This window comes from Cervus canadensis, chromosome 1 (assembly GCF_019320065.1).
Source record: "Cervus canadensis isolate Bull #8, Minnesota chromosome 1, ASM1932006v1, whole genome shotgun sequence".
NCBI classification, from domain to species: domain Eukaryota; kingdom Metazoa; phylum Chordata; class Mammalia; order Artiodactyla; family Cervidae; genus Cervus; species Cervus canadensis.
Window position 1 is genome coordinate 75,759,942 of NC_057386.1, and position 1,153,433 is coordinate 76,913,374.

The window sequence follows — 1,153,433 nt, forward strand, 5'->3', positions numbered from 1 at the left end:
TTTATTCCTAGCCTTTCTAAGAATGGAGGGTGGTGATGGTAGTTTCTTTTCTGCGCTATAACCAATTGTTCTTATCCAATAACCTTTTAAATTGGTAATCAGTGGATGAGTTAAAGTCATAAAAATAAAAAAATTTTCTGTATATTCTGATTTTACTCTACAGGAAAATGATTAAAGGATTAAATGAAAAAAGTATTATTTCATGAACATAAATGACATAAATAAGGGATGAGGAAGATGGGAAGGAGCAGAAGTATTAATAGAAAGGCTTATGACAATTTCAACATGTTTTTATTTGCTCACAACATTCCAAACAAAACAGCATTACATTTCAACTATTGCTTTTACATAGGAAGTTAACTGCTTTATCCAAAGTAGACAGAAATCTATTTCTTTATGTTGCCAACCAGCACTCTTTCCCCCAGGGAAAGCTACTGCTTAAATATTTTTTGAATACTTTAACAGAAACATAGCCTTGCCCTATAAGAGTAATGTTGTAGTTGGGTCTTACCTGCACTACATTTAAACATTTTTCTTATCCAGAGCTGAAGCTAGGAAAAAAAAGGCTCACTCATGATTTTTCTCAGATTTTTATCAACTCCAGGAATCCTCATTTAAAAAAATCAGAGAGGTTCATAAATATGAAATTGAAATTAAGCCTCCCCAGAAGTTGGGTGGACCATTTATCCTGAGAAAATAGCTGCTGGTCCCCAATTCAAAAGGATAATAAACATTATTGCCCTTCAAGCCAAATGTCTTCTCTTTGTGCCAAGATAACATGTAATCTTTCCTGCTCTGGCAATGAACACTCCTCCTTCACATTCCTCTAATGTTTCTCCTTTTAGCAAATCTTTGACCAAGTTCTATTTCACTGAATGCAAAGGGGAGAAATAGCACATAAACAACTATGGACACCGGAATAAAAATGAAGAGTACATATATTTTCACATAGAAAAATACATACAAATCCAAGTAGCTCATTTTAGAAAAAAAAAATCAGGACAGGCATTTTTAAGAAAAAGATTCTGCTTTCTCAATTATAAATGGTGCCAGTGAGACACTGATTTTTGTATCTAACTATATCACCATATTTATATATATAAAGAGGGGTTGGTCTAAGTTCACTGATATCCCCTGATTTCTCTCAATTCTTTAAAGATTGTCTTTCAGAATGTATTTAAACTGCAACTTGTAATTATATTTTTAGACTACTTTTATCACTGATTCACTCTTCAGTCTGGCACACACAAAAATTCATTTCAACACTGATTAACTTTTTTGACGCTAAAGCAAACAATTTCCCTTCTACTCAATTCTATCACTACGTTGGTATTTTATTACTATAGAAACAGGTAAGATTCTAAATATGGATTTTTAGGCTACCTAAAATTCTAACATACATATGTTGAAAGCAAGGAAAAGTAGGATGGCAGACACAATTATCTTATTTCTCTTTTCATGTATGTCACTATCACATGAAAATCAGAAGGCTCATGTTACATTCTAATTTACAACTGGTGACATTTAGCTTGGCTTTCAAACTATCAAATCTTAGAATCTATTTGTGGCTTTCAACCAACTTACTATAGAATTGTCTGAAATGGTTACAGATAATCTTAAACAAAAACAGAGCAATATATTATACAAACAAAGGTGGACTTAAATAATATATTATTGAACAAAATTTCAAATGACATTTAAAAAACATTATTATTAAAGAATTATTAAAAAGGTTTTTCTTCCCCCTAGGAGAAACTTAATTACTTGAAAAGTTTCCCGTTCTATACTTGAATCATTCTTTAAAAGCACACTGACAAAGGTTTATATCAGTTCAAGACCTCATCTATTAAAAGATTAAATATAAAGGTAAGCATTTTCTACGCGAAAACTAAAAGACTAACAATCACTTCCCATGTAATGATAAACACCCTGATAAAATGAACTTTAATGGCTAATACCTGATTCTTATCTCATAGAACTCTGGCTGGATGATAAAGTATAGAAAACATTTAAAGAGATGAAGTCAAGGTATTCCTAGGATTGAGAAGTCTCCCACAAGAAACCTGTTTTAAAATTCCTATAATACAGAAAATCTAAACCACTATCATAGTAAAATTGAACCCAATTATAACATTTTATCTTGTTGAGAAAAGAAGAATTTCAATGCATATGTTTTTTTTTTTTTTTGGCATGCACTTTTAATGTATGTGCTATACAACACCACATCTGTTATTTCCCAATTGAATATTTTATATCACTCTTCTCTTTGGCAAGTTTAAAGAGAGAAGTCTGTCAGTGACATAAACAAATACTTGAAAGTTTTAGGTCTTGATATATCATATAAAAGCCAGTCCTTAAATGCTTGATAAGTACCACTTTAAAGATGTATTAACTATCATCACATTTTAGATTATATTATGTATTTAATAGGCTGCTTTCTGTAGGATTTAAGGAGGATTTGGTAATCAGATGGACCTATCTTTAAACTCTTTTAGTTTTGCTATGAGTACAAATGTCAAACACACAAGGAAGAAACTGTTCCTGTTAGAATCTCATCACTTTATAATCCTTGACAGCAGTCGCTGCTCTCCTGAGATTTTCAGAGAATAAAGCTATACAGAATGCACAGCCATCATCCTCAGGCTACTTTAGAATCCCACAGACCATTACAGAACACCCACAAGGTCATACATCATTATCTAGAAACATGGTGGCGTCAAAGCAAAGAGTGGCAAGACTTAACAGTAAGTAAACTCAACCAACACTGCTTAACTGAGATCTTTAAAAAGCTTTGCTTTTCTCTTGTTAAAATTCGAAGACAGCTTTATTGAAATAGCACCTGTTCTTTGAGTATAATCAAGATTTTCTTAGCAGAGCATCTCTTTTCATAAACGTACACCGACAGAGAGGCCTCATAAAAGCCCTCACACCAAGCAGTAAAATTTCTTCTTTGTAGCTGATAAAAAAGCAAATACTGAAGATGAGAAAATGTCTTTAAAGCTTTAGAATTACACTGTGATGTTTCAAAGTGTGTTATTTAAAAACAAAAGAGCTAATCACTGATACTGTCATTCTCTCATTACCTATTACATGAAATAATCAGACAAACCAAAAAGAAGGCCATAATTCTGTCTTCTCTGACAAAGAGCATCTCTCTGTATGCTCCTGTTGCTCCTATGAGGCAACATTATGACGGGTGATTGAGATGCAAACAAAGAGAACCATGACGAACTACTCTGTTAATTAACCTACAAATAAAATACGGCAAAGAAAAAAAAAATCATTTCCAGACTAAAAACCAAAAACTCTTAACAGAGCTTTGAAAAGATACCAACTTGATAGTTACAACACATAAAAATGAAAACTGACTTTTACACATTTTAATCAATCAATTTAACAAAAATACCTGATTTGTACTTTTACACTGAATGGGTTAAGTCCCAAGCTCCAAACTGTAGCAGTTCATGTGACTCTACAGAGGGGATCTTTGGAAGATAAGGTACCTTTGGAGGACAGTGTATTAACAAGTGTAAACATACACTGATTGTCCACTAGCTTTCTTAAATAGAATTTCTGAAATATTTTTGTAGGAAATTATATATATGGTGTGTAATTGATCAGATAATTTCTGTTACAACATATAAATTCTGCTGTGTGTGCAAAATGTGGTAGAAATAGAAGATACTACGGATGACTCATATTTTTAAAGTAAGTGACACATTACAATCCAGTAAGAGTCCTTTAATCTTTTCATGAAACTTCTCTCTGTACACGTTGAAATACATAATGCTTTCTGGCTTTTCCTCGAACCAAAACTTGTCAAACTCATAGACAAGATAACCTGCAGTTGAAAAAAAACACAAAAAACACATAAATATAGTGCTCAATAATGAAATCACACCCAACCATCTCATTTTAAAAGTGTATAACCATTTTTTAAATTCCTTATTAGGATTCAATGAGCAGAAACCATCTTTAAGAGAAACCTGAAGAACTTACTAAAAAGTATTTTTGTATGTTCAAAATAAATACCAACTTTAATAAGATAGAGTACATTTATTCTTTGTCTCAAAAAAATCAACAAAAGTCTTCAAATTTAGATACTATCAAAAGATACCCTGAGAATAGGGGGAGAAGTAATCTCCAGAGATCCCTGAAACAGAAAAATGAAAGTACAAGAAAATGTCAGGCATGGATAAAGTACAAAAAAATCTGTGTTTTCTACTTGATTTATAAATGAGTTACTTCTGCTTTTTTCAACGAACTGTCAAGCACCTTCTCTTTTTGAAAAGAATACATGAGCACTAAATAGGCTTAATATTTTTGTTTTTCAATATCCTCATTACAACAGCCAAATTAACACTCAAAATGTTAAATGTATTTAATGAAGATGAACATGTAAATAGACATATTTACAACAGCAAAATGTGAATTTAAAACTGCTCCTAAACCTATTTGGATTCAACCAGATGCATTTATTTAATTATTGAACAAACGCTACTATAGCCCTGGCCATGTGCTCATTGACTCTCATAGCAGTCCTACGATCCAGTGCTGTGCTAGCCCCTTTCTTCTGCAGAGGAAACAGAGGTGCAGAGAAGTTAAATGACTCGCCCAAACCACAGTCTGCAAGTGGTCTCTGTTATTTTATAGATCAGACTTGGTTTCCACCAGCATCTCATTCCCTCTTCTGAAAGGCTGTTCAAGAAGTGACAGAAGTGACCTATTTCAGATAAATGGGGGAATATAGCCAGTGACTTTACATCAGAGAGTGACTACACTATCACAAATTGCATAGTATGAAATGACTGTAAATTCCATTTTAAAATATTAGTTATAAAGCAAACAATAACAGACAAGCACCCTACACTTCAACAGTGAAATATCATTTCATAAGAAGGTCAACTGAAGAAAGATTTCAGATTAATCCCTTGATAACAGATCTTTGTCAACCGGGGTATGTGACAGAATCAAAGAATAAGGCCTCTTTGAGCAGACAGACACCATCTGCTTCCTGTTCCCAAGAAACAAGCTGAGGATGGTGATCTGGTAATTATCTTTAACTAATATTTTACATCTTTCTTTCATTTAAAATTTATTCTGTGTATACATTATCACAACAGTACGTACTACTCATCCATATATAAATTGAGTCTGTTCTCTCGCACCCTATCCCCAATATCATAATAGGGATGTACAATCAGAAACTTTGGAGGTGTAATGCTCTTGGTAGTATTAAAAGTCAGACATCCAACTAAATTTTACAGAACACAGCTTGTTTTAGTATTTCTGGCTATCAGGTTTTAGCTATTTACCATAACTTTAAATTGCTTTTCATTGCCTATTCAAATGACTATACAGTCTAGAACCAACTGCTCAAGGGTAAAACACTAGTAGTTTCTTGTTTCAGAGTGAGGTGGTTATAATGTAAACTGGTGTCAGAAAAAGAATGACTCAATAAAACGGAGACTGTAAGTTGACTTGATGAGACATGAGGAAACTGCAAGAGACGATACCAAAATTCTAGGATGCTGACAGGCCCATAAGCGGCATAAGACTCCTAAAGCCTGTTAGAAAGTGATAGAAAAGGGTTGTTCCTATAAAGCACCTCTATTGTCCTTTGACTCCAGGAGTTTAAAACACCAGACTTGACAGAAATACCATACAAAATTTCTAAACTTACAATTCCATGTATGCTTCTACTGTCCCTAACCAAAGCTGCAGGGGCACTTGAGGTTTCCCCACAGGGATTAAAAATAGGAGGACGACAGGAACAGGAATTAACAGGTATGAGGGATGTTACTGGGGTGATACAAATGTTCTAAAACTGGATTATGGTGACAGTTGTACAAGTAAGTAAATTTATTGAAACTCACTGAACTGCACACTTAAAACAGGTGAATTTTATGGTATGTAAATTACACCTCAATAAAGCTATTAACAGTCATAGCCTTTTTATTATACAAATTTAAGAGTTCATTTTTGGAACCTCCACACCAATGGTTGGTGACTTCCCAGGATGACGGTGACTATGTGCTTACATGTTAGATATACAAAGGGTGACAACAGAACTAAGAAGCTAATTACCACTTGCTGCTTCTAGTCTTGTCCATGGAAGATGATAACAACAAAATGGCATGAGAGACAAGGAGGAGAGTGGAGACAGATACAGATCACAGGGAAATAGACAATGTGAAAGCTAATCTTTTTATACAGTTCTTTCTTTTAGATAGAAACTATGACCTTGGAACTGACTTGTGCGAATGAATTGGGCTCAATCTCCCAACAAAGAAAGGTAACTATGTTCAAAAGATAAGTTTTCAAATTATCTTCCAGTTAGAATATGCTTCTTCTAATAAGAGTAGAAAATTGGACTAAAGATTTACTGAGCATGGCCCCGCTCACCAGAACAAGACCCAGTTTCCCCCTCAGTCAGTCTCTCCCATCAGGAAGCTTCCATAAGCCTCTTATCCTTATCCATCAGACGGCAGAAAGAGTGAAAACCACAATCACAGAAAACTAACCACACTGATCACATGGACCACAGCCTTGTCCAGCTCAATGAAACTATGACCCATGTCCTGTAGGTTCACCTAAGACAGACGCGTCATGGTGGAGAGTTCTGATAAAACATGGTTCACTGGAGAAGGCAATGGCAAACCACTTCAGTATTCTTGCCTTGAGAAACCCAACAGTTCAGTTCAGTCGCTCACCCCGTCCGACTCTTTGCAACCCCACGGACCGCAGCACGCCAGGCCTCCCTGTCCATTGCAACTCCTGGAGTCCACCCAAACTCATGTCCATTGAGTCGGTGATGCCATCCAACCATCTTATCCTCTGTCGTCCCCTTCTCCTCCTGCCTTCAATCTTTCCCAGCATCAGGGTCTTTTCTAATGAGTCAGCTCTTCGCATCAGGTGGCCAAAGTATTGGAGTTTCAACTTCAACATCAGTCCTTCCAATGAACACCCAGGACTGATCTCCTTTAGGATGGACTGGTTGGATCTTCCTGCAGTCCAAGGGACTCTCAAGAGTCTTTTCCAACACCACAGTTCAAAAGCATCGATTCTTCAGCACTCAGCTTTCTTTATAGTCCAACTCTCACATCCATACATGACTACTGGAAAAACAATAGCCTTGATGCTGGGAAAGATTGAAAGCAGGAGGAGAAGGGGACGACAGAGGATTAGATGGTTGGATGGCATCACCGACTCAATGGACATGAGTTTTGAGTAAGTTCCAGGAGCTGGTGATGGACAGGGAAGCATGGTGTGCTGCAGTCCATGGGGTCACAACTGAGGGACTGAACTGAACTGAACTGAATAAGAGCAGAATGTTAACTAAGACATTACAGTCAATTCTGAGGGGGTAACTTTTGTGTAAAAGATAAGTGTATGTGTGTCTTTATGTGTGTGTGTTTGCTTTAAATGTTTCAAGAAATTTGAAAAACATTAGCTTCACTGCTTCCTGGATGATCCACAGGTCTTATGGATCTGAGTGATAGAAACAAAGCAACTGAGAAGGTCCTATAATGACTTTGCCACCGCACATATTACTGTGATGATGTTCCTAGTCAGGAGCCAAAGCAGATGCTGGTATTGAAAGCACTGTAAGCAACACTATTCAAAGATGCTCCAGGTACCCCTCTGCGGGGGAAAAATGTTGGACAGAGTTCATTTTGTACCGCATTCTCACTTGTCACTCTAGTACATTTATTTAAATATGGTAAAATGCTGAGCAGGGGATAGTATTTTGGTTGTTTATTTTCCTATTTGTTTTTGTGTTCAACAAGCAGCATTATACAAGCATATATTCATAGAGAAGACAAATAATCTGGAGACAGCTGGCCAAGCCCCAGGAGTTTCAGCCCTTTGCACAAAGTCAATGAGAGATTTAGGAGAAGAAATCAAATAAGACTAGAGGAGGGAAAAACAGTTTTTCAGTAACAAGATGAAAGAAAACAACTATATTTTCATTTTAAATAACTATACTTTCAATGTGGACATCTAGAAGAGGGTCATGACTGAAAGACTAGGGAAAAAGCTATGACAGTAACCTAGTAACAGAGTAACATTACAGTTACAATGGGACAGAAATAGGTGGACAAATTCAAGAGAAATTTAGGAAGGAGACAAACCTGGAAATTCAGGATTAGTAAAGAGAAAAGGAAAGATATTCCCATTTGAATGCAGAGTTCCAAAGAATAGCAAGGAGAAATAAGAAAACCTTCCTCAGCGATCAATGCAAAGAAATAGAGGAAAACAACAGAATGGGAAAGACTAGAGAATTAGAGATACCAAGGGAACATTCCATGCAAAGATGGGTTCGATAAAGGACAGAAATGGTATGGACCTAAGAGAAGCAGAAGATATTAAGAAGAGATGGCAAGAATACAAAGAAGAACTGTGCAAAAAATATCTTCACGACCCAGATAATCACAATGGTGTGATCACTCACCTAGAGCCAGACATCCTGGAATGTGAAGTCAGGTGGGCCTTAGAAAGCATCACTATGAACAAAGCTAGTGGAGATGATGGAATTCCAGTTGAGCTATTTCAAATCCTGAAAGATGATGCTGTGAAAGTGCTGCACTCAATATGCCAGCAAATTTGGAAAACTCAGCAGTGGCCACAGGACTGGAAAAGGTCAGTTTTCATTCCAATCCCCAAAAAAGGCAATCCCAAAGAATGCTCAAACTACCACACAATTGCACTCATCTCACACGCTAGTAAAGTAATGCTCAAAATTCTCCAAGCCAGGCTTCAGCAATACGTGAACCGTGAACTTACAGATGTTCAAGCTGGTTTTAGAAAAGGCAGAGGAACCAGAGATCAAATTGCCAACATCCACTGGATCATTGAAAAACCAAGAAGGTTCTATAAAAACATGTATTTCTGCTTTATTGACTATGCCAAAGTCTTTGAGTGTGTGGATCACAATAAACTGTGGAAAATTCTGAAAGAGATGGGAATACCAGACCACCTGACCCACCTCTTGAGAAACTTATATGCAGGTCAAGAAGCAACAGTTAGAACTGGACATGGAACAAAAGACTGGTTCCAAAAAAGAAAAGGAGTACGTCAAGGCTGTATATTGTCACCCTGCTTATTTAACTTCTATGCAGAGTATATCATGAGAAACGCTGGGCTGGAAGAAGCACAAGCTGGAATCAAGATTGCCAGGAGAAATATCAATAACCTCAGATATGCAGATGACACCACCCTTATGGCAGAAAGTGAAGAGGAACTAAAAAGCCTCTTGATGAAAGTGAAAGAGGAGAGTGAAAAAGTTGGCTTAAAGCTCAACATTTGGAAAACTAAGATCATGGCATCCGGTCCCACCACTTCATGGCAAATAGATGGGGAGACAGTGGAAACAGTGTCAGACTTTATTTTTTTTTGGCTCCAAAATCACTGCAGATGGTGACTGCAGCCATGAAATTAAAAGACGCTTACTCCTTGGAAGGAAAGTTATGACCAACCTAGACAGCATATTAAAAAGCAGAGACATTACTTTGCCAACAAAGGTCCGTCTGGTCAAGGCTATGGTTTTTCCAGTGGTCATGTATGGATGTGAGAGTTGGGCTGTGAAGAAAGCTGGGCACTGAAGAATTGATGCTTTTGAACTGTGGTATTGGAGAAGACTCTTGAGAGTCCCTTGGACTGCAAGGAGATCCAACCTTAGTTCATCCTAAAGAAGATTGGTCCTGGGTGTTCACTGGAAGGACTGATGTTGAAGCTGAAACTCCAATACTTTGGCCACCTCATGCGAAGAGTTGACTCATTGGAAAAGACCCTGATGCTGGGAGGGATTGGGGGCAGGAGGAGAAGGGGATGACAGAGGATGAGAAGGCTGGATGGCATCACTGACTCGATGGACATGAGTTTGAGTAAACTCCGGGAGTTGGTGATGGACAGGGAGGCCTGGTGTGCTGTGATTCATGGGGTCACAAAGAGTCGGACACGACTGAGAGACTGGATTGAACTGAACTGAACTGAACTGAACTGAACTGAAAGGCAGGGGAGGTTATGGAACTGGAGACCTGGATGACTCCTTTGAGAATGGATAAAGATGATATGATCTGGACACTTAGTATCTAAGTACTTTCCTATATCCTATCTAAAGACACAAAAAGATCAAGAAAAATGAGAGTATGAAGCCAGGCTAAATCTGAATTCTTTGCTTCTGAGCAATATCTTCAGAAGATGCATTTATTCACATTAAACCTTCAAGATTCAAATATCATTAAAATAAAAGTTAAAGGAACAGTTGTAACATGACTGTTTTAGGAAGAGTTACTAGATAGCCCCAACCTAATATAAAAAAACCTGATCTTGAAATAAGGGGTGTGTGTGTGTGAAACATTCCTTTAAACTTTCTTACATAAGTAACCAAATTATCTATCTGTCCTTGATTCAACAGCATTCATTAACCACTACATAAGAAGAAAAATTCATCTGTAGTTGACTGGAAAATGAATGTCTACAGAAAAACTGCATAAATACTAAATTTGCATACATGTCAAAAAACTGCCTCACTGAATTTTTTACATCAGCAAATATATAAACTGAAGTAGAAAATACTCTTGGAAACCCATATTCCATCATCTTGTTTTTCAAAGATACTAAATAGTAAAATGACAAGCATACATTATATATTTGATCGAGGTAGTATATTATATATTACATATATAATATTATATATATTAAGTATATATATATACACACACTTTACTAAGGATTTAAAAATTTTCCTAGAAATACCTACTTTTAACTCACTTCAGTACTCACAATAAAACTGGTGAAAGTGTTCCATTGTTGGTATACCAGGAACAAAGTTGTAGAGGTGAAACTTCAAAGCTTCACTCTTCAGTAAGCTATAAGCCATCTCTGTAAGATTGATTCCAACTATTGCATAAGAATACCTATGTCAGAAACATTACCAGTTATCCCAGCTAGTCAAAGAGTTCATAAAGTAAATTTTAAACTAGGCAAGGAATTAGTAAAATGTTACTGATTAATTTCTAACCCAGTATTGATTTTAAAATAATTTCTATGTATTAAGAAAGTAAACCAGAATTGATTAAAAATTTTTGTTCTTTAGAGCCTACTGATTTTCTGGATCTAATCTAAAACATGAAAATAAAGCTCTGGTCACATGACTATCTAAAACCAAAATCCTTTTTAAAAAATCCAGAAGAGTACTACATACAACCTCACTGATTTCTAAAATACACTGGGTAATCTGGTAGTTTCTCCATTATCAGGGTATTTATTTTTATGATATAATACTGTTATCAATATAATGCTTTTTCAAAGATAGGTATCATTGAAACATTAAAAATAAGTAATGATAAAGCTAATAATTGCAAAGAATCTGACACAACTTAGCAACTGAACAACAAAGCTAATATCTATTTACATTTTGCTTCACAAATTTAAAAGTTATATCTCATTTCCTATTCCTATTTCAAAGCCATTTCCCATTCCCATTTTCAAATCTTCCTCAGAAAATTTTTAAAAGGTCCTTATTTCCATTTTATAGATAAACTGTATCTTGTGATAAAAATAACTGAAATACATACAAAATCAGTTTATGATCACATATATTAAAATAATGTCATGCAGTATTATTTATAAAGTTCTTATTAACTAAAATAATCTAATTAGAAAAATCCCTGAAATACTTTCAAATTCAGATCTTCTAATTAACTTAAATTCAAGAGTTTACAGTTTCTTTAATATATCCAGCTTACCCTAATTTTGGATGATTTGAACGGGAAAGAATCTGATGAGCTTCACTGGTGTAATTTTCACTGAAATATCTGAAAAAGTTTAAGAAAAATAACAAAATTAACATGCCATTCAAACTGAAGATACTCAGAAGCAATTTTAAAAGCTACAGTCAAAATGACAGTCTTATTGCCAAAAGTACCCCAATCTCCATCTCAAATCCTTTAGTGACTCTGAGATGTTTCTCAATCAAAACTTAATTCTGAGCCATCAGGCCTATCTAGTATAGGATATGGGTCCTTTGCTAGATTTTGAAGTATTTTGACAAAAAAATGATCCAACAAGAGATTTTTTTTTTTAATCCATCTTAAGGAAAATCTAGAGTTCTGTCTGTTTGTTCCACATTTCTTATAAAATAGTCACTGTCTACCTCTTGGGACACTTCCTTTCACCTGAGTTCATTCCTTCTGTTGTGACTTAAATCTGTACTGCTTAATGCCATTGTCAATGCAATCAGAAGAAAGTCAATAGCCTTCCTTTTGCTTAAAAACCAAATAAAAACAAAACCCTCCTTAATGAGTGGTATAACTAAAATACTGGCCATAAAACAGAAGTATTAGCAGGTACAGAAGAGAAATATATAAAGGCTCATACATCCTATTGGTGTGTACTAATGCAACCTCTTTTGAGTTCTTATAGACCAAATCTTATAGAGAAGTCAGAGCTAATTTTCTATTTTCAACCATTTCTAGTACATCAATGGCCACCAAACAGTATATCTGGATTGCAGTCATTTTTCAAATTAGTAGCTACTAGCTCTAAATAGAGTAAAAATATCTGCAAATTATTTAAAGGTCTATCAGAACCCCTTACCACAGAACTGAATCAAATCCTATTAAATTATTTAAGTTTTAAGCTAAATTATCTTCTGACAAGTGCTGAAAATCTTGATTTCTGACGAAATGAGCCAAAAGCAAGGTTACTCAGCAAAAGAAAGGAAACATCAGAAGAAAGTGTATCTAACAGCTACAATTATCTGTGTAGTTTACAAGTACCAAGAAAAAAAGGACTTTAAAGGCTAAAAACAAAAGATCTACATGTTCTGAACCATAATAAATTTTAAAATACTTTAGAATTTTCCCAAGTGAAAGCAAACTGCATTTATTCTACTTAAATTCAAGTTTCTGTTTATCAAAGTGGAAAACTAGCAATCTCATTTTTTTGTAATTATTATTATCATTATTTTTCAGACTACTGTGCTTTATTTTTGAAAAGTAGACATATAGGGAACCTTCCTACTCATAAATTTAGGTATTACAGAAAATTAAATACTTTTGTTACCGGAAAAAACCCTGTAAATATCAAAGCCCTACTGTATCTTCTATTTTCCTCCCAAATAGCCTTATCCATATTGATCTAGATACTTTTTCTCAATATTAACATAAATTAGCTCAGTTTGGGAATTAATTCTTTCACAGTAACAATTATATGAACTTTGTTATGATTAGGGTTCCCACCCTAGGCATTTTATAAGCCTATAAATCACTACTCAAGGACAGGCCCAAATACTAGAATATCTCCATGTGCACATTCATATCCATATTAATCTTCCAGGTTAATTTCTAAAATAGAGTTGGTTATCAATTCTAATTTTAGTTACATATTTTGAGATTTCACATATACGCCCAAGCATAAATATTAAAAAAAGAAAAACAAGAGAGAATTCATATAGACTCTGAAAAGTCAAGGATTTAGATCAGTTGTCACAGATGGTGAAGAATAAGTGTGAAGCACATTTTCATCTTGTGTGCTTGTATTTCCTAAAATGGAATCAGAGAGCCAAGAGAGATGAGGCAAAAGGATATAAAGAGTAAGAAAAGAGTATATACAATTCCTTAAAAGGTATCAGAAACGTAGGAAGAGACAGAGGAAAAGTTGGTAAGTAAAGAAATCATATACACACACACACACAAAGCATATGGCCAACATCTTCAAATTTTTGCCAGCATATTAGTAACTACTAAGAGTGCAGCAGCTACTAAAATTCAGAGATAGTATGAAACAACCAGATTAATTCTTACTAAAACTTAACAAGATTGGAGATTACATGGAATTTCATTTAGAGAAGAAAAGAAAGTTTATTTTCACTTACACAAGATTGATTAATCCAAGTATGCCCATGCCTCTGAAGTCTGTTTTGGGATCATCACCCTGGAAACCAATGTCAGCCCACTGCTTGGAGATTCTAGCCTTCAACTTTTTCGTGGGCATGAGAAGATTCCAGAGCTGTATAAACATGCTTCCATATTACAAACAATAGTGATGCTCTTAATTACCAAGACATTTTCCTTCTCACAGCTGATATACTGGTAAGCTGAATGCTTTCAGTTAAACTACTTTTGCAGACAAATCACAGGCTCAACAAAGACTATAGAGAACGTTTCAGTTATCCTAAAATATGTAGCACACTTATTCCAGTGTAAAAGATTGATATAAATAAAGAACAACAGATTTTGAAAAGGTAACAAATACACAGAAATCTAAAACAATGACATGTCTTTACTTACTAAGTAATATATATACACTAGAATTGGTAACTGCTTTCTTGAGAAGAACACAGTGCTAGACACTTGCCCCTCGCCTCAAACACTATATTCTTAAGTAGGCTTTATTCTAATGGCGGGTGATTAGTCCCTAGTCAGAGGGACTACAAGTCTGAGATAAGGAGGGGATCATGGAGAAACAATACTGGTAATATTAAAACCTATATGATCATTATTTTTACAAATTTTCATAGCTGTAAAAGAAAAAAGTATGACCTGTCTGTAAGTAAATATATTCCCCAAGACTGAGGATTTAAGAACAGCTATCAACTATTGGATAGCAACAGACTAATCAATGAAAACTAAAGTTTTAAAAAAAAATCAGTCATTTTCCAAATTCAACACCACAAGTCATCAAACAAAACAGACTTACAAAAGTTGATAAGAAAGTTTGTGAAAACTTGCAGAACAGAAATACTTGCTTTTTTTTTTTCCATTTCACTATCATTTCAGGCATTGTTGAGTAAAGGACTCCTAATGAAAGGAGTATCCTGTTACCTAGAATGAAATGTGAAGACTTTGTGACCTTACTGTGAGGCAGGGTCAGGACTCTGGTCCTGAAGCTAATACAGTCATGAGACTGGGTTTTCTCTGGTCCCTCCTCTCATCACTAACACATGCATCTGCTCACCTTAGCGTCTCTCCATGAGCTCAGCAAGCATTTGATTATGCCAGGAATGAGGCCCACAATGATGTGGTGAGAGACAAGTTAAGACCACTAATACTCAAAATCTACTATGTGTAAATATCAAATTTCTGGGTTTCACTCCTGGAGATTCTGATTTCACAGGCCAACGTGGAACTCTGGATTCTAAACGTTAAAACACTGGTTAACTTTAGTGAAGGTGGCCCTTAGACTGCACTTAGAGAGACATGAATCTCCTCAGCCCCTGACCCTGCTGAGTTTGTGTGAGGCTGGGTGATTCACTGCCAGCCACCAGCTCTTCACCTTTCAGTAAGTTCCATGATGAATCACCAAGATGAAAATTCCCCTGACTAAAATGCTAGGACTTGGGTCTTATTCCTCTAAAGAGAAGAGATGGTGTAGAGAGGGTCTGACGTTAAGGCAACAGTGATGATGAGAAGGTTATAAAGAGGAGTCCAGTCTCAGTGAGTGCCAGGCACTCAACCCACAGCAAAAGTCCTCTGAGTAGTTTTATTATCCTCTTTGCCAAAATCAAGTTTTGTTTTTAAAGTTCGGTGCCGTGTATATTTATACTCTTTCTGAAAACAAGGAAAAAGTTTTGTTGTTTTTAAACTTGTCTCTCACTGTTACTTAGATACTCTCTTACTGGAATGATGTTTCTTTCCACAGCACTTTTAGTTTATAACTAAACTAAACACCAGGTGCTCTGTGCTGTCTTCCCTAACTTTAAACATTAAAAAATACAATTAGAATAGGTGAAGTGGACGGGCAGGTGACTCATTTCTATTTCAGAACTGATCATTCTAAGATCTTCCTGAAGCAAATGACTTCATCTTCTCTAGGCCCCAGAACTAAACTCATCCCTCAAACAAAGGTACTAAAGTAGATGATTTGGAAAGCTTGCTCCAGGTCTAATCTCTCATTTCAGCATTGCACCGACCTTACTGCACCGACCTTTCTACTCCAGAAATAAGAAACAGGAAGTTTCTAAGTAAATTTCTTTACTCCCTTGATTTTTAAATCTATTGTGGCAATATTCAGCACGTTTCATAAATCCCCAAAGATCATTTCAGACATAATGATCTGCAAAGGGGCCTCCATGTTCAGTTTGAGAGGAAGCTGAACAGATGCCTAATTTGCATGAGGGATTCTATGAGACGTGGGGAAAGTCTGAAGCTTGCGGACCCATACTTCTCAGCTGAAAAGATCTCCCTTTTTATGATTTATTTCAGAATTAAACAAACATTAAAATATATAAAATTATAAAAACAGTTAATGAAAAATCTTTCACCAGCATGATTACATTTTCTAAAAGGCAAAGAAATCAGATAGCTGTGTAAGCCTCTAGACATTGCACAAGGCCTTACTATCTTAAACCTGATTTATTTTCCAGTGTCACTCCAAATACAGAATGCCAAAAACTTACCTTGATAAGCAGCTTTTCATGTTGCAGGTTATCAGAATCATACGGCTTTTTTCTCACACTTTCTACATCCAAATAGAGCTGTTTATAACCAGATATCTGTAGTAAGCATGCCTTCATGCTGATTTTAAAACTGAAAATGATAAAAATTGTTATTTTTAAAAAACATACCTTCCTACCACAATAAAGCAACACCTTTCATAGCATGTGGTTCATATGTCTATTTAGAAAGCAATTTCTAGTTTTCAGTTGAATACAATAAGCATCAAAAGCCTCTGAAAACACAAAACATTATACAAAGTATCACACAGGATAAGACAGAACAAGGCCTAGAAAGAGAGCAAGATGTGTAGGAAAAACAAACTCTGCAAACTGTAAAATGCGCAAATCCTTCATTTGTTCACTTCTCTCACATTTTCTCTGAGCAATCTCACACATTTCCCAATTCTTACTGCCCAATATTCAATGCAGACCTGGTTTTCCAAGGATGCAACAACGCACATCGCCATGACACGTTCTCCCAGTTCTCCCAAACACAACAGCTTATCTTCCCTGAAGAAGCACGCTCTTTCTCAACTCAGTCTCTCAGTCTACTCACAGAATCACTAAGCTAGTTCCCCAAGCTAGAATGCTCTGAGTTCTGACATTCCTCTCCATCAAAAACACATCAAAAAGTCCCTGAGCCCTTATCCTTTGTGGCTCTGAACTGTCCTTTAAAGGCCCCATCACATATCTGTTTAACCTGGTATATTTATGGCTTCATCGTCTCTTGTCCAAACAACTCAGTTTCCTGTTTTGTCTTTATCCCTTCTACCAGCCTCCTATATCCTCAAATTTACCCTCCATCTTCCTAAAATACATATCTGATCATGCAGCTTGTTTGCTTTAAAAAAAGAAAGAAAACAGAGGACAAATCCAAGTTTCTCAGTGTGACCTGTGAGCCTTCTCGCAGTGTCTCTGATCTCGCCCCCCCACTCACTTCTTCCACCTCTGGTCCGTGCCTATGCAGCGCTCTGGCTACAAAGGGCGCCCTACCATTTCCAGATACTCAAGGACCCTGTGCCTTGTAGCCTCTTTCTCTGCATGAAATGTTCTCTCCGACCCACTCAATGAGGGACAGCTCAAACGTTCCCTTTTCTGTGGAATTATCATCTCAGTTCTCTCCTGTACCTTTCCCTGTTTCAGCCTAAATAATGACTCCTTCCTCAATATCCACATAGAAAATACCAAATGAAAGAAAAATTGCTAAGTATTTACTATCTCAATAAACTTGTGCTGAGAACACAAAACTGGAATAAGTCAAGTCTTTCTCTTATGGAACTCAGAACTCATTCGGGGAGGAGCAAGAGTAAATTAGCAACTACAGGATAATGGGTTAAATGTGTAACAGAGGACCTTCCTGGAGGAGGATGGAGGAACTGAATTTTCAAAGACAAAGAAGGACACAGGTGCTGAAGTTGCATTTAACTTTGGGAAAGTAATGGTAAGCTATTTTAGAGAAGGCAGATGATAAATTGGCAATAGTACTGGATTGGGACCCAGTGAGTGAGTGAAGTCGCTCAGTCGTGTCCAACTTTTTGCGATCCCATGGATTCTAGCCTACCAGACTCCTCCATCTATGGGATTTTCCAGGCAAGAGTATACTGGGGTTACCATTTTCTTCTCCAGGGGATCTTCCCGACCCAGGGATCGAACCCGGGACGCCCACATTAAAAGCAGACACTTTACCGTCTGAGCTACCAGGGAAGTCCTGGGACTCAAAGATACAGGTTTTAGATCTCCTACTACTCACCTCTCTGGACCTCACTTCCTCATCGAGTGAAGTGTAAGGATTGAATTGGATGATTTTCACAAACCTTTCACCTCTAATGTTTCACAACTTTGTGTGATCTTTAACCTCACAGGATGTAAGCACACGATAAATGAGAATACTGTAAAAACACACCTGTCATCCTTCTCAGGGTTAATATTCTTTTCCTTCATTATATCTTCTACACATCTGTCCACTTCACTCTGAACAACAAGTGGAGCTCTCTGTAAAACCTATTTGTGTGAAAGAAAGCTGTATGAGAAAAATCTCTTATAGCTGGGGGAAAAAAGGAGTATTTTCAACAGGGCAATTGTGCTGTCTTTTTATTACTGAGTTCTAAAAAGTTCTTTACTGGATATAAGTCCTTAATCAGGCATATGTTCTATAAATGTTTTCTCTGTGGCTTGCCAATTCATTTCTTAAAGGCGTTTTTGATAAGTAGTTTTTCTTCTGATGAAGTCTAATTTTTCTATTTTCTTCTTAAATGGTAATGCTATGTCTTCTCTAAAAGAAACTTCTGCTTAACCCATGGTAGAAGATGTATATTCTCCTATGGTTTCTTTGAGAAGTCTTAACATTTTAAATATAGGTCTAAAGTCCATATCAAATTAATTTCACAAGAAGAGTGTGATAGGAGCCTCCCCACCCGCTACCCTCCCAATTTGGTTCCAGCTGTTCCTGTACTTTATTGGTTTTCCAATACTTTCCTGATCTCACTGAATTGCTTTAGTATTCTTTTTAAAAATTACATGTGGTCTATTTCTCTTCTCTCACCTGTTATATTTATCTCTCTGCCTAGAAAGTCTTGGAAGTCAGATAGTATATGTCCTTTAACTTTGTTCTTTGAGAAGACTATTTGGGCTATACTAGGTCCCTTAAAATTCTGTATCAACTTTAAATAAGCTTGCCACTCCCTTCAAAAATAACTTGCTGGGATTTTGACTGGAATTGCATTGAATCCACAGGTCAGTTTGGGCATTGGCATCATAACAACATTGACTCTTCTAATTGATGAATACAGTATATCTTTCCATTTTAAGTTTTCTCAGGAAAAGGAGTTGTAAAGTGGAAGTCTTACACAGCTTTCATTAAATTTATCCCTGGGTATTTTATATTGCTGGATGCTACTTTAAGTGGAATTATTCTTTTTGTTTTTCTGAAGTTTATCTTAACATACAGAAACATACTATGTCCTATGACATTGCTAAATTCATTTACTAATAACACTAGTAATTTTTAGATTTCTTAGGATTTTCTATACTCACAAACTATGCCATCTGTTAATAAAGACAGTTTATTTCTTTTCACTCATTATGTCTTAGATTTATTTTCTTTGCCTTACTACACTGCTTAGGTCTTCCAGCACAATACTGGATAAAAGGAGAGTAAACATCATTTTTTCCAACTGAACGTGCAGAGCATTCAATATTTCAGTGTTGTATATCATGCCAGCCTTTAATATGACAATGAAGTTCCTTTTATTCTCAGTTAGTTGAGTGTTTTTGACCATGAATGGGTATTAAGTTCTGTCAAAACAGTTTTTTTAATATCTACTGAAATGACCATATTTTTCTGATTTACTTTGTTAATGTGGCAAGTTACATTCACTGACTTTGAAAACATTATTATTTTTATATATTACTAATTCCATATTAACATCTCTAGTCTTAAAACAACCATGTGGATATTAATACCTTTCTTTTACAATGAGTACTCTTGCACAAAGTCAAAGAAAGTGACAGAATCAGAACTTACACTTTTTTCACAGAAATAAAGAAGTACAGCAAGTTAATGGAAATATCACAAAATTAGAAATCAGTTTTACTCTACAAAGTACTGATAAATGAAATATACAAATGAGATGAAACACACACCATAAATTATATGTCTAAACTGATGAGACTTCACCCATTAGCTTATTGACAAGTTTACGCTAGATTTAAAACTTCAAGAAAACAAAGCTCCTCTGATTTAATTCAGTAAGTATTTAACCACCCATTTGTTGACCATTTCTTTTTAGTATGCTCTTGAAAACACAATTAGCAATTTTTAAATAATAAAATAATAAGAATATAATTTTAATGTTTAGTTCTCTAGTGAACTTTAGTAGCCAATAAAGGAGATAAAAGATAATGAACATTTTATTTTCTTTAAACTTGTAACTACTACCTTAAAGCTTCCAGACACTTCACCTTAGCCCACCTTACCTCTTACATCTCCAGATGCCTGTTTATAATTACATTAGATTTTGTTCTTTACTTCCTGTTTCATATCCCAAAGGCCCTGATGGAATGTTGAACATATAGCAACCACTCAAATCTTTGCTCAAGGATTTGACTAAGGCACTAGAGCTCTTAAAAAGTAACATATACAGTCTCACTTAATTCGGGCATAATTTTACAACACACGAAATCCCATTAGCAAATTCCATGACTGAAAATGTTAAAATCAATTTTAGTAATAAGTTATACAGACAGATCTGTGAAAGAGAGTTCCTAGTTCCAGAATCTCTCCAGATATTCATCTACAATTTATGATGTTGTTACTTCATGAAATTGTGTTCCAGGTTATTAAAGGAACTATATGAGTGGACACGTGTAAACAAATTTTTAGAATCACTCTAGATCCCTATAGTCTCATTAAAAAAGGAGAGAAAGAGATTCTGAACAAAATAAGATTCTATAAGATTCTGAACAAAAAGGTAGGACTCTGAACTGCTCCCCACCACAATATTCATTCATGAGTTATACTGACCATTTATAAATAAAACACTAAATCAGTAAAGCACCTATTTTATAGGTCACTCTCCAGAACTTAACTGATAAGCTTGCAACATTCAACAGTGTCCATTTTCTTTCTGGCATGAATCAGGAACTCATATCAGTATCATTAGACAGTAGTAACAAGTCAACATTTTTTGACCCTAAACTCTAGATCCATATTGTACATCACGACCAAATACAAACATATATGAATATCTAAAAAAGTTATAGATGCATAGTGACAGTGAAGTCGCTCAGTTGTGTTCGACTCTGTAACCCCATGGACTGCAACATGCCAGGCTTCCCTGTCCATCACCAACTCCTGAACTCAAACTCATGTCCATCGTGTTGGTGATGCCATCCAAGCATCTCATCCTCTGTCATCCCCTTCTCCTCCCACCTTCAAACTTTCCCAGCATCAGGATCTTTTCAAATGAGTCAGTTCTTCATATCAAGTGGCCAAAGTATTGGAGCTTCAGCTTCAACATCAGTCCATCCAATGAATATTTAGGACTGACTTCCTTTAGGATGGACTGGTTGGATCTCCTTGCAGTCCAAGGGACTCTCAAGAGTCTTTTCTACAACACAGCTCAAAAGCATCGATTCTTCAGTGCTCAGCTTTCTTTATAGTCCAACTCTCACATCCATACATGACCACTGAAAAAACCATAGCTTTGACTAGATGGACCTTTGTTGGCAAAGTAATGTCTCTGCTTTTATATGCTGTCTAGGTTGGTCATAGCTTTTCTTCCAAGGAGCAAGTGTCTTTTAATTTCATGGCTGCAGTCACCATCTGCAGTGATTTTGGAGTCCAAAAAAATAGTCTCTCACTGTTCCCATTGCTTCCCCATCTATTTGCCATGAAGTGATGGGACCGGATGCCATGATCTTAGTTTTCTGAATGTTGAGTTTTAAGCCAATTTTTTCATTTTCCTCTTTTACTTTCATCAAGAGGCTCTTTAGTTCTTCTTCGCTTTCAGCCATAAGGGTGAAGTCATCTACATGTCTGAGGTTATTGCTATTTCTTTAGGCAATATTGATTCCAGCTTGTGCTTCATCCAGCCTGGCATTTCACATGATATACTGCATATAAGTTAAATAAACAGGGTGACAATATACAGTCTTGACGTATACATCCTTTCCTGATGTGGAACCAGTCTATTGTTCCATGTCCAGTTCTAACTGTTGCTTCTTGACCTGCATATAGATTTCTCAGGAGGCAGGTCAGGCAGTCTTGTATTCCCATCTCTTTAAGAATTTTCCACAGTTTGTTGTGATCCACTATGTTATTCAAACAAGAGTCTAGATGGCCCATACTCTACCTCTGCCAAACCAACTAATCTATACACAGAGGAAAAAAACTGTGAACTACTATAGGGAAGTATAGCATGTGTTAGACTGAATAATCAGTCCCCATTTTTCATTCCCATGCAAGTGAATTATATACCCACACGTCTAACATGGGTTTATGGTGAGCCATATTGTATTTCTCCATCCCTTGACTTGGGCTTGGCCATGTAACTTACTCTAGGCATATTAATGACACATGACACAAGAAAACTTAAAATATGTTTGTGTGGTTGGAGCTCCAACGGATTCACTATGAATCAATCTGGATTCTTTTCAATGTGGATCCCAGAATGAGATAACTGGAACAGACCTGAACTTGGCACCAGCTTGAGGAAGAGCCTGTCCAGTCGGCCCACAGATATATGAGCCAAGAAATAACTAACTTTGGTATATGTCACTGAGATTTTATAAGTCTGTTACACAGAAGACTCTTAAAAGAGTCCCTTGGGATGCAAGGAGATCAAGGCAGTCAATCCTGAAGGAAATTAGCCCTGAATATTCATTGGAAGGAGTGATGCTGAAGCTGAAGCTCCAATACTTTGGCCACCTGATGCAAAGAGGCGACTCACTGAAAAAGACTCTGATGCTGCGAAAGAGTGAAGACAAAATGAGAAGTGGGTGGCAGAGGATGAGATGGTTGGATAGCATCACTGACTCGATGGACATGAATTTGAGCAAACTGTGGAGACAGTGGAGGACTGAGGAGCCTACAGTCCATGAGGTCACAAAGAGTTGGACACAACTTAGTGACTAAACAACAACAACAATACGGCAATAACTAACTAATAGCATGAGTAATAAAAAGTGACTTATTTTAGATCAAAAGGTTTTCTATAGAAAACCCAAATAACTATCCAAACCTATCCTAAGGACACAATCTATGAGAAAGCTTTCCCCCTAAACACTTTCCTTTCCCACAAGTTATCAAGTTTTGAGGTAAAATAAACAAGCAAAACCTCAGAACGGAACAAATTATTCAAATACTTCTTTGTGACAAGTATTGCACGCTCCTCCCCTGCCCCCACACACAAAGAGAAAAAAGAATACTACTTCTTAAGTGGGAAAACTTCACCCAACACTCTGCAGCAAAGACTCTTCTAGTAGCACACTAAAAATAATTAACTCTAAAATGAGACATTCTTTTAAAGAAAAAGTATCTCCAAGTTAATTTTCTAGCATTATTACCTTGATATGAGCCTACCTTATTCTTGGAGTATGTCAAGGAATTTTCTGAAAAGAAGAAAAAGAATATTACTTAAATAGTTTGTGAATTACTCTATAAACAAATACTATAAATACTGAGAAAATAAATTATTTTAATAGCTCTAGATGATATAATAATTTTTACATTTTTTTTTCTTATCAAGAAATACTTTGCTCTCCTCAGAGCAGTCAAAAAGGCAACTCTTAAGATCAACCAAGAATGTAAGTCAGCCAGAAAGTTGTTAAAAATCTTGGGAAGTAATTACCCTGCAGTCATCCAGATGCCCTGAGGTTCCCTCCCTGACTGCCATTCTCTGCCTGTTGTCTTGGCTACCAATACCCACTCCTCAAATCTAACAGCGGTGGATTTCTTAGTTGAAGCGCACTTGTTCAACACAAAAGAGGTTTTGGTTAAGTCGTGATTTTCCCATTTAACAGCGAACATGAAGTGCAGTCCACCCCTGGTCTGCCTTACTCTGGTCAAAGAGAAATGACCTCAATCGCACTTCTCATTCATCTGTGTTCTAATTTAAGGTGATATTTTCAATACAGCATGGAAAGCTGATCAATTTTAGAAAGTTCTAGAGCAGCACTGTTCAACAGAAATATAATGCAAGCCCAAATGTGAACCATGTATGTTCACATTTAACATTTACATCTTAACATTTTCTAGTAGCCATACAAGAGTAACAGAAACTGATAAAAGTAACAATATATTTTAACCCAAGGATCCAAAATATCATCACTTCAACATACAATGAATATAAACAATTATTAGTGAGACACCTTTACATTCTTTTTTCACATAGTCTTTGAAATCCAGCATATATTTTATACCGCTGCACATCTCAATTCAAACTAATCACATTACAAGTGTTCAATAGCCACATGTGGCTATTGGCTACACAGTATATGACAGAGCAGATTTCCAGTCTAATGATCTTTCTTAGGGATTACCAGATACCTATGATTGTTCTTTCATGAACTACATTGAGAGATTAAGACTGAAGGATGCTGAATGTCAAAATGGATCTCCTTTACTTAAGTGAAAATTTCAAAGGGGTAATAGAAGTAGAGAGGTATTTTTTTCTAGAAAGTAGGTTGCAACCATAATCTAAGATACAACTGATGAATTAAATAATTGTTTCTTTTTCCATAAAATCAGTTTTAGAGTTAGATGGATTCAAAGATAATGAAACAGATTAAGTGATTTGATCATGATACACAAGAGCATTTGTCACTATCAGTACTGAGAAAAATAGAATCTTATTTGTTTTTAATCATTCTTTTTTGAAAAACATTACCTATCCTGTGCGTCCTTTGTGCACCTACATAGGTATCAAAAATTCGCTGCAATTCACATTTTCCAGTCATCTGTCGTAAGAGCCATTTCATCCAAAATCGAAAAAAGTGCCCATAGAAGAACTCCCACAAAGCAATAAACATTTTTTTTCCCTGCAGAAGGAAATATATGACAGGTTTAATGACCCTAAATTAGGTTTTTAAAAAGGGAAAAATTAGTTTATTCAACTCATTGAATCCCAAATTATATTGTTAATCCATCATGTCTGTTTTGTAGTAGTGTTAGGCAGCTAGGAAAACAAAGACAGATGTCATATATGCCATTTACATTAAATGATGCTGGTCAAACGGTCTATTTACCTCTTTTAAACAATTAACTGTAAAAATCAAACTACTTACTTAGATTCAAGGTCTCGGTTCACTAATTTCTTATTGTTTGAGAATAGGGATCAACAGCCCAAGAACGAAAGAACCCCAGCTAAGGCAACGATTAAATCAAATATAGCATATATCAGAAATGTCTGTATAAGGAACAATTCTTCTTAACCCCGTGGATAATCCCAGTTACATGTGTCCCAGTCAGGCGATCCCAGCAAACAAAACACTACATATTGCTTACAAATTTAAGTACAGAAGTTGAACACGAAGTAGATCACACCCTGGCTAACTGCCGATTTTCCATTCAACAGGTGAAGGGCAGAAATACTGAGTGATAAACTACACCCTCTATAAAACTTAATTTTTATGCCCTAAGGAAAAAATCTTCGGTTCTTAAATGAAGCGGGGTCGGGGAAATTCAAGTCAGGAGGAATTACTTAAAAACGAAGGAAAAAGCTCATCTCCTTCCTGCCTTAAATATTCCCACCGATACATCGTCTCCCTAGGGATTGTCAAATTCGAAATCCCCTCAAGTCAGCGCAGAATCTGTGCAGAGACGGGCTGAACTGAGACTTTAAAAAGAATCCATTTGGTCCGCGCTCATCAGGACAAAAGAAGCCGAACTGCCAGGCAGAGGGAACGCCAGCCTCGCGGCGCCTGAGCTCCCCAAACCTCGGGGGGTCGCTGCGCCATCGAGCCCCCCTCCCGGAGTCTGGCCGAGCCCAGCTCGCGCCCCGCCCGCGAGTGGGAGGGAACGGCTCGCACAAAGCCCCGCCGGCCCGGACGCCCAGTGGACTTTCCACAGGACGCCGCGGGGCTCGCGCGCCTCCAGCGAAGCCGCACGCAAGCAGCACCCGGCGAGAGGAAAACAAACAGCAGCCACCTCACGGGAGCGGAAGAACTAGGAGGAGCGGGAGCTGCCTCGGTTTCCCCAACTGCAAACTGCCGGCAACGGAAACGACGCTACGAGCCGTGCGCTCCCTGCGAGCACCGCGACCCGGAAGTCAAGGAGCTAGGAGGTGGGAACGCCTTCCCGCGGACACTGCCGTCCCCGCCCCGCCCCCACCGGCTTCTCCGATTGGCCCGAGGCCCACCAATCGCGATCTCTGAAAGAATGACGAGCTGAGGGGCCCCGTCGCGCGTGCTCGGATGCTGGAGACGCCCGACAGTTGCCCTGACAACGGCTACCTCGCGACGTGTCTCCCATCAAAGATAGGTCTTTGTCAGAGCGGCTGTGAAGACTTCGCTCTCCTACAGCTTCAGGTCAGTTGCGCAAGTTCAAACCGTGTACTACTCCTACATTCCAAGCACTGGAGAAGCGATGTGTTTTGTGTAACTTTCATAGAGTCAAGGTTACGAAAGCACTTTCACCTACATTTAGTCTTAACTCTGTGAAGTAATTAGCACTTTCTGGATGAGGAAACGGAATGTATGTTGAATGACTTGCCCATGGCCACTAGCAGGAAGATAAGGAGAGCCCTGTACGCTGAGTAAAGAAGTTTAGACCTTGTCCTTTCATGATAAAACATCTAATCGTTAATTCATAGGACATTTATCCCTTAACTGGTGTTTGTTTTTTCTTGAAAAAGTAATTTATGTACATAATTATTTTTAAAAAATCCAACCTCAGACAATGTATTAAGTCAAGTATCTGTTGATTGGCTGTTATGCACCAGGCAGTGTTCCAAAAGGGAGTCATACACCAAATAAATGCAAATATTTAGTACGTCAGGTGGTACTAAAAAAGGGGTATTAGGGGAAGGAAGGAGTGTTTTTACATACAATATAGTGAGGGCAGTCTCCGTGTTAAGGTGCCCCTTAAGTAGTGATCTGAATGAAGTAAGAGAGGGAGAGAATCTGGAGGAAGAGTATTCTAGACACTAGAATAGCAAATGCGAAGGGCTTGAATCAGGAACATACTTCATAAGTTGGAGGAATAGCAAAAGGACAGTATGGTTGGAGAAGAAAGACCAAGGGGAGAGTAAAATATAAGTACAAAGGACAACTTATATTGAAAAATGACTTTTACCCACCCATGCACAACTCCTGGTCCCTTAGCCCCTTGCTCAAAAGCAACCAGTATTAGTTTTTTATACCTTCAGGGGTATTCTATGAAAATGTGTGTATATATATGTGTGTGTGTATATATATATAGAGAGAGAGAGAGAGAGGAGGTATATATAATATTCCCTCCCTCCATCTCATTGTTAACACAGATTGAAGCAGCAGTACACACTTTTCCACACCTCAACCACATTTTTTAAAAAGGTGCTAATTGTAAAACAGTAGACATGTGAAGGGTGCGTAAGTCATCATCCCTGACCCATAGAAGCAACCAACTTGGTACTGAAATCTGGACATATACTATAATAATAAAACATCCACTCAGATCTTGAAAGGAACTTAAAGATCATCTCAATGAATATTTTTTTATTGTACATAAAAAATATTCAAAAGGTAAAGTTACACAGCCAATCTGGCAAATTAAGATCTAGAATCAAACCTCTATTTCAGGGGTCTATTATTACATAATACAGTCATATAATGAGAGTGAGATAATTCTGTAGTACAATTATGTAATTCTTTTACCTTTTCAAGGTGCTACACGGAGTGGGGGAGGGACAGAGAGGAACTCTTTTTATTGTCTCCATGCTGCCTGTTAAGCCCATGTCTATCCAGGTTTTTCTCCGGGAGAGGAGAATGCTCACCTGTTTGGTCAGAACTCAGGAAGTTGATTGAACTGATTTATGGAAGTAGAATCACTGTCCATTATAACACCTTGTGCATATGATTTCCCTGTCTTCCGCAAATTCATTTGCTTATAACTAGCCGATACTTTGGAGAAGGCAGTGGCAACCAACTCCAGTACTCTTGCCTGGAAAATCCCATGGACAGAGGAGCCTGGTAGGCTGCAGTCCATGGGGTCACTAAGAGTCGGACACGACTGAGTGACTTCACTTTCACTTTTCACTTTCATGCATTGGGAGAAGGAAATGGCAACCCACTCCAGTGTTCTTGCCTGGAGAATCGCAGGGACCACGGAGCCTGGTGGGCTGCCGTCTATGGGGTCGTACAGAGTCGGACACAACTGAAGCAACTTAGCAGCAGCAGCAGCAGATACATTAAACCAGTCCTGTGCCTCAAGGAAGACTGGCTTTCTCTCTCTCCTATTCTGTTTGGCTTTCTTTTTCCATGTGGCTGGCTAACTGATGGTTAAATCCTAAGATTAGAATTCTGGCTTCAAAAAGGTAGGACCTACTTAGGTCTCTGAACTAACTTCTAAATTTCAACTAGGTCTTACTAGATAGGCCCACATGGAAAACAAAGGCTATAATATAATGAAGTTTGGTTGTATTTCTGAGTAGTACTGAGGAATCTCTGCTTTCTTGGATTCTCAGACTAAACAGCCAAGGCACTGTTGATTTAGAAGCTGCTTAATGGGAAGAGTTGTTTGGTGTGACTGTTAATCAACAATTTGTTACGATGTTCAGTTTGATTCATGTGCATCCGCGTGTGCTAAGTCACTTCAGTCATGTCCCACTCTTTGCAACCCTATGGACTACAGCCCTCCAGGCTCCTCTGCCCATGGGATTCTCCAGGCAAGAACACTGGAGTGGGTTGCCATGCCCTCCTCCAGGGACTCTTCCTGACTCAGGGATTGAACACGAGTCTCTTCTGTCTCCTGCATTAGCAGGTGAGTTCTAGAGCCCCCAGGGAAGCCCCGATCCATGGAGGACACAAACAAAACATCAGGTCCTCTTTTGAGGTGTGTGAACTCTGGGATGCAGCAAGTTTATACTGAGAAGGAAAACTATGTACTCCTTCCACTAACAGTGAAATGGATTACTTCTGTGGAAGCATTAAAAATGTTAAGGACAATCGACAGATGAATGGATAAAGAAGTTGTGGTACATATACACAATGGAATATTACTCGGCCATAAAAAGGAGTGAATTTGAGTTAATTGTAATGAGGTGGATGAACGTGGAGCCTGGTATTCAGGGTGAAGTAAGTCAGAAAAACAAATTTTGTTTATTAAAACATATGTGGACTCCAGAAAAACAGTACGGATGAACCTATTTACAGGGAAGGAATGGAGACAGACACAAAAAATGGACTTGGGACACAGCAGGGATAGGAGAGGGTGGGACGAATTGAGAAAGTAGCATTGACAAATATATACTACCATGCATAAAATAGACAGCTAGAGGGAAGCTGCTGTATAACACAGGGAGCCCAGCCTGGTGCTCTGTGACGACCTAGAGGGGTGCGATGGAGGCTCAAGAGGGAAGGGATACACACACACACACACACACACACACACACACACAGAGTTGTGACTCATATGTGATGTTGTACAGCAGAAGCTAACACAACATTTTAAAGCAATTATCCTCCAATAAAAAATTTTTTTAAATGTTATGGACAGTGACAACCCTGATTGGTTTTATGATGACTTGTGTTGCACTTCCCTGAAACTATGTTGGACACTGTGCTTAGGGGACCCCCAGTGTGTGAATTCCCCATATAATTCCTTTAATGGAAGAACAAGGAAATACACAGAATTACAAGGTAAATTTGTACAGCTTCTAGTAATGGGCTTTACCAATGAAAAGAAAATTTAAGCTGTGCAGAATTAAGGTAATGGGCTGGGGTAAGCCAGAACAAAGCAAATAAACATTGAATTGAGTAGAACTATTTATATGATCAAAACAAAACAAAAACCAAACAAACAGAGGGTAAGAATGGAGGGGAGTAAAGAAGCAAGAATTTTGACAGGGACCCTACAGAGAGTTTGGTGGCACATTAACAATGATTGGGAGCAGGGAGACCTACTCTAGCTCCTACTCTTAGCGCCACCTCACCTAAGTTAACCTAAATCTGTTCCAGTTATCCCAGCCTGGATGAGTTAAGGGCTAAGGATGCTGAAGATAAGAGGGAAATAATGTGTGTTTAGCACAGAGAAGTTATTTTATTCCGTCTATTAGGATTGTGGGAGAAAAGGACAACTAACTTGAGGGTCAGGAAGTCTTCAATTGACCACTGGTAGGAGGTCCAAAATTGTATGATACAGTTTATGTTGAGTGGCAGAGGATAGTGAAAAATCTTTGGGGGATTATCTAACTGTGGTGCAAAATGTACTGTATTATCATCAGGGGAATGGAAGGACAATGTTAAGGTATGAAATCAAAATTTAGGACAAATGAAAATGTTATGGTGTGTGCATGCATGCTCAGTCACATCAATTGTGCCTGACTCTCTGCAACCCCATGGACTGTAGCCCACCAGGCTCCTCTGTCCATGGGATTCTCCAGGCAAGAATACTGGAGTGGGTTGCCATGCCCTCCTCCAGGGGATCTTCCTGACCCAGGGATTGAACCCACATCTCTTTTGCCTCCTGCATTGGCAGGCAGGTTCTTTACTACTAGCCCCGCCTGGGAAGCCCGAGTGTTATGGTAGGCAGCACCAGAATCACAATGAGGCTGAAGCTGGAGAAATAAAGTAGGAACTATCCAGTGCTTGTCATTCCCCGAATCTCTAATTAGAGTGGATGTGATGAAGTGCCTTGTCACTACTAGCTTAAAGCTATATGTCTTTTAAGAGAGAGAAGTTTGCCCTTTTATGTGTTTTCAATTAAACACACAAAAGGAGGGCCCTGAGGACTGCTCAGACCTGCGTTTGTAGTTAATACCAGGCAGTGTCAGGTTTGGGAAAGACATAGGAAACCTCATCTCTCATTAGGAAACAATGCAAGCAGCAGCGCTAATCTCCACCAGTGCTTTCTATTAATCCTCTGTGGTCCACAAGAAAAGACCCTTGGAAATAACTGTTAGTGATAGTGATTTAAACAAAGTAGCTGGACTTCCCTGATGATCAGGTGGTTAAGACTTCACTTTCCAATTCAGGGGGCACGGGTTTGATTCCTGGTCGAGGAGCTAAGATCCCATAAGCTTTCAGGGTCAAAAAACCAGAACATAAACAAAAGAAGCAATATTTTAACAAATTCAATAAAGACTTAAAAATGGCCCACATTTAAAAAATCTTAAAATAAGCGAGGTAGTTACCATAATTTAAGTTAGTGTCTGTTGTACCAAGTATTTTTAAAAAACCATATAAGAGGTTCAACAAACTAACTTTGCAATATTTTTTGTGACATCAATGCCGTCTTCTTTTTTTTTAACATTTATTTGACCTCAGTTGATTTACAGTATTGTGTTAGTTTTAGGTATACAGCTTCGGATTGTTTTCCCTATAGGTTATTACAAGATACTGAATATGGTTTCATGTGCTAGACGGTGAATCCTTGTTGTTTATTATATTTAGTGGTGTGTATCTATTAATCACATACTACTACTCTCCTTTTCCCTTTGGTAACCATAAATTTGTTTTCTATATCTGTGAGTCTGCTTTTGTTTTGCAAGTGAGTTGATTTGTACTTTTTTAAAAGATTCCACATATAAGTGATATGATATGATATTTGTCTTTGTCTGACTTACTTGACATAGTGTGATAATCTCTAGGTCCATCCATGTTGTTGTGGATGACATTAGTTCATTATTTTTTATGGCTGAGTAATATTCCATTGTGTATATGTACCACATCTTCTCTACCCATTCATCCGTCAGTGGACATTAGGCTGCTTCCATGTGTTGGCTGCTATGAACCTTGGTGTGTGTGTAACTTTTTGTTTTCCACTCTTCCAAATGTATGCCAGGAGTGGTGGTCTTTTTAGGAACCTCCAGACTGTTCTGCATAGTGGGTACACCAACTGACATTCCCATCAACAATAGAGGAGGGTTCCCTTCACAGCTGGGGTATCTTCTGATGTCACTCTCAGAGTAAGATCAGTTTCCTTATACAGGAAAAGGAATGTATAATATGTTTATGGTTCTTCCTCAACGACATCTGACCCTGGGGATTCCAACTCACTGCTACAATTTGGTGAGATTATATTTAGAGATGATCACTATCAAAATGAAGTTAATTCATTATACTGATTACATCATGATCATTCCCCACCCTGGAAGGAGACACTCAGGAGATATGAGAGCTGTTACTGGTCCATATGACGCACAGAATCAATCCAGTTTAGATTAAGAGCTTAGCTAAATCAGTGAAATTTCTAAAGCTGGCTTAGGGCCTCTAGAGGTGTTATAACAAATATATATATATATAACAAACAATACATTACTCCCCCTCCAGGACTCTGTCAATAAAAAGGAGGCTGCTGCTACTGCTGCTACTGCTAAGTTGCTTCAGTTGTGTCCGACTCTGTGCGACCCCATAGATGGCAGCCCACCAGGCTCCCCCGTCCCTGGGATTCTCCAGGCAAGAATACTGGAGTGGGTTGCCATTTTCTCCTCCAATGCATGAAAGTGAAAAGTGAAAGTGAAGTCGCTCAGTTGTGTCTGACTCTTAGACAGACTCATGGACGGAGAAACCTGGCAGGCTGCAGTCCATGGGATTTTCCAGGCAAGAGTACTGGAGTGGGGTGCCATTGCCTTCTCCGAAAAAGGAGGCACCACGCCTTAAAGGAATATTTGACAAGCTATGAAAAATATATAATGGGTATTGGCCCAAGGCTGCTGCCGCAACCCTCGGTTCTAACACATTCATACACAAGTTTACATTATTCATACATAAGTTTCTGATACCACAATATATTCACATTGGAAACTTTGAATTAAATATAACACTGCCACCTCGTGGTGACCACTGGGATTTGGGGCTCAAAAAGTTCCTGATGATGGCACTAAGAGAGCCAGTTTGCCAGCATGTTGTTTGTGCTCTGGTATAAACAGTCCCCATGGCGCTAGTGGTAAAGAACCTGCTTGCCAGTGCAGAAGATGGAGGAGACATGGGTTTGATCCTTGTGTTGAGAAGATCGCCTGGAGAAGGGCATGGCAAGCCACTCTAGTATTCGTGACTGGAGAATCCCATGGACAGAGGAGTCTAGTGGGCTATAGTCCATAGGATCGAGAGTTAGACATTACTGAAGCAACTTAGCACACATAAACAGTCCCCATAACTTAAGAGTGGCAAATTATATTAAGATCTGAACTACCTGTGATATAATATGGGTGATATCAGAAAGAAGCTGCACAACAAAATTCTCAAATAAAATGAAATTCTTGTCCTGAGAAGTGTCTCTGTGGAGTTATAAGACATAGCAGGCAGCATCTCTGCTTTTGGACTAATTAGAAGTTCACTTCTGTTGCTAAACTGTCTAAACCTCATGACTCTTTCTACTAAAATGAGACAACTTTCTTGGTTTATCCATAAGAGACCCTCCATTGTACAAACCTGAATATAAAAAGCAGCTACTGTTTGTTCTATAGACAGTAAAAACAGTCAGATGATGTCAAGGTAAGTTCAAGCAATGGGCCGAATTGAGAGCATATAAGATGGTGGAGGGAGAACTTAGTTCTTTGCCTCGGGCAATGTTTGGACATGTTCAAAAGAGTTATAGGCAGTAACCAATAAGCCAATCTGGGTGATGCCCCTATTGGTTACTACCTGTAAATTATAATACTGTACATCAACGAAAATAAAAAGTGTTTATTCTAGTCCAAGTTTCTTCTCCACACACTTGCCCCCAATCCCCCAGTGAAATGGAAAGAATCCAAAACCTGAGAGGAAAAGGGAGCCACACCATGGAAGGGCCTGGAATCTCAAGCGATCACATAGAAAATTGCTGGTCAATTGGACATTACTTGAGCAAGAACAAAACGTCTATTGTATTAATTCATGGAGGTTTCGAAGTTCATGTGTTCCTGGAGCTGGTTGTACTTTAATTAATTGGTTGTTAATATGTTTAAATCATCACTATGAAGTAAATAAATAGTGAATATGAAGATAATGTGTTTGGATTTATGATTTAGACTATATATACAGATTTGAATTATAATAGCATACAGCTTATAGCAAAATGTACAGAAATAAGCAGTAAGCTTGGCTTTTCACTATTTGGATCTAAGAGTCTTGATGCAAATACAAAGTGTTTCTACAACCGTCGAGTGTGTCACACAGAGCCTGGGTGTTGTGAATAAATCCATCATCCTTTTGAGGTTAGCATCATGGCCTCCTTGAGTTTTCCAACAGAGGTGAACTATGTGGATAAATTAAAGCACCAGCTCTTTTTCCATTGGATCTCCTGATTAGCTCCTTCCAATACCAACAAAAATCTAGTGACATTCAGAAGCAGTTAAGAGCCAAATTTAGAGAGATTCAACAGTTAGAAACTCTTGGCTACTATATTGCTTTCCTTCAGTTTAGCAGTATGGAAAATAATCCTAGGACTTTTTTCTGGGCAAATGGACTTGTTCAATTAGGCCTGTTTACACTGAGGTTTTTCTTTATATATAACAGTGATGGCCTTGTAAGTTATCAACGTTAACTACATCTACCAAAATTTTGTTGGGCTCTCATTGTACCTTACCCATGAGGTTTATGTGTACAGGCTTGTTCCAGTATATTTATTGTTTATTTGGGGAAATTAGGCTCTGAAGCAGTTTTTCCTCCTGTGAGTCCCATGGTCTCCTTGGAAACAGGCCTCCGGCTTCTGCCCACAGCCAGCTCTTTTTCTCCCAGAGCTGGTCTACATGGTATGGTAAAGAAGCAGGAAGCCCTCTTTTCCCAGGCATCCATGCACAAGTATTCTCTATACCATTAACCTTCTTAACCACTGACATGAGTGTCTGGAAGTGCATTTCTTAGGAAAATCATCAGTTATTCAATCTGCTTTAAATACATTTCTCCCTTAACCGTGGATGTAACTCAGGCTCACCTTGGGGATCTCCGCCCCTATAGCAAAATGAAAGCAGATACCTGATACACTAAAAGCATTCAGAGAAGCAGTCTGCTGTAGTCACATTTTGATTCATGAAACACAGAAAACTTGAGGCCTTCAGGTGGAAAAGAGTTGAACGGTCAGGGAGGAGACTGGGTATCGTGGACTGTGTGTAAACATTAAGAGAGAAGGCACAGAAAGAGAAGAGTGAACATGACATGTTCAGGATAGAATAGAGTCTGGCAGGTCCTTAAGGCATGTAAGGAAATATCAGGAAATACTCTTGAGAAAGCAGAGAGCATGGATTGAGCTTTATCACTAAGGAAGAATGGAGCTACTTAAATAAAACAGTTGACACTAGGGAACTGGTAATCTACTGGAGTAAAAAGTGGTCTGCAGAGTGTAGATACTACAGATAGTGTGGCCAGCCTGAGTATCATCGTAAGAATATGGCTATTGGGGTAGTGTAGAGCAACAGAAATGCAGGTCTGGAAGATGAGACATTCCAAAGGAGGACTTTACAGATTTATAAATCATGGGGCGTAATGAAAAAGAGTAAATTGATCGGGAAAACTATGGTGACCTTGACAAAAGTCAGATGACTGTGGGAAGATAGCTAGGTTGGGGAGGAAGTTTGAACATCATCTTTCGGGACATCCAAGAAGTGCTGAGAAGACAGGTAATGAGACAATGGAGCTCAGGTAAGAGAACAATGAAATATTGATTTGGAAATTCCTTTGTGCTGGATAGCTGGGTGCTCCCACTTCAATCTACTCTACATCTTTTCCCACCCTGCTTCATATGCCGGGAGGAAGGGTCGTATAATATAGCATATAGTACATCAAGCTGAAGTTCCTTTTCTTTTGGTTTCCAGTAGAGCTTAGCCAGTAGGAAGCACTGGCAAGAGACTGAAGGGATGGAGGAGAAGAAAGTAGAGGTATTTATTCCTCTGGGCTTCCTCTTTTGGCATCTGGGTAGATCACTGCTTAACTGAAGGCCACAACTTCTAGCCTTTCACTCATGAGTAAATGCATCTTAAATGGCATCCTCATGCTGGCTTGTGTTCAAATCTTTCTCCTGTCATGGGGCCAGAAACTAGCCCAGCCAGTGGTGCACTGCTGGTTTGAAGTAGTAGTAGAATGATTGCTACCAGATATTGCCAGGGAATCCCAAATAAGATCAGAGCAGAGAACCCAAAACACAAACCACATTTAACCTGCCCAGAGAGTATAACCCTACTGATGTTCTCCTAGTGTTTCCCAGTTTGGGGTAAAAATATGAGAAACTGATACCTTGAACTTGGCTGAGCCCAGCAAATCTCTTTTGGGCTGTTGCTCATTGTATTCACAACCCCCCCTCCCCCCGGAACAAAACTTGACTCCCTGCTCCTTTCTTGGGGGATGGGGTACCAAAATATTTAAAGATAAAGGTAAGGGGATTAAACTAAATGTCTAGTCTTGGTCACTCCCCACGCAAAAATCTAAGCCTCCCAAGTCACTTGGGCACTTGACAGCTACTGTTTAAGGCTGTGCTGTGTGTGTGTTAGCCGCTCGGTCCTCTGTCCATGGGATTCTCCAGGCAAGAATGCTGGAGGGGGTTGCCATGCCCTCCTCCAGGGGATCTTCCCAACCCAGGATCAAACCCTTGTCTCCCACATTGCAGGCGGATTTTGTACTGAGTCACCAGGAAAGTCCATTTAAGGCTAGCAAATTCCAAGTAAAGACATATTTTCTTTAGGAAATTCTTGTCCATGTACAAAGTTTGTACTTTGTACGAGAAAAAAGGAACCGCTTCCAGCTGTGCAACTTGCAGCTAGTTGCTCAGCATATTAGGAAGATGATGTTATTCTCATTTTATACTTAAAAAGAAAGACTGAGATTTTGTGAGGACTTAATGAGGTCATGTATGCAAACTGTTTAGGCCAGTCTGGCTAAAGCGACATCTTACAGGACAATAAAGTTACTGAGCATTCACCTGGAGTGGGAGCTTTCGCATAGTTTATTTCATTTAATAATCAGCAGCCCTGGCAAGCGGTTCAGGATCGAAGGCAGAAACTGCTGCTGGGGAAGGGGGCTGGGTGCGTGTGTGGGTTGGGGGTGGGTGGGATGAGTGGGGAGTTAGTTTTCTTGCGCAGCGGCGCGCGCAGCGCCCAGCGCGTGACCATCCTTAGCCGGCGGGGTGGTTGCTGCGTGCTCTGCTATTCTAGTCAAGCTGCCGGTTGCCGCCGCCATCGAATCCGCACCATGAGGACCAGGCACGTGAACCTGCTCATCACGCTCATCGCTGTGGTGCTCTTCAGCTTCTCCTGCTTCTGCATCTCCAGGATGACTCAAACCAGTAAGCGGCGCCTGGCTTCTCCCGCCTTTTTTCTCGGTTCTGGGACTTCCGGGCTCCAAGATGACTGGAGCGGCCGGGTTGGAGGAAAGTGGGAAGATGTGGAACATGATGGCTGTCTCTCGCTCTCATATTAGGGACTTTCAGACGTGACTCCCACACCCAACCACCACCACGCCCTTAACCGGCCAGCGGTTAAACTGTAAAGAGCGCCCTGGTTCACCGGGTGGTCGTGACCCCTGTGGGGCGCGCGCTAGTGGTCGGTCCGCGGGGCTCCCGGGTCCTCTCACCTCTGCGGGCTCTTTTCCCCTCAGAGGTTTAAGGGCCCCTTCCGTGCCCCGCATTCCCCACAGTTCGTCGTTCTTTTCCCCATCGTTTTTAAAAAAAACAAAAAAACAACGAATGTCTTACTTCAGGAACTACTTTTACACAGCCAGCCTCTTTCCTCTTTCCTGTTCTATCAAAACGTCATAGTTTTGAGCCACACTTCAGGGCTCCCTAGCGTGTTTTGTTTTGTTTTGTTTTTAGAGATGAGGTGACTGGGAGAGAGACACTATGAATTTAGAGTGCTGGTTTAGCACCTGATCTTCCTCAAATGGACCATGTGTATTAGTTACCGATTTAGCAAGTAAAAATGGAGGTTGTCATCTTAAATTTGAATCTCAGATGAACAATGAATGCATTAGTTTGAAGTACAAAAACTGCATGGGATATATTTATACAGAAAATATTATCATTTGGCTGAAATTCAAAGCTAACTAGGTTTCCAGTATTTTTTCTTTCAACTGTAGTCCATAGTGACCATATGTATAGTTGAATTTTGAATTTAAGACTCAGGAATCCAGCAAATATATTAACTCAGCCTTCCAAGATTATTCTTAGGTTGTTTTTGGTTAAATTTTAATTCTTCTTATTAAGCACATTTATGTATGACTCAGGGTGCACACTAAGTAATCTTAGTAGTAACGGGCCAGTGCAAGCAGGAAGAGAATTGTAGAAGGAAGAGATCATGGAGACCACAGTAAGAGTTATGACTTTTATTCTGAGTGAGATAAGAAGCCATCTAACAAGTGTTGGTGAAGATGTGGTGAACAGAGAAACCTTCCTCATTGTTAATGGGAATGTAAATTGGTGCAGCCACTATGGAAAACAGTAATGGAGGATCCTGAAAACATTAAAAATAGAACTCTCAGGGAGATTAGTACGAGATGGCAGAGTAGAAGAATGTGCACTCATTTGCGAGAGCACCAAAATTGCAACTGGCTATTTCACAACCATTAACAGGAGGACGCTGGAAACCACCAGAAAAAAGATATCCCACCTCCAAAGACAAAGGAGAAGTTGCAATGTCATGGTATGAGGTGTGCAATCACAGTAAAATAAAATCCCATACCCACCCAGTAGACAACCCACAAACTGGAGAACAATAATACCAAAGAAGTTTTTCCTGTGTTGGGAAGGCTCTGAGCCCCACATCAGGTTTCCCAGCCTGGGGATCCAGCAAAAGGACTAGGACTCCCCAGGGAAATCTTACTTTGAAGGTCAGTGAGATTTGATTATAGGACTTCCACAGAACTAGGGAAACAGAGAGATTTCATTTTTGGAGGGCACAAGCAAAATCTTGCATGTACCAGTACCCAGGGTAAGGAGCAGTGACCCCACCGGAGATGGAACCAGACCTCGCTGCTCATATTGGAGGATCTCCTGTGACAGCGTGGGGCAGCAGTGGCTGACTGAGGAGATGAGGTATTGGCAGCAGCAGTCCTGGGAGGTGACTCTGGGGGTGAGCCCTTTTGGAGCTCACCATTAACCCTACCATAGAGCCTGTAGACTCCAGGGCCGAGTCGCCTCAGGCCAATCAACTAACAGGGAAGAAATGCAACCCCACCAATCAGCAGACAATTAGATTAAAGTTTTACTGAGTGTGGCCCTGCCCACCAGCGCAAGAGTCAATTTTTCCCAGAAAGGTTCTCATCAGGAAGCTTACACAAGCCTGTTAGCCTCATTCACCAGAGAGAAGACAGAGAAGCAAGAAAAACTACAATTCAGCAGCCACCAGAATGAAAACCACATCACAGAAAGTTAATCAAAATGAAAAGGCAGAGGGTCATGACCCAGATGAAGGGACAAGATAAAACCTCAGAAGAACAACTAAATGAAGTGGAGATAGGCAACCTTCCAGAAAAAGAGATCAGAATAATGATAGTGAAGATGATCCATAGTCTCAGAAAAAGAATGGAGAAGATGCAGAAAAGGTTACCAAAAGCCTAGAAGAACTAAGATACAAACAAACAGAGATGAACAATATTCTAGAAGGAACCAATAGAGTAACTATTGGTTATTAGCTATAAGCAGAAGAGTGTATAAGTGACCTGGAAGACAGAATGATGGAAATCACTGCCACAAAACAGAATAAGCAAAAAAGCATAAGAGACCTCTAGGACACATTAAATGCACCTATATTTGCATTATAGGGATCCCAGAAGGAGAAGAGAGAGAGAAAGGACTGGAGAAAATATTTGAAGAGATAATAACTGAAAACTTCCTTAACATGGGAAAGGAAATGGTGTCAACCAAGTCCAAGAAATGCAAAGTCCCAGGCATAATCAAAGTGACAAAAATTAAAGACAAAAAAATGAAGATAAAATATTAAAAACAACAAGGGGAAAATGGCAAATAACATACAAGGGATCTCCCATAAGGTTATCAGCTGTTTTCTCAACAGAAACTCTAAAAGTCAGAAGGGAATGGCATGATGTATTTAAAGTGATAAAGGAGAAGAACCTAAAACCAAGAATACTCTATGCAGCAAGACTCTCCTTCAGAGTTGACAGAGAAATCTAGAGTTACAGATTAGCAAAAATTAAGAGAATTCAGCACTACCAAACCAGCTTTACAACAAATGCTAAAGAACTTCTCTAGGCAGGAAACACAAGAGAAGGAAAAGGCCTACACAAAATAAATCCAAAACAGTTAAGAAAATGGTAATAGGTTCATACATATCAATAATTACCTGAAATGTAAATGGATTGTACGCACCAACCAAAAGCCAGGCTGGATAGATGGATGAAAACATGTATACGTATGTACTTGCACTTACCACATCACTCTGCTTGACCCTCCCCCAAATTGTGTGTAATTATTTTATATTGTTAGGTTATCATGTTTTCATTGTGGCTTGCAATTGTAATTATCTTTTATTTTTTGTCTGGCTATTGATTGTGAAAACTAATAAACATCTTTTATTATTTTGTAACTTTTTTGTTTAATACCATTGTATCATGATTGGTCAACAGAAGATAATTTTCTATTACTAAAACTACCATTTAATAGAAAAACTTGTAGTCACTTTTTAAAATCCAGATGCACATTAGAACTATCTCGGAATTTTTTGAAAAATACTAATGCCCAGGTATTGTTATTTTCCTCCAAAGCTCCAGATGTGATTCAAATGAGCAGCCATGTTTAAAAACAACTGGACTATATGACGGTGTTTTATCTTGTTTGTTTTACTTTTTCTATTTCATATTCAGTGCTCCCATTTAATTTAGTTTATCTTTTCCAATTTCTCCATCTCTTTTTGTTGTTGTTCTTTCTTAAGCCTTGATCAAGTGTAGTAAAAAAGCTTTTGTAATTCTGAGAATATAAAGAAATACTATGTTGTAAAAAAAAAATCAAGAAATTAACACATGATACAGTATTAACTAAAGTACAGATTTTGTTCAAATTTCACAAAATTTTATGCTAGTGTCCATTACTTGTATTCATACTTTATTCAAGATTCCACATTGTATTTAGTTGCATTGAGCAGCTTCAGCTGCATGCAACAAATTCTGATAAATTCCCTTCTCATTTTTATTCTGTTAAAAATATTTTCTAATTTTTCTTGTTACTTCTTAGATACACTCATCATTTAAAAGTGGACATTTGATTTCCAATACTTGGGGTTTTAAAAATATCTTTGATATTAATTTCTCATTTTGATATTAATTCCTCATTTAAATGCTTTTTTCACTGCAGTCAGCCTCTGTGTTTTTTCAGTCTTTTAACTTTATTGAGGCTTTCAATGGCTAAGTCAAAAATCTCTCTTGGTAAATGTCTTATTGTACTTGAAAATATGTGGTTATTTTAAAATATCTTTTGACATTGATTTCTAACATAATTCCACAGTGATAAGAGAACAGACTCTGTATGATTTCAACACCTTTAGACCATGAGATTTTTGCACCTTGTTTTATGTCCCTCAATATGTTCCAGTGACTCCTGGTTTATAGTCTATGGGAACGTGAATAGAATTTATATCCTGTTGTGTGAAAATTGTATAAATCAATTATGTTGAATTGGTTCATAGTGCTTTTCAGGTCTACTATATCCTTCTGCTTTTCTGTCTATTCATTCTATTAATTTTTGAGAGTTTGATATTGAAACTCCAACTAAATATCTTAATTTATCTACTTAAAAATAATTGTAATATATAGTGAAACTATGTGTAACTTAGTTCTGTGTTTTCTAAGTCTCCAAGTAAATATGTTATCATACTTTCATAATTTGAAAAAGAAAAAAATACTTTTAGGAAAAAAATAGAACTGCCATATGATGCAATAATTCCACTTCTGGGTACTTATCTGAAAGAAAGGAAAACTAGAGTATTACTCATGCATTTGCTTCCAACAGTGGATAACTTTCCTACCTCATCTCACTGATGTTAACTACTCTCCTGAATTATGTGCTTATTGTTTCTTTGCTTTTTAGAATATAGTCTTTATCAGTTTATACATGTCCCTTATAATATGCTGTTTAGTTTGCTTTGTCCCTGAGCTCTCTAAAACTCCCATCTGCTGACAGTCTTTATACGCCCTTCTAAATTCTCTGTCATGATCAAAACCAGTAGTCTGTTAGATGCCCTGGCCAGCTGTGTTCTCATTCCATCTTGCCAATGGGAGGCATTTGTGCCAGATTAGAGGGTGCACAAAGGTAGTAGTCACCTTGCTTTTTGTGGTTCCTCAGCCAAACTACTAGCCCTCACTGGAGTGTAGGGGTTCAGGCAGCAGCAGCAGGTCTAGTATTGTCAGGGATGACAGGCATGGGAGGTAGCTAGCAGATGGCCAGGGGTCCCTGAGGAGGCTGCATCACCCAATGCACTTTCACGAAAGAGAATCTGGAATTGCTTATTTGCCTTACTTGGGCTTAAGAAAACAAAAGAAAAAGTGAAAGTGTTAGTTGTTCAGTCCTCTTTGACTCTTTGTGACCCCATGGACTGTAGCCTTCTGGGCTCCTCTGTCCATGGAATTCTCTGCAAGAATACTGGAGTGGGTTGCCATTCCCTTCTCCAGGGGATCTTCCCAAGCCAGGGATCAAACCCAGGTCTCCCGTGTTGCAGGCAGATTCTTTACCTCTGAGCCACCAGGGAAGCCCCAAGAACACTGGAGTGGGTAGCCATTCCTTTCTCCAGGGGATCACTTGGACTTAACCATAGTGATATGATAACCTACCACACTGCCAGGGAGCTACCCTTCTGGTGGATACTGGAAGTCCAGCTGATAGACACTAGCAAAAGTTCTCTCGATTATCATCTGTGGTCAACTGGGATGAAGTACCTATGAGCACTGAGGCCTTGGAGATCAAGTGGCTGCTGCTTTCACCAATTACATGTGAGTGATGGCTTTAAGGATTGTGGATGCAGTGGCTTTTTATTACTGTGCTGGAGAACTTTATCTGTATACTTTTTTTTTTTTTTTTGGTCACTGTTACACTCTTCTTCTTGAAATATTTTCTTGGCTTAGGTCTCTCAGTTTCCTAGTTTTTCCTTGAGTTTGAAATACTGGAACTGAGGGTGGAAATGCTCCCCAGCCTTAACTTGGTGGAGAGAAGCCTCATTCTGGAGCACCCAGACTTTATGAGTGAATTTTGGGGGTCCTCTCTGTTCTTATTGGAAGGAATACACCCTTCTCCCCAGCCAAGTGGGAGAGTATATGGGTGCACATATTTATGTAAAACCTTGTTGGAGTATGCCTACAAAATAGCATGGAGCAGAACTGCTGAGGAAGATAGCTCCCAGGAGTAGCTCTAAGTCAGCAGAGTCCAGGATCCAAGTATGGGCTGTTCAAGACAATAGTTGAAATGGCTTGTGGAATTTAAGCTATGTAGAACAAAATACATGAAAACAATTACAAGAAAAAGTAGGAGACGGGTAAATAGAGTTAAATGGTACTCAACTTGTAGCACTATTGAGAAGTGAGGGTGTAAGAATGTGTATTAAAGTGTAGTAAGTCAAGGATTCATGTTGAAATCTCTAGTCTAACCACTAAAATAATGTTCAAATAATGCATAATGATATCACTAATTGTATTAATAGTAAATTCTTCAAAAGAGAAATTAAAATATTTCCTGATTGGATATAAACACAACGCCCTGCTTCATGATGTTTACGAAAGAAACACTTAAATTTTAAAGTATAGACATGTTGGAAGAAAAGGATGGAAAAATATATATCAGCAACCCAAACCAAAAGAAAGTGTAGCAATAAATATCAGCAAAGTAGACTCTAAGACCAAGTGCAACGTAAGTGTTGAACAAACGTTGAGAAACTTCATGAGTGATCAAGGAAATGCAAATTAAAAACACAAGATATCATTTAATACCATTCAGATTTTTAAAATTAGGAAATCACATTTGGTGAGGATGTGGAACTGTGGATTCACACACACATTCCCCTTTGGGGGGATGTGAAGTATATATTTAATTACTTTCATCATGAAACATATGCATTTCCTGTGTCTTTGCAACTCTACTACTAGTCAGGGCTGAAATTGGTGTGCAGTGTTATCAGTGTCTTATGATCAAATTCTCTTTTTACTGCTGAACAGACTGTAGCCCGCCAGGCTCCTCTGTAATTGGAATTCTCCAGGCAAGAATCCTGGAGTGGGTAGCCATTCCCTTCTCCAGGGAATCTTCCCAACCCAGGGGTCGAATCAGGATCTCCTGCATCGCAGGCAGATTCTTTACCATCTGAGCCACCAAGGAAGCCCACTCATGCCATACAGATTGCTAAATATTTAAAATAATACCCTCAGCACCAGCTGAAATTGGTATGCAGCCCTATCAATGGCTTATGGGCTTCCCTGATAGCTCTGCACGCAGCCTGTGGGATCTTCCTGGATCAGGGATTGAACCCATGTCTCCTGCACTGGTAGGTGGATTCTTCAGCCATCAGGGAAGTCTCCAAGACCCTGCTTCTTTAACATGAAGGACTCAGCCAGTAAAAAGCCATGGCCTCTGTTACTGTAGTGCTGCCTACTTCCTTTTCCCCTCTGTTAAAGAGTGCTTCTTCCTTTGCTGTGGAGGGACTTGCATATGGCTCACCATGGTTGTGGACTCTGGATTGCAATTCTCTGCTGATACCGAATAAACTCTTTTTTTTTTTTTTTCGGGCGAAATAACCAGCAATCTTGGAGAAGGCAATGGCAGCCCACTCCAGTACTCTTGCCTGGAAAATCCCATGGATGGAGGAGCCTGGTAGGCTGCAGTCCTTGGGGTCGTGAAGAGTCCGACACGACTGAGCGACTTCCCTTTCACTTTTCACTTTCATACATTGGAGAAGGAAATGGCAACCCACTCCAGTGTTCTTGCCTGGAGAATCCCAGGGATAGGGGAGCCTGGTGGGCTGCCATCTTTGGGGTCGCACAGAGTCGGACACAACTGAAGCAACTTAGCAGCGACAGTAACCAGCAATCTATTTGTTTTAGGTTGTCAATACTCTTTGTAGTGTTAAAATATTTCCCCATAAAATTAGGGCATAGGGGAACCACTCATAGGGAGTTTAAAGAGCATGGTACATAGTATAATTTGATTATTGCAAAGCATACATGGAGGGGTGTAATCTGAAATGTATTTACCTTTTTACCACCTCAAATATTCTTTCTTTGGAACCACAGTGGGTATACAAATAAGTGAATAATAAGTTTAAAATGGACCAATACTTGAACTTAATGCTGTTTCTCCATCTTTTCCTTACTGACTGAATCACTGGCTTTTCCCTTGCTACTCATACTATTTTATACTTATGTATTTATGTTGTTGTTTTCTTAGTCTAGAATACCCTTCTCTCTTTTTGCTATATGCAAAATTAAACACATTCTTCAAATTTTCTAATATTCCCTCTTCTCTGAAACTTTTCCCACTTCCCTCCCTGACTGCTCAGTCCTGCTTAAGAATTAGTCATTAAAAAAAAAAAAAAAAAAAGAATCATTCTTGACTTCCTTTGCCTGTAGCACTTAATGATAATTCCATTTTAACAATTAATTTATAGTTAGTTGTTTAAATAGATGCTCTTTTCCCCAACCAGAGCACCCTGATTGTCAGTTATTTAGGGCAGGAACCTGGCTTTATCTGTGTTTATTTACCTATCACATAGCACAGTGAATGGTACATGGTAAGTATTAAATGGAAGAAAGTATGACTATATCAGCTTGCTTCTCATTACTGGAAATGTTTGGTGAGTGAAATAAGATGGAAAAGTCAGACCGTGGCTATATTGCATCAGACTTCCCGTTTTAAGATAGGACTCCCTGGTGGCCCAGCTGATAAAGAATCCGCCTTCAGTGCAGGAGACCCCAGTTTGATACCTGGGTTGGGAAAATCTGGAGAATGGAAAGGCTACCCACTCCAGTATTCTGGCCTGGAGAATTCCATGGACTGTATAGCACCAAAGAATTGATGCTTTTGAATTCCGCTGAAGAAGACTCTTGAGAGTCCCTTGGATTGCAAGGAGATCAAACAAGTCAATCGTAAAGGAAATCAACCCTGAATATCCATTGGAAGACTGATGCTGAAGCTGAAGCTGCAACACTTTGGCTACCTAATATAAGGAGCCTGTGATGCTGGGAAAGATTGAAGGTGAAAGGAGAAGGGAGCGGCAGAAGATGAGATAGTTAGATAGCATCACTGACTCAAGGGACATGAGTTTGAACAAAAATTTCAGGAGACAGTGGAGGACGGAGGAGTCTGGCATGCTGCAGTTCATGGGGTGGCAAAGAGTCAGATACGACTTAGTGACTGAACAAGAACAATTTAAATTTAGTAACAGAAACAGTGCAAATTCTTTCTCAACTAAGCAAAATTTTGTTGTTAAGACTGCATTTTACTGTAACTATCAAAATTTAGCATCTGAATTAAGGTGTATTGTAAAAATATAAAATATGCCCAGGATTTAGAATACTGAGCACAAAAAGAATGCAAACTGTTTCATTAATTGTCAATACTTTTGTGTTGATTACATGTTGAAAAATATTTTAGATATATTGGATTACATTTTCTATGCTATTTATAAAACATTTACTTTTTTCTTTTCCATTTTTTTCAATGTGGCTACTAGAAAGTTTTAAATTACAAATGTGACTTGCATTTTACTGTTCCTGGGGAGCAGTGCCTTGGACCTCTGCTGTACCTCTGCTGTGAGAAGCAAAGTCAGTGGTACTAAGGATCTTACCTGGACCCTTCTTATGGGTGAAGTCACTTTTGCCCAATGTATGCAGGGACTGATGTTTGTTTTCACAATTTCCCCTCAGTTAACTCAAAACGTCAAATTATTCAAACTTTTGCAAAGTAATTTGCTAATGGTTCTTCCTCTAAATATGTAACTGAATATTCAAGTAACATAAATATTTTAAATAGAACATTGATGAATTGAATTATCAGGTAAGAATAAACAAGGAGCAGAACCAGGAGTAGAGATTATATCTTTTAATATTTCTGTATGGTTGTTTCTAAAACTACTCTTACCTCTGGAGAAAACTCTCTTGTTTACCAAATTAATCCCTCAAGGACTGACTTACATTGTGGAAGTATAGATATGTTGCATCATCCATGACTCCAAACATTTTGCATTTGCAAAGAGTATATTACCCTGGAATCCCAATGGCAGGATTATCCTGGTTAAACCCACATCCATTGTAAACAGTTTAAGCATCCTCAAATAGTATCCACTGTATGAATATTCAAGATTTATCTGGATAGTGGCAGTTCTTTTGATCAAAGCATGATTCACTTTTAGAGTCACTCAAATTAGTTCCTATGCTGGCCAGTCCATTTATACATTAATTTGTTCATTCATTCAGCATGTATTTATGGAAGTGCTATGTGGCAGTTACTGTTTCAGGCATAGAGAATTTAATATTTAAAAAATCCAAATTTCTTGCTGTTCTCAAGCTTTCATTCTATAGAGTTCTAGAGAAAGACATAAAAACAGTGAATAATAACAGTAATAGGAATAATAAACAGTAGTAGGAAGTCAATGATAAGTGATTTGAGGGGAAAAAAAGGATAAGGGGAGAAAGGGATGTGCTATTTCATGAAGGATGTTAGGGTAAGTTTCTCTGAGGAGGCAGCATTTTAGCAGAAAAGTGAATGAAGTTAGGGAGCTCTGGCCACTCAGCTCATCTACAGATGAGCTGAGAAAATTTGCAAGAGTCAAAGTGTAAGGTGGGGAGAGTGATTTGCAGGAGGAATAGCATGGAGGCCAGTGTGTCTGGAGCTGCTCCCCAGAATCAGGTGGGAGGGACGGGGATGAGGCCAGAGAGGGAGCCAAGGCCTGACATGTAGGGCTCCATCCTGGTAAGGTTTTGGCTCTTTGTCTGAGTATGATGAGAAATCTCTGAAGGGTTTGGAGCAGGGGAATGGCATTACCCAGCCTTTGCCATAGGCTACATATGTGTGTATTCTTGTTTATAAAAGGCAGACAAGTGAAAAAATATTAAATGTTTCAGCCCAGATATATCACCATTACTTTTATACCTTTGTATTTTACCTTAATTAAAAAAAATTTGTCTGGAATTTATTGTCTTCCAAAGGGTGAATTCTCTTTTATTCCACCTCAACTGACAGCCAATTCTGTGCTTTCCTTGGTAATTAAAATATGATTTTTCCCCATATTCTTGTGTTTCTAATAGTTTTCCTTATTTATTTTGATATTGTACTGTATAATATATAAAGAATTTGTTTTTATCATAGATTATGATGAAAGCATAAGCCTTTTTCAGTGTAAAATGAGCCACTTTAACTTAATGCATTTTTCCCCTGCGTGATTGTTTTTTACATTTTTATACTGAAGTGAAGGGAAAAAAGTAAGCACAAGTCTAGAGCTATGTAAAGCTAAACATGTATGGTGGTTCTCTTTAAGCAGTGAAATTACAATGGGTTTTTTTCTTTTCTGTGCCTTTTTCTAAAATGCTAACCTATGTATTGCTTCCCTGAGAAGATGCTTCCATATTTCAGCAAAGTGGCCAAGACTGGAGACTGCTCGGTGCCCTCATTTTCTCTGAGCCATGTGTTTGCCGCACATTTGGATGCCTCAGAAGCATCTTGACTACCTCTGGCCCCGCTACTTTTCCTGTTTCCCAATACGGATTGAATACCAGGTTAGAAATCTAGAGTCATGTTGGAATCCTAAGAGGGATTCTGTTCTCCTCTCTGTCAGGTGAAAGTGAAAGTGAAAGTTGCTCAGTTGTGTCCCACTCTTTGCAACCCCATGGACTGTACAGTGCATGGAATTCTTCAGGCCAGCATACTGGAGTGGGTAGCCTTTCCCTTCTCCAGGGGATCTTCCCAACCCAGGGATCGAACCCAGGTCTTCCACATTGCGGGAGGATTCTTTACCAGCTGAGCCACAAGGGAAGCCCAAGAGTACAGGAGTGGATAGCCTTTCCCTTCTCCAGTGGATCTTCCGGACCCAGAAATTGAACCGGGGTCTCCTGTATTGCAGGCGGATTCTTTACCAACTGAGCTATCAGGGAAGCCCCTCTATCAGTTAAGTCTTTGCAATAAAAGTTCTCAGATATTTCTCATATCCATCTCCTACTTCCTAATCCTTTGTGCCCTGGTTTATTCTTTATCATCTCTCACTTGAAACTAATATCACTATAGGTTCCTAACTGATAGTTTCTCTGGTATTAGTTTTGCTTTCCTGAAACAGTCTTCAATGGGGTCATCAGAATGATCTTTCTAAAACTGTTAGGTAGTGATTACCTAATAGTCTTCAGTGATGCTTCACAATTGAGATAGTTGTTCCCATGATAGTCTGTAGTGGTGTTCTAAGATATATAAAGTCACCCAAAGAAAAAAGAGTGATTCCATTATCTTTCTATTAAAACAAAAAGGTGCTGTGGAATGGGTTACAAAATTTGCCCACATTTTAAAGAAACGTTACAGAAATTCCATTAATGTTGTAGGCATTTCAAGTTATGCCTCCACCTGTGTCCTTTTCTTCAAATTCACTGCCATTAGAGGTGTTTTATTTTATTTATTAAAAAAAATTGGTTTTTTTTTTTTTTTTGGCTATGTTGCATGGCATGTGGGATCTTAGTTCTCTGACTGGGGATCAAAGCCATGCCCCTTGTATTAGAAGCTTGGAGTCTTAACCACTGGACCACCAGGGAAGTCCTCTAGAGGTTTTATAGAAGAAAGGTTTGAGAAACACTGGTTTATATGAAAAAGTTCAAGCTCCTTCTCATAGCTTATTAAGAAGACCGGTATAATGAGACCCTTTTTTACCTTCACTGTGAATTTTCCCTGTGTTGTGCTGAGATAATGAAAAGCTTCTGGGTTTGTAGAGACGTATTTTTGAATGCCTCGTCGCCTTTTCACACTGCTTTCCAACAGAGTACCTTTCCCTGTTTCCCTTGACTGTCTAATAACTCGAGCTCCTTCAAGAGTCCGTGAACTTTTAAGTTTAATTAGGTCCCATTTGTTTATTTTTGCTTTTATTTCCAATATTCTGGGAGGTGGGTCTTAGAGGATCTTGCTGTGATTTATGTCGGAGAGTGTTTTGCCTATGTTCTCCTCTAGGAGTTTTATAGTTTCTGGTCTTACATTTAGATCTTTGATCCATTTTGAGTTTATTTTTGTGTATGGTGCTAGAAAGTGTTCTAGTTTCATTCTTTTACAAGTGGTTGACCAGTTTTCCCAGCACCACTTGTTAAAGAGGTTGTCTTTTTTCCATTGTATATTCTTGCCTCCTTTGTCGAAGATAAGGTATCCATAGGTTCATGGATTTATCTCTGGGCTTTCTATTTTATTCCACTGATCTATATGTCTGTCTTTGTGCCAGTGCTTTTGCACAACAAAGGAAACTATAAGCAAGGTGAAAAGACAGCCTTCAGATTGGGAGAAAATAATAGCAAATGAAGAAACAGACGAAGGATTAATCTCAAAAATATACAAGCAACTCCTGCAGCTCAATTCCAGAAAAATAAATGACCCAATCAAAAAATGGGCCAAAGATCTAAGCAAACATTTCTCCAAAGAAGACATACAGATGGCTAACAAACACATGAAAAGATGCTCAACATCATTCAATATCAGAGAAATGCAAATCAAAACCACAATGAGGTACCATTACACGCCAGTCAGGATGGCTGCTATCCAAAAGTCTACAAGCAATAAATGCTGGAGAGGGTGTGGAGAAAAGGGTCCACACCCAGTTCTCTTACACTGTTGGTGGGAATGCAAACTAGTATAGCCACTATGGAGAACAGTGTGGAAATTCCTTAAAAAACTGGAAATAGAACTGCCATATGACCCAGCAATCCCACTCCTGGGCATACACACCGAGGAAACCAGATCTGAAAGAGACACGTGTACTCCAATGTTCATCGCAGCACTGTTTATAATAGCCAGGACATGGAAGCAACCTAGATGCCCATCAGCAGACGAATTGATAAGGAAGCTATGGTACATATACACCATGGAATATTACTCAGCCATTATAAAAAATACATTTGAATCAGTTCTAATGAGTTGGATAAAACTGGAGCCCATTATACAGAGTGAAGTAAGCCAGAAAGATAAACACCAATACAGCATACTAACGCATATATATGGAATTTAGAAAGATGGTAGTGATAACTCTATATGCAAGACAGAAAAAGAGACACAGATGTATAGAACAGACTTTTGGACTCTATGGGAGAAGGCGAGGGTGGGAAGATCTGAGAGAATAGCATCGAAACATGTATATTATCAAGTGTGAAACAGATCACCAGTCCAGGCTGGATGCATGAGACAAGTGCTCGGGGCTGGTGCACTGGGATGACCCAGAGGGATGGGATGGAGAGGGAGGTGGGTGGGGCGTTCAGGATGGGGAACACATGTAAACCCATGGCTGATTCATGTCAATGTATGGCAAAAACCACTACAATATTGTAAAGTAATTAGCCTCCAACTATTAAAAATAAATGAAATAAAAAAGAGTCCGTGAGCGATCTCATCCTTCAGAATCCTCCCCCAGCCTGCTCTCCCCTTCCACCCCCAACCATCTCACTGCTGTCCTCTGTGCATACTATTGTCATTGCGTGCCAGGGGTTGAACTTGTTCTCTGCCCATGTTTCCTTAAGGGGATATCTTTCATTTCACCCTCCTAGAGAGGGCATTTGCAAGGGAACCCTTGGAACTTCGCCCAGCAGCTCATTACATTTCTCAGAAGACTGAGGGTTCTTCTGAGTGGTGAGATTGTTCAGACCTAGCATCAGTGGGCCAGGTTAACAAGGTGGCAGAGTTGCTTCCTTAAAAAGTCAACTTGGGCCATCTCTGGCTTGTCCTCTTATAATAACTGTCTGAAAGAAGGAAAAGCCTTCCTCTTTACTCTTTCCTCCTAAGTGGTAAGCACACGCGGCAAGTCATCCCTTTGTGGATGTGGCCTCTCTCTTGTCCACCCCCTCGTTCAGTAATGAGGTGAGAGTGGGGGTACCGTGGGTAGGGGAATAGGGCATCCCAGTGCATTGTGCAGTACCCCATCGTCAGAGCTGCAAATAAAGCTCCTAGTCCCTGTTTGGAATTGATGTTATCAATGTGTGTGCTTACTTAGTTAAAACCTGAGGAGAAGAGAATCTATAATATCAGAGATAGCACATTGATTTCAGTCACTAATGTAGTTCTACCAGTCAGCCTATAAACTTCCTGAAAGCCGGAACTGACCATCTCTATTTTGTATTTCCATGGACAGAGTACTTGACAAATAAAAGGTGTTTAATTTCTTAATTTTTTTCTGATTATAGACCCAATGAAAATGATTTTAGGAACAGAAGAATTTTGTGAAAATAGGAAATAAAAAATGATTCAACAAACCAAAGATTATATATTAACAAAATATAAACTTGTACACTTTTTTTTTACCATATTAATGTACTTTCTTTGCTAAATGGAAATTATAAGATTTTATTCTTAAAAAACAATTTTATAAAACTTTAAATATTCTTCTACAGGGTGATTTTTATTGCTACAGAATATTTAATTGATAAATGAAGAAAGAGTTGTCAATTGATCAATAATAATATTTGTCAGACATTTGTCAAGCATTTTGTGTATGTGTGCTTTGCCACATGGTTTACATGTATAATAGCGTTACAACTTCATAACAGCTCTGCAGCAGGAATTTTTATATATTCATTTGCATCTGAAGGAGCAAAGGCTAACAGAAATTAAGTAGCTTACCCAGCGTCACACAAATATTCAGCCAAGAGCCAGCAAAACTCTTAAAAGGTATTCTATAATTTATTTAGGATGCTTCCATCCCTGAGCATTATGGTTGTTTCCAGTTTTCTCACAGTGATAATTAATGCTGCCTATGTTGAACACCCTTAGAGCCAAATCTGTGTACATATTTCTGGTCATTTTCTTCAGAAAAATTCCTAGAAGTGAATTTTTTGCCTTCACTTGCTTTTCCCTCTAAGTTCAAATCTAATACATGCACAAAATGGAAAATTTGGAAAATACAGAAAAGCACAAAATAATAAAGCAAAAAACTATTGATAATCTCACCTTCTAGATATTACCATTTTTAACACTTCATTCTTTTTTTTATGTATACGTGTACATACATATTATATATATATAGCACTATATGGGCTTCCCTGGTAACTCAGCTGGTAAAGAATCCGCCTGCATTGCAGGAGACCTGGATTCGATCCCTGGGTTGGGAAGATCCCCTGGAGGAGGGCATGGCAACCCACTCCAGTGTTCTTGCCTGGAGAACCCCATGGACAGAGGAGCCTGGCGGGCTACGGCCCATGGGGTCACAAGAGTGGGACACGACTGAGCGACTAAGCGCAGCGTAGCACTGTGTATGCCGTTACTATTCAGTAGTTAGGTCGCGTTTGGCTCCTTTGTGATCCCATGAAGCCCACTGGGCTCCTCTGTCCATGAGTTCTCCAGACAAGAACACTGGGGTGGGTTGCCATTTCTTTCCCCATGCACTATATACACACACACATACATATAAGTGTAGTGTTATATATAACTGTATTCAAGCATATACTTTACATTTTGTTATAGAAAATTGTATGATATCACCTGCATCTCTTATGTCTCCTGCGTTGGCAGGTGGGTTCTTTACCACTGGCGCCTCCTCGGAAGCCCATATATTATAGAAAATTATATGATATTGCTACATGTATAAATATCTACATATTTTCTTTGTAGGTAATCAATTAACTAACTGTAGAAATCATATTTCGGAGTTTAAGGAAAGTATACTACGCTTAAAAAACAAAACAGAAAGAAATCGCCAAGAGTTACTTAATGCCTTCAAGGAAATGAAGCTTGACATTTCAGAGAAAGAACATGATGCACAAAATGCAGGTTTGCATTGTTTTTGTTTTGTGTATGGTGGTTTGTTGTGTAATCTTTTGTGTTTGGAAATTTAGATTTTATGCTTTCTGATTTTAGGGCATTTCTTTCCAGTAGATATAACTAAATCAGTACTCATTCATTTTACTATGAAACATGCAAAAGTGTGGTAAGAGGCATCACTGATAAGTTTCCTCTCACTTGTACCTCGAAAATGGTCCTCTTCTGTTTTCTGTCTCTGAATGGCACCACCATCCGTGATCCGTCTGACAGAAGCAGCCAGAAACCTGCACATCCTCTCTGAATCCTTCCTCTTCCTCTAGCATACTTCTCCCATGACTGTCAGTAAGCAGTCCTATTCATTGATAATCCTGTATATCTCACAAATCTATCCACATTTTTCTGTCACCATCTCTACTACCCTAATCAGGCTACTTTCATGCTTCATCTGAATGACTGCTAACATACTTCTTTTTCTCCCCTTTCTCTCTCCAGTCTTGTCCCCACCTGTTTATGCTCATGTTAGCCAAAGTGAAGGCTACACTGTCCTGTAAATGAACTTTCAGTGGCTCCCCATTTCTTCTGGATGAAAAGTTCTGCCTCCTGCTTCCCCTTCTGTAATCCAGTACCTCCCCTGAATTCAGCCCCTGGCAGCCGCTGATCAGTTCTCCATAGTTTTCCATTTTCCAGAATGCCATACAAATGGAATCACACAGTGTATAACCTTTATGGACTCTTTCACTTAGCATAGATTCATCCAAGTTGTTATGCGACCAATTGTTTGTTGCCTTTTTGTTGCTTAATAGCATTCCACTGTATGGATGTGCAGTGGAGAGATTGTTTCACCAATTAAGACACATTTGGATTGTTTTTCAGGTTTCTTTGTTTCTTTTTTGGTGATTACAAATACCTGTTGCCGTAAGCATTCGTGTACAGATTTTTTTGTATGAAGGGAATTTTCCTTGCTTTAGGATAAATATCTAGGATTGATGGGCATATGATAGGTGGATGTTTAACATTATAAGAAACTGCCAAGATGTTTTTCAGAGTGGGTTGTGCCATTTTGGAGCAATGTATGAGAGTCACAGTCACTCCAGTTAATTACAGCCTTTCTGGTGTCATGGCCTCTCATAGTTTTGTGTATTTCTCTGGTGACTAATGATGTTGAACTTTTTTTATGTGCTCCTTGGCCCTCCATATATCTTCTTTGATGAGATGCCTGTTCAGATATTTTACACATTTCTAATTGAGTGTTTTTTTCTTGTTGTTGAGTTTTGAATATTAAAAAGCATATTAAAAAGCAGAGACATTACTTTGCCAATAAAGGTCCATATAGTCAAAGCTATGGTTTTTCCAGTACTTATGTATGGATGTGAGAGTTGGACTATAAAGAAAGCATCAAGAAAGTTGATGATTTGAACTGTGTGGTGTTGGAGAAGACTCTTGAGAGTCCCTTGGACTGCAAGGAGATCAAAACAGTCAATCCTAGACGAAATCAGTCCTGAATATTCATTGGAAGGACTGATGTTGAAGCTGAAACTCCAATATTTTGGCCACCTGATGCGAAGAGCTGACTCATTGGAAAAGACCCTGATGCTGGGAAAGATGGAAGTCGGGAGGAGAAGGGGATGACAGAGGATGAGATAGTTGGATGGCATCACCCACTTGATGGACATGAGTTTGAGCAAGCTCCAGGAGTTGGTGATGGACAGGGAAGCCTGGCACGCTGCAGTCCATGGGGTCAGAAAGGATAGGACATGACTGAGCAACTAAACTGAACTGTTGAGTTTTGAGAGTTGTACATATCCTAGATATGTATCTCATGGATGTGTGATTTGGAAATATTTTCTCCCAGGCTGTGGTTTGTCTTATTCTCTTTGTGGTGTTCCTCAGAAAGCAAACATTTTTAATTTTGATGAAGTCGAGTTTTCCTTTTTATATATTATGCCTTTGATGTTGTATCTAAGAACTCTTTATCTAGCTCAGGGTCATAAAGATTTTCTTTTTAGGTTTTTAAAAAATTTAACATTTTAGGATTTACATTTAGGTCTATGAAACTTTTGAGTTTATTTCTATAAATGGTATGAAGTATAGGTAAAAGTTCAGTTTTTATTCAGTTCATTCGCTCAGTCGTGTCCGACTCTTTGTGACCCCATGGACTGCAGCACGCCAGGCCTCCCTGCCCATCACCAACTCCTGGAGCTTACTCAAACTAATGTCCATCGATTCGGTGATGCCATCCAACTATCTCATCCTCTGTTGTCCCCTTCTCCTCCCGCCTTCCATCTTTCCCAGCATCAGGGTCTTTTCCAACAAGTCAGTTCTTCCCATCAGGTGGCCAAAGTATTGGAGTTTCAGCTTCAACATCAGTCCTTCCAATGAATATTCAGGACTGATCTCTTTTAGGATGGACTGGTTAGATCTCCTTGCAGTCCAAGGGACTTTCAAGAGTCTTCTCCAGCACCACATTCGAACACCACAGTTTATTGGAGTATAATTGCTTTACAAAGTTGTGTTAGTTTCAGTTGTATAATGAAATGTATCAGCTACATGTATACATGTATCCCTTTCCCCCTGGACCTCTCTCCCTCCCCTCCTTCCACCCACTGAGGTCATCACAGAGCTCCCAGCTGAGCTTCCTGTGCTATACCACAGCTTCCCACTAGGTATCTGTTTGACACATGGGTGGAAGACCAAATAGACAGCTCTCCAGAGGAGAGGTACCGCTGTCCAAGAAGCACATGAGGAGATGCTCAGCATCACTCATTATTAGAGAAATGCAAGGTTCAGTCTTTTTCATGTGAATGCCTAAGTGTTTTAGAACCATAGGTCGAAAAGGTTTTTCTTTCTGCAGTTACCTTTGCATTGTCTTCAAAAATCAGTTGACCATATTTGTGTGGCTCTATGTCTGTATCTCTGTTGTTCTGTAGGCCTGTGTGTCTGTTCTGTAGTGCTCCACGGCCTTGATTACTGTATTATGTATTATGAATTAAATTGGGTAGTGTACGTCCTTCAACTTTGTTCTTCTTTTTCAGAATTATTGGGGCAAATTTGAATGAGTGGAGTCATTAAATGTTGAGAGGCTAGAAAACAAAGTTATAAAAATACAAGCTTTAATGATGTGATGTTAAAGTGGTAGAGCAGGCCAGCTAGAGCATGTTTCGGTTCTACTTCCTTTGTTTGGAACCGTCTGTTCTGTTAGCCTCTGGTTGTGTCACTCATAGTGTTAGATTTACATTAAATACCTTGAAAATAAATGGGCTTCCCTGGTGGCTCAGATGGTAAAGAATCTGCCTGTAATGCAGGAGACCTGAGTTTGATCTCTGGGTTGGGAAGATCCCCTGGAGAAGGCGTTGGCTACCCACGCCAGTATTCTTGCCTGGAGAAATCCATGGATAGAGGAGTCACAAAGAGTCAGACATGACTGAGCCACTAACACTTTCACTTCAAAATAAACATGAATCAATAATCTTTGAGCTATATTTTATAGCTTTACAATGTTGTTAATTCATAGTTAATAGTATGTATCCTATATATTGAATACTAAATTAATCGTGAATTAACTTATTAACTACTATGTTAAAAAATTGTACTGGAAAGAGAAGAATCCCTATAGTTGTGAACTCAAAAACCTTATCTTTTCTCTTTTTCAGTTGAGAAGAAAGTGAATACCTCAGATACGAATGAAACAGTGTTTGATGCATTTGAAGTCTTAAAGTTCTTTTTCCCTCATCTAAGGAAAGTAGACAGAATTTATCCTGATGTAATCATGGGCAGAGAGAAAACAGGCGGTAAGAAAACTTAGCATTGGAAGATCAAATACAGACATTTTGATCATTGGAAACATCCTTTTAAATTTTAAAATGTAATCAACTCATATGATATTCAGACAGACCTCCAGCCTATCTGGCATTCATTTGTATTACTGGAAATCAATGTATTGTCTTGTAGAAAAAAATCATTCAATAAATATTTGGAGACTTGAATTTAAATCCAAGTTTAATGAAGATGCTTTGGAAATAAGTCACTATAAGCCAGACATCATTAAGCATCTTTTACGTGCTTGGCAACTCTTTCCTCCTTTGGTTTTGATAAATCTATTTCTTATCTGGTTGTCTTCCTGTTGCCTCATCTTTCTGAGGAGCAAAGTCAACAAAAGCCTTACAGAAGAGGTAATGCTTGAGTTAAGCCTTGAAGAATGAGTTCAATTTCACCAGATATAGGAGAAGAGAAAAAGTATTTGCATTGGAAGCAGGGATATTAGGTTAAGTCTCAGAACACCTGCCATTCCCACCAACCACGTTCATTCCAATGAGTGAGTCATTCCAGGTCAGAGGTCAGCAAACCAGAGCCTGCAGGCCAGATTTGCCTATCTTTAAGAAGCCATATTGGACCGTAGTCATGCTTGTTGTTCACTTGTTGTCTCTGACTGCTTTTGTGCTGCAGTAACAGAGATAAGTAGCTTCAGCAGAGATGATACAGCCCAAGAGCTGAAAATTGTACTGTCTGGCCCTTCAGTAGAGAAAGTGAGCTGACCTCTGCTCTTGGCAGTTCCTTGGGAATAAACAGTGTTGGTCTATGTCACATGCCTCTAACAAACCTGTTGTGTTGGGATGGAGAAGCCAGGTGACATTGTTTTCCATCTACTGAATTCTGTGTCCCATATACCAAGTTTGATGTTTTCTTTCATTATCTCATTTCATTCTCACAATCCAATGAAGTAGGGGCTGTGATTATCTTTATTTCTTACCTGAGGCCTAGAGAGATGATGGAACTCTCTGAGATCACACTTGTAGAGGTCTTCACCTGCATCATATTCCTTCCTAGAAGTATTTTAATTGTGGCCTATAAATATGTACATACACATGCGTGAATGTATGAGAGAGTGCACACCAGACAAGACTACATTATACAGAAAGAGGAGGAGTTGAAAGACATAGAAAAGATGAAATCAGTCCCCAGTAACTCTAAGATACTGGATACCAAAGAGAAGCCCAGCCTTGGATACGTGTCAGAAAAGATAAACCAAAGCCCATGATACAGAGTGAAAGGAAGGGGAGAGAGAGGTTGGTAACTGGGAAGAGCAATGGAATTCTTTGTGTGGGAGCTCGGGGTGTTGAAATAAACCAGTTATCAGTGCTGTATTAAATCCTGAATAATTGTCTAATCCCCCAACTATTTCCTTCTTTCCAACCAGAGCTGAATATATTGATCAGGTTTGATTATATTGATATATAATCAGTGCTGTATATATTGACCTAGGATTTCCTAGGTTCTTGAGAGGAGAGGTTTGCATATAAACCTTCATCACCAGAAGTAATTTAAAGGGAGACTTTAGTTACCTTAAAGATGACATAAAACATTTGCAAGAGTGCTGAAGTCTATAGCATGGCCTCCTGGGGAACCTGTCATCAGGCTTGTATCTTCTCTATTCTGATATATCTCAGATAATTTCTACTCTATAGCCCCTCTGTAACTACTTTTCATTCAGCCTTCTTTTCTTGCCCGGTCTATTGAAATAGACTTGTCATTTTTCTCTTGGCTTTAGTATTGCCAAAGTCAGTTCATTCCTAATACTTTGCTCAGAGGTACATACTTAAGTGCATGACTCATCATGCACAACTGTTCCTTAAAATCCTTCAGTAGATGCTCAGTGCATATAGAGTGACATTAACTCCTTGATATGGTATATGCACAGTAGTTTATATCTTTCAAATCTCATTTTCTGCCGCTTCCTTTTTTTTTGCAGCAACCCCAGACATTCCCTACAAGTGATCAGTTGATAATTGCCTATAAGGAACATATCACCTCTGTCAACCCACAACTAACTTGTCATATCTCTTATCCAATATGACTTTTCAGCTTAACTGACAACCTCTTTGTGAACTTCTTTGTGAAGGCTTCCACGTTTCCTCCTTTAACAAGCTTCTGCCCAGCACCAAACACTTACTAGGCTCTAGTGAGATAGTGGTGAACAGACGCGGAACTTATCCTCTTAGAGACAAATGAGGAAACAATTACAATAGAAATTAATCAGTGCTCTGACAAGGATATACAAGGGTAGAGCCAAATCTACTTGGGGATTTAAGGAAGGCTAATCTGTACTTGGGGAATTAGGGAAGGCTTTCTGGAGGAGGTGACATCTAAAGTGAGACATAAAGGGTAAAGAATTGCAATGGGATGAGTAAGGAAAAGGGCTTCCCAGGTGGTGCTAGTGATAAAGAATCTGCCCGCCAATGCAGGAGATGCAGGTTCTCCTGCATGGGTTCGATCCATGGGGTGGGAAGAACCCCTGGAGGAGGGCATGGCAACCCACTCTAATATTCTTGCTTGGAGAATCCCATGGACAGAGGAGCCTGGTGGACTACAGTCCATAGGGTCGCAAAGAGTTGGACACAACTGAAGCAATTTGGCACACATGCATGCATACAAGTAGAGAAAAGGCAGATGGTGGATAGCAGAAAAGGAGAAGAAAGAATGTGAGAGGTCTAACAGCAAGAGGACTTGGAAAAAAGATGTGGTTTGTGTGCGCAATTAGGGCTGGTGACTATTGGCAGTAAAACATGAAATGGAGGCCACATAATAGAGGAGTTTGGCTGTGTTTATCCACCCCAGATTTTTGGACATTATTATGTGGCAGTCGTTATGTTAATGCTAGATTCATAATAACGGTGAACAAAACAAGCAGAGTCTACCCTCACTCAGCTTGCAGTCTAGGTAGGAAGACACATGGGTAGCAACAAAAAGGACAAGTTGTATGAGAGACGAGGTCAGAATCCACTTAGAAAGAGTGAGTAGAACTAGCACAGGTGCCTGAAAAAGAGTGTTCTGGGCACCAAGGAATTGCGCGTGCAGATGCCTGGAGAGGAAAGAGGACTGAATGATCAGTCTGGGAAGCTCAACGACACCAAGGAAGACTGGTTTCGAGAGAGGGTAGTTGAAACAGAAGAGGTAGGTTGGGACTGGGTCACTAAGGGTCTTGCAGACTTTTGTAAATGTATTCCTTATCCTAAGACATGGGAAGCCATTCAAGAAATTGCTTCCGAGAGTAGATCCCAAAATTTGAAACTTGACTCCTGCTTTACACCATTCATAATAATCAATTCCAGGTGGATTGTAGATCTAAATATAACAGACAGATAATAAATCAGCTAGAAGATTATCTGGAAAACATCTTTATGGACTTGAAGATAAGCAAACATTTCTCAGCAGGAATCAAAAAGCACTGGCCATAAAGGAAATGATTGATAAATTGCACAATGCTAAAGTTAAGAGCGTCTTTTCTTAATTTTAGGAAATCCGTGATGGAAGATGGTATGTGTAATACACATAACTGACGAAGGGTTCATATTCAGAATCTATAAAGAGCATCAGTCAATCAGTAAGGAAAACACAGACAAGTTAATAAAGAAATGGACAAATCTTGAACAGGGATTTCACAGAAGAATATCCAAAGGTCAATAAACATATGAAAATATGTTCAAACACGATAGTAATCAGGGAAATCCTGATTCTTACTGCTGTCACTGAAGTTCAATAATTTTTCTTAAGTAAACACCTCTCAGTGTTTTGTATACCAGGGCTCTGATGGTTTTGACAACTTTGTTTTACAGTTTCATTATTGCTTTTTAGAGAGAGGATTTTTCTGAGTTCCTCACTGAGCCATTCTCGAAGTACTTATCTCCATTATAAAGGTGTGGAAATTAAGGCAGGACAGGGTAGAAAAACATCTACTTTTGCTTTATTGACTATGCCAAAGCCTTTGACTGTGTGGATCACAATAAACTGTGGAAAATTCGTCAAGAGATGGGAATACCAAACCACCTGACCTGCCTCCTGAGAAATCTGTATGCAGGTCAAGAAGCAACAGTTAGAACTGGACATGGAAAAACAGACTGGTTCCAAATCAGGAAAGGAGTACATCAGGGCTGTATATTGTCACCCTGCTTATTTAATTTATATTCAGAGTACATCATGCAAAATCCTGGGCTGGATGAAGCACAAGCTGGAATCAAGATCGCCAGGAGAAATATCAATAACCTCAGATATGCAGATGACACCACCTTTATGGCAGAAAGTAAAGAAGAACTAAAGAGCCTCTTGATGAAAGTGAAAGAGGAGAGTGGAAAAGTTGGCTTAAAACTCAACATTCAGAAAACTAAGATCATGGCATCTGGTCCTATCACTTAATGGCAAATAGATGGGGAAACAGTGGAAACAGTGGTTGACTTTATTTTTTTGGACTCCAAAATCACTGCAGATGGTGATTGCAGCCATGAAATTAGAAGACACTTTCTCCTTGGAAGAAAAGCTATGCTCAACCTAGACAGCATATTAAAAAGCAGAGATATTACCTTGCCAACAAAGGTTCATCTAGTCAAAGCTATTATTTTTCCAGTGATCATGTATGGATGTGAGAGTTGGACTATAAAGAAAGCTGAGCACCGAAGAATTAATGCTTTTGAACTGTGGTGTTGGGAGAAGACTCTTGAGAGTCCCTTGGACTGCAAGGAAATTCAACCAGTCCATCCTAAAGGAAATCAGTCCTGAATGTTCATTGGAAGGACTGATGTTGAAGCTGAAACTCCAATACTTTGGCCACCTGATGCAAAGAACCAACTCATTGGAAAAGACCCTGATGCTGGGAAAGATTGAAGGCGGGAGAAGGGGATGACAGAGGATGAGATGGTTGGATGGCACCACCAACACGATGGACATGAGTTTGAGTAGGCTTCGGGAGTTGGTGATGGACAGGGAAGCCTGGCGTGCTGCAGTCCATGGGGGATCAAAGAGTCAGACACGACTGAGCGACTGAACTGACTGACTGTATATCTTAACCCAACTCAAATAGCTGAGCACTGGTACAGTGAAGATTGAGTTTGGGTAGACTTTGCTGATAGAATATTAACGTGTATTGGAATAACATGGGATCTGTTCTCCTAATGCTTCAGTCATTAATATGCAATAAAAGTCACTTAAAGGCATGGATTCATGCCTGATAGATTCCATCAGTCATTTAGAAATTACTTCATACAATTTTTTCACAGGTGAAAATATTTCAAAGTATTTTTCCTATTTCAGGTTCCAGCATCTCCTTTGGAAGAAGAATAGAAAATCAGCCAGTGTATGATGTTTTGTACCCAGTTAGATGAAAGCTGTAATAAATGGAGAATGGCTAGTTTTATTTTTCAGTACATTGAAACTCTTCACATGAGAGCATCATAGAGTCTATTTAATGCGTTTGCTAACGATCCTCTGCAAATTGGAATTTCCTCAAAAAGAAAATATGTGATAAGACTTAACAGCAGTTTGGATTATTTTTGCAATAGAGTTTCAAATACTTTTTTGATGACCACACAACTAACGAAAACATAGTAATAAGCATACATATTAATGCTAAATTATGTTTTTCTCTGTGCTTTGAAATGATACCATATTCCTGTGCCTGCAGTTACCTTTGCCCTGGGTATTTCCACTGTCAACAGAGGAAATTATAGTTACCTGAAGCAAACACTGACCTCTCTCCTCTCCAGGATGACTCTTCCAGAAGAGAAGGACTCTGTGGTGATTGTCTCTATCGCAGATGTATGTATGAAAAATGAATAGGTCCCCTCACTCCTGACCAATAGTCTCTAAACACTGTGGTAATCACAGTGGTAATTTCCTCTGTGGTAATCACTGCATCGTGTTGAATTTTATCTTAAATTTTAAAAAGCATCTGCTAGATGCCTTTTTTGAATAACAATGTATTTAATACTTGTTTGATACCACCATCAGTTTAAGGGGAATAAAACAGTTCTATGTGGATAAATATGATTATATTGTTAAATATGTTACCAGGAGCCCTGTATACTATAAGGTACAGAAATTATATTTAAAAACAGGACATTTAAATGGGTGCTATAGTAATAAAACCTGTCCAGCCCAAGAAAAGGTTGGTATATGAATCAAGAGATAATTTGTATTAAGTCACAGTAACTATGATTAATTGAGGGACTCCTTTCTATGTCTGAAGGATTGTAGACAATTTTTATATACATTATTTATAACCTGCATTGCATTCCCTGTAAAGTAGGTATCCAGATGAAAAACCTGGATCTTAAAGTAAATAGTTTTCCCAGCACTTAATAGAGCAGGTTCAAATCTGCATCTCTCTAGTGGCCCACAGTTTTCTGTCTTGCCTCTAATGCCATGTAAAATTGTAAAGTGTGGTATAAATATTAACACCATAAAAGGTGTTTCAGAGGGGAGTTTGGCAGAAGATAGCAGATTTTAAATGTGTCTATCCTTTGAATCAGAAATCTCAAGTCTTGGGAGTTATCCTAAAGAGATAAGCAAGCAAGAATTTCAAAATAATAAAAATGTGACAGTAGACAGTGACAGTATGTTTGTCGTACATAATGTAGTACAAAATGTGCCAATATGATTGAGAACAGAGCCTGGATCTAGATTGTCAAGGTTCAGATGCCAGCTGCTCCACTTCCTGCCTTGTGAACGTGAACAAGTTACTTAACTTCTCCATGCTTCACTCTCCTTGTTTGTGAAATAGTGATGATATTGCCTACAGTATATGGATGTTTTGGCCATTAAATTAGCTAGTATTGGGGGAGTATTTACAGTGATGTATGTCACATAGCAAGTGTTCAGTAAGTGACAATTTCAAAGATTTTCAGTGCACTGTTGTTTTATAATACAGCATATTAGATACAATCAAAATAGGTATCAGTGAGAGGGTATGTACTTTTGTCTATGTTGCAATAATTTGTAACCATTGAAAGAATGAATATCCATATTCAGTAATATAGAAGATGTCCGTATCATATTGTTGACTGAAAAAAGTTGTAAAGTATCATGTTTGACATTATATTATCTGTAGAAACTGTGATAGAAGAAAGGAAGCAAGGAAAAATAGAGGATAGAATACATAAAAAAAAGACAATGAACAAACCTCAGAATGATGATCTTCAAAATATTAATAATGGTTATCTCTGAATATTGGGAGTTTTTTTCTTTCCATTTATTTTTATTAGTTGGAGGCTAATTACTTTACAATATTGTAGTGGTTTTTGCCATACATTGACATGAATCAGCCATGGATTTACATGTATTCCCCATCCTGATCCCCTCTCCTGCCTCCCTCTCCACCCGATCCCTCTGGGTCTTCCCAGTGCACCAGCCCTGAGCACTTGTCTCATGCATCCAACCTGGGCTGGTGATCTGTTTCACCCTTGATAGTATACTTGTTTCAGTGCTGTTCTCTCTGAAAAAAATCCCATCCTCACCTTCTCCCACAGAGTCTAAAAGTCTGTTCTGTACATCTGTGTCTCTTTTTCTGTTTTGCATATTGGGTTATCATTACCATCTTTCTAAATTCCATATATATGTGTTAGTATGCTGTAATGTTCTTTATCTTTCTGGCTTACTTCACTCTGTATAATGGGCTCTAGTTTCATCCATCTCATTAGAACTGATTCAAATGAATTCTTTTTAATGGCTGAGTAATATTCCATAGTGTATATGTACCACAGCTTCCTTATCCATTCATCTGCTGATGGGCATGGATATTGGGAGTTAAAGGGATCTCTGCTGTCCTTTAAATTTTTTTCTCTGTTGTTTGAATTTTCTATGAAAAACATGTCTTAGAATGCAGAAAAACTCAAAACAAGCAGAAGAAGAATTAATAGGAACATAGAAACAAAAGATTAAATAATCATTCTGTCCAAGTTTAATTTTTTAATATTGGAAGCATTTACATAATCTCCAAAATGTTTTATCACATTACCGTGTGTTACATATTACAATCTTTATTTCTTTACTGTTGGCACATCTGCCTAAAATGTTTAGACCAATAATAAAATATTGGGGGACAAATTTTAAAATGGAATATAAAATGCTTAAGAGGTATAACTTTAGTAGTATGTTTAACATGTGTTTCAGTGGTTAAGAAATAGCTGGTGAGAGAGGGATGTGGGAGGGGGGATCAGGACAGGGAATACATGTAAATCCATGGCTGATTCATGTCAATGTATGACAAAAACCACTACAATATTGTAAAGTAATTAGCCTCCAACTAATAAAAATAAATGGGAAAAAAAGTAGCTGGTGATTCCATTTTTGGCTATCTTAAGAAACTGAAGTACTATAATAGAGTGGCCTGTATCATGGCTGAGCATTTTAAACAAGCAGTCTTAACTATATACATTCAAAGTTGCCTTTCAGACTACTCGGATTTGACAGTAGTAGAACTATAAGTATTCAAATATTCTCAAAATTTTGTGTTGGGAATGCTTGTGGGCCCTGAGGCTACATGTTATAAATGCCATAGGTTATGTAAAAAAAAATTACCTGAAAGTATAAGCCATCGAAAGCTACTTACAAATGAATGTGTCACCTAACATAGCAGAGTAGATACACACAGTTTGCTGATGGAAGGAAATTTGGGAATCAAGCCAACAAATACTGTCTCGAAAAATGTGGTGTACTTTTGAAGAAAGCTCCTTGTAGTACAATACTCATAAAATGAAGACACTTTCAAAAAAGGGCAGTTCTTTGAAATAAGCCATCCCATTTTTAGGACGAAACTGTTTTAGATACATAAGTTTTTGTGTACTAATTTCTAATTGTAAATAATGTGTAGTGATATTTCGTATTATGACAAAGGGAGAATAAAGTGTTTTCAGTATTCCAGTCAGATCTTTTAGATGCATGAATATTTTAAATTCTTTCATAGAAAGTAGAAACAGTAGAAATATTAAGACATAGTAACATTCCACACATAAACTAGATTTACATGTATTAGTAGAACAATGAGGTATGCTTCTTCATTTTAGTAAAATATTTCTCTCATTTTTAGAGTAACGAAAATTATGTAAAATCCGTGGTTGACATGATTACAAAAAAGTAAGTACTGTGTGATAAATTTAAAAATAACTGTTCTTTCATTTTTCTGTCCAATTACATGTTTTTATTAGTGTCTTATTCTATTTAATGAGTGTAACTGTGCAGAAAAAATATCATGTAGCTCTATCAATGCTGTGATGAAATGTAGCTTATAATTTCCCCCCAATTCTGTACATCATCTACCTATTAAAGTCCATATTTGTCATGATATTATTTTTATAGTATCTATTCTTCATTAAATCCATGGCCTCCGAGAGAAGCCTGCTGGATTATTTTTAAAGCATTCTTGTGTTCCTTACTGTATGAGGTTACTTTCCCAGCTTCTGCTTAGAATCTCCTGCTGCATGCAGCTCAGGAGATTAAAGCACGTTCTGATGAATCGAAATGAAATTTTTTATCAAGCAAGATGCTGTGGAATGGACCCAGCCTTCCAAATCCTTATGCTTAAGTGGGCCATACAACTGGTGAGAAAAAAAAGTAAGTCCCAGCAAGGAAGCTGGTGGAATGGGAAAGGCAGTGTGAGAACACACTGAGTAGGAAGCGTTTAACTCTGGGTTCAGCCAAGAAGGGCTTTCATGAGAACTTAATAATCGGACTGCCTGCAAGTGTAATTAGACGTGTTTCGGGCAGACAGAAGGAGAGAATGCCTGGCAGATAGAATTGCTTGGGAAGGCAGAAGGGCCAAAGAGGGAGTATGTGGGGGAGGGACTCTAAGGACTGATGTTTCCTGAATGTAGTAGATGTTTGGAATTAAGGAGGAAAGACTGATGGGAGACAAGGCAGGTCATGATGAGGTCATGAAAAGCCTTATGATCAGTGCTAGGGCTGTGTGCTATTTGTGCTACAAGCTAGGGTTGCCTTCAAGCTGAATCTGGCTAACAGACATGCTTGTTTCAGCCAGCAATGCTTTGCTTTTTTTGTTTTCCCCTCACCAAATAGCTCTAGCGGATGAAGCCAACTTATTCTAGTTAAAAGAATTCCAGTCAGTGACTGTGGAATGAATAGAATTGGCAGCTTGCCATTTTGAAACATAATCGATTCAGGCATATCATGAAGTGACTGACAGGTGGAGGGGAAGCTTTCAGGGAAGGTGTATCAGTCAGCAGCCAAATGGGAAACTCTTGGTGGTTCAGAGAGAGGAAATAGAGACAATTTAATACAAAAAAAATTGGCCAAGGAACTCCCCTGGTGGTCCAGTGGCTAAGACTCCTTGATCCCAATGCAGGGGTCCAGGTTCAATCCCTGTTCAGGGAACTGTTAATAGATCCTACATGCCCTGACATGACCAAGACCCAGTGCAGCCGAATAAATAAATATAAAAAATAAAATTATAAAATTAGCCAGAAAAGTTCACAAGAGCTGAGAGAAGAAAAAGAAGGAGAAAGGAGACAGGAGAATCGTAAAGGAAGAGGGGGTTGTGCCCCGAGGTCTGAGGCTGCGTGCACGGCCGCTGCGCTGTGCTCGATGCTGGGACACAGCCCTGTTGCTCCTGCCGGTGCTGCCAGGTCGCCGCGCTCCAGGCCCTGCCGAGACTTCTCCAGACCGCTCCAGGCCGCTGCTGGAGACTTCTCCAGAAACCAGCCATGTGGACAATGCCCTCCTACTGCCTTCCAGTCTCTTCCTTCCTGCCTCCCATGGGGCTACCTGGAAGGAGCAGATAAGGGGTCTCGGAATGGTGGCTTGCAGACCCCCCCACCCTACAATATCTGGCACTGTGGAAGTGGGGAAATGGGGGCTGAGAACAGATGGATAATTATTAATAGCGGGAAGGGATCAAGTTCCCCTTCCTGACCCTCTAATCGGGGGCCATGTCACTGCAAGTTAGAGAGTCAGACGTTTGTGCCTTCTGTTATGATGCAGAGGAAATGCACCAAGAAATAACTGTAGGGTGTACCTGGTCACCAACCTCAAAACAAAACAAAACGAAACGACCTTGAATCTGTCAATGAAAATTTAATTAACAAGTTAAGGAAAAAGAGAATTTTAGTAGAGCCAAATTAGGATTAAAACTTTGGAGACATTCTGTCAGAAGCTCTGAGGACTGTTTCTTCCCCCTGGTAGAAGTCAGTTACATTTTTGAGACAGAGGATCATACATCAAAACGACAGAGTGCTGGTCTACCTAAAGTTCCCCAAAGATACATAGTCCAGGTAAGCACATACAAAGTGAGCAGTAAGTCACTACGAACCCTTACAGAGTTGAGAAAGGATACTAATCTTCTAAGAAATTTATGCCAGAATAAAGGGGGAAGAAAAAGGATCTTTATGGATTAGCTGGCACTCCCATCTTTGAAGGGGTCTGGTTAATGTGTGTGGAATGCAGAGGCGCATGGTACACTGGGAGAGAGGGTTGGGACAAAGAATTTTATGCTTAAATTTTTTTGTCCTGCCTTAAAATATACATCTTATCTCATCAAATTTAATCACACCTTTAGAGCTAAGCTCCAGTTCAGAGTATACACAGTGAGAGGAGAAAGTAATCTGGAGCAAACCCCTAGGATGTGGGACCTTCTTTAGGACAGCTGACCCACTTCCTTCAAAATGGCAGTTGCATGGGGGAAAAGAAAGAAAGAAAAACTATAGTGACTGGTCTAGATAATAAGCTTAAAAGAGAAATAACAGATAACCAATTACAATGAGAGGATCTTAAGTGGATACTCACTTGAACATCTTATCTCCACCCCCCACCTTTAGACCCTGTACTTAAACTACTAGGGATTTGTGAATATCCACTGAGTATTATGTGATGTTAAATAATTACTCTTAGTTTTGTGAGATGTGATCCTATCATGTCGTTACATAAATATAAATTTCCTTTTACAATTTCACACTGAAGAATTTAAGGGTAAAATATGATATCTATGATTAGATATCTACGATATCTAAGAATCTAAAATTCTTAAGCAAAGAATGTGGACTGCATAGATGAACAAGTTAAAAAATTAATGGTTGTTAAATCAGGTGATTTGGGATTTGCATATTTTGTGTGATTTTCATAGTAAAATTTTCAAAAACAAGTCTCTTCTTTTTTTTTTTTTTTTACAACTGAGGTTTTTCTTTATTGTGGAGTTTTGAGGGTATAAATAATACGGCTCTCAAAAATAAGAAGTTTTTTATATTGCTCCCTGGTGTTACTTTTTTCTTAAACTCAGGTGATATTTTTTTTGTTTGGTTGGTTTTTATTTTTTTTATTTTTATTTTTTTCATTTATTTTTATTAGTTGGAGGCTAATTACTTTATAATATTGTAGTGGTTTTTGTCATACATTGACATGAATCAGCCATGGATTTACATGTATTCCCCATCCCGATCCCCCCTTCCACCTCCCTCCCCACCTGATTCCTCTGGGTCTTCCCAGTGCACCAGCCCGGAGCGCTTGTCTCATGCATCCAGCCTGGGCTGGTGATCTGTTTCACCCTAGATAATATACATGTTTCGATGCTGTTCTCTCGAAACATCCCACCCTCGCCTTCTCCCACAGAGTCCAAAATTAGTCTCTTCTAAATGAGCTTAACTGACGGGGAGAAAAGTTAAAACTAGCTCGAGGGAGACATGTTTGGGGAGTTCTGAGATGGGAGCAACTTGAGGGTTTTTCTTTGTGCTCAGGTGAAGAGGGAGGAAGCTGATAGAGCAAGGACTGTGGGGGACTGGATGCAAGGTACACATGGAGATATAGGCAGGACTAAGTGAAAAAAAAGATCAGAATGGGTGAAAGAGTAAGACAAAACTAGTTTGGACAAGGAAGGTGAAATGAAACAGTCCCCTCCTTAAAGGTAGCTCTCTCTCTTCTCTGTGAGAGAGGTAAAGATCATATGTTCAGAATAAGGAGTTAATTGGCAGCCTATAAACTTGAGAACAGTATGGAAGGCTTGAAATAGCTGATGTGTGTAAAAGGAGACTGAGTTGAGCAAGATTGAATAAAACATCATGGATGTGTAGTTTTCCCCAAAGAAGATTTCTTAGGAAAAAAGTTGTGTTATACGCAAATCCTGAAAATGCCCTCATATCCCATGCTATCCTACCAGTTGCTTTACTCTGAATGATAAACCACTGTTCAGAGAAGACACATTACCTGAAATGGCATTAATCCATACTAGTTTGATATCCTTATTAGCGATTCTTGACAGAATCAGCTAAAAAGAATACACAGGTTTACAAACATTTCCTGTGGATATGATTACATAATTGCAAGCAATTGTTTCATGACCATTAAACATTGGTCAAAATGTTTAATACTCTCTGACAGCTATAAATGTATAGAAAAATGAAAAATATAGTAAAACTAATATTCATCTAGTACACTGTAATTTAAAATGTGGAGACATGAAAAATGCTAAACATCACTAACATCAGGGAAATGCAAATCAAAAATCACAATGAGATATCACCTCATGACTGTCAAAATGGCTATCATCAAAAAGTCTACAAATAATAAATACTGGTGAAGGATGTAGAGAAAAGGAAATGCTTGTGCACTGTTGGTGGGAATGTAAATTCATGCAGCCACTAACTATGGAGAGTCCCCCCAAAACTAAAAGTAGAACTGCTGTGTAAGATCCAGCAATTCTACTGCTGGGTACGTATCTGAAGAAAACGGAAAGACTAGTTAGAAGAGAAACATGCATCCCCGTGTTCATAGCTTTGTTTGTAATAGCCAAGATATGGAAGTAGCCTAAGTGCTCATCAAGAGATGAATGGATAAGGAAGATGTGAGATATATGTATATCATGGAATACTGGGCTTCCCAGGTAGCTCAGGGGTAAAGAATCCACCTGCCAATGGCAGGAGATGAAGCTTTGATCCCTGGGTTGGGAAGATCTCTCTGGAGTGGGAAATGGCCACCCACTCCAGTATTCTTGCCTGGAAAATCCCGTCGACAGAGGAGGCTGATTGAGCTACAGTCCATGGGGTCACAAAGAGTCGGACAAGACTGAGCCCAACACCACAACAAATGGAATACTACTCAGCCATAAAAAAGAAAGACATTCTGCCATTTGCAACAACATGGATGGATTAGGGAGTATTACACTTAGTGAAATAAGTCAGAGAAAGACAATAGCCTGTTACCACTTATATGTGGAATCCAAAAAATAAACGTGCACATAACAAAACAGACAGATGCACAGATAGAGTGGGGAAAGGACAGGGGAGGAGTGAGATGCAGCCACGAACAGCTGTGTATAAAAAAGCAACAAGGAAATGTTGTACAGCACAGGGAAATATAGCCATTATTTTGTAATAATTTTAAATGGAGTATAATCTATAAAAATGTTGAATCACTGTGTTGTACACCTGAAACTAATATAATATTGTAAACCAACTGTACTTCAATTAAAAAATCAATAAATAAAACATGGAAATCATTGAGAATAAAGTATTTCACTTAGAAAATTTATTAAGAGTAGTTTAAGCATTGTTTGCCTTTTTCCTGTCCTATAACTTAAAATTGAGAGTGAACATTTTTTTATGCCTTGGCAAATTGTCATACTCCTGAGTTTGGATCAGGCACCTACGTTTTATCATTTATATTTTCAATGTCGTGAAACATCTCTGAGTGTTCCTTTAACGTGAAGTTTTTTGCCAGCATCATATCCTACGGGATATCCTTTCCGCTACAAGCATCTTCCTCATTTATGTCAGGCAAGTTCACCTTCACTTCGCAGTTGTGCTGCACACCCCGGGTCTCTGGAGAGCGAAGGTGTCAACATTCCCAGGGTCTGTGGCCGTTTAGTTGCATCCAGAGAAAGTTTCAGCATTATCACTGTCTGTACTTTCATTAGCCAGTCCCCTCTTTTGGTTATTTTGTTCGGTGTCATGTGGGTTTGTTTATTACTAGGAGACCAGGAGGCAACACAATTGCATGTTTTGCCGGCTATCAGTGACCTGAAAAGCAGATGCATGGTGACCAGTTACCAGCAGACTTGGAGAGAAGTGACGAGATGATGTGCATCTGTTACTTATGTAGTGATTTATGCACTGAGGAGTTGGGAAGTGAAGTTTGTACTTTATACAGTTATTCAGCTAATATTCCATGAAGACTCACATTTGAAAAGTTTTGGGGAAAACAGACATTATTTAATTAAAATGTAACTGAAATTCAAAGCGAGGACTGCCTATTTTGCACCTAATTCAAATCATGTATATAAACTCTGTTCTGCTTCCATTTTAATAAATAATGCCATGCCTAGATTTAAATCTCATTTAAAATCACATTATTTTTCTCTTATGGAAAACCATTTAAAATGCTCTACCTGGTCTCTCATTATTTTACCTTGATGGTACAAGATTTATAGTACAGTTTTTGTGAGCAGTATTTTATGCATTTTAATGATGTCCTTGTTGGTCTATAAATGTTAACTTTTAAAAATAAAGAGACTAAAAAATACTCCTCCAAAGAATTGTGGACAAGAGTCACACTTAATCCTTTCTATGACAGTCTGATTTCAGGAGCCACATTGTTATTTGGTAGGACTCTTATTAAACTAAAAGTATGCATTTAAATCTTCTAATGTTCTTGCTTTTTTGCAGTTACTATATTGTGCTAACTAGTCAATTAACTTGCATCTGTTAGAGTGCATATCTGATTGAAAACTTGAAAAAGTCAAAGTACTTATAATTTTTATAAGAGGAAATTAATTTTATATTGTATATTGTAATTTTTTACATGTGTCACTGACTTAGAAAAGAAATATTTTGGCTTAAAAAGTATTAGTTAAAAAGTATGATGTCATTATCAGATACATCATGAAGTTATTCAGATCAAAATACTGTATGGATATACATAAGGAACTTCTTTTTAATTGTATGATTTTGGTAAATCAAATTCAATTATACGCCTCTACTTCTGTTTATAGATTCAAAAGGCAGGTGACATCTGGATCCTTAGAAGTCATTTCAATACCTGCTTATTTTTATCCAAACATATCACATGCCGCCGGATCAACTGACGACTCAGAAAAATTAGAGAGGTATGATATATTGAAAAGTGGTATCCTTAAATAACTGGCTTCATCTGATAAAATGTTAGACTTAGCATGTAGTAGTTAATATTTGATGCACAGTGGTGTGCTGGAGCCAGCTTCTGTTGGCTGGCACCTAGATTCTATTAACACTCCCAGCTTTCCTATTTGCTGATCATCTGAGGCAGGTAATTTAGCCTTTTTTCCTTAACTTTCCCAACTTTCTAGTGTGTATAATAAAATCCACATTACGTATATGGGAAAGGCATTGTAAAAATAAAATACAGTCGTGTTTATGAAAGAATTCTAAAAAATAAAAAGCTCTATACACATACAAAGGATTGCTATTGTTTGATTATAAATGTGGTATGTATTACAAGAAGTATAATAATTTGGTTCCTCAAAACTCAAGAGCAAAAGACATTAAGATTCAGAAAAAAGTCTTGTCCAGGAAGCTTATTGGCACTGGGTTCTTTTTTTAAGTAATAAATGGTAAGTCCAAATCTAGATATCTTTTAGAGATTTTGTTTTGCTTTTAATGACCCACATTTTACTCTAATTTTTAGAGTCCTAAAGCTGGGAGACATTCTAGATCCTTGTTTTCCTTCTGTCCTTTATGACTCCATCATCATTTCATTTTTAGATTCTCTCTCTACATTATCCCTCTCATCCCCAGTCCTCTGCCTTGAGCTTAGTTCAGACCATTGGAGATTTATTGGCTTCCCTTAATCCTGGCCTAGTCTTGCCTCCAGTTCATTCTCCATCTTCTAGCCAGAAGAATCCTTTTTCATATGAGATATATAGTTTCCTGCATGTCATGAAAGACCCTTCATGAGCAGGCCCCTGCTGATCTCACTATCCTTGACTTCTTTCCATCAGCTCACAGTGTTCTCAGAGGTGGATTGCTCCTTCACACATCCATGCCTTTGCAGTACTGCTCCTCTACACTGAATGTTCTTCTTCCTTCTGCTCCGCCCTCCCCATCTTATTATAAGTCATCATTGTCCATATCTTTATGTAGTACCTGTCTAATGGCTCTCAGTTTATGATTTTTCTCTTTTTCCTGCTAGATTATGAGACCCAGAAGGGCAAGAACCACGCGGTGTATTGCTCTCTGGAGCTTCAGGACCTGGCCTAGTATCTGTTGTTGTTGTTCAGTTGCTAAGTCGTGTCCGACTCTTTGCAACCCCATGGACTGTAGCCCACGAGGGTCCTCTGTCCATGGGATTTTCCTGGCAAGAATACTGGAGTGTTTTGCCATTTCCTCCTCCACGGGGATCTTCTTGACCCGGGGATTGAACCTGAGTCTCCTGTGCTGGCAGGCAGATTCTTGACCACTGAGCGACTAGGGAAGCCCAGCCTAGTATCTGGTTTAGTATTAAATTAGTGTAATGGTTCTTTATACTTTTATTTAAACAAGACCTAAGATCAGGAAGAATATTAACTTTATTATATAAATGGTAATTTGACTAACCAAAACATAAAATAAGTAGATTATGCTTATCCTGGTTTAGCAATGGCAGACACTGTCCACTGAATAAAGTTGGAAAACCTTTTAGTATAACTTTAGTACAAGATATTCAGTTTCACTTAATGTAGAGAGTACTTTCTGTGAGTAAAGTGTAAAAGAAGTTTGTTTTTAATTACTAATATATGCTTATAAATAAAAATTAAATAAAATGAAAAATGTTAACAAATTTTATTATTTATCTCTAGTTGGAGAATCAAACAAGTATTAGATTTTTGTTTTTTGATGCTGTATGCCCAGCCCAAAGCTATGTATTATTTACAGGTAAGACCTTATTTAGATACATAATTGAAAGTGGAAGTATTATATCCTCCTTCTCTCCTTCAGTTACTTCTTCCTTATTGTAGCCCTCCACTTGACTTTGTACTTAAAAAGTGGAAATTATCCATTATATTAAAACACCAAAAGGAAGCTTAAAATTGGTTCTGTGTCAGTCTTCTTTCTGGGTCACTGTTAATAGAGGAAATTATAATTACATGAAGCAAACGGAAAAAAAAAATCTCAAATTAGCAAGAAAATAAATTATATTACTTCCATTTTTTCTACTCACAAGTATATTAGATTAAGCACACATATTTTGGGCGCTTATGTTAAACACTATATATGTACAGTTATCATTGCTGTTCTGTGTTGCCCCATTTTATGAGTAACACAGCTCTACAGTGTCTTATGTGTTTGTGAAATAAACCAACTATGTATAGTTTGTACCTCCTAAATTCCTGCATGGTGTTAAGTAATAATACTGCATTTCCAGCAGTGAGTATAGACCACACATGAGGGAGTGCACAGGTGCGACAGGAGTCTGCAGATTGTCACTGAGAATAGAGGGAGTTTGAGAAAGGCCTGAAGCCAGATCTTCTCTTTTTACAGTAAAAAACCAAAATCCCTTTCAATTCCCAGTTAGAGGCAATGTAATAGAAACACAAGATGCAGCCAATGTACTCATCCCCTTTGGGAAGAACAGGATTCTATTTTGTGCCCTGGTATTGTGCCTGAGGACTTGCGCATCTTCCCAAATCATTTAGGAACCCCTCTTCATCTATAGATTCCACATAATACACATTAAACTTAAAAAGGAAATTCTAATTTCCTTTCCACCCCACCTCCTCATGGAGATCTATTTCTAGGCTTATTGGCACCATACTTCTAACCAGCTAGGTGGGGCCGAGAGTGCCAGCTCCCTTTTGTCACCTCTTTGCCAAGCACAATATTTGGCACCAGAACGTGGCACTTATCAACTAAGCATAAAGCCAGTTAGTCCTAACCAAGAAACTAAATAGTTGTGAGTGTGAAAATGAACCCAGATGGATAGACTCTTCTGAAGAGGATTTAGATTGAATGTTACTTATTAGTATTTAGGAAAGAAACTGATAATCTCTGGTCTCAGAATTAGAAAATGAAAATTGACTAACAGGAAATAACCTCAACATGAATTGAGCTAAGAAATCAATCTACTACATCATAAAAATGTGGTTTTTTTCCTATTGTATTTTCAATTTTCAAGCTAATTTGTTCCGGGGAAGCATCAAAGGTACTAACACCTTTTTTTTTTTTTTTTTAAGCTGGAAGATGATATCATAGCTAACAAGATGTATCTTACAAAAATCACAGATTTTGTACATAACATCACTTCAAATAATTGGCTTTATATTGAGTTTTCAGTTCTTGGATTTATAGGTAAGCAGTGGATCTATTTTTGTGGGGTCAACATTTTCAGTACAAAAGTTTTTAAGAACTTATCAAAGAGATTGTTACTCAATGGAAAGGAATGGCATAATTTCTAGAAAGATACTATTAGTTTAGCAGAAAAATTAGATTCGAGGACCTGAATTTCAGAAAATGTGTTTTTAAACCAAGGTTTTTATAGATAAACAGTATAAATAAGCAGATTGACATATATTCACATGTTATAAAAACATAAGGCAGATACTACTTATAAATGCTAGGTCTGAGTCTGGCACATATTAGCACAGTGACTAAGATGTACTTCTATATTACATAGAAAAATATTGAAACTCAAAAAATTAAAGTTATAGAGGAAGGAATTTTAACAGGACTATTGTACTCTGAAGGCCTTTCAATTTCTAGTATGCTGAAACTAACATGCTTAAAAAATGTAAAAACATAGGAATTATACCCAGCACAGAAAAGTTCCTAAAATTGTGCCCATAATGTATTGTTTTTATAATTCATTTATAGACTTTCCTTTTGCTTCCCTCCATTTTTTCTTTCCATCCTTCTATCCTGTTTTCTTTTATTTAACCCTCACTGCAGGAGGCCAAGTTACCTAACTTGCTTCATATTGCATTTCATCTTTGTTTACAAGCAGGAGACCTTTTTTTATTCTTCTGTTTAAAGCCCCCCACCCCCCGCTACTTCCACCCACTCTCATGATAGGTTTGCACTCAATGTATTTCATCCAGAAGATACATATAAATACCAGATACCATGCAAAAGATTTGGTGTTCATTGTGTTTGTACTTGTTTAAAATTTACATAAATGGTGATTTGATAAACATATTTCTGTTCCTTATGTTTTTGTCCACAAAACTAGATTTTATAGCTGTCTATATGATGCTTTATGTTCATTTTCCTTACCGTTGCATATGTGCTACATAATAATCTATTTGACTTGTCCATTCCCAGAGTGGTGGACCTTGACTGCTTCTAGCTGTCTGCTGCCACAAAGAAATGGAGTGATATATATGTGTCCTGGGATGGGATCACTGGGTAAACATAGCCAGATCTCAAAAGTACTGCCAGACTGCTTTGCAGGTTGACTGTGTAGTATACTCTCATATGCAGTGCATCTGAGTTCCTGCTTCCCCATATACTTCATAACGTTTGATTTTATCCGTTAAAATTTTTGTTTGCCATGGGGAGGAGAATAAAGCGTTTCTCTGATTGCTAGTAAACTCCATCTATTCTTCTATATCTACTACTTCATATACTGACCAGTTTCCCCCTCAAACTTTCTGTAAAGTGGTGTGGATTCCAATTTTAAAACTCTGAAAGGTTTTTTTTTTTCCTCAGCTTTGGTTGCAATAAAAAGAAAAATTGTAGGTGACAGTAATACCCGCTGAAAGCTTGGAGAGATAATTTTGTTGGTTTATTACTTTGAGAATTTTAAATTCTTTTTGTCTTTCTCAGAAAAGTCAGGTAGTAGAAGGATAGAGAGTATTCACAAGAAACACTGTATATATGATACTGAATTCTTATTTAAGCTTAAATCTATAAAGGCTTCATTTTCTTTGTTATCATTATAACAATTCTGTTGTTCAGTATTTTCCAAAAATATGAGCTTGCCAAATAGAATTTTCAGAATGCTGGCAGCAGATAAAGAAAACAGATATTAAATCAACTATTTCTATCATTAAATCACTTGTTTTGGTTACTATGTACATAGGTGCCTAAAATTCAAATACAACCATACACTTGATCAACTGACCCATATAGACTCAAGTCTTAGTGAAAAATGAAATTCCTACATCCTACTATCATATTTATTAGGTGGCTAGATGTGTTTTACACTGTTGAAGGTGAAAATTTACCTGAATCTTATACCTTCAGCTTTATTTTTCAAGTTAAAGATGCAATATGTTAACAATAAATAATTAGATGTAATGAAATCATACTTTAAAATACAGTAAATCTTTAAGAATCATAAATACAAAAGAAAATAACATTCTTATAAAATAATGTTCAAATATTGAAATAATACTTTATTTTATTCAAAATTAAGCACTAAAAATAAAAAATGTAGTATGTTGATAAAGTTCTATGTAAATAAGCTTACAAGTTATGGTTTCTGAAAAACTAAGTGAAAGGTTACAGGTCCTAAACTTTCCATTTTATTTGTATATCTTGCAAGTGATTTGAACAGTTGATCCTCCTTAGTTATCAAAGTTAATTTCTTGAGAGTATTCACGGTTCTAAAGTTGCTTCTTACTTATCCCACCAAAAGTGGTAATTCTTAATACTGAAGCAGATATATGATTTTGCTTCATCATCCTCCAATTCATTAATGCTTTAAGCTTTGCAAGGAATAGATATATTTAATTTTTAATATTTTTATACTCTTTCCCATGTCAGTGGAATGAATAACTGTATATAAGGGTGATGTTTTGATATGTGGCATAAACACTGAAGAGTTATTGGGCTTTGTTTACTTTTTCTCCATAGGAAAGCTATTTAAATCTGAAGATTTAACTGACTTTGTACATTTTTTTTTAATGTTCTACAAAGATAAACCTGTAGATTTGCTCTTGGGGGACATTTTTCTGGTAAAGATGTGTACCCCAGGAGAAGCTCTTGTGAGTATTTCTTTACTTTGTACTTTTAGGAAAATACTATCTCTCTGATGTAATTACCTAAATTTTGTTTACAAATTTTAGTGCATTGATTTTTTTTAACTGGATATTTATATATATTTTAAAAAGGAATCGATGTAAACATATACCTGTTACAAATATTATTTCAAAGTATATCACCTAAGTATAAAAGATGAGACTACAAAATTTTTAGAAGAAAACATGGGAAAAAAATCTTTAGGACCCAGGATTAGGTGAAGAATTCTTAGACATGACACAATGCTTGATCCATTTTTAAGAGTTGATAAATTGGACTTCATTAAAATTAAAACCTTTTGTGTTGCAAAATTTACTGTTAAGAGAAGGCACCACAGGATAGAAAAGATATTTGTAAATTCCATGTCTAACAAAGACTTGTATTCAGAATATATAGACAGTTTTCAAAACTCAACAACAGGAAAACAATCCAGTTGAAAACTAGGCACAAGATTTGAACAGACTCTTATCAAGGTATTTTCTCCCTTACTGCAGTAAGCAATGAACTCAGCTTTGCTTCATCAACAAGTTATTTGAGTGGTATTTTGGGCAAGCAAGAATTTGATAATACCATCCTACTGAAACTTTTATTAATAGATTAAAGGTATTACTATATTTCCTATATTTTAAGTCTTCAACTAACTTTATCTGAACTTTAGTTTCAAATTAACTGTACATTATTTAATGACTTTACAGTTTTAAAAACAATTTTTAATACAATATTTTCCTACATGTTAACATCAGTAGAAATGAATTTAAATAAGCCTGCTATTTAACATTAGCACATAAATTTGAGATATATTTTAATGAATTTTATATGTATACATTGCATAAATAATGATAACGATCATAATAATTGTTTAAACTATTTTATTGATGTATAGTTGATTTACAATGCTGTATTAATTTCTAATGTACAGAAGAATTATTCAGTTATACATATACATACATATCTATATATATATAGATAGATATATATACACATACGCATTCTTTTTCATATTCTGTTTTCATTATGGTTTCTTAAAGGATGTTGAATATAGTTCCCCGTACCATACAGTAGGACCTCATTGTTTATCCATTAAATATAGAATAGTTTGCATCTGCTAACCCCAAACTCCCAGTCCACCCCTTCCCCACCCCTTCTCCGTCTTGGCAACCACAAGTCTGTTCTCCATGTCTATTGAGTTTGTTTCTGTTTTGTAAATAAGTTCATTTGTGTCGTATTTTAGATTCCACATATAAGTGATAGCATATGACATTTTTCTTTCTCTGTCTAACTTTCTTTCTTGGTATGATAATCTCTAGATCCATCCATGTTGTTGCAAATGGCATTATTTCATTTTTTATGCCTGAGTAATATTCCATTATATATATGTACCACATCTCTCAAATGCTTGTTTTTAATAGGGGTGATAATGTCACAGGCCATCTTTCTTTGAGAAGATTATCCAAGTCTTTTTCCATGAAGTATAATATTGTTTTTTTTAATCATATATCTTTTAAGGAGAAATTGAAGAGGGAGTAATTTAGTTTTTAAATCAATAAATGGGGAGAGAATAATGTAGACCAAGAGAAATGGATAGATGGGAAAATACTAGAAAGTTCATGTTACTGGAATAAAGAGAGAGGAGAGGAAAATTACAGTTCACACAATAGTAGCCTGATTTTCTGAGCTTTCCAGGTGACTCAGTGATAAAGAATCCACCTATAATGTAGGAGATGCACAGGAGACTTGGGTTCCATCCCTGGGTTGAGGAGATCCCCTGGAGTAGGAAATGGCAATCCACGCCACCATTCTTGCCTGGAAAATTTCATGGACAGAGGAGCCTGGCAGGCTATAGTCTATGGGATCACAAAGAGTTGGACAAGACTGAGCAAGCAAGCCTGATTTTCTAGTGAACTAATAGAGTTCATGGAAGAAAAGACATGCTTTTGCATCTCGATTTCTTTATTCCATTATTCTTACAAAGAAAAAGCTAAGAATTTAAATGTTTTGTTTAAATTTTAAAGTAGTAATATAGAATCCAGGCAAAAATTAATAAAAGGTTCTGCCACCAGTAAATGCAATAAAAATGAGTATTTGAGTTTTTACACAAGATTGTTGTTTCTCTTACAGGAAAAATGTATAGAACGAAATAAGCATATTCGTATTCGATATAAACCTTCTCTTTTCCAGCATGTGGGTATACAGTCATCATACCCTGGAAGAGAACAATATTTCAAAGTAAGTGTTTTGACATGTAGTTGTGTAATACACAAGGTTTCATGAACTTACAAAATATTATTTAGAAAAGGAATGATGAGAACATGAGAGGCTATAAAAATTGTCTAAATACAATTCATCTCATGACAGAACTATTTGTTATGAACAGCAATCAACTTTGCAAGATCCAGGTTATCTATCATGGTTAGAAAAATCCAGCCTATGTAAACTTCTATGCCTTACTCCTCTCAGCTCTATAATTTAAATAATGAAACTAAAAAGGTGTTTTGAAAATTATAGTAAAATTCACTATTTTAGTTTAATATTCAGAATTATAAAAAAAATTTCAAAAATAAAATGCCTCTATTATTGAATTTAAATGTAGCAGCATTCTTTTTCAGGTCACTTTACCAAATGAACAAAATTTTAACATTATTTGATTTTTAATCATTCCTAAGTTTTTCATCATTTTCAAAAACAATGTTATTTATAATTGACTTAGCATCTTGGTGGGGTAAAAAGAGCAAAGACTTCAGAGTCAAAACAATCAATTTTTAGTTGTGATGACCTGTGTACATGAGACTGGGCAAGCCCTACCACACTTCTGAGCTTTAAAGAAAGCTAGAAAATGAGGTTGAAATTAACAAGCCTTAAGATTTCTTTTACCTCTGCCATACTGTTGACATTGCTATCCTTCTTAGCTTCTTCACACAACAAAGCTAATGATTGCTTTAATATTCTCAGTTGAAATGAGACAAATGCACATGCACACCCTCTCATCATTTCATTCATTATTTGTCTGCCCTTTTTTCACCTTTTCTATTCTGGGTATTTATTGTACTGCACCCTTTGAAACAGTACCTTAGAGTGTGAACTCAGTATACATTAGCTGTTAGCCATCAGGCAAGGTGGAATTCAGATTTAAAGTGCTTGGTGAACAAGTATCTGGAATAGTAAGAACTTTTATGAATCTTTATCCGGAAAGTAATATCATCAAAATACATAAAACATAGTCACAGGTGATGCAGACAGAAATTAGTCTATGCCTTTTTGCTTGTTGATGCTATTATAAAGGGATTCTTTTTTTCCTTTATATATCTATTTTACAAGATAAGATATTTTAACCTATCTTTGTAAATTTGTGACAGATTAAGGAGAATGTACATCTAATCATTCATATGTTGATGTTATAATCTTAACTTTATTCTTTCTTTTCTTCATACCACATAAAACAGAAATAGCAATTTAATCATGTGTAAAATATGATTATATTAAATTATTTAAAAAATTTCCAACAGGATATCTATTATTAGGAATTTCAAAATTTAACACCTTCTTTAAAAATGATCAGAATCATTCTTTGGAAAAAATGGCATAACAAGGATTAGACTATTTCTCAACTTTCTTCATAGTGGGTAAGAGAGAGATTACATCATATTAAAGAAAGTTAAATCGTCAATAAAAAGGTGGTAAGTATAAAAATTGATATAAATATATAGAAAATTGTCAGATAGTCATCAATGTGTTATTTTATAGCTTTATGTTAGGAATGTTTTTAAATTTTATGCATGTAGCTTTCTAACATTCACTAATATTTTGTTTCAGAAGAATCAATTTCCTTTTCCCTTTTTATCATGCACTGTAAAAGGGAATATAATATCATGTACTGTAAAAGAGGAATTTCCTTTTCCCTTTTTATCATGTACTGTGGATGTACAATGAATTTGGAGACAATAGAGCTGAGTTTGAAGGCTCATTCTTATCAATAGATGCACCAATATGGATAAATCACTAAAATACTATGCTAACTGAAAAAAGCCAGGTGCAAAAGACTACATATTGTATGATTCTATTTATATAAAATTCTAAAGCAAGCAAACCCTGCTATCTCATGATTTTAATTTATATATCTTTAATGACCAGTGATGCTGAGCATCTTTTACGTGCTTTATGTAATTTTATATATTTGTGTACATATAAATATGTAAATTTTAAGCAGAAAAATATTTAGCTTGTCTCTATTCATCTAACTTATAGTTAAAAAATAATAATCTAATAAAATAAAAGTTCATCTTAGTGGTGAATTTTAGTTTTACAAATTTTAAAATTTTACCTATGTCTTCAATTTAAATGTCCTTTATCATTTCATGTTCTACATCTATAATAAACATAATTTCAACTAAAATGTCTCAGTACAAATAACTTCTGAAAACTCAAAGTACTTAAAGAGTTTCTATTATTTGATAAGCCAGAGAACAGTGTGTTTGATAATTTGCTAGTGCTTCGTCCTACACAAAAGGTCATCTTCCTTTTATTGCAATGCATTGGACTCAGGGCAGAGTGTTTCAATGTGTTGCAGGCTGGGTTGCCAGATAAAATACAGGATGCCCAAATAACTTTGTTTCTTTTCTTTATTTTTTTTCAAACCCAAATAACTTTGAATGTCAGTTAAACAATGGCTTTTTGTGTGTGTATGACCCATTTGTTTTGTGTTAACCCTGGTTGGAGGTGACGGAAGAAGGCATAGAAGAATAGTTCCCATCAAAATACATTACCTGTTGAATAATGACATGCAGCATGTTTGTATTTTCTTCAAAATTGTTATGTAAAGTTTTATGTGTCTCTTTTATGTAAAGATAGAGCAGACAGAGATGGTTGCAAAAGGACAGAATAAGGAAAAAGTATTGTCAGAAAACTGTCATGAAAATAATTACGTCCTTATGAATGAATAATATGCCATTTCTAGATGTTACAGATTTCTTATTTTTATTACAGGAAATATGAAAAAATGAAGCACAACAAGACGAAGCTCTGTAATACTTTAATCTTAGGTCACCGTGATTTCCAATGGCATCTTTCAGAAATTTTAATATTCAAAACAAATGATTATATAAAAGAGGAAGGAATAATGAACAAACTAGTAATTTGGAAGTATTTAACTGCCTCTATGTCAATTTTTTGCAATATGCAAATACAATATGCAAACAAAATTTGCATATTTGTTTCTGATACTTGTACCCTTACTATTACAATTTTTTATAAAAATAAGTAAAGACAGGGAGGTTTTTAAAAATAAAGAAATATATTTTGTTGAATTAGATAGTTAAGTAGCTATCTAAATAGCTAAACATTTTAGCTAAGTAGCTAAAATTTCAGAAACTTGCTATCATCCAGGACAGGTTCTGTGTGAACCGGTGCGTGCTGTTATCTGTTTTGTTCAGACACCTAAAATAGCAGAAGGCTGAGCAGCTCTGAGGCTGGCAGTGCCCAGTATCTTCTTGTCTTTTTAACAAATGCATTTAAAACCCTAAAACTTCCAAGTGCCATTTGAGCTGATTAACAAACATCTTGATATATATGTATTCTGACAGTCATTCAGTTCTAAAGATTTCATATTTTCTCTTATTATTGTATTCTTAACTCTTGGGTTATTTGGGAGTGTTTTTTTAATATCTTGGTTTTGCCATCTTTTACTGTTGATTTATAATTTAATTACCTTGTTGTTAGAGACTTCGTGTGATAAACTTTGAGAGTTATGAACTCATATTTCATATGAATTAGAGAAGAATGTATAGTCTTTACATACTGCCTTTAAAATATGCATCACTCATTTGCATTTTTATTGAGGTATAGTTGATTTCCTTTTTTCATTTGTTTTTATAAATGTTAGTTTTGTGCTTTATAAATGTCTTCTTTAAATATTCCTATTCATTGGATGCTGGTTTCTCTTATATCAAGCTTTTTAATTTATTTGTTAAACGCTTTTAAATCTTTATTAATTCATCAGTTTCTTATAGGAATCTATTAAAATCTACTATTTTTCCTCTTATTATTCTATTGAGTTTTACTTTGAGAAGTAATGAGGTATTCCTTCTTTCTTATCCTTCATAAAATATGAAAATCTTAATTCAAACTGCTGTATTATCCTTGACTGTCAAAACTTTGCACATTTACATCAACATGAACCGTGTCACATACTAAAGTGAATATGAATGATGAACTATTCATATGCACCCATTTCACTTTCTTCTTTAAAGAAAGGAGCTATATGTCAACTATTACCTCAATAAAGCTGGGAAGAAAAATAAGAATAAAAGACATGTATTTTTAAAATTTGACTTCAGTTTTGAGCTTTTAAAATTAAATCTACCAGATCATATTCCAGGTTAATATGAAAAACTACAACTAATTCCAGGTAGAGCATTTCTGAAAAAGCAGCACGATTCCTTGTAAAGGTACCCACTAGACTTCTTAGTTCACCATCCAAAATTGGAACAAAATACCTGAAGGGTTGATACAATAAACTGGAATAGTATTAAATGAGACTGTCCAACATTCCACTGGCTGTTGTTGAAAAACCTGAATGATTCCAGATGATTCCAAGGGAACTCTGCTGTGACACTCAGAAAGAGGCATTTGAACACTGACCGATATACCCTGGGCATGGCAGATGCTGGAAGTTATGATACAGAGAAGGAAGTTAAAAGGCAGCCTTAAAGATTCAACCCAGTGACTACTGTCCTTAAGGGAATGATTCCAGAACAAGAGTGTTTCAGTGGTCAGGACAAAGCAAATCTCGAAAATGTTTCTAATGTAGCCGGGAGAGATGCCCCATCTTCCATTCCCATCCCTACTGCTCCCAAATGGTAGCTATTTGGAGGGTCTCATTCACCACCCACAGCTTCTGGTCTGAGTGTATGGGGAAGGGGAGATTTGGAGAACCTTAGACACCTATCTGAAGTATAGCAGAGCAAAGAGTGATCTCTGGTTGGTTGGGGGCATTCATTTTATAACATACTGATTTTGCTTTTTAAAATCACTTTTCTTCAAACATATATATGGAAGCAAATTATGTATTTAAGCACCTGACTCAATATATCAGATAAGTTTGTAAAAGCCAGATTCAGATAAGACTTTTTTTTTCAACATTACTTTTAAATGAATAGCTCTGTAAACATTGGAGGCATGGTAAGTGAAAGTCTCTTGCCAGAATGTCTCTTAAGTATTGATAATAGCCACCATCATCTGCTTTAAATACTGTGGAAGTAAATGGTTATATGGTAGTACTACTAATAGTAGTTGTAATAGTAAATGTGGTATACTCCTGGTAGAAGGAAAAGAGACACTTTTTTCTAACGTAAGTGTGTAAATTATCTAGGGATTTGCTGTGTTCTCCTCTATGGATCTTCCACCTGGTGACAGAATTGAAACAATTATGAACAAATAATGGGAGCTAAATCTGCACAGGCATTTTCCCATGGAGACCATCATCTTATGTTTTTTTTTTTTCCTTACTTACCTTAGCATATATTTTTAGATGCTGTGTTGATATTAGTAGTTACTCATAGGTAATGAGTGAATCATGAGATGAAAGATTTTTGTTTTACTGATATTTTCTTTCTGAAAGCTTAGATCAAAATGAGTGATTTCTTAGGGTAATACAGTTTACCCAAATTGATAACAAGTAGAGACAGAAAATGTCAACCATGATACCAAGAATGCCCACTTCCTTGGCTTTCATAGGATGGGTCCAATAGTACTTCTCTGATAAAACTTTGCTTTAGTAAAAATGAATGGCAACATACTCTGTCCCAGCATTTTGTCCGTTCTATTATGTAACTTACACATTATTGGATATTTAATTTGATGATAAATTAAAATTATAATGGAGTAATCATGGATCAGGCATACAAAAATGGAGTTGGGTGGCCAATGAGGACCAGGTCTCAGAGAAGTCTCTGCACCACTGAGAACTTGAACTTTCTTTGAGCTATGCGAGACTCAAGAACACCACCAGCTGTATTCAAAACAGCACCTGTCAGCTGCAACCTTACGGTCTCAAGTTCTTCCCTTATAACTATGCAAACATTTGGGGCCCCCACCAATCCTCACTTAATAAACACCCTTACTTCTTGCCAGCTCCAATTATAATTCTTGATAACCACTCAAGTAACTTTAAGCTTTCGATTTTTGCCTTTATAAGCCTCCCTCATTTTGTAGTCCAAAAAGAACACAGTTCAGGTAGTTCTTGAGTCTGTGTCTCCAGGCTGGAGTCCTAACAGACCCCAGATAAATGCCTTTTTATCTCAGTTGGGTCTCTTTCTAGAATGGTGGTCAACAGATTATGTTTTTCTAAATACATTATTAGCTACTTGAAAGCAGATCTCATATAGTTGTCATCTTTTGAGTTATCAGTATTTTCATAGTTTAGCAGACAAGATAAATATTCAATGTCTGGTAAGCCTCTCAGTGACAGGAACATGGAAACACTTTAGCTTTTCATTCTGAATTCCTTTTAAAATAACAAAATAGATAAATAGGTACTCCCTCAACATTCTAAACTGAATAAGTATTAAGCATACATCTGAATCTTGGAGTTTTAATAAATCTTCACATCAGTGGGTCAGATTAAGGGCTCATTTAGCTCAGATTCCTTGTTCCTAAAGTTTAAGCTTTCAGCTTCTTCATTGCAAACTTGGGATCCTTCAGAAATTCTTTTCTAACAAGTCAAATTTGTTGCTGGCTACAGAATTATGTCAAAAAACAGAAGTTGCAAAGCCTAAGAAAAGAAGAGCATAATACTGTTAAAAGTACCTGGAAATGAACGTGTCTTTTTAAACCCATAAATACCATCCAAATACCAAAAATACCATCTTTGACACAGAAGATGACAGTCTCAAAAGTCTAGATATAGTGGCCTTATCATGGATGCAATGTGAAAAATGTTCAGTGATCTTGATATCTAGCCAATAATCACATTTTATGCATGGAGCTCCATCAATTCCCTTAATCTGAGACTCTTTAACAGAGATATCACAAGTTAAGTATTTTATTATTCCAATAAAATGTAAAGCATGATAATACCAAAATCAAAGTCAAAATTTACTATCAAGTATATGCAGTAAGGGCTTATACTTATATGATCCAACATCTATGGGGCAAAGAAAGTTGTGATTCACTACTACGTTTATGCTGTATTTTAACTTTTAGTGTGAGTTAAAATGACAGGCTTTGGAAAAGATTTGAACTCCATTTTCACCATTTATTAATACTTCAAGCCAAAGGCAAGTAATTTTCTTCAGTTTTTTTCACCAGGGTTGTTGGGACGTTTGATAACATAATGAATGTATAATAAAACCGTTTCAGTTCAGTCGCTCAGTCGTGTCCGACCCTTTGTGACTCCATGAATCGCAGCACGCCAGGCCTCCCTGTCCATCACCAGCTCCCGGAATTTACTCAAACTCATGTCCATCGAGTCGATGATGCCATCCAGCCATCTCATCCTCTGTCGTCCCCTTCTCCTCCTGCCCCCAGGAGGAGACCCTCCCAGCATCAGGGTCTTTTCCAATGAGTCAACTCTTCGCATGAGGTGGTCAAAGTATTGGACTTTCAGCTTCAGCATCAGTCCTTCATATGAACATCCAGGACTTACCTCCTTCAGGATGGACTGGTTGGATCTCCTTGCAATCCAAGGGACTCTCAAGAGTCTTTTCCAACATCATAGTTCAAAAGCATCAATTTTTCGGCGCTCAGCTTTCTTCGTTTAGAGCTCAGTAAACACAACGAAAGATTAACAATTGGTATCAGTAGCATTTAAAAAGACACCATGTAACCATGTGATACTATTTATTATGTTAATATTTACTGTATCTCCATCATACAGTTTCAGGGAAGAATAGCTCCCTGCTGGCCACAATGAGCTCTCATCAGAACGTCTAGAACCCTAGGGAAGGCTTGCGGTACTAACCGGACGCTGTTAAAATGTGATTTACTCAAAATTCAGGGCCCAATTATGTGCAATAGGAGGTAGGACCTCACTGTTTGCAGGGAGCAGGCGCTTTGCGGGAGGGAAGGGTCTTCGGATGGATAGCGAGGAATGCCTCCCGGGCCATCCCAGGAGCCGGACGCACGCCGCAGCCGGCCGGCGGGGGCGGCGCGGCGCGTGGTCGGGAAGGTCCCTCGGCGGCGGTTGAGCCCCTCGGTGCAGGTGCGCGCAGCACGCGCCCCCGGCCGCCGCCTCCTCCCTGCCCGCGGCCGCACGCGCACGCGCGGTTAGCAGTCGCTGCTGCGCGGCCGGCGGCTGGATTGAGCTGGGGGAGACGCGGGGACCAGGTGGCAGCGGCTCGGACATCGGAGCTGCCCCTCCCGAAGACGGGCCCGCAAGCCAGGTGCGTGGGCACTAGTAGGTCACTTTTCCGCGTCCTTCTGCGCTGCAGCTGGGGGTGAGGAAGCCGAGTCCTACCTCTTCCCCGCAGGGCGGGGGCTCCTGCTGCGCCCCTCTCTTGGGCGTCCGCCGGGCGGACCCGGTAGGGACCCGTGAGGAGGTGGGTGTGGAGTCTGGGGATGGGGACGCGGCCAGCGAGGTTCTCGGGCGGGCTCTCCGGGCCGCGGGGGAAGGGAGGCCGGCCCGGGCGGGCGGCGGTGGGGCGATGACCCTCGGGGTCGGTTGGGGGCCCCGGAACTTCTGTGTGCATGGCCACCTGCGGCGCTGGGGCCGGCGCGGGGAGAGCCAGGTGGCCCCTCAGCCCGGCCTGTCCCCGAGGGTTCAGAGGCCCCGGGGAGCCAAGTCCGTTATTCCAGCGGTTGCCATTTCAGCCCCGTTCCACGCTCGAGCCCCGGTGCGCGCTCCCGAGGGATGGCGAGGGGGCCGGTCTCCTTTCGGCGCTGCTCACTCCGCCCGCTCCTTCGCACCGACAGGCGAGTCAAACCCAGCTAGGCTCAGTTCACGCCCTGCCCGCCAGGATCCGTAGAGGCGAAGGGACCTGACTTCACGGCGCCGGTGGCCCGCGACTCCCGGCCGCTCCCTCGGCGCGCCGCTGGGGAGGGAGGGTTGTGGTGAATCCCACGGAGCCCTAATGACTCGAGACTCATTATCGCCCACGGCGTGTTTACGATCAGATAGTTTAGCTGATTTTATTTTTAGCACCTGCCGGAGCAACAGGAATCCGAGGCGTTTGCTTTGGATATATAAGCAAACGGCAACGACGCCCAGAAGGGAGAAAGCAGATCAATCGAGAGTGGCCATGGGAAGAACTCTCGGATTAGGAAAGTTAGTTTGTATGGAAACTTTATGATGCTTTAAAGCCATCAAAACCTTGATTTAGCCTTGCGATTTTGCTTGCTCTAAAATTTTTACGTCACTCTAGGTATTTTGATTACTGAAGGTAACCTTCCTTTTGGCAATTGTTTGACTTCTTTTCAGTTTACAAGTTTGTCTTCACATGCAATGGGTTTGATCTTCCAATCACATTAAAGGCCGTCCCTTGGTAGCTCAGATGGTAAGGCATCTGCCCGCAATGCGGGAGACCCAGGTTCGATCCCTTGGTCAGGAAGATCCGAGTCAGGAAGGTTCTCTAGAGAAGAAACTGGCAACCCACTCCAGTATTCTTGCCTGGAAAATCTCATGGACTGTGGAGCCTGGCGGGCCCCAGTCAATGGGGTCGCAAAGAGTCAGACATGACTGAGCGACTAATGCTTTCCAGTCACATTTAGAACTTATCCGTAAATCCATGGAAGATAGCCCTCATCTAGTTGATAAAGTTGATTGTTGTGTATGGATGGTGTATGTTATAGATCCTCAGAAACTGAACAGTGCTGTGCTTAGTCACTTTAGTCGTATTGGATGGACTCTCTGTGACCCCATGGACTATATAGCCCCCCAGGCTCCTCTGTCCTGGATTCTCCAGGCAAGAATACTGGAGTGGGTTTTCAAGTGCTATAAATTAACCTTACTGCTTGTTCCTAGTAAGTTTTAGTGCTCTTAACTGGAAAGCTAGAATTGCCAACTCTGATAGACCTTTAGATCATCCAGCTTAATCCTTTCACTTGATAAATGGGGGGGAGGGGGTTAGAACAGTTTCAGCCCTTTCCTTTTTAGTAATAGAATATGAAACTTGGTATGATGGTGCCAGACTCAGTGTACTTTCTATCTTATCACTTTGTAGTTGAGCTACTGAAGTTACATGACAACTAAAACTTCAGTGATTTTTCCAACACTGCTTTGGAGGCTTAGCCGTGCTGGTGAGTCCTCAGTCAGCCATTAAAACTGAATACCAGAAACATCTCAGTTATAATAGCAGATAGAAAGCATGAGTGTGTTAATAGGTGAGTGTTAAGAGTAAGAAATGAGTCTTAAAAGGGCAGAATTTATGCTGAGAACTGTAGACAACTGTTGAACGTGTTTATGAACAGGTAGTACCATTAGACTTGTTCTTCAGAAAATTCATGCTGGAGAGAAAGTGGCAGATAGATGGATTGGGAAGACTGCAAGTGAAGAAGCAAAGTGGGACTTTACTGATGTTTTCAGAAATCATGGATTCCTAAATTAAGGCTGTGGCATGGATATAGAAAGACACATTCAAAAACACCCAAACAGGTTTAGCTACCAGTGATACAGAATATCAGCAAAGAATAATCTTAAGATAGTGACAGAGTAACTTGGCTGATTTGGTTGACCAGAGGTGCAGTTAATGGAAGAGGGGAATTGAGATTAGAGAACCGGTTTGGGTGGAAAGATGAGCCTCAAATTAATAGAGGCTTTGATAGATCCTTGAAGAAACTAGAGTGGTGGCTTCTGTGCTGTGGATAACACTTGGGAGTCTTTAGTTAGTCTTTATAGGTAGAGGTCAAGAGTATGAAATGTAAGGAGAAAGCCTGGGGACAGAACCTGAAGGAACAGCATCATTTACAGGAGATAGAGAGAGCCCATAGAGGTGGCAGAGAAGATGAAGAGAATCAAGACTCAGGAATAGCATCATGGAAATCAAGGAAGGAGAGAGCTTCAAAGAAGCAGTCAGCAAGGTCGAGAGACAGCAGTAGGCAATAGGACTGAAAAAAGCTGTTGCACTTACAAAGTAAGATTTGGTTCATGGGAACTGTTTCAAAGAAGCTAGAATCAAGTACAGGAATAATAAAAGTATTAGTTTTTCATTGTTGTCCTAATAAATTACCACAAACTTAGCAGCTTAATGCCGCACATTTATTTTCTCACAGTTCTATAGGTCAGAAGTCTGACCCAGGTCTCACTGTGCTGACATCAGGTGTTGACAAGGCAGCATTCCTTATTAGCAGCTCTGGGAAGATTCTTCCTTGCTCATTCAGATTGATGACACAATTCAGTTTCTTTTGGTTGTAGGACTGAGGTTCTTGTTTCCTTGTTGATTATCAGCTGAAGGTTGTGATTTTCAGCTTCTAGAGCCCACTCACAGTTCTTGGCTCATGACCCCTCCTTCCACTATCTTCAAGATCTCTCTGGTGGGTGGAGTTCCTCTCACTCTTCAGATCTCTTCTGCCTGTTCTCACTGACTTCCTCTTCCACTTTTAAGGGCCTGTGTGACTATATTGGGCCCACATGCATATCCAAAGTAATCTGTTTTAAGGTCAGCTAGATAACAACCTTAGTTCCATCTGAGAAGCCTCCTCTGCCATGTGAGGTAACATTCACAGGAACCAAGGAATAAGATGTGGACATCTTTGGTGGGCGGGGGTGGTCATTGTTGTGGCTACCGCGGGAGGTTAAAAATGCTAACAGTTAATGAAGACATTCTTTCTAGATGCTTTCATTAAGATGATACCCAGAAACATTTACATTATCTAGCATGTGATAATTATAGTTCCAATAGTAAGCCTTACTGTTTATCCTTGAGCTTCATAACTGTCTTCTTAAATATCCTGAAATTTGTGTGAACACTGTAAAATTTTAAAGTTTCAGAGAAATATAAGGTAATACTATAAAGTTGTTCGTTTTTGTTTTTTGTAGCCTTAAGCTGCTTTAAAATCTTTGCTGGAAAGATTTTAGAGGCCATTTAACCAACTAACTAGATTTGTGTGTATAAATTATAGTTTGCATAGACATCAAAATATGGCTTTTAGAATATGAAGCCCACAGAAACTGGAATGGATGTCTAAAGGATGGAACATATTTAAAAAATACTTAGCCTTGTATTTATAGGCCTAGAGCCTCAATTTATAGGCCATTTAATAAGCTAAATAGTTAAACCTTCTAACTTTAGAGCTTTAATGAAATGAATGTAGAGTTTGAAGCTATACCTATTATAACTTTGGGTCTTAACCTTTGCTATTTAGTAGCAGTCTCTATTCTTGAGTAAGCTGCTTCCTGAGTCTTGCTTTCCTTATGGAGGATGGGGTACCAGTACCGGCATCAGAGAGTAGCTATAAGGATTGGAATTAATTATACCTGAATCGTAGGTACTCCAACAGCACTTCCTGTTCTCCTTGTCCCACTCTTCTCTTTCCAGTTCCTTTCTCGAGAGCCGCTTCCTTTGCCCATGTCCTGGGGAAATCGGTCCTTTCTGGCCTTTGTACCTCAGTTTGAATGTAGCTTTCTCAAGGAGGCTTTCTCTGACACTTCCTCCACCATGCAAATTTAGTTCCCCAATTACCGACTCTTACAAATCCCTTACTAGTCAGTCACTTGTCACAATTTACTATGTGTTAAACCTGGGTTATTTAGCACCTGCTTTCCATCCCAAACTATAAGCTCTTTGCAGTCAGGGGCCATATGTTTTGCTAATTTCTATAAGTTCAGTAAGTTCTAATTGTAAATTCTAACATCATGCCTGACACATAATTTGACAACCATAGTATTTGTTAAATGAATTCATGAGTGATGAATTTTTTTATCTACTGAATTTCTGGAAATATTAGATACTACAATATTTATAAATCCCAGGTGTGACTTATTCTGAAGCATGCTCGCTTCTTTGAGAAAGTCGCTGCATTTCAAATGGAGTCTTGCAGCTTCTTTGGAAAAAGGCTGCCTCTGTAAGATGCCACTATCAGCCCACTCCAGTATTCTTGCCTGGAGAATCCCAGGGACAGAGGAGCCTGGTGGGCTGCCTTCTGTGGGGTCACACACAGAGTCGGACACGACTGAAGCGACTTAGCAGCAGCATTATCTTTCTCTTCGCCTTATTTGTGATGCTTCCAAGTGAACTATGTGCACCATGGCCAGATAATTCCAAGAATACTCTTTAATTTTGGTGAAAATTTGTCTAGTTTTATTTTTATGACGTGGTAACAGATTTTTTTCATCTAATTTTTTTTTTACTATCTTTTCTAGTAAAGTTATGAACTGACTTATTAAAATGCAGGATGTCTGTAGCAAGATTCTGAAATACCTCACAATGAGGTATTTCTTCATAGATGTAGAATAGAAATGAATAATATGTTTAATTCTCCCAACTGCAAAATTTCTAAATTACTATCTTCTTTATCTATAGGAATACTTTGTATTACATTTTAACAATGTTCTAAAAGACTTTAGAGGGCCAGTGTTGGAAGCGTTGATGTAACCATTTCTCTCTCATAAAACCATAGTTTAAAACATCTACTGTATATAAGGTTTCAACCCATGAATTTTTCTAGGAGTTAAATTCTAAAAAAGGATTTTTCCTCCAAGGATCTTGTAGACTTTTATAGACAGTGAAACTCCTTCATTTTATTTCTGGCCTTCCCCTAATTGCCTAGAAATCTTTTTGCCAAATTTATGGTTGCAGGGCTGCTACAACAATAAAGTCATTCTAGTTGGTTGCTTAGTAACATCTATTTATCTTCCCCTGTAACATTTTTTCCTGTCATTTTTGCATTCATTCATTCTGTGAACATAAATATGTCTCTGTTTATCATGCACTGGCGCTCTTTGGCTAGCACTGTGAATACAGAAAAGAGAATTCTGGCTGTCAGTGAACTTATATTTTTGTACGTTTTTTGTTTTTGCAAATTTCCTCATTTTGGAACTATGTAGAAGTACTATAAATCCTCAATAAATAAATGTATCATTATAATGTTTATTTAACTATTATTTTGAAAATGATGCTCTTCAGTCCACTTTAGTGTGTAGCTATGTTTTAAAAGAGCCCAGTGCAGATTCAGTTTATTCTTTCTATAACTACTAAAACCAAACAATATTTACATATCCTGGATTTCTGCTCTGATCACTTCACTACTCTCACATCTTCAGTGGTTTCTGAGTTTTATAGGATCAGATCCAGAATTCTTGGAACACTGTAGTTATTTGCTTAAATCATTAGAAAGTTGCATTTTCAACTATTATTTCTGCTATTATGGTTCTTTCCCCACTTTTTGCTGCATTTCCTGAGATATTTTCATTGTTTCTAAGTCCTTCTGATTTAGAAAAATATACCCAGTTTCAGTTAACAGTATGTATTAGTTAAGGTAATGCTCGAATAGTAAATTAAAAAATCCCAGGGGCCTAACATAATTTCTGGTTGCTGGTGTCCTAAGGAGTAGATGGCTGTGATAGTTAATTGTATGTATCTGCTTGACTGAACCACAGGCTACCCAGATATTTGGTCAAATATTATTTTAGGTGTGTTTGTGAGGGTGTTTTTGGATGAGATTAACATTTGAATGGTAGGCTGAGTAAAGCAGATTGCTCTTCCCCTAGGTGAGTGGCCTTATCCAGTCAGTTGAAGGCCAGAATAGGACAATAAAACTGATACTCCAGTGAGGAAGAGGGACTTCCTCTTGCCTAGCAGGCTGAGCTGGGACTTCAGTTTTTTTCCCTGCCCTTGGACTTGAACTGAAACACTGGCTCTGCTTGGGTCTTGAGCCTGCTGGCTTTCAGACTGGAGTTTATAGCATTGGCTGTCCTGGCTCCCAGGCCTTTATACTCAGGCTGTCACTGCATAGTTAGCTTTCCTGGGTCTCATCTCACTCCATTCACCTGAGTCATGCTTAACTCTAGAAAAAACACAGTATAGTTTTGTCTCCTGGGAAAAAAAGAAAACATCAGTGGTGATCAGCCTGAAATCTCTCCCAAGTATCTCATACTTGGCCAGAGTTAGTTATACTTCGCTTTGTTATTGAACCAGCCTGCAGGCAATGCAGAGAACATACATGAGGTCAAAGATACATGCAAATGGATGTGCTTCTCCATTGCTTGCTTTCTTCACAAATATTTTGTGATTTCAACAACCTGTATGAAGTGAGGAATACACAGGAAGCTTAGAACCCTGGGATTTTATATTTTGCACATTTGTAAGGGGGCAAGGGGATAGCATCTGCACTAGAAGTTCTGTATTATACCATCTAAACAAATTCTTGCTTTACTAATCCTGTATATCTTAGGACAACCATATAGTTCAGTAAGAAATTAGAAGACAGCTAACGCTACAGAGCAATTGGACTTTAATACATGTACACAAAACACTTCACCTAACAATAGCAGAAAGAAAAATTAATGCCAGTCTTCCTCAAACTCTTCCAGAAAATTGAACAGGAGGAAATACTTCCAAACTCACTATATGAGGGTGGCCTTACCCTGATAGCAAAGGCAGATCAAGACACTGAGAAAACTACAGACCAATATCCCTGATGAGTATTGATGAAAATACATATTTTTCTTAAGTGCACACAGAATATTCTCTAGGATAGACCATATGTTATACCACAAAAGAAATCTTAACAAAGTTTTAAAAGTTTGTTTAAACTGGAAAAGATTCAGAGTATCTTTTCCAGTTACGTTGTGATGAAACAAAATCAGTAGCAGAGGGAAAGCAGGAAAAAAAAATCCACAAATATTTGAAAATTAAACAATACACTTTAAAACAACCAAAGGGTCAAAAAAGAAATCACAAGGAAATTGGAAAAGATCTTGAGATAAATGAAACAACAACAAAAAAAAAACAAAAGAAAGCAGACTCAAGCTTATGGTATAGAGTGAAGACAGTGCTAAGGAAATTTATGGCTGTAAACACTTACATTAAAAAAGAAAGATTGTTTATTAACAACCTAACTTTACACCTTAAGGAACTAGAAAAACCCAAAGCTAGAAAAAGGAACATATAATAATGCAGTGGGGGTAAGATTAATATAAGAAGTAGCATGGTATAATGTAAGGTTTTGGATTCTCACCTTGTCTCACATTTGCAATTATGAGAATTTGATCAGGTTTCTGAACCTCTCAGTTTTCCGTATGTAGACTGGGAGTAATAATGTCTTTCATAGTGATGTCCTGGGCTGCAAAGATTAAATTAGCTAGTTGTTTTATGCAAATGAGTGATTATAGTCATAGAACTTCAGAGAAGAAGCAAGCTTTCCAGATAAAGGTTTTAAAATTTTTTTCCTGAAGCTTTGGCAACTGGTTCTGAAGGAAAGTTACAAAGAACTGTGATATAGAAAACAAACAGTAGACACTGTTTATATTTAAAATAGGTAACCAATAAGGATCTACTGTATAGCACAGGGAACTCTGCTCAATACTCTGTAATAACTTAAATGGTATTTTCAACAAATTAATTATTAAACTAAAGTGTGCATTCATTTTGAAGGAGAAGATATGGGGCTAAAATGATATTAATGTTCATTATTACTGCTGTTATTTATTTTATGCATTTCTGTTTACTCAAATGTTATTGATAGTGTCAAGAATACTTTTTACTACATTGTATAAGCCATGGAAAGCTCTTTAATTTTTAGAACAATGAAGCTTTCAGGGTTATTAACAATTGATAAGCAGTTTGCAACTGTACTCATTTGTGTGCCAGTAAGTGAAAATTTTAAAAATCCATAGCTTCCTGTTATTGAGTTCAAATTGATCCCTTTACATTTGCTTTCTATCTCAGTTAACCTTTTTTTATGACTCTAGAGAAGTTACACTCTTCTAATTATGAGTAGTATGCATCATTTTTGTATTCTTTTCCATAAAAATGGTGATATTAATACATCTTTTAGTATAGAATATTCATATTATGTTTTTTTTTTTAAGATGTATTTTCAAAGTAAACTTTAAAGTTGTAGTCAGTGGCCTTTAGAAGAAACTAAAGCTAACTGGCCCATACATTCGTGTAGAGTTTTACTCTCATTAAAAAGCTTTAGTTGAGCTAACCAAAATGGAAGAATGCTTTTTATAGTCTGATGTTTCTTTTTTTAAAACACAGCTTTATTGATGTATTATTTGCATACCTACAAGTTGACCTGTTTAATGAGTACAGTTCGGTGAGTTTTAACATATTTAGAGTTACACAACCATTACCATATTCCAATTTTAGAACACTTTTGTTACCCTCAAAAGAAGCCATGTACCAATTAACCCTTTCTTCCCACTCCTTTCCTTAGGCAGTTACTAATCTATTTTCTGATTCTATGGGTTTGCCTATTTAAATGGGGTCATACAATATATGGTTTTTTATGACTGACTTCTTTCACTGAGCATAATGTTTTTGAGATTCATCTGTCTTGTAACACTTCAGTACTCCATTCTGTTTTATTGTCAGATAATCTTCCAATGTGAATATTCCACATTTTGTTTATCTATTCATCAGTTGATGAACTTTTGGGTTGTTTACACTTTTTTGGCTATCATTATTTGGCTATCATCATTAAGCATTTATAGTCCAAGGTTTTGTTTGGACATCTGTTTTCATTTCTTTTGGGTAGAAGAGTAGAATTGCTGAATCATAAGGTAATTCTATTTTCACCGTTTTGAAGAATTGCCCTACTGTTTTCCAAGCTCATTTTGTATTCCTGCCAGCAATGTATGAGGATTTCAACTTGTCCACATCCTCCCAACACTTGTTGTTATTGTCTCTCTTTGAGTTTAGCCATTCTGGTGGGTGTAGGGTGCTGTGTCATAAATTCAGTGTTTCTTAGGCAGACCCATGTAGGTCTATAAATATGTTCTACAGCAGTTAAGAGTTCTCTCAGAATATACTTTTTTTTCAATAGAAACTCTTTCATGTTGATGGTAATATAACTATACCCTGGATCATTTGAATGACTATCTCCTAATTTCATTATTCATATTTACTTGTTTAAAAGTCCACTGGTGCCAAGAAATAAACCCTGAATTTTTAACATGCTAGTGGGAAAGAGGAGGGTGTAATTATGTAAATTACATATTTCTGCCAAGAGGCAGTCAAGTAATATTTGTCTTCTACTCATCTCAATGAATCTTATAAGGAACAGAGGTCTTGGAGCTTTTGAATGGAGAAGTGGTTATGTATGTAATTGAATCATCATAGTGTTACAGGCATGGTAAATGCAAAAGAACTTCATCACAGCAGTCAACCTCATTGCAGTAAGTCCTGTATTTATTTGAATTTTCAGCTGTAATTTGTTTTCAGTAAAAGGCTGTCACTTTCAGTTGTGGTAAAATTATTTTTCTTTTTTTGGTGTTTACATATAAATGTATTTTGGCTTTACAGTTATAAAATGTCCAATTGTATGTTTATATACACTTAAGCAACATTATAATAAAAAAGTAACTTGAGCGAACATTTAGGAATCACAATCCTTTTTTAAAAAACATGAGTTTGGTGGTCACTTCTGTATCTTTAGGTTTGTGCCATTGGCTCTTTGCTTTTCAAGGCAGGCCTTCAGCTGTAGATGCCCATGGGATTTTGAAGTTTGTAGTATCACTTGTTGAAAGCATAATTTAAGTAAGTTTGGTAAGTTTTAAAAGCCATCCTAGTAAGAGGTATTAAAGGAGAACTTATTTCTTGGTAAGTATACTTACACTTATTTTTCATGATGTTGTTTTATTTTTACTGATTACTGTCACTTTTACAGATAATCAGTATGCGTTTCCAAGGCTTTCGGCTATGTTTGGGTCTTCTTTTCATCTCAATTAATGCAGAATTTATGGATGATAGTGTTGAGATGGAAGACTTTGATGAAAATTCAGAAGAGACTGATGAAAATGAACTCTCCTCAGAGGTAAGGTTATTGAGAACCAAGCTATCCATTATTCCTTTACATGATACATAGGGCTAACTAATTTCTTAGGATTCCTTTCAATTGGAATAGCCTTTAGTTTCTAAATAAATAGAAAAAAAAAAAAACCATTGCCTTTTTCCAACCATTTGTTGCTGTGTTTTTTAGGGTGCCCATGTGCTACAGAAATTTGTGCATGGCATCTAGCACAGTTTTATTACCAGATAAATATGGGAAAGATTTTTATGATCAAACTTGGAGTTCATCACTAGCTAAAGAGGGCTAAATACTTAAACCCTTTTCAGATAAAAGAAAAGGTAGTAATTTTCAGTTCTTCTAAAAGTAGAGAAAATGGTGTTTCTTTATTTTTCTGAGGAAAGAAATGCTGAATAGGAGGATGGGTTCGAAAGGAGAGTGATGATGAAATAGGCATTTATTTAGTAAGGCTCCCACTGTTTCGGTCTCAGCATGAAGATGTGTGTTTTGAGGTGGTGACTGACAGGAGTCTGGAAAAGTTTTTAGAGGTTTTTGTGTACTCTGACAATCCATAAGAACTTTCACACTGAGGAATATTCATATCTAATATTGGGACAATCAAAATTTTTTCAGAAATATTTTTGGTAAGAAAATACTAATTATGTTCTGCTGGCTGCTGTTTAAAGGATTGAGAAGAATAATACATAGTTTTTTTTAATGAATTTATTTATTTTAATTGGAGAATAATTACTTTTCAGTATTGTGATGGTTATTGCCATACATCAACAGGAATCGGCCAAGTTGTTATAAATCTCTTTTTAGAGTTTTTTTTTTTAATTTGCAACTGCATGTGTTGTTTAGCTGTTCAAGGTGAATATTCTTTCTCCTGTTAAGTTTGAAGCTCCACAAGCTTCAAACTTAAACATTTAAATTTTTTTTTAAATTTTATTTATTTATTTATTTATTTTCTGTCATACATTGATATGAATCAGCCATAGATTTACACGTATTCCCCATCCCGATCCCCCCTCCCACCTCCCTCTCCACCCGATTCCTCTGGGTCTTCCCAGTGCACCAGGCCCGAGCACTTGTCTCATGCATCCCACCTGGGCTGGTGATCTGTTTCACCATAGATAGTATACATGCTGTTCTTTTGAATATCCCACCCTCACATTCTCCCACAGAGTTCAAAGTCTGTTTTCTGTATTTCTGTGTCTCTTTTCTGTTTTTGCATATATGGGTTATCGTTACCATCTTTCAAAAATTCCATATATATGTAGTATTGCTGTAATGTTTCTTTAATCTTCTGGCTCACTTCACTCTGTATAAGGGGCTCCAGTTTCATCCATCTCATTAGAACTGATTCAAATGAATTCTTTTTAACGCTGAGTAATATTCCATGGTGTATATGTACCACAGCTTCCTTATCCATTCATCTGCTGATGGGCATCTAGGTTGCTTCCATGTCCTGGCTATTATAAACAGTGCTGCGATGAAAAGCTGGTTTTTTTTTGAAAAAATAAACAAAATTGACAAGCCATTAGCAAGACTCATTAAGAAACAAAGAGAGAAGAACCAAATTAACAAAATTAGAAATGAAAATGGAGAGATCACAACAGACAACACTGAAATACAAAGGATCATAAGAGACTACTACCAGCAGCTCTATGCCAATAAAATGGACAACTTGGATGAAATGGACAAATTCTTAGAAAAGTATAACTTTCCAAAACTGAACCAGGAAGAAATAGAAGATCTTAACAGACCCATCACAAGCAAGGAAATCGAAACTGTAATCAAAAATTTTCCAGCAAACAAAAGCCCAGGACTAGATGGCTTCACAGCTGAATTCTACCAAAAATTTAGAGAAGAGCTAACACCTATCTTACTCAAACTCTTCCAGAAAATTGCAGATGAAGGTAAGCTTCCAAACTCATTCTATGAGGCCACCATCACCCTAATTCCAAACCAGACAAAGATGCCACAAAAAAAGAAAACTACAGGCCAATATCACTGATGAACATAGATGCAAAAATCCTTAACAAAATTCTAGCAAACAGAATCCAACAACATATTAAAAAAATCATACACCATGACCAAGTGGGCTTTATCCCAGGAATGCAAGGATTCTTTAATATCCGCAAATCAATCAATGTAATACACCACATTAACAAATTGAAAGATAAAAACCATATGATTATCTCAATAGATGCAGAGAAAGCCTTTGACAAAATTCAACACTCATTTATGATTAAAACTCTCCAAAAAGCAGGAATAGAAGGAACATACCTCAACATAATAAAAGCTATATATGACAAACCCACAGCAAGCATCACCCTCAATGGTGAAAAATTGAAAGCATTTCCCCTGAAATCAGGAACAAGACAAGGGTGCCCACTCTCACCACTACTATTCAACATAGTGTTGGAAGTTTTGGCCACAGCAATCAGAGCAGAAAAAGAAGTAAAAGGAATCCAGATAGGAAAAGAAGAAGTGAAACTCTCACTGTTTGCAGATGACATGATCCTCTACATAGAAAACCCTAAAGACTCTACCAGAAAATTACTAGAGCTAATCAATGAATATAGTAAAGTTGCAGGATATAAAATTAACACACAGAAATCCCTTGCATTCCTATATACTAACAATGAAAAAACAGAAAGAGAAATTAAGGAAACAATACCATTCACCATTGCAACAAAAAGAATAAAATACTTAGGAGTATATCTACCTAAAGAAACAAAGACCTATACATAGAAAACTATAAAACACTGATGAAAGAAATCAAAGAGGACACAAACAGATGGAGAAACATACCGTGTTCATGGATTGGAAGAATCAATATTGTCAAAATGGCTATTCTACCTAAAGCAATCTATAGATTCAATGCAATCCCTATCAAGTTACCAACGGTATTTTTCACAGAACTAGACCAAAGAATTTCACAATTTGTATGGAAATACAAAAAAACCTCGAATAGCCAAAGTAATCTTGAGAAAGAAGAATGGAACTGGAGGAATCAACCTGCCTGACTTCAGACTCTACTACAAAGCCACAGTCATCAAGACAGTATGGTACTGGCACAAAAACAGAAATATAGATCAATGGAACAGAATAGAAAGCCCAGAGATAAATCCACGGACCTATGGACACCTTATCTTTGACAAAGGAGGCAAGGATATACAATGGAAAAAAGACAACCTCTTTAACAAGTGGTGCTGGGAAAACTGGTCAACCACTTGTAAAAGAATGAAACTAGAACACTTTCTAACACCATACACAAAAATAAACTCAAAATGGATTAAAGATCTAAATGTAAGACCAGAAACTATAAAACATTTAAATTTTTAAGTTTAAAAATTTAAATTTCTTTAAAATCTGGCTCTGTGATCCATAGAAAGTAAGTAATAATCAAAGTGCTCATGGCTGACTTAAGATACAGCTACTGTGAGGGTTTCGGTAGGTTAATACTTTAAAGAAATTGCCAGATACCTTCGACTCTTAACTATGCGCTGTGCTTAGTCACTCAGTCGTGTCCGACTCTTTGTGACCCCATTGACTGTAGCCCACCAGGCTCCTCTGTCCATGGGGCTCTCCAGGTAAGAATACTGGGGTGGTTGCCATGCCCTCCTTCAGGGCATCTTCCCAACCCAGGGATTGAACCCAGGTCTCCCACATTGCAGATGGATTCTGTACCATCTGAGCCTCCAGGGAAGCCCAAGAATACTGGAGTGGGTAGCCTATCCCTTCTCCAGGGGAACTTCCCGGCTCAGGAATTGAAGCAAGGTCTCCTGCATTGCAAGGCAATTCTTTACCCGCTGAGCTACCAGGAAAGCCCATGACTCCTAACTATATTTGATGATGATTTGAAAAGATGGTAAGAAATGGGAGAAAACAATTTTTGATGCTTCTAATTTTATAGCACGAAAATTCTAGATATGGTAAAGTATGAATAAAGTATATTGGCCCATTTTTGCCAATGCATAAAAATATAGAGAACAGTAAAGTTGTAATTCAGTAAACTTCATAGGAGATGGGCAATTTGGGTAGCAGAATCTTGACCCTATAGAAGCATCTGGGATTTTGTTTAATTACTGATTTTCCTCCCTTAACTAGAAAGTATGCTATTAGGGAAGGGTAAGGACAGTGAAAGTTGGGTCTGCATTGCTACGCAGGCTCTTCTCTAGTTGCAGGGCGTGGCTTTCTCATTATAGAGGCTTCTTTTGCTGTGGATCACGGCTCTAGGGCACGTGCGCTTCAGTAACTGAGGCACAGAGGCTCAGCAGTCGTGGCTTTAAGGCTCTAGAAGTAAGTGAAAGTCACTCAGTCGTGTCTTTGTGACCCCGTGGACTGTAGCCCACCAGTCTCCTCTGTCCATGGAATTTTCCAGGCAGGTATGCTGGAGTGGGTTGCCATTTCCTCCTTCACTAAGACTCTAGAGCACATGCTTAATAGTTGTGGTTCACATGTGGTGTGTGGGATCTTCCTAGATCAGGGACCAAACCTGTGTCTTCTGCATTGGCGGGTAGATTCTTTACCACTGAGCCACCAGGGAAGCCCAGGAATTAATTTTAAACTAACCTATGTGCTTATCAAATTTTTCATCTTATATGTTTATGATCATTCTACTTCTTTTGCTTCTAATAATTTTTATCTCCAAATACTGTCACCTGTTAGAATCCTTTCAAGGCCATGTCCACTGCATTATGAGACCTTGGCTAAGTACTTCCTCCCATTCCTCCTGTGTTAGAGGGAGTCAGTGTATTCTGTTTGCATGTAGTGTTTTTTTCTATCATGTATCTCTTATGTTCTGTATTTTATTACCAGTAGGATATAAAGTTTTGAGGAGACCATGTTATGTACTATCTCTATTACCTATATGTGCATTCCATACTAGGTTCTTAATTAATGAGATTGTTTAATTAAAGTGTTTGTGAAGGTGAATAACTTTATATTTTTAAAATCTATTTTCTAGATTAAATATAAGACACCTCAGCCTGTAGGAGAAGTGTATTTTACAGAAACTTTTGATAGTGGAAGGCTGGCTGGGTAAGTATTCATTCAGGAGAATTTTTTCCTTGATTTGATTAGCTTTTTTGAAATTATTGGTGGTTGATTTGTGAAAATTGCCTCTGCCACAGAACTATAAAAAAAAAGGTTAATGTACTAGTTAAGGTTAACTAGCACCTTAACACGTTTTCATTATTGATAGAAATGTTTAATTTGAATTATTTATTTATATAAAGAATATATATTAATGAAATATGAATATAAAGTAAAAACTTAGAACATTTCTTCATTCCTTAGGACAGATAGATATATATAATAGTTTATATTTATATTTATATATATACAGATATATATATATATAATAGTTTAATTTCAGATGTTTCATCCTAAATAATGGTAAAAAAAAACATAAAGATTACTGTCTATTGATTATTATATTGCCTGTAGGTAAGAACTGTCTTAATCTGCCTTTTACCAGTGAAGAAACTGAGGTTTAGTGGACCTTGCCTATGATCATTGTTGTTTAGTTGCGAAGTTCTGTCCAACTGTCTTTGTGACCCCATAGATTGTAGTCCACTAGACTCTTCTGTCTGTGGAATTTCCTAGGCAGGAATACTAGAGTGGGTTGCCATTCCCTTCTCCAGGGGATTTTCCCGACCCAGGAATCACACCTGCGTCTCCTGCATGCAGGCAGATTCTTTACCACTGAGCTACCAGGGAAGCTCACCTATGATCATACAGCAAGTAAACTGCAGATTCCAAATTTAATTTAACTCTAGCTTTGCAAGATAGCTGGGCTTCCCTGATATCTCAGTTGGTAAAGAATCTGCATGCAGGAGACCCCCAGTTTGATTCTTGGGGTGGGAAGAACCGCTGGAGAAGGGATAGGCTACCCACTCCAGTATTCTTGGGCTTCCCTTGAGGCTCAGCTGGTAGAGAATCTGCCCGCAGTGTGGGAGACCTGGGCTCAATCCCTGGGTTGGGAAGATCCCCTGGAGAAGGGAAAGGTTACCCTTTCCAGTATTCTGGCCTGGAGAATTCCATGGATTGTATGGTCCATAGGGTCACAAAGAGTCGGACCATGACTGAGCAACTTTCACTTTCTTTGCAAGATAGTATATAGACATCCTTATTTAGCCTCTAAGTATTCATGTATCTTAGAGTGAAAAGAGACTATTGGATAATCTTTTGTTGTATTTCTGATACACATTGTATCTATAAATTGTTAGTTTTATTTTAAATGATAGATATTTCTTTCAATTTTATTTATAGGTGGGTATTATCAAAAGCAAAGAAAGATGATACAGATGCGGAGATTTCTATATATGATGGTACAGTATTATTTAAATATTCAACATAACAAGGATGACCCAGAGTTCATGAGCTTTTGAAATTATATTTCTGTTAAATATATATATGGGGGCCTCAGGATTCATCCTGCTTCACAATAGAATGTTCAGTCTTTTGGCTTGTCTCCTTTCCAGTATTTCTGGAAGTCCAAGTAATCCGTACTTAAGCCACCATCCAGATTTCTAACTGTAAATGGTTGAATTTTCACTCCTCTGCAGTTAGTCTTTTGAAGGATTTCCCAGGCTACTGCTCTTCTCTACTGTTTCATCTCAAGCATAGGCCCATCTCAGTTAAGTTATAACTTATGGCATGATCCTCCTAGAGGGTGCAAGACAGGGGACATCTATGAGAGCTACAAGAAATGTGGCTGCTCCTGGAGCCACCATCTCCAGGCCCATAACGTATCTCTGATAGGTTATCTTCAGGCTTACCCTTAGAAAGAAAGGTTCTATTAGCAAGGGTCATCTTTTCTTCCTTAACAGGACTCTCCTGGAGTATGATAAAAGAATTTCTTCTTCCTGTTAGTCTAAAACCAGCCTCCTCAGTTGTTAAATCCTAAAGCAGGATCAGCCTCAGTCAAGGTGATGGTTAGTGGGAATTTCCTCTCTCTCAGACCACCTAAGATCCATAAGGATGTGACCTCACATTCAGACCCCATTAGGAGTTACATGAGAATAACAGAGGAACAGATAACAGCGTGTGTAGGAGGCCAGCTGTCTGCTTCCTCTTCCATGGTGTCTATTTCAGTGTGAGATACAGGTCATGCCTGCGTGTCTTCCATGCTGTATTCTCTATCCTAGTACACGTGCTTCTAAATAAACTCCAGAAGGAACTCCGCCATATGCACAGAACAAGCAACACTGAGCTTAGTCATCTGAATTCCTTTAGAGAAGAGAATGGCTGCCCTCAAAGAAGCAGTGTTTGCAGAGATAGAACTGTATCATACCCACAGAAATACCTGCCATCAAACAGGATGCTTGACTTAAAACATCTATGTTTAGCTTACTTTACAGTTTTTTAGAACAGCATAGGGTAGATGTATGCTGTGTGTTTTTATTTTAGAAGTATCCATTGATGGAATTTTCCTAAAATTAGGTTATGGTCTATTTTAGAAGTGAGTTTAAGTCTGGACGGAATGACTCTTACTGCTTAAATGAGTTTTTCTCTCAGCTTAAAATTATAACTCAAGCAAGCAAGCAAAAAACAGGCTTATTAACAACACCTATGTTTTGTCCATAGTCTTATTAAACATAATTACCCACAAAATAATTTTTTAGTGTATTAAATTTGGTATGGTTGGTTGACTTTTCAAGTTCTTGAAAGCACCTTTGAAAAATACAGAATCTCTTACTAAAGATTCAGGCCCTGAAAGTGGCATTTTTGTATATAAATATTAGCGATGTCTTTTATATAGTGGTTAGTTGAGACCAATTTCTTTGCAGGAATATTTAGTACTTGTAGTCATTAATCATAGCTTCTGTCAAGTGCCACTTGAGTAAAACCAATTGCTAGATTTTCAGGAGCAGTCTGTGAGAAACATTATATACTGGAGAACAGGGTATGCATTTGAGGGAGACTTATTTAAACTGTCACATTAAGTTATTAATAAAAATATAGCTGTTTAAAAAATCACCAGTTCTTTAAGTGACTAATTTTCAGGCTATCTTATAAAACTGTTTGAATTCTTTTCGAGATTTTACTTAAATCAGAGTTCACATTACCTGGCCTTGAGTAAAGATTGGTTAATGAAAAGTTACCACTGATTTGAAGTTAGGAAAAACTTCTTGTCCTTGAGGAATAATCACCTTGTCACAGGTTTTCTAAAATTAAAGTAGTACTTTTAGAGAGTATCTTTTCATGGCTGATAAATACATGCACGTAATTACAAAAGAAAGACAACGTAGTTTTAAAAAATCCTTTACTATCAGTATTCTAAAATCCCTAAAGATATAGTTGTTACTTCTTAAAAGAAGGCCTTTGTGATTTGGTCACGCCAAAGGTTAGTAGTGATAATATAGTTGCTCATCAGTGTGAGAGAAGAAAATGAATTCACCTTTTTAAGAAAAGTTTAGTATAACCAAATTGGGGGACAAAAAGGAAAACAAACCTGAAAAGTTGAAAAAATGAGTTTTTGAAAGACCAAGAAGGTGTGCACAATGATAGACCTCAAAACACCCCTGTCTGATTAGTGAGACTAATCAGGTGGTTCAGGTTCTTGCACTGTTGTTTTTTAGAAAGAAAAAATGTATATAAAGTGCATTGGTAAATTCAGAAGTGCCCATTAATATTTCATGTTGGCATAATTCTGGAAAATAGCCAGCATTCACTAAATTTTCTTGGAATAGCCAATACATCTAATTTTCGAAACTGGAACGTTTTATACAAACTAATATAAATTAGTTATTTACTGCTTTAAAAAGAGTAAAGGAGGCAAGTCCAGCCCACAACTTTGGGGCTACAGAGGACCCATTCAGCTTTGTATTGGATGCATCCCATGATCTAATTGCAGGAGCTTCCTGGTCTTAAAAGGGGGCAATTCCAGCCCAGAGAGGGCCTCACTCAGCTTTGCTCTGCTACAGACTAGTGCTAATCTAGCTTATAGGACTTTCTTGGCCAAAAGTTCTGAGAACTGATTGGCTTAGCTCAGAAAGGGTAACTGCAATTTGTGTTCTTCGGCCATACAGTTTTCAAAATAAAATTTAAATCGCTATAATAACTTCTGCCAAGTAAGAAAAGTAGCTGATGACACCATGAATTTCAAAATACATAGACTGAGGCAAACTCATTTTGTGTTAAAGAGGTATTTTGTCTCCTGTGTCATTTAAAAATAAGTCATTTAAAAAATACAATGAGACCCTATGAGACAAACAGATTCTGTAATTTCGTTGATTACAGTCTCTCAGAGAAATCCAAACTAAGCCAGCTTTGAAGGTCCTTTAATTAAATGCTGTAGTGTCTGTTGTTTATTAGTTGGTCAAGAAGTTCGTTTGGGTTTTTCCATAAAAGGTTACAGAAACACCTGAATGAACTTATTTTGCCAACCCAATAGTTCCCACAATTTTAGGAGAAAAGAGAGCAGACATACCTACAAGTGCAGGTACAAGTTCCTGATTTAAAATGTGATTTTATTTTTCCAAAATCAGCCTTCAAGGAAAAATCTTATTGGTTACCATTTCTGATAAATAATTTTTAAGTCAGTGTGTTTGGTTTTAGTTTAACTTGCTTTGTTTTGTATTTTAGGAAGATGGGAAATAGAAGAATTGAAAGAAAATCGAATACCTGGTGATCGAGGACTGGTATTGAAATCTAGAGCGAAGCATCATGCGATATCTGCTGTGTTAGCAAAACCCTTCATCTTTGGTGATAAACCCCTGGTAGTTCAGTAAGTTTCATTATGTTTTGAGTACTTTTTCTAACATTTATTTTAGTTTTGTATAATTTGGCTTCTGAGTATGGGTATAAAGTGGGTATAAAAATTCAGATTTCCCTTTCCCATTTCATTTATTTAAATACACAATGTGTGTATACACACAAACACCCTGAGGTTTTGAATGAAATGAAGATTTGTTGCAAGATTGCATTAATATAATATTTGCTATAATATGCAGTATTTCACCAGCATAAACTATATAGTACATATTAAAATCAACATTTTTGTTTTAACTCTTTATTTCAAATTGACTTGCTGTTGAGATATATTAACTTCAATATATTTTAAATAGAACTATAAATATTGCTGTTGAACCAGTGATAAGATTCAAAGGCAGTAAATTTGTTTTCAAGAGGAAATGCCCTTTTAAAGGTCTGCGTTCTCACAGAGTTTTCCTCTCCCCTCCCTCAAAATATGACATACACTAGTTTTGTGCTATTGCTTGCATGTGTAACTATCATAAAATCAAGTATTAATTCCTCAAGCTTGTTTCACCTATACTGGTATAAATCCAAAATATATCTGTACAAATACAGTTACAAAACAAATGAAATTCATATTAAAAACAAAGGAAAGGAAATGTAGAAATGTTATTTTCTATCTTATATCAAAAGATTGGGCTGTCCAAAATTAATTACAGTCTAAGAAGTACTACTAACTATAAACTAACTATAAACTTGTTTTAAATTTTTTGTTAGCATGTTAAATATATGCATGCATGGTATAACTAAAATGCCATTTTGTGTTTTAAAAATGTAAAACAATATGACATTTGGTATAATTGGTTTAATTTTTTGGCTGTGATGCTTTGATTTAGTTGCATTGTTATTTCAAGAAATTTAAAATATCAAATGTCAAAAAAGTATACAACCATTTAAACAAATGAAGAATATTACCACAAGTATTTACTGGGATTAATATTTGAGCTTGATGTTATGGCAGTATTCAGAGTTTAGTATTTATTTCTTCTTGAAAATTTGAAAGTAATCTTATTCTGTTAATTTAGGTGAATATAATATAGTTTTCTATTTTAATCTTTTGTGGCCTAAATGAAAGGGTAAAGGAAAATAATACAAAATTTAACTTCTCCAGAGTAAAATGAATCAAGTTTGGTATTTTCAGAAAGTATAAATCACTGCTAGGCAAGTAAGTGAAGGATAGCTTACAAGATTGGAAGCAAAGATAGTAAGTCTAAAAAATTATTAAAGCAATTATGAACTGAAAAAAGAAAAGGAGAATCAAAAAGAATTGAATTAGTGGTCTTTGATATGCTTGAAAACAATTCAAAGAAGGATAGTGAGTATTTAGTTTTCTTAATTTGGATAAAATGAAATAGTATACATAAAATAAATTTTGTATTAACTATTATAAATACTATTTATAATGATTATAAATACTATAAATATAGTATAACTCATAAATATGAACTATTTAAGACATAACTTTAAAACTGCTTTTCCCAAATTATTAATATGCATTATGTGGTCATATAAGTTTTAGAAACTAAGAATATCTGAACCTTAAAGATAAGGAGCCATATTTGCCCATTAAAGATTCTGAAGAGTTCTACATAAAAAAAAACCTATTTTTAATTTGAACATTGTGTTTCCCAAACATATCTGACCACAGAAGTTTTTTCCACCCTAAACAATAATTACTATTTCATAGGACAGTTTAGAAAATGGCACCCTAAAGAGAAGAGAGTTAACATATACTCTGCATTTATCCTCATTTTTCCTGTGATTTAAGATTAGCAGCAAGCAGTCCGTCCAGCTCTATGACTTACATTTCACTGATCCTCGATCTCATTGTGAACTGTTTATACTAGGCACAAGGTAATGATTTGAAAAATCTGGAAGTGTGCAGCATATGAGATAGACATAGTGATCAAGTCTAGGCATAAAAAGATAGCATAATTCTCTTACATTTATAAAGACAATTTACACAATTGTTATCTCTAGTTCTTTTCATGGATCCCTTAGATCACCTATAATAAAGCTTTATCATTTTATTTTACTTAGAGTCGCAAATATTTACCTTTAGTTCACATTATGCACCATTTGTTTTACTTCATGCTCTTCAAAGACAAGTTTCATGAAGGAAAAGTTTATCAGCTACTGCTAAAATAAAAATATTGATAAGGCCTTGAGGAAAACAAACTCCTTGATTTAAAATGTGAAAAAGAACAAAACAAAACTTTTTTTCTGATCATAACAGAAGCTAACATTTTTGAGCATTTATTGACCCATCACTGTGCAGGACGGCTTCTAATCATAACAGTCCTTAGAGGTGTAGGTATGGGCAGTGTTCCCTCATGATAGATGAGCAAATAGAGACCAGAGCTTCAGTAATGTGTCTTGAGTCAAGGCCTACCAAAATCAAGAACAAATCTCAGATCTTTCTGACTCCAAAGTGCTTGCTTGTAACCACTGTTGTAGAAATCTGGAGAAATAAAGCAGAATATAAAGTAGGGAGGGGAAATCACCATCAAGTCCAGCAACTCAGAGATTATCACTTAAAATTTTACTGTATTTTCTCTACTCTTTTCTATATAAAATGCATATTACTAATTGGGCTCAAACTGTCAAAGTTTTGTATACTTTTTTTTTTTTACTGTGTCACTGAAGTCTCTTCAGAAGCATTTTAAACTATAAATTTTTATTAAAATTATCACTATATCCTGTTACTTCTCTGGTTTTCATCTGCTTTTGCTTTAATTCATTAAACCAGTCATAACAGTTTTGGTTTTCACTGTTTTTCACTTTGATATCCATTTCCTCATTGACTTTTGTCACATGTAATTCACCAATTTACTGAAAATCTCTTCTAAATATTGTTCAGTAAGACTGTCTATTGCCTAAACAAGACAACAGAACTTTTGATGAGAATTACAGTGTTGTAAATCCATGAGAAGACTGCCATGTCAGTTCACTTTTTTAGCTGTTAACACTGTATTTCCCCTACCTCCTGGCTGCTAAGATATGAAATATTCCAGGTTTACAAAATCTCTTTGCTGGGGTTATTTAATTAAATGTACAACTTTATAAACCTGGTTTAGGTGTAGCTGAACTAAAAGACAAATTAGTATTGAACTGAATAGCTAAGATCATTAGCAATTTCCTAGAAACCTATGCTGTAACTATGCTCCCCATAGTCTTTGTTTTTCACTTTATAAAAAGTATGTATAGTACGTACCTTATTTTAATTTGAAGTTTCCTGCTGAAAGTTTTAATCAAAGTATCTTATTCTTAATTAAACAGTTTTGGTGAAAAATTTATTTCAGCAAATTAGTTGGCTTTTCTATAGTTGTTTATAGTCATTCTATTTTCAATATTTTAAGGATGTTCATGGAAAAGGCCTTTCTGCTTGTCCTCACAGGTTGTGGATGTACTTTGTGTGAGCTTTCTGGTAATGTAAATGTTTGTGTTTAAATGAACTGAGCGTAATACATTAGATTTTGAAGAGCAATCAGTAATTTTTATTTATCAGCAGTATGATTCTTTTTCCCTTCATTTAGATATGAAGTAAATTTTCAAGATGGTATTGATTGTGGAGGTGCATACATTAAACTCCTAGCAGACACTGATGGTTTGAATCTGGTATGATATTTTAATGTTTAAGAAAGCCTTATTAAAGTTAATAAGTATTTCTAAGGAGTAATTGACACAACTGAAATTTTTATTTTCGTCTGAAGTAAAAAATAACTTTGAAAATTTGTATCTAAGATGAATTTATAATAGCTTTTCCATGTGCCTTCAAGTTTCATACACAGCCATGTTACTTGATGGCATCAGTTTTGTAATCTTTAGCAACGTGAAAAAGGTTGCCAAGTCTATAAAATAAAATATAACCTGGTGCTTATAAATGTCACCGAAAGATCGACTTACAGTTATTTTCCTTACAAAGTAATAATCATAAGTTTGTTAGGAGAAGTAAGATAATGGAGCAAAGTAGTAAAACAAAATGGCCAAAGAATCAAATTAAAAAGGCAGGTCAGCTCAGGAGTTAGCAGTCTGCAAAAATTTACTAACTTAAAAATGTTAAGTTCATAATGAAGCAGGTTATATTAGAACCATTTGAAATTTGGAGACATTTCTTATAGCATCCTCCCACAGGAGGCTGTGTCAGAATTCCTGCATATAACAAATATAAAACGAATGAGACGTTAATGAGATATTTGTCAGAATTCCTGGATATGAAACATTAAAGGATTCATTTACTTAGATAAGGTCAAGGGGAAGCCGTTTGTAGTTTATGGTGCAACTCTTAGGTGTTGTGAGGTGACAGTCACCTGGGGTACAATGGCAATAAGAAAGTCAAATACCAAGTATTTTTCTAAACACTTTATCTGGTTAACTCAGTTAATCCTTAGAGAAGCCTTATAAGGTACGTACTATTATTATCCCCATCAGAGGTGATGGAATAGAATGACAGGGAGGTTGGAAGATTTGCTCAGGGCCACACGCAGCTGGTTTAAAGGCAATAGCAGGATCTGAACCTCAGTATCTGATGCCAGATGCCACGCTCTTAACCAGTAGGCCATGCCAAATGAATCCATGGGATTTTCTAGGCAGGAATACTGGAGTGGGTTGCCATTTTCTTCTCCAGGGGATCCTCCCAACCCAAGGATTGAGCTCAGGTCTCCCGCATTGCAGGCAGACTCTCTACTGTCTGAGCCACCCGGGAATCCTGAAGAGAAATGACTGTGGTAAAATGGGGAGCAAGTCACTGTATCTGTTCTTCACTTTGTGCTTCATTAAAGGGCACCACTTTCTGGTGTCTTACTGAATAGTAGTAGTGGCTAAGTAAGCACTGTAGTCTTCAGTCACAGTATGTTTTTCTCTATGCTTAGTTTTCTTAATAAGATATTAATCAGATCTATATAGAGTAATTAAAGCCTATTATGTTGTTAAAGTGGTTCCAGCTTCTCTCCTACATCTTCAAAATGGAAGTAGTGTGTGCATTTTAAGAAAAAAAAATCTGTTTTGAAATAAAATTTGTCATTTTTCCACATCCTTTATTGTCAATGTGTCAACTCACTCTTTGGTGAATTAGCATTTAATACATTTTTGTGACCTCTACCCAGTGGGGTAGAATAGAGAAACTCATTAACTATTTCAGTTCTGGACTAATCCTAATACTCATCTCTCTTTGAAGGAAAATTTCTATGATAAAACATCCTATACCATTATGTTTGGACCAGATAAATGTGGAGAAGATTATAAACTTCATTTTATCTTCAGACATAAACATCCCAAAACTGGAGTTTTTGAAGAAAAACATGCCAAACCTCCAGATGTAGACCTTAAAAGGTTCTTTACAGACAGGAAGACTCATCTTTATACCCTTGGTATATCCTTTTAATTCATTCATTAATTTAAAAGTATTTCACGGCAAGTGCGTTGGGAGAAGCAAGCATAGGTACTTCTGTTAAGGATTTATCTTTTTAGGAAAATCAGACACACATACTTACAGCACAGGCAGAAAGTGCCATATGAGATACAGTTAAGAGCTCAAAAGCAATACTGCTTTCACTTAAGAAACTTCAGGAAAATCTGGTGAAGGTGATTCTATTTGACCTAATCTTGAAGTTTAGATATACCATGTGGAACATAGGAGAGGAAAGGGATATTTTAGGTGACCTGACATTAGTGATGCTGACAGAATAGAAAACTGGAGAATAAGGTTAAAGAGGGAGAAACCCTTAACATTAGACTTTATTCTATTAGGCAGTTGTCATTGTTGGGTCCTGCCTGCTGGTAGTTAAAGGGAAAGCGCTCAGCAACCATCTGTTAACATACTTAGCTTTACCTTTGCAGCTAGGAGTTTGCGTGTACACTGACTGGGAGGAACATTATATAGGATTGTCTCTCCTCTTTCCAGGTGCATATGGTTAAGTACTGTGATTATTTAAAATCCGAGCATGTCAGAACCTAACAGGACAACTCCATCCAAGACTAACATGTATCAGCTTTCTTCCTCAAAACCGCAGTTACAGAAACTTTCCTTTTTGTCTGCCAAGGCAGAGACCAGTTTTATTTTTAATATTAATATCAAAAACCTTTCTCTGAAATTGGAAAGTAGTACTGGGCATTTGGGGGAATGTAAGGTAAACTGTCAAAACATAGAAATAATGAGAAATTATAACTAGAACAGAAAAAAATGAATTTTAATTAGGCTTTGTATAAACCCAGTCAAAACCAATATGATAGTATATATATCAGAGGACACAATTCCAGTTTCAGGAATTTATCCAAAGAAAATAATCCAGAAGGAAGAAAATGACCTGTGTGTAAAAATATACTGTAAATTAGAAGCAACTCAAATGTTGCAGTAGTGGTTTTCTTTCTATGCAGTACAATACAAAAAGATAACTATGAAAATGTTCAGCTTATAACATTAAAATGGGGAAAGAAAGAAAAGTTGGAGGCACATTCTGATGGCCACTAGACAAATTCTGCAAACAAAAACAAAAGTTTAGAGAAGTGTTTAACTTTTATTGATCACCTGATAGGTACCATGCTCTGTGTAGGTACTTTGTTGAGAACAATCCTGTGAGGTGAGCAGTTTTTATTTTGCCTTAATTTAGGTTAAGTAACTTGCCCTAGAAAATAAAAGTAATTGGTAGAGCTGGAATTAAAATTCAAGCAAATTCTTAAACATTTGCTTTTCTTACTATGATACACAAAAACTTTGTTGTGCTAGGATTATCCACTTTTAAAGGACTTTTTTCCTTTTAAAAAAAGTTTCTGTATTATATTTTCATAACATTATTCTCTAGTTGTTCTAAGATCCTTACAGAATCCCTTTAAAAGAGTTTATAATCCAGTGCCTTTTGTGGTGAATTCATTTAGAATATTTAAAACCGTTTTCTAAATGGAAAGTTTTTTGGCTAAAGATTTTTGACAAAGATGTCTTTTCATATATGTGTAATTGTCATGTGCTTTTTTGGATTTACTGTAATTTTAAAATACTTCAGTTGAAAGTTGAGTCAGAAAATACTCTTTCAGGGGTTTTTCTTGAGAAATACATGTTTTGAATTAGAAAGAGTCTAGTACATTTTTGCATTTAAGATCTTATTGTTAGTTGTACTTCAGTCTTGACTTTTTTCCTTTGTGTAGTAATATAGTTTTATAGTCTCAGCTGTAATAGAAAATGGTGGAGCAAAAAAGAGAAGGGAGGAAATACTGAGTGTTCATTTGCATTATTTGAATTTGTATATAAATTGCAGTATTTGATTTTGACATAAACAATTTGGCATTGTTGTGACTGAAAACCTCTGGAGATTGCTTCAGTCAAGTTTTTTCGGAAAGTGGTAGTCTACATAGCTAGTTAAGTCAAGATCATCCTGACATTTATTGATGGCTCCTACTTCCTTAACTGGGCTTCCCATGTTGCTCAGTTGGTAAAGAATCAGCCTGCAGTGCAGGAGGCCCAGGTTCTATCCCTGGGTGGGGAAGATCCTTGGAGAAGGAACAGCTGCCCACTCTGGAGAGAATCAGACACGACTCAGCAACTAAACCAACGCTACCATCACCCCTTCCTTAACTAACTTCACTAAAAGCAAATGTTAAGCTATTACTTTTTATCTGCCATTCTTTCCAAAGATAAAAACTGTACTCAGTGACTCCCCAACCCGTGTTTACAGAAGGGAGAGAGAGCTTTTCTTTTGTTTTTATGCTCATAGGAGTCCTTATGAAACTTTTGATGTGGTAACTTTTAAAGAGCTAGAGTTTACCTTGAAACAACATACAACATACCAAAGCATGAGCTTGAGTGTTTTCAATCATCCTTGAAATACTTTACAATGTAGGAATCAAAGAATTTGAAATGCCGATGAGTTTTATAGATTTCTAGGAGATCATAAGAGTGTGTGAATGCTAAAGTCCTGATTTTGGCTTCTAGATTAGGGTTATATAGAAGGATGTCCTTGTTTATAGGAAATGTGCATTAAACCATTCAGGGATGATACGGATGAGGTCAATAACTTACTCTCAAGTAATTCAAGAAAAAGTGAAGTTCTTTATATATACTTGCAACTTTTAAATTTTGAGGTCATTTCAAAAAATTATTTTAAAATAGTGAAGATTGGAGGGAGGTGGGAGGGGGGATTGGGATAGGGAATACATGTAAATCCATGGCTAATTCAAGTCAATGTATGACAAAAACCACTACAATATTGTAAAGTAATTAGCTTCCAACTAATAAAAATAAATGAAAAAATAAATAAATAGTGAAGATTGGGTTGTATTCTGTAACTATAAAAGACTAAAGCTGAATGGTTATGTGAGTCCTAAATTGAGTTACCAATTGGGTATTTTTTATTTGAGAAGTAATGGAGTGTTTTATTAAATATTATTAAAATTTTATGTTTGGTTTTAGAAAACATTGTATCTAGTGATTTTTGGCATATTTTGATTTAATACATTGGTAATTCCTCTATTCTGGTTGAGAGTAAATTTTACCCATGAAGTTTAGGGTAGTTTTATTATTTAGAAGATTATTTTTAAATTTCTATCAGTATGATAAGTATAATATGTTTAAATTGGTCTTTAGTGATGAATCCAGATGACACATTTGAAGTATTAATTGATCAGATAGTTGTAAACAAAGGAAGCCTACTAGAGGATGTGGTTCCTCCTATCAATCCTCCCAAAGAAATTGAAGATCCCAGTGATAAAAAACCTGATGATTGGGATGAAAGAGCAAAAATCCCTGATGCTTCTGCTGTCAAACCAGAAGATTGGTAAGCAAAGAATTCAGTAGCAAAGCACTGTTTGGCACAAAGTAATAAAATGTAACATATAAGTGAAGTTTACAACAATGAAACATATTCTTTTAAACATCAGAAATACTTATTTTGACTTTTAGGAGAAATACTTCTCTGAAATGGATTTTGCACTTCCTGCCTTTTAATTATCTTAATTTTCATTTTAATTTTGTTCCCTTTTCATATATGTATATATATGTATTATGTATACTTCCAGTATGTATATTTTATTTTGTATTCTTTCAGTGCTGTGGGGAAAAATACCATGAGTCCAAAGCACCAGCGCTTTAATTTCTGTTTCCAGTTTGATCTTTCTTATGTATGTATGTGCATATTTTACATAGTTGTGGTCGTTGCAGTTAATGATTAGTTGGCTTTAAATAACCATATCCTCAGCATCTTATAAAACTGTATGGGATGCACTCGTCTTCCCAGGAGGCACTAGTTACATTACATTACATTAAATAATCTGCTTGTGAAGGCAAAAGACGCAAGAGACAGAAATTTGACCCCTGGATAGGGAAGATCCGCTGGAGAAGGAAATAGCCACCCACTCGAGTCCTCTTGCCTGGGAAGCCCCCTGGACAGAGGCGCCTGGCGGCCAGGCCACGGTCCATGCAGCTGCAAGAGAGTCAGGCATGCTGAGCACACATGCAGCAGCAGCATGCAAACATTGCCTTTCTCTCTGGGGCTGGTCAGAATTTTTTTAGCAGAGAACAGTTTTAAATTTTTATGAAGTCTGGTTTGTCAATATTTGTCTTTGATTATTTATGGTTTTTGCATCTTCCTAAGATACTATGCCTAAATGTGACAAAGATTTTTTGTTTTCTAGACAAATAATTTTGACTAAAACTCTGTTCGAAGTTTGTTATTACATGTAGTGTGAGATATAAATCAAGATTAATTTTCAAAAATATTGATGTCTAATTGTTCTACTCTTAGCATCCATTTAATGTCCATACTTGATGTCCCCTCTTTCTTTTCTGCTATGGTGATTAGAGTTTTTTCTTGATGCGTTTAGCTACAGGTTGATCAATTTTATTGAGCTGTTTGGAGGACAGGCTTTTGTTTTAGTTTTTCTCTTTTGTTGGCCTTTTTTCTATTCTTCTTACTTTGGACTTAATTTGCTTCCCTTTTCTTCTTTTTTAAGGTAGAAAGTAATTTCTGATAGAAGCACCTATAAATTTTCAGTCAGCACTGCTTTAACTACGTTCCACAAATATCTACTGTTTCTGAGAACATTCATTCATACTGTTTTACAATTTCCCTAGTGATTTCTTCTTTGATTTACATATTTTTTAAAGTGTTACTTTGTTGCCAATTATTTATGGATTTTCCAGATAAGATTTTCACTTTAACTCCCAATATAATCCTGTTGTTGTCAGAAAACATTCACAAATGTCACTTACTTCAGGTTGGTTGATAGTGTTGTTCTAAAGCCTTTATATTCCTAATGGTTTTCAGCCTGTTCTCTTATTGGGAAGAGAAAATAAGTCTTCATCTATGATTGTAGATTTGTCTTTATCTCCTTTGAGTTTTATTTGTTTTGCTTTGTGTAATTTGAAAGTCTAGATCACTAGATCAGTTCACAGAGTTTCATGACCACTTGAGGAACTGACCTTTTTATTATTATGAAATGTTCTTCTTTATAAACTCATAATACTCTCTGTCGTGGAATCTGCTTGGTCTGACATGAGATCAGCACTCCCATTTCTTTTAATCATTGTTCCACTGAATATTATTTTCCATTATTTACCTGTAACCTGTATGTTGTTGTTATTCGGTCCGACTCTTTGTGACCCCATGGACCGTGGCACACCAGGCTTCCAGGTCCTTCACTATCCCCTGGAATCTGCTCAAACTCATGTCCATTGAGTTGGTGATGCCATCCAGCCATCTCATTCTCTGACACCCCCTTCTCCTCCTGCCTTTCCATCTTTCCAAACATCAGGGTCTTTTCCAATGAGCCAGCTTTTCACATCAGGTGGCCAAAATATTGGAGCTTCAGCATCAGTCCTTCCAATGATATTCAGGGTTGATTTCCTTTAGAATGGACTGGTTTGATCTCCTTTCTATTCAAGGGACTCTGAACTGTCTTCTCCAACACCACAGATTGTTCGGCACTCAGCTTTCTTTATGGGCCAGCTCTCACATCCATACCTGACTACTGGAAAAACCACAGCTTTGACTATATGGACCTTTGTTGGCAAAGTCATGTCTCTGCTTTTTAATATGCTGTCTAGGTTGGTCATGGCTTTTCTTCCAAGGAGCAAGCATCTTTTAATTTCATGGCTGCAGTCACTGTCCACAGTGATTTTAGAACCCAAGAAAAGAAAACTTGCCACTGTTTCCACTTTTTCCCCACCTATTTGCCGTGAAGGGATGGGACTGGATGCCTTGATCTTAGTTTTTTGAATGTTGAGTTTCAAGCCAGTTTTTTCAGTCTCCTCTTTCACTTTCATCAAGAGGCTCTTTAGTTCCTCTTTGCTTTCTGGCATTAGGGTGGTATCATCTGCATATCTTAGGTTGCTGATATTTCTCCTGCAGTCTTGATTCCAGCTTGTGATTCTTCCAGTATGGCATTTTACATGATGTATTCTGCATATCAGTTAAATAAGCAGGGTGACAATATACAGCCTTTGATGTACTCTTTTCTGAATTTTGAACCAGTCCATTGTTCCATGTCCAGTTCTACTTCTTGACCATTAGAACTTGCCCAGTTCTACTCCTTTCTCAGGAGGCGGGTAAGGTGGTCTGGTATTCCCATCTCTTTCAGAATTTTCCACAGTTTGTTGTGATCCACACAGTCAAAGGCTTTAGCATAGTCACTAAAGCGGAAGTAGGTTTTCTGGAGTTCCCTTTCTTTTCCTATGATCCAGTGGATGTTGGCAGTTTGATTTCTGGTTCCTTTGCTTTTTCTAAATCCAGTTTGTACATCTGGAAGTTTTTGATTCATGTATTGTACAGCCTACCTTGAAGGATTTTGAGCATTACCTGTATATGCCTTTATTTTTCAGGTGATTTTCTTGTAGTCAACTATATTCGGGTCTTGCCTTTTAATTGGAATGTTTTAAATCATCTACATTTAATGCACTTATTGATACAGTTAGATATAAACCTGCTGTCTCGCTGTTTGTTTTCTCTTTGTCCCATATAGTCTCTGGCTTTTTATAAAATTGTTTCCTGACTATCTTTGGATTGAGTTACTTTTTTGAGTCTTCCGTTTTTTCTTTCTGTTGGCCTTTTGGCTTTTCCTCTGTAGTCTGTGTTTTACTGGTTGCTCTAGGTTTCGCAGTGTACATCTTAAACCTATTTCAGTCTGCTCTCAAATACTGTTATACTGCTAATGGGTAACACTTGGCCATTATTTCTCTAAATATTTGTATATGCCTCCCCATCTCTTTTGGGGAGATGCCACTTAAAAATGTGTTAGACTGCTTTACATTTGTTAAACAAGTCACTGAGGATCTATTCATTTTTTTTAAACCAGTTTTTCTCTGTGTACCTCATTTTGGAAAGTGTCTATTCCTGTTCAAGTTCTTGTTTTTTGGTAAACATTGAGGTTACCACCTATTGAAAGCACGGAATGTTGCTCCTGGAAAACCAAGTGTTACCTTGTTAACTCTCTTGTAAATAAAGAGGGATACTGATTAGCAATGAAAATGGCTTTGCCTTCAGGAAAATAGTGTAAGAGGGAAGTAACTTGTGCAAGATAGGAAGTACAGTACCTTTAAAAACAATTAGTAGGTCACTTACCAGTGTATCACTCCCATGACTCACGCTGTCAGAAGAGACGGGACTGTGTTTGTCTGTGTGCACTTTCTAAGTGCTTCATGTTTGTCTGCCCATGAAGGGTAAGGATGGGACATACGTTTGCCCTTAAAGAGAAAAACTGTATTTACCAATCTCATTCTGATGGGTGAAATCTGTGAGAATTTGTTTTATAAAGTACTAAAAGAGCCTTAAATTTTAAACTCAGGTTACTCCGAGCCCTAAGAGACCTTCAGATAGTAATGATATCAGGAAAGTACAAGTCTTTACATGTAAACAGTGGATTATTTCAGTTTTGTTACTCAGTCTTCACATATATAGAGTAAATTATTTCAGTTTGTTATTCAAGTTTTGTATGGAAAAGCATAATGTAAATTCTAGATAAAATTCCTGCTTTTCTGAAAAGATGAAAATTATATTAGTAATTCTATTCTGTACTTACTGTGACTATGTGTATATACTTTGGAGCTTACTTTCTAAATTATTTTTTTTAATGAAAATATAAAAATTACCAGAATATGGAGAGTTTTAAAAAAATAATATTGGAGTATGGAAGACCTTTCCAAATACAGCATAAAATTGAAGAATCATAAAGGAAAACACTAATAAATTTCAGCTACATGAAAATAAATTATTTTTGTATGACAAAAAATCCCACCATAAACTACCTAAAAATACACAAGAAACTGGAAAAAAATTTAATTCACACAATAATTATAATTATTATAAATTATAATTAATTATAATTAATAAAATTAATAATTTCTTGTTAATTTCCAATATATTCCAGGATATTAATTGTAGCATTATTTGTTATAGTAAGCTTTGGGAAACTAAATATTCTCAACAATAGATGAATTATTATTTATTCACAAAGTAGAAAACTATGTGAGGAATAAAGCAGATATATATTTATATAAAATAGAGCTCCTAGAACAGTCTTGACATGTAGTAGTCTTTCTGTATATGTTTTTTGATGAATGGTTTCTTTTTAATTTTAATAATATATTTTATTTAACTCAATAGAGCCAAAATGTTATTACTTCAACAAATAATATAAAAAGATGAATGAGTTTTTATGTGAACAAAAACAAGGTCTAACATACTCTGTAGTTCAGTCCAGTCACTCAGTCATGTCTAACCCTTTGCGACCCCATGGACTGCAGCACACCAGGCCTCCCTGTCCATCACCAACCCCCAGAGTCCACCCAACTCATGTGCATTGAGTCGGTGATGCCATCTAACCATCTCATTCTCTGTCGTCCCCTTCTTTTCCCGCCTTCAATCTCTCCCAGCATCAGAGTCTTTTTAAATGAGTCAGCTCATCACATCAGGTGGCCAAAGGATTGGAGTTTCAGCTTCAACATCAGTCCTTCCAATGAACACCCAGGACTGATCTCCTTTAGGATGGACTGGTTAGATCTCCTTGCAGTCCAAGGGACTCTCAAGAGTCTTCTCCAACACGATAGTTCAAAAGCATCAATTCTTCGGTGCTCAGATTTCTTCATAGTCCAACTCTCACATCCATACATGACTACCTTACATGACTCTTCTCTCTCCTTGCTATTCTTTGGAACTCTGCATTCAAATGGGTATATCTTTCCTTTTCTCCTTTCCTTTTCACTTCTCTTCTATTCATGGCTATTTGTAAGGCCTCCTCAGACAGCCATTTGCTTTTTTGCATTTCTTTTTCTTGGGTCTTGATCCCTGTCTCCTGTACAATGTCAGGAACCTCCGTCCATAGTTCATCAGGCACTGTCCATCAGATCTAGTCACTTAAATCTATTTCTCACTTCCACTGTATAATCATAAGGGATTTGATTTAGGTCATACCTGGATGATCTAGTGATTTTCCATACTTTCTTCAATTTAAGACTGAATTTGGCAATAAGGAGTTCATGATCTGAGCCACAGTCAGCTCCCGGTCTTGTTTTTGCTGACTGTAGAGAGCTTCTCCATTTTTGACTGCAAAGAATGTAATCAGTCTGATTTCGATATTGACCATCTGGTGATGTCCATGTGTAGAGTCTTCTCTTGTGTTGTTGGAAGAGGGTGTTTACTATGACCAGTGCATTCTTGTGGCAAAACTCTGTTAGCCTTTGCCCTGCTTCATTCTGTCCTCCAAGGCCAAATTTGCCTGTTACTCCAGGTGTTTCTTGACTTCCTACTTTTGAATTCCAGTCCCCTATAAAGAAAATGACATCTTTTTGGGATGTTAATTCTAAAAGGTCTTGTAGGTCTTCACAGAACCATTCAACTTCAGCTTCTTCGGCATTATTGGTTGGGGCATAGACTTGGATTACTGTGATATTGAATGGTTTTCCTTGGAAATGAACAGAGATCATTCTGTCATTTTTGAGATTGCGTCCAAGTACTGTATTTCGGACTCTCTTGTTGACTAAGATGGCTACTCTATCTCTTCTAAAGGATTCTTGCCCACAGTAGTAGATATAATCGTCATCGAGTTATATTCACCCATTCCAGTCCATTTTAGTTTGCTGATTCTTAAAATGTCGATGTTCACTCTTGCCACTACAGTTAAAAAGCATCAGTTCTTTGGCGCTCAGCTTTCTTTATACTCCAACTCTCACATCCATACATGACTACTGGAAAAACCACAGCCTTGACTAGATGGACTTTTGTTGGCAAAGTAATGTCTCTGCTTTTTAATATACTGTCTAGATTGGTCGTAACTTTCCTTCCAAGGAGTAAGCGTCTTTTAATTACATGGCTGAAGTCACCATCTTCAGTGATTTTGAAGCCCCCAAAAATAAAGTCAGCCATTGTTTCCACTGTTTCCCCATCTATTTGCCATGAAGTGATGGGACTGGATGCCATGATCTTAGTTTTCTGAATGCTGAGCTTTAAGCCAACTTTTTCACTTTCCTCTTTCACTTTCATCAAGAGGCTTTTTAGTTCCTCTTCACTTTCTGTCATAAGGGTGGTGTCATCTGCATATCTGAGGTTATTGATATTTCTCCTGGCAATCTTGATTCCAGCTTGTGCTTCATCCAGCCCAGTGTTTCTCATTATGTACTCTGCATATAAGTTAAATAAGCAGGCTGACAATATGCAGCTTTGACGTACTCCTTTCCCAATTTGGAACCAGTCTGTTGTTCCATGTCCTGTTCCAACTGTTACTTCCTGACCTGCATATAGATTTCTCAAGAGGCAGGTCACGTGGTCTGGTATTCCCATCTCTTTCAGAATTTTCCACGCTTTATTGTGATCCACACAGTTAAAGGCTTTGGCATAGTCAGTAAAGCAGAAATAGATGTTTTTCTGGAACTCTTGCTTTTTTGATGATCCAGCAGATGTTGGCCATTTGAACTCTGGTTCCTCTGCCTTTTCTAAAGCCAGCTTGAACATCTGGAAGTTCACAGTTCACATATTGTTGAAGCCTGGCTTGGAGAATTTTGAGCATTACTTTGCTAGCATGTGAGATGAGTGCAATTGTGTGGTAGTTTGAGCATTCTTTGGCATTGCCTTTTTTGGGGATTGGAATGAAAACTGACCTTATCCAGTCCTGTGGCCACTGCTGGGTTTTCCGAATTTGCTGGCATATTGAGTGCAGCACTTTCACAGCATCATCTTTTAGGATTTGAAATAGCTCAACTGGAATTCCATCACCTCCACTAGCTTTGTTCATAGTGATGCTTCCTAAGGCCCACTTGACTTTGCACTCCAGGATGTCTGGCTCTAGGTGAGTGATCACACCATCATGATTATCTGGGTCGTGAAGATCTTTTTTGTATGGTTCTTCTGTGTATTCTTGCCACCTCTTCTTAATATCTTCTGCTTCTGCTTGGTCCGTACCATTTCTGCCCTTTATTGTGCCCATCTGTGCATGAAATGTTCCCTTGGTATCTCTTAATTTTCTTGAAGAGATCTCTAGACTTTCTCATACTATTGTTTTCCTCTAGTTCTTTGCACTGATCACTGAGGAAGGCTTTCTTATCTCTCCTTGCTATTCTTTGGAACTCTGCATTCAAATGGTATATCTTTCCTTTTCTTCTTTGCTTTTCGCTTCTCTCCTTTTCACAGAGGTAGGAAGTGCCTATTGGTACCTTCTGAATTCTGTAACGTACATTTTTAACTGTTTGAATAATTAGTAATTAGCATAAAATACTGTATTTTACAGGGATGAAAGTGAACCTGCCCAAATAGAAGATTCAAGTGCTGTTAAACCTGATGGCTGGCTTGATAACGAACCGAAATTTATTCCCGATCCTAATGCTGAAAAACCCCTTGACTGGTAAGCATTCAGATGTCAGTTTCCTGTTTCGTACATGCTCTTTTGTTACCAGCTGATATGACTGACAGGAGAGTCGTGAGATTACTCCATGTGCTTTGTTCTGATACCCTAAGGAATGAAGACATGGATGGAGAATGGGAGGCACCTCATATTTCTAACCCAGCATGTCGGATTGGGTGTGGTGAGTGGAGCCCTCCCATGATAGATAACCCGAAATACAAAGGAATATGGAGACCGCCAATGATAGATAACCCTAACTACCAGGTAATCACCACTTTTTCCCATCCCACAGTAAACTTTCTAAAACGCTGTGTTCTTTTATACATATAGTTATTAATAATGTTAACTTGAGGAAATTTGATTTGTAATAATGTGCCTTAGCTCTCTGAAGTCAAAGAAAATAGATTCCAACCAATTTATGTTTAAAAAGTAAAGTGGGGCCTGCTTCCCTGGTGGCTCAGTGGTAAAGAATCTGCCTGCCAGTGCAGGAGACACAGATTTGATCCCTGGTTAGGGAGGATCTCACAAGCCAGGGAGTAGCTAAGCCTGTGTGCCCCAACTACTGAGCCTGTGCTCCAGAGCCCGGGAACCACGATTGCTAAAGCCGGTGTGCCCTAGAGCCCGCTCTCTGCGACAGGAGAAGCCACTGCGGTGTTCTCTCCAGTCTGCACGCACAACTGGAGAGCGGCCCCCACTCGCCCCATCTAGGGAAAAGTCAGTGCAGCAACAGAGACGTAACACAGCCAATAAATAAATTAAAAAAATTTTTAAGTAAAGCATCCTTTAATTTTCTGGGGTAATAAAACTTAATAACTAAAGATAAATCACTTCATACTATTTTCCTTAGTGATCAATTGATGATCACTTTGGAATATTTTATTTTAGCATTAAATATAAGAATTGAGTTCTGATCAAGAGGACTCACACTGTACATTTTAGTAATTGAAGTCTGTGCTTGCTATGGTTTTATTAAAATTGAATTTTTTTTTCTAATATGAAACAGATATTTTTTGCGTATATACCTAACTTTTGGGGTAGAAGTCCTTATGTTCATTTAATGCTGTAGTTTTATCTAATTATTCATTGACATTTTCTAACATTTATTTTATATATACAGTTATAGACTCTTTTTGCTCACTGTAGTTTTTCTTAATAGAATGACTGTTTTGATAACATTTTTGTTTGAGATATATCTTTCCTTCATCAGACTTTAAACACCATGATGCAGGGACCATGTCTGCCTTGATTATCACAGCAGAGCATATATGGCATAGTGCTTGGCATAGAATAGACGTAGGTGATGGCAGAATGAGTCAGTGAGTGATCATATTGTCCAGTTTATTTGATTTGGTTAACTTTAATCATTTAAGTCTTAATGGAACTTCTGTGTTGAATAATTGTTCTGAGATTCAACCATGAGTGACTATTGATGCCCATCATAAGTGTATGTTAAAAGACATGGTTCCATTTTTGCCACACAGTAATCTCTTTGATTTGAGCAATTTTAATGATATCGTGCCTTGAGTATCTTTACTAAATGTAAAAAAAAAAAAAAAAAAGAAACTCATCTAATATAGTATCAATTGTGGAATTTAATTACTCAAGTTTCTGTGGGATTTTCACTCTGCCTCTTTTTTTTTTTTTTGCTGAGTTTAAAGTCAGTATTATTCATAGGGAACATAGTGTACAGGGTAAGAGGAAATAAGATTTTATTTCCAGTGAATTACTAATGAATTAATTGTCAGTTAAAGTTTTCTTTTTTCCAGTTAGTATTGCTAATTTCATTCAACAGCAACTGCTTCTTGAGTAACACTTATAATGAAATTGTTGTTTGAAAACGTGTTTAAATTATTTTTTTCCAGGGCATCTGGAGTCCTCGAAAAATTCCTAATCCAGATTATTTTGAAGACAATCACCCATTTCTTCTGACTTCTTTCCGTGCTCTTGGTTTAGAGCTTTGGTCCATGACCTCTGATATCTACTTTGATAATTTTATTATATGTTCAGAAAAGGAAGTAGCAGACCGCTGGGCTGCAGATGGTTGGGCAGTGAAGATACTGATAGAAAATGCTAATGAGGTACACAGTTTTTAGCATATGATAATAATAGGATATGCTCCTGGTTATAGGTTATACAGATGGCCTTTTGAAGAGTAAATAGGTGCAATAATTACTAAATGCTGAAGAAACATAGTTAAATCTATGTAGACAGAATATGAGCTTCACCAAATTATGCTACAACTTCATTATAAACTGTATAGTGAATTATATATATGTAAATCTTCATTTATTAGATTATGATAGCATAAATGGATTGAATGCCTTTTGATTGTTTATAGAAATGAGACTGTTATTACTACTATTAGAAATGAGACTTAATATCTTGTTACTTTATCAGTTTGAGGCCTAAGTGGGAACAGAAATCTAAACCTTTATTAATTTTAACTACTTTTCACTTAAAGGAGTACAGAAACTTTTAAAACTTAATTATGTTCTAGTTTTTTCCCCAAAATTTTAACACTACTTAGGAAAGCTTAAGCTAAATATTTCAACACAGTGCATCTTGGAGAATCTATCTTTAAAACCAATTACCCTAAAGAAAAATGTACCTTATATTAGGTTTCTTTGAATATTAGCAAAAAGCTCAAAAGAGTAAATAAAGGTAAAAGGATTCTCATTTTGAAACTCTTTTAACTAAAACATTTGAGCAATTTGCTTCCTGAAGTTTGTGTGTGAAATTTGTTAAGAAATAAGAGAAAACATAGCTATTCTTAGGTTGACTTTTCTTTTTTTTTGTAAGTTCTTTTAAAGTACAGAATGAGTTAGAGAGTTTACTTCTAAATGAACCAAATAATACATCCATGATGAGTAGTACTATCCTGAAACTTACCAGAAAAGAAAACTGTCCTAATTGTTGCTGGAGAATTAGCAATATATAGTATATAGTATAATGTATCTTCTACTACCCAGTGTCAAACTGCAATGCATGTGAATAATTAAAGCTTGTTTAAGGGACCTCCCTGGTGGCCCGTGCTCTCAGTGCAGGGGGCCTGGGTTTGATCCCTCGTTGGGGAAGTAGATCCCACATGCCACAACTAACAACTGGCATGCCAGATAAACATTTTTTTTTTAAAGATTGTTTAAACTTTACAAAGTATAAAATGGAAAGTATTTTTTGTCTTATAAATTTGACTCCTTAGTAGAATACTACCTAGGTGAAATAAGTTTTTTTGTTTTTGTAGGCTGTATTTATGAATGAAAGTTTATAAACTCTGAATTGCCTTTTTATGCTTATTTCTTCTTTAGCCTAGTATATTCAAACAATTGATGTCAGCTACTGAACAGCGCCCATGGCTTTGGTTCATTTACCTTGTGACAGCAGGGCTTCCAATAGCATTAATTACTTCATTTTGTTGGCCAAGAAAAGTAAAGGTAAAGAAAATGAATTTCCTTCAACGTTAAAAAAAAATCTCTTAGTGTTTAGGAGTTCTATAAATGGAGTCAGGGGTTCTTAAAAGTAATAAACTAAATTTCCTGTAAGTTTTTACTGAGAGTTTACTGTATATGATATCAGTTCAGTTCAGTTGCTCAGTCGTGTCTGACTCTTTGCCACCCCATGGACTGCAGCATGCCAGGCTTCCCTGTCCATCACCATCTCCTGGAGCTTGTTCAAACTCATGTCCATTGGTCCATGATATCATCCAACCGCCTCATCCTCCATTGTTCCCTTCTCCTTCTGCCTTCAGTCTTTCCCAGCATCAGGGTCTTTTCAAATGAGTCAGTTCTTTGCATCAGGTGGCCAAAGTATTGGAGTTTCAGCTTCAGCCTCAGTCCTTACAATGAATATTCAGGACTGATCTCCTTTAGGATGGACTGGTTTGATCTCCTTGCAGTCCAAGGGACTCTCAAGAGTCTTCTCCAACATCACAGTTCAAAAGCATTAGTTCTTTCGGCACATGTGTGATATCCATCATTGCAAAAAAAAAAAAAAAAAAGATGTTTTTTTTAAAATAGTGCTTTGCTTTTAGTAAAAATAGCTTATGTTAAACTACCACAGAAAAAATATGATGAAGATGTGGATTTCAAAAAACTGGACATATGTAAACCACAAACCAAGGGCGCACTGGAGCAGGAAGTGAGGGAAGAGAAAGCCGCCCTGGAGAAGCCAGCTGACTTGGAAGAGGAAAGAAAGCAAAGTGACGGTGAAATTGTTGAAAAAGGTAGGACAGTGATGGCGATACATAAAGGGGGCCCTGGGCAGAGCTCATTAAAAACAGTAGATTAAGTGGCAAACACTAGCTGTTGCACTTGTCTGTTGTCAGATTTATACCATCTGAATTTGCAAGAGTGTGTGACTGTGGTGAAGAGGAGTACCATCCTTGCTTGGGTTGTACCTGAGCAGACATCCAGTGTATGAGTTCTCTCTTCTAGGAAGAAAGGGTTGTCAGAATTGTTCAGTTGCTTCAGAACCTAGCAGCTATCAATCCCATATATCAGAGGTTTTTGCAAGGGTTTTTCTTTCCTCCAAGGATGAGATGGGAGGCACAGATCACAGCTTCTGTGAAGGAGTAACTGGTTTAAGACAGGTGACTGCAGCAACAGAATCCACACCAAGGGCTGTTGTTTATCAAATAGTTATCATATCAAACCAGTAATTTAATCTCTTCAAAGGATTGCTGAATCATATGTCCCTTCCTACCCTCAACTAAACTCCAGAAGATGTTAGAAGTGAAGACAACTGCAGCTCTTTGGTACCTCTCCAGTGAGACTTCCTTGTACACATCTAGGTAGCAGTAAAACTATTGATGTTTGCCAGATGTCCCAAGCCAGGCTCCAGAATGAGCCCTTTATAACCTGCACTATATTTTGAACACTATTTTTAACTTAATAGTTGATGAAACAATTGACTTAAAAACCATGCTCTCTCAAAGCACACATGTATATTTACATATTTATGTGTATACATACACATATATTCTTTGATTTTCATTTCACATACAGACTGAATGTTTTAAAATTCTTTAAACCTGCTCCTTTCCTCAGATATGATGGTTTATTTATTGTTGTTGTTTAGTTGCTCAGTCATGTCTGACTCTTGGTGACCCCATGGACTGCAGCATGCCAGGCTTCCCTGTCCTTCACTATCTCCCAGAGCTTACTCAAACTCATGTCCATTGAGTCAATGATGCCATTCAACCATCTCATCCTCTGTCATCCCCTTCTCCTCACACCCTCAACCTTTCCCAGCATCAGGGTCTTTTCCAATGAGTTGTGGTAAAATAACGAGTACTTGTATTTAATTTTCAAAAATGTCTAATGAAAGAAATTGCTTTCAAATGTTGGAATTTAAATGCACTCCTCCACTTTTACTTAATACTTTCAAGTAGAAAAATTCTAATTCATTGAGTCTTTTTCCTTGAATAAAATCTGTTTAATAAAAAATTCTAGAAGAGGAAGGTGAACCTGAGGAAAAGAGTGAAGAAGAAATTGAAATTATAGAAGGACAAGAAGAAGGTAATAAATCCAATAAGTCTGGATCAGAGGATGAGGTAAGCATCTCTTTAACAGAAAATAAACTAGTTTCTATGTATGATTGTTAGTCTATAAAAATATTTTAATAAAAGTAGTGATCTCGTTTGTGAAGAATTTTTTGCCATATTTTCTCCCAGCTTTCTTAAAGAGCATACATATTGGTATAAAATGTATCCGTAAGGAAAGCATGAAAAAACTAATTTATATCCTCCTAATGCCTAATGAAATAGTATAAAATAAGCCTTTGGTTTGCAAAATAGAGAACTACATCTGTTTAAAAAAAAGAATTTTTATTAAAGTGTTTTGTTGAAAGTTGTAACAAGCAGACCAATTGAATATTTAAGAGGTAATTATGTTTATTATAAGGCAGTCTTCTTTATAGCCATTGTGAAAACATTCTGTCACGTTTATATTTACTGTAAAATTTTAAAGGATTTCATTCTTTGGCTAGTGGAGTACTGTGTCTAGTAGTGGTGTTTTTCTCAAATCTTTAAGCTTGTTTTTTCATTAACTTGATATGTCTGCCCTTTCTTCCCCCATCCTGATGTATAATAAAATTTTTCACAGTGCCCTTTTTTATAGTCAGTTATGAAATCAGAATCATCCAGGGTATAATTCAGAACCAGAGGTTTCTTTTTCTTTTTCTTTTTTTAACCTACTATATACCCCCAAAAGCCTGTTTTCTCTACTTCTGGCCTTTTGAGAGCTACACAACCTTACCCGCCCGACAGAGTCACTGTCCCTATCACTCTCGTAGCTTAGAGTTAGGCAGGGTAAATGTCCATGATGCCCGGGCTGTTGTGTATAAATAAATATTCTGTTTTGTCTGTTTGAAGAAATCATGGAAATAAATATGTTTTTATTGTTTTAAGTGTTTTCTAAAGCTTATTCTGTACGTATGCCTGGTTACTAGTCTTAACTGTCTTGTGAGTTTTTAAATATATTTGGGGGATCATTACGAATATCTTATTGAGAGGGATCTGGGTGAAGAAAGTTTCTTCCAGAACATAGTTTTAAATAGTCCTTGTTTCCCTCTGTTATACTTTTAATAACAATATTTGCAATTATATATGGAACACTTATTCTAGTTATATTTTGCTTTGTAAAAAAATATTTTGTATACCTTTAAAAGTATATTAATTCCATGTTCCAGTCTTTTAATCTTTTATGCATTTGTCAGTGAGCTAAAATAAATCAATTTTTATATAGTATAACCTTGAGAAATAATTTTAACTATTTTGTATAATACCTCCATTATTTACTTGTTATACAGGTTTAATTTATGTACAAATGATTATTCTGGAAGGATACGAGTTAAAGAATAGATAAAACCCAAACCATAAGTTTGATGTTTCCCTTTCCTCTCTCCTAATTTTTCTCAAGTACTGTGTTCCAGAAGTTCTAGAAAGGTCTCTGTAAAACCAGTGCAGCAGTTCCTTATTACAGAGACATTGTGATGTATAGTTAGTGGTTACTATCCACATGAAAACATTATGCAACCTTTAATTAACCATGACATTAGATTAAGTTGGAAATCATGAGATAAAATCATGAATTGAGCTGTTAGCATTATCCCTTGTCAGATGCATATCTTGACAGGCAGAGTTACTCTAAAAATGTAATCATGGCAAAAAATGAACAAACTGAAACACATCAATTTATATACATGTTTTTGACCAATCGTTAATTAAAGAAGTGTGAAGAATTTGATTAGAAGCATGTATTTTGGAGAATAAGAAATATTTTACATACTACTATCTACTAGTTGCCTAGTGTCTGAAATAAACATTTTCATGATGTTTTTTCCTAGATGAAAGAGGCAGATGAGAGCACAGGATCTGGAGATGGACCAATAAAGTCAGTACGCAAAAGAAGAGTACGGAAGGAGTAACCTGCCTCCAACTGTTTTTCATTCCTGAGAGAGCAAGCTGGCATTCTCAAGGCAGTGTGCCAGAACTGCGCTTGAGTCAATCTGCACATCCCTTTTCTACTATCTAGCAATGTTATTCTTTCAGACATTTCTTTTAATCTTCTTTTTCAGAAATGAAAAATCTTTGAAGTTACCTGGTCTTTGAATTTAGAATAAAAGAAAAGTGGCACGTTACATGTCATATTTTAAGAGATTAATATCATTAGAGGTTACACAGTTTTCATAGTTAGGAGAAAGTTTTGGTTTCTACAGAGCAAAATAATATGCAGCGGCTTCATTGCTATGGGACAAGTCAGTTACTGGAATTTCCCCTTAAATGGCTATACCACAATATACCTGGTAGTTCTATAGTATAAGTGAGAGAGTGTTCTGTTGTATAGAGCTAATTGCAATAAAGTTTCTGTATGGCTGTTTGGTTCTGCCAACAATTGAAAGTGTTATATGTGATCCACATTTACCTAGTTTGTGTCAAATTATAGTTACAGTCCATTGTTCACTTAAATTACAGAATCCTTTAAAGAGGTGCTTTGTTGACAGACCAGTCAACAAAATAAAAACGTGTCTATCATGCGTAGAATCACTGGTTAATAGTGCAGCATATTTACATTTGAATACAGAGATAAGAGGTTTATCAAAATGAAATGGTGTACAGATATTTTTCAAGCTGTTATAGATGTTTTATGCCAGAATGGATTACCCTATTCACAAGATTGCTTATGCCTACATTGCTCTTAAAAACAAAATTTTAAGTATTTTTTCTTCTTTAAACAATACCCACTTTAATAGGTAAATTATTATTGGGGTCTGATCATTAAGAGATTCTAGTGGCTGATAGATATCGTTCATCATGTTTTGTATTTTTATCTTTTTTCTGACAAATTCAAATCTATTGTCTTATCTAGCTTCAAAGCTCCCTCTCTGGTAGACAGACTATTGCTCCTCTTTTTAAAATAGCATTGACCCTTGAACAACACAGGGTTTGTTTGAACTGCATGGGTCCATGTGTATGTGGGTTTTTTCCCCCAATTAATTCTACAGTACTCCATGGTAGGTAGTTGGTTGAATCCTCCGATGCAGAATCTGCAGATAAAGATGGTCAACTGTGGGACTTGAGCAGCTGTGAATTTTTATATCTGCCACGGGTCCTGGAACCAATCTCCCATGGATACCAAGGGATGACTGTAGGTACCAGAAGTTACAGAAGTGCATTATGGTAGAACTGTATTATTTCATTTAACATATCTAAGAATTTTTCATGTTTGGGTGATAAACCCTTTGGAAGGCAATCTAAATCTTTGAGGCCATGAAACTACTTTAATACTATCTTGAGAACTCTGTACTAGTTGGGTGATATTTTGGATTCCTTCATGAACATACACATCCCATCACTGGGCTAGCCCCCTTCCCACTAATACATTTAAAGCTCATGTATAAGGAAAAAGAGTTTCTAACTTCTCCTCTGACTGAAGGAAGCCAAATAGCTAGTGTAGCCACTATTCACTTATTTCAGAGAGTGAATTGAAAATAAGTGCTTTATATTCATTTCTGTGTTCTGAACTTTCCATATATTGGTGGTGGACAATCTTAATACATGGCTAACCATACTTTGTATTTATTTAATATGAACTAAACCTAACCTATCTTGCAAGGCCTCCTTTTCTTGCTATGTACTTTAAATGAACTAGACACATTGAATGATTCTAGATGAGAATGTTTTTGAAAGTAAACTGCTACTTCATGAGGTAAATTTTTATGGGAAACTTCTTGCTTGACAAGTGTCTTATATGTGATCTTTTTTCCCCTAAAGATTTATTAAAGCTTTTTAAAATTTATTGATTGCAGATTCATTTAAACTTTAACATTTGGTTAAACTCCATGAGCTTGCAGTGGTAAAATCTGAGCAACCAGTTTTGCCAGTTCGCTGCTCTTTTCTGGGGGTGTCCCCTCTGTGAATATACCATTGGCTGACAAGTTTAACCAAAACTTAAAAACGTCTGTGCTACATGCACTCAGTAGACAAAGCATAGAGTTTTCTTTAATAATGAGATCATTTTTTCCTTCTACCACCTTAATCTGACTCTATTGTTTTAAATGATTTAAGTTTTATCCTTTTCTCTAATAAATGAGAAAACTTAATGTATTTTGCTCTTTTCTTTATTTTTGGGGGGCTTTTTACCTTGATCAGACTAAAGTAGCTTTCTTTTTCTTGAGATTTTTTTTAAGGTAGCCTTGCTTCCATTGGTCATTCCTCTAGAAAGATAGGCTACTAGAACTAAGAGCTTTTTTGAAGCATCAGTCCACATTTGCAAGAAACAGAAGATGAAATTCCTTATATGTCAATATTAACTACTAGTAATGAATTTAATGAACCTTAGAAATTTAGAATACTAATTTAGAAAACGTAGTTTTCAGTGAAAACTATTCAGAATAGTTAAAACATGAATACCTTACTATAAATTTAAATATACTCTAGGCATCTGTGAAGTTTTTTCTTTTGTCAATTGTTATGTTTTTAACTTCAGCAGGATTTAGAGATGAAATATCAGATGGCTAATGTCAGGTAACTCCTTAAGTCTCATGTAAAGAGTTTATTTTATTTAAACATAGTAATAGCATTTCTACATAAATTTTAAGAATATCTTCCCAAATTATAGCTCTTATTTCCATAGTATGGTAGCTGTGAGGAGTTCAGGAAACAAAATTATCTCTAATCTGACAGGTCAGATGAAGTAGGTTGATGGGAGGGAAAAAAATGTATTTTTGAATGCATTTGGAGTTTGTACAGAGATCGAAATGCATGGAAGGAAGAGCAATGGTAATTTTAGAAAAAGATGGGCAACAGGGTAATTTTTAAATGATCTTTTAACACCTAACATGGTATCATATCACACATTTTATGTTTCTTAGATGAATATAATTTTACATCCTTTGTAAAATTTTGGAGTAATTTAACGTTTTAATTACTTAAACATTTGGTAAGCCATCTATAGATAATATAGAAAATTTAAAACAAGGCAAATACATTATACAGTTGATTACAATGTATTACACTAGCTTCTGTCATTGCTCCTTAATACCCCTTCCATTATATGGTAAATTAGGTCCTACTGCTGCTGCTAAGTCGCTTCAGTCGTGTCGGATTCTCTGCAACTCCATAGACGGCAGCCCACCAGGCTTCTTCGCCATCCCTGGAATCCTCCAGGCAAGAGTACTGGAGTGGGTTGCCATTTCCTTCTAAGGCCAATGTAAAATCCTAGTTATAGTAAACATCATCAAATTTCATTAATCTCTTTAAGTGAAATAGTCTGTAGCTTGTCTTTTGGATAGAGTAGCTAAGAGGCAATTAAGTCATTCTTCCAATTCTTAACCCTTTCATGTTAAGTCACATTCTCTTTTCTTTCATGATTTACAAGTGGTCTTAGCAACCACTAAGAGGGTGATAACTCAAGATAGGGAACTACACAATTATCGGGGGAAGTAAAGAAAGGCTGCATTCTAAAGAACTAAGATCAATTTTGCTTTGTTTTGGATCATAAAAGTCATTCTAGAATATATAATTCACTTTCCATTTCTCATTTGGAAAAAGACTAGATCAGAGGGAAGAGTAATGAAAGGAATGTAAATGTGACATCATAAACTGGTTGGAGGGCTTCCCTGGTGGCTCAGATGGTAAAGAATCTACCTCCAGTGCAGGAGACCTGGGTTCCATCCCTGGTCAGAAGATCCCTTGGAGAAGGGCATGGCAACCCACTCCAGTATTCTTGCCTGGAGAATCCCATGGACAGAGGAGCCTGGTGGGCTACAGTCCATGGAGTCGCAAAGAGTCGGACACGACTGATTAACAAACTGGTTGAAACTGCAAGCTTCGATGATTTTGGTTACTTCACAAATTGTTTTGTTGTTACATGTACAATTCCAAAAATCTGTGAAAATCTAAAGTTTTTTCATGTTTGACATCAAAACTCATTTGGCAGCCAAACCTGACCTCCCTAACAGACTACCTATAGTGTTCATTTATCTTAGTATTCATACATTTCGCTACAAAAGTGTTAATGTATTTGATTACAAGTACTTTCCCAAGCTGTATTGGTGTATGAGTTACATAATACTTCATCATGTATGAAAAATTCCAAATTCTGAAACATCTGGGCCCAAGAGTTACAGATAAGGTGTTATGAGCTGTACTGACTTGCTGTAAGTAAAGTTCATAGTGAATATAAAGACAAATTTTGGATGGAACGTAGTGTTAGTATTGAGGGAATTTCTGCTGGAGACCCTGAGGAAGAGGGGTCCCTGCAAGTTGTCATTCCACTAGCATTTAGAGCTGGGAATTAAAAATGCATTCTGACACTGGTTAAAACAGTACAGAAGACTTTATTCAGGGCTATTGCGGCAGGGGCCAAGGCTGTGGTGACAGGGGCAAGAGAATGGGCTCAACTCCAACTACAGTGAAGACGGCTGAGGATGTATAGTCATCAAGCAGACTGGAAGTGGGTCACCAGTGGATGGAAAATCACCAAGAGAAGACACCAAGGTAGGGGGATGCTTACCATGCTGATTTAACAGGATTCTTGCTGAAGGCCGGCAGGGTGATAAGATTTTGAGAGTAGGGGAATTCTCTCCAAACTGAATTTTTTTTTTTTTTTTTTACTAACAGGATTTTTACTAACAATGGACTAGTCATAGTCAGGCTGAAGACGGGACCTGAGATACGAGGCCTAGTGAGAAAGAGGGCTCAGAAGAACCTGGCTAAACTTTGGTTAAGGAGAGTCTTTATCAGAAGCTAGGCACAGTCTCTGTGTACAGTTTACCACCTGTATTTCTAATATAGAAATTGACATCCAGAAGATACTGCCATGATTAAGAGTGTGTGTATGTGTGTGTGTATGCTCAGTCATGTCCAACTCTTTGCAATCCACTAGGCTCCTCTGTGCACTGGTTAACCATCTGTATGGCAAGCAGGTGGAGCATGTATTTCAAGTAACACTTGTCACCTTTTGGGTTAACAGCTGTAGGATGGCAGTTGGAAAAGGCCAAATATGAAATGAATTGGGTGTGCCTGGATGCTTATAGCAAGAAGGTATCACAAGAAGGAACTTGGTTTCCAAGCAGAGATGAAACCGAGAAAAATCACGTATTAGGTACCTCACAACATTAGAAAAGCTAATTACTTCTGTACCCTGAATGGCAGAAGTTCAGCACTGTTTTATTTTTGAGGTGTGGGAGGTAGAAGGGGAAGCCCAGTTAAGACTTCTCTGCCAAGTGTTAGGCAGACAAAGGAACCCGGCCCTGCAGTGATACCTGGATGCTGCATTCCCAGTCCTGTTTTCAGGTGGTTTCAAAGTAGCCTCCATTAAAGGAGGCAGGGTCCATTCAGAGAGGCAGGGTCCTGTGAGGAAGGAGAGTAGGAAACTTTGGAGAATTTGGTCTAGAAAAGAGCGTGATTGTGATTTCCAGCATATGGAACTGAAACATATAGACAAGAAGTCTATTTCTGAGGGAAATGTACAGCCCGAGAAATGTGAGCCTGGCCTGCAAACGATGGGCACCAAACTAACACCTGCGAGAAGTGGGCTGTTTCATAATGTAAACCTGTGCAGGGAACACCCCTAAACTCTGAGTCCCGGGAAGGGGGCCGGGATGGATAAGTAACTTTCCAGCAAGGGGGAGCCATGGTTCAGTTCAGTTCAGTCGCTCAGTCGTGTCCGACTCTTTGCGACCCCATGAACCGCAGCACGCCAGGCCTCCCTGTCCATCACCAACTCCCGGAGTCCACCCAAACCCATGTCCATTGAGTCGGTGATGCCATCCAACCATCTCATCCTCTTGTCGTCCCCTTCTCCTCCTGCCTTCAATCTTTCCCAGCATCAGGGTCTTTTCAAATGAGTCAGCTCTTTGCATCAGGTGGCCATAGTATTGGAGTTTCAGCTTCAACATCAGTCCTTCCAGTAACACTCAGGACTGATTTCCTTTAGGATGGACTGGTTGGATCTCCTTGCAGTCCAAGGGACTCTCAAGAGTCTTCTCCAACACCACAGTTTAAAAGCATCAATTCTTCGGTGCTCAGATTTCTTCATAGTCCAACTCTCACATCCATACATGACCACTGGAAAAACCATAGCCTTGACTAGACCTTTGTTGACAAAGTCAACATGTCTCTGCTTTTTAATTTTCTGTCTAGGTTGGTTATAACCTTCCTTCCAAGGAGTAAGCGTCTTTTAATTTCATGGCTGCAGTCACCATCTGCAGTGATTTTGGAGCCATGGAGGGCAAGGAATAAGGGAAGTCCCTTGCCAGAGATTACACACAGGTCTAATCAAGGAACTCTGTCTACTATGAAACAGAATCTTCCAGGGTGTCTCTCCCAGGAGTATTCCACAGTGACTTTGATGTGTTTCCCTTTGTTCCATTTTCCAAATTAAGAGTTATTTGGGTATCCTATCTCCACTACACCATTATAAATGGACAGAGCAAATACAGTAAGTCCCTTACATATGAATGAGTTCCCTTCAAAGAGCAAGCTGCTAAGTCCAACTTGTTCATAACTTCAACAAAGTTAGCCTATGTGCCCAATTAACACAATCTGCTATGTATCACAGCTTTTACACTTGCTTCCTGGGCTTGAAATTACGATGCTGTAGTACTGTACAGTAAAGTACACAAAAACACGACCACTTACAGAGGGTACGTGCAGGTGACAATATACACTAGACACGTGAACTTACGTGACTGGACGTGCAAAGGCACACTCGCGTCTTTGAAAGTTCTTATGCAGGGGAGTTATATAATCTGTCATCAGTTTAAAGGTGGTCAGACTATGAGGAGTCACATCTACAACTGACAGACCTTGACAGAGATCCTGGATTTTGCACTGCATCAGAACTGGACAAAGAGAGGCTGAGTATGTTCTATGTATGGGAAGAGCTGGGCACAGATACTTCACAGCACAAGAGGGCTGTGGCCAAGGCTGCTACCACCTTATCCTCTGTCTGCTTCCATAATAAAGTTGTAGCTGGAACACGGCTTCCAGCCAGGGGTTACATTTCTCAGCAACTCTTGCATCTAGGTTTAAGTAAATTCCCACACCCTTGGGAATGTGAGAAGACAGGAGCCATTTCCAGGCAGGCCCAGCCCATAAAACCCTGCATGTGTTCACCAGGCACTTTCTGCTGCAAATCTGAATAGAGAAAACTAATGTGACTTGAAAGCCATGGCTGAAAATGGCAGAGAAATCCCCAGCTCATAAAGCCTACTAGTTTATAATGCTCACCTCAGAACCATTAGCTGGAAGAGAAAACTTCCATATATTTAGGCACTGTGTTTCTTGTTAAAAGACTTTAGCCTAACCTAACCTAAAAAATCACAACCACCTTTCTCCTGACAATCTTGGATCCTTGTCTTTGAATTCTTTGCTTTTATTTTTTAAAGTAATGTATAATATCATTGTTTTATTTAATATAGTATTCCCTTAAACATTCAGTAACTGATACTTAAGTAATCCTGTGGCTTTGAACAACCCTGAATATACCACACTGCACCACTATATGTATCCCAGTTACTTAGGCAAAACACACGCAGTTTTTGAAACAGCTTTTTATTAAACAGCAAAGCGTAACTGCAACACAATTTTAAATGTTTGAAAATTAGGTCACAAAGAGATGCAAAATGTTTGCAGTATGACTATTATATATTCAAATAGCTAAAGTCATCAAATCTTACACCAATACAAACATAAGATTATTTCATGATTAGCCTAAATTTAATAACTATAAACTATATTAGTGGATTTCTTTTCCTATTTAACATTTTAATTAACACTACTGATTTCCTTACCAAATGGAACCTACTCAACTAAATTTTAAAAAACGGTTAAATGACTAAAATTCTGCAAACCAGTAGTTGGGTTGCAGAGATGTCTGGGAGAAGTAGATAAAATACTGAGAAATCATCAATTAGTTTACATGTAAAACTCTCCCATCTTATTCATGACTCTGATACTAATCCACTCTTAATGGACTTTGCAAAGTTGATCTGCTGGGTACTACAAATAAACCTGAGACCAAACTCTATTCTCTTCCAGGTGTGGTTTACATAAGGTTAGCCAAACTTAACCCATTTTTAAAAATATTCCTTCCAAAATCCAATCTGTGCCAGAGAGAACATAAATCTGGAGTAGAAACATTTGCAGTGGTTACAGGTACTTACCAAGTACTTTTCCCATCCTATTTCTATTTTTCCTCAAAAATTTCTATTTCAAACACACACACAACCAGAACTCATCTTTTCAGATACCAAGTGGGTTATTTTGTGCAAAGGAAGTTTTTAATAAAAAATCTTCCCCATACCATAATTCGAAGAAAAATCTTCATTTTTATAGCCTCCATTTTCAATTAATGAAAGAGAAAACTACTATCCTTACTACTAAACATAATAAATTAAGCCCTAACTGAGAAAGTATCTTATTTTGGTTAAGTTTCAACAGTTAGAGTTCCAACAGTTAGAGTTCAGACTACTCTCCTAGATGATTAGCTACTGAAATTACTTTTTACAAATGTGAAACCAATTTTTTCCTTAGGGGAAGGAAAAACAGCAAGAAAGCAAATGGAAAAGAGGCACACGATGGTAGACAGGGTACATAAAGCTGTGCATTCAGTACATGATTTTGGTTACTTTTTCACAACACAGTAGTTATTTGCTTGTATCTCTATGCCTACAATATAAGACAATGCTAACCCTATAGATCAAAACAAATTTGATAAAACATTCATTTTCAAGTTTCATAAATATATGCATTTCTAATTATAAAGTCTCTACATTTGCACATTTTCATAGACTAACATAATACACAAACTCATGGAAGTCTTCTGTTATGCTCTTAATTTTGCCTAGATCTGACATTATCTTCATAAATACTCAGTGAAGCCACAAACAAAAGTACTATAACTTTTGGGATCTATCCAAGTTTTAAAGAAAAAAAAGATCAGCAGCAATTCCATAAGACATAAGAGATATCAATCCCTTATTTTCTTTTGCTTTTTGTGTCAGTTGTTTGAAAAACACTAGAAGCTGACATGAGATTTTCTATATATTGTCCGAGAACTTGGTTTTCTGATTTTAGCTTCAGATTTTCTTCCTTAACTGCATCTACTCTTGCAGACAGATCTATATCAAAAATTAAAAAGTGCATTATCAATAAAGTGGTGACAATGACTTCATATTACAAAATGCTTATCAAAATTTACTCTTAAATACCACAATCCTGAGTTTTCTGTTTTTAAATTCAGACTACTTTAGACGTTATATAAACAAAGTAAGCTGAGTATGAATCAATAGCCAAAATTCCTAAAAAGAGATATCACATTAGGTTAAATGTTATACTTTGCAAACAGCATTTTTGTTAAGTAGTTAATACTTAAAATGGCTGTTTTTTAAAAATATTGTTATGTGAATTTGGTTCATATCTTAGCATCATAAAACCATAATTCTTTACTATAAGTGTTTAAGAAAATGTAGGTGAACATAACTAAATTTACATACTGGATATAGGCAGTCAGTTTCCAAACAATTCATCATTTTGTATTTTTGCATTAGCAAGAAATTCAAAAGAGCAGGCCCTGAGGATGAAAAGAGATACTACGTCTATTCAGTCACTCAGCAACTAAGTTACTCCATGCCTTCTAGTAGACAAGTACTTTTCTAGTGACAATAGTAACAAAAAAGGTCCCTGCCCTTACCCAGTTGACACTGTAGTGTGCATGTGAGCACATGTACATTTAGGGGCCTCAGGAGAAAAAGCAAGAAGGATAAGGATCATAGGAAGCAAAGGGAAGTAGTCCTACAGTGTAGCCAAGGACAGCTATTCTGATTAAGGAAATTTCACCAGAAACCTAAAGGAAGTGAGGGAACAAGTCACACAGATATGCAAATGACTAAAGGTTGAGTCAAACACGGGGAAACAGCAACTGCTAAGGCCCTGAGGAGAAGCAAGGAGGTTGGAGTGTCTGAGGCAGGATGACTGAGTAGTGTGTGACAGGACTCTGAGAGGTAAAAGGGAAGTAAGAGACTCCCAGAGAGGGACCTGGCTTTCATTACCCGGAGTGACATTAGCCCTGGAGTGACATGATCTGCTCAACCTGATATAAAAAAACCACCACCGCGTAAATTCATCCAAAACCAAAAGGTATTTTGGTGGTGCAACTGACTTTATACAAGACATTTAGAAAATGAAAAGACTCAGGTAAGTTCCCTTATAATCTCTGAGGCTAATACACTGTTTTTACTTTCATGTAAACTTTATTAAAGTGGACTTAATAATACCATGCAGGAACTTAAAAGAGGTGCTCCTATTATGTTAGACCTTAAAGAGGGAAGCACAAGAATACTACCTGACTTCCTTATTGAGACAGATCTGTGTTTTAAAAATCACAAGTCAAAAAAAAAAAAAAGAAAAAAAAAAAAATCACAAGTCAAAGCTACAGGCAGGAGAAACAAACTATTGAAGTAGACTTTGAAGTTTATACATTTTAAAACTGTCTGTGCACAGTAACAAAATTTAGCAACACAAATGCTTACAATTTCAATACCTGGGTGTTAGTCAAGAAAACTACAAAATGCAAGCTAACCTTCAAGTGTGTGTTGGAGTTCCAACACTTGATTAATAAGTCGTGTTTTTTCCTCCAGTTCCACCTGATTTTCAGCATCAACTGCTGTAATGAAAAGGTTCAAATTTACTATTATTAACTACCATTTGTGTAGTATAGCACATAAAAGATCTGCACAATGTTTTACATTTATTATCTTCCTTGACTTATACAAGAGCCCTGTAAAATAAAAGATGGATCCCACATCACAGATGACAACACCAAAGTAAAGTAAAGTGTTTTACCAACATCTCGCAGTTAAAGAATGGAAGCTGCCTTAAATTCTTTCTAGAACTAGATAGGATTATAAATAAGTACAACTGGCCAAGATCCAAGCCTTCCTTCTAAATACTGCTTCTCTGCTCTTTCCATTGCTTAATAAAGCCATGTGTGTGCCACAAAATATATAAAAGGGAAAACAAAGAACATACCATCCATGTCAGCATTCATCATCTTCGGTAACAAACTTCTGTGCCTTGGATACAAAATTCTTGATGAATGGTCTGCAGTAAGAAAAACAAACATAGATATCACTCAGTCCAAAAAAGATATTAAACCTCCTTTACACATAGCATTATTAAAGAATTAACTAAGTACAAATGGAATAAAAATAATGTTTAATAAAACTACCCAATTTTTCCCACTTAGCCAGCATTAGAGCTATTCTCCCTTATATCTTTTACATATGGTTTTAATTCTCTGGTTCTTTGTACTTCAGAGAAAGTTTTAGGTAAGACATGTAGATGGGTATAGATGCACGCACACACACACACACACCACACAGATGACCCTTCAACAAGGTTTTGAACCATGCAGATCCACTTACACTCAGATTTTTTTCAATAAACACTACTACAGAACTACTCGGCCTGCAGTTGATTCAATCTGCAGATGCGGAATTGGATATACGAAGGGCTGACTATAAAGTTTTATGTGGATTTTCAATTGTGTGGATGGTCAGCACCTCTGATCCCCTTGTTGTTGAAGGGTCAACTGAATAAATATGTGTGTATACACACACACGTCTACTGATACATAAATCCAAATAGTCTGATCACAAAAATGTTTCTCAAAAATTCTATAAGTTATTCAGTCCTTTTTAGTATTTGAAGACCACACAAATTACTCCTCTCCATTCAAAGTGTCTTCATAATTGAAGAGGAAGGGTGTTAGCAGTGAAAACTTTATCTGGCCTTTGCCCAAGAGAAGAGCACTTTTATACCACTTCAACTACTTGTCTGGGAGGGACGACAGAGGTAACAGTCAAAAGCAAAAGTGAGTGACTTTGGGACTGCTCAGCAACAACAGCCATCAACTTGGCTATTTCCCCTGTTACATAACACAGGTACCCCAGGTTTTTTTAAGTTTTATTTAATGCCAGTGCACTTGTATAAAAGACCTACATTAGGACCTGTTTTTGCTAAACAAAAAAGATCTGCGAGCGTTTTTGCTTTCATGAAAAAAGGCAAAAAACAAAAAAAGCCTTCAGTGTTTGTTTAGCAGCAGGGTGTTAGAGACAGCGCTCACTGTGAGCAGTGAGTGATACCACCAAGCTCCTGCCCCGAGAATACACTCGGCATCTCAGCCTCAAGCTGCCATAGCTCTAAGCTGTGTGAGCATCTAAACTGTGTCTGTGAGCATCTGTCCTTTATCTCTGTTCTGTCCATCTGTTAGCAAGGTGTGTCCTAAGATAACTGCTTCATCACTTTATGCCATCTCAGCTTATAAGAGGTAAGGAATGCTCTCCTTTCAGAGAGTAGGGAGAAACCTGTATATTAAATGCTCCAAATATCTAATATTCAGTCTTTTTTAAAAATACACCTGAAATAGGATTTTCATGGCAGCTGAGAAGAGATGATACACAAGTCAAAGTAACAGATAAACACAAAATCAATGCACTCGATTTTAAAGTCAGATCTAGTATAGGGATGGGTTATACTTCTTTTGCCTCTGTTTTCATCTAATACCAAAACCAAAAAGTCTTCCATAAAAGCAGAGTGTTCCAGACTGGTTAACGTAGTAGGTAAGGAAAAGAAGCCCGTTTCTGAAATTCTGGCCACATATATCCAAACAATCGAAAAATCTACGCATGGCTCATCAACAGCTTGACTTTGTCTGAAAAAATTTAAAAAGGCAGTAAAAAGGGCTGGAGGGGACTTATTAAAGGAAAAATTATTCTCAGAAAAGCACATCAAGATTGGTGTGGAAGAAAAGCACAAAATCAGGGCATGAGGAGAGTGCTACAGAATATATCACATAACCCAAGAGAGCACTACTCACATCACAGTCCATGTAAGACTGCCCCGAGGACTGAACAACGCAAAACCTGCCCAACCATACATAGCATCCCTGTGCAAAACGGCATTCCCCTTTAATAAAGCAGACCAGAGCATTATCAGCTGTCTCTACATGACAACAAAAAATAGACAAGTAGCCTGTTTTTCTTACTGTGATGTGATCAAATAGATCAGTCTCAAAACACTACTAGTATATATTCTAAGTCTTTCAGGAAATTTAGAGTAATAAACATTTACTATATATATGGGATCAAAAGATTTGTTGAGCTCTTCATAGCAAAGTATTTTAGCCATGGATTTTATTTCCTTCAAAATAGGACCAATCCTCAAACTTTGCAATGCCTAAATTAGCACAGTAGTATGTCATAATATGCACTCAACACAAGATTGACTTTTTCAACTATAAAATTCTTCTTCTCAATCTATAGTTACTATCATATCAATAAAATTCTGTGTCAAGTGTGTTCTTAAAAGAGTTCATTTTCAACACCTGCGCATACACATAAATCCAAATCTGACATGAAAAGAGAGAGAGTCCAGGCCAAAGTATCTCAAGTATGGGAACAATGAAATAAACGTGGGGTGCTAAGGCTGGTCTGCTCATCCAAAATGTACCTTAGCTCTCCACGATGGATACAATTGTCTGGGATTCCTCAATTCTGACCTAAGCTGAACTCAGCTCTCATAAAACATTTTCAAAAAAAAAAAAAAAAAGTCACAGTAAATTTTGGTGTCTATTTTCATCTAACCTTGGTCAGTAAAAAAGAATCTAGAATTATTTTGATAATTTAAGTCCAGGGAGCAGAAGTATGGAGGGAACGAGGATCCAGAAATGTGGCAAATATTAGTACAGACCCATTTTCAATACCCACACAGTCAGCTGTAACAAAAGGCTATCATCTTACCAAATACACCTCGACCTTCTTTTCTGGCACGGCCAACAGGAGCATAACATCCTCTTCATAAGAGGCAATTTGCGTGAGTGCTAAGTCCCTTTAGTCGTGTCTGACTCTGTGCAACCCTATGGACTGTAGCCCACCAGGCTCCTCTGTCCATGGGATTCTCCAGGCAAGAATACTGGAGTGGGTTGCCATGCCCTCCTCCAGGGGATCTGACCCATGGATCAAACACACATCTCTTGTGCCTTCTGCACTAGCACATGGGTTCTTTACCACGAGTGCCCCCTGGGAAGCTCAAGAGGCAGTTTAGCACAGTGATTAAGAACATGGATTTAGACAGTTACTGCTGTTCAGTCACCCGTAGTGTTACAGACTCTTTGTGACCCCATGGACTGCAGCACACCAGGCCTCCCTGTCCCTCACCATCTCCCAAAGTGTGCCCAAGTTCATGTCCATAGCATTGGTGATGCCATCCAGCCATCTCATCCTCTAATGCCCTCCTCTCCTTCTGCCCTCTAAGTCCCTCCTGGATTTAGATTACCTGGATTCAAATCCCACCTCTCCTATTTATAAGATCTGGAACCTCAGGTAAACATCTCAGTCTCAGGTTCTTCATCTGTAAAATGAGGTTAAAAACAGTGCACTTCACAGTATGTTGTGAGAATTTCACGAGTTGATATATATAATGTGAGTATTGTTGCAGTCACATTATATATGGAGCCACCAGGGGGAGCCCCATATATAATGTGACTGCAACAATACTCAATAATGTTAGCTACTGTCCTTTTCATTATAGGGGACTGGAATGCAAAAAGTAGGAAGTCAAGAAATACCTGGAGAAACAGGCAAATTTGGCCTTGGAGGACAGAATGAAGCAAGGCAAAGGCCAATAGAGTTTTGCCAAGAGCACCCACTGGTCATAGCAAACACCCTCTTCCAACAACACAAGAGAAGACTCTACACATGGACATCACCAGATGGTCAATACTGAAATCAGACTGACTATATTCTTTGCAACCAAAGATGGAGAAGCTCTCTACAGTCAGCAAAAACAAGACGGGGAGCTGACTGTGGCTCAGATCATAAACTCCTTATTGCCAAATTCAGACTCAAATTGAAGAAAGTAGGGAAAACCACTAGACCATTCAGGTATGACCTAAACCAAATCCCTTACGATTATACAGTGGAAGTGACAAATGGATTCCAGGGATTAGATCTGATAGACAGAGTGCCTGAAGAACTATGGATGGAGGTTCGTGATATTGTACAGAAGGCAGGGAGCAAGACCATCCTCAAGGAAAAGGAATGCAAAATGGTTGTCTGAGGAGGCCTTACAAATAGCTGTGAATAGAAGGGAAGTGAAAGGCAAAGGAGAAAAGAAAAGATATACCCCTTTGAATGCAGAGTTCCAAAGAATAGCAAGGAGAGATAAGAAAGCCTTCCTCACCAATCAATGCAAAGAAATAGCAGAAACAATAGAATGCGAAAGTCTAGAGAGCTCTTCAAGAAAATTAGAGATACTAAGGGAACATTTCATACAAAGATGGGCACAATAAAGGACAAAAATGGTATGGACCTAACATAAACAGAAGATATTAAGAAGAGGTGGCAAGAATACACAGAAGAACTGTACAAAAAAGATCTTCATGACCCAGATAATCACAACAGTATGATCACTCACCTACAGCCAGACATCCTGGAGTGCAAAGTCAAGTGGGCCTTAGGAAGCATCACTACGAACAAAGCTAGTAGAGGTGATGGAATTCCAGTTGAGCTATTTCAAATCCTAAAAGATGATGCTGTGAAAGTGCTGCACTCAATATGCCAGCAAATTTGGAAAACTCAGCAGTGGCCACAGGACTGGAAAAGGTCAGTTTTCATTCCAATCCCCAAAAAAGGCAATCCCAAAAAATGCTCAAACTACCGCACAATTGCACTCATCTCACACGCTAGTAACGCTCAAAATTCTCCAAGCCAGCCTTCAACAGTATGTGAACCATGAACTTCCAGATGTTCAGGCTGGATTTAGAAAAGGCAGAGGAACCAGAGATCAAATTGCCAATATCTGCTGGATCATTGAAAAAGCAAGAGAGTTCTATAAAAACATCTACATCTGCTTTATTGACTATGCCAAAGCCTTTGACTGTGTGGATCACAACAAACTCTTGGGAAATTCTGAAAGAGATGGGAATACCAGATCACGTGACCTGCCTCTTGAGAAATCTGTATGCAGGTCAGGAAGCAACAGCACTGGACATGGAACAACAGACTGGTTCCAAATTGGGAAAGGAGCAAGTCAAGGCTGTATATTGTCACCTTGCTTATTTAACTTATATGCAGAGTACATCATGAGAAATGCTGGGCTAGATGAAGCACAAGCTGGAATCAAGATTGCCAGAAGAAATATCAATAACCTCAGATATGCAGATGACACCACCCTTATGGCAGAAAGTGAAGAGGAACTAAAAAGCCTCTTGATGAAAGTGAAAGAGGAGACTGAAAGAGTTGGCTTAAAACTCAACATTCAGAAAACTAAGATCATGGCATCCGGTTCCATTACTTCATGGCAAATAGATGGGGCAACAGTGGAAACAGTGACAGGCTTTATTTTTTTTGGGCTCCAAAAATCACTGCAGATGGTGACTGCAGACATGAAATTAAAAGATGCTTGCTTCCTGGAAGAAAAGTTACGACGAACCCAGACAGCATATTAAAAAGCAGAGACATTACTTTACCAACAAAGGTCTGTCTAGTCAAAGCTATGGTTTTTCCAGTGGTCATGTATGGATGTAAGAGTTGGACTAAAAAGAAAACTGAGTGCCGAAGAATTGATGATTTTGAACTGTCGTGTCGGGAGAACTCTTGAGAGTCCCTTGGACTGCAAGGAGATCCAACCAGTCAATCCTAAAAGATCAGTCCTGAATGTTCATTGTAAGGACTGATGCTGAAGCTGAAACTCCAATACTTTGGCCACTTGATGCAAAGAACTGACCCTGATGCTGGGAAAGATTGAAGGCAGGAGGAAAAAGGGATGATAGAGGATGAGAAGCTTGGATGGCATCACCAACTTGATGGACATGAGTTTGAGCAAGCTCTGGGAGCTGGTGATGGACAGGGAGGCCTGGCATGCTGCAGTCCATGGGGGTCACAAAGAGTTGGACGCCACTGAGCAACTGAACTGTATCTTCTCTGCCTTTTAGCTCTAATACAAGTCACAAAAAGAATTTTAGAAAAAAAATCAGATGGCCCAACTGCCTCATTTTTACAAATAAGCCAAGGCCAAAATGATAATGGCTTACCCAAGATCATAGTAGTAGTTACATAGAGCCAAGACTACATATAGTCAACGTCCCAGTCTAGTTTTTCCCACATCACCACTGGTATGCTCACATCAGAGACCTGAGCTTTTGAGACTTTTCTCTGATATCCGCAACCACTCACTTTTCTACATCTAAAACTGATTTTCATCATCTATGATCCACTTATTAATGAACTAGTAAGACTATTAAAAGTCACTGTGCTTTAATATACTGTTTTACACATATTATTAGCTCATGAAATCAAAAGGACATGGCAATTTATAAATGTGGACACAATCTCAGAAAGACTATGTATTTTGTCTTAGATTTCACAGCCAAAGTCTGTATCAAGAATTTGAACTCATATTTAACTATAAAATCCTTGCATTACACAACAGAAGGCACTTTAATATGGCCTTAATCTAAATTTGCAAAACATTTTACAACCCTTGATGTCAAATTTTCTTGCTACTTCTGCTATCTAAAAACCTAAATGTAAGTTTCATAAGATGCATCGACTATCAGCAAAGTTTTTTCAGGTACCTTCAAATTCTGACTTGTTCTGGTTAAATAAATCCAATTTTAAATTCCGCAAAATTAAGGGACTGATTGCCCAAACAAGGATTTGCTCATAAACGAGATCCCCAGAGTAGCTAGCTATACTGGCTTTAATCAATGCATGAGAACAGGCACAGAATATAAAAGCGAAGCTTTGGATTCTCAGGTACAGATTCAGCGTTGGAAACATAGCATCTGTCCTTAATATTATTACGTCATAGTACCAGAATCGATACATTAAACAACAAAACCCTGTCTTTCAGGGATGTCTCTTGTTACTCCTCCAATCCTAACTCCCCTAGATGTGTCCATCAGGACCTTGAGAGATGCTCAGTGAGAAACTAACCCAAGGTCTACTTTCAGAGCCTGAAAAGATGCCGCCAATCCTGGTTTTACCGCTCACTTGCCTCCCTCCCCGCCTGGGCGTCCTCTTCCCCCATCTCCGAGTTCTCAGCAGGTCCAGGAGTGCCAGGTCCCATCCCACCCGAACACCCCCTCCCACAGTCCCATTTCAGGGCTGGACAGAGTCCTTAGACTCCGGAGCGGCGGGGACAAGGCGACAGGAAGTCTGCGCGAAGGATCGCCGGCGACCCTCCACAAAGGAACCTCAGTGCCCAACACTGAGAGGCTGAGACAGAGAGGTTGCGCAGGAGTTCTCCGGGGAGCCAGGCCTCAGCCGCTCACCAAATGCCCAGGCGCTCTTCCCGGGTCCCCGATGCGCCGGCCGGCGTCCAGCCCTCCCCGCCCTCCAGAGGCTCTCAGCAGTATCGAGGCCGCAATTCCAGCCGCCCGAGGCCGGGCCCTTCGAGGTCCACGACTACCCTCACCTGCCTTCTGAGACGCCGGCAGGGGGAGGGTTCAGCAGGACGCCTCAGGCCTGAACACTTGGACCAACTGGCACCGGCAGCCCCGCCCTCTCCGCCCACAGAGCGTGCGCTGAGACAGGAGTCCCGCCCCTGCCCGGCCTGTTGCCAGCCAATCACCACTCAAGAAAACACGCCTGCGCATTAGCTTCCCGACGCCCCAATCGTCCTATCCTAAAGCCTCAGGATCCACCTTTGCCATAACAAAAGGACAGTGGTATCCAATCAGAGTTGAGATCGCTGTAGGCGGGTCTGGGAAAAGCAACAGCCAATGACAGTACCTTAGCTAAGCTAAGCGTGTGAAAGCCAGTCCGATAGAGGCAGCTTCTCAAGTCTCAGCGGGTCCCTGAAAATGGGGTCTAGGAATCTGTGGAAAATTCTGACAGCTGTCAGGAAGGAGGTTGGTAAAACTGAACCCTGGGCCAGAGAGTGAAATCCTTCAAATTTAAGACAAGGGCATGTGTGGACATAATAGCAGAGAAAGTACGGTGGTTTTCAATTCTAAAAGCAGACTTTGCCATATTTTTAATTTCCCAAATCGGAAAGCTCTTAAGTGTAACACTAATGGGTAGTTCATCTTCGTATCTTCCCCTTATTTAAAATCCATTAGTGCGCCCGATCACTTAATAATATTTTAGAATTGAGAAAATACCTTAATACTACTTTGGTATAGAGCACTTTTGCTCACTTTAATAATATTTGATCCTCCCAGCAACCCACAGAAAGAAGCTTAAGAGTAAATTAATGTCCTGCTCAAGGTCATAGACACAGTGTGAAATGCTGTGTGCGAGCCTTTGGGATGTAATGTTACCGACTTGATACCAATCACACATACCCAGCACGTGACACAAAGCAGCATCCTGTTTTGTCGTTGTTATTGTTTTTCCAATTCAAATGTGTTTATTGTTTAATTTTTAATTTTTTCTTAAGTTATGAATGAAAGTATGATAACACATTTACAGGACACTGGGAAAATACAGAACAAAGTTACATATAGTTCCACTATATGTTACAATGATTTTTTTAAGTAGATGAATTAAAAAATTTTTGGTTGGAGTTCCAATAACAAACTCTCAAAAGTTAACAATGAATAGACAGAAAGTAGAAGGATATAGTAGGCCTGAAAAGCACTATGAACCAATTAAACATAATGAAGATTTATACAGTTTTCACACAACAGTAGGATACAAATTCTGTTTGAGTTCCCATAGACTAAAAACCATATCCTGCTTGTTTTTAACATTTTTTTTTTTTTATTGTTTTGGCATTGACACTCTCTCCTGAGTTGTAGGGATGAGGCTTACATCTACTTGGTTTCTTGACTTTTTACTTCTAGCACAGTTTGCTGACCTTGAGCCTTACTTCCTTTAAGGAATATATTTTAAAAAATTTTCCATTCAGTGTTTGAGAACTATACCTTCCACTGGAACTAAGATGGACACCATGAAGAAAATTTACTAGACTTCAATGCAGGAACTAAGTAAATGGGAAATAAGAAAGGTTCAACATAAGTCTAAGAGTGTCAAAATGAGAGACTAGAGAGGATGGGTGTGGGCAGCATGCAAAGAATAATAACAGAATTTTTCAGGGTTATGGAGTGATTGAGTTAGAGTCAAGAAGCACTTATTCTTGAGCAGAAATTCCATACCTGGATACATTGTGGTGAAACTGCAGAACAGTGAAGACTAAGAGAACTTTTTAAAAGCAGATTTTTCCCCCTAGATGAACAGGTTTGCGGGGGTGTTTTTTTTAATTTTAAATAGGGTAAAACATACATAAAAGATTTACCATGTAAATAACTGTTTTAAGGTGTACAGTTCAGTAGTGTTAAGTACATTCTCATTGTGCAACCAATCCCCAGAACTCTATTCATGTTTCAAAACTGAGACTCTATGCCCATTAAACAACAACTCCCCGCTTAACCTCTACTGCCAGCCCCTAGCAACCATCACTCTTTCTGTTTCTATCAATTTGACTATTTTAGGCACCTTATTTAAGTGGAATCATACAGTATTTGTCTTTTGTGACCTATTTTGCTTAGCATAACATTCTGAAAGTTCACCCATGTTGTACTTGTGTTAGAATTTCTTCTTCTTTAAGGTTGAATATTAGTCCATTGTATGTGTATACCACATTTTATCCATTCATCCTTCAGTGGACACTTCAGTTGTTTTTAACTTTTAGCTATTATGAATGCTGCTATGAATGTGATATATGCAAATATCTATTTGATACTCTGCTTTCAGGTCTTTTGAGTATATAACCACAAGTGGAATTCCTAGATCATATTGAAATTATATTTTAAAAGCAACTTTTTAAAATGCAGTATTAACACAAGGACAGACATAAAGAAAGTTAGAAAGTCAAGTGCCTGTACCTGGAAGTTGGTATCCAATAAAGGTGTTTGGTAAGGAAGAAATGTTAGTGAAGTTGTGGGAAAAACTTGTTTTCTCTTCTTCGTAGTAAAATTGGCACAATAACTTTGTTAATGTGCTATAGAAAAGATAGATTATGGTGGTTTTAGTTAAACTGGCTATTCATATAAAAATATGAGATTAGATCCTGATTTCACACCACAAATAAAATTGAATTACAAATGAAGTAAATATGCAGTGTGAAGTAAATATGCATTCTGAACTTTTAGGAAAAAACAAGTATCTTTATGACATCACCATAAGGAGGAATTTGTTAAACCAGACAAAACAGTACCATTCGTTAGGAAAAGATTTTAAATTTTGATTGTTTTATACACAGAGAAGACATTTTAAATAAAGTTAAAAGCAAGCCACAGACTAAAAGAATAAAGTTTTGAAAATATAAAGAATCCCAACAAAGATAAAAAATATATTCCAATAACATAAACAGGCAACTCACAAAAGAGGAAGACTTAGTGGTCAGAAAGATTTTTTTAATGTTTACCTTTACTAGTACCGGGGAGATTGATATTAAAACAAGATAAAGGGATCAGTTCATTAAAAAGATACAAAATCCTAACAGCTACAAAATGGCACTGAAGCAAAAACTGATAGAACTGAAATAAGAAACTATCCCACAACAGTAGTTGAAAAGTTCACCTCTGTATCATTTGTAAAACAAATGTACAGAAAATCTGTAAGGATACAGATCCCCGGTCTACAGCTTACCTTCACGTTAGACTCACCTGGAAATCTCCTAATGACTTCAAAGAAGAGTGATTAAATGATACATCATCCCACCCTTATTAAAATTTTAGTCTTTAGGGTGGGATAGTGGCATTAATACTTTTGGAATTTACAAAGATGGTTTCAACAGAGTGCAGACAAATGTGGGATCTATTGATATAGAAGACCTGAATGAAAACTCTTATCAATATATTTAACCTATTTGACATTTCTAGAACATTCCACCCAATAACTAGAACACATGTCTTCTATTTAAATGCTCATAGAATATTCACCAAAATGGACCATAAAACAACCTCAACAAAGTTTAAATGATTGAAGTCATGACAAAATATTTTCTCTGCCCCCAAAGAAATTAAACTAGAAATCAATAACAAAGAGGTATTTTTTAAAAACCCAAGTAATTGGAAGTTAAACTACATGCTTCTAAACAAAATGTGAGTCACAAGATGTCACAAAAGAAATTAGAAAATGTTTGTAATTAAAATGTAAACATCAGATTTATGAGATGCAATGAAAGCAGTACTTTGAGATATTTCCTTACCATTAAATGCTTATATGAGAAAACAAAGGAGGTCTCAAAATAAGAATCTAAGTGTTCACTTGAAGAAATTAGGAAAAGAAGGACAAATTAAACTCAAAACAAGCAGTTGGAAAGAAAGAATATAGAGCAAAAACTAATCATGTTGAAAAACTTTAAATTAGTAGAAAAAAATAAATGAAATCAAAAGATGGTTCTTTTAAAGGAACAATAAAATTAAAAGCTCTAGGCAGAGTTGTCTAGGAAAAGAGAGAAGACACTATAAATGACAGATTATCAAGAATAAAAGAGGGGGGCATCATTATAGATTCTATAGACATTAAAAGGCTAATGAGGGACTATTAAGAACAACCTATGCCAATAAGTTTGATAATTTAGATAAAATGGACAAATCCCTGAAAGAAAAAAAAAATAAAAAGCTCAATCAACAAGAACAGATGATACGAATTTTAAAATTTATCTTAAATTTAAAAATTTTTAATTTTAAAATTTATCTGTTCATATTTTAAAATTTATCTGTATTTTGAAATGTCATTACCAGGTTAATCTTCCCACAAAGGATACTACATATTCAGATGATGTCACTGGTAAATTCTTCTATTTTCAGAAATTTTATCAATTCTCCATAAACTGTTCCAGAGAATAAAATGGAAAGAACACTTCCCAACTCATTTTATGAGAACAGCATTACTCTGATACCAAAAGTAGATGAAGACATTAAAAAATATAAAACTGAACATAGACGTGAAGTCCTCAACAACTTACTAGGAAATCAGATCCATCAATTGTCCCTAGACAGGGAGCCTGGGCAATTGTGATGTTAGCCCCATGAGTTTCATTTCTCTCAGTAACCATGTTCTAAAGCTGATTCTAAAATTCATATGGAAATACAAAGAATCTACAATAGCCAAAACAATTCTCTAAGAACAAAGTTAAAGGACTTATGCTACCTTATTTTAAGCTTTATTATAAAGCTAAAGCAATAAAATAAATGGAGTGTTGGTATAGAGATAGACATATAGATAAATGAAACAGAATAGCATCTAAGAATAAACCTACACACATTACATATGGTCAGTTGATTTTCACTATGATACCAAGATAATTCCATGAGAAAGGATAGTTCTTTTTTCAACAAATGGTGCCAAAAAAACCCGGATATCAGTATAGGAAGACAAAGAATCTCAACCCCTACTTACGTCATACACAAAACTGTAAATTCAAAATGGATCTTAGACGGAAACATTGAGATACAGTTATACAACTTCAAGAAGAACAGAGAAGAAAATCTTTGTCTCCTAGGTGTTAGCAATTTTTTTGAGAAAGGTCACAAAAATAATAATAAAAGAGAAAAGATTAATTGAACTTTATAAGAATTAAAACTCCATGTTCTTTGAAAGGTATCATTAAGAAACTGAAAAGATAGTCACAATACATTGTCTAACAAAGGGCTTGAATTTGGAATTTCTAAGAACCTTTTAAATCAATAATAGAAAAACTCCCAATGAAATAATGGAATACTTGCACGTGTGTGTTAGTTGCTCAGTCATGTCTGACTCTTTGCGACCCCATGGACTGTAGCCCACCAGGCTCCTTTGTCCACGGAATTCTCTAGGCAAGAATACAGGAGTGGGTTGCCATTCCCTTCCCCAGGGGATCTTCCCAACCCAGGGGTCAAACCTGGGCCTCTTGCATTGCAAGGAGATTCTTTACCGTCTGAGCCACCTGGGAAGCCACATTGCAGGCAGAGTCTTTACCACGGAGTCACTAGGGTAGCCCAGTGGAATACTAGTCAGCAATAAACAGGAACAAGCTATTAATATAGATGAACCTGAAATAGATTGTGCTGAGTGAAAATAGCCTGATGAAAAATGTATAGACTGCATGATTTTGTTACTATACAGTTGTAGAAGAGACACAACTTATCTACTGTGTAGAAGTCAGATCAGTGGGTGCCTGGGGTTGAAAATAGGTAGAAGGTTGATTGAGAAGGGGCTGGTGGGCGCTTTCTGCTGTAATGGAAATGTTCCATAATATCTTGATTGGGGTGGTGGATACACAGTGTATACAATTCCCAAAAGGTATCTTCTGTAACTTAAAATGTATATATTTGATTATATGTTACTTTTCCTCACCAAAGCTGATTTCTTGCTTTAGTGAACTACCAGCCAGGTTTCCTTAAGGTTTGTGGTATGCTTGGTATGCTACATGTGATATTTTACTCAGTCCTCGATTCAGTGATCTAGGGATTATCAACCCCATTTTACAGATGAGGAAATCAAGGCTCAAAGAGTGTCTTGTCCAGTATCACACAACTCGTAATAGACTGAATTAAAACCTATCTTTTTACCTGGAAAATGAATATCATAATACATACTCTGTTGAATTATTAAGATTGCTAGAACTAAGTAAAAATAAAGCACTGCCAAGACTTTCCAGATTGAGGTGACATTGGAACCACAGCCCAAAGAAGGTGGTTTGGAACTTACATCTTCAACCTAACCAACACAAATTCCTACCAAAACAAAAATATCAGCATTCTCCTTGGTACTTAAATAAGACCTAGGGTCTCATAATGTTGTACACAAAATGTCCAGGATCCAATCTGCAGTTATTCAGCTTATGAAGAACCATGAAAATCTCACTTTATGTGAAAACAACACAGCAACTCTGAGATGGCACAAATGTCGAAGTTGTACTGAAAATATTTTAAGCAGCTATTTAAAAATACTTGAACAAGCAATTATGAAAACTCCTGAAACAAAAGTTATAATTGAAAGTATAAGCAGCATAATAAAAGCTATAAATAGGACCCAAATGGAAACTGTATAACTGAAAAATAAAATAACCAAAATTTAAAACTGTCTACAAAGATCCAGTGGCAGGATGGAGATGAAAGAGAGAAGAACGAACTGGAGGATATTTCAGTAGAAATTATCCAGCCTTCAAACAAGGAGAAAAATGGTTGAAGAAAAAAATAACAAACTCAGAACTCAAAGATGACAAAAAAGACCTGGCATTTGTGTCATCAGAATCATAGAAAGAAAGGAAAAAGAGTGTGGTACTGAAAAATATTTGAAGACATACTGGCTTTCCAAGTTTGGCAAAAGACAGTTTCCCAGGGGGAGGGGATGACCAGGAAAATAATTTCTAAAAGGCTTTGGGGTGGGGCATAGTGAAAAAGACTGTTGAGAAATACTGATCTTGACACTGGGCACCAATATTATTAACAATACACAGAGAACCTGGCAGATGGCATTTACTTCCGTGGTGTAAGAAGACTGCACCACCAATGAAATAGTCTCACAAAAAAAAATTTTTTTTTAATGCAGCCTGACCTGATCAAGCCCACAAACTAGCAATTTAACAGGAAATACAGAGAACAGAGAAATGTGTTAAATCTACTGTCTGGATAAACATCGAAATCTGATAATGGAACAAAACAGCAACAAGTCAAGAACAAATAACATGAAAAAACCAAACAAAACAAAGTCCTTTTGTTTAACAAATAAATTGCACTGGAAGAAAAAAGAATGGAAAGAAGACTTGTAGATAAGAAGACACTTAAACTACATTTTAAAAAGCAGACCCAAAAACCCCCCTATGGTTTATCTTGGATACACCCTTGGAAGATAAAACTATTTTTAAAATGAAGGAAAATGATTACTAATAAGTAGTATATGGTAATTCTAGAGCATTCACCTTTTTAACATTTCAGTATCAAACATGTATCTTGCTAGAGAATTTGAACTTAGAGAAAATCTTTAGACAAATTATCTGAAGAAGATAGCATACAAAAAGGTAACCATAATGTCCGAAGCAACATGTCATTCACAAAAGATTGCAAACTGGATAAAACAATGTTGCTGATAATTAAGATGTGTCCTTGAAAGAAAAGGAAAAAAATCTTGAAATGGCAAAAAGTGACAAAAAGAAACAGTACATCCAAGTGAATATAAAAAGGGTATAGAAACCTTGGCAAACTTTATATGAAGTAAACTTTTGTTATATTGTTTCATTTGCATTACATTTTTCAGTTAAGAAATCATTTAAAAATAGCCACAAAATTCCCTTCTGAATAGGAAAACATTCAATAGAGACCACTGAAATTGCATAGAAATAACTGATCATAAGATGATCATTCATGTGATCTGGAATGTGCATATATTATAAACTATATAAATAAAAGCATAAATTAAAATATTCTTCATAGAGAATGGGGAACTCCAAATTGGAAACTATCATTTATCATTACAAGGCAAAATATTGTGTGAGGAAGAAATGATAAATAATAAAATAGAGAAACTTCCAAGTTCATTTTGATGTTCTAGTCTGACATACTCTCATCAAGCTCATAAAAACTTTGAACTTGTTTTTAGTAATTAGAGGGTTCTAAACATACCGTGGATATTTTAAAGTGAAATATGCTAAATGGAACATTTTGATAACTTTCAAGTGTAACCAGGTGTGTTCCTCATACTTTACACTCATTAATTTGCAAAATATGTTTGATCTCATTCCTAAAAAAGAACTCACATTTTCCTTTTTACTTTTTTTTTCCCTTGAAAGGTTACTAAATTCATTGGAGAATGAGTGTTGTCCTGAATTTGGTGAGTAAAGAATATATTCTGCTTGTTGAAACTTGATTTCAAGACTAGAATTAATAGTATGCTATAGTGCTATTTGGTAAATTAAGTTGTTTTTGTATACTTTTCTGAAGATTATAATTTCCTAATAATAACCAGTAGTTGGCTAATTTGAAGAGAATCATTTCATTCATTTGTTCAATAGAGAAAAATGTAAGAAATTACCAATGTGTTTTTAGTGTTTCTCAAGTGAAAGTTCAGAATTTTAGGGTCTCCTTGGAATCAAGATTTGAACTTATCAACAAAAATGAAAACAGTAAGGAATGAGTCTATGCAGTCTTGATGCTTATTTTTCTCCAGACTGTCTAATCAATGTTTCCCAAAGATTGTTGCTTCTAGCTCTGGTTGAAAACAATGAGCTTTTTAAATAGTTCTGTATTTTCTTGGGGCTTCCCAGGTGGTGCAGTGGTTAAGAATCTGCCTGTCAATGCAGGACGTGGTTCTGTGAGTTGGGAAGATCCCCTTGAGAAAGAAGTGGCAATCCACGTTAGTTTTCTTGCTTGAAAAACCCTATGGACAGAGGAGCCTTGTGGGCTACAATCCAAGGGGTTGCAAAGAGTCAGACATGATTGAGCGACTGAACACACACACACGTATTTTGTAATAATAGAAAAATATGAATAACACAATTAATCCTCAATTTGCAGATATTGTTTTGAACAAAGCTAAGTTTGAAAGTGATGTTAATTGAATGGTTAGATTAACGTGGCAAAAATTGCAACACTGGTATGCAAATGACTGGTTTGGAAAATCAGGTCTATCAATAGGGCAGCAAGCACTGGTCTGAAGAAGAGAAAATCCGGATTCAAGCTCTGACTCAACCTATATGTATTCATTCAATTCTTCATATAGTCACTAGTTTAAAAGTTTAATGTTCATTAGCGCTAGATGCTGTAGTTGTTTAGTCGCTCAGTCGTGTCTGACTCTTTTGTGACCCCATGTACTGTAGCCTGCCAGGCTCCTCTGTCCATGGGATTTTCGAGGCAAGAATACTGGAATCAGTTGCCATTTTTTTCTTCAGGGGATATTCCCGACCCAGGAATCGAACCGGAGTCTCCTGCATCAGCAGATGGATTCTTCACCACTGAGCCATCTGGGAAGCCCAGATGCTATAAAGTATCCAAATATTTGAAATTGACTGTAAGGCTGTGGGAGATGAGTCACTTTACCATACACCTCTGCTTCCTCAGATGAGAGACTGAGATAAAGTTGATTCTGCTTCTCTAATATTGTATAAAATAACATTAGGGAATTTATCAGGTAACACTTTTAGCAGTTGGTTCCCCATGTTTAAGAGTCAGCCTTTGATGCTTTGCTTGTGTCTGACAGTCCATTCCTTAGCTCCGTGCCTGCCATAAGATCTGAAAGCTTTCCTGGGCTAGTATCTTTGAGCCACTTCATTTTAGCTTTTATGATTTGAGGTTTCTGTGATTCTCTACACATGAATCTACCATTATCAATCATTTCATAGCTGAGTACCTATTCCACTTAATTTTTATAAAATCAAGACTAATCATCAGGCTCTTGGAGCATAAAAGGGATTCGGTTTAATAAGACAAAAGTGATTCTTGGAAGGGCAGAGGAGTCAGGGTGGCAAGGAAATTAACATTTTATGAAAGAAAGCATGTGAGTTGCTAGCACGGCTCTAAAATGCTGGGCTGCTGATGGATTTTCTTACTTTAGATACACAGACATAATCCTTGTAGTTTTCTATTTGCCTGGAAATCATTTGCACTAAATAATCCACTTGGGAGAGTTCCTCTGTCAGACTGTGTCAGGAACTGGGATTCTACACAACTTACAAGCTTACAAGTTAGCCCGCTTTGATTTCGTGAATGCTTGAAGATCCGAGATGTCTATGTCCAAGTCCAAGGACTCTGTCCTTCATGGCTCACAGCACGTGAGCTTCATGCGGATTTGCTTCCATTTCCCACCCTCCCCCAGATCCCCCTTCCCCAGACTGGGCACCTGCACACACAGAGGGCTGTTATGTGGGCAGAACGCTTAGCTCACAGGAGCTCTTGCCTTAATTTTAAGGCAAGTGGAAGCAAGCTCACTCTTCAGTCTCTATGAAGAGTAGAAGGCATGACCTTGTCCCTTAGAGATGTTCTCTGCAAACACAGCTTCTGAAACGGCATGGGTAATGGCCAGGCAGGGCCGTGTGCTCTTGGCAGACCAGCAAGAATGGGCAGTGACACTCAGGCCCCATGGCAGACTGCCTCAAACCTCTAACCTCTTTAGTGCATGAGAGATTCCTAATTTCCTTCCTCCTTCTTTATACAGTTATCTCGAGGGAAACAAATGGAACAGATAGGGCCAAATGTCTCATAAGGTGATGGTGGGATGTGTATCAGTCAAAAAGGAAGCAAACTACACTATCTGGCATTGGAGAAACAAGAGTAGAAGTCAGTGGCATAGTTACAGTAAACACATTTTTAAATACATCATATTTTGTAGCCCCCCCACCCTTTCTTTTTCACTATGTCATCAAACTTTGCAACAATCAGAAGGCAGAACAAGCCTGTCTGTAGTTTGTTTTGAAAACAAATGGTTAAAATTATTAATTGCCAGGGTAATTAGTAACACTTAACACCGCAAAAGCAGATCAAGTCTTCCTCAACTTGAAGCAAAGATTTGTCCAGGCCCCCTTTCTTCCTCTTCTCTAATGAGGGAAGAAAACAAGAGAATGCCTTGCTGCTAAGGGCCAGGCGCCTTGCCTGTCCTGCTCAGATATGGCCTTAAAGCTGTAGAAGAAATAACTCCTCAAGTTATCGAAAGAGATGAATAACTTGACAGAACCCAAGAATTCTTTGCTACTCATCCTTGATGGTAGAATTGTGGGTTTTGGAATCTGAAGTAGGTTTTTTGGTATGTTCTACATGAAGCAAGTGTATGAGAAAATAGGGTGTAATTTTCATTTGGGGAGAAAATTGATATGCCCTTCAAAGGCATCCTGGAGTTCTTTCTTCTCACAGAAGTTTCTTCAGAGGCAAGTGCTATGGATCTTTCTGTTTCAGGGCATTCATTTCGCTTAAGGCACTGTTTCTCCCCCTTAAAGAGTTTTATTTCAAAATAGGTTTTCATATGTTTTCTAACAAGCATCACTGGCCACAATCCAACTCAGCATTTTAACATTTCTGGCACGTGTCTCTGTGGTTTAGTTTTGGATTTTAAGTAAAAGTTACATAATCTACTCTTAACGTCACCTCAGCAAAATGTCATCAACTTTGAAAAGCCACTGGCTTGGCCATGCTGTAAGTGATCACCTGCAGACATGGGAATTCAAGTGCTTGGTGGCCTGTGGGTACTAAGAGTGTCTGAACAGAAAGCCTCCTATACCTGATGCCTTAAATTCCTTGAAGAAGAACCAGCTGATTTTCTTAATTCATATAACTCAATTGGCAGCACAGTGCCTCATACATGTCTGTAAATGCTGGCTGAATGAGCGAATGAATGAACCTTCTGTTCTGGCTCCTTCCTTTTTTTATCTCATGAAAAGCAGATGTGTCTGTGCTGCGATAGAGGGTGCCACAGTATTTCCACAGCGCCTTTTCACTTCAGAGCTCACATGGCTTTCTACCAAATTACCTCACTGCCTCTTAACACAGCCCAGTGGGAAGGGAAAAAAGCCAATCATTTTCTTTATGGTCTGAGTCGTGGCTCTTCACACTTACAGAACATTAGGCACATGTGAACCATCACCTATAGTGACAACTGGGGTCACCTATCATAACATGTCTCTGGCAGCTGTTGGGAGATCAGAATACACTAAAAGACAACATGACTAACATCTGGGGCCATAGAGAGGGAAATGCTGACTTGATGCCATTTATTCTCTTTGAGATGGTACACTGGTGACCTCTAGTGGCAAAATTGATTCAAGATACGTTTCTGTTTCACCACGAAAAATGTTTATTTCAATCCTCCTGTTCTCCTTTCATTTAGTAGCATTTTCTACTTGTAGGAAGACCTTAGATATGCACAATGACTTATGTGTAGCTGTTCATATCCAAACATTACTTTTTCATTTCATAAACTCAACTTTTGAGCTGGAAGAGTTCTCAGAAGAATTTGCCCATTTTATTTCATTATCTGTGGAAAATGAAACCTAGAAAAATAAAATGACTTGCCTGAAGTCTCCCCTCAGGGGTGGATCTAAAAGTCTCCTGAGTCTCAGGCTCTTTCCAGACTTCAGAGGACTGCAGCAGCCTTAGGGATTTTCAAGGGCAAACTGCCCATATAACCCCCTGCCCCCTGAATCTCTAAGTCACAAAATAGTGAACAAACAAAATGACTGTTGCCTTACAACATTAAGTTTTGGAATATGTGGTACAGCAATAATAATCAAAACAAAGAATTTATTTAGGAAATTTCTGAGTCTATAAAAAATACTGAATAAAAAATAACAAAATGATGAACACTTGTAAGGTATAAATTAATCTTCTATTAAACATCAGCTATAAAAAAAATCAAAGAGCTCTCAGACCAAATGAATACATATTCTAATTGACAGAAATAAGTTCTCCTTCCTCCATTAGACTGCACATTTTAAAGATATGTACATTTTAAAACCATGAGCCCAAAAGAAGACATATGTGTTCTGTACCCTATAAAAATAAATATGTGAATCTCAATCAAAAAGTGTACTTTGAACTCCTAATGTGTTGGTCACTTAGAATATAGAAGTCTCTTAAAGAGTTTATAATCTAGTTGTAAGACACATCGAACCAAATATTAGCTGGTTTCAAAATATCCCCCCTCCTAAATACTTGCTAATTATTAAAAGAAGGAGTAAGACACCACTGTAAGCAAGGGATCAAAGTGAACCTCACTTGAGTTCTCCACACCCTCTCCAGCATTTATTGCTTGTAGACTTTTGGATAGCAGCCATCCTGACTGGCGTGTAATGGTACCTCATTGTGGTTTTGATTTGCATTTCTCTGATAATGAGTGATGTTGAGCATCTTTTCATGTGTTTGTTAGCCATCTGTATGTCTTCTTTGGAGAAATGTCTGTTTAGTTCTTTGGCCCATTTTTTGATTGGGTCATTTATTTTTCTGGAATTGAGCTGCAGGAGTTGCTTGTATATTTTTGAGATTAATCCTTTGTCTGTTTCTTCATCTGCTATTATTTTCTCCCAATCTGAGGGCTGTCTTTTCACCTTGCTTATAGTTTCCTTTGTTGTGCAAAGGCTTTTAAGTTTCATTAGGTCCCATTTGTTTATTTTTGCTTTTATTTCCAATATTCTGGGAGGTGGGTCATAGAGGATCCTGCTGTGATTTATGTCAGAGAGTGTTTTGCCTATGTTCTCCTCTAGGAGTTTTATAGTTTCTGGTCTTACATTTAGATCTTTAATCCATTTTGAGTTTATTTTTGTGTATGGTGTTAGAAAGTGTTCTAGTTTCATTCTTTTACAAGTGGTTGACCAGTTTTCCCAGCACCACTTGTTAAAGAGGTTGTCTTTTTTCCATTGTATATCCTTGCCTCCTTTGTCGAAGATAAGGTGTCCATAGGTTCGTGGGTTTATCTCTGGGCTTTCTATTCTGTTCCATTGATCTATATTTCTGTCTTTGTGCCAGTACCATACTGTCTTGATGGCTCATGCAAACTAGTATAGCCGCTATGGAGAACAGTGTGGAGATTTCTTAAAAAACTGGAAATAGAACTGCCATATGACCCAGCAATCCCACTTTTGGGCATACACACCGAGGAAACCAGATCTGAAAGAGACACATGCACCCCAATGTTCATCGCAGCACTGTTTACAATTGCCAGGACATGGAAGCATCCTAGATGCTCATCAGCAGACGAATGGATAAAGAAGCTGTGGTACATATACACCACTCAGTCATTAGAAAGAATTCATTTGAATCAGTTCTAATGAGATGGATGAAACTGGAGCCCGTTATACAGAGTGAAGTAAGCCAGAAAGATAAAGACCAATACAGCATACTAACGCATATATATGGAATTTAGAAAGATGGTAAAGATAACCCTATATGCAAAACAGAAAAAGAGACACAGATGAACAGAACAGAATTTTGGACTCTGTGGGAGAAGGTGAGGGTGGGATGTTTCGAGAGAAGAGCATCGAAACATGTATATTATCTATAGTGAAACAGATCACCAGCCCAGGTGGGATGCATGAGACAAGTGCTCGGGCCTGGTGCACTGGGAAGACCCAGAGGAATCGGGTGGAGAGGGAGGTGGGAGGGGGGATCGGGATGGGGAATACGTGTAAATCCATGGCTGATTCATGTCAATGTATGACAAAACCCACTGCAATGTTGTGAAGTAATTAGCCTCCAACTAATAAAAATAAATGAAAATAAATAAATAAATAAAAATAAAAATAAAATGGAAATATTCAAACACTAAAAAAAACAAAACAAAACCAAAGTGAACCTCACTAGTAAAGGGATAAATAGAGAGTATGTACCACCTGATGGGGTGCAATGAGCCAAACACAGCATCACTTCCACTATTGCCAAGTGTATCAATGTTGAGGACCCTTTTACAAAATAACTGCCCTCTAATCTTTCAAAGTATCCGGGTTGCAGAAGTCAAGTAAAGATTGAGGAATTGTTCCAGACTGAAGGAGGCTAAAGCGACGTGACAGCTGAATGCAATGTATGATTCTAATTGGATGCTTTTACTGTCATAAATATAATCAAGACAACTGGCAAGACTTAAATGCACTTTGAAGATGAGGTGACAGTAATGTACCAATGTCATTTTCCTGACTTTTTTGGTTGTACTGTGATTATGAAGGAGAGAGGGTCCTTGTTTGTGGGAAGTGCATACTAAAGTATCCGGGGAGGATGGGGCATTACATTGGCAGCTTACTCTCAAACAGTTCAGGAGAAAGGATCCTTCTTCATGGACTTTCAAATTTTTGTACTTTGAGATTATTTCATAATAAAAGTAAAACTTAAATAAGATATGACTGTGCTGAAGGGTGGACTTCCCTGGTGGCTCAATGGTAAAGAATCCACCTCCCTATGCAGGAGATGTGGGTTCAATCCCTGGGTCGGGAAGATTCCCCTGAAGAAGAAAATGGCAACCCATTCCAGTATTCTTGCCCGGGAAACCCCATGGACGGAGGAGTCTGGCGGGAGTCCCTGGGGTCGCAAAGAGTGAGACACGATTGAGCAACTAAACAACAAGGGCCGAAGGGTGGCATTTTCAATTTATGTCTTATCTCCCCTGCTCCCCACCCTTTGTGCCTAGCATGTCCTATAGTCAAATCTACCACTTGCTACATTTTATTTCACTAAGGCACCTGATTGCATGCATCACTAGAAAGGCAGAAGGCAGTCGTGATATTTTGATAGGGGCCCTTAATCCTAAAATCTGAGCAAACTGCAGGAGATAGTGAAGGACAAGGGGAGCCTGGCGTGTTGCAGCCCATGGGGTCACAAAGAGTTGGACGCAACTGAGCAACTGATCAACAGCAATCCTAGCACTGGTACTTTCACATGCTTCTCAAAATCAGCACTCCTGTTAGGATTTGTGTTTTACTTCCATATATCAGAAAAACCTTTTAATTTTATCATTAAGAAAAAAATTGCATAAATAGAACATGAAAATCTCTTCACACTACTAAATACATTTTCCCGAGTTCTCTTCCATCCTAGTCCATACGCATAAATTACTTTCACATGGTTATGATCACAACTTGGGTGCGATTTTATACTCTCTATCTCTCGTCTGAGCATACTCCAGTATTGTTAGTGAGCCTCAGGGGTGCTTCTTGCCCTCTGATTCTATGATTACATTTTGAAACACTGACCTCATAACATAACTAGGGGGCCATATTTCATTGTCCAGCACCTGAACACCTTACTGTTTCCACCCTGTCAGTATAATGCAGTTATGCTATCTGGTAATCTGTGTCCTGATGTGTTGTCTTATGATGAAGGCTTTGAAGTCACTCAGACCTGGACTGCTTGCCCAGTTCTGTTTCATATTAAGTTGGCCAAAACAGTTGGTTCAATTTCCCCATAAGATGGTACAGAAAAACCCAAACGAACTTTTTGGCCAACCCAATACAAGTTCCTAAACCTTTCTGAGTCCGAGTCTTCAATCTAAAAAACAGAGGTAATAATATCTATTAATATAATATCCATTAATATAATAATATCTGTTATGCTATTTGTGAGGATTAAATAAGACAATGAATGTGAAATTCTTAGCACAGTGCCTGGAATGTATTAAGGTCTCAATAAATTTTATTATCATTTATCAAAGGATACATGACAAAATGTGGCCTTACTCCAAATACTTAGTTTTGTGACTCTTCTAGTTTAATTGTGATGGGTGATGAGTTATTTTTTAGATGACATCACACATCCAAAAGTTCACTAGAATTTCTAAAGAAACCAACTGATTCTCTCAGTTTCTCCAGATTTGAGAACCTATGGAAAAAATAAAGTGACAACTGACTAATGATCTTTCTCCAATGTCTGCTTTAGTTTTTCTGCATAGTACCCCTCAAAAAAAAGTTTTAAAAGTCCTTAAAAATGTAATCACTGGAGCATGACAGAAGTATTACACACAGTTTGCTTTCTAAAGATAACTAGTTTGCTGTGAATTTGCCTAATTTCTTTTATGTCAAATGATTACATACTATGGAAAAAGGATAATGTCTCAATTTACAAAATGAACCAATAAAAGAGTTACTGCTTTTTTAGCAGAAAAAAATTCTACAAAACTCTATTCTTTGGGAAATTCCTTGAAATATAGTAATTGTGTATTTGATGATCACTAAGTATTTCACAGAAAGGCATTGGCTGAGAAATTCAGTCTGCCTGAATTATAACTGCCAACTGTTGAGTTGCTCAAATTATACATCAACTATGTTTTATTTAACATAAACATAGGAATTCTGTTCTTATAGTATATTAAAGCAAAAGGGCCAGGAGTCCACTGTACGTTGAGGAACACTGTCCTGGCACAAAGCTCAGGCCATTTAAAATACTAAAATTAAAAAAGGTAAGGAAATTGTTGACAAAAATCTCCTAAACTGTGGTGTTGGAGAAGACTCTTGAGAGTCCCTTGGACTGCAAGGAGATCCAACCAGTCCATCCTAAAGGAGGTCAGTCCTGGGTGTTCATTAGAAGGACTAATGCTGAAGCTGAAACTCCAATATTTTGGCCACCTCATGAGCTGACTCATTTGAAAAGACCCTGATGCTGGGAAAGATTGAGGGCAGGAGGAGAAGGGGACGACAAGAGGATGAGATGGTTGGATGGCATCACCGACTCAATGGACATGGGTTTGGGTGGACTCCAGGAGTTGGTGATGGACAGGGAGGCCTGGCGTGCTGCAGTTCATGGGGTCACAAAGAGTCGGACACGACTGAGCGACTGAACTGAACTGAACTGAAATACTTCTATAAACAAATCTTTCTGAATAGTTATCATAACCTTGGAAAAACCCACTAACCTTGCCACCAGCAATGCAAATGAAGGCTCAATAGTCACACAGATGGGCAAGTAAGAGTTGTCTTTTGTCTGTTGGGAAAAGGGAGTGAAGTTTCTCAGAATGGATAAGAAAGGACGAATGTGTCTTAAAATGCAAGCTTTTTCCAAGAGTTTTTAGAGTGTCATGGTACCAGCAAGGAGAAAACCATGCATGTGCACAACCAAAGTCATTAAGCTGACAATGAAATGTGTGTGTGAAAAAACAGGGGAACAATGATTAAATGGGGAAGCAAGCCAGTAAGGGCTAAGAAGAGGCTACTGTTGGCTGCGAGCATCCCTGGGGGGCTGGTGGACGGAAGACCCAGGTTGTTCTTACAGAAAGGCAGCGAAGGAGGCTCTCTGTTCTCCTGGACCATTCATGTGGGCTGCCACTGAGCCCCTTCTGTTTCCAGTGTCAAGTCCAAGGATGAAAAAAAAGGCTGAAGCCTATCCGTGAAAGCACAACATGTCTTTCTGAAACAGCTTTTCCAATAACTGATTCTGCGACTGGAGTACATACTATTTCCTGTAGGGTCACTGAGAGCTTTGGGATCATTCAAAAATTCTGTTCCAAGGGTTGATGAACACAGCTAAAGCTGGTCCCTCCAGTCTGCCCTGTTTTTTCAGCGTAAGCCTCCTTCTCTCTGCGCTCCAGATTCTTTTTTCTGAGGGTCTCTCAGAGGAACTCCAAGGGCCTCTAAGGAAACCAGGCTCTGACCCTCAGATTCTGAACAGATCAGGTAGGCTGGAGGCCTGTGAGGAAAAGTGGTCCAAAGCTCATCCAGTCTAAATGGGGCCTTTGTGATATGAATGTCCACATAAGGAGAATAGCCACCTAGGCCCCCTTCTCAGCAGGAAAAGGACCTAGGGAAGGGCAGCATCTCTTTAGCTCATGAGCTCAGGTAGATAAAATTCATCCTTGATTTTTTGAATCTCATCTGGATTTTTCTCTAGGAAAAAGAAATTAGCACAATTATGAAGGATTTCATATAAAATTAACATTCTTTCCCCCATTTTTGTTGTTGTTAATCTAATAAAGGGGCTTCCCTGGCGGCTCAGCAGTAAAGAATCCACCTGCCAATGCAGAAGATTCAAGTTCGATCCCTGGGTCGGGAAGATCCCCGGAGAAGGGAATGGTAGCCCACTCCAGTATTGTCGCCAGAAGAGCCTGGCAGGCTACAGTCCATGGGGTCGCAAGAGTCAGACACAACCTAATGACTAAATCACCACAATCTAAGAAAAAACACATTGCTGATGCAGGGCCATTGATGGATGGTTTTGTCTTTTAAAAGAAGAGTCAAAATACTACTTGTGTTTTGATAAGAAAATTAGAGAATACTCTAGATTACTGAAAATATTTAGATACTGTCCTAATATTCCATTTCTTAAGCTTGTTTATTAAAACTAGGTTTTGCATTATGCTAGATTATTACAGTTAAGTAGATTTCCTCTGATGGAAGATTTTTTTTCACAGAAAGAGCACTTACAATTTCTAGCAATACATTAGTGATCCCAGAGTCATAGCATTCTCAGAAACTACTGAGAAGCAAAATTAATCTCCTTTTTCTTATTAAATCTCTTCCGCTGAATCTCTAGGGCATTTTACTGGGCCAGGGAGGTATTTTTAATGTCACTATCTATATTATATTCAGCTGGCAGGAAATGAGACTTCACTCAGCCAATGTCATTATCTCTACTCATACAGATCCCAAATGCCAATTAAGATTTGCTGAAACTTTCTGCCATCATTGGTACAATGAACACGCTCGTTCAAATCCACAAGAAACATTTCTACTGTGCTAGAGATGATCTCTCTTGACATCTCTAAGGATGTCTGAATAATCTTTTAAGTTAATATTCATGGCCAAATGGGTGGCTGGTGTAAACTGAGGTGACGTGGGGAGCATATCCTGACCAGCACACGTGACCAACCCTCTCCTCATCCGTGTGTAAGTACGTAAGGATGCCACCACTCTGAGACTCTCACCACCACCAGATCCTCCCATGAGGGCCAGTGTAACCCAGCCAAGCCATTACCAGCAGGGTAGGGGACATTGGAAACCTACTGGCTGCAGACAGTGGCCCCACTCACCGTCAGAGAAAGGCCTGCTCCCTGTCTCAGGCAAGATCCTGCCATGGCTCTCTGTGTTTCCCAGCTGGGTAGCCACGAGCCTGTTTCCTTCTTTAGCCTGCATTATAGTGGAGGGTGAGATGAAAAGGAGTACAGGCCCTTGATACCTTTTACTTGGAGTGCTAACTAATGCAGGGCCTCATGTCTGATCTGCTGCATGGCTGAGGGGATGGCAGATGGCCTTCAGAAAGCTTTTCACACCCACCCTCCTTTCAGCAGGGCATGAGGCAGGTATTGTTACATTTTCTGTACGGTGGTAGAAAGCAGCACCAAATAAAAGCACACAACAATTGTGCCACTTCTTCAGGAGGCTTATGACCACTTTACAATGAAGGCTAATTGGCTGATGCCAAAAGCAGACGCAGAAGCAGCTTTGAATATCATCCAGGAGAGTTTTAGCGAGCAGAGTCAGGAAGGAGGCTGAGCCATAAAAGAGGTCGGCGTTGAGAAGAACATTGGCAGGGAAAAGGTGAGGGCCAGGATGAAGACGACAAAGAAGAGCTGTCTTATTTGTATCAGAAAAGAATCGTGCTCTTGTTAAAAGAGTTTGTTCATCTGCACCTCCCCCTTCTACCACAAGCCTCTTTATCAGGAGGACGTCAACAGCCAGTCCCGGCTGTGTCCACAGGATGCTGCTGTTACCATGACAACCGATGTGACCAAATCTTGGAGCCTTGAAGTGGGCAAAGGAGGAACTAAAACATACTGAACACTTAGTAAGCCAGATTGTTTCGGAAATTTCCTTTATTATTTCATTTAATCTTCAAAACAATTCTGAGACATATTCTTAGGATCATTTCACAACTGAGGAAACTGAGGCTCAGGGATGTTAAATAACTCGCTCAAAGTCCAACGGACTCAAACCCAGGCATTTCTGACTCCCAAGTTCAAGCCTTTTCTGCCATACTACGCTGAGCTGATTCTCCAAATAGGCAAGTCCTGTCTACTACCTGGTATGTGATGGTAGTGGTCAAAAAATGTTTTCTGAAAGCAGAACTAAACTGACCTAGAAATGGAGATAGGAAAGAAATGATTTAAGAAAGTTGACCCTAGCAGTCGATTCTTGGCTAGGGGCTCTCATCCCAGTGTATACAGAAACTCAATCAAAATTATTTAGCAAAAATGTTTTGAGCATCTATTAGGTACCAGACATTGGGTTAGGTGCCAGAAATACAGACATTTTAAAACCCAGGTTCCATCTTTTAGCAGTTCACAGTCTCTTAGCAGAGGGTAGAGGGGCTCGTATACATACAAGCTCATATAATATGCTATGAAAAAATGTAATTTTGGAGTTTTCGGGAAGGAGAAAGGAAACTTAAATCAGTATGGGAAGGCCAAGGAAGGCTTCCTGGAGAAAGTGATGCCTGGGTGGGTTCTTAAAGAATAAACAGGAATTAGCCAGGCAAGAAAGGGTGAGTGGTATTATTCCAGGCAAAGAGAGCAGTAGGAGCAAAGTCCAGAGGCATGAAATAGACAGCGTGTGCATAGGACGTTAAGTGTTTCCTACTGAGCTGAAACCACGTGGCAGGAAATGACACTGAAGAGATAGGCAGAACCAGGAAGAGGGAAACTTTAAATGCCACGTTAAGTGTTTGAACTTCTTCCAGCAGGGGATGCAAGGCATCGATCGGTCTTTGCAGGGAGAGGCAGTGATATGGTCAGTGTGGAGGAGAGACTTGAAGGGATAAGAATTGAAATAGGAAGAACAGTTGGGCAGTTGATGCTGTGGTTTATGTGGGAGATAATGGGGGCCTAATCAGGGAAGTGGTGGTGGGGGTAGAGAAGGCCAGATTGATTTGAGAAACATTTTCAAGGTCAAGTCAACAGGAATAAGCAATTTGATTGGGTTGTGAGAAATAAGAATGGGACAATGGCATGTGGATTTCTTGCTTAAGGAACAAGGTGGATGATGGGACCATTCATTAAAATTATGAATCAGAAGTGGGAGCAGATTAGGGAGTGTCCATGGGATAAGAAGAGATCATTTGACAACTGGGACGTAACTAGGTATTTAGCAAGCAGTTGGATTATGAATCAGAAGCTCTAAAGAGAGATAAAGACAAATCATGAAGATTTGAGAAGTCTGAAAATAGATTCTTCTACAGTCACTTTTGTCCTGAAGATGTGTTTTATTTGGACTTCCATGATATTGTTTTAAAAATCAGGATTAGGTGGAAAACATAAAAGAATTAGGAAGTTGCACATCCCCCCCCCAAAAGAATCTATATTTTGGGTGTCTCTTGAAAATTCTGCTTTTTTTGCACTTCTGTTCTTTCATGACAGTAGTCAGCTAGAAGTAGGAAGAAGTGGGGCTCTCTGAGGAGGGCACATGTTCTGCAGGAGCCTCTGTCCTCACCTGGCTGGGCCCTGGCTCAGGGCTCAGCATTGTTTGCTGTCTTATCATCACTATCACTGTTGCCTTTCTTACAGTAGAGTTAAGAGAAAAGTAAACTTTTCTTGTTCTCTTATCCTAGTTAAAAGTAGAAAATGAAATCTAGTCCAAGAGGACTGTGTTTTAAGAAAAAAGGTGTTGAGAAATGAATAATGTTCCCATATATTTGATGTGCAAACAATGCATATCCTTGTTGAAAGAATTAAACTTCAGATATCACTGTGAAATAAACAGTATTAATATTTCTGTCTGCTGTATTTAAAAGATGCGTGATGACTTCCCATTTGTTTGTATCTCCTTTAATTTCTTTCATCACTGTTTTGTAACTTTCAGGGTATAAGTCTTTAATATTGTTAAAATGTCCATACCACCCAAAGCAATCTACATGCTCAATGCAGTTCTTATCAAAATCTCAAAGGCATTTTTTACAGAAGTAGAAAAAACAACTCTAAAATTAATATGAGACCACAAAAGACCCCAGATAGCCTCAAAAATCTTGAGAGAAAAAAAGAACAAAGCTAGAAGTATCATACTTCCTGATTTCAGTGTAATAAAATATATATTACAAAGGCATAGAAATTAAAATAGTAAAAAAAAAAAAAAAAACTTATGGTACTGACATAAAGACATACATACCACCCTATAGAATACAGAGTCCAGAAACACATCCATACATGTAGGTCAACTAATCTTCAACAGGATGCCAAGAACATTCAATGGGGAAAAAATAGTCTCTTTAACAACTAGTGTTAGGAAAACTGTACACATACAGAAAAATGAAGACCTTTATCTTACGCCATACACAAAAATCAACTCAAAGTGGATTAAAGACTTAAATGTAAGACCAAAAGCTATAAAACTCCTAAAAGAAACTGTAGAGGAAAAGCTTTGTGACATTGGTCTTGGCAATAATTTCACAGATATGACACCAAAAGCATAGATGACAATGCAAAAATAGACAAGGAAGATGACATCAATGAAAACACTTCTTCACAATAAAGGAAACAATCACTCGAATATAAAAGAAACCCGCAGAATGGGATGAAATATTTGCAAATGGTATAACTGGCCATTTAAAAGGTTAATTTATACTAAAATATCTAAGGAACTCCTCAGTTACAAAAATGTCGATAACCCAGTTAAAAATGGGCGAAGGACTTTGATAGACATTTCCTTAGAGAAGACATAAACATGGCCAGCAGGTAAGTGAAAAGATGCTCAATATGACTAATCACTAGTGAAATGCAAATCAACATCATAACAAGATCTTAGCTCACACCTGTTATGACGGTAATCAAAATAAAAAAGCCCCCAAAGACTACACGTGTTGGTAAGAATATGGAGAAAGGGAAACACTTTATCTACTGAAGGGAATGTAAAATGATGCAGCCACTATGGAAAACAGTATTGAGATTCCTCAGAAACTTAAAAAGGGAAGTACCGTATGACGAATAATCCCACTTCCAGATGTTTACTCAAAATCATTGAAATCAGGATCTTGAAGAGATAGGACCACTCTCATTTCACTGCTGTCCTAGTCACAGTAGCTTAGATGTGGAAACAACCAAAACATCAAATCAGCAGGTGACTGGATAAACAAAAAGGTGATATATGTGTACAATGGAACATTATTCAGCCTTAAAAAAGAATGAAGTCCTGCAGTATGTCACAATTGGATCAACCCTGTGGACATTATACTCGGCAAAACAAGCCAGTCACAGAAGGACAAACACTGTATGATTCCACTCATATGAGGTATCTAAGATAGACTCAGAAGCGAAAAATAGAAGCGAAATGATGACTGCAGGGGCTGCGGCAAGGGGAAAGAGGCAACTGCTAGTCAACAGGTATAACATTTCAGGAATGTAAGGCTATTCTAGAGATTTGATGAATAGCACTGTGTCTGTGGTTAATGGTGCTGTACTGTTAAAGATGTGTTAGGGAGGGCTTCTCTGGTGGTCCAGTGGTTAAGAATCCACCTGCCAGTGTAGGGGACGCAGGTTCAATCCCTAGTCTGGGAATGATCCCACATGCTGCAGGGCAACTAAGCCCAAGAGCCGCAACTACTGAAGCCCAGGCGCCTAGAGCCTGTGCTCTGCAACTAGAGAAGCCACCGCAACGAGCAGCCTACGACTGGAGAGTAGCCCCTGCTCACTGCAGCTGGAGAAAGCCCACGCGCAACAAAGAAGACCCAGCGCAGCCGCAAGTAAATAAGTGATTTCTTAAAAGAGTATTTAAAAGACCTGTTAAAGGAAGGAGATCTCATGTTATATCTTCTTACCACATTCAAAGTAAAAAGTTTAAAAACAAAAAGATACGTAATGGAAAAACCTAATAAACTGAAATAAGTATTGAAATTTCTTCAATAGTTTGTTTAGGAAACTGAATGAAATAAACGATGATAGGCCATTGCCCCGTTCCTACAGATACAGTGCTTGGCCCTAAAGGGGTTTATTTTACAAGCTCTGTTTTAGGGTCACTGGTATATAGCATGGACAGTAAGAGTGGAACAAGAGGGAGAGGAAAAGCAGGCCAAGAGCAGAATCTTGGGGAAAGACTTAGTACCACTTAGACCAGAGATTCCCAAACTACCTTGGCTCACAGTGCCCTTCATTTTAAGTAATTTTTTCAGTGCTCCAAGGCCAAGAGAGACACCAAACAGTTCCACAAATTAAGTATTCACATCCAAACACCTTAATAAGTGTTTGTGTCCTTAAAACTTAGTAATCATTTGGAAAAAAAAAATACTGCACCTAAGCTGAAAGACATTTCAATTTCTTTAAAATTTCATTCTTCAGTAACACACTTACCTAACGGGATGTGTGGGCCTTCTGGGCACTTCACAACTTCTCCAGCCTGCTCAAACTGACACCCTTATTACCTGTTCTACATCGATTTTTACACAGAACTTGCTTTTTATCACACCATTGGCAGGAAACCCAGCATGGAAAGAGATGTTACTGAAAGAAATGCAGTTCAGTCTAATGTGAAATTGTGAACAAGCTGCATTTGTTTCATAATAATTTGTCTTCCTGTTTTTATTTATCAAGGACCAAGAACCTCTTATTAATAACAGCAAACTAGTATCCCCACATCAAATTGATACATTTATCTCCAAAAGCCAGGGAACATGGGGTTTCAGTTCTTTCCTGCTACCAAGTACAGGAACAACCTCCATTTTCCATCTTGGAATGCTGAAACAGCAGAATTAGAGCTAGTGCCTCAGCCCACCACTGGTTCCCACACTGGACCACCCCTGAAGGCCCCTGATGCCCTGAAATTCTGTGACTCGTCCAACTAGGAATGACGAGGCTTTGAGTCGGATCCTGGTGCCCTCAAAGCCCTCCTTCTGCTGCCGCCTCTCACACTAACAGGGGTATCCTGCTTACTCCGTCCCCGTTTCTCAGTTTATTCTGAGTCTACGCCCCTGGCCTCAGACTCGGTTAGCAAGCAAAACTTCGATGGAGACCCTCTCCATTGGCAGCCGTGGATTGGACACCTGAGTTCAGATCCCCGCCCTCGTCTCTTTTCATCCGGCTGGAAAGTGTGAGGGTAGCAGATGGTGAGATGCAGACGGCAGAGTTGAGGCCCTGCCCTGGGCTGGATGAAAGACCTCGGTTTCACAAAGACGCCTTCTCCGCCTTGCCGACCATCGCTTTCAGGCCCAGCGCACGTTACAAGGGAGAAAGAATCCTATCCCGGGATGGGGGGCGAATTCGGAGCAAGCCAGCAGTCTATAGGAACCGCAACTGCCCCATGGCATATAGGACTCCCCAAGCGCATGCCCAGCGCTCATCGTGCCTTCCAGAAGCTAAGGGGCAAGTTTCCCTGGTCTTTGATCTCTTCACTGCCTTCTCCAGCCCTGTCATTTTTCTAAAACACCCTGATGGGAGCATGTGAAGGCCAGCCGTATCCCTCTTCTTCGACAAACCCCAGACCTTGTTGTACCTCTCCTCCCGTCGTAAAGACTGAAAATGCTCCTCTTTGATTTTTCAAAGCCCTCAGCATGTTTATGCGGTGCCAGGAGGGGAAGCTGGCTGGCAGTTTGTGCTAATTGTCTGGCCGCACTTTAGAAAGAGGCTTTTTGAATCTGAGCATTTAGGGAGAAAGTGGAGAAGCGTGGCTGTATGAAAGAGCAATTGATGTTAAATATTCATGCTCTGCTCTCGGTTAATCAAAATCAGTAACCCCCACTGCTTAGCTGAGTCTTGCTGGCTTCTATTAATAACTATGATTTTGCTGAGGGAACTTGGATATAAAACAGTGCCACTAACACACACGCACACACACAATACTTGGGTGCTTATAGGCGTGAAGTCCTTCCAGTTAACATTGTGCAAGGTGCAAGAGATGCGGGTTCAACCCCTGGGTGTGGAAGACCCCTGGAGGAGGAAATAGCAACCCACTCCAGTATTTCTTGCCTGTAAAATTCCATGGACAGAGGAGCCTGGCCGGTTACAGTTCATGGGGTCACAAAGAGTCAGACTCGCCTGAGCGACTGAGCATGTACTCCCAAGTCAGACAGTGTCTGTTTTCTCCCCTATGTTGAACGAGCTGTAGTTATCCCTTCCATCAGCATGTTAGAAACACCACTCCCTTCTTTTTCCTTCTTTCACGTGGAATTCAGCAAACTTTGTCCTTGCTTAAAAACCAGACATGTTCTGTGACAAATTTTAAAGTGAATTGCAGAGTATTCTAGTTCATTTACCAGAAATGATGCAACTTCACATAACAGAGAAGAAATAGACTATAATTGAACAAATTCGGGTAATAATATCATAGGTTGCTTTAGTAACAACTTTAAGATCATGTTTCCTGAGTCTCCAGGAAATAAACATTTTATATTTTTATTTGTTGATTGATTTTTAAAGTACATGTAATTCAACCACAGGAGCTTTTAAAATAATCACTGAATTTGAAAGGAAAAAGAAAAGTAGCTCTTAAACATTTTTTCTAGCTTTTTTTTTTATCAAGTTTTCTACAATGACTATGTTTTACCATCATAATAAAAACAATAACAATTATTGTTTTACAAAGCTGCTGAGCACTTGCTGGATTTTATGTTTTGGAAGTCATCAGTTTCTTCCTTACCTGTGTCATCTGCAAGAGAAATGTTGGTGAAGGCACGATCCTCCTCTTCCTCTTTGGCGGACCCGTCCATCTTGTTCACTTTCAGGCCTGTTAGTGACAAGTATGAGGGCAGGGGAAAACGGCTGTCCCTCATGTGATCGCCCTGGTTAAATCATTAATACATGAGCGTCCACGCAGGTGCTATCTGATACTTGTAAGAGCCACCCTCTTCCTGTTTTCCACCTGAAGAGTTCTTACTGAGTGTTCTAACCGGAAGTGGTGAGAGGTTAGGTCTGCAGGTTAAAGAGTTACAACCCTTGAAGCTGTTGAACTGGCACTGGGGCTGCACTCTGGCTGGGTGCCAAATCCAGTGTCAGCCTCCTGAGACTGAATTGCCCGAGAACATTGCCCCAGAAGCCCTGCAGTGAGGTTGGGGAGAGGGAAATGTATTTTATGTGATCAGTACATCTTTTGGATGCCTACATAAACTTCTTAGGGATTTGGGTCAGTGACCTACTAGCATGACTTGGTTACAGAGCCTCGATTTCCTGTCCTTTATCAGGGTGTATTCTGTAAGGATTAAACATAAAAGCACTTGATATGTGTCAACTATAATAATGACCCTAAATGATATGCGAGGGACTAAGATTCTATACACATTAAACTCATCAATGCCCTTTCATATTACTGTGTATGTACCTCACTCCATGAAAGCTCGTTAAAATGTCAGAATCTCCTTTCTCTACTTCTGGAGGGGCTGAAGGAGAGAGATGTTGGCCATCCCAGTCCTGAAGCCTAGGGCCCTTTGCTAGAGGAGGAAGCCCTTTTTTATAGATACGTTTCTTTGTCTCTTAGTCCCCATGCATATACATAGACAAACCCAAAATGATTTTAGAATTTTACATCATCACTCTGTAAGGGGTGGAAATCAGCCAAATCTGATGAAGAATTTCAAGCAGATATTAAAACTGAGTTACTGCAGGCCACATTTTGCTCTAAGTGTTTTGAACATTGGGATTTTTTTAATTCATCTGAGTTCATTGTTGCTTTATCAATCAAAATGGATGTAAGCTGTTGGAAATCCTGAATGTTAAAAGTTAAATTCACTAGAACAGAATTGCCCCTAATTTTCCAATTCTATCCTGCACGTATTTGTGACTGCCTATTTGATACACCTGGGGGACTTTGGAGGGCTCAAAGTAAGAAATAATTATTGCTGTTAATAAGCTTAATAAAAAGCTCAAAAGCAAGAGTCCTTGAGGTTTAGAGAAGGTAAAGATCTTAAAGGCTTAGAGAAGATGACATTTGAGATGCATGACTGGTGACAAGTGTCATCCAAAAGGCAAAAATGGCCAGATGGTGAGTGCATTCTTGGTGAAGGGGCATGGGCAAAGGCTCAGAAATGCAGAAACACAAGGCACATTTGGAAACCAAGAGTGGAAGATACAAGCAGCTAAGAAGTAGGAGATCAAACCAGTCAATCTTAAAGGAAATCAACCCTGAATATTCATTACAAGGACTGTTGCTAGGCTCCAATACTTTGGCCACTTGTGAAGAGCTGACTCACTAGAAAAGACCCCCTGATGCTGGGAAGGATTGAAGGCAAAAGGAGAAGGGGGAGACAGAGGATGAGATAGTTAGAAAGCATCACCAACTCAATGAACTTGAATTTGAGCAAATTCTGGGAGATAGTGGAGGACAGAGGAGCCTGGTATGCTGCAGCCCATGGGGTTGTAAAGTCAGACCACAAGAACAACCACAAGAGGTAGGAGATAAGGCAGCATATAGGTTAAGTTCAGAGCCAAGAGAGCTTGAATGCCAGACTGTGTTAGTCCAAGTCCTCTAAGAATCTGACACTAAGGTGAGATTTAAAGGGAAGGAAACAGGAAAGGCTGCGAGAGCCATCAGACCATGATGCAGAACTGACCCAGAGTGAAGACAAAGCAGAATAGGAAGTCTGACTTATCCTTCAGAGTAAGGAAATTTCAACAAGCTTGTCAAAGAAGACTTGAGCCAAAGTTGACCATAAGAGGAGTCCTTTGCCTCCCAGGAATGACCTCCCTTAGCATTTCTGCAGGCAGTTAGTTACTGGCTAGGAGCAGCTGATGGGAAATGAGACTCTTTGCAAACACGGTGTTGGATTTCAGAGCACAGCAGCTGGAGCCCTTCCTCAGTTACCCAAAGTTGAAGGTCTACAAGGCATATGCTAATGGCCACAATATAAGCTGCTTTTTAAAGCAACTGTATACATAATCATGGAAGCATAGAAATACCTCTTTTGCCTGATCCATCTTCTGTCAGTCCTAGAAATAATAGCACACACTGAAGTAATTACTATGTGCTAGGCAACAATCCCATGAAGTAGGCACTAATATTATTAGTGCCTATTTTAAAGGTGAGCGAGCTGAGGCATGGAGAGATTAAGTAAAATAATAAGCAACTAAATAAGGCTAGGATTGTAATCCAGGCCCTCTGGATCTGGGGTCTGTGCTGTTAATCACTATTATCCTTATTCCTGGCAAAGAATTTAGAAACCAAAGGGTGTGTTTAGTTTAACTTGTGTATATGGGTTTTATTATTATAACTCGTAGCCAATTGTACTTTTTGTTAGGATTAGCCTAGGCACTTATTTTTGTTGTGATTGTTGTTTTTGTTTGCTTGTTTTTGCCTTCTTTCTGATCACTTTCAGTGACATTTCTCCTAAAGTATCTATCTATCTCCTAAAGTATCTAATGGACAGAGGAGTGATGGAGATAAAAACTCAAGTCAGTCAGCTCTGCTACCATTCCCATAGTCTTTGGGCAAAGTTATAATGGGAAAGATATTCACCTTTAACTAGAGTGGAGAATTATCTGTGGATTTAAATTGTCTATGGCAAATATTTACTCCTATGTTTTCTTCTACTAATTTGATTGTTTTGGTTCTTAACTTTAGGTTGTTTATCCGTTTTGAGTTAATTTTTGTACATAGAGTCAGGTAGGGATGCAGCTTCCTTCTTTTGCCCTTGGATATCCAGTAGCTTTGTGATAAGTCTTGAAATCAGGAAGTATGAATAATCTACCTTTTTCTTCTTTATTTTTTTTATTTTTTATTTTTTTGGTCAGAATTCTGTTTTATTTTCTTGTCTGTGTTTTTTTTTCCCATTTATTTTTATTAGTTGGAGGCTAATTACTTCACAACATTGCAGTGGGTTTTGTCATACATTGACATGAATCAGCCATGGAGTTACATGTATTCCCCATCCCGATCCCCCTCCCACCTCCCTCTCCACCCGAATCCTCTGGGTCTTCCCAGTGTACCAGGCCCGAGCACTTGTCTCATGCATCCCACCTGGGCTGGTGATCTGTTTCACTACAGATAATATACATGCTGTTCTCTCGAAACATCCCACCCTCGCCTTCTCCCACAGAGTCAAAAGTCTGTTCTGTACATCTGTGTCTCTTTTTCTGTTTTGCATATAGGTTTATCATTACCATCTTTCTAAATTCCATATATATGTGTTAGTATGCTGTAATGTTCTTTATCTTTCTGGCTTACTTCACTCTGTATAATGGGCTCCAGTTTCATCCATCTCATTAGAACTGATTCAAATGAATTCTTTTTAATGGCTGAGTAATATTCCATGGTGTATATGTACCACAGCTTCCTTATCCATTCGTCTGCTGATGGGCATCTAGGTTGCTTCCATGTCCTGGCTATTATAAACAGTGCTGCGATGAACATTGGGGTGCACGTGTCTCTTTCAGATCTGGTTTCCTCAGTGTGTATGCCCAGGAAGTGGGATTGCTGGGTCATATGGCAGTTCTATTTCCAGTTTTTTAAGAAATCTCCACACTGTTCTCCATAGCGGCTGTACTAGTTTGCATTCCCACCAACAGTGTAAGAGGGTTCCCTTTTCTCCACACCCTCTCCAGCATTTATTGCTTGTAGACTTTTGGATAGCAGCCATCCTGACTGGCGTGTAATGGTACCTCATTGTGGTTTTGATTTGCATTTCTCTGATAATGAGTGATGTTGAGCATCTTTTCATGTGTGTGTTAGCCATCTGTATGTCTTCTTTGGAGAAATGTCTGTTTAGTTCTTTGGCCCATTTTTTGATTGGGTCATTTATTTTTCTGGAATTGAGCTGCAGGAGTTGCTTGTATATTTTTGAGATTAATCCTTTGTCTGTTGCTTCATTTGCTATTATTTTTCTCCCAATCTGAGGGCTTCTTTTTCACCTTGCTTATAGTTTCCTTTGTTGTGCAAAAGCTTTAAGTTTCATTGGGTCCCATTTGTTCCAATATTCTGGGAGGTGGGTCATAGAGGATCTTGCTGTGGTTTATGTCGGAGAGTGTTTTGCCTATGTTCTCCTCTAGGAGTTTTATAGTTTCTGGTCTTACATTTTAGATCTTTAATCCATTTTGAGTTTATTTTTGTGTATGGTGTTAGAAAGTGTTCTAGTTTCATTCTTTTACAAGTGGTTGACCAGTTTTCCCAGCACCATTTGTTAAAGAGGTTGTCTTTTTTCCATTGTATATCCTTGCCTCCTTTGTCAAAGATAAGGTGTCCATAGGTTCGTGGATTTATCTCTGGGCTTTCTATTCTGTTCCATTGATCTATATTTCTGTCTTTGTGCCAGTACCATACTGTCTTGATGACTGTGGCTTTGTAGTAGAGCCTGAAGTCAGGCAGGTTGATTCCTCCAGTTCCATTCTTCTTTCTCAAGATTGCTTTGGCTATTCACGGTTTTTTTGTATTTCCATACAAATTGTGAAATTATTTCTGTTTTTCTTCCTTAAATAATGTTTTGACTATTTGGGTCCCTTGCAGTTCCATATGAATTTGAAGATTGTATGAATTTGGCAATGAATTCTTAGATTTGACGCAAAAAGTATGAGCAACAAAAAATAAATAAGTTGGATCTCATAAAAAGTTGAAATATCTATTAAAAACATTATCAAAACTGAAAAAGCAGCCTATAGGATGGAAGAAAATATTTGAAAATTGCATAGCTGGTAAGGGTTTAATGTCCAGAGTATATAAAGAACTGTTCACAACTCAACCAAAGAGACAAACAACCTAGTTTTTAAAATGGGCAAAGAGCATGAACAGACATTTCTCCAAAAAGATATACAGATGGTCAATAAGCACATGAGAAGATATTCAGTATCACTGGTCATTAGAAAATGAAAATTAAAACCATAGTGAGATATCACTTCATACCCCGTAGTATAGCTTTAATAAAAACAACAACAAAAATGGAAAGTAAGTATTGGCAAGGATATGAAGGGATAAGTACCTTTGTACATTGGTGGTGGGAATGTACAATGATGCAGTCACCATGGTAAACATTTTGGCAGTTCCTTCAAAAGCTGAACGTAGAGTTACCATATGACCCAGCAATTCCACTCCTAGGTATTTACCTACAAGAAATTAAAGCATATATCCACACAGAAACTTGTATTATAAATATTCATAGCAGCATCCCAAATGCCCATCAATGGATGAATGGAAAAATAGATTGTGATATATGAATACAATGGGATTTTGTTCAATAATAAACAGAAACAAAGTTCTGACACATGATACAACTTAGATGGACCTTGAAAACATTATGTTAAATAAAAGAAGCTAAACAGAAGAAGTCACATATGATCCCTTTTATATGGTATAACCACAATAGGCAAGTCTCCAGAGGCGTAAAACAGGGCATAAAGGAAGGAGGGAATGTGGAGTGATTACCCAGTGTCTGTGGGATGTTCTTCTGGGTGATGAAAAAGTCTGAAACTAGAGAGAAGTGGTGGCTGACCACATAGGGAATGCACTAAATGTCCCTGATTTGTATTCTTTATTATACTTCATCACTTGTCATATCAGTGTCACCTCATTTTTTAAAAAGATTAAGAAAATCCAATCAGGAAAAAAAAAATGATCTATGGTTTGCCTGTCTCTCCATAATTGGACTTCCCTGAATGTTCAGATGGTAAAGAATCTGCCTGCAATGTGGGAGACCTGGGTTTGATCCCTGGATTGGAAAGATCTGTGGTTTTCCTGTCTCTCCATAACTGGGCTTCCCTGAAGATTCAGATGGTAAAGAATCTGCTTGCAATGTGGGAGACCTGGGTTTGATCCCTGGGTTGGAAAGATCTGTGGTTTTCCTGTCTCTCCATAACTGGGCTTCCCTGAAGATTCAGATGGTAAAGAATCTGCTTGCAATGTGGGAGACCTGAGTTTGATCCCTGGGTTGGAAAGATCCCCTGGAGGAGGGCATGGCAACTCACTCTAGTAGTCTTGCCTGGACAGAGGAGTCTGGGGGCTACAATCCATGGTGTTGCAGAGTCAAACAGGACTGAGCAACTAACACTTTTTCTCCATAATAAGAATGAATGATTTGAATTATTTCCTTAAATCATAACATACTCTACAATCTCAAATTCAGCATAAGGCTAGTCTATCACATATCATAGAATTAATAAAGCCAGGATGGACCTTGTATCCTCTCTACCGTGTCTCATACAATTAAAAAGGCTAGGAAGGAGGTTAAGGTAAGGATGCAGAACTTTATTAAAATACAATCTTCCCTAAAACAGGATTCAAAAGCATAAACATTAAGATCAAAATAGTTATATAACAAATCATTTTCACTCATTTTAAACTGGGGTGTGTGGGATATAATTGTGTGTGTATATGTAGGTATGTGCATGTCTGCATGTTAATAGGTGTTGGGGTAACAGAGCTGAAGAAGACGTAAACTTAAAAGAATTAGTAAACTAACCAGGATTCTCACACTCTCTGTTATGATCTCAAGATTCAACATGAGTACTGAAGCACATTGGAAGCTAGTGTTTACTGTGGGCTTTCTCGGAGTTTTTTCTAAGCAATGACTCAGGACACATTTCTAAGGGCTCTGAGTACCAATTATGACATCTGGAGTATATGTAATCAGGAGATTCCTGGAGAGAAACTGGCATCTCTGAAGGAGGTGCTAAGCATTCCTCTGCTGTATAAAAGGTTTTCTTTCTTTAGGAGTAATTTCATAGGACTATTTGGATATTTTTGACAAATTAGTGCAAATTGGATTAATTCAACCCATTAGCTACAAAGGGGGCTAATGTGATGGCAGAACTTTATTTTCAGGGTATGTAGCTAATAATGATAGCTATTATTTGTTGAGTGATTACTCTATGCTTATCACTATTCTAAGTGTTTACCTGTAACCAGCCTCATTATTGCTTACAACAACCCTGTCAGGAAATGGACATACTTGCCTAAGACTCACAACCAGGAAGTGACAGCGCAAATTCATATCAAGGCAGTAAAGGTCTAAAATCCACATTCCAACCACCCTGGCACATGACCCCTATAATCACAGGTATTGAAATACACAATCTGATTAATATTGGATTCATATTTCTATGCATTGATTTTAAAGATAAAGATCAAATACTAAAATATGTAAGAAAGTAAATAGGAAATTTTAGATTTATACTCTTCTCTAGGCAAGAAGGCAAAGCGGTTTGAGGAAGCTTTACAAATAGCTGAGGAAAGAAGAGGAGCAAAAGGCAAGGGAGAAAGAGAAAGATATGCCCAACTGAATGCAGAGTTCCAGAGAAGAGCAAGGAGAGAAGAAAACCTTCTTAAGTGAACAATGCAAAGAAATAGAGAAAAACAATAGAATGGGAAAGACTAGAGATCTCTTCCAGAATATTGGAGATCTCAAGAGAACATTTTGTGCAAGGATGGGCATAATAAAGGACAGAAATGGTAAGGACCTACCAGAAGCAGAAGAGATTAAGAAGAGATGGTAAGAATACACCGAACTAAACAAGAAAGGTTTTAATGACCTGGATAACCATGAAGATGTGGTTACTCACCTAGAACCAGAAATCCTAGTGTGTGAAGTCAAGTGGGCCTTAGGAAGCATTACTACAAACAAAGCTAGTAGAGGTGATGACATTCCAGCTGAGCTATTTAAAATCCTAAAAAAAAAAAAAAAAAAAGATGCTGTTACAGTGCTGCACTCAATATGTCAGCAAATTCGGAAGACACAGCAGTGGCCACAGGACTGGAAAAGGTCAGTTTTCATTCCAATCCCAAAGAAAGGCAATGCCAAAGAATATTCAAATTACCATACAATTGTGCTCATTTCACACGCTAACAAGGATCTGCTCAAAATCCTTCAATCTACGCTTCAGTAGTACATGAACTGAGAATGTCCAGATGTACAAGCTGGGTTTCAAAGAGGCAGGCTAACCAGAGATCAAATTGCCAACATTCATTGGATCATGGAGAAACCAAGGGATTCCAGGAAAAACATCTATTTCAGATTCATTGTCTACACTAAAGCCTTTGACTGTGTGGACCACAACCAACTGTGGAAAATTCTTCAAGAGATGGCAATACCAGACCACCTCATCTGTCTCCTGAGAAACCTGTATGTGGGTCAGGAAGCAACAGTTGGAAATGGACATGGAACAACTGACTGGTTCCAAATTGAGAAAGAAATACATCAAGGCTGTATATTGTCACCCTGCCTGCTTATATAATTTATATACAGAGTATATTATGTGAAATACTGTACTGGATGAATTACAAGCTGGAATCAAGATTGTTGGGAGAAATATCAGTAACTTTAGATATGCAGATGACACCACCCTTATGGCAGAAAGTGAAGAGGAGCTAAAGAGCCTCTTGATGAAGGTGAAAGAGGTGAGTGAAAAACCTGGCTTGAAACTCAACATTCGAAATAGTAAGATCATGGCATCTGGTTCCATCACTTCATGGCAAATAGAAGGGGGGAAAGTGGAAGTAGTGACAGATTTTCTTTTCTTGGGCTCCAAAATTACTGCGGATGGTGACTGCAGCCATGAAATTAAAAGATGCTTGCTTCTTGGAAGGAAAGCTATGACAAACCTAGACAGCATATTAAAAAACAGAGACATCACTTTGCCGACAAAGGTCCGTGTAGTCAAAGTTATGGTTTTTCCTGGAGTCATGCACGGATGTGAGAGTTGGACCGTAAAAAAGACTGAGCGCTGAAGAATTGATGCTTTTTGAGCTGTGGTGCTGGAGAAGACTCTTGAGAGTCCCTTGGACTTCAGGGAGTTCAAACCTGTCAATCCTAAAGGAGACATTAACCCTGAATATTGTTTGGAAGGACTGTTGCTGAGGCTGAAGCTCTAATACTTCGGCCACCTGATACAAAGAGCCGACTCATTGGAAAAGACTCTGTTGCTGGGAAAGATTGAAGGCAGAAGGAGAAGGGAGTGGCAGAGGATGAGATGGTCAGATAGCATCAGTGATTCAATGGATATGAATTCGAGAAAACTCTGGGAGTTAGTGAAGGACAGAGGAGCCTACAGCCCATAATGTCAAAAAGAGTCAGACAGGACTGAGCAACTGAACAAAACTACAACAGCAATTAGGTTAGTTATTAGTGTAATATTTTAAGTAAAGTTTTCCCGTTAGTTATACCCTGTTTTAAATGAATTTATCGTGTGGTTCTCACAAGTGTTTTTAAATCACACATCGTTTGAATCATGTATTGAATTTCAGTAAATATATTTTGATATACTAACAGCTCTCATCAAGAAATCTTTAACATACACAATTAGATTTGACAATAGGGTGATACTGAAAGTGTTAGTCACTCAACTGTGTCTGACTCTTTGTGACCATATGGACTGCAGCCTGCCAGGCCCCTCCGTCCATGGAATTCTCCAGGCAAGAATACTGGAGTGGGTTGCCATGCCCTTCTCCAACGGATCTTCCCGACCCAGGGATTGAACCTGAATCTCCTGCGTTGCAGGCAGATGCTTTGCCATCTCAGCCCCAGTAGGATGAGAAATAGAACACAGTTCCTGACTTCTCTGATGGATATTTTCTCATAGTGCATCAGCCTGGTTCTTCAGCATTTGCAGTCGTGAACCATTATATTCATAATGTATTCGTTTACTTATGTAACATGTATTTAATGATATAATTTAATACTAATTGGTCAAAACGAACAAACATATAGTAAATTTAACGTTTCGTAATTCAACACAAGGCCAACAATGGGTTAAGTAATGTAAGTTAGTAGCTCTGTTCGGCCCAATCGCCTTGAGGCAATCTACTCACAGAACAGGAAGATGGTGGATTTCAGTCCAGTTCAGTTCATGACTCAGTGTTTCAGTTCATCAAACATTATATGGCATCAGTGTCCTTCACGAGTAAACACCTTATTTCTTTCTATGCCTTTTAAGATACCCAATTCTGGAAAATTTTAAGGTAAACCTTAATACGTTTTATTTTATATATTGCAAGTAACTTTTAGTCAGTGTATAAACTGGCTAGATTCATTCAACATTCATTCAACACATATGTATTGAACATTTGCTATGTGCTAGGCATTTTTCTATGTACTGGAGCTGTAACAGTGAATGGAACAAAATGCTTTCTATCAGAGGGGGTACTTCCTTGGTGGGGAGGACAGTGATCAAACACACGCACACTATGTGCGTGTGTACTCAGCCTCTTCAGTCGTGCCCGACCCCATGGACTGTAGCCCTCCAGGCTCCTCTGTCCACGGGATTCTCCAGCAAGAATACTGGAGTGGCTTGCCATTTCCTCCTCCAAAACACAGCTGCCCATGTAGAGCCTTAAAAGGCCTTTTCAAGCTCATTGATTTCACTGTGGAAGGTGGAACACGTTACGCAGAAGAGAGACATGGTCTCACTTGACTTCACTTAGGATCCCACAACTGTGGCGAAGAAATTTGACTCTGGTTGGAGAGTGGGGAGGGGAGGAAGGGCAGAGTCAGGGAAATGAATTAGAAGACTGTTGCAATAATCCAGGCCGAGGAACTTCCCTGGGACCCAGTGGTTAAGAGTCCACCTTCCAATGTGGGAGACGTGGGTTTGGTCCCCACTCAGGAAACTAGCTCCCACATGCTGTGGGGCACCTGAACCTGCACCGCAACTAGAGAGAAACCCATGAACCACAGGGAAGATCCCGTGTGCCACAGCTCAGACCCGATGCAGCCAAATAAATACTAAAGAAAAAACTTGGACCAAGAGGTGATGTTGACTTCCATCTGAGTGGCAGCTGGTGGTGTGAAGTAGTCCATTTCTGGACATAATCAAATCTGGAGCCAACTGATGTTGTCGATGTGGAGAGTGAGAGGAGGAGATGAGCCAAAGATGATGCCAAGGTTTTCCATATGAGCAACTAAAAAAAGGGGGAGTACCATTCGCCCAGGTGAAAGGCTGTGGGAGGTATGCATGGTGGGCAGAGAAAGAGTTTGCTTTGGGCATGTCGAGTTTGAGCTGCCTTTAAACATCCGAATGGAGATGTTGAGAAGGCAGTTGCATATGAGTCTGGAGTTCAGGGCATAGACCGAAGGAGATATAAACCTGGGAATTGTTGGGAATAGATGGCGTGTAAACCCACAGGCCAGGTGAGATCCTCAAGGAAAGGGTGTAGACGGAGCAGGAGAGAGGATGGTTCATGGATGTCAACACTTAGAAATCAGGAATATGAGGAGGAATCAGTTCAGGAAACTGAGACAGAGCAGACATATAGGAGAAGGAGAATCCAAAGAGCTGTGTCCTAGAAGCCAAATGAAGAAACTTTCCAGAGGACAGAGTGATCCCCGGGGTTAAGAGCTGTTGTCAGGTCAGTTAAGGTACAAACTGAGACATGGTCAACTGCAAGATGTTGAAACACATGCCTACTTTCAGTTTCCTCCTACAATAAATTTCAACCCATGAGAAAAATTCAGTTACAAAAATAAGGGGCTAGGGAGTGATCAGGAAATGGAAATTATAAAGAAAAAGGCAACTTGGAAAATAACAGCAAAACCTTTCCAGCTGGGTAGACTGAAAGCAGAAAACAGGATGGAAAAGGTTTCATTTCCAAAGCTTAGTGGGGGACCCAGAATGTTTCTTTAAGGAAGTCCTTAAGGTTAGCGTTCTGATCAGAAGGGGGCAGGTGGGCAAATTGTCTTGAAACTTCATTTTGCAAGAGATAAAAATTATTGTTCTTATCTAATAATTGAGCAGAAAGAGGATTAAAAACTACCCTCAAGCATCCCCTTGGAGCCGCCACGGCCCAGACTCAGCTGAATATGGTCGTGCAGGTATTCCTGTGCAGAGCTGCCTGGGAGGGGAAAGTGGGACTTGAAATCCATCCCTTGTTCCTGTTCACCAAGCTTTGCCCCAGACTTCACAGATGTGCCTTTTTCTAATTTGCATGTTTGCTAGCCGTGGTCATCCATGGATCCAGTGGAAACTATTTTTTCATCTCTAATAGGCACCACAAACCATATTTATAAATTATATTCACATATTAAGGAGAACAAATGCCAGAACTCACTTCTCTGCCTAACCTGTAAAGCATTAGAGGTAATACAAAGGTAAACTATCCTTATTTCTGTGTCCATCTCCTTATTAGGCATTTATTAGTGTTTATGACATCAAGATGCCTCTTATTATTACAGCATGTCTACTGTTGAGAAGAAAAAATAAACCCATGAATTAAATCTGACTTTAATAAAATTTCATCTGCCTTCCTAGGAGCCTAGAAAGTAATACTGCTTGTGTGTGGAAACTGCAGTTCTTGTCTAGAAAGGTTGATAGGTCGGCTTGCTAGGGCAGTGTGTTCTTACTATTCGGGCTCTGTTGGCGCCCTCTGGTGGATAGATTATGCGAACGTTAATTTCAGATGCTCTTTAGCAAAGAGCTTTCTTGTCTTGAAGGCTCGAGGCTTTTCCTATTCATGGTAAGCAGCAAATTTCATGTAATTTTAAATACCGTGTGTATACCGGATGCCTTTGGGAGGTACCAAGGAAAGGACAGTCGGGGTACCAATGGTGATCTTTTAAACATGTGTCAGACAGAATTGCTACAGAGAGGCAAAGGGCCTTTTAAGATTTTGTTTGGAGGTATAACACATGTAGTAAATTGTGAAATTTTAAGATTATAGGTATGTATTGATAAAGTATACCCAACACCCAATTCAAAACCATTTCCAGTACCTTAGAATGAGACTTTTTGAAAATTGGTTAGCATTCAGGTCTATTTTGCAGCAGAGCAACAACCTTTAGTTACAGAATCCTCTCCAGTAGTCTACCAGAAGGCATTGTGAGAAAAGTTCCATTAAATGCATTGAGATGAAATTATGTTGGCACAGAGATTGACTCTAGGGTGGTAGAGATTGACTCTAGGGTGGTACACAGCCATTACTATCCTCCACTCCAGAGTGAAAATGACTCATTTCTGTCCCTTACTTGGTTGCAATCTTTTTGCTCTCTCAAACAATTTTCCAATTCTGTTCCCTCTCTTCAGTTCGAAACACCTCGATTGAGTGTTGTGTGCTTGGGGCTGTGGGAACAGAGGCGAGAAGTTATGGTCCCTGCCCTTCCAGAACTCATAGACCAGTTGAGTTTAAAGCAAGAAGGGGAAATGGGTGATTCCAACCCAACACGTCAAGTGGGACAATAATCGCAGCTAACATTTATAGATTATGTCCCAGTATGAAGCTTTTCTCTCAGGATGTTACGTGCATCTCTCCATTTCAACCACATCACTGTTACCATCAAAACAGTCAATCGTAAAGGAAATCAACCCTGAATATTCATCGAAAGGACTGATGCTGAAGCTGAAACTCTGATACTTTGGCTACCTGATCCGAAGAGCTGACTCTTTGGAAAAGAGTCTGATGCTGAGAAAGACTGAGGGCAGGAGAAGGGGGCGACAGAGGGTGATATGGTTAGATAGCATCACTGACTCAATGGACATGAATTTGAGCAAACTCTCAGGTGTTGAAGGACAGGGAAGCCTGGCATGCTGCAGTCCACGGGGTCGTAAAGAGTCGGACACGACTTAGTGAATGGACAGCAACGATGAGTGACCATTACTTTCCTGATGAGTGAATGAAGCAGAGAGGCTGGTGATTAGCCCTGCCTCCCCAAAATATGGCTGGTGTGTGTGGTTGCCAGGCTCTGGCTCTATCACCCACAGGTGTGTCCACTTTCCTGCAGCTGTTTCTCAAGTGTGGCGTTGGGAGCACGTGCAGGGCAGGAAGGGAGCAGGAAGATCACTGACACTTTGTTACTGGAGCTACACAACCAGGAGCTGCATTCAGTACTACAAAAAAAATCCCGTCAGCGTCTTTCTCTGATGCAGCCCTAGTCCAGCCCCTAACTTGCTATCTGACAAACTCAGTTAAAAGCTGGCTGCACTGTTGCAAAAATTCAAAGGCATGCTTTATTCTCATATGACATATAGCAAAAAATGGTCCAGAATTAACACGTGAGTATTCATTGTTATGGCACGAATTTCTCCAAATCACAGGTTAATCAACAGAATCAGGAGTCAAACAATTTTTTTTAAATGTTCTATTCAAATTGATGAGTTATGAGTGTTGCCCACTTATAAATGATTTACTTTTTGACCTTGAAAGCATTACTATAACCTTAGGGAGTTCACGTCATTCTGAATAGATCAGTGTGGTGGTGCAAGATGTTGAAATCCCACCTGAGGGTGGCGTTTGCACCTGCCTTTTGTCAGGATCTTCTGAAGCAGGCAGAGACTCAGGACAGAGAGAGCAGAGAGAGCCATAATCGCCAGCAGAGTCTTTTCTCCTCAAACACAGACAAACCATGCCCATGTGAATCCTCGTGATGTCTTCACCCTTAGGCTTTTCAGAGGACAAGGACCACGCATGCATGCATGCTAAGTCACTTCAGTCATGTCCGACTCTGTGCAGCCCTATGGACTGTAGCCCACCAGGCGCCTCTGTCCCTGGGATTCCCCAGGGAAGAATACTGGAGTGGGTTGCCATTTCCTTCTCCAATGCAGCATGCTAAGTCACTTCAGTCGTGTCCGACTCTGTATGACCCCATGGACAGCAGCCCACCAGGCTTCTCTGTCCAGGGCGTTCTCTAGGCAAGAATACTGGAATGAGTTGCCATTTCCTTCTCCCGGACAAGGACCAAGTTTAACCCAAATTTCATGTCATTGATCACAGGTTAGGTGCAGATGAAAATAGAATAATCCTAACAGAGTCTAGTAGTCATTGTGATGGTGTTCATGTGGGAAGTGATTTCAGATTCACCTTCTTCGAGGCATCTTATGTGCCGTCAGGTGGGCTGTAAAAAAGGAGGTTTGTGATAATCTTTTGTAAACAGTAATGGCGGCAACATTGAGTAGTCCTAACAGTAGTCAGGAACGCTTACCTCAGAAGACCCAACAACACTGTGAGCAGTGATTTGGTTTTACCAATTTAAGGTTATCAGATGGAGCTTTGTTGGGGTTACAGTTTTCTTTGTATCTGATTTATAATTTTGTTAGTTCATATTGTATATGAATTGTAAGCAGAAATGGGTATATTTGTATGTTCATACATATTCTTAAAACAAGAAGATAAAAGACATCAACATGAGCTGACCACACATAAGTTTTCAAAGGAGTGTAGATGACTCAAGTTGGCGGGACACTGTACTGCAACCCGCCTGCCTCTAGAGGGAGGCAAACACAGGCCTTGCTCCTGGGAGCTTCCATTAAGCCAACATTCATCATCCACCGATCACAGTGGGTAGAAGGGGAGAGGTTGTGCACCAATGGTTTTGAGGTCATGACACTATATTTACTGCACTTTGTTTTTTCTGTTCTTCAGCATACTTTAATAGTTGCCACTCAGCCCATAGTATTTTTTGGCGTTCCTTCTCCCAACAGGGATCTCCTTGACATCCTGGTTGATTTATTTTTTCCATATGCACATATGTTCATACTTTGTAGTGCACAGCCCTATGCAGTTTGACAAATCCATAGAGTCATTTTTCCTCCACCCCAGTACCATATAGAGTATCCTATCACCCTGAGAAATGCCAGGTACAGCCCCTTTGTAGAATGCCTCTTCCTTTCCCCTCATCCCCTGGCAACCACCAACCTATTTTCTGACTCTATAGATGTGCCTTTTCAATAATTTTCATAAAGATGTAATCATCCAATATGTAGCCTTTTGAGCCTGACTTTTTTCACTTAAAGGATGCATCTAAAATTCTTCGACATTGTGTGTAAATCACAAGTGCATTCATTTTTATTACCAAGTAATAGTCCATTGTGTGGACTATGCATTTGTCCATTAGCTGGTTGAAGGACAGCCTGGTTGTTTCAGTTTGGGTGACTTTGAATAACATTATTATAAACATTCTTATGTAACTTTTTGTGTGAACATAAAATTTTAAACTCATTTGCAGTTGAGATTTCCAGATTCTATTGTGACCATATATATTTAACTTTATAATAAATGACCAAACTGTCTTCCAACACAGTTGTACTATTTTGTATGCTCAGTCATGAGTAGTGAAAATTCCTGTTGCTCCGAATCGTCACCAGAATCTGGTACTGTCAAGTTTTTTTGTTTTTTTTTTTTTAAATTTTAGCAATTCTAATAAGCATGTGGCTTCCTTGGCGGCTCAGCCGTAAAGAATCCGCCCGCCAATGCAGGAGTGTGCCTTTGTGCTTAGCCGCTCAGTCGTGTCTGACTCTTTAGACCCCACAGACTGTAGCCTGTCAGGATCCTCTCTCCGTGGGATTTTCCAGGCAAGAGTACTGGAGTGGATTGCCATTTCCTTCTCCAGGGGATCTTTCCAACCCAGGAATTGAACCCAGGTCTCCTGCACTGCAGGCAGACTCTTTGCTGATTAGCTATGAGGGAAGCCAATGCAGGAGACCCTGGTTTGATCCCTGGGTTGGGAAGGTCTCTTGGAGAAGGAAATGGCAGCCCACTCCAGTATTCTCGCCTGTAAAATCCCATGGACAGAGCAGCAGTCCATGGGGATTGGAAAAGAGTCGGACATGACTTAGTGACTGAACGACGACAATAAGTATTTAGTACTGTCACATTATGGTTTTCATTTGCATTTTTCTGGTAACAAATGTTGTTGAACATCTTCCATGTGCTTATTTGTCAATATTTTCTTTGGTGAAATATCTTTTCAGGTCTTTTGTCCATTTAAAAAATTGGATTATTTCTTTCCTTATTGTTGAGTTTTAACCAATTCTAGATACAAGTTTTTGTGACATAAGTGATTTGTAAAAAATTTTTTCCCTGACTAGCTTGTCTTTTCATTTTCTTAACTGTATCTGATCATTCCTGTCAAATGTATAAACACACATTTAACTAGTATGTTTACATTATTCCCATTAAAAGTGATTTTTTATATAGTTGGATTAACATCTATCATATTACTAGTTACTTTCTATTCTTTTATCTGTTTATTTCTTTTAACCTCCTTCTCTGCCTCTCCTGCCTTTTCAACATTTAAAAAATATTTTTATTGGTTGCCTTAAGGTTTATAATATACATTAATAAAATCTGAAGCTACCTTCAGTTCCAGAACCTTCTAACAACATACTCCTAATTTCTCGCTCCCTCTGATGTGTCATTGTTCTCATATATTTCACTTTTATATATGCTACAAGCACATAATATAGTGTTAATTTTGTTGCTCTAAAAGGTCAGTTATTTTTAGAGCAATTAAAATAAGACAAAAATGATTTTCTAAGCCTTTTATTTGTTCCATTTCTGACACTCCTTGTTTCTTAGTGCAGGTCCAATGCTCTGACATGTATCTGCCTTGAAAAACTTCCTTTAACTTTTCTTGTAAGCTAGGTCTGCAGCTGGTAGACAGGTCCCTGCGTTTTTTGTTTGTCTGAGAAAGTCTTTATGGTTTCTGTACTTTAGAAGGACGTTTTTTCCAGATGTAGAACTCTGGATCATCATTTCCCCCTCTTTCAGTATATTGAAGATACCAGTCTATTTTACAGTTTCTCACAGGTAACGCTAGTGGTAGAGAACCTGCCTGCCAATGCAGGAGGCATAAGAAACCAGGGTTTGATCCCTGGGTCAGTAAGATCCCTTGGAGGAGGAAATGGCAACCCACTCCAGTTTTCTGGCCTGGAGGATCCCATGGACAGAGGAGCCTGGTGGGCTACAGTCCATAAGGTTGCAAAGAGTCGGACACAACTGAAGTGACTTAGCATGCACACACATGCAAGAAGTCTGCTGTAAGTCACAAGGGAGATGAAGGAGATGTAGGAGAATAGCGTTTGGGCAGTGGCTACTCTTCTCCATACCCAGCTGGCACCTCACAGCCGGGGTCCCCAACCTCTGGGATCTGAGGCCAATGATCTGCGGTGGAGCTGATGTAATAATGATAGAAATAAAGTGCACAATAAATGTAATGCACTTGAATCATCACAAAGCCACCCCCCTCCCTTACTCTGTCCATCGAAAAATTTCTACAAAACTGGTCCCTAGTGCCAAAAAGGCCGGATACCAGTGCCTCAGAGGACATTTTCTTAGGGTTCTCACCATATTCTTTGGGAGTACCTGCTGTTCCTGGAAGAAAAACCTAAAGAGGATGTGAACCCTCCCACGTCTACAGCTCCTTGGGAGTTCACAGCCTCCTGCTGGCCCACACTTGGCCTTTAGCAATTCTTTAAACATTTCTAGTTTAATCTTCTTACCAGCTTTTAGACATTTGGCAGCATCTGTCTCAGGTGAGCAAACACTTGAATCCTGTTTCTCCCTGCAGTCCTTTGTCTTTCTCTTGGTTTTAAGTTAGTTGTTTGCCTGCAATATCGGTTTTCTGATAGGTTCAAGGAAAGTTGTTAGTTTTATGTTTATCCAGCTTTTTTTCTTATTGCAAGGATGGCAAAAATGCTTTTTCCAGCTCTTAAATCTCTAAGCTTTAACCAGAACCTTTATTTATATTTTTAAATTTAAATTTCACCAGCATTAATGTGATTTTTGAAAGTTTAGGAGGATTTGTGCAACAGCCCCCCAAATATCTCTCAAGGTATATTAGAAAGCTGGAACTGGGAGTCACCAATGAAGAGTGTATACAAAATATGATGAAATAAGATTTGGTGTCAAATCTTATTCTAAGTTCTATAGATTTTTCTTTTCTGTTTCTCTCACTCAGACTTGGAGTTGATTCCGTGTTTCAGTGCCTCAAGGGAGGTATATGTTAGGATAGAGAGAAGTAACTTCCAAGAATTTCTGTGTTTTGTTTCTGAAGCCTGAGCCTGTAGAATAACTTAGAAGGTTTGCTGAGAAAGAGCAAATAGGGGTTTGTGAGATGAGGTAAAGAGGATGGATGGCACAGGGAAAGGAGACTTTTCCAGAGTAGAAGAAAGGCCAGGGCTGGAGATGAAGGGAGGCCTTGGGATAGAGCAGGGGGAGCCTGCAGGACTCACATGGCCCTGCGTGAGCTCTCCAGGTGGACAGGACCCTTCCAGCCACTAAGAGAGCCTCCTGTCTTAGGTATATATTTTAAAAAAACATACTTAGGAAAGTATAAAAAAATTAATAAGCAGATACCTCAATTAAAATAGTCAGGAGACCAGAAGGGGGAACTCTCATGCTCTGTGACCCTAGCAGAGCCCACCAGGAAGAAGAAAGACTCCTCTTTCCTGGCAAGGACGCAGCCAATGAAGAGCCAAGGACTCTTTGCTTACTATATCCTTCCCCACTTCCTTTTCCTCTACATAAAGGGGGCCTCTCCATTTTGGCTGGGGACTTAATGGTTGCAGACCCCAAATCGCAGTTCTCTGCTGATCCCACGTAAACCCATCATTGGAGAAATATCTGACAGACTGGTTTAGATGAACAAAAGCGTCAAAGTGCCACAAGTCCTAAAAAGCCCCTGGGACCAAAGACAGCGACGTCTCCATGGGAACCTGTGAGACAGATGGAAAAGACAAGAGTACTCCACCTCCTCAGATACCTTCACACTGCAGAGTGTGCTGGACACCCGATGTGACCTTGAGGGAGGGAAGGGAGGTCATGGGAGTGACTGAGATGATACTTTCTCATGAGCCTGGAGAAGTCCAGGCTCAAATTCAGATTTAGCTGATTTTAAATATTTATTTATTTGACTGTGCTAGGCCTTAGTTGTGGCACTTGGAATCTTTAGTTGTGGCATTCGAACTCTTAGTTGGGGCATGTGGGATCTGTTTCCCTGACCAGGGATTGAACCCAGGTCCTTGGCATTGGGAACTTGGAGTCTTAGTCACTGAACCATCAGGGAAGTCCCAAATTTGGCTGATTTCTAGAGCTAGAGATTTAATATTGCTTGCACACCTTAATTTGTGGGCTGAGAATCATACCTGTCACTTAAAAGATTCCATTCTCATCAGTCTAGTTACCATTCTATTGAATATGTTTTGGATTCTAGTGACCTGAGGTTTCTTTTCACTTAGACACATCTGAGGGGTTTGACTGTAAGGACTCCTCCTGGGGTGGGCCGGGTGGGGTGGTGGAGACAGCAGGAGAAAGGCACTTTGAATGAATCCCCGGGTGCTTCTGAAGCCCATTCCTTGCCCATCCCTTCCCTGAGAATCCCTCTTCTGTCTGAGTCTGGGTGCTGTCCTCCACTTAGGACCCTGAAACAAAGATACAGTTTGACTCTTGCAAGCAGGAGGTGTGTTCTTATACAGGTGTTAAGCAAAGCAAACATATTTCTGTGAAAACATAGTGCTGTATACGTAAGTTGAAATGATGACCCTTATTTGCATTACACACAACTGAAGAAAAAGTATATTTGTGAATCTGTGGCTAGAAGAGAAAAAATTCCCTGGGAAGTGGTTGTTGACTTGGGAAACTGTCCTCCTTCTGACCCAGTCTCCCACTGAGGTTGTAAGAAGTATCCTGTAAAGAACACAAAAGCCTCTGAATGAACATGTCCCCAAAGTGCACAAGTGAGGAAATTACCACTCTTCTCCCATTTGGTTCTGTTGTCAGCGTCCCCTGGTGCTGGGCATCAGTGAGGGCTTCTGGATGCAACCCCAGCAGAGGTCACGTGTGTATGTTCCGCTAGTGTTTCTGCCAGTGGGAACATTGTATTGTATTTTCCAGAGCTTCTGTCCAATGCTGTTGTGGAAAAACACATTTAGGGACATGGCTGTGGGACTTGCTTTCTACCTTTTGAAAATTTACACCATCACAAATGACCACAGCAGCCCGATCTTTTTCAGCTGCTGTACCCGTTGAGTTTATCTCTTTGATCTAATAAACTCGTATTGTAGCACTCCTCTCCTCCGAGGGTTGGTGGGAGGAAGGCAAGAACCAGGTAAAGTAGAGGCTTTTAAAACTCTAGGTTAAAAGTTTCAAAAGCCTGATGAGAGAGGAAGATCCCACTAGACAGTGTTCCTTTGATTCCACCAGCCAGTGTGGGCATCACCGAAGACATCTGAGGGAACCTAGCTGCTGTCCAGAGAGGTGAGGTGTGGGCTTTACCGGACCTGCTAATGGAACACTTCCCGGGAACAGAAAATGCCCATCCGGAGACTGGATGGAATGGGTTTTTGAGAGTTTGCTCCTATGACAGGACACTGGTTAGGAGCTCAGGCTCCAAAGTTAAAAATGAGCTTGAGGGGAAAGGTGGGGAGGGACAGATTAAGAGTTTGAGGTTAACACATAACATGCTGCTATGTATAAAATAGATAAACAACAAGGACCTACTGTGTAGCACAGGGAAATGTGCTCAATAGTAGTAGTAGTGTTAGTTGCTCAGTTGTGTCCGACTCTGCAACCTCAGGGACTGTAGCCCGCCAGGCTCCTCTGTCCATGGAATTCTCCAGGCAAGAATACTGGAGTGGATTGCCATTCCCTTCTCCAGAGGATCTTCCCAACCCAGGGATCAAACCCAGGTCCCCTGCACTGCAGGCAGATTCTTCACTGTTTGAGCTACAGGGGAGATCTACTATACTCAATATTCTGTAATAATCTATAAGAAAAGAGATTCATATGTATGTATCCTAAAGGAAATAAGTCCTGAATATTCATTGCAAGGAGTGATGTGGAAGCTGAAACTCCAATACTTTGGCCACCTGACATGAAGAACTGACTCATTTGAAAAGACCCTGATGCTGGGAAAGATTGAAGGCAGGAGGAGAAGGGGACGACAGAAGATGAGATGGTTGGATGGCATCACCAACTCAATGGACTTGAGTTTGAGTCAACTCTGGGAGTTGGTGATGGACAGGGAGGCCTGGCGTGCTGCAGTCCATGGGGTCGCAAAGAGTCGGACACGACTGAGCGACTGATGAACTGAATTGAGATATATATATATCTGAATCACTGCTGTACGCCTGAAACTAACACAGCATTGTAAATCAACTATACTCCAGTTTTTAAAAAGAGAGTTTGAATCCCAGTTCTAGCACTTGCTAATTGTGTGGCCTCCGGTTAGTCACTAAAATATGAAAAGGGGAAAAGCTAACACCTATCTGACAGGGCTGTTTTGAGGGTGAAGTCAAGGCATGCAGTACTGAGCCTGGAGAGCTACACAATAAATGCTAGGTACCGTTAGCCACATTCTTCCCTTTTGAAATATTTAAGCTCCAGTCTGCTACTTCATACCATTTCTCAAAGGTCACGTCCCCCTGGAAAAGGAATGTCTGTTGACATCCAGGGGAGGAACAGACATTTTGCATTTTTATTATTTCACTGACTATGAAGAGAGAATACTATACTCTGTTCAGGGGATTTGTTGGGGTCAGATAACCAGGTTCTTTATGTAGGAGTCCCAACATATTATGGAGTAGGAATCAGTGGGGACGCGGACTTGGCACCTAGCCCTCAGGTTCTTAATAGAAAGTATAACCCAGCACGTGATTCTTTTGGGTTCAAGGGAGTCAGACCCATTTGGTGGTAGGAGGTTATTGTGAGAATAGATAGGAAAGTTAATTAAAAAAAAAAAAGGCAGGGAGCCATCAGCAACCAGCCGCATAGCCCTGCCTCCTGGAGAACTGAAGGGGTGCTCGCGGCTGTCACAGTCTCAGGCCTCCGTGGCTCCTCTGGCTCTGGTCATCTGTCTGTCCTCGGGGACCAGCTTCTCACTGCTCCTAAGACGAGTGTGTCCACCAAACTCCTAGCCAGCTTCTCTGCCAATTTCTGCATCTGTGGTTCTTGCTTCCTTGTCTCCTTCAGATTCACATGCAAGAGAAAGAACTGGCCTGGAATATTTTGCTATCCTCTGGTGTGTAAGAGTCTTGGTGTGGTGCTGAGTTGTCATTCATAGGAAGCACTGAAATCCCAGAAGGACATAAAGAATAGGACCCCGTTTTTTTCAGGAAATAATGGCTTCCTGCCTATACCCTCTCTTGACTTTGTAAATTAGCAAGAGAGTCTTGAATTAAATGGCTACCTCCTCCAGGATGGGCTTTCCTTGTGTCTCAGCTGATAAAGAATCCACCTGCATTGCGGGAGACCTGAGTTTGATCCCTGGGTTGGGAAGATCCCACGGAGAAGGGAAAGGCTACCCACTCCAGTATTCTGGCCTGGAGAATTCCTTGGACTGTGTAGGACTCTTTGCATGAGATCGAAAAGAGTTGGACACTACTGAACAACTTTCACTTTCACTTTCCCCCAGGATACTAACTGAGGCTCTTGGATCTGAGACTCTTGTCTCTTAGGTGTAGATGGAAGACTTGCAATAAAAGAGAGAAATAATTTGCTCTTATTAGTTGCCACACTAGCTCACATGCTCTTTAAAATCCCCTTTTTTAGTTTGATATTTTTTGTTTGTAGAATAAACTTCAGGTTAGTGACTGTTGAGTTTATTTGTCCAAGTAAAAGTACAGTTTATAAGAGTGCATCAGATGACCTGAAAAGATGGAGCATTGACTCAGTGAGAGGTAATCTGAGGAGCCTCTCACCTGGACATTCCAACTCAAGGACAGGAATAGAACTTAATCAGCCATCATTTATTATGTCATTAGTTAACTTGTAAAATGTCATCTCGGTTTTCTAGAAAACTCAGGTGAAGATGGGCACTTAAATAAAAATAAATAAATTTGATGCTTAAGAAATTGGCAAAGAGGCATTCTGCTCTGTTGCAGCAACAACTCCATGTCTACGAGATGAGACAACAGAAATCCCTAGATCAAAAAAAGATAATTTTACTCTAAACTACAAATTGGGGCTTCCCAGGTAGCGTTGGTGGTAAAGAATCTGCCTGCCAATGCAGGAGACGCAGGAGACGTGGGTTCCCCTGGGTTGGGAAGATCCGCTGGAGGAGTGCATGGTAACCTGCTCCAGTATTCTTGCCTGGAGAATCCCGTGGACAGAGGAGCCTGGTGAGTTATGGTCCATAAGGTCACAAAGAGTGGGACACGACTAAAGTGCCTTCAGCACAGAAACTACAAATTAAATATATAATTATGTAATCACATATGTAAATTTGGGTCTTGTTTTACTTTCAGTGCCCCTAGTTCAAACACAATGGGTATTTTTAGTTCCCGTTTTTCCTTCTTCACCAAGCTTGATCAGTGAACGAGAAAGTCTTATCAATCATCTACTTGTTGGAAATCGTGACGCTTTTGAACCACATAGCTCGTTTCAAAATTAGAAATGCCCCACGTAGGGCTCCATGTCAAGACTTTCAGGAGGCAGTTGTCACTGGATCTTAGGTCTGACATGTGTCTTCAGGGGAAAAGCAATTAAGAAATGTTCCTTGAAATGGTGTGGGTAGAGAAAGCAATAAAAATGGGACTTCTATTTTTTAACAAGTATCCCATTTGTGTTTGTTAGAAAGCTATATAGCTGTTTCTCACTTTCAGTGTTCCTCCTGAAATATTTGCAAAACAAAATTATTTTACAAGAAAAGCACATTTTCCCATTGACATATCCTAAAGATGCATCCTCCTGGGATATTTTTGGTGACAGAAAAATATTTTATTGCTGCAACTAATAATCACTAACATTTATTGCTTACTATCTGCCAGGTATTGTTCTAAGATCTTTATAATAATTCTCTCATTTTGTTCTTCACAATGATCCTAAGAGATATTGTCCCAATTTCCCAAATAAATAACCTAAAGGAAAAAGAATTTAAGTGACCAGCCCAAGGTTTTATTTTTGGGGTGGAGACGGGATGAGCTCAAGTACGGGTCCTGGGGTCCCCCTTAACCATGCTGCTGTGCTGTTCCCAAAGCGTCCCAGGCTCACCAGGAGGAGGAGGGCAGTTTCACAGTCTACCAGACATCGAGATGAAAATCCACTGAACTTCGGATGGGCTTGAGGTCTCCACCCTCACCCTTGATATCATTCTAGGAACTGAATCTAAGATGGCCCTGTCATTTCTGTTTGCTTTAGACTCACTCCCGGTAGACAGTTGAGAAATGTTAATTGTATGATACAGATTCATTCATTTTAAGAGTGGGCTTCCCAGGTGGCTCAGTGGTAAAGAATCCGGCTGCCATGAGACCTGAGATCTCTGGGGGAGGAAATGGCAACCAGCTCCAGTGTTCTTACCTGGACAGAAGATCCTGGTGGGCTACCGTCCATGGGGTTGTAAAGAGTCAGACACAACTGAACGACTGAGCATGCACGCACATGTGTGTTGTAAGGTATGAATTATTGTGCTCCCTCCCTCAGAGTATTTACAGAATTGGTAGTTTAATTGAACTGAATTCAGATATTATGGTTTCCCACATGATAGTGAAAAACAATTGCAGAAATAAGACAGATGACTTTAAAAAAATGTTTTATTAATGATAAGGTTGGATTGAAGACTAAGGCTTCATTGTGGCCATAGTCAGAATCCTTTAATGCCTTTCCCCAAGTCTAAAACTTGGTAATTCTCACTCAGAGAAGGGTTGGCTCTGCAGAACATACACACAGGACAAGATAGCTGCATCTGCTGCCTCTCCTGTGTCCATCCATTGAAACAGAGTGAGAGCCGTGTCTTCAGACCTGGCTGTAGTGGTGGATGGCCCTGCACCCCTCATGACTGCCATCCGTGAGGCAGGAGGTGAGCCAAACACACCCATCTTCAGACTGGGAGGTTTAAGAAGAAAGAGGAAGAAAGGGCTGAGTTTCTCATGCTCGGTCTTTCCAAAGTCACCAAGCAGATAAGGTATGACTTGGCCCCCAGGGAAGAGCAGACAGAGAAAGGGGTGAAGCTACCTTCCAATGCTTCCAAAAAGGGGGAAAGCTCCTATGATAGAGGGAGAGGAAAGAACCCCTCAAATGCCAGGGCTTGTGTCAATTGCTCTGAGCATGCTGGTTGCTGCTTCTGCAATGAGTTCTTATTCGGTGTAAACAGGGACACAGATCCGTTGCATATAGAGTGACGATAACTGAAAGGTCTATTGTTCTTTTCAGTTTGTAGAAGATTTGACCAAAACCTATGGAAAAGGAGACATGAGTCCAGCTGGCAGTAGTTAGGTAGCTGGGAACACACCCACCATGGCATCCTAAGAACATGGCTGTCAAGGGGAGAAGCTGGCTATTTGTGACTGAGAGGCAGCAGCGGACTGTTTGAAGTAACGAAGCATCAGATTTAGGGAGCCTTGAATTAATACTGTGTTACTTCCAGCACTCTAGGAATTTAATAATGGACCAACCCAACCAAGGACAGTTAGTTGAAGGTCACTTTGACTTGAATTTTCATGTGGCAAAAAGGAAAAAAAGCCTTGTAAAAGAATTTACAACCATTCCTCTCCCCATATTTTAAGGACAAATTGTTGTCTCAGTTGCTCAGTTCCTATGTCTCTGGTGTGTTAGTCAAGAAAAGGAGAATTGGGAGGAAGTGAAACAGTTTGATCTACACGTGAAAAGTCTTAGAGCCACCAAAGAAAGCAAAAATTAAAACCATAAGGCATTCAGGATCCAAGAAGGATAGCAAGAGAGAGGGAAAATGGAAGTGACAGGAGAGGCAGCCTGGGCTGGGGATTTAGGAAGAGAGAAATTTGAGTAACTTCAGTGCTGGGGGTAACTACCCCATTGAGTAACTACCAATGGGATTTGGGGAAGAAAGGGATGAGAAGGGGATTTGTGGCAAGTTTGTCATGGGCATTTCTGAGTCCCTTCTATCTCTATCAAGGAAAACTTGAGTGAAGATCATCACTCCTCAAGATTTAGGAATGGGGTTTGCATTTCTCTTGGATAAATTATCATGAGGGGATGGGCTTTAAGAAATGACAAAGAAGCCCAGATCTATTTGCTTCTATCTCTTTGGATCTTCCTGGTGGCTCAGATGGTAAAGAATCTGCCTGTGATGCAGGAGAACCTGGGTTCGATCCCTGGGTTGGGAAGATCCCGTGGAGAAGGGAATGGCAACCCACTCCAGTATTCTGGCCTGGAGAATCCCATGGACAGAGGAGCCTAGCAGGCTACACTCCATATGGTCACAAAGCGTCAGACACGATTTAGTGACTAACAACAGAGTGAGTCACCGCGTGGGTACTGACACTGAACTTGTCCACACAATATAAAGCAGTGAATGTAGAAGTGTGTGTCTGGGGGGTGGCCAGCAGGAGTGACGATCGCTCAAGCACAGAGCTGTGACAGCGTACATTAGATGGTGGCCCTCAGCGGAAGCCAGAGTTCTGAGATACTAATACAATCACCTCTCCACGCACTTATCACCAACACACTTCTGGTCACCGATCAGCAGGCTTCCCCGACTAACGCTTGTGAATGGTCTTTAGCACGTTGTCTTTGATCCTGACGTTCTGAAGGATGTTTGCTGGGGAAGTGAGGTTCCAGCTGCTGGGCACGGGGTGGTAGAAAGTCACTGCTGTGGGATTCAGTAATACAGGCCTTCGAGATCCGTGATGGTGCTAGATTACTTTTGACCTACTTAGCTTCGGCTTCCTTACCTGCAAAACAAAAGTCTTGGGAAGATGACATCCAGGATGCCTTTCAGCTCTAACATTCACCAATACCTTCCCAGGTTCTCTGTCCTTACTGCAGCTATTGCTGCCAACTGATCCTGCCCCGAGTCTGCCAGCTCCCCTTCCCTGCTATGCAAATGGTGCCTTTCACGACTGGACCTACTTGGGAGTGAGCACGGATCGGGGCCCTGGCTAGGGCAAGAAAGCAGCAGCCTTCTAAATCATAAACACCAAGCTGACTAGGGAAGGAGGAGGGTGTCTTTCAATGACCCAGAAGATCCAAGAACCAGGGCCCCTGTCTGCGCGTGCAGACGTGTGCACGCACACACACACACAAGCCATTAGAGTCTGTCTCTGGAGTTCAGACAGCTTGCATAGCAGGAGGAGGCAGCTTTGTTGTTTTCCAGACACTTCTCAGAGCCACTGAAACAGCAACTGGATAAATATAGGCGGATGACGCATCACTCTGAGTGCGTGTACATGTGCTAACAAGTCCGGAGCTGCAGACTGCCACATGGCCCCCAACCTCCAGGAATCGACACTCGAGCTCCCAGAGCCAGAAAAATCTGAACGGAATGTGGCCTCATCAAAGCAGCCTGGCAGGAGGGTGAGATGAGGCCGCAGGCGCGGTCCTGCCCTTGGCACCTCTGAGCGTTCTCCGAGGTTGCCCTCTGCTCGGCCTTGCCTATATATAGCCCTGCTGACTGCAGTGCACACGCGAGCTTTCTGAATGAAATACCAGAAATCCTTCCAGGCTCTGTGAAAGCGGCAGCTAAGAGGCATTTGAAAGTCCCAGGAAATGAGTAGGGGAAACAGAGCAGGTGTTTTTTTCTTGTGGTGAAAGGCAAACGCTGATTTGGAAGGTTTCGAGGTAGGGGAAGTGGGCCAAACTCAGTACTGCCAATTTTTAATTACCAGCACAATTAGCAGCCTGGCTTCACAACAAGCGTATTTTGTCAAGCTCTGTTTAAGAACCAGCGAATTGCAGCATTAGCACCAAACAGATGAACTGTGCAGTGATCATATCCTTCTCTGGAAAATCAATGCTCTGTCTGCAGTCCTGGCCTTGTAGCAGCTCCTGCCACCAGCAAGTGCCTGACACCCTCTTCTTGGCCCTGACTAAACTGACCTAAGGGCAGAGACCATGTCTCTATAGGGCCATCTGCCCTGCGGTTGATCAATCCACAGTAAGTGAACTATTCAATATATTAAATCAATGTGATGTACATCTGTATTAACTTCTCAGGATAAAACACAGCAGGGCTTCTCTGTCCTCTTATTGGCATCCCTAGTGATGACCATCACTTGAAATAATTTTGAACTATTTCATGTAAAGGCGTACACCCCTAGAAGTTACTAAGTAGCATCTCCTCGGGGACAGGATTTCTATGGGAGATCTAGTGCCCAGGAGTGTCCACAGGGCCTTGGAATGCTTGGCAGAACTTGTGTCTGGTTTAACCTGTCATTCAGATCATGCCTAAGAGACTCATACAGGTCAGGAGTGCTCCTCTGTGATGTGTGAAGTCTCTGAGGAACAAGAGAGGCTCAGAAATGGTATTATAGCAGAGGACCTTTTTGAGGAAAGGAAGACTGCAGACACTTCTGGACCACAGACTCTGCCTCTGAGATTGAGTCAGAGAAGGCAGAATCCACAGGCTTTGATCAGTTCCCACTCTGCTTTCACTGAGCCTGCAGCCCTTTCATTCCTGGGTCAGACACTCCAGAGCAAATCTTAGGGCAGTCATGGTGGAAGGAATCTCAGACCTCTTGGGAGAGACCTTCCCAATGGTTCTGATTTCAGCTCCCCTGCCTTAGGACAGGCAGTGGACTGAATTGTGTTAATTGTAGAGTCACTAAGAATATCTTGCCCCCGAATACTGCCTCACTTGATGCCAGATTCCACCATTTGCAAGAGACAGGCATTGCTTTTCCTTGAGAGTCATCTGCAGATACTGAACAAGGGAATGCCAGTCATTTCCCATCCCTTCCCAGCTGATGCCTACAAATTAGGCCAAAGGGAGGTCCGAGCAGGAAGGGGAGAAGGTAAGGGCTATTTCCAGTCCTCTCTTTCTGTCTTGGGCAGCCTCTCCCATGGCGTCTGTGTTTCCTTGTGGTCCCAGCTCCCACCAGGCCACTCAGCCATGGCCCTGGTATCTTGTGGACAGTCCAGGCTCTTCACCTTTAGTACCTCCAGCCCTAGCTGTTACTAATCTCTGCCTCAGCATCTCCTATTGGCTGTTCAGCTCTTCCATCTATCTGTAGCTAGATCCCCTCTTAATTCCCTTTATTGAAGGCACCCGGGCTCTGTTTTCTTATCTCAACCCTGGCTTATTCAGAGGATTATATAGAAACATCTTATAAGTAAGCTTAATGATAATTTTTTCTCAGCAAGGCCTACAGTAGCAGGGAATGCTTGGGAAGCTCAAGAAATAAGGACCTAAACGGGAAAATGATGAATATTTCCCCCACAGGTCTTGTCTACCCTACAGCAGGCCCCTCCCAACTCCAGTGTTGTGTGGGAAGGCCGTAACCCAGCAGCCCCCTTCTAGCATCGTGACTTGTCACCCTCTGGCTTTACACTGTGGGATCTCTGCCCCTGCTGACATCTGTTTGCTGGCTCGCATGATTTGTGAGCTCCCAACTGCAGACTTTTGTACACCCATCCTCCTCCCCTGCAACAGCATCGCTCCTACTCATCTCTCTGTCTATGTGACTCTTCCTCCTTTGCAACCCCGCTTAAGGCCTAGAATGTAAGCACTCTGTTGTGGTTGTATGGCCTTCAGCAAGTTATAGATGCAATATGAGCCCCAATGCTCTTGCACTCTTTTGTTTGTTTTTGCCAGAGATCTTAGAGTTTTAGTCATATGTACTTTCCTGTTTGACCAAAAGAATTCTAAGGTCTGTACAGTGATGCAAGCATGTCTTCTATTTCTTTTTCTCCCTGCTCCCATCCCTCCCTCCAGCCCCGGTAATTATAACATCTAGCACTGCTCTGGTGTGTTCAACAAATATTGATATGCTGCCTAAACAGATTCCCTCAGCTAGGAAGATAGGCTTCTATCTGTCAGGACCGCATGCTTTCTGTGGTCTGAGAAACCTCAGATCTGTTCTCTCTTTGACAGACCACCCTTGGTAGAAGGTGGTCTCGGGCATGAGGTTCACTCAGTCATTATTTTTATTCCTCCCTGGGCCTTGTGTTTTCCCACTACATTTGCAGCGCAGTTGTTTCCCGCCCTCCCCCCCCCCCCCCCCCCCCCGCCAGCACAAACCTCCTGAAGGGGATTCTTGCTGATGGCATCTGTGACAGAGACGAGCTCATGCCTGCAGATATAAATTATTTATGGTGAATGGTGCCCTAATGGATTGTGTGATCAATAAAGCTTATAATAGTACAGCACTGGACAAATCACAGAAGGGCTTGAACGCATGTCTACATCATTCTGAGAATGATGGGTGAACCAGATAGCAAGAGGGGAAAAATGGTACTCATGACGTCAACCTCAGAACAGCTCTGGATGAGGAGGAAAGTGCACAGTGTTTTTTCATTTAAAGAGACAAATCAGGTTTTAGTCACAGGGATCACTGCATCAGAATGCCCCCAACAGTACCCAGTTACCAAGACCAGCCGTACTGCACTGATCTAGCCATGCTTCTGAGCTTTTCCAAAAGCTCTGCAGAGGGAAAGCTGAGTTTCTCCCTCTGTGTTGGTAGAGGACCTGCCTGCAAGTAATGAAGACATTAGTATCTGTTGCTTGGAGTGTTAATTGCTTCGCTGTATTGCTTAGCTCCAGTTTCTAGGCAACATCCACTGTCTCAACAGGCCTCTGTGTGCACATGTGATCCCATGTCTGAACTTTCTCAAAACTCTGCTCTTTCTGTCTGCTGGAAAGCTCCGCTGGGGTGTCCAAGTGGAATTTCTTTCCTTTTTGACCGTGAGGCACGTGGGATCTTAGTTCCCAAACCAGGGATTGAACCCCTGCCCCCTGCAGTGGAAGCACAGAGTCTTAACCACCGTATTGCCAAGGAAGTCTCCCAAAGAGATTTCAAACTCAGCAAGTCCAGAGTCAGTCACATTAGCTCTCTCTTTCCCCATCTCCTACCTGCTACCTCATCATCCATCACCTCCGGCCAAAATAAATCCCTGTTTTCCCTCTTTACCTACTTTCATCCTATCAGTGGCACTGACATCTTGTGGTTTGCCATGCCAGAACATCACACTCTTCCCTTTCAAGGCCCAGCTCACATATCTTTCCCGCCCCGAAGTCCTTGCTTGTGTCTGAACTCTCGTGGTACTGGGGTTTCTCCCACAGCACTTACCACGTTCACGCTGATGTTATAGATATTGGTACACGTGTCACCTTTCAAACTACACAGTGATTTTAGGGCATGGACCATATCTGATCATCTTTGGATGTCCCAAAGAGACTGGCCCAACACAGTAGCAGACTTTCAGTTAGCATTTGCTGAAGAAATGAGTGAATGATCTACAAGCATCTGCCTAGTGGAGGTGGCACAGGCAATGCTTGCTTTCTTTATCATCTCTACCCCTAAAATGGGCCCTAGAGGAGGTTCAGAAGGGATTAAGAGGAATTCTAGGTGAAAAGTCCCAGAACACTTTCAGTTTGACTGAATTCCGCTTCCCTCTCCCCGACTGCTCATAGGTGTTTCACAAAGACACGAGTCCAAGATGTTGGTCCCCATCCCCAGCTGAACCAAGGAGCTCAGGAGATAATTCTGGAGAAGAGGGTGAGGAACCTGGGTCTTCTAGGCTGGCTTGAGTATGGAGAAGCTATCCCAGACATCTTCAAGACTCTGGAAGGCTGCAAAGGAGAGAACCAGATCAGGACCCCAGTCAGGGCACTGGACCATGCCGTGGCCTTTCTAATACTTCATGGGTGCCAATAAGCAGCAAGGTTGGCGGGAGGACTATGGGACCTGAGGCTTCACTTCTACACACTCATGCAGGCTTTGTCTCATCTTTCTGAGTCGATGGGTCATCTGGTAGACAAGGTGTAGGGGACAAAGAAAGACAAAATTATTTTTAGATAAGATTCATACAAACGCTCTGCTGGAAGTAGGACACTCAGTAAGTGGTCATTTCTTTCTCTCCCCTCCTTCAACTGGTGCAACCCAAGATGCACTCCTGGATGTAAGTCTCAAAAAAGAGGCTCTTGGCATAATCTGAAAGGAAGAAAACTTTCCTTCCAGCTCTAGGACAAGGCAGTACTGGATTTGCAGGCAGTTTCCCAGTCCTGATTTTAGTATCCACGTCACAATGAGTTCCAACACGTGGGGTGAAACCTCTCCTTGTTACCAGGCACTGTGAGACTCAATGGTTGCAGTGAGAACTTTAATTTTGTATTTTCTCACGTGGGTGCAATTAAGTTTTCAAACATAAAACTGAGCTAATGTCATCTTTGAGCATTTCATTTACTTTTTTTTTTTTCCTCATAAAGGAAACCGCCCTTGAGTATATTTGGCTGTGTGATTGCAGAGTCAAATAAGGACACATTTAAATATTCAGCTCAGTAACTGCATCTACTCTCATTACTGACTTCCAGCACTATAGATGGATAGGAACACCTACCCTGATAATGTCTCTTGATATTCACTTTGGCCTCTTGTGAATGACATAAGCATTACTTAGCTGATTTATTTTCCCATCCAATCTCAGCAAATCTCCTGATTACCATTGAGGATCATATCCATTTTAGAGGTACCATTTAGGATGACACTATCTGGCTTATTTTTAGTGCATTTTATCTAAGGATTTTTCATATAAATATGAAAAATGGAATGAAATGAAAACCTTTAGACAGGTAACTAACCCTACACAGTTTTATGTTGATTGGTTCAGTGAACATGCCAAAAATCAAATCCATGATTCCTGATTGTTCCTTCCAATCCTCTAATTCTTTAAAGGCAAGAATCTCAAAGCAGCATATCTCTTTAATACCTTTTGTCAGTTAGGTTCTCCTCTTCTCTGTAGGGATTCCCTGGTAGTTCAGCTGGTAAAAAAAAAAAAATCCACTACAATGCAGGAGACCCCAGTTCAATTCCTTGGTTGGGAAGATACCCTGGAGAAAGGATAGGCTACCCACTCCAGTAGTCTTGGGCTTCTCTGGTGGCTCAGCTGGTAAAGAATCTGGCTGTGGTACAGGAGACCTGGGTTCAATCCCTGGGCTGGGAAGATCCCCTGGAGGAGGGAACGGCTATCCCCTCCAGTATTCTGGTCTGGAGAATTCCATGAACTATATAGTCCATGGAGTCGCAAAGAGTTGGACACGACTGAGTGACTTTCACTTCACTCTCTCCTGTGTTACTTACCCTCTGCTCCGTAGGAGGTCTCTAGCACTAATGACTGATGAGGACGTGACAGCAAACAGGAAACAAGTAAAATGACAAAGACCCCTGGACCTTCTATGGATACAGGGCCTTGCCTCTAGTTTTGTGAGCTGAAAAACAAAAACCCAGCCACGATCCAAACCACGGCTAGAGAAATCAAAAGCGAAAAAAAAAAAAAGAAATCAAAAGCATGTTGCGTGTGCTTTTGACAGTTAGGCTTCTTTTCAGAAACATAAATTTACGGGAAAAGAGTGATGTAGTTCCATGACAGGTTCGTGGTTATGGGAAAATGTGTACTTTGCCATAGGCAATTGTAGCTGTTTGTAACTTCACAGCTGAGACCCAGACTCTCATTTTATTTTCTCAGCTAGGTAGAATTGAGCAAGGATCAATCCTACCAGAAAAAAATTCTCTCATGACCCTGGCTTCACTCCAGTAGGAGATGATGGTGACAGAGTTCTGGGAGACACTTAGCATGAATCTCTGCGGAGCCCACATCCAGTGCAACTGCCGTCTCTGAGGAAAGCTGTAATAAAGAACTTGCCTCTTGGTGGTAAATAAAAGGGTATGTGGGCCAGTGGTTAAGACTTTGCCTTCCAACGCAGTGGGTGGTGGGTTCGATCCCTGGTCAGGGAGTTAAGGTCCTACATGTCTTGCGGCAGGAAAACAAACAAACAAACATAGGACAGAAGCAATATTGTAACAAATTCAATAAGGACTTAAAATGGTCCTCATTAACTAAAAAGGATTATGAGATTGTATATAGCAGTAAAGAACTGGTTAAACTGACTATGTGAAGCCCATGAGTATAGCAATATCAGAAAGCAGACACTTTCAAATTTTGTAAATTTCATAGACACCCCCACTGATTCTACAGAAATGAATTGAAGATAATTTTTTTCTAAGCTAAAAGGCCCTAGAAAGGAGCATGCAAAAACTACTGTTTAAGAACTTACTAGAAGTACCAGAAAAAGAACAACAGAGTTCTTTCTGCTGTAAACTCCCCATCAGATATATTCATGCTTCTCACCTACAACTTCGAATATGCCCCCTTCATGAAACTGGGAGAAGAGCCCAGATTTGTTCCCCAACATTTTCCGTCTGCAATTCCCTGCTCTAGGGTGATGACTGCCTTTCTCCCTGTCCCTGGACTGTGACCTAAATTTCCCCTCTGCTTTTTTGTAAGCTTAGCTTATTGTGGCAAACATCCCTTCCTCAGGCTCTGGTGTTTTGAGGCATGTATAATGTAAGAAGATGGCTGCCTAAACCAGCCAGCTCCTCAAGCTTGATCCATTGATAAAAATGTCACTGCCATTAAAGAGGTGCCAGCCCTCTGTCCCGAGGTGGTGGCTCATTCCAGAAGAAGGCTGCCTTGCCTGTAGTGTTGGAGGACAGGAAGTGAAAACACCAAATTAATCCATTTCCTTAAAGCCACTTAGATGCTAAAGAGCAAAAGCAGAATTCCCACTAGCGCTGTTGACATTTTCCGCCTCAGAACGATTCCCTTTCAATCAACGAAGTAAGTGCTTTACAGGCTCTGAGTTTGGCTTGAACAGCACAAGAAAGACCAAAATACCTCCCAGGGGCACTCTCCTGGTGCAGACTGGCTTCCATCCACGTGCTCAGTAGGTCTGAGGTCCTTCCCCACCCCTCTCGTCTGGTATAGCTACCCAGCTTTCTCTCCAGCGCTCTTCTGAGCTTCTGCCAGCACCCAGTGATGAGACCTACATTCACTAGTGCTGCTTATTCATATGCTATGCTTTCTGATCTGGGGTCGGGCGCTGTGGAGCATCTGGAGGAGGTGCTGGGCTGTGACTGCGAGCACCTCTGCTTTCTAAAGAAACCTGTACGGTGCAGGCATGTGTGAAGACGCAGACTCTAGCTCTGCCAATCCATCCTCCCATGGAGGGCAGACTGAAGAGGGACTGGGAAGAAGGAAGTGAGGTCACACAGAAGCATCATGCCTCTCTGACACTCCAGTTCTCTCTCTTTTTTTTACACCGATGTAGAAAAGAGATTTACTTCCAGTTTTGTCCAAGGAGTATGTTAACTCTTCTATCCTCTGTTTTAATACAGTCTGAAGAGATCTGGACTGTCTGGACTTCATGAATGAAACGATTCTGATTCTTTGCTAATGAGGCTTTAGACACTGGGAGCCTTGTGCTGTCAGATAACTGCTCACAAATATGGCAGAGAAGCTACAATGTGCTCACCAGACCTGTTGCCTTTTTCTCCTGGGCCCACTGCTAGATGATATTCCCCAGCTCCCTTTGACTAGATGGAGCTGAGAGACAGTTGTGGCCAGTGAAAGATGAGCAGAAGTGACGTCATTACCTCTGAGGCAGGCCATCAGACATCCAGCGTGACCCTGCGTGCTGTGTCTACCCCATTTGTGGGCTCAATGTCCTCACTCAGGGTGAACTTGGGAACCATGCATTAAAGGCAGAGGTTGGATCCCCCGATGAGTCTGGACTGTGAAGTGGGTGAAAATTAACCTTTTTGTGCTCAGGCATGGAGATTTTGTGGTAGTTGTTACAGGAGCTAGACTTACCTACTTTGACTAATACGACCATCTCCTTTCACTATAGTCTCCAAACTGTGTGGCCACTGCTCTAAATTTTTAATATTAGTAATAAAGGCTCCAAATACATAGATCTTTAAAGAGGCAAATGACATTACAATTCTAAAGGGAGTGTTCAAATCCTTCCGTCTTAGAATTCACTTGTATCCGGTACTGCTCAAAGTAAGTAAATTCCAGGGTAAAGCTTTGTTATTTCTAGTTTAATCACAGATTTGAGCTATAGTCATATTTGTTGATACAGAGTCTGACCAATATTCTGTTTGGCTTCTGACTTTAAGAAATTGCCACTGCCTGTTAAAGAGTCCTAATTCCTTGAAAGGGAAAAATGAAAAAAAGGAAAAGTGAAATGAAAGTCACTCAGTCACGTCTGACCCTTTGCGACCCCACAGACTGTAATCCACCAGATTCCTCTGTCCATGGGATTCTCCAGGCAAGAATACTGGAGTGGGTTGCCATACCCTCCTCCAGGGGAGGCAATTATGAACTGACTCCTTTTTTCCTTATCATGTCATTTGACTCCTGAATTGGTGTTTAGCATTACCTTTATAGGTATAGGTTTCTTACAGATAAGACCTATGCTTTGCAATACTTTATACCCCCTCCCAATGCCTAGTGCAGCATTTTGTAGTATCCTGGATATTTTATAATAAAATTCTTCTTTGGTCACCTTTTACTTGCATCCTTTGGATCATTCCTCTATTCAGTCACTTTGTACTTTTGACCTCAAGAAAAGAATGACACAGCAGAAATTAGAGAAAAGAGGAGAAACTAATTAGCTATGGGGAGGAAGGGAGTCAGAAGAAAGTTCGTAGGGCTTAGATGCTGGTGGGTCCCTGAGAAACATCCCTGTGCCTTCTTCCTGGGGTTGAGCCTGGTGCAGGAATGAGAAGGAAAGACAGATGCCCTCCTAACACAGCTTGGCTGGTTCCACCTAGGGAAGGAAGGGACTTGCATTAGGATTTCCAGGGGCGTGCGAACACATGCTCAGTCATGTCTGATTCTCTGCAACCCTATAGACTGTAGCCTGCCAGGCTCCTCTGTCCATGGGGATTCTCCAGCAACAATACAGGAGTGGGTTGCTATTTCCTCCTCCACCAGGTTCCCCCAAAGCCCCTAAAAGCCCAGGAATCAATGTGATCCCACAAGATAATGCTATTCTCATGCCCCTACATAGATTCACATGAATGGCAAAGAAATTTGGCAAGGTTTTGGACAGCCTCTTGAAGATTTCTAAGGCCCAAACTAGGGTGACAGAAACAGTTAACACCTACATGCCCAGGTGGTCCCGGAAGGAGCTGAGAGAGAGCTGGATGTGAAGAGTCCCGCGGTCAGGAACGAGGATGACTCAGCAGCCCCCTGCTGCTCCAATAACTGCAGACCAGGTGGCGAGGTGGACGCCTTGGGGGAGGCTGGCATGGATGGAGAGTGATCCGAGGACCAGATGTCCCCTCCCCATACCTGGCACAATGGAAGCCTCCAAAATTTAGATGCAACCCAGGGAGTACGGGGAGGGGAGAAGCCAAATTAATTGAAATTCAATTTCTGCAACCCCCAGAGGAATGGAGGCTTAGGAAGAAAAAAGGAAAGCAAAGAACTGCACCTCTGACACTCCTGTGGAATGAAACTGATTCCTTTTAGGTGTGATCCAAGAAACAGGAGTTTCTGTTAACCTTCATGAAAAGGCTGAGGGATGTTAACTAGAAATTGTGACTTCAGAACAGTGAAGACCCCACTTTCCCTGACCTTGGTGAATTTCCACCATTGCCATCGGTTCTGCCCTTGGATTTAAGATTTTCCTCTTAAAATACCCATACTATTGGGGGATGTTAACCTTGTTAATCGCTTACTCCTTAATGTGAATTCACTTATCCGATATGTTTCTGACAGCAGGGTGCAAGCAAGGAATGATCTCTAGAGAAGGAGGGAGCCAGAGGATGAGGGATGGAGAGAAAGGAGGAGAGTGGAGAGGAGGCAGTAGAGAATGAATGAATCAAGGGGTGAATATGTGCAAAAAAACTTGAGAGTAGTACCTCTAGATGTGAATTTTGCCTGCGCCATAATTTGGGGTAGGAGCAACTATGTGGTTGGACATAATTCTGTAATTTAGAACTGCCCTGCTTCTCTTCAAGGTGGCTGCCCTTCTCTAGGTGGGGGATGGGGATTGTAGGGGGAGGAGGGGGTTGGGGTGCTTTGTGTGATTCATCGCTAAGTTCTGGGTAGGCTACCGCAGCAGCATCCGTGTCTAGTTACCAGACCCGATTCCCTCTGCGAGTCTCACAAAACCTTACAAACTAATGAATTCATTCAGTCCGACAGGATACCTGCGAGGCAGGTGCCTATTCAATCAATTAAGCACCAATAAACATCATTTCAGTATAGAGATGGTGCTCAGAACAGGCAGAAAATATGATTCATGAAAGTCCCAGGGCTAGTCAAATAACAGCTTTCTGTTGAGGAGTTAAACCAGCCTTTTGTGCGATGAGGCTGCAGCAGGGGCAGAGCATATAAAGCAGGTGTTGGCTGTGACATGAATCTGAAAAGTTAAGCCAGGGGAGAAACAGGTAAATAACAGCAAATGTAAGATCCAAATCCCATGGTAAGTCCAGTGACAGGGAGAGAGTCGCTGGGCAACCATGGAAAGATACTATTAAAAAAGAAGAAAACAATGCAGGGTGTTTGGTGGACCAGGATAGTGAATTATGAGGGTTTTTCCTCATTGTGACCTTGTGATATTGAATAGCCTCCCTTCAGACAATCAGTGTTGACATCAGCTAGGCTCTCCAATCAATAGACATCTCATAGGATGTTGAGAAACTGTGTTCTCAGAGGCAAAGGCGGCAGCCTTGGTACCTAGTCCACTGCTGCGTCACCTGCTTTACCGGGAGATTAGGATGTGGAAATGGGTCAGCACCCTTGAGTGGACTCTCTGCAAGAGAGGCTTTTCCACTGCACTTCAGGGATGAGCGGGTCTGCAGGTTATTTTCCACTCACCCAGGCACGTGGTCATTCATTAAATCCGGAAATAAATCATGCACAGGGCCCCAGGGGAGCTGTATTTGTTTTGCATGGTTCTAATTCAGCACATCCAGTGAGAGAAAACAGCTGCTAAACCCTTACCAGTTCCAAGGAAATAAATTGTTGCTTAGTTTTCAGCCTTTCTGCCTTAAGAGATTGCCAGTTGCTGGCTTAGGATTTCAAACCGGCATTTCTCAAGAAGAACAAGCTCGTCAAATCCCATTTTGGATTTGATCCTGGTGAATATCGGGGCCAGTGGGGGTTGTGAAGACATGCCCCCACACCCCCCACCGTGATGAGCCTGCCACAATCAGATACGGATTCAGGCCTAGGCAGGTGGAAGTCCCCTGTTGGGGTCTGCACAGTGTGCCCGGAGCAGTGAGTCTGGAATTTTCATTGTGTAAGACTCACCCAGAGAACTTATGAAAATACATGCACATATTCCTGGGCCTGGATCCCAAAGATGCTGATTAAACAGGTCCGGGGCAGGGACCCAGGAACCTGCATCTTTGTAAGCTCCTCGGGTGATTTCCCTGTGGGTGGACTTGTGACCCTAGTTTGAGCCAAGCCCAGCCAGCAGGCAGGACAACTTGGAGGAAAGGAGAGTGTCTTTTTCCATCTTGGGTATCACCTCCCCTCCCTGCTGTTCTTGCTGCCTCTCAGCCCTTGCCCTTGGGTCCCTTCCTGCTTGGCCTGATTCTGTTAACTCCTTTGCCAGAGCACACTTGGCCAGCCCAACTCTGACCGCTGAGCTCCTGGAGAGTGAACGTCTGTGTGCCTTCAACCTCAGCGTGGTTGTGAGTGGCAGATGTCATGTTCGCGTGGGGTGGTGGTTAGCGATGGTAGTTAGCGCTTCGGTGACTTTTTTAATTTTCATGGTCCAGGCCACCAAGCTTATTGTCTTTTTCACTGTACTTTTCTTTCTTTTTTGTAATGTATTATCTTTTCATTCTTTTTGGCTGGCTGGGTCTTCATTGCTGTGTGTGAGCTTTTCTCTAGTTGCAGTGAGCGGGGGCTACTCTCTAGTTGTGTGCTGGCTTCTCACTGAGGTTGCGGAGCATGGGCTCTAGGCACTTGGGCTTCAGTGGTCACAGCACATGGGCTCAGCAGTTGTGGCATGAAGGCTTCAGGGTGCACAGGCTTCAGTAGTTGTGGTACATGGGCTTTGCTGCCCTGTGGCATGTAGAACCTTCCTGGATTAGGGATTGAACCCGTGTCCTCTGCATTGGCAGGCAGATTCCCATCCTCTGTACCACCAACGAAGTCCCCAAGGTTACCTTTTTCTAGGACTTTCCTCCTTACCTGCCAGTTGAAGGTAGCAGACACAAGTTCCTACGCACTCCCACCCAGGGTGAGTGTCAAGGGCAGGGATCCCCATCATTACATTATAAGCACTTTCTTCAAGAAGGAAGGAAATAGACTACTAAAATCTCCCAATTATCTGCACTAATGAAGAAAGCCATGGCACAGATGATCCAATTATTTTTTTACTTTGAAATTAATTGCATGGTTTCTTGAGAGCAGCTATGCCTCCTAACTGTGCCTTGTTTTTACTGGTGTATTTCCTAAGCCATATGCCAGCTGATTGCATGGCGAGCTGCGAGTATGTGGGGTGGCTGGGGGAAGTGTGTATGGGGTGTGACTTCAGATTTATTAGGATCACTCCACTTTTGCACAGTATGTAAGCTCTCAAGTCACAGGGCCCAGACCTTTGGACACAGAAAACCTTGGACAGCAAACAGTTGTAAGAACCAGAACATGGGCCAGGAGCTACTTCTAATTGTGTCCAGAGCAGCATAAAGGAAGGCAAATGTGACTGCAGAGTTGACATGGATGACATCACCAGGCTTGACATTGCCAGCATTTCAGGTCATGAGGAGTTGCATGGAATGGTTTGTATGCTCCTTGTATGGTCCTTTCTAACTTTGAAATTCCATGAACTTAGTGATCAGATATGGTTCTAGAAATGAGAATGACTCTTGATAAAGTCTCTACTAGCCCAAGAAACAGACCTTAGCCACTAAGATTTCCTGCTGTTAGAATTTGGACTCATTTCTTCCAAGTTTTTGAACAAGAGAGTTCAGTCAGTTGGTCAACAAGTTAACAGGCACCCAGATGAACTCTCCAGGGTCCAAGTTCCTTCCTGGCAGTGAACTGGGTGATTAGATATTAAGCAGAGAATTGCAATCACAGGGGCAGGAAACTTGTAAACACAAACTGAACCAATAATATCTTAAGCCGGGGATCACTTGGTTTTCATGTTGGCATCAAGTGCTTCCATGGGAGGAAAACTGAGAATTGTTTGATGCGTCAATGTCCCTTCCCAATACCTTTCCTTGATATTGACATTGCCTTATTTTCCTATTCATAAATGGAGTCACTTGGAAGTTGGAAAGAGATGGGCATTCCAAGTGGGATGACCTGGCCTGACACACGTGGAATGTGTGTCTGACATGGCCAGCCTCAGCACTACTTGGTGCTTTGGAAGCTGTGGTGGTTGTCTCACCTGCCAGTGTGGGTTTTAGGCTCTAGCTACAGGACCAACCTAGATAGCATGTTAAAAAGCAGAGACATTAGGGTCCGTCTAGTCAAGGCTATGGTTTTTCCAGTGGTCATGTATGGATGTGAGAGTTGGACGGTGAAGAAAGCTGAGTGCCGAAAAATTGATGCTTTTGAACTGTGGTGTTGGAGAAGACTCTTGAGAATCCCTTGGACTGCAAGGAGATCCAACCAGTCCATCCTAAAGGAGATCAGTCCTGGGTGTTCATTGGAAGGAGTGATGCTGAAGCTGAAACTCCAATACTTTGGCCACCTCATGTGAAGAGTTGACTCATTAGAAAAGACCCTGATGCTGGGAGGGATTGGGGGCAGGAGGAGAAGGGGATGACAGAGGATGAGATGGCTGGGTGGCATCACCGACTCGATGGACATGAGTTTGAGTAAACTTTGGGAGTTTGTGATGGACAGGGAGGCCTGGAGTGCTGCGATTCATGGGGTCGCAAAGAGTTGGACACGACTGAGCGACTGAACTGAACTGAAGTGACAGATGTCTTTATTTTTAGGTTCTTTGGATCTTTAAGGGTTTTCTTTAGCTTCTTCCCAACTTAACCAAAGTGGTAGACAGTTAAGACTGAATAAGAGAAATCTAAGTCAGGAGTTGGTTTCTGGGGTTGTTGTTGTTGTTCTTTCACTAAGTCGTGTACGACTCTTTGTGACCCCATGGACTGTGGCACGCCAGGCTTCTCTGTCCTCCACTGTCTCCCAGAGTTTGCTCAAATTCATGTCCATTGAGTTGATGACGCTATCTAACTATATCACCCTCTGCTGCCCTCTTCTCCTTTTCTCCTCACCTGAATTTTTCTACCACCTGGTAAACTTCCTTTCTGGGGAGCACCCAGAGGCTGGCTCCATCAATCCTGAGAGCAGGGCTGTTCTCCCATTATGGTGGCCATGGATGTGCATCACTCAGATCTCCTTTTAAGGGATCCTGCTATGGGGAGCAGAGCTGATTGACAGTCTCTAGCTCATGTATCTTCAGGTTCACCATGGTTTTCTGGGCTGCTCCCAGTCAATGAGAGAGAATGGAAGGGTTTCTAGACTAGTCCATTATTCCTAATATGAAATTCTCTAATGAGCAACTTTGGCTCAGGGCCTTCCCCTCCACCAGGCCAAGACTTACCTAGACCTGCACTGTGGTCCATGGCTCTTCCCACTCAGTCTCTCCTTCCCTCTCTCGTTTATAAATGTCAGACCTGCATTGCAGTCTAAAGACTGTCGTCATACTCTTGCTTCTCTTTTATTCCTTGAGATTTTAGCATAATCCAAAGATGTATTGGGTTTGATGAGGAAAGAAGAAGCTTACATCGTTAAGGAGCTGTGAGCATTAGCTATCATGAGCCAGCAGGAGCCACAGGAGTACCTCTGGATTAGATTTTGAACATGCGTGGTCAAGATGGTTGAACTTAAGACGGGGCAAAAGAGATGGTCAGCCAGTGAGGGTGCTGATTAATCCCTACAGACTGGAGAAGGCATGAACAGAGGAGCAGGAGCAGAGAGTGGTCACTCCAGGAAAAAGTCATCACCATTTTTTTTATTTTCTGGACCTGAGAAGAGGCAGTCAGATCCTTAGGCAGAATGACACTGCAACACCGTGGCAAGTACACACCACAGTGATTCCCCAAGTTCTTTCCCAAAAAGCCCTCATACACTGGGAAAGGAAAATACCCAGATATTCTAAGACTGTCAGACACAGATGTGTCAATATTCAGTGATACCAGGCGACCTGAAGTGAGATCACAGCACCCTTTAAAAAATTTTTTTGATATACATTTTTCTGTTAATTTAAAAAATTTATTTATTTTTAATTGAAGGATAATTGCTTCACAGTATTGTGTTGGTTTCTACCAAACATCGACATGAATCAGCTGTAGGTTTACCCATGTCCCCTCGCAGCTGAGCATCCCTCCCCGCTCGCTCCCCACCCCACCCCTCTAGGTTGTTACTGAGCCTGGTTAGAGCTCCCTGAGTTACATGGCACATCCCCGTCACAGCCCCTTTTAGAGCTGGGGCTGGCTAAAGTCCTGGCTAAGCCCTGGCTGATTGTGCGTTCTCTGGGTGGTCTGTAGATCCACCCAGTAGTGATGTCTCCTATCTCAATATGAATTGATATTTTCCGTCCATGGGGCCTCAGCCAGCACCACTCTCCAGGGCTGGTGTACAGAATGTGTGACCCCCTATCTCAGAATCCCCCACATAGCATCCAACAGGGACCCACTTCACAGTGGTGGTAACCTCATGGGGTCACTTGTCATGTCACATAACACACCATCCAAAGTCTGCCAGTCTCAGAATTCTGGAACCACCTCCTGAAAGCACCGCTGAAATAATCTGCAGATCAGATGCCATTCTTTAGGATGGTATGTGCAGTAAGTCAGAAGTCCCTTTATGATGCTGTGTCCCCTAAATGGAAAAATTTACAGGTCCGGGAATTAAGGGACAGGAGCAGTGGTGACCCCATCACATCACTCCCATTTCCTGTCCCCACAACTCTGAGCTCTGCAGATTCAGTGTGCTCGTCCCTAGTGGGCCACTAGCAAGGCACATTCTGTGTGTGCTCGTTGTGTGTGGTGATGGGATGTGTGTGAGGTTATGCATGTTTGTGTGGTAGTGCATGTATGTGTTATGTGTGTGGACATGTGAGAAGTTTCATCACGTGTGTTGTACATGTGCTGTGTGTGGTCAGGGGTGTAGCATATGTATTTTGTGCGGCATGTGTATGTCATGGGGCTGTGTATGTATGTATGTAGAGTGGAGGTGTTTGAATGTGTGAATGTTTGTGTGTGCTGTCTGTGGGTAGATGTGCACACGTGTGGTATGTGTATGTGTGTGGTGTGTGGGTGAATTGGATGATGCATATGTGCTATATGTGAATATGTGTGTGGTGTATGTGGGGTGTGAGAGGATTTCTGTACATGTGTGAGGTACGTTTGTAAGACGTATGCCTGGCGTGTGTATAGTATGTGGGTGTGGGTGTGGTGTATGGAAGTGTGTTTTCATGTGAGTGGTGCTGAGTACATCTGTGCATTTTGTATGGTATGTGTTTTGTGTATACAGGTCTGTACTGTGACTGTGATGTGTATACTTGTGTGATATGAAGTATATTGTTGTTGTTCAGCTGCTCAATTGTGTCCAACTCTTTGTAACCCCATGGGTTGTAGCCCTCCAGGCTCCTCTATCCATGGAATTTTCCAGGTAAGAATACTGGAGTGAGTTGCCATTTCCTTCTTCAGAGGATCTTTCTGACCCAGGGATCGAACCCACATCTACAGCTTGGCAGGTGGATTCTTTACCACTGAGCCACCTGGGAAGCCCCATGAAGTATATGTGCTTGTGTGTATGTGTGATAAGTATTGATGTGGTGTGTATGTCTACATGTATGTAGTATGTATGGAATTGTGGGAAGGAGCACAAGTGTGTATGCTGGGGGTATGATCTGGGGCCATTTGTGTGTATGTGTGGTGTCAGTGCAGTAAACATGCATGAGGATAGTGTGGGGTTGATGTGTGTATATGAGTGTGATGTATGTGGATATACATGTGTGTTGTATAGGCCATGCATGTGTGTGCTATGTGTAGTGTGGTATGTGCATGAGTCTGGAGTATGTGGAATATAAACATATGTGTGATGTGTGGTCCACATGGCACATATAAATTTGTGTGATACATGTATATGTATCTGTGGCTGCCTGTGGTAGGTATGTGTGCCATGCATGTATATGTTTGTGATATATGTAGAGGGTGCATGCATTAGGTGTGTGGTGTGCATATGTGTACATGGGTGTGGGGCATGTGCTGTGTGTACACACATGTGATGCATGATGTGTGTTTATATGTGGTCTGCCTGTGGCATGCACATGCGTGGGGTATGTGCAGAGTGCCTGTGTGTATGTGTGTACATGTGTGGTCTCCCAGCTGAGCAGCAAGCCCTGTGGGGACCAGCTGCCCTCACCCCCAGAGCACCTCCACTCAGCGAGCTCTCAAGTGCTTCCTTGGCTGGCCAGAGTCCATTTCCCAGGTAGCATGAAGGCTGCGTGACTCGGGTGGTCGTCCTTGACAACCGCCTCCCACATACATCAGCCGGCCCAGCCTAGTACTGCACGGGAACTAATCAGCCATGATATTGGCAGTCACACTGGTGTGCTCCAACCACCCACGTGCACGTGAGGGGCGCAGCACACAACTGCACACACCAGCCCAGCCGGGCCCCCGACAGTACTGCATTCTTAACAAGCAGGCTAGGCTCATCAGAGGGAGATGCGGGCTATAATTCCGTGTCACCTGGGCTCTTGGCCTGGGTTTGTCTTTGCAGACATCAGGTCAGATGCTTTCATCGCAAGCAGCACGTGGCTTGTTAAAAGGGCAGAGTTAGGGGAAGGAGTGGGGCTCACCAGCCAGATGCCACGGTTCCCACCCTCCCTCTTTTTCTCTTTCCAGCTTTTAAAATGTCTCTGTCTCTCTCTCTTAGTTTAGCCTTCTCCCATCCATCCACTAAAAACTATGCACCTGTAGTAACTACCATTTATCAAGTACCTACTCTGTGCCAGGTACAATCTTATGCCATCTCTGATCTTCATGACAACCCAGTAAGGTCAGCATTCTCAGCCCGCAGTACCAAAAGGGAAATTGAGTCTGTGGGCTTAGGAGGCTGCCTGCATGGAGGAGCATGACTGGGAGGCCAGGCGTGTGTGGCCCTTCCCACACACAAGGGCCAGCATTGTCTGAGTCCTCCAGAAAGGGGAAGAGGGTTCTTCCCCACCTAACCTTTGTTACAAGGGAAATGCTGTGTTCTCATCTAAATTTCTCCAAAAATTTGGAAAAGCCCTATTTCCATATAATTTCTCTTGACATCCCCAGTCCACCAAAAGTTAAAATCTAGAGACACCTACAATGCCCCAGCTTTTCATGGCTCCAGCTAAGAGTGCAGTGACCAAGAGCTCCTTTCTGCCCGCCCTGTCCTCAGGCTGTGCCTTGGAAGGACTGGCCCCTAGCCCATTGCTGATCTGCTAGGCCAGTAAACCAGGCCCCAAAGCAAATAAGCCCACTCTTTCCATTTATTCCCTTCAGCCACGTGGGGCCTTCAAAGACCTGTTTGTGACAGAGGTGTGCTCTGCCACAGTTTTCCTTCTAGCATCTAAATTGGCTCTTCTCACCTCTGGCTCCTTAAGAAAAACCTGTTCCTGATTGCAAGGATGCATCTGTTGCATGTTGGCAAGAGAAGAAATATAATGTGATGGCTATGAATGGTGCTTTAGAGTTAGACCTCAGAGATTCAAATCCTGTTTACACCGCATATAAACTCTGAGATGTGGTTGGAACTCTGCTCAATGTTATGTGGCAGGTGGGAGGGGAGTTTAGGGGAGAATGGATACGTATATATGTATGGCTGAGTCCCTTTGCTCTTCACCTGAAACTATCACAACACTGTTAATCAGCTGTACTCCAATATAAAATAAAAAGTTTAAAAAATTAAATAAAAGCAATGGAGCAGGAGATCTGGACAGTGAAAAATAAACTTCAAATCAGTGCAATGTTATTTCAGTTCCCACAACTAAAACAACTCTTGTTAAGGTCCACTAATTGCTAAATTCCTATGGCCTACTTTCTTTTTTTAATTATGTATTTACTTATTCATTTTTCACTTTAAATTGAGTTTTTATTGGAGTATATAGTTGATGTGTGTCATGCATAATAAGTTACTTCAGTCTTGTCCAACTCATTTAACACTATGGACTGTAGCCCTCCAGGCTCCTCTATCCATGGGATTCTCCAGGCAAGAATACTGTAGTAGGTCACCATGCCCTCCTCCAGGGGATCTTCCTGACCCAGGGATGGAACCCATGTCTCTACATCTCCTGCATTGGCAGGCAGAATTTTTACCACTAGCGCCCATAATTGATTTACAGTATTATGTAAGTTACAGGTATACAGTATAGCAATTCACAAATTTTAAAGGTTATACTCCATTTATAGTTATTGCAAAATATTGGCTATATTTCTCATGTTGTACAATATATCCCTGTAGCTTATTTTATACTTAAAAGAAACTTTGAGATGTGTTGATTTGCTTCAGTCCACTAAGCCTCAGTTTCCTCATCTGTGGTTTAAGGAGAATATAATGCTCAAAGCTCTGAGCATGGTATCTGGCCCCCAGGAAAAGTTCAGGATGTTCACAGTTATCATTAGAGTTTTCAGTTGGAATGAATAGGAGACTAGGTGAAATTTGCATGATTGTACTTTTACAGTAAGCCATTAATGATGCATCCATTTAGTTTTCAACTCTGAAAGAACATAGATTTGATTAATTACAACAGGAATTTAAAATATTTCCATTATTCAGAAATAACCTACAGAGAGTCCAAGCTCGTGCCTCCCTCCTTCCTCCCTTCTTTCTCTTTTTTTTTTTTTGAGAGATAAATAGCAATTTTGCTATTGGATTCACTGGCTCATCCTTACCCTGGTAACAAGCTAAAGCTTTAACCTTGATTAAGCAACATCAAATCTGATGCAAGTTCTCCCCACCTTCAGCCCAACCCCTGCTTCCCAGGCTCAGCTTCGCCCTGGACTCTTCACCCCTACTTAGCATCAGCACACTGCCAAGGCTAAGGACCTCAAATTTTTCTTTGAAATAGTTGTCTGCCTACTTGAAGTTGGAGCATTTTATCTGTTCTGCAGGGTGGTCCTGCCCCTCAGAAAGTGCTTGAGCATGTTAAGTTGTTTGAAAGGTTTCTGAAATGAAGCAGGGTCCAAACCACACCCCTCCCTGTATTTCTCAGCTGAGTTGCACTGGCATTCTCTCGGGGCCCTGAAATGCCTTCCATTTACCCTTCCTGTGAATGCAAGGCAGGAAAAATCTCTTGGCACAACAAATTCAGAGCAATGGAGGGGGTTTTGGCACTTACTGTGACTCAAGGCAGACCTATTTCTAGATGGTAAAGTATGAAAAGAGTGATTAGTTTAACACTGAGGAAAATTGAATGTTGATAAATGAATTGCTTTCACTCAGTCTTTCAGATTCTGTCCCTCACACCCACATCCTTAAAGGTACCTATTTCCTGGACATCATCCTTAGGTTAATCTCAATTCAAAAGGATGCACTGACAGCATTGAATCAGTCATTCTTATTCACAAAGCTCTAGATTCCGCTAAAGTATTAAGACTGAACAATGGACTTCCAATTTGGGACCTAGACCTACTCACTGATAAGAGTGACCTCCTCGTTATGGGTGAAGACATATTTGACACTAAATTTGTTGCAAATTTTAACAGTGTTCAGCCTCGAGCCGGTGAGTGACTGTATCCTACATGCATTGGTACCTTACTTGGATTGAAAATGTGACAAATAAATGAGAGTCCTTTCACCCAAGGCCGTATTCCCTTTACATGAAGGTCATGTATGCACTAATTGGACAAAATATAAATAATCTTTCTTTCAGCTTTCAGTGTTAGATCCTGACCTGTTTCGTGTCAAGAAACCACAGGGAGCCCAGCTCCTGTCATCAGGTTGTCTTGATTTGCTGATGATCTCCTTAAATCACAGAGTGATATTGAATGCAGTTCCAAAATAAGGAATGTCAAGTTCCAAGGGACATTTGTTTAAAAAGCCTATAATGTTATAGAAAAGGTGATGTGAGCCTTGACTCCATTTGCTTTCCTGTGTCATAGAAACTTTGAGGACAGGAGAAAAATATAACTCCTGCTGGGAAGGCCTGTCAAATCCTTCCTGGGGGAGCAGATACAGAAGAACGTGTATCATTTCCATCAGTTTAACAGCTGATTTTGTAACCAAAAGTGGGATCTGGCTGCTCTTTGCTCAAAAGCCATTAAAGAGGCCAAGCTGGTGGGAAAAGAAAGCTTGCTTTATCTTGATGCTGGCTACCAGTGGGAGGAGGGGAAGTGGTCGCCTGTCTAAAGGCTGACTCCCCACAACCCCTACCCTGACAGCCAGTGAGCAAGAACTTTGGTAGGCTGAGGGAAGGGGCTACATGAAGACATAGCACAATCAGTTCTGACAGTCATCTTGAAATTGGTCATCAGTGGTCTGAGCAGCATTGTCTTGTTTTAAATCCAGTAATCTTCAGTTCCAGGGTTGGTTTGTTTCCATTTCTTGGGGCCATTTCTCAGAATTGGACAGCTTCTGTCATGCCTACGGCCTGGTCATCATGTAGGTAACTTCTTCTACCTGGTGGGGGTGTTAGTATCTATAAGGCAGCTCACAGGATATGACTCAGAATATTATCTTTGGCCCTTGAGAAGAAACCAAAGGTCCTTGACTTTTTTAGTGACTGCATTATTATTATTATTTGGTCCCCTTTGACTGTTTTCCTTTGTTTCTGCATTTTCTCACTTCTCTGATTAAACTTACTCTTTGGTTTTGTCTGCCCACAGACAAAAGGCAGGCAGAGGACAGAGAGGGGTAAGGGCCACAGGGTCCTGCTCTGTTTCAGCTTCATCCTTGCCGTAGGATTCATTGATCTGGTCTCTAATTTATATAAAGCTTAGAATTTTTGACCTTGAGTAAAGTGGGTGGACTCCATTTTTATTTTTCCTGTTAAATATTTATCTTGAAGATGTTGAGAAAAGTGTGCTGGCATAGTTTTCATTCCAAGATGCCCATTCTCTAAACTTAAAAATAAAATAGACATACTCACCGGACAAAGAAATAGACCAATTTGCTTCCTGAACACAGGGGATGGAGTGGGGAGGGATAGGTGGGTGGGGGAGTTGGGGGGGCAGGGCAGTCTAAGGAGCCTGAACAGAAGCCCGCTTCTTCCACCCTCAGCCTCTTGTCTCCCAAAACACAGGTGCCCCCAAATAAGATTATCAGATAAAATCGGGATGCTCAGTTAGATATGAACTTCAGATAAACAACAAATAATTTTTTACTTGAAATTTTTTCCCAGTATTACGTATCGCTTTTCCTTTGCTCAAGCTGGCCACCCTACCCCAAAAGCCTTTAAACAAATGCTCTGCAGCTGTCCTGGGCAGTCAGAGCTAAAGAGACGGATAATCCCCAGAATCAAAAGCGGGGTGGTACCTAAATGTCACTAAATCAACCTTTCATTTTACAGATGATCAAACAGAGGTCAAAGAGATAAAAACCATTCTCTAAGAACACATAGCTCCTGGCTCTTATCTCCCAGGGCAGTGCGGCACCCTCTAAGGAGCCTGCCTCATAACACTTCTTGAGACTGGATTCTGACTTTAAAGTTAGCACGTGAGCACGTGCATCTGTGTCTCTGTGCCTCTGTCTACGACAGCAATAAGAACATGGCACAAGTAAGTTCCATCACCTCCCAGAGAAGGGAAAAAGGATGGACCACTTTCTTGGGTAAGGAATGGGGTGGGGGTGGGGAGACGGAGCAGAGGTAGGGGAGACAAATTACAGAGAACAAAGCACAGATTAGCATCTTAATAAATTATCCTGCCGCCTTAGACTCACTGGAGCTAGGCTTTCTCAAAGTGGGGGCACGTTCACGTAGTAACTTGTGATTACTGTGGGCGGTTATAGAACCTTCCCCTGGAGACCTTTCCAAATCAGACAGAAAACCATTTGTCTTTGTTAGCCAAGTTGCAGCCCTGCCTAGAGACCCACAGGAGGATGAATCTAAATGACTTCCCCAGAACTCTTCTGACCTTGGAATCTATGAAAATTTAAACAACTAATATAATAATGTTCAAATCTAAGACTAGAATAAATGCAAAAGTAGCTTGGTATTATTACAGAGCTTCAGTGTTGCTCAAGGCTTTACAGAATCAAGGAAAATCCCTCTTAAGGCCATGGGAACGCCCGGGTCGCTTTCTTGAAGCTTTACAAGGAAAGTGTAGCATTGGTTGATGATGATTAAGGATGCTATTTATATGCATATAGGACACTCAATTTCCTTACCATTTGCAAGGGATACATTCTAGAGAGTGCCTGAAACAGGAAAATGCATTGTTCAGCTATAAACTGGGATAACCAAGGTCAGAGACCAAGACACCCAGACTCCCAATTTCCCAGACTCTGCAGTGACTCAAGGGGCTTCAGTTCCAACTCTCCCAGTTCCCATATCTTCTGCTTTCTCTATGTAAGCTGATTAGTGGTGCAGGGAGAGTGTTCAAAGGAAGCTCCCACATTCCTCGTGCCTTGCTGTTATTTAGTCTCTTAGTCGTGTCTCTTTTTTGATCCCATGGACTGTAGCCCCACCAGGCTCCTCTGTCCATGGGATTTCCCAAGGCAAGAATACTGGAGTGGGGTGCCATTTCCCACTCCAGGGGATCATCCTGATCCAGGGATCAAACCCTCATCTCCTGCAGAGGCAGATGGATTCTCTACCACTGTGCTACCTAGGAAGCCCCCCTGTGTCTTCAATGGTCCTATACTGGAGATACAGGGAGGCCACCTGCTCCCCAGCCCTGAATGGACTGGGTAAGGGACCTGCAAGGTGGAGTCAAGTTGTCTGGGACCCAAGTGACAAAGACTGGGGCTAAAAAGTAGGAAATACAGCACTGCCTATGGAAGCTTCCCACATAACCCAATTCACCCAAAATTTAAGCCATGACTATTATAGTTGGAATTGTTTCACACATATAGGGGCTGGGAAAGGCTTTGGAGCCTACATGGTCTCAGCTATTCATTGAACCAGTGAAGAGAGAGGGACTTATGACCAGAAATATTTTTTCAACCTTTGTTGTTAGGGGAGCATCCTTCTTCCCTGCACCCGTAGAAGCAGACTGCTTAGCATGAAACCCCTGCTGTCCACCCACTCGTTACTCCAGGGAGGAAAGAGTGACTTAATATGCTGGGGAGTTTGGGAAGAAGAGGGCTTCCTTGGTGGCTCAGACAGTAAAGAATCTGCCAGCAATGCCAGAGACCCAAGTTTGATCCCTGGATCAGGAAGATCCCCTGGAGAAGGGAATGGCAACCCACTCCAGTTTTCTTGCCTGGAGAATCCCATGGACAGAGGAGTCTGGCGGGCTACAGTCCATGGGGTCGCAAAGAGTCAGACATGACTGAGCCCCTAACACCTGCTACTTGTTTGGAGGAAGAGGTTGTTCCCCTGGCCCCGTCCTCCTCTGTCTTTCCTGGGAATGAGTTGTCCACTAGAAGCCTTTTCTGCTTGTCTCCTTCAGGGAAGGTGATCATCTGGTAGGGAGGGGACAAGATGGTGTGTTCAGGTACAAGGCTGTAGAATAAGTCTGCTTGAATCTACTGTTCAGCATTTGGAAGACCACTTGTCTTCCAAAACAAATATGTCACGTTCCTTTTTAAAACTGAAATATAGTTGATTCACATTGCTGTGCCCGGTGCCAGTTTGAGGCACAGTAAATTAACTGTATATATAATTTTTCAGATTCTTTTCCATTGTAGGTTATTATAAGATATTGAATATAGTTCCCTGTGCTATTCAGTGGGACCTTTTCGTTTACCTATTTTATATATAGCAGTGTGTATCTGTTAATCCCAAACTCCTAATTCATCCTTTCATCCCCTTCCATTTCCCCTTTGGTAATGATAATATTTTTATGTCTATGAGTCTGTTTCTGCTTTGTAAATAAGTTCATTTGTATCATTTTTTTAGGTTTCAGATATAAGTGATACCAGGTGGTATCGTATGTCATATGATGTCATTTGCCTTTGTCTGATTCACTTCACTTAGTGTGATAATCTCTAGGCCCATCCGTGTTGCTGCAAACGGCATTATTTCATTTTTTATGGCCAAGTAATATTCTGTCATGTGTGTGTGTATCTCACATCTTCTTTATCCTTTCATCTGTCTATAGACATTTAGGTTTCTTCCATACCTTGACTATTGTAAGTAATTATGCCACATTCTTGAATACCAACTTTTATCGTAATATAGGTAAAAAAAATTAGCCTCCATCTGCCTTAGTCTTTTGCCTTATTTCTCAATTTGTTCTGAATTCCAGCAGATGTACTGGGACCCCTCAAACCCCACATTCACACCAGGGGCTCTCAAACATTCTCCAGTTACCTCCAGCTTATGTAAACCCTCTCCCCAGAAAAAATGAGTTCTCTGAAGCCAATATATGGGCTTAAACATCACTTGAAACACCCCTAGTTAATTTTCATGATGAATTATAAAAGTTGATGCATAGAGCAAGCCAGAAAGATTGATTAAACTTCTTCTAGGAGTTTATAAAAGCACTGGCATTTGACAAACATCTGCCTACCAACATTCAGCTATTCTGAACCCACATCAAGTTTGACTTATTTCGCTAATTAAATAAGCAATTACTGAGGGACTGGTACATGGCAGGCTCTCATTTAGGCACTAAGGAGGAACACAAAGAAGGACAAGATAGTATTCATGGCCTCAAAATACCCAAAGTCTAATGGAAAATACACAATAGTAAAATTTCATAATACAATGTACCTTGCATTTGGTGTGGCCATATCATTCAGCTGTTGTCAAGGGAGTGAAATTGGAAGTGGTATGTACAACCTTCAGTTCATGTCCCTACAAGCAAGAAACAAAACCTCCCCTTCCGTTTTCTCCCTTTCTAATAGCTAGAATGTGGCTATAACGGGGAAAGCTGGAGCATCCATCCTCTACCTCAAGATGAAAGCTACAGAGTGAGATGACAGAGCAAGAAGACGTCAAGAACCCTGGAAGAGGTAGAGAGGAGTTCCCTGGTGGTCCAGTGTTTAGGGCTCAGCGCCGTCACCGCTGTGGCCTGGGCCAGCCCCTGGTCAGAGAATTAAGACCCCGCAAGCCATGCGTGTATATGTGCATGTTCAGTTGCTAAGTCATGCCTGACACTTTGCGGCTCCATGGACTGTAGCCCACCAGGCTCCTCCAACCATGGGATTTCCCAGAAAATAATACTGGAATGGGTTGCCATTTTCTTCCCCAGGAGCTCTTCCCAACCCAGGAATCAAACCCACATCTCCTGTATCTCCGGCATCACAAGCAGATTCTTGACCCGCTGAACCACCTGGGAAGCCTCGAGCCAGGCATGCTGCTGCCAGAAATAACAGAAGAAGCCTGGGGGCTGACACTACTGTGCAAACACACCAGCTCTGGAACGCTTACCTGGGTTTTTCTCTGGGCGAGAAACAGAATTCCATCTCATTTAAGCGCTGTAATTTTAGAACTCTTTGTTACAGCAGCTAAACCAGCATCTAAAATTTGAGTTAATACAATCTGCAGAGATGCTGACTCTTTGGAGAATGGTGCATTTGATATGATGAGCCCAGGGGCAACAGGAATTTTTGTTCTGGTGTTATAGACGTGAAACCAAGGCAAATCAATTATATCTTCTAGCAAGCCAGAAGAATAGAATCAGAGCTAGAATTTTCCTCAGATGTTTCTAAGTCTAATACTTGCTTTACTTAATGTATCTCATATACAAGGATATCCCTTAAAGCAAATTCTTCCAAGAAATTCTAAGCAGTTAACCAGCGGCTGCTATGTGCCACTTTGTTGAGCACCAAGGTTGGAAAATCAAGCAAAAACAAGGTTCTTGCTTTCATGCCTGTAAGTTGGTGATGGGCTTCCCAGGTGGTGCTAGTAGTAAAGAACCCACCTGCCAATGCCGGAGACACAAGAGACGTGGGTTCAATCCCTGGGTTGGGAAGATCGCCTGGAGTAGGAAATGACAACCCACTCCAGAATTCTTGCCTAGAAAATCCCATGGACAGAGGAGCCTGGGGGCTGCAGAGTTGGACATGACTGAGCAGTCATTCATAGTTGGTGATAGGGGTTACTTTATCACAAAAATGAGTGTGTAATTATGTACTCACACTAGTTTGCTTAAAGGGAAGGAATATGAACTTTAAGAAACATATAAAAAAAAAAATGTGACCTAAATAAGTGTCCCTGGGAAGGCTTTCCTGAGAACATGTGCTTGAGCTGCACTCTGAAGAATAGAAGGATTTAACCAAGTGGTAAATGGGAGAGATTGAATGGTCCAGACAGAAGCAACAGCATGTGCAAAGGCCCTGTGGTGACAGGAAGCTTGGCAGGTGTGAGGAATTGAATGAATGTCTGAGAGACAGGGAGACAGTGGTACCTGATGAGACAGAAAGATAGTGGAACCAAATCATAAAGAGTCTTGAGTACTGTGTTAAGGACCTTGGTCTTCAACCTCATAGTATTTCATACCCAAGGAAGGATTTAAGCAGAGGATGAGGAGGGGGGAAGGATGACATGCTCATATATGTAAACTAAACAATGCCTCTATTGTGATTAACAGATGGGGGAGGGTGCAGAATGAATGCAGGAAAAATATTGCAGTTGCCTGGATAAGAAGTGAGTACCATTAGGACCAGAGTTATGTCAGGGAGTGGAAATGATTATTAGCTGGATGTTAATTTCCTGGCATAAAAGGGAATCACAGCCTTGCCAATCAGGTGTAGTTCACATAGAGATCTCAAAAGAGGCAAAATTGTAACCACAAAATTATATAAATGGTGTGAATTGCAAGTGTACCAAATTTCCAGAAACGACTATGGTAAAAATTTGCTTTTGCTAGAAGTTTTGTCACCTTTGACAAAATAAAAATTCTGGGTTTAATTTTTGTATTGGTTTCACTGTCTTCCTCTTCTTAGGGGGCCAACAAATCTCTAATCATGTAAGTTACATCCAGGATAATAATTTGAGCCCTTTACTAGAAACAAGTACACATCCACATTTGTTAAGTGACTAATACAGAAATCAATGACCATCACATTCTCTGGATATGTCTCTACTGTTTTCTGTTGTTTCGTCCCACTTGTTTTTATGCTGCCTTTCTACTAAAATGGGAAAATAATAATCTCTTTGTTTGTCTAAAAATATCTCTTTGTAAATATTCTTCAAAAGCTCGTAGGCTCCTTGAGTGAAACTATTTCCCTCCCTTTTATGCCAAAAGTGCAAAGATAAGTTATTTCTTGATGAAATTATTGACTGTACCTCCCGTAAGATTCCCTTCAGTAGCAAGTAAATATTCCCTCAATAACAATGGATGTGGAATGGAATAAAAATGGGAGAGTGTGGAGAATATGAAAATTCTTAGATTTAATAAAAGATTTCCAAGGGGATCCAAGGAGGCTGGTCTTAAACAGAAGGGACTTGGCAACTCACAGTAGGCACCTCCCCTCAGTGGGAGGGGCTTGCAGCCTCAAGGGGTGTGGCCTCCACCGGAAGGTGAAGGAACATCGATTACTGCTGGAGTCTGTGTTGAGCTGAATAATAGCAATACATTTTAAAAATTTAATCCTAAAGAGCCTGGATTTTAGGCTTTTTCCCTTGAAATAAGGTTTTCCAATAAGCCTTTTTAGAAGTCACTTTCTGAAATACAGAAACTCAAATGAAGATCGCAAGAGTGGTCCTTAAAAACCTTTAACTAGGAGGGAGAAAAATAATAGCGTTTATGTTGTTGCTATGTACATGAGAACTCTATGCAGATCTTGGTTTTCCTGGGACCCAGGGTAACTCCACAGCTTTCCAGTGGGTGCTAATGGTAAAGAATCCACCTGCCAATGCGGGAGAACTTATGAGACAAGGGTTGGATCCCTGGGTCGGGAAGATACCCTGGAAGAGGGCATGGCATCCCACTCCAGTATTCTTTCCTGGAGAGTCCCAGGGATAGAGGAGCCTGACAGGTTACAGTCCATAGGGTCATAAAGAGTCGAACATGACTGAAGTGACTTAGCACACACGCGGGCAGGGTAACTCCTGGACACAGAACTCTTTGTTTTAAAACTGGGATGGTTAGGAGAAAACCTATATAAGTTGGTCACCCTCCCTAATATATATAGTTTATTCATCTGCTGAAAAAGTTTAAGCATCAGTCGATCAGTACATATTTATTGAGTACTGCTCAGTACTTTGCTAGGCACTGTGAGAAAGTAAGTCATCGGTACATCTCTTGCCTGAAATTTTGTAGCTCCTTCAGTGCTTCCCAGGAGTTTATAATTTCCCTAAAATACTCAAAGTGTGCTAAGTGGCTTCAGTCGTGTGCAACTCTGTGCAACCCTATGGACTGCAGCCCGCCAGGCTCCTCTGCCCATGGGTTCTCCAGGCAAGTATTCTGGGGTGGGTTGCCGTGCCCTCCCCCAGGGGATCTTCCTGACCCAGGGATCAAACCAGCGTCTCTTACATCTATCTGCATTGGCAAGCAGGTTCTTTACCACTAGCGCCACCTGGGAAACTAAAAACAACTCAGTGATTGTTTGCCAAACATTATTTGTCGGGCGCTGTGGTTGGCCCTTGGAATACGAAGATGAATGAGAAACTGGGTCTGGCCGCGAGGAACCGAACTCCTTCTTGAAGAACAGAAAACGCAGTAAGATACAACACAGTTTGGTAAGGGCTGCTGTAGAGCTGGAACAAAGGCCCGGGCATGCCCTCCGTAGCAGGCCCCAGCTAACTACGGCTGCGGCTGTGTGCACGCACAACCCTGGCACCGAGCGGCATGAGTTATGGTTCGTGCAAGCAGCGGTCTGGACTCAAGCTAATAAATACGGTAATAATTCAAAGGAGGGAAAGAGCCCTCTTAGTGGGGTCATCATGCCTATGTGTACAGATAAAGAGCTTATTGAAAAGACAGGATTTAAGGTAGACTTGGGTCAAATTTTAATAGGTACTTCTACGTATTGTAATTATACATTGTAATGTGTACAATCCCTCATATTCATGTAAATATGAATAAATATAAAAGAGGCTCTCGAATGGACCGATCATACTAGTGTGTTTTAAAAGAAGATTGTGACTTACCCAGTTTTGTGCACTTGAGGTGCTAAAAGTAAGCAACAACCAGCAAGAAAAGATGAACAGGCAGAGATGATGTAGAGAAAATCCTAGGTAAGTGTAATGGTATCACTAAAGATTTAGACTAGAAGAAAGAAAGATTAATATCCCTTGGTGGGAAACAGATTTAACCAAGGAGGGGAGTTTGTTGGGGATCCCCAATATTTTTGGCACCGGGGACCAGTTTTGCTGAGGACAATTTTTCCGTGGACCGGGGTGGGGGATGGTTTGGGGATGACTCAAGTGCATTGGGGCTTCCCTGGTGGCTCAGATGGTAAAGCATCTGTCTGTGATGCAGGAGACCCGGGTTCAATCCCTGGGTTGGGAAGATCCCCTGGAGAAGGAAATGGCAACCCACTCCAGTACTCTTGCCTGGAAAATCCCATGGACGGAGGAGCCTGGTAGGCTACAGTCCATGGGGTCACAAAGAGTCAGACACGACTGAGCAACTTCACTTTCACTTTTCACTTTCACTTTCAAGTGCATTACATTTAGGTTTTGTGCGCCTGTGAGAATCTAACGCTGCTGTTTCTGTTGTGACGGGAGGTGGAGCACAGTGGTAATGCGAACAGTGAGTAGTGGCTGTAAATACAGATGATGCTTCACTCACTCACCCACCACTCATTCCTACTGTGCAGCCTGGTTCCTAACAGGCCATGGACCCATTCCAGCCTGTGGCCTGGGGGTTGGGGACCCCTGATGTGGAAGACAAGGATTAAGAAAAATAGGTTAGAAGACATGGAAACAACATAAGTGTCCATCAACAGATGTATGAAAGGGAAGTGGTAGATAGATAGGTACATGCATATGTATATATGCAGTGGAATACTACTCTACCATAAAAAAGAATGAAACTTTGGCATTTGCAGCAACATGGATGGATGGAGGGTGTTATGCTAAAGTGAAATAAGTCAGTCAGAAAAAGACAGTGATATTGCTTACATGTGGAATCTAAAAAATGCAGGAAACTAATGAATGTAACATTTAAGAAGCAGACTCACAGATATAGAGAACAAACTAGTGCTTACCAGTGGCAGGGGGAATATAGGGACAGGAGAGTGGGAATTGCAAACTCTGGTGTAAGTAAGACTCAAAGATTTATTGTATAACACAGGGAATATAGTCAATATTTTGTAATAACTATAAGTGGAAAGTAACCTTTAAAACAGTATAAAAGTCTTTTTAAAAAAATAGATTAGGGTCAGGTGATGAAAGATCATGAATTTCTGAGAAGTTTGGAATACTTTCTATAGATGCTGGAGAGCCATGAAGCCTTTTGGAAAGAAAGCAAAGTGCTTGGTGAAAGTTGCTTAATCTGGCAAAAGTAATAACCCAGGTCTTGCATGAATTAAAAAAGACTCTGAGTTAATGAATTAAAACCAAGGAAGTTTTTTTTAACAGGCACTTTGGAGAGCATTATGGAGATTCCTTCAAAAAGTACACATCAGTTCAGTTCAGTCACTCAATCATGTCTGACTTTTTGTGATCCCATGGACTGCAGCATGCCAGGCCTCCTTGTCCATCACCAACTCCAGAAGTTTGCCTAAACTCATGTCTGTTGAGTCGGTGATGCCATCCAACCATCTCATCCTCTGTCATCCCCTTCTCCTCCTACCTTCAATCTTTCCCAGCATCAGGGTCTTTTCAAATGAGTCAGCTCTTCTCATGAGGTGGCCAAAGTATTGGAGTTTCAGCTTCAGCCCTTCCATGACTATTCAGGACTGATCTCCTTTAGGATGGACTGGTTGGATCTCCTTGCAGTCCAAGGGACTCTCAAGAATTTCCCCCAACACCACAATTCAAAAGCATCAGTTCTTCGGCACTTAGCTTCCTTTATAGTCCAACTCTCACATCCATACATGACTACTGGAAAAACCATAGCTTTAACTAGTTGGACCTTTGTTGACAAAGTAATGTCTCTGCTTTTTAATATGCTGTCTAGGTTGGTCATAACTTTTCTTCCAAGGAGCAGGCGTCTTTTAATTTCATGGCTGCAGTCACCATCCGCAGTGATTTTGGAGCCCAAAAAAATAAAGTCTTCTCTGTTTCCATTGTTTCCCCATCTATTTGCCATGAAGTGATGGGCCATCCTAAAGGAGGTCAATCCTGGGTGTCCATTGAAAGGACTGATGTTGAAGCTGAAACTCTAATACTTTGGCCACCTGATGTGAAGAGCTGACTCATTTGAAAAGACCCCGATGCTGGGAAAGATTGAGGGCAGAAGGAGAAGGGGACAACAGAGGATGAGATGGTTGGATGGCATCATTGACTCAATAGACATGAGTTTGGGTGGACTCCGGGAGTTGGTGATGGACAAGGAGGCCTGGCGTGCTGCGGTTCATGGGGTTGTAAAGAGTCGGGCATGACTAAGCGACTGAACTGAAGCAAACTGAACTGATGGGATGGGATGCCGTGATCTTAGTTTTCTGAATGTTGAGCTTTAAGCCAACTTTTTCACTCTCCTCTCACTTTCATCAAGAGGCTCTTTAGACCTTCTTTACTTTCTGCCACGTGTGGTGTCATCTGCATATCTGAGGTTATTGATATTTCTCCCAGCAATCTTGATTCCAGCTTGTGCTTCATCCAGCCCAGCATTTCTCATGATGTACTCTACATATAAGTTAAATAAGCAGGATGACAATATATAGCCTTGATGTACTCCTTTCCTGATTTGGAACTAGTCTGTTTTTCCATGTCCAGTTCTAACTTGCTTCCTGACCTGCATACATTCCTTAAGAGATTACACATTGCCATATAAGCTGGCAATCCCACTCCTGGGCGTATATTCATAGAAAACCGTAATTCGTAAAAACACATGCACCCCAACATTCGTTGCACTGCTGTTTACAATAACTAAGACATGGAAGCAACCAAAATGTCAATCAACAGATGAATGGATAAAGAAGATGTGGCACATATATACAATGAAATATTACTCTCCGAAAAAGAATGAAATGATGCCATTTGCAGCAACATAGATGGAGCTGGAGATTATTATACCAGTTAAGTGAGTCAGACAGAGAAAGGTGAATATCATATGATATCACTTATAGGTGGAGTCTAAAACTTGACACAAATAAACACAAGCAAACTAATTTACAAAACAGAGACAGATTCACAGATGTAGAAAACAAACTTATAGTTACCAGAGGGGAAATGAAGGGAGGGATAAGTTAGGAGGTTGGGATTAACATATACACACTAATATGTATGTATATAAACTAGATAATCAACAAGGACCTACTGAATAGCACAGAGAACTGTTCACAACAGTATGTAATAACATATATGGGAGCAGAATTTGAAAGAGAATAGATGTATGTATGTATGAATGACTCAAGTTGCAATACACCTAAAACAAGCACAACATTGTAAATCAACTATACTCCAATATAAAATAACAACTCAATTAAAAAAAAAACCAAGGGAGTTATACTGTGCATGGAAAGAAATATTTTTAAGAGTTCTCCATTTTTACTGTAGAATGCAGCTGCTGGCTGGAGGGAGGGAGTGGTTCTTGACATCTTCTTAAGAGGGCTGGGATGTTGATGCACCTGCAGAGAGAGGAATTGGTCCTCCTGTACAGAAAGAATCATGGCCTCCAGGAATGAGCTCTTCCTCCACTAACAGTAATCTCACAAGTAGAGATGGTCACCTACAGGGAGAAATCAAGGGCAAAGAGTCTTCCAGCTCCAATTTCAAAATAAAAACCAACCAGGTAAATGGTTACACCTATGTCTGTCTAGACTGAATTAAGCCAAAGTAAAGAGAAAGAGCCTCTGTATCATTTTCTAACATAGACTCCTTCAAATTCCTTTCTCGCAGTCTATTTCCATTTCTAATTCTACCTGTACAAAATATAATCATGCTGCTTTTAATTACTTATGCATACATGAATACTAGTAAGTTAAACTTGTTCTTCTATTTACAAAGACAGAGTGATACGGAGTAGCTTAGGAATTGCTTCTTTTCCCAATGATTTTAAATGTGCAGCGAGTTTCTTTCTAAAACACATATTTGCAGATGTCACTTTAAACACTATTTTCTGAGATTATATTTTCCATAGAAAACAGATGTCTGCAATTATCCCTTTTTTGACCTCTGAGACTTATCAAAGTCAAATAGGTAATCATCCAATCAGACGGGCTATCATTATCAGAAGAAAAGTAATTATAATCTGAATATGTTTGAACATGATTATTATAAGCTTTAAACTGTTACACTTTTGATTGGGGCAGAATTGGAAGACATTATCACTTCATAATTCAAATGATGTAACTTCACTTGTTTTTGTCATTTAGAATCTGGAGAGCTAAATTTATTTAACAATATAATTCTTTAAACATGAACAAATTATGCAATAATCTCTTTAAAACCATGAGAATGCTTCTCAAAATCTTGACAGTGAAATTGGGGGAATTTTTTTTTTTAACTAGAGCAAATCAGAGCTTAGCACTGAGCCCCATCAGAGTGGGAAGCTTGAGGCAGACATATTCGTTTGACAGACATTTTGTGATCTGCTTGGTTCTATTAAAACACCAGCTACCTTCCTGCCTACCTCTGGAGGCCCACCCATGGCTGGCCCGAATCAAAAGGAGAACTAGGCCAAACAGACAGAAATGATGAGTGAAAAGTGTAATAAAAGTGGGAAAATGGATAAGAAAAAGTATCTTTCCCAAGAAGATGTGTGAATAGAAGAGTGAATTAGATTTGAAACCAGAACTGAGGATTCTTTCAAGGACATGAGGATTTAAGGGGGGAAAAGCTGGGTTGAAAACCTCACGCCTGATAGACATTGAGTAAAACAGCATTTCCCATTGAAAAGATTTTATGAAACCCTACAACACAGTCCTTCAGGCCAGGTGTTTGATGGGGTGTTTGCCTAACTCGGTGAGACGTCCTGATTTTTCTCTCCATCCTTTCCAAGATCTGCTCCTGTCACACTGCTTTCAGGCAGGCGCGCCCTTCCTCCCCCTGGAGGGAGGTTGGAAGAGGGAGGGTATTTCTGGGCCAGTGCAGGACTCCAATTCACTTAGAACTGTATAAGCAGGTGGGGCCTTGAGAGAGAATTCCTGTAGCTTGGAAATGTTGGCATTTGTGGTTTCTGAACAAGGCCTGGGCTGAGGATTAGAAGTAGAAAGATAGAGGAGCCTTTATCAGGTTGGAAAAGTACTGAATGGTCATTGTTCCCTAAGCACAGTGTTTCTTAGAACTATGGCTCAAGTTGGAATTTAACTTGGAATTCTAGTTCAGCAGAGTGGAGACCTGTGGTTTTCTCCCCCACACCAGCAGAACTTTGGTAAAAGCCAGGTTCATACTTAACATCCTCCCACCTCCCTTATTCAGAGTTCCCCTTTCTTCTTGCTGTTTTGGTTTTTTTTTTTTTTTCCTTTTTCTGTTTTTCACTTTTTTGGCCACAGTTTGAGACATGTGGGATCTTAGTTCCTCGACCAGGCATCGAACCGGCACTCCCTGCAGTGGAAGTGTGGCGTCTTAACCATTGAACAGCCAGGGAAGTCCCACTTCTTGTTTTTTCTTGATATGACTTCTTCCTTTCCCCTACCTCTGCCATGCCTATGTGTCCAATTTCTTCATTCAAAAAGACCTATTAAGTGTAGAATATGGGCCAGACAGTGTGGATATAGCAGTGAACAAAACAGACAAACATCTCTACCCTTCTCCAGCTTACTTTCTAGTTACATTCTTGCCAAATTCCAGCTGCTGAAATGTTAACTGTTAAGCAAGGGATTGACAGAGTTATCAAGGGTTTAAGGTGGTGTTTCCTTATCACCCAGGGAATCAGCATCTTTGGGGCTGGGACCCAGCGATAGTGTGCCTTGTCAATCCCACCAGCCCTCAGTGATTTGGACCCACCTGTGATGACGCCAGGGGAGACTGCCCCCAGAGACAGTGGGAGACTTGTGCTGCCAGCATCTCTGCGGTGCCTCTTGAAATTTCAGCGCAGACAGGTGCCCATTCATCACGCCTCTCCAAGGCTGGGCTGGACCAAAGCCTCCTCTATACTCTATACTCTCTGGTGCTGCAGAGACTCCCTCAATAGCAGAGACCCACTTTCATAAACATGGCTAATGATTTCTAATTCCCCATCACCTTGCACAGTGCCTGGCCCAGCAGAAGCACCCAGAAACAGCCACATGAACGAGTGGCTGTCAATTCCACCTGTCAGAACCTTTGACGCCCTGTTCAGTCCGAACTTTCTTTGTCTGTGTTCTCCCCGTTGGTCACAGATTCCCAGCCTAGCTGATTATCTTGCAAGATGTTGAAGTGGAAATTTCCAGCTTGATTCTGACGCTGCCTTTCATCTTGCCCAGGCATTTAAATGATGGCGCTGTTCCTAGGTGGGAGGTATTTCGTTGCTGTCCAGCCCATCACACTGAATGTTTTGTATGTTCAGGCACTGCTTCTGATGGATTTAGCTTATTAAAGTGGGTGGCACCCAGCTGCAGCTCCCTTTTCCCTTTCCTTCTAATTGACTTTCAAGTAACCAAGGCAGCCTATTAACACTTGGGGTTTTCATCAGACCTGGCACGTTACTGCCTTTGAGCCTTGCGAGCGCATCATTTCCTGTCTTTTCAGAATAGTCTCCCTCCTCCATTTTGCCCAGCGGCATTCTCTCCAACTTTCAAGACCCACCCAGCAAGCCCGATGACCTTGTCACCACTGAGTGGGGTATCAGTCATCCGAATAACATTTTTTTTCCCCCACCGAGACTTGTTTGACCATTACAATTGATCTCTTCTTCTTCTCATGGCTGAGTGTAATTATTTTATATAGAAATCCTCCTCCTCCTTTGTCAATTATCTTTCTGTATAGTTGTAGGTACGCCCATACTTAATTAGCTAGATGAACAGCAGTATAGCATGGGGGTCAGAGCATGGCTGGAGGGGTCCTGTAGACCTAGGTTTCAATCTGGGTTCTCCCCTTGGCGAGACATGATCTATGGCAGGTTTGGACTTCAGCTCTTTGGACTTCGGCTTTGCCATCTGTAACTAGGTAATGGTGTCTATTTGCATTAAGCATGTTTTTATTTTATTTTGATGCTTTGACATCTGGGGCCTTTGACTCTGGAGAAACTGTCCCTCCCAGGGCTAGCCAATTCCTAGAATTGGCAAGGGACTGACCGGCAGACACACCTCTCCTATACAAACCAGCCAACCCAGATTCTGCACCACCGACCGCCTCCCTTACGGACTCTCACATTTATCTGGACCACGAGTACCCTGCCCAAAGGGTACTGCTCCAGGGCAACTAGACACAGGCCCTAGGCCCCAGAACCCACTAAAATTATTCGAACCGTCCAGTTCTATGCCTGCTTTCCCTGCTTCACCCCTTTCTTCCCACAGAAGCCATAATAAATGTGCTTGCCCGTGATTTCCCCTGTTGCCTCTGTCTCCTGACTGACCCTGGTGTTTCCCCAAATGGCCTCCCCTTGGCATGCCAACTACTGTTTCTAGGGAAATGTAAGTAAAATCTTCTTCCTCTATGACAGTCATTTCTGCATCTGCATGTCTTTCCATACCTGACTAAAACTAATCCTGGGTGTATTTTAAAACACTCCCTCATAGGGCTAAGGTAGTGGTTCTCCACAGGAGATGACTTCTAACTCCCAGGAGACATGTGGCAATGTCTGGTGACGTTCTTAGTTGTCAGAGCTGGGGAAAGTGGTGCTGCTCGCCTCTAGAGTAGAGACCAGAGATGTTGCCAAACATCCTGCACTGCACAGAGCAGTCACCGGCAACAAGAGTGATCTCACCCAGAATGTCAGTCGAGATGCCCAGGGTTACAGTGAGGACTCGGGAAGATAAAGTAAGTACAGTGCTTGCAGTCCTCAGACTATAGTGTGCATTAGAATTACCTGCTGGTTTTACTAAAATACATGTTACTGGGCCTGCCCCCCAAGTTTGTAATTCCATAAGTAGCAGGAAAACATGGATTTCTAACACATTGCAAGGTGAACCTGACACTGCTGTGTCAGCACCAACGTTGAGAGTCATTAGCCTAATTCACAGCCATCATTTAATAAATGATATCCCGTAATTATTATTTTATCAGATCCTGTAGGTCAGAGACTGAACCGTATGCCTCATATTCCACACAGCACTGGGGTTTGCAAGAGGCCCTCAATAAAAGGTGCTGATGGCCGTTTGACATTGAAACATTTAGTGTGTGGCAAGCTCTACTTGCTACCATACACTTGGGAGTAGATTTAAAGATTTGTCTAGTAAGGAATATCTTCTACTTAGCTGTTGCCGCATGAAAAATTACTGCCAAACACAGTGGATTAAAATAACAATCCCTGGTGGCTCAGATGGTAAAGAATCTGCCCACAATGCAGGAGACCCAGGTTTGAACCCTGGGTGGGGAAGATCCCCTGGAGAAGGGAATGGCTTCCCATTCCTGCTGGAATTCTTGCCTGCAGAATCCCACGTACAGAGGTTACAGTCCATGGGGTCACAAAGAGTCGGACATGACTGACCGATGAACACTTCATTTTCTTGGCTGGTTGATCTGCTTCATGGGGTGTGGATGGAAGCCACCCAAAGCTATTTACCTGGCTATTAGGCCACTTCCTTCACTTGTCTGGTACCTTGGTTTGAAGGCTAGGTGCCACTGGGACTGTCCACGGGAATGCCTCTAAGTGGTCTCTCCACGTAGCTGCTTCGGGGTAAACAGACTCCTGTTAAATGGCAGCTTAAGGTTCTGAGAAAGTCTGTCCAGTTCACAGGGTGAAAGCTGCACAGCCTTTTATGACCCAGCCCCAGAAGTCCCATTTTGTCACTTCTGCAGTACTCTGTTGATCAAAGCACTTACAAGCACCTCTCCCCACCTCAGGGGTAAGAGATAAGGGTCCCATGTCTTAATGGAAGATGTGTCAGAAAGCTTGCTGGCCATGTTTTGTTTTTAATTTTAGGAGTGGATTTTAATTAACCCAATATATCCAAATATGATCACTATAAAGGTTATAAGATTTATGTTCTTTTTATCATATTAGACCTTCACAATTCAGGGTGTAATTTACACTTCAAACACAGCTCAATTCAGGGTCTGTTGGCTATGTTTTTAAACTGCCACATGTTTGGTTGCAGCCTTGTTTCTAGTGAGGGAATGGAACAAATAAGCAAACAACCCTCTGACTTTCTGATTTTACCCTGTTAGCCTCTGTTCTGAATGTCTGCTGTGAAGTCCTCTCCCCAAGTACATCATTGCAAGCCAAGCAGCTCCCTCACTGCCATCTTCATCTTATGACTGGGAGTGGGAATAAGTGTCCATATACCTGTCAGAATCGCCTGGTACAGTAAAATCCACAGTGCAATGCCCTTCCCTGTTGCAGGTTCATTACCCAGCATGAAAAATCACATCCCCCAAGGACACAATCCCAGATGGTATTTCTCTCTCCCACTGCGGTGCCCATGAGACAGGTATATGACTGCTGCCATCCCCAGGGAGGTGATGAGGTCCTGGTTCAGCCCATTCAAACGGGATGCTCACGTTTTCTCTGAATGGATGCACAGGAGACCTGAGCGATGCCCCGTCTCATGTCTCCAGGGCCGTGCCCCCTCTGAAATCCTGGGCTCTCTGACTGATACCACACATCGGCAGGAGCTCAGTGATAGCCTCAGCGGCAGGCCAAGAATTATTTTGGTTGCATCGTTGTCTGTGATTATCCAAAGGGGAAAGTGAAAAGTTGTTTAAGCATGCAGCTTGTGCTCTTCCAGTGCAACAAAGGATCTCCTGGAAACCTTTTATTATTATTTTTTTAATGACATTATAATGTATGCTTTGTTTTGTTTTTCATCACTTTTATCAACGTTTCTTAGCAGAGGCCCGAGTGGCTTGGCTGGGGTAAGGGGAAAAATGATAATGATTCATTTGTACACATGTGTCCTGGTGGGAATTTGATGTGGTAGAAATATTATCAGAATATTAAATTAGAGACACTCAACACTATTCTCTGTTCTGTTTGAAACCAGACACAGGGTACAAATATTACATGGGACCAAGAATGCTGTGATAATTCAGTGATTCATCAATGCCCACCAGAGCACTTTTGGTTGTTTCTAAACTGACTTGACATAAGCTGCATCCTATCTCTAGGGCCCTTGGTGGGACTGTTTTAGCGAATTCTTTAACTAGGGTCCTCCTGTCTTTGTGCTGTGTGCTCAGTCACTTCAGGCGTCTCCAGCTCTTTGCAACCCCATGGAGCCCACCAGGCTCCTCTGATCATGGGGATTCTCCAGGCAAGAATACTGGAGTGGGTTGCTATGCCCTTCTCCAGGGGATCTCCCCAACCCAGGGGTCAAACCCAAGTCTCCTGCATCACAGGCCGATTCTTTACCTGCTGGGCCAGCGGGGAAGCGACCTCCTCTCCTTATTTCTCTTTAAAGTGCCTCTCTTAAGGCAACAGCTGTTGTGGTTCTGGAGAAGATGGGAATAGACAGGCCAGCACACACCCATTTGTTCCGAAGACCTTGTGCTTTCCAATAAATCTCTTCCAGCAAGGTGTCCCCGTGCTGGTCCTTAGCAGCTTTCCCCCTGCCTCAGAACTCACCCGCTCCTGAGACCAGCGCAGGGTATCAGTCAGGATCTAGCCAGGAAACAGGAAACCACCAGTTAATTTGAAACAGAGGTCTTGGCTACAGGGATGGATTACACAGGGGGTAGAATAGCCCGAGTCCAGCCAGGGGCAGGGGTCATTGCGGCATGCAGGGACCGCAGTGTGGAAAGCGGACACTGCCGCGGGGCAGAGGACAGAGGGGAGGGGGTCCTAGAGCTGGATGGGGGCGCCTTGTCACCGGGTGCAGGCTAGAACCACAGTGGACTGACTCACGGGGCAACCGTTGCAGCCAGGAAGGTTTCAGAGCTGCTGAGAAGGAGAGAGGTAGCGGCTTCTCCCTCCCTAACCTGCCCTCTATCCACCAATCAGTGCCTCCTAGCCTCCAGTCTCGGAAGGACAGCCAACAAGGGGAAGACTGATTCAGAACAGGGTAGAGAAAGGGCGGGCTTCCCTGGTGGTTCAGCAGGAAAGAATCTGCCTGCAGTGCTGGAGACACGGGTTTGATCCCTGGGAGGGGAAGATCCCCTGGAGAAGGAAACGGCAACCCACTCCAGTGTTCTTGCCTGGAGAGTCCCATGGACAGAGGAGCCTGACAGGCTCCAGTCCAGGGGTTCACAGACTTGGACGTGACTTAGCGACTATACAACAACAACAAAAGAAAGGGCAAGGAACAGATCCAGGGAAGGATCCAGGGAGGCATTGCAGTGAGTCAGCAGAGCTGTCCTCTACCCTGCAGCCCAAGGTCACTGTCAGCTGCTCAAAGGTCTCCGCCAATGACTTTATTCTGACTACACCAATATAATCTGGTCAATAACAGCCTTTCTCATTAAGATTCCACCCTGGTCGCCTTTCCAGCTCCAGCTCCGGTCAACCTGCTCCTCCTGCCTCCCAGCGGGGTCTGTGCTTCCTGCCTCTTCTTCCTGCCTCTTCTCCGATGCCTTCTAGCCCACCAACCCTCACTGACTCGCCAACACTTTACCAATTTGTCTTTACCACTGACCCATTTTTGTAAGACCCAGTTCCAGTGAGTACAGCCTGGGTTTGGTACCAAATAATCCTCTTTGGTGATTCAGATGGTAAAGAATCTGCCTGCAGTACAGAAGACTCGGGTTTGATCCCTGGGTTGAGAAGATCCCCTGGAGAAGGGAATGGCTACCCACTCCAGTATTCTTGCCTGGAGAATCCCATGGCCAGAGGAGCCTGGCAGGCTATGGTCCATTGGGTCACAAAAGAGGTGGACACGACTGGGCGACTAACACTCTAGACATATATTCACATTTTCTCTTCTCCAGCAGAAGGTGGTATTACTATTTTGTTGTCATAGTGGGTCTAACTCAAGGGGAAGGGAATGGGACCCCACTCCTTTGCAGAGGAGCTTGTGGGATAGGAAATATTATGGTGACTAACTTTGAAAATATAATGAGCCTTTATAGATCTCCTCAATATTAATTAATAATTTTTCTCAAAGATTTTCTCCCTCCTTCTGTCTCTCCCTCCCTCAGTTCCTTTTCATTTTCTTATCCTTCCTAGAGACAGGAAGACAATCTTTGCGAAATAGTACGTCTCTGCATACAGCTTAATTGCAGTTTAAGATTTAATGGCTCTTTCTTGTTTCTTGATATTGCCAGAACAGACTCTTAACATCTTCACTGTTAACATATTCTAATATACTAATTAATAGAATGAAACTGAAATCAGGACCTACCCCCAGAAAACAGACTCTACTTGCTAACTTCCCCACTACTGTCCTATGACAAAACCATCTTCTAGGTATATAGGACCTTCTCAACCACAGCGTTTTTCTGCAGCTGTTCCTCTTCTCTCTTTACCCATGTCAGGCGGGTAAACAGATCCCCTTATGAAAGGACTTAATAGCAATCAGGCTGGAGGTGGGGCCTCAGATTAATTCTGTCATGTCTACCCGACAGGTAGAACCTCTGGACTATGGTTCTGGTTGGGGAGATAGCCCTCAACCTGGCAGCAGGCACCACAATGAAAGGGCGTCCTCCAATCCTTCTTGCCTGCTTGCCTTGGTCTTTTCACAGAGCAGGAGGACAGAAAGCCCAGAAAGAGGTTTTCCTGGAGTGATCTAGCTTTTACAGGAAGAGAGAGAGGCGTTGACATGTGGCTAAGAACAGATGGTCTTTCCTCTAGAAGTTAAGTATTCTACAGAAACTTGTCAAATCATACTATCTTAATCATGAAGTAGATATCAAGACCCTTGAGGACAGGCGCAGGCTGACCACCAGAGCATTTAAATACCAAAGAGAGGGCATAGGCTAATTTAGACCCAGTGAAATGCCTGCTCTTGGCGTCCTGACTCCTTTATCTCAGGGGCAATGTCTGGGAACCACAACTGTGCTGAGTGTGGCTCTAAAAACCTGTGGTTTTCAGACCTATGAGAGCTAACACTAACATCTCTGTTATGACAAGTGTTTTGCAATGCCCCTTTAATCTCCTGAATAAAATTAATAAACATGTTCAGACACTTCAAAAAGAAGTCAACATCATACCTTAACTGATATAAAAGAAAGGCATATTATTGATAATGAATTAGTGGGCACTGCTATATGTAAATACTCAAGCCCTGTGCACTGTGACCCCTAAGCCACAGTGAAGTCCTGAGGCTTCACCCCTGTGGAGAGGCCTCGGGAGCATGATAGTCACAATGCTGCAGCCCATATGGGGGGTGGTGTTGCCATCTGCGAGGTGATTTGCTGAAATATTGAATGACTCTTGACTGCTACAAGGGTTTCCCTTGTAGCTCAGCTGGTAAAGAATCTACCCAAATGTGGGAGACCTGGGTTCAATTGGTTGGAAAGATTGCTTGGCGAAGGGAAAGACTACCCACTCCAGTATTCTGGCCTGGAGAATTCCATGGACTATACAGGGTCACATGGACTATCAAAGTCACCAAAAGTATTTTACCGTCACATGGACTGTAAAAGTTGCTCAGCATGAGCAGCTTTCACTTTCACTGACTGTTACAGGATACTTTGTTTTATTGCGCTTTGCAAGTATTGCATTTTGTTTTATAAATTGAAGGGGTGGCAACCCTGGGTCAACGAAGTCTATCAGGGCCATTCTGCCAACATTTGCTACTTCTTGTCCCTGTGCCGAATTTTGGCCATTTTCACTGTATTTCAAACTTTTTCATCATTATTGTCTTTGTTATGGTGATTTGTGACAAGTGATCCTTGGTGTCACTGTTAGGGTTGTTTTGGGGGCTCCATGAATTGCGCCCACTTAAAGACAGGGAGCTAAATCAATAAACGTGTGTCTTCTGACTGTTGACTGTTCCACTAACTGGCTATTCCCCCGTCTCCTTTTCTTTGGGCAGCCCTCTTCCCTGAGACACAATAGCATTGAAATTGGGCCAATTAATAACCCTACAATGTCCTCCAAGTGTTCAAGTGAAAGGAAGCATCACACATCTCTCACTTTAAATCAAAAGCTAGAAATGATTAAGCTTAGTGAGGAAGGCATGTTGTGTGTAAAGCTGAGACAGACTGAAAGCTAGGCCTCTTGCTCCAAATAGGAATCCAGATTTTGCAAAGTACAAGTTCTTTAAGGAAATTAAAAGTGCTCCTCCACTGAACACACAAGTTATAAGAAGGCAAAACAAACTTTTTGCTAAAATGAAGAAAGTTTCAGTTCAGTTCAGTTCAGTCGCTCAGTCATGTCCAACTCTTTGCGACCCCATGAATCGCAGCACGCCAGGCCTCCCTGTCCATCACCAACTCCTGAAGTTTACTCAAACTCATGCCCATCGAGTCAGTGATGCCATCCAGCCATCTCATCCTCTGTCGTCCCCTTCTCCTCCTGACCCTAATCCCTCCCAGCCTCAGGGTCTTTTCCAATGAGTCAACTCTTCGCATGAGGTGGCCAAAGTATTGGAGGTTCAGCTTCAGCATCAGTCCTTCAAATGAACACCCAGGACTTATCTCCTTTAGGATGGACTGGTTGGATCTCCTTGCAGTCCAAGGGACTCTCAAGAGTCTTCTCCAACACCACAGTCCAAAAGCATCAATTTTTCGGCACTCAACTTTCTTCACCGTCCAACTCTCACATCCATACATGACCACTGGAAAAACCATAGCCTTGACTAGACGGACCTTTGTTGGCAAAGTAATGTCTCTGTTTTTTAATATGCTGTCTAGGTTGGTTGCATAGAGGTCTGGATAGAAGATCAAATGAAACACAACGTCCCCTTAAGCTAAAGCCTAATCCAGAGCAAAGTCTTAGCTCTCTTCAAGGTCAGAATGGTGAGGAAGCTGCAGAAGACGAGTTTGAGGACAGCAGAGGTTGATTTATGAGGAGTGAGGAAAGAAGCCATCTCCAAAACATCAAAGCAGCAGCATTGCTGATGTAGAGCCTGTAGCGGGTTATCCAGAAGATCTCACTGCGACAATTAAAGAAGGTGGCTACATAAACAACAGACTTTTAATGTTGACAAAACAGTCACATTATTAGAAGAAGATGCCATCTAGGACTTTCATAGCTAGAGAGGAGAAGTCAGTGCCTGGCTTCACAGCTTCAAAGCACAGACTGACTCTCTTGTTAAGAGCGAATGCAGCTGATGACTTTAAGTTGAAGCCAATACTCATTTACCATTTTGAAGATCCTAGGACTCTTCAGAAATATGCTTGGGCTCTATAAATGGAACAATAAAGCCTGGATGATAGCACATCTGTTGACAGCATGGTTTACTGAATATTTTAAGACCACTGTTGAGACCTACTGCCCTTTCAAAATATTAGTGCTCACTGATGGTGCATCTGGTCACCTAAGAGCACTCTTAGAGATAGACAAGATTAATGTTGTTTTCATGCCTGCTAACACAGCATCCATTCTGCAACCCATAGATCAAGGAGTCATTTCTACTTCCAAGTCTTATTATTTAAGACATACATTTTTGTAAGGCTATAGCTGTCATAGATAGTGATTCCTCTGATGGATCTGGACACAGTAAATTGAAAAACTGATGAAAAGAATTCACCATTCTAGATACCATTAAGAACTTTTGTGATTCATGAGAAGAGGTCAAAATATCAGTAGTAACAGGAGTTTAGAAGAAGTTGATTCCAACCCTCAGGGATGACTTTGAAAGGTTCAAGATGTCAGCAGAGGAAATAACTGCAGACGTAGTGGAAATAGCAAGAGAACTAGGATTAGAAATGGAGCCTGCAGATGCCTGGATCACTGCAATCTTGTGATAAAATTTTAACAGATGAGAAACTGGTTTCTTGGGGTGGAATCTACTCCAGGTGGAGATGCTGTGAAGATGCTGTGAAGAGATGACAACAAAAAATTTAAAATACTATGATACATAAGCTTAGTTACTAAAGCTATCAGGGTTTGAAAGGATTTACTCCAATGGTGTAAGAGGGTCTCCTATGAGTAAAATGCTATTAAATGCCATTGCAAACTTCAAAGAAATTGAAAAGGCATCCAAAAAAATATTATGTTCTAAAGTGTTAATCAGCTAGCCCTTCTGACTGTTTTCTAAGTACTAGCAACAGTTCTAAGAGTTTTGTATGTATGAAATTAATAGTACTATTATTATTTCCTATCACACATGGAGAAGAAGAGGCACAAAAGGCTAAGCATCTTTCCTAGCTCACAGAACAAGTAGGCGGTGAGGGCAGAAGTCAGACATTAAACTGTTAGTTCCCTGATTGGGGATGGAACCTGTGCCCCGTGCAGCTTGGAGTCTTAATCACTCCCAGGGAAGTCCCACCACTCCCTTTCTTGATTTGCATCTCCAGTTAATGAGATTTTGTTCCCCTCAGCCTCTTCCCTACTGAGAGGTCCAGGCTCTGATAACATGAGAAAGACCTCCAGACCATCCGAGGGAACTGTTTATTTACTCTTTCCTATTTCTCTTTCTAAGCCTGAGCCTCCAGTAGCAGCGTCTCAGCTGGCCCCTGGGAGTGCCTCAGTCCCTCGCTCACCCCTTGGACCCCCGTCTGATCTTGCTTTTCAGCCCTGGGTCATGACCTATTTCATCCACTCTGACAATCTAATAAACCAGCCCAAGTGAAAGAGGCGTAATTTCCTGCCTTCCCTCTTCTTTCTCTATGATCCCCTTTGAGCCTCGCTAATTTTCTCCTTACCGCTCCTCACCTCACGGAGCTCTTCTGTTTGCTCTGTCAGACCACTGCATATGGCAGTGATAACCTGCTCTCACTCCCAAAGGCACTCAAACAAAGGCGGCTTCCCAAATGGGGTGTTTCAGGGGCAATTAGCTCACCTCTCACCCAGGGCAGCTCAGCGAGAGCTTCTGAAAGCAGCTCTAGGAGGCCGGGGGCCTGCTCCCCACTAGCGGGAGCCTGCCCCCCTCCACCGCTTCTGCATTAGCACGTTCTCACTGGCCTCCTGTGCAGGTGGCCTGTAGGCCCTGCAACACTGATGGTCCAAAATTAAGTTGTGGAAGACCAGGTGTCATCTTTCTCCATGGAACTTGGTGTCAAGTAAGTAAATATAAGTGGGCTTCCCAGGTGGAGTTAGTGGTAAAGAACCCGCCTGCCAATACAGGAGACGCAAGAGACAAGGGTTCCTTCCCTGGGTCGGGAAGATGCCCTGGAGGAGGGCTCCAGTATTCTGGCCTGGAGAAGCCCCCTGGACGGAGAGCCTGGCGGGCTGTCGTCCATGGGGTTGTAGAGTTGGACACAACTGAAGCAACTGAGCATGCATACACAAGTAAACATGTCACTAGGTCTTTGAACATCTATTTCACTTGACCTTTGAACAACACAAGTTTGAACTGTGTGGGTCCATGTATATGTGGATTAGATAGATACACATAGATATATAGAATATATACTATAAATGTATTTTCTTTCTTATGATTTTCTTAATTACATTTTCCTTTTTCTAGCTTATTTTACTGTAAGAATACAGTATATAATACATAAACACAAAACGTGTCACTCAACTATTTATGTTATCAGTAAGGCCACCAGTCAACTGTAGGCTATTATTAGTTACATTTGGGGGGAGTAAAAAGCTATACAGGGATTTTCGATGGTGCAGGGATCAGCACCCCTAACCCCCATGTTCAAGGGTCAACTGTAATCACCCTGGCAAGAATCTCCACAAGGACTGCCCCAAGGACAGCATCCAGCTATATGTGATATTTTCAAGAGACACACACACACTGGAACAGGATGATGCCCATGATTTTAACTTGCGCATGCCTCTAATAGTTACTCCAAGGGGATTTTCAAATCAACATTTTGATTTTATTCTCTTATGGCTATTTCTTCTTCCTGCCATTGTCCACTTCTATGCAAACAGCCCAAATCATTGAACCCAACATTCTCTATCAGAACAAGGAGAGAGGAAGATATAATAAGGAGGGACTTTCCTGGTTACCCAGTGGCTGAGATTCAGCACTCCCAATGCAGGGGGCCTGGGTTCGATCTCTGGTGCTAAAATCTGGCACAGCCAAATAAATAAATAAAATATTACCAAAAAGAAGATAAGGAGAGAGAAAGCAAAACATATGAGGACTGTAGGGCAGTTTTGGAGATTATGTATTTAACCCAAAAGGCCAAAGAGAGGGGAGTTTTCAACATTAAACCATTTGAGACCCTAGCAATAAACCCAGCCTTCTAAAAATACCATATCATCCCAATCAAGTCACAATCAGAATATGTATTCTCCTCAGTGTCGACAAATACAGGTGCCACGAGAAAGAGATTCTGTTCTCTCTTCTTTCTTTTCTTCTGTCTCTCCTTCTTCCACTTCCTCCTGAATAAAACAAACACAGAGGAAGTCATCTGATTCTAAAAACCCCCTCTCTCTCAAGTCTAGCAGAGACATTGGTCAGGCTACATGGAAAACATTTAAACTCATCTCCTTAGATGAGCAAAGGGAATAAATAAAATGTATTTTATTAGTTATATTAGTAAATAAAATATTTTAACACCTTTCAGACTTTACAAGTACCATCTCCCAGAGATTACAGTCCTGCCAAAGAAGAAAATCTTGTATGTTCGAGTCATCTCCCTTGGGTGTCAATTTCCCTTTTCCTGCCAGCTAGATCTTTTGGCAATAAAACCTAGTCTTGTAGCTTCATACGCCTTTGGTGTCTCTTCTCTTTACCTCTTACAAGCTCTGGTCACACATTTTCTAACTGCTTACAGGCCATTTTCACCAGAATGTCCCTCAACGTCTGCACCTTGACACAGCTGAACCTGAATGTGCGCCAAACCTGGACGTGCCTCCCAAAGGCACAGCCCTCTCACTCCTCATCCCTCCCGTTACTTCCAGCCGTCTGGACCCCAAACCTGGCTGGAAGTCACACTACAGTATATTTGCTTATATTTGACTTTGTGACAAGGTATTTATGTATGTGATGTATCTCTGTACTAGATGTAAGCTCCTTAAGAGTAGCACCTGTACCTGATTGATCTTTATATTCATCACATCATTTAGCAAGTGCCTTGCACATTGGAGTACTCACTAACTATTAAATATTTATTTCATGCATGAAGAGGGTACTCAGCCTTTAGCATAGGTTGCAGTGAAATAAAAAAGACCCAGATGAATGGGGAAGGACTGTAACACTGTTATGGAAAGTCTAAGGCAGGGAGGAGGGGGAACATTGTTCTCTTCAAATGCCTGACAGAGTCCTTTGTATTTGTATGCTCAGTTACTCAGTCGTGTCTGACTCTTTGTGACCTCATGGACTGCAGCCCACCAGGCTGCTCTGTCCATGGAATTTTTCAGGCAAGAATACTGGAGTAGGTTGCCATTTCCTACTCTGCTTGCTGAGCCCTAGTCATTCCAAATGTTTGATAAGGCATGATTGAGTGACTGAGTGACTATGCTCCTCTCTTCTGCAAAGCTGTTGGAGTGGTGGGGTGATGCATTTTCTTTCCATTATCTCTAGAGGCACAAAGTTAGGAGGCAGAATAAGGGGACATATTATACCCACTTTCTACCTAGAGTCATGAGCCACGGACCCCAAGTCCCTGCCCCGCTGGACTGCCACAAACTTATGTAATGTCTACAGACTTTGGATGAAAGGTGATAGGTCAACACCATCATCATCATAGTTTTTCATTTTCCTTTCTGCTATGAGGTTCCTAAGGCTAAGGATCTATCTACCTTAATAGTTAATTCATTCATCTTCATAACACTGATGCCTGGCACATTGGTGCTCAATAAAGATGTGTGGAAGACCAAATGTTCCTTAGAGCTTAATAAAGATGGGTTAAAAATAAAGATGGGTTAATAAGGATGGGTTAAGACAGTTAGAACTGGACTTGGAAAAACAGACTGGTTCCAAATCAGGAACGGAGTACATCAAGGCTGTATATTGTCACCTGGCTTATTTAACTTATATGCAGAGTACATCATGAGAAATGCTGGACTGGATGAAGCACAAGCTGGAATCAAGATTGCCAGAAGAAATATCAATAACCTAGATATGCAGATGACACCAACCTTATGGCAGAAAGAGAAGAACTAAAGACCCTCTTGATGAAAGTGAAAGAGGAGAGTGAAAAAGTTGGCTTAAAACTCAACATTCAGAAAACTAAGATCATGGCATCCGGTCCCATCACTTCATGGCAACTAGATGTGGAAATAGTGACAGACTTTATTTCTTGGGGCTCCAAAATCACTGCAGATGGTGACTGCAGCCATGAAATTAAAAAACGCTTGCTCTTTGGAAGAAAGTTATGACCAACCTAGATAGCAATTAAAAAGCAGAGACATTACTTTGCCAACAAAGGTCCATCTAGTCAAGGCTATGGCTTTTCCAATAGTCATGTATGGATGTGAGAGTTGGACTATAAAGAAAACTGAGCACTGAAGAATTGATGCTTTTGAACTGTGGTGTTGGAGAAGACTCTTGAGAGTCCTTTGGACTGCAAGGAGATCCAACCAGTCCATCCTGAGGGAAATCAGTCCTGAACATTCATTGGAAGGACTGATGCTGGAGCTGAAACTCCAATACTTTGGCCACCTGATGTGAAGAACTGACTCATTTGAAAAGACCCTGATGCTGGGAAAGATTGAAGGCGGAAGGAGAAGGGGACGACAGAGGATGAGATGGTTGGATGGCATCACCAACTCAATGGACATGAATTTGAGTCAACTCCAGGAGTTGGTGATAGACAGGGAGGCCTGGCGTGCTGAAGTCCATGGGGTCGCAAAGAGTCGGCCACGACTGAGCAACTGAACTGAACTGAAAAATGCTCATGTAAGGACACATGATTACTAAGAAGAATTATTAATCAGCTGTTTGTTAATATTCACAGAATGGTCCTAGAATCTCTATGCGTGAATTAGAATTTTTAAAAATACTATATCAGAGTAGTTTTCACACTCACAGTGAGTACTCCAGACCACTTGTATCAGCATTACCTGTGATAAACGTACATGTCTGCAGATATACATTGTATGTATAGTTCAATTCATGTGTCCACAGCCCAGAATGACTGAATGTAAGCCCTTGGGGTGAGCCTGGGAACTTACATTTGAAACATGCAGAGACTAGACTTCCGGTGGCTAAGTCTGTGGTTAAGACTCCCAGCTTCCGATGCCATGGGTGCGGCCTTGATGCCTTGTTGGCAAACTAGGATCCCACATGCTGCAGGACACAGCCTAAAAGTAGAAAACAAAAAACACCACACTGTAGGAGTTGTCAAGGTAAGTTAAAATTTCAGTACACTGGCCTAGAGTGACCAGTGACAGAACAGTCAAGAGTTTCATGGGAAAAGTTGATGCAGCTCAAACTCAGTTATCCAAAAGATCCAGGGAATTTTGTTTCTGAGTTCTTTAAGCATGTGACTGATCTCATTTTGTTTTAGACACCCTAGAGCTAGGAAATTGGAAAAGATGGCCACATAAGATCCTTCCTAGATATGTAACACTATGAAAAACACATTCTCTATCATCCGCCACCGCCCCGCCTGCCCCGAATTTAACATACCCAGGAACAAAACTCTGGACCTGTCATTCCGTGTTGGGGATGAAAATGGCTCAACTGGTTTGTTTTCTTTTTCAGTTGCTTTTCCATCTGCTAATTCAATCCAGTGTTCTTCAATGACTACTTAGTGCAAGGGCTGGGCAAGATACTTCAGAAGAAACTTAGAATATGAATCAACAATCTGTAAGGAACTCACAATGCAGGACACAAGAGAAGAGGTGAGCATTTGAATGTTAGGGAGCGACTCAAAACACAAGAAGAAAGGTCATGAGACAGTGTTTGTTGAGTATGGGAAATTAATCATACAAATGATAACATCCCAGAGGGTTCTGAGGAGAGCAATCATTTCAACCTGGGACTGCTTTTGAGCCCAATCTTTACAAATGAGAGAAGATTTGGAAAGGCAGGAAGAAAAAGGGAAGGGTGTATACAGTAACTGGAATGACATGAGCATATATTGGATGAGAAGGGGTAAAATTATTTGATATGGCTGGATGTTTAATAAAGATAGGAAATAGATGAGTAAGTTGGAGAGTGGCTTTGTGGGGGGTGGGGGTGGGGAGGGTTTCTGAAGCCATTTCATCAGAATTTTAGACATTTTCCTGTAGGTAAATTGGAGGAGGGACGTGATCATGCACTTTGGAGAAAGTAGTATTTTAACAAGATTCATTAGATGGCAGCTTGAAGATGATGTTTAAAGAGAAAAGATGTGAAGTAGAATAGACCAGTTAGAACGCTATTGCAATGGGCCAGACACATGGTCAGATGACTTTAGCCAAGATGAGAGTATAAGGGGAATGAAAAAAAAAAAGATTTCAAGAGACATTGTGAAGTAAGAAAGGATAATGGAACTCAGTGATCAATGGGAGATGGGGCTGCAAAGGAGAGGGAAACAAATGAGCAGGCTTTGTCACTGGATACGTTTTGTTTTCTTTTTTCAAAATATTTATTATTTGGCTGTGCCAGGTCTTAGCTGTGACCAGGGATGGAACCCAGGCCTCCAGCACTGGGAGTGTGGAGTCTTAGCTAACTGGACCACCAGGGAGCTCCCACCGGATAAGTACTGATCACTGGTCAACCTTTCACAGCTGAAGATGTTTCCAGAGATGAAAATGCTCTGCCAATGCATTTTTCCATTGACTTTTATCAGCTTTAGTAATAATCCTGTCTGTGTGCCTTTCCAAGCATTTCTCTATTGCATTCCAATGTGAGCTGCTACCAGTTCTACTTGTTGAGAGCAAACAGAGTCTGACAAAAACCAGGCCATTGTATCAGTGATCAGTCATATCTGATCATATCTGCTGTTCAGTGAAAGTACGCTGGGTCCAATATAAGGAAATAACTAACAAAAAAACCATAGACAATGTTAGATAGATAGACAGACAGACAGACAGACAGACAGATAGATAGATAGATAGATAGACAGATAGATACAAGAATTATGATTAGGAGGAAATGATCAGTCCTTATGATGTGCCGTCATTTCAAAAACACTGAACCTGAACTCCAGTTTCCACACTGTGTTTGCTTCCTGAGAGAGGAAAGTGCAAGCTATTCTTGGGGCTTACTTAACAGCTCAGAAAGAGAAGAGAAAGCAGACCCTGAATCCCCTGAGGGAGAGCAGTGCTCCAACTCACAAACCATCAAAAGGGGATCTTCCGCTTCTACAATGAATGAGTGTCTGACCCAGCTGGTAAATAAGGAACTTGAAATAATGAGAGTAAATGACAGAGAAGTGTGCGTGGCACTGGCCTGCTATTCCAGAGAGAAAGGCCAACACCTCCGGGAAGGACAGTCTGATCATAAGGACTGTCTTATCCAGCGAGAGGCAGACAATGTCCTAACCTAACCCTCAATCAAAAACGAGAGGTTTGATGGCGATGCAGGTGGAGCCGTCTGGAAACAGAAGGTTTCCAAATGATGGCCTCAAGAAGGGGCACAGGAGACCACAGAAAGCGGTCAGTGAGGGTGCACTTCTGGAAAAAGTGAGAAGATGAGACCGCAGATCTGAGTAAACACTGGAGAGAACTTAATAAACATCACAGCCAGAAAAGGGGGGTAATTTCCACATCTGGGGCCTTCCAGAGCTGTGCGGGCAGAAGGAGAGAAGCCACGGAAGGCCCAGATGAGGAAATTACCCCAGAGGGCAGAGAAAAGGCATCTCCTGCAGGCTGCCTGGACGAGAGCCCCCCAGCGGCAGCGGAGGGCCAGGTGACAGCTGCGAGAGGGGCAGCAGCAGTCGGAAGGAGAGGCGGTGCTATCCCAGGACCCCTCTCAGCTTGCCACCGCTTCTGCCTGGGCTTGTGTGCTGCCCATGGAGCAGAGGTTGATATGGGGAGTCCCAGCACCACAGCCAGGGGTATGTGATTCTTCCAGCAGCTCCAGGGACCTGCCAGGGCAGAAGGCTCTCGGTTGGAAAGAGGATGGAAATAGGAAGGGTGATAATGCAAGCAGATACTGAGTGCTTATTATGAACTAGGAGGGCTTTCTTGGTGGCTCAGTGGCAAAGAATCCCCCTGCCAAGCAGGAGACTCAGGCTCAATCCCTGGGTTGGGAAGATCCCCTGGAGAAGGAAATGGCAACCCACTGCAGTATTCTTGCCTGGGAAATCCCATGGACAGAGGAGCCAGCTGACCAAAGTCCACAGGATCACAAAAGAGATGGACACGACTGGGTGACTAACAGCAACATGATGTGTGAGGTGCTGTACTAAGTGCTTTGCACTTTCTGTGGCTCTGAACCCTCCCAGGGAACGGACGGGGCCCTGTCATGACACCCAGATGAGGAGACCGAGGCACAGACAAATAACTTGTCTGTATTTACACAACCTGGGTTCCTCAACACTGCAAGAGACCTCAGACAGCTCTCCCTTTACCTGTCTGAAAAACAAACTCAGAGGAAGCGCAGAGGCACAGATTAACTGGCTGTCCCCGGCTTCAGCACTCTCCTGTAAATGTTTACACTCAGAGGCCTTGAACAATGCCTTTGCTTGTCTTCCAGACGACCCCCTGATGCAGGCAAAGGGGAAAAAAATAAATTTGGTAAGCTTCCGATGTAGGCATCGTTCCGATCAGAGGCAACAGCATCTCCGTAATGATGAAGAGCACTATAATTTTAACCTTGTTATTGGACTAAGCACAATTTACGCTGGTGATGAAAAAAAAAAAAAGGAAAAGATTTATGAGATGTAAGATAGAAAGATAAACTCTTGTCCCTTAGTGGCTATTAGAAACATTGCCAAAATACCATAAACATGTGAAGGATGACATGATTATTTTTGCATTTCCACTGGGCATTCCCTGCACTGCAGGAATTTATGGGGACAGAAGTCCACAGTACAGATGGCAGAGATGGGGGGTGGGCAGAGAGACGCCATACTGACCAAGCCCCAGTCTGAGGTAGATATGGAGCAGGTGGCTACAGGCATTGAGAGCATCCACCGTCACCCAAGGCGCCACACCTACCTGCATCCTCTTTACCTCCTGGTCCAGCCACCTGCTCTTCACAGTTTTGGTGGCCATTACACTGTTCCATGTTACATCAGGATTTGGTGTCAGATTCTGATCCACCGAAAAATCTGGAACCTGAATGGACAAGACAGTCAAGGAAACACAAAGAGAATCAGCTGACACTCATCTACCTGCCTCATAACTACAAAGCTCCATCAACAGAAGCTTCCAAGATGTCAGAGCCCCCAACTCGGCCCCAGGGAACCATGAGAAGTTTTCTAAGACAGAAAGGGACTAGACGGTGTAACGTGGTTTAACTGAAACCACTTGGGAAATGTTCTTGCAGCTGACCAGTCTAGACTGGAAGGGACTTTGTCAGCATTCACATCTGAAGGTCCAGTCACAGGAAGTTAATCACAGCTGGGTTTGCTGAGTCAGGTTCAGGAGGCAGGCTGTATAAAGACCCGGGGTTAAAGCAGGTAATGGGTTCAAAACTCCGCGGAGCTAGTAGCCAACCTCCTGGGCAGGAAGTAACTTCGGGCATTGACCTCTGGGGAAACTTGAGAGCAGTTTTGGTCTTAGTAAGATAGAACAACAACTACTGGGGAAATTGGGGTTCCGAGATTTTGTTCTTTCTTTGATAACATCACTCATTTCTTCCTGAGGACCTAGTACAGACCTCTGCACCTCATGGGCCTGTCAACCAATGGGGGTGAGGTTTAATTTTCCACAAACTGGGTCTCATCTCAGTGGATCCATATCACTCCAATACAGCTCGTGAGGGAAACAGTTCTAGAACATCTGCCGGTCAGGACTTCCTTGTGGTCCAGTGGTTAAGAATCTGCCTTCCAATGCAGGGGATGCAGGTTTGCTGCCTGGTTGGGGAACTAAGATCCCACATGCTGCAGGGTAACTCAGCCCAGGCTCAGCAACTACTGAGCCCACACCACAACTAGGGAGAAGCCCGCATGCTACAACTGATACCTAAACACAGCCAAAAGTCAAAAGATATTCTTTAAAAAGAATATCTGCCAGTCACTTGAGATGTCCCAAAGAGAAATGCTATGTGGACAGGCATGCTGTGTAGGTAGTCTTGTGAAGCACGTACTTGTGAAGTTGGTGATGTGGAGTCCTTGCCCGTGTGTACAAATGAGGGCCACGCGCCAGAGATACCGGATTGAATTATGACAACTCCTATATCTGACCAAGAGAGTACTTCAGTTGCTGTATTCCACATCTAAATTTAAGCTGCAAATGAAAAAAAGCAGATTTTACAACTCTAAATACACTCTCTACTACAGAGAACGGTGACTAAAGCAAAAGCAAAAATAACTGCTCACACCACAATTTGAGAAAACCTAAATCTGAAAATAATCATTTTTATTTGTATGCAACCAAATAAGGATATTAGGGAAGCAGTGAGTAACCAGTATTCTAGCATTTACCAGATACCAACATGATGTGAGGGAATTCTTTAAGGTCAGATTTGCATATTCTAAAATTTACATTAAACCTTGCCCCTGATGTGTAACCTTAAGCTCCCATCTGAAAAATGGGCCAGTCACAACTTTACAGAAGAGCTATGGTACAGCGCCAATGAATGATTTCGATACTTTCAAAACCTCAAACACATGGGAATAAGTCCTCACATCGGAAGAGTGCTTTAGGCTTTTAAAAGCACTTTTACCTACATCATCTCATTTGATCACATTTGATTCTCACAACATCCTTGAGGCAAGGTGTTTGTAGGTGGGTGGTTGGCATAACAAAATATCATTGAACTGGGGGTCTTTCTGTAGAGACAGGATGAATCACTACTGGGTACGAAAAAAAAAAAAAACATAATAACTAAGAGATGTAGAAAATCTAAACTCCCTGTTAACATGCCACACAGCCTCAGTATAAACCATAGTGCTTCAAGTGCCACAACTCAGCAGAAAGGTTTAAGAACTGTTTGCAATCCCAGTGTGTTTTTGTCTTCTCTATGCTTTTAGAACACAGTTAAAAGAGAGTTAGAGAATGCTCTGGGCTTTTGTTTTGAAACCTCTTCGGCTTGTTGTCTGTTTGTCTACAGATTGTGCGATTAGTCTATTTGCTTTAAACAGATCGAACAACCTTTCAAATAAGCAGACTTCTATGATGGGTTGACTTATTTTGGATGTGCAAAGATGTTTACTGAGCTTCTCACCTGAGATTCGACAATCCTGTCTCAGTTAGCATGTCACAGTTAAGAGTTGAAAGGGGAGCGCCGTCTGTTGTAGTGTGTTTTGCAAAATGGCAGAAGAAAAATGTCTCTGTTACAATATGATCAGCTATCTGCATCTCTCCAGGGATTTTTCATGAACCTAAGAAGGAAATTTTAGTCAAGTTCCCAAGGGTAAACCATCTTTGTCACGAGATCACTGAAAACAATTTCTAAAGATGGAAGACACACCTTCTGTTTTCCCAGCATCTGGGTTAGCACTGGAGATGGAATGGAGGGCTGCTTAAGCCTTGCATCTCAGAAAAAGCATCTTCTAATGAATTGTGGATACTTGTATAGGTTTTACATATTAACTTATCACAGCAAAAATAACAAAATTAAGGAATGAAGATAATGTCCATATTGCACCCTTCAATCCCTCCTTCGTTCTACAGAGTTCTGAAAGGGGTGAAAAGGGAATAAAAGGGCTGCCGCCAATCAAAGAAGTTTACACTTCAGCCCACCCGGCTCAGGCCTGAGTTGCCACCCATCTTTGTGCACACAACTCACTGCCTGGGTGTTTGTCCAGCCAGAAAGTACAGGGTAAGAGAGTCAGGGGGTGTTGGGCAGCAGGACATTAAACAGCAGGTCATGCTAGAAACCAGGGCTCAGGATACAAGCTTTCTGGCCCTGACTGCATCTCTGATTATTTGCGTGACTTTGGACAAGGCATTCTGCCCGCTTCCTGTGTACCAGTGAGGGGGTTGGTCTACGTGTTCTCCAAGGCTCCTAACAGATCCTTAAAATTGGTGTCCTTTTGGTAAACGGAGTGTAGGGAGGTTGTGAAATGAAGCATGATTATCCCCGTTGGCTGTAAAAGAACAGGCCCTTGAAGGTAGTGCAAAAACAACCCACAAGGAATCCTTGTGATGGGTTAGGCAACTATATAGAAACACAGAATTGTGTGTCCCGCATGACACCAGGGGAGACACATGAGGCCATATAAAACGGGGCTCTTGTAAGAAAGCCCACATCTTAATGCAGAAAATCAGGCTTCTGAACCTAAGCTGTGCTCTGGCCTCCTTACAGTCTCTCCCCGTGATAATGTAGCACCTTGCTCACACAATTAAATGTCAGCCACAGAAAACATTTCCCTTGGCTTTGTTGTTCCAGAAGGGGATTCTTTTGTCCTCAATATAATGGATATGCAGAAACAATGATGGAACAGACATTTTTTTTCTAAAGCGATGACAAACACACGGCTGCTTCCTCCCTCCCTCCTTTCCTCTTATCCCCACCCCCCAAAATAAATCATTGTTTAAAAAAAAAAAAATCCCATTGTCTATTGTCCACGGAGATCAAGATCTGCCTAGGAACCGCGCTGGCTGGCTCGAAGCTGCCGCGAGCAGCCGGTAGGTGGCGCACGAAGGCAGCGCAGGCGGGAGCTCGGGACCCATCCCGGCGGGGGCGGTGGGTTGCGGGGGAATCTCACCGCCCCCACGCCCGCCCGCCGCCGCCTTCCACCCCCTCCTCACGTGCTAATTGCTGAATACTCTACTGGGACTTGGGTTAAGGGAAAAGAAAGCGGGAATGGGAGGTGGGGGAGGGAGGTGGGGAATCCGGTTCCGAATACACAAAGCCCCCGGGGTCGGCGGCCGAGGAGCAGGGCGTCCCCTCCCTTTCCCCGCATCACCCACCACCGCCCGGCCGCGCCCGGCCCGGGCTCCGGCCTGACGGGCAGACAGATCACTGGCGGTGGGAGGGGGGTGGTGAGGAGTGGGGATCGCCGGGGGAGGGGGGTCGGGGGGTGGTGATCTGGGTTCAGAGCCCCACGCCCCGGTCCTTGGCGCACGCCTAAGCCTGGTTACCTCACTCTCTAGCTCACCTATCTTGAGCACCCCAGTTGCTGTCCAGCCGAGCATGGGACTGCCTTCCGACTCGGGCAAGGCCAAGGCCAGGACCCGCTGCGGGCCAAGTCCCCAAGCAGCAGGGTCCGGTGGGCCCCGGAGTAGCAGGCTCCCATGTGGCTGCCTGAGCCCGGCTGGCGCCATCCGCATGCGTCCCTAAGGAGGACTGGCGACCCTGCCCCTCCCCGGTCGCGGGCTGGCGCTGTCAGCCCGCGCTGAACGGGCCACGCGGTCGTCCACGACCCCCAACCTCTGTCTAGTAGAACATGGTGTTAAGGTGCTTGATGGCCTTAAAGTCAGACGCCTGGGTTGAAATGTCACTCTTGACACCTGGGGTCTTTTGACCTTGGGGATGTCCCTAAACTCCCCAGTCCTCCATTTCCCCAACTATTAAAAGCAGCAGTAATACTTACCTTACAATAATGATGTGAGGATTTTTTTTTTCAAGTGATGCTTAACTTAGCAGGAGGCCAGGCTAGAGTAACTTATTATTAACAACCCGACTCTCCTTGGAGCCAGAGGAAGATGCACAGTTTGTTGCCCCCTAAGACCCATCTGGCATCTCTGTCTCCTAGACTGAGGAGAAGGGGGCCAAGAGATGAGCCGAAGAACATCCTTAGACTGGTCACTCCCGACAGCAGATGCCATCAGTTTGCCCCTCTTCAGCTCTCTGCCCCCATCCGTCTTCCTGCCCCTGATGCTGGGCCATGGCAGTGTGGGGCCCCTGTCCTCTCCTTCCTCTTTCCTGGATATACGTTCTCTCTTCTCAGCTGGAGAGGTCTCAGAGAGTGTATAACATGGGCTCTGGTGTCAGACACACTCAGATTGGAAAATTCTGAGCCCACGTCTCCTAGCTGGGACGTTGGGTGTGTCATTTAACCTCCCTGAGCTTCAGTTTGCAGCTTTATGAAATGGTGGTCATGATACCTACCTAAGGGTTCCTCTGAAGATTAAAGGAGATAATGTTTCTAAACAGCAAGGCATGTACTATCTGTTCAGTTGATTTTTAAGTTTACAGTTGAAATTAGGTTAGATTATCTTGCAGATCACTGGAGTTTCTGCAGACAGCCACCAAAGTTGAACCCCAGAACTACTACCGTTGAGCCTCTCTACTCCCTTCTGAGTCAGCAAGCTTTATTTGCCCTCCAGCAAGAGAGCAGAAATCCAGGGAGGGCACATTCTCCCCAGAGCTTCACGGGTATAACTCAGACACTTAGATAGGCTTGTTTAGTCTTTGGGGCTCCCAAAGGCTCATTTTAGAGCAATACTCCATCTAGAAGTTTCTCTGGGGGTGGGCCTTGCTTTCACGCTGCATCTAAGCCATGGTGTGTGCCTGGATAGTCAGTGACCAGGTTACTGTCAGCATTTGTCACAGGTGTGCTTGCTGCTCCACAGCAGAGATGCGGTGGTGGGGGTGGGTCACTGAACCCCCTACTGGAGGCAGACAGGAGGTCAGGAACTGTTGACTCTTCTCTGGAAAGACACTTGGACATTTCCATGAGCATCAGATTTGTGTAGCTCTTGTGAAGAGCTCAGGTATTTGTTTTGTTTTTTGGTGGGTTTTTTTTTTTTTTTTTTGGCTATACCTAGTCTTAATTGCAGCATGTGGAATCTAGTTCCCTGACTGGGAACTGAACCTGGACTCTCTGCATTGGGAGCACAGAATCTTAGCCACTGGACTGTGAGGAAGTCCCAGCTCTGGTATTTGTATAGCTCTTGAGAGAAGATCATTTCCCATGGGCAGCAGTAGAGCCACTAGGCAGCCGTGGTAGCCAGCCTCTAGGATGGCCCCCGAGGACCCCTGCCTCCCGATATTCATGTGCTCATGTAGTCCCCTCCCTGTTAAGCAGGGTGACTTGTGTAACCAAGTGTGTGTGGCTTCCAAGGCCAGTACATAAGAGACATTGTGACTTCCATTTTGCTGTCTCCTGTATCACTCACCATAGGAAAAGCTGGCCACTCAGGCAACTATGTGTGTGGATGTGGTCCGCATATCAAGGAACTGAGGCCTTCTGTTGTCAGCCAGCACTGCCTGCCCAGGGAAAGTGATGTGAGTGAGCATCTTGGATGGAATGGGTCCTCTTACCCCAGTCAGAACTTTAGGTGACTGCAGCCCAGGCTGATGTCTTAACCTCGTGAGAGACTCTGAACCCAAAACACACCCTTAAGCCATCCGTGAATTCCTGACTCAGAAGTGCGTGCATGCTGTCTTTTCAGTCTTGTCTGACTCTTGGTGACCCTATGAACTGTAGACACAGAAATACTGTGGGATTTTGTAAAAAAACTCAAGACGGTTTTAGGTGTCCAGAGGCTGCATAGATGACTAATTTAGCAACACTGAAAAGAGAGGGCTTCCGTGGGCCAAAGTGGTGCTGGGAACGGGGGTCCTGCCCCTTCACCTGGTTGGCTCTGCTGGGTCCGTATACACGTTTGGGGTCTAAAAGCCCCCTTGTTGATCTTAGTTGAGTCCCATCTCCAAAGGTTCTGGGGAAAAAAAAACCAACCCTTAAGCCAGAGTCTGCCAGCAGCACTCAGTTAGTAGTAGCCCTAACCTTTGTTTTTGCAAAGGGTTGAGAGCAGGGCATTCCTCGGCGCACCTCCTCCCCAGAGCCAGTTCTGGCACTTGGCCCAGGTATAAAATCGCCAGCACCATCACTGCTTTCTGCTCTTATTATGAGTGTGTCTGTCCTGACGCGCTGGTTTCAGCACGTCATGAGGGAAGTGTGAACACAGCAAAGGAGGCTGTGTGAGCGCTTTCTGTCTCCATGTTAGAGCCGGCTGCTTAAAAGCCCATAGGTCGGGTGGGAGGAGACAGGTTACCCTGTCCTGAAGGGCTCAGAGCCCAGCTGCTGCATGGATCAGGTGCAGAAGCTAAAGTGGTCGGCCACTTTGCTTCTTCCTGAAGTTTCCCTGGTCATTTCCACCGGTGATCTGGAGAGAGAAGTGTGCGGCTGAGCCCATGCCCCTAAAAGTGGCAAATTCACACATGTGCACCACCTCTATCTAGTAGGGCTCTCAGATGTGTGCACTGCTAGTCACAGTTGAGAATCGTGTGTTGAATTCAAGCAGAGTGAATTAAAATGCACTAGTAGATCATAGTTGTGAGCTGACCGAATGCTAATTCAAATCCTATTCTTTCCTGAAATATCTGCCAATGAGTGTAGTCAACTCATAGTTCTGTGAAGTCTAAGCAGATCTCAAATATTCTCCTGGGCGTCTACACATTCAGCTATATGTCTAGGGCTGAGATCCACGTGGATCTAGGACCGTAACAGAGCTGGTTTGTCAGGAAACCTCAGCGGCTTGAAAAGCATCCGGATCCCCTAAAAATCCATTTCTCATTTTTGATGTGATTCTGAGTTTCAGCTTTTTTAATTTTTTTCAGAAAGTTTTATTTCTGCTATATTTTTAGATTCAAAAGTATTTATTTAAGGTGAACAAATGATACAGCATACACAACTGCTGGGACTGCTTTTTAATTGAGAACAAGAAGGAAATACCTAGGACAAGAATATACAATTACCAACGCTTATTGTTCTCAGTGAATTTTTGTCAAGTTTGTTTATCTTATTGTTAATGTGATGATACAGCAATCCTTGGCAAAAGAATAACATTTTGTGTTGAAACACAAATCTAGATAAAAATGGAAAACGGAGTTAGCCACAACCCACAAGGCCTTCTTTGGGAAGAACTCTTGAAGAAAAACCGACGCGCACTTCACAGAAGAATATGGCACGGTTGCCTTTCCCTTTATAGTACCAGAGTGTTCCTGAACAAAGGCCTCAAGGCATTATCAACTCGTCATCTATTTTTTGACGTGCTTTCTATTTTCGGGACCCTGCTTCCCTGCCTCTCTGTTCCTAATGCATCTGGTCATTGGCGCCTTTGGTCCTATTAAACTTAGTGTGACCAGCCCCCACCTGGAGAGTTCGCCGTGGACACCACGAGTCAGAGCAACAGGGTCACTGTCCACCCACGGGACCAGAGAAAGCCCTCAAGGATACACCCACTGCATTCAGACTAGCTGGAGAGATGAAAGACGCTGAAGGACGATCAGGTGATTCCAAACCATCTGTAAAGAAACTAATGGGCTATCCAAATATATCCAAGCCCAGGATATTGTTTAACAAACAAGCAAAACAGAAAACTTTGTTTTTTCTTTTGCTGGATTTCTGATGGTACAGAACACAAGTTCCAGTGTGCGACCCAATCAAAGATAGCTATAGAGTGCTTGGGAATTTTCATAGCATCAAGCTTGCGGAAAATAAGAAATTGAGGATATTTATACTTCACTGGTAAACAATGGCATAGATTGTCTCTGATCACGTCTTCCAGCTCAGAAGTTCTGCAGCTTAGATTCTGTAAATGACTTTAATCTGCTTTTACTATTCATTCATTCATTCGACAGTTATATAAATGCCTGTTATATGCTGTGTACAGATGTAACATTAATGAATAAACCAGAAATGTATTCCCCCTTACAGTCTACAGACAACCAGCCCACAAAGAACTATAGATAGGCCCACATGCTGCATACATTTGGGTAGAAAATTAAATGGATTCAGAAATAAAAATAACATAGTCTACCTCCCTAGATAGAGGTATTAGAAATGGCCTAAGAAGAAAGTATTTAAATCAACATGTTAACAATAAAAGAAATGGTCAACTTTGTGTCAACAGCCATGTGTTGACATTCCAGGGAAAAAATACCAGGTGGGCAATGACCCTAAGAAGAAGAAAGTGTGATGTGTTCAAAGAGTAGAACATTGTGAATACAGAACTTTGCAGATTAGAGAACATGCTAAACCTTAACCTGTCTGGGTTTGTCTCGGTAATTTAGTGTGGCCACCATTCTAGTTCTTAAACCCCCTTCACAATACCCTTCAATAGCCAGTCATCCTGTGCTTGAGTGTCCCCACGAGAAGGAATGTTCTACCTCTTGAAGCATCCATGTCAGATTAGGTTAAAAATATGAGTTTGTTCCCTGGATTCCAGCTCCAGGCAGCTGGAGTCATGAATTATGATCATGGGTCTGCACCTGGGGAAAATTTTAGGTTGAAACAGAAGAAGTGGGACTTCCCTGGTGGTCCAAGGGTTGACTCCGTTTCCAGGCCAGCGGGCCAGGGTTCGATCCCTGGTCAGGGAACTAGATCCTGCATGCAGTAAATTAAGACCCAGTGCAGCCAGAGAGATAGCTCAGGACCCTCAGAGCACAAAGGGTATAGTGTTGGAGGCTAATCTTAGGTTAGGGGGAAAAAAAGAGAAATAGAAGAAGTGACTTAGATAGCTGTATTTACCTATCTTTGTTATGTAGAGCCAAGAACACATAGCAGGACTCTAAGTTCATTACCCTTTTTGAGAAGAAAAATCTATGAGAATGTTAAGACAGCTCTCTCAAACTTCCAGCAGTTTTCTGTTGCAGCACAATTCATGTCAATATGCTTGCAAACCAGTGGTTGCACAATAAGGTCAGCTGTACTCTTGAAAGACAACCGTGTGTTTGGGCTTCAGCGTGACGTGGGAGTGACTTTCCTGTGGTATTTGTGGCATATCACGTAGAGGAAGTGCAGTGTATCCACCAATTTTACAAAAGTCTTTGATAATAAGAGTTGACTTACACAAGATCTGTTATTGACTTGACTAAAAAATTTCAGTGGGATTCCCTGAAGATTCCACCATTTATATTCTGGTATTCCCCACAGCCACTTCACACCACTGACAGTGTGAGACTGGCTTGAGAATTTATTTGTTCCAAAGTACATTAAGAAACCTACGTTTCAAGGTCTCAGGGAGGCACTTTCAACTTCACAACCTACAGGCCATTCTCTGTTAAAGCCATTTATGAGCTGTTATGTGGTGACTGGGCTTCCCTGGTTGCTCAGCTGGTAAAGAATCTGCCTGCAATGCAAGAGACCCTAGTTTGATTTCTGGGTCGGGAAGTTCCCCTGGAGAAGGGATCAGCTACCCACTCCAGTATTCTTGGGCTTCCCTGGTGGCATAGATGGTAAAGAATCCACCTGTAATGCGGGAGACCTGGGTATGATCCCTGGGTTGGGAAGATCCCCTGGAGGAGAGCATGGCAACCTACTCCAGTATTTTTGCCTGGAGAATCCCCCTGGACAAAGGAGTCTGGCAGGCAGGCAGGCTACAGTCCATGGGGTCGCAAAGAGTCAGATATAGCTGAGCGACTAAGCACAGCACAGCATCTGGTGACTGCTAAGCCACACTGGGGCTTCCCAGGTGGCTCTGTTGGTAAAGAACCTGCCTGCCAATGCAGGAGACACAAGAGATACGGGTTCCATCCCTGGGTAGGGAAGATCCTCTGGAGTAGGAAATAGCAACCAACTCCAATATCCTTGCCTGGGAAATTCCATGGACACAGGAGCCTGGCGGTCTACAGTGCATGGAGTCTCAAAGAGTTGGACACAGCTGAGTGACTGAGTGGCTGAAGCCACCCTACTTAAAACAGCCTCCAAAAGATTTTGGACCATCTTGCAAGTTATGATACTGTTAAGGGTGTGAGAAGTCAAAAAGTTGACCATGATTGAATGCTAACCCATGCAATGAGAATCCCATTAGTAACCAAAGGAAGTTCACCTCTGAAATACAAAAGAAACACCCTCCATTGAATTTTTCTTCTCAGCGGTAATGTTCTGAAAGTATCAAGGCAATAGGAAAATTAGGCAAAAATCAATCAAGATATCTTGATGAGGCTGGTAGATGGAGTATGTACTTGTACTCATATGTACAAGTACATACTCCTGGTTCTAGACCAGACTAAATAAAAATCTACATACCAGTACCAGAAATATCACAGCCAACTTCTTGAGTAAGCTCATGAGGATCATCTGTTGTTCAGACGATAAGTCGTGTCTGACTCTTTGCGACCCCATGGACCGCAGCACGCCAGGCTTCCCTGTCCTTCACATCTCCCAGAGTTTGGTCAGACTCATGTCCATGGAGTCAGCGGTGCATCGAAGCATCTCATTCTCTGTCATCCCCTTCTCCTCTTGCCTTCAATCTTTCCTAGCAGCAGGGTCTTTTCCAGTGAGTTGGCTCTTCAAATCAGGTGGTCAAAGTATTGGAGCTTCAGCATCAGCATTAGTCCTTCCAATGAGTATTCAGGGTTGATGTCCTGAACCCTGAGGATCAGCTAGATTGTCTGGTAGAACTTTAATTTAAAGGGTAAGACAGATTCACCACCATGCCTGGAGTTCAGCCAGTATGCCAGGACTGAAAGGATGTCAGTTGGGCCAACCAAATGTCAAACAGGACTGCCAACAGGAGATGGTCTTAAATTACCCCATACTGAGCTGAGGTAGGACACCTCCAAGGAGTAGGACAAAAGATTGTTTTCAAGACTTGCTTGAGCATGACCTTCGTGATGACTTCTAGCCATGGCAGCTTGGCATAGAAGCTTGCTGGCCAGAAGTAAGAAGGGGAGCCAAGCCTCCTGAGCAGAGGCAGATGACAGCTGGCTTCATCAGCTAGCCCGTCTGGAAAGAGTCACCAGCCCTGTGAACCAGGACTAGTCTTGTAAGCTGCAGGTTGGTCCTTGCCTTCTATATGACACAGAAGCAGCAGCCACTTGCTTATCAGTATGGTATAGTGATTTGGCACCCAGCTTCTCAACCCAGACTACTTGAGTTTAAATTCCCTGTTCATCATTTACTAGTTGCTTGCCATTAGGACAGTTTCTTAACCTCTCTAAATTAATTTCTTTATGGGAATAATGAGCATGCCTACCTTAGAGAGGATTCAGTGAAATTGAATGTGTTAACTGTTAGAACAGTGCCTGGAATATAGTCTGTGCTTAGTAAATGTGCTTAGTCTTTATGGCTCCTCCCAGGAAACTAGAGCTCACATTATAGTCTGTTATTAACAAGTCTGTGTTCATGTTTCTACCATTTACGAGTAAACCTAAAGGTCAAATTATTAAAAATTTTAATATCAGTTCCTTCCTCTGTCAAATGCAAATAATACTAATTCATAGGTTATATGAAGATGAATGAAAATAGTCATAAAACACCAGCAGTAAGGTCTGTATGCTGTTGTGTGTGCTGAGTGTGTGCTTAGGCAGTCTGACTCTTTGCAACCCTATGGGCTATAGCCTGCCAGGCTCCTCTGTCCAAGGGATTCTCCAGGCAAGAATACCGGAGTGGTTTGCCATTCCCTTCTCCAGGGGATCTTCCCAACCCAGGGATCGAGCCCAGGTCTCCTGCATTACAGGTGGATTCTTTACCATATGAGCCAACAGGGAAGCCCCTGTGTGCTGTTGGGGCTCAATAAATGATAGTTATTCCTATTAAACCCTGATGGCCTAGCATCTGGCCGAGCAGAGCTGTGCCATAGACGTTTCCATGATGAGAGCGATGCTCCATATCCCAATATGCCCAATGTCACAGCCACAAGCCACTTGTGGCTATTGAGCATTTGCAAGGTGAAGACCTAAAGAACTAAACTTCTAATTTTATTTAAGTGTAATTAATTTGCATTAACATTCCACACAAGGCTGGTGACTAGTGTGTTGAGCAGCACAGGCTGGGTTGTTCAGTCCTCATTTTGTCCTCCCATATCCTGTCTGGGCTCATGTCATGACCATCTTATTTCCATTAGTATCTCTTTCTCCCAGGGTTGGACAAGAATGAAAAGAGGATATAAAACCTAATGTCGGCAGGTTGGTGGTGTGGCATCATAGAAAAAAGAACAGTCCGTGGGTCTATGGGGACCGTCCCATTCCAACTCTGCCTGCTATTCTTGGGCAAGTCACTTAAGCTCACATTCAGAAGGAGAGTTGATACTGGCGTGACTTCAAAGCTCCCACCCATCACATGATCACCACGGGGCAAAAGTAAGAAATAGCACACAAACTTAGATTACTTTTTAGGTGCTATGGATTGTAGTTAGCTGTGTTTAGTGTCTCCCAGATTTAAAGGTGGTATATTTAAGTGTTAGCATACAAACTAATATAAGTGAATAGACACGGGTAAAAAGGAAATTGAGGACAAAGAGAAATTAACCTTGGAGCAAAGAAAAAGGTCATAAAAAAGAACAGTTGTTGTGTGCCTGTATGTGTTCCTGCTGTTTCCTTATGCAGATACATGGCCTTCCAACAGTGGGGGTGAAAGTGAGGTGCTGGGGAATGTTTGACTGATAAGGACTTTGGGTACATACACCCATAATATGATTTCTTGTCTCTGGCAGAGTACAAATTGGAAAGGAAGTTCTGCAAAACAGATCTCCTAGAATCCACCTGAGTAGAAAGAGCGCAGAACAAGGAGCGTGGAAGCCCAAGTTCCTTCTCTGGCTCTGTGGTTAACCAGCTGGGTGACCACACTTATTTTGGTTTACTTCTCTGGTCCACAGTTTAATCATCTGTGCAGTGAACTGGTTGGACTCTACTCCTACAAGGATGGAAAATCTATGGTCGTGGTTAGAACCCTAGAAATCCCCAAGATGCTTTTCTTTACCAGGAGCCCAAAGTATAAGAAATAACAGCAGCTAAAGAAGAAAACAACCCCCTCCCCCAACACACACACACACACACACACACACACAGAAACATAATTTTTAATCTGCTGAAAATCAAGGCCATGCCCTATTGGATATGATTTCTCAGTGTCTATCTGAAGCAACTACTTGTGAACCATAGGTGATAGGATCCCACTTGGTTATAAGCATAATTCTGACTGATTAGCCTTGACAGTTCCCAAAGAGTTTTCTAGATTTTTTTTAAAAGAGACAGAGCACAATAATTTCTCAGAGTATCAGTCTCATGTTGGTTGGACTTCTCTGATCATCCAGTGGTTAAGATTATGTACTTCCAATACAGCAGGGCATGGGTTCGATCCCTGGTCGGGGAAGTTCAACATGCCTCGAGGTGTGACCAAAACAATGTGGCCAAAAAAGAGAGAACTCATTTCAGAGCAGGATGATGGTGTGTGTATGTGTGTGTGTGTGTGTGTGTGTGTGTGTGTGTGTGTGAAGGAAAAGTGAGAAACCTCACCCCCTGCTTCTAAAAATGGTGAAATATAGAATACACACAGGGTCATCTGGAACCAGCTAGTTATTAGCAAGAGAAAACACTGAAGTTCAGAATAAGGAAACCAGTGGCTAAAGAAAACCATTCAGGATAATCAAGTTTATTATTAATCTATCTGACTTGAAATCATCTTGCCTCCACCATTCTTATAGTCTCTTAAGTCCGCAAGTTGTTTTGAAACTCGGCCCCTCCTCCCCTGCTCCTCTCCCAAGGCTGCTGCGAGATAAATAGCTTTCATGGCTCTCCCCTCCCCCCTTTCTTCTCACATTCCTCTCTAGCCCTGTCGGTTCTTTCCTGAGAGGAGGGTGGGAATCTATGCCCCACCGGTCCACTTGCCCGGACCCTGTGTCTAACAGCAGGAAGTCCTGGTTTTAGAGCCACTCAGAGTGATTCCTCCACACACACAAACAACTTTCTCAGACCAGAAGTCCCCTGGAGGCAGTACTAGCTGGACCTTGACCTCTAATAACATCAGGATGAAAGCGAAGAGACTATAAAGCCAACCAAGTCCGCTTTCCACGTTAAGTCCTGCTGCTTGGCAGCTTTGCAGACTCCTCTGCATCCAGGCTGATTACAAGGGACACCAGAACAGTCTTCCCTGCAGTTTCTGCTTCCTGGTGATAGCCTGTCCCACTGACCTCCCTTGTTAGGAGAGGATCCTTTTCCTTTGTTGGGACCCTTGCGACCAAATTTATGGCTCTTTTATGAGGTTGGCAGGTGCTTTAAGTGAGGGAGGGAAGAAGTGGCCTGATTTGCATAGAGTTTCAGTTCAGGAAACAGGAAAGTGGAAGAATTTATCCACGGTCATTTTCTGCTAAAAGCTTGCAAAATTCTTCAGCCACCATTGAGAAGAAACCTCCCTGTTTCAAGCCTAGATTTCTGGTACCTCATGGCTAGAAGGGATTTTGAGATCATGAAAACTTCTATTGGTAGGAGAGGGGGCCTAGAGAGAGAGAGGTTAAATAACAGGACCAAAAGATCATGGATTTCCCCAGGGCTCACCTCTCTCTCCCTTTGTCTCCTTGATCATCTTCAAAAGGAATCTTCTTTGGTGGGCCTAGAAGAAAACAGTACATGTCTGAAAGACACGGAGAAGATTGGCAATCTGTCTGCTGGCATCCCTTTCTTTCTTTCAAGATATTCAGTATTCTGACTTTGCCCAGGAAATGGAGATGAAGAAAAGAGCACCAGATATCATTTTGAACAAAACAAAGCAAATAAAGAAAACTGCTTTTAAAAGAAAAGTGTGTGTGTGTGTGTGTGTGTGTGTGTGTGTGTGTGTGTGTCCAGGGCCATGTATCTTTATGGAGTTAGTTAAATAAAAATGTAAGCGGCCTTCTCATTAAATGAAACATGTAGAACAAGGCCTTCTTTCCCTAGTTTAGCCTTTAAAAACCTTAAAAATCAGTGAGGGGACAAATAATTTACTCTGCCTCACACCCTGGGTCTCTGTTCTGCCCTACATTCTTCAAGATCATCCAGTTTCCTCTAGGCTCCTCTCGTCTCTCCCCAACCGTTGTCAAGCTGTCTCCCTTCCATTATTAGTCACTCTAATAAACACTCCTAATAAACACAAATTCAGGGTGCTGCTTTAGGAAAGACTGGTACCTGCATTAACTTTGTCATCTGTCCTGGGGAAACCCAGCTGAGATCTCGAACATATTCTGTTGCAAGCTGCAGTATAATGGACAGATTTAGTGTGTATTTTTCTGTTAAATGGAATCTGCATTCCTAAGTGAACTAAAAATGCTTAATTATTAATAAGTCCCCCAGGGATTGGTGACATTTGGAATGATTTTATCATGCTGTAGATATTTAACAACATAATGTGTGTGGTAGTATCTAATGCAACTTCTTTCATTTAAAAGAACATTCCCTCCCAATTCGTTCTGACTTAAATGCCACATGGGTGAGTCCCTGAATATCCAACCCCAGGTAGAGGCAGAGGGAAATTGCTGAGGGACAGGATGGGATTGAAGCTGGGGCTACAGTGCAGGGGAGACCCAGGAAGGGGCACCAAGGAGCTACCCTCTGAGAATAGAAATTGGTTTGGGGTAGATGATAAATGAAGGGCTTCAGTTGGGTAGAGGCAGTGGTCGCCGTGGATGGCAGCTCCTGGAAAGATTTCAGGTCTGGGGAATCACAGGACTAGTGGCAGGTTTGTGCCAATATGCTGTGTACTCTGAGCACATTACTTAACTTCTCTGAGGCAGCATTTTCTCATATATTTGGCAAGGATAATTACACACCTCTGAGCTGCCTTACTGAATTGTATATGTGCAATAGACATGAAAGTACTTCCTTAAGGAAGAGACTAGAAGACGGGAGGGAGGAAGTATCATTTACTAAACACTCTTTCTGTACCAGGGCTTGTGTTCAATACCTTTACTAACATAAAATCAATTAGTATTAGCAAAAAAATAAAATCAGAGATAGGCCTGATTACCCATTTACAGAGGAGAAATTTGAGGCTCAGAGCTTTTGCCTAAGGTCACAAAGCTAGTGAGTGGTGGAGCCAGGTAGAAAACCTAAAGAGATATGGTATGTATTTGAGTACACAGTATGTAAATGGAAAATGGGTCACAACCTTAAAGCTTAAGTAGAAATATTCAGTCAGTTTAAACATTTGGTTGACTTATACATAATGACATGCATTATCACAACATATGAACATTCATATGAAATTTTAGTTATTTTGTCTTCAGTCTATTTCTCTGCACAGTTCTGATACCAAGGAAGAAAAATCTCTTAGTGTCAAAAATAGATGGTTAAATAAACATTCAGGAGGTCTTGCCATTAGGTTTATATGATCTTTGTTAGTACAAATGGACCAATCATGTGGAGCTTTCCACCCATCACTTCCTTGTTCCTGGGGCATCACTCTGAGTGGTCTGTCTGCCTCCAGTGGTAACCTTTGTCTCTCTTCCATTTCTGCCCAGATCTTGGCTTTGCTCAGGATGGTGGAGATCCCGTTTGCACACTGTGGTACCTGGCTGGCAGTGTTTGGCCTGGAGATGAAGTTATCAATGGCTGTTTATGAGAGAGATAAAGTGAGCAGAGCTTAGAGAAAGAGGCCAGAAGCCAGGCCATCACCTGTTCCCCCAGAGACCTCGCTTTACCTCTTCATGCTTCAGCTTCTCCATCTGTTGGTGGAAAGAGTGACACATGATATCTAGTTCTCAGAGTGTCAGGAACATCTTTGTAAAGTACCAGGAGATGCTTGAAGGGGCCTGAGAGTGGTCAAATAAAACTCCATCCGATGGGCAACAAGTTACAGGCCCTATATATTTTTTTAATTGAAAAAGGTTCTTATACCTGAAAAAGTACTTGTATTTCTTTATTTATCAGTGGATGTTGTCCCATGAAACCCACTGCAATGGCAGGACCTAAATATTCATTTAAATAATAAACAAATAAGCCTAAGCATATGCAAGATACACATATGGCTGCTAAGATCTAATGTTTTTATTTTTCTGTGAACTTATGAGTTTACTTTCTTTTTTACATAAATTCCAGTATACCTGTCAGATACTATCAATATTTTTCCCAGTGTTCAGATAATCTGTTATTTTTAAAATTTATTTATTTATATATATTTGACTGTGATAGGTGATAGTTGTGGGATGCAGGGTTTAGTTGCCTGACCAGGGATCAAACTCAGGCCCCCTGCATCAGGAGTGTGGAGTCTTAACCACTGGACTATCAGGAAAGTCCCTGGCTGCTAATACTTATACTAGTTTACTGGCAGTGCTAGTGGTAAGGAAGCTGCCTTCCAGTGCAGGAGACATAAGAGACAGGTTCGATTCCGGGGTGAAGATCCCCTGGAGGAGGGCATGGCAACACAGTCCAGTATTTTTGCCCAGAGAATCCCATGGACAGAGGAACCTGGCCGGCTACAGTCTATGGGGTTGCAAAGAGTCCAACACGACTGAAGTGACTTAGCATACACACACTACTACAAAATGCGTCTCTACCACCTTTAACATTCTTAGTGTGCTTGTTCTCAACACACACACACACACACGATAGATTAGCAGTGAGATGGTATCACCACCCTATTTTATAGATGAGAAAACTTAAGCCAGGAGAAGTAAATAGATTGTCAAGTCCGCATGGATAATTAGGGGCCGAGTAAGAAAAATAAGTCTCCTGTCTTCAACATCTGGCATTTGTCCCTCTCAACCTCACTTTGATCATTCTGAGGACTGTTTTCTCTTCCTGTTCTTGTACATCTTTTGTTCTCCACTTACTGATAGAACAGGGCTCTAGGTGCCTTCTCCTGCTTCTTCTCTGGGAGCAGAGCCCTTTAAAAGCTCTGAAGTCCTCAAGCAAGGTCTGCGGCGGAGTGAGAACTCAGACAATGACTGCTTGTTAAGCTTGTTCCTCATCGCAAGCCACTGAAGAAGAACCTGCCCCAAATCATGTTACTCCGTCCCTGGGACTTCCCGGCTGCTCTAGGTGGAGGAGCTGGTCAAGCTGCATCAGTCATATCCGCGCTCAAAGAGCCGCGTTGTGTTGCTCTCGCAGACTGGAGTTTGCTTTGCATGTGCTTCTAAAGTGTATCCAGGCTCAAGAATCCGAAGGGAAAGCGTGGGTTGAGCATCGAAAGAACACTCTAAGTGGTATTGTTTTCTTCCTGTGGGGAATTAAATCGCAAAGGTTAGCAGAGACTGTTGAGGACATACGGAAACGTCACAGTTGGTGAGGCACTAACCCCAATGTGGACACATGCTCAAGTGTGACTGGTTCTTGGCATGCCCTTGGCCAATCCATGCTGCTTTAAAATTCCTTCCAAGGAAGTACTCCCTGCCTGGGACCACTCTGCAAACCAAGTTCTACTGAGGTTTTAAGACAATGAGACAAAGAAGGCTGCGAAGGCGAACCCCAACACGACAGCCCCGCTGCTGTCTGTGGTCTGGCTGCCGAAGCTCAGACAGGACGAGCCGCCTCGAAGATGCTGCCGTCTGCACCGCTCCTGCCAGGGCCAGCAGCCCTGGGAAACAGCCCTGTAAAATGAGCAGCTCCTGATCCACAGCAGACTCCCGGCTGCTCCCCACCTCCACGGCTGCGGTTGGACATAACAGAGCAGCAGGCCCAGCCTGGCTCGGCTCTCACTGCTGAAGACCTGCCGGGAGCCTAGGCTGGCAGGCACAGGTGGGCAGAAGCCTCACGGGCAGCGCTGGGTGGCACGGCCATGCTCCTTCCTGCACGGTCTCCTCCACCTTTGGCTGGATAAAGTGAGTGATTTGAGGTTGGGATGCCCTTCCCAAGCATATCAATTTCCCCTCTACTTCCTGAAGAGCCCACGCACCTTCACCCATCCTAAAACCCTGCCTAGAAACAGAACAAGACAGAACACCAAGGCCAGCCCTTCCCCCAGGAGCCAGAAGGGCCAGCTCTGGCCCGGAGCCAGGCTCTGAAGAAACGGCAGAGGGCAGACAGAGGCGGTGGGTGGGGCAGGGAGCCTGGTGTTACACATCCAAAGCCTAATTTTGGATCAGAGTCATACTTGTAGTCAAGCCTGAAAAATCACTGAGGTCCCCGAATGAACCCACAGCTCTGAGGTGGGTCTGGGGCCATTCCTCAGCTCTCACATGCTCACTCGCTGCTCTCCTTAGTTCCAGAGACTAAGTCAAGCTTGTTTGGATTTTCACTAGTGTCCTTTTAAAGCAACCTCAATTGTCTCTTTGCCTCCTGCTAGCTGAGAGCAGGGCAAATTTCCCACCTCCATCTCTCCATGTTCGCCTTAGCTGAGATGCTGACCAAAAGCCGGGATCCCTGGTGCTCCTGCCCCCTGAGTCAGACCTAGGACATGCCACCTGCTTTATTAAAATTTTAAAAATTAAAAAATTTTTGGCCACATGTGGCCTGTGGAATCTTAGTTCCCCCACCAGGGATCAAACCACTGCCGCCTGCAGTGGAAGCACAGAGGAGTCTTAACCCCTGGACAGCCAGTCCTACACCATCCTGCTTGGAGGTGACATCAGGCTGCTAGGGTGAGGGCAGCAGCAGGTGACCCAGCAGACACCTTCCTCTGAGCAATGGAAACGACCCTCTCTGCCTCAATGGAGAAGAGAGGAGGCAGCTGCCCTCTGGGAGCCACGAGAGGGACACGGGTTGCTCGCTTGTCTTCCGAGGGCGTGGGCGCTGCCTTCGGAGGATTTGCTGCTGCCAGGAGCCGGCTGTGGCCTCCGGGGGAACTCCGGGTATCAGGACGCTTGTTTGCAGAGCGGCCGGCCAGCCGCCCAGAGCAGGAGCAGCTGGTTGTAATTATGCATCGCAGCTTCAGAGGAAGTTGCTGGCTGCGGATCCAGTGCTGGGCCCGGCTGCACACTGGCTGCCGGGCTTCAGGGAACAATGGAGATAGAAACCCGTGGCGGCAGGGGAAGGGGAGGAGGAGCAGGACGAGGGTGAAGACGGGCAGAGAGAGAGGGCGCGAGCTGTTCCCACCGCTCCCCAGGCTGAATCCGGAGAAACCCGGGTCTGCACTCCGAGGACCCCCGGCTCTCATTCCCAGACTCACAACCCTCTGCATCTCTCTGGGAGCAGCTTCCTGACTCTTTTTTCTTTTTTTAAAGCTGTACCTGCTGAACTACCGGATTTCAAGAAGTGTGCCTGGCTGACATATCGAATAGCACTCCTCAGCCTGTTTAATCTAAATTGACTGCATCTTTGTAGCAATGGCCACAGAGAAAAACAAAAGAATTCTTAATGAAAAAGGCACTTCTCTCCTGACTCGAAAGTACGGCAGCAGCAGCAGCATCTAAACATTTCTTAGCATTCTACACACTGCTGTTCAGATGCAGACATGGGGAGGGAAGGAAAAAATGAACTTTACAAAAGTGAAATGTGGGTTAATTAACAATTGGGGTTTTCTCCCCCACCCCGGATGGAGAGAAATGAGAAACGTATTAATGTCTGGTTCTTTATACTTTCCAAGATTTCTTCAGTGTTTCCTAATTAAAATGCAGCTGGAAAATGAACACAGGGGAGAGGGTGGTAAACGGGGTGGGGGTCTGTCTTCCTGAGGCTTCGTCTGGAGCCCCCAGACTCCCACCAGCAGAGATCTGCCCTCCCACACACAGACACTCCCATCCATGTCTGTTTGTGTTTCCTTCCTTGAGTCCGATAGGAGGTTGCCCGCATCATCCGCATGGCTTGGAGTCCCCAACAAACCACTCAGCATCCTCTGTTTTTGCCAGCTCAGAGAACAACCCCAAGGCCCACAGCAAACCAGCAGACACGCTTGAGATTCCTGTGGTCTTTGGATCACCCCTCTCCACTCACAGCTCCTGACTCATGTCACTTTAAAAGGGGTGGGAGATGTCCTCCCTGGTCTCGGACACCCTTGATGTGTAAAAGCCACAGCTCCACACAATAACCCATGATTGGCTTGGGCTGGTCAGTGACAAGGCCATCCCGATGCTTTCCCCCTTGTCCATTGCCTTGCTCGAGATGGCTGCAAGTGCCATCAATCAGGAGGCATGAATGCAGAGCAGTGCCAGCCTGTGTGTGGGCATGACAGCCTTGCTCCCAAGTGATTGATGGAACCTCATGATGACACTGTTCTCTTTGGGCCTGATTGCTAGGATCTCCTTATTGCCTGGGTGGGGATAGTATAGCGATGGTGGGGAGAATTTTTCTAGTAGAATCCAAGTAGGCCATATCTTTTCTTCCTTTTCCTTCTCTTTCTTTCACATGAGGTTCTACATTTTCTAAACACACACACACACACTGTTGATTCCTAGAGCCAAGCCAGTCAGTTCAGTAGCCATTAGCCATTGATGGCAATTTAAATTAATTAAAATTAAAGAAAATTGAAAATTTAGTTCTTCAGTCATTCTAGGAATATTTTGAGTGCTCTGCAGCCACATGCGCTGGAGACTACTATATTGGACCTCACTGAGTTACAGAACATGCGTGTAAGTCAGTCATTTCAGTTGTGTCTGATTCTGTGCAACCCCATGGACAGCAGTCCGCCAGGCTCCTCTGTGCATGGGGATTCTCCAGGTAAGAACGCTGGAGTGGGTTGCCATGCTCTCCTCCTGGGGATCTTCTGGACCCAGGGATTGAACCCAGGTCTCCTGCATCTCCTGTATTAGCAGGCAGGTCCTTTACGACTAGCGCCACCTGGAAAGCTCCCATCGTCGCAGAAAGGTCTATCAAACAACCTCTCCTAGAGCATCTGTTTCCTCTTGTATCCTAAGCACTCCTATGCCTTTGAGAGTCCTCTACCAATAATTTTTACAAAGTGAAACTTTTTTCTTTAATGACAACTTAACTCAAAACTAATGAACTCCCTTTAGGCTCCTAATGGAAAGTTCCCCAGCTACTGTACTGATTGATAGAGCCTTTTCAAATAGTTGAACAGGGTGTGGCATAGTAGACACTGGAAAGGACCTCAGGTCAGCAGGATTAATCTCAGGCAGTCCTGACCCTTACCTATTCCTGTAGATGATTTCCCTAGGCAGTCCTAATTCTAGGTAGAAGAAGATAGTTTTTGTTTAGTCGCTAAGTGGTGTCCAGCTCTTCGTGACCCCATGGACTGCAGCACGCCAGGCTTCCCTGTCCTTTGCCATCTCCTGGAGTTCGCTCAAACTCGTCCATTCAGTCAGTGATGCCGTCCAACCATCTCATCCTGTCACCCCCTTCTCCTCCTGCCTTCAATCCAAGAAGCTACTACAGGCTAAGCTGTGAGTCAAGAAAGATACCAAGGCATCTCCATAAAAATTTGCACAATAAATAGAAAGTAATAGCTCCTTTAGAACTACAAGGTAGACCACAGAACAAGTTCCTGGCGGTGGGGCTTTGAAGTTGGGTGGAGATGCAGGGAGCAGTGAAGCACTTTGATGCAGCTGGAAGCACCTTCAAAGCTTCTAAGGGGAGAGATTATAGCAACTACCTGTAAGGATTGTTCAGGTCCTTTGTGTATGTGTTGGTGGGGGCAGGGACTGGACCACACAAAAAGTAAACAAATAAACCCAAAGCTCAGCTTGAAGCACTGTCCCCAAAATAAAGACAACCAAAGGAAACAAAGGATAGAATATGTAGTTGAATGCTTTTGCTGGAAAATTAAAAATTCCACCCGAACTTTTATTTGTTTTATTTGCTGACTTAGAATAGAACCTTGGTGGCAACTAGTAAATCCTTTCAATATCTAAATATCTGTCATTTCAGTTCTTTTTTGCAAAATTTCCCAATCCTTTTTCTTCTCATCTTTCATAGGAAGGATACACTTTACATCTGATGAACAAGTCAGACAGCATGAATACAGGCTTTATCCCCGAGCCCCTCTCAATTTAATTTAAGATGGAGGCGTTCACAGTGCAGGCTCCATGACCATGTTATTATTCACAAATTCTTATGAACTTTTCTTCTGCTCCATTGTGGTGAGGGTATGGGTGGGTGACGGCACATTCCTGGAAGCAGATTAACAGGATATTACCAAAGTCGCTTTCTGAGTCCAAGCTGCTTTGTCACAAAGCAGCTGTGAGCTGTTACAGTCACAAACCTGGGCTACCAAATGGCCCGATGTTTCCCATTTTTCAAGGAGTAAATGTGGACACGGGCTTGATCGAAAGTGAAAGCTGAATCAGGGAGGAAGAGTAGAAAAGAACCAAGGCTCATCAACTTTCCAGTTGGGAAAGTTCCAGAGGCTAGTGGTTAGAAATGTCTTAGAGTAAGAGATCCTGTGGCTTCCCTGATGGCCCAGACAATAAAGAATCTGAAAAAAAAAAAAAAAAAAGAATCTGCCTGCAATGCGGGAGACCTGGGTTTGATCCCTGGGTTGGAAAGATCCGCTAGAGGACGGAATGGCTACCTACTCCAGTGTTCTTGCCTGGAGAATCCCATGGGCTCTCTAAGTGCCTACCACTACATTCCGTAGGATTCCAAAGAGTCGGACACGACTGAGCAACTAACACACACAGGAGATCCCAGCCCTTCTCTTTCTGACCCACCATGTTGGGGGAGTATGGATGGGATTGGGGAAAGGAGTTCTGTTAAGGCTATCTCTCCTGAACAGGGATGCTGAGAGACAGTCTGACCGAAGCTGCCAGCCTGGGTACAAATTAAACTTGGTCCCTCTTCAACCTTCTCCCACGTCCTGAGCTGTAGACATTGTCTGGAGAGAAGCAATTCCAGGTCTAAGCAACACTTCTGATAGGATACTTTGGCCCCTTTCAGAGTCACTGACCCTCCTGTGGCAGCTGAAGACCCTTGTTCTTGGGGCTACAACTCTGACCTCTTCTTACATAGAAAAGTGCAGAGTGAAAGTGTTAATTGCTCAATCCTGTCCGACTATTTGCAAACCCATGGAGCCTGCCAGACTCCTCCATCAGTGGGATTCTCCAGGCAAGAATACTGGAGTGGGTAGCCATTCCTTTTTGCAGGATATCTTCCTGACCCAGGGATCAAACTCAGGTCTCCTGCATTGCAGTCAGATTCTTTACCATCTGAGCCACCAGGGAAGCCCTTCTTACACTGCAGACATCCTCATTTAAGCTGGGGATGGGGCAGGGGTGGCGGGAGGGGAGAGCTGGAAGCTGTCCTTCAGCTCCTTGCTGGTGGAGGCAGCCCCACTGTGTCACTCAGAGAGCGAGAAATGGTACCTTGATCTTGGAGGGACAAATCCCCTGAAAGTGAAGCGCCTTCATAATGAAGCTGGCTGTTTTCTTTTTCTTTAATTCTCCATAAATCATATGCACCAGTGTTGGCATGAGTCATATGGCTCGGCAGCAAAGCTCCTGCTAAGCCACACAGCTGCACAGGACAAAAATACCTCGGTGAATAGAGCGTGTTTGTCCTGCATGGTTTATGGTACAAATACAAAATCAGCAAAAATGCAGGGGTTCCCCAGCCTCTGAGTCTCACAGTCCCTTGGCTGGCTCCTCTGTCCCTCTGCTGCTCTGTGTCAACCCACTTCCCCACTTCCTTGCTTTTGTCAGGAAAGAGAAGGCTCTGATCAGGGTCACTGTCATGGACTGATTGATTTATCGATGAGCAGCACTTGGGTGCGTGTGTGCTCCGTCGCTCAGTGGTGTTCGACTCTGCCACCCCATGGACAGCAGCCCGCCAGGCTCCTGGGTCCATTTTCCAGGCAACACTCCTGGAGTGGGTTGCCATTTCCTCCTCCTGGTATCTTCCCGACCCAGGGATCGAACCCACGTATCCTGAATTGGCAGGTGGATTCTTTACCCCTACACCACCTGGGAAGTCCTGGTCAACACTTTTAAGAGAGTTTTAATATAGAACCTACACCAGGTAAATGTACTTGGTCTTTTCATTCTGATGGAAAAATGGCAGACATGCCCCTTGTGAGAAGACTTGCAGGTGGATGGAATGACATGGATCCAATGCAGTCATGTAACCCCAATGATGAGCTTACCCTCGGTGGATTTGGGGGCCCCTGGGGCATCAGAGATGCTGTCTCTCTGTTGTAGATAGCTGTGTCCTTTCAGAGACTTGTCTGGTCAGGCTCAGTTCCAGCCCCTCCAGGCCTGATCTGGGACTGCTGGAGTGACCAAGACAGTGGAGTCCTTTCTGCTATAACCCAGGCCTCCTCTGCCCCCACCCCAACCCCATGACCAGGTTTTTCCTCCAGACCTCTTCCCCACTTCTCTGGAGCAGCAGAGATTAGCCCTGAGGCTCCTTCTCCCTCTTTATATCCTGTTTTAGAGCTGCCAGAGTCTTGTTTACAGGCAAGCTGTTTGTTTTCTTCTGGTTCATATTTAACAGTTTTACACGGTCCCACCTTCTTTCTCCTCCTTGTATGGGTCCTTATGATCTCTGTGTTATTGCCTCATTGGATAATGAAGTTTCTGACACTAAAGTGTGCCATTGGAATGCATTTGCCTCCTTAATGGAGATTGTACTGAATGTAGGTCACAGTATCTGTTAGGTGGCATGTCTCGTTTACCTTCAGATTACGGTATCATTTAATATGTATTTAGGGCTTTGGTTTTAAGAGATGTATTTTTTTAATTAAACACATATTTTGAGTCCTGACATCTGACATGTTGGGCTTATATATAAAGTGTTTATATAATTTGCCTAAGTTTAGCGAAATATAAAATACACTAATGAATGATAGTAAATCACTCTACACATATAGACCTCTGTGTATTTGTGGCTAGACTAGAAACAGCCTAAGAGTTTTTTATTTTCAGAGCAGGAATAGAGACCCAGATGTAGAGAACAGACATGTGGACACAGGGGAGGAAGGAGAGGGTAGGACAAATTGGGAGCGTAGAACTGACACATATACACTACGAAGGGCTCCCCAGTTAGCTCTAGTAGTAAAGAATCCACTTGCCAAGAGGATGCAGGGGGCTCGGGTTAGATCCCAGGCTTGGGAAGATCCCCCGGAGGAGGAAACGGCAACCCACTCCAGTATTCTTGCCTGGAAAATTTCTTGGAGCCAGACGGGTTGCAAAGAGTCTGACACAACTAAGCGCGCACACACACACACAGGCACACACACACAGACACACACACACTACCATGTGTAAAATAGATAGCTAGTGGGAAGCCGCCGTATAGCTTAGGGAGCTCAGCTCGGTGCTCTGTGATGACCTAGAGGAGTGGGATGGGTGGGGGAAGGGAGGGAGGCTCAAGAGGGAGGAGATATATGTATACAGATAGCGGATTCACCTGGTTGTACGGCAAGAACTAACATAACATTGTAAATCAGTTATACTCCAGAAAAAAAAATAAGGGAAAAAAAGACTTCATAGGTAGACACATAAAAGAACACCCATTAAAATTTTCTATTTGTATGTATTTAAGAAAAAAGACTTCTTTTTCTAACATTCCGAGTACTATTGCTTCTGGATTTGCTCCCCCCTCCCCATACACAGGATAAATTCCTGCCTTTAGGACAGATTTCCAGCCACGTTTCTGCTTTGGGGCTTTAGAGGTGGAAAACAAGGAGAAAAGTAAGAGACAAGATGTTTTTAGTGATCATCTTTTCTCTTTGAACTATCCGCTGACTTCCTCAGGGAAGCCATCATCTTATGTGGTGAGAGAGAATGGATTTCAATGTCAAAGGGAACTGGATTTGAATCTATTAGTTTGTGACCTTGAACAAGCTGCTTAACCTTTCTAAGTCTCACTTTTCTCAGCTTTAAAAACTGGATGATGATATATATTTCCTGGGTTGGTTGTGAAATGAAAATGCTTAGCCCAGTCTCTATCTAAAAGGGTATTCGATAAGTGCCAATTCTCTTCCTATTTGGATCTTAGCTTAGACAACAGTATCAGATAAGTCATATGTAGAAGATTATATGAGGAAGTATTTCTGTCCTGTCCCCATCACCGGGTAAGGTAATTAAGTCATCAATTAGAATGTGCATCTGAAAAGTTACATTCATCTCGCATTGTGGATGCCCCAGCACTAAGCGACTAAGCCACTGCCCTAAGCCTCTTCTCCACTTACCACCCCTGGTCACATGGAGTCAGCCCTGTGGGGATGTGGGCAACAAGAGTGCCAGCTAGGCTCCCTGTTGGAGGAGGACCAAGTGAGGTATACACATACCTGTCACAACCAATTCCATTGTGGACTATGTTTTGAAGACTAGGGAGAATTATATGCCACCCACCCACACACATCCACCAAATTTCTATTTAAGTGGCTCCCCAGGTGGCGCTAGTGGTAAAGAACCCACCTGCCAAAGCAGGAGAGCTAAGAGATGCAGGTTCGATCCCTGGGAAGATCCTTTGGAGGAGGAAGTGGTAACCCACTCCAGTATTCTTGCTGGAAAATCCCATGGACAGAGGAGCCTGGAGGGCTACAGCCCATGGGGTTGCAAAGGGTCGGACACCACTGAAGTGGCTTAGCACACATGCACTACTGTTAAAGATTCATTTCTTTTGTTTAAGAGCTTATTAGTGGCAAACACACACCTCAAGATAGCTGTTTTGAGGAATGGGGACTTCTTGGCTTGTGTAACTTGGGAGTTTAAAAAGGTGACATTGATCCCATGTCCATCTGGAGCACATGTGTTCATACTAAGTCATTTCAGCAGTGTCTGACTCTTTGTGACACTATGGACTGTAGCCCATCGGGCTCCTCTGTCCATGGGATTCTCCAGGCAAGAGTACTGGAGTGGGCTGCCATATCCTTTCCTACTCCAGGGGATTTTCCTGACCCAGGGATTGAAGCCATGTCTCTTTTGTCTCCTGCATTGGCAGGCAGGTTCTTTACCACTAGTGCCACCTGGGTGTCCACCTGCTAAACCCATCCCTCTGTCTGGGGTGCACAAAGGTTGCACTGGTTAGACTTGGGTCACAAGCCTTCTCCTGGAGCAAGGGTTAGAGACTGTCCTACCTAAACTACAGGGACAGAGAATGAGTTTGGGGAGGCTTGCCAAGATAAAAAGATGGTTTCTGGGCAGACAAATGCAATAGATGCTGACTATAAGCTACTATAGAACAGAAGATATTGTGGGAGTGTTAACACATGCGTCCAGGTTGTCAGCTGTATATCAGTCAGGAGACAGAAACTCCCCTACTTATTTTAACAAAGAGAATTTAATATAAGGAATTTATAACTAGGTACTGAAGCGCCAATACTTTGGCCACCTCATGTGAAGAGTTGACTCACTGGGAAAGACCCTGATGCTGGGAGGGATTGGGGGCAGGAGGAGAAGGGGATGACAGAGGATGAGATGGCTGGATGGCATCACCAACTCGATGGACATGAGTTTGAGTAAACTCTGGGAGTTGGTGATGGACAGGGAGGCCTGGTGTGCTGCGATTCATGGGGTCGCAAAGAGTTGGACACCACTGAGTGACTGAGCTGACTGACTGACAACAAGATAACTAAGTGTAAAAAGAGGATATTAAGATCCTAGGGTTGCGGTGGGGCGGGGGGGGGTGGTGGGGGGGTGAAAGGAAAGAAAATGGAATTATAAAAATCTAGAAGCTTGGAGATGCCATATAGAGCTAAAACCCAGACCCCTGAGGACGGGGTGTGTTTGGCTGGCGCTGGTGACTAGGGACACACACGTGTCTGGTTCTGCAGGGTCAGACCACCTAAACACTGGTTGTACTGGCTGCTATGGGAAAGAACCGCTTCTGCGAAGTGAAGAAGGGTGACTGAGGGGCTGCTCCAGGGCATGGCAAACAGACATGAAGCCAGTAGGGAGCACGTGGGAAGGAGTTAGTCCCTTCTCCTCCTCCAGTTTTGCAGGCTTGCTCTCATACCCACAATCCTCAGAACCTAATGTAGAGCTGTGGGCAAAGAAGAAACATGGTTTGTAGACTCCATATCCAGCCTCATAAAGCCAGGTGTGCAAAGGTGGGGCTTCCCTGGTGGCTTACCTGGTGAAGAATCCGTCTGCAATGGAGGAGACCCCAGTTCGATTCCTGGGTCGGGAAGCTCCCCTGGAGAAGGGATAGGCTACCCACTCCAGTATTCATGGGCTTCCCTGGTGGCTCACATGCTAAAGAATCTGCCTGCAATGCGGGAGACCTGGGTTTGATCCCTGGGTTGGGAAGATCCCCTGGGGGCGGGGGCATGGCAACCCACTCCAGTATTCTTGCTTGGGGAATCCCATGGACAGAGAAGCCTGATGGGCTACAGTTCATGGGATCACAAAGAGCTGGACATGACTGAGTGACTACGCACATGCAAGCGTGGGTGTGGAGCAGAGGGACAAAGAGTGCCTAATCTGGAGGTCATCACTTTAGTGTGTGGCGTTTCCTTCCTCAAAGATGAGTGAATGGACCAATGACATGGAGGTTTGGGTGGCGCTGAGGAATGCTCAGGAACTCCTATTTCACAGTTCCTGCTTCCTTGGGCGGAGCAGACTTGGTATCAGGTGGACTTTACCAAGTGTGACCGTCAAATAAAGGGATGGCATAAAGCATTTTGTTAACTTGAGTTATTCTCTCAGGTATCCAGGTTACAAGTAGGTCAGGGTTTCCCTTTTCTCTCTAGGCTGTAGGTAGTCAATGTCTTAGTAATTACTGAGTCATGGTGATCAAAGTTCAGCTGAAACTTTCCTGATGACTAACAGAAACAGCCTCGACAGAGGACAGAGCCAGTGTGTTTATACAAAATGTCGGTCTTTTTCCTAAGGTAAGATTCTTCTCATGGTGAAAATTTCTCCCTAACGCTGTTGCTTGAGATTAGCTCTGAGACCCTGAAGTTTTAGACAAATTGAATTTCTCTAGTTATTCTCACCATACTAGTAGGACTACTTTTGGTCCAAGAAAGTTTTGCGTGTATGTATGTGCTTAATAAGACCAGGTAGAAAGCTTACAGTCTGTGTAAGCAATAAATGTCAGAACATCAAGCACAATTTGATGAACTTTAGAAGAACAGTTATTAAGCAACAGAGCCCTTCTCTTTGCTGCAACAAATTATGAAGACTTCACTCTTTTAAAAAAGGAGAAAAGCTGAACAGCACTATGAAGCCGTGAATCCATTTTTGGTTTATTGTTAGCAAAAGGCTGTCATCAAAGCTATTTTTATGCCTATTAATAAATGAGTCATAAATAACAATTGTTTCCAATCAGAATATACTTTCAAGAAAAAAAAATTATGGAGAAAGAAATTTATCGATGTGACTTGGCGCCTAAAAAAAAAAAAGTAAAAAAAAGTATCCTAATGTATTTCAAATAAGTTCTTTATAGTTTTCAAAATGCTTTCACATCTGTCTTTCTATTCAGCCCTCACAGGAACTGCATGAGGTAGGTAAGATTTATCTTTCAGTCTTACAGGTTGGGAAAACAAAAAATGAAACATGTGAAGCTCAGAGAGGCTTAGTAATTTGCTTAAGTGGTGAATTGTGGAGCCAGGTCACAAACCAGGTTTTCTGAATCCTGCATCAGCCCTCTTTACTGCTTCTTTAACTGTATGGTCAGATTTCAAAAATATGTATAAAAGGAAATGATCATAGCCTGCTATTTCCTACATATGTCAAGTAGACAGGATCTAAACAAGATCTATCCCATTAGATATACCTATGAAATTTAACTTACTGGTAATTGGAAAGCAAGGTTTGGAATTTGAGAACAATACTATAGCTAACATTTATTGTTGTTTAGTTGCTAAGTCTGTCCGACTCTTTGCGACCCCATGGACTGTATCCTGCCAGGCTCCTCTGTCCATGGCACTTCCCAGGCAAGAATACTGGGGTGGGTTGCCATTCCTTCTCCAGCAGATCTTGCCTTCCCAGGGATCAAACCCGTGTCTCCTGCACTGCAGGAGCCCCCAGGGAAGCCCTAACATTTATCATTACTACTTGCCAAACTCTCTTCCTTGTATAAGCCCTAAAACTACCCAAAAGGTACATGTTTCTTTTAGCCTCATTTTACAGAGAATAGACAGAGTCTCAGAGAACTCTCCAAAGTCACTTAACCAGTAAGTTACAGAACAAGGCTCAAATCGAGATTTGTCTGATCCAAAACCCACACTGGTCCTGCAGGCTCAGACACCCGGTAGGACTGCCCCAGTAATAAACGCTGATCCATCCTGTTTTCCCAGACCTGCCCAAACTCAGAGCATCTAAATAAAAAGTATGAAGCCACAGTCTAACACAAGGCAAATATAGCCTCATCTGGGAAAGACATGAACTTCAGCTTTGATTTGCTGAGTCATCTTGGTTAAGACCCTCCTTCACATTCTTTCTCTGTTAACAGGAAATGACAATATCAGGGCTGTCTTATTGGCCATTAGCCCCTGATTTCTCGCCATCAGAGCTTGTCATCACAAGGACACCCCATTGACCAGAAGAGCGGGCCTTTCTTCCCTTACTTTGTTCAATATCCTAGAATGCAAGATGTCAGCTGTTAAAGCCAGTTATTACCTAATTGACAATAGTGGATAATATTTTTTTATATTGCAGCCCCAAAGGCAGACAGCAAAATTCAGTGTTGGCATGAGCAGTGGTGTTTTTTGAAATATTCAGGCACAACATATATCCCAACAAATAGTTCAGTTGTTTTTGCTAGCTTTGTATTGTCTTCAAAACATACCACAGGCATTAATCCATATCATGGACTTGGAGCTTTCTTTTTCCTGCTTAAAGTCTAACTTATTTTCAAATTATAAAACTTAAAAGTGCCTGAAACCACAAAACTTATTTTTTTTTTCTGGCACTCATAACTGAAAAAGAGCTGATTTTTTTTTTTTTCCCTAAGATTTTTTAAATAAGGGATTTGCTCTTAGGCGGATGCTTGTTAACTGCAGCTCTTTTTTTTTTCTGATCAACTTTTAATGTTCTGAAAATCGGGGCTTATGATATGAAGAAGGCACTAACAAGTCCTAATCTGGGATAATGAGCTGGGTGGATAAATGAGTACATGGCCACCACCAAAAGATCATCATGGCCACAGATTTGCCCCCCGAAATTAAGTATAGATGTGATTACCTGAATAGGCAGCATTATTCCCTTAGCAATTGTGCTAGACTCGCAGTCTGAATTTATTTTATGTAATATTCTTTTCACTAACAATGTCTATTAAAGACATCTGGTGAAGGTCTGTAATGTTTATTCCATGGATAGGCAGCATAAGAGGGTGCTTCAAGAATTCTGTTTTCAGTTTAATGTTATGGGCTGTTAAAGAGAAGGTTTATGGGTGTCACATTATTAGTTGGAATTTGACTCAAATTGAAATCGGGCCCAAGAATTTACTTATCAGTAATATTATGAAGAGCTTTTAAAAATATTAAAAAGTTTCACTAAACAAGAATATTAGTATAACTTAATGTTTTACCTGCAGTTCTCAAGCCCATTCAAAACACTTCCTAATCACCAGATTTCAAATTCATATGTTAGCTTGTCTCTTATACTACAAGACTTTTAAAAATCAGAATTTTATTACGTCAGGTCAATATTTTAACCACAAGAAAAAAAAGGAGATATATATTTGCTGAAATGTTTGTGTACAGATGAAAAAGAAAAAAACCCCATATGCCATGGACCCTTCTTTAGGGTCTGACGAGCCGGCTTGAGCCACAGGGGTGGTATCGGGCAGGGAGGCCTGGCCTGAACAGAAGCTGCCGTATTCACACCACTGCCAAGTAGAAATGAATCACCCTGCCCACTGGCCGGGCTTAGCATCCCTGTAATTTCATTTTAAAACCTCAATGATCAAGATGAAAAGAAAGCAATAAAACATATCAAAGTTCTCCTCTTGCAGTTTGAAGAGCCCCCCATTCTGCCTGCCTGTGGCCTTGACACCTCTTTTGGCATCACTATTAGTGACACAAGGAGTAATTCACCACTGTCAGGGAATTTGGCTATTTCATCACCTACATGGGAGACCTGCATAACTCCATGGTATTGCTGTCTAGATGAATTATGTGGCTCCTTCGTGCACTTTTTGATTGAACAGTGATAACTCAGATAATGCATTATCCCGTGCCTCTCCTGGAGAGGAACCTGCTCTTTTTCCTTACAGAGCAGTGAAAGAAAGATTTCGTCAAGGCATTTAAAGTGACATCACCATGCCGATTCCCCTCTCCTTATAGTCAGTGAGAAGCAATTGCTGGGCTAGATTAAATATAGTAAAGGTAAATCTCCGTGACAACGCTTTCAGCTGTTTAGAGCTGGTGCTAATTGTTCATCAAGCTCAAAAAACGGTAGATGAAGCAATGCCCAAAATGTCGCTGATAACATTTATTTTATAATCTCATATTCATGTCTGCCAGGAAATCTACTGGCTTTGCCATTTATTCCTTCATCTTTCCATTCATCCATCAATCCATCCATCCATCCATCCATCAGATCCTCCATTTGTCATCCATTCATTCACTATTTTAAAATATTTTATTTATTTATTTTTGGCTGCACTGGATCTTCATTACTGCACTCAGGCCTTTGTAGTTGCAGAGAGCCAAGGCTACTGTTCATTGCAACGTGCAGGCTTCTCACTGCAGAGATTTCTCTTGCTGAAGACCACCAGCTCTAAAGCACAGGCTCAGTAGTTGTGGCACATGGGCTTAGCTGCCCAGAGGCGTGTGGAATCTTCCTGGATCAGGGATCAAACTTGCGTCCCCTGCATTGACAGGTGAATTCTTAACTACTGGACCCTCAGGGAAGTCCCCATTCGTTCACCATTCATTCAACACATACTGTGGCAGGCTCACTGGATGCCCAAGCTAGGCACTAGTGATTCAGTAGTAAGCCAAACAGATGGTGTTGCTTTTCTAGGAATTACTGTCTATTGCGGAGATAGAAATTAAGTATTTACAAGTGTGATGAATATTGGGAAGGACATATGCAGGATACTGTAGAAAGCATGTCACAGAAGAACCTAACCTCTTCAGAGGAGACAGAAAGACTTCCTGAAAGAAATGATCTTCACTGGAGACCTAAAGGATGAAAGACTGGGGATGGAGCCCCTTTGGCAGAGGACCAGCAGGTGCAAAGTGTCTGAGGCAGGCAGGAAGTGCAGAGCAAGCACGAGAAACTATGACGTCGATAATGGATGAAACATGGACAGGGAGGGGCAAACTGGTATAAGAGCAGGCTTACTACTGGTCCACACTGACCCATGGACAGCAAACTAAGAAAAAAATAAAGTCAAAAAGATTTTATTAGAACATGATTCTAGAAGCATAAGTAAGTAAGTAAGTGAAGTTGCTCAGTCGTGTCTGACTCTTTGCAACCCCATGGACGGTAGCCCACCAGGCTTCTCTGTCCGTGGGATTCTCCAGGCAAGAATACTGGAGTGGGCTGCCATTTCCTTCTCCAGGGGATCTTCCCAACCCAGGGATCAAACCTGGGTCTCCTGCATTGAAGGCAGATGCTTTGAATTTTAAATAATATTTTATTCCATATATAATACATACTGAGTATACATATGTCTATAAAATATGTATATATATACTATATGGTGTCTGTGTATGTATACATATAGGTACTGACACATACAGTTTTGATGACTATATTCTTATTAAGCTATTCTCAAACTATGATTATTAAACTATAGTTTAAGTGAAAATAATAAAATGATCATACTTGTATCCACCACCCAGATTAAGGAATGCCTCTCTATAATGTGGTTTCTTTTTTTATTTTGCCATACCACGCAGCTTGTGGGATCTTAGTTCCCCGATCAGGAAACTGGGTCCTATCCACTGGACCACTAGGGAAGTCCTATATCTCTGTAACTTTTAAGACACCCTTTTTACCCTCTCCAACATATTCCCTCTCCTTCATATTTGTTTAGAATTTTACCACATGAGTGCATATCACAAAACACCATATTGGTGTGTGTATTTCCCTGAATTTTATATAAATGCAATTATATTCTATGTATTTTTCTGAGACTTTCTTTCTTGCACAAGATATGTTGAGAGTCATTCATTTTGATGTATAAACATTTCCTTTTCCTGGCAATAGAATTGAACTTCAATTTGGAGCTAAACTTCATGAGAGGCAAAGCAGTATGCATTTTGCAAATCTATAGGCAATTTTCAGATTTTTTTTTATTCATTAGTTATCTCTGGCCTTCCTCACCCATCTGCATTAAGTGGCAGTGAAGCCAATAATGAGCAATATATTTACTGGATGCTACCTGATATTTTCAAAAGGTTCTGTACTTTATGCCGTGCAAGCATATCATTGCATTTAATCCTTACCACAATGGTAGGAGGTAGGCATGCCCCAAATTTCCAGTTTGACAAGTGAGGGGAATTGAGGTCTAGAGAGATTAGGTGACTTGGTGTGGTGTCCCTTTAGGTGGCAGAGAAGTACAAAATCCAGTATTTTCCTCTCTCCTCTGAATTGCCAAACTGGACCATTCAAGCCTTTAGGCCTGCCTTTGTTCCTGCCGAAGTGGGAAGAAGGTGGTCCTAAAGGCTTGAATGATTGGAAAACTCCATGAACAATTTTTCCTAATAGTTTGTCTCATTTTAACCTCTGGGTGTGAGTCAAAGACAAACCCATTCTGATTCAATCCCAAGTCTTAAACGTACCCTTTCTTCTGGACTTGCAAGATTTTAGAGAAAAGCAACATCACAACCTACACTGATCAAGTATTGACCCCAAGGAAAGCTACATTCAATACCTACTCTCTACACTGTGTATAACTTTGGGGTACATTGCAGTGATTTAGTGATGAGACAAATTTGCCACAAATACCTTGCATTCTAAAACTTTCAAAGCTTATTTTCATTAATTTCTCATAACCCCAGTATCCCTCATAGACAGTATTGGCTCCACAGGCACACTTGCACTTGTCAGGAGTTGAATGATTGTTCAAGGAGACGAAGTGCTCAAGAGCAAAGATCTTGTCACTCCTGATCGAGTTTTCTTCTCCGTCTCACATGCTCTGTCTACACCCAAGAGTGCTTTCACCTGTGGAACTGCCTGGGCTCATCTTCAGAGTGTCTCTGAGGGCCTGAATCTAAGCGGACCACTGAGCTCAGCCTTGAGCAGAAACTATTCGCCATAGTTCCTGCGCAGAGGGTGAGTTCTCCAGGCTGGTTCTGTAGTCCAGGGCTGGGTCACCACAGGACAAGCTTTCCAAGCCTTGGAGATGATGTGAAACATCAGGTATTGGTGTGTAACTTGCACACCAGCCTCTAAATTTACAACTGTATTTTTTTTTAATCACACCATTCTATCCCATTAGCTCTGTTTTGAAATATGTTTATCTACAAAACAAACCACTTTTAAAAAGTTTTTATTTTATACTGTGGTATAGTTGATTAATAATGTTGTGTTAGTTTTAAACCACTTTAAAAATACTTAGGTCTCAGGGTCTTTTCTGGGACTTCCCTGGTGGCTCAGTGGTAAAGAATCTGCCTGCCAATGCAGGAGCCACAGGAGATTCGGGTTCAATCCATGGGTTGGGAGGATCCCTTGGAGAAACCCACTCCAGTATTCTTGTCTGGGAAATCTCATGGAAAGAGGAGCCTGGTGGGCTAACAAAGGGTAGGACATGACCACGCACACACACACACATATGGTCTTATCTTGCATAAATGAATGCCTAACTAGGCTTTAACACTGGAAGAGCTCCTGGACCTCCATTCTACTCCAAGGACTGTCACACATCTGCACCCGGGCACTGAAGTCCACGAGTCCCTTGGCATTTAAAGAGTTTAGATTCACTGTTTGAATCGCTGCAGAGAAACCCAGGAGAACCTTGACCTGTACTGATCTGTAGCTGAGCTGAGACAAATTTGATGAAAGTGAGCTGCAAGGTTGGAGAGTGGACACCCAGATACTTTAGCTACTGAATGAAAGTGATCAAATGCTCATGATTTGAGTTTGGGAGCAGCTTCACTCCTCTCTCAATTCTCAAGCTCCATTATGGGAGAAGTTATGTACTAAAGTGGTATTTGCTGATTTGGGGATACACAAAGGTCTGGGGTATCCTTCTTAAATGCCAGGAGTCTTCTCTAGTCATCTGTAACATTCCTTGAATGAAACATTCCACGTATGTATACATATATGTTGTTGTTGTTCAGTTGCTCAGTCGTTTCCAACTCTTTGCAACCTCATGGACTGTAGCACTCCAGGCTTCCCTGTCCATCACCAACTCCCAGAGCTTGCTCAAACTCATGTCCATCGAGCCAGTGATGTCATCGAACAATCTCATCCTCCATCATCCCCTTCTCCTTTTCCTCCTGCCTTCAATCTTTCCCAGCATCAGGGTTTTTTCTAGTAAGTCAGTTTCTTCACATCAGGTGGCCAAAGTATTGGAGTTTCAGCTGCAGCATCAGTCCTTCCAATGAATATTTAGGACTGATTTCCTTTAGGATGGACTGGTTGGATCTCCTTGCAGTCCAAGGGACTCTCAAGAGTCTTCTCCAACACCACAGATCAAAAGCATCAATTCTTCAGCACTCGGCTTTCTTTATAGTCCAACTCTCACATCCATACAAGACTACTGGAAAAACCATAGCTTTGACTAGATGGACATGACCTGCATACAGACTTATCAGGAAGCAGGTAAGGTGGTCTGGTATTCCCACCTCTTGAAGAATTTTCCATGGTTTGTTGTGATCCACACAGTCAAAGGCTTTGGCATAGTCAATAAAACATAAGTAGATGTTTTTCTGGAACCCTCTTGCTTTTTCAATGATCCAACGGATGTTGGCAATTTGATAGGACCTATGAAAAAGTTGCAAATATGAAAGAAATGGTATTTACTTGGTATGGTTAGAACAGTGGTTCCCAGCTCGGGTTGCTTCTTGCTCCCTGGGGGCTTTTGGCAATATTTTGTTGTTGTTGTTGTTTAGTCACTAAGTTGTTTCTGACTTTTGCAACCCCGTAAACTATAGCCTGCCAGGCTCTGCTGTTCATGGAATTCTCTAGGCAAGAATATTGGGATGGGTTGCCATTTCCTCCTCCAGAAGATCTTCCCAACCCACAGATCAAACCTGCATCTCCTGCAGCTCCTACATTGGCAGGTGGGTCCTTTACCACTGAGCCACCTGGGAAGCCCCCTTTGGCAATACTCAGAGATATTTTTGGTTGCTGCAACTGGCCAGAGGGAGTGTGTGGGGTTTGGGGTTGGGGATGCTTCTGCATTTACTGGGCAGAGGTCAGAGATACTGCTAATCCTCCTATAGTACTTGGTGCAGCTCTCCATAACAAATTGCTGTCCAGTACAAAATGTCAATAGTGCAAATGTTGAGAACCCAGGATTAGAGTGATATTTTCTCTATTGTTCCAAAATTTCATGACATTTTTATAATTCAGGCATAGTTCAGAGGTATTACGGGCTCAGTTCCAGACCACCACAATACAATGAATATCGCAATAAAGTGAGTGACACAAGTATTTTGGTTTCCCATTGCGTATAAAAATTACATTTATACTATACTATAGTATGTTAAGTGAACAATAATAGCATTATGTCTAAAAACCAATGTTTATATTGGGTTGGCCAAAATGGCCTTTTGAGTTTTTCCATAAAATATGACAGAAAAATCCAAATGAACTTTTTGGCTAACCCACTACCTTAATTTGGAGAAGGAAATGGCAACCCAATCCAGTATTCCTGCCTGGGACATCCCATGGACAGAGGAGTCTGGTGGGCTACAGTCCATGGGTTTGCAAAAGAGTTGGACATGACTTAGTGACTAAAACAAAGAGTGAAAAATACCTTAATTAGAAATACTTTACTACTAAAAGATGCTGACCATCATCAAAGCCTTCAGTGAGTTACAGTAGTAACATCAAAGATTGTTGATCACAGGTCAACATAACAAATATAATAATGATGAAAAAGTTTCAAGTATGTTGAGAATTACCAAAATATGATAAGCCTGTATGTACGATATTGCATAATGTCATTGTGCTTAGGTTTTCCTTTTTTTTCTTCTAGTAAGTTTTGTCACCCCAAATTCCAAATGATCATCATTCTCTTTCTGAAGAATTTCTTTTATGATTTAAATTGTGTCCTCTCCGTTTATTAAGGCTGACCAATCAAAAGCCATATGTGAAATCTCTGTATTTTGGGTAAATCTATTGTTTAGGATAGAGTTAACAATGATACTGAGTTTGTTTTATGTAAAGATGCTTTCAGAGTATACTTTTCTTAGCTCTCAGGGCTAGAAACATTTCACTTTTGTAGGTTATATTTGTTGACTTTGGGGCCATAAGCAAAGTGTGTTCCTCACTTTGCCTTTGCTGCTAGGAAACTTAGGTGCTAAGTTTTCTTCTCCCATCTTACTTCACCCTCTTTCCTTGCTGAGTCTTCCTGTCTTCTTAGATCTTGTTCACTTTTCTATCTGTACATAATGTTATTTATAAACCTTTCAGAGTTAATTACTTTCTTAACTAAAATTGTCCCCTCCTCTCTCAGTGTCCTCCCTTCCACAAATTCTTTGTGGAATTTTTCCCCCAGAGACTTTTTTCCCCTGTGATTTTTTTATTCCATTACCTTATCTCTTTCGTAATTTTAAATGTGGCTAATTTATTAGTTCAGAATGTTGCATTAGCTCATGTCCCTCTTTGATGTTCCTGCTGCCTCTCTTTTCACAGCAGATTGCTGCCTTTGTGTGATTTGTAAATTTTGTGGGGAATTTGTGATCAGTGGGAAATATGGTTTGTTTGTTGTCATTGGAATCCCATGCATCTTTGTTGGTTAAGAGATGAGCATATACATATTCTTTTTGAAAGTTACTAGGAGTGATTTTTGAATATACACATATGCTATATTTCATAGTAAAAGTAGAAAATTATTTGAAATTTTTGTTACATCATCATATAAACAATAGTAAAATGAACTGGGTGTCATATAGCTGGGTATTATCAAATAAGAGCATATGGAACGTTAAAATATAAAAGTTGAGTCTGTGATTTTTTTAAAAGTCCTGGTGCAGAAGTAACATTCATCACTGGTCTTTCTATTCCTGTGGCAACCATTCCAGTGGCCTTGCTTAGATGCAAAGGGAACTAGAGTCTCTGGTTGAGCAGCTGTTTCTTTACTTAGAGGGAAGTGTGAATTTCACTGATCAGCTTGTCATTTCCACCACAGTGGGCCTGATCCCAGAGTAAAGGTAGTTCTCCTTCTTTCTCTTGCTTGTCTCCCTATGACTGAGCCTTTTGTATGTTACAGGGTCTCCTCATCACACCCTTACTCCACACTCACTGCTTTTCTAAAGATAGCATCAGCAGTTGGGGGAAAGATCTGTGTACCCAGCTGAGTGCTAATGAACTCAGCCCTTCCCTAACCATGGAGAAATAGCAGTGATGAGCTATGCTGTATCCAAATAGAGCCACAAGAAAGGTAACTCTGTGAAGGCAAAGAATCTGCTGGTCTTGTTCACTGTTGTGTCCTCGGTACTTGAAGAGTACCTGGCATGGATTCTTGCTGGAAAAAAAAAATGAGTGATTAAATGAATACATCTTTTTCTCTGCTCTTTCTCACCTGGAATAAATAGAATCTCTTTCTATCCCCCCTATCTGTCCTAGAGGCCCACTCTCAGGAGCTGCCCCGCCTCCTCTCCGGTTGACAAACTCATAACTAGGGTTACCTTCCTAGTAGACCTGGCTAGGGATGTGCTGTGCCTGACAAGGAAAGAGATTATTCCCTAAAGGTGTTATGAGAATTACCCTGAATGTACCAGCAGAAGCAAGGGAAGTACCCCTGGAATTGAAATTTTGAGGGTGCTTGATCAATAGGGTCAAATGTAAGGAATGATAAACAAGATTTTATTGTTTTAGAGGTATTTTCTCAGGACACTGGTTTAAAACGCTAGCAAGGGCCCTGGGAAGCATGGTGGTTCTTAGACACCTGGAGAAGTCACTGGACAATGCAGAGCAAAATGCAGTGCCTGAGACACCCTGGCCGATGGTTGGGGAAGGAGTAAGAAGACTAAAGGGAGTGGGCGTGACAGAAGGGATGGATATGTTGTGTGAGGTCAGGAAATTCATCAGAAGACTATGTTGGGTTGGAGGGTCCAGAGGACCCACTGTTTAAAAGGTCAAGCTAGTTATTGTTGCCTGTGAATGTCCAACCCATCCACAATAGAGGCAATGCTGAGCCGCAGTATGGACCTATTCCTCGAAGAGAACATCTCTCCACTTGGCGGCATGTCAGCCACATGGGGACCCTTTTATCCTAGAAGAGCCTGGGTGGCTTCAACAACAAACATTTATTGCTCACAGTTCTGGAGGCTGGGAAGTCCACAATCAAGGTAGCATGAGGTTCAGGATCTTGTGAGAGCCCACTTCTTGGTATCCAGAGGGTAGACTTCTTGCTGTATCCTTACATGATGCAGAGAAGGAAAGACAGAGGGAAGGAGGGAGGGAGACAGTGAGTGCTCTGGTCTCTTCCCCTTCTTATATGAGTTAATCCCATCATGGAGCTCTACTCTCAAGACATCATCTAAACCTAATATCCCCCAAAGGTCCTACTTCTGAATTTCATCATAATGGGGGTGAGGTTTTTAACATATGAGTTTGGGCTTCCCTGGTAGCTCAGTGGTAAAGAATCTACCTGTAATGCAGGAGACCCAGGTTCAATCCCTGGGTCAGGAAGATCCCCTGGAGAAGGAAATGGCAACCTACTCCAGTATTCTTGCCTTAAGAATCCCATGGACAGAGGAGCCTGGCAGGCTATAGCCCTTGGGGTTGCAAAGAATTGGACATGACTGAGCAACTAACACTTGGGAGGGGTACAAATGTTCAGTTCATTGCATCTGATAACCATGAAAATGCACTTCTCAGATGATTAACTGTGAGAAGTGTAAGTGACAGGTGCTCCCAGCTTCTGCCCTTCTAGACCTCCCATTGGGTTTGCGCCAAGGTCAAACCTGTGGGCTCCCAACCTATAACCGAGCGTGGTAGGGGTGCTAATGAAAGCCTGTTCCTTCAACAGCTAGGATTCTTCCAGCAGGGGACTTTGGTTGGAAGATTTCCCATGGGCCTGGCTAAAACTTTCCCTGAACTGTGCTGCACTTCACGACTCTTCCTCTCCAACTCCCCTTCCTTCACGCTCCCTTTCAAGGCTGTCAGACCTGCAGCTGGTGGCTCTCCTCACTTCCTCTTGCTCCCTCCTCCCTTTATCCATCCCAGCCAATTCTCCCAGTAAATCTCTTGCATGTTTAATCCCATCTAGGCATCTGCTTCTCAGCAGATAAGAACTAAAATAGTCCATAAAATATATAGAATGCTGAATGTTGTGGTGGAAAATAACGTGGTGGTGATGGGGGTGGGAAGGTGATGACTCTATGAAGAGCAAGTGGAAGAGGCTCTGCAGAGACTGGTCTCAGGTTCTAAGCAAGTGACTGCTGAGTTGGGATATCAAGTAAGAAGAAGACAAGAACCAGGAATAGAGCCAGGGGCTTTGGTTTCTGGCATGGGGAAGACCAGGAAGGCTGGAGTGGGTGAGGGGAAGCGGCAAGAAGAAGATGAAGAGGTTGACACCAATAAGTTCCTGCGGACTGTTGATCATCTGGATCAGACGGTCAGCTAGATACAAGGGAGGAGCAATCTCATGTATGAAAATAACACAGTGATGCAGAGTTTATAGTTCTGGATGGCAGCTCCTCCTGGAACTAATGTATTCATTCATCCATCCACATATTCATTCATGTTGAAGTTTTAATTCTCCAAAACAGAAAACTGCTTTCCCTTCATTCACATCAGAGCTAAAGCACAAAAGCTCATTTGCAGGGGATGGTAAAGTTCTGGGGTTCTAGGGTCTGGAACTCAGCTTTTAGATCCAAAAACTGTTTTCTGTCTGCCTGGATGAGATCAGACCATTAAAGATCCTCACACAAACCAAACTCAAGAGGTTGATGTCTACACCAGAATAATCCATGTAAAGGCCAACGTGGTGGTTAGTTGGAGTAGCACTTTCTGTTGTTCTTGTTCAGTCAGTCAGTCATGTCTGACTCTTTGCGACCCCATGGACTGCAGCATGCCAAACTTCCCTGTCCTTCACCACCTCCCAGAATTTTCTCAAACTCATGTCCATTGAATCAGTGATGCCAGCCAACCATCTCATCCTCTGTCATCCCCTTCTCCTCCTGCCTTCGAGTAATACTCTTGCTATATGGCAAAATCTATCCAGAGAGTTAAGATTTAACCCCAGGGTTGTTTTATCAGCATGCATCTCCCAACAGATCAAACCCTCTCTCATTTCTCCTAATATATCTTTTTGTAGTTTCCATACAGATCATACTCTTAGGTCCATTAGCACATTCTTTCTTCCATCAGAGCATAATGCAATTGATTCGGTTAATGCTTTCCAGATTATAGCAACCTTTTTCTCTGAACCTAAGGTCAGGTTATTGTGAAAGAATTTGGGGTGTTCTTGTAACTTTTCCACTGATCTCCAGTAGCATATTGGGCACCTAACAACCTGGGGAGTTCATCTTTCAGTGTCCTGTCTTTTTGCCTTTTCATACTGTTCATGGGGTTCTCAAGGCAAGAATACTGAAGTGGTTTAGTGTTCCCTTCTCCAGTGAACCACGTTTTGTCAGAACTCTCCACCATAACCGGTCTGTCTTGGGTGGCCCTACCCGGCATGGCTCACAGTTTCATTGAGGTAGACAAGGCTGTGGTCCATGTGTTCAGTTTGGTTAGTTTTCTGTGACTGTGATTTTCAGTCTGTCTGCCCTCTGATGGAGAAGGAGAGGCTTATTGCACATTTCTTGGAACATTTCTTGGATTATGAATAGTTGTAACTAGTAGTGTGCATGTGTGCATTAGTCACCTAATCATATCTGACTCTTTGTGATCTCATAAACTGTAACTCGCCAGGCTCCCCTGTCCATGGGATATTCCAGGCAAGTGACAGGAGACGGCAAGAGTGAACATAGACATTTTAGGAATCAGCGAACTGAAATGGACTGGAATGGGTGAATTTAACTCAGATGACCATTATATCTACTATTGTGGACAAGAATCCCTTAGAAGAAATGGAGTAGCCATCACAGTCAACAAAAGAGTCTGAAATGCAGTACTTGGATGCAATCTCAAAAATGACAGAATGATCTCTGTTCGTTTCCAAGGCAAACCATTCAATATCACAGTAATCCAAGTCTATGCCCTTACCAGTAACGCTGAAGAAGCTCAAGCTGGATGGTTCTATGAAGATCTACAAGACCTTCTAGAACTAACACACAAAAAAAGATGTTCTTTTCATTATAGGGGACTGGAATGCAAAAGCAGGAAGTCAAGAGATACCTGGAGTAACAGCCAAATTAGTCCTTGGAGTACGGAATGAAGCAGGGCAAAGGCTAATAGAGTTTTGCCAAGAGAACACACTGGTCATAGCAAACACCCTCTTCCAACAACACAAGAGAAGACTCTACATATGGACATCACCAGATGTTCAATATCAAAATCAGATTGATTATATTCTTTGCAGCCAAAGATGGAGAAGTTCTATACAGTCAGCGAAAACAAGACTGGGAGCTGACTGTGGCTCAGATCATGAACTCCGTATTGCCAAATTCAGACTTAAATTGAAGAAAGTAGGGGAAACCACTAGACCATTCAGGTATGACCTAAATCAAATCCCTTATGATTATACAGTGGAAGTGACAAATAGATTCAAGGGATTCGATCTGATAGAGTGCCTGGAGAACTATGGATGGAGGTTCGTGACATTGTACAGGCAGGGATCAAGACCATCCCCAAGAAAAAGAAATGCAAAAAAGCAAAATGGCTGTCTGAGGAGGCCTTACAAATAGCTGTTGAGAGAAGAGAAGAGAAAGGTAAAGGAGAAAAGGAAAGATATACTGATTTGAATGTAGAGTTCCAAAGAATAGCGAGGAGAAAGGCTTCCTCAGTGATCAATGCAAAGAAATAGAGGAAAACAATAGAATGGGAAAGACTAGAGATCTCTTCAAGAAAATTAGAGATACCAAGGGAACATTTCATGCAAAGATGGGTACAATAAAGGACAGAAATGGTATGGACCTAACAGAAGCAGAAGATATTAAGAAGAGGTGGCAAGAATATACAGAAGAACTGTACAAAAAAGATTTTCATGACCCAGATAATCATGATGGTGTGATCACTCACCTAGAGCCAGACATCCTGGAATGTGAAGTCAAGTGGTCCTTAGAAAGCATCCCTATGAACAAAGCTAGTGGAGGTGATGGAATTCCAGTTGAGCTATTTCAAATCCTAAAAGTTGATGCTGTGAAAGTGCTGCACTCAATATGCCAGCAAATCTGGAAAACTCAGCAGGGGCCACAGGACTGGAAAAGGTCAGACATTTCCAATCCCAAAGAAAGGCAATGCCAAAGAAAGCTCAAACTAGCACACAATTGCACTCATCTCACACACTAGCAAAGTAATGCTCAAAATTCTCCAAGCCAGGCTTCAATAGTACGTGAACAGTGAACTTCCAGATGTTCAAGCTGGATTTAGAAAAGGCAGAGGAACCAGAGATCAAATTGCCAATATCCGTTGGATCATTGAAAAAGCAAGAGTTTCAGAAAAACATCTACTTTTGCTTTATTGACTATGCCAAAGTCTTTGACTGTGTGGATCACAACAAACTGTGGAAAATTCTTAAAGGGATGGGAATACCAGACCACCTGACCTGCCTGCTGAGAAATGTGTATGCAGGTCAGGAAGCAACAGTTAGAACTGGACATGGAACAACAGACTGGTTTCAAATAGAGAAAGGATTACGTCAAGGCTGTATGTTGTCACCTTGCTTATTTAACTTATGTGAAGAGTACATCATGAGAAATGCTGGACTGGATGAAGCACAAGCTGGAATCAAGATTGCCAAGAGAGATATCAATAACCTCAGATATGCAGATGACACCACCTTCATGGCAAAAAGCAAAAAAGCACTAAAGAGCCTCGTGATGAAAGTGAAAGAGGAGAGTGAAAAGTTGGCTTAAAGCTCAACATTCAGAAAACTAAGATCATGGCATCTCGTCCCATCACTTCCTCGCAAATAGATGGGAAAAGAGTGGAAGCAGTGACAGACTTTGTTCTTGGGGGGGAGGGGCTCAAAATCACTGCAGATGGTGACTGCAGCCATGAAATTCAAAGACGCTTGCTCCTTGGAGGAAAAGTTATGACCAACCTAGACAGCATATTAAAAAGCAGAGACATTAGTTTGCCGGCAAAGGTCCATCTAGTCAAAGCTACGGTTTTTCCAGTAGTCTTGTATGGATGTGAGAGTTGGACTATAAAGAAAGCTGAGTGCTGAAGAATTGATGCTTTTGATCTGTGGTGTTGGAGAAGACTCTTGAGAGTCCCTTGGACTGCAAGGAGATCCAACCAGTCCATCCTAAAGGAAATCAGTCCTAAATATTCATTGGAAGGACTGATGCTGCAGCTGAAACTCCAATACTTTGGCCACCTGATGTGAAGAACTGACTCATTGGAAAAGACCCTGAGCTGGGAAGGATTGAAGACAGGAGGAGAAAGGGATGACAGAGAATGAGATGGTTATAGCATCACTGACACAATGGACATGAGTCTGAGTAAACTCTAGGAACTGGTGATCAACAGGGAGGCCTCACGTGCTGCAGTCCATGGGGTTGCAAAGGGTCGGACACGACTGAGCAACTGAACTGAACTGAACATCTTTATCTAATTTTGTCTTGCTATGTAAAACCAAAAAGTGCACAGTTTAGCCAGGAAAACATTTTTTAAAAGTAATAATCATAATAGAGTGTAGGAGTGTTAAAGCAGCCCAAGTACACAGTGTTACAAAAGTGTGGGAAGGGAGGATAGGAGGTGCACTGTACCCAGCTTCAGAGTTCACTTTAGGTTAAAGTCCACCTCCCAGGGAATTTCCTGGCAGTTCAGTGGTTAAGGCTATGTGCTTCCACTGCCAGGGACCCAGGTTCAATCCTTGGTCAGGGAACTAAGATCCTCCAAGCTATGTGGTGTGACCAAAAAATAACAATAATAAAATTAAACCCATCTTCCAGCCATCAACTAAAACTGAGGGGTTTTACTTTTACAAAATGTGTTCAATTTTCAGGTCTCTTAAAACTTCTCCCAGCTAAACATTACTTTTCACCCATTTCTTATCTCTTGTAAGACATCAACCTCTTAAATTATGGGCCCCAGAATAGACTGCAGTAGGACCTTGGCCTATGAGAATTTAAAATTTGCAGTTTTAAGAATCTGTGTGAAGTTTCATTTGTGTGAAGTTTTGTGTGACCAATGGTTTTCTGAAGGCACAAATTTGACACCTTTAGGCTTCTGTGAAGGAACACCTTCGTTTATCTGTCCATCCATTCATTCAACAAATATTTAGTTGACATTTGTGCAGGAATCACTCCTGAATGAGTCTAGCTTGTTTTCTTTTTAAACCTTATTTATTTTTTAAACTTTTGGCCGCACCTTGGGACATGTGGGATCTTCGTTCCCCCATGAGGGATCGAATCTGCGCTCCCTGCTTTGCAAAGTGGAGTCTTAACCCCTGGACCACCAGGGAAGTCCCCTGTCTAGCTGATTTTCAGTCATCTACGTGTGAGTCCACCTTCTTGTTGTCTACACTAAAGCACACTTGCATCTCGAGCAGAAGTGGGTGAGGATTCTAGGTGAGGGGTTCCATGATGCTATCAAATACCTGGCTTTGCATGCTCTATTTCCTTCCTTTTTAAAACGGTTCTTTTGAGGTACAATTGGTGTACAGTGCATTACATGTTTTTAATTGTATAATTTGATTAGCCTTTGCATATGTAGAAATCTATAAAATGTTCACAATCAAAATAATGAACATGTTCATCATTCCTTAAAGTTTGTTCATGCCCCTTGGCGTGTATCCCATCCCTTGGAAACCACTGATTTGCTTTCTATCACAACAGGTCAGTTTGTTTTCTTTTTAAACCTTATTTATTTTTTTACACAGATGGAATGAAATGCTTGTATTTTTTGGTCTGACTTCTTTCATTCAGCATAATTATTTTGAGATTCATCGATGGTATTGGATGTATCAGTATTTTGTTCTTTTTACCACTGAATTGTACTCCATCATATGTATATAGTACTTTTCAAAAATTACTTAATTAATCTCTTGGCTGCACTGGGTCTTCGTTGCTGTGCGTGGGCTTTCTCTAGTTGCAGCGAGCAGGGGCTCCTCTAGTTCCAGTACATGGGCGTCTTATTGTGGTGGCTTCTCGTATTTCAGAGCACAGGTTTCAGAGCATGGCCTCAGTAGTTGTGGTGCATGGGCTTAATTATCCTGCGGCATGTGGAATCTTCCTGGAGCTGGGATTGAACCCGTGTCCCCTGCATTAACAGACAGATTCTCAACCGCTGGACCACCAGGGAAGTCCAATATAGCACTTTTTATGTATCCATTCATCTGTTGATGGACAAGTGGTTTGTTTCCAAGTTTTGGCTTGCTTGGAGAATTCCATGACAGAGGAGCCTGGAGGGCTACAGTCCATGGGGTCTCAAAGAGTCAGACACAACTGAGCAACTGAGCACCTTTCTTTTCTTTTCTGTAAAAATGTTATAGCAACATTGAAGAATTTTAGAAAATATCATTTAAGATTTCATTCTATTGATACTGTTTTCATTGCTGCCTTATTTTCTTCAAATTTTGCCTATATGCATACCAGTTTTTATATCTCTATCCATATGCATATACATTTTTTTACTTTTATTTTTTACTAACCTTTTTATTTCTCTCTCTTTTTTTTTTTTTTTGGTTTTTTATTTATTTATTTATTTTTTCAGTGGGTTTTGTCATACATTGATATGAATCAGCCATAGATTTACACGTATTCCCCATCCCGATCCCCCCTCCCACCTCCCTCTCCACCCGATTCCTCTGGGTCTTCCCAGTGCACCAGGCCCGAGCACTTGTCTCATGCATCCACCTGGGCTGGTGATCTGTTTCACCATAGATAATATACATGCTGTTCTTTCGAAACATCCCACCCTTACCTTCTCCCACAGAGTTCAAAAGTCTGTTCTGTACTTCTGTGTCTCTTTTTCTGTTTTGCATATAGGGTTGTCGTTACCATCTTTCTAAATTCCATATATATGTGTCACTCATTATCAGAGAAATGCAAATCAAAACCACAATGAGGTACCATTACACGCCAGTCAGGATGGCTGCTATCCAAAAGTCTACAAGCAATAAATGCTGGAGAGGGTGTGGAGAAAAGGGAACCCTCTTACACTGTTGGTAGGAAATGCAAACTAGTACAGCCGCTATGGAAAACAGTGTGGAGATTCCTTAAAAAACTGGAAATAGAACTGCCATATGACCCAGCAATCCCACTTCTGGGCATACACACTGAGGAAACCAGATCTGAAAGAGACACGTGCACCCCAATGTTCATCGCAGCACTGTTTATAATAGCCAGGACATGGAAGCAACCTAGATACCCATCAGCAGATGAATGGATAAGGAAGCTGTGGTACATATACACCATGGACTATTACTCAGCCGTTAAAAAGAATTCATTTGAACCAGTTCTAATGAGATGGATGAAACTGGAGCCCATTATACAGAGTGAAGTAAGCCAGAAAGATAAAGAACATTACAGCATACTAACCTTTTTAAAATTGAAGAATAACTGATTTACAATGTTATGTTTATTTCTGCCGTACAGCAAAGTGATTCAGTTTTATATACATATATATATATTTCACATTCTTTTCCATTATGGTTTATCACAGGATACTGAATAGAGTTCCCTGTGCTATACAGTAGGGCCTTATCATTTATGCATCCTGTGTCTAATAGTTTGCATCTGCTAATCCCAAACTCTCAGTCTATCCGTTCCTCCCGCATCCACCTCCTCCAGGCACCCACAAGTCTGTTCTCTATGTCTGTGAGTCTGTTTTGTAGATAAATTCATTTGTGTCATATTTTAGATTCCACATATAAGTGATGTAGGCTTCCCTGGCGGCTCAGATGGTAAAGAGGCTGCCTGCAGTGTGGGAGACTCAGGTTTGATCCCTGGGTCGGGAAGATCCCCTGGAGAAGGAAATGGTAACCTACTCCAGTATCTTTGCCTGGAAAATTCCATGGACAGAGGGGTCTGGCAGTCTACAGTCCATGGGGTCACAAAGAGTTGGACATGACTGAGTGACTTCACTTTCGTTCTTTATAAGTGATATCATATGGTATTTGTCTTTCTCTGACTTACTTCATTTAGTATGATAATCTCTAGGTCCATCCAAGTTGCTGAAAATGGCGTTATTTCATTCTTTTTATGGTTGAGTAGTATTCCCTTATATATACGTACCACACCTTCTTTCTCCATTCATCTGTCGATAGACATTTAGGCTGTTTCCATATCTTTGCTATTGTGAATATTGCTGCTATAAACATAGGGGTGCATGTATCTTTCAAAATTATGGTCATGTCCAGATATATGCTCAGGAGTGAGATTGCTGGATCATATGGCAACTCTATTTTTAGTTTTTTGAGGAACCTCTATACTGTTTTCCATAGTGGCTGTGCCAACTTACATTCCCACCAACAATGTAGGAGGGACCCCTTTTCTCCACATCCTCTCTAACATTTGCTATTTATAGACTTTTTGATGATAGCTATTCTGACTGGTGTGAGGTGGTGTCTTATTATAGTTTTGATTTGCATTTCTCTAATAATTAGTGATGTTGAGCCTCTTTTCATGTGCCTGTTGGCCATCAGCATGTCTTCTTTGGATAAACGTCTATTAGTTCTTCTGACCATTTTTCTATTGGGTTGTTTGCTTTTTGTTGTTGAGTTGTATGAGCTGTTTGTATATTTTCAAAATGAAGCCTGTGCCAGTTACATCATTTGCAAATATTTTCTTCCAGCCTGTAAGTTGTCTTTTTGTTTTGTTTATGGTTTCCTTTGTTGTATAAAAGCTTGTAAGTTTGATTAGATCCCACTTGTTTATTTTTGCTTTTATTTCTATTGCCTTGGGAGACTGACCTGAGAAAACATTGGTATGATTTATGTCAGAGAATGTTTGCTTCTGTTCTCTTCTAGGAGTTTTATGGTGTCATGTCTTTTTTTTTTTTTTTTTTTGGCCAGGCCTGCAGCATGTAGGATCTTGGTTCCCCAACCTTAGTAGCACAGAGTCTTAATCACTGGACCACTAGGGAAGTCCTGTATAGTGTCATGTCTTATATTTGTCTTTAAGCCATTTTGAGTTTATTTTTGTATATGGTGTGAGGGTGTGTTCTAATTTCATTGATTTATATGCGGCACTCCAACTTTCCCAACACCACTTGCTGAAGAGACTGCTTTCTCCATTATATATTCTTGTCTCATATACTTTTACATTTTATTCTTTTTATTGGATATTGTATATTACACATTGTTCGGCACTAGGGAGAAGGCTGTGTTGCCAATTTGTCTGTGAATTTTCTGAAGGGTGCACATTTAGGGATGGAATTACAGAGTCACAAGATACAACATTTTATTTAAAATGCAATACCTATTGCCATGGAGCTCTGAAAGAGTTGCATTGACTTATAATGTTACTGAAGTCCATGAGTATACTAGGTTCACCAGTAATATAACTGCTGACTCTGCAGTGGTAATATGACCCAGGTTTTTCTCATTTCCATGTCTTTGATAACTGCCACCCATGCTCATTGAACCCACAAGGAAGCCGTGGATGGGGCAGTAGAAAGAAGTGAGGGGGGAGTCATTACTTTTCTGGCCCAGTCTCCATGTCTGGGATTGTGAAGCCTGATGTACCTGCCCCTTCCCTGGAGCTCCTGGAGAGTCTCACCAAAAAGCGGATTTGCTGTGGCTGATGGCAGCTTCCAGTCTGGCTCCGTGTCTCGGGACCTGGGTCATGTGCCTTCCCCGCCTCCACTGACGGCCCCTTCTTCCTCTGGCCTCTGCCTTGTTGACTAATAGCCACTCCTCCCTTCTGTGCCTCCAAGGTCGGGCTGCCGAAATGCAGACAATTCCCACCATCTGCCCAGACACTTACCTTTGCTGCGAAGAGTGCTTCCCGGTGAGCTCAGTTTTCTTACAGAGAGTCAAAGCCATTCATACATCCAACTACTAATTATTCAGCAGTGTATTCGTCAAAATCCCAGCAGGAAACAGATGGCACACTCAAACTGGGCAGCTGAAAAGAGTTTAATAAAGGGATTATTTGCAAATATGAGCAGGAGTTGAGGAAGCCAACAAAGGCTGATGGAGTGCCCAGGGGCTTGCAACAAACAGGACCAATGTCCACCTAACAGGACAAGAAGAGAGTGGTTATGAAACTCAGGGACAGTAGCTTGATAGAGAGGGCTGCCTGCAGAATCTAGGACCTTAGGAAAAAGGATGCGGCAATCCATGGTAACTCAATGACGAGGACATCAGGGGAATACACACCTAGGCTCACTCTCCTCCTGCCCCTGGTATCCTGTCCCGGCATCCATTGATCGAATCTAATCAGAGGCCATAGAGTCAAAGAGCCTGTTTATGGAGGCGGGCGTTGGAGACAAAGCGACAGTTTTACTGCGCATGTGAATAAGTCTCCTGGGGATGAAGTGTGTTCTGAGCGTCCTATGATGACTGAAGCAGACAGGAATAAAGGCCGTGATGGGGTTGTTCCAGATTGTCTCAAGGCAAATACTGACGCTACCAGTGTTCAGAAGGGGTTAGAAAGAAGGGTGAGGGTCTTGCCAGGAGCGGGCAAAGTTCTTGTGCCATCTCTTAACTCTCTAACAATGAGGATACATCTGGGGAGGGGCAGTGTTTTCCTGAAAACAGGAGATCCAAAGGTCGCTCTTAGACTCACAGCATGGAGGTGTGGGGGCCTGTTCATATTGTTACCTACTCTGTAATTTGCTGTGTTCAGTTACCCCAAGTCTTTCCATGACATGCTGTCTCTATCAGGAATGTGGATGCTAACTTAATTTGTAATTACCAAGTATTGGCCCCTATGATATCATGGTGCTGGGAATACAAAGATACTTGCTATGTTTCCTTCACTCAAGAGGAGGAGATCTAGCATGTGAGCATGTAGTATTTAGAACAGAAAGTAACAAACACGCCTAGAGAAACTATAGGAGCACAAGGATGCCAGGGAGTGACGTCACCTGACATCACCCGATCACTTCTTCTGTTGGTGGGGATTCTCTGTTGAGAGCCCTGCATCCATCACTAAGACAGACCCTCAGAGACTTCCCTGGTGGTCCAGTGGTTAAGACTTCATGCTTCCAGTGCAGGGTACATGGGTTTGATCCCACGTGCCAAGCAGTGCAGCTAAAAGATAAAAATAAAGAAAGAATTTTTATAAAGACAGAACTTCAGTTGGATAGAGATACCAAGAAACTCTCTGAGACCCCATTGCTCTGCAAAGCATGAACTTTCATCCTATGAATGTGTCTTTTGAATATGTTATGTATTTCCTCTTTGGTGAATTATTGTCTTTATTCATCATCTTTTTTTCTTATAAATTTAAATCCAGTTTTTTCTTAGTATTATAGATATTATTCTGTCATACTTGATGCAAATCATTTTGACAGCCTGATTTTTTTCCTTTTAATATTAGTGATGTTATTCTACATTGTATAGATGTCTTAAAAGTCTGCTTATTCAAACCTGTCATTTGTCAGTCTTTTCTGTTGATATTGTTTATGTTTCTTTAGAGCTGAGAATATTACCATTTCTCTACAGATCTACATGCATCTTAGTCTATTTTCTACCAGACTTTCATGTAATTTTGAATTCTATAGCACTTTTAATCTATTTGAGAATGATTTTTTGTGTTCTTTAACATACGAGCCTACATTAATTCTCCTCCCCAATATTTACATATATACCATCTATGCTATAGATTATGTATCGTATATTGCATTATCATCCAATTTACCGAGAAAACTTCGGGAAAGTCCAGAGCAAAGTCTGCTGCCCAAACCATTAGAAGATTCCTTTTGGGCTTATACTAATCCACTAGTCAATATTCTTGGTGACTCTCCCAATGGATTACCTGTTTCAGTGTGTCTGCCTGGTAATTGTCTGTTTCTGCCATAGATGATAAGTTCCATAAAAGCAAGAACCATCTATATATCTTCTCACCTAACAAGTACCTTAAGCATTGTTTATTTGGCACCATAAACATTTGCTGAATGAGTGAATGAATAAAAGAATGAATTAAATCTATCCACTGTTTTAATATTTACCTTCCTATAAGTCCACAAGGAGCAAGTCAAAGACTTTGAGATGCTACTTAAGCCACCTGGTTTATATTATTTCCTGGATCCATTAGTCTCATAACCTTCCCAAAAGAGAAAATCATGTTAGGTGTGCCACATGCCTAGTGGATGCAAACTGACTCCCAGTCATCACTGCCCTTTGGTCTAAGTGCTCACAAAACATCTGCTCAGTAATCTTTTCCAAAATTTTGCCGGAAACCATCAGGAAGCCTCCTGACTTCCAGATGCCATCCTCGCCTTGTCCTAACCCCGTTTTGAAAAAGAGGAGAGGGACCATGACTTAACTTGGCTTGATTTCCTCTGTGCTGAGCGATATTCTGAGAAATAAAAAGTAGTTGCTTAATAAATGTTTCATGAATGAATGGACATATAAACAAATGGAAAAAAACCTAATTATTATCCACCTCCCTGATACCTCAGTTGGTAAAGAATCTGCCTGCAATGCAGGAAACCCTGGCTTGATTCCTAGGTTGGGAAGATCCACTGGAGAAGGGATAGGCTACCCACTCCAATATTCTTGGGCTTCTCTTGTGACTCAGCTGGTAAAGAATCTGCCTGCAATGCAGGAGACCTGGGTTCAGTCCCTGGATTGGGAAGATCCCCTGGAGAAGGGAAAGGCTACCCACTCCAGTATTCTGACCTGGAGAATTCCTATGGACTATATAGTCCATGTGGTCACAAAGAGTCGGACATGACTGAGTGACTTTCACTAAACCTTCTAGACGGCTTAAACAAACAGGTGATGTTAGGAAATACGTACCAACAGATCCCCTCTGTTCTGTGCTGTTCTGGGTGTGATGTGGGGGCAGCTGGAAAGTGTTGACTGCGTTGGAAGGAATTCACAGGGAAGCAGACTGATGAGCTAGCCCCTGCCATCAGGGCAAAGCACTTCCTGGTGAACATGGAAATTCCCAGGTTTAGGTCCTTTGAGCAAGACGTGACTCAGACTGGGAAAAGTTTGTAGGCATGTGACTTCAATTCCAATTTGCAACCACTAGACCTTTTATTTCTTCGTCAATAAAACAAGAAAGTGGGGTTTCCCTGATGGCTCAGTGGTAAAGAATCTGCCTGCCAATGCAGGAGACACAGGTTTAATCCCTGGTCTGGGAAGACCTCAAATGCCAAGGAAGAGCTAAGTCCATACACCACAGCTATTGAGCCTGTGCCCTAGAGCTTGAGAGCTCCAACTGCTGAGCCCGTGTGCTGCAACTACTGAAGGCCGAGCGCCCTAGAGCCTGTGCTCCCCAACAAGAGAAGCCCTCGCACCGCAGCTTCAGAAAAGCCCGCACACAGCAACGAAGACCCAGCATAGCCAAAAATAAATAAATAAAACTAAAAAAAATAAAAATAAACAGGAAAGAAAGCAAATCTATGTGTCACAGTTTCTTCTCTGGTCTCACCACCTGTGCAGTGTCCAAGCTGGATCACTAGTTTTGGTGTGTGTGGCAGGAATATGAAAAATCAAGCCAAGTATACTCTAAGACATCTGCTTCAAATATCTCACTTAATTCTTTAATGTTATTGCACACCAGTGGTGCTTAGTTCCATTTGTCATAAAGCAGAATCGAGCTAATCTTTCTGAAGGTCAGGCTGAAAGTTCTCTGGTTTAGGGACCCATCGATATGAAATTGGAATGAATGCCTTTTGTGTTGAAATAGCTGATAAGCAAGGCCCAATCAAAGAAGAGAATGAATGCAAGGCTAAGGCTACATTGGGTATTGATGTGTTCCAACCAAGGTCATCAGGCCCCTCTGCTGGCCTGGAGACTTGTCAGTTCAGATGAAGAGGAAGAGTGGATAGCTGGAGTTAGCCTCAGCTGGCACGTGAGCAGCAGCATGAGTCAAGGGAGAGTCCCCCTCGATCCCTTGCTGCCTGCCACACCTCTCTGCAGGACTGTTACTAAAACAGGGGACCCATGGCTGTAGTTTGCTGACACCTGCCCTATATTCTCAGCCTCCTCAAAGAAGAATGTTTCTTGACCTTCCCCTGGCTGACATCTGGCTCCCTCTCTCAGACGGTTGGCTACTTATTTCCTCTTCACACAGTAGAGCCAGGGTGGAGCAGGTATTTTCCATGTTTTACTGTGCTGAGACTGCCCTCCTTCCCTCCTTCCTAAAAATACTTTGAATCTCACGCATCAGATGATTCCATCCCCAATTTCAGCTCCCTGCTGATCCCTACTGCTGCAGTCCACAGGGTCCCAAAGAGTTGGGCATGACTCAGCAACTGAACAACAACTGATCCCTCAGCCACTACCCTTCACTCCTTGAAATTTTTAGCAACCAATACATTATCTCTGTTTTCAAAATCAGTGTGATTATTATTCATGTAATTTCAATAGCCAGATATTCTTTCCAATGCCCTGGCCTTTCAGTCTTTCATCTCCTTTTTCCAATGGCCTCATCCTCTCTGCAGTTCACTTGATGACCATATCTTTGAGCTTTTCGTTCTTAATAAATTCAACACTTCTAAAATCTTAATTTCAGACATCCTACTCTCTTACCACTGTCTATTATCTTTCAAACTTGTACCTCAACATGGACAATTCTTCTGTACCACGACTTTAATCCAATGCTCCTATCACCTTCTCCCTGTTTCACCCCCTGACACTCTCTTCTTGCTGCCCAATTTAAATTCCATAGCTAATTATCCCTCTTGCCCCTCTCTCCCTTGTACTGGTTTCACCAAACCAAGACTCTAGTTAAATTTCAACTCTGCCTCCTGGACCAGCACACATCACACCCTCCCAGCATGGCCAAACATCCAAACTTGCTGAGTGATTTCACTTTGGATTTACGGTCACTATCCTCAGGTGGTTCTGGATATTGCCTGGAATTCACCCTGATTTCATCACTTTGTCATGTTCCCAGGCAGCCAGATCATGCCTGCTGTCTCTTCAAACCTTCAGCATCTCTTCCACCATCTTTGTTCTTAGCTGATGGTGTTGCTTCCTATTTCACTGAGAAAACAGAAGTGATACTCCCAATGGCCACAACCATCCACTACCTCCCTGTGCCCATTTACTCTACCTTTGGGTCCCATCCTCTCTGACCTACTCAAGGATGTTACCACAGCAAGTATCCCCTTTCTCCTCCAGTATCATCAAGTATTCCTTTTCTATTGAATAAATCTCATTATCATCAAGCAAGTTGTTATTTTCCCATTAGAAAAAAGTCCCTCTTGACTCCACTGAATCCCATTTATCTCTTTCTCTCGACAGCAGAACTTAAGAACTGTCTGTTCCCACCATTTGCAACCTCTCTTCTCCCATTCTCCCTGAAACCCACACCAATCAAGACTCCAGCACCACTCCACCAAAACTGCTCAAATCACCAAGGACTCCGCATGGCTCAGCTCCATCAGGCAGTGCGTGGACCTCATCTGATGGCTCTCTCAGCGCTTTTTCTCTCTGTGTGAGCCTGCAAGGTCCACAGCACACTGGGCTCCTAAAGAATGGATGGAGTTCTGGTTGGATGGAATTCAATGTGTGGGATATGAACAAACCCATGGACACAAGTATGTCTTATAGCTACTCACCCATCTGCCTTCTCTGAGTTAACGATGATTGATGACAGAGCAGTAGTAAGGAATGTTAATTGGTTTCATTTTCGTACATTTGGGTTTCTTTCCAGGGACTGTGGGTTGATGGGGGGAAAGTCTGAAGGAACCTTGTAATTTTTGTTTTCCAACTGAAACTGAGCGTCCTCTCTTCCATTTCAATATCTGAATCACAGAATAGTGTTAGATTTGGAATGTGTCTTACGGAACAACTAACCAAAAACTTCACTAGTCCAGAGAAGCTGAATGACCTCCCCAAAGTCTCATGGCCAGTCAGTGGTTCATTTGAAATAGGACCCTAACTTCTCTGTCAAGAGTCCAACATCCTCTCTACACACTTACTGTTTCTCTACTTCTTTACGGTTCTTTCAATGTCCACATTCTGAAGTGATGCTTTCAATTCACTTTGCGAGGAATCCTTTTATTCTCCTGGACTGTGCAGGGTCTGTAAGTCCAGCATCTTTCCCAAACACACTTGGAGATGATAGGTTTTCTAACAGTATTTCAGTGTGGGCATTCTTCTATAAAATTTAAGTACAATTAATTTACAAGGTTGTGTTAGTTTCAGGTGTACAACAAAGTGATTCAGTTATATATACACACATATTCCTTCTTTTTTTAGATACTTTTTTCATATAGGTTGTTATAGAATATTGGGTAGAGTTCCCTGTGATATACAGTAGATTCTTGTTGTTTACCTGTTTTATATAAAGACGTATGTTAATCCCAAACTCTTAATTTACTCTCCCCACCACACTTGCTAGCCTCTTTGGTAACCACAAGTTTGTTTTCTATGTCTGTGAATCTATTTCTGTTTTGTAAATAAGTTCATCCGCATCATTTTTTAGATTCCACAAATAAGCAATCTCACATGCTATTTGTCTCTGGCTGGCTTACTTTACCTGCGTGCACTCTTTATTGAGGCCTTTCATTCCCTGTTTGAGGAGTCCTGTTGTCCTCCTGGATGGTCTGGAATCTTTGGTTCCATCAAAGAACATAACTTCACTTATCAGCGATAAATCTGACAGCAGCTTTGATTTGTAGCTTTGCCCCCAAGTTGTAAGAGAGATACTCTTGGCAGAACCCCAGAGTGCATTCCAGGGCCAAATACTTAAAGACATTCTCGATTGTGCAACATTTGAAAACGCCATCCTACCCTAAAACTCTAGACTCACTCCTTGTTCAGTTACCAGTCCCATGCGATCACTCCAGCTCCATTCCCCAGTCAGTCCTCTGGCCTCTGAACCTCCAAGCACTTTCTGAAAGTCTCCTGAGCTCTGCCCAAGTTGTTCTGCAACTGAGTTGTCCCTGTATTTTTACGGATAGTGAGGACAATGGGAGGAAAATAAGGCCATCCCTCTCCCCCTCACGCAAATGACAGACCTTTTAGGACAATCAGCAAGGACACCTTCATGAGATAAACTGGTTTCAAGAACAGAGCCAAACTTGTTGAAAGCTACTACCATACCTAAAGGAAGACCGTGTCAGTTTAAATGTGGGGATGGCCGTCTGAACAACAGCTATCATGATGGCTAACACTTCCTTTCATACCCAAAACTAGTCTGGATACTTTCTGTGCATTATATCAGATGTATTACATTTAATCCTCACAACTGTATAAAATAGGTACTGTTTGGATGAGAAACCTGAGGTACAGAGAGATTAAATAGCGGCCAAGTTCGCACAGCTAATATGATGGTAGGATGATTAGAATCAGGTCCTGACTCTGGGGGTCTTCACTCAACCATGGTATATTTTTAGAAGTCACAAATAGGAGAGCTAACATCCATCCTTGGCAAAGCCAGTTGGGGACTTGAAGACAATCTGTTCCCCTCTAACCATACTGGCAAGGTCATCCCTTCAGTGGGTAAGAGGTCCTCAAACTATGTCTGTTAAGGGGCCATTTCTAACAGCATCTGAATCTCTGACTCTCCATTTTAAAATCCACTTTAAGATTATAATGTAAGCTTCCCTGGAGCTCAGCCTACAGAGAGAAAATGCAAATAAACACAGGGAATTTGGGTCTTTTGCTCAGACTCTGCAGCCTCCCAGGTGGCTTAGTGGGTAAAAAAATCCACCTGCAATGCAGGAAATGCAGGAGACACGGGTTCAGTCCCTGAGTCACGAAGATTCCCTGGAGGAGGACATGGCAACCCGCTCCGGTAGTCTTGCCTGGAGAATCCCATGGACAGAGGCGCCTGGAGGGTTACAGTCCACGGGGTCGCAGAGTTGGACATGACTGAGGACTGAGCACACATGCGTGTCTTCCTTAATGTGGGTCTGGCAGCTCCTCTGAATCCACTCCGTGGATGCTGACAGATCAGGTGCCGGGCTAGGAGCCAGAGCCCGGAAGCGCAGATTGCTGCCCTGGGGAGATCCAGGTGCCGATCTCGCCTGGAGTCTTCAGACATCATGGCATCACAAACCTTTTCCTTTGAAGTTTCAACCTGCCTATCTTCCTTATTTGATTGGTGGCTTCACGATGGAAACTACCGTGATTTAGATGTCTAGGTATTCCCCTATTGGGTCTGTCACTGCCCCGCCTGCATCCTCAAGAAATGTCAGATCGCTTCAGCTGACTTCCAGCTGCCAGAATTGCATGTCTGTGCTGAGAACTTTCCCCCAGAACAATAGAAGGCACAGAGCAAAATGAAATTGCCTGGCACATAATCTACTCCTCTCCCAGTAGTCTTCAACCAATGAGTCTTAGGACTAGGTGTATAAATACCCCAGCTCTCTCCTCCCTCAGGTGATATAATGCTGAAGTTCTGTGTTGCACTGTTTACCTGTGGGTTTAAGTTCCAGTCATCCACACAGGTGTGCATCTTAAATAACATATCCTACTGACTGCTTCCCAATCCCTGTCTCACTTCTCCACTCCTCTGGGAGCATCCATGCCCTGGAAACTTTCTCTCAGGGTCTGCTGAGGGGTGTGTTTGTGTGTGTGTGTGTGGGTGGGGGGGGGGTTGGGTGTATGTTAGTCACTCAGTCATGTCTGATTCTTGCAACCCCATGGACTGTAGCCCACCAGGCTTCTCTGTCCATGGAAATCTCCAGGGAAGAATACTGGAGAGGATTGCCATTCCTTTTGCCAGGGGGATCTTCCTGACCCAGGGATCAAACCCAGGTCTCCCGCATTGCAGGTGGATTCGTTACAGTCTGAGCCACCAAGGAAGCCCCTGCTGTGGCGGGAACCTCAAGTAAGACAAAGGGTGAAGGCAAGGAACGATGACAGAACGCCTACAGTTTCCTGCATCATGTTAAGATTGTTATAGGCATGATCTTATTTCATCCTCTCCGCAGCCATAGGCTATAAGGAGTTATCTTACAGAGGACAATCTGAAGCCCAGGAGGATGTATAACTTGCTTATGGTCACGTAGCTGCTCAGCAGATAAGCTGGATGCAGAACACTCACTGTTCTCTTTGGCCCCGTGGCCATCCTGGTTCTACCCTTCCCTGTGGGTCCAGGTCAGTGTTTCATATTCCAGATTAAAGACTCAAGAAAACATGGAATCAAACTGTTGATCTTTCTGGAATAACCTCTGATGATTTGTCATCCTATTACCTATTCCGTGGATAGCTCAGCAGTGATAAAACATGTAGCAACATAAGCAAGTGTTTTCAAAACACCTTTTCCTCCTCTGCCGTGTCTCCCTCTGTGGAGACTGAGGCTGTGCCAACGTTAAGGCAGGGAGCAGGCATGACTCACGAACAGCCTGCTTGGCGGACTGCTTTGTAATACTCTTTGCAGACAACTGATGACACAGCCACGGAGGTGTGAGAAGACGAAACTGGCTGCGGTGTAAAGACTCCATCTCTTCACATCTCTGTGCCTGGCTTCATTCCTGCAAGCGTGTCCCTAGGCTTTGTGTGGACAAAGCCTGAATAACTCCACAAAGAGAGATTTGGTGTCTTCTCATATTTGGCAAATAAGTGACCAGATTTTGTTCTTATTGTTTGTTTTAGCCTCAGAGGAAAACTACGATTTTTTCTTTTTTTCTTTTTGCTCAAAGATCTCTCTAGAGTCAGTCCATCAGTGTTTACTGAGCACACACAGAATATAAATTTAGCAACAAGCTCTTGTCCTCAAAAACATTAGGGTCTCATAGTAGAATTGACCAACCTAATCCTTCCATGGAGCTAGAAGTGTCCCCACTCTCTCTGCTGTCATGCCTCACCCGGACACCTGGATCTCAGGGCTAAGAGTGACTCGCTCAGTCACCCAAGGACAGAACATTGCCAGTTCTGCTACTTTCTCAGGGATCATCTGTGAGAGTCTAGCTTCTGGACAGTCCTCAGTTCCACAGGTAAGACAAGCAGGGTTGAACAGGGGCTGTCCATCCTGATCACCTGTAAAGACCCTCCCTCTCGGGATGTCGAGATGGATGGTCTGTGAGGGAGTAATTGTCCTAGGGCCACTATTGATTAAATGCTGAGAAACATGCTTAGGTTGCACATGCTGTCAGCCGAACCAGTGACAGTTTTGTGTCTTCCTATAAATTCTTCTTTTCCAGCTGGGCTTTTTCTGTGGTTTCGTATTAAAATAGACACTTCCTAATTAGACGGATTTCTGTCGTGAGGATCCATCTGAGAACTTGGGTGGTATTTTCCTATTAGATATCTTTTCACAGATCAGCCCGGTGCTCTCCAGCTTTTCTAAATCATAACTCACTGAATAGCTCCTCGAGCAGGCAACAGCCACATAACTAGTAATTAGTGTCCTGTCGGCTGATATCAGCAGCATTAGTTTTTAGCTGCTGACATCAGCAAGTCATTCATATATTTAAAGCCATAGCAACTCATAATTGCAATGAATACATATGAACTATCTGATGAACAAGAAGATCTTTTATATATATATATATAAACCGAACCATGTTTGGGTGAAAATATATAAAACAGATTAAAGTTAAGAATTACAAGACAGATTTCAGCATGAAAACAAGTCTGTGAAGAGCCCACAGTCCTAGACAGTCTTCCCAGTTCTGACACAGACATCTATCATAAATCCACAAACAAGTCTGCTCCTTTCTGATTAGAGGATGGAGTGGTGTGATCAAGGTTATAGAGAACATCTGTTTTAATGACAGAAGTCAGTAGAATGGCAGTACTTTGAGCCCTTCCATTTTTGTATTCACTAATTGCTCATAAAGGAGTCAGTGATTTTTTTTTAAGTACGTTCTGATTAAAAAATAAGGCCAAATAAATACTTGACTCTTATTCTGAAGGGAAAAAAATACTATGTAAAGTTTCCTTTTATTTGAAAATTCAAAAATTGAAATTTCAGAAATGTGAACCCTATACGAACAATACCTATATAGGTTTTTAGAAAACTTAGAAAAATTAATATGATCGAAATACATAACAGGAAAACAAGAATAATTTTAAAGAAATTAAATATGAAGAAAAATTCCTATTTTGTTGGAAAAGCTATTTTATGCTTAGGAAATCGTCAGAGAAATAATAATTTTCTTTAAGGAATGTACTTCGTCTATTACTTAACTTCTTCTAGCCCCTCAAAAGACTATCAAAGTGACATCTATTTTTAGATTTTGTTCTGAGGTTTTGCACCAAATTGATGATTGCTACACCTGCAAAGCCTCACCTATCAAATTGAGTTAAACACGAAACAGATCGCAGTTGCAACTCATCTTATCAACCTCCAGAAAACCCAAAACACAAGAGCTCAGATTTAATAAAGGAATTCTAAACAGCTAACATTTTTCTTTCTTCACAATTTGAGACAGCGTTTGTTCATCATATAGAAATGCCAAATATGCAAGTTAGAATTTCAGAAAACAAATATGTCAGGAAGCATTTTATGCATCATTTAAAATTATATTTAAACAGTTCCCCAGCTGTAAATTAAAGAAGAGAAAAATTATGTGCCTAAGCTTAAATAAATGTCATATAGCAAATTCATAGAAATTAATAAATACAAATCAAGTACAGTTTATCTTTTTTTCCCTCATTGAATGAAACAGTCACTCACCAAGTCCAAATCAGAGTTACAGACACTTCCACATTACTAAAGGGAACAATGATACTGTATTGCCAGAAATGTTAGTAACACATTAGGTATGTTGCTCCAACTGAACAGGAATAAATTAGAAATAGCATGTGTGTTTTATGACATACAGGTAGTTTTTCTTCCTCGTTTAATCCTTTTCTCATAGTTTAACCCTTCCCCGGGGGCAACAAATGCTATCTGTTCATGTCACAAACAAGTTCAGGGCGATGGAATGGCTATTAACCCAGGAGCAAAGGATAATAAGGAATATTTATATACTTGGGCAAGATTGGAGAATAAAATGTTGATCTTTCACTAACTTTTCTCGTTTCTGTTGACCTGCACAGGCGTTTTCATTTTTGAAAACAGAGTCTGGACAAGGGGGGCAATTTATCATGGTGGCTTGTAATTCCCTGCAGTGGATTATAACCCAGGAGGTCTGTGTGCTTTGTAGTCTAATACCAATTGGACTGGAGAGGGAGATGTTGTGTTGAGACAATAAAGGGGGTAGAGTTGAGGGCTATTTTCTTTATTAAAAAGGAGATTTTTCAGATCAGAAAATTTCTATCTACTATATGATTTAGAAAATACAGAAATCAATTAAAAAGTAAAAATCACTGGTCATTTAACTTCTTAGAGATGATCATTGTTAAATTTTGGTGTGCTGTTTCCTGGTTGTTTAAAATATATATATGACAAAATTTGAAGTGTATCTTTTATTTGTGAGCATATTTCATCTTACTAGGTATTCCTCAAAGATATGCTTTTTATTGGCAACATAATATTTTCTTGTATGTACTTTCATCTATTGAGCCATCCCCTGTTGTGGGACATCTAGGTTGTTTTCAATTCTCTAATGTTCTGAATAATGTTGTAACAAAAACATCCTTGCCTATACATTTTTGTGTGCATGTTTGGTTCTATTCTTGGGATAATTACCTATTATAAGTGTGCTCTTGTTGCATACTGCCAAATTACTTTTTAGAAAATGTGATACTGATTCACACAACTAACGTCTATGATGATTAAGAGTAAAATTTTAGAAAATGTGATACTTATTCACACAACTAACGTCTATGATGATTAAGAGTAGAATTTAATTGTGGCCTGGCCAGCACTCAATGTAAATTTAAAAAAAAAAGGGGGGGGGTAGTTTAAACTACTGAAAACTGTCGTTTCTCTTTCATTTTAGCCTCCTTAGTTTATTGATAGAGCCCCTTACACCAGGGAGGAAGAGGAAGTTCTCTGGGCTCACACAGCAAGTAAGGGCAAAGGTGAGCCTAGAAGCTAGGTCTGCTGGCTCCCAAGTCTTTTCCCAACTAGGTCCTGCCACTGCCCTGCCATTCTGTTCCATTTTAATTTATATTTCTATGGTAGGTGACTTCTAAAGAACTGTATCAATAGTTTTATTATGTTTGTAAAAGTACCCATGATCATTAAGAAATAGGGAAAATAGCAAAGAATATCTACTATCTAAATATAACCAGAGAAAAATCATTTAGAAATTTTTATTTAACAATTCTGATATAAATATGGACATTATGTACATATAAAATTATACTGTATAAAATATTTTGTAACCTTTTTCATTCAACAAAATATTTAGATATTGTCCCATATTGTATAAAGCATCATTTTAAGTGTTTGCATGGTAATTTATTATGTACTAACGTTTGTACTAACTAAAGTACTAACATTAACTAGTTCCCTATTCATGGGTATTTAGGTGATTTTGAAGAAACTGGACATTTTGATAATTTTCCTTTTTCTTGATTTTAAAATAAAATATCTTAAATTTTAAATGTTTTGGATAAAATGCTTCAAACATACATGCAATGTAAATAATAATATAATAAACACTTCTGTCTAGCACAGAGTTTTAACAAATCCCAGCAATTTGTCATAGTTAAATCAAAATTTTCTACAGAAAAAACAACATATCATTAAAGCCTCCTGTGTAGCCCTTTCCAGTCATATCTGCGCCATTTCTTCCCTAAAGGGAAGTTGCTGCATAGCATTCCCATGAATGGTTTTATGTGGATTATATCTGTAAGTGTATAATATATCCATGAACAGCAGATAGCCTTGTATTTTTGTTCTTAAACTTTAAATAAATATTATCATACTCTATAGGGCTTCCCTGGTGGCTCAGTGGTAAAGAATCCACCTGCCAATGCAGGAGAACCGGGTTTGATCCCTGGGTCGGGAAGATCCCTTGGAGAAGGGAATGGCAACCCACTCCAGTATTCTTGCCTGGGAAATCCCATGGACAGAGGAGTCTGGCTGGCTACAGTCCATGTGGTCACAAAAGAATCTCACGACTTATTGACTAAAATACACAAAACACATCGTACTCTATATATTCTCCAACTTACTTTTTCCATCATTATATTTTTTTAAGCTTTATCCACATGCAAACATGTAGCTTTAGGTCATTCATTTTCACAGCTGCACAGTATTTCGCTATATGACTGTATTTGACAATGTATACAGTTATTCGTGTATATTGAAGTGCATTTAGGTCATTTCCAATATTTTGCTACTACAAATTACACAGCTGTGAATATTGTTCCTTGTGTAAGTGTTTATCTTGAGTAGAGACTATTTCCTAGAAATGGAATCACTGGGTGGTAAAAAGTACAAGCATCTTAATTTTGCTATTTCAATTGTCCTCCCAAGTTGTTCTACCAATTTATATCCCCAATGGTAGCACATCAAAGTCCCTGTTTATTAAAGTCAGGCTTTTTATTATTTACAATCCAATAGATATGAAATGGTATCTCATTTTTATTTTTACTCCCCTGATTATTAGTAAGGTTGACCATCTTAACATATGCTTTTTGACCATTCAGTTTTCTTCTATAAATTGCCTGTTCATATTTTTTGTTCATTTGTCTATTGAATTGTCTGTTTTACTAATCCTTTGTTAGTTCAACACATAGTGAATGTATTGTAGTCTGTAGCTTGTCATTTTACATCCTTGGGGGTTTGGTTTTTTTTTGTCATATGATTGTTCTTGCTCTTAATGTTGAATTTTAAGATTATGATGTCATCACATTTGTCAACATTTCTTTGTGGTTTGGGATCTCATATCTTAGCTAATAAATTCTTCCCTACATTGATTTGTTATGATTAAAATTGTATTTTCTTGTAAAAGTTTTGTTTTTCACATTTGATTCTGTAATCCATCTGATTTTTTTGGGTGTGATATGAGGTAGGACTCATTTCTTTTTCATATAAATTTCTTTAGCATGACTTATCAATATTGATATTGATTTGTGATGTGACCTCTGTCTTACACTAGTTTATAGTCCAGTTTCTGGGTTTTTGTGTTTGCCTCATTGGTTTGTTTCTCCTTTCCCTGAAGTCACACTGCCTTAAATATTCCTCTGTGATATTGAGTCAGGACTATATTAGATTTTTCTGTTTCAAAAATTTTGGCTAATTTTTGCCCTTTACAAAAAATGAATTTTAGGATTAGCTTGTCAGGTTTTGTGAAAAATTCCATTGTGGTTTTCACACAATGGAGTTGTATTTACTTTTTAGATTAATTTGGAGTCAACAGGCTTCTTAATCTATAAAGTCTTTTTATCAATGATCATAGCATTACACTTCATTTTTTCAAGTCTTCTTCATCAATATGTTTTTGAAAACTTTCAGAAACTCTTATGAGTTTTTGTTAGACTTATTCTTAAGTAGTTAATAGTTTTATTACACTTATAAATTGTCTTTCATTTATTATGTTTTCAGATTAATTATTACTGATACATAGAAATGTTATAGAGCTATAGAGTATGTAGGAGTGTGTGCATATGTTAGTCACTCATTTGTGTCTGACTCTATGCGACCCCATGGACTGTAGCCCTCCAGGCTCCTCTGTCCATGCAATTTTCCAGACAAGAATGCTGGAGTGGGTTGTTATTCCCTTCTGCAAAGGATCTTCCTGACCCAGGGATCAAATCTGGGTCTCCTGCACTGCAGGCAGACTCTTTACCATCTGAGCCACTAGGGAAGCCCAAACTTTCATCTTATTTGGCATAAACCAAATTTTCTTAATTTTACTAATTAATTGTCTGAACACATTTTTTTTTAAAAAACAATCGTATAACTTACATATAAAGATAATCTTGTCTCTTCGTTTCCAGTTCTTATTCCTCTAATCATTATTTTTGTCTTATCACATTGTTGAACAGTGGGGTAGTATCAGATATCCTTGTTCTTCTCCTTTAAGTTCTAAAATTGCACAGACAGAATGGTGTCTATTGTTTTCCATAGTTGATGTCCATCTTCAAGTCTATTGAGCCTTTCCCTTAGTACATTTTTACTCAGAGCTTACTCTGTGTCAGGACCTTTTCTAAGGGATGGGGACAGAGTAGTGAATATGAAAAAGTTCTTCATGGAGCTTACAAGATAGAAAGGAACACACACACACATATTCAGAAATTGATACATGATATAAAGAAGAAAAAAAAAGAATTCCCAGGTGGCGCTAGTGGTAAAGAACCCACCTGCAATGCAGGAGACTCAGGAGATGGGGTTTGACCCCTGGGTCGGGAAGATCCCCTGGAGAAGGAAATGGCAATCCACTCCATTTCCTGCTTGGAGAATCTCACGGACACAGGGGCCTGGTAGGCTACCCACAGGGTTGCTAAGAGTCACACACGACTAAGCAACTAACACACACACGAAGGAAAATAAAGAGTGACAGGAATGCTTATCATTGATACGGTATTCACAAAAGGCTTCTCTGAGAGATTAACATGTAGCAGAGAACTGAATAAGTGAGGCGGGTCGTGTGCTGCAGACTCTGAGGTGGAATTCAGCATGCAGGTGTGCAATAGGAAGGGAGAAAGGAGGTGAGAAGAGCGGGCAGGAGAAGTGGAGCTGTGGTTCAGGTCCAGTAACAGCCTTGCTTATTTCGATAGGGAGCTCTAGGTTGCCATGACCCCGTTCAACCTCAGGGGTAGAGTAAGTGGGGCAAGGAAACTTCACCTTTACACTCTTGCAGGGATCAGATGTTAGATGCAGCTCCCCAGGAAGTAGTATAACTGTGAGCAAGGTGGCTTTCTTTAGTGAGGGTGGAAAAAGCCACCCACTCGGGCTGTCCATGGAGATTCTAGGTGAGGCAATGAGGCAATGAAACCTCTAAAGGAGATCTGGTTGAGCATCAGAAGCCATATGACGATCTGGAAGAAAAGCAGTCCACGCAAGGGGGCTATGAAAGAAGTGCCTGAGTTAGGTGTCAGCCTAGGGTGTCTTGAGCTTCCCTGGCAGCTCATGGGTAAAGAATCCCCCTGCAATGCAGGAGACCTTGGTTCAATTCCTGGGTGGGGAAGATCCCCTGGAGAAGGGATAGGCTATCCATTCCAGTATTCTTGGGCTTCCCTGGTGACTCAGATGGTAAAGAATCTGCCCACAGTCCGGGAGACCTGGGTTTGATCCCTGGGTTGGGAAGATCCACTGGAGCGGGGCGTGGCAACCCACTGCAGCACTCTTGCCTGGAGAATCCCATGTCCACGGACAGAGGAGCCTGGTGGGCTACAGTCCATGGGGTCACAAGGAGTTGGACACGACTGAGTGACTAAGCACAACACACACACAGCTAGTAAGTCTAACAAGCAGATGAAGAGCAGTGCAAGCAGAAGGAAGCAAAGAGGGAGGTCAGCACTGGGAGAGCTGAGTCACTGGGTGGGAGCTGAGTCACCGAGGTAGCATTGTCAGGCCACGTAAGTGATGGCAAGAAGCTTGGCATTTACTCTGAGTACCAACAGAAGGCTTTGAGGAGTCATGAGGAGGGACCAATTTGAATGGATTACAGTTTAAGAAATTCTCTCTGGTCTACTGTATGGCACAGGCTGCTCCGTGTTATGTGGCAGCCTAGATGGGAAGGGAGTTTGGGGGAGCATGGGTACATGTATATGTGTGTCTGAGTCCCTTTGTTGCGCACCCAAAGCTATCACAACACCCTTAATCGTCTACATTCCAATATAAAATACAAACTTAAAAAAAACAAGAAGAAGAAGTTCTCTCTAGCTGCTGTTTGGAGAATCACCTGTAGGGAACAAGAGTGGGAGCTGAGAGACCAGTTGGGAGGTAACTGCAGTCAACTGTGTAAGAGGTTATGCTGGCTTGTACTGTGTTGGTAGCTGCGAAGGTAGTAAGATCGGCTGACATTAAGGATGTATTTGAAGATGAAACCAACAAGGTATAATGGTGGCTTCGATATATACTAGATGAAAGGATGTATATATACATTACTAGTCAAGGATGACCTGACATATTCAGCCTGAGCAACAGTAAATGAAGTTACCTTTACAGACTTAAGAAGGTCCTAGAGTGGAAAAGGTTGTGTGCTGGCAAAAGAAAAAGGGAAGCCAAGAGTTCTGCTTTGGACAAGTTAGGTTTGAGACATTTGTGCTACATTCGATGAATGTCAACTGGTGGGTTGGAGCTGGATATGCCTGTGGGTGTTATCAGTGGGCGTGTGGTATTTAAAGTCACAGGAATGAAAAAGATCATTGGGATGGCAAATGTAAAGAGAAGAGGGTAGGGATTTCCCTGAGGGTCCTGTGCTAAGATGCTGTACTCCCAGTGGAGGGGGTCTGGGTTCAATCCCTGGTCTGGAAAGTAGATCCCACATGCCACAACTAAGAATTCACATGCCCCAACCAAAAATCCACTTGCTGCAACTAAACCTGATGCAGCCAAATAAATAAATATATTTTTTAATAAAGAGAGAGGAGGGAAAAACAAAGAGGGTGGAGGGCTGAACTTCAGGGAACTTTAGTATTTACATACTAGAAAGCTACAGGGGCACCAGTGAATAAGAGTGACAATGGATGACCATTGATCCAGGAGGGAAATCAGGAGAGTGTAGGGTCATAGTAGCCAAGGAAGGAGAGTATTGCAAGAAGGAGGGAAAGATTTTGGGTGTCAAAAGCTGCTTGCTGTATATCTCAGGAAACTCAAACAGGGGTTCTGTATCAACCTAGAGGAGTGGAATGGGGAGGGAGATGGGAGGGAGTTTCGAAAAGGAGGGGATACATGTATACTTATGGCTGGTTCATGGTGAGGTTGAACAGGAAACAGCAAAATTCTGTAAAGCAATTATCCTTCAATAAAAAATAAATTAATTTTTAAAAATCTGCTGAGAGAAAAAATAATAATTTTCCATTAAACTTGGTAGTGAAAAGGTGGTGGTTGTAGCCTGATTTAGTTGGGCTCAGGAGAAAATATTAGGTGATAGAGTGGAAACAGTGAATCTAGAAATAAGATTAAGGGAATTCTGTTCTATTCAAAATTTACTAAGATTTTTTAAAATCCTAACTATTTAATTTTATCCCAACAGTTTTTTGCATCTGTTGATAATGACTTTTCTCTTTCACTGACAATGCTGATTACATTCATATACCAATAGTTTCTGATGTTGAAACACCTTTGCATGATGGGGAAATTCCATTTAATTATGGTGTATTATAAATTCTAGAACACCCCAAAAAGATGTACTCTTCGTTATAGGGGAAAGAAAGAAAGTGAAAGTGAAGACGCTCAGTCATGTCTGACTCTTTGCGACCCCATGGACTATAGCTTACCAGATTCTTCCACCCATGGAATTTCTCAGGCAAGAATACTGGAGTGGGTTGCCATTTCCTTCTCCAGACAATCTTCCCAACCCAGGGATTGCACCAGGGTCTCCCGCATTGGCAGACGCTTTACCGTCTGAGCCACCAGGGAAGTCATTATAGGGGACTGGAATGCAAAAGTAGGAAGTCAAGAGATACCTGGAGTAACAGGCCAATTTGGCCTTGGAGTACAAAACGAAGCAGGTCAAAGGCTAACAGAGTTTTGCCAAGAGAACACACTGGTCATAGCGAACACCCTCTTCCAACAACACAAGAGAAGATGCTACACATGGACATCACGAGATGGTCAATACCAAAATCAGATTGATTATATTGTTTGCAGCCAAAGATGGAGAAACTCTATACAGTCAGCAAAAACAAGACTGGGAGCTGACTGTGGCTCAGATCATGAACTTCTTATTGCCAAATTCAGACTTAAATTGAAGAAAGTAGGGAAAACCACTTGACCATTCATGTATGACCTAAATCAAATCCCTTACAATTATACAGTGGAAGTGATAAATAGACACAAGGGATTAGATCTGATAGAGTACCTGAAGAACTATGGACGGAGGTTTGTGACATTGTACAGGAGGCAGGGATCAAGACCATCCCCAAGAAAAAGAAAGGCAAAGTGGCTGTCTGAGGAGGCCTTACAAATAGCTGTTGAAAGAAGAGAAGAGAAAGGCAAAGGAGAAAAGGAAAGATATACCGTTGAAATAGAAGAAAACAACAGAATGGGAAAGACTGGAGAACACTTCAAGAAAATTAGAGATACCAAGGGAATATTGCATGCAAAGATGGGCACAATAAAGGACAGAAATTATATGGACCTAACAGAAGCAGAAGATATTAAGAAGAGGTGGCACAGAAGATATTAAGAAGAATACACAGAAGAACTATACAAAAAAGAGCCTCATGACCCAGATAATCATGATGGTGTGATCACTCACCTAGAGCCAGATACCCTGGAATGCAAAGTCAAGGGGGCTTTAGGAAGTATCATTATGAACAAAGCTAGTGTAGGTGATGGAATTCCAGTTGAGCTATTTCAAACCCTAAAAGTTGATGCTGTGAAAGTGCTGCACTCAATATGCCAGCAAATTTGGAAAACTCAGCAGTGGCCACAGGACTGGAAAAGGTCACTTTTCATTTCTAATCCCAAAGAAAGGCAATGCCAAAGAATGTTCAAACTACTGCACAATTGCACTCATCTTACACGCTAGTAAAGTAATGCTCAAAATTCCCCCAGCCAGGCTTCAACAGTATGTGAACCGTGAACTTCCAGATGTTCAAGCTGGATTTAGAAAACGCAGAGGAACCAGAGATCAAATGGCCAACATCCATTGAATCATCAGAAAAGCAAGAGAGTTCCAGAAAAACATCTACTTTTGCTTTATTGACTATGCCAAAGCCTTTGACTGTGTGAATCACAACAAACTGTGGAAAATTCTTAAAGAGATGGGAAAACCAGACCCCCTGACCTGCTTCCCGAGGAATCTGTATGCAGGTCAAGAAGCAACAGTTAAAACTGGACACAGAACAACAGACTGGTTCCAAATCGGGAAAGGAGTACGTCAAGGCTGTATATTGTCACCCTGCTTATTTAACTCATATGCAGAGTATATCATGTGAAATGCTCGGCTGGATGAAGCATGAGCTGGAATCAAGATTGCTGGGAAAAATATCAATATCCTCAGATACACAGATGACACCACCCTTATGGCAGAAAGCGAAGAAGAACTAAAGAGCCTCTTGATGACAGTGAAAGAGGAGAGTGAAAAAGTTGGCTTAAAACTCAGCATTTAGAAAACTAAGATCATGGCATCTGGTCCCATCACTTCAAGGCAAATAGATGGGAAAACAACGGAAACAGTGACAGACTTTATTTTGGGGGGCTCCAAAATCACTGCAGATGGTCACTGCAGCCGTGAAATTCAAAGACGCTTGCTCCTTGAAAGAAAAGTTATGACCAACCTAGACAGCATATTAAAAAGCAGAGACATTACTCTGCTGACAAAGGTCCGTCTAGTCAAAGCTATGGTTTTTCCAGTAGTCATGTATGGATGTGAGAGTTGGACTATAAAGAAAGCTGAGCAGTGAAAAATTGATGCTTTTGAACTGTGGTGCTGGAGAAGACTCTTGAGAGTCCCTTGGACTGCAAGGAGATCCAACCAGTCCATCCTAAAGGAAATCAGTCCTAAATATTCATTGGAAGGACTGATCTGGAGCTGAAACTCCAATACTTTGGCCACATGATGGGAAGAACCAACTCACTGGAAAAGACCCTGATGCTGGGAAATACTGAAGGTGGGAGTAGAAGGGGACGACAGAGGATGAGATGGTTGGATGGCATCACTGACGGGATGAACATGAGTTTGAGTAAGCTCTGGGAGTTGGTGATGGACAGGGAAGCCTGATGTGCTGCGGTCCATGGGGTCACAAACAGTCAGACACGACTGAGCAACTGAACTGAACTGAACTTATATATATTATATGTACTCACATATATATATGGGGTATTATATATATTATATATATATATTCAATTTCTGTCCTTTTTTATGTAGAATATTCCTATGTTCATAAATGAGATACAATTGTTTTATACCTTTTCTTATGCTATCTCTTTCTAGTTTTAATTTCAAACTTATACTAGCCTCAAAAAATAAGTTGGGTAGATTTTCTACTTTTCTAAGATATTTATATAATATTGGGATTATCTGTTTTAATTCCAATAAAACTGTCTGGGTCCAATGTCTTTGGCGGTTAGGAGGTTAGGGAGGGTACTGAGAATATTGTATTTGTGTATGGTTGCAGTTTTATCATTGTTGGTTCTTTTTCTTTTTTTCTTCTTCTTCTTGAGTCTATTTTAAGAATGCCATTTCTTTCCTATTTGCTCTCAGATGATTTCTCTGTCTTCCTGCTGCAAAGTGCATTTCTGAGATTCCCTATTCAATTAGCCGGTTGGTCAACGGTGAGAACCAGCAGAGGACCGTGGGGCAGGACTGGGGGTGAAGCCACGCCATTTCCCCCCATCCTCTCTCTGACTCCAGCGGTGACTGTCTCTTCTGGGGTTCTAGCTCCCACTAAAAAGCTTTGCTCCAACTCCCTTTCAGCCCCTTGTCACAAATCCAGGTACCACTGGTGATTCTGGGTCTTACCCCTCAGTAATACCAACTCCCCACCGTGATCCCTCCAAGTCCTAGTGTTGGTAAGAGCTTCTGATGGTGCTAGTTTCAGCGTTGGCTTACCACCTGCTTCTTCACGTTGAAGTTTTCCCTTTGAAGTGAACCTCTTGCATTAAATCGCTGTTATTGGACTACCTGGAGAGGCTCTCGTTTCATGACTGAACACTGATTAACCCAGATAGCGTATATTTTTCTGATAAATTATCCACCTCCTTTGAGTTTTCTAGTTTATTGGCATACATATGAAAAATGAGTGACATAATATTTAACTAGGATGCCTAAAATCTTTACCATATCCCTAGTTATGTCCTTTTTTTCATTCCCAGTAATGTTTGTGTCTTCCCTCTCTCCCTGTCTCTTATGTCAGTCTTGTTAAAGATCTGTTTATTCAGTTTACCGTTTGCTAAAAAAAGGAAATGCTTACTCTATTACACTGGCTTCATGTATAAAAGTGATCACTGGGAAAATGAGAAAGAAAATAATACTGGTTGTCTGTGGGAAGAAAATTTGATGGTTAGATTAAAAAAAGTAAAGAAAGCTTTTTAATTGCACACCAGTCATACATTTAAAATTTTGATCCATATGGAAGATTTATCTAATCAAATAATTTGGTTTAAAATAGTTTTAAAAAGCAGATTTTGGGTTTGCTTGCCTTCTTTATTTCTATTTTATTAATTTCTACATCATTATTATTATTTTCTACCTTTTACTTTATCCAGGTTTACTCTGTTCTTCAAGCTCTCTTATTTTCAGTTTTCATGTCTTTTCAATAAACAAATTTAAGGCTACAATTTATCTTTAAAATACCATTTTAGCCTATCTCAGTTTTGACAGGTAGTAATTTCATAGCATTTATTTCTAAATATTTTATTATTTCCATTATGATTTCCTACTTACTCATTGGATTACTTAAGTGTATCTTTAATATTCCAAATATATGTGTCTTTTTGTTTTCCTTTTCATTGTTGGTTTCTAATTTAAATGGATCATAAGAGATTTGGTCTATATGGCAACTTCATCTTGATATTTGTAACCTCATTTGGATGGTTCATTTTTTACAATTTCCACTAGTGTTTGAAATTAAAGGATATATTATATTAGTTGGATATAAAATGTGTGTGTTTGCACAAATACTAACTCAAACTTGATTTTTTATATTTTTATTTTCTTATAGTTTTTTTTTCCTGGTTGATCAATTAGTTTTTAATATGTGTCAAATTACTCACCATATTTTGCAAAATTGTCTTTATAATTGTCAATTTTTGCTTTGCTAATATCAAGACCATGTTGTTAGTTGCATAGAGAATTATGTTTTCTTGGTAGATTGATACTTATATTATGCAGTGTCTCATTTTTATCTTTACTGAGGCTTATATTCTAATCTTTCTGATATTACTAAGTCTTTACAATCTGGTGTGTGTGTGTGTGTGTGTGTGTGTGTGTGTGTGTGTGTGTGTATTTGCCTGGTGTATCTTATTCCATTCTTGGTTTTCAAATTTTGAGAATCTTTTAAAGCCATATATCTTGAAAGAAACAAATAACTTTTGAAAATAAAAAATGATGAAAGAAAAAGATAAAACTGTCTCTATTTTCAAGTAACATGATTGTTTAACTAGAAAATTTGGCAGACTCTAATAATACCACCAACAAAACTTGCCTTATAAATCATAAGTGAGTTCAGCAGGTTCACAGACATAAGATCAAAAACTAAAATCAACTGCATTTCTACATACTAACAGCAAAGAAGTGGACAACAACATTTTTAAAAATGCAATACCATTTACAGTTGCTCCAAAGGATATTAAGCATTTAAGTATAAATCTAACAAAAATGTATGGAATCTGTATGATGAAAATTATAAGATGCTGATGAAAGAAATGTAAGGTGATCTGATTAAGTGAAGAGACATACTGTGTTCATGGATTGGAAGACTCAATAAAGATGTCAATTTTCCTAATTGATAAGTTTAGTGTAATTCCTATGAAAATACCTGTAAGACTTTTTGTAGACATAGTTAAGATTATTCTAAAATTTATGTGAAATAGCAAAGAAACTAGAATAGCTAATGCAGTGTTGAAAAAGAATAAAATAGGCGGAGTCAGTGTACCTGATTTCAAGAAATGTAGCTACAGTAATTAAGACTATATAGCCCTGATGGAAGGACAGACTGATAGATCAGTGAAACAGATAGAGAACCCAGAGAGGGACCCAGACAAATATGCTCAACTTATTTTTGACAAAGGAGCAAAAACAGTTCAGTGAAGGAAGGACAGCCTTTCCAACAAATGGGCTGAACCAACTGGACAGCCATAGGCAAAGAAAACAAGCCAGAAAGCAAACCCCACCTCAACCTAACACTGTATACAAAAATTAACTAAATGGGGACTCCCCTGGTGGCCCAGTGGATAGGAATCCGCCTGCCAGTGCAGGGGACAGGGGTTCGATCCACATGCCTGGAAGCAACTATGCCCGGGCAAGGCAACTATTAAGGCTGTGAGCCACAACCACTGAAGCTCATGCGCCTAGAGCCTGCACGCGGTGACAAAGTGTAGCTATGCTTGCAGCAACTAGAAAGCCCTAGAAAGCAACCAAGACCCAGGGCAGCCAAAAAAAATTTTTTTAATTAACTAAATGGACTCAAAGTGAATCACAGACTTAAATGTAAAATGCAAAACTATAAAAATTTAGGGAAAAACATGAGAGAAAATCTCTGGGACCTAGGGTTAGGCAGAATTCTTAAATTTGATACCAAAAGCACAAATCCCTAAAAGGAAAGGCTAATAAATTGGACTTCATCAAAAATAAAAACTTTATTACTGGGGAAGACTCTCTTAAAAGGATAAAAAGAAAAAGTACAACTTGGAAGAAAAACATTTGCAAAATGCATACTGGCCAAATGATTTGTTTCTAGAAAATACAATGAATTTTCAAACTACAATTAGTAAATAATCAAATTAGAAACGTGGGCCAAAGACATGAACCCATGCTCAAAGAGAACGTACAAATGGCAAATAAGTCCATTAAGTGATATTCAACTTCATTAGCCATCTAGGAAATGGAAATTAAAACCACGATTGAGTTATCATTTACACCTATCAGTATGGTTAAAATTAAAAACAGTGACTACACCAAATGCTGGCAAGAATGCAGAAAAACTGGTTCACTCATACAATGCTGGTAGGAATGTTAAATGGTACAGCCACTCTGGAAAATAGTTTGGCAGTTGCTTTTAAAAGTAAATGTGCATTTACCATATGACTCAGCAACTGTACTCTTGAGCATTAACCACAGAGAAATGAAAACTTATGTTCATGCAGAAACTTGTACATGAATGTTCAAAGCAGCTTTATTCATAATAGTCAAAACCTGGAAATTACCCAATTTTCCTTTGATGGGTGAATGGATAAGCAAACTGTGGTATATCCATGCCAAAGAAAGTACTCAGCAATAGAAAGAATGAAATATTGATAAATGAAATAACTTAGATGAAACTCAAGCGAATTATGTTAAGTGGGAAAAAAAAGTTGCATACTGAATGACTGTCTGTTTACAACCCTCTTGAAATAACAAAATTATAGATATAGAGAAAATACGAGGGATTGCCAGGGGTTACGGTGGGAGAGGGAGAGGGGGTTGCTTTATTTTAAAGGGGTAGCAGAATGAGCCTTGTGGTGATGGTACAGTTTTCTGTCTTGATTGAGACGGAGGCATATAGGAGGCTCTCTGTACGCACTTTATTAGTTTAGGAATCTTTTGCACTTTGCAATCAAATAGGAAAGATACTGGCAACCTGAAAACTTTTTGAGAATGTTGTGACAATTGATAGTTTCCATGGAAGATGCAGAAATTAGTTTACTTGGAATTATTCATGATGTGAAATCTACAGTATTGATCAAGGAGAATTACAGTTTAATGCCATACATATTCAGTACATGGAAAATAAAAATTATTCCTTCTGGTTCAATATGTTAAATGCTAGAGACCATCTGGATACATTAAAAATCATTCAACTTTAAGAAGTATGTAGATATTTAGCCTTTTATCAATTAGAAGATTTCCTGTAATATTGATTGGAAAATCATTCTGATAGCTATCCTTCTAAAGTGTTAGGAGGTAAAAGATTAAAGATCGCTAAATATTTTCCTTTTGACTTACTCTGGACTACAATTAGGAAAAAATGTAGTTCTGAAACAATTGTTCTCCAGTTAAAGAAGGTGTTGGAAAGGACTTAGTTCAAGGACTTTCCTGAAATACCAGTTTTTATAAATATCCATCTGTTTGGGTTATAATTTCCCTTATCATCATAGTTACATAAATACACGTCTCAGTTTTTTAAATATGGGTTGTTAAATAAGAAATGCAAGATACTTATCTTGAATGTTCTCAATATATCATCTATTAAAATGATACTAATCTGTAGGAGGCAGATATAAAACTTGGATAATAAAATTTCTTAGCTAATTAAAAATACAGTAGATCAGTAAATTCTTTTAATAATTAAATTTCATTTCACCATTATTTATTGTGATTAGTGATATAATTGAATATACCTTTACTACGGTCTATTTTCTTTTTACCCTCCTTTCCCTTTTTATAATTTTTCTTCTTATTTTCTGCTGAATTGATAAATGCCTTGATTCCATTAAATATTCTTCTGCTAATTTTGAAACTGTAAATTACATTTCTGTCCTTTCCGGGGTTACCCCTATATTTTTAACTATGTGACTGTAAATTTTCATTGAAAGTTTTAAGTTATTCTTTACCACCATTCTCCTAAACACGCTGAGGGTCGTAACGTGATTTAGCCACTTATGGAACAACTCTTGATAGTATTATTACATAGAGTTAGTTTTCCTCCTTTTTAAAGTAAAAATACTGTCAGTGATTAATTAAAATATATCCACTTATTTTGTCAATTTCTTTACTTATTACTATTTCTTGCATCCAATGTCTTTCCAAACCACCTAGTTCAAATCCTCATTCTTACCGGCTGGGAGGTCTTACCATTTCTGTTTCTCAGTTTCTTCCTTTTAAAATTAGGTTTAAAATATGGCTTCCCAGTTGGCATGGTGGTAAAGAATCCCCTGGCCAATGCAGGAAACACAGGAGCTATGGGTTCGATACCTGGGTCAGGAAGATCCCCTGGAGGAGGGCATGGCAACCCACTTCAGTATTCTTGCCTGGAGAATCCCATGGACAGAGGAGCCTGGCGGGCTACAGTCCATAGGGTTGCAGAGTCAGACCCAACTGAGCACACACAGAAATAAATGTATCTACCTCATAGTATTATTGTGAGGATTAAAAGTAATTGATGTATGTAAAGTGTTAGCTATTGTTATCATTATTATGAGGCTCTTCTCTTAATATTCAAATCAATCCTTTAACGGACCTATGAGGGGTAAACTTCCCATGGGTGAAATGTCTTTATTTTGTCTCTCTTTTGAATGCTAGTTTAGTTTTGGCAGGAGAATCTAGCTAGATGGGAAATTATTTTCCTTCAGCAGTTGGGATAATCATTTCATCTATCAGTGCTGATGAGAAGTGAGCTGCCAGCCCAGCTGTTACTCTTCTGTCAGTGAAAGTGAAAGTATTAGTTGCTCAGTTGTGTCTGACTCCTTGCAGCCCCATGGACTGTAGCCCACCAGGCTCCTCTATTCACGGAGTTCTCCAGGCAAGAATACTGGAGTGGGTTGCCATTTCCTTTTCGTGGGGATCTTCCCCACCCAGGGATCAAACCCCAGTCTCTGGCATCACAGGCAGATTCTTTGCTGTCTGAGCCACCAGGGAAATTCTATTTGCCCTTGATGTTTTTACAGTTTCCCTACAATATGGATATATTTTTGTTTATGTTGTGAACTTTTAGTTGCAGGACTTTTCTTCAATCCTGGACATTTCTTAGCCTCATCTTTTCGAATGTTGTTCCTCTGTCTTTCTCTTTCATCTATTTTCCCCTGGAGTTCCTGAATATTTGCTTTGGAGCATCTCCATCTATTATTCATGACCCTTAACTTCTCTTTCGTAGTTTTTGTCTTCAGGTGATGTTTTCTGTGTGAATTCCTCAGCATTATTTTCCAACTCTCTCTTTGGCTGATTTCAATCTAGACTTTATTCCATCTACTGAGATTTTTAATTTCAAAGAGCGCCTTTCTCCAAAATTCCTAATCAGTTCTTTTTCATATCTGCTTGTTCTTGAGGATGTTCATTTTTGTTGGCGGTTGTAGTTTCTATAAATAACTACTCAACTGTGGAAATATCCAGTCATGCAATGAAGTAAGGAAAATTCACGACCTTGACCAGCTAAATTTTCAGCAGGGTGAATGCTTTAAATTCATTCTATATTATTTAGTTATAATTTTTCATGAATCGAATGCCGATTTTATGTAATAATTACTCCACGGCAATGACAAGGATTCTTAAAATGTCTTATTTTCTACTTGTGTTTGCATGCTAAGTCGCTTCACTTGTGTCTGCCTCTTTTCGACCCTATGGACTGTAGCCCACCAGGCTCCTCTGTCATGGGATTCTCCAGGCAACAATACTGGAGTGGGTTGCCTTGCCCTCCTCCAGGGGATCTTCCTGACCCAGGGATCGAACCTCTATCTCTTACGTCTCCTGCATTGGCAGGCGGGCTCTTTACCACTGGTGCCATCCGAGTTCAGGGAACCAAAATTGTGTGTAGACGCATCAAAACTACTCCCACTGCACACACATTGCCAGGAAAATCAAACTGAAGGGTAACAAGCATGTAAAAATACAGTATCCTGGGCCCCCGCCCCTGCTTTTAACTGCTTCCTTGTTTCTTCTCAGGCAGTGCAATGGGCCCATGCTAATTTGCCTGGCTCATTGAGGGCAGTAATTAGTAGCCCCGTGGATTCAGAACATTACTAGCTTAGCCACTATTCTGAAAACCTGTCTATGACCTCCCCTCCCAAAGTCTCCCAAGACCCGTTCTTCTATGCAAAGACGTCCAACTAGAATCAGAGGAATGTTCAGGAACATTTTCTTGCCACGAGGATGCTAGCACCACCGAATCAGTTACTCAACAGTCCCTTTCAATCTGCAAAATACACCCAGTTGTCCTGGATGAGCTTTACTCTTTCCCAAAGGTAAAATGGTTTTAGGCTAGCGCATTTTATTAATTCTGTTTCTTCGGAGTTCAGCCTGAAAGTGTCTTTTTATCTCAAAGTACTATAAAGTCCTCAAAAAGTTATGTTGTGGATAATAACTCCTAATGTGAAGAGCATCCTCCTCTGAAGAGCTGGTCTGGACTGAACCTCAAATCTAATATTGACTCTAACTAAATATGCCATAAGGTTCCCCAGGTGGCTCAGTGGTAAAGAATCTGCCTACCTATGCAGGAGACTCATGTTCAACCCCTGGATCGGGAAGATCCCCTGGAGAAGGAAATGGAAACCCACTCCGGTATTCTTGCCTGGGAAACCCCATGGGCACAGGAGCCTGGCAGGCTACAGGGGTCTCAAAGAGCTGTACGCGACTTAACAACTAAACAACAAGAACAACAACAACATTCCATGGAGTTGGTTAGGATCGGTGCACGATGGATGATGAAAGTTTTAGTTTTCAACTTTTTATGCATGGTATCAGCTGTGTCAGCATTTGCATTTTCAAATAAGTTTTTAAATTTATTTTTGGCTGCATCAGGTCTTAGTTGCGGCATGTGGGATCTTTTCTGTTGTGGTGCGAAGGCTCCAGCGTGCTGGTTCAGTAGTTGCCGTGAGCGGGTTTAGTTTCTCCCTGGCATGTGGAATCTTAGTTCCCCAACCAAGTATCAGATCTGCTTCCCCTGCACTGGAAGGTGGATTCGTAACCACTGGACCATCAGAGAAGTCCCTCAAATAAGTTTTTAATGTTTGATTTTTTTTTCAAGGAAGTGAATGTAACTGTTACATATCTTTATGTTTTAAAAAAATTGTATATTATTACTTTACCTTTTATCTCTATCCCACTGTATGGCTGTAGCTGGGTTTACAACGTGAAATGCAAGAGCCCTTGCAGAGAACAGGAGTTTCTCTGTTCCTTTATAAGTCCTTCTATTCTCATGTTCAGTTCCAAGTATCAAGTAGGATAGATTTTCTGGCTGATGAGTTTTATTTAAGGATGATTGTAGAATTTGAGATTTGGAAGATGATGCAGACGTTAACCTTCTGATACAGATATATAAGGTAACAAAGCACCAGCAAAGTCAGGATCAAACAGTTCACTGGTATCAGGTCTAGAATTAGCATTTATGGTTCCTAACTCCTGGTCTAATGCCCAGGAAGACAGAAGGGTCTATAAATAAATATAAATTTTTGGTCCGTTCAGAAACCACCTGAGATACCCCTTATACCTCATAGTGAGTCTATTAGCAGTATAAAAGTTGTTACTTCTGACATGTTACAAACAAAATCAACAGTCTCCTGGACTCCTTACAAGGCACTTAAGAACTTTTTTCGAGGGCTTTGAAACGCAAAGGAAGATGGCCAAAGGAGCTCTCTGCAAATGGGCAGTGTTCCCGGATAAATCCAGAAGGAAAAAAGAACGAACAAATTAGTGAATCAGAGTTCTTTTAATAGACCTATTAGGCTGTCTAATTGTGGGTGAAAGACCCCATGACTTAAGCACAGAGTTTAGCACTCTGGTTGAAAAATCTGGAGAAAGCCTGAATTCTTTTTCTGTTTAATATGTAACTTTATCTATTTTGTTGTTGGCTGTGCTGGATCTTCGTTGCTGCACCTGGACTTCTCTCTAGTTGGAGCGGGTGGGGGCTCTCTCTGGCTGTGGTGCGCGGGCTTCTCTCTGCAGTGGTTTCTCCCGTTGTGGAGCGTGGGCTCTCGGGCCTTGGGCTTCAGCTGTTGCGGCACGTGGGCTCGGCGGTTGTGCTCCCGGGGCCCTAGAGCACAGGCTCAATAGCTGTGGCACACGGGCCTAGTGGCTGTGCCGCATGTGGGATCTTCTTGCATCAGGGATGGAACCTGTGTCTCCTGCATTGGATTCTCTACCACTGAGTCACCTTCAAGCACCAAACCTGCATTCCTTCAAGGCACTAAAAGTCGGACAAACTCTTGTCCCTTAAGTGAAGAGACACCCACCAAAACTCTTAAGTTCATCGTTTGTGCAGAACCATACTCAAAATCACAGAAATCATCTTTATAGGTAGTATAGTTCTGAATGCTGAGTGTGTATCAGGCCATTTTATTTAATCTGCCGAGTAAGCCGCTGTGGTAGATCTTAGAACTGATAGAGCCTCCATTTTATAAACAAAGAAACAGAGATTTAGGCAAGTTATTTGACTTGCCAGAGGTCATGCAGCCAGTACCAGCGAAGCTAGGATTTGTACCCAAGTCTCTCTGACTGCAGAGTTTAGCTCCAAATCACTCTAAGCTCCATTTTCTTACACGTGGAAATGAGAGTTTATGGAAGAAAGTATTTCCATACCACCCCCACCCCGTGCCTAGAACTATGCCTGACACCTAATAGTACTTAGTAAATATTGATTGGATCCGCAAAGGAATCAATTCACAAGGGTGAGAAGGACTGCCAGCATCTTCAAGTAGGTTTGTAAAGCTACAAGGTATGCGTGACCCAAGAAAGGGTTTCAAACAAGTCTTTCCTGTTATTCTGTTAATCTCTGCCAAATTGCCTCAAAGATGTCACAGTGTAAACTGCAAGGGAGTCCCGGGAGCTTTCCACTCTCTGCTTACTCTCTGCTGAGCTGTTTAGCTGTAAGCTGCTCCAGATACTATGTAGAAGGAAATATTTTTATGCCTGGAAAATAAATTTAGGGAATAAGCCTTTTTTCAACCCTTGCTGTTCTTCAGTACCTCTTAATGAATTTACAAGAAATACATTGTGTAACAGGGCTTCCCAGGTAGCTCATTGGGTAAAGAATCTGCCTGCAATGCAAGAGACCCCTGTTCGATTCCTGGTTCGGGAAGTTACCCTGGATAAGAGGGAGGCTCTCCACTCCAGTATTCTTGGGCTTCCCTGGTGGCTCAGATGTTAAGGAATCCACCCACAATGTGGGAAACCTGGGTTCAATCCCTGGGTTGGGAAGATCCCCTGGAGGAGAGCATGGCAACCCACTCCAGTATGACATTGGCAGAATTACCTCTGCCTCGGATTACTCATTCAGAAAACGCTAGAGTTGTGGCAATGAAATAAGTTCATTTATAGTATTCCCATATCAGAAACATGACCTAGCGCCATATAGTATGTGCTCTGTCATGTCCGACTGTTTGCGACCCCATGGGCTGTAACCCACCAGGCTCCTCTGTCCATGGGATTCTCCAGGCAAGAATACTGGAGTGAGTTGCCACTCCCTTCTCCAGGGATCTTCCTGACCAGGGATCAAACCCAGGTCTCCTGCATTGCAGGTAGATTCTCTACCATCTGAGCAACCAGGAAGCCCATGTTATAAGCTCTATAAATGTTAGCTATTATTGTATCAGAAGTATCTTGTTTACTTCAGTGTACAGAAAGAAACCTCATTCATTCATCAACGAACAGGTATTGAATGCCCGCCAGGTGCCAACCTCTGCTCCACGTGCAGAACTCAGAGAAACGAGGGACTTTCATGGGTCTCATGTGCCAGAGGGGGACTTTGAAGATAAATTAAATAAGACACAGTGTATGCCTGGTGGTGAAATATGGCTCAAAAAAAGATCAGTTGGTGGGGGAGAATTGTTTCACACAGGGTGGCAGGGGAAGTCTCTGAGGGAATTTAGGAAGACCCTACAGATAATTGGGGCTCCTCTCTCCATTGGATTTTCCAAGCAAGAATACTGGAGTGGGTTGCCTTTCCCTACTCCAGGGGATCTGCCTGATTCAATCCAGGCATTGAACCCGTGTCTCCTGCTTAGCAGGTGGATTCTTTACAACTGAGCCACATGAGAAGTCCCTGTTGGAGATATTATTAGATCTCAAAGAAGAGATGTGCTTAAGCTGCTGGGTGCAGAGACCAGTGTTCTTGAGATATAGTATTTTTCTTATCCCTTGTATCTTTCGTATGCAATCCCAACATGAATTTCCTTGTGTTAACATTGACTTTAATTGATCCTGCCCTAGTTATTAGGGTTAAATGCTAGTTTACTAATACTGATTTAGCTGAATCAGAAAATTTATTTCTTAACATACCATGGCTTCTTACTTCTCTGAACTCCTTCACCTTTGCTGTTTCTTCTTTTCGGATGTCCTCTCTTCATCTCTCCATCTGGAAAATACCTTTTGAAGAGTCATGAGATGGTATCACCTCTGCTTTGAATATTTTCCTAAATCACTTAGGCAAACCTCAGGCTACAGACACTCCCATTCTTCCTTCTCTTCAGATCCTCCTTCCATTCCCTCTCTCTAAATCTCTTTCTTTCTAGAAAATAGAAAGTTTTCATGTTCTATCCTTATTATATAAACACACACAATTAAAACAATAAAGAAAAGAAATCACCAAACATCCCCAAATAATAATGAAGAGCTTTCTAGAGTTTGCTAGATTTATATACAGAAAATTACATAATTTTATAAAATGCTCTTACTTTCACTGTGGACAGTGACTGCAGCCATGAAATTTAAAGATGCTTGTTCCTTGGAAGAAAAGCTATGACCAAACTAGACAGCATATTAAAAAGTAGAGACATTACTTTGCCTACGAATGTTGGTATAATCAAAGCTATGGTTTTTCCAGTAGTCATCTATGGATGTGAGAGTTGGACCATAAAGAAGGCTAAGTGCTGAAGAATTTATGTAGTGCTGGAGATGATTCTTGAGAGTCCCTTGGACAGCAAGGAGATCAAACCAGTCTGTCCTAAAGGAGATCAACCTTAAATATTCATTGCAAGGACTGATGCTGGAGCTCCAATACTTTGGCCACCTGATACAAACAGCCAACTCATTAGAAAAGATCCTGATGCTGGGAAAGATTGAGGACAAGAGGAAAAGGGGGCAACAGAGGATGAGATGGTTGGATGGCATCACCAACTCAATGGACATGAGTTTGAGCAAACTCCATGAGATAGTGAAGGACAGGGAAGCCTGACATGCTGCAGTCCATGGGTCACAAAGAGTTGGATGTGACTGAGCGACTGAACAACAACAAGAGCATTTTTATAACTTGTTTTATAAACTGCTTTTTAAAATCAATAATATGTCATAAAGATCTGTTAACATCAATCAATATAGCTGAATAGGACTCATTTTTAACATTGCTTACTTGAGTATGTGGGTAAATATACTTTTCCCATCCCCTAATAGTGGTTTTGAGTTGTTTTCACTTTTTTTGCTATGATAAGTAATGCAATAATGCACATGTAGCTATACACAAATCCCTTAAATTGCGTATAATTCATTGTTTGGATATAATATAATTTATTTAACCAGACACACATGGGCTCAGACTGTAAAGAATCCACCTGTGATGTGGGAGACCTGGGTTTGATCCCTGGGTTGGGAAGATCCCCTGGAGGAGGGCAAGGCAACCCACCCCAGTATTATTGCCTGGAGAATCCCCAAGGACAGAGGAGCCTGGTGGACTACAGTCCATGCGGTCCCAAAGAGTTGGACACGACTGAGTGGCTAAGCAACTAAGCACAGCATACACACACACACACACACACACATTTGAAAGAATGGAAGGAAGGAAGAGAGGGAGGGAGAGACAGAATGAGAGAGGAAAATGTAAGAAAAGGGAGAATTATTGGCTTATATAATTGAAACTTCTAGGGCATCTTGGCTTTAGGCCCACCTGGATCCAGATCAGAAATGGTGTCACAAGGACTGTCTCCATTTCTTGGCTGTTTTCCTCTGAGTTGGCCTTGTTTTCAAACAGGCTTTGTCTTTGTTAAATCAAAGCTGGCCCCAGGGGGCTTCGGGCTCTTGTGGTCGTTAACTTCCATGATTCCTGGAGGGGAAAATGTTCCTTTTCTGGTATTTCCAGCAAAATTCCCAGAGAGAGCTTTAACTGGACCCTTTGAGTCACATGTCCATCTTTGTTATCAGTTACCATGGTCAAGAGGAAGGTGATCTGGGTGGGCACCATGCCCCTGGAACCAGGGCACATTCAGGGTGCCCACCCCGCTACAAACTGCATGGGCTGAGAATGCGCTCAGGAGAGTTCTGGAAGGCTGTACAGGTCTTCTGTTACCGTATAACATGGCCATGCTAATTGAGAAGCCAAAAGCAACAATACTTAAGGGGGATTAATGTAGCTTTTAAAAAAAACACCAATTCTTGTGCCAAAAAAAACACTTTTCAATGACTACAAATCTGTATAATGTCCATGGCGGGAATTTCATTTTAACCAACAGATGCCATGTCGCTTCTGCTTTAAGGTTGGGCAACTCCTGCCCCATGCCAGTCAGCCTTTTCCTTCTTGTCTTTTTTTTTTAAGTATTAATTTTTAAAGATTTATTTTATTCTTTATATTTTTTGGCTGCGTTGGAACTTCGTTGTGGCACACGGGCTCTTCGTCGCTGCGAGTGGGGACTACTCTCCAGTTGTGATGTTCGGACTTCTCACAGCAGTGGTTCCTCTTATCGCAGAGCATGGGCTCTAGAGCACATGGGCTCAGTAGTTATGGCATGGGAGCTTGGTTGCCTCATGGCCTGTGGGATCTTAGTTCCTGGACCAGGGGTTGAACCGGTGCCCCTGTATTGCAAGGCGGATTCTTAACCATGGGACCACCGGGGAAGTCCCTTCTTCTTGTCTTTTTGCAACATCTCTGTTACTAATCCACAGATGCTGAGCAGGATTAGATCAGTAAACATCCTCTGTCTTGGACAGCCATCGCTTCATCCCTACGCTTGGTCTATTGTTTATGGCACCTGAGGTATTACAGACTTCTTCCTTCTTCCATGCTGAAGATTTTCTTTAACAGAGAATTGGCAGAAGAGGATGCAGAAGAAATGAAAAGTGTGGCCGCCAAAACTGAGAACTTTGTTTCATTTATTTTATTTATTTTTGGCTGTGCTGGGTCTTTGTTGCTGCATGGGCTTTTCTCTCTCTACAGAGAGCAAAAGCTATTCTTTGTTGCAGTTGGAGGGCTTCACAAGTCTGGCAGTTTCTCTTGTTGCAGAGCGCAGGCTCTAGGGCAGCAGGGCTTCAGTATTTGCAGCATGTGGGGTCAGTAATTGTGGCAGATGGGCTCTAGATCACAGAGGCAATAGTTGTGGCACACAGTCTGAGTTGCTCTGAGGCATGTGGGATCTTCCCAGGTCAGGGATCAGACCGGTGTCTCCAGCACTGGCAGACAGTTTCTTTACCAATGAGTCACCAGGGAAGCCTTGAGACCTTGGTTTTAAATATTACGGGTGTTGACTAATACACTGATCCTAAAATGGTCACATTTCACATCTGATGATTTTCTGGCCACCCCCAAAACCAACATAGAGGCATGACTGGACTAAGGTGTGTGGATGCCTGGATACGTTTATTGTTTGGAGACCTTGAAATCATTCTGTTTGGCATTTAATCAAAGGAGAAATTGAGGGTAGGAGAAGGGGCTCCATCCCTAGTAGCTGTTCTGGTCTATAGTCCCAAACCTGTGTATCCCACCCAGCAAGACAAACCCCTGTAGTACCAAGACATTTCCCTCTGAGCAGGCAGAATTTCCACCTTTGCATGATTATAGGGTCTTGCAAACCCCACCCCACCACTACACCAGGCAGATGATGCTAGCACACTTTCTAAACATGCATAGTCCTCCCCAGTGGATTTCCAGACAATGTTGTTTTCTTCTTTTCATCACACACTTAGTTGGGTCATCCTTATACCTGCCTAGCTCAAAGAAAAGAAATTTGAGGAAGCTGATACGAACAAGTGGATCACTAAATGCGGGGGCCAAAGTTAACCAGTTCTGAGCCAGTGTGAACCAGATCTTACTGACATCGAGAAGAATGAAATGATACATGTGTGATGGAAGGAGAAGATTGTATGGGGGAGAGACAGAGAGTTTGCCAGGAAAAACAAGACGAAACATAGAACTATTTTTGAATACTTTTTAGCTGTGGAACCCTTTCTTCAAAGGCAGTCTTACTCCAGCATGAGTTGAGTTGAAGAGCAGCCAAGACCCAACCAATCCCTTCCCCACCAGGCGCAGCCCCAGAGGCCCCTCCCGGGGAATTTTTAGGGCTCTGCGTGGCTTGAAAACCGCTGACCTAGACTGTCTACCAGAGTAACAGTGAAGAATGCAGTTTACTCAGAGACAAACTGATGTTGCTTCGGCTTTGTTCCAGTGTTAAAAAGGGAGGGCTAGGCTAAGGAACAGACAGTATCAAACCATTAAACAGATACCTTCGGGCGATTTTTCCATCAGACAATGAAAGCTATGCTTTGTTTACTTAAACGGTTGTTATCTTATTATTTTTTTTTTTTTACCTTTTGAATGACACGTATAGAATGGTAAACCTTCCCTTAATATTGGGTGTCATTCTAACTAAGCTTAGGTTAATTGTTTTTTCCAATCCCATTCTCACCGGTTTTAACTGTGACAAACCCATTCCTCTGTGGCTTCAAACTCTGGTCATTCAAGAGCTGACTGCAATTTGCTTCTGTTAGACTGCTGTTATTATTTATGTTTCCTTCTCCCCACTAGATGGTTAAGCTCCTTTGGGGAAGAAACTCTTTCTGTTCAAGCATGCATCCCTTGCCGCTAACTCAGGACTTGTCAATAGTCAATAAATATTTGCTGAATGGGTGACAATAGCAGCAACAGAGTGGCCCCAACAACAACGACAAAACAACAACCAAACATAGAGGGGAATCCAGGCAGGTGGATAAGGCAGAGGCTTTGGAGTTGATTTGGATACAAGTTATGGGAACTCTTAAACCTTCATTTTCTCATCTGAAAAATGGGAGTAATAATATGGTGGAGTTACAGCTTTCTCGGGCGTGTAGTATTTACAGTTGGCAATCACCTTAAAACCTTTATATCATCCATGAAGTGAAATAAATATACATGATTTGGTACCTTCCTCTGCTTCCTTTGTGGCTCAGCTGGTAAAGAATCCACCTGCAATGCAGGAGACCTGGGTTCAATCCCTGGGTTGGGAAGATCCCCTGGAGAAAGGAAGGGCTACCCACTCCAGTATTCTGGCCTGGAGAATTCCATGGACTGTACAGTCCATGGGGTCACAAAGAGTTGGACACTACTGAGCCTCTTTGACTTCCACTTTCTACTGACTCTGAGTGACTTCAAAACAGTCCCCTTAGCGCCCTCCCTTGTTTATTTTTGAGCACAGATGAAGTAGATGGAATACACACACAAACACACAAAACTGAGAGCATGTAGTTGAATTCCCCTCAAAGGCACATTTCGGCCAACTCTGGTTTGTATACCTCCTGGTGTTGTTGGCATTATTAAGTTGGTTAACACAGGGAAGACTCCTGCCTGATATTTGACCATGGCCCTGGGTGTACAATAAATGTGAGCCCTTCCCCTTGCTGACAGACAGCTGATGCCCTGAGAAAATCTGGAAAAGGCCGGCCCCACTCCATCTGCCTCTCCTTCACCCCTGCACTTCTCCAAGCCAATTTACAGATCACCTCAAACCCCTGTTCATCTCTGGTTTGGGAAAGTTACTTAAACTTTCTGTGCTCGGCTTCTTCACCAGTGAAGTGGAGGCTAATAATAGAACCTAGAATAGAGGAAGTTTATCCTGAACGTTGACCATGAAAATTATATCCTAGGCGATTGCTGATTACCAGTAAATGTTTACAGCAAAGAAAGCACAATTTTTCAGTTATTCAATTATTTGTAAGGTAATTATTTCTGAAGTTAACAGTTTGGCCTCAGTGAATAAGATATTTTACAAATATCTTCCCCAAATTTCAGAGATCTTTGACATATTACATGGAAGCCCAACCTTGTTCAAGGCAGATGCCTTATTATTTCAAATTACTTAGCACTGGGAATGGAGATATATGTGAAACAGAATGAAGGGCTTAAAAAAAAATCTGTCTGCCTTGGATTTTAGATAACCTTTTTCCTAATAACCATAAAACTATTATATACCTATTAAAATACATGAATAAGAAAATAAACCCCATTAATTTATATTCCTCTCAAAATTTATGACATGGTTGAAAGCTAAGTTAACTCCTTCTTATAAAAAGTGGAAGTCATGTAAATAGGCTCTTGCTGCTGCTGCTGCTGCTGCTAAGTCACTTCAGTCGTGTCCGACTCTGTGCGACCCCATAGATGGCAGCCCACCAGGCTCCTCTGTCCATGGGATTCTCTAGGCAAGAATACTGGAGTAGGTTGCCATTTCCTTCTCCCAGGCTCTTGCTAGGAATATTTAAATACTTGCAGAAACAAACCTTTGAAACACCCCTTATCCATGGGGATGTCCCCTACATATAGTGGGTTTACTAGGTAGAAGGAGCTCATCTAAGTAGCTCCAAGAGGCCAGGAACTGTTAGACTAGACAGAGGACATGCTTCAGAAGTTGTGTGCGTGAGTGCAAAGTCGCTTCAGTCGTGCCAACTCTTTGCGAACCCAAGGACTGTAGCCCATCAGGCTCTTCTGTCCATGGGGATTCTCCAGGCAAGAATACTGGAGTAGGTCGCCATGCCCTCCTCCAGGGGATCTTCCAGATCCAGGGATCAAACATGTGTCTTCTATGTCTCCTGCATTGGCAGGCTGGCTCCCCACTACTAGCGTCACTTGAGAAGCCCTGCTTAAGAAGTTATGAAACTCTAAATCTTTAAAGGTATTACATAGTTGAGATATTCATTTAAATATGACTGACCTGTCCCCTAAGGAGGTTTCATTATACAGAGATGGATATTATCGTGACATACTCCAAGAACAAATGCTGAAAAAGGCAAGTCAAATTCACCATTTTGGGATTTTCACCTTTGTATTGCTGCTCCCTACTGCTTCAAGGTCAGAATTTAACATATCCAGTTAAGGTTAGGGAAGGATTTTGAGGGTCTTCTCTGGTGGCTCAGTCTGTTAAGAATCCACCGGCAATGCAGGAGACCCCAATTCAATCCCTGGGTCAGAAAGATTCCCTGGAGAAGGAAATGGCAACCCACTTGGCAGTATTGGCAGTATTCTTGCCTGAGAAATCCCATGGATAGAGGAGCCTGGTGGGCTACAGCCCATGGGGTCACAAAGAGTTAGACACAACTGAGCGACTAAACCACTAGCGAGGATTTTGATCCCTGGGTACTGGTGATTCTGACAAAGCAGATAGTAAGAGGAGGGTCTTTGTCACAAACTATCTGCCCAGGCAATTGTAAACTTAAATAGATTTACAACTGCCTTCGATTTGTACTCTCTCCTACACAGAGCTTTCTAGAATGCGTTTCAGTCTCTGGAACATAACAGGATCTTGGCAATGCTAGGTTAAACAAAGTTAAACATGCTTTGTGGCAAGATTTCTTGTGGCCTTCACCATGGTGATGAATTTTCTAGACAGAGATGCAGTCCAGATCATCTCCTAAGCTTACTTGACTCAGGAGACTTTCTGGGGAAACATAGGACCGGGTTCTTCAGAACACACTCTAGAAAACAGTGTAATAATGCATCCATTGCATCACCAAAGTAAAATGTATAAATCAGTTTGAATCCTTCTAATGGCAGCCTGATCCCAAGGATATAGTCTGGACTGCTGGATGGCCTTGCACGACCTGGCTTGTACTTTTCTTTCCATCTCTGCCTTGTTTCTCATCACACCCTCTCACATTCATGCTCCTGTGAGAGGGAACGACTGTGGATTCGCTGGAACAATGGGCCTCAGAGCCTGGCTCCACGTTTTCCTGGCTCCCCACTTTGTACCCCCCGAACCGCGCCCCCTGCACCGCACCCCCACCACCCGCCAGCCTTAGCTTGGCTCACTTCTGCCCAGTTATGAAAGTGAGTTCTAGAGAAGCCTGCTTACACTCCCAAGCATGCACTTGAGGCCTCTTTTGTGTGTTCTTGCACTCACTTCATGTTAGTCCCATCCCTGCATCTACTGTCCTGAGTCTAGGTGACTATCATTTAAAAAAAAACAAAAACATTAACTTATTTATGTATTATCTGGCTGCACTGGGTCTTAGTTCTGGTGTGTAGGACATTCCATTTTTGTTGTGGCACGTGGCATCTTTGGGGCTTCCCAGGTGGCGCTAGTGGTAAAGAACCTGCCTGCCAATGCAGGAGACATAAGAGATGTGAGTTCGACCCCTGGGTTGGAAAGATCCCCTGGAGAAGGGAATGGCAACCACTCCAGTATTCTTGCCTGGAGAATCCCATGGAGGGAGGAGCCTGGAGGCTACAGTCCATGGGATTGCAGAGCGTAGGACACACCTGAAGGGGCTGAGCACTCACGTGGGATCTTCAGCAGGAGCACTCGTAGATGTGGCAAGGGAGAACTAGTTCCCTGACCAGGGACTGAACCCCAGCCCTTTGCCATGAGAACTCCGAGTGTTAGCCATTGACCCACTCACCAGGGAAGTCCCTAGTTGCCCATCACTGATGTTGGGACTGTGTTCTTTTATTTCTCTTTACTGATTTACAATAGTTGATTTACAATATTGTGTAAGTTTCAAGTGTATAGCAAAGTGCTTCGGTTATATGTGTGTATCTGTATTTTTTTTTTATTCTTTTCATCATCGTTTATGACAAGGTATTGAATATAGGTCTTGTGCTATACCGTAGGTTCCTGTCGTTTTTTGTTTTATCTATGGTAGTGTGTATCTGTTAATCTCATACTCCCAGTGTTTCCCTTTCCCCTCCTGCCTCTTCGGTAACCACGTTTGTTTTCTACCATAAGTTTGTTTTCTGTCCGTGAGTCTGTTTCTGTTTTGTAAATAAATTCACTTGTGTACTGTTTTTTAAATTCCACATATAAGTGGTGTCATATGAGATTTGTCTTTCTCTGTCTGATTTACTTTCCTTAGTATGCTGACCTCCAGGACCTTAGGGACTGTGTTCTATACACTGTCCATGCTGTATTCCCAGGGCCTACGACTCCGGTGACTGACACACAGCAGGCCATAACTATATTTGTGGAATTACCGAGGTGATAGTTCTTATGAGATGGTTGAGGGCAACCCCGTGTGGTCAGTAATTTGGGACTGCCTGGGCCCACTCTGTGGGCACATAAAAAGGTTGACTTCCCTGTAGGTGGGCAGCGGAGGATCCCTGCTTTACCCTGATCACCAAGTATTCTCTAGGGGACAATTATGAAGCCAGTTCTATTGATCTACATTAATAGGGATGAAGAAGTGGTACATACACTGGAGTTTCTACACAAAGACCTCCTTCTTGACTCTGAGACACTGAGCCCTATCAGACGGACATGGGAGCATGATGCAGAGATGACCTAAAGAAAAGGGAATCTGGTTCAACACTTTAGAGACAGCTTTGGCTCAGAGCCATAGCCTCAGGACAGCCTGGCACAGGTCATCGAGTCCTTCTTCTCTTTGGCATCCCGGGAGATAGCATCAACGTCTCGGGATACACCATGTAATTTCTTTCTCGTCACTGCTATGACATCTCAGATTTCTTTGCCATTCTAGAGCAATAGCACCGATTATGTGTCCACAGCGCCCATCCAGAAGTCTGGCTTTGTAGCAGGCTCGCATAATAGATAAAGATGGTCATACCATCAGAGTGCACGGCAGTCCTTTAGGAAGAGACTAAAATCACTTCCCCAGAACTTGGACTTCTCTTAATGACTTCTGAGCAGATCTTTAGGATGGTGACCAGAAAAGCTGGCAATCTGGTAGGAAGATATCATGCAAACCTAGAGGTGACCGGTAAAGAAGGCTTTGCTTCTTCTAAAGTCACTGGAGCAGATGGATAACTCTAGTTCAGGGTATGCCTCGGTTGCTGAAGACTCACGTCTTGTTCACTTCCTGCTTCTTTCTTCTAATGGTCTTGCAGTTAGGATGCGGTTTCTGACCTCAACTGTGTCACAGTAGAGGACTTACTGCACAGGTCAGTTTCCTTCAAGATTCTCCCCACACTGGCCGTCACATGGCTTCACAGTCCTTCTTTCCCCACACATTGGTCTTAGAGCCTCTGGCAGCCACTCCCACCATCGTGGTGAGAAAAAAGATGGGTGCAGTATGCGTACGTGTGTTTGTGTGTACATATACTCATGAACAGTCAGCCAGCCATTTTTTTTGTGTTGTAGTCCACTCATGCACTAAACTCAGGCAACAGACTATCCTGTGGTTGTGCAAGAGTAGCTCTACTGGCCTTTGGGGAGCTCTGGGATAAAGCCGCAAAGTGTGCTGCTCCTCCACCAGCTGATGCCCCAAAGGGAAGGATGCAAATTCTTGTGTATTTTTGGATTCCTTTCATCACAGGAGAGGTGAACAACTTGATGGGAATGCATGTTGCTGCTATTGTTGGGATTTTTTTTCAGAATGACAAACTCTCAATGAAAAGTTAAATTCCAAGGCATGGGAAAAAAGAATTAGAATCCAAGTCTCCAGACAGAAGCCTCAATGCTCAAGACTCTCAAACTCATTGCCTCTGTTAATCAAATTGTAGTCTTGTCTGGGTGGGGTAGGAGGAGGGGTAAGAATTAGACACCCGTGCAGAGAGCACAAAATGAATGAATGTGGAGTCATAGCTTCCTCTCCGCAATGAAGCCATGTTTCCTGAATTAATAGAGATATTATTTACTGCATGTGTAAAACAGACAAAGGCTACTTCATGATGTCATTTTCTTATAATTTCTTACAATTTTCTCTATGTTTTTAGAATTAGGACTGACTTCTTTTTGCTATAGAACTTAAGTTTAATTTCCTAACAGATGTGAAGGAGGGGCAGTTAGTTATGATACAGAAGATTATATGTTAAATAACTAGCCCTCTGAAAAAGTATAGCAACTTAAGTGAAAGATACTCTTTTACATTGGTTTCACTACTTAGAGGTAAGCTCACAACATGCTAATCAATATTTTGCTGTCCATTTTACCATATAATCCAAAGGATGGTAAAGATAAAGTTCACCATATAGATCTGATTAATTGAAGAAAAATATTGGTTCTTATTGCTGACATTATGAGGTTAGAAATAGCATCCTATGCTAATCTGCAATGCCAAGAAATGAAGATGGTTTAAATCAGATCTCATGACTAATGCATGAGATCCAAAGTTCTTTTATTCCTGGCTATTTTAGAAAACTGGGGTGTATTTTTACCCAAAAAACTAATTCTGTAAGATTTATTGAGATAATACAAAATGCCTTATTACAAACAGCTCACAATCAAGATTTTGTCCTACTGATGATCACAGAAACTGTTCCTCAATTTTAATTTTTTCAAAATTATGTGCACATGCAACAGATTAAGTCCAGGTTACTTTCTGTGGGCACTATTCCATTTTAATTGTACTTTATTGTAAGTTCATTTAAACGGAAAGAAATATATCTAGAAAGTGTGCCTGTTATTTTTGCTTGTTTTTGTTTTTGTATGACGAACTGTGAAATGCTGTGTTTTTCCTATAGTTTTAGTCCATGAAATCTGCAATCTTTCCACTTGATTTAGGAAGGACCCTTAATTACTGCTGTCATTAGCGCCTAGTGTTCAAAACAGTCTGTTAAAATGTACTGTTAGTCTCACCTCTAATCCCTGCTTGCTTTATTTTAATTTTTTTCCAGGGGTAACTAAAACAATAATTGCCCTAATAACAACAATCATGTACAGCGAATCAAATAACATTACAAGTTTTTTGTTGCCTATTTCTTTTTGTTCCGAATTCCGCTTTTGTGTGTTAAGATTGGCCTAGAGTTTGAAAAAGTGTCCATAAGCAGGATTACTACTACGGAGGTCTTATTACCTGGGTTTTTAAAACAAGCCACTCATTTGCCTTTTTCTTTCCACATGGACAGGGATGACAGACAACTGCTGGGAAGCTTTAATGTTTCTGCCTGGTCATGCACAGTTCTGCACTATATGCATAAATGTATATCAACAACTTGGGATCGCTTGATACCTCGCTTGGAATAAGGGAATCCAGCCAGGCGCGTCCACGCGACCGTCCGCGCGTGCACACACGCACACTTACACCCAGGCGCGCGCACGCGCGCGCACACACACAGAAACACACACACACACACACAGGTCAAAAGTTGATTAATTCCCGAGATCCCCCAGAATCTTGTTCTCTTTTCTGCCAGCGCCGACTCCCCAGTCCGGGTGGCAGTGAGGTCGGGGGCGTGCGAGGGGCGGGGAGGAAGGGCAGAGGGAGGCGGGAGCTGGGTGCCGGGCGCCGGTGCGCGCCGCGCCCGCTCCTGCCGGGTGCGAGTCCGGGCCGGGTTTTGCGCCGTGTCCCCGGGCTTGTCTCACGGCCTCCAGCCGCCGCCGCTGCCGTGTTTACTGAGCTCGCGCGTCCTGATATCACTCCGCTGGCATGGAGGAGGAGGAGGAGGTGGAGGAGCGAGAGGAGGAGGAGGCGGCGGCGGCGGCGGCGGCGGCGAGCAGTTGATCATTGTGATGGTGGCAGGAGCAGCGGCGGCAGCGGCAGCCCAGCCGAGCGTTAGGGGCTGCTCTCCGCGCGGCGTTTTGCAAAGGACTTCACCGATCTACTTTTGCAGTCGCCTCGGACTGTCCATGTGTTTACTTCCCCCAGCCCGAGGATTCGATATCTAGGTTCCTGTGAAATGCAACTGAGCAGCCAAAGTACTTTGAGAACACGGGGCGGCATAAACACCAAAACTTTTTTGTGGAAGGAAAATGCAATAAGCAAGCTTGCCGTTTTCCGATGCGGTGTGGAGTGAGTGTGTGTCGCGCGTGTCCGCACTGGAGGCATATGCTTGTGTGTGTACATGGGTTGTGTTTTTCGGTACGTAGGGAGAAAATGCTTGCCAACCACCGGAAATCTCTTGGAATTTATTAGAAAATAATGGATTATGAAAAGAAGGCAGGCGAAGAGCGGATCTTCCCTTGAGTTGCAACCCGATTTGCTGCTGGCTCAGTTTGTTGTGATTCTTTTTGTTGATAGGTGTCTGATGGTATTCTGATAACACCCCCCCTTTTTTTCCCCTCGAGCTTTACAGTTTAAAAAAAGGAAACAAAAAAACCACCCCAAAATCTCTCCCCCCCCCTTTTTTTTTTCGCCCGGTCGGGATCGCTGTTTCCATCCATGTGCTTGCGTCTCCCCCGCGTTCCACTTAAACTATTTTAATCCTTGGACCCAAGGAGGAGGCTGATAGGGGGTGGATAAAAAAAGTTCTTCCAAAATAGTGTGCCCGGGGAGCAGGATGGGGGATTTCGCAGCCCCCGCTGCTGCCGCGAATGGCAGTAGTATTTGCATCAACAGTAGCCTGAACAGCAGCCTCGGCGGGGCCGGGATCGGTGTGAATAATACTCCCAATAGTACTCCCACTGCTCCGTGTAGCAGTCACCCCGCTGCCGGCTGCGGCAGCGGCGGCTCCGGGGGCCCGGGCGGCGGATCGGCGGCCGTCCCCAAGCACAGCACGGTGGTGGAGCGGCTCCGCCAGCGCATCGAGGGCTGCCGGCGCCACCACGTCAACTGCGAGAACAGGTACCAGCAGGCTCAGGTGGAGCAGCTGGAGCTGGAGCGCCGGGACACCGTGAGCCTCTACCAGCGGACCTTGGAGCAGAGGGCCAAGAAATCGGGCGCCGGCGCCGGCAAGCAACAGCACCAGAGCAAACCCCAGCAAGATGCGGAGGCTGCCTCGGCGGAGCAGAGGAACCACACGCTGATCATGGTGAGGGCGCGCTGGCAGCGGGCACGGGGCGCGCGCATGAAGGGGGGTGGGGGCGCGTGGAGCTTCTTAACAAGGGGGCGCGGGGATCTGATTTGCACGGCGGGCGAGGTGGGCAGAAGCCGAAGGGTTAACGTCAACTTTTTTGAGGTAAAAGCTGCCGTCGCCGCTACCTGTTAATCTGTCAGTGTTGTCAGATTTGGGGAAGAGGGGGCGAGAAGGGGGGGAAGCCAGTCACGACTGCAAGGGGCGGAGGGAGCCTAGAGGAGCGTCGGAGTAAGGCACTGGAAAAGTTTTACCCCCTTCTCCCTTTCTTAGATACCGATTTGAAAGAGTGTACCGAGTTTAAACCTCGCTCCTCCTCCTCACCGCTCCCTACCCCATCCCTCACCTCGCCGCCTGGGCTCCCCAGACCCGTCCCCCTTCGCCCACCCGGCTCAGCACATCCGCCGGGTGTAGAGAGGAATTGATGCTGTCGCAGATTCTGGGCGGGCACCAGGCTCTCGAACCCCGCGGGGAGGAGGAGGGACGGAGAAGCTCTCGCCTCCTCTCCCCGGCTCACCCACTTTGGGCTGAGAAAGTCTAAGAGTTTTGTGAATGAACTTTGAAGTGGGTGAGAAACGAGCGAGGGTGGCGGCGTGCGCGCGCGCGCGCGTCGGTGAGGGCGCGCGCGGATGCGGGCGCGGGTGCGCTCCCTCGCGGTTCGAGACCCCCAGCTGGCCCGGCAGGTGGAACGGCCCCGAGGGTCGAGGCAGGAGCGGCTCGCCGGGGCGGGAGGGGAGAGAGACTCCCTGGGCTAGCGCCGAGAGTCCCCGCCACGCAACTTCGCTGGGGATTCTCTCCCCCCCTCCTCTTAAACTTGCTTGCACGGAGCTTTCTCCGCTTCTGTCTCCCGCCCCGTTCCCCACCAACTTCCCCGGCCTGCCTGATAAGCCTGGAGGAGTGGAAGGTAGCGGGGAGGTGAAGGAGGCTTAAATGGCTGGGTGGGTGGGTTCGAGGTAGGAGGAGCAGCCAATGGCTTAACTTCTCCGGAGGAAGGGGCAGTTCCCACCCCCTAACCCTGAGGGTAGAATCCTTTCTCCTATCTCCACTCTCCGGTTCTTTTGCTTTCCTTTCGGGGTTGGTGGAGGGGGGGCGGGGGGGAGAGCCGGAAGTTTGGGAAAGGTGTCTGCAGCCCCCTCCCCCGCCGCGCCGCCCTGGTTTGGGTTGCGCGCGTGTGCGGGGTGGGGCGGGCGGTGGGAAACCGGGAGCGCAGCGGGGCCGCGCGCCTTCGCCTGTTTAACCCGCAGACCGCACCTCGATCGGCGGCGCGGGAGGCCCTGTCTGTGTGCGGCGTATCAATAGCGCATGTCCCCCGTCCGGGGGTCGTAGGCGCCCTGGGTGGTGCGGGTGCTGGCGCGGGCTTTCGCCGGGCGTTCCGTGACAAAGAGCCGCCTTGGGGGAGGGGAAGAGGAGAGGCCACTGCTCTCACTCCCCACCTCCCCCACCCCGCACGTGAAGAGGAACAATTTGTTTATCTTGGGCTTCAAGAATCCTTCCCTCCTCCGGGTTCTCCGAGGCCGCCCAGCCCCTCCTCCCTCCCCTCCCTCCTCGGCGCGATCCTGCCCAGTCCCGCCGGCAGCACCTTCCCTCCTCCTTTTCCTTGGCCGCCCCCCCTCCTTTTCCTCCTCCCACCTTCCTCGAGCCCGCCTTCCCCCTCCCTTCTGGAACGCGGCCGTGGGGGAGGGAGCGGGAGGCGCTTTGTCCGCTTGGCGGCGGGGCTCGGCTCGGGAGGCCGCCCGGTTGGGAGGGGCGCTGCGCCCCGCGGCCCTGCCCCTCCCCTGGGGACCCGCGCTCCCCCCGCGCCCGTGCGCGAAGAGGCGGGCATGGTGGGGAGGAAGAACGACGGTCACAGAGTCAGGGAGGGAGGTTCTCGCTTTACAAACAGGAAGCCGAAAACCACTGACACCCTAGCTTTTCTGATTGTACCCGGAGGCGGGGCGGACCTGCATCTCGACTGTATCTCGCGTGCCCTGGTGGTACCCATTTCTCTACGGGTCCGCGCCGTCTCCCACTCCCCGCCCCCTTTAGCGCCCTTCCACGGACGAGGAGACTCACTTTTGTACCTAAAACTCAAGTAGCATTTGAAAGGCACTGAGAATGTCATCCTTGCCTGCTACACGCCCTCTTTTCCTGTTTTTTTGTAAGCCCCACGCGCTCGGATTGCGTAGGAATGGGCTTCTTTTGGGAGGCTCCAAAATTTTAGTCCCACCGCCTCTCTGCCGACCTTTCGGGATTGGAGGACTACCGCGCCAGCTGGGCAACGCGGGAACAAAAGCCGGTGCCCGGTCGCTTTTGATCGCAGGCGAGAGCAGTAGAGTTTGCAGCCAGAAAGTTTTAGCGTTTGGGTTGTGTTCCCTCGTGGGGGCCATATGGGCCCTGAGAGGGGTAGAGAAGGGGGACTCCTGGTGCGCGCGCCTGGGTTATGATACACCCGCAGGTGGGAGACAGCGCAGGGTCCTGACGTTATCTGGAAGGACATAGCAAGCCTAAGCCAGAGCTTGCTTTTGAAAATGAAAAGATAGAGCTTACTTGAATAGAGGAGTCGTAAGCTGTAAATTTCATGGCGAATCCCAGTTCAGCAAGTTAACAGCTAAACTTGAAAAACGATTGCCTGAAAATAACATTCTTCTGTCAATTTTATGACAATAATTTAGCCTATTGATGAGACTGATGTACAGGAGTATATTTTAGCTTCAAGTGTATTTCATACGTGCATCTCCCATTGATATGTGGCACAAGTTTGTGTGATCAGTGTGATGAAAATCAACAGCCTTCAATCTTAAGCCGAGTTGCATGTGAATTCTATGTACCACATAAAATAAAGGGGAAAAGTTAACATCCTCCCTTACAAGTTATTTTTGCTTTAAAGATAATTAGTTCAAAATTTTACATAGATCCCTGAAATGAAAGAGTATTTCAACTTGGCCTGTTTATGAGGTAACAATCTTGAGAACAGGTTGCAAAGAAAACGTTGATCTTGAATTAGCAGCTGGATTTTAGTTGGGCTCTGGGAGAGGGGGCACAGAGCAATTATATTTAGTTCTCAGGTTGAGCTCTTTATTTGGAAGGCCTTAAAGAAAAAACAGCAATCAGCCAAAATCAGATAATAATAATGGTGATGATAAAAATAAAGATGAATAGGATTTTTTTCTGTTTTATTGCTATTGTTTACCTTCTTAGGGCCAATATGTCTAAAGTACTAAATATTGATTAGTTCTCTTTCTGCTTGATTTGGGTTCAGAAGGCAGTCTAATCAAGGCTTACCTCTTTTGATTTGTTTTCTTATCTTTCACATTTACAAGCATGGGCATGAAAAACAAGCAAGCAAACCAGAAGCAGAGTGGGTGAGGAGACACAGAAATCTTCCTTGGCTCCAGCTTCCTGGAAAGGGCTTAGGTTTTTGTATGGGTCCATAATAGCCCCTGTGGGCTTCCCAGGTGGCATAGTGGTATAGAATCCACCTGCAAGAGAGGCAGGAGATGTGGCTTTGATCCCTGGGTTGGGAAGATCCCCTGGAGAAGGAAATGGCAACCCACTCCAGTATTCATTGCCTGGGAAATCCCATGGACACAGGAGCCTGGCGGGCTACAGTCCATGGGGTTGCAAACAGCAGGACATGACTGAGCACACACATAATAGCCTGTTTAGAGAGTAGATGGCCCAGGCCTGGGTTTGCAGCTGCATTCTCTCAGGTGAAAGATAGTTTCTAGAGGTGTAGTTAAGTGACTTTCTCTACACACACTCTATTTATTTAGAAGGGTCTCTCCCCCACGCGCCCACCCCTAAGAGTTGCTGGTAAGAAAAATGCAGTTGAAAAGATGGCTTTTCCTGAAGTAGTTTTGTTTGTTGTAGCAGAATGAGACATTGTTCATTTTCTGTACTTGAAACTGAACCCCTGGATAAAATTTTAAGATAAATTCCAGTTGACAAGTTCGTTTTCATTCAGGCATACCAAATGCTGCATGAGGATGTAGCCTTCAGAATCTCAAATGGCAGTAGTTTACTTGACCTGGATAAATTCTGTTTTCATGACCTTTCTACTTATCAGCACTATCATAACTTTCACATGTGCTTAATTTATACACAGCTTACAGACTGCATAAATCTATGTGATTCCTGCTCTTAAGAGTTTATCACATTGTTTATTTGATAATAAGCAGATTAAATGCTGAGCTTTAGAGAAAACTACCGTCTATCCAAAGTGTTTGGATTTCCAGTCTTTTCTTTAGACAAGACCCTGATGCTGAGAAAGATTGAAGGCAGGAGGAGAAGGGGACAGCAGAGGATGAGATGGTTGGATGGCATCGATGGGCATGAGTTTGAGCAAGCTCTGGGAGTTGGTGATGGACAGAGGTGCCTGTTGTGCTGCAGTCCGTGGGGTTGCAAAGAGTTGGACACGACTGAGCAACTGAACTAATCCAAAGTGTTCTTTGTCATCACCTCCTGGAAGAGAAACAGGAAATATCAATATACTAGTCCAGGGCTAAACCTCCTTATAAATGAAGCTGGTTTGCCTTTGCTTATCCTGTTGAAGGTAAATTACTGGCTTTGTAGTCAAGTTTTTTTGCAAGCCTGTTACGTCAAACCATTTCTGAATCTTTCTTATGAACCTTTTCTCTGGCTTATCCTGTTCTACTGCTCTCCTGGGTGATAGGATTTTGACAGTGTCTCTTGAAAAACTTTCCATAGCCCACACAGGGTGTGCCTTAAGTTTGTGAAAAACTTTTTGAAATTTCATTTCCCTTCACAAATGTTTGTCTTTTAATTCTCAAGAAGCATTAAAAAAGAAGATGAAGAAGCACCAATACATACTTAATTGTGTTACGTATGTTCTTTAGTTGTGGTACATTTTGTTCAGTACTGGGTAGCCAATGATCAGAAAAGTAAAAGCATAGTTAATCATTTGTCACAATCTAAAATACTCTTCAGGCTGAGTTTCTTATCAGGGAAAGCTGAGTTTCCAGGGGGATAGCGTGTTTGATGCTTTCTATCCTGCCTCGTTAGAATCTTTGGAGGTTTTCTGCCACCTGATTCGAAAAAAATAAACAGTCCATGGATATGGTGTACTGACATTTCTGAAAGAAGGACGAGAATTTTAAACAGTAAAATGGAGTTGTACAGAGGTGTTTTCTACATATCTCTCTGAGACTGATAGCCAACTGTTGTGAAAAAGGTTCCCTGATGGGGTTTTTCCATTTGGTTGAGATATGAATGCAGGAGTCTTTTCCGCTGTCTCATTAGTGCTACTACCGGAGAAGGAATCTAGTATAATAAACCATTCTGTACACTACACAGTAATTTTTGAAGACATCTCTAGTACTTATGTTTTATTTAATGTCATGGAGTTTTACTTGTGATCACTGCTCCATGTGTATTAATTAACACTTCTGTGCTACATTCCTGAGCTTAAGATGGCTGAATTCTGTCATCTCTTTGCATATTACCCATCATAGAGAACTGTGACATCAATCAGACATCAAAATCTTATAAAAAGGAACGTATTTAAAACTCAGTCCCAAGATTTTCATAATATTTGCCTTTTAATTCTCCCAAATAGCTTTGCATTTTCAGAGGCTGATTACTGAGTTTTCAGATCCTGCTGTTTGCTTTGTTTTTCTTTTCTCCGCCTGCTGCCAACCTTTTGGTCTTTTCACTGATCTTTCGCACTTTTACCAAAGAATGGGAAGAAGCAATAAGAAGACAATTTTGGTGCTTCCTCCTCTTGTAAGTAATGACTTGGATAAGATACCGATTATTTTGGGTTAATTATGGGTTTAATTTAGTATGCCATTTATTCTTCATTAGCACAAATCACAGAGAATAGACTAAATTTTTAGATGTCATTCATTCATTCTACGATACTGGTACACAGTTCATAGTGCTTCATAGAAGTGAAAATGCTAAATCACACCCTTGCATCCAAGACTTTGACAATGTAGTATTTTTTTGGGTAGATTTTCAGTATTGTTTAAGCTAGGTTTAAGGGAATAACAGGTATTTGTTATTTAGTCAGCATTAGCCTTGATGCCACTTCACAACAGTTGTAGGCTGTTATTCCCCTTTTGCATGACATGTTAAGTAAAATAATATGCTTAGTTGCCTGTTGTTTCAGACTAATTTGACACTACAAAAAAAGCTGATTTACAGATGACCATGCCAGAGTTACTGGACCCCCCAAATTAAATTTTCATTAAAAAATACAGCATGCTTTTCAGACAAGCACATTCCAAAAATTCATTGATTCATGTTTGTGAGATGGAAATGGAGCTTTTGGAAAATTAGTTATCACCAAAAACTAATTTTCCTAAACTTAGAAAAACAAAAAACTTTTTTTGTTATTTAGCAAAACTTAAAGAACTAAAGGAATAATACTGGATAAAATTACTCAGAAGATGGAGTTGAGGGCCTGCCATATAATGAATACTTAAAGATCATAGTGTTCCATTCCATGGATCAGAGAAGATGCATGCTTTTTTTTTTTTAAAAAAGTATACCTGGCTATTCCATCTGTTAAACAAACAGTTGAGGGACTTTTTAGCTATGGATAAGCAGCTCCATTTAGGAAAGACGCACAGTGTTCCTTTAGGGCCACCACACATATGTGCATAGAAAAAACCATTACTACTATGGTTCAGGGTCTTTTTTAAGGGCAAGCTGTGCCTACTATTCTTGGGGGGAATTTAATAAAAATCTCAAAAGACCAGCACTACTTCCTCTGACATAAGGAAAGTGATTTCTTAAGAATAATTTAGACACCTCTCTTTAATTATATTGGACCTTCCATTGGTTAGAATGACTTTTATGCTGAAGTTGTTGGTCACAAAGCAGTGTCTGACGTTTTGCCACCCCATAGACTGCAGCACACCAGGCTCCTCTGTCCCCTACTAACTGATGCTGCTGCTGCTAAGTCACTTCAGTCGTGTCTGATTCTGTGCGACCCCATGGACAGCAGCCCACCAGGCTCCTCTGTCTCTGGGATTCTCCAGGCAGGAATACTGGAGTGGGTTGCCATCTCCATCTCCAATGCATGCATGCATGCTAAGTCACTTCAGTCATGTCCGACTCTGTGTGACCCCATGGACAGCAGCCTACCAGGCTCCTCTGTCCACAGGATTCTCCGGGCAAGAATACTGGAGTGGGTTGCTATTTCCTTCTCCCCTCTACTAACTATCTCTCAGGTACTGTTCGTGTCCATTGAGTCAGTGATGCTATCTAACCATTTTATCCTCTGCTGCCTCTTGTTCCTTTTGCCTTCGATCTTTGCCAGAATCAGGGTCTTTTCCAATGAATTGGCTCTTTGCATCAGATGCTGAAGTAGAATCTTTTAAAGTAAGAATAAGTAACACTCATCTTCCTTGAGCAATGGCTTAACAACCACAGAAAGCTTGAACGAAATATTTAAACTAACAACCTCCAGAATGTCTTAACTCCTTAAGTGCCCATTCTATTGGGTAGAATCTGGTTTCGTAATGTTTCATGTTACGGACTCTCCAGTCCTCAACACAGTCACTTGTGCTTGTGCATGTAAAGACATTAGAACCATTACCATATCTCTTTCACAGTATCTCTCTCCACCTCCAGAAGACACATGTCAGGACAGGGGCCTCTTTCCCTTCAAAAGAAAAGGCTGAAATGCTGAGTCTATTTGTGCAGATTCAACCTGGGTTGTAACTGTGACTCAGAAGGATGCCAGAGCTCTAAAGACAAGCTCTGCTAGTGCCCTTCCTTCTCACAGTGCCGGGTTATTTTTCTTTCTTTGATTGTTTGTTAGATGTGGAAAGTAACTCGATGATTGAGAGTGAATCTAAAGGGACTGGTTCCCAGTAAAAGGCTTTACGAAACTCTAGTGGTAAGAGAGAGAGGCAAGAGGTGGTTGAGGATTTTGGAGACGTCTCCTGGAATGGATGGCAAGAGAGGTTTTGCCCATCTGGGGTAAACAGTATCCTGGTGCCTTGGGAGTTTATGGCAATAACATATGATTTTAGTAGTCTATGCTGAACCTGCAGAGATTACTGAAACTCAAATATATATTTTTCCAAGCTAATGTCAAAATCATTTGTATCTGAAAAAAAGTTTTTTTTCCTAAAATATTTCCCTGCTCCTTTAAATGACTACCTCTGCCATGTAAGTGGATTTACCACAGGATTCCTTGAAATCAGAGACTCTCCGTTAGTGGAGGTTTTGCCCCCAACCTGAACATTTGGCAGTGTTGGGAGACATTTTCAGTTGTCACAGTTGGAGGGGTGCTACTGCTGTCTAGAGGGTAGTAGCCAGAGATGCTGTTAAACCTCCTACAACCACAACAAAGAACCATCCTGTCCAAAGGATCAGTGTTGCTGCTGAGAAACCATGCCTTAAACAAGGAGCTCCCCTAGAATGTTGAAAATACAGTGTGGCTTTCTTTACAGCTTTTCAAAAGCACTCTTACTCCTTACAGGGTGGAGAGGGGAGCGGTGTTGCCGGGAGGTAGACAGCCAGTCCCTGGGAGGAAGGTAACCTTGACCCGGTCATCCTGGCTTCCTCCATCGGCTTCTTTACAGCCAGGATTTCTTAAGTAGAACAAACACTAAAAAGCATTGGCCTGTGCCTGGCTGGCTCCTATCTGGATGTTGTCCCATCTCCCTCCCAGAGTGGTGTTTGGCTCAAATGAATTAATATATGTAAGACTCCCAAAGATTTTATGGTGCTATGCAAATGCTGGGCTTGTTTTTATGAATTACTTTCCTGTCACTTTTTGCCTCCTGCAAAAGTGCAGACTTAGAGTGATCTGAGGCTTATTTCACTCATGTGGAACGTGGGGTCTCATGGCAAGGTCCTAAAAAACTGCAACGTATTGGATACTATTTCTGGGTGCGGGGGATTCAGTAATGAACCCAAGTCCTTACTGTCATTGGACTCACAGCAGAGCATCATTCATGTTTCAGATGAGCTGGGTAAAATGGTCTTTGTGGTTTGATGAGAACATGTTCATGGAAATCATTAACAAGCTAACAGGGGTTCCCAGGTGGCTCAGAGGTAAAGAATCTGCCTGCCAGTGCAGATCACACAGGAGATGTGGGTTCCATCCCTGGGTCAGGAAAATCCCCTGGAGGAGGAAATGCCAACCCACTCCAGTATTCTTGGGCTTCCTTGGTGACTCAGACGGTAAAGAATCCGCTTGCAATGCAGGAGACCTGGGTTCGATCCCTGGGTCGGGAAGATCCTCTGGAGACGGAAATGGCAGCCCACTCCAATATTCTTGCCTGGAGAATTCCATGGACAGAAGAACCTGGCGGGCTACAGAATGTGGGGTTGCAAAGAGTCAGGCATGACTGAGCAACTGAGCATGCACACACCATAAGCGAATGTTTAAGGAAATCCTAAGGATACTAGCTGCTTTGTATCTTCTGGCAAGCTTTCTATAGTTTCTGGCATTGCTTTCTGTAGCAACATTTCACTGTTTTTCAAATAAAATAACTTTGTGGCGGGGAGAGGATTAGTTGGTATGGTGGAGAATAAGATTAAAAGGTGGTTGTTAAAAACAAGGCTTTAAAAACAAGAAAGATCAGGTTTCTTTCTTTTTTTTTTTTTTTTTTTTTTTTGAGTAGGTGCCCCTGGCGGGCTACAATCCATGGGGTTGCAAAGAGTCAGACACGACTGAATGACTAAGCACACACACTCATTGGCACCATAATGACGACTTGATGTCAGGCTTTTAGAAGAAATTAGAGAGAAAGAGGGAGCATTTGGAAAGGAACAAGCAGGAAGGCATAGGGACTTGAAACCATGTCACATGAAGAGTAGTTGAAGACCTGGAGGTGTTTAGTCTGATTTGGGAGATGATATGATTGCTTTCTTAAAATATTTGAAGGGCTGTCATGTAAAGAAAGGATTAGATGCGCTCTTTGTGGCCTCCAAGGGATAAAGTTAGGATCAGTGGTTGGTGGTTATTTGGAGCAAAGTTTGGTTTAATATATTAAAAAAATAATTATATGAAAATAGAAACTGTTCACAGATGAAATGGGCTGTGTTGATGAGCCAGAATGTTCCAGCAGAAGTTGTTCAATTAGCTGAAATGTTGGAGATGACAACATCCTTCTTTTTTTTAATGATAAAACTTTTATTAAACAATATGAAAATAAAATACCAGTTATAAGAGGATAGGGCCTTTGTCTCTTTCTTCCTCTTCATATCCTCATGATAGAGAAAGAACTCCCTGGGAATTCCCTGGTGGTTCAGTGGTTAAAACTCTATACTTTCACTGCCAAGAGTCTGGGTTTGATCCCAGGTCAGGGAATTAAGATCCCACAAGTCACTTGCTGCAGCAAGAGAAAAAAAAAGACCTACCTCTGTGTGTGTGTGTGTTCAGTTCCTCAGTTGTGTCTGACTTTGTGACCCCGTGGACTATAGCCCCCCAGGCTTCTCTGTCCATGGGATTCTCCAGGCAAGAATACTGGAGTGGGTTACCATTTCCTCCTCCAAGGGATCTTCCTGACCCAGGGATTGAACCCGCATCCCCAGAATCTCCAATCTCCTGTATTGGCAGGTGGATTCTTTGTCACTGTGGCACCTGGGAAGCACCCCCCCCATTCCAGAATAAGATATCGCAAAATTGATTGAATGACCCCATACTTTGACTGGCAGTTTCTCATTTCCTGCCTATTAAGCCTTACTTAATTGCAATGGACATCCTTATCCATTTATCCTTGTACATATGTGAGATTTCTGTAGCACAAATTTGGACTTTTTTCCATATATGTAATATGTATAAACAGAAGAAGTCTGTTCCTTCTGAAGAAGCCAGATCTCTTAATCTGATATTGTTTAACATAGATCCTGGATCTTATTTATTACAATCCATTTTAGGGCGAGTGATAATTGTGTCTTCTGAAAAATATGGCTTTAAAAAAAAAAGTATCAACTCTGGCGGTTGGTGTGTGTCATTGCGACACTCTACGTCAACACTGTTAATTTTTAAAGGCTGTATGTCTGGCCATACATCTTACAGAAATGACTTTCTTTCTTTTTATCTGGTCCCAGTGACGAAGTGAGTAGGAGTCTAGTTAACCAGCGCTGGTTCAGGCTGTGAACACAGGGAATTCACTGTCTTGAACAACTTTTGTAGTTCTCTATACCTTTCTTGAGCATGGTGTTCCCCAGGCCTGCATGGCTTTATGTGCAAAACGTCTTCCTGTTGGTGACACGGTACCTGGGGTGGCCGTGCGTGCAGGTCTGAGTGGTCGTAAAAATCACAGGTCTGTGAGTTGCCACTTCCTCCAGGTTCAATTACCCTGACTAATCCAGTCATCTGTGTAACATGGTAATAACAACCTGCTGACCTGGCCAACTGAAGAAAATGCATCAAAATGGACTTGCCTCGACAGTTGCCTTACAGTGTTTGTTTAGACAGAAATCCTATCAGTTTTCAGCATACCGGTGAAGTGGTCTCAAGACTGCCCTTCTTTGTCATTTTGATTTACCTTTGGCATGGCAGCTGCCCTCCAGTAAGATTCTCAGAACTATGGTCTGTGTTTTTACAAGAGCCGGAGCACTTTGGCTCCAGAGTCTATACTCTTGGCTACAGTGGTGTTCTGCCTGCGCCAGACTGAAGGGTTCTGTCTTGAAAAGATGATGTGAGCAGCCGCCTTTTCTAAAGAACTGTGCTCTCCCCAGAAGCAGTCCTCACCTTCCTTTAGGTTTTCAGATCTGTTTGAACAGGAGCCCAGCATGAAGATCCCCGGATGTGTTGGTCCTTGGTTGGCTCTGCTGTTTCATTTTTATAAGACTTTTATTTTTTCGACGAGGACCATTTAAAAAGTTTCAGTGGTGCTAGTGGTAAAGAATCCATCTGCCAGTGTAGGAGATACAGGAGATGCGGGTTGGATTCCTGGGTTGGGGAGATCCCCTTGTAATAGGAAATGACAACCAACTCCAGGATTCTTGCCTGGAGATCCCATGGGCAGGGAAGCCTGGTGGACTCCAGTCCATGAGGTTGTAAAGAGTCGGACACGACTGAGCACTCACTCACTCATTGAATTGGTTACCATATTGCTTTTGTTTTATGTTTTGGGGTTTTGGCCTTCAGGCATGAGGGACCTCAGCTCCCCAACCAGGGATTGAATCCCTGGTAGCATCCGCTTCGGAAGGCCAAGTCCCAAGGACTGGACCACCAGGGAATTCTCTGGGCCCTGCTGTTTTCTGAGAAGATCCGCTCTTGGCTGTCTCCTGGCCCCACGTACCTCTGGCCTTGGTGACCCTCTGTCTTCGTCTCCTTTACCACCAACTCATGTTTTGCCTTTGTCACAGTGACTGTAGGACCTGGAAACTCGGACAGAATGTCGGTGGCGGTGATTTGAACCACAGAAGTAAACCAAAGGTGGAGCCTCCACTTTAGAGGTCATGCTCTCCCAAATGATTCCAATAAACCAGGCGTTCTGCTTCAGTTGATGATCTAGATACTGACTAGAGACAGTCATTTTTTGTGTGGTACCATTTAGCCTTGCCACATAACATCTTAGTGAGAAAAACCCCTTTGGCCAGCTAAGCTAATGCAGCTGTGTGCAGTGCAGCCTTTAGGGGAAGGGGCTTCAGTCTAAAGACAGCTAGATAGCTTCTGCCCCAGTAGCTTACAAGAGCTGGTTAGCACATGAACTAGCAAGAGCTGGTTAGGCACATGAAATAAGGACCTTACTCCTGATCCTGAAACTAGGCCAGCCAGGACGATCCACGGAGACATCCTTCAAGTTGCTGGTCGGATCACGCAATACAACTTCCACCTCTGACTCGTCTGCTGACCGTCAAGTTTAAACGGTCAGATTTTGTTTTTGCTAGTCTACTGTCCCTCTGAGGAGTGTCATCTGACTTTCTCTGTGTTTCTTTCTGATTTTTCCTGGATCTGTTTCTTTCATTTCTAGCACCCAGATGTCTTCTTTGAAGGATGACTTCCATGTATGTAAAAGGTGGACAGCTGCCTTGCATTTTGCCCCAAGTATAACATTAAACCTTTACACTGATGGTAGACAGTATAAATGGTTCTCTGTTTTGAATATTAGTTATTTCATAGATATCTGGCTATAGCTGTTAGGTAAAAACTACTTTCTGAAGGCTTGTGATATTATAGCAATGCTGCAATAAACTTTTAATTTCTAGTTCCTTTAAAAAGCATTTTCTTATTTCCTTTTGAAAGAGTTCAGAGGTGATTTGTGATAAATGCTCAGAATCAAGTCTTATCTCATTATGGAGTTTTTTAAAAAACATATCAAAAGTATGTTTCAGACCTTTTTCTTTTTTTAAGAACATTAAATTACTATGGATATAATTCCTGCAGAGGAATATATCTGGAGGTTAATGTTAACATTTATGCAAAGAAATTGGACATATGTCCGAGCTCAACAAACTTTTCTGGATAGTACATAAAAGAAATAACAACTGTTTGAATGGTTTGACCTTGAGTTTTGGCTTCAGAATGGCTACGTAATAATAATGCCAGAGTTCCCATAGGGGGTAAAACATACATCCCCTATGCTGTTTAGTCGCTAAGTTGTGTCCAACTGTTTGTGACCCTGTGGACTGTAGCTTGCCAGGCTCCTCTGTCCATTGGATTTTCCAGGCAAGAATACTGGAGTGGGCTGCCATTTCCTTCTCCAGGGGATCATCCCAACCCAGGGATCGAACCCGGGTCCCCTTAATTACAGGCAGATTCTTGACTGAGCCACCTGCTGCCATATTCTGTTTTGGCACCCAGTTCTAATCCACTGTGGGATTTCAGTCCCGCCTTTCTCCTGGCCACCACGAGAACACGTGTGGCTGCAGCAGCGGCCCGCTTTACAGAATCTGCAGGTGGTGTTTATCTTTAATCACTTCAGGTATTTCCTTACAGTGGGGTCTGCAGGTCAGCACCTCTCCCGTTGTAACATTCCCTTACTATTCACATCCTGCAGTAGCCCTTTCCCGGGAGAGCCTCTGAAGTTGGGTAAACAGAGGTGGTTTATATAAAGAAGCAACTTTCTCAGTTTAGAAGTTGTTACAGCTAAAAGGTTGAAAACGTCTTTTACTGTGTAACTGGGAATTCCTAAATGGTTTGTAGCTGCTATTGGATTTTTTGAAGACACGTTCGTTTTTCGTCACTGAAGCATAGAAACAGTGCCTTTAGATTTTGGATTTCACGCAGCTTACTTCTTAGAACCTGTTGAAGGACTATTGGGAAAGGCTGTTTGTCACAACACTGAATAACTATACTGGAAAAAAATTTTTTTGGCAGATATGGGCTAGGTCTCCAGACCCTGATGAACTTGGTCCGTGTCACGGTAACTTCGAGGGTGGCAAAGTAGTAGATACGCTGATACTTTGTAGGTCTGGGATAACAGTCCTCTTGGCTATTGAAATTCAAATAGACTTGCTTTTTCTTTTTTTTTTCCTTCAACATTTGATTCTGTTCTTAGATTGAAAGAACTGATATGAATCATTCAGGGGCATTTTCTTTTAACTTGAAGTTTGTGGTCTGAGATTGGAATTGGAACACTTGGAAATATGTAACAATAGTTTCAAGGAAGGGAGCTTAATGACAGTGTGTGCAGGGCAGACTGTGTGCCTTTGTTCCGTCTGCTGAGGTGCCAGTTGTCTGTGTTACTGGTTTGGTAGGCTCCGTGTTTATCTGTGGTCCGGAATGTCAAAGGACTGCCAACCTAAGAATTTTGCTTCCCTCTTTACCCTAAAGTGATGGTGTAGGAGTTTCTGGTATTGGCTCATGGGGGTGGGGACAACCATATATGGAAGAGGGAAGGGGGATTGGCTGGCTTTGGTATTCTCATCCATTCTTCCTAATGCCATTTTCATTACTCTATTAACAGAGAGTGGATGCTCTGAATAATTATTTGTCTGTCTTTTCCTTCACAGTGTAATGCACACTTCACTTGTTTTCTTCAACTTTTTGTAATCTATGTGTTTATGATACACTGAAGAGCAATAAATTAGAGAAGAGAGATAATTAGCTTTGACAGCCTTACAGAACTGATACTGTAAGAGGAGGAGGCAAGAGGGTTGCTTTAGCAAAGGATTCCATGACTGGGTTTGAGTGAAATTATCCAGATAAATTCATCAGCTGTCTGGGTGGCCCGGGTCATAGGAAGAAGTGGATTATGGTGTGATTTTTAAGAATTTAATTATTTTTCATAGTTTAAAAAATAGTTTTTATCCCCAACATAGATTTTTTAAACCATTTTCAATTGAAGTACAGTTAAATTTCCATGTTGTGTTAGTTTTAGATGTAAACTGATTCAGAGATATATATATATATATATATTTTTTTTTTCTTTTTAGATACTTTTCCATTATAGGTTATTACAAAAGATACTGAATGTAGTCCCCTGTGCTATCTAGTAGGTCCTTGTTGTATAGCTGTTTTATATATAATAATGTGTATAACAATGTAGGATTTTTAGATGGAGAAATTCAAGATACTGAGCAATGAAATGGGAGGAAGAAACAGCAACTCAGCCACTGGTGTTAAAAATTCCTAATGTTCTCAATGCCTCTTAATCTCTCTCTGAGCATGAGCCTGTGTCGTTTTTTGAGAAACGTTTGTTTAATAGCCCTCTTACATTAAAGGAAAGTGTTCCTTTCACTTTGGTGACTTGCCCATTGGGGGATGTGGCCTTCAAGAAACATGGTTCATTTGGCATATTAACTTGACTTGATAGTCCCTCCCAATGTGGGGATCCTTTACATAGGAGACCTGTATCAGTGTCTGTAGGGAAGGAGGTTAACCATGGGTTGGCTTAAATTATTCCTACTATTGTACTTATTTTCTGATTTTTGGATTGAAAAGAAAACGTGGAACAGAGTGTGAGCTTGACTTGGGCAAAAAGGGAGGGTAAAATTCACATCATCTAATAAAAGAAATGAGCAAATAAGGCTCCCGTGTCACCATTATTCCTACGGCTCTTCCTCCCTGGGCTGGATCAGCCCCTCATCCATAGTGGAGGTCATGGTGATACGGGAAAAAAAGGGATGTATCTAGAATGTTCTGAGATATACCTGGTTAGTGCTCCCAAGAGAGGAGAGAAGGCGGTGTAGAGGAGTTTCACTGAGAAAGAAAACGTTGAACCAGGTCACTGTCAGCTCTATGGGGTGAGTTACTTTCAGCCACTATCAGCTCTTAGCCACAGGTCTCTAAGCGTTGGCTCAGGACTAGCTTGAAGGTGGGAGCTTGGAAAGGTTTGGCTTTTCCTGCACACAGAACCCCGTGTCACTGGAGATCAGCAGGCGGAGCTCCTTTAAAACATCCAGCTTTTCTCCTCTCCACACCCAGGGACTGCTTCTGCTTCCCTCCACCCCCTCCAGCCCTCTGTCTTTTGTTCCATGAATAAATATTATGTGGTTTGGTGCTCATTACTCTTTGATATGAAAAAAGGCAATTCATTAGGTTGAAGGAGGAGGGGGGAGGGAGGCACCATTTTTCACCCGGCGCATCAAGCGCGGTTACACTGATTTGAATTCCCAGAAAAGTAATAAAACAGTGAAAATAATGATAAAACAGCGCCTGGGCTGACAGCTGTGCGGCGCACAGGAGCCCGGCGCGCAGGCCCCGTGCTGCAGGAGGACAATATTGCCAAGCATATGGTGCCTGGCAACCCGGTTGTTGGACTCGGTGCCCGGCTTTTGTCCGAGTGGCTCGAAGCATCGGGCCTGTGGTGGCTCTTCAGAAACTTCTAGTCTCCTTGGCAGGAGGGCTCTTGGCTCTAGGCCAGCCAGGCTGTACTGTGGCTGACTCAGACTTGGGCAGGGTTCACGCCTCCTTCCTTTGGTCACTAATCAGATCATTTGTTCCGCAAGGAGAAGCTAGGATCTTTTTTTCCATTGCAGCCCAGTGGCTCCATTACCAAAGGGAAATTTTCTGCAGGAATGCCAGTGAGTTATTAGAGATGCATTAATTCACCGGGGCTCACTTCCTCTGGCGAGAGTGACCATTGCTTTGTTTTGTGTTTAGCGCTTTTCAGATGCGCTTTGCATGTTCCCTCTTGATTCTTAAGACTAGGATAGCTAAAGCCAGCTAGTACCTTAGGGCCAGGGTTGCTGCTCCAAGGGAGCGTGTATGCCCGTCTATCTGGTTTTTACCAGACACTGCTAAAATAGGCCCTTTGCTTAGCATGGGTGTATTTTTTAGATGTGTGAAGCTGGCATGTGTGTGTGCATAAAAAGACTAATTAACTCCACTTTGCTCAGAGGGTTCTCCTTGGCTGCCCCGTGACCACGCCCCACACCGGCCAGAGTTGTACCAGCACCCTGAATCCTTTACGACTTCCGCCTCTATGGAGGTCAGGGTCACTCATTCTGGTTCCTTTCTTCTTGACTCCAGAGTGCAAGAAAAGACCCAGAAAGCCCACATGGTCCTGGGAGAGTGGTTCCTACAAACATAGCAGAAGGCGAGTTTCAGAGAGAATCACACTCCATGAGGAAGAGCAGTAGCCTGTGCTATTGTGCTGCGTGCGGGAGAATATTTTTATTTCAGGAGCTGAAAGGAGAAGACGGGTGGCGTTGATACCCTGATTAAGGAGCACCAAGTGTCACCATATTCTTGATCTCTTCATGCGTACGTGCTAAGTCAATTCAGTCGTGTCTCTTTGCGACCCTATGGACTGTAGCTCTCCAGGCCCCTCTGTCCTTGGGATTCTCCAGGCAAGAATACTGGAGTGGGTTGCCATGTCCTCCTCCAGGGGATCTTCCCGACCCAGGGATCAAACCCAGGTCTCCTGTCTCCTGCATTGGCAGGGCAGGTGGGTGTTTTACCACTAGTGGTGCTTGGGAAGCCCATTCTTGAAGTCTAGGGAACTTTTTTTTTTTTTACAGAACACCCATAAAGGTTTCGTTCTGGTGCTGGAATGAGTGAATTTCTTTTTCTCCTGAATAAATGTCACCCCAAGGCCAAATCTACTGGGAAAAAAATATACATATGTATGTGTATGTATATTTATTTATTTCTGTGATGTTCTACTAATGACTAATCAGAGATTACATTGGAACGCTCTGCGGGAACTGATACTTTTTCAGGCCTTTAGTTTCACATTTGTGATCACTGGCCTTGAAGAAAATGTTTCTATTTGGAGGGAAATAGATCTCTTCTATAAATCTGGTGTGAGTAATGGGGCCCTTGCTGTAGCCCTGGGGGGCTGGGAGAGTCCATGTCTGTGCCCAGATGAGAGTCAGAGCATCCTGAAGAATGAGGGGTTCCTGTTTGCTCTTTACTAGCTGGGTTGGTTGTAGAAGCTCCTTGATGGTGGGAACATGCTTTCAACCTTGCCTCAATGGTGTATTTTCACAAGTCATGTCCTGGGAGAAATATTTCGGCTTTCACTTTGCTGAGTTTCCTGAGTTAGGGGAGCAATCTTTACCTTCTCTGCTTTTAAAAGGTAGAAACAAGAAAATGACTAAAAAAGACCCACACTTAACTCTTCATCTTCCTTGTCCTGAGCACCGTGGAGCCACCCACAGCCACTGGGGAGGTTTTACTACAACTATCACAGCCTCCCCCAGGGAGCACTGGTGGAGAAATTGGAAGGGACGAATAGGGGGGAAAGAAAGAGAGCTGGAAAGGAAAGCGGGAGAGAAGAGGAAGAAGGTGAGGGTAAGAAATAAGACATTTTGGGGTATTAAGAGTAGGTGAATATTTGGATAGACAAAGGATCCTTGGTTCCACTGAATGGAACTTGTAGATTCTCTGGCCATTTTATATTTGCACAATAATATTAGACATTCTGTTATGCAGCACATTTATGGGATAAGCAGAGCTACAGTGAGACTCAGCTCATTTACCAGGTCACTCAGTGAGTAGGAGGCAAAGCAAAAGTAGAAACAGGCTATTGACATTCTACGTTTGGTACAGCTTTTCCAGTTGGATGAAGAACCGTGAATCTGAAATTCCAGCTGTGTTGTTTTTCCAAACTATTAAGGAACAGAATTCTGCAGGGGTTATGGGGACAGTTCAATTAAAAAAAAACTTGCCCCCCCAATGTGATTTGTATTATAATTATTTAATACCTAAAGGACTCTTATAATTGAATTTTAGGGTGCTTCATTTACATTCTAGCTGGTGAGAGTTAGAAATACTATCACTTTGTGGTCCTCTAATCACCGTCCCAAACATTCACAAAATGCCCTGTGATTCAATTATAAGTATCTTCTGGGGACTGTGTAATTATATACTTTCTAGTTATCATTATAAAGCACCAGGGAATGGTGAGCCAATCACATAGTGTCAGTGGCTGGTTGTTCATAACCCTGTCGTGGATAGTACAAGGTGCTCTGGGTATAACTGCACACTTTATAAGGGGGAATGATCTAGCTATAGGGGCAGAAAAGGGTTACATACTCATTTTTAAGTTATACCAACAGAACTTTTGAAGTAAAAACTTGATGGTGATATTAAACAGTTGACAATTTTGTTTCGAGTAAATGAAACACAGAGTCTAAGGATGTAGACCAAAACCCCTATAGCAGCAAGAGAAAGGAGAAGGTACTGTTGTATACATAAAGCTGTGTCTTTGTAAAATGAAAATGAAACAAAGAACACTATAAGGAAATATGCCACATAGAGGAAAGAATTACTGGATGTGAGTATCTAGTGATGATCTTGGAATTAAAAAATGGGGCATGAATATTTTCAAGGATGTTTGTGCAGAATAAGGAGGCTTCAGCCTGCTCCTCCCAGGGTACCATGGAGGCATCTAGGCGCAGACCTTGCCGGAGCTCTTTAAAGTGGTCGCCAGCTCTCGACAGCAATTGCTTCTGAGTGGTGTTCAAACGGCCCTGACACGAATCCCTTGGTATGTCATTATTGAGTCTCATATTAACCTTTTTCTAATAGCCTCCCCGAAGCCCAGAGTTTTCAGTGAGCTCCAGAGGAAGTCAGAAAAGGTGTTTTTCCTCCTCTTGACTGCACAACTGTGAGGAGCATAGTTATCTGGAAGTCATCTTTGTTTTTCCTTTTTTTTTGGTCCTAGGAGGGGAGCAGGTGGATGCAAACAGAAAGTGGCTCTTTGAGATAGGCCAGACTTTGTGGCGAGTGTCAATACATTAATAAGACCATCTCTTTCTCCAGTTTTCTTTTTTTTTTTAATTGAGTCTCTTGCTCAGTAAAAGAGCTCTGTTCTTCTGGGAGAGGACTAGGGAACACAGGCATTCATGGAGTATGTGGCTCTCCTCTTCTTCGCTCTCCTAAGCGTGTTATTAGTGACGCAGGCATGACGCTGAGAGGTCAGGGACGCGCTGCAGAGGGTGGACAAGAGCAGAGCTGATGGTCACACTGGCGCAGGACCCCCCGACCCCTGCTTACAGGAGAGAAAACAAAACCTGTTTGCCCAGCTGTTAAACAGTGTCATCAATCTCATGACCACTGTGCTTTTAGAAGGATGGTCCTTTCTTTTCTTTTCTTTTTTTTTTTTTTAAGGTTGATTTGTTTGTTTGGCCACACTGCACAGCTTGCAGTATCTTACTTCCCCGACCAGGGATCAAACCTGTGTCCCCTGCAGTGGAAGCTCAGCATCCTAACCACTGGACCGCCAGGGAGGTTCCAGTCCTTTCTTATTAAGAGAAGCATATGGACTTGGTGACATCTCTGATGTCCAGAAATCAGAGAGAGTATTCCTGATTTTAGGAGGGTGGGGAATGCCCAGCAGTTCTTATCCTAAGAGGAAACTGGAGGCAGAGATCCAAAGAAGCTTCCCTTTGCTGCTTTCCAGCCTCTGGCCCTGGGGCAGTGGGCAACTGCAGACGCTCTGGCCTCTTGTCACCACCAGTGGACGTGGAGGAGAATGGGCCCTGGGAAGAGAGCTGGAGAGACGAAGGAGGCGGAAATGAGGCAGAGAGGGCAAGGACCGCTAGAGATGTGTGGATGTGGACCCGTCATGACCTAGAGCTGCTTTGTGAAATAGCAAGTCTGTGCAGGTGTTTGGAGACACACGGAACGTCTGGTGAAAGCCCTGTTCTGACTGTCCGTCCTGGCTTGTTCCCTACTGACGCATCTTTTTCGATCTACACAAATTCCCAGGTGCCTTCTGCCTCTGAGTCCTTCTCAAGCAGAGCAGCTTGTGGTTTGAGGGGTAGAAGTGAGGTCACCTCTTGAAAGGGTCTCCTCCCTCTAGTCCCTTACCCAGGATGTCCCCTCCTTCCCCTGACAAGGGCTCTGCCCTGGGCTCTGTGGGTGCTGGGTGCTGAGAACAAGGGAATGCTCCAGCCTTTGATCTCAGCAGCCGATGTCTGCTGCTTTTAGGGGTTTTTCCCATTTTTCTCCTGGCCTAGGGCTTCCCTAGTGACTCAGACCTAAAGAATCCACCTGCAATGTGGGAGACCTGGATTTGATCCCTGGGTCAGGAAGATCCCCTAGAGGAGGGCATGGCAACCCACTCCAGTATTCTTGCCTGGAGAATCCCCTTGGACAGAGGAGCCTGGTGGGCTATAAAGTCGGGCAAAGAGTCAGACTCAACTGAGTGACTAAGCACGCACATTCTGTCGGCTAAGTCAGCACCACGCCAGTAAGTTCCTCTGGGTGGCTGTATAATCTCTATTCTATGTATAATACAGACAGAATTTCTGATTATCAAATATAACAAATGCTCCCACCACCCTCTGTCTCTCATCCCCATGATTGGGGTGCAGTTGGTCTAACTCAGAGAACATTACGTCGAGAGCCAGGAAATCTGGTCTAGTTCAGGCTTTCCCTCAACAAACGGTATGACCTTGAGTGAATCACTGAATATCTTAGGACCACAAAACTCATGGTTTCATTTAGTGGATTTGTAAGGACACTTTGCAGTAGGAAGAAAATATTTGTACGACGTGAGCGTTTAGCAACTTTGTGTAGCCATGCTGGTACTGACTTAAATACTAGGAATATCTGCATCCCTCTTTCTGGTTACTGAGAGGCCCCCACCACCGCAGAAAGAAAAGAGAGTTCAGCCTTTGCCAGAATGACTGGAAGGTTTTGTCTAACAGATCATAGTTTATAAATTTAATGCACATGTACATGTGCTCTGCTTGGAAATAGGGTGTGTAAAATTTAGTAAGTCAGGAGAACGTGAAGGAATGTTTTCTAATTCTGCTGGTGCTCTCCATTTAGAACCTTGGCCCCTTCTTTTCTCATCATGTTCTCCTAGCGCCATATACGTCAGTGGTCCTTGTCTTGTGCAGCTTATGGGTGAATAGCCAACACTGTGGTGAGCTTCTTTAAAAGAGAGATTGGGCCTGATGTATAGGAGGAACTCCAAAGGTATCTCTTGAGCAGACCTGAGCTATAATGTTGGCTGAGGTATTTTATTCATCCCATCCTTACTATTTATGGCATGGGTCCTAAACTTCAGGGCTGGAGTCTTCAAATGTGGCTAGAAAACTCAACTTTGTTTTTCTAGTTGGTTGAAACCATTTTTCTCTTCTCTTTCAATCAGCCATCTGCCATATGGTGAAACCAAGGTGTCTTTTTTGTATTTGTAAATATATTTACAAATCATTGTGTGCATGCTCAGTCATGTCCAGCTCTTTGCAACCCCATGGACTGTAGCCCTCCGGGCTCCCCATCCATGGGCTTCTCCAGACAAGAATACTGGAGTGGGTTGCCATTTCCTTTGCCAGGGGATCTTCCTGACCCAGGGATTGAACTGGTGTCTCTTGTGTCTCCTGCATTGGCAGGTGGATTCTTTACCACTGATTTTAACCTTTTAATAAGCCCAAATAATATCCTGAGGATCTTAGTCAGTTTTTGAAAATCAGTGTATAAAATTTCAGTTTATAGGCTTTTGTAGCATATTTGTACAGTTGACCTTCAGAATGATTCTTTTAGACTCTCTTAATTTCTTACTGGTAGACTATCTTGAACAATGTCATACTGTATTACAGTATTTTAGCTGAATTTCCTTTAGAAACATGAGTTTGGGCTGATAAAATTATGAGGATGAGCAGTGGGCTGATTTATGAGACAATCTACACAAATAATGAGGACACAATCTGTAAACAGAGATATTGTTTCTTCAGTTCTAAAGAAGTTTACTTTGTAGTAGGTTTACCAGCATATTTTATTAGTAAAGAATTTCATAAATTAGACTGCTTGGATGGTCTCAATAGAGCAAGAAAAATGGCAGAAACCTTCCAGGTGGAGTACACTATCAGGTGGATTCTTGGTTACAAAGCCATTTTTCTGTCCTCTGCATCCTCCCTTTTGGGCAAGCACATTTTCTCTCTGGTTTCTGTCTGAATAGTTTTGACAAGCATATGAAAATACAGGAGAAGGCCCCAGAATTAAGTCACATTCAGATTGTTTTGCTAACAACTCATATTCTTTTATCATTCCAAGGTGAAAGATAAAAGTCACTCCAATCAGATTAAAGGGCAAGAGATGAACTTGGTTGAGTCTAATGTTTATTTTAGACTTGGGATTTACACAGGTGATTCAATTGCTATGATACACTGATAAACTTCTTGTCCCATGCCACAGTTAAGAAAGAAGACAAATGGACTTCCCTGGCGGGTCAGCGGTTAAGATGCTGCACTTCCAACGCAGGGGGTACAGGTTCAGTCTCTGGTTGGGAAACTAAGATCCCACATGATATTCAGTGTAGCAAAAAAAAAAAAAAAGGCTAAACTAAAATGAGAACAAAACAAGCAAAACAAAAAATCTGTAAAACAAACCAAAAACCTTACCTACTTGGTTTTAAGTTTGCAGACAGGCTTTTTTTTCCAAGTTAGCTTTTTCTCCTCTATCTCTTGTGTCTCTGCTTTAGCTAATACCTGCTTAGATGACTTATTGAGACCCTTTCCACCACTGCAGATATTAGAATAGTCAGAAATAAGAGAGTGTTTTGATTGTACATGACCACCTTTTTTGTTGTTGTTGTTCTTTTAGTAGCAACGCTGATTAGCCATCAGCTTGGAAACTCCTCTTGTTTCCATTTTCTTTTTTGTTTCAACTTTCTGTCTCTCCTTCAGAGAGCCGGGGGGCAATCATTATTCTTTTAAATTAATTTTTATTGGAGTGTAGTTGCTTTACAATGTTGTGTTACTTTTTGCTATACAGAAAAGCGAATCAGCCATACATATATACATATATCTTCTCTTTTTTTGAATTTCCTTTTCATTTAGGTCACCACAGAGCTTTGAGGAGAGTTTCCTGTGCTGTACCATGGGTTCTCATTAGCTTCTATTTTATGCATAATATTAATAGTGTATACTTGTCAGTCCAGTCTCCCAATTCATCCCAATCTCCTCTTCTGCCCTTGGTAACTGTAAGTTTGTTCTCTATATCTGTGACTCTATTTCTGCTTTGCAAATAAGTTTATCTATACCATTTCAGGGGCAGTTATTAAAGAAGGAATAAACTCTACCCTTAGTTTTGTCTTCACCTTTTGAAAACATGTACTGCAGTCAAAATCAGTTTTGACTTAATAAAATATCTTAGAGAAAGAAAGCATGTATAAGAATTGTGTGTTTGTGTGTGTGTTTAGAAATTTGGTTGAATTTTTGTTTTACTTCAGAGTGGGACAGCTCATGCTTCTAAGCTATTCATTTATGTCACGAACTATGTGGCTTCCAGAATTTGCCATGGCTTGGAAGGGTATCTCTGTGATCCTATTGATGGAAAAAGTAATAATAGTAACAGCTCACATTTTCTGAGTGCCAGACACTTTTAAATGCTTTACATATTATCATCTCTTTTTGTGTTCACAGCCATCCTATGAGGTTGTTGTAATTATTGTTTCCATTTAAGAGAAGAAGTGACTGAGTCCCAAAGTTTTGACTGCTTGCCAAGGTTAATGAGTGGTAGGACAGGGATTCAAATCCAGACCATGTTGCTCCAGAGTATATGTGACTAATGAATGTGTCTAATGACTTCTCCCTGTTGGTCCTAGGAGGAGAATGATGGGTTTAGGACTATGGAACACTCTTAACAGTTGCTTGTGCTATGGACCATGATTGAAGAGAAATTTGAAGGTCCACACCCAGATGCTGTTCTTCACCATTTTCTCCCGATTGGCTTTCTCCACTCTGCCCTGACCTGGGTTCTGGTTACTAGGGGTGTCTGCTCTGGGTTGCTTGGCCCCTGTGTTTAGCCTGATAACCATGGCTGTTCTCACAGTGTACTGTGTGCTTTTATTAACTTGCTTCTCTCCCAGATGGCCAAAGTCAAAAATCTTATTTGGGCTTTAGCACAGATTTAGAGGACCAGCATAGCTGCCTTTGGAGCGATCTCTGTGAGAGCCTGTGTGTGTATGCGCCTTTTTGTAACTGTTATTACTGAAGTATTGTTGCTCAAACTAGTAGGTATAAAATGTGCCTCTTTGCATTTTTTTGTTTTAATTTTTGGCTGTGCTGAGTCTTCGCCGCCGTGTGGGCTTTTCCGTCGTTGATCCGTGTGGGCTCCGGAGTTGCGGCTCCCAGGCTCCAGAGCACAGGCTCGGCTGTTACGTGCTGCACAGATTGAGTTGCTCCTCAGCGTGTGGGATCTTCCTGGATCTGGGATCAAACCCCTGTCTGCTGCATTGGTAGGCAGATTCTTTACCACTGAGTTATCAGGGAAGCCCTAAAATGTGCCTTTTTTTTTTTTTTTTTTTGACAGCATACAGAGAGAGTGTTTTCCAAGAGCCTCAAGGTTAGATGGCAGCGTCTACTCCACAGACCAGTTTACCCTACGGAAACAACCAGCGGTCAGAGCTTGAGGCTCATAAAAGCAGGGATCTTTGTCTCTTGTGTTCCTTGTCTTCTGGGCCCAGAATAGTGCTTTGGACAGAGTAGGTGGTCATCCACACCCGTGGACCTAATTAATCTCCCAGCCAAGTGTGGCTGTCCCTTGGTACAAGGTTTCCTCTCTGGGTTTCACACTTCCTGTTCCATCCTTCCCTTTTTATAAGCCACTAGTTTTCTCATCCATCAATTTATCGAAATCCTTCTTTGTGAATATTTTTGGCATCTATACCTCCCGAGGTGATGAGCATTCTGATTTTATGAAGAAGAGCTCTTGCCTCCTGTATGTTCTAAAGCACCCTGAGTAATCAAAGGTGGGAGGAGAAGTTGGGAACAAAGCAGAGAAGAATATGGACAGATGTGGGGGCAAAAGAGAGCCAGGGAACAGGGGAAGGGGCCTCACTCGGGAGGAGAGGACGCTGTCTGTCTGGTCGCTGAGGTCTTGATGTGCTGATGACACTGTGAGGCTCTGGGTGAAGGCCTGATCCTGTCAATTAGCAAAGTGACTTTATTTGGTGAGAGCAGTGGCTCAGAGGGTAGATGACGCAGTAGGTTCTTTCATCCTTTCATTCAGGGTCAATTCTTGATACACACGTAGTTTTGGAAACTAAGTGAAATGTATATGGAGGCTTGGCTTGCATTCCACTCAACAGTGGAACAGTCAATATTGATAGTCAATGAACAGTCAAAGAATAAGTGCCTTGAGTGCCTTAATAGTTTCCCTGGTGGCTCAGATGGTAGAGAAATCTGTCTGCAATGCGGGAGACCTGGGTCAGGAAGATCCCCTGGAGAAGGGAATGGCTACCTACTCTAGTATTCTTGCCTGGAGAATTCCGTGGACAGAGGAGCCTGATGGGCTACAGTCCATGGGTTGCAAGAGTCGGACACGACTGAGCAACTACCACTGAGTGCCTTAATAGTCAACCTCTGTGCCTTGAGTGAAGTTACTTAATATGTGGGCCTCAGTTTCCCTACCTGTAAAGCAGGGATAACAATAGTTCCATCCTCACAGTGCTGATGTGAAGACTGAGAGGTATAATTCATGTAGAATTTTCAGAGAAGTTAGAGAGAACACCATAAACATTCTGTAAATGTCAGTGGTTGTTATTGGCACATCACCAAGGTGCCCACTCTTGTGCCTCATGATAGCAGGCTCAGTGGGTAGCCAACATGTTTTCTCTAAAAAATATTAGAGCATGACTCCAGGTGTGAGGTGGGTGTTGAGGAGGAGTTGAGCTCCTACAAGCTCTCTTGCACTTCTTGTGTGGAAAGTATTAAGTACATGTAGACCCCATTGCAATGACTTTCAACATGAGTTCAAATTCCTTCAACACTTTCTATCGGTGTCATTCATTTTGGACCTACTCTCCTATCTCTTCTGTTATTTATTCCTGACCATTCATATGGCACCTTTAATGAGCCAAATGCTGGGTTAAGCTCTGAAACAACAGCCTAGTTGGGCTACCGCCCCTGCCCTGGAGGAGCTTGAAGAATACTGGGGCGGATGAAGGATGGAGGTGTGAAAAACAGGGCATTGGCATAAAATCACGAGTTGCTTAGTGTTGTTGAGATAGAAGTTTCAGGGTAGAAAATGGTGGGAGAAGAGGCTGGTAAGTTAGGCAGGTATTAGGAAGCAGAGGGCATTATAATGCCATGCTCAAGAGCTTAAATCCAGTGCTACAAGTGAAGAGAAACCAGTGATATAGGTGAAGAGCTTTAATCCAGTGATATAGGTGAAGAGAAAGGGTTGTAAACAAGGGAGTGATATGACCAGCCAACTTTAGATAACACATTGTGTCCACTGTGTGAACGATGGGTTTGAGACAAGGGCTGGAGATAGGGAAGTCAGTTAGGAGATTATTGAATCTTCTGGCAGGAGATGTTGAAGAGCTTGAAGTAGGAGAGTGGCCAGTAGAGATGGAGACATGAGACCATTTTTGAAAAATATTGAGGAAGTAATTCATTGAGTGCTGTGCTGTGCTTAGTCACTCAGTCGTGTCTGACTCTTTGTGACCTCATGGACTGTAACCCACCAGGCTTCTCTGTCCATGGGGATTCTCCAGGCAAGAATTCATTGAGAGACTGGGATTATTGAGAACAATCAGAGATAACGTCTAGATTTCTGGCTTGGCTGTTTGTTGTTGTTCAATCACTAAGTCACATTCAACTCTTTGTGACCCCATGGACTATAGCCTGCCAGGCTCCTTTGTCTGTGAGATTTCCCAGGCAAGAATACTAGAGTGGGTTGCCATTTCCTCCTCCAGGGGATCTTCCCAGTCCAGGAATTGTCTCCTGCATTGGCAGGCAGATTCTTTACCACTGAGCCACCTGGGCAGCCGCGACTGATGGTATCATTACCCAGTCTAGGAGATGCCTTCTGTTTTGGAGGGAAGATGATCAGTTCATCTTTGATTTGCAAAGCTTAAAAGAGGCTATGGTCCATCCTGCAAGGATGTCCAGCAGTCATTTGGATATACAGGTCCTAGAGTTGAGCCCAGAGGTCTGAATGTAGGTGGAGACATTGAAGATGGCTAACACATCAGAGTGGATGAGATTGGGTGAGGGTAGACAGCATAAAAAAAGAGAATGAGGTCAGGAACCTGGAAAAACAACATTCAGTGTATTTTTAGAAGGCCATGTGGCCACAGCTTCCCCTTATTTGGGCTTCCCTGGTAGCTCAGCTGGTAAAGAATCCGCCTGCAATTCAGGAGACCCTGGTTTGATTCCTGGGTCAGAAAGATCCCCTGGAGGGGGCACAGACTACCCACTCCAGTATTCCTGGGCTTCCCTGGTGGCTTAGCTGGTAAAGAATCCACCTGCAGTGTGGGAGACCCGGGTTCCATCCCTGGGTTGGGAAGATCCCCTGGAGAAGGAAACAGCTACACACTCCAGTATTCTGGCCTAGAGAATTCCATGGACTGTATAGTCCATGAGGTTGCAAAGAGTCAGACATGACAGAGCAGCTTTCACTTAGAGGGGGATATCCTCAAAAGGAGAAGAGGAAGGAGTAGTACAGTTGGTGAAGAGTGGTACATAAACTAAAGAGAGCGTAGTATCACATGTAGCAAGATAAGGACTGAACAGTACCCTGAGATTTGGCAACTGGAAGTTCCTGGCTTTTTGTCAAAGTTGTTACAGTGGGATGGTGTGTGAGGCAGTGAGTGAGATAGTGGAAGAGGAGAGGCTGGCTGGACAGGAAAAACCAGCATGCATGGGAAAGTAGAAAGGGGTCCGGGAGGTCTCACATTCAAGAGAGGGGCCCCTTTACGTCGTCAGTAAGTCTATGGGAAATTACGGTTTCTTTGGTACTTGTTGTTTTGTAGTAGTTAGCGTTGTTTTTACAATGTACGTGCTCACTGTGCTCAGGCGTTATGTCCAACTCTTTGTGACCCCAGGGACTGTAGCCCACTAGGCTCCTCTGTCCATGGGATTTCCCAGGCAAGAATACTGGAGTGGGTTGCCATTTCCTTCTTACAATTCATAGTTTGGTCTAATAATAATAGTAATTATTATTATTATTTTTTAAAGAGTCTATGAAATTGAATTATGGTGTTGCCTCTTTAAAACCTATACATTTTCCTCTACATAAGAGTGATATGATCAGTGGGTTTGCCTTGTGTATGAGTAAGTATATGTGTATAATATAAATTGGATTCTTGTGAAGGACAAATAGGAAATAAAGCCATGTGATTACCAATATATTTTTTTGTGGTGAATTCTTTATTGTTTCTAAATATACACATTTAATGGCTTTTATTTTGCAGAAGAATGTTCCTTTTATTGAGTATGTATCAGTTTATATACATTAATATTAATTTCTGTTCTGATATGAGTTGGAGTGTCTTTTAATAGAATCTATACGAATTGAACGTCAAAACCTCAGGATGTTGAAAAATTAAGCAAAAGTTTGGGCTTAATTAAAAAACCGAAGTCATTGTCCAGCTTCTTTAATTAGAGAACATTAGAGAACAATTAATTTCTATGAATCATTTCTTTTGGAAGAATTTGCCTCTTCTGCGTTATAGACTTGACTGTTTGTATTGGATATAGGGCATTTGTATACTGGGTATCAGCCTCTTTTGTGGGATTTTCGGATGCTGGACAAAAGTTACTCTGTTCATGATTCTAATCATAGAATTTAAGGGGCTGGGGGCTCTGTTGCTTGCATCACGGACTTGTCTGTAGTAAGGACATGGTGTAATTCTTCTGCTCTTAGGAGTTTACAAGCTAGAGGACTGTGAAGAAAGGTCCAACTCAAGACTAACAAGAGCTGGAAGTAGGCCTGGGAGCCTTGAAAGTCTAAAAACTAAATCCACCTTCCCTAGTTATTCTGCTTTTTTTTTTTTGGCCATGCCTCTAAGCTTGCAGGATCTCAGTTCCCTGACCAGGGATTGAACCTGGGCCATGGCTGTCAGCTTCTGTTGTTTCATCTAGATTTTATTGTGCTTTTCAGGGATAACTTGTGCAGGGTCCCCAAGGCCTTTGAGAGAGCACTTCCTGAAGATTCTTATTTCTCTGCAAATTAAGAGTGACTTGGAAGTGCCTGAGTGTTTTTCTCTCCTAGAGACTTTCCCTCCAGACTTAGTCAGGGAGTTGAAGGAGACTGCATCATTACACCAGGGACAGAGCACTGTCCTAGGCACCTGCTAGGAGCTGCAAAAGGAAATCAACATGGGCTTGGTCTTGGCGTTTAGGGGCTGATCAGGAAGGTCGGATCTTGGGCCTTGTTTCAGATGAGTCATCATTTTTAGCCTTCTGGTCAAGATGCTGACATGTACCTGGCAATGTGCAAGGTGGTGGATGAAGATTAGATGAACAGGAAGCCTCATAGAAACTTTGGAGAGAGAAAGCAGAAAAAGTGATGGTTTAAAACCTCAGAGAAAGGGGTGGAAGGAGGCTTGTTGGAAGGAAAAGCATTTTGACTGCTCAGGTTAGAAGAAGAGAGAAAATGAGTTAAGTGGTTACTGGTAACCACTTGGAAATTTTGGGGGGAAATCTGATGGGATTTTTCCTAAAAACTGGAGTAAACCTTAGGGATTTGCATCTCAAACCTTATTCACTTTGGGGTTTGCAGTGAAAAGTGACACATGAGTGTTTATTTGTCTTGAGGCTAATTAAAAAAAGACCTTACCTTGGTGTAGCCCAAAGACCTTACAAAGATTTCCCCCCTGTCCCTCTCCCCCTTGTAAAATTTATAAGTGAGTTCTCTCTCACCTCCTCATCTTCATTTCATTATTCAGAGGGTCTATCAGAACCTCACTGCGTAGAAAGAAATCAGTCACCCTTTAACAATGTTGCATCACGAACTTGAATTTAAATATTTTTTACTCATTTGATGCTTCATGTCACTCAGATCTAAGTTGTGAGGAGTAATAACAGACGTCAAACATGATTCTTCTGATGGGGTGTGCTGGGCTGTGCCTTTTTTTTTTCCCAGGGCCAGAGAGGGGATTCCTCTGAACCCATCCGATTTAGGAAACAGGAAACAGAAGATCAAGCAAAAGTGATATTTGAGAAAATATGAAAGTATGTGCAAGGATGAGATAGTAAGAGAAGCATTTCAGAAAAGTTCATACCTTATCAGTACGATCAAAACTCTAAGCACTTGAAGTACTTTGTAGATATTTACTTGATAGTTAGCTAAATGTTGCTGTGTTTTAAGAAATGATACTTTCAGTTTTACAAAATGGTTTTCCTAAGTGGATTCAAGGTTGATTATTCCTGTCACTGAAGTGTTTTTCTTGAGATAAATCTTTTGCCTCGGCACCTTTTAAGTACAAATACTTCTGGTATATTTTCTAAATTTTGTTTTGGTTTATTAAAACGACTAGATGCCACCTTGAAGGAACAAAGTCAATTCATTGAATAAAGTCTAGCTGGAAAACTCTATTTTTTGCTTTACCATATTGAGTCTCTATCAACACAAGTAAATCAGGGGCTAATACATAAAAATAGAGGCTTTCCCTTCACCTCCAGAGACTACATGGCCTGTCACCTCCTATTCCCTTTCAAAGTGGCAAAGTAGTCATGATTGCCAGCTGAAGAATATTTCTGATTGATTTCAGGAGAGCATTGGAACTTATTTACCATTAGAATCAAGGGAAAAACATGTTGTGTTGTAAAGTGGCCAAGACAAGTTTCTAAGGCACAAAGGTCAGATTATTTCTGTGAACATAAGGAGTCTTTAACATTTTAAATTGTACCTGGGCCCTGGTGAGTTCCAATGAGACATTAATATTTGAGCCTCTTTGGCACAACTATAAACAGACAACTTTCTTGGCTTCAGAGACCACTGCACAAAATAAAACAAACAAAAGCTTTAAGAAGCCAAGAAATTGAGTCTGAGCTCATCACAGTTTATGTGCCCGAGTGAAAATGACTTTGCCTTTTGATGTTTCTCTCCACAGCATATCCAATGGTGGGATTTTCCATAAAATAGCTCTTCTGTAAACTTAGAAAAATGCAGACTATTTTAAAAGCTTAATGTTAAGTCTTTTCCTTAGTCTGGATTCAGAGTTTTTAGCCCCAAAGATTTGCTTTGATACAGGAAGTACATTTTCTCTAAAACTACCCTCTTTTTTTTTTTTTTTTTAAAGTAATAGTTAAAGATCATCATAATGTGACCCATTTCTAAGGATACTGTTGAGGTGCAAACTGAATATTACTGATTCTTTTCCTCTGGGAACAAGAGGTGAAAGACACCTTTCCCTCCATGTCAGTGGGTAATTTCAAAATAAAAAGTGAGAATCAAAGGAACAGTTAATAACATAATCCATATGTTTCTCCATGAGCGGGGAAAAAAAAAGATTAAGGAGAAACTATTAGATCCTAGCTATGACCAGTCTTTCTGTGGGAAAAGATTAATTCAAGTGGACTAACTATATCTAAAATTAGAACTGTGGGAAAAGGATTATATGCAACAAAATGCAAAAGATTAATGTGGAATCATGAAGCCTAAGGATTAGATACCTTTAAAATATTAATCTACATTAGACAGAGTCACAAAGTTCCATGTTATCAATAAGGAAATAGAGAAACAAGAATATCAGTTGAGCCAAAGGTTTTGTTAATTAGTCTTCGGTTAATAACTAGTTTTGTAAGACACCATCTCGCTTGGATGTGCAGCTTTTTGTATAAGGTATCGGTGGTAACCTGTAATTTCCGGCTGCTCCTTACTCATTAGGAGAGGCGCTTAGATTCACATGGTAGGCGTCACACTTTGGTTAGCTTTTAACCTTAGAAGGAAAACTTGATTGTGATTGGAAGGTTTTTTCTCAAGCCCACAATAATTATTAATTTACTTCTCTGGAATAGCTACTAGTAGTGGACTAAATGGTGAGATTAAGAGATGTTTGACCACAGAAAGGTGCCTGTCTTGAAATGTGTAAATACTCCCAAAGTCCCTTTAGGGAAAACTGTTGAGGAAGTCTGTAATGGCCATGCCCTAAATGAACCACCAGTTCATACCCAAGTGTGGATTGTGGGGTATGAGGAAGGTGTGAAATACATGTCCATCGAATTAGTTAAATTAAATTGATTTTTGTAGACTGTAATATAAGACTTTAATGGCTGAATCTAGGTTCTTTTCATGTCATCTGAAATGAGTAGACAAATGTTTACAATTCCATCTCAAGCATATCTGTTAAAAATTGTTCATTTTACAGTAACATCTTTTCAAATGGTCTCTAGGATGGAGTAGGTTTTCCTATCCCTTGAGATTGGAGCCGAGGACCTTGAGGTTGACTTTCTCAGGGTGGATTTTGAAAGCTCCCTTACACCACCCCGAACTTCTGTCTTGAATTCTGTGGGACATGCTGTCATATAGACTTCAACTTTAGAACACCTATAAGAGCTGCTGTTAGCTCCTATGCCTGTAGCAACAGGCCTACATTCATTTCCCAATCTCTTGTCAAACAATAATTCGGTTGGTTTGGATGACTGCATTTCAAACTCAGGCCCCTGTGCCATCAGAGGCCTGGACAGGAGGGAGAGAATCTAGTCCACCTGGAGTGGTCGATCGGAAGTGGCTCTTGTGTGTGTGATTTTTGCGGCAGGAGACAGTGTTCTGCTCTCTTCAAGCTTGCTCAGTTCCAATGGGCTGGGATGTAAGTATTGACCAGAGGAACAAATCAGGGCCGTGCAAAATATTTTCAGTGTTACATACTTCTGTCTTGTTAGGAACTCATTTTCTGCCCCCGCACTTGAGTGTAGAAGCCCTTCAAAGATAGTCAGTGTTAGGGTTGTGGTTTCACTACCAGATCCTTTGTGTGTTCACTGGCTCAATGGATCCGACTCTTTGCAACCCATGGACTGCAGCACACCAGGCTTCCCTATCCTTCACCAGCTTCTGGAGCTTGCTCAAACGCATGTCTTTGGAGTTGGTAATGCCATCCAACTATCTCATCCTCTGTCTCCCACTTCTCCACCTGCCCTCAATCTTCTCCCGCACCAGGGTCTTTTCCAGTGAGTCGGCTCTTCACATGAGGTGGCCAAAGTAGTGAAGTTTCAGCTTCCTTATACAAAGATATTTTATATGCACACACACATACATATAATCATTATTAACTAATAGTACTTGTATGGCACTTAACTATTTACCAGACATTAAGCATTTTACACTTATTAGCTCATTTAATCTTCAGAGCAACCAATGAAGTAGGGGTGTTTACAGATGAAGAAGCTGTAAGTGACTAAGTGCCTTAACCAAGGTCAGATAGCTAAGGGTAGAGCTTGGTGTGAACTCAGGCAGGCAGCTCCCAGCGTCTGTGCTCATGACTATTATTTTTTAAAAAACTGAACATGTATATATATATATATATATATTTTTTTTTTTTTTCCCCCTTACAGGAAAAACCCTTCTTTAATTTGTAGGTGGTATCAGAGAGAAAATGTTTTGTGGCAAATGTCTAGCTGTAGACACTGAAGAAACACTTTCTCTGGATATCGTGATTCTTATTTTAGATCATTTTAAAAATTGAATTTAGTGTGCTCTTTCAGGGTTTGACTTCTTTTGTATATTTGCGTATATTACTGGGTATGTTTATCTCAGAGAAGCCTTAAAAGCATGTACACACAAAATGCCCAGAGAGTTACTAGACAAAGTTAGCTGCTTTAATCTGAGCTGTGGACATCTCCCATTGTCTGATATACTTCGAGAACATGTTTTTCTCCTTGGATAATCTCAGGCTTTTGTAACTTTATGAAAGATATAACCATTATTTAGAAACTTTAAATTTGTATTTTAATGAAACCTGGGAGGGTGGCATCTGATTAGACTAATTTCTCTATTCTTTACTTCTTTTCTTTTTTTTTTTTTTCTACTTATTTTCTTAATGTATTTCATGATTAAAAAAAAAAAACTGTGTATCTTACAAAGGATTTCTGATTTGCAGTTCCTTGCTTTGTCACTGATGGATCACTTGAATATTTTTTTAAAGAAATCAGTATTCTATAAATCATACCTTTTAAGTTTTATGTTTAGGATATGCTTAAAAACATAACGTTGCATTCAAATTTAACTTTATTTTTTAGAGATTCGATTTTTAAGTGGCCACTAGTCCTAAGTTAAAAGTAAATATAGAATTTCTCTTTATTGCATTGCAGGCAGATTCCTTACCATCTGAACTATAGGGAAGTCCCCTTTATTGGAAATACCTTTTAAAAGTCTTACGTGAGGGCCTTCCCAGGTGGTTTAGTGGTAAAGAAGTTGCCTGCCCATGCAAGGGATGTGGGTTCAATCCCTAGGTGGGGAAGATCCCCTGGAGTAGGAAATGGTGTAGGAGTAAGCAACCTGCTCCAATATTAAAAAAAAAAAAAGTCTTAACTTGATAGTGAATACGTGGTTAAGAAAATATGAGCAAAGTATTTGAATCAATCTAATTAGGAGCCCCAAACATTCACTTTGAGATTATAGTGAAAAAGATATGATAATAGCCTTTCCTATAATTAAGATTTTATTTGTATTAAGACCCTAAAAATCACTACAAATCACACTAAAGATAAAAGAGGAGACAACAAGGTCCTATTGTTTAGCACAGGGAACTATATTCAATATCCTGTAATAAATCATAATGGAAAAGAATATGAAAAAGAATGTGTTTATACATAAGTGTTAGTTGCTCAGTCATGTCTGACTCTGCAACCCCATGGACTGTAGCCCGCCGGGCTCTTCTGTCCGTGGGATTCTCCAGGCAAGAATACTGGAGTGGGTTGCCATTCCCTTCTCCAGGGGATCTTCCCAACTTAGGGATCGAACCCTGGTCTGAATCACATTGAATCATTCATATAACTGTATCACATTGCTGTATACCAGCATTATAAATCAACTATAATTTTTTACAAAAGAGGAGACAAATAAACCTATATTTTGAGAACAAAAAGTAGAACTTTTTTATTCTGTTGAGGAAGAGGCAAGATGGTCCAGACAGGCACTAGGCTTGTTCTGCAAGTCGAGATTCCATCACTGAGGTGCCTAGGTTGTTAACGAAAGCAGTCTGAGCGCTGATACTGAAGAGGTGGTCTTAGGAGCTGGGCTGTGTGTGTGTGGGTGAAATGCCCCTGCTTTTTAAAGTCTCATCTGCCAGGGGAGATGTAAATCCAAAGTGCTAATCCTTTGTCATCAATAACAATCCCATGACACTGCTTTACAAGATAAGTGTTACTGATTGAATTTGGTTGGCTGTGTTGAGCTTCCTGAAAACCTATTGCACTTTCAGTTGAGTAAAGCGTGAGTCCCTTCCTGCCCCATGAGGTACTAACCAGCTCTCTTGATTGGGTCTGGAAATGGCCAAAGCCCGGGAGAGTGGAGGGAATGCGACTTTGGAAGCAGGGGGTTGGCCCCTGGAGTGAGAGTGGCAGTTTCTGAGTGACTTTCTGAAGGAATTGAATCCTTCCAGACATCCAAAAGGCAGTTGGCGCCACGTGACTTGTATTTTCTTTTGACTTTCTTTGTCAGCCTCCATGTCCTTGTACAGAAGTAAAATAGACACCCTCTTGATTTCTGACGACTGGCAGTAGCTCTGAACACACCGATGCAATGCTGTGTGTGTAAATGTCTTCCCCAGGAGACTCATGAGCAACACTTAAGGGCCAGCGATAGGTAAGGAGCTCCCTGAATCATAAAGTACAAAAGGGCCCATTCTCTGGGGACCCTGGATACAGGATCAGGTTTGATACACATGAAGAAAAGGAAAAATTCAGAATATAGGAATACAGTATGACTTGATTAACTTGAACCTAGATGTTCAGGATGTGTGTTAATGGTAATATGACTTTTTACCATATATGAATGAGTATCAGTAAACAAGTTAACTGAGTAAATAACACAAATAGGGGAGGATATTTAACCTGTTAAATAAAACAAACTCCTTTTATTTAGAATCATTTATTTTTTTAAACAAGGAAAACAGTAATTACAAATAAAATCACTACAATGAGGATCTAAAAGGGCATGTGTTTAGCAAATATTTGTAGCCTATAAATTTGTATCTATTTCAGAATAATTCCTAACTTTTTGCTAGTCCATATCAGCTTATCATCAGTTAGTGTGAAGTACTAAGTATTTTCTGTGTTTAACTGCATTTCTAGTGACATTGTGGTTTTGGTGGGAAGCCTTCTGTGTTAAAACCTAAATTTAAAAAGGATGATCTTTGCATTATAGAAAAGAATCTTAATATCTCAAAGTCTCTGCCTTACTATTCATTTAATGGCAAGATTTTCTGCATATAAATGTTTGGTTATTTGTTTTCAGTTTTTCATTTCAGTTGCATAAATTAAGTGCACTTACTTTGTGCTTTTCATGCATCAGTTTCCGATCCCAAATCAAGAAATATATACTATGTGTCCAGGGTCATCAAGAAATGAATTTAGGAAACTGTTCTTAAATCTTCCGCTTGCTTCTGAATATCCCTGTAGTCTTAGGTTCTGTCTGAAGAGACCGATTACTTCCCAGATTTATCCTGGTCTTGGTCTTCTGTGCTCACTGACTTCTTGTTATTGTGGATGTAAACATTTTATATTAATGTGCATGCCCAAGTGAAACTTAAAAGAGATAGTTTATAGGTTTGCATTCTTTACCTTTGAATTGTTCTTGAGGGCATTTTTTTTTTTTTACCCATGGTTTTATTTTAAAAGTGAAAGTTTAGTGTGAAAGCACGTGTGTTAATTAAGAGTGAATACTTGAGTTTCAGGAAGAGGAAAAACTTATGCTTTAAGATTTAAAAAATAAAATGTATTGTTATGGTCTATGAATAACTCAAAAGTAGTGGAACTCAAGTGGAAATCTTTGTGGAATAAGATCTTTGAGTAAGAAGGTAATGAACTGAAAACAAATTATTTTCTGTATCTGTATAGGACAGATGTTTAACAAAATTTCACAGCATAATTAATACATTACAATGAAGTGAGGCTTCACGAGTCTTGTGGCGTGTTATGGCTCTATAGGACACAAGTTTGGGACTTTTTTATTTCAGTAGTACAGTTTGTTTATGAGTTGTGTGAAGTCACAGTATATTTTCCCTGTTAAAAATCTAGTAGAAAAGATTGAGACAATTGGAAATTTTAACACTAACTGAATATTTGATGAAATTGTTGTTGACATTTAGTCACTAGGTCGTGTCTGACTCTTTTATGACCCCATGGACTGTAGCCTGCCACGCTCCTCTGTCTATGAGATTTCCCCAGGCAAGAATACTGGAGTGGGTTGCCATTTCCTTCTCCAGGGGATCTTCCCAACCCAAGGATTGAATCTGTGTCTTCTACTGGGAGGCGGATTCTTTATCACTGAGCCACCTGGGGAAGTAGTTTGATAAAATTAAGTGATCATTCTTAACTACTTTCTAGATGTGATAAAGGTATTATGGCTATGCTTTTGTAAAAAGAGACAATAACATTGAAAAGTACATTCTGAAATATTTATCTATATATGATGACTTGGATTTGCTTTAAGATATAGGAAGAAAAAGTAGGTGTGATAGTCTGTTTGAGCTGCTGTAGCAAATTGCCACAGACCAGGTGGCTTATAAGCAGCAGAAACTTACTGCTCCAAGTTTCAGACCCTGCAAGTTTGAAATCAGGGTGCCAGCATGGTCTCAGTGAGGGTCTTCTTGGTCGCTAACTTTGGGCCAAAAGGACTAGGGATTTCTCTGGATCCTCTTTGATAAGGCACTGACCTCATTCATGAGGGCTTCACCCACATGACATGAGCATCTCCCAAAGGTCCTACTACTAATTAATACCATCACTTCTGGGGGTTAGGATTTCAAAATATAAATTTTGAGGGGGAAGAACGCAAGCACTCAGGCCAGAGTATTGGGTATGAGGAATAGCTGAAACAGGACAGGCCAAGGGTTGAAGCTCAGCATTGGGAATTCATGACATTCTGAGTGCCTTTGTATGTTTGAAATTTTTGATGATAAAAGTTTTTAAAACTTTTGTTTTATGTGTGTAAAACACATACATGCACAGAACTTACATGGTGGAAATACACTGATATTTTGTCAAAGGTAACTAGGGAGGGTTTCAAGGGAGAGATGCCTAAAAATATCAGCGCTTTGATTATGTTGCAATTATATACAACTACATACAGCTTACATGATTTTAAAACCCAATAATATTGTAGTTTTATTTCAGTTAAGATCAGCCTTAAAAAAGAAAAGAACACTTGCAGTTTTGGCAAGTCTTTAATTCAGCAAACATTTTTTTAAAGCCCCCCTGTATTAGGTACAGTAGAGATTGTTGGAAATTCAAAGAACAACACGGATATGGGCCTTGTACTAATATAGCTGGAAAGAATTTTACATGTCATTCCCCAGTATAATGTGATCAGGGCTCTAATAGACTTATAAAAAAAAAAAAACTATTATAGAAACACAAAGGTTGGAATGATTTAATTCTTCCTTTTGTAGGTCAAGGAGACCAGGTAAGAAGCATATCAAGGGAGACAGTGCAAGGAGCTGGCCTCTGATCTGGGCCTTACGGGGAATGAGCAGGGTTTTTCCAGGCAGAGAAGATGGGAAAGCTTTTGCAAGCATAGAAAGCAGCACAATCAATAGCAGGGAGCTGTGAGAATGAATTCACCCAATGGTAATAGGCTCAGGGAACATGAAGTGCCAGATAAAATGGGGTGAGCACAGTGGAGGAGGAGGCAGACACAAGAGCAGGAAAATCTGACCCACACTGTGAGTTCTCCCCACCGCCTGAAGAGCTGCATCCCTTAGTCTCCCTTGGATCTGTTAGCCTGAACTTCCAGGTCCAGTTTCAAGCGATACCTATGACTTTAGGTAGGACTTGTCACCTGAACTTGATTGAGGGGTTCTAGGTGCCTAGCTGCTGTGTCACTTCACTTGGGGGGAACAGACTGGCATCTGTGGTCAGATGAAGTTGGCTAACAAACAGCCAACAAGACCCTTCACTCCTCTGCCAATCAGATGGCTCTCAGGCTTTCATGGGACTTCTGCTTACTTTCCTGTTTAACACTGGATGATACTGATGGGTTTGAAGCCCATCTCATAGATATGTCCTTGGTTCTATCTCCTGGAGTCGAACCTGGAGGCTTTGACTCTCTCAGACCATTGGAGGGCTGTCTGACTGGCCATGCTGCAAAATTATTCCCCTACTGCTAGACCTTAGGGTCTGAAGCAAGAAGCTGAAATCACTATTGAGCAGAGGTGAATTTTTACAATGAAGCAAGTGAAATTTAACGTATCAGGTCCCCTCTCTTGCACAGCCCTTCGCAGAGTTCTGGGGCCTGAGAAATTTCCATATAGGCATGCTTTTTTGATATTAGTAATTTCACTATTAAAAAGTTAAATGTTACAGGCTTCAGGCCTCACAAACCTGAAATTGCTCTTGCTTCTGAGCACCTTGTAAAAGCATCTCTGCTTTATTTTTTCCTTTCTGAAGAGAACAGATCACAGCATCTTTCCCCTCACAAATCGGTCAGAGACTACTAAGCTATTGCATGGAAAATGAAGCCAGAAGCTATTTTTCTGAGCAAGTGAAATGTGAGAAGTAATTCAGTGCTGAAGGGAACAGGGAATGGTCTCCTCCTTGTAGGTTTCCTGGGTAAGTGCTCCTGGTCCGTCTGAGAATCTTCATGGAGTTTGGCCCTGCCCAGGGCAGACTGGCTGGCGTGCAGTGCGTTGTCTTCACTGACTTCACTGTTGCTTTTAACTCTGATCTGTGGTGTTACTTCTCTCCTCTCTGCCCTACAGCTGCCCCGTAACTCTCATAGCCCACCTGCATGTAGCCAGATGCAAAGCCAGTGTGGATGTTCCTGGCAGTGAAGAACATGAAAAAAGTCCTTGAGTCAGAAAGAAGGGGACAATGGTCAGATAATCAAAAGAGTCAAAGGATCTGCTCGATGGGCTCCCACTGGCCAAATTGGGAGAAGCTGAACATCAAAATAAGTATGGCAGTGGGTTATAACTAATTGAGTAAAATGAGAATCCATGAGCCCGTACTGATACAGGAATTGAGTCAATAAATAGATGAGTCAGGGAAGGGAAAGCAAAACTCTAACTTAGCAGGCCAACCACTAAACATAAAAGGATGGATGGCGTTGCAAAATCGCCAGTGTATTGTAAAAGCAGTAACTGGTGAAAGTTTGATGGGGAACTGTAAATTTGGATAGTCTCAGAGTATCTCTCCACACATTGCTCATTAATTACAAAGGCAAATATAGTAACTTTATATTTGAGAAACCTAGGGAATATCCCTCTAACCAGATGATCTAAGTGAATATTGCCAGTAGAGAGACAAACCAACATCATGTGCTTCCTAGTATGAGGCATGGAGGGCACACAGTGTTATTCTAAAGAATCACCTGAATCTAATCATGAGGAAACATCAGACATACCCACACTAAGGATCATTCTGTAAAGGAATGGGCCTGTAATCTTCAGAAGCATCATGATCGAGAAGACAGAACTGCTGAGGAGGCCTAGGCAAGGGCAGCAACCACAGGAATGGACAGGTTGGACAGCGGAAGACAAACACTTCCAGTCTTTGGGCTGGTGATGAGAGCTTCTGACTTCCTCAAGAGCAGGTTTCCAAACCAGTTTTTGGAGTTCCTTCTTCAGATGAGGTGGTGTAGGAGAGAGGATCCTTGAAGTGAAGCTTACAAAAGACTTCAGAGAAGACTCTTACAAGTTGGATCTCCTCGCACAGCCAGGGAGTGGGGGGAGTGAAGCGTGGTGGGGCTGGCGGTGACAGGAAATTTTTTGCTGATGGCAGCTTGAGTTTACAGGCTCTAGTCTGTCCAGTCCTTTATGTTTATCTGGTTCTTGTTATCTAAATGATGTTTTTCAAATTCCACCATAAGGGGGAGGGGACAGAGCTAGGATGACTAAGTGAAATCCACAAACAATTATGTAAAAGTGTTTCGTCGTTTCAGCGATGGTGAAGCTGGGGAGATCTCAGCTGGGAAAAGGACAGTGGGTCTCGTGGTCCTCCCAGCCCTAAGATTGTCCCCTGAAGCCCCTCGATAAAATGGCTTGATCTCTCTGCCTCCCCTCAAAAAACTTCCATCCAAGTGTTTTAAGTTGTCTGAATTGATTGGAGTGTTCTGGTCATGGGTTGGTTGTTTTGACTAGAGATTTACTCAAAACCCCAGTGTTTGCTGGCCTCTGTATCTATGATGTCCTGTGGAAAATTATATAGACTATTGAATTTTTCCATTAGAAGGCTCAGCCTCAGTTTCCTCTCAGACCATCTTTTTTTGGTCTTCAATGAGGACTAATAATGAATAGTGCTGTGGCCAAAATTCTTTGGGAATTAGTTTTCAAGGGACACTGAGAAGGCCTGTCTACCAACCACCAAATAATTATAGTGGCTGTAATTACAAAAGCCCTTGGCTAGTCAGGCTTTCCATGTTTGTTGTAAAATGTATATAATGCCATGTTTAATACACAGTGTAGTTTATGTTGGTTCATAACTATAATGTTTTTACAGCTGGCTAAATGTTTCATGGCTGTAGTTTTTAGGATTTAGCCTAAATAAAACATTTCAGGTTCATTCTGACAGGTGTACAAATACTAACCTCAGAATTAACCCTTTTATACATAAACATCACATTACTTTCATCCTTTTGTGGATTGGTATTTGTTCCATCATTTGAAAATGCTTACTGTCTCCTAATGGGAGTATTTTTTGTTGACCATGAAGCTAGGCACCGCTTCATATATGGTGGTGGGGCACCACTCCCCATTTTGGGGGGAGTTAATGAGTAGTTGATGGGCATGATTTTGTCTCTGTGAAAACGACAGAAGAAGGTGGAGAGGTCTTACCAAGGGCTGAGTGCCTTGCACCTGGAGGGTTAGATTTCTCTGTACCCTTTTGTCCATTTTCTGCTGTCAGTAGTTTGCTTTTCAAGTCACGTGGCTTTTGACTTTGTTTTTCAATTTAATGACTTTCCCATAAGTGCTTTCCTCCACAAGGTTTTTCCACAAAAGTGTTTGCTGGTCAAAGTTCACTTTTTAATACTGTAAGAATGAGACTTTTCTCCAAGATGGTGTTGTACCAACCACTGAATCCAAAAATCAGACAGTCACTCATTCGTTTCTGTTCCTGGAGTTGAGGGGTTGGAAGGTACAGGGGGAAATGGCTGTAAGAAGTATCCAGGCCGAAGGCGTCTGCTTCTTCCTCATTTCCACCCTTGTGAGCTGTTCAGTGTCAGCCTGACTCCCATGAACTGTATGGGGATCGTCATACCTGTCTAAGGGCTGCAGTGGTGGTAATCGAATGCCTTTAGAATAGGCCGAAATTGGGAATTTTTACCAGTTTCCTTACTCTGTTTTTTAAAAATCTTAAGATGGTATCCAGTGAACTCACCTGCTTCTGTGTACCTCTTGCTGGCTGGTGCATTCTTTGGCAGCAAAGGGACATTTCACATAGTCAGCCCCGTTTGTACCAGTCACAGCCGTCTCTTTCTCCCACCCACCCCCCTTCCCCACTTAAGGTTTTCTTTTAGTTTTTGCTAAGCAGCCATGTGAAAGGAATAAAATAATTTTGAAGAGCATTATATGGTGGGAATTTTGACAATGAGTGGAAGATGGTAATTACTCTCTTCCATTAGACTCAGTGGCTTTGGACAGATAAGCTGTATTGAAACGTGTGACCGGGGCCTGGGATCATGGATTGTCTTTCACTGTTGTCATGGCGACAGTGATGCAGGTGGCCTATAACTGCCGGGCTGTCAGATCTTATACATCAAACTGGTGCTAAGTGAAAATATGTTAGAGGCATTGGGGAAAAAAAATTGCCAGCAGTGTTTATAGGATCAGCTGGAGAAAAGCGAGCCTAGTTGAGAAAAGATTTCCATTAAAAGCTCTAGGTGGTTCTGAAGAAATCGGAGTTTTTACTTTTTATTAATAAAAGGAAGTCGGACTATTAAAAGAAAAAAAATTGCTTCCTGGATGTTGCACTGCTGTCTGCGTACACATAATTAGCACAATGCCTTTCTGCTTTCCCCATGAGCTAAAGCGATAATGTAGTGGCTTCCGAAGAGGCAAGGAGACACTGTGTGGTCTAGAAGCTTTGCTGGGGGGCTAGGGAGCCAGTTGTGCACACTGCGAAGCTTGAGTATTTCTTTTTCAGGAGAGCCTCACTGAATTTTTGTTAGTAACACGCGGTAAATGAGTCGTCATTGCAGAATTCTAATACAGCGCTTTAGGTAGTCTGTAAAGTTAGACACAGTTATGCATTTCGGACTAAATCTGTCTGAATCTAGAAGGATACATTTAAATGTGGGGAGAGTCCTCTTTGGCAAGCGCTGTTACCACATCTATTTTTCCTCTTTCTTTTTTTCTTCTTCTCTCCTTGTCTCTTTTCTTAGTATTTTCTGTCTTTCCTTAAATATTTATAAGTGTCTTGAACTGAAACCCTCAAGGGCCAAGCAGCAGTGAATATTGTGTGTGTGTGTGTGTGTGTAAGTGTGGTGCCTTGACTTAAGAAGTTGAAACTAGCTTTATAGTTCTCATTTAATCATACTTATCTTGGTAAATAGGAAGAAGAAAATCACCTGTGTTTCTATTTCCATGTTATATTTGAGGGGAAAGAGGTTCTATGTAAGTTTAAAAAGAAGTATTCCTGGCCAGTGCAGTTTGTTGGTGAGTCAGGCATAATAGATGGGGCAGTAGATCGTTCCTGGCGGGCCTCTGAGTTAGGCAGTGTGGCCCCAGCTTCTGACTTTTTATTTGGAATATCTTCTTTGGTATATTCTTTGGTATTGAAATCTAAGTTAACAACAGTAGATGAAATTACCTTTGTATATCATTGGCATATAAGTGACCAGTCAGAGTAATAGGGATTCAGTTTAATGCACATGCCTGTACCGGACATGTACCAAATCATAGTTATTTTGCTTGTGTTGATCTTCAGAAGGAAGTAGCTCTCACATTTGTTGAGGGTCTACTATGTGCAAAGTAATTAAATTATTTAATTCTCAGTGTTCTTGAAAAGTAGATATATCACCATTTTGTAGATAAGAGCCTTGGCAAAATCAAGTCTCTGCTTTTTGTTTTCTTGATTTCATAAAATCAACACTCTGAAGAGTCTGACTGTAGACTCCATGTATTTATGTCTATCATGTGGTTTCAAGAGATGTACAAGACCAGCTTGTTTAATTTCTATTTTTCCCTTCTGTGCCTTCTCTTTTTTGAGAGTATTTTTTGCCAACCCCACTTTTTCTTCTATCATTCTGGTTGAGGGTTCTCTTCTTTCTCTAAAGAAAGCTAAATAGAAGGAGCTAGTAGGCAGAAGAGGTAGACAGACAAATGATGTAAATAACTAAGATGAGGAAAATTTGTACACTCAAAGGACTCAGTGGTGATAGTTCTTCAGTTTTAAGTCCCAAGCAGCTGATTGAAAACCAAATTCAGGTTTAGTCTCTGTGCTATTGACCAATATATTTTCATCACATGGTTTATATACATCATAGAGATTTCAGTCCTCCATTCAGTAATGTTCGTAAGTCCTCTGCTTTTTGTTTTCTTGTTTTCATAAAGTTTCTGCTCCTTTTAAACCTAACTTCTTGGTTAATAAGATTTCATTCTGAAATTAATCTCAGGATTTTGTTAAGCATTGTCTACTTTTTTGTTTTTAATTTTTTCATTTTTTAAAAAGAGTTTTAAATTTGTATATGTGTAGCTTGTGGGATCTTAATTCCCTGGCCAGGAGTTGAACCCATGCCCTCAGTAGTGAAAGCATGGAGTCCTAACCACTGGACCACCAGGAAAATTCACAAAGCTTTGTCTATTTTAGATCAAAGAAGAAAAATAATGACTTTTTCTCAAGTCATCCAGACAATTATGATACCAGTGATTAAGGAAAACGGTGAATATTTAAGCTGTAAAAAGGGATGAAATTTGAGTGCTGGTGTCTGTTGGTATCCATGTCACACTAAACTAGTTTGTTAATTTAAGATTTCAAATTCTGGTATTTTAGAGGTATTTGGAACTACCCGTTTGATTTGTTCAAAGAAACCAGCGTCTAAGGTCTTAGTCACATGAGGAAGAGCCTTCTTGACTTTTACAGCTCACTTGTCTGTGGATGCACACACACAAATGTTTACTTCTGTTGGATTGGTATGCCGAAGACTATAGCAATTTAATAGTGTATTATGTAAGGATATTTACTCGTAGAGCTATAAATCCATTGACCAGAGCTGAGGCTTTTGATGGGCTTCCCAGGTGGCTCAGTGGTAAAATATCTGTCTGTCAATGTAGGAGACTCAGGTTCAATCCCTGGGTCGGAAAGATCCCTTGGAGATGGAAATGGCAACCCACTCCAGTATATTGTGAGGCTTATGATAGTCGGGAGCAATTGGAAGGAAAAGAGTATTTCTGTGAAATCCAGGGCTGGCTAGATGGATTAGTCAGTACACCCTTGGCTCCGAGCAGGGAGTGTCTAATCAAAGAGGGAGATTTTTGGAAACAACAGGAAATAGTAAGTTAATTTAAGCCTCCTCTCCCTCCATCTTTTTACATGTCTCTAGAGTGGTTTTTTTTTTTTTTCCAAGAAAAGTCAGTTTTTACAAAGAAATATCCTGAACTATTGATGTCAAATGATTCGTTCATTTTAGAATGACTGTCCTGGTGGTATAGCATACTGCAGAGTTATGGAATTAGTAAAGAGTCTTAAAAATGGGATTAGGAGCATTGAGGTGGAAAAACCATGCTAGCTCATTTCAGATCTTTATTGAATTTGGAATCATATTCAGTTATAATTTCTTCAAGGACAGAAATGTTTCCCTAGTTATTCCTTCGGGTGTTTGCACACCAGGGTCTCAGGATTTCATCACCAGTGGTTCAGTATGCCCATCCCTCTACTGGTATTCATGGATATACTGACCAGACTGTGGAAGAGGGTATCATTTCTTTCCCCTCCATGTTCCTTCCAAACAACTTCTTAGAGTTACATGCTTACTTATTAATTTGTCAATTAAGCTATTTAAACAGGTAACTGTTTGTTATACTTTATCAACACTATGCTTTGTAAATAAGAAAAATGGATGTGATCAAACTTGAAGAGGCACTATAGGGAATAGCCCTGTTTTGTGAGACAGAGGCTGGGCTGACCTCTTGGGTCTTTGCATGTTTCATTCCTGTTTTTCATTCCACAGAGTAGTAAGAGGTTCTGTAGGGATCCTTGACGCTAAGTAACCTCACTTAGGTTAGCTCTGAATAAGTAGAACAGGAGATGTAGACGTGATGAGAACTTGAAAACAGAGTGTCAGGCTAAGAGCATGATAATCTAGTTCCATATGAAACCTCTGGATCCACCCGCATTAAACATAGTGTCATGATTATTTTGATCACCATTTTAAAGTGCTTTTTCTCTAGTTATGAATAAAATGCTTTACCTGAAAATGCGAAGTACCAAAAATAAGAACTTTATTTTACTCATCTTTCTTTTTTTGGCTGCATGGCTTGCAGGATCTTAGTTCCTCAACCATGGTTTGAACCAAGACCCCCAGCAGTGACAGCAGAATTCTTAGCCACTGGACCGCCAGGGAATTCCCACACAACATCTGTTTTTGTGTGTGTGATAGGACACAAGGCATACGGAAGTTCCATGCTTGTGGTGATGGCTTCGAAGAGAGTGGAAGGTTTTCTGTGGTCAGGGAGCTTCAACATAAGGATCTTACTAAGCAGAGGATCCAGGTAGAAATACTAGGATTATCTTTTACTCCTAACATAAGCACTCTGGACCCTCCATACCCATTCAGAAAGGTTAGAGAAAAAGCTGAGGAGGCATTGAATTCATATCTCAGATGACAATGTTGCTATTATACTGTTAAAATATACACATTAAATATATATATGTAATTTAAAATCCTTTTGGCTAGTAAAAAATGTTTTATCATGGTGCCTTAATTCTTTTTAAAAATGTTTATTGACATATAATTGATTTATAATGTTGTGTTAGTTTCAGGTATGCAAAATGATTAATTTATAGGTGTATATTTTCGTATTTTTCCATTATGATTTATTGCAGGATATTAATGTCGATCTCAGTACTATACAGTAGGACCTTGTTGTTTATCCATCCTATATATACTAGTTTGCATCTGCTAATTCCAAACTCTAATCCCCCACCACTTTAAAGAGATGCCTTAATTCTTTTATTTAGATTTTGTTTTATTGGTTTGGGGGCTTCCCAGCTGGTTCAGTGATAAAAAATCTGCCTGCCAATGCAGGAGATGCACATTTGATTACTGGGTTGGAAGGATCATCTGGAGAAGGAAATGGCAACTCACTCCAGTATTCTTGCCTGGAAAGTCCCATGAACAGAGGAGCCTGGCAGGCTACAGTCCTTGGGCTCTCAGAGTTGGACATGACAGAGTGACTGAGTACATATGCATTGTTGGTTTGTGGTACCAAATGAGCAACTGTATTCAAGAGCAGAGGTTACTTACATGATGTGTGCAACTATACATACTGTGTTCTTCCTGGGGGGGAACTAGTGAAGAAATATCATTGTTAGAGTCATTTCCTGACCAATGGGATAGGTTGCTCTCTAAACCAAAATTTGATCTCTGCCATGGCGGATTTGATGTTGATGTGCTAGTTAGTAGCCAACGAGACTGAGGATGAGGTGGAATTTGTACCTTAGTGACCGTTCTTGGGTGAGCTGGTAAGGCTAGGCTGTCTTGTAAAGCCCAAGAAAGTGGTCTTATGAGGAGAGGTAATGGGCAACACGGATGTCGTTTCAAGTTACATCAGCCTTGCTGTGTCTCATGTTTGTTATGGAATGATTCACACAGGAAAACCATTTTGATTCTTCATATCTTTTTAAAACAATATTTTCAGCATGTCTTAATGCTTTGTATAAAGCTGTATCTCCAATAGGCCGGTTTAATTTGGTATGAAACTGGAATTTCAGATGAAAGGCTTCCTAATGCACAAAAGAACCTCAGCTTTCCCTCAGAACCAAAACAAACACATACATAAACAACAACAATGAAAGAGTTTCAATTAAGATTTTCAGAACACAAATACCCATTTAAATGCACCTAATTCTCTGCTAGCAGCCACTTTAAATTATTGTTCTTTTTAAAGGAAAATCCAATATAGTTGAAAGCGTGTGCTTTTTTGAATATAAGATGCTTCCTTGCATTATCTGACAGAAGGAGAAAAGCATGTTTAGCTTTTTCAGATTTAACATGTTCTAGCTAATCAGAAAATCTTTATTAATTACATTTCTGAATGCTATAGCACTGGAAGAGGGTTTTTGTTTGGTTGTGTTTTTTTTTGTTTTGTTACAAAAATATGAAAAAGTTAAGCCATAAAGTTATAAAGCCATAAAGCCAAAAAGTTAAGCCATCTTGTAATTTTGGAAACAGCATGTTATAGGATCATATCAGTCTAGAGGCTTTTAGTAGGAGAGCAAACACTGGTCCCCAAGACCTTCCTTACCATCTGAGAGGATGAGAGAATTTCCTACTGTTAAAGCAAAACCAGGGTCATGGGCTCAGGAGCAGACCCTTGGCCATGGAAGAATAAGTTTGGGCGTAAGCTGTATTTCCTGTTTTGCAAAGAATCACTTTCTCTGCATTTTCTGCATTTCAGCTTCCTTTTTCTCCTTTATAGCCTCCCCATAGCCTTCATACCCTTAACTTTTGTGTCATGGGCCATTTTCTGCGTACACAGAATGAGGCGGTGGTGGACGGCAAAGTGACAAAGAGAGCAATTGAGTGGATCATGGGGAGGGAGCCAAGAGGCACACCCGAGCTCTACCACTACTGGCTTTGTGATGTGGGGAGATGTTATAGACTCACTGTGTCCCCCAAATTCATAGGTTGAACCCTAACCTCCAGTGTGATTGTATTTGGAGATAGTTCCTTTAGGGAGATAATTAAAGTTAAATGAGGTTAAAGGGTGGGGCCCCTAATTCAGTATGAGTGGTGTCCTTATAAGGAGTCAATGAGACAACAGGAGTGACTGAATACAGGCAAAGGCCACGTGAGATGCCGTGAGAGGGCAGCTGCCTGCAAGCCCAGGAGAGAGGCCTCTGAGACATCAGACCTGCCAGCACCTTGATCTTGGACCCTCAGCCTCCAGAGCTAGGAGAAAATTAATTTTTGTCATTTAAGCCACTCAGTCTGTGGTATGTAGTTATGGCAGCAATAGAAACTAATCTACGAATTTAGATTCGTACAAAAGCGTACAAAATCTCTAGGCTTTCATTTCCCCATCTACATTAGAGATGGAGATGGAAATCATTCTTACATTGTAGGGTTTTGGTATGAGAACAAATGATATCATGCAATCCATATAGTGCCTCGTGGATACTATCTCATATACGGAGGGAATGAGGCCCACAAGAACAGGCTGGTGTTCATTTTCTCATGGCCCAGGCTTTTTTCCTAAATACTTAACATTGCGGCAAACAACACAAATCATTACTCACGTAAGTTTGAAGTTTCCTGCCACATTTTGCCTGGCTGATGTCTTATAGAAGACCCAGACTCAGGGCATGAATGATTCTTTTTGCTCCTGACACATGTTGTATCACCTTCAAAAGTTAGTTGAATCCTCCCTGGACATTTGAATGTTGCTGTATTTACTATACTTTAAAGACAATAAAAGGGAAATCTAGTAAATGTGAAGCAAATGCTCTGCTGACCCAGCACATGGAATTGCATCTACTAATTCAGGCTGTTTGATATTCTAGAATCACATATATGTGCAGAGTGCTGATAGTAGGTTGAGTTTACCCATCATTGTTTGGTCAAGGAACTGAAGGTGTTTTCAATCCTTAGTAGTAGTAGTGGTAGCATTAGTCACTCAGTCATATCCAACTCTTTGTGACCCCATGGACTGTAGCCTGCCAGGCTCCTCTGACCATGGGAACCTGGTCATTTCTAACTTACAGTGACCTAAGAGATATCAGATATGGTTCTGCCCATCAGATAATTAGACAGATGAAGGTGCAGAGAGTTCTTCTTCACGAGCCTAAGAGGTTGGACTGGTTAGGAAGTGGATGGGGGTGTCTCCTAGCTCTCTATACCATGTTCCACTGAGTTGTTCCTAAAGTTCTCTATTAACTGTACCTTTTCAAATATGGGTGGACACATCTGTCTTTTCCCTTTTCACAGCAAAGTACAGAGATGAGGTGCTGCACATCCAGGGCTTCTAATACCATGCTCTTTACTAAGCTGGCAGTCAATAAATCAGATTCAGATAGTATTGAACACCTGCTGAGTATGGCACTCGTGGTAAAGAACCTGCTTGCCAATTCAGAAGATGTAAGAGATGCAGGTTTGATCCCTGGGTTGGGAAGATCCCCTGGAGGAGGGCATGGCAGCCCACTCCAGTATTCTAGCCTGGAGGGTCCTATGGATAGAGGAGACTGGCGGGCTACCATCCATAGGGTCACAAAGGGTTGGACACCTCTGAAGCGACTTAGCACACTGTGTACCTCATCCTGTGGAATAAAGATGTCATGTAAGACATGGGTGCTGCCCTGGAGTTGCTGATTATCTAATTGAAGAGATGAAAGCTCTAACAAGCTCCAAGACAGTGGGGCTTATTTTGTTTGTTTTTATTGGTGTATAATTGCTTTACAGTGTTGCATTAGTTTCTGCTGCACAGAGAAGTGAATCAGCCTTATGTAATCATATCTCCCTTTCACTTAGACTTCACTCGCCTCCCCCCATCCCACCCCTCTAGGGCATCTCAGAGCGCCAGGCTGGGCTCCCTGTGTTATACGGCAGCTTCGCTCTAGCTGCCTATTTCACACGTGGTAATGTATATATGTCAGTGCTACTGTCTCACTTTGTCCCACCCTCCCATTCCCACCTGTGTCCACATGCCTGTTCTCTATATCTGCTTGTGTATTCTGGCCTGGAAATAGGTTTCTCTGTACCATTTTTCTAGATTCCACATATGTGCATTAATATACGGTATTTGTTTTTTTCTTTCTGACTATTTCACTCCGTCTGACAGACTCTAAGCCCATCCACATGTCTACAAATGACCCACTCTCGTTCCTTTTATGGCTGAGTAGTATTCCATTGTATATCCATCTTCTTTATCCATTCATCTCTTGTTGGACATTTATGTTGTTTCCACGTCTTGGCTATTGTAAATAGTGTTGCAATGAATTTTGGAGGACAGCTGGGCTTATAATAGACAAATGTAACATGTAATGCACATTTCTTAAAGATAAATTCAGTTTCCCCAAACTGTTCTATTTATTAATATATAAGTATTCCGTCTGGAGGAAACGTATTCCAGTAGTTAGGCTGGGATGTTGGAGATAAAATTGATGAAGATGGTGTTCCAGTTACATCTTGCTGATAGAAAACCACATTAACACTTGGTAGCTTTAAACAACCACCATTTTAATGATATCTGTGATTTTGTTGATCATGAATTCGAGCAGGCATCAGCCAGGTAACCCTTCTGTTCCCTGAAGTGTATCACAGGTCACTCAGTGGTATTCAGTTCATGGCTGGTCTGGTCTGGAGGGTCCAAAATGACTTCACTCACCGCCTGGCACCTCAGCAAAGGTTCCCAGGAGGCTGATCTCCCCTGGATCCCTCCTCCATGTAGACTCAGGCCTCTTCACGCAGTTTCTCTTTTAGGGTAATCAGATTTCTCAAAGTGATGCTCAGGGTTCCCAGAGACCAAGGCCAAAGCTATTAGTCACAGGAAATGCTAGACTTGGAAATGTCAGAATGTCATCATATTGCTTAAACTGGGTTAAAGGCAGTTCATACTCAATGGCAGGGAAACAGACTTACCTGTTGGTAGAAGAAGGCTCAAAGAACTTGTTACCATCTGTTTTTCCCTTTGAATATTTATTTATTTGGCTGTGCTGGGTCTTAGTTGTGGCATGCAAAAACTCTTTACTTGCATCATGTGGGATAGATCATAGATGTGGGATCTAGTTCCCTGACTTGGGATCAAACGCAGGCTCCCTGCACTGGGAGCTCAGTGTCTTAGCCACTGGACCATCAGGGAGGTCTAAAGATGGCATACACCTTTGTGGTTTGCTGGGGTTTTAAAAAAATTCCTTTTTCTTTTTTCCTGAATACACCCAAGAATTCACTTCCAATGTATTTCAGGGTTTTGGGGTTTTTTTTTGCCAGAATTTGAAGCACCTTGGGAATGTCTTGCCCCATTTTTATTTTTTGGTTCTATCTTCTTCATGTGAGGCATGATAAAACTTGAGGATTCTTTTTTAAAATGTATCAAATATGGTCTCTAGCACAGAAGGACTAACAATCTAGTGGAGAAGGACTCCTGGATGCGGGTAAATTTAGAACATAAAACTTAATAAAAATTAAGAAACCTATCCTTAGTGTGAGGGGAGCACTGAGTCACCCAGGGTATCAGGGAGGGTTTCAGAGGGGAAGTGGCATTTGAGCAGAGCCTTGTGGAGGACGGTGGTCTCTACAGATGGGGAGGGGGCGGTGGAGTGGAGATTGCATCTGGGAGGGGCAGGGAGCACAGCCCACAGATGGTGGGACCCTGGAACAAGCAGAAGTGGGATGGCGCGGAGGGTGAGGCTGAGCAGATGCGATGGGAGGCATGAGGACTTGGCTTTGAACGCCGAGTTGTTCTGCAGGTAATGGTCATGCACGGATTTATGGCAGAGGCATGCCATGATCCGATTTCTGATTCTGAATGCTATTTCTAACAGCAATTTCAGGATGGATTGGAGGAATTGCAGACAGGAGGACATGAAGTCAGTCAGAGGGCGGGTAATCCAGGAGAGTAGTCACTGGGCAATGGAATGGAAGAGACAGATTTTGAGAGTGATGTGTTGGGGAACAGCGTAGTAGAACAACTTTTTTTTTACTTATATCCCTTGTTGTTGTTCACTTGCTAAGTCGTGTTGAACTCTTTGCGACCCCATGGACTACAGCATGCCAGGCTTCTGACCCCATGGACTGCAGCACGCCAGGCTTCCCTGTCCTTTACCATTGTGACTCCATAGACTGCAGCACGCCAGGTTTCCCTGTCCTTCACCATCTCCCAGAGTTTGCTCAAACTCATGTCCATTGAGTTGGTGATGCCATCCAACCATCTCATTCTCTTTTGCCTCCTTCTCCTGCCTTCAATCTTTCCCAGCATGGGGGTCTTTTCTAGTGAGTCGGCTTTTCACATCAGGTAGCCACAGTACTGGAGCTTCAGCTTTAGCATCAGTCCTTCCAATGAACATTCAGCGTTGATTTCCTTTCGGATTTACTGGTTTGATCTCCTTGCAGTCCAAGGGACTCTCAAGCGTCTTCTCCAACACCACAGTTGGAAAGCCTCAATTCTTTGGCACTCAGCCTTCTTTATGCTCCAACTCTCACATCCGTCCTTGACTACTGGCTTATATCCCTTACCTAATTTATTTCTCTCAAAAATCCATTTTTCAGATAGGTCACTGAAACTTAGAAACATTTTAGAACCTCTTTGACATGAAATAGCTAGAAATGAGGAGGGTTGAGTTTCAAAGCCAATTATCTCTGACTTCCCACAAAACCTCATTGTCTCACCCATTGAAAATAACCGAAACTTTCTTACTGGGTGATTGGTTGTGCCAGTAACAAAAATAAAGCACACCTATTCCCTTAAAGGCTTTATGAATATGTCTTCCCCTGAGTTGTAGATCTGTATGTGCCTGTGTCTGTATCAAGCTCTTATGTCCTTGAATATAGTTTTAAATGTTTAAAGTTTTAAAGTTTTCAGCTAGTGTCTTTATCGGTTTTATCAACTTGAATGTTATCAATAAGAAAATAAAGTGCACAATTCATGTCAGTTTACCTGATACTCCCTTTTTTGTGTGTGTGTGCCTAAATGATTCTGGGTTTATTAACAGGTTTTATTGCATATTAGAATCTTGCACACAAAGAATGTATTGTTGCCACAGACAGAGCTGGGAAGGAAAAGTAAAAATGAGTCAGAGGGTGAGAACCAATGTAGCGGTTCATTTGGGAACTTCCTCTGTGTAAACCTGCCCCCATAAGTCACCTTGCTCATTTTAAGAACAAGGGGGACAACAATCTATGCCTCTAAAGTTCTATTTCTGCCTAAACCCTGAAGGCCAGGGATGGGTTGCCCCAGACCTTTGTGGTTGGGTTCCTAGGTGGATGGCCTCACATAGACCAGTAACCACAGAGCCTTTGTGTCTGACTGCTCAGGACTCAGGGCTGCAAGTGGAATCTTCCCTAAAAATGCAATTCTTGGTACAGATCAAAATGAGACATCGAAAGTCATGACATCTGGAATATCGGTATGGCATCCACCTGGTTTCACGTTCACAGGTTTTCAGGGTCCTGTTACGTCCTGGTGAGGATATGTAGAAGGTGAGGGGAGAAGAGGGATCTCACTTCTCTTTTTTGTTGCTGAGGCTGCATGGCTGGATCAGAGCCTGCAAGTAGTGATGAATATTCACTGAATGAATGACTGCTTAAATGCCAGGTGCTATGTTCTGCTAGGTGCTTGACATCCCGTGTTTCATTTAATCTCCCCCAAACAAGGAAACCTGGTCCTCCTTTAAACAGATGAAGAGATGGATGCCTAGAGGAGTTAAGTTACCGTGGCCAAGCACAAGCACCTTTCATGCAATCGAGCTGGAATTTAAACCTGGATTTGTATAGCCTTTCAACCTCTGCCCTTTTGCGTATGCTCTATTTTTTTTTTTTTTTTTTTTTGCAGCATTGGGTATTTATTGCAGTGAGCAAGGCTTTTTTTTTTTTTTTTCTTCTCTAGTTGTGATGCACAGGCTTAGTTGCCCTGAGGCAAGTGGGATCTTAATTCCCAGACCAGGGATCGAACCCTAATCCCCTGATTGGCAGGCAGATTCTTAACCATTGGGCCACCAGGGAAGTCCCTGTATTATATTCTTTATTGGAATATTGTTTGGGTGTCACTCAACACACTTCATGCAGCAAAGTAGAAGTTACCCCCGTTTGGGAATTTGAGAACTCTAACTCACTGGATCAAGCACACAGTCATTGCTGCATGAATGTTGACCAAATGCCAGACTAGTGTTTTTTTCTCTCTGGTCTACTACATTGTCATTTATTGTTGTGGAGAAAAATATGGAAGACTTGAAGGTTTTCAGCTTTCAAAATGTTATTTTTAAGATATGTTTCTTAACATAGGGGATTTGAGAAAATGCCAAACCAATTGGAGATAGCTGGTTAATGCCTTCTTTCCTATGCCAGCTTGTTAACATTTGGTAGAAACCCAGTACTGGGACTATTGTAGTAATTTCTCCCACCTTGCTAAGAGTGATCACCTCTCTCTTGTTACCCGGAAGGGAAGAAACAGTGAGCTGGGAGATGCAGTTGTGAAATTTCTGGTTTTTCAGGAATGGTCAGATGAGTGGCCAAACGTCACCTTCTTTCCCATTATTCTCTTTACTTAACTCTTTGATATTGTTCGTGGGATTAACCCATTACTTCTTCTGGTCACCCTCCACCCTTTCTTTCCCCTCAACACATTCCTTCTTGCAATATCCTGTTTCTGAAAGAGCCTCTCCTTTCATATTTTCTAATCCAACAGCCTTTTCTTTTAATCCCATTTCAAACTCCTGTCTTTTGTGGAAAAATAACCAGGTATCCCCAAGCCCTCCCCTTTTGTGGATTTACCTGGGTCATACTGGCTGAACTAACTGAAGAAACAATGACCACGTGACTGGCCTGAAGCAAACAGAATCTAGTCTTCACCTTTTCCCTCATCTGAGCTGCTCCTGTATGTTTAAAGGTCTGAGAAAAGGTGGGGAAAGGCCACGGCAGAGAGGACAGGAGGGGAGAGATATTTATCTGCAGGGGACGTGCCATGATCACCAGCGAGGAGAGTGCAGGGGAAAGAGCGTTATCAAGACCTAAAGAAAATTGTTTCGGAAATGGGACCTGCCTTGAAAATAGATCCATCTTTGTGCTCTTGACCTGAATTTAAATCTTAGTCCACGAGTGTTTTGCATGGAAGGGGAGGTGTGGGACCTGCTATATTTGGTAGTTTTTTTGGCAGATAGGGTTTCCTGTTTCATTGTGTTTTAAAATAAAGCTGCCTGTGCAGATGAATTCTCTAGAGTGTTAAGTTGTTTTAGGGCATATACTCTGGGTGGGCAAGGCCTGTAACATGGTTGCTTAACAGTTCCAACCAGGTGAAGGTAAGTAATGGTTCCCCTGTTGGGTATCTCAGTGTAAACCTTACACAATAAACACAATCGACCCCAGTAACTGCTAAAACTTGAAACAAGCAAACAAAACAAACAAAAACAAAAAACAAAAAAAAAAGCCCTTACTACATGCTGATAGAAATGGTTCTTAAAATATTTTATATTTCCTTCTCTCTGAAAGTTGAGAAAACTGGACAGAATTAGAGTCTCTTTGGCTGTATCGGTCATCATCAGGAGGGTAAATATTGTCTTTGTGCTGTGTGATGGTATCATCAGAGTCTGTTCATACCAGTGAGACTCATTGTCCCTAAACATGAAATGTCCCCAGACTGCTGTGTACTCGTTCTTTTTCTAAAATTAAAAAAATTTTTTTTTTCAATACAGTTCTTGTTTTTAAGTTTTTATTGAATTTGTTACCATATTGCTTCTGTTTTATGTTGTGTATTTTTGGCCATGAGACACGTGGGATCTTGTCTCTTGGAGCAGGGATTAAACCCATACCCCCCGCATTGGAAGGCATAGTCCCAACCACTGGACTGCCAAGGATGTCCTTCTCTGTCTTCTTTTAAAGTCTGTCTTCTCTTTCATACCTGGTTGTACTCCTACCACTGCGTCAGCCCCTGGGAGCCCCTTTCCACCCCCACACCCCCTCATATTTTGCATCTAACTTGCCATGCCTGGGGAATGAGATCCCACAGATTATTGGAAGGGGAAGTTAAAAGGGGAACAAATAGGCCATGAATGCAGACCAGACACCTTCAAGAAAGTTATCTCTTTAAGCTCTGCTGGGCGAACTCTCTGATATTTTGGCTTCTCCAGAGTGTGTCTCACTGAGGTTCCAGCCTGTGTTCTGGTTAGTTAAGGTTTCAAGACAAGTGAGCTGTCATCTTGTGACTCATCGTGTACTGTTTTAAGCAACGACCTGGCCTCCGAGAATAAAAGGCTGTCTAATCATCTCCAGTTTCCTGCCATGGCTGACGTCACTGTCATCGTCATCACCTTCAGGTCCATCACGTTATTAAGTCCCCACAGTAGATAAGTTGCCAGACTAAACATGTTACGTAGACACCATCCTTAGTGTCTCGGCGTCTGTCTTCTTTAAATAGATAACACAAAAATGGATCTAATTTGGACCAAGGTATTGATTGCCCTGGGGTAATGGATGGCCTTCACCAGCCATCTGAAAACACAAGTGCGGGATACTAATTGCTGAGGACCTGCTGTGTGCAGCAGGTGTCTACTGCGTGTCTACTGCGTGAACACAAGCAGAAATGTTACACACACCCTCCTCGCCCCAAGCTACCCCTAAGGAACTGGATGCAGTGACAGAAATGTGTGTGAACATGATGGGCCCAGAGAAGCAGTATGTAACCTACATACTCTCTACAGGAGGCAGAGAAGTCAAAGAAAGAGGAAGCCTGGGCAAAGTCATAGTTATTAGCTGGGTGAAGTGAGAAGGGGCCGTTCTCAAGGGAGCCTGGGCAAGAGGGGAGGCAGGAATCACCCTGCGGGGGCAGGTCATGTGGCAGGGTGACTGCAGTGCCAGCAAAGTGGAAGCCAGGTTCCGTGTGTCGTTCTGGGGGCCTTGGCGGGCAGAGCTGAGGAGCACTGGATAATGGTGTTACTTATAGGTCCTTCCCGGGGAGGTCGGGGTTATGAGCAGGATGGATCTGTGCCTGAACAAGAGCCGCGGCCTCATTTCTGGATACTGGGAGTTGGATTTGAGAAATGTCTGTGAAGTAAAATTCAAAAAGCATGCTGATGGATGTAAGCGGTGAGGAGAGGGTGTGGTAAAGCACAAGCCCTAGTCCTGAGGGCAGGCAGAGGTACAAATGGAAGGGTCACAGTGGAGGAGATAATGGATTCAGCTCTGTGAACATGGCCGGGGAAGCACTGACCGCCCAGGCTGCTCTCACTATGATCTCAGAGAATCTGGGGTTGGTGGGTGGGGGGGGGTCCAACGGATTTGCTCTGTGAAAGTTGGAGACAGCAGCTGCCATTGCTGGGAATAGATAAGGTAGGGGCAAAGGTTCTTCTCATTCAAAGTCAAATCTGACAAAAGAAGGGTATGTACGTTGCATCGCAACTGCAGGGGACTCTGTGACCCTTTGAGAAAGGCGGGGCTCCTGGCTTAGCCCCACCTCCCCAAACCCAAGGGCGGCTCTGGGTGGCAGCAGCCCAGGCTCTGGCCAGGCAGGTTCCCTCCAGACCCGGCTCAGGTCTGCCAGCTGATTGGTCTGGGTTTTGTCCTGGGCGATAAGTGGGAGGCTTCCATACCTTTCCAGGGCTGCCACTCACCAGGGTAGGGCCGGAGAAGAGGAACTTGTTTCTGTATAAAGTGATTTCTGGCTTTGAGACCAAAAAAAAAAAAAAAGAACAGAGCAGTTTATTGCATATTTCATAACCCAGAGAGAAGCTATGGATCAGCTGAGATAAACAGACAGGGGAAAGAGGGAGGGAGCTAGAGGGAACAGATCTGAGTAGTTTGTTCAGCTTGAAACACAGTTGTTAAGGAAGAGAGTTACTTTTGTGCGGATCCTTCATCAGGAAGTTCACACTCTGGCCAGCAGCTCTCTTAGGAACCATGCTCTTTATCTTTTGAAGTGCTTTCTCGCTCATCTGAGATGGGTCAGGGTGATGACTGAAAAGGAGCAAGAAAGGTGCAAACTGGCTCCTTGTTTAAGGTTTTCCTAATTAGAAGAGCGGAGAGAAGGTGAGTGAGGGCCATCCGAGTCTCCCCCAGTGTGGCTGGCCATGGTCAGCATTGGGGGGCGGGGGGCGGTCAGGAGTTCCCCTGGTTAGCTTTCTGTGACTTGTGATTTTTCTTTGTTATGCACCGAACAGATTCCCTTCTCTGCTATTCAGTGGGGGAGCACATAGCCTGAGGATGGCAATTAGCTAGAGCTAGGCCATCTCTTCTTTGCACAGCCCAAGATGAGACATACAATTACTTTGGCTGCTCACCAGCCCTTTCAGCCCCTCTCTATACACACAGCAGGAGGACAGGTTCATCCTCCCGCGCCCCCCCCCTCCCAAATTCCTCCTTACCTGGATGAAATCCTGGTATACACGGACCTTGCCTGCAAATAGAACTGCCGGCGCCTCTGACGTCATCAGGCTCCGCGAAGCTGATTGGCGGAGAAGTTAAGAGTCTTATTTTAGACCCAGAGACTGGGCCCCCTGGATCCAGCTAGAGCAGGTCTCTTCCACCCTCAGCTGCCGGCCCTCCTCCCCTTCCGTGGTTGCTGGGGCTTCAGAAGATGGAATGTCAGAGGCGGCTTGCTGCTAACTGCAGGGTGAGCAGGACAAGCTCACTGCTACTCAGCTGGGAAAAGGAAGATGCTGACAACCCAGAGATGGTTTACCACCCAGCTCGCCGATGCCCTGCCCTCCACCTTGGCACACGCTGGCTGCCTTCCTAGTTGCCACCAGCCTTTGTGTATCGGGCAGCAGCCAGTGGTAAAAGACTTGGGCGGTTTCTCAGCCTCTTATCCTGTCCCTTTTGCTTCCCGGAGTCAGGATTTAAAACATGTGCTTTTATATCGTAAATGGATCAAGTGCATTCCAAAGGGTGTCTCAAGCTAGGTTAATACATTTCAGTTAAGATGCTTCCTTTGCAAGCGGGAGGTATAAACCTTCCGGGATAAAAGCTTTAATGCAGTGAACAGTGGTGTAGATTTGATCCAGGAAGACTGAGTAAATAAATATTTGAAAAGATAAAGCTTCACTTCTGTGGTTAGGACCCACTGAGCAACCAGAAAGTACTTTTTTTCAGAAATTGAAAATCTGGACACATCATCTGGCAAAGCCTTTTTTCTTTCCCCCTGATTTAATTATAAAAATTCACATCTGGTTGTGCCTTTGAGAAATCTTTTTTTTTTTTTAAATCAAATTTTGTGACAAAGTACAAATCTACCACAAACCTATAATAGGACGGTAGGCTACAAAGAGAATTTTTAGGTGTTTCAACTCACTGTTGCATCAGAGAATTTACGTTCCCTACACTTTAGGGCCAAGTTATAGACGGATAACCTCCTTGGGTGGAAATCTGAGTGCAAAAATACAGCAGTGAGAGCGGAATTAAGATCTTGCTGTCTTCACGTTTGGAGACTGTGCGGGCCTTGATTCCACAATCATCTATTGCAGTCCTACTTCCCCTGCTTCTCTGCTGTCACGCAGCTACTGCTCTAGTGATGTTTAATATCACCATCGCTGTTATTGACTTTGGATTCTTGAGGATCAGACATCCCTCTTGCTGGTGGCCTCGGTGTAGACCAGGCTCAGAACAAAACCAGAGTGTGGCGGAGGAGACTGGGGTCCCCGTGGAGTGGTTTTGTGAGCATCTTTGCTGAACACCTCTGCAGCTCCCACAGGGAAGCCAGCGTCCAGTCCCGGGGTTTTCGGTTCCTTCGCCTGGGCCGGGCCCCAGACACATTGAAACGCAAATGACAGCAGTAATTGGCTGAGAGAGAAACCAGGACGAGCTAGCGAGCAGTGCAGCGGGGAGTTAAGTAGCTAAGTGACAATTACCGCACTGCAGCCTCCGGGATCACGAGCTGCGGGCCGGCCCGTTTGTTCTCGGTTTTAAAGGAGCAATAACAGTAATTGGAGGAGGGCGTCCCGGTTACCGTGGCCTCGCCCGGGTTCTCTGATTCTCTTTGGAGGAGGAGGAGTAGGTGGCCTGGGGAAGGATGGCTGTGTTGACGGCCCCTCCCAAACCTGTCCCCCCCACCTCCTGGCAGATGAGAATTTTGGAAATGAATGTCCTTGATTCCAGTAAACCGATAGTTGGTTTAGTTTGAAGATTACTTGCTGGGAGGGGCGGGTTTACTCTCCGTCACAAGATTCTGGTGTCTACAGAAGGGAAAGTGTCGGTGGGGCTCAGTCCTGTCGGCCTCTTTACTACCCCATGGACGTAGCCCCTCCGGCTCCTCTGTCTATGGGGTTCCCCAGCCAAGAATACTGGAGTGGGAAAATAGGGCCTTAAAATCCATCCAAATTGCCCTCTTTCCTTCTGAGAAGTCCCATTTCCCCTCTGATTTTATTTTTTTTTTTAAGTTTTTTTGCAAAAGTGATCAATTGGCTAGATACAGCAATGAAAGACAAAGAAGGCCCCGGGTTTTTTGGAGCTTGTAGTCTTGTTTGAAGAGGATAAGTCGTGACTAAAACTATGGTCTGCTATTCGACTTGCTCTGAGTGGAGATCCTTCATAAGAAGTTTGGGGTCCTGCAGGAGTTGGGAGGGGATGAGGACAGGGGAAGTTTCTATCCAGTGGAGACTGGGGGCGGCCTGCCCTGCTTTCTTTGAAAGGCCATTTTAACCCTCTTCTGGTCATAAACAACCATTAAGATGATTAGCTTGGACTGTAAATAAGCAGACTAAACAAACCCAGGAACTAGTTAAGAGTCCTTTCTCGGTATAATCTGCGTTTCTACTCCATTCTCGGGGTCTAAATACCTTACAAGTACTGTCTAATGGACTTGTTTGGGGTGGGCTGGTTTCCTTCAGCCTCACCTAGATTTTCCCAGCCCTCCCCTCTGACTGAAGGCTGCTTTCGCCTTGCACAGAGAACTGTTTCAGGAACAGGCACTTGTCTGCTTTGGGGATTATTTCTACATGGAGGCCCAATCTACAAAAACCAGCAAAATGATGAAAGGAAAAAGTAGATCCTGTCTAATGGCAGGGAGAAGCACAACCTTCTCTTGCCTAGTCTTGGAAGACCTCAAGAAGAGCTTGCCTCTTGGCAGAGGCCAAATTTGTTGCAGGCCCTGAGGGTGGACTAGAAAGAGGCAGCTGGGTTTTTGCTCTGCCCACTTCTTTGTGAACTCACCGAGTGGAGGTGAACATATTGACTTGTCTAGTTAGAAAAGACCTTCTGTTCAATTTCTGAAGAAAGCCTGGTTAAGAATTGGTGGAATTGTATAGTAGAAGCAGACTGGTTCCAAATAGGAAAAGGAGGATGTCAAGGCTGTATATTGTCACCCTGCTTATTTAACTTATATGCATTGTACATCATGAGAAACGCTGGGCTGGAGGAAGCACAAGCTGGAATCAAGATTGCTGGGCGAAATACCAATAACTTCAGATATGCAGATGACACCACACTTACAGCAGAAAGTGAAGAAGAACTAAAGAACCTCTTAATGAAAGTGAAAGAGGAGACTGAAAAAGTTGGCTTAAAGCTCAACATTCAGAAAACTAAGATTTTGGCATCCGGTCCCATCTCTTCATGGCAAATAGATGGAGAAACAGTGGAGACAGTGGCAGACTTTATTTTTGGGGGCTCCAAAATCACTGCAAATGGAGACTGCAGCTGTGAAATTAAAAGACGCTTACTCCTTGGAAGAAAAGTTATGACCAACCTAGTCAGCATATTAAAAAGCAGAGACGTTACTTTGCCGACAAAGGTCCGTCTACTCAAGACTATTTTTCCAGTAATCATGTATGGATGTGAGAGTTGGACTATAAAGAAAGCTGAGCGCCAAAGAATTGATACTTTTGAATTGTGGTGTTGGAGAAGACTCTGAGAGTCCTTTGGACTGCAAGGTGATCCAACCAGTCCATGAGATCAGTAAATTAGATCAGTCCTGAATGTTCATTGGAAGGACTGAAGTTGAAGCTTAAACTCCAATACTTTGGCCACCTGATGCGAAGAGCTGACTCTTTTGGAAAGACCCCCCATGCTGGGAAAGATTGAAGGCAGGAGGAGAAGGGGACAACAGAGGATGAGATTGTTGGATTGCATCACCGTCTCAATGGGCATGAGTTTGAGTAAGCTCCGGGAATTGGTGATGGACAGGGAGGCCTGGTGTGCTGCAGTCCTTGGGGTTGCAAAGAGTCGGACACGACTGAGCGACTAAATGGAACTGATAGTGCAAAGAAATGAGTAAATTGCTCCTTTAAGTAAACTTTTTTACACAGCATCTTAGTGTGGTGGTAAGAATTAGGCTGTCTAGGTTGGACCTTTGACTCTACCACCTGCCTAGCCATTTGACCTTGAGAAATTGTTGAATCTCTTGGTTTTGCTGGACCTATTTCAGGATTATTCTGAGAAGTAGATGAGTTACTGTAGCACTTAGTAAGGCTGTGTGTGAGCACTGCGAGCAGGGCCTGGAACATAGTAAGTGCTCATTAAATGTCAGCTGCTGTTGCTGCTTCTGTGTTGTTATTATTAGGCATGTCCTGTCCCTCATATCTTTGGTATGAATCACAAGAGTAATAACAACATTCTGACATTCTCTGAACGCCATTGTGAGGCCTGGGCAGCCCAAGAATCGTTCCTGCCTGGGTTCATTTGACTTTTTCATTGTCAAAAGCTTACTGGAAAATGAAAGGAAGAAAAATCTTTTCTTCCATGAGAAAGGATTGTTTGTCTAAAGGTTAAAAACAACAGTAACTCCACAAAAACAAGTTGTGGATCATTTGGATACAAACTTAGCTCATCTGTCTTGGGACAAAATGTTATTAGCAGATACTGAAAGTCCATATTAACTTCTTAGGGGAAACTGTTCATGATGTCAAAAATTGCATTGGATTAGAGGTCTATATATTTTTTAAATGTTATTTGTATATTTTTGGCTGTGCAGGGTCTTTGTTGCTGTGTGGGCTTTCTCTGGTTGAGAAGAGCAAGGGCTACTCTCTAGTTGCAGTGTGTGGGCTTCTCATTGCAGAGCGTGGGCTCTAGGGTGGGTGGGTTTCAGTAGCTGTGGCATGTGGAGTCAGTAGCTGCGTCCCTGGCCTCTAGAGCATAGGCTCTGTAGTTGTGGCACACAGGCTTTGTTGCTCCCTGACATGTGGGCTTTTCCCAACCCAGGGACTGAACCTGTGTCTCCTGCATCAGTAGATGGATTCTTTACCACTGAGCCACCAGGGAAGCCTGAAATGCATCTTTTTTTTAATTGTCTTAAATCATGTGCTTCACATACAGCAAAATTCACTCGTTTTTTGATGTACTGAATTTTGGCAAATGCATAGAGAGTCCTATAACCATGACAATTAACTTACAGAATAATTCTATTATTATACCTCCAAAGAAAATTTCTTCATACTACCCTTTTGTAGTCAAACCCTCCCCTTTACCTTTAATCTCTGAGGACCACTGATCTCGTGACTCCTAGTTTTGCCTTTTCCAGAATGTCATGTGAAGGTAATCCTAGAATATGTAACCCTTTGGCGCAATGCATTTGAGATTCATTCATGCTGCTGTGTGTATCAGTGAAAAGCTTATTTTTAACTCACAGATCATTGAATTGAACTCTAGAGCTGGATGCAATCCTAATGACCAGAGCCAGACAGTCTTATTTCCCAGGTGAAAAAACAGAGACCCCTGGGGTGAAGTGACTTGCCCAAGGTCATGAAGCTAATTAAAGAAAGAGCACAAATTGGAATTCTCTACTATTAGTCCAGGCAACATCTGTTAAATCATGCTGGGATTAAGAAAAGTAGCTGAAGTCAAGGGGGAATTCCATTCTTCTTATTTTTGGTCAGAATCTGGTCAAGAAACTGAGCCTTGTAAAGCTAATAGTTTTGGAAGGAGTGCATTTCTAAGTGGTGTCATTTCTTTGGAAAGTATGTGTATTAGTCTGGGTAACACATTTCTTTCTATAGCACATCTATTATGTTGATTATGATCTGGTAATGGAACTTAGCCTGAAGGCCCATTATTTTTTTTTTTTTTACGTTTACAATGTGTTCTTTTTGATATCTAATTTATAGGAGTATCCTGAATATTACTATCTTCCTTTCAGTGGACCTCTTAAATACCAGTGTGTTTCCAGGTGGCTTTTTCTAGAGCACACAGCTAGTGGATCCAGGTTGGAGTTAAGAGCTAGAAATTCCTTAATTCATTTGTTAAACCATTATTTGTGTAAATTCTACTATGTAGAAGCACTGAACCACGGGGGATATAAAGACACTGTTTTTAAGAAGTTTACATTTGACTCTGTACTAAGAACTGAGTTACAGGAGAAACTGTAATTCAAATTAGTTCTTTTGAGTACATGGCAGAAAGCGAAGAACTAAAGAGCCGCTTGATGAAGGCGAAGGAGGAGAGAGAAAAAGTTGGCTTAAAACTCAACATTCAGAAAACTAAGATCATGGCATCTGGTCCCCTCATTTCATCACAAATGGATGGAGAAACAATAGAAACAGTGACAGACTTTATTTTTTTGGGCTCCAAAATCACTGCAGATGGTGACTGCAGCCATGAAATTAAAAGACACTTGCTCCTTGGAAGAAAAGCTATGACAAACCTCAGTGTAGTTCAGTCGCTCAGTCGTGTCTGACTCTTTGCGACCCCATGGACCGCAGCACGCCAGGCTTCCCTGTCTATCACCAACTCCTGGAGCTTATTCAAACTCAGGTCCATCGAGTTGGTGATACCATCCAGTCATCTAATCCTCTGTCGTCCCCTTCTCCTCCCACCTTCAATCTTTCCCAGCATGGGGGTCTTTTCAAAAGAGTCAGTTCTTCGCCTCAGGTGGCCAAAGTATTGGAGTTTCAGCTTCAGCATCAGTCCTTCCAATGAATATTCAGGACTGATTTCCTCTAGGATGGACAGACCTAGATAGCATATTAAAAAGCAGAGACGTTACTTTGCTGACAAAGGTCCGTCTAGTCAAAGCTATGGTTTTCCCAGTAGGCATGTATAGATGTGAGAGTTGGACCATAGAGAAAGCTGAGCACCAAAGGATTTTGAACCTAGGTGTTGGAGAAGACTCTTGAGAGTCTCTTGGACTGCAAGGAGATCAAACCAGTCAATTCTAAAGGAAATCAGTCCTGAATATTCATTGGAAGGACAGATATTGCAGCTGAAGCTCCAATACTTTGGCCACCTGATGTGAAGAACTGACTCATTAGAAAAGACCCTGATACTGGGAAAGATTGAAGGTGGGAGGAGAAGGGGATGACAGAGGATGAGATGGTCAGATGGCATCACCAACTGGATGCACATGAGTTTGAGTAAGCTCCGGGAGTTGGTGATGGACAGGGAAGTCTGGCATGCTGCGGTCCATGGGGTCGCAAAGAGTCAGACACGACTGAGCTACTGAACTGAACTGAACTGAAAATCTTGTGAAGCACTATGAAGATATGAGGGACTTCCCAGGAGGCACTAGTGGTAAAGAATCTGCCTGCCAGTGCAGGAAATGCAGGAGACATGGGTTTGATCCCTGGGTCAGGAAGATCCCCTGGAGTAGGAAATGCCAACCCACTCCAGTATTCTTGCCTGGAGAGTTCCATGGACAGAGGAGCCTGGTGTGCTATAGTGCATGGAGTCACAAAGAGTTGGACATGACTGACTGAGCATACACACACACATACACACATACACTCGTGCATGCACACACACATGAAGATATAAAGATGATGATGCACACTCTTTTCTCAAGAAATTTAACAAATTCCAAAGAGAGGTACAAATTAGAGTGCTATTGGAAATGTAGTTTCTTGCCTGGAACCAGGTGGGATATATTCTAGTGATTCATGAAGTCCCCCGGAAATCAGGGATGGACAAGTCAGTTCTGTGCTAAAGGAGGTTTCTCTGGTAGCAGCACATGGGTTGGATGGAGGAGCAGAGCCTGAGCTAGAGAGCAAGTTTGCTGGGAAATGCATTGGTCTGGGGAAAAGTGAGGAAAGCCAACCAAAGGGGCCCTGAGAATGGAAAGAGAAAGGTGTTTGAGGGAAGAAGAACTGATCAAAAGAAGGAGTAGTCAAAGAAAATTACGAGATTGTGCCATGTGACTGGAGGGGTTGTCCTAGCATGAAGGAGATGTTGGGGTATGTCTGGGAGAAGGGGGCAGGTGGTAAGTGGGTGGTGGAGAATAGTAAGAAGCAGGGGGACAGACTTTCTCCCTTTGATTAGATGAATTGTGTGGGAACAGAATTTTGTGGGAACTGTTTTTGCATATGTGGGAACTGTTAATAAATATTTTTGATTGATTGTTACTCATTTCTAGAAGGCTAAATATTTCCCATTTTCTTTAATTCCTTAAGAACTGTGTTTTTTGTCCTCAACAGTTGATGGCATGGTTGGTTACGACTAGGCAATGACTTTTGACCCCTTTCCCCATCTATGGCATGATTCATCGCTTAAAAAGAGGCAGCCTGAGTAGTGAAGGAGACGGTTTACATAGGGTGGAATACAGACCATAATTTATCACTCTGAAAAGGGCACACCTTAGTTGGGAGTTAAAGGAACACGTATTAAGACAACTTTAGTGCAGTTGCATATCTAGAAGACTGAAGAAGTAAGTAAAAGTTTTAAACCTAGTGTTGATCAAAATGTGGGAAACCATCTTCACTTACATTTTGTTGATGTTTATATAAATGGATATGATCTCTGCAAAGAATCTGGCATGAAGCAAAAAGAGCTGAAACATGACTTTCCCTAGCCTTATAGGAAACCCCCAATACTTGTAAAGAATGGAGTTTCTTGTGGCAGCAAAATTTAAAACAGTGGGGGACTAAGAACAGTACAGATCTCCAAATAACAGGATGTTGAGGCAAAGACTGCTTAACAGGATATTTTATTTGGCTTAGAATGGGTTGCTGTGACAGACACAAGTGTCTAAAATAATATTCAGTGGCAAGATGTACATGATAGATGGACCCTCTGCTGACAAGCAGAGAACGCGATTGCTAAAAGAATCCAGAGTCACACAGAATATGGAAATTTGTAATACAGGGAAGGGATTGGTGAAAGTGTCCATTTTGTGTTTTCATTTTTTTTCCCCTGAGTTAAATGGGGCATAGTCAAAAACAGGAAGAAGATTTCTAGTGAAGTAGTTTACTGTTCATTACTTCGTCTCCCCCCTTTTCTCTCTCTCTCCCTCCTCCTTCCCCTCTTTAAGTGTTTCAAATTCCATTTATATTTACTATATATTCACAAGACAGAGGCCTATGACAAATTAACCCTGTCGGCAAGAGTCTGAAAGCTGGTACTTTAGTTCTGATTCCATCTAACTTGTACGATCTGGAGCCAGTCACATAGTTTTTGATATTTTAAATTTCCTGGTCTTCTCTGTCTCACATCGATGTAGAAGACCATTGAAATAAAACAGGTAAAAGCACTTGAAGCATTTTTGACGGATAAAATATTGTTTAACTCTATTGTGAGATAAACGAAATGGATACCGGAGCTGAACTGGCAAGAGTTTGAGTCCAAAAATATGTGTTTACCAAAGAGGAATTAAAGAAGGAAAATCGCAGGGGACAAGGTCTTAGGGCCATACTGGTGAGGCAGAGTCCACGTTGGGGACATTAGAATCTCTGCGAAGATCAGCTAGTCTCAGCTTAGAGTGACTTTGGACACCTTCATGAAGCTCTTAATGTTTTATGTATGTGCGGAATGATGCTCTTACTTTGGAAAATGAACATGCATGGAGGGCCTTTAATAGCAGTAACTTAGATTCAGAAAAGACTTATGCTGAATCCCCGAAGAGCATCCTGGTGAAATGGAAAGTTTATATGAGTTTCATTAGGGCCAGAATTTCCTTTAGTAAAGTAAATTTAGACCGGTAGTAGTTAAAGGAGAAAGCATAAATTTTGACAAGAATGTTAGAGGCCTAAGAAGCCGTCTGTCAGACAAATGGCCACAAATGTAAAATAACTTAAAATGATGGTTTTCAGTACACCTGGAGCTAGAGTTTCTGGGAAAATGTGACTGTTAATGAAGGCAGCAGCTCTACCCAACCACTAGGATTTTGCGTGTTCCTAAACAACCTGGGAGCCTCATTTTTAGTTTTGCAACTGTACTGTAAATTAAAACTGCAAGGGACCTGTTGGCTAAGCATGCTTTTGCGTGGAAAGACAAGAAGAGAAATCGGAAGTATTTTCAGAATTGCTCGCTTAGTACAGTGAGTCGCCTGCTTTGGCCAAACAGCTCTGAAAACGTGACTTCTCTGAGCATCGATAGCTTGTGTCCATGCACAGAGAGCGGGGACCATGGCAGCCTCCCAGTTTCTCTTTACCTTTTCCACAGAGTCTAATAGGGCCCAGCAGGGAACCCTTTTGGCTCAGGAGCGGGGAGTGATAACTGTTGCCTGGGTGCCGTGGGCCTCAGGTAGCTAGGGGCAGGGAATGAACTCACGGTTCTGAGTTTTATGAGCCCCCCTCCTCCCCGGGCATGGGTTCTGTCCCTTGTGAAACTGATCCAGGCTAGGGGTGTCCTTTGAAGTTACTGGCTCCTCTGCCAGGGCCAGCCCTGTGACTGCAAAACAAGCTGAGTAACTAGTCCCAAATGTTTAACTCCCCATTACCTGTTTGTGGAGAGCTTGGGAAGAAATAAGCAAAGGCAGGAACAGGTTAGACCACACTAGTTAGATCTTTTGGCTTCTCTATGCTGTGGCTGGAATGGAAAATCCTTGACTTTGTGAACTTGTTCACAGCCTGCTGACAGCTTCACTGTGGTCCCGGGAGCAGCTCCTTAGCTGCAGAAAACTTGAGAGGGGATTTTGAAGGGAAGCATTTCCAAATGGTCACTTAGCAACTGCAGCCCCCAAAACAGTAGCAGTCACACAACACCACACTGTGTGAACTGTCCTTTTAAAAATAATAATTTCTGAGGTTACTTTTGGACGAGGTGGTTATTAACGTAGGGGAAAAAATCATAGCATTTTAAACATTAGACCTTTGTCTTTTCCCCATCTTATGGTAAAACCTTGAACCTAATGTGTTCAAGGCATGTTTTAGTCCTCAAAGTAGGTTAAAGGATTCTCTCTCTCTGGAAAGCTAAGCCTTGTTTATGGGGTCCAAAAATAGTTGCTAAAAACTTCCTCTTTTTTTCTTGTTTGTGAGTCTTTTGCGTTTTGGAGGTCAGCAAATAAATGCTGGTTTGAGGTCAGGCTTCATAGTAACTTGAAGTGAAAAGCAGAATATTAGGAATAAACTGATGGGAAAAGAGGTGATGGGGGAAATCTGAGACATAAACACTCAGGAACAGGAATCTGGAGGATTTAGCAAGAGATAAACTTCAAAATGGCTGATCTACTAGTAAAAATGTATAACAAGATCAACGACATTTTAATTTTCTTTGAGGAGTCTGATCTTTAGAACTAGAGTGTGCCAGCATTACACACTTTACTGGTGTATATACACATATTGACATATTGTATTGCTCATATGACAGCAAATTATCAAAAATAGCTGAGAAAAGTTTTGTAAACAAGTAAAACATTGAAATGGTTGTAACAAGACAAACAGGACTTTAAAGTTGTGTCTACGACTAATGGGTAGATATCTGAATGGTCATTAACCCTTAGCTTGTCCAGCAATTTATATTTTCAGCAAGAGCTTGGAAAAATTTTTCTTATGCAAATATTACAGGATAATGGTAGTCATTCATTCAGTCTTACTGAGTGCTGAGGGATGGTGATCTATCTCCAGAATTGGGGAGATGAGTTTGGCCGGTCTCTGCTGGCAGCAAAGTTAATGGTTGCACCTGGTGTTCCTGGGGCTGAGTTCCACTATCAGCAGGTTGGTTTTTTTAAAAAAAACATAGTGTTTCTTTTGCCACTGGGCTCCTTTGAAGCCTGTAGCAGCCAGTGTGTGGGAGAGAACTTGGTCCTGGAGGAGGCGTGGAAGGGACCAAATGCCCAGTTAACAGCCTGGGACAGGCAGGGAATGGCAAGTTGATTTTAAAACAAAACCAAATCCCTAAACCCTGCCATTAACAAAACATCATTTGGCTTAGTTAAAACAGAGAAAACTTTGCACAACTTTCTGGTAGAACTGAGAGGTAAAACTAAAGAGTAACTGGAGAGTCCAGAGGTGGATGGCATAACTTTTCCAGGCTGATCTGCATTTGAGAAAAAGAACTTGATTCAGGAACGTCTTCCATGTTGGGTCTGAGGAGCCCAGATGACCTGTATGTGCAGAAAAGGTTCATACTGACCTGCATTTCTTCTTGTTTTCCTGTTAGGATTCCATATGCAACATATGTGCTTGTATGTACACGCTCAGTTGCTCAGTTAACTTTTTGCTACTCCATGGACCCCTCTGGCAATTTTCCAGATAGGGATACTGAAGTAGGTTGCCATTTCCTCCTCCAGGGGATCTTCCTGACCCAGGGATCAAATCTATATCTCCTGCATCGGCAGGCAGATTCTTTACCACTGAGCCACCTACATGGATGTCCCTAAATCTGGCCCAGGGCAGGAAGGAGGAAGGTATATTGAAATGGCATGTAGTGGGTCTGATTCTGTTGGATTTTAGGGCTATTGGTACGAAGTGAGTCCCAGTGGGGCTCCAGTCTCACTCTGTTCTCTGACTTTAGGGGATATTTATAGTAGTTTTGATAAGTCCTCAATTCAGTTTCTTTTGTAAAATCCCTAAGTGGTTTAGTTCTGATCTGGGGAAAGCCCGGTGGGTGCTTCGCATTTGAACTTGCATGTCCAGACATCCATGACCGAGACGAACTTGGCCTGTGAGGCTGCATGCCGCATGCAGGGGACTCTGAAGGCCTTGCATTGATGTGGGCTAGTGGCCATGGTAACCACGCAGACTGTAGGCAGAGCCCCGTGTTAGGCCCAGGAGGCTACAGGTAAGGAAGGGATGCGAATGAAATGGAAGGAAACCCTTTTTCATATTCTATTGGGGCGATTCCGTCCTGCAGGCCTACCTTCCTTCTTAGAGTGAGCATCACTGCTTTACCCTGTACTGTCTCTGTGTGGTTTGTTTTAAATTAGACCAGGCCTGCAAAATGAAAGGAAAGCAAGGGAAGAATGTTGCTTTGAGAACATATGGAGGTGACCAAACTCGTCCCACTTGGGCCCCCCGGGCAGAATAAACTTGCTCTACTAGTGGTGAACAGCAGCGTGCCATAAAACATTCTTTTCTTGAACCCCTTTGACTGGGAAGGAGGCACAAGGGGAGGACACAGCAGGAATTCTTTCTTTTCAGCGGCTTCCCACTCTGTTGCTTACATTCACTCAACAGATCTTATTGGGCCGCTACTGTGTGAGAGAGAGAAGGAGAGAGAGCCTGTATTTTATGGACGAGGCTGATTAGCTCGGGCCCTGTTTTGTTGTCATTGGTGGGGCTATGGATCCTATTTTATGTTTACTGCCCCTTGACATTTCTTAAAAGGAGTCTTCAAAGCAGAAAGTCCTATTCTGAAGACAGGTTTCTGGGCAGTAAAGCTGACGGAGTTTAACCTCAGAAAAGTAAACCTAATAGAAAAAGGAAGCAGGATAAACAACTCCAGCTCCATTCCGCGAAGGCCTTTGATGGGAAAAGGGGCCTGTTTATGAAGTTCTGGGGGAAGGTCTGCAGCGTTCCCATCCTTCGTGGTGTCGGGCACGACGTCTGTTTCTTACCTTCCCGGTAGATGACCCCTGTGTGCAGGAATGGCTGAATATTAAAGCTATGAGTGAGATCATGCAAGTGAGACTTCAGTGTTTACTAACAGGACTTCTCAGATTGAGCCCCTGTTGACTTGTTTTCACCTCACCATCTATTTCTCCCTCGACTCACCCAGTAACAGGGTCCCTCTCTTGTTCAGTCAACCAGTGTCTGTGTATTTAATACCATTTGTGTCTACGTATTGAACTTGAACCTGACTTGCTAAATATCATGGAGGCAATAGCTAAAAAGTTTTATTTTCGGTAATCACTTAGTGTTGATAAATAAAGGTCCCTGGACATACTGCTTTTCTTCTCAGTGATGAATCAGTGACTCATGGAGGATTTTGCTGCTGGGACGTCAGGAGTGGGTTGTAGATCTGGTTTTAACACTCGCGCTCATGTACAAATGTGTATGTATATTATGGTTTCTTTGATGTGTTTAATGTTATGACAGGGACATCTTTTATGCCCACACCTCCTCATAAACAGGATTCTAGGGGAAAAAATATCTAAGCAGAAGAAACCTCAAATATTTTTAGAAGATAAAAATGATATTGCTATAACCACAGAGGGTAAAACAAAAAAGAAGACGTCAGGAATGTAAAGCAGTCCAGATATTGTAACACATTCCTTTACAGTAAAACATGGGGGAGAAATGAGCCCACCTATCTGTTCATGTATTTTGTGTTTAATGATGTATAAATATTTGGCTCTGCTTAATCATTAAAACTCTTAATTCCTTTTCCTCTGGAGTAGACCGTTCAGTTCAGAAGTCCTTTTTGCGTACAAATAAACAGAAAGATTATATGGGGTTTTGCCTTATGTGGAATAGATCAACAGTTCAAAACCAGGGCTGGGTTTGAGGGGAATCAGTGTCTTCAGCTAAAGTAGCCATCACATCTCACTTCTGTCATCATTCTCTGCACCAACCGGGCAGCCTTCTGCATCAGGGAAGCATAAATCACAGGTAGAAACTGAACAATGGAAAATTTTGATGTGTTTTCTTAACTCACTGTTGAGGGCTTACCATCTGCAATTTTAGGTTTTAGGTTTTTAGCAGGTTCTGCAAACTGCCTCTGGTGAAAGATCGGTTTCTTCTTCTCCTTCCATTTCCAATCCACGGTGGACCAATACATAGACAAAACACAGTAAAAATGAATCTCTAGAAAAATGATCACCTGTTTGGATGTTCCTTCAGTTACAAATTGCTAACTGTGCACTCGCAAAGCTGGAACTTATCCTGGGAGCGTTGAACATTATCAGTTTGGGGACTCGCACTAGGTCTGGAGACTGTACTTTGAAAAACAGTCTTGGGTTACGTTGACCCATGACCAGAGTGTTCTTATAAGAAGCAAAGGGTAGATCTGTGATGGTCAAGCAAATGTCTGTCTGTGATAGTTAAAGGAGGAAAAGAGCTGAAGAAGAAATATTTCAGCCATGTGTCATTTCTGCGTGTACTTCTGTGCTCCCTCATTTTAGCTGTTTCGTTAGTCTTTTACCTACCGTTCTTTACATTGTGTACCTTGGGGTTAATTACACATATCTTAACTTCCTGCTTCCTGCAGATTAACCTTTACTTCAAAAATGTTACGTGATTACATGCGCTTCTTTTTCCCCAAATTAACTACCACACACTCTGGTTTTCTTTGTGCAAGGGAGTAGCGTGTATCTTTTTTTCTTGAATACTTTTGAAATAAATCCAAACAACTGTCTTGTATTTTGTAAACATGGATTTCAGAGTGAATTACACCTTCTGGAATGCCGGACATTTTAAGGGTCAGTCTGAGACTTTTCCATAACAATTAAAAAATGAATATTCTGATGACTTCCTGTCTTTTAGCTTTGAATGCCTATAAACAGGACGGTCAGTAAGAGGGTCTGGGGATTGGTAATGCGAAGTCTGGATTTGGTGAGGGGGACATCTGGGAAATTTCAGCTACTTTTATGTATGGCTTAACCTCAACTAAACATTTTTTTAGGCTTCAGAGGAAACTTTCTTTTGGAGATACGAGTTGTTTATTCTTTAGTTTCCCAATGAAAGGAGTACAAATACAGATATGTAGATCTATCATTTGCTTCTTATATGAACTATGTTTATTCATAAATTCAGTTTCCCCCAGTTTCTTCCATTTTAAAAGCCCATCCCGGGAGTTCCCTGGAGGTCCAGTAGTTAGGGCTTGGGGCCCTCACTGCCAAGGACCTGAGTTCAATCCCTGCTCGGGGAACTAAGATCCCACAAGCCACACAATGTGGCCAAAAAAAAAAAGTCCATTTTCCTGAGGTTGGCTTCCTTTTTGGAGAGTGATGTCGGGGTTTCCTTGCCAGTGGCAAATCCCAGAAGAGAGAAGGCACTGAACTCTTAGTCCCTATTTTCCTGGTTTTCTTCATGACCCCAGAATGGGATTCAGAAGTCAGAGTCTCCAAGTCTGAATGAGCAGAGTCCTCTGGGTCTTTCACGTGCCTTCGTGGACATAGTTTGGTAACAGCGCCCACCCAGACTTTTCTCTCTCCTGCCTGTCTTTATTCCAGTGATAGTGCTAGTCTCCAGGAGCTGGGGGCTGCGAGTCTCTCCCCACTCCCCACCCCCCAGGACCAGCCCTGGTGAACTGTCCTGAGTTAGGAAATTCTCTACCCTTGAGCCGAGCACAAAGCAGCTCCTGGCATCAGGCAGTGGATGCTGGAGTCAGAGCTGAACATATTCAACTCTAGCTGCCTTTCCACTTTTATGCCCTGCTCGACTCTCTTCTTTCCTTGGATCTTTCATTTTCCCCCCTTAAAACTTTCTTCTAAAGACACAAATGGCTCATCGAGTCTGGGCAGGCATCAGGACTGGGCTTCTTCTAAAAGCAAAGTTTCAAGTGGTCGCCCCATCCCTTCGGCAGAGCTGGTGTCCCATTACCAGCCCTGAGCTCTTGTTTTCACTGTGCGGGAGGCACAGCAGTGTAATAAAAACGGTAATGATTAAAAGAGTCCTCCTTTTCTCTAGGGTTCTTCTGCCATTTCTAAACTAAACAGGGGTCGTAAGGCTAATGCTTGACAGTCTGATCAAGCTGCAAATGATTGGTGTGGGAGTGGGTAGTATATGTTTTTTAAAACCCCAGCATCTTATTTCTGTTCCTTGGTGCTGGAGTGGTGCCTATGGCTCCTTCTTGTCTTTGGCTTCACTTCTTTATCCCTGTTGTTTTCAAGCCTCTTGGAAAGAATGGAGGGAGGGACAGTCCTGAATTCTAGTAAGGACTGTTGATTGCAACTGATTCAATTGCAAAAGTATACAGGGACCGAAGATCGGGCTTGTTTTTAACTCTGCTTTGCTCAGGAGATAGTGGCTACTGTGATAAATACTACTAGTCCTCTGTGCAAAGATCTGATTTGCATCATCCCTTGTAAATACCGTGGTCACCATAAGATAGCTATTATCATCAGCCCCACTTTGAGGACTAGTGCACTGAGGTTTGGAGCATTTTAATGATCTGCCTGATGTCACAGAGCTTTGTATTAGGTTTGGAATTCGAATTCAAATCTGTCTGACTCCACAGCCCAGGAGCCTATCGGAAGATATGGTGGGTTAAAAACGTGACCTCCCCAATGGAGGGACGCTTTGGGGCTGCCTTTGACGTGAGGCCTCCGGAACTTGTTGGGTGTGGAGGGAACAGAGTCTATAAGGGCTTTCGTGGAAGTGGGGACCAGGCAGGTTCCTATGAAGTAGGAACATTTGTGTTATAAAATGTATCAACGAGGTGTCCGCTCGAGATGGAGACAGACAAACAGAAGACACTTTGGGGTGTTTCCAGTGAAAGAACTTGCCCAATTTGTTGAGGATGAGAACATGATCTCTGTCTTCATGACAGCAGGAGCCGTGGCCCAGTCAGGGAAATAGCTCTTGTGACGACAGCCCAGATTCAGGAAGATCAGACTCTGCAGTGGGCGTTGGAAGGGGGACAGAAAAGATAAAGCCAGGCTTCAGGGGCAAGATGACCCCAGTGCCAAGGCCACGGGTGAGGAAATGCTAGTTCAGAATAAACGACAAAGAGAAAGAGCTTTGGGGAAGGTTAGAAAGCCTCAACAAAGTCAGAGGAGCTGAAGGACACCAAGAGAAGTAGGGCACAGGTGAAGGAAGGCTGCCCGGAGCCCAGAGCCTGAGGCCTTGAAGAGGCAAAGAGAACTGTGAAGTCAGGGCAGAGTGACTGGAGACTTTTCTGAATCTGATCCCAAAAATCTCTTGTGTCTCCTTTTCCTGTGTACCCTTCATCCTAAGATCTCCACCGGCCAAGGAGCTGAGTTCGTCTTATTTCTGTTGTTTGTTTTGTAAAAGCAATTGACCTGTATTTGCATTTTGAAGATGCAAAGCTTAAATGTTAAATATCCTTTTTCTTTAGGTTTGCGCCAAAAGACAATCTAAAGTGGAATCTTCAGTCATAATATCTCATCTGATCCTCAGAGACCTTGGGTTGGGGGATAGAGCGAGAATATTCCTTGAGAGAATAAATAAGAAATAGTTTTGTTATTGTGTTGAAAATATGTGAAGCTTATGCACATGTATTATATGTCCCTCCTAACACCCTGGGAGGAAAAGCGGCTGGCAAACTTATACATTGACAGACATTTAGATTTTGATGTTTAAGAGCACAAGAAAGAAACTTGTATTTTAACTTTTTTTTTTTCTTTAAATTTATAGGGTGTTTTTTTTCCCTTAATTCTTCAGTAAGTTTCATTTTGGAAAATCTCAGCCATTTCTTGACTGAGAGTATAGGAAAGACCTTATAGTGAAGTGGTTAGGAGCCCTGACACTGGAAGGCAAAACCTACCTGGATCTGGTTCCCGCCACTGTCACCTGCTAGTCGTGTGACCTTGAGCAAGTCATTTAACCTCTCCAAGCCTCAGTTTTCTCACCTGTACATTGGCAGTGATAGCAACCTCAGAGAGATGTTGTGAGTATTAAACGTGGTGATAGATCTCAGGCACTGAGCAGATGCCGAGTCTACAGTAAGCACTCAGCCTGGGAAACAATTACAATTATTGTCGTCGCTATTCGTCTTCTCCCCCTTAGAGGTCATTGCGGTGGCGGCTGAGGAGTCTGCCCTGCGTGTGTTCTAAGAGCCAAGGAAAGCTGGCAGACAGAAGGAAACGGGAGGGAAGCAGGGGCCAGCTGGGGGTGAATAGTGGGCCTCTCCCCACCCTTCTTTTTCTGATTTCTTTGCTTCCTGCTTTGAACCTGGCCTTGTTTGGCTGGGACCCTTCAAGTTTTTCTCACTGATATCCTTGACCTGTCCAATCAAAGTACCAATGTGACTTGTTGGCAGAAAGAAACATATGAGCGATTTTGAAGATTTGTTTTTTCAGCTTCAGAAGCTATGAATGTTGATTGATGTCCACTCTGCAACCCACCCCCCCGCAAATGGCACCCCAAACCTGCCACCCCAAAATGGCACCCCCCAAAATGGTAGGCTGGGGATCCCCCTTCTCTTGTGTTCCTCGTGTATTCCTAGCAGAGCACCTCATCCCCAGTAGGTGTTAATGCCTGGGAGGAAGACAGGGCCAAAGGGCCAAGGAACTCCTCTATCCTGTCAGTACCAGAGTCCCTCTGGCGGAAGTTCGTAAAAGATAAAGCTGAAATGCTAGATAAAAATCGGTACAGAAAGCCAGACAGTCGCAGATCTGTTGATTTCTGGTCTCCTCTTGTCATCTTCTGCCTCCCTCTGCCCCAGTGAAACACACACACAGACACACACACACACTTTCTGTTACCCAGGTGGAGTGGTGACTTAAATTTAGAGAGATTTTACCCTGGAATCCCTGTGGTGGAGATGAACACATCAGACCCCCTTTTTCTTCTGACATCTTCCGGATGAACCCAGAAGAGATGCCCAAGAAGGGACAGTTTCAGCCAGCACGTCTCCCTCTGTGTCCCTCTATGTTTTTCTGATGGAGAGGCACTTATGTCTAGAAAAGGAGGAATTGTTGGCAGCTCCGGGGACCTCTAAATGGTTTTCTTCACTATTAATGCTGTCGGGGGAGCGGGTGGAATGGAAGCCGGAAGTGTCTGGGTAACCAACTGCCACTGAGGTGTTCGTGGTTGCTGTTTGGATCACAACGGGCCGTGTGTTCCTCCCTTCCTCCCCCACATCTCCAGCGCTGGCCTCATATCTCAGACACACACACATTCTTCAGATATCACATTCTGGGACATTCTTGCCCCCCACACCAGCCTGCCCAAGGGACTTTTAGATAATGAATGAGAGCTTTCTTAACTAATGATATTCTTGACCATCTGTCCAGCTGGTCGCTGAGACCATAAGGCAGATGCTGGTCGTTTCTTTTTTTTTTTTTTTTAATCCCCATCCTTATAAAACTATAAATGTAAAAATTTCTGTCATTGGATCTGAAAGAGAATGTCTGCTAATCCATTTTCATGTTTTTTTTAATTTTTTTAATGATTACTGTGAAGCTGTGGGCCTCAGAAATGAAGCAATTTTTTTTTATTAAGTCCTGAGTTAGTGTGGGTATCGATACTTATTCTCTGCCACTTTGAATTTCTCGGTATTCAAAAAGTGGGCTTTCATATCACTCTGTTGTTAACATTTAAAGTTCACAGGGGCAATGGGAATGTCGGGTTGGGAGGGGGTCTCACCTCCGTGTAAAAACTGTAAAATTAGAAAGCCCAACAAGTGTTGGTTCCCACCTGGTTTCCTGGAGGCTCAGGAATGTACGTCCAGGAAAAGGGTGGCACAGTAAGCTGAAGGGAGCGGATTCAGGGCAGCCTGCAGCCTGTGTGGATGGTGTTTGGAGCGAAGGGAGGGAGGGAGGGAGGCAGGGGAGTGTGTGCGTGTGGCCGTGCACACGTGTGTCTTCTGCGGCAGCTCTTGCAGACAGCTGTTGAGAAACTGTCGCTTATATTTGTCCTCCCCAACAATGACAAGGCCTGGTGCGAATCCCCAGGAACTAAGAGACAAAGGAGGCTGCAGGAAAGGAGACTTAGGCAGGCGATCCCGGAAGCTGGAGCTGGGGGGCAGAAGGATGCCACCCTCTGATTTCTGTGGCATGCGGTAGTCTGTTGTGGGAAGTTTAGCAGTTCTGTCCAGGACCCTGGGCTGCCCAGGAGGCAGGGCTGCCAGACCCTGCTGTGAGGTTATTAGCATGAAGGACTTTCCCCCATGGAGCGGGAACGGGCTTTTTTACTTCCCAGTGATTTTAAATGGTGACTATGTTGACCAGATGCAGGGGGAAATATCATCTGTGTGGACCAACAAGGCTCAGTCAAGTTGAAATGCATTTAATAATGAGCCAAAGCCTGAAGTTGCCTTTGAGAGGTGACCCCGCCCCCTCGGCCATGAAGGGGCTCAGTGGAAGGCCTTTGCTCCCCTCTGTGTTGAGGCTTTAAGGATTGTTCATCATCGCAGAGGTACCCTTTTTATTTCAAGGATTTGTTTTTCAAGATTCTACTTTAGGCTTTGCTAGTGTTACTTGCTCAGTCATGTCTGACTCTTTGTGACCCCATGGACAGTAGCCCACCAGGCTCCTCTGTCCATAGAATTCTCCAGGCAAGAATACCGGAGTGGGTTGCCATTCCCTTCTCCAGGGGATCTTTCCTACCCCAGGGATTGAACCCAGGTCTCCTATATTACAGGCAGATTCTTTTACCAACTGAGCCACCAGGGAAGCCCTAGGCCTTGCTGGCAAAGGTCGATTTCCTTTTGATTCTTGGGTGTCCACTGAACAGCTGCTGTGCAGTTTGTTTGCTTGTTTTGGGGGTGCTGTCTTTACTTTTGAGGCTTGCCTTTTTCTCCCGTCCACGCTGTGTTCTACTTTATTCTGATTATCTTCACCAGTGAACTGAAAAAGTAAGCTCCCTTTCAAAAGGGAGAAACGTTTTCATAATGGAAAAACAAGATTATAACAGATTAAAATAAGATGCTCTGTAGGCTCAAAGTTGAAGTACTTACTTAAGTTGAAACATTTAGAGGGCTCCTTTCACAGGCATTTGTTTTATTAACATAGATGTGTGCAACTCATTCGGCAAATACTTCTGAGGCCTTTGCTGACTGCCCAATATTGAAGTGAGTTTCAGAAATGCAGCAGTGAACTGGACAGATGTCACAGAACTTAAGCACCTGGCTTGTCTTTAGTTTGGTATAAAAGAAAAAACAAACGACTAGCAGCACTATCCCAGTAGCCAAGACACGGGAGCAACTTAAATGTCCATCAGCAGTTGAATGGATAAAGAGGATGTGGTGCATATATACAATGGAATATTATTCGGCCATAAAAAGAATTAAATAATGCCATTTGTAGCAACATGGATGGGCTCAGACATTATCATACTAAGTGAAGTAAGTCAAACAAAGACAAATGTCATATGATAGCTCTTACACATGGAATCTACAAAAACAAGATCAAAAGAACTTATTTGTGAAACAAAAAAACCCATAGAATGACATAACCCTCGAGAAGGAAATGGCAACCCACTCCAGTATTCTTGCCTGGAGAATTCCATGGACAGAGGAGGCTGCGGGCTACAGTCCAGGGACATAACTGAACGTAAGCCTCTCTCCTCTTCTAAGAAAGACAGCCACACTACAGTGGAACCTTGTCCAAAGAAAAAGACTCTGTGCTTCGCCTTCTACAGGATGATAACATTTTGAAGTTCTGATATTCAAGGGAAAAATTGTTTTCTTAGATCGAATCCAAGATTATCAGCCTGATCTTTCTTAAAGTTACCCATTTGTGGGCATTTCATTGTTCTTTTTGACATTTTTCAGGACATAAAGAAGGAGGATAGGAAGTTCTGAAAGTCTAACCGTCAAATTGTGAATTTTATCGACTTCTCCCAAATGTTTGGGTGTAAGGGGGAAGGTAGAGGGGGGATAGAAACTGGACAAGATGAGGGTTAGAGGGGTTATCATTATATTAAAAGTTAAAATTTATAGAGTGCTTGCCATGTACTATGGAGTGGTCTAAGGATTTTTGAATACCAAATAATGATTGAAAAAACCACACATATGTATTGAGTGCCAACTATGTGTCTGGTCCTGGTCTTAGACTTCTGTAGAGATTTACATATTTAATTCTCACACCAGTACTATAAGAGAGGTGATGTTTTTTCTTATTGGTTTAAAAATCAGAGAAAGGTTTTAGAGGGGGTGAAGTCATGCATTTTAAAGTTTGGTTTGTAAGGGTTAGGGTCAGTATTCTGCTCCGCACTTTTCTTACTTGAGAGATGATGGAGTGAGCTCTTGGTTGAGCTCTCTTTGCTGAACATGCTTGTTTGCATTCCCTTACAAATTTAAGAACAGGCCCAGTTAGTCTCTACCTAGATACTAGATAGAGACCCTTGGTTAAACAGGCAGATACATGCCAGGTTTTTGAACACTCCTTTGTGAGCTGACTTCAGGTTCGTGACCATGCCCTACTCTTTGTTCTAGGAAAACTATTCATGATATACCTTTCAAACATTTGTTGAACACCTGTTGTATACAAAGCCTGTGTCTCTTCAGGCTCATGGGCACACATTAAACTGTCTGCAAGCATGGTAGAGAACGCAGACTGATAGAACCATCGTAACCGTTGTAAAACATGGTTCCCAATCTTTTTGACACTCTTTCCGTTAAGAGGTGGGGTCATTATCTCTTTGCAACTGGACGGGCTGGTGACTTCTTGGACCAACCCATGGAAGTGATGCTTCGTGACTTCCAAGGTGTCCAAGTCCAGGTCAGAAAAGGCCGTGGTAACTTTGACCCAGTCTTCCTGGAACCCTTGCTCTAGAGGCCAGTGCAACCCAAGAAGTCCAACCATCGTGACACTGTCGTGCTGGAGAGGCCAGTGGTGGTAGATGCTCTGCTTGACAGCTCTGGTAAAACTCCCAGCCAACAGGTACTGTCTGCCACGCGATGACCCACGTTGGGTAGCCAGCCCGGTGGAGCCTTCGGATGATGTGATGAACTCTTCCTGAATTCCTGACTCGTTTATACAGTATGGTTGTTCTAAGCCAGTGAGTTTATTTCAGGAATGGCTGATGTAACTACAGGAATCAACTCCACACACAGAATTTAAAAATTCTCAAGTTTTGATAATATTGTGTGGTTTAATGATTTTTTCCCACTAATTTTATTGGAAGGGATCATAGTTTATGATCTGAATATATTACAGTGTTAACAGTGGTCACTTAATTTAGAGATGATGTCAGTTCCAAATGATGTTTTTCATGTAAGTGATTTCTGTAGTCACCTAAGTTACAAATATTTACTTTAATTATTATTACAGTATTAATATCATATTGTTATTGTATGATCTTTATTCTTCAACTTATTCTTCCTTTTCTGTTCACCAAAAGTGGATAAAATCAGGGTAAGATTAACATGTGTATATTACCTGAAGTGTCCATTTTAAATGTTTGAAAACTAATACAATGAAAACTTCAGTATTGTATTATATTTATTATCACAAATAGAATAACACTTGGTCTTGGCAGCTGAGTAGTAGAGACAATACAGAAAAACTGTGTTGTTTTAGGATTTTAATACTTTCAACTGCACCCTCTCTCCTTGAATGACTTTTATATTCTAGGACATTGTAGTTAAATAGTTAATATGGGTAGTGTGTGCATGCTGTGTGCTCAGTCACTCTGTCGTCTGCAAATCTTTGTGACCCCATGGAGTGTAGTCTGCCAGGCTCCTCTGTCCATGGGATTCTCCAGGCAAGAATACTGAAACGAGTTGCCATTTCCTCCTCCAGAGGATCTTCCTGATTGAATGCCTGTCTCCTGTGTCTCCTGCATTGGCAGGTAGATTCTTTACCACTGAGTCACCTGGGAAGGAGCCATTAGCAAGTTTTGTGTTAATTCCACTCATGCTGTCTCCCCCCAGCTTTGTGGCTGTCCCTGGCACATCTCTAAGGGTCTGTGTGACAGATTTGCAAACTTTTGGCCATTTTGATGACTGGGCTCAAGTGATCTACCTGAGCAGTAGAAGGAACTGAACCCTTTCTGAGAGACTTGAGTCTCTCTTTCTCTGTTCCTTTTCTTCTTTTTTTTCTTCTCCTTTTTCTTATTCTATCCTCTCTCTATCTCTCCCATGCACACGCTTTCCGTGATCCACTGAGATTGTAATATTCTATGATTTCCTTCATTACTATCTCGAGTCCCTCTCCCAGCCTCCAAACTAGGGAAAATATTCCAGAAAGCCTTGAGATTGGAGAAGCAGCTTGCCAAATGCATCACTCAGGGATTCATAGGTGAACATTGTTGTTGCGTTGGCTGATGGAAGAGATGCTGGTCCTAACCCAATTACATAAAAGATTGGATGTCTCTGAGATTAAAAATAACCTGTCTGGTATAAAATTCCCTTTCGTGTCTGAATAATGGATTGATAAAAAAGATTTGTGGTTCATCTCTCAATACTGATCTAAAGACATTAAGTTCAAAGTGATACTAATCAAGACTTAAATTGGATGGGCTCATCCAGAAAGGAAGCGGCAGCTGGGAGAATTGGAAAATCTGAGGCAGTTCTGACCCTGCTGGCCAAGTGCTCAGCCATTCCAGACCACGTCAGGCTGTAGCTTTCTACAGTAGCTCCTATATAAGCCTCCAGTGCCATCCGTAGTCCCTGCCTCTGGTGACCTTGCTGCTGCTGCTGCTAAGTCGCTTCAGTCTTGTCCGAGTCTGTGTGATCCCATAGACGGCAGCCCACCAGGCTCCGCCGTCCCCGGGATTCTCCAGGCAAGAACACTGGAGTGAGTTGCCATTTCCTTCTCCAATGCATGAAAGTGAAAAATGAAAGTGAATTCGCCTCCAACTAATTAGTAATTAGCCTCCAACTAATAAAAAAAAAAAAAAAAGAAAGTGAATTCGCTCAGTCATGTCCAACTCTTCACAATCCCGTGGACTGCAGCCTACCAGGCTCCTCCGTCCATGGGATTTTCCAGGCAAGAGTCCTGGAGTGGGTTGCCATTGCCTTCTCTGCTGGTGACCTTGGGGGAAATGCAAATGGGATTTCTGCTTAGCACTTAGCATGCTAAGTCACTTCAGTCATGTCCGACTCTTTGCAACCCCGTGGACTGTAGTCCACCAGGCTCCTCTGTCCATGGAGTTCTCCAGGCAGGAATTCTGGAGTGGGTCACCATGCCCTCTTCCAGGGGATCTTCCATCTTCCATGGTGGGATTCACTTATCACCCTTTATTATTTTGTAATTATCCAGCTTTGAATCACCAACTTCACATTGGTCATTTTCAGCAATGTGATTTTTTCCCCTTTCTCCTATTTTTATGGGTATACTTGTATGCTGCCCTAATGTGGAACACCTAATTCTTAGATTAATTCCCAGGACACACCTATCCACACACATGTCAAATTGGGCAAACCACCAATCTGTGTGGCCTGAGAAGTGTGTATTTGAGAGAGAACTCTGCAAGTGTCAGGATGACACTTTGTAAAACCTTTGTTCTGGACAGCAAGCAAAGATGCAGCCATTACTTAGGGAACCAGTGCATATTAGGAGGTGGCCTTTCTTGCATGTCTTTAATGTTACCTACTTCATAGTTGCTTTACTCCTCACAGCAACTTCAAAGGATAGTAGCCCCACTTCCACTGTTAGAGTAGTTATAGTCCTGCCCAATAACAAAGTTGTGATTCAAGCTCAGGTGTGTTTGCCGCTCAAGTCCATGCCCTTGAATTTCCCTGGTGGTCCAGTGGCTAAGGTTCCATGCTCCCAGCGAAGGGGGCTGGGACTCGACCCTGGTCAGGGAACTAGATCCCACATGCTGCAACTAACACCTGGTGCAGTCAAATACAGAAATAATTTTTAAAAATCCATGCCTTGTCTGGATTCTGATTCTAATACTCCAGTCTTGAAAACCAAAGGTCTAATCAGGGATGCTTCATATGTCTCTTCTATGTATCTTTGCCAATCCCTTTTGGACTGCCTGGTGCAGGAGACACATGGGCATGTCCCGGAAAAATGTGGGTAAATCAATCATTGCTAACAGTGTACGCTAAGAGGGCTGACTTTTACACTCTTACAATGAGGAAGATCTTGGTTAAATCCTTCTGTGAAGTTAGGATGCCATTCACTGATAGAGCTGCTTCTTCATGCCAGGATCTCAGCTTTGGCATGCTTCCACCTGGAGAGTCTGTCTGGCGGAGGTGCCAGGAATGTGGTGGCAAGGGAACTGGGCAGAGGAGAGTGCTCTTTATGATGAGAATGATCTCACAGGGATCCGGTTGATTGATCGATCGCTTTGGATTTTCACAGGTTAGATTACTTTTTAAAGAGGGAGTGAAACCTACAACGGCTGTGTAGTCTAGGAGAGATCTTTCAGGCAGGGCTCTGCCAAGGTTTCAAAAATCTTAAAATGGATGGGTCAAGGCCCAAATTCTCAACACCAAACGCTGTTAAGCTGTGCAAGGCTGATGATTTGTGAAGGTCAGCAGAGACTGTCTGGACTGAGTTTAATCCAGAAGGTCTTGAAGATGGGAAAGCCAAGAGACATTGATTTTGAAAAGTTACAGCTCTGTGGGTGAAAGGCGGCTTCTGATTTCCAAACGCAGAAGGAGTCAGCTGCATTTTATATGAGAAAGAGCACCCTCAGTAGGGCCAACTGATATGAACAGTTACATTTATTTTCCTTCTGCTTCAGTAAAATATACATTAGCAATGTGAATCAGAAAAAAAAATTAAAAAGAGACATGGGATTCTAAAATAATGAAATTTTACAAAGGAAAGTCAAAGCAAATCATAGTTCCAAACACAACTGAGAATTTAATGTCAATTTGTACTTTCACTTCTGTATATGTACCCGTCACAAAATGGCTTTTGGATTTTGCTGGTAAAACCCTCTATTGTAAAGCAAGTCTTACTTCTGTTTCCTTCTGAGGTCTTGGCATTTAATGGTGGCAACGCCTTCACAGATAGGAGTTCCAACCTGTCAATCTTTACGAGTCAATGAGAGATAAAGACAACCTCTATGCAGATGGAATGGACCTGGTTATTTATCTATTTTATCATAGTAGTTTGTATCTGCTAATCCCAAACTCCTAATTTATCCCCCACCCCCACCTTTCCCTTTTGGTAACCATAAGTTTATTTCCTATGTCTGTGAGTCGGTTTCTGTTTTATAAATAAGTTCATTTGTGTCATGTTTTAGATTCTACGTATAAATGATATCATATATTTGTCTTCCTCTGGCTTACTTCCCTTAGTATGATAATCTCTAGGTCCATCCACGTTGCTGCAAATGTCATTATTTTATTCTTTTTATGACTGACTAATACTCCATTGTATGTGTACATAACGCCTCACATTATCTTTATCCATTCATCTGTTGATGGACACTTTGGTTGTTTCCATGTTCTGGCTATTGTGAATAGTGTTGCTATGAACACCAGGGTGCATGTATCTTTTGAATTACAGTTTTGCCCAGATATGTGCTCAGGAGTGAGGTTGTTGGATCATATGGTCGCTCTGTTTTTAGTTTTGTAAGGAACCTCCATACTGGTCTCCATAGTGACTGTACCAATTTACATTCCCATTGACCATATCAAAGGCTTCCCTTTTCTCCACACCCTCTCCAGCATTTTTTGTTGTGAATTTTTAAGTAATTGTCATTCTTTAAAAAAAATTTTTTTTTTTAGTTTTAAAAATTGTTTTGGCTGCATCTGGTCTTTGCTGCTTTGCACAGGCTTTCTCTGGTTGTGGTGAGCAGGGGCTACTCTTTGCTGTCTTGCTCTGGCTGCTCCCTGTGGCGGCCTCTCTTGTTGTGGAGCGCAAGCTGTAGGGTGCTCAGGCTTCAGTACTTGTGGCTGGTGGGCTTAGTTGCTCCTTGGTTTGTGGAATCTTCCCAGACGAAGGATTGAACCTCTGTCCCTGCATTGGCAGGCGGATTCTTACCCGCTGCACCGCCAGGGAAGTCCCTAAATAATGGTCATTCTGACTGGTCATCACACACATTCTTACATGAGCTCTCCTTTCAACATGCCCAGTGTGTTTTATTCTACCGGAATCCACTCACAGCATCTGTTTGCACATTCATGTTTTAGAGAGCACTGAAAAGAACATAGTGGTACTGTATGTTCAGCAGAATTGTAGGCGAAGAGAAAGTGAGTAAGTAAACAAAGAAGTCAATAGGACGTTTTGATTTATATCATTCGGGATGGTCAGTTATTATCAGTTACAGTATCTCAGCCCTGGGCCAGAAGATTCTGACTTCATGATGTTTATGAATATAAAGATTATGTATGCTTTAAACAAGCTTAAATAATAACTGTAAGGACCCCAAAATAGACTATAAAAGGGAAGCTGGATCCTTGTGGAAAACAGATCGGGAGCCTTTCTTAGTGTGGACAGTGATAAGTTTTGACTTTCCAGATAGGATGGCATGCCTTGAATCTTTTGCCTTCCTTGATTCCTTCCTAGGAAGGACATTCCTATTCCTTTACTGAATATGAACCATTTATCACAGTCCTGTCTTGCTTTTGAGTTTCGTCCCCATCCCCACTCCACCCCCTTTTTCTAAGCTTTGGGTTCACACCTGGCTGCCTCCATGCTACTTAGCCCAATGATTAAAAAAAAAAGAAGGAGAAGAAGAAAAAGAAAATAGGTGGATTTGGAATCCAGCTGACCTGAATTCTGGCTATGTTTCTTACTAGTCCTGTGATCTTAGGCAGGTTTCTAAATAGCTCGGTGCTTCTTGTTTTCTCATCTAGAATGAGGATAATAATACCTACGTCAAGTCGTGAGGATCTAATTAAATAATGTATATAAAATGCATATAGCCCAGTGCCTGGCACATAGCAAATGTTTAATGAATGACAGTTATTACAGTTATGGTAAAAATACTAAGATGAATGTGGCAGTGACTCACTCGTAAACCACAGAAACATTTCATTTTCTGGAACTCAGTTATTTAGCAACCTCTCCTACTGATCAGGAATAAAAACAAGTAAATATTGTACAATTGAGGAAGTAAGCAGAAAAGCCTCTAAATGACCAATGTCTACTCAGAAATTTATGTCCTAGAACTATGCATTCCCTTCACAGGGGTGCTTTCCCAGTTTTTATGCACTTCTTGTCTTATTTGAGCCTATGTATTTATATTTTACACATGATTTTTAAGAACTGTGACCACTGATTTCTAAGGCTGTGGCAGATTAGATACAAACTGGAAAGGAGCAAACTGGAAGGGAAAAGAACCAATAGAGGCAGATCCACGCTGGGCAGAGGAAACTCAGTAACTTTCCATAAGAGGAAAGCCCATTGAAAGCAGGCAGAAGATTCTTCAGAGCACAGAAATTCAGAGCTATGTAGTAGATGGCGGCTGCTGCTGCTAAGTCACTTCAGTCGTGTCCGACTCTGTGCGACCCCATAGACGGCAGCCCACCAGGCTCCGCCATCCCTGGGATTCTCCAGGCAAGAACACTGGAGTGGGTTGCCATTTCCTTCTCCAATGCATGAAAGTGAAAAGTGAAAGTGAAGTCGCTCAGTCGTGTCCGACTCTTCGCAACCCCATGGACTGCAGCCTACCAGGCTCCTCCGTCTATGGGATTTTCCAGGCAAGAGTACTGGAATGGGTTGCCATTGCCTTCTCTGGAAGTGGATGGCAGTGGTCCTTACGCCCTAGTGTGTGTCGAACTCACCCTGTTAAAACACAGATTGTTTGGCCCTTCCCCAGGAATGTCTAGGTTAGAAAGATATTATATTCAAAATAATGAATTTTTAAAAAACCCTTTTTGTTTGTAAAGAGGGGCCATTCAACTCTCCAGAAGAGCTGGCTGTCCACCGTGATGCATTGCCTGAGATTCTGGGATAGCCACGCCTACTGGGTGTTGTTACCGTGGGAGTGGGGAAGGTATCTGTTCCCACTTGACAGTGCTATTTATGATTTGGGGGAGGTATTTGTGTGCGTGTGATGGCTGTGCTTCCTCCTCCTTTTCTTAGTGACTTTCTAGACAAAAAGACTTCACAGATGTTTTTTCTGCCACACCAACTGTTTGATTCAACTTAGCTCTCATAAATAGTTGAGCTTGTTTCAGTAACAATGTCAAAACACTGGGCTCTGTGGCAATTGCAATACAGGCACCATATTGTCATGCCCTTCTCGGTTCCTTTTGCCAGCTAGTGGCACTTTCTGCCAACACCAAATAAAGTCTAAGGAGCAAATCGTGGACGAAGGTGACTGTGAAAGAGGCAACCGCCTTTCTCTTGAGTCCCATGTGCATTCTGAACATCAGATTTTTAAATTTTTCGTTAAATAGAAGGAAGAGAAGTCTATGTTGGCAAAAGTTATTACTGGCCATGGTTGCATTTCAGTGACTGGGTATCAACTGAGTCTTGCTACTTTCCTTGAATTGACATTTTGGAACTCTTACGTGGTGGTGCACGTTGATCACATTTGATCGATGCACATTTGATCACATTTCGATTACAGACACTGTTTGGAATTCTCTCACACCAGCCCTTCTGAGAGCTGCAGTTTGTTTCTTGCTGATCTTAGAGGTGTCTGAGTGCTGTCTTCTTCCTATGTCGGGGCAGTGTGTTTTTTAACTAGAGAGAGAACGCAGTCTTCCGTGTCGTGGTCAGGGGATTACTCTCATTAGGCAGATCTCTCTCTATGATAAATCTCCTTGGTGCACTGAGTTGTTTAACTTACTTAGGGACGGTGTTTTCTTTTGGGTCCTGTTCTGGGGAAAAGCGATGACTATTCCCAGGGCGTTCACTGAGAAATGAAATATAGCTCTAGGGTTTGGTGCTGATGGTTGAAGGAGTAGGGGGGGGGAAAGGGGGAGATGAGTAGAGCTTTGAAAATTCTCTCTGCATGTGAGTGCCACGTAGGTATCCCCTTCAGATGTGCATGCCATATTGTCACTACTGAGGATACAAAATCTGAGCTGTCGTCTTCCTTGATGATAACTTGGAATAAAGACAAAAATTTCTGGGACCACAGTTGCTTATTCTCCTTGTTTAGCTGAGCAGATTATTCTTTGCTGATATCATTGAATTTCAGCTAGAACCTGAACCTTCTGGCTGAAATCCAGTGCCATGTGTAGTTAGATTTCTGTTTATACGTGATCACACAGATCATTGCATTAATACTGTAATTAGGAATAGGTCAGACCTTTTACTTCCATTATGAATAGCACAAAATATTCAGTATCTGTATTTAAATAGATTCTCTATATTTAAGAATATCAGAATATCATTTCTAACAGTGATAGTTAGGCAGTGGCTATTCAGAAATGTTTCATAACATTAACACAGGATCGGAAACTCTCTGTAGCGGAAATCCATAAAATAAGGAAGACTTTCATTTTCCTTTTAATTTAGTATCTGGCTTTGAAATGGCTTTCTTTGCATTTACTGTGACTGGCCGTGTCAGCACTGATCTAATGTCCGCCCAAAGAAATCTTCATAATGTTTTCTAGGATCTGTGTTACTGAGCTGTATCAGGGCAGGGTCAGAGTGTTAAGTTAGCCCATTTTGGTTCACAGTTTTTACTTTGATTTTAGTCTTGTGCTAATGATGTCTGTGACTTCTAATGGCTTTTATGTCCCTTTTCTTTGAAGCCTTTGCAAATCCAAGCTAGACTCTTCCAGACTTATTATTAATGTAAATAAAAATTGATATTGCTTCTTAGATCACATCATGTATCAAAAATTTGAGTTCTAAATATAGTAAATATGTTGTTGGAGAAAAACACTTTTATCTGTTTTAAATGCTTCTTACCTTTCAGTTTGAAAAGGTGTGTATTTGATTTTGCCATTGCAGTGCCACAGAAACCATGACAATTTCTGCAAAAAAATCCTTTTTTTTTTCTTTTCTCTTTAGCGGATCTTTAATTCTTACAGACATGTATAGATCACCAAGGTCCACTTTTACCCCAGCCTTCTTTATAAAGGTTGACTCCTTTTGTGAGAAATATACCAGTACAAATTTATAAAATTGAACCTGTATCAGACGGTCTTCTGGTTCAGATGCGGTATTCCCTGTATTTATTATTCATCCAGTTCTTTATGCTTTTATTTTATAATAAGGATTTATATTATTTCCTTAATAATCAGATCCTGAGAATGTCAGGGCATTTCTTTTCTCCTTTGATCTGCATCCCTGTTGGCAAATGCTCAGAAACTATGCATTGTTTTGGAACTATGCATTACCAGAGTTTAAAGACTTTTCCATCCATAAGTATGCTATGGAGTAGGGTAAAGTGATTTCCTTCGGGGAAAGGAATACAACTCTGCCACCCACCATTCCTTCAGAAAGTGTTTACTGCATTCCTGACTCTATTCCCATGACTGTGCTTATCAGCTACCTACTGTGTTCCTCTGAATGTGCAAGGGGTACTCCAGCGATTCAGAAGGTTGTTTTTCTTTACTTGCAAGCTTAAAATCACCCTTAAAGCTTTTTTATAAAATAATGATAACTATTTCTTTGTAGTCTCCAACCCCTTTTTTGTTGTTCAGTTGCTCAGTCATGTCCGACTCTTTGCGACCCCATGGACTGCAGCACTCCCAGGTATCCCTGTCTCCTTGTCCAATTCCTTTTAGACAAATTTAAACAATGAAAATGTGAGCTTCCCAGGTGGCGCTAGTGATGAAGAACCCTCCTACCAATGCAGGTGATGCAGGTTCAATTGCTGGATCAGGAAGATGCCCTGGAGAAGAGAATGGCAACCCACTCCAGTATTCTTGCCTGGAACATTCCATGGACAGAGCAGCCTGGTGGGCTATAGGCCATAGGGTCAAAAAGAGTCGGACAGGACTGAAGCAACTTAGCATGCACGCACAGAAATAATGGCAGTTGTTCTCCTACCCCAGGAGCCAAAGCAACATGAAACAATTGGTCAAACATCGTTGGGTCCAATTCTGAGAGTAGGTGATTTCTAGACATGTCTTTCAGGTCACCCTCAACTACCTCAGGTTTGAAGGCCCTAAATTAAGCTGATTACTACTCATTGTGACAGACCGAGGAGGGTTCGGAGAAATCTTGGTGATAACGCACGTGTCTCAAACTTACAACAAACTCTGTCACGTTTAGGTTTGCAGGGGTGGGGTTGGGTTTGTTTTTTCTTCTGTTTTTAACCTTTTCCCCTAATTTTCCATTAGACTAGTTCCTACCAATGAATTTCATTTTTCACTGAGTGCCTACCTTCCCAGGACAGGTAGCCACTGGCTTTGTCTCCTTCCAGGAGTACTTTTATTATGGGTATTAAGACTTTTCTTTGTATAATACATAGCATCTGTGTTTTCAATTTTTCAATAAATACTTCAACCTGGCAAAAAAAAAAAATAATAATGGCAGTTGTTCTAGAAAGCACTGAATCCTGATTCTGCTCTCCAGTTAGAATTTCTAGGCAATAAGGCAAATCACAGTGAGGAAAGTAATCTTCACCTGGATCATAGTGTCGTTCAGCATTTGAAGTAGAACAGGTGATATAACCAGCATTTTACATACAAGAGGCAGCCTTCTCCAGACAGAACTCATCCCCAGACTCTTCTTTCATTTCTCTCAAACCTGTTCTCATTTTCTTTTTCTTCCGTTTGTCTTTCCTAACTGTACTTGGATTTTGTTTTTTAATTGAGTCAGTAACACAAAGATCCATGTTTAAACACGAAGGATTAATTTAGAAGAACAAGTCTTTTTTATGAAAATATACACTGTCTTTTTTTTTTTTTAAACCACAACAAAATTGTAAAGCAAACAAAATGCTCAATAATAAGGGAATGGGAAAAATAGAATTCCAGACAGTTATGACATGGTAGATTGGGTACTATGTTGAAACAGGGAAACATGAAATAAAATAAAAGTGACAGGCAGAATACAAATTCTGTGAATATATATATTATCAACAATGCCATATGTATTTGTATATATTATATATAATACATTTCATGTCTAATATCTACCCATTTATTGACCAAAACAAGCAGGAATAATGAAAGAATTGCATCAAATATTAGGTTATTTTTCTTACCAAAGTAACTTAAATCTGCAATTAAAAAAATACCCTAAAGTTGAAGGAGTATCACTTGAAGTATCACATGAAGTGTTTTAGGGAAAACAAAAGTCTTTTACTTTTTAAAAGAATCACACTTTTTCCCCTTTCTTTTCCATTGTATGTTGATATTTAATTTTAAAAGGTATGGTTCTGATTTCTCAGATGAATAAAATAAAGCTTCTCCAGAAATCCACACTCTAGTTTTTAAGAAAGACATTAAAAAAAAAAAAATTAGAGTAACTTTACCTTTAATTGGAGGTTAGGCTTCCATCAACCTCAACCATCTGGAACTGGGAAGTGAGTTTAAAAAAACCCAGAATAAACATTGCAAATAAAGAACTCAGGGAGCAGTAGTAGGGGGATACCCTTTACAATTAACCCTGGAGATGGTATGAAGCCACCCTGAGATCCTCAGCAAACCAACCAAGTGGAAAATAAGAAAGCAAACTGGAAACATCGTGAAAGCAGGAAGTGCAGAGAGGAGGAAAAAGAGAAATATAAAAGGCAGACTTGGGGACCTGGAAGTGTGGCAGTTTGGAGTCATCTCATGCGACGTCATTTAATGTGGGGTCACCTGATGCAGGGGCAGAGAGCGCTAGTGAATTTAATACTCCCCTCAAGGGTAATTGTTATTACTAATAATATTCATAATGAGCATCCTGTAAAAGAAGCATCAAGGAAATGATATTTTCTGTTTAAGACTATGTAAATGTAAGTATGTCATGTTTTAGAAAGATTTCCATCAAAATAGCTTTTACTTCAATGACTCAGCTTCACTCCCTGATAATTCAACTATGTGGGGTACCATATTTTTTTAAAGCCAGATAAAATCCCATGGAAAGAGGAGCCTGGCAGGCTGCAGTCCATGGGGGTGCAAACAGTCGGATACAACTAAGCGACTGAGCACATACCCACAAACACACACACACACAAAATGTTATCTTAACCATTACCTTAGAGCATTCTTTTGCTGACCAAGAGGATGTTCCTTAGACTTCTTGTCTTAATGCCAATAAATTCATTGATTTTTCCTCTTCCTATAATTTCAGAAAAAAAAAAAGCTTCTGGCAAATTGTCCCTGGAATCTGCATCAGTCTTTTGGGGGTACATTTTGTTTTGGTTTTCTAGGACATGGTTTTTATTCATTGTGGTTTCTTTTTTCAAGAGAAGAACTTTTCAATTAGACTTTTATTAACATGTAAAGTTTTACCATCTCATTCTCTGATGTTCAAATATTAAAGAGCTCCTGCATGGTCTGAAGGTGAGAAGGCTGCTGACATTGAAGAGGCAAGTCAAGGAGATATTCTAGATATTTTACCACATTCTGTGTTGAAGAGCCCTGAATTTCGAGCAAGATCTCTTGGGTTTAAATCCTGGCTCTGTTACTTACTAGCCTTAGGATCTTGTAGTAAGTTTCTAATTTCTCTAATCCCTACTGTCTACATCCAAAAAACAGACCTTATGTAATAGGGGTGTTGGGATAATCCATTTATTTTTTTTAAAACTTTTTAGTTTTTAAATATTTATTTATTTATTTGGCTGAGCCCAGTCTTAGTTGCGGTATGTGGCATCTTTGGTTGTGGCATGTGGGACCTAGTTCCCTGACCAAGGATCGAGCCCAGGCCTCCTGCATTGGGAGTGTGGAGTCTTAGCCAGTGAACCACCAGGGAAGCCCTAGGATAATCCATCCAGAGTTCTTAGCTTAGTGTCTGCGCATAGTCAGCTCGCAGTAATTAGAAGCTCTTACTAGTACTCTGAAGTGGAAACTCACTCTAGGATTCTTGCCTGAGAAATTCCATGGACAGAGGAGTCTGATGAGCTATAGTCCATGCGGTTGCAAAGAGTCAGACATGAATTAGCCACTAAACCACCACCACTACCACCACCAACATTACTCCCTGATTTGTTTTTACGGCCATAACATGATTGAATCTTTTCTTAATGACCCAAAAAGACTTTGAAAAGAAAACCAACATTAGCTGAATGTATACTGTGTGTGCCAGGCTTTCTAGGACTTGGGTCAGGACACTCTTAGAGAGTTCTTGGAAAACACAAGTTTAGAGAAGTGATCTCTGATGATGAGCACAGTTAGTTTGCTGAAGTGAAGGCATCATGTAGCATTGGAAGTTGTGGACACCTGGAGTAGGTGCCCCAGTGATTTCTGGAAGTTTCTGTATTAGCCTTCAAATGGTGTCTTTCTTTTCTGTCAGAGTCTCCTTACTTTTTTGGGGGCGTGCTGGTGATGAGTAGTATATGGGATTTTAGTTCCCCCACCAGGGCTGGAACCTGCATGCCCTGCAACGGAAGCTCGGAGTCTTAGCCACTGGACCACCAGGGAAGTTCCATCATCTCCTCACTTCTAATGCCACGTGGACCTGTTGCTGCAACTGATTCTAATTCTCCTTTTCTTCCTGCCTTCTGCCCTGCTGTCTCCTCTGTTCTCTCTCCTGCCACCAGCTCTCAGTTTCTAGGCTTTTCAATAAAACGGTTGGTCTCTGATAGGCACTGGAAGCCAGCCAATGTATTTCTTTCTATTTTACAGCTACCTGGGCCTTCTGGGTGACAGTAAAAGTCCTTGGGCTAGGGTCTGTCCCTGGTACTTACTGCACTGCCTGGCCCAGGGTGGGTGTTCAGCAGCGGCTTGATGAAAGAGCCCATGACATGTAATTTTAGAACTTTGTTTACATGTCATGGAGGGCTCAAAGGTTATAATTTTTTTCCTTTTTCCTCCAAAGAGGTGGTGGGGTATGTGTATCCTAAGTTCCTTTTGAATCTGAGATTTTCCCAGAATTCTAAAGGATCTAGAAAGCTGAGATGCAGGATAAGCAAAATATAGGTGTTGTTCTGATTTACAGGTTGTCATTCAGACAGCTGATCAGTGACCGAAACCCAACAACCTTAAAAAAAGAATAAACAAACAAATGGATAAACAAAACAATAAGAAAACCATCCCCAGGGGGCTATGTAAATAAGAGACAAAAATTCTCACGACTCTGGGATCTCTCACATTAGTATTGGTGGTTTATCAAAAATATACTAAGCCTGCCTAGAACAAGCCAATTAATATCATCCTAATGTACCCACAGAATTACAGCATTTTTGATGATCTGAGTTGTGAACGTGCCACCCCTCTTACTTTAAATCACTTAATTTTAACTTATAAATGAGGTATTTGGGGGGTAAGGACAGAGTGTCAATAAGAATAACAAATTGTTGAGTGAGAAGGGACTTTAGAGCCCATGTGGTCTGACCTAAATAATACAGGAATTCCTTCCACAGAATCCCTGACAGATGGTCATCCACTTGTGTTTTGAATACTTTTTAGTGTCAGGAATTGTGTTATTTTAAGAGGCAGTGTATTTCATTGTTGGACAGGTTTAAAAGTTAGAAAATGGTATTTTCACACATCAAGCCAACATTTCTATCTTTCTGACTTCTATCCACTGATCCTAAAATATTTATTTGATATTATCCTGTTGTATTTTGGCTTGGGTTAACCAAAACGCTGTGAAGTATTTGTTGAACACCTAAGTGGATATTCCTTACTGGCTGGTGCTGCAAGGACCCTGAAGGTTCCCAGGTGGTCCCTGCCTGTGGGGAACCCAAGACAAACACACACTAAAGTAACTGACAGGTGATCAGCAGAGAACTGAAGTTTTCCCTTTACTGTCCTGGGTATGGACGTCTTAAGGGAAGAAGTTAAGACTAGCAAGTAAGCCTTGAAATACAAGTATGAAGTTCCCAGGCAGCAAAGGCATGAGAACAGGAGAGAGACATAGAAATTTAGACAAAAAAAGAGATACAGAGGATAATAATGGAAATTAAGTTAAATAAGAAGGTTAGGGAGGAACTTGAAAGCTCTAAAAAGCTCTTGAAAGCTCTAAAGGAGTCTAGACGTCTAATTAATCACATAACATCTTCCATGACTATTTTTCAAATTATAAAAGCAATAACACGCCTGTAATGAAAAGGTAAATAATATAGAAATGTCTTAATTAAAACATGGTGGTGGTGGGGGAAGGACTTATCTTTCTGCTCTCCTGCCCTTTCCCTCAACCTAACCACAGTTTTCACTGCTTGGTGTATATTCCAGGACTTGCAAACCATGGCCCATAAGCTAAAATGGCCCCACCATCTGTTTTGTGTGGCACATAGGCTAAGAATTATTTTTACGTATTTTAAGAAGTTGAAAAGAATTCAAAAGAAGAATGATATTTTATGAGATGTGAAAACTATCTGAAATTCAAATGTTAAGAGTCCACAAATAAAGTGCTGAATTTTGTCAATAAGAAGTTTGTGGAAAATTTTCTCTCTCATTGTGTAAGTTTCTAGAGAAGAGCCTTGCTCTTTCCTTTTGGTCCCTCAAATCTAGACTGTTTACTAAATGCCCTTTTGCTGGTCCTGGTCTGTACTTTCAAAAAATTTTATAAATGTAGTTTAGGGTGTTCTGTTTTGTTTATAAAAGTAGGCTCGCAGGAGCCATTTATGGCAACTCTTAGATATGAAACAAGTAAATAAATAAGAAACCCTGTTGGTGGTGAGGGTCAAGGGCAGACAGAGTCTTGAGGAGACCTGTAAGTAAGCCTACACGGCCAAGAGGAGAACCCAAGGATCCGGGAGTGTGGTCCCTTCAGTGATGCAGGGGGAAAGTGATGTGCTCCCAGTCTGGACTACCTGAATTCAGTCGGGAAGCCAGATGGAGCCAGAAGAGTCCAGGGAGGCAGGTCAACTGAAGGAAGCAAGGTGGGGAGCAGTCAGACGTGCCCCCACCTCCAGGTTGGTGCTGTGGAAGGTGTGAAGGATGCTGAAGAGGACTTTTTGCAAAGCTGAGTGTCAGACTTGCTGACTTTGGGGCACTCTATCCAACTCTAAAAACCAGGAGCACTGGTGGTTGGTGCCGACCATTCATGTTGCTGTCTGAAGAATGTGTTATCCCTCACTGGGCATTTGCATCTTGCACAACTGACGTGGTAAGATACAACTTTCACATTTTGAGTGAGGGGTGTTCTAGTTGCCTCTTTATAGCTATCTGTATACAACTCACAGATGATGTCCATTAAGTTGACCCTGGATATTTGGGTTCATGTTAAAACATCGACTGGAAAAGAATCAGGACAAATTGATCATCAGTTTCTTCTCTATTATGGGGAAATAGTTGTAGGTTTAAGAATATTTTGAGGGAAGCAGGCTTTCATTATAAAAAAAAGTGTGTGAGATTTTTAAGGGACACTTGTAGATGTCACTTCTAGCACCCTCACCGCACTGACCAGATTTCTGCACACAGGGTGGATGATTCACGGCAGAGGTGTAGGTGGAGCTTTAGTGCACACGCACAACACAGGTGTGTTCTGTCAGTGTGAACTTCTGGGGAAAAGAGGGAAAGTTCCCTTGTTGTGCTGTAATTAGAGTAGTAGCCGGATGCCCCATAGCAGCTCCACCTTGTGGATTGTATCTTAGTGGTGAGTCCCTACAGCTACTTTTCAGAGTATCCTCAGCTAATACGCATTTCAGTGTCAAAATGCTAGACTGGTAGTTAGAGGTGGGTATATTTAGCCTTTCATTTGCTGTAAGTTTGAACCATTTCTGGTTTTGTTTTGTTTTGTTTTGATGGGTTTTACTCATGCCTCTCAATACTATTTTTTTCCCTTAACCCATTTGGTGAAAACACCAGATAAAGGGATCACCTTTATAAGAGGAATGTCAGAAGAATGACATTTCAACTCTGAGACAGTAGCAGAAATTAACACACAAGAATGAGGCGTCCACAAATATATGAGGGAGACCTCACTGTTACTCAGAGAATTGCTTGGTTCTAGCGGCCCAACGGTGAAGCCCTGGACTTGAAATTAGGAAGCCTGGTTCTGATTTCATCATGTCCATTGGCCTGCTCTGTGACCTTGCGTAAGCTGGGAGACTCCACTGTTTCCCAGTTCTGGAATAAGGATATCACAATTTAACATTCCAAGTGGGTAGTTTGGGAATAAAAAGCAGAATATTTGCAAAACACTTTTGAGCATCCTTAAAGATGAGCAGTGTTTGAATTTTCAGCATTACTAGTGTTCTGCTCAATGTGTGAAGACTTGGTGAAGACTCACTAGATATTTTTTGCCTAAAATGAATCAAGCTATACCTCCTGACCCATTGCTTTTATAATCATCCTGGCACCTTTAAAATTGTTTTTTAGTGCCTATTTGGGGAGAAATCATTGATTTTGTTAGTGACATTGTTTCTTGGCCTTGTTGTAGAAAAGAATCATAACATAGATATTTTCGCCATTAGCATAGCATTTTTGCTATGCTTTCAGAAAAGTATAACTTTAACTTTCATTAATTGTATGGACTTTTTTCTCAATGAAAGGGAATTTATGGGATCTGACTGAACACACAGAATAAAAGAAATATGGATTGATAAAATGCTATTCTATACTAGGTGGCTCAATGGTAAAGAATCTGTCTGCAATGCAGGAGACACAGGGGACGCGGGTTCGATCCCTGGGCCGGGAAGATCCCTTGGAGAAGGAATGGCAAGCCACTCCAGTGTTCTGGCCTGGGAAATCCCACAGATAGAGAAGCTTGGCGGGCTGCAGTCCATGGGGTCACAAAGAGTCAGACACAACTTAACGACCAAGCACAGCACACACTAGTCCTTCACGGTCAGGTTTTTCCCCTGTAGAGTAAAATTCCATGGATACTGGATAAAAGTTTCATTTTCCCCAGGATAATTTAATCAAGTGTCAAAGAGGATTGTTAATAAAAGCGATTTCACCTTAGCAGCGATTCTGAATGCGTCGTGGGCTCTTAATCAAACTATGCTTTCTCTCCCTCGTGTGTAGAATCACTGCTCAGTGGAGTCAGTTTCTACATGGGAGCTTCTGTAACCCAGGGCTGAGGATCCCTAGACCCTGAGGAGTCCTGGGTTACAGGTGCTGAGGTCAGCCCAAGAATGAGAAGCTGAAAACGTCCTCATTCAGCTATTAGGAGAGAGAAATGTGTTCCGAGGAGCCCGCGCCAGTGGAGCAGATTGAGAACCTGGTAGGTGATGGGGGATTGTACAACTGCAGCCCGAGCAGTAGGTGTCACTCTAGGCAGTGGCTTTTACTGCTCAGAGCTGAAGGGGTTAATGGGGTCTGGCTTATTTGGGTGGATAGAGGTCCATCTGTGTGCTCTGGGCTGCTTGTCCTTGTCTCTAGGGGCCGGGGCTGACACCAGTGAAAGGCTCCAGCCCATGCTGAAAGGCACCATTTTTCTCTAAGAAGGAAAGAAAGACATTCTCCCATCTGTAGTTTTGAGGCTGTCTGATGTGATGGGGTGGGTTGAGTTTACATGGGTAAAGAGGTGAGATAATCCTTCTAAAGTCTGGTGGGGGACCTGGGATGGAGGGGAAGGGAAAATTCTATTAAGAGAAATGAAAGAAGGGACAGTGGAATACATTTCCTTGTTGTTATTGGCCCTGGGCCCTGTTATATCCAGGCAGTGTGAGCTTTCAGAACTTCTATCGGCATCCTTCTCAGAAATTTCCCTTTCACCACAAAGGAAGCAAAGCAAAAAAAAAAAAAAAAAAAACCTCTCTCTAGCAGAGATGTACTTCTCTTTTGCCACTTACCACTCCAGAAAGTTAATTCTCAAATGCTAAAATGGAATTTAGGATTTAGAAAGAGCTACTGTTGACTAATTAAAAAAAAAAAAAATTCCTGGGATTACATAGCCAATTGCTTTTTCAAGTACACCCAATTTTCCTTTTCCTTTTCTAGTAGCACCCTGGTGTGAAAACAAAATAAAACCGAGGAAACCCACTGGACAGTTTTAGATTCCTCTTATCTCCTATTTTTTTTTTTTTTTCTTGCCTAGAGAACCCCATCTCTCTCCCCACCCGCCACCCAGGCAGCACACTGTCGTTTGTCCTTTTAAAAAAAATACATGAAGGCTTTCTGAATATGATTTATATCCAGATACTCATTAAAAATAACTCCCGTCCAGTCTCCGTTCTCTACCCCCCACCCCAATGCCTGCCGGTCGGTTGTAGTTAACACCCCGATTAAGCCTTGCTCCTAATGGTGCAATATGTTAAGCTCAGACTGCTCTCTTTCTCTCCACCCCCCTCCCCCCTTTTCTGTCTCCCTCTGAGCTAGTGGCTTGTTTTAAACCATCCGCAAGCTCGCAGGAGCCAGGTGGCGTTGCTTCCTGCCTCCCCTGCTCGCTGTTGCTAAGTGAGAGGCACCAGATCACACGTAAAGCTGAACCAATAGCATCCTGACCCCCATAGGCTGGTAAAAGCCGAAGAAAAGAGACTCCCACCGTGTTGTCGGTGGCCGGCGGGTCCTCCTCCCCCTCCCACTCCCCTCCCACCTTTTCTTTTCCAACAGGAAGGGGAGGCGGTGAGGGAGCCGAGCCGGCAGGAGGAAGAGGGAAGAAAGAGGATGGGGGAGGTGAAGCCTCCCATGCCTCGCTGTACTTGAGATAAATGCCATTTTTTCTTTGTGAAGAAAAGGAACGGGCGCTTCTCTTGAGCAATCACAGACGGGCAGTTATGCCGCTTTCTGCCCCCAAACTGCTTGTGTTGTCAAAGCTCAAACTCTGAATAAGACGTCCGTCCAACTGAGTATCTGCCCTGCTTCCTCCTCTGTCTCTCCCCCTCTCTCCATCTCTGTGAATCTTTTAATCCCACAGTTTTGCAGATCTTGGCACTCTCTATTCATTCTTCCTCTTCACCTCTCCATTTCCTTTCTGTCTCCCAGGATTCTCCCAGTCCAGAATGCCTTTCCCTCAATGTACAAGTGAGCGGAGGGTATTTATCAGATCGTCCTAGGGAACAAGCAAGAGAGGAGGAATATTTATAAAGGCAATTAAAAAAGAAAATCCTCCCCCCACCCGGTTAAGAATGTCATCGTCTTTGGCAGGGTCTGTGCAAGCACAAAGTGAAATGAAAGGCTGCTCTTAACTGGATAACTGCCAGGGGAGACACCCAGACGTATAGTTGCCAGTATAGAGAGGAAATGACCTTTCTCCTATAATTACCTAGATATTTTGGGCAGCATCAGACCCAAGTTACCTGGGTAATTATGGCTTTGTATACCTGACCTCAGAACAAAACAGATTCCAGTGAAGTTCTCTGTGGAAATTTTTGCTCTCTTTGGTGATAAGAATGGCAAAGGCATCCATTGCTTTTGCAACCAGGTGAAGTCCAGGTACAGGGGGGACTTCCTTTGGTTCTTTTGTCTAATAGGTTCTAATTTCTCCCGACCTTTTGGAGGTAGCTGATTATTTGGGCGCTCATGTGCCTTTGGAAAAAAAATAACCTGTGTTTATCTCTCAGCCAAGAGTGTTGTGGTTTCCTGTAAGCTATTCTTGGATCTGCTTGTGTTTTGGGGGGATATCAAAAGGACGATACTCGCGGTTAAAACTGCCCATTTCCCTCAAGTCCTTTCATACTTGAAATACTTTCTGGGCCAGAAATCCAGTCTCCTTATTCAGTATCATACAGAAAAGTGATCATTATCCTCCCACTCCACCTGCTTTTTCCAGCCTTTCTACTAATTTTTGTCTTTGTGTCTTTTTTTTTCCTTTGAAACAATGCTAAAATGGTTTCATAAAGGGCAGCATGGGAGATCAGATTAACCGAAAGGGAATTATCAGTGAAAAACCTTCACCAATGCTGAGTAACTGCAATGTTTTTTTCTTTTTAAGAGTTTACCTTTTTCTTATTATCATGAGGTAAAAAACAGTCTATACATTCCCACATATCCTATTTAAAGCTACAAGTCCTAGAAAATCTGCAGACATCATTTCACTCACTTTCCGTCTCCTCTAGGCTTCCCTAGTAGCGCAGAAAGTAAAGCATCTGCTTGCAATGCAGACCTGGGTTTGATCCCTGGGTCGGGAAGATCCCCTGGAGAAAGAAATGGTAACCCACTCCAGTATTTTTTTTTTTTTTTCACTCCAGTATTCTTACCTGGAGAGTTCCATGGACAGAGGAGCCTGGCGGGCTACAGCCCATGGGGTCGCAAAGAGTTGGATACGACTGAGTGACTAATACACACACCAGGTTAAATTAGAACTATTTACAGGTAGCCCAGTGCTCAGATCTGAGTGAAACCTTCGTTTTTTGACTGTGCCCAGTTTTGGAAGGGAGACACAGTGACGAAATAAAGCTTCCAAAGTGGGCAGAGATGTTGAAAGGGGGTGGGGGAACAGGCCAGCCTGCCCTGTAGACCTGCCTTGCCCCTCATTTGGTCAGTGAGTTAGTATTGTTAGCTGATGTTCAGTTACTGCTTGCCTGGTTTATCCTCAGTCCTCTGCTGAGAGTTTTGAGCTGTAAACACAGCGCCCGCCAGGTCCATCTTGCTGCCTCCATGCTGGGCTGCAGCCCCCTTGGCTTTACCACCTTCATTGTTCAGACACAGGCGGCATGCTTCAACCATGTCAGCCGGCCAGGGGCCAGCGCTTCCTGCTTCTCTGCTCTTTGATCCTTCTCTTCACATCCCTGGGTCCCGCCCACCTCCTGCCCGGACTTCCCTGACTGAGCCATCCGTGTTAGCCGCTCAGTGGTCACTCCCCAAATCTGCACTTACCTAACCAACTTTCCAGACCTCAGTTATGACTTCTCTCTGCCCTGGATAGCATTCTAGATCTGGCCACTGCTTTCTCTCCTGTGTGCCTCTGCTTATGCTTGGCTTTCCTTCTGCCTGGCTTCTCTGCCTCCAGCCTCTCCCTGCGGAATTCTGGGCTCCAAAGCTCATCTCAAATACGGTGTCCTCGGTGAACGTTTTCTCTCTGTGTCTTCCACTCAGACTGTGTCTTCCAGTCCTCTGAACATCACAGCCTCTTTCTTTAGAAGCTCTCCACAATCTGCTTGGAGATGTCCTTGCTGTATCCTTGATGGTGCCAAGGTCAGCTCAGAGAAGGGCTTTGGATACTTTACAACATTGCTCCTCAGCCTCCCTGCAAAACCACTTCAAATAAATATATAATTACACACCCACTGTGTTGGCTATGCAAACACAGCTTCAAGCTAGTCTCCCATGTGCCCTTTGCATCCCAATTGCTAACCCTAAATTCCTCCTTTAAAGAAATTCTGAAACTGTATCCTTCCCACTTTATTTTAAGCTTCTCAGGGCCGCAGCTGTGTCTTCATCTTTCCCAAAGCATGTAACGTAAGTGCCTGGCACCCAAAAGGCACTAGAAATACCATCCTTGAATGATCACATCATAAAGCCCAGGAAACCTTAAAGGTCTGTGACTCTCCAGGTTTTCAAATTATATGTGTAGAAAAGAATGGAATTTCATGTGATTATTTTAAATCAGATCATGAGACAATGAAATTCGGTAAAACAGTTATTGTATTTATTCATCAAGAGAGGGTGAGTGGTGATATAGTAACAAATGGCCCCCACATCTTAGGCTTTGAAGCAACAAAACTTTAATTCTTGCTCATGTTTGTTGTGGGAGGAAGAGAGACTCTGCTTATCATCATCATTCAAGGACTCATACTTCATGAAACTACTTGCTATCTCACATCAGTGGTTGTGCCAAAGAAAGAGAGTTCTCCAGAGAGTTTAACATCCGCAATTTAGTGTTCCAGCCCAGAAATGGTACCTGGCACTCTGCTCTCAGTTTATTGGTCGGAACTACTCACATGATCCCATCTCACCAGAGGAGGGCCAGGAAGTGCAGTTAGAAATATCTGGAAAAGAGCGTAAAATAACTCCCACATTGTATTAGTCATTCAAAGATTTCTGTGGCTCAGTGGAAAAGAATCTGCCTGCCAGTGCAGGAGACTTGGGGTTGATTCCTGGATGGGAAAGATCCCTGGACAAGGAAATGGCAACCCACTCCAGTACTCTTGCCTGGTAAATCTCATGGACAGAGGAGCCTGGTGGGCTACAGTCCACGGGGTCACAAAGAGTTGAACATGGCTCAGCGACTGAACACAACAAAGGCTTTTAAAGGACCTTTCTATTTAATGTTGAGCTTGGAAGCATATAGAATATTCACGTAATTCCTCTCCCTTCACGTACAGTCTTCTTTCCCTCACCTGCCAAGACAGATTGCTTTGCTTAACTCTAGAAGGCTTGGGCACAGCTATTAAGGGATAAGTGGTTCTGTTGTCTCGACATATAAAATGAAGAACTTGTCCATTGTTTATACCTCTTCAGCTACGCTCATCAGTGCCTCAGAGGCTCTTACGATGGGTAAATTATGCTCTAGACACCTATCCAAGGACTGCCCCCTGGTTCACGCTGAGTGTTGTCACAGTCAGGATCATAGAGAATCAGTACATGTTTTTATAAATTTATTCCAAGAAATTAGAGAGTATACACATTTGACATGATAGCTGTGTTGTGTTTTGTAGTAAAAAGTTGGAAGCAGCCTAAATATCCAACAGTAGCGGATAAACTCTGTGAAATCATGGTATATGTAGAAAATGGACTATGTGTCACCATTCAAATTATATTTTAGAGGAATATTTAATGAGATTGGGAAGATGTTCACAATATATTGATTGCTGAGTTTTAAAAAAGCAAGCATTCGAACAGAACAAAGGGCAGATTCTGTTTTTTAAAAAGGCATTATCCCTGGAAAGAAAAATCCCGCTCTGTGAATGTGACCAGGGCTCATCTTTTTGTGGTAATACTCTGAATGGTTTATGTGCCTCTTCCCTTGCCTTCTTGTTTTAAGTAAGCAAGGATGACTTTTCTAGCGTATAAGGAGATAATGTAAATAACTCTGCCCTCTGACGTGTGTTAATGTCAAGTGACATACATGGTGTTAGTTCTTTTAGCAGAAGGAGAGGCCCTCAGTGGAAGGAGGCCAACGCCAAGACCGAGGTTCAGAAACAGTGCGGATCAGGAGACAGCTTGACGTCAGCTCACACTTGTCCGGGCATCGGCATGTTACCGTTTCTTGCCCTTTCTTCTGCCGAGGCGCCGTATAGATCTTTCGTGGCATTTTGACTTGACATTTCACAGCTGCTGCAAATCCACTGAGCAGGGATGTGCCCCTGGCACTTTGAGGCCACTGGTAGCGCATGGTTTTGTCAAGGGATGCTAAATTTGCTGAGATAGTGAAACACTGGCATGTATTTATTTGGGGTTGATACCAACTCCCGCGAAACAGGCGCCCGTCCTGGAAGAACACTTGTAACACTCATTCATCTTGTGTTGTTCACTGTGCTGTAATGCTACAGCTGTCATCCGCTCTCAATGAAGGATTGTCATATTGTCAATCCACAATAATAACGGAACAATCGTCACTCCCCATGTTGAAGTATTGCCATTGTAATATAATTCAGTTCGTATTAACAATGCTTTGATGACAACTCCTTCCCATTCCACCCTTTCAGCCCTCCCTCCCTCCTTTTCTTAACCAGAAGGAAATGTATTTTGACAATATCTCCAGTGTTAACGGTTTTCTGCTTTTAAAACATTTTGGGCCCCATAGCCCTCATTGAAACGTCAGAGAACACACCAGTCTTTTTTTTTTTTTTTTTTTTGAATCCTTATAGAACTGTCTTGGGATTTGGGATTAGGTGGTGCCTTGCCTAGAACAACTAAAAGCATTTTTCACCCCTTTGTCTTACTTATTCTTAAGACATTCCCTTGGAAAAAGAACATATATAATGATTCCCTGTTTATAAGTGAGCGCAATTAGAACTCAGCCGTATTCACTTCAGGGTCTACAGTCTGTTCATTAGAAAAGGCTGCTTATTTTTCCAAGTATTAACAGTGATGTCAGGAACTGCTTACATGGTGGAATTAACTACCCTAATGAATTTATATTCGCTGATTTTCCCTAGAGGGGAACTTGGTTCTATGTATGAGTCTTCACCAATTTTCAAGGTACTTTCCTGTCACAATAGACTATTTTAAACTGATTGAGAATCTTGTCTTTGTTAGAATTTTCCCAAGAGCTAAATCTAGGTGGGCACAGTTGATATGATTAAAATGTACGATGCATACCTGTGAAGCTGTTCCAGCTACACTGGGGCAATTTTAAGAGAAAAAAAAAAATTTGCTGTGACCGTTGGATGTTTTCACTTTTCTGTTTTTAATTCTTCACTCATCCAGATACTTGCCCCCAAACATGTGACAGAATGTGGGGAGAGGGAGAGAGTTCACAGAAGGAAGGAAGGAAGTTGGATGTCAAAAACCACCAGAAATTTTTGTAAGGTCACAAATCCCCCAGATGACTGTTTGGAAAATGTTACAGTATTGCCTTCTGGGGGCCTCTTCCTTAGCATTCTTATAAGCTAAAAATCAGGACTTTTTTTTTTTTTTTAAACCTTTCTTTTATATATCTATTTTAAAAAATCATTTATTTATTTATTTATTTTTGGCTATGCTGGGTCTTCACTATTGCACAGGCTTTCTCTCTAGTTGTGGCAAGTGGGGGCTACTTCCTAGTTTTGGTGCTCTGGTTTATTGCCGAGGCTTCTCTTGCAGCAAAACACAGGCTCTAGGGTGTGAAGGCGTCCATAGTTGTGGCCCATGGGCTTAGTTGCTCCGCAGCAGGTGAGATCTTCCTGGAACAGGGATTGAACCCATGTCTCTTGCATTGGCTGGCAGATTCTTTACCACGAGCCACCAGGGAAGTCCCCCAAGTTAGGACTTTTGAAGCAGCACATTTCTCAAAGGAAACAAAGTTGAAGCTGAGTAAGGAAAAGAATGCTGCATGGGATCTGAAAGCTGAACAGATCTAAAGGTAAACGAGTCTAGAACTGTCTCCTATTGGCCTCCATAAATGGAGGATCGAGAAATAAAGAGAAGAGGGGTGAGAAGCAGAGGGAAAGGGAAAAATGCATTAGAACACGCATGTCATGTTCAAATCGTCATATGTGTAGTGTTCTGGTGCAGCTTAGGATGGTCCAGAATTTGAAGCTTTTATGTCTTCAGCCCCATGTTGAGGGAGACCTGCTTGTGAGCCTCTCAAGGCCTTCACCATGCAAGTGGAGACACCTCAGGGCCGTGAGGTACACGATTGTTACTCAAAAGCTTGGAACAGGAAGTGGAGACCCTGCCACTAACTGAAACTTCAGACTTTGTGGAAAGTTGTGTGCCCGCTTGGGATGTGGCCAGAGCACCAGGACTCAGCTCTGTTCTCCAGCAGGAAGTGCCGTGGAGCCCACAGGAAGCCCCCCAGTCACTCTTGCGTGAGGCTCCGCCTTGTCGCATGTTCCTCACGGAAAGGGTCAGACAAGGGAGATGTCAACCTTCCTTCCGACTTTCCTCCTTTGAAAAAGGAGGACCAGGTCGGGATGGGGATGCGGTGGGGGTGTGTGTGAGGCATGGTTTCGGTGACCCATGTTTAGAAGGCAACTGTTTGTGGTACCGACAAGCCCTGCCAGCAGCCATTAAAGCCACAAGTTAGGAACTATCGGCATGACTTTTGCATTCATTCATTCATTCACTCATTCCCTCCCTCCCTCCCAAAATGGTTAATAGTGCTGGATCTGTAGTTAGACCACTGGGTTTGAATTCTAGCTCTGCCATTTCCCAGCTATGTGATTTGGGTGTGCTTCTTACTTGTTACTAGTAAAATGTGAATAATAATAGTTATTATTATATTAATATAATGATGGGAAGCTCCACTTCCCCGGAGCTTTCTGAGGATTCAGCGAGTTAATATGACCTCCTGTCAGCACCTTTCACTTAGTTAAGACCTTGGTCAAGGTTAGCTGTCGTATTCATTTATCTCATGAATGAGAGATGTCTAGCCACCTAGTCTCACTGAGATGTACTCTAGTTAGAGGTCTCTCCTGAAATACCCTCTCTGGATGATGGAATTGCAGCATTCCCTTTAAATCCTAGTTTGGTTTTTCTTTGCTTATCTCATTGTCTGAATCATTTTAAAAAATGTTCTCCCATTTTAAACAGTGCTAGATGTGAGATCACACCTTTGATTGTTTGAGGGAAGAGTGATGGATTTAATTCCATTTCTCCAATTTTGAATAGTTATGCACCTGCCTTGCTCCCTCTTCTTCTCTTCTGTTTCTTCTGTTCTCCTTCTTCCTGCCTCTTTTTTATCATCATTCCTACCTCTGCCCCACTCCATGGAACCTAAAGGTATAGTTCCAAGTAGTAGGTGTATAACCATGTTCATTCATAGTTGGTGCTTCAAGACTTTCTCCCCAAACAATGTAATCTGCCTCTCTAAAATTAAGGTAACTCAATATGCATCTATATAGAAATGCTTGCATATTATTGGATATTAAATAACTCCTACCTACAGAAAATACAGTCTTATTTTAAACATGAGAATAAAAGTTTAAAAAATATTCACAGTGTGTCATAGAACAGTAATTCCATGAAAGTTTCATGGAATGCATTCGGAGGCAAGCAGAACAGATCCAACACTTGCTAAATAGTAATTGTAGTTCTGTTCTCTTGGGGACTTGAGTTGAATTAAATGTATTAGCTCAGATTGTCATAATGTCTCCAGAATGGAAGGAGGGTAATATTTTATGTTTATGTAATAGTGGAAGAAGACTGCTATTATGTATAATATATATACTTGAATCCTATTTGAATCAGTGAAAGGTTCATTCCTGACACTGATTCCCATACTCTGGCAAGATGAGGTCAGCATGAAAGACATAAATATGCCAATTACTCTGTGTGTAGTTTAACATTTGCATTTTTCACCAAACTAGGTTGTCCTTTTGTTAAGCACTTTACCCTGTGTATTGTTGATTTTTTTTTTGAGGGGGTGGGCATTGGAGTTTCTAATTCCTACTGAACATCATATTAGATGTAATATGGTACCCAGGGGTTAGATGAAGGAGGGCTGGACTCATTAGTAGATGTCAACTGTATGCAGCTTGTATGGGAGAGAATGGGGCTCATGAATTGTGCACATTCATGTGGAAGGGCCACCTGAGATGAAGTACCATCTTTTCTGCCTCGAGATGAATTCCTTCTGTGAATTCTGTGTAGTGGTTGAGAACCACACGAGGCATACCTTGCTCTTGGGAGTTTTGAAATGTCTCCCAAGTTCAAGATACATTTCTTTGACTCCTGTCCAAATGTCAGCTCATTCATTCAGATGATTGCAGACGTCCTCAACACTATGATGGACTAGAAATGAGGATGAGAAGGCAGCCATCTCTCCCTCCCCACTCCCTCCTTCTCCCTCTCCCTTGGTTTTTCTCATGTGAGACTCCATATTCATACTCTATAGGCTTCCCTGGTGGCTCAGTGGTAAAGAATCCACCTGCATTGCAGGAGATGATGGCTCAGTCCCTGGGTCAGGAAGATCCCCTGGAGAAGGAAATGGCAACCCACTCCAGTATTCTTACCTGGGAAATCCCCATGGACAGAGGAGCCTGGTGGGGTACAGACCACGGGATTGCAAGAGAAAAAGGACACAACTTAGCGACTGAACAACAACATTCATCCTCTATAAAGGGAGAGTCAGAAGTCAGGCGGCGTCCCTTCCTGTCCTGAATGTTCAGTTCACACGCGCGTAATGGTCTCGTGTGTATCCACCTGTGTCTCCACGTGCTCCATCTCCCTAGTTCTCTTGTTTGGCTTTTGTGAGCCTCTGGGCGTGTCTGTGGCTTCTCTCTGTACCCCAGCAGCGGCAGAAGAGTTTGCCTTTGCTCTCCTGTGTGTTTTCTTTTTCTTTTGGGGGGGGCGGCAGTGGTGGTAGGTGTTCTGGTAGAGTTGCTTTGCTGTGAAAAGATAAAAGGGAAAAGTCTCAGATGCATTTTCCACCAGTGCATTAGCACTCCAGAGTAGCTCTTGTTGCTGGGTGTCTGTGACACTGGGCCCATCCAGTGAAGGGGCCCTTTTGTCAACTTCTTGCCTGACCTTGAGTTCAGGAAGCATTCCTGGGGAGTAGGAAATTCAGAAATGGAAAGAGTGGGGGAGCCTTGGCAGTCAGCCCGCCGTGAGAGTGCAGTGTGACGAGGGCAGGGCAGGGGCCCAATCAGAGGAGCAGGTGAAGGAAGCCTCACGGGAGAGGTGACGTCACCTCCAAGGTCAGGCCCTGGAGACTCCCCGAAGGGGAATGTTTCTGACCAAGGTGTATTGGGGCTCTCAGACCTCTTGAGTGCTCAAGAGTCAAGCTCATCATGAAAGATCACCTGAAACAGGGCCCCTTGGCTAGTGGGCTGCAGGAGTGAGTGGATACACAGAACCCCCAGGCAGGTCAGATGTTATGGCATCATCATCCGAAGCTTCAGTGATGCTCTGACAGGTAGCTGTCTCAATTGCACCAGCCCCACCTTGGCTCTGCCTATGAAATGTAACTCTTCTTCCCATCATGCCCTCAGCCATCATCCTAAAGAAGGTTATGGAATGTACTTTCTAATTTACCACAGCATTATTCCTGTACACATAGAGGTTACCCCAGCTGTCAACCCAAGAGCACCTTCCCCAATAACAGCAGAGCTTGCATGCATTAGTTCTTTGGGTTTTGTGTAGACCAATTCCTTACTCCTGATAACAATCCTGAAGGGTAGGTAGTAGTACTATCCCCATTTTATAGATGGGGAAACTGAGGTACAAGGTGTGCAGTGCTTGCCCAAGGCCACACATCTAGTTGGTGGCTGAACTGGTGTTGATGGACTCAGACAGTATGGCTTAGAAGTCATTGCTCTAAATACATAGGCTGCTTCCTCAAGATACCACGTGAAGTCATTGTGCTTAGCCCTAGGAAGTCCAGGAACTAAAATGCAAGATCCTTACCCCCAGCAGAGACAAAAGATGGATATCAAAATATCAGGGTTGTCAGAAGGTACAGCATCTTGCATTTCTGGGGAGGACGTCTGTTGGTGGTGGAGTGAGTGTATCTCTACCTTACGTGCACTCTACCTGGGTCACCCAGATGGAATGGGAGGACAGCAAGGAGGACTCACCTCCACCTCACCTCTGTATGACCTGGGGGAGGGTCGGCTAAAATTACAAAAAAGAAAAAATCAGACGCCTTGTGTAGGTTGTGTTGTCTTTGATTTACTTGTTTTCAACATCCTTAATCTTTTTATTTAGGGCACTGAGGGGTACACCTCTGCCAGTCAGCTGTGTGACCTTGGATGAGTCATTTTGTTCCCTGCCTTATCTGTAAAACCAGGGAGTTGGATCAAATTATCTCCAAGGTCGCTTCCAGCTCTGAAGTCTTTTGGTTCTGTGTTTTTCGGGTTTTCGCGTAGAGCACTGGCGGCACAGAAGACATCTAGCGCCTCCGAGTGCATCGCCCTCTGATTTTCTTCTTCACCGCGTAGAGTTTCTGAAGCATCCTGTGATCTTTATTAATCACACAGAGACTGTCATCTTCTCAGACTCCAGTGGAATGGCTAAGGTGCCCTTTGCAGAAGATACCGCGGCTAATGTTCTCATTACTGACTAATTGGCTAAAGAGACTTCTCTCACATTGCATTTAGCCTGATTGATAGTCTTCTATCACCTGATGGGTGGAATGGACAGCCAAACCAATTATCCCCTCAAAGAGAGCCCCATCCGGCAGAGCGGCGCCGCCCTGAGACAAAAGGCCTTTCCTTACAGGTGATGTCGAGTCAGGGGACCTGCCTAGAGTTTGTTAAATGAAATGGTTTTCTGAAAAGTAGTTTGACATGCCCTGAAATCCATGTGCCTTGGGTCACTCCTGAGCTCACTGGGCCGTGTCTTAACTGAAGAAGGGTGCGTTTCCGGGTGTGTTTCAAACCTGGAGAGCTGGGCTGTCCGGTTAGCACGACGCTATCGCTGCTTAGCTTTGTGCGGAGGGAAACAGGGCGGCCGTTCAGAACTGGAGCTGCGGGCCTCTCAAGAGTCATGCCACAAGGAGAGGCGCACTTACTCAGACACAGTCTTGTAGACACCCAGCATTACTCAGATGTCCTTTTCAGATTCATTTTCTTTTTATGTTGGTCAGGCTGTTGAGAGCAAATAACGTGCAGGTCACTTGCTTAGTCATTTCAGTGGAGGCCATTTCTCTTTAGCTGATTTATCAAAATCTCTGCTTAAAGCGCCAACGCTGGTTTCAGAACAGAGTGATCCTCATGTGGTAAGGATTCATGTGCAAACTAAGTCAGCAAACTTCTTCCTCACATCTTCTATTTGTTTTTTTAAAAAGCACAGGGTCAGAAAGCATTTCTAGTACCTCGTGGTAAACAGCCTTGATTTTTAAGATGTTCCAGGGAAATAAGAATCGAGGTTCTTTGCACCTCATTTTTCAGGTAATGTACTGAATTGTGTTACCCAATCAGCAGCAGAGTAAGGGATACCAGTGAAATAATACAATGTCTTCTACTTCGGTCTCCCCCCAGCTAGGGCCACTATGATGTCAACTTCTGCTTGGGACCAACTTGTGCCGATATTGGTATGATATAAATCTTTGTGGTTGAAGCCAGTGTCAGTCCATGTTGGGAAGGAAGATGGAGGAGCCCAGGAGAAAGGCTGTAGTTGCAGCGTGTAGCACGTTGTACGGGCTTCCCTGATGGCTTAGACGATAAAAATCTCCCCGCGGTGCAGAGACCTGGGTTCAGTCCTTAGGTCAGGAAGATCCCCAGGAGAAGGAATGGCAACCCACTCCAGTATTCTTGCCTGGGGAATCCCATGGACAGAGGAACCTGGCAGACTACTGTCCATGGGGCTGCAAAGAGTCGGACACAGCTGAGGGACTAACACTCGCACCATCATGTTGTACTCTTGAGCCTTGTTGCCTTCCAGGGCTCTTGTTTGCTGTTTTTTTTTTTTTCCTTTAGAGCCACTTTATTGAGGTCTGACTGACAGCATAAAAAATTTCCGCATTTAATGTATGCAACTTGCTGAGTTTGGAGGTATGAATACACCTATGAGATCATCACCACAATCAAGACCTTCAACTTACCCTTCCCCTCCAAAATTTTCCTCCTGCCCCCTTTATTTTTTAAAGATTAATCTTTTTCCCTCCATGGTACAAACACGACATAAGATCTACCCTCTTGCAAATAGGCATGCAATTCAGCATTGTTTATACTAGGCCCCTTGTGCAGTGCATCTTCAGAATTAATTCATCTTGCAGCTTTGTAGCCTTAGACTAGCCCCTTCCACATCCCCCTCCCCATTCTTAGATGCTTTAAGATTCACACCAAGGGTTTGACTCTCGAGATCAGCTCTAGGGGACCAACTGCCGGGAAAAGAAATGAAAGAGAGGAGCATGATTATTTTTGTAACCTAACAACTTTTAAGTAAATTACCCTTGTGTGACTATTAAATAGGGAGAGGAAGAAAGGATATTTCCCTTGGAGTGGGAAGAGGAAGGCTGAAAGTGTGTTTGAGGCAGAACATGGGACCCGTTCCATCCCAGCATCTCTGTTCCTTCTGCCCAAGGAGATCCTGCTGCTGTGGCTGTCCTGGGATCAAGGGTGTGCCTCGCCTCTGCACTGTGCAGTGGAAGGGGCCGAGACCAAGGCGTCAACTCGAAAGCGCCGTTGTGTGGCACCGCAGCAGCAGAGCCATTCCAGGAGGCGTAGGTTTGCAGTTGCCGTAGCTCTTTCATCCTCCGTGTAGTATTCCCTGACAATGCAGATGCACGTTCCTGCATGTTGGGTGACTGAGGTCTCTGCAGCCCGCTCCCTGACTGCTGTATCCACCTGCACTGCAGGCTGCAACCTGGGCAATTGGTACCTTCTCCTCTTGCCTCACATTAGCACGTGCTATGGCAGAGTGGGCCTCAAATGCATTGGAAAAACACACACGCTTAGTATTTGATGAAAACCTTGACCAGCAGGGTATGTAAGCAGAAACACTGTGAACAGCATAAGGCTGTGGTCTAACAAGCCATTCAGAAAAGAAACACGTCCTGATACGTGCTTTCCCTAACAAGCCATTTCCTGTCAGAGGTATGCTTTGTTTCTGGTTTGAGTTCATCTTCCTCCATTCCCAGCCCTGCTGTTAGATCTGTGAGCTCCTCAGTGAGAAAGACAGCAGGAAAAACCTCTAACAAAAAAATGAGCAGCTATGCGTGATTGGTAAACTTACGGTTACCAAAGGGGAATGAGGAGATAGATTAGGCGTTTGAGATGAACAGATACACAACATGGACCTACCATATAGCACAGGGGACTGTACTCAAGACCCCATGACAACCTATAATGAAAATGAATCTGAAAAAGAGCACTTATATAGCAGATATATATTTAAAAAATATATATTTTCAGAAACATATATCTGAACCACTCTGCTGTACCCCCGAAACAAACACACATTGCAAATCAACTATACTTCAATTTAAAAAATTAAAAGGAAAAGGAAAAATAATGGTGGTGAGAATGGGGGCAAGAAAGCAAACAGCAATTTCTGAAAAGAAATAAACTATAAAGTTTTATCCCTCAACCTTAAATGGAATAATTTGGTGTTAAACTTTATTGTTCTATTGGGCTTCCCGGGGGGCTCAGATGGTAAAGATTCTGTCTACAATGCAGGAGACCTGGGTTCAATCCCTGGGTCGAGAAGATCTGCTGGAGAAGGGAATGGCAACTCACTCAGTATTCTTGCCTGGAGAATTTCATGGCCAGAGGAGCCAGGTGGACTGCAATCTATGGGATTGCAAAGAGTCGAACATGACTGAGTGACTAACTCTTTCACTTTATTGTTCTATTAGCATTTTAAGGGAAAGACTTTGTATATTCTCTAGAGGTAAAGACACAGTTTCTCTCTTAAAAACTGTATTTTATCAAGTGATGATTTCATTAGTGGGGCTATTGGATAAAAACAGGGAAGAAAACCTGGTCTTGAGTTCAAACTTCAGCTCAGAAGATGACTGTATTGATCTCAGTCATTTGGAGCATGGACCCTTCATCTTTGAGGCTTTAACCTTAGATCTTCCTGGACTCTGTTGTTGAACAGCTTAAACACATTTTGACTTGTGTCTGGTAAATTGCCTTCCAGTAGAGTTTGTGAACCCTACCCTGCCTTCTACCGATAAAGAACCCCCACCATTTCTTGCTTTAATTTGGTTGTATATCATTAAGTGAAATTTCTTGGAATCAGACAAGGAGGACGTCACCTACAATCAAATAATACTAATAGCAATGCCTTTTTTAATGTTGCTGTTCAGTCGCTAAGTTGTGTCTCTCTCTTTGAAACCCCATGGATGGCAGCCCTCCAGGCTTTCTTGTCCTATGCTATCTCCCAGAGCCTGCTCAAACTCATGTCCATTGAGTTGGTGATGCCATCCAACTGTCTCATCCTCTGTTGCCCCCCTCTCCTCCTGCCCTCGATCTTTCCCAGCATCAGGGTCTTTTCCAATGAATTGGCTCTTCACATCAGGTGGCCAAAGTATTGGAGCTTCAGCTTCAGCATCAGTCCTTCCAATTCAGGGTTGATTCACGGTTGATTTTATTATTAAAATTAGGGTTATTCAGGATTGATTTCCTTCAGGACTAACTGGTTTGATCTCCTTGCTGTCCAAGGGCCTTTCAAGAGTCTTCTCCAGCACCACAATTCCCAAGCATCAATTCTTTGATGCTCAGCTTTCTTTATGGTCCAGCTCTCTGGAAAAACCGTAGCTTTGACTATACAGACCTTTAAATCCAAAGCAAAACAGAACTTTGTTCAATTACTGAGTAGTTGAATTCATAGATGTTTGAACATTGGACAACAAAACCAACAAATTCGTAAAGGTTGACTTTTTTGGTCAAAAGTTTCGGTCAAAGTCAAATCACAACCATATTATTACACATCAGATGTTCTTTTATAAGGAATGAACTTCCAGTTTGCTGCTTGAGACCAGGTTGTATTCAGTCCCTTCTCTTCCATGAGGCCACTGGGTAAGCAGTAGGAGCCCTGGCAAGTACTTGGAAACTCTGGGTCCTAGCCTGACCTCTTTCATGACACTTGGCTGGCTTACCTCACAGGATTTTTGTGAAGGGTATAGAAGCCTCTCATGAACATTTGGGTGCTATACAAAGCTATTGTTGTTTGTCTGCACCATGAGAAGAAGGGCTTTGCAGGTGTTGCAGTGGTAAAGAATTCACCTGCCAATGCAGATGATGCAGGTTCAATTGCTGGATCAGGAAGATGCCTTGGAGAAGAGAATGGCAACCCACTCCAGTACTCTTGCCTGGAGAATTCCATGGACAGAGGAGCCTGGTGGGCTACAATCCTGACTGAGCGCGCGCACACACACACACACACACACACACACACACACTGTAAGAAGAGCTGTGTATAAGGATGACTCTGAGAGACCCATTGTAAGATGATTAGTGATCAAGAAAACAATTTATATTCAGGCAGCTGTGTTTTCAAAAGCAGGTAAATCATTTCATCTATCTCATGAAGGTTTAAAAATAAGTGAAGAAAGTTTTTGAAGTCTTCTATCTCTGTGTAACACAGACAGACATTGTTCCATTTGATGCTCAGTGCCTGGCCAATGTGCTCCACTTACACCTTCTCACCCATAAATGATTGACTCCTCCTCACGACCCTGTGTGATGGGGCACTCTGCTCCTACCCATTTCACATACCTGGAAGTTGACACCTGGAGAGATTAGGTGACTGATCCAGGATCACAGAGCCAGGAGGCATCAGAGCAGCTTTAAATCCAGGTTCTCAGCACTCTTCACCACTGCGGTATGCCTCAGGTAGTATCTTGCACAAAATAGACCTCCGGTGAGTGTTTGCTTACTGATGGTCAAATGCCGTTAGAGACTCAAGGTACCCTGTAGGCTGGACCAGGCAGCCTTTCCCTCTGACTCATATCCTACCCCTCAAAACCAGTGAAACCTTTTTCACCCTGTCCTCCACTTTTCACTGTTACTTATATTTACTCATTCTCTCACTTCCTCTTTGGGGAAAAATGCTTTTGACATTCTCCTCAAGACTAATAATGCAAAGTCTGGGAAATAAAGTACTACATGGTCCCTTGTGTCTATGCAGTTCATTGTCAAAAGTGGGTGGCAGAATCCTAAACAGAGTCATTATGGTTTTTTATAGAAAGATGGTTTTTATAAAAGCATGATGGTGTCATGAACAGTGTGAACAACTAGGGGAAGGCTTCATGGTGCAGCTGACATTTTGACTGGACTTTAAAATATGTAGGAATTTACAGGTAAAGAAATAAGGAAAACAGAGGGAATAGCATATGGCAAGGCAAGGAACCAAAACTGGAAGGAAATTCAGTACAGCGGGGAGCACTGAAGCTAGAGGTTTGGGTGAGACTGGGAAGGAAGGGCTGTCTGTGCCACTGGGTTTTAACTTCATCCTGTATGTGAAACTTCTGAAATGTCTCATGAACTTGAGGCACTGTATACCTTTTTGAAGTTTTAAGTATAATTGATTTACAATAACACGTTCGTTTCAGGTATACAGCAGAGTGATTCAGTTATATATGTATTTTCAGACTATATTCCATTATAGGTTTTAGAAGATATTGAGTATAGCTCCTTGTGCTAGATGGTAAATCCTTGTTGCCTATCTATTTTCTGTATAGTAGTTTGCATCTGTTAATTTCATATTCCTAATTTGTTTCTCCTTCCCTCCCTCTCCCCTTTAGTGCCCATATGTCTCTTTCCTGAACACCTTTATTTATTTCACTGCACCTCCTAGGCCGACCCTTTCCCAGACATTGCCTCCATCTCTTTTTCAAGGCTTGAATCCTTCCTGCTCTGCAAAGCCTGTCAGCATCATGTATCGGTTTGACCAAAAAGTTTGTTTGGGTTTTCTGTAACATCTTATGGAAAAATCCAAATGATAGTTCCGCCTGAGCATCTCTGTTTTCTAAATTACTCCATTTTGTATTTGGAAATTTACTGTGCCTTTCATTCACGGTCATCTTTTCATGGGTTTATGTCATTGTGTGGGGATACCCTGGTGGCTCAGATAGTAAAGAATCTGCCTGCTATGTAGAAGACCCAGGTTCAATCCCTGGTTTGGGAAGATCCCTTGGAGAAGGGCATGGCAACCCACTCCCATATTCTTATCTGGAGGATTCCACGGACAGAGGAGCCTGGGGGGGCTACAGTTCATGGGGTCACAAGGAATTGGATACGACTGAGCAACTAACAACATGTCATTGCTTCAAGGCAGAGACATAGTCATGAAGAGCAAGGAGATGCTCATGAATGTGTTTCTACAGTGCTCGCAGTGCCATGCTGGTCAGAGGTTGTGTTCAGTGAGTGTTTTTAGGTCAATTGATTGTGTGAAATCCATGTGAGAAGAAGACTTTTAGCTGGATCCTTGTTCTTCTGTAGCTTTTCAAAAATTCGAACACCAACTAGTGTTCCAAACACCTGTTCACAGTTACAAGTTGGTGACCTCTTCCAGAAAACACAGTTTTTCAGTTTCTATAACATTTTGACCACGAAGAAAACATCAAGCACAGCCTGAGAGAGCTAAAGGTGACCTTGGAGGGTCAGCAACCAGTTCCATCACCTCATTCTTTATGAGAGTTTTTTTTTCCTCCAACGACAGAAATGACATAAATTCATTGTAAGAAATCTTGGAATGTCTCCCCAAATGTAAAGAAAGAAAGATAAAAATTGATCATATTTCTAGATCTCTAGTGAATTTTCCTTAAAATAAATTTTTAGAGGTAAATTTGACAGGTTGAAGAAGATTCATATGTTCTAAGTCTTTTATAACATTTGGCTAAATGTGCTTTTTTCAGTAAGATTATACCCATTTACCATGTGTGTGAGTCTAGTACTCTTATTTTTGTGTAATGTTCAATAAACATTATTCTCAGATGACTAACAGCTTTTATAGTCAAAAGACTTTGAGCTTGCTGAGGCTTGGTGAGGAACTGAATGGAGAAGTGAGATGATTTTATTTTATTTTTTTTAGATTTTGGTTTCACTGGATCATCATTACAGCACATGGGCTTTCTCTAGTTGTGACGCACAGGCTTCTCTTCTTGTGGTGCATGGGTTTCTAGAACTCATGGGCTCTCTGGTTGCATTGTGTAGGTTTAATTGCTCTGTGGCATATGGGATCTTAGTTCCCCAATTGGGGGTCGAACTCACGTCCCCTGCATTGGAACGTGAATTCTTAACCACTAGACCTCCAGGGAAGCCCTGAAGTAAGATGATTTTAAATCTCTGCTTTAACTGTAACTAGTTGACAGTTTCAATCTCCCTGAGAACAGAATAATTTCATGTCTGAAATTTTCATTCAGATTAAACTCATTCTGCATTCAATGCTAGTGGGCATGTGTGCTAAGTTGCTTCCGTCGCGTCTGATTGTTTGCAACCCTATGGACCGTAGCCTGCCAAACTTCTCTGTCCATTGGACTCTCCAGAATCCTGGTGTAGGTTGCCATGCCCTCCTCCAGGGGATCTTCCTGACCCTGGGATCAAACCTGCATTTCTTATGTCCCCTGCATTGGCAGGTGGGTTCTTTACCACTAGAGCCACCTAGGAAGAAGTCTAAGCAATTCCAAGCCCAGGTCTTCTGCTGCAAAAACAATCGAGAGCAGCTCCTTGCAGTTTTATCTGAATTTTACCACCAACTCTGATGAAAGGGACACTTAACCTCTTCAAGCTTCCCTTGCCTTATCTTTGAAAGTGAGTGTGTTGAATGAAAGACCTAGAACCATCTCCACTGATGAAAACCCCTGGAGTTATGACAGTACTGTTTGTAGGGTGGGGGAAGTGAGAGCTAGTTCAAAGCTAAGGCAAATCTGAAACAGAGCTAGAGTTAGGATCCAAAATTCCACATTTCCACTGGACAGTTTTTATTTGTTTAGTACTTACCGCTGCAGAAGGCACCTGGCCAGTCAGCCAGAGCAGAGGTTGCAAAGTTAGTTCTAGTTGCTGATACAGTTGCTTCCAGAAAGTCATGGGAGTGGGTATAAAGTGGGGCTGGAAATAGACCCAGAAGAGAATTTGAGCTCAGTTCAGAGGGTGGAGAGATCGCCTAATTGGGAGAGAAGGCAAATCTTTGTGAAAGAAGAAACTTTCAGCTGTGTCTTGGCAAGTAAAGATGGTGGAAGGCAGTTTTGAGGAAACTTGTCATTTCCAAAATATCATGATGACTAACCCTATGAAAGATGAAAATTTATGAAGAAAAGTTTCCATGCCACTACTCCGGATTATTATAAAATTTAAGTTAAATTCCACTTCGACACTGTCATTCATTGAAAATCTTTGCATAACCAATATTGCGAAGCCTTTGCCAATGGATTACTTATTTGAATCAAAATTTAATATCACAAATTTTCAGCAAAAGTATTGTGTCAGCCTTGTCGGGTTTGTTGTCTATCCCCTAATAAATTTTTAGTCCCCTCACATACAGCTGTAGACTTTCTCAGAATTTGAACTAGTGCAAAACTTTTTGTTCTCTGTGGTAGTCTATAAGAAAAAAATAACTTAGTTCACTTTTAAATATTTATTCTTTCTATAATAATATTATATACACACAATCTCAGCTTTGACTGTCAGAGGAGAGTTAAAGGTCCAGTGTTCTGACGTTTCTCTCGGACACTCACTGGCCATATATGAGGAATAAATATTTAAATCATAGAATGAGTAAACGTTGGAAGGATAATGGACAACTGTTCTCTTTTGTTAATCTATTTGTGCTCCAGTGTCTTTTAAATGCCCAATTTTTTTCTTTTTCATTCTTCTCCCCACCCCATCCACCCCCTTTCCCCCTTGGTATGCATACATTTGTTCTCTATGCTTTTTTTTTAATGCCCAATTTTAAAATTTCCTAATGTAACAGACTAGCAAGAATAATCCCAACTAGTGGCAATATTGAAGGAGAGGGTGATTTAGTGCAGAAGCTCCATATCGCTAGATTCTGCCACTGTTTCTGGTTGGGTTTTCATCTCTGCTGTCGTTGTTATCGTGAGATAACCAGAGCTTGAGTTATGGTATTATAACTCAATATGGCATTATAACTCAGATGGTATTATATGCTGATGCTGTGTTACTAACCTATGTAATTTCTGAGTTTCTCTTTATCAAAGGTGGCAGCCTTAATCTCTATCTAATGCTGCAGCGCCTGGAGAGGTAATAATGATGATGATTTTTACCATCCCTGGGGTTTAAACTGTCTTCTCTGTTATGAGGCTGGCCCGGTGGCAGGGGGTAACCTCAACACTGTCTCCTCCCTACACTTTTAGCTGTCAGCACTGGGAGACCGCATTTGTATCTCATCAGGCTGGGAGTCTAGGGTGGAGAGCAAGGAAATGGTGGCGGTGGGGATTAAATGCCTGAGATTTGGAGGAAAAGAAGCTGTGATCATGTAAAGGAACCTGTGGCTTTAAGGAAATACAGAAGCGAAAATGGATGGAAAAGGAAAAAACCATTAGGAAACAAGAAAATGCTGGGAGGAAGTGGAAGGGATAAGGATGACATGCCTTGGGATGAACTGTTTCAAGCCTGGCCCTTGTTTTTGTTGTTGTTGTTGTTTAGTCGCTAAGTCATGTCTAACTCTTTGCAACCCCAGGGTCTGCAGCCCACCAGGCTCCTCTGTCCATGGGATTTTTCCCAGGAGAGAATACTGGAGTGGGTTAGCGATTTCCTTTTCCAGGGGATCTTCCCTACCCAGGGATCGAACACAAGTCTCCTGCTTGACAGGCAGATTCTTTACCACTTAACCATCCAGTAAAATCTGATTTTGTCTTCCTATGTCAAATCTTCACCCCGCCCCTCCGGCCCGCTGGGAAGGGGTCTTTCCCTTCGCATGTGATGGAGACAACTTATGATGGGCCCCTTGCCATAGCTGGTCTTCCTTGTCTCATGTCTTATGCTTGGTAATTTATCAATAAATGGTTGTAATATTAAAATTTGACCTGCTATCTCCAAAGAAGTTACCTTGAAGTTACTGATGTGTGATTGGCGTGGCATTTAAAGATGCAGAATGCAATTATCCTAAAATTGGGAGGGGACGGGTGGAGTGACCTGTGAACAGGTTCAGTGCCCTAACTGACGAGAAAAAAAGAATCATGGGGGAAATAAGTCGGGGGCCATATGGACACAGAGAAACCAGAATGGGCAAAGAGAAAGATGTGGTGGGGAAAAAAGATCCACGCTTCACTTTATTAATTTCTTCTTGTTATCGCTCAGTCATGTCCATCACTTTGTGAGCCCATGGACTGCAGCACACCAGGCTTCCCTGTCCTCACTGTTTCCCAGAGTTTGCTCATTTCTTTTCATGCTATATCCATGCCCAAATTTTAAAAAAAAGTGAATATGTGAGTAGCTCTTGCTCAGATAGAGGAGGGAAAAAAGTCAACTTATTTTGTCTCTATCACCTTCTTTTGCCAAACTGAGCAAAGGGTCCTCTTTAAATTAGCCACAATAACTGCAGTCAAAAATACAGGTTTGGGACTCAAAAATTTAGATTGGTTAATTTGGTGTGAATTTTAAAGAACATCATAAATTGACACCTTGACTTTTTTTGGTTTTGAAACAAAAATGCACAAATTTGCTAAGTTGATATAAAAAATGGCATTTATATAATAATTATGGGTGTCTTATTTCGGTCTTTTAAACATCATATAATTGAAGGGAAATGTTTGCAAATCGTATTATACTTACTAATATAGTTATAAGCCTTCTTTTTCTTTAGATTGTGATTTCTTTCTTGTTAGACTCTTTAGAATGAATCTTTTTCTTAAAATTTCCCTACTTTTTAAGAAACATATTTTGTGCTATAATACAAGGAGAAAGCAAGATGGTAATTAATCTAGCCTAGCAGTGAACAGCCACAAATTGAGATAGCACACAAATAAAACATTTAAAAAGAGAGTGAATATCTAAAGTTGAATATAAGCATGGATATTACCCAGAGAGGAAAGAGTAATGTAGTGTTTCTCTTGGTTTGTGGTCTTTGAGACGTAACTGATAAATAAGGGAGATAATTAAATTGTCCTGGTGTCAATGCCAGTTTTGAAGAGAAGGGACTGTGGCTGAAAGTGGCTCAGTCTGCTCTTTTGAGGGGGAGACTCACAAATAGGGATCGTGTCCCTTTTCCCCAGTTGAATCAGCCCCACTGTGCTGGGAGAGTTTGGTTTTACCTAGAAGATGGAATCTGGCCCCTGGGGGCAGGAGCTTGTGTGTCCAAGCAGTCTCTGACCCCTGAGCTCCTCCCTGTGGCCCCACAGCACTTGTCACCCTGTAAAATTGGGCCAAGGGCTTCAACTGGGATCAGTGGTTTCACCACAAAGGCCAGAGGTCGTTGGGAAAACCAGAAGCAATATCCAAATGACACTGACAATTGTGTGCAAAAATGGGGGGAGCGGGGAGAGAAACCTGTGAGTTGATAAAGTTCATCTGTAGGACTCTCACAGGAGTGCGTGAATCATCAGAGAGGTTCCTGAGTTACAACCAAGAAATATTTATGGTGATCAGTGGTGCAAAGGGTGATCATACAAACAAAATAAAGAAGAGAAAGGAAGGCACGCCAGAGATAAAGGAGGCCTCTCTTTAAATGAATAGGGAGATAGGCTTAATGATTATGCTCAAATGACTGAGCTATTGATGGCAAAATGGCCAAGCTTCTCAACTGCTTTTTAAAACTGGCCTTTAAGAAGATAAATAAGGATAATTAAACAGTAATGAAGACCTGTTTCATTAAAAAAAGAAGAAAACAAATAAATAGGCAAGGTCTTGTAGGATGTGTTAACCCGTGTTAATGGAAGTAGTAATGAATTCATCAAAATATGGATGCTCTCCTTTGGAAATCATGAAGAATAATGAGGGGGAGAGAGAGAGGAAAAAAAAAAAAGGAGCTGACGCTGCATGATTATTCAGTGTCTAAGAATGTATATCCAATTGTTGGCAGAGATAGCATAGATAAAGCACAGATTCATTCTAATATCTTATTTCAGCTTTTTTTTTTTTTTCAGAATTCTTACACCAGGAACCTATTTATCATACCTTCCAATAAGACTTCAAACTCAGATTTCTGTCCTTTTTCTGCCCCATCTATAACAGTTTAAGATAGTGTTGTCCTACATGTTTCACAGAACAAGAGACCCTTAATAATTTATTTCTAAATAGAATTAGTTTTAAACCTGTTCCAGGCCCAGTGCCTACTGATGGTAAGTGCAGTGATCCCTCAGTATCCATAAGGCATTAGTCCCAGGACCCACCAGGGAGACCAGATTCTGAGGATGCTCAGTCCCAAGCTGGCCCTTGTACCTGCAGTTCCACAACCACATAGCCTGTAGTTCTATAGTGTTTATTGGGAAAAAACCCATCTTGTGTAAGTGGACCCATACCTGTGTTGCTCAATGATCAATGTGTTCCATAGACATTTGTGGAATAAGTAAATGAATTAGGAAAACCACGTTGCTAACAAATAGAGTATTTGAATGAGTAAATCTATGCACATCTAGGGGATATTAGAGCCATGAGCCACAAACAGCATAGATTTATCAAGCTTTTTATGTTAGACCAACTTAATTGATTTTGGGGGGGAAATCTGCGAACAAGTAGAGAAAAAGAATGCACTGGATATATTATTTCTAAATACATCCAGATGTGAATGGAAGAATTGATACCAGGTCCCATAAAATCTAGTTCGGAAAATGAGTTCAAATTGACTCGAATGTGTCAAATTGATTGAAAATTGCCTGAAGGACTGCAAGCATAATGATAAACGGCAATGCATTGAGTCTAGGGGAGGGGGGGAATCTGTTCAGCAAGGTCTTACTGAGCATCTTCATTAATTATCTGAGAAAGGATGTAAACAGCACATTCATTAAATGTATAGAAGAAGCTAAATAGAGCAGCATTTTAAGCACTGGGTGGGGCTGCGGGTAATACAAAGGGAACCAACCTGCTCAGGAATAGAATGATGCTAATAATCGGATTGAAATCAGCTAATGACCCAGCTTCCCTTGGTGGCTCAGGCAGGAAAGAATCTGCCTGCAATGCAGGAGACGTAGGTTCGAACCCTGGGTCTGGAAGATCCCCTGGATAAGGGACTGACTACCCACTCCAGAATTCCATGGACAGAGGAGCCTGGCGGGCTACAGTCCATTGGGTCACAAAAGAGTCAGAGGTGACTTAGTGACTAAACAACAGGAAGAATCAAGAGACTCAGCAGACAGATGATGCAAACAGCTGACTCTAGAGTGAGGGAGAATGAAGGAAATGCAACATTGGAGATGTAGCAAACTGCTGTGGGAGCAAAGAAGGGTGATGAAACTCCACAGAGCAGCCAGGACTGCAGACTCGTTGTTACCTTGTAAGAAAAACAAGGGGGCAAGCAGCGTTTAGGGGAAGTGACCTGTGTCAGGTCAAGGTTAACACAGTGAGCAACAAAAACCACTAGGACAGAGTGACATATTTCTTCAAGCACGCAGTACAAGCCACCAGTTATGGAGTCAGGACGTTAGGGCTCTTCTAGTACACACTCACCTCTCAGTGGGACCTTTTAAAAATTGTTCTTTTTTTTTTCTTGTGTTAAGGGAAATTACTAGATATTATTCTTAATTTCATTTTTTATTATGCTCTGAGGATCAATTCTATAGAAATACATATAATTATGTAAGAAAGTATTGCGCATAGAGATGTTCATTAGAGTATTATTTATAAATTGAACCAGTGGCAACACCCTGATGTCACATAGTTGGGAAAAATTTTAAGTTTCCCATCTTCACTTGATGGGATATTCTCCAGCCACGTATGGGTATTTTTGAAGAATGAGAACAGAAAAATGTTCATCTTTTAATGTTAAGTGAGAAACTAGGATGCAACATTTACCTTGAGTTTAATTAAAAGCAACAAGCTAGTGTACACTTAGAAACAAATATATCAGTGCTTGTCTTTGTCGAGGGGGAAGAGGATGCTAGAAAGTAGTATTTGTTGAGTCTGACCAACTAATTTGTTCAGAGTGTTTATTCCTGTCTTTGAAGGTTTTTATTTGTATTTTAATATGTTTCGATGAGCCTCCAGTAAAGATACTTAAGGACAGTGTAGTGATTTTAGCTGTGTGGTTTTTCTTTGGGGAAAAATGCCCTATTTCCTAATTATTGAGGGGGTATTAGCTCTCCTAAAGATGGATGTTCAGTAAGTATACCTGGAATGCCAAATGGAAACATGGCTCTTAGTCTCATAATAAAGATGGAACCCAATGGGTGAAAGACAAGGATGTGTATTATCACCACCATGATAAAGGATGGGTTCATCTCCCACACATACACCCACACACACACAACCCCTCTCAATGATTAAGCCAGTTACTCTTAAGAACTGAGAGCCAGTCAGGGGATGAGATTATAAACACCAGACACAAAAGGTGAACAGGGAAACCAGGCTCATTTTATTCAATATTTTTCTAAGTAGCATATTAAAAACCAGGCATCACTTTACCAACAAATGTCCATCTAGTCAGAGCTGTGGTTTTTCCAGTAGTCATGTATGGATGTGAGAGTTGGACCATAAAGAAAGCTGAGTGCCGAAGAACTGATGCTTTTGAACTGTGGTGTTGGAGAAGACTCCTGACAGTCCCTTGGACTGCAAAGAGATCCAGCCAGTCCATCCTAAAGGAAATCAGTCCTGGGTGTTCACTGGAAGGACTGATGCTGAAGCTGAAGCTCCAATACTTTGGCCACCTGATTCGAAGAGCTGACTCATTTGAAAAGACCCCCATCCTGGGAAAGATTGAAGGTGGGAGGAGAAGGGGAAAACAGAGAATGAGATGGTTGGATGGCATCACCAGCGTGATGGACATGAGTTTGAGTAGGCTCTGGCAGTTGGTGATGGACAGGGATGCCTGGCATGCTGCAGTCCATGTGGGGTTGCAAGGAGATGGACACAACTGAGTGACTGAACTGAACTGAACTGAGTTGATAGTACTGGGTGAGAAGCCCATTTCCAGACAAAGTCTTAAGAAGAACCGATAAAACTAGAGCTGGCAGGCTAGTCCTCTAAAATCTCCCTGAAACAATGGAGTTGCTCTTCTTTCTTCCTGTCTCTTTTTATTCCATAGTCACCCCATGTTCTTCCCTTTCATTCTCATTCATGGCCTTAGTCTTACGAGAACTGAAGTATATACCTAGGTGTGCATCTGGCCAGTGCTAAAGTACTTTGTTTTCAGCATGTTTGTTTTCAAAATATTTTTCATCAGAAGGGAAAAATCCTCCCATTTTCTTTATCGACATATTTTACCCTGAAAACTGTCAAACATGCAAAAGCGCAGGAACAGTAAGATGACCCTTTGCATATCGTCGCTCAGATTCAACAGTTGTCAGGATTTGCTATACTCACTTCATTCAGCCCCCTCTTTTTTTTTTTTAATCAAAGTAAAGTCTCAGACATTGTGTTATGCTATTTCACCCTTATTTACTTTGGGATGCACTTTTACACGTTATGGCAATTTCTCAGATAATCATAATGTATCATCAGACCTAACAAAATGAACAGTAACTCCTTGGTTTCATCCAATACCCAGTCCATAATGAGATTGTCTTGATTATCTCAAAGAGCCTTTTCCTAGTTGGTTTGTGTCAACCAAGATGGAGACACACACATTACACTGGTTGTTCTGGCTCCTAAAGCTTTTAAATCTCAGTCCCTGCTTCCTCTCCTCCACCACCACATTTCCATCCCATTAACATGTTAAAGAATGTTCTTTCAGTGACTTGGAAAAATAATGGCGGAGTACTCTCAGGAAGGACTTGGGGTTACAAGGTTGAGGATAGTTAACTGGACCCGATTCAGTTTCTGTGAGAATTCTGCCAGAACATTTCAGATGCTTCTCTCACTTTTACTGTTAAGCACTTGGGAGGGAGATTTCCCAGCCTCCTTAGGTAAGCCAGTCTCATATCACTGAGAAGACAGAACGTGTTTTTTTATTTCTAACCAGTATCCTTCCTAATATAGGTCAGGCCTTTCCCCTTGATCTGACTCCAGTAGAACTGAGAGGTCTTTAGTTATTATCGTGGAGTTCATGTTGTTGTGTTGTGTTAGTTGCTCAGTCGTGTCTGACTCTGCAACGCCATGGACCGCCAGGCTCCTCTGTCCGTGGGATTCTCCAGGTAAGAATAGTGGAGTGGGTTGCCATGCTAACCCCAGATTATGTCCCCCAGTGACTTATAAATATTTGTATAGCAATAGTTCTATTGTTTCACACATTTAAACAAGAGGGCCTATAGTGTAGTGGTTAAGAACACAGATTTGCCAAGAGGGAGGGGATATATGTATCCATATAGCTGATTCACTTGTACGCAGAAACTAACACGACATTGCAAAGCAATTATAATCCAATGGAAAGAAACCCACAGATTACTGGATTCAAATCTCAACTCTGCCACTTTCTAGCAGTACATGAGCTTAGAAAGTCACTTATCCTCTTGGCACCTCAGTTTCCACTTCTGTAAAATTGGGACAACAAGAGTACCTACTTTATAGGATTGTTGCTAAAATTAATGCACACATGCACACGTTGCTTAGAATGAAGACTGTCACATCCTGGACACTTACAGAAGTATTAGTTATTCCTGTTATGCATTAGTATCGCCTTGTCATAAAACAAGAAAGTCAGTCCACCTCAACCTGCAGACCGTTAACCCTGAGTTTTCTTTAGTCTGTTTTAAAGGAGAGAGACATGTAAGTAAAAAGAAAAGGTGAATAATTTGTGAAACTGTGTAAAAGTTATATTTTCAGTATTAGGAACCATTCTCTGGATCCTGATCATGTTTTTCCCCCAGAGAAGTTGAAATGTCAAGTTAACAGCATTTCAAGTGAAATCAGCTGAGAATAGCACCTAAGAACATAGGCCTGAAGAATCAGTTGTAAGAGTTTGCCTCATTTCTCTCTTTTGGATGAATAATGTTTATTAAACTTGCATATTTAAATGAAAAGGCACAAGAAACTATTTTAACAGCCACTTCTGAATGCCAGCAAATGTTTCAAAGAACAACTGTGAGCTTGTTTTAACAATTCTCTACAAATTTCAGCCCCCGCTCCCCACTTATCCCCCCAAAGCAGCTTTTGCAATGTTAGCCTGAGCATAAAGGGCCAAATGTGAAGGGTGTAAAAGAGCCCATTGTCTAGGCTGCTCCTGGGTGATGTGAGGACCCCGGAGGTGTGGGCCCAGCTGGAGGAGCTGGCTGGCCCACAGTGGCCTCCCCAGAGCCCAGCCGCCATGCTGCTGACCAAGGCCACTTAGGAAGCTGCATTGAAGATACTCTTAGAACCTTTGACTGGACAGACTGAAGTCCTTGGGAAGTTAAGTGACTCGGGTCTCATGGGAAGCAATGATGGGAACTCAGTTTGCCCTCCTCCTGGTCTAGAGTTCTCACTTTGATTCTGCACCGATATGTTAATAGGAAATAAAAGAACAGAATGACATAGCACAAGACTTCGGAGATACCGGGTTACTTCTGTGAAGCGGGTATCTTTCCTGAAAGACTCTGAGCCCTCTTTTTAAAATGTATTTATTTATTTGGCTGCACCGAGTCTTGGTTGCGGCAAACAGGATCTTCTCTCTTAGATGCTGAATCTAGTTCCCTGACCAGGGATGGAACCCGGGCCCTCTGCATTGGGAGCTCAGCGTCTCAGCCACTGGACCACCAGGGAAGTCCCCCTCAATATCTTAAAAGGGGGTTGTCATGTATCATTTCTCAGATTTATTTGAACACAGAACTCCTTTTTTATTGAATATGCTTTAGCTAAAAACTCCCTTGTCCAGTCCTTTACTTAAATAGAGTACACCACACAAGAACAGAGGGAGAACGTGATAACTTAAGCTCGGAATATTTATACTAGTCATCCTGACCTGTGTTTGAACTAGGGTCATCCATTCTCCTATTGAACTAGCAGTGGCAGATGAAGACAGGGAGGGAAAGGTAGAAATTGATTAAAGTGCTTATTTAGTAGGTAGAGCCAAAAAGAGATGAGCATGTTTTATTGTCTATTCTTAACTCCTTGAATCATACAAGGAAGAGATGAATTTCTCTTCTGACTGCGCCTCTTGTCTCATGGCATCCTTCTGGGCCTACATGAATTTTGCTATTTCTAGAACCAAGTTAATCCATTGTCTTTTGCTAGGCATCTTATTGATCTTCTGTGTTATTAATATTCACTTTCGGCTGCCAGATTAGCTCTAACAAACCATTTATGTTTATTTTTAGTGCACTTAGAAAGCTGAGATGTATTATCCAGATTTCATTCTGAATTGTGGCTACTAGGAACTTGAAGTGTCTCCTTTCTTCTTTTTCCCCTCTTTTCCTAGGAATTTTATCCTAAATGGAAACAAAGGAAGTCTACAATTATGAACAGGCTGATCCAATAGTGTTTTTTTTTTGAAAACTCAGAACTTCTGTTCCCATAAAAACAATGTTCCTAGGCTAGCCCACTACAAAATAATTTTATCCATAGTGATTTTTGTAAAAAATTATTTATTTATTTATTTTTGGTTGCACTGAGTCTTCATTATTGGATGCGGGCTTTTTCTAGTTGTGGTGAGTGGGGGCCGCTCTCTAGTCGTGTGCAGGCTTCTTAGTGTGGTGGCTTCTCCTGTTGCAGAGCTCTAGGGCGCTGGGCCTCAGTAGTAGTGGCCGCTTGTAGACTTAGTTGCCCTGCAGCATGTGAAATTGTCCCAGACCAGAGGTTAAATCCATGTCCGCTGCATTAGCAGGCAGATTCTTAACCACTGGACCACCAGGGAAGTCCATCCATAGTGATTAAAAAACAACAACAACAAAAACACATTTATAGCAAAAAGGAAACAATTTTATTTCAAATATCATAAAATGTATTTACCCAGTTTTTAAACAGGTACCCCTCTCTCCTGCTCAGACTTGCTTGATGCAATCAGGGATATACTTTGGGTTACTCCAGGGCTATGGAAGCAGGGTGGTGTAGGATTAGATGAAGAACTTTGGAGTCAGACTGCTGAGATTGGTACTCCATCTCTGCCCCCTACTCTGGGCTCCTGGTAGGTAGGCTATTTACCTTTTCAGTGACCCAGTTTCCACACTTCTAAAATGGGATAATGATGGTAACTATCTCACAAGGTGTCCAGTACTTAGAAAAGTGCTAAATAAGTGTCTGCTCTCATTGTGATGGTGATGCAGATGGTGGAGATGGATCTAATAGGAGCGGTGGGGTTGAGGACAGGGCTCCAGCCAAACTAAATTAGGTAGAAGTCTTGGGATCAGTGGTTCTAGAAAGTAAGCATGTAATGTTAGGAGGGTTAAACTGGCCAAAAAGGGAAAGAAGAAAGACTCTGAATGTAGTTGTGACCTGCAGTAGCATTAGAAATAAAGGACTTAGAGAGGGAAGGGAAATTCATGGGTCATTTTTAAAAAATGATTTAGGTAAATGACTTTGCTATTTTTCAGTTTTGAGACCAAGTCTAATTCCTTAGCTACTTTAAATTTGAGTTTTCTTATTTTATAAACTGAAAATAATAGTGTTAACCTTGCAGAACTATATAAAGTTTAGAGTGATGTATCTGACATGCCTGGGATGTGCGAAACCTATTCTTATGTAAAAGTTATGTTGTAAGGTACTTCTGGCAAAATCACTGTTTTGTTTTGTTTTTTTCAGCCCTATTTCATCTCTTCTATATCAGTAATCCACGGTCACTTTTGAAAAATAAGAAAATTAAAAACAGTTAAGACGTTTGTCCAAGATTGCACAGCTACAAAATGGTTAAATTGGAATTCAAAGCTTGCAAGTGTAACTCTAAAGCCCTTGCTCTAAACAACTCTCAAATTTGTTAATCCCGATGGAAATAGTATCACTGTTTCATTTCTTAAGGCTCCTTGTACAGAAAAGAAATAGTCTTCTGTTCTCCACACCTTGTTTGTTTTGATCTCTATGTAACTGCTTGGGTACTGAAAAAAATGAAAAGGTGACCCACACCTTTGCTTTCCGTGCATCAGATCTTGTCCAGGAAACCTCGTGTATCTGGCTTCAGTTTGTTTCACTGGCAGAGTGTTCCCTGCAATTGCTCCAAGGATGGAATTTTGCCTTGTCATCTGACCCAAGCCTAAACTTAAGGAAATTAATGAGAGTGAGCAAGTTTTTACAGAAAAGCTGACTCTAGTGAAACGTTTTTCCCCCCAAGTCAGTTTTTTATTTATATTTGATCTCTTCTGAATGGTGTTTGGCCCTCCTCTTTGCAAGTTTTGCAGTTTCACTGTCCAACAAGCAGTATCTGGTAGGAGTTTTAATCAAACCCTTCACCCTTCTTTGTGCTCAAGTAAATTGGTCAGCTTTCTTCATCCCCTCAGAAACAGGCTCCTACCCACTTCAGCATAGCTGTCCCACACCGGAAACCAAACACATAAACCTAAGCAAAGAGTCCAATGCCAAGGCTTATTTCTTTTCTCTTTATTCTGTGAAATATTTACACACCATTTACTCAATAGAAAACTGAAGCCATTATAAACAAACCCAGAAATAGGTGCTTTATAACCCCCATGTGCAAGCTAGGTCGACTTCAGTCCTGTCCGACTCTTTGCAACCCCAAGGACTGTAGCCCACCAGGCTCTTCTGTCCATGGGATACTCCAGACAAGTGTTCTGGAGTCGTTGCCATTTCCTCCTCCAGGGGATCTGCCCCACCCAGGGATCAAACTCGCATCTCTTCTCTCTCCTGCATTAGCAGGTGATTTCTTTACCACTAGCGCCACCTTAGCAAAAACCTGAAGTGGCCAAACACACACACACACAAAAAAAACAGTCGTGAACAAGATTTCATTGTGCAGTTATTTTATGTGTATCTGGAAATGACGTTTTTAACAGCTCCTGTTTCCTTCTATCCTTTCAATTGTCTCCAAGTCTTCTCCCTGCCCCCACTTAGCAAAAGATAAGGCTCCTGTTTGCACGAGGGCATTTACATAGGCACGTCTTTCCTGGAGAAATATGGCAGCAGCTGAGACAGCACCGGCCTTGTTAATACTTAACACTGAATAAACAGGGCAGGTAATGACCACTGTGAATACTTCCCAATGCAGTACAGCTACACAGTTGACAAAGATCAGGAAGAAAAAAAAATGGCACTGCTTTTTTTGCAGGGGGAAGAACTTTCTGAAATGAGACGTGAGAAAACAAGGGGCTGGCATACATCCTATGTCTTAAGGCCTTTGTCCCTGGGAGCACTGCTGAGCCCTCTCAAAGCTGCTGTTTAAGGATTTGCAGTCTCAGTACTGAGAAAGATGGGAACTTAGCGGCAGACTCGGTAGTACCAGGAAATCCTTTCTTTAAAGTACACAGACCTTTAATATTTCTCCAAGAAAATGAAGCAGTCAGATTAACCTACCTCAGTATTATATTGCAGCTAGCCTTTTATGCCACCTTCACTGGGGACACTCCTAGCTGCCCATTGCACGCTGAAGCTGTGTGATGTATCTTTTCGAGGACCTTGAAGTATTTGCTGAAAAGGACTTTGGTACTTCGAAGAGTAACTCATGGGAAACACCTGTTAGATTAGGTGGGGTTATCTGAAAAGATGCTAAGGGTCCAGTTTGTGTAGCGGTAGAATGACGAAGCTCTAAGATAGATTCGGGGCATCTCCAGAGAGCTTGCTTATCCTGTTGATCGTCTTCATAAGCGAGAATCGATCATCTGGGTGACCAAGGAGTTGCCCATCTTCCTATGCAAGAGATTTAAGAATCTTTTTGTTCATTCATTCATTTTCATTCTTTCATCACTCTTGGATATTCCCTGAGCATCTGCTATGGATCAGGCCATTTTTCTTAGTGCTGGCAATAAAACAGTGAACAAAATATCATCCCTGCCTCAAAGAGCTTTGGATCCTTTGGGCAGACAGACAAGTAAAGGGCTAATTACAGTATGGTGAAACAGTTACAAGACACATGAAGGATGCTTCACCTAGACTTCTGAGGGATCTGGGAAGATTTCACAAAAGAAGTGTCTTAGAAACCCAGTGATTCAGTAGGAGATAGTTAGTCAAAGGGCTTCCCAGGTGGCGCTAGTGGCAAAGAACCTGCCTGTCAATGCAGAAAATGTAAGAAATTCAGATTCCATCCCTGGGTTAGGAAGATCCCCTGGAGGAAGGCATGGTAATCCACTCTGGTATTCTTGCCTGGAGAATCCCATGGACAGGGGAGCCTAGTAGGCAACAGTCCATAGGGTCGTGAAGAGATTGACATGACTGAAGTGACTTAGCACACACTCACGGTCAAAATGTTGAGTGGGAAAGTTTTCAAGACTGAGAAAATACACCAGATCCCTGGAAAAGAACATAGGCAATTCAGGGAATTGAAAATATTTCAGCATGGCTGCAGGATAGAGTTCAAGGGTAACTTAAAATGAGTCAACAGAAACCACTTGGAACTCAAGTTGATTAAGAAGCTGAGGTTTAAATAACAATTTAGAAGAGAGAAAAAAATCATCCTCCAATTACTAACTTTTCATACTAACAATTTAAGTTGAGAGGTTAAGATTTCGTGTTTCTTTAAGTAATTTTTTATCTTTTAGTTTTTGGTCTTTTAAACTTTTTTGTTTATTGTCAGTTATGACTACTCTTTGTTTATTACAATCATGAAAAGTTGAGAAAACGTATAGATGTCCAACATTAAAGGATTAATTGCATTAATTGGTAGCAAGCTAAAACACACTTTATGAAAAAAAAATTATAAAAAGACATTGAGGAATGATTCAGTTTTTTCAGCCCATTTTTTAGAAGTTATTAAGACGTGAGTAGGACTTCCCTGGTGGTCCAGTGGTTAAGAATCTACCTTGTAATGCTGAGGATATGGGTTTGATCCCTGGTTGGGGGACTAAGATCCTGCATGCCACAGAGCAACTAAGCCTGTGCACCGCAACTACTGAGCTTTCATGCCAAAACTAGAGAGTCTGTGTGCTGCCAAGAAAGATCCCTCATGATGCAACAGAGATCCTGTGTGCTGCAGCTAAGACCCATTGCAGGCAAATAAAGAAATATTTAAAGAAACATGAGTAGCAGAGACCACTTCTAATTCATCTTCCTGCCTCCTTCAGTACCAAGCAGTACTTGATAACAGACTATCAACAATGCTTGTGGACACATTAACGAATGAGTGGGGAAGACTTAAGTGTGGCCACGAGAGACTGTTGGATATTTCATTTCACAAAAAAATTAACTACAGAAAGTGAATTGCACCAAATTGGACAAAACTATTTTGATTAATATAATATTTGAAGTTAGTAATTTAGGGCCAAATAAATGCCCAAGAAGAAATTAGTATAATTTAGTGAAATTAGCCATAGAAAGGAATGAAATGATGCCATTTGCAGTGACATAGCTGGACCTAGAGACCTAGAGAGAGTGTCATAGATAGCGAAATAAGTTAGAAGGAAAAAGATAAATATTGTATAATATCACTTATATGTGGCATCTAGAAAAATGATAAAGATGAACTTATTTTCAACGCAGAACTAGAGTCACAGATATAGAACACAAATTTATGGTTATCAGTGGGACAGGGTGGGTGGGAGGAATTAGAAGATTGGGATTGACATAAATATGTTACTATGAATAAAATAGATAAGTAATGAGAATCTGCTGGAGAGCCCAGAGAACTCTATTCAGTGCTCTGTGGGTGACCTGAATTGGAAGGAAGTCTAAAAACGAGGGGATACGTGTATCCATAAAACTGATTGACTTTGCCGTACAACAGAAACTAACACAGCAATGAAAACTATACTCCAATAAAAAGCAGTTAAAAATAAGACAAAACCAAAAAAGAGAGAAACAAGACTGTTTTCCTTATTTAGAAATTTATCACTGCTATAAAAATATTGGAGTATACTTTTGTTTGAGTTATTTATCACATTTCGTAAGGAGATACGTGGAATCCACTCACTTTCCACTTTAGTACTGTTGTATGAAGACTTTTGATTTTTTTTATGGTGTCTTATACATTTTTTTGGTTTGTATTCAGTGCATATATCAGCAGCCTGGACTGCAGGGGAGAAAGGGAAAGCTAGAGGTTTTAAATTAGAATCAGGATTAGTTCTTAAATTAAAATTTTAGGTTACTTGAACTTGAGATCTCTATACCAGCACTTGTCTGTAGACATCCTCTTAAATTTGTTAGGAAGTTAGCTGACTCTAACTAACTCTGATCTTCATTTGTTTTGATTTTTCCCATTAAAGTTTTAATTTTAAGATGATTATAGATTCACATGTAGCTGTAAGACATGATACAGAGGGATCCCATGTATTCTTAGCCCTGTATTATAATATCACAACCGAGATATTGACATTGATACAGTCAAGAGAGAGAACGTTTCCATCACCATCAGAACTCCTCATATCTGTTTATAGCCACACCTTTTTAAATACTGGCAAGCGTTAGTCTGTTCTCCATTTCGATAATATTGTCATTTCCAGAGTGTTATATAATTGGACTCATATACTCTGTAACCTTGTAGCCTTTGGGGACTGGCTACTTTCACTCAGCGTAAATCTCTGAGGATTTGTCAAAGTTACATGTATCTATCAATAGTTCATTCCTTTTTATTGCTAAGTAGTATTCCATGCTCTGGATAGACCACATAATTTTAACCACTTACTTTTTGAAGGACATTTAAGTTTTTTCCACACTGTCAATAAAGCTACTGTGAACAGCCATGCACAGGTTTTTCTGTGGTCATAATTTTCATTTCTCTGGGATAAATGCCCAGATTACAATTGCTTGATGGTATGGTAGTTGCATGTTTAGTTCTGTTGTTTTTTTTTTTCAAAAGAAACTGCCAAACTGTCTTCCATGCAGCTGTATTACTTTACCTTTCCACTGGCAATGTGTGAATGATCTCTATTCCCTGTATCTTTGTTAGCTGTGTTTTGAGAATTCCTAACTGCTGTGTTTTGAGAGGGGCTTTCCAGGTGGCACTACTAGTAAAGAATCTGCCTGCCAATGCAGGAGACAGAGGAGATGCTTGTTTGATCCCTGGGTCGTGAGCATCCCCTGGAGTAGGAAATGGCAGCCTGTTCCAGTATTCTTGCCTGGAAAGTCCCATGGACACAGGAGCCTGGCGGCTACAGTCCATGGGCTCGCAAAGAGTCAGACACAACAGAGCACATATTCTGAGAATTCTTTATATATTCTAGATAGGACTCTTTTGTCAAATAGGTGGTTTGCAGTTATTTTCTCCCAGCCTATAATTTGTCTTTTTTCCTCTCTTTTAAGAGTCTTTCACAAAACAGAAGCTTTAGGTTTGGTGAAGTCCAGCTTATTAGTTTTTCTTTTACTCATTCTGCTTCTGGTATGAAGTTTACATTTTGCCTAGCTCTAATATCTCTAAGATTTTTTTCTTTCTTGAAAGAAAGAAAAATCTTTTTTTTTAAGATTTACTTCAACATTTTACATTTAAGTCTGTGACTCATTTTGAGTTAATTTTTATATAAGGTGTGAGGTTTGGGTCAAAGTTCTTTTTTATCCCTTACCTATGCAAGTTCAGTTGCTCCAGCCCATTTGTTGAAAAAGTTATCCTTCCTACATGAAATTGTTTTGAACCTTTGTGAAAAATCATTTGAACGTATTTATGTTGTGTAGATGTATTTTGGGGTCCTCTGTTCTGTTCCATTGAAATACTGTATTTCTCTACTACTGCAATCTTGATTACTGTTAAGTTTTGGCATTAGGTAATTGATTCCTTTCATGTCATTCTTCTTTTAAAAAATAACTTTGGCTGTTTCTGTTTCTTTATATTTTTATACAAAGTTTGGGATGTTCTTGTCTTCAAAAAAAGAACTTGCTGAGATTTTGATAGAAATTGTATTAAACTTTTATATCAATTTGAGGAAATTGACATTTTTATTGAAAACTATGTTGAATATTTCAGTCCATTAATTCAGCAAGTCTCTCCATTTTATTTGGAACTTCATTGATTTCATTTATCAGTATTTTTAGTTTTCAGCATATAAGTCCTTACATGTTTTGTTAGATTTACATCTCTCTTATTTTCAGTGACTGTAAATGGCATTGTTTTAATTATGGTGCCCACATTTTTTGCTGGTGTATAAAAATATAACTGTATTTTGAATGTTAATCTTGTATCTTGCTACGTTGCTGGTCTTACTTAAAGTTGGAGGAACTTTTTTGTAGCTTCCTTACTGTTTTCTACATAGACAGTTGTGTTCCCTGCAAGTAGACACAGATCCTCTCTCATCTCTATACCTTCTATTTCCTTTTCCTGCTTTATAGTCCTGGCCAACACTTCTAATATTGTACTTTATTGAATAACAATGGTGAGAGCAGACATTCTTGATTTGTTTCTGATTTTAGGGAGAAAGTATTCAGTCTTTCAGCATTTAGGATATTATATTTTATAGATGCTCTTTATCAACTTGAACAAGTTTCCCTCTGTGCCTAAAAATTAAGAATTTGAAAGAATAAAGAGGTTTGAATATTAAAAATCTTATATAGATTATTATTGTTTAGCTTAAGATATTCTTATAGAGTTTATCTTCTTGCTAGTTTTATATACCTTTAAGACTTATGCAAAACCAGACAACCCAGAGAGGCAGATTTTTTAAATTGCCATTTCATAAGCTATTTAAAATTTCATTTCTTTTTGCTCTTTGTATTTGACTTTGATTCTTTTCTCTTTCTGTTTTTTTTTTTTTTTAGCACGTCAATAGACAATAAGTTTACAACATAATTGACTAACAGAAGCCTTTTAATTTGCACTTAAATATATATTAATAATGAGCATATAAAATATTTTTTAAAGTATCCTAAAATTAGGATGAGAGTTGAGAGTCAAATTAACCTTTATTTGATTTGTACTTGCCTTGGTTTCACTCAAAATTTTGTTGAGAATATGCAGTTTTACTTTATCCTATAACATTAAATATTGCCAGACCTACTCATGAAAAGGTCTATTTCTTCAAGGCAGGCTATGAACATAGAGCACGTATATCATCAAATTATGAAAAGCTGTAATAACAAAATGTTTAACTTGTATAAATTATATTCCATTGCAACCCACTGAGTCACTCAACAACATAAAAATTTTTCCCTTGCATATTCTCCTATATTGTCATCTAGACTCTAAGCACCATGAGGGATATTGTCATTTCTTTCCTGTTTATCTCATACAGGGAGGCACTCATTTGTATTTGTTGAATGACTGAATAATTTCTAATGGCTGTGAGGTACTTCATTGTTTGGATACACCATTGTTTATTTAAGCTGTTCCTCTATGTTGAACATTTAGGCTGTTCCCAATTTGGGGGAACATGATAAACATATAACTAAATCTTTGTACTCCCTCCTGCTTTGATGAGTCATCTCATTCCAAATTAAGTTATATCTGCATTAGACTTTTGGACATCCATCCAAAGTCTAGTTATTTTGATGGCTCCACTCACTGGTTAGTTGGATATTTATGTCAAGCTGCTTAACAGACGAGGATATGGATTACTTCACTGTTCTACTGTTGGGAAGTCAGAACAGTGTTGAATGGTGAGTTCTCAAAAGAGCTGAGAAGGAGGTTGACCAGGAAAGATTAAAAACCTGTGACTAAAAGACTGCTTTAGCAGAAGATGATGGAAAGGTGGTTCCAAGTTGTATAGCTTCTGCAGTGCTGCTCCTGTAGGGATTGACTTTGCCTATACAACCAAAGGAAGCCTCCTCACATGCTGGAAAGTTGAAGATGTAGTGGAATATACACATCATTCCTCTCAGAAGAGTCAAGGAGACCCAACACCATTGCTGACGTACATTTATTGACTACGCCTGATGGTCAAAGAAGGGGTCTCCTTTGGGGGACTGTGGAGAGTTACATAGATACCAAAAATGTGATGCTTGCCATCAAATAACTTAAACTGAGGAGGTCAGACTAAAGTTATGTGGTAAGAGCTCAGCCTCCAGAATTAGGTAATCTAAGTTTAAACCATGCCCATTCCTGGGTATATGACTGTGAGAACGTTATCTAACTTCAACAAACCTCAGTTTATTCATGTGTAAAATAGAATGAAGATACCATTCAAGGCTATTTTGAAAAATAAATAGAAAAATGCACAGAAGACTCTTGGAACAGGGCTTAGCATGAAGTTGGTGTAAATTTTTTCTCAAGAAAATTGGCACAGAAGACAATATAGCATTGTGTCAGAGATAATATAGAATTTCAGAGAACAGAAGGATTGCTTATGGCTAGATTAAAGGGGCTTCCCTGGTAACTTGGTAAAGAATCTGCCTGCAAGTAGGAGACCCCAGTTCGATTCCTGGGTTGGGAAGATCCCCTGAAGAAGGGATAGGCTACCCACTCCAGTTTTCTCAGGCTTCCTTGATGGCTCAGATGTTAAAGAATCCGCCTGCAGTACAGGAGACCTGGGTTCGATCCCTGGGTTAGGAACATCCCCTGGAAAAGCAAACAGCTACCCACTCCTGTATTCTGGACTGGAGGATTCCATGGGCAGAGGAGCCTGGGGTCTCAAAGAGTCGGACATGACTGAGCGAATTTCACTGTCACTGTCAGTGAGATTAAGGAAGATGCCACAGAAAAAGCAGAATCTTAAAGGACAGTTGGAATTGCAGGTGGCTGAGAAAAAATGTAAGGGAGGTACTCCAGATAAAGAGATGACATGAGCCCAGGAAGGAGGAAGAAAGGTAAGGTGTGTCCATGCTGTTGGAGGGTGCCCAGCTGAAAAGGGTGAAGGTAAACTGAACTATGCAGGTGTCCCTGGCAAGCTAAGCATCTGGCTCCTAAGTATTTGTTGAACATTTCCTAGTGGGATGGATAGTAAGGAAGAAATGGTTTTCTATTAATAAGATTAGTATACCTTTCTCCAGGGCTTCTCCTGTGGCTCAGCAGTAAAGACTCCTCCTGCAATGGAGGAGACATGAGTTTGATCCCTGGCTGGGGAAGATCCCCTGGAGGAAGGCATGGCAAGCCACTCCAGTATTCTTGCCTGGAGAACCCCATGGACAGAGGAGCTTGGTGGGCTACAATCCATAAGGTCACAAACAGTCAGACACAACTGAAGTGACCTAGCACGCATGCATACCTTTCTCCCTGTTTCTTTATGCTCAAAAGATGTCTATTACATGCTCTGAACGCAACATGATATTGTAACTTATTTGGGCTTGCATTGCATTTTACAGTCTTCTTTAATCACTCACAACTGGATACAGTTGGTTGTCCTCACCATAGACAAAGGTAATCTTGGAGGATACAGTCACGTGCTTTCTTTGCACAGGACGTTGTTTCCTTTGATGTTAGTCGGTCTGGTTCACATTTCACTAGTGAGTAAGGAATTTGAGGGTAGAAACCTGAGTTAACTGGCTCTGTATTTCTGATTTATTAGTAATGTTTCAGTGCCCCCTATGGGATCTCATTAGGTGTCCACATCATTGGATAATGAGGATGAAGGACAGAAATAGAACCCAGAGCTGGAAAGGTAGGCTAGAGCCAGATTCTGAGGAAACTTGACTCAGTAGGCATTTTATTTGTTAATCAAAGAGGTCTCTTGGGAGACTGCTAAACAAGTGCCCACATGGACTATAGGAGCATTTTCTTTGGTGGTGAAGGGTGTCGGTGAATGAAGGTGGAAAGCTCCCTTGGTGGTAACTTCAGAAGTGTAGGTATAAGGTCATAAATGCTGCCTTTGGATGGCAGGACAGCCTCTGGAAGGAAACTGAGAGCTGGGCAGCATGCAAAAAGAGCGGATGGGCTGGATGGCTGAGGATGCAGAGGACGCTGGGAGGAGGGAGTGAGCGGGGACGATGGAAACCTTAAGTCACATTGACCTTCCAGGTATGTCTGTCACCACAGCCTATAACACTCACAATTTATGTCCTCTGGCAAATACAAGGTAATAGATTGTCATACATCAGGGGAACTGAAGCTTAGATAGTAGAAGCAAAACTTGTCTTTGAATCGAAACAGCACCCCTTTTATCTCCTTTTCTTCATTGAATTAGCTCCAAAGTAAAAGTTTTTTGGTTGCCAAACTTGCAAAAACTCTGTTTCTCAAAACGTCCCATTTTAAGGTCCCTTTCTCACAAGAAAAAAATTTGTCTGATGGAAGAGGTATTACATAATAAGTAAGTGAACACCTCTATAAGACCTTTTTTGAGGTTTATATTACTTCTCTAATATATGTAAAAATTAATTTAGGCTTACTAATTCAGAAATTTTTATAACTCAGACAAGTAGAAATTTTCCTTGTGATTCTCCATGAAAAAGGTTTTCCTCCCTTTCCCCTTATTTTTCAGAGGTAGAATGTTTAAGATGGGTTGAATAAGAGAATAAATTGTTTATAGCACTTTGGGAAAATGATTAACAGCTAATAAAAGCATCTCTTCTCCACATATAGAAACTTGCCAAGCTACAGATGGACAAAGAAGTTAGAAGTAGATAGCCAAACATTAAGCACTAAGTAAGAAAAATCATTAGAACTCTTAGTGTACATGATTCAAAAAGGAAAAATAAAAAAACACCCCTCTTCGGAGTATAACTAAATGAATGACCTTTCTCTACTTTTCAAAATCATCAAAGTATAATATTTAGGGCCTATATGCCTCATATATTGCTATTGTTTAATGGATCATTATTTCATTAGTTTCCCTTATTTCAAATTAGAAATAGCTTCGTGTTTTTTATTGTGTGGTGCTAGTGGTAAAGAACCTGCCAGCCAATGCAGGAGACGTAAGATATGAGGGTTTGATCCCTGAGATGGGAAGATCCTCTGGAGAAGGAAATGGCAACCCACTCCAGTATTCTTGCCTGAGAATCCCATGGACAGAGGAGCATAGTAGGCTACAGTCCATAGAGTCGCAAAGAGTCAGAGAGGACTGAAGCGACTTAGCACACACATAGGCCCTGTTCAAAATATTTTGACACTTACTTTCTTTTGACTGATTCTAAATGATTTTTTCTAACATAAGTTGATCTTATGAAACTGCTGTGGATATGTGAGTATACTCAACAAAATGCATTCAAGGAGGTACCTTAAGGACTTAATACACTTGGCAATAGTTATGTTTTATTGATTTAGTTCTAGTTAGTTATGGGCTTGAAAACAAATAGCATTTCTTTGAATGAAAAATTCCTAATTCTAATTTTTAAATGGTGCAGACTAATCTTCCCCCTACAAAGAGAATGAATTAAAGAGCAAATATGACTTTACTAGCAAATAAGTATATATTTACATATTCAGTTTGAATGAATGCTAACATTTAGAAAACACTTCTGCCATATGGCACAAACATAGATGTATGTGTGTGTATGTGTATATATAGGTGTACTTATCAGTGGTACAAATTTCCAATCACCCCAGTCAAAACATCTGATTTAAATTTGTTCCTGCTGCTGAATGCCATATATACAGTTTGGAATCAAGTGAAATGAGCCTTTTAAAGAAAGGTCTAGAACTAACTTCTAAACAGGGCCCTAGTATTTGTAGCTAAGATGAATGCTTTTTTTTTTTTTTTTAAGTGGAGCATGGTGGAGCATAAAGGATGAAGTTTTTCTGATGCTCCTTCACTTTAGTTAGTATATTTTGTGCCATTTTCATGCATGGGAGGGTGAAGCTACCTTTTTCTCTGGGAAACAAAATTTTTAGAACGTGGAGGAAGCCAATGAAAGCAGTGCTTATTTCCACACCATCTTAGTTGAAAGCAATTTCTCTGAGTAGCCAGAAGTTCACTCATTTTCTATAGTATCCAGCCATCCGCTCAACAAATGGTAAGCCCAGCCTCAGGATGTTTAAATAATAGTATTATGCTAATAGGGCTTCCCTTGTGGCTCAGCTGGTAAAGAATCTGCCTGCAGTGCGGGAGACCTGGGTTCAATCCCTGGGTTAGGAAGATCCCCTGGAGAAGGGAAAGGCTACCCATTCCAGTATTCTGGCCTGGAGAATTCCATGGACTCTATAGTCCATGGGGTTGCAAAGAGTCGGACACGTACATTCTGTCTCAAATGAGTTTAGCTTCAAGTGATAAAATTCCTTGATTTTAGACCTTCTTTTGTTACTCAGGACATTTTTGTTGAGTGAAATAAACAATCAACTCTCGTGCCTGGATTACTGAGATTAGTTTCTTTGATTTAAGAACTTCTTAGTGAAGTGATATTTCAGATATATTATTATTATTATACATGCTGGAGGAGGACATGGCAATCTACTGCAGTAATCTTGCCTGAGAAATCCCATGCAATGAGCCTGGTGGGCTACAGTCCATGGGGTCCCAAAGAGTCGGACACGACCGAGCGGCTGAGCATGCACACATACACAGCACACATAACACGTTACTGTTGAGTAAGAGAATTCACTCATGTAAAGACTTAAACGTTGATCAGCATAGTTGATTGAGGACAGAACACCTTATAGGAAAAGATGTCTTGCTAACCAGAATAAGAGACCTAGGAACTGACTCGGGGAACACATTCTATTTTGGCTTCACTGGTGGCTCACAGGTAAAGAATTCTCCTGCAATTCAGGAGAACCAGGTTCAATCCCGGAGGGGGAAGATGCCCTGGGGAAGGGAATGTCAACCCACTCCAGTATTCTTGCCTGGAGAATTCCATGGAAAGAGGAGTCTGGCAGGTTACAGTTTATGGGATCTCAGAGAATTAGACACCACTGAGGGACACACATACACACACACACACACACACACACACACATTATCTAAGCTGAACTGTGGCACGGACTAGGGAAGTGGGTCAGGATTGGCAACATTTGTGATGAGATGGCTGCGGGAAATCTTACTCTAAACAACTGAGACAGCTCAAGTGGCAGGATAAAGTCTGGAAACTGTGGGCTTGTTGATTCCTGACTTTGACCCCACTCTCTGTCTTCCTGGCAATTCCCAGTTGGTAAACCAAAATTCTAGGGACTGAGAAGCTCATCACATGTTAACAACAGGCATGGGCTCATGTTCTCGCCCAGTACTAGCTCTTGTTGGACTTGAGCAGATCGATGCCTACAGATGTAGGCAGACTGAGGCAAACAGTCTGTGTTACACAGACTGTGTTTTGGGTATCAATCATGATGCTATAGTAAGAACTCAAATTCACAGGAGCAACTACCATCACGTCAAGGGTTGTAAGGCATTACAATTTTAAGGAAAACTGAGTGTTTTAGATATTCAGAGAACTCCAGCTTAAGCCATATATACAAATAATAATTTATGAGCACTTTCAGTGTCCCCTTTCTGTCAAATCCACTGGTAAAGAGCTTGTGGCATGGGGAAGCATACGGTGGGTCTATATCCCTGTGAAGAGGGGGCACAGTTTGGGGCTGACAGGAAAATCTGTTCTGTAGCCGAATCAGTTGTGAATCAGGTTAATGAATGTGTGTGTGTGTGTGTGTGTGTGTGTGTGTAAAGGTTGTTTACAGATATGGATCCATCTCTTTTTTCCATTCTCATAAATTTTATTTGCTTATTAGAGTAAGACACATTGAGATTATCTGGAAGATGAACTATGTATATTCAGTATCTGAAAATCAATATAAAGGCAGGCTTTTAACTTGTGAGAAAAAAAGAATAAGATTTGTCATTTGCCTTTTCATCTCTTGTCAGCCCATAGTTTCTCTCTGGAGTTCCTTTAGGCTCCACGGCCATAAGGGAATAATAGGTGGTAAACTATTTCTAATAAACCTCCTTTATTTGAGGAAATATTTGGTCAGAAAATGTTTGGTTCTCACCATGTGATATGATTTTAAAAGGTCAGGAACCTGTAAACACCATGTGAAAACATTTAAAAAAAATATTCTAACTCTAGAGTAAATATCACAAATATTAATCCTAGACATTGGAATCTCTTTTCTCAGCAGTCCAAATTGACTTAACAACACCCAACAATGCCATTTCTTACTAATGAAAAATTCTCTTTGACAGTATGGCCAAATGAATGACTGTGAGTTTTTGAATTAATGTGGTCAAAAGGGCCATGTCCCTGAAGAGGCAGGCTTTTCGGAGATGTTAGTCAAAGAGCAGAGAAGCAGTGTTGGTTGGTGAATGGAAGCCAGTGGCTTCTCTAGGGTGGGATGGGAAAGGCAGAGGGTCAATTGGAGTCTGGTAAGGCTAGTATTTGAAGAGGAACTAAAAAGCCTCTTGATGAAAGTGAAGGAGGAGAGTGAAAAAGTTGACTTAAAGCTCAACATTCAGAAAACTAAGATCATGGTATCTGGTCCCATCACTTCATGGGAAATAGATGGAGAAACAGTGGAAACACTGTCAGACTTTATTTTTGGGGGCTCCAAAATCACTGCAGATGGTGATTGCAGCCATGAAATTAAAAGACGCTTACTCCTTAGAAGGAAAGTTATGACCAACCTGGATAGCATATTTAAAAGCAGAGACATTACTTTGCCAACAAAGGTCCATCTAGTCAGGGCTATGGTTTTTCCAGTGTCATGTATGGATGTGAGAGTTGGACTGTGAAGAAAGCTGAGCACCAAAGAATTGATGCTTTTGAACTGTGGCTTTGGCGAAGACTCTTGAGAGTCCCTTGGACTGCAAGGAGATCCAACCAGTCCATCCTAAAGGAGATCAGTCCTGGGTGTTCATTGGAAGGACTAATGCTGAAGCTGAAACTCCAATCCTTTGGCCACCTCATGCAAAGAGTTGACTCATTAGAAAAGACCCTGATGCTGGGAGGGATTGGGGGCAGGAGGAGAAGGGGATGACAGAGGATGAGATGGCTGGATGGCATCACTGACTTGATGGGCATGAGTTTGAGTAAACTCTGGGAGTTGATGATGGACAGGGAGGCCTGGCGTGCTGTGATTCATGGGGTTGCAAGGACTCAGACACGACTGAGCGACTGAACTGGAAGACTAGTATTTCCCCCCAACTTACTCAGTTAGCTGTATGGAAGAGAGTGATCAGCCTGGTCTTCCAAGGCTTTTCTGGGCCAGTGACTTTGGAATACAACCTATACATAATCTTTTGTTCCAAAGATTTTAAATGGATTGAAAATGGTTGAGAAGGCAATAGTAATTGATACAGGAACACCTTTTCAATTGTTATTTATTTTTCTTCTTTCTTTCTAGATCTCCCAGGCTTCCCTTGCCCTGCCCCCAAATGTAATAGAAGTCATAAACATTTCCTATCCTCCTTTTGCTTCCTTTTCTGTATCTTTACTATTATTTTAGCTACTAGGAATTGGCATTAGGATGCATCCGAGGAAGTGGAAGCTGATTATGATTTCTAAGGAGAACCACCCAGTTTTCTTTTGAGATTTTCTTTGGTCCTCTAAGTGAGTGTAGACAATTTTCCTCAAGTTGATGGCAGATTTGTAGCTTCTGTGAAGTCTTTTCACCCTCCATTACATATCTTTTTTTTCCTAATCTTTTTAAAATCTTACTTTTCTAGTAGAGATTAGTTTTCTCTTCAGTGGAAGCTTCTGAGCTAGGCTATTTAAACGAAATGTAGCTGAAAGATTCCTTTTTGTTTTCTTTGTGTAACATTTGGCCCCAGCAGTATACAGGGCAACATCCTATGTTATAGGACACGTGGAATTCAGAGATTCCTTTTGAAAATTATTACCCACCTCTATCTCTTTATACCACTGCCATTGTGAAGCTTTTTATTTTTCATGTGTAACCAAGTTTATGTTCATGTGTATACAGTACCTACCTTGGGGGTTGTTGGGAGGCTTAAAGGAGTAATACATGCAAGTACGTAGAACAGTGTCTGACATAGGGTAAGATATATTCAATATTTGCTATTAGTATAACTACCTGTTTTATTGTTTTAATTTGATAGAAGAATATAGAAAGTCAATTTCAATCCATCGCCAACTGTGGTTGAATGCAAAGTTGGCCCAGAAATTGTTTGCTCATGAGAGGTCAACAGAACGACTTCAGCTGAGTGAGAAAACATGCCAGCCACCTTTTTCTCCATTTTGATCAGGGGTTGTGAAATGTTTCCTAACTTGTTCACTCTAAAACCAGTTGAGGAGGGGAGGGCTACAGGTCTCTCTCTCCTTCCATTCTCTTTCTCCCTATTTCTCCTTCTCTCCCTTATTAGAAGTAAGGACAGGAGAGGAGAATATTTGTTTTTTTGATGCCTCATTTGTTCTGACAAAGAAGAGTCAGCTTATTTTATAAAGCCCACTTAAATTTGGAAAACCCGTACCTAGCACATGATCTCAAGTGGCAGCCTCTAACCAACAGATAAGTATACAACCCCTGGAATTCAAGGTCAGGCAATTAAATAATGACTGTTCACCAACCTGGTGCTTTAAGACTGACCTGTGTTTCCCACAAGATATCTTGAGGTTGAATTATGTCATAGCAGTAACATCTTTAACACCGTAAGGTGAGATGATTTTAGAGAGATCAGGCTTCATCAGGTGAGTGACAAGACTAACTCCCTCTGGCAGTGTATAAAAACAATTAAACATTAAATGCATTTTACGGAAGTGTTTGACTCACATGTACATATTAAAACATTTTTTTTCCAAGATCTGTGAAATACGAACCTGTCTTCCTATGAATGTTTATAGCACTCATTACCAAAATTCATCTCCAAGACGTATGTTTTTCTGTTTTCTCCTTCTAATCTCCTTTCAGGAGAGTGGAGGGTGGGTGGAAGTCAATTTTCCCAGCTAGATCTGCATTCTTCCAGTTAGACGAGATGTTTCCTTTTAATTTGTTGTTTGATGGTATTTAAATATTTTTTCCCAATCTGTTGTAATTTAAAAGAGCAAACCCTATTCCTGTCATCATGTACTGCCTGGGGTATTATTAAGTGCTTTGTTTGTAAACAGATAGTGGTTTTTAAAAGATCAAGCCGAGCCGTGCAGTGATCATCTTTTCAGCATCCTAGACTATAGGACCTGCAGTTGTTAGATTTCCTCTTCTCCAGGTTTTAGTTTTAGATCTCAGTTCTGCATTGATTTTTTTTCCCTAATGTTTTCTAGGGTAAGGAAGATTTTACACATATTACTTGAGAAATCCCCAATTCTTTTTCTGTCAAGGATGACTAGGGCTCTCGAGTGAACTAACCTGTTCTAGATCTTTCTGGGGAAAGAGGAGAGTTGAAATTTGAAAAACTCAACTCCTGTGCATTGTCTTATCACGCAACAGCTGAGCAGGACAAAGGGCGCTGATAGCATCAGGTTAAGGTTCATTTCCTGGCATTAACAGCCCTGGTCTCCCAAACCCCATTCCGCTTAGGACCCCAATTTTTCTACCAGCACAGATTTGAACTACTTTGTTGAACTTCTCCCCCCCCCCACTTTAATTATTTATTTCACAAGCAATTCTCAACCCTTCAAGAAACCCAAATTGTTGTTTGTTCTTTGGATAGTTGAAAGTACAGCTGTGTCTGGGGAATGTGGGGATGAAGAGGTGTTATTTCTTATCTTTAAAAAAAAAAAAGCAGATGTAATTAAAACAGTAGAAATCCTTTCAGCCAGGAAATGACTGGATGAGGCTCTCTGCAGTGGAGCAGCTGCTATGAGCCGGTCAGCTGGCACCAAGGGCTTGGTTTCGGATGTGGGGAGCCCCTTCCCTGGCAGCCCCAGCCCACTCTGCGTTAGCTCTGAGCCGTCGCCTGGCGTTCTTTGTCTGCGGTGTCACACACTCCACTCCGTAGCCAGCCTCCCTCGGCCTCTGTTCATCCCATTTTCTTTCTTTCTTTTCCCGCTACTCCCCACCCTCCCACCCGCCCTGTCCTCTCTTGACTGGTTTTATGCTTCAAGTGATTGGAGAAGATTTTAGTGAAGTAGATGCTCTAAAGATCCAGCTTCTAATGAGCTTCCAAGAAGTGAAGACACAAGATATGATGCCTTTAAAATGGACAGTGTGCCTGTGTGGAGTTGGGAGTTCCATGTTCTTGATGGAATAGTTTCTAGTGAAAAATACAGGGGACGGGAGGAGGAGGGAGGGAGCTGAGTGAGAGGGTGGGGCTTGTCCTTAAGTAGCAAAACAAGAATAAGCAAAGGGTATCGCTGCTAACACACCCTCTCCCAATATTCTGGGGGTCTGGAGAGACCTGTCAGTATGCCCTGGCTTCTGGGCCATTGTTAATAAGGAACGAAATGTGACAACACATACCTTGTGAATTTAAATGGCTAGGTACGCGTTCAGAATGGCTTCTGAAGGAAACACATGCCTCCCCATTCTGGCTAGTGCAAGGCATTAATAATGGCTTGGTGGGGCTTGACTCTAAAGAGCTCATTTACAGTCTCCCTCTTCCCTTCTGCCTGTTACCTGTAGCTAACGATGCTTTTTAAGTGATGCTCTTGCTTGTGCTGAGGAGAACAGGGATGGGAGAAAGACGGAGTTGACAAGGCTTTTAAAGCCATTTGTAATTGACAAAAAAAAAAAAACAACTTTCCTTGCGGGAACTTCAAGCCCTCCGCGTATAGAAATCTTATACCTGGGACAGACTTAATTCAAGGAGTCAGTCCCTCGTGGTTAGAGACGCAGAAACTGAGCTTAGAGGATGCTGCAGGCCGGTTCCTAGGACACAGAGCCCGTATGTGACCACGCCAGGGCTTGAATCTGGTGCGCTTTCAAGACTTTCAGGGGCACAGGCTCATAGTTTTGGTCCTCTTTGGAGGATGTCACTGGCAATGTGTTAGTATCCCCAGACACAGAAAGAGCATTTCCTGGTGGTAAGCCTCTGTGCCAAAGCCAGTGAGATCGGACCCTGTGTTTCTCACCAGCTTCCTGAGCTGTCTGAAATTAACCGTATTGTCCTTACAGGCATCAGGCCCTTGACTCCCGCCGTCTCAGAGTTCTTGCTTCTGCCTCTCTTCCCTGCACTGCCCCCTGACCTATTCTCTACGCTCGACACCAGTTAGCACCTTTTCTCTTTATACCCAAGGCGTGTCCTGTATTTTTCTTACACTCGGTGTTTCCCTCTCAGTATATTTGGAATTCTGTCCGAGAGCTCCTCCTGAAAGTTTCTCTTAGGTAACCCAGGCCTGCGCCAAGAAGCAATGCTAGTACCATTTCCAAATGGGCCCCAGCCTGGCACAGCAGGCTCAGGGGCTGGAGATCAAGTCCTGGCTGGCAGCAGTTCAGGAGAGCGTGTGAACTCCCTGTGGACTCCCCTGCAAAGATCCCTCCAGCTCTAGAATTCTAAATCCTCTTATACTGGGTTGGCCAAAAATTTGTTTGGGCTTTTCCCTAACATCTTACAGAAAAACCCGAACGAACTGTTTGGCCAACCCAGTACATTTACAAAAAGGGATTTGGAGAAAGAATTGGTCAACTGAAGCATCAACCCAGTCAAACTGTGTTATTAAAAGCCCAGGTTCCTGGAGCCCAGATCTTTAGTCCCAGGTTGGAGCTGAGTGCCTTGTCCCCGCACTGCTCTCCTGCTGCCTCCGTGGGCACATCTCCACGTGCTCTGCCAGCTCTCGCCCAAGGGACCAGTGCTGCTAGTGAAGGATAAGGACAAGGGATGCTGTGTAATTGGAAAAGAATTCTCATACACACAAGTTTCTTTTCTGCCAAGATGGTTTGGGTATATCTAGTAAACAAATCAAGGAATGGGGGTAACTGTGTTCATGTAATTTTTTTTTTTTTTCTGTGTTATGTGAACGTTCTGATTCTATTCCAGAATGTAAGCTCCTTACAGGCAAGCCATGTAATGACACAGTGTTAGGGGTCTGTGGCTTGTGCTTGTTCCACAGCAACCCTATGGACTGTAGTCCACCAGGCTCCCCTTACCCTGGGATTTCCCAGGCAAGAATACTGGAGCACGTTGCCATTTCCTTCTCCAGGGACCTTCCTGACCCAGGAATTGAATTTGCATCTCCTGTTTGGCAGGCGGATTCTTTACCACTGAGCCACCTGGGAAGTCTCTAAATAATTAGTGACAGTAACAGTAAGTCCTGGGTATTCTGATTTTAAGTCTAGTACTTAGAACCTCTAGTCTGATGGAATTTGAAGTCATATTGTCTTCTGAATATTTATGAATGTATCATGAAAATGAATTTGATAGAAAGTTGACTGATCTTACTCTTTCCTATTGTGACATTAAAAATCATGATTTGTGTTTTCTGCTTCTACTTCTGTGTAAGTTTTCCCACTTCAGACCTCAACTTGAATATCTTTTCAGATTTTTATTTTTATTCTAAATGTAATCAGAAGTTCAACAGAACAGATTTTATGTAGAGAAAAAGCAATAGTGTTCATATGAATTGTTTTCATCTTTCTATGTTGCCGTGAAAAAGGCACGGTAGTCCAGGTGTGAATCTGGTTTTGTTGGGGGTATTTTGAAAAGGAAAATGTCTCCCACTGTAAATGGATAGTATCTGTTCAGCTAAGGCTGTGAATAAATAATGAGGCAAATATAGATTTCATTATCCAAATAAGTTTGAGTATATGGGGAAAGGCTCATTCTGTTTTTTGTACAATCATCTGGATAAACTGGGAAACAATGTTGGGTTAATTAATATACAAAATAATACCTTTGATGCATGAATGAAGGTGTTCATATGAATAGATGTGCAAACAGGTGAGAGTATTCATCTAGCTCTTGTATTCGCCTGTAATTTTGACTCATTCCCTATGAGGACTCAGGATAGGGGTCAGCTTACTTTTTTAGACACAGCTCTGTACCAGCTTCAGTGACTTTGGCTTGTCACTTTGCTGTTTATGAACTCTGAGACCTCTGGGGGGCATTCTTTAAGCACTTGGTTTTCCTTTCACTGGTATTATAATACCTGCTCCCTACCTTTCTTAAATGAGTATTAGAACACTTATCAGGATATATAGGGTAACATCCCCCATGAGAAAGCAATTTGGAACCTTCAAAGTGGTTTCATTATAGAGAAGAAGCTCTGAAAATGTGTTTTAACACGGTAAGAACTGATGGTGGCTAAAACTGCAACTGCTCATGGGGAAAATTGGAGAAGGATGTTGCAAATGTTGCAGACATCTATTCTATTCTGGACTGAAACAGCAAAATCAATCTGTGCTTTGTTTATTTGAGATCCGGTTTTGTGGTCACACTTCCCTGGTGGTTCAGATGATAAAGAATCTGCCTGCAATGTGGGAGACCTGGGTTTGAACCCTGGGGTGGGAAGATCCCCTGAAGAAGGGACTGGCTACCCACTCCAGTGTACTTGCCCGGAAAATTCCATGGACAGAGGAGCCTGGTGGGCTACAGTCCATGGGCTTGCAAAGAGTCAGACACGACTGAGCAACTAACATGACTTTGAGCATGCCTTTGAGATCATACTTGCAGTTCATTTGAAGGGACTGATGGACACATCCTTCATTTTTAGGAAAACTGTCAAGCAGAAGGGGTGCTGGGATAAAGATTTGGGTAGCTGGCCCTTTAGTTTGGTTTTGATGTAAAGAGAGGGAGACCGGGTTGTGGTGATTAAAGGACAAGCATTCTGGTCTACTTTTCTGGTTGTTGTACCAATCTGTTACATGATCTTAGGCAAATACATTTATGTTCCTGTAAGGGGCTGGTATTCATTTGAACTTCACTAGCTGTGGTGAGTTTTAGTTGATGTTGGCAAAACAGTCTGTGTTCCCAGGTTGACACATTCTATACGAAGTGCTGTGTTGTTTTATTTCAGAGATAGGAACTAGAGGTTCTGAATTTCCTCCTGTTTTTCTGGCTCTATCTCATAATTTCAGACACAGAACAATAAAGCACCGCTGAAAGTAATGAACAGTCTTTATTGAGGTAAATGAAGATGACCCTGACAGTTTCAATATATTAATCAAATGATATTGCTGTTTTAACTACATCTCAATCAGACGCTTCCTTGAGATTAAATGGAAAACCCACTATGACTTTCAACAGGAAGATCATGTGAAAAAGTAAAACGTAGCTATTCTTGGATGTTTTTAGGGAAGGTATTTTTAAAATAATCCTTAATTATATCCTTCATATGGCATTTGTTATAAATGCTTGATGAAACACTGTAGGCAGAAATATTGTAAAAAATAGGGGGAAATAAGCCAATTTCTCCTCAAAATATACGTGGTAATCCACATCTATGAGCCAGGGGGTCATTTACTGAGTTTCTACTATATACCCAGAATTGGAACCTGAAATGGTTTGACTTAAATTTTTAATTTATCAAGGGTGGGTGTTTTTAATCCCACAATTTCCAGTTAGACCTTATTTCACTTGAAAAGATAAATGTTTTATCAGACCTACAAAGAGCTATGTAACATTTGACATTGTAAAAATCACAATGGATGGGTTATAAATAATTTGGAGTACCAAGTTTTGCGTAGTATCCACAGCATTCAAAAATAAATCCTGGGGCAGGACTTCTGGCTATGGCCAAGTAAGGAGGTCAGCAAACCCTGTCTTTAAAAAAGCAAACATAAAATTGAACAGAATGAACAAAAACAATCATTTCATTTCCAGTGCACTAGAAATTGAATAAATGCATAAAACAATCTGAGAAATGTTTATACTAGAACAATCGCTGAACTTCTATTAAGAATAGTGGGCGTTTGTGGAATTCTTGCCTGGGGCTCTGCACCCATTCCTTGCCCCAGTTGTTGTGGAGGTTCTGGGGGTGGGGAGACCATCGTCCATAAGGACTGGCAGGATGCTGCTGTGGTCAAAGAGAACTCACTTGATTTGGAATAATGGGCAACACTCATGACCAGTGGTGGGCATGATTTTGGTGGCTGGCGACTGGGGAGGGCCAGTGACTCTGTTTTCTTGAGGTTGCAGTCCTGGTTGGAGAAGGCATATTTCTAGATGAGGCTGCCCACATATGCAGCAGACAACCTAGAGCCAAGCTAACTTTGCACTCCTGGCCAATCCTGAGGCTGAGCACATGCATAGAGGAAATGAAGGGCAGGTGGAGAGCCAAAGCTGAGATCCTCTTGAAGATGGCCTGAACTTTGAGGGTACGCTAGTCCTTTGAGGGTACTCTACCTGTATCCACAGATAGATCGATCAGCAGAGAATGGAAGTCTTACTGGGTTGGGCTGTTTGATCACAGTATCGGTCAAATCATTAGCCAGTCATTAAGCTCTGCAGACACAGGGGTGACAACTAGGAAGTCAAGATTAAAAATAAAAGCAAGAATTAAAAAAGAAAACAAAACAGAAAGAAGACATCATTGACCTCACCCTACAGAGGTGGTAGATTTCACAGAATTAATCCAGGCAAATTATTAAACAAGAAATAAACAGAAACAAAGAAACACATACACACACAAAATGTTCAGGGGGAAAATATAACAATCCAGAAATGCTACAATAAATTCATCTCTAATGTCCATTTTCAACAAAATATTGTGGGATATGCAAAGAAAGAAGGAAGCTTTTACCCTATACTCAAGAGTAAAAGCAGTTCATAAAAAGTGTCCCAATTATAGTAAAGTTGAAATTAATTGATGTAATATACTACATTATTAGAATGAAGAATAAAAGCATTTTCATCTCAATAAATGTAGACAAAAAACTTTGGCCACTTGATGCAAAAAGCCAACTCATTGGAAAAGACCCTGATGCTGGGAAAGATTGAGGGCAAGAGAAGGGGGCAATAGAGGAGGAGATGGTTGGATGGCATCACCGACTCAGTGAACATGAATTTGAGCAAATTCTAGGAGGTAGTGAAGGACAGGGAAGTCCTGCAGGCTGCAGTCCGTGGGGTCACAAAGAGTCAGACACAACTGAATGACTGAACAACAGCATGTAGAAAACGCATTTGACAAAACCCAGGACCCAGCCATGATAAGGACTCTCAACAAACGAGGAATGAAAGAGAACTTCCTTACCTGATAAAAAGCACCTACAAAAAACCTGCAGCTAATAACATCATACAGAAGACTGAAAGATGAGATGCTTTCCCCCTAAGAGAGAGAACAAGGCAAAGATGTTTGCTCTTGCCACTTCTATTCAGTATTGAATATTGAATATCAGTATTATTGAATATTCTATTCAACAGTTATTCAGTAAGTTCTAGGCAATGCAGCAAGGCAAAAATAAAAGCATCAAAAATGGAGAATTTATTTGCAGATTATTTGATCCTGTAAGTAGAAAATCTACAAAAATCCATGGGATCCACAAAAAAACTATTCGAATTTATAAAAGAGTTCAACAAGGTTGCAAAGTACAGCATTAATTTATTAAAAAACTTTCAGTTTCTCTTATAAGCAGCAAATAGTTTTAAAATTAAATTGATACTATTCCCAATAGTATAAAAAATGAAAGTCTTAGAAATACAGCTAATAGAAGTTTAAGACTTGTGCACTGAAAACTATAAAATATGACTGAAAGAAATTAAAGACCTTCATAAATGGAGAGCATTCCAGTTCATACACTAGGAGACTAAATATTGTCAAGATGGCAGTTCTCCCAAATTGATCCATAAATTCAGTGCAATCCCTGTATGAAAATCCCAGCTAGATTTTTTTTTTAGAAATTGACAAGCTGACTCTCAAATTTATTGGGAAATGTAATGGACCTATGATAGCTAAAACTGTTTTGAAAAAGATGAACAAAGCTGGAAGACTTACTCTACTCCATACAGTATTTCAAAACGTACTATAAAGTCAGAATATTCAAGAAGATGTGTTATTGGTGTAATAATAGGTATATGGAACAGAACTGAGAATCCAGAAATAAATTCTTACGTTCTAAACTTCCAGTAATACTATTTTCAAGGACAAGATTTATGTTGTAAATACAGTAATTGATATTAATATTATCATTTAAAGCTAGTGAATGTCTTTGTTACTATACATATATCTTTTAGCACATGTGAGTCATAATCATTAAAAATGACCAGATTTTGTTATTTATTATATGTGGTTTTTAGGTTTATCCAGGTAAGTAAATACTAAGATTTCTGGGTTGTGGGGTTAGTTACTCATATAGCTATAAAAGTTGTAGTTAATAGAACTTCAGACTATGAAAAGTATGAAACAAAATGGAAAAAAATATTTAATTACTTCATGTTAGAGCCAAATAATTAATATCTTCTAATTCTATCCTGTTTATTTTCTGACAGTCCTGATTTTCTTTTCTTTTACCTGCCAATTTTCTCTAAAATATTAGCATTTAAAATATTTAAATTATTCTTTTTTACATTTCATTGAAGTGTACCTTCAGAAAAGTGCATGATCTCAATTTATAACAATGAATTTTCACATAATGAACACAGTATTGTCACCCACACCAAGATTAAGAAATAGAGTATTACCAAAAACCCAAAAGTTCTGTGCACTTTTCCAGTACTTACTACATCCCCCCAGAAGTAACCACCATCAAAACTTTAAAACATTTTTTATCTTATTGTGAATAGAATGCTTAATATGACATCCACCTCTTAACAAAATTTTTAGTGTATCATGCAGTATTGCTAACCATAAGCACGTTGTTGTATAGCAGATCTATAGAATTTATTCGTCTTGTTTGACTGAAGCTTGACCCTCTTTGAATAGCAACTCCCCATATTCCTCCCCACTCCCAGTTCCTAACAACCACCATTCCATTCATTATTCTAAAAATCTGTCTATTTTAGATACCTCATATAAGTGAAATTATGAAGTATTTTTCCTTTTATGCCTGGCTTATTCCACTTGGCTTAAGGTTCTCAAGGCTTATCCATAATGTCACATATTGCAGAATTTCCTACTTTTTAGAGGCCGAATAGTATTCCACTGTATTATACACCACGTTTCCTTTATATATTTATCCACGATGCACCTTTCGGTTATTTCCACATCTTGGCTGTTGTGAATATACTGCAGTGAACATGAAAATGCTAATATATCTCCAAGATCCTAATTTCAGTTCTTTTGGATAAACGTCCAGAGGTGAGATTGCTGATCATATGAAAGTGCGTATTTTTATATTTGGGAGAACTTTCATACTATTTTCCATAGCCTCTGCACAATTTCTAATCCCACCAACAGTGTGAAAAAGTTCCAACTTCCCCATGTCATTGTCAACACTTGTCTTTTGTTTTTTGTTAAGAGGCATCCTCACAGGTGTCAGGTGATATCTCACTGTGGTTTGAATTTGTGTTGTTCAGATGAGTATAATGAGTGTCTTTTTTAGGTGTCCGTTGGCTATTTGCATGTTTTCTTTTCTTTTTTTTTTATTTGCATGTTTTCTAAGAAGAAATGTCTATTCATGTGTTTAGCCCATTTTTAAATTGAGCTATTAGTATTTTTTCTGTTGCGTTGTAGGAGTTACCTATATATTTTAGAAGTTAACCCCTTATCTGATATGTGGTTTGCAGATATATTCTCATATCCTGCAGGTTGCCTTTTCACTCTTTTGATTGTTTTTTTTTTGCTGTGCAGAAGCTTTTTAATTTCATGTTGTCCCATTTGTCTATCTTTGATTTTGTTACCTGTTCCTTTAGTGTCAGATCCATGAAATCATTACCAAGACTAATGTCATGAAGATTTCCCCTTATGTTTTCTTCTAGAAGGTTTATAATTTCAAGTATTTAAGTCTTTAATCCATTTTGAGTTGGTTTTTTGCATATAAGAGAAGGGTCCGGTTTCATTCTTTTCACATGGATGTCCAGTTTTCTCAATGCCATATGTTGGAATAGACTATCTCTTCCCCAATTGGGTATTCTTGGCACCTTTCTTGAATACCAGTTGTTGACTGTTTATGTATGAATTTATTTCTAGGCTCTTTATTCCATTGGTAGCTGTATGTCTGTCTTTATGCCAGTACTATACTGTTTTTATTATTGTAGCTTTGTAAGATTTTGAAATGAGGAAGTATGGTGCATCCAGCTTTGTTCTTCTTTCTCAAGATTGATATGGCTATTCAGGGTCTGTTGTGGTTCCATAGGAATTTTAGGATTCTATATCCCTAAGAGATGCCATTGGAATTTTGATAGAGTTTGTTTTGAATTTATAGATTGCTTTGGGTAGTTAAATTATCCTTGAAGTAAATACTTTGTGTGTGTGTGTGTGTGTGTGTGTGTGTGTAGGCAGGAAGCAGTGATGCTGAGTGCAGGAGTGAGATAAAATTATTAAAATACCAGACTCAGAGTTATAGCATTAACATGTTCATGTGTTGTCTGCTGTGATCTAGCTCCCTAAAGGCCTTGGACTGTAAATTTTCAGAGAAAATGAGTACCTGAGTGTGCCCATAGCATCTGGATGGAAAGCCAGTCAGATTATGTGTCCTTTGTATAATAGCAAGAGGAAGCTTGGCACAAATCACTTAGTGAGACTGGTGGGATAGGAAGTAGGTAGAGTCTCTCAGTCTTAGTGAGTCCTGTGGGCTCCGTGACTCATGGACATATAATAACATCCCAAACTGTAGAAAGTTCAGCTGAAAAGTTATATACATTCAGTGACAAGTTCAGCAGAATCTTTGTGCAGGTTTGCATAATAGAATTACCATAATAGGGATGGAGAAGGGGGAAAAGGCAGTTAAAGCCATCGAGGTATTTTGTCCTTAAATGCTGGCTCAAGGGAAGCTGATGGTTCCGATTTGCCTCGCATTCTCTCTGGGAAAGTACTCTAGAGGGCTCATTATTTCATTAATTCTCACAACGCCCTTGTGGCATAGGAAGGTGGTGTATACTATTAGGAACAATCTCGGTAATAGGACATTAATGAATCCATTTCCAATGTTCTTTTGTTGGAGGGCAGCACCTTTGGTGGTCCTGGGAGATTTGTGTCCTTGGCCAAGATTCTTGTTTCTTTGCCCTCCAGAGCCCTCCTCTGGGCTGTACTCTTGGATGGACAGTGTTCATAAATCCCAGGGAGGAAGCAGTTCTGCCGATGGAGGCGACTTGCACCTTAGTAAATCTGTACCCAGCACCTGCATCCAAGAGGCAGTCAGCGAAGGAGCAGGTTCAGTGAGCACCACCGCTCTGAGAGCAGAGCAGAGCTGGGTGATTCTCCAAGGAATGCACAGGATTTGAAAATGATCACCCTCGGTTTAATAGAGGGTAAGACAAGGACATGTTTATCTCACTTCCCCATCCAAGAATCTAGCTCCTTAGTTGGGAATTGCTTGCCAATCAAGAGTTCTTAACTCAATTTTTTTGAGATAAAAATTACATACAAGCAATGTACCAATTTTAAGTGCCCAGTTTGAGCTTTGACAAATGCATACACTCAAGTAGCCACTTACACTATCCACGATATATACTATTTCCACTATCCCAAAATGCTCTTTCTTGCCCCTTCCTGTCCTTGTCTTGTGTAAGTTTAAGCCAGGACAGCTAAAGAACTGAAGTGATTTGTAAACAGCAGTTTAATGGAAGCCTTTAATGGACTCAGACTTTGCGATTCGCTCCAGCTCATGAAAAGGGAATTTATACTTGTCTGGAAAAAACTGTTAAAACACAGCAAAAATAAACCTTAAGAATTAAGTGTGGGACAACTCTTCAGAGGCTCCCTGCTCCCCACCCTCCACAGTGTGCTTTTAATTAGCTGCCATTTTTGTTAGGCCAAAAGGTCTATCAATGTAGTAATTGTGGGACAGCCCACCATTTCACAGAAGACTGACACTGGGCAAAGAGGTTACAAAAGAGAAGGCACCAGAAGCCCGGTGAGGGTTGGAGAAGACTCCGTAAACTTATAACTCTGTGTTTCTTCCTGAGACCTTCCATGTTGCAAATGAAGATGACTGTGAAGGGAGGCAACATGATTCCCAAGCCCAAGAGGAGAGGAACTGACTCGTAATTTTGACATGCTAGGGACATGGAGAGGCTGATTTCTTCTTCAGCTTCCTGTGGACAACGTAAAGAACAGAAAAGAGCCTTCTGGGCGTCCAGAGGTGAGGCGTGGCATTTCCATCACAGAACAAACACGGGGTGACATCATAGCAGCAGAGCTCTGTGGTGACTGACGGGATCCAGAGGCAACAGGCTGACTGTGTTCCTGCTTGACCACAGCTCCCGGTCAGTCATTTTCTTCGAGGTCGTTGGCTCATGTGAAACTGCTGACCAGGATACCTCAAATTATGCCCATGTGTTTATAAACGGTCATCCCCTTGGGGGAGAGAGAGAAAGGGAGAATAGTGCTTGTTTTAAAAGAAACCTTAATGTAGGGCAGACAAGTGGCTAATTTATCCATTTATCTTTGAACATGAAGGGAAAGAAGCCTTTCCCCCTTACCCCCCCGCCGCCTGAAGACTCCACAGTGTCTACCTCACATATCACTTCTCAGCCTTTTCAAACTGGCAGGTCGGCAGCCCTCAGGTTGATAGTGCAGAAGTGCTAAGTGCGTTTGATTGGTATCATTACTGGTCCCTAGTAATTGATTACTGTCCATGGTGAAATATGCTGGGCAAGCACACAGCCAATAGCAATCACTTAATCCATCATGGCTGTTTGTTCCTCATCTCCTGAGACCTACCAGCCCCATGCTATTCGACCCCACCAGGCAAATTGCCGATGACTGTTTTGTGTGTACAATTTACTGTGTATTCACTGCGTTTCCTGTGTTAACCAAAACCACTAGCTTTAGTGAAGAGGGAAATACAGGGGGTGGTTCTCACTTGGCAGTGTCAAGTTCACTCTCTGGCTAACCTCTTTGGCCTCCTTTTCATGGAGCTTTGTGATTCATTGGCCTTGGTTTTGTTGCTTTAAAAAAAAAAAAGAGTCAATTGGCATAGTGGTTGTATGAGGAATATTAATTGTAAAACGGGAGATAGGTTGATTGGAGAAAGATCCCGGAGGGTTGTTTGTAATGCAGATTTTCTAGAAACAAGAAGTGGAGAATAATGAATAACAACCAGAACTAATCAGTTTCCTGCGTGTGTGCGTGCGCGTGTGTTTAATCCAGTGATAATGACGAAAAGTAGTTATAAAAAGAGGTAGGAATTCAGTGGCTGCACCATTTTCTCGGCTTCTTTCCAAGATGCTTTATCCTTGGATCTTGGCAAATATGCTTGTTCGTGACATATACTAAGGAACTTTGATACTCAAGCCAAGGGAACAATGATGGGAGGGGTAGGAGTTCAGCTGGGCGGAGAAGAATAAAGAAATGACTGTCACGTGTGACGGTACTCTGATGACAAGTGATAATGCTGCCTGTGACCAAAATCAGAGAAAGCACAGTTTATACTCAGCAGTCTCTAGGCAAATAAATGAGAGCCAAGGAAGGTAGAAAGCGCGCGTTGGTCTGCTCTTCTGGCTCATCCTGACGCTGCTTTCAGTCAAACTGGAAGAAACGATGTGATAGGTGCTACTAGGTCCAAGAGTGAACTTGGGAAGCCAGCAGAGGTGAGACTGGAAAGAGCATGAAGTGTCACCTTAGAGACAGCAGAGAGATGCAGTCTCTTTTTATAGTGACCCTGCAAGAGCTTGTATCCTGAAACTCACAGAAATTGTAAGGATCTCCGAGTAGATATTTTTGGGTGTTTTTTGTTTGTTTCAACACTTCTTGGGGAAGTCATGCTGATTCCCCACAAACTAGGGCAAATATGTGCATGTGTGCTGTGCTCCCGAATGAGGCTTTTTAGGACCTACCTCCCGACACATGGTCATTTCTAGAGAGCATGGAATCCTAGTCCTTGTACATATTCATTCCTCATTTGGGGCCTCTTAGCTGAATGACATGGACAGCTGGTTTAAGTGATTCCCAAGTTATGCATGTTTCACTGTTGATCACAATTCATTTTAGCTCAAATAAATAGATGAAACACATCTAGAAGCATTGACATTTTATTGTGTGCTGCAAGACTTGAGTCATTGCAAAGTATGAGCTCATCCTTCTCCTTATGATCCAACATGTGAAGTTGTTGATGATTTGAGGATCTTTGAGACTTGATCTTTCTTTCTCCAGAGCTCTGTTCCCCAACAAGATTTCCCTTTCCTGGAGTCTAGTGGTACAGTCCTCCTTCTCACTCTTGAGTCACTTGACACTGAGAACCAAAATAGCAATCAGTAACTTCAGCTCTGTTGCTGGAAACTTCTAGATCAAGCCTGTGCTCTGCTAATACCCGTCACTCTTCTGTACTTATTTACCACTCTGCAGTGGTGAACACTATGAACCCGCCCCTCTCTATAAAAGCATTGGTGTTCGAACTGGTTTGAAAAGGTTACATACTGTATGACTCTATGACAGCCTGTAAAAAGCAGAACTATAAACAGAATAGCGGTTGCCAAGTATTTGAGGGGAAGAGAGATTGAATAGGTGTGCCATAGGGGATTTTTTAGGGTGGTGAGCTATTCTTTCTCTGATGCTGGAGTGATGGAGACTTGACACTGAATTTGTGAAGACCTATTGAACTTGGCAGCACAAAGAGTGAAGCTTAATGTATACAAATTATATACACATATATGTGTTTAGGGAGTCACAAGATCTGGGAATAGAATTCGGATTGTGGCAAAAGAATCTGTTTCAAATATATGAAATAACTTTACTCATGGGAGTGGAGGATAAGGTGCTGACCAAGTAGCTTTATAATGGTGAAGACTGCAACAGTCAAGGCTAAAGGATCCACATGTAAGCGCTGTACTCTGATAGTTTTCCCCGAGATTAACGATCTGAAACAACTACTGTTGAACAATTAAGTAAGTGAATGGTGGATTGTGGGAGGCAGATTTCTCACTGTTGAAGTGAAGGGTTACAGTGAAGTAAGAGAAGGCTAGAATGATCCATATGACGATAGAGGTAGACATTAGTATGAATTCATGTTGGGTATACCATAGATACATTTGCATACAAATAGAAACATTTATAGATGTGTGTATATACATCTTGGGCTTCCCTTGTGGCTCAGCTGGTAAAGAATCTGCCTGTGATGCTGGAGACCTGGGTTCGATCCCTGGGTTGGAAAGATGCCCTGGAGAAGGGAAAGGCTACCCACTCCAGTATTCTGGCCTAGAGAATTCTGTGGACAGTCCATGGGGTCACAAAGAGTCAGACATGACTGAGCAACTTTATATATATATATTTTATATATATATATATAATTTTTTTTAACCTTACATCTTACTATACTAATTTACAGTCGTTTGCTCTATCAGTTGAGAGGGCCTAGAAATGATACCCTAGTTAACAATGAGCACATCTAGTGCTCAGATCTTGGTTTCTAATACCAGTCTCCAGTCAGAGGAACCAGGGCTTCTTGAAGAAATGGCTGATTCTAGGGCTGGAGCAGAAGGTATAGAAGATGAGCCTGGAAATTTTTGTAATGTCAAGAAGTAAGAAAGTGTTTAAAAAAAAAAAAAAACAACCACAATACTGGGGGTATGCCAGAGGGACACAGGAGCCAACCAAAAGAGCTCCAAATGGCCAACACTGGAACAATCCAAACAGCAAAATAAATAAAATAGCACTGGATTATAACCCAAAGTATAAAATAAACATTCACGAGTTCATACTGATATAAATAAACGATTGAATAAATAAATAAATGGGGAGAAAGTCAGATCTCCTGCACAGAGGAATTCCAAATCATTTATGGAAATACTCCACTGAGAAGGAAGTGGAACATAACCTCCCACTCTGTAGCTGTGTTCACCGACTCACATAGTGACCTCTCCCTGAGGAGAAAGAGGGAAGAAAGAGTGACTTTACAGTGAGGAAGTCTGGCAAACACTGCCTCAGCCAGACGATGTCGCTTCACGTCAGCAGAGATGAATCAGGCTGATACCACGCACTCTAGATGAGATGTGATGAAAATGGCACCTCACCTCTGCGCACTTCCTCCCGAAGGCCTGTAATGCCAGTGTAGCCGTGAGCAATGCATCACACAAACCCCAAAGAGTAGATCGGTCCTCTCCAAACCAGTCGTAAAGAACAAAGGGTAAATCTACGGCTGATTCATATCAATGTATGACAAAACCCACTGAAAAGTTGTGGAGTAATTAGCCTCCAACTAATAAAAAAAAAAAAAAAAAGAACAAAGGAAGCCTGAGAAACAATCACAGCCAAGAGGAGCCTGAGGAGACATCACGGATGAATGGGATGTGGTATCCTGGATGGCATCCTGGAATCAAAAAAGTGATATTAGATGAAAATAAAGGAAATCTGAATCAACTATGAACTTTAGTTAATGCTAATGAATTAGTATGGCTTCATTAGTTGTGACAATGTACCATACTAATATGTTAATAATAGAGGATGAGGCATACAGGAATTCTCTGTACTATCTTTGCAACTTTCCTATAAATTTAAAACTCTTTTCTTATGAGCTGAATTGTGTCCCTCCCCAAACCCTGAGCACAGCAGAATAGAACCGTATTTGGTGACCAAAGGTCTTTAAAGAAGTGATTGAATGAAAATTAGGCCAGTAGGGTGGGCCCCTAATCCAGTATGATTGGTGTCCTTCTAAGATAGGAATCCCCAACCCCTGGGGTATAGACTGGTACTGGTCCATGCCCTGTTAGGAACTGGGCTGCACCAGAGGAGGTGAATGGAGGCGAGCAAGCAGAGCTTCTTCTGTAGTTGTAGCTGTTCTTCCTCACTAGTATTCCACCTGAGCTCCACCTCCACTGAGATCAGTGGCATAACGAATATAATTTGCTTGCTGTTGTTGTTCAGTCAATAAGTTGTGTCTGACTCTTTGTGACCTCAGGGACTACAGCACACCAGACTCCCCTGTCCGTCACTATCTACAGGAGTTTGCTCAAACTCATGTCCATTGAGTCTGTGATGCCATCCCACCATCTCATCCTCTGTCGCCCCCTTCTCCTCCTGCCCTCAATCTTTCTCAGCGTCAGGATCTTTTCCAGTGAGTCAGTTCTTCATATCAGGTGACCAAAGTATTGGAGCTTCACCTTCAGCATCAGTCTTTCCAATGAATATTCAGGGTTGATTTCCTTTAGGATTGACTGGTTTGATCTCCTTGCTCTCCAAGGGACTCTCAAGAGTCTTCTGCAACACCACAATTTTCTGGCACTCAGCCTTCTTTATGGTCCATCTCTCACATCCATACATGACTACTAGCAAAACCATAGCTTTGACTAGATGGACCTTTGTTGGCAAAATGATGTCTCTGCTTTTTAATATGCTGTCTAGGTTTGTCATAGCTTTTCCTTCAAGGAGCAAGTGTCTTTTAATTTCACAAATCATACCCCTGACCTGGTCCATGGAAAAAGTATCTTCTACAAAACCAGTCCCTGGTGCCAAAAAGTTTGGGGACCACTGTTCTAAGAAAAGGAAGAAGCACCGGCAGCACACATGCAGAAAAGGGTGGCTGTATGAAAAGATCAATTGTAAGACAGTGGCCTCCTGCATGCCAAAGGAGAGAGCTTTGGAAGAACCCAGCTGCTGGCACCTTAATCTCGAACCTTCAGCCTCTAGAATTGAGAAGAAGTACATTCCTGTTGTTTAAGCCACCAGGCTGTGATATTTTGTAAGAGCAGCCCCAGCAAACTATTAATGATACACTATTCTAAAATGAAAGGTTGCTTTTAAGATGACACTGGCATTCTTTCTGTTCCCAACCCAGGCCCTTTGCCTGGATTATTTTCATGTTCATTCAGATCTCAGCTCAGGGTCACCCACAGAGGAGCCTACTCTGACCACACCATTGCATTACCCTATTTTACTTCCTTGCATGGGGCTTAACCACCAACGGCTATTTTTCTCATTTGTTTATTCATCTATCACCAGTCTTCCTGCAATAGAATGCGAGGTCCTTGAGAAGAGGAACCTCTGTTGTCTCTTGCATAGTTGAATCCTCTCCACCAAAACCCCAGGACCAGTGCTGGCTACCTAGTAGACACTCGGTAACTATTTGTTGAAAGGATAATGAATCCCCCTGGAGTAGGGGCACTCTTGATGAGAACTACTGATTCACTTCTTTTACTAGACTGGAAGCACCTCTATACATCTTTCTAAGTTTCTGGGATCTAGAAGGTGAGCATTTGTATAAACCATGTGGCCCAAGGTGTTTGACTTTTGATATGTTCTCCTGTCTGAGAAGCAACCTGAATCTGAACAAGGAATGGAGGGCAAGGGATGCTGACTGGGCCAGAGTCCCTCATCAGCCCTCAGAGACTGGGACAAAATCAAGTCAGAATAAGGCAGTGGTAACAGCCAAGGGAGGTGTGTATGTGGGCAGGGGAGAGGGAGCCTCAAAGGGAGTAGAATGGAGGGGGACATCTAATGCTGAGGGCAAGCCTAGTCTTTATCAGCTACGTGCAAACGTGTTGAAAGGCAAAGAGGCCCTTCAAGATGAGGCTCCAGTGCTAGCATAAAGAGACTGGCAGGAACTAGGGCCCTCAGCTCAAAGCTGGGTCCTGAGGGAAGCTGAATGGGTGGGGAACCATCTGCCAGAAGCTCTGTGTCAGTCCAGCCAAGCAGGTAGCAGGATGGTCCAGGGAAACCAAGCTCAATGCTCAGTCAGGCCCTGGGACTCTGTCCACACCCACCTAGACTCCTGTGTGTGACAAGATAGTCTCAGGCCCCATGTACTAAAAGGGTGGTACTGCAGACCCCATGTGTTAATGATGGATTGTCCAGCTGTTAGCAGCTGGACCTGGCCAGAGCTGAGACAACAGGTGGAAAAGACCATTGCATGTTATGTGGAAGGGACCCAGCAGATGGGGCAGAGAGGATGGTGGAGAAGCTGGTCTCCACAGAACAGAGGATGATTGAGTTTGGCCTCAAGGCACAGAATGTCAGAAGCCAAGTTTCAGCACATGTGTGCATGCTAAGTCGCTCAATTGTGTCTCACTCTTTGCGACCCTATGGACTGTAGCCCACCAGGCTCCTCTGTCCTTGGGATTCTCCAGGCAAGAACACTGGAGTGGGTTGATGTGCCCTCCTCCAGGGATCTTCCCAACCCAGGGATGGAACTTGCATCTTTCATGTCTCTTGCATTGGCAGATGGGTTCTTTACCACTAGCGCCACCTAGGAAGTGAACACAAGGAAAACGCTTTAAGGAGGGAGCTATGAGCCAGCCAGACAAGGCTACATTCATTTATAGCACATTGAAGCGAAAGCCAACTTAGGCTAAAATGCTTTAAGATTTTTATTTACTGACTCTGTGATCTTACCATCATTCTAATCCTTAGTTCCCTCACCTTTAAAATAAGAGTAAAAATACCCATGTTCCAGGGTTGTTGAAAGGCTGCCGTAGGAGTGACTCTAGCATGGGGCCAGACACATACAAGATGCCTAATAAACAGGGGCCGATGTGATGTTTGACTGATACCACACAGGAAGGGTTGTGGCTTTTGTTCCTGGCAGTTTGTCTAAAAGTAACTAGTCACGAAGCCCTTGGAAAGTGAAAGGGGAATGTGTCTTTGTCCCAGTGTCATCTGGAGATGGAGAAGTCACCGGTCTGCTTCCTATTCTACAGCCCTGTGGGTAAAGGCCAGGTGGGGGCGGCTGGAGAGGGGCAGGCGAACCCACCAGGGCTTGGGAGGAGGTCGTCTCTAGAGGCACCCGAGCCCCCAAGCAGAGGGGGCGTGGAGAGGCAGGGAAGACCCTGGTTCTTAGACAGCCTCCCAGGGCCGAGATGAGAGACCTGGGAAGGGGAGCGTGATGCAGGCGCTCAGGGTGCTTGTGTGGTCTCTCCTGTCTTATGATGTGGCTGGTCCGGGAAGTCATGGCAAGCATCTGGAGAGGGTGGCAAGGGCCAGTTGCCCCTGATCCAGGAAGAATAAGAGCAGAGAGGCCACCATCCTAGGCTGCTGGGTTTGAAAGTGTTCCCAGACCTTCATGTTTGGGTAGAACTTTCCCTTCAGAGACAAGTGGTGCTTGAGAGGCTGCCCTTGACATCTGTTGGGTTTGTTCTGTGCCCAGGTTAACAAGCGCCCTCGAGACATCCTAGCTGATGCTGGCTGGGCCTGGGGAGAGGTCCGCAGTCAGACTGGTGCTGATTCCTCTGCTTGGATGGCTCGCCGCTCCTGGGGGTGGAGAGCCTGGCATGCCTTGAGGCTTGGGCTTCCCAGGTGGCACTAGTGATAAAGAACCCGCCTGCCACTGCAGGAAACATAAGAGATGTGGGTTCGATTCCTGAGTTGGGACGATCCCCTGGAGAAGGACATGGCAACCCACTCTGGTATTCTTGCCTGGAGAATCCCATGGACAGAGGAGCCTGGTGGGCTATGGTCTATACGGTCGCAAAGAGTCAGACACGACTGAAGCAACTTAGTATGCACTCAGGAGCTCATTGCCTTTGAGGCTGGCGTCAGAGGTGGACTTTGGCCCTAGGGTTTTCTTGTAACCTCCTGGGGATCCACTGTTCCCATCTGCTTCTCAGGTAAGTTGGAGGAGCACAGACCTGGGGGATGAGGTGAATTCCAGTCCCGGCAGAAAACCATGAGCTGGGAAGCATGTGCCCTGAGCTTCACTGGGCATTGCCCCCATTGCCATCTCCCACCCGCATGGGTAAGGTGAGAGAGTTTGCTTGATACACTCTAAGGGCTCTTCACTTTTGCTGTTTCCAGATTCTGTGATGATACATTTCTCTGAATTTCTGTGTAAGAACAGAAGAGAGCACAGAATATCCTTTTAATGCTTATCTGGAGATTTAATCTAAATGTTCCTAATTAGCATTACCAATAGGGACAGAATGTTCCAAAGCAGAGCTGGACTGCATTTTTAAATAATGCAAGTCGAGGGTTTTGGCTTTTCTGCTTAATCTTATGTGAAAGATACACTTAGACTAAAAAAGCTATTACTCTTTCATAATTTGGTGATCTCTCTCAGAGATGATTTGTTGTTGTTCTTGTTGTCTAGTTGCTGGGTTGTGTCCAACTCTTTGAGACCCCACGGACTGTAGCCCACCAGGCTCCTCTGTCCGTGGGATTCTCCAGGCAAGAATACTGGGGTGGGTTGCCATTTCCTTCTCCAGGGGATCTTCCCAATCCAGGGGTCGAAGAGATGCATCTCCCGCATTTCCTGCACTGGCAGGTGGATTCTTTACCATTGCGCCATGAGGGAAGCCCCCAGATTTAGGACAGGGTTTTTCACCTTCAACACTGTTGACATTTGGGGGTCAGATAACTCTTTGCTGTGGGGGCTGTCCTGAGTATTCGTAGCATCTTTGGACTCTGTGTTCAGATGCAAGTAGCTGCCCCCAGCATCCCACAGTTGCAACAACTAACATGTCTTTAAACATTACCAAATGTGGCCAGGCGAGGCTGGGAAGTGGGGAGACAATATCACCCCCAGATGAGAACCGCTGATTGAGGGCTGATTTGTAGTGTGTATTTAAAAGACAGAAAAATAAATATAGAAACAAACTTAATTATGCAAATACCTCTGGGAAAAAATACTGAATTTCTAAAGAGGTAATAGTAAAATCCGAGTTAGCAGAAGGGTAGGGCTTTAGTGTAAAACTCCTTTCCTACATATATACCATCTGTATATACCTTCTCAACTGCCCTTGAGAAATCATTTCAAGAAAGAGAGCCACCCAACTTTTTTCTCTTCTGAAGATGTCACATATGATTGCAAATAACATTAGATGACTGAATGTTAATATACCATGTCTTAATGCTTTCTTAAAGAAGGCATGAATAAGACATCAACTTCACATATATAGTGTTTTCTTGCTGTGAGTCTAGTCAGATCCTCCCACCTACACAGGCTGGTAATGGCTATGTCACAAACCCTCTTGCTTTTTCCAGTTCCAGTATGTTTAATTACACCAAAGCCGATGTTTGAAAGATTTATTATCATCCTCATCGATTACTATTTTATGGGAGGAGAAAACACAATAAAGAGAAGAGGAAAACCCCAGAAGAACTGGCTCTGTCTTTCCTGCATTATATTTTGTGTTCCTGAGAACTGATGAGGAAGAAATTGTGAAATGCGGGGTGAGGTTTGCCTTGTCATTCAGGCTGAAGTTGCCTTAAAAGGAAAACGTGGCATGCTGTATATATTTCTCCCTTCCTTCTCTTTTACTTTCCTTTCAGTCATTCTTAAAATTAAGAGAGAATGTAAGCAGGAAGAAAATTGCCATCAATTATGTTGAGAAACAACTGAAGTTAAATCCAGCTGATATTTGTTTGTACAACTATGCACCATTTTATTTTCAGTGCGTCTCCAGTTCCTCTTTTGCCCTTGAACATTCTCCAAACTCCCATGGTGAATATCTCTTCTTTAATCCACGCCTGGATGTTGAATTCATGAACATCCCTTTTGGTTATGATATGATCCCTCAAAGTCAGCCCTTTCACTCTTCCCATGGCCCTTCTTTTTTTTAAAGGAAGTAATTATTTTATTTATTTAGTTTTGGCTGCACTGGGTCTTCGTTGCTTTGCATGGTCTGCTCTCTAGTTGCGGGGCACGGGCTTCTCATTGCGGTAGCATCTCTTGTTGTAGAGCACAGGCTCTAGGCATGCAGGCTTCAGTCGATGTGGCTCTCAGATTTAGTTGCTCCATGGCATGTGTAATCTTCCCGGACTTGGGATCGAACTAGTGTCCCTTGCTTTGGCAGATGAATTCTTAGCTACTGCACCACCAGGGAAGTCCCCCGTGGCTCTTCTTTAGTTCCTGCTTTCATAACTTCACCCTCCCACAATGATAATAACCTCACAAAACTTCCCCCCTTTGCAGTTCAACCTGTGAGATTCATTGGCCTCATACTTTTTCCTTGTATTTGTGCATTTATCCATGCAGGTCCCATTTGGGGCCAGACATTGTTCTAGACTCTGGAAATACAGCCATGAGTAAAGCAGACAAAAATCCCTGCCCTCATGGAGTTTACATTCCACTCAGGGCAAGCAGGGAGGGTTGCATATGGAGACAGACATTTATAAAATGAATAAATGATAGCATGTGATAGAATATGATAGATGCTATGGAAAAACAAAGTGGGAAGGGTAATAGGGAGTGTGTGTCTGTGTGCATGTGTGAAAGTGAGTGTGTGTATGTTTGTGTATATGGAAAGAGTGGGCTTGGTTTAAAACGTGAGGGACTTCTCTGGTGGTCCAGTGGTTAAGACTTTGCCTTTCAATGAAGGGGGTGGAGGTCCGATCCCTGGTTGGGGTGCTAAGATCCCACATGCCTCGTGGTGAAAAACCCAAAACATAAAACAGAAACAATATTGTCACAAATTCAATAAAGACTTTAAAAGTGATCCACATCAAAAAAAACTTAAAAAAAATTAAAACAAAACAAAACAAAAAAGATGTGATAGGGAAGGCTTCACTGAGAAAAATGACTTTTAGGCAAATACATGAACAGGTAGCCCAACATGTAGATACCCAGGGAAAGAGCTTTTTAGGCAGAGGAAGGCATGTGTAAGAACTCAAAGCATGTCTGGTGTTTGAGGTAAGGTCTGAGAAGGCTGGTGTAGGAGAGAAGTAGGAGGTATGTTGAGAGAGTTCATGGCATTGGGGAAAAACAGATGATGCAAGGCCTTGTGGATCACTGCAGGGACTTCAGCCTTTATCTAGCGAGATGGGTTGCTGGATAATCTGAGAAGTATAGTGTGTTCTCTGTGTGTGTGTGTATTAGTCGTTCAGTTGTCTCTGGCTCTTTGCGATCCCATGGACTATAGCCCACCAGGCTCCTCTGTCCATGGGATATCCCAGGAAATAATACTGGAAAGAAAGAAAGAAAGATAGTCCCAAGTTGTGTCCGACTCTTGCGATCCCATAAACCGTAGTCTGCCAGGCTCCTCTGTCCATGGAATTCTCCAGGCAAGAATACTGGAGTGGGTCACCGTTTCCTTCTCCAAGGAATGCTGGAGTGAGTTGCTATTTCTTCCTCCAGGGGATCCTCCAGACCCAGGGATCGAACTCTGTCTCTTGCGGCTCCTGCATTTGCAGGCAGTTTCTTTACCACTAGCGCCACCTGGACCAGGAGACTGTGTTCTGACTTACAGGTTAATAGCATCATGTCATCAAGTCAGTACTACCCCTCCTTAAACCCAGCACTCGACAGCATATAATCCCATTATCCACAAACTCCTCAATCTCTTGGCCCCAACTCACAAATTGTCCCGCTCATCCTGTAAAAGCCCTCTGCACTCTCAGTAAAAAGAATGATCCCCACCTTCTTCAAATTCTACTCGTCCTTCAAGTCCAAGCTGAAGTTTCTGCTTTCCCAGAAAACCTCTGCACCCCAAAATTGATCTCTCTCTGCTCTTTCTTCCTGTGGTACTTGATCATTTGTGTGCATCTGGACTTGATCGTTTACTGTCTTGCCCTACTTTCAAAGCAGGTCTCATAGGTATTATACCAAAAGATCTAAGGAACTTAAGACCTGGAAGGGCCTTAGGAATCCTCTGTTCTGACTCCTTCATCTTGCAAATGAGGAAACTGAGGCTCAGCAGAGTTTAGGACATTTCTCAGATTTACTTAACTGGTGGTTGATGTGTAGGAAATAGCCTTTTGTAATGGCATTATACACTCATTAGTGAATGACGCCATGCCTTACACGTCTCCAAAGTCCTCTATAATAGTAACTAATATTGTCCTTATATAACAGATGCTTATTAAGTTCAATTCGATATAAAAGTAAATTGATTTTTTGTTTGTTTTTAAAGGATCAATATAGCCCCCTATATTCATCAACCACATCTTGAACTCACAGACATTCTGATGCAGAAAGCCATGTAAAATGCTTGTGTATTTTCAGCTGTGGATTTTAGGGATTTGCTTGTGAATGTAGTTAGATGAAAGAATGAAAAATGTTGCCTTTCTTGTAGGTATTTGTTCTGGTGAAATGGTATCATCCCCACATGATACAGCTATTTTCAATATTTGAATAAGATTTATCAAAGCAATTGGGATTAAAAATGAATTTTTGAAAAATCATTCTTTATCCAAAAGGGAAAGACCAGTCATGGCTGAGTCCCATCCACTGAGCTATTTCTTTAGATAATTATTGGTTTTGATTGCAGACGTGAACTTTCAATGTGTATAGATATTGATCTATCAGGGCAATTTCAGGAGACCTAGTTCATCCTGTCACCCAGAGATGTCCTTGTGAAGCACAGAGTTTTCTTGAAAATATACCTCCATGTGAGGGCGATGCTAAGACCCTGTTTCAATAATAAGTGCACAACCAAATGAAGTGGTTTCCATGAGTCTGTTGTCCAAAACATGGACTGGTTACACTTAACCTTACACACCCGCCCAAACAAATCAATAATGATTTTCCAGTGTTGCAGTCTTTGCCAATCTGTTTAGCACTGTTCTGAGTTTGACCTACGTATGATCAAAACAAATGACAGAAGTATGGAAAGTGAATTCAGTTGCTATTCATGCACAGCGGCCAAAGCAAAGCTCCTGAGGTTTGAAATAACTTGTGGAAAAATCCCTCTGGTTTTGGAGAACTCTTTTAAAGCCTAGTATTCTAGTGTTAGTGACCCATGGTCTGATGTTATGACTCAGTCAGTTAACTTAGCTGACTGTATCATGATGACAGTAATGCTAAGAAGGAGGAAATTCTTGATTGAGCCAAGTAGCTTGATTTATGGCTAGACTCTTAACTAATCATCTAATAATGAATATCAGTGGTCAAAAATCCAAGATAAAATATAAATGGTATGATCAAAACAAATGACAGAAGTATGGAAAGTGTCTTACAGTCTCACTGGAGGAGAATCCAGATATATTGGGTTGGCAAAAAAGTTTGTTTGGGGTTTCCATAACATCTTATGGAAAATCCAAACATTTTAGCCAACTCAGTATATTCATATGAGAGACAAAATGAAATTCCTGGCATTTTGTGCATATTTTAGGGAAAATATTCTTTGTGGTCTTGCCCTATATGTTTATGTATCTGTATCTATAGTTCTCTAAATACTCTAATTGAATGTTGTTCCTTTAGAATTGTCAAAAGCTTCATACATTTATCTTTATCCTTAGGATACAGACAATTCCCCTTTGGAAATTTTCTTCAGAGTTCATATTTGTTTCCATTTTTGAAATTGAGATATCATTTACATAAAATAAAATTCATGACTTTTTAGGATACATTTCTATGAGTTTAGATAATGCATATATTTGTGTAACTACCTCCACAATGATGATATAGAACATTTCCATCTTTCCCCAAAGTTCTCTCATTTTAGTACATTTGTGACTATTATTTTTTTTGGTGGCACTACTTTAGTGGATTAGACTTTCATAAGAACTGAAAAGTATAAGGAGCAAAATCCAGTGGCTGAGAGTTAGATCACATGGAGTGATTTGACTTTGGGTCACAAACAAGATGTGACTATTGAATCATGACATCTGCTTTCTGATGAGGTTTGTAAACTGGTTCTGTCACTTCAGAGATGAACTCCAAAAACATTTTGAGCAATGGATTGCATTTATTTTGTCATAAATGCTGGTGTTGTCTCCCAGTGTGGTTGCTGCTATAAAGGATAATGCTTGTTTGGTTCCTTAATAGACCCCTGGTATTTACAGACTGAACATTTTGTGTATTTCAAAGAACCTAAAAGATCTGAGAGAGGAAGAAATTTGTAATTCTGCAAGGCACAAGTTTGAGTCTCAACTTTCTGAGCTGGATGGGTACAAGAGTAAGTGAGTTCCCTAGTGAGTGAGCCCACTGCAAATCATCCCTGTTGCCCAAAACTGACCATTGTAAGGATGTCTTCTGAGTCTGAAGGAGGTAATTTTCATAGAGTGATAGAAACATGGTATCTTGATGAGAAATGACTCCCCAAAGAAAGTTAAATGTAGTATTGGACATGCAAATGGAGAGGGCTAAGAAAGTAATTTTTCTTAAAATGGAAGCATGGATGGCCATTAATGAATTTATTATATGGAAGTAAAAAAATTTTAGTAGTCTCAGAGAACAGTTGGGCTAATGCAAAAAATAACTCCTTAAACTAGAAACAATTCACTAGGGATTGGCGAGATCCCTTACGTTTTTGGTCATGTTTATATTACCATGAAGCACGAGGCAAATGATATGCTCTTGTATTTCTGAATCTGGGGATTCGTGAAGATTGAGGGTTTCTTCTGCAGGCTCTGTTGTGTAGCTTAGATACCAGCATCGTTGTCGTTGTTTAGTCACTAGCTCACATCTGACTCTTTTGTGGCCCCATGGACTATAGCCCACCAGGCTCCTCTGTCCATGGGACTTCCCAGGGAAAAATACTGGAGTGGGTTGCTGTTTCCTTCCCTAGGGGATTATCTGGACCCAGGGGTCGAATCCGAGTCTTCCTACATTGGCAGGCAGGTTCTTTACTACTGAGCCACCAGGGCAACCCACCAGCATCATTAAACATGGTTATATCTTGTGTGTCCAAGAATAGGGGGTAAGTTGACATTTGAAATAGAATCTGTTACCCTAGGGGTGAAGAGAGGCCTTTGGGTACTTTTGGTGAATTAGTGTATCAATACAGTCATTGGATTGGCAGTTGATCAACAGAGACCCAGTAGGCTGGTGGCGAGTCGGATCTACAGTGCCGTTTAATTCACCCAGAGGGTGCGGTGGGGAGTGTTCATAACTGGGAGGGCTCATTCAAAGGGAGTGGAGGCTGGTGGCAGTCCTTCTGAGAATTAGAGAGGAAAACAGATTTGAAGAGATGCAAACTAACCCCAAGGTCCTTAAAACATAGATATGGATTCTAAGACTGCCTTAGCATCATTATGACAGTTTCTAATGATGAGTATGAACCAAAGATAGAGATTCTTATTTTCTCAGTGATCATGGGACATTCCATGTCTTTATCTGGAAACTGGAAATTGCAGAGTAATTTAGATGTCTGACTGCATACTATGTGCATGGTCCCCTTCTAGGTCTCTAGAAATAGAATGAAAAGGCACAGGTTCTGCTCCTAAGGCAGTTGTGATGATGAGAAGACAGCCGTGAAAGTGGACCACAAGAATTCCATGCAAGTTGCTATAATGAAGACAGGTACCAGGCACAATGAGAACCCAGGAGAACCAGCCCATAAGACTGTCTCAGTTTTTATCCTGTTCCGTGAAGAGTATGCAGACTTTTAAAAAATTACTCCATAAACAGAAAAAGTGACTCTAAGAGCAAAAGGATACCTTTTCTATGAAGTTCTGGAAAAGGCAAAACTATTGGGATAGAAACCAAATCAGTGGTTGTCTGGGGCTGTGACATCCTGCTGGTGTGATAGAAATGTTCTGTATCTTGATTGTGGTGGAGCAACAGGCTGGATATGACTATATCAAACTCCAAATAAGGAGAAAGTTCAGTTTAGTTCAGTCTCTCAGTCGTGTCCGACTCTTTGCGACCCCATGGACCACAACACTCCAGACTTCCCTGTCCATTGCCAACTCCCGGAGTCTACCCAAACTCACATCCATTGAGTCAGTGATGCCATCCAACCATCTCATCCTCTGTTGTCCCCTTCTCCTCCCACCTTCAATCGTTCCCAGCATCAGGGTCTTTTCCAATGAGTCAGTTCTTCGCATCAAGGTGGCCAAAGTGTTGGAGTTTCAGCTTCAGCATCAGTCCTGCTAATGAATATTCAGGACTTACTCTGTGTGAATTATACCTCAATAAGCCTGACTTAAAGTAAAAGGGAAAAAAAGACTGTCTCAGGATACTTAGCATCATCTATACCATGATAGACCTTTTCTCTGCATTTGGAGAAAAAAAATGATACTAAGACCCTGAGCAATTAAATGACTTTCCTTGTCATCTGTCATCTAAACTCCTTGGGCATCTTCCTAACCTCCCTCTGCTTCCTAATCCCTTGATTCTCTCATCCATTCTTTTTTTTAATTTTTATTTATTTATTTTTTTTTTTTGTCATACATTGATATGAATCAGCCATAGATTTACACGTATTCCCCATCCCGATCCCCCCTCCCACCTCCCTCTCCACCGATTCCTCTGGGTCTTCCCAGTGCACCAGGCCCGAGCACTTGTCTCATGCATCCCACCTGGGCTGGTGATCTGTTTCACCATAGATAGTATACATGCTGTTCTTTTGAAACATCCCACCCTCACCTTCTCCCACAGAGTTCAAAAGTCTGTTCTGTATTTCTGTGTCTCTTTTTCTGTTTTGCATATAGGGTTATCGTTACCATCTTTCTAAATTCCATATATATGTGTTAGTATGCTGTAATGTTCTTTATCTTTCTGGCTTACTTCACTCTGTATAATGGGCTCCAGTTTCATCCATCTCATTAGGACTGGTTCAAATGAATTCTTTTTAATGGCTGAGTAATATTCCATGGTGTATATGTACCACAGCTTCCTTATCCATTCATCTGCTGATGGGCATCTAGGTTGCTTCCATGTCCTGGCTATTATAAACAGTGCTGCGATGAACATTGGGGTGCACGTGTCTCTTTCAGATCTGGTTTCCTCAGTGTGTATGCCCAGAAGTGGGATTGCTGGGTCATATGGCAGTTCTATTTCCAGTTTTTTAAGAAATCTCCACACTGTTTTCCATTAGCGGCTGTACTAGTTTGCATTCCCACCAACAGTGTAAGAGGGTTCCCTTTTCTCACACCCTCTCCAGCATTTATTGCCTGTAGACTTTTGGATAGCAGCCATCCGACTGAGCGAGTAATGGTACCTCATTGTGGTTTTGATTTGCATTTCTCTAATAATGAGTGATGTTGAGCATCTTTTCATGTGTTTGTTAGCCATCTGTATGTCTTCTTTGGAGAAATGTCTGTTTAGTTCTTTGGCCCATTTTTTGATTGGGTCATTTATTTTTCTGGAATTGAGCTGCAGGAGTTGCTTGTATATTTTTGAGATTAATCCTTTGTCTGTTTCTTCATTTGCTATTATTTTCTCCCAATCTGAGGGCTGTCTTTTCACCTTACTTATAGTTTCCTTTGTAGTGCAAAAGCTTTTAAGTTTCATTAGGTCCCATTTGTTTAGTTTTGCTTTTATTTCCAATATTCACCATTGCAACAAAAAGAATAAAATACTTAGGAGTATATCTACCTAAAGAAACAAAAGACCTATACATAGAAAACTATAAAACACTGATGAAAGAAATCAAAGAGGACACAAACAGATGGAGAAACATACCGTGTTCATGGATTGGAAGAATCAATATTGTCAAAATGGCTATTCTACCTAAAGCAATCTATAGATTCAATGCAATCCCTATCAAGTTACCAATGGTATTTTTCACAGAACTAGACCAAAGAATTTCACAATTTGTATGGAAATACAAAAAACCTCGAATAGCCAAAGTAATCTTGAGAAAGAAGAATGGAACTGGAGGAATCAACTTGCCTGACTTCAGACTCTACTACAAAGCCACAGTCATCAAGACAGTATGGTACTGGCACAAAGACAGAAATATAGATCAATGGAACAGAATAGAAAGCCCAGAGATAAATCCACGAACCTATGGACACCTTATCTTTGACAAAGGAGGCAAGGATATACAATGGAAAAAAGACAACCTCTTTAACAAGTGGTGCTGGGAAAACTGGTCAACCACTTGTAAAAGAATGAAACTAGAACACTTTCTAACACCATAGACAAAAATAAACTCAAAATGGATTAAAGATCTAAATGTAAGACCAGAAACTATAAAACTCCTAGAGGAGAACATAGGCAAAACACTCTCTGACATAAATCACAGCAAGATCCTCTATGACCCACCTCCCAGAATATTGGAAATAAAAGCAAATCTCTCATCCATTCTTAAAACCATTGCTCCGTTTTCCTCTTCGAACTCTGAGGGGAGCCTAATTGCCTACAGAGTGAGTCCAGAGCCCCTCCCGTATCTCAGAGCCACCGTCTCCTTTCTTCTGACTGCATTCCTCCACAAACTAGAGCTCAGTACCTGCCCTCTCTCCAGCCTTAGCTTCGTGTGGCCAGCATTTCCTGCTTCCAGCTTTTGCTCATGTTCCTTCTTGCCCAGTTTCTTTCCACCTGTCAAAATCAATGAATGCCTTCAAAGCTCAGCTCAAATGCTAGCTGGTCCCTCAAGCCTGCTCTGATTCTCCCAGTTCAATTATTGATTCCTTGCATCTCCACAATGCCCATTTGCAGACCGCTCCTGTGACAATGGCTGCATGTTGCTTTGATTATGTTTAGTGTTTATAGTTCTAGCTCTTTCCCTAAATTCTAAATCTGTGAAAGACTTAGGCTGGGACTGCATCGCTTATAATCCATTGACCTCAGAGCCCAGAGTTAATAAATAAACCCTCACCCACTGCTGTTGATTATTGCCCACAGTCAGATGTTAGCAGAAGATCTATTCTAAAAACCTGGTTCTTCTGATCTATATCAAGATTTTAGGAACTCCAAGACGTTTACTGAGCATGTATCCAGTCCATCAGTGGCTTCATCTTGCAGAAACTTCTCTGTGACTCCGTGGTGCAAAATTGCCCTTGTTGTCATGGCTCCCGACATTTCCGGGGCAGTCAGGTTGAGGGGTAGTCAGGATGGATGTGTTTCTGTTGAGTATAATTTCTCCGTCTACAGTACACCCTATGAATATTTGAAGGGGAGCCTGGAAGCTGTTTCCTGTGAGGGCAGTTAAGTTGAAATGCAAGAAGTAAAGATTAAGGAATATTAACATAAAATCTGTATTGTGAATTCTTTTACATAAATGTGTTACCATTGTAGGGAGAAGTGGTGTCAGGGAGCTTTTCAGATGTCTACATTTTAATACCCAAATGAAAAGTTTGTTATAAATTATGAAATGTGGAAATTCTTCATCCTTATAAAGGTCCTTGACTAAAGAATGTGCTGAAAGGAGATACTCTGTGTGTGTGTGTGTGTGGTTCATTTTTCCAAGTATAATTTTCTGATGCAAGAATGTGGGGCAGCAAAAGGCAGCAGAGGTGACGTGAGGAGTGACTGACTGCATCCACCTCTCATCTATCTATCTGAACTGTGTTATGAGAACTGTACAAGTCAGTCCATTAGCATCATCGTACTGGGGGGTCTGGAAGCAGGAAGGGGGTTGCAGCCATCCCCCCTTACACTCTGCAGGCTCCTTCCTCTGCAGGTCAGGGAAGGATCCCAGTCATTAGCATGCTATCATGATCCGTGCTGTGGGTTCATGGAGCTTTCACCTGAAGATTCCCTTTTACTGACCTGCTGGCCCTTCTCCCTCCACCTCCCCCCAACCTTGGCTCCAGCCACCCAACGTCCTTTACCTGTTTCTCTTGCCCGAGTTGGCCGTCTGGTCTGGTTTAGAGTCATGTGTCTGAACACTTCCAGACAAGTCTTGGGCCACACACTGGTCGGCTTACTTTCCCAGAATAGGAAAATGCTAATAGATGAAAGCATGGGCAGCTTCCTTGTTCTCCACTCTTCAGCAGGAAGGCTTTGCTTTCTGTAATCCCCACAACCACTAAATACTTAAAATGAAGGCATTTAAAAAGTCCTCATTGCTGAAAGAAGTTCCTAGTGAGAGGTAGTAGTTAAGACCAACCTCAGCAGGTCTTTTTGAGTCTTAGTGTCTCCATCTGTGAAATGGGGGGTAATAAAACCCACTTCATAGGGAATTTTTGAGGATTAAGCAAGTCAACGTAGATATAGCACTTAGAAGAATGTCTAAGAATGTCTAATAAGAGTGTCTAATAAGCTCTATATAAATATCAAGCTATGGTTGCTATAAGAAAGGTTTTGCCTGCTGCTCAAGAATTCAATTTATGCTAGTTGGAATGAACTTGTCAAGAGGGATCAACAACCTTCTTTACTGGAGGAGAAACTGAGGTGCTGAGAAAAAGTAGCCAGTTTATGGAAGCCAGATTAATTTTGTATCGCTTGACTTAAAATGCATATAAACTCAGCTTGAGCCTCCGCCCACCCTCTGTGTATTCTGAAGGAAACACAGACACACCAATGTGAACCTAAAATCAGAGGGACCTGGGGGAACGATGTGTCTGCTGGGATGTTGAATTTAGATGAGAGCATAGCAAGGAAACAAATAGAGCAATGAACCCTGAATGCAGTTCAAGGCCGGCTGTGAGGCAGGGAGGCTCCATTCCCCTTTGCCCAGGTGTTTGAAAAAATCATCGCCAAACCTTGGCCAACCGGAATCCAGTCCTGCACACACTGTGATTTTGCAATTTGCTTGCATTTGTGTTTTGCTAAAAGCTTTCACTTTTAGGTGCCCTCCAGAACCTTTCAGACCTGGCAGAGAGAACCTGTCTCTCATTGCCTTCCGCATGCAGCCTCAGGACATCAGGTTTCATTTGAGAAACTGCTGGGGATAAAGAATTGTGTGTGTGTGTGTATGTGTGTGTGTGTGTTCCTCATAAAAAAAACCCTACTTGATATTTTTTCACGTTATGTTTAAAGAGGCATGGACTCTGGACTGTGCAGGAGTACAGAGTAAGATTGTACTGTATTCTAATGCCAGCTCACGTCTCAATCCCTCTTCCTTCTAGTGTTTCCCAGATGCTACCAACAGGAAGGGCACAAATGCAGAGGCAGATAGGTGACCTCAGGGAAAGAACTGGACATTGAACAGGGGTGACCCTTTCACTGAATGTCTCTAAGTGTCTCCCTTCCATCTCCTTCTCTCCTTCTCCTCTTACTCAGCAGAAAAGAATCCTCAAATATCAGCGAAGCTTCCCTAATGGAGTTCTTTGCCATTGCTGCTATATTTTTGTCTATTTGTTTTTTTTCTCCCCCGACAGAGAATCTAAAGATTTTGCTCTTAAATGAAACAGAACTGAATTATCCCAGTTGTTTAAAATGGCACCGATAGTCATTCGGTTACCAGCTAGATCTATGTCCCATCTATTTCCGTGTCCATGCTCACTCTGCATATAGTCCTCCCACAGAACTTGTATTCTTCACATCTCTTGTTTCGTGTCTTCATGAAGCATGGCTATTGTACTTGATGAGTGGCGAGTTGAGAAGTCTCTGTCATAATCATTCAAGAACACTAGATGTAGGGAATACCTTTTCTTTCATGATGAATATTTTTGTCACTCTGGAAGCCTGTTAGCCAGTCTTCTGATTGATGTAAAAATTTCTGTTAAAAAAAAAAAAAACACCTAGGCCTAATTTAGTGGTCATAAGTTTGCCCGTCTGACCCTGTTACACAGTGATCATCGGCCAGAAATCTCTAGTTAATGCGAAGCTTAGCTGGCAGTCATCAGACACTGGTAAGAAACATCCAAGATAGTAAAAGGCTTTCCTCTGGCTAACAGATTCATCCACAGGAGTGGTAAGCCCATCCCATTAATAATCCTGTCAAACTAGAGATGAGCCCGGTGCATTTAAATGCATTTTAGGAAAAGGAAAGGCATGGACAGATTCTGCTGTTTTACCTTTGATGAGCTGACTTCCACCATTTTTCTAACATGAAAAATCCTTGCATGTTCCTAGTTGCTAACATCTGGCGGATGGCAGGGGGTATACTGTACTGCGTTCTGCATGTGTTATAACCTGATGCGTTCCTCCTAAACAGGGTTCTCAGTAAAAAGAGAATTTTAAAAGTTCTAAACCTAGGAAGGCTTGGCAACCTGTATTTTTGAAGACTTAATAGGTGCCCAGGGTACACAGTTCAAAAGACACAGAGTGAGCAGGATGGAGGCAAGCAGGAACACTCGAATGGAAGCAGTGTCTTTCCCTGATTTGTTTGAAATCAGTATTCATGTCAGCTGCTCTGCCAAAATCATTTGCACTCAGGGTGGTGGGCGAGTGTGTGGTGGCTTTTTGTTTGCTTGGTTTTGGCTTTTGCTGATGGAAAAAGGCATAAGTGTAGTCCTGATGCAAATGTTTTTCTTCAAGTTAATTACATTACTTGGTTAGATATTTTTCACCAATTCCTCCCTCCCCCCATCCTGTGAGCTGTAGCCTTCTCCGCTTTTGTTTTCTTATAAGAAGTTCATTGGCAATAAGCAGGTGAACGTGGGTAAAAATATGAAGCAGGTATATAAAGAATCTCAGATGGACTAAAAGCAGAAGGAAGGAATGATATATTAGAAAGAGTTGTGTACATTAAATGATTAAATGTGCAAAAAACACATCTATGTTACAACTTTTTGTTAACAAATGCAGTTTTCTCATTCTAGTGTCCTTTTTAATATAACATAGTTTTTTTAAACTCTTTATTGAATTCGATGTAATATTGCTTCTGTTTTATGTTTTGAGTTTTTGACTGCAGGATATGTGGGGTCTTAGTTCCCTGACCAGGGATTGAACCTGCACCCCCTGCATTGGAAAGCAAAGTCTTAACCACTGGACCACCAGGGAAGTCCCTAAAATAGTCTTTAAATTTGAAGAAAATAATTTTGGATATAGGGGAGGAAATAAAGACATGAAGTTCTTGTCAGTCTCAGAAGTAGTGGTGCTATGCTAAGTCGCGTCAGTTGTGTCCAACTCTGCAACCCTAAGGACTGCAGCCCACCAGGCTCCTCTGTCCCTGGGATTCTCCAGGAAAGAACGTTGGAGCAGGTTGCCATTTCCTTCTCCAGGGAATCTTCCCGACCCAAGGATCAAATCTGCATCTCTTACCTCTCCTTCATTGGCAGGAGGGTTCTTTGCCACTAGCGCCACCTGGGAAACCCATCAGAAGTAGTTAGTGGTGAGGTGAAGTCTCTAAGTCGTGTCCGACTCTTTGCAACTCCATGGACGTAGCCTACCATGCTCCTCAGTCCATGGGATTTTCCAGGCAAGATCACTGGAGTGGGTTGCCATTTCCTTCTCCAGGGGATCTTCCCGACCCAGGGATCAAACCCGGGTCTCCCACATTGTAGGCAGACACTTTACTGTCTGAGCTACCAGGGAAGCCGTAGTAGGGAACAATAAAAACCATGAGGATGGTGATTTCAGCCTTTTCTGCAGATGCATAGGCCGCAGAGTCTGACTGAGCTGCGTGCCTTAGAGTCCATGAAAGGAAGAGCTTGGAATGAGCCAAAAACGGGAGAGTTCAACGCTCAAGGTCATATAGAAGAATTCTGAACTTTCAGCATGTTTGTGTCATTAAAATCCAAATGACTTGCTTTATAAGATTTTGTGGTGATTATACAGATTGTGAGACTGTCATTAAAAAAAAAAAACTAGCAGGGAGTTATTTTTGGGGTATAAAGACACAAGGACTTACGGTCTTCTTCTGTAACACTGCAAAAACATTTTAAGAAACAAGCTATTTTGGAATGATAGAATACTTTTAGCCCTCCTAGATTTTTACAATTTAATTATGGAAACAACAGTGTTTTGTGTCTTCAGGGTCACTTGTTATTGTGTACCAAAGCTGACTCATAGAGGTTTGTAATTATGCACATTTCTTTCTGGTATTTTTATTCAATAAAATCAGGTTGGTACTTGAAATTGGCCATAGTGGTTGTATTTACACCATAAACATTGGCAAAAGCTACCTACCAGGGCTTTTTTTTTGTTTCCTGGAGAGCTGGTTATTAAATATTTACCAGCATATCACTGGATATAAAGCCTAATTGAGTTGCATTAGTCAAGATATGGAAGAAATCCAAAATAAGTAGAATCATAGAATCATAATTTGAAATTCAAAAAATGTCTTAAAGGGGTAACAAACCTAGTGGAATTGAACCAGAAATGTGGCGTTTGTGGCAGTTACCACAATGCTTTCCACGAGTTGTAAGAAATATGTTTTTTTGCTATTCAAAGTAGCTGATGGCCTGGTCTTAGCTTTTTAAAAAAAAAAAAAATTATAGTTGCTTTACAATGTTACATTAGTTTCTGCATTCAGCAAAGTGAATGGGCTCTATGTGTGCACATATCCCCTCCTTCCTGGGTTTCCTTCCTGTTTCCGCCACCACAGAACACTGAGTCGGATTCCCTGTGCTCTCTTTAGTTATCTGCTTTATATGTGTGTGTGTTCAGTCACTCAGTGGTGTCTGACTCTCTGTGACCCCATGGACTGTAGCCTGCCAGGCTCCTCTGGCCGTGGGATTTCCCAGGCAAGAATCCTGGAATGGGTTGCCATTCCAGTGGATCTTCAGGGGATGATCTTCCCCACCCAGGATTGAACCTGTGTCTCCTGCATTGGCAGGTGGATTCTTTACAACTGCACCACCTGGGAAGCCCCGCATAGTAGTATATACATGTCAATCACAGTCTCCCAGTCCATCCCATCGTCATCCCTGCCTTGGTATCCATACATCTGTTGTCTGCATCTGTGTCTCTATTTCTACTTTGCAAATAGGTTCATCTCTGCCATTTTCTAGATTCTACATGTATTCATTAACATATGATATTTTATGTGTTTCTCTTTCTGATTTACTTCGCTCCGTATTGCAGTCTCTAGGTCTTGCCACATCTCCCCAAATGTGGATTTTACCATTTGGGATGGAGTCACATGAACATATCTTCATCAAGTGACTATCAGCCACAAAGGAGGCAGGGAGACCTCCATTCTATAACAGGAGCTAAGATCTAGCTCTGTGCTAGATGATGCCTCTTGGGAGGCTCTAATAGTTACATGACATTTTTTTCCTTAACCTCAAAATATTACTAGTTCTAATAGCTAATATTTTATAAATATAGAATTTGAAATATGAGGAGACATACAGTCAAAATAATAAAAATTAGATCACTGCACACACACACGCCAACTACCACTCACCCATTTTCCCTGATGCCTCCCTATCATGGCTGAGGCACTTTGAAGGAGAATAGTTACTTCTATTATTGGGATTCTTTGAGCTAATGGACAATCTGACTCCTGGTATAATGCCATTCTACTAATGTATTTCAGATTTTTTACACAAGGGATTATTGGCCAAGGAAAATAGAAAATGTATATCTGTTTTGTTGGCAGCTGCTTCTTGCAGACTTCTTGTTGTCCATCATGTAGTCAAGATATTGTGGTTCTGCTTTTGGCCAAGTGCAATCACTCTCCCAATCACTAGTCCTTATACCCTTGCTACTCAGAGTATGATCTGTAGATCAGCAATTTTGGCACCAACCAGTAGCTTGCTACAAATACAGAATCTTGGGGACCATTCTAGACCTACTGAGTCAGAATGTGATTCACAAGATCCCCAGGCGATTTGTGTGAACATTAAAGTTTAGGAAACACTGCTTCCCCTGTTCGCTATCTGAAGAGCTCTTTGAACACTTTTTGAAAGTCATGGTGGATTTAAGACACACAGAGAAACAAACTCGAATTTTGGCTAAATGGTGGAAGGATGAATTTTATTCATGGCATTGTCTTTCCATTCACCTGATTCTAGTCTCCCATCACAAACTTACTCGCAGAGGTAAAAAAAAAAAAAAAAAAAAGAATACGGCTGTACCCCAGCATAGAGAGAGAATAACCCAGAATTTCTAGAGGGAACCATATTTTTTAGACTGTTTGACTATTTCTAAAGCTTGATTTTACCTGCTAACCTGGTAAGATGGCAGTCTTACATTAAGTAGCACTTCTCTTTCTCATTCCTTCTTTGTCCCTCTTTCTTGATTTTTAAAATTAAAGTCTTTATTTTGGAACAGTTTCAGGTTTACAGAAAAGTTACAAAGATGGCGCAGAGTTCCCAGTTACATCATGCCCATCCATCTCTCTGGATCTTTGACCAGAGTTGTATTTCTGCTTCTCCTTGATTGGCAGAGTTTCCTGGCTGAGGAAGCAAAGTTATAGCACCTAACACAAATAGTATTTGATTAAGGCTAATTACAGTGCTGTCACATAAAAAGGGGAGAAAAGAAAGCTGGCTTTTTCAACCAGCAATGAAATAACCTGCTGTCTATCTACTGACTTAATAGCTTTAATTGCCAGAACATAATCAAGATCTGGTGAATTTGTTTGAACATATCAGCAGGCACCAAATATTTCAATGAGATCAAGTTGTATAACTAGTTGTGCTCTAACTCAAGCAGAAATTGCTCTGACAAAGTAAGCTTTGTAGCCTGAAAGGCAACAGCTGTTGGGAGAGGCCCTATGTTCTGATGATCTGTTATTAACACTCTCTGGATTAAGAAAGTTGTAGGTTTCACAGGGCTGCCTGAGATGAGCAATAACTCTCCACCACGTCTGACTTCTTAGTTTGCAGGATGAATTCGATCAGGAGTGTATTTACACTTCATTAGGGCTTCCCTGGTGGCTCAGTCTGTAAAGAATCTTCCTGCAATGCAGGAGAGCCAGGTTCCATCCCTGGGTTGGGAAGATCTCCTGGAGAAGGAAATGACTACCTGCTTCAGTATTCTTGCCTAGGAAACCGCATGGACAGAGGAGCTACAGTCCGTGAGGTCGCAAAGAGTCAGACATGACTGAGGGACTAACACTTTCACTTTGGAGACTCATTCTACTTCCCATTTATTGAGAACTTTTTTCTAACAAGACATAGCAAAAGTGGGCAACTCTTTTAACAGACTTGGTTACTACACTTCAGACCATCAGTAAGAGTCATACATGAAAGTAACCATTCTTCTACATTTTATTGACTTCTACTTTCTGGTTCTTAGGAATGTAGAACCAGACATTAAGACTCCTGTAAGATAGTCTACTTCCAGGAAGCCAGACCAGGAAGTGAATCTAACACATGATTTTGAAAAAGGGAGTCCCAGGCTGGGTCCATCTGGAGAACTTGCAGAGTCAATCACATCTGATGGGTTCCTCCCTACCCTGGTCAGATACTTAGTACCTGCTTCAGGATAATCCAGTGGAGGATTGTCTGTTAGTGGCTAAATATGTGCACCCTTGAGCTTTCTGAAAATAAGATGTTCAAGTGAAAAAAAATCTTTTTGTATAATAGTAAGAATAATTCCTCTCCTATTTAGTAATTGAATTCCTCGGAGGAATTCAAACTCTTTACCAAAAAGCAGCCAGCCAAAAATGGTCTCAGAAAAAGGTAAAGGTGGGTAGTGTTTTCTTTTTTTTTTTTTCATCTATTTTATTTATTTAGCTGGGTCTTCACTGCAGCATGCAGGATCTTTGATCTTCATTGCCACGTGTGGGATCTTTAGTTGTGGCATGCGGGATCTAGCTCTCCAACCAGGGATGGAACCCAGACCCCCCCCCCCTCCACCGCTGCCTCAAGACACACGGACGCGAGCGTGCATTCATACACACACACACACATACACTAGAAGTGCAGTCTTAGCCACTGGACCACACACACACACACACACACACACACACACACACACACACACTCGAAGTGCAGTCTTAGCCACTGGACCACCAGGGAAGTCCCTAGATAGTATTTTCTTAACTTCTAGAAACAGAGATGAAATTGCAGAGGCAACAAGCAAGGCCAGTCAGTTTCCCAGAGACATTCTTTTTCAGGAGGGTGGTTGTTAGGGGATGGGTCAGTGGAGAGGTGACGGTCTCTGTCTGTCAGCCTGCAACCTCAGTTCTGGGCTGGGGTTAGTGACAACTGCCCTCTAAGAAGGTTCCATGCCTACAACAGACCTGTCTGCTGGCTGACTCCTGGGGAGCTAGTAGACTGAGCCACAGGACTTGAATAAAAGGATTTGGGCTGGGGAGGAATCTCCCCCATTTCTTCTCCTCTTCCTTCTTTTTCAGCTAGGATCTTCTGATCTCTTTGCCTCCGGCATTTCCTCACAGGCCCTGCAAGGCTGTGGCTCCTGTGTGAAGCTGCTAAGGGCCTAAGAAGGCTTCTCGTGGTTCATGTTCCCATGTGCAAAGAGCCTAGCGTGTTGGGAGGGAGGGCCGTAGGAAGGGGCAGAAGTCTGAGGGTTTGGCTTTTCAAGTTCCTACTGTTACTTTTTTTTTTTTTTTTTTTCATTTTCCTTTGCCTCATCTACTAACTCTTTGAGGCCAAAGAGGCCCAAAGTGAAGTCTGTCCTAATTTTAAACTTGCCTCTGTGACTGCCCTGTAATTTTCATTCCACAGCCTAAATTGGAACATGTCTCCGTAGGTTGGGCTCAGAGCATCTCTTTCAGTGAAGGTTTAACAAATTACCCTTGATACAGCAGAGGAATTTCAGCATCAAAAGCCAGGATTCAGTCTTTGTCAGAAGACCACCTTCAGAAGAGCTTTATCCAGTTCTAGGAGATCATGGTGGAAGAGGGGTTAATATACCCATTGGCTACCGCCGGTCATCTCTTAAAATAGACAAATTTCAGCAGATGCCCACAGAACAACATGATTGTATTCCTTCTTTGGCAGGAGGAAATTTGAGAAAATTTTTACAGAGATTATCTGACCCAGATTCTTTGCACATGTACTTCCAAGGTTTGAGCTGTGACTTTGCCCATGAAGATCATGTAGCTCTCAATTTCTGTGGAACTCAATTCCTTATCTTCCTTCCCCTATGTGGGCCTCTTGGAGTGACCTCGGACCACTGTGAGCTCTCCTTTCCTCTGAATTTCTCCAGATAAATCATGCTCTCTTTCCATTTTGTATGTGTCCATTACCTGCCAGGGGCTTCCCAGGTGGCACTAGTGGTAAAGAACTCACCTGCCAATGCAGGAGACATAAGAGACATGGGTTCAATCTCTGGGTCGGGAAGATCCCCTGGAGTAAGAAATGGCAACCCACTCCAGTATTCTTGCCTGGGAAATCCCATGGACAAAGGAGCCTGGTGGGCTATAGTCCATGGGGCCCGCAAAGAGTCAGTCACAACTGAGCACATACCTGCCAGGAGTAGGTTGAGATTTATAACACAATCTTAGTGAATGATGCTTCAATTCAGTAATTATTATCCATTGCAATGATATAAGAGTCAGGAATTTTCTTAGCATTTTAATCATAGGTACTAATGGCCTTAAGAAGTTCTTCCATTACAAAAATGGAATATTTATACTTCCTCTACATGAATCTGCCCTACAAATAGAAGATAGATTTCTGTTTACCAAGGAGCATGGAAGAAGTCAGCAGTCATTATCCTCGTTTTTCTCCAATAACAGCCAATGTTTTTCCAGATTAGTCCAATACAAGTAACTTGTTCATTTCCTTCAGGACCCAGATTGCCTCAGAAACTTCAATACCTGCCAGTGGCTGAGGCCCAAGAGACTCAGACAGTCATGAAAACTACTGCTGGCCACTTAGTTTTCTGATTCCATGAGCACACCTGAACTCTGATCTTGAGGGTTGCCTTCCTTTCTGCCATGGAATGGTACCCAATATGAAGGAGATGTCTTTTCTTTAATGTTTTTTTAAAAAAAAAAATCGTAATTTAATTGGAGGATGACTGTTCTGCAATGTTGTGTTGGTTTCTGCCACACATCAACATGAATCAGCCATAGGTACACATATTTCCCCTCCCTCTTGAAACTCCCTCCCAAGGAGATATCTTGAATCCTATTTTGCTATAGAGGCCTCAGAATAAGGATTTCAGCCTGAAGGCAGCCCCACAAACTGAATCACCATGGATGCGGCCTTGAGAAAGCTATGAAGGGCCCATGCTCTGGGCATCAATCTATGGGCTACCTGGTTTCTACAGGTAGATGTCAAAAACTGGAGGCTTTGAGATTTCACCTTATTCACAAGTTAGCCAATTGACTGCCTTTCTTCATACGGGTGATTTTGTTAAAATTCTCTCGTTCTGCTGAAAAAGACCACCAGTGAAATACATGTGCAGTCGCTGTACTCAGACGGTAATAGTCTGGTGCCCCAAAGGCCAGGCTCTTCCTTTCAGTCCTCACAGAGACTTGTTAGCTCCATCCTGGGGGAGAACATGGTCTAAGAACTGTGAATTCAAGCTCCCGTGCAGGATAGCCATCTTACAAAAGTGTGCTGCTGGTCCCAAGAGAAATCCATAGAGGACGATGGAGATGCTGGCGTGAATCCAACACTACTGCAAGAAAAACAATGCAAGCACAGCGCTACGAAGTAATTAGTATCATTGTCATCTGTGTGAAGGACAACAGAGTGTTACTGCTATCGTGCTCCTGATACTGGAGGTTTTCCAGGGCCCCAAAGGCATAGGTACTTTAATCACATTGGAAAAATGGAGGAGTGGCCCAATCGGCTACAGAACTAGCACAGTGCAAGACCTGAGTGTGATGACAGACACTGATTCACCTCTAGTTTCGCCAGCACATGACTCTCTTGACATGGCCCAAACTCTGTGAGATCCGCTTCTTCTACGCCTTCCGTGTGTCCTGCTTACATGCCACTTCCTCCATGAAGCATTCACCAGTCCTCCCCCTGCCTGAAGAAGTCTGCTCTTCTTTTGAGTCAGATTGATGCTCTCTGGCAGTGTAATTCTCTACCTTAACATGTTACTTTTATGGGTACACTTAATTTTTTAAATATTTGTTTATTCGGGTGGGTCAGGTCTCAGTTGCAATGCGTGGACTTCTCTACTTGTGGTGTGCAGGCTCTAGAGTGGCATGCGGGATCCTCGTTCCTTGACCAGGGATCGAACCCACGTGCCCTGCATTGGAAGGCAGGCTGCCAACCACTGGACCACCAGGGGAGTCCCTCTGTGTATATTTTATGTCTCGTCTTTCATGCTAGATGGTAAAGTCCCTGAGAGTAGAAACGCTGCCAGGTGCATGTACATATTCTCCACGTTGTCTTCAGTACAGAAATCACACCCAGTAAACCTATAGTGAAAGAATAAAGGGATGAACAATGACAGAATACAGACGTAGGTAAAGCATCTCTAGAATCACGCTGCTAGTGACATATCTAAGCTTTGTTGACAGAAAAGGGTCCACACACACATCTCCCAACAGGTGGAGTCGTCAGAAATACACACGAGGGGAAAGACACAAATGAAGACAGATGAAAGGTTGTAACATCATGTGACTCCTTCCACTGTGTCCAGTTCTTCTCACAGAAGCTTTTCTCTTCACTTTATTTTTGTGGTCAGGGTTGGGTATTGTTTGTGGAATTTGCTCAGGAAAACTTAGTAATTTTCCAACGTAGTTAATATTCAGATATGAAAAAAATCTCTTACAGTTTAAATGGTGAATAGATGCTAATTTATACATATATACTTATGCTCAGAATGCCTAATTAATGATCTTCCATGTCAGTCATGGGTATGTTAATGAGCTTCTTTTGCTCCTGTGTCGTAATTACACTGCGCCTCTCTCGCTTGAGGTTGGAAGAACATTTTCTCTGTGGGTTAGCAAATGATGCAAAATAACAACAACAAAACAGCTAACAATTACTCAGTGATTCGTCAGTTTAGGGGATGTGGAAGTATATGATCATAACAATTTAGTATGAGACGACGTAAAGACAGCCAAAAAAAGATACTGGCTATTTTCATGGTAACTCTCCATTTGCTGAATTAAGAAAAGGTTTGCTTGATCTGCAGGACTGTCTTTCTTTGGTCCGGTCAACTGACCGTCTTTCTTACTCTGAGGACAAAAAGCCTCTGTGATAACGGGAACTCTATCAATAGGTGTTATCCTATATTTAGATCTGTTCTATTTCTCGGGACCCAGAAGTGCCAGCTTCTACCTCCCTTCCATAGTCTTTCTTTTGTCTGTCTTACTATTGTATTTGGTTTCTTCCCTAAACTCTGGCATATTTTTCAGCCATAAACCGTCCTACTTTAATCCAACAGAATCAGGTTGGTGCCTAACTTTTCACTTTTTGGCTCTGTGACTTCAGGTGAGTTAATTGACCTCTCTGAGCCTCTGTTTCTTTACTTGGAAATGAGGTGAGAATACCAGTTGTTAGAAAAGATAAGACAATGTGTGGCAGAAACCAGCACAAGGAAAAGTGAAAGTGTTAAGTTGCTCAGTCGTGTCCAGCTCTTTGGGACCCTATGGATCGTAGCCCTCCAGGCTCTTCTGTCCATGGGATTCTCCACGCAAGAATACTGGAGTGGGTTGCCATGCCCTTCTCCAGGGGATCTTCCCGCCTCAGGGATGGAACCTAGGTCTCTGCTAATGTAAGCAGAGTCTTTACTACCAGGAAAGCCCAAGCAACATAATACTGTAAAGCAATTATCCTTCAATTAAAAATAAATATGTATTTTTAAAAGTTAAGGACGCCTAACTTTGAACCCTTTCTGCAATATATAAAAAAATAAAGAAATATGACAATGAAGTGAGTTAAAGTGTCTGGAGTCCATTGCAAGGCATGTAGGAGGCAACAGGATTGCCCGTTTTCCTTCCTTTTTGCCGTCCCACCGTGGTCAATGCAGTGGTTAAGACTACAGCATCTGGAGGTAGACTGTCGGGGTTTAACTCCCCAGTTCTGCTGTATCCCTGTTCTGTGACCTCAGACAAGTGACTTAGCCTTGCTGTGCCTGAGTTTCTGGGTATCTCAAATGTCAGCGCTTGGCATTTACTGAGTGCTCACAAAAGGCAGCTGTTACTATCTGACAGTCCGAGCAGCTGGGTGAAAACAGCCCTCTGCGACTCCCTCTTTGGATCAGTGTCATCCACGGTCAGGGTCAGGAAGCCCTTCTCCTGTGTTAAAATCAGGGTGCCTCCGCCCTTTGTCAGGGACGGCGGGGCGCACAGACGCGGGCCCTACGTCTAGATCTTCTCTGTGCGGAGGCCATCTCTCCGTTTCCCCTCTCCTCTGGGGAGAAATCTGTCTTCTTTGTGAGAGGAACACAGGAGCAGATTTGTGCTACCCCGCCTGGGTGTGCAGGCGCTCTCTGTCTCTGTGTAGGGGTGGAGTGCGGAATGCCCAAGCTCTGTGTTCCGCCCCTGTGTCCTCCCCGCTCCTCCCCTCTGACAGGCTGCGTGAGGAATCAAGGGCTTTGTGCCAAGCCTTTCACTTGGGGCCTCTATTTTTCCTTTCTTTTTATGCCAGAGGCAACTAGTTGAGTTTGCTTGCTGGATGTGAGGCTTCTGAAACCATTCAGCTAGCCCTGACATTTTTAAGATAACGAATTATTCTCCAAGTGGTATCAGAATCTGACTTTTCATGATCTAGATCTGTCGGTGGACTGTATTGCTTGGCTCTTTAAGGATGACGAAGCTGCAAATTCAAATAGCTGACCCCTCAAATAAGCAGTCTGATTTAGCCTCTTGAGTTGTCCAGACAGACCCACAGCAGCAAGGCTGGCACTTTATATCTCGGCTTGCGATTTACAGATTTCAGAACGCTTTCAGAAAAAACTCGTCTGATCCTCAAAAATCCCTGACTGGTAAACAGGCCAGAATATGTTATCCCCATTTTACAGTTTAAAAAAAAAAAAAGCAAACAAACAAAAAGCCGGAAGCTCCAAAGCATTAGGTGACTTGTCTCCTAATGACATCAATGTGAAGTCTAGTGTCCTGATTAGAACCCAGAGATTTTAAGCCAGTAGCTTTGATGAATCAGAAAAGGCAAGATTACCTTGCAGTATCCAGTTGTAACTGCCCTCTCTCACCCCTTGGCCACACTGACCTAACACAACAAATATTGTTCCTGCCACACTTCCAACTTGAGGTTTGTGGGAGCGGGTGTGCGTGTGCAGGCTCTGCTCCCCCTGGTCACTCAGGGATCCAGGCTGACAGAGGCTCCACCGGCTTCCGACACTGCCATCTCCATATGTGACCTCAAGGTTTGCTGCAGCCGGGGAAGAAAAGGTGCAGAATTCATAGCAGCTTTCCTCTGCTTGTAGCTCATTGGTCGGATTAGCTGCATGGTCTCAAATTAACTACATGGGAGCCTGGGAAATCCTCCCATACACTCAGAAAGCAGCAGAGCCCCAGAAATCTCCACTTCAGGCTTTTAGGTGGTCCATTTAAAGACACTGTGCAGTGCAGGGGCCCCATTTTGAGTTAATGATGCTTTCTAATAAATGCATCTTCCCTGGTGTCTCAGATGGTAAAGAATATGCCTGCAATGCAGGAGACCCCGGTTTGATCCCTGGGTCAGGAAGATCTCCTGGAGAAGGAAATGGCAACCCACTCCAGTATTCTTGTCTGGAGAATTAACAGAATTCTCCAGAAGAGCCTGGAAAGCTAAATACTGTAACCTGGGCATTTCATTTCTTTGAGAAGGATGGGAAGAGATAAAGCAAATTTAAACAGCATCTGATGCATGAGGCACTTGCTAAAAAGAAAAATGAAATAATTTGTAGTCACAACAGGTTATGCTAACGTTTCTCTTTGTTTTAAATTTTAGCTTTATTGAGGTACAATTGACAAATAAAATTATAAGGTATTTAAAGTGTACATCATGGTGATATGATATATATATATATATATACACGCACACATTGTGAAGGGTTTCTCTGGTAGCTCAGCTGGTAAAGAATCTGCCTGCAATGTGGGAAACCCCAGTTTGATCCCTGGATTGGGAAGATCCCCGGGAGGAGGGCATGGCAACCCACTCCAGTATTCTTGCCTGGAGAATCCCCGTGGACAGAGGAACCTGGTGGGCTATAGTCCATTTGGTCGCAAAGAGTCAGACACAACTGAGCTAAGCACAGCACATACATAGTGAAAGGATTCCACCCATCTAATTAACATCCATCCCTTTACATTTTCATCTCTCTTTTTGGTGAATATGCTTTCCCTTTTGGGACCTGATATTTTAAAAATTAGAATGTTCTCCAGAAAGTAAGCAGAAAACTTGTGATCTAAATGTATTGATCTCCCTCCACTCCCCTCTATTTCATAGAGAAACTTTCAGATTAAAAGAATTCTTCAAATTATTCCTTAGAAAATATCAAGATTTACTTCTAAGATATTTTAGAAAACTCGTGATGTCATTCAAACAAGTTTTCTTAACTACTCGGATTATTTCCCAGGAAATAAGCCTCTACGTGGTTTGCCCTCTTTGTTTGATTATGGATATAGAGGGAAATGCTCTCTGTGTTTGGATAATGGATATAGAAGAAAATTGCAATCAGGGACAAGAAGCAGTTTGACTTTTGAGTTACATAGAGGGCTTGGCTGTAGTTGGCATTTTGGTGTGAAAGATTTTAGAATATTCAGAGAGAAGGATGGGACCTGTGAGCTGAACAGAAAATAAAGTGGTGCAGAGCCAGCTGGACTGCAGAAGATAGTTCTCATGCAAAGTGAATCTCTTGCATCCGTCCCCGTTCCATATGGTAATCTGCCACAGAACCAGTTGCTGCCTGAATATCCTTGTGTTAAATTGCCCTCACCTCTAGCTACTGGACTCACCTGTGGAGCTTCCCTGTGGCTCCTGCCCTGCTCTCTACATTCTGGAAGCAGCCGTACTTGTCATGGGTGGACGGTCAGCTCAGTGTGAGCTCCCTGCTAAACACCCATCAGCGCAGCAGAAATTCTTAGAAAAGCTTTCCATGGAAACATAGAACTTGTTTTTTACCCCCACCCTCCCCTTTTAAAATGAAGTGGGTTTGTTTTTTGATAAAGTGAATTTTAAAACATAAAATAGCAATCCAGAGCACAGATACTAACAGTAATTAATTATCATCATCATTGGGGCTTGTATGTAAATCTCATGATGTAAGGAGTTTGGCTGTTTTCATGGGCATCACCTTCATCTCAGCAGACATTTGTTTCATAGATCATAAATTTTATCCTCTGTATTCCAGGGAGATAAAATGTGAAAGTGAAGCAACTTATCCAAGATCGCAGGTAGGACATCTGGACAGATGAGGGTGGGGTCTCCCAGGTGTGGCCAGGCACGGGAGTCCATGACATGTGTTAACAACATGGATCCCAGGTTGCTCCTTAGAACTACTGACAGAATTTTCAGGAAAGAGGCCCAGGAATCCTTCTTTTTACCAAGCACTACGAATGACTTGTGTGATGCACAGTTAGCAGTAACCCGATCCAGCAGAACGGACAACTCTTCTCTCATTTCAGCCTCCTGTCACCACTGCAAGGAAAGGAAAGTCTCTGAGAGGATGAGAAAGTTAACCCCCAGAATTCAGGCAAACTGTGGGAATAGCAGCTACTTCTGCCCATCCCTGGAGTTTTCAAGAAAAGTACAGTTTTATGTATTTTTAAATGTCAACACTTTGTACCACTGCTTTTCAAAAAAGGCCCTAGGGGCGAATAGCCGTGTCTGTAAGCGTTCTCTGGGTGGTTGGAAAATAGAATTCTTTCAGAATTTGTGTTCTTTAAATGTAACTTTTGACTGGGTGATAAATACACAAAGTACAGAATTCAAAAGGTTAAAAACAGTATATGGTAGACGATAAATCTCTTTTCCACACCCCCTTTTCCCGTTTCCCAGTTCCTTTTCCTAAAAGCAACCATCATTACCATTTTCTTATGTTTCCTTCTAGTGACAACCCAAGCATATAGAAGTGTGTGTGAGCGAATACTTATTTTTTAACCCAAATGGTATCCATGTTTAACATCTATGTCATTGTGTCTAATTAAACTGATACTTTTCTTCTGGTATCACATTGATGTTGTGGCATTGCTTTTGTGATAGAGAACACTAAATCTCCAGTGGCTTACCAATAACAAAAAGTTCATTTCTCTCTTGTGCAATAGTCCAGTGTGGGAATTCAGTGGACAAGCAACCAGATCCCTCCATCTTGAAGTTTGTCCACGGGATTTAGAACCTGCTGCTTCCAGCTGGTGGGGAAAAGAGAGAGCCTAGAAGAGCCTAGAAGATGGAGAATCTTGCAGAAGATTTTTATGGGTTATCCCCAGAAATGGCGACATCATTTCTGCCCACAATCTTTTGGCAAGAACTAAGTAAAATATCCCCATCTAGCTGTAAGGAGAGCTGGGAAATGTAGTTCTTTACGGGCAACCAATCATCAGTATCTGATTCAGACTGGCGAAGGGGCGCACACACCTTTGGTGGACAGCTGGCCATTCTTTCTGGCTATGCTTTTCAGCCCCAGATGTACATGGTTTTCTCGTAATTACAGTGAGTGGGGTTTTTGACCCTCAGCCTGTGGGAGTTCAGTAGGGAGGCTGGTAAGAGATTTTTATACTGCAGGTGTGACCTGTGAGAGCTTGGGAACCACTGCTTCAGCCAGGAGGCCAAAGGTCAAGTTCAACTTTTGCCCCTGCTAGTAGGCAAGCCGGGGTCCCAGAAATGCCCCATGGCATCTGTCTGTGAACATGGAAATCCAGTGCCTACCCGAACACTCTATTGGACCTCCTCAAACTAAATGGTTTTTGTCTTATCTCACCCAGATAGAGCCAAGAACAGAGCGATTCCGTAATTCCCAATGTAGCTGTAAAACATTCTAGCAATATTCTGATTTTTCTTCCCAAGCTTTAATTTAGCGGCCCCTCCCCACCCCCTCCTCTCACGCTAGACTTGTTACACAGGAATTTTCCGACACCCTTTTTGCTTACAAAACTTTCTTTGCCACTAGAGGGGGGAAAAAAATGAACAAAAACACATCAACAATATAAAGAACTTTTGTAAGTTAGGTGCTAGAGAGGGAGAAGTCCTGAAGCCGCTGGGAACCTCACCGCCTGACCCCCGTCCCCCGTCCTGTCCATGGGATGTGATGGCGCCCTCCTGCAGGGCTCTGCCTGCGTCAGCCCCCAGAATAGAAACCTTGGGATGAAGCCTTGATGGAAGAAAAAAGCAGAATGAGGTGAGCGCCTTCTCTCCCCACTGCGCATCCGGCATCTATGAGCCGGGGGCCTCCGGGGCGGACCTCGGCCACCCTGGGGAGGAGCGACGCCTCACGTCGCGCCGAGCCCTTCCGCCTGGGGTTTCTCTTCCTTGCTGGTCTGTGCGGACTCTGTGGTCGCTGTTCTCTGTGTCAGCACATTTGAAATTGCTGACTGTAAACACTGAAGGCAGCGTGCCTGCTCCCGAAGAAGCCACAAGGAAAACAGCTCTGGGCAACTCCGGATGTTCTCGGTGGGACCAGCTCCCAGCTCCGGCCCTTTACCGAGTCCAGGGCTCAGTGGTTTGGGTGGGATGGGGGGGAAAGACAGAAGCCGGGGGAGGAAGGACATCGGCCTTTGGAGGTCTCTTCTTAAGGAAGTAGATATTGGTTTTCTTCGGGTCCTTTCTTTGGGAGCTGCCATAGGAGAGGAATTCGGACGGCTGGAATGGGAGGGTTGCCAGGTAGCAACACGGAGATAACAACCCACCCCACGTGCACATGATGGAAATTGGGAGCCATGAGTATCACGAGGGCGTTCGCCATGATCTGGGGAGGAAATGGTGACAGAACACCACTGTAAACCAAGCAGCCCCCTCAGGTCTCTGGGGCCGGCCCGGAGGGGCACCCAGCGCGGCGATGGTGGGCGGTGTCCTTCCCACAGGGCCGGGCTTGGCTGGCCTCTGAGCCCGGAAGGCAGCGGGTCTCTGGGGCCCTGCGGGGCCTTCCACAGACCAGGGTGTGTGTCCCTGTAGCCTGTCAGACCACAACCTTTCTCAGAGGCTTGTGGATTAGACTCTTCGTGGTCAGACCAGGAAGAGTGTGTTACCCAGCTCCAGAAAGTGTGTGAGTCTGTGCTTGTGCTTAAAACCGCCAGCTCCATCGTCTCTTCTTAGAAGGAGAATGGGGAACCAGGAAGGAGGCTTTACCCAGAACACCTCATGACTCTATGTTGAGAGCCTTCTATGTAAAAGTGATGGAGGCTGGGTTCTGGGGTGGATGAGTCAATGCTCCAGAGAAAAAGAACCAGGAGGACATATATATATATATATATATATGTCTAAGCTATGTATGTTGTTTGTTTTGGTGGCTAAGTCGTCTCTGACTCCTTTGCTGCCCCCATGCACTGTAGCAGGCCAGGCTCCTCTGTCCATGGGATTTCCAGGTACAAATACTGGAGCGGGCTATTTCCTCCTCCAGGGGATCTTCCCCACCCAGGGATTGAACTGGGCATCTCCTGTGTCTCCTTCATTGGCGGGTGGATTCTCTACCACTGAGCCACCTGGGAAGTCCATGGTATGTATATGAGGATATATAATACAGGTATCTATATATCCAACAGGATATATATGCCAGTAGATGTGAGTGTGTATATATGTGTGTGTATATATATGTTAATAGGATATATATATTTCTCTTATATATGACACAGACATATATATACATATTATACATATCATATATATCTCTTAGACATCCTATATATATATCTACAATATGTGTGTGTGTGTACACATATATGGGGATGTGCATTTTATATACACATATATGTAAAATATGCATCCCTATATATGTATATGCATACACACATTGTAGACATATAGGATATATATGGAGATAAATAGGATATATGTGATATATATAATATGTATATATGAGTGTGTATATATATGTTGAGAGAGAGATTTATTTTAAGAAATTGGCTCACGTGATTATGGGGACTGGCAAGTCCACAATCTGTAGAGCAGGCTGGCAGCCTGGAGATTCAGGTAAGGGTTGATGCTACAGTCTTGGGTCCTCAATCTGCAGGCTAGAAACCCAGGCAGAGTTGCTATGTTGCAGTCTTAAGGCAGAATTGCTTATTCAGAAACCTCAGTCTTTGCTTTCAAGGCCTTCCAGTGTTTGGATGAGACCCACTCACATTAAGAAGGGTAATCTGCTTTACTCAAAGTCTACTGATTTAAATGTTAATCACATCTAAAGAAATAACCTTCACAGCCACATATAGACTGCAGTTTAACCAAAGAACTGGGCACTAGTCAAGTTGACACATAAAATTCAACATCACATGGGGAATTTCTACACTGAAAGTGGAACATTTTATTCAGATGCCCATACATCAAATTATAGAAATTTCTTTAGAGTAAAACATGCTATGAGCCAGGCTGTCTCAGTGATGTGCTTTCTGGTTTTCTTGTGGCAGATTGTGCTTGGTGTAATCTCTGATCTAATGGGCATTCATTGGAAATAGTCCTTTTTACCTTGATGTCAGAGGAATAGCACTTGGGCCAGTGCAGATCTCTGAAAAGAGCAGTGTTCAGTTCCTAATCCTGCTTCTGTCTTGTGATAAGAGCCTGCTCAGTCACTTTGGTCGTGTTTGACTCCAAGAGACCCCATAGACTGTAGCCCTCCAGGCTCCTCTGTCCATGGGATTCTCCAGGTAAGAATACTGGAGTGGGTTGCCGTGGCTTCCTCCAGGGGATCTTCCCGATTCAGGGATCGAACCCGTGTCTCTTACATCTCCTGCATTGGCAGGTTCTTTACCACTAGTGCCACCCTATAATAAGAACCTGAGAGTAATTAATTTCTACACCACTTCTGTATTTTGAGAAGTGTGTTGATAAGGTGCAGAGGCTCCATCGCCAGAGGGGGAGAGTTCTAACGGTGGGATGGAACTGCCCAGGTTCAGCTCCTAGCTAAGCTGTGTTGTTTAACCCGCCTGAGCCTCAGTTTCCTCACAGGTACAAGGGGGACAATACCACCAGTTGCTACCTCATAGGGTTTTAGGACAACTAAATGTATTAACATACATTAGTGTCTGCACATAGGTTCAGTTCAGTCCAGTCACTCAGTCGTGTCCGACTCTTTGTGACCCCATGAATCGCAGCACACCAGGCCTCCCTCTTCATCACCAACTCCCAGAGTTTACTCAAACTCATGTCCATCAAGTCGGTGATGCCATCCAGCCTTCTCATCCTCTGTCATCCCCTTCTCCTGCCCCCAGTCCCTCCCAGCATCAGGGTCTTTTTAATGAGTCAACTCTTCGCATGAGGTGGCCAAAGTACCGGAGTTTCAGCTTCAGCATCAGTCCTTCCAATGAACACCCAGGACTGATCTCCTTTAGGATGGACTGGTTGGATCTCCTTGCAATCCAAGGGACTCTCAAGAGTTTTCTCCAACACCACAGTTCAAAAGCATCAATTCTTCGGTGCTCAGCTTTCTTCACAGTCCAACTCTCACATCCATACATGACCACTGGAAAAACCATAGCCTTGACCAGATGGACCTTTGTTGGCAAAGTAATGTCTGCTTTTTAATATGCTATCTAGGTTGGTCATAACTTTCCTTCCAAGGAGTAAGCGTCATTTAATTTCATGGCTGCAGTCACCATCTGCAGTGATTTTGGAGCCCACAAAAATAACGTCTGACACTGTTTCCCCATCTATTTCCCATGAAGTGATAGGACCAAATGCCATGATCTTAGTTTTCTGAATGCTGAGCTTTAAGCCAACTTTTTCACTCTCCTCTTTCACTTTCATCAAGAGGATTTTTAGTTCCTCTTCACTTTCTGCCATAAGGGTGGTGTCATCTGGATATCTGAGGTTATTGATATTTCTCCCGGCAGTCTTGATTCCAGCTTGTGCTTCTTCCAGCCCAGCGTTTCTCATGATGTACTCTGCCTATAAGTTAAATAATCAGGGTGACAATATACAGCCTTGATGTACTCCTTTTCCTATTTGGAACCAGTCTGTTGTTCCATGTCCAGTTCTAACTGTTGCTTCCTGACCTGCATACAGGTTTCTTAAGAGGCAAGTCAGGTGGTCTGATATTCCCATCTCTTTCAGAATTTTCCACAGTTTATTGTGATCCACACAGTCAAAGGCTTTGGCATAGTCAATAAAGCAGAAATAGATATTTTTCTGGAACTCTCTTGCTTTTTCGATGATCCAGTCGATGTTGGCAATTTGATCTCTTGTTCCTCTGCCTTTTCTAAAACGAGTTTGAACATATGGAAGTTCACAGTTCACGTATTGCTGAAACCTGGCTTGGAGAATTTTGAGCATTACTTTACTAGCGTGTGAGATGAGTGCAATCGTGCAGTAGTTTGAGCATTCTTTGGGTATTGCCTTTCTTTGGGATTGGAATGAAAACTGACCTTTTCTAGTTCTGTGACCACTGCTGAGTTTTCCAAATTTGCTGGCGTATTGAGTGCAGCACTTTCACAGCATCATCTTTCCAGATTTGAAATAGCTCAACTGGAATTCCATCACCTCCACTATCTTTATTCGTAGTGATGCTTTCTAAGGCCCACTTGACTTCACATTCCAGGATGTCTGGCTCTAGGTGAGAGATCACACCATCATGATTATCTGGGTCATGAAGATCTTTTTTGTACAGTTCTTCTGTGTATTCTTGCCACCTCTTCTTAATATCTTCTGCTTCTGTTAGGTCCATACCATTTCTGTCCTTTATTGAACCCATCTTTGCATGAAATGTTCCCTTGGTATCTCTAATTTTCTTGAGGAGATCTCTAGTCTTTCCCATTCTGTTGTTTTCCTCTATTTCTTTGCATTGATCACTGAGGAAGGCTTTCTAATCTCTCCTTGCTATTCTTTGGAACTCTGCATTCAAATGGGAATATCTTTCTTTTTCTCCTTTGCTTTTCACTTCTCTTCTTTTCAAGCTATTTGTAAGGCCTCCTCAGACAACCATTTTGCTTTTTCGCATTTCTTTTCCATGGGGATGGTCTTGATTCCTGTCTCCTGTACAATGTCACAAACCTCCATCCATAGTTCATCAGGCACTCTATCAGATCTAGTCCCTTAAGTCTATTTGTCACTTCCACTGTATAATCAGAAGGGATTTGATTTAGGTCATACCTGAATGGTCTAGTTATTTTCTCTACTTTCTTTAAGTCTGAATTTAGCAATAAGGAGTTCATGATCTGAGCCACAGTCAGCTCCCGGTCTTGTTTTTGCTGACTGTATAGAGCTTCTCCATCTTTGGCTGCAAACAGTACAATCAGTCTGATTTCAGTGTTGACCATCTGGTGATGTCCATGTGTATGTAGAGTCTTCTCTTGTGTTGTTGGAAGAGGGTGTTTGCTATGACCAGTGCGTTCTCTTGGCAAAACTCTATTAGCCTTTGCCCTCCTTCATTCCGTACTCCAAGGCCAAATTTGCCAGTTACTCCAGGTAGTACATAAGTAGTGCCACATAAGTGTTTGCTATTATGATGATTACTCCCTGGGAATATGACGAGAGAAAGTATGAGTAGAGGATGGAGGTGGTTGAAGAAAAGGTTTTAGAAATAGATTATATATGAGAACTTTGCTCTGATTCTGTCCATGTTTGAGACTACTTTTCAATGTTGTCCTTTAGGGAATTCTGTTCGTAATCCCCTTAGATGAATTGACACCAAGATGGAGACTCCTTGTATCCAATTCTGTGCTGTAGTTAATATTGTCATGGAGAACTTCCAAGGTATTAATAATGAGCTAATACACCTACGAATGTTAAATGTGTTGGAAGCAGTTTCCTGATGAGCAAATAGCAGATGTGGCAATAACCATGGTCTAATTGCCTGAAAGGCAATTAAATATGGTTTTTAGTTCTTTTCTAAGAAGATATTTGAAAGTTGAAGTATTTGCCACCCAAGGCCTTTCAGTTGTTCTTAGCGAGATGAAGTGTAATACAGAGGAGGGGTGCTTCAGAGTGTGTTTCCTTCCTATGCATCTGATTTATCTCTGTAAATTGTAGAGTTTTCTACATCGGTTTTTGATTTATATACTTCCTTGTTTGACTTTTTGGTGTAGAGTGATAGCTTTCATTGTCCTACAATTTCTAATGAAAAATAATACTAGTTTAGCTTTCATTGTCCTACAATTTCTAATGAAAAATAATACTAGTTACCTTTTGTTAAGATCCTCTATGGGTAAGGCACCGTAGTGAAGGTTTTATATGCATCATCATACATCATCTTCACAATAATATAATGAAGTTACTCTGATTATCACTGTTTTCCATTTGAAAAAACTGAGGATTTCCCAGGTGGTGCAGTGGTAAAGAATCTGCCTGCCAATGCAGGAGATGCAGGACAGGCAGGTTTGATTCCTGGTTTGGGAAGATTCCCCGGAGAAGGGCATGGCAACTCACTCCAGTATTCTTGCCTGGAGAATCCTATAGACAGAGAAGCCTGGTGATCTGCTGTCCATAAGGTTCCAAAGAGTCAGACATAACTGAAGCAGCTTTGCACACACGCATACATGAGGCTTAGGGGAAGACCTTTCTCCAGGTTCATCAGAGGTAGCTGGATTCCAAGTGGCAAGAGTAGGAAAGTCCAAACACTAACCACAACCCTCTAACGTTCTTTAAGTTTCATCAACTGAAATCAGCCCTACCCCCTGCTAGGGGCTTGGAGGTGTTTTACAAAGTGTGCTTTGAACTGCTCTTGTGTCTGGAATTCTTTTTAGGAGACAGTACTGCGTCCAGTCTGGTATGTTAGGAAGTTGGCATTTTCACGCCAGTATTGTCAGTGTATTTCACTGAGCAGGGCTTTGCCTGGGTGCTTGACAGCTGCTGTGTGTGCAGGTTCTCTGCTGAGGACAAGTTTTGTTTCTGGAGGAGACCTGGACACAGTGTTCCTGAAATACCGAGACTCAGGACTTGAGCTCTGGCCAGTGCTCGTGTCCATTTAGCAAACAGCTCTTCCCTGCCTTGACAGCGAGAAGGAAAATGCCATTTGAAGAGCGGTTTAGAGCTAGAAGAGGGGCAAAGAAGGAAAGAAATTTACCAGAGATATTAACAAAATCTCTAGTGCAAATAAACAATGAATGTGGCACAGCTTTTACATCTACTCTATGTGTATTTTCAAAAAGGATGATTCTTTTTTGCAACAGAGATGCTGACATATCCATGACGAGTTTTACAGCAACCATAAGAGAGGTTGTGCATGTGGAGAGTTCTTCCTCTAAATTTAGAATAAAACTCTGTGTCTTTTATTGTCAGGATGGGAGCTTAATTATAGCATGTTGCATACTTTGCCTTTGTAAAGCATGTGTGTGTGTGTGTGTGTGCGCGCGCGTGTGCACACATGCGCACACATGTATGTCTGGAGAAGTTCAGGTGCTATTTTTGTTTTCCTTTTGAAGCATCAGTAGTAGTCAATCTATGGTAGTTTAAGAAATATGCCATTTCTTGACCCTCAGTGAATTGATAAGTTCCCTGAGGGCAGGAAGCATGGTTTTTCCTCTGTTGTAGCTCTTACTATACTACTTAATATTTGTTTACTTGAATAAAACCAAGAGTGTCAACTTAGGCTATTTGGAAGGCTTTCAATTTGATTTTTACTTAAGTACTAATTTTTCTACTGGAAATAAATTTTTTCCAGCATGAAAACTTACATTTAAAATAAAATCTATAATTATTTATCATATTATCCCCCACATTAGCAGTTATGTGTTTGGTTTAGTTATCTTTTGACTATTTAGGATTACTTTCCCATGTGTTTAGCATCAAAATCTTTTTTACTGCATTGAGATTATTATTCACATTGTCAGGCTCATTACCCAGACTGAAAAGTACTTGATTCTGGCCACAAGTCCTTCATATCAACCATGAAAATTTGCTCCAACGCATATTCCCTGAGCCTGAAAGAATCAACTTTGATGGTTTACCTATAAAAATAATAAATTTCACTTTACCTTTAAAGACTTTAGTATGAATCTGATGCATATTTTATCTTTAGCTTCTGAACATAAGATTTTTGCCTCACTTAGCACACTGTAAGTTTTCACCATTGTGTATATTGAATGATGAATTCAAAAAACATAAAGATGAAACTAGCCCACATTTTGGGGGGTACAGTGTTCACAAGATCTTATTGGTATTTTCCATTCTATTTCTACCATCATATCATTTGGGGAAACTTAGCATTTTCTCATTAGAAGATATCTGGTGCTAAAATAGAATGTAGTTAATCAGGACAGAGGAGATGTGCGGTGCATACACTTATTAGGGAGCAATCCGCTGGCTCCTTATTACGGCTGTTAGTTCCCAGGCAACACCTTCCTCCTTTTTTTGTTTGTTTCATGCAATGGCTTATTAAAAACCACTGCCTGATTAAACACTTTGGTATTTGGTACCTGGGTAGGTAGAGGAACATGTGCTGATGACCTAGAGGAATTAAAACATTTTAACAATTGAAATAAAACTTTGATTTAGTTTTGTTAAATGTAGGGGGAAAATCTGCCTAGGACAAACATTTATAAAATATCTATCTAGTATCAGGCTGTCTAAACTCAATGAAACCAAGTTGGTGAAGCTAAAGTTAACATGATGATTTGTTAACCTTTAAATATCTCTATGCAGTTAAAACTTTGACTTTAAATTGTGTCTAAAAGAGTGTTGTAGAAAATGCTGTCTTGCGTGTGTTTAGTTTTCATATTAAGGATAAATGTTTGACTATAAAAAAAGGAATTAACATCCAGCAATCATCAATCCATAATACTGGGTATGAAATTTTGGGGCTTAAAGATATATCTTTTTAAAAATGTTTCTTTACAGGGTTTTAGACAAAAGTCACATCAGTGTATTGCTGGAATTTGTTTAAACTTCTGAATTAATTAGAAGTAAGTAAAATAATTTAAATAATTTGCAGGAATAGAAAGAGTTCTTTGTTTTGAAATAGTTTAGTCTTTTTTAAAAAAAATCTGGAATCAGCCATTCTTCCCAGGAGCCTTTCTTCATTTTAGTAGAAAGTAGTTTTTGGAGGCCCCAAACTGGGCCATAAGGACGCTCATTATTACAGGATTGCCTTGTTGTTAGGCCTTTCAGTTAACAGAGCTCAGAAATGTGTGTGTGTGTTTTAAGAAAAACTGTCATGGATTTAGACTGATATTTTAAATTCAAATTTAACATTAAATGATTTTTTACTTTAAAAAATTATTTTGATAAATTCAGGATTTGATATGCAAGTGTTAAAGATGCTTTCATTGAGGTATAATTGATATACATTATATTAATTTCAGATGTGCAACATAATATTCAATATTGTATATGTTGTGAAATTATCTCCATGTTAAGTCTAATTAACATCCATCACCATGCCTTACAGAATTTCTTTTTCTGGTGATGAGAGTTTTTTAAGATTTACTCTCATAGCAACTTTCAGATATGCAGTTAAATATTATTAACTTTAGTCGCCATGCTGTGCCCTACAGGAAGAGTTACTTGCCTTGGAATAATTCAGTCTTAATTGAGAAACTAAAATTTAACTAGTGCAGAAGCAAAGCTCCCCTTAATTGCCCAAGAAAATAAGGAGGAAAAAGGGAAGCCTGGGAGAGTGAATGGAACTGCCCAGAGCCAACCTCAAATCAGAACTTCCTGGAAATCGCCTTTATCCTTGATTAGGGCTTGAGGAGAGGGAATCCTCTGTCTTTTAAACTTCTGCTTTTAGGTTGCAACCTAACCTCTAGTACCCTGTTGTGTTTCAGATTTTTTGTAGTGAATAATCAGCAGATTGTAGATAATCAACAGAAGGGGGCTATTTAGCATATAAAACCTGCTATTGCCAGAACACCTCCACTGAACATTTTCTAAACAAGTAAATTACATACGTTCAGTGTAGACATTAAATACAACTTGACCCACATCCGTGTTTAGTCCTGGTTCTTTCTATTTGCACTTTAGCCCAATGATATGCTGCATGAGCTTCCCAGGTAGCGCCAGCGGTAAAGAACCCACCTGCCAATGCAGGCGATGCAAGAGACTCGTGTTCGATTGGTGGGTTGGGAAGATCCCCTGGAGTAGGAAATGGCAACCGCTTCCAGTATTCTTGCCTGGAAACCTCCATGGACAGAGGAGCCTGGTGGGCTACAGTCCATGGGGTCACAAAGAGTCAGACACGACTGAGCAACAGAGCCCATACGCTGCATAATTACTTGGATCCAGAGCTGGTCATTCCCTGGAATTCCAGGTTTGCTGCAGTGAGCTTATCTCCTTAGATAAACCCCAGACATCCTCCTGTGCCCATCCTGCACCCCCCACCTGCCACCCCAGGGCTAGTTCCCCTGACTTCCTTTTCTTCTTCCCTAAGGTTCAGTTTGTTTCTTCTCTACTTCTTTTCTCTGTTTTCAAAGCAGGGCCACTTTACTTTTCCAGCCCCTGGCAATTTCTGACCTCTCTAGAGCCCTCTTCAGGCCCCTTCAATTGTGGGTCCTCTTTATTCTTTTCCTGTCAATCATACCTGGCTTCTCCAATATCTTCTTTTACCTCCATAGGCTGTAAAGATTATAAACATTTTTTTCTCTAATAGAAGAAGCTTTCTCTTCTTTTGATGTTATATGATTGGAGGGACACAATGCTATTCAAAACAATCCTATATTTTAAGTGTTCTATTTTGGAAGAATCCTTTTATTTAAGTGAAACATTTTTTTTATTTTTACCAGCACCCCATTTCACAGTTATCAGTAAAATAAATTCTGATTTTACATTTTTGTTAAAAAATTATGTTTTATTGAAGAAAAAGATTAGAAGACAAATTTATATAAACATTTTACATTGGCACAAACTTAATACCAGTTTTCTGAGCTATGATGGTTGTTATTCTAATAAAGCAGAACCAAAGAATGTTGCCCAAATTAACCTGTCAAATTGAAAATGCTTTGTCTCACTGTAACTTCCCAGAAACCTGCTTTATTTAGCTTTGAGGAATAAACTAACCAAATCGCAATTCAGTTTTCTAATGTAACTGCTCCAACATGTGTTTCTATGTAGTTTACATATATAATTTATACTGTTTTTACATGGGAGAACCAGAAATCTGAGTTTTTTCTCATTAACAGTGGCAATATGTACAACAGGGGGCATACCTTGGTAAGAAAAAAAAAGAGTCATGAAATCGTACCTTCGTAAAGTTTGATTTAAATCATCTGAGTAATTTAAGTAAGATACAGTGTAAGACAAAGGGGACCCAGGGGCCTCGTGTCATAATTGTAAAGTGGTGTCTCTCAGATGAGATATCTGACTCCATTCTTGTGGTCAGTGTCCTGTCCAGATTGATCAGAGAATTGACTTCAGTAATCACACGGCGGTTCCAGCATGTTTGTAGCAGGGCAGAAGACAGGAAAGAGCAAACTGCCACTCTTTGTTTGTGTTCAGCGGCCCACAGTTAAGCGGGCATGGACTCCTGAATCTCTTAGCTTGGCTATTAAAGAAGGTAATGAAATCCTCTGGGTTGTGTCCTCCTTGCTGTTAAGCCTCTTTGTTTGTATTAAAAGTTTATAACGGGAAGTAAGAGAGGATTGAGTAATTCACTCAGTTGTATGTTTCATACTGAAATATGAAGGCATATTAGATCAAAGGGCCCAGGGGCAGACCGTATGTCTATGTCTTGCCACTAGTGAGGATTAGCATGTGTCTCAACTCTCTGTACATGCACACATGCCTAGAACATGCTGACACTCATACATACACATATCACACATAAATGCACATACCTTGTTAATGTCTGGTCATTATTACCATTCTTTCTGCCTCCAGAATTCTCTCCCAACCCTCAAAAAAAAAAAAAGAAGACTCCAATACCACCACCAGAAACAATGGCAAATTAGGATTATTCTGGTTTCATGCACGGGAAGGAGGCTACAGCCTGCTACTTGAGGAGAAAACTTCTTAACAAACAGCATACAAGTTGAAAGTTTTATACCTAATTCGTTAACCCACCTCTGTATATTGATGGCTTTGTTTCAGACTTACAGTGATAAATTCACGACTCCATGCATTATTTTGCAGAATCTACAATATGTAGGAAAACCAAAGATTCCATGCATATAACAACTTAGACTAGAAAATCTTACACCCTGAAAAGAATTTTCAAAGATAGTATAAGTTATTACCAAATTCTGCAATGGGGGCAGCATGTGTTGCCAATAATGTACAGCTAAATCTAGAAATAGAAAGCAAAATAAAAAAGCCAGCATGTCTTTATGAAAATGAGAGGAATATTATGTCATCATAATGGAACCCTACACCAAATCTACATAGTAGGGGTAGAGAACATTTTAATATATGATTGTAATTGAACTAACACAAATGTGACATTCAACTCACTCAACAGCATCGCTCATGATCTATATTTAACATGGATTATAGGACAGTATCATTAATAACAAAATCTGAGAATTGAGCCAACCCCTAAGCTATGTAAGTAAATCTTAATGGGCAAGAGTCCCCTGGTATTGTATCTCTGTGCACTGGGACACAGCATAAATGGAGACTGAGCTCTACTGCGCTCTTAAAGAGAAGGGTGACCCATGCCCAGCCTTGTGTTGTACATGTGAGGAGACATCAGTAATGGCTTCCATGTGAAGGAACGCAGAAAATATATGTATCTTTAAACCACCTTTATCAAGGGAAAAATAGCCTTTGTTGACTTGAATGAAATATTTTTCTCTTTACTTAGAGTTTTGTCTTTTTTGAAAACATTTATTAAAGTATAATTGATCTACAATGTTGTGTTAATTTCTGTTGTGCAGCAAAGTGATTCAGTTTACACACACACATACGTATGTGAGAAAGAGAGAGAGAGAGAGAGGCGTCCCAAGTGGTGCTAGTTGCAAAGAACCTGCCTGCCAATGCAGGAGACGTAAGAGACGCGGAGATGTAGGAGACACAGGTTTGACCCCTTGGTGGGAAAGATCCCCTGGAGAAGGGCATGGCAACCCACTCCAGTATTCTTGCCTGGAGAAACCCATGGACAGAGGAGCCTGGCGGGCTACAGTCCATGGGGTCACACAGAGTCAGACACCACTGGGGCAGCTTAGAACACATGCATACAGGTATATATACATTCTTTTTGAGTTTAAGTTAGCTTTATTGTGATAATCATTTCACAGTGTATCCATATGTCAAAATATTACATTGTACACTTTAAATATATACAATGTTTACTTGTCCATTCTACCTCAGTAAAGTTGGAAAAAGAATCTCTTGGCCTTGGAAACCACACAAAGCCCTTGGGATCAGACTCTGTAGAGATGTAAGAGCGTTCACACTGGCGCAGGAGACAGGAAAAATGGGGAGTGCTGTGTGTGGCATCAAAGAGGTGCTTTTACCTAGCAGACAACCACAAAATCAGCATTTGTCTGTCTAGCCTCAGAATCCAGCAGGGATATCAAGTTGAAGTCTGTGCGTCTTAATCTGTCTGGCTCCTGAAATTTTGAAGTCTGGCAAAATTGCATGAAGGCAGGAAAGGTGTAATATAATTGATGGAGGCAGTTCTCCTAAATTCATCAGCCAAAAGCACATGTGTGCAGAAAAGCAAAGAAAATAAGGGGCCAATGAAGCTATAGGAGTGGCTGACATGAAGTTGCATTCTGTTCTGTTGCCTTTGAGGTTAAGTAATAAAAATGTCCCTTGATGTAGCATTGTCTAGACTGACTTTTGCCATTAACCCTTCGCTGTAAGTTGTCACTGACATGAATGCTGTCAGGGTTTGTGATAGCAGGTTAAATCTATGACTGAGGTTAAGAGTAAAATATTTAGTTCTAAGAAACAAGAGCGCAGTAATCATTACATTTCCAGGAAGGGTGATACTTGATGAAATTATGCAGATTTTAATTCAGTACTTAAAGAAAAATATCTCTACAAAACATGTTACTGAGTGTTTCTTTTAGAAATTATAGCTAATTAGAAATAAAAGTTGGCGGATAGCATTTTAGCCTCTCTTTCCTTCTCATTCCCCTTGTTTAAAAACAAAAATCAAAATAAACAAATGGTTTCTGACTTATTTTTGGAAGACACTATGGTACAGTTCTTTGCTACCTGGTAGAAACTTGACCTTGCCTGGTGTGTGCATTCTGACTAAGTCGATTCAGTCGTGTCCAAGTCTTTGCAACCCCATGGACTATGTAGCCCACCAGGCTCCTCTGTCCATGGGATTCTCCAGGCAAGAATACTGGAGTGGGTTGCCTTGTCCTGCTCCAGGGGATCTTCCCAACCCAGGGATCGAACCCATGATCAATCCCTAAAGTCTAGTCTAGACTAGATCCCTACATCTCCTGCTTTGGCAGATGGTTCTTTATCACTAGCGCCACTTGAGAAGCCCCACTTTCGTGTAAGCCCCAACTTACTTTCATCAAATATATGAACAGACTGCTGGCTCCTGACCAGCCTCTTTGCTTTTATGAACAAGATGAGTTTCTAATGTTTTGGGTTCTTGAAAAACTCAACTGAAACCATGATTTCAACAGAACTTCCTTTAGAGGGGTCGCTTTTTAAGAGTTATTCAGTCTTAGACATACAGTATGGAGTGGGAAATAAAACTCCCTAAAGATCACTTAAGGTATGATACTCCTTTGATAAATATAAAAATAAGCAAAACTTGATAGATAAATAAAGAGACAAGATACTTTCAAGTTCAGGGTATGTCTGTTCTTTAGGTAGAAGAACAGGTCAGTGTTCTTCTTTAGGTCAGTGGTAAAGCCCAATCTAAATCCTGAAACAGTTTCTTGAAGGAGACTTTTCAATAGGGAATGAGGTCCTAAGGAGCCTTCTGGTATAGTCTTATCAGATCATACCCAAAACCTAAGGCTCAATAAAAGAACCTAAATGTTTATACGAAACAATTCATTGAATAAACCTGTGTTCCATAACTCAATACTTCATTACCACAAATGCCATATCTTCATTACTTAGTAAGGATAAAATTTGATGTGCTATTACTTACCTGCAACACATTGCTTGTAAAGGATAGAAAAACACTGAACACTGTGTTTTGTGTATATCTGTATGTGTTTGAGCTGACTCTGGGAGATAGTGAAGGACAGGAAAGCTTGGCACACTGCTGTTGGTGGGGTCGCAAAGAGTCGGACATGACTTAGCAACTGAACCACATTCATATGTAATAAAACTGTTACATAAAAATAAAGAAAATAATATTTAGAAAGGCTATTCAAATGGCATTGTTGGAGGGGCTGGGGGACCAGATAAAGAGGAGGCAGTGGGAGAAAATATATCTTGGAAGATCTCTAAATTACTCTTTTAAAACAACAAGCCAGGGAACACATGTAAATCCATGGCTGATTCATGTCAATGTATGGCAAAAACCACTACAATATTGTAAAGTAATTAGCCCCCAACTAATAAAAATAAATGAAAAAATTAAAAAAAAAAACAACAACAAGCCAGCTGAAGCATTGAATGAGTGTTAGAAAAAGGAAGCACACAGTCTTTGCTAAGAAAGGAACGACCCAATATTGCATGTAATGGATTTATGATCTTACCAGAAAGGAAGGACAGGGAATGTTGGGGTGGGGTGGAGGGGTCTATTATCAAGACACGGGTGAAATCGCCTGTGCTTGGTGAACAGAAAGCTTCCTGAGTATTGTTTGTGGAGTATATGTTTATTGCTTAAATCTATTTCATGTAGATTATTTATTTATAACTTTAAAGATAATTTAATATGTAAGACCTCCTCTGCAGAAATGTGGGTATTAATTTACAAGCATCATTTATTGCACTTATGGCTGATGGATTGTTATGAGTCAGAACTAATAAACTTGCAAGGATTCATAGAATATCTGTCTGGAAAAAAAAAAAAAGAGTGTCTTCATGGTTGCCATGTAACTGCGTCTGCCGGGAAAGCTGAAGACTGCTGGGCCCGTGTCTTGCTGAGGTGGGGATGGGGGCTGATGAGCAGTAGGGAGAACGGTAAAATGGATGATGAATACCTTCTCATTGGGTGGATATTGGCAGCAGTACGTTGCCCAGGACAATGTCTGGCAAAGCGGAGAGCTTTGGCTAAACCCAGTTGCACCCACATTGAAGTGCCTGATTTACAGAGTAAGCCAGATGATGCTAAGGAAACTGGGCTTTGTTGAAACAAACCAGGCACAAGATTCAACAAGCAGAAAATTGCTATAGGCTTCAGGGTCTGTTTTCTCTCGGTAGATAAAGAATCTTGTCTCCACGTTCCAAAGTGGTGTCAGGCCAAGGATGTTTAGAAAAACAGGAGTGGCAGCCCACCAGATTTCCCAGACACAGAGAGAACACATCGAGTTGAGTTGGGTGTTTTCCCCAAGCCCTTTGGAAGACGAGGTCGTTCTCTCTGCATGCTCTTAAGTGAGGCATGCGGAGAACTCCGTGGTTCGTATTTGTCTTTGAGTAGAAATAGGAGCGCTGAAGAGTCCCTGCCAACTCCCCCACTCCTTTCCGAGAGAATGATGGGCAAGCATGAAGGCAAGGGGCATCCGCCTTCTGATGAAGGGAGAGTGACATCACAGCTGCCTAGAAGGCAGATTCACTTTTAAATCTGTATAGCCAGTTGAGAGAGGAGAATTTCCATGTGCCTTTTCACATAGCCTTCCATTTCTTTCTTTCTTTTTTTTGCTTGTTTTTTCCTCCATTTCTTCCCTTCCTTCTCCCTCCCCGCTCTACAAACACTCACACACACATACACACTCGCCCTCACACACTCACAAATGTTCACAACACGGTGTCTCTCTTACTTTCTCTCTCTGGGTTCCCCCTTGCTGCTTTGCTAGATCCTGCTTTTCAAACAAAACCCCAGGCTGACCAGGAGACAGAAGGGACTGTGGATTAAGAGCTGCCTGTTACTGTAATCATTTATTAGAACTGAAGTTTGATTGGCCAAATTGGATTAAATGAATATTTAGCAGGCAGAAGCTGTCCTGCCTGGGAACATCAAAGCAGTGTGACAGACCCCATGACCCACCCTGGCATCAGGCCTGACAGAGCAGCGGCCAGTGATGGCTTTTACAAGCAGGACCCAGGCCTCAACCATCCTCGAAAGACCTTTTTGTGATTGTGTTACCTGTGAAGACTTACATACAGGTAATAGCCTAACTGGGAGGAGAATTTGGAAAAGGATAGGTACATGTACTTTGCAGCTGAATCCCTTTGCTGTACATCTGAAAGTGACCAACACTGTTAATCAGCTCTGCTCCAGCATAAAATAAGATTTAAAAAAATTCGCATCTATAGGAAGGAAGGCTCTTCCAGTGTAAAATGTATTCTCTGTTGGATGTCTCTCTGTTTTGTCCCATAGCCACAGCCACAACCCCCCCACCCCCACCAGGCCCCTGACTTTGCTCCTGTTATGAAGATGTTTGGGGACATTTTAGTTCATCTCTGACAGCAAGCTACAGAATAAGGAACAGCAACACATTCAGTTTATCTCCGAAGATAAAGAGGTTCACTCTAAGGATGCTTATGGGCCGGGCCTGAGTGGAAAAGTCAATGAGGAAATCTGGGTGCAAACCATGCCCTCTCAAGGGTCACGTGGTCCATCTGTCATCTGTCTTGTCTGTGTATGTATGGCTTTCATTTTATTCCTTCCCTTCCTTTCTCCCTTTTCCCTCTCTCCCTCCCTCCCTCCATCTCTCCTCTTCCATCCTTCCCACTTCCTCCCTCCCTCTCTCCCTTCTTCCCTCCTTACCTCCCTCAACAGCTCTGTTTCCTCAAACAACTCAACTTTTGCACATGGCTCACCCCTGCTCCTGGCCTCCTCTCTTAACTGCCATCCTTTTAGTTCTGGGGCAACTGCTAGCTGCATCTCTTTCTCTTGTGTTCCCCAACGTTTCCCAGAGTCAGAAGCTGATGGATGAAGTTCATCTTTCAAGCCAGCCTTTGTCACATAGAGACTGCAGCTTTTCCCTGGATCAGGGGCTGCTCCCTGGCTCCATCAGCTGTGACCAAAGGCAGATGGCCTTGTGAACAAATCTTGTAGAGTTTGGTCAGTTCCCTTAAAATGGAGACATAGGAGATCGACACTGCGGGTGGAAGTGTGTGAGCCTAGATTAGGTCTGTGAGTATCACTGTTTCTTTTCCAATGGTTTGTCACTTATGCAAACCTACTTTAAAAGGACTTCAGATAACATTTTTCTAGAAATAAAGATTATTAGTTGACAATACTTATTCGGAATTTGTGGTTTAGCCAATATTTCCTTGGCCTAGCAGAGAGCTGCTTGGAAAATAGCGTCTATTAGTACTGAAATAAATGATGTGTGGGGGGAGGGGGGATTTGAAACTCTTCACAAGCTGTTCGGTTGATCCCCTCAAGCACTTTAGAAGCACTGGTTTATGTGTAAATAATCAATATGCTAATTACAAATAAGCCTTAACTACTAATTAAAGCCCTTAACTGACACCAAGTCACTGTTAACTAAGCAACACTTTGTTACCCTTAGTTAGCTTGAGGTGTTGCATAATCCTGAGATTAATGAGACTCCTTTAAAACATTTTATAATTTATTCTTCCCCCACAATGACATTTCTCCATTTTTTGTGGTTCAGCATTTATAGATTTATCAACAGTGGATCATGGGGTCCTGTGGCACTTACTGAAAAAAATCCACATAGAAGTAGACCCCTGCAGTTCAGCAGTTCAAATCCATTGTTCAAGGGTCAACTGTATTTACATAGCACTTACTTATTAAGTATTATAAGTAATCTAGAGATGACAACGTGTACAGGAGGATGTGCATAGGTTTTATGCAAATACTATACCGTTATATTTAAGGGACTTTATCATTTTGGTATCTACAGGTGTTCTGAACCAATCCTCTGTGAATCAAGGGATGACTGTATAAATCAAGCAATAAAAATCTGATCATAGGGACAGAGGTTTTGTGGGAAATCTCTTTACCGTCCCCTTCAATTTTGCTCTGAACCTTAAACTGCTCCAAAAAAAAAAAAAATTGTAACAATTTGTTAAAGTAAGATCAAACAAAAAAAATGCAAGCATAATAGAAAATTAATGCCCTGATATGAGAAACAAGAAGAGAATACCTTTTATTTACATCATATTTTTCTAAAGTTTAGTCAAAGGAAGGCAGTCAAAAGACCACTATTCAATGAACAAAGCAAATCAGGATATTATTTCTGAAGTACTTTTTAAAGTTCTTTTCACTCTTCAGAAAGTGATTCCAAAAACAGAGATTACTTGAAGGAGACCACACAGGAGGGTTGCTGACATTGTGAAGATGTTTAGCTGGCAGGAAGAATGCCTTCCTTTGACCTACACAAACATCCAGGACTGCAGTTTGGTAGAAAAAAATTAGAACAGGCATGGGGACATGCTCCAGAATATGTTATTCAAATGGGCTTCCCTCATAGCTCAGCTGGTAAAGAATCCGCCTGCAATGCAGGAGACCCCAGTTCGATTCCTGGGTCGGGAAGATCCCCTGGAGAAGGGATAGGCTACTCAGTATCCTAGGACTTCCCTTGTGGCTCAGCTGGTAAAGAATCTGCTTGCAATGCGGGAGACCTGGGTCTGATCCCTGGGTTTGGAATATCCCCTGGAGAAGGGAAAGGCTACCCACTCCAGTATTCTGGCCTAGAGAATTCCATGGACTGTGTAGTCCATGGGGTCACAAAGAGTCAGATATGACTGAGCGACTTTCACTTTCTTGTTATTAAAAAATGAATACAAGATGAAATATTGCATAAAATAACAAAACCTAAGGTGGAAAACATTTTTAAAAATAATTTTATTTATTTATTTATTCAATTTTGGCTGTACTGGGTCTTCATTGCTACGCGGGCTTTCTCAAGTTGCAGTGAACAGGCTTCTCATTGCAGTGGCTTCTCGTTGAGGAGCACAGGCTCTAGGGGACGTGGGCTTCAGTAGTTGTGACTCCTGGACTCTAGAACACAGCCTCAGTAGTTGTGGCTCATGGGCTTAGCTGCACCGAAGTATGTGGGATCTTCCCAGACCAGGGATCGGACACATGTCTCCTGCATTGGCCAGGCATAGTCTTTACCACTGAGCCACTTGGGAAACCTGAAATCATTTTAATATGCTTCTGCAGTTCTAGGTGGAACAAGGTCCAAAGAAGAAATGGCAGATGAAACCTGGTCATGATCAAGTAGTGTCTCAGCCTGTTGGTGAGTTTTAGTGTCAAGAATGACAGACTTACTCAGCAAAGAGGAACTTGAAGGCAGAACAGCAGGATTTTGTGGCTTCTGGAACTTGAGCATGGGTTCGTGCTCTGCTGTCACCATCTGAGAATGTTTATTTTGGATTAAGGAGTCCTGCATTTTCATTTCGCACCGGGTCCTACAAGTTGTAGAGTGTGTCTCGCTGGCAGTGTCTCCTTCACAGCATCTTGGAACACAAGAACCATAACCTAAGTGATTCCAGGATAACAAAGGAAATATAGACTCCATATTCCTTCCAACTCTGCCACCTCACTTCTTTAGAGAACTAAAAATGGGATCATATGGCCCTTCTGAATGCTCAATTCATATAGCCCACAACTGGCCAAGACCTGAAATTCCCATAGCAGTGACAAAGCCTTCAATTTCATAATTATAAACCAAAATTTTAAAAATCATGGACTCAATTAGTAACATAATAACCTAAGCAACCAACATAGTAAAGTGTCATTAATCAATAAACAGTTTAAAGGTCTAGTGTCCCATTACACCATATTTAAACACAGAGAAAGGGACTTGGAAGGACAGAGAAGAGGGAACGTGGCATGAAGGGGAAGGGGGATATTTCGGGGAGGGGGCCAGTGCACGATGACAGGTGTCTTCACCACTTCACAGCTTTTGCCTTTAATTCTTTCTCACTGATGCATTCAGTTCTACCAACCTTGCTTGCCTTAACTGATAAAGAAGTCTTTCAACATGGCAGTTTCATAAAGGGGGGAGCTTTATCTCCATTAGAATGGTTGTTTCACATCTTCAAAGCTGCTGTCTCCCTAATGGTGCCCTCTTTGACCTCCTGTGTGTCGGTGTATTAGTCTCTCAGTCATGTCCAACTCTTTGCAACCTCGTGGACTATAGCCCACTAGGCTCCTCTGTCCGTGGAATTCTCCAGGCAAGAATACTGGAACAGATTGCCATTCCTTTCTCCAGGAATTCTTTCTGGCCCAGGGCTTGAACCTGGGTCTTGCACACTGCAAGCAGATTCTTTATCATCTGAGCCACCAGGGAAGCCTCAATCTATCTTTGTACTAGTGAAGCTTCCATGCAAGGCTGTCCTCAAGCCCCCTGTCAACTCAGGGTATGAATCTGGGTCCACAGACTCTGCCTGGAAGTGTGTGCTGGTTGGTGATGGACAACTCTTGTGGTCACAGAGCTTTCTTAACAGGTGATAACATGGACTCTCTCCTTCGGTGTGACTCCTTTGATTCCACTGAATAATAGCCTCTGTTCCACCTGATAAGAAGGCCCTCCATTTCTACTGGAAGAATGTCTGTTTTCTAAATCATTCTAGCAGCTTCATCCTTTGAGAGCCATTAGGGTAGCAGAAACACCTTGTCTAAGGAGGTGAAGGCCTTCCACCTGAAGGCCTTTCATCTCCACAACCAGAGGGAGGACGAGCAGGCCATTGTGGATTGTGGGTGCTGGCCCATCCGGACGTGGTCACTTGGCCGGGGCCAGACTGAGCATCCATGCCAGACTTCCTTACAGCCAATAGGTCTGCAGCCCCGACTTCATCACAATCTAGTAGAAGGAAAGTGTGTACTCTTTTCCTCCACTTCTGTCTTCTCTGTTGCCCTATAGCATGATTAAGTGTCTAGCATCTTGCAAAACAAATGAACAAACTTAGCTCATTCCTTTATTCCTCTAAAAGAACACAGTCAACAAAGACTGTGATGTAACAATAATTGACTTGTAGTTGCTTCTCAAACCTGAAAGTCAAATATTCTCCAGCAAACACAGCCTGTACCTGTATATTATGTACTGACTAATAAGTGCTCTCGTGGTTGTATGTGCTGTGCTGTGCTAAGCCATGTCAGTCGTGTCCAACTCTCTGTGACCCTATGGTCTGTAGCCCGCCAGGCTCCTCTGTGCATAGGATTTTCCAGGCAAGAGTACGCGAATGGGTTTCCGTGCCCTCCTCCAAGGGATCTTCCCAACCCAGGGATCAAACCTTCACTGATAGACGGGTTCTTTACCACTAGCGCCACCTGGGAAGCCCCGTGGTTGTATAGATGCTAGTGTATTTGAGTTTCAGCTGTTCCCTGAGGTAAACCATCACATCTGAATAGTGATACATCATTAATAGAGGAGCTGTTATGGTTTCATTCTAACTTCAGTGTTCTAAAACTCCCTGGTGACTGGAGTTATATGGCTCCGTTTTACTAGTCTCCAAGTCATTATGGATAAAATGTTGGCAATTTCTAGTTTAGAGAGTGCTAACTAACTTCAAAGAAAATACTCCTTTGTGTTGATTATCAATGCTAGTAGTTAAGCAGCATAATGGGCAAATGAAATTTCATTATCATCTTGAAATTTCACTTTGCTTTTTAATGCAGGTTTTTCTTTCTTTCTTTTTTCTTTTTTTTACTCTGACATTTAGCATTGCTGCTAGAAAGTAACATCACTGCTTGATATAATGTGTGATTTTCTCTCCTTTCCTGTCCACTCATAACCAAGCATCAGGATGATCACATGGGAAGTGATCTCCCTCAACTCTGCATTTTGGGGGCTGTTGGACAGTTTCCCACTATGTTGCTTATATCCTAGTTTCTAACTCTAATCGCTTTTTAATATATCTCCTTAGAATACAGAAGCTACCTTTGACTCTTTCCTGACTTTCCTCATCTAAGCTATTGTCAATTGTTATTGACTGTGCTCACCTTTGCTCCTCATATATAATGCCTCCTCTCTAGACTTGTTCTTGCCGTAGTTCAGACCATCTCTGCTTCCCTAACCTGTGTCAGTAGCTTCTAGACTGATTTCTCTCCTGCATAAATCTTCCCTGGTTCACAGATTCCCCCGCCATTCTGAGTCCCATTACATCCTGTCTGGTCCTGTCTTGCTCACAAAACCTCAGGAGCTCTCCATGGCCCATGAACAGAGCGCAGATTCCACCATAGCCACCTGTCCATGGTGCTCTGCGATCCAGCTCCAGCCACTATGCTCCCTCCGTAGCCCTGGACTCCAGCCAGACACAGGTACTCTTTTTCCATGCCTGGCCTCCACGACCTTCTTCCAGTGCTTTTGTTCAAGCTGTTTCCTTTTTCTGAAGCCGCTCTTGCCGTTCAGTCACCAAGTCATATTTGACTCTTCGAGACCCCATGAACTGCAGCAGGCCAGGCTTCCCTGTCCCTCACCACCTCCCGGAGTTTGCCCAAATTCATGTTCATTGAATCCGTGAGGCCATCCAGCCATCTCTGGAGTGCTTTCCCCTAATCATCACAGATCCCATCCTGCCTGCTCTTAAGATCCATAGCTTCTTCAGGAGCCTTCCCTACTTCTCCAATAGGAATGCATTTCTCCTTCCTCTGCACGACCATCACCATTTATTTGTTTCTCCTGACACTCCTTACTTTCTGTATTATTTTTATATATTTCCTGGTAGCCCATAAACTACCTGAAGGTAGGGTCTATGATTATCTCCCTTCCACCCAGAGTTCTTTATTCGGGGCCAATTCATATTTGTACTTGCCAATTCATATTTGCTAAATTAATAACTCCATTTCCAGTCTGATCTATGAATGGCTTTGGAGTTGATTAAATTCAACTGTTTTAAGTTAAAAGAAAGCTATTATGGACATCACAATGATGAAGAAAAAGATATCAATAAAGAGAAAAGTGAAAGTGTTATTCACTCAGTTGTGTCTGACTGTTTGCGACCTCATGGACTGTATGTAGCCCACCAGGCTCCTCTGTCCCTGAATTCTCCAGACAAGAATCCTGAAGAGGGTTGCCATTTCCTCCTCCAGGGGATCTTCCGGACCCAGGGATCAAACCCTGGTTTCCCTCATTGCAGGCAGATTATTTACTGACTGAGTCACCAGGGAAGCCCCTCAATAAAGAGACAGGAAGGCTAAAAAGAACCCTATTGGATTAGGATCAGAGTAGTAGTATAAACTACTATCTATACACACACAGAGATACAAAAATATGCATATCTGTATATAAATGGGTTAGTATGCATGCATATATTTCTAATACCTAGCTCCATCTGCTGAGAAGGCTAGAAGCAAGAAGCTCACTCAGCATCCATATCTTGTTTCTAAACTCTATTTTCCAATGAAGGGAACCAAGCCTCCTTGGAAAAGCAGTTGTGTTTCTGGGCTCAGGCAGGAAAAACACAAAACAAACCTGAATATCTTCTAGTGCTAAGAAATAAGGAAACACTCCTTCCGAAAGACAAGAGCTTGTCGAAAGAATACAGGAGTCGATGTAAATGTGTTCCTAGTGACCAAAGTTGGTACAAGTTGGGCAGAGAGATAAAGAGAGTACTGAATTTTAACCTGTAGAATAAATTAAATATCAAGGATTCCATACTGACTATAAAAAACATGGAGAAGTGACAACTCTTCTTTAAGTAGAATTCCAGATAATAAATGTGGAAGGAAACTGGAAAACAGAATCACCATCAGGCAAACACCACAGTAATGATTGTTTAAGGCAAGATCCACAGATGTATGCTAAAATTAGTGGGTAACATTTAAGGAGAAATGGGATTTGTATAGTGTCAGCATATCTCCCTCAAGACACTTTTTCACTACAAAGGGAGAGACAGTAAAACTTTACACTGGAAAAATAAGACACCATTCTAACCAAGTGATCATGGGAAAAAGCACCAGTGATAAGTCATACTGACATCATGAACCCCTTCATATGATGCGCCAAGAATAACACAACGTCCTTTTTGTAGTATTCTTGCTAGAAAGGCATAAGTTCATTCCAATCATGAAAAAAAATGTTAGGGAAGGCCAAAATGAGGGACCTTCAACAGAATGACTGTCAGTACTCTTCAAAAGTGTCAAGGCCAAGAAAGACATGAGGAGAAGACGACTAAGGAAAGCTAACAACTCATTGCATTGTGGGATCATTCTGGATGGGATCCTGCAAGAGGAAGAGGATATTAGTGTTAAAAATGGTGAAATTCAAATAAGGTCTATAGTTTAATGAATAATATAGCATGGATATTAATTTCCTGTTCCTGATAATTATGCTATGGTTAAGTAAGACATGAACATTAAGGAAAGCAACGTAAAGGCTAAGAAGGGCTTTGTACTATTTTTGCCACTTTTCTGTAGGTCAAAAATAGTTTAAAATTAAAGAAACTTTTTAAAGGGAAGCTATTAGTAATTAAAATTGTAAGCACTTTTTATCAAAGATGATCCAAACTGCCTTTAATGAAAGTTAAGCAGTCAAACATCCTTTGTATCCTTTCTAATTGTCATTCTTTTCTTTGTCTTACGTCTTGTTTCCACATTTTTTTTTTTTTTTTTGGCGGGGGGAGCGGATATATAGGTCTAACAGCCTGTTCAAAAAGCTGTTTCCTTCCGGTCAGACAGTATAGGACACATGCCATCTCTGTATGTGGATGCTTGGGTTTTCGAGTTGACTAGGGCTCTGTCTGAAATCTCTTCTGATAACATGAGGTAAAGAGCAGCATTTTCTCCACTGCCTGGACCTTCCCATCACCCGGGGAGTTCTCTGAGCAAGAACAGAGACTGCCCTCTGTGCTCCTGTGATTTCTGCGTCCTCCTCTTTCTTCTTGCATTATGACTTGGCAGACAGCTCAAGATCTCCACCCGAAGATGACTAAACTGATACAGTACTCACTTCCCTTGCCCTCTGCATTCTTCCTTTCCAGTGAACCAGTCGACATACTTGTTTCAAAACGTTTTATTTTGGATATGTCCAAACATAGGGAAGAAATAGAATACAATAAAACCTTTGTCAACGTGTTCTTCACCAGACAGGTACTGTTTCCAAGGGTGTCATCAGTGGTCTCTCTTCTGCCTGGTGAGGATGAAGGTGACTGTACTGGCTCCAGGTCTTGCACTTTGTTCATTCTTATTTTTATACTCTTGGTTTTGGGACTGTGCCTTGTATCTTGGCCGCTTTATCTTAACAGTAGGAGCAACTGCTCCATTGCAGGGACTCACAAAAATTCTCTCTCTCGCACCTTTTTGCACAGTGCAGATTGAGGTCATTTCTGCGGGGGCTCATGAAAGAGGGACCTCTAACTATCTGCTTGCGTGCATGTGTGCTAAGTCGCTTCAGTCATGTCCAATTCTTTGTGACCCCATGGACTGTAGCCCACCAGACTCCTCTGTCCATGGGATTTCCCAGGCTAGAATACTAGAGTGGGTTGCCATGCCCTTCTCCAGGGTATCTTCCCCACCAAGGTATCAACCCCCATCTCTTATGTCTTTTGTATTGGCAAGCAGGTTCTTTACCACTGGCACCACCTGGGAAGCCCAAATACTTCCTTAGGGGCCCAAATTTAATTTATGCTTTTACTCTCATCTTGAAGTCACTTTTTGGTCTAAAGGTTTAATTCTAACAGAAACTAAAATCGTGTTTTGCTGATTGTGTTATTAAACAACTGAAGGAAAAAGGGTAATGAAAGGTCACCCAACCAGGGTTCTTCCAGTTGTTAATCTGAGTTTTTCCATCATCAATAAGTCAGGTTTAAGAATCTTGGGTTTTATTACAAACAAAGCATTCCAGCAATTTTTTGGTAATCAGAAAGTGATGATATAAATGGATACTGAAATGAGATAAATAAGATGCTCCTTTCCTGAGCGTAAGAGATTTTTACATCTGTATCCAAGTATGATATCAAAGGGTGAAAGCAACACCTTTTTGGGGGAAAAAAAAAAAAAAAGCTACACCTTTTTGAGAAAAGTAGTATTTGGGAGTGAAGCCTGCCAGATGATGAAAATACACTTTGGGATAACTGACTTAAATGGTTTTCATAATCATCTAACAGTTTTGCAAGAGGATATGTGCTTTATTTCATGGTGGTGAGAAGGAATGCCATGTCTTGGGTTGGGATAACAAAATTCAAGATGTTTGCATGGAGAGAAAATTTCATATGTTACAAATTAGGGAAAAAAGAGAAAACGTTGTTACGTAAATAATAGGAAAGGTAGAGATTTCAGAGATTATTCTTCATATAGTTAAGTGAAAACAGCCTCAATGTGCACACAAAGAAGCAATCAAAAGAAGAGGAAAATCCTTATGTTCAGTGTAACTGTTTTCTCTACTTTCGTCATCTCAGACTCACTACCAACAGCATGTTCTCTTTAACCATACGTCTCCATCTTGGCAGCAGACTTTTTTTCTGTGATTTTAGTACACTTCTGCTGCTGTCTCTGGATGAGAGTGACACTGTGGGAGCCCAGAGATTTTGTGAGTTTCTGTGTCTGGGGAGAGAATAAAAGAGCAGGTTGAAAATGTTTGGGGCCAGTATCACTTTTTTAAAATTTCATGATGATATTCAAACACTAAGAAGAAAAAAGAAATGAAAATGTAATGTTTCTGCTGAGTGGGGATAGTTCATGTCTTGTTGAGAAACAAGTCTAGCATTCCTACAGAGCTTAGACTCTGGAAATACAGCAGAGTGGTATCTCCAGACAGATCATAAGTGAGTCTCCTAAATGTATTGGCCTATTATCTTTTGCAAGGTTCTCTTCTTTCCTAATAAACAGTGGTAATCAACTATCTTTTTTTCCCCTAACCAAAGAAATTAAGCAGCTGACTGATAACCAATAACGAGGTTGGTAATATAGGACACTATGAGTTATCAAAAAAATTATCTACCTAATGAATTTATTTACTAAGAAGAAACAAAATCACAGACCTAGAGATCAAACTCATGGTTGGGGAGGGGGTAAGGAGGGGTAGAGAGATAGTTAAGGAGTTCATGATTGACATGTACACAGTTCAGTTCAGTCACTCAGTCGTGTCCAACTCTTTGCGACCCCATGGACCACAGCACGCCAGGCCTCCCTGTTCATCACCAACTCCCAGAGTTTACCCAAATTCATGTCCATCGAGTCGGTGATGCCATCTAACCATCTCATCCTCTGTCATCCCCTTCTCCTCCACCTTCAATCGTTCCCAGCATCAGGGTCTTTTCAAATGAGTCAGCTCTTCATATCAGGTAGCCAAAGTATTGGAGTTTCAGCTTCAGCATCAGTCCTTCCAATGAACACTCAGGACTGATCTTTAGGATGGACTAGTCCAGGGGACTCTCAAGAGTCTTCTCCAACACCACAGTCCAAAAGCATCAATTTTTTGGCACTCAGCTTTCTTTACAGCCCAACTCTCACATCCATACATGATTACTAGAAAAACCATAGCCTTGACTAGACGGACCTTTGTTGGCAAAGTAATGTCTCTGCTTTTTAATATGCTGACTAGGTTGGTCATAACTTTCCTTCCAAGGAGTAAGCATCTTTTAATTACATGGCTGCAGTCACCATCTGCAGTGATTTTGGAGCCCCGAAAGATAAAGTCAGCCACTGTCTTCCCATTTATTTGCCATGAAGTGATGGGACCAGATGCCATGATCTTAGTTTTCTGAATGTTGAGCTTTAAGCCAACTTTTTCACTCTCCTTTTTCACTTTCATCAAGAGGCTCTTTAGTTCTTCTTCACTTTATGTTGTAAGTGTGGTGTCATCTGGATATCTGAGGCTATTGATATTTCTCCCAGCAGTTTTGATCCCAGCTTGTGCTTCTTCCAGTCCAGCGTTTCTCATGATGTACTCTGCATATAAGTTAAATAATCAGGGTGACAATATACAGCATTGACATACTCCTTTTCCTATTTGGAACCAATCTGTTGTTCCATGTCCATTTCTAACTGTTGCTTTCTGACCTGCATATAGATTTCTCAAGAGGCAGGTCAGGTAGTCTGGTTCCCATCTCTTTCAGAATTTTCCACAGTTTATTGTGATCCACACAGTCAAAGGCTTTGGCATAGCTGATAAAGCAGAAATAAATGTTTTTCTGGATCTCTCTTGCTTCTTTGATGATCCAACAGATGGTGGCAATTTGATCTCTGGTTCCTCTGCCCTTTCTAAAACCAGCTTGAACATCTGGAAGTTCACAGTATTGCATAAAATGGATAACCAGCAAGGACCTATCTTATAGCACAGGGAAGTAACTATATTCAGTATCCTGTGATAAACCATAATGGAAAAGAGGAAAAAGAATATGTGTATGACGTTGCTGTACATTTAAAACTAACATAACATTGTTAATCAATTATACACCAATATAAAATAAACAAAAAAACATATTATGATTTTCCATGAAAAGTTATTAATATCTACCTTTTAATAAACTAGTGAAGCACCTAAATATTTTTAGAAAGTTTTTCATCACAAAGTTTTCAAATCTTTTTCAAATTTATTTTTCAAATCTTTTAAAAATTATTTTGGCACTTAAAGAGTGTAGCCTCTGTGTGTGTGTGTGTGTGTGTGTGTGTGTGTGTGTATCTTAAGTGGAACACTTCATTCCCCAAAGTACAGGATAAGGAAGGCATTTTCTGTAATTTTTGGAAGGGTTTTACCATAGTGCTCTCACCCATATTTTCAGGCCTGAGAGAAGGCGGCAATTCCGTGAATGTTAAGTCAGAAAGCCAAGGAGAAGGCAAGGACCAAATACACCAGCTGCGGCTTATGTAAAATCAGCAGTACTTGACCTGGTGTCAACAGTCATGGACATCGAAGGCTACTGTCGTCCTGAGTTGCCATGACTGTTCCCGGTCAATTGGAGAGGAACAGGCCTGCGTCCCGCCCTGCAGTCGGCCGGGCGCCGCGCTGCTCGCCTGCTGGGCCGTCACTACCTGGTTCCCTGCCTCCTGGAGCCCGGGCGTGGCAGCTGGGGTTTTTTCTACAGCAGGTGCAGCGGGTAACAAAAAGGCAAGTCAGGGGTGCAAGGCCGGGGCCTCTTGTTCCCGGAACGAAGTGCGTGCTGGTCTGGAGGCTGCGTAAAGGCTCTTGTGGATGGACTGCTGTCCAGTGCGTTATCCATAATCAGCCGTCTGGAGCCCTGTGGTGATTAGAGCTCACTGAGACCACAGACTCCCTTCGGCACTCCGGCCCCATCCGCCTGAGAGTCAGCGTCATCCTTCCGCGCATTGGATTGGCCTGCTGCTGCCTGAGGCTGACAGCAGCTCAGCTCCATCTTGGCTGTATCCCTTGTGCCAGGAACCTCGGGGAATAGACAGGGATTTGGCAAAAACTCCTGGCAAATGGACGGCACCCCAGCGAGCGCTGTGTGTAGCGTTTCTTAGCATTGCCGGGCACATCCGCTGCTGCCGTCTCCCGGAAACAAGGGCCATTGGGGGGCAGATTTTAAATGAAAAGCAGAGCAAGGTAAAAGGAAACCGAAGTTCAGAGCTTAATAAAGGGTTTTCCAAAACTTTTGCTTTACATCTTGTGTCCCCTTCCCTTACTCTCTCCGACTTAGCCAAGGCAGAGAACCAATCTATTGCCTTATCTATTGATATCATTAGCCAGAGGTTAGGGACCCACCGACCTCTCTGAAGCCCTGCCTTCTCTCTGCCAGTATATTATCCCTCTAAGATTTTTGCGTGTGCTCTCTCTATCGCCTTTGATATGGTAATGATCTCGCACAAGAAAAGCCTTTTTTTTTTTTTTTTAATATGAGTGCTTAAGGAATTAAAGGTGAAAGAGAGGTGCAGGATGTTAAGAAGGATGGCAGTTTGTCATTAAAAAATAAATAAGTATACCCCTTGGAATAAAAAAAAAAGAAAGGAAGGAAGATAAGGGAGCCAAAGTGGCAGGACAGGCGGGTGTCTCCGCAGAGGCAGGAGCCGGGTTCCTAACAGGCTGGCTCCGGGCGCCTTAACGTGGCGCACGTGCTCCCTCCGGCCGCTCATTGATTTCCCTCTGCCCTCCGCAGACCTGGCTGCCGTTAAGCCTTGTGTCCTCCACGTGATGCTGAGCCGAATCAGATTTTCCTTTTAGTTGTTCGATCAAATTTTCCTTCCTAGAGCTTCGAAGGCACACTTGGGAACATCTCCTAATTGCCTCCCCGCACTGAACTGCTGATACCTTTATTGGATTGGCATAGGGTTTCAGAGGACTGTGTTTAACATGCAGTGAGCCGCAGCAATGCAAACAGCCCCAGTGTTTAAACAAGCATCCATTAGGCCGGGAAACAAGGCGGTGCCAACCCATTTGGTGCGCTGTAGCGCTGGCAGCTTGAGGTGCGCGGGGTGGCGGGGGGCGTCCGAGTGGGAGAGGGGAAGGGGGACAAATCGCCATGTCAGGAAAACAGCAGATTCTGCACGGAAGAGGGGGTGCGGGGTGGGGGGAGGGGGAGAGAAATGTTGTAGCTGGGGACATGTGCAAAACTCATTAATATCTCATTATGTTAGAATTGCAATCTCCCCGCAGATAGGCGTTAACATGTGCAGTGCCAGAGGAAGGGCTTTGGGAAAGCAGCTAACCGCCCCCCTCCGCCTTTTTTGCAAGCCCCAGCAAGCTCTCCACGCTTGTTTTGCACTGAGGGAGTGGTGGTGTTGAATTTGTGAGGGAAGGCTGTGAGCAAACCCCAAAGGAGCGATAGAGAACGATGATGCAGTAGAGTGAAGTGAGAGGGAGAACTGGACAGTTTGTAAATAACAAAGTGACCCTCCTTTCGACGTGCTGCGGGGCGAGTGATGGAAAGGGAGGGGCGTTGACCGGAAGCCTGGAAAGGAAGACCTGGGTCTTCAGTAGGAGCTGCCCCAGAGCCTAGGTGTGAGGAATGGTAGATAGACGAGCTCCGAATTGAGACCCTCCCAGAGAAGGTTGCACTTGCCCCCCCGAGTTTGCCCAGTGCTCCCTGGGATCAACTAGGACAGCATAAGGCAGAGAGGAGAGAGGAGACAGGAGGAATAAAGAGAAGAAAACGGGGCAGGGGGATTCAGCCCAGGGGATTTGAGAGGCTGCATTCTCAGTTGCTGGAGGAAGAAATGACAACCCACTCCAGTATTCTTGTCTGGGAAATCCCAGGGACAGAGGATTCTGGCGGGCTGCAGTCCATGGGGTCACAAGACCTAGCCTCTAAAGTACCACCATCTTTCTCAGCAGCAGCCATCTGCTCGTTTTGGTATGGGTGGAGCACAGAGAAGGTGACAAAGCAGATAGAAAGAAGATTGGTCTTTGTTCAGATCTGACCTAGCTGGGCCCAAACCCATCCAGGCTTCAACCCAGGGATTAAATCCCAGTATGCTAGGCTCTGTAGCCCTGGCCCAAACTGGACCCTGCCCCTCTGCAGTAACCCCACGGGCTCCAGCAGCCAGACAGCTGCCTCATGGGACGACGAGTTGGAGCCACGTTCTGTAGAAACTACAACTTTCCCACTGGCACTTAATCCTATTCCGTTAAAGGATCAGGTGTTTCTCTCAGCCCTGAACCCAGATGTGTCCTCTGCCCAGAAGTGAAAGGTGGTGACCGCCACTCTAGCAAAGACTTACACAACAGAATGGACCAAAATACAACCATGTGTGGGTTTTGTATCACTGCTGCTGCTGCTGCTAAGTCGCTTCAGTTGTTTCCCACTCTGTGCGACCCCATAGATGGCAGCCCACCAGGTTCTGCTGTCCCTGGGATTCTCCAGGCAAGAACACTGGAGTGGGTTGCCATTTCCTTCTCCAATGCATGAAAGTGAAAAGTGAAAGTGAAGTCTCTCAGGCGTGTCCGACTCTTCTCGACACCATGGACTGCAGCCTACCAGGCTCCTCCGCCTATGGGATTTTCCAGGCAAGAGTACTGGAGTGGGGTGCCATTGTATCACTAGGGCCGCTCAAAGTAATTCATGTTCCTGTCCTTTGAGAATATCCCATTTCTGCCTCTTTGTTTTGCTTTGCTGTTATTTCTACCTTAGAAGTTTCTTTCTGCAAGCATCTGCCATTCGGGTTCTGTTTCTAGATAAGCGGGCACAGGCACACCCAGAGGTCCACAGGGATGTCGCCCACGTGGACATTCTGGAAACATTGAGCAGATGAAGGAGCACCTGACCTTGATGGATGTCCCGTGAAGTGACAGGGCCAGCTTTCAAGTATGGTTTGGGAAGACCTTTATGGTCACACTTCATTCTGGCTTAACACAATATTCCATAATAGTATGGATTATCCACTAACTTACCAAAAGGTGAAAGAGTTAATTTCATCATTGAAAGCTGTTTGTGTTCCTTTTGGAAGAAAGAAAAAACAAAACCACAGTCCTGTTGGCCATTAGTTTGTTATGTACTACGGTGCCCGTAATGAACATTTAAAAATAAATGTATTTGATCATCACAACCAGGTTTATTTAGGTTAGAAATACAGTTATGGCTACAAATGTTGCTGAGGAACATTAAGCAAGGCTTTTTATGGTGTGGCCTCTGTAGTAAAAATAGTCAAATTCAGACTCTTGTGTATTAAAATCTATTATTCTTTCGACTACACAGCTTTGACAAACCAAGCAAGTCATAAGAGAAGTGCTCAGCAACAGTTCAACTGCTATAAATTTCATAGCCAAATGTAAGGAAAACATATGCCTTATGCTGTTTACATGTTGACTTCCCCAAACTTGATTCCATTAAAGAAATAAAACAGGACAAAAAATGAATTGTTGCGAACAGCAGATGAGACTTCTAGGCTTAACTTCTGTGTGGAAGCATGGCAGGTCCCTGTCATGGGATGTGTAGCATTCCACCAGGTCTTGCCTGCTTTTATCTGGGCTACTTCTCCTCCTCTGTTGTTTTCAGAGGTGGGAGCAAGACCCCCACGGATTTGTGCTCTTCACACCGTCATTTCTCAACATCTAAACTCCTCTATCTCAGATTCCTGTGCTTCCCTTTCAGGAAGAAAGAGAATGGAAGTTAAGTGTCATCTAAACTTTCTAGCTAACCGAAAAATTATGACATCCAAATTGCCCATTTGAGGAGAAAAGGAGAATGATACAGCAGAATTACAGCTCAAAGGAAAATGGGATTTCACTTTCTGTTAACAAGAAAAAGTGAATTCCTAGCTCCTTTCAGGCTTTTGCCATGAATAAAAGCTTAAAGTGAAATATCAGAAAATCAAGGATGAGATGGGACTTAGAGAGATCTTTCCTTTCCATCCCCCTTCTTCAATAGAGACCATATCTAAATCATCCCAGATGGCTGTTCTATTTTTAAAGATCTCCAGAAAAGGAGATTCTACCACCTCCTCAGTAACCCATTCCAGCATTTCTTGCTCCTCTCAGCCAGAATAGTTTTTCCTGAGAGCCCAAGGAGGAAGAAAAAACATGCTATCCTAGGTTTAGGGACTTGGGTTATTTTCTCTCTACGATTGTACCCCTCAGCGGACACTCCATGGCATGGATAATGTCTGTCTTCAGTAAAAAAGATTACTTTTTCCTAATCTTTGACTTTATATTTGTGAGCTTCTTGGGGGGCCATGAAAAAATTCTTTGAGGACCTGCTGTGTACACAACCCTGTCCTAGGTAAGAGGATGAACAACAAGGAAGCATATTTGTTTCAGTCTAATGCAACAAGGTCACACACAGCCTCAGAGCCAACCATCTGTACTGAACAGACTTGTTCATACAGTCACTCACCCATGCATTCATTCTTTCATTCTGAAAGTGCTTACTGACCTCAACCATGGGCCCGTCCCTATGCTAGACACTGGCCACAAACACATCAGTCAACAACGTGGACTAGGTCCTTACACTCAGTGAGCTACACTGAGATGGGGGAAGAATACCAGCCAAAAGTAAGAAGAAGGATGGTGATAAGTTGTGATAAGAGGTATAAAGGAAATGAAACTGGTATGTCAAGTGTAGGTGGGGTGTGGCTGAGACGCAGTGCCAGGGACAGCCTTTCTGAGTTGACACTTGCCCTGGGATCTGAAGGATGACCAAGATCTGGGAGGAGCAGCTTCAAGGTGGAGAGGAAGCAGGTATAGGTGCAGAGGAGGAGAAGAGCAGGAGGAGAAGCCCGTGCGGCCAGAGCTCAGGTAGAGAAGGGCGGCTGGCCTAACATGAGCTTGGAGGCACCAGGTCATCTAACACCTTCCATGTCATGACCCTGAGCGTGACTTTAAGAGAATGGGAATCGAAAGAAGGACTTTAGACAGCAAGACCAACCTAGACAGCATATTAAAAAGCAGAGACAGTACTTTGCCAACAAAGATCCATCTAGTCAACTCTATGGTTTTTCCAGTAGTCATGTAAGGATATGAGAGTTGGACTGTAAAGAAAGCTGAGGGCCAAAGAATTGATGCTTTTGAACTGTGGTGTTGGAGAAGACTCTTGAGAGTCCCTTGGACTGCAAGGAGATCCAACCAGTCCATCCTAAAGATCAGTCCTGGGTGTTCATTGGAAGGACTGATGTTGAAGCTGAAATTCCAATACTTTGGTCACCTGATACAAAGAGCTGACTCATTGGAAAAGACCCGGATGCTGGGAAAGACTGAGGGCAGGAGGAGAAGGGGACGACAGAGGATGATTGGATGGCATCACCAACTCAATGGACATGAGTTTGGGTAAACTCTGGGAGTTGGTGATGGACAGGGAGGCCTGGTGTGCTGCGGTTCATGGGGTTGTAAAGAGTTGGACACGATTGAGTGACTGAACGGAACTGAACTGAGACAACAAGACATCCTCTGATGAGTAGTTTTAAACTATTCCTCTAGTTGCTCGTGGCAAATACACTGGAAAGATCATAGGTGGGAAGCAAGGTTAAAGTTAGGCAGAGAGCCCAAGAGTCCCGGGGAGAAGGCTGGTGGGGGCAGAGCAGACTCAAACAAGGAGGTAGATGGGCAAGGTTTTGCTAAAAACACAGGCACAGCATTCTGGGCACAGGTTTACCCCATTTTAAGGCAACAAAATACATAGAAATTAAAAGTTTTAAAAAAGAGTGATTATCCTCCTTATAAAATGATTCACCATAAAGATCTATTATATGAAGTAAGGGAACATGTGTATGCATCTTTGACTATAAATTTTAATAAGAGATATAAAATCTTAATAGATCATGGAATTAGAAGGACTCGTAGAGGTCATTTTCTCCTACCTTCCACCCAATAAAGAATCCCTTTTACAAATCCCTGGCAGATGAACATGCAACATGGTATGAAAACTGAAGGGACAGGAGGATCTTAGCCTCACAAGGCAGCCCTTTCTATTTTCAATCTCTCTAATCATTTTTAAAAGTTCCTCCTTAACAGAGAGGCTGATTTCTTTTTCCCAGTAATTTCCAATGCTTGACCTTAGTGCCATATTCTGGAGTTAACATAGATTAAACTAATCCATTTCCTACATAGCAATGGTCACCCATTTAAAGATGAGCTCTGACATTCCTACTCCCCAGTTCCTCCCTTCTCTGGCAAAAAATACTTGGTTCCTTTATCTGTTTCTCACATGATATGGTTTCTGGGACCTTCTCTGCCCTGGTCATGTCTTCTTGCTGCCCAATGAGAATGAGGACTCTGGAACCAAGCCCAGCCTTCCAGCTCCCATGAGTGTAGAATAAGCACAACCTCCCTGGATCTGGAGAACATACATTCATTAATGCAACCTGGAATTGCAAAAGCACATGGTTTTGAACTTTGAAAAAATCAAAGTTGCTTATAAGGCAGGCTCTCCTTGACCTTACCTGTTACTGTACACTTTTGGAGGACCTTAAACCACACTGAGAATGTGATGAAATTTTGAAATCCTCTCTCCTGAATTAAGGGCATATAACCACAGAATTCTGCATATATTTTGGGGGGTATCAGAAATCCTAAAATCCGCTTTTATGTAAGTTCAGTTTAGTTCAGTCACTCAGTCAGGTCTGACTCTTTGCAACCCCATGGACTGCAGCACGCCAGGCCTCCCTGTCCATTGCCAACTCCCAGAGTTTACTCAGATTCATGTCCATTGAGTCGGTGATGCCATCCAACCATCGCATCCTCTGTCATCCCCTTCTCCTCCTGCCTTCAATCTTTCCCAGCATCAGGGTCTTTTCCAATGAGTCAGTTCTTCCCCTCAGGTGGCCAAAGTATTGGAGTTTTAGCTTCAGCATCAGTCCTTCCAATTAATATTCAGAACTGATTTCCTTTAGGATGGACTGGTTGGATCTCCTTACTGTCCAAGGGACTCTCGAGAGTCTTCTCCAACACCACAGTTCAAAAGCATCAATTCTTTGGCACTCAGCTTTCTTTATAGTCCACCTCTTACATCCATACATGACCACTGGAAAAACCATAGCTCTGACTAGACGGACCTTTGTTGACAAAGTACTGTCTCTGCTTTTTAATATGCTGTCTAGGTTGGTCATAGGGAGAAGACAATGGCAGCCTACTCCAGTGCTCTTGCCTGGAAAATCCCATGGACGGAGGAGCCTGGTAGGCTGCAGTCCATGGGGTCGCCAAGAGTCGGACACGCCTGAGTGACTTCATTTTCACTTTTCACTTTCATGCATTGGAGAAGGAAATGGCAACCCACTCCAGTGTTCTTGGCTGGAGAATCCCAGGGATGGTGGAGCCTGGTGGGCTGCCGTCTATGGGGTCACACAGAGTCAGACACAACTGAAGCGACTTAGCAGCAGCAGCAGCAGGTTGGTCATAACTTTTCCTCCAAGGAGCAAGTGTCTTTTAATTTCATGGCTGCAGTCACCATCTGCAGTGATTTTGGAACCCAAAAAAATAAAGTCTTTTTCCAATGATTAGGGTTAGGGTTAGGAAAATAGATATTTCCCCATCTATTTGCCATGAAGTGATGGACCAGATGCCATTATCTTAGTTTTCTGAATGTTGAGTTTTAAGCCAACTTTTTCACTCTCCTCTTTCACTTTCATCAAGAGGCTCTTTAGTTCTCCTTCACTTTCTGCCATAAGGATGGTGTCATCTGCATATCTGAGGTTATTGATATTTCTCCCGGCAATCTTGATTCCAGCTTATGCTTCTTCCAGCCCAGCGTTTCTCATGATGTACTCTGCATAGAAGTTAAATAAGCAGAGTGACAATTAGCAGCTTTTACGTACTCCTTTCCCAATTTGGAACCAATCCGGTGTTCCATGTCCAGTTCTAACTGTTGCTTCCTGACCTGCATACACATTTCTCAGCAGGCAGGTCAGGTGGTCTGATATTTCCATCTCTTTTAGAATTTTCCACAGTTCGTTGTGATCCACACAGTCAAAGGCTTTGGCATAGTCAGTAAAGCAGAAATAGATGTTTTTCTGGAACTCTCTTGCTTTTCTGATGGTCCAGTGGATGTTGGCAATTTGATCTCTGGTTCCTCTGCCTTTTCTAAAACCAGCTTGAACATCTGGAAGTTCACGGTTCATGTATTGCTGAAGCCTGGCTTGGAGAATTTTGAGCATACTTTGCTAGCTTGTGAGATGAGTGCAGTTGTGCAGTAGTTTGAGCATTCTTTGGCATTGCCTTTCTTTGGGATTGGGCTGAAAACTGACCTTTTCCAGTCCTGTGGCCACTGCTGAGTTTTCCAAATTTGCTGGCATATTGAGTGCAGCACTTTCACAGCATCATCTTTTAGGATTTGAAATAGCTCAACTGGAATTCCATCACCTTCACTAGCTTTGTTTGTAGTGATGCTTCCTAAGGCCCACTTGACTTCACATTCCAGCATGTCTGGCTCTAGGTGACTGATCACACCACATGATTATCTGGGTCATGAAGATCTTTTTTGTATAGTTCTGTGTATTCTTGCCACCTCTTCTTAATATCTTCTTCTGTTAGGTCCATAGCATTTCTGTCCTTTATTGTGCCCATGTTTGCATGAAATGTTCCCTTGGTATCTCTCATTTTCTTGAGGAGATCTCTAGTCTTTCCCATTCTATTGTTTTCCTCTATTTCCTTGCATTGATCACTGAGGAAGGCTTTCTTATTTCTCCTCACTATTCTTTGGACCTCTGCATTCAAATGGGAATATCTTTCCTCTTCTCCTTTGCTTTTCGCTTCTCTTCACAGCTATTTGTAAAGCCTCCTCAGACAACCATTTTGCCTTTTTGCATTTCTTTTTCTTGGGGATGGTCTTGATCCCTGCCTCCTATACAGTGTCACGGACCTCCATCCATAGTTCTTCAGGCACTCTATCAGATCAAATCCCTTGAATCTATTTCTCACTTCCACTGTATAATTGTAAGGGATTTGATTTAGGTCGTACCTGAATGGTCTAGTTGTTTTCCCTACTTTCTTGAATTTAAGTCTGAATTTGGCAATAAGGATTTCATGAACTGAGCCACAGTCAGCTCCTGGTCTTGTTTTTGCTGACTGTATAGAGCTTCTCCATCTTTGGCTGCAAAGAATGTAATCAATCTGATTTCGGTGTTGACCATCTCATGATGTCCACGTGTAGAGTCTTCTCTTTTGTTGCTGGAAGAGTGCGTTTGTTACAACTAGTGCGTTCTCTTGGGAAAACTCTATGAGCCTTTGCCCTGCTTCATTCTGTACTCCAAGGCCAAATTTGCCTGTTACTCCAGGTGTTTCTTGACTTCCTACTTTTGCATTCCAGTCCCCTATAATGAAAAGAACATCTTTTTTGTGTGTTAGTTCTAGAAGGTCTTGTAGGTCTTCATAGAACTGTTCAACTTCAGCTTCTTCCGCATTATTGGTTGGGGCATAGACTTGGATTACTGTGATATTGAATGGTTTGCCCTGGACACGAACAGAGATCCTTCTCTCATTTTTGAGATTGCATCCAAGTACTGCATTTCAGACTCTTATTGACTATGGTGGCTACTCCATTTCTTCTAAGGGATTCCTGCCCACAGTCGTAGATATAATGGTCATCTGAGTTAAATTCACCCATTCCAGTCCATTTTAGTTTGCTGATTCCTAAAATGTCAGTGTTCACTCTCGCCATCTCCTGTTTGACCACTTCCAATTTGCCTTGATTCACGGACCTAACATTCCAGGTTCCGATGCAATACTGCTCTTTACAGCATCAGACCTTGCTTCCATCACACAACTGGGTGTTGTTTTTGCTTTGGCTCCATCCCTTCATTCTTTTCTGGAGTTATTTCTGCACTGATCTCCAATAGTATATTGGGCACCTACTGACCTGGGGAGTTCATCTTTCAGTATCCTATCTTTTTGCCTTTTCATACTATTCATGGATGTAAACCTCAAGTTTAAAAAATTTTCAGTATTTGTATCTTGGAACCTTGGTTCTGTCATCTAAAACTGTATTTATCTTTATACTTGATAACAGCATTGAACAGGGTGTTAAGGGACACCCGCTTGGACATCCCCACCCTCTTCATAGGTTACTATGAAGTCATTAATGGAAGAGGAAAGTTACAAGAAGTCTTCAAGTGGCTGTGTTGAATACATTGCCTCATTTGGCGTATATAGTCGTCTTCTGAACTAGAGAATATTAACCCTGTCTTATGAGGACAGTGAAACTGAAGGGAAGGACAGTCATAAAGAAAAATAAAGAAAATTACAAAGATCCAAGTGAAGGCAGTGCCAGTGTAGTGTGTTTTTACTGCTCCAGTGATGAACCGTGGTTGAGGAGCAGGTTTGGTTTCCTGGGAAACGTGTTCTTGTGTTGGTGCCCTTGCAGTGATGTTCCTGGAGAGTGGTCATCAGTGTGATTGGCCATTCCTGTGACCCATGTGGGCGGTGTGCCGGCCGTTGCTGATACTGTTCTTTTCTAGGATCAGACAGCATTGGGTTAGTGGCTGGTATGTATCCATACCTGTGCAGCTCAGGCAGCTGAAGAGCTGCCCTGAGAACATCTGAAAGAACTACAGCCCTTTTTGGAAATCCCGTTTCATATAGTTTTTCCTTATGTGCCAGGCAGCCACTGCAGAGAGAGAGCGGTTCAGAAGATGCCTCCGCTCTCTTCCTGTCTCTTTCAGAGCCACGCTCATTTCAGAATAATTTGGAAATGAGAAACATTCTATTCACAAGTGGAGAAGCATGAAATGGAAAACCACAGACTTTAGAATTCAAACCTCGACTCCCTCCCATGACCTGTGTGACCTTGGGCATTCTATTTCGTCTCCCTGAGCCCTAGTTTCCTCATTTGTAGAAATGATATGTATTACCTTGCAGGGTTGGTGTGGGAAGAGAAGAGATTCTGGATTTGCCTGGCATAGGAGGGTATACACAGTGAATGGTGGCTATTTGCTAGTAACTTCGAGAAGAGTTTCAGTTGTTGGGGCTGTCTGGATAACAGTTGGCTCAGCAATACCATCAGGTTTATCCTGGATTGGACCTGGATCCCTGGGCCATTCCAGAGGAATTCCTGTCCCTGTCCACACCCCTCATCACCACCAAAATTTTGCTTAAGATAAAGAGGAAGTCAGAGTGTATCCACCATAAGCTTACCCTTCATGAGAGGTAACGTGACGGGGGATTCAGAGTATTTCCCAGGATTACTTAGTCCCCAAACTCACAAGGTGTGTGTCATGGTACTTTGGGTGCACACACACACACACACACACACATCAGAGAGATGAAACAGTATGTGAATTTAGCAGTTAGCAGACCTCCGGGGTCGTTCACATGGACATTTCTGAGAGAATCCTTGGTTCCACAGTCACAAAAGCAGAACTAAATACTGGGTGGGGCTAATACTGCTTATATAAGTGCTAGGAGACTCAGTCTAAAAGTCAAGTTTAAATATAGAGATGGGGCTAGCTAACCTCATCATTCTGTGAGTCATTAGCTGTAGACTAGACTGGTCATCTCCCTTTGCTAATAAGGAAACCGGTTTAATTAACTGAAGGAAATTAACTTAAAATAATTTTGCAGCATGAGTCTGTTTCCAGAGAAGGGGCTGAATTCTTCCCTTTGCTGAGAACTGATGCACATATAGCAGTCAATTCAAGAGGCTGTGTTGGCATGCCGTTGCTGCCAATTGACAAATGTGGTATTTTCCTGATCAAGCTCCCAAGCCTTTCTCCTTGTTCCTTGAACAACTGAGCACAGAGTAATAAACTATCCAGAATGATTTTGCTACATGGGAGTCATTTGCTTGTCTTTGTAATATGGGAGTCAAATGCCTATTCTCAGTAAATATAAGCCTCCCAATTGACTTAAGGTAATTGAATGATTTTAGATTTATTGTGTATATGCTTTCCTCTGCAGCCTCTGAATCTAAGCAGGCATAAAACCACATCAGAAAAATCTGAGTTTGGGTGTTCACATGGGCTCATCTGAGTTAAAAGCAAAATATGTAGAAGCTGGGTCATCAATTCCAGACTTGGGTGAATTTGTCTGTGAAACCTCACGCTTCCAGTGGAGTTCTGAAGGTAATGTCTTTCTTCAGATGTAATTCTGGGAGCAATTCTGCAAAGGAGAAGGAGAGAAAGATGCTTTTGAGTCTATGCCAGTTTGTTTTGTTTTCCTTTTCAGCCCATTTTTACAGTGTGTATGATTTTCTTTCCCCATCAGTTTTTAATTTCTCTCATTTAGTTCCAGGTGTTTGTCGTGGTTGGGTCTGGTACAGTTTGCTTAGGTGTTTGACTGTGTTCTTTCTTCTCTCTCCCCTTCATTCAAAGGAGGTCTAAGCTCACAGAGTAGCTATATTTCTAGAGAGACCTGCCACCTTCGCAGGATTTACTGTGGTCGTTTTCTCCCCCCCCCCCCAATATGGTTCTTTGTGAATTAAAATCAAGGTTCCTGAAGCTGGAGCTGGAGGTAGGAATAGGGCATGGGAAGCCTGGCCACATTGTAATGAATAATAATGACTGTCTCCCTGTGTTGTGAGCTCTTCCAGACCAATCATGTCCTATTCATCTCTGTATCCCCAGCTTCTCATGTAGGGCCCAGGGTATAAATGATGCTCAGTGAGTGTGTGTTGAAGGAACAAACTAATTTTTGCAAATGCCTTTACAATTTATAAAGATATTTCATATAGCAACATGGGGTGATTGTTTTCAAGACTTCAACAAAAACCATTTCCTCCCTCATTTCATTAGGATTGTGAAATTGCTTTGGAATTTTGGAACAGTGATACTTTTACTGTGGGCTTTTCATGAAAAGCCAAAGCATTTATTTTAAATTTTTTTTAATGGAAGGGGCCATAGGAGGGAGGGAGAGAGGAGGGAAAGGGTTTGTTAACTGGATACGTTGCTTGTAGAGAAATTTAAATACTGAGTTCTCTCTGGATTTTTTTCTTTGTAACTACAGTTTTACAGCTCTTTTCTTCCTTTTTTACTGGGATGTAAGTGAATTTTTACAAAAGTGAGAGGTACGTTTTCAAGGGAAAAGAACAAGCGGGCAGCAGGGGAAAGACTTTGTTTTTATGACTTATGTCTTGACTTGGCAAACACTCAAGATGATCCAGCTCAACCAAATAATCCACACTGCTTCCACATCAGCCATCACTGAGCTCCCCTTCCGGGGTGCAGCAGCACGACTCTTCTCTTAGGACGTCTGAGGGATCCCGACTCTTGCCTTGTGCTGCAGAAAACGGCAGTGGTGACCCCACACCCCTCAACTCTCACAACCACTGTACATCCGCCTCCGGCAGAGACTCACCCAGGATTCGTAACCAAGCAGCTTTTTCTTTTTCTGAAATTGAAATATAGTTGATTTACGATGTTGTGTTAATTTCTGCTATACAGTTATTCATATTCAGTTATACATATACATATATATTCTCTTTTTATATTTTTTATTATGATTTATCGTAAGGTGCTGAATATAGTTCCCTGTGCTATACAGTAGGAGCTTGTTGTTTACCTCCTCTATATATAAAATAGTTTGTATGTGTATCTGATGGTCATTTCCAGCACAAGCTGGAATCAAGATTGCTGGGAGAAATATCAATAACCTCAGATACCCAGATGGCACCACCCTTATGGCAGAAAGTGAAGAGGAACTAAAGAGCCTCTTGATGAAAGTGAAAGAGGAGAGTGAAAAAGCTGGCTTAAAACTCAGCATTCAAAAAACTAAGATCATGGCATCCGGTCCCATTGCCTCATGGCAAATAGATGGGGAAACAATGGAAACAGTGACAGACTGTATTTTCTTGGGCTCCAAAATCACTGCAGATGTTTTCTGCAGCCATGAAATTAAAAAACACTTGCTCCTTGGAAAAAAAGCTATGACCAACCTAGACAGCAGATTAAAAAGCAGAGACATTACTATGCTGACAAAGGTCCATCTAGTCAAAGCTGTGGTTTTTCCAGGAATCATGTATGGATGTAAGAGTTAGACCGTAATGAAAACTGAGCACCAAAGGATTGATGCTTTCGAACTGTGGTGTTGGAGAAGACTCTTGAGAGTCCCTTGGACAGCAAGGAGATCCAACCAGTCAATCCTAAAGGAAATCAGTCCTGAATATTCATTGGAAGGACTGATGCTGAATCTGAAGCTCCAATACTTTGGCTACCGGAGGCGAAGAACTGACTCATTGAAAAAGACCCTGATTCTGGGAAAGATTGAAGGAGGGAGGAGAAGGGGATGGCAGAGGATGAGATGGTTGGGTGGCATCACTGACTCAGTGGACGTCAGTTTGAGCAAGCTCTGGGACTGGTGATGGACAGGGAAGTCGTGTGTGCTGCAGTCCATGGGGTCGCAAAGAGTTGGACACAACTGAGCGACTGAACTGAACTGTATCTGCTAAGCCCAACCTCCCACACCATCCCTCCCCATTGGCAACCAAAATTCTGCTCTGTTATGTCCAGGAGTCTGTTTCTGTTTTGTGGATACATTCAGTTGTGTCTTATTTTAGATTCCACATGTAAGTGATATCATATAGTATTTGTCTTTCTCTTCCTGACTTACTTCACAAAGTATGACAATCTCTAGTTGCAACCATGTTACTGCAAATGGCATTATTTCATTCTTTTTTATGGCCAAGAAGTATTCCATTGTGTATATATACACCACATCTTCTTTATCTATTCATCTATCCATGGATATTTATGTTGTTTCCGTGTCTTGGCTATTGTGAATAGGGCTACTGTGAACATAGGAGTGCGTGTATCTGTTTGAATTTTGTTTTGTCTGGATATGTGTGTGCTCAGTCGTGTCTAACTCTTTGTGATCCCATGGACTGTAGCCCACCAGGCTCCTCTATCCATGGAATTTTCCAGGCAAGAAAACTGGAGTGGGTTGCCATTTCCTACTCCAGGGGATCTTCCCAACCCAGGGGTCAAACTGTGTCTCTTGTGTCTCCTGCATTGGCAGGCAGATTCTTTACCACTCACCACTTGAATGTCAGTTCAGTCACTCAGTCATGTCTGACTCTTTGCAACCCCATAGACTGCAGCACACCAGCCTTCCCTGTCCATCACCAATGCCTGGAGCTTGCTCAAACTCATGTCCATCAAGTCAGTGATGCCATTCAACCATCTCGTCCTCTGTCATCCCCTTCTCCTGCCTTCAGTATTTCCCAGCATCAGGGTCTTTTCCAATGAGTCAGTTCTTCACATTAGGTAGCCAAAGTATTAGAGCTTCAGATTCAGCATCAGTCCTTCTAATGAATATTCAAGACTGATTTCCTTTAGGATTGACTGGTTGGATCTCCTTGCAGTCCAAGGGACTCTCAAGAGTCTTTTCCACCACCACAGTTCAGAAGCATCAGTTCTTTGGTGCTCAGCTTTCTCTATGGTCCAACTCTCAAAACCATACATGAGTACTGGAAAAATCATAGCTTTGACTAGATGGAATTTTGGTGGCAAAGTAATGTCTCTGCTTTTTAATCTGCTGTCTAGGTTGGTCATAGCTTTTCTTTCAAGGATCAAACGTCTTTTAACTTCATGGCTGCAGACACCATCTGCAGTGATTTTGGAGCCCAAGAAAATAAAATCTGAATTTATCCACCTGTATATATCAGGCAGCTTTTTCTTAAATGACTTAATCTCTAGACGCTCATCACCTTAATGCTGACTTTTTCCATAAAACTCAAATGTAATAGTAGGAATGTAATTATATTACTAGTCCCCCAAAATCACTGAAATCATTCCCCGAAATCATGAACACTTAAAGTCCAAAGTCAGCGAAAGCAGACAAACTTAAGAATTTCAGAAAGTGGACTTCTACAAGTGAAGCAAGTGCCATACTCAGCCTAATAACCCAGAAAAAAATTCAGGAGTCAGATGTAAGTGAATTAAACTCCGAACAATGTCCAGGTAATGACAGTCCCAAGGTATGGTTTGTACATTAGTCCACATGCTTCTACTCAAGATTTCTTTCCTCCCTTGATTCTTAGAAGCATGCAATTTATGTGCATGTGCCATTTGTTCTTGTGAAAGACAAACAGGAAGAAAATCTTTTAGCAAGTACTATGATTCAAAATATAGGTTACATTGACTGATAACCTGTCTTATCACAGTATATCAGGAAGCATATTGCTGGTAGGTTGGATGCACAGTAATTTGTAAATACTTATTTTGGCCTTGGCATGGGATGACCTTGGCCTATTGCAGATTCATACTCTGCGGCTGTATTAGTTCCTAGGGCTACCATAATGAAGCAGTACAGACCAGGTGCTTTAAAACCCCAGAGATTTATTGTCTCACAGCCCCAGAGGCTGGAAGTCCAAAATCAAGGAGTCAGCAGAGCCCTGCTCCCTCTGAGACTCTGTGTGGAATCTTTCCTTGCCATTCCCTAGCCTCTCGTGGTTACTAGCATTCTTTGGCACCCCCTGACTTGCAGCCACGTAGCTCCGTTCTCTGCCTCTGTCCTCACCTGGCACTGTCTCTGTGCATCTCCATGTCGTCACAGCTTCGTCTTCTTATAAGAATGACACCACGCGTGTTGGATTAGGAGCCCAGTCTATTCCAGCGTGACTTCCTTTTAATGAATTATATCTATAACTCGCTTTCCAAGTAGAGTCGCATTCTAAGGTCCTGTGGGTAAGACTTCAGCACGTCCTTGATGGGGACACACGATTATGTCCTGTAACAGTCCTGGCTGTACTTCTGCCTCAGAGATCTGGGAACGTTTCCCTGTATTTTTCTTATTTAAATTTTTTAGTAAACTATAGTTGGTTTACAGAGTTCCAGGTGTACAGCAAAATTATTGAGTTTTATTTATATATATATATATATATATATTCTTTTTTAGATTCTTTTCCATTATAGGTTTACAAGATATTGAATATATTTCCCTTTGCTATATAGTACATCTTTGTTGCTTCCCTGTTTTATATATAATAATGTGTATCTCCCAAATTACCCTAATTTATCCCTACTTCCTCCCTTCACCTTTGATAATCATCGTTTTATTTTCTATGTCTATGAGTCTATTGCTGTTTTGTAAGTTAATTTGTATCATTTCTTAGATTCCACATATAAACAATATTGTATGATATTTCTTTTTATGTCTGGTTTACTTCACTTCACTTAGTATGATAATCTCTAGGTCCATCTATGTTGCTGCAAATGACGTTGTTTTGTTCTCTTTTATGACTGAGTAGTATTCCATTGCATGTGTATGTATGTATATGTGTGTGTGTGTGTGTGTGTATGCTCATGTGTGCTGAGTAGCTTCAGTTGTGTCTGATTCTTTGCAACCCTGTGGACTGTGGCCCACCAGGCTCCTCTGTCCATGGGATTCTCCAGGCAAGAATACTGGAGTGGGTTGCCATGCCCTCCTCCAGGAGATCTTCCCAATCCAGGGATCAAACCCATGTTGCCTGTAGCTCCTGCATTGCAGGTGGATTCTTTACCACTGAGTCACCAGGGAAGTGAGTATATATATATATATACACACACACACATACATATAGGCTTGTCTTCAAGCAGCCTTGTCCACCTGCCCCCACCCCATACACACACACACACACACACACACACACACACACACACACACTTCTATCTCAACATACCTCTTCCCCATATTTGCCTTTAGAGCCATCTTTCAGTGGCTCTGATGTGCCATTCTTCATTGGTTCAAAAGCAGATATCTCAATGGGAATGTGAAATAGTACAGCTCTATGTGAAACAGTGTGGTAGTTCCTCAAAAATTTAAAAATAGAACTACTGTATGATCCAACAATTCCATTTCTGGGTATTTACCCAAAGGAACTGAAAGCAAGGTCTTGATACATTTTTGAACCCATCTTCATAACAGTACTATTCACAGTAGCCAAAAGATGAAGCAGCCCAAACGCCCTTGGACAGATGAGTGAGATATATATATATACATATATATGTATATATATGTGTATATATATAAATATTTTTCAGCCTTAAAAAGGAAGGAAATTTTGACACATGCTATAGTGTGGATGAACTTTGAAAGTATTATACTAAATGAAATAGTCCAGTCACACACAAAAAACCAAATACTCTATGATTCTACTTATGTGAGATATTTAGAATAAATTAGTAAAGACAGAAAGAAGAATGGTGCTTGCCAGGGTCTGAGGAGGTGGGGTAATAAGAGGTTATAGTTTAATGGGTATAGAGTTTCAATTTTGCAGGATGAAAAGGATTCTGGAGATGGATGGTGAAGATGATTGTACAACATGAATGTACTTAATACCACTGAACTGTACACTTAAAAATGGTTAAAATGGTAAACTTTCTATTATGGATATTTTACCACAATTAGACATTTCCTACACAATTTTTCATATGCCCCTCCTATCTTTTAAAAAAATTATTTATTTTAACTGGAGGCTAATTACTTTGCAATATTGTGATGTTTTTTTGCCATACATTGACATGAATCAGCCACAGGTTGTCCCTCCTATCTTAATGTCCACCTCTCCTGTTCTCTGATTTCCTTCACCTCTGAAACCATTCAGGCCTTCCTTTTCCTGAAAAACCTTGACTTCACCTCCTGGCATATAAGCCATGATGCCTTTTCTCTCCTGCTTTTCCAAATGATATTTTATCTATAGAAGAGTCCATGCCAGCATCTCCATTCTTCACCATTTGCTTCTCTTACTGACCCAAAACCTAGTATTCATTCACAGCAGAATTCTAGAACTTTTCTCTCCAACAGAGTTGCTGCTAGTTGCATGCAGCGATTTTAAATTTAACTAAAATGAATGAAATGTAAAAATTGGTTCCTTAGTAGGACTAGCCACATTTCCAGTACTGAATAGCCACATACAGCCCGAGGCTAATGTATTGGAAAATGTAGATACAGAACATCTTCATCAACTCAGTAAGTTCTGTTGAACAGACAGCACTGTTCTTGATGTGGACCATTTTTTTTAAAAAGTCTTTATTGAACTTGCTACAATATTGGTTCTGGTTTATGTTTTCGTTTTCACAAGGCATGTGGGATCTTAGTTCCCCGACCAGGGATTGAACCTGCACCCCCTGTAGTGGAAGGCGAAGTCTTAACCACTGGACCACCAGGGAAGTCCCAGACAGCACTGTTCTTGAATAAGGATTCGCAAATCAGGAGAGTCACTTGTTTCGGGAAGGGGGACAGGCTGATTATAACACAGATTCTGGGCCCCATCTTTCGAGTTTCTGATTCAGAAGTCTGGAGACCTGACCAAGAGTTTGCATTTCCGAGTTCCTTGGTGATATTGATGCTGCTGGGTGTCCTAAAGGAACCTTCTCTTAGATCCCCACTGAATTACTCTGATACTAATTTAGTGGACTCTTAGTTCTCATTTCAGAGCTGCAACTGGCATGACAAACATGACCACAAATTGCTCTTCTTTGCTTTGTCCTACTTTCTTGATGATGTTTTATTTTAGTCTCTCACTGATATTGTTTGTCTCTTTGCTGACTTCTCTCATCTAATTAAGAGGACCCGTCTCCAACCATGTGTTCACCTCCTTTGGGAATTTTTGCTCCCATGCTGTGCAGGCCATCTCAGATGTATGGGTGGCTGACTCTCAAATAAACATCGCCTTATTTCTAAGGCCGTATCTTCAGGTTTGTGGGATAACTGGATCCGGATGTTTAATTCCTCTGGAACACCCTGATAATAGAAACAAAGTTTCTGTATCTCTACCCTCTCTGGCCCATGAGCTAATCTTCTACGGTCTCTGATCATTGTTGCCATGCATTTCTTTAAGTGATGTAAGAATGCTTGCATGAAAAGCTCCATAGAAATGTCAGGTATTATGTGTACCTGTTCATTAAATATTCATGCAGTTGGAGAAGTCAGCACTGTTGTGTGCTGAGTAATTTCCTTAATGTCTTTCCTCCTGGTGACCAACTGTTTTATAGACCTAATCTGCTTAATCCTTTCTATGAGGTATAGCAGGGGTCATGCACGAATATGCCCATTTTCAAATTAGAAACTAAGGTGCAGAAGAGTTTCAAAGAGAGTCCAGAGGCTCAATGCTGGTGATGCCTCTGCCCAGGAACTGCAGTTCATGTGCATGACTCCCAGGCTAAGCCCCCTATCCCCCTGCAAAGCCCCCAACTCTTTTGCAAAGCCCCCAACTTCCATGCAAAGCTCCAGCTATTAAAGAACACTAAGCCTCAGGGTTTTGAACATAAAAAGAAATTGCTAAGTTTGATTCAACGTGTACTTCACATAATGCATTTCTGTGACACTTCATAGTAATGAGATAATTACCATGGGTACAGTATTAGAGTATACATATTCTGATAAGTTACAGCTCTAAGAAATCAGTAATGGCCATTAATCATTCCATGTTCATTCTTTACGAGGCTCAGACTAAATGGTAAGCTGCAGAGTTCCAACATATCTAAGACGAATTTTATAGTCATCATTTCTGCCATTTAGATGAGGCGTTGATGGGCACAATAGATTCTCCCTAATTTAAACCAATTTGGGCAAACTGCTGCCCAAATTGAGAAAAATCTGAATTGAAGTATAGCAGTAAATATATACTACCTGTGAGATATTTGAAAGTAACAACTGCAATCCAAACTAGACCATCAAACGGTTAATAAATAAACCATCTTCAGGAACTACCTTAATTAATATATGGGAAGGAATCATAGTACCTGTCTCAGGACTTGAGTCATTGAGTCCGTGAAACCCATTTCTGTCTTAAGTAAATTAAGCATTTCCTCTTATAATCATTATTATACCTATTCTTTTACATAGTGAGCTTTTCTTTTTTTTTTTTTCTTACATCAGGATAAACATCAGGTTGGCCCTTAGCCAAGTTACAGCTAAAGGCAAAATTAGCAGGAATTAAATTAATCAAGTTTTACTACACAGTATAGAAACAGTGATCGATGCAAACTTTTTCATTCTTTCAAGTTTAGGAATTAGTTGCATATTTTAGAAAAGAACCACAAGGTTGAGAGGAAATCTAAAATGCCAGTTGGTTCATCATTCAGCCATATCCAAGCTGACCTAGAGATTTTAAAATTCTAGGCTGTTGGATCTGTGAGGGATTTTGGAGATTATTTTGTCCAGGAGAAAACGGAGGATGAGAATAGATACCTGACCTCCATAGAACACACGGCTTGGTCATGGGAGAAGTAATTCTAGCTCCCAGCACCTGTGACTCTAACCTTGTGATTCTTAGACTCACACCCATCTGCATCTGCTAGGTGACACACCAGTGATCCACACACATCTAAGCTGGACAGCTCCTACCTGTAACCTGGTGGATATCCAGTTAACCAGCAGGCACATCTAGACTCTTCATGAACCTTAAGGTCATTTAGTCAAAACCATTCATGGTGGAGGTGAAGAGACAGCCATGCAACACTCTAAACATTAGCGAAGTTAGCCAAGATATGGTCACCAGAATGGAAACATCGCTGTTGTCTACATCAGACAGATGCTAAGCCTAATAGGAACAGTCTCCCAAAGTATCCATTAGATACTAAGAGCAAAAGGAGAATGTGCAGCAAGCTCTGAATTTCTGCATCTTTCCTGTCTTCTACACGGAGCTCGGCACCTGACACTGAGCAGACCATCAGAAAGTGAGAAATTCTTTTAAATGAACCATGTGATTTACACCCTTGGGTTTCTGGTTTTTTAAAAAAGATCTGGGTGATTAGGATTTAGTTTAATTTTTCTTTCCGATTTACTAACACTGGGAAGCCTTTGCAGAAGGGTGTACTGCCTTCCTGCTCACTGCCTTAAAATGAAGCTCTTAGTTATTCAGTAGCTACCTGCCAAATACAGCTACCCTTCTGAGTTAACAGTGCCTTCCAGGGTGATTTTGAAAGTGAGTCATTGATTTGAATCCAGAGTCCAAACAGAGCTGGGACATGCCTTGGCCATCAGGTAGTCCAGCCCTCTCCTTACAGAGGTCCAGAGAGGTTAAGTCACTGTGGCCTGATCACATAATTAAGTTTGTTTATTTGCTGTGCTTTAGGGAAATCTAGAAACGCCACATGCATAGTTTTGCTTTTCAACTTCCTGACATTTTCAGTTGTGTGCACTCAGGGTATTTCTAAAATACTGATAAGCATGTGAATGCAAACCTTATTTAGTGAAATCTTGCAATGTGGGCAGTCTTCAGTGAAATCTATTACTCTACCTTGCTTGATACTTTTATGCTCAGCTCTTTTTGATTTGTGGTGTTTGATTAGACAAAAGGTAACAAAATATTCGTTGCAGTAAAAAATAAAAAAAAATCCTCCTTTCTTTTACATCCACATAACTTCAAAATAGCCCTAAAGTCATCATCTGTTGTTACCAAAAAAATTTACTTCGGAAGTGAAACCAAGGTGAAAAAAATTCTGTCCCAGGGGAGTTTTAGAAAGCCATAACCATGCAAAAGTACGTGGTAACAGAAATATTATGCAAACTTCACTGTGGCATTATAATGGAAACTGCATCAATAATGAAAACTGCATCAATAATATCTGGATGGCTAGGTAAGAAAGATAAAACCATTGAAATACATACTTTCGACTGTGCACTGTTACAGTACATTTACAACGTACCACAATTTGAACAGAAAGTTGACAAACTCTGAATTTGTTACAGGCAAAGTAATTTATAGCATGGGGCTGGAGCAGGAATTCTGACTATCATTCTTTGTGCTTTCTCTGACTAAGCTGTGGTCCTTGTCTCTTGGTGCCTCGATTTTCCCTCTGTGTGTCTCTATGAAGTCAGATAAATTATCAATGTAACATAACATTTACTAAGCTTCAGGGAACAGCTGGTCATTATTCAGAGGCTTCTAAATCATGACAGGCTACTTCTGAGGTTTGCTTGGAGTCAGTCATCTCTGAGGGCTTCCCTGATAGCTCAGCTGGTAAAAAATCAGCCCGCAATGCAGGAGACCCTGGTTCGATTCCTGGATTGAGAAGGTCCCCTGGAGAAGGAATAGGCTACCCACTCCAGATTTCTTGGGTTTCCTTGGTGGCTGAGATGGTAAAGAATCTGCCTGCAGTGCAAGAGATCTGGGTTCGATCCCTGGGTTGGGAAGATCCCCTGGAGAAGGGCATGGCAACCCACTCTAGTATTCTTGCCTGGAGAATCCCATGGACAGAGGAGCCTGGAAAGCTACAGTCCATGGGATTGCAAAGAGTCGGAGACAACTAAACGACTAAGCACAGCACAGTCATCTCTGACTATGCTTCTTTGCTAATGGTTCAGGTGAAGTCTCTTTTGAATTTGAGATTAAAATTGGGAGACACTTTTCGAAAAAACATAGTGTTCAGCTCTGTACCAGATAGAATTGTTGAGGTTCTTGCTTCAAGACCGAGTGTGTGCTATATTGGGTAACTTCAGCCACTGGCATAATCAGACATGCAGGGAATAATATTGGATCCTGTTATGGGCTGCAATGGTGTCTTCTCTCAAAATTCATATGTTGAAGATTTGGGATGGGACTACATTTGGAGATAGGGCCTTATAAGAAGTGATAAAGTTCAAATGAGGCTGTTAGGATAGGCTTTCATCCAATCTAATGAAGGTGTCCTTCTAAGAAGAGAAAATCTGGACACACAGGAAGACCCCAGGGATGCACACACAGGAGGAAAGACCATGTGAGGATGTAGAAGGTAGCCGCCGGCAAGCCAAGGAGAGAGGTCTTGGGAGAAACCCAGCCCGCCGGTTCCTTCATCTTGGACTTCCAGAACTATGAGACAATACTTTTCAACTGTTTAAGCCTCCCAGTCTGTGGTGTTTTGTTATGGCAGCCTTAGCATCTTCACTTCCCAATCCCAATCCCTTCAAATACCTGACATTTGCAACCAATGTCTATCACTGTAGAATCAGAAGTTAGCATTCCAAGGGACCCCTTCTCCTCCTGTGCCTCTCAAAGCCTCCGGATAAAGTCCAAACTCCTTAACACGGCAGACAAGCCCTCCACGATCTGTATAGCTCTCTGTGCTCCAGCCTCATTTCGCAGTGCTCCCCCCTCACACCCTGGCTCAAGCCAGGCGCCCCCACCTGAGTTTCCCGTAGAAGCCATGCTTTCTTCTCCTCTGATGTCTTCTCCTCGCTGTGATTCCTTCCCATCTCTGCTTACATGGCAGTCCCCCAGGGAAGCTTTACCTCAGCTGGACTGGCGGGCTACAGTCCAGGGGGTCACAAAGAGTCGGACGCAGCTGAGCAACCAAGCATATAGCACTTTTGTGCTTCCATGGCACAGTTATCTACATCAAATTATCTTGTCCTTGTTCATCCCCTTCTTTCCCCTCCACTCTGAAGACTCTGGAGGTCAGAGGTTGAATCTTATTCACTGTGGAGTCCCTAATGCCCGCTCTAGAACTTGGCACACAGTAGGGTTTCCATTCATTGAATCAAAGTGTGAACACATCTTGCAGGATTTTCCTCTGAAATAGTTACTGAATGCCTAACTGCGATAACAGAGATATGCCTAAATCAGATTGTCAGTTGCGTTAGTCTACTTGGGCTGACATAACAAAGCATATACACTGGGTGACTTCAACTTCGGGAATGCATTCCTTACAGGTACTAGAAGTCTAAAATCACGGTGTCAGCAAGGTTGCTTTTCCTGAGGTCCCTCCTCTTGGCTTGTCTCTGGCCATCTTCTCCCTGTGTCTTTACATGGTCTTCCCTCTGAAAGTTATCTGTGTCCTCATTTTTCCTTCTTGTCGGACACCAGTCAGATTGGATGAGCGCATGCCCATAGGACCTCATTAAAGATCCCCTCTCCAGATACCCTCACATCCTAAGCTATTGTGGGTTAGAACTTCAACATATGAATTTGGGGCGGGACACAGTTCACGTTCATCATGAGCACTGGCTTCATAGATTTTTACCACTATTATGTTGCCATCTTCCTGAGTAGGTTATTTGCTATAAAGGTTTGGTAAGAGATGTACATTTTCATTAAGATAGTGGCATTTTGGAGCTGATGGTTGTTTCCAGGGCTGGACCAGGCTATCTTATTGGGAGTTCCACACCCCCAAAAATAAAATCCCAGAGGATGAAAGTAATAAAGCAGTTCAGAAGGTGGTGGTGATGGCCAGCGTTACCAGACTCACTGGAAATTCTCATTGTGAAACAGCTAGTACTTGGGGAACCCCAGAAAATTCAGTGGTCGCGTGTCCCATTCCTACCCAAGAGAAGAAAACATCAGATGCAACGGCTTTTCTCTGATCTTCCCTGTTTGTTGACTCTCAGGACTGGGAGAGCTCTGTGAAACACGAGGGTCTGGTCTTTTAGCTTTAGACTGGAATAGAGGATTTAGGCTTCCACTCCTTAAAGGGCAGAGAAGGGTTCCCCCGCCAACCCCGCGCGGCTCAGCCATGGTCACTGCCTGTGCATAGCTAAAATCGCTGCCCAGGAAGTCAGAGTGAGGTTGTGGGAAAGAGGCTGTGTAAGTGACTCTGACTGTTGCTATAACAACAGTACCTTGGTCTAATTTCTTTTGAAAAATGAATTTCAGCTGGTGGGATGAAGCCGAGCAGCTTCTCCCCACAGATGACAGCCTCCGGAGCTCTGCTGTTTGTGGGCTGAGTGCGTGGTGCCCTGCCTGCCCCCTGCCCACTGGAACATCCTCAGAGCCGGTTAAATCATACCCATATTTGCCTGGAAGTGAGAATGCGCCTGTCCACACATGGACCTCGCCACCCCCGGGAGATTCATCCTGGAGAGAAAAACCCTTTCCTTCTTTCTGCCTTGTCTCCTATTTGTGGACTGAGTTACTCTGAAGACATAAATAATGGTGATCTCTTTGCTGGCAGCTGAAGGCAAGTCCCTTAGCTCTCAGCTTTGGGGCAAAAACCTGCTCAGAAAGGGAGGTGTGGGAGTCAGATGCCATCCAGGAATAAGAATAACGTCTTGTCTGCTCACTGAGATGGGTTTTGTGTGTGTGTGTGAGAGAGAGAGAGAGATGAAGAATTCTCTTCCTTTGCTGTCTGTAAACTCCAACTCACAAGGAAGAGTCTGACCTCGCTGAGGAAAACAAGAGGCTTTTAATGGACTCAGAGATCTTATTTCAATACTTTTGTTTTCCAAAGGGAGATAAACACGTGCTTGGATTTTTATTCAGAAGCTGTGTCAGGACCAGGCTGGGGGCTGTTGGCATCCCATGAGCTGTGGGACAGGCCGTCAGTGCGGTGGAGGCACTCCTGGAAGGGGCTATAAACAAAAGGAGAATTTCTCATTAAAAAGAAGGGACATGTTGAGTAAACAGTGAAATAAAAATATTCTTGATTCCTACCCCAGGGAGAGAAAAGTACTCAGCCTCCCTGAAGTATTTCTCCTGCTGCCTCCCTCCTCCCAGAAAATAAACAGATTGAAACCTCATGCTTCGTTCCAACATGCCTGTTCTTTGGAATGTGTTGTCGGTGTAAGTCTCCAGCTGTGAAGGACGAAGATAAGATCTGATCTTTCCATTTGCCCTCTTCCTCCCTACGGTTTTCCCTTCTTCTTCCCCGACCTCCTTTGCTGTCATTTCTTTTCAGCTCTAAATAAAATCCCATTAGGAATTTCAGATTGTAATACAAGGTCATGCACACAGGCGTGTTTGAGTAGCTAATGTATGCAAGACGCTCTAGGAGGAGATATTCCTAAGGAAATGGTTTCTTGTCCTTAAACGTAGTGTCATGTGTATGTGTGTGTGTTTATGTATCTGAAAAGACAGAGCGGAGCAGCGTTCAGACTGTAGAATTCTGATGGCAACGGCAGATCTCAGCAGAGCTTTTCCTACAGAAAGCTACTGAGAAGAGGAAGCTGCCAAGGGATGCACACATCTGCTCCCTCCTGAAGTTTTCAAGGCTACAGCTATCATCACTTCTCAAACACATGCTAAATTTGCAGAGTAACATCTTTCCTCGTAGAGGAGCACAGTGCTTTTCTGTGAATCAGGCAGCTCTGACTCAAAACACGTGAACACATCCTCCCTAGCCCGTCACGACACCAGCGTCGAAAACATTTTCCCCGAATTTCTGAGCCAGGTTTGCTCGTGTTTGATCAGGACAGGAGTCATCAGATGTAGAACAGTGCAGGAGGTGAAAACGCAGATTTGAGAGGCAGATGGAACTAAGTAAGGCCCTGCTGCGTGTCCTGGGACAAATGACCACAGTCTCTGAGCCCACTCCTCATCCATCATAGCGGTATTGTGAGGATTAACAATCGGGCTTTCCTGGTGGCTCCATTGATAAAGAATCCGTCTGCAATGCAGGAGACCCAGGTTCAATCCTGGGCTGAGGAAAATTCCCTGGAGAAGGAAATGGCAACCCACTCCAGTATTCTTGCCTGGAGAATTCCACGGACAGAGGAGCCTGGTGGGCTATATAGTCCATGGGATCACAAAGAGTCAGACACAACTTAGCAACTAAGCCACCATCACCAGCAATATACATAAAGCATGTGGCATGATGCCTGGTACATTGCAAGGTCTCAGCCAATTAGAAGATTAAATGACAATAATATCTTCAGTGAACCAGATTTTCTAAGAAAAACTTACTAGTTAGGTCTTTCTACTGAAAACAATGTGAGCAGATTTGAAAGTTGACATTTGCAGAGATAGTCTCAGTTTCAACAAATAGTTAATAAATTCACTGAAATACCAATTTGAACTACGTATATGGAGCTTGTGAAAAACTTCATTACTTCAGATATAAAGAGTACACAGAATTCACCTGACTTGCAATGAAAATATATGTCATTCATTTAATCGAGAGAAAGCCATGAACCTCTACCAACATTCATGTATTTGGAAATATGGAGATTTGAGAACATCTTGGGACTTAGCATTTCTCAGTGTTAAGGGCCTTGGCTGCCACTGCTCCTGATGTTTGATGATCCATTCTCAATGTGTTGTTGTGGATTCAGGTGGTGCAATTTAGGCATAACTGAAGGATAAAGGGTACCTAAAAATTCAGCCACACAAAAGATTTTAAGTGCTTTTTAAAAATGTCTTAATTTAACAGCTTGCAGCTCGAATTGGGCAGGCATCCACATTCCCAACACTGAAAAGAGGCACTGCCACTCGTGTGTACATATCTAAGGTGACTTGGGAATAGAGTTTGCTTCCCAGGCGGCACTAGTAGTAAAGAATCCACCTGCTGATGCAGGAGATGCGGGTTCGATCCCTGGGTCACTAAGATCCCCTGGAGAAGGAAATGGCTGCCCACCCAGTATTCCTGCCTGGAGAATTCCATGGACAGAGGAGCCTGGCAGGCTATAGTCCATGGGGCTACAAAGAGTCGGACATGACTGAGTGACTGAGCAATACAATATATAATAGCAAAAAGGAAAAAGATCATGATCATTTCTAAAGCTAAACTCAAAGTCTCCCAGAACGTTCTGCATGGTCCTTTTCCCTTGGGCTGGGGGCTCAGCAATGCCCCAGCATTCCTTTGGGCCCGTGTAGTTGAGGTTTCAGATGCTTTCCAGGAGGGCAAGGTCACTTTTAAGATGATCCATTTCTTCCTGGAGCATTTCAGAACTCAGATTTTTTTTTTCTTTTCTGGCTGTGCTGCCCTTGTGGGACCTTAGTTCCTAGACCAGGGATTGAACCCTGGGCTATGACATTGAAAGCACTGAGTCTCAACAACTGGACTGGGACCAGAGGGGATGTTAGGTTTTTAACTGACATCCCCTCCAAAGACCCGAATTTCCTCTTGATTAGGTCCAGAGAAGCTGTATCCTGGAATGGTCACAGGTAGAGGTTTTAAACTCTTGGCTCTCAGGCAAATTGTGTGTGTGTGTGTGTGTGTGTGTGTGTATTTAAACTCATATGAATTTTATTAGGTAATAAAGTTGTTTTCTCTCTAAAATAATGTTAGGAGTGTAAAGGCTGACAAAGCAGATTTCAGAAGTCATGAGAAGATTTATCTTTTTCATGTGGGTTGCTCTACCCTTCATGTTGTTGCTCTTCAGCCGCTAAGTCATGTCCGACTCTTTGCAGCCACAGGGACTGCAGCACGCCCTGCTTCCCTGTCCTACACCATCTCCTGGAGTTTGCTCAAGTTCATGTCCACTGAGTTCGTGATGCTCTCTGAACATGTAGACTCTTCACGTAGATTCCCTTAAAACAAACATATTCGACTTTTCTCAACATACATCTGACACACATTCACTTTCTGACGTGGTCCTTGTCCTGGGGATGAACCCACCCATTTGTACCTGGCACACAGGCATACAACACACCCTCAGTTCGTGAGGAATGAAAATGAAGGTAAGTATGTATAATATGGAGGGAGAACATGATCTAGGGTATTATCCTACTCAGAGAAACCCCAGATATAAAAAATAAACCTTTTCATGTAAAGTCGTGTAGAAATTCAGCAAGCTCCTATAGGATTCAAGCTCCCCTGCCCTTGGAAACATCTCCATCTAGAGCTTTGTTTCTTGGTCTAGTTTTATGAGCTGTCCCAGAGCGTCACCAGTCAACTTGGGACCATATGATATTTTACTGGGGTTTTTTTGTTTATTGTTTTTTTTTTTTTCTTTTGTCACACTGTGTCTTGTGGGATCTTAGTTCCCCGACCAGGGTCCAAACCCAGGCCCACAGCCTTGAAAGCCCTGAGTTCTAACCACGGGACACCAGAGAATTCCCAGGGATGTCTGATATTGACATCCATTAGGTTTGTGTGCGTAAATATTTTTAATCAAATGGACAACTTCAGAATTTCAGGACTCTAACAGGATTGTTAGTCCAGATAGGAATTTCTAAAAACCGGGAATGTTGGACAAACTCAGAGAAATCAGAGGTTTTTATTACGTTTCTTTAGATGCCTGTGCCACCAGTCTTGTCCAGATCTGGGCCCCACCTTGGATGATAAAATCAAACTGAGGAAGTGGGACCAAGAAACCTGCTTTCTTAATAGCTTCCCAACTCACTGTAAAGTCAGATAATCACTGATCTAGAAAACTGAACCTCTAAATAAACCTCAAAAGAGCCTTTCTAAGGACACTTAAATCTAGAAGACAGTTCTGGAAATGTTTTCCACTCTATTCATATTCTACTAATTAATATATCTAACACATGAATATTCTGGGTCATTCATCAAATATATTAAATAAGCAAGTCAAATTTATCCATGTGTTCATATGCTTATTATCTACTGATAGAATGAGAAGAAAATAACCATATGAAAATTGATTCCATGAATCATCTTGTGGTTTGACTAGAGCAGATTAGAATAACCAGAATATTCTCTTGGAGCCTCTAAATTACTTATAGCACCTGCAATTCACCTTTAATTTTTGTATACTTGTATCTCTACTATTTGGTGAAAAGTTCACCCACACTTTTGGTTGGAAAGAGCACGTTGGTGGGTGAAAACCACTTGAAATCTTTGTAAAGAAATTTAAAGTTTTCAACTATGAAAATATCCAGCATTTTGAGTTCAAAACATGTCAAAACCTGTAAACCTGGTAATGTTATGTAAAGTCTCTGGGTTTCAAATTCACTTTTCTTCACCATGATGCTCTTCATATGCTCTCAAGTTGTTCTCAACATAGGTTTCCTGGACCCATAGAGTTCTCCAACATCTTGAGGAAAGGACAGTCTGTGGGCCATTTCCAAACTTTTAAAATAACCAAAACAAATCATACATTTACTTACTTGTCATTAAAACACCATACAGGCCAACATTTTCAAGTGCCTGCCTTAGGGATCAGTTACACAAACTGAGTGTGGTTGTTTGAGAAATCTTTCCAGTTTTCATTCATTCCTACAGTCTTATGAAGGAAAGGCAAGCTGTTACGGTATGATGTATATTAGGTGCTGTGGAAGCACGTCGGGGGCCTCCAAGATCAAGAGGTGTGCAGAGGCGCTGTCAGGAGAGACTGTATAGAACATAATGTCTAAATTGTATGGTGATGGACAAATAGAATTGGTCAGGTGAAGAAGCTGAGTGAGAGTATAACATATGCAAAGACTCGAGAGACAGAGAACAAACACCGTGCATCCTGAGAATGGCAAATAATTCAGTAGAGCTGGAGGTTTAGATTTGCTTGGAGTTGGAGGGCCAGTGGAGGGGAAGAAGGTTCAAGGTGATAGCTGAGACTGGAGAGGTGAGGAGTGGTGAAGATCAAGTTGTGGAGGGCCGTTGTGTGAGGCTTAGATGATGCTGATGACAGCAGACAGCTCCAGAGGAGCTGAAAGTGAAGCATGGGTTCACATTTTATAAGGAAAATCACAGCCCCAACAGAGAGAGAATAGGTTGGAGAAGAGCCAACACTGGAGCAGAGAGGCTAGTCAGGAGCTGCTGCCGAAATCAAGAGAGTAGTGTTGATGATCTGAACTAAGGGAGTGGCGTTGGGAGTGGAAGATGAGATAAAAATCTTTTATTAAGATAAAAATCGATAGTGATGAGAACAGATGGCCTTGAGGTGCAGTTGGCTTTAGGTGGTGAGGAGAAGGTAGAATAAGGATGAGTCCTGAAAATGTCTGAAAACACTTTATCATGAGTAGCATTGGATCCCAGGGTCACTGATGAGGGCATGGCTGTGCTTCACCACCTGCATGAGGCGAGGTGTTGATGCAGTCACCTGAGTCTGAATTTGAATCCAGGTTGAGTGCCCCACCTTACCCCCACCCCAGGCACTATAATCTGGAACACAGTGCTTTATCTCACTAGGCCTAAATCTCCTCCTCTGTAAGGTGTTTCAAGTGAATCCTTCCCACCTTTTAGACTCTGTAGGAGAAGACAGGAATCTGATGGTTACCCCCAGTATCTTCCATCTTAAAATCTTCATCATCTTAATAGCAGGATCATCATTTTTATTCCAAGCTCCCAGATCCTCCCCAATTTCATGCAAAGTCAGAGACAGTCAATAAGATTTGAGTTTTGTTCTGTTTTGCTTTGCTTTGTTTAAGCATACTGGCACTGCTAAAAGTCTACAGAAAGAAAGATTATCTTTGTCATGGACCCTTTAGAATCTGCTAGAAATGTCAGCAGAGGTCCAGGCATCTCAGCTATGTTCCCCGTTGTGGTTATCATCTGCCCTCTCCATTTTGCCTCCTGTAGAGCCATCAGGCCAGCACATGCATGCTCTTCCCCAGAGGTTTGCTATGTGGATAATATATGATCCTGCATAAAAGTGCATTATAACCCCAAAGGCTTAGCTGTTCTTGTTACTACTGGTTTGGATGTCATATCACTGATCCCAAACCATTCTGTCTCTCCCTGTTTCAACTCTCTCTATCACACACACACATACACACAGAGTTTCACAGAAACACAGCCATCAAGCCACACTGTAGGCAAGACTGTGCTGGAACCACTGTGGAGGAGGATTTGTTTCCTGCAGAGTAACTGACACACAGGAGAGACCCCCACTGTCACAGGCAATGGATGACTTCAGCTCCGGGCCCCGCAGTGTCCCTAAATGGGAGAAAACGTGTGCATGTAATAAAACAAGAATAGTGGAACAAGAAGCCGACGCTTGGTGAAGAGTTCCTGTGCTTCTTCCAAGGGGGCACAAATCACATTAAGAGGCTTCCATCTTTGGGAAGCAGAAGAACTAGGGACTTCCTGTTCAGTTTAGTTCAGTCGCTCAGTCGTGTCCAACTCTTTGCTACCCCATGGACTAAAGCACGCCAGCCTTCCCTGTCCATCACCAACTCCTGGAACTTGCTCAAACTCATGTCCATTGAGTCAGTGATGCCATCCAACCATCTCATCCTCTGTTGTCCCCTTCTCCTTCTACCTTCAGTCTTTCCCAGCATAAGGGTCTTTTCCAATGAGTCGGTTCTTCACATCGGGTGGCCAAATTATTGGAACTTCAGCTTAGGCATCAGTCCTTTCAATGAATATTCAGGATTGATTTCCTCTAGGATGGACTGGTTTGACCTCCTTGCTGTCCAAGGGACTCTCAAGAGTCTTCTCCAACACCACAGTTCAAAAGCATCAATTCTCTGGCACTCAGTTTTCTTTATAGTCTAACTCTTATATCCATACATGACTACTGGAAAAACCATAGCTTTGACTAGATGGACCTTTGTTGGCAAAATAATGTCTCTGCTTTTTAATATGCTGTCTAGGTTGATCATAGCTTTTCTTCCAATGAGCAAGCATCTTTTAATTTCATGGCTGCAGTCACCATCTGCAGTGATTTTGGAGCCCAAGAAAATAAAGGCTCTCACTGTTCCCATGGTTTCCCCAGGGATTTCCTAAGATGAGGCTATTAGGGAAGAGACCCTGACCTGAGTCCCCGGGGCGTGGGGAGTCCCCAAGACATTTCCATGTGTAGGCAGTTGTGAGCATGAAAGTTGCTGCTTGTGAGTTCCTCAGCCTGCAGGTCCTGTCTCCTCCTGCCCACTCTCCTTCCATCCCCCAAGAGGGACATAAGGAGGGAGTCAGACTCTCAGACCACCCTGCTGTCTAGCAAAGTGGGACACAGGAGGGATGCTGAGATGGCTCTGCTGTTCTGGACACAACTAAAACCCTGATGCTGGGAAAGATTGAAGATGAAAGGAGAAGGGGGCAATAGAGGCCCGATAGTTAGAGAGCACCACCAAGTCAATGGACATGCATTTGAGCAAGCTCCGGGAGATAGTGAAGGACAGGGAAGCCTGGCGTCTGCAGTCCATGGGGTCACAGAGTTGGACGCAACTGAGTGACTGAACAACAACAAAAGAAAAACTGTAACATGTTTCTTCTATAATATCTTTCTTCCACTCCCAATTCTGGTACAGGAAATATATGTCAAGATTTGACTTAAAGGGGCCGGCGGTGGAGAACTCTAGGCCCTCAAGGAAAAGGAAATACTCAGTAGCTTCATTCGGGTCACATCCTGGAAATGTATTTGATTTGAGCCCCAACCATGCAGCGCTGTTCTACAATCTAGGACGCGAATGCATTAGCACTTGGACTCAGGCTTGAATTGCAAATTTGATTTTTGTTGTTTATATTTAAAAAGTTATACAAGTTGCTTGGAAAACATTAGGCTATTGCAAGCTAGAGAACAAAAATATATCATTGTACCTATATGTATTTAGAGATTCAGAAACTAAGTTGCAATTGTTTCAATGGGCATCACTGCATTTTTTAAAAAAACTTTTTAATCACATTTTTAAGATAATAATAGCTAAGGCCTAGTGGGTGCTTACAGGATTCCAGGCATGAAACTAAGTTCTTTCCGTTTTATTTCTTTTAAGTTCATCCTCACAGTAACTGTATGAGCTAGATATTATTGACCCATTTTACAGATGAAGAAACCAAAGTTTAGGAGAGTTTAAATAAGTTTTCCAGGGTTCATTCACTTGACATGTATTCATTGAGTATGTACTGTGAGCCACTGGGCGGGGGCGGGGGGGGGGGCGGTCTCCAGTAGTAGAAAAAAGCAAAAAAATCCCTAACTTCATGTAACTCTCTTTTGTGTTTTTTTTTAATTTTATTTATTTACGGCTGCACTGGGTCTTCACTGCTGCGCACAGGCTTTCTCTAGCTGCGGTGAGTGGGGTCTGCTCTTCACTGCGGCCCACAGTCTTCTCACTGCAGTGGCCTCTCTCGTTGTGACTTGCAGGCTCCAGAGCAGGGGCTCAGCAGTTGTGTGCATGGACTTAGCTGCCTCTTGGCACGTGGGATCTTCCCAGGCCAGGGATCACACCTGTGCCCCCTGCGTTGGTGGGTGGATTCTTAACCACTGGACCACCAGGAAGTCCCCCTAACTCATTGTCTAGTGGAGGGCATCCTGTGTGCTCTCAGTCGCCCAGTTGTGTCCTAATATTTGTGACCCCACGGACTGTAGCCCGCCAGGCTCCTCTGTCCACGGGGATTCTCCAGGCAAGAATACTGGAGTGGGTTGCCATGCCCTCTTCCAGGGGATCTTCCCAACTCACGGATAGAACCCGGTCTCCCGCATTGCAGGCGGATTCTTTACCATCTGAGCCCCCAGGGAAGCTCAGAGGGCATCATAGCTAATATTTACTGAGTACCAGATAACATTTATACATGTGAACTCCTAGAGGGGGTTCTTGGGGTTGAAGCCAGACATTCTGACTCCAAGGCCAACAAGGCTGCTTCTGCGTTTTTGCCATATTCTGCCTCCCCCACCCCCAATCCCCCTGGGCCTGCTCTGCTGGTAAGAGGTGAGCCTTGGGGTTCCCAGCCAGACTTGTCTGTCTCCATGATCCCAGTCTCCACTGTTCCCAGAGGAATAAATAAAGCATTTGTCTTCATTTCTCCATCCTGCCCTGTCCACTTCGTGGCCTAGAACAGAACCCTGGATCTGTACCTTTAAAAATAAAGTCAGGGTCATTTTTAAGCTGCTGTTGTGCTTCAGTCACTACCTTCTGCCCAACTCTTTGTGACCCCGTGAACTGTTATCCCACCGGTCCTCTGTCCATGGGATTTTCCAAGCAAGAATGCTGGAGTGGGTTACCATTTCTTTCTCCACGTTATCTTCCCAAACCAGGGATGGAACCTGCTCTCCTACATTGGCAGACGGATTCTTTACCACTGAGCCACCTGGGAAGCCCTCATCTTTAAGACAAGTGCTTACTTTTTTTAAGGTTAACATCCGTTCAAGAAGTGCTGAGGGCCCCAAGCGTTACTTCCTTTAGATTCTGAACCTGTCATTTCTGACCTTGCCACTATGTGTTGGAGCTACATTCAAGTGTCTGCCATACCTAAGATCAGAACCACCGTTTCCCGGTTTGTTCAATAAATAGCTTCATTTTCTCGAAGTTTCTGCCTTGTACGATAGATGGAGCCAGTATCTTCTTTGAAGTCAAATTCCAGTTTGTCTGAGTCAGTGTGTCTGAGTTACGGCCTGATTTCAGCAATTCAGGAGTGTCTACCAAGCAACTACAGAATGTTTGGGGTTGTGATTAAAAAAGAAAGTGTAGGAGCAAAGTTTAGACTGGATTTTTACTTAAAGACCTCTTCTGTTTACTTTTAAAATGGAATCCTCTACTTAGGAGATGATAGCAATAAAGCGGCACTTCTTAGAACCCCTCATGTCGTCTCCAGGTTGGTTTTATTACACGTGTGCCTCCCTGAGCGTGTGTGGGGCCAGAGGGAAGACTGTCCCTCTCTGGCCTCGATCCTGGGATGCTCTGCCAAGAACTGGAGAGGGCCCGGGTCGGGGCTGCTCTGCTTCCCGCCTCCTCCCCAGGTCTCTCTGCCTTGTGCCTGCAAAGTTACCAGAGCCTCCTTCTAACCCAAGCTAGTCTTCCTTTTGTCATCATCCAGCAGGTGTTTCCCCACAACCTCCTCTGTGTCAGCCTCCTTCACTAGAGCCCTATGGACTGGCCCTGTCTGGCCAAAAGGAAAGGGACAGACAGGTGAATTAGGTTTATACTTACGAAATCCACAGTTAGCAAGACTTTTCTTAACTGGACTTTGCAGATAAGTCCAGTTAAACAGACACAGCACTCTCCAGGGTTAGATATCCCATTACCAGGAATGTAGAAGTTCAAAGTCAAGCATTCCTTCATGTCAGTGAGGTTGCCTCCTGCTCTGATTCAAACTCACCTCCTTCAGCACCTGTGAATTAGACAACAGAATCATTCATCTTTGCTGTCACCTGTTAACCACTGCTATGAACCTGAACTGAACACTACCTGCAGCCCCACAAATGCATAGTAAGCAAGTCAGCCGTAGCCCTAACCTTCTTGGAGCTTGCTAAACAGACACTTAAGCAATTGTCCCAGTGTACCGTAAAACGTATGATGGGGAAGGAGAGGTTGCTTGGAAATATGTATTCCAGAATTCTCAACCCGGTACTGGTGGGTCAAAAGAGGTACCCGTTGTAGTTGGGGTGGGGAGGGGATATGAGAGATTTCTTGGAGGAAGTGAAATCTAAGATATAACCAGGAAGATGAGTAGCTATTACAGGGAAGGGGAGAGAGAGGGGGAGGAGTGTTTCAAGATAAGAAAACAATAGGTACAGTGCCCTGGAGGCAAAAGGAAGCTTAAGACCAAACAGTGAAGAATGCCATCATTTAGGAGAATGAAAGAATACAAAAGAGAATGAGCAGATGGAAAGAAAGAAGGAAATCCAGGAAAGTGTGATATCAGGGAACTCATGCATGCATGCTTTTAGATCAGAGCAGGCTACTATGTCACGAGATGCTGGGAGGTCAAGTACAATAAAAACCAAAAAGAAGTTTTGGGTTATGTTAACAGTTAATCTTCATTTCTGTGCTATTCAGTAAATGTGTTAAATGCCATATTCCTCAAGGAGTTTCAGTGTGCTTTATAGTATTGTTGATTTAATTCCTTGATGTTCTCAATTAAGGTGTGACAAGAATTTAAGATAGGTATCAACACCTTTCTTGAGTATGGCACATTTTGGCCCCAGTCTCACATGTAGCATTCATTTGAAAAATATTCCTAGCTGATTCTTCCCAGTAAGACAAGCGTTGATTGCCTTAACTGTTTATTTTCTTTTGTTCCACCCTTCAGTCTTTGATTTGCTTACTATCTCTTAGTCCTGTGAACTCTGCTTTTGGATAAAACCTCTTTGAAAAGCATTTGAATCTAAGGCTGGGCAGTTTTGAAATTAGATATATAACATCTTTCTGATATATTCTAAATAATTTAACAATTAGTTCATAGCAATGCATACTGCCATGCTTGAAGAGTCAACTGTGACTTGGAGATTTAGTCATTATCTTTCCTGTTTATTTTCCAGCTCCAAGAGACTGTGAAAAGGAAGTTGGAAGGAGCCCGATCACCACTTAATGGAGACCAGCAGAATGGTGCTTGCGATGGGAGCTTTTCTCCAACTAGCAAGCGAATACGAAAGGACATTCCCACGGGGATGGAAGCCATCAACAATTTACCCAACAACATGCCACTGCCTTCAGCTTCTCCTCTTCACCAACTTGACCTGAAGCCCTCTTTGCCCTTGCAGAATAGTGGGACTCACACTCCTGGGCTTCTGGAAGACCTGAGTAAAAATGGGAGACTCCCAGAACTTAAACTTCCTGTGAATGGTTGCAGTGACCTGGAGGACAGCTTCACCATCGTGCAGAGCAAAGATCTCAAACAAGAACCTCTTGATGACCCTACTTGCATAGACACATCAGAAACCTCTCTTTCCAACCAGAACAAGCTGTTCTCGGACATTAACCTGAACGATCAGGAGTGGCAGGAGTTAATAGATGAACTGGCCAACACCGTTCCTGAAGACGACATACAGGACCTGTTCAATGAAGACTTTGAAGAGAAAAAGGAGCCGGAATTCTCGCAACCGGCCACAGAGACCCCGCTGTCCCAGGAGAGCGCCAGTGTGAAGAGCGACCCGTCTCACTCTCCTTTCGCTCACGTCTCTCTGGGCTCGCCCCAGGCCAGGCCTTCCTCTTCGGGTCCTCCCTTCTCCACCGTCTCCACGGCCACCAACTTACCTTCCGTGGCCACCACTCCCGTGGCGCCCAACCCCGCCAGCTCCCCCGCAAACTGTGCGGTCCAGTCCCCCCAAACTCCGAACCCAGCTCACACGCCGGGCCAGGCTGCGGCCCGGCCCGGCAATGGTTATCTCCTCAATCCCGCCGCCTTGCCGGTGGCCGCGGCGGGCTCGGGCCCCGGGGCCGTGCCCGGCTCCGACCTGTCCCCCGCCGAGCAGCTCAAGCAGATGGCCGCGCAGCAGCAGCAAAGGGCCAAACTGATGCAGCAGAAGCAGCAGCACTCCAATCAGACTTCCAGCTGGTCTCCCTTAGGGCCGCCATCCAGTCCCTACGGAGCAGCTTTCACGGCGGAAAAACCAAATAGCCCCATGATGTACCCCCAAGCCTTTAACAACCAAAATCCTATAGTGCCTCCCATGGCCAACAACCTGCAGAAGACGACAATGAATAACTACCTCCCTCAGAATCACCTGAATATGATCAATCCGCAGCCAAATAACATGGGTACAAACTCCTTAAACAAACAGCACAATATTCTGACTTATGGCAACACTAAGCCTCTGACCCACTTTAATGCCGACTTGAGTCAGAGGATGACGCCTCCGATGGCCAATCCCAACAAGACCCCCCTCACGCCCTACATCCAGCAGCAGCCCCCGCAGCCGCCGCCCCCGCAGCCGCAGCCCCCGCCTCAGCTCCAGGCCCCCAGGGCGCACCTGAGTGAGGACCAGAAACGCGTGCTCCTCATCAAGCAGAAGGGAGTGATGAGTCAGCCCATGGCTTACCCGGCGCTGCCATCCCACGGCCAGGTAAGCGTGAGAGTGAGGCTCTTGGAGATGCTCTCGTGGCGCCTTTCAGACCGTGGACATGCGATGCTCTCCTTGCTTCTGCCCTAAGGGGGTTAATTACCTTCAGACGTCCTTCCTACACATCCTCGTGTAGTTCCTGGGTTTGTCGAGGGGTTTTTTTCTCTTTTTTTCTGAGACATGGGACAAGGTGGCAGAGTATCCTTTCCTGTGTTTGAATGCCTGGGGAATCAAACTTCTTTTACTCTGGATGGCGGATAAGAAACCAAAAATGGCTTAAAATGCTCACTCAATGGGAGGCTATAGAGGTCACGTGGCACAGCGTGTTTCTTCTCCTCTAGCTTCTCTCTCAGGTCATGTGTGGTCCAAGACTGGGGAGGCGGGAAAGTCGGAGCCTTTCTGGGTCTCTACAGCCGTCTTATGAGGTCCCGAACAAGCTCGGCCTGACTTCCCTGTATTATGAATTATGGAAATTTGGATTCTGGATATTCAAAGGTGGGAGCATTTTCTGTGTTTTCAAAGTGAAGTGGAGGATAGACTTTTGTAGGACCATGCAGCGTGTCAATACTTGCTATACAAATGCATCGAGCAGCTGTTTCTACCTTGTGATTTGAGAGTATACTGAAACCATCTCCGATTCATCAGCTGTGATTCAGGAGCATTTGATGGTGACTGTCTCTTAGTGTTGTGTCCAAGTCTCCTCTTTCCTGCTGTCTTCCTTTATGGTATAATGGTATCAGGTGTAGGGATCCATGGTTAGAGTGAGGGGCAACCACTGGGGAGTGAATGAATACTCATTGACAAGCATCAGCTCTCCCTCACCCTGATCAATGTGGCCAGCAGCCAACACTCCTTTAATTTAACACTTTATCTGCCGCAAAGGGGAGAGCACTGTGGGAAAAAGCACTGTCCTAATGACCTTACCCCTTCGCTGGTGACTTCATAAGCCATCACTTTATTGGCAGTTGATATGAATTGTGGAGGCACAGTTCTGTGCCCTGGTCCTCTCTAGACGCCCACACTTGATGGCTGTTGGAGATTTTGCAGAAAAGTCTTTGCTTTAGGGGCCCTCGTGTGCAAACAGGTCTTAACTAGCGCTTGGATACGCATCCACAGTGGGGTGCTTTAGAAACACCGGGAATTAAGGCGGGCAGATCTTGCATCACTGGGCGCTGTTTGTGTCTGCCTCTCCTGGTATGTCCCACCCCACCCCCACCCCACCTCCCCAAGCTTGATGGAGACTGCAGGGCTGAAGGTGGTGCTGGCCTGCAGAGACAGGCCTAAACTCTGTGGCTTGACGCTTGTCCTTCACAGCACTTCCAACCCAAAGCCTCACAGTGGTTTCTTGTCTGCACATGCCAACCAGCTCTGAAGAAATTCTGTCTGGAGAAATAAAAATATAGCTTGGTTGACATAAACTGCCATCAGTGGCTGGTAGAAAACCATCATTGAAATGGGAACTTTTATGTTTTATCCTGGTTCCGTTAAAACTATACTATTGGAAAATGCAGCATTTGATACATTTCAATGTTAAGTTCTGAAGCATGCAGAAATATAGGTGATACACAGAGGTGTTTGCTGTAGTTCAGAGGTTTATGAGATGGCAGGCTGTCAGCATGGTCATCCGCTGCTTTTAATACAAATTGTGCTTCTCCCTCCACTGTTTTTTTTTTTCCTTCTTCCTCCAAGCCAGACCAAAGGTGATTAATTCCAGCTCTGCACACGTGTGGGTACAATATGAGCCATCCTACCTCCCCACCCTCACTGAATATCTTTTGAAATTTGCTAGCTTGGGACGAAGCTCCTGTCTTTGCTGGAACATGAATCTTAAAGGTGCTATTTCAGATCCTTGTGCTTGCCTAGCTGTGAGTAACTGAAGCCTTGGACCACAGAGGTCATGTTTAGAAAGAACTCTGTCAAGTGATGAAGACAGAAGTGATGGTTTTCTGGATTAAATCTGTGGGTTTTCCTCTCCTCCTTCCATCTCATGAGGTGCTTTTAGAACTGGACAGAATCTTCCTCATTAAAATAATCATTTCTTAACCTCATAAAGAACCATCAAGCAAAATCATGCTTTTTAATGAAATATTAACTCACCACTGAAACAAGCTTCAACATACATATATAAACATGAGAATAGCTTTCTGCAAACATACCATTCATTTCATGCTTTTATCTGATTGTGGAGAAGTATTGACACAGCTCTCAGAGTAGTTAATTACACTCTATGCAAGTGCACTGCACAAATATGAGCATGCATTACAGGTAAGATATAAAGTATAGTTATACATAGGTGTAGTTCTAATTTGTTTTCTGCTGTTGCTAGTGAAAATTCATTTTATTCTTTGTTGGCCACAAGGACCGTGATGAACACTTAGTTTTAATGAATAACTTGAGCACCAAAGCCAATAGCAAGAGAATTTTCTTGTACAGATGTTTACTTATTTGGGACACTAGCAGCAAATGCCATTTCTCTCAGGAACAAAGAGAAATCCACTTTGTTCCTGAAGGTTTCAAGAAGGAGGGAACCAAAAATTGAGAAAAACAAAAAATAATTTATTCCAAAATTTTGAATATATTTTACCTGATAGCTCCAGTTCTCAGAATTTTCATATTATTCCTTGCAATTCAAAAATTGAACAACGATTTGTATACAAAGGTTATGCTCTTGGTGTTACTTGGGATTGTGAAAATTAGGACCATAATAAACATTTTGGAAAAATAAATAATATACCTGAAAATCATGCTATTAATGAATGATTAATCACATGGGAATGCTCACAGTACAAGTGAAATAAGCAGATCAGATTACAGTTTGTATGTCACAATCCAAATTGTGTTTTTTAATATGTATAGAAAAATACTGAATAACTAAAACATTAAGAATGGTATTTCTGATTGGTAAAATTATGAGCACTTATTGTTTTCCTGTTTATACTTTACTCAATTTTTTAAAATGTTCCATCATACATGTATCTATGTATGTATGTATGTATATATTCTATCATTAGGAAAAAAAACTTTTTTAAAGGAAGAAAATAGTCTATATTTTAAAAGTTTACACTTTACTTATTCAAAGAATCCTTATCCAATTTGCCAGTAGAACTGAGGTGATATCATTACTTTCTATTCATTTATATGTATGAGTTGTGAATCCCTGCTTATAGAGGTAGTTCAGAACCCTTCTCCCCACCCCTCACTCTCTTTTCCTTTCTCTGCTCACATCCCCTTTCACTCCTTACAATCTTAATTCATCAGCTAAAACAGTGACAAGGAGAGTATTCATAAAATTTCCACTAGTATAATCCTTCAACTCTTCTCCAAGTTGTGCTCTTGCATTATTTCTTTGATCATCTCTCCCTTCCTTTTTCAAACTTCTCTTCATCAAAACTTCTGTTTTGCTTTCTAATTTTTAAAATATGCATTTCTGTGATGGAAAAACCAGAACTTACTTTGGTCATGTCTAATTATCTTTTCCTGATCTTGTTTTTCAAGGACAGGATCTCTCATCATGCTCGCTCTCTCTCTTTTTTTTTTTTTTTGCTAGTTTTTGCATAGCACCTAACATTATGTCTTAAACATAGGGATGTTTCATAAGTCATTTGGTGGCAATGATCAGTGTTTGGGCCAAAAATACATTTACAGTTGAAGATCAGCTCCAAGAGGGAGAGTGTTAGCGCGAATAACACAGAACTGCTATTGAGATCCAACAGAAGACCTGGGAAGGCAAGTCGAAAAGAGTCCTTGGCTAGGAGGTGGTCATCTTGAACCTATGGAACAACAACGAGATTGCTAGGACAGCAAACTCTGTCTCAGTGTGACAAGCAGAAAAACAACAGAGCAGCTATCGCTGAAGTAAAAAAAGCAAAAGCCAGTGACTACTTGGCTGGTCTAGGAGGGGGACAGGGATACAGGGGAACAGGCATATGCATATACATAGAGCCCCAGAATAATTCTTACAGGGAAGAGCGGAACGTGAATAATTTCCAAAATGGGATGTTAATTTTTACTCATTGCGATTATAGGACTGGATGAATCATAGGCACTTGGCTAGTATATTCTTCATATGTGTGTTTTCTGTGCGTGGCTGTGTCTGTCATAATGAGTCCATATATGCGTATGTTTTACAGAATGTTTTCCCTTTTCAATGTGATTTTACTGAAATCTATTGGGTCTCTTGTGAGGTATATTATTAATATTATAACCTTTGTAGCCATCAAATCTGCACAGAAGGAACAGAGCTCTGATATTCACAGACACCATGGAAGTCTCTTTGAAGATACATTTTTTCTTAACTTCAAAAACTTGGTGCCCCTTTGTCTAGTTTCTGTAAATATATATATTGTTGATTTTTTCTATGACCTAGTTCAGAAAGTCAAAGCATACTCTAAGACATGGATAAGAAAGAGCAGTCCCTCGTATTACCCCTCCATTCTAGTTTCTGCTTCCCGAAGGTGGTTGCTTCACCTCATTCAGTTATCTTCTCTTATTTATCTCCATAAACTGCTGTTCCTGACCATTTCAGTTATTCGACTCAATACAAGGATTTAATTCAGTTGTACGACCTCCTCACAAACAACACCCACCTAACACTGTCCCTCTTTTTCTCTTCCCATACTCTCAGTAGAACTAGATAGATCACAAGTTATGATTTTGAAAATAGTCTATATTTACATGACTGATTTTTGCATAGTGCCTCAGAGTTTAGCTATGCAGTGTTCTATGGTTATATTTCCTTTCTTGTGTAACTTTTTTCTTTGCCTGGAATTTATAACCGTCTCTGTTTTTAACTGGTGTTATCTCTGCTCCCTGGGCTTCTCTGGTGGCTCAGATGATAAAGAATCTACCTGCAATGCAGGAGACAGGGGTTTGATCCCTGGGTCTGGAACATCAGCTGGAGAAGGGAACAGCAGCTCACTCCAATATTCTTGCCTGGAGAATTCCAGGGATGGAGGAGCCTGGTGGGCTATAGCCCATGGGGTCACAAAGAGTCAGACCCGACGGAGCAACTAACACTTTCCATTTTTTTTGTCTCTGCTCCTACTTTCAATGTGCCCTCAACCTTTCTGACCCTGTCAAACTTTTAACAGGATCAAGCACTTCAAATGATCTTTATTATTATTTTCTTGACTTTTTTCTCTCTCTCCCTCTTTCTCTCCTTCCCTCCTTCTCCTCCCGCCTCCTACGTCCCACTCTCTCTCAATCTCCTTCTCCTTCTCTCTGTCTCCCTCTCACTGTTTTTTCCTTTTCTTCAGTGTCTCTCCTGAAGACTTAGAGACTTTCATTCCAGTTTTCTGTCCTATACATTTCTTGGCCGGCTGCTTAACTGAAGTTATGCTGCTGGCCTGCACCCTTCCCTATTGTTCTTGAACTATTTCACCCCCTTCTGCGCTGCACTGTCTGTTTTCTTGATCCCTCCTCTTCTTTCTTGGCTTAGCCCTGCTAATTGGTAGAGCACATTCTCAGTGCTTAAGACAGGGAGTACGGGACATTGGCTTTTATTTAAAAATGTCTTTGTTCATTTTTAGTCTTATTGTTCTCTTAAGGCTCATTACAGGTGAGAAACAGGGATTTATTTCACTGTTCCATGTAGCTCTGATGACACTTTTTTATTCATTTTTATTGGCGTACAGTTGCTTTACAATGGCGTGTTAGTTTCTGCCCTACAGCCAATTGACTCAGTCACGCGTATACATAGATCCCCACTTTGTAAGGTTCCCTTCCCACCTCAGTCACCACAGAGCCCTGAGTAGGGCGCTATAGAGCAGGTTCTCATGAGTCATCTATTTCATGCATAGTAATATATATATGTCAAATCCCATCTCCCAATTCAGGGAGATCGTTTTTATGAAAATGATTTTTGAGAATGTCTTTATCCTCACATTTGATTCATAGTTTGCCAGATGTAGAATTATAGTCAAGAAAACGTATTCCATCAGAACTGAAAAGGCATTTTTTCATCGTCCTGTGGCTTTCATACTGGTGAGAAGTCCAGTGACATTTGGATTTCCCACTCTATGTGTATGATCTGTTTTCTCACTCTGAGAACTTTTCAAATCTTACTTTATCCCTGAAATTTCATGACGATATGCCTCATGACGATATGTAGCTATTTTTCATTCACTGTGTCTGGTACTGTGACCTTTTTCTTTTCTTGGAAATGTGTCTTTAAAATATGTTCTTATATGATTTCTTTGATAGTTTCTTCCTTCTCTTTTCTCTCTCTTTTTAAGTTTCTGGAACTTTTATTCATCATGTAGCAGACCTCCTAATCGTTCTCTAATTTTCATGTTTTCAGTTTTCCATATCTTTGTCCTTTCACATTGCATGTTCTGTGAGATTTCCTTCACTTTACATTCCAACTCTGAAATTAACCATTTTATTTTACTTATCACATTTTGTGCTTCCCTGATAGCTCAGTTGGTAAAGAATCCACCTGCAATGCAGGAGATGCCAGTTCAATTCCTGGGTCGGGAGGATCCCCTGCAGAAGGAATAGGCTACCCAGTCCAATATTCTTGGCCTTCCCTTGTGGCTCAGCTGGTAAAGAATCCGTTTTAAATTTTCATAAGCTCTTCTTTATTCTCTGATTTATCCCTTCCAACCTAAGGATAGTAATTCTCATTTTAAAATTAATTTTTCTTGTACTCCCTGCTTTGCCCTTGTTTCTCCTAAGCACCCTTTTTCCATATGCTCATCTTATTTTTCTTTCTTTCATGTTAGAAGCTTTTTTCTTTATTTAAAGAGTGAGGCACACTAAAGCTAATTCATTGCTCTATGCACTTAGACAGGGCTTGTCAAATGTGGGGCTTCGCTGTAGAGGGATTGAGCTAGAAACCCAGCCGCTTTACTGGGTCAGAGTCTGCAGATTTTTACCGCAGCGCCAGTCAGAAAAGACTCTCTCAACCTCATCACAGAGAGTTGTGAATCTCGAGGCTGGCTTTCTGGAACTAAGCAGAGGAAGGGAATCAGCAGGTGGTAGTGATGGCAAAGTGTATTTCACTAACTTTTTTGTAGGCTTTCACTTTATCTCCCAGTTTTGTACGGCTTCTCAGTTCACTGTCAGCCAGAACTGGGACATAGGATTCCAGAATCTTGTGGTTTCACCTCTCCAGACAATTTCTTCTAGAGTTGTGTAGCTGGTTCACCGCTTCCCAAAACAGAATTGTAGCCCATGTTCCTTTTGTGTGCGCTCTGGCATTCAGAAGTGCTTCTGCCACCTGAGACTTTACAACATCCCTTACCCTGACCCATCTTGTTGAGTTTTGGCTTCCTCTATCAAGAATAAGCATTAGCTTTCTCTAAAGAACTCAGTTGTCACCGCTCAACCATCTGATTTTCAGCTTCCAAAATTTTGTTGACACCCTTAATGGCCATTTCCATCTCCCGTCCTCTTTTGTTTTTGGATGCTTCTTATTCCTTTATTGTCACTATACCAGGGAGTTGGAGAAATCCAAGATGAATGAGGATGTTCCATCTACCAGAGGCTTCCTCGGTGACTTCCTAAATATTGAATATTGTCCAATACTGAAATGTATGTGTTACAATGTATTTCACATTATTACTTCTAACATATTGGACTTTAATAGTGCTGGTTTCAGGAATGCTAAAGTACTCTCTTGACATGAAATTTACACGTCAAATACATACATTCAGAAGGACGGGGAAGAGTCACATGATCATCATGCTGTTTTAGAATAAGAGCTGGTGATTATAACCGTTGGGTAGCTTTTAGGATCTCGAAAATATCGACTGACTTCAAGGACTAGAAAAACAATTTAAGTTCCATGACCCTGACTAAGCCAATAGAATCTGGCAAGTCAGATGCAAGGTAAAATATTGACAGAACTCTCATCGAAGACTGAATCTAGGGCCTCCCGGCGGAGGGGAAACCTACGGGCAGAAGCACTACCAAACTCCATACACTAAATGAAACATTCCAATTGATGGGTGTAATAGGTCATTTCCATCCACATACTGGCATATTTTGAAAATCCTGATTGATATTCTGTCAGAGTCTTAGAAATATGAGGCTAAGAGTAAACAGCAGAAAAAGAGAAGTTTTAGGAAAGGAATTCATTTTATAATAGTATTGTGGAAGAAAGAGGTTTTAATTAGCCCCCTGTGAGAATACTCTGTAAAGGTTTTGTGGAATGAGAATATTCTTGTTTACTGAGAGAGCTTACACCCTGTCAAACAGTCATTATGAAAATTGGGGCGGGGTACGGGGGTTCCTGAGGATCACCTAGGGAAATTGTTCAAGATACAGGGAATCAGATTCCACTGCTAAGGACTCGGAATCAGTAGGTCTGGGATGAGGCTTGGAAAGGTGCATTTTAATAAGCAATCCACCACCATTTTCTAATGGAGAAATGGTGCATAAGATAGCTCTGAACTGCAATTAAAGCAACCTGTGTTTATTTCATTGCTTGATATTTGCATATGCTTAAATTATTGTCTGTGGAACTATAAGTTCTGCAAGGTCTCAGACTTGTATCATTTAAAGTAAGATGGAAAAATTAGGCTACTCTGCTTACCAGATTTCTTTTATAGGATATAGTAAGTTTTTAAAACATTTTTTTTTTTTAGTACAGTTGCTTTACAATGTTGTGTTATTTTCTGCAGGATATCAAAGTGAATCAGCTGTTCGTATACTTATACCCCCTCCTTTTTGGATTTCTTTCCCGTTTAGGTCACCACAGAGCACTGTACGGAGTGCCTTGCGCTATGCAACAGGTTCTTGTTAGTTATAGGACAAGTGAGTTTTCTTAAGAGATGAAATCTTGTGGATCCTGGCTATGTTTTTTAAATTATGGAACTGCTCCTACTGATTCTCTTAATAAGACAAAACAGTTCATTCTCCATGCCGCCCCCCCAACCATGGTGAAGAGTGGAATTTCCCCTTGTCGCCCAGACAGAGGGTTGGTTATCCAGCCCTCTGTTTTATTAATAGGCACACTGAGGGCCTTGCCTTGTGTGGGTCAAGTTGCTTTTTTCAAGGTCTGTGGGAAGAGAGACAACCGTGGCATGGAAAGTGCGCAGGTTAGCGGAAGCACAGGGCTTACTGAGGACCTCTCTGGGGACATCCTCCTCAGGGCAAGACTGCTGCAGGCGCGTCAGCAGGACTGCAGTTTGGGGTTCTGTGTTTTGACACTGTTAAATCAAGAACAGCATCCAAGCACCTTTCCCAGATGTTCCGGGGCTCTGAGAGAGGTGTTGCCTTAGCCAGATGCTCAATTTCATTCTACTTCCAGAGTCACAGCTTCCCAGGTGGCGCTAATGGTAACGAACCTGCCTGCTAATGCAGGAGACGTTAGAGACACAGGTTCGATCCCTGGGTTGGGAAGATCCTCTGGAGAAGGAAATGGCAACCCACTCCAGTATTCTTGCCTGGAGAATCCCATGGACAGAGGAGCCGGGTAAGCTGTTTTCCATAGTGTCGCAAAGAGTCGGACATGACTGAAGTCACAGCATAGTGCTAGAGTCATTGATTTCCTTCCTTGCAAGGTCATTCACTGAATCCTAAGCCCCAGCCCAGTGCTCCCCACTGGATAGTCACTGCATTCACATGTAAGAGAGTAGATCTGGCTTTATTTTTACCCTGACAGGAGCCTACTAGCCTAAAGGTCTATCACAAATGTATAAAGTTGTGAAACCTGACCAGGCATACTCTCCCCGAGTGTATTCACTCCTGAAATTCTTAGAATTCCAAGTTTAGACGAAGAAGAGATACCAAAATAAAGTCACCTACAGTGCCTGGCAGTATGTGGTCTAGTTGGGGAGATGAGAAGGCTTATGATGCAAGTCAATCTGTGTAGTTGCTAAGGTGTGTCCGACTCTTTGAGACCCTGGCTGCCCTGCCAGGCTCCCCTGTCCATGGGATTCTCCAGGCAAGAATACTGGAGTGGGTTGCCATTTCCTCCTCCGGGGGATCATCCTGACCTAGGGATCTAACGGACATCTCCTGCATTGGCAGGCAGGTTCTTTATCAGTGAGCCACCAGTGAAACCCCTAAATCTGAGTTTGTTTCTATTTTGCATGTGTATTCATTGTTAAGTGCCATCTTACTAGGTTCTTCATTAAGGCTTATAGGCAGAGAGAGGGCAAGGGTCAGGACTGCAAGGAGTAGAAAGGAGAAGCCTCCAAGGGGGAGGTAAGCTTGAGTTAGGAGTCAGATGGTGGAGGGTGGGTGGAAAGACATTCTGTTGCAGGCAAGGAATTTTTCCTTAAGAGATGATACAGATGATGGCCAGGCTTTTGAAGAATAGTGAGGTGAAATGCATGGGATAACAGCTAGGGTACTTTCTACTCTTTGAAGTAGGAGATAGTATGAATCTCCATCTGGGTGTGGTATTTAAATTTTAAGGAAAAACAGTGCATTTAGAGGAAAGGAATAGTAGAACTTGGTGAGTGAATATATGATAAGAGGAAAGGGAAATGAATCAAATATTTATGACCATAAAATTAAATATTAGGTGGTATAATAGTTTCTGAAAGATGACAGACCTGTCATATATACATCTAAATATCAAAACTTATTTGTATACAAAGCAACTCAAACAGTTATTATTTATCTTATTCTGCTGGCTTGTATTTCTTGTTTGCTAAGGTACAGGTTCCACGCTCAGCAAAAGGTGTGAAGCAAGCTCATAGCACCTTTTAAAAAGTTTGTGTTAAAGTGAGCCACAAATAGCTTCTCCTATGTTTTAGAGTTAGGCTTTTTGTTTTAATAAGCATTTGATTGTCAATAAATTCGTATTATTGTGAAAATGGTTGTTTTCATTATTTAGAATAGTATTAGACTATCATATGTTCCTTTTGCTTAATATTTTTATCATAAGGATTTACTTGGTCACATCTGTGACTTGAAGAAAGTACTCTATAAAGATAGTCATTATGCAAGCATACCAGAGGAGCAGAGTTCCAAGCTTTCAAACATAATACATCATCATTCATTAACTAGTTATAGCAACTCTGGACTTTTATTTGAAAAAAAAAAACTTTTTTCCTGTACAAAGATATTCTATAATATCCTGGTTCCTGAGCAAGTTTCTATGGAATTAATCTTTTTTATCACACCAAATGGTTTGTATCTGACCCAGTGCATAAAGAATCAAAATGCCTTTCATGAGTTAATTACGTTGCTAATACATTGTCATGATTAGTTAATATGATTCATGAGATTATGCAGCGTACGTATACATTTTCATTTACTAAACAGTAAGTATCGACCCCATGTAGTATCCAAACTGATAACTCTCATTTATTAATATGATTTTCTAGAAGAGGTTTTATCAACATACCTGCATTCCCTAATTGCTTTTGCATCTGAGACGTTTGAAAGTTTATCTGGGCTTCTTTTCGGCACTGAGCTCCAGCCAGTTCATACAAAGGACATTAACGAGCTTGTTAGGCCACGAATGCTTGTAGTGCCAAACTGAAGTTAGACAGTGGTTCAAAAGAAAAGGTCATCTCTGGGGTGCCTGGGAAGTGGCCAGGAAATGGTCAGTGCCTCTGAGCAAATGGACTGAAGCTGCGGCCTCCCAGGCACCCCAGGTGTGATGGCAGCCCCCTTGCACACTCCACTGGATGCTGTTGCACTATTAATGAATTCTACAACCACAGATGATGGCTGTGATACACCTGCCCATTCCTGCAAAGCCATGAAGCACAGCGCAGGGAGTCAGCTTCTCAGGCCCGTGCAATAGGAATCATGAGTTCTGTGTGTCGCCCAGTACCAGACTGTGCTGTGGCCTGGCGGGGCCTGGAGTGTGATACTATCCGGCTGAAGGGTGACCAAAGGCCCTGGGATGCAGGTGGGTCATGTCCGACTGTAGAGAAACCTTCATGGCAGGTAATGCTAGTTTCAATATCACCTCTAAGATATTCATAGTTCGTTTCAATAGTTGGATTTTCATAGCTAGTTTCAATATCGCTACTAAGATTGCTGTGGCAGAAAAGGCCAGAGAAAATCAGCCTCTTAGAGCCGTGACAGGTTTGGATGTACCGAACTCTAGAGCAGCACCACCCATTGAAACAGCGTCCACATCACAAATACAAGCCATGGAATTTTAAAATTCCTACTCATCACATCATGAAAGGCCCACAGAAACCAATAAAATTAAGTTAAATATATACTTTTTATTTTTAATAAAATAGTTAAATAACAGTTTAATTTTAGTATATTTATAGTTTAATGTTTTTATATTATAATATGTTATGATGTAATATAAATAAAAATATAGTGCATCTGAAATGATTACAACATTGCTAATTGGCTATACTCCAACGTAAAATATAAAGTTAAAATATATATATACATATCATATATTATTTATCATATACTTTTAATATAATTTTATTTAATAGTATGTTAATTAATTAATTTTATTTAATTATTTAATAAATAATAAATAATAAAAGATATTTTAATTAATATGTTATTTAATAAAAATAATGATTATTTTTCAGTATATGAAAATATGAGGTTATATTGATGTGTAATCAATATAAAAATTATTGAGACATTTGACATTGTTTTTTTATGCCAAGTCTTTGAAATCAGATGTGTCTGTTATATTTACAGCACAGCTCAATTTGTGCAGGCCACATCTTCACAGCCACACGTGGCTAGCGGCCACAGTATAGGACGGACAGGTCTGAAATAACAACAGCAAAAGTCTGCTCAGTGATCAGAAAGGTGATGGGCAGTGTGAAAGCGGTGAGGCAGGGGGGATACGTTTTGGCTGTTTCAGGGACACCGATTCTTTTTGCCACCTCTTGACAGCTCTGTGACCCTAAACTGGGCAGAGCAGACTAGTGCCCCCTGTTGCCCTCCAGCCATCCGGCGAGCCTCACGCAGCAGGCTGTGTCCTCGGCATTAGAATTCACATGCTCTGTGCGGCCCACAAGCCTTAGATACTTCCGCAGCCGTGTGAGTGTGTGTGTGTGTGTGTGTGTATAACATGGGGACTTCCCCTTATTCATCCAAACCCCATCATCAATGTATAACGTTTGTGAGCAGCAGCCTTGGGGCCATATAAACATCCTGCAGTGGGTCAGGAGCCCCTGACCCCCTATTAACATGTCAATGAGAGTGGCTGGTGCTCTGGGCTTGTTTTCTAGGGTTTTGATGAGCTTCATTAATTATGTTGAGAAAAAAAGGTGTGCAGCTGGAGAAGAACCCACTTAGCGCCACGTGAATGTGAATAATTGGACAGTTGGCAGAGTGTTAAATCAGCGGTCTAGGGAGAGAAACTCGTGAATAAACACAATTCCCCCAAACGCCACAGAGCAGGCACCGCTGCCTCGCCCACCACCTCCACCTTCTCTGGACTTGAGAGTTGGCTGGTGTGAACGAGTGTGAAGTTAGGAGCAGACTCTGGAGCCAGGACAGGTACTCAGATCCTGCCTTCACCATTTCGTTATCTCTGGATCTTGGGCAGATCACATAAACTCTCTGAGCTCCTTGGACAGGTTGCATAAGCTCTCTCTGAGCGCTAGTTTTTTCATCTCGAAAACGGGGACTGTTATGATTCCGTGTCTTAATTTATGTGAAGCATTAGAATAGTATCAGGTCCACAGTATGTACTATATGCATTTTTAATTTAAAATATTAATCATATCATAAGCTATTCACACCTTTTTAATCCTCTAGGAGAGTATAACTGTCTTTCAGTTTTCCTGTAAGCTAACTTCATTCATTCATTCACTCTATAGACATTTTTTTTTTTTTTTTCTATAGACATTTATTATATACCTGAAATACTTAGGTTTTGGGTATACAAAGATGGAAAGAGTCTCGGAGAAACATTATCATGTATATGAAAATTATGTGGACAGAGACTGCAAACAAAATGGCAAAGTGTATTAATATTCTCTTTTAAAAGCCCACTGTTAGCAAGTTTTAAGTGCTGATAAAAAGAATTTTCCTTCATCCTGGCCATGACAAGATTGTTCCTCCTGCAATTACCTCTGTTTAAAACTAGAATTACTTGTCATATTGTAACACATGAATATGTATACTTTTTGTTCATTTTTGTAAAATGAGCAAAAGCACCTCAAGAGAAAATCTATTTCCCCATCCCTTAACTTAAAAAGATCTCTTAGACTATTTGAGGCCTGATTATTTCTGAAATCTTAGGATATGAGAAAAATCATCTGTCTTTGTAAAATTCAGAAGCTTAAAAGGAAATGAGATTTAATTCAAATGAAACACAGAACAGCTAACCTTCTCGTGTCTTAGGAGCAAGTAAACAAGTATTCCCAAAATAATGAAAGCTATGATTACTTTAAAGCTTCTCTCTCTCTCTCTCTCTCTCTGGGGAGTTATTAAAACAGGCATTTTAGTAAAACTTTTAAAATTTAACTCCAAAATAAATTAGAGCACTATTGGAAATTTTACAATATGAGTTTATCTATCAGTGTGTAACGTATTACACCCAAAATTTAGCAGCTTAAAACAGCAAGCAGTTCTGAGGAAATCCAGAAGCAGCTTAGCCGGATGAGTCTGCCTCAGGGTCTCTCATAAGGTTGCAGCCTTGTTGTGGCCCTGGACTGCGGTCATCTGAAGGCTGGACCAGGGCCAGAGAATCTGCTCCCCGGGACTCCCTCACATGGCAGCTGACTAGAGGCCTCAGCCCCTCACCACACAGATCTCTCCAGAGGGCTGCTTGAGTGTCCTCACAGCTTGGCAGCTGGCTTCCCCAGAGTGAGTGATTCAGGAAAAAGCAAGGAGGAAGTCACTCTACCTTTTATGACACAGTATGGAAGTCATACACCTACACCTCTTCATTATTCTCTGCCTTTGAGGCAAATCATTAAGTCCAGTCCCACTCTAGGGGAAGGGCATTCTACCCTCTGAATGGAGCGTCACAAATATGGGGCATATTATGGCACCATAATTACCATGAAAGGCTTTTGACATTTCATAAAGTGCTTCAGTGGTGTTGGCACAAAGATGCTTAGATTAGGGAAAACAGAGCTGGCAAAGACGAGCAGACTCATCTAGGGGATATGTGGGTTGGCATGGTGTGCCAGAGTCGTGGGGCGGTGGGGGGAGTGGAGAGGCAGGAAATCATAGACTCCAATGCACCAGGAATTTGTTTCATTTTTACTTTGCAGGCCCAGATCTAATGTCAAATATCCCTAGTGGCAGAGAATTAATGTAGAATTCTGTAGTCTAATGCGAAGAAGCCTCTGCTTTTCTTTAAAGTAGGAAATACAATTTTAGAAGACCTAGCGTCTGAGCTATTATCTCATTGACACTAAACCCAACCTTGTTAGTTAAGTGACTTGGTCACTGCTGCTCTAAGAATTCTTTCCCTAATCTTTTCACTTGAAAGCGTTTATTGTTTTTATCCCTTGGCTTCTGTCCTTCCCCTAGTCCCCTGTGCTGGGTTTCCTCCTGAAGTATTTGCACCTGAAAGGCATTGCCTACTGATGCTGCAATTCCAAGGCATCTTTAGGCTTCCTCCAGCACATCCTCCCGTTCCTGCGTCTTCCATATCACGATCTGGGTGCTGCCGTCAGTCACACTGTAACTTCCTATTATTGCATATTTCAGGGGTGAAAACCCTCCGTGCCCCATGCTGTCCACTTAGTCATCTCTCTCCACATTTGATTATTCACAGCAAGATGCATGCACGCAAATCCTTTAAGTCCTTCAGGCTTTTCTTTCCATTTCCCCTTTAAATATGAATCACCTAGCAACATTTACTGAGGACCAATTGCACAAGAATCAAGCTATAGTTCCATTACTATGAGCATCAGAAAGGGTGTAAAAGGCATGGTCCCTGCCCTTAAGAAGTTTATCCTCTAGTAAAAGTTGGATTTAAAAAAAATTTTTTTTTAAGTAATAACAGCATACATATTCCTATTTATATTCAACAGAGTGACATTTTGTCCAAGTTACAATGATGAAATTCAAAGGTTATTCTTTTGCATACCTTTTAATAGAGAAAACTAGCTGTCTTTGGATTAAGTAAATGCATGTGCCTTGATGAGAAATACTGCTACAAGAAAAGCATTTAATGGGGTTGATTTCCTAGGATTATAAATACATTCCACCCAAACTGGTGAAACGTGTTTTTGAAACTAAAAGAAAGCAAGCAAGCATATATGAACAATCTGTAAAAAAAAGATACACCTATTAACGTAATAAATACTTACCTACAACTGGTAACTGAAATAGAAGCATAGGATGACTTATTAACATTCTAGTTTTTCTTCTGTTTTGGAAGACATCAGCCCTGTGCTTTGATACACTTTACTTTTAATGGACTGTTGCTCAGGAAAGGGAGTCAGGGAACTGTGGGCTGTGAAGAGTTGATAAGGAATAAAATATGTAAGCTGAGGAGCAGGAAAAGATGAGGCTTTGAGAAGGACTGAGGCAATGATGAAGCCCCTTGGAGTCCATTATTAAGATCTAACCTGTGATACAAGAAGCAATGGGTAGTCATTGTAGGTTTCTGAAAAGAGGAGAGTGCTATCTTGATCCAAGTGATTGGCAGGAGTGATGCTATGAAACAGCATACCTGGAACAAAATAATTAGGACCTGACTGATAAGACCCAAGAAACAGAGTCAGAGAAAAGGTATGAGATGAGTGGAAGTGACCACGGGCATGACTTGGGACAAATAAGAAATGCGGAAGTCAAATTTCACATCCAAGTCTCTAACTTAAAAAATAGAAGAGAGCCATCCATTACTGGCAGAGCGTTGTCCAAAGGGGATAGTTTGACACTATTTAGTATAGGTGTCAGTTGGACATTCAATTAGAGATGTCTTTGAGTGGAAGAGTACAGTACTAAAGCTGTGAGTTTTAGATTTCTTTACACCCAGGTGCTACTTGAAAGTATGAAGTGACAAACCACTCCTTGAGGGAAGTTGTACAGGAGAAGAAATATATAATGTCTAGTGCTAGGTCTGGAGATAGCTAGAAATGGAGACTGGAAAATATGACAAGCATATAAGAAATATCTGTGTGTATGTGTGTGTGTTGTATGAATGTACATATACACATGTGTTTGTGTATATACACATGTGTATATTTAAACGAAAAATATCTAAAAACCCATTCATCCTAATGTTAACCCTAGTTAGTCCTAACTGCTGGAATGATAAATGGTATTTGGTTTTTTTCCTCCCTTCTTTCTTTTTCGCTTATCTGTATTTCCTGGTTTTTCCAGTTGAAGATGTAGCACTTATGTAAGTTTCCTCATGTAAGTTTCCTCATTTTTAAGTCCTTGGTGAAATGAAAAAGACAGGAATACAATTTTCAAGGTCAGAATAAAAGGGAATCTTGAAATGATGGTATTAGGATGAGAAAACTAAGACCCCCAATCGTTGAGTGATTGATGACTAGGCTTTCAAAATAAGAGCAATAATTTTTTAAAGCTGGAGCTTAAATATGTGCATGTTTAAGAGAAGAATTAAGTTATCCTCATCTTCTAGAACCTGAATTGATCCAAAGCAGTGGCTCCCAACTAGGAGTGATTTTGTTTCCGTGTCCCCCAGCAGATGTTGGAAATATCGGGAGACAGTTTTGGTCATCACAGCTAGGGGAGGGGAGGGCTGCTCCCGGCATCTAGTAGGGATGAGACCAGGGATGCTATTAAATATCCTGTAGGCACAGAACAGGCTCCCGCGCTGAACACTTCTCCCGTTCAAGGTGTCAGTAATGCTGCGGTTGAGAAGCTCTAACCTAAGGGTTGATATGTCTACCATCCATGGAATGCCTTGTGTGCCAAGATCTGTGCGGTGCTGAGCACTTCACATGAGTCATTTCAAGTCATCTTCAAATGACCTGGAAACTCAGACATGTAAAGTGAAGGAGCCTATTCAAGCTCACACAGTAGGCATTGGAACTAGGAACTAAAATAAAGTCTGTATGAACCCAGACCTGAGCTCTGAAATGTTACACAGTCTTGCCTCCACGTTAACATTCACAGAGTGAAATGGGGATGAAAAAAGCCATCTGAAGAGCATGTCTGACAGTCTGGTCCCCTTTTGTCCTACCGTTGCCAAAGCAGTGGCTTCAGAGCCGCTTTTATTCCCCTGGAATGTACTAACTGGTCAAACAGATTGAAACACTTTCCTGTGTCTCCTTCCCTCCACCCCTCCCCGACCCCATTTTCCAGAGAGATGTTTCTTTTGTATGAGTGGCGTGTGCCTTTTGTTGGAGCTGAGGGTGGGAGGTGGTTTTGGTTGGTTGTGGTTTTGGTTGGGTTGGTTGTGGTGCTGTCTTTCTGGTCTGCCGGCCTTTGGGTCATGGAGTAAGAATCTGAAAATACTTGAGAATTCCTGCTTGGTAGCATCCTTTAAGCACACTGGCAACAATGCAGGCAGACCTTTTTATAGTATTCTCACCCAGCTTCCTGGGTCTCTTCGTCTTTATCTCTGGATAAAGAATTCTGATCTCCAGCAGTCTACAGATACCTCAACCTCCTTGTCACTTTCACCAAAGGACATGGCATATATGAAAAACAAAAACTGCATCGCTTGTAAAAAGCTGCCTGCTCTGGGTCCTTGAAAACATAGATCACCAACTCGGTGGATCTAATTGGCTTGCTTGTCGGCTGGGACAGAAGAGACGAGTTCCCACTGTTGTGTGCGCTCATATAGCTCCACTCGCTGCCAGCAATCACCACTTCTTTTCTGACTCAAACTTGGGTTTTTTAAAGACTTTTGTCTTACATATACCGAATTACGATATAAACAAGAATTAGGAAGACCCAATAAGGCTCTTCAGTCTCTGTTCCTTTTGCCTTGTTTCCCACACCAGCATGGGATAGAAATAGAGTCATCCCTTGGAATCCAAGGGGAATGTTTCCAGTGTTCCCTATGGATGCCAAAATCCGAGGATGCTCAAGTTCCTTATATAAAATAGCATAGTATTTGTCTGTTACCTGTGTACGTCCTCCCTGATATTTTAAATCAACTCTAGGTTACTTATGATACCTGTTGTTAAGTTGTTAAGTCATGTCTGACTCTTTGCAACCCCATGGGCTGTATAGCTTGCCAGGCTCCTCTGTCCATGGAATTTTCCAGGCAAGAATACTGGAGTGGGTAGCCATTTCCTTCTCCAGGGGATCTTCCTGACCCAGGGATCAAACTTGAGTCTCCTGTACTGTAGGCAGATTCTTTCCTGTCTGAGCCACCACCAGGGAACTTCTTATAATATCTCTGCAATGTAAATGCTATGTAAACAGTTGCTGCATGGCAAATGCTTTTGCTTTGGGGAACTTTATGGAATTTTTTTTTCAAATATTTTTGATCCTCAGTTAGTTGAATCCACAGATGTGGAAGCAACCCACAGATATGCTGTAATTAGTTCCAACGCTGACTTGTACCATAGCACATTTTAGCGTGCCCCACCCATCTCTATGGGTCTCTCTGGATCACACAAGATTATTTTAAGTAATAAAATGTCAACAGTAATAAATATAATTAGGAAGGAAATTTGGTTAAACCTATGCACAGGAAAAGACTTATTTTAGATTTTAGAAAATCTTTTCCTGTGAACTTTTTTTCGGTCAGGATTGAGTTTCTTTCTAATACCAGTGCTATCACTTAAAAAGAAGAATTTATTTGTATCCTTTATCCTGTTTTGGTTTTGAGGGAGAAATTTTACAAATTCCTTATTTCTTTAGACATGAATCAAAAAACCAAAATGCTACCTCTTTTAAAAGTGAATACAATATTTCAAACATTGTTCTACGTAGCCTATCTACACATCTTCATTTAATCTTCACAAAGCTTGTCATACTATATAATTATTTCCCTTTATATGTGAGAAGACTGAGGCTTGGAAAGGTCAAGTGTTTTTTTTCTAAGGGCGCATAGCTGGTCAGTGGGAGGGTGGAGATTTGAACTCAGATCTCTTTGAATTCAGGGCCCAGGCTTTGCTTAATTACTGTGCAAAACTGCCTTCCAGGTTACATATTAAACCTGAATTTCAATATTGTCTTCTCTCAAAGAGCTAACAGTGCTTTCATATATTAATCTGCTTTCATTGTATCAAGCTGAGTAGCTAAGTGGAATGAATTCATAATATCAAATGAATCCTGAATGGTCCTGTGGCCAACCTTCCATATATACCCAGTATCAACAGTACTGTCTCTGAGTTCCTGCTAAATGTATAATAGTATTCCTTGAGATTTGAAGAGGGACTGTTACATCTGAGGGCCCAGTCACCGTTTTCCTAAACAGTCCTAAGTACAGTCATGCATCAGAAATAGCATCCAGAATTCTAGTTAGAACGTATTGTGGTATACTGAAACTGGGCCCCATTTTTTTGTGTGATTGTCATGGGGACTGTCATACATGATTTTTGTGTAAAAGTCATGAGGAAGCCAGGCTGTTCCAACAAGGGGCTATGAAAGGCAGTGAGGAGCAGTGGGCCTAGGAAGTCGGTGGACCTTAGTTTGAACACTAGCCCCTTTTCCTTATCAGCCCCTTTCCTTATCAGCAAGTTATCATCTGTATTTGAATTTCATATGTATTTTTTAATTTGAATTTTTTATTGCAGTATAATTACTTTACGTTAGTTTCTACTGTACAGTGAAGTGAATCAGTTATATATATACATATATCCCTTCCCTCTTGAGCCTGCCTCCCTCCGACCCCATCCCAGCCCCCTAGATCATCACACAGCACCGAGCTGAGCTCCCCGTGCTATATAGCAGCTTCCTACTAGCCATCTATTTCACTCACGGTAGTATATATATGTCAGCTACTCTCCCAGTTCATCCCACCCTCCCCTTCCCCCTCTGTGTCCACGTGTCTGTTCTCATATATGTTTCTTAACTTCAGCTTTCCCATCTGTGACGTGGGGACAATAGTAATCTACCCAAAGTTAATGTATTTATTATTATCATTATTCATATTCATATTTTAGGTAGGGCATCAGAGCAAGACAGAAACAGTTCATGAAAATTTTCCTATTTTGGAATCAAACAGATCCTGTTTCAAATCTCACATTGGATGTTTAATAACTATGTGCCTGGGCAGGTCTCTTCGGTTTCTTCATCTATAAAATGAGATGATAATGCCTCCCTTGCAAGGAAGATGAACTATGGTGAATATCAAATGTTTGGTGTGGAACAGAGGCTCAACAGATGTTAGCTCTAGTTAGTATTTTCTGCATACCAAAGCAGCTGAATTATTTTCCCAGAAGCTTAGACCAACTTCCTTAATACCTTCCAAGCTCATAGATTTTAACGTGTTTTTTTTTTTTCTTAAGTAGCACATCCCTCTGAGAATACAGTGAAAGCTCCAGCAATATCACCAGAAAAATACACATTCCCAAAAAAATGTGGATACAATTACAGGGAATTCATAGGCACTCACCTCCCCCACCCCCAGTATAAGATTCCCTGGTTTAGGCCCAAGAATTTACAAATATATGACAACCCAAATGGAATGATGATCCGCTTTGTAAAAGAACTTATCGTAGTATTCCCATTGCAAATGTAGTAGCATTAAAGTTGAATTCTCTTTACCAAAAACTCACTCGATTCAGAACACTTGAAGAACACATTTATTTCATTAATGGAGACAAGCCTCTTTTAACAAAACATATTTATCAAATGCCTATTATGTGCCTAATAAGGTGGTGGGTGTTCTGGGGAACAAAGGCAGCTTAACATGTGGTCCCTGCCCTCCGAGTTCTCTTCTAATTGGAGAGGCAACTGAACAAGGCAGCGTGAGATGTATTAGTGTTATATGCTGATATAATCAAGCACTAAATTGTGTGTGCTTGTGTGGGTGGGCGCACAAGCCTCACATATCATTCTCTGACCTTGAATTGTACACAAATCATTAGCGTCAAACTGGAGTTGCCCACTGCTCCCCCACCCTCTATCCTTGCTTGGCCGACTTCCATCACAGCCACTCTCTCTGTGTCTGAAACACATTTTAGAAATGAGGGGAATGAAATAACACAGTGAGGAGGGAGGAAAAATCCATAGAGAAAAAAGGGGTCACCTGTCTATCTGTGATTATCACAGCACACAGGTTCCATGTTGGAAAGGGGCTGACCCAGGAGGACCCAGGCTTCACAGAAACCTCCCAGTGGGATGTACCACAGCGTCTCTTCCCTGTTTACAGATTAACTCCAGGGCCTTCTGTCAAGACCTGAATCTGAATAGGGGGAAGAATAGTGGGAAGGGGCTCTCCAGGTGGCTCGATGGTAAAGTGTCTGCCTGCAATGCAGGAGACCCAGGTTCTATCCCTGGGTCAGGAAGATCCCCTGGAGAATGAAATGGCAACCCACTCCAGAACTCTTGCCTGGAAAATTCCACGGACGGAGGAGCCTGGTAGGCTACAGTCTGTGGGGTCGCAAAGAGACGGACTCGACTGAGAGACTTCACTTTCACTTTCATAGTGTGAAGGAGGAGGCCTGGTTGGCAGGATGGAAAATAAAAACGTGAAAGTTCCAGACCCTGTGTAGTCATCATAGCAGAGATGGCAGGGGCGTTGGCGGGAGATCTGCAGGAGGACTGTTGGGTGAGGAGAAAGAGGCCTGCCCCTGACATTTATGGGCCCGGGACAAGAGTACAGAGGTGGACTTACGTACCATGTTGTTGCTGTTGTTCAGTTGCTCAGTTGTATCAGACTCTATGCGACCCCATGGACTGCAGCATGCCAGGCTCCCTGTCCGTCACTATCGCCCAGAGTTTGCTCAAACTCACGTCCATTGATTGAGTTGGTGATGCCATCCAACCATCTCATTCTCTGTCACCCCCTCTCCTTCTGCCCTCAATCTTTCCCAGCATTGGGGTATTTTCCAATGTATGCTTCATATTTATTTGTTCTAGCTAGCTGTTAAGTAAAATATGTTCCATCCTCTGGCTTTGACAACTGTAACTTCCTAGCAACTGGCATGGCCAGGTTTAAACACAGTTGGTTCTGCAGCGTGGGTTCCCTGGACTACCCTCTTCTCTCCCCATCCTTACCTCTGTGCTGAATCAGAGGGGCCTCCCACACTTACGGGACTTTCCGGCCCACACCTCCATGCACACACCACTTGTCCACTCTTTGGGCCGGAAGGTGCACACAGGTGTGTGTCCACCTTCCAGAGCAGAGACCTGGGAAAGCAGACTGAGTCTCTCTGGGGAGGGAATGTGAGGGTTCCAGGTATCCAGAACACAGTCTGGAAGGGGAGACATGGGCTGTTCTCCCCTTGGGCCTGCCAAATACCTGCCCTGGTAGGGAGGGGTGGCCAAAGGAAGACCCCAGTGGGCCTCCTAAAGCTGGGACTCTTGGCAGGAGCCCCTCAATGCCTGTGTCGAAGGGCATAAGTGAAGAGGAGGAGGACTCAGGGAGGAGTGAGTTTAAGTCACTGTCATTAGGGTTGCTCAGTTCACTTGGCGGAAGGGGGTGTTGGGAGGAGCCAAACAGATGCAAGAGGGGTTGATGAAAAGATGGGAAAAGGCCAGACCTCTAACAAAGATAGGGACTCAATTTATTATTGTGTTTAGTTAGAGAAGTGAGAAAAAAAACTGCTTTTTCAGAAGCCAAAGGGTTCTATAATTCAGTGACAAGAGATATGAAAGGCAAAAGAATGATGGTTTTGGAGCTAAAAGCAAGGACTGGAAATGATTTCTCCTCAAGGTCACCTGGCCGCATCTCAATGCTGTACCTTGTGGCAACTGCCTGCAGTATACTGGCTTCTGAACCCTTGGAGAATGAAGCATTCCACTGTGCTCCTCAGAAAAGAACAAAGCTAAAGGTTAATTCTGATTCCCCAAGAAGAAAAAAAATTACTTTTTAGAATATTGAATATTGAGAAATAACTTATGTAGATGATTCAGTTATAAATATTGAAGATTTAGCTAGACCAAGAGAGGACAGTTGCTGTATTTGAAATCGCACTATTTGCAGAATTAAAGATGAAAGATATTTTGAATTTCACAGAAATATAGTTTGTAGAATTGAAGAAAATGCTAATAATATTTATCATTTGTCTCCATTTCACGAATCTTTTTTCTGTTTCTGAATAAAATATTTGAGTGATTTAAGAGGGAAGAAAGTGAATAATAAGTTATCATTACAGCAAAAAAAAAAAAATTAAGATGCAACTTTGTATTACTATTGTCCAAAATACTAAAGTATCTTTTATCCATACTCAGTTCTATTTCTGATCAAGTTAGTAAGCAGGGAATTAGAGGGACCTTGAGTATTTTAACCCCACCTAGCATTGTCCCTTGGCCTGGAAACATGTTGATGACAACTGTAGGCCAAAAGTGAATGAACGTAGTTGACTTCCAGTATTAGGAATATTAAAGCCAAAGAACTATAGTACCAGTATTAATAAATAATAATTATACTGGTGTATGAATTTTTTTAGACTTTTGAAAATTTATTTGAAAATTTTTCTTTTGAAAATTTATTTGGCTGTGCCAGCTCTTATTGCAGCATACAGGATCTAGTTCCCTGACCAAGGATCGAACCCTGGCCCCTTTATTGGGCATGAATGATGGACCCACCTTCATTCTGGACCACCAGGGAAGTCCCTGGAGTATGAATTTGAAGCCTCTATGAGGAACAAGCAAAAGGAACAAGTGAATGAGCCCAGAATGGCCCAGGTCTGAATCTTCTTTCCACCTCTGTGTTCCTGTTTGTAATCTACCTCAAAGTAGTGCTCATGAGATGAGAATGCTATGATCCATCACTACTGTTTAGCGTTTACAAATCTGGTTGAGTTCATGTCTGATGTTAGTATAATAGTGATGTCACTGACACCTGTGTTAGGAAATTATTTTTGTGGCAGATATTATTTTAAAAGCTGTAAAAAGTTCTTTGGTCCTGTTTTGGTCAAATCATTATGGATCTGAAGGGGTGACCCTTAATGAAATATTCAGTCCTAGTTGGCTGTATTTTCTGAGGGAATGTATCTGTTCTGGTAGTATTTGCAAATTTTGGTGTAGGGATGTTTCTGAATATAGTCCCCTTGCATGTCCAGAGTTTGTGGTACAAGAAAAATGCTTTCTCTGGTATTATCACAGAAGGTAGAAGAAAGCACAGAAATTAGGAAGTAAATACGAACATGGTACACTTGTGGAACAATTGAAACTCTTTCAGTGAAGCCTTTCAACTTCCTTTTGAGAGAGAAATATTGCTGTGCACATTTCATAGATGAGAAAAAGACACAGAAAAAGTATGTAATATTCCAAAAATCTCACAGCACACAAATGAGCAAATCAAGGTTAGTGAGGTAATAATAAAGCTAAAATTTTTTAATACTTGCGGGTGAGACATTATGCTGAGCATTTCACAAATACCAGTTTCTACCTTCCCCTTCCCAATAATGAAGGTATTACTATTATTATTTTCATTTTTCTATAGAGGAAACTGAAATTCCATGTATTTCAACAGCCTAAGAAGAATCACATAGCTCATATCTAGAGCCAGTGTTCAAATTCATGTCTGTACTGCTCCAAACCCCAAGCTTTTTCATTCCATGTTGCAACCTAGATTTTGGTCTTCAGAGTATGACAGTCCAGAAGTATGATTTCTTTTTTTTTTAATTAATTTTTTTGGAGTATAGTTGCCTTACAGTGTTGTATTAACTTCCACTGTACAGCAAAGTGAATCAGCTGTGTGCCCGCATGCTGAGTCGCCTCAGTCGAGTCCACCTCTTTGTGATCCTGTGGACTGTAGCCCATCAGACTCCTCTGTCCGAGGGATTCTCCAGATGAGAGTACTGGAGTGGGTTGCCACATTGTTCTCCAGGGGATCTTCCCGACCCTGGGACTGAACCTGCATCTCTTATGTCTCCTGCATTGGCAGGTGGGTTCTTCAGCGCTAGTGCCGCCTGGGTACATATACATACATCCCCTCCTCCTTGGGTTTTCTTCCCACTTAGTGAGCACAGACTCCTGCGTAGGGTTCCCTGAGTGCTACAGTAGGCTCTCCTCAGTTATTTATTTTATATATGGGATCAATAGTGTATATATGTCAGTCCTAATCTCCCAGTTCATCCCACCGCCCACCCCCCTTGGTGTTCTTACATTTGTTTATGACTGTGTCTCTGTCTGTACTTTGCAAATAGGTTCATCTGCACCATTTTTGTAGATTCCACAGATATGCATTAATATACGACGTTTGTTTTTCTGACTTTGTATGACAGCCTCTAGGTCTGTCCACATCTCTACAAATGACCCTTCCACTTCCTATCTAGGTATTTACTGACTCGCTCATCCATCCATTCGTGCACAGAGTATCTCCGGGGCACTGTGTTCTGGAAGGAGATACAAAGAGGTGAGCAGGAGTATCCACCCTTACTTGCACACGTCTGGGGAAACTGCTGGGTAAACAACTAGATTACAGGGGAGTGTGAGTGGCTGGTGGCGAAAGCAAAGGGCAGAATGGTGGTCAGGGCAGAGAAGCTCAGAGGCACATTTGAGCTGAATATCGAAGGATGTAGAAGTTGGTCAGAGAGAAAGGACCCCAGGACAGAGAGCTGGATGGTTAAATCCACAGCAGGGTTTGAAGCTGGGAGATCCATGGTTGCTGAAGAGTTAGGAAAGAGTCAAAACAGAAGGGCCATTGGTTCCTAACTCAGTGGTTTCCAAACTTGCTTGTCCATTAGAATTACCTGGGATTTTATGAAACAAACGTCAAAACCCAGCCACTTTCCAGACCAATGAATTCACATCCTCTGGGGGTGGGAAGCGGGCATCAGTGGTTTTCAAAACTCCCCAGGTGATTCCAATGTTTGGACAAGCCTTGTAACCACTGGCCAAACCAGCTAGTAAGGACTTAATTATGGAGTATAGTCAACAGAGGCTTCTAGAAAAGAAGAGACATGGTCATACTCATTTCTGGAAAAAGTAATTCTATCCACGCCCATGGCGCCCCAAGCAGGGAGTGTCTGGAGGCCCTCACTGGGCAGAAGAAGCAAGTATGTCAGGACTGGGGGGTGGGAGGCTAATGGTGAGCTGCAGGGTAGCCTGCTCTTTGGAGCTTGAGACCTCGATGCCAAGTAAAGACCCTTCTTGACCAAATTTAAATTCTAGGCTATGAGCTAAATCTCTGTGAGTTCAGTTTCCCTATCTGAATGGGAATGTATAGGATCTTTTTTGCTTGATTGTTGTAAGGCTTGTGAAATAATATACATAAAACACCTGACAGATTGTGCAGCATTGGACAGACATTCATATGTATTAGTAAGCTTAACCCAGTGAAATAGTGATGGGGAGGCGATTTTATGATAGGTTGGTTGGAGTTTTGATGGTAGGACAATGTCGCAGGGGACAAGAGGAAAAACTATGAGAAGGAGCCAGGGCTGCCTAAAGTCTCTGGTAGGGAGAGTGGATAAAATCCTATGGTGAGAAAGTACATGCGAAGAGCAGAACCAGCCAAGGTTAAGCCTTTGGGAACACCAATATTTTTTTTTTCTTTTCCCATTTATTTTCATTAGTTGGAGGCTAATTACTTTACAATATTGTAGTGGTTTTTGTCATACATTGACATGAATCAACCATGGATTTACATGCATTCCCCATCCCGATCCCCCCTCCCACCTCCCTCTCTACCCGATCCCTCTGGGTCTGCCCAGTGCACCAGGCCCGAGCACTTGTCTCATGCATCCAACCTGGGCTGGTGATCTGTTTCACCATAGATAATATACATGTTTCAATGCTGTTCTCTCGAAACATCCCACCCTCGCCTTCCCCCACAGAGTCCAAAAGTCTATTCTGTACATCTGTGTCTCTTTTTCTGTTTTTTGCATATAGGGTTATCGTTACCATCTTTCTAAATTCCATATATATGTGTTAGTAAACTGTAATGGTCTTTATCTTTCTGGCTTACTTCACTCTGTATAATGGGCTCCAGTTTCATCCATCTCATTAGAACTGATTCAAATGAATTCTTTTTAACGGCTGAGTAATATTCCATGGTGTATATGTACCACAGCTTCCTTATCCATTCGTCTGCTGATGGGCATCTAGGTTGCTTCCATGTCCTGGCTATTATAAACAGTGCTGCGATGAACATTGGGGTGCACGTGTCTCTTTCAGATCTGGTTTCCTCAGTGTGTATGCCCAGAAGTGGGATTGCTGGGTCATATGGCAGTTCTATTTCCAGTTTTTTAAGAAATCTCCACACTGTTCTCCATAGCGGCTGTACTAGTTTGCATTCCCACCAACAGTGTAAGAGGGTTCCCTTTTCTCCACACCCTCTCCAGCATTTATTGCTTGTAGACTTTTGGATAGCAGCCATCCTGACTGGCATGTAATGGTACCTTATTGTGGTTTTGATTTGCATTTCTCTGATAATGAGTGATGTTGAGCATCTTTTCATGTGTTTGTTAGCCATCTGTATGTCTTCTTTGGAGAAATGTCTGTTTAGTTCTTTGGCCTATTTTTTGATTGGGTCATTTATTTTTCTGGAATTGAGCTGCAGGAGTTGCTTGTATATTTTTGAGATTAATCCTTTGCTGCTTCTTTTGCTATTATTTTCTCCCAATCTGAGGGCTCTCTTTTAACCTTGCTTATAGTTTCCTTTGTTGCGGGAGCACCAATATTTAAGGATTGGGCAAGTAAAGAGGAAAAGAGAATGAAGAAGCTGGGATTCCAGGGGGCTTGAAGACAGCTAGGAGTGACATCCTGAGGTACGAGGGTGGCCAGCAGGCAATACCACGGAGAGGTCTGGAGATCAAGGGCTGGAAAATGAGACACGACTTGCATGATGGTCTCGAGCCAGGAAAAAGGGAGGGCTTCAGCTTTAGTTCTGGCAGTTTTATATGCATTTGTGTATATTATGTACATTTCTGTATGTACAGGTAGATATATACATGCAGGTAGACAACAAAGCGTCATTGGTGGGTGTGACCCATGCACACGGGCTGGGCTGGAGCCAGAGCTCAGGCGATGCAGGAGGAAGTGGGACCTGGCCCAGTCCTGACAGGATGGGTGCAGGACGGCGCCAGAGTGAGCAGGTGAGCCCAACTCTCCTCGGGCTCCAAGAAAATACAGTGGATATTCACACTTTATTTTGGGGGAGAGCAATGGTTGGCTTGATGGAACGAGAGAGAAAATATGAGAAAGAGATTAAAGGGCTGCATGTTAGGAGCGTCTGCTCAGCCAGAAGCCATCCCTGGGACTCTCCCACTTATTTCCATGAGATCCACACGTGGCAAATCCTTTCTGGGAACTTTCTAGAATATTGAATATTGAATTTGGCCATGAGAAATGACCAAATGCTTTACAGAGAATCCAGGAGATCATCTGCAGAATAATATACTTTGGAAGCAGAGAGACTAGCCTGAAGGGAGTCTGTTCCAGATGCTGGGAGGAAACAAGTCCAGCCTCCTTTCCCAGGACCCAGGGGTCACGTCCCTCTGCTTCCGTGGCCTGAGAGTTACTGATTCCAGCCACTCAGGCTGTGGGTACTGAGACGTCTCCACTGACAAAAGACAACCCTTCTGATGCGACTTCCATTTTACACTTAAGAGCAGACTGAGGCCCTCTCCGGAGGCCTCCTGGAGACAGCCTGAGGCCTGTGTCTAGCCGACCTTGACCTGTAGTTCAAGGCCCAGCTCTGCGGGTTCCACGGTCACTTTACTGCAGAGGCCTCTTCCACCCAAACATGGGCTGACCTTCCCCGGCCGCCTACCCCCCGCATCACAGGGCTCCTCTGACGACTGACAGGACTCGGGGGCTCCCCAGATGGTGAGGTTAAGACCCTCCCACGGACCGTCCCCCTCTAATCTTCACCGGGGGGCACCTGGCATTGCCATCTGACCCCTCTCTCCCATGCACGTGTTTTCCCTTAAAAAAAATTCTTGACGCCTTTAGTACCATCTTGGTGTCTACTTCTTGGAAGACCTGGACTAACACATACTATATTTAAGAGGGTAAGTGTTCAACAGCGCTGGAGTCAAGCTTCAGTGTTCTGCTAATTACAAACAAGGTAATTAACCTCTCCCTGCCTCAGTTTACTTATCTGTAAATTGGGAATAATTTTAACATAATTTTTCATGAAGTTGTTGTGACCATTAAAGGAGACAAAGTGTGTTAATCAATTAACATTGTTCCTGACCCTTATTAAGTACCCATTGCTTGTTATCATTTTTGAAGTTAACATTATATTCAGATCTCTTTAATCCAGTGTACTTCAAGGTATTTTATGTAAACTAGAAGAGAGACTTTGATAATGTTGGTGTCAAAAGACAAGACTTTTCAAGATAAAATCAGCACTGTTCCTCCTGTGAGTGCAGATCTGGGGACAGGCTTTGACCTTCCACATTAGCACGCTGAGATGGATGGTGGTTCTCAGACCAGGGCTGCCCTCTGGTATTGTGGTATTATTATGTTCTGAGAACGGGAGTAGGAATAATGCATGATGGCATCCTCAGAGGTGAGGGGTATGCCTCCAACTTCTGTTTATTTCTACTCTAGCTTCTAGATTCCTGTCATATCCTAGTGGACAAATAACTTCTCATTAGGACTTTATTACAGATGACCTGACTTCTGAGCCAGTTTTAATAAATCCAGTCTTCTTCTAAAATTCTCACTGTCCTGTTAGATCTCCTGTCTGGAAGGCATTACATCCCAGATCTCTTCCCTGCTCTGATGGCTTGTGGGAAGCACAGAAGAGCCCGCAGGGTAAGGCTGGGAGGAGGACAGAACAGTCAGTAGTGGAGAAACTGTTGGCCTGTTAACTCTGGGACTGCAGGCAATGTGTGAGCCAGCCCCCGAGCCCTCCCTTGGGCTTCACATTTCAGAACACTGTACTTCTTTCAGCGATTTTTACCGAGTATTAACTAGCTGTGTGGGATGCAAAGAAATATGTGACAACCATTCAAGGAACTTACAATGAATTCATTTTTAAAATAAAGTCTCATAATTTGGTCAAATGGAATAATTTCTACTGTCATTGCAAAAAAAAAAAAAAGAAGGAGCCAAGAGTCATTAGGTAACCAAGTCATTGTTCTGTCCTGGTCAACATTTTATGAATGACTTGGATAAAGTTATAAAGGGCACGTTTGTTGAGTTGGACATAGCATGGGGCTGGGAGGAATGATGAATACAGTACATTGAAGGAAGAAATGGATGTCTGAAAAGAGCATCACAATTTGGAATGCTGGACAGCGTCAATCAAAATACAGTGTATCAGGATTCAGCGGACGGCTTGCTAGTGACTCTGTGACTTTAAACCAGTTAATTAACCTCTCTGTGTCTTTGGGCTCTTAGGTGTGAAGCAGGAAGTACAGCAGCCCTGACATAGGCTAGTTCTCAGAACTTAACTCAATGTATGTAAAGTGCGCCTACGCCCATCCCATCATAGATGTTCGCTCAGTACATGTGACCAGCACTCCTTTCGGTCTGCAGCTGCCTGATCAAACCGTATGGTAATCCCAAAATACTTTGATCCTTTGGCCACCTGATGCTAAGAGCCGACTCTTTGGAAAAGACCCTGGTGCTGGGAAGGATGGAGGGCAGAAGGAGAAAAGGGTGACAGAGGATGAGATGTTTGGATGGTATCATCGACTCAATGGACATGAGTCTGAGCAAACTCTGGGAGACAGTGAAGGACAGGGAAGCCTGGCGTGCTGCAGTTCGTGGGGTCACAGAGAGTCAGACACGACTAAGCCACTGAACAATGAACAACAACAATCGCAAAAAACATGGGGATGGTTCACGGTGATTGATGCTTGCCAAACCACAGTATGTGACATATGTCCAGTGAGTATGTTGAGAGATAGAAAAAAAACTGGACTGAGTTCAGAGAAAAGTAGCCACAATAGTGAGAAATATTAAAATCATATGATGAAAGGTTAAAAAAACAAAGTATATTTAGCCTGTAGTACAAAAGACTGGACTAGTACATAATAGCATTTTCTAATATTTGAAAGGTTCTCATATTGTAGATGGCTTAGATTTATTCTCTTCCCAGGGACCAAAGGTGGCTATTTCAGAAAGACAAATTTTAGCTCCACCTAAGGAAGAATTTGCTGATAATCAGAACTGCTCGAGGATGGTAACAACTGCTTCAGGAAGAAATGAGGTCCTTGTCACTAGATGTGATGATAGACCAGATGCCCACTTGATGGGTGGACTCAGTGACCTTTAATGTCCAATCTCTGAAGTTCAGTCATTTTGAGAATAAACAGGGATATTTTAATTAAGACAATAGGCCAGAAAAATTATTATTGATATATTGGTTTTTGTTTTTTTTTAATGCACCAAAAAGAAGGTCCAGGAATTATCAGATTGGAGTCTGAGGGTGGCAGTTTTCCTTTCACGTTCACTGGGCAGGAGTGAGGTGGGAGCAGTGGGGTCTGGAACTTCCATCACGTTCTAGAGCAAGAGCTCCCCCATCCTCTGTCCTCCTGGCTTCCTTGGCTATATGTGAGCCCACTTGCTCAAACACAGACCTTCCTCTTGGCTGGATGCGTGCAGACAAATAAAGAGTAGCTTGACAGACTGCTTATTGTTTATCTTTCTTAATCTCCTCTAAACCTCTTCCTGCCTCAGCCAGCAGTGAACCCCTTGCAGAGGTTAAGCTGACTCCCACTCCTCTTGCTTTTTGGTGTTTAATGTCACTGATATTTGTGTTTCCTGTTTGCTTTGGGTTCTCTTTGTTGTTTAAAATTACAAAACTTCCTTACGCCTATGCTAATTAATTATCTTCTTTTATGTTGTGTTTTCATGACTTTTTCTTATTTGGATATTCCTTCATTTTTCCACTACTAAAATTTAAAATTTGAAACCTCATAGATACTCATATGGACTTTCCCAGTGGCTCAGGGGTAAAGAATATGCCTGCAATGCAGGAGACCTGGGTTCAATCTCTGGGGAGAGAAAATTACCAGGAGGAGGGAATGGCAACCCACTCCAGTATTCTCCCCTGGAGGATTCCATGGACAGAGGAGCCTGGTGGGCTATATAGTTCATAGGGTTGCAAAGGGTCAGATACAACTGAGGCAACTTAGCAGACACATAAGGATATTCATACACAGTTTTGCCTCACCTTGGTGTATATATATTGTTGTCTTGAAAATGTGTTAATGTTACAAAATAGCGTGTAAGTACAATTTATTTGTTGCTGTCTCCTGAGAGTTACAAGTAGTGCTCTTCAATGATAGCAAGGATTATAATAGTTTATTTGCTTTCTTTTGGTGAGAGGGTTGGGCCAGCAGAGCTCCCCTGTACTCTTCTGGGAATCACCAAGTTGAGAGGTGAAAGATGGCTGTCTTTCTTAAAAGCACAAACTCCTCCCAGCTTCTGTGTAACCTTAGTTCAGACTCCGCACTTCATGGAACTTAGACAAGAGGCTTTACTCCAGCCTTCACTGCCTGGGTGTAAGGCATCAGGAAGAAGCCATTCATTTCCTTTCTGATACCTGGCACTATGGAATGGAATTATGTAGTAAACCTCAGGCTATGGTAATTTAAATTTAAAGGCTCCTCTATACTGGGAGAAGGAAATGGCAATCCACTCCAGTCTTCTTGCCTGGAAAATTCCATGAACAGATACTGTCCATGGGTGGCAGAGTTGGACACAACTATGCAACTAACACTTTTACTTCTTTCTTTCTATACTGGGAACAGTTAAATCATTTCCCTGGTGGCTCAGGTGGTAAAAAATCCACCTGCAATGCAGGAGACCTGGGTTCGATCCCTGGGGTCGGGAAGATCCTCTGGAGGAGGGCATGGCAACCCACTCCAGTATTCCTGCCTGGAGAATCCCCATAGACAGAGGAGTGTGGCAGGGCTACAGCCCATGGGGTCGCAAAGAGTCAGACACGACTGAGCGACTGACACCGACTGACTTAGCATTTGACTCTGAGCACTGCTGGCTCATTCTCTTTCCCCCATGTCTTTCTATCCTGAGAACTTCTGGAAGCTAGAAGAGGCACATTAATGTCAGTCACTGCTGTGTCCTTCCAGGTTCCCTACGCTGTAAGTCCTTGTAATTGTCCTTTCTCTAACAGGGGAATCTTTTTCATGAGCCTTCTCCTGTGCTGTATTTGAATTTGACTTCATAAGTGATAAAAGCTGTATTCAGCTTATTGCTTCAGAAGATTCTTTGACTCCACCAGCATGTTCCCAGTTCACGCTCACACTTTCTGTAAGGTACCTGTTGGCCATGGACTTTTCTGACCATTCATTCCATATATACTGAATCCCTCCCAGTGCCTCACCCTGTAAGAACAGGAAAGATAAAAACCAAGACATTGGAGACTGGTGGTCCAGTGGTTAAGACTTCGCCTTCCAATGCAGGGGGTGAGGGTTCAATCCCTGGTCGGGGAGCTAAGATCCCACTTGCCTCGTGGTCAAAAAGCCAAAACATAAAACCAAAACAATTTTGTAGCAAACTCAATAAAGGCTTTAAAAATGATCCATGTCCAAAAAAACCTAAAAAAACCAAGACATTGGCATTGCTGTCAAGGAGCCTGTGGTCCATAGAAGGGGTCCGTAGCATGAATGAGCCAGGATACTAGCAAAGGCGGGTGCATGTGGAGCTGAAGGAAGGGTGCACATCCATGCAAAGAACAAGGGGTCAGTGGGTGCCCTGAAAGAAGTGAGACCTTCGTGGTTCCCAAGGTGAGTGGGTGTTTTCCAGAGCCAACATTTGAAACAGAACAGTTTTCCTGAAGAATTTTGATGAGGAAACGTAGTGGTTTCCTCATAATGCATTTATTTGGTTCTCCTGTAGACTCATGAAACACTTGGTTGTCATGTGAAAATTAAAACTTAGAAAGAAGGGGTTTGTAAAACAGCCCCACACAGACCTGAACTAGTCTCCTGCTCTCTGCATGGTATCAAACCTTCAATGCCCATGAGAAAGATGAGATAATGTACAGAAAAGCATTTCATGAAGTAAAGTTAACAATGTAAGGGTTTCTGTTTAGGTTTATCAAATCACCTTTTGGGAATATTTTTCACTCCTTCTAAATTCCCCGGTGATTTTAAATCTGAAGAACTGAAATCCTTTAGAAGTAGGAAGCCAAGAACACCATGCAGTGCATATAGATATGCCACTAGGGTGATAAATCTAGTACATGTGTTGAAAACCAGGGAGCAAGAGAGAAGGCTTGGTGCTTTTTAAAATTGCTTTAACTGTACACATCCCCAAAGCCGTTTTATTTGGACAGTTTTTTTCTCTAACATATACCTTGATAAACTTTTTATTCTGACATTCGTTCATCTCTTTGCATGAAACACTTTTTATCTGGCAGCAGCTTCATTCCCTCAGACCTCCAAAGGTGTCAGACCCCGAGATTTATGATTCACCAGCATGTAGCAGAGGATGAAGTTCACATTCAAATAAGGCGAGAACAGGATTGCTTACCATCTGACACCTGCTCCTACGACACCCCATTCATCCTCTGGCGAGTCTTCTAGAAATCTCAGACATCCACACAGATCCAGCTCTAGGGATAAGAGACAGATTTTAACACACAGAGCAACCCCAGGACCAAGTCTGTTGACTAGGAGTTGAAAGTAGACAGAGGTTGATGATTAAACAAGCTCGATTTCCCTTTCTCCAGGATGAGAGCACAGATGATTTAGAAAACAGAGGGATGGAATTGAGTCATTTGTAGAGATGTGGATGGACCCAGAGTCTGTCATACAGAGTGAAGTAAGTCAGAAAGAGAAAAACATCTATTGTATAATTACATAATAAATATGGAAACCTAGAAAAATGGTATTGATGGGCCAATTTGCAGGACAGGAATAGAGACACAGACATAGACAACAGATGTGTGGACGCAGAGAGAAAAGGGGAGGGTGGGATGAACTGGGAAAGTAACACTGACGGATGTACGCTCCCATGTGTAAAATAGGTAGCTAGTGGGGAGCTCCATATAGCTCGGGGCTGTGTGATGACCTAGAGGAGAACTGCAGCGAGGCTCAAGAGGGAGGGGATGTAGGTATACGTATAGCTGATTCGCTTCATTATACAGCAGAAACTGATGCAACATTGTAAAGCAATTAGACTCCAATGATAAAATTAAATTTAAAAAAGAAAGTAGAGGGAAGCTGAATGGGGAATTAAGAAGGATCAGAGTGAGCCTTGAGAGGGGAATCTAAGGCTCAGATTCTACAACCAGGCTGGGGCCATCACAGAGGAGGTCATCCGCTCCAGCAGAAGTGGCCTGATGGCTGTCATGCTGCTGAAGACGGCTCTAGATGACCTGAGTGCCTGACACCATGCCCTGCAGGAAGGGGCCGGGCTTAGTCCTTAAACTGCACTCAGCTCTGAGAGCTAGTCGCCCTCAGGACACAGACGCCCTGCACTGGAGACGCGGCTTTGCTCTCTGCTGTCACATCAGCCCCGAGTGGATCATCTGCAGCCTGGGGTCCTTCATGAACATATTCCTTACCATTCACACAGAACGTTGAGAAATGGCTGTGTGCGCTACCCCGTCATTTAACATCGCTGATTCTGTAGACCTAGAAGGGCCCTCAGAGCCCATCAGCAGATGACCATCCCTGGGGCACAGTGGGCATCACCATGGAATGTGGAGGAGAATGTACTGGAACATCGGCAAAAAGATTCAGTGTGCAGTCCATATTTTGCCATGAATCTGAACCTTTTGGATTTGGGCAAACCACCAATACTCTCTGGCCCTCAGTTTTCTCACAAGGAACTTAAGAAGCTAAATTCATAGCAAAAACAGCTGACATTTCTAGAACTTACTACATACCAGGCAGGCACTGAGGTGAATGCTTCATAGACATCAGATTTAATTCTCAAACAACCTATGAGGTTATTTCTCTCTGTTTTCAGGTGAGGACACAGAAGGGATAAGAAACTTACCCAAAGTCTCAGCTGCTAACAGGCAGAGATGGTATCTGAACTGCATCCTGCTGCCTTCAGCTTGGGGATACTGAGGGCTCTTCCGCCTTTAACATCCTCTGATTTTCTGACTGGGGTGCCTGGAGACTTTATTGGTGAGGGAATAAAACAGGGAGGGGTTATTACCAGCTTCGCTGCTGCTCTCCTCGGCACAGAAGTGATCAGACATCATTTACCTCCTGAAGAGCCTATTGTGCTCCTGTCGCCCAGCTTTTAAAACTCGGCCCTCTGGAGACCCCCAGGCCATATCCATAATCCTCAAAGCATCCTTCCAGCCTCACTCCCTCATCACACTCAGCGAACACACCTGCGGGCCCCCAGCTTGCGTCTCTTTCACTCTTGTGTATTTAATAATACAAAGATTATATATTCTGGATCTAGAATATATAGGCACCCACAGCAAGGTTAGTGGGCTTGTTCTCTATCATTTTCAAAGGTAGGGAATGCACTGTTACTATAAAGAAAGAAGCAACTATGTCGATGGTACCATTTGAAACTGATTAGTGGATTAGTGGGCTTCCCTGATAGCCAGTTGGTAAAGAATCCACCTGCAATGCAGGAGACTCCGGTTCAATTCCTGGCTTGGGAAGATCTGCTGGAGAAGGGATAGGCTACCCACTCCAGTACTCTTGGGCTTCCCTCGTGGCTCAGCTGGTAAAGAATCTGCCTTTAATGTGGGAGACCTGGGTTCGATCCTTGGGTTGGGGAGACCCCCGAGAGGGGAAAGGCTACCCACTCCAGTATTCTGGCCTAGAGGTCACAAAGAGTTGGACATGACTGAGCGACTTGCACTTCACTTCACTTCGTGGATTAGCAGCCCGTTCTTTGTCTGTGTGCGTGGGTGGGAGCAGAAATGAGAGGGTGAACAGTGTCCTGGGTGTGTGAGTGCTGGCTGAGTGCCTGGCTCGTAATGAACTCACCACATGCTTCTGCTCAGTTCATTGTCCTAGTCTTTTGGTGTCATCAACTCTTCATCTGTAACACAAGAGGACAGTGATAGCTTGTGTACTGTGCATTCCCGTTTATAGGTTATTTTTACCTGTAAAATGTTCATATGTTATGTCTCTTACTCCTCACCTGTAAGGGCAAGTATTTCGTAAGTAAGGAAACTGAGGCCCATAGAGTGTTCAAGACTTGGCCAAGATCATCAACTCATAAAGGGCAGAGCCAGGAGGCAAACGTCACATGCTCTTTGCTCTTTCTGTTTCACAGTCAGTCAGTTCAGTTCAATTGCTCAGTCATGTCTGACTCTTTGCGACCCCATGGACTGCAGCATGCCAGGCTTCCCTGTCCATCACCAACTCCTAGAGTTTGCTCAAACTCATGTCCATCAAGTCGGTGATGTCATCCAACCATCTCATCCTCTGTTGTCCTCTTCTTCTCCTCCCTTCAATCTTTACCAGCATCAGGGTCTTTTCCAATGAGTCCATTCTTTGTATCAGGTGGCCAAAGTATTGGACTTTCAGCTTCAGCATCGGTCCTTCCAGTCCTTCCAATATTCAGGACTGATTTCCTTTAGGATGGACTGGTTGGATCTCCTTGCAGTCCAAGGGACTCTCAAGAGTCCTCTCCAACACCACAGTTCAAAAGCATCAATTCTTCAGTCCTCAGCTTTCTTTATGGTCCAACTCTCACATCCATACACAACTACTGGAAAAACCATAGTTTTGACTAGATGGACCTTTGTCGGCAAAATAATATTTCTGCTTTTTAATGTGCTGTCTAGGTTGGTCATAGCTTTTCTTCCAAGGAGCAAGTGTCCTTTAATTTCATGGCTGCAATCACCATCTGCAGTGATTTTGGAGCCCAAAAAGATAAAGTCTCTCACTGTTTCTATTGTTTCCCCATCTATTTGCTATGAAGTGATGGGACTAGATGCTGAGTCTATAAGAAAGGCAGAGACAGTGAGCCAGAATGCTTCTTATGCACTTTGAGAAAGGTAAAGTTCTAGAAATGGATCACTACCTGTCCAGAACTGGGAAAAGTGCCATACAACTAAAGATGTGTGTGTGTGTAGTCACTCAGTTTTGTCTGACTGTTATGACTTCATGGACTGTAGCCCACCAGGCTTCTCTGTCCATGGAATTCTCCAGGCAAGAATACTGGAGTGGGTAGCCATTCCCTTCTCCAAGGAAGCCCTAACTAAAGATATACAGCCTCTCTGAATCTTTGTGAATACTAGGAACAAAATTAAGCTATTGGTGATGGTTTTACACATCTTTAGACCTGGGGTGATTTCTAGATCTTTTACGGTTTACTCTGTGACTGTGACATGGACATAAGTTGATTTACAGAGAAGTTTAAAAAGTATGAAGCTTCTCCCTAAAACTATTATGCTTTGCAAAGTTTCCATCAGGCTTTGTTCCACAACATAGGGATGATACACTTGATCAAATGATCTTTAGCAGTATAGACCAAGTGTCCCAAAATGTGTTTTCAATCATTCCAAAATCTGGGGACTTCCCTGGTGATCCAGTGGCTAAGGCTCCTTGCTCCCAATGCAGGGGGCTCAGATTCGATCCCTGGTCAGGGAGTTAGATCCCAGATGCTGCAACTAAGAGTTTGCATGCCCAGCTAAAGATCCCACATGCCACAGGGAAGATCAAAGATCCCACATGCCACAACTGTGACCCAGCACAGACAAGTTAATAAAATAAAATCTTAAAAAGTAGTAATTCCAAAATTTGTACCTCCTTTGAACCTGATTCCCATAGGTGGTGAATCTATGAATCTCTTAGAGTGGTTAGCATAGCCCGTGACGTAGCTGGTAGAACCAGGGTGGAGATTGCTATGTTGCCAGCGCCAACTCAAAACTCAAGTTCTGAGGTCATCAGGCTCTTAAGAACCCTTTTCTTTGTTAGAGACCAGGTACCGAATTAGAAAGGCGGCTTTCGCTTCTCTACTTCCCATTAGTGACCCCTAGCTAGTCCACTCAAGGAGGCGAAAGGTCAGTTTCATACGGGAACAACTCTTCAGCCTCCTTGCATGATCGGCCGTTCACAAGTAGCCATTGTTTTAATATGAGAACATCTGTGTACAAGCCAACATGATTACAATCTGCAAACCTGACCATACTTTCCTATTTCTTTTGCAATCTCAAGAGGAGTCCTGAAGTCATGTACCCCAAATCCACTTTCTGCATAAGGGCCTAGGCCTGTCTGCCCACTCAGCTTAGTTCACTTATTGTTTCTATCCGCTTCATATTGCCCAGAATCAACATGGTTCCTCTGTATGGAAAAAGGGAATAATGAACTATTTATATGTTGGCTGTCAGCACTTGAGAAGAGAAAAGGCCTGAAGACATTATATATTCTAAAAACAATTTGGTTGCCCTTTCTTGCTCTTTTTCTTCCATATTTCTCCCCAGGCATTTACAGCCTTGGGCACTGGCAATATACATCGGATTTTCAGTGTGAAAGGAAGCTGTCCTTCCTTTGAGGAGTCTCAGAAAACCCTGGAGAAGAATGAAGGCATCCGAGTGGCATAGTAAGTCTGTGATACCACACGTGCCAGTCAATAGCAGACCTAGGCCATAGATAAACAGCCCCCAAAAAGCTGGATTGCCATAACTGTGATGCTCTGTATCTGAGAAGAGGTTGACTTTCTGGTTCTGGTTAGCTGTCAGAGCCCCAGAGGGGAGTCTGCAAGATTATAGAGTCATTGATACCTTCACAAAAAAGTCACCTATAGAAAAATCATGTATAGGACAGTATCTGAAATGGAGTTAGACAAAGTTCTGGAATGTAAGACATCCAAAGAGTGAATGTTTGAAAAAACAAAGAAATTTCATCTAAAACTACTATGATTTCCACTTTTCTGGAAAGAGGCTCTTAAAATATGAGTAATCCTCTAAGGTCGACCATATTCTAAACATATTTAGTGAAATGTTCTCTTTACTTCCTTTCATCTTGCAAATAGTCCTGTCTCTCTAATCATAAGTGTCTGTACAGCAAAAGCTTTATTCTCAAACATCCTTTTGGAAGCAAAGAAAATGTTTGAGGTTGAGATTTGCACCAGTGCTAGATGTTGACAACACAACCTAGCTTATCCTGTGGACTCATAGAAAACCTTGGACAATTCCATCGAATTTATCATCCTAACCAGGACGCTTTTGAAAGTGAAAAGGGACACTAGCCAAATGGGTCACCAGGACAATGCTGTAAGCCAGAGACGTTCTGAGCAGATGAGGAAATACCAGCATCATAATTTTGCCTAGTGAGGTTAATTGAATGAGCAGAGAGGGCTAAGGCAGTAATAATGACTTGATCTTTTAGGATTTTGTCTTGCTGTTGTTTAAATGTTTAATTTCTTTAATGTAGAATCACCTAGAAGCTTAAAGTTTCATAAAATACTACTTGCTCTTTTCTTGTTTCTTTTGTTCTGATACAAGCTAAGGATCAACTAGCTACATATACTACAGGGTCTAGAAGAAAAACAAAAACAAACAAACAAACAAAAAAAACCATTGAATCTAAATAAACTGGATTTTAGGCAATCAAGAATTTTAAGCAAACTGAAAAGATAAGGTCCACAAAACGAGGAGTTCTGTTCATCTGTAAACCTCATAGAAGTCATGGAGCAAGAGGTTTTTTTAATATATTGAAAATGTCTGTGTGTCATTTTGTTTCTAGGAAGTATCCTAAGCATGTTTTCCTTTAAGATGGTTCTATAACTTCTCTACATAACAAATACTATTTAAAATGCAAACAATTATAGAACAATAACTTTTCAGAATTGTATGTAAAATTTCAAAGAAGTGAACCGAGCCACAAATGAACTGTAAAGGGATATTTTGATAGGCTGGAGCACACAGAACACATTAAAAGCTGAATGGTTAACTAACAGCGGGTCTCATTTTTTGGTAACTAATCTGTACGTGATGATTTTATTGCCACCAAGCTCAGTATTTTCAGGACGCAAGTGATTTTCAGACTCAAGATTTTAAACTGTTCTTTCCAATAAGCCTGCTTTTGCCTTCACGGTTTTTCATCCCTGCTGGTTCTCCTTCTTCTGCTTAGACTCCTGGTGTAACCTCTTAACGGGGAGCCAGACACAGTCGTACAATTTAACCTGCGTATCAGCCACAAGGTCAGACCTCGTCTTATTTTTCCCCCCTGTGTTTCTTGTAGACACAGAATCTAGACCCTCCTTTCAACGTATTTGCTCTAATTCTTTTCTACAGGAAGTTTCTAGGGACCAATCAGAGCCAAGCGGTTGATATAGTTTTCCTTTTAACCACTTAGTCACTGGTCTGGAGAATTAATGGAATCCTATTACAGAATGACAAGTTTGAGTATTTGCTCGCCCACACAGAGAGGTCAAACTGTGTCTGGCTTTTTCTCTCTGATACCTGTGTTTGTTCATTATTTTTCCCTTTTCCTGTGACCCAGACAGTCATATATGCTATTGAGTAGGTGTCCATTTGGAAAAAGATGGTCTGAATGTAACAGTGCAAGGAACAGTGAGATTTAATGGTGTTTAAATCTGTGAATGAGGAAGATTTCCAGAAAAGAACAGTAAGAAGGGATCACAGATATTAAAGAAACATCGGTTCATCCTAGCAGATTGAAATCACAGGCATTTTTCAGTCCAGCTAATTATTCTTAGTTGTTCATAGTCTCAGCCACAAATAGTGGCCAAAGAATACATTTGGTGTAATTTCATCTCAAAAAATGTATCCCTTTTCAGATCACTATATCTCTTCTATTGAATTTCCTCTGAAAATTGACTTGCATTTTCCCTATTCATAGAGGAAAATTAGGTCCTATTTCCCACTCAGTTCATAGCTAAAACTTAGACAAAACTTATTCTCATCTCTTCTTCTGTCTTTATTTTTATAACCTATAAGTGCATGTTTCTCCATGGAGAACTTTTTTAATCGAAACTTTTTAAAAATTTTATTGTAACACTGTCATTTTTCTTAGCATGGGATTTTTAAGTTACTTTTATCTTATTGCAAAAATAATTTGCATTTATTGTAGAAAATGTTTTTGAAAAATGCAGACAAGCAACAATAAGAAAATTAAAATCACTGAAAAATCAGAACGACCCCAAATCATCACTATCAAAATTGCTGGTGTGTTTAGTGGGGATTTTTTTTTTTTTTAATAATTAAAGGGCTGTTTTTGAGGGAAGCATTCTACCTGTTTCCACATTGTATATTTTCAGACATGTGTATCTCCTACATTAATGCTGCTGGATCTATAGAATAATTTTTTCAATGACAGGAATATTTAACCAGAAAATATCTGACATTTGCAGCTTTTGCTCAGCTTTAACGGTGCCCTGGTGAGAAGCAGCCGTCGATGTGTCATTTCTGTGCACACACACAGACATCCATCCATCATGAATATTTAAAATTCAATCATTAGGTGCAGCGGCGGCGGCGGCGGCGACATATTTGTTGCAACTGATCAGCCACTAATGGTTTAAAAACTTAGAAATTGGGGGCTGCTTTTGTCAACTGAAGGGGATTATTCCAAGCCACTGAAGCTTCTTGTCAGAATGGAAAAGTGTATTAAAAGAGATGGGATTGCACACCCCCCAGGGTTGCTAACAATGTATAATTCACTAAGCACACATGCTTAGGAGCAAACTAGATCAAACGGATGAAATTGGAGATTCCTGAAACAGTCTCCCGCCCAAATCAAACATACTACCAAATAAACAAGCAAACAAATATTCCCAGTTCTGTTTCTTCCTGGGTCCCATGCAGACGGAGTTTGCAGCTCACGGGGGCCTGGGTTTGGTGACCTACGTTTGGCACCCCGCTCATTCATTCCTCCAGATTAACTTTCCTTTTCAAGCGAGCCTTTCACAACAATAGAAGCAGCAGTGTATTCTGTCGTCACAGTTATCAGGTGAAGTCTGTTTTCTGTCATTATTGGGAGCTTGGTGATCAGCAGCGAGGCATGGTTGGAAAGTATCTTTGAATCTTCTATGTTTTGTGCCTAATTTGAACAGTTTGCCAGTATCCTCCACTTGCTAGCGCTAGCTATAGCACTTTTTTTTGTTTGTTTCTTAACCATTCTCAACTTTGTAAATCAGATTTAGGAGGCTTTGTAGAGAGGCACAGAAAAGGTGTTCCAGCTTCCCTATCACTTCCTGATAACCTGAGTTGTCAGAAGTCCTTGAGAGAGAATGACAGGATCAGGGATGCATGGAAACACATTTAAAACAAGCATTCTGTAATTCCTTATGACTCCAGCAGCAACTGGGCCTCCAGGTGGCTCAGTGGTAAAAAATCCACTTGCCAGTGCAGGGGATCTGGGTTTGATCCCTGGGTTGGGAAGACCCCCTGGAGGAGGGCGTGGCAACCCACTCCGGTATTCTTGCCTGGAGAATCCCGTGGACAGAGGAGCCTGACGGGCTACAGTCCATGGGGTCACGAAGAATCGGACACGACTGAGCATGAATGCACACGCGCTGGCCACAACCACTTAAAAAAGATTTTTATGATTTGCTCCATAGATTGAATCAGTGAGTGATCTTGTTCTTTCCACGCTGTCCTCAGCCCCCAATTTAACACGCTCACCTAGACCAACCGTGATCTGTCCTAACCCAGCAGGAAAGAACAGTATGTATGTATTTTTTTTTAATGTTCTAATTTTACACAACCTGAATAATGGAGAAAGACCGAGAAAGGGAAGAGAGAGGGAAGTCCCATTACCCTTTAGCTGGCCTGCCTAGATTCAGAAAATCCTGAGTGTGAACTGTGAAAATCTCATTGAATAATGTGAGAAAAAGCAGATCCATCCAGTCTCATGATGTTGTTTTGGGTCCTTCTGCCCCACTGCCTTTCCAGGGCTGTGACATGGATCGGTTAGCTTCTTAGGGAAACAACACAATTTTTCAGCAAAATATCAAAATGAATCACTTTGATTTTCTAAATTATAGGATATCCTGAGAAAGCTACACGAAAGGTATTTTTAAGTACAGGGGAGAAGCAAAAATGTTTAAAATAAAGCTGTTTTAAGGACTATGACTATAGAGAAAAGCTCTGTCTGCCACCAACAGTCATCAACTAGTAACTTTTAAAATACATCTTGGAATATAAAATAATACTTAAACTATTATTCAAAGATCATTTACTTCTTAAAATCTTCCCCTCATAGGCAGAAATGCTTAGTTTGGTGAGGGAATCTGACTAGTCAAATAAAAATAAGGTGCAGGGCTAGCTGGTTATAATCTGTAGCTTAGTCAATAAGGCTCCCGGCAATCTGCAAGAAGGGAAATTAAGGCACAAAATAATCTGGGGAAGGCTGCATAAAAATTCAGCCACAAAGTTGGGGAGAAAGCATTCTAACACCTAATGTTTTTGTCACTGTCAAGCTGTCACCAATAACTTTAAGAAAGTCTGCTTGGGTCATTTCACACTCTGAATTCTCCGTTTATATGGATGTTAGGATTTCCTCCTGCTCCCAAAAATATATTCTAGGACCCAAGGATTAAAGATCAACATTACCCTGATACACCTTACTCTGACTCAAGATTTACTTAACCAACTGTAATTTTACTACTGCCCAGATTCAATCTGTTGAGCAAACAAAAATCACTTTGAAAATGACCTACCCATGTATTTATCCAGTTTGTATTTTAGAATTATAATGGTGGGCATAGGAGATGGTGGTGCCAATGAAACTATTATATACCACTTGCTGTAGATTTATAAATGGGCCTACAAAGGAGAAGATAAGAAATCACAAAGGCTTTTTCATTCAGATAAGCATCTGTTTCAAATCCAAAAACACTGAGTTAAGTAAAATTGTATTCAAAGTAGCTTCCTGCTTTGTTTTGGTCTCAAGCCGGTCTAATTCCTGGTATCACTTACTGTGTGAGATCTTGGCATAGTCAGGAAGAGGGTATGGACATGAACTGAAATTTTCTGACATCTCTGTGTTCAGAAGTGGACTTGCCATGCAACAAAAATGTGATTTATTTGCTCTTACTTAGTTTTTCTAACTTCAGTTCCTACCTCTGTATTTCTGCCAATTTGATCTCATTCAGACACCTTGACCTTGGATAAAGACATTCAATCTTGGGGAGAGGGATAAAATTAGGAGTTTGAGATTAACATAGACACACTACTACATATAAAATAGATTAACAGTGAGGACCTACTGTATAGTGCCGGGAATTATACTCAATATTTTATAATAACCTATAAGGGAAAAAATCTGATATATCTGAATCACTCTGCTATACATGTGAAACTAACACAACATTGTAAATCAACTATACGTCAAAAAAAAAAAGACACTCATTCTTAAGTTATGTCTTTTCCCATTTCTGTGTTGGCACACCCTCTCCACATTCTCTGTTTCATATAGACATATGTCCAATTCCTGCTAACTTTCTGTCACCTTCCCTGCTTCTCTCTTTCCATCTTCTTCTCTTTTTTAACTTTTAATTTTATTGGAATATAGTTGATTTACAGTGTTGGGTTAGTTTCAGGTGTATAGCAAAGTGATTCAATTACACATATAAATATATCCACTTTTTAAAGTTCTTTTCTCATATAGGTCATCACAGAATATTGAGTAGAATTCCCTGTGTTACACAGCAGGCCCTTGTTGGTTATTTGCCGTATATATAGCGTGTGTGTAAGTTCATCCCAAGCTTCTGATGTATCCCTCTCCCCCACCGCCGTGTTCCCCTTTTGGTAACTGTAAGCTGGTTTTCAGTATCTAAGTCTGTTTCTGGTTTGTAAATAACTTTGTATCTTTTAAAAATTATATTCCACGTGTAAGTGATATCATATGATATTTGTCTGACTTCACTTAGTATGATCGTCTCTAGGTCCATCTATGTTGCTGTAAATGGCAGTATTTCATTCTTCTTTATGGCTGAGTAGTATTCCATTTCTACGTATATATATATATATATATATATATATATATATATATACACACACCACGTCTTCTTTCCCCATTCCTCTGTCAGTGGACACATAGGTTGCTTCCATGTCTTGGCTATTGTAAATAGTGCTGCAGTGAACATGGGATACGTGTGTCCTTTTGGATTATGGTTTTCTCCAGATGTAGGCCCAGGAGTGAGATTGCTGGATCATATTGTAGTTCTATTTTAAGTTTTTAAAGGAACCTCCATACTGTTCTCTACAGTGGTTATACCAATTTGCATTCTACCAACAGTAAATGAAATTAAGACACTTACTTCTTGGAAGGAAAGTCATGACCAACCTAGACAGCATATTACAAAGCAGAGACATTACTTTGCCAACAAAGGTCCATCTAGTCAAAACTATGGTTTTTCCAGTAGTCATGTATGGATGTGAGAATTGGACTATAAAGAAAGCTGAGAGCCGAAGAATTGATGCTTTTGAACTGTGGTGTTGGAGAAGACTCTTGAGAGTCCCTTGGACTGCAAGGAGATCCAACCAGTCCATCCTAAAGGAGATCAGTCCTGGTGTTCATTGGAAGGACTGATGCTGAAGCTGAAACGCCAATACTTTGGCCACCTGATGTGAAGAGCTGACTCATTTGAAAAGACCCTGATGCTGGGAAAGATTGAGGGCAGGAGGAGAGGGGGATGACAGAGGATGAGATGGTTGGATGGCATCACCAACTCGATGGACATGGGTTTGGGTGGACTCCGGGAGTTGGTGGCCAGGACAGGGAGGCCTGGCATGCTGCAGTTCATGGGGTCACAAAGAGTCGGACACGACTGAGCAACTGAACTGAACTGAACAGTGTAGAAGAGTTCTCTTCTTTCCACTCCCTCTCCAGCGTTTATTGTATGTAGATTTTTTAGTGATGGCCATTCTGATCCGTGTGACATAATACTTCATTTTAGTTTTGGTTTGCATTTCTCTGATAATTAGTGCTGAACATCTTTTCATGTGCTTTTTGGTCATCTACATGTCCTCTTTGGAAAATGTCTACTTAGATTTTCTGCCCACTTTTTTGATTGGGTTGTTTGTTTTTTTGACATAAGGCTACATGAGCTGTTTGTATATTTTGGAGATTAATCCCTTGTCTGTTGCTTCATTTGCAAATATTGTCTCCCATTCTGTCGCTTGTCTTTTCACTTTGTTGATGGTTTTCTTTGTTGTGCAGAAGCTTTTAAGTTTAACTAGGACCCACTTGATTATTTTTGTTTTTATTTTCATTATTCTAGGAGGTGGATCAAAAAAGATATTCTTTGGTGTGTCCGCTCCGTTGGACTCCGTGCAACTTGTGATTCCTCCCAACATTCTCTCTCCCTGATATCTGACCTCAGGATTCAATTCTGAGAGCCATTAGGCATTAGTGACTATTTGACTGAGAAATCAACACCCATTATCTCTTCTTAAAAAGAAAAAGAGACCCCTCCAGAACAAAAAGCTTGCAAAAACCACACTGACTCTATAAAAAAAGGAAAGGAGGATAAACAGTGTGAGCCAAATTCCAACTAAACCACTGATAGGCTTTGGCCTCTGAACAGTGGTTCTCCACCTCTCCGCTCACCAAGTCCCCAGTCTCTGCTGCCTTGTTTTCTAGCCTGACTCGATGCCATTCCACTACTGGTGTCCTGCACACTTGGGCTGTTTTCTCACAGTTCCTCTTTCACACGCACACCGCCAATGCCAGCCCCTCAACAGCGTGTGAAGCAAAGCAGTGGCTAGATGATGGGTAGGGGGGTACTGTCTATATTGGCGAAATGGCCATTTCATAAGGCACCAAGGAGACGCTTAAGAGCAGTACAAAGGCTCTGGGCTCTGGGGTGTGGCTTAGCGATAAAGAATCTGCCTGCCAATGCAAGAGATGGGGGCTCGATCCCTGGGTCAGGAAGATCCCCTGAAGGAGGAAATGGCAACCCACTCCTGGCAGGCCACAGTCTGTGGGGTTGCAAAGAGTTGGACCCGACTTAGCAAGTAAACAACAACACGCTGCTCTGATAGCCTAATTTCACGACCAATTTCAAATGTGTTGGCAGTGATTCTGAAACCTGCTAGAAAAAGTAGCTAGTCTTAAGAGATTGAAGAGTTTACTAATGATCGACTCTCTTTGCCAAGGAGTGTGCCCAGCCTGATATTGTGTGCCCCACATCATATCTGTACCTAATGAATAAGATAAAGACACTAGAATGCCACTAACATCTAAAAACAGTGGCACTAATTGATTTTAATCTTAGTTCAACAGTGTGACTGGAAGGATGTTTCAATTACTATCACCATATGGGACACTAAGTGTCTGATGAGTAAGGATGGCCCTGTTCATTCTTTCAAGCAACCACTCATTATTCTGTAAGTTGTTGTCTCAGTTGATGAAATTGTGCCCCAATGGACTCAAATGGTACGCACAGATCCTTGAAGATGGTTGTTAGCTTACAATCAGGGAGCAGCAGAAGCTTTTGGAACAAGCTGGGTCCTACGTAAGTGGTTCCTCCTCTAGCCAGCAGTATAGCAGATGCAGACTCCCACACTCACCCCACCTCACATATTAGTTGCGAATTTGATAAATGCCATTCTGAAGAGCAATTGATTTATTAATTAGCTGATGCAGAATGTTCTTAGGGCTCATTTGGGATATGGAGCCATTATAATTTTAAAATGCCAGTGCCATGCAATAGAAGATGAAAATGGCTCCTCCCAGGGGCCCTGTGGGCACAGCTTTTCCTTGGATGGGTGGGGTTTTCACCCTTGCCATGATGCTGCCCACTGTAGGTAGGCATCATCAGGCCTTTGAGTGAGGTCTCCAGAAATGGGGGAAATCCCCACCATGAACAGTTGAGATCAGGACTAGGACAGGACCAGACCAAGCAGGATAGTTCTGTCTCTTGAACTGGGGATAGTAGCCATTTCGTTAGAAGATACAAATAAATCAAGGTACCTCAGAAGTAACTTCTAGAAAAACCCAAGCTGTATATAATTGTGTGCATGCTTGCTAAGTCACTTCAGGCATGTTCAACTCTTTGCAACCCCATGGACTGTAGCCTGCCAGCTTCCTCTGTCCATGGGATTCTCCAGACAAGAATACTGGAATGGGTTGCCATGCCCTCCTTTTTCCTGACCTAGGGACCGAACCCGCCTCTCTTACATCTCCTGCATTGGCAGGCAGGTTCTTTACCACTGTGCCACCTGGGAAGCCTGTATGTAATTACCTATATCTGTGAATGTGTACTTGGTCGCTCAGTCGTTTCCGACTCCTTGTGACCCCACGGACTGTAGCCTGTGAGGCTCTTCTGTCCACGGGGATTCTCCAGGCAAGAATACTGCAGCGGGTTGCCATGCCCTCTTCATATCTATGAATAGGGAGTCCATAAATTTCTTTCCAACAAAAGACTTGATGAGATGAGAAGATAAAAAATATGGGCTAGATTAAATTATCATGAATATTAACTAACAGGTTTTTATTTTTGCATTGTCTTTAAACATGGGTAATGAAGACTTGACAGTAAGTTGGCATTTTAGTTCTTAGTGTTTGAAACATTCTACTTCCCTGTACGGGAACTGGGTAGTAAATCTAAAATTGCAATGCATCAAGTTATTGTCTGGTGTGGTTTTAAATGTGACCCATGTGATCCAGAAAGGTGATGTGTCCTAGTAACATACTCAACCTTTGGGCAAGAGACAGGCCTGTTCTTTCTGTTGAATGCTAAGTTCTACAGTAGACTGAGGAGTTGCATTGGGGGAACTAGGTAATTCCCAGAGCCCCATTATCAAATGGATACACATGGAGTTTCAAGGAAAATCAGATGTCATAAGTTATAATTTTACTCTTCCCTTTTCTTTAGAGGGAGGAGGAGTTGAAAAAAGCATCTTCAGGTACCAAAAGGAGCCATGCTTGTTTTTCTCGTTACTGTCTTAAAACTTTGTTGGTAGAACAGGGCCACAGACACACAAGAAGCTTCCCAAAGGCCTCTGTAGCTTTCAAAAGTATTTGAATAACTCCCCAAACCAGATCACCTGGCTTCTTACACACAGGTTCAGTACCCAAAATGACCTTGAGGAGCTTGGAGTGAGATGAGACTCGTCTCACTCCAAAGTCGGATGAGTTGAATTGTGAATCAGCCCTTTGGGTTGTTCGGTCGCTCAGTCATGTCTGACTGTTGGTGACCCGATGGACTGCAGCACACCGGGCTTCCCTGTCCTTCACCATCTCCCGGAGCTTGGTCAAACTCATGTCCATTAAGTCGGTGATGCCATCCAGCCATCTCATCCTCTGTCATTCCCTTCTCCTCCTGCCTTCAGCCTTTCCTAGCATCAGGTTCTTTTCCAATGAGTTGGCTCTTCACATCAGATGGCCAAAGGACTGGAGCTTCAACTTCAGCATCAGTCCTTCCAATGAACATCAGGGCTGATTTTCTTTAGGATTGACTGGTTTGATCTCCTTGCTGTCCAAGGGACTCTCAAGACTGGGTGAGTGATTTTGAGCAAGTTGATTCATCTCCTTCAGCCTCAGTTTCCTCAGGGGTGTGTGTGTGTGTGCATGTGTGTTTCTGCATGCATGTCCCTGTGTGAGTGTGTCTCGAAGACCCGCCACCTAGGATGGTGGAAGTGACTCCACTAGAAAATATATCTGAAAATAACTGACACGTAGTGGGTGCTCAGTAAACGCCAGTTCGCTTCCTTTTTTCAGACTCATGACACAGTCACTGACCTTGTCTGTCCTTTAGTTTCCTTGTATATGAAACGAGGGATGATCATGTCAACATATGTTTATCTGTTTACAGTTCTTCTATTGTAAAGCAACTACCTGAGCGTCGGTAAAACAAGCCCTCTCTTCTTTTCAGCTCCCCTTCCTTACTTGACATCTTTCAAACCTCTCGGCCTTCTTAAAGGAGAACTTCGCCCCGAGTCCGGACCCAGCACGCAGGCAGGGCTACACCTGCTGAGCGTGCGTGCATCCTCGCCACCGAGGTTGGAATTCCCTCGGCCTCCCGGGGACTCCTTGTTGGCAGGTACTGCCCCCAGCCTGCAGTGAACCCGGGACCTTTTATTGATCTTGTGTGCCTCTGGCTCCGCTGTGATACCAGGAAGAATGGAGGTTGCTGGCCCTGGACTTAGTCCTGGACAAATAAATGTGTTTGTCAGAGCCCTTTTCCTGACATCGGTTGTCTCAAGCCCAGGTGGCTTTGTGGAGGGTAATTAGTTCTCCTTATTGAAGGGAACATCAGGAGCTCAGACTGCTTACCGTGGACACAAGCAAAAAGAGTCTGTGAATGCAGCTGTTACTCGCCCTTTCATCATGCTAATGGGTCCCCGCAAGAAATTTGACTTCCTATTCCTGGCAGCAAGCAACCGCTATCAAACAAAGCATTGTTTCTTCTCACCGTTGATAAGTGTGACTTGTGGAGGCCGGCGATAGCATGCTCATTTTTATCTGCTAAGCGCACAGCACTTGTAAAAAACCCGCGGTGGCCTTGTTACCACTTGACATGACACTAGGTTTAGCTGTTTACATTGACGCACTGCCGCACCCTTTTAGAGCTGCAGCCGGGGGTCAGATTCATTAGCGAGCGCCAGCGCCCACAGGGAGGCAGCGTGCAGTGAGGACTCTCTCTGCTTCTCCGTTGGGAGCAGCAAAGCAGGAGACTACGTCTTGGGATGGGTGGCTTTTCCTTCTTTGTTCTGACTGTTTGAGAACCCCTGTGTATTCTGAGCAGCCACGGAGAAGAGGAGAGAGAAAGAAAGGTCTGGAACTGGCATCCACCCCCCAGTGATGAAGAAAAGGGACGCTGGGACCTGCCCTATGTTGCTTTTCTCTTTGCTAACCGCGTGGCTTTTTGTTGCCCAGGAGAACTGCAGAGAGGGAGTGAGATGCACGTGACTTTCTTGCCACAACAAACAAGGCTGAAAAGCGGTGGTAAATGGAGCGGAACTTTATCCTTCATCCTCTGTCCCCTCCTTTTTCCTCTCAGTTTTATGAACATCCCCTGGACAAATTTGGGGACCACATGGCCTTTATAATGCCTGAAGCCACCAATTTTTTTGCATCTGGTCTTCCTATTCCTTTGGATATAGGAAATGGAGGGTGTCTTCCAGAATCCTTGGTTTATTTTGCAATCCCTGTGAGCAGACAAGTTGCTGATGACCTAGAATAGCTAGAATGCCCGTTGCATCAAGAGCTGAAGAACAGGCCTTCGCTCTCGCCCCACATAACTCTCATCCAGGTCACTCGCAGCAGGATGCGCGTGACCGACGAGACGCCGCTTCGCAGCACCGTCAGAGTGTTGTGTGAGACTGTGCTGCCTGCAAAGGGCAGGCAGACCAGAGCAACTGCCCTCTGTGAGTTCAGGGACCTCTGGCGTTACTGCACGGAGCAAACAGATCTAATGCCCTGTCACAGCTTCTTTGTTTGACAGGCAGCAGAAGCGTCTTTCCACCTCTACCTTTCCGGAAGGATGTAAGGATAATTAATGCATTTCCTGGGGTTAAATAATACACCCATTTAAAAAAGCAACCGCTGTACCATTCTGCCCTGGCCCTCGGAGGCTGGCTCACCACATTTGTCAAGAATATTCCTTGCCAGGCCTTTTCTTCTAGCTGCTGCTGCTAACACTGCACAGTGGAGTCTTCTGTCTGAATGATTCTTAGATCTTGCCAGGAGATGTTTGGGCGTTTTCTTAAAGTGCATCATGTGACATCATAATGCCCCTGAGTCCTGAGGTTCTGAGAGTGGTATCAGGATGTGTCATGGCTTTCTCCATTTAAGCATCCTGATATCCAGTCTGCAAGTCCATTGTCAGTCCGTTCAGAATTCACCAGTTGCCCTGGGGAGTGATCCCATCCCATGAACTGTATTTATATCTGCACCTTCTTTTCCCATATGCCTAGTACACAGTCACTAAGGCAGGATCCCAGGGGTCTTGGCGCCATTTAATGGCTTAGCATGGTTTACACATCAATGCCATTTGCATCTCAGGTCCTGAGATGCTGCCAAGGACTTCCATGCACAGGAGGAGAGAGGTGTTCATGGTGGCATAAGAACTTTTACACAAGACGCCTTTCCATCTTTGTGGGAGCGGGGAGCTTTTGATACCTTCCTGTTCACCTGTATTGACTCAGAGTAAGTCCTTGCTCTGCTGGGAGACTTCGTGTTGGGTCAGAGAAGCAGGGGGAGTTGATTTCGGGTACCATGTCCACCCCCTGCCCCCAAGGTCATCTGCCCCCACCCACAGCTCCCCCCGCCCCTCCCCTTCCTCTCCACCATCTCCTGTCTCTTTGCGGGTCATTTATAATCAGCAGTCATGGTGTACAGGCCTCATTAGCGATATAGCCATTCCTTCAGTGCTTCAGAAATAATCATTTAGAAAAAAATGCACGGTTTCCTTCCCTTGAGAGCCCATGAGTGATGAATTTATTTCAGTTTGGCTGGCTTGGCTGTCTTGCTCAGCCTTATTTCCATATTTATTTCAACAAACAATGTAGGGTGGGAATGAGAAAACACATGCTGGGTGTACACACGCACTGCATCTCTGCTCCCAAACGCTGCTCCTCTTGAGGGAGGTGTAAAAGGCATGTCAACAGAAGTACCCTCCTTTTTAAAAAAAGAATAAGAACCATCGGCTAGGATGGGATACCATGTAGCAGAAGATGAGCTAGTTCATCCTGGTTTATATTTGAAAAAATGTGGGTAATGTGTCAAAAGCAATTGATTCTTAGTCTCCATCCTAGTAAAGCCAGTGTCCTGGGAGTGCTGAAGCCCTTGACCCCATGTTCTCATAGGGTCTGATTTCTGTGACAGTGGACAGCGATGAACTTTGGATGCCGACTGAGCGTCAGATGCCTAGGTCCTCGGGAGGAGAGGGGAGGGGTGTGTGTGGGGATTGCAGGTTGCTCCGACGAGGAGCGAGGCCAGCAGGTTCTTGATGGCAAATGGTGTCTCAAGCCAGACTTGCAGATGTGCAAGCCACCTGGCTTCCAGAAATCCGCACCCTGCAAACGTTTTTCCAATGTATTGAGAAAGTGGCTCAGGCTTGCACTTGTCCCACCTGAATGTTTTCGGGTGAATGTTTTCACGTGACCTCAGCTGCAGGTCAGGAACGAAGACCTCAGAAATCTGTTGAGAGCTTCGTCACTTGACGCTGTGCCGAGTGCCAGACAGGCGCCCGCACCGTCATTAACCTCGCCATTACAGCCGAGGAAGAGAAGCGCATGCCGTATCTTGATTCCACAGAGATGCTTTAAAAGTGGCAGTTAGTGGATAATAATAATAATGATGGGTTTTCTGTTCTGGGGTGAAAAAGCCTGGAATGTGCAAAACCTTGTCTTATCCTAAGCATAACGTAATACCATTTTCCCACAGTGAATTTCCACAATTCACCCATTTTACAAAAGAAAGAATGGAAAAAGCAAATGAGTAAAGAACGAAGAATAAAAAGTTTTGATCCAGGGACCTCAACAGCAATACTTCCAGAGTTTCCTTTTCTTAGAAATGCATTTTACTAAGCTTATAATTCCTTTTTCTAATAATGACATCTTGACTTCCCCAATATAGTTCAGTGGACAAAGCAGGAGTGCTCAGGGGTGAAGAAAAAGATGAAATTAGACAATATCTAAATGATACTCTATCCTCCCCCAAATTAGACCTCAGATGATACAAGATAGGAGGAAGTATCTGTAGGGTAGGTAAATATCTGTAAGGTAAGGAAATACTGCTGAAATGCAGTTTTTTTTTTTTCAGGAATAATTCCCAAAAAGAAAGTGTAAAATCTAGTGTCTGGTTGAAAATTAATAGAAGAGTCACATACATGCTAGTATTACTGTTAAGAGTAGCCTTGGAACCAAAAGAAGATAACCTTTATTAACAGAGGGAGTTGGGTAGAATGGCATGTATAGGGCAGCCTCCATCCAACACATTGTATGATCCCAGGAATTACAGCCTAGGAAAATGCATTCCAAACTAGTCTCTGCTGATCCAGACATTCCCTTACTGGGAGTATAATCTAGAATGGCAGATCTCTCCACCAGCTTATCTTCCATCCTTTCATCCTTTTCATCTCATGCATACAGTACAGCATGATTTTTTATTTATTCAGTCAGAATAGTTTTTACAATCCTTACAATGAAATGAAATAATTGTTGGAGTATATATATAATTAATATAATACATATAGGGGCTTCCCAGGTGGCACTACTGGTAAAGAACCTGCCTGCCAATGCAGGAGACGTAAAAGACACAGATTCAATCCCTGAGTTGGGAAGATCCCCTGGAGGAGGGCATGGCAACCCACTCCAGTATTCTTGCCTGGAGAATCCCATGGACAGAGGAACCTGGTGGGCTACGATACATAGGGTTGCAAAGAGTCAGACACGACTCAAGTGACTTAGCATCAGCAATAGCATAATATATGTAACTATTCTATAAAATAATATATTATAAAAAAAAATGGTGGGAAAAGTACCTTCTCTTACCCTATTTGAGAGACCTGAAGTGGCTCTTGTGGGAAAAGAGATGGTACTGGGTTTGGTAACTCTAGCAAATTAAAGGTGGTCTGTAAGCATGCCATACCCTCTTGGAAAAATAGTTGAATCATAATAAAAACAGTATTGTTTTACAAGTGAGAATAATGATGTATTCAGCCAAGAATACGGTCGCCAATGTTCTTCAGCATTCCTTAGTCTGTGCAGCTGAGAACGCCCTTTTGCCATGCTATCAAAGGAGTGCTCCGTCACTTTGCTAACCCCCTGGGGAACTGTGGTATTCCATTTCTAATTTATAACCTGACCACCTCTAAACCTGGCAGTAAGACAGCAGAAGTTGATATTTGAATGAAGCTGATCATCCTTGTTGTTTTGTGTTGGAAGTAATTCTCATAACAACCTTCCGAGGGTACTTCCTATCACCAACCTAACTCCTGCTCATGGAATCTTCTGCTGTAGAGGCCTGTGATTTTAATTGTATTGCTTGATTTCTCCCAACTGCCCTTTCTAGATTCTTCTCTTGTACTGATGAGTTGGCAGACAGTAGGTATGTAAAGCAGACAGATGGATTGAGTGGCTGAAATGTAGATGTCTGTCTGGTCTCTCTAACACTTTCCTCCTCCTATTTGTATTTATCTGTTTATGTGTGTACTATTTTGCTACATTTTATAATGCAATCTCTTTATAGAAATGACTATGGAAGTACAGAGCCAGAAGGATGAGTCTTACACCTTCTTACTGGCATTTTGGGCCTAGGGAGCCCAGTCACATGGATCACATGAGTCACCACCTTCACTGTCTTCCCTGATAAGGTTCATCTGCACCCTCTGGTGCAGCCCCCAGACCCCCTTACTCGGGGCTCCCTTACCTTTAAGGATGAGCATAAGAACATGCTCCTGAATATCAGTTCCCTGAATTATAAAGTTATTCTCTTCTATTACATAAGTGGAATTTCACTTCTAATTTTGCATTTAGATTTGCTTCTTTTGTATCACAATAAGTTCCATCCCTCTTCGTGGAAATAATAATGGACTCTTCTGTTATTGTATGAAGGAAATGAAGGACCTCTTTGGAAAAGCTATCTTAAAATTTGGGTGAAAGGCATCAAGATGTGATAGACAAAGCTTCCAACGAGAATTAAGAGGGTTGCATTCAAGTCCAGGAGCTGACATGACTCAGTCACTCATTTTCCCTTAGTGACTACAGGTCTCTGAGTGAAAATGGGGAGAGTTCCTACTGCTAAAATGGGGAGGTCGAATTAGATCACTTCTAGCCTCAGTTCAGCCTTTAAACTATTTTCCAGGCTGTGAACATTTATTAAATAGTATTATTCTGGGTATCTATATGTTACTACCCACTGCTGGATGGACTTGTAAACCCAACCACAGGCCTTCTGGTTCATGGAAACCTGTGGGCTCAGAGTCTGTGGAGACTATGGCAAGAACTGAAATGAAATCAGTGTTAGGACACCTCAAATGATAAATCAAAGTTCAACTCACACATCTTAAGCGGCAGCAACGTTCACCGAACACTTTGAATTTGCAGCATACCATCAGGTGTCCTGGGGCATGAGCTAAAATCCATTCCTTGTCAACGCAGGACGGAGCTACACCCATGCCCACAGCCAAGGGTACTGGACACACAGGCCATCTGTGATCCGGGGCAAAGGGGTGACCCCTCTCCCTCGGTGTCTGCTCTTTAGGAAAACATTTACTTTAGTTTAACTTTGTTAAATGCAAATCAGTATGTGAGAACACATAGCAGAAGGGAGATACCCTTGTCTTACCCCTGGCCCCTATAACTGGGATTTTTGCTAGAGCTGATTGCTTCTTCATCTTCTTCATTGCTTCTTCATCTTCTTCTTTATTGCTTCTTCATACGGGAAACATATTGGTGGAAAGTGAGTAAAAGGCCAGGACTCCTTTAAGATGACGTTTCCCTCGAGAACTGAACAATATTCACTTCTTAGAGTTAGCATAAAATCAGGGCGTGTTTCATGGTTCGCACCCACTCTCTACCTAGTCTTAACTCCCCTCCCCTTAGTCCCAGGAAGGGGTGGTCACCCTTTCACGATCTCTGTAGTCAATCCAGAGTTGAGATTACTTTTGAGTCAAAATTAGTAAAATTCCCAGAGCAGTTCTGTGCAGTGCTTCATGTTCAAGAAATTCTCCTTTATTCCACCTTTGCCGGACATTAGCCCAACTAGTACTGCACAGGGGTGGGGGTGGGGGGCGGTAATTTTAGAGCTCTGCTGCTCTCCTGAAAGCTAGCAACATCGACTTCACTTTGGACCTTGTTAGACATGCGGGAGTTCGGGCCCCACTCAGGACCTACTGAATGAACTCTGCAGTTTACCACAGTTTTGGTGACTGGTGTGCACGTCCAAGCTTGAAAAGCACTGTTTTAATTACAGATGGCACGCAGGAAAGCCCAGGCCTTGTAGAGGGGTGGCAGTTGGGGTTTTCAAGGCTGCTACTTCTAGTGGTAGCAGCAAGCAGAGGCTATGGGGCAACCCTCCCTCCAGAGAACTCCCAGCTCTTTCCAGCCGGTGATGGTGATCTACAGAAGATAGTAGTGTTCCAAAGGGAAGAAAGATCGATGTTTAACCACACTAGATAGCCCTAAATATAGATTCCCCCACAAGTGTGTAAATCCTCTACAGAAAGCTTTTGTGTGGGAATGAAGGTAAGTTTCCTATGAAAACCCACAGTGGGTTGAAGTCTAATTCCAAAATGGGTAGTGTGCTGTATTTTCCATTTCTGTTTCCCTTGTACCTGTCACCAAGTTACCCAAGTGATTTTGGATCTTTGCTAGGGTAATTTTCACATCAACCGAAAGCATGAGGGACCATCTTTTATTTTTTACCCCCAGCTTCTTTCACTGATTTTTTTCCTCTTAAAAATCCTCGCTGTAGCTTTCTCCCCACTCTCCACGAAACCCACCCCACACGCAGTCTGTCAAAGAGGCCCCACTCACAGACGGGGTCCCTGAGTGAGCAAGGATACAGCTATTCACTTTTCTAAAAAGCTTCCAGGAGATTTCCCAGCCCCCACTCCATCAGCGGCTTTACCCTGCTTCCAAGCAGCTGCGTCTCTTTACAAGCCCCTGGGGACTCAAGCAAATGGGCCAGTCGGTTTGTCCCCATGCTGCATCCCAGGGTGATGGTGACGGAGGACTGTCCCCACCAGCCCCGGGTACTGTGGTCCTTGAACAGGAAGGAAAAGCAACAGCTGCGTAAACAGATTCTTGCCTCAAACTTGTGGTGTCAGAACACTATTTCTCCTCGTCATCTTTCCACCACGATCGTCATGCCAGAGAGCCTTATTTCTTGGGTTTTCTCCCGTCTTTTCTCTCTCCCCTTGCCCGCTCCCCTTGCCTCCCACTCCAGCCTCCACGCCCTGCTCTCCACTCCCCAAATCGAACATGTACAGATTTTACGGTTCACTGGAGAATAAGTGGCTGTCATTTCACAGACGGGCCAGGATGTAATTAGCCACAATGCATTGGAGTAATGGAACAGATGTCTCTTTGTAAACTGAGTTTGCTGCCGAGCACCGCGTGTGTGTGACCTACCGACTGCTCCAGGCGATTCCGCGCGGCTTGCCTCCCCCTGGCCTTCTCTGCCTTCCTCCAGCCCCTCTCTGGCCTCCTGAGCCAGAGGCTGGGCTGACTTGACTGTTTGTGTCTTGACTGTTGTTGTTTTTCCCCCTCCATGCAGTCCTGGCATATTTCTGTGGCTGAAAAGCTGCTGGTGACGTGAAGAAGTGTGAGTGTGCTGAACCTACATTTATTGATGGAGTCACTGAGAAGGGAAAAGGTGATACCCCTCTTATGAGATAATTGGCAGTTTCAAGTTGCGCTTATTACTGGATGATAATACACCAGCAAAATCATAAATGACTGTTATACTCTCTGGCCTGTTGTTTTTTCTTAACTAGAAATAAAGGAGATGCGTCTCCTCTCGTCTGAGGTTATCATTTAAAATTTAAGAGGAAGAACCCATGCTGGTCACACAAGGATGATACATCCAAATATCAGACACTTAAGCTTACTGCCTCGTAACCTGGAAGGTCATTCATTTACACAGACTTTGATCACATGGGCCTCTGCTTTTCTATGTGTTTCACTTTAATCTGAAAGTCTTCTCTTTTTTAAAAAAAAATATTTTTTAGTAATAACTTTTGCACATCCTTCCTTTTGAGGCTGTAAGTTTCATAAAAATGTGCCAGGCAAAATTCCTGCTGTATTTACTGTCTCTTCTCTTTCCAGGGGGGTTAAAGGTACAGAGAGTAACTACACCCATCTTCTCCCTCAAACCTCCTGCACATTTGGAGAAAAACAATTCTGATTAAAATATGTGGGGACATCAGCTCCCTGGGCTGGTGCTGCCCTTTGTTCCTCAGGATATCATATTCAGTTTGATTGATTTTTTTTGTCTGCTGGCCACATGCATGCTCAGAATCCTGGCTTTGGCCATCCACGGGAGAAGGTGATCCTGGGCTTGAGTTTGAGGCTGTTCTCCAGTGTGTACATGTATTTGGTACCTTTGTAGGGTGAGAAGTACTTTTCTGACTGTCACCTTGGTCCCTGGGATCAGGAAGGCCACAGTGATAGAAGAAGTTACTATATAACATATCTGTATGTGCTTAGTATGTTCTTAGTCACTCAGTCGTGTCCTACTGTTTGCAACCCAAGGACTGTAGCCCGCCAGGCTCCTCTGGGCGTGGAATTCTCCAGGCAAGAATACTGGAGTGGGTTGCCATTCCCTTCTCCAGGGGATCTTCCCAACCCAGGGATCGAACCCAGGTCTCCTGCATTGCAGGCAGATTCTTTACCATCTGAGCCACCGGGGAAGCCCATCTGTAACATGCTATGTAATTAATAAGCAGGGAATGGTGTATTTATCATATGGGAAAATTGACCACAGTGAAATGGGAGTGAATAATTCTAAAGGCTCTAGTCAGGACCTTAGGTTTAGGTTTGGAACTTGGTGTCATTAATCTTAAATGATTTGGTGAACTCAGATTTTTCATTTTAAGATTTTAAATGTTGATCATTTTTTCCCCGGCAGAATCAAAGACCTTCATTTGGGCTTTTAAAAAAATCATTTAAAAAATTGAAAACAGCAATCTAAAGTTAATTTTTACCCTGAGGAGTTTATAATAAATAATAGGTGGAAATGGATCTCTGGTGTATGAAATTGATACTTCTACTGGTTTAGCAACAAGTAATTGGAAACCTCCTCACCATGACCTCATTGATGGTCCCTTGCTTATGAAAGTTGAAACCTTCCCATCCTCTGAGGGATTTTGATGATCATGATTTTGTCATGGGTACAAATTTGGAAAAAAGTTTCTCAATTGTTTGATAATCTTCTTATATTAATAGCATAGCAGCCAGAATGTGGAGTCCTGATATGCTGTTTCAATACCACTTTTATTGTCCTAGTTTTGTAACTTAATGGTAAAAATCTAGCTGCAATGCAGGAGATCTGAGTTCAGTCCCTGAGTGGGCAAGATCCTCTGGAAAAGGAAATGGCTAGGCACTCCAATATTCTTGCCTGGGAAATCCCATGGACAGAGGAGCCTGATGGGCATTAGTGCGTGGGCCCACAAAGAGTCGGACATGGCTAAACAACTGACTTTCACTTTATAACTCAAAGGAACCCTTCACATCCTCAAAGTGCATTATAAGCTCCATTGTTAATAAGGCTATTTCGAAATGATTTCTACTTCCAGACTAATGGCAAGCTGGGATCAGGCCCCAGTTTCATAAAAGGTCATTGTTTGTACATAGAATCATGCTGTGTGCCCTGAGGACAGGAGAGGTGATAGGATCATGTCTTATTGTTTTATTCTCCTGGCACAGAAACAGTTGGTAATTATTTTAACATGAACTAAATTTTCAGAGATGTAAACTGTGTAGGATCATTGGTTATTTTGAAATTACAGATATAGAGCCAGGATATATTGCCAAGTTTTGTAGAATCTGTAGAGAAAAAGGACAGTCAAGTTGATCCAGCTCAGACTCTGGCCAAGAGCAGGAATCTCCTCTGAAACCCTTCTTTGTCAGGATAGCTGTCAAGTCCCAACTTATCATCATTTCCTTTTTTTGGATATGGAATGATTTGGAAGTCCTTCCTTGCATTCAGCTGAAACCTGTCTCCATATAACTGCCATTAAACCTATACTTCTTTTCATATACAACTAACTTTAAAAAACTAACAAAAGGTTTTCGTATTTTTCTGTATTCTCTTTCCCAACTTGGACTCCCAGTCCCTTTCATTCTTCCCTATATAGCATGATGATCTGACCCTTTGTCACCAAGACTGTCCTCTTTCTGACATGCTATCTTTTTAAAAATGAAATTCCCAGATCTATGCGCAAAACCCAGATGTCATTTGACCAACACAGAGATCAATAAAAATCATCACATCTTGTTGGCAGCCTAAAGGTGCATCAATTCTAACTTTTAAATCTTTTCACTTAAACCACATTTAGACAAGATTTTCCTAGTGCAGCACAAGAGAAATTAGTGTTTGTGAATCTGTGTTTTCAAGTATTAGTACTTAACCTTTTGTGACCCGGTAAGATGTATTCTTTTTTCCTTGTCGTTATCATTCTTCCTGCTTACTGCTAGGCCAGTATACAAATCACTCACGTAAACGGAGAGCAAAATTCCTTCAGGGGTTGTCCATCACCACACAGAAGAATCTAGACCCCTCACATCATCCAACTCCATCACCTGCCCTCTGTCAACCTTGGCAGCCTCATCTCCTCCCCACTCCATCATCATACATTCCCTGCGACCCACTGCCGCAGTTCCTCCAACACACATGTTCTTCCTATCTTCACACAGGCTAGGTCTCTGCCTGGAACGCTTCGGTTGCATTTTCTCTGACTCACAAAATTCTACTCATCCTTTTGAAACTTAACTCAAAAATCACCTCTTAGACCAGACTTGTGGTTCCAGAGGTGGATATGAGATCTCAGGGGTGAAGTGAGTGGGGTGGAATTGCATGAAGGTGGTCAAAGGTACAAACTTCCAATTATAGATACGTAAGTACTAGGGATGTGATGGAGAACATGATGGCTATACTTCTTCTTTAAGAAGGACTTTTTAATTTACTTTTCATTTCTTAAACTGATTTTATTGGAGTTGATTTATAATGTTGTGTTAATTTCTGCTGTCCAGCAAAATGAATCAGTTATACATATATCTACTCTCTTTTAGATTCTGTCCCCATATAGATCATTACCGAGTGTTGAGTAGAGCTTCCTGTGCTATGAAGTAGGTACTTATTAGTTATCTATTTTATATACATAGTAGTGCGTATATGTCAATCCTGGTCTCTCATTTTATCCCTCCTCCTCCCTCTCCCCCTCGGTAATCATGTTTGTTTTCTACATCTGCGACTCTATTTCTGTTTTGTAAATAGGTTCATTTGTACAATTTTTTTAGGTTCTACATATAAGCTATATCGTGTGATACTTGTCTTTCTCGGTCTGACTGACTTCACTCAGTATCACGATCTTAGGTCCATCCATGTCAGTGCAGATGGCATTATTATGAAGACTATAATCAACACAGCTGTATGATAATGTGAAAGGTAAGAGCATAGATCCCAAGAGTTCTCATTACAATGAAAAAACTTCTTTCTTTTTTGTGTCCATGAGATGACAGATATTAACTAAATTTTTTATAATAGTAGTTTCCACAATATATGAAAGTTAAATCATTATGCTATATATTGTAATAATCTCATACAGTGCTGTATACCAGTTATATCTCAATGAAACTGGAGGAGAAAAGAAAAAATGTGTGCACAAATGAACAGACTTAAGAATAAAACAAAAAAGTATTTCTGGTGAAAAAAAAAGAATCACCTCTTAAACTCAGTCAGAATTATGAAGGGGAGGCACATCAAAGCTAACCTTGAAGCCAGTGTCCCATGTCTATTTCTGTTTTGTTTTATTTCAACATTATAAATAAAGACCATAATTTATCGGCAATTAAACTTTAGAAAAAAGAGAATTGCCTCTTCTGCAAAGCCTTCTCTTGCCCACTTTCAGCTTTCATCTTCTTGAAGCACCCGCTTCACAGAGTCACTGTAACACGTATCACTGGTTATATTTCATTTCACTGCCTGTTCATTTTTTCACGCCTCTAGACTTTCTACCCCATGATAGTCAGGGTTCTGTTTTTTTCTGTGGCTTTCCACTGTCTCGGGCAGTGCCTGGTGTTTCGTAAGATTATATGTGAATATGACATTCTGCAGGTCTGCTGGTATGCTTAGCTGTCTTTGTTCAGAAGGACAGTGGAAGACGTTACATCCAATGCTTTGTTCAAATCAAGACACACTGACCTGTTAGTGGAGTAATATTATTAATGAAGTGAGCTTCAGTGATTTGTTTTCTTCCCTCCTTTTAAAAAGCCCAGGCTAGATCCTCTGCCCCCAGTGTGAAGACTTTCTCACCACGTTGAACATCCACTTAACTGATGATTACAAACACCATTATGGCTCTATCCTGAACCATACTATAATTGTTTTTTTCTAAATGTTAATGGGTTTATGATTAACTATAATTGCATATAAGATCCCACATTGAGGAATAATTATAGGTACTTACTCACTATCACCTTTTCTATCCCTACTATGTGCAGGTATGTCAGACGGATAACATTCTGACAGCACTTGTAATGACAGGGTAATCAGCAGACAAGATAATGCTGGATTCTTCAATTACATGCTCACTTTTTCAGGAGTTGACATACCACCACTATATTTATCATCAATTAAATTTCCCTATATTAGTTACTTGCAGTAATTTTTGAGGCAATCACCTCAGCTCAAATTGCCATAGCAAACCACGTAATCTCACCAAATAGAATTATTATCAGCAGTCATCATCCTCATCAATTCTTTATTAAAGACTCATTTCTCAAACCATTTTAAATTGTGGCTTAGAGTAAGTCATTTATAACCACATTTTGGAAATAGGCACATTATATTTCCATTTCATAAATATGTTTTATTAGTAATGAGTAGTATAGAATGAGATGACTATTAGTATTCTCAGCAGAGGTTGGAAAATGCTTAATTAAGAAAGATACTGGATTGGAAAAAAATGACTCTGGGCATATTTCTTCTTGACCAAATTATTGTCTATTTTTTTTCCCTCTAGTCCTTGGTCATTTTTAATTGCATGCACCTATCCCAGAGAGAGTATCTTCCAAGGGTCTGTGTAGGGAAGCCAAAACCCAGCAGAAGCAGATTTTCTGGAGACTTTGAAGTTACTTTGTCAGCATCTCTCAGTCCCTTCACCTGAACTCCACTCCCAGTTCCTTTTTAGAAACCATCATCAGTCAGTCTTTGTTCCTGAAGGGCATTGCTGGGAATCTTTTACAAATCATAGAGCAGCTCGATTTCTGTTCTGGTTGTGGTAACCTAAAACTGGTTTTTGAAACCCAGAGCCATTTTTTTCTGTCACCCTCTGGGTGTCTTTCATTCTGAGAACATGAAACTCCCTGTTTTCCGTGCTCTCATTCAGCCTCAGTTTTTAGAAGAGCTGCAAGCATCAGCGGATTCACCATCTTAGGGAAACCATGGAGATGTTGATACCAGACTGTCAGGCACAGAAATAGTACTGTGCGTGCATGCTCAGTCACTTCATTCGAGTCTAATGCTTTGGGACCCCATGCACTGTAGCCCACCAGGCTCCTCTGTCCATGGGGTTTTCCTGGCACGAATACTAGAGTGGATTCCTCCTCCAAGGAATCCTCCCAACCCAGGGATCAAACCTGCGTCTCTTGAGACTCCTGCACTGCGGGCAGGTTCTTTACCGCTGAGCCTCCAGGGAAGCCCACGATTGTACTAATCTTGGGCAAATACAGCTCTGCTGGTGCCAAAACCTTTTCTTCACTGTTGCTGTTTTTCATTAGAGCTTCTGTTTTGCTTTCTTTTTTGTCCTCAACTCTTGTTGGGATTCTTCCACTGTTTATTTTATTTCCTTTCTATTTTATAGATGGCATCTTTAGCATCCTTTTATTATCTCATAGGAGATGTGTTTTCTCATTTCCCATTATTATTTTTCCAAGGGATAGGGGTCTTTTTGTGATGGTGTAATATATTCCTACAAAGACATGGATGCATTCACTGAAAAAACAATCTGATGGCTGCACGTGTGGATGCTTTGCTAACACACAAGGGCAGGAGTTTGTGTTTCAGCCCAAATACGGGGGTTGTGGACGGCTTAAGCCTGAAGTGGCTTGCTGGTTCCCTAACAGCAGGCAATTATATTATACTTGGGGAGCCTCCACTCAGGCTGTTCTTATGCAGATAGTTGTCTGAGGGAACAGGAAGAGCAGTGGAAATATGTGAGAAACACGTGATTTCTCCTTAGCGATTGATTGCCCACAATTGTGTCCTAATTGCTGAGGACACTGCTCTATTCATACTTAATGTTTTGTTCAGATATCTTTCCCGAGGTACCTAGTTATGGGATTCGTGTTCATAAAAGCTTCTAATATGGCCCTTCTGTTCACCCAGCAGTCGAATAATCCCCAAGTTAATAAAAAGGTAAGCACTCCTATGAAGACAGCATTCAAAGACTCTGCCCAATGGAAGTTCCTACTATGAGGGAAAAGGTAATCTTTCCTGACAACCCTTGTGATGTAAACAAGTGAGCTAGCCCACAAATCTTGCCTAAAATGATGTGGAAGGACTTCCCTAGTGGTCCAGTGGTTGGAATTCTGCTTTTCCAATGCAGAGAGGGCACAGGTTCCATCCCAGGTGGGGTAAGTTCCACATGCTGGGAGGTGCAGCCAAGAATAAACAAATAAACTTAAAAAAAAAAAAAAAAAGATGTGAAAGAGGGCATTGGAACTTCCCTGGTGGTCCAGTGGTTAAAAATCTACCTTCCAAAGCAGAGGGTGCAGGTTCAATCCCTAGTCATGGAATTAAGATCCCACATGCCTAGCAGCCAAAGAAACAAAACATAAAATGGAAGCAATGTTGCAACAGATTCAATAAAGACTTTGAAAGAAAGAGAGAGGGCACTGACTTGGAATACTCAAGTGGAGAGCTGGGATCGGAGGGTCTTAAAGTGGCTTCCTGGGAAAGGTGCTTAGGAACAACAAAGAATCTGCCACCGCATGCTCTTCTCAGATGGCGAGGAAATGCTTCTCATTCCAACGGCCCTGTTCTTTGAATCAGAGCCCTGCCCTACACATGAAAAGGACAGCCTTGCTTAGCCAGGCAGACCTGTGGCACTTGCCCCCTTCCCGGGGCAGGGCTGCTGGGGGTCGGGGGGCGGGGAAGCTACCAGGGACACAAAACCACCCCCAGAGCAATACCAGGACCCCAGGTTACAAATGAGGATTGATGTTAAGCTGAGCAACTGTAATGGCCTTATCACAGCAATCATTCTAGAACACCCTTCTCTCTTCACATCTGACTGGTTATCTATTGTTCTTCATTGCCAGTGCTTGTTTGAAGAGCTCTGCAGCATTTGCAGGTATAAAAGAATGTGCAACTTTTTTTCCCCCTTGAAGTCATTGTCTATATTTAGGTCAGTGACGTCGTGAGGGATGTTAATGTGTTTGGTACTTCATGCTGAAAAATGCCTCCCCAGACATGAGCGCAGCGGAGGCGCAGACGGCCCAGCCCCTGAGCCCGCACCCCATGCTGCCGGCAAGCAGCCTGAGCTCTCTGCCCTCCGCCAAGCCGCGGCCCAAGGTCGCAGAAGTCTCGCCCTGGCCTCCCCAATCTCCTTCGGTGTGACAGAGGGGAGTGTCTTATAAAAAGGTGAGAAGGAAGGGCCAGGGAAGTCGCTTTATCCTTCACGAGGCATCCTCACCCTACAGTCTGCTCTGTCAAGTAGGAAATGCGTCCCAGATAAATCCACAAAGGAACTGTGCCTTTTTAACATGCAAATGTTCAGTCGTGGAAAGTAAATAGACATCTCCTGCTTCAGGGAACTCTCGGAGACAGTCATGGCCAACCCCCTGCCCCACCCCCAACACCATCCCCCCTTCTTCTTCCCATCCTAAGAGAAGGATGTTCTGGGTTTTTTTCCCCCATTATTTTTTTTAAGGGAGGGAGGGGCTTGCATTGAATTGCTCTGAAGCCACTGTCTTCTACCCCAACTTCCTCCCGCCTAGATAGGCTTCATTAATTTGATAAGCCGACACCAAAAGCAAGGGGTGGCAGAGAGCTGGGGGAGGGGGATTGCAGAGGGGCTGCCTAGGGGCTGCCCTGAGGTTTTAGAAGATGAACTGCTAATGATGTTGAAGACGTACATTTTCAGACTGCCTGGTCCCTCTGGAAAATCAGGGTCCTCTTTCACTTATTCTGACTGTGCTGCAAGAACTGAGAACTAGGGGCCTGGGTGGAGCAGAGGAGGGGGCTTCATGCTGGAGGGGTGGTAAGAAGACAGACAGATCTGGGAGGGGGAAACCAGAACGCTGTTACAGCCTGTGCTTTCGCAAAGTGTCTGATATTGTCATGCTCAAGAGTCAGAAACTAATGGGGGGAAAGAGATTCATTTGCTAGGTCATTTATTGAACAGTCTTGCCTGATACAAACTAGTGAAATTAGTGTGAATTGGCAATATGAATATTTTTATCAACATCTGTGACCCTTGAATTCAAATGGACTGGGATGCAAACCACAATGCTTTTGACATTTCAGATGTAGTCATCTTTGCTGACCCTTTCCCCTCTTCTAAAGTGACAGAAGCCAATTATACCTAAAATAATCATAAGTAGAATCTGCCCAAGAAATCCGGGTCATGCCGCTCAATCCTGATTTGAGCAAAAAAAATATTTATTTACCCTAATTATACCTCTCAGCAACTGGGAAAACTTGAAAGATACCCAGCTTCAGTATGATTTTTATTTTTTATTCTCTGTTCTGTTGCATATTTTCAAGATCATGCTCAAACATTTACTGAAAACAAAGGCGTGAGACCTTCCAAGGATAGAAGGCCATCTAAGCAAGGATCTTTTCTCATTTGAGTTAGTAGCAAAGTAAGCAATTTGCAGATTTAACAGAAATCTAGAATATTATTGAATCACAGATCAAAATCCTACACTGGCTTGTTTTGCTTCTAAAATAAATACCAAGCTGGGGAGTGGGAAGTCAACAGGCATCATTAGGTAAGTGAAGACAACCCAGTCTGCTGACCACCCCCCACCCCCTAAGTTTCTACTTCAGTAAATATTTTACTTCCTCCTCAGTTTTGCCAAGTGACAGAGATTGTTTGGTGGTGTCAGAGCTCACTGCTCTGTGGATACCAGGAGTAGTTTTGAGCCTGAGGGGTGGGGGTAGGGGTAAATATTTCAAGTAAACAAACAGGTCTTGGACTGTGGAGTTAGTAAATGTTTAACTGGAATCTGAATTCTAATTCGATTCTGTGTGTGTGTGAGTAGCTCAGTCAGCGGCTGGCTCTTTGTGAGCGTATGGACTATAGCACACCAGGCTCCTCTGTCCACGGAATTCCAGGCGAGAATACTGGAGTGGATAGCCATTCCCATCTCCAGGGGATCTTCCCAACCCAGGGACAGAACCCAGGTCTGCTGCACTGCAGGAGGATTCTTTACCGTCTAAACCACCAGGGAAGGCCTTTATACAGAAAAGGCAGAGGCAAAACAAGGAAATTATTTAACTGGCTAGAGCCTCCACGTTTGTCTTATTTGGGAAATCCTAGTTGACTGTGATTGGTTGTGCTTAGGTTTTGACTTCTTAACCTTGAGGCGTCACAAGCTTAGGTTTCGGTTTGTTTTGCAAAGGCTACTAAGGCGTCAGAACACCTCAATCTAATCGTTTCTTTGTGTAATTAATTCAACCACTGGTAGAGTGAAGGTTCTGCCTGGGCAATGGGTTTATCAGCTGGTGAAGCCATAAATCCCACCCCTGTATGATGGCAGCCCACCCGAGCAGGCCCACACCAAACACCAGGGACAGGGGAGGCCAACACTCACACTCATGAATCTTCAAACCTGCATGACATAGGCAACAGCAGCCGTCATTGGGTACCTTAGTTGCACGAGCTGGGGCTGCCATTGACAGTGGTACTCTGTGCATGTGTGTCCATGAAAGAGTTCAGGGTTAGAGGACGGGTGAAATAGTCCAGGCTTTCCCTTTGAGGTGGAAGGCAGCTGGCTGTAGCAGTCCTGGCTCAGCTCAGGATTCCCCGATAGAGTTTTGGGTTCCTTTTCATCCGTGTCTTATCACATAACCTGCAGCATGAACCTTACCTCTTCCTGACAACAGTCGTGTTCATAGAATCACAAGTGTACAGTTAAAAATACTAAAATGTGGCTGACCTGGCTGATGAGAAGTTATTTATTGATGTTCTAAGGAGGACTAAGTCAGCATCTTGAGTTCCTCAACACCCAACGACAAAACTAAAAAACATCCAAGTGTCCCTATATTTGGTCCATTTTATTCATTTTAAAACGATGGTTTTTTTCCTTCCCCTGCATGTATTCTCTGTCAGTTCAGTCATTCAGTCGCGTTCGACTCTGCGACCCCATGGACTGCAGCACGCCAGGCCTCCCTGTCCATCACCAACTCCCGAAGCCTGCTCAGACTCATGTCCATCGAGTCGGTGATGCCATCTAACCCTCTCATCCTCTGTTGTTCCCTTCTTCTCCTGCCTTCAATCTTTCCCAGCATCAGGGTCTTTTCCAATGAGTCAGTTCTTCACATCAGGTGGCCAACGTATTGGAGTTTCAGCTTCAGCATGAGTTCTCTACCTGCAACTAAATAGGAAAGATCAAGGCAAATAGACTCACAACCCTCACGCTCCCTGATTTCAGGGAGAGGTAATAGACGATCATTTCTTCTGTTCTTCAGAGTCAGTGCGGTGCTTCCCGCATCACTGTAGAGATGACGTGATGGCATCGATAGTTGAAAAGCAAAACAGATAGAGTTCTAATTTATTCTTTACCACTCCTTCTCTGGGACTGAAATTAGGACTCCTTGCTTCCTGCCTGAATAGGGCTTGCAATGTACAGTTAGAAGATAGGCAAAATGGTTCAGACTCTCTCTTTGGGATGGAAGGCTGACTTTAGCTGAGATGTGGAGCAGATCACTGAAGTGGGTCCACATTCCCCAGCACTGGCTGTCATCCTGATGTCTGTCCGCAGCTGCTTTTTTTGTGTCTGGGGCCAGCGTAAGAAAGGACTGGTTTCACAGGAAGCCCCACCTCTGATGGAGCAGATGCTGTGTGCTTAAGTGTGGAAAACACTCACCCTGGCAGAAACGCCCTGCCCATATGTCTAGGGCCCATAATGGGACTCCTGAGACTGAAAAGCATGAGGCCTGATTCCTCCTGCAGCAAACCTGTTGCCCACAGAGGCAGAGTGGGGCCGGCAGGAGGCCTGAGGACCAGAACTGACACTAGGAACTCAGTAGTGGGCATCTCGTGGAAGGCACAGCCCAGCTGCAGCCCCTTTCAGCTGTGTGTAGGGCCCCTCCTCCCTTTGGCTCCTTAATGATGATGCCAATGATGATGGCCTGACTTTCAGCTGCCTTACAAAGGGCAAGGAGAGCTGTGGGGGGCTTCCCTGGTGGCTCGGTGGTAGAGAATCCACCTGCCAATGAAGGAGACACAGTTTGATCCCTGATCCAGAAAGATCCCACATGCTGCGGAGCAGCTAAGCCCATGCACCACAACTACTGAGCCTGTGCCCTAGAACCCAGGAAACGCAACTGCTGAAGCCTGTGTGCCCCAGAGGCTCTGCTCCACAACAAGAAAAGCCCCTGCAATGAGAAGCCGGAGCACCGCAACTCCAGAGTAGCCCCCGCTTGCCACAACTAGTGAAAAGCCTGCCCAGCAGTAAAGACCCAACACAGCCAAAAAATAAACAAATACAATTTTAAAAAAAGAAAGGAAGCTGTGTGAACTTTAGAAACGTTGGGTCCCAAATGGACAGTTTATTTCTGGTTCTATTTCCAAATACTGAAGTTCCATAGGTAGTTGTGAACACAGAATTAGTAATTTTGAAAAATAAGTATTTCCTGGATGCTTGCAATTCAGCTGGTACTGAGATAAGTATTTTATCCCACTTAATCTTCATGCAGCTTTTGAATTTAGGCACTGTTATCCACCTTACGGAGATGAGGAAAATGAGCCTGACTCAGGTATCCAGGTACCGAGTACAGAGTCAGGCTTTGAACTCAGAAAGGTGGGTTCTAACAGCCAAGGCCAAGCTCTCTGACCCTTCTGTTCTCCTGATTGGTGTGTGGTAGAAAGACATGCCCTGCAGCTGGGCCCTGCTTACTTAGATTATCTTATTGCCTAATACATGTGTCTGAAAACCTTTGCAACAGACAGTTCATCTGATTAACGAATCTGAAACTCAGTGATCAGCTGCAGGCAAGCAAACAAAATAATGCATTCCTATAATGAGAACAGTAGATTTACTCAGATAACAGAGGTTGCTGCTTCCGGTCAGTTTGACAGTGGGTTTTCTCATAGGACTCTTCACGTGGTGTCACCAAATATTTGACACGTGGGAAACGGACACAGAACACGCTCACAGTGTGTAGTGCGTCTGTGCTCGTGTCCCAGTCGTGTCTGACTTTGCGACCCCATGGACTTGATCCACCAGGCTCCTCTGCTCATGGAATTTTCCAGGCAAGAATACTGGAATGGGCTGCCATTGCCTACTCCAGGAGATCATCCCAGCCCAGAGATGGGACCTGAGTCTCTTGGGTCTCCTGCATTGGCAAGTGGATTCATTACCACTAGTGCCACCTGGGAAGCCCGTTAGCCGTATGTAGTGAAGTGAGGTGTTAGTTGCTCAGTCGTGTCTGACTCTTTGTGACCCCGTGGACTGTGGCCCACCAGTCTCCTCCGTCCTTGGAATTCTCCAGGCAAGAATACTGGGGTGAGTTGTTCTCCTGTCCCCTGAACAAGCAATTCTACTTCTATATATAAGGATGTTCACTGCAGCATTATTTATAGTGATGAAAATTGGAGAAAAAGCACGGTATGACCAAAAGTAGAGGACTAGTTAAATAAATTATGATACATTCAACTGAAAGAGTATTTCAAAGCTGTTGTTTTAGAAGAATGTTTAATAACATGAAGAAGTGGCCATAATATAATAAATGAAATAAGGTAGAATATAAAACTGGCTTAAAAGCTGGCTTAAAACATAACATTCAAAAAACTAAGATCATGGCATCCAGTCCCATCACTTCCTGGCAAATAGATGGGGAAACAATGAAAACAGTGACAGACTTTATTTTGGGGGGGCTCCAAAATCACTGCAGATGGTGACTGCAACCATGAAAGTAAAAGACCCTTGCTCTTTGGAAGAAAAGCTATGACAAACCTAGACAACATTTTAAAAAGCAGAGACATTCCTTTGCCAACAAAGATCCATCTAGTCAAAGCTATATGGTTTTTCTAGTAGTTATGTATGGATGTGACAGTTGGACCATAAAGAAAGTTGAATGCTGAATAATTGATGCTTTTGAGCTGTGGTGTTGGAGAAGACTCTTCAGAGTCCCTTGGACTGCAAGGAGATCCAACCAGTCAATCCTAAAGGAAATCAGTCCTGAATATTCATTGGAAGGACTGATGCTGAAGCCGAAACTCCCAATACTTAAGCCACCTGATGCGAAGAGCCAACTCATTATAAAAGACCCTGATGCTGGGAAAGATTGAAGGCAAGAGGAAAAGGGGACAATAGAGGATGAGGTGGTTGGATGGCATCACTGACTCAATGGACATGAGTTTGAGCAAGCTCTGGGAGGGAGATGGTGATGGACAGGGAAGCCTGGTGTGGTGTGCTGCAGTCCATGGGGTCCCAAAGAGTCGGACATGACTGAGGACTAAACAGCATCAACAAGATTATAAAACTACCTGTGATCCCAGTATTTTAAGAAGAGTGAGAATATAAACAACTTGAGATTGGGTTTTTGGCTTGATGAAATGGAAGCTAAGTATTAGGATGTTTTTCCCAAAAACGAAATCTGGAGGAAAGCTTGGAAGAAATAACATAGAGAAAAGTGTAACTCTGGAAGAAGTACTTTCTCTCATAAGTTCCCAGTAACATGAGTGATTGGATCGCTCAACATCAGTCTTAAAACTACTTTATGTTTCTCTTCAGCTTTTCCTTTTCTTTAAAATACATTTAACCTGAAGTTACGTTTGATCAAAGCTAATGTTTTTGCAATTTTGCGTTCCTTCAAAAGCAGCCTCTTTCAAAGAAGTAGAGATCTCTGTGCCATGTGTATAAGTTACTTCATTGCCAGGTTCTTCAGACAAGTCGGTGAAGTGGCTGACAAACTGTTTCCTGATCTGAAAAATAGCAGGTGGAGATCTGCAGCGAACACGTGGAGGTACCAGTCGTACCCGCCTTCTTCTCGTGTGGCAGTCATATGGGTAGAAAGAGGGCAATTTCTCCATTATCCCAGAGGTGAAAGAGAGAGAGAAAGTTTGAGTATTGGAGTGCTGAGCACAGCACCAGTGACCAAATGAGAAAGCCCAGGTTATCAAAATCCTACCTCACTAGACATGTCAGAGCAGGAGAAAATGAACAGGTTATTCAACACGTGAGAAAACAGCTATAGAGGAGGACTCTGTGTATCTCCCAGTTTTGACCAAATGTAAACCAGCCATTCAGAACCAAGTGAAGAACGTCTTTGCATCTTGGTAGGGTTAGCATGGAGAGAAATCTGAGTCAAGAGTTTGTAAAAAAGCTACCCAATTCTATCTAGATATTTGGGCTCATCTGGCTTTCACAGTTAATCATATCTCTGAGAACCCTTAGGTGTTTAGAAAATAAAGTTATAATTACTACCTGTGATCCCTAACCTGTTGGCAATGTGGCCCAATTGGGGAAAAAATACCCTAAATACTCCAAAAGGCAAATGGAGGATTAGCCTTGCAAATCTAGCCAAAGGACTGTAGATAACACACCTGTCTACCCTAAGCCAAACCAGAGAAAAAATGTATCATATGAAGGCAGCATAGAGGAGGCAGTTGGAACCATATTACCCATGGAACAAAATACTAGCTCCTTAGCCTTGCATTCAAGATTGCAAGATTATATATAATGCGACAGGAGACTATATTCAATATCCTGTGATGAGCCATAATGGAAAAGAATATGAAAAAGAATATATATATATATATATGTACATATATATATATGTATATGTATACGTATACATGTATGGGCTTCCCTGGTAGCTCAGCTAGTAAAGAATCTGCCTGCAATGCAGGAGACCTCAGTTCGATTCATGGGTTGGGAAGTTCCCCTGGAGAAGGGATAGGCTACCCACTCCAGTATTCATGGGCTTCCCTGGTGGCTCAGATGGTAAAGAATCCGCCTGCAACGTGGGAGACCTGGGTTCGACCCCTGGGTTAGGAAGAGCCCCTGGAAGAGGGCATGGCAACCCACTCCAGTATTCTTGCCTGGAGAATCCCCATGGACAGAGGAACCTAGCAGGCTACAGTCCATGGGGTTGCAAAGAGTTGGACACAACTGAGGGACTAAGAATCACTTTGCTGTAAGGCAGAAATTAACCAACATTGTAAATCAACTATACTTCAATAAAAATTTTAAACAAAGATTATATATAATCTGGATTTCCCTGATAGCTCAGTTGGTAAAGAATCCTCCTGCAGTGTGGGAGACCGGGGTTCGATCCCTGGGTAGGGAAGATCCCCTGGAGAAGGGAAAGGCGACCACTCCAGTATTCTGGCCTGGAGAATTCCATGGACTGTGTAGTCCATGGGGTCAGAAAGAGTCAGACGTGACTGAGCAACTTTCACTTATGTCATATATAATCTGGCCTCAAATATCTTTCCAGCTTTCTCTCCTTTCACTATATCTCTCATCTCTGCAGGCACAGTGTTCTTTTCTCTTTCCCCTGAGTGAGCCACGCACTTCAAGGAGTTGGACCCTCAGCCAGTGATGTTCCTTTGGCCCCAAATGGCCCGAAATGCCCTCCTTCATTGCTCACCAGGATCATTCCCTACTTTCCAGGTCCAATCAAACACTACCTCAGTCAGAAATGATCTGATCTTCCTCTCTATACCTGTGCACTTTTACAGGTGCCTTCATCTCATGTTGATTTCATTCTGCCTTACATTTTAGCCAGTGATTTATGATTCTCTGCTCCATCAGATTGTTACTCATCTGTGAATGCCTCTGGTGAATGCCGAGCCAGATGACCTCATACAGTAGTCACTTAATACATATTTGCTGAAATCAGGCAAACACAAAATAGTGTATGAATATTTAGATATGTGTAACCATGTTTTCTGGACCAAAAATATCAAGCAGTGTGACCTTGGGACAGAATATTGGAAATTAGACTCGTCCTAAAAGACCCAGATTGCCAAGGCTAACTGAAATACCAGCCCATATGTATTCATCCACTTATTTATTCATTCTACCTCTTATGCCCTTCCAGGAGCATGGACACCTTTGAGATTGAGGAAGATTAGTAGGTAGGATGGGGACCATCTATGACAGATCTTGAATTCTGAGCCAGTAATTTTGGGCCACCATTGAAGGTAGGCAGGGTTACATCACATAGGTAGGTATGTTTGGGGAAGCTGAACCTAGCAGTGTTATATACAGGCAAGAAACTAGAGGAAAGCCATCACATAATTCTAAGGATGCTGAAGGACTGCCTCACTCTTTCGGATTGACATATAAAATTAGCATTTGGGGACTACAGTCAAATTCATATACATTCATTCATTATGTTCCATGGATATGACTAGGTATCTTTAACCTATCTCTCCATTATAGGTTTGGGAATAGGAAAAGAGAAACTTTGAGAGTGTGGATACTAGGTCTTTTTCTTGGTTCAGTTTTCCATAACCAAGCAGAGGTAAGATGTTTTTCATGGAAGTTAATGTTAATCAGAAGTGAAAGACCTACAGGTAGTAGGCACTTAAAAAGAGCTCTTAAATGGAACTGGACTGGCCCGCATGGAGCAGTGAGATGACGCAGTCCCCACTGGACCCCTCAAGGGGAAAGGGGAGAGCATGGGGCCCTTGCATGAGAATTAGGACCTTGGTGACCCCCATCTGTTCCTCCATCCCTCTCTCCCTTCCCCACCGCTGCCATGGCGACATGTCTGGAATCACAGTAAGCCTTATACCCCAGAGGAAACAATACTCTGTTTGAACACTTGTCAGTTGGCCTCTGAGGCCCCCAGTCTGCAGGCCCCATCCCCCACAATCACGGGCTTCTTACAAAAGGCAGCATTTTACCAGAGGGTCAGCCGCACTGCCGATCATCGATTTGAGCCCATTTTATCCCTTGGCACCTCCCACTTGTTTGTTTTTGAAGTCACACCACAGCCTCAATGCTGTTGGTCTCCTCCTGGCGTGAAGTTAACTGATGTGGCCGCTTGCATCCGCCTGCATCCCGTCCGCTCGGCCCCACAGAGTATCATGCTTCTTTCTTTCTCGTGTTTTCTTGTCGCTGCCGTTGACTCATCAGGCTGGGCTGTTGGAGCTAAATGGAATTAGTAACAATGCAATGAACATCTCTGTTTTTATCTTTGCTCCCCCCACCCTTTCTCCCCTCTGGATTAACTCACCATTTCTAGGTCTCAGAGCTTGGCAGTCTTAGAAGAATTATATTGGGGCTGAGGCGTATATATGCACAGATATGATATTTCTACCATGTGATAAGATTTTTTTTCTCCTGGTGACACAAGGGTTCAAACGTTACAAAGTATTTATTATGTCCTACTTATTGTTGTCCTCTTGCTGCTCCAGCTACTGTTTATCTCTGGAGGTCTAAGATGAATTGTAGACAAGGGCGGGAGCCCGGATCTGATTTCTGAAACTCATCTTAAGAGAGAAGTTCAGTTTTTGAACTGAAACTTTTTACTTATACCCCAGTTGAATTCTGGAAACCTGAGCTGGAATCCATACATATAAAGAGAATATGACCTGTGAAAAAGATTACCTGTAAATAATTTACTCTTAATGCAAAATCTCTTTTCCTACCCAGTCCTGTAATTGTCATTTTATCATTTATTTTATCATGCACTTATCATTTTTTTTCATGCACTTATCATTATCATTCAATGTTATCATTTATAGACTTGATACAAATTAAGAGCCTGGGCTTTTGGACTCTCCATTTGAATTCCACTCTGCCACTCTCTACCTGTAGTCTTGTGCTAGTTACTTAATTTCTTTGTATCTTAATTTTCCCTTCTATTAATATAAAATGGAGACTTTTTACCTCTCAAACATACATCGTGTACACATCTCACAGAAGAGTCTTGAGGATTAAGTAAACCTGTATTTAAAACAGAGTTTGTATGCATGCATGCCAAGTCACTTCAGTCGTGTCCGACTCTTTATGACCCTATGGACCCTTGGGGTCCATATCCCTTGGGGGATCTTCCCGACCCAGGGATGGAACCCAAGTCTCTTATGTCTCCTGCATTGGCAGGCACGTTCTTTACCACTACTGCCACCGGGGAAGCCCTAAAACAGAGTCTAGCACATTATAAAGTCTCAACATGAAGTGAAAGGCGCTCAGTCATGTCTGACTCTTTGCGACCCCATGGACTATACAGTCCATGGAATTCTTCAGGCCAGAATACTGGAATGGGTAGGCGTTTTCTTCTCCAGGGGATCTTCCTGACCCAGGGATTAAACCCAGGTCTCTCACATTACAGGCATATTCCTTACCAACTGAGCCACCAGGGAAGCCCAAAAAGTGTCAGTAAATGTTGCCTATTATTACACTACAGGCTGTATTTACCTGTTTTAAGAGAAATGATTGAGTCCTTAAAAGAGTTCTTTTTCAGCAAGCACAGAATCAAATCTGCCAAACCTAAGGGGACTGCTTCCCTGATAGCTCAGTAGGTAAAGAATCCGCCTGCAATGTGGGAGACCTAGGTTCGAACCCTGGGTTGGGAAGATCCCCTGGAGAAGGGAAAGGCTACCCTCTCCAGTATTCTGGCCTAGAGAATTCCATGGACTATAGGGTCACAAAGAGTCAGACACGACTGAGCACCTTTCACTTTCACTAAGGAGGCTACCCCACATACCTTTCAGCTTTCAGAGCTATACCAAAAATTACCTGAAGCACAGTTCATTGCAACGAGGTCATAGCTACAGAATAGCCACAGATTAGGACCCAGAGACGCTGAGGGGCCAGTTTGTAGGAGGCAGTGCTGCTGGCATTCAGCTGTTCCCCTAGGGCAGGAAACACCCTCAGGATGGCTTCCAAAGCCTGAGAGACTTAGATACACTCAGTCATCTTCAGTCTGTGTGAGTGCTCAGTAATAACTAGTCAGTTCTTTGTTTTTCAATAGTACCTTTATCACAGTATTTGGGTTCATAATTTGAGGGACCACATGGCTCTACACCACTGATATGATGGAAAAGAGCCCCCCATGCCCTACCCTTCTTCCCTTCCTTATGGCTGTTCCCCAAAGCTTTAACATATTCTGGCTGTTTCTGCCGGTTTGAACCTCTGCTTTTAAATAACACATTTCTACAGTTATCTCTCTCTCTTTTTTTTTAAATTTTTTTGCTGCACTCAGCCTTTGTTTCTGTAGTTTCAGGCATGAGCTTAGTTGCCCCAAGGCATGTGGGATCTTGGTTCCTGACCAGGGATCAAACCAGCATCCCCTGCATTGGAAAGTGAAGTCAATCCCTGGACCACCAGGGGAGTCGCTCTACAAATATCTCTTGACTATCATGTTTTAGATATTTACCCGTTGACACATTTCAATGGAAAATGTGAATTCAGCTCACTTTCTCCTTCCACTTCTTAAACATGCTTGGTTTTTCTCCCTCTTCCCAGTTATCCTTCTATCACAACTTTAGGTAAAATCAGTATCGTGTGTGTGTGTGTATTATGGCTCAATAAATGTTCACAACTGGGCCAGATGGTGGACTCTGGTCACATTTTTATCTCATGCACTGTTGCTCTTCCTGCAGTTATTGGCTCTGTTGCTTTGTTTGCTTGCTCGGTGTTTTATGTTCCTGCCCGTTAAGTCATTCACAGAATCTTCATCAGCAGTGTAGATCTCCTTTTGACCCACTGACAGACACCAGGGCGTCGGTCCACTTCCCAGAGTCACTCCTCCTGGAGTTCTGCACCCTGCTGCCCCCACCTGAGCTGGTGCCGAGACCGCTGCAGAGCTGGCTTCTCCCGCCTTCACCTGCGTTTCACCTCACTCCCAGGCTGGATCCTCGGTGCAAGGATCCCACGTCTTCTCCTGCTTGATTTGTCCTCATTTTACTGGAGCGTGGCCTCTGATTGTCCACTGAGCCGGGGATGCCGTCCAACCATCTCATCTCATTCTCAGCCACCCTCTTCTTCTTTTGCCTTCAGTCTTTCCAGCATCAGGGTCTTTTCCAGTGAGTCAGCTCGACATGGACATGAACTTGGGCAAACTCCAGGAGATAGTGAGGGACAGGGAGGCCTGGCGTGTTGTAGTCCGTGGGGCTGCAAAAAGTCAGACACCACTTAGTGACTGAAAACAACAGTCCTCTCATTACTGCCTAAGAATTCATGAATTTACACGAGAGATACATTTTTGAGGTCTTGTATGTATGAAAACAGCTGTATTCTTCTCTCATATCTCATTGGATATAAGGTCCTAGACTATAAATAACTCTCAGAAAGAATTCTGAAGCACTGAATGCATTTTTTTCCTAGCTTCGAAGATCACTGTCAAAATGTCCATAACCATTCTAAGTTCCCAATCCTAGGACACTTATAGCATTTTTTTAAAATTCTTGACTTTCTTAAATTTCATAGTGATGTGCCCTACTCTGGCTATCTTTGTATTCATTGTTCAGGGAATTTTCTAGGCTCTTTTAATATGGAACTCATGTCCTTCAGTTCTGGGAAATTTTCTTGTATGATTTCATTGATAATTTCCTCCACTCTGTTTTCTTCTTTCCTTCTGTACTTATTATTTAGATGTTGTACCCTCTACATGGGTCTCCTGTTTTCTTATCTTTTTTCTCCTGTTTTCCATCTCTTTGAATTTTGTTTTACTTTTCAAAAGATTCCTTAACTTTACTTCTCCACTGTTTACTTTTATATTATCTCTGCTACTATGTTTTTAATTTATAAAATTCTGTTTTAATTTTCTAAATATTTATTTACACTATTCTGTTCTTAATTCATAGGTTCAGTGCATTTTTTCCCCAAGAATATCTAAGCAATTTTTAAGTGTTCTCCTTTTTGCCTCTGTTTTCTCTTTCTCAGTTGTTTATTTGGACTCTGGATTTTGTGTTAGGGGCTTTGCTCAAATGTGTGGGTATTCTTGTCTGTATATTCATTGTTAGGAAGAAAGTGTTAACAGTCTAACTGGGAGTCCCATGTTTATATGTGAAAACTTTCAAGTGGTGGTGATGGGCCTGGAACCCAGCCATGGGGGCATCCAGGATCTATTAGTCATTTCTCTTGGTCTGGTTAATTTCCCTAGAGGAGTCTGCTGACCTTCTGTCTAGAAGATGTTAAGACTGGCTGCCACGGTTCTTCTCTTTAATCATATTTATTTTTTTAATTGACATGTAGTTGATTTAAAATGTGCCAACCTCTGCTCTACAGCAAAGTGACTCAGTTATATCCACATATACATTCTTTTTTATCTTCATTTCCATTATGGTTTATCAGAAGATACTGATTATAGTTCCCTGTGCTAGACATTAGGACCTTGTTGTTTATCCATTCTAAGTGTAATAGTTTGTATCTACCAGCCCCAAACTCACAGTCCATCCCTCTGCTTCCTCCCCCTTGGGAGGAAACAGACTCCCCCAGTCTGTTCTTTGTGAGCCATGTAGATAGGTTCATTTGTGTCATATTTTATATTCCACATGTAAGTGATATCATACGGTATTTGACTTTCTCTTTCTGACTTACTTAGTATGATCATTTCTAGTTGCATCCATGTTGCTGCAAGTGGCTTTATTTTGTTCTTTTTTATGACTGAATGGTATTTATTCCACGTTGCAGAAGGAAATGGCACCTGACTCCGGTATTCTTGCCTGGGAAATCTCATGGACAGAGGATCCTGGCGGGCTGCTGTCCATGGGGTCACAAAGAGTTGGACACAGTTGAGCAAGAGTATTCCATTTTATATATCTTCTTTATCCATGCACCTGCTGGTGCACATTTAAGTGGCTTCCATGCTTTGCCTATTGTGAATAGTGCTGCTACGAATGTAGGAATGCATGTATCTTTGTGAATGATAGCTTTGCCCGGGTATACGCCCAGGAGTGGGATTGCTGGATCATATGGTTATTCTATTTTTAGTTTTCTGAGGGACCTCCATCCTGTTCTCCATAGTGGCTGTACCACTTTACACTCCCACCAACAGTGTAGGAAGGTTCCCTTTTCTCCCCCACCCTCTCCAGCATTTGTTATTTATAGACTTTTCAATGATGCTGCCAGGGTTCTTGAAGGCAAGTGGGGGAAGAGTTTGGAGTTGGGTAAGGTTGTCTTACCGGTGACTTGGAGATTTCCACTCATTTCCCTTGTATCCAGTACAGCAACCCCACCTTCAGCTTCAACTCTGTGTCCATGTGCTAGATCCATCTGCTTCTGCTTCTTCAGAGAGGAAACCACCAGCCCTTTCAGGCTGGAGAAGAAGAAGTTGCATGGCTGTGTGCAGTGGGAAAAGGGTCTCAGAACCCAATGCTTCTTTATACAGATTTTTAAGCATCCCTCCTTTGTTTAGCCCCATGTGAACCTGGTCATCAGAAGTATCTGATCCCTCCAATTCCTGAGTTTTTTGAGGTTCTTAACAAGTGCTGGTTTCCTTCTCCTTAGCTTTCCCCCAGTGAAAGTTTAGATTTCAGCTTTTTCTGCTCTGCTAAATTGGTTACCACTCATTCATCTGCTTTCCAAAATCATGTCGACATCTCATATCTGCTTTTGGCTCCTTTCCTATCTGCTCTATGTAGAGTCTTGCTCTTTTAAAACAACCTCTTTTTTGTCATTTTTGTGAAGTGTAAGGAGGCAAGGTAGAAAAGGAGTGGAGATAACCATGTATTCAGTCTGCCATGCTTCAGGGCAAGTCATGAGTCCACCCTTTGTTCCTAAGGGATACACTGTTTCTCTATGCATCAAAATAAAACTGTCTGAGTTACTTGGCAAGTCCCACATCCTGGACTATTTCCACTTCAGGCTACAGTAGTGATGTGAGTGTGCATCAGAATACTCCTAAGAAATGCATTGAGATCTAGAACTTTCTGGGGTAGTAGAAGTGCGATTTCCCACAGAAGATTAGAGCAGACTCCAGAGCAGAGTGGCCTAAAGAACCAGAAGTCCCTAAGCTATCAGTCCCCTTATGAACCGACAAAATTCAGCCATCCCCTTGTCCAGGCTTTTCTAAACTGTGCGAACGTGCTAAGTCGCTTTAGTCATGTCTGACTCTTTGCTACCCCATGGGCTGTAGCCCGCCAGGCTCCTCTGTCCATGGGATTCTCCAGGCCAGAATACTAGAGTGGGTTGCCATCCCCTCCCCCAGTGGATCTTCCCAACCCAGGGATCGAATCCGTGTATTTTATATCTCCTGCATTGGCAGGCAGACTGTTTACCACTAGCGCCACCTGGGAGTAAGCAATCTGAAAACAGTGTATCATAGTATTATAGGGTATCATAGTATTATAGGGTATCATAGTACTAGCATCCTTGTACAACCAGTGTTCTTAGGGAGGCTTTATTTGGGTTCCAACTTTAGCTCTGCCCCTTAGCAGGGTGTTGATTGGATCACATTTGTCTTTATTCAAGAAGCACTAGGTTAATTAAAAAAAAAAAGATGTTTCACTTTCCTTATGTAATAAGCTAGATGAGATGAAATGCAATCCTGATTCAGGATGTCAGATATTTCCCACCTCCTTAACTCTTTTTGAGCTTCCCTGATGGCTCAGTAGGTAAAGAATCCACCTGCAATGCAGGAGATGCAAGTTCCATCCCTGGGTTGGGAAGATCCTCGGGAGGAGGAAATGGCAACCTGCTACAGTATTCTTGCCTGAAACAATCCCATGGACAGAAGAGCCTGGTGGGTTATAGTCCAAAGGGCAGAAAAGAGTCGGACACAAGAGGACTAAGCACACACGTTGCTCTTTCCACCCTGATCTGTGGCTTTCATCCTCATACCTGGTAATCACATCACTGGATGGTCTCTTCACCACCTGCACTCTAGGGCTGAGGGAAAAAAAAGGGACAAGGAGAGGGGCGGAGCCAAACACAAATTCCCAGCATGCTTTCTGTGCATCTCATTGGCCAGCAGTACATTACACACGCCCAGCTGCAAGGGACGCTGGGAAGTCCCCCCTCAAACACAATCAGAATTTTAATGAAGAAAGTAAAAAGAATATTAGCGGAGCAGCCAACAGTGTCTGCCACACTAGGTGTAACCTTGAGCAAGTTATTTCACTTCCCTTGGCATCAATAGCTTTATTTGTAAAGTGAGAATAAAAATACCTACCTCACAGAGTTCCGGGGATAAATAAAGGAGAAAATACTTAGAAGACGCAGAGCAGCATACCAGACATATAATCTGCCCTTCATAAATGTTAGTTCCTTCTCTGTGATCCCTAATATCAGTCGGATCTCTGAACACACCACACTGTCAGCGTATGCTGCCAAGACCTATACGGATGTATGCTACTTGATAAAAATTGTTTGCTTTGATCCTTACATAGTACCTGTTGGCAGAGCATTTAGTAAGAATGAGATTTGGGGGTCACAAGTCAAAGAAAAGTCTATTTTTAGCACAGATTGTCTGCATAGAAGATACAGAGGACACAAGACTATAAAGATGATTTTACAGTCCGTGTCTTTTATTATAATCCTTAATCTTCCTTTATGTCCCTTCCTTTTATAGCTCTCCCCCCGCCCATCACCATCTTTTTACCATACTCTTCCCTTGGTCTGTTGTGAGGTTCCTTAATTTGTATTTACTATTATTTATCTACAAAGCTTTATTATGCAGTCATTGGACCGTCATTCTGCGTGTGTTTTTTTATTCATCCCCATGACTGGCTGCAGCTTTGCTACCTTCACCCAGCAAAGCCGTGGGAAGCCCTTATAAACCAGGTTGGGTCGAGGAGGTGGGGAAGTTAATGTGAGGGGAGGGCTGTGGCCAGGCAAGCCACAGCTGAGGATTTATGAAAACTGCAGTGGCTGCAGTGGTCTGTTAGTTCGGGAGCCAGGGCGGGAGAACATATAGGGCTTCTGTCTTTTTACGTTCAGAGAATTTTCCTGCCGGCTTGTATGTTGAGTGCTTTACATCTCAGGTCTATCACCTATCACACCCCAGGCCCTGTCACCATGCTCTGCCCAGCAGAGGACAGCGACCAGGGTGACGTTTAATAACCTCTGTTGGAAGGGGCCTTTATTTTCCTCGCTGCAGCTAAATGAGCACCGGAAACGGAGAGCGGCTTGGTGCTATGGATGGATATTTCTATACAGCGAAAAAAAAAGAAAGAATATTCCAAGCCACGCGAGCCAGACTGCCTCCTAAACTCAGCAGCGACAAACACATCCTCTCAAGATAAATACAGAAGGGAGGGCAAAGAAACCTCTCCTGTTGAAAAACGTTTCCCTTCCCTCGAGGCCTTTTCCTAGCTGGTCTTTGCCTCCATTGAGCTCCAGCTGTCTGTGTAGAAACCAAACGCCACAGTCCAAAGGAGAAGCTCTTTCACGGGGAAAACAAAAGGCAGCTGTCAGTTTAATCCCAAGCTCCCTGATAACATTCCAGCAGAGTTCCTTTTTCTGGAGATGAAATAAGAACCCTGGCAGGCCCTCTTGACTGGCCACATAAATCATTTGTAGTAATTGCTCTGAGAGGGGAGTGCCTCTCAGGCTCCGCAGTTAGAAAGAGGGGGGAAATCACACACTGACATTCTATTTCTCTCCCTCTGTCTCTCTCTCACACACACACACGCACAGGCATGCACACACGCATGCACACACAGACGTGCACACACGCACACTGTACCATTGCCTCTGGCTCGTCCACCACGTGCGCACTTGCACCCAGATTGGATGCCCCCTCTGTCCAGGAGTTGCTCACACCAGGGTGGGCTCAGCGATCCATATTAAAAAAAAAAAAAAAGCATGGCACAGAATATAATGAATAGTCAGTTTTATGTTTCCTTCTCTTTGAGCTTGAGCCAATTTAAATTCTTCAGCAGTATGGTTTGGGAGGGGGTTTCAGGAGGGTTGACAGGGAAAGTGGGAGGGTCAGGACACAAAGGTAAGAGGGGGATGGTTAGGATTTGGCTTTGTTGGGCTTCTCCGTCGCTGTGTATTCTGTGATGTGTCGTCTGCTTCCTCCTTTCTGCCTTTTCTGGTGAGAACTGAGATGTGGTCATAAAAATCCCCCACAGTGTGATCTGGGAGCTGCTGCTGAGGCTTGGCAGTTCACTAAGGACCTTACTCTCAAAAGCCACAAAGCTATAATATCCCTTCCCCTCTGTGGCCAATAAAGATGGTGATAATCAAATAACAGGGCTCAGAAGTGGTGTGGTGCCTGCAGCGGTTGGCCACAGGCTGGTGATATACACCCTTCCCTTGTACCCTGATGTACGTTCATTGAAACTATTGAGGCCACCAGAGATTGCAGGAGGGGCTGCCGGCACACACAGCTGTTTGAAGAATGAATGGATGGAATGAATAAATAAATGAATGGATAGACGGATGAATGAGTGATGGATGAGTGGAGTTCAGTGTCCTGTTAGGAACAGCTTGAAAAGCTGAAAAGCCAGGAAAGCTGCAGCGCCTCTGTGACAGATGGATGCCTTGTCCCTGTCCATGTACTGTACATTGTAGTGATCCTCAGCCTTGCACCCGTGGCCAGAGGAGAAAGGGAGGGAAAGGAATTGCCGGACGTGAGTGGAGAAGGGTACCTTGCCCCCCGCCACCCTTCAATCCTGACTGCCCCCTAGCCCAAGTTGTAAATCAGAGCACTCTAATCTCACCACAGACGTTGGAACCTGCTAAGCTAGAATTCACTGTCATGTGTTTAATCTGGTAAGAAAAACTATCAAACTCGAAGTGCATCCTTTATGCCTGGAGTCCATTTCACCTTCATCAGGCTAATCTTCAAATCAGCCTTCTGTATTTACTTCTCAGGTTATTGGACACTAACTTTCTCACTTTGAAAGGAGAACTAAATGTGGGCCAAGAACTGCATTCCGCCTGCTGGACTCCACACTGAGCACGAGGTGTGTGCTCCACCCCAAGTCACTTCAGTCGTGAAGGCGTAGGGGGTTTTGGGGCGATGTATCCTGTAGAGTCTGAGCTCAGCCCTTCCTAGGTTGCATCTTTCTCTTATCTTCTCCACCCATAACCCTTGAAGTGATCAATCATTTCTTTCCTGGCTGCGAAGCCAGCAGATACAAGTCAGCATGTGCTTGTACATGGAACAAAAGATGACTTCTGTTTATGAGGCAACAAGTATGGACATTTCACTTTGAGATTTTTCACGACCGAGGCTTCTCAGATATAGGCTAGCACATTTTTGCTTTAATCTGCAAGGTCCATTTAGGTTGGAGTTCTAAATTCAGTCACACACACACACACACAACTAATATAATAGCCTCTCCGTGTGCAGTGGTTTATAGTTTGCAAGGCAGCTTTCCCTATGGCAGATCTTGTTGGTAGCTATTTGTAAGCAGAAGAAACCAAAGCTTAAAGAGAGATAAGGAACTTATTTAGGGTCATGGAGCAAATAAGTGGCAGAAACAGGTTTGGAAGGCAGCTGATGAAAAACATTTTAGTTGCCATTAAGCATATATTGTCTCTCTAAATTATTGTGGCAAATTTTAGCAAATTATTTTTACATCGTATTTTAATACTAAAAAAGATGTTTATTTTAGAATTTTTAAAATACACACATGGTATGTTTTACAAATCATGCATAATTGTTCCAGCCAAGATGGTCTCTCCAGTATCATTTGAAGCAATTCATGCTAGTCATTTCTATGCATGTTAGACTAATATAAGGCTTTGATATATTCAGCCTTACGTCAGGCAGTATTTGGTTTTATATCTTAATTTTTCACTTATTTTATTGGGAATTTATTCTTTGATATTAAATATTATTTATAAAACATGATTTTTAATGCCTGCATAATTTCCCCTGGAATGACTATACCATAAATGATTTAAAATTTAATCTCTCTCCAATTGTTGAACATTTTATTTGTTTACCTTTTCTTGTTTTCGAACCTTCTTGTAAATAAACCTTCAGTGGCTTTGTGATTATGTATATAGTATAGATTCCTAGAAGATTGCTGGGTTGGAAGTTGTTAACAGCTTTTTAGGATCTTGTCATGTGCTGCATAACTGGTTTTCAGAAAGATATTATCAATTTATAGCAGCCATTTGAGTGAGCTTTCTGTTTATACTCTTTTCTGTTTTACAAATTATGAATTTTAAAAATACTTTGGCAATATAATAGTAAAAATATATTTCTATATTTCAATTTGCATTTGTATGATCATTGTTGTTGTTCAGTCACTAAGTCATGTCCGACTCTGCCACCACATGAACTGCTTCTGTTCAGGAGTTCAGCACACCAGGCTTCCCAGTTTTTATCTCTGGGAGTTTGCTCAAACTCTTGTCCATCAAGTCAGTGATGCTATCTAACCGTCTTATCCTCTGCCACTCCCTTCTCCTCTTGCCCTCAGTATTTCCCAGCATCAGAGATTAAACATCTTTATTAAGAATTATTAACTAAATTATAGTTTTCATTCATAAACTCTCCTCTATTCATGTCTGTTCCTCATTTTTAGAATGAGATATTTCTTTTTAAAAACTTACATACTGCAGTTTGCATTTTTTTGCAAATATTTTATCCCAGTTTTTAATTTGTCTCTTAATTTTTAAGGTTTTTTATGTGTAGTTTTAAAATTTTTATGTAAGGAAAATTATTAACCTCTTCTTTTGTAACTTCTAGATATTTTTATACCTAGATTTAATGCCAAAATCATTAAATATTGACTATTAAGACATTTTTTGGAGTTCAGTTTTTATAGTTAATTATATGCTTCGCAGAAAATGTATTTTGGTGTAATTGTGAGGTCCAGACCTAGCTTCAAATTTTTCTGTTAACTCTTACCTATTTATTTAATAAACTTTCTTTCCCCATATTTTAACATGTAAGTTCTTAAGATCTGCTTTTGGACTATCATTTCTCTTCCACTGATCCATCATTCCTACCTCAATAGCACAATCCTCAGTTACTCTGGCTTTATACTAGCTTTTAATATCTCCCACTGCCTATCTTTAGCTGCCTTAGCTCTACCCTCCTAGTTTGTTTTTACGGAATAACTATAAAAAAATTTCATTAGATTCATAAATTAATTCCTCTGGAATGTTGATTTGAATTACATTCATTCTGTAGAATAATTTGGGAAGAATTGACGTCTTCACAATATACAGTCTTTCCATTCAGGAATATGAAATTTATCTCCATTCATTCAAGTCGTCACGAGTCTCTCATTTTCTTCATAGAGTTTTTATTCATTTCTTATTCAGGTTATTCCTGGGTAACTCAAGTGTTTAATTATTTCTGTTTCTGAACTCACTGCAAAGTGACATTTTTAAAAGGAGGGTCCTGATTAGCTAAATTGGGGTTACACTATGAGAACACCCAACAGAACTTGACAAGCTAGAAGTCATTAGTAATTAAATAATTTTCATCTGAAAAATAATTGGATTAAATTAACCCATTTTAAGGTATTATTTCTCAGATAAGAAGCTTCAGGCTACTATTCTTATATCATCCTCAGTGACTATCCCTAATAGCACACCACTCTTAGTCAATGAATAAGTGAGAAATAAATTAACTTCACACCTACAGTAAATTCATTTTTAAACACTTTGCTATTTGTCACTGTGTGTGTTAGTTGCTCAGTCATGTCCGACTCTTTGTAACACCGTGGACTGTAGCCCACCAGGCTCCTCTGTCGGGGAACTTTCCAGGCAAGAATACTGAAGCGGGTAGACGTTCCCTTCTCCAGGGGATCTTCCCGACCCAGGGGTTGAACCGGGGAGGGGGGAGGAACCCAGCTTTCTCTGTGACACCTTTCCTCACAGCGTATGGAGATTCTATCAGATCCCCCCACACCGCTTATACCCGTGTTGCGTGACCTGGGTGCAGTGGAACCATTGTGGAAGTTGGAGTCCAGGCCTCCAATGGAGATTTGGATCTGGACACACCAGAGGGGGCTTACAGGAGGCTTCTCTTCTATTTCTCATGTATCCATTTATGCTTTCACCTTGAGAATTCTTCAAGCTGTTCACTTATAATGTGTCCTCTTTTAAAAATTTAACTTTCAAATAGAAAAGAAAGCCAGTATCTGAATCCTAGGTTTTTGTGTTTTCTATAATGCATATCTAATTGCACACCAAGGAGGCAGAAGTAGCTGATGGACCTTGGATGTTCAGTAAGGTCTTCTGTGCTGACCTGTTTCCTCTTCTATGAAATTGTGACGATTAAGACCTGCTCACCGAGTTTAAAAAGGATATAATGGGATGCCGTGTGTGTGCTATACCCAGGTACTTGATAACCTGTAAAGGACTTGGGAGTGTTTGTTATTATTTTCATCACGGCTCTGGGGGAACTGTAGTAAGGGGGGGTCGGCTACAGTGGAGGCACGTGGCACCTTTGGTAACGTTCAGCCGCCACCTTGCATGCACCAGACCTCTCAGACTCCACCAGAGCCAACCTCTCAGTGCTAATTAGCCCTCTCCACTGCTTTGATAGCATAACACGGTTATTAACTTAACACGTCTCCCAAGCACCTGCTGACAAAAATTCTCTTTATGATGATACGCCTAGGAAAAAGAACATATAACACTTAGAACTTCATAATGGGGGTCCTGTTTTTATTTTATTTTGCTTTACGAAATCTTTATTTTTTCCCCCCCAAAAAAAAAAAGATGATAAGCTGTATAACATATAAAGGATGGTGGTAAATTGCAGCTTTAAAAAAAAAGTTTTTGAAACTTTTTTGGGGGTAAACTGCCTGGTATCACTGCATTTTAAATTGGTCCCCAAACTCCATGGAGTGTTCACCAGTTCATAGTGTGAAGCATCTTGGAAAAGCCACAGAGGAGTGGTTGTAAAATTTGTAGTATAAATTCATTTAACAGTACTTGCTATAGAGTACAATGAGGCATAAGACATTTTTGTCATTTAGGTAATAACACCTTACTGTTGGGGCTTCACAGATGGCTCGGCGGTAGAGAATCCAGCTGCCAAGCAGGAGACGTGGGTTCAATCCCTAGGTCGGGAAGATCCGCCGGAGGAGGAAATGACAACTCACTCCAGTTATTCTTGCCTGGGAAATCCCACGGTCAGAGAAGCTGGGGGGTTACGGTCCACGGGGGCGCAAAGAGTCAGACGCGACTGAGCAACTGAAAAACAACAACAGTATTTTACCTGGCAACTCCCCTCGGGAGAGCGCTGAGTGCCCTGCCAGGGAGAGGTCTGGTGATGGACAGAGCCTTGTGCTAAAGGTAGTCTTTGCCGTGGAAACTGGTCTATGGCATAGGGGGCTCCTTAGAAGCCTGCTTATTTCTAAGAACCAAGCAGATTCCACTTGACCTGTTGGTGACGCCTGAGCACATCTGAAGCCCCATAAGCACCAAACCAGATCCCTGAAAAAAAAACCTTCCCACCTGGATGCAGCGCTTTACAAGCATCGAATGTCATTTTATTTTTCTCACAGCCAGGATTTCCTCTAACTTTCCAAATAAGGGCCAAAAACACTGCAGATAATTCACACAATTTGCCAGCCCTGTCTCTCCTCAACAGCATTACTGGTTGCAAAATAAATGAAATCAGTGCTGTTTACAATTCATCATCCAAAATTATTATTCATTTTGGGCAAACGGCTGTTTGTAAAACTAGTCTGCCATATTTTGAGTCATTATCTCCCATCCCTTTCAAAAAGTAAAGCTGACTTTGAGTTTTCAAATGAAAACAAATTAGAGGCCTGTGGGATTCTTTCTGTTTTGTCTTATGCATGCAGAGTCATCAGAGAAGGAAGCCTGCTTGGTTACTAAGGTCCAGCTAAAGAGGTGTGGCACCTTCTTTTTTTCCTCTCTTTTAAATCGCTCTCTGACCCATAAAAGTTTCAAACAGAAGCTTTATAATTTTCAGTGAGCTATGTATTTCCCATTCCTTTTCATCTTTCTTTATTCTCACATCATCAAATCAAATACTAAATACTTACGTGTTCCCATCTTTATAAATCTGCTTTTGCCAGGGTCACACACACAGGCTTCTGTGTGACTCCTTCTGGGAGCTCTGGGACTCTGCCTTTCCAAGGAAGATGAGTAAGCAAATCAAGGCATAGACCGGGCCTTCCTCCATTTCTCTTCTCCAGGGGATCTTCCCAACCAGGGATAGAACCCGGGTCTCCTACATTGCAGGTGGATTCTTTACCAGCTGAGCCACAAGGGAAGCCCAAGAATGCTAGAGTGGGTAGCCTATCCCTTCTCCAGTGGATCTTCCCAACCCAGGAATTGAACCGGGGTCTCCTGCATTGCAGGCAGATTCTTTACCAACTGAGCTTTGAGGAAAGACCTTCCTCCATCTCCAGCGACTCCTAAAACCTTGCATTCATCAACTTGCATGGGAAACATGGAAGAATATGTGGGTGGTACAGTTAGTGTTGGTCTTTCAGTTGTGTCCAAGTCTTTGTGACCCCATGAACTGCAGCCCACCAGGCTCCTCTGTCCATGGATTTCTCCAGGCAAGAGTACTGGAGTGGGTTGCCCTTTCCTTCTCCAGGGGATCTTCCCCACCCAGGGATCAAACCCAGGTCTCCTGCATTTTGCAGGTGGACTCTTTACCATCTGAGCCACCAGGGAAGCCCAAGGATGGTGCAAGTAACATTTTAAAAAGTACAAGCTGTGAAAGTCTGAAAGAAATAGCCTGGCTACTCTTTTTCAAAATGAAAATAATGTTTGGCTTCGATCTCATACTGTAATAATATAGTTTCTTTAGTATGGTGGAAGCAGTAATACAACCTTTTACAGTGCAGTTAGGTTTTACACAAAGATTTACACTTTTTCCTTGATAGTATAAATATTGGGTCTCATATTCCCCCTTTTCTTCTATTTCCCTTACTTCTCCTGAAACTTGAGATGGTAAATATTAAAGTGCATTTGCTTCTGTTTATATCTGAGTCATGGGACTTAGCAGGAGCCCTCCCTCTGGAAAAACAATTGTAAGGTGTCACAGCTGAATCAGCTGTAGCTGTGCTGAGTCCTCCCTTGATGTAGCAGGGGATGGCCTGGTTCAGAAGTCCAGTCTTTAGAGAACAGAAGACGTGAATGATTTCAACCTGGAAAAAAGATGAGACCCAAGCTCCTTCCTGTTGTCCTTCCCTTCCCCCACCCCAGTCTTGTCCTGCTTCTAGTGTATAAGCTTCATTTCGTTTCTTTACGTGAACCTGATAATATACTGTCGTATGAGGACAAAAAGAGTTTAGTTCTGTGCCTTTCTTGGATTTTTGAGTTTCCCTCCCACTGTCCAGGGTTTAAATTAACCATCTGTTTCCTTAACACACACACACACAAATACATGCACACACACATTTATCTGTGAACATTTGTCTAGTTACTTTCTGAATTCGGTTACTTTCACCTTGAAAGTAGAATAGCCACCTTTATCATTAGACAATTTGTAGCATTAGGTTGATGTATTAGCATCTGGGGTGGGGGTTTCCTAGCAAGACTCACTTGAAGAATTACTGATCCCAAACACATAGAAATGGTTATAACTCATGAAGGTGATTCACTTTAGAAGAAGTTGGACATTTAATTGTTACTTCACACACAAAAATGGCCCTACTCACCTACAAACAGTAAAGGTCATGCTTTTGAGTGTTCTCGCCTAATCTTTAAACCTAAGGGAGCAGGGATTATAGAAGGCTGGCTAGAGTTGGAATGCTCTTATTAGCCATAGTAAAGAGAAGAAGGCTCTGAAAACAAACTCAAAACCTTACCCATAGTTTAGGCTACTTTAACTGCCTAAGCTAATTATCAATACTTCTAATTGGTGGTTCAGACAGTAAAGAATCTGCCTGCAATTAAGGAGACTGGGGTTTGACCCCTGGGTCGGGAAGATCCCCTAGAGAAGGGAATGGCAACCCCTCCACTATTATTGCCTGGAGAATTCCATGGACAGAGGAGCATGGAGGGCTACAGTCCATGGGATCACATAGTCAAACACAACTGAACGACTAACACAGTAACACACAGGCCAAGAGATTCAGTTGCTTTTAATATGCTCCGTTTAGATAAAGAGATGAACATATTAGGTACTAAAAATTACAAAATGTAATAGGTGAAAGTCACAAGTGGGCCTGCCATCTAGAGGATCAGGATTTAAAAGTAAATGGTTCTACATCCTAGTTAAATTGGGTAGCTTTCTCTATTTTAAAGTACATTACCCAAAGTAGTTTATTTTCTTTAATTTTGGAGGTGAGGCCTAGACTAAATTTGAAAATTGGCAGAATGTCAGTCTCTGGGAGCTTCTACTTTCTATGCTTGAAGGAAGCAGTATTTTGGTGGGACTGGCCCTTATCTGTCTTACCTCATAGACTATGAGCAATACGCTACTGGTACTAGGGCAACACCCGGGGTAAATAACATCAGGCAAGTTCATCATGACCAGTGGGTAGTGGGCTTGACCATAAAAAGCCAAGGCAGGTCACAGCTATGGGTTTTGGGCCGATTTTATCTTTCCCTTATACTTTATGATAAGGAAGATGTGGGCTACCAAAGGCTAGGAGATTTTGGGTTTTTTATTTGTCTTTCATACCCTGTGTTTAGTATTTCTGAGAGGTTTTAAAAAGCAATTTTTAACTGACCCTTTTAAAAAATGCATTATGGTTTAAACTACTTTGTGAACAAAGTAACATTGCTATCCCCATTTTAAGGTGGGTATGGAGGTTCTTGGTGGTAAAGAACTCACCTTTATAAGAGACTTAAGAGATGCTGGTTCAATCCCTGACCTGGGAAGAAGCCTTGGAAAAGGGAATGGCAACCTACTCCAGTATTCTTGCCTAGAGAATCCCATGCACAGAGGAGCCTGGTGGGCTGTAGTCCATAGGGTCACAAAGAGTCTGACATGACTAAAACAATTTAGCACCTGGGCACAGAAGCAGATAAATACTTTCCACGAAACAGAACTAAGGAAGATTCTGAAGCTTTGTCCCAGAATTTGTCTGATTGGGTCCATATGTTTCAATACTAACCACACTGCAATACAGTTTTAATAGAAGCAGTTCTTGAAGGTGGTTAACCAATATCTAACTTTTTGGCCCATCCCTGGAATGTCCAACACCTTTGGGTACTGAGCTGCATGTAGAATTTCACTCTGTCTAGGGTTAGGAATAGTCTATCAGAGGACCAGGCCCACCCCTTCACTGGTCTCTAATTATAAACATCAGGGGGGGTGTGTATGTGTGCGTGCACGCGCACACACACGTATCTATTGTGGTTTTTATTGACTTTAATGCTAACTTAGTTGAAGTAAACTATAAAACGGTAAAGATTCAAATGATATAGATATTATTTTCTTCACTTGCAAGAGCAGATTGAAAGCTGCAGTTTCAGTAAGCAGTGTCGCCTCAAGCACCTGCACTGGGCCAGGCCCTTGGACGTTGTTACACGTTGAGGCATCACAACAACCCTATGAATTGTCAGCCCCTCATTATGGATGAGGCAATTGAGTGTAAGGGAAATTAGATAATCTACCTAAGGTTTTTTTCAATCCAAGTCCAGTGCTCAGATGCAAAGTAAGATCTGGGAAACCTAACTCCTGAGTCTTTGTGCTAATCACCATCATTCAGTCATTCATTTAGATTTATACATACAGTCATTCATTCTTGCTCTGCCCCAGGCATTAAGCTTGACTTTGGTTAATATCCTTCCTCTTTTGATTCTTTTTAATGTTTTAATCTCTCTTTTATTGAGGTATAGTTGATTTACAGTAGTGTGTTAGTTTCAGGTATAGAGATAAGTGGTTACATTTTTTAGATTATTTTTCATTATAGGTTATTATAAGATATTGAATATAGTTCCCTGTGTTATATAGCAGGTCCTTGTTGCCTATCTATTTCATATATAGTAGTGAGTATCTGTTAATCACAGGCTCCTAATTTATCCCCCTCTTTTGATTTGTATCACTTTAAAGCATATACATTGTAACCTTTTTTATAATTGCTATAGAGAATTATAGAACTAGCCTCTGCCTTAAGTCTCATTATTCTATTAATTATTTGCTATAGTTTCTGGAAGGGTGAGCTAAACCATGGCTTGTAAATCCATGATGGTCTGTTTTTTAACACATTCATATAACTAGATTTCCCAGCATAGTGGACTAATTCCTCTAGAGGCTGAGAGTTGAGCCACAGAGTTCCCACCCGCAGAACTCTTACAGAGTCCTCTAGCCTGGAGGGCTTTTAACTGCCTCTGAAAAGCCTGGGAAGAAAGGTTTTGTTGTTGTTTAGTCGCTCGGTCATGTCCAACTCTTTGCCACCCCGTGGACTGTAGCACCGCCCACCCTCAGGCTCCTCTGTCCGTGGGATTCTCCAGGCAAGAATGCTGGAGTGGGTTGCCATTTCTTCTCCAGGAGATCCTCCCAACCCACGTTTCCTACATTGCAGGCAGATTCTTTACCCCTGAGCCACTGGGAAACCCTGGGAAGAAGGCAGTGTCTCTTGAAAATCCATGTAGGATCTTTGTACCAGCTGGGCTTCATTTCAGAACCCATTGCTGTCATTACAAAATAGCTGCTTTTTCTTTAATCTGTGTGCCACATTGCAGCAATTTTCATCAAAAATATATTAAGCCCCTGCTGTAAATTGGCCCCACACACCCTTGTCAGACACATGAAGCGTAAAATATCTTCTTTTTTCAAAGTTTTCCCTCTCTCTAAATCCCTAGCAGATATCAGCACTTCCTAAAGCCTCATAATAGTCCGTCGTGTCTGTAAGCCAAGGGTTATAATGCGTAACAGATCTGATTGAATGTCAGAGATGGATCTTATCCTTTGTCGATAAAAAATGATAGAAAATGCATTCTAGAACTGAAAAAAATAAAGCCCCTACCTTTCAATGTCTGATGAACTCTTACCTCAAACTGCCTGCCCAATAGAAGCTAGTTTCCAACCTCAGAGAAGAAATTTCCATGTGGTACCTAAAACTTACCCTACCAAATGCCAGTGTTGTATACACCTGTGCCCAAGAAATAGTCATGCTGATAGGAGCAGGCAGATAAGTGCATGGAGGGTCATGTCTACCTGTGAAAGGTGGAAGGGGAGAATGGATTTGTGGGTCCACTTCTGCACACGTACAAGCGTGGGAATGAAGTGGACCACTCTCTCCTAAAGTAACTCAGGACCCTCCGAAAGTATTTACATCCCAACAGAAATACCACCACATGTCGTGAGTGGGATCACCTTGAAACTTCATTCAAGAGGGTCCACTGAAAAGACAGAAGCTCTTTCCTGACCGGCAGCTTTCAAGACAGTGCATCGCTGTGGTAGGGAGATTTGTCAACCTGATGGCTAGAAGTCGGGGTTATGGAGAAAAGGATAGAGTCCGTTCCTTCCTGGAAACTCTGAATTTCTCTTCAACTTTTTTCACTTTCTTATAGAAAAGAACACAAGGACTGCGGTGACTTAAACATTCCCCAGAAGCTCCTAGAACAAAATAGCTTTGACAATTTAACAGGAAATTGCCTCCGATTTTTAAGCCTTTCTAATTTCACCCTTAACACTTACTAAAATGCATTCAAAGACATTTCATGTATAAGATGCATGTCACACAAAGCATGACCCGTTTCACTGAATTCAAATGCAGTTGACATCCTTGTTTTTTTGTTTTTAAAAAATGAGAGCCAGAAGTCCACATTTTAAGGAGCATACCCATTTACTTGCTTGTTTTCCTCTTCAATAAAATGTCTGTGAAATTCAGCACAATGTTAGGGTTGTTTGGGGCTAGTCTTTTTTTTTTTTTTTTTTATTACTACCATTAATGAAATTTCAAGTTAGACAGTTTTCCGGGCTTTCCTGAATTTCAGGATGGATTCTTGACATACGTGACAGGTGTGATGCAAGTCTTCCATCACTTCCCCTGTGCCTTCTTGCTTGACTTTGTGCAGTTGCCCTTTCTGAGCCCTGGGGAAGAAGCCAAATACCTTCCGGCTCAGTCACTTTTTAAGAGAGAGAACTATATTGGTGAGGCGGTGATTGTTTCCCTCGAAAACCTCAGCTATTTGGGAGTTTCCAGACATCACTGCCACCAATTCTTAGCTTCCTGCAGGAAAGAAGCCTTCAGAGCAGGCAACCTCTTGGCACCTGACCCCCAGTCTATTAAGCAGTGTGAAGACAGGAATAATCTTGGCTGACTCCACAGAGGAGCAAAGGCTGTTGGCAGTGCCAGCAGTTAATGTCAAATAGAGATGTGTTCCTCCAGCATAGAATCCAGAGGTGCCCCCTCAAGCCGCATTTCTGCCACAGAATTGGGAGCAGAGAGGGCTAGCATTTTTCCAATAGGAAGTACTTTGGAAAACTTAGCTGCAGGAGCAGAATTGCCTTTGTCACCATGCCTGAAACTTAGCAAGTGCTCAATAAATGACTGAACTGAATTCATTTGTTTAAAGTGACACTGTTTGTATTAAGGCTTCTCTAGCCTACAGCATGCATTGGCCCCAATACTGGAAAAATCTTGAGCTCAGAGATGCCAGTGTATTCGGCACTTCCCAGCAGACAGGGCCTCTGGAATCTCTGCCCATCTGTCATCAGTGGCTGCTTTGGTAAGGAACACCTTCTATAACAGTCCAGTAAGTTGGCTGTTAACAGTAGCTTAGGTTGGTGAGGAAGCAATACAGAACATGTGGCTAGAACACAGGGCACTAGAAACACTATAAAATGTGCTCAAGGTTTGGGAATAATATTAGTTTGGAATAATGTGCCTTGTGGCCAAACAGCTCCACGGTTAACCTTCAGGAGGTACGTTTCCCAGTATTATGAGCAAGCTGCCTTGGCTCTCATCTTGAAATTAAGAGTGTTAAAACATAAGTAAATGCACTGACGGGAATACTTTTATTATGAAACTTCAGAGAAAATTCATCTATAACTTTGTAAGTCAATGACATAGTCTGTTTGGATAAAAGATACCTTTATCTTCAAGGATAATGGAGAAGAATATGCTTTATAAACTTTAAAGATTTTTGTAACAATAAGGTTCCATTATAAAGCTTTTGAAATTCAGTACATGTTAAGAGTTAAAAGAAACTTAAGTGAAATTTCTAGCAGGATTGTCTTTAAGCTTGACTTAATATCATGAAATCAGCTTAGTTTTCTATTCAAAAATTTTGTTTAATGTTTTTCATTATGGTCGTTTAAAATGATGTAATCTCCTCTGGTAAACTTCCAGAACAAAAAAGAGGGGACACTGGTTGGTTGAGATTTTAATGTAAGATTACTCAGGTACAGCATTACTCATAAAACAGCCAAAAGATGGTAACAACCCAAATGTCCATCAACAGATGAGTGGATAATTCAAATGGTGTATGATGGAGTTATTATTCAGCCTTAAGAAGGTAAGATTCCCATTCTGTACATGCTACCACATGGATGAAAACTTTGAAAACATGGTACTACATGAAATAAGGCAGACACAGAGGAATAAATATTGTACAATTCCATTCATGTGAGGTACCCAGAATAGGCAAATTTATGAGCCAAAAAGTCAAATACTGGTTCCCAGTGACTAGAGAGAATAAGCCGTAGTTTAATGGGTACCAAGTTTCTATTTGGGATGATGAAAAGGTTCTAGAAATGTATCCTGGTGATGGATGCATATCATTGCTACTGATCTGTACACTTAAAGGTGGTTCAAATCATGAATTTCTTCATGTATATTTTTCACAGTTTAAAAAAGTGCTTTTATCTACATATCAAGAAAAAAAACGATTATTGTGGTAATTTTAAGAAGAAATGGAGAATAATATACTGTTGAAGTTATCATCATTTGATTAGTTTGTTTTCCTTGTTACCATACTTGTTACCATACTTACATTCCTTGTCACCGTAATTCTTCTACCAAGCTTTTTACAGTTCTCACCATACCCTGAAAAGTTAGTATTTTTAGAGTCGCGATTTTAGACACATGAAATTGAAACAACTAAATACGCTTAGTGACTTCCAAAATCTCTTCTCGATCTGTTTTTTTTTCTTTAATTTTTATTGGAGCATAGCAGCTTCACAATGTCATGTTAGTTTCTCGAGGTGCGGTAGAGTGAACCAGTCATGTGTACGCGTGTATCCCCTCTTTCTTAGAGCTCCTGCCCACGTAGGTCCCCGCAGAGCGCTGAGCAGGGTTCCCTGTGGTCTGCAGCGGGTTCACTGGTCATCTAGTTTATACATAGTAATATGTATCTGTCAGTCCCAATTTATCCCACCCTTTCTTCTCAATCTTCAAGAGATGGTTAAGAAACTAGTATTTCTCGAAAGAAGAAGTTATTGGAGTTTTAGCAGTTCTTTCCACTTCAATTTTGTTTTCTTTGAAATCAAAGTTGTTTTCATCTATGAAATTCAAGTGAAGTTAAATCACATACTGTTATTTTTTTTATAGTAAAGGAGCCTTAATATGAGACGATGTTACACCCTTGGAATTAGGACAATACAGGAGAATATTAAATGCTCTTGATTACCCGCTTTGAATAATGTACATCTGGGCTATGCTGATGGTTCAGTGGTTAAGAGGCCACCTGCCAGCACTGGGAACACGGGTTTGATCCCCGATCCAGGAGGATAGCACATGCAGAGGGACAATTAAGCCCATGCTTCACAACCACTGAGCCAGCGAGCCTCAGCTGCTGAGCCCAAGAGCCACAACTCCTGAAGCCTGTGCGCCACAAGAGAAACCCATGCACTGCAACCCAGAGTAGTCCCCTGCTCGCCGCAACTAGAGAAAGCCCTCACATAGCATCAAAGACCCAGCACAGCCATAAATAAAAAATAAAATAATTTTTAAAGATTAAAAAAAAACAACAACTGAGATCTGCTGAGTTCACCTAAGTTTCCTGAGGTCACCCAATCACAAAACAGTGGAAACTCCTGAGTCTTTGGTCCCGACCGTCCCTAACAGCCTGCAGTTTCCACTGGGAAGTCATCTTCCACTGCATGCTTTATTCTTTTCCTGCCACTCCAGCCACTTGTTCTTGGTCTTCCTCGTTGATCTCTTCTTGCTCTACCTACTCCTTAAATCATATATGAAATGGTGAGTTTGCCAAAGGTCTGCCTGCTGTTTCCTTCTCTTCCCACCATTCACCTGCTCCATCACCTGCTGACGTGTGTTCAGTCATCACTTGGGGACCATGCCTTCTAGGTTTCTTCTGTCCCCCGAGCTCTCCGCTTCATTCCAGATGTGGATGTTCTCTTTTTTATTGGTCACTAGAATCGAGTCAACTAATTGTTCAGATGAGGTGGGTGGCCCCTTTATCCCTCACTGCTCCCTTCCTGCCTCTAACATCCTCAGGGACTGTTAGCTGAGAGAGTCTGAATAATTACTTGAGCTTCCAAACGAGGTCTGAATGTCCCATGCACCTAACCTCATACCCACAGTCGGCCAGACTTCTTTTTTTTTTTTTTTATTTCAACTACAGAGGGCAGGTCTTTATTCCCAATCCCGATCCCCCCTCCCACCTCCCTCTCCACCCGATTCCTCTGGGTCTTCCCAGTGCACCAGGCCGGAGCACTTGTCTCATGCATCCCACCTGGGCTGGTGATCTGTTTCACCATAGATAGTATACATGCTGTTCTTTTGAAATATCCCACCCTCACATTCTCCCACAAAGTTCAAAAGTCTGTTCTGTATTTCTGTGTCTCTTTTTCTGTTTTGCATATAGGGTTATCGAGAATATCATTCCAGCACCTCACTCTCACAATATTCCAAAGTCTAGTTAATAGCATCAAAGCCTTTCAGTCACCCACATTCAGTCAGCCTCAACCCCCAGGTCCAGATCCTGCCATGCCCTTCGCATCACTCTCTTCCTTTTTGAACAACATTGCCCTCACTGAGGTTGTGAAATATCTCCGGAGTAATTTCGTCTCTGATCGCCGATACTTTCCTGTTTCCAAGACTACCTTAAAAAGCTGATTATATATCACTTCTCTGGTCAGAAATCTTTGATGGCTTCCCAGTACTTACAGATTAAAATAAAAACTTCTTAGGAATTCCCTGGTGGTCCAGTGATTAAGACTCCACACTTCCATTGCAGGAAGCCCAGCAGGGCGCCGGGCCTCAATCTCTGATCAGGGTACTAGATCCCACGTACTACAACTAAAAAAGATCCCAGACATGGCATCAAAGATCCTGAATGCCTCAACTAAGACCTCATTCAGCCAAATAAGCAAATAAAAAATTTTTTAAAATAAATATTGAAAACAAACTTCTTATGTGACATTCAAAACTCTTAAGATTCCAAGCTCCCATCCAGGCCTTACCCCGGCTACATCCTTACACCCCACTGCATCTGCTCACTCTGGAATACCAATCCTCACCCAAACTGGATTCACCTGCTCTTCACCTTTCTTTGCTCACAAGGCTCCCTCTGTCTAGACTGTGTTTCTCTGTCTCTCTCTGCCCTTGCTATGACATCCTACCCCTCTTCAAGGCACAGTCCAAACACCTTTTATGAAGCCATCCCTTGTTCAGGGCCCCTCACGCTGCCCCCTCATCACTTGTAACCCTCCCAATGTTTCAGCGGCACACACTCTGCGTTCCTCCCCTACGAGGTTTGACAGGTTCTGCCATATATTATTTTCAGTTGTGTTCAACTCTCCCTTAAGGGAAAAGCCGTATTTCACTGCATTTTGCCTCCTCTATGGCACTTTCACATTAAGTGGACTCAACAGATGAAATAAATTGGACTGCATTTAAGAGGATTGTACTTGATGATCTCTAAGGCCACTCTCTAGTGTTAAAAGGTCTTGGTTAAATGAAATAAACCTAAACCAGCTCTTTCTGAATTGGTTAAAATTAGATGCAGTTGCAAAAACAGAGGTTCCCCACCCCCACCCTCACCTTCCCACTCCCAAAATAGTGACTTTAAAAAGAGCATAGTTTATTTTTCTTTCTTATACAGGAAGTACAGGAGTATTCAGATCAGGGCTATTATGGCAGCTCCACAAAGTCCTCAAAAACTCGGGCTTCTTCCAACTCCTTACTCTGCCGTTCCTAAGTGGTGGCCCTCATGGTCTATAACTGCTTCTAGAGCCCCAGCCATCACGTGAGAGTTCCAGGCAGAACTTTCAGGAACAGGAGAAAGCATGCCTTCTTTGAAGGAAATCTCCAAGAAGATATACCCAAACTTCCACCTATATCCTACTTACTTGCATCACTGACATCACTTAGTTTCTTGACCACCTTTATCAGTAAGAAATGTTGGGGGTTATAGCCTTTCAGCTGGATAGCAGTGGGCCCAGTTAAAAAAGGGGGAAATGGAAACTTGATAGGTAATTAATAGTCTCAGCTGCTTTCTTCTTTTTCCAGCTTTATTGAGATAAAGTTGACAGATAACATGTGTAAGATGAAGGTGTACAACACGTTGGTTTGATCAATTTATGTAGTGCCCAGCAGTCATCATCATAGCATTAGCTAACACCTCTATCACCTCAGGTAATTACTATTTCTCTTTTGTGGTGAGGACATTGAAGATTACTCTCTTAGCAACTTTCAAGTGTATAATATAGCATTATTACCTATAATCACCAAGCTGTCCATTAGGTCCACAGAACTTATTAATCTTATGTTAAATAACTGGAAGTTTGTACCCTTTGGTCAGTAATTCCTTATTCCCACACCGCCCACCCTTCCACTCTGTTTGTTTAAGTTGAGCTTTTTTAGATTTCACATAGAAGTGAGATCACACAGTATTTGTCTTTCTCTGTCTGACTTATTTCACTTAGCATAATGCCCTCCAGGCTCGTCTGCATTGCTGCAAATGGCTGGATTTCCTTCTGTCTCGTGACTGGACAATATTCCATATATCACATCTTTATCCATTCTTCCATTGATGGACACTCTGGTTTTTACCATCTGAGCAGCATTCTGAACAGTAATTTTAGAGGTGGAGAATTTCCTTTTGTCAGTTCCTCTTCCGCCTGTATAGGGGAAAATAATTGGAGACAACTCGGAGCAAAAAGTTGGTGCCAAGATGCAACATGTTCATTCTCTCTCTGAATATCTAAGAAAAGAAAGAACCATGGATGAGCACCTAGTGAATTCACTGGTCCTTGTTTCTTTCCAATTCAAAGAAACACCACCATGAAGAAGAGGGACAGGAAGACAAGAGTTTGGCAGGCCCCCTGCCGCCCCACAAAGAAAGCCAGAATAGGGGGTAACTCTCCAGGAAAATCAGCTGCCTGCTTGGATTCCCATCTGAGTTTTTAATGTAACATCCCAGAGAAGGGGGAAACATTTTAGGATGATTTCTTCTCAGCACAGGAATGAAAGTGCTTCCTAAAGTTGAATTTGGCTCTGGAGCTCACCTTCAGGTGTGTTGTCATTCATTTGCTGGGGTCTTTTCTGGATCCCTTAGCATAGCATCTTCTCAGATACTGCTTCATTCCACACCTTTTAAAATTCACTGATTTCCCAAAGTGTGAAGGGAGTGGAGGGCAAAAGCTCTAAAGCAGAGTTAAGTAGAAAGCTCTGAATTGGCACAGTTAAAAAATTAAGGATTGCTATGAGACTCTTCAGGCGAAGCTAAGCAAACTAGGGGATTGGGTAGCGTGAAAGCAGATGAAATTTAATTTGGTTAAGTATAAAATAATGCACTTGGGGAAAAATAATCTAAACTTCTCATAATCTCTGATAGGCTCTGAACTCATAGTAAAATAATTGAAGAGTCATGACTGATAACTTGGGGAAAATATCTGTCTGGTATCCAACAGCAATATAAAAAGCCAATAGGATGCTTCGGGCAGTGGGGGCGGGGTGGGGGGATAGTAAAAGAAAAAAAAAATAATATAGAGAATTTAAAATAACATAGAAAACATCATTAGTGCTATTCTGTGTCCAGTTTTGGTTATCATAGGAGATATTAACTCCCAGAAAAGAGACTTGAAAATAGTTTAGAAAAGTAGTGTGACTTGGGGTATGTGTAAGCTTACTGACTCGGAAAATGGCATTTTGAAAGAAAGAAGAGGAGGTATGATACAGAGAAGAGGAAGAACAGTTTAGAAATGATGCTTACCTTATGTCTTACCTTATGAAAAGGCAACACTCAGTGAATTCAACAAAAAAAGAATATTAAACAGAGATATCCGATGTTCTTTAACCAGTGTTCCTTTAAGCTGTAGATCTTCCTGTTCCAGGAGGGGACTTGTATTTGATTAAGGGGCACAGAATTACATTAACATTTGTGTCTGTTCGACTGAGAATGAGTAAGTGAAGTGTAAGGAAATTCCCTGCAGAGTACCGGCCAGAGTGGGGCTGCAGAATGAGGAGCGCTCAGCCTGAGAGACAAACTCAGCTAAGAGACTTGGCAGCCAAACCCAATTAAATCATGGCCCTGTTCCTCTTAGACATAGAAGACATATTTTTCCTCTGACCATGCTCTCATGATTCAGCACTTCCTGCAGCAACAATTGGCAGGGACGCTTCCAGAAGGCAGAGGGTGTTTAGACTCTGCTGAAGGACGGCCCTGGACGGATGAGAAGCAGGACTGGAAAGCAAGGCTGGGAACACATATCATTTCCCTGAAATCAATATATGGTGTTCTCTTTCTCCAGTGGAAACTGTGCTAGCATTAACCTGGCCCTTGACCCCACTTTAACCTCACCTCCTGAAACACATAATCCTGGGTTATCCATTTTCCAAATATAAGTGACTGCTGAGCCGTGCTTCCTGCCGGGAACACAACCTGCCCGCGGACTGCAGGACTGTCGTATTGACAGATATGTCTGTTACCAGCTGACATGTTGGAGAACCGATTGATTGGTTCACACAAAAATCTTGAGATTTATTTGAAGGGCCGGTGAGGTCCTTCACAGCATTTGCTCAGTTCAAGATGTCAGTTCTGCCTTAAGAACAGGAAGCCGAAATGCAGCCACTCTTTTGCAGGTATCCTGCTGATGGAAAACAGCCCCATTTCCACCTGATGTCTGAAATTGGCATCTGGGTCGAGACTTAGGGTCTTCTTAAAACAGACCAGCTAAAATGATGCTTGAGATCCCCAAAATACTGTGAAACTCTCCTTTCCCCCTTCCACTGTTTCATGAGTACGTAGTTTGCATGGGATGCTGTAACAACGGACCACAGACTGAGTGGCTCAAACAACAGGATTTATTTCCTCATGGTTCTGGAGGCTGGGAGTCCAAGCTCAAGGTGTTGGCAGAGTTCATTTCTTCTGAGAGGCATTATCCTAGATTGCAGATGGCCATCTTCTTCCACTATCTTCACAAGGTCTTCTGTGTATGTGTGTGTGTGTATGTCCTAACTCGTTTGCTTACAAGGACACCAGTCATATTGGATTAGGACCCACCCTAATGGTCTCCTGTAACCTTAATTACCTCTTTAAAAAATCCTGTGTCAAATATAGTCACATTCTGAGGTCCTAGGGGTTAGGACTTCTATGGTCTGGCTGTGGTGGGGGACACAGTGTAGCCCATTTTACCACCACCAACTTAAAATTCAAGAGTTAGTGACTTTCCCTGGCCCATATGGCAAGTAACTATGGGAACTGAAACCCACAGCCCTCCTTTTCACAGGTCTGAGAAGCTTGCAAACCACAAGTTGGCCCCTGCTCATTTGTCAGTCAAGGAGCTTGCTTTCTTTTCTTTTGTAACAAATGTTTGAGTTTGTTACAATTTTGCTTCTGCTTTTTGTTTTGGTCACTAAGGCATGTGGGGTCTTCCCTCCCCACCAGGGATTCAACCCACACCTCCTGCACTGGAAGATGAAGTCTTAACCCCCTGGACCACCAGGGAAGTCCCTCAAGGAGCTCTCTTAAAACCCAGAGTGGTTCCAGGACCAAAACCCTCAGTAGTGTTTTAAAATCCAGAAATCCATTTGATTTATCCCAGGGAAAAAAAAAGAGTGAGGCAGCGTGTGAATGAGGCCGCAGCGCTCTCCACACACCGCCTCAGGCGCTGGGTACCCATATTGTTCTTGCTGGGTGATGTCTTTCCAAACAATGCTCTACAGAGTGACACCAGCTGAGCAACAGCCCAGCAACCACATGCAACCTGTTCCTGTCAGTGGGGAATCACCATCGTCCACACAAAAATAAAAAGCCGCGTTTCCTGCCCAATGCACTCATCAGGAGCTTTCTGACCCAGCGCAGGCATCGGTAACCATTTTATTCCCGCTCACAGCCTTTCCAGGGGAATTAGGAATACAGTTCTGCTGTCAGTTTTATTTTCTGGCCGGAGTCGTACTAAAATGAACTCTGCTGGTTAATACTTTAAACATGTAAATAGCAAACCTTCAAACACACTCTTGAGATCAGGATCCGGCAACGCCTGGCAAGACTCAGACGCTGAGGGGCAGGCTGGTGTTCTGACAATGGGCCCCCGGGAAGGCATGTGGCGGGGTGACTGTGGTTTAGGAAGGCAGCTGTCAGTCTTGGGCGTGTAAGCTTTTGTCACCAGTCTAGCCTTCTACCCTGTCCAGGATCTCTCTCTCTCTGATGGCAACAAAGAAATGAAGCAGGAGAGCCCCTCAAGCCCTGATTTTGGCAGCTCCTACTGATCGGAGGTGAAAGAAGGGTGCTGCTGCCTTGGCCAAGGCATACCTGGGTGAAGGTAGAAGGCCCTGGAAAAATGGAGAAAATACCACACCGAGGGACTACATAGGAACAGGTGGGATTTTAAGAAGCAATGCAAACCTGATTCCTTTTAAGGAAGGGAGAGAGATCCTTGAAAAAGGACATATACACACATGCATATATACAAAGGCACACATGCGTGTACTCACGCACGCAGGAAGACAGCAGTGTTCATGCAACAGCAGCCTAGGGCCACAAAGAAATATTCTTAACAAGTGGAAGTAAATCGCACTAGGAAGTGTAGAGGCGAGGGGTGACACGGGGGGCCCCCGAGCCTCCTGGGTAACCCCAGAGCCACCTAACCAGGCCCAGTGCGCTCACACTCTGGGTCAACTTGTCCTGACACCCACCAGGGTCGTCTGGAATGCCGGATTTGCAGGACAGTTTTAGAAACAGGAAATGGAAGGTGTGCTGCTTAAAATACTTCAGACTGCGTGTGTGACAGAGAAAGAGGGGGGTCTGTGTGTCGATAAGAGAAGGGCTTGTGTGGAGGCACCCAGGAGGGCTAGTGGGCAGGCAGGCTGGCATCAGGCTGGCCTGACCTCGCTGGCTTCTTTCTGCAACAAAGGCTTCTTGTTTTGCATGACCGTTGCGCGGGAATGGCAGGACCAAGGTCTTGTCTCTTCTTCCCGAGCTGCTCGCTCTTGCGTCAGGGAAAGCGGTTGTGAGCGGATGCTCAGGAAAGTAAACATATGCATTTTAATATCGGCAGCTCCCTCACAGTCAGTGAGCTAGTTCCTCCACCCAGGTGGAAAAAGGACGGCGGGCCTCTCTGACATGCTGGTTAGTCTGAAAACAGACCGCTAAATGCATAATGAAGAGCCTCAGAGGAGTCAATCTGCATGTTAAAATGGTGTTCAGCAGCCCGGGCTGTCACACAACATAATTTGAAGACGAATGTGCATCCAATGAGACGGCCAATCGCTGACGGCCAGGGTCCGGGCTCGGAGATTTACCTGTCTGCTCACGGCAGCCGGGCTTCCGAGGGGGCCACGCTTTCACACCGCCACCCCCCAGTCTGTGACCCCCAGGCCCTCTCCTGGCCCTGCCCAAATTTGCATGGTCAAAAGGATACCAAGAGAATATGAGTGAGCAAGGAGCAGTTAAGGAGGTGGCTATTGATCCCAACAGAAAGACACGGGGCTTTAAGCCTGCCGGGGCCCAGGGGCTGCAGGCGCTAACAAAGGGCAGTGTTCCACTTGACACTTAGAAGCAGAAAAGCTGGCTCTGAGCAGCCGGACCCTGGCAGGTACTGCCCACCACGCCCGCAGCCTGGGTCTCAGCCGCTGCAGCCGCCCCCACAGCTCCCAGCCAGTAGCAGCCTTCACGGGAATGATGCATGGATGCCACTTTCCTCTCTGAACATTTTACAGCCATTAGGATCTGACTCCAGGGGCAGGACATCACGCAAACACAGGAACGCTGGAGAAATGAGGTTAGAGCGGAGAAATTAGCCATCTGCCCAGTAAAGACTGCATCCTCAAGGCAGCCTTTGTATAAGGACAACAGGCTACACGTGTCCATATCCATATCTCCATCGTCCTGTGCCACAGCTAGACGCAGCACAAAAGGGCTGACAAGGACCACATTGTCTTTAAGGCCCCTGGACTGTGGGAGGCTGCGTGCGCCTTTTATTTTTCAATTCTAAATGCCTGATGGAACTGCAGCTAAATGCCAAGCCCTGGGAAAAGATTCATATTAGCTGAAGGTTTTTATGCATTGCTGCCTTCTGGGGGTTCCCAGACACTGAAAATAGGCAGCCTACAGCTAAATTTGGAGCCTAGGAAAGAGCAGCAAATAAAACTGGAAGGCCCTCCTTGAGATGATGCAAATCCTCATCTGAAAGATGGAGGGGAAGGCTGCTTTTAGGGGAGGAGTGATTCAAAATTGAGCCACATACATGTTCCAGACAGCCAGAGCTGGGGTTGAGAGCAGAGTCTCTGTTTAAAGTGAAGCCTCCTCCCCAGATGCTGTGGGTTCCAAGTACACACCCCCCAGGGCCGCAGCCATTTCAGCCCACAGATGCTCCAGGGCTGGGCTGTTCCATTCTGTATAGACTGATAGAAAGATGCAAAGGAGACTCTCCTGCCCTGAGTGCGTGTACTTCCTGAGAAGTACAAGTCCTTTCTGCAGAGGTGTGTGAGCTAACATTTGTCTCTGTGTCCGCATGAACACACGAGGCACAGTCCTCTTAAGCTTCACTGTCCTTGGTGGGCCCACAAGTCATTCAAGTTCTTTAAAAAACATTTTGGCTGACTTTTTTAAGCCAATTTGACTAAATATGATTTATGAGTCGGGCACATAGATTTAGCCTTAATTCGGAACGTCATCCTTTCCTCTCCCTTCCACATCCCATATGTTATCTCGATGCTCATACAGTTCTCCCTGGTACCCAGTATCCCTCTCCATCCCATCAGATTCATCTTCTGTTGGACCAAACAGGCAACCAAATGTATGATCTAGTCAAATGACATAAACAGGGTGCTTGCACGTGGGGGGAAATGTTGTAAAGGGATTCTGACATCCTTAGCATTTTACACCGTTCGTTCTACTCAGTTGGCTTGACTTTCGGATACCAGATATTTTCTCAAGTTTTGTAGGAAAGAAGCAGCATCACCACGCGTGGGGTATTGAGTGAGGAAACCCGTGCCCGCGTGGTCTAGACGTGAAATGAGCTTGGCTGTGTTCAGTGTCCTGGAGGTGAAACCACACTTCACTGCCCGTGGGAGGTGTTAGTCCTTTTTTTTTAATTGAAATATAATTGCTTTACAAGGCTGTGTTACTTTGTGCCGTACAACAACACGAATCAGCCATTCATGTACTTATATTTGCTCCCTCTTGAGCCTACCTCCCACCCTCTCCATCCCACCCGTCTAGGTCATTACAGAGCACCAAGCTAAGCTCCCTGTGCTATATAGCAGCTTCCCACTAGCTATTTATTTTACACATGGTAGTTTTATATATGTCAGTGCTACTCTCTCAGTTCATCCCACCTTATCCCTCCGCTTTCTGTGTCCACAAGTCGGTTCTCTACATCTCTGCCTATTTTCCTGCCCTGAAAATAGGTTTATCAGTACCATTTTTCTAGATTCTATATATATGCATTAATGTATGATGTTTGTTTTCTCTTTCTGACTTACTTCACACCGTGTGACAGGCTCTAGGCTCACCACATCATTACAACTGACTCAATTTATTTCCTTTTTATGACTAAGTAATATCCCATTGTATATATGTACTACATCCTTTTTATCCATTCATCTGTCAGTGGACATCTAGGTTGCTTCCATGTCCTAGCTATTGTAAATAATGCTGCAATGATCATTGCGGTGCATGTGTCTTTTTGAGTTATGGCTTTCTCAGAGTATATGCCCAGTAGTGGGATTGCTGGGGCATGCGGTAGTTCTGTTAGTTGTTTAAAGAACCACCATGCTGTTCCCAATAGTAGATGTGTCAATTTACATTCCCACCAAGAGTGTAAGAGAGCTCCCTTTTCTCCACACTCTCTCCAGCATTTATTATTTGTAGATTTTTTGATGATGACCATTCTGCCAGTATGAAGTGATATCTCATTGTAGCTTTGATTTGCATTTCTCTAATAATTAGTGATGTTGAGCTTCTTTTCATGTGCCTCTTGGCCATCTGTATGTCTTCATTGGAGAGATATCTATTTAGGTTTTCTGCCCATTTTTGGATTGGATTGCTTACTGTTGGTTTGTTGTTGTTGTTTTTTTTTTTTAGTATATATTGAGCTCCATGAGCTGTTTGTATGTTTTAGAGATTAATCATTTGTCTGTTTTTTCACTTGTAAATATTTTCTCCCATCCTGAAAGTTGTCTTTTCATCTTGTTTATAGTTAGTCTTTACCTCTGTTTTGCCCACCTATGACATTAGAATAATAATAGCTAATCCAGCTTAATGCAGGAAAACAAATGAGGTTAGTGCAGAGAAAATAGCCATAATGGATGTGCAGTACAGCTTATATGGATGAGTGCTTCAAAATCATTAGAATCAAGCTCTTACCATGAATCCAATCTAATAGTAGAATTGGGACTTAGAAGTTTATCAAACGTCAAGACCCTGAAGTTTACCAAATTTAATCACCACACCCCAACCTTTCAAACCGCAGCACTCTCCAGTTTTATTTCCACTTGTAAGTGTAAAGGGCTTTCCCGTTTATTGTTCACATCCCAAACGTTCAGCAACTGAGTTGTACAGCCTAAGTTCTGATCTGAATTGGAAAGGGTAGGTTATACTGCTTCATATTTTGGTGTGTTTCTAGGTTTTCTCCTGAAATTTTATTTTTCACTAATGATGTACAACTTATATTGAGGGCAGTAAATGAATTAAGAACTTAGGATTCATGCGACTTCCCTGGCAGTTTAGTGGTTAAGATGCCACACTTCAACTGCAGGGAGTACAAGTTCAATCCTTGGTCAGGAAACTTGAGATCCCACATGCCAAGTGACATGGCCAAGAAATAGGGGGAAGAAGAAGAACTTAGAATTGATAATATGTATGTAATGCAAGCAGCATCCAGAGACTGCAGCATTGAGGGTAAGAAGTTAGTTGAACCAGTCGTAGTGATTGTTGAGCGTTGAAATTATGATTTCAGTGACTGCCCTATAAGCAAAGATAAATTCTCAGAGTCTTCCCAGTGCACCAAAAACCACTACAATATTGTAAAGTAATTAGCCTCTAACTAATAAAAATAAATGAAAAAAAAATTTCTCAAAGTCTCTGTAATTCTTTGTCATCAGAAATGGGAGACACATGCAGAGTCCCATAGAGGAAGAGCTGCAGATGTCAGGCAACACAGGTAAGGTGCAATGTAAAGGTAGCAAGTACAGGAGGAAGCGTTCCGCGTGCCTTTCACAGTTTGGTAGGATCAAAGCCCAGGGTAGGCTTCCACTGAGAAATCTGAGGTTCTCTCAGAGTCCTTGGTTTGAGATTCCCTGAGCTGTGTCACAGATTTGTGGTACCCACATTTTACATGGATGCTCGGCACCCAGAAAATTCTCAAATACTAAGAGACCCAATTCCCTTCATCCCCACAAAGGTGTGAAGATCTCAGAAGCTGTGAACAGAGAAGGAAGGGCCTCTTGGCACCAATTGAGTTTTTAGGATGAGGGCCGTCCCATCCATCTTTCTGGAATTGTCAAAGATATCATTTAACTACTGTCCCATGCAGTCACCACTAGCCACATGTGGTTATGAACACGTGAAAAGTGGCCAGTGCCACTGAGGAACTGAATTTTTTTACTTATTGTAATTTAAATGTGAATAGTGGTACTGCGCTGGACAGCCAGGCTCCTGATCTTAAGGAGCCTGGAAGTCAGAAGCAGCAGTACCTGCTTCTGGAAGCACAAGAACAGCACAGTCCAGGTGACAGAGAATGCACTCTACACGGGCGACATATGGTTCGTGCCCTCCAAAATAAACTAAGACTGATCTGTGACAGAGGAGGGGGATTGTCTTTCCTTGTCGGCCTCCCCTCCTCCACTCATTCTAATTGCAGAGAGTGGAGAAGGGGCCTGTGTAGTCAGGCCTGGTTATTGTCAAGCTCAATTTGCCATGACTTTTATTTTCCAATAAGCAATCTGGCCAGCTGTGGCTGAAAATGAAATCACCAAAGCGGACAGTCCCTCGTCCCTCCTCTAGTTATTGATTTATAAAGAATCCAGCTCATGTTCCAGTCTGTCATCATATCCTGGGCTTATATGTATTGTGGCAAATCCTGGGATACAAACAGAGCCCAAGAAATACTTCTTGAAATAGACAGCAGATATTAACTTGTATTTCTAAGTTTAAGGAGATTTCCTGGCCTTTCTTAGACATTTTAGAAACAATGTTTAATATAACCATATAACCGGGGCTATAAACCTTAAAAAACAAAATTCAAATTCTGGCCACTTGTGTTTTTTCTGGCAGGGGGTGGGGCGTAATCATAAAGTATTTTTTTAATTAAGTTTCTAGATTTTTTTCAATTATCTTCAATTATTATCAGCCACCTGATGATAACACTTTGAGATTTTGAAATGAAGGGCAGCAAAGCCTACAAGAAACCCGCTAGAGTGTGCATTCTATGGGGTCTATGAGTCAATCAATCATTAACATTTATACAGCCTCCACTCCCTTGCTCCCCCACCCTGTCAAAGGCTGCCCTTGTCTCTTTGGGGAAATTAAGGGCAAAAATAAAATAGAAGCTAGTGACCCTGATCTCAAAGCCTTGGCTAACTGGCTGGGGTGATGGAAAGTCATTGCATGCAAGGCCTATGGGAATCTTGCAGCCTTGTCTTCCAATGGCCCTTCTCATCCCTCCTTAGTGCAATTCTGAATCAAAGTAGGTGATGTAGAGGGATAAATTGAGAAATTGGAATTGATGTATACACACCTCTATATATAAAATAGATAAGTGATAAGAACCTGCCACATATCACAGAAAACCCTACTCAATACTTTGTAATACCCTATGTGGGCAAAGAATCTAAAAAAAAGCAGATATAAGTATGTGTATAACTGATGAGCTTTGCTGTACACCTAAAACTGACTCAACATTGTAAATCAGCTATACTCCAATAAAAATTTTTAAAAAGTAGACTATGTGAAAAGATAAATTGGGAGATTGGGATTGACATATACATGCTACTATATGTAAAACAGATAAGGCTCTACCATATAGCACAGAGAACTCTACTCAATACTCTGTAATGACCTATATGGGAAAAGAATCTAAAGAAGAGTGGATACGTGTGTATATATAACTGATATATACATATACATACATCAGTTGTATATGGATATACATATAAGTGGATATATGTGTATATGTGTGTATATGCATATGTACTCCCTTTGCTGTATGCCTGAAACTAACACAACACTGTAAATCAACTATACTCCAATAAAAAGTTTTTTTAAAGTAGGCACTGTGACCCAGGTTTAGGATGACTCAACATTTCCTAGGGGACCGTAAAACCACGAAGGCCTTATAAATGTTCTGGAAGCAGAGCTATGGAGCAACTTTCAGGAAGAGTAAGGGAGCAGTCCAGCCTCTCATCTCTCTTTATAAGATAGACAATAGACATCTCAGTTCATCCTAACAGATGATCCAGCTCAATGGTTTTTGAGTAGCGTAGTGGATCTTATATCTCCATCCTTCTCTCCTCCCACTGTGACTGTCCTCTAAACCCAAGGACAGCCCTTGGTGCTTTTCCCTTTGCTCAGGGAAACACTCCCAAAATTCCCTGACTCTAGCAAGGATGATGTGCCAGTGGGTTTTACTGTCCTCTAGGACTTCAGTGGAGTAAGCTTGACCCCCTCCCCACATCAAAAGTACACAGCCCTGTGAATCTCTGACCAAAGGGTCACCTAGCCCATTCACAGCAGTTTCTCTTTCTCATCTCCAGCTCTCTTGGGATAGAACAACCTTCTTTTACAGTCAACCTATTCTTTATTCAACCAGTATTTATTACATTACCTGTAGTGCGTCAGGTACCTGTTTGAGGCTTGAGGACACCATTGGGAAAAAGATACTCTCAGACTGTTCATGTACAGTCCCCTCCTGTGGCTGGAGGAGGCGGGAAGAGATGACCCTTGAGCTGAGACCCCGATTGAGAAGAAGGAGCCAGCCGAGTGAAGAGGTCAGACAAGAGCGTACCCGGCCAAGGAGGCAGAAAGTCCAGAGATGAAACAAGACTGACTTGTTCAGGCACATCCAGGAAGTCGGTGTGGCCAAAGTGAGCAGAGGGAGTGAGGAGGAGGTGAGGAGGACCCAGCAGTAGGCAGGAGCCAGATGATGCCCAGCCCTGAGACTGTGGTAAAGAGCGTGAATTGTATTCTAAGTGTGATGTATTCTAAGTGTGATGGAAAGTCTTTGGAAGTTGACCAAGGGAGCAACATGCTCTGATTATGCAGCCCTATGGAGAATGGATTGTATCCTCCTGGCTCGGATCCAAGCAAGTGAAGCTATGGACTTGGATGGGGAAGGTGGTAGTGCAGATTAAAAAGTGATCCAGTTGAGACTTTGCTCTGAAGGTTGAGCTGACAAGATCTACTGGACGACAGGATTGGGGTGGGTAGGGAAGGGAAGGACACGTGATGGATTCCTGGGACTTTTTCCTTGGCCAACAGAGTGGATGTTGGCATTGTTTACTGAAATAGTGAAGACTTCATGAATGTCGGGGTCGAGGGGAGAAAGGAACCAGAAATTCTGTTCTAAACATATTAAGTCCAAGATGCGTATTGACCTGAATGTAGTTTTTATTATCCTTCCTTTCCCTGAGTTCTTCCTTCCAGCCCCCTGAACTTGCTCCAGTTTTCTGTTTAAACCTCTTGTTTCTTATCAGTCTCCCTGCACGTGAAGGAGCTGGTCGGTGCCCCTCCAAAACCCTTCCTGTATTTGAATACAGTCGCGGTCACCCCTTAACCTTTTGTGCTCCAGTTCCTTTCATCTCACTTTGAGAGCGTTTTTCTATCCTTTTAATCATGACCATTGCTGGTCTCTGGGTCATCACTGCTTTTCTCCATGGTCATTTTGTAAATACCACAGCCAAAGTATAGGACACAGAATATCAGTCTAATACTGGTCAAGCACAAGGATTGTTTCCTGCTCTTTGTAAGTCACTTTTCTAGCCACCCCACCTCTGTTTTCCCCAAACCCCTTGACTTGGGTCCTTGGTCCACCTGTGATCTCTGCCCCTTCGCTTCAGTCTTTGTCTGTGCTTTGTTATCCACTGTTTGCCCCTTTTGTTTGGGGGTTTAAGGGCTCCACTTTGCAGATAGCTGCTTTGGGTATGTTTCTACGCTGCTTTTATAGGAGTATCCAAACACAGTTCAGGGAAAGACTCTACTTGAGAATCTCTGCCGAATGCCTTGTAGCCCAGCTCCACCTTCTGTGTTTTTCCAATAGCGGCCAGTACCTTCATTATTTGTCTTTCATCCATGTGCGTCTTCGAACTGCTTTCTGATGTGTTACCTGCAGAGTCACTTCCTCGGCCCTCTCAAGAAAGGTTCAAAAGAAAACCAAAAAACAGAAGAGCGTGTGGGGTGTTAGGGTGCTGTATCAAGACAGTGGCCTTGATATGTGATCAGATATGGCCTTGGATGTGATCAGACCTCAAGTAGATCTCTTTAGACATGTCAGAATGTTTTAGTTCTTGCAAGACAAATCGCAACACTTCTGCCACAAAATACAGCACAAATTAATAGTCCAAAACAAAACTAGAGCAAAATACCATAAATTAACTGCAATTGATATCAAAGAACTGTTGATTTATAAAATAATCATTTTTTTCAACCTAGATGAATTGGAAAATTGTTTATGCAGATACATTTATCATTTTGCCCGGGGTTAATACTTTCATATTTGGCATGCTATTTGGTGGGAAATATTTATGTAAGATTTTCATCTCCCATAAATAAGTTAAATGGCAGAGGTAGAAACAGAGCTTCTCATATTCTCTTTGGCTCTGCCCTTCTTTCCCTGAGCTGAGGGAAGGTCTTCCAACAGCTGCAAGTTGTACCTTCAGCATGAAAGAAAACCAAAATATTTCCTAAGCAGTTGGAACCATAAAACAATGTTTTCTACTAAGCTGAAGATAACGGACTTTTGAGGGAACCCTGAGTACAGTGGAAAACAGAATGTTCACCGAACCTTTCACAAAGTCAACAGATGATAGCTATTTGATTTGATATCAGGGGAGGATGTAAACTGTCACAGTGAAACCAGGATGTGTTGGAAAATAGCATGCAAATGGGAAATCAAACAGAAATCGAACAGGAATCATTGTATCCCCGGAAGCACTTTGGTTGGCTGCTGACTGTCCCTTCTTTGGTTTTCCAGACTCACAGCCCACAGTTTCACCTGGGAGATTGCTAACTCCAGTTCATTCCTCATCCTTAATTTAGCTAGACAGAGCTTCGAAATGGCAAGTAAATTACCTTTTGGTGAAATCAAATCTTCCCTACTAGCATCAAGCAGAGAGAAAACCAGACCACGAGGGCCAGTTAATGCACGCTGGCAGGGCCCAGAGAGGGTGCAGGCCATTAAAAGGGTTACTCACATCCTTTGTCCCCTGCAGTTTATCCTGTGGGGCTTACTCTCTGCACAGGCTTTTCTCTTCCCACTGCCTGCCTAGCAGAGGGCTGCTTAGGGCAGTAAAATGTTTATTACCTGTTTATTGTGTGAGTAACTGCACTCTAGGAGGAGAAAATATTTCCCAGTTTACCTAGGGCAATGAAAATAGGATTAAGAGTTCTCAGGGCTGAGGAAGGACCAGTATAAAGCCCAGAGAATCATCTACCATGCAGCCAGGAGAAGCCCAAGTCCCCCTGCATTATCCTTTCATTCTAGTCATGGTGACTTTTCATTTTATTTTCAGACCCGTGTAATTCACCACTATGGATTTGGAGATTGCCAGTATTCTAAAATTAAGTCTTCCCCCCAAAGAGATTGTGGCTCATATCCCAGGTGGAGCTATCAAATTGCACCAAAAGATAGGTCATCGACCTGATTAACATCTACATGCACATTTATTTCTCTTTCCTCCAAAGTCATTTACAAACAGCTTAATTTCCACCAATTTTGCAGTGTGAAGATTCAATAAAATATCATGTAACAGTTCAAGCCATCCTACAGCCACCATTTACACTAAATTCAGTTATCATGGTTTAGATAATTTATGTCTGAGATTTAAAAATTACGAGTATAAATCTTCAATTAGCTCTTAAGCATGATTTTCCTTCTGCCGTCCTCCTCTCCCTCACCTTTTTTCACTTCTTAGGAGTCTCTCTGTCTTGATCATTCATGGAGCAAAGCAGAATTGAAATCCTATTCATACCTCACAAATTTATAGTGATCTGTGAATGCAGACTGCCAGAGTCTTCGAACATTCTGTCATTCGCAAAAGTGGACTATAGAATGAGCCCTAACTACTTTTGGAATCTATTCTTATCTCTCCATTCATTCATTCACTTATTTATTCGCTCACTTGTTCTTTCATCCTTTTGACAACTATGAATTGAGCTCTTATTATATACCAACCATAGTGCTAGGATGGCCAGGTGTAGTTTTAGATTCCAAAACTTGAGAACTGTTTCAGAAGTAAAGCACCCCATTGGAAAGAATCCACATGTGTGACTTAACAGTGGTCCTGTCATTGTCATTTCTCATCAAATTGAACATTTCTCTTCTCAACCATCATCTCAAAGTGCTCTTTTCAAGTCTGAGGTCCAGATCTATCAAGGTGTTTGCAGTCCATACAACACGAACTGAAGGGTGGGTGATTTGGCAATCATTTTATCAATATGATATTTGTAAATGGTTTTATCAGATAATTCAGGCTCCCCAAATGCACTCTGCACTTAATCTGAAATGATGATATTTAATAATTGAGGAACTACAGGATCCCCATTTTATGTTGTTTGGCACAAACCCATCTTCTGTTCCTGTTAGCACTGAGCCTTTTGATAATATGCTAACTGCAATTCTACCCTCACTCCCATCTCTGCTGGAATTCTTTTCCGGTAGCAATGATCCATGCACATACACACACATGCTTGACCAGTGAAGACTAAACTCTAGGGTGGTAGAAAACAGCCACACCAGTCGGCACCGGCAGGCATTTATCCTTTTGAGGATTGTGATTCCATGGTCGTTTAGTGATAGCCTCCTTCGGGGTTGAAGAACCTGAAGCCCTGGAAGGGATTTTGAGGTCTGTGATCTGATGAACACCAAACTGAAGGGCAAAAAGCCTCAGCAGTCATTTCCGTGCCATCCAATAGCAGGATGCTTGAGGCGTGGACACCTTGTGAAGACTACACACTCTTTGCCCTTTATCCACTTGTCACCATGAGCGTACGGCCAGCCAGTAAGTGTCAGAGCTGGAATTAAAGCTAAGGACCCCCAAGTTCATTGTTGGTTCTGGACTTCAGATTTGTAGACTGGTTTTCTTGCTGCTTTTACAAGCTTTTAATAACAATAAAATTTCTGAGTGTACGCTCAAATTTTTTAAAATGTAGTACATGATATATTAAAGCTGATTTTGTTGTAATATTATTATAGGATCATAGAACTGGAGAAATGTTCTACCTTAGTAGAGGGTTGGGACCTTCTACTGACACTTGAATCCTTTCTATAGTATCCTTGCTAAGTGGTTTTCCAATCTCCATTTGAACACCTCCAGTGATGGAAAATTCACTAATCATTCCATTTTCGGAAGCTCATTCTTTAAGTCTTGCCACAATACATGTAAAAGTTAATGGAGAGCCAATAATATTATCGGAGAAGGCAATGGCAACCCACTTCAGTATTCTTGCCTGGAAAATCCCATGGATGGAGGAGCCTGGTGGGCTGCCGTCTATGGGGTCGCATAGAGTCAGACACGACTGAAGCGACTTAGCAGCAGCAGCAATAATGTTATGATAACTTCTTTAAAATGTCTATGAATTGAGTGAGCCAGAACTCTCCCTGAAGAACGGTTATGTCCTTTTCTGTTTGCTTGTTTTAAAGAGTAGGAGGAGGTTAAAGACATAGAATGACTCCTAAACTTCATTGTGTCAAAGAATCACCAGGTGAGCTTGTTCAAAAGGAAGATTCTCAGGCCCCATTTCTGAGATCCAAGTCTGGGATGGGCCCCTGGAATCTCTGAAGCACCTACAGCTGATGCAGGTACGAGTGGTCTCTCTGGACCACCTAATGAAGAAACTCTAACCTAGGTTAGGGAATTTGGACTCTGATAAACTAAGGATTCCCTGAGAAATCTTTTACATCTTCTATTTCCTCAACCAGCAAATTATTTCCAACAGCTGCACTCTGGAGGCATAGTATGTAAATTAACTAGTGGGTTTGCTCATTATTTTAGACCCTATAGCTCTAGCCACTTATATAGGAAGTAATGATTTAGGTTTGAGTGACCCTTCTTCCCAGTGTTTCCTGAAGGGCAAAATGTTTTGGAGCATGACTGCCCATGCTCACAGAATCTTTTTCCTCTTCCAGGGATGGGAAGGTCTTCTTCACCATCTGACATTCTATTTATGCATTTAGTCTTAAAGTGGCTGACAATGGGATAGTTAGGGCAGACACTGCTAAAAGGGTCCCTTTGGGTTTTGGTTTGTTTTTTGTTTTGTTTGTTTTCAGCCATATCTCGCCGTATGTGGGACACAACTAGGGATCAAACCTGTGCCCCCTGCTGTGAAAGTGCGGGGTCTTAACCACTGGACCACCAGGGAAGTCCATCCCTTTGGGCTGGGAAAGCTCTTTGTACACAGGACCATCACCCCATCACATGAGACTCAATCCTGGAAGAGCTCAGAGAAACGGCTTCAATTCTTGGGCCCATCACCGTGCATAGTCGGTCTAGACAATGGATGGCCCAAACCTTTCCCAAATAGAGCCTCTTCAGAGGAGAGGGGTTGTGGTCCTTCTATCTGCTAGATATGCAACATCATACATCACTGTCCTTTATTCACCAAAGCTCTAAGTTTGGGTGAAGACTTCATGAATGGGGAACTGTCTAGAAGGAAGATATGGTATAGATTCTTCATTGGAGGTCTTTCTATGAGGCATCCTTGCCACCAGCACTCCTTGAGAATTTTGTTTGATGTAATCTATTTCCCCGACATCTCTCTTTTTTTCTGACTGTGCCATGCGACATTCGGGATCTTGGTGCTATTGGCGGGTATGTTTCGTGCAGGATTTCAGTTCCCCAACCAGGGATCGAAGGCCCCCTGCAGTGACCGTGGAGAGTCTTAACCACTGCACCACCAGGAAAGTCCCCATAGAGAATTTTCTAAAGCACACTGCTCATCCAGTCATTAGTCACTTTCACCCACTCTGGGCAGCCATTCCGACCCAGTTTTCTCTTCCTAGTCCTGCCCACTCACCCTTTCTGCTGAGCATTTCTTTTTTTTTTTTTTTTTTGGCTGAGCCTATTTTGCTTTACAAATATACACTGCAGCCATATCCTTTCAAGAGAAACTGACATCATTTACTTTATTGTGGAGCATTTTAGGAGGAGCCAGAGTATCTTAAGGGTCTTTGGAGTTCACCTTTGGGCTGAGGGCTATTGAGCTAAGCCTAAAAGGGGGCCAGCAGTTGGCTGTCTTCATCCCAGGGAAGAATCCAAAAAGGGAGGCTCAGACGTTTTATTTTTAGGAACAAAGAGTGATTTTCCAACTGAGTGCCTGCCTGGCCCTCTGACATCAGGACCCTATCCTATCCTGCTTCAACCCAACCCGCGACCAACCTTTCCTCCTCCACCCTCTCTACCAGCTCCCTTAGGAGCCCGGGAGAGGCTTGTTACCAGGGACACAAAGAGATTATCCTTAGGAAGTTGTGTACTACACTAAAATGAGGGCTGTCTTTCCCTTCCTCACCCTTGGGAATAGCTGCTAGACTCTAAGAGCTTCCACTCTAAGCCCATTTAAGCCAGAAGGGTCCAGAGGTTTTTTCCCCAGTGCCATTATTTACTTTATTCATATTCAGAGAGAATGAAAATATTTCTCAGGATGTCTCTGATCCTGAAAAAAGGAACCTTGACATGGAAGGCCTTCTCATCATTCAGATCTTCTCACTGGTTGATAAGCATCGTATCTACATGTGAATTTTCCTGGGGCTTATACTATTAAGTCTTGCAGCCTCTTGTACCTATTACAGTACTATATAGCCAATTGTGTTAGTTGGATACCTGGGCTAACATTGTTGGACTTACAAACAAACTGGAGTTATGAACACAGTCTCAGAACAGAGCTTGTTCATATGAAGGGGACTTGTATACACAAAACGCTGGAGGTAATGAGACCCGTTCCTCCCTACGTCACCATAGGCTATATAGCACTGTACCGTAATAGGCTTATAATATTTTGCACACAGATAATACATGATAAACACAAATGATAAATATCTTTAAACTTACAGTACAGTGTCTTGAAAAGTACAATAGTAAAGTGCAACAGCTGGCATACAGGGGCTGGCATCAAGTGAACAGGCAAGACTGGAGAGGAGGGAGAGGAGGTGGGGAATGGCGGAGCTGAAGGACTGTCAGTGATAGGAGGTGGAGGCAAGCTGCAGTTTCACTCATGCCTGAATGCACATTCACATCTTTGAAAGTTCACAACTTGAAGTTTCCTATGTAGGGGGCTTACTGTACTGAAATATGGAGAGTAAGTAACTAGCTCAACGTCACACATAAAATCTTGTGAAGCTCACCACCTCCACTGGCTACAGAGCTGGAGTTCAGGGAGACAACCTTGGTTGTCTCAAACCTTGGTTCTTTGCTCCATTCTGCTCCTCATCTGCTGGGGGCCCTGAAACCAGAACCTTCACCTCATCTTATCTCCATGCACCTCCCTGTCAAACAGAGTAAATGATTTCTGAACTCAAGGTTGAGGAAACGATGAGCTTGAAGTCATCCGGAGAAAAATCAGAGAGGTTGAGCAGTTGCCCTTTCTATTGTTCCCTGAAAAAAACAGCTAAGGTCTGCCCTAGGTGCCAGAACTTATTTTATCATGCTTTATGGTTGTTGATTGAATGAACCCCAAGTTATTAGACGCTCCCTCACTGCCATTATCTTGGCACCTACAAGTTAAAAAAAAAAATCACACATGAAGCAAGATGGCCACTGAGTGCCTTGCAAAACAACCAGTAATGATCCCTTCATGGTAGAGTAGGGGAAAAGATGAACAAAGAGGAAATACACAACACTTGGCCCAGTGTTCAGCCCATAGGAGGTGCTCGATAAATATTTCATCCTTCATTAATTGAAAAGATTGTAGATGTTGAAGCATTTTCCTAATTAAAAAGCTATGATATTATTTCCAATTTTTAAACCTCTCACTCCCTTCACCATTTACGCATACTCAAAAAAATACCATGAAGTGAAGCAGGCCACTGTTAAAATATTTTGGAGGCTGAAAATATAATTATTACATTGAATTACTTTAGTCTATGTGGCATTTCTTAAACTTTGCACTTCCAGGTCCTGTAAAGGCAAAATCAGAGCAACCAGGTGCCATTTTATAAATTGTTACAACTCCAATTACAGTTCCTCTCATTCGTTTTAAACAACATTAAGACACTGTAGGAAAGGAACTTCCTCGGTGGTTCAGTGGTTAAGACTCCCGGCTTCCACTGCAGAGGGCATGGGTTTGATCCCTGGTTGAGGTGCTAAGATCCCGTGTGCTACAGTGGTGCAGTCAAAAAAAAAAAAAACAGTGTGGAAAAGAGGCAAGGGAAGCATTCACAATCCCACCATCCTAACACAACAAATAATTCAATTTTTTAATATTCCCTTCTGGACTTAGACAACACAAGTGCATGTTTATAAATCAGCTCCGTTAAGTGATGGCCAAACAGCAGCTGTTAGAGGGGCTGCCTAAGAGAAGATGGGCGTCTCTACACCTCCCAGCTGGAGCTCACCAGCCTGGGGACCAGTCCCAAGGGAGGCCCTGGGGATACCCTGCCTCCATTCACATCAAGGCCAGGCCCACCTCTGCCTCGGTCCCTGCTTCCCAATGACATGAGGCCCAGCCCCGCTTTGCCAGCTGCCCCGAAGAGGAGCAGCTACTGCAACAGAAGCAGAGACAGCCGTTATGACAAGGAGCCAAGCTGAGAGCGAGAGCAGGCCTGTGCCCTCTGCTGCTCTGAGCCGGGAGGTGGACATGGCTTTTAGCTGACTGAGATACTGCCGATCCCACAAGAGAACACAGACTAATGTGCCCAGCGCTTTCTAATCCCCTGAGGTGCCGTTCCTTCCCCGCCCTTCCAGGAGAAGGCCCAGTCACAACAGTGACCGCGACAGCCTCCACAGGCTCCGGCTGTCCAGAGTCACAAAACGCTCTTGCCTGCGTTAGCTTGTTCTTTCTCCACCCTTAGAAGGTCTTCAGGGAGCACTTCATTAGCTCCACACTCCAGGAAAGGGAAATTGAGACTCCAGAACCTACTGGATAGCACAGGGAACCCTACTCAGTGCTTTAGGGAAGGAAATCTAAAAAAAGAGGGAAGATATGTGTACATCTAGCTCATTCACTTTGCTGGACAGCAGAAACTAACGCAGTGTAAAACAACTGTACTCCAATAAAAATCAGTTTTGAAAAAGCAAAAGAAAAGAAATTGAGGTCTGGGAAGATGGAGGCCGTGTCCTAGGAATGAAGTTCTTCAAAGAAGGAAAGTGAACTTGAGCATGGATCCACTGGCCATTCTGGAAGGAGTGGTAGCCTGCTCTGTCTGCCCACATCCCATCACACACACTCACCCTTGTCTGTTCTCAAGCAAGTGGCTTTGCCGGGCATGTAAGTAGGGACACAAGTAAGTAGGGACCTTTCCAGTCGGGCATTAGTGAGCAAAGGCGCGGGGTTGCTGATAAGGGAGTCCAGCAAACTGATGTTTAAAAATAAACAGTTCCTGACCAAGATGGAAAAGGTTTGCTTGTCAGCCGGGTGGCTTGTCAGCAGGACTACAGATCCAGGTATGCAGTGTCTTTTTGGTGCTACCATTTCTGTCTTCTGTTACTAAAAAATAACATATCGATTACTTAGGGAAGCCATTTATTCTTGAAAAGTGGCAAAGGTAGGAAATTACTTCCTTCACTTTGGCATGGTTTCTCATCCTCTTTGGGGGAAATCTCATAGCCTACCCTCTCCCCCTCACCCATTTCTTTTTTCTTTTTTATTGCTTTACAATACTGTGTTGGTTGCTGTCGAACATCAGCATGAATCAGCCGTAGGTATACATGTGTCCCCTCCTTCTTGAACCTCCCTCCCATGTCTCTCCCCGTCCCACCCCTCTAGGTTGTTACAGAGCCCCAGTTTGAGTAGCCTGAGTCATCCAGCAAATTCTCACTGGCTGTCTATCTTACATATGATCATGTATGTTTCCATGTTACTCTCTCCATACATTCCACCCTGTCCTTCCTCTCCCCACCCCCACCGTGTCCATAAGACTGTTCTTTATGTCTGTGTCTTCACCCATTTCTCTGTAGGGTTAGAAAAGGAGTATATCTGTTCAGTATTATTTTAGCAACAGAAGCACTGCCACTTTGCTATTTTTAGCCCGTCAGGTACACTCTGCCTACCATGAACTTGGTATATTAGAGTGTTTAATCCCGCGGCCTCTCTCATTTAAAAGGAGGCTATTCCAGCCCCTTGACCACCATAGCCCCTCTGTTACGACTGCTCGTCAATTTCTGAACATGCAGAGGTATCTCTAGCGGTGACTCCGGACTTTCCCGTTGAGCTGCGAGATGCGGTCCTGTGAACACATTGAGCCGAAATATACCTCTCCGCCCAGCACTCAGCCAAATAAACAGGGACTGGGTCAACAGGATTTTTCTTAATCCAGTGCTGAACAGGTTCTTTCAGTCAGATCAATTAAGTAATTTCGTTGATTTGGGCAAGTGAAGTCATTTCACCTACCCCTGAACTTTGAACATCTAAGATTCATTTTCTCTCTCTCTCTTTAGAGGGCAAGGCCTTTTTTTTTTTTTTTAAGGGCAGGGACTTTTTAGAATATTTATTTGTTTGGCCATGCCGGGGCTTAGTTGCAGCCCTCTGGTTCTTGGATCTTCACTGTGGCATGCGAACTCTTGGTTGTGGCATGTGAAATCTAGTTCTCTGAGCCAGGATCGAACCGGTGCCCCCTGCATTGGGAGCATGGAGTCTTAGCCACTGGACCACCCAGGAAGTCCCCATTTTCCTTCCTGATTCAAGATCCGACCAGAAGTCCACAAACAGGGACCTATACAAGGTGTGTTTCAATTCTGTGCACCTCCTAGCCCAGTACTTGGTTAAACAGATGGCCCTGCAGCAGCCAACTCAGCAGCATCCTATAGGTTTCACGGAATCCAGACTCTTCTACAACCTTGCCTGGGGCCTAAGTCATCAGGGGGAAGAAAGAGATGCCAGGCCTTGCTTTAAGGAATGTATCCTTTGAGACTTGAGAAAGGATGTTAAATTCCTCCGGGGTCTCATAGGAGGCATGTGGTAGGAAAAATCCCCTCTCTGGAGTTAACTTCTTGTCCACAAGGGATGCACTGACCTTTGGTGTCTGTGCGCACCCGTGTCCAACTCTTTGCGACCCTGTGGACTGTAGCCCGCCAGGCTCCTCTGTCCATGGGATTTCCCAGGCAAGAATACTGGAGTGAATTGCTGTTTCCTTCTCCAGCACTGTCGTTTTTACCAGACGCTAAAAAGTTAAAGTGTTGTTCCTGGATAAGACTGGATTCTCAGAGAAAATGGTGTTTCTTCTGAATCTTCAGAAGCAGTCTTGTACATCAAACAGCCCTGTTCAGCTTCCCTGTAACCAAGATCAGCCAATCCCAGGCCGGGAAGACACTACATGCTGAGAAGCCAGAGGAATGCGAGGAAGGCTGGATTTGGGCCTTGGACCACCGAGCACATACCCCCACCCCAACTCCTGCCCTCCTTATGGAGGCTATGGGATTATGCCTGCCCTCACCCCACCAGATCAGACTCCCTTCAAAAGGTTGCTAGAGTCAAATGGGGTCTCCAGGTGTCTGTCTGTCCCCACAGTGTTCCACCTGCCTCTTATCCAGTGGTCACGGGGGGCACACATTTTGCCCATCAGTCTAACAGTGGAACCATCTCTGACCCAGGCACCTTCTCTTCAAGAGGTGCAGAGGCAGACTTGAGGTTCCCACAGGGGAAGCAGACTCTCAGCTGTCTCCTCCGAATGTCATCTTGTGGTTACGATGCCGAATACGTCCATAACTCTGTGCTTTGAAGATTTCTTTTCAGGCTGTTATGGTCTGACAAACACCATTAGTCATCAAAATGTATTAAGCAAGGGTGGCCACAAAAGCAAAGGTATTAAGCAGTGGGCTTGCAAAACCAACCAGATAGGAGAACAAGAAACACTAATTAATAATAATAATAACTCTCCTTTATTAGTGCTTCCTAGGGCCAGGTGCTGCTCAAAGCGAGATATATATAGTAACATAAAGAAACTCAACAGTCTTCTAAGGTTGCATCCTTTCTTTCCCTGATATTTCAGTGAAAATGTACAGTATTTATTGGGCACCTACTGTGTGTAGGCTACTGGGCTAAACACTGGGAATATAACAGTGAAGGAGATAAAGAAGGTTTCTGCCATCAGGGAGCAGAGCAGACATATGGTAATGAAACAGACAATTGTACTATAATTTCTAGAAGGCAGGGACCAATTGGGACCCTGCAGCTTGAGGAAGAGTCTTGCATGGTGCAAGCGTGCGCATGTGGCCTGTGAACCCTTGGGAGCCCACGGTGGGGCTGTCTGGGCTCAGCTCGCCAGCCCAGTTTCCTTCTGAACCGTGCTCTGCACTTCCCAGTCCAGCGATACATGAAATGTGGCATCTTACCTCCATCTCTCTCTCTTTTTTAAATATTTATTTATTTGGCCATGCCAGATCTTAGCTGTGGCACGTACACTCTTAGTTGTGGCATGTGGGGTCTAGTTCCCTGGCCAGGAATCGAACCTGGGCTCCCTGCATTGGGAGTGCAGACTCTTAGCCACTGGGCCCCCTGGAAAGCCCCTTATCGCCATGTCTTTGCTCCTCACGTTCCTGCTGCCTCTGCTTCTTTCCTTGGCCAGTCTCGACACAGCTTCCAGAGTCTACTCCCCTGAAAGATCCTCCTTGACCCTCCTTCCCCACTCCGGCTGGGTTAGTCAAACTCCCTTTGTGCCTCCTGGACCCCTTAAATGCGCTGATCATTATCCCTGCCTTTGGCCTCACCACGTCCCCAACATCTGTTTAGGGGTCTGTTTTCTCACGAGCCTGGGTGCTCCCTGGGCACACACTGGGTCCGTCTTTGTTGCCTCTGTCAAGTAGCACAGGCCCTGACCTGTAGACGGCTACCGATGAACACTTGTGAGACGTGTATGCACCTGTCCATGAGAACATCCCTTCTCTGCCCTAGTGGGAAAGGATGGGGGTCAGGAGACTCTTCATTTTGTTGTTGTTATTGTTGTTTAGTCGCTAAGTCATGCCTGAATCTTTGGGACCCCATGGACTGTAGCCCATCGGGTTCCTCTGTCCATGAGATTTCCCAGGCAAAATACTGGAGTGGGTTGCCATTCACTTCTCCAGGGGCTCTTCCTGACCCAGGGATCAAACTCGCATCTCTTGCGTTGCAGGTGGATTCTTTACCACTCAGCTACCTGGGAAGCCCTAGACTCTTCATTTACCTGGTAGTGATTGATGGGACAGAAGGGAGCCTGGTGAGGGGAGCGGTCAAGTTGGTTACTGCAGGGGTCGGCAGGGAAGGAAGGGGAGGGGTGATGAAACCCTCCCCATCTCCCTTAAGGGATGCCCACCCGGACCCTCTTTTAACAGTCGCAGTGACCGAAAACTTGCTGCTTTATCAAGCAATCCGTTCCCCTGCCACATCTGTCGAAAAGCTCTCCCTTTCGTTAAGCAAATTCTGCTGAAGACTTTCAGAACCTCGTCCTCTGGAACAGCAGAGTAACTTGATTCTCTCTTCTGTGTAAGAACACTTCAGGTATCAGAAGAGCGTTAGCGTGACACGCTAGATTTGGTTTTTCCTTATGAAATAATCCTAGCACCTTCAGCTATTTTTCACTATTGTGTCACACAACAGGACACCCTCCAGCCTCTTGATGTCCCTCTGAAGACATGGTGTCCTGAGCTGAACAATGTATTCCAGAGGGCTTCTGGTCCGTGTGGGCTATAGGGATACAATTTCAAATGCCTTTGTTTTACAGCCTCATCACTTTGTCAGTTCTTACTGCTCTTGTAGGCAGTGAAACACCTTCGTGTTCTCCATGGGACAAACTCCTCAGACCACGTTTAATAATTATGTTAATAGCAGCTGCAGTTATTGAGCATGTCCTGGGCCCATGAGCCAGGCACCATTCGGACCGTTGTACCATTACTACCTCCCAGCATTCTCCCATCTGCCCTGAGGCTGAGTTAGGTTCAGTAATTTACCCAAAGTGTTGGGATTTGAACTCAGCAGACTGTCTGACTCCAAAGCCCACCCTCTATTTAACCCACTGCCCTACCTCCCATCGTAAACTTGTACAACTGATTGTTATCCCTCTAAATGCCAGATTTAGCTTTGTTAAGTTGGATCTGAGTTTCCACTCAAGTTTCCAGCATCTCAGAAACTACACACACAGAGTTTTGAGATCATCATTTCAGATTCATGTCATAATCTCTGCTACAGTATTCCAGATCAACGACAGTGCCCACGGCTTCCCATCAGAGAACCCTTTCTGAGTTGACATCACCTGGGGTCAGTAGGGCCCAGAATTTCCATCAGCTTTCAAGAAACCTACCTTTAAATTCTCTGCCCCTTTCCCCATGTGTCCAAAAGTCATCATGAGACAGACCATTAGAGATTACATTGGTTTGAGACGTGTTATGTACGAAGCATGTCTTCACTGTAGCATATTAACAACTAACATGCTAAGGAATAATGCAGAAGGTGACTCCTTTGTTTTATGTATTTTCACAAATTCTGTGTGTGATCTGTTGTATAAAAATTTTTCCAGAAATCAGTATCATGTTCACCTTTACCTCCCGTGAGAAAGTGAGCTGTTGCCTCAACTCTAGGCTTCATTATCCACTCTCATCGTACATTATTCATCCATTCATTTCAACATTAGCAGTGTTTCTACCACCACAGAGCAAGAAAGCATTTTATCTTTCATCATTTTCCTTTTCCCCAAATATAAAATAATGCATACTTCTTGTGAAATTATGGGCAGTATAAATATAGGTAAAGAAAACTCAAAATAATATGGTCCAGCAATCTTAGAGATAAACTCTGACAGGTACTCATTCTTTCTATAATCTAGAAGGCCCTTTGCCTATATGCTGACATAATTTGTGGCAAGACCTAGGCCTGATTTCCCATATCTAGAGCAGGAACGAGAGCCTAAGAGCTGCAAGAAAATGAGTGAGGAAGACATATGCTGCTGGTTCAAGGTGAGGAGGAGGGCCGGACCCCCAGGTGGAATGAGATGGATGATGGAGTGGTGGGAGGCAGGGGTCTCCCCAGTGTGTGAGTCTCAGAGCATCTCCCTGTGCAGCCAAATGTGTTCTGTTGTTACTGATGTTCAAGGCAGCACATGGAAGTCCCCAAACCTCTTGATGTTGTTTCCCGGAGGAATTACTTGACTGCTCTCCGGCTGTGGATTTTCTCATTCTGTCATAACTATAGTGCTCCCTGCGACACAGCTTGAGAGTTTCATCTGGACACGTTTCTCTCTTCCCCTCAAACGTCAGTGTGAACATCAGAGATTAGAAGAGGAATCATACGGGCGAGGAGGTTCCCTCTGGGTGACTGTTACATGTTGGACATCTGTCTCCAAATACGTTAGGTTCAGTTTAGAACCCATCTCGCAATCAATCACCGTGATTTTTCACAGATGGATGGATGGACAAACATCTAACAAAATGTCTTGTAGAGTCTCATCGCAAGAAGTTCAGGTGCAGCGTTGCCCGGAGGTCCCTTCCAGCTCAGTGATTCTTTGAATGTGTGATTGATATTTTGGAAACACTGGTATCACTTGGCATATTTGTCAGTGGCTGGTGATCTTCATGAAAATTCAGTACAGTCTAGGGAAAGCCTTGAGGAAATAGGAGTCGTATGGAGGAGTTTGGGGAAGAGACAAGCTAGTCGTCAGATGGCCCAAGTAAGAATGTGGAAAAGCCTGTTCTGGGAAAGATGCTGGTGGAAATAGAGGGGGAAAACAAGAAAGGACCAGAACAAGTGTTTGAAAACACCCCAACCCAACCCTGCGTGGCAGGAGAGGATAAAGGAAAATTACAATAACCATTATGTCAAGAACTTCACCCCAAAAGGCCATACAAATTTGTAGGTCATACAAATAGAGGTTTCAGACATAGGTCAAATTATGTGTCTGGTATCAAATGAACAGTTGGGCAAACATCAGTCTTTCTGGCCACTTCTGAACACACAGATGGATAACCATCAGTTGTAGTAGCCACATCTTAAAATATTGTCCAAAAAAAAATTAGAAGATGTATTCAGGTCCTACAGTGCCTCCTCAGTTCTTTTCTTTTATATAGTAATGTGTACACAGACTACATCTGCCAAGTAGGAAAACACAGCATCTCTTCCACACACACTGAGAACGTAGTTTAGATAGAAGCTCAGGAAAAGCAGATGGCTCTCTCCCAAGATGAAAAACTCAAGATGAGTTGACCTGGGGAGGAGTCAGGAGGGAATTTAGAAGGTTATATGAAGCAGCTAATCACAGTCCTATTTTCTGTCACTCACTCATTCATTGAGTTCCTACCATGTGACGGGTCCTGCGAGAAGCAGATGAGTACAAAGATAGAAGGCTGGCTGGTGAGGGACTCACAGGCTAACAGGGGAGATGGACAGGTAAGCACACAGCTGTGATTCAGACAATGAGGAGGCCAGTGGAGAAAAAGCAAAGGGTGCTTTTCCAGCAACCAGCCAAGCTGATGACAAAGGAGCACTTCCTGTGTGTGATATAGGAGTTCAGCATTCAAGGATAAGTAGATGGAGTTTGCCAGGTGAAGAATGAAAGTAGGGGGGTTGGAGGGAGAGAAAATAGATAGGAGTGCAAGACACATTCAACGAAATGGAAGTAATTTGGTAGGGCCAGAGTTAGCACGGGGGTGCAACTCCGATGGGCTGGAGAGCTTGGACATGAAGCATGTTGGCTAAGGAATATGATTTCTACCCTGCGTGTGGTTAAGAGCCTGGCTGGGATGAAGAGTACAAACATCATCAGAGACCTCAGCCTCATGGCTAGGTGGCTGGAAGATATTGGAGGGCAACAAGAGAGGAAAATGGAAACCAGTGAGGACCAACAGAGTGACCCAAGGGAAGTGCTGACAACCTGGACCAATGAAATAATAGGAGGTAGAAGCTGCTAGATTCTAGAATGGAGTAGACCCAGAGAATGAGAGGGGTAAGGAAGAGTCTAGAAGGACTCCTTGGCCCAGACATCAGGCTAGCAAGATGGCAGCACCGTATTCAGAGTCTCAGGTTGGAGTGGAGGGGGCGGGGGAACATCAGGTAGCAGATTTCATTCTGTATCTGTTTGCTGTGGAGAATTTGCTTCCAAGCTGTCGATGGGGGAGCTGTACAGGCAGGAGAGTTAGTCACACATTCATATTATGTTCTGCGAAGCTAGAGAGCCTACCCTGGGGTTGGGGGGAGTTTTAGGGAAAAGGGCAGGGGCTTTGGGCTTTGCAAAAAAAAACAGATGTTTCTTAAGGGAACAGTTTAGTTCTAAATTACCTGGTTCTCAAAATTACTTTGGTTCTCCAGAATACTGTATGCTGATATTCCTAGTCACAACTGTTTCACGGGTGCCAAGCTGTCAGATACTGACTGAGTCCAGAGCAAAATTGCAGGTGGGGTGGGGGCAGGTAGGGAGGCATGTGCAGGGAGCAAAGAGCGAGGCCATGCTGGTGGAACCTAAACCAGCTTAGCACAGCCTAACTGCTAAGATGCATCCTAGCCATTTCCAAGAATATTTTATTACCAGTAGCCTGAATTTGCACACCGCCTTCTCAGAGGCAGCTTCCTTATGAGGCCAAAGTTACCTGATGCCTCTGGGTTCATTTAAGGTCTTGTGGCTTGTAGTGCTTTTCTTCCAGGCATAGTTTTGGGCTCTTCTACAAGAATATTGAGGGATGCAGTTTTAAGGCCATTTTTCTCTCTTCAGCCAAGTGTGACTCTGTTACATAAACTCACATGCTTCTGGCTTTAGTTTGTATTGTGCTAAGATGCTTTAGTCGTGTCCAACTCTTTGCGACCCCATGGACCATAGCCCATCAGGCTTCTCTGTCCATGGGATTCTCTAGGCAAGAATACTGGAGTGGTTTGCCATTTCCTTCTCCAAGGGATCTTCCCAACCCAGGGATCGAACCTGCACCTCTTATGTCTCCTGCATTGGCAGGCGGGTCTTTAAGTTTGTATTGAGGGATATTAAAAAAAAAAACTTCTCAAAATTAGAGAAACATTTCATTCAACACCATGGTAGACTTTAAAGTGAATAACCCTTTATCAACACACATAGTTTTCAAAATCATCTACTTTTTCATGATGGAGGAGTATTACTTTTAAAACATACTAAAATAGTTAATAAACTGGGATTAGAAATTCAAAGAACATTCTTCAGCAGAGAACCCACATGCTTCAATTGTCTGCTTTTCTTCCCTTCTATTACGTGCAGCTTTTCTAATGAGTTATGCAGATGACCGAATAACTTTTTTTTAGTGGGGATTTTTTTTTTTGGCCACACCTCCAGTGACATGCGGGATCTTAGTTCCCCAACCAGGAATCAAACCCATGCTCCCTGCAGTGGAAGTGCAGATTCTTAACCACTGGACGTCCAGGGAAGTCCCTCAAATAACTTTTAGTCAACTTTCCATTTCCCTCTCTCACACTTAGTTTTATTCTCAGACCACTGAAGTTATCCCAGCATAAGTTCTAAAGAGTAGAAATTTAATTTCAAATTTGCAAAAACTGTTCTTAACCAGCTTCGGACCCCACAGTGCCCATTAGATATATTAATTGATAAATTACAGAGTTAGAGTTTTTAGGGAGTTTTTTTCTATTTTAATTATTGTCATATCCTGATGCACTGCCTAAACTTAAGACAAACAGAAATTTCGGTAGAACTTCCTATCCTGTAGTATTAATAGTTTCATCAGCAGAAGCACCCAGATTCTCTTTGTTATGTGCATCAGTGTTTATCTAATAATAACATGCAAAAGCTTCCTCTCTTTCTTTTTTTCACTATTGTTGTGAGCCTCATATGGGGAACCAAAAAAGTCATTTGAAACCCTGAATCAAGTCAACTGCAGTTGTAACAGAGCGGTAGACTCTAACCTGATTGGTTGTCCTCATTATTGGCTTAGTTATCTTGGATCCAAGATGCTAAAGTGGTGGGAGGTCCAAGCCAGATAACAAAAGCATCCTTTCTCCAGTGTCATCCCAGGCACTTTTCATTCCCAGAGCCTACAGGTGTTATCCTGGCTCAGGGCTGTTGAAATATGGAACAGCGAAGCAGCTGTCATTCATAAGAATCGGTACTGGCCAGCTGGCCACGCCAACTCCAGGGATAAAGATGTGCCTTTTCACTCTGATACCCAGGGACCTTGCCTCTGATCAGACAGCTGAGGAATCTCAGGTGTCGGGCCCTAGGGAACAGTGCTTGTGGCACCCAGGTATTTACCACCCTGAAGAGGCCAGGAGACATCAGCTGTCGGCATGCTGATGAAGGAAAGCACAGCCTCACCAGGCCTACTCCCCAGGCTTGGGTAGAAGAAGAGGAACTGAGGGAAAAGCTGAGATGACTACCTGCTATGAATTCATCTTATTTGGAGTGTCTTCCATTGTATTCCTTAGGAAGGAAACATGCAGAATCATAGTTGCACTGGGGTAGTTGGTTGTTTTTAAAAATTGAGCATAACATGTAATATAGAGAGACCCTTGTGTGTTCCTGATGTGAGTACAAGTGTGTTAAATCTTTCTGGAAGGCAATTTGGGAATATGTGCCAAAACAGGAGCCTTAAAAATGTCCATGCTCTTTGTCACAGAACTTGTACTTCTAGGAAGTCAGCCTAAGAAAATAATCAGGAATATGCATAAATGTTTATGGACAAAAGTGTTAATTTCAACATGAATTAAAATGGTGAAAAACTGAAAATGGTTCAAATGACCAACAATAGACAGTTGGTTAAATAAATTATAACACAATGGAATAATATGATCCTTGTTTTATTTGCCTGAATTTGGAAGGAAATTTACCAAGTGATTACCATTTTTTGATAATGATTTCCAGTCCTTTTGCTTTCTTGTTTTATATTTTTCTGTGTTTTCTAATTTTTCAATTGTAAGTAAATTTATAATCAAAAAGAAAATAAATTTTAAGGAACTTAATATTATAATATCATATATTAATATAATATATCATTGTATAATATATTATTAATAACATGTTGTATCAATATAATTGAATATTATTAATAATATTACTATATTATTCATAATTTGTTGTTGTTGTTGTTTAGTTGCTAAATTGCTTCCAACTCTTTTGTGATCCAATGGACCATAGCCCACCAGGCTCCTCTGTCCATGGGATTCTTCAGGCAAGAATACTGGAGTGGGTTGCCATGCCCTCCTCCAGGGATCTTTGAAACCCAGGGATTGAACCCGGGTCTCCTGCATTGCAGGCAGATTCTTTACCCCTGAGCCACCAGGGAAGCCCATTATTAATACTATATAATATTATATATTCATATATATACTATATATACTATAAGAATATATATTATTAATTATATATATTATAATAATATTATAACATAAGCACATGTTTACATTTCTAAATTTAAAACACACCAAATTCATCAACCTAACACAACATATTTTTATTTTTCACATATACATAAAGTTTTAACACAGTGGCAGTCATTGGGCATATGCTATTTTATAGCCTGCTTTTCAACTAACATTACAGTTCCATGTTACACATAGTATATAAATCCACAACTTTATAACATGATAAAATATTGATGTATAAGCACACAGGAAGTAGATTAAGTCTCCGTGAGTGTAAAGGGTTTTCATTCCCACCTCCTGCCCCCACCCCAGTCCTAGGACTGAATTATTCATTCCCTTATCTGTGTTTCACTCATTTCGTAAGTCTTTGTTTCCGTATTTGTCTTCCTCCTGATGCAGGAGTTACTCGGGGGCAGGCCATTAACTGTGCATCTTCAGAGCCAAGGGGCCAGGCACGGGCCTGCCTGTGTGCCTCACAGCTGCTCACTAAAGGTGGCCAGGTGAAATGAGGGGGAGATGGAGCAGCAGTCAGGTCTAGGATTTGACGATTTCATGTCTGTTTGGCTCAAAGAGCCATGCAAACCTACTAATTCTGACCTGGGCTCAGGGAATTGTGTAGGTCAGTAGTCTAAAGGGCCTGCAACTGCCCTAATACAGATTTTTCCCTTTAGTCATTTTATAAAATAGTAATTTATTTTCACAATAAGTTTTAGACCCTGGATTATAAAGGCCTGTTTATAAAAGTTCTCTTACCAGCTTGGAAAACTCATCTTCAACTTGTTGTTCAGGACTTTCCCCATGTTGCCTTTGTCACATTCCTTTCCAAATTTGTATCAATACCCATTACAGCAGTTAAAATGCTCCTAGCAAAAAATTTTAAAAAAACAGAATAAACAGAAAAGAACAAAGAAAAGAAGGCTCTTTAATGGGTATAGCGATTCTCCCTGGGATGATGAACAAACTCTGGAAATAGTGTGATGAGTACAGTGTTGTGACTATGCTTAAGACCACTGCATTGTCCTTTTTTTTTTTGGCTGCGAGGCATCTGGAATCTTAGTTCCCTGACCAGGGACCCAACTCACCTCCACCCCCACCCCACCCCCATTGGAAGGGCAGAATCTTCACCACTGGACCACCAGGGAAGCCCTCGTTGTACGTTTTTAAAAGTGAAAGTGAAACCATTAGTCGCTCTGTTGAGTCTAACTCTTTGCAACCCCATAGACTGTAGCCCTCCAGGCTTCTCTGTCCATGGGATTCTCCAGGCAAGATTATTGAAATGGGTTGCCGTTCCCTTCTCCAGGGGATCTTCCCATCCCAGGGATCAAACTTGGGTCACCTGCATTGCAGGCAAATTCTTTACTGTCTGAGCCACCAGGCAAGCCCACAGTTTTAAATGATAAATGTTGTGTACATTTTACCACAACTAATAAAAGGAGGAAAGGAAGATGATTAATAAAGAAGGAAATAAAAGATGAAGAAAAGAGGGAAGGAAGGAAGGAAAATAGAAATTGAGTCGTGTGGCACCCACTCCTTCTATAAATCTGTTTTTTATTAGTTGAGCCCTTTCCCGAATAAGATTCAAGACTGCAGTAAGTCTTTTCGAAGACAGGAAGAATAAATTCCTCAGGTTTGTATTGTATCCTATTATCTTGACCTGGCAGATAGGTCCAAAAAAAATCACCCCAGCCTGCAAAACCTTTTCTGCCCCATTTTCTTTCTTCCTCTTAGCTCTTCCCAGTGTCACCAGAAGGAAGCCGCTGATGACCATAAGCATTAGCAGCCGGAAGAACTATGGTTATAAATGTAGGGGCTCATTTTTTTCCTTTAAAATTATTGCCTGCTCCTAGCCTTTTTTCTTCTAGAATCAAACTAAAGTTATTTCGGTGCTGGCCCTGGGTTTATTTGAGTGGTCCTGCTATGTCTTATCTATACACATGCTGTCTTAGAAGAAATATTTGCAGTGCTGTGTGGTAAAGATTTTTTCTTAACTATCATTTAGAAAAACACAGAAGGTGTTGGTGCCAGGTCTTGCTCTGAATGAAGCCATGAGAGGGAAACACTGGCTTCCAAAGCTCCGTTGCCCCGTGGTCACTTTCCCCAGCCATCACGTCATTGTTCCCCAGAAGAGGATGGGGGTGGGGGTGATCACTCACCCCTTTTCAGAGGTGGGCCACGAGCATAGAGAGAGCATGGCTAGGTCCAGGGTGGACGCCACTTGTGGGCAGAGGAGGAGCCACTACTTTGGGCCTACTCGGTCCTGCGTGGGTGCTGACATCTCAGTCGTGTCCAACTCTTTGCCACCCCATACGGTGTAGCCCACGAGGCTCCTCTGTCCATGGGATTCTCCAGGCCAAGGATGCTGGAGTGGATTGCCATTCTCTTCTCCAGGGAATCTTCCCAACCGAGGGATCAAATCTGGGTCTCCTGCATTGCAGGCAGTTTCTTTACCATCTGAGCCACCGGGGAAGCCCAAATCTCTGGATTGCCCCCTCTGAGGTCACCCCACCCCACCCCACTTAAGACTTGTCCTTTGCCTACACTGCTTGCCAGATCCAGAGTGAAAGCCTGACGACTCAGGCTGATTTTCACGTCTAAAAGTCTTTAATATGGCAAAAGGAGTGACTGGATCACAGGAGGCAACTTGCTGGCTGTCCCAACCAGAAGACACTTCCGCTCCTACTGCTCATAAAAGGATAATCACTTTCAAGTGAAAGCTGAAGGCTGAAGTCAGAAATGTGAGAACAAAACAAAAACGCTTCTTCTCTTCCTCTCACTTCCATTTAAAAAAAAAAAATTACTGGGGTGATGATGAGATTTTTCTATGAGAAATGCTGGGATGAAAATGTATCTCTGACTTTTGAAATTCAAAATACAGTAGTTTCAGACCATTTTTACGTGAAGCAGAAAAAGAAGTGAATGGAGCCTAAAGAGAACCTAACTACTTCTTTAAATGTCTGTTTTTCTCAGCCTCACCAGTGTAGGTCTGCACTAAGGTCAGACAGCATGAACAATGGAGGAGGGAACCCAGGGTGTCAGATTTCACCACGTGACGTGATATGGTTTAGACACAGCCCCATTGGTAACTCACAGTCAAAGAGGATTTAAGGCTTAGTATCTCCAAGGAACAAAGGGGGAGAAAACCCACAACGGCACCAAAGGCTATTTCTGGAGGCAGCCTGACTTGTATTTAGTGCAGATGCAGCAAATGCTGGATAGTCTGCCGAAGCAGAACCTAGTGGCCCTCCACCCAGACGGCCTCTCCTTCCCTCCAAATCCATCGATTTTATTGGAGATGGAGAGTAGCCCACAGGAGAGCACCCGGCTCAGGTTAAGTTTCTCAAGCTTCTAATGCCACCTAGGAAGGGGCTAGAGAATTGTCACTTTCCCTTCTCTTTCTGATATGGGGGGCACCCAGGGAATCTTAACTCTTTCTTCCTTCCCACTTAGCAATAACACATGCTACGTGGGCCCTAAGGTGCCTTAACTAGGAGCACTGGGATTCTTGCAGATGAATTCCAAAGCATGCTACCATCCAGAGTTTCTTGTGTTTTTTTCACGGCTGCATTTGGCATCCTATTGGCACTTCGGGGCAAAATCAGATTCACTGTCACTCCAGTGACATGAATAATCCATCCATATTAATGAAATGATGGCTGTTCCTTGCCATGTCTTTTCCTATTCTTAAACGTATTTCAAATAACATGAATCTCACTTTTGGTGGGGTAGGGGGTGGGGGATGGGTGTGGATTTTCTGATTCAATTCCACCACTATGGTGGGGATGATGGGACAAAGAGATAATGGAATGCTGGTGATGCAAAATAACTGTAAAATAATTACCACGTTGCTCAAAACTCTGTATTATTCATCCATGTAGCGAGAGCCCCTGTTCAGTACCACACTTGAGTGGCAACCTCACCAATTAGCACTGCCGCTGCGGGCCTGTGAATTGCATGTGAAAACAGAATTTGTCCAGAAGTGTTCATGCAAATTGTGCAACATGAACGTGGCCTCTGTGTCAAGTCCTTTCACGTGTTCTGACAGACTTGTGTCTTTCCAGATTTCTCTGATTGGTCCCCCCGCCCCTTGACAGTTACCAGAGCTCAGAAGCCAAAGAAAACAGCTCCTGTTGCCATGAGGACTATGTCTGTGGTGAGGTTTACGAGTTGCTCCTGCAGCTGGGCTTCTGCCTCAAAAAAAAAAAAAAAAAAAAATCAAATTTTCACTCAGATCTATGAGAAAAACAGATTAGGAATGGAATACATGCCAGTATCTATGAGAGTCACCAAAGTTACATACCCTGGCCCCATGGTGCCTGAGTAGCCATTTTTCTTAGTGGAAACATTTTTAGTGTTTTAGCATGAATATATGTTTCATATCTTAAAAATTGGCAATAAGGCAAAGATACCAGAAAAGCAAAAGGGTCAGGTCAACCGTAAACTTTGCTTTTATTTTATATAATCAGGGCATAGCGTATCTTTATAAATACAATAACTATACATTTATGAGGCGTTCTTTATTTTTCCCCAATATGAAGAAATTCCTAATGTTTCCTGAAGAAGAGATTATTTCTTCCCTTTGAGCTTTGTTTAGAACTGTTGGGTTGTGTCTGATCACAGTTTGGAGGGCCTAGATGGGAAAAAGGAGGTGCCCTCTGGGGCTTCAAGGGCTTCAGCAGTCACAAATCGTGGCCACTCTGTTGACCAGTGACACACGATCTTCTGAATGTCGCTCACACAAAGGGGGCCCCCAAGACAGGCTGTCGTCTGAGACCAGCAACACAAAGCGAGGGTGGCCATACAGGCCTGGCAGATGGCTGCCCGCAGGGTATCTGGCCAGACTGAGACCTTCCTGCTTTTCCTCCTGCCCTTCCACCATCCAAAACCTCAGAAGCACTCACTTGAAATCGCTCAACCCTCCAAAGATACTTCCACTGGGAGTAAAAGAAAAATAAGCAATGTCACCCCAATAGCGCTTTACCCCCGAAAGGTATAGGCAACAGAAAGCACATCTTTGGATAAGAAGTTCCCCAAGACAAACCTCATCCTGCTTTTGGGAACAAGGATGGAGGTGTCTGCCAGCCAGGGTCTCACCCTGATTCTTCTCCAGCTGCATCCTGTTCCCTCAGTTTCAAAAGTTCCCCATTCTCTGTACCCTCCCCTCAATACACAAAGTCCCCAGGTTTTATATTTCATTTCTTAGCAGTGCAGATAGTGTGGATTTGGTAGGAAGTTATAAGGGTTTCAGTGGATTTTTTTAAGGCTTTCAATGGATTTTTCTCCCCACCTACCAGCTTCATTATTTTTTAATTAATTAATTAATTAATTTGTCTGCACTGGGTCTTAGTTGTGGGATTTAGTTGCCCAACCAGTGATGAAACCCTGGCCCCTGCATTGGGAGCATGGAGTCTTAGGCACTGGACCACCAGGGCAGTCCCCTAACTTCCATCAAAAGCAGCCCATTCTACAGACATGATATTTAAGTGCTGGCTTCCCTGCCCATCTGGAGGGCAGGGCCTCCCTCTCTTTTCACCCCACTCCCTTCCCCCCAGAACACAGGCCAAAAGGGCTGCGTGCTGCAGAGACTCAGCTGTCAGGATGCAGATACCCTGAGAGACTGCTGTGGCCGACCTCTGGCCCCTTAGTAAAATCAGGAGCGAGTCACCCAGAATTCCTTCACCCCCAACAAGAGCTGCACTAGCCCAGGACAGCAGACCCCCAGCCGCCCCCTCTCCTACTCTGCTTTGCCTGGTGGGCCTGGGATTACCTTTACTCTGTCAAATGAAGGCAAGCATTCTGTCTCTCTTCTATTTGTTTAAATAAAAGAAAACCTAATCGTAGTCTGACGCATTACTCTTGGTGGGTGCACAGGAAGAATCTCCTGCATTCGAAAGGGAGAGCGGAGGGGGAGGGGCCCTCGAAAGGAAAACAAATTGGCTGCTTGTGGAGGTCCAGTGTCAGACGTCAGAGGAATCTTGTTCCTTCAGACCCTGTGGGAAGGACCATGGCAACGAGGGGCCCCGTGGGCGAGCAAGCGAAGGAGACAGATGCGGAGATGGGCTCCCGCCCCCCTCAGATGAGAAGACAGAACAAATAGGTAGAAGCCGTCATTTTCCAAAGCCCCGTGGAGATTTCCGAGTGCTGCAGACCAGACAGACAGCCTCAGCGTTGTCTCTATAAGGGATAGGAAGATTTTTTTCCAAAGAGGAGATTTTTTCATTTGTTCAGAGGAGTCACCTAGTGTCCAAGTTGCTGATAAATAAAGCACGTTTTTACGTGGGACCACCAACGTATTCTTCAATCATGAATTTGCAAAGGTCTGACTGGTTTTTTAGAGACTATTTTGTTAGAAGTTCTACTGCATCGCGCAGAGAACTCGACTCAACGCTCTGTGCTGTTCTTGGTCGCTCAATCATGTCCGACTCTTTGCGACCCCATGGTCTGCAGCCCACCAGGCTCCCCTGTCCCGGGGATTCTCCAGGCTAGAATACTGGAGTGGGTTGCCATGCCCTCGTCCAGGGGATCTTCCCAACCCAGGGATCGAACCCAGGTCTCCCACACTGCAGGCGGATTCTTTACCTCCTGAACCAGCAAGGAAGCCCAAGAATACTGGAGTGGGTAGCCTATCCCTTCTCCAGGATGTCTTCCCAACCCAGGAATCAAACTGCGGTCTCCTGCATTGCAGGCAGATTCTTCACCAGCTGAGCCGCCAGGGAGGCCCAGTCAGTGCTCTCTGGTGACCTACGTGTGAAGGAAATCCAGAAAAGAGGGGATATGTGTACAGCTGGTTCACTTTGCTGTACAAGAGAAACTAACACGGCATTGTAAAGCAACTATACTCCAATAAAAATTAATTTTTTATACAAAAGGTTAAAAATATTTTTTTTTAACTCCCGTCTCCAGTAGAGATTTAAAAGATTGGTGGAATTAGTGTCATATTAACTATCCTGTGAAACTATGTGGCACCACTTCTGTTGTAGACAAGGTCTGGCATGAAAACTGAGAATGATTTTTCTGACTTTCTAAAAAGTCCATTAGAGAGCATAAGCCCACTAACAGCCTTCATGGAAATACTTAATCATGTTTGTTATGAATTCTACTTGTCATTAAAATCCTTTAATTGTGTTACCATCTAACTTTCCTTGGGCTTCCCAGGTAAAGAACCTGCCTGCCAAAGCAGAAGACGTAAGAGACACGGGTTCCATCCCTGGGTTGAGGAGCTCCCCTGGAGGAGGGCATGGCAACCCACTGCCGTATTCTTGCCTGGAGAATCCCATGGACAGAGGAGCCTCGCGGGCTTACCAGTCCATAGGGCTGGCAAGAGTCAGACACGACTAAAGTGACTTAGCATGCTAACTTTCCTTATTCTTCATCAGATCTGCTTGAAAAAAGTTAGGTGAAACACTTAGCCGGAAGTATAAAGTTGGGGGAACCAGGGAAGGAAATACAAAAATAAAAAGGTTTCTTCTTCTCAAAGTAGTTTTAGGCATATTTCCTGTTTTTGTTTGGCATCTTCATCCCCAGAATATATTGTCAGAGCTTCAAAAATATTCAAGGTATACACCTACCATCCTCCTCCCGCTTAAACAGGTGGTATGTTTAAAATACCCTCTACTAAATTCAGATGTAAATAAATTCAGTTTTTAAAAAGTAGGGAGGACAAGGGAAACTGGAATGATTTACACTCAAAGTTTAAGCAGGGATCAATGTCTCTGCCAGACCTCCAGGGCCATGTGAGGGCAGAGGGAGAATGAGGTCTGGGAGTGAGCGGGAGGGGCTGGGAACCAGTGGACCAGGGAGTAACCCAGACTTCTGCACACGGCGAAGAACGCGTGCATTCCTATTCTTGCCAACATTAACCTTGCTGTTAGATTTGACTCTTTACTCTTTTTAAAAGTATTTATGTGTTCATTTGGCTGTGTGAGGTCTTTGTTGCAGCTCACAGGATCTCCCTTGCTGCGTGCAGGCTCAGTAGCTGGGTACAGCACCCGGGCTTAGTTGCCCCATGATATTTGGGATCTTAGTTCCCCGCTCAGGGATCAAACCTGCACCCGCTGCATTGCAAGGCAGATCCTTAACCACTCGACCACCAGGGAAGTTCTTTGACTCTTTACTCTCATTCCCACTGTCAGTAATGGAGTCTTGGTCACCACCTCCCCTTCAGGTCCTGGATGGATTCCCCCCAACCCTGCCTCCCCACTTCTCTCCTTCTGATCCATCCCCATTCTAATCTCACTCTACCTGACACCAGCTTAATCATATTAGAATAATCCTTCTATCGTTTTAGTCCCTCTAAGAGCCTGCTGTGTCTCCCTGGCTGTTGACTGAGTCTCCTGTCTGTGCCGCTCTCAGACCTTTGGTGGTCAGACCCGCCCTGCCCCACATGGCCTTTCTCCCTCATGCCCCAGCGCACACCTCCCTGCTCGTGCATGACGGCGCCTTTCCTCTCCTTCTCTGCTCCCTCAAATCCAAGTCTATACTAACACTGAAGCCCCCAGTCAAGACCCCGCTTTATCCATGAAGTTCTTCTCAGAGAATTTTAGGGCAGGTAGGTCCTGGGAGATCACCTGGGCAGGTGCCCTCATTTTATAAAGGAGAACATGAAGCTCAGAGATGTTCAGTGACTTGTCCTGAGTCAGACAATCCCTAAAAACCCATGCATCCCCTACCCCTGCCCCTTCCCCTTTCTACCTTGTAACTGACCATCCCAGGTGTGACCAGATGGGCTTTATGGAAATCCTGCGGAACCAGGGCACCTGCCACAGTTTCACCCTTGACAGGCTAGGATCGTCTTGGGGGTTTTCAGTGAAGGGGAGCTTTGTCCACCCACTGGAACTTTAGTATCCGTCCAGGAGCGAGGCCATGGCTGCCTTTCTCTTAGATTCCACCCACAACACCTGCCATTTGCTGGGCCCATGGGGACTCCTGGAGCATTCAGAGCTATTTTAAAAGTGTGATGTCATATCTGAATTGAAAGAAAACTTTAGTGGCAAACTATACATTCCGCACACGATGTTCTAGCGCTTGGACAGCGCGTGGAGGGTTTGTGGTATATGCTTGCTTTCTGAGTGGGTTTCTATTTTGGTCATGGAACGGTATTGTCATACTGTACATACCATCAAAGCACAGTTGTAAACACAACCTATACCCGTGTATTGGGGGTATTTCATTAAGAAGTCAGTTGTTTGCTCTTTTGGTTTGTTGGTTTTACCTGGATACTGTAGGAATAATGAAATCTGAGACTGGGAATTGAATTGAAAATGCCCTTCAGGGTTGTGCAGTGTTGTCTAGTGACAGGCATAAGGCTCCACGTTCTTGAACCAGATCCTTGAACTTCCATTAGGTTAGCAGCCTTGGCAATATGTCTTACTGACCTCATCACCCTTCCTTATCCGAGTCCGTTAGCAGAAAGTCAACCAGAGTATTCCAGAGCTCTTGCTTCCTACCCGGGGTGTGTGTGTGTCTGACTGTAGGATATATTTAGACTCTGTCCCCAGCGAGCCTCTGGGGTGTGCTGAGAGGGAGAGGGACCCTGCAACTGCCCCAGATGCTTCCACGGTGATGTGGCTGGGCCCAGAGGCAGGGGGACGGCATCCCCCACCCCCATGTTGTGAGTTGTCTCTCAGCATCCCTTATAGTCAGGCCTCTGAATCCACAGGTTCCGATTCCGGAGACTCAACCAACCACAGATCAGAAATCTTCAGAGAAAACATTCCAGGAAATTCCAAAAAGCAAAACCTTAATTTACTGTGCCTGGAAATTATTGACATAGTGCTTACGTTGTGTTTGCAACTATTTACATAGCATTTACATTGTGTTCGGTATTGCAAGTCATCTAGAGATGATTTAAAGTATAGGGGAGGATTTAAAATACAGGTTATATGCAGCTACTGAGCCATTTTATGCAAGGACTTGAGCGTCCATGGATTTGGGTATCCGCAGGGGATCCTGGTACCCCCTGAATACCCAGGGATGACTGGGTACATGGGCTTCTACTCTTGAGGGCTTATGTTGACTGCCTAATGGAGACTCAGGGATGACTTCTTTGCTTGGAAATTCTCTGCAACTGCATCCAAAAAGGATTGAAAGATTGGCCTTCTCAGCCTTTTTTACAAGCTTCTAAATATGAATTAAGAGGTAGTGTTCCCTAGGCCTTACATAAAAAGTAATCTTCAATTTAAAAAAAAATTAAGCCCTAAGCCCTAAGACAAATAAAGAAGGGAATCTCACTCTCACTGGCTTTTCCTGTGTGTCACATAATGGGGACATCAGACAAACTGAAAGTTGAATTCAGAGGTTTGCCACCCCTACCTCCCCACTATATATAAAGGTTTCCAATCATTTATACTTCATCTCAGCTTCCAGAAAATATTTGGTTGACTTGGGAAGGATTTCATCATTTCTGATTGAGAAATACTATTATTTTTTTTTTAATGTTGAACCAAGATGTGGAGTTTTATTTTATTTTATATATTTGTTTTTGGCTGTTCTGGGTCTCCATTACTGCACGTGGGCTTTCTCTAGTTGCGGCGAGCAGGGGCTACTCTCTAGTGGCGGTACACAGCCTCCTCATTGCAGTAGCTTCTCTTGTTGCAGAGCACTGGCTTTAGGGCACGCAGGCCTCAGTAGTTGGGACACTCAGGTTTAGTTGCCCAACCAGGGATTGAACCCGTGTCCCCTGCATTGGCAGGCAAATTCTCAACCACTGGACCACCAGGGAAGTCTGAGAAATTCTTTATGAAGAAAGAGAGGGGATAAAGAGGAAGAAGTAAAATAATTAGTTGGACCAGTGTAAAACAAACTAAGCTTGTATATTAGAGAAATGATCAAAAGGTAAGGTAAGTCCAGAAATAGGCTTCTTATTTCCCAGGTTGATAAATATCCTGAGCAGCAGGTTAGATCACCCTATCCTACTTGAGCATCCATCAGCCCGATCCTCCTGCTCTGATTTTAACCTCCTACAAGCAAACAACTTGGAGAGAAGACGCAGCTGTGAAAGCTTTTAAAAGAGCCATGAGGGTTTAGGTGATGTGGGTGCCAGAATCACATGTATGTTTTAAAGGAACTGAGCAGGATCTGGGAAGGGTAACTGAGGGGGATGTTAAGTCAGCTAAGCTAGAGGAAAAATTAGCACAAGACACTTTGGGGGAAAGTGGGAAGGGGATGGGCATTTGGGATGATATTAAGGTAAGGGCTCAGACCAGACTTTAGCTTCTGGTAGGAAAGAGTAACGGAGAAGGCAATGGCACCCCACTCCAGTACTCTTGCCTGGAAAATCCCATGGATGGAGGAGCCTGGTAGGCTGCGGTCCATGGGGTCGCTAAGAATCAGACACGACTGAGCAACTTCACTTTCACTTTTCACTTTCATGCGTTGAAGGAAATGGCAACCCACTCCAGTGTTTTTGCTTGGAGAATCCCAGGGACGGGGGAGCCTGATGGGCTGCCGTCTATGGGTTCACATAGAGTCGGACACGACTGAAGTGACTTAGCAGCAGCAGCAGCAAGAAAGAGTAAGGGCTTCCCAGGTGGCACTAGTGGTAAAGAACCTGCTTGCCAATGCAGGAGACAGAAGAAACATGGGTTTGATCCCTGAGTCGGAAAGATCCCCTGGAGGAGGACATGGCAACCCACTCCAGTATTCTTGCCTGGAGAATCCCATCAGATGAGCCTGGTGGGCTACAGTCCATAGAATCGTGAAGAGTTGGATACAACTGAAGTGACTTAACAGACACACATGCAAAAAAGAGTAGGAATCTGGTGATACATACCAGATGTTGAAGCAAAAATACTTAGGCTTTTACAGGGGCTATGCGGCCCATGACCCCCATCTTAGAAGGCTTCTGTAGCTGTTGCCAATTCAAATGTATTTACTCCTCAGTAAAATGAAAGTTTCATATAAACTTCAACCTCATGCTAGTTTCTGGTTCCATATTTAGTTGTCAACTTAATTTTTATCCTAAGCAAAAGGTAGCCATTTGTGAACATGGATTTCTTCCCTCTGTAAGGCTGAGGAACTGATCTGACCATTAAGAAAGAACAAAATATAAGCTGAACATATAGGCGCCTCACTGTTATTCATATTGATGATAGTGATTGCAGAAATTTATCAGCACTTGCTTTGCCAAGCACTGTTGAATCATGCTACCTGGAGAAGTTTTGGTGAAATGAGTAAAAGTTTAAGAACTGTGGAAAGGATGAATTCTAACTGCTTCCAGATTCCTTTATCCAAGTTACTCTGTGTGTGTCTGTGTGTGTGTGTGTGCAGTCAGGGGCTGTGTTCACTGTGATGGACGAAACTCCCTTTGAGGCCCATATTTCTTCTAAGACTATTTTATCCCAGTCTGTCCCCACCTCTTCTCAAAGTTAACAAAAGACCTGGACCACTTTTAATTTTTGGAGTCATCAGGTATATTTACAAACTGAAGAAACACCAATAAGGTTTTTTCTTTTAAAAAAGAAACTTTATTTATTTTTTTAAATACTGGACAGTGTAATTATACCATTCACAAGATAAACACAGGACTGATGAAGACAATTAATTCATAATGGACTTAGTGCAGTGTGATCTAGTTACAGGATACAACTTCAGCCATAAAATATGAGGCATCTTTTAATCATATCAGGGTTTCTCAGTGCCCCCCTGTAAAACCTTGTATGAAGACTATATCTAAGGCTCTTGGGTACTTCCCTGGTGGTTCAGTGGTTTAGACTCCACACTTCCACTACAGGGGCCACAGGTTCAATCCCTGGTAAGGGAACTAACATTCCACATGCCTCACGGAGTAGCCAGAAAAAAAAACAAAAAAACTTATCTAAGACTCTAAATCCTCTATATCGAGGATCATGGTGGATGTAAGACCCAGGGCCCAATGGCCCCCATGCCCACCTGCCCATTGCCCTCCCTGACCCTGCGTGAGCCCCCTCCTAGACTTGCTTCCTCTAAGAACCTGGTTCTCAGGCCAAATCTCTAAGCGTGTAAAGTACCAACCCCAGATTTCTAATGTGCCTCCTCTTTCTTCTCCTTTCCGGTGGCCTCCCATAACCCCACCGCGGCGGCTGGCCTGACTCTACTCTCAGGAGTGTGGCAAGGGCCATCCTCCCCAGAGCCTTGCTGCGATCACACCTGGTTTGCCCAGAGACAGGTTGGACCGTGAAAAACCCAGCAGAGCGGGCTGACACAGACCTTCCCTCCCCTCCTGGGGAATGGGGAGACCAGGGGAAGTCTTCATAGAAGTGGCTCTTCCCAGGCATTCTCATCCAGCAGCCCCGAGCGCCCCCTCCCGTGACTGCGGGGAGGACAGGGAGGACAGAGGACGTGACCAAGCCTCCTCTGCATGGCGAGCCCTCCACTCCAAGCCTTCCTTCCCTTCTTCCTGTCTTGTAGTGGCTGCCGCAGAGAGCGCCATTTGGCAGCGTGGTGGTGCTGTTGTCTATAAATGGAAACACTGGCCTGACTCCCAGTATAACACAAGATAGGTCTCTGCAGCGGTTATGCAATCTGAGCTCTGATGACTTCATCAGAAGAGGGTGGGGGCAATGAAAGAGAAAGGTACAGGGTGGGGGAACAGTAGCTTGGGAGGAAAATTTTCCCAGGAGCTCACCTGAAAACAATGGAGAATTCTTTTTCCTCCCCTCTCGATTTTTAAATCAAGAAAACAAAGGCAGCAGACAAACGGGTAAAAAAAACCTCCTTCCTGGAGCCACTGACAAACCACTTGCAGTCCATGCAGCCACCTGGATACAGGCTGTGTCCCCTGCTGTGGAGCAGGTCCTAAGCCCCTGCACTGGGTTTTCTGACAGCCCCGAGAAGCAGACAGCCCGTAGAGGTCAACAATGACATTCACTCATCTCTCGGAGTTCAAAAGGCTGGTCTGGTTCTGGCCATGCTCTCTGGTTTCGAGCCTAGAATGGAAAAAAACTCCCGAAAGCAGGGTGGTGCCCCAAAGGAAGTTTATCTAGGTGCATCAGAGAATTCTTGCAAGATGTCAGTCCCCTTAGAGCCTTCTCTGGGACTTGAAGGCTCTTTGTTGAAGCAACGAAAGCCTGGCTTATTTGCTGAACCTGTAGCCAAAGCCAGTCTGTTCTCGTTCATGCCACGTCCAGGTCTAGACAGGAGAACTGCCCGTTAACAATGTCTGTTGCACACCCCAGAGTGTGAGGTGGGCTCTGGTGGAAATAGACACTGGAGCCCCTCTCAAACTCACTACACTCCTGGTCTGTTTAGCCTAAATAATCTTTTTTTTTTTTTTTAATTGGAGGATAACTCCTTTACAGTGTTGCATTGGTTTCTGCCATACATCAACATGAATCAGCTATACATGTCCCCTCCCTCTCACGCCTCCCTCCCACCTCCCATCCCATCCCACCGCCCTGGGTCATCACAGAGCACCAGGCTGAGCTCCCTAAACTATTCAGCAACTTCCCGTTAGTTAGCTATCTGTTTTACACATGGTAATGTGTATATTTCAATGCTACTCTCTCAATTCGTCCCACCCTCTCTTTCCTCCATTGTGTCAATAAATCTGTCTCTATTCCTGCCCTGCAAATAGGTTCATCGGTATATCTTTTTAGATTCCATGTATATGTGTTAATATACAATATTTGTTCCTTCCTGACTTACTTCACTCTATATGTGCGTGCATGCATGCTCAGCCGCTTCAGTCGTGTCCAACTCTTTGTAACACTCTGGACTCTAGCCCTCCAGGCTCCTCTGTCCATGGGATTCTCCAGGCAAGAATACTGGAGTGGGTTGCTGTGCCCTCCTCCAGGGGATCCTCCTGACCCAGAGATCAAACCTGTGTCTCCTGCCTCTCCTGCATTGCAGACAGATTCTTTACCGTTGAGCCACTGAAGAAGTCCCTTCACCCTGTATAACATAGCCTAAATAGTCTTAATGAGGTTTAGTTATTTTTGGGGAGGCAGGGAGGGTATATTATAGTTTAATGAATCCTCTAAATATTGGCCATTTATGTTGTTCCTTTTTCGTTTTTTTTTGCTACTCAAAAGCATTTGTGCTATTTAAGATAAATATGTACACAAAGCTATGAATATTTCCAGGGAAATGAGTCCTTTGAAGTGGAATTTATGCATCTGATATACTCAAGTCTTTGATCATTCTGTCCCTCCACTCTGGAACCCATTCCCCTGTCGGCTAGCTGAGGCCTGCCGAGACATCACTTCCTCCAGGAAGTCTTCAGTTCCCTCCCAGGCAATCGGGTGTTCCCTGGTGAAAGGCCCAGAATTGTGACTTATGCCACCTCCTCTTCAAGGATGCCATGAGGGGCTCAGGACCTAAGGACTCCTCCCTCCCCATCAGAATTGTGGACTGCTTGAAAACAAGCAAAGAGACCCTTTTTTTCTTTGCTCTTTTAGGTCAATTTAAATACTTTATTTCTTTACAGCATGAGACCTTAGAATATTTATTTGAAGCAATATGTTCATAATAGAAAATTTGAAAGAGCTTAAAAACAAAAATCACTTAAAATCCCCATATAACATGATTGTTCTGTGGCTAGTTTTAGTAACTGCTTTTTCTTCCCCTCTTCAGTATATATTGTAAGAGTTTGTATTATGTGATTAGATAGCCTGAGAAGGCATGATTTTTATTGGCTGCCTAGTATTCATGGTATGGATGTACCATAATTTATTTAATCAAGCTCCTATTGTTGCACACTAATGAACATTTAACCAATTTAGAGTTGCTTTGGTGGTGGAATTAATTACAACACAGGGATCAAAAGGACTCTATAATTTACATCAAAGGCAGAGGAAAAGCATAACTCTCAAAGTTGTGTTTCCACTGGAGGAATCTATGGTAACTATGTTCAAAGTACCGATAAGGACAAATAGTGTTTTTGTTGTTTTTACCTCCAAGTAAGTCCTTGAAATTCTGACCTTCTTATGGCTGGTGGCACTCTCCCATCTTGCTCTGGACTGCCAACTTTAACCCTTTCTTTCATCTTCAGTGGAAGGTCCGGCAGGCTGGAGAAGCAGTCTGTGACAGGATTATCTTTTTCCCTCCTCTCTAGTCTTACATGAGCTTGATCACATACAGCTCATCACAGACAATCAGTTCAGTTCAGCAAATACTTATTCTGCTGCAGCTGTGGACGTAGCTCTGTGCTGATGCTGGGAACGTGTGTGCGTGTGTGCATGCTCAAACTCTTAGGCATGTCCAACTCTTTGCGACCCTGTGGACTGTAGCCCACCAGGCTCCTCAGTCCATGGGACTCTTCAGGCAAGTATACTGGAGTGGGTTGCCGTGCCCTCCTTCAGGGGATCTTCCTGACCCAGGGATCGAATCCTGGTCTCCTGCATTGCAAGCAGATTCTTTACCGCTGAGCCACTGGGGAAGCCCCAGTGCTGGGAGACCCATAATGAAATCTGTAGACCTTGCAGGAGTGTTGCCATAAGGTAATATCCTACCAGAAAATTACTGCTTATAAGCATTTAGAAGGGCTTCCCTAGTGGTTCAGCAGTACAGAATCCGCCTACTGATGCAGGAGACGCAGGAGATGTGGGTCCCATCTCTGGGTCAAGAAGATCCCCTGCAGAAGGAAATGGCAACCCACTCCAATATTCTTGCCTGGGGAAATCCTGTGAACAGAAGAGCCTGGCGGGCTACAGTTCATGGGGTGACAAAGAGTCAGACACAACTTAGCAACAACAGAAAGCATGTGGAAAGTTGGAACTTCCTACCTCTCCACGAGTTGCTTAGTAAGAAATAGTGGTACAACCATGTATATATACCATGATCATGAGCATGGAAAATGTATTATTGTACTGGGCTGGAAGCTGAGAAGAAACATAGAAACATATCAGAACATTCACATGGTTGCCTGTGAGTGTTAAAAATGAAAGTTGTCTTTTAAAAATAATACATTTTTTAATATTTATTTATCTGGCTGCACTGGCTCTTTGTTGCAACAGACAGGATCTTAGCTGCAGCCTGTGAAATGTTAGTGGTGGCATGTGGGATCTAGTTCCCTGACCAGGGATGGAACCCAGGCACCCTGCATTAACAGCATGGAGTTTTATCCACTGGACTACCAGGGGAGTCCCCTTTCAGACATTATTTTTAAATTTTCCCAGTGATTGTGGGGAGGGTGAAAATCAGCAAAACGTGTATTTGTTGAAGAGTCAAAAGTCTGAGTAGGAATGCTTTCCTGCTCACTGAGAACCTAGAAAGAAAATCAAGTTTAAAGTCTTAGACCCCATTATCCTAGGAATTAAGTTAGAACCAGAGACACAGCACTTCCTTCACCCTGACTTTCTAAAGCTGCATGATCAAGAAGTCATAGCAGTAATAGTGATAACAAGCTATTTGTTGTATGGTCAGGACATGCCAGTCACTGGAATCTCGATGGAGCCGAGTTTCTACCCAAGCCTATTGGGTTCCTCCCATGTAAACTGCTCCTTCTTAAAAGCCGAACAAAGAGCTTTCCTGCACCCATTTAAACAGACTTAGCATTGCACCCCCAAGTTACTGTCCTGTGCATGATAAGCTTGCTAAATTGGTATACTACCTCAAAACTCAATCATCTTGGTGACAGAGCCACATCATAAAACAAACTTTTTTATCCAAACTTCCTCAGTAATCTGCTGAGACAGAGGAGTTTATATGGGGTGGGTCTCTTGGGGCACTGCTATGAATTTATTACAAGCAACTCTCCAAACCCACAGTGAAAAATTATTCTGGACAAGGACAAAGAAAGTCTTTAAAAGAAGCCACCATCCTGAAACCAAGTTTCTGCTCTGACACTTGATCAACTTCAAAGAGAATTCTAAGGTTTTATTTTATTTTGTTTCTTCCTTTCCATTTCTGGTTGAATGGTCTAATCTTATGCCCTTTCTTTAAATGTCAAAGTTGATACCACAAAGGCATCCTAATTTTGGGTATCAGGCAACATATAAAACATGATGTATATTTTTGTGCTCTTTCAGCTTCATCCTTTGATCCCAATAGAGTGTCTACCTTTTTCTTCTATTCCCATTCCTCTCCCCCACCCCCCTCCTTCCCATTTCTCTTTACTCCAGAGCCCTCTTGGGTGGTCTGCTCAATTTAGACCAGATGCATGTTCTGGTCAGTGGAAAAAGTCAGAATCCCAAAGACTGTGGGACATCAGGCAAGTAACTTAACCTCTCAGAGACTCAGACATTTTATTTTAATCAACAAAATAAGTTTGATTACACAGATGAAAACACTCATACAGTAAGGTGCCCCATACGCGTTAGTTGTCTTCTATTGTTGCTTTGGACCTTTTTCATGTCTGAAGAGGGAACTTTCCTCAAATCTTAGCTTTCCTACTGTCTATCAGACCAGGAGACAGGAAGCCTAGTGGCGTTTGATGCTTTCTCCCTGAGCAAAGGAGTTGAACTGGCCTCACCCATCCCTGGATCTTGGCTGCTCCTCAGCCTTTACAGCAGAGCTGCAGGAACACTGACCTTTCTGGAAGAATCACAGCATAGGCTTTTTCCAGAATTCTTAAGCTTATACTGCCTGCACAGCCCTCTGAAAATTAGATCTGTTCCAACTGCAGAAGAATTTGCAATAGAAACCTCAGTGGCTCAGCACTCTGACTTGCTTTGGCAAGTGCAGGGTTTGTCATCTAATCAGGGCACAGACAGCGCTGACGGCCCAGGTTGCAGTCAGGGCTCAGACACCAGGATTATTTGCCCCAGTGAGTCTCAGCATACGCGGCATCGTTCTGATCGGTGTGTGTGGTCAGTCGCTCAGTTGCGTCTGACTCTGTGACCCTGTGGACTGTAGCTGGCCAGGCTCCTCTGTCCATGGGATTCTCCAGGCAAGAATGTAGGAGTGGGTAAGCATTCCCTTCTCTAGGGGATCTTCCTGACCCAGGGATCAATCTCAGGTCTCCTGCATTGCAAGTGGATTCTTTAACATCAGAGCTACCAGGAAAGCCCTCTGGTTATCCTGGGGCATGTTAACTTGCACCCAGAGACTCTAGATCTGGAGACCTGGAGTAGAGTCTGAAAATGTGCATTTCTAACAAGCTCCCAGGTGATGCTCTCGATGCTGGTCCTAGAACCACACTTTGAGAGCCGCTGGTTTAGCCCGTCATGTTTCCCCAACAGCCAACCCCACCCTGATAGTGGAGGAGGTTTTAGCACCTTCTTAGCCATTTCCTCTCTATAGCTCATTCATCCCCAAAGTTTCCCTTGTCGAGGGAGGAGTCCTACTGGATATGATGTCCATTTGAGGAGGTGAGGGGTAGAGACCAAGCTGTCAGGTGGCCTCCTGAGCCTGAGAATGCCAGTTCACCAACCCTAAGCCCCGGGGAATCCACCCAGCTCCGCAGTGGGTGTCGGATTCTGACACCAAACTGCTGAACTCCTTCCCAGCAAGTGTGGTGTTCTGCGTGAAACGTCAGCTTCCACCTTTGAAAAGACTTCCTCTTTCTGAAACTTAAAACTTGACCAGTACCTTTGCAGGAGAAAGCACCCCGAGAGTGCTGATAGGTTGGACACAGAAGCGGCGGGATGTGTATAAAATCTAGACAAAATTCCATTTGGGCTGTTTTGGTTTTTTTTTAATTACTTGACCCGCTTAAGTGTGTGTGTGTGAAAAGCACAGATTTGTTTTCTGAGACATGCCTTTTGTTTCTATATTAATTTTACTTTTCCCTACCGTGAACAATCCTCCTGTCTCCCCCCATTTCCTCCGGCACCCACTTCCTTCCCAGTGACGCCCGGCGAGGAGAGGGTGGCGAAGTGCGCCCCGGAGCGCGCAGCGACCTCCCCGGCGGCGGAGCAGCTCTCAGGCCGAGGGCCGGGGGCCCCGAGGCGGCTCTCCCGGTCCCCTCGGCCCCCCGCGCTGCCCCCGCCGGCGCCCGGACCTCCGGGTCTGTTTCTTTGTTAAGAACGCCTGCGCGGAGAGGCATCTTCGGCCCTTCAGGGGCGCACGGGTTCCACTCCTGACTTCTCAGTCCCCAAAGGGCTTGTAAGCACAGAGGCTCGAGTCGAGAGGCTAAATTACGCCCCAGGGGGCTTCTTAAGTAAAATCCTAAATTTCATTTAGGCTCTTCGTAAGCCCTCCGATGGCGAAGCCGCTAAGCCCAGGCTCGCCCGCCCCCGGCGCCGCCCTCCCCGCGCCGGCTTCGCGCAGACAGGGGCGCAGGGTTACGGGGGAACCCTGGCCCTCTCAGGCGGCCCGCCCCCCTGGGTCTGCGGTACGCCACTGTCCCTCCCCTCTCGGGTCGCCACCGCGCCCATCACCTCCCCCAGCTCCCGGCCCTTCCGCTTTCCTTCCTCCCCCACCCCCCACTGAAATCGCCCTCCCCTCGGGCTGGAAGCAGAGTAGGTAATAAGAAACCAGTTCAGTGTCAGTCGGATAGAGGGGGGAGATAACCCCAGAGATACACGGCAATGGAGAGAGAACTCGTTTTGTGTAAAGAGGCCTCGAGTCACCAGGGAATTCCTGGATTGTCTCGGGCTGTCGTGTGTGATGTCCATCACGCCGTGCGAACACCATCTGCTCGGTATTATGCTCTCAGTTGCCAGGCTACCTGCTGTACGCAGTAACACTTGACTGCCTGGCTCCACGCTCGCAGCGTTAGCCCAGACGCGCCGGGCGGGGGGACCGGTGGGGGAGAAAGGCGAGTCATGATTAAGCCATCTGCAGGCTGGGGGCGGGGGGACACGCCGCGCGGGCGGAGCGGGCGGGCTGGCCGCGAGGGCCGGGCTGACACCACCATCTGCTGGGGCAGAGGCAGAACAGCAGCTGTTCCTTGTTCCCCACCCCCAGCCCACCCCCCCCAGAACACCTGAAAAAAGGCTGAAGCCCTCGGCATCCTCCAGACAGTTCTCCACTGAGCGCCCCCTACCCCAGTCTCCATCACCACCCGCAGCCTCCCCTCCAAGGAGCCGGCAGCCTTTGGTTCACCGCCAGCAGCCCCAGCCCTTCTCACCCGAACACGATGCATTTCTTGAAAACACGTAAGAGACATGAAGCTTCCCTGTGCATAGATTTATAAATAAACAGCTGGCTGCTCTTAAGAGATATTTTTACCACAGCTGTTTTTTGAAGTAGAAAACGGCCTCTTAGGGGGGAGGTAGGGTGTTTTTTATACCTCCTACCTCTCTCTCCAGCCCATAGAAAATTGCTAAGATTTTTTTCCCTGGAGGAGAAGATACGTAAAATATATTCATTGGTTTTGATGCCCACCGCCCCCCCTCCTGTATTTTACTGAAGAGTGAGAGCTTTGGGAAGTAATGAAGATCTATGTAGTCAATTGGATTTCTGAGAGGAAGAGAAGGAATTAAGATTCTGAGTGGAAGGCAAGGGAGGTCGTTGGGCAGGGGATGGAGTGGAGAACAAGCTAGTAATTAAAACTAAAAATACTGCATCATTTGGCTTCAAGGCATTACATTTCTGGTGACGAAAGCTCAGCCTGGCTTTCTCTAATTGCACACACAGTGTGTGTCCTCCTTAGAAACAAGAGCTGTGGCTTGAAATCCTGAAATTCGACAGACTCTTGCTCATTAAGAACTCTTAGGCTGGAGGTTAAAAGCCACCATGTCAAGTGAAACAGCTAATGGCCTCAGCCAGCTCAATTTGTAAGGGAGTCACTTGGCGTGGCTTCACACTTGGCATACACACCTAAGGCTGGGGCCCTAGCGTCACTCACCCACTGCTGAATGCAGCAGAACTGGTTGGGAGAGGTGTGTCAACCTAGGCTCACCGATGTTTCCTATGGAAGGAAGCCCTTTAAAAATGCACATAGCCCTCCTGCCTCTCCGGGTTCCATTCGAGTCACTGCAGGGAAATCGGTCTTCAGGTCTTCAGTGAGAAACCTGAAGGCAAAAGCTTCGAGAGGGAATCATTCGGGGAAATACATAATCCTGGGAGGTAATACCAAACTTTCCCTTTGGGAAGGGTTTTTCCCACTGTGCTTTTGAAGTACAGCACCACCCCCAGCCCCATCTGAAAGTAGAGCATTGCTATGAAATCTTTCCTAAGCCGAAATGGCCTGCAGTGAGTAAGCAAACACCTTAGGACACATCTTGCCAAGAGTGTGCAGAATAAATAGAGATAAAACACAGATGCTCACAGAGTTCAAAGCTGTGGCAACTCGCTGCTGAGATGCTGAGTGTAGTTCCTGGGGGAGGGGCTTGACAGTGCCCCTCTCACAGCTGGGGGTGCCTGCTGTCTCTATAATCACTCCCCGCAAAACAAACTCTGATGATGTTTTAGATTTTCACCTTTTTCTATAAACTCTAAAATCTTCTTCAGATGTCTCCTGGTTAGCAAAACCAGGTACTAGTGTAGGTCTTCTGTAAAAGCTAAGTGGCGTAAAGTGAGCTTTTGAAAAGTGGGTGATACCTATATTTATTTTTGGTCCAGGAAGACGGGGACGAGAAGTGCTGAGATGAATCTACATCCTCACCTTATTTGCCTCTCCCTTTCTTTCTGGGTGGAGAGAAGGCTGGGAAAGCAACTTATCACTACTTACCACTTCTGGGCAAGCTCCCCAGGTACTTGCGGGCTGATCTCATAGGACAAGAATATCTCAGAGTGCACAAAGATAAACGGGGCCAGCCCACACCAGACCTCTCATAAAACCAAGCTGAAGAAAACTTGATCTCCCCTTGGGTCTCATTTTCTTTTCCCACTGTCTCCTCCTTATCAAAACTGGAGGTTTCAAATATGCTGAAATACACAGAAAAAAAAAAAAAAGCTGTGTATCTGTATTTTCGCTGATTGGTTAACTGTCTGTTGTGTGAATTCCTTTGTTAAAGTGTTAAGTCAGTTGGCCATTTGTCTCCAAAGGTGGCAAGAAACAGATTTATCCCACTGGAAGAAAGGGTTTGGAAAACAGGCAACAAGTTTAGGGGGAAAAGAAAAGAGTAAAATATCTTGACCTCTGCAGGGATTAGTCTTAAAGTAAACTTTTTGGTAGCATAAAGTTCCAGGCATTATTGAATATGTGGTATTTTTATTAACATAAATATTTCATAACTCTCTACCTTTTCATTGTCTATGTACAGAGAAAATACTCAAGGACAATAAGTTTTAACTTCAGCAACATCACACTTGCATTTGAAAACTAGAACACAGTGTATTTGTGGGACAGACACTGTATATTTAGTTTACAAGCAATTCTTAGGTTCACTCTTGGCACCACGGACCCATAGTCCAGAAACAAACCTGTGCTTATGGAAAGAATACTGAATGTAGTCTCAGAATCAATGTTTCAGTTCTGTGAATGCTGATTCTTCCATTTACTGACTGTGTGGCCTGGGCCACCACACTAACCAGAGCTTTTTTAAAAATATTTTTAAAAATTTTATATAAGTATAGTTGATTTACATTGTTATGTTTCATTTCTGCTGTACAGTAAAGTGACTTTTGTATATATATATATACACACATTCTTTTCATATTCTTTTCCATTATGGTCTGTCACAGGGTATTATATATAGTTCCCTGTGCTATACAGTAGGACTTTATCCATATATATGTTTATCCATCCTATATATAATAGTTTGCATCTGCTGATCCCAGACGCCCAGTCCCTCCCTCCTCAGCCACTCTCCCCTTGGCAACCAGGAGCCTGTTCTCTGTATCTGTAAATCTGTTTTTGTTTCATAAATATATTTATCTATGTCATATTTTAGATTCTACATATAAGTGATAACACATGGTACTTGTCTCTCTCTGCCTGACTTACTTAGTATGATAATCTCTAGCCCCATCCATGCTGCCGCAGGGGCAATATTTCAGTCCTTTTTGTCACTGAGCAGTATTCTATTGCATATATGTGTACCACATCTTTATCCATGCATCTGTCGATTTAAGTTGTTTAGATTTAGGTTGTTCCCATGTCTTGGCTATTGTGAATAGTGCTGCTGTGATCACAGGGTGGCATGGATCTTTTCAAATTACAGTTTTATCTGGGTATATGTCCAGGAGTGGGATGGCTTGATCATATGGCAACTCTATTGTTAGTTAGTTTAGCACTACTAACCCAACCTTCTTGAGCTGTTGTTACCTGGATGAGAGGAGTGGTGGGTTTTTGTTTGTTTTTTTGTTGCTTGTTTTGTTTTGTTTGGGTACTAGGGGGAGGGAAGAAGATCCAACACCATTCTATGTTTTGAGAGGAAACTCCCCTCAGGGTTGAGTGTATTGACACTGAAGAGGAAGAAAAGTGAAAAGGGGACAACTATTAAAATCCAGTTTGACTGCATGTTTTTAATTTAGGATGGCTCAAAAGAGGCAGATAAAATTCATGTTGTTCACCAAGCAGGCTTGTTGAATGCATTAATGAAGGAATGCATTAATACTGATGGAAATACCATGGCAAATAGAAGTAATATATAAAATTTGATAACTACTAAACATCCATTTAAGACAGTTTTGTGTCTACATCTTTATAACCTTAATTTCCTTCACCACGTATAACTGAGACTAATAACCAGTAGAAACTGATTTCATAGATTTTACAATAAGGAAGTCTTTCTTAAAAATCCAGTCTAACTGCCTAAAAAAAAATTTGATGTAGATTTATTCACATTTGTCTCATGATCTCAGTCTCATAACTGTCCCTCACAAAATGACTGTGTATGTCCTTATCCATGTATTCATGTAATTTGTATACTTCAGACAGCAGCTTCTCCTTGTTCAGATTAATTACTTGAAACTTGAATGAATTAAAGGGAATCTTTCTGCAGAATGATCAGATAATACTTTGCCATTACGAGGTGTGCTTGGTAGAATGAACAGGAAAGGAAGCATCAGGAAACTACATCTTATGGCCACACACCTACTTTTCCCATCAGTTGTTTGTTCCCAAAGGTCTACACTGTTGGGTTGTTGCTTTACCTCTGAGCACATTCTCAGAGGAGTCGCCTGGGCTCTGTATGAGGAGTTCCCTAATCTCCTGTTCCTTAAGGACTGGTCCTTAAAAGTTGACATCCTTTGACGGACTGACATAATTATTGAATCTAGAGACCCAGTTCAACCCCCAGCATTTAAATTATCTCAGACACCTGAGACTCAATTCTGTTTTTAAAGATGTTAAGAGATTCGGTATCTTTGGTCAGTGTGAAGTGAAGTGAAGTCACTGTCGTGTCCGACTCTTTGCGACCCCACGGACTGTAGCCTACCAGGCTCCTCCGTCCATGGGATTTTCCAGGCAAGAGAGACTGGAGTGGGTTGCCATTGGTCAGTGTAACACATTCCTAATTCTTCCCATCAACAATTCTCACTAGCAAGATTTGATTGTTTTTTTGTTGTTGTTGTTTTTGTTTTTGCGTATGTCAGAGCTTTCAAATGTCACAATTAATTAGAATTTCATCAAATAGCAGTTCTGCTGATTAATCAATTCCAGCAGCATTCTATAAATGTCTCTCCTACTAAGTAAGTAGCCCATTTTGGCCAGGCAGGCAGTAAGGATGAAGAGGCAGTCAGGCTGCCTCATATCAGACTGAAAATGAGCCCCACCTGAGGGCTTATTCCCTTTCCTTCGGAGGAACACTGATGGTTAGCTGAAAATGCAATTCTTATTCTTTAGCCAGGGCTTCCGTGGTGACTTAGAGGATAAATCGTCTGCCTGCAATGTAGGAGACCCAGATTCGATCCCTGGGTCGGGAAGATCCCCTGGAGAAGGAAATGGCAACCCACTCCAGTACTCTTGCCTGGAAAATCCCATGGATGGAGGAGCCTGGTCGGCTACAGTCCATGGGGTCACAAAGAGTCGGACACGACTGAGCAACGACACGTTATTCTTTAGCCAGTCCTATCAGAAACAGGGGCTTCCCAGGTGGCCCAGTGGTAAAGAATCCGCCTGCAATGCAGGAGATTTAAGAAACATGGGTCCCATTCCCCAGTTGGGAAGATTCCCTGGAGTAGGAAATGGCAACCCACTCCAGTATTCTTGCCTGGAAAAACCCCATGGACAGAGAGCCTGGGTGACTACAGTCCCTGGGGTCGCAACAATTGACACGACTTAGTGACTAAACAACAACGACATCAGAAACAGACTGGACCTGGCCTCAGATTCCGCGGAGCCATTGCCGGCCCCCTGTAGCCCCTGCAGCCCCACTGTGTTAAGAGATTGGAGGACCGCTGTGTTCTCTTTATGGAAATGTAGTGTGTGCCTCTGGGGATCCCATCCCCCTGTGCTTTCATTCGGATGTGAAGTCACCACATTCACTTCTTTCCTCTCTTCTCTTGCCTTCTCTTCCTGTTCTCCCAGGAGCAGCACCCAGTGGGGCTTCCCCGGACCACGGGCCCCATGCAGTCCTCCGTGCCCCCGGGCTCAGGGGGCATGGTCTCCGGAGCAGGGCCTGCGGGGCCAGGCTTCCTGGGCAGCCAGCCCCAGACAGTCCTCATGAAGCAGATGCTCATTGACCAGCGGGCCCAGCTGATGGAGCAGCAGAAACAACAGTTCCTGCGGGAACAGAGGCAGCAGCAGCAGCAGCAGCAGATTCTCACGGAGCAGGTAACTCATGCCCGTGGTGGGCTTCATGCGATTCGCAAACATTTCTGCAGGGCCTGGTGTCTGTGAGCGAGTCTCAGGTCTCGTCCTTCATCCAGAAAGTCACTGGCCAGCACCTCCCGAGACTACAGAAGAGCCTGAAGAATTTAGACCTTTCCATTAGTTAGGTTTTTTTCTTAGAATGAATTGGTTTGTTCTGAAAAGACAGGCTTCAGCCATGCATTTGAAGACCCCCTTGCCAGAGACCTGTCTTCAAGTCTGGCTTTTTGCTTCTGGCTTCTGGTACCGGGGGTCTGTGGAATCAGCATGGGGGTGGTGGGGGTAGAAGGGAGCTGGCTTACATTCTTCATAAATTCTGATATTCCCAGCGGGAAGAAAAAAGAAAATAATTCAGAGAACTTTGTTTCTTGGAGGAAAGAGTCAGAAGGGGGGATTGAGAAGAATTCTCACAGCGTTGGTCATGAACAATGGAACGGGAACAATTGCAGAATAATAGGGCCCACAGAACTACTTGGAAACCTGAACTCCGGGTCACAGAAAGGGTGCAAACTTGAGAAAAATTCCCAGCAGCTTTGAAAACAGCTCAGGAAATCTTTGAGTTAAAGGCCTAACACAGAGAAAGCTTTACCTGAGGCGTGTTTGACCACCGTTGACACATAATTCCTCCGGCTTTGAAAGGAAGCCTTGCTGTGGGCTGCTCCTCTGAGTGTCAGTGTCTTGTTTTTTAAGAGGCCCTTGCCTTATTTCATGTTATCCTGAGAGAGGCCTGAGGTCTTCCATCTAGGCCGTCCCTAGATGGCTCCAGTGGGGGGTCTGACCCATGCATCTTGCCCTTCTGTTATAGGAGCCATGTAAGGCTCAAGGGCCACAGTTACCCTTCTAGAATGTTCCTAATAGGATCTGAATTTTGGACATTTATCAAGCATCCTCCACCACACCCTTTCTATACAAGGACCAGAGGCACGTTGAGGTCCTTAGTGACCAAGAGCAGCGTTCAAAGTAACACCAGTCATCCCCCCGCAAACAGAAAAATTGCACAGTTCACTTAGCTTCCCTTTTTCGCTTTTGTTCTTGAACAGCTGTGTAATTATCTCCCTTTTTACTGAGGTCAGTCAGCCGCCTGGCAGCTCTTGTACAAACAAACCTCTGTCCCTCTCACCCTGCGTAAGGTCTGTGACAAGGAACCGCACTCATGTCTCTCGGACAGTGATAAATGGGGCTCCCAAGGGGAACACGGGGAAGCTGGGCTTTGCAAATCCTCCCCTAGCCAAGCCTAGGAAGTGTGCGATGTGCCTGGTCCTTTAAGTGATTGTCTTGGATGGGTGTGCTATGACCATGGCACAAAGGGGAGTCGGGGTAACCAGGCCAAACTTGGCTGTGCCAGTTCAGGGGTGTCCCTGCTCAGTGAGACCAGCCAAGCCCAGGGATGAGGAAGGAGGTGGAAGGAAGGAGAACCGCCAAGGATGGTGCCCACAGACCACGGGGCCAGAGAGCGCGGGACCCTTCAGAACCCGGGACGCAGAAGACAAGACACAGGGCTCCTCAGAAAAGCTGGGGAATGGGAAATGGCAAGCAAAAAAAAAGAAGAGAGCGTGTAATTCCTTAATGACTGTGTGTACCAAGAGCTGAAGAGGCAAGAAAAGACCAGTTTACTCTGGGCCACATCTTTTGCTTGTGGTATGATTCTGGAAAAAAACCGCTTCACCTCTCTCATCTGCCGAATAGATTTTCCTATTTCCCAGCCTTGTTCCCGATGTTCTCCTGAGGCACGTGTGTGAAATCTTTAGGAAACAGCACCAGGTGGGGCTCTGTCACATGACCCTGGTGTCACGGAATGTGATGTCAGCTGCAGCCACAGGTGCCAGCCATCCGGTGGGACCGGCCAGAACTGGGGCAGAGGGATGGAACATGCCCCCTGCCCCTGGGGACAGTGCTTATCGATGCAGCTCCCTGGGGATCTACACTCTTGAGGATGAATGTGGCCATATCAACGCCAAGCTGATTTTCTTGGTCCCTGCAGCAGCAGAGAAAGTATCTTAACGTTTTCAATTTTGCCAACAGCGTACTGGGAACACATGGGTTTCCCCAAAAGGACATGGGAGGGAAAACAGAAAGACTGGGGACCTGGCATATCTTTGGGAACATTCAGATGGTTCTCAGTGGACTTAGAAATCAGAACAGAGCAAGTAGAAACCAGGTGTGAATTCACATTTAATGCATTTTTCTCAGCGCACAGAGCGTGTCAGCTGCCGTCCGTTCACTAAGGTTCAGTGGATCCTGGAATTTTAGATCTGAAAGAAATGTTAATCATGAAGTCTCTTGATTTTACACATGAGGAAAACTGAGGCAGGGGAGCTGACATGATTTTTTTTTTAGAGATCACAGAGCTAGCGAGAGCCAGAGGCTAGACTGGCACCTTGGAGCCCCTGATTCCTGACCCACAGCCCACCACCCCAGACTCCTTCAGGGTTTATACCCATTTGTAGGTGGGACACTAAAATTCTTAGATAATATGGGAAGTTTGGCTTCAGAGAAGCTTTTAAATGCTCAGCTTACTTTCAATAATGTTCTTAGATTGCTGCCTAAAAGATTAGCATGTTTCCTGTCTATGCTGTGTCTACACAATTAATTCATTTCAACAGCAAAACACCATGGTAGGCCCTACAGGATAGGGTGAACAGAGGCCGTTCTTTTCTTCAGTTGCCAGAGTGCTGGCTGGCCTTGTCAACAAAAAGAGAAAAAAGGGAAAAAAAAGAAAGAAAGAAAAAGAAAATTATAGAGCTGCCCAGGAACAAAAACAAGAGAAAAAAAATAGAAATAAACACATGTGTTAAGAAGTGGTCAATGTGTGTTATTTTTATAATGAACACTCTGAAGAGCAGAACCCTGGTTATTTGTTTTTCTAGCCCTTGCAGATGAAAGGTGCTTAATGAATATTCCACAGCTGCAGAGGAGGTTAAATGACACCCCGAAGGTCACCCAGCTACTTGACATTAGACCCAGAATGAAAATCCCTTTCTTTGCTCTTTCCACCTCATTCTTATTTTCTCTCCCTTTTCACATTCAGCATGATAATGATACATAGTAGCCTCCCCAATATATTGGTAACAGCACCAGCAGTGCAGAAGCCCAGAGACTGGAAGAAGAAAAACTAAAACACAGGTCTCATGGTTCCTGGTGTATGTGGAATCCCACGCGGTTCCCTCAAGGCAATAGATGCTGTATTTTTGACTCGTGGAGATGTATTTTGCAGGCAGTGTGACACCCTGGGACTGAAATGAGGCTTTTTTAAAATAATCCCTGAGAATTCCATCTTCCTATACCCGAAGCATCTATTTTAGGTCATTAAAAATTAGTTGCTTGTCTGTCTGAGTTCGGTCCCCACGATACTGAGAAAGGCATGCAGCTGGTACTGAAAAAGCAAAGTCAGAACTGCCTCCCTGGGCTTCCTGGTGGCTCAGGGGTAAAGACTCTGCCTGCCAATGCGGGAGACATGGGTTTGATCCCTGGTCTGGGAAGACCCACATGCCATGGAGCAACGAAGCCCATGCATTACAACCATTGGACCTGCGCCCTAGAGGCCAGGAACCACAACTCATGTGCCCGTGTGCTGCAGCTGCTGAAGCCCTCTTGCCCAAGAGCCCACGCTCTGCAAGAAGAGAAACCGCTGCCACGAGGAGCCTGCTCACCGAAACTAGAGAAAAGCCAGTGCAGCAACAGCAACCAAGCACCACCAAAAATAAGTAAAACTATTTTTTTAAAAAACTGCCTCGGTGACTACACATCCCCGTTAAACCAGCAAGACCACATGGCAGACATGCCACAGAGGTTCACCAAGGATGTTGGTGGAAGAGGTGGCTCTGACAGCCAAAAATCGGAAACACCCTAAATAGCCATCCCTTGCAGCACAGATAAAGCCACAGAGGTATGTTCTTTGGGGGGGAATACTACTCAACAGTGAGGACGAACCATCCACACTGCAGGCATCAACCTGGATGAAGCTCGAAAATGCAACAAATGCAAAAAGACAGACACAAAAGCCAGACTTAAATACCATGTCTAAACCCACTTCTATGAAGTACAGAAGCTGACGTAACTAATATAGAGTTGGGTTGGGGGTACTCCCCAGGGGTCAGGGGGAGGGTAGTGATGGGGAAGGGACAGGAGGGGCTCCTGGCAACATTTGTCTTGATCCAGAGGCTGGTTCCCAAAAGTGTGTCCATTTGGGAATATCCCTCACACTGTGTACGGGTGCTGCGCACCTGGGTGCTTACCTATAGGTGCGCTATTCTTCAATACAACGTTTAGTTTGTAAAAGCCGCCTTCCTCAGGACGGCTGGGGTATCTAAGTGCACAGTCGCTCCCGTCTCACCTCCTGGCCCTCCTTGTCCTTGTCGTTGCAGCAGCTGCAGCAGCCGCACTTACCCCGGCAGCACCCGCAGCAGCAGCAGCGGAATCCGTACCCAGTGCAGCAGGTCGCCCAGTTTCAAGGTGAGGCCGGCGCACGCCTCTGCCGTTGTATTCCTTCCAGCGGGGAAGTTAAAGTGAATGTCACCCGGTAACAGTGCCTTGGGAGCTGTGTTTGGTGTCCAAGTAATAGTGAAAATAGTTAAGACCTGATGTACCAACCAGTCAGAATACCAGGCATTAACCTTTCAGCCACTGGGCCCCAGAGACGTCCTGGTGGGCCCAGGGTGGGGTCATGGTGACTTTGGGGCTAGGACTGGAGCAGCTATTCTTTATCAAAGTATAGAAGTATCTCAATATTTTAACAACCAGGGCTTCCCTGGTGGCTCAGATGGTAAAGAATCTGTCTGTAGTGCAAGAGATCCAGGTTCAGTTCCTGGATTGGGAAGATCCCCTGGAGTATGAAATGGCAGCCCACTCCAGTATTCTTGCCTGGAGAATCCCATGGACAGAGGAGCCTGGAGGGCTACAGACCATGGGGTCGCAAAGTGTTGGACACAACTGAGAGACAAACACTTTGACTTTCCAAAGACATCCAGGTGCCTGTTGACCCAGTAGCAGCCTTGTTGGTATCTAGATCACATCTCACTGACCACAGTGGGGAAAATCCTGTGTCACATTTTTCTTACTAATCCTAGCAGGTCTGCTGACCAAAGCCCTAACTTCCAGCAACTGCAGTGGAGGAATCTAGCCTTGAGCAACCACTAATCGCTGAACATAGAAGACAAACAGGGACTTGAGCTTGACTGGACGGCCTTGATCCTGCTGCCCTTTGCACAAATCCTGAAGCATGGCCCCAGGAGGGATGGCGGCACTGTCCGGGGTTGCCGTTCCTCTGTAGATTGCTGTTGTTCGGTCGCTAAGTCCTGTCTGACTCTCTGCAACCCCATGAATTGCAGCACGCCAGGCTTCCCAGTCCTTCACCATCTACGGGAGTTTGATCAAACTCATATCCATAGAGTCAGTGATGCTATGTAATCTTCTCATCCTCTGTTACCTCCTTCTCCTCCTGCCTTCAGTCTTTCCCAGCATCAGGATCTTTTCTAATGAGTTGTCAGCTCTTTGAAACAGGTGGCCAAAGTATTGGAGCTTCAGCATCAGTCCTTCCAATGAATATCCAGGGTTGATTTCCTTTAGGATGGACTGATTTGATCTCTTTGCTGTCCAAGGGACTCTTAAGCATGTTCTCCAGCACCACAGATTGGTTGCCTCAAATATCAATCCTTTCTATCTCCAACAGAGGGAACCCCTCTTCATCTTATATGATGGTGGAGGATGAGTCTGAGGACCCTCCCCAGTCTCATCCATAGGAGTTTCCAGGGGGCCACAGGAGTCATGAAGCAGCAGAAATCCTAATTCCTGTCCTCTATCCTCTTGGAGGACCTAGATCAATGCATCCTCACTTCTCAAATGTTACCTCTCAGTTTGACAATCTGCCAGAAGCCAGGAAGTCCCTTGCACAGAAGTATGCATATATAGTAAATAAATACAAACTTTATGGATCACTTCACAAGAGCTACCCTTTTCCATAGACTGTGGGTGAAAAATTTATGATCTGGGGTAGCATTTTTCATTCTTCGGGTTGCAACACCCAAGTAGTTTGTGTCTGACTCTTTGTGACCCCATGGACTGCAGCCCACCCAGGCTCCTCTGTCCATGGGGATTCTCCAGGCAAGAATACTGGAGTCAGTTGTCATGCGCTCCTCCAGGGGATCTTACCAACCCAGGGATCAAACCCAGGTCTCCTGCATTGCAGGTGGATTCTTTACCGTCTGAGCTAACAGGAAAGCCCATTGAAGATAATTTAGTGGGCCACAACTAGCATTTTTAAAATGAAATAATAGGAAAAAAAAGATCAAAGTGTATCAGCAGCTTTTGTTTCTGTCCCGAGCCCACGTGTTTGAGTACTGTGAGCTGTGGTTCAGAGTCTGAAAGCCGCTGGTGTTCACAGCCAGATCTTCCTGAGGATAGCCTGTGGACCCCCTGGGGCTTGAGCAGCTACCACCCTTAAATCTGTGGGACAGTTATATCACTTCAGATCCTTCTGGGCCCCACACAGGGAAGGACAAAGGGAATTGGGCTGTCCATGAAAGTTCTGTGTAGTAAATTAGTGCCAGTATTCTTTGAAGAATTCTATTTTTCACTTGGCCATGGGTGCAGAAGAGTGGGAAATAGTTACTGTTCCAAGCATGGTTTTCATTGCATACACCAAGCCCTCCTTTTATACCTGTAGTTCTCAGACTTGAGCCTGCATCAGGTCACCAGCGGAACTGGTTCAAAACATAAATGGCCCCCTCTCACTCCCAGAGTCTCTGATTCAGCAGATCTGGAGCCAGATCTGTATTTGCATCTGTAACAAGTTCCCCAGAGATGCTGCTGCTGCTGCTTCTGGCCCAGGGGCCACACTTTGGGAACTGGTGCTTTATATTATGAACTAATTGAAACCATTAAATCTGATAAACCTGGCACCATGTCCTTTGAGTTTTCTAGATTCATACTCATTATTTTTTAGAATAAAAAGACCCACCAAAATTTAATAACTCCTCTATGAGTTATTCTAGATGGCTTGGCTCCAATTTAAAAGTTCTACTCTGAACTTTTCTAAAGCCCCAAATTACAGGCAGTCCACCTAAAAATTTCATACACTTAAGCTGAACAACCAGTTATATTTGAGGGTTCCTGAGCTGATTGATATGATTTTTTTTTTTACTCTTTTCAGTATTTGACCAACATCCTAGATAGCATAATGTTATGTACCTGAGAAAATAGCAAATTGATAGATAAGAAATTTTGTCGTTGGACACAGGTTCTGTTCAAATTAACTTGTCTGAGACCTACAGGTCTGCCCACCACTATACTTTTCAAAGGTTTTAAAGATGATCTTTCGCTTACTGAGTTCTGTGCCTCTGGGCAGTGTTACATGCCTACGGGGAAGTGCTTATTTTTTATAACTATAAACTTCCTGTGAGTGAAAATAAAACATAGATCCTTTTCGGGAAAAAATTGCATGTTACTGTCTCTTTTTGAATATGGAAATTTTTCTTTGACATTTTGATGTTAACCGATAGACAAGAAAATTAATTTGACTATAATGTCTTGCAGTAACACCTATTTTAGACAAAAATTTGAAGAAAGTATGTTGTTTGACACATGCAGTAATCTTATTCACAAAATTATCCCAGACAAAACCTAATCCTTCAACATATTAATTCTAAAGATACAACAAAAATATCCAGAATACAAAAGTCCTTTCATCTGTTTCCAGCAGCCTGTTTATGTAATTTGGGTCTGTTCAATCAATGAGTCAGCAATATTTTTCCCTTAAATTTTTTTATAAGCAACCCAATCACCCATTTCACCCCAGTTGATCAGACTGGCTGTGCAGTTGATACAAATTTAGTCATTAAGGTCACAAGACTTCATAACAAGATCGCAAGCTGCAATATATGCTACCATCCAGTGTTTAATTAGGAACTTTTTAATATCTTTATTATATCTAAATCCACTTTAGCTATCATTAAGCTCAAAACAAAAGATTGAAATGCTTCTAGGGATCTCCCGCAGATCTTTCTGGTTTCTTCACAGTAACCATTTCATTTTTCAATGCAGCCTGATACTGACCTCAAGCCACAAAAACTTAAGTCATAACCAAATTTCCCATAATTTTCTTTCTTGAAAGAAAATATGGAGACATGGTCGCTGCCCAGAAACCAATAACCCCATCAGAAAGACAAGAGACACACTTCTCTTATCTGCCACGGTGCCAGGATTAACAAGGTTACACACTATTCTCATCTGATTTCTCATCCCACTCCCAAGAATGATCAAATTTGCTTATAATATTGATTGGCTCCCATGCTGCACCTTTTTTTAAATGTCCAGGAAAAAACTATTTTTCTTTTTTTCATAGACCTTATCCTTAGCAGAGAGACAGAAAAATCTATTTTCGTGCACCTCCTAGCCCTTGAACATTGACTGGGCTTCTAGAGGTGACATTTTTATTCTCTTGGCTGGTTTAGAAATTTCCTGGAAACGTGTAAAGAAGGACTCACTCAAACGTCAAATAGAGTTGAATGACTGGACGTTGGTACTCTGGTCAGCTTCTAAGCAGCATCATTGAAACTGCCTTAGTGGTCATTGCTGATTTGAAGGTGTGGCCTTTGCATCAGTGCATCAAGTTCATTGCCAGGTAACAAGTAGGAGGATGACTTCTTTCTCTAATTCAGGAAGCTGGCCAGTTCGCACTGACATGTTATGATTCAGAGAATCTGGAGCATGTGGAAATCTACAGAGGGGACCAAACAATGTCCCATCTGTCAAAATAGCTTCTTAGCCAAAGCAGGGGCCTTTAACCTCTCAAATCCTGCTCAAATCTTCAGGGAAATTAGTCTAATGGTCTTTATTGATAGTATTCTCTACTGAGCCATATTCCACATCACAAATAGGATGTGCAAAGTGAGCCGCCATTTCTTCTTAATTTAGCTTGGGAGGTGAATTTCCTCTCACCTCCAAAAGATGCTGTCTTATTGGTTGAGGATCATATAAAGAAGTGGTGGTTTAGTCACTAAGTCATGTCCGACTCTTTCAACCTCATGGACTGTAGCCCGCCAGGCTCCTCTGTCCATGGGATTCTCCAGGCAAGAATACTGGAGTGGGTTGCCATTTCCTTCTCCAGGAGATCTTCCCGACCCACGAATGGAACCCAGGTCTCCTACATTGCAGGCAGGTTCTCTACCGATTGAGCTATGAGGGAAAGAAACAATTGTTTCTGTAATAGGAGCAAAAATAATATCAGGGTATATCAAATAGAAAAGTCAACTACTGTGTGATCCCAATTTTCATGTGTATTTTTATATGTTAAGGTAAGTTAGCAGTAGTCATCTCTGGATGGTGGGAATTTGGGTGACTTTCATTTTCATTTCTGTGCTTTCCCTATTTTCCAAAATTTTCAAAATCAGTGTGTTATAGTAAGAAAAATAATCATCTCTCTTTCTTTAAAGGATTTATTATCAGAGTAGATCCTTTCATCTATTAATCAAAGCATTTTTGTCATTCCCAAAGTCCAGCTACGTGTTACTGTGCACCGCTTGTGGAGATGAGTGAAGAGGTGTGTCCTTTTTTCTCTGCAGGGTCTCCCCAGGATATAGCGGCTGTGAGGAGCCAGGCCGCCCTCCAGAGCATGCGAACTTCAAGGCTGATGGCACAGAACGCAGGCATGATGGGAATGGGACCCTCCCAGAATCCAGGGACAGTGGCCACCGCGGCTGCCCAGTCTGAGATGGGACTGGCCCCTTACAGCAACCCAGCTACCAGCCAACCGGGAATGTACAACATGAGCACAGGCATGACCCAAGTGTTGCAGCACCCAAACCAAAGCGGTATGAGTATCACACACAGCCAAGCCCAGGGGCCGCGGCAGCCCACCTCGGGGCAAGGGGTTGGGATGGTGAGTGGGTTTGGTCAGGGCATGCTGGTGAACTCGCCCATGACCCAGCAGCGCCAGCAGATGAAGGGGCCGGTCGGCCAGGCCTTGCCCAGGCCCCAGGGCCCGCCGAGGCTGCAGAGCATCATGGGAACGGTCCAGCAGGGAAGCCAGAGCTGGCAGCAGAGAGGCTTACAGGGGATGCCTGGGAGGACTAGTGGAGAGTTAGCATCATTCAACAATGGCGCCAGCTACCCACTGCAAGCTGGCCAACCACGGCTGACCAAGCAGCACTTCCCCCAGGGACTGAGCCAGGTGGTGGATGCGAACCCTGGCGGGGTGAGAACGCTCAACCCGGCTGCCATGGGTCGGCAGATGATGCCACCACTGCCGGGGCAGCAAGGCACCGGCCAGGCCAGGCCCATGGTCATGTCAGGCCTGAACCAGGGTGTTCCTGGCATGCCAGCCTTCAGCCAGCCCCCGGCACAGCAGCCGATGGCCAGCGCCAGCTTTGCCTCCAGCAGCCAGAGCCAAGCCTATGAGCGGAACCCCCCTCAGGACATGTCGTACAATTACAGTGGTGACACGGCTGGGGCGTCCTTCCCCGGCCTCTCGGACGGTGCCGACCTTGTGGACTCCATCATCAAAGGTGGACCGGGGGACGAGTGGATGCAGGAGCTCGATGAATTGTTTGGAAACCCCTAGTCAGGAGCGGCCCTGGCCACCACAATTCCAGTGGTTTAAAGCTCCAACCGTGAAAAAGAAACAGGATGTCACCACATCCTTGTTTTTTTGTGTTGTTTTTTTGACCCACGTGATCTGAGCAAAGCTGCAGCCAGCTGACTGTGGAAGATCCAGGCCGTCAATCCACAGCCCCGCCGGGCCCCGTTTCACCTGATTTTCACACAGCAATGGAGACAGACGCCCTGCGGACCCTGCTGCGAGAGAGGGGGACACACCAGAGGTGGGCAGGGAAGATGATTCCGGAGCCCTCAGCTTGGCACTCCCTGTGATCACCCAGCCCAGCAAGAGTCGCTGCAGCCAAGACAGACTGCTGCCCCACGTGAGGTTGCCGTCAGAGCCTCCTGGCCTTGGCCGGGGTCTACAGCTTTGGAGACCCAGAGGGGAGAGAGCCTGGGGCCGAGAGTCCCACGGAAGCCCCTGGGTTGTGGCGCAAGCCAAGAGCACAGGTCAGATACGCGCTAAACCCTGGCTGCAGAGGTATCAGCCTTCAAGACACGCTACTGGGCTTGGAGGGAAGGTACAAAGAACAGTGAGATGTCACAGAAGACAGGAGACCCTACAGCCTGTATCCTGCTCATGATGGCCTGCAGGAATCTTAGAGCTTGGAGAAGGGTCCTGGCAGTCCTGGGCGGGCAGCCCTCTGCTGATGACTGTGGTGGCTATTACTCCCGGGAGTTGGCCTGGAGCTTCCTGGGGGCCCGGTATGACCCGATACATCTCAGCGGGTCCTTCTACTCCCGGAGGCCGAGGATGAGGAGGCCCAGGGTGGACGCTGTGTGTCTTGTCAGTGCAGCCGCCTTCCCCCGAGCTGGTCCCTGCCCTCATTCCTCTTCACCTACACCCCAGCCTGCCTGTGCTGGTCCTTGCAGACTATCCAAGAAGAAATGAAGCTTTTTGTCTTTAGGGAGCCTGGGTGGAGGGAAAATAAGAGCAAGAAGAACTTAGACAATGCCTGAAATGCAAAGGCCACACTGGAGTTTTTCTTTCTCTGCCTGGAACTGAGCGGGTTGCTCTGCTGCTCGGTGGTGGGTTTCCATGAGCTGCATCTGATGTTTCTGGGACACTAGGGAGGACCAGCCTGGACATCACCAGCTCTGGTTCCCTTTGGGAAAATCCCAGGGGTGATGCTCTTAAAGCAGCCTGACCCTTCATCCCTGCTCATCAGAAAGACAAATCTCAAGCCCCGAAAGCTGAGGAACTGAAAAACCCATTGCTCCACTTCACACATTTTGATAATGAAAAGAGGGAAGGTATGGTTCCTTTCCTTGAGCAAAGCGATCCCCTCTTGAAGTTCTGTACAGTTGTTCTTTGTGTAATTCACGCAGATCTGTCCTAAGTGAAGTCTGTTGGAAGGGATCCACAACCTCTGCTGCTGGAGGGCTGGTCTCATCTGCCCTCCCCTCCCCTCCCACTGGCCTGTTTCGGAGGCCACGGGACGTAGTTCTTGTCCTGAGTGCATGAGCGTGGCATAAGCATTTCTCCTGCCATCCCTTCCCTCCATGTCCAAAGGCAGGCTTGCTTCTGTGCACTCACATGCCACTTGCCACACCAGAGCCCCTGCCCAGCCTGGGGAGTCACACTGGGGCCAGGTCCTGGGACTGAAGCGGGTAAAAATGAAGCGCTGGGACAGAGGATGTAGAGAGGCAGCAGGCAGGCAAACACTGCCCGGGGCCTGCTCACCAAGTACCAAGGTCACAGCTCTCCTCGGCAAGGGGCAGCCTGGAGACCAGAGCGGGCCACGTGGGCGAGGACCCAGGTCGGGGCTGTGGTCCCTGGGGGAAGAGGTGGTGGCGGGCTGACCATGAACTCCCTGCTTGGGGAGGGCCACCGCCAGGGCAGCTCTCGAATGGAAGCAGATGAAAACCAAAACCAAACAAGAGAAAGTGAAGAAACGAGAAGACACAGAAATATATAGTTACCTTTTTCTGAAAGGTACAGGAAATAAATATATAAGCAATGATGAGGAACTGGAGGTGGCTGATGGAGGGGGGCGAGGGGGCCTCCATTCTCCCTTAAAAGCTTCCTCCGAATGCTCAGTACTGGGACCAACTACATAGAGAGGTAGATTTTAATAAGGTGGCTTCGTTTTGTTTTTTGTTTTCACTACGGTGCTGATGTATATGTAATGTCTAAAAAAAAAGTTATTTGTAAATAAGTTTTTACAATACTACAAATATCACTGGGTCTACTATCTGTAAAAAAATATACATATAAATATATATATACTGTTTGTTTAAAATAGAGTATTTTTATTTCATTCCTTAACTCATCATCCCAGCAGTGGTATTGCACTTCAGATGATATTGAATTACTAATTTGTACTGTATGATCTATGGCAACTTCCTCCATTTGATTCAGATTTTTCTAGTTTTCTGGTTTTACTTTGTACATTGAGCATTGCTTCTTTCCTTTTGAGAAATGTACAGAACTTGGAAATGTAGAAATGAAGTGATGTTGGCATACCACTTTTAAAGAAAAAAAAAAATAAAAGATCGTTATCTGAACCAATCCAAAGTTTAGTTTATTTTAGGGAATTCCCTGGCAGGCCAGTGGTTAGGACTTTGATTGCCAAGAGGCACAGGGTTCAGTCCCTGGTTGGAGAACTAAGATCCCACAAGCCTCACAGCATGGCCAAAGGAAAACAAACAGAAACATCACTTAAAAAAAAAAAAGTATCTTTTAGGACTGGCACAGGCGCTCCAGCCTTAATTAAGCAGATAAACGTTTTATGCCTGGGTTTTAATTGATTAACTGCAGTTCTTGTCTCGAAGTTTTGATATCATTATTTAAACATTTAAGTAACAGTGGAGATCAATCAATCATCCCCAGCCTTTTTAATTCCAATACACTGTTAAAACATTCCAAATTTGCTCTCCAGGGGAATGTGGCAAAAGTAAGAGAGTCACCTATGAAAGGAGTATACTGGATCCATCCAGGATTCAGAGCCATGATAGTTCAGCTTCTACCTGGTTCACTCAGGGAACTTGGAAAATGGATCGTACACGTTTCATTTGAGAAGGAAGAAAACTCAACGAATATATTAGGTGGGAGAGTAACAGTAGGCCTTGCCCCATTTTAATGGACACTGTAGTTACACACACACGCGCGCGCACACACACACACACCATGGGTGCCTTACCTCCCAGCTGTGGCTCTTTAGAGGGCGGTCTCCCGCCAGAGCCCGGCTCAGCCAGCAGCTGAGGTCCACAGGGTTGAACGTGCTTAGACGTTTACATCCCTCCAGACTCACTGAGCCAATGGCCTGCTGGTGCAGGAGCGTGAAAGCCCAGTTAACTTGCCCGGACAAACCCTGAGGCAAAATTTCTGTCCCGAGCTCCCCTGCAGGAGCTGGCAGAGGTTGGGACTTCGCCAGAAGGTGCTCCCTTGCTGGGCTTCCTGCCTTTTTCTGCCCTGTTCCCCTCACCCCAACTCCCTCAGCTTCCCCTTCCTGGGAGCCCTTTGTTAACAAATCACTCACATGTGAATCCACTCCACTTCTAGAAGACCTGACCTAAGGCTTTCCATCAGACTTTGAAAGGCATGGTAAAAGAGCACATGTCAAAACTGTCTGGATGAAGCAAAAGAGGCCACAAGAACAGAACAAAGTCATCATCAAAAATAGATCCAAACCAAAGGTGAGTTTTAATACATACAAACCAAGAGAAGGAATGAACTTGACTATGGAAGAAGAGTCCCTTCCATGGGTAGGGACTGAACCCTACCCGCGGTGGGCTGTGGTTCCAGACCAGCTGACAAATAAGAGCATGGAGGACAAAACTGTGTGACACTGGGCCTTGTCCCAGTAATATAGACTTAGTGACTTGTGGTCAAAAATCAACTGGTTTGGGGGTGGGGATGGAAAGGCTGACAGCAGAATAAATCATGAAGCCTGAGAAGGGTTGAGTACTCCTTGTCTGGGTTAGTTAAAACCACATGTTTTTACTTACTGCCCTGGATGGATGGAATACCTTTCTCCTTTAAAATGATTTCTTATTTGTACTCATGTTGACCTTTATAAATTCTCGGTACAGCAAGTGTGTAACAGGGGAAGAAGGAGGGAGAGAATAAACATTTTTCCAAGAAGTCACTGGGCATCTGCCCCCGTGAGGAAGTATTTTACTGCTGAAAGTTAAGGAACATTCAGAAGCATTAGAGGAGCTATTTCTGCCTTTAATCCATCTTTTCAAGGAAGGGTCTATTAATATCTAGAGAAATGGGGTTAAAGAAAACAAAGACTTGATGTTTTTCCTTATAATGACATTTTAGCCACACCTCATTGTCCACCAATCCTGCAAAGAAAAGAAGGGGAGGAAAAATACCGTGGGAGAGAGCAGGGCTACTTGTTTGTGTAAATAGTCCTTTATCTAACTTCTTTGTAAGTTGTGAGGACATTAGATTTCACGCTGCTGTCCTCTGGACAAGTGACCACAGACACGTGTCTCATTTCATAACAAGCAGAGGTAATTATGGCATCACTCACACACTTGGGGCTTCCCAGGTGGTGCTCGTGGTCAAGAACCTGCCAGCCAATGCAGGAGACATAAGAGACACGGGTTTGATCCCTGGGTTGGGAAGATCCCTTGGAGGAAAGCATGGCAACCCACTCTGGTATTATTCGCTGGAGAATCCCATGGACAGAGGAGCCTGGTGGGCTACAGTCCACAGGGTCCCACAGAATCCGACATGACTGAAGTGACTTAGCCCACAGCACTCACACACTTGGGCCATATCCAGGACAGCTGCCGACCACAACTTACGCTATGGCTCTGTTCCTAACACTGATCCCAAGTCAAGCATACAGCACTCAACATTAAAAAAAAGATCTACAGAGCTACCAAGAACCTGACTTTAGCTTTTAACTTTGCTTCAGAATTTTTAACTTTTCTGTTATGAACCTTTTCCAACAGGCAAAAAAATAGAATAATGCAATGAAGAGCTATACACTTAGCAACTCAATTTGATACTTATTAACACCTCGTCATATATGCTTCACATATGTATTTTGTGTAACTATTTCAAACGAAGCTATACATAACCAGTCACTTCACCCCACAATCTCCCAGCATACAATGCCAAAGAATTAGGGCATTTTCTTCCCTAGCCATAACAACATTATAGCACTGAAGACATGATTCCCTAATACTGAATTCTTATTCCTTATTCAAATTGTCCCAAATGTCTCCCATAGCTATTTTTTTTTTCTAACTAGGCTTTGATCAAGGACCCCACATCACCATTTGGGTTTTATGCCTTTGAAGGCTCTATTAATAGAGGAAAGTTCTTCTCCCTTTGTTTATAATATTGACTTTTTGAGGCAAGGAATCTGATTTCTAAAAATATAATCAAAAAACAAAACAAAACAGGGACTTCCCTAGCAGTCCAGTGGTTAAGATTCTGCTCTTCCAATGCAGAGGGCACAGGTTCGATCCCTGGTTGGGGAACTAAGATCCCACATGCACCACACAGCAAAAAACAAAAGGAAATAAAATCAGTCAACTTACTAATACACAAAAAATATGTATGTCAAACATATCAGAAATTCACATCTCTCTGGCCAGCACATTTACTCCCTGCAGCCAAATTTATACGAATTAAAATCATCAAGAGGTTGCCTTGGTGACAACAGAATTAGAACAAAGGGAATAAGTTCTATAGTTCAGATACTATAAAGATACAAAGTTTGATATACTGGTGGGCTGGTCTTCATTTTCCACATGTGTGGTTTAACCAAACTGTGTGTGTGTGTCTGTGTGTGTGTGTGTTTTCAGTTAACATATTTAAACAGTTCCAATTTAAATGCAAAATTCAAAGTGTTTACAAAACCTGGAGAGTAAGATGTGGAAAAGTTGTGGGTTTTTTCTCACTTCCAAATGACATGAGTCTGCAGAAATTGTGCTTTCAGGTCAAAAATTTGCTCTCTCTCTTCCTTTATTGTCTTCAATGCACAATTAAAATGTCACAATACGAGTCACTATAAATGATCAGAATACTAAAAAGTAAAAAGACCATAGAATCATGGCATTGTAAGATATCAGTCCCATTTTACCCGAGGGAAAAAACTGAGGCAGAGAGCTACCAGGGCTTTGGTAGGATAGCCGGCGAGTAGTGGAACAGGGTTAGCATTGACTGGCTCTGGGGTCTTCACATCTTGGCTAAACGACCTCCACTGCAAGCTGCCTTAGCCAGAGTCAGAGAGCTAGTGATCCCAGGCTGATGGTTCTCAACGTGCTCTGGGCTACTCACACTGTCCTCTGGGATGCAAGAGGTGGTCATGTCTTCTGCCCACTATTCTGGAAACGCTAGTGTTCTAATGCCTTTATTTTTCTCTATTACTCATAGTCTCTGTAACTGCCTTTGTACCCATATACCAAAAAAGTCCTAATAAAAAGCTGCTTGAAGATTCAGGCTGTCACTTTCTTTAGAAAAATTACAGAGAGTTCTCCTGATACTAAAAAAGTGTTATATATGCTCATAATTCTATTTCCCTACGGTTCCTGAAGACTCATGCCCATTTTACAGATGAGGAAAGTGAAGGTGATCAGTCTTGTGCCAGACCATGACTGCACATCAGGGTCCAAGACTCGTGGACCTCTGCAGCAGGCCCCCAGCCCCGCAGGACAGAGGATGGGCAGTGGAACCCAGCCTAGGTTCTCCGGCCATGACCATGACCTCTCTTCCCCTATCCAGGGGCAAGGTATTCCCCAGGCACTCATCTCTGGATGGTTTCTTGAAAATGACAGATTTTTTTTTTTCTTTTTAACTTTGTAAAGTCTGTTTTCACAGCCAGCTGTGTTCTGTGCTATTAGTTCATGACTCTCTTCTCTGTCTACTTTATGTGTTTGCTGACTTCCTCCACCATCTGTGGCATTCCTGCAACCAATGAAGTGGGCTCAGAGCCTTTTCAGCACCTGTCTGTAACTCCCCATCACGAGAGAAGCAGTCTTAGAGGCAAGTGATAGTGGTGGTCCATGGAAAGCCCCAGACACAGACAGGTCAGGTTGCTTTCTGCCCACATGAGCAGCCATGACTTCAGCATGTGCTTCTAAAACCAGGGCTCAGCACACATCCACTGATGTTAGGATACTTCCCCTCAGAGCATATTTTAGGAAATCTAAAAGGTATGTTTCTATAAAGCCATTTCAAATAAGAGAGAGAATTTTATTTCTTTTAATGGAACAAGTGGCACCATCTAACCTTGAGAGTGGAAACATCTATAAGCATTTGCACAAAGGAAGGAGAAATGTTAGAAGTGCCTCAGTTTCTTGGCAATATCGATGTCCAGGTATTCATCCAGAAAGCTGTTCAAAATCCCCACGGCACCTAGGACAGTCAACAAGGCCAAAACCCCCAGACTCAGCCGGAAACCAGTGATCCTGTGGGCAGATAAGAGAGAGACAAAGGTGATGAATAAACAGGGTTACAGGGAGGAAGCTGGGGAGCCCAGAGCAGACCTCGCCTATGAATACTGCCCAGAACTTCTATGCTGTTGCCATTTGAACATTTTGATTCATCAAATAAATTAAAGAAGATGCCTAGCTCCTTTGAACATTCAAAGGATTATCAAGGCTGGGCAGGATTATTTCCTTGGCGACTTTTGGGAGATAATGCAAAATGTTGACAAGGATTTAAAGTGCAATGGTCAAAGAGTGCACACTTAGAGCACAGTTTTATGCCTTCAGTTTTCTGCCTCACAGCTAAGTGTGTAGGCCTTGGTGAGATCTGGCCGTGGGTAGGCAACATACATCATTTTTGTCATCACAGCCATCAGTGCTATACTACAGGGACAGGAAGCTAATATAGACCATCCTGCTACTTTCTGTCTAAATATACAATTCTTGGGTGCTCCTTACCTTTTTTTAGCAGCTTCTGCATATCCCCAGAAATACTGGTGACGGGAATAGATGTACACCAGACCCAGACAAGTAGCAAAAGCTAGAGAGAGAAAAAAAAAAGCAAAGACATAGAACATGACGGCAGACTCTCAAAAAGTGGTATGCAAACTGAGAAAACACTCACAAAACATGTATCTGACAAAAGACTTGTGTGTAGAATCTATAGAGAACTCAGACAATTCAATAATGAAAGGAAAACAATTTTTTAATGGGTAAAATACTTGAATAGAAAATTCACATAGCAATATAAGCAAGTGTACCAATAAGCATGTGAAAAATTTTTCAACATTATTCAACATCATTTGATATCAGCAAAACTGCAATTTAAAACCACAGTGAGGGGACTTCTCTGGTGGTCCTGTGGTTAAGACTCCGTGCTCCCAATACAAGGGGCCGGTGTTTGATCCCTGCTCAAGAACTAGATCCTGCATGCTGCAACTAAGACCCAATGCAGCCAAAGAAATTTAAAAAAAAAAAATGTTCCCACTCATTTAAAAATAAAAATAAAGCCATAACGAAATGATACCACTGTACACCTACCAGGATGGCAAAATTTTTAGAAGACTGACAGCACCAATGTTGGAGATGTTGGAATCCTCATACATTATTGGTGGGAATACAAAACAGTTCGGCCTCTTGGGGAAAAGATCTGGTAGTTTCTTAAAACACCAAACGTTACTTTTTGACCCAGCAAGTCCTTCCTTTCCTGTGTATTTACCCAAGAGAAATAAAAGCACGTATCCATAAAAAGACCTGTTCAGAATAATCACTGCAGCTTTATTCATAACAGCCCAACACTGGAAACAGCTGGGAATCCATCCCCAGGAGAATGGATAAGCGAACTGTGATAACCATGCAATACGGAACCCCACTGTCGATGAAAAGAAATAGAAAACTTGCAACAGCATGGTGAATCTCAAAAACATTTTGCTGAGTGAATGAAGCCTTATATAAGAGTACATACTATATGATTCCAGTTATGGAAAGTTCTAAAATAGGCAAAACTAAACTATGATGAAAAACATCAGAGCACTGTTTGCCTCTGGGCAAGGGACAGGGAAGAACCTGAGAAGACTTCCTGAGTGGTAGTCATGTTCCACATCTTGATAGGGATCTGAGTGACACAGGTTTATACATTTGTCAAAACTCATTAAATGGTGCCCTTGAGATTTGTGCATTTAACTAAATACAAATTTTACCTAAAAGAAATGTGAAATGCAGGGTGATGGTCTGCCATCTTGTCCAATGGAAAAAAAAATCTTTCTTGTACTAGGGACCCTCTCTTTTCCTCAGCAAGTCACAGATGCAAATTGCCAGAGTCCTCTTGAAAAGACTAGAAGTCTGTTTGTGGGACTCTGACATGATGGATAAAATTAAATTCATAATTTTATTAGGTCACAAACTTTTTTTTTTTTTTTGGTTTCTACTACATACCAAGTATCCTTATACTAAGGGTTGAGGTTAGAAGTAAAAAAGACACAAGCTCCCTGCCCTTATGGGTTCATCAGCAAAGACAGAGGAAAATGAGAAGAAAAGTACAGACGAACATGCTGTGAAGAAAACAAAGGGGGATGGGCCAGGGTGAGCTGGGGGGCCCCACCTTTAGGAAGGGGTCAGGGAAGGCCCCTCTGAGGGGTGATGTTTGTGCTGGGCCCTGAAGGATGAGAAGGAGTGGGTCCGGCAAAGAGCTGGAGGAGAAGGGCTGGCAGGGCCACCTGGCCTCTGAGGAAGGGGAGAGATCCTGAGCACACCATGGTTCTCGAAACTCCCTTTCTAAGCAACTACTCCCACAAAGTCAATGAGAACTGGTCAAGGAATTAATAGGCCACCTAACTCTGGATGAGAAAGAATGAAAATTACAACGAGATACCCAAGACACCCCTCCCTGACAGGCAGTCAGCCTTATTCAGCTCATCACAGTGAAATCCAAAGGGTCAAATGGCACAGGCCGAGTGCCATTACCAAAAGGCTCGTATTAGTTGTCAATGTGCTCTCACCTGACAAGAAACTACCCTTCTTGCCCTTAAGGGATTTTTAAAAAAAAAAAAAAAGTGAATTGGAATAGAGTTAAGTCTTTCTCTGAAAGATATTTTATCTGAAATTTCTCAGTTGACAGTAAAAAAATTACAAGAGGGGAGGTGACAGGGTTGCCTTTGGGAAGCAGTTGAATTTTGGTTGATTTAAATCTTAGCAATCAAATGTCAAACACAAATGAGGCCATGAGAGTTATCAGAAAGAAGAGAGATTGAATTTCTCCAAAAAGGTAGTTGGTGTTAATCTGACCTATGAAAGGGCTAGGCAGAGTTTCAGTAAAGCCCTCAGCTCCTCAAAGTTCCCCCATTCAAATAGAAAACAGATATTTACAAAGTTTCTAAATCCAGTAGACCACATTCTTGGAAACTCCTAAGAAAAAGCACATGGGTTGTTGGTCAAATACCTATGAACCCTGCTCTGAACTTGAAAGCTAATTTTCTCCTAAACTGGTGAAAGCTAAGTTGGACAAAAGACTTAACCACTCTGTACTTCAGTTTCCTCACCTATAAAGCAGAAATTATGGAACCTACCTCATAAGAAGGTTTTTAATCCTGTAAGTGCTGCATATGAGATAATATATGTGTGACACTTAAAAACAAAGCTTGGCAGGGACTTCCTTGGTGATTCAGTGGTTAAGAATGTGCCTTCCAATGCAGGGAACATGGGTTCGATTCCCGGGGAACTAAGATTCCACATACATCAAGGCTTCTGAGCCTGCATGACGCAACTACTAAAGCCCGCAACTACTCAAGAGCCTGTGCTCCACAACAAGAGAAGCCAACGTGCCACAACTAGAGAGGAGCCCCCACATGCCACAACTGAGGCCCAGAGCAGCCAATTAGTTTAAAAAAAAAAAAAAAAAAAACAGTACCTGGCCTGAAGTAAATACTCAATAAAAATTAGCTACAATAACTAGGGTGAACTGTTAATTCTGTGTTCTGTTCCTACAGATAAATTAGAATTTATAGAGTGTTAGACTTGAAGACAAAATCACATGTCATTTTCATTCTGGAATCCCCCACATCTGGTTTGTTCCAAGTTTTTATAAAAAAGAAAATCACTGAATTAAACTGAAATGAAGCCAGAGTTAGCCTATCTGTAGCACACTGCTCTTTGAGGCAAACAGACAGTGCTTCTTTTGCTTAAAACAATTTCCAGGATCGGTAGATGTGTAGGTGAATATCTGTTACTTAATGGCTGTAAGGATCACAGTTGTCATGAGGACAGAGTTGTCTTTTAAATTTACCTTGGTTGAAATACCATCCAGCCATCCACAATGTGATTATGAATATTGGATAAAACTCCACACAGTTTTGCCTGCAGGTAAAAAATAAAGATGCAGGTTATTCTATGAGAAAACTATACACCAAAGCAGTGATTTTCACCTAGAGGTAAATGTCCAGCCTCTTCTTACAAAAATAATACAAGAATTAACCTAAAGAGCATAAGTGTCCTTATAGGTAAAATCAGTCTTTCAAATGAAAGTGTGAGTCGCTTAGTTGTATCCGATTCTTTGAAACCCATGGACTGTAGCCCGCCAGGCTCCTCTGTCCGTGGAATTCTCCAGACAAGAATACTGGAGTGGGTAGCCATTCCCTTCTCCAGGGGATCTTCCTGACCCAGGGATCAGACCCAGCTCTCCCACATCACCAGCAGATTCTTTACCATCTGCACCTCTAGTCTTTCAAGGTGAGACTCAAACATTTTTCAAACCTCAGAGCAGGGCCAAGAATCAGTCTTCTACCTGTAAGTTGCCAGTAGTAGAAACGAATTATAGCTTTTCTGAAAGACAGGCCTAGAGATGGTTCCAATTCTGAGCCTAAAGATCATTCTGTATCTTATCTAAATAACCCAGTAAATAGCTCATTTGTATTAAATGGATTTCTTGCCCAGAATTCTCTTGCATCCCGTGCCTTCCATTTGAGTTGCTCATTGTACTAAATGGTTTTCAAAGAAATCCCCTAAAACCTCCTGAAACGAATGAAGCATATTTCATTCCCATTTTATGGAGGAAAAAACTAAAGACTGAGAACCCAAGCTGACGACGCCTCCCAGAGAATCAGAGGAAGTCTGTGTCATCTCCAGACCCCAAAGCTCTGTCCTAATGTCAAGTTAAATTGCTTCTATTCATAGAAGACTTGGGTGGAAATTTTGATACTATTTTAAGCAAAAGGCAATCATTATCTGGAACTATAATTAATTCATCTGCACCTAGCAAAAGGAAAAAAGATGAATTATATTCATCTTCCTTCCTGTGCTATGCCCCCAAGTGATCTTGGTTAGGTTGGCTGAGCTCTATGCTGACAATACCACAACGAGGTAAAAGAAAGCTTTAATGTAATGTGTAATAAGGTCTTGAGTCGATCCTGGAGGAAGAGTGATAGACGACAGGATTAGAAATGATCCTACATCCTTCCTGTAAGGAAGCTTTAAGCTTTAAGTCTTAAAGCTTGAGTATGTAAGGTTATAAGGCAAATGACCAAGAAACAGCTGATTCTGGTTCTTAAATGCCGAGTCTTCTAACCCAGGTCACCTTGAATGATTCTTTTTTCTCTCTCTCTCTTTTCCCTCTTCTTTCCTCAATGGGCGGGGGAGGTGGGGGAGTGTTTTGTTTTGGTTTGTTCCCTTTTGTGACCAAGATGCTAACATGGGAGGCTCTTAAACTTCCCTCCTCCGGCAGATGCAATGAATGTGCAGATACACACAGAGCAACTCCCTCTGAGAGAAATCCTGAAACCAGCTGAATGACTCCTGCACATCAGGCAAATAAGAAAACAGCCACACTGGGAGTTCCCTGGTGGCCTAGTGGTTAGGATTCCAGGCTTTCACTGCTGTGGCCCAGCTTCAGTCCCTGGTCAGGGAACTGAGATCCTGCAAGCTGAATGGTGTAGCCAAAAAAAGCTACTTTGAAACAAGCAAGAGAAGCTGAGACACTCTCCTCACCTCTATCACAGCATCATACATTCAGGAGGAAATCCTCAACCCCAAGCTTCTCCCTGAGGAGCAAATTGGTTAGACTGCACATCTCGCGCTCCAAGTTTAAAGACTTCCACCTGAGGTTTCCCCCAAATGCAACCCCACAGGGCTTGCATCCATGAGACCCACAGGACTATAGCAAGCAAAGAAGCATTTCTTTACAGAGTACATGAACACTCAGTATAGCTAACCATCTGGGGCTCAGTGCAGAGGAAGTAGGCAAAAAGTCATGTCTCTAGTCTCCCTCTAGAGAGGGTCTGCCTCCATACTTACAAGTTGATGCCTGGAGACCCTGCTTCTAGTTTAGCACATATCCGGGGGCTAGATGAGATCCTCCCTGGAGCCCATGGGAGCTGATGGGCACTTCCCTTACCTACTGCCTTCAATTCACTCCATTGATAAAACGAGATTGCCAGCATCTGTCCAGAAGGAGTTTGCACACACATCTGGCACCCTAGATTTTGCAATTTCTCCCTGAGGGACAGGCCCCCAAACTACCCAGCTCTGATAGCCAATGAGGCTTGCATTCATAGATCCTACAGGACGATCACAAGCAAGGAAACAGTTTTAAACTTGGTGGGCCAGAAGCAGGTGGGAAGATATATTCAAACTGTTGAAAGAAAAAACTGCCAACTAAGAAAACTCTACCCTGCAAAGTTGTTCTTCAAAATTGAGGGAGAGATAAAGAATTTTAGAAACAAAATCTGGAGGAGTTCATCACCACTAGACATATAAGAGATGCTAAAGGGAGGTCTTCAGAAAAAAACAAATACTATATGATATCACTTATGGGTGGAATCTAAAAAAGTACAACAAACCAGTGAATATAACGACAACAACAACAAAAGCCATAGAACTCGTATAAAAAGGCTTAGGGGAAAATATCCTTGGCATTAGCCTTGGTAATTATTTTTTTTTATTTGGCACTAGAAGCAAAGGCAACAAGAACAAAAATAAACAAGTGGGACTAAATCAAACTAAAAAGCTTCTTCACAGCAAAAGATGTCACCAAAAAAAATGAAAAGGCAATCTGTAGAATGGGGAAGAAATACATGCACACCACAGATTTGATAAGGGGTTAGAATCCAAAATATAGAAAGAACACATACAACTCAAGAGCAGAGAAAACCAAAGAACCCAATTAAAAAATGGGCAGAGAACCCAAACAGACATTTGTCCAAAGACATAAATGACCAACAGGTACATGAAAAAATGCTCAACAGTGCTAACCATCAGCAAAATGCAAATCAAAACCATAATGAGATATCACCTCACACTTCTTTAAATGGTTATTATCAAAAGACAAGGAACAAGTGCTAGCGAGAATTTGAAGAAAAGAGAACCCTTAGACACTGTTGGTGAGAATATAAATTGATGCGACCACTATGGAAAACAGCATGGAGATTCCTCAAAAAATTAAAACTAGAACTGCCATATGATCCAGCAATCCCACTGCAGGGCAAATATCCAAAGGAAATGAAATCACTATCTTGAAAAGATATCTGTATTCTCATCTCGATTACACTGTTATTCACAGTAGCCAATATGGAACCAATCTAAGTGTCCAGCAGTGGATGAATGGATAAAGAAAATATGATATACATATATACAATGGAATATTATTCAACCTTTAAAAAGAAGGAAATCCTGCCATTTGCCACAACCTAGATGAACAAGCAGGGCATTATTCTAAGTGCAATAAGCCAGACAGAGAAAGACAAATAGTGCATGGTACCACTTATATATGGAATCTTAAAAAAAAGAAAAAAAAAGTGATCTCACAGAAACAGAAAATAGAATGGTGAGTGCCAAGGCCTGAGGGTGGGCAAAATAGGGAGAGTCTAATAAAAGGGTACAAACTTTCAGTTATAAATTAATAAGGTCTGAGGATCTAATATATAACACAGTGACTGTAGCTGATAACACTTTATTGTATAATTGAAGTCTGCTAAGAAAGTAAAACTGTGGCCACCTAATGCAAAGAGCCAAGTCATTAGAAAAGACCCTGATGCTGGGAAAGATTGAAGGCAGGAGGAGAAGGGGACAACAGAGGAGGAGATGGATGGCATCACCGACTCAATGGACATGAGTTTGAGCAAGCTCCAGGAGATGGTAAAGGACAGAGAAGCCTGGTATGCTGCAGTCCACGGGGTCACAAAGAGTCAGATACAACTGAGTGACTGAACAACAACAAAAGAAAGTAAAATTTAAGTGTTCTCACAAAAAAAGTAAATATGTCAAGGGTAATGGACGTGTTAATTAACTCAATGGGGGAAATTCTTTCACAAATTATGTGTGTGTCAAACCATCATGTTGTATACTTTAAATATCTTACAATTTTGTCGATTATACCTCAATAAATCTGAAAAGAAAACCTCTAACAAAAAAAGAACAAAGAATAATTATAAAGTGTAATTCTTTCCTCATTCTCCATAAAATCTACAGGAAATTGCAGATGGGTCAACTCAACCTTATTAGTTTTGACTCAACTACATGAGAAAAAACTCCCTGATAATCATTCAACCATCTCTTAAAGCTGGGTAAGAAAGCTGCATAATTAACTGCATAACTCAGTGCTCATATAAAGCCCACTGCCGGCGCAGTCAGAAGCGCGAGTGGACCTTTCTAGCCCCGCACCGGTAATGACGAAAGTGAAGTCACCCACTCATCTCTCTCAGAGCCAGGGAGCAATCATCAGACCCCCTGGCACATCAGAAATGCGGAATACAAATGTCAAAAGCTCTCCTCTTCATTTTCTACTGCTGTCTTTAAAGTCTCGAAAGACCCATAGAGTGACCTAAGGAATGTCTCGTCCAGAGTCTGATACGGACACCCTCACGAATCATTGCCACAACTTTCTCACACTCGGGGAAAAACGGAGATCTGCCTTGCTGCCCTTTCCCCTCCCTGGCACTATTTTGCTTGTGATGGTTGCTTTTTCACTAATGTAGCTCACTGCAGTAGGTTAACCGAAAAGACACTTTATAAATGTGAATGGTCAGAATAATTACAGCGATGTTAAAAATCACTTCCTTTTCCTCAGTTAAATCCATGGACCTGTCTTTCGTGAAGTATAAGAGAATAATAGCAGAAGAATGCTCTATTTTCCACACTCATTGGATGTTTCTGTGATCCTTTCTGGAAACAAAACACAGTGGTCCTTTTATCTAGAACCTTCCCTGGTAGCTCAGTCGGTAAAGAATCTACCTGCAATGCAGGAGATCCAAGTTCAATCCCTGGGTCAGGAAGATCTCCTGGAGAAGGAAATGGCAACCCATTCCAGTATTCCCGCCTGGAAAATCCTATGGATAGAGGAGCCTGGCGGGTTACAGTCCTTTTATATTGTCTTGTAAAACACCTTACGGTGCTGTGCTTAGCCACTCAATCCTGGCCGACTCTCTGTGACCCCATGGACTGTAGCCTGCCAGGCTTCTCTGTCCATAGGATTCTCCAGGCAAGAATACTGCCCTCCTCCCAGGGAGTAAAACACCTTACAATATTCCAAATTTAATGGTTAAGTTTTTCCACAACACGACTGAAAATTAGCCACAATGAGATTTTCTTTTTTTAAAATCACCCTTGAAGGCAGTCCATTTTATTCTTCATAAAAATCTTGACTATTTAGAAGGTTTTTTCCCCACTGCACTAGTGGTCCTGGCTGGGCACATGGGGTAGAGCGATGGTGTTATATAAAAGGCTACTCTGTAGTGACAGAACCTCTCGGGTCTGTGGCCCCTGTGGGCATCCTTCCACATGTGCCGAGAGGCACCAGCACTTTCGTGTCTCATCTACAAGAGGAAGAGGGCCTCTGAGCAAGAAGGGGTGAGGAAAGAGGAGAACGAACATATGATCAAGAGTCTCCCCCACACCCACCTAAGCCAGGGAACCGGTTTCACCCCTGAGTGGAGAGCAGGCTGAAAGCTGAAGGACAGTCGTGAAAGGACTGCTGAGACTCCAGACACCAGCAGTGCTGTGCCTCCGGTGACAGAAGTGGCAAAGATCTGCGGAGAACCACCGCCCTCACCTCCCCTGGCCCCAGACCACAGAGCACCCAAGAGCAGTCACGGAAGGTTCTAGAACCTGGGAGGGGTCCCGCACTCACAGGACAGGGGGACTGGGGCAGGGCAGTGGCCCGGCCCCTCCTGTCGAATACCAGCCAGCAGGGCTGTCCCTGCCCACGGCCCTGGCGCTCCAGGGAGTAACTGAGAAGATGGGGAAAGGGGTGCTGAGGCCCAGAGGAGCAGGGGTGACCAGAAGTCACAGAGGCTCGGGCAGGGATGTGAGCGTCACTGCGTCGGTGCTCCCGGAGGGCAGAGCCTGCAGTGTTGGGGCGGCTTGTCTCTGCACCCTCCTCTCCGAAGGAATGAGACTCCGGTCATGAATCACTGCTGGGCTCACCCTGACCCCATGTCCCTGGGGCGCTCATTGTACTTTTCTCCTGGTCCCTCATTTTCTGACTTGCCTTAAGCCCCAAGGCTTTGTCCACTTCCACTAGCGTCTTTCAGAGATTGAAAAGAAGTTTCTGACAGCCAGCCTGTGCTGTCTGTCTCAGTCATATCCGACTCTTTGCGACCCCATGGACTGGAGGCCTCCAGACTCCTCTGTCCATGGAATTTCCCAGGCAAGAATACTGGAGTAGGTTGCCATTTCCTTCCCCAGGGGATCTTCTTGACCCATGGATCTAACTCAACTTCCCTGTGTCTCCTGCATTGGCAGGCAGATTCTTGACCACTAGCGCCACCTGTGATAGCCAGCCTGGGACCCTGCTATTGCTAACAGTTGCTGCCTGCTGAAGACACCAGGTACTGCTTGGCCCTGAAATAACTGGAATCCTGACTTCTCGCACCCCCGTCACCATGTGACCAATCCTTGACCTCCAGCACTTGCGGGCCTCCGCAGACCCCACAGCTAGGTTAAGTGGTCCATGCCTGGATGTGTCCCGGGACTGCTTGTTCACAGCGAGCTGTCCACAGATGTTGTTTTACTCAGGGGGACCAAACTCTGAAAATGTGTTCTTTGCAATCCTTTCAGTGACTAATTACAGTCACATTGACAGGAAAACCAAAGTGAAAATAATTGGTGGTCTCTTTTTGGACATGAAGGCAGATCTATTATTACAAGAGATTCTCAGGAAAACCTCCTAAGGGACAGAAATGGGGCAGAAATCGGCTGGCAGCAGCTGTGTCAGTTTCCCTTTGCACGGGAACAGAGTGGTGCTGACCACTGCTGGACTGCCCCCCTTCCTGCGTGTCCACTCCAGGGGCAAACAAGTCTGTCCACTATAGTCCCTGGTGAGAGTCCTTTTTGCACTATAATCCTGTGCACTTTGATATTTAAGCATCCCATGAGGGACGAGGTTCTCTTTTGTTCCAGGCAGATGTCACCCTGAGCCTCAGATTCCACCTGGGGTAATAACAGCAAGAGTCTTTGCTGGAAGGATGGTAGGCTGCCCAGCCATGCTGGTGTGCCCCGCACTGAAGAGGTTTTCAGAATGTGGGTCTTTGATTTAAAAACCAGGACAATCCCAGCTAAATTGTCCTGGTTTGCCTGGAACTGAGGGATTTCCTGGGACACAGAAACCAGAGTGCTGAAACTGGGGAAGTCCCAGGCAAACTGGAAAGAGTTGGTCACCCTAAAGGATGGGCCGATGGAGTCTGTGGAGATTGAATGGTCAAAGCCACTGAAAGTTCTCATGGCCCATCCCCAACTCCAAGGCATTCTGGACCTGGAGCCTCAGGACACGTGACCACTGCAGATCGCTGCCTGGACCCAAGGGCTGGGAACAATGAACGTAGTTCTGAAGTAAGGACTGTCTGGGCCCTGTCCCCATCATCAAGTGTAGCTACTACAAAGCTCACCACATATTGGGTTCTGGCACAGTGCCTAAAACCCCAGTCTCTGACTTTTTCAAACTGTACAACCCTGATCAAATAAAAAATATCCACATGGCCTGCAGCAGCAGAGAGGGCTGGCTGACAGCAAGGATGGTGTGACGTTGGTGCTGTGTGGTAGCTGCCTGGTCAAGGATACACTTCCCAGCCTCCTGGGATTTTGATGGGGCAACTTCTTGCCAATGGAAAGAAACTAAAATAAAATATATCACTCCTGAGCCAGACAGCTAAGTAGATGGTGTGCCAAGCCCCCTTGCCCCACACACTGGTTGAAGGGAGAGCACTCTTGAGCACCTGGACAGAGACAAAACCCTGAGATGGAAGAAGCCATGGCCCCTAAATGACCATGTGGAAGGCCACCCAACCAGGAGCACCCATGGAGGCTTTGACAGTGAGCAAGACGTTAAGTTCCATTACATTAAGCCCCTGGGAATATGGGATTGGTCCATCAGCACAGCTAATACATTCGACTGGAAAAGAGTATCACATACATTATAAAACACATAGAAATTAAAATATGGTATTTTAAGAGCAAATATAAATAGAAGCTCCAATATTTTCCTCACGCCCACAGCAGATTCCTTAGTGCGCCCCCTCAGTGTATGTACATCACTTGGGAAATCTCTGGCCTAAAACACTTCTGAATATTTTTGCTGTTTGAGAGATTTCTCATGAACACTCAATGTGAATCTTTGCTTATGACAAACTTGTTCCTAGAAAAATCTGAACCATTTGCAAAGGGCAAAACTTGAACAGTCAAGAGAACACTTCTAATTCCATGCTTACAATGTGTGTGTGTTAGTCATTCGTCATGTCTGACTCTTTGCAACCCTGTGGACTGTAGTCCACCAGGCTCCTCTATCCGTGGGATTGTCCAGACAAGCATACTGGAATGGGTTGCCATGCCCTTCTCCAGGGTATCTTCCCAACCCAGGGAGCAAACCCAGGTCTCCCACATTGTGGGCAGATTCTTTACCATCTGAGTCACAAGGAAAGCCCTTATGCTTATAGTATTTTTATTTTTAAAAATAAAAGGCAGACAAGGCAACTTAAAGGAGGCGTCCCTCGTTCAAGATTTTTGCTGCTCCTTTTTATCCTTCTTTTGTTTTGATGACTTGTTCTGAAACTCCAATAGGTTGCACACTGCCATAAGCTACTTGCACTATTAATAGATGATCCAGCCTTGATCTGCTGGCTTTTGACCCTGAGAAGTGTTTGGGTTTATTACACTGGCTGGGGAGGGTGGGGGTGGTCAGAGCAACAGGTCGATATGCTCAGAAAAGGCTTGGGAATGAGAGGTTGTCAGAGATATCTTTTTATCTAGCTCCGTAACTATCTAAATTGTCCCTTGTCAAGTAACCACTGACATGGGGACCCAGGAGGAGACTGTTGCTGACGGCAGAAGGGCATGAATCCTACCAGCACTTCAGTGGTTCACTTAGCTGCGGCTAAGGGACAGCATGGGGAGATGACGAAGTGAGGCTTGCATTTCACCCAAATTCTAGCTGCCTCTCGTCCCTTGGGGCTTCCCTTGTGGCTCAGCTGGTAAAGAATCCGCCTGCAATGTGGGAGACATGGGTTTGATCCCTGGATTGGGAGGATCCCCTGGAGAAGGGAAAGGCTCCCCACAGTATTCTGGCCTGGAGAACTCTGTGGACTGTATAATCAATGGGGTCACAAAGAGCTGGACACCACTGAGCACACTGTCACTTTCTCTTCCCCTGACTGCCTGAGAATCTCCCAGCCTGTGGGACAGAAGCTGTTTGTCTGCTGGTGAGTGAGTGAGTGAGTGAAGTCGCTCAGTCGTGTCTGACTCTTTGGGACCCCATGGGCTGTAGACTACCAGGCTCCTCCCTCCATGGGATTCTCCAGGCAAGAATACTGGACTGGGTTGCCATTTCCTTCTCCAGGGGATCTTCCCGACTCAGGGATCGAACCTGGGTCTCCTGCATTGCAGGCAGACAGACGCTTTAACCTCTGAGCCACCAGGGAAGCCCTTGTCTGCTGGTGGTATGGAGTTTTGGGCTTCAGCAAGTAAACTTTGGAAAGACGCAAACATTTAGCCTGTACTATTGTCTGCTGGTAGTAGGGGCTAAATGTTTGCGTCTTTCCAAAGTTTACATGCTGAAGCCCAAAACCCCTAGGGCACTGTATTTGACCTAAGAAAGTAATTAAAGTTAGATGAGGTCCAAAGGTGGCATCCTGATTCAACGGGATTGCTGTCCTTATAAGAAGAAACATGAGAGAGCTCTCTGACACTGGCAGACTCTCCCCCTCTCACACGCTCGCTCTCTAATAAAGGCCATGTGAGGACACGTCAAGCCAAGAGAGGAAAGCTCTCACCAGAAACAGAAGCAGCCAGAACCTCAATCTTAGACTTGCAGCCTCCAGAACTGTAAAAAATAAATACCCGTCACTGAAGCCACCCAGGCTGTGGCATTTTGTTTTACCGAGGCCCCAGGTGACAAATACAGGTAGGCTTTAGAGGAGGATAGAGTTTGAAAAGCTCCTCGTGTAGTCATTCTCTCATCTCGGAGATCTCAAGCCCTTTATAACTCAGTGGATAAGTACAGCTTGTGCTTTCAGCTGATGCCTAAGATCAGTGCACTTCTAAGGATGGAAGTGTGTTTATTGTCTATTATGTATCATCTTTGTCATTCCTACAAAAGAGCTGACTCATTACTAAAATCTTGTTACAGAACATTTGAAAAATTACCATTTTGTGAATTTTCCTTTTTCCCGTGGTTTTTAGACAAGCATTATGGTCAATAATTTTAATTTCTAACAGGATTAGAATTCAAAGTGACTATAAAAAGTTAATAAAATGGCAAAAAAAAAAAAGAGAACTGCAACAGAGTATGAAAAGAATAATATTTCTAAAGACTTCTCAGGTTCATGATGATTGGGTTTACTCTTGTCTTATGGCCAGTTAATCTGGGAATAGGAACTGAATAATTCAGCATTTAAGCAAATAGTGGTATATATAAGATGGAAATAAGAAGCAATTCTTCTGCCTTATGCAGAACTGATGGAATCATTGCTGGAATACTACATACGTTCCTAGGCTCCAGGTTTAGAAACAATATGAACATTTTTTCAGTCTAAAGAGAACAACCAAATATTTTAATGATTGAAAAAAAAAGCTGAATTTGTGCTACCTAGCTTCAAAATATAGAAGATGAAAGATATTTAATAATGATCCTCGAGTGTATGAAAAAGAATGAGGTCATCAGCAGCTGTTCTTCTCTTCCAGTGAGGATGGAATCAGAGGAAATATATTTAAATTACAAGATTAATTTATTATTTGGATCTACTTTTTAGATTTAGAAAAGCCTTTAATCTAAAGGGATCAAGGTGCTCAAATTAGACTAGAAAGACTTTCATAAGCTTAGCAATAACATGAAGAAATGGTCCTCAGTGAAATTATAGTTGTTATTTTCACAATTTCAAAGAATGTATTCTGGCAAAAGGGTGCAAAACTCTAGAGTCACCCCAAATTCTCTCCCTGGAGGAAAGGAAGAGGGAATGAAGGGGGGTCTCTAGAAAAGGGGTTAGTAACTGGTCTAGTGACTCGGGTAAACTGGCTCCATAATAATCATCTCCACTTGACAAATATCCAATCTGAGGTGACCCTCGGACAGGAAATGGGCACTTCAGGGGTGGTCAGAGGAACTATGAAGTAGCTGCTATGAGATGTTGTCCAGTTCCAGTCAAAGAAAGAATTAGTCATAATTCTTCTTGGCTACACTTAGAGCAAAGCAGCAAGAGGAAGAGTGGGAGAAAGGCAGCATTTCTGTTATTGACGAGGCCATGAGACCTTCACAGGAGACTGAAGGGGCTCAGTGCTTTGGTCCAGGAGCACCAGAAAAGAACGCGCATGCCCTCGTGGGAATTTGCAGAGCTCAAGGGAGCCTCCCCTGAGAAAGAGAACAGGTAGCCAAGTAGGCTTGGGAATGGACTGGTTACCCAAGGGGCTTCTGCCCTAACCACCTCAGATAAAAGCTGAAATGGCTTCACTAACAATGAGACTACTCTTATCTGGTCAAGTTCATCCTAAATCTTAGAACCTAAGGCCAGAACTGGGCTAGTGCTCTGGAATATCCAAGAAGAAATTCAGGGAAGGGAGTAAGACCATTCTCGTTCATCCTAAATCTTAGAACCTAAGGCCAGAACTGGGCTAGTGCTCTGGAATATCCAAGAAGAAATTCAGGGAAGGGAGTAAGACCATTCTCGTTCACCCTTCCAAGAGAGCCCAAGACAACTATTTTTTGTTGTTGTTCAGTCGTCCGGTCATGTCCCACTCTTTGCGAACCCATGGACTGCAGCACATTACTGTGCCCATGATGGTATTTCATGGCTCCAAATCTCCCACCCCCACTCTAATATTGTCTATTATTTTTTGTTGTTGTTCAGTCGCTAAGTCACATCCAATGCTTTGAGACCTCAAGACTGCAGCATGCCAGGTTCCCTGTCCTTCAGTACCTCCCAGAGTTTGCCCAAATTCATATCCATTGAGTCAGTGATACTACCTACCCATGGCATCCTCTGCCGCCCGCTTCACCTTTTACCTTCAATCTTTCCCAGCATCAGGCTGCCAAAGTATTGGGGCTTAAGCATCAGTCCTTGCAATGAATATTCAAGGTTGATCTCCTTTATGACTGACTGATTTGATCTCCTTGCAGTCTAAGAGACTCTTAAGAGTCCTCTCCAACACCATAATTCAAAAGCATCAGTTCTTCGTCACTCAGCCTTCTTTATGGTCCAACTTTCACATCCATACATGACTACTGGAAAAACCATAGCTTTGACTAGACGGACCTTTGTCAGCAAAGTGATGTCTCTACTTTTAAATATGCCATTTAGGTCTGTCATAGCTTTCCTTCCAAGGAGCAAGCATCTTTTAATTTCATGGCTGCAGTCACTGTCTGCAGTAATTGGGAGCACAAGAAAATAAAATCTATCACTGCTTCCACTTTTTCCGCTTCTATTTGCCGTGATTATTTTTTAACCCCTCTCTGTTCTGCAATGATTAATCAAACAAAACACCTCTGACAAGGAAACTGAATTTGGATACTTACTTTGTAAACAGCAACTTAAGAGAAATATTTGGAAACGGTGTCCAGCTTTTATTTCTAGGACAAGAGCAGTACAGACATAGAAAAGGAAGAAGAGAGAAATAACTTGAAGGAAAATCAAATTTGTGAAAACAATGTGAACAAACATAGAACCAGAAGTGGCCCAAGAATTTAACCTGCTGAAAATCCAACACTCCCCAACAGGAATTTCTCAGATCAGATCATGAAAGACAAAGTGGGAAGATGCAGAATTTCCTCCCATAATCATTTTTATAAATAATATCTCCCAAAATTCAAGCATTAATATGTTACTGTCAAAAATTTAGCCTATCCATATACTCTTACCAGCTTCACTGGTGGCTCAGTTCGTAAGGAATCCACCTGTAATGCAAGAGACTGTCTGCAATGCAGGAGATCTGGGTTTGATCCCTGGGTTGGGAAGATCCCCTGGAGAAGGAAATGGCAACCCATTCCAGTATTCTTGCCTGGGAAATCCCATGGACAGAAGAGCCTGGTGGGCTACAGTCCATGGGGTTGCAAGAACTAGACACGACTTAGCAACTAAACCACTACTGCTGCTGCTGCTAAGTCGCTTCACTCGTGTCCAACTCTGCGACCCCATAGACGGCAGTCCCCCAGGCTCCGCCGTCCCTGGGATTCTCCAGGCAAGAACACTACTACTATACTCTTATTATTTTTCTATGAATCAACTTTTTAAAAATTATTTACTTTTAATTGAAGGAAAACTGCTTTACAATATGTTGGTTTCTGCCATACATCTCAACTTCTTTTTTACTCAAACAAGTGAGGAAAAAATGAAATTGTTCCCATTTGTGGTAGTGATATAAGAATACCACTTTCTAAATAAAAGATAAGTATAAAAACAAATTAAGTATGAAATAATAAGTAATTGTATGAAAATAAAAAGTTGTCAGATTCTCATTAGATGCTGTTAACTGCTTGAGATCCCCATGAACAGTATGTACAGGCAAAAAGATAGGACACTGAAAGATGAACTCCCCGGGTCGGTAGGTACCCAATACGCTACTGGAGAAGAGTGGAGAAATAACTCCAGAAAGAATGAAGAGACAGAACCAAAGCAAAAACAACACCCAGCTGTGGATGTGATGGGTGATAAAAGTCAAGTCCGATGCTATAAACAGCAATATTGTATAGGAACCTGGAATGTTAGGTCCATGAATCAAGGCAAATTGGAAGTAGTCAAACAGGAGATGGCAAGAGTGAACATCAACATTTTAGGAATCAGTGAACTAAAATGGACCAGAACAGATGAATTTAACTCAGATGACCATTAGCCACACTAACTTCCTTGCTAACCCACCAGATACATTCCCACTTAGAAGCTTTGCACTGGCTATCTCTTCTGTCTCAAAACCATCTTCCCTACATGTTGACATGGCTAACTCCTTCATGTGCTTAAGTCTTTGCTCAAGTGCCACCTTACCTGTCGGGTCTACACTGACCACCCTATTCAAATTGCAACCCACCCCAGCAACCCACACCCACGTGCCCATGCGATGCTTTTTCTTGTATTTCTTAACACTTAGCACTCTCTTGTACAACATATTCTTTTCTTAAGTTACTATCTCTTTATTGTTTATTTTCTGTCTTCCTTGGCTATAAGGTAAACTTCAGAAGGGCAAGGGTCTTTGTCTGAGTATCATATCCCGCTACTAAAATAGTACCTAATACATAGAGGTGCTCAAAAGATACTTAATGAATGAATAGCAAATAAAAATTAAAGACAATAGCTGGAATAGACAGAAGGAACTTGGAAGAAACAGTAATGATAAAGGAAAAAATTTTAAAACAATATCATTAAAATCCTCAGATATAAGAGAATAAACTGCATCTATGAAACAAAGGAATGATGTAACTGCAATAAGAACTAAAGATCAAAGGACAAAAATTAATTCTTAAGAATTAAATTCATATCTGAATTTTTGTTTAAAAAAGTCAATTAAGAGTTGGAAGTTCAAGGAATTCCCAGAAAGAATAAAAGTACAAGAAGATGAAAAACTCAAGATAAAAGAAGACTAAAGGAACAGTCCAGGAGGTCAACTTACAACTTATATATATTTTAAGAATGAAAGAATGGAGAAAAGAAGACAAAATTTAGGGGTAAATAATATTGAAGAATATTCAAGAATAGAAGGGCATGAGTTTTCAAGCTACAAAAAGTCTCCTCTAGGGCTCAGCATAAGGGCTTCCCTGGTGGCTCAGATGGTAAAGAATCTGCCTGCAATGCAGCAGACTGGGGTTCGAGCTCTGGTTTGGGAAGATCCTCTGGAGAAGGGAATGGCTACCCACTCCAGTATTCTTGCCTGGAAAATTCCATGGACAGAGGAGCCTGGCGGGCTACAGTCCATGGGATCACAAAGAGTCAGACATGACTGAGTGACTGTGAAGAAAAATACCTCTGGCTGAGTCAGCACAGCACCATAACATCTCAGGACAGGGATCAGGCCAAGACCCCCAAGCTTCTGCCGTTTCCAAACAAAGGATCAGAACAGCACAGAACACCTCGACAATAGCAGTGGAAATCAGATAACAATGAAACAAGGTTTTTGAAATTCTGAGGGTAAGGATTTTTTTTTTTAAGGTGAGGATATTTAACATCGAAATATATGCCTAACAAAGTCATCAATCAACTATGAGGCAGAATAAAGGCATATTCAGAAATGTCAAGACCTACCATTCCCCTTCTCTCAGAAAGTGCCTAAAGGGTATACTCCACCAAAATGAAAAATAAAAAATAAATAGCCTAATAGGAAATCCAGGAAACGGGGGATCCAGATCAGTAGTGCGCGTGCTAAGTCACTTTAGTCGTGTCTGACTCTGCGACTCTACAGACTGTAACCTGCCAGGCTCCTGCGTCTGTGGGATTCTTCAGGCAAAAATACTAGAGTGGGTTGCCATGTCCTCCTCCAGAGGATCTTCCCAACCCAGGGAAGAACCAGTGTCTCTTACGTCTCTTGCACCGGCAGGCAGGTTCTTTACCACTCACGCCACCTGGGAAGCCCTCAAATCAGTAGAGTACAAGGGAAATTCCTAGGACAATGACAGGAAATCCTGGGATGACAGCTATGTAACAGACCTAAAGTGTAACCTCCAGATTGGAGCAGAAAAATGGAAGATTCAAGCAGAAATGACTCCAAGCACAAATTAAGCACAAATGACTCAAAAAAAAAAAAAAACCCCTCCAAGGTATTACTTAATGTTTTTAAATGTATTAGAGGAGATTTTCAGCTCTGCTAAAGATATGGAGATGAAACTAAGCAAGCAAATAAAGAGACAAATATTAACCCCACATAAACAAAAAACTATACAAGAAGGAAAGGTAATCATAGTAAACTACTTGATTCAGCTTTGAACATTATTTACTTAATCACAATAACATAAACACTGGCTATTGATTTAACTTGATGAAGCGATATAACTTTACAGGAAGGATGAAGTGAGGAAAAGAAGAAACAGAGGAGCATGAAATTTTTTCTTCCATAAAAGGAAATCAATTGATAATGTCTAAAATTTCTGAGTCAATAAATAGCAGTGAACACATAGTATTCAAAAATATGGAAATAAATACCAAAAGTAGTTAAAAAAGAAAAAAAAAAGGAGTGCCAATGGCTGTCTCTGAGGATGGATTGGGGATAAGGAGAATTATTTGTTGTTACAAATTTTGTGATATTCAAGCTGGTTTTAGAAAAGGCAGAGGAACCAGAGATCAAATTGCCAACATCTGCTGGATCATCAAAAAAGCAAGAAAGTTCCAGAAAAACATCTATTTCTGCTTTATTGACTATGCCAAAGCCTTTGACTGTGTGGATCACAATAAACTGTGGAAAATTCTGAAAGAGATGGGAATACCAGACCACCTGACCTGCCTCTTGAGAAACCTGTATGCAGGTCAGGAAGCAACAGTTAGAAGTGGACATGGAACAACAGACTGGTTCCAAATAGGAAAAGGAGTACGTCAAAGCTGTATACTGTCACCCTGCTTATTTAACTTATATGCAGACTACATCATGAGAAATGCTGGGCTGGAGGAAGCACAAGCTGGAATCAAGATTGCCAGGAGAAATATCAATAACCTCAGATATGCTGATGACACCACCCTTATGGCAGGAAGTGAAGAAGAACTAAAAAGCCTCTTGATGAAAGTGAAAGAGGAGGGTGAAAAAGTTGGCTTAAAAGCTTAACATTCAGAAAACTAAGATCATGGCATCCGGTCCCATCACTTCATGGCAAATAGATGGGGAAACAGTGGAAACAGTGGCTGACTTTATTTTGGGGGGCTCCAAAATCACTGCAGATGGTGACTGCAGCCATGAAATTAAAAGATGCTTACTCCTTGGAAGGAAAGTTATTACCAACCTAGACAGCGGATTAAAAAGCAGAGACATTACTTGGTCAATAAAGTTCCATCTAGTCAAGGCTATGCTTTTTCCAGTGGTCATGGATGTGAGAGTTGGACTATAAAGAAAGTTGAGTGCCAAAGAATTTATGCTTTTGAAGTGTGGTGTTGGAGAAGACTCTTGAGAGTCCCTTGGACTGCAAGGAGATCCAACCTTAGTCCATCCTGAAGCAGATCAGTCCTGGGTGTTCATTGGAAGAACTGATGTTGAAGCTGAAACTCCAATACTTTGGCCACCTGATGTGAAGAGCTGACTCATTTGAGAAGACCCTGAGGCTGGGAAAGATTGAGGGCAGGAGGAGAAGGAGATGACAGAGGATGAGATGGTTGTATGGCATCACCAACTCAATGGACATGGGTCTGGGTAAATTCTAGCAGTTGGTGATGGATAGAGAAGCCTGGCGTGCTGTGGTTCATGGGGTCGCATAGAGTCAGACAGGACTGAGCAACTAAACTGAACTGATAAGGTTTGTAACCTCACTTTATTTTCAGACTACAAACATACATTACCTTGCTAAAAAAATAAATATTACTTTTGGGATGTGGGACATATCATCACCAAATCAATACTCTCCACTTGATATAAAGATTCAAAGGTTAAAAAAATAATAATAATAAAGATTCAAAGGTAATGGAAGTGACTTCCTTATCATGTGTTTCAATGTTATTTAAAATCATACCTTGGGTATAAAGTTTCAGCCATGTTAGATTAATAACTCTAAAAATCTAGAGTTGTACACCATTGTACCTCTAGTCAACAATAATGTACTATCTACTCAACATTTTATAACAGGGTAGAGCTCATGCTACACATTCTTACCACATTAAAAAAAAATTTAAGCATGTCTATGCACCTCTTATACTACCAGTGGTATTCATCATACTTTTAAGCCTAGGAACCAGTGTGTACCATGCTCGTTGGAGCAATTTGATGGACAAGAGACCAATGTTGTCAGCTCAAGAGCCAAGTCTGACCCAAACTTATTCAAGACACAATAAAAAGCCTGAATAATTCCATAATCATTATATAAATCAAATCTCATAGTTTAAAATTTTTTCACACAAAAAAATCAGGTCTAGATCATTTTATAGGCAAACTCGAACAACTTTGAAGGAACACACTCTTCCAATCTGACTCAAATTCTTTGAGAAAATAATTCTCTCATTCATTCTGTGAGACTAATATAATCTTGATATCAAAATGAGCAAGGACCATACAAAAAAAAAAAGAAAAATTATAGTCCAACCTCTCTTATAAACAAAGTTGAAAATTCCCAAAGTATTAACAAAAGACTCAAGCAATGCATAAATGGTGATATGTGCAATGTTTTTAAAAGCATTTGGTTGGGGGAATTAAATATAAAGGGAGACCTAGCATCTTGCATCAGGCAGAGTCATGGTGGAACATTCTGTGTGGATCTGAAAACAAGGAGCACAAGATGATCTTTAAAAAAAATACTAGGAATACAATGAAATAGCGTCCTTATTATTGCAGGTTTCTGGGTTTAGGAAATAGTCCATTGGCAGAGGATAATACTGACTTGCCTCTGCTTCAAAGTGGATAAGAAGAAATAAAGATTTTAGATAGAAAAGGGACAGCATAACTACTCCAACATGAGGCTACTGAACTCTCAGGGGGACCCCTCCAGGGTCTTGGACCAAACTGTCATGTTTAGAGACATATGGCAGTCCCTCCTCCGAGATTCCAGCTCCTTCCATGAATGGATCAGCTCAATTTGTACTGTGGGTGGGTAGAAACTCCATGCACTGACTACTTCAAGCCTCAAGGATCCTGAGAAGGGTCTTGGCCATAAAGAGTAGCTTGTTATAATGGCATATCTTCTCTGCGCATATCTCCCCTAATTAGGAATTTTATGTATGTGGCTGGTCCATATTCCGGAAGGGAGAAGCATTACTCACTGTGCACGAAATATTCTCTCAAAATCTGGTGACCCAGAGACTGCTGGGGGCGTAACTTTGTATTTCGATCTCGCCTTTCCTACCTGCATAGCAAAGTAACCTGCAAGTAAAAAGGAATGAACGTTAAAAATGCGGCACATCATTATTCATTAGTAAAATGCACGACCTACCTACTAAAATGTGAAAAATTTAAAAAGTTGGATCATACCAACTGAAAAAGGCAGACAGATGAGGATACAAAACAACTGAAATCCTCATACATCACTGGCGGGAATGTAAAATGGTACAACTGCCTTGGAAAACCATCTGGAATTTTTTAGTTAGACATATATTGAACATATGATTCAGTCAGTCCACAACTCGACATTTTCCCAAGAGAAATGAAATCATATGTCCATAGAAACACTTGTACACAGTAACAGCTAAAAATCAGGAACAGCTTGCTGACGGTTAACTTTATACGTCAACAAGGCTAACCGTGGTGCCCAGTTGTTTGGTCAACACCAGTCCAGATATTGCTGTGAAGATAATTTTTCAGAGGTGATGAACATTTACATCAGTAGACTTTGAATAAAACAAATTATCCTGCTATTGGCATGGGCCTTACCCATTCAGTTAAAGGCCCTAAGGGAAAAGCTTGAGGTCCGCCAAAGAGGAAGAGAGTTTTGCCTTCCTTTGGACCAAGACTGCAACATCAGTTCTTTTTTTTTTTTCTGCCACACCATGTGGCATGTGGGATCTTAGTTCCCCGAGCAGGAATCAAACCCATGTCCCCTGCATTGGAGCACAGATTCTTAACTACTGGACCACCAGGGAAGTCCCAGCAACTTCAGTTCTTGTTGCAATTTCCAGTCTTGCAACAGATCCTGCAAATTTCAGACTTTCCAGCCCCAACTGTTGTAAGAGCCAATCTTTTAAAGCAGATGGATGAGAGTGTGTATGTGTATCATATAGGTTCTGTTTCTCTGGAGAACCCTGACTAACATAAATGTCTATCAACAAGTGAGTGGATAAACAATTTGTGGTGTATCCATACAACAAGATACTACTCAACAATAAAAAGTAATGAACTACTAATAAACAACATGGGTGAATCTCAGAACAGCTATGCAGAATGAGGCGCGTGCAGATGGTGTCACCTGGAACTTGAGCAGCTTCACGAGAATCAGAGGCCAAGGACAAACTAAGAGAGCAGAAGTCCAGGCATGTACTCCACATAGTCAACCAAAAAAACTTTCAGGTTAAAGATAAAGCAAAACTAGCTACCACCGATCTTAAAGAGAGAAACACTGTGAGTGATGAAAAAGTTAACAGAGTGAATAAAGCTTTTGTGGATATACAAAAGGAAGCCACACACACGTCTCAAAGGGCCTTCCTCTTGAACCTCTGCAGAAACAGCTGATTCCTCAGCAAGGTCATGAAAACAAACCAGTTAATGTTGATGAAGCTACAAGTTTGATGGCGCAAGTGTAATACACTGGTGATGCATCAAATTCCCTCAAATGACCAATAATTTAAATGTTTTATACCAAAAAACTATGCTGAATGAAAGAGGCAAGACCCTTCCCCCTCAAAAAAAGGTACTACTGTATAAGGTTATTTGCACAAAGTTCTCAGAAATACAAATGAATTTGCAGTGACATAAAGCAGGTCAGTAATTGCCTGGAGATGAGGAGGGCAGGAGGTGAGGGGGGTCACAAGAAAACTTGGGGATGATGGTTCCCTATATGACTCAGTTTCCCTATTATGAAATAATTATGACTTTCTCATCCTTCATTTGCTGCATGGAAAATACATTAGATTATCAAGCCCTGATGCCTGGAATCACCTGCTTCTGATGATCAGTTCTATAACCTTCTTTCCTTTAGACCTACACTTCCTCCTTGTCGACAGTTATCACCACTTGTCCTCTCTCTCTCTCTTTTCACCCCTGAACTAACTTCTGGGGTCTCTTTATTTCTCTTCAAATTATTTCCTCCAGTTTCACTTTCTTACCAGTTCTCTCCAACACTACACTGGCCTCCCTTACTTCAGTACCTCAATATCCATTTCCTACTTGCTCATGTTTTAAACATAATTTCCTTTTCCACACCAAGTATGCAGCTCCAGTGTCTCACTGTGTGACAGGCTTAGGGACCACGTGTTTCCTCCTGACACATGGTACAATCTCCTCTCCAACAAGAAGTCAGTAAATATTGGACCTGGTCAAGTAAGGTTCTCACAGCTGGCCACCGCCCTTCCCCTTCATTCCCCTTAGAATTACCTTATAGCTTCTAAGTCCTGACAGCCCTGCAAATAAAGGAGAAGGCAATGGCACCCCACTCCAGTACTCTTGCCTGGAAAATCCCATGGACGGAGAAGCCTGGTAGGCTGCAGTCCACGGGGTCGCAAAGAGTCGGACACAACTGAGCGACTTCACTTTCACTTTTCACTTTCATGCATTGGAGAAGGAAATGGCAACCCACTCCAGTGTTCTTGCCTGAAGAATCCCAGGGACGGGGGAGCCTGGTGGGCTGCTGTCTATGGGGTGGCACAGAGTCGGACGCGACTGAAGCGACTTAGCAGCGGCAGCAGCAGCAGGATTTAAAAGCTATAGCTGAACATCTAAGTGTGTAGACACTTAGGACTGGCATCTTTCTCATTCAGACTGTAGTCATATCACTAAAGTCTAGGGGGCAGAGTGAAAATAAGAGTGGGATTGGGCATTAATGGTTTCCGACTCTGGGCTAAGCCTTGTCAAGGCATCATAAATCTGGAGAGACCAATGGCTCACGGCATCAGCTGGAAATCTGTCCATGGAGGGGAAAACTGAGATTTGGCCATCCTGGACCTTGTTACTGTTGCTTTTAACTGGGTCCACAGCCTCAGAGAAAACAGGAGTCAAGTCTCTTTGTTTCCATGTGTAAAATGGAAACAAAGAAAGTGTGCTTCTAGATTTATATCAGCAATCGTTTCCCTATGGGCTTCCCTGGTGGCTCAAAAGTTAAAGAATCTGCCTGCAATGTGGGAGACCTGAAGTCAATCCCTGGGTTGGGAAGATCCCCTGGAGGAGGGCATGGCAACCCACTCCAGTATTCTTGCCTGGAGAATCACCATGGACAGAGGAACCTGGTGGGTTACAGTCATGGGGTTGAAAAACCCCGTCCACCCTCAGGAAGGAGGACCCCATTGCACCAGCTCTAGTCCCAGGGAGTCTCATGTCAGGGCCTTCAGAGAGACCGTGGCTGTCACTGAGCAACATGACAAGGGTGAAAAGGCTATTTCACCCCTTTTTCCGGAGCACTTCCTTTTTATTTCCCTTCCTGTGAGTTGTTTAAAAACTACTTGACAATGAGCTCCTTTGGCTTTGACTGTTTTTTCCCTTCCCTCGCTCTCTCCAGGGGGACACGTGTATGCTGGGGAAAGTGAATCAAGACCTCTCGTCCTGCCCTGCCAGCCGCAGCTGGACTTCTTCACCGCACGGCTGCCTCTCGATCCAGCAGAAACTCCTCTCTGTGGGGAAGCGGTCAAGTGAAATGACCACGCTGGGTGCCAATGCTGGACCAAGCACCCTGGTGGCACCCCCTCCCAGGGTCCTGTCTAACATTCTTTGCTGAAGACCCTGAAGGACAGAATTTCCTGGCCAGGGGCACCCAGCTTGTAAGTGGCTGGACCAGAGGTTGTGAGTCTGTCTGTGTCCAGCCTTGCGCTGCTTCTGCTACAGCCCAGTGCTGTCCATCTCCATAAACACCAGGCTTCGGCTAAGCAATGAGTCTGGTTCTTCATGCCAACTGCCTCTCTCCCTTCCTCCCTGTTCTGTCTCCCACCCCTCTCCACTTGTCCACCGTCATTAAACATTCCTGGTCCACCACCAACCACCACTGGCCCAGTCTCCTCTTCCCAGCCCAGCTGCCTGAACTTCACACTGCAATTCACGCTGTCCCTGGCACCCGCCAGCAAACAGAGCCTCTGAGTGGGGAAGGCAGAGGCGGAGTCAGCCTGGGGACACGCATGGACCTGCCTCTGTGCCCTCTTCAGGGCCGGGACCTGGGCACACGCGCGGTGGATAGTGCCTATGTGTGGGTCTATGTGAACCAGAGCTTCAGACCTAAGTGATGCTTAGCTGGCAGTAAGCATTCTACTTTACTGTAAAAAAGAGGTCAATCAAACCACAAACTGTGTGTCTTAAAGTATGATGTTCTCATAAATTCACAAAAACAGACTCGCTGGCAGGTTTTCCTGTTGGGTGTGCGTGCAGGCTGGACTCAGTCCTAAACCATTGCGCCTCTGGAGCTCAGGGCCGAGCAGTCCACAGCTCCGCCCCATTTCCTGGTACAAGCACACTGGGGGAAATTAACAAAGGTGACTTGATAAAGAAGTCTTGCTTGCCAAGGCTCAGACACTTTCCCCCAGTTTGCATGCTAAGGAAGCATGTGCCTAAAATAATAGGAATTGAGCAAAAGTGACGCCAGAGGAGAAAAAGCCTCTATTCAAGCAGGCGATCAGGATACTGAATAATCCTAATGGGAAGGCACTTTAAAATTTAGAATGAACTGCTTAATCTGAAGCTCGTATTTTTGCAGGAACTTTTTTTGTGTGTGTACCTGATAACCATACCTGCCCTAGGCAGCTTATTTAGGAAACACAGGGCTCGAGAAATCACAGCCATGATTTGTAAGAAAGGTACAATGTTCCCTTTGGAACACTCCTAATTAATATTTAGAGCCCACTTGGCCCAGGTTCAGTCAAAGAGGGCTGTGGGTTGTAACCACAGATGATGCAGACTCTCTGGGCTTGCAGGGCCCACCATGGCCCCGTAGGGAGAACTTAGAGAGAACTAACCCCCAGAATGTTCTAAATCTTTGCCTGTCTCCTGGTGACCCTGGGTGCTCTGCAGGGCCCCCAGGCCCCCAGTAAGTGAGTACAAACCCCAAACCCTTCCCCGTCCCTCTAACACACACACACACACACACACACACACACACACACACACACACACACACACACACCAGGATGCTTATAAACCCCAAGCCCTTCCCCCTCCAACACACACACACAGACACACAGACACACACACATACACACACCAGGATGCTTACAAACCCCAAACCCTTCCCCGTCCCTTTAACACACACACACACACACACACACACACACACCCCAGGATGCTTACAAACCCCAAGCCCTTCCTCCAACACACACACACACACACCAGGATGCTTACAAACCCAAACCCTCCCCCTTCCAACACACATACACACACCAGGACACTTACAAACCCAAACCCTCCCCCCTCACTGTAACACACACACACACACCAGGACGCTTACAAACCCCAAACCCTCCCCCCTCCCTATAACACACACGCTCACGCACACACACACACACACACACCCCACCCTAGAACGCTTACTTTGCTGACAGGCTGAGAGGACAGAGAGTGCAGCCAGCAATATCGAATTCCCTGCCATCTTTCCCGGGGAATGTTCTGGTTCACAGAACTATTTGCAGAATAGTTCCTGTTAGAGGAAGGGCGACTTTTGATTTTGCAACGTTGACCTGCCTTATAGGGTCAGCTGAGCTGAGAAAAGGGAAAAAAAAAAAAAGAAGGAGGTTCAAACTGGCTGCGTGACCTTTGCTCTGGAAGAGGAATCAGGAAGGCAGGCGGGCCCAGGCTGTCAATCAAAGATCAAAGCTCTCGGCCTGGATCGGGCGCTGCTTCCCAAACCTGCTTCCTGTCCCTGAGCTCTGACCTCCGCCTTTAGCCCTCAAGCAGCAGCAGTACCCTGCAGTCAAACCACCTTCTCAGCCAACTCAAAAACAATCCCCAGTCCCTCTCTTTCAACCTCTGGGCCGCTTAGTCCCCTCCCTGGATCCAAGGCCTCCTAAGATCTTTCACACCTCCTGTGGAAAAAGAGAGCAGGTGGAAGATTTTATTTAATCCCATTGAGATTTACACAGCAATTTAAACTGATTGTAACTTTATTCCTTAGTAAATGACAGATCCAGGATTTGAACTCACGCACAGTTTCCCAAGGTGGCCTGAGCCCTGAACCAGGCTGCCTCCCACTGTCACCTCAACTCTCCCGTGATCATGCTGACCTTAAATTTTTTTGTTATAATTGACATATATCATTATTAGTTTCTGATGTATAACATAATGATTTGATACATGTGTATATTGCAAAATTATCTCCATAATAGGTTTTAGGTTCAGTTCAGTCACTCAGTCGTGTCCGACTCTTTGCGACCCCGTGGACTGCAGCATGCCAGGCTTCCCTGTCCATCATCTACTCCCAGAGCTTGCTCAAACTCATGTCCATAGAGTCAGTGATGCCACCCAACCATCTCATCCTCTGTCGTCCCCTTCTCTTCCCGCCTTCAATCTTTCCCAGCATCAGGGTTTTTACAAATGAGTCTGTTCTTCACATCAGGTGGCCAAAGTATTGGAGTTTCATAGGTTAGCGTCCGTTATGTTGAAACCTCACAACTCAGATTGGGACTTGAATCCCCTGTCTTTTCAGTGGGCTCACACTCCTGGTCTCAGGAATTTAATGAAGCTCAGGTTCTTTGTGTCTTATTGCAGAAAGAATTCAGGGAGAGATAAAATGATAGGTAAGAAGTGGAATCATTTAGACATCTCATGGTCAGTATGCAGTCCATTTCAGAAGATGAGAACAGCCTTGGGAGAAACACACTCCATCGTCAAAGTGTGGGCCATCTCAGAAGACGAGAGGCCCTGAAACATGGAGTGATTAGTTTTCATGGGCTGGGTAATTTCATAGGCTCATGAGTGAGAGGATTATCCCAACTATCTTGAAGGAACTGGGTCAGAACCCATTTTTGGCCTTTTATGGTTGTCCTTAGAACTGTCATGGCACTGGTGGGCGTGTCATTTAGCATATGCTAACGTACTACAATGAGCATATAATTGAGGCTCAAGGTCTATAATTCCCCTACATACAAACCTTCAAGTTGTGAACTTTCAAACATGAGAACATGGAGCTTACTAATAAAGACCTGATGGAATTGGAGGCAGAGAGAAGAGAGACAAGAGCAAGAAGAAGGAACAGAAGAACCAAAGAGATTCATGAGGAAGGGAAGGGAAAGGAGAATTTTTTTATTTGAGGAGGTATCTTTAGTTCCTGAGGCACAAGACCTGAAGGGATAGCAGTGCACGAAGCTTTCAGCAGCTGCTCAGCATGCAATCCGCTGCTACTGTGTCATCTATGGCGAGAGAAAAGAGCTATGACCCAGACATCACTGGACCATTTTCCCAAGAGAGTAGATACAGTTGAACCCAGCAAGGATCCAGGGCCTGTGCCGTCAACATCAGGTGTGAATGAAATTGCCGCTTGCCCTCCGTCTCCTATTGCTGACGACCCTTCAGCTCTACCATCTCCCACCCCTTCTCCCTCCTCCAGTCAATAACTCTCGCCTGCTCACTCGACGCCAGCCCCTGTGTGCCAGCTGTTGTTCTGTACTACTGGATTTTTTGAGTTTTTGAGTAAGATTTAAAATATCTTATTTATTTTTTATGTTTTTTATGTATCATTTGTATGAAAAGCATTATCAACCTATTACAGTGCAGTATCATATAACCGATTGTGTTAGGTACCTAGACCAGCTTTGTTGGACTTACAAACAAATTGGACTTACGAACGCACTCTCAGAATAGAAACTCGTTCACATGGAAGGGACTTACTGTACTGGAAGTCAAATCTTATACCACGTTGGGCCTCGTTGGTTCTAATCAGTTTCTGCGTATCCAATGGCTGTGTTGTTTTTCTAAAGATTATTCCCTGCCCCCTTCCCTCCTGCTTCAGCCTCACATAATTACAATTTTTCTTGTGCTGAGAACTTTTATAGCCTACTCTCTTAGCAACTTTCAAATATACAGTACAGAATTGTTACCTATAGTCTTCATTCTGTCCATTGCATCCCCCAGGACTTATTTATATTATCACTGGAAGTTTGTACCACTAGGATGTACATTCTGAGAAGGAAAAGGGCCCTTGAGGGAAAAAGTAGGTCAATATTTTTATGTAGTAAACACAGCACACACGGTCTCCACGCCAGTCCAGGGCCTCTCCATCGCCAGAGCAACATCCCACACCACCCGCTAGAGCTGTCCTTCCACAACTGGTGGCTTCTTCTGCAGAACCTATTCATCACAGCTCCTCCTCTCTGTCAACACAATTATTTCATTCTTTTCTTATAAACACGTTTTAAACACCTATTTATTATTTATTTGGCCGCACCGGGTCTTAGCTGTGGCTGCAGGACCTTAAGTGCCACATATGGACTCTTAGTTGCTGTGTGTGCAATCTAGTCTGTTGACCAGGGATCGAACCCAGGTCCCTTGCATTGGGAGCATGGAGTCTTAGCCACTGGATCGCCAGGGAAGTCCCTTGTTTTGCTCTTTATAAAGATTTAGCTTCCCTATTAGTCGCCCATAAAAAGGAACACATTTGAGTTAGTTGTGGTGAGGTGGATGAACCCTAGAGCCTATTACACAGAGTGAAGTAAGTCAGAAAGAGAAAAATAAATATCAGATATTAACGCATATATATGGAATCTTGACAGACGGTACTGATAAACCTACTTGCAAGGTAGGAAGAGAGGCACAGAGAAACACTGCTGGCCACAGTGGGGGAAGAAGAGGGTGACCAAACCGAGAGAATAGCACCGAAACATATACATGAATAATGTTACCGTCAGTCACTCAGTGGTGTCCTACTCTTTGCCACACCATGGACTGTAGCCCCTGGACTCCTCTGTCCGTGGGATTCTCCAGGCAAGGAAACTGGAGTGGGTTGCCATTTCCTCCTCCAGGGGATCTTCCTGACCCAGGGATCGAACCTGAGTCTCCTGAATTGCAGGCAGATTCTTTGCCATCTAGAGCTACCAGAGAAGCCGAAACATATACATTACCGTGTATAAAATAGACAGCTAGTGGGAAGTTGCCGTATAACACAGGGATCTCAACCCAGTGCTCTGTAACAACCTAGAGGGATAGGATGGGCTGGAGGGGTGGGAGGGAGGTAGAGAGGGAGGGGATATATGTATACTTATGACTGGTTCACGTTGTGTGCCAGAAACCAACACAACATTGTAAAGCAATTATCTTCCAATTCAAAGTTTAAAAATAAAAGGGGGATTTGACTTCCCGTGAAACAAAGATGAGGTCCCTTCCTTGTTCCACACTTCAGCTCACTTAGAGGGAGCCCAGCGCCCGTGGGAAAGCCAGTGTGTCTCAGCCCCACCGAAGCCAACACCTGGGCTCCCAGCCCAGACACTTAGGGATGACACACCCTCGGTCAGGAGTTGAAACTCACTTTGATAAGATGGGCCAATGAGATCTGGAGGGAAATTTAAATGAGATAGGGCTGCTTTAAGGATTGATTTATTCATAGGTAACACTTATAAAGTACTTAAAAACAGCACACGGTGGGTTCCTGCCGGCATTAGAGCCGGCCTTCTCTGCTACCAACAGGCCCTCAGCAGAGACAGAAAACGTACCAGCATCCCACGGATGCCCAGAAACAGAATGATCACAATTATCAAGGACCATAATACTCCTGACAGAAAACCAGCCCCGGTAAGGATTTCCAAGTGCTTAATGTTTATTACATTCTCTTGCTGAAAGTCCTGACCGATTCTTCAAAGCTCAGATAAACCACACTTGAGAAGTTATGCCCCAACCTACACTTGGCAAACATCTAGGGAACTGTAGCAGTCCTGCAAAACATTTTCTCCCCCTTCAGAAGCCGTAGACTCCGCTCTGTGGCCCTGGGTGTGGAAACCAAGCTACAGAGGGCCGCGGCGTTTCCCCGTCGAGGAGACCTTTGCCCTGGGATGGGCAGGGTGCGGGCAGAGGGTTACAGTCCCTTACATCAAGCCTGGGGCAGAAACTGCCAGTTATCCAGCACCTGGATGTCCCATCCGGGCTCAAAGACAGAAACAAAAGGGGAGCAGAAAGGAGAGGAAGCTAAAGACCAGTCCCGGGGGTTGCGCAGTGAAAAGAACACAAACTTTGAGCTAGTGATCTAGGCTCACATCCCTGTATGGTGTTGTTGAGTTGCTAAAGGTTCCCCAACCTGTTTTCTCAAAAGGAAACAATAGGCCCAACCACACAGGTCCCTCAGACCGAGTAACGAAATAATGTGCAGGAAGCAAACAGCTTAGAACCTGGCACGTGGTAGGGCGCCCACGAGGTCTCTCTGGCATCCCCCCCACGCCCTCAGGCCTGGTGGACTCACAAGAGACAAGATCTATTTGTCAGGAAGGCTTGGGTACAAAGCAGCGATGATCAAGGAATACTGATCCAATGATCAGTATTATAATTATATAATATCAGTATTATAATTTCCCGGAAGAATGGAAACAGCACTTGAATTGCTTCAAAAACAGCTTTTGACAGTTACAGGAGGTCTGAACCTGAGTTGTCTAAATTTTCCATAAATCTTCGGAAAGGATAAAGTAACGCAGAATCCAGAGACTGGGGAGGGGAATTGGAAATTCCCACAGACAATCCCCAGCACAGGCAGCCCTCCACACACACACACACACACACACACACTCACGCCCTACACACCCACATATTCATAAATACACACTAACACACACATATAATCACAGACTCATATATACCCACTCAGTCACACACATGCACATTCTAACCTCATGTCCCCGAAGGGGATTTGTAAACTGAATGTTTGGACCCCAGGACACATATGCTCACAAAAACAGCAAGTGGCATTGTTTTCACGTGGCCTCAAGTTAAAGAAAAATTTAACCCGTAAGTGAAAATTTTAACCTATAAGCCAAAATGTTAACCCATGCTGCATACTGGCAACTGAATAACAACCGCAGAAGGAACTAACATTTTTCATTTGTCTCTTTTGTTTAATAATTATTAATTAAAAAAAAAAAACGAAGTCGTATTTGAAATGCAGTACGTTTAAAAAGGGCGTTGGCATAAACTCCCTGCCCCACCCCATGGAGAGGAGTCAGGCTCCCTGTGGGCTCAGAGCTGGCTTCATCAACTTGCTGGGAGCAGAGCAGCAAGAGGTAGGGGGGCCCTGGGCCCAGACGGCTGGTGTGGGCCTCAGTGTGATGGGGGCTCTGATGTCCTCCATCCCAGATCCCCATTCCACTCAATAGAAAGGAAGTTTTGAGCAGGTGCCAGGCCCGCTGTAGAACTGTGTCTTAATTACTCTTAACTTACTCTGCTTAACCAGCAATGAGCACATGTCTTGTTGCCATTTTTCAGATGGAGAAACTGAGGCTCAGGGGTGAGTGACTTGCTCAGGGTCAGTACAACCCCCAGTCCTGTTGCTCCCAAAGCCTTTGTACTTCACTTTGCCTGCACACTGGAATCACCTGGGGGTCATTAAAAATACTGGCCCTTAGCTCCCCCCTCACACAGCGATTCTGATTTAATTGGTCTCTGGTTTGTCCTAGGCACCTGAACTTTACATCTATATATATTTTACTATATAATTTATTTATTTGGCTGCACCAGGTCTTAGTTGTGGCACTCGGGATCTTCAATCTTCACTACGGCATGCAGGATCTTTCAGTTGGGCATGCCAACTCTTAGTTGCAGCATGTGGGATCTAGCTCCCAGACCAGGGATCAAACCCAGACCCCCCTGCATTGGAAGCCTGGAGTTTTAGCCAGTGGACCACCAGGGACGTCCTGTACCTGAACTTTTCAAAAGCTCACCAGATGATTCCAGTGCACAGCCAAGATGGAGAACCACGGTCTTAAACACTGTGGTCCTTACGACCCACTACCATCACCTAAGGTGATACGAACATGCAGATTTCTAGGCTTCAGCCAGGATCCATTATTGAGCATGGATTTCATGTTGGTTAAGCATGCACGGCCTCACATACTTTACACAATACTGCTACGAAGTTGTAAATTATTCTCTGTTCACAGATAAGGACACTGACACTCAGAGAGCTTTAAGAACTGGTCTAATTGCCCCATCTCACTGCCTTCTAAAGAGGAATGATCACACCACCTCTTGGAGTGGGCCTGGGGGAGTGAACAACCTGGGGGAAGCCAAAATGAGCGTCCTTGGAGTCCAGGAAGGAAGAGGAACTGGAAGGATCTGGATTGGCAAGAGGGAAGAGGTGAGGGTGGGAGGACAGGATTCTGGGGTCCTCAAGGTGCAGCCCAGAAGAAACGGAGGGAGATTTCCCCCAGAGGAACTTCTGGGGTGCCTGGGTGGAGGAAGGAGGAAAGACAGACACAGGAGAAAAATCCAGGCTGAGATGGGGGAGAAGGGGTATTCCCAGCAGAGAGCAGTCTGGCCGGAGCCTGTGTCTCAGCTAATTCCTCACCAGGTCCATCGGTTTCGTTGTTTAGTCACTAACTCGTGTCTGACTCTTTTTCACCCCCATGGACTGCAGCCCACTGCACTCTTCTGTCCGTGGGATTCTCCAGGCAAGAATACTGGAGTGGGTTGCCATTTCCGCCTCCAGGGGATCTTCCCGACCCGGGGCTCGAACCCATGTCTCCGGCATTGGCAGGAGAGTTCTTTATCACAGAGCCACCACAGGTCCACCAGTGTTTGCTGGCTAACTGGTTTTGATGTTCATTGAGACTTGGCAGTTCTCACCTCAGAATCACCAAGGGCGCTTTTGAAATAGACACAAATGGAACTGAGAAATTTCTCAGACTCGGTGACACCAGCATGGCCAGCTACTGCCTCTAAGAAATTACTGAGATTTCTACACACGAGGAGAGGAAGGTTCACCCCCTCTGAACTAAAAGCATTAGGCATTTCTCTGCAGCTTGTCCCTAAGGCGTAAATGTCCGTCTGTCTCTCGTGTGTTGCCCGGTTGCTTCACTAGGCCTCCAAGCCAAGCAGGACAGAAGCCCAGCACAGAGGATGCAGGGTGATCGGGCCACTTAAGGAAAAGGGGGAACCGTGGCTCCCCTTTCTGTCTCTCTGGGGCTTGTTAAGGCCAAAGGAAAGGGCAACTCTTCACCCTCTTGATGAGAAAGGTTGCAGATCAAGAACAAACAGTTAAAAGCAGCTCAGGCTTTGAAATGTGGCGCTGAATCCACAATAGGGCTGGCACACCAAACCACAGCCATTGCCCCACAGCCCAGCCTGGGCCAGCCTGACTCGCAAAACACCCACCTATCAGATCATAGACTCAGTCAGGTCCTGCAGAAGAAGAAACATAGCAAAATAAACTAAGAGCTTCAGATTAACAGACAGACTGCTGCTGCTGCTGCTGCTGCTAAGTCGCATTAGTCGTGTCCGACTCTGTGCGACCCCATAGACGGCAGCCCACCAGGCTCCCGCATCCCTGGGATTCTCCAGGCAAGAACACTGGAGTGGGTCGCCATTTCCTTCTCCAATGCATGAAAGTGAAAAGTGAAAGTGAAGTCACTCAGTTGTGTCCAACTCTTCGCAACCCCATGGACTGCAGCCCACCAGGCCCCTCCGTCCATGGGATTTTCCAGGCAAGAGCCCTGGAGTGGGGCGCCATGTCCTTCTCCAACAGACACGCTACTATATATAAAATAAACAACAAGGATCTACTGTGTCGCAGGGAACTATATTCAACACCTTGGAAAAATCTACACTGGAAAAGAATCTGAAAAACATATAGACATGAATCACTTTGCTATACACTAGAAACTAACATGACATTGGAAACCAACTATACAATTTAATATATATATATATATTTTTTTTTTTAAGCACTTTCACTGAGTCCCTTGTGAGGGTTCTCAGTTTGTCCTGGCTCTTCCACTATAAAGGCAGCCACTGGCGAGTGGCCCCTCGTTTCTCCATTGTTCCCGTTTTGCCTGAGCCTGGTCCCTCCTAGTTGGCCCTCCAAAACTGTTACAGAACCAGGTTCATTTTACCAGATGCATGGCACGCCAAGAGGCTAACACACCGAGGCTGGCAGCAAAGAGGGTTCATTTGCAAAGCAGCCAAACGTAGAGATGGGAGAGCAAGCCCCAACTCCACCTCCATCTGTTGTAACTCCTTGTACATGGCCAGGAGCTGTTTTTCCATCCCACTAAATCATTACCCTGCCCCCTCCCACAGCCGGGAGCCGAAACTCAACGGCCCTCTGATTATTTTGCCGTTGCCACAGGTCCGAAGCGAACCCTTCTGGGTAACTGGCCATGCCTAATTGGCAAGCCCGTCCCTGAGTTAATATCTCTAAAGCCTGTGTCTACCATTGCTTAGGGGTGGTGGATTGGACCCAGGGTATGCTTCCATTTTGCAGACGATCCAGGCCTTGTGTTTTGCCCGTATTCACCAGCCATTCCCATGCAGTCAGCAAGCAAGGAGCTGCTACTTTTAAAATGGAAAAAAACACGGAGGTTAACAGCATAACACCAGTATAATGGGGGAGAGAGAGACATCTCTTGTGATAATCAGCTGCCACAGGGTTGCACGTGCTAGTGGATGGCCGCTTCAGGATTGTCCCCAAACAGGAAGCCTCTACGTGACACGAACCTAGGCAGGAAATTCTCTGACTGTTCTGTTCCGCTACCTTAGCAAGAGGATAAGGAATTTCAAAGACTGATGCCTGGCTTTCCCTTTCCTTTCCTTTCCCTTCTTTCTTCTCATTTATCTCTCCTGCTTCCCCTTAGACAATGTTTGGTTCTCACGTTTGTTGCTGGAACTCCATCAGCGAAACATCCTCGGGATTTCAGTCTCAGATTTTCCGGGACCAGGATTCCAGACAAAAGAGCTTCATCTGCCCCCGTGTTCATGGTGCCCTCCAACTCCATGAGCCCGTTTCACGTCCTCTTCGTGGAGGGCCCACCAGCTTATTACCTCTCTTCACCCCTGATTTGCCATCTGAAGATCTGAATAGGCACACGTTCAGACCAGGGAGCTGTGGCTTAAACATCAGGAGATGTTATATTTCGTCAAGCCACTAGAGGGAGTCAATCCCAGGGTTACCAGAAATCAGGGATGCAACAACGCGGGAAGGATGCTGAAGCTTCAGGGACCGGCAAGTCTCCAAGCTCAGTTACAGCTTCCTCCTCCAGCCTTCCAGACACTGTGAGTGTGCACATCAGCGGAACAGGAACAAGCCAGTTAACAGAAACTGTTTGCCAGAATCATTCCTAAATGATGCCCTGAAAAATGTCAGGTTTTCGGAAACCAACATATTGACTATTGCCAGCAAGAACCTCGTGATAGCAAAATACCCCAATGCTTAGACTTAAAATGACCAGGATTTAACCCTTCATCCTGACCCACTCAAATCTAGACACAGGCCAAACGCAGACTCTGCCCTAAAGGCTTACATTCCACTGAGAAGGGGTTCGGAAAGGACATGACATTCAAACTGGGCAGCCCTGCAGGAGGCAGTCAGCAGTGAGATGAGAAAAGATATAAGAAGTCCCATTTAGGGGACACAGCAGCCAAGAGAGGAGATCCCATCTATTTGTAAATATCTTGAGGGCTCAAATTCCATGTCTTGAACTTCAATTGGATCCTTCATTGTACCTCTGGCTTCTAGAGTAGTTTAGTAAAATCAAAAAAGTACTTCACAAAATACATAAATTCTTTGTAAAGGAGAAGGTCAAAGAGCTGGGCAGAGTCTGGAAAGATTCTCAGGATCAGGCATACAGTTTGGTTGATAAAACATCAGAGAATGGGGGGACTTCCCTGGTGGTCCAGTGGCTGGAGCGCCAAGGTCCCAATGCAGCGGGCCTGGGTTCGATCCCTGGTCAGGGAACTAGATCCCACTTGCTGCAACTAAGACCTGGTGCAGCCAGATAAATCAATATTAAAAAAAAAAATCAGAGAATGAAGTCTTTGCCCACACATGAAGTAAGGGTCCCACTTCACAGAGACAGAGAAAAATCTGAAGCAAGAAAAGGAAGGAATCTGAAGATACTCCAGAATACAGGTTGTTGTCGTTCAGTCACTTAGTCGTGTCTGACTATTTGCGACCCCATGGACTGCAGCACACCAGGCTTCCCTGTCCTTTGCTATCTCCCAGAGTTTGCTCAAATTCATGTCCAATGACTCAGTGATGCCATCCAACCATCTTGTCTTCTGTTGCCTGCTTCTCCTCTTGCCCTCAATTTTTCCCAGCAACAGGGTCTTTTCCAATGAGTCGGCTCTTTGCATCAGGTGGTCAAAGTATTGGAGCTTCTGCTTCAGCATCAGTCCTTCCAAAGAATCCAGGTAAGTAGTATTTGTCTGTTCATTCATTCCCAAAGGCACTAAGCACCTCACACTTGCCAAGCTCTGTGCTTCGTACTGGGATGCAGGGCTGAGCAAGATAACAGCATCCCACTCTAGTGGTTCACAGAGGCTTCAGGACAAGCATTAACAGGGCTTCCCAAGGCTAATTAATTCACCATCACTGTGATGAATACTGTGAGAAGTCGCTGATGCCGTGTGAGCAGGCATCAGGGGACTCACCTAGTCTGGGAGGCCAAAGGAGCCTTCACAAAAGTGATGTTTTAGCTGAGGACTGATGACAAAATGTTAGCTTGGTGAGTGGTGTGCAGGTGTATGTGACAAGAATGGACAGGCAGGAGAAAAGGGAATGTTCCAGGCTGAGGAACAGCAGTAAGAAGGCCTGAAGAGGGAGCAGCCATGGCATGGTCAAAGGATGCTGAGAAAAATCCGGCATGGCTGTTACATAAACACCTGGGAGAGGGGGTGCATCTGGTGAGCCAGGGCCGGTCCAGGCAGGGCCATGTCCAGGATGCTTACTTGAGACCAGAGGCTCTCGGCCAGGAAGCCTTCGCCTCCCTGCCCTCCAGGGACATTTGGCAATGTGCAGAGACATTCTCACTTGTCATAACTGGGGGATGGGCTGCTCCTGGCATTTGACGAGTGTAGACCAGTGCGTGCGTGCTAAGTTGCTTCAGTCATGTCTGATTCTGTGCAACTGTACCCCGCCAGGCTCCTCTGTCCGTGGGATTCTCCAGGCAAGAATATTGAAGTGGGTTGCCATGCTCTTCTCCAGGGGATCTTCCTGACCCAGGGGTCGAACCTTCATCTCTTACATCTCCTGCTTTGGCGGGCAGGCGCTTTACCGCTAGTGCCACCTGGGAAGCCCTGAGTAGAGACCAGGGATGCTGCTAAATATACTGTGTTGCAAAGGATGGCCTCACAATGAAGATTCCCCCACTCAAGGTGTCAACAATGCTGAGGTGGAGAAGCCCTGTTTTATAATGAGTATCAGGAGCCACCCAAGGGTTTTAGGCTGGGAGGTTTTGTGATGAGATTTCTCTCAAAAAGATCACTCTGACTTCAGTGTGGACTGCTGAGGGAGACCCACTAGTGGAGATCTAAAGGGGTCTGTTGGGAAGATCTATTATGATCTGGGCAAGACATGTGGCCCAGCCTTGGGGAATGTCAGTGTGGATGGAGAAAAGTGAATGGATGAGAAAGATGCTTAAAAGAATAAATCAGTGGGACTGGGTGACAGATTGGCTGCAACAAGTATCTTAGCCCATGCTCTCTAAATCAACAATCAACAGAGCCCGAGGCAAGTCTTAAATGATGATGCTTCATTTGGACCGCATAGTACCAGGGCAGCAAGAGTGAAAGAAAGCGAAGCAGAATGATGGGAAGCAGTGTTTCCACCTGAACCCCCGCTTCAGATAAGCAATGATGAGACACAGCTAGTCACTGAACAGGCACCCAGCCAGCCACCCAGCCAGCCACCCAGGATAACCCTGGATGGGCTGCTAGAGTAACTACATCTCGAAACAGTCCACTGGAGAGAGAGAAGAGAACATATCATCTATCTCCCATCTCTTAGTTTCTCCTGTGGCAGTTTTGAAACCTACCTGCAAATTCTCCCACTGAAACATATCTGCAAATTTCTCCCATCAAGGGTGGAGGCTGCATCCTCTATCATGTATCTGGGCCTTAATAACTCACTCACAGCCAAGACAACACAGCAGAAGTGATGCTATAGGACTTCCTAAGCTAGGTCAGAAAAAGACACAACTTCTGCCTTGCTCACCGGAGCAGCTGTGTGTGCTTGGAGGCCTTGGCGTTAGGACCGACTGTAAGGCCACTGCTCTGGGATGAAGTCCAAGCCACACAAAGAGCCTGGGGGTAGCGGGAAGGGCTCTGCTCACCAGCTCCAACCACAGACCCAACCAACAGCCAGTGTGAACTGCCCACCCCTCGGAGTGAAGGTACTTCCAGATGATTCTATGGCACAAGCATAGAGTCACTCGCAGTCATGAGTCTCCCAGCTCTGGCCTCAGACGGGAGAGCAGAGACAAGCCAGTCCTTCTGTGCCCTGGTGACCCACATAATCCATGAGCCTAAGTTAAGGATTGTTTTAAGCTCCTGAACTTCAGGGTAATTTGTCATACGCAAAGTCACTGGACACACTTGTTCCAAGTTAATGACTCAGCCTTCCAGGTTGCATCATTTGGCATTCTGATAGCACCCCATATCCCGCAATGTGGCACTTCAGACAGGAGCCAGGGATGCCAGGAGTATGACTGAGGGGCCCCAGATGGCAGATTACAGGTACCCTACAGGGAGTTAGTCAGCCACAGCAGCATCTAGTAGATCACAGGGCTGAGAATTTGGGACAGACACGAGGTCAAAGGGCATTGGGCATAGTGCACCAATATGTCTGATACAGAGGTGAGGTGGGGACAGGCAGGAGGTAAGGGTTCTCACATTTCTGTTTAGACCTAAGCAACCAGGTAGATTAATGCTTTTAATTTGAATCATTAGGGCAATTTACTGAGAGAGGAGCTGGATAAAAGGAGAGGGCTCAGTTCGAAGTGCCTGTGTGTTCGTCAGATATGGCAAAAAGTAGGAGCCCAAAACAGTCTTCCCTGGTGCTCAGATGGTAAGGAATCTGCTTGCAATGCAAGAAACCTGGGTTCAATCCCTGGGTCAGGAAGACAGCCTGGAGAAGGGAATGGCTATCCACTCCTGTGTTCTTGCCTGGAGAATCCCATGGACAGAAGAGTTTGGCAGGCTACTGTCCATGGGGTCTCAAAGAATGGGATATGACTGAGTGATTCACACACACGCACACACACACACACACGAGTCCAGGACACGAAAGACGGTCAAGGTCATTGATCCAGGGCCCCCAGAGGGCTTGAAAGCCTGTTCCTGAATCTTCTCTCCTGCGCAACGAATATTTTCCTGGTCTTTGCTTGGGACCTTTGTCCGAGGATCCCAAGACTAATGTATTAGAGAAAGCAGAAGGAGCCCCAGGAGAGAACACGGCATCTGCAGGAGCCCCCATATATAAACACATGCCCACTAGCCCAGTGCCAGCAGCAGAGATACCATCAGATTTTACATATTTTTTAAATGTGTGGGGAAAATATTTTAGTTACCTTCAGATAGGTTGGAATCCTTTTTCGTCACGCAATGCTCCTCTTTCTCCTCCCTATCACCCTTAACCCAAATTGCAAATGCTCCATATGTGCATAATGCTAGCCTATTTTGCATCATGTGTTTAGATCATTGGTGCGTTTCACTGATTTCTTGTCAATGGTGCTTTAGTTCACAGACTTATAATATTTCTAGGCCTGAGGTGATGGGAGCCTGCCACCTCTTGTCCGTGATCACTGGTAGGCAGGGTCCTCTTCTGAAATGAAAAGTCAGGATTAGGTCTAAGGACACTAGGTCTGATTCCTGCAAGGGCAGAACCTGGGGGCCTCTCAGTCCCGCCCGGGACTCCCTGGACCCACTCTTTCCTGCTCTCCCAACTCATAGTTTCAGGTCCTTCCAGACCCTCCTCCCCCAACTCCACCATTAAAATTTAAAAGGCAGTGCCTACAGCAACAAGAACATTTGATTATTCACAAAATCATGTAGAGGAGGGCAAATACAAGGAGGAATGAAGAAAAGAAGGGATGAAGCATTTGCTGAGGCTTTCCTGTTCGGGGTCTTTATTGCAATGAATCCTTTACAAGATCTTGTTGGTATCAGTCATTCCTATTTGTTACATGAAGAAACTGAGGCACCAAGAGGTTCATCAATTTGCCCAAGATGATGCAGAGGATAAGATGCAAAGCTAGAGTCCACTTTTAACTCCAGTCCAGTGCTCTTTGCACTATTGCTTTCTTCCCCGGAGTGTCTGTATCCACCCTTCTATTTATTACTCTTGAACAACAGAAGGCATTTCTCCAAGTTTTGGGGCGAACTGTATTTGAGCGCAAGAACCACTGTACCGCTCGCTGAGCGCCACTAGGTGGCGCCGTGAGAGGCTCAAGTCCTGCTGCTGCTCTCGGTTCCCTGGGCGAGACAGACAGGCGCGGGGGAGAGCAGCTGCGGGGAGAATGTCAAAACAGAGTCTATTTAGGAACGCGGAGCCTTCTGCCTGGCCCTGTTTCCCACTGGGATCCTCGCTTGGCTCCTTACAGACTATAAATGAATTTGCTTTTTTTCTTCCTTCCCCGTCCTACCGCTAACCCACATCTCCGATTCTATTTTCTCTCTACCCCTGACACCAGGGCAGGAGTCCCACCCACATCAGCGAATATCGTGTCCGGAAGAGAGAGGGCAGCAGGCCGGCGGGGTGGTGCCGAGAGTCCGGGTCTGCAGTCGGTCCCCATAGCGACCTGTGGGCCGCTTCCCGCACAGACCCTTCCCACCCACTGACCCAGCACACTGGCGCATCACAGCAGCGCCAGGACCCACACGTGCCCCCGACCCAAGGGACCTGTCTTAGTCTGCCGGCTGCCATAACAAAGGATCAGAGTTCTGAGGGCTGGCCCTCCAAGATCAAGGCGAAGACAGTGTGTTTACTTCTGAGGCTTCTCTCCAGGCTCACTGTGTCCTCCCGTGATTATTTCCCTGCGCGCGCCTCCCTGGTCTCTCTGCGGGTCCTACCCTCTCTTCTTAGAAGGACACCAGTCAGACTAGGGCCACACAAACAGCCTCCTCTTATTTTTATTTTACTTGTGGGTGTGTTACTATTCTTTTTTTTTAATTGAAGTATAGTTGACTGCAATATTGTATTAGTGGTAACTGTTTCAACAAAGTGGTTAGGTTACATTTTTTTCCAATTCCTTTCCATTACAGATTATTATACGATGCTGAATATAATTCCCTGGGCTATACAGTAAATCCTGTTCTTTATCTGTTCGATGTATAACAGTTTGTATCAGTCAATCTCATACTCCTAATTTATGCCCCCCCCCCCACTTTCTTCTTATGTAACAAGTTTGTTTTCTATGTCTGTGAGTCTGTATCTGATTTGTATATTGATTCATTTGTATTATTTTTTGGATTTTTCATGTGAGTGATGCCATGTAATATTTGTCTTTCTCTGTCTGACTTACTTCATGATGATAATCTCCTGGCCCATTCATGTTGCTGCAAATGGTATTATTTCATTCTTTTTTATGGCTGAATAGTATTCTATTGGGGAGCGTGTGGGAGGGGGGCTGCTTCCACATCTTGGCTAGTGTAAATAGTGCTGCTCTGAACATTGAGGTGCATGTATCTTTTCATATTAGAGTTTTCATCTAATTCCCAGTCAGGAGTGGGGTTGCTGGATCATATGGATATTTTTTTGTTTGTTTTCCGAGGCACCACCATACTGTTTTCCACAGTCAACCTCATTTTATTTTGATCGCCTCTTTAAAGGTCCTCTCTTCAGATGCAGTCACCTTCTGAGGTTCTGGGGATTAGGGCTTCAATATATGAATTCAGCGGGGTGGGGACACAAGTCAGTCCATAACAGGATCCAATCACTAATGGGTAGGGGTAGAGGGCAGAATTCTGTGCCTAATTTTAGCCCCAAGAGGTCACAGGAAAAGTCGTGGTCACAACGTGCTCATGAAGTTCACCTCATGAAGTTCAATTGTGTGATATTAAGGATAAACATAGCTGAAAGAATCCAAGTAATTGTTAAAAAAAAAAACAAAAAAAAACAGCCAGTCCATTCTGGGGCTCACACAGTAGCCCTGATGGATGTGGTTTGGGGTCCCTAACTGATGACCTGACAAGAATGTCAGCAACTGTCTATTCCCTGTGAAAAGCAACTTCCCCTCATCTCTCTCCTTCGCAGGCCCCGACTGCAGCACGCTCCTGGAACTCACAGAGCTCCCTCGTTCTCTGGGGCCTGTCTCCCTGGGAGCCAGCTCTTGGGTGGCAGCCTGGATGTGCCTGACTCACCCTGAGTGGCTGGAGGGTTGGCAGGGCCGTCCCAGGTTGCAAGATTAGGCCAGAGGGTCTGTTCAATCTGGGAATGCTCCCAGGCCAGGCTCCATGGAGACTCATTTAGAAGAAATTCATAGGGAAGTAAGAAATCCTAAAGAAGTCGTCCCTTTCTGGGGGGAAAATTGTAGAGGAGAGACAAGAGAAATGCCTGGCTGGAGAGTGGAGAAGGCAGCTCCTGTCTGACAACGTGGCCGGCGGCTGGGGACTGGGCTGCCCTCTGCTGGGGCAATGCCTGAGTGGTCATTTGACGCCTATGGATCTCCCTCACCTGCTTTTTTTTCAGGCCGCTCCGCTGTTCCCTAAGGGAGAAAACGAGCCCTGGTGTGATAACCTAAGTCCTTCTCAACCCAGCCCCGATGCAGGCTTCTCAAGGGCACTGTGTCTTCTTCAAGCTATCAGATTTCTGTATTGGCGTGCTTCCTCATGGTCCAGCGGGAGTCACATGATGCTGGAGCCCTAAGTGAGTGTATGCGGTAGTTGTGAGCCCAGCCTTGTAGTCCAGGCTGTGGTTTGTGCAGATGTATCTCGGGCAGAGAAGGCAAACCTGTATCCAGAAAAGTGTCTATTTTAGTGAGAGCCAACTCTTCCCCCTTCCATTAGGGAAGCTATCTTATAATCAACCTGCTACCAGGAGACTGGGTTTCCCGGGTGGCTCAGTGGTAAAGAACCTGGCTACCAATGCGGGAGACTCAAGTTCAGTCCCTGAGCTTGGGAAGATTTCCCCTGGAGGAGGCAATGCCAACCCACTCTAGTGTTCTGGCCCAGAGAATCCCATGGACAGAGGAGCCTGGTGGGCTACAGTCCATGGGGTTGCACAGAGTCATACATGACTTAGCTACTCAGCAGCAGCCAGGAAACTGGCTGATGACTTGAAAAGTGATGACATTCTCCAGGGAAGTGTTGCTTCCTATCCCTGCAATGTGAGGCTCCATTAAGCTAGACATTTTAGTTCCATCAGTGGATACAGCAATGGTTCCATGAAACTGGAAGTTTAGACTGCCATCTGGTCACTTTGGGATCCTCAGGCCAGGGAAGTCAACAGACAGAAAGGAGTTATGTACTAGCTGAAGTGACAGACCACCAAGGGAAACTTGGGATCTGGAGGAGTATATCTGGAACAGAAGGGGTCACCCAGGGCATCTCCTAGTCCCCTCACCCCTGGATTGGAGTCTGTGGAAAGTTACAGTATCAGGACTGATGATCACCCAGATCTTTCAGGAATGAAGATTCAGGTCATCCACTATCACGTCCTGTCAAATTTGCTAAGGGCCAAGGAAATATGAAGTAAGTGATGGAAGAAAGTGTGAAAGTGTTAGTCGCTCAGTCGTGTCCGACTCTTCGTGACTGCATGGACTGTGGCCCATGAAACTCCTCTGTCCAAGGAATTCTCCAGGCAAGAATACTGGAGTGGGTTGTCAATCCCTTCTCCAGGGGATCTTCCTGACCAAGGGATTGAACCTGGGTCTCCTGCATTGCAGGCGGATTCTTTACCATCTGAGCCACAAGCAATGGAAGGAAACAATCACAAATACCAGCTAAGACCATGTGATCACCTGGAAAAACAAAAACTATGATCGTTATGAGTCTTTCTTTCTTATTTCCATATGAATTTGTTTCTATATTAACTTTTTTCTCTTTTCCCCTCTTCCATTCACCTACCATCTAATGTATGTGTACTCATAGTATTTAACTTTCTATCTCACAGAGACAGTGGGGCCCTAAGAAGATACATAATTATCACCCAAAGAGGGGGAAAGGACTTGGGTCATCTTTTGGAGGAAGAGTATATTTTCAGTTGTATGAGGGACAGTTCCATTGGGAAGTGGCAAGAGACTACCATGAGTTTTAGTCCTTCCTCTCAGCTCCAGCCCATCTTTGGATGGGCTAATATGCAGCTAATACGCAGCTGCTACCTCCCTTCACATCCACCTGTCCTCCCTAACTGCCTGCCCTGCTGACCTCAGGCTCTGACACCAAAGCAACAGCCACCTACAGATGGCATAACCAGCTCCCACAGCTGCACAGAGTCAAACTCCTATAAAAATCCCTTAAAATGTTTGTGTGCTGCCTATGACTGAATGTTTGTGTCCCATCACCCGCCCCAGTTTATGTCCTGAGATCTTAATCCCCAGTGTGATGGTGTTAAGGGGTAGGGCTTTGGGGGAGTGCGGGGTGGGGGGTGATTAAGTCATGAGGATGGAGCCCACTTGAATAGCATCAGTGCCCTTTTAAAAGAGGCCCCAGAGGGCTTCCTCCCTCTTTCCTCCATGTGAGGGCATTTTAAAAAAGGACCATCTATGATGCCCATCAGCAGACGAATGGATAAGAAAGCTGTGGTACATATACACAATGGAATATTACTCAGCCATTAAAAAGAATGCATTTGAATCAGTTCTAATGAGATGGATGAAACTGGAGCCCATTATACAGAGTGAAGTAAGCCAGAAAGATAAATACCAATACAGTATACTAACGCATACATATGGAATTTAGAAAGATGATAACGATAACCCTATATGCAAGACAGAAAAAGAGACACAGATGAATAGAACAGACTTTTGGACTCTATGGGAGAAGGTGAGGGTGGGATGATCTGAGAGAACAGCATGAAAACATGTATATTATCAAATGTGAAACAGATCGCCAGTCCAGGTTGGATGCATGAGAAAAGTGCTCGGGGCTGGTGCACTGGGAAGACCGGGAGGGAGGTGGGAGGGGGATTCAGGATGGGGAACACATGTAAATCCATGGCTGATTCATGTCAATGTATGGCAAAAACCACTACAATATTGTAAAGTAATTAGCCTCCAACTAATAAAAATAAATGGAAAAAAACCAGCAAAAATAAATAAATAAATAAAAGCAAAAAAATAAAAAATAAATAAAAAAGGGCCTTCTATGAACCAAGAAGTGAGCCCTCACCGAACACCAAATCTACCAGCCCGTTGATCTTAGATTTCCCAGATGAAGAACTATGAGAAACAAATTTCTTTCGTTTCTGATGTACTTATAAGATATTCTGTTATATTAATAGTAGTCTGAACTAAGAATGGGCTTCCCTGGTGGCTCAGATGGTAAAGCGTCTGCCTGGAATGCGGGAGACCCAGGTTCGACCCCTGGGTTGGGAAGATCCCCTGGAGAAGGAAATGGCAACCCACTCCAGTACCCTTACCTGGGAAATTCCATGGACTGAGGAGCCTGGTGGGCTACAGTCCATGGGGTCGCTAAGAGTCGGACTCGAACTAAGAACTAGATATGTGTGTATACTTATGTATGTATGTGGGTGTTTCTGTTTCTCTGAGTGACAGAGGGGAGAACTTCACCAGCCTGTTTTCCCTTAGTCTCTTCCTTGCCCTGTCTCTGCTCCGCCCTGCTCTGCAGAGGACTGCATGACCCACTCGGGTGGTGTCAGCTCATCTTGGCCCTCTGGCCATGCTCAGGGTGGTTTCACCTCTCACCCAGCGACTTTGGTCCTGGGCCCTGGCCGTAGTCTCCATCTTTGTCTCAAACTCAGGCTGGTAGAGCTCCATGCTGCTGCTAAGCCCTCTGGCAACCTTGATTTCTTAGATCAACTATCACTTACAGAACCAATTCCCTGTATCAGATTCCCACTGTTTTAAATACTTAGTTTCTTTTTGCCTGGTGGGACCCAGACTGATAGCTGCCCATTTGAAGTTTGAGTTCATCAATTTAAAGTGAGACCAGGGAATTCCCTGGCAGTCCAGTGGTTCAGACTCCACACTTTAACTACCAAGGGCATGGGTTCAATCCCTGGTTGGGAAACTAAGCATTGCAACTGGCACAGCATGGCCAAAATAATAAACAATAAAACTTTTTAAAAATGAGACCAATCTGAAGAGCATGTGATTGTTCTCAGTAGCCTTCCGCTTTTTAGGAGTAGGTAGAGAATTGGATTTAAGTAGGGCTGGAACCTTGCCAGGAAAAGGTGATAGAAGCAGCAACTGATGGTGATTTTCAGGATGACGCAAAGTTGGGTTAAGAGATAAGTAAGGTGATGAAAGGGTGGACAGATATGCAAAGATGGGAAAGTCAGTGGGTTAAAAACCCAAGTGTGGCTGATCATTTTTAGAGCAGAGGTGCTATAGGGAGGAGCAGAAAGGGTATGTAAGGATGATCAGGGATTAGGATGCTTGAAATCAAAATTTTGGAAGAGATGCAGCAACTGATAAGACCCTGAGAGTGAGTGACCGAGACAGGTTGGAGGACAAGATCAATGGAAATGAGGAGATAAAGGGACTAGAGGTCACAGTGTTGATTATCTATGTGGATATTAAGAATGATCCTAGGATTTCTGAAGGATCTGGGTTTCTCCTCTCTTTCTTAAACCTTGGAGAGCGGGAATCTGCTTATTCTCTCCTCTTCTCTCTCCTCTGCCTTCTCCCTCACCATGACCCTCCACACCTGGCCACGGTTACTCTTTCATTCCTCAAGCCCCACCAGCATGAAGCTGTTACATATAATAGACACTTAACAACTATTCACGGATAAAAGAGGAGACCACAGCACAGCATAAGGCTAGAAAGAACTTAAAACTGAACATCACCTATGAAGTCTTTGTGAAATAAAATTCTTATTTATGTAAAGACAAGAAAAATTTAAACACAAAAATTCTTCCCTGACCTTTGGCCTCCCTTCATCACCCACTCTGCATTGTGTACCTACATTATGCATCAACCACACCTCCCTCATCAGCAAGAATACCTGCTCAACCATAAAGAGCAACATTCTCCTAGCATCAAGTTGTTGTTGTTGTCGTCTAGTTGCTAAGTTGTGTCCAACTCTTTTGTGACTCCATGGACTGTAGTTCACCAGGCTCCTCTGTCCACAGGATTTCCCAGGCAAGAATACTGGAGTGGTTTGCCACTTCCTTCTCCAGGGGATTTCCTGACCCAGGGACCAAACCAGTGTTTCCTGCATTGGCAGGTGGATTCTTTACCACTGAGCCACCAGGGAAACCCCAGTGTTTACAAAACAACTCCTTAAAACATAACATTCCTATAATTCCCTAGTGGTCCAGGTAGGAGGACTCTGCACTTTCACAGCTGAGGCCTGAATTTGATCCCTGATCTGGGAACTAAGATCTAAGTCCTCTAAGATGAACAGTGTTGCAAGCAAACAAACAACCTTCTTGATCTTGTAAAGGTCACACAACCTGCCATGGTGGTGCTTAAATCTGCATTATGTAAACTGTCAATAATATATCAGTATACAGCCCTCTGTCTTAAAAAAAAAGAAAAAAAACATAAACTGTCTTGATTTTGATGTGGAACAGTTCTCAGGGCTTTCTGGGATGGTGTTCCCAGATTGCAATCCTTGAATTTGGCTCAAGCAAAATTTTCCGATTTTAGATTGACTAATTCTTGGTCAATACCTTCGAGTCCTCAATCGGAATTTCTCAAGGACCAGTTTTCCCGTTGGGTGCTAACACTGGCACTTTTGTTCATGTCACCTCTCTCTATAGAGACTCATCTCTACTTTGCATCCTCTTTAGGTCTGGTCCCCCAACCTCCCTATATTGCAAGCCTCCATGATAATGCTCTTAAATTCACATACAGGGAGTGTACATGCAATGATGCAGTTCTTTCACAATCCTTGTCACCAGGGGTGTCCCACCTTTTATTTCCATAAGGTCTGTCAAGGTATTTTCCTAAAGAAAAAAAGCCATCAACCTCTAAGAGGAATTCTGCTCCTCCCCCAAAATACAGAACTGCAACAGGCATGGAATTATTCTAATAAAGCAACTTTTTCACTTTTCCATTACTCAAGTTAAAATGACATCATGCATACCACAGTGTTTAAAATCTGAAAAGCACTTTTCTAACTCAAATATAAGAGGAGAGGAATAATATGTACAATCTCACAACCTAGTCTAATAAGGAGATGATCAAGAACCAAAACTCCATTTGTCCACAAGGTCCCACATATGCAAACTCAGGACAAACTTGGGTTCGGACCAAATGCAGTGTTCAGTTGAATGCATGCTTAAATTAATGAATGAAGTGTACATAGGTGTATATAACATCATGACTTATAATAACAAATACACATTTGGTCAGGCTTCCCAGGTGGTGGTAGTGGTAAAGAACCTGCCTGCAGGATACACAAGAGACACGGGTTCCATCCCTGGGTCGGGAAGAGCCCCTGGAGGAGGGCGTGGCAACCCACTCCAGGATTCTTGCCTGGAGAATCCCATGGACAGAGGAGCCTGGAGGGCTCAGATGACCATTATATCTACTACTGTGGGCAGGGATCCCTTAGAAGAAATGGAATAGCCATCATGGTCAACAAAAGAGTCCGAAATGCAGTACTTAGATGCAATCTTAAAAACGACAGAATGATCTCTGTTCGTTTCCAAGGCAAACCATTCAATATCACGGTAATCCAAGCCTATGCCACAACCAGTAATGCTGAAGAAGCTGAAGTTGAACGGTTCTATGAAGACCTACAAGACCTTTTAGAACTAACACCCAAAAAAGATGTCTGTTTTATTATAGGGTACTGGAATGCAAAAGTAGGAAGTCAAGAAAGACCTGGAGTAACAGGCAAATTTGGCCTTGGAGTACAGAATGAAGCAGGGCAAAGGCTAATGGAGTTTTGACAAGAGAAATCACTGGTCATAGCAAACACCTTCTTCCAACAACACAAGAGAAGACTCTACACATGGACATCACCAGATGGTCAACACTGAAATCAGATTGATTATATTCTTTGCAGCCAAAGATGGAGAAGCTCTATACAGTCAGCAAAAACAAGACCAGGCTCTTTTTCGTGGCGCCTTGGAGGCTGTCAGCCACTTCAGAATGAAGCTGAACATCTCTTTCCCGGCCACTGGCTGCCAGAAGCTCATTGAAGTGGACGATGAACGAAAACTTCGTACCTTCTTCGAGAAGCGTATAGCCACAGAAGTTGCTGCTGACGCTCTGGGTGAAGAATGGAAGGGTTATGTGGTCCGAATCAGTGGCGGGAACGATAAGCAGGGTTTCCCCATGAAGCAGGATGTCTTGACCCATGGCCGAGTTCGCCTGCTACTGAGTACGGGGCATTCCTATTACAGACCAAGGAGGACTGGGGAGAGAAAGCGCAAATCTGTCCGGGGTCGCATTGTGGATGCCAATCTGAGTGTTCTCAACTTGGTCATCATGAAAAAAGGGGAGAAAGATATTCCTGGACTCACTGATACTACAGTGCCTCGTCGCCTGGGTCCCAAAAGAGCTAGCAGAATCCGCAAACTTTTCAGTCTCTCTAAAGAAGATGATGTCCGCCAGTATGCTGTGCGAAAGCCCCTAAACAAAGAAGGTAAGAAACCTAGGACTAAAGCACCCAAGATTCAGCGTCTCGTGACTCCACGAGTTCTGCCACACAAATGCTGGCGTGTTGCTCTGAAAAAACAGCGTACTAAGAAAAACAAAGAAGAGGCTGCAGAATATGCTAATATGGCCAAGAGAATGAAGGAGACCAAAGAAAAACGGCAGGAACAGATTGCCAAGAGACGGAGGCTGTCCTCTCTGAGAGCTTCTACTTCTAAGTCTGAGTCCAGTCAAAAATGAGATGTTCTAAGAGTAACAAATAAATAAGATCAGACATAAAAAAAAAACAAGACCGGGAGCTGACTGTGGCTCAGATCATGAATTCCTTATTGCCAAATTCAGACTTAAATTGAAGAAAATAGGGAAAACCACTAGACCATTCAGGTATGACCTAAATCAAATCCCTTCTGATTATACAGTGGAAGTAAGAAATAGATTTAAGGGACTAGATCTGATAGACAGAGAGCCTGATGAACTACGGACAGAGGTTCATGACATTGTACAAGAGACAGGGATCAAGACCATCCCCATGGCAAAGAAATGCAAAAAAGCAAAATGGTTGTCTGAGGAGGCCTTACAAATAGCTGTGAAAAGAAGAGAAGTGAAAAGCAAAGGAGAAAAGGAAAGATATTCCCATTTGAATGCAGAGTTCCAAAGAATAGCAAGGAGAGAAAAGAAAGCCTTCCTCAGCAATCAATGCAAGAAATAGAGGAAAACAACAGAATGGGAAAGACTAGAGATCTCTTCAAGAAAATTAGAGATACCAAGGGAACATTTCAGGCAAAGATGGGTTCGATAAAGGAAAGAAATGGTATGGACCTAACAGAAGCAGAAGATTTTAAGAAAAGGTGGCAAGAATACACAGAAGAACTGTACAAAAAAGATCTTCACAACCCAGATAATCACGATGATGTGATCACTCCCCTAGAGCCAGACGTCCTGGAATGTGAAGTCAGGTGGGCCTTAGAAAGCATCACTACGAACAAAGCTAGTGGAGGTGATGGAATTCCAGTTGAGCTATTTCAAATCCTGAAAGATGATGCTGTGAAAGTGCTGCACTCAATATGCCAGCAAATTTGGAAAACTCAGCAGTGGCCACAGGACTGGAAAAGGTCAGTTTTCATCCCAATCCCAAAGAAAGGCAATGCCAAAGAATGCTCAAACTACTGCATAATTGCACTCATCTCACATGCTAGTAAAGTAATGCTCAAAATTCTCCAAGCCAGGCTTCAGCAATACATGAACTGTGAACTTCCATGTGTTCAAGCTGGTTTTAGAAAAGGCAGAGGAACCAGAGATCAAATTGCCAACATCTGCTGGATCATCGAAAAAACAAGAGAGTTCCAGAAAAACATCTACTTCTTCTTTATTGACTATGCCAAAGCATTTGACTGTGTGGATCACAATAAACTGTGGAAAATTCTGAAAGAGATGGGAATACTAGACCACCTGACCTGCCTCTTGAGAAACCTGTCTGCAGGTCAGGAAACAACAGTTAGAACTGGACATGGAACAACAGACTGGTTCCAAATAGGAAAAGGAGTACGTCAAGGCTGTATATTGTCACCCTGCTTATTTAACTTATAGGCAGAGTACATCATGAGAAACGCTGGGCTGGAAGAAGCATAAGCTGGAATCAAGATTGCTGGGAGAAATATCAATAACCTCAGACATCCAGATGATACCACCCTTATGGCAGAAAGTGAAGAACTAAAGAGACTCTTGATAAAAGTGAAAGAGGAGAGTGAAAGAGTTGGCTTAAAGCTCAACATTCAGAAGACTAAGATCATGGCATCTGGTCCCGTCACTTCATGGGAAATAGATGAGGAAACAGTGGAAGCAGTGTCAGACTTTATTTTTTTGGGCTCCAAAATCACTGCAGATGGTGATTGCAGCCATGAAATTAAAAGATGCTTACTCCTTTGAAGGAAAGTTATGACCAACCTAGATAGCATATTAAAAAGCAGAGACATTACTTTGCCAACAAAGGTCTGTCTGGTCAAGGCTATGGTTTTTCCAGTGGTCATGTATGGATGTGAGAGTTGGACTGTGAAGAAAACTGGGCACTGAAGAATTGATGCTTTTGATCTGTGGTGTTGGAGAAGATTCTTGAGAGTCCCTTGGACTGCAAGGAGATCCAACCAGTCCATCCTGAAGGAGATCAGTCCTGGGTGTTCATTGGAAGGACTGATGCTGAAGCTGAAACTCCAATACTTTGGCCACCTCATGCGAAGAGTTGACTCATCGGAAAAGACCCTGATGCTGGGAGGGATTGGGGGCAGGAGGAGAAGGGGACGACAGAGGATGAGATGGCTGGGTGGCATCACCGACTTGATGGACATGAGTTTGAGGAAACTCCGGGAATTGGTGATGGACAGGGAGGCCTGGCGTGCTGTGATTCACGGGGTCGCAAAGAGTCAGACACGACTGAATGACTGAACTGAAATGAACTGATGCACCTTTTCCATCTGGCTGCTTCTGACATACCTTCTTATAATAAATTGGTAACCTAGTAAGGCAACTGTTTTCCTGAGTTCTGTGAGCTGCGCTAGCAAGTTAATTAAACTGAAGCAGGAGGTCATGGGAATCTCTGACTTACAACTGGTAGGTCAAAAGCATAACTGAACTTGGCATCTAGGGGTGGGGTGAGCCTTGAGGGACCGAGGACTCTGATGCTAGCTCTAGGTAGGGAGTGTCAGAACAAAACTGAACTGCAGGACACCCAGCTAGTATTGCTGAATTGGCCAGTGTGGGAATAAACCCACATCTTGTGTCAGAAATGTGAAATTAGAGAACAACAGGAGCAAGTTTTTTCCTTTACAGTGTAATGCAAGGAGATGGTTAGCAGGCACTTTTTGAAAGTGAAAGTGTTAGTCACTCAGTTGTGTGATTCTTTGGGACCCCATGGACTATATCCCGTGAGGCTCCTCTGTCCATGGAATTCTCCAGACAAGAATACTGGAGTGGGGTGCCATTTCCTTCTCCAGGGGATCTTTCTGACCCACGGATCGAACCTGGCTCTCCTGCATTGCAGGCAGACTCTCCCATCTGAGCCACCAGGGAAGCACTTTTTGCCATCTCAATAAAAACCATTTCAGAATTGTGGTGGAAGACAAGCTGGATTGGAAATAAAGTGGAATAATGAGTAAAATAAGTGTGACTCTTTTTCTAGAAGCTAAATATGAAAAGGAGAAAGACAGTGTAGTAGCCACTTAGTTCCAGCACTCCATGTCACAGTCCACACTCTGCAGTCTAGTTATTTGACACTCTTGGTATCTTGAGGCAACTCTGACAAAAGGCACCTCCCAACCATCCTACTCTCCATCCCACCCCCACCCCCTATATTCCTAGGGCGGTGCCAGCTATGCCCTTTCCGGAGTGAATATTTTGATGAGTTTTGGGGACAGAAGTAAAAAGGACAGGCCTGCTAAAACTGAAAAGAAGAGGTAGGAGATGTGCTATAAACTGAATTCTATGTCCCTTAAATCCATTTGTTGAAGCACTGACCCCTCACTGAGACTAAATCTGGAGCTAGGGCCTTTAAGTAGGCAATTAAGTTAAAGGAGGTCTTCAGGGTGGGCCCCTAATCCAATAGGACTCACCTCCTCATAAGAAGAGAAAGAGAACGGAGGAGCTGACAGGCAGAGGAAAGGCCATGTGAGGACACAAGAGAAGGTGACTCTCTGCAAGCCAGGAAGAAAGGCTTCACCAGAAAAGAGCCCTGCCAACGTCTTGATCTTGAACTCAAGCCTCCAGACCCTTGAGAAAACTAATCGCAGTTGTTTAAGTCACCAAGCCTGTGGTTACATGGTGATGGCAGCCCACGAGACTAACACGAGAAAAAACTAATAGTAATAAAGCAGGGAGGTTTGTCTAGGATGTTTCTCCATGTCTAGATGTCTAGACTTCTCTTCATGATGTTGCAACGGTCTGGCTCTAGTGGCATAAGTGGAGAGGGAGGAGGGAGGCAGGTGACAAATGTGGGTTTGTCACACAAGGAGACATTGACTCTCACCTGGCCAGCCCACCCGCCTCCCCCACACCCTCCCCCAGGCCCATTCACCATTCTCCATTCTCTGGATTTCCGGAGCCGGCTGTCCGACAGGAAAATCCTCTGCCTCCAACAAAAGCAGTTGTTTGAGTTGGGAGCCCTCTGCCTTCATCTTGGGTCACTTCACTGTCCTCTCAAAGGTTTGAGGAGTTTTTAAACATCCCAGTTTAGATAACTAAAGTTCTATGGTGGGAGGCGTGGATTTTTTTTCCCCCTTCTGATTTATGCCAGGATCAAAAGCAGCTTTAGCGTCGTCTTTCCTGTGGTTATCAACCCATTGAGAGCCCCGCTGCAGCCAAAGGCCTCGCTGTGATGGAGGGACCGCTGGGGATAAGGGAGGGTTCCGCCAGAAGCTTGAAAAGCCGCACGCGGAGAGGACACCTCGCCTCCCTCGCTGCAAGCACAGAATGGACCCAGAGTGGTGGATCGCTGACAAATGCATTCCCCACTTGCTTCATCTCTAACTTTAGCGGGAAAACCGCATTTATTAAACAGCTGAGCGGCTCAAAGGCTTCTTTTCAGCTTCAGCTCTCGCGTGGCCGCCTCTTTTATCACCGGCAGGTTCCTGCTGCCAAGGGTGGGCGACGGAGGGCGCCCTTGCTAGGACCTCTTGTTTAAACAAGGCCGGTTTCCAGCCTACTTTGCATGCAAATGCTTACAAGAGCATGCCGGCTTGCTCCTTAAAATTAGATGAAATAAAGACACTTGGAAGGGATATAGCTTGGTGCGTTTCCAACCTTTTCCTCTTCTGGCTAAAACCAGTTTCTCCGGAGCGTCCTTTGGTTCTGCACTGTTGAGAATTTTTCATAAGGAAAATTACTTTGTTCTTCAATACCACAGGTGTAAAATGGAAACCATTTAATGGTTTTTGTTGTTTTGGCTGGCTGGTTTGTTGTGGGGGTTTTTTTGGCCATACCTTCCCTTCTGGGATCCTAGTTCCCTTACCAGGGATCAAATCTGAGCCCACCACAGTGAAAGCTCCAAGTCTTAACCATTGGGCAGCCAGGGAATTCCCAGGAACTATTTAATGTTGTTGCTTTAAATTTATTTAGAATAGTGTCTTTTAAAACCATCTGCCTTGGAAATGTTTTGTCTTGTTAATTTTTAATTTTAATTTTGGTTGCACCCTGTGGCATGGAAGATCTTAGCTCCCCAACCATGGATCTAACCCATGCTCCTTGCATTGGGAGCTTGGAGTCTTAACCATTGGACAGCCAGGGAAGCCCCAGAAGTGTTATTTTTATGTGCACAATTTCAGGTTTCCTGAGGTTCTTTCTTGATCATCAGGGCACCTTGCTTACAGAAACCTGCAGGAGGTAAATGTGGTCTTAGCATTTCTGTGTCTGGCAAGGTACCTGTTATGCACACAGTAAACATTCACTAAATAACTTCCTTGGTGAATTATTTATGGTGTGATTGCATTAATCTTTTATCTTAGACTAATCCACACTCTCAAATGTTGGTTTGGCTATTTTTGTAAATCATTTCCACAAACAGGCATTTCCCCTGTATTCACTAGGTCGTTAGCGGTTCAGTCAAAAAGTGTTAACATGTGTTGATGATAGTCTTCTTTGGTTAACTTAGTTTTGTGTTTTTTTTTAAATTAATTTAATACCCAGTATTACCAAGATTGACAATCTACTTATAGTTCTTCTGGCAGCAGTTTTCAAACTCTTAAGAATAGTGAGGAAAACACAGCTTTTTTTTTTAATCTGTCAAAAACATTTTTATGGGTAAAACAAAAGACGGCAAGAGACTGGCAGCACTATTTACAATAGCCAAGACATGGAAGCAACCTAAGTGTCCATCAGCAGATGAATGGATAAAGGATATTTGGTATAGATATATAATGGAATAGTACTCAGCCATAAAAAGGATGAATTAATGCCATTCACGGCAATATGGATGAGCCTAGAGATTACCATACTAAGTAAGTCAGAGAAAGATAAATACCATATATCACTCATATATGGAATCTAAAAAATAAAACTAGTGAATATAGCAGACCCACAGACATAGAGAGCAAACTAATGGTTTTCAGTGAGGACAGGGAGGGGAAGGACAACATAGGGATAAGGGATTAAAAGGTATTAACTACCATGTAAAAAATAAACAAGCTACAAGGATACATTGTACAACACAGGAAATATAGCCAATATTTTATAGTAACTATAAATGAAACTTTTAAAATTGTGACTCACTGTGTTGTATGCCTGAAACATACAATATTGTAATCAACTATATCTCAACAAAAAATAATTTTAAAAAAAAACAGAAAAATAGAAGGAAAAAAAGAAGGAAATTGGCAACCACAGAGTGGACAAAAGGAGTCCTGGGGCCTCCCATTTATTCTTTTACTCACATATCAACACAGGCATTCACTGAGGGTTGGTTAGCCCTGGCTTGAGAAGCCCACAGTCTAGTGATACAAATAAGCCAGTGATTACAGGGTAAAGTGATAATGATGAACACTTTCATAACTTATTTATTTATTTCATTTATATATATATATATAAATTTTTTTGGCCATGCCATGTGGCTTGGAGGATCTTGGTTCCCTGTCTAGGGATTAAACCCAGCCTTCAGCAATGAAAGCCCAAAGTCCTAACCACTGGACTACCAGGGAATTCCCAGTGTTTTTATTTCTTAAATATCACCATTTGGTTGTCCCAGGAGCATCTTCTTTATGAGATGGACTGTGGCAGACATTGGTACGCAGCTGAACCTATTTCTTTTTTTCTTTTCCATTGTATTTTTTACAGGATATTGAATATAGTTCCCTGTGCTATGCAGTAGGACCTTGTTGTTTACCCACTATACATGTAATCGTTTGCATCTGCTGATCTTAAACTCCCAGTCTATCCTTCCCCCTCCCCCTTGGCAACCACAGCCTCTTCTCTCTATCTGGGAGTCGGTTTCTGGTTTGTCAAAAAGTCTGTTTGTGTCATACTTTAAATTGCACAGAGAAGTGATATCATCTTTCTCTTTCAGACTTAGTGTGATCATTTCTAGGTCAATCCATGTTGCTACAAATGACACTATTTCATTCCTTTTTATGACTGAGTAATAGTCCACCATTGTATATATGTGGACTATATATACATATATATATATCCACCATATATATATATATATATATATATATCTCCATCCTCTGTGGATGGACCCTTGGATTGATTTCATGTCTTGGCTACTGTAAATAGTGCTGCTATGAACATGGGGTGCATATGTCTTTGAGCTGAGCCAATATCAATTCCCAGAGGCCTTGGCCCTGTGGCCTCACCCTCTCTTCTGTGCAGGAGGCCGGTCTGCTGAGCCTGGTGCTGTAGGGGGTTGCACAGCACCCCATAACACACTAGTCAAACTTTCATGCCTGGCCTTGGTTTGCCTTCCAGAAACATCTGCCTCCTTACCTTTCTGAGCAAAAGAAAAAAAAAAAAAAAACAGAGGGAGAAGTGGGCCAGTTTATCGGCAAGGTCACTGGTGACGGCCTTCCTGCCCCTTGGCGCAGTTCAGCCCTGATCAGTGCTCTGTGCTCAGCCACCAGCGGTAGGGAAGAAGCACGGCCTCAGCAGACAGCGGGGGTGGGAAGCCAGCCAGCCCTTCTGGCAGGACTTCTAATGCCAAAGACAAGAGTGGTCACACCCCCCAGGAATCCCACAGTTAGAGGTGCGGAGTCTTCCAGTAAATCTATCATGGAAGGCAATCCGTCTTGCCCGCGTCCCTCAGAGGTAGGTCTGTGGGGAGTTACGATCACCGGTGCAGCAGTAAAGACCTGGCTGAAGTTGGGAAGGAGAGCCGCAGGCTTGTTGTCTTAACCACAGACAATTGGCTCCAAGCGGAATTTACCAGTTCTTCAGAACACCTTTTGAGAGAATCTGGCAAAACAAGCCCAAGCTGCCCTCCCTGCATGTGTGCCCTTGTCTGGCTTCTCATGAAAGAAATGAAACCAGCAGTGGCCACAAGAGAAAAACACTCTGCACTGGCTGCTTTTGTCCCTCCCCCTCTCCCTCCGCCACTCCATCCTTCTCCCTCCCTCCGTCACCCTGAAGAGGCCTCCTTCTGGAGACCTGCCTTTCATCCCTGTCATCTTCAGTATGGCTCTAAGAATGTCCTTCTCTAGGACCCGGGGACCTTTGGAAAGGTAATTATCAGAAGAGACAACTTCTCTATCTCAGCCTGTGGCCTAACAGCAGAGAACATCTTGCTTCCGATTGTAAAGCTACCTTCTGCCATAAAGACAGGAGACGTTTATGATCAACCACAGATGGTATTGGACAGCACCCTAACACTGTCCAATAGTTTTCTGCTAGCTCGCCCCAAAATTTAAAAACCCTTCTGGGGACCCCCTTGGTGGCCCAGTGACTGGGACTCAGTTCCCAGTGCAGGAGGCCTGGGGTTCCATCACTGGTAGGGAACTAGATCTCACAAGCCACAACTAAGAATAAGAATAAGAATTTAAAGAAATAAGAATTTAAATAAATAATTTAAATTTAAATAAAAATTTAAATTTAAATAAGAATTTAAAATGAAAAAAATAAAATCCTTCTGCCCTCTGAGCCAGGGCAGTTGAGTTAAGTCTGAGCGCTGGCCTCTCTCCATTATTGCAATAGCCTTGAATGAAATTTTCCTTGCCTGTTTGACTTTGCACACTGCAATCTTTGACAGGCCCCTGCTCACCTCTCCAAAATCTTCTTGTTCCATTGCAGCAGTGACTCAAACTGGCGTGCTTCTGAATCGCCTGAAGGGTTTGTTAGAACACAGTTACTGAAGCAGGAGGCCTGAGTCTGGGCTTGACATGTTCCAACTAGTTTCTACATTTGGCTGGTCCAAAGACCATACTTTTTAGCCTGGGTTGTTGCTTTTTTTTGCATAGAGTGTCTTAACCTTCTGAAGGCCCTGGGGTTCACGGTGGCCCCAGTACATAGTCTTGTGATAGGGTCATTTCCAGAGCTGATGGAGATGCTTTCTTTCCCACAATCTTCTCCCTCGCTCTTTTGCTCCCCCATGAGACTTCCCTGGTGGTCCAGTGGCTAAGACTCCACACTTCCAATGCAGAGGGCATGGGTCTGATCCCTGGTCGGGAACTAAATCCCCTGTGCTGTGCTGTGCGGTGCAGCTGAAAGAAACCCAGACCCAAGCAAACAGCTTGCTCTCCCTTCACTCTCTGGCCTTTCCCCTCCCTTTTCTTCCCTCTCCTTGGACACCCAGGTCGCAGCAATTCTCTTCTGATTAGCCTTCCCCTTAAGAAAAAAAAAGGATCCTGCTACTTCTTAGGGTAGCAGTTAATCTTTCCTTGTTTGAGGCTATAGTTGTTTTGTTTGTTTCTTAACTGACATATCCTTCTTGGAGCCCCCTTGTCTCTCTGCTTCCCTGGGGATGGGGGAGGGGCTTCCCTCACACTCCCTGGTTACCTAGCAACTCGTCTCCTTTCTGACAAGTCACTGCCCCTAAGGAGAAGCCGGCTGATGTGCATGCAACAAAGAGAAAGTGACTCCCCTCTTAGAAGGCCTCCCTGTTCATTAGCACTGCCATAAGTGGCTTGGTATGGGCAGGCCCCCCTGATGCCCTCTCCTCTATTAAGCCAGCTGCATTGCTCCTCCCAGGGATCTTCGAGTGATGGCAGCTTGTCAAGGTCCGGAGACACTGGATATGCACTGGGAACTTCAGTTTCAGTCCTTAATTACACCCAGCCCATCACCTTTGTAATAGGAGCCATAATAGCCTTTTCATTGTTGTCTTCAAGTCAACGGGGCTGGGTGAAAAACTGCATCCATATTCACGCCTGTGTTTTCTGTTTTGCTATTACATCCTCTCCTGACTCTTCAGAATGAAAGGAGTTCTGCTTTTCTCCTGCAAGAGCCTTTCTGAAAGAAGCTGTTTGTTTTATACCCTCCAAGCGTCTGACCCTACCATCTTTGTTTCTTCTTTACACATTCCTGAATTAATTGGGCCCGATAAAGTTGGTAACCAACTTTATTGCTGAAGACATAGATGCCCCGAGGTAGTGCTTGTAGAGTGGAAAAGTGGTTGATCCTGGACCAGCCTCGGAAGGAGGGCCTCTCAATCTCACCTTCTTTAATCGTGAAAAAGACAGTACAGTGGGGGGAAAGGAGAGAGAAAGAAAGGGAAAAAAACTCCACTCTAAAAAAAAGTCATTCGTAACAGTAATAATTATAACAGAGAAAAATGGTAAATTACTCAGATGTCCAATAGATGAATGCCCAAAAGTCAGTATCATAACACAACAGAAGATTATTAGATTGATTTTGCAAATGGCAGGCCATTTATATGGATCATATCAGTCACATGGATAAGTATATATTATATATTTAAATATACATGGTGCACATATATCTTTTTTCAGGGGAAAAGAATGCAAGAGTTTGAGTAACTGGTTAGATACATGAAAAAACACTTATAACTGTCCAGAAAAATTAGAAGAATATATGAAAAGATGTGAATAGTATAGAGCTGCACAGTCCAGTATGGTAGCCAATAGCCATATATTACTAGTGAGTACTGGAAAATTGACATGTGATAAGCATAAAACTGGATTCAAAGACTTAATATGAAGAAGCATAAAATATCTCATCAAAAAATTTATCTTGACCACCTGTTGAAATGACTGTATTTTTAATACATTGGGTTAAATAAATATATTATTAAAATTAATTCCATGTGTTACTTTCTACTTACTTAATGTGGTTACCAGAAATTTTTAAATTACATATGTGGCTCATTATTATACTTTTACTAGACAGTGCTATTTAGAGTTAAAGTTTATTAGGTCTTTTTTTCTATGAAATTGTGAAATTTCTTGTTCTGTTTATATTTATAAGGTGTATGAGTCTAGAATAGAGAGTATTTGGAAGCAATACTCCCACAAAAACTAGTTCTATGATTTTCTACATTCTATACCAGACTTTGGACAGATAATGGAAATTGTGACTTCCCTGGGAAGATATATGAGAGAACATAGAAAAATCAAAATAAAGTATTTGGCCTTCCTTCTTTCCTCTCCAGGCCTTATATCTTCCCTTCCTTTGGGAAGGAAGGCTTCCTTTCCAAATGAACTCTTTCTTTTTTTTTTTTCAAATGAACTCTTTCATGCTGGCCTGTCAGCTTTACCTGTTAGAGTTGAGAAGCATGCTTCTGTCTACTGTCCTCAAAGGAAGAACACATTGATTAAACTACAAGTCAATTACATGATGTGTGTGCATGCTCAGTCATATGCAACTCTTTGCAACCCCATGGACTGTAACCTCCTAGGCTCTTCTGTCCATGGGATTTTCCAGGCAAGAATACTGGAGTGGGTTGCCATTTCCTACTCCAGGGGATCCTCCAGAACCAGGGATGGAACCCACATCTCCAGCATCTCCTATATTGGCAGGCAAATTCTTTACCACTGAGCCACCTGGGAAGCCATTTGCATAAGTTGATGTGCAATTCATGAACTTTGTCATTAGGCATTTGGTTTCATGGTTTGAATTCTTTCCTTCAGGACAGTTTGTTGACCACAGGTTTTAACGGGGAGGAGGCAGGTGGAAGAATGGTGAGCAGAGCACCACTGGGGCTGAGGATGGGACAGAGGCATGGGAGTGCCCATAAGGAACGGGGACACAGCACAGAAATGAGACACTCACTTACCTAAGCAGCCTTTCAGTTCAGTTCAGTTAGTTGTGTCCAACTCTTTGCGACCATGTGGACTGCAGTTCGCCAGGCTTCCCCGTCCATCACCAACTCCCAGAGCTTGCTCAAACTCATGGAGTCAGTGATATCACCCAACCATCTCATCCTCTGTTGTCCCCTTGTCCTCCTGCCTTTAGGTACCAATAATCAACCTAGCTAACCAACGTTTAGCTATAAATAATCATGGGATTGTGACCAGGATGTTCTAGTAGCCAGAATTGTCCTAGTATGTGCTCTAACAAACCATTTTGGAGAAGAGATGATAGACAAAACTAAGGGTAGTCTACATTTCAGAGACTGTCCAGTGAAATACAGCACCACTCCCTGGCTGGACCGCAGAGGGGTTACCAAGCCATGCTCCATGGGGGACAGCTCACCCTAATTAAAAGAATCATCCTTTTTAATGGATATCAGAAGACTTAAGAAAGCAGATTGATTTAATGGGGGTCAGGAAACCTAAGGGGATTGATTAATTTAATCAGGATTAGGAAACCTAAGGTGTTGGTTTAATGGACATCAGGAGATTTAAGAAGGAGGGTTGATTTAATCAATAGAAGCCACGTGATTTAGGGGGCTGATCAGATCAACAGAGTCACAAGATAGAGGGGCCTGATTGAATCATTGGCAGCCCAGTGATTTAAGGAGACTGATAGAATCAAAGGCAATCACCTGATTTAATAGGGCTTATTGTTTTAGGGGCTGTCACGAGATTAAGAAGGGTGATTGATTTAATTGGGGTTCAGGAGAATTAAAAAGGCAGAATGACTTAATTAATGGGTATCTAGAGAGTTAAGAAGGCAGATTGATTTTGGGGGGTGGTGTCAGGAAACCTAAGGGATTTGATTGGTATAATGGGTGTCAGGAGATTTAAGACAGATGACTGATTCAATGGAGGCTAAGATATTTAACAGGGCTGATTTAATAAATTGGAGCAGGTGATTTAGAGAGCTGGTTTAAAGGGTGCTGAATAATCCTTGTATTCAAGCCTGATCCTACTGGAAGCTGTCTTGGGGGGCCACACTTATTAACATGGAAAAAATGTCCCCTGAAATGATCTATGGTCACAGAACCTCACTAAACTTGGAAGAACTACTTTTTCTCCAACAGAAAAAATATCAAAGTGTAACATTCCTTCTTAAGTAATTGTTATTCAACTGCTATATCCCACTTGATCAACAAACGTTCATTGAACTTGTATCAGGTAGCATTGACCCATCAAATAAATACTAAGCCCCCACTATGTAGAATATTGTGTAGTTGAGATGCTAGACTTTGAAGACTGCATGGATTCAAATCCTGTCTTTGCTACTTCCTATTGGGATGACCTTGGATATACTTTTTAATCTCTCTGAGCCTCTTTCTTCATCTGTAAAGTAGAAAAACACAATAGTGTTATTGTAACAATTAAATGAGTGAGTACAATTAAACGAGCTTTAAAATACATGAAAAATATTTAATATGTGAAAGACACAGAGTAGATGATATTTAAGTATTTGCTGCTATATGCTGGCCATTGTGTGATAGAAATTACAAAGATGAACACAACACACAATATGTGCCCTCAAGGAAACTCCATCCGATGGCCTTTCAAACACATTGTTTCATTTAACCTTCATAGTTAGCCCATTTTCTTGGGCTCCAAAATCACTGTGGACAGTGACTGCAGGCATGAAATTAGAAGACGCTCCTTGGAAGAAAAGCAATGACAAACCTAGACAGCATATTAAAAAGCAGAGAAACTGCCTTCAAAGGTCATATAGTCAAAGTTATGGTATTTCCAGTAGTCATGTACGGATGTGAGAGCTGGACAGTAAAAAAGTCTGAGCACCGAAGAATTGTTGCCTTCGAACTGTGGTCCTGGAGAAGACTCTTGAGAATCCCTTGGACAGCAAGGAGATCAAACCCGTCAGTCCTAAAGGAAATCAACCCTGAATATTCATTGGAAGGACTGATGGGGAAGCTGAAACTCTAATACTTTGGCTACCTGATTCGAAGAGCCGACTCATTGGAAAAGACCCTGATGCTGAGAAAGATTGAAGGCATGGAAATATTTTCTTTGTTGCAAAAAAAAAAGAAAAGAAATATTTTCTTTGTTGCAATAATAGAGTGTCTGGGGAGTCAAGTAACAGAAAGTCCTGACTGAATTTGGCTTTTAAAAAAGCCATTAAAAAAAAATCTCACATTTTTAAAACCTCAGTGTAGGTTGTTTCAGAATTTGATGGTTTCATGATATCATGAAGGGTCCAGAGTCACTCCAGCTCTCTGCTCTCACTGTCAAGGAAAATGGGATTATCACGACTGGCTCAACAAAATAGTGATCTATCCCCCCAGGTAGGAAGCAGGGTGACCTTAACAGAACATATTAGGACTGATACAACCACAGAATCAGAGCTTCTGCTGTTGGCTGCATAGGCCATCAGCAGTGTCAGCTACAGGTGACAAGTGTCATCAAGTAGCATTACTTTTACAGCTAATAGAATCCTCATCTCAATTCAGAAAGGAAATTCGAAACCAAAGTAGACTACAGATAAATTAAATGGGGGCATCTACCACACTATGGTAATGAGATTTTTAGTTTTGCCCAAACATTTTTTATTTTAAGAGCATGGTTTGGATCATGAAAATATCTAAGTTGTTCTAGCCAGTCTGAATTTTTTTAAACATTATTTGTGAGGGGGGGAACTTATCTTTTTATCTTTGGGAAGTGCCTTTTTTTAACCACAAAAAGAGATGGTAGAACAACAAGGACCAACAATATAGCACAGGGAACTATATTAAATACCTTGTATAACCTATAATGGAAAGGAACCTAAAAAAGGACATATATATATATATTTATATATGTATAACTGAGTCATTTTGCTATTCATCTGAAACTAGCAGCATGCTGTAAATCAACCATACTTCAATTTTTAAAAAATTAAAAGCTAAGAAAAAAAAAAGAGTAGAAGATAGTAAAATATTCAAAAGGATGTGTAGCAACCAAAGGGAAACGTAATCTTTCCTAGGAGACAGGATTTTATAGGATTCTTGGATCTTTTTTTGTATCTGATTGTTGAGGTCTTGACAGCTTTTCAATTGAAAAATACGGTCATGTCTGTTAAACTAATTGTAGCTGTTCACTCCACTATATAATTTTACAACATTTCAGCTTCAAATAGAATGGCTTCAATAAACATAAAGCAGACTGACACATCCCAGATTTCTGCAGTTTATTTTACACCAAGAGATTACATTTAGAGATTTTCAGACACATGCTATAAATGAAAATCCAACAGGAAGTTTCTTTCACTTCCTCTAGATCTGACCTACATTTCAAAAATATGTGAGTGGGCTATAACCAAGAACTTATCTTGCTGCCATTATTCATGCTGTGTTTTCTGAAGACTTCTTTTTTTCTTCTCAGTGACTCTAATGGCCGATAAAGGAACTATAGACCTCAGGAGTCTTTACACAGCCCTATGTCAACTGGCAAATGTTTTCAGTAGAGATGACCAGATGGTACAGCCCTGAGCTACCTACATCTATCAGATTAACCAGAAAATTCAGACCTCTGTGCTCTTTTCACAGAATAGTTGAAACCTATGGCTTTTTCAGCTATGCACCCTTAGATATTTGTCTTTTGATTTTTGGCCACACAGCATGTAGGATCTTAGTTCCCCGACCAGAGATCGAACCCACACCCCCTGCACTGGAAGCCTGGATCTTAACCACTGGACCACCAGGGAAGTCCCAACCTTAGATATTTTTAATGTGAACAGCCGTTTGGTAGCTACATTTTCCCCCAGTCTATGCCACCCACCTATCTTCTCTAAAGGAATCAGTGTGGTGATGCATTACATCCAGTATGTGCAAGATTGCTAGCTTTTTAGAGAATGGTGCCATACAAATTCAAGATCTTGTTAAAAATGAGCTAAAGCCCATAATACAGCAACCTACATATATTTTATTGTACTCTAGGCTGCAATATAAACACAGAATATTCCCATACCTCCTCTACCTGCCATCGTAGGAGTTCTGGAATTCAGTCCAGGAGTCTCATGAGGTCCCCAGATGGATGTGTGTGGCTTTGTGCCTGGCAAAATATGTGCTTCACAGAAGTTTTCTTTCCATTTCAGAGTGACTCCCGCAAGGTAGCTTGGTAAGATGCTTACAGCAGAGTGACTGCTGCCCTGTCCCTCTCAGGTAAAATGCCAGGAGACGTGGAAGACAGGGGACAGCCCTGTTAAGTAATAACGTGTTAATTCAGTTTAAAGATCTGAAGCTGAAAAGCAGCTAAGTGCAGAGTAAGGAAGTTTTAGGCACTTCAATCTTGAAAAGGGATTTAAAAGGCAAATGCGTCGATGGATCAGACAAGTTAATATAAATTGTAGGTGACTTTAGCCAGTAGGAAGTGATAAGGACCGAGCTAATTTTTTTTTAACTGTTCCATCTCCTTTTATTACAATCTTATCCTTGTGTTCCAGAATTAATGGCTATTTAATACACAACCCAAAGCATTCCTAAAATTAATCTTAACCTTTCCATTTCTTTCTCAGCATATTAAATCAAAAGGCAGGTTTAATGCATTCTAGGAAGAACACCTTTATTGAACAGAGGAAACAAAACATGTCAGGAATCTGACCAAATATATAAAGCAGCAGGTGAGATTTCTGATAGTAAAGAATGACTCCCAATGGAAAGTAAACAGATCCTCTCAAAGTACATGTATTTCACAAGTATGTATGTATGTACGTAATATATTAAAGCAAATCTGGTTTCTGCCACAAGAAGCTGCTTGGGGAGTTCAAATTTTAAAAGTTAATAAAATAAAACATAAACAAAAAACACTGCATGTCCAAATAAAGTGTGCCCCCAGTTACTACGTATGATCTTATGTAGAAGAACCTCTAGGGAGATGGTTGGTTTTTAAGCTGTTGAGTGTTCCTGCCTAAAAGTCAGATAGGCAGACTCTACTTCAAATAAGGTGTAAAGTATTGCATGTGCTGAAACCACTACTTGGTCTTAGGTTAAATAAGACAATGTCTACGTATTTTTTCCCACCAGGCTCATCATGTAACAAGAGCAACAAAAATAACAATAATAATCACTGATACTCATATAGTCCTTACTATGTGCCTGGCACTCTTCTAAGCACTTTACATATAGTAATTCATTTTTAATACTCAGAACAACTTTCTAAAGTGGATACTACTATTATCTCATCTTACACCTGAAGAAAGAAAGGCCCAGAGTCAGGCTGTTAGGAAGTGGTAGAGGCTGGATTTGAACCAAGAAAGAAGTTCACTCAATGCTTCTCTACTAAACTCAGAAGGATTTGAGCTTCACACGGATTTCAGTGACTTATTCATGACATGGGGATCGTGCACATACCGATCCAATCGCTTCATTCACACAAAGTTTGAACTTAAACTTTTCAGGGACTTCCCTGGCAGTCCAAAGGTTACAACTCCAATGCAGGGAGCACGGGTTCAAACTCTGCTTAAGGAATTAAGATCCCACATGCCACTTGGTGTGGCCAAAACAAAACGGTTTCATAATTAGAAATGCATTTTACCTCTTCATCCAGTAAACACGTATATGATGCAACACTCACCCTCATAGCACACAGTGCACTCTGGTGTGTTCGATTCTTCCCTGTTCTGTAGCACTTTTTTTAATTGCTGGTCACAAAAATTTAGGTTGATTTCCGCAATTTGGAAATCACTAATATAAGGCTCTTTTCTCAGCCCCAATCTGCATATGGTCAAATATTGACATGGATGTCCAGAAAAAAAATCTTTATGAAACTTCTTGCCACTTCTTGCACTTCTTGTACTTCTTCATGTGCACCTCCCCAAAAATGAGGAGTGAATTAATGTCACTCTTTGCAAGCACAAAGGCCTCTTTCACAATTGTCGTTGTCAAAAAACCATTAGTGCACACATAGAACACAAAAGTTAAATGACTTGTCCCTGGAGACTGTGTGCATACGTGTGTGTTCAGTTGCTCAAACCTGTCTGACTCTTTGCGACCCCATGGACTGTAGCACACCAGGTTCCTCTATCCATGGAATTCTTCAGACAAGAATACTAGAGTCGGTTGCCATTTCCTCCTCCATGGGATCTTCCCCAACCAGAGATGGAACCTGAGTCTCCTGTATCTCCTGCGTGGCAGGCAGATTCTTTACCTCTCAGCCATCTGGGAAGCCTAATCTTACATTATTATCCTCTATTCGACTACTGCTCAGCATATATCTAAGGCTCCTGAATAAAGAGAGTCCACTTTCTTTTCTTCTCTCGGTTTCTTTTGTTCCTTTCTTCCTTCCTTTCTTTCTTCTCTTTTTTCTTCCTTTACATCCTTCTTTCTTTTTCTCATCCTTTAATTCAACAAACGACCATTGAGCATCACCAAGACAGACATATACTTCCACCCCATGGAACTTAAAATCTGATAAAGATTGAAACAAGCTGCATACTCAACCCGGACATGTATATGTCAATGCCAATTTAATTCCTTTTTCTTTTTGTAATGTGACCTACAAAAATATTTCTCAAATGCAGTTCAATAAATATTTTATGTCAAGACACCAGGCAGGCATCTAAAATGAAAACAAAAACAAATCCTCAGTACTTCTCATGTCTTATGCTGTTTTCCCTGGAAAATGTTTGCCTGACAACCAAAGCCAGAGAGGAAACAGGTGTTGGGTCTTATTTTTCAGTAGCTTCTCTTCTGGTTCTCTGTCACTTGCCTGTGATGTTTATCTTGCCCCTGAATTTTACAGATGTCCTTGTTCAGTTCAGTTCAGTTGCTCAATCGTGTCCGACTCTTTGCGACCCCATGAACCGCAGCATGCCAGGCTTCCCTGTCCATCACCAACTCCTGGAGTCTATCCAAACCCATGTCCACTGAGTCGGTGATACCATCCAACCATCTCATCCTCTGTCATCCCCTTCTCCTCCTGCCCTCAATCTTTCCCAGCATCAGGGTCTTTTCAAATGAGTCACCTCTTTGCATCAGGTGGCCAAAGTATTGGAGTTTCAGCTTCAACATCAGTCCTTCCAATGAACACCGAGGACCAATCTCCCCTAGGATGGACTGGTTGGATCTCCTTGCAGTCCAAGGGACTCTCAAGAGTCTTCTCCAACACCACAGTTCAAAAGCATTAATTTTTCGGCACTCAGCTTTCTTTACAGTGCAACTCTCACATCCATACATGACTACTGGAAAAACCAGAGCCTTGACTAGACGGACCTTTGTTGGCAATGTCTCTACTTTTTAATATGCTCATATATGTACATGAATCAGATATACTGGCATAGGGAGATCTCTGTTTTCATCGAATGTCCAAATAATCGAGGCTGTTGTTGTTTAGCCACTAAGCCGTGTCCAACTCTTTGTGACCCCATGGACTGTAGCCAGCCAGGCTCCTCTGTCCATGGGATTCTCCAGGCAAGAATACTAGAGTGGGTTGTCATGCCCTCCTCCAGGGGGTCTTTCCAAACCAGGGATCAAACCCAGGTATTCTGCTTGGCAGGCAGAGTCTTTACCACTGAGTCACCAGGGAAGCCCAAGCTATATCTATATATTATTAGTTACACTTTTCAGTAACTTGATAATCTAAGTTTGAGTCCTCTGCTTGACAAGAATTCCAAGGAGTCTACAGATGGTATGGTAAATATAATGTTACCATCTAGATAGGAGGTGCAGATATTATTCTGGTTTAAATTTCACTGAGAAAGATTTACAAATGTAGAAGATGACTGGACAGGAATCCTAAGAACTTCTTCTCCTTGAATCCATGCTCAACACCACCCTCTCAATGAAGCCCATCCACATACACCCACTCCCCACACCCATTACCTTTGCTCTATTTCTTTCATTGTATTTAATACCTTCCAACGCACTTTACGACTGACTTGTTTATTATGTTTGGTATATTAATTGTTGGCCATTTATTGTCATGGCCCTCACTGGAAGGAAAACCTCTAATAAAGGGCAGAAAGTTTTCCTGTCTTGTTTATTTATATATACTAAGCCCAATAAAAGGGCTTCCCTCATAGCTCAGTTGGTAAAGAATCTGCCTGAAATGCAGGAGACCTGGGTTCAATTCCTGGGTCGGGAAGATCCCCTGGAGAAGGAAATGGCAACCCACTCCAGTATTCTTGCCTGGAGAATCCCATGGACAGAGGCGCCTGTCGCCACAGTCCATGGAGTCTCAAGAGTCTGACATGACTTATCAACTAAACTACAACAAAGCCCAATAAATGAACAAACACCTACTGACTGACTGACTGGATAAACAAATTCAAGGAAGAATGCATCCATTGATTACCTATTGTAATCCATAATGCAAAGTATGGGCTTTGGAATTGAATTGTCTGTGTTCAACTCGCAGCAACTCTTTATTAGCTGCTAGCATAGGGCAAGTTATTTATTCCCGTTCATTTCCTCGACAATAATACTGGTAGGATAATAGTCATGCCTACTTTCAAAGATGGTGTCAGAGCTAATTAGGAAAATGTTCCCCATCCAGGACATACTAAATCCTCAACAAACGTTAGTTATATTAGTGTGCACCTGGCATCTTCACACATACTCTTTCATTTTTTAAAAATTGATTTATTTCTCTGTGCCAGGTCTTAGTTATGGCATATGGGATTTTTAATTCCAACATGTGAACTCTTAGTTGTGGCATGCAGGATCTAGTTTCTTGACCAGGGATCAAACACAGGCTCCCTGCATTGGGAGCTCGACATCTTTGCCACCAGACCACCAAGTAAGTCCATGTATATCATTCAGATACAGGACTCTGACACTGTACCTGTGAAGTTTCCCTAAGAATCATAAAAACACTCTTGACTAATCTGAATATGACCCCTGACTGGAAGATCCTTGCTAAAGCCAAGAGTCAAAGAACAGTCTTAGAAACACAGTGAATTTTGCTGGAAAATAAGAGGTATTGATTTTTCTTCCCTCCAAACAGCAAGGAATGAATCAACTAATCATTTTCCCTATATGCTACCACCGCAAATAGGGGGCTCCAAATTCCTGTAGAGACCAAGAGAAATAAGATTGTGAATACAAGGGAAATTTTTCCTATACTAAAAATAAATTGATCAAGAGCACATTCCAGAAATACTGTCCTTGAAAGTCTCTGTTTCGACAGTTGATGAGAAAGTCACATGCATCTAGCCAGCCATTGTCCATTCTCAGGGGATCAACACAAAGAGGTCAAAATCCAAGTATTGTTACCAACTAGCAACCTACTGAGTTGCACAGCCCAATAAAATGTAAAGATTATAATCATTTATTAGCATGCTTAAGTATAAGACTTTATACTTTCTTTTCTATTGCCCACATTTAAAACTTCACATTAAACAGTCCAAACTAAGGATTACCAGAAAAATAACCTGCTCCAGTATTTTAAAATTTGTGTATAAAATATGAATGTGAGCTGTTATGCTAGTGTTTTACCCCAGTCCCTTTGTATCTACTTATGAAGAACTGGCTATTCTGAGATGTGGTAGACTGTGCTATGCTCCCCTGGGAATGCAAATTTTTGTGGCTTTGCAAGAGGTCAGCCTAGGGAAAAATACACACACTTTTTTACCCAAGAATCACATTTCTAGGATTTGTTCTGGACATGTCATCTGAGATATGCCCAATGAACTGCCCACAAGAATGTTCACTGGAACATTACTTGTTGTAATTTAAAAATGGAGGCAAACTTACATCTCAAAACTGGAGATTACATAGAATAGAGGTATGTATATGAGGCTATTCCAGAGGTCAGAAAGCTGTCATCCACGGACCAAATCCAGCCTATTTTTGTAAATAAAGTTTTATTGGAACACAGACACATCTGCTCATATATATACTGTCTATGACTGCTTTTACTACAGCAGAGTCCAAGAGTTGCAATAGAAACTGATGTTTCCTTTTCTGTATGTTGCTGCTGTAACAAATGACCATAAATGGGTGACTTAAATCATACAAATTTATTTTTTTACAGTTCTGGAAGTCAGAAATCCTAAAAATCAAGGTATCAGCAGGACTCTATTCCTTCTGGAGGCCCTAGGGGATTATCTGTTTCCTTGTCTTTTCTGGCTTCTAGAGGGCTTCCCAGGTAGCTCAGATGGTAAAGAATCCACCTGCAATACAGGAGACTCAGGTTCAATCCCTGGGTCGGAAAGATTCCATGGAGAAGGAAATGGCAACCCATTCCAGTATTCTTGCCTGGAGAATTCCATGAACAGAGGAGCCTGGTGGGCTACCACCCATGGGGTCACAAAGAGTCGGACATGACTGACTAATGTTTTCACTTTTCATTTTCATGGAAAACTCACAGCTAGCATTATACTTAGTGGTGAAAACCTGAATGCTTTCCCTCTGAGATCAGGAACAAGACAAGGATGTCTCTTGTCACCATTTCTATTCAACATTTGTACTGTAGGGTCTAGCCAGGGCAAGTAGGCAAGAAAATGGGATCAGTTCATTTCAGTTCAGTCGTGTCTGACTCTTTGCGACCCCATGGGCTGCAGCACTCCAGGCTTACCTGTCCGTCACCAACTCCCGGAGTTTACTCAAACTCATGGCCGTCGAGTCAGTGATGCCATCCAACCATCTCATCCTCTGTCTCCCCTTCTCCTTCTCCCTTCAATCTTTCCCAGCATCAGCGTCTTCTCCAGTGAGTCAGTTCTTCAAATCAGGTAGCCAAAGTTTTGGAGTTTCGGCTTCAGCATCAGTCCTTCCAATGAATATTCAGGACTGATTTCCTTTAGGAAAATGGGATAAATGTTGGAAAAGAAGAAGTAAAACTATCTCTACTTGTATATGACAAAATCTTTATATACTAAATCCTGATCAATTCATAAAAAAAAAAGAGTTAATAAACAAATTCAGTAAGATGGCAGGATACAATATCAATATACAAAAATCAGTTGTATTTCTACATACTAACATGAACAATCCAGAAGTGACATTAAGAGAGCAATTTCATTTACAATAGCATTAAAAAGAATAAATACTGAGGAATAAATTTTATAAAAGAAATGTAAAACGGTTACTGAAAGGTTTGGGGGTCTGACGACCAGCCACCCAAAAGCCAATAAACAGGCTAGGTTGGTGGAAAGGAAAGTTTGCTTTATTTCAGATGCCGGCAACTGGTGGGGGAGCGTGGACATCTATCCAAAGACTGACTCCCCCCACACATTGGCAACCACTGGGGCGAGAGCTTTTTTAGGAAGAAGGAGGGGTCTATGTGAAGGGACAGCACAGTCAGCTCTGACAGTCATCTTCACATTGGTCATTGGCTGTCTGACCAGCATCTTGGTTGTTTTAGGTGCAGTTAATCTTCAGTTCCGGAGTCCGTTTTTTTCCATTTCTTTGAGGCCAGTTCTCAGAACTGTGGCAGCTTATGCCGTGGCTACAGTCTGGCCATCGTGTAGTTAACTTCTCCACCTGGTGGCTGGGGCTTTTGGTATCTGTAAAGCAGCTCACAGGATATGACTCAGAGTATTATCTATAGCCCTTGAGAAAGGAATAAAGCTCCTTGACTATGCTAAGTGAGTACCTTATCATTATTTGGTCTCCTTTGACTGTTTTCTTTGTTTTTGCATGGTCTCACTTCTCTGATTAAACTTACTCTTTGACTAAAGATTTCCACAGACAAAAGGCAGGCAGAGGACATGGGGTACAGGCAAGGACCATAGGGTCCTGCTCTGTTTCAAGACATGGACACTGCAGAATCATTACACTACAAAGAATCATTGAAAGAAATATTGAAAGATCTAAGTAAGTGGAAAAACTTCCTGAATTCATGGATTGAAAGATAATGTTAAGGTAGCAACAATCCCCAAACTGATCTACAGACTCAATACAATTTTTTATCAAAATTCTAGCTGCCTTCTGTACAGAAATTAATGAATAAGTTGGTCCTAAAATTCATATGGAAAGGAAAGGGACCCAGAACAACAACAACAAAAATCTTGGAAAATAAGAACCAAGTGGGAGGAGTCAGAGCTCTCAGTTTTAAAACTTACTCCAAAGCAACAAGAATCAAGACTGTGGTACTGGCATACGGAAAAACATGTAGATCAAGGAAACAGAACCAAGAGTGCAATTTTTAAAAAAATAATATTTATTTTTATTTATTTATTTGACTGGGCAGGGTCTTAGTTGCAGCATGCGGGATCTATTTCCCTAACCAGGGATCAAACCCCGGGCCCTCTGCATTGGGAGCATGGAGCCTTAGCCACTGGACCACCCAGGGAAGTCTGGAGGGGATAGATTTAAACTCCAAGACTAAACAGCAACCCTGTAGCAGAGAATTCTGATGAGGACCTACCCCAGGGATGAGACGGCATAGTGCAGTTCAGTTCAGTCGCTCGGTCGCGTCCAACTCTTTGCGACCCCATGAATCGCAGCACACCAGGCCTCCCTGTCCATCACCAACTCCCGGAGTTTACTCAAACTCATGTGCATAGAGTCGGTGATGCCATCCAGCCATCTCATCCTCTGTCATCCCCTTCTCCTCCTGCCCCCAATCCCTCCCAGCATCAGGGTCTTTTCCAATGAATTAACTCTTGGCATGAGGTGGCCAAAGTATTGGAGTTTCAGCTTCAGCATCAGTCCTTCCAATGAACACCCAGGACTGATCTCCTTTAGGATGGACTGGGTGGATCTCCTTGCAGTCCAAGAGACTCTCAAGAGTCTTCTCCAACACCTCAGTTCAAGAGCATCAATTCTTCGGCGCTCAGCTTTCTTCACAGTCCAGCTCTCACATCCATACATGACCACTGGAAAAACCATAGCCTTGACTAGATGGACCTTTGTTGGCAAAGTAATGCCTCTGCTTTTTAATATGCTATCTAGATTGGTCATAACTTTCCTTCCAAGGAGTAAGCGTCTTTTAATTTCATGGCTGCAATCATCATCCACAGTGATTTTGGAGCCCCAAAAAATAATGTCTGACACTGTTTCCACTGAAAACATACACGCTGAGATGGCACAACTAAGAGTCAAATCCAAAAGTGAGACGAGCATCTGACTAGAGTCAGAACTGGAGCCACTTGTCTGCTCCCAGGCTGAAAGAAAGCAGAGCTACCGATTACAGTCCTCCCACCCAAGAAGAAGAGATGATCCCAGATAAGAAAACTAGAAGAGTGTTAAGAAATGTATTCTAGGGAATTCCCTGGTGGTTCAGTGGTTGCATGCATGTGCATGCTAAGTCTCTTCAATTGTGTCCAACTTTATGTGACCCTATGGTCTGTAGCCTGCCAGGCTCCTCGGTCCATGGGATTCTCCAGGCAAGAATACCAGAGTAGGTTGCCATGCCCTCTTCCAGGGGATCTTCCCCACCCAGGGATTGAACCCAGGTCTCCTGCATTGCAGGCAGATTCTTTACCATCTGAGACACCAGGGAAGCTCAAGAATACTGGAATGGGTAGCCTATCCCTTCTCCAGGGGATCTTCCTGACCCAAGAATCGAACCAGGGTCTCCTGCGTTGCAAGTGGATTCTTCACCAGCTGAGCTACCAGGGAAGTCCAGTGGTTAGGGCTCCGCATTTTCACGGCGGAGAGTCTGGGTTCGATCAATGACTGGGGGATTAAGATCCTGCAAGCCAGCAGTGTGGCAAAAAAAAACAGATGAAGAAAATTTACTCTAGGCTGTTCCTATTACAGATTTCCATAGAGTAAAAGAGTAAAAAGCATATTCTTAAAGAAACAGAGGTTTCCCACACCTCATTTTGGAGTTTTGACATTAAAAAACACATTACATTTTTTTCTTAGTTCTGATGTTTCTCTTTATTTATATATATTTTTTCATTTATTGCCACTCTAGTTTCTCCATATATGCCAGTCCCTGCCCTTCCCCCAACATCTTTGCCACCACCAACCTCTCTCTCTCTCCCTCTCACTCTCCCTCTTTCTCTCTCTCACACACACACACACACACACAGAGGCATGCACATTCACCCTGTATTCTCATCACAGCAGCAAAAGTTCATTAATCACATGGATTTTAGAATTTAAACTGATCTTTGAATTCAGGTTTTGCTTTTTATTGATTTGTGTCCCCTCAGGCATATGCCTGAACTCTAAGCTTGTTTCCTCATCCATAAAAGGGAAATAATACAAATATTAACCTCTCAGGGGCTTTGTGATGTTTAAATGTGGTGTATTGGGAGTTCCCCATGGTTAGGATTCTGGGTTTTCACTGCTGTGGCCAGGGTTTAATTCCTCTTCCGGGAACTGAAATCTCACAAATCGAGCGGCCAAAAAAAAACAGAATATAAGATATTTAGCCCAGAGCTTGGCACATTGTAAGTTCTCACCTAGTGGCATACAGTAGCTGTGACTACAACAACTTCCTAGCAATAGCATGCGTGTATGCTAAGTCACTTCAGTCATGTCCGATTCAGTCCGACTCCCGGACAGAGTAGCCTGCCAGATTCTCTGTCCATGGGATTCTCCAGGCAAGAATACTGGAGCAGGTTCTTCCTGACCAGAGGATCGAACTCACGTCTGCCTGCGTCTCCTTCATTGCAGGCAGATTCTTTACCCACTGAGCCACCCGGGAAGTCCTATCAGTAGAGATGTTTGTAAAAAGAAACTCCTCCAGGATAGGTTTTGTTCTGCTGAAGATCAGAGAAGGAGAGACCCTGGCGGACCCATAGGATGGCAAAAATTATATGGGCAAAATAATAATAATAAATGCTTGTTAACAGTAGAATTTTTTTTAGACATCACATCTCTCGTATCCATGTACTGACTTGCCTTTGAATACACTTAATAAAAGTACATGGTTCTATCATATCTGTTGCTTTTTATAGGAGGATTTTTAGACTTAAATATAAAATTATTAAGGGGTAAAGAAATATGCACTGTGAAAGAGATACCAGGCACAGGATTTAGCATGGAAAAAAGGAAGGCAAGAGTGTGTGAAATTAATAGCTATCTTCAATAAGGATATTAAAAGCTATTATGATGAGTATAGTGGTCAGCTCCGTCCCATTGCCACTAAGACAGAAATGAATTATGAGGCTTAACTGTGGCATTTAAAGTACAGATTTAGCCAACTCTGGATTAAACACACTTAGCAAAAGGAATCCGGGAACGGATAATGCAAACCAGTTTATGATGGAAAAAAACTGTTTGGCTTTGAAGTCATTGACACGTATTAAGGGAATGTCTTTATTAAGACAACTATTAACTGTTTTGCAGATTTTTTTTCTCCTGCTGCATTCATTCATTGCACAATTGACTGGACCAGTTGGTTGATCTGGCAATTTTTTGTGCTAGGACATTCTAACTGGTTTCACCACAGTTTGAAACTCTTTGCACTCCCCTGCTGCAGTCCATGGAGTCACAAAGAGTCAGGCAGGACTTAGCGACTGAAGAACAACAGTTTGAAAAGAACAAAAAACAAGCCACCCTTGGACTGGTCTGCAGAACTTCATCAGCCAGAGGACCACTATTTTTTAAAGTCCTGGCTCCAGAACTCCTCACCTTCAAAGCCCTGCTCCACACGGGCTCCTCTCTTCCAGCGAAGATTCTGGCTCCCGTTTTAAGCTCTTCTTTCCACCCTGAGACCCGTCAGCATCTTAGGTGACCTCCAGATCCACCACGATGAATAGAGCTCTTCACTTCATCGTCCCACCCTTGACCAGATCCACTCCTCCTCAGAAATCATACCTAACACAGTAATCTCGTACTAGCTTCCTCAGTTACTTACCTTCCAACTATCTCATTCAGTTACTGCCCAGGTACCATCTCTCCGACCGCGCAGCCCCACTTGTTTCCTGAGTCAGCTCTCCTGACCTCCAGGGTGACTCTGCTGCAAACCTGCAGTCCCGTCTCTTCCACAGCACCCTCAGCAGATCGCTGCACCCTGCTTCCTCCAGAAGAAAGTAGATGCTGCCAGAAAAGAGCACCTATAACTTGTGCCACCAAAACACCACCCCCGCCTTCTTCCACTGCCCCCCTTTCCTCTGGTTACAGTGGACAGGTCACCCTCGGGCCTCCTGTCCTCCTGGAGCCTGATCCCCTCCTCCACCACCTTCTCAGGGATGTTAGCTTCTTTTCATCTTCAGTCTCTTTCCCAGTCTCTTCTGCAGCCTCTTCCCCTCTTCATTTAAATATCTTCATTTTCTCTTGCCTTAAAAAATAAAATCAGGGACTTCCCTGGTGGTCCAGTGGCTAAGACTCCATGTTCCTACTGCAGAGGGCCTGGGTTCGATCCTTGGTCAGGGAACTAGATCCCACGTGTCACAACTAATGATCCCGCATGCCACAATGAAGATCAAAGGTCCCATGTACTACTCCTAAGACCAGCATGGTCAAATAAATAAATAAATAGGAAAATAAGTAAGTAAAATCAAAGCTCACCCTCAGTCAGCATTTCTAACCTGTCTCCTTCCTCTCTGTGAATGACCTCTCTGCTTTCTGCATCCACACCCTTTGCTCATCCCACTCCAGCTGACCTCTGGCTCCCATTGCACCAAAATAGCTTTCACCCCTTCTGACCCAGAGAAAGCTTTTTGCCATAAGCTTTGGCTCTTCTATTCTTGACCTCCAGGCACCATTTGCTGCTCAGACCACAGCCTGGTCTCCTTTCTTCCCTCTCTCTCTCCCCTCCTTTCCAGTCTCCTTTCAAGACCATCCACAAAGGACGTGTCTTGTTCTGTACTTGCCCTTAAGTCTCTGTTCAAGGCCCTTTTCTCTTTCTACTCTTAAAATTCCCCCTGGACGAGCTTGCTTACCCTGACGATGTCATTTACTATCTAAAGTCTAATGATGCTCAAGCCTTTTTCATCTTGTCTAAATCCTTCATCTGAGCTCCAGATGGCTGAGCAACCCCTGGACACCTCCCCTTGAATCTATCTCTTACGAACCCCTCAAGTTCATTATGTCCCAAACTTGACTCCTGACTATCCTTTCTTCCTCCCATCTCATGACTCGGGCAGGTTCCCCTGCTCACAGGAATGCTCCCACTCTTTACCCTGGTGCTTCTGCTGGGAACTCAGACTTTATTCTTGAAGCTTCCCTCTTTCAACTCCTCACATCAAGTTAATAGTCAAGTTTTCCAATTGTCCAACATAAAAATCTATCCATCTAGCTCCGTCTTTCCATCCTCACTGCCATTTCTTGTCCAGGCTCCAGCCCCTGCTTAGGGTGTGTAGCAAAACCCTCTTAGCTGGTCCCCCTGGTTCCTGTCTTCACCCCTGCAAACAGCTTTGACTGATCTAAGATGTTCATCAGATTGTGTCCTGTACCTGCTCCCCTTCCTCTGGATTCCTCCAGGATTTCTCATGGGCCTTGAGATAAAACGCAGACACTCTGACATGCCTCCCAAGGCTCTCACTTCTCTGTGTCTCCCTCTTGCTCCCTGCAGCTCACCCAGAGACAGTCCTGCAACTCACCTCTCCTTCCCCCAACTAGCCTTCCAGTCTCAGCTTAAATGTCACTTTCTCAGGAGGGAAGGAGGTCTTCCGTGATGGGTTGAGTAGTGCCCCTATCCAAAAAAGGCTATCCCCATCCTAATTCCTGGAACATGTAACTATTACCCTACATGGCAAAAGATCTGATTAAGCTGGGCATCTCCAGATTTCCTGGATTGTTCAGAGCAAGGGGCGGGGGAGCAATGGGCTGCCATACAAAATTCCCCAGACTGGGTAGCATAAACCACAGGGATTTATTTTCTCATAGTCCTGGAGGCTAGAAGTCCAAGATCAAGATGCTGGCAGGGTTGGATTCTGGTAAGACCTCTCTACCTGGCCTGCAGATGGCTGAATTCCCACTCTCCTCACATGGTCTTTCCTTGGAGAGAGGGTTCCAATGTCTCCTTCTCTTCTCTTTGTTTGTTGTTGTTGTTCTTGTTGTTTAATTTTTTGGCCATGCTGCACAGCATAAAGAATCCTAGTTCCCCAACCAAGGATCAAACCCGAGCCCCCTGCAGTAGAAATTCAGGGTCTTAACCACTGGTCCACTAGAGAAGTCTCACCTTCTTTTAAGGCAGCCAGTCAGTCCTATTGAAGTGGGTTCACCTTTATGACCTCATTAACCTTATTCCCAAATAGGTTCTGTCTCCAAATATAGTCATGTTGGGAGTAGGGCTTCAGAATATGGATTTGAGGGGCACACATATTTCGATCCACAACAGGCCTAAATGCAATCACATGTGTGCGTGCTAAGTCGCTTCAGTCATGTCCAATTCTTTGCGACCCTATGGACTGTAGCCCACCAGGCTCCTCTGTCCATGGGGATTCTCCAGGCAAGAATACTGGAGTGGGTTGCCTTGTCCTCCAGGGGATCTTTCTGACCCAGGGATGGAACCTGTGACTCTTATGTCTCCTGCATTGGCAGTCGGGTTCTTTACCACTAGCGCCACCTGGGAAGCACAAATGCAATCACGTTTCCTTATAGTGTAGACACAGAGGAGACAGGAATGTAACCCTGCAGACAGAGATTGGGGAAATTCAGCCACAAAATCTGGGATGCCTGGAGCCCCTCGAATAGGGATGGACAGACACTGGGAGCTCTGGGAGGGAGTATGGCCCTCCCAGCACTGAGTTTCTGCCTCTGTCTTCCCGAACTGCAAGAGAATGACTTTTTTTTTTGTTTTCAGCCACTCCATGTGTGATCATTTGTTACAGAAGCCATAGGAAATGACCACACTTCTGTGACCTCAAAGATAAGTGAGGAGGCCATCTCACTGCCCCCACGGCCCCTCTCTGCCCTTTTTCTCACCCACACCACACTGAACTGCAAGAGTTGGTTTAGAGTCAGTCTTCCCTTCTAACCTTTGTGACCCTATGGACTGTAGCCCGCCAGGTTTAAGAAGGCAGAAATGGCCTTTCCTGTCCACTGCTGCTCCCCAGGGTGTGGTACATAGTACGGACTCAGTAAATATATATGAGATGGATGAGTAAATGAGCTGATGTTGAGAATTTCTTGGCTGGGAGAGTTTATGAATAATAGACTGCACTATGACAACAAGCTAGGGAAGTTGCTCCTTATCGGAGACATTGGCAGTCCTTTGAAATAACTAGGTAAGGTCTTGTCCAGTATGACATTTCAGGGGTTTTCTAGTCCAACAGCTGTGTCCTTGTAGGGTGCAGTTTTCCTGGCAGCTTGAGCTTTGGTGCCCTCTGGTGACAGAAGTAAATTGTCTCTTGTTGTTGGTCTGTCAAGACTGACTCACATCTAGTTCCTGCTGTTGGGTGGGATTTTCTCATGGAGAAACTGAATTTTCTCCTTACTGTTAAAAGAAATCAACTGGAAAGGTGTATTTAACCATGAAATCGACAAAAGTTACATAAACCACATAACTTCCAAAGCTTTTGCAGAGGTCACTTTGAGTGTTCAGTTTCTTCTTCTTTTTTATTTATTTATTTATTTATTTTTTCAGTGGGTTTTGTCATACGAGTGTTCAGTTTCGAATACTAAGATTTCCTCATGAAACATGAAATTTTCAGATTGCGTTTACTACAACAGTTTCTCCTGAAATAGCCATGGTTTTTAATAGTTGAATTCAATTATCATTTGGAAAACTAATGCTCTATTGTATGTGACTTCTTATGATGACTATGACTTACAGTGCTTTCCAAGGCCCTTAAACCTTTATTGAGTTTGAAAATCAAGTTGCTATTTTTTTTTTTTTTAAACAAACCACACACATAAAACAATCATGTGTGTGCTGCTTGTAAATGAGAAGTTATGGGTCTGGCTGCCTCTCTGGAAACAGACTTACTTTTTATCCCCCAATCTTGTAAAACTGTGACAGCCACACGGCCTTGCAATTTGAATTCTGTGTGAGTTACAATGTCAGACAGCTCCACATGGCAACTGCGAGTATGACTATGCTTAGCTTCATGTCAAGAATGTGTTTTCCAAAGTGTCATTTGAAGATGATTTGGGTGGATGGAGTAAATACACTTTTTTCTCACCGATTACACCATCATTTTAGGGATAACTTACCATCATTTACAATGATTTTCAAAGGATCTTGCTGACCTGCTAATATATGAGTTTGAAGTGTTCCTGACCTCAAGCATTTAGTCAAATAAACAAGCACTTACTTGCAGAGGGAGCTGCTATTTATAGGCACTCAACACTGGTTTCCTTTCTAAATTAAGAGTCCTTCGGTAATGTAAACAACCACCCTCTGACTTTGTTTTGAATATTCCTAGTTTCACTTTCTCATTTTTTTTCAAAGCACTGTATAGTTGTATAAACCCATGAGAAGCTACTGTCCCCAAAGTACTTCTTACGAAGAGCCAGAAATAAGCAATATGATGCAAATGCTTTCTGGAAGATGCAACTGTTTGGAAGATGATTCTTCAGTTGGTGAGATTTTATAGCTTGCTTTTTTTAGAGAAAAATGGGTTAAATACATTTTTGTAATATGTAAAAAATATATAAATATATCCAGAAGGATCTCACCTTCAAGCAGATGGAGGAAAACAATAAATAAAATAAACAAGTAAGAGACACAGTATTTATATCATAATATGAGTAATGAAGGGGCTTCCCTGGTGGCTCGGTGGTAAAGAATTTGCTTGCAATGCAGGAGACATAGGTTTATTCCCTGGGTCAGGAAGATCCCCTGGAGGAGGGCATAGCAACCCACTCCAGTATTATTGTCTGGAGAATCCCATGGACAGAGGAGCCTGGTGGGGTCTCAAAGAGTCAGACATGACTAATGCAACTGAGCACACAGGCATGCTCCCGCATGGAGAGTGTTGATGGGGTTGTTGTTTTAAATAGAGTTGTCAGAGAAGACTTCACTGAGGAAATACAGAAGACTTGAAGAAGACAAGGGATTTAGCCATCGTGACATCTGGGAGAAGAGTGTTGCAGGCAGGAGGAAAAGTCAGTGCAAAGGCCCTGAGGCAGACACATGATTGGTACATACAAGGAAAAGCAAAGGGGCCCTAGTGGCTGGAGCAGAGTAAGCAAGGGAGACTCAGTCTAAGATGAGTCCGAGACATCAAAGAAGCCAGCCCAGATTATGGAGGTCCTGGCAGCCCCTTGTTAGTAAGACTTTGGCTCTTCCTCTAAGGTGGGAGCTAGAGAAGTAACATGAGCTGACTTCATGTTAAAAGGATCTTGCACGGGAGAGGGGGGTGGTTGGGGCAAGGGCAGAACCAGGAAGACGGGATTGCAATATTCCAGGTGAGAGATGTAAGAGCTCAAACCAGGTGGATAGCAATGGAGCTGGTAAGAAGTGGTCAGATTCTGGGTCTGTTTGGGGGAAAGAGCCAACAGGATTTGCTGGGAGGTTGGCTCAAGAAAAAGAAAGAAGGGAAATGTTAAACACTCCATTAGTTTTCTGTGGCTGCTGAAACACAGAGCCACAAACTTGGCCACTTAAAGTGACAGAAAATTATTCTGTCACAATTCTGGAGGCCAGAAGGCTGAAATAAAGGAGTTGTCAGGGGTGCCTGTCCCCAGAAGCTCTAGGGGATAATCTCTTTCTTGCCTTTTCCAGTTTCTGGGGGATCTGGGCATTCCCTCGGTTGAGGCTACATGACTCCAATCTCTGCCCCCGTCCTCACATGGCCTTCTCCGTGCTGTGTCATCTCTTATCTCTCATAAGGACACGTGTCCTTGGGATTTAGGACCTGCCCAGATAATTCAGCATGATCTCACCTAGAGAGGCTTAATTATAACTGCCAACAAACTTCCCCCAATTAAGGTCACATTCACACAATGGGAGTTAGGACGTGGCCATATCTTTTGGGGAGACATCATTTCAGTTCACTGCAATGACTCCAAGTTCTTTTAACACAAGCAACTGGGAGGATGTAATCGCCCCTCATTGAGATGGTGAAGATGTGGGTTGAACAGAGTTGGGAGAGGTGTCTAGGACCTCAGTGTTGGACACGTTAGGTGTGAGAGGCTTACTTGACATTTAGTAGAGGTGTCGAGCTGGCATCTGGGTGAACAAGACTGGAGCTCAGGGCACAGTGCAGGGCCTGAGAAATACGTTCGGAGGTGCCAGGATTCAGCAGCATGACAAGGTAGAGGACCACTGATATAACCCGGGGAGGGAAGGAGATAGAAGAGGGAAGCCGTGCCAGCCTTCGCTGGACCCCGCTAAGAGCTGAGAGGAGCAGCCAGGCGGGAAGGAGGAGGAACGGGAGAGTGTCAAGTCCTAGAAGCTGAACGGAAAAAGTGCTTGAAGCGCGAAGGAATGATCAACTCCATCTTCTGGTTCTGTCCTCGTTGCAAGTTCTTAGGCCTACGGTTTCAGGTAAAAGTTGACATTTCCTCTCCTGTTTCCTGTAGCAAGATGGCGCGATTTTCATGTAACTCTTCTTTTATGATGTCTTGATTGAAATCATGAATACCCTGAAGTGACTTATAGTGAAGTAGGTTTTTAAGGTTTTGAGTTTTTTCGATCAGCAAAGCCTTCTCAGTGGGTCAGTGTCTAGTGCGTTTGACTCAGAAGGGAAAGAAAGGCATCTATCTTAACCCCACACAAGGTGGGAGAAACCATCAAGAGGGATTGCTGCCTAGGATCACACCATTTTCCTCACTTTCAGCTCCGGAGGTAAAGGCCTTGTCATCCTTAATAGAACTGTGAAGGAAATCACTGAGAGAAACTGCTTTAAAAGGTTCTAAACTATGTTTAGAAAATTGTGTAGTCACCTCGGGCACCAAGACAGCAATCAGACAAGTAAAAAAATTCCACCATCTTGACTGAAACCTGCTACACAATGCCAAACATCTGGTCAAATCAATCAATGCAGTTAAGCAAGTTGTTTGTCATTTGCAGGGAAAAGCAGCATGAGGTGATGGATTGGATTTTCCACCAAATGGGCGTCCCAAAGACACAGCTTCAATCTTGAGCCATTTTCAGGTTTTTCATGAATATGGTAATAAATGGTTAAATTAGAGAATCGAGGGCTAATCCTAAAAAATACATCTTGTGGAAATTGTTTCAGTGTCTCTGTAGCCAAAATATCTCGGGCCTCACTGGCCTGTGACCACAAATGGGATTTCATCAATATTAATACCCAGGTCTCCATGACTCACAGCCTCCACCAGCTTGACATCCAAATTCCCCTCTCCTGAGTGTACTTGGGAATCCCCAGGGTGGGTATTTATAGCATCCCTATAGTTGCAAACTTGGCTGAGAGGGGACCTCCACCCTGACCCCAGAAGAGCCCCTCCAAGCTGGAGGTTGCCTCCGTGGGTGCTCACGGGGCTAGTACGGCTCTGAAATTCTGCAGGCGATAAGACTGCTCTCTCTCATGAAGTCAGAACATTCCCAGTTACACTCAGAGGGTTGACAACACATGGGTCCTTGAACCTCAGAATGTCACAAGATTTAGTCACAAGCCCTTTCAATTCAGGCATGAAGCCCTTTTCTCTCCCCGGGGGATGAAGTCATGCTGCCTGGGTGGGAGGCAGTTCAGGAAATAGTCCTCCTTTAGGCCTTGACAGTAAGTCGTCCTCAAGGTCGGTAGGAGCCTGTGTTCCCGGGAGGCTCCTCAGCCCTGGGGAGCCCGTGGTTATGAACAGACTGATGGGAGAAAAGACCATTATCACCAGGACCATCTGAGTCTCCGCTCTGTGCCAAAACACTTCTTTAGAAAGATTTTTTTAAGGATTGGAAATGTTCTGTCCTCTAAAACACAGTAGACTGTTCCCAATTCCAGCAAAAGACAGAAATTATCAGGAACAGTTAGAGCCCTTCGGAAGAGGGATCCAGCCCATGCCTGCTCTGCAGACCTCCATATCCTTGTACCCGACAGAGAATTCTCAGCTTGCTCAGGGTGGCGCTGGAGATACCAGAGAAACTGTCCCACCCTGGAGCCTCCAGAACCAAGGAAAGAGGAGGACACCTTACAAGGAGACCAGAAGTGCTTCTTTCTCCACCCTAGTTCACCAGCGTCACACTGTCAGTTTATCTGACAGAGAGAAAAGAATTCAGCGATCTGGAACTTTTGAACAAAAGATCAGATTTATAAAAGTAAAGTTGGTAAGAAGAAATCAAATTACTTTGAGTGTTTACATGTGCTGGGCATTGTGCTAAGCACTGTATACATAAATTTGTATATTATAAAGTATTATATATGTATACACGCATTTAATCTTACTTAATCCACACATCAAGTTTATGATGTAGATTTTGTATCCCAGGTTTGCAGAAAGGTAAACTGAGGCTCAGAAAGTTTCCATTTACAAGGCCACACCACGAATGAATGTTGAATCCAGGGGCCAAACCCAGCATAACTCTTAAGCCTGAGCTTTGAACTACAATATTGCATTAATTGGGGTTTCTCTGATGGTTCAAGTGGTAAAGAAGCCATCTGCCAATGCAGGAAACATAAGATACCTGGGTTTGATTCTTGGGTCAGGATGATCCGTTGGAGGAGGGCACACTGACCCACACCAGTATCCTTGCCTGGGGAATCCCATGGACAGAGGAGCCTGGTGGGCTATAGTTCCTGGGGTCACAGTCAGACACGACTGAGCATGCATGCATGACAACGACGACTGCTTTAATTCTTGATATTCAGATATAAACCATCCCAAACCCTCTCTGAAATCAGAAAAACCCTTCACAAAACACAATTTTATTGAAGGTTTCCTTTGGACATCACTGCAGTGAATTTGATACGTGTTCTAGAAAAACTAGGGTAAGTACGAGAGGGAGAAAAAAACAGCATCTCCCCAGTCAGATACTCTGAAACCATGAAGCCATGGGGTGTGTAACTCTGGAAGAGCTACACTTACATGCAAGGGCTCTCTCCAGGAGTCCTCAGGCCTCGGTTTCACTTGAAAAGTTACAAGTTATGGCCCATTCCAGGGCCTCTTCACTCCCACATCTGAAAGACCAGGAGAACCTCCAGCCCCTCCAGCCTCATCAACCCAGAGGGACTGAATGTGCCTGGGATGGGGCAAGCCTAGTTAGAGGCAGCTCTAAGTTCCTGAGAAACAGTCTAAATCACCAAAGGATGCTACTTGCTGTTATTTGAGAAACAAAGGACTTTTTTCTCCCAGGCCATCACTCCGGCTCTGTCCACCTCCAAGCAATTTCACTAAAGACAAGCACAGAAATGAAAAATAAAACAGCTATTAAAAGTTTTATTACAGTATATGCCCAGTGGTTATTTTTAAATCCAATCCCTTTGAAATTTTATTCTTGACATTTTTTCATCTACTGATTAGGACTGTTTGATAGATTAAGTGAAATTTCACTTTAGAATTATGTTGCTTTTTAACTGCTCCCAAAACTGAGACATTCATTTTAACTCCTTGCATCCAAAAGGAACATCAAATTCAAGCCTGGAGAAAAGAAATTGTGACAATTTCTCCCTTTTCTTCAACATAATTATATAAGACTTTTTTAAAAATCAGTTCAATTATTAACCTGCAAAAATATGAGACAGATAATGAAAACTGAGATGCCACCTGAAACTCATCTGCCCATGGACAGCAATCCTTGTAGGAATTGCCGATGGAAGCTTTGTGATAAAATGCTCCCACAGAACCAATTCATTTGCATCCTATTTTGTAAGACACTAAATAGAAGAGCTAGTGTCACAATTTCCTTATCCCTGTCCCTCATGCATATTGCATTATGAATTAATGTAGCAATGCAAAGTGGAAAGCGACCTTTGAGGGGAAAACTGGAGTCTCAGAGCAGCTTACTCTAAGGTGCATCACACTGTCAACTAAAATTTACCATCACTGTGTTCCCTCACTCTCTTGCCATAACCTAATGACATCAGAGGTATTGAATCTGCAAGCTGAAGTGACAGGACACCACTCTGCGCTGCATATAATACTTAGGAGAACCAAGCGACTGGAAAGAGAACCCGCCCCTTGGGGAATGGACAGCCAATGAGTGCGTGCTTTGATGATGCAACGCCTTTTCTCCCTGGAGAGCCCTTGGTTAAATGGAAACAAAGATAACAATAATGTGCTCCAGGAGTTGGTGAATTCCTTCCGCCTGAACAACTGGCATTCTGCAGGCTTCTCATTGATCTCAGGAGGTGGGCTCCAGACTTAGGGAATGGCCAAGACTTCAAAGAAGCCCAAAGCAACAGATGGACATAGCTGCCTCTGAACATGACTCTCTCTATCCCTAGGGTTTGCTAGCCTCCCTGGATTGGGTGGACAATGTCCTGGGTTGGGTGGTCCGGAATGTTTTCCAACACCATCAAGCAGTTCCCTGATTCTCAGCAGATACTGACTAGGTATCCTACAAATGTAGCTCAGTTCTGACACTCAGATTTCACTGGCTCGGGGCTGAAGTCCCATAGTCCCTATTTCAGACACCAGTCTCAAGCCTAGGTTGTCACCTGTGCCAACTGGCTGTGACCAACTGGCTGTAAATAGGAAGTTCCCACAACGCACTCCCTAGGTTCAGTAGTTTGCTAGAGCAGCTCACAGAACTCAGAAAACACTTAAGTTTGTCAGTTATTGTAAGGGATATGTATAAAAGATACAGCCATTTGAAGAGGTACATAGGGTGAGTCTGGAGGGGTTCTGACTACAGGAGCTTCTGTCCCCGGGGATTCGGGAGTACCACCTTCCTGGCACCTGGATGCATCCACCAATCCGAAGCTCATCAAATTGTTGGTGAGGTTTGATACAGCTCATCTGCAGTCCTGCATCCCCTTCCCAGTGGTCGGTGTGTGGAGCTGAAAGTTCCAACATTCTAATCCCTGGTCTTGCAGGTGACCAGTCCCATCTGAGGGAACCTAGGAGCCCCACATTAAGTCACCTTATTAGCATGAACTCAGATGGGCTCAAAGGGGGCTTCTTATGAAGAACAAAAGACACTCTTGTCACTCAGGAAATCCCAAGGGATTGAGGAGTTCTGTGCCAGGAACCAGGGAGAAAGTCCAAATATACTTCTGATACACCAGTGGGCATCACCTGTACTTTTCATGGAAGGTGGACAAGGACCACTGCAGCTAAGAGAGAGTGGTGGCCCTCCTGGGGTGAGGACGGGCTCCCGGGTGACACCCCGGCATCTGGTTTCATTGCCGCCAGCCTCTCCCACCTGATCTCTGCCAGACTCTTTCCATAAAAGCACGTCTCTGACCACATCTCTCTCCTGCTCAAAATGAAGTCCTGGCATCACTGCAGTCTTGCCTTTCCAGATTTACTTGAAATAAATAAATAAATTTAAATTCACTTTGCTGTGTTCTCCTCCCTCATGCCTGTCCAAATCCTTTCCTGTTTCTATGTGAAACCATCCTCAATACGTGTCCCAACCCACTAATTCCTCTTCAGGAGAAACCTCTCTTTAGCTTAAACATACGAGAGGTACAGGGTCTGGTGTGTTGTGTCTGTGTGTTAGTCACTCAGCTGTGTCTGACTCCTTCTGACCCCGTGGACTGTAGCCCACCAGGCTCCTCTGTCCATGGGATTTCCCAGACAAGAATACTGCACTGGATTGTCATTTCCTCCTCCAGGGGATCTTCCCCACCCAGGGGTCCAGCCCTAGTCTCCTGCGTTGCAGGCAGATTCTTTACCATCTGAGCCACCAGGGAAGCCGGCAGGGTCTGGTGCAGTGGTCCTCAAACACGTTTGCTTGCAGGGTCTGGTGCAGTGGTCCTCAAACACGTTTGCTTGTGTTTGCCTCAAATAATTTTTTATAAGACCATGTGTCCCTTCACACATTTTAAATTGACATTTAAAAAGTTTCTATCATAACTTCAAGTACCTGCAAAAGCAGTAACAGATGGTACAGTGGGTCTCACACTTGGGCAGGCATCAGAATCACCTGGAGGGCAGGTGAAAACACAAAATACCAGGGCCTGTCCTCACGAGGTTCTGATTCAGTGGCTCTCGGGTGGGGTCTGGGAAGTTGCATTGTTGTAAAGTTTCCAGGTGATCCCAGTGGTGAGGGCTCTGGAACCACACTCTGAGGACTGCTATTCTCGTTTCCTGTAAATATTGGCATTTTAAGGAAAATCGTCACATCACTCCCTTAAATATATTCAGTGGAATCTGAAAGTGGCAGCAGTTTGAGAGCCACAATCATCCAACTTTTAAAAATACAAGAATAAGCTCCTCTTGACAACTGGAAATTTTATATTGCTCTTTTTTCCCTTTGAGCTTTTATTTCCATCCTATTTATGCCATTGAATTTTATGCTAATGTAATATATTTTATTCTTAAAAGTATTTTATTGATCACTTTTTCACATATCTGTCATAAATGTATGTTAGAAGTTGAAATTGAAATGTATTTAAATTTCCTATAATGATTAGCCTCTGAGTATTTAAGATTTTTATTTTGGATTAAATATTATAGTTTTTCATTGTAATACTAACAATATTATATATAGTTAGTAGTAATATATAATTGAACAAAACAACATATATATTCATTAAAGGTGAAAAATGGAATTTTATTGGAAATGTACCACAATAAGATGGGACTTTTTTTAATTAGTTCTTGTACTTTTAATTAATATTATTTAATTCTAGAATGACACAGGCTTCTATATAAATTCTATTCCTATTTTTATTTTTTATAGACACAGCACCAAAGAATATTGTTGATGTTGAAAATGGAGTAAATTATATAACTGCAATTTTACTTAATTCTCTGAATGCCTTCCAAGTTAAGGACCAACAATCTCACAGTGACCTAATACCTAGAATAATTTTTTTATGATCTACCAGCTAAAAATGTGATTATGTCTCCTATACAGTTGAAAGCAAAGAATTAGGAAACACCTGCTTTGCAAAAGGGTTTATTACCAAATATTTGAGCCATTCTCTGTTTTCAGTACTGACACCATTATTTCAAATTATCCCTTTCTTTGCTGCACTGGAGGTTTTGTTTTGTTTGCCGAGTTTTTGCTTTTTTAATTATCCAGGACAGGGGTTGGCAAATTATGGCCAGCTAATGCTGGCCAAATTCTGCCATCCTGTTTCTGTACAGCCCTCAAGCTAAGCATGGTTTTTACATTTTTAAAAAATTGTAACACACACACAAAGGAGAGGAACATTCAGAGATGTATGTGGCCCACATTTTCTGAAATATCTACCATCTGACCCTTTTCAGGTAAAGTTTTCTGAGTCCTAATCTAGGACAAAGCAACTTTCTGCTAAAGTCAGGAGAGTGACAACACAACTTAATTTGTGCAGTGAAGATGGGCCATTGTGAAAGGGTCTGTCATGATGCTGGATTCTCAAGATGATCAATTTTCTTTTTATTTTTTTTTTAACTTTTTATTTTGTGTTGGGGTATAGCCAATTAACGATGTTGTGACAGTTTCAGATAGAACAGCGAAGGAACTAGGATGATCAATTTTCACAGAGGACATATGGAACATTCAAATTGGCAAACGATTCCCTATGTATTGCTGCATAACCAATACCCAGAACTTGGTAGCTTAAACTGAGAACAGTCATTTAATTTGCTCACGAATCTGTACCTTGAGTGGGACTGGGAGGGGAAAGCTGTGCTTCAGGGACTGAGCTAAGGGCTGGGAGATGTGTTTCCTAGAGGACCTCTCACATGGATGTCAAGTTGTCCACAGCTGCCACCTGGGAGCTCAGAGGGTGGAAGCCGGGGGCTTCAGGACAAGTGCTGGCTGGTCCTTGACTGGTATTTGGGCATTTGGACGTGGGGAGGGGGTCTCACCTCCCTAACTGGTGAGAGTGGCTTTCTGTGCTTAAATTGTTTATACAAGCAATGTAGTTTATGCTAAATACCAGTTTCCTTCTGAGGGTCTAGAATCTTGGGACATACTAGGCAGAGAATGCCTACCAGCCCAGCCCACCATAAAAACCTCGGGCAGTTTGTCTCCTAGCCCTTCTTGACAATGATGATAAATGTTAGCCACTCAGTCATGTCCAACTCTTTGTAACCTTATGGACCCACCAGGCTCCTCTGTCCGTAGGATTCTCCAGGCAAGAAAATTGGAGTGGGTAGCCATTCCCTTTTCCAGAGGATCATCCCAACCCAGGGATTGAATCCAGGTTTGCACATTGCAGGCAGCTTCTTTACTGTCTGAGCCTCCAGGGAAGACCATAAGCCCTTCTTGGCAGATGTCATTTCACACGCGTGGTCACACACATTGCAGGAGGAATTCAGTGCATCCTGTGTGACCCCCAAGGGTGAGGACTCCAGAGACTTGTGCCTGTCTCTCCTGACTTTGCACCTTTTCCCTTTGTGATTTTGCATTGTACCCTTGCATATAATAATAAATCTTAGCTGGGAGGACAACCATATGCTGAGTCTTGTGAGACCTCATAGTGAATCATCAAACCTGGGGGTGGTCTTGGGCCCCCCCTTCACAGCTCCTCTTCATGTGAGCTGCTCCATGAGGTCTGGGCTTCCTCACAGCATGGCGGCTGGGTCCCAAATCAAGTGGCCTGAGAGAATGTGCCAGGTGGACCTCACCTCAGAAGTCACGTAGCATCACTTCTGCCCACTCTGTGAGTTGAGATATTCATAAAAGCCCACCCAGTTTCAAAGGGAAGATACACAGACTCCTCCTTTTGGTGAGGGTGTGGCAAGGTTCCAGAAAATATGGATGGGAAATATTGTTTAAGCTAATCTTGAACAATAAAATCAGTCATACCCTTAAAAGCACCTGAAGTTACATTCCCTTTGAAATGTCTATGAATACCTTCAGGATGGGTTTCCCAGTTTGAGACTACCAGCGCAGTGAATAAAACATTGACTTTTGAGTCAGAGAGACTGAGTTTGAATCCTGGCTCTGTAACTTCCTATCAAGAAAGCAATGTCCATTTGTAATTTCCAAACATGCAAACCTGTTGATGGTTCTGAGGGTTCAAGAGCAATTGCTTGAGGCCCAGAGACCAGATATGAAGCTTTGAGAATTTACTAATCTATTCATTCAACAAATATGTATTGAGTGCATTTTATGAGTCAGCACTGTGGGAATCCTAGATGTGCAATTCCTAGAAGAGGAAAAAACCAAATCAAATGATCACACAAATGAATAACAACATGTTGTGTGAAGCTCCATAAGAGGAGAATCCAAGGGTGAATTCCACCAGAATATAAACTCCATAAGGGTTTTGCGTATTTTGTTCTCTGATGGATCTTTAGCACCTAGAAGGTGGCCTGGCACAGATCAAGTGCTAAATAAACACTTGTTGAATGAATGAGTGCATGAATGAATGAAATCGATGAGGTTACTTCTTGAAGGGCTAGTGTAAATCATTATAGGAAGTGCTATTTTGGCTGGTGTTAAAGATAAACTCCATTTTCTTAGCTCGATTTCTACTGAATGAATTTGTATTAACCCAATTCTCAAGAGACTAATTTATACACCAGAATATACTTATTATTTTTGTAGTGGGAGACATATATGATTTAGTATTTCCCTAGGAAGCACCCAAAAAACTCCAAAGGGAACTATCTTTGGTTTTACTACAATTCTGCTGTGTTAAGCAGTAGTTAGAGACCTCTTGGGGAGCCAAATTAATTATCAGAAGGCTAATATAGAAGAACCTAGAATCAGTAAAATGGAAACCACATAGATTTAAGGGATAGTCACACAAGTCACCCATGCAACTTACATAAAACCACTTTCCTACCAGGAACACTCCTGTGTACACATTCTTCCTTTCTTGGTGGTGCTTAGGAATCATAGCAAATCACATTGTTAGAATTACTCCCTTTCCTAGATTTCAAGCAAGGAACCAGACTGATATGAAATTCCAGGGCCCTATTCTTCTGCTTGGAGCCATCTGTGAACCTAGTCTCATCAAGGCAGCTGTCTTCTCGAGCTTATGCCAATGTGACTTTCCTCCTAGTTCCTGGCATCCTTTAAAATCAAGGGTCTATGAAGGTACTTGCTTGTGTAGGGGAGCAAATTCACCATTCGCAAAATGTCTCTTTGGTATGTGGATTATTTCAAACTGAAAACAACCAAAGCCTCAAAGACTCATGGAGAACCTTTGACCTTCTGTCTATCTGCCTAAAGATTGTAGACAGAGGACAGTTCCGGGAAGGGCATCTCACCGGAGGTAACTATAGTATGGACTAGGCGTGTAGACAAGAAGAAGCCTAGCAAGGTTTGTTTAAATTCCTCTCTGTCTCACTGTCTCTGCATGGCCCAGCAAACATTTGTTCACCAAACATTTGCTTTTCTATCTCCATGTCAACTGCTTTCCTCCCCCTTAAGATCCCAAACCACTTCTCCCAACATCCTCTTTTGTCTTTGAGGATGGTCTTTAATGTGAGGGTTTTGGCCATTTTGGAGAGTTACTCACTTCTGGGTCTCTCCCTGCGTATGCATGTTAACAAACTTCTGTTTGATTTTCTTTTGTTCATCTGTCTCATGCAAGTGTGCAACATCACTTCAGTCATGTCCAACTCTTTGTGACCCCATGGACTATAGCCCACCAGGCTCCTCTGTCCATGGGATTTTCCAGGCAAGAATCCTGGAGTGGGTTGCCACGCCCTCCTCCAGGGGAACTTCCCAACCCAGGGATCGAACCCGAGTCTCTTACGTCTCCTGCATTGGCAGGTGGATTCTTTACCACTAGAGCCACTTCACCTGTCTCACATCAATTTAATTCTTAGACCAGCTGGGAGAACCTAGCAGAGTAGAGGAAAATTTCTTCCTTTCCGACATATGCCTCTTACAGGAAGTCCCCCGTGCATCCACCTGCTCTCTCTGGGCAGTATACCCATATGTCTGTATGGATAAGTGCAGTGTTTCTGTGTGACTCTCCATGCACCTGCGTTCAGGTGTAACAGCAAAGTCTTGTGCTTTACTTCACAAGCCCAATGAGACCATTCCCCTCACTGTTTCAGCACATCACCCAGCAAGGAAGCATACACGTGTATATCTGGGTATTGAGAAGGTAGACACATATTTGCTATCCGAAGTCCCTCAGGGGCATTTGAAGACTGCTGGTTCTGCTTAAACCAAATGACAGGTGAGTCAAGGGAGGATCTAGAAGACTGGGCCCTGCTCGGACCCCAGACAAGCTGTCACTCGCTGAACCACGAAGACGAGAAGGGAATGAGTTAACATGAGCGCTGGCAAGTCTCAGAAGAGGGTTCCGCTCAAAAAACTGAAAATAGCACGTGGAAGTAGGACATTTGAGCCTTATGGAAAAGAATTAAAGGATATTCTATAACAAAATACTGTTAGGAAGGTGGGGGATCTCTATAGAACCACAGGGGCCTGCAGTGCTGTGGATTCAAAGGGTCATGTCTAGCTCATGAAACATAATAAAGTTAATTTCCTAAAAATGAAGGTTTCCCCCATCTGCCTTTATAAAACGAATGTTCCTAGTCACAGTCTTTCAAGTCAACAGTAGGACAACAAATTACGTTTTTTAAGCAGCAGTGCCTTGGAACTGTCACAGCCACTAGAGCGCTGAGTAATTTTACTATAAGATCTTCAAAATCATCAAGAGAGCAGCAAAAGGAAAGCAGGGGCAGTGACCCCGAATGTTCTGGCCTCAGGACCACAGAGGTTGATGTATCGGGCTTCCTGAAACACCACTTCTGGCCTTGCCCTCCCTCTCTCCTCTCTCTGAGACTGGGCTTTGCATTCTCAGGAATGCTGAATGCATCTTGAATTGAACCTTTCCTTAAAAAAAAAAAAAAATTCTTTCCCATGTATTAAGTCCCTCCTAGGACATAGTCCTAGGTTACATCAGAGCTGCTGCTTATCCACCTGGTGCTTTTGGACAAATTAGAAAAGGCATCATTTACACTTTATCTTAATCTATTTTCAAAAAATTGTCTGGGAAGTTCCCTGGTGGTCCAGTGGCTATGACTCCATGGTTCCAATGCAGGGGGCCCAGGTTTGATCCCTGGTCAGGGAACTAGACCCCACACACCGGGACTAAGAGTTCACACGCCACAACTAAAGATCGCATGTGCCACAGCAAAATAAACATTTTTTAAACAAAAATAAATTGTCTTAACTAAACAAGACCCTTTCTCACCAGCTGCAGGGAAATTGTCTGTGATGTCTAGGATGTGAACAGCATCCTTTTAGTGGTAAAAGCCAGGCCTGGAAAACAAACTATTTGGATTCAAGCTCTAGCTCTGCCTCATCCAGAAAATTGCTGAAGTTTTCTGGGCACTAGGTTCCCCCCATTTGTAAAACTGGGATAATAGACCTCACAAACTCCTCATGGGAATTAAATAAAATGCTGTGTGTAAAGCACTTATTATGACGCTCATCACATAGTGTGGGTTGTACAAAAAAGACAGGAGCACACATTAATAACACACATGATGCAAATTAAAAATAGGATTTATCAGGGGGAAACTTACAAGCATAGAAGTAACGTGTGGTCATGAGATTCTGAGGTCCCACTATAACCTAGACAGGTGTGGGCGACTCAGCATAGAAGATAAGAACATCATAGAAAGATCCCAGGAGAGGAGGGCCGTGTCTTCAGGGGTCTGTGCACAGAGAAAGACGCACAGGAACATCTGGGCAATTTCGTAGTAGGCTTGCTAGCGTGAGGAGGCTCCCGGGCTCAACCTCCGGCATCAGGCTCTTCCTCTCCTAGCTAACTCTGACCTGGCTGGCTTCTTGCCAGGAAAGGGGAGGAAATAAGCTGCGAGGGCCATGTGATTTTCTTTCCTCGGAGAGTGTCACACAAGAAAACATGTGAGGAAACAAGCATTTTGCTGCCTGTGGCAAGGGTTGAACTCAGATTTTCCAGTTTCCAAGGCCAGAGACGCAACTTGGCCGTGTTGCATCTGCTAACAAGTCAGCCTAGAAATCATCCAACCTGTTTAATTGAAACTAATTCCAAATCTCTTAGAGTCATAAATTGAAAAGGACAGGAGAGATGATGTAATTCAATCCAACACTGGCAGACAAAAGTGAGATTCAAAATGGGCATTTATTGGGTTACCAGTATGAAGTGGCAGAGTCAGGCTTGGATTTTCATCTTCCAAATCCCATTTCCTCTTAAATTGCAATAAAGTACAACGTAACCTTGTTTATCACACAAGTCACAGAGATGCCATTAAAAAGGGCTTTATGGCTTTAATCTACAAAGGTTTAGGAAAAGACAGCAGCTTCCAGAGTAAACTGAGAGAGTAGCAGAGCCAAAGATGATTGCTTCATTTTGTTCAAACCCTTGGAATTTTGTAAGTAAGAAAGAGAATTTAGATCATTTAGCAAATAATGATCAAGAGAATACTGCTTATTAACATCTATGAGATGTAGTCAAAATTTATTCAGAGGAAAAGTCATAATCTTAAAACCTTTTAAGCTTAAGAGTAAATATGGTACTTCCCTGGTGGTAGAGTGGTTAAGAACCCCCTGCCAAGGCAGGGGACATGGGTTCAATCCCTGGTCCAGGAAGCTTCCACATGCTGTAGAACAAGTAAAGCTTGGGGGCCACAACTACTGAGCCTGTGGGCTTAGAGCCTGTGCTCCGCAGAAAAAGAAGCCACCGCGATGGCGAGCCCGTGCCCTGCCAGGAAGAGTAGCCCCCACTTGCTGCACCAACCCCCAGCATCAGCACCGTTCAGAGAATTTGTTAGAAACGTACTTTCTGGAGCCCCACCCCAGAAGCTACTGAGTCACAGGCTCTGGGGGTGATGCCCAACAAACCCAGGTTCCAACAAGCCCTCTGGGTGATTCTGATGCATAGCCAGGCTGGAGAAGTGCTGTAGTAGCCCTCATTGATGTCACCCAGTTTAGCATCTATTAGAGCCCACTTCCTGTTGGTTGCATCACAAACAGCTCCGAAGGAAAAAAATTCCATTCCTTCGCAGCCCCTCCACCGCTATAAATAGGGAACACTTGCTCACCAGCAGCTGGAGTTCCGGCCCATCCTTGTTGGAGCTCTCCATCTCCTTCAGACAGCTGCTGCAGAATACCAATAGCCAAACGTACAAGGATACTCAGCCGTGCTGGGGGAAATTCAACTCTCTTTTAGGTCTTGCCCAATAAAGTCACAACACAGTTTTGATGTCTGGAAAGCAAGGGTTGCCCCACTTTTTCTTTTTTAATGAACAAAGTTAAGGTGGAACTGATAGACAGCTTCCCTCGTGGCTCAATGGGAAATAATTTGCCTGCCATTTCAGGAGACACAGGTTCAATCTCTGGGCTGGGAAGATCCCCTGGAGAAGAGAATGGCTACCCACTCCAGTATTCTCACCTGGAGAATCCCATGGACAGATCAGATGGGCAGGCTATAGAACATCAGGTCGCAAAAGAGTCAGACACAACTTAGCAACTAAAACAGCTACAGACCGTAATCCTAACTACAAGTGAAATATAACGAGACAGCCAGGTCTAATGCTGAGGCAACAAAACTGGAAGAACCAGAAACCCGAATCCTTTCCCTGTCTCAGTTACTAACTCACCACATGACCTTGGGAACATGACTTGAGCATTTTATTCTTTACTATTCCTGTCTGTGAAATATGAGAGATAATAACCCCTCCATACCCCCTCACAGACTGATGGGGAGATTCCTTCCAACATCTAGAAAAGAGGTTTTTAAGAGAAAAGAACCATAGGCAGAGCTGATCCTAAGGTACCACACTCCTGTCTCACTCACCTCCTCCCAAACTCAGGGAGTGATGGGGAAGAACTAGGATTTTAAAGATCCCCTAGCTCATGCACGGGAATAACATGAGCTTCTAACTCAGCACCAACACCCCCAAACAGGCAGACTGGGCCACTTCAGAAGCTTGCTTGTCTCTCTGCTGAAGAGGGTGGGGAGAGGTAGAGGGTGCTTTTGCTTTTTTTAATATTTTGTTTTATTTTTTATTATTATTTTATTTTTGACTATGCCATGTGGCATGTGGGATCTTCATTCTCCAACCAGGGATCAAGCCTGTGCCCCCTGCAGTGGAAGCTCAGTCATAACCACTGGACCACCAGGGAAGTCCCCTGACTTGCTCTCTGTAGATGGAACAGCTGCGCCAGGGCATTGAGGAGCTTTACTGCTTTGAGTTTGTGTGGACGACCTGCCAATCCACGGCTTTGCGGGCTACATGGAGGAGAGTGACTTCCTGCCTCACGGTCACGAGATAGGGCTCTGGACCCATTTGCACTCCCACCTAGAATTCCATGGAGATTGAATTACATTTGCCCAAGTCTCAGTTGGGGGTGTCAAGCCCCACAATTTAAATGAGTTACAACCTCATGAGTTCCTCGACCTCACCCACACCTACAGTGTGCGCTGGCCTGAGACTCCAGTTGAGCCTTAGAGTGACAGGCGCCATGGTGATGATGCTTGTTTCTTTCCCAGGATACAGGAAATCCACTGGTTGTCCATCATCAATTCCACAGTGCTTTTATTCTTACTGGTGGGTTTTGTGGCTGACATTCTCATGCGTGTGCTTCAAAATGACCTGGCTCCGTACAACTTGACTGAAGAAACAACCTCTGGAGGTTCTGGGGATGACTTTGACCAAGGTGATAACGGCTGGGACATTACCCATACAGATGTCTTCCACTTCCTCCATACTGAAATCTGCTGTATGCTGATCTTGATGCGGGTGCCCAGTTCCTGGCCCTTGACACTGGTGAGGGGGTAAACATTAATCAGAGATTTCTCTCAAAGGGTAGAAGTAAGTAGGTGGTTTGTTCAGTAAAAAATCTGCAGATCTTCTCTTCCAACCCGGTAAAAGGCAGACTTCAGGGGTGGGAAGTCTCTAGCAAGGACGTGTATACCTTATTGTGGGTTTTCTGGTCAACAGAACTAGAGTGGGAGTGTGGAGTGGAGGGTTGATGGAAGCTCTGGGTCTGGGAGAAAGGGGGCTGGCTGATTCCTCTGAAATTGCCAGAAAAGGGATAGATGAGCCCTGACACGGGCTTTTCACCTCCGCCCTCCAGGCGTTACTGCTGTGGTATTTCTGGGCATGTTCAGTGAGCACCGTCTCGGGGTCATTCATCCAACAGCCCTGACTCACTGCACCTCTGGCTACGTGCCCAGACACTTCCACTGGCAAATCGGAAGCAAGCGTTGGGTGTAGAACATCACTCTCACCTCTGGTCTCTTCTCTTGTGAGGACTGCCCCTTTCCTGGCTGGCCAGGATAGGACCTTAGAACACATCATGGAACCTGCTTGCTCATCCCAGATCCACCAATTCACGGCAGTGCTGACCCACAGGCCATTGAGCACTGGCTGCCAGGGTGCCTTTTTCTTTAACTGAAGTATAGTTGATCTACAATGTTATGTTTTTCAGGTAGATAGACAGATAGATACGTATATATAAGTAAGTAAGTAAGTAAGTGTTAAATGGCAACCCACTCCAGTGTTCTTGCCTGGAGAATCCCAGGGACGGGGGAGCCAGGTGGGCTGCCGTCTGTGAGGTCGCACAGAGTCGGACACGACTGAAGTGACTTAGCAGCAGCAGCAAGTGTTAGTCGCTCAGTCATGCCTGACTCTGTGATGCCATGGACTGCAGCCCACCAGGCTCCTCTGTCCATGAGATTTTCCAGGCAAGGATACTGGGGTGGGTTACCACTTCCTTCTCCAGGCGACCTTCCCAACCCAGGGATGGAACCTGGGTCTCCTGCACTGCAGGCAGATTCTTTACTGACTAGGCTACAAGGAAAGCCCATATACATGAATATATTCTTTTTCAGATTCTTTTCCACTATGGTTTATTACAAGATATTGAATATGGTTCCCTGTGCTATTCAGTAGGTCCTTGTTGTCTGTTTTATATAGAGTAATGTGTATATATGTTAATCTCAAACTCAGAATTTATCCCTCCCCCACTCTTTCTCCTTTGGTAACCATCAATTTATTTTCTGTGTCTGTGAGTCTATTTCTGTCTGGTAAGTTCATTTGTATCATTTTTTAAAATTCCTCATATAAGGGCTATCAGGTGATATTTGTGGAGGGTGCTTTTTCATAATTCTCTCTTACTCCATGGCTACCCTGATCAAATATTTTGAGCCCCAAATAGGGGTACATGCCTCACAAATGAAGGGGACCTATAGGGAAATGAGGTGAGATTTCCTAAATCAGAAGGTAAATTATAGCCCCTATCACCACCTGGACAACCTCTCCCCCTGCAGGAGCCCGTCTCAGAGGCCCGTGTGCTCCGCCCCCACCTCCTTCCATCAGGAGCTTCCTCAGAACCTATCTTTTCTTCACTCTTTCTTTATGCATTCTGAGTGCTCAGTACATGTCTGTTGAACAAAAGATAAAAGAGTGAATGGTTTAATTCTTCCCCTTCAAGAGAGTGCTTGGCACACATTTTATCCTACTTTCACCTGCTTGTTACAGTCGAAATGTGCCCTGTATCCCCACCACAGACTGCCTGGGGCCACTGTTTCTTGAGATGGAGGATTTATCACAACAAGGAGCCTTAGTTGTTCAAACGTCTTCTACACAGCCAACCAAGGCTCTGAGAAAAGAAATGACCTGGATGGTGGTTTTGTCTAGAAACGTCATTGCTAAGATATTAAGTGACTGAGTGATCATCACTCTATCAAAGGGCTGGGACACCTTCAGAAGCCAGCAATAGGTCTGGGATATGAATAACATCTGGGCATTGTCCTTGAGGCATGAAGAGCAGATTCACACATAATTCAGCATTTGCGTGCATGCGTGCTCAAGTCGCTTCAGTCATGTCCAACTCTGTGCGACCCCATGGACTACAGCCCACCAGGCTCCTCCATCCATGGGATTCTCCAGGCAAAAATACTGCAGTGGGTTGCCATGCCCTCCTCCAGGGGATCTTCCCAACCCAGGGATGGAACCCGCGTCTCATGTCTACCTGCATTGGCACGAGGGCTCTTTACCACTAGCGCCCCCTGGGAAGCCCAACTCAGCATGTACATCTGTGTTGATACAACTTGATTAACTCAGGCACAGTCCAGAGAGCAGAAGTTTGGAAAATAGAGTTGATGCCTTTTGGCTCATACAAATTTGTGTGAATCCCTTCAAGGGCTAGAGACTGCCCTTTCCAAAGTCCCAGGGGAGAAGGAAGGTGCCCTAAAGAGTCTCTCTCTTTTTTTTTAAATTGAAATACAGTTGATGTACAGTGTTGTGTTATTTTCAGGTGTACAACAAAGTAATTCAGATATATATAGTATATATAAATTCTTTTTCATATTCTTTTCATTATGACATTATTATTATAATATATTGAATATAATTCCCTATTATACAGTAGGTCTTTGTTGTTTATATATGGTAGTTTGCATCTGCTAATCCCAAACTCCTAATTTATCCCTCCCTCATCTCCTTCCCTCTTTGGTAACCATACGTTTGTTCTCTGTGTCTCTGAATTGGTTTCTGTTCTGTAGATAATTCATTTGTGTTATATTTTAGATTCCACATAAAGTAATATCATACAGTATTTGTCTTTATCTGACTTCACTTAGTATAATAATCTCTAGGTCCATCCATGTTGCTTCAGATAGCATTATTTCATTCTTTTTCATGGCCAATTAGTACTCCAGAGTGTGTGTGTGTGTGTGTGTGTGTAGAACATCTTTATCCATTCATCTGTTGATGAAAACTTGGGTTGCTTCCATGTCTTGACTATTGTGAATAGTGCTGCTATGAACTTTAGGGTGCACATATCTTTCACATGAGAGTTTTCTCTGGATATATACTCAAGAGTGGGATTGTTGGATCATATGTCAATTTTGGTTTTCGTTTTTTAGGGAAACCACACCGTTTTCCATAGTGGCTGCACCAATTTACATTCCCACCAACAGTGTAGGAGGGGTTCCTTCAAATGTCTCTTAAAATGTATTCCTTAGGGAATATAATCAAGACTTTTTTAGGTGTTCTGATCTCTCCTTACATTCTAATCGATGTATGAGGGAGGCCTTGGGTTTTGTCCATCTTAGAGATGAAAAAGTTGGGGCATGGGGAGAAGCACCCGGCCCAGGTGAACCAGTCACAATCAGGGGAGGAATTCAAAGCTTAAAATGAAGTCCACCCAGCAAGGTAGGCCTGGGTGGAATCCTAAGATTCAGAAGCCTGTCCTGGCTTTGTCACCTCCCCTCTCTCTGCTCCCTCTTGTCTTACTTTCTCTGTAGATGTTGTCTCCTCAGCCTCATGCCTGCCCAACACCCCAGTGTCTGGGGTTTACCGTCTCTTGCCTGGGTCCACGTCCTCTCCAGAACCAAATACGTTTTTCTATACAAGGTCTTTCCTGTGGTCTCCACTCCCAGAGAGAACTTGCTTCTTCTGTGTGGACTCATTTTTGCAAAGTAAAAGATTGCTAGTTCAGATCCAGCAACAATAGACCAGAAGAGGACAGATGGCCAGAGACAGCGCCTCCTTCCTCTGATTGCAGAGTGGGGCCACATTCAAATCATGCCCCACGTACTTTGCTAAAGTGATATGTTTTCCCTTGGAAAGATACATGCAGAAGGCCTCAAGCAAGTAACAGGAAAAGGTCCCCACAAGTCCCCCACATGTAACTCTTCAATGATCATAGCATTGACATTTGAACACTCTCTACAGGTATCAGTTCAGTTCAGTTGCTCAGTCGTGTCTGACTTTTTGCGACCCCATGAATCGCAGCACGCCAGGCCTTCCTGTCCATCACCAACTCCAGGAGTTTACTCAAACTCATGCCTGTCGAGTCGGTGATGCCATCCAGCCATCTCATCCTCTGTCGTCCCCTTCTCCTCCTGCCCCCAATCCCTCCCAGCATCAGGGTCTTTTCCAGTGAGTCAACTCTTTGCATGAGGTGGCCAAAGTATTGGAGTTTCTACCAGGTATCAGACATCCCAAATCTCACCCCCACCCTATGAGGTGCTACTACCTCTGTGTTACAGATGTGAAAACTAAGGCTCAGAGACATTAGTAAATGGCTCAGTGGTGAGACAGCTTGACTCTGAACCCAGGTCTGCTTGACTTAAAAGCTTGGCTTCCTGATTTCTATGTTCTTCCACATTCAGCTCGACTCTGAGATGGCTGACTCATACCAAGCTACACTGAGAACCAGACAGCGTCCTAACATGCAGAGCTGGGTCATGCTCCTCTTGTCCTCCTCGGCTGCATCCCAAACTCTCACCCCTGTGGGAATCAAATTTCCTGCAGTTTTTCTCTCCTCCTGCCCCCACTCCCTTCAACCTCTCTACCGCTCATGGGTGGTTTCTGATGAAAAGGTATTGACAATTCTTTATAGCTATCCTTTAAGTTCTCCTTTAAAAAACCACACACATTCATATCTTAAAATGTGAAAATATGGCTCAGTGGTGTAAAAAGTTATGTCGGAACAAACATAAAAGACAGGACCTTCAGAAGGAGACCTACCAGCCTGTACAACCTGTTGCCAAGCTATTTTACATGTCAAAAAAAAATCACAAATGCTCCAAGATCTGCTGTGTCCTGGAAATGCTTTCTGGAACAAGCAGCAGTGAGAGAATCTTTGTGTTCACCTTGCAAACATCACCAGAATTAAAGCCCTGGCTCTGGATCGTCCCTGGCAGTCCAGTGGTTGAGACTCCGGGCTTTCAGAGCGGGGGCTGTGGGTTTGATACTTGGTTGGGAAACTAAGATCTCACATACACAGCCAGGGAAGAAAAAAAAAAAGTCCTGGCATCATAGGAGAAGAAAGGTGGAGCATGCAACCAGCCCTTAACTAGGAGTCAGTCAACTATTTAATGTTGGCCAAGCATGAGGAGTTATGCAGCCTCTTTGGGCCTCATTTGGAGAGCTGTTTTAAGGTTCCTCTCTCCCCTACCACTCTGATGGAATATCTCTCAGATGAGGCCTCAGAACTGCCATATTTTAAAATTTCCCTGAGTGAACCTTCAGTTCAGTTCAATTCAGTCGCTCAGTCGTGTCCGACTCTTTGTGACCCCATAGACTGCAGCACGCCAGGCCTCCCTGTCCATCACCAACTCCCGGAGTTTACCCAAACTCATGACCATTGAGTCGGTGGTGCCATCCAACCATCTCTTCCTCTGTCATCCCCTTCTGTCTTCAATCTTTCCCAACATCAGGGTCTTTTCAAATGAGTCAGTTCTTCGCATCAGGTGGCCAAAATATTGGAGTTTCAGCTTCAACATCAGTCCTTCCAATGAACACCCAGGACTGATTTACTTTAGGATGGACTGGTTGGATCTCCTTGCAGTCCAAAGGACTCTCAAGAGTCTTCTCCAACACCACAGTTCAAAAGCATCAATTCTTCGGTGCTCAGCTTTCTTTATAGTCCAACTCTCACACAGCCAGATTTGGGAACAACTAAACAAGATGATCTCCAAGAGATCTTCCAACTCTGAGAACTCATGATAGTTTCCCTTACTCCACTAAGGGCAACTTGATAACACACCCACAGTCCTGGTACTGCCAAGTACGTCCCAAATGTCACATGAAACAGGGACACCAGTCTCTATTGCAGACCAGAGTCTTCGAGGATGGATTTGGATGACCATTTGAAATCAACACCCAAGGGAGGGGCTTGGCAACTCTCTTGGCAAGAGAGAATGGGTTTTGGTTCTTGCCTGTCTGGATGGAAGGCAGTGAATAGGGTACTGGTAATGTGTACTGAACATAATTCTGCTAGAAAGAATATCTCCCTCTTTAAACAAAGCAAATTCCTTACTTTCAAATTGATTGACCAACAGAACCAACTTAAGAGTTCATGTCTTTATATCTAAACCTCCCTGATGAGCAAAATCTCAGTGATGATAAAATCTTGTGAGGAAAGATTTTAGACATATGAGACACTACTTCTTACTCTGAAAAATTTTTTTTTAAAAAAACTTGCATTACTGTTACGAATCAAATTATGTCTCCACCTCTCCCCACGTCCACCAAAAAAAAAAAGATATGCTGAAGTCTGAATTCCAGGACCTCAGAATGTAACATCATTTAGAAACAAGATCTTTGCAGAAGTCAAATTAAAAGGAGGTCATGAATGTGGGCCCTAATCCAGTATGACAGGGTCCTTACAAAAGGGAGAAATTTACACACAGAGATAGACATGTGTTCTGGGAAGACCATGTAAAGTACACATGGAGAAAATGCCTCATGCCTGGAGTGATATACCCACAAGCCATAGCACTAGAAGCTAGGGAGAGACAAAGGATTCTCCTACCCGTTTCAGAGGGAGCGGGCCCCTACTAACAACCTGATTTCAAACTTCTAAGTCTCATGAATTGTGAGACAATATCTTTCTGTTATTTTAAGCCACTCAGTGTATGGTACTTTGTTACAGCAACCCTTGAAGATGAATACAACTACCAGCCTATATTTTAAAATAATAATAATATAACAATAATGGCCACCATCTACTGCTGGGTTTTACATGCATGATCTCATTTAATCCTCTCAATAACCAATGAAGTAGATTCATCCCTGCCTGCGTGCTAAGTCACTTCAGTCGTGTCTGACTCTTTGAGATCCCATGGACTGTAGCCCACTAGGCTCCTCTGTCCATGGGATTCTCCAGGCAAGAATACTGGAGTGGGTTGCCATGCCCTCCTCCAGGAGATCTTCCCAACCCAGGGATCGAACTCGAGTCTCTTATGTCTAACCTGCATTGGCAGGCAGGTTCTTTACCACTAGCACCACCTGGGAAGCCCAGATTCATCCCTACTTTTATTTTATTCTCATCTCCATTTTAAAAAAATATAGGGCAGATGTGACCGAGTAAGATTAAGAATTTTGCTGAAGATCAGATGACTCTATAAAAGAATGGGACTTGAACTTGATCTCGGACCATCTGACTCCAAAGCCTTCCACATTATACTGCTGCTGACCCTTCGGTAGCCTCTGTGGAAGGACTAAACCTAGAAACAAAGCCTAAACAATTCCTCAGCTACTGACGCTAATATTTAGGATCTAGTGTCATTGCTCTGTTTAAAGTAAAATGCCAGGCCAGATAGCTACAATTAGGTAAATACCAAAGCACATTAAGTGAAAGTCCCGAGTGTTCATTAGAAGGACTGATGTTGAAGCTGAAGCTTCAATATTTTGGCCACCTGATGCGAGGAACTGACTCATTTGAAAAGACCCTGATGCTGGGAAAGATTGAAGGCAGGAGGAGAAGGGGACGACAGAGGATGAGATGGTTGGATGGCATCACCAACTCAGTGGACATGAGTTTGGGTGGACTCCGGGAGTTGGTGATAGACAGGGAGGCCTGGAGTGCTGCAGTCTATGGGGTCACAAAGAGTCGGACACGACAGAGCAACTGAACTGAACTGAACTGAAAATGGCTTTAAATTAAATCATCTGAGATTTAAATCAAGTAAACAGGGATAAAGACCCTGCTTCTATTAGTATAAATTAATCAATTATTAAATCTACATATTTATAAGAAAAGTGACAGAAAATAGTGATGTAAGAAGTGTGACTGTTTTTATTTTGTAGTTGATGAAACTGAGCTACTTCAGAGAGTGAAGCTTTGATCTCTGAGCCGCTCTGTCTACAAACTTCCAGAATTAGAGTTGATTGAAGTTGTTTCAGGTTAATAGGTCTTCCCCAAATGGAACACTTTCTTATGCAAAATAATACACAACATTTCAGAAGAACTGCCATCAAAGGAGCCCCCCTGCTTTCTGGGGCTTAATTTTCAGGCAATAAAAGCTTTGGCCTTAAAGTGGCAGCTCAAAGATCAGATACAGGGGGAAACATGCTTAAAATTACCTCGTGGTACTTTCAGAGATGAAATGGTGATCTTCGGTGATGAAACCAACACTGAACTTTCTCCTTTCTAAGCTGCATTGTCATGTTTATACTCAGATAACTCAGGCAGAAATTTTCTGAGAAAGCTCATGGACCACCAGAATGACTGCCTTATGGGAACGTGGTCTGATGGGAGAATTCGCACAAGTTGACTCCAGCCTCTAGAATTCAGCGTGTGGAAGACAGAGCAGGTGTCAGCCTCTCCAGCCCTCTGTGGGCACGCAGGCCTGCAGGAATGTTCCCTCAGACAGGCTCGGACCTGTCGGCTCCTAGGATTCGTGGCATTTGTCAGCGTCCTGGGTCCTTCAGGACTGAGGCGTCCGAATCCTCCACAACCTTCACCTACAGCCCCATTCTCCTTTGTTGGACATGGCTTCTCCGCAACCACTAGTATTCAAGAGAAACATCTAAACTGTATTTCTTATTCATTTTCCTTGCTTTGTTTCCTAGATTTTAAACGTATTTTTTTCCCCTACTGAGCATGGTAGGTTAAATAGGCTTTTGTGGGCTAGTCTGGGAACATTGTTTTCAGTGAAAAATGCATTCTGTGTTGGAAACAAACAACATACACAGAGAAATGTTGGGAACACGACCTCTTTTGTAGAGTGGGGACTGCCTGTCCAGTCTCATGCATCAGAGTGAGAGCCTCTAAGGGTTCTCTTTTCAAATCTGGACAGCGCTTTTTTTTTTTCTTTTTTAAGTCTCACTCTAGGTTGGAAAGCATGAATCTAGCCACATGTGGGAGACCCTAAGAAATAAATGGTTTTGATGTTTGTAGCATCCGTTTTCTAATTGGGAAAAGGGGTTAGAAATAAAGTGGGGACTTCCCTGGCAATCCAGTGGCTGAGACTCCGTGCTTTCAATGCAGGGGGCGCAGGTTCAGTCTCCGTGCCCTGTGACCTGGCCAAAAAATAAGAAAAGAAAAAGAAATAAAGTGATATGTCTGCCACTGCCTTCTTCCTCTTTCGGAAAACACCTGCCGTCTGAAGAGAAGGCGGTGGGAAGTGATTGAACTGCTCAAAGATAATTTTCACTTAACAAGGATAATTTACTTAGTTAATTAAATCACCCAGCAACTATATATTGAATGTTTACAACCACCTGGACACTGTGGTAGGTGTTCTAGAGGAAATTCTGACAAAAAGAAGAAAGTCTATGGGGAGTAATAGTGTAACAGAGTGATACAAATAAGCAAGAACATGCTGTTGCAAATGCTACCATGAAAAGGAAACAGAGGAAGAATTAAACAGGAGAGGTGTGCCTGGGCAGCTGCTTTTGGTTGGGTGGCCAGGAAGGCTTCTCTGAAGAGGGACTATTATACTAACACCAAAACCCAGCTATGAATTAGAATTGACCTATATACTCTACCATGTGCAAAATAGATAGCTAGTGGGAACCTGATGTATATCACGGGGAACTCAGCTTGGTGCCCTGTGATGACCTAGAGGAGTGCGATGGGAAGCAGGCTTGGGAGGGAGATCCAAGAGAGAGGGGATATATGTATGTATACATGTAGCTGATTCACTTCGTGGTATAGCAGAAATTAACACAATATTGTAAAGCAATTTTACTCTGATTTAAAGAAAACAAACAAAACGAAAACCGGCTGTGAGAGACCATAGGGAAGAGAATTCCAAGTAAAGGGAACAGTGAGTGCAAAGGCCCTGAGGTAGGAGGGAACTTGATTTTTATCCCAGGAACAAGAGGGTCAGGGAAGGAAGGAGGATATGGGAGCTGCTTGCAGATCTGATCAGGAACCACATCCTGCAGGGCTTGGCAACCAGGGTAAGCTGTTTAGATCCGATCTCAAATGCACAGGCAATATTTGTGTAAGCTGTGTAAGTGTAAGCAGGGTGATGGTGTATGTGAACTGACTTGAAGGGTCACCCTCCTACTCTACGAGAAGACAAGAGTAGGAGAAGCTGAAGCTTTAACTCATACAACAACAGTTGGGACGGTCCTGGCCAACAGGTACAGTGTACTCACCATGTGCCTGGGATTCTTTAAAAGTGCTTTACCTGCATTACTTTGATGAATCCACTCTGCGGAATGGAAATTATTAGAAATTATTAGAATTTCCATACGACACATAAAGCCTAAAAAAGTAAAGAAACTTGCCTCCAACTAATAGTCTTTTTTTAAATAACCTCCTTTTATAATTATATAAGTTAATAATAGTCACTATAAGGAAACTATTTTAAGTGAGCAAAAAGAAAAAGTCTAAAACTCTTGAGACACATAGCCCTGAGACAACTGCTGTTAACATTTTAACGTAAGTTTTTCCATTTGTTGTGCTGTGCAAATACATTGTCTGGAGGTGGTGGTAGTGGTTTAGTTGAAATCACGTCCAGCTCTTTGCAGTCCCATGGATTGTAGCCTGCCAGGCTCCTCTGTCCACGGGATTTTCCCAGGCAAGAATACTGGAAGGGTTGCCATGCCTTCTTCCAGCAGATCTTCCCCACCCAGGGATCACACTCATGTCTCCTGCTTGGCGAGCAGATTCTTTACCACCAAGCCACCAGGGAAGCCCCAAATACATTGTCTACTGCTCTCGAAAGCATAGGACTGCTTACTTCTATACAGGACATAATTCCTAGATTACAGAGCTTTTTTAAAACATTTATATTACTACTTTTAAGATTACTGTCCACAAATCCATTTTGAATGACAGTATGAAAAAAATGTTAAATTATAATAAACAGAATCAAGTATACTATTGGATAGTCAACTATTATGAAATATTAATTAAGAATAGTGTTAATTGGGGGAAGGATAAATTAAGAATTTGGGACTAACATGTACATGCTATTATAAATAAAATAAACAACAAAGACGTACGTATAGCACAGGGAGCTATTTTCAATATCTTATAATAACCTGTAATAGAAAAGAATTTGAAAAAGTATATATGTAAATGTATATATGTATGTATATGTGTAACTGAGTCACTTTGCTCTACACATGAAACTAAAATAACATTGTAAATCAACTATGACCTGCTCAGTAGCTCAACTGCGTACGACTCTTTACAACCCTGTGAAGTGTAGCTCTCTAGGCTCAGACCACAGAATTCTCTGGCAAGAATACAAGAAGATCCTCCTCCAGGGGATCTTCCTAAACCAGGAAAGATCCTGAGGCTCGAACCTAAGTCTCCTGCATCTCCTGCATTACAGGTGGATTCTCTACTGCTGAGCCACTGGGGAAGCCAATAAATCAACTGTGCTTCTATATTTTTAGAAAGTGTCTGAAAGAGTATATGTGTTTAGTCACTCAGTCGTGTCTGACTCTGCGACCTCCTGGACTGTAGCCCGCCAGGCTCCTCTGTCCATGGGATTCTCCAGGCAAGAATACTGGAGTGAGGGACTTCCCTGGTGGTTCAGTGGCTAAGACTCTCTGCTTCCAATGCAGGGGGCCCGGGTTCATACCCTGGTCAGGGAACAAGATCCCATGTGCTGTAACTAAGTCTCTGTAACTAAGACCTCATGCAGTCAAATAAATAAATAAATATATATTTTAAAAAAAAAAAAAAAGAATACTGGAGTGAGTTGCCATTCCCTTCTCCAGAGGACCTTCCCGACTCAGGGATCGAACCCAGGTCTCCCACATTGCAGACAGATTCTTTACCGTTTGAGTTGCCATATACCGCATTGTTTTTTTATGTTACTATGGTTTTTAGGTTTCAAGTGAGTTTTACTTTCTTCTTTTTGATATTCTACTTTTCTAGTATCTCTACAATGAGTGTTTTGCTTCTAAAAGTAATAAAGTAAATGGTGATCTAAAATTATAGATTAAGATTGGTTTATCTTTGGGAATTCCCTGGTTGTCCAGTGGTTAGGACTTGGTGCTCTCATTGCTGGGGCCCCAGGTTTGATCCCTGGTCAGGGAACTAAGATCCCACAAGACAGAGCCAAAAAAAAAAAAAAAAAAAAAACAGACTAGATTTTTTAACTTGATGAAGTTCTCTAAAAAACGTTTTTCAGTCTTCTGCCACATCCATGGCTCAAAAGTCATCTGTCAGAGTAAGTTCCTCCCAAGATGGCCATTCCCAGCAACAGGCTCTTGGTGGGCTTGTTAGAATCAGTCCCTCAATGCTGCCTCGTGCGGCAGCAGCAGCAGACATCATTTCTGGCCTCCATCGCAGCCAGCATCACCAGAATCACCAACTGAGCAATGTGGGCCCAAGTAGTAGGCCATCTCAAATAAGTGAAGGTCACCTAGGTCACCTCCATAAAAGCATACCTCCAAAGGTGGTGGAAAGGTACAAACCCTCAGTTATAAGGTAAGTAAGGACTAAAGGTGCCTTGGACATGATGACTACAGTTAACACTGCTGAATGACATACAGGAATATTGTTAAGAGAGGAAAGACTAAGAGTTCTCATCACAAGAAAAATATTTTTTTGCTTTTTTTTTATTGAATCTATATGAGATGACAGAGCTAACTAGCCATATTGTGATAATCATTTCATAATATATCTAAGTCAAACCACTATGCTGTACACCTTAAACTTATGCAGTCATGTACGTCAGTTATGTCTCAATAAAACTGGGAGGGGTGAGCATACCCTCAGAGATAAAGTCAAAGCCTTCCTCTGCTACCCAAGGTCAACCATGTATATGCTCCTGTGGTTGTATTCCTGTAAATCCATCTTGCAAGACACCATGAAAACTGATGTACTTTTCCTCCACTCAATCAGCTTCTAGAATTGTTTCTCCACCACTATCCTGTCACTTCCCTTTCCTCCGTATGTGACTCTTCATGGTTTGAACATCTTGGACTACAGTCCCAAAACCACTACAGATATGACTGTAGACGAGTTATTTAGAGTGTCAGGTTTCCTCATCTATATATGGAGATAATATTCCATAATGTCATTTCAGGATTAAATGAAGTCACATGGATCAAGGTCCTGGAGCATAGTAGACTGTGCTTAGGACTGTTCTCTTCTCACTTGTCTCCTGCCCTCCTGTGCCTATCCTCTGAAAGATCTCATCACTCTGCATGAGATGTGTGATGTGACTGAAGGCCCAACGGACCTTGATTTGAGCATCACTATGCCATGTTTTTGTTGTGGGATCCTAGGCAAGTCTTTAAATCATCATGGTCTTGAGGGTTATTTTGAGATACTGGGCTTCCCTGGTGGCTCAGCTGGTAAAGAATCTGCCTGCTATGTGGAAGACCTGGGTTCAATCCCTGGGTTAGGAAGATCCCCTGGAGAATGGAATGGCTACCCACTCCAGTATTCTGGCCAGGAGAATTCCATGGACTGTATAGTCCATGGGATAGCAAAGAGTCAGACATTCTGACTCTTTCTTTCTTTCACTTTCACTTTCTTTCTTTCTTTGAGATACTAATGAGATCATAGATAACAAATTGCTTTCTATTCAACATAAAATTCTCCATATACTAGAAGAGTATGGTAACAAAAGGGCTTCCCAGGTGACTCAATGGTAAAGAACCCCCCTCTCAAGCAGAAGGTGCAGGAGATGTGGGTTCACTCCCTGGGTTGGGAAGATCCCCTGGAGGAGGAAATGGCAACCCACTCCAGTATTCTTACCTGGGAAATCCCATGGACTGAGGAGCCTGGTGGGCTACAGTCCACAGGGTCACAATGAGTCAGTCACAACTGATTGATTAAGCAACAACAATGGTAACAAGAGAAGTAGGCCCTTAGGAACAACAAATCTACAAATGAGATACATCCATTTTATAACTCCGGATTTTTCAATAAGTATTTTCAGAAGGATTCTTTTGAAATAGGGAAGTTAATTATAAAATACCCAAATCATATAGGATTGGTGGGAGGGAAAAGAAAATCGACTTCCCAATCTCTCTTATATACAACTTATAAAGAAACTAACCTGCTTTATATCACAATCTTTTGTCACTCCTGAATGGCTAGAGAATCCCAGGAGAAGCCAGTCCAGAGATGGGGATCACAGGCAATGTGGAGGACATGCCCTGTCTTCCAAGCCAAGCAATAACTAGGCAGCCCACCTCCATAGTGAACTGATGCCCAGCCCAGGTGTGAGGCACCACCCAAGATGCCAGGTTGGGAAAAGATGCTCAGGGCTTATGGAAGACCTGCCCCCACAACACAGCTGCTCAGCTGGCATTGCTCTCCAAGGGGACAGTACAGGGCCTGCCACTGGGCTTCCTCTTTGTGTTCCTCTCTCTTGAGCACAGGAGTATTTAAGCTGGGCTCTTGAAGTTGGACCAAAAGATATTTCAAAAGTTGGCCACAGTATCTTTTCCTGGGAATTGATTTATGGGCTCAGCAAGGAGGATCAATAGGACCTTAAGTGACCTGAAGGGACACTCTACATTCAAAAGGACTGCAAGGCAGGTAGCAGTTAAGGTCCAGCTCAAAAAGGGATGGCTTAGCATCCAGTTCCTCTGGGTGGGGATGGGTCAAGGATGTCATTTCAATGCCAGGTTTCAGAAACACTTTGTTAATCTGCCCTTGTTTGTAACTTGAGTTAGTGAGGCCATGTGAATATTTTCATTTCTGAATATTGAGCTCAAAAATCAGAGTCCTGTTTGCTCTCCATCTATGCTAGAGTAGATAGGACCTGCACCCTCAAGGTGGAATTCTGCAACCTAAGTCATCATGGAAAAAGGCTAGTCTCTCTACTCCCACACAGAAGAGGAAAAATATCCTTCAGTTGGGTGCCCAGGATAAGATGGACAACTCTATCCCATCCCAGGACCTCTGGACTTTAATAAGCCTGATACCTTTATTGAAAGTCCATGATAACCAAAAGAAGGTTAGATCACTGTCAGCACCCCATGAAGCAAAAATGAGCTGCTTTTCCAAGAACTTGTAAACCAGGTCACCCTCAGAAAGTCAGACTAGCAAAATCTGCATATATGGTGGATTTGTCTAGAGTTCAGCCAGAGTAAACCAAGACACTGACTGAATTTGTGACTTAAGAATTTGTGACCCAAATTCCCATCGAAGTGACTTGACATTAATATCAGGAAGGTAGACACAGAATGTGATTATGGCTTTAAAAGTGTAACTCTGCCTATTGGCCGTAAAAGATGTTGTGTGGGAGAAACTGATTTGAAGAGACTCGTGCATATGGAAAGGAAGGCCAAACTCTCAGAAGCTGGCAGGCCCGTCTAACAAAGTATGGGTGGGGCGGGTGGGCTGCCTCATTCTTTCAGGGAGTTATGTCAGGGGTATTTCTCTGTGGACCACACAACTAATTTCATTTATTCTAAATCCAGTTTAAGCAAACCTCTGGATAGAATTTGTCTTCTCAAATACCTTTATTTATAGAGACTGTGCTTGCCATGGCAGCCTGAGTATTATGGTCTGTTGGTCATAATTCAGGTATGTACATCAGTCTCTGGGGTCTGTTTAACGTGAGCTTATTTGAGGAATTTCAGAATCTGGGCCTTGATGAATGTTGTGACATTTGTGGTAAATAAGACAACTGGAAATGCCCTTCTATTCACTCTGTGGACAGTAATGTCAAAAGACACACAAGGTACCCACCCCCTGCAACGTTAGCATTTGCACATGACTGATTACAGGACCCAATAACCTTAACTGCAGCCCACTAAAATATTTTTTAAAAAGCAACACAATAACATGATACTTAAGAAAACACATTTGGTTTTGATGGTCGTTATTTTTCAAATTCCTGCACCTTATTGATTTTTCTAAAGTATTTTCTAAAGCAGTCACCTCTTTGAAATTGTTTCCATTTTTTTTTTTTTTAATTATGTCATTCAGCAGCTTCACAGAACCCGAGACTGACAAGGGTTTTCATAACCCATAATGCAAAGACCAAAAGAACCAGGCACACGGCAGAGGAAGAACATGTGCCCAGAGTGGACCCAGACAGGGAGACCTGGGCTTCATCTTCCCTTCCTCCATGCTCCAAAAGGTCTAAATTTAGTTTACCGTATATACTGCAATGACATTAACATGTTGCAAGAACAAGAATCAAGCCAAAGAGAAAAAAAGAAGCTTAATGTGGTGAGAGATATTTAAATGCCATGGCAACACTGATGTCTTCTCCATTATTTAATTCACTTCCTCAGGTCAGGTTATCCTGCCCTCTCTCTCCTGCACTTCCTGTTGCAGTGATCAAATCAGGTCACCCTGAATCCGTGAGTCCTCCTCACGACTGCAGTCACGTCTATTTCCAGCAGAATGAATTTTCTCCATCTCGTCCTTTGCTCCCGGACCTTTATTTTGCTGCCCTTGATGTTCCCAGTTGCTCCTCGCTGAGCCCCACACGCTGTAAATGCTTCCCTTTCATCCACATCTCCTCCCCCACACCCTCCCCAGCGCTGCTCTCTGCCCTCCCTCCAGCTTCTGCAGTTGTCACTAGCACAGTTAGCCACTTAATTAGCAACTCAGTGATTCAGAAGCCAAGAACCTCAGCTCTCGGCAAAGGCCCCCGCTTCTCTTTTCAGAGTCAGATCAAGTCCATCACCCCCAGATCTCTGTACCATTCAGAACAGATGACCGGGGGCCTTGAATATTCCATTTGCCAAGTTTACCCCCAGCTTCTTCCCTTTTCTTTTCCTGTGTGTGTCCCTGGAGCTCTTCATGCTCTGCTTAACTTTTCCCCAGGAAAGGTGGACAGAGAAGGTTTGAGGTTAGTATTTGGGTGGACAACCAACCTCCTCGTTTACAGATGGGAAAACCAAGGTCCAGAGAGTTTAACTAAGCAGCTGCATGGCTAGTCCTTGGAGGAACCAAAACAAGTGGGATGAAAACTCAAGTACAGTGGCAGATTTGGTGGGAAAAAAAATATCTTATTAAGGGGTGAGCAGTGCCAAGACAAGACTTGGTGATTTTTATCTAAGAGTTCCTTCACTCATTCCGCTCTTGTCTCCCTGCCAGCAGAGCAAGCAAAAGATCAAAGCAGAGCATGCATACCAGTCATAGATCCACCAGGACACCTGGGGAGGCTCCGCCTCCTAGGAGCATGGAGACCCTGAAGACCGCCTGAGCCCCTCCAGCCCGGATCAGCGGGACAAGACGAGGGCTCAGAGACAGCCAGGCTAATGAACTCCACTCGAGTCCCACATCCACTAGGCTTTTCACTATTAGCCAGCACGCACTGTGGTAAATTGACAGAAAATTTCCCCCTCAGTGTAGGAAGATGCATAAAATACACGATCCCTGTGAAAAGATATTTATTGCAAAAGTTATATCAGTCTTGTAAGAAAGCATCAGCCTTCTCTGGGGAAAGGCATGGGTGGGAAAATGAATAAAATAACTCAGTATTTTGACTGTTTGCTGCAGTGGAAGAGGGACTTCTGTTTCTCAAGCTGAGTGGGAAGAGAGGGATTTATCCTTGGATGCCTAGGAACAAGGCAGAGTAGCGTAGAAAAGTCACTCCTTGGTGTGAGCCTAGAAGCAAGTCCCCATCCCTACCCCCAGGCCGGGTCGATGGTTGTTCCGAGCCCCCTCACTGCTCCCTGGTCAGGCCTGTTCCGGAGCACCGGGATCTGCTGAGTTAGGCACCGAGCCTGGCTGCTGCCGCCGCCGCCCGACACTGTGATTAAGAGCTCAGTGATTGATTTTCTAGCCCATGACCACATTGGTGGGGACAGCGTATGGCAGAGGAGGCTGGCGGGAAGCCAAGTGGAAAGAGGGTTTATGAAATGAGCTCTCAATGAAGAAAACTGTGGGAAAGAATGCGATGGAAGCAGATCTGGGGCCAGTAGATGTGGGAAAGTAGAACAACCCAAACATGCTCTTCAAACTCGAACTAACAACACAGCATTTTGCCAAACACAGGAAGGGGATCTGGTGTGTGAGAAAGGCTCAGCACTGTTTATATAAAACAGACTATTCCTCTCTGCACAACCATCACGGACAAGGCTTAACCTTCCTTCTGTACTGGGCACTCTGCTGGGTAGAGTGAAGAAAGTAGGGTAGGCTAGAAAGCCTAGCTGGGTAGGCTAGAAAGAAGAATCAGTCAGTCTAGAGAAGGGGATTGAAAACACACAGAATGATGTGTTAAAAATGCAAATGGCTCTTAAGGGAGTCATCAAAACATTTTGCCTAAACTTTGGGCCCAGAGCCAGCAGGCAGGAGTGGGGCAGGGAGGGCCTGGGACTGTGCCCTGGTGCTGCCTGCCTCCTGTGCAAACCTAAGGAAGGTTCTAGGAGGAAGACCCTGGTTGCTTCCCCCCCCCACCCCACCCCCTTTACATCCAGAGGAAGTCTGCTGAAGTGATGGGGGCTGGGAAAACCTCCCAGAACCAAGAGGCAGTTAGACATCCATCCTCCTTATAAGCCTAAAGTTGTGGACACTTGTGACATGATTCCTTTCCCTCCCCCCACCCACCTCGAACTTGGGTCTTGGTTTACTCCACGTGTGTGTTTTGAGGGAAGATTTCTTTTAACCTACTGTGCCCCTGTTTCAACCGGCTTTGAGTAAAGAAATAAATTATTTGTGTTTCCTTTAGCTTTCAGCATCTTTTTTTTTTTTTTTTTGCCCTGGAAAATAAACTGAAAACTGAAGAAGATGAGTATCTGTGTGTTTCTGTGCATCAGTGTAATATGTAAGAGAGGAGATGATATGTTTTAAAAGGGGAAACTAGTGCTTGACCAAGCTCAGTACCTGATGGTGTTTTTTTTTAATATCAGAAATAAAATCCTATTTCTGCAGTTCATGTCTGAAAATGGTGTAATCCAAAGCGGCTCTTTCATCTTCCACTGCAGGAACCCGATCGTTTTGCAGCTTTGGAGCCCAGGTGTCTGCCCTGGAGGACTTTAAGGAGGTTATATTTAAGCCAGAAGACTTTAGAAAAGTATAGACTAAGCTGGAGGACCTCTGAGCAGTCTAGCCTGAGTTGGCAGGCCTGATACCTGTGTAGCCTAAGCCTCTTATCTCCTAGGGGAGGAATTCAAGCTGTGAAAAGGTGGCCTGCCCAGGCCCTTCTGCAGGTGAGCATCACCAGGACACAACCTTCTTAACACCTGGTTCAGGGGCCTTCCCTCTCTCTCTCAGTCAAAACGGACTGAAGCTTCTGGCAGCGCTGAGACAAATTCCCTAACACTGTGCTCTTATTCACAGAATAAAAACTGAATTTAAGAAGAAACTCAGTACTCGATTGAAAAAAAAAAAAAAATCTGGCATTTAAGCACAAAGCCCCAAAGCAAGGCGTGGTCTCCCGGGTACTGGAAGTACTCGGAAACCCGCAAAGTCTCATTCGTGGTTCAGAAAACAAAACAGAACAACTTTCTCTGCTCCCTCCTCTCCACTCCGCACCCTCACCCGCTCCGTGCAGTAGCTGTTCTTGGCAGATGCCCAAAGCGGCACCCGGTAATTCCACGGTACATTGTGTACATTTGCATCCATTTAACCAGCTATTTACAGCCGCCCTTCACCGCCACCTGTAAGAGGCGACGCCGTGATGACAAAGTGGCGGGGCCGGGAAGCGGGGGCCCGTGATGTTCCACACTTCCACAGCAGGAATCCGTGAAGGGCTGGCACTTGGAGAAACCAGGGGACGGCTGGGGACATCACACGCACTGGGCGGGAGGCGCGAGGAGGAGGCGCGCCAGACGGAGGGTCCTTCCTCCGGAGCTCCACCCGGTGGCTCCTTTTCCGTTACCACCACCGCGAGGAGGGACCTGCCGGGCCTTCCGCGCGGCTTATTTCCTGCCTGATAACGAGCCCGCTGCCATTTGGATCTGCTGAAGCTCTGAATCACTCGAGACGAGACGCCTGATGGTCCCGAGGAGGGTGGGGACGCAGCGCGCTAGGGTGGGAGCCGCAGTCCGGCGGCATCCGGGCGGGATGTCACCCCCGGGCGCCTGGGAAACCTGCTCGCGGATGTGATGCGGCGGCGCGGGGACACCTGCGCTCCCGTGCGTGCCGCACCCGTGCAGCTCCGGGTGGCAAACGGGATGAGTGGGGGCGAGGCCGAGAGGAAGTTGAGGCGCTGGAGTCTCAGGAACGCTGCCTTAGCTTGCCCGGCTCTTTGGAGGCCGTCCCGAGGAGCCGGGGCGGGGAGGGGAGGGGTGCTGCGGCTGGCCGGCACTGAACGCGGACTTCCAAGTGGTCCCTGGCATAGTTGGAGGTCGAGCGTTCTGAGCCCTCCCCACCCCCAAGGGTGGCTACCCAGAGGTCCCAAGTGCCGCGAGGAGCGCGCTCGGAGCGCACCCAGCCTCGCAGAAGCAAAAGCTGAACCCGTGCTGGGCTGGGGGACTGGCGGGGTGGGGCGCCGAGCCAGCGCGGACCGGGAGCGCCTTTCGTTTTAAGGAGCCTTACTTCTGGGAAGGGACAGGGAACTGTCAATCAGCGAGGGAGGGAGCGCACCGGCGCTGGGTGATGTCAGCGGATCAGCTGCTCGATAACAAAGAGGGGGTATTACAGGAGAAAGTTGCAGCGGCCGCGGCCACGGCGGCACCCCGGAGCCTGGGAGGCAAGCGGGCAAGTGGGCGAAGGGAGGAGGCACGGCTGCTGCCGGAGCAGCTTAAGGCCAAGGAATTGAAAGGGCTGTAGGGGGAGGCAGTGCGAGCCAGCCCCGACTGCTCCTCCTCTTCCTCCTCCTCCAAACTCGCAGGGTTCAGCCCCAGCGCTCGCTCAGCCGCCGGGAGCACCCGGAGGGACGCGAGGCAGCCGCGCGGCCCCGAGCTGGGCAGGGTCCCCAGCCGCCATGGATAGCGACGATGAGATGGTGGAGGAGGCGGTGGAAGGTACAAGCATCTCTGTGGGGTCCCGGGAGGAGGCGCCGGAGGGGGCACGGGACGCGGAAGGAGTGGCGGGCTGCGACCGGCGCGGCTCCGGGCCCCCAGCGGCCGCCACTGTCCCCTACGCGGGTGGCCGGGTTCGCGCAGGGGCCGGACGGCCACGGCCACGCCGCCGGGAGCGCGCGCTGAGCGGCGGGGCGCAGGCCGGGAAAGGGGCTCAGCTGGGCCGGGGTCCCCGGGGGGGTCAGGAGAGGGTTACGGCTGCTCCATCCTGCCCGGCCACCGCCTGCATCCGCCCTCGGAGTTGCAAAACCTGCCCCGCACTCCGGCCTTCCCCCTTTCGGGGATGGGAGATGGAGGTGCGCAGGAGGTCAGCGCCCCCCAACCCCCACCCCAGCCGCCGCTGGCGATCTCGATGGAGCAATCCCGAGCACCTCTCCCGGCTCCAGCCCTTTCGTTCGGCTTGCAGCTGCGACCCGCGGTGACCGCGGCCGCGGCCGGATCAGTCCCCCGGCGCAGCGCACGGGGCTGGACCAGGCACGTGGCAGCCGCGGCTCGGGCGGTCGCTCCTCCAAAAAGATGAAATCATTGCAGGGCCGGGGACTAGGCTCCCGAGCCGGGACTTGAACGCTCGCCGACCTGGCCTCCGCTGCCCCGGAGCGCACTCGGCCAAGCCGCCCCTCCCCCTTCCTGCTTTCCCGGCGGGTGCCGCTGCCGCCACGCTGTGCTGGCGCGCCGCAAGCCCGGACCCAAATTGCTGGGTGACACTTAACTTTCTGAATTCCATGCAGTTGGCTGTGGGTGATATCACCGCCTCTGTCGTGTTTCTCCGCCCCTTCGCTTCCAGCGCCCCTCCCCCGACTTTTCTCGCCACTTTGTTTTGCTGAGTTTCTCCACCTCTTTTTTTTTTTTTGGCTAGTTCTAAAAAAACGAGGTGGGGACGTTATACAATCTAGTTGTTTGTATCATGAGACGTTATGATTTTGTAACAGTGAATACTGGAAAATACACTTTAGCGTTATTTATTTGATTCTACCCTAGACGGTACGTCGTGATGTTTTGCAGTGTTGCGTGGTATTATTCCAGAATATTTTAACCAAACAGCTAAGTAAACATTTTTTAGCTTTTGGTTGAATCTGCTTCCTATCTAATTTGTATAAACAAGTTCTTAGAAATGGTAAAGAAAGACAAAGTGACAAGGCTTACAGATGCATGAGAATGCAGTTACTGCTACTTTGGGAGGAAAAAAAATTAATTTTTATATCAACGTAATTGACTCCATTTGCAGTGCTCCCAAGGTCTTAGGGAGAGATTAAGTTGAATAATATTTTTAAATTCTCTAAAAGCCGTCTTCATGTAACTGTTGAAACTTCTTATTTCTCTATGGAGCTTCAAGGAATGTTGGTTTTGCTTTAAATTCACAATGCCCTGAACTATTTCTCTCTAATTAATAAAGCCAATGCTGGGACTTCCTGGGGCCCAAAGACATTGATTGGTAGTCTTACTTAAATTTTAATTATTGACTAGGTGTGCCTTCATGTTATGAAAGATAATTGAAAAAGGCTACTGTCAAATTGTTAGGACTTGGTCTCGTTCTTCAAAGTTTACTTTGACTGGTAAACATAATGCAAACCCTTGATCACAGGCAGCGCTCCCAAGGTTAGACCACCTTACCCTTTGAAGCTGTTTGGAAACCTAAGGCCCAGTTGTCCACAGTCCCAGGCTACTTGCAGAATGTGAACAAGCAGCTTTAGAAATACATCGATGCTTTTGAGATTGCTCAATGGGTGGAAGCAGAGAAACTTCTTTATATAAGCAAGGAAGTTTCTGTGATATAGAGTGTGAGGGTGTGTTTATATACATTATTGTCCAAAGTCAGAATATACTTGAGAAGGGTCACTATTTAATACTTATGCTGGCACAACTGGCTTAAACCTTGAATGTCTGGAGCAATCCAGGACACATGGTTACCAGTCATACCAACAGTAAACAAAGTAACAGAGAGTCTTTAAGTCCTTAGAGGCACACACGGCTCAGACTCACACAGTGTCTAGAGCATGCATGTGTAAATGCAGGCTTTTTTTCCAGCCATTCTTGGCCTTTTAAAGTGCTGTCTGTAATAGTGTCAACATCTAACACATGCATGGGGGACTGGTAAAAGGCTAGTCTGAGTATCTTGCTGTTGAAGTACCAGCTAACCTACCTCTGTCCCTATGCAGAGCCTGTGTTCTCTGTAGTTTCATTGTCTTAGCTATCATTATTGCTGTAATTATTTAGTTCTTACTGTGTGCAGGCTCTGTGCTAAGTGTTTCACACACACATTATCCATTCAATCTCATGACGTCGATACTCATATTATCCTAATTTTCCAAAGGAGGAAACCGAGCCTTAGAGAAGTTAAGAACTGATCCAAGGACCCTCAGCGATGCAGGGGACAGGCTTGGACCCCAGAACCCTGCTCCACCATACTACATTGTCTCCCTGTGTGTGTGTGTGTGTGTTTGTGTGTGTGTGTGTGTGTGTGTTAATTGCTCAGTCATGTCTGACTCTTGGCAACCCCACGGACTGTAGCCCGCCAGGCTCCTCTGTCCATGGAATTCTCCAGGCAAGAATACTGGAGTGGGTTGCCATTCGCTTCTCCAGATAGTCTCCCTACACCCTTATTTTTTATTTCTTAATAAGCCAGTCACATGTAGGAAACAGTTGGTAGCTGAGTTTGAAAGCAACAGTTATCGGTGTCATTCTTTATCAATGTCACTCTTTAGAGGCTGGTTCTGAAAAAGTTCAGTGACTTTCAGAAAAAAATATATTTGAGGAAAGAGAATTTAACTGATAGCCTCTGCTACAGACATCGTTTTTCTTCCTCCATAGAAATTTACTCTGGGGAAGAAACTGGTCTCTTCAGGACTTAAGTTGAGTGTTGATTGTCACATCATGTATCTTTTGGTTACCTCTCTGTTAGGGTGGAACTGTAGCTTGATTGGAGTTCTAAGCCCTGGCAGAGGAATCCCTGAGGGCAGGTGGGTGGAGGAGAGGGAGTTTCTGTTTATGATGTTAGCTGTGCTTCCTTGGGAAGGCAGCCCTGGGCCTCAGCGGGCCTGCAAACATCGCCTGAGCTCCCACTGTGGTTTTTATTCTTTTATATTATTATTATTTTAAAGGTTTTCTTGGCTGCACTGCACAGCATGCGGGATCTTAGTTCCTACAAGGGATCAAACCCATGCCCTTGGCATTGGAAGCACAGAGTCTCAACCACTGGACATCTAAGGAAGTCCCCTCGCTGTGGCTTTTTTTTCTTTGAGGCTCATTGGTGCAGCAAAGGGTGATGTTTAGCTTTGGGAATAGAATTTTTTATTACATCTATTTCTTTGCCTACCAGTAGACACAAAGATGAATACAAGGTGGTCCCTAATATAATTTGAAATAAATATATCATATCTAATCAGATGAGTGATGGTGGTTGAGAGGAAATGAAAATTGCATACAGCTTGTGGAAGTAGTTGGGGAAGGAATTCCCCAAAGAGTTGGCATGAAATTGAGTCCAGTTGAGAGAGGCACTTTGCAAGTAAAGAGAGGTGTGGAATGAAACAACAATTCACAGGAAAAAAAGAAAACAAATGGCCAACAAGCATTCAAAAAGAAACAACTTCACTAAATAAATACAAATGCAAATGCTGAGATAAAGGTTTTCTCTAATTAGGTTGGCAAAATTCAATAAGACTACTATCATCCTGCAAAGAAGGGGACACTCTTATGTATGATTCACTAGCATCATCAAGAAATTTCAGCTAATCAAATATTAACCCAGGTGCACCAAAACATAAAAAAAAGAAAGAAAAAGGAGAGGTTGAGAGTGGAATTATTTCAGGCACATTCAGAGACGAACCGCTGGCTTTTACTATAACAGAGGGTCGAGGAGGAGAAAAGTAGAGGGTGATACAGGGAAGGGAGTCTTGTCCCAGGCCCAGACCGTGAACCATGTCCTAGAGGCTCTGTAGAGCTCAGAATGGAAGGTTGGGGGCTCTGCTCTGGGAGGATGAGCAGGCAGTGGGGAGCAGGGGAAGCGATCATGTAGAAGGCTCTTTGAAGTAGCAGTTATGAGGGCAGGAAAAATCCCACAGGCCTGGATACATAAAGGCGACACGGAGGAAGAAGAAAAGGGGAAAGAGCAGCATCGCTAGAATGAAGAAGCCAGAATGAAAACAAGAATCTCCGTGTTTCACTGCCCCAGTCCCCTCAGATTGTAAGAGGATTTTTTTCCCCTTAAGATATTTATTTTTAATTGATTGATGATTGCCTTACAATATTGGTTTGATTTCTGCCGTACATCAAAATGAATTAGCCACAGGTGTGCATATATCACCTCCCTCTTAAAACCCCCTCCCACCTCCCACCCTTTCGCACCACTGTAGGTCATGACAGAGCCCAGGTTTGAGTTCCCTGAGTCACAGAGCGAATTTCCGTTTGCTCTCTATCTTACATATGTTAATGTACATGCCTCCACGCTGTGTGTGTGCGCTTAGTCACTCAGTCGTGTCTGATCGATTTTGACCTCATGGACTTGTAGCCCGCCAGGCTCCTCTGTCCATGGAATTCTCCAGAAAGAATATTGCAGTGGGTTGCCATGCCCTCTCTCAGGGGATCTTCCCGATCCAGGGATTGAACCCAAGTCTTCCACATTGCTGGTGGATTCTTTACCGTCTGAGCCACCATGGGAAGCCCCATGCCTCCATGCCACTCTCTCTCAAATATTAAGAGTATTTTTAACTGTCCTCCTAATCACTTATCCTACCTGTCTCTAATAAGACTACTGATGCTCTGGACTTAGGAAAAATACAGGCGAGGTGTTCCGGAAACACCCTTTGTATGTGGGCTTCACATTAAAACTATGACCCTCACAACTAATAACTGAGCTCTTGCAAAGGATGACTTTCAAAAATCAAATTGTGTTTTTAACCACAAGCATAAGTGCTTCATCATGAAGGCACATTCTTGCACTAAACAGAGTAAGTTTGCCTTTTTTATTATTATTACCTTTTTAAAAATAATTCTTTTTTTTTTGGTTCTCTTTTGGTTCTACAAAACCAACAATGCATGTAAGGGTCTCTGGTTCTGAGAGGAACACACACACACACACACACACACACACACACACTTACTCAGATCTCCTGTGAGTAAGCCTGAGGCTGTAAGCAGCAGAGTGTCTGATCCAGAGGGAATTTCCTCTGCTGAGAGGAACCATCACTGCACAGAATACAGCCCTGCTCTCATCAGATTCAGGAAAAAAAACTGAGGGAATCCGAGGGGAAAAAAATTGAACTTTCTGTCTGTTCAGTAGATAATGATCTTGAGAACAAAGGGGAAAAGTAGATTTGTGAGACGGTTCCTTTTTTTCCCCTTTCTCTAACTTCTGTCAATATTTGAAAACCGTGCTGCAAACAGGTATACACACAAGGGCTGGGGCAGCTCTCCCAACACACGACCGTCATTTGAGCAGCTTTTCCTTGTTTGGGTCTGGCACTCAGCCCCTGCTGAGTGGGAACTGGCCTGGAAGGCTGTTGGCTGACTTGGCACATTGCACAGACTGACCTCGATCCGAGCAGGCAGGACTAGTGTTGCTCTTTGCGTTGGGTAACACGTGGAGGAGACAGGCATTTGCCGTCAGCATATGCTGGTGCTGTGAGAGCTATCTTAACTATGAAGGCCCCTTCCATTTCTCTGCCTGGGACCTGAGATCCCCTCTCTTTAGAGGTCGCTTCTGCCATTGGCAGGAGAGAAAGGATACCCTGCCAGTTTGCTCTTATCCCAGGACTGAAAGAGTGGGGAAAGGGGTTCTTCGCATCCATTAGCTCATTCAGTTCAGTTCAATTCAGCCGCTCAGTCGTGTCTAACTCTTTGCGACCCCATGAACCACAGCACCCCAGCCCTCCCTGTCCATCACCAACTCTCGGAGTCCATCCAAACCCATTTCGATTGAGTCAGTGATGCCATCCAACCATCTCTTCCTCTGTCATCCCCTTCTCCTCCTGCTCTCAATCTTTCCCAGTATCAGGGTCCTTTCAAATGAGTCAGCTCTTCACATCAGGTGGCCAAAGTACTGGAGTTTCAGCTTCAACATCAGTCCTTCCAATGAACACCCAGGACCAATCTCCCCTAGGATGGACTGGTTGGATCTCCTTGCAGTCCAAGGGACTCTCAAGAGTCTTCTCCAACACCACAGTTCAAAAGCATCAATTCTTCGGTGCTCAGCTTTCTTTATAGTCCAACTCTCACATCCATACATGACCACTGGAAAAGCCATAGCCTTGACTAGATGGACCTTTGTTGACCAAGTAATGTCTCTGCTTTTCAATGTGCTGTCTAGGTTGGTCATAACTTTTCTTTCAAGGAGTAAGCGTCTTTTAATTTCATGGCTGCAATCACCATCTGCAGTGATTTTGAAGCCCAGAAAAATAAAGTCAGCCACTGTTTCCACTGTTTCCCCATCTATTTGCCATGAAGTGATGGGACCAGATGCCATGATCTTAGTTTTCTGAATGTTGGGCTTTAAACCAACTTTTTCACTGTCCTCTCACTTTTATCAAGAGGTTCTTTAGTTCTTCACTTTCTGCTATAAGGGTGGTGTCATCTGCATATCTGAGGTTATTGATATTTCTCCCAGCAACCTTGATTACAGCTTGTGCTTCATCCAGCCCAACGTTTCTCATGATGTACTCTGCGTACAAGTTGAATAAGCAGGGTGACAATATACATCCTTGACATACTCCTTTTCCTATTTGGAACCAGTCTGTTGTTCCATGTCCAGTTCTAACTGTTGCTTCCTGACCTGCATACGTAGCTCATTCAGGGTAGCTGTTAATGTGCTTCTTGGGCAATAGGGATGACTTTCTCATCTGTAAGACTGGAATTTGAGGGATGACTGTGAGGTTTCATTTAGATAATAGGAAATTGCATAACTCAGTGCCTGATGCCTGATGCAAAACATATACAGATGCTTTTTTCTTCTCTGTGTTTCAGTCTCCCTCTCCATTAAACTGACTTACTGGCAAGATAAATATTACATGATCTTATTGTCCAAATGGCTTTGGAACAAGAGTTGTACCAGAAGCTCCTGTACCACTAGTTGGTAGGAGATGTGAGGTCATAGCAACCCAGTCTCTTCTCTTCCTGACATTTCTTTTCTTGGAAAGTCTCTCAGTTGTTATTGTTTTGGTTGTGGGTGTTGTTTTAAACATAAACTTCTGCTACCAGAAACACCACCCCAGGCTATTAAATATTCAGGATGGGAGTCTTGAGTGATCATAAGCCTTAGTAACTTTTAGCTCCTTTTCATTGATCCTGGTCATTGATCACATCCTGGTCATTGATCACATCGTCCTGCTTTTGGAAGGATGAGAAGAGAACAGACAAGCCAACCAGAGGACCCTGCTGTGATCTGATAGAAGGCGATTTCAGAGATTTCTCACAGCACACCAACTGAACACCTTTGGAAAGGCAGTAAAGTGTCACCCATCCCAGCCTTCTTCCTAAACACATGGTGTCACCAAACGGCCATCATTCAGCAGCTCTTCTGTTCCTTTCTCCCTAGAGACTAAGAAGGTGATGGGACTTCTCTTCACTGGCCTGTAAAGAGGCAAGCATCCTTCATGGAGTGGGGTTGATGTTACCACTTTCATCTCAGTAGGATTCAGTACTGTCCCTCAAGTGTTTTTATTGTGTTCTGTGATGCTTCCATTTTTCTCTAATATCTAAATGCCGCTGCTGAGGGTGCACCTGCAATGTTTTGCCAGAAATAGGACAGGACCGTTGCAACTGAGGAAAGGTGGAAATGAATTTACATTGGGTTTTTTTTTTTCCCCTTAGTGTTCATATTTATCATAATACTTCTCTTGATCGAAAGTAGAATAGGGACTTCCCCAGTGGTCCAGTGACTCTGTGCTCCCAATACAGGGGACCCAGGTTTGATCCTTGGTCAGGGAACTATTAATAGATCCCACATGCTACAATTAAGACCCGGCATGGCCAAATAAACTTTTAAAATATATTAAAAAAATTAAAAAGCGAGGTAGGATCACTAATTTCATCAAACATTAGTTTTATAAAGTCTGAAATAGGTGAACTGTTTTCTATGGAGAAAGCATTTTCAACAGATTAGTAGGTACTTCAATATAAGGCTAAAATGGTTATTCTGGTAGTTATACCTAAATCAAAAGTGGGATGCTACATTTGTAGAAATGCTAACAACTAAATTTAATTTGATCTGAGCAACATTTCATAAAAAAAGCTTTTAACTATACACTGAGTGTGTTTTTTTAATGAAAAAAGAAAAAGATTTAATTTATTTCAATGAGAAAAATGTCATCAGTAGATATTTAGAAAATAATTGTCCAAATTATTTCATATGATTCAAGTGTCATTGAATCATGTCACACACAGTTTTTGGTTTTTGAGCAAGGAAGCAAATGTGGCCTAGTTCCCTCCTAACCGTTAATTTCCTGGCCCTTGGTGAAAAAAAAATTGTGTTAAGAGAAAAGGATCCTTATTGATTGTAATTTATTTAAGTAGCCATGTTTTCTTGTGATATATTTTAGGTAATTCATTTTAATGCAGAATGAGATATAGCAATAGAACAGTCTTTGTTCATTTGTATTTTGTGTTTATGTAATCAATAATACAAATAAACAGGTGTTTTGTTCTTCATAAGGGTGCTTGCCTACTATCCCTTCTAAGGGATGAAACTCTTTTATCACTTTAGAAGAAATTATTTTAGGAGAGTAAAGCATTCATTGTGGTGTTATGGTCTGTGTTCTTTTTTTTTTAATGTCTGTGAGCCATCTGTAAGCCATATTTAAGTGTTTAATGTCCCTGCATTGCATAGTATTTAATGCTTTTATACCTTTTCATCCATGACTCAGGTCATTAACCCAGGAAAAAGTCAGTAGATTAACTGCTGCTTCATTTTCAACCCACGTCTGCAAAATTAGCTCAGCAACATGACTTGGGAGACACCAAGGAGGTGACTCCTGGGTGTTGTGAAATATGTGGATAATAATAAGAAACCTAAATGTTGACTGGAGACATAAATATTAGAATATACCAATTGGTGATGCAAGAAGAACCAGCAATTTAAAGATCACAGTGTAATCATGGCTACTGATGTTCAAAATCACTCCTTAAAGGGTCATGTGGATACTTCTGGCTACATTTAAAGCACAAACCCCAAAAAAAAAAAAAAAAAAGCACAAACCCTCTGAACCCAATGGGCAGAAGGTATATGACAAGGTTATTACTGAACATTGAAAGCAGAAAGATTCTTATAAAGTAAAGCAATGAGTTCAATGTTAAGCTTAAGCTCAAGCTTAGAAGGACTCTGAGTTTGTGTGTTTGTACGATGAGGTGCGGACGTTAGGGCAGTTGTAGAGAGGTGGGTCGAGCTCTTGTTGTCAGAAGGTAACAAAGAGCAGGGGGGTTTCAGAGGGTGCCTGGCCAGCAGAGCTCCACATCAGACCATATAATGATGTATAAAATTGTATTGTGCTTCGTTCTAGAACCACGTCACGTATTGCCAAGACGGTGTGCCATCTCAACCACGTTTCGGTTAAGCATGACCGTTCAGGGGCATTCATTCCAAACCTGAGGAGTAGCGTGTGAAGTACTGAGTCAACTGAAACTCACACTGCAGATGTTACTATTGAGAATAACTTTCAGTCCCTCTTAAAATATGAGAGCGGTTTGGGTTCCTATTCTTACATGTGTCTAAGGTGCTCTATCATGGACCGGTCTTTTTGAAACAGTATCTAAGTAGAATTGATGGTGCTGATGCAGGCAGAGAAAGCTTGGCATTCGCCCTTCCCTGAGCAAGGAAGGGACCCCCAGGCTGCTCAGGGCACCTGCTGGCAGCATCTGAGCACAGACCTGATGGTGGGGGAGCGTGGAAGCTAAGGTTTGCCCTGTGTTTGCCTTTCCCCAGGGCACCTGGACGACGATGGATTACCGCACGGCTTCTGCACAGTCACCTACTCCTCCACAGATAGATTCGAGGGCAACTTCATTCACGGAGAAAAGAATGGACGGGGCAAGTTCTTCTTCTTTGATGGCAGGTAGCACTCACGGTTTTGTTTTGTTTTGTTCGGGGGGTAGGAGGTAGGTACCAAATTATTTGGAAGAATGATATGAATGAGGGAATTTCACTATTTCAGTACAACTTTTAGAAAAGGTCAGGATAAGCCCCACATGCATGTACTGCTTTGGGGACCAGAGAATTCACCCCCGGTTACAGAACTCAAGTGGCCTGTACGGAGTAAAGCCAATCTGCTGACCCCAGGTGGTGGTGAGGAAAGTGTTTGGTGCAGGGCACCATGCAAGGAGTCCAGGGCACCTACTGCTGCCTGTTACACTCCTGTACGGGTTTCAGGAAAGCGTTTTAAAAGACAAGGTAAGGGCGGGGCATCCCAGGATATGTAATGAGCTTGTGTACAATTCTCTGATAGTGAGGTAACAGGCAGCGTCACAGGGGTTAGCTTTACCAACCCAGAGGCGCCAGTGAATCTGGGGGCTACGCACTCGTGGTCATCAAGTGGTCAATTTCTTCCATTTGGTGAGGGATTTAGCATCTGTAAGTCAACCTGGGAAATATGCATCAGAAACTGTTATCTAGGTACTTCAGAGGGGAGCTACAGCAGAGGACATGGGGGAGGGGTCTGTCCCGGGAAGATCCCATAGGGTCCTGCTTGGTTACCTCGCCCCCACCATGGCTATGGCCTGAGACTCAGCTCTGCCGTCATCACCTCCGAGGGTGTACTTGTCAAAGACACCCTCTGCCGTGCCAGATTCAGGGGCCCCCGTCATGCACAAGTTGGTGGGTCTTTGATGGATTTCACCTGCTTGTTCAGGTAATGTGTCTCCATAAAGTTACACAAGTGGGGATCGTTCCTCGTCAGGGACCAGTGTGTGCAATCCCAGTAGTGACTGATCCACGCTCTTTTTCGAGTGTAATGCACACTTACTCAGTTGCATTCAGCCCATTCTCAGACATCATGGTCCAGTTTCTTGATTTCCTGAAAGAAGCTTCAACCACCCCATTGTTCCTGCAGCTTCATTATTTTCTCAGCATATTCTGTCTCCTCCTGAGATTAGTCAAGAGAATATTTAGCAGAGGTCTTCAAAGCCTATCATCACGGTTCACGTAGTAAGGCCGGTGAACATAGGCGGGGATCCAGACCCGGTGTTGTAAATGCTTGTCTTTGGGGTGACTAGATATTGCATGTGATACCTTAATGCTGACGTTGTAATAGTGTTTCCTATGTTCTCCCTCTAGTTAAAATATTTTTCACAGCAGGATTCTTTTACTTTGCTTTCACCTCCTGTATGAGAATACAAGGCAGAAGTTCTTCACCCTCTTGAGATAGGTGGGAATAGCTAGGACTATTCTCTTTCAAAACAGATCGGTTACACAGCCCCAGCTTGCGAGTAGTGACTTTTAAGCCTTGTCATCTTCAGAAATGAGGAGTGGCTGGGTGAATTTCTCCAGCAATTAGAGGAATTCAGAGGCACGGAAGAACCGGCTCTTTTCATGCCACTTGACTGAGTAATATAGAAATGGATTTTTTTTTGGCTGCATGTAGGATCTTAGTTCCCTGAACAGGGATCCAACCCATGCCCCTCTGAGTGGAAGCACAGAGCCCTAACCACTGGACTTCCAGGGAAGATCCCAGAAATGGATTTAGCTAAAGCAGATTTATAGAATTCTGTGGGACAAGATGCTGAAAGCTCAGCTTCTCTGTATACCGGTGCTGAATCAAATCTCGGAGACAGAGTTTTGGGTGAGCTAGAAAAGAGTAGCTTTATCGCTTTGCCAGGCAGAGGGGAACACAGCGGGCTAATGCCCTCAAAACCAAGTGTCCCGGCTTGGGGAAGACAGTGACAAGTTTTATAGTAATTGTTCAAAGAGGGCGTGACCAACTCATAGACATTCTTTTGGTGGGTTGGTGATGAGATAAATAGGAGTCCACATGGTCAACCTTCAGGTCCAACTGGTCTGGGGTCTCCATGATTGTGGGCAGCATACCGTCATTAATCGCTAACTTCTCCCACCTGGAGGGGGGTTCAGTCTCTGCAGAATGGCTCAAAGATATTGTCACCTGTATCTGTTGATGGGAAAATAGGACTTTGCCCCAAGTCTGCTCTGGACTGTTTCTCCCTGGTCTTACATCCCCTGCCTTCCCTAATTAACAACTGCTTGAATCTGCCCCTTGGAACTCAGGGGAGGTCATGGAGGCTGAATGAAGGTTGTTTCCTGGAATCAAAGAAATGGGGGCACAGAAAGGCCTTTTGCCCAGGAGCCCCACAGAGTCCCGCTCAGTATCAGACATAGCACCACTTGCTAAATTCTTGACATTGGTAATAAGCTGAAACTTCTACAAACCTTGGAATTCCTCAGGAGAGAAATTGTCTAAGCTGATAGCTGAAGGGGATCATAGACACTGGCTTGTGACCCAGCATCCCATTCCTTTTCTGTAGGTGGAGTGAGTTGCTTTTTAAAAAAATAATGTTAATACGTCTTCAGGCTCTCAATTATTTGAAATAAGGAGGGGTGAGGAAAGCAATAAAAGCCTCAGAGAACTTTTGTAAACTTTTAATTCCAACCTTCTCTTTCCCATTGTCCCCAGCCCCACACTCAACCTCATTTTAGCAGAAACTGGCTTCCAAACTATTCATGTTAATCAGTATTCTACTTCCTTTTTCCTGTGCTGGTGGATACCCAAGGTCTGTAGTGGCCTCTTGCTGGGTTTGGTATCAGTGCTTTCCTCTCTCACAACCCTTTTAAGCCATCCAGAGGGAGATTTTTCCTGCCTCGTTGCCACAAGAGTTTATTTATAACTCTTTTTTGGAAAGTGTCACTATTTACCTCATGCAGCTATTCTTTTCTTCATTCAACAAATATATATCTATATAAATGTCTTATTTCCAAGGACTTCCCTGGCAGTCCAGTGGTTAAGATTCCTCACTTCCAATGCACAGGGTGCGGGTTGAATCCCTGATTGGGGTACTGAGATCCCACAAGCAGCAAGGTGCAGCCAGAAATAAGTCTTCTCTCCCCTACAGAAGTGAGGTTTCCTTGAGGGCAAAATCTGTGTCTGTTTCATCTTCTGTGCCTCATAGCACTTTCTCTTAATTTGGTACTAAAAAAAAGTTCTTGCTGAATGGGGATGGGAGATGAAAAAGAGGGTAGAATTCTCACACACATAGACACACACACACAAGTGTTTAAAGAGTGCTTTAAATCTCTTAGTTTGAAGGTCATACCTAATTAATTGATTGACTCTGGGAAAACAGTCCAGCAGGTTTGGTTGAATTTAGTGTTGGTTATGGGCTTGCTTTGGGCTTCCCAGGTGGCTCAGTGGGAAAGACTCCACCTGCAGACACAGGAGACTTGGGTTTGATCCCTGGGTCAAGAAGATCCACTGGAGTAGGCAATGGCAACCTGCTTCAGTATTTTTGCCTGGAGAATCCCATGGACAGAGGAGCTTGATGGGCTGCAGTCCATGGGGTCACAAAGAGTCTGACATGACAGAGTGAGCGAGTGGGCTTGCTCTATACTCAAGAGTTAGGCTAAGTTTCCCACCCGGTGCGCCAGGAATGAGGCCTGGGGTGCCGAGTGGGGCCTTGAGACTTCCAAACACATCCCTCCTCCTGTGAAGCTAGTCACATCCAGCTCTGACCAGCTTCCTCCCGTTCCTCCAGCGTGCCTTACTAATGCAGCGATCTGCCTGTGGGTTAAGACCGGGGCAAACTGAAGCACCAGGTAAGGCTGAAGCATTAGGTCAGTAACCATCTAAGGTATAGAAAGAAATTCACTTTTTTCTTTTTTTCTTCTGGGGGCACAAATTCATTGGTTTTTATACCTACCACTCAAACACCTGAAGAGACTTAGGGCCAATGGGAGGCTCAAAGAATGATGGTATTAGCAAGGACCTGAAAAGCTCACCCTTGTTAGCCTTGTGCATGTGGCAGGTAATCCCCTGAGGGGAGAAGATCAGTCTCACTGCCTTTGTGACATGGGATGACAGTGTGGTGACAGGTTCTTAAAAGGTCGTAATCACCTTCTTTCTTAAGCCCGGTAACGATCATGTTGTGAGACATCTATTGAAAGGATTTGGGAAAGAATAGATTGATGGTCACGGTAGGGGAGGGGAAGGGTGGGATGACTTGAGAGAGTAGTCCTGCAACATACATCACCTTACGTGAAGCGGATAGTCGGTGGGAATTTGCTGCGTGATCCAGGGAACTGAAAGCTGGTGCCATGCGATGACTTGGAGCGGGCAACGGGGAGGGACGTGGGTGGGCACTTTAGGAGACAACTGGAAGCGCGTCTGTAAGCCTGTGACTGACTCATGTTAATGTATGGCGGATGCCATCCCAATACTGTACTAACAGAGTAATTATTCTCCAGTTAAAAGTAAATTAAAAAAAAGAAGAATTTGTGGAAAAATTCGTGAGTCTTACGACTGAAATAAAATGCTCTGGAGTCTATTAGATCAAACAGGGAGGTGCAGGAAGTGGTCATAGAGAAGTCAGTTTCTACATGAAGCAGCACCTTAGTTTACATTGCTTTGTTAATTTTTCTCCCTATTACTGCTTCCAATTTTCGGGGTCTGATGTATTGAGTAAAATGAAGTGGGCATTCAGGGTTTTTACTACCAGTCAGGAGTCTTTAGTCTGGAAAAATTCCTCCAAAAAGGGTGGAATTAAGGTTTTGAAATAACCATTGAGGAAACAAAAGGTTTCTGATAAAGTTTTTTAAAGTTGTGCGAACCTGTAGTACTAGCTTATGTTCCCATCCAAGGCTTTGTTTGCAGTTACAGGAGCCTGTGTTTGGAAAATTCCAGGGTAGTGACAGAAGACTTGGCTTGATGCATTTTTAATCTTATATAAAACCTGAACCTGGTTGTATGATTTTTTTTTAACTTGAGGCATGATTCATATACAAAAATCTGTACATGTTTAATGTACACAACTTGAATTTGGCATGGTCTGCATCCATGAAACCATCACCACAATCTGTGCCGTAGACTGGGTGTGTGATTTATGAGAAGATTTCAAACAAATAAAAACTGATATCAAGAAAGATCTGGAATCGGTTTTTCCCTTTACACAGAATATGATAAATCTGAATAAGAATTTTAAATATGCAGATCACCAGGAAAGATGGCCTGGAAAAATAGAAGCAGAATATTTTATTTTGATTTTAAATTACATAGGTAGCAAATACTTGGTAGAAAAAAGAACTTCAAGAAATACGGAAATGTAAAAAGTGAATATGCTTAGTTGCTTCAGTCATGTTGACCCCATGGACTGTAGCCCGCCAGGCTCCTCTGCCCATGGGAATTCCCAGGCAAGAATACTGGAGTGGGTTGCCATTCCCTTCTCCAGCGAATCTTCCCAACCCAAGGATCGAACCCAGGTCTACCACGTTGCAGGCAGATTCTCTACTGTCTGAGCCATCAGGAACTAGCTATCTCTTTCTAAATCAGTATAGATAGCCAACATGGACATTTTTACTGCTGTCTCAGCTTCAGAATTGTTGCCAGTTTTGAGATCTTAACAAACAGTTGATCTGTATTTTCTTAAGTTAAATCTGGCTTATTATGTCAGAAACCTAAAGTCTGACCAACCAGATAGTTTATCCCACAATTGAGGAATGAATGAGAAAAATGACCTGATTTTTTAAACTGTCTTTTCAAGCAGCTGTTGTTTTCCAGTCTGCCCCTCCCATCCCCACCCCTGCCCCAGCCTTTTTTTTTTTTTTTTTTGGCCACATCATGCTACTTGCAGGATCTTAGTTCCCTGACCGGGGATTAAACTCAAGCCCTGCTGTGAAACCCCCTAACTGCTGGACTAGCAGGCAGTTCCCCATTTTTCCCCCTTTCTAATGGAAAGAAGAAGATTGTCCTAAGATTAGGTAATTGGGACTTCCTAACATCTGCTCTGGTCCTGATATAAAAGTATTTATGTGGTGAGGAGAAAGGAATCTTGAGGCTTTGTTGGTGTGGTTCTGGAGTCTCTCTGGCACCAATAATTCACTGGAGTACTGTAGGGTATTACAAAATGTTTAGTAGGCAAAATGCTTCGATATGCACATCTCTGATTTTTAATACAGTAATAATCCCAGATTCTGGGACATCTTAATGTCCCAATTGTTCCCATCTCAACCAAGATTTGTGGATGTAAAGGCAATTTAGCAGGACTTCTCAAAATCTTAGAACGGTATCAAGAAAAAGATATTTCAATGCAGTGTGGCTTTGGCCTGTGTGATATTAGGGCATCATGTGGTTTTTAGCCTGATTATGAAATAGAGATAAATGAATTCATTCAGTTTTTTTTTTTTTTTAACATTATTGATGCTTCCTCCTGACCTGCCAATTAGATTTCAAAGTATTATGTTACTCCATGACTTCATCCTCCTCTGCCCAAGTCATTTTCTGATGTTGATTTGTTCCTAATGAATCTGGCTAAGAGGGCTCCTTGTAGTTAATCACGGACCAGATAACTTAAGAGAAGCTGCTCATCTGCTGAGCCACTGAGAAGAGTGGTATTTTCCAGGTGACAGGTCCACAGACAGAGGAGTTCTTTTGTTTGGTTTTTAGAAAGCACTTGGTTGCATTTCAGAGAAATTGGAGTTGGAACAGACTTCTGAAGTCATGTATCCCAACCTCCCACACAAGGCAAAAGTCCCTTCTATGTTGCTTTTGTTGGAACCAGGCTCAACAAATACATTCATCTGTATCCTAAGGAACAGTTCTGACTGAGGCAAAGAGTTTTGTGATGTATGAGAAGAAAGGGAGGGGGAATGAGATGGAGAACTTTGAATACCTACCTGGGCACACAGCCTTCACAACAATCTGTGAGGTAGGTTTTATAGTCCTTTTTTACTTATGAAGAAACTAAGGCACAGAGCAGTGAAGTGATTTACCCCAGGTGACCTCATCGGTAGGGGTTGGAGCTGAGAGTCAAGCCAAGGTGAGTTCAATTCCAAAGCCACCCCTCTTCTCCCTGTATCTGCTCCCTTCCTCTCACAGGAACCAAGGATATAGCTCCAAACTTCCCTGGCAGTCCAGTGGTTAAGGATTCGAGCTTCCACTGCAGGGAGCCCAGGTTCAATTCCTGGCCAGGGAACTAAGACCCCACATGCCAAGGGGGAAAAATAAATAGCTCTGATCCTGACAGTCTTTGTTTCATGCCTTCATTTTACTTGAGGTTACTCATTAGCTTTAATTGTGGAAAATTCAAAGGAGTCCTGGGGTGAATTCAGTCACTTTCTTATAGTAGCTCAAACAACTTGGGAGCTTGGCACATTGACGGGAGATTCTCCTGAAGAATCACCTCAGAAGAGCCCTGCCCTAGCGAGTTGGCCTCCCTCAACTTGTTTCCTCATTTGAAAAATGGGGATAATTATTATCAACTTCTCCTAGTTGTGAAGACTGAGTGAAAAACCATGTAAAGACCTTAGAGTGGAGGGTACCTAGTAGGAGCTCTACTAGTAATTTTTTAAAAACTAGATCACCAGTCTGTTAAAAAATAGGGTATAACTCAGTTTAGGATATAACCCTTTATAACGGGTTTCCCTGGTGGCTCAGTCGGTAAAGAATCCACCTGCAATGCAGGAAACCCAGGTTCAGTCCCTGGGTTGGGAAGATCCCCTGGAGCAGGAAATGCAACCCACTCCAGTATTCTTACCTGGAAAATTCCATGGACAGAGAAGCCTGGCGGGCAACAGTCCATGGGGTCGCAAAGAGTCAGACACGACTTAGCAACCAAACTCAGGAACAGCCAGATGGAAGGGATGCATTGAGCAAAGTCAGAGGAAGGGGCACGGGGCTCCTAGACCCCCTCCAAGGGTGTCACTCTCCCAGCGTCTTCACAAGTTCACCAACCCAGAAGCTCCCTACTTTTTTCCTATTACTCTGTGTCTGCGTTTTTTTCCACACAATCAGATAACACCTCCATTTCCCCACATCATTGCTTTGTGTGTGTGTGTGTGTGTGTGGTGATAATACTTAAGATCTAACTCTCTTGGGAGTTCCCTGGTGGCCTAGTGGTTAAGATTCCAGACTTTCACTGTTAAGGCCCAGGTTCAATCCCTGGCCAGGGAACTGAGATCCCACAGCTATGCGGCATGGGCAAGGAAAAAGATCTACTCTCTTAGCAACTTTCGAGTATAAAAGTATTGTTAATTATAGTCCCTATGCTGTATATCCTCAGAACTTACTCATCTTACAACTGGAAGTTTATACCCTTTGACCAACATATCTGCATTTCCCCGCCCTCCAGCCCCTGGCGTCCACTACTCTTTACTTGTATGTTTCGAGGAATTAGACTTTTCTGTTTTTATTTATTTTTTATTTCAAATTTTGTGGTCATGCCAAAAGGCATGTGGGATCCTAGTTCCCCAACCAGGGATTGAACCCTCGCCCCCTGCATTGGAAATGAGGGGTCCTAACCCCTGGACTGCCAGAGAAGTCCCAAGTTAAGCTTTTTTAGGTTCCACATATGAGTGGGGACAGAGTATTTGTCTTTGTCTGACTTACTTGACTTAACACAATGCTCAAGAGCAAGGATGGATTATTACTGTTATGATTTTTTACTACTATATTTTATTACTGATGTTACTATTATCAGTTAACGGTGGCCAGCAGGGTTTTCCCAGGGCTTATTTTTACAGAGCAAAACTCAATTTCACTGATTGCTCTTTACATATCCTACTGTTATCTTGAAACTTCATAACAATCAGAAGCTACAGACTCATAGATCTTCTATTAAAAGGTAAAAAATTTTGAAGACAGAACACAGGATTACATGGAAGCACGACAGAGCTCCATGTAGTTTGCTTGTCACATCCTGGAGGAAGTTGGCTTTTCTGGTTGGACAGAGCCCTAGTAGATGAGTTGGGTTTTTTATTGCTGTTCTTCTTTACTTAGTTCTCAATATTTTAAGAGATAATATGTAATATAATGTTGTATGCTGATGATATCTCAATTTTTTATAAAAAGAGCATTTTAAAATATATAGTCATATAACAATGTTTTAAAACTGAGTCACAGTTTAATTTGGTTAGAGATAGGAATTTAAAGTAGCATCACCCTTCATTTAAAAAATCTTTCTCAGGTCTTCCTGGTTTTCCAGTGGTTGCCCAATTCAGGGGTCCTAAATCTGGTCCCGAGTCAGGGAACTAGATCCCACATTCTGCAACTAAAGAGCCCGTGTGCTGCAACTAAGACCCAGCATGGCCAAAAATAAATAAATAAATAAATTTTTTAAAAATAAAATTTCCCTCTAGGTTCTGTACCAGACAGAAGGAAGGGAACACAGTGCTGGAGGGAACAGAGTTTATGCCTCAGGAGCTGGAAAGTCCCAAACCTTCTAGAGCCCAAAATATGAAGGAAAAGCCAAAGCTGTTTAGCCTCCTCAGAACACTTTTGTGTATTCAGATATTAAAGAGAATTCTTCAATGAAAATAGTTGAATAGATTGCAGATGTATCTGCCTAGGTAAACAACTATAAAATTTTTTCATTTCTTTCTAAGTTAGGTTACTGGAAAGTGAAGTACAAGAGCTTTGATAAAACAGATGAAAATGGCCTGTGTGTATATGGGAAGAAAGAAATCTAATTAAAATTGATTTTTACATTTTTTCCATGTTTTCAAGTTATTTGATTCAAGTGCTGGTACTGGAAAAATCAAACCATTTTTTGTAGCTTCTTAACATACTAAAATATCTGCCAAGTGTTGAAAGAAATTTTAAGAAAATACAAGTCAAGAACACTGGGTATGGTATGATCCCAGTTTTTGTTAAAACAGCAACCACGCAAGGTTGGAAAATGCATAATGTATTAATGGAAAAAAGTCGTAAATGATATAAGCCGAACTGAGCAAGAGTTCAGGGAGTTTCTGCTTTCCACATCTTTGTAGTGTTTGATTTGCTTTATGTTTACTTGTTTGTTCATTTTACAATGACTATGTTTTACTTTTTTCACTTAAAGAAGCATTTATTCCATCCTTCCCTCAGAGAGGAATCTTTCTAGCTGGTTTTTTTTTTAAGGTAAATCTAGAGCAGTGTTGTTAATTTCTTTGACTGTCTACTCCAGAGTCTCATAACCAGTTCCCCAGTGCTGCTGTTTTAAGCTAAGTTTCTCAGTAAAAAGCTCACCATCATATACGTGAAAATGCATGCTTAATAATAATAGTTGTTATTCGAGCAGTCGTTATGTCCTAGCATCTTCTAAGCACTTGCTATGTATTAAACCTTGTAATCCTGAATAGCCTCATTAGTAGCTGCAGTTTACGAATGGAGAAATAAAGCACAGAGTTTAAGAAACTTTCCTCACTTGCAATTGAGTGGCTACAAGATAATGCCATTTTCTCATAGTTGATTTCTTTTTTAAATGCACATACACTTCATATAAAAAATTCTCCCTGCGCTTGAGAAATACTCTTAACATGGTTATGTTCCCTCTCAATTTTCTCTTCTCAGAGCAAGATTATCCCAGTTCCCAGTTCCACTCTTTCATTTAGGAAATACCGCTTGAAGATATGCTGTGTTTATATGTGAGGGGAAAAATACATAATGCCTAATTTGTTCCTGTGAAGGGCTTACAATCTATTTAGAGAACTCGGACCCATAAGCTGATCATGGATAAAGATGTGGCACATCCTGTACTAGTCGAAGACCAGGCTCCGGTGACCGTGGTTGCAGAGGTCAAGGTAGCCTCCTTTGGAAGCAGGGCTCCATGTGGGTGAAGGGGAGGCTCCAGGGAGGCCAATGATGAGCACCCTTCTCTATAGTATAACTCCCCGTGCCATTTCAGCAAAAAAGATAAGAAAGTTTTCCCTCCATAGCTACTTCTCAAATATGACCAGATACTAACAATCAAGTACAACATAATGCCATTTTCTCATAGCTGATTTCTTTTTTAAATAGAAAAAGACCAGAGGTTGGAGAATATTCATTCTTCTTCCCAAAGTTATTTTTGTTTTGAATGATTAAAAGGCAAATGTGACCCACAACTTTTTTTTTTTCCCCTGAAGTCATCTTCAGGAGTTTAAAAAGTTTAGTTACATATGTTTCAAGGCAAGAACCAGGGAAAACCCAGTATAGAAGCTAAGATACATAGAGGTGTGCTTGAGGCCAGTGAATAAACTAACGTAACCAGGGGATTCTAAAGCAGAAGTTGGGCAAACCTTTTTTGCCCAGGGGGAGATAGTAAATATTTTAGGCTTTGGGGGCCACATATGGCCTCTGTTGCAACTATTCAACTCTGCTGTTGTGATATGAAAGCAACCACAGAGGATACGGAAAGGAATGTTCGTGGCCGTGTTCCAGTAAAACTGTATTTACAAAAACAGGCAGCCAGCCACGGTTTGCCAACCTCTTCAGGAGGAAAAGTTAGAGAAAGAAGCGGTGCCTTTAACACCAGACTAAGAAGTTTTTTATTTCCTCAGTGACAGAGGATTTCAGAGCCTTATCATTTTTTATTGCCTTGGAGATCACAGTTCATCTGATAACATGTCCCTTTTTTGTTATCAGATTCCATCCAAGTTACCAAAAAAATTTACCAAGGAAGCTAAACTGTTTCCTCAGTCAGGGGCTGGAAAACAATGCAGTAACTTTTGCTCTCCGAAGTCTCAAGACTTTGCATTTGGGAATCTTAGGTTTATTGAGCTACAGGAAATAGCCGTTTGTTCTTAGGATTATGAGACTAATAAGGGTGGGCTCTGCCGTAAGGGAGGGGGAGACAAGCTACTGGACATGACCAGGGGGAAATATGTGCAAATCCACATGATCGTTTAACTGATTCTTGAGACCCATGCCTTGTAGATTTCATCATAAACCTAAGAAATACTGGCAGACTAGTCTGTCAGGGGATAATTCTGCCCAAACACACAGTAACATTTTGAATGTCTGACTGAGAATGGACAGAGAATTCAGTCCATAGGGTTGCCAGGTTTAGCAAATAAAAATCCAGGCCACCCAGTTAAAATGGTATTCCAAGTGGCTCAGTGGTAAAGAATATGCCTGCAAGACAGGAGACCTGGGTTCAATCCCTGGGTTAGGACGATCCCCTGGAGTAGGAAATGGCAACCCATCCCAAAACTCTTGCCTAGAATATTCCATGGGCAGAGGAGCCTGGCAGGCTACAATCCATGGGGTCGAAAAGAGTCAGACATAACTGAACACACACACACACACACACACACACACACACACACACATAAGCAACAAAAAATGTTTTAGTATAATTATGTCCTGTTCAATATTTGGGACATAATTATGCTAAAAAAAAGTTATTTGTTATTTATCTGAAACTACACTGAGCATCCTGTATTTTACCTGGTAATTCCCCAAGTCAAGATGGATAATTAAATAGTTTTTTGTCCTGTCTGTTGCATCATTATATCAGTTGATTGATTATCCTTCACCAAGGTTGTTCTTTTCTTTTTTTTTTTCATGGTGGGAATCTAATGACAGTGTAATCTCATTAATTCCAACCTCACGAATTTAGAATTTTGATTATTGATGCAAGGGCTATGCTGAAGTACACCCTCGTCTCTACATGAATTTACTAGGCCTATTTATCACTGATCATACAAACAAAACTGAAAGAGAATGATTTATCTCTTTGGGAGACTACAAATAGTCTAATTACATTGTAATCAGAGGGTATCGTTATTTCAACTGTGCTTTTCTTTTAATAATTACAGATCATTCTGTCATTCATTAACAGCAAGATAAGACTCTTCCAGGTAGAGTCAGGTGCAGCCACATCCATCCCCGTGGCTCCCACCTGTCCCCAGTACCTGTCTCCTGGCTTTGTGGTTGTCTTGTTCATAATGCTTCCTAGATCTTCATACAGCTGTGCTCACTACTTGAAGGCATCCTATAAATATCTGTTAGTTGAATTAATGAATGAATATTATCTGTGCGTGTTAAAATAATCAAACTGTTTGTTACTAACCTTCTTATGTTTTAATTGTAAAAAATAATAATAATTTGAGCTGGTCTTTCCCTTTATTCCAAATTTCTGTTCATAAAGGAATTTTTGGATAAAGTTAGCTGCATTGCATAATGGCCTTTGCAAGGCTGACACTCAAAATATGTTATGAAATCCAAAAAGTGTTTTATGAGGAGAGAATAAAAGGTTCTTATAAAATCAACATAAACACCCCTGTGAGCTTTCTTCAGTTTTGGGACTATGGATCTCAAACTTTCTATCAAGCTACTAATGAATCCACCTACAATGCAGGAGACTCAAAGAACTGGGTTTGATCTCTGGATCAGGAAGATCCCCTGGAGAACAAGATGGCAACCCACTCCAGTATTCTTGCCTTGAGAATCCCATGGACAGAGGAGCCTGGCAAGCTACAGTCTATGGGTCTCAAAAGAGTTGGACATGACTAAAGTGACTAAACAACAACAACAAATGATATTAGTCAGGTTTAGCCTGCCATCTTCCATACTTTATCCCCATTGCTCATGATTACACACACACATCACACATAGACACACACACACACAAGTACCTTCCCATATATCTTCCAAAGAGATGGAAGGGGATACTTTTGATTGGATACTAATTGTGGTTGTCACCAGTAAATAATGCATTAATAGTGTAAAACAGATAGGTAGACATCTACACCTTCTAAACCACATTTGTATTATTAGAGACCACTCTATACAAGCCATCTAAAGACCCTTGAGAACTCCCAGTGAATTCTGGACCACTCTTGAGGGAAATTAAGCAGGAGTGTTTTATGTGTGGGAAGGGTAACACTAGCATTTCTGTTGCCTGGTATTGGTCAGCATCTAGCCTTGGAAACATGTGTGCTTAGTCACTCAGTGGTATCCAATTTTTTGTGACCCCATGGACTGTAGCCCACCAGCCTCCTCTGTCCAAGGGGATTCTCCAGGCAAGAATACTGGAGTGGGTTCCCATGCATTCCTCCAGCGGATCTTCCCAACCCAGGAATCAGACCCAGGTCTCCTGCATTGCAGGCTGATTCTTTACCATCTGAGCCCCCAGGGAAGCCCCAGGAAACATAACTTAGGTGAGGCTTATTCTGTTTCCACTTGTGGTTTCTTTCTTTTGTATTTCTTTCAGTAGAGAAACTGGATTTAATAGGAGCTAGGAGAATAGGAATTAAACCTTCCTCTGTTTCTAATCCTACCCATATCTCAGGAGTATTTTTCCCTGGCAGTCTCAGAGAACTCAGGAGGGTGTACTGAATACAGGTGGGCACTCGAACAGAGGTGGGCATGATACGATCCTGTCTTTTAGGAGAGTTGAGTCACGGTCTCACGCTCCTCTTTTGTTCTCCCTTCCCTCACAGCACCCTGGAGGGATATTATGTGGATGATGCCCTGCAGGGGCAGGGAGTTTACACTTACGAGGATGGAGGCGTTCTCCAGGGCACGTATGTAGACGGAGAGCTGAATGGACCGGCCCAGGAGTACGACACAGATGGGAGACTGATCTTCAAGGGACAATATAAAGATAACATTCGGCATGGAGTGTGCTGGATATACTACCCAGTAAGTCTTGTCACTGCTCAATTCGCTAAAAAATAGCATGTTTTAAGACAAGGCTTTGAGTCTTCCCAATGAAGAATAAGATGTATTCTCTATGTTAGAAAATGTGAGACTGTGAAAACTTGAGAGTCAGTAGCTGAAGTCAACAACTTAAGGGGGTTGTCCTCTCACTGTGAAACAGTTGACTTAAATTGTCCTCCGATCTCTATAAATTCCTCTTCAGTGTGGCTTTGGAAAGAAATGATTAGTCACGATTAAAACAAAATGGAGTAGACTTCCCTGGTGGTCGAGTGGCCAAGACTTCATGCTCCCGATGCAGGGGGCCTGGGTCTGATCCCACATGCCACAACTAAGACCTGGTGCAGCTAAATAAATATCTTTTAAAAAAGTAAAAGAAAACCAAACTGAGACAAACTGGCTTGATTGTACCACCAATAAAAACAAAAATACATTGATTTTTTAAAATATTTCTTTGGGATATAGAAAGAATGTTGGAATGTTTCATTGTTGCAATTAATTTTATTCTCTCTCATATGTAAGAATGATTCCAGCAATTTCACATCTTTTTGGACTTACTACACTATTGTTACTTGACTTTCCAATCCCTCTGCCCATTTTTTGGTTTATATTGCTTAAATCAAGGTGATTAAAATTAACTAGCCTTTGAATATTTGATAACATTTATGATCTTTCTGGAGTTGACTAGAGCAGAAAGATGCAGCAAAAACCCATGGCTGGGAATTAATGCTGTAATTTTTGTTTGCATTTCAAATACCCCATCTGTTCTTAGTGAGTTTCCAGAAAATGTTTCAGAAAATAGACCTGCAAAAATATTTTATCTAATATTTTATTTTGTCCGAAACTTAAGTCAAAATATGTTTTTTCTTACTCTTAATCCTATCCTTTTATGATTTAAAAGTATCAGTAAAAACAAAGTCTCTATTGTATGTATAACAAGAAAAGTAATACCAGCAAAATCTACTTACACATTATTGTTGCTGAAAAATAAGTTATACTCTAGCCAAAGAAAAAAATTGTGAAACATTTTTTTTAATTATTATTAAAGCATTTACACATTTTCTTGGTAGGATCTGCAATAGCTCAGAAGTTTCTGTTACAGAGGGAGAAGAGGTGGAGGTATTTACCAGATTAGGAAGCCTGAAACTTCTGTTACTTCGTCACTAGGCAGGATAAGCTTCCTACTGCCCCGTGCTAGGGAGCTGCCCATAGCACAGTGAATCTTGAAGTCAGGGAAAGTGGAATTCCTCCTGGGGGTTGAAATGAAGGAAATGCAATGAACCACAAGATTCTCCCACTACCTGTAATTTTACTTGTAACTATGAGCAATTTAAGTCCCTAGAGGAGATCAAAGATGCACTAAGGTGAATTGATCTGATTCACTCAATGCAGTTGCAGTTTGAAACCTAAAAGGCACAGCTGCATTTTAGCCTTCAGCTTTAATTAGTGCCCTTTTAAACACCAAGAGAGGACTCCACCTTAGGAAGGAAGAAGCATTGGGGAGTTACAAGCTGTCAAAATTAACTTGGTTGATGACATTTTGTGGATAGTATCTGTTGGCATTGGGGCCAGGCGTGAGGCTGGTGATCACATCCCACTGCTCTGATCTCCGGGTTGAGAATCAATCAAGAAGCGGGCTTCCCTGATGGCTCAGACAGTAAACAGTCCGCCTGCAATGCAGGAGATCCGGATTCAGTCCCTGTGTATGGCAACCCACTCCAGTATTCTTACCTGGAGAATTCCATGGACAGAGGAACCTGGAGTAAAGAATTCGCCTGCAATGCAGGTGACCCAGGTTCGATCCCTGGGCTGGGAAGACCCCCTGGAGAAAGGAATGGCAACCCACTCCAGTATTCTTACCTGGAGAATTCCATGGACAGAGGAGCCTGAAGGGCTACAGTCCCAAAGGTCACAAAGAGTCGGACTCAACTGAGCAATTAAGAAATGGACATAGGTGTCAGGGATCAGGACTTCATTATGGCGGAGTTAGAATGCAGAGGTGTCATGGGTTTCTACTTCTGCCCCTCTGAACTAAACAGATGGGCCAGGTGCCCACAGAGCAGCTAAGAAAGCTGCAGGTTTCCCCTGGGGAGTAGGGCTGCCTGGGGGAGCTTCCCCAAGGAGAAGAGAGGATGAGAGGGGAGCAGGTGCTGCCCATGGGCGCTGCCAATTCTCAGAACAGGTGAGCGAAAATGCAGAACATGGGAGAGCAGCAGACTTTATCCTGTTAACCCCCATCTGGTAGAGATGGGTGTCAGATCCTGCCTTCTCACCGATCAAGTGAAGGATTCCTCTTCCCATAGGGGGAGCCCCTGAGCAGAGGAGAAAGGGGATCAGTTTTCCCTCTGCTCCCCCAGGTACAGCCAAGGAAGTGTCTGTGACCTGAGGTCAAAGTAGGAACAAAGCGAGGCAAAAAAAAATGATCCTCCATCCAGGATTTGTAAGCTCATTCTAAGGGTAGTTTATTTCTGTCAAAAGCTTACCTTGGAACAGTGATAGAGAGTTTTAATTAAAAACTCATAACTCCTTTCCCTGCTAGCTCAGTCGGTAAAGAATCTGCCTGCAGTGCAGGAGACCCGGTTCAATCCACGGGTTGGGAAGATCCCTGGAGAAGGAAATGGCATTCCACTCCAGTATTCTTGCCTGGAGAATCCCATGGACAGAGGAGCCTGGAGGGCTACAGTCCATGGGGTCGTGAAGTCAGACACGATTTAGCAACTAAAACCACCAACTCCTTTCTAAAATAAAAGAAGAATCTGCTTTATCATTCTAGACAAATAAAATCACTTGCCCCCAAAATGAAGTTTAAAGTACGTAAGGGGGAAGAAAACCTGAGACCCTAGAAAGACAGAATGCTGAATAAATAGTAATCTTGATGGTTTAGTTAGTTACGGTGTGTGAGGAGCACAAGTGCTCTAACGCCACTCAGCTGTCATCGTCCCTGAAAGCCTGAAGGCAGCTCTTGCAGAAAATACATCTCTGTTCCGGCTAAGTCATTAAGAATTAACTCAGGGAGGAGGAAGAGCAATAATACATCCCTAATGTCCTTTCTATCTGGGAAAAATGCTTCCAAGTATTTTTCTTTCTATGGAAGTGCTGTGATTCATTTTTAAATTTATAACTGTTTTTTTTCTCCAAAGAGCCATTAGACTACAGTGAACTGTGGAGATTCTATACCTGGTGGTTATTTCTTCCTGCTCCCTCTCTGTAAACAGCATTTGAAATCACTCAGAAGTCATCCCACATCACTGACTCTGAGTAGCTGCTTCTAGAACCTTTCAGTTGAGGAAATAACCAAGCTTTTAGAAGATGTCATGGCCTTACTAGTCTCAGGTCAAACCCACAAAGGTCTGAGATTTCCATTTATACCATGAGGACCTCCTAGATGGGAAGGAAAAAAAAAAAGGAAACATAGCTTGTACCCTAGGTTAGGTTTTTAAATATTAACTCTTTTTATTTAATAATTTATATAATTTAATAATATTTAATAATAACAGTTTATTTTTAGTGTCCCAATTCAATTTACAAAGTATTTTCATCACCTCCTGTGTCCCTAGCACTGGTACCAGGATACAGAATTCTACGATAGCCTCTGCCCTAAAACATTTAAGGACCCTTGGGAATGAAGCAAGTGACAATAAAACAGGAAGCACAGCTGGCTCCTCTCCTGGAAGGAGGCAGAAGGGAGCAGTAAATAAAGAAGAGTGGGAAGAGAGAAGTGATGGGCAAAGGAGGAGAATTTAGTTGTTCTTTTTTCACTTCTCATTCTAGCTCAAAAAAATAAACCATGGTATAGGACTCTCAGAAAGACAGTATCTCAAAGTTCTTTTGTTTATTCCTTACAAAACTGCAGACAACTCTCTACTCACATACACTAAACTAATTCTTAAGTATCTTTGAACTAAAGATTTTCTTAATAGACCAGAAATTCAGAATTCAATATTAGAAAAGCAAATTTCTAAGAATAGTGAGTAAGACTGTTTTGCTGCAGATCCTCATCACATTTGATATTGGCCCAGAGAAACCCTTGTCACATTTCCTTTCAATGTTTATGACATATTACAAATGGGTGGCTCAGTGAGTAAAGAGTCCACCTGCAACGCAGGAGACATAGGTTCCGTCCCTGGGTGGGAGAGATCTGGAGGAGGACATGGCAACCCACTCTAATGTTCTTGCCTGGAGAATCCCATGGACAGAGGAGCCTGGTGGGCTACAGTCCATGGGGTCCCAAAGAGTCAGACATGACTGAAGACACAAATACAGCGTATTTGTTTCTTAGATAAGAAACAAAGTTAGACAGTATCAGTAACTTGTCCAGGATTATAAAGTACAGCTCCATCTCTGACTCTGTAAATCAGGTTTATACGTTCTCTGTGCATATAGCCTATAGGGGACTGGGTGGGGAGGGATGATATGCCTCATGCTTTTCGTGCTCATGTGAAAAGCTGAGTTCTTAATCTGTTATGATCCATATTAGTGCTACTAACAGTGGGCATGCACAAGAGGAATATCTTGAACTTGTGTCATATGAGTGAGTTAAAGTCGCTCAGTCATGTCTGACTCTTTGGGACCCCATGGACTATGCAGTCCATGGAATTCTCCAGGCCAGAAGACTGGAGTGGGTGGCCACTCTCCAGGGGATCTTCCCAACCGAGGGATCAAACTCAGGTCTCCCACATTGCAGGCAGATTCTTTACCGGCTAAGCCACCAGGGAAGCCCAAGAATACTGGTCGTGTCATATAGATAAATACTATAATATAATATTTTCTGGTTTTGGGTTTCTCCCATCAGGATGGAGGCAGCCTTGTAGGAGAAGTAAATGAAGATGGGGAGATGACGGGAGAGAAGATAGCCTACTTGTACCCTGATGAAAGGACTGCCCTGTATGGAAAATTCATCGATGGAGAGATGATAGAAGGGAAGCTGGCTACTCTTCTGTCCACTGAAGAAGGAAGGCCTCACTTTGAACTGATGCCTGGAAGTAAGTTGAATCTGCTCCGGATGGGTTGCTTTAATTCCAAAACAGGTTATTAGGGCTTACTGGGGAGAAGTTAGTTTCCTTGTCTTGTCTGGTGTATCAGCTTGGCTGCTAATGAGACACCTCAGCACCTCAGGGGTTTACAACATCAAACACAGGTCTGATAAGCGGCTGTATTCAACTGGTCCAGAGGGGCTTGGCCAGGCCAGATGGGACTCAAGGCTTCTAGTCAGCTCGGTGGTGGCGATGATGGTTTAGTCGCTAAGTCAGGTCCGACTCTTTGCGACCCCATGGACTGTAGTCCACCAGGCCCTTCTGTCCATGAGATTTCCCAGGCAAGAATACTGGAGTCAGTAGCCATCCCCTTCTCCAGGGGATCTTCCCAACCCAGAGATCAAACCAGCGTCTCCTACTCGTTGGCAGGCAGATTCTTTAACACTGAGCCACCATTCTCTAACACTCGGGAAACCCTAGTCAGCTCAGAGCCTGTGCTGGGCCTTAACTCTGGGCCTGTCGATCCGTTTTCTCAGGCCACCACAGGAAGCCAGAGCCTGAGCAGACACCTGCGATGCCTCTTGAAGCCTCAGTGTGCAACTGACACAAAGTCCCGTTCACCCACTTGTCATTGGTCAAAGCAAGTCACACGGCCAAGCCATCAGTGAAACAGGGAACGATACACCAGGCACTTTAGTAGCAGATGCTGAAAGTCACCTGACAAGGGCATAGCTGTCTAATTCTAGTGCACAGGAGGGGTGAAGAAATGACAGTGATAATTTAATCAGTTTTAAATATTATATCTCAGGGGGGGAAAAACCCTACAGTTTAATGATTGAATTGATAAAGAATCAAGTTAGGTAGATCTCCAAGTTGTGATGCTGAATCAACCTGAGTTCCGATTGGGGAAGATAAATGCACATTGGTACCTGGGCTCTTTTCAAAGTCTAACATCGAGACTTTCCTAGTGATCTGTGGTTAAGACGCTGAACTTCCACTGCAGCGAACATGGATTCAACCCCTGACTGGCTAAGATCTCACAGGCTGAGCTATGCGAGCAGAAGGAGGGGAACGTCTAGCATCGTCTTGGAAGACATACTCCATGCACAAATGAGCCTGTTGGTCTCCATGTTAGAAAAAGTCCTGTTTCCTTTTAGAAGTACAAGATGGCACCAAACTTTTTTTCCTTATTACAAAATTATTTTCTGTAGAAAATCTGGAAAATATACATCGAAAAAAATCAAGGTTTTGTATTCTGGGTGGCACAATATTAAGAAAGCTAAATTGGTCTGATTCCTTGAAAACAATGTATGAAAAAGTGAAGTGCTCAGTCCTGTCTGACTCTTTGTGACCCCATGGACTGTAGCCCACCAGACTCCTCTGTCCATGGGATTTTCCTAAGGCAAGAATACTGGAGTGGGTTGCTATTTCCTTCTCCAGGGGATCTTCCCAACATATATGTATTTCCAATCTAAGTTAAGGTATAAGAAGAATAAAGTAGAAAAGATAGTGCATCTAGGCATTGCTAGGCCTAGATAATATTTAGCTCTTTGGATTGGAAGGAGATTCTCCAAAGGGTGGTTGTTCAAAAATAGGAAACCTAGCACTTTACATTTAGCTCCAACTTGGGTTGTTATAAATGTCTCCGTTTTTGTTTTTTTAAGTTAAAAATTGAGGCATTTTAAATGCAGTATGGGAGTCTGGATTGGATCCTGGAACAGAAAAAGGACATTCGTGGAAAAACTGGTGAAATCTGAATTAAGTCTGGAGTTCACTCAATAGTAACGCTATGCTGGTTTCTTAATTTGGACAAATGCAGCATGTAACATAAGAAATTAACATTAGGAGAAACGGTGAGGGGCATCAGGAGTTCTCTGTACTAAATTTGCAACTTAGTTTGCAACTTTAAATTTGTAAATTTAAAGTCATTCCACAATGAAGTATTTTTTTTTTTAAGTGTAACAGTAATCTTTGAACTTTAAACTCTGATATCTGCACTCTTCATGTCCATTTCAATAGGAAACAGTGTTACAAAGTTCAGAAATGAGGAGACTGTGGCCAGGGGAAGATACCAGTTGGTGATGCAGATTTTAAAACTTCAGAAATGGCAACACTTTTAGTGGCAAGAGTCTTGAACTTGAGAGTCACCTCATTGGAGTCTTGGCTCCAACATTACTGTATTATGGCTTGGGGCAGGTTACTTATCCTTTTAGAAACTATTTCTTCATGATAAAATATAGATATTGGCATCTATCATAAAGCCCCATCAGGGAAGTTATTGTGGTTATTACACTTTTCTTGGTGTAAGTATGAAACACATTTTGGAAAGTGAGAGTGATCAGTCTCAGGGGAATTATGGTTTTTCTTAGAACTCCTGGATGCAAATAGCAAGCACCCTCTTCAAACTCACTTAAGACCAGAAAAGGAGGGGTGGATTTATTGGCAAGATTCCAGCAGGCCTCAGTTCTTTTAAGGCTAGGTTGAACAATTTGGGTCTCAAAGGGATCAGAAAGCATAGTTGCTCTGGGTGACTGGGAGGAACCAGGCCCAGTCTTTGCTCTGTGTTCCGCCCCTTTTGTTTCTGTCTCCTTCCTCTTCCAGTTACAAGTACTGAACCCCTGACTGGCTGACAGATGAGGGCTTTTGGGGTCATGTGGCTTCTGGCCCAGTGGTTGGGGGAGGAGGAAGCAGAATGCCAGTGTCTCACCTAAAACCCTCCTCACTGCCTTCTCCTTTCTCTCTGTGCTCTTGGATCAACAGACTGCTTCTCTCTCTCCACACTTCTTGCTGAGTTTTCTTGTGCCTCTGCCTGGAATTTCTTCTCTCCTCATTTCTTCGCCTCTTTACATAGCAATTCCATTCCCTGGCTAATGCTTATTCCGTCTCTTTTTTAGTGCAATTATCAGCATCACTTGAATGTTTCTTAGAAATGCAGGTTGTCAGGCCCCCTTCAGGACTATTAAATCAGAAGTTGCATTTTTTTAATTTAATTCTTTAAATGTTTTTCGGAGTATAGTTGATTTACAATGTTGTGTTAGTTTCAGGTGTACAACAAAGTGAATCAGTTATGCCCACACATATATCCACCCTTTTTTAGATTGTTTTGCCATATAGGCCATTAGAGTATTGAGTAGAGTTCCCTGCAATATACAATAAGTCCTTATTAATTTTTATTTTTTTGGCCATGCCTTGCAGCTTGCAGGATCTTAGTTCCCCAACCAGGGGTTGAACCTGGGCCTTTGGCAGTGAAAGTACAGAGTCCCAACCACTGGACTGCAAGAGGAATCCTTTCCTGTTCCATCATTATGGCTTGGCTCCACTCTTAGAAGTAACGTTTGTCAAGTGAATGGATGAATTGCAGTCCCAGGTCATAGTGCCAATGACAGGGGAAAAGAGGGAGGAGAGGGTACCTTCAGTTGGCCTGGAGCACAGGCCTGTCTAAGGGAGCAGAGGGAGGGATGGTCAGCGTTGGAGAAGACAGTTTGACTCCTTGAAAGCAGGAAGAGATGTGATATGACTCCTGCTTGTATCTGCACAGCCCCTAGCATGGTGTTTTATGTGTAGTTGGCACTTAGCACATTTGTGAGGAACGTTTTAGTCTAAGGAAAGGAGATGGGAGTTCTTAGGAGAATTTCTGCACAATAGGATGTGTATTCCACAGAAATGTTTGGTTTGGAAGTGTAGGGGTTTTTTTTTTTTTTTTTTTGCTTGCTTGAACTTCCTTTAATCGGTCGTGTGCTGGTTCTCAGCCTTCCCTGCCCTGCTTTACTGCAGGCCAGGGTGTCTACCCCTTCTCTGGTGCATTTCCCAGGCTCTGTGCCTCTGACTTCTGTCTGGGTTTGGCCACAGGCCAAGGACAGGAGCAGGGAGAAGCCCTCTGTGTGTCCCATAGAGTCCCCAGCAGGGGCCTGTCTCCTGATTCCATATCCTAACAGGACGGTTCCCCACGGGTCCAGCTTTCCTGGGCTCCCCCAGGTCCAGAGGTCCAGGGATGGTTCTGTGGCTCAGATGGTAAAGAATCTGCCTGCCAATGCTGGAGACCTGGGTTCGATCCCTGGGTCGGGAAGATCCCCTGAAGAAGGGCATGGCAACCCACTCCAGTATTCTTGCCTGGAGAATCCCATGGACAGAGGAGCCTGGCGGGCTGCAGTCCTTGGGTCACAGAGTGTCAGACACGACTGAGTGACTAGCGCTGCTCCTGTGACTCAGGGTTATGGCTTTCTGCTCTTGGCAGTTTCTGGGCTCTTCATTGCCTTCTTCGGCTTCTCAGCTCTTCCATCTTCTGTGTAACCAGTTCCCTGTATTAAATTCTCTCTCTTCAAAATACTCAAATGGTCTGTGACATGGGCTGATCTGGATTGTGACGTGGACTGATCTCAGACTTTTAGTCTGAGACATTAATTTGGGTTTTGATGGTATTAAAAAGAAAGAAAGAAAGAAAGAGGACCTGGTAACCATTGGTAACTACTTAGGAACTGCTTAATGGATAATTTATGATGTCTTAGTGCCTAAAATAATTGACTTTTCAGGAGTAAACTTGTTTCTTTACTTATTAGCCTTTGGAACGCCGTATATCTTCCTCGTGCTCTTGGAGGGTTCTTGGAGGCTAATTCTTTGCCGAAAACTAACGTTAATTCTAGAGTGGCTATGTGCCTTCGTTTCTGGAATAAATTACTAATTGGTTTCTGAACCACTTTAATAGAAATAAGATGACTTTGTTAATGCTTTATCAAAAGCAGTCTGTTCTTAATTCTGGTGAGGCTGAATGTTTATTTTTAGTGAAGGAGACAATTGCCAAGGGTGGGTGGTTGGATTCTACAGACTGTGTCTAGTGTGAAAAAAACCACAAGGAAAATTTAAAACTATTATCCAATCTTATCCAACCAGAGAGGGATCTCAAGTTTTCATGACAAAGCTTTTTCTCAGTTAAAAATTTTAATTACACAAGTAGCTTTTAAATCATGTGAATAAAGAGAATTCAAAAGCAAAAAATGGAATTTTAAGAGATACTCCTGATGGCTGTGAAGACCTGATAACAAAACTCCAGAACAAATCTGAAAACTATCCATTTATATTTTGCACAGCAGTCTGTAATTACTGGTGTAAACCTGCTTGTGAGAAGCATGTTATCTAGCCAGCCAGCAACTATTTCATCCTATCACATATTTTAATTAGAATTAACATTATCACCTGGTACCCATGCCATCTACTAAGCATCCAATTGCTGTATTCAATAATAACCTAAAAATATCTTTTAGCAACTCAATTCAGAATCACAAAGTTCAACAAATGAAACATCAGATTTTAATCCCCTAGTATAAGAATATTTGATGTTATGACAATATTTGTTACACTTAAGATTCTCAAATCAGAAATGATCTTGGAAGTATAGCATGAGTTCTACCAATGGGTTGGATGATGCTTAGGTGTAGGTCACGCGTGTAATTCCAGATAGTTAAAGAATGAAAGAGCTAAAGTAAATTATGCTTTGTAAAATGGTATCCATCTTCATTATTATATTCCTGAACACAGTGAAAGCATTTCAGGAGTAATAAAAAATTATTACTTTAGATTAACTTTTTCCTGAGTATCTCTCTGTATTTTTTTCCACTTGGATATTCAGCAAAAGAAAGAAAACCCATATGTGTATCTTTTACTAGGTGACAAAATGGGTTGGGATTTATGTATTCACAATAATAAATTCTCCTAAAAATAATGAATGTCATTATAGTCACCAAGAGATGCATAATGAATATGATGGAGAATGAAGCTAAGAATTTTATTGTGTTTGCACATTTACTCAGGATAAGTAAACTTTCTTATCATGAAAAACTATTATTAAAAAAAAAGCTCTCCATTTATACTGAAGAATTTCATTCTAGTTGGTCTAACTTGAGTAACCTTTTGCATTATTTAACTTATGCTGGTCCCATTGATAGAGAGAAATGTTTCTGATGCACTTCCCTGACTCTGGGCCTGTACTGAAATTTTTGTTTGCTTTTCAGGTGCGGTGTACCACTTTGATAAGTCAACTTCATCTTGCATTTCTACCAATGCTCTTCTTCCAGATCCATATGAGTCGGAGAGGTAATTGTTCCCCTGTAGTTTTAATGACATCATTTATGTGAGATTAAATAACTCTTGTGGTGGGAATTACTGCTCCTTGGTGGCCCTCTACTCAGGCTGAGTTCCCTAGCAGAAAAAAAAAAATGTATATTCTGAGCAAGAGTGTTTTCATGGTCATGCAGCATCTGTCCCTGTAAGAGAGTTTCTCCGCCCATAAAGCACAGAACAGCCTGTGTGTCGGTCCCGGAGTGAAGCTTCTTCGAGGGGACAGCAGTTGGGTCAGGCAGCCCGTTATACCCTGCCCAGGCGTCCACTTTCCTGGGGCTCTTGGCGTGGCAGCCTCTCCTAGCCCCTCGGGAACATTTCACACTGTTGAAAGCTCTAGTCGAGGCAGAACCAGATGTCTGCTGCTTTACTTAGCCCAGCTGAGAGGGTCTGGAGCACAAGATAATGTCTTTATTCACTAAGGGAAGACAGGAATAAATAAAATGTAACAAGCATAAAAACATTGCAGCTTACAAATTACAATTCTCTAAGCTCCATTCGAGTGTCAGGCCCCATTCCATTGAACATGCTAGCTAAACTCTAGCTCTGGATTCCTGGAATGGCTTTCTCTGGTCTCTTGACTGGGGTTCCTGCGCCCCAGTGGCTGGCCTGTTTGTGGGTAAGAGCGCCATCTGCAGTGGACTTTCTCTTGGCCTCACTCTGTAATCGTGGCTTCTATTCAGTTTCTCTTCTGTCCGCGTCTGAGAAAAGGCCTCTTCCCTGGTTTAACTGACAGGGCTGACACTACAATGTCACAATGAATGAATGGCCTCTTTCTTGAGATGAGGCTCTGGCCTCTTTGCAGAGAGAAAGATTTGGTCTTTGTTAGCCCCCAAACACAACAGTCCCCTAACCGTATGTATCTTTTTTTTTTGTTACTGTCGTTGTGATGATGCCACATAACAGTAGCCTTAGACTACCAGCGATTTATGAAAGCAAATATTTCCTTCTGCGCTCATACTTCTGTAGATTGGCTGAGGCTCAGCCACTTTTGACTGGGTTCCACTCGGCTCAGCTGGACTAGGCTGTGCTCCAGGTTTCAAGTTGGGTTCCAGTCTGTCTCACATGCCTTCATTCCAAGACTCAGGCTAAGCAAACAACAGCCCCCTGGGGCATCTTCTCCTTGTGGAGATGAATGGAAGCTCAAGGAAGCTGGCAGAAACTTGCCATGCTTCTTAACACCCGAGACCTAGCCTTGCAGTCACTTCTGCCTAGTGGCAAAGCAGATCACTCAGCCAAAACCAAGTCAGTTGGGCAGGGACGTTATCCTCCATGCAAGCTGAAGGGCAGTCACATGACCAAGAATCAGAATAACTCTGTCCCAGGGAGAGAGTCAGGAGGTGGAAGCAGTAATTCAGCCTTCCAGCCCGTGAAATAAACAGAAGATCTACATAACAGAAATCCCAAATGACCACTTCCCCCAAACTCTTTATCCACCACAGGGGCTGGAATAACAGAAATTATGTGATTGGGGCAGGTACTCTCCTAATAAGGGGCTTCCCAGGTGGTTCAGGGGTAAAGAGTCTGCCTGCCAATGCAGGAGCCATAGGAGATGTGAGTTAGATTCCTGGATCGGGAAGATCCCCTAGAGAAGGAAATGGCAACCCAGCCCACTATTCTTGCCTGGGAAATCCTGTGGACAGAGAGCCTGGCAGGCTACAGTCCTTGGGGTCATGAAGTCAGACACAACTGAGCGACTTAACATGCTCACACTCACTCTCTTAATAAATCCTGTTCTGTAATCACGAGTTCTATCTTCTTAAAACCAGCACTTGGCACACTTGTTCTGTAAAGGACCACATGGTCAATATTTTAGGCTTTGTGAGTTTCTACAGCAGCTATTCAAGTTAGCCTTTGTAATGCCAAAGCAGTCATAGATAATACTGAACAAATAGGTGTGGGTGTGTCCCAATAAAACTTTATTTACAAAAACAAGCAACAGCTAGATTTGATCCTGGGGCCAGAGTTAGCTAATCTGTTATAAACTCCTTTGTTGGGAAGTACTTATTGAGTATCTTTTATTAATTATTTGTCACTCTTTTATGTAGAAGATTCATCTCAGGGTTGAGAACCTTGGGTATAGTTTTAATTAGCTTTGGGAAATGTTTGCATAGTCCAAGAAGACAGTGGAAATTGTCATTAATTAAAACATACAAATTTTTAAAAACCTTATATGAAGCACTGAGTTACTTTGTGAAGGTATGCTAATAATCCCTTTATTAGAGAGCAATGAGAGTCATGAGTATACACCGTTCTCCAGCTTTCAGTGCCGAAATCTGTATTTCACTTTTTCTTTCTGCCTCATTGGATTACTATGAACTGACATTTTGGATTCTGTAGCTATGATGGTATTTGGGTGGTTAGTAAGGGGTGATATATCAAACTAAAACAAATCATTTGCCTTTTTTTTTTTTTTCTTTTTAGGGTTTATGTTGCTGAATCTCTCATTTCCAGTGCTGGAGAAGGACTGTTTTCAAAAGTAGCTGCGGGACCCAATACTGTTATGTCTTTTTACAATGGAGTCCGAATTACACACCAAGAGGTGAGTGGGGTAGAAGTGGGGACTCAGTTTGACTGTGTAAAGGGCTTTGTTTCAGACACCCTTAGTTTTCTCATTAGTCCTTTTACTTTAATGTTCACTAAGAATATAAAGGAACAAAAGGCTAGGCTTTTTTATAAAATTGCTCAGATATCGTTCTCCAGCCAACCTCAGACTGCTACAGCAAAGACATTGTAGATTAGGTAGCTTATGAACAACAGAAACTTCTTTCTCACAGTTCTAGAAGCCAGGAAGTCAAAGATGAGGGTGCCAACGGATTCAGTGTCTGGTGGGAGCTGGCTTCCTGCTTCACTGATGTCCCTTTTTTTGCTGTAACTACACATGGCAGGAGGGATGAGGGAACTCTCAGGGTTCTCTTATAAGAACTCTGGTCTTATTCATAAGGGCTCTACCTGCCCCCATGGCCCAAATACCTTCCAAATTCTCTTTTTATAAAATAAGATGGGAAAGTTAATTAGTAGTAAATTGAAGACTTCTCTGGTGGCTCACGGGCTTCCCTGTGGCTCAGACGGTAAAGAATCTGCCTGCAACGCAGGAGATCCAGGTTTGATCCCTGGGTGGGGAAGATCCCCTGGAGAAGGGATTGGCAACCCATTCCAGTATGCTTGCCTGGGAAATTCACATGGACAGAGGAGCCTGGTGGGCTATATTCCATGGGGTTGCAAAGAGTCAGACATGACTGAGCAACTAACACTTTCACTTTTCGCTTTCTGGTGGCTCAGGGGTAAAGAACCCACTTGCCAATGCAGGAGACATAGGTCCTATCGCTGATCTGGGGAGTCCTCACATGCCACAGAATAACTAAGCCTGAGAGCCACAGCTGCTGGGCCTATGCTCTAGCCTGCAAGAGCGCAACTACTGAGCCCATGTGCCTAACCACTGAAGTCCGCGTGCCTTAGAGCCTGTGCTCAGCCAAAAGAGAAGCCACCGCAATGAGAAGCCTGCACACCACAACTGGAGAGTAGCCCCCTGCTCACTGCAACTCGAGAAAAGCCCAGGCAGCAGCGAAGACCCAGCACAACCAAAATTCAATCAATCAATTAATTTAATTACTTTAAAAATAAATAGGAAGTTGAGCTGCCCTGCTCTGCTCTTTTATGCCCTTCCCACCATCAGTGTGTGGAGTATGCACCATCAAAGTGCAAGGGATGCCTTAGGCCAGGGGTCCCCAACCTCCAGGATCTATTGCCTGATGATCTGAGGTGGAGCTGATGTAATAGTGACAGAAATAAAGTGCACAGTAAATGTAATACAGTTGAATCATCCTGAAACCATCCCCCCACTCTGATCCATGGAAGGATTGTCTTCCACAAAACCAGTCCCCGTTGCCAGAAAGGTTGGGGGCCGCTGCCTTAGGCTTTTGCCATATGCGTGGCACTCAAACCATGAGGTTAGGGATAAATGAGTTAATATCTTCAGTGGCCTTTGAGTTCCTGGGAGGAAGCTCGTTTCCAATATTCACTTTCTTGTTTTCTGCAGGTCGACAGCAGGGACTGGGCTCTCAATGGGAATACCCTCTCCCTTGACGAGGAAACGGTCATTGATGTGCCTGAGCCCTACAACCACGTATCCAAGTACTGTGCCTCCTTGGGACACAAGGCAAATCACTCCTTCACTCCAAACTGTATCTATGACATGTGAGTAGGACCCCAAGCTGCCAGTGCCGAGGGGCTCCGAGAATGAGGAGGGCACCTCAGAGGTGTTATCCTGCCCCAAGGAAGGTGGCCCCCTTAGAATATCAGAGGGTCCTCGGCCAGGGGGCTACTCATGCTTACTACTTGAAATCCAGAAATAGAAAAGTGCTTCAAAGAGTAGACATGCTGCGGAAATACTATACTTCATGGTTGCTGTTTTATTGTGGCTTTTTCTGTTCTTCAGCTCTCTCATTCTGGAAAATTAAGGATAGTGTCATTGGAAGTAATAGTACAAATTGAATTTGCACTGTAGAGATTAGGGAATCCTTTTATGATGTGAAAGGAAGGAGGACTGTAAAATCCTAAACCTAGGGCATGAGGTCTGGGTGTTAGAAAAAAAAAAAAAACCTATAAAATCAGAGTCCCTATCATCTGATAGCCAAGAGGAATGAAATACTGACACAGGCAAGAACATGGATGAACCTTTGAAAACATGCAAGGAGCCATTCACTAAAGACCGTGTGATGTTGATTCCATTTGTGTGAATAGTCCTCTATAGCCCCAGACACAGAATGCCCATCAATGCTTGCCTAGAGCTAGGAGCCGGGGTTGGGGGAGCAAAAGTTGATGGCTAATGAGCGTGGAAGTTCCTTTTTATAATTTCATATTGGAGTATAGCTGATTAACAGATTGTGGTAGTTTCAATTGGGCAGCAAAGGGACTCAGCCATACATATACATATATCTATTTTCCCCGAAAGTCCCCTCCCATCCAGGCTGCCACATAACCTTGAGCAGAGTTCCATGTGCTACACAGCAGGTCCTTGCTGGTTATCCATTTAAAATATAGTGGTGTGTACATGGCAATCTCTACCTCCCTAACTATCCCTTCCCCTCACCTTCCCCCTCTGGTAACCATAAGTTCATTCTCTAAGTCTGTGAGTCCATTTCTGTTTTGTAAATAAGTTTTCATTTGTATCACTTGTTTAGATTTCATGTGTAAGTGACATCATATTATATTCCTCTTTCTCTGTCTGACTTACTTCACTCCGTATGACAATCTCTGGGCCACCCATGTTGCTACAAATGACGTTATTTCATTCTTTTTTAACAGTCCATTGTCTATATGTACCATGTCTTCTTTATTCATCCCTCTGTTGATAGACATTCAGGTTGTGGGAAGTTCCTTTTGAGGCTTCCAAAGTTAGTGGCTATGGTTGCACAACTGAAAACCCCTGAATGGTACACATTAAATGGGTGCATTTTATGAAGCATGAATTACATCTCCCCACAGTCATTAGTTTTAAAAAATCAAGTAACCCCTTTCAGTTTGAGCCTCCCCTTCCAATGGCACAGTGAACCTCTTGGAAACCTCCATGGATGAGAACCGTACCATTATCCACAAGGGCAGCTGTCTGGACAAACAGATACGTGCGATGGAGTTAGCTGTTGGGCTCTGGTGACTAGAAAGTTCTTTCCGCTGAGCCCCAGTGGGTTTCCCTGACCTCTCCGGCCCCTGGCCCTAATTATCCCTTTTCTTCTAGTGTACAACGTCAATCTCTCTTCCACACAGTAGCCCTACACATATCATAGTAGTTTTCATGTGCTCCCAAACCATCTTCCCCAAGTCAGGCATCTCTGACTATTCCTTAAAGGGATAGCTGAGATTTCACGTCACCGCTGTCCTTAGCTCAGCCTGAGGATGACAGTTCCTCCGAGCAGCCAGGAGCCGCATGCAGTCTTTTCTGCTCAGCTGTAGTTTGCTGTTGCTTGGTTCTCTTGCTTGTTAACATAAGCGGGATCAGATCGTGTGCATTTAATCTGTAGGAGAAGTGCCAGGATTCGAGTGTCCCTTCTTGCATCCCTGAGATGGCTTTAAAATTGTTCTGGCAGGGACTTGCTCTCCTTGGCAGCCAGTACCAAGTACTGAAGCTACAACTTCTGTTTAAAGGGCGAGTAGAAATGGCAAAGGACATGTGTCATGTGAAATGAAACTGACACTGTTATTAACTCCAAGGCTTTCGTGGCCAATGTAAATTAGGCCAAAGCATCGTTCCAGGCTGCACACAGCTGAACAACAACCATTTAACCCGTGGTAATGAAGGATTATAAATGCTACTTAGGCCGCCCCTTAAAACGAATGAGTTTTGTGATTTCATGGCAAGGATATGATTTTTCTCATCAAAAGTAAGAGACCACAGGAGAAAAGAGAAGGAACCATTTGTGCAAAATCAAGTCCCTCCTCAGAAATTTTTTTTTCAAGCCCAGTGTGAATGATTAATTATTTGGGGTCATGGAGAGATTGTGCCAAGTCACTTTAGGCGTGTCCAACTCTGCGACCCTATGGACTGTAGCCTGCCAGGCTCCTCTGTCCATGGGATTCTCCTGGCAAGAACACTGGAGTGGATTGCCATGCCCTCCTGCAGGGGATCTGATCCAGGGATCAAACCCACATCTCTTACGTCTCCTGCCTTAGCAGGTGGGTCCTTTACCACGAGCGACACCTGAGAAGCCCCAGGAGAGACTACCTGAATAACAATCAGAACATTCAGATACCAGTCCATGGGATTCATTTGCTTCTAAAATCATTGGTGCTGTTATGCACACTTTAACACAGAACAACAGCTTCTGTAAGCCGCTTGAGCTGTGGTCCAGTACATTGTGCCAAATGGACAGACAGGAACTGCTTTCCTTGCTGTAGATCTAGGTTGCTCATCAAGAAGGAGCCGAATGCATGTCAGAGGTTTGGCCTGAGGGCTGGTCTTGCCCAGTGTTTCCTGAGCGCTTTCTGCAGGCCAGCACTGTGGTACAGGCTTCTGTGCACGATGTCATTCAATCTTCCCAGTAACTTCGTGGAGCCGCCAGTATTACTGGTGGTTATTGCCAGTATCCCAGATCAGGGACAAGAAACACAGGACTCTTGTCAAAGTGAGGTGCTCGTAACCTCTGTGCTCTAGGGCTGCCTTGCGGAATCGGCACCTGAGACTGAGTTCTTTCTTTTCAGTCTGTTTGTTTTCTACTCTGAAAATAATGAAAATGAGTAGGAAAATGAAAATGCAAGAGGACAATAAGAGAAATCTTAGGCTTTTTGTGGGATTGTTTTTTTTTATTTTTTGGTGTACCGCAAGGTTAACTAGAGCTCCATTTCAGGAGTATTTTTTTTTTTGAAGTATCTGATTTACAATATTCTGTTAGTTTCAGGTGTATGACAAAATGATTCAGATATACATATATGTATTCTTTTTCAGATGCTTTTCCTTCATAGGTTATTATAAGATACTGAATATAGTTCCCTGTAGGTTCTTATTGTTTACTTTCTACATAGTAGTGTATATCTATTAATATTAATCCCATACTCCTAATTTATCCCTCCTCCCTCCCCACCTTTCCCCTTTGGTAGCCGTAAGTTTGTTTTTTTATGTCTGTGAGTCTGTATTTTGTAAATTAAGTTCATTTGTATCACTTTTTTCAACTCTACATATAAGCGATATCACATGACAGTTGTCTTTGTCTGACTTGCTTCACTTAGTATAATAATCTCTCGGTCTGTCCACATGTCTGCAAATGGCAATATTTCTTCCTTTTTATGGCTGAGTGATATTCTATTGTAAGGAGTATTACTTTTTTAATGAAATATTTTGGAGACCAAGAGTTGCGATTTTAATAAGTAATTCCCAAATCCCTGGTCCAGGAATATTTTTTGTGCCAGAGTGCATTTGAGAATTCTGCGCATGTGCTCAATCTCACACACCCACAGGCTTGCTTACGTGCTTATGAGTAACTGATGAGAGTCTTCAGTTGTGCCAGGCACATGCTAGTGGTAAAGAACTTACCTGCCTGCCAGTGCAAGAGACATAAGAGATGCAGGTTCAATCCCTGGGTCAGGAAGATCCCCTGGAGAAGGAAATGGCAACCCACTCCAGTACTCTTGCCTGGAGAATCCAATGGACAGAGGAGCCTGGCAGGCTACACAGGGTCGCAAAGACAGATATGACTGAAGTGCCTGAGCCCAGCCATAGCACTTTGTCACCGCAGGAACTCTTGGAGGATAAGAATCACTAGTCTTACGATTGCAGAGGAGGAAAGTGAGATTCAGAGTTGCAGAGGTGAGTTTCCAGAAGGAAGCAGTAACAACGTGTGGAACCAGGACTCACACCAGCATCTTCAGCCCCAAATCAAGTGTGCTTGCCAGGGAACAAGACACCCAGAACGGGTAGACGTTGACACCCCTTGAAGTGAGGGTGCAGTTGTTGCCCTTCATCCCACACAAAGTACGTCCATACACTGCAGACACACCTCTCCCACCAAGTGCTTGCCATCATGCGCCATGTGCCATCTAACTTAGGATCTAGGACCTTCTGTGACGTTTCAGTGCCTCTTGTTCAAAATGTAACTGTAAATGAACCAGGCAGATCCAACCATATGCATACAAAAATATAAGATTTTTTCTGGCCATGCCTTCCATGTTTCTGCAGCCCTAGCGGCTCCTCTGTCCATGGGATTCTCCAGGCAAGAATACTGGAGTGGGTTGCCATGCCCTCCTCCAGGGGATCTTCCCAACCCAGGAATCAAACCCAAGTCTCTTACATCTCCTGCATTGGCAGGCAGGTTCTTTACCACCAGCACCACTTGGGAATCCTTTGTTAGAGGAGACAAATCTATTAATACTTATTTAGCCCCTGCTCTCCTGCAGGGAGCTGTTGCCGGGCTGGGAGCCTTCGGCAGATGAGCATAATCCTAGCAGGAGCCCAGCCTCTCCCTTCACAGCGTGGGTCAGCGGGAAATCTGAAAGAAGCAGGATGGCAGAGCGTCTGGGCTTCCCTCTTGGAAAGAAATCTTCATTTACTTTCAAAACTAGAAAATAACACTTCCTCAAGAAGTACAGGATGGAATACAGCATTTTTTGCTTTTGAAAATCCACAGGGCTCTCTCTTAGAACTCTAGAAGTGCCCTTGCCCTGAGGCACAGCCAGGTAATCTGATGCTACAGGCCGGATGAGCTGAAATGCTGACAGACTACACTGAATCCGGTTTCTCATTAAAGACAGATTTTTGGGGGTAGATCCTGGCTGTTGATTTATAAAGACAGAGCGCCAAATATGCTCAAAAAGGAAGATAGGACCATACTTTTTCTTTACTTACTTGCTTATTTTGGCCATCCCAAATGGCAGGTGGGATCTCAGTTGGAACCAGGGATCCAACCCAGCCCCTTGCATTGGAAGCAGAGAGTCCAGTTGTTAAAACTGGACCACCAGGGAAGTCCCAGGGCCATGCTTTTTAAGCCTCAATGCGGTGGTAAAGAATCTGCGTGCAGTGCAGGAGACAGGAGATGAGGGTTCGATCCCTGGATTGGGAAGATCCCTGAGGAAGAAATGCCAGCCCACTCCAGTATTCTTGCCTGGAGAATCCCAAGGACCGAGGAGCCTGGCGGGCTACAGTCCGTGGGGCCACAGAGAGTCAGACACGGCTGAGTGACTGAGCGTGCACACAGAAGAGTCCCCTGGGGGAGGGGGAGGTGGTGTTCAAATGCAGATTCCACCGCCAGGTCTGGGTGGGGTAGCCCAAGTGCACCATGAGCTCCAGGCTCCCAGGGAATGCTGATGCTGACTCTCCTGTGACCCTCACACTGACGACCTGCCCCTGGTGTCCAGGGCAAAGCATGTGGGTGATTCCTGTCTCGGCCCTTCTAGCCTTTGTGTCCGACCTTCTGGTCCACCCAGGAATGACTGTGTGCATCTTGATGTCTAGGTTTGTCCACCCCCGGTTCGGGCCCATCAAATGCATCCGCACCCTCCGAGCCGTGGAGGCCGACGAGGAACTCACCGTTGCCTACGGCTACGACCACAGCCCCCCAGGGAAGAGTGGGCCAGAAGCTCCCGAGTGGTACCAGGTGGAGCTGAAGGCCTTCCAGGCCACCCAGCAGAAGTGAAAGGCCTGGCTCCGGGCTGCAGGGGACCTGGAACAGAAACTTGGATCTATGCACTACGTTTATCCGACAACGGGACAACCAGGGACTGCTCATGCTGTGACATCACACCCTCTCACTCTGCGTTCGCTACGACTTTCTCGAATACTAACTAGGTCTGACTGTATTACTCATACCAGATTTAAAATTAGCTAGCCTCGCAACAACGCCCTCCCGAGAGGTACTGTCGGCGCACTTGACAGAAGACAGCATGATGTTCTTGGGTGGTTCAAGTCTAAATCTGTACCACTTCAGAGATGCCAAATGATTAGACTGAAAAAAGGGGAAAAAAGGGGGTTTTTTCAGTCATTTTTAGTCAGTGGTTTTTCCATGAGGTTTATTTCTATGGCCAATGCAAATTGTTCTGTCATACTTGCATATGCGCCATATGAAGGGGAGAATTACTACATTTTTATTCTCTAAATGTAGTATAATTTGCCTTTTAACCTTTGATCTGTCTCTTGCAATAGAATGGCCTTGTTTTTTCCCCCTAGCGAACAGAACCCCACTTTTTGAGTCCGTTCACCCCTTAGTCCTCTTCTCTCTCTTAGGTATCTTTCACGAGAGAAAACTTCCAAACAGATTTCATGTCAGCGCCAGTGTGTAGGTCTCTCTGGCTCTTTCTATCGATCTGTCATTGTTTCATTATTATGTCCTAGTATAAAGACCTGGCTCCTAGGGCCAGGCTATTATTATAGAATTATTATTCTCGCATGTAAACAAAGATATCTTTGCTTTAAGATGTGAGAAGAAATGAATTTACTTTGTTTGCATTAAGTTATGGAAGAGTTGTAATATATACTTTAAGAAAGAAGAGAGGGAAATTAGTATTTCTAAGCAGTAACTGTGGCAATTTTGCAGTATCTTCAATAGTGCTAGTCATTTTTTTTCTCCTTGGGTACACATTAAATGTACATAACATAGAGCAGTCTGGCTTGTGGCACAGTGCATTGAATTCAAAAGTCAAATAGCAAACTTGAATTCTAATCCAGAATTCCAAAGTCCTTTGTTTTGTTTCTTTCTAAATCGCTACTATTAAGAGAGACGTACTGATCACTAGGTACAAATCAAACCTTAACCGCTAAAACTCTTCATCATTGTAATTTCAAAGCATTTACCTGCTTCAGAGCCTTGTGAATTAAGATTAACACCTGTATAGTTTAAAAGCAACAGTATCAATAGCATTTCAGTCATTTTGCTAGCCATGTGTAATCACAACTGCAGAAATAAGGAGAAAACCCCCTGTTTTTTAGTTTAGCTAATTAGGTATGTAATTTAACTGGGATTGCTCTGAATGAATTCTGAGAGTTTGGGGGTTATGGCAAGCGCCCTCGCCACATGCCACAGCTCTGCCTTCCCTAGATGCCTCGCTGTGGAGCTGGGCGGTCTAGAGATTAGCGTTTGTTCCAAGTTGCAGCTGTCAGCGGAGCACCTGTCACCAAGTCAGTCTGGTCTTGATAGCTGAAGCCTTCCACGCTGTAGCTCCTGTAACTAGGGAAAGCTCAGAAAGCAGAAAAGAAACAGGCAGGAGGAAGTTTGCTGTTTTGTGTCAGTTACACATGCTCTGGGAAGAACTTCACAGAAGTGCTTGATCCAGGGGCTGCTCACAACTTTCAGTTTTGGCAGTTAGCTCCAGGCACAGGATGCAGCCTTCCCCTTGGCCAGGCTTTCCCAGAGCCCCTGTGTCCCTGGCAGAGCGACAGTGGCCTTGGTTTCAGGGAGATATGCTGCTGGTTCACTTGTGAGAAGCCAGAAAGATCTTCCATGAAGGGAACTGAAAAGTTTTCAGATTAAAAGGCACCAGGATAGGATCGCTTCTATTCTGTAGAAAGAGACCGTTCAGTAAACTGTGACAGACAGATGGAGTCTTGGGACTTGTATTCCGACAGGTGCTTTCATTCAAACGTGTCCCAAAGTGAGTGACTGTCTCCGGAGAAAGATGGCTTGAACTACCCCCGGTCAGTGGGGTTGGGAGTGAGGTCAGGGGGAGGTCTGGCAAGGACTTGAGGCTGCCGTGGGGTGTAATTTCTATACCAATGGGCTACCCCCTTCAAATGGAATTTCTCTTTTCTTTTGATAAAAGTGATCGAATTAAATGGTAGTGATTAACCAGCACAAATCCATTTTTCAGATGAGGTCGTGAATGTCAACACTTTGAGTTCAGAGTCTGGCAGTGTGTTTGTGACGTTCAGACACATCAGAGGAGGCAGTACCCCAAGCTGAGCCTCTGCATCTCCGGCTCTTCTTTCTCCTGCCCTCCCCTTTCTTCTCTCTCTGTTGTCTGTGAGAACACCCCGGTGTGCCTACATAACAACCTACCAGCTGATCCCTCCCTCCTGCTCCCTCTGTCCTGAGTCTCCTGCCTCTGTGTGTGCCCCCGGAGCCCTGTCTGTCTGTCTTTCCCTCCAGGAGTACCTCTCTCCATCACTCTGCATCCATGTCTGAATCTACTGCTCCTGCTGTCCCCTGCCCTCCCCCGACACACTCCTAAATGTAAGACTTCGTCACAGGGTGGGGGCAGAGGGCGCCTTAAGACTCACTGTGTTCTGTAGGTAGACAAAACCATTAAGGGGATTGGGGTCCCCTGAGGAATGAACTGCTGAGGGAATAAGGGTGTTTTTTCCCTGTTTGAGCCAAAGCTGAGGGATGTATTTTTCTACTGAATCTTGATATCTGCTGTGGAAGGAACTGTGTCAGGAAGCAGGTCGTTTCATGAGCAACAGCACAGAAATGTGGAAGAATCCGTGTAGTGGGGATAGAGGAGTAACTTTCTGGCTCCCCCAAAAGCGCCAGAGCTGAGATGGGTGTGTGATGCCATGGTCCCCAGGAGATTCACTCAGAGCCATCTTAGTCCAACTCCTGCATGACTAGATCTTTCCTTAGCAGCTTTTCTATGACAAAATATTATCTTGTGTTAGAGTTAGGAATAGGAACTAATCTGTAGGAGTATGTCCCCAAATGGACATTTGAATGGACTCAGAAAAAAAAAAAAAAGTAAGGACTGAATTTCTGGAAAAGGAATGATGAGATTAAAAAGCTACTGGCATGGAAGACTTGAGTTTTGCAGTACCTATTCTTATTTTAACCTGCTTCATCCCTGGTCTGCCTGAGAAACTGAGAAGAAAATTTGTTGTTGAAGACCCCTTTGAACCTGTCTGAGGCTGTCTTTAAACTTATCTGCCCTCTGGGGGTTCTTCACACTTGAAAAACAATTTCCTCATCACCAACAACCTAAAAAAGGCCAGCGTGAAGGCCAAGTGTAACCATTGACAATATTTAGTTGTAACCATAAAACTGCAGTAACTGTGAACAGTGAGTTCAAGGGTTGTCTTCTCCATGAGTCGTATGTGGCACTTTAGTAACTTTCCTTTAATCTATGAAATTTTAAATCACTCACTGCAAACTGCATTTAAGATCTTCCAGGAAGGTATCGTTCTTCTGTTGTGCTTTGTTTTAAAACAGTTGCCTCAAGTTTCTGTCTTAAGAGTAGTGATTTAGAATCCAGACATCTTCTGTTTTAGAAAAACAAGCAAAACTATGTTGCAAGACTGATAGTGGTATTGTTTATTTGCCGCAGATCAAAGGTTCACAAAATATATGAAATTTTTACATCTACTTGAGGTACCTTGATAGATTTTCTTTTTTTTTCTTTTCTTTCAGGAATTTGGAACTTCGGTGTCTGTTTTTATTTTAAAAATACTAAATTGTTACGGTTTTATTTTGCCAAATGTGTGCAGACATATTCAAAGCAATGAAAACTATTTCAAGCCATACAACCACAGGGATGGAAACCCTTTTCACAAATTTTAATGTGTTTGTATGTAAATAGATGTTTGTATGAACTATTTTCATGGTAGAATGAATATATTTAAATGAAGTTGAATTATTCCAGTGCTATTTAAACAAATTGCAAAAATTTTTGGTGAGAATCCTCTGAGTCTATTGAGATACAATGCAGATCAATTTTGATTTTTAAAGAATCAAAAGCCTACAAATAACTCTGACGCATGGCAACTTCCCCGCGTTGTTGCCGCCGACGTGGAGAGAGCTTGTAGGCTTCCCCAGTGCCTCAGCCGCTTCCTGGTGGAAGTTAGGTGCTCGTGGAGTTGTGTCCACCCTTTCGTGACATCACTCCAGGCCTTTGGGGGCCGGGGAGTGACTCAGAGGCATTAGAGACACTGGTGCAGTTATCTGGAGCACAATTTCTTTGCAGGGCAGCAGAATCAGAAGGCAGACGTGGCCGTGGGAACCTTGGAACGGGTTTTCTGGCCGCCATCCACCGCCACCTTACTGCCTAGTCACACACGTCAGGGAGGCTGCCCTGAGCGGAGTTGGGGTTCAGATCCCCCGGGTGGGGCTTCACGGTTTTGCCAGCAGTCCCTGCCTCTGGGCCTTCACCTCGAGAGAGGATGGAGGCGGGTCCTGCTGGCAAGGCGGGGCCCATTTCCCAGCACAGTCCACTTCTGTCTCGGCTCTGGACGACTATGCACCCAAGCCCCGAACTTTCCACCAGAGAGAGACATCCTTGGATAACACAGATCATTGCTTCCTCTGTCTGTGACTTGACACACCGTTGTTGGAAGTCGTTTTAACATCAAGACCAGTCACCTCCCTAGGACATACCTCCCAACTGCCCTGACTCTTACTAGAACGCTCCTTTATAATGATAGTCAACTTGAGTGGGTTTGGTTTTTTTCCACTTTGGTCCTGGATGAAATGAAATGATAAATATGATGACAGATTTTCACTGTGTATACTAGCAATATGTACACACGTACTGATGTATCTTAATATACAACTTGGTTACATTTTGGATGACTGTCATTCATCTCGATACATGCATTGGGAACCTACAGGGACTACGTAGTGTCTGCTTATCATAGAAGAGAGTTGGGTTCGTGGTTCTGAGCTCCCTACTTCAAGAGTTTTTTCTCCTGCGTTTTCTGTGTTCTCTTTTTATCCTGAAACAAATTGATTAGGTTGTGAGGTATGTTTAAGGATTGGAAGCCAAGGGAATGCTTTCAGCATTTATTGCAACCAAAAGTTAACCTCATCACAGTTAATGAGCATCTTTGATTGGTCTTTTGTGGAATTTGAACTAAATCTATGAGCCTTATTCAATATCTATAATTCTATGGTTTTTTTAAATTATGGGAAATTAATGAAAGATGTTTACATGAATAATGTTTGCCCTTACTGTGTTATGAATGAGTTTTTTGTAGTGTGTCTGGGTGCATGTGCAAGAGAGTAGGAAAAATGTTTCTGAAACAAAACTTGACAAATATTTGTAATGAGAAGTCAATTTAAAGATTGCTATAATTGCGCTATAGAAACAATGCAAGTATTAAACAAAATATACAATCACCTGTCATTGTCTTCCTTTGTTTGCCTGAGACGGAAAAGCAGTAACATTTCTCATGCCACGTCTATCTATATATTTAAATTACTATGCAAACTTCACATTTGAACTAGTTTCAAAATGGTATTCACCTTTTACCATTTTCAAAGCGTTATAGTAAGAACTGAGAGAGGGCTGTGGAAAGATCAGAAACTTGTTGTGTATTTGGCATGATACCACATACACCCATGAATCCAGAAAAATTAGCAACATCGGCCAAATATATCTGATCAACTCCATAAATGTTAAGAGTATTGAATGGAAAAGAGAAAATCAGGGAAAAGGTAAGAAGAATGGGAGACTCATGGTTAAGATACAGGAACATTGTTAGATGTCATGATAGATATTGGTGATCTTAGGATGGCTTTGAGCCAAGGAAGCTAGGAACCCCTTATTGCATTAAAAAAAAAAAAAAAAACTTTTTATTTTAAATTGGAGTATAGCCGATTAACAATGTTGTGATAATTTCATGTGACCAACAAAGGGATTCAGCCATACATATGCACGTATCGAAACTCCCCTTCCACATAACATTGAGCAGAGTTCCCTGTGCTACACCATAGGTCCTTGTTGGTTGTCCATTTTAAACGTAGCAGTGTGTACATGTCCATCTCAAACTCCCTAACTATTCTCGCCGCCCAACCCCCACCCCCCACCGCGCAACCATAAATTCGCTTTCTACATCTGTGAATCTATTCCTGTTTGTAAATAAGTTCATTTGTATCATATCTTTTCAGATTCTGCATATGAGGGATGCCATACAATAATTCTCCTTCTCTGACTTATTTCACTCAGTTGTAACCCCTTATTTCTGCCTAATCACAATCAACTTCCCCAAATTCTCCCCTACAACATTCCCAAAGCACAAAAGCCAGTGACAAAGGGGATAAAAATAGTACTTTGCTATCGACTGCACCATCTGCCCAGGGTCCCAAAGCGGTGAATTCCAGTGAGTTGGGCCAAGCTATGTGAGTCAGTTGGATGTCAAACTAGAGCAATCCATGAGCACGCCTGCTTTCTCTTAGCCCCCTCGGCTGCCCATTCCTAGCTCTTATCACGCTTCCTTCCACTGAAGCAAGTGAGATGACTCCGTCCAAACCAGCATGGGACCAGCTTTACCACTTGGATGAAGACCCATCCACACACTGGATCCTTAAGGCAGAGTTTCACTCACCAATGCCCAGTATTCTTCCCGCTTGTGAGGCAGAGGAGTGTGAGATTAAAATGAATAAAACTGAAATAAATCTAAGAAGCCGAACTCTCAAAAGTGAAGGATCAGGTAATTTTTTGCGGGTTAAGATGGAGGTGGGCTAAAGGGTTGTAGAATAAGGGATTGTGAGGAAGATCGAGACCAAATTGTTTTATGCTCAGTAATTGCCCCACATACACTGTTTATAAAATATCTGCCTTTGGGCTTTAATGTTCCAGATCACTTAGGCTGGTAATTCATACTAAATTTGAAATTATTTCAGCAGTCATTTCTAGAATTAGAATTAGAGAACAGTCATTCAGAAGATTGGGGTTTGGGGTTGTTCAACTAGAAAGTTTTGCCCCAAATATTTTAGAAAATAACAGTTGCCTTCCATATAAAAAGATGATGCAAACTCCCCTACAAAGTATTGGTGTGTTTTTCTTAAAGTTTTGTTTCTCTGTGAAAACCAAAAGCCATGATTTTGAATTTAGAGCTTCACTTCTTACAATATACATAGAAAAGGACGAATGGCTCCATCTACACTGCTACCAAATTTTTACTCTTGCAACTATCAGAATGTTTCTAGCTTCAAGAAACATAAAAACCTGCCTCAATATAGCTGAAGCAATTAAGATTTACTCTTTCACATCACAAGAAGTGTTGAGTGACCCTGGAGTTGGTTAATTCTAACCAACTTTTTTTCTATCTTTCTGCTTTGCAATTCTTCGCAGGTCAGGTTTGCCCTTAGGGGCCAGTTCACCCCACAGTCACAAAGTGGCTGTCACAGTTCCAGACATCACAGCCAGATTTGGCAATACACAGTAGGTGAAAAGGTAAGTCTCTTGTGTGGTCTCTACCATGGAGGAAACCTTGTATGGACCGTGGGAGCACCATTAGTATCTGAGGGAAGCATACAGCTCTGTGGGGAAGGATACCAGGGCCTGAACAAAGCTGAAATTCTCCCATCAAGGAAGGAAAGAGAAAGAAGGGTTGGGCTGACCACCCACAGTGTCTGCCTCTTTTGCAACATAGATTTTGTCTTATTTTCTTCAGAGAAGAGAGGAGGTTAGTCTCTTCAAATAAATAAATGGATTTTCTTTGCTTTCTTTTTTTTTTTTCTAATTTTTTTGGCTGCACCTGGTCTTAGCTGCAGCACGTGGGATCTTTAATTGAATGTGGGAACTAGTTTTCTGGCCAGAAATCAAACCCGGGCTGCCTGCATTGGGAGCATGTTTTCTTAGCCACTGGACCAGTAGGGAAATCCCAAAATGGATTTTCTAATTAATCAAATCAACTCAGAATTTTCCAGGGACTGGTGTGGGAGAGGTTCTACAAAGATACATGTAGGTCAAGTTTATAAGGCAGTTTTAAGTGTTTAGGTTATTCATTTATTTCTCAAACAGCCATGTGTATAGGTACTGCTATCACCCCATTTTAGAGAAGGAAAGACTGAGGCATAGAGATGTTACCTTACCTTGCAGTTAAGTAACCAGTCACAGAACTAACAAGGAAGCAGCAGGGGCAAAGCATGAAGCCAGGCGGCTGGGCTCCAGGCTGCTTTCCAGACCACACTATGGGAGCGCCTCTCTCCTCCTGCCCTTCACTTCTTCATGCTCTCTACAGGGTAAAGCCAGCGTCCTTTCCCTTGATCATTTACTTAGCCTCCTGATGAACTGATCTCCCAGGCCCCAGGCCCTACTTGGTCCAATTCATGCAATAGTGAAACCAAGTTGGGGCCCTATGGGGCTCCCAGGCACGGAGGCCTTTTTTTGTAGGCAATACTCCAGCCTCCATGACCTTCCCTGTGTCCCAAAGGGCAGATCCGAACCATTACTAATCAAGGGAGAAGCAGCCACTTGAGGAGAGATTAAAGGAGCCTGAGAAGCTCATCAAGACCAGGAGACCAACCACCTGAGACCCTGCACACACCCCATTCTTATCAGCACCCCCCACCCTTGAACTATTGCTGTAAAACTCCTCAGCATGTCCTCCTGGATTGGGACACGTGGATTTCAAAGACGGGAACCCACTGTGTCCCCCTTCACCTGGCAAAGCAATAAAACTATCCTTTTTTTGCTTCACCCAAAACTCTTGTCTCTGAGATTTGACTCAGCACTGGTGTGCAGAGAAGCTGAGCTTTCCGCATCAATACCCAGACCAACTTCCCATAGTTTTGTGCACATCACCTTCTGCCCTGATCCAGAACTTCCACATCCTCTGCCTGAATTCCAGCTGTGGCTTCTCCACCCCAGCCTATTTCCCATTCCTCACCTTCACTACCTGAAGCTCCCTTCAGGATATTTCACTCTTGGCACTGGGGAGAGTTATGATGTGGGGGGGACCTGGCCCTGGAGTCAGACTGGTTTGTATCAGCTCTGCCCACAGGACAGTGGACTTTAGATTGCTGTCTAGCAAAAATGGATAACCCTGTGGCACAGGGTTGCTCTGGGGTTGTAAAGATTGGAACTTTGCAAGCCCTTTTCTTTCCCTGACCCTCTTCCTTCCTCTCCAGCCATTCTCACTGTCTTCCAGTTCTATAGGGGCCCCCGAGCCATTTTAAGGACTTGGTTTTTAACTCAGAATGGATGACAAGTCAACCAATGCCATAAACTACTTCTGTGTGTTTTTTAAAAAAAGAAAACAAAAACAGCTTTATCCAATCTTAGTTTTCTGATGGCTGTATCAGTTAAAAGATTCGCAACTTGAGAGTTGCGAGTTAAGTTTTCCTCCAGGCAAGATGAGGACTGCAGCCCAGGGGACAGCACCTCAGATAGCTCTGAGAGACTGCTCCAAAGAGGCAGTGGCGGAAGGTCAATATATAAGGTTTTTGAGAAAGGGGAGTTCAAAGCAATCAAGTGCATACTTTACAAAAGGTTTTCTGCTAGTCACAAGGAGCTGATGTCACCAAGAAGGGATTTAGTGATGTTCTAGATATGAGGAGATGCAAGGATTGGGATCATAAAATCAGTTCCCAAAAATATCTAACTACCTAAAGACCTGTTCCTTCAGTTTCCCCGGAGCACAGAGTGGCCCGCTCTCAGCCCTGAATCCCCCTCAGAGGTGTCAAAGGTCAGCAGCTGCAGCAGCAGAGCGTTCAGTCTCGGCAGAGGCAGATGGAAATGCCCTTGTTGTTCCGTCTCTGGCAACGATCTTGGCAAGTGCCCATTTGTAGCCGACAGTTCCAAAAATGCTGTTGAAACTGTAATTGCTGTTAGCCCTTCAATTGGAGGGCTCTGAAGAGAAGAGTGATAAGACGGGCCTTACCTGTGTAGCAGGTTCACCTTGACTGCACTCAGGGTGGAGAATAGACTAGAGAAGGGGAGGGGCCCCAGGCGGCAGCTGGAGGAACAGGACGCGCTGGCGATGAGGAGGGGTTGAATTGGGGATATGCCGTAAAGGCAGTGACAATAGGACTTGCTGAGATGTGGGGCTAGAGATTTTAAGGTGTTGGTTTTATTATCACTCAGGTCACGAGGCCAACAGATCAGTGCTGTCAGCCAGGCAGTTCATTAGTCACAGTTCCCAAGGGGAGGGGGTACCAAGCCATGGCGGGGGTGGGGGGTGGAGGGGGGACCCGGGGTGGATCAGAAGGCAGAGGGGACCAGGAAAGATGGGGACAAGAGGCTGGACGTGGTTTCTGGGGGAAGGAACAGAGATGGAAGCTTTAGAATTAACTATTTTGAATAATTTCAGTGGGCTCTGGGGTGTGACTTAGCGGTAAAGAATCTGCTTGCCAATGCAAGAGATGCATGGGGTGGGACAAGTAACCCAGATTTAGGAAGATCAAGGATTGGCTCATGGAGGAAGTGCTGAATAAGCTGAGACCTTACATATAGGTGTGAATTATGAAGAGAGGGAACAAAGAGTAAGGAAAGAGAGAGTATTTTAGGCAGGGAACGGCATATTCAAAGTCTGAGAAGCAGAGTAAGAAAGGTGGAGACATTGAAAAAAGGCTGCTTCCTATCTTATATGGTTGTTGTAAGATTTAGCTCTTAGAATAGTGTCTGTCACAGAGTATTCCATAAATGGGGCTTCCCTGGTGGCTCAGATGATAAAGAATCTGCCTGCAATGCTGGACACCCGGGTTTGATCCTTGGGTCAGGAAGATCCCCTGGAAAAGGAAATGGCAACCCACTCCAGTATTCTTGCCTAGAGAATCCCACGGACAGAGAAGCCTGGTGGGCTACAGTCCGTGGGGGTCACAAAGAGTCAGACATGACTTAGCAACTAAACAAGTTTGAATAATTTCAACAGGCTCTGGAGTGTAAGGGGTGCTTTTAGTTACCCAGTACCTGGCCCTGGGGTGATGGAGGCCCTGGAGTGTAAGAGCCAAAAAGGAAGCTGATTTGTAAAGCAACTCTACTCCAATAACAACTAATCTAAATAAATTTTTAAAATTACGTATATCATAAATACATTTCCATTGAAAAATTTGGGTTCTCGGCTTCCCAGATGGCGCTAGTGATAAAGAACCCACCTCCCAGTGCAGGAAACTTAAGAGACCCAGGTTTGATCCCTGGGTGGGGAAGATCCCCTGGAGGAGGGCATGGCAACCCACTCCAGTATTCTTGCCTGGAGAATCCCATGGATAGAGGAGCCGGGTGGGCTACAGTCCATGGGATCACAAAGAGTCGGATACAACTGAAGTGGCTTAGCACGCAGGCTTAATTTTTAAAAGCTACACTGTACTATGTTATATGACAGTACCATGATTTCTTTAACCTATCCACTATTGAATATTCAAGTTGTTTAGCACTATGGAATCATAAATAACACTGCAATGAGCATCTTTATGGATTTAAAAAAAAAAAAAGAAGAAGAAGCCGGTTGCCGAATGGGCTCTGGATGGGTTGGTTTGCATATGAAAGGACAAATTGTTTGCTAAAGGAATCGGTGGCCCAGCTCAGCAAGGCCTCAGATGTCAACGCCATCAGAAGAGAAAGACACGCTTAACTCACTGGGAAGTAAGGAATCAAGGACGACTCTGCTCTTGGTCTGAACTACAAGAATGAAATAATCACTTGTGAAAATCGCTTCTGTCACCACTGCTGATGCTGACAGTCTTGCTGTGAAACACCAGCACTCTCCCAGTTTCTATTTCCAAAACAACCCATTAGTTTCTTCGTGATCCAGCTCCCTCTTGTGGTAAGGATTTATTCTCATACTGTTTCTGACATGATGCTGTAGAACAGAAAGAACTTAAGCAAGAAGATGATTTAATACATTTTGAAAACAAACGTGAAAACTGAGCTGATGTTTATTCCCATCATCAGGTTGAACTTTGAACAGACAAATGAAGGCACAATTTCCAGGGCTTTTTTTATTTTTTAAATACATCCAAATTACAAAAGGGCTGCCCTGATAGCTCAGATGGTAAAGAATCTGCCTGCAATGCTGGAGTCTTGGGTTTGATCATGGCAACCCACTTCAGTATTCTTGCCTGGAAAATCCCCATGGACAGAGGAGCCTGGCAGGCTGCACTCCATGGAGTCACAAAGAGTCGGACATGACTGAGCGACTAAGCACAGAATAGCACTTTTGGAACTTGCAATAAACTATGTTGAACAAAGCTTGTTTTCCTTTCAAACTAAAACAAACACTAAAAAACATTTTAAGGTCATATAGCTCTTTAAAACCACCGTTTTCTGCAAAATATGGGTTGTGAGTTCATTAGTCCTAAATCAATCTTATCTTGTACTTTCCTGACATATCTCTTTATTTTTTTTAATGAGTCACCCCACAATGTCATGAGAGGGTCATGGATCAGCAGGGGAAGTTATCTCCCAGCCATCCACATGCACAAACTACACTCTTTTTGAGACCCCATGGACTGTAGCCCACCAGGCTCCTCTGTCCATGTGATTTCCCAGGTAAGATTACTGAAGTGAGTTGCCATTTCCTCCTCCAGGGGATCTTTCCCACCCAGGGATCAAACCCGAGTCTCCTGCATTGCAGGTGGATTCTTTACCACTGAACCACCGCGGAGTCTGCAGAGGAATATAGTTTCTCCAAAACAAGGAAATCTTAAGCAGCTTGAAATAAAAAACAGAGTCATAGTCAAGCTTACCATATGACTGGGATGAACACTGTGGGTAGCATGAGTGTTCACCCCATACTACTGACACTGGTTACTCAAAGGAAAATTTATCCCAGTAGAACTGAGATATTAGAGAAATTTCTCAAAATGGTGCTATATAGTAGAACCATTCAAAATATAACACTCTAGTAGCGTAAGATCCAGAAATCCCACTCCTGGGCACATATCCAGAGAAAACTCTAATTTGAAAAGATACATGCGCCCCAATGTTCATAGCAACACTATTTACAATAGCCAAGATGTTCATTGACAGAGGAATGGATAAGAAGATGTGGTACATGTATATAATAGAATGTTACTTAGCCATAAAAAAGAATACAATGATGCTACTTGCAGCAACATGGATAGACCTAGAGATTCTCATACTCAGTGAAGTATGTCAGACAGAGACAGGCAAACATCATATGATATCACTTACATGTGGGGTCTTAAAAAATGATACAAATGAACTTATTTACAAAATGCAAACAGCCTCACAGACATAGAAAACAAACCTATGGTTATCAAAGCGGAAAGGTGAGGGGCTGAAGGGAGAGATAAATTAGGAGTGTGGGATTAGCTGATACACACTACTATATATAAAACAGATAAAAACACGGACCTATAGCACAGGGAGATATATTCAATGTCTTATAGTAAACTATAATGGAAATAAAGTGAAAAGGAATATACCTGAATCACTTTGCTGTACATCTGAAACTAACACAACATTTAAAATCAACAATACTTCCATTTTTTGCAAAAGCAAATCTAGCACTCAGCCTGTGTGTGTTTGTGTGTTCAGTTGCTCAGTCACGTCCGACTCTTTGCGACCCCGTGGACTGTAGCGTGCCAGGCTCCTCTGTCCACGGGCTTCTCCTCCAGGAGATCTTCCCAACCCGGGGCTCTTGCATTGGCAGGCTGATACTTCACCACCACTGCCACCTGTGAAGCCCATAGGAACACCACTTACCTAGGTAAGACCTACAGCACCCACAGCTATGTAGGACACAGTCAGGAACTTGAAATCAAGGGACTTCTAAGCAGCCAATCCCTATTTCGAAGTTCATGCACTTTGCTCCACAGAACTACCTTGGCACAGCCACCAAGGAATAGATTCCAGCCTCAGGGCCTCTGACCCAAGAGGTGTGACAAATAGCAACAGAAGGAAGAAGGAAGCACCAGAAAAATGCAGCTGGTTTTCTAAAAGTCTCGTTCAGTTTTTCAGCACCATGGCTGGAAACCTCAGTACTTTGAATCCTTAGCAATCTCTGACAACATGCTCCAACCTCAGGGGCAGAATCACCTGGGAATTTGTTACGGATGCAGTTTCTTAGAACCAGCTCCCAGAGACCCTGCATGTGGATCAAGTTCCCCTGGGCAGAGCCCAGAAGTCTGGCATGTCTGCTTTGCACTCCAGTCCAGAAAGTGGTGATGCTCAGAGTGATCAGTTCAGTTCACTTCAGTCACTCAGCCGTGCCCAACTCTTTGTGACCCCATGGACTGCAGCAGGCCAGGCCTCTCTGTCCATCACCAACTTCCAAAGCTTATTCAGATTCATGTCCATTAAGTCGGTGATGCCATCCAACCACCTCATCTCATCCTCTGTCATCCCCTTCTCCTTCTGCATTTAATCTTTCCCAGCATCAGGGTCTTTTCCAATGAGTCAGTTCTTCACATCAGGTGGTCAAAGGCTTGGAGCTTCGGCTTCAGCATCAGTCCTTCCAATGAATATTCAGAACCGATTTCCTTCAGGATTGACTGGTTTGATCTCCTTGCGGTTGAAGGAACTCTCAAGAGTCTTCTCCAACACCACAGTTTAAAAGCATCAGTTCTTTGGCGTTCAGCTTTCTTTAAGGTCCAATTCTCACATCTATACATGACTACTGGAAAAACCATAGCTTTAACTAAATGGACATTTGTTGGCAAAGTAATGTCTCTGCTTTTTAATATGCTGTCTAGGTTGGTCATAGCTTTTCTTCCAAGTAGCAAGCATCATTTAATTTCATGGCTGCAGTCACCATCTACAGTGATCTTGAAACCCAAGAAAATAAATCTGTCACTGTTTCCATTGTTTACCCATCTACTTGCCACGAAATGATGGGACCAGATGCCATGATCTTAGTTTTTTGAATGTTGAATTTTAAGCCAGCTTTTTCACTCTCCTCTTTCACTTTAATCAAGAACTCTTTAGTTCTTCTTCGCTTTCTACCATAACGATGTTGTCATCTGCATATCTGAGGTTATTGATATTTCTCCCTGAAATCTTGATTCCAGCTTGTGCTTCATCCAGCCCGGCATTTCACATGAAGTACTCTGCATATAAGTTAAATAAGCAGGGTGACAATATACAGCCTTGTCATACTCCTTTCCCAATTTGGAACCAGTCCATTGTTCCATGTCCGGTTCTAACTGTTGCTTCTTGACCTGCATACAGATTTCTCAAGAGGCAGGTGAGGTGGTCTGGTTTTTCCTTCTCTTTAAGAATTTTCCACAGTTTGTTGTGATCCACACAGTCAAAGTCTTCGGTGTAGTCGATAAAGCAGAAGTAGATGCTTTTCCGCAACTCTCTTGCTTTTTCTATGATCCAAATTGGCAATTTGATCTCTGGTTCCTCTGCCTTTTCTAAATCCAGCTTGAACATCTGCAAGTTCACGGTTCACATACTCTTGAAGCCCAGCTTGGAGAATTTTGAGCATTACTTTGTTAGCATGTGAGATGAGTGCAATTGTGAGGTAGTTTGAACATTCTTTGGCATTGCCTTTCTTTGGGGTTGGAATGAAAATTTACCTTTTCCAGTCCTGTGGCCACTGCTGAGTTTTCCAAATTTGTTAGCATATTGAGAGCAGAACTTTAACAGCATCATCTTTTAGGATTTGCATAGGATCCTGGAATATTAGGTCCATGAATCAAGGTAAATTGGAAGTGGTCAAATAGGAGATGGCAAGAGTGAACATAGACATTTTAGGAATCAGTGAACTAAAATGCACTGGAATGGGCAAATTTAATTCATCTGCTACTCTGGGCAAGAATCCCTTAGAAGAAATGGAGTAGCCCTCAGAGTCAACAAATGAAATGCAGTACTTGGGTGCAATCTCAAAAACAACAGAATGATCTCTGTTCATTTCCAGGCAAACCACTCAATGTCACAGTAATCCTAGTCTATGCCCCAACCACTAAAGCCGAAGAAGCTGAAGTTGAACGGTTCTATGAAGACCTACAAGACCTTCTAGAACTAACACCAAGAAAAGATGTCCTTTTCATCATAGGGGACTGGAATGCAAAAGTAGGAAGTGAAGAGCTAGCTGGAGTAACAGGCAAGTTTGGCCTTGGAGTACAAAATGAAGCAGGGAAAAGTTTAACAGAGTTTTGCCAAGAGAACGCACTGGGCATAGCAAACACCAACACCCTCTTCCAACAACACAAGAGACGACTCTACACATGGGCATCACCAGATGGTCAACGCTAAATCAGATTGATTATATTCTTTGCAGCCAAAGATGGAGAAGCTCTATATGGTCAGCAAAAACAAGAGCGGGAGCTGACTGCGATTCAGATCATGAACTCCTTATTGCAAAATTCAGACTTAAATTGAAGAAAGTAGGGAAAACCACTAGGCCATTCAGGTATACATAAATCAAATCTGTTATGATTATACAGTGGAAGTGACAAATAGATTTAAGGGACTAGATCTGATAGACAGAGTGCCTGAAGAACTATGGACACAGGTTTGTGACATTGTACAGGAGGCAGTGATCAAGACCATCACCAAGAAAAAGCAATGCAGAAAGGCAAAATGGTTGTCTGAGGAGGCCTTACAAATAGCTGAGAAAAGAAGAGAAGCTAATAGCAAAGGAGAACAGGAAAGATAAACCCATTTGAATGCAGAGTTCCAAAGAATAGCAAGGAGAGATAACAAAGTCTTCCTCAGCGATCAATGCAAAGAAATAGAGGAAAACAATGGAATGGGAAAGACTAGAAGTCTCTTCAAGAAAATTAGAGATACCAAGGGAACATTTCAGGCAAAGAAGGGCTCAATAAAGGACAGAAATGGTATGGACCTAACAGAAGCAGAAGATATTAAGAGAAGGCGGTAAGAATACACAGAAGAACTATACAAAAAAAGATCTTAATGACCCAGACAACCACAGTGGTGTGATCACTCACCTAGAGCCAAACATCTTGGAGTGCAAAGCCAAGTGGGCCTTAGGAACCATCACAAGGAACAAAGCTGGTGGAGTTGATGGAATTCCAGTTGAGCTATTTCAAATCCTAAAAGATGATGCTCAGAGTGATATCCCTGGGTAATTAAGGAAAGATAAAAGTAAGTGGAATGTACCCTGCCTAATGATAATGGTAATTGTTTTCAGGACCATAGGCTTCCCTTGAGAACTAAACACTCACTCTCTGGGAGGCACTTTAAGATCAGAGCAGAGATAGCTAAAGTCACCAGAAAAAGAAAAAATAAAAATGGCGTTCAAACCAGCAGGACTTGATTCAATAACATACCTTTAAAATCAATCAGGATGTTTAGAATTTTCTTCAAATTCCAATACAGAAGGGTAGGAGATGTAGGTGAGGATGTAAATAAAACCAGACTGACTGAGCATGTGTGGATAGAGATTGAAGCTAGGTGATGGGTACATGGGGCTCGTTAACTTACACTGTGTATGTTTCAGAATCTCCATAATAACGAGTTTAAAAAAAAAAGGAACTGAAAAAGAGACTGTTATTAATGATAAACATATTGTCAAGGAGGAAGAAATCTTCCTGTATCCTTCTAGGTTCTTCTGGCTGGTCTAAAGAATAAAATTGACATGAGACAGTAACAGGAGAAAAATCAATCAAACAAGTTTAATAGCATGTATACATGGGGACTTCCCAGGTGTCTCAGTAGTAAAGAATCCACCTGCCAGTGCAGGAGACTTGAGAGACACAGGTCTCTGGAAGATCCCTGGAGGAGGAAATGGCAACCCACTCCAGTATTCTTGCCTGGAGAATCCCATGGACAGAGGAGCCTGGCGGGCTACAGTCCATGAGGTTGCAAAGAGTCGCGCATGACTTAGCAACTGAGCATGTAAGCAAACTTGGATTCTGGGTTTGATTCTGGTCTTGTAAGCTTGATTAATGAATCTGTCCTGAAAGGTGAAGCTGTCAGTAATGTGCTGACAAAATATCCAGGGTCCGAACCCAGGAAAAGCATTAAGCCAGGGAAGACTTCCCAAGGAGTATCTCCTGATGTAACCACGAAGAGGCCAGCCAGGTGAATAACACTCTAGCCAGTTTGTGATTGTTTTTCTTGATTAATTGAATGTTTACAAAAACACATACAGCAGGCTTTGTACTAGGTGCTTTCTGCTAGCTATTTTAATTTTCACAGTAGAAAACACTGTGGTATGTAATTACGTACGTACCTATGTATATGACATACCTATGTTGAATTCTCACTGCATATAATCCATAATGATCTTCTGGCTATAGGTGACTATATATAAATATATGTGTGTATATATATATATATATGTAATGATTGTTAAGCATTGTTCTTCTAAGTATAATTTCACTGAACTCTCCATCTCATTACAAAAAAAAATTAGAAAGAATTTACCATTTAAGATAACACTTCTAATAAATCCACATAATCAGGCACTTGGCAACATCTATTGCCACAATCCATTGACAGTGAATAAACAGAGAGAGTACTGCTGTTAACTTCTCCATAGTATAGACTGTAGAATCAGGATATGATTTGAATCCCACACGTGTAAGGCATGTGCCTGTCTGATACCCAGTGTCAATTCATGTGTTAAATGTTAGCGATGCTGGGACTTCCCTGGTGGTCCAGTGGGTCCCAATGCAGGGGGCCCAGGTTCAATCCCTGAGCTAGAGCCGTGTGCTGCAACTAAGAGCCAGTGCAGCCTGATAAAAGTAAATAAATATTAGCAATGCTGAACTTCTATGTCTATAGCTGTATCATCTATATTCATGCAAACACAGGATTCTCAATGTCCTTCCCACACCCCAGTGGCCTGTCTCCCACATCTCCCAGGGTGTGTGCTCTTTCCACCTGATCACTCTGTTTGGTGGGACAATTTTTCCTAGTATAACAGAAGACATTATTTATTGTTTTATTTTTCTTTCTTCTTTTTTAGAAGGCTTCTTTCCATTTCAAAATTTGTTTTGCTGAACTGATCTCCCTCCAGGGTTCATTCAGCTGTGAAAATTGCTCAGGGACAATGAACGTTGAGATGCAAGAGGACATGTGGTGACTAGGTTCAGTCATTTATGGGGCCCAGAATAATGAAAAGTAGTGAAAAGAACACATCCAATTTGAGGTCAGAAGATAGAGATCCAAGCCTTTTGAACTTCGTGCTTGTTAATGCTGTCTTCCTTTTATAGATGAGTCCAGTAAAAATTGGCTTACCTAGAGACTTCCCTGGTGGTCCAGTGGCTAAGGCTCCGCACTCCCGATGCAGAGGACACAAGTTCTGTCCCTGGTTGGGGAACTAAGATCCCGAGTGTTGTGTGGTGACAAATAAAGGATGTCTACTACATTTATTAAAAAAAACTTGCCCCACCTATTTCACAGGCTCTTTTTAGGAATAATACAGATGACCCTAGTGACAGACTAGAATGGCTAACAAAAAGTAATTTACAAGCCATTTCCCTCTTTGCCTTCCTGTGCCTAAAATATTAATTTTTTAAGAATTCCTTTGCATCTCAATGTTTACAGTAGCACTATTTACAATTGCCAAGATGTGGAAGTGTCAGGCGAGTGTATGCTCCTTGGTTCTTGTCTCGTCACAACAATGATTTGGAGCGACGGACATTAAAGCCCTCAGCGCACCATGGCTCGAGTTTTGGACACACCGTGTTATAGCTCTTAGACAAATCAGTGTTACAGCTTTATTTTATTTAGAAGATAGGAGAATCCATCCTCAAAGAAGAGAAGACAGCGGAGGGGCGTGCCAGCACGCGGGAGGTTGGGGGGTGGGTGTGGGGGTGTGGGGGGGCTGTGGAGACAGAGAGAAAGAGCGTTCGCATGCAGGAGAGAGTGAGCGAGCCTGGCTCCTCCTTTTCTGCGTTTTCTTCCCCTGGGCCTGCACTCTGCAAATTGGGCTCAGCCAGGAGTGCTGCTCTACCTGAAGTCCTCACGGTCCTCGGACCTTTCTTTGACCTTCCTTTGTTCTATTTTCGCGGGCTTTCCCCTTCCTTGTCTTTTAGCCACCGCCATTTTGGACTCCTTTTCCCTATTCTAACTACCTAACAGAAGCAAACTACATGTCGTAAACCAATGAATGGATAAAGAACTTGTAGTATATGTATAAACAATGGGATACAACTCAGTCATAAAAAGAGAATGAAAGTTTGCCATTTGCAACAACATGGATGAACTTGGAAGGTATTATGCTAAGTGCAACAAGTCAGAGAAAAGCAAATACTGTATATTTGGAACCTTAAAAGTAAAACACTCAAACATAACAATACAGACGCAGACTTACAGATATAGAGAACAAACATGGTTCCCAGTGGGGAGAAGGAAGGAGGGAGCGGTAATATAGGGGTAGGAGGCCTCAGAGGTACAAACTACTGTGTATAAAATAAATAAGTAATAAGGATATACTATGCAGCACAGAAAATACAGCCAATATTTTGGTGGAATATAACCTCCAAATGTTTGTAACTGAGTCAATTCTTAGGTAGGTTGATAAGAAGTCTGGGGTCCCCAAGGAGGAGAAAGGGGTCTCGAGGTGGACACAGGGGTCTGGAGTTCTCAAGGAGAAGAAAAGACAAACTTTTTTTTTTAAAAGCCCAGAGCTGATGATTGTACAACAAAACAACTCATCTTGCTCAAGGATATGTTTTTCCTTAAACTCTGTACCAATGATTATATCACAACAATGTATCCTGCTTGAGGACATGTTTCTCCTTCTTGAGAGCCTTCTGACTAATCCCTGTCATCTTAAAATGTATATTATGTGAGTGGGTCTGGTAAAATCTTTCTATTGTTATTTTTAACCCTGTTATCTTAAAACGTAATTTGTGGAAGAGGGTGTGGTAAGATCTTCACAACCTTGAGACATTCTTTTGATTTACTGTAATAACCAATTGAAAAAGTATATAGCTCCCTTGCTAAGACCAGCAAGGGGGAGACTCTGTCATCCTTCTGATGTCTATGTCAGAAGCTTTCTCTGTCTCTTTTCATACTTGGATAAAACTCTGCTACACAAAAGCTCTTGAGTGATCAAGACTGGTCCTTGGTCCCGAAGCTAAATCTTCTTTGGAGATCACAAGTTTGACACGGTTCACTGTAAGCTATCATAACCTTTAAACATTATTATGCTGTACACTTGAAACATGGACAGAGGAGCCTGAAGAGCTGTAGTCCATGGGGTTGCAAAAGAGTTGGATATGACTTAATGACTAAACAATACTTAAAATACAGTAGATAAGTAAAACATGCACTTTGCTGCACACCGGAAACCAGCACAACATTGTAAATCAATTACATTTCAATTAAAAAAAAAAAAGAGTCCCTTGCTGCTAAGGCTGGCCAGAAGACCCAGTTCTGGCCCAAGAGATGTTGGCAGGGAGTGGTGAGTCAGTGAGTCAAGCCTCTGGGAAACTATGTGAAAGAAAGAGACTCCAGAAGGCATGCTGCCTTCATCTCTTGAAAGTGAAAGTGAAGTCACTCATTCGTGTCTGACTCTTTGCGACCCTATGGACTGTAAACCACCAGGCTCCTCTGTCCATGGGATTTTCCAGGCAAGAATTCTGGAGTGGGTTCCCATTTTCTTCTCCAGGGGATCTTCCTGACCCAGGGATTGAATTCAGGCCTCCAGCATTGTAGGCAGACTCTTTACCCTCTGAGCCACCAGAGAATCCCAATATTCTCCACTTTTCACCCAGCGACCAGAGACGAGCTTTTCAAGTAGTGATGAGGGTCATTCCATTGCCTTATTGAATCCCTTTCCATTGCGTTTAGAATGCACACTGGCCTGGTTCCCGCTACATCCCCAGTATCAGTCAGTCCATTCCCCTGCCCCCCATCCTCCAGTCAGGCCTTCTGTTCCTCAGACTTGCCAAGTGTTGTCCTGGCTCTAGGCCTTGACACCTGCTGATTCCTCTGCCCACTGCTCTCCTCCAGGTCTTTGCATGGCTGGTGTCACCTGTCAGCCCTTCACTCATGTGTGTGCCTTTGAGATGCCTTCCTGACCGTCCTCCACTCACCCCCTCTATCTCCCGACTCACCCTTTCTATCTCCCGACCCAATTTGTTTCATTGTTATCTAGTATCCCAACCCAGTTGTGTTGTTTCTTTGCTTATGTTAGTTGTCTGTCTTCTATCACTAGAATAAAGGCATTCCCAAGGTACAGCCTTTTGTCTCATTTATTGCTGTGTCTTTAGCTCTTTGCCTGGCACATGAAATATAGCAGACACTCATTCAGTACTTGCTGAATAAATGAATGGATTTTGCCTGTACATCTCCACCTTCTACTCATTTGTTGTTGTTGTTCAGTCACTAAGTCATGTCTGACTCTTTGTGACCCCATGGACTGCAGCATGCCAGGCTTCCCCAACTTTCACTGTCTTCCACTGTTTGCTCAAATTTATGTCCACTGAGTCGTGGGACTAACAAGTCATAGTGGGAATAACAAGGGCCAAACACAGAACATGTATAACCACGGGATGAACTCCAGGAACGGATAATCAGGGAAGCCAATTTGGAAGCAAAAAAAACCCCCCAAAACTGTAAGGGAACAATTGTGATTGGCCAAGAGTGGAATGTAGTAAAAACTACTGTGTTACCCTCATTGCCCAATAGCTGTTTGGGTTTTTTGATTGCTGTTTGATTTTGCTTTTTCACTTTTTAAAAAAATTGAAGTATGGATGGTTTACAAGGTTGCCCAATAGCTGTGTGGATTGCCACAGCTCTGAGCACTGCAGGGGTTCTTGGGAGGAGACATTTGGAAGTGAAGGTGACCCAGCCAGTCAAGATGAAATGCCTGCTTCTGGCAAACTCAGCATCACATGCCTGTGAGTGGCTTTCACTGTCCATTTAAATTTCCATTCCTCTTTACTTCCCCTCCTCTTGGGCCTCCTTTGTTCAAACCAACTGCTCTGATTCATCTCCTTAGGATTCCCTGTACTGAATAAATTTCAACCCAAGAATAAGCTAGCAAAGGTTTCTGGGACGAAAGAGCCTGCAAAGTTAGACAAGCTTCGATCAATCCCCTTGTAGCATATAGTTTTAGGAAAGTTACTTCTCTAAGAGAAGCAATAATACTTACCTCATAAGGGTTATTGTCAAGATTGAAGGAAATAATACTTAAAGCACCTGGCCCAGGAGGGACCAGAGTAATAAAGTTATAAACTGAAAACAAACAGGCGAGTTTGGAGGGGATTTAATGAGGAAAAGAAGAGGGAAAACGTGTGATATTTGATTTATAACAAGAAATGTATATCCGGTCTTCATTCCCAGTTCCTGGCTCACAGATCCCCAAACTCTTGGGATTTCCTAAGTGATAAAAACAGAGAGAGCATCTTTTCTTATAATATTTGATCTTTTGCCCTCAGTTCCTAAACAGTAAAGGTAAAACTGGTGTCCTGTTATTAATAACAAGTCTTATTGAAAGGCTAAAGAAATATCTGGGGACTTCCCTGGTGGTTCAGTGGTTAAGAATCTGCCTCCTAATGCAGGGGGCACAAGTTCAATCCCTGGTCGGGGAACTAAGATCCCACATGCCTTGGAGCAACTATGCTGGTGTGCCACAACACTCAGCCCACACACCACAACTTGGAGAGAAGCCTGCCAGTTGCAAGGAGGCGCCCCCACGCAGCAACTACAGATCCAACGCAGCCAAATGAGTGAATAAATTTTTTAAAAATTAAAAAACTTAAATAAATAGAAAGACATACCATATTGAAGACTCAACACTGTTAAGATATCAATTCTCCTAAGTTCAGAGCATTCGAATCAAAATCCCAACAGAGCTTTTCATAGAACTTGGCAAAGTTGAATGGAAATTTTAGGTAGAAGAACAAAGGTCAAAAAGTAATTAAGACTCCACATAAAGGCAAGGGACTTGCCTCACCAAATATCAAGATATTAAGCTCTAGAAATTAAGACAGGTAGTATTGGTCCAGTAACAGCCAAATCGACGAATGGAATAAAATTAGCCTAGGAACAGATCCAAGAATATATGGAGCCCTTACTGACAAAAAGTGATCACTACAGATCATTAGGGAGAGAGTGGCTACTTAATACATGGTGCCGGAAAAATTAGATTCTCAATGTGGGAAAATACAAAACCAGGCTCTCACCTTACACTGTGTAAAAATCAACTTCAGGCTGATTAAAGACATCAGTGTGAAAACGATCACAAAACATTTAGAGTAGCTTAGTGGGACATCTTTTTTCACTTCAGGGTAAGAAATTTGTCTTAATTAAGACACAAAAATACACATCATAAATAAAATGACTGATAAACTCAATGGAATTAAAATTAATAGCATCTATTCCTTGAAAGACACCCTAAGAAGACAGAAACGATGATCCATAAATAGGAAGAAGATAATTGCCACACATATATTGGGCAAAGGAGTCATTATCCAGCATATAAGGACTATAGATCAATAAGAAAAAGACAACGCAATAGAGCAATAAACAAAAGATAAGAATTTCACAAAAAATGAAGCACACATAAAAAATAAATATACTAAAAACTTATTATTAGTAAACAGGGAAATACAAATTTAAAATCATTAAAGTCTGTTTTACTGTAATTAGATTAACAACAGCAAAAAATTTGTTGGACAGTATCAGGTGTTTGAAGTCCTGCCTCAAGACCTTTGCATATGCCTAACAAATACTTCCTTCAAATTGTCATATATCTTGTTCATTCCTCTAACCTGCTTTACTAGTCTTCAAAACACTTGTTAACATTTCACCGCATTTATCCCGTACATGTGTGTGTATATAAACACCCATATATCTGCTATTATCATTTTGCAGAAACTTTTGAAGGCAGGTGGTTGACATGCTGAGTAATTTTCAAATGACAAACACTTAAGAGAAAAGGATGACTGTGTAGGAAACAAATGACATTCAAATAAAAGACACTGACTGCAAAGATACAGATATTTTTATCCATAATCAAGGCTACCCATAAGCAGAAGAAATGGAATTAGTGCTTCCTTCTTTCCATCATATAGTTATTATTTTTCAGTACACTTTGATGGCAAGTTGCTAATATCAAGGTACCTTACCCCTAAATACACTTCCATAAGTAGCTCCTCAGATTCTTCCACTTAACCTCAATATCATTATCACAACTAAGAAAATTAACAATCATTCCGTAATGCCATCTAGTATATGTACAGTCTTCATTCAAATTCCCAAGCCCTCTACATCATATCGAATACATTAAAATGCACCTACAGTACTGTTTTTCTGAAATAAGAAGTTTCAACAATTTAGCTACAAGTCAGCCTTTCCATTTGTAATCAATTTCTCAGCAAGCATGGTACATGGTCCTTTTGAAGGGGAATAATCTAATCTCCTTTTTAAAAAAATTATTATGATTTTTGAATATTAACATTTTGCTAATAATAGCCTAATTATTAGTTGGTAGACATTTAATTAAATGATTCTTAGTTGTGTTTTATTTTCATATTTTGAGGTCAGTCCCTTTTTTTCTAGGTCTCAAAAATTGTCATCGGTCTTCAGAAAACTCTTTGTCCTGGGCTCCATTTAGTGGCCGCCTAAAGGGTAAAGAGCCTGTGGAGGCAGGAGTTAGGAGTGGGTGACTCAGTGAAGGGCCTCCAAAATAGAGATCCATTTAAGCCTGGGAAGTCCTTCTTCCTGAGACAGCTGCCATTGCCCAAGTTCTAAAACTTGGACTGAAGTAAGAAGTCCTGAGTTTCCAAGGGCAGCAAGGGGGAGAGATTCCTGACTATGCAGTCCAGTGTTAATGGGCCAACTCCGAAGAAAACAGCCTTTAAGACAGTAGCCAAATAGAGCAAATTCCCATTGGCTATCTAGTTTTACACGTGGGAGTGTATGTCTCAGTGGTAGTTTGTGTATGACACAGGGAGCTCGGATCTGGTGCTCTGTGACAACCTAGAGCGATGGGTGGGAAGCGGGAGGGAGGTCCAAGAGGGAGGGGACATATACATTACCTATGGCTGATTCATGACGATGTATGGCAGAAACCAACACAATATTGTAAAGCATTGATCCTCCAATTAAAAATAAATAATTTTTAATTAAAAAATAAATGCCGTATACACTAAAAAAACAAAAAACAGTAACCAGATATAATCTGAGCAAGGCTCTGTGCTGGTCAGGACCTCCAGACTGGCACAACCAGTTTGGAACAGTGTGATGGCTTTTTGTTTGTTTCACTTCATTTCTGCAGTGGAGGATATCCATTGCAGAAATCAAGAGTATCTGATGTAAATTCAATTCATAAGGCTAAAAGAGACTCTGGCTGTGGGGACAGTGGCTCCCACCGGACAAAATACAACTCAAAGCAGAGAAGTTTGTATTAGAAACAACTTTGTCAACAGCAGAAGGAAGAAATCTTACGCTTCTAAGAGGATTTCATTAACATAAATCAATTTAATAATAACTATGTTAAGGCATAAAAGGAAGCAGGTATTATTAGAGACTGTTACTGGCCCCATTTTACAGATGGGGAAACTGAGGCTGAGGGACATGTAACACGGCTTGTAGGGTCTTGCCCAGGTTCAGCTGGCAGAACCTGATCTCGCTTGCCATCACGATACAAGAGAAAAACACGAGGACCTCAGTGTTTTAAGTTTACTAACATTAAGAAAGACTGCTTTGATTTCGGTTGTTTTTGTTTTTTTAAGCTTAGCAAAGGAGTTAAAGCAGAGTGACTTCATTTTTACTTTCATGTAACAAAATTCCCAGAGGATACATGTTCTTGCCAAAATCTGAATGCAGTATTGCTCTAGCATTGTGCCGGGCTTGAGCTGCTCATTTCACCAAGCATGACTCAACCATCATATCAGGAATATTTTTCCTTTTGAAAGCCCTTGGAGTCAAATCATTGACGAATCAAGAATTGCTTAAATACGAGTGATTTTCAAATGGCGAACACTTTGGGAAAGTGGGTGACTGTGGAGGAAACAAATGACATTCAAAGACTAGATGCTGACTGTGAAAATGTGGAGATCATTATAGATAATCAAGGCTGCCATCAGCAGAATTAAGGCAAGTGGTTCCTTCTCCTTCCCCCTGTGATATCCTAGGGAGGGATGAATTAAGGGGAGCATGCCTAGCACAAATCTCCAAGCAGTGGCTCCTGCCGCTTCCCACGTCGTAAAGAGTTGCTATCGTTCAGTCACTAAGTCATGTCCAACTCTTTGTGACTCCATGAACTGCAGTACACCAGGCTTCTCTGTTCTCCACTATCTTCCAGAGTTTGCTCAAATTCACGTCCATTGAGTCGTGATGCCATCCAAGCATCTCATCCTCTGTTGCCCCCTTCTCTTCCTGCCCTCAATCTTTCCCAGCATTAGGGTTTTTTTTCCCCAATGAGTTAGCTCTTTGCCTCAGGTGGCCAAAAAGGATTGGAGCTTCAGCATCAGTCCTTCCAATGAATATTCAGGGTTGATTTCCTTTAGGATTGACTGGTTTGATCTCCTGGCTGTCCAAGGGACTCTCAAGAGTTTTCTCCATGCCACAATTCAAAAGCATCAATTCCTCAGCGTTCAGCCTTCTTTCGTAGAGACACAGCCCAGACCCACCAAGGGCAGGAGGACATGCATGCCAACAGCTCAGGGTGTTTCACAGACGCTGATGGAAGTGTGCACCTCAGTGGACTTCAAACTCAAGACCAGACATTCTTATCAGAAAAAGTGTGTGACCAGCGCTTCTGTAACTAGGCAGGACCCTCTGAGGCCTTCCCAAAATAGATTCCCCCCATGTCCTCTGCTGACCTTCTATCTGTATAAAAAAACTTTAATCAAAGGAAAAACTTCATCAGAGAAGTGAGAAAGTGCAGGGGGACAAAAAGGAAAACAGCCAAGCAAGGTTAAAAAAAAAAAAATTTAGCCATGAAGCCAAGCCAAGGACTTTTAGTTCCTCCTCAAGGGCTATAGACAATATTCTGAGTCATGTCCTTTGAGGTGTTTTGCAAATACTGAAAACCCCACCGGGGGGAAGAAGTCAACTGATCCCAGAAAAGAACACAGACCCCAGACCGGTTGGAACCAGAAGGGTGATGACGTTGTCTCTCTCACCACCAACCAGTCAGAAAGATGTCTATAAGTTGATCAAAACCTCACAATCCCCCTCTCACTCTGTCTTTAAAAATCTTCAAAGACTTTGGGGAGTTTGAGTCTTTCAAACACTAGCTACCCTGAACTCCTCGCTTGGCGCCCTGCACTACACACTGCACTTTTCTTCACCACAACCTTATATTGGTGAATTGGCTTCACTGTGTGCACTTGGACGAGCAGACCCAAGACTGGTTTGGTAACACTTCAGTGAATATCCATTGGTTCATCTAAAACTATAGCCACGATCAAGGGACTGCCCTGGCAGTCCAGCAGTTATGAATCCATGCTCCCACTGCTGTGGGCACAGGTTCAATTCCTGGTCAGGGAACAAAGATCCTTCACATCACGTGGTCAAAAAATAATAAATAAATAAATATGTTAAAAATAAAAAACAAAGGAATTTGCAACTGTTTAATAAAAAAACTATAACTACAATCTGTACTGATAACCTTAAGTAGATTAAGACACATACACAAAATAGAAATTTAAGAGATGAGATGAAGTATAGTTTAAAATAATTATTGTATTTTTCACATAAAGAGCCTTTTTATTCTATCTCTCACACGGCCCTATTTAGCTGAAAATAATTTTCAGTGAAAGTGGTAGGATTAAATATGCTTCATTATTTTGAAAATCTTTAATACTTCAACATAAAGCATGGCAAAAGTCCATTTATAAACTCAGTTTATATTCATACTCGCATCTAATGACTACCAAAGTTAAGAAAAAAATGAAAAACCCACAAAGATCCTTAGGTCCAAATAGAAGAACATCATTCACAGGCCTAATTAAACCTTGATGCAGAGTTCTCAATTCCACCTACCAGATATGCGAAGGTTTTTACTGGAAACCATTTGCTAGATATCCATCTCCCCAGTTCATTCTTGCAAATTAATTGTTTCATTTTAACAAACAGATCCAAAGTCTAGTGTAAGTCTTAGTTTGGAAGAACATTAAACAGAATTGAAAATTCTAACTTTCAGAATGCTCAGATAGAATTTTTATAGGTGACACAGACTTTAGAAATAAAAGCGCGTCAGATAAAATCATTTTCAGATACCCACCAGAAAGAAATAGTGCTTTTCTAAAAATAACTATTAGGTAGCATAATCTTTAGTATGAAATACATCCCAGACACTTATCATTATAGAAATGGCCAGTAATTTGAATCATATCTTTTTGTCAAAGAAAAACGTGCAGCACATCTCAGTTCCAGTCTTTTAATGAGACAGCCATGAGATAAGCAGTGAGTCATCTGAATGGTACAAAACATTCTCGTGGTCACTCTCTGTGATGGTTTTAAGAAAGGTCCACAAGTGTTCTGACCGGCTTCCATGCACAGTTGGAGTTTATGTCTCCCCACTTTCAATCCTGGCAGGTTTTTTGTGGGGCTTTTGTTTTACAACATTCCACCAATGCCTCTTTGATTCATCGTTTTATCCTCTATATTTGTCCTTTAGGATTCCTATTATTCCCTTCCCAGCCTCCCTTTTATTCTCTTTGTTGTTGTTCAGTTGCTAAGTCGTGTCCAGCTCTTTGTGACCCCATGGACTGCAGCATGCCAGGCTTCCCTGTCCTTCACTGTCTCCCAGAGCTTGCTCAAACTCATGTCCACTGAGTCAGTGCTGCCATCCAACCATCTCATCCTCTTGCCCTGAATCTTTCCTGGCATCAGGGTCCTTTCCGATGAGTCAGCTCTTCATTCTAATCCATCTTCATTCTTTCTCTTTCTTTAGATTTTCTTTCCCCAGCAGGTTTTCCTCCATCAAGGCAACAGAGCAGGACTTCTGAGCTAAGTGAGAAAAGACCCTGGGGCATCTGCCGGTGTATCTGGGGCTGTTGCTCAGGGTATCTCCAGCCATCCTAGCAGAAGTCTGGCTACCTTGAGGCCACCATGTGGGGATACCAGACAGAAGAAGATGCCTGGGGAGTGCCAGGTGTTCCAGCCCCAGCTGTTAGATGACTGCAGCCTCACGAGAGACCCAAGCCAGAAGTGCCTTGCTGGACAGCTCCCCAACTCCTAACTCACCGCAACAGTGAGAGGTAACACACGAGTGTGGTTTTTATCTACTAAGTTGTGGAAATGTTTGTTATGCAACACTGGAGAGAATTAAATTAACTCATTTAATTCTCACAATAACCCTATGAATTATTGTCAGTCCCCTTTAAAAATGAGAGATCCAAAAAAAAAAAAAAGAGAGATCCCTGGCGGTCCAGTGGTTGAGACTTCACCTTCCAAAGCAGGATCAGGGAACTAAGATCCCACATGCCTCCCAGTCAAAAAACCAAAATACAAGATGGAAGCAATACTGTAACAAATTCAATAAAGACCTTAAAAAAATGAGAGGACATTGAAGCCCTGAGAGATTTTACCATTAGATTCGGTCCGCCCGCAGTTAGACCTCAGAGTCTATGTGCAGTGTCCATGGCCTCTCAGAAAGAAGAGGATAAATGCAAGGATCAGAAACAGTGGAACCAATGGATCCTGGTGGGAGACCAGATATGCGAGGTGAAGGAAAGGGAGCCTCAAACAGAGTCTAGGAGTTTTGAGGAAACATAGGGGGAAAAAAAAAAGTTTAGGGCGGAGGATTCTAAGTTTGGATTTTGACGTATCTAGTTCCATGTGTCACTGGTACCCTAAAAGGAAGATGGCCCACAGGAATTCAGGGGCCAAGTCAAGGCCCTGTAAGTGGGTTGGGGAATCAAGAGCCTTCTGAAGATGAGATCAAAAGGGGAAGGGTGTTCAGCTAGAAGAGAAGAAGAAGGACAAAGGCTTAGAGGGTGCCTCCTTGTCCTGTTTATGATACACATGACCTTCTGTGATTAAGTTCCCAGAGTTTTCAGAACGTTTAAATGTGTGCTATACAGCGTCCGTGGATATACAATGAACTAAAAGACTCCACAAAGCAGATAATATTTACTAGTCTTATATTTGCTTAAGAAGTTTGTGAGCTGTGGGCCTGAGAAACTGGAGGTTCTCTGTCAATAAGCCAAACCTACAGCACGCATGACGGCATGGAGACTGGCAGACATGACTCTAGGGACACTAGTGAGCCACTTGTGTGTTCTCAAGCATCCCCCAGAGTGAATACATCATCTCAGATGAATGTCCGGGTTTGGGAGACCTGATTTCTTTTTGGTGGATTTTACTTTGGGCAACCTTTTCTTTAACAAAATGACTCATGTCACCAAAAGCAAAGGCAACAAAAGCAAAAATAAGCAAGTGGGACTCCGTGAAACTAAACAGCTTCTGAACAGCAAAGGAAACCACCAACAAATTAAAAGACAACCTGGGGAACGGCAGAAACTTTACAAATCACATATCCCTTAAGGAGTTAATATCCAAAACACACAAGAATCTCATGCAACTCAGTAGCAAAAGTAAGTAAATAGTGTAAAAGTAGAAGAGCCTGAACATTCTTCCAAAGAAGACATACCAGAGGCTGACAGGTACTTGAGAAGGTGCTCAATATCACTAATCATCAGGGAAATGCAAACCAAAACCACAATGAGATAACACCTCACAGCTCTTAGGATGATTATCATCAAAAAGAAGGATGTGGAGAAAAGAGAACCTTTGTGGACTGCAGCTGGGAATGTAAACTGGTACAGCTACTATGGACAACAGTATGGAGATTTCTCAAGAAATTAAACATGGACCTACCATATGATCCAACGATCCCACTTCTGGGTATACAAAGCAAAACAGTCACTATCTCAAAAAGATCTGTACTACCATACTCATTGGATCCTTAATTCACAATAGTGAAGGTATGGAAACAATCTAAGTGCCCACTGACAAATGAATAGATAAAGAAAATATGACACATACACCCCCACACAGGAATATTATTGTCTTAAAAGATGGAAATCCAGACATTTGAGACAATAAGGATAAATCTGGAGGGCCTCGTGCTAAGTGAAATAAGCCAGCCAGAGGAAGATAAGTGCTGTATGGCATATTGTTCTGTCAACATTCCCAGTTGAAAGTTCTTTCTTCTCGGCTATCACAGTAAACTGGCCCCCATGTCTCCATTCGCAACCTTCCCCTTGCCAATGGAATTTTAGGCATAAATCTGATTATTTTACTTACTTCCTTGCTGAAATGCTTTCACGCTTTCTTAAGCATTTCATATTCAAATGCTTTTTCTACCCATAGCATCACCAACTCAATGGACATGAGTTTGAGCAAACTCTGGGAGATAGTGAAGGACAGGGAAGCCTGGCGTGCTGCAGTCCACCGGGTCACAAAGAGTCAGACACCACTTAGCAACTGAACAACCCATTGTCTAAACAGTAAAGCTCAAATGATTTTGTGTGGCTTTTTCCCTTCTGTTCCCCAAAATTCCTTCTTCCCCAAACATGGAAATTTACTAATTGATCTTTTCTTAGCTATTGGTCTTATACTGGGCACCTGAATCTAGCCAAGTCATCCTAGACATTTTGACTTGGGACTGACAGTCAGTTTCTCTTTGGATTTCTGCAGCATGCAAAAGCTCAGAGGCAGTCAGTGGCCATGTTTTCTGCCAAGTGAACCAGAAAAGTGGAGAAACCCAGTAATAAAGGAGAGAGAGAATGAAGGTGTGGAGAGAGAGAATGAAGGTATGCAGCGATTTGAACCCAAGGTGGGAAACTGCTCCATCCCAGCTCTTCTTTAGACTCCAGGACAAGGATGCAGCTGGACCCAAAGTCAGACAAGTCAGACTCTGGCAATAAATGCCCCCTTGTAGGCTGATGTGGACTGAGCTTCTGATACCCGCACCCAAGTCAGTCTGAATTCCACTACACATGGCAACTTGGAGGTTCAACCACGCCCTGCCTTGCTGGTTTCATTTCCCAGTGTTCTGACTACCCCTTCATTTCACCACACACTCACTCCTCTGCATCAGAGCCACGAGGTCATGCCATTTCTGTGCTCATTGTCCTTTGTATCTGCCTCTTTAATTACATCTACCACATGACATTGTAGAATTCCTACTGGTTTATGTATTATTTTCTAAGTTCTTCAAGGACAATCTTGTTCATCTATGCAGCTCACCGCCTAACACAACTGGAAAGTGCATAGCAGGTACTTGACAAATGTTTGATAAATCAGGTTATTTCAGCAAACGAAGTGAATCAGCGTTTGTCAAGCAGGCTTCCCAGGTGGCGCAGTGGTAAAGAATCTGCTTGGAAATGCAGGAGAGGCAGGAGACTCACATTTGATCCCTGGGTTGGGAAGACTGATTCCCTGGAAGAGGAAATGGCAACCCTCTCCAGTATTCTTGCCTGGAAAATCCCATGGACAGAGGTGCCTGGCAGGCTGCATTCCAGGGGGTCGCAAAGAGTAAGACACGACTGAGTGACTGAACATGCACATACACAGGCTCTAGTAAGTTTGCCCCCCAAAGACCAACCTATTGTCTTATTATTCAATTTAAAAAGCAGTCTTTCATGAATAATGTAATTTTGTGTTTGAACAGAAGAGGAACATAAATGAGATAAACTGACCAGGGAAAGCAGTATGAACTTCAGAGGCCCCAAGCCCCGGTCCACAATCTCCTAAATCAGTTATCTGAATACAGAGACTAATTTTACACTTGCCACATCTTCTTTCTCACACATTTTATACTTATTCATTCTTCCAAATCCTTTGACCTCTAAATCTGGAAATATCAATCACTCTTGTGGTATCTGCCAATTGCACTGAAGTGTTTGTTCTTAAACAAGGTAGACTACTTAGCCTCACAAAAAAAAGCTACCCTACCAGCTCATTTTAAAACTTAGGGTTTTTACCTGAAAACTTCTTTAACCTCAAATGTACTCCCAAATAAATTTTCAAGTGAGTGTTTTTGTTTAATATATTACACATTACCTAGAAGCCAAGGGAAAAAAAGACTTTTTTTGGGTCTTATTTTCTACTCAACCAAAGAAAGAAAATAAGCTACAATTTCCTTATGTCAAAGCTGGTTTATTGAACTTCATGAGGGCAAAATTACAGTGACACTACTCCACAACAAAATTATTTAACTCTCGTTTAGATTTCAAGAAGAAATGTATTAGCAACATACTGTCATTACGAACTAACTTTATTATATAGCCTGTATTAGCTTCCTTTGGTGTTCTCCCAAACTATGACTTTTCCAAAACATATCGGAAGTTTTCAACTAAAGGATACTGTTAAAACAAACTCACACGGGAGTTATAAAACTTGTGACTTGTGCTTTAAAAATTAAGAATAGCCACCATTTTGGAAGTGATTTGTCAAGTTGGTGAAGTGTTTTATAAATATTTTGGAAAATATCTAAAAGCTTCATCCCCATTCAACTGATAAGTATGTTCCTTTTAAAAATGAAAACATGTATAGAAAAAAATTAAAACAAATCACCACAAATGGGATACAAATATTTTTAAATTAATAAATATTAAAGTGGAAAAAATAAGTCCTTTCAGAGAACTTTAAAGGATACTTACTACTCACTCCTTACAAAAAGAAATAAAGTTAAATTACTTTAAAAAATATTAATAACAGCAATGAAAAAACATAAATGTGCTTGGAAAGTCTGTAAACTTTCTTCCCCCACTTTAGAAAATGTTTTGATAAGCAATAAACAGATTCCCTTCTTTAAAAAACTGTTAACACCCACAACAATGATAACAGCTGTCATTGTTTTGCTATAAAAATAGTTACAAATTAATATCAATTTAGATAAAGTCAAACCACTTTTAATTCTAGCATGATAAGAAAAATGGATTAATCTCATTAAAAACAAAGACCATTTCTTTTTCCTTAAGGTCTAGTGATTAAAATAGAATAATTATTTCCCTTAATTATTATTTTCAGTTAGTTTATTTAATAGAAGTATCTTGTTTTTATAACTAAATTACTCAACCAGGACCACCATGATTAAGTAAAAAATTCTAAACTAGATTAGATCACATATTTCATTGGTCTCCCACATTCTGAAAATATTTTATGTATAATCACCTTTCAGCTTAATGTCCTCTAGAATGGTAAGTTCAGCAATCTTTCAGAATTAGTGAATGTGCACACTTCAGTTAGAGTTCATGGCTTACATTCCATTCATGTAATAGCGTCATATGCAAGCTTATTATTTCCTATGTGCAAAGTCTTACATTCAAAACAAAAGCATTTAGGGTAAAATACTTTCTGAAATATTCTTTCCATCACTGAGGAATTGACTAGATATTCTGTAATACCTAATTTATTTTTCATACTGAGGAGGAGTAGTTTGTTGTGACCATAAGATTTAAAGATCTAAACAGCAGTATACTATGACAGAATTCTATTACAGAAATAAATGTAGACTCACAGCAATTATAGGTATGCCCTCAGAGTTACAATTCAAATGGAAGAGATGATGAATGCTTTTAGGCATTAAGTTGACGGAGGGAGCATGAGATCCCATGTCAGAACACAGTTTGAAATGACTAAAAGCCGAGAGCTGGAAGATCTCTTGTGGCAGTCAGGAACCATGTTTACTTATTTCCCCTAAACTATAACTTCTCAAATCTTTCAATTAGTTTTTTACTATTTAAATATATCAAAGTAAAGTATAAAGCACCTTATTATGTCATTTCATTTGCATTAAAATCTGATTTACTTCTGCATGTTTTATAGAATTACTCTTTTTTAAAATGACAATGGTATTTTTACAGACCTGATTGACACTGTTTACAAAGATCAAACATCTAGAACTGTTGGGAAAGTCATTCTTTCTGGGCTGAGAACCAGAAAACATTCTAGGTCTTCTTCCACCAGATCTGAAGTCTTAGCTCTTAAAATATACCAATAATAATGCAATTAATATACTAACAATACAAAGAAAGAACTCTAGGGAGAGGCAAATACCAGTTTTATCCTACTGAGAATACTTCCCATTCAAAGGACATACCAGTAAGTGACCTAAATCCTTAATATATTTTTTCAATTTCAGGAACACAGGATTAAACAATCACTAACTCTTAAAATCCCATTATGCTCTCATATGAAGCCTCCTCCTTGCGCTCTCAATGCAAAGATGTTCTGAATCATCCTAATATTGCTTCATTTCAACCTCATCTGAAAACTTTTTCCTTGTGGTGTCACAGTGACAAACTTGATTAAGTAGACACAAAATACAAAAATAAGCATGACGATGATAAACAGTAACGTGTCAGGATGATCCATTGTATCTGAGATTAAATTCTATGACTTATCACTGTCATACTTCAGAAGTATTTCTTTAGTCAATATTAGATACTGTAATAAAGACTGTGATTTAGCACCAGCATGTCATTGCAGGCTTTGGTTCAGGCTTCAGGGTAATTCCGTTATCAGGGGGTTGACTAAGCATTAATGGTTTGTGGCTCTTAAGCTTATGAGCCAAGGTCATAAATATGGCTTCCACATGGTCATTATCATTGGGGTTTTTAGCAGAGGTTTCAAACAAAGGCATACTGTGTGTGTCAGCAAATTTTTGTGCCAAGTCTGTGGGTACCTGGATGGCACTTCTCAAGTCACATTTATTTCCAACAAGAATCCGTGGTATATCGGTGGCTAGCAAGTGCTGTTTGCATTCTTCTATCCAAGACGGCAGGCTGTGAAAACTCGCCATGTTGGTCATATCATACACGAAGACAACAGCATGCACGTTTCTATAGTAGTGCTGGACCATACTTTTTCTGAATCGTTCTTGTCCCGCTGTGTCCCATAACTGGATCTGAAAGTGGAAAAAAGGAGAGAAAAACTGAAAATTCCATCCAGTCATACATATAGAAAACTTTCACTACCTTTGCACGGTCCTCTGTACTTCTTCACTTATACTACTTTGCTCCCTTCTAAAGTGCTTTTTCGGTGTTACTTATGTGATTTAAATGTCATGATGCTAGTCCAGTTACTTCATGATTAACACAAGTGTCAGAACAAGTACTTCAATTTAGCACTTTAATTCAGTAAGTCAAGTTTGTTTGGAAAAAATTATACCTCAAAAATTGATTTTAAAATGCTAAAAGAAACAGATATCAGATTTTAAAAACATGTTAAGTGTCTAATTTCTGCAAATCTGGTTACAATATGCCCTTCCCTGCCTTTCACTCATGTAATTTAAAATAGTAGAATTAGGATAGATGTGAAAAGTCATGGGGTTTAGCCTCTATATCAACATATATATACATCTGACAAAATCCAGGCCCCTTTAAAAAATTCAAATGACTAGGAAATCACTTATCTATCCTAAACATCTCTACCAATAAAAATATTCCAATACCTCCCAATGGAAATACGGGGTGGCGGGGGGGGGGCGGGTACGGTAATGATATCTAAAGCTAAATACAAGTCATATGTTATGATTCTCTTAAAACATGGAATTTATTGTGCCTCTGCCTAGTTCCTAAGAAAAAGTAAATGATGGCCGCGGGATCCGGAGCTGCAGCGGCTTGCACCCGGCAGCGGCGGGGCGCGACCACCGGCTCTACAGCCCGGCCGGCCGACTCGCTGGCATGGGACAGCCGGCGGGGACCGCGAGCAGGCGCTGCGCCCCGGTCGGGCGGCGGGCGGCGGGCGGCCTGAGCTGCCGGGACGCAGGATGCGCTCCGAGGGCGCGGCCCCCGGGCCGGTGGCGCCACTGTGCGGGGCGCTGAGCCTGGTGCTGGGCGCGCTGCTGGGCAGAGATTTTTGGTCATGAAGCCTGTGGGATCTTAAGCTCCCTGACCAGGGTTTGAACCCACATCCCTGCACTGGAAGGCAAAGTCTTAACCACTGGACCACAACGGGGGAAGTCCCTGCTGTTTTTAAATGTTACTTAAAATATTCTTCACCATGCACTTCAGTGTGCCTTGGAGATACTTGCGTTTTAACACATACTTGCCTGCATTGTTTTATCATCATTTGTCAGTCCCTTATGGAGATTGACTAAATGATTAAAAAACCATAAACTATGGTTGTTTCCAGTTTGGGGCCATTACCCAAAGGGACCTGGTATCCCCACCGTACCACCCTCTTGGTCCCCCACATGATGACCGGAAGTGGTCTGGAAATGCTTTGCCCCAGAACCTGACCACCATGCTGTGCTTTCAGTAAGAAAAGGACTTACTGTCCCACCCAGGACTTCACTGGTGGTACAGTGGATAAGAATCCATCAGCCAGTGCAGGGGACACGGGTTCATTTGCTCCCTGGTCTGGGAAGATCCCACATTCCACGACAACTACAGTGCCCATGCTGTAGAAGCTTTGCTCCGCAACCAGAGAAGCCGCTGCAGTGAGAGCCTCTGCTCTGCTACTAGCCTCTGCTCAGCACAGCTAGAGAAAGTCTGCACATGGCAACGAAGACCCAGCACACCCAAAGATAAATTTAAATTAAAAAAAAATTCCAAAGAATGCAATAAGGCAGAAATCTATCTTGGTTTTCCATCTCTATTCATCCCCACCACCTCGCTTCAACTAAACGTCCAACCTCCTTGGACCCTCCGTCATCTGTCCTCTGCATCCGAGAGGCTTGTTTCACCCATCCTGGCAGGGTTTCCGCTTTTAAGTTGCCAGAGCTGCTAGAAACAATTTACCAAGATGAATCCTTCTGAGCCTCTGGCTGATGCTCACCCACCTCCGGGTCACGAATCTTTCCAAATGCAGACACACAGATCATTCCAGATCTTCAGAGGGGCCTGGGTTTTTCATCCTGCCCCAAGTCTACTGATGGTTGAGCCAACAAGGAATCTCAATATCTAGAACTGAAACTGTGACCAAAGGCGGGAAAAAAATGTGCTTGGAGACAGCTCCTACCAAGACCTGTCCAAAGCCTGCATAATTAGTCTGTCACTTTCAGGGAGGCAGTATTGAATCAGAATCTCTATGAGCCCTTGTGGGATCTTTACCTCCTCGCAGGACTGTGTAGAGTGGAAGGCAGGGAACAGAAATGTTTGAAGACTCATTGTATGTCTCCTTGGCCCCCAAAATCTCATTACTTTACAGAATTTTTTTCTTTCTCAACTGCTCGTAAAACAACACTCAGGAATTAATTCTGTTTTCACTAAAGCAGTGCCTCGGTTTTTATTTTGATGGACGGATTAATTTTTAGATTGAATTTGTATAATTCTGGGAAGCTCAAGACTACCTGTGTTGCAGGTGGGAAATGTTAAAAAATGTTTTAAAAAAATTAGAAAAAAAAAAGAAAAAGAAAAAGTAAATGAGTGTACTAATCACAATGGAAAAGACTAAGGACAGAGATGCTCAGACAGCTTTTTTTTTTAAATTTTTGATTGTGCTGGGTTATCATTTACACATGGGCTTTCTCTAGTTTCAGCAAGTGGGGGCTTCTTATTGCGGAGCATCGGCTCTAGGTAAGCGGGCTTCAGTAATTGTGGCACATGGGTTTAGCTGCTCTACCCCATGTAGGATCTTCCAGGACCAGGGATTGAACCTGTGTCTCCAGCACTGGCTGGAGGATTCTTATCCACTGTGCCACCAGAGAAGTCCCTTAGATAATTTTTAATTGAAAGGCTTGTATTATTTATAGATACTCAGAGTATGGAAGCCTAAATAGATGACTTCTCTGCTGCTGCTACTGCTGCTAAGTCACTTTAGTCGTGTCCGACTCTGTGCGACCCCATAGACGGCAGCCCACCAGGCTCCCATCCCCAGGATTCTCCAGGCAAGAACACTGGAGTGGGTTGCCATTTCCTTCTTCAATGAATGAAAGTGAAAAGTGAAAGTGAAGTTGCTCAGTTGTGTCTGACTCTTCGAGGCCCTATGGACTATAGCCTACCAGGCTCCTCCGTCCATGGGATTTTCCAGGCATGAGCACTGGAGTGGGTTGCCATTGCCTTCTCAGAGATGACTTCTCTAGAGAATATCAATAACCTCAGACATACAGATGACACCACCCTCAGGGCAGAAAGCAAAGAGGAACTAAAGAGCCTCTTGATGAAAGTGAAAGAGGAGAGTGAAAAAGCTGGCTTAAAACTTAACATTCAAAAAACTAAGATCATGGCGTCTGGTCCCATCACTTCATGGCAAATAGATGGGAAAACAATGAAAACACGGGCAGACTTTATTTTCTCGGGCTCCAAAATCACTGCAGATGGTGACTGCAGTCATGAAATTAAAAGACACTTGCTCATTAGAAGAAAAGGTATGATCAACCTAGACAGCAGATTAAAAAACAGAGATATTACTTTGCCAACAAAGCTCCGTCTAGTCAAAGCTATGGTTTTTCCAGTAGTCATGTATGGATGTGAGAGTTGGACTATAAAGAAAACTGAGCACCAAAGAATTGATGCTTTTGAGCTGTGGTGTTGGAGAAGATTCTTGTGAGTCCCTTGGACCGCAAGGAGATCACACCAGTCAATCCTAGAAGAAATCAGTCCTGAATATTCATTGGAAGGACTGATGTAGAAGCTGAAACTCCAATACTTTGGCTACCTGATGCGAAGAACTGACTCATTAGGAAAGACCCTGATGCTGGGAAAGACTGAAAGGAGAAGGGGATGACAGAGGATGAGATGGTTGGATGGCATCACCAACTCCATGGACATGAGTTTGAGAAAGCTCCAGGAGTTGGTGATGGACAGGGAAGCCCAGCATTCTACAGCCCGTGGAATGGCAAAGAGCTGGACATGACTGAGTGACTGAACTGAAAGCAATACCAAAGGAGAGGAAAACTGAGGGGATACTGTAGCCGGCCCCCAAAGTAAGCCGTATATAAAAGAGGAAGTGCTGAAACATGGTGCTAAGTGCTCAATTAAGACGTAATGAATTATTGAATACACTTTAAAAATATGGTTAGAGATGGAAATATTGATCACCACTCTCAGGCTATCTTAATTTTTCAGTTCTGATTTTTTTCATCTATTTTTTTTTTATGGTAGCTCTTCTTAGTTCAAGTGTATCCATTTTTGAAATAGTCTCCCTTTCTTCCTAAGTCTAACTTTGTTCAAGGTAGAAATATAATATAAGGCATATCCTGAAGATATTGCGGATTCAGTTCCAGACCACTGCAATAAAGCAAATATCACAATAAAGCAAATCACATGAATTTTTTGGTTTCCTACTGCATGTAAAAGTTACATTTACACTATATTGGTAAAGAATCCGCCTGCAATGCAAAAGACCCTGGCTCAATCCCTGGGTTGGAAAGATCCCCTGGAGAAGGGAATGGCAACCTGCTCCAGTATTCTTGCCTGGAGAATTCCATGGACAGAGAAGCCTGGCAGGTTATAGTCCATGGGGTTGCTAAGAGACACAACTGAGCGCTAACATGTTGAACTTTCAAAAGGTGGAAACAATCCAAATACCCACCAACTTAAGAATGGGTAAATAAAATATATATCCATATAATGGAACATTATTCAGCCATAAAAAGGAATGAAATATTGACACATGATACAACATGGATGAACATTATGCTTAGTAAAAGAAGCCAGACACAAAAGACCACGCATCATAAGATTCCAGGTATACGAAACTTCCACTATAAGGCAAGTCTCCAGAGATAGTAAATAGATTCGTGGTTGCCAGGATCTGAAGGAACGGGAAGAATGAGAAGCGACAGATAATGGGTAAGCGGTTTCCTTCTGGACTGGTGAGATGTTCTGGAATTCGTAAGTGATGATGTGACACAGGCTTGTGAACACAGTAAAAACCACTAAATCGTTTATTTTCAAACATAAATCTTAAATATCTCAGTTTTTTTTAGAATAAAAAAAAAATCCCACTTCAAACTGTATCTTTAACATTCAGAAAGAAATTTTGGGAATGATTTGGATGATGTATATAAAAGCCGTCCAAAGAACTGGAACTGACTTCTTCCTCTTTTAATAATGTTTTCCCAGCTCAGATATTCAAAATTCATTTCATTAATGAAGAATGATTTATAACGCAGAGTACATATTTAAGTTAAAACAATAAAAAGTACACAAGAAGGTAACAGACCAAAACATGAACAATGGCTGTCTTTCGTAGAGAACAGACTCATGGACACAGAAGGGGAAGGCCAGGGTGGGATGAACTGAGAGAGCAGGACTGAAATACATTGAAATACATACATTACCGTGTGTGGAACAGACAGCTAGTGGGAAGCTGCTATATAGCGCAGGGAGCTCAGCCTAGCACACCGTGACAGCCTAGAGGGTGGGATGGGTGGGAGGTGGGAGGGAGGGGACATGTATATTACCTATGGCTGACTCGTAGGGACCTAAGGCAGAAAACAACACAACAGTGGAAAACAATTATCCTCCAATTAAAAGTAATTTTTAAAATGATTGCATTTAAGCCAAATTCCCCCCTTTATTTTTACTTTTCTGTTTTCCATAAAAAATTAATTTGTTTTAACAAACTAAAGTTTTTAAAAAATCATGCAGAATTTAGACCTGTCTCAAAGAACTGTGAAAGTCCTCAATAAATGCAAGTGGTGATGATGAGGACATTCATCCTTAAGAAAACTTGTTTGTTTAAGCTGGGACTGACGCAACAATAAGCCTCCTCCCATCAATCTTACTCAAAACCTTCTGATCATATCAAGACTTCCAGGAAAAAAGAAGTATGGGATAACTCCTCACACTTGACCAAAGAGCCTTAAAGTATATACTATGTTGGTGAGTCACTTACAAAGAAATACCGCTGTGTCTCAGTATCCATGGAGGACTGGTTCCAGGAACCCCCACCAAAATCTAACACCAAAATCCAAGGATGTTCAAGTCCTTTATATAAAATGGCATAATATTTGCATTTAACTTACATCTGTATTCTTTAAGTCATCTCTAAATTACTTATGCAATGTAATATAATGTAAATGTAATGCAATGTAAGTGCTATGTGAACAGTTGCCAGCAGTGGGCAAATTCAAGTTTTGCTTTGGGAAATTTTTTTCCCCCAAATATTCTCCCTTAGATACAGAGGGTCAACTGAATTTAAAAGGAAGCTTCAAAATTTCACTCACTGAATTACTAGAACAAGTGAAGGCCTAGGACACACTGTTACGCCTCCTGCTGCCTTTCAGGTCTGCGCTGAGGTGACGGCAGAGAGGACAGGCCAACTGATAAAAACTGTCAGCCACGAAGGCTAGAGAGAACTATGACTGAGAGAGACAGATATAGCTCCCCAGTGGGGAACAAGCCTTATGATAACCTAGAAAAGTCTTTAGATTTAGCTCTGAGTGCAGTGGTTCACAATGCTTAGAAAAGAAGGGAAAATGACACTTTGGAAACTAGGGAAGGGACAGGCTTTTGTCTGGCAGATGTTAAGTTAGGAAGTGTTTTCAGAGCAATTTTTCCCAATTTGATACTTAATATCTTAGGAAAGAGAATTGGCTCACAGGTGCTTTTACAGGGTATTCTCCCATTTGAGACATTAAAAAGACAACATAAAATATACTTTTAAAATATTTCATGAATCCCAACTTTAAATCCAAGTATCAAGTTCCAATACAAATGGCAACCTGTTTGCTAAATCCTGAGAAGTTTCTTACTATTCGTGAAAGCTCTTTTTAGCAGTTTTATTACCAAAATGAGAAATGATTTGGCAAATTGATTTAATACTTTTTTGCTTGACTAAAGAAGATAAAGTATTAGCCCAAATGATCTTTCTTTCTTTGATCAGCTATCAAATTTCCTCTTCCCCTGTTCTTTCAAAGACTACATTTTTATTGTAGCTCAGCTGGTACCAGCCTGCAATGCAAGAGACCCCGGTTTGATTCCTGGGTCAGAAAGATCCCCTGGAGAAGGGATAGGCTACCCAGTCCAGTATTCTTGGATTTCCCTGGTGGCTCAGATGATAAAGAATCTGCCTGCAATGCAGGAATATCCCCGGAGGAGGGCATGGGAACCCACTCCAGTATTTTTGCCTGGAGAATCCCCATGGACAGAGGAGCCTGCAGGCTATAGTCCATGGGGTCGCAAAGAGTAGGACAAACTGAGTGACTAAGCCCAGTACTGTTCTTTCAAAGAACACATTTTTATTATTTCTGCTTCTAAGCAGCCTATATAAAAGATCATCTGATGATTACACAAAAGCTTCTATTAATAGCTTGATGATGTAAATCAACATCACGACTAGTATTAGTAACACTGTAACAGAACCCTTTCCTTTTAGCATACTGTAGTAGTAATATGTACATCTGACGTACAGATCCATATGGCAAATTTCAAAAATAAATTTTAGCTTCCCTAACAAGGAGAAGTGACACATTTTGTGTGACTAGAAATACTTTAAAGGAAGAATTTAATTACAGCATAATGCAAGAGATACGAAGTCAGCAAGGAGAGAAAGGAAGCAAGGGCTGGGCTGTAAATTCCAGCCCAGCCACCAGTGTGGGACCTTGATCCAGTCATTCACGTTTTCAAAAGCCTGTTTTAACCTTAAAATCAGGGCTAATTTACATAACATAATGAGCTCATCTTCTTTTCTTTTCATTAGCTGTGGTCTTAAGAGTAAAGAATACACATAATTTGGAAACAGCAATCTTAGCTATCCTCTGTCCCTATGTTTCTCTGCTTATTTATGCATTTTCCATTATTACCATCTCTCCTGAAGGTATTAGTGTTCACTCAAAGAACTGATGCCTTTGAACTGTGGTGTTGGGGAAGACTCTTGAGAGTCCCTTGGACTACAAGATCAAACCAGTCCACCCTAAAGGAAATCAGTCCTGAATATTCATTGGAAGGACTGATGCTGAAGCTGAAACTCTAATACTTTAGCCACCTGATGTGAAGAACTGACTCAATGGAAAAGACCCCAATGCTAGGAAAGATTGAAGGCAAGAAAAGAAGGGAACGACAAACGATGAGAGGGTTGGATGGCATCACCGACTCGACAGACATGAGTCTGAGCAAGCTCCGTCAGTTGGTGATGGACAGGGACGCCTGGTGTGCTGGAATCCATGGGGTTGCAAAGTCTGACATGACTGAGCAGCTGAACTGAACTTAAACTACTCATATTTACTTGAGGTTTTGCACAGCCCAAGCATGTTCCAGGCACTATGCTAAGTCCTTTACAAGCACTATCTTATTTAATGTACATGGCCCTAATGTCCACTGTTTCCCCATCTATGTCCCATGAAGTGATGGGACATAGATGGGGAAACAGTGGAGGCAGTGTCAGACTTTATTTTTGGGGGCTCCAAAATCACTGCAAATGGTGATTGCAGCCATGAAATTAAAAAACGCTTACTCCTTGGAAGAAAAGTTATGACCAACCTAGATAGCATACTAAAAGGCAGAGACATTACTTTGCCAACAAAGGTCCGTCTAGTCAAGGCTATGGTTTTTCCAGTGGTCATGTGAGAGTTGGACTGTGAAGAAGGCTGAGTGCCAAAAAATTGATGCTTTTGAACTGTGGTGATGGAGAAGACTCTTGAGAGTCCCTTGGACTGCAAGGAGATCCAATCAGTCCATCCTAAAGGAGATCAGTCCTGGATGTTCACTGGAAGGACTGATGCTGAAGCTGAAACTCCAATACTTTGGCCACCTCATGCTAAGAGTTGACTCATTGGAAAAGACCCTGACGCTGGGAGGGATTGGGGGCAGGAGGAGAAGGGGATGACAGAGGATGAGATGGTTGGATGGCTTCACCGTCTCGATGGACATGAGTTTGAGTAAACTCCGGGAGTTTGTGATCGACAGTGAGGCCTGGCGTGCTGCGATTCATGGGGTCGCAAAAAGTCGGACACGACTTAGCGGCTGAACTGAACTGAACTGAATGTAACAATTACCCAATCTTGCAGATGAGGAATTTGAGGTTTACTAAGGTTATGTAACTCACCTGAGGACACAAAGAGACTATGAAGCCTTTTTTTTTTAAATTGAAGTACAGTTTACAATTTAACTGGATTACAATATTGTGTTCGTTTCAGGGGTACACCACAGTGATTCAGTTATGCTACGAAGCCTTTTTTTAAACAAATCCACACTTTTATTTACTTACTGTTCAATAAATTTAAATCCTTGATGGGTACAGCATCACAGGGATTCTGCATCCAATGACCTTAACAGGAAGGTTGCTTCAGAATTTGATACAAACCATGCCACTGTTTCCACAAGCGCCAGTTACCTTTCCCCACATAACTCTGCTTTTGTGAGGTTTTCCACCAGAAGTTACTGTGCTGTTTTTGCTTTGTACACATAAGTACATCTCTTGCCTAGACAGAATTCAGTTTCATCTTGAACACAAATGTCTTCAATTTTACAAAGGGCTGTATGCTCCCTCTGGGTCCAGAGACCCTGCTCATAGCCGGCAAAACTGGCCTTGGACCACAGTCTTCCAGACATATTATTAAGAGTTATGCTAGAAGTCCTGTTCCCAGTAGGCCTCCACAGGCTCCAAGACGGTTGAAAGAGCTGTACTACTACGGTCTTACAGCCAGGATTTAAACCTGGGCTAAGTGATTCTATTATGGATGAGTGTTGGTTTTCCCAGTCTAAGCTGCTGCTGCTAAGTCCGACTCTGTGCGACCCCGTAGACGGCAGCCCACCAGGCTCCGCCGTCCCTGGGATTCTCCAGGCAAGAACACTGGAGTGGGCTGCCATTTCCTTCTCCAATGCATGAAAGTGAAAAGTGAAAGTGAAGTCGCTCAGTCGTGTCTGACTCTTCGCGACCCCATGGACCGCAGCCCACCAGGCTCCTCTGTCCATGGGATTTTCCAGGCGAGAGTACTGGAGTGGGTGCCGTTGCCTTCTCCATCCCAGTCCAGCATACAATCCCAACTCTGTTTATTGTTCGTTTTTCAGTCTTTAAGTTATGTCCGACTCTCTGCGACCCCGTGGACTATAGCACACCAGGCTTCCCTGTACTTGACCATCTCCCAGAGTTTGCTCAGACTCATGTCTATTGAGTCAGTGATGCCATCCAACCATCTCATCCTCCTTCGCCGTCTTCTCCTCCTGCACTCAATCTTTACCACCATCAGGGTCTTTTCCAGTGAGTTGGCTCTTCACTGGGTACTGTTAATAGCATCTCATTTTCCTTGGGGAACCACCCCTCCCCTGCCTTCAATTCACATGAACACCCAGCCAGGCATGTGACCCATCCCCACACCCATGTCACCACCACAGTTTGGGGGTGGGCATATGTCACAATCCCCAAGCAGAATCACTGAGTCTCCATTTTAGTACTGGTATTAGAACTGACAGAAAAAGAAGTACTTTCTTCTGAGTTTTCAGCTATGTGAAAAAAAAAAATCTCATTTTGCTTAAGCAAAATTTTGCTTAATTTGAGTACAGAAAGCTGACACAGACTCTAAAACAAAAGATCTTAACTATTGATGAAAGATCCCTGGAAAATTAATAATTCCATCATATCTCACATCTGAGTACAAACACCAATGTTGCTACTTTTCAAAGAAGAGCTATAAGAATCACGGGCTTCTGATCAGGCTGGAAGAACAGGAGCTCCGGCCTGGTTCCAGGGATTCTTCAGATAGTGGAATGGCTTGGGTCTGTGAAAATGGAAACTGCTCATACCATACAGGACCCAAGACCAAACCACTGCAGACCCAAATATCCCAGTTTTCTGAGCTAAGGGGTCATAGATTAAGATTCGTTTTTAGGGTACCCCAACTGTCAGTACTCCCATTCACTGAATTCCAGTGAAAATCAAATCAAGAGGACCAATTTGGTATCTTGCTAACCACCATCACCACTTCTTTTTTTTTTTTTTTAATTTTTAAAAATTTTAATTGGAGGCTAATTACTTTGCAATATTGCACCATCACCACTTGTAAGATGAATTCTCAATTTAATTCTAGTCAGGTAAGGTGTAAGATGTCTTATAAAATACTCTGACTTATAAACATTGGATTACTTTTAATAAAGATCAAGACAAAACAATGGAGAAGGATAAATAATCTGATTTCTATTTGGGTTCAGCATTCATGGTATATCCTCTTCATTACATTATGAAGCCAAGTTCTAGTTCACTATCTAAGCATGTTAACTACACTGGGCGTTTTGTCTTCATCTACCTATGCTCCCCAACTTCATCTTCACAGTCATGATTATTTCCTCCAGTTCTACACTTCCAGCTGCCAATCCAACATTTCCACTTTAATACAACACCATCTCAACAAAGAAGTGATTAACACAAAATTTTTTTACAGAGCCTCTCAAAAATCAATCTTCCATGAAAGTGAAAGTGAAGTCACTCAGTTGTGTCTGACTCTTTGTGACCCCATGACTGTAATCCACGAGGCTCCTCCGTCTATGGGGTTTTCCAGGCAAGAATACTGGAGTGGGTTGCCATTTCCTTCTCCAGGAGATCTTCCTGACCCAGGGATTGAACCCAGGTCTCCTGTATTGTAGGCAGACGCTTTACCGTCTGAGACACCAGGGAAGTCTATATTCCTTATCTCTACTAAAGATACTACCTACCTTCAATCAATCAGACCCACAACCTCAGCCATCTGAGTCCTCCTCCTCCTCTTCACAAAAAGCCAGTTACTGAAGCCTTTTGGCTTTATCATCAAAATATCTCTTGTGTCATCTGTTTCTTTCCATTAGCTTCCCTCATTACCCCAATTTTGGATTTCCAGAGCAGGCTACTAACTGATCTCCTGTTTCCAATATATGCAACACTCATCCGAGTCCTATATAATTTAGAAACGGAGCTGGACACTGGAGGATGTCGATGGAATTATCAGACATGGACTCTGTCCTGAATAAAACTGAATAAGACCTAATAAAGGAGGTAGACACACATACAGTACAAACAGCAAAGATTTAAAGACTCAGGTAAGGTGCTAAAGGAAGTTGAGAGAAAGAAGAAATAGAAAGGAGAATGAGGCAGGGAGACTCCTGACAGAGACACACTGAGGTGGATCAGGAAGAATTACATGTGGTGAAATATGGGAAGGGAGGTTATTCCAGGCAGAGTGGGAAATGCAACAGGAAAACATAGGGATAAGCAAATAACTGGCTGGACTATAGGGTACTCAAAGGGAATTAATGGCGCGGGGGGGAAAGTTAAGTTAGAAAAAGCAGTCTGGAGCAAGAGAAGGAAGGTCTTATGTTTATTTTAAAAGTTGGAACTTTTTACAATACAATGGAGAACTACTCTGGGCATCTGAGGCAGGGGAGATTACTCTCCCTAAAAGGCAACATTAATCTGGCATTTTGGCAACAATGTATAAAACAAATTAATTGAGGGCTGGGGTTGGGAGATGAGTTGAGGTGCTACAATAGAGCAGAGCATAAAAAAGATGAACTGATGCTGAAGCTGAAATTCCAATACTTTGGCCACCTCATGCGAAGAGTTAACTCACTGGAAAAGACCCTGATGCTGGGAGGGATTGGAGGCAGGAGGAGAAGGGGATGACAGAGGATGAGATGGCTGGATGGCATCACCGACTCAATGGGCATGAGTTTGAGTAAACTCCGGGAGTTGGTGATGGACAGGGAGGCCTGGCGTGCTGCGATCCATAGGGTCGCAAAGAGTCAGACACAACTGAGCAACTGAACTGAACTGAAGTCCCCATCTGCTTTGCAAATAGGTTCATCAGTACCATTTATCTAGATTCCACATATATGTGTTAATAAATGTTATTTCTTTTTCTCTTTCTGGCTTACTTCATACTGTATGACAGTCTTCAGATCCATCCACATCTCTGCAAATGGCACAATTTTGTTCCTTTTTATAGGTGGGGAGTATTCCATGGTATAGGCGTGAAAAAGATGAACTAGGATTTTGAAGAAAGAATGCATGAGAGAAGTCATCCATGTAGAAAACTAACTGGATTTGGGAAGCAAAGGAGAGAGAATGGTGAGGCCTCTGGGAAGAGGAGGACAACTTCAGGACCGTGTAGGTCACACAGAGGAGAAACAGAAGAGGCAGATTCGAGAGAAAAGACAAACCCACCTCAGAATGTTGAGGGGAGGGAGGGCTTACCCAAATAGCAATGTCTACAAAACAAGACGGAACGCAGAGTGACAGATGAGGAGTGAGGGCTGGGCCAAACAAAGCTTTGAAAGTTATCTTCATAGATATGATACCCGAAGTCAAGAGTCTATTAAAGAAGAGAATGCAGACAGAAAACCAGTCCATCAAGGGGCAGATCCAGGCTCACTCAGGATTCATCCTCAATCGCTGCCACATTTATCTTCCTAAAACACTTGGACTTTTTAGCATGCATACAAAATGAAATCTAGATTCTAGCTGTTCAGAAACTCTTCAGCAATGTTGCTATCAACACCTATGCAATTCTTCTCACTTGCCACTTTTGCATGGAACCTTTAATCCTGCTGGAGCATCCCGCTAATGATACGCATGAAAATATCCCTCCAGTGAGAATGAGCCCTCCACCAACATCCAAAAATAACCTGGCAGTCACCGACTGCCTGGTTTTGCGAGTCGTCTTTCTGTTGTGGTTATTGTTCAGTTGCTCAGTCGAGTCCAGCTCTCTGTGACCCCACGGACTGCAGCACACCAGGCTTCCCTGTCCTTTGCTATCTCCCACAGTTTGCTCATGTCCCATGAGTCAATGATGCTATCCAATCATCTCATCCTCTGTCGCCCCCTTCTCCTCCTGCCCTCAATCATCTTCTTAGGTATATAAATTTTATCCCTATGTAGGACAGCAGATCATCTATGCAGTGTATCGGGGTCAGCAAACTTCCCTGTAAAGGGTCAGAATACTAAGTATCTTAGGCTTCACAGTCCTAACGGTCTGTTACAACTACTCAACTCGGCCACTGTGGTGCAAAAGCAAGCACAATATATAAACAAATGAGCCTGGGTGTGTTTCAGTACAACTTTATTATTTATGGACACTGAAATTTAAATTTCATGTAACTTTCACTTGTCATGAAATCCTATTCTTTTGGTTCTTTTTTCCCCAGTCACCCGAAAATGTAAAACTCATGCTTAGCTTACAGGCCACATAGAAACAGGCAGCAAGGCACAGACGGCTTCTGGACTTACAGTGGCGATCATTTCATAATGTATGCAAATAGCAAATGACAATGTAGGACACCTGAAACTAACATAATATTGTATATCATATTTCACTTAAAAAAAAAAACAGAAATTAAAAAACCAGGCAGCAGGCCGTACTTAGCTCTCAAGCATGGTTTGCTGATTCCTGCACTGTAACATAATTATTTTTGCCCAACAAAATGTCTTCTTTCCTTTAAATGTTTACCCATTAAATGTTTGATTTACCTATGGAGGGAGAGGCCCTCACTACTTTTCTTTAGTTAATATTAACATCTTGCATTTAACATGTAAAATCTCATTCACTACAAATGACAGGTAAGCTATCCCAATATTCAAATAGACACTGAGGATCCCTAGTGAGAGACAGAGATCAAATCCAACACTAGGTTTTAATGATTCTGTTGGTGTCTGACATTGTCACGTGCTGATATGAGAGGAAAATAGCTGCCATTATGATGATACACAGAGATGGAAGGAGCATAAGGATTAAATACCTTGATTTAAATACCAAATGTATTTTTATTTAAGGAATTAACTATATAATTTTATCCAAATTTCAAAATTCTCCAAACAAGATTTTACACTTTCCATTATACATATATAGTACTTAGGAACAGATTAGCAAACACAGACTTTATCACATTTTATAGAACATTTTAAGTGATTCTGAAACAGCACTGCTATAAGATACGCTTTCTGAAAAATTTACAGTCCACAAAACATTTAACACAACCTCTCACTTTTACCAAACAAGTAAAAATAATGTCTACTTACTAATAGATAATAAAGTAACACAGAGCTTTCCAGCTTTCACCTCAAGATGAAAAATTAGAAGAAATGTCCTTTCAGGTTAGGCTTACAATGCTCCAAAGAGAATATGAACATCTCAGTAGCACTTAAGACATAATATAGGTTAATAAAAAAGCAGCAGCAATATATGGAATAAAGCTCTTCTATATCACCTCATTTTTTTTAAGACACCAAAAGAACACCTTAAACTTTTCCCCCACCAAAATACTCATATCTCTTTCTATTACAGAAATATCTATAATCTTTTTGACCACAATAAAAACCTCAAGTCTTACAGTTGGAAGTACAAGTCAACGGATAAGGCCTTAGAGACAAGAAAAAGAAATCCAGTGTCTCTACCAACTAGGATACCAACTCAGGGGCCCTATCAACATATGAGGTCAGGCTAAGGCTCAGGAAGGACAATCACAGAGAAAGATGTTTTCTCCCTGCTCCTTTCAACCAGCAGGATCAACTCTGTGCTCCCAGAGTCAACACATCTGATGTTCTGCTTCATTTATCACCACCAGCACCAGTCTCAGGAGTCTTCGATGTTACACACTGGACATTGTTCATGCGTTTAAATGCTGTGGGTATCTCTTAAATTTGCACCCGATTCATCTGTGACCAAAGTATAAATGGCAACCTGGAGGCAGGTAAAGGGTCCCTGAACCCCAGCTCCTCTCCTGCCTCCAGTCGCTCTATGTTGTCACCATCCTGCTTCGATTTGGGGGAGTACCTCCCCTTCAGCTGCCTGCCTATGCCCTACTCTATCTCTGTTTCACTCTCTGGTTGTGCAGTCACAGAACTGATGGTGCCAAAGAGAAATCATAATGTTAAACCTCCAGGGGAGAAGAATCTTCTCAAGATCACTGACTCTGAGCCAAGTGCCTTCTTTATGTTCTCATCTAACCCTCACATGAGCCTGATGGGGTACTAGTATCCCAATTTTTCAGATGAGAAAAATAGACTGAAAGATTAAGGAAACTGCCTAACCACTTGACTAGCCAACCACGCCAATTCGCCTAAGACCAAGAGGGTTCCTGGGATGTGAGACTTTACATTGAAAACTGGGCAATGCTGATCTCCCTACGAAGGACACAAAGCCCTTTCACAGGTTCAGATTTGAGCCAGGCCAGCTGGGCTTCAAAACCTATGCACTTTCTCTCAGAACTCCTCTGCCAAACAAACTCCCTCTCTAACCTCAGAAGTCCTATTATTTTCCTCCCCCAGAGGTTCCTGGGCCTAACTTAATTCTGATGGAAAATATTCAGCCTCTTATTCTACCTTTTTCTTTGCAATGTATGCAGATCTTTCTCAACTCCCTAATACAGCGCGTCCGAAAGACGACCGTTCCCAGCTTGAACGGGACAATGAAAAATTAAAGCTAAGATTAAAAGGCAAGAGGGCCTACAGAGGACTGATGCCTTTTCAACTCTATTTCTCCTTTACTATCGTTGGCAGTAAAATCCCTTTGGGGATGGGGAGATGGGCCAGAGATTGTGTTATGCTATGCTACACCACTTCAGTCATATCCAACTCTTTTGCGACCCCATGGACTATGGCCCACCAGGCTGCTCTGTCCATGGGATTCTCTAGGCATGAATACTAGAGTGGGTTGCCATGTCCTTCTCTAGGGAATCTTCCTGACCCAGGGATCGATCCCATCTCTCATGTCTCCTGCATTGGAAGGTAGGTTCTTTACCACTAGCACCACCGGGGAAGCCCCTAGATTGGGGAACCAAAAACTAAATTGTTCATGTGTGAAGGATGTGGGTGTAGAAATGAAGTAAGACTATTTTTTTTTCCCCCACAGTGGACTGAGGTAAAGATGAACATCCTAATTTAAAGCAAAAAAGAAATAAATAATAAACACAGTATAAGGAAGGCAGAGTAGTTCCCCGAAGCCACCTGTTTTAAGGGATTGTATGAGCAGGTGGCTGAGCATCAGTCACAGTGAAGAAGTGTTTCTAAGGTTTACACTACCAGAAGGCCTCAGCCCTGTCACTGATGCCTTATTCTCCAATGCCTCCATTCCAATCCCTGAGAATCCCAGGCTTGGCCTTGAGCTTACTACCTTCTCCACTTTTACTGTGTTATCCAGTCTCAGGAGCCACCAATAAGACTTAAGACTTGAAAGAGGGTGGCACCAAGAATGTGGTCTGGCAACCCAATGAGGAACCAAGTACAAACTACAGAATGTTTCGGCAGGAAAACATAATTTTCTAAACAACTCAACGTCATCCAGAAACTACCATAACAAAACTGCATGCAAGAGAATACCTAGGTACTTCCTCAAAGGCAACGGGGGTTTTACTTCCACAATACCTACGGCAGTACTCAAATGCATGTTTAACAAATAATATTTACTAAATAAAATTCCCATGCTTGAGAAATTTCACTATTTTTCCTCTGGCCTTACTTCACTAACTCCCAACACGTGAGACCCAGCCTGTAAGTCAGTTCTACACGCTGGCTACTCAATGTGGGCTCCACTGACTAGCTCCAAGTGCATCACCGGAGACCTGACAAAATCAGAACCTTTACTTGGGGGGAAAAAAACAAACAAACCCAGGTAAATCTCATGCACAATAAAGTTTGAGAAACACTGCCTTAGAAGTTTGCTATATACAAATCCTTCCAATCCCCAACTCCCATCTTCACATCAGCGTGAGAAAAGATGACGCGCACGCCCTGCACCGGGCCAGCAATTAACCCACGAAGGGGCTGGCACACGTGTCTTCCCGGGATAACCTTCCTCCCGACAGTCTCCCATCCGCTCACCTTGATACGCTCCCCATCAATCTCTACCGCTCGTTCTCGGAAATCCACCCCGATCGTAGCCTCGGTGCGGTCGGGGAAGCGGCCGGCGCAGAAGCGGTAGGTCAGGCACGTCTTGCCCACATTGGAGTCGCCAATCACGATTATCTTGAAGATGCGGGAGCGAGCCGGTGGCAGAAACCCTGAGCCCCCTGACACTGCACCGCTGGATGAGAAGCTCGCCTCGAGCGACGACTCTATGTCCGAAGCCATTCTCCCGACCCGCCCCAAACTGAGGCGGAGGGAAGGAGAGGCTGAGAGGCTGCGAGATTACGCCACCACCACCCAGCGCGCCCAGCCCGCGGCTCGCGCTGCTCAGCGTCCCCGGAGCCACCGCCCTCCGCAGGCAGCGCGCGTGCGCACCTTCCCGCCGGCCTCCGCCCGCGCAGGTGTGGTGCCCACCGGCCCAGGCTCGCTGACCCTTCCGCCCGGCCTACGGCTCCACCGCAGCGTCAGTCAGGCCGGGGCCCGTCTACCCGAGAAGGCACTGGGCCTGTCGGGGGCTTGTCGGGGGCGCGGAAGGCCGGCTGCTGAGAAGCCGAGCAGACCGCCCCGGGCCCGGTACCCTGGCTGGCCCGGCCCCGCCACGTCCAAGGCTCCCGCCCCCGGGAGGAAGCCGCGCGAGCACTCAAGGGGCGGGGAGAGAAAGCTGAAAGGAAGGAGGTACCACCAGGCACTCTCTCGCGAGAGGGCGGGAGAGCCGCTTCGACGCTGGCGTGGGCCCGACGAGGACGTGTGAGGTCTCCGGAAGGTTCGGCGCTGGCCTCGGCTTCTCGTTTGGGCTCCCCGGACTTGGAAGTGGAGGCGGGTCCTCTCGCCTTTGCAGCTGGGGGCCGCGGAGTCGGCCGCGTTCCCTGCTTCTTTCGGACGCTCGGGGTCGCGGGAGATGAGACAGCGATCAGGGCTGAGGGGCGCGAGGCGCCGCCAGAAGCCCGCTGGGCGCGGGAAACCCTTAGAGGCGAGCTCCGGGCCGCGCGGAACTTGAGTCTTGGCAGGAGCAGGGTTGTCAGTGAGCAGGCGGGAGTTCGAGGCCGCCCGCCGCCTTCGCGCGGAGAATTTCGTTAGGCGCCGAAGCAGTGTTCCGATATCCGCGGGACTCAGGTGCCCAAGTCCGGCGGCCCAAGAGAAGATCACAGGAGGGCCGCTTGGTGACCTTGAACCCAGGAGCTGGCCTAGATGGCCTCTCTCATGAGAGTATAACCCACTGTGCCCAAGTTATGTCTTCTGCCTGAGTGACGATGATGTAGCCGTTGAATATTACGGAGCACACACAGTTGTCTTCAGCCATATATCCCAGGAAAATATTAATAGACGAGATCACCCAGCCTTAAAGAGGATTCTCTGGATCACTGAGAGTTTTCCGAGGAAACCTACCATACACTAAGTCATAGAAAAGTTCCAAAATGTGCAAAAATACTGCTTTTTGTGAGGAGTTTCGTTTTCTGATAACAAGACTGGAGTTTGGGGGGTTTTCTGTTTGAGCGCATAGTTTGGAAGTTGAAGGACTATGGCGAGGAGGACATGGCATGCCTTAAATAGAATGAGGGAAACGACAGAGAACCAGAAGCCCTAGGAAAGGAGATAAACTGCTTATTTCAGCCCATAAAATGGAAATGTGGTCAGAGCAAATTAGTAGTAAAAGCTGAGCATGCCGAGCTGCAGCAATTTGCAAAAGCCTTTAATAGACAATAATTTCTGTTGCAGTAGAAAAACTTTATACAGTTACTGATATACCAAGTTATGTTAGCCAGGGGGAAGAAGGTTACACACCTGGTTGAACCTGTGTACCAGGTGAGTAAATTACATTTACTCCGTTTCCTGTTACAGAAACCAGAACGTGGCCTGGAAAATCCTAATTGTGACTTTAGTTCCATAAAGATAAATCCCAGAGACTACTAGAGAACCTTGGAAACATGCCTCTAATCTACTCCACTTATCCCATTTAAAGGTTAGCATCTGAAGATTTAATAACAAAAAACAGTTGAAGAATTCAAAGCTGGATAATCAGGTAATTTTAAAGGACGGTGAAAAAGCATCAGTGTCTTTGCACCACAAGACCCTTGCTCTGTATTTTTTGTATTCTGATTTTTTTGGCTTGGTCTTTTTCTTGTCTGTTTCTTTAGATCCTGTTCACATTTCATATCCTACTTCAAAAGTCTCATCTCTGAGAAGCTACTCCTGATTACTTCAGCTCAGAATGTTCTTGATTTATTTTAAATCTAGTACACTTGGGGTATTGCTCAGCAATACTGGTCTCAGCAGTACTGTCTTCGCTGTTTGTTTCATGATTACGTGTTGTGCCTTCCAACTAGATTGTCAGCTCTTGACTATGGATGGAGAACTCATTGTTACTCAGCAAATGATGAATAAGTGAGTTTAGTGAGAAATTTCTTGTGTAAGCTTTGTCAGTTTGCACCCCTTTACCAGCTATACACAGTTCAGCACCACTTAGATGGAAAAATGACTGTAGACCCTTGATATTGTTACAAAGAGTTTTGTATTTTCAGCCTGCAGTTTGAGAGATTGCTTATGTGAGTAAAGTGTATGTCACTCTTTTTTTATTGAATAATCCCAGAACCTCCAGGTTTGACTCTTGAAGAAGATGCTACTGTTGGGAAGAGTGGATGGATTATGCAGCCCTGTTTTCTGAGGATTCATTTGTTCTTGGAGTTTTTCACTGCTTGCTACCACTACCACTTGGCCTGAAAGTATAAGCATGTGACCATTCCTTTCCTTCGTATTTTACTACACAGCTGAGAAGAGACTGAATTTGGATCCTTTAGTGGTACAACTGGAATATTATACATAGTTTAGGGCAAGGAGGCTTATTTAAAAGTATTTTTCTAATAGAAAAAAGCTGGATATGAAAAACGAAATAAGGGTAATCTTATGTACAAAATACAACTACTTATGGTCAACCTTTATTTATTAAGAGATGCATCCACCCTGTGGCAGAGGCCATTTTTAAACTGGTCTTAACCAAGGAGTAGCTCCTAGAAAACTTCACTCTTTTTTAAGTTCAGACCTGAGTACAGAGGACAAGAGAGAGTTTACCTGCTTGCCTCTATTGGCACTACTGACATTTTGTGCCAGATAATTGTTTTTTTGTAAATTTTTTGAAGTATGGTTGATTTATAGTATTATGTTAGTTTCAAGAATATAGCATAGTGATTAAGTACTTTTGCAGATTAAACTCTATTATAGGTTGTTACAAGATAATGGCTATAATTCACCATGCTATACAGTATATCCTTACTGTTTATTTTATAAACATAGTAGTTTGTCCCTAACTTGTGCCTCCTCTTTTCCCTCTATCTTTTGATAACCACAGGTTTGTTTTCTATATCTGTGAGTCTGTTTCTGTTTTGGATATACAGTCAGTTGTATTATTTGTTGGATTCCACATGTAAGTGATATCATGCAGTATTTGTCAGTAAGCCAGATAGCTCCTTGTGGGCAGCTGTCCTGAGCATTATAAGATGTTTAGTAGCATACCTGGCTTCTACCCACTTCCTGCCAGTAGTACCACACCCCTACTTGTAACAACCCAAATCAACTCTAGACATTGCCAAATGCCCCTGAGGGGTATTAATGTCCCTTTCCCACTTTCACTGAGAATCACTGGCCTATATAAGAGCTTTTCTGCTAATTCTGGTTTCCTGTCCATCCCATTTGACAGCAGGAATCATCTCTCCCTTAAAGACAGAATTCCAGTTCCCCAGAGAAGTATAGCTTTGGTCTTGTTGGACTCCACCAGATTATGAAATCACTGGTTAATAGGTATCCCCAAATATTTTATGAGAGATGAGTGAATGAGTGAAGTCGCTCAGTCATGTCCGATTCTTCGCGACCCCATGAACTAGCCTACCAGGATCCTCAGTCCATGGGATTTTCCAGGCAGGAATACTGGAGTGGATTGCCATTTCCTTCTCCAGGTTTATGAGAGATACTACATTATAAATAACAAGGATTTTAGTTTTAGCACCTAAGTAGCAAATTACCATCAACATTTTATAGGTAAATTTACTGAGTTTCAGAATTCTTCAAGTTATATCTTCATAAATAGGATCATTGAGGATTTATGAAATTTAACTATATATCTCCACTGTGCTTGTGGTTGGGGCAGGGGAGAAGACTAGAAATTCTAGATGTGTTCAAGTGTGGAGGCAGACAAGGAGCTAAGTTAAAGGTGAGTGTGCCTGTGGCAGTGCCATTCTTCTTGATAATAAATTCAAATTATGAGTAAGCAAGACTTAAAAGTATTGGAGATATGCAAGATGCAGTCATGGTGGTCTTTGCTGTTTCCTTGATTTCATTCCCTTTCTCCCTCCTCACCTTTAGAATGTTTGATTATGTAGCATTCCCTGTATTTGATATAACAAAGGCAACCGATAATTCTGAAGATGATCTAAGTAACTAGGAGATTTAAAATTAAACTTTCTACCTTGAAGATGTAGTTTTTTAATGTCCACATTTATAAACATTTATTTCTAAATAACTACACAGAAAAATCTCAATTTTAAGTTATACTGTCTGATACCAAAGCAATAAAAACAAGCTATTCTTTCTTTTTTCTTTAAGTAGAAGGAAAAAAGAAAGTTTATCTACTATACTTGGAAGCTAAGAGGAAAATCTAATTCTGGTTCAAGGAGAAAAATCACAATCGCTGATTTACAAACTGTTTAGAAAGTAATGACAATGAGAACAATAAAACAATGTAAGGATTCAGCTGTAGTAGTACATAAAGGAAAATCGCAGATCAATGTTTTAATACTAACCAATACAGAAAAATATTAGTCATATTAGTAAATATTAGTAAAATCATAGTAAAAATATGGTTTACTTATCTCTTATATAGTCCTTAATGTGTCAGACACTGTTGTTTTCTATAAAAATTAACCCGTATGAAGCAAGTAACATTCTCCCTTTTTTATCAATAAAGAATCTGAGGCTCGGAGAGTTAAGTGTTTTCCTGAAGTTCACCCAGCTAATAAGTGATAAAGTCAATAACCAAACCAAGTCCTTTGATCACTACATTACACTGCCTCTTATCGTAAATGAGAAAAACACAGTTTTAAGGCACAGCAGGCAAAATAATAATAGTAGACAGCAGTGAATTAGAATCCAGAAATACAGAACAGATCATAAAAGGAAAGAGCTGGTTATTTGATATGTTCAGTAAAATAAATATGGCAAAATAAAAGTAGCAAAGATTTTAACACAGGAGAGAGAATGTTAGAAATGAAAAAGGAGGGACTTCCCTGGTAGTCCGGTGGTTAAGAATTGACCTTCCAATGCAGAAGACTCAGTTTCAATCCCTAGTTGGGAAACTAATATCTCACATGCTGCAGGTCAACTAAGCCCGCATGCCACAACTAGAGAAGCCTGTGCACCACAATGAAGACCCAGTGCAGTCAAGAAAAATAAATGAAAAAGGAGATATACTCTGATAAAGGAAACTTTCAATATGAAAGAATACAAGTCCATGTATTCATAAAAATATTTTGTTGAGCACCTACCACATAACCTGCAGGCCCAATACATGTGGCTAAGGACATTGAAAAGATGCAATTTGTGGAATTCGCTTGACAGAATACTGGAGAAAAAGGAATCTTCTTTACTCCAAGAAGATTTACAGAAATCTTGAGTCTTTGGCTGACTGCTTGTGACTACACATGCTAAATAAGTACGTGTAGAGTAATACTCTGCAAGGCCAAGCAAAGATCAACTACCAAGAAAAGAACAATTACCAGGGAGCTATAAATGGAAAAATTCCCAGAGCTCATAAAAGACTAGATGACTTCAGAGTTACCAGTTGGAGTAAATACCTCACTGAACACAGGAATTAAATAGAGATACCTGAAAGCTTGTACGTTAGTAGTAGGGCTACATTAGCCCTAGATTAAAAGCTACTCTAGACGTAACCTAGTAACATTTAAAAACAAGCCTTGAAAGGATCAAACTGATCTATAAATAACTTCCTGCCAAAACAAGACTCAATACTTACATACATACACACAAGACAATCAGCAATATAATGTTTACAATGATCAGTATACAAAAAAATCACTAGATGTGAAGCTTCAGAAAAATCTGACCCTTAACCAAGAGAAAAATCAGTTGACAGAACCAGAGATGACAGAGATCACAGAGTTAGCAATAAGACATTTAAAAAGCTATATGAATATAATCAAGAGTTTACAATTAAATATGAACATTCTGATAAAAATGGAAGATATGTGGAAGAATGAAATTCAACTTCTGGAGATGAAAAATACAATATATGAAAAAAATTTTAAATCACTGTAGAACCTTAACAGCAAATTAGATACTGTAGAAGATTGGTGAACTTGAAGCCAGCAACTATTCAAACTATAGCACAATTAAAAAAAAAAATAACACATAATTAAAAAGGCAAGGGTTTCAGTTTCATGGGGAACAATATGACGTGCTCTAATATACAAGGCTTCCCTGATAGCCCAACTGGTAAAGAATCCACCTGCAATGCAGGACACCCCAGTTTGATTCCTGGGTTGGGAAGATCCTCTGGAGAAGGGATAGGCTACCCACTCCAGTACTCTTGGGCTCAGCTGGTAAGAATATGCCCGCAATGTGTGAGACCTGGGTTCAATTCTTGGGTTGGGAAGATCCCCTGCAGAAGGGAAAGGCTACCCATTCCAGTATTCTGGCCTGAAGAATTCCATGCACTGTATAGTCCATGGGGTCACAAAGAGTTGGACACGACTGAGCGACTTTCACTTTCACTTCAATATACAGGTAATTGGAGTACCCCTGAGAGAGGGCAGTATTTGAAAAACTAATGCCACAAATATTTCCAAATTTGATGAAAACTATACTATCATAGATCTAAGAAGCTCCAAGAACCCAAAGTAGGATAAACAAAAAGAAAACATCAAAGCACTTTATGATCAATTGCTGAAAACCAGTGAGAAAAGAATCTCATAAAAGCGGCCAGAAAAAAAGAAAACAATAAATACATAAGAACAAAGACTTGTCACTATATATCAGAAACAGAAAAAACAAGACAGTATCTCTAAAGTGCTGAAAGAAATAAAAAGTCAATCTAGAATTTTTTTATGGAGCAAACTTTTCTTTCAAAACTTAAGGTAAAATAAGGACATTTTCAAATAAAAGCCAAGAGAATGTGTCACAACAGACCTTACGCTATGTAAAATATTAAAGGAAGTTCTTGAGATCAAAGGCAAATTATATCAGGTGGAAATGCAGAACTACACAAAGGGATGAAAAGCACCAGAAATGGTAAATATCTGGATAAATTTTAAAAGACCCCTTTCTAATTTTAAAATTTCTTTCAGAGTTGACTGTTTAAAGCAAAAATAATAGCGGTATACTATGGGGAGTATAACATATAGAAAAAATTATATGCCCATAATATCACAAAGAATGAGAGGGAAAAACAGAAGTATACATATATATATATTATAATATGTATTATAGTATGATTAATAAAAGTAGACTATGATGAGTTAAAGATGCATATTGTAAAACTTAGAACAACAACAGAAATGATGAAAGAAGCACAGCTAAGGTAGTCAAGAGTAATTAAATGGAATATTCTACATATTACTCAAAAAGGAAGCCAGAAAAGGGAAGAAAATTTAGATTGGACAAATAGAAAACAAATATCAACTATATCAATAATTAAATTCATTGTAAGTGTTCTAAACCGTGCAATTAAAAAGACAAACCTCTCCAAATAAAAAAGGCAAGGTCCAATTATGTACTGTTTACAAAATATGATGTACTTCTTACAAAAAAGGCATCATCAACATAAAGACACAGGTAAGCTCAAAGTAAAATGATAAAAGATGTGCAAATAGAATAAAGCTGGAATACCTATATTATTGTCAGACAAAGTAGATTTTAGGAAAAAGAATTTGGCCTATCCTCAAGACCAGGGATAAAGACAGATGTTTCATAATAATAAAAGAGTCAATTCATCAAGAAGGTATAGTAACAAAGCTTCAAATTACATGAATTAAAAACTGACAACAGAAAAGAGAAACAGACAAATCCATAATTATAACACATTTCAACATTCACCTCACAGTTTTTGATAAGTTGATTTAAAAAATCAGCAATGATATGGAAGACTCAAACAATTTATCAACCACTTTGACCTAATTAACATTTATAGAATTCTACATCAAACAATGGCAGAGTACATATTTATTTCAAAACGCATATGGAACATTCCACCAAGATACACCATAAACTGGGAGATATTTTTTAAAGTTTTCAGTAAATTTAGAAATGACTGAAAGTATCAGTCAAGGTCTAATCAGGAAAGAGAAACCACAGTAATTTGACCATGCAAAGTTTAATATAGAGAATTATAACTATGACGAGACTGGGATAACAACGGGTTCACTAGTAGAAAATAAAGAGAACCCTAAATATTATAGAATATCAGATAAAAGAATTAATTACTACCCTTAGGGCTAAGATAGATTCCCCATGGTGCACCTGGGCCATGCCCCAACTCCAGGATGAGATCCAGACCTTGCAAGAGGACAAATTGTTGTGGTGTTGTTTAGTTACTAAGTTGTTTATTTGCTAAAAACTCTTTTGCGACTGCATGGACTGTAGCCCGCCAGTCTCCTCTGTCTGTGGGATTTCCCAGGCAAAGATCCTGGAGTGGGCTGCCATGTCCTTCTCCAGGGGATCTTCCTGACCCAGGGATCAAACCCGTATCTCCTGCATTAGAAGCAGACTCTTTACCACTGAGCCGCCAGGGAAGCCCATAGAGGACAAGGCCATGGCTTGTCAACTGACAAGCAATTTGCTTTGGTTCCAGTGAGGCATACTGGAAATCCACCTTCTGGAATTTATTGAAAATGTACCCTCTGGGGTACCAGAGAAAGTTGTTCATGGGTAGAAGTCTTGTGGGAGCCACTCTGCTCCAAAATAGTCTGAAGGTGGGGGGCCTGGGGGAGCTAATGAGTGTGGGAGAAATTGCCCCTGCTGCAGGAGCCTGGTGCTGGGGGACACACTTGTACTGCAGAAGCCAGGAAAGGAAAAGCTGCAGGCACTGCAAGAGGAGGGCTGCAAGAGAAGCTATGCGTGGTCCAAGTGCCCACCAACAAAGCAAGCAAGAATTAAGAAGGAAAATTCTTTCCAGCACTCTCCACTGCCATAGCTTAACACTGTGCCAACTGGCAAAGGAAAAATATTTAAAGAGCATAGTTCCAGTTTTAGAACAGGCAATGAATCTAGGAGATAAAACAGTTCTTAATACTACTGGTTAAAGAAGAAAAAGCTTATCTGTCTTCTCTACAGATGCTGAAAAGGCATTTGATGTTAAATTTTAAACCCATTTTTAATTTAAAAATCTTTGATAAATTAGGAGTTGAATACATCCTTTACTAACAAAGAATGTCAAATATTTTCTTCTAGAAGCATGGCTGGTGAGGTTCTTAGAGGGGTTCTCCTCCTGTAGAATGGGTATAATCTGCCTAAGACATGCTCTGTTATTCTCAAGAGGTTAAGAAAGTCCTAAGGAGTCTCTTCTACCACCACCCATGCTCAGCCCAGGCTAATCAGCGAGTAGATATGCGGACCTATGCTGATATCAGCTGCAATGCCGATACACTGCCCTGGCCCAGCTGCCAGGTGGAAAGCCAAGCACGAGAGTCCCTACTGAAACAAGATTCTCTAAGGGAACTGAATTCATTTCAAGTCTGTGTTGCTCCCTGGCTATGAGCAGAAAAAGAAGCAAAACTTTCTGAAAGAAAACATCTCCAGTTTAGGTTAGGAGAACTCCCAAAATTAAGGTCAAGAAATGAGGTGAAGGGGATTTTCTGCCAGCGGTTTAAGACTCCACTCTTCTACTGCTGAGTCCCCAGGTTCTAACCCTGGTTGAGGAACCAAGATCCTAAAGCCAAGTGGCATGGCAAAAAAACACAACAGAATAGCTTACAATCAAAGAACTACAAGCACCAAGAAGCCAACCTTTTACAAGTGAGTATATGCAGAAATAATATTTAATAGACATATAACTCCAAAGGCTATAGTAGTAGAACTGATAAAGTATAGAATATCTATGTTCCAAATGTTTAAAAAAGTGAGGGATCTTCACATTGCTGTACTGCTTGCGTTGAGTACCAACACAAGATTGTAAAGCAATTATCCTCCAACTATTTTTTTTTTAAAGGACATAATCTGATTTTGGTATTGACCATCTGGTGATATCCATGTGTAGAGTCTTCTCTTGTGTTGTTGGAAGAGGGTGTTTGCTATGACCAGTGCGTTCTCTTGACAAAACTCTATTAGCCTTTGCCCTGCTTCATTCCGTACTCCAAGGCCAAATTTGCCTGTTACTCCAGGTATTTCTTGACTTCCTACTTTTGCATTCCAGTCCCCTATAATGAAAAGGACAAATTTTGCGGGTGTTAGTTCTAGAAGGTCTTTAGGTTTTAATAGAACCATTTAACTTCAGCTTCTTCAGCATTACTAGTCGGGGCATAAACTTGGATTACAGTAATATTGAATGATTTGCCTTGGAAATGAACAGAGATCATTCTGTCATTTCTGAGATTGCATCCAAGTACTGCATTTTGGACTCTTTTGTTGACTATGATGGCTGCTCCATTTCTTCTAAGGGATTCTTGCCCAACTAAAAATAACCAGAATATGAAACTTCACTAAAATATAAAAATATAAAAATAACTAAAAATATGAAAGAGATAATTAAGAAATGGAGGCTAGGATGAGAGGGTCAGTCATATAACAGTAGTCTCAGAAAAGTAGAGTAGAATAAAGAAGAGGCAGTAGTCTCCCCTAACATTTTATAAAACTTTTCAAACATACATAAAAGTTAAAAGAATTGTGGAGTGAACACTCATATATACAACCTAAATTCTAATTAATATTTTGTTACATTTGCTATCTCATTTAAAGAATCTGCCTGCCAATACAAGAGATGCAAAAGACACCAGTTTGATCCCTGGGTCAGGAAGATCTCCTGGAGTAGGAAATGGCAACCCACTCCAGTATTCTTGCCTGGAAAAGTCCAAAGACAGAAGAGTCTGGTGGACTACAGTCCATGTGGTTGCAAAAAGTCAGACATGACTGAGAATGCACGCACACATTCATTCTTTTCCCCATCCATCAGTGTGTTTTTGCTTGGTAGGTTTTTTTTCCTGGTGCATTTTAGAGTAAGTTGCAGACCTCATCCCTAAAAACTTCAGTGTTTCCGTTAACTAGTGTTCAATATTGTTCTATAGTTCTTTTTTTCCCCCTAGGTAAATTTTACATATAGTAAAATGCACACATCTTAAATGCAACACTCACTGAGTTTTTATAAGTGCATATACAGTTATAACTTGGAGGAGGAAATGGCAACCCACTCCAATATTCTTGCCTGGAGAATTCCATGGATAGAAGAGCCTGGAGGGCTACAGTCCATGGGGTCACAAAGAGTCGGACACAACTGGGTGAGTCACACACACACACGTATACAGCTATAATGCAAAATCATATCAAAAGACAGAACATATTCATCACCACAGAGAGTTCCCTCAGGCCTCCTGTCAGTCAACCCCTGCCCTCTATCTTCACTGGTTACTAGTGTCCTAATGAGATTAAAAATTTAATAGTAAATATTTAATATTTATTAAGTTAATTAAATATTTATATAAAATATCATGCAATATCAAATATTATAATATATATTCAATAAATATATACATATTTATCTTTTGCAGAAAGGATGAAAACAGGTACCTGCTGTTTTAAGAATCACAACATAACCAAAGCAGGATAAATAAAAAGAAATGCATAATGACACATAGTAAACGAATGAAGAACTCTCAAGACCTTAAAAGCAGCCAAAGGACAGACCACTAGCAGAAGAACAATTAAAATGACAATGGATTTCTCAGCATTAATGGAAGCCAAAAATTAATGGAATAATAGCTCTCAAGTGCTGAAAGAAAATAGGTCAGCTAGAATTGCGTACTCACCCAAACTATTGTTCAAGAACAAGAGTAAAAAAGAAATATTTAAGATAAAGGAGAACTGAGAGTTTACCTCAGAGACCTGCATAAACGGAATCCTAAATGATACAAGGGAAGCAGTGTTTCAAATAGGTTAAGAATATTTACTTTGGACACTGACTGGTGTGAGGCCCTGTTCAGCCATTTGCTAGTTGTGGGACATTAGGCAAGTGAGTTAACATCTCTGTGCTTCAGTTTCCTCATTTGTAAAATGTTGCCAGTAACAGTACACACCTCATGGACTTGCTATAAGAATTGAATGAGTTAGTAGAAAATAGCAATTAGAACAAAGCCTGGCATAAAGTGAGAACTTTAAAAAAATTTTTACAAGGGAATTATCCTAGAATAGTCTGAGATGCAAGACAGAACTGAGAGTGAATCAAAGGTAAACAAACTTGTCAATCTAGTTCAGTTCAGTTGCTCAGTCGTGTCCACTCTTTGCGACCCCATGGACTGCAGCGCACCAGGCTAAACACTGTCTAAAAAATGTGTGATCTGTGAGGTTTAAAAAATGGACAGAACTAGTATCTTGAATAATAATAGCGTGTAGGTGTTGGAAGAGTAGTCAGTGGCGTTAAAATGATTCTAAGATCATTGTTTTGTTTAGGAGAAGGGTTAATATATTGTTTACATTTTGTTAAGTTAGAGGTACAAGAAAACATCTAAAAAGAACAAATATAGAGTGTACGCATTCCAAATAAAGAGAGAAAAATGGAATTTTAAAACTCCGAACAAAACTTAATTAAAAAAAAAAATTCCAACAAAAGGCAAAAAAAAAAACAGCTCAGAAAAAGTAAGGTAAACATAAACAAAAAGGATGTAGAAATAAATTCAAATACATCAAGAATCAAAATAAATATATTTGTATTAAAATTGCTTTCATTCCAATCCCAAAGAAAGGCAATACCAGAGAATGTTCAAACTACTCTACAACTGCACTCATTCCACATGCTAGCAAGGTTATGCTCTGCTGGTTTCAGGAGTATGTGAACCAAAAACTTCCAGACGTACAAGCTGAGTTTAGAAAAGGCAGAGCAACCAGAGATCAAATTGCCAACATTCATTGTATCATGGAAAAGCAAGGGAGTTTCAGAAAAACATCTATTTCTGCTTCATTGACTACAGTAAAGCCTTTGACTATGTGGATTCCAATAAACTGCAGAAAATTCTTAAAGAGATGGAAATACCAGGCCACTTTACCCATCTTCTGAGAAAGCTGTATTATGGGTCAAGAAGCAACAGAACCAGACATGGAACAACTGACTGGTTCAAAATTGGGAAAGGAGTATGACAAGGCTGTATATTGTCACCCTGCTTATTTAACATCTATGCAGAATACATCATGCAAAATGCCAGGCTGAATGAATTACAAGCTGCAATCAAGATTGCTGGGAAAATACCAACAACTTCAGATACACAGATGATAATACTCTTATGGCAGAAAGTGAAGAGGAACTAAAGAGCTTCTTGATGAAGGTGAAAGAGGAGAGTGAAAAAGATGGCTTGAAACTCAACATTCAAAAAACTAAGAACATGGCATCCGGTCCCATCACTTCATGGCAAATAGAAGATGAAAAATTGGAAGCAGTGACAGATTTCATTTCTTGGCTCCAAAATCACTGTGGACAGTGAGTAACTGCAACCATGAAATTAAAAGACACTTGCTCCTTGGAAGGAAAGCTATGACAAATCTAGACAATGTATTCAAAAGCAGAGATATCACTTTGCCACAAAAGTCCATATAGTCAAAGCTATGGTTTTTCCATTAGTCATATATGGATGTGAGAGTTGGACCATAAAGAAGGCTGAGCACCAAAGAATTGATGCATTTGAATTGTGGTGCTGGAGAAGACTCTTGAGAGTCCCCTGGACTGCAAGGAGATTAAACTAGTCAATCCTAAAGGAAATCAACCCTGAATATTCACTGGAAGAACTGTTGCGAAAGCTGAAGCTCCAGTACTTTGGCTACCTGACTTGAAGAGCTGACTCATTGGAAAAGACCCTGATACTGGGAAAGACTGAAGGCAAAAGGAGGGATGAGATGGTTTACACAGTATCACTGACTCAATGGAAGTGAATCTGAGCAAACTCTGGGAGATAGTGAAGGACAGAGAAGCCTGGCATGCTACAGTCCACAGAGTTGCAAAGAGTCGGACACAACTTTGTGACTCAACAACAACAACAATTAAAATTACCAAAGATAGAGACTGAAATTTTTATTATTTATTTTGAAATTTTAAAAAAAATCTAGCTATATGCCACATAAAAAACACTCAATTTCAGGGAACTGTTTCCAGGATCCCCTAAGGATACCAAAATCCATAAATGCTATAAATGCTCAGTGCCCATATATAAAATGGAGTTGTACTTGTATTTAACCTAATACATACATCCTCCCATACACTTTAAATCATCTCCAGATTACACATAATATCTAACAGAATGTTAATGCTATGTAAGTATTTGTTAGCATGTGGCAAATTCAAATTTTGCTTTTTGGAACTTTCTGAAAATTTTTTCCCAAAAATTTTTGATCTGAGGTTGGTTGACTCCACCAATGCAGAGCCCCCAGATAGGGAGGGCTGATGGTATATATAAGGAAATGGTTTTTCAGACACAGGGAAAAACAGCTGCAAAGCCCCTGAAGCAAAAACAAAGTTCAAGGAAGGCAAATACTAAAACTTTTAAAATTTGTATAGAATCAATGTTTGTTTTTCTTTCCAAGTGAAATACAGAACCCTTACCACCACATAGGCCCATTTATCTTCTCCCCTTTATGTTCTAGTTGTCATCAATTACATCTGCATACGTCCCAGGCAGCACTGTAGTAAAGAATCCACCTGCCAGTGCAGGAGACGTAAGAGACACAGGCTCAATCCCAGGGCCAGGAAGATCCCCTGGAGGAGGGCATGGCAGCCCACTCCAGTATTCTTGCCTGGAGAATCCCACGGACAGAGGAGCCTGGTGGTCTATGGTCCACAGGGTAGCAGAGTCGGACACAACTGAAGCGACTTAGCACGCAGGTCAAAAAAAGCCCTTCAGACAAAGGTGTAATTTTTGCTTTTAACATCAAGTAAATTTTATAAACTCGAGAATAATCTTCCATATTTATACAGATATTTACCATTTCTCATGCACTTTCTTCATTCCTGATGTTCCAGGTTTTCTCCTAGTGTCATTTCTCTTCTGTCTGAAGAACTTCTTTTAGCAGTTCTCTTGGAACAAACCAACTGGCAATGAGTTCTTTTAGTTTTTCTTCATCTGAGAAGGCCTTTATTTCACCTTAATTTCTGAAACATATTTTTACTGCATATACTATAATGTGTTGACCATTCTTCTGCTGTAGCACTTTAAAAATGTGTTACTTCCTTCTGGACTGCATGGTCCCTGTTGAGAAATCTATAGTAATTCAAACTGATGTTACCTTGTAGTAATACATTGCATTTCTCTGGCTGCTTTCAAGATTTTTCTTTTTCAGCATTTTGATGAAGATGTGTCTGGACACAGATTTATGTTCTTTATGTTTTCGCTTTGTTGAGCTCCTTGAATTTATAGGTTTATATCTTTTGCCAAACTTGAGACTTTTCATTCATTATATATTCAAAAAGTTTTCAACACCTTTTGCTATTATCCCACGGGTCCCTGAGATTCTATTCATTATTTATCCAATTTTTCCCCCTCTATTGTTCAGGTTGGATAATTTGTGTTGATGTTTTCAATTTCACTGACACGTTCCTCTGTCATCTCCTCTGCTACTGAGACCTTGTGGTGAATTTTTGTAATTAATTTTGGCTATTACACTTTTCAATTTTAAACTAAACATTTGTTTCTTTATATTTTCTGTTTCTTGCTGATACTTTGTATTTTTCCATTGGTTTCAAAAGTGCTTTTTTATTGCTTGTTAAGAGCATTTTTAAAACAGAATTTGGAATTTTGAAAGGTCTGGCATTTTACTTTACTTAGAAGTTAACAAGTTAGGCTGTTGCAGTTTAATGCATAGTGGTGAAGGTGTGAGTCTCGTGAATCACAGACAAAGGACAATTTATCACTCACTGCAGTAGTGGGAAGTAGAATATCAGGATTTCTGACAGTTTCCTGGATCCCAGTTCCTACCAAGTAATGCCAGGAGGATCAGGTGATACCTGTGTATGCAGTGAGTTTCCTGATAGGAGAGGAACTTTATGGGGGAAACTCCAGTTTGTAATAAAGGACTAGCAAACCTATCCAACTGAGTAATGGAGAGAAACTCATCTTTTTTATTCTAGACAGCAAACAAATCTCCCCTTGGGCCCAGAGGAAGACATTATCTCTGTCTTCTAAGGATGTTGGCTACACAAACATCCCTGAAAAAATCAGGAAAAAGCTCTTAATGCCCTTGCCCAAAAGACATGCAGAAACACAAGGGATCAATGGAGAGCTGTCTTCCAACAAGTGAGTGCTTCAGAGCCTTTGTCAGGCAAGGCCATTATCTGTGTTCCCTCAGCACTGACATCTTTTTTTCCCATGTGAATTGAGATTTTCCTGTTCTTCGTATGCTTAGTAATTTTAGATTGCATCCTGGACATTTTGATTCTTCTGTTTGGAAACTCTGTGTGTTGCTTAAACTCTATTGAGAATGTTTACTTTCTTGTTTTAGCAGGCTTCCCAGGTATCGCTAGTGGTGAAGAACCCACCTGCCAATGCAGGAGACCTAAAAGAAATGGGATCGAACCCTGGGCAGGAAGATCCCCTGGAGAAGGGAATGGCAACCCACTCCAGCATTCTTCCCTGGAGAATCCCATAGATGGAGGAGCCTGGCGAGCTACAGTCCACGGGGTCGCAAAGAGTCGGACACGACTAAAGTGACTGAGCACACACACACAACCTGGGTAGATTCAGGCTGTAGTGTAAGGCATGCATTCAAAGGAACTAGGATTTTCGAAGGAAGGGGAAATGTTTGGAATTGGGAGCAAGCAGGACCTGAAGGATTTAAAGCAAAACAAAACAGCTACAACTTGAGAGTACTGAAAGGAAACAATATTACAGGAGATGACTAGGTTTGGAGTTAGAGTAAGAAGATAAAGGGAATGTTTAGAAAAGCTGTTAAGGATAATAGGGGATTTGACGGATAACAAGCACAATGAAAGAATCAAAACAGATTAAGAGAAGTGGGAAGTTAGGCTAGATTAAAACAAAGAGTTATGGGGTTAAGGATCTATATGTCAAGGCTTCCCTGGTGGGTCAGTGATGAAGAATCCGCCTCCCAAGGCAGGAGACATGGGTTTGATCCCTCTTCCGGGAAGATCTCGCATGCTTTGGAGCAACTAAAGCCTGTGTGCCACAACCACTGAGCCTGTTTTCTAGAGCCTGGGAGCCTCAACTAATGAAGCCTGCAGACCCCAGAGCCCTTGCTCCACAGGAGAAGCCCCCTCAGTGAGAAGCCCTCACCTGGAGAGCAGCCGCTGCTCAGCACCACCAGAGAAAAGCCCACACAGCGGCGGAGTCCCAGCACAGCCACCAAAGGAATAAAGTTATGATTTCAAAATGCTACATGGTGAACGTGACCTGTTAAAAGAGGCAAATAGGCATGAGGTATGATGGAATTATTTCTAATTTTTTTAGAAAGGAAATTACAGCTGGTTGGATTATTCTTTCAAACAGCTTCTAGCCTGTAATAATGGTCTCTGGGGATGGTCCCCTTAGGCAGTTAATACTGGTGAAGCAGGTAGATCCTGTGATTTGGGAGGGGAAGGGAAAAGTAGACTTGCCAGGAGCACACTGAACTCTGTGAACCGCTAAAATCCACTTGGGGTTGCGGCTGGAAAGACTTCTGGAGCCATTATTTACATCTTTGAACACTGACAGTGCGGAACACGGTCACTGAAAACCCTGGAAGCCTCCTTTACAGACTGAATCTTTGGTGTCATTGCCACTGGACAGACAATCTTCCAGGACCATGGAGACCCTGCTGTGGGGTGGGGTGGCGGGGGGCATATGATGATATAAATATCTACTGGGAAAACCCAAGAAAAACAACATCATTTTAGGTCTCTCCTCAAACTTCAACTTATCAGAGGGGGCTTATTTAAACACATTATCCAAAATCGTATTTTTTTGTGGTCAGTTTCCCTCCTCTTACTACGCTTTCCCACCTTCTTAGCACTTAGCACCTCCTGTCATATTTGTTTGGTATTTTCTCTCAGTATAATGTAAAGATCTTGAGAACAGATTTTTTTTTTTTAACTGCTTATTTCCAAGACTCAGAATACTGCGTTGCACACTGTAAGCACTCAGTGAGTATTTACAAAATGAGTGAAAGGATAGATAAGAGTATTAGACCCGTTAAGTGAGTTCAGTAACATGGCCAACTACAGAACCAATAATCCTGAGATTAATAGTGTTTCTACATACCAACAAAAGCCATTAGAAAAATATTTTTACAGATAGTATTTATTCACAGCAGCAGCAACAAAAATATCCTGAAGCAAATTAAATGAAAACTAAACAACACTGAAATTTTTCTGACAGAATTGAGTGACTAGAGCAGTATACCATACTGCTGGATGGAAAGACAAAATATTGGATGATGCAGACTCCACCCCCCCAACTTAACCTGTAAATTTAACACAGTATCAATCAAAATCCCAGTGAAATTTTTAGGGGAGACAGAGGGGCAGAATTTGATTAAAAGATTTAAAATTTCATCAAGAAGAATAAAGGCTTTAGATAGTCAGTTAAATTCTGAAGGAAGGCACTAGTAAGTGACCTTGCTCTATCAGGTGCAAAAACAAAAAATAGAGAAAAAAGGGGGTGCACAACCCAGGCATTTCGCTTCTGGAAATTTTTCCAATCAGTGTTTGCTAAGTAGAGGATAATTCAAACAAATCATGGTTTAAACAAATACCTGTGGAATACCATGGAACTTTTAAGAATGATGATGTAGAACTACATCAATTGCTATGGAAAATGTTCACCGTATAATTTTGTGTTTAAAAAAACTGATTACAAAACAACATGTTACCCCATTTCTCATAAAAAATTGAAAAATAATAATTTACATGTATATGTAAAGATATAACCTGGATGGAAGGTTATACGTCAAAAATTTTAAAGGTGTTTCCTTGGGAATAGAGATTATGAGTGATTAAACTTTTTTTTTTAATACTGAAAAAATTAGGACGTTTCCCCCAAAGCGGCAAGTCCGTAAAACTCAGTACTGCCACCTGGTGGCTGCCATAGGAAGATTTCTTATTTCTTTCCTATCACCTTAAACAACATACATAACAAACATCATAACTATAAAGTTGTAAAGAAATCTGCAGTATCACTTAGTTCTATCGATCCTTTTACAGCTGAGGAAATAAAAGGCAAAAATGTTTAAGCTGTCAGTCTAGAGTCACACTGATAGTGAAACTTATTAATAGTAACAAACTCTTGTGGAGCCCTTTGACTAAGTACTTTATAGACTGACTCATTTTAGTCTTATAGGAACCTATGAGGTAGTTCCTATTTTTACTCTCATTTATCCCTATTTAACAAATGAGGATCCTAAGGCTCAGAGAAAATGACCTACTTGAGGTTGCCCATTTGGGGCAGAGCAGGCATTCTGAGGTCCACATTCCTGGTCTCTTGGTCTCTTGGTCTCCAGGCATCTTGGTCTCTGAATTGTCCCTGCCCTTTCCATTATATCCCACTGTCTCTTCCTTCAGTGATTTTGGTGGGAATTCTTAAACATGTCCAGGGTTAAATTCCTCCAGGTTAAAAAGAGTATAAACATTAAGGAGAGCAATATAAAGGAACAGAGTAGCCCTGCCCCCAGCTGCTTGTAAGAGTCTTGTCCAGATAGAAACAGACTTACTTTACATTGTTCCGGAGTCCAGATGCTAAGGAATCTTGGGACTATAGATAGGCTTCCCTGGGTTCCCCTGCTCCAGCTTTCTCCATGGTAATGTTCCCCCTCTTAAGTTTTCATTCACCAGAGCTGAAGAGTTACCATCACAATATGCACTTGTTCATGAACTTCTTCCCCTCTCCTAGCTCTTGCCCAGGTTCTTAAAGGAAATAGTCTCTAGCTCTGGATCTATCTTGTGCATCAAAAAAAAAAAAAAAAAAGGCATATGTCCTAATAAGTGTAAAAATTGTACTAGGGATGAATCTTCAGAAAGTGAGATTAGAAATGTGAAATAACTAGTGCCATTAGCTTCTGAGAGCCTTGGAAACCTAAAAAGTCTTTCAGAACTGCTCCCAAAATGATACATACCTTTGAATTATCATCTAATTAAAGCTGACTTTTCTTAAGTACCAGTTTGCTTCAAAATAGATCAAATATTTTAATTTGATTAAACTTAGTACTAGTGCTATAAAAGTGTTATTTTCTAAGTTAGTGACAACAGCTTAGTTGTTAAATCAAAATTCACCAATAAGATGACTTGAGTAAACTATTAAATCTAACCTAAATTACAATTTTTATCTCTAAAATTAAGAATAATAACATTACCATAGGTGGTGGAGAGGATTCAACAAGTTGACACATAAAAATCACACAGTATAGGCATCTAGCAAATATTTCCAATACATTTCCTTCCCTTGTCCCTGTGTAATGTACTTATCTCATCAAAACATTCTTCATATACCTGGGCTAGGGCTTCTTTGAAGGAATCAATTCTACGTTAGCCAATGTTCTATCTGAGGTGTTTGAGGCTCTTATTCTTTTATTTCACATCCCATCTTCAGTCTCTCAGTAAGACCTGTGGACATCACTTTCAGAATAGATTCCCAATTGGATTAATTTTTTACCCCTTCACAACCACCATGCGGGTGCAAGCCATCATCATCTCTCATCTGACTGCTGTAGTAACTTCCTAACTGAACTCCCGACTTTCATTCTTGTTCTCTACCATCTATTCTGCACATGCAGCCTGATTATTTGTACATAGATTATATCAGGTCACTTTTCTATTCAAAACCTTCCAAGAGTCCTCATCACGTTCAGACTAAAGGTCTAAAATCCCCACCAAAGCCTACTCTAAGACTTCTGTGACCAGAACCTTGCCTGCTGTTCTCATACCTCTCTCCCGCCTTCCTCTGCTGCAGCTGTACTGACCTCCTTCCTTTTTTTTTTTTTAATTGAAGTATAACTGACTCACAATATTAGTTTCAGGGAGCCTCCTTACTATTACTCTTTGATGCTGCTGCACATACTCCTGCCTCAGGGCCTGTATATCTGTTGTTTCCTCTGCTTGGAATAATCCTTCTAGATCTTTAATGCCTTGCCTTTTCATTTCCCACCTCAAAGAGGCTGATCCTAGATACCCTATTTAAACAGATACCCTTTCAAGTCTCTCTCCCCAAGCTTCTTTATGCTTTCTCATAGCATTGATCAACTATTGTGGCTTTGAAAAATACATACATATGTATTTCCCTATCCACTTGCCTGAAATATAAGTTCTATGGAGATGGAGATCTTGTTTTGTTCTCTTTGTATCGCTAGCGTCTAAACAGTGCCTGGCACGTGCCAGGCATTCAAAAATAGTTGTTGAATGAATAAATGGAAAAACTTGTAGCCTCCTGCCATCAGATCAGCAAACTTATCTCCTTCTATAGGCATCCTTTCCCCTCTTCCTCCACTAAGCAGAAGAGATGTTTTCCTTTGTTTGCTTCCCTATTGTTTTTTGACCACGCCTCAGGGCATGTGGATCTTGGTTCCCAAACCAGGGATCAAACCCAGGCCCCCTACAGTGGAAGTGTCCTAACCACTGGACAGTCAAAGAATTCCCGGTTTTCCTTCTTACCTGAGGTTAATGTCTCATCTCTGTCCTGCCTCCTCAATGACTTTGACTTGGCCTTTACATTCAACTCTCCTGCCTACAGAATTTTCTTGCTAGCAGGCACAAGTCTACCCCATCTTAAGTAAAAAGTAAAAGGAAAAAAATCCTCTGTCTGCATCTCCTATCACCTGCCAACCTCACCTGCTCCTAACAGCCAAACTTTTTGCAGTATTTCTTTACGCTCTTCGCACTGTCTCACCTCTCTTTCATTGTGGCTTCTCTTAAACTCCTTAGAAACGGCTCACTCCTGCTGTCATCATTTTCTTCTCTGACCTTTTCCGAGACTTTCCTCTCTTAATGTTTTCTACTGCTTCCCTGACTGCTACTCTTCTTGTCCTTCCCAAAACTCTTGTGTGTCTGAATTCTGATCAGGGTTCTTCTTATTCTACAGATTCTCCCTTGGCAATCTTACCCATGTCCACAGTTTCAGTTATCACCCGAAACTGTGTGCCCAGCCCTCATCTCCATCCACTGGACTCACAATTTACGTGACCGCTACCTGATCCCACTTGGATCTCCACAAGCACCTCAAAATAAAGATGTCACCTTCTTCCTCCAAACCTGTTTCTCCTCCACTGTTGCTTAGTAAATGGCACCATCCACCACCCAGTTGTTCATGGATGTTACCCTTGGTTTCCCCTTTCCCTCCAAGCCCCTCACCCCCATCCAGCCAATCAGTAGGGTTCCACTAATTCTACTATGTTGGGTCAAATTGTGTCCCCCCTCCCCAAAACATATATCCATGTCCTAAACTCCCAGTGCTTTGAATGTGACTTTATTTGGAAACAGGCTCTTTGCAGATACGATCAAAACTGTCTCAAGATGAGAGCATCCTGGACTTTGGATGGGCCCTAGATCCAATGACCGGGCTCCTTATGTGAGAAAGGAGAGGAGGATGAAGAGGGAGATGTGAGATGCAGGCACGGGGAGACGGCCAGTGAAGATGGAGAGGTACCAGAGTTGTGAGGCTACAAGCCAGGAAACAGCAAGCATTACCAACCCTGCGGCTGACACCTTGCTTTCAGACTTCTCGCTGTGAAAGAATGAATTTCTGTTGTTTTACTCCCCAAGTTTGTAGTAATTTGTTATGGTAGTCCCAGGAAACTGACACATCCACCTTCCAAGTATCTTGAAATCTACCCACATTTCCCCATTATCATTATCCACATCTAGTTCAGACTGTGAATACAACAATCTTCTGCCTTGTCTCCAGACTGCTAGTCTCAGCCCATCTTTTTAAAATGCAGGAATTTTACTCCACTGTTGACAATCTGTGAGTGGGTTTGCCAGTGACTTCTGGATTAGAGTTAATCCAGGATCTATAGTTTACTGCTTACTTGTGTAGCCTTATTTCTCACCTCTCTTCATCCTCACCCTTAATTCTATGCTCCAGGCCCAGTAATAATTTCTTATATTTATGGAATACTCTGTGACAGACACTGTTCTAAGAGCTAAACCTCACAACAGCCCTACAAGATAAGAAGCGGGCTTCTTTCAATGTCTCTGTCTTCCTTACTCTGCCTCTGGGACTCTGAGCATGCTGTTCTCTGCCCACAACACTCTCCCTTTCTCTTCTCTTGCTTTTTGTCCCCTCTCCTCATAATTCACACCTCTATGTAAGGTCTCAGCTTATTCAGCACTTCCTCCATGAAGCAGTCCTTGATCTTCCTAAATCTGGGTTACTTGTCCCACCTCCATTGTCCATATTCCTATTATACCCTCTACTTCCCCTATTGTAATATAAAGTATTAAAATTGTCTATTTACTGGTGTCTTAGCCTGTTTAGGCTGCTATAACAAAACATCACAGACTGAGTAACTTATAAATGATAAAAATCTGTGGCTAGCAGTTCTGCAGGCTGAAAGTCTGGTATCTGGGTGCCAGAGTGGTCAGGTGAGGATCCCCTTGCGGGCTGCAGACTTCTCACTGCATCCTCATATGATAGGAGGGGTAAGTAAACTCTCTCTGGGGCCTCTTTTACAAGGGCACCAATCCCATTCATGACCCGGTCATCTCCCAAATGTCCCACTTCCTCATACCATCACCTTGGTATGGATTTGGGCCAGGATTTCAACATATACATTTTGGAGGAACACAAACATTCAGACCATTCAACAGGCCTATAGCTCAGACTATTATGTTTCCTGTGCAATGAGGCTGTTGAATCTCTTGCCATTGTAACCCCAAATCCAGAATCTAGCACAGTGCCTGGCACATAAGAGATGTTCAATCAACATATTTGAGTAAATAAAAGAGGCTTTAATAAAGGCTGTGAGTAGCTTATGTTGCTACTGACATAGGGCAGGAAAAAATGCACCCCTAGACCTGGTTGCCAAATGTCCCCTTCTTCAGAAATTTGTGCCTCCTGTGCCTTTGCTTAGACCAGTTCTGAAACACTCTTTTCAAAGGAATTTCCTAGACTCGTGAGGCCAGTTAATCCTCACTTCCCTATCACACTTCGTACCTGTCAGACAAAAGGCTCTCCAGGCAGCTGTCCTCTCCCATTCCACTCCATTCTCCCAAACCTTTCCTTTTCCTGCTCTTGTCCTTTGCTCTGTGTCCTCTGGAACGCCCGTCCCATCTATTCAAAGCAATCTCACCCACATTTTCATCCTTGTAAGGAAGTACTCCTTCCACAGCCTGGCCTTAAACAGAAACTTGGTTTCCTTTTAGGAAACTATTCCCTTCCAGCGTGGGTGGAGGTCGTTAATCTGTCTTACCCACATGGAGAACCTCGGAAATACAATTTCAGAATTATACTGTTCAACCATCTACCTGTCTATTCCTGCTGCTTATGTCATCTACTCAGTAACTAGTTATTCTTTCCCACAGTTAATGGCCTTTTTTTCTGTGTAAGTCCCACCATCATCTGGGATAACGTTTGTCCATTTGGACAGCCCTATCTTCTGTTTCCTTGAATCCTCTCAATCTGATGACCTTTAACATACTACACTTGGTCTATTCTGTGACTATACTTAGCTTTTTCACCAGGAACTGCTCTACTTCTTAAATCCTAAAGGTCAGTATCTTACACTCCTTCAGTTTATTAATCTTCTTGCTAAAAGTCCTGTTTTGCTGCTTTTCTTTTATCAGCTCAGGTGCATGGCCCAGCTTTTCACGAGCCAACTTTTCACAGATATCCTCAGTCTAAGACCCTTGTTTACCTGGCTCAAATCCAGCCTGGGAACAATACAATCATTTACTTTTCATCCTTGTACCCAGGCTTAAGAGAACTTGTCTGGGCTAGAACTCTTCTGGCCAGAACTATCAATTCATGATGGTTTAGAGACAAAGGGACTCTAATGGAGCTACCAGAGTAGCTCATGTAACCTAACCAGGGGAAGGGCAAGAGAGCAGCCAGGGCTCTGGGTGGGACAGCTGGAACAGAGACTCCTGCTGCTGGGAGTCATGCTGGCTTGTCGGCTTCTCACGGCAAGAAATAGACCCAAGCATCATATCTGATGCTTCCCATCCCTAGAAAGTTACTAACTTTTCCTTCTTATACTAGTTCAGCAAATCCCAAGGGAGGGCTCTGAGCCAGCTTAGGTCAGGCGTCCACTCACAGGCCAATCACTTATAACTAGACAAGATACTCGAGTCGGTAGCCTCCATTAGAACTAGATGACAGAGTCAGGGAAGGAACCGCTTTCCACAAGGAAAGGGTAGAGGACCCACAAAATAAAAGATGGCCATCTCAGAACTCCTAGAGATATATTAACTGATGCCACTGTGAACGTGTAATGCCAACTTCAGAAGGACTCTCAGAACTGTCTGGTAAGTCTGCTTGTCCCTAAGGACTTTGCTGAATCTCCCCTGTTCTTACACTTCCTCAAAATAGAATTTGAGTTGTTCTGTAATCACACTGGATTAATTTTTCTGAACCCTGTTATGTAATCCATTTGGCCCTGGAAGTTTTACTTAGTTATCAAATTTGATCATTTCTAAGCATTGGTTATTACATAACAGAACAATTAGGGTTGTCTAAAAGGATTTGAAAACAATTGTAAAGATGTTTTGGAAAGATCCTATAACCATGACTTGCTTGAAAAATTTCACTGGACCTCAGCTACGGCCTCTGAATCTCTCACAACTACTACATTCAAAAAAAAAAAAGAAAAGTGATATGGGAACCTTGGAGAATACAGACACACCACCTGCTGGCACTAGTCCTTAGCAAGCACTGGATTTCCAATAGGCTGTATGTGCCACAGCCCGTGGCATGGCTACTACGAACAGGAGTCTTATCATCTAAACACCGGGCTTAGAGTAGCACTTACATTGCTGTGCTGTGCTTAGTCGCTCAGTCATGTCTGACTCTTTGAGACCCCAAGGACAGTAGCCCAACAGGCTCTTCTGTCCATGGGATTCTCCAGGCAAGAATACTGGAGTGGGTCGCCATGACCTCCTCCAGGGGATCTTCCCGACCCAGAGATCAATCCCAAGTTCCCACACTGCAGGCAGATTCTTCACCTCCTGAGCCACCAGGTGATTTAATTTCAACCCATGACATATTTGTTTTTTGGCAAATGCTAAAAAGCATTAGCTTTTTCTTTTACAATTCATCTAATTTCTAACCTCACATGCACTGTTGAGACGTCAAAGCTGTTAAGTTCCAGCAGTAAGGTTCCTACAGCCCAAAATCCAAGGGGAAAAATGACCAGTAATCTCTTTCAAGTAGCTTCTGGTTTCTTCCTCTGGTTCTGAGCCATCTTTTAACCTACAACTTGTTTGAAGTGGATTGGTCATCCTGTATGGTGACCTTTCTCATGGCAAGTTAATACATTTAACCTGGCAGTCAAATTTATTCAGCAGTTTGTGTAAACTGATCTCTCAGACCTTCCTCACCAGTGGATGAAGTTTTAAAACTGAGTTCCTGAACCTTTGCTTAGCTGCCTATTAGGCCCAACCCTGCTGTCTACCATTAGACACCACTACTTAAGCAATCCACTAGCTGGTCATATGCAAACTCATAACCAATACAGGTCATGTGGAAATCATTCCTTTTTTTTCTTTTGGGTCTATGTATCTTACAGATTTTGATGATGAAAACTGTTCCTTTGCTAATCAAATTAGGGGCATATATAATGTCTTCACAATTATTACATTTGCAGGTGAGATAAAACTCATTCACTTGGTAAATACTCAGTGAGCATTTCCTATATGCAAGGCTTTATGGTTGGTGTAGTGAGGGACATAAGAAAGTAAAATAGATGGTCCCAGGTCCCAATCCAATTGGAATAAAAAATCTTTATAAATAAAAACATCAAATAATCAAGAACTAAATAACAGTTTGAGCTGACGCAAACATCAGATATTCTGATGTGAGTAGAAAGGACAGCAAAACTGAATTTCTAGGAGGGGAGCATCACTGTGGGTTAACATGGTCAGGGACACATCACAGAGAAAGTGAGACATATGCTGTACTTGGAAAGGAATAGGAATTGCATGGTGAATTCCATGCCAGAAGAATGGAATGGGCAAAAGCTCTAACTTTAAAGGTTGGTGTGAGTTAGTTTGGCTGGAAGGGAGTTGTGGGAAATCAGATTGCAAAGGTAAGAGGAAGCAAGACTATGCTTGTTGCCAATGACAGATGTTGTATGCAACTGTCAAAATTCCGCTTATATATATATAATATATATTTCATCTTAAATGTCCCTGTCGTATCAAAAGCACCATTCTAATGCTAAGACCACAAGCCTGGGACATGGTGGAATACAGTATCATGGCAACGATACCCTGTTTTTAATGTCAGTGAGGGACTTAGTAAAAAGCTCACATGGCTCCAAATGTATTTAAGTGTCCAATGGATGCTCCCTTTGGAATCCTAGCACAATCCTCAAGAAGGCTAATAATGGAACTAATTACGACTTTCCTGTTTATTGCAATATACTGAGTACCAACCAGGCATTTAGTATACACTTTGGGGGATTTAAAGATGAATAAATGTGATTTCTGCTCTTAAAGAGCTTACAATAGTATAAAAATAAGATAAACTGTCAAAAAAGTTTAACACTACATATAAAGATGAATAAAAGAAAGATGATATGTGCTAAGAAAGATTAGGGAAGAAATTCTACTTGGCTGAGAAAAAGATAGGCAGAATTTGCTCAGTTGGTAACTGAGGAAAGAACATTTCAGCAAGAGTGAGAAGTATGAAAAGACTTGACGTGGGAAAGCACGGGGAATGTTTGCAGAACTGTGAATAATCCACTTGCTGACTTATCTGTTCATACATTAACAGAAAGCAGATTTCTAGTTTTTTAATTATGATGTGCTGATTTCCACTTGGGTAAGACACTGCACAACAATGGAAGTGGCCTGTTCTTTCAACTTTCAAAGTTAGTATTTTTAACAAGCCTCCAGTGTGGTCCTCTTGACCACATTATGAGTAAAGCTAAACCTGAGACTTTCATGAGCAACAATGAAAGAGCACACGAGACACAATATTAATATAGATTAATATCATTTTATTGGCATATCGTTGCTCATGTGCACCCATGGTTGATTCATGTCGATGGAAGGCAAAAACCACAATATGTAAAGTAATTATCCTCCAATTAAAATAAATTAATTAATCAAAAATATATAGACTAGTATTAGACCATTTTGATCAGAAAGTTTCATTTAAATGCCTGAAAAACAGAAGTCCCAGTGCTTCATGGTAATTTCTTCATCTAACAGCTCAAAATTGTTTTTTCTAGAGCACTTCTAGGGGATTATCACTCAACACTAAAAAGGAATTAGCCACTGATACATGCAACAACACAGATGACTCTCAAAATAATTATGATGAATGGAGGAAACCTGATTTTAAAAAGTAAATACTGTATGATGATCTTTTACATAAAACTCTAGAAAATGCAGACTGACCTACAGACACAGAAAGTTGAGGCTGGGAGCTGGGACGGATGGGAGGGAAGGATTACAGACAGGCCTGAGGAAACTTTCTGGGGTAATGGGTATGTTCATGGTGGTGATGATTCATGGGTGTGCACATGTGTCAGTGGTACATTTTAAATATGAGGAGTTTACTACATGTAAACTATACTTCAATAAAACTGTTTTTAAAAATACACCTCCCTTTGAGGACCATCAACTTCATCTTTTATACCATTCTACATCAAATCTGAGTAAATGGTTAGTGTAATGTTTTAATAAGATCTATGTATGTGTGTGTTTTAATTTCCAGACCAGATAAGATAGTCATGAGAAAAAGGACAAAGGCACTTAAATGATTAGGTATTAACTATTAAATAATTAAATACCTTGCATAAGGTAGAATGGTCTACAACATATATTTCTATAGACTGAAACTGCTCAACTTTATTAGGGATTTAATGCTATGGAATATTTAAATTCAGAATATAATAATGGAATAAACAGTCCAGTTATTACCTCATGCAATAATGTAAAACCAGGCCATTCACTGACAGAAAATTTGATCAACTTCTTCACTTAAGACACAAAGACAACATTGCCATCTAGCTGTTGAATACTGAGTATACTGCTGAAACATTCTTGACAATGTTCAATTTCTCTTTCATATAGCTACTTAAGAAACATACAGGAAAAAAAAAAAAAAAAGATACAGGAGGCCCCAATCAATTAGATTTCCTTCCTAAGGGTGTGAATGTGACTACCACGATGTGGCTTATGCTGCCCCACTATGGATAAGGCGGGTAGGTGACTGTGTCTCCTCTGACCACCTCATGCTCAAGGCTCTCCTGGGAAAAATTTTATTAAGTACTTTTTGTGTTTAAGGCACTTGACATACAAGGTTCCATTATCTCCAAGATGTATATATAACTCAGAAGTGTTAAGTAAACTGGCTAAGAAGCTTTCAGGATTCAGACCCAAGTGTGTATGAGTCCATGCTTTTTCCACTGTATCATCCGTTCAGTTCAGTCATTCAGTCGTGTCCAACTCTTTGCGACCCCATGGACTGCAGCATGCCAGGCTTCCCTGCCCATCACCAACTCCCAGAGTTTACCCAAACTCATGTCCATTGAGTCAGTGATGCCATCTAACCATTTCATCCTCTGTCGTCCCCTTCTCCTGCCTTCAATCTTTCCAAGCATCAAGGTCTTTTCCAATGAGTCAGTTCTTCGCATCAGGTGGCCAAAGTATTGGAGTTTCAGCTTCAGCATCAGTCCTTCCAGTGAATATTCAGGACTGATTTCCTTTAGGACTGACTGGTTTGATTTCCTCGTAGTCCAAGGGACTCTCAAGAGTCTTCTCCAACACCACAGTTCAAAAGCATCTTCTTTGGCTCTCAGCTTAGTTTATGGTTCAACTCTCACATCCATACATGACTACTGGACCACAGCTTTGACTAGACAGAGCTTTGTTGGCAAAGTAATGTCTCTGCTTTTTAATATGCTGTCTAGGTTGGTCATACCTTTTCTTCCAAGAAGCAAGCATCTTTCAAATTCGTGGCTGCAGTCACTATCTGTAGTGATTTTAGAGCCCAAGAAAATAGTCTGTCACTGTTTCCAGTGTTTCCCCCAATTATTTTCCATGAAGTAATGGGACTGGATGCCATGATCTTAGTTTTTTGAATGGGAAGTTTTAAGCCAGCTTTTTCACTCTCCCCTTTCACTTTCATCAAGAAGCTCTTTAGTTCCTCTTCACTTTCTGCCATAATAGTGGTGTTATCTTCATATCTGAGGTTATTGATATTTCTCCCAGCAATCTTGATTCCAGTTTGTACTTCACCCAGCCTGGCATTTTACATGATGTACTCTGCATATAAGTTAAATAAACAAGGTAACAATATACAGCCTTGATGCACTCCTTTCCCAATTTGGAACCAGTCTGTTACTCCATGTCCGGTTCTAACTGTTGTTTCTTGACCTGCCTACAGGTTTCTCAGGTAAGATGATGGTCTGGTATTCCCATTTCTTTAAGAATTTTCCACAGGTTTGTTGTGATCCACAAAGTCAAAGGCTTTGGCGTAGACAATGAAGCAGAAATAGATGTTTTTCTGGAGCTCTTGCTTTTTCTATGATCCAACGGATGTTGGCACCACTGTATCATACTCTCTCCAAAAGACTGGTGAATGAAATCTTTTTCAAAAGCAGGAAAATAGGGAATTGCATATTATGTAAAGCACAGATACTCATCCTTATACTAAAGAGGGTGCAGTCCTATAGAAAAAGTCCAGGGGTCCTGTCCTCTAGAAGATAGCGTGCTGCACGCCAGTCAGAGTGTGGCAAATCCATGGTAGCTTGTTTTAAACCATGAGGAAGTCCAGCAGAGACTAGGCCAAATACTTCCATACTTAACTTTCTGCAGAGCAAGCCCTGCAAAGCAGCAGCAATCACCACCACACCACACTCCTACAAAGATAAGGCTAAACACTCCCTGGGACCCTCAGTTAACCAGTTTTGTCCAAAACAACTGGATAAAAAGCTGAGAAACTATAGTTCCATCCCAACTTTTCATTCCTGGTAGCCTCCTCACCATCCATCAGCTTCCTATCATTTCTTATCTCCTGACTGCTGCGTACCTGATGGCATGCCCTCTTGACCGCTCATCTCCATCATTCCCACAAAACCTTCCCTTGGCCCTTGGTGTGGGCCTTGGCAACCTATTCTGCAATAAGTAAACTCACCTGTATCTTTACAGCCTTTTTTGAAGACTCTATTTCCTCAACTTCTTTCTCAAAGATACTGTTTCCTTGGCAGTTTCCCCAAGCTGTCATATTCCACAGAGCTCAGAATTGGTATTGCCCTTCTTTGTCCCATAGTCCCTTCTAAAGCATTTCACTTTTCTATAAAAAACTTTAAGTCTTTTGAAGTTTATTCCATCTAATTTTGCTATTCTTTGCCTTGCTTTTGTCCTTCACATCTTAATCTCCAGGTCATTCTCCAGAAAAACATTACATCTGGATTATTTTATTTCTTTAAACTTCAATTCACTGCATGAAACATTTCCTATTTCCATATTTGTGTGGATGGTCTGTTGAACAGACAAACATCACAGATCAAGGGCTACTTCAACCTCATTCCGTGGGCCGCAGTCTCTGCTTTGCTATGGAGTAGCTCTGAGTGATTTCAGTACCCTTATCCTTCCATCCAGTGTCCTCAGTATGCCTGATCCACAAGCTCATCAAGACCTTCATTCCTATAATACTACCTTTACTTCCAGGTTATTCTTCATTCCACTTCCTTCCATAACTGGCTTTTATTTGGTGATTCCAATCCCCCTCCATATGCTTCCTTCCCTGCTCTCTTCCAATACACATTTATAGAACATCGCTGTATTTTGCTGGGCACCAGTGCCCTCAACGCGCTTCCCTTCATCCTCATCTATCTTCTCTGTACCTCATCCAACTCACAGTTCTCGATCAGTCCTGTAACATGCCTAGTTCTATGAGCCATTCAGCTAAGGTACTAGAAACAATCAGAAAATTACTATACTTTCATGATTTCCAAAATCAGTTCAGTGGTTAACACTGTTCTTTAATGTTTTTGTCTTTAGTCAGCTGTTTATTCCAAATCATCCCCGTCTTCTTTTCAAACCCCTCCCTGGTTTCACTTCCCACTATTCTGTGGAAACTGATTTTGCAAAGTTTGTGAAGGGCTTCCTAACTACAAAATGTAACAAACATTAGAATTGTGAGTTTATGCTACTTTCACGAGTGGTAATATTTCCTCTCATTTTACTCAGGAAGAGTCACTCTTTGGTTTGAAGTATAATATTGTAGTTGGTGTGAAAGGACAAAATAGACTCAGTTATCTCAGTTTTTAATCATAATACTTTAGCAAGACAGCCTGACAATCTCTAATAATCAATACATCTATAACTTACAGCTCTTGGTCAGGTTACTATGGGTATCTTAGTAACTGCAGTTGTTTCTTTCATTGCATGTAAGTTAAGGAATAAAGGGTGAATTGGTAAATGATCTTAAGGGATAAAGGAGGAACTGGTAAATGATCTTAAACATTGATCTTCACTATCTGAAAAATTCACTTCCCACTGAGTGGAAATCCAAACATAAAAAGGGGTTGTGGGGGAAAAAAGGTTAAGTTTGAAACAAAGCAGTGTCAATGTAAAATATGTTGTATATAGCAAAAAGGATAAACAAATACTGAACAAAAATGCATAGTTTAGAAAATACCCATTTTTTAAAATGGCAGCAACTCTTTCTTCTAAGGCAGTTCTAAATAGCCAAGGCATTTAACCTCAGTAATAGCTCTTTAAGCAAAATAATGTGATCGAGGAATACTGTGTAGTTTATAGTTTGCCTTCAAACGAAAACCTGGGCTCAAGTTCTGCTCTAACATCTAGTTTCGTGAACTTGAACACCTAGTTTATAATGGGAGAAGGAACACAAGAAAAGATGCGCACAGGTCCATTGAAGCAGCTTTCTACTGCGAGCTGGATACTTTAGCCAGTCGTGTAACGTCTCTGAAACACGTATCTCCATCCGTGAAGGAAGGAAGTAACACCCACACATGAGCACTTTGCTCTCCAAGGCCAAACCTGCCACTCCAGTTACTTCCTGACTTTTGCATTTCAATGCTCTGTGATGAAAAGGATGGAAAAAGACCAGTTTTCACTCCAATCCCAAAGGACAATGCCCGAGAATGTTCAAACTACCATACAATGGCGTTCATTTCACACACTAGCAAGGTCATGCTCAAAATTCTTCAAGCTAGGCTTCAGAATTATGTGAACCAAGAACTTCTGGGTTTAGAAAAGGCAGGGGAACCAGAGATCAAATTGCCAACACTGGGTGGATCAGAGACAGCAATGGAATTCCAGAAAAACATCTATTTCTGCTTCATTGACTATGTGAAAGCCTTTGACTGTGTGGTCACAACAAACTGGAAAATTCTTAAAGAGAGGAGAATACCAGACCACTTTACCTGTCTCCTGAGAAACGTATAGGCAAGTCAAGAAGCAACAGTGAGAACTGGACATGGAACAACTGATTGGTTCAAAATTGGGAAAGGAGTACATCGGGGCTATATATTGTCACCCTGCTTATTTAACTTCTATGCAGAGTACATCATGTGAAATGCCAGGCTGGATGAAGCAGAAGCTGGAATCAAGACTGCCGGGAGAAATATCAACCACCTCAGAAACACAGATGATACCACTCTAACGGCAGAAAGCAACGAACTAAAGAGCCTCTTGATAAGGGTGAGAGAGTGAGAAAGCTGGCTTAGAACTCAACATTCAAAAAACTAAGATCATGGCATCTGGTCTCATCACTTCATGGCAAGTGGAGAAAAAGTGAGAACAGTGAGAGATTTTATTTCTTTGGGCTCCAAATCACTGGTGACTGCAGACATGAAATTAAAAGATGCCTGCTCCTCTGAAGGAAAGCTATGACAAACCTAGACAGTGTATCAAAGACATCATTTTGCCAACAAAGGTCTGTATATTCAAAGCTATGGTTTTTCAGTAGTCATATATGGATGTGAGAGCTGGACCATAAAGAAGGCTGAGCAGCAAAGAATTGATGCTTTCGAATTGTGGTGCTGGAGACTTTTGAGAGTCCCTTGGACTGCAAGGAGATCAAACCAGTCCATCCTAAAGGAAATCAACACTGAATATTCACTGGAAGGACTAATGCTGAAGCTCCAATCCTTTGGCCGCCTGATGCAAAGAGCCGACTCACTGGAAAAGACCCTGATGCTGGGAAAGACTGAGGGCAGGAGAAGCAGGCAACAGAGGTTGAGATGGTTAGATGGCAGCACCAACTCAATGGACATGAGTTTAAGCAAACTCTGGGAGACAGTGAAGCACAAGGAAGTCTGCCACGTTGCAGTCCATGGAGTGGTAGAGTTGGACGTGACTTAGCAACTAAACAATAAATGAGTACGTTGGAAATTACAAAGGGCAATAATGTTTTAGATATTACTTGAGTCTCTTTTCTTCTGGAAAATTTGTTACACATCCTCCAACCGGGTCTTCCATGCTGTTTGGGCTTGTCTCTAGTTGTGGCAAGCATGCGCTTTTCATTGCGGTGGGTTTTCTTGTTGCAGAGCACGGGCTCTAGGGCTCGTCGGCTTCCGTTGTTGTGGCTCCCAGGCTATAGAGCACGGACGGGTCAATAGTTGTAGAGCCTGGCTTAGGTGCTCCACAGTATGTGAGATCTTCCCGGACCAGGGACTGAAGCCATGTCTCCTGCATTGCCAGCTGAACTCTTTACCACTGAACCACCAGGGAAGCCCCCTCATCACTCTTAATACATCAGTAAAAGTACTCTTAACCTTCTGGGAAACTAAAGCAGCGTTTGTTTTGACTATAGGTTTTTTCCCTCTACTTTCTGAGTTAGTATTATCTTAGTATATTTTTGTCCACCCACTTTTATCAGTAGGGAATTAAAAAAATTTTTTTTAAACTTTCTAAAAAAGTATTCCACCCAAATGAACAAAAACACCTAATGTTCACATTTTGCCATATTTATCTCAAACATATTTTTTAAGAAATAAAAGCTATAGGACCCTCACCTTCCCAACATGACTCTCCCTTGTTTAAAGAGAACCACTGTCCTGAATCTGGACAGTGGTTCTGGACAGTTTAAAATTCCCAAACCTGTTTTTAAACTTTTACTTTATGTGAATATTCACATAAACCATACTTAGTATTATCTGGCTTAAAAAATTTAGAAGAAATTTTAAAATTTCTACATACAAGAAATATAATGCCATTTAACTTCCTTTTTGCTTTTGGATCATTACTGTTTTGGAGAGCAATTCTTGATTCACTTAATGCTAGCTTATTTAACTGTAGAGCATTTAATTAAATGAATATACCACAATTTAGTCATTTATGTTACATTTTATTTCCAAGTTTCATTATTATAAACAATACTGCAATGAACATCCTTGCACGTATCTCTGGCAAATGTGTGGGAATGTTTACAGGGCATATCTCTATATGTCTACAGACACAGAGATCTATATCGAGGGTTAGATCTATAGATACAGGTATCCTATCAGAATAGCTGGTTTATGCACGTTTCATTTTAGTAAATGAATACTGCCCTCATAATGATTATACCAATCTATACACTCAAAGACAGGATACCTGAGAGTTCCTCTGATGTTTTTCAACATCTTGGCCAACATGTGATATTCAGTCTTATTCTAAAATGTTACCAACTAGATGGATGTGAATTATCACATCTTGATTTTGAACTTATTGACCCCAATCCTTGAAAACCTTTGCTTCCTCAAAACTATTATTTTCAAATTCCAGCTTCTTGACCACTAGGTTCTTTTATTAGCTTCTCTTCCTCTACCCCCTTTTCTTATTCTCTTTGAGCAGTTTTGTCAAGTCACACCACTCATAGCTCACTCTTCAAGTCACTTCTCTTGTAAGTTTCAGACTCATACACCTAGCTGCCCACTACACGTTATGTTACATGCCTAAAATCCATGTCTGAAAAGACCTCTTTCTTTTCCCCTCAATTTCTTCTTCTCAATTCTTGACTCTGTTTAATGATAACATTAAAGATAGATGTTTTTTGCCGAAACCCTGGGCATCACTGCTAACTTCCACTTGTCGCTGATGGAAGTCCTATCTGCCTAACATTTCTTGTATTCTTGGCTCTCTTCTTCACGTTAATACTTAACTGTTGCTGTCCTCTCTTCTTTCCAGTTGTTATACTGATCTGAAGCAAGCACTGTTATACTGATCTGAAGCAAGACATACCTGGGCCTGAACGCCTATTTTTCTCACTCACAAGCTATGTGACCAGAGGAAAATTATGATTCTCAAGCTGTTAAATGGGAACAACACCTGCCTCATATTTTTTTAAGGTTTAAATGAGCTAACTGGTACAAAATGCTTACTACATAGCCTGGCACAGAATAGAACTCAGGAGTATTAGCTCAGCTTGAGTCTTCTGATTAGCCTTGGTGCCTCCAATCTCACTCCCTATTCCCACCATCACATTGCTAGTGGAATTTTCTCAAATACTTATCATCTTTCCCTAATTCTTCAATTAGGGAATTGAATTACACAAAGCCAAATCTAGTCTTTCAGTGGGCCATCTAAGTATCGCTAATTGGAGCTCCAGCCTTATTTCCCAGATTCTGTTCATACTATTTTTCAGTCCCTGAACACATGACCTTGTTTCATGTATCTGAACCTTTAGGCACATGCTATCTTTTGTCTGTATATAAAATTCATCTTTATCTTTCCAAGCTCAAGGGAACATACGCTGTTAAGCTTTTCCCAGTTCATCCAAACAGAATTGAGTACTAATTCCTAGGGGTTTATATATTGCTGCTGCGATCATTTCTTGATTTGCCTGTCTCCTTCACTAGCCTGCGAAAACTGAGAGCAACGGCCATGTCATATATCCCCAGTATGAAGCATAGTTTCTGGAGGTGGTAGGTATTTACTAACTACTGAATGGATGAAAGGAAAGACACTGGGACTGGTTTTATTTTGTATCTTCTAAATAATTATAAAAGCAGCATCAAGAAATCTGCCACGTTTACTAACACTAGTAAAAGTTTCCATGAATGTCAGAATGATGGGAGGATGGAGGTGTTACTGGTGGTTTTCTCTATTGTACGAAAAGGCAAAATAATCTAAAGTGCTAGAAGATGTAAAACACTAGGGGGAAAAAAAGCATAATTTGAGCCATTAATATCTACAAAAAGATTATAATTTCCTGAGTATACTGGTCCAGTGTACTACAGGAAACAAACAGAGATAATCAAATAGAATGCTGACAAGTAAACAGAGGAGAACATCCTTTTGCAAATACTATAACTTAAAATGAATGTTATGCCTATGAATATTTATAATGAATCCTTATGTGTCAGGCTTTCTGATAACCACTTATATACAATATGTTACTTAGTCCTTCCAACAACTATATGAACTAGGAATTCCTAGTATCTTGCCTAAGATACCTGAGCCAGGATTTAAACTTGGTTCTGTCTGATCTAAAAACTTAAGGTGAAGGAAAACCATCCATGTCTATAAACACAAAAATGGCAATGAACAGTATTTAGCTTGTCTCATTCATCAAAATCTTTAACCAATCAAGAATAAAGTAGATACACATAAGAGCTGGTCTATACAACAATTCCTATTTCATTATAGAAAACTACTAGGTTGGATAAATTTGGGAGAACTATTCAGAATATTATTTCAACAGCTCTCATAAGCTAGTTTTTAATTTGATATATGATTCTGTAGCACATAAACCTCCTTACCAGGTTCTATACCAATAAGCCATATTTTAATTCTGTCACAGAATCAGGGTTCCTCTCATACCTGAGATTTGTAATAGAAATTCATTCATTTATAGAAATGCAGGGACTTGCCTGGTGGTCCAGGGATTAAGAATCTACCTTTCAATGCAGAGGACAGAGTTTTGATCCCTGGTCAGGGAACTAAGATCCCACACACTGCAGGGCAACTAAGACTTCACGCCACAACTAGAGGGCCCACACACCGTGACTACTCAGCCAGCGCACTCCAGAGCCCGTGCTCCACCACAAGGGAAGCCTGCATGCCGCAACTAAAGAAAGCCCGCTGCCACAACAAAGACCCAGTGCAGCCAACATTTAAAAATTAAAATAAATTTTTTTTAAAGTTAACTTTCAAGTAAAAGAAAGAAGGAAAACGTAGTCCTTTATGGAAGGAAAAAAAACCCTACATATTTGATTGGAGGTTTAGGTATGTGTATTAGGAGTGTATGAATTCTCAGGGAATAATACCACCATCTATCCTTATTTAAACGACTTTGTGCTTTGCTTTGGTATTCATCCATTAGAAAACTCAATCATGCATCTACAGGAATTATTGCTTAAATGAAACCAAGTTACCAGGACATGCAACAAAACTATGTAGAAGTGACTTTTTTTTCTCTTCTTTGAATACCAGCATCTCAGAACAGGAAGATCTCCTGGAGTAGGAAATGGCAACCCAATGCAGTATTCTTGACTGGAAAATCTCACGGACAGAGGAGCCTGGTGGGCTACAGTCCATGGGGTCTCAAAGAGTCACTACTGAGCAACTAAGTGTACACACACACATCTCAGTAGAACAGCAGAATGAGGGGAAAAAAGCATGGGCTTTCAAAATAACCCAAAAAGTTTCTGACAGTCTTCTGACAGAAAGTTCAAATACAAATTCTTCCCCTTAATGTAAGATAGGGGAAAAATCACCTTTTTGCACTTACATAGTTGCTTGTATCTCTTTAATGAAAAAATCAAATACTATGAAATATTTTGAACTTCCTCAAAAAAAGATCAGTATACCTTAAGAATCACTGGGGTAGTCTTGAAAGAAAGAAAATAAAAGACCAATGTCCAGGCCTGGCTCCAGGTAATTTAAATCAGAACTCAGAAGGTGGGCTTGGCCATTGGGATTTGTGGCTTTCAAACAATCCCCCTGGGATTCTAATATACAACCAGGATTAAGTTTTAAAAGATTCAATTGCCAGTCCTAAGCAGATAAGATCAACTACACCATAATTCTAGTTGTGATGAACACTGGCTATCTATAGGTCAAGTGTCTAGAAATAACCACTGGAGATCTCCACCTAGTGTCTCCTTACTTGTAATGATTAAAAGTGGAGATACTACGATCCATGGGGTCGCAGAGTCAGACATGACTGAGCAACTGAACTAACTACGATGCAGGAAACAGAGCCTTAAGGTTAAGTGGTTTGTGTTACCAGTCTCCCTATACTGTTTGAAAGAAAGAAAAACTACTGAGGGGCAATCTTTGAAATAACTTAATTCCACTGGACGTGACTGTTACCTGGCTGGTTGGTTGGTTGCTAAAGACATGAAGGATGAGAAGGTTCACTGCCAACTAATGCCACAATGAGGCAACTGAGAAAGAGGATGGTCCTTCAGTTATCTGCTTCCTACAAGGCCAGTCACAACCACTCCTCTGACAAACTATAGGAAGAAAACAAAAAATTAGATGTGAGAAATTCATTCAACATAAAAATAAAATAAAATGGATCTGTGGTATTCTGAGGAAATCTCTGAAGACCAACAGACAGGGCCAAAGGGAAGAAAAATGGGACTATTCTAAATCAATAGATTAAAAAAAATCTTTAAGCCTGTGCAAATGACCTGAAAGTTAATAGTGCTTTATTGCTATTTTCTACTATCTGTAGGCCAATATTCATAGCAAATTTCACAAAGATTTTAATATCAATTATGTACTTAGTCACTACCCTAAAATGTACCCAATGTTAATTCTTAAGATTTCATACATTACATTAAAAATGGCTTTACATGAGTCTGAACCAAAATATTAATCATTTAATTTAACATTGTAATTAGATATTTGTCTAAGAAACAAGCATCCTAGCAGGTCACAGAAAAATACTATGAGAAATGGAATGCATCAGCTAACAGTAGGACTATTCAAAGGCAAATATTAATAGTTCAAAAGAAAGATGAGAAGTGGTTAGCTTAGTTACTATTAAGAAACACCAAGAGTTTTAGAAGAATACTTAAGAAAACCCAGTACCTAGACCAGTTGCGATAAGGCATCAGGCACTAGACAATGGACTTGATAAACTTGCAGATCAAAGTAAACAAATGGCAGGTTTATCAAAGCTCAATGCTAGAAAACTATGGTAGATTGGAAAGACAGCCAAAAATGGTGTGGAGATTTAGACAATTCACAGGTAACTAAATATAGAAGGCAAATTTAATTATTAGCTGAAAGCAGGCCATGGGATCCAGAATATATTCAAAAAAATCTCTTCACTCCTATTTTGTTTCTGAAACTTTATACTTATTGAGGCCAAGTTGAGGATTTAAGCAATAGCAGAATTCTTTATAACACAGATAGGAAATTTCCCATCTTTTCATCACCATCAATTTTTTTTTTTTTTTCAGTTAAAGAGAACTGTACCAGTTGTATGAAATAAAACAGACTCTTTAGACAGCAAAAAAATGTGTATTAAAAAAATGTAAGAACTATATTACAGTCTTATTAGATTGCCAAGTATTACTTTTGTTACAAGAAGCCTTGAAAAAAAGTGTATTCTATTTCTTGCACATAGAACCTTTACAAATAGCATTGAGGATTAAAATTCCAAGTTTATCTATAGTTGACAGTTCAGTAAATTCTAATTTAAATAGTACCCATTTTTCTTTCTTTGGCTATAATCCCAAGATGGCACCACTTCAAAGGCCAACTGGGTAAACCAAGAGGCTGGACACCTCTCTCCTACAACACACTGCTCCCCTTTCCTTCCGCCCTTTTGCCGTCACCACGAGGGAGGGTATGTCCTGATGGAGGCAGCAGTGTAAATAGGCTGTGTAAGCTAAAGTATGTACCCAATAATCTGCTTTATCAAAGTGAGAGCATTCTTTTCTCCAGAACCTCCTGCACACTACCAACATCCCTCTAGTAGGAGCATACTGAAAGGTGAAAGTGCAATTCAACAAAGAATAACCTTTTCCAAAAATGCTTTATTGCTACAAGTTGTAAGATTTCCAACCATCAAAACTGGAACAAAACTTGAAAGGCTCAGCCCCCTGTGGGGCAGCACGGCCACTTCATGGGAGTTTTTCATGTAGATCTGGCAGTGGATTTAGCAGAGTTCAGATGACAGCAGGATGGTATCAAGAAACCTTGCCTGTAACTTAAGAGGTGGAGCACAAGGTAGAACAAGACTACCTTCCATTGGAAACGTCAGTCTTTCTTTGAATTCTCTTAGTAAGAGTAATTTCAAAGCTTAAGGCTGGTAATTATTAAGACAAATATATACATATCTTGTAAGAAAATCCAACACTTCACTTTCAAACTTTTCCCAAACAGATGCTACACGTGATAGCTGAAATATTCCTAGAAATGGTGTACAAGAGACTTCCCTGGATTTATCACAACCTACCTGATCTAGACCGCATTTTTCTGGCCTCTTCTTACAGTCACAGCTTTCGTTTCACATAGAGCAATATATCGTGGAGTACAAACAACTCTGTGAAAAACAAGGGAGTGATAAAACCCACAGGAAAGCTATTCACTAGCATCGGGGCTACTTTTAGTCATGCTATTAGATCACCTTTATTCTTGTGCATAACAAATCGGTACAGAGAAATGTTGAAAATGCTAAAAACTCAACTATCGAATTAAAGCTGAGGAAAACTAACCTGCTAGTCAGATTTTAGTTTTTGAATGAGAAATGACAAGAGTAGTAAATATAAAGAAAAACAAAAAGAACTTTACTTCTCCTATGTTAATACAGGTCAAGGGACCCTTTCTTTTCAAAAGGGTTGATAACACCAGTTCTTAGCAATAAACATAAGGCACTTGTTTAGATTACAACATCACTGCATTCCTCCCCCCCTTTTTTCCTAACCCTGTTTTCCCCCACAGCATCATTTGGAATAGAGTGAATGAGGCAAATGTGAGATGATCCAGTTCATACTATCCAGGGTAAGATAGCACAGTACAATGTTTTAGGGGTGATGTCTGGACATAAAATGAACCTATGTCAGTATCCTCTGAGACCAGACAATGTATCCACTATCAAGTAAACCTGAAAGAAAATAAAATATTTATTTAATAGTTCCAGTAAAATTGGGTTGGAATACAATATACATGTTAGGAATTTAGCTCCTCATGGGTGGCCTCTGCATCAAGAGTTCTTAGTACTTATGAATATTCATTCTAAAACAATCTACATCATTTGAACATTGTCAAGACAAATATAAGAATTTCATTTCAATATACAGTAGAGTTTAAACATAATTCACACACACACCCCCTATTTTATGGCTGGTGCCTCCTCCAAACACCTCATTAGTGGCAGAGGTAGCACTAGTGTTCTTTACCAACAATAAGAACTTCAGTTGCCACTCATAGGAGAAGTTGAAAAAAGTTTTTTTTTTTTTTTTTGCCATCTGTTAAGATGTTCCTGAGACAGGGCCAGTTAATAAACATAACAAAGCACTAGAGTCCAGTCTGTACTTGTCTTTACACCACTAAATTACTAGACTGGGATGTGGAATGCAGGTCATGTACTATGAAATGCTGAGTTTAGCACAATTGTTCAATCAGTAAAAGGATCATGTCTCCTGAAAATTCCCTTTAGAATATACTTTCTATAAACTAAAAGTACCACAAAAAGGTCAATTATATACACAATCAATTCATTTTACTTAATATCCTTATTTGCTGAGATCTTGCAAATGCAATGAGAATACAGAGCCTCTGGCTAGTTCTCAGTGTTTGGGTTTAAAATTTTAAGGCTCATTTTCTCAAACAAAATAGCAGTTCTCACTTTTCCTTTCAAATTACTAATTATATTCATAGTACCTGCTGCCATCCTAGCGCTCAAGGAAATCTTAATGCAGGAACAGCACTTGCTTAATGGAATTTCCCTGACACCAACACTAAGTCCATTCCAAAAAGTTCCCATCTGAACTAGCCTTACAGCACATTACACTGCCTCTGGCTTGCACCTCTGTTTCCACCTGTGTATTTTCACAGAAGCCCAACACATATTAGTTGAAATATTCACACAACTGTTTTTCAAAACAATTTATTGCATCATATTTGGTACCTTATGTTTGACAACAAAAAGGAAATTACATCTGTAACTGCAGGAAAAAGAAGCTGGTCTGTTATTGGAAAAAAAAAAAAAAAAAAGAAAGAAAGAAATAAATCTTGGGCCCTTTAAAAATTACAAAGTCTTGGGCTTGCCTGAAACAACTGAGCAAGAAATATATTCTTAGAAATGTAGGGCTTCAAGTATTACAAACCTGTGACACTGTGGAAAAATTCCAGAGGTATCTAAACTGCAGCACATTTTTTTCTGCATATCATGAACAAGGCCTGCTGAGGTTTTTAACTATTAGTCTCTTGATCAGTCATAGAATGGTAGTCAGGAGTTCTGCTCTTTAACTTCAAGCCATGGTAGATTTTCTTTTTTCACTCTTGGGTGAAAAGTTCATGCTTGCTAATTAGTTGGTGCCACATCACAGTGCATTTGGTTCTTGCATTACAGTTTTAACAAGTTTGGCCAAAACAATGCTGAAAGGTTTGCATTGTTATTTTAGTTCTTCAAGTTTTAGTTAGAATTGAGATTGTTCCAACTGGTTCCTTCAGTTAAAAACTGTGGTACAAGAACACCAAACTGATCATGTACAGTGAATTTTGGAAACACAACAAGCGTATTGAACACCCTCTAGGTTTTCTTATAATTCTGCTTGGTATCTATATGTCCCAGCTTCTACAACATCAAGCATCTGTTGTAGGCTTCTCTGTAAATAGTGATTCACATTGCATACTTCCTATGGTCATAATCAACCCCGTAACAAAATCAGTTAGATGCTAAAGCCCCAACAACTCTTTGTGCTCAGTGAAAGAATCCAGTGCTAAAACAGCATTTATGCTGTCTGAGATATAGTAAAATCTCACAAGACAAATTTAAAGTAATATTTCTGCCACACACCTGCTTTGTTAGCCGTAACAGCCTCCAGATTTTATATAAATTAGTTTAAAAACATGGGTGGGTAGGTAGGAATAGGATAAGGTATCTTTTTTTTAACCCCTCAATTTTAGCAGCTTTTAATTTTTTAAGAAACTGAACCTATATCCTGTAATATGTTAGATATTTTATATATACTTTTTCAGCAGGATAAAAAACGTAAAACACTATTTGAAGGCAAGAACATTTACTCTTCTCATTCTGTGTAAGTTAGAGCAATGCAGCAGGTGCGTGACAAAAATATTATACACTAGATATGGTCCAAAGTCATTCCGTTTGCTTGTTTAATGATGTTCAAATTTCATTGGCCAGTTCTTCAGTTTCTGCAGAACTATCTCCATTAACTGTGATCTTCATATCCTCTTCATATCCAGGAGGCATGAAAGCCAAAGCGTAAGGGAAAAGCTTATGACAATTTGCTCTATAAGCTTCAGCAGCTTCTTTACAGTCTCCTAGGCTACCATCACACAAGGCTTCTAATACCTCCATACATGTCTACAGAAAGAAAAAAGGTCACATTATAATTTGCTTAAAAGAAAAAAAAATTTACTGTGAATTTATTGGACATTTCATTATCAAAAGGTTTCTAAAACGAGAGGCAAAATGTACATATTTAAGATACAGAAAAGTATTTATTCCCACTATGCATTCCATTAGAATTAGTTTCTTCAGAACTGCAAGGTTTACACAAAAGGATGGACATATAAACAGGGTCAGGACTAAGGTGAGACAAGCAAGGGGTGGGGTGCTACATCCAAAGACACTCAACTCTCAGCAAGTAACCTCTGGCAATGTTGCCTCAGCCTACCTGGCCCTGTGCATGAGTGTTGACATTTACATGCCACTGTCAACTAAGTCTTTAAAATTTTTTGGAGGCTCAGAGCCAGATGGCAAAATCAAACATTACTTTTTAACCTTCTATTCAAATTAAAGAGAACCTTTACGGTATGTCCACTGATGAAGAAGGAAAGACAGTCTCAGAAACACAAAGGATATACATCCAAGGAAAATTTTTCATGACTACTAATAATTCTTTCAACCAAACCCTTAAGTCAGTCTGCTTATATTTTTAAATGATTCATGGTGACTTGACATTTCTCATGCTTTCTTTCTTCACCTTTTCACTTGGAAAATCCTACGAAGTTTCCAGATATAAGTAGCCCACAAACTTTGACTGTCTACAAGGTACTAATCTAACTGAAAGTGGAAGTGTTAGTTGCTCTGTCCTATGCGACCCCATGGACTGTAGCCAATCAGGCTTCTCTGTCCATGGAATTTTCCAGGCAAGAAATACTGGAGTGGACAGTAGCCATTCCCTTCCCCAGGCATCTTGCTGTATATGTGTGCACACATATACAATCTTAAATAAATTTAAGATAAATTAAGTTTCTGAGATGGAGTCATAATAGTTTGGAGAAGAGTATGCATAAATAACAAAAAAATTAATTGGTGAAAATTATTCTGGGGAAAATAGAAACAAAGAGAGTCAAGTAACTCTTACAGAGAAATAATTAAAAACTCTTTACCTGGAGGTTTCTGTTAGTGAGGGATTCATCAAGTGTTGTTGCCAACTCTATAGCTCGCTTCTGACTAGAAGGATCTAAATAATATACCATTTTGGCAGCTAAATGAGAGGGAAAACGGAAATGTTTTATTTCAAGGTAACACCAGCATTTTATCTTCTATCCATTCAAATATAAAAAGTAAGATCTATGTGCACACAGTGTGGCACTTTACTAGAAAAATGGGAATAGCCATTTGAAATGCTGTTATCTGAAAAAACAAAAAACACAAACCTGACGGAGTAGACCAGAAGCAGTCTAACTGTCCAAACTAAGAGAATGGTTACGGTAAGAGAGACTATGAAGAAACACCAATACTTCTAATAACATCTGTCTTTGTGTGGTGGGAGCATGGATAGCTCTCTTCTTTCTAGAAGGAACGTAATCTGGGATTGAGGAGAACACTCGTGTGTCTGTGTGTTGTGACGGAGAGGCGTGTGGGAGACACCCAGCCCTGACAGGCATGAGCACACTGCTGAAGCACTGCCCGTGGTCCCATCAAGTCTGGAGTCTGGCTCGTTAGCACAGACTCTCGCCAGATGACCCCTGCTTGTAAGATGGTTTTCAGGTGCTCAGTACTGTCAAGTTTGACAGCTTATATAAGCATGAGAAATGAAAGATGGTTGCATCTAAGTGAATTTTAAGAGCATGCCAATGACAGAAAAAAATAAAAAGAATGATTCTCCTTCAGTGTATATAATAGATAGCTAAATTCAGTTACACCTGCTTCTTTATAATGCCTATGCAGAACCAGGAGAAACTACTACCCTTGATTCATAGTAATGATTTTATCCAAAACATTTAAAAATATAAAGGAGGTTAAGCTGTCTGTTTCATACGATTAAAATGTGACATACACATTTGCCTCTGCCATACAAAAAGTGTGTAACCTGTCAATGACCCCCTGTAGTAAAAACTGAAGCTGTTTTAGAGGCTGAGATAAGGACAAAATAAACTGATTACCTGATAATCTATGTGGCAATGAATCAGAATTCCTTTTCAGAAAAGTTTCATTAAAGTTCTTTGGATTCGTTGCTCCAAAAAGACGATTCATTTCTTGTTTTAATACTGTTCTAACTGCATCAGGTAAATCTTTACTTTCACACACTGCTGAACAAATTAAAAACAAACTGTTATTAGGCAGTTAGATACTGATACAATTTGTGGAATTAAGAAATTATCTACCTGATGAGGTCAATGAAACAAAGCAATTATATATACAAAGATGGGATAAACTTACTAATAATCCAACATTTAAAGAAAAGCTAATCTACATAAATTTAAAGAATGTGTTGCTTCAGCAGAATAATCTAATAATTTTCTAAAGGCTACCAAATATAGTGCAGAAGATTAACAGAATTTCCCTCACCCTATCCCATATTCTTCTGTACCCAAGTAAACCATTACAAATTTATCAGTTAAAAAAAAAAGCCATGGATCTCTATATTCAGTGATTATGTGAACTGAGCTATCACTACGTAATAATTTCCAAACGACCACCAAACCATTTTCCTGCAAGGAATACACTGTTGTCATCATATGCTTTGGCATTCAGAGATGGAAAAACTGACTCCCAGCCTCTCTGAGCTGAATCCTAGTTTGGTATAGAGAGACAGTCTGGAGCTTTGAGCCAGACTGACATGAGTATGATTTGAGCGTGGACAAATCATAACCTCTCTGAACCTATTCCTTGATCTGTAAAATTAAGGTGATATCTAACCCAGAAGGATCACAGTAAGAAAAAGCTACAAATAAAATGTTACTGTTTAGTTGCTAAGTTGTGGCTGGCTAGCCAGGCTCCTCTCTCCATGGAATTTTCCAGGCAAGAATACTGAAGTGGATAGCCATTTCCCGCTCCAGGGGATGTTCCCGACAAAGGGATCAAACTATATCAAGCCCATGTCTCCTGCATTGGCAGGTGGATTCTTAGAGCTGAGTCATCTGGGAAGCCCCACAAGTAAAATAGCTAATGACATAACAGATATTCCATATACTGTAGGTACTATTTTTGTCACAGACTGAAGAAAACATAAATAGATTTTCCTTATGATTAGAAACTAGTGTTGTGGCTTTCAAACTCTTGACTACAACCAAGTTTCTGTACTCTGATGAGCATGTTTCCTATAAACATAACATTATGGGAAGCGAAAGTTTCACAGAACACTGACTCTTACATTGTGCAGCATATTCTTGTATCTTATACTCTAATTTATTTCTATTTTAAGTTTTCAAATGCTTTCAAATGATAATGACCCACTCAACTTCTTTCATTTTCTCACTAATAGATCACTACCCTAAGTTTAAAAAACACTGAACTTTTGAATAGCAAAAATCCAAGTGAAATATTGTACATGTAGTTAGTAACTAAATAATTGATTGATATGTGCCCTTTGTTGGTTGAACAGCATTTCTTCTATCATGCTATAGAACTGGTTAACTCAAATAAGTGAGCTACTAATTAAAGAATTTAGCTTAATCTCCATTATGCCTGTATTTTCAACTTGGATTTGGCAAATTTATCAATATTTGTCTTGCAGGTGGGAAATGGGCTTAGGAGAAGAGTGAACTGGAAGGAGAAAATCTGTTAAAATAGGTTATAGCCAATTACAATGAATATTATGTCAACAAACAGGTATCTATAAAATTTGTTACTTCTAGTGGCCTCAGTGGTTTGCCTGAAATGCTTTCAGGACACTTTATATATGCAGACAGGAAAGTAATTTTATGGCTCATAGCTGGAAACCATACTTTTCATGTTTTTCATCACTTTCATTAACTTGTTTTCTTCAGATTAAAAAAATCTCAGAAAAATCAAAACTGCTATTAAAAAAATCCCATACAGTTAAAAATACATATATATGAATATATATGTCTTGTGTTTAGGATGTGTCAAAGAGGGAATATTTAAATAACTCCCGACATCGACTAATAGCTATTTCCCTTTTTCTGTATTAATAGTTTATATTAATAAAGCATTCATTTATTTAACAGATTAAAAAAGGAATGTTTCCAAAAACACTTCCTTACTAATTCACAAGTTGTTTCTGGTCAACTAACTCAGTTTTCTCCTCTAATCACTAATCACATAAACTGGAACTGCAATTTCCAGGAAGGTATTAATTACAATCAATCAACCAATCAATTCTGCTGTAGCAAAATTTAGAATGTCCTATGGAAGGAGTAGCCTCAAATGTCCCAGATTTATTAAATAATCTTTTATGGGTGAAGACAAATGGAGGCACAAGGAGTCAATCTAAACATTTTGTGACACTGATAAAAACTAACCAAAAATTACTGACGTCTCAAGAAAGTAAAAAATCTCAGACTATCTAACTGTCTTCCATGATACGTTAAGCCTTTTCCAAGGGGCATATGAGTTGAGTCCTGAGATACCCTAAAATTAAAACAACGTTTGGTTCATGTTATTAGCAGACTGAATAAGTTTAGTTATCACCAACAGTTAAAGTCACATTAAAGTGGGGGCTGATTCTTGGCAAAAGGAGTTTCCCTGGGTTCCCAGACTAGCCAGCATTTTTTTGTTAAAATTTCGGTAGAAAAGGATATTTTGTGTGAGATAATGATTACTTACTACTGGTTACAGTACAACCTACTGATTACTACTCAAAACAGCAAAATAAATAAATGACCATATTAATTAAGCAAGGTTTTTTTTGGAGGAAATACATAAGTACAGATGAGAAATAATCTGGAGAGAAAAGGAAAAAATGAGTTTGTACAAATGAGAGAGGAAAATAATGTTAAGATTCATTACAGATTAAGGTGACCAAAAACTACTAAGTTTAAAAACATTTAAGGGAATATAAACATGTAAGCAGGTATCAAAACAAATGAATACCTAAAGTCCTATTTCTACTTAGAACTGACCAGAAATATAATTAAAATTGCCCTAAGTTCTACAACTTAAAAAAAAAAAAAAAAATGAAAACTTGGAAGAGATACTATCATTCGCATAATTAAAGGGGGAAGGGGACATCCTATATAGCAAAAGACTTCATGGGGCGATTACTACTTACACTAGTAGTGTAACATTCTAAAGATTTGGAAGATGCTCCTAACCATGCTAAAGTGAACATTCACTTAGAGAAGCTTCTACAACTGATAAAATAAGTGTGGAGCCATTGTTTTTTCTTTTTCCTCCGTAATTTCTGGAAAGGTGTTACTGTGAGGATTTCTTCATAAAGAAATTGCTACAATATAATTTAATATGACAAATGTGCTCCTGACAAGTTACTTCAAAATCAAGTATTTTTCTCAAGAACCAAATATATTAATTAGTAAAAGGAACTCAGGGGGTTTACAGTAACAAAGATGCCTAAATTTAGTCAAAATAAGGATTACTTTGTAAATCTCTTCCTGACAATGATATCAGATGAATACCTGAAGCAATGACAATAGCTAACATTAACTCCACTCAATTAATTCTCACTTTTAATGTTAGGACCATTCTTTGTTCTTCTAAAGTTCATAAGCATTTTAATTTTCTGAAACAACTGTTACAAGAAAATGGTTATATGTTCATTAAGCCACACATTCATTAGAAGTATTTGCTTGTCACTTCCAATTTTTATTTCAAAGGAATATAACTCTAACTCCATTAACTTTATATGTACTGTTTTATTATCTTTCAGGAAAGAACTGACTGTATAAAAATGAATTGTGTATATATTGAAAATAGCTTGAATGCATTTCATCCTAACTGAAAATGATTTATGGCTGTTATTTCCAGCCTTAACTTTTTGATTCACGATTTCACAAATTTTTTTTCTTTAATACCAAAAAAAAAAGACTAAAAAGAAACTTCCTTATTTTCACTAAATACAGCAATTACTTCTACTTTCTATAATATGACTACATTATTACTTTAGCTTCTCTAACAGGAAATCACTTTTTTGACAAGCATAAATATGATCTAAATAAGGCTTTACCTTTTCTTTTATTTTTTTTTTACCTTTTCTTATAAGTCAAAACAATGCTAACTAATTTAGCATTTTCAAAAGAATGATTGGGATACCTAGTTTAATCTCATTATTTTTATATAATGCATGTATTCACATGGAACTGAGTACTTAGTAATGAGACAGCTAATAGTATTTTCAAATTCTGCAGACTGTTCTACTAAACGTTCAATTCTCCTTATCCAGTTACTTAAAAACCAAAACAAAAAAACAGTACTTGACTATAGAAGTACTTTATTCTAAACTTAAAGCTCTGGTAGTAGAAAGAACAATATGAAGATCTGGGCTCTCATTCCTGTTTCTTTACTAATTATTGGTGTTATCTTAAATAAGTAATTTAGTGTTTTAGTATCCTAGATTTCTCAACTATGAGAGATAATTGGCATAATATTCCACCTTTCGTTTTCTAAAATTCTGTAGCTTTACTTCACATTAAAACTTACATATGGATCTTACTGACTAAACATTTGAAAAGGACAACAATTTGTTTTAAAGTTACTTTTACCCTACATTTACTGACAAAAATTTTATGATTCAAATCATTTTGCTAGAGACAGGTAAACAAGATAATTTGTCAATTTCAAAGAGATTTTTAAATTTTACAACAATTAACTACGTCACATAATGAAACACGATTCAAAATTTCAACTTATTAACCTTTAAGAAACAGAAATAAAGATGATTCTCAAATATCTGGACTGAATGATTCTGTGTCAAAATCAGGTAACACTTCTAGCCTTAAAATAAAGACCTTCACCACAAAGAAAAGACTTTGTTTTTTCCCCAGGCTAACTTAATACACAACAGCTTTAAAATGATTTGCGTTTATGATAAACTTGTATAAATCACTTATTCAGTCACTATCAGCTACTGCAGTCAAACACTTAAGTAACAGAAAATTAAAACATACCAGTACTAAAGAGTCGAATCATACATTCATGAAGCCAGGGATGACTAGAATCAATAGCAAATGCTCTCTTTACTGATTGTAGCATCAAAAGAAACTTTTCTATAAAAAGGAAAAAGATATATTTTGATCATTTAATAAAAAGAGATACCCTCCTTTAGAGGACTAACAGTATCTTACAATTAGAAAAACTCATTTAGAGTCAATCACATCTGGACAGCAACTTATGACTGAAGCAATTGACTTCCTCAGGTTAGCAACATTAGCTAATATTTTCCACGCAACATTAAGAAAAATCATTTTATTAAGTATAAAAAATTTAGATAGCACTCAACATTATTTGGACTAATGCCACATAAACAAAAAATTTTTGAAGCCATTTCACTTCTTAATCTCCTTTATGTAGTCAAATAAACAAATTTTTCCTATTACTTAGAAAACTTCATTGTTTATGCTTGAAAGTAACATTGTTTACACCTTTCTTGTGTTTTGCAACATGTGAAATCATTTCCCTTCCACCTCACTGTTCCTCTCCGGTCAATCCCTGGCTTCTCTTCCCCATCAAAGGTAGAGTATTGACCAAGGTTATGTTTTTAATCACCTTCTAATCTTTCCCAATGCTATCTCTTCCCACCCCATCCCCCAAGTTTTCCAAGCTTTAGTAGTGTCTCCACCTGATGGATGGAAAACTGTGCCCAAATACTCACCACAATTCCAAGTCTCATCCACAGCCGTTTTTGTTAAGACTTCTCTAATACGGTACAATTTTCCAAATATCAATATCTGAAACCCTAGGCTCCTCTGACAATTCATTTTCCCCGAACCCCTACATTCAGAAAGCTAACAATACGGCTATGTCCTTTATCATTGCCCATTTCAGGCTGTAGCAATAGACTCCAAATGCTGGAGAGTAATTGAGAGGTAGTAGGTAGCAAAGAAGCCAACTCCATAGGATTCAGACTGCCTTTCACTACTGAAAGCAGAACAGCTTTTGTATTTGACACTTCGGGGTTCCATGCAAAAATATTTGTTTAAAAGAGAGCTGTGTTAACTATTAACAAAACTTTAAAATTATTGGACTATTTATTAAACTAATTTTCCAAATTACAACAGGAGCACTGTGGAAAACATAGAAGAAAGTATTTTAATCACTCAAACTCCATCAAGAGACAATCTCTTTATGTTTTGATCTATTTTCTTCTTAGCTAGTGTTCTATTTTACATACTCATATAAGTATCTTAATAGAGATTAAAATAAACTATAGTTAGTTCTGAACCTTATTTTGAAACAAATGTTATATAGTAACCTTTCCCCAACATTTGATAATCATGATTTTTTGATGGATACTCTACAGAGGTATCATTTTATTCTATCTCTTTTAGCAGGACAGTTACTGTTTGGAGCAGTAACTTTTGTCAGATGTTACTAACCAGTTTCTCTTTCCTTGAATACCTATCACCTTAGTGATACAATATTTTTTTTCAATGAACCATTTGGATTCAGTTCAGTTCAGTTCAGTCGCTCAGTCGTGTCCGACTCTTTGTGACCCCATGAATCACAGCACACCAGGCCTCCCTGTCCATCACCAACTCCCGGAGTTTACTCAAACTCATGGCCATTGAGTCGGTGATGCCACCCAGCCATCTCATCCTCTGTCGTCCCCTTCTTCTCCTGCCCCCCAATCCTTCCCAGCATCAGGGTCTTTTCCAATGAGTCAACTCTTCGCATGAGGTGGCCAAAGTATTGGAGTTTTAGCTTCAGCATCAGTCCTTCCAATGAACACCCAGGACTTATCTCCTTCAGGATGGACTGGTTGGATCTCCTTGCAGTCCAAGGGACTCTCAAGAGTCTTTTACAACACCACAGTTCAAAAGCATCAATTCTTCGGCGCTCAGTTTTCTTCACAGTCCAACTCTCACATCCATACGTGACCACTGGAGAAACCATAGCCTTGACTAGATGGACCTTTATTGACAAAGTAATGTCTCTGCTTTTTAATATGCTATCTAGGTTGGTCATAACTTTCCTTCCAAGGAGTAAGTGTCTTTTAATTTCATGGCTGCAATCACCATCTGCAGTGATTTTGGAGCCCCCCAAAAAATAAAGTCTGACACTGTTTCCACTGTCTCCCCATCTATTTCCCAAGAAGTGATGGGACCAGATGCCATGATCTTAGTTTTCTGAACGTTAAGCTTTAAGCCAACTTTTTCACTCTCCTCTTTCACTTTCATCAAGAGGCTTTTTAGTTCCTCTTCACTTTCTGCCATAAGGGTGGTGTCATCTGCATATCTGAGGTTATTGATATCTCTCCCAGCAATCTTGATTCCAGCTTGTGCTTCTCAGCGTTTCTCATGATGTACTCTGCATATAAGTTCAATAAGCAGGGTGACAATATACAGCCTTGACATACTCCTTTTCCTATTTGGAACCAGTCTGTTGTTCCATGTCCAGTTCTAACTGGTGCTTCCTGACCTGCAGACAGGTTTCTCAAGAGGCAGGTCAGGGGGTCTGGTATTCCCATCTCCTTCAGAATTTTCCACAGTTTATTGTGATCCACACAGTCAAAGGCTTTGGCATAGTCAATAAAGCAGAAATAGACATTTTTCTGGAATTCTCTTGCTTTTTCGATGATCCAGCAGATACTGGCAATTTGATCTCTGGTTCCTCTGCCTTTTCTAAAACCAGCCTGAACATCTGGAAGTTCTCAGTTCACATATTGCTGAAGGCTGGCTTGGAGAATTTTGAGCATTACTTTACTAGAGTGTGAGATGAGTGCAATTGTGAGGTAGTTTGAGCATTCTTTGGGATTGCCTTTCTTAGGGATTGGAATGAAAACGGACCTTTTTCAGTCCTGTGGCCACTGCTGAGTTTTCCAAATTTGCTGGCATATTGAGTGTAGCACTTTAACAGCATCATCTTTCAGGATTTGAAATAGCTCAATACCATAAAATCTTCTTAGTATCTACTACATTTAGCCTGTAAGAATTCTAAATCTAGCAACCAAAATCCTCCATCCAACCTTTACCTGGCTTAGGCAACAAAGGCAACCTCAACATTATTTATACACACTTGTTTTCTCTTAATAGATATTCTTCCATTCTATGCATCTTTTCTTTTAGAAGTATGGTCTGTTCTTCAAGATACACCTCAAACATCACATCTTCTATCTGTAACAATAGCTATTGGTTGACATTATTTACTGCTTATTGTGTACCAGACACTATTCTAAGATCTATGTGTATTATTTAGTTACTAAATTTTATCCACATATGAGCATGATAATCACTATATTTCACCTTAATTTTAGTTATATATTGTACATCTATTTTTTATTTTAATGCCCTAGGAGAGATCATGACATCACTTAACTTCCCCATAACATACTGTAAAAAGCAGGCATTTCTTTGTGAGGAAGCTGCACTTGCATTTGCCAAAATATCCTACAGTGGTGAGGTCATCAGAATTGGCAACTATATTCTGAGAAATAAAGTGATTAATTTTATCAGAGCCACTATTCCTTAATTGCCTACCTTTCCTAAAGTAAATCTCAAAGGCAAAAAGATGAGTTTCTATCTTGTTCTTCACCAAGTTCTTCAATGGCGTTAAAAATTTAATAGCTTCTTCCAATGGAGTTTCAACCTAACAAAAATAAGAGATATTATACAAATGGAAGCAAGATTTGTCGGGGTGGGGGGGGTGTCAATTTTCTCTTTCTATTCATTAAAAATACTTTTTCAGTAAAAACTACTTACTAGTCAACCAGAAATACACTGCCATATTTTACCCTCCCACAACCTAAAGGAAGGGGATTCTAAACTCCTCATTCACTGAGATAATACATTATCTGTGGATAGAAACTATCCAACAAGTAAAGAAGAAGATAAAACAGAACCAGAACCAGGAAAAGAAAGACAGTAAGAGAAACAGGTAAGATAGCCAAGGGTGGGGGGAAAAAAAAGAGAGAGAGAACGGATGTGGAACAGGATGACAAGGGCTAAGAACTATAGAGAATATTAAGGAATGAGTGAAAGTTGAGTATAATCAAGCTATTAAAAAATAGTACAATATCCACCCTGTGTTGCTTTGTTCCATTCCGAATTCTACAGAAATCCACATTTATTCAAATGCCATACTATAGGTGTGGTGTCATTTGAAAAGTTGTATATTTATGGAATGCTGTCTCTATCACCCTTTGAGTACTGAGACAGGACTAGTCTCTGCAGACTGGGTCTGGGACAAGGCATGACACTGTATTTGCACTCAGCACCTGGGTCGTTATACTTGCCCTCTCTCATCATTGAGGCAATAACAACGTACTCTCAGTGGAATTCAGATGTGCCATATCTGTCCAACATGACTCTGCCCATACAGTAATCTGTGGTTTCACAAATTTAGATTTAGGCCAAGAAAATTATTTAACAGCATTAAAAACAAAATCACGTTAAACAGTAAGTGGTGTCTATAGGATTTACCCTGTACTAGTATGTAAAGTTGAAGAAGGCAGTGGCACCCACTCCAGTACTCTCGCCTGGAAAATCCCATGGATGGAGGAGCATGGTGGGCTGCAGTCCCTGGGGTCGCTAAGAGTCAGACACGACTGAGCGACTTCACTTTCACTTTTCACTTTCATGAACTGGAGAAGGAAATGGCAACCCACTCCAGTGTTCTTGCCTGGAGAATCCCAGGGACGGCGGAGCCTGGTGGGCTGCCGTCTATGGGGTCGCACAGAGTCGGACACGACTGAAGTGATTTAGCAGCAGCAGCAGCAGCAGTATGTAAAGCACCTAGTCATTATTCAAGGATATAAGCTCTAAACCAGAAATCAGTATGTAGCAGTATCACTACTGTAACAGTCAGAGATACCAAGAGACAGAGGAGAAAACAGGGGCCCTCATAAGTACACCTTTCTCACACTGGTAAATATTCTGCTTCTTATTCCCATGACTCTTTTTTTTAAAATTAATTTATTTTTTATTGAAGGATAATTGCTTTACAGAATTTTGCTGTTTTCTGTCAAATTTCAACAACTCTATGCTTTAATGAGTTAGAATTTGTGGTATACAGGGGAGAAATGGTTACCAGGGAAAGTAGAGAACTGGAAACTGAAATTACCACCCAGCTATAGCAAGCTTTTCATTCCTTAAGAAGTACAGACTGAAGTGAAGGTCACTGCATTGACCAGGATAATTTACTGGGGAGAGACATGGCTGCTATCATTATAAAACAGAAACAAAAAAGGATATTGTAAAGTTGAATCATTACAAGCATTGGTGGTGGTGATGAAAGTCGCTCAGTCATGTCCAACTCTTTGAGACCCCATGGACTATACAGTTCATGGAATTCTCCAGGCCAGAATACCAGAGTGGGTAGCCTTTCCCTTCTCCAGGGGATCTTTCCAACCCAGGGATCAAACCCAGGTCTCCCACATTGCAGGTGGATTCCTTACCAGCTGAGCCACAAGGGAAGCCCATTACAAGCACTACTGTGACTGAAATTGAGTATTTTAATTTAAAAAGAGAAAAGAGAGAAATTAATTCTGTCTGAAACTCTAGTAAATGAAAACATATGCCCTCAAAGGAGATGTGGTTTTCTTGTCCCCACATGCTTCTGTGGGCCTCTCAAAGGTAAGACTCTGTCAAGTTAAATCTAAATGATAAAATAGTATGTACATAACCAAGACAAAGCTAACTACATTCTACAGTTACATATATATAATGTAGTAGAGAGTGATATAAACAAAAGCATATAAATAGGGATGATGTTCTACAACCAGTGCTTTAAGATAAAACTACCCTTGAAAATCCCTGAAGTTAAGACACATAGATATAGCTATGAATATACAATATCACTAGTTTGAGTTGTACGTATGAAAACCATATATTTAAGTATCAAAATTGCAATCACTGTAGTAAGACAGTCACACTATGACAGGCACCTAAGAACTGAGATGGCAGTCAGGCCTCTCACATCTCAAACTCAGGTGGGGTCCTAATGTTCACTGAGCAAGTACTAGGTGGAACTGCCAGCATTATGTATACTCTCTTCTGCCTCTCTCAAAAAAAAATCACATCCAACCTTGAAGATCTGAATTTGTGTAACTTAAATAGATGTAGAAAAGAACGACACTGTGTTGATGGCACTTAATGCCATTTAAGACAGTTATGAGGGCATTTTCTTCATATGCAATTATTTAATTTATAAACTGACCTGAAATATAATCCAAGTAAAATATGTGGTATAGGAGTTATCTCCTTAAATTCCCAACATAGTAACAAAAAGTGTAAAATTAGTTTAAAATTCAAAGTTTCAAAACTAAACACTACAGAGGGACCTCCCTGGCAGTGCAGTGTTAGACTTTCCTTCCAAGGTGGGGGTGCAGATTCAGTCCCTGCTCAGAGTTCAGATCCCACAGGCCTTGCAGCCAAAAGCCCAAAACATAAAACAGAAGCAATAATGTAACAAAATCAATAAAGACTTTAAAAAATGGTCCACATAATAAAAAAATCTTTAAAAATAACAACTAAAAACGACTGCCTCATGGTAAGTTGGATAAGCAAGCAATACATTCCATCAAGCTTTCAGATTTACACTCAGTTAACTCAATATTAAGTTAATAAACCTATTTTCCTTCTCTCTTTCTTAACTAGAATAACTGCTAATTTAACAATGCTTTTATTTAAATTATCTTGATCTGATGAACTAAATTTATCATTTACTGCCTGGAAGAATGATGAAACATAAGATGACCAAAACAAAAAGAAACAAACAAAAAAACCAACTATAGATTACAGACCCAGAATTGGCAGGCAGCTTTTAAAACAGCCTGCGATGCCCCTCCCGATTATGACAGCTTGGTGTAAAATCTGGCCTTGCCACCACTTTGGGGTATGGGTGAGTGTGGATTCTATTAGATGCAGACATCTTGGATGCAGTCATCCTAGAAAGAGAAAGGTGTTATGTGCCTAACAGTAAGAACAGTATACACTGAAGAGGAGTCCATGAAACTGGGTGCCTTCCACTAGGCTCCTTCCAAATAAAGGAGTAAAAAGTACTTTCTATAGTGCTTTTGCTGGGAGACTTTACAACCCTCTAGCTACAAATGACTAGACTATAACCTGACATCTGGGCCCAAAGCAGCTATCATAGACTAAACAAAGAAAACGAAACAGTGTATAAGGAGACTAAGTGCAAGAAATCTGCTATTCAGGGTACTCCTTATTAGACAGTAACTAAATACAAACAGATCCCCTCTTTAAACTATAAAGAAAGACATAAAGAGTTACAAGGAAAAAGGTCATTAAGTTATGAGACAGAGAGAAAAATGTAAAGAATGATAGCGGCAGGCAGTCAGTGATGGTGGTAAAAGTGGTAGTTAAGAAATAAGCGGAGGCATAAAGATGGAAGGCCCTGTAAAGTTGGCATTATCCCTAAGAACTCTGCAGTTCTCCATGGGGCCTGAAAGGTCAATTTTCTGTGCTTCTTCACATCCCTGTATAATCTTTCAATAAACTCCCAACAACAATAAAAAGGGAGTATCTCTGTTTCTAGAAAGCACAAAATTATTTGTTAATACAGCTTTGTGAAATCCAAGCTACATTTATCAATGGTTCTTAAATAGCAATACTGCTATGAGATATTACTGTCCATCTGCTAGGATATAATTCTAAAAGTATTTTCGAACTCTACTCCTTAGGTATTACAATTTTCCTTAGTTATAAAGCAACCAATGACCAAGGAATTTTTAGTTACTAATAAGGCTAAAACTCAACTCTAGGTTTACTGTTTACTATATTGCTTTAACATAGTAAAGCATGCAGTTACTCGCACTTGGAGGAGGAGGGTGTCAAGGGTCAGAAGAAAACTGCATAGATAGAAACTGCATAGAAACTGATCAAAATGATTTACATGACAACGAATGCCTTGGTTTCAGTCTAACAGTTAAAAATGGCAGATAAGATTTTTGGCTTGGGGAAAATATTTGAGGACTTTAAAGATATCAGGTACAAACAGTTAAGTACAATATACTGTAAGTTGACAACACAAGTGAGAGAGACATACAGAACTCACTTTTTAAGAAGCTCAATTTAGACTATATAAAAACTTAAATGCTACCACTTTTAACAGACTATATTCTTTACACATACATTTTCTTGAGTCCTAACATCTTGTCTAGTAGTGATTTTTCCTAGTCCCATTTTATAGTTAAGAAAACCATCAGAGAAATTAGACAAAGTGTCTAAGATACACAGTGACATGTAAGAGCTAATTATGTGGTCCCAGATCAGAATGACTCAAAAGCCAAAACTTTCCAATATACCATACACAGTACTCAGAATCATTATTTCAAGTTTTAAATGTGACATACAATCAGAGAAGAGAGAAGATAGAAGAGAAAGAGGAAAGAGAGAGAGGAAAGAAGGAAAACTAAAAATAAATCTCTTACTCTAAAATCCATCAGATTGGCTGAAAAAGACTCTATAAAGACAATAGCTGGTCATGAAATTTCACTCAGTTGTGCTAAATACTATTTTTAAGTACCTTGGCCAGTTTCTCCGGAATAAGTTCTTCTTTTGGACCTCCAATTTCCTCATCATCATCATCCTTCTTCTTTTTCTGATTTCTCTGCTGCTTTTCTTTTTCTGCATTTTTTTTCTCTTCCTCTATCTGGGCTTTCTTTTGAGCTCTTCTTTGTTTATTACGTAGCTTCTTTAGCTCTTTATCAGACATGTTTGCTGTAAGCAGTGTTAATAAAACCATCAATGTGTTAATCAGATTTATAATGATCAATTACTACTATGTATTAATATTCCCAAACTCCCATTAAAAATGTTTCATATTACACATGTTCATGTGCCTTTAATAATGCTGCATTTGTTAAAGAATATAAACATTTTAAAAAAATTTGTGAAACCAAGAGGAGACCTATTGTGACAACCACAGCAAAGCACAAAAGCATGAGCTCTTCCAGCAAAATTAAACTTCTTGCAGTTCTAAGAATGTAACAAGCAGTTTCAAATCCCTATGGCACTGTATTATGCTTTAGTTATGCCTTCTCTAATCCGTCAAACAGTGCTGCCACCATGCCTAAAGTATTCTGCTTGTCATAATACTTTGTCTACACATCTGTTTCTCTTTTAGACTGTGAGTTCCTTGGTGGAAGAGACTTTTGTTTTACTCAAAATCTTCGTGCTGTCAAGGCCTAGCAGCATACCAAAACACACAGAAAACACTCAAATATTTGCTGAAGGAAGAATGAATAACTGTATAGTAAATTTAAAATGTGACATTAAAAATTAACAATTATTCTTTGAGGTACAAGCCACAGAACGTCTTAAATAAAGACTAGAAATCTCTGATAAACATGCTACAATACAGTGGGAAAATTGTATTGTGTAGACTTAAAGCAATAAATCTGAAAGCCACATGTTCAATAGGTATTTGAAAAACACTTGTTGATAATGAGAAATGAAAAAAGTCATTCTAAAATACTCTACCACTGTGGTGATTTTTATATATGTTCACAAATTCTTCCCTTCAAAAAGTAAAGCCTATTTCCCCTTCCCTTGAACGTGAGCTATACTTAGTGACTAGATTCTAACTAATAGAATGTACTAGAAGTGAATATGCATGACATCCAAGATTAGGAAATACAAGCACTGTGGATTCCTCTTTGCTTTCCCTTGGATCACTCAGAGGAAGCCAGCTGTCATGCTGTAAAGAAACCCAAACCACCTCATGCAAATACCCATGTGGCCAAGAACAGGACTCTGGCCATGAGTAAGCCATCCTGGAAGTAAATTCTCCAACCCAGGCCAATCCTTTGATGCCTTGGCTGATATCTTGACATCAAGAAGAGAAAGATGGGTAACAGAAACCTGTGTACCGATATCAATACAACATAGTTTTCAGTATGACTTTATAATAAGCTTTGGGCTTCCCTGGTGGCTCAGGAGTAAAGAGTCCACCTGCCAAAGCAGGAGATGCGGGTTCAATTCCCAGGATGGGAAGATCCCCCTAGAGAAGAAAATGGCAACACACTCCAGTATTCTTGCCTTGAAAATCCCATGGACAGAGGAGCTGAGCAGGCTACAGTGCATGGGGTTGCAAAGAGTCAGACACAACTTAGCAACTAAACAACAACAACAATAAATTTTAATATATGTGAGAACAAGACACCATGCCCACAACCCACCAAAATATTTTTTCAGAGCTCAGATCATGATTAAAGTGACATTTTAAACATATGGATGACCTATTCAAATAAGCACTATTTCAAACTCAGCAGTGTTTTATTTGGGGATAAAAAAGCCACCCTTAAAAAAAAAAAAAAAAAGCCACCCTTCACCTCCCATCACATATAAAAATTATCTCCAGATGATCACACAGCCAAATGTAAAAATAACAAAGCAAACATTACGAGAAAACAAAGAAGACATTTATAAATATGTTATACATTTTGAAGGAGAAAAGCCAAGACCCAGAAGCCACAACAGACTAAAATAGTTTTGCCTTAGAAAAATTAAAACTTTACATAATGAAAGATACCCATCATAAAGAAAGCTAAGACCTAAGCAATAGGAAGAAAACATCTGCAACACATAAATAAGGATTAAGGTCCTGAACACATACAGATCTCCTACAAACCAAGAAGTTTCAAAATAAAATAGGTCAATGATATGAACAGGCAATTCATGTAAGAAACCCAAAAGCAGGACTTCCCTGGTGGTCCAGTGATTAAGAATCTGCCTTGCAATGCAAGGGACTCGGGATACAGGGAACTAAGACCCCACATGCCTCAGAGCAACTGAGCCTGCAGGACACAACTACTGAGCTCTGCGTCACACTCCTGAGGACCCGCACTGTGCAGCGAAGAGCCTGTGCTACAACGGAGACCCAGAGCAGCCAGCTAAATAAATGATTACACACCAGATGTTTCCCCTAAGTAACAAACATGTGAAGGATGAACAATTTTCAATGTGAGCAATAAAATAAAAGACAATCTCAATAAACTGTTGGTGGCAACAAAAACTTTTATGGAAGGCTACGCAATTCTCATAATCTTTGACCTAGTTAATTGCCTCTCCTAACAATCCCTGCTAAATAAATATGTGCACAATGATGCCTTACAGGACATTTACTTTAGCACTGTAATGGGGACGAGGGAACCCTCATTCCCATTAACAAAATTTAAAATGTTGCAATTAAAAAAAATAAAATAAAATAAAATGTTGTAATTTTAGAACATCGGGAATGATATCATCCCATTTATGGGTTAAAAAAATAAAACAAACAAAACAACCACAAAAACCACCCTGTAACTCTGTAGAACATAGGTACACATGAAACTGAACATGGTAATTGTGCACAAAAGAAACTGAACACTTAATAGGGCTAGCCCTTTGAAAGGAGAAAACCTTCAGGCAGGAGAAAAGTGAAAAGGGAGTTTCCCATTTGCTAGGTGTTTTTCTGAGCTGGTTTAACTTTGTATATCCAGAGTTAATTGTGTACTGGGACTTCCCTGGTGGTCCGGTGGTTAGTACTACACACTACCACTGCAGGGGGTATGGGTTCAACCCCTGGTTCGGGAGCTAAGATCTTACATGCCACATGTGTGGCAAAAAAAAAAAAAGTTAATTGTATATTATTTGCAGAATTCGAAGAAGATGTGGAAGGCAGGAAGAGTAAATAGGAAAGTAAATAAGCAAAGCCAGAGGATCACTGATATCATCTTCAATTATAAACTGTCCTATAGATTCTCACTAGCATTTTCTTTCCAGCTGAAGCAGTAACAACAGAAATTTAAGTTGAAATTTGTGCAAGGGTTTCAATATGTGACCTTAGAATCTTCTAAATTGTTCTTAGGTATTGTAAAATAACAAATTAATAAAAGGATCCAAAGGTCTTAGCAGGAGGAAGAATATAGAAAGTAACCAACCATAACCTCAGAAGAGGAAGAAACTCAGGACTGAGGAAAAAAATTCTGACAGCTTTTATGCCCCAACTCCTGTAACATTTTTGCCCTGAATAAAGACACAAAATTTTTGGACAATTAATTTTTTATCTTTTTACATGCGTAGGTCACTTTTATTCTGAGATCCTTTCCCAAATAATTATTTTAAGGAAGACTTCTTCCTACACATCCTGACATCTTGCTATTAAAATGGCATGTTAAAAATGGTCAAGTGAAAAATCACTGAGCAATGTGACTGGCTTAGTTTTAATTCTCACCTGGGTATTACTGTTCAAGCAATATTTACATTTTAGTATGTCATGGCTTGTGCTCAGTCGTGCCTCACTGTATTTGCGATCCCACGAACTGTAGCCCACCAAGCTCCTCTGTCTGTGGGATTTTCCCAGCAAGAATACTGGAATAGGTTGCCATTTCCTCCTCCAGAGGATATTCTCAACCCAGGGATCAAACCCACATCTCCTGCATTGGCAGGCAGATTCTTTACCACGGAGCCACCATATTAAGTTAAAGCTGAAATCCAACTCCTTAAAAGCTAATGACCTATGGCTGATTCATGTTGATATTTGGCCAATAACAACAAAATTCTGTAAAGCAATTATCCTTCCATTAAAAAATAAATTAATTAATATTAAAAAAAGGTAATGATCAGTTACAAATTTTTGCTTAACTTTTAAAGACAACAGTCAATAGTATTTTTCTTTTGTTGCTCAGAGAAATTCACAAAACAGCCATCAGCATTTTCTAAAGCATGGATAACACTGTCCCACTACGCGCAAACAGAAAGCTCAGGGAAGAGGCTTCCCTGGCGGCTCAGGGGTAAAGACTCTGCCTGCCAATGCAGGAGACACAGGTTCCATCCCTGATCTGAGATGACTCCACATGCCGTGAAGTGGCCAGACCCATGTCCCACAATTACTGGGTTTGTGCTCTACAGCCCACATGCCGTAACTCCTGAAGCCTGTGAGCCCCAGAGCCCTGCTCCACAAGAGAAGCCACCCCAACAAGAAGCCCATGCAAAGCAAGTAGAGAGAGTGGCCCCTCCTCTTCATAACTAGAGAAAAGCCCTTGCAGCAAATGAAGACCCAGCACAGCTAAAAATTAAATTATTTTTAAATCATCTTTCAGAAAAAAAATAAAAGCACAGGAAAAATCTGTTACACAAAAACATAAATATACATATATATACCACAGAAAAAAATAACTCTTTGAATATTATACCTGTATCAGCTTCATGTTCTTTATTCTCATCTGTAAGAGGGCTGTCATGAAGCTTCAAATAGATCTCTATGGCAATTCTTGCAGCCTTGAAGTAAAACGGATGCTGTCGAAGTACATCTTCTAGCTTTAGTAAGTCCACATATGATCTAAGGGTAATCTTCCTCATACAGTATGTATGAAAGTCAAACTGGTCATCAGTGATTTCTATAAAATGCTAACAAAATTATCTTTTTTATTATAGTGAAGTATAGCGACAGCAAAGAAGCTACAAAAATGAAAGCCTCGGAATTACTTGTTTCCAGGGCATGAAAATAAAAATCAGTAACATTCTAAAATATTAAAAATTACAATAATTCTACTTAAATACTATATATATCAATTAAGCAAATACAATAGGCCATTACCTAGCATAGTTTGTGGCATACATTAGTGACTGAATTACTTGTTGAATGAAAGGAAACACAATGCTTTATTTTTTCTAGTTATTTTATGTTTATTTGATGAATTCACATTTTAGAATATCAATAAATATCTTTTTTTCACAGTGATGCTTTAAAATATATTTATCCCCTCCTTAATCATATTTAAATAAAGCTACCATCATAAATCCAACAGAATTTATTAGCATACATAATGGTGTAGTGCAATACAGTAGATTTACATGTTAAACATTCAGCTTTTATATTTAGAACAATCTGCAAAGGATTTTAATATGTAGTATTTGTCAATTTTTCTGAGAATACAAATCTGAAATGTTGGTATGTGGGAGAGAAATAGTCAGGAAGTCAGTCAAGCAACCAGAAATTAACACATTTCAACTAACCTCTGGGATTCTCAACTTGTAGTAACAAAAGAAGCATGAATTTATATAAATTATATATATTAAAAAACATTTTAAAAACTGAAAGCCAACTACTAGTCATAGAAATGACTAAAAAGTGAAAGGACTAAGAAAAAAATAAATTTATCAGAAAATGAGAAATTATATAGGTTACAGAAGTACTGTGAAAAGGCTTCAAAGCTTGCATCTAATATTCATCAAGGGCATATGGCACCACCAATCAAACTCATAACCAAGACATTTCTGGCATAGCTTAATGAGCTTTGTATGTATTAATGAAGAAGCAGCATCAATTTGAAAGAAACATCCAAAAATCAATGAAAACATAGCCAAGATACAAACTTTCCATTAAGTTTTTTACATGAATTCTGACACTAAGAGTAGACAATGGAGAAGTCTGCTAAATATGTAATCTATATTATTTTTATTATAAACTCTGAAAAATGTGAATAGTGATTTTTAGCAATCATTTGTTATGCATTAGGAAGTGAGAGGAAAGAAAAAACTAAGAGGATTTCCCCAAACTGTCAATGGGTAACAGAATAAAAGGAGAAGCTTTTAGGCATGTGTTACTTACTCTCTCAATCTCATGGCATTTCTTAAGTGCTTCACCAAATTTATTCATTGCCTTATAAGCTTGGGCACATTCTGTCTGGAACCACATGCACTGCATTTCATTTAAGTTCTCGACCGCTGATGTTCCTTCCTATATGAAAAGCAGACATACTCAAAGACAATTTCTTACCAAATACGTTATTACACCATAGGATTTAATTGATTTGAATTTTCACAACAATTTTCTATTTTTTAAAACCATTCTCAGAGTAAGAGGGAACAGTTAATATGTGAAAGAAATTAGAATTATATTTCTAACCACTAAAAAACCCTCATAAATGATTAATAAAAAAGATCTACGTAATTTGGGATGGAAAGTAATATAACAAAGAGAACACCAGCACATACTCAATTAACATGAGTATATTCACCCCTAAAAATTTCAACTGAACATATCTCAGTATAAATCAGAGTTGAAAAACCTACTATACAAACATATTTGAAAAATGGCGTGTGTGTGTGCTCAGTCATCTCCACCTCTTTTGTAACACCATGGGCTGTAGCCCACCAGTTCCTCTGTCCACAGCCTTTTCCAGGCAAGAATAACTGGAGTGGGTTGCTATTGCCGACTCCAGGGGATCTTCCCGACCCAGGGACCAGAGCCTGGTCTCCTCCATCTTCTGCACTGGCAGGCACATTCTTTACCACCAGTGCCACCTGAGAAATGATGTTTTATAGTAATACTGATTTCAATTTCTTTTGATAAGGCAATTTAATTAAAATCTTGTCTTGATATTAAAAATATCAGAAGTAAACTTTGAAAAATAAACAAGTTATACACATATGAACTTTTTATTCATAAGCAAACAAACAAACTAGCTCTACAAACCCTTGTAAACTTGGAGCACATTTCTTCAGCCTCTTTTATCAAATTGGCTTTTAGCATGTATTTTGCACACTTGGAGTTGATAAATCTGTCTGCTGTGTCCAAGGCCTGGGCCTCATCCATCCACCTTGCAGCTTCTTTAATATTCCCAGCATGCTAAAGTAAGAGGGCACAAAAACAAAATAAACCTGTCAGTATGCTAATTTTACTATGCAGGTAATTTCTTTCCTGTTCATAAATAACTAAGACACAAATGCTTCCAAAGGTAATCTTCTATCTCTTACAACCCTAATCAATGTAGATGCATACAATCTACTGTAAGTTCTGATACCTTTCTGGCTATGTAGTCTATGAGCTCTCTGACAGTAAAGATATGTTTTAAAAATTTTGTCTACTGTTATAACCTCATTGGCAACGCACTACAACAGTGCCTGGCATATAATGAACACTGAAAAATACTGGTGAATCCTGAAAATTAATGGCTGAATCAAGGAAAATAATCAAAACCTTTAGTGAGAACAACATAATTCAATATAAAGGTCGTAACAGGCAAAAGGATGGCCAAATTTCTATTCTAAGGAATCGTGGAAACATTACAATTAGGACCACTTGTGGACATTCCACAATGATCCTCATTCTTAATTCACCTAACTTAGTCCATTTGGCAAAGCCACAAAACTAATGAGCATTACCTGGCATTTTAAAAGTGGTTTAAAACATTACTTAATTTCATCATTTTTTGGTAAATAAATGATTGGTTTAGAACTTCTTCCCCAAGAGCTTCTATTAGTAAATTTCATCTGTATTAAAATTTTTAAAATGATACTGGAACATATGACTAGAGATTCTCAAGCAAGACACAGGAATTGAAGAGTCAGAGATAACATGTAGAATTCACAGTAGAAATCTCCAGTTTCATTTCATTAAGATTACCAGATACTGATACACGATCATATTCAGATGTTAAGAGAAACAAACATTTCACAGCAAATTTAATTACTTTTGATTATCTATCTCTGCTAGTTAAAATCAAGAAAATAACCAGATATGTATGTGTGAATGCATGAGGACATATATTATGAATAACCACATATATGAATAACCATGTGTATATTTGTATACATGTGTTGGTATATACATAGATACAAATAATTGAGCAAACCAGCATGACCATGAAAAGTCTAAAAAGCAATCAGACTGAGAAAGATACTATATTTGTTATTCCATGTGTTCTGAGCTATCCAATACATCATTTTTCTTAGAGCATTTACAATGTAACATTATGTTCTTAAAAATTTATGCCTCATTACCTCATAAGAAAAAAAGCAGAAAATATTTTTACCTTATAGATTTTAGCTTTCACAAGAAAGAGTTCTATCAACGTGGGTGTACTTTCAATAGCAGTATTTATGTATTCCAGAGCAATAGATGGCTGACCAATTTTATCATAATGTTGTGCCAAGTAGTACTGGACCCAAAGTAATGTGGTTGGTGGTTCCTCTTTTCCATCATCTTTAAAGAGTGGGGGGAGGAGGTGGAGAAGAATTAGTCATTATCTATATTAAAGAGACTAGCCACCTCAAAGTGGCTTTATCTTTATTAATAAGGAAAGTAGGTCAAATAGTGTTATTTATGCGTCTAGTTATGAAACTAGCTCTAAATGTATAAGATCTTTGACCAGCACCACACTACCTGCTCTGTATCATTATAGCTCCTAGCACAATGCCATGCTTATCATAAACATGGTAGATAAATGAGATCAAAGCTTTAACAAATTACCTAAAAAGAAAACTGGGGGGTGGGGGATAGAGAAAACAAATTGTACTAGAACTATGGTCAGGAGGTTATGTATGAGGGGGAAAAATAAGAATAAAGAGAAAATTTCCATTAATGTAGGGTTAAAAAAAAAGAAAAAGAAAAAAAGAAAGGCATGATTGCTTAACTGGGTTTCTAATGTACCAAACTATACATAAATATACTTGTGATGTGGTTATTTTGAATTCTGCTGATAAGATCCTTAATATATCTTAATCTTATTTTGAATATGCAAAAATGTACACTTTGGGTTAAACTAAAAATTATACCAAAAAATGAGATAAGTAAAAATACTTTTTCTGTATTTTAGTTCAGTTTTATTTTTATATACTCACAAGAAAATGTGTAAGTTAAATATACAACCCACACATTTAAAAATGCTTTTTAATACAAATTTCTAATTCTAAAGAACTGTTATTTGCTTTCAAAGAAAGCAACAGATTGCTTATTTTTATCCTAGTAGAAGTAGGATGGCTCAGTGGACAAACAATAGGAGTGGAACTCACCAACTCCCGATCTGATAGATCTGCAACTAAAGTGCTGCATATTCTTGGGCATGTCATTGAACCTCTTCCACATTTGTAAAATATGTAGGAAAATGCTGATAATCAAAGGAACATCATGATGATTAACCAATGAAACCATGGTAACGCCTTCTAAAAAGTACTATTAAAATTAATCTGAGACCTAGAAACAGTGATCAACTCAATAGCAATAAGCACCCCAGGTCCCAAACTGGGTTTTCCCACTGTAGGAAACAGGGCTCCTTGGGAAAAACAACTTATTACAGGTCTGTTATGGGCAAGTATACAAGATGAACTAGAATATTTCTTTATACAAAACTGCAAGGAAGCTATCAACTACTACCCTAGTACGTGAAGGCTGGAACCATTTGAAACTGCAATGATTTAAAACATCAAATATGTTTAAAGCCATGAATTCAAAATAATACCTTTATAACACCTTTGAAGGATGCTACTAATAGTCAATTCACTATTTTGAAATTCATTAGTTCAAACTGGTAAAGAACAAAAAAGTAGGACAGGCAAAGTAGAAAAAGCAGCATTTTTTATCTCGCTTTTTCTGTATAACCTGAAATGCTATATTAGCAGATATTAAATATTATAATATTACTAGTTTGTAATTTGTAACAGTTCATGTAACACATTTAATAAACACTTCATGCCTCCTGATCAAAGGACACACCACCACTTGTGGAATAATCTTGCTCATCTCTTTGTCTTTAAAACAAAAAGGGGGAAAAAAATAAAATTTCATCAAACCTGTAGACAGTCAGACCTGTCCATGTGAAGTTTCTGCAGTGATGGAAATGTTCTAGATCTGCCCTGTCCAGTATGGTAGGCATTAGATTTACAAAGCTATTGAGGAGCACTTGGACTACCATGACTAATTAAATTCATTTAATTAAAAAAAAATTTAATAGCCCCATGTGACTAATGGCTACCATACTAGACTACATAGCTCTATACTTAACTTACAATGTATAATAAATCCAGAGGACAGAGAAACAACTTGTTAAGCAACAGCATATGGGTATATTCAGCAAAAACTAGACTAAAGAAAAACTAAAAACACACACACACACACACAACTAATTAATAAATAAACTGCAGGAAAAAAGAAAAAACAGAGGGGAAACTTACAGATTTATTAAAAAAAGTTAAAGAGACATATCAACAAAACTCAAAGTACAGATTTCATCTGGCTCTTCATTCAAATAAACTTCAGAAACAAAGAGAAAAAATATTTTTAAGGTACCTGGAAATGTAAGCATGGACATTTTCCTTTGATATTAAGGAAGCATTAATGTTCAAGTATGGTGATGCTATTATGGTTGTGATCTTTAGAATACTGAAATCTACATGGATGAAATGATGTGATTTTGGGGATTTGTTTTCTAATAACAAGGGAGTAGAGGGAAACAGGTAAGAAATATAGATGAAATAAGTCTGCCATGAGGTAAAAATCACTTTAGTTGAGCGGTGGGTAAATGGAGGGTCATTATATTATTACATGTAGTTTTGGAGATGTTTTAAGTTCTACATAAAATTTTCAATAAGCTACTGTTATCATGTTCTTATCAAATATTTTCACATAATATACATATTAATGCATCTTAAAGGGAAAAATATTTAAATATACTAAGCTTATTGACTAAATAATGAACAATACTGACCTTCTGATCAAGAATTTCATAATATAGTAAGATTTTTAAGACTTTTCTAAAACATAAAACTTGAGCACTTACCATTGGGGTTAAATAACCGGCAGCTTTTTAGAGAGGTTTCATAACCTACTACTAATTCTTCTATGATTGCCACCTACAGTACAAACACACAAGCACACTTTAGTAAAAAAAAAAAAAAAGAAAGAAAAATTATTATATAGTTACTATGCTTGTGCAAAGCATGTTATTTACTATTAGAGGGCTAAATAAATATTCCAATTCCCTCTCTCTTCTGATTCCACCCCTGGTCTCTCACATATACACCTTTTTATAAATCTCTTAACCTATGGATAAAAATTTAAGACTATACACTTTTGAAGGTGTGCTTTAAGGCAAAACTTTTTTTAAAAACTTACTGACAACTTTTCCTGCCGTAAAATATACGATCAAGCTGAACTAGAAATCAGGAACAGGCTGGACAAAAAGAGGTAATGTTATGGATGGTGTATTTTTAATCTTGGTTCATTTTTATCTTAATTTACATAAATAATATCCACAGTTAATATCTGCACTTCAGGAATCAAGAATTAAATACTGTGTGAAAAGAGAAATTCCACCAGTAGATGACAGCATCAACTCTCAATTTCATCATCCAGGGAAACCATCAGGAAAACTGAAGCATGGGACAGCAGGTGGGTTTCTGAGATCTAGGAGGATGAGTGGCTGGCCCAGTTCTGGTTTATCTTGAGTCATGACTATACTACTGACTCATGTCTTTGTAAGAGATCTGTGAATACTTTTAATTTATAATTCCCTTCTTTGCTTAATCCATCTATAATGAGTTTATTACTATAGAAGCTCTCTTAAATAACCTCAACTTAACTGACTCAACACATTAACACCAGCTCTCTCCATTATCTCAGAAAACTGCAGTCACAGCTAGGCTATTCTGAAATGCCCATGTTCTTCTGCTCCCATAAGGTGAGCTATATGCTTACGGAGAGTTTTGTTTTCCCAAGCCTGTTTGAATTAGTTGCATTCATTATCATCATTGCAAAATTTAATTCAATATTACATAAACTTAAGAAATGAGAACAAAACAAAGAACTATAAGTTGAATGAATACTGTGGAAAGACTCAAAGATAAATTAGGTTGTTTTCTTTTTACCAATCTAGGTTTAAATAAGACAACCATAGAGGGAAAAGTCTAATAATATACATGATTCTACAATCAAGACTGCTTCACAAGCATCACGTTCTCACTCTGCCAAAACCAGAAGAAAAAGACCACATTTTATTAATGTGATTTAAGCAAGGAAAAAAAAAAAGTGAAACAGTCACCACTGAGGCCCATATCCCAGACCTCTCAACCAAAGACTGGCAAGTAAGTGCCCTACTGTGCGCTGGCTTCCCTGGTGGCTCAGCTGGTAAAGGATCTGCCTGCAGTGCGGGAGACCTGGGTTTGATCCCTGGGTTGGGAAGATCCCCTGGAGAAGGGAAAGGCTACCCACTCCAGTATTCTGGCCTGGAGAATTCCACGGCCTGTGTAATCCATGGGGTGGCAGAGTCGGACACCAATGAGCGACTTCATTTACAGGCTTAGACTGTGCTTTAACTGTTTAGTATGTTTAATCTGTTCCATCTTTGAAGTGTTGTGTTTTTTTTTTTTTTAATCTAGCCAACGTCTTGATGTCACTGCACTTAAAATAATCTAAATTAAGATTATAACACACTTTAACAAGCATTTTGAATACTGTATACATAGCTGAAAGAGTAAACTGACTTACTGGGACATTAAACAAACTCTTCTGACAGAATTTTTTTTCTACCAACTAAAAAGGATAAAGATTACTAAGGTAAAACTTAGTTTAGTTTAAAAACAAAAAAATCATTTCTGGATTTCACCATGAGGAGGGAATAGAGACAATATTGAAGAAATCACTACTGTACCAACTTTTCATACCTGCACTGATTTATTAAAAAGTACACACCAGAAAAAAAAGATAGAAAACAAATAGGTGGTAAATTATTCAGCTAAAGAGAGAAGACGATGAAAAGGAAATAAACAGAAAGCATTTAAACTTTAAGGGCTAGGAAGACTGTTAGCAGATTCACAAAGTGTGTACTATGTGCCTGTACTATGCAATTATCCAAATATTGAGCAAAGAAATCATAGTCAAAAAATAAAACAACCATTGTATTTTGCTTTACCTTTTCTTTATCTTTGTATAACGACCTCAAAGTATTGAAGACTGGTGGACAACCCTTACTGAAGTTCATCCTTAGGAACTTATCCAAACATTCTTTAAACTTCTCACCTTGGAAGAAAAAAATCTTGTTGACTTACATTTACCCAGATAATTCTAACACGGCATACCTTAAAATCTTAATATGCACACTCATATATTTAAAACCAAGGGCAGATATTGTATACCATAATATCATTTTCATTCCTTTGCAATTATTCTCACTTACCAGATAAAAAGTTTAATGGCAGTCTTCTTGGCACTAATCCCCTGGGGTATTTAGTCCAGGCCTCCTCATAAATTTTTAGTCGTTCTAACATATTAGCTGCAGACCAAAAAAAAATTTTTCCCTTATGTAATTGTACATTTTGCTAGAAAATTATAAATTTCTGAAAATATATAAAAATTACCATATTAAACAGAAAATTTGAACACGGGAAAAATCATTCATAATCTAACCACCTAAATATATCAACAATCATTTTGGAATAATTCCTTCTAAAATTTCCATATTTTAAACCTTTATTATATAAAATACATGATTTTCCTTATCCTGTTCTGCTTTAGGCGGCCTTTCAAAGTATGACTCCTCTACTTAGTTCTAAGAAAGGCTCGGTTATTATGTTTCCATAATGGCTTTTCTAATGTTCTCTTCAGCCTCTTCTCTAACGTCTCTCCTTCGATTTCTTTTGGAACTTTGATTTATTATCTATCCTCTATCTTGATTTTTTCATATTTCTTTTATATTTTCTTTTACTTTCAGGTGAGAACTTTCCTTGTTCAATCAATCTTCCACTTCACTAATTTTCCTCAGGTATGGCCTCTCATATTTAATCTATTGAAAATTTTAAGTCACATCAGTAAGTAGGTTTTGTCATTTCCCAGATTCCTATTAGGTCCTTTCTCATAACTGTTCACATTTCATCGCCTCTCTTCATCTTGGATTCTTCTGTGCTCTCTACTCTCCCTTTCGCTGGCACTAGTATTTCCATGCTAGTGTTACTACAGAGAATGACATTCTTTGTTACAAGGTTTCTCTCACATTTATCAATGTACCAGGAATAGTCACTATCAGTTGTGTAGGAAATTTTGCTCTAAATTGTATCATCCTGGATAAGGGCTCTCTGCCTTTTTGCAGACAGCATATTTCGGGGACTTGTCCTCACAAGTGGGTCCCATTCATGCGAAAGAATGGTTGGGGGAAGAGTCTCTGGACGAAGTTTATTTGTGTCCTTCTTCTCACATAGGAAAGAAACAGTGCTTCCCTTTCAGTCTGGTGACATTCACTTGCCCTGGCAGGTCACACTCTGTTTCCTTTAGGGAAACAGCTCCATTTCTATAAGTTACCATTTTCCTTTCATATTTCTGACACTGCTATTCATTTGTGAACTTTTAAAACTTGTTTCCAAAACTCTTTTTACAACTATTTCTATAAATTTGTAGAAGAGAGGTTTTAGAAAACACCTCGCCTGCCATATTAAATGGAAGTTCACAAATGTACTTTTGTATTCAGATTCTGAACCAATTCTTAACCAGTTTTGCTAGTCGGCATTTTCAATGAATTAACACAATGTATGTTAACAAAAGATGCAATTAAAGCTTAGAAAGTAAGTTTTAATCAGTGTTACCTGGCTTGAGTGCCTTTTCCAAGCCTTTGTAATAGGCCCAGTTTTCAGGATTTCTCTCTTGCAATCCTCTGTAAACATCAGCTGCATCTTCCAAACGACATAATTGTAACAGAAGTTCCCCTGATTTAAACAAAAAAAAAAAAAAATTGAATTAACTAAGTATGTTTAACTTTTCCTCAAACTTTCTCCTAAAACCTCTTCAATATTGGGAGGTGGGTTCTCAACTCCCTTCAATGAGACTATTTACAACATTACAGTATTGTCTCTCCTGTTTTTAAAAGTTCATGTGTAGAAATGTTATCCTCTTCATATCCTCAATTTATTCAGGTGTATGTCTAACTCCAGGCTACTTTCTCAAATTCACTGAACACAGTCACTAAGCCATCATCTACTCAATTATTCCTGACAACATACAGACAATTACAAAATCTAAATTGATGCCCAGTCCGTTACCCTAACCTTATGATGTCTTACCCAGCTATGAAATGATTCTGCTCTAGCAGCCCAAATCACGGCCACAATGTGTCTCTTCCAACTAGCGAGTTTACTCTCTTTTTCATCTACCAAATACATTTCCTGCTTTAAGCTTAATTGTCTTGACTTTCTTCCTGTCTCACCAATCCTACCCTTCAATCTCAAGAGAAAAACTATTCTGTTTCTGCAGGCCTTTCAGCAACCTTTAAGACGACACTGCTTGTCTTCCCTGGGCCAGTGTCATCCCTGACTGACATCAGCAGCCCCAAGTATCATCACTAATCTCAAAGCCTAGGCTCCCTGGTTTACCAGTCTTACGGTCTGTGTGACCCCGTCACTCACCTGCTGCACACCTTCTCATAAAAGCAGCTGCCAGATGGAGGCACTGGGGCACTGGTTTCACTAGAAACACATCAGCTCCAAACTCACATAAGCCTCAAGCACTGCTCAAGAATCCTTTTTCCTACCTTAATGGGCTCCCATTCACCAAAGGTGGTATTTTCAAGCCAAGACTGCACTCTTGCACCTTTTTTTACTATCAGATAATAAAAATGAGCACTTACTGAGTGTGAAAATGACTTTTCAAACGTTTCACAAGCATTAACTAATTCAATTCTCAAAGCTCCATGAGATAGGCTACCATTATTTGTGTCATTTTAAAACAAAGAAAGTAAGTAAATGTGTCAAGGGTCTTTCAGACAGTTAATTGTTACAGAGTCAGGATTTGGACCCAAGCAATTTGGCTAAAGTCACCCATATTCTTAATGTCTATCCTGAGTGGTTCTCACCAGGTGCATTTTTGTCATCCAGGAGACATTTAGCAATGCCAGAGGCATTTCCAGCGTCACAATAAGGGAAGCGGGTGCTATCGGAAGTAAGCTACCGATACTGCTAAATATTATGCAACATACAGGAGACTTCAATCTCCAACATCTTGGTCCCAAAATGTCAACAATACCAAAGTTAACAGTCTGCTCTACACTGACCAAAAGACTACTTTACTAAAAACAAAATAATATCCTGCAACCTTTCTCCCATAGGCCACACCCATCCATATTTCCTTCTCATAATCTTTACCCACCTTTTCCTTGTAGAAGGAACTGATGGTATAACAATTAACAATGAAATTTTCTGCCTAACTATGCCACTCACCCACTCCAGGAAATTCCTAAATTATCCTGACCACCTATCACTAACATCAATGCCTTTATTACTGGAATGCCCAATGATTGATGATTCTACTTTTAGTTCCCTTCTATTCTCTTTATATTCCCTGTCCCCACCACTTGACTCACCATAGATATTCAAAACATATTTTGTGGAATGAACTGATAGCTCTGTTTCCTATTTCACTGGGAAAATGAAAGCAAGAAGAACTCCCAAATTATCCACCACACTGACACACCTACTTGCCCATACACCCCACCATCTCTAATTACTGTGGATGAACTATTCATTTTGTTATCTAAGGCTAACCCTTCAATTTATCCACTAGATCACATCCCCTCTAGTGTATCAAATATTCCATCTCATTATCTGGTGAGTACAATAAATACGATCTGCAAAAATCTTTTGATTCTGCAACCCTTCCCCCCAGCACTACCCTGGATGTGCTTCCTATACAGCAAAACTACTTGTTTGAGTCATTTATGCATCCTATCCTCAATTCCTCTACTTAGATCTCATTGAAATCTACTTGACCTGTTTGGGGTTTTACTACCCTCCTTCCCAATGTTCAGAAAGTCCTTTTGGTAAGGTCACAGTAACTTCCAAATTGCTAAAATCCATAGGTCAATTCTGAGTCATAGCTCAATTCTGAGCTTGATCTGTCATTCTTCCTCACTAATTAAGTTATCAAAAGAGTAAAATAAAACAATGTACTTAAGAGTATTTTGAACAACGTCATGTATTTCCATAAAGAACCTGAGGCCCAATCTTGCCCCTCATCATATAGCTGGTTGGTAGACAATGAAGGAACTGAGACTAGTTTTTTAATCTTATCATCTTTCCAATTAGTCAGAAACCTCCTCCTTGATAACTAATAGACTGCTCAGGAATGATCAACTCATGTGAAAGAGGCTGTCTTGGATCTAGAGTTCACAAATGAGTTCCAGGTGCCTTGGACTTGCATTTTTTTCCTTGCCAGTAGCATTATTCTCTGCTGAAAAGTTCATCAGGAGAACAATGGCTATATCCACTCTGCACACAGACATCACACTTCTCTAGTGTTCGACTTCAAAGAGAGTCAGAGAAATTTGAAACCAACAAACTTCAGCTGCCTGGTCTAACGACAGCAAAGCAACATTTCAGATGGCAAGTCTTAGAAAGTACTCAATTACTTGTTGTTTTTGTTTTCCATAATCAGTTCCTAAAACTGATTTAAGAACTGTAGTTTTTAAAACTACAAAGACTCCTTTTTCACAGCCCTCTAATAAATGGTAACACTGGAGATCTTTATTTAAGGATCTACCCATCCTCCTATCATAATCCACACATACAAACCTGAGTTTCTAGTTCATGTTTTCTGTATTCAGAAAGATATTCGGGTAAACCATAAAGAAGCCTAGGAATGTCCCATAAGCATCTTTAGTGAAGTCTGATTTATCAATATATATTACCGACAATAAAGAAGTCTGTTCTACACATTCAATTTTGCTAATAAGCAGTTTCTAAGAAACTTAATCCTGTCTTTTAAAATTGAGCAACTGCCTCCTGTATTTTAATCAAACTGTAATATTTTCAGATCAGATACTTAAATAAACAATACTGCACTGAGTCACTTCATTCAACAATTTATTGTTCACCATTATTTTTTCCTATAACAACTACTGTTTAAATGTTTATTTTTTAAAAAAATGTTTATTTTCCTACATTACAAATTATCTGAAGTGCATGAGTAAGAAATAGATTTTGTCATCAAACAGCTGTATTATATGCAACGATTTTTCAGTCTTATTCTTTGTCATAGTTAAACATCAGAAAAAATTACACTCTTAAAAAAAAAAATACCTTTGGTTTCTTCTACAGCAAGTTTATCACAAATCTGCTTTTCATAGGTACAAAGATGTTCCAGAGCTTCTCTATAGAGACCTGCTTCCCGAAGAACTTGATTCTGATATAAAAGGAGTTCACTATATTCATAATCCACTTTATCAGGGGATGTCTACATATGAATACAAGGAATACTAACAGTGAGAATTTTATTTTCATATTAAAAAATTTTTCACACACTTAAATACATACAAGAAGTCAAAGGATAATAAACGATTGATAAAACTCATTTTTAAAAATTCCTAAATATCTCTCTAGGAAGCAACTAAAACTGACAATATTAACTTAAAACCCACTGAATAAAATAAGAATCCATAAGTCCTTACATATAATAAGTAAATAGGGGAGAAAGGAAAGCTTACTAAAAGTAGAATGTCAAATAAATCTAGAAGGAATAAGACAGAAAAATCACCAGTTTGCAACTATCATAGGAACAGCTTATCCAGGCACGAATCATAATCAATGAATTTTGCTAAAACTAGTGGTAAAAGTCTGATGAGGAAGAGACTACTCATAAAGCCTCACATTATTTATTAAATACAAAGAGAAAAAAAATAACTGGTTTATAGTGAAGAAACCTGACATCACCACCTTAAGCAAGAAATCAAACGGATGAGACAGCACATGGCTTTTCATGTGGTAAACTGAGAGGGGCGCAACACCACTCCTGCAGTCTCCTGCAAAAATGCGTAAGAGCATCTAACACTGAGGAAACATCAAAGAAGTCCAAACTGATGAAGATTCTACAGAAGCACCGCCACGACTCTTCAAAAACACAATGTCATGAAATAAAAGAAAGCCTTCGAAACTTCCAGATTAAAAGAGACTATAGAAAAATGATAATTAAATGTAAGGTATGATTCTAAATTGAATCATGGAAATGAGGAAAACAAAAAAATCCTAGAAAGGATATAAATAGGCCAGTTAGTAAATATTGAATATCAGTTGTGGATTAGATAGTAACAGTCTATCAATGTTAAATTTCCTAATTTCTTGATAATTTATACAATACTATCTATAGAGTTGAGAACTATAGAGTTATTCTTAGGAAATACCACACAAAAGCATTTTAGGAGTAAAAGAGCATGGTGTCTACAATTACTCTTGAATGTTTTAGGAAAAAATAGCTAAGTACATATAGACTATAAACTAAATGTATCAAATATTAACAATTAGTTAATGTGAGTGAACTTCTATTATGTTCTTCACACTACTCTCACAACTGTTCTGTAAATTTGAAACTATTTCAAATAAAAAGATAGTAAATCTAAATACACTTCTTTGTTTTAGTTATACTAAGAATCAGACCTAGTTTACTAGGTCTAACTTCTGGTTGTTACCTGCTGTGTTTTCCTAAATTCTTCTAAAATCTTTGCCGCCATTTCATAATCTTCTAATAAATGGTAAGCAATAGCATAACCAATCCATGATGCTCTCTGTGCAGGTCGAAGTTGAAGTAACTGATACCTCGTTTCCTTTAAGGGAAAAAAGAACACTTTTTCTTAGGTTTACAAAAAAAGTAAATGCTCCTTAAAGATCATATTAACTTACAACAGTAACGCAATGATGGAAATAATAATAAAAAATAGTTGTAAACATCCATATTGTGCAGCTTTATGGAAGCATAAAAATATTTAAGAAGCACAATGAAGCTTCCAAGATAATCTTAGAAATAATTTTTTTAAAAGTTAAGACATAAGACATGGTACCCTTTATTACTTACTCACCTACTTTCTCTGAGAAGAAAGAAGGGAAAAGATAGTGCAAAGGTAAAAAATTTTTTAAATGCAGTGCCCAACTACTGAGTTAAGATCTACAGGAAGCAACTCAGTAGGTACTTCATGGAAGAAAAAAAAAGAGGAACTAAATAAATCTGATTTAATAGACTGAGTTTTAAGGGTTAAAATATAGCTATAGTGGTGATCATTTTGTAATGTATAAAAATATCAAAACACTATGTTGTGCACCAAGAACTAATATGGGCAGTTAAACTTCAAAAAAAAGCCAAATAACCAATTAACGAAACTCACAGAAAAAGAAATCAGATTTGTGGCTACCAGAGGTGCGAAGGGGGTAGGATGGGGTACTGCATGAAGGTGGTAAAAAGGTACACACATCCAATGCCAAGATAAAATTAAGTTCTAGGGATGTAGTGTACAAAATGATTATATAATTAACATTTCTGTAGGCTATATGTAAAAACTGCTATGAGAGTAAACCTTAGGAGTTCTCATCATCAGGAAAAAATATATTTTTTTTCTTTTTGCATTATTTTATACCTATATAACATGATGCATGTTCACTAAGCTTGTGGTAACATTTAATGATGTAAATCAAATCATTGTGATGTACACCTAAAATGTATGCAATACTGCACATTAATTGTATTTGAGTAAAACTGAAAGGAAAAAAATCTCCCCTCACCAATGTAGCTACAAAAACAGAATGTTAGCCTCTATGTAGGTAAAAAGAACAAACGTGTGTGTGTGTGTGTGTGTTAATTTTTCACTAAATTAACTCAATCTTGTACAGTAATCCAACTCTGCTTCACAGTAAAGTAACTTTTAAATCTGCTTAGTCCAGTTACAAACACAACCACTATTGGAGGAAGGAGGCAAATTCAATTAATATTTTTTAATGGAAAATTTTGTTATCAAAAAGTACTCAAAAAAGTTTTAAATACGTTAACAGTATTTCCTCATTAGAATAAAAAAAATTCTCTACTTACCCTGTAACCCTCAAGATCTCGCATTTGAATCTGTAATAAAGAAAGGTCCCTTAAGATTTGAAGATTGTCTTTATCCCATTTTAGCGCATTTCTGTAACACTTAATGGCTTCATCATATTTCTTGTCTGACCTCTGGAGAAGGCCATAAACATGCCAACCTAAAGGATTTAGTTAAGGATACAACCTACAAGTCAAGAAATAATATTCCAATAATATTCTCCAGGAAACTCAGAAAGTTACAGCTGTTTATAAAATTACAAGCTTAAAAAAGAGAAAATATAAAGATAGTAGTAATTTGATACAACAAAAACAATACAGCTTCTCAAGACAAAGAAAACAGGTCTAGCCTGCCTTACTTTAAATAAGTTAATTTAATCTTACTATGTTTCCTTAATTATAAAATGTAAATAAAGAGAGAGTCCATACAGCAAAGCATAGCAGTTTGGTGACAAAACAGAATAACATGTATAAAGTGCTCAGTGGCTGACCCAAAATAAATGGCTCAATAGATATTAAGAACTATCTATTTTTGAAAGAGAACAGGTATTCATGACATAGCATGACATACATTAAAATTTCCTAAGTCTAGTAAGGAATACAGGTAAGTAAAATTACAGTAGGTCATACAACTGTACTACAAAGGGGGAAAATATGTACATAATCCCACTCTCCTAATACAGGTCTTTTTTCACTTTAGATTTTGATTATTGCAAATCACCCAACCTCCTGCAGTCTCTCTGCTTTCACTCTCACTTGCCAGAGTAACCTATCTAAAATACACACAGTCAAAAGAAAAAGTCTACTTCCCTTTGCAGAAACTTAATATTTCTCTCAGATCAGGTTTAAACTTCTCAATCTGACAGCTTTTACAGCAAGAACCCTTAACAGAGTCAGTAAATGCAGAATGTTGAGGGTGACATGTATAACTAAAAATACACATATAACGTTATAAATTTTATTTGAAAAATGATCTTTGCTTTTATAATACAAATCTCGGTTGGAATGTGGCTTTAAAAGCCTGAGATATACTACCCTTCAAAATCTGGCCCCCATAACCTATTTTCTCCTTTAGCCCACCCCAACTTCAACAACAATACCCTATTGTTTGAGGACTTGTTCAACTCTCTTGAGCATTGAGATGCCTTTTCACCCGTCTAATCTTCACCAGTGGCTCAGTGGTAAAGAATCTGCCTGCCAATGCAGGAGACACGGGAGATGTGGAAAGATGCCCAAGAGGAAGAAATGGCAACCCACTCCAGTATTCTTGCCTGGCAAATCCCACGGACAGCAAAGCCTAGTGGGCTACAGGCCACAGGGTCGCAAAGAGTTGGACACGACTGAACACACAAGCACACACGAATCACCACCTTCTAAAAATCCATCCTCAGAATGTTTAACACTGCTAACAATTTAAAGAAATTTATGTTCATCAAGAGGAACAGAATTATATAAAACATGGTAAGTCAATAGAGAACACTACAGCAATATTAAAAATGATGAAAAGATACCTACAACAGCCTTATTAATTAACCCTTTGCTTACCTTTACTTTCTGGTTATTCCTAACTCACTTCTGCCTTACTGGATTAGCGACAATTTTTGAACAAGCTTGAACATTTTATGTAATACTTAGAAGTGTTAAGCTTCTATCAAATATCTTCCTGCACTAGGCTGTAAGATCCTTGAGAGCAAAATCCATTCCTTTTCTTACTTTATATTATTCCAGGGGTTGGTAAACACTTGAAAATTTGTTGTTTCAGCACTTAAAACTGTTAGCCAACAAAACAGGTAAAGAAATATTTGTTTAAAACTATTTACAAAATAGCAACCCACAATTTTGTCTCTATCTTCCCTTAGACATTTGTACTTGTTCTGACTCTCACACTTCCCTTAATGAAGTAAAATTTATCTCATACAGTACTTAGCATTATCAGGGACTATGTTAAGCATCATTAAATCTTTACAAGACCACAGTGAAGTGGGTATGATTATTTTCATTTTACACATGAGGAAACTATGCCCTAAGATCACAGTTAAAAAGCCAAGTTGAGATTCAAGCCTAAGTGAAGCATACTCCAAACCCTGGGCTTAATAAGTACATTATACTTGACTTCTAACATGCCTTATCATATATCCTTCTCTAAATTCATGCTATGATGAAATTGGCAGGGTGCCTCTTTTTTGAGTGTGGGAAGAGCTTTCATAGATATTAAAATAGGCAAATCCCGTTTATCTGTAAATAGATATAATATTAGGCCATGGTAGGTATACAAAAATGTTTCCTGAATGAAAGCAACTGATGATACTCTACTGAAGAAAGAACCATCTCTTCTTGAGTTACACAGTAAGAGAGATCTAACACTTCTGACTCTCAAATTGCTGCCTAAACTCAAGCCATCCCAATTCAACCGTTAAATATATCTCAAAAAGGATACACACATGACTCTTCAAGTCATTTCTCAAACCTCTACGAACCAATTCATAAGCTTCTTCCTTTTTCCCCAAACAGTTCAATGTTAATCCTTTCATAGCCAGAGTTTCTATTTAAAAAAAAAAAAGAAAGAAGAAACTTAAAGATAACCACCAACAACAAAAAAGGTACTGTAATCTCAAAAACAAATGCTACATTATTTTAAGTATTTAAAACTTCAAGATTATTGAGAAAATGTCCAGGCTTTTACAGAATTAAAATAATTTTTTAAACTGACAAATGAAGTAACTACACATTTCTATAATATAGGCCTCCCTAGAATTGTTTTTTATATAAAAAGATACAAAAATGCATGAATATCTGGTAATGTATATGGTAACAAGACAAAATTATTTTCCATGGGATGACCTAATTGAAACATTCCTTTGAAGTATGGGAAAGTTAAATCCTGTAACAGACTCTGTGAACCCAAGTTACACAGAAATTAAATTCACTGTTAAATGATTAAAATATATGCATCAATTATCTACATTTCTGATTTTTGCCATTTTAAAACGATTCTTTGGGATCACTATTAAAAATACAAACTAAAGATGTCAGACATCCATCATTCACAATCGATAGAGTTGAGGAAAATACTAATTTTTAGAAAGGGAAAAACAATACTAATTTTACAATGTATATTTTATGAAGCACAAATGAGTATAAAATATTCATCATGGTTAATCTGCCTAACTTTTAGGACTACAAATTAAAATGTACAGAAAAATTAATTAGGGATAAAAGATAAGAATTAAAGATAGAAAGGAAGAATCAATATTTATAGTAAAATAGAGATAAAGAAATGGGAAAAAAAAAAAGGAAAGAAAAAAGTATGTACTAATCATCATAAATCTGTATAAATTCAAGGAAAAAAGAAGCAAACAAACAAAGTATATTTGGCAATTAGCCAAATTAGCAAGGTACCGTAGAAAGTAACACTTTGTTGTTAAACAGATAAAAATCTATTCTTAAAAAAAAAAAAATCTGTTCTTGTAAGAAACTCCTTTAAGTGTTTTAATGAAAATGTAGGTTGTAAGTTTAGAATAAATCTTAACTTACTGCTGTTAAAACTATTGCAATTAAATTATGACACTTCATATGCAACCTGATTTCAGATGTGTTCAAATATGCGGGGAAAGTGCACTTTAGAAACAATGAAAGCTGGTTCTACGCTGTACTCAAACTCTGATGTCTATACCACTAAAAGCTACATTACTGTTATGCATTCTTTTGGAAAGAATATAAAACAACCTAATATCCAACTGGCTAGCAAAATTATGTATATATATAGATATAGGCCATGCGGCATGGCACACAGGATCTCAGTTTCCTGATAAGGGACTGAACCTGTGCCCCCTGCAATGAAAGCAGAGTCAACCACTGGATGTTCAGGAAGTCCCAAGCAAAACCGTTTTTTAAGAAGGAAATGGAGAAAGAAAATTTTACATACTCAATACCCACTGCTTTCTGTCTTTAAACAATGTTGTTATTATAATGAAAGTATGCAAGAGTAAAGAAAGCTAACAGAGAATTATTACTCTCTCTCTTCAATACTAAGAAAACATTATCAACTTAACAAAGAACCATGTTTCCTAACTGTACAAATCAGACCTATAAAAGTTTACTGTTTCTTTGTCTCTTCAATAGTTTGGCTACAAGCTCTGCCTTTGCCCTACAAACTTCTCACTGTCCAATCTTCTACCCTCACACAGGCTAAAGCTACATAAACTTTCAAAATATGTATAAATCATGTCTTAAAACATGACTGTCTTCAAAAGCTAAGATACAATGCCCTAAATAAGAAGATGCTGGTTCATGAGCAAAGGCCCAAATGGACACTTTCTGAATAAATTTATTGTAAGGAATAAAATTTCTTCAGCTCAATCAAAGTTGTCAAGCAAAATTTTCTTGTAACCATTTTAAATAAACTTACTTATTAAACTTAAATTAGTATATTTGTTTTACTAGGTTCTTTTGCCTTTCCTATGGTGCTAATATTCAAAGCAGGAATAAATCAGAACTCAAGTAGATCGTGTTATCACTTTCTCAACAATAAACTCAAACTATTAGTATTAAATATCTTCCCACAGGCATAAGGATAAGGTCCATTCTCTCTGGAAAATAGTCTTGGCAGCTGGGAGTAACAAAACCCAAATAAGTGAAATCAGACAAGTAAGCAGAACCTTACCTACTTATGCTTACATGCAAGTGTACTACATTTATACTTACCTCCATGCTCAGCAAATTTGGGATTAGAGAGGATTTGTTTACAGAATTTCAATCCATTTCTGTACTGTTTATGTTCATAACACCTCTGTCAAAATAAAAGAGAAAAATTTAAGTTTAGTAAAAAAATGTAAACAACTTTAAATTTGGTGCTAAACTTTTGATTCTGTTAAACAGAACAAAATGATGTCATGTTACTTCTATATTCTAAATTTCACAAAAATGCCAATTACACACACACACACACACACACGGAACTCCCTGGTGGCCTAGTAATTTGGATTTGGCACTTTCACTGCAGTAGCCTGGGTTTAATCCCTGGTTGGGAAACTGAGATCCTACAAGTCACATTCCACATTCAAAATTAAAAAAAAAAAAAAAAAAAAGCCATACTGAGCAACCAACATTTTTTTAAAAAATATAGACAGTTCAAATACAGAAAGTAAAAGTTAGACAAAGGGACAGAACACACATTAGAAAAAATAAGACAAGCATTAGCGGACTTCAAAAGGTCCAACAAGTGTTAATATAATGTGAAAATTGGGGGGAGAGGTGTAGAAATTATATTTTAAAATAACATTTTCTTTTTAACTGAAGGAAAAAAGTCTCTGAAGTCACAAGAGACAAACAAGTGCATGCAAATTAAAGAAGGGGGAAAAAGACACACACGTCATAATGAAAATTCAAAGCCAAGAAATAAAGGTCCTTAAAAACTTCCAGAGAGAAAAAAAATAAGTCACATAAAAAGAATATGTAATCAGAATAGCACTGAAGGTTTATTCTAAAGTAAAAATGGTATACTGTTGAAAGTTATAAAATATCTACACATAGTCTTCAAAATTCAGAATTCCTTACCCAGCTGAATTGTCGATCAAGTATGTAAGTAAAATGACATTTGAAGGCTTCTCAGAAAGTTAAAATTTTACCTTTGCACTCTTCCTTAGGAAGTTATTAAAAGTAATCAAAACAAAACAAAAAGATAATGTGGGACTTAGTAAATAAATAATCTAATGTAGAACCACCACTCAAAAATGATACAGGATGCCAGAGGCCACCATGGAATAGGTTTCTAGCAAGGTCAAAAATGGAACCTGTGTACTTCATAATATGGAAAATATTATTTATAAGCACATGACAGAATACAGGTACATTTGGGGAAAGTGACCAATGAGTCTATAGAAAACCAACTGAATAAGTAAGATAGATTTTAACTCCAGGAGAAATAAAGGCTTATATAAGAAATTATGGTCTCAGTGTAATATTTGGCTCAATAATAAATAATACACATATAATTACAGAAATGTAATATTTAGTTCTGGTTTATCAAAATACTGTGATATAAGTACAATGACTGAGGAAAAGACGAGTGAGCAAATGTGGTAATGAAGTTCCAAGTTCTCCTTTTCTATAAATGTATCAACATGGGCTTTCATAACAGTAATTTTTAAAGCACTGTATTCACTACAGAAAATCTCTGCACCTTAAAGATATGATAATTTATGTCAGAATTTACTGTCCTAAGTTTAAACAAATTTTACTCTTAATTTTTGAAACAATACACTCAAAATCTGGCTGAGATAGTTAATGCAAATGATAATAATCACAAGAAAAGAATGTGTAGAAACAAAAATGTAAAATTTTACATTCAGCACCAAGAAATCAACTGGCTAAAGCTCAATGCAAAAGCTACCACAGAGCTGTTCCACAGTCACTATGTACTCACCATCTCTATTTTATTGTTCACATCTCAAACCTAATATACAGTCCAAAACACAACTCATTTCCACCCCTCAGAATTCACCACGTCTTTACCATCTCAAGAGATGCATTTCCTTCAACTCAACCTCATTCAGATGACAAAACAGGAAACCTAATTATCCTCTGTGCTTTCATCCCTGACACTTCCATCCTCTAATAGATTCATCAGTCCTAGTTTCTCTGCAATAGCTTCCTAACTCTCTGCTTCTCCCACAATCAACAGGCAAAATGATCTGAGGGATACAAGGGAGGGGAGGGCAGAAGCAGTAACTTAACCATATACAGCCAAAAAAACAGAAGACTAAGCAACTAAATTTAGTGTTCCTATTTACTCAGCAGAAAGCCTAAAACAATGTTTTTCTTATAATAATAGTAAAAGTCATTAAAGGAAGCTAATTAAAAGCGACACTCATGACTTGTCACTGTTTTCCAGGAACTACACATCAAGGGCTTCCCTGGTGGCTCAGTGGTCAAGAATCCTCCTGTCAATGCAGGAGACAAGGGTTCCATTCCTGGGTCAGGAAGGTCCCCTGAAGAAGAAAAGGGCAACCTACTCCAGTATTCTTACCTGAGAAATCCCATGGTCAGAGGAGGCTTGTGGGCTAACAGCCCATGGGGTCACAAAGAGTTGGAAAAGACATAGCGACTAAACAACAAGAACATACATACAAAGAACAATTTAAGTACACTGTTCTTAAAGGCTTCAATTAGCTTTCTACAATTTTATTTCTGTAAAAATGTAGTAAGAGAACTTCCACTTTTGGCCATTGTGAAGTAAACAACAAAATGAGACAAAACGTATAAAATAACTGTTGTCAGACCCTGGACAACAGGCAGCATGGGCTGTGAACCATTGAGGCGGGGGAGGGACATGACACACTTGGTAATGTCACTGCTTTACAGATCACAGCACAGGAAGACGGATCTGAAACAGAGCTCGTGACAGTCCAGAGATGAAGAGACAAAAACTGAAGTTTAGGGAGGCTGAGGTGTTCTGTGAGACAGAGTACTGAAAATGATGGAACTATTCAGAAAAAAGACGTCCAAAAATCTGCATGGGGTCCTTCATGCATCTGTTGCCGGAAATTACAAACCAAGTTAGGGGCAAAATACCTAGAGAAGTACTGGAGGTCTTAACAGTTGAGGCCCTCTCTGAGTCAGTCCCAGTTGAGAGCTCTCTGCACCACATATAGAAATTTTATTAATGTTAAGTATTATTAAAGCCAAGAGCTGTCATCTTCTAACAGATCTTCCAATCAACAAATGCAACTTTTACCTCATCTTTTGCTTCTTTGCTTACTCAGTGCGTGTATGAGTGCATGCGTACCTGCGTGCTAAGTCAATTTGGTCATGTCTGATTCTGTGCAACCCTATGGACTATAGCCTGCCAGGCTCCTCTGTCCATGGGATTTCCCAGGTCAGAATACTGGAGTGAGTAGCCATACTGGAAGATCCAGGGGATCTTCCCGACCCAGGGACTGAACCTGTGTCTCCTGCACTGCAGGCCGACTGAGTCGCCAGGGAAGCCAAAAAGGCAATAAAAATGCCAAAAATAAGGTGACAAAAATGAACACACATAAAACAATTAACCAACTGGAAAATTCCCTCAAATAACTGAGTCTGTCAAATGAAAATTAAAAACCAAAGTTTATTTGAATATGAGATGCTATAGTACTTAGCTTTTTATTTTATCACACTTCAGAACAGTAATTATGTTTCAGTTCCTAATGATTATGTTCCTAATTAATGAAATTTGGTAGTCTTCCATATTGAAATTATACTAACCCAATTATCTTCTGTCAATGTGACCTGTAAAAATAATTAAAGATGGCATACCCTTCAGTGTGCATTTAAGGGAACAGACTTCAATCTATTTTTTTCTAAAAAGCACTACTCCTACAACAGGTCATTCATTACAAATGAGAGTAGCAGTCTCACAGTTTACTGGAAAAAGTAACAACAGATATTCAACTTACTTTATCCCAGAAATATTCCTAAAAAACTCTGCTTTTGCCCAAGGATAAACTCTAATGGCATACAGGGTTTACAAGAAAAATAGAAAGAGTGCATCATATTTCATTCAATGATTTCTTTCCTCTAAACATAAGGCCAGATATATGCATAATTCAGCTTTAATATAAGTGCCTGTCTAATCAAAATCCAATCTTATAAAAGCAGTCTTAAAATATAATAGTATAATTATAAGGTGTCCTTTTCTGAACCATTTAAAAGATGTAAATGAAAAAAAAAATAGCAATTTGCTTGTTTTTGCAACTCCCATGTAACACTATCACTAAAGTTCATTCTACAGAACCATGGAAATAAATTTACCACAATAAGATTCTTTCTTTTTTTAAACCATAAGATTTTTAATATTGTTTTAACCAAACTTGTAGACTTAAATTTTTTAGAGAATTTATTTAGGGAAAAAGAGACTGAAAATACTACACAGCATATTGTGAGCAAAGATTTCACATCAGTTCAGTTAAAACAAGCTTTCTAAAATGACATAGCGGGCAGATGTATTAAGTCTTCACAGTAAAATCATCAAACTAAATAAAAATACATGTACAAAAAAAAAAATACATGTCCACAATCCTGTCTCTGAAATTCTTGTATATGGAGAGTTCTTGAAATTTCAGAATTATGAATAAGGGTCTCCCTTAGCATGCAATGAATGCCACAGTATTCTATTCTTCACTTGGCTTCTATTAATTCAAAATTAAACATAGTAGTATCAAAATATTAGAACACTACTGTAGACTGTTAGTTTTCCTTAGCAACTAAATTTTAAAATATCAACACTGCTACAGAAACAGTAAAGCGAAACAGGACATAATTAAAACAGAATGAACTGTTCAAATCCCACGTGCTAAATGTTGGCAACATACCCTGAGACTCCTGCTTCTAAATGTATAGGAATAACTGATACAGCTAGCTGATGCTCCTGCCAAGCATGAAACTGGTTAAGTAAATAAATAACTATTTTCAGCCAGTGAACAAGGGCCAACACAGGATTGTGCACTTTCAGAAGGGAAACAAGGTAAATCTCAAGAAAGTATTTTTTTTTTTTTTTTTTTTTTGCCTAGAGGCATTTTCCAGACTGTAAAATAGAGAGGAAGAACAAAAACAGAACATGGCAGTCTTACTGATCTAACTGGTATCGGAGTTAGAAACTGCCTGAAAAGATGAAATTTACAGAGCAAGGTATCATCAAAAAGAACTGTACAGATATGAAGTTTTAGAAATTTGCACCAGAGTCTTGGTCAAATATTAAATTGGTCAGGTACACTGCAGAATTCTACTCAAGTTGGCAAAGACTAACTACCAAGTAGCATGAACTAAATAGCTACTGATGCTTATATATGGCTGGAAGACATCTGAGTGCCAAACAGGTTTCATTAAATACTCAAAACCTTAGGAATAAGGATAATCTAGGCTCATTTTTATTAAAGCTTAAAAATAAGAACAAGCTGATGCACAAGCAAATTAACCACTTGCCAAAACAAAACTTTATTACAAAAGAACAAGATTCAGACACTTAATATTCTAGTGTCCATAATATACATTATGAAAAAACAGGAATCATTAGAAAAGTGAAGAAACAGGAAATTGTGACCCTGACCTACAGAAAAAAAAAAAAAATCAATCAACAGAAACAGATTCAGAAATAATGGCAGAAGTAGCAGGCAGACTTTAAAAGTTACCGTTATGTATTATTAAAAGATTGAAAGGAAAATCATGAACATAATCAGAAAACAAACAGGAAATCTCAATAGAGAAATGGAATTATTAAGGAATGGAAATTGTACAATAGAAAAATACAGCATTGAAAATGAAAAGTTAATGATATGGGCTTAAAATACTAAACACTGCAGTGAGCCTGAAACAGGTGCAGTGAACAAAACCCTGACGGAGCACGTCAGTGGCTGCGTGAACTTGGAAACATACAACAAACAATCCAAGGTGGGAGATGAGAACAAAATGAGGGAGAGGACACGGAGCTCCTACCTACGGCACAACGTCAAGTGGGCAAATAGCCTAACACATACATGTAATAGGAGTCAGAGAAGAGGACAGAAAAACTAGAGTGGGAAAAATATCAAAAATTGCAAATTTGATGAAAACTCTAAACCCACAAATCCAAGAATCTCAACAAACTCCAACCAGGATGAATTAAAAGAAAAGAAAAGAACAAAAAAAAAAAAAACAAAAAAAAAAAAAAAAAAAAAGAGGCACATCACAATCCTAATGCTAAAAAATAAGGACAAAAGAGAAAATTATGAAAGTAGTCAGGGAAAAAACCTGTATTCTAAAAGATCTTCAATTATCATCTCAGCTTCTACCTTAAGAAATTAGAAACATTAAGAGCAAATTAAACTCAAAGTAAGCAGAAAAAACAAGTAAAAAGAACAGAATGAATGAAACAGGAAAAAAGAAAAAGAAAATCAGTGAAATCAAATGCTGGTTCTTTGAGAAGATCAATAAAATTGATAAACTTCTAGCCAAATATGGGCATGATCACAGAAGTATGCAGCAGAGCAAAATAAGAAGAACCCCAGTTTTCCAGTCAGAGGGTGAGACAAAGAGTCAAGGAAACAAAATATCAGAAACATCACAAAGGAGGAGGAACTGGGGAAAGCAATCTCATAAAGATGTTTATGAATTCCAGGGTTCATTAAACATGCATGGATCTGATCACAACACACAAGACTTTGAGAACTGAACAAATAGCTACATCATGCAGGCCTCAGACCAGCTACTGGATGGCACACAAGCAGGACAGAGCCACACAGTCTACAAAGATTTTAAAAACTGAACTGATGTAAGAACTACAGTCCACGGACATAGTTGGGGCTTACAGCCTGAATCTAACCAGATTTGCTGAAACAAAATTAACATTCCCCAAAGGATTTAAAACAAGACCCAAGGTCTGATACTAATATTCAGAACATCCAGGAAAAAATCCAACATTATGTGGCATTTGAAGAAACAGGAAAATCTCAACTTGCATAGGGGGGAAAAAAAATCAACCACACATATACAGAGACTTCTATTCAAGACTTTAAATTAGCTATTATGAAAATGTTGGAAGAAGTTAACTTCACGTGAACCCTTTGCAACATCTTAGAGGAGATAAGGACAGAACTCACTGTATGGACCCAATACTAGAATGGAGATAACAATGGAAAGAATCATTGTAGGGGAAAAATAGACCAATAAAATGTATCTAATCTGGATAACAGAAAAAAGTTTTAAAAACTGGTAGTGATTTAGTTGCTCAGTTGTGTTCAACTCTTGCGCCCCCATGGACTATAGCCCACCAGGTTCCTCTGTCCATGGAATGTCTCAGGTAAGAATACAGGGAGTGGGTTGCCCTGCCCTTCCTTCTCCAGGAGATCGTCCCAACTCAGGGATCCATACCTGCTTCTCCTGGATTGCAAGTAGTCTCCTGCACTGCAAGCAGATTCTTTACCACTGAGCCACCAGGAAAGAGCAGAACCTGATTGCCAAGAATCCCAGAGGGAAACCCTCTAGGTGTCCCGGCACTGTCCATCAGCACCTTGGCTCCGCTGAGGCACTGATATCAATAGATCAGAGCATCTGAAAGTCACAACTTAAAGATTTTTTTGTCATAATATGGAAACGAAAGGAGTATGTCAAGGCTGGGAAAGGAGTACGTCAAGGTTGCATATTTCACTTATATGCAGAGTACATCATGCAAAATGCCAGGCTGGATAAGGCTCAAGCGGAATCAAGATTGCTGGAAGAAATATTAATAACCTCAGACATGAAGATGACACCACCCTTATGGCTGAAAGTAAAGAGGAACTAAAGAGCCTCCTGATGAAGGTGAAAGAGGAGAGTGAAAAAGCTGGCTCAACATTCAAAAAACTAAGATCACTGCATCCGGTTCCATCACTTCATGGCAAATAAACGGGAAAAAAATGGAAACTGACAGACCTTATTTTCTTTATTTCTTTCCAAAATCACCGCGGACGGTGACTGCAGCCATGAAATTAAAAGATGCTTGCTTCTTGGAAGCAAAGCTATGATAAACCTAGACAGCATATTAAAAAGCAGACACATTACATTGCTAGCAAAGGTCAGTATAGTCAAAGTTATGGTTTTTCTAGTAGTCATGTATGGATGTGAGAGGTGGAGCACAAAGAAGGCTGAGTACTGAAGAGATGATGTTTTCGAACTATGGTGTTGGAGAAGACTCTTGAGAGTCGCTTGGACTGCAAGATCAAACCAGTCAAACCCTAAAGGAAATCAGTCCTTGAATATTTATTGGAAGGACTGATGCTGAAGCTGAAGGTCCAATACTTTGGCCACCTGATGCGAAGACTCTGATGCTGGGAAAGATTGAAGACAGGAGGAGAAGGGGGATGACAGAGGATGAGATGGTTGGATGGCATCACAGACTCAATGGACATGAATTTGAGCAAGCTCTGGGAGATGGTGAAGGACAGAGAAGCCTGGCATGCTGCAGTCCAAGAGGTCGCAAAGAGCTGGATGTGACTGAGCAACTGAACAACAACAAGAAAATCATTTCACTGACCCTTGTAAAAACTTATTTCTAATTTTGCTAATAAGAATATGGAGGGTAAGAAATCTCCACAACAGCTGGCTATTTATATACATAAAATAGTTGGATAAGCTGTGAAAAGTCCAGACCTATTGCTGAAAGGAAGTTCATCCGTTTTTCCAAACGCTTGTTATAGGAAAAAAAGGTTCCCTAAGATGTAGGAATGTGACATGGCAAATAAAAGAATCTAGGCTATTTATGTTAATAGAAAATAGTGATTTAGGTGATTTAAAATAGAAGATTTAAGATTATATGTAACACAAATATATAATATATATATTTAGATTTGGCATTAACATTACATAGTGCAAGTGCAAGTCACTCAGTTGTGTCTGACTCTTTGCGACCCCATGGACTATACAAACCATGGAATTCTCCAGGCCAGAATATTGGAGTGCGTAGCCCTTCCCTTCTCGAGGGGCTCTTCCCTACTCTGGGATCGAACCCAGGTCTCCTGCATTTCAGGCAGATTCTTTACCAGCTGAACCACAAGGGAAGCATTACATAATGTTAGCATTAATCTTCTTTAGCATTAAATATACCTTTCCATCGTTTTCTTCAGTGCAAATTTTTTCAAAATTGATTAAAATGAATGCAGCCTCAAATCAAGCAAAATGATAAAAGCAAAATTTAGCTTTAAAATTAAGTCAGCCATTTGAAATGATGCCTGGGATTTGACAAAATAATCCAGGGGGCAGGGGTCACAGATGAAAAAGAATGCACTGAATCATTGTTTTCATATGCTTGAAATTTTCACAACTGAAAAGTTAAAAAGAAAACAAACCTTAGATATGCTAAAAACAACTCAGGAAACATTTATTTATTAACTTAATAAGAGCCTGGCTGGCACTTAGCACTGCCAGTGTCCAGTAACTATTAGCAGAAAAGTAGGGAGAAAGGGCACCTACAGTCTATACACTCAAGAGCTATGGCTATTTAACATTTTAATTAGTTAATATTAAATAAAATTTTAAAAATTTCAGCAAAGCTCCTCAGCTACACTAACCACATCTCAGGTGTTCAGTCACATGTGACTAATGGCTAGTCAGTTCAGTTCAGCTGCTCGGTCATGTCTGACTCTTTGCGACCCCATGAACCGCAGCAACCCAGGTCTCCCTGTCCATCACCAACTTCCGGAGTCCACCCAAACCCATGTCCATTGAGTCGGTGATGCCATCCAACCATCTCATCCTCTGTCATCCCCTTCTCCTCCTGCCCTCAATCTTTCCCAGCATCAGGGTCTTTTCAAATGAGTCAGCTCTTCGCATCAGGTGGCCAAAGTATTGGAATTTCAGCTTCAGCATCAGTCCTTCCAATGAACATCCAGGAATAATCTGCTTTAGGATGGAATGGTTGGATCTCTTTGTAGTCCAAGGGACTCTCAAGAGTCTTCTCCAACACCACGGTTCAAAAGCATCAATTCTTCTGTGCTCAGCTTTCTTTATGGTCCAACTCTCATATCCATACATGACTACTGGGAAACCCATAGCCTTGACTAGACAGACCTTTGTGGACAATGTCTCCGCTTTTTAATATGCTATCTAGGTTGGTCATAACTTTCCTTCCAAGGAGTAAGCGTCTATTACCTTCATGGCTGCAATCACCATCTGCAATGATTTTGGAGCCCACAAAAATAAAGTCTGTCACTCTTTCTACTGTTTTCCCATCTATTTGCCATGAAGTGATGGGACCGGATGCCATGATCTTAGTTTTCCCAATGTTGAGCTTTAAGCCAACTTGTTCACTCTCCTCTCTCACTTTCATCAAGAAGCTCTTTAGTTCTTCTTCACTTTCTGCCATAAGGGTGGTGTCATCTGCATATCTGAGGTTATTGATATTTCTCCCGGCAATCTTGATTCCAGCTTGTGCTTCATCCAGCCCAGCATTTCTCATGATGTAGTCTGCACATAAGTTAAATAAGCAGGGTGACAATATACAGCCTTGATGTACTCCTTTCCCTATTTGGAACCAATCTGTTGTTCCACGTCCAGTTCTAACTGTTGCTTCCTGACCTGCAGACAGGTTTCTCAAGAGGCAGGTCAGGTGGTCTGGTATTCCCATCTCCTTCAGATTTTTCCACAGTTCATTGTGATCCACACAGTCAAAGGCTTTGGCATAGTCAATAAAGGAGAAATAGATATTTCTCTGAAACTCTCTTGCTTTCTTGATGATCCAGCGGATGTTGGCAATTTGATCTCTGGTTCCTCTGCCTTTTCTGAAACCAGTTTGAACATGTGGAAGTTCACAGTTCACGTACTGCTGAAGCCGGGCTTGGAGAATTTTGAGCATTACTTTACTAGCATGTGAGATGAATGCAATTGTGCAGTAATTTGAGCATTCTTTAGCAGTGCCTTTCTTTGGGATCGGAATGAAAACTGACCTTTTCCAGTCCTGTGGCCACTCCTGAGTTTTCCAAATGTGCTGACATACTGAGTGCAGCACTTTAACAGCATCATCTTTTAGGATTTGAAATAGCTCAGCTGGAATCCCATCACCACCACTAGCTTTGTTCGCAGTGATGCTTCCTAAGGCCTACTTGACTTCACATTCCAGAATATCTGGCTCTAGGTGAGTGTGAGTGATCACACCATTGTGATTATCTGGGTCCTGAAGATCTTTTTTGTTAGACTAATGGCTAACACAGTAATTCAGATATAGAACATTTCCATCGCAAAAAATTCTATTGGACAACACTGCTCTAGAGTCCCGAGTTCAATTCTTAGCACTTAACAGTTCTGTATCACTGGCTTAATTAAATTCATTAGCGCTTCAACTGTGTCACCTGCAAAATGTGGACATTAACAACCTTGCAGGGTTAAGGTGAGAAATACAAATGTATACAAAGAATCTGAGTAAGCACTCAATAAAATGTTTATATAAAGAACAATATCAGTTCTAGCTCACAATAAATATTTAGACCCAACAAATTTGATTACAGAGAAACATGAAAGCAGAAATTGAATTAAAATACACAATCAAGAGGAACAAGATCTCTATTCTGAGGTGACGTTAATGTTCTATCAACACCTCTTAAAAGGGGCATAGGCTGCAAGGGTTTCTGATCTGTCAAAACTAAAAGAACAGTATGCTCAAGACAACTAATAGAACAATACACTTAAATACCTGTGCATTTTACTGTAGGTAAAAGTGTGTGTTAGTCACTCAGTCATGTCCAACTCTTTGTGACCCCATGGACTACAGCCTGCCAGGCTCCTCTGTCCATGAAATTCTCCAGGCAAGAACACTGGAGTGGGTTGCCATTCCCTCCTCAGGGGATCTTCCCAACATAGGGATCGAACCTGGGTCTCCTGCACTGCAGGCAGACTCACTGTAGGTAAGTATACTTCAACTTTTTTAATGTTTTTAATCTCTGAAAAACTGCCTTTATCCTCCTTTTCCTTTAATTCTTTTAGTTGGAGCTTCCATTCACAGACAATATGCTATCTTTCTCATATCCTACAGTTTTTGTCAAACTATTATAATCATGAAAACAAACTTAAGGATAATTTCTTCCCCTCCTGGTTTTATACTTTTTAAAAAAATAATCTTGTCCTACTTCTGTAATAAATGTCATCTAACACAAGGGGTCACAGAACTCTTGCTGGTACCAGCTCACTCTACTGAAATGTTGTATAGTTATATTGAGCCAAACTCTATCTCCCTCTAATTTCTGTTTTACTGATTCTAGCCCTTAAGAGTTCAGTTTTCTCTCATTCAAGCTAAACATCTTTGTTCTTTTAGCTGTTTCTCACATGAAAGTTTTAAGTCCTTTGACATTTTGTGCCATCCTCTAAGGTGGATACAATATTGTTCCCAAACCTGTATATTTTATTAAAACCAGTAAAATTTTTAAGAAATTAATTTAAATGGGGTAGCTTAATTTAAAAAAAACCAAAAACCACTTTTTAAAACTCCGTCAGTATTTCACAAAACAGAAAGTACTTCAAAAATCCAGAGTAACAAGTACACCGTCTCAGAATAGAAATAAAAGGTCTGTGAGAACTTTGCACCAGTATTTTTGCAGTATGTCAGCATTAGGGAGTCATCATTGGTCTGCATCACTCCAAGTTTTGGGTCTAGAAATTAAAATTACAGATAAGGTCTTACTAGCAGCAGAATTGAATGTGACAATCATCATCTGCTCTCTAGATACTATAACCCTGTTAATGCATTGTGAAACATGCCAGACTTCCCTTACCTTTCTTTTTTTCCCCATCAGCATTAAATTATGTCACTTGACAAAAGAAAATTCAATGAAATTTTAGAATTCCTGCTTAATATGAGTAGAACTCTGCTATGAATGTGAGTGTTTAGGGACAGGACAAAATTCAATAATAATTCCAGGTATATACATATGATTAAGAGCCAGCTATTTAATTGTTCAGTTGCTAAGTTGTGTCCGACTCTTTGCAATCCCATGAACTGCAGCACACCAAGTTTCCCTGTCCTTCAGTATCTCCTGGAGTTTGCTCAAACTCATGTCCTTTGAGTCAGTGATGCCATCCACCCTTCTCCTCCTCTGGTGCCTCCTTCTCCCCTTGCCCTCAATCCTTCCCAGCGTCAGTGTCTTTTCCAGTGAGTCGGCTCTTCACATCAGGAGGCCCAAAGCACTGGAGCTTCAGCTTCAGTATCCATCCTTCCAACGAGTATTCAGGGTTGATTTCCTTTAGGATTCACTGGTTTGATCTTGCAGTCCAAGGGACTCTCAAGAGTATTCTCCAACACCACAATTCAAAAGCATCAATCAGCACTCAGACTTCTTTACAGTCCAACTCTCACATCCATACATGACTACTGAAAAAACCATAGCTCTTTAATAGAACCTAAGTATTTCAATGATAAATAATCCCAACGAGCTTAAGGAAAACAATGGAGTGGTCATGGGGACACAGAAGTACAAGCGATTACTCAATTATATAAACATAAATTATAAATTATTTTAAAGCAAACACTACTATTTTCCAGCATAACACATAAAAACAAATGAATTATTTACAGGATAACGACTGGCCCCTAATTTCTAAACATTATAGAAGTCCTCATAAAAACCATACAGGCCAAGGAAGATGGCAAATAAAATCACCCAGAGCATTACAGGAAGATGAGACAACTAAAAGCTAACTTATGTATAAGTGCATAGACATTCAAGACCAGAAGCTCCAAGTTTCAAAAGATGTCCAAAAGAAGAATCAAGCAGGGTCCTAGTGGTCACTGAATCTGGGTTATATTAACTAGGATTCACCAAAGTCAGAAGTCCAAAGAAAGGACTGAGAGCAGTGACTACCGGGAGTCACAATACAGAGGCTCAAAAAGTCTGCAGGACCGAAGGTGACAGTTTTAGTAAGGCACAGCTTTGGAGGAGAAGGAGACACCTTGAAAGGAGAAAGTGTCACTTGAAAGCTTGATGGAGAGGGCAGCACCGAAGACAGAGGCCCTACTAAGTCAATACAGAACAATGGGAGACAGGAAACTTATTTTATTTTTATTTACTTATTTTTAATAGCTTGATAGTTTCTGTTGTTTAGGCTGTGGTTGGTCTTCACTGCAGCACATGGGTTTCTTTAGTTGTGGCGAATGGGTTTAGTTGCCCTGTGGCATGTGGGATCTTAGTTCCCTGACCAGGTATTGACCTGAGTCCCCTGCACTGGAGGGCAAATTCTTTACCAGTGGACCACCAGGGAAGTCCCGAGGGGACTTATTTTAAAAACTGCATTTGACTGTAGCAACAAAGAGGGTATTCCTGAACTAAGAGACTGAAGAAACCACCCAACCTCACCCAAAAATAAAATTGTCTGTATTGCTGGTACAGTAAAACCCATCACAAATAACCTGAAGAGAAAAAAAGAACTCAGCATCCATACCAAATTACTTACAAAGAATTTTTAAAAGTGAAAAATTTGGGCAGATGAAAACACACCAAGAACTATTGCAATAAAACTGAGGAAAGATGTAACACTTCATCACAAATCAGAAATAATTAAAAAACAGATGCAGACATAAAAGAATATCTCAAATCAAATACTCAAAATTTTAAACAGTGAGTAAAAAGTTTAAAAAACAGGAACAAAGTGAATTTAAAATAGAAAAAATCCCACAAAACCATCTCAGAAATGAAGACTAAATTATAAGATATACAATATAAAAGAATTGAAGGGAAACAATATAAAAGAGATGCAAAGATCCAATAAGCAAAGGTCATGGAAGAATGAAACAGCTGAACTAATATTTGAACTAATATTCAAAACTACAATTACTGACTCAAAGAAAACATAAATCTACACTCTGAAAACACATACCAGGGAAAATTTATCTAGAATAGTCAACACAGAGACATAACTAAGTAAAATAATTCAACTTTACAGATAAAGGAAAACTCACATCTTCAAAAAAGACCACATCATCAACAAAGAAAAGAAAACCAGGTTGGCAGCAGCAACATATAAACAAGACAATGGCAGGGCAATCATTTTTAAGAAATCGAAGAACATGTGATATCAAGACTGTAGAAAAACACTTCTAACATCTAAGCCCTTAAAAGGTTTCCACAAGTACAGTTGAGGAATCTCTATTAGACAGCAAGTTTCATCCAACCAAGAGATGATAAAACTTCAGAAAAAGGTCAGTCACTTAAATATTAACTCTATTTATAGAATTAAATCTAAAACAAAGGTACTGATGAGAGTAGAATATACATAAAATGGCATGTTTTCACAAAGTAATAAAGTCAGAGGAAAAGAGACAAAAAATTGAGTAGAATAAGTTCATTCACACATTAATAATCACAGCATAAAATTCCCTACCCTCTACACCCCTAAATAAGAAAAAAGAGAACTAAAAGTATTTTATTTTTTTTTGGCCGCACCTGCAGCTTGAGGGATCAAACCTGGACCCAGAGGGTAAAACGGTCGACTCTGAACTGCCAAGGACTGGAATCCAGAGTCAGCTGGACCTGCCAGGGAATTCTTAGGAATTTTTCAAAGTATAAACATAAAAGTAACTCACTAAAAAATATAAACCTCCTAAATACCAAAAAGTATACAAAACAAAATAAAAATATTTTTTAAAAAATTACAAAATGAGTAACATAAAACCATGATAAGGTCAATTACGTGAAAAAGGTAACATCTTTAACAGACTGCTGCTGCTGCTAAGTCACCTCAGTCGTGTCCGACTCTGTGTGACCCCATAGACGGCAGCCCACCAGGCTCCCCCGTCCCTGGGATTCTCCAGGCAAGAGCACTGGAATGGGCTGCCATTGCCTTCTCCACTTTAACAGACTACACCTATATTATACATTTACTAACACATACGCTTTAGCACTTACCAAGGACTTTTAACATATCTCACTACCTGACCAGTAAAGTAAGACAGAAAAATACTGTTTTTCTCTTTTTACTCAAATTTACAAACTAAGGCTTAAAAAGCATAAAAGATAAAGTAAAGCAGAGTCAGGATTAAAACCCATCATCTTAAAACACAAACTGAAAAAACATGTAATATTTTATTTCTGTTTTAAAAGTGTTACTTAGTCACCCCTTTTCAAAAATCTTTAAAAGGAATTAGCCTGAAACTTTTGATATTCTGGGTACAAAGCTTCTTCGAACAAAGAAAATGTCTGAAGAAGTTTAAGTCTATTTAATGGCAGTGGCAACTAAGTTGGCAACGAATGTGACACCGTCTCAGGTACTAGACGCAAGAAGTTCTGGTTTAGTAAATGACACACAGCAGAGTGAAGGAAGAGCTGCTGAGACCAGGCTGTGTGATCTCTAAGTTCACGTCTGGCCACTTCCAGTGGAATACTAGTTTTGAAAACATGTATTTGCTCCAACACGATTGATACTTAGGGGCATTTTGAGCACACTAAATTTGAAGTTTGCTTCTGTAGGATTTGTCTACCAGAAATACTAGGTGAATCAGAAAACTGCACTCAGCTAAAATGAGCTGAATAGGCACGCAGAGCACTGACACACACCTCAGACATCTAAGCCCCCTCAGTTCACCCTGTGGGTTACAAGTCACACCCAGCCACCTCTGGTGTTACAACTTTCTCTGAGTTTTAAGGTAATGCTCCTTCCATCACTTCACAGTAATTCACCAGCTGCAATCCTTGACACCCACTTCTACAAGCAAACTTCCAGAAGGCAGTATTCGTACTGCAGTATTTACGTCTCTGTTAGCCATTCTACACATGCAAAACCGCTTTCAGTTTTATTAGGTTCTTGCCTTGGTTTCTAATTTGTTACCAATGAAGTTTTTAATTGTTGTGGCCCAGCTCCATTTTCCCCACAAGCTCTGTGGGTTATTACCTGATTTTAGTCAGCAACTGCACAATGCACTGACTTTCAAGAACTTATGTCCTAATATAGAACAACTGACTGTATATAAAGCAATTAGAAATATACTTTAAACAATGCAATCATAAGTACTGTTTACACTTATTACAATTTCTTCAAGAGTAAAACAAGATTTATATCAGCTAATATTGGGGCGGGGGGGGGGGGGGGGGGGGTGGGCAGGAAGCCTAGCACAGAATCTAGCTCAAAATAGATGAGCAGTAAATGCCAAGTTACTACATTTTCCCTTTCTTAAAGATTCTGACTTAGGTCCAAAGCACTGATAACCAAAGGTGAAAAACAGGATACCGTTATTAAGTGAAAGCCATTAACACAAGAGAAAGTTTTTTTTCTTAAATCAGAACTACCACCATGTGTGGAAGTACACAACCAACTCCAGGGACTTTTTCCCCCTAGGTCTGTATTCGTTAAAGCAAACTTTCATTTCTCCTTTCACACACTATCAGATAAAACACCTCTTACAAATTACAGAGAAATGTTCAACTATTTCCTCTAAAAAAAAATGAAAAAAGATTAAAATTATCACCAGCTTCAAACAAGATTGTAATTATCCCAGAAGGTTTTAGGTGAAATTTCAAAGGATCTCAACTGAAAATGTGTTCATATTATTACATTTATTAAAGAAAATCTCAAAAAAAAAAAAAGAAAGAAAGAAAATCTCAGTGGAATACAGCGTCTAAGGTAACAAAACCACCAACATCATCATCATTTATTTCTATATTGCAATTTACATTTTACTTTTAAATAGCCAAAAAGATTGCTTTTATTAACCTATAATGGAGTAATTCCATAATGATGGAATTATTTTAGTTTCAAATTAAGTAGTGAAAATACAATTCATACCCTACCCAAAGGGGAGGGGGGAGAATCACATGCAACAAATCAAACTAGCTTTGTTGTCGTTGTTTCTAAGTTACAATTGTAATACAAGTGTGCACAGCACACACCTTAAAGCAGCTGGAATGCGTGTGCCACCGACGCGCCAGGGGAATGCCCACAAGCCAAGACTGAGGCTTTGCTTCCCTTCCTAGTCTACTATGTGCACTAAGAGCCATCGCTTTTGAACCTGTTCTTCTTACCATCAACACCAGCAACTGACATTATTTCTGAGATCATTTTCCACTAAGAATCTTAAGTTCCTCCCTCTCAGTAGGGCTACTGCCTACTGAGAGCAGAGTTGTGTTAACATTAGATGTGAATGCTGACAGTTGGCCAGGCTCACTGATTAAATGGCTTGCTCTGCTACACCAGCTTGCCAGCAAGCCTTTCTCAGATTCCAAGAATTTGATTTTTAAGTTTTCTAAAAAACACCTACAAAGCAACTCTAAATTACAAATGTTCCCCCTTCAAACACTTTATATTCCTATCTCATATTATCATATACACTGGTCCTCACCCCTGACTTTATCAGAATCAGTTTTAGAGCTTTAAGAAACTACAGATGACTGACCCAACAGGGTCCATATGATAAATATGCTCCTTTAATCCAGGTACCATTTTTCCTCCAACGCTAATGTAACCAAAAAAGAAACAACAAAAATTTTCTCTTATGCTTTTGTGATGGGATAAAGGCCATGTAAACAAACCTAATACTATGATTCATTCATAAATACAACTTCCAAGGCCTTACCAAGTAATACAGGTTCTGCCTGATATCCTACAATTACCTCATATAATACTGTATCTACAATGCCAAGGCCCAGGTTAACTCCCTTCTCCAAAAACCTTTAAGCAAGCACAACATCCAAAGATAAAGATTTCTCTCTCTTGCCCTGTAGTCACTGTCTTCATGCCCACTTCATCCAAAAATATGTACTGATTAACAAAGTCCCTATTCTCACAAAACCTACATCTTAATTATAGAAGACATGTGATAAATTACTTGTATATATATGTGTATGTGTATATATACACACACATACATCAGATATGTCAAATAATAAGGAGAAAAATAAAGCAAGGAAGAAAATACAGAGATGAGTTGAAGAGGGCTTTAGGTCAAGGAATGCCACAATATAACATTTAGAGAAAATCTGAGCAGAATTCTATCAATAAAAGGAGTAAGAGAAGAAATGAGCCATGCAGGTATCTGGAGGACAAAATTCTGAACAAACAGCCTCTGTGTATGATCCCTTCTATAACCTAGCTTTTTATGTCCAAAAGCACTTTTATGAACAAAGAAAATAAATTTGAATCAATGCTTTCTAAGAAATGCATTATCAGAGGCAGAAATATTAAAGGAAATAAGAATGCCCACTAAACAAAGAGATCCCTTCTGTTAAAGCCAGTTGGCCACTAGCTCGCCTGTCCATCAATCAAACAGAGCACCACATCTGCCTCTGTGGAAACTGCTTTTAACCAGTCTTCAAAGTTAACAGCTGGAATGGCAACTCTTTATCATCAAATAACTTAGTTTGTATAATCCCCAGTAAAGGTTCAAGACTGCAAGGCTTTCAGATACTCACAGAATCGAACATTAAATTCAGGTTCCTATTAGCTTTTGTCTGCTTTTCCACACATATAGTGTCGTGCATTACAATCGAAAACTAAAATGTAGCCATTCATTTTTTTTTAAACCTGAATACTCTATTCCCAAAATACCTGCACAAACAAGTATTGTAATCCACTCTCTTAACCCCAAAGCATCATTTCTTAAATATTTCATGTTTCTAACACAATAAAGCATTTAAAAATACATATGCTCTGTCAATTTACATAAAGACAAATACTTATGTGTTTGTTCACCCTACACCCATTCCAGTAAGAATTTAGGATAGAAAGTTAAAAGAAAACAAATTAGTGAATCTGCAACATTATCAGTTTTTTCTTCTCATAAGATTTTTTAGACTTTTTATTAAAAGCATTAAAAAATAAAAAAACTTTAAATGTTGTGCCTTATAAGGTAGTGTTTATTAAGAATATAGCTATATTTACATTATAGCAAAACTGCATTTCGTTTTCTAATTCACCTTTCAACAAATTCATTCTAGTTCAAACGTTTGATTACCTACTGTATACAGAAGAAAGGGGACTTCAGAGCAGCTAAAACTTTGTATCAATTTTTTGTTTTCATTATATTCTAAACATATACAGTACAGGCAAAAATATATTAAAACCAATTTCAGGGTTACTATCCACACTCAATTGCAAAACTATTATAGTCACACAAATTAAAGTCAGTTGACCTTCCCATGTGCATATGGAAATCTCCTTGTTAACAATTCCTAATTTTAATTCCATGTGCAACTCAATCCAACCTACATATCATTAACTGTAGAAACAGCACTTTTTCCAAAAGCAATAACTAAAATGAAATAATTTACCTACAATATTTTAGGTACCCACAACATGTGTAGCCACCACCAATTATTAAAACTCCTTTTAATAAAGAACGAGGTGGGTGTGGATAAGTGCCCTGAAAAGAATTTCATTCCTTACACTAGCTGTTAACCTTAATCTCAGTGTGTTCCTTAATAAACATGTCCCTATCTTGAGATGCTTTGAGACTAGACAAGGATTCTACAGGTGCACTGTCCACTGTGGCTAACTGAATTTAAGTTAATTAAAATTAATAATTCAGTTCCTCAATCACACTAGCTATATTTCAAGTGTACAACAGCCACAAATGGTCAATGGCTATGATAATAGACAAAACAGGTACAGAACATTTCTATCATCACAGGAAGTTCCACTGTGCAATACAAAGAGTAAGTTTCCAATAAATTGCAAATATTATCACCATGCTATGCTAACTTCTCTTTCCACTTTTCTAGGAAAGAAAAATTTTATCCATTAGACTTTTAACTAACCACATAAATCATTCAGGCTATAGTCCAAAAATAGATTAATGCTGTACTTATTTTAAGTACTTCCAACTTAAGATTCTTTTTCTTACAGTTCACACTAACATCTAAAGAGAAGAGACAATAGAGCAAAGGCACCAAGAGTCACCAAACCAGCTTCACTGCAGGTATCAGGGTATGTCCCACTCCTTTTCAAGTGGGCTAAAATCTACAAAGGTGTGGCTCTCACTCTACCCAGGCAATCTCATTATTCCTATGCTTAAACTATATCCCAAGAAAGTCATGTAAAGATCTGGTAATGCCCCTCAAACTATTTAGATAAACAAATAGCATCATGAGTAGGCAAATACACATTTTCTAATAACTTAGTTTTCCAAACTGTTAAAATGGTATGTAATTACAACAACAAAACACCTCTGGCAAACACAAATAACTCTTCTTTAAACTCCCACATAATATTACATTAAATTCATCACCTGCTCTTTCTATAGACAAATTAAGACATATTTTGCAGACATTTTGACCAACTCATGGCAAGGCCTTAGCATTTCAGAACACAGCAGAGTAATATGGGGGGGGGGGAAGATGGGCCAAATATGCAACAAAATTGAATTTCAGATACCAACTAGACTAGAACAAGCCAGGAAAATCCACTACAGAAATTCTGAAATTTTTTTACACACCGACGTGTAAACCAGGTTTCTTTTGAAAATTAAGGCAAAAACATACTTCATTATTTTGAAATCAGTGTTTCAGATTTCTTAAAAATACAAACCAATTTCATTCTTATATAACTTTACTACGAACAAGCAGGATACAACTAACAAAGCACTAGCTGAAAAACTGAATGCTAATGGAAGGATTTAACAGTTACTAACCTGGCAACACTTGATTACAAGGTAATAGATTATGCGAACTTCTGGGGGGAAGGAGGCAGGGGTTGAAATCAAAAGCAGTAACTACTACAAGTACTGAAGAAGCAGAAACAACTTTGCAAGAGCAAATACTAACCATACTTCAGTTAATAATGTTTTCTTCATTTTTAATGTAAGAGAACAATAAGGATATTATATTCCCTTTCATTTAATGATTTTTACATTTCCTCTGCATACACTTTATAACAAGAAGCCCTTTAGCGCCTTGATTTTAGCAATGAATTTAAGGGACTTCCTCCACTATCACCAGCAAATATTTCTTTTTTTTTAAGATGTTTAATCAAAAATTGTTATGCTATGAATGGTAAAGCAAACTGAGGTACATCCACAATGTAGAATTCTACTCAGCCATTAAAAGGAACAAACTGTTGATACACTCAACAATCTGGATGAATCTCAAGGGAATCTGGTTACACACACACACACACACACACACACACACAAAGGCTAATCCTAAAAAGTCATGTACAGTATGACTTTTCAGTAAACATTCTTCAAATGACACACACACACACACACACACACACACACACACACAAAGGCTAATCCTAAAAAGTCATGTACAGTATGACTTTTCAGTAAACATTCTTCAAATGACCAAATTATAAAAACAGAGAACACATTAGTGGTGGTTGCCGGAGTCTCAGGTTAGAGGAGATGGGAGGAACAGGAGAGGGTGCGGTTCTAAAAGGGCAACAGAGGGATCCTTGTGCTCACGGAACTGTTCTGTAGGTTGACTGTAGTGATGGTTATGTAATCTACACGTGTGGCAACACTGCAAAGAACTAAATATACACACAAATTAGTACAAGTAAAATGGAGAAATCTGAATAAGACTGGCAGATTGTATCAACGTTATGATATTGAACTATGGCTTTGCAAAGCATTAGCAGTGGGGAAACTGGATAAAGGGTACAAGGTAATCTCTCTGTATTATTTTTTTAAATTATGTGCAACTCTACAGTCAACCTCAAAATAAGTTTTTTTTTAAGTGCTTCCCTAACAATTAGGAAAATTTAATAAACTGGATATTAGACAATATTAGGGAGTAATTATCGTTATTATGGTTATACAAAACGATATCCTTACTCTAAAAGGATGCTTGCTGAAGCATGTAGGGATGAAGATCAGGCCAGCAATTTCCTTTTAACTTTTGTATATGTGTAAGGACAGAGAAAAAGCAAATCTGGCAAAACGTTAAATGTTTACAGAATTTACAGGGGCTCCTTGTACTCATCTCAACTTTTCAACTTGAATGTTTTCAAAGTAGAGCTGGGGAGGAAGATTAACGACAAACTACTATCCTAAAACTATGTTACAGTCGAACCTACACACCAATTATTCCTTTAAAAGATACAAAAATAAACTTCTGGTTAAAGAGTGATACAGTCCTACACTCCATTTAGTCTAAAAACCAAAAAATTGGCAATAAGGATTTCAAGGTAACTAAGAGTTACACCGTATTGGATGTGACTTTCTTACATGTGTTTCCATACTTAATGACTAAACCTATAGGCATATGGATGTTCTTGTAAAATCAAAGTTAGTTCAACATGTATCTAGAAAACCCGGGTCCTTGGAGCTGTTATACTTTTCAAACAAACGAAATACATTTAAATTGCAAAAGGAAAACACTAACACTTCCGGAACACACACTCCAAATTTAAGTCTTAAGTTTGGTTGTTGCTCAGTCTCTCAGTCGTGCCCGACTCTTGGCGACCCCATCGATTTCAGCTCGACAGGCTGCAGCGTGGCAGCTTGGTAAACGTAGTTAATTCTTTCAAAGAAATGTATGCATGAAAGCGGCAACCCACTCAACAAAACCGTGCTACAGAGTGTTAATTATAGCACCTAAGCTACAAGACATTCTACAACGTAAACAGTCCCTCCAAACACCATCTTATTAATATATCAAAAAAACAATGCAAACTGCACCTATCTAAAATGCAGGAAATTATCGAGCCTGAGCTACCGTCAAAAACACCCATTTCAAAAGTTCCTATATTCTCTTTTCTCTAATTTCTTGCATCCGTGTTAACACACTTCAGTCTGCAAGAAACCCTTGTCTAGAACTTCTCAACTAAAAGCTCTCAACTTTTCACTTCCTACCGGACCGCCCCCTCGCAATGGGCCCCACCTCCAAGGAGGGTGATGGGGTGGGGCTGTTTCCCGCTCGGAAACTAAGAAATAAATGTCTCTTCCCTACTCCAGAAAGGAGGGAACGAGAGAGGCCGAGAAGCTGGAGACGCAAGCATCCCTACTGCCTACAAGGGTAGTCGTTTAGAAAGCTTCCTCTCCCCTTCTGAACGCCTTTCTTCCTTCCCTCCTCCCAGGTCAATCAGGGACCCCGAGTCGGGCGGGGACAGGTGAATCCCAAGAGCAGAGGAAGAGGGAGGGACTGACCATGGAGGGAGAGCCGCGCTTGGGCAATGAATGAGCGGTGCGGCATCCGCACCACCTGTTCCTTCCAAGGGTGCCACCCTGGCCTGCCGGCAGCGTTCCCAACACCAGCCGGGCCGCCGCTCCTGCCCCTGTCGCCCGGTTCTCTGCTGAAGGCAGGCCTCTCCTCCCTTCGCTCGGGACGAATGAGAACCGGTCGTCTAGAAGCTGGGAGCAAGGGGCCTACTCCGGAACCACGGCCTTCGGAGCGTGGGGACCGGGAGGAGGAAACCTGCGGTCCCGGGCGCGCAAGCCTAAGAGGGAACCCCAAGGAAGGGACGAAGGAGTGCATTCGGCCTGACTAGGAGTACGAAGGCGGGGTCCCGGGCGGGGGTGGCCCGGTGCCCGGTGGGCCGAGGTTAGGGGTGACAGGCCCGGGTACCGGCTAAATCCTCCTCTCTGCCTGCCCGGAGCCTCACACTTACCAGGATCCGCTTGAAGAGCGCGTTCTCCTTGGGCGGGAGGCTCACGGCCGGCATCGTTCCGGCTCCTCCCGCTGCTCCCGCCACCGCCCGGCTCGGTCAGCCTGTTTGTCCGACCGCCGCCGCCGCCGTCGTCCTGGCTGCTTCAGCCTTGATTGCCCGGATCCACCGCCGCCACCAGGCCTCAGGTGTCACCGCGTCGCCCAACCCCGACACCCCCTTCCCCTCGTAGTCTTTTTTTTTTTTTCCTTTCTCACTTAACACTGCCGCCGCCTCCCCCCCCCCCCACGGGTCTCCGTCGGCGGTTCACGTGGTAACTGAACAGACCGACAGAGGCAGCCAAAATGGCGGACGCCGAGAGCTTTCCCACCCGGGTCACACCTACTAGCGCGCAGGCGCGATGACCTCCTTTCCCCACCTCCTCTGTCCTGGAGCTTGCTGGGAAACCTGGAGGCCGTCAGGCCCGCGGAGGCCTCAAGGGTCGCGCCAGGCCCCGCCTATCCTTTCGGTTTCTCGTCTTGGAGGCGCTGGGGAAGCCTGGGGAGAGTGACCGGCTGCGGTTCCGACCGCCTCAGCATCGCGTCTCCACTGTTAATTGCTAGATTGGCCTTTCATTCATTGGGTAGGCTCTCCCAGTCTGTCTGATCAGAGTTTGAGCCTGAAGTGCTAAAATGCGGGTGTTCAAGAAGCGCTGTGTTTGATCGTGGACAAAGTGCCTGGTTGAGCAGCAGAGGCGGAGGAGACTTGTAAACTGATACAGAGAGGATGGAGCTTAATGGAGTCTGAAAAGCGTGAAAGAGTTAACCGATTAAATGGGCCTGGCTGGGGCATCCAGGATTTACTTTGTTACTTTAAGAGGACCCTGGAAAGGTAGTCAGCCTTGCACTGCCAAAGAAACGTCTGAAGGTTAAAGTGTGTGTTTTTATTTTATCAGCGAGTTCATGCAATGCAGTGTTGAGTCACCTTGGGGTAGTGAAGAATTCAAGGTCACTGACTCCCTTGCAGCTGGCTTCAAGCAAGTGCTTAATACTCTGACTGCCCGTCACTAGAAATCCTTAAATCTTAGGAAGCCGAAGAGTATCCGGCAAGGATACTAGAGAACTGCTGCAGTAAGCAAGGTCAGACTGGATACCGAATAGAGCCTCTTCGAAGTCATTTCACTAAAAATCGACAGTGAAACTATTTTAAAAGTGGCATTCTATCAATGACCACAAATTTTCACATCATATGAACAATTTTTATCTTTGATTGTTTTTTATTATCTCTCTCCAGATCCTGAATTCCATCAGTAGTAGCATTCTTTACATCGAGTCGTTAAAGAAGACTCCCAGTAGCTTTGCTCTTTTAATCATAGTTACACAGATATTTTGCTGGTTTTGGCTTGCTCTTTAATGCGCCATGGAAGGTGTGAGTTGAGTAAGATGTTTTCCTGTGGAAAAATCTGGGACTAATACTTGGGTTTTCTGACTGTTATCTCGAATGCCCTCTCCTTTTGCATGGGTCACCAATAAGATCGTTGCAGTCAAATCGCAGAATTTCTTGAAATTCTGTGATCTCTTTAAAAGTTTCATTAAGAAAATTCTGGGTATAAGAAACAGTGTTTGAGTTTTGAAACATGACCAGTTTTTTTAACTTTAGTTTTAAAAGAAAAAAAAACTAAGAACTAATTTAGAATTCATAAAAAACAGTTGTTATTTAGTGATAACCTTCAAACTTCACACCCCCCCCAACAGGTTTTTCAACTATATGAACTATTAAAAAGTAGAAAAATTGTGTAACTTAAGGTGATAATTTTAGCTTAGCTTCTCACTCAGGTTTCCAAATCTCTAGCTTCATACCCGAAAGTACTTTTAGCAATGTTATTTGCTATATTTTTCGGAGTACTTTTAGCAATATTATTTGCTATATTTTTCTAAATGTCTCCTGTAAATAATCTGTTTTCACCATGAGGGAAGAAAGTTTCTGATCTTTGAAACACCAGAAGCTGACTAACTGAATAAATGAGCCAGCGATATAGTTTGGCAAATATGTTCCTTTTGGCTGATGACAAATAACAATATTTAAGACTCGGTGAGTACTAGTCTGATTCAACATTTATGTGAGTTACAGCCTAGTTCAAATGCACCTACTGATAGTTGGACCACACAGTCCGTGATTTATAGCCTGAACTCAATAAAATGTCTACTCTGATAGATCACCACTATTTGACAAATAGAAATCCCATTTAACAGGTTATGCTCTGAATGACAGCTATGTAGGGAGTTAACATATCCAAGGCTAGATGTGAGGTGGTGATGATGATGATAATGGTTAGTTCATTCATCTTACCCCATGTATTTGCATGTCACTTTTGTGATAAGTCAACCATAACCAGATGGCTCAGTGGTAAAGAATCTGCCTGCAATGCAAGAGCCGCAGGTTTGATCTTGGGTGGGGAAGATCCCCAGGAAAAGGAAATGGCAACCCACTCCAGTATTTTTGCCTGGGAAATCCCATGAAGAGAGGAGTCTGTTGGGCTCCTGTCCATGGGGTTGCAAAAGAGTGACTAAACAACTAAGTCATTAACACTAAACACAAACTAAACACTAAGTCATGACTTAGTGACTAAACAACAACAACCATAAATATATAACTTTGCAAACTTTAATTCTACAGAAGGGAAATGTGGAGTGAAATTCCTGTCTTCAGATATGTAACATGTTCTCTATTGACACTTTTATATCTTTATATATTTAAATTTTATAGAAGGAAACATAAAAGAAATCTATGTATTTGCCACTTAACATTTACAAAATATTAAATTCTGTGATTGCTTCTTTCTTTTTTTTTTTTTTTAATTTGTTTGCTTCTTTCTTTTAAATAAAAGCTTTCAGATACTCCTTCCGTCCCTCTCTAGATTCTGAATTTGATATAGAGTACTCTCATGCTTCATAAATCAATAAACATATTGTTGTTGTTTGGTCACTAAGTCACGTCTGACTCTTCACAACCCCATGGACTACAGCACGCCAGGGTTCCCTGTTCGTCACTATCTCCCAGAGTTTGGTCAAATTTATGTCCATTGAGTCATTGATGCTATCTAACTATCTCATCCTCTGCCACCCCTTTCTCCTTTTGCCTTCAATCTTTCCCGGGATGAGTCTTCTCTTTCGCATCAGGTGGCCAAAGTATTGGAGCTTCAGCTTCAGGATCAGTCCTTCCAATGACAACTGCTCATGGTTGATTTCCTTTAGGATTGACTGGTTTGATCTCCTTGCTATCCAGTTCAGTTCAGTCATGTCCGACTCTTTGCGACCCCATGGACTGCAGCACCCTAGGCCTCCCTGTCCATCACCAACTCCTGGAGTTTACTCAAATGCATGTCCTTGAGTCAGTGATGCCATCCAACCATCTCATCCTTTGTCATCCCCTTCTCCCGCCTTCAATCTTTCCCAGCATCAGGGTCTTTTCCAATGACTCAGTTCTTCGCATCAGGTGGCTAAAGGATTGAAGCTTCAGCTTCAGCATCAGTCCCTGCAATAAATATTCAGGACTGATTTCCTTTAGGATGGACTGGTTGGATCTCCTTGCTGTCCAAAGGACTCTCTAGAGTTTTCTCCAACACCTCAGTTCAAAAGCATCAACCCTTTGGCGCTCCACTTTTGTTGTAATCCAACTCTCACATCCATACATGACTACTGGAAAAACCACAGCTTTGACTAGACGAACATTCGCTGGCAAAGTAATGTCTCTGCTTTTTCATATACTGTCTAGATTGGTCATAACTTTTCTTCCAAGGAGCAGGCGTCTTTTAATTTCATGGCTGCAGTCACCATCTGCAGTGATTTTGGAGCCCCAAAAAATAAAGTCTGTCACTGTTTCCATTGTCTCCCCATCTATTTGCCATGAAGTGGTGGGACCAGATGCCATGATTTTAGTTTTCTGAATGTTGGGTTTTAAGCCAACTTTTTCACTCTCCTCTTTCACCTTCATCAAGAGGCTCTTTAGTTCCTCTTTACTTTCTGCTATAAAGATGGTGTCATCTTGATATCTGAGGTTATAAATATTTCTCCCTGCAATCTTGATTCCAACTTGAGCTTCATCCAGCCCAGCATTTCTCATGATGTACTCTGCAAAGTTAAATAAACAGAGTGACAACATATATACAGCCTTGTCGTACTTGTCAGTAAACGTGTAGGAAGTACTTTTATTTTTCTGTACTGTGTTCAGTCCTTGCTTTACTTTAAGCCTCCCTAGGATATGTGAGTTGAGTAAAAATATCTGGGACTAAAAATTTGGTTTTCCAGCAACACAGATAGACCTGGAGATTATCATACTAAGTGAAATAAGTCAGACAGAGAAAGACAAATATATGATATTGCTTATATACCGAATCTAAAAAGAAAAAAAAATGATACTAATGAATTTATTTACAAAACAGACTCACAGACTTAGAGAACAAAATTATGATTACAAGGGGGAAGTGAGAGGGGAAGGGATCGACTGACAGTCTGGGATTGACATGTACACATTACTATATTTAAAATAGATAACCAACAGGGGCCTACTTTATAGCACAGGAAACTCTGCTAAATATTCTGTAACAACCCAAATGGGAAAAGAATTTGATAAACTATAGATACATATATATGTAAAAACAAAATCATGATTTTTTTTTTTAAGCTTCTAACTCTAATCCTTCCCTTTTGCCTGGGTCATAAGTAAGGTGTTAGCATTCAAATTCTGGAGCTGCTTAAATGAATGTCATGTAGCAGCTTCTACCAAAATATAGCTATTAGATCCAGGATAGAATTGCTTCATCAGGATTCTTTTCAAGATGGAGTTTCACCTACAGCAGCCTACTCCAAGTGTAGGGTTCCATG

At 41.8% G+C, this 1,153,433-nt stretch overlaps 11 protein-coding genes, 2 long non-coding RNA genes, 2 other non-coding genes and 2 pseudogenes across 31 annotated transcripts; 10 read left to right on the top strand and 7 right to left on the bottom strand.

Annotated features, from left to right (window-relative positions):
• Positions 1-274: 274 nt before the first annotated feature.
• On the bottom strand, positions 275-26,236 carry ELMOD2 (ELMO domain containing 2). Of its 2 annotated transcripts, none has more exons than XM_043485856.1 (9): positions 26,091-26,236; positions 24,832-24,982; positions 23,526-23,554; positions 18,348-18,445; positions 16,406-16,535; positions 13,883-14,016; positions 11,754-11,822; positions 10,789-10,922; positions 275-3,841 (listed from the first exon to the last, which is right to left on the bottom strand). In XM_043485856.1, the coding sequence occupies exons 2-9, from the start codon at positions 24,971-24,973 to the stop codon at positions 3,696-3,698; spliced, it is 882 nt and encodes a 293-aa protein (XP_043341791.1). In that variant the 5' UTR covers positions 24,974-24,982; positions 26,091-26,236; the 3' UTR covers positions 275-3,695. The 2 variants fall into 2 exon arrangements, with proteins under 2 accessions (XP_043341791.1, XP_043341800.1); XM_043485865.1 differs by lacking the exon at positions 26,091-26,236 and adding an exon at positions 25,449-25,572.
• Positions 26,237-37,240: 11,004 nt separating this feature from the next.
• On the top strand, positions 37,241-85,647 carry MGAT4D (MGAT4 family member D). Its single transcript, XM_043485846.1, has 11 exons — positions 37,241-37,334; positions 53,802-53,960; positions 57,602-57,739; positions 63,400-63,533; positions 66,802-66,848; positions 73,702-73,815; positions 75,523-75,598; positions 76,897-77,011; positions 79,517-79,647; positions 81,800-81,907; positions 84,662-85,647. The coding sequence occupies exons 1-11, from the start codon at positions 37,241-37,243 to the stop codon at positions 84,668-84,670; spliced, it is 1,125 nt and encodes a 374-aa protein (XP_043341781.1). The 3' UTR covers positions 84,671-85,647.
• Positions 85,648-89,909: 4,262 nt separating this feature from the next.
• CLGN (calmegin) lies at positions 89,910-135,033 on the top strand. Of its 5 annotated transcripts, none has more exons than XM_043485821.1 (15): positions 89,910-90,054; positions 100,439-100,585; positions 105,534-105,607; positions 106,841-106,899; positions 110,159-110,300; positions 113,866-113,947; positions 115,506-115,698; positions 118,905-119,094; positions 127,031-127,144; positions 127,258-127,408; positions 129,007-129,222; positions 130,450-130,575; positions 131,201-131,363; positions 132,592-132,692; positions 134,486-135,033. In XM_043485821.1, exons 2-15 carry the CDS (start codon positions 100,448-100,450, stop codon positions 134,564-134,566), a joined length of 1,830 nt encoding a protein of 609 aa, XP_043341756.1. In that variant the 5' UTR covers positions 89,910-90,054; positions 100,439-100,447; the 3' UTR covers positions 134,567-135,033. The 5 variants fall into 5 exon arrangements, with proteins under 5 accessions (XP_043341756.1, XP_043341772.1, XP_043341764.1 ...); XM_043485837.1 differs by having other exon boundaries at positions 89,977-90,108; XM_043485829.1 differs by lacking the exon at positions 89,910-90,054 and adding an exon at positions 90,078-90,210.
• Positions 135,034-142,183: 7,150 nt separating this feature from the next.
• SCOC (short coiled-coil protein) lies at positions 142,184-180,797 on the bottom strand. Of its 6 annotated transcripts, none has more exons than XM_043485880.1 (4): positions 180,588-180,775; positions 145,677-145,748; positions 145,228-145,308; positions 142,184-143,767 (listed from the first exon to the last, which is right to left on the bottom strand). In XM_043485880.1, the coding sequence occupies exons 1-4, from the start codon at positions 180,718-180,720 to the stop codon at positions 143,625-143,627; spliced, it is 429 nt and encodes a 142-aa protein (XP_043341815.1). In that variant the 5' UTR covers positions 180,721-180,775; the 3' UTR covers positions 142,184-143,624. The 6 variants fall into 6 exon arrangements, with proteins under 6 accessions (XP_043341815.1, XP_043341811.1, XP_043341840.1 ...); XM_043485876.1 differs by having other exon boundaries at positions 145,228-145,311; positions 180,588-180,759; XM_043485905.1 differs by lacking the exon at positions 180,588-180,775 and adding an exon at positions 153,126-153,239 and having other exon boundaries at positions 145,228-145,311.
• LOC122452392 lies at positions 153,459-277,177 on the top strand. Its single transcript, XR_006272675.1, has 3 exons — positions 153,459-153,561; positions 161,433-161,473; positions 277,149-277,177. It is a non-coding gene; the product is annotated as an uncharacterized LOC122452392 (long non-coding RNA).
• Positions 239,714-239,785, top strand: TRNAH-GUG. The gene has a single exon. It is a non-coding gene; the product is annotated as a tRNA-His (tRNA).
• An 85,609-nt stretch (positions 277,178-362,786) lies between the features above and the next one.
• On the top strand, positions 362,787-810,393 carry MAML3 (mastermind like transcriptional coactivator 3). 2 transcript variants are annotated; one of them, XM_043485961.1, is made up of 5 exons: positions 362,787-364,139; positions 633,242-634,765; positions 797,329-797,574; positions 801,975-802,062; positions 807,168-810,393. In XM_043485961.1, exons 1-5 carry the CDS (start codon positions 363,669-363,671, stop codon positions 808,163-808,165), a joined length of 3,327 nt encoding a protein of 1,108 aa, XP_043341896.1. In that variant the 5' UTR covers positions 362,787-363,668; the 3' UTR covers positions 808,166-810,393. The 2 variants fall into 2 exon arrangements, with proteins under 2 accessions (XP_043341896.1, XP_043341905.1); XM_043485970.1 differs by lacking the exon at positions 362,787-364,139 and adding an exon at positions 563,945-565,656.
• On the bottom strand, positions 562,511-565,696 carry LOC122452414. The gene is made up of 3 exons (XR_006272683.1): positions 565,617-565,696; positions 564,551-564,670; positions 562,511-563,960 (listed from the first exon to the last, which is right to left on the bottom strand). It is a non-coding gene; the product is annotated as an uncharacterized LOC122452414 (long non-coding RNA).
• A 3,729-nt stretch (positions 810,394-814,122) lies between the features above and the next one.
• Positions 814,123-844,046, bottom strand: MGST2 (microsomal glutathione S-transferase 2). Of its 3 annotated transcripts, XM_043485981.1 has the most exons (6): positions 843,823-844,046; positions 838,431-838,530; positions 819,377-819,447; positions 816,637-816,802; positions 816,055-816,136; positions 815,512-815,577 (listed from the first exon to the last, which is right to left on the bottom strand). In XM_043485981.1, the coding sequence occupies exons 1-5, from the start codon at positions 843,878-843,880 to the stop codon at positions 816,061-816,063; spliced, it is 471 nt and encodes a 156-aa protein (XP_043341916.1). In that variant the 5' UTR covers positions 843,881-844,046; the 3' UTR covers positions 815,512-815,577; positions 816,055-816,060. The 3 variants fall into 3 exon arrangements, with proteins under 3 accessions (XP_043341923.1, XP_043341916.1, XP_043341931.1); XM_043485988.1 differs by lacking the exon at positions 816,637-816,802 and having other exon boundaries at positions 814,123-815,577; positions 843,823-844,029; XM_043485996.1 differs by lacking the exons at positions 816,637-816,802; positions 819,377-819,447 and having other exon boundaries at positions 843,823-844,044.
• On the top strand, positions 839,516-839,903 carry LOC122423575 (ribosomal biogenesis factor-like). The gene is made up of 3 exons (XM_043440799.1): positions 839,516-839,519; positions 839,585-839,721; positions 839,829-839,903. The coding sequence occupies exons 1-3, from the start codon at positions 839,516-839,518 to the stop codon at positions 839,901-839,903; spliced, it is 216 nt and encodes a 71-aa protein (XP_043296734.1).
• Positions 844,047-854,332: 10,286 nt separating the features above from the next.
• LOC122454463 (40S ribosomal protein S6-like) lies at positions 854,333-868,210 on the top strand. Its single transcript, XM_043488999.1, has 3 exons — positions 854,333-854,337; positions 861,920-861,923; positions 867,407-868,210. Exon 3 carries the CDS (start codon positions 867,417-867,419, stop codon positions 868,161-868,163), a length of 747 nt encoding a protein of 248 aa, XP_043344934.1. The 5' UTR covers positions 854,333-854,337; positions 861,920-861,923; positions 867,407-867,416; the 3' UTR covers positions 868,164-868,210.
• Positions 863,652-863,723, top strand: TRNAS-GGA. The gene has a single exon. It is a non-coding gene; the product is annotated as a tRNA-Ser (tRNA).
• A 48,309-nt stretch (positions 868,211-916,519) lies between the features above and the next one.
• Positions 916,520-917,655, top strand: LOC122438861 (annotated as a pseudogene).
• Positions 917,656-936,691: 19,036 nt separating this feature from the next.
• Positions 936,692-989,112, top strand: SETD7 (SET domain containing 7, histone lysine methyltransferase). Of its 3 annotated transcripts, none has more exons than XM_043486031.1 (9): positions 936,692-936,958; positions 937,782-937,914; positions 947,879-948,008; positions 962,291-962,492; positions 967,300-967,489; positions 973,486-973,567; positions 976,016-976,133; positions 977,631-977,788; positions 983,532-989,112. In XM_043486031.1, exons 1-9 carry the CDS (start codon positions 936,944-936,946, stop codon positions 983,710-983,712), a joined length of 1,209 nt encoding a protein of 402 aa, XP_043341966.1. In that variant the 5' UTR covers positions 936,692-936,943; the 3' UTR covers positions 983,713-989,112. The 3 variants fall into 3 exon arrangements, with proteins under 3 accessions (XP_043341966.1, XP_043341952.1, XP_043341958.1); XM_043486017.1 differs by having other exon boundaries at positions 936,929-936,979; XM_043486023.1 differs by lacking the exon at positions 936,692-936,958 and adding an exon at positions 937,039-937,083.
• Positions 989,113-1,017,655: 28,543 nt separating this feature from the next.
• On the bottom strand, positions 1,017,656-1,039,814 carry RAB33B (RAB33B, member RAS oncogene family). The gene is made up of 2 exons (XM_043486041.1): positions 1,038,194-1,039,814; positions 1,017,656-1,020,428 (listed from the first exon to the last, which is right to left on the bottom strand). The coding sequence occupies exons 1-2, from the start codon at positions 1,038,440-1,038,442 to the stop codon at positions 1,019,988-1,019,990; spliced, it is 690 nt and encodes a 229-aa protein (XP_043341976.1). The 5' UTR covers positions 1,038,443-1,039,814; the 3' UTR covers positions 1,017,656-1,019,987.
• Positions 1,029,585-1,030,212, bottom strand: LOC122452442 (annotated as a pseudogene).
• Positions 1,039,815-1,073,858: 34,044 nt separating the features above from the next.
• On the bottom strand, positions 1,073,859-1,148,945 carry NAA15 (N-alpha-acetyltransferase 15, NatA auxiliary subunit). Of its 2 annotated transcripts, none has more exons than XM_043486069.1 (20): positions 1,148,575-1,148,945; positions 1,124,272-1,124,356; positions 1,122,005-1,122,109; positions 1,119,571-1,119,728; positions 1,118,183-1,118,317; positions 1,116,801-1,116,954; positions 1,113,318-1,113,437; positions 1,111,919-1,112,014; positions 1,111,655-1,111,761; positions 1,109,525-1,109,597; positions 1,106,783-1,106,952; positions 1,105,444-1,105,596; positions 1,104,577-1,104,705; positions 1,103,159-1,103,372; positions 1,098,508-1,098,701; positions 1,093,500-1,093,608; positions 1,089,972-1,090,070; positions 1,085,049-1,085,195; positions 1,084,050-1,084,147; positions 1,073,859-1,083,018 (listed from the first exon to the last, which is right to left on the bottom strand). In XM_043486069.1, the coding sequence occupies exons 1-20, from the start codon at positions 1,148,626-1,148,628 to the stop codon at positions 1,082,818-1,082,820; spliced, it is 2,601 nt and encodes an 866-aa protein (XP_043342004.1). In that variant the 5' UTR covers positions 1,148,629-1,148,945; the 3' UTR covers positions 1,073,859-1,082,817. The 2 variants fall into 2 exon arrangements, with proteins under 2 accessions (XP_043342004.1, XP_043342013.1); XM_043486078.1 differs by having other exon boundaries at positions 1,085,049-1,085,192; positions 1,148,575-1,148,919.
• Between the last annotated feature and the right edge of the window lie 4,488 nt (positions 1,148,946-1,153,433).

What these genes read in the sequence shown, in the direction of transcription:
- MGAT4D (XM_043485846.1), top strand. Translation starts at nt 37,241, where the DNA reads ATGAGGACCAGGCACGTGAACCTGCTCATCACGCTCATCGCTGTGGTG. An exon ending in TGATTGTCTCTATCGCAGAT is followed by an intron (nt 63,534 to 66,801) that starts GTATGTATGAAA and finishes TCTCATTTTTAG; the next exon opens with AGTAACGAAAATTATGTAAA. An exon ending in GTTGACATGATTACAAAAAA is followed by an intron (nt 66,849 to 73,701) that starts GTAAGTACTGTG and finishes TTCTGTTTATAG; the next exon opens with ATTCAAAAGGCAGGTGACAT.
- RAB33B (XM_043486041.1), bottom strand. Translation starts at nt 1,038,442, where the DNA reads ATGGCTTCGGACATAGAGTCGTCGCTCGAGGCGAGCTTCTCATCCAGC. An exon ending in TTGATGGGGAGCGTATCAAG is followed by an intron (nt 1,020,429 to 1,038,193) that starts GTGAGCGGATGG and finishes TTCCACTTTCAG; the next exon opens with ATCCAGTTATGGGACACAGC.
- SCOC (XM_043485876.1), bottom strand. Translation starts at nt 180,720, where the DNA reads ATGAGGGACAGCCGTTTTCCCCTGCCCTCATACTTGTCACTAACAGGC. An exon ending in TTCTCTTGCAGATGACACAG is followed by an intron (nt 145,749 to 180,587) that starts GTAAGGAAGAAA and finishes TTCTTACTGCAG; the next exon opens with ACCATTCATCAAGAATTTTG. An exon ending in ACTCCAACACACACTTGAAG is followed by an intron (nt 143,768 to 145,227) that starts GTTAGCTTGCAT and finishes TTTTTGATATAG; the next exon opens with ATCTGTCTGCAAGAGTAGAT.
- CLGN (XM_043485808.1), top strand. Translation starts at nt 90,359, where the DNA reads ATGGCCACCTGCGGCGCTGGGGCCGGCGCGGGGAGAGCCAGGTGGCCC. An exon ending in AAAATGAACTCTCCTCAGAG is followed by an intron (nt 100,586 to 105,533) that starts GTAAGGTTATTG and finishes TCTATTTTCTAG; the next exon opens with ATTAAATATAAGACACCTCA. An exon ending in ACACTGATGGTTTGAATCTG is followed by an intron (nt 113,948 to 115,505) that starts GTATGATATTTT and finishes CTCTCTTTGAAG; the next exon opens with GAAAATTTCTATGATAAAAC.
- SETD7 (XM_043486017.1), top strand. Translation starts at nt 936,944, where the DNA reads ATGGTCCCGAGGAGGGTGGGGACGCAGCGCGCTAGG. An exon ending in TTCTTCTTCTTTGATGGCAG is followed by an intron (nt 948,009 to 962,290) that starts GTAGCACTCACG and finishes CTTCCCTCACAG; the next exon opens with CACCCTGGAGGGATATTATG. An exon ending in CTTTGAACTGATGCCTGGAA is followed by an intron (nt 967,490 to 973,485) that starts GTAAGTTGAATC and finishes TTTGCTTTTCAG; the next exon opens with GTGCGGTGTACCACTTTGAT.
- LOC122423575 (XM_043440799.1), top strand. An exon ending in ATCTTAAAGAGAGAAACACT is followed by an intron (nt 839,722 to 839,828) that starts GTGAGTGATGAA and finishes CTGCAGAAACAG; the next exon opens with CTGATTCCTCAGCAAGGTCA.
- MAML3 (XM_043485961.1), top strand. Translation starts at nt 363,669, where the DNA reads ATGGGGGATTTCGCAGCCCCCGCTGCTGCCGCGAATGGCAGTAGTATT. An exon ending in CGCTGCCATCCCACGGCCAG is followed by an intron (nt 634,766 to 797,328) that starts GTAAGCGTGAGA and finishes CTGTTCTCCCAG; the next exon opens with GAGCAGCACCCAGTGGGGCT. An exon ending in AGCAGATTCTCACGGAGCAG is followed by an intron (nt 797,575 to 801,974) that starts GTAACTCATGCC and finishes TTGTCGTTGCAG; the next exon opens with CAGCTGCAGCAGCCGCACTT.
- MGST2 (XM_043485981.1), bottom strand. Translation starts at nt 843,880, where the DNA reads ATGGCAGGGAATTCGATATTGCTGGCTGCACTCTCTGTCCTCTCAGCC. An exon ending in GAGAGAATATTTCGTGCACA is followed by an intron (nt 819,448 to 838,430) that starts GTGAGTAATGCT and finishes TTTTACCTGCAG; the next exon opens with GCAAAACTGTGTGGAGTTTT. An exon ending in TGGATGGTATTTCAACCAAG is followed by an intron (nt 816,803 to 819,376) that starts GTAAATTTAAAA and finishes GTAAATACACAG; the next exon opens with GAAAGGAAGGACTTGCTGGG.
- LOC122454463 (XM_043488999.1), top strand. Translation starts at nt 867,417, where the DNA reads ATGAAGCTGAACATCTCTTTCCCGGCCACTGGCTGCCAGAAGCTCATT.
- ELMOD2 (XM_043485856.1), bottom strand. Translation starts at nt 24,973, where the DNA reads ATGTTTATTGCTTTGTGGGAGTTCTTCTATGGGCACTTTTTTCGATTT. An exon ending in TGACATACTCCAAGAATAAG is followed by an intron (nt 18,446 to 23,525) that starts GTAGGCTCATAT and finishes TCACACAAATAG; the next exon opens with GTTTTACAGAGAGCTCCACT. An exon ending in AACCCTGAGAAGGATGACAG is followed by an intron (nt 16,536 to 18,347) that starts GTGTGTTTTTAC and finishes TATCATTTTCAG; the next exon opens with TTTTAAAATCAGCATGAAGG.
- NAA15 (XM_043486069.1), bottom strand. Translation starts at nt 1,148,628, where the DNA reads ATGCCGGCCGTGAGCCTCCCGCCCAAGGAGAACGCGCTCTTCAAGCGG. An exon ending in AATGCCATGAGATTGAGAGA is followed by an intron (nt 1,103,373 to 1,104,576) that starts GTAAGTAACACA and finishes TAATTTTGTTAG; the next exon opens with CATTTTATAGAAATCACTGA. An exon ending in GATTCGACTCTTTAGTACTG is followed by an intron (nt 1,085,196 to 1,089,971) that starts GTATGTTTTAAT and finishes TAATTTGTTCAG; the next exon opens with CAGTGTGTGAAAGTAAAGAT.